General features: G+C 38.1%; 2 protein-coding genes and 5 long non-coding RNA genes across 17 annotated transcripts; 1 reads left to right on the forward strand and 6 right to left on the reverse strand.

Moving 5' to 3' along the window:
- Positions 1–442525: 442525 nt before the first annotated feature.
- On the reverse strand, positions 442526–446843 carry LOC142052148 (uncharacterized). Its single transcript, XR_012658739.1, has 2 exons — positions 446668–446843; positions 442526–445282 (listed from the first exon to the last, which is right to left on the reverse strand). It is a non-coding gene; the product is annotated as an uncharacterized LOC142052148 (long non-coding RNA).
- Positions 446844–452853: 6010 nt separating this feature from the next.
- On the reverse strand, positions 452854–465563 carry LOC142061232 (uncharacterized). The gene is made up of 6 exons (XR_012662078.1): positions 465309–465563; positions 463813–464316; positions 461313–461394; positions 460307–460463; positions 453659–455617; positions 452854–453038 (listed from the first exon to the last, which is right to left on the reverse strand). It is a non-coding gene; the product is annotated as an uncharacterized LOC142061232 (long non-coding RNA).
- Positions 465564–466734: 1171 nt separating this feature from the next.
- LOC142061289 (uncharacterized) lies at positions 466735–476405 on the reverse strand. Its single transcript, XR_012662100.1, has 3 exons — positions 476326–476405; positions 474208–474250; positions 466735–468091 (listed from the first exon to the last, which is right to left on the reverse strand). It is a non-coding gene; the product is annotated as an uncharacterized LOC142061289 (long non-coding RNA).
- An 18300-nt stretch (positions 476406–494705) lies between these two features.
- On the reverse strand, positions 494706–496375 carry LOC142061284 (uncharacterized). Its single transcript, XR_012662099.1, has 2 exons — positions 496139–496375; positions 494706–496017 (listed from the first exon to the last, which is right to left on the reverse strand). It is a non-coding gene; the product is annotated as an uncharacterized LOC142061284 (long non-coding RNA).
- Positions 496376–497194: 819 nt separating this feature from the next.
- ROBO2 (roundabout guidance receptor 2) lies at positions 497195–969843 on the forward strand. 11 transcript variants are annotated; one of them, XM_075102036.1, is made up of 29 exons: positions 497195–497286; positions 543921–544247; positions 817138–817295; positions 818953–819073; positions 829131–829269; positions 844282–844409; positions 862516–862640; positions 867235–867406; positions 873718–873923; positions 877991–878072; positions 878784–878949; positions 880676–880842; positions 885892–886013; positions 892672–892903; positions 898779–898903; positions 901652–901823; positions 908193–908375; positions 918435–918477; positions 920045–920172; positions 924426–924707; positions 925085–925210; positions 929577–929733; positions 935844–936104; positions 939380–939597; positions 949078–949260; positions 953829–953999; positions 961114–961374; positions 965768–965968; positions 966996–969843. In XM_075102036.1, coding segments are annotated over exons 1-29 (4713 nt in total). In that variant the 5' UTR covers positions 497195–497231; the 3' UTR covers positions 966998–969843. The 11 variants fall into 11 exon arrangements, with proteins under 11 accessions (XP_074958137.1, XP_074958145.1, XP_074958179.1 ...); XM_075102044.1 differs by having other exon boundaries at positions 965768–965869; XM_075102078.1 differs by lacking the exon at positions 961114–961374 and having other exon boundaries at positions 965768–965869.
- LOC142061236 (uncharacterized) lies at positions 589532–604881 on the reverse strand. The gene is made up of 3 exons (XR_012662079.1): positions 604762–604881; positions 601910–602082; positions 589532–591458 (listed from the first exon to the last, which is right to left on the reverse strand). It is a non-coding gene; the product is annotated as an uncharacterized LOC142061236 (long non-coding RNA).
- LOC142051990 (uncharacterized) lies at positions 734329–749112 on the reverse strand. The gene is made up of 3 exons (XM_075081852.1): positions 749052–749112; positions 735502–736498; positions 734329–735074 (listed from the first exon to the last, which is right to left on the reverse strand). Exons 1-3 carry the CDS (start codon positions 749110–749112, stop codon positions 735038–735040), a joined length of 1095 nt encoding a protein of 364 aa, XP_074937953.1. The 3' UTR covers positions 734329–735037.
- Positions 969844–1070106: the final 100263 nt, after the last annotated feature.

Below are 1070106 nucleotides of genomic sequence, written 5' to 3' on the forward strand. Positions count from 1 at the left end.
TAGTATTCCCAGGGTCTTTTGTCATTCTTCACACTGTAGTTGTTCAGTCCATAAGGATTGGCTTTAGTCATCCGCATTGCCTTTTCTATGTATTTTCTGTACCTGCACCCTGTTAAGGAGGGAAAAGAAACGTGCTCTGCATCCGAGACGTGCCTACATTCTGACTCACATAGGCTGGCACAGTGGCAGCTCCCCTTTTGTCCTCTGTGCTTTCCTAACAAATCTCAACATCAGAAATGCTTTCTTTCATCAAAGACTGATTAAAGAAATGAACAAACTCAGGCTCATCCGCTGCTGAGTATTTTTCCTAAATGCCTAACTAAAGTTGGGCATTAATCTACAGTGATTATCATCTGCTGTGTTAGTGCTGAGTCATCTGGAAACCTGGGAACCTTCTGTTGTGATTTGTAGATAGACCTTGACTGTACTGACACTAAATATAATTAAGTAGCCATAGGTAACTTTGTAAGTTCACTTTTCCCCCCTCTTCCAGGTAATTTTTGAATGTTTTCAAGAACATGTCAGGAGGCTTGTATGTACAATTCAAGGAATGTTATTAAACAGTGTTTTCATACAAAAGGAGATGTTTTTTGTCTTTTTATGCTGTATTTTAACAGATGAAGCATCTCATGTTCTGGAAGTGATAGGCACTTAGTGTTATCTCATGTCTGTTTCTCAATAATAAATCCATCATGGTGCTTTTCATCAGTAGCATTTTGACACACTTCTGAATGTATTTCTTCTGGGAATGTCTTTATGAACACTTGAACGTTGGACAAAAAAACCCCAAACCGTTGCTGTCTGAAATAGTATTGCCGAGACCATTAGACTAGGATATTTTTCGCACCACCCCCAAGCTCTTTATGTCAGACCAAGATTCAAGAGTGATTGAAAATGGTGTTTGTTCACTCATATTCTTGACGAGCTGGGGCTCTCGCTGTGCAAAGGAGCAGGCTACTAGAGGTACTAGTCTAGTAGACAGCTAGAGCTTCTCCGGTTTTAGTGATTCCTCCACTGATTTCAAGATTTAGGACAAAGGCTTTTCTGTTTCACATTAACAGAGCAGTAGCTGTGCAGCTCAAGTGTAACTGGAAGATATCAGGATTTTTCACAGTAGTTAGGTGGAAAAAATTATTACATTTATAGGCTTGGAAAGGCTTATAGTTTAAAGCCTTAAGCTTCTGTTATAATTAAACTGCTTACGTTTACACGACAACTTCAGCAGAACCAATGCTACATCCTACTCTGACATGTCAATAAATTGGCAAATGGTGGCCTAATGGTAGGTGATATAAGGCTAAGCTCAGGTTTTTAATATGCCTACATAACATGAATCCTCATTTGCCTTTTTTTTTAGTCTGTTTGTCAGGGGTTAGAAGAAAATGAAGGTATCTGGGAAAGGGAAGAGGCAAATCAAGGAGCCTGAAATCTGAGTTACTAACAAAAATTAAATGATGAGAAGTATACTGTGTTCATGAACAATTTTAAAGTGTTCATTAAAAGTGAACATGCTTAACATGCTTAATTTTTACTTGGCATATGTATGCAAGTGAGACTTGATTCCCCCCGCCCCGCTTTCCAGTATATGTAAAAGAACCTTTGGAAAAAAAATAAACAGAATCTGCCCAAACTCTTGACTGGTAAATAGTGCGTGCTTTTAATTAATGGTATTAATCTTGGATGCATTGAGTCCAGATGTCTCTTGGGAAATACAAGAGGAGAGCTAAAATACTGTATTCATCACATAAAAGAAATCCTGAAATTACTTTTCTGTCGTTTTAAACTAAATACCGTGTCATTTTTCTTAAACTTTATTAAGATAGCATTTACAAAATAACATTATAACACCTTAAACTTCAAACAGTTTCAAAGATAACGGTGGATTTTAATGAATTTTCTTAATTAAAGGAATAGTTACTTGTACCTGTTTTCAGTAAATGAATTAAACTTTTAGTCATTAAGCAAAAAGTTAATTTGTTATTGAAGAATATAGGAAGTGTAAAAAAAAAGTCTGGCGTTTGAGGTGGATTCCGTACCCTAATCTATCACTGATATTATAGAATTCTATGCTTAAAAATGTTCTCAATGGTACAAAATATCATAGAAAGTGCCTGGTGACTAAATAGGGGTATTTAAATCATTTTAGTTTGATTCATCATCTCTGATATGAGAATCTTGTAACTGGTGTTAGAAAAGTGAATTTTCCATATGAAATATTAGTGGACAACTTATTCAAAAAGCTAGTGAAAATCACGTTCTCATTTAACATTCACTGATTGAGGATGACCAGATTATTTTCCTATGAAGACAACAGCAGAGTATTAGCACTATACATATGCCAGTTTTTTGAACTGTACAAATGAGTAATTTGTTTCCCCCCGCCCCCACATTTTCTCTGCCTCAGATCCTGTTTTGTCATAAAGTTGCTCTGTTTCTCAGTGTAATTTGGTATAAAATACCTTTGTCCAGACTTACTAAAGTGTAGCGCAAGGTGACTTTGCAGAGGAATTCTCTGCCCATGTCCTACTCCAATCTATTATCAGAGACAGAGGCAAGGGAATGTCCCACACACTGCATATTCATCTTAATAATCAGTAGAGCAGATTTTAATATATGTTCTCATTGCCCCAAAATTCTTACCGTGTGGTATAAAAAAAAAAATGATTAGAGATACCTCAGTGTGCTCGTTTGCATGCTCTGCCTTATTTTCCTGCATTAGAGAGAAATGTATATAGAGGGCAGCAGTTAAGTTTTATGACACACAGGGTAAAACTTTATTATGTGGAGTATCGCCATGCCTTGGCTGGTTGCTACTGCGTGCAGCTGGCACCCTTGCGGTTGCTCCTGGTCCTTGTTGCTGCAGGTGTTTGCTAGAGGGGAGCATGAGGAAGGAGGGCTTCACTCCTCTCTACTGATTGCTGTCTGTGCGGGTGGAGTGACACAGCTTGGCTGTTACAGTTTGAGAGTATGTGTCAGGAGAGGAAATTCAGTTAACCGCTTTGTGAGATTTATTTTAAATATACCATTATTTGTGTTTGTTTTTCTGATGGACAATTTGTCTTAGAAAACTGAGGCAAATCAGCTTCTACTTACTACATGGAATTAAAGTCCCTTTTTTCCTCTACCCTTTCTTATATTTGCCTAACATAAGAAGAAAAGGTGTTTTCTCCTTAGCAGCAGCAAAGCGGAATGTGACAATGTGACAGCACAAACCCTGCCCCTGCTATCAGTGTGGTAACATCAGCAAATACTAGTGCGAAAGAATGCCTGTGCAGGTATGGATGTAGACATGCACAGTTATCTTTGTTAATGTAATCTTTCTCCTATTTCCAATCAGTCACGTCTATGTAACGCTTCTCATCGGCTTTGATGAGGATATGAAAGGATATCAAAACCTTGTAATCTAATTTATTGGTGTATTTTGCCTAAAGTGGCTATGTTGGTCAAAATATCACTTTTAAGGAGAGGAGGTTAGGTCTGAAATAAAAAGAGACTTCCGTAGCCATTGCTTTCTGTATGTTTTACAATTAAGATAAATACTGTGGGATGCTTATCAAAGAGGAACTTAACAAAGTGGATTCTGTCATAATAATGCAGCTCCCCAAACAGACCAGATTCTAAATTACCCGCTAACATGCTTTCTGTGACATTTCTGTTAGTAATAACCCAGGTATATTGGAATAATCTGCAGCTAGCATAATGGGCAGATAGGCCCTTTCCAAAGAGCAATAGTGAGATTTGGCTTTCTTGTGTTTGAGGTCAGAGGTATACCTTCTAACAGCTGTGAAGCAGCAAATGAAATATTGACCATGTTATTTTGTCATTTAATTTGTAATGATCTTGAATACTTTTGAAACGCTGGACAAGACATGTGGCAAAATCCAATTGTGTCATTCCTTGTAATCTTAGGAAATGAGACAAATCACACTATAATGAGAATATAAAAGGTTAATGTAGTTTTCCAAAACTAATGAACAAGCACCTATTGTGCCATAGGACTCTTGTGTCTCACAGCCTAGTGTTTTGGGGTTTGGTTTTTCTTTTTTTTTTTAGTTTTGTTTGTTTGTAGCTGGAACTGATATACATGTCCAGCATGAACTGATTTATGAGATTTTTATTACTTTTTGCCTTTGTAGGATGGGTTAAACTTCATTTCAGAAACACATATCAAGTTATAAAGTTATTTAAAAAAAATTCCCAAACAACTTGCCAGTTGGTTTGAACCCAGGTGTTTCTCCAACATGTAAAAACTATGGGTTCAAGGTCATGCTTTGGAATTTCATTTCCTTGGTCGCAAATTGAAGTAGAAAGAGTAATCTTGTTGCACCATTTGGCTCCCACGAAAACCAGCAGGAATTTTGCTATGAGACTTTAAGGGAATGGAAGCAGGACTTTTAAAAGTATCTGAATCAGAGAAGCATAAATAAGAGAGAGGATCACTCATCCATGTACCCAGCCCAGCTCGAGGGAAGGTTTTGCATTTTGCATGAAACAAAGTATTTGCCTATGTTTCACTTCTTGAAATGCAGAGCAGAAACAAAAAAAAAAACAAAAAACAAAACAAGAGAGGGTGAGAGAAATACCATTTACTGTCTTCTCTCCTCAAAAAACAGAGACATCCTGCTAGAATAGGCAGTTGGGTTTTTTTCTCTTTCCTTCTATTTTGCATTTATGCTAGGAGAACAGCAAAGGGCAATTCTGACTCAGGAACTGTAGTACCAGGCATAGAACCAAAATATGGAAGAGTAAGAAACGTGGAAGTTAAAGTTGCAGGTTTGGGATTTAAGAGACTTTTTGAAGTTCCTTTCTTGCCTGTGTCCTGGAAATCAAATAAAAGCTTGTTATGATTTCACATATTGCCTAGAAATGACCCTGAAGTAATTCCTGAAAAGGGAAAAGCAGTAGAGCTTTACAATGTTAGTAATAACTTACAGGCCCATTTAAGTATATTGTTTTGAAATATTTTTACCAATAGATACAAACCTTTGAGGAAAGTCTCATTCACATAGAGTTAGATGATCATTTAGAATAGATGGGTACAAACGTTTTAAATTACATTAAAATGCTAATAAAGAGTCATAATATTTGAGTTTGATTTCTACCTCAACTATAGACTGCCTGTTGCATAGGGAAGACAACTGAACAGCTCATGCTTACCTTTTGCCCTGCATTTTCATGTGCATCTTCTGAGAAGATGCCAACTATTGGTTTGTTGTGTAGCGATGCCCAGAAGCACAGTCTAGTCCAGTCTAATGTTGGGCCTTATCTTTTTGTGTGCTCTATCAGTAGATAAGGTGGTGTAAGCATTAATGAATTAAATCAGTTATGAAGCTTGCGACCCTGAGGTGGATTTTGTCATGGAGTATTTGCTCTGTACAGTTCCCCTTTTTTCACAAGGTTACAGAGACCCTGGCAGTAGTATTCATCTCACTCAACTGTGGATGCCCGCAGTGAGGATATCTGCGTTTGAATTAGTCTGTGGGAAGAAATAAGTGCATGTGCACCAGTTGGGAGGGCGTTTTCCCAACTGGATGTTGATGTTCCTGTAGGTCTGGGCTCAGTTACATTATCCCAGACTCCTCTTCCCCTCCCTTTACCCTGAATGATGGAGGGGTTCATTGTTTTACATGACTACTGTTCTGATTACTATACATGACTACTTATATGAGGTCACCTCCATGAACACACACACACACACACACACAGTCATTCTCATCAGCACAAGAATCTTACCTGATCTTCTCCAAGCATCTTCAGTCCATCTAGTTTATCATGCTCACTTTGTGAAATCTAGAGCAATGGAAAGTTACTATTTCTCTTTTATCAGTTTGTAATCTGGCAGTTTAGGTTACAAGGTCATAGTTTATATAATTTAAGTTCTCTTTGCTATTGAAAAGTATAGCCTGTGCATTTGTGTATCAATAGTTAGGACAAAAGGTGTTCCTGTCCATACTTTCAGACATGCTTGTAATAAGTTACAAAAGCAAGTAAAGCTTGGCAGAAAACCAGAAGCTGAACCAAAGCTAGCTCCAGATTTCCTTTTCTTAACCACCACCCCCCAAATAAAAAGTGTGTTTTACCAGTTTAAAAGGCTGCAAAAGGAGTGCTCACCTCCATTCTTCTCGTTCATCTGTTTTCCCTGAAATAAATGGCTTCATTTCCTGCTCTTCTTTCCCCTGAAAGGAAAAGATTTTAACAGATCTTTTCATGGGACGGATGCCTTTTTGCTGCACCCTGTAGTGGTTTAGGCCCAGCAGGCAGCCAAACACCACCGAGCCGCTTGCTCACTTCGCCCCAGTGGGATGGGGGAGTGATTGAGAAGGGTAAAACTGAGAAGGCTCGTGGGTTAAGATAAAGATAGTTTAATATGGAAAGCAAAACAGTAATAGTAATAATTATAACAACAATAATAATATAACGAGAAGCAAAAGCAGCACACAAGCAAAGCAAAACAAGGAATTCACTTGCTCCTTCCCATCAGCAGGTAGGTGTTCAGCCATTACACAGAATCACAGAACGGCAGGGGTTGGAAGGGACCTCTGGAGATTATCTCGCCCAACCCCCCTGCTTGAGCAGCCACACCAAGAGCAGGGGGCACAAGAACGCATCCGGGTGGGTTTTGAATGTCTCCAGGGAAGGCGACTCCACACCCTCCCTGGGCAGCCTGTGCCCCTGCTCTGGCACCCTCAAACAGGAAAGCAGGGCTCCATCATGTGTAACGGTTACTTGGGAAGACAAATGCCACCACGCAGAATGTCCCCCACTTCCTCCTCCTTCCCCCAGCTTTATCTGCTGAGCATGACACCATATGGTGTGGGATATCCCTTTGGTCAGTTGGGGTCAGCTGTCCTGGCTGTGCCCCCTCCCCTCCCGCCTCCCTGTTCCCCTGGCAGAGCTTGGGAAGCTGGAAAAGTCCTTGACTAGTACAGACACTACTTAGGGACACTTAGCCGGTACTTAACAACAACTGAAACACCAATGTGCCATCAGCACGATTCTCATACCAAATCCAAATCAAACTGTACCAGCTACACTGAAGAAAATTAACCCTATCCCAACCAAAACCAGGACACACCCTAATGTCCCACTCTGGTTATCAAGTGGGGGACGATATGTGGAGTGAGATCTTACCTGCTCCCTTGCTTACTACAAAGAATGTGTTTTATTGGGTTTTTTTGGACCTGCAACCAGTTAGCTTTCTGCCGCTTGAACGGTGGCTTGTAGGGCAATTGTGGCTTTCCTTCCCACTCTTTCCAATATCGTTTAATAAACGTCTTTTAGTCAAGGAGACAGGTATTTGAGCGTTTGTCATAAATATAGTCCTTTTCTTCACTTTGAACTATCCTGTTCATTAACAGTGTTGGAAAGATGTTCCTTTTCTCTTACGGCTACTATGAACTTTCAGTAGTAACAGCAAAAGCGAACAACTCTACTGAAAATGGCTGCTGCTGAGTGTATTTTACTCTCCTGCTACCTCTTCAAATACTTTCCATTCCATGTACTAACTGGTGGTGCATCTAGCCCGGCTGATGGTTCTGATGACTTTTGGGTAATGATGCCCCCTTACTCCAATCTTATATTGGGCCTAAGGTTAACTTTAATATTTCTTGTTTTGTTGTTGTTGGGGTTTGGTTTTGGGTGGGGTTTTTTTGTGGTTTGTTTTTGGGGTTTTTTTTGTTTGTTTGTTTGTTTTGTTTGTTTGTTTGTTTGTTTGTTTTTAGTGAGACAGTTTCTTAATTTACTGCAGTTTGAACCTCTAATACAAGAATAAAATCAGGCTGATGTAGCAGGAGATTCCCTTGCTCCTTGGCAGTATGTCCCCAGAGCATTGCCTTTCCACTGGGAAAAGCTGTGAGGCATTTTTATTGCTTTAGGCAATGGCTGGGTACTATGGCAACTTGTCTACCAACTCAAATATCCTCCAATATCTGTTACATTGTGGGTGTGTTTCTGGGTCAGTCTGGGGTACTTACGTGATATGACAAGAAATCTTTAACCTCATTCATTCACATTAATCAATAAATTCACATTTAGCTCAGTTCTGTTGTTTGGAGCATAAAGGGTATGCCATGTTGAACAGCTCTGTTGCATTGCTATAAATCCAAAATAAGTCTGAGATTCATGTTCTTTTCCCTTTCTAGAGCACTTTGGGTCACTTCTTACATGGATTCATTCAGTGTGTTGTTGTTGTTATTGTTACTGCTGTTTTTTGTATCCCTGAAGGCAGGCAGCCCTCTATATCTGTGGGGCCAGATCTGTAATCTGTGTGAGGGAAGGAGCATCTAACGAGTGAGGAGAGTGTCTGGCCAGCAGCAGCCAGCCAGTAGGGAGGTCCGTAGCTCCTGAGTGGAGAAAAATAGGGGTAATTTTCTGAAACTACAGCTAGCATGCTCGGTGGAGGAAAAAAGCCATGAGATAACAAGGCGGTAGGCCAAAAGCAGCAGGTTGAAAGCAGGCTACAGAAGGATGATTGATTAAGAGCAAGCCACCAAAAGGTGGTCACGTGCACCTCATCACTGCTGCTGCTACAACAGTAGCTGTAACATGAAGCACATGTAAAGCAATGAGGTGTGGTTGACACCAGTACCTGTCGGGGGCAGAGCTGGGGCTCCGCTGGGTGAATGGGCACTCTGCCTTGACTAACACTGAGTGGTAGCAAAATGATACGGCTTGCTTAGGAGAAGTGCATGTACGTGGGGGTGTGTAGAGTTACAAGGACATAGCAAGGGCAGGAACCACAGAGTGCCTCTAGCATCAGCTGTGAACCCTCCTAAACTTGCATGGCGGGGTGTGTTACCAGACAGCTAAGAAGTAGCAGCAGTCACGCCATAACAGACATTACTTCTAATCTCCTCTAACCTGGTCCAGCTTCTCTAACTCAAACAGCTGAAGTTTTGGCTTTCAGAAATTGAATGCTGATCTTTTTCCAAAAAATTAATTTTGAAATTGAGGATGCAATATGTATGCTGCTGACCTGAACATATGTTACAACCTGATAATAACAGAATCATCACTCAGCATCACTTCACAAATGAGTGTACTGCTTAATCTTTCTGTGCCAAATCATGGCTTCTTTAGGACTGCCTTATCACTCTGAGGCATTGCCTCTTCCTCTGTTACCATTAACTGTCCTGGACGATTACATTCCCAGAAAAACAGCTATAGATTCACCTAGGTGAGAGGCTGAAGCTGGATGTACAGGAGATTTGAATGGCCACATGAATTGTCACTTTTCCAGAGAAAATTTTAAGTAAATTTGACATAGTCCTCTCTGAGAGTCCTTCATGCAATGGCATACCAGTAAGAAAGTAAAAGAATAAAATAAAATCAATCATAATTGTTTCTCCTGTGGATGGGAATGAGAGAGACGGGGAAATTAGTAGTATTGTTTCAACTGCAAATGCTCATCAGGCACCTGGATATCAGTCACTAACATAAGAGTACAAGTAAATTGTAATTAGGGTAATTTGAACTGCAGTAACAGAGAGCTTATCTCATTCTGGTTTTGTGACTTTTTTATGATATGTTAACGACATTTATAAAAGCTATATGATAGCTGAAATTTTTAATTGGTTTCTGATGCAAAGTCTTTAAATTTTAAGGTGAAGTAATTGCTCCAGTACAAATCACAGCTAGCAAAATCTGCACAGCCATGTACACAGGCACAACACTTCATTAGCAGGACAGGAAAGTTCCCTGTTTGTTGTGGGGATAGGCCACCAGCCCAACACACAAGCTCTTCCTAGCTGCTGCCTGAACATGTCTATTGGGATGATGACTAAAGCCTAATCTGAAGATCATCTCATCTAGTTGGACCCTCTCCCTTGTGAAGAAGCACCAAGTGCCTTGTACAGAAATAGCTGGCAGCTGGGTTTAATTCATGTAGGTCTAATGGAATCTATCGTGTGTTTTGTTGTTGTTTGTTTTGTTTGGTTGGGATTTTTTTGTTTTGGTTGGTTTTTTGTTGTTTTTTTTTTTTGGTTGGTTGGTTTTTTGGGTGGTTTTTTTTTTATTTCCCCAGCAAAGCTCCACTGCCAGTATATCAGGGAACTAACATAGCTCGTTACAGAGTCTGAATTGCAGTCATGGAAGTGATGGCAATGTATTTTAGAGATATCCAAAGCTAGTTTTAAATTAGCTAGCTCAGGTGTAAATAGTAGTCTGTGGCAACAGAGCTCAGGGCAGAACAATCTCCCTACTTCTTGGGCAGAGTATTTTTCTAAACTGGTGATTATTATCATACTGAATATGGTTTTTACCCCTAACAAAGATGGGAGTTACTTGTTCGTTCCCTATGAACTTGTACACAGCTTTGCACTCTGGCTAATTATCAACGATTTTCCTGAATGATTAGTAATGTGGGATACTGTTCCAAGTTAAATTTAGATGGATTTTTGAGGCTTTGATTTAAAAATATGTTAATTTACAAGTGTGGATTTTTATGAGGGAAAAATCCTGGATGTCGACTGATCTGTTGGTGGCTTAAGTCTCTCAAACCACTAAGCCCCACATAATCTTAAGAGCAATAGCTCTGCATTCAATTTGCTACTTCACAAGTCAGCATCTCTGAGTATTTCAGGAGGAATTATTTTAACGTCAGCTAACATGGGATTGCTGAATGTGTAATCCCCAATCAGTAAAACCCATATACCTACACATACATGCACAGCATACATTCAGTAGTGATAGATCACAATGGATATAAAGTTCACAAGATTTTTCAGCAGTATTCTAACAGGTTGTTGTGGTCTTTGGATCATCCCATTCTCACAATATCTATTAGATTGCCTAGTGCTCACCTTGTGATGCTCTATTAGTCAAAACATCTCTTTGCTCATATATTCAAATGAACTGTAGAGGTTATTAACTTGCCCTTGGCAAAAAGATTTAGTTTTCTAGGGCAAATGCTTTTATAAATTCTGTGTGTGACAGTTTTATTACATATTGTAAATAGAATACCCTGCCAGATTTTTATGACAGCCATCACTAAGTCATTCAGACCTTATTACTTTTCAACCCTTCACATACCTTGAATTTTTTTTTTTTTAATCTTTAACAGGCCTTGCTTTGGTCAATGTACTTTTCTTACTTCCATAACCAATTTTATTTACTAACCATGACTATTTAAAACATTTTGTATTAAGCCAAACATTTTATCTTGCAGAAAATCAAAGCTGTATTTTAATTTGGCTCACACACACATTAATTTGCACATTCTGCATTTATAGTGATAGACTAATTTAAGCTTGTACAGTCTCTGCTAGCAGTTAATATAATAGTTTCTGTGCTCAGCTGCATACTTATCCTGGGTCCCACTATCTCTAACTAAATGAGTATTCTGCTAAAGGAATTCTATTATTGACTGAATTTTATGTTTTGTATTTAAAAACAACCTACGTGTTGTGGAAAGAAAAGAAAAAGCACACGAGCCACGCTCATGTTATGACCTACTCGGACATATCTAGTTAATTCCATGTTTTATCAACTCATTTCTCAGATTCTAAGGATACTTTCAAAGAATGAAAAAGAGTTGTTGAAGAGATTTTATTTAGATATGTAGTTTATTAAGAATGGAAATCTCACATGTGCTAGGCTTTGTGAACACGGGTGATAAAAACAGCAGTTCCTATTTTAGTTTTGTTTCCTGTTGAGAAGACAAATATAACAGGAGGAGGCATGACACTGGCTTTGGTGAAGGTGTGGTAAATGTGAAAAGTAATGATTTTCAAAAGTATGTAAGTGACACAAAAGATTAAGTTCCTGAAATTTACAATCCTTTTGATACTGTGACACTTTTTAAATGTTATCTTCAATAGTAATTCAAAAATACAGCAAAGCTCCATCACTGAGGCATTTCATGGGCAAGGGGGCCAAGCCGCCTGGGAAGGGACGCTTCGCTGCCCGGGAATTCAACTGACCTGTCAGTGCCAAGGCTGGGGAGTGCAGGAGCCCTTCGGCTCCCTCCCTGCTACCCTCTGGCTGTAGACCTTCTCTTGTGCTTTGATCAACCAAGTCTTAACCCTCCCTAGGGATGCCATATGAGGACAGACTGGAGGTGCAGCTCATACAGTCATTAATTAGGCAAAAATGTGAACATGTTGATTGAGCTTCCACTTCCTGAAGGTGATAGGAAGGTGGTCTGATGGGCTGTGAAAGCGGGAAGGATTCAAGTCCCTTCTAGTTTGCTGCTGCTGCCAGATAGGACACATCTTCTTACAACCTGCAGTTCTGATGAATCAGAAAAAATTTCCTTTCAACAGAGAATTTTGAATTGGCTATAATGAGGCCTCATTTGGAAATCCACTATATGTGACTCCTTTCTCTTTATATTTCTGCAAGTATCTGAACTCAGATTCTTATAAAGGAATGAATCAGGTGATCTGCAGTTTTAAAGTTGTATGTTTTGCTGTCTAGGCAACTTATAGTAGTTAGGTCACAATATGAAAATTAGCCTATTTATAAGTTAGCTAACGGAGTTCTTTGTTTTAAGCACTATAAAGTCTAAAATTAGTGAATAAAGCTAGAAGCCCATTTTCAGATTCCATTTAGATGAAAGGTGCTATATAATTTTAAAGCTATTATAAATGATTGAAAGATGTTTTCACAACTGCTGCTAGATTGCATGGGAATGTGGAATAGCATTTCAAAAGATTTCAAAATTAATGTGGCTGTGGGTGCACTCTGGAGAACTGCTGAACCTTCACTACAGCTTCCTTTCTGCCTGCTGCTGACTATTGCAGTGTTTCAGTAATCAGGTACTCATTTTCATGCTAACTTCCTTTACTCTCAGCCCTGAATCTCCCAGCCCCTCTAAAAAAGCATTGCATTCTTTTTATTTCTTTTTTAAAATATATATATTCACACGCACACTTTTTTCTCCATTTGATAACAATAGATTCTAGGTCATCTTTATGGCTTGGGGTGGGGATCTAGGTGTATCTTTATTAAGCGCAAGGTCCCATGAAAAATAGGATTATAAAACTGCTCTTGAAAACAAATCCAGACTTGACTTCTATATTATTACATGTTAGGATACACTAGTTATATTGCCATGGTAAAGATTACATTGTCCATTGCATTGAAAGCAGTAATTCAGGCTCCTTATTTATGTAGAAACTATACAACACGTTCTTCCGATAATGGTAGTATTTGATTTTTTAAAAATTGATAAGGGTGCATTTGCTGCTGACTCTTTTAATTATATTGACCTAACATTTACTTTTAAATAACCACTTTAAGAGATTTTTGCCATCTGTCAGACTGTGTTTACTTGTTTTTGAAATGTTGTTACTAGCGGAGAGAGAGATGCAGGTTCTTTAATGACTCCTCACAGTTAAAGCTAATGGAAACCTTGCATTTGTGCTTAATGCAAAGAACTGGCTTTAAATAATTAACCCTCTTTGGACATTGTGTAGGTGATAGATATCAGTCTCTTCTGCCTAAAAAGTTGCTTCAAAGCTGCCGCAGAAGGGAAAGAAAAAGAAGCTTTTGAAAGATATTCTAAGACTAGGGAGCAGATTTCAGCAAGATTTCTTCCTGTAATAACTCAGGAGTCTCATTTGTGAAAGAAATCTTATTTTTTAAAAAGGGCTCTTAAAACCAGTAATTAGTAGAGAACTCAAAAGGTATCTTGCACTTAGTCCTCCCATTCTCATTGGCTTTTCTATGTGCTGTGTCTCTCCTTCTCTTGGGCCTCTCCGCATCATTCTTATACCAAAGAAAACATAAGAGAATGAGATCAAAGAATAAGCACCAAGAAAATAAATTATGTAACCTACACTTTGAAAGCTAAAGTTTTATTTCATTAATTGTTCTGAGTATATTTTTCTTTCCTTTACATTTCTAGTATTGTGATACCTCAGCGTGAACTCAATAGAATTGTTACATCATTTAATATAATAGGATGTGACATGGTGCAACATGATACAGTGCCTGAAAATAATAAGGTGCCATGTGTTGCAGAAGGCATTTGAAAATTCTGAGCACTGCAGGTAGAAAATAGCCAATTTGAAATCTGGCACGCACGCATCTTCATTTTTACTCCCTAATTACGCTATAAACAAACTTAATTCACTATAACACTTTGAAGTAGTTGGCAATTATTCTTTCAAACGAAAGCGTTACCTTAGGCAGCAAGAACTTCGCTTCTTCATACATCAACATGTTATTCTGTTAATGTGCCTATTATTATACCATTTTGATTGACAACGCTAATTACGATTGTTCTTGAACTTAATGTGATTTTCTGTCTGACAGTGACCATTTAAGAAATGGGAACAACTTTACTACAAGAGCTATAAGCGTTTAAATGTGAGCTGCTCTTCTTTTTCAGAAAATCTAAATGTTATTTCTCTGGAACAAAGTCATACCTCATTGTACCTTTAATGCCATTCTGGAGGGTGTGGTTATCCTCAAATAATCACACTGGTGGGGAATTAAAGGCAATCTGTTCAAAAAAATACGCAAGAAAATTGAAAAGTTCATAAATAACAAGTCATGGGACACAGTTAAAACTCTTTCTTTGGCATCTGTTAATTTGAATGTAAAAAAAACCCCAGTTGTAGTTTAATTGCAGTAAGCAATGTGACTGAAAGTTGGAATAATTCATGCATAACTGAACCTTTTTATTCTGCTGAATATAAAAGTATTCACCAGTTCAAAGCAAAGAAAGAGCAGTTGATAATCCAACTTACCTGGAAGCAAAACTAATGAGCGTCTGTGTAAAACCAGTGTAGGCAAGTAATACTTTTGTAAGAGAAGGATTCAGCTGTGTGAACCGATTTGCTGTTGCTATTTATAAAGTTGAATTTGTGTTTAGCCGATTGTTGAGAAAGTCGTCATTAATGGTTGCATTAATTCTTTTACTATGGCAGATTAAATTATGGCATTTGGCCTTTGTGAGGGTAGGAAGGGTCCTCTGGAGTTACATTGTGCTGTTTGAAATCGGAGAGGTACTGCCCTAATTAAAGTCGCAGGAAGTCTCTTTCCAATCTCATTTAGCATTATTATTTCAGTGCCCCCCTTAACCCATAGGATAATTAATTAGCATTAGGAGCCATATGCTCACATTGTTCGTTCAGCCCTCTGAACAATGCTTGTGCTTGTTTGTAGGGTTTAGCAGCGTTGTATCATATCCAGCTGTCCAGAGAAACCGAACTGGTCTCCTGCGGAGGGCCATGCCTCTCCTCCAAAAGCCTGCGGCTCCGCGGGGGGATGCGGTAGGGTCACCTGCCGGAGGGGTGCGTCCTTCTGCCAGGGGGTAAATTAGTCCAGGGTAAATAATTGCAATGAGAAATGTAGTTAACCCTTTGTAGGTAAGAAAAGAGGAGGTAGGAAGGAGAAACAGGGGAAATAACAACAGTAACATTAAGGGTGGCCAAGACAGACTGGTATGGGTCTGGCACTGGAAAGACAGTGCTAAGCAAGGAGTTTGTCAGAAAACAGGGCCAAAAGGGTAGCGGGAGTTTGAGGACAGAAGAAAATGGTATGAGTGTAGAGAAGGCAAAAAGCGCGCTGTCCTGCTAAAAAACAGCTTGGGAGCTGCTGCCTTGTGATCACAGACACTTGCACAGAGCAGTTCAGCCTGCCGGAGATCTGAGTAGTGCCCCAGCGGGGTCTTCCTCTCACCGTTGATTACAAAAGGAAATTTGGGCTACCAGGGTCCTAATTTAGACCTCTCATGCAAATGTTGAAAACTGCCAGGGTTTTGGAGTGGAGTCTCATTCTTTCTGGTTTTGCTGCTGCTTTGTACGATATAGCACCAGTCTGGGTTGCTAAACTGTGATTACTGTTTTAAGTATAAATAATAATAAGGCTTATTCCTGCTGTTATTTGAAATATATTGCAAACAAACTAAGGGTTCCAGATTTTTCTTAATAGGAAAACGTGCACATTAAAGTAATCCCCTGCATAGGAAGAAAAACCCAAATATTTTTAAAAAGTAAATTAATCTATGTTTAAAATAAACTATGCTGTACCCCATCGAGCTTTTGCTAACTGCAGAAGCAAGATATCTGGACACTTGTGGGATATTTTTATTTTTCTTTTACTATAAATTATCAGTTTAGTAATAGGTATCAGTGCCAAATAAATGCAGTGCCATTAGGTCTTGGTTATATTCATTATTAGCTGCATTTATTGCTACTGTTCTTTCCAGATCTGACTGTGAGTGCATACCTCCTGGCACAGATGGCTAGCGCTGACTCCAGAGGAATTAAGGATTTCCAAATCTGACCTGGTGAAAGCCTTTGCTTTGCTTTGGCTTGCTTAAATTCCGTGCTCATATTTTTGCCTCGGATTCTTGTCATGAGCGAGTGCTTAGATCAGCAGCCAGATCTCACTCAGCACCTTCTCCCGTGGCACCCATGCTGTCACATTTGGTTGTTCTCTGCTGCTGCCGCCCATGAGCACAGCCCTGGTAGGGTCAACCGGGAGCACATCCAAGCCTGTTACGGCTCATTGCCCTCAGTACTGCTCGGTGGGGAAGGAAGGGATGGAGTAGGACAGCTGTTAGCTTCCTCGCTTCGCAGTGTTCCCCTGGACTATCAAAGCTCATAAAAACCACTTTCCTTTCTTGCCTTTTAACACAGAAGATTAACATTAAATTAGGCAGTTAAGGCCCAGCGTTCTTGTGGGCTTTTAAGGAATATTCACTTAAATATGAATTCATTTTAAGACATATGTGAAGTCAAATATTAGTGTGTTTCGCTATATGTAAGTATGTTATGTTTATCGGTCTTCAAAATACTTGTATTATAGGATATTTGAACTTCTACTCTAAAAGAAATTAATTCCTCTCTTTCCCTCAGAAAAGGAAAAAAGGGAAAGAAAATAAAGATGAACAGTCTAGATAAGGATATGTAAGATTACTCTCTGTGTGGGATATTTATAAAAAAGTAAATTTAAGTTTTGATAAGTGAGAATATTTTTGATACCTAAAATACTCTCTAACTGACCAACAAGAAAAACTGATTTTATATATAATAAATATATAAAGCAATATTTGATCAGTTGTAATTAAAATATAGATTATTTTTTTTTTTAATTCCTCTACTTTAAATATGAATAAAAAACTCTTGACTGGATAGAACAGTTGACATATGACAACAGTTTATCTGGTCTATCATATCTGTCTACTCCAAACCACACCTTATGATATTTTAGTCTTGGACTACTGTTTAAATATCTCCAGGGAGATGATGGTGTCCGTGTACTCTATTGTGACTTCTTTCTGCGTTTTTCTAGAGACCCATCAACAATCATATTCTCCTCTACCCTGCTGTTTTGGAGAAGGTGATGGAAAACATGGATTTATTTGGGAGGAGAGATGTAGGGAAATACATGGGTGTGCACAGTAATCCATCCCACAGCTGACTTAGTGATGGGATTGCTCTGCCATCCTCATAATTTCCTTCTGACTGTAAATTGCTGTCATATCCGTTTTTAGACAATAAAATGGTACTGTACGCATGATCAGCTAGTGCCAAAGTTAAGCCGTACCTACAGTACAGCTTTCTACACTCGCCCTCTGCTACTCACCAGTGTATGTGGACACTGTTTTAGTCACAGTATGCGCTCTCTTGTGTGCATATCCACATTGACTGCACATGTCATGTCATACCCAAAGCCAAAAAACAACCCCACCAAACTGGTCTTAAACTTTCATATTGCAATTTTCCCTTTCTAGGTGCTTTACTCCAAGACCCCAGCTTTGCCAGCCCAGTTGAATGCGTTTTAATCTAAGGAAGATTTTTACAGTGTTCTTTCATGAGGCAGATGCATCTAGACCAGGGATAACTCAGATCTTTGTCCAACAGCAGCTGTAAAAGTAGAACAGTTGTGAAACTGATAAATGCGATAAAGCATTTGAGAGTGGAGATAGGTATTAGTCAAGAATGCCTGTGACAATTTAAACATTTACTTTTTAATTTACAATGGATTATTTCCTTGCTTAGATATTGTCCTATGCTCTTTGCTAATATAACTCTTCTGAAACATAATAGGAAGTAAGATAGCACTATCTTACAAACGGAGATCTGAGATATTGGATTACTTTGTTTTCCACAAGAAAAGTTGAGTTCGCAGTTGGAGGAACAGGAGGTTTGGTCCAGTGTGAAAGGAACAATGTGCTGCCATGCACCACCTAGTGCTCCCCAGCTAAATCTTAACCTGCTGGTTATGTAGAGGATGGTTTGTTGAAGTTTCTAAAAAGCAGGACCTTTCTGCTTTCTGGGTTGTGGTTAACCGTAAGGTATTAAACTCAAAGGTGACCATTTGAGCAGGGCAGGGCAAGCACAGCTCCGCTGCCCCTAGGAAGAGGAGAGGCCCCCTCGGCACGGCGGCCTGGCTGCAGTGGAAGGGGATGCAGTGCTCGCCCCCCCTTGCTGCCTCCTGCTGCCCCTTCTTGCAGGTGTTGAGGGTTTCTGGAGAGAAGCTCGATGCTGCACAGCTAACTGCAATAGCTTCCTGTGAGTATTCACGTGAGAGGGTACAGAGACAGAAAATAAGGCTTTACTTGCCATGTGCTCCTGGTATATCTGTAACAATGGGAGATTTTTTCTGGTAACCTAACTCCTCCTAGACAATTTTTTTTAATTTACCCAAAGTCAAACCCTAAAATGGAAAAGTCTGTAAACTACCACTGAAAACCAGTATTTGTATAGTATTTTCTTGGAAACAACAGATCCAAACACCAGTTACGTCCATTTTCATGTGGCTGGTATTTCAGACAAGAGCATCTCCTCACAAATAACCACAACTGCTATGAGGGATGATTCTTGAAAGTCCTTTCTTGCCTCAGAATATATTAATTGGAATAATCAGGATATGGGCCCTTTTAAGCTGTGGGATTGCTGCAGCAACATACGTATTTTAAAAATTTTGATAATACTTACTGTGGTATGATGATACCAAACACTTGGATTATCCATTTTAAAAGGTTTTGTATTGTTTGAACACTGCAAGCTTCTCTAAATATTCATGAAATTAGGGCACTCTGCTGTGTGTAGGATAAGTTGGGAACATCATTATATCTTAGGTTCTGGGCTGAACTAAAGTGTGTAGAGAGAGATTGATTTCTAAAAATCCACCTCTAAATCACAGGTTTGGCTACAAACTTCCCAAGTCTCCAAGCTCGGTTTGTGTCTCTGCTGCTTGTTTGTAAACTGCCCAGTCTTCTTTCATATGTTGTGAGAATGAAGCCTTAAGGGATTAGAAATTGTGCAGGTACTTTGGTGATAAAAGCTATATAAGTATGTAGATAGATTAACATATGGACATAAACGACATCTGCTATGACAGTGATATAAGTTAAGAGCAAAAATCTGACAAGGTTTTTGTACTTATTAAAGTATTTCTGCCATTATCTTAATGCAAACCTACAGGAAACATCTGCTTACAGTTTGCATTTTATTCAGTCTACATAATTCTCTGTTTTCTGAAGCAGCCACGTGGTAGTGTTATTCTATTTACATATAGGTTATCCAGATTTTGCGTCGGGAAGTCTTATAGGTACAGCATAAGAGTTTGTTCATTATTATCTGAGACTGGTATGCATTCTGGTCTACAGACATGGGTTTGTTGGTTTTTTTTTTTTTTTTTCCTGTGGAAAGTGGAATCATCATTTTAAAAACTCAGTCATGTCATTTTACAGTGCTGTCCATACTTTGATGTATAGTAATAATCTCTTTTAAAGGATTATTGCTAATGCTGACAAGTTAGCAGAATGCCACGTTGTAACTATAAATTCTGGTTGGCAGGGATATTGATCAAGGTTTCTGCTAATTTCACTTGTGCTTACTTTGAAAAGGAGAAGCCTAGGGACTTATCTAGAATTGCCGACTTGTTGCCTCATACTTGATCAGCGAAATCCTGTTCCTCACAGAAAATAGAAGTTTTAAGGTGGTTTTTTTTTTTTAAAAAATTACATCATGAGGGGCACTGGAACAGAGATGAAAATCTCATCTACAGTGTGTAGGTCTCAGAGTTCAGGTAGATACTTCACAGGTCCCACCCATAGACACATCTGAAACTGTTCCAAGCCATGGGTCTGACTGCTGGTGCAAGGGGCCATGTTTGTTTCTTCTCCTCAGTCCAAGACTAACACCTGAATTGACTCCCATATATGCTCCTGAGTTAGAAGTCCTCCTCTGCTCAGCACGCAGGTACTGTGGCAGGGGGAGGTCTCTCACCACATCTGGACTTCAGAATCTGTGAGGACTCATCGATGAAGAAGCTTAAGATGATGTTCAAAACATTGTATTGAGAAATCCCATGGATCTGTGATCTGCTCCTGAATAGTCCATGGACCAGACAAAGCCCAGTTATACATTGCAATTCATTTTCTGAACTCTATTAATCATTAACTTACTTTCAGTTTATAATTTAACAATCTGATTTGCTCTAGATTATTAGGGTTTTTGAAGGTCAAGCCAGATGTCATTCGAAAGTAGTTCTCCCTTGATTTGCAATCGAATTTCTAAATTGACCTGCAACCTTGCTGACATATAATGTTAATGAACTACATACGGCTTGCATACAGAGAGATGCAAATAAAGAGGTTTTTACAATTTTGCTAGAATCAGTATTTTATCTTTAATTCTTTTTGACATTTAACTTTGATGAGACTTACATGTGTGTACCTGTGGGGGAAATTAGATCTCTTCATTTATAAATATCTCTAATCATGGAACATCCCTCATGTGAGAAACTGATAAAATAACAGAGGAATAAACAAACAACTGTAGTGGTGCAGGGCTGAGGAATGTTTTACCTGTATTTTCTTAGTCCTGTGCCAACTTCTTGAGGTAGATAGTATTGGGTCTCTGCTATCTGATATTGTTATAGCGAAGAAAGGTATTTATTTTAGTGAAGAAACCAGTGCAAGATTACAAACATTTAAATACTCTGCCTAATTACAGACATGCATGTAATAGTTATTTTTTTAAAAAAAACAGTATTGTCCAGGGATGTCACAGGATCACTTAAGAAATCATACAGTCGTTCAATGAGCTGTAAAAGGAACAGAGGTTATTGAGGAACACTTATAATTCAAACTTACTGCATATAGTCACAATGTAGATGCGAATTCTCCAAGTCTATATGTATATAAGGAATTATCAGCAAAGCTAATAATTGTTTCCTATAGTTCTTAAACTCTATTTTTCTACTTCTTTGGAACCACTTAAAGTTGCAGAAGGTGTATTAAAAAAACCCCACCCTCTGCCAGCTGCACAAAGAGGTCAGAAATAGTATATAATTATTGCTGAGTTAATTGCTGGGTGCTAACATACATACAGACATACAGTATTCAACTCAGTCATTATCACAATAGTGGACAATTAGGGCAAATTCAGTGACAGATAAAATGCAAATAGAATTTTTAAGCACAGTACTCTACTGGCTTTTAATTTTTGTAATAATCTTAGAAAAATTGTCACTTCTATCTTTAGCCTTACAGGTGTACTTTAAAAGGGTGGCTAAGTCTGAGTAACAGTTACAAATTCCTTTTGAAAGATTGTGCTCAAACTCAATACTATTTTTTGTAAAATTAAAGATTGTCTTTTCCTTCCAGTATTTCTGAAGGTATGAAATGAAAACTAGATCCACAAGAAATACACATTATATAACTAAAATAACCTATACTGTAGGTGTAACATAGTTCTCAATATCAGCCTGAGTTAGTCCCCATTTAATTTTATTAAATTAATCCACTTTCATTTTTTCACAAGTGTATTTAGGCAAAGACAAATCCTTTTTTTATTTACTAATGTTTGGATTATTTTGTGAAACACAAAGATGAGCTTAGAAAGCAGAAGTTTACTTTGGATAGCATGTTTTGCTGTTTAGTTCCTGGCTTCAAACTCTCTTCCTGGAATACTAATTTTGGTAAAATACATGATCCTTTAATAAAAGTGATATCTTTTTATGTTTGGGGGAGATACAATTAATTTCAGAATTACAATTTTTTCAAAATTTTATAATTTCCTATGTTCAAATGTCCTAAAAGATGTAGGAGGATATATGAGAAGATAACATAATTAGAAGAAATCTATAGCAACAGTCTGTGCACTTCATGAAGCTTAAGGGTATGATGTGTCCTCTCAAACTTTAAAAATTTACTGTAGCAATGGTATGAAATGTCGATAAGTCTGACTCTACTTTTTATTTATGAGAGTTGTTAAAGAAATGTCAGGATGATGGAAAATCATTCTCTCTGCATATTTGGATATGGGTTTCTGATGGTCTCGTGTTCTAAAGGAATAAGAATGTGGAGCTTCAGGGTTTTGATGCAGGAAGAGCACTGGCCAGTTACGTTTAAGTTCAAAAGACAGTATTGCTCTACAGGTATATTCCATTCTGGGGATTAATTAGGCATATTGAGATTTTCTTAGAGCTGTAAAAAGTCAAAGAACTCACAGGCAGCTAAAATCACCCAAAAGCTATTTACACGGTGTGTTTATATGTGTGTGTATATTAGGGAGTAAGAAATCCTTTTAATTTTCATTTGTAGAGGAGAAACAGAAAAGTTGGAAAAATAAAAGTTGAGGTTATATTTAAAAGTTGGACGTAGGTAAGGACAGACTTTGCTTCCTCAGGACACATCTGTATATGCATTTAAGCACAAGAACTTTACTGGGACCTATTTAAAGGAGTCCTTTTATAGCGTACACAGACACAAATGCCTTCCCAACACCTGATTTTCCCTTACTTTACAAATCAGAGGCAACACCTCTTAAAAGTCTTTTACAAACTTCTGGTTGTTTATCAAAGTTTATGATTTATTTTTCACTCGATACTGTGGATGTGATTTATTGCCTGTTTCACAGAGGGAATGAGACTTAAATTGCTAAAGGCAGTTGTGGGGAAAGCTGGGAGCAAGCATATGACGATTGATTTCAGGGATATAGGGAAGCTTTATGGGGGCCATATCTGATAAGGCTAACTCTGCTTGGACAAGAAAAAAAGCTTTTTTTTTCAGTATGAGCTCAGATGGATGAACTTTGAATTGTTCAATTAGTAGTGAAAATGACACTGAGTTTTAAGCTGAAGGTTGTGGGATTGATCTAAATTTCATGGAAGTCAGCAAGCGTATGCCACTTGTTTTCATAGATTTCATGTGGTTTTCAAGGCTGCCAGCCAGGACAATGATTTGGAGCTCCCAGCAGAAGCTGAAGGAAAGGCTGATAGGTGCAATTTGCCCAGCCTCTCAGAGGAAGAGCAGGGCCTGCCTCTGCCTAAATCTGACATCAGGTCACCTGTACAGCTGTTCCCATTAAATGAACACACAGGTGCCACCTGATAATTTTGACTGACCAGAATCTTTAGAAGAGTTTCAGCTCAGCATTTCTGACTTTGTACCACTGTTCATAATACAGCGTAAAAGGAAGAGGCATGCTGGAACGCTGCTGTAGGGTCCAGTATCAAGTTAGAGGATCCTTTGTATCCTGTTGCAGGCCTGCACAAGGGAGAGCTTCTACAAACGTCAGGATTCAGCTCACAGCATAAAATCACTCCAATTCACCTCGATGCATGTGTGATGAAAGGTCTGATCGTGTCAGCATTCATGTGTTTTTGTGGTTTTTGGTTGGTGGCTGTCAGGACTGGCATATGTACTGCAGAAGACTTTGGACCTGTTAGAGGCTTCTGGTACTCGGAGATAATTAAGATAGCTTACTTTTCTGATACAAGAATACTGTTAGTCATTTGCACTGTATGTGTTAGGGCACTGCATCTCTCACTTTTAAGGTAGTTTCTTCCCTTTAGCTATATCCGTCGTGTGTTGTTTGAAGCCAGAGCAACCGCGGCTGCATAGGGCAGAATTTTCCGTGATGAGGGAAAGAGCAGAATTATTAGCTGTTAAACATATAGGCAATGACCTTATTAAAATCAGTGTACCAGGAAAAGGTACTGAAGTGATTGCATTTATTCATGTAATTTAGGTGCCTTAAGAAAATATTTGCACGTATGCAAATTCCCAGTTGTTTCATTCAACCTTTGAGCAAGGCATGTTCAGCATAGATTTGACACTCTCTTGTAGGTGTGCAAGTGTGTGCACATTTGTTTGAACACCTGAGCCTTGGAGACCAGCTCGTTCTGCTTCCTTGAGTGGTGATCTGCTGCTGTGCTGGCTTGTCTTATGAAGCTGCTATGCATTACAGTGCTATGATAAATTATAGCCCTTGCTGATTATCCATTGTCATCTGGCCCCCGGTCACCGGAGTGAAACCAACGAAAGATCACATTTCTTCCTACTGTGTTGCTATAACACAGCCTTACAGTGTTGTAGGTAAAAGCCTTATTATAAATTGTTTAATTCACCAATGCTTATAATGCCACCTCTACTGAGCCTGCAGCACAGGACAGTCAGGTAGAGAAGAATAACCCAACTTTAATTTTGCTCCATGTATTTGACCCTCTAACAGCAACAACATTTTGCCTCCTTGTTTAATTTCTTTGTCTAACACGCGCTGGTTTTGTACAATTTCTTTGAAAGCCACTTTCAGTCAAACATTTATATAGTTGTTTAGTAATGCTAATTCTTTAAAGGGAAAATTGTTCCTATGTGCTGAATGAGAGTGGAAGGCCATTAACTATAATGACAAAAGCCATCATAAAAAGAGATTACGCTTTTGTTGCAAAACCATGCTTGAAGTGTGGCCTCGGTCCAAAGTGGGATACTCAAAGTGGGACAATAGTGTGGACGGGTGGGGTTGGGGATAAGCTTATCTTGGAAGGACTTGCGTATAAATTTTTCTCAAATCATGAATAATAAGTTATATTTTCTAACATCAAACAGAACAGACTGAGGCTAGGATTATAGCCTTGCTAAGTTCTTTTGCCTTGCGAATTGGCACCATTAATAAAGATTTCTGCAGGTCAAATGATGCTCTCATTTATACCTGAGCAACATCATTGTGTGTACCCTCTGGCCTTGGTTATAGTCCGGTGGGGTTGCTCAGGATAAAAATTACTTTGGCCCTGACATTGGAATGTAGTTATCAAACAGCGCCTGATGTGTGAGCTACATTTGAATGTGGTCTGGTTTGTTTTGCTAGTATGGGCTCTGCCGTGCTAATAGAAGTAAAAAGAGGAAGGAAAAAAAAAAGTAATTGAATGAATGAATGAATTCAGGATTGCCAGTGATGGCTGTAGCACATGAGGTGTCTTGGGGTAGCTAAGTCTATTTCATCTATGAACATTTGATCCAGTCCTGCTGCCCAGCACAGAAGCTTCCTGCCTGACGGGCTGTCTCCTAACAAAAGCAAGACTGGACCCAACATATGTGGGTACCTTGGATTGTCAGACAGTTTGGGTTTGTCTCCTACTGTAACACAGCTGGGCAGGTGTAGCCTATGATTACTGAAGTGTAAATATTTTACAGCATCAGAACATTGTAAAAAAAGAATTTTTGGCCTTATTTTATAGAACAGACATAGATTTATTTCTCAATATCTGTATCGGTAATAAAAATGGGAAAAAAAGAAAGAATGAATGCAGAACTTGAACAATATCCTTAATCAGCAACAGGTTTTGCACTGTTGTAAACAAAAACAGTTTGAAAACATAAGTTGCAATTAAACCCAAATGCATTATAAGTGCAACAGCAGATATTTGCTTAGCAGGAGTTTATGTAGTGTTTGTCTCAGTATTTCAGACAAATGCTGATTATACAGCACTTGCTGTCTCTGAAAGACACTCATAGATCCTTAGAGTTAGAGAAAACCTCTGTTCTGGCTTTACGTTCAGAAAATTTAACAAAGGATGGAAGCAGGTGCATCACAGTTGCTATTTTCTGCTATGTAGATGTGTGTTCTGAACTTGAATGTGGTGAATGAACAACCTAACCAAGCCAGCCAAACCTCCTTGCTTCTTTTGCAAATGTTTTTCAAATCTGGGGCTCTGCAGAAAAATCACACCAGTATTTAAAGCTGCGGGTATATGAGCAGTGTGGCATTTTGGCACGGCTTTTATACTGACACATTACACCCTTGCCTGGTAATTGTTGGTAGTTTTGATTTGTATCTGGAATCCCAGCTGACAAATGAGATTCTTCACTTGAGCACTTCAGAAGTCAAAAGCAGAAGCGTAGAGTCACCGTTACATCTTTTGTCTTGAATGTGTCCTTAGGGAAACGTCAATACTGCAAAAAAAGGAAAAACAAACTAATATCTTTAATAACTGCAATTAGTCAGGATTTCATTGTTGCAAGTCACCTGAAACGTGACACCTTCAGCAAAACTGGAGGCATCCCAAACATAAAACCTACTGGATCAATATGTGTTCAGAGAAAGCAGATGTATCTCTTGCCACTAGCAGTATTTCCTGAATCACCTCTGCTACATCTTGGTCCTCCTTTCTTTCTGATCAGAAATTTCAGAGACTATCTTGTTCTGTTTTCCAATAAAACTTGTCTTCTCCCGCCATATTTATTATATGGAGATGCCAAATAGTCTATGATTTAGCTTGTCTTTTCCACGTTTAATTTCTGTAGATTACATCTGGAGATACTTGATTGACTGATGCTGGTCGATTCTTCCTAATGGGGCTACTGGGCATTGCAGTACCAAAGCGCTTCAGAAATTAATTGGAAGCAGGAGGAGAGGAACAGCTCAGTACTTTGTGGCTTCAAAATTATGTAGAGTAAAATTTAAAGTGAAGAGGTCTGAAATAATCCCCCAAAAGGCAAAAATCTGGGAAAAACACAAAATACTTTGAGGATCTCGGATTTAAGATCTATTTTAAAATTAAATATAAGCCTGGCTTATTTTTTCCTGTGAGTTATAACCAAAATTTGTTTATTGACAAATCAAAGCTTTTAAGTCATGGTAGGCAGGTTATGATTTCTATACGAATGAACTGGTACTTTTCAGCTTTGTTAACTTATCTTCATAGCCATTAGAAATAGGCCCACAAGAAAAAAACCAACTAACCAACCAACCAACCAACCAAAAATACGCCAAAACAACATGTTGTTTTGGTATGATAGTTCAAGTATTTTCAAAGTATAACTAGTGTTCTACTTACATTTAGTGAAACTGTATCCTGGTATCTTGTCTACCTGCAAGTTGCTTTGCTCTCAATTATTCTGCTTTCTTTTTTCCCCCGTTCTGTTGGTGAGGTAGCGTGTGCAAATTTCTCCAGATAATTTCATAGTTGTGTTTTGGATAAATGTTCTATTTCTGGGTAGGAGATAGAACAAAATAGGATGCAGTGTGGAAAAATAGGAGGAATTTTCCACACTAGAAAACAGGTAAATAAGGCCAGAGTTGTTTGCTTTTTTACTTTCTCATCAAAAACACAGAAATGTATTTTCTCTGTGAAATGTCTCAGTGTATTTACCTCCTCTTGTGATTTATGACTTCATATAGTATTTTTCTAACCAAAGATGCTGCTTGGGAAACAACACGTGTATGTTGTGTAACAACAAGCATTATTGTTAAAAAATAATATTTATTACCTATTGTTACATATTGCTATACATACATTTTAATATATAATTGTTTAGCTGTATGTACAGTTTGTTACCTATAGACAGCAATAAAATTATTAGATGCTGTTTAGAAAGTACATTTCAAAATGACAGAATAGCATTAACAGTGCTGAAATAATTTAGAATCCCTGTGTAATGTAGTGGATAAGATTATTCAAGTTAATTATTTTACTAAAAATATTGAAAAAATTAAAAACTCATTTTCTCACATTGTTTACCAAATATTTAAGCAGTTCATGGTTGCCTACAAACTCCATCAAGGAAACGTATATTTTTTGAACTGAAACAATGTGTGATTAAAGACTGGAACAATTCATAAATTCAAAGTGAATTATCATTCTTATACTTAAAGGTAATGCTCAGATAAAACCTGATTGAGTACAAAATAATATGGAATAACTTCCGTACACTTGCTCATTCTGTAGAAAGTTGAGTCTTGGACTTACTGTCCTTGCTTTATTGATGCATTTCTTCTACTGCACTAAAACTGGTATATTGCTACACATCAAGCTTTCATGTTGTCTTATACAAAAACCAACAACTAATTAGTTATGATGAAAAGAGAGACCCTTTTATGGGTCTCTATTACCAGTGGAAGCCAAAATGAACATAGTATTTGGAACTGGCATGCAATGTTTGTCAGAACTTCATCTTATTTGGTTATATTCACGCAGAGGAAATATAAATGGTTTTTCAGAATACCTGTAGTGGAAGTGCAGATTGCACGCTGGGCAAGCACTGGTTTCTTAATCCTTGGAAATCACATGAACTGGGAGGAATTTAAACTAGATTTTTGATTTAAGAAGGCTCTGTATTTATTTGGCAATGTATTGTATTACAAGCATCCAAAACTGTTGTTCCCACTGGTGTCTGTGGCTAACAGAAATCCCCAGGAGGTTTCCACAGATACTTAGAATGCCCTAAGCTGAAAGTATTTAAAATCAAAATAATTTTCATGCCTAAAAAGAACTGAATTAGTTATGGCTTAGGGCAACTTCTGCCTCTGTATATGGTGAGGTAGACAGTGGAAAAATATATTCTTCATGCTTACAATGCAGGATGTGGTGTTTCCATCTTGTGGTGTTTATTGTTGATTATATTCCTTTTGCAAAGTGCATTTAGTTAGTTATGGGCATTTTCATCCTGCCAAATGCTGGCTGGCTGTATGGCATCTTTGAGACAATAGGAAAGGAGTGAGGTAGGACAAAATAAAATATTTGTAACTTCTTGGGGGAAGTGGTGGGCATTTCAGCTTCTGCTTCCATTCTTTCTCATCTTAATCATGACTCTCTAAACAGTGATTTCTATCTTTTTCTGCAATCTCTTTAATTTTTTATTTTGCTTGTCTAGTGTTCTGAAATGGGAGGAGTGAGGCTGCGATTCTTCCTGAGCTTCTTCAAATATTAAGACAATGCTACAATTAAAAAGTGCCAGGAAATACAAGCATGAAAAATGCCTTTACTACAGAATGCTGGGTTTGGTCCAACTGTTACTTCTTGCAGTTACTGAAGGCTCTTGTCAGGGTCTGTAACCTTCCCTATAGCAAGATTGGATCTGGATGGCAAATACAAATGGCCAGAGAGCATGTCAGCAAGTAAGCAGTCAAGGCTTCCATCTGTCCAGGTCTCCTATAGTCTGTGAGCAGCAGACCTCTCCAAGATATCGCCCTTAAAAGAGTGTGTTGTTCAGGAGCTCTGATATTTAAGCTTCTGTGAAGTTATTGTTGCTATTTATTCAAGCTTGAGGGTTTGAACCAAGTACTTGTACCAGTAGTAGTCCTTTGTGACAGATAGCAATTAGTAAAAAGGAGGAAAATATGGAAACGAAGGGTGACCAAATAACCGGATACAACAATGGTAGATTAATTAACTTGGACATATTTTTTTCTGAGTATCTCACTGGTGGTTTGTTATTTAGAGTAAACATCTTAAAATTCTCTTAACTAAAATCAGCCTCTGTATCCATTAACGTTGTAGGCATTTATGAACATAACTCCAGTTTAGTGGTAGCTGCTGCCCTTTGGCTTCATGGGCAGAATGAGGGAGAGAATATGCAACCGATAATTCATCTTGAATATTACTGGCTTTTTGTTTGACTTCACCTCATAAACACTAAATTAGAAGTGAATGTACGTAAGATGAAGACAGCAAGGACATTTGTGAGTATGGAACATCTTTGGTCTGAGAAAAGATTAGGGTAGGATTTTTCTTACTGGAGTAAGTTGTATGAAGGGAGGGTATGTTGGAAAATCACGATATGAGGAAAGGTGAACAAGAATACTTCTTTTTCATGATGGAAAACCAAAATTATCTCAATAAAATTATCAAGTGTACTTTTCAAAGAAACAAGTTAAAGTATGTTTATTTAGGCTGCAAGTAATGAAATCTGTGGAATTCATTGCCAGGAACTATGGGCGTGGAGATAAAGCATAAATGAATTAAAAAGGAGCTAGACAAAGTCAAGAAGTATAGGTCCATCACACTCTAATCAAACTTGATAGCTGTGATAGAGTCTTTCATTAAGAAGTCTCAAAGCCTTTCACAAGCAGAGGCTGGCAGGCTGGCCAAATGGTAAGCTCTAATGCTTTCTTATCATTCTTATCCTTTTCCTATAAGCGTCCAAGGTTGACCACTTCTGAAGAGGTGATGCTAGACAAGATAGGCATTTGTTCTGCATTAATATATGAGTTGTTCTGTGCTTAAAAAGTATTAAATAGTCTCATACTCATGACTAGTGTAGGCTGTCATGAAGGACACTTGGAGAGTGTAAGAGATCCTGGCAAGGACTGGTTGGATGTCAGGGACATTTATCTGTAATGGGGTTGGTTTGCCTCTTGTAGCTCTCATAGGAGTTTTTCTTGTAATAATAACAGACATAAAGGTAAAGAGACAGCTTACTTTTCTCTCTGTTTCCAGTATTACACTTTCAGAGCATGAAATAGAATTACAAATGAGTTCTTTTACATCTCTAAAACATGATGTTGACTTAAAAATCATGATACTTGAAGGAAAAATAAATGTTGGGTTTCTTTTATTTGTCTTTCTGATGTTTCAAACTATAAAGTTTGTATAATCTTTCTTGAAACTATATCTTTCCTCTAGAGGCATTTCAACTCTGTAAAATTGAAATTCTTATGAACCTAGAAATAAGGACATTAAAAACCTACTAAATTTCATAAGAAGTGACAACACTTCTTCTGTGTTTCCCTGAAGATCTGCCTGCTCACTCTTAATAGGTACAAAGTAGATTTAATAACTTACCTTTTGCAAAATAACCCAAAGAACTATCAGCAGAGTGGAAGTCTGGGTTCTTTAGGCATTAGGCTGAACCATGACCAGCAGCCGTGATAGCTTCCCTTTTGCTCTTGTTACGGGGTGGTCCTTCTCTTCTCCTGCCACTTCGCCTCGGCTGCTACTCAAGTGATACCTGATCCTGCTGAGGCTGCTGGAGGCACATGTCAGAGCTGGCAGAAAGCTGACAGAAACTCATTATACCTTCCGATAGCCACTGCTTTCATTAATGCTGAAAATACAAGGTGTCCAGGCTGAAGAAGTTGAATTCTTCTGCACTATAGGAACTAAGGAGGTATTTTTAAGGATGCCTGCCACCATTGGAAATGGATTTCCCCACAGCAACTGTCTTCCACATGGGTAGGGTTATAGAAACAGGGTGGCAAACTTTCAGGGGATTATAAAATTTGAAAGCAAGTCAGAGGCTGAAGAACGGATGCAGGAGGCAGAAGTGACAAAAGGCTTCAAAGATGGCAAGAGAATGATCCTGTCAGGATTTCTGAAGCATAAGTGATATTGTCACACATGTTTTGGACATTGGAGGTGTGTGCTTTCTGATTCCGAACTCTTAAGTTAGTGAATTTGCATAGTGCCACCTGAGGGTGGTGGCAGTGGTTGTTGTTTTAGTGTAAGGACATTTTATTATCTGGATATAAAAGGTTTGAAACCTATCAATGAGAACTCATAATTTTTTTGATACTTCAAAGTGGCAGTACGGCGCTAGTTTCAGAGGAGTGTTACAGAGGCAATCAAAACGAATGCAAGTGTCTGCCTCGTTTCAGTAACAGTTGGGAGAGAAATAGAAGAAATGGTGTTTTAATTATTAGCAATGAGACTGGTGATTAAGAATGGCTTGATGGAGAAATTTAACATAAGAAGCTGCAGCTTAGTGACTTTACATGATAGATACTGACCTAATTTTTGGCAACTAAGAGCCATAAACATCAGCCTTGATATATCAGACTCAGCATCTGGTAAGATGTCTTAGAACTTTTAAAAATTAATGCACAGAGGGATGAAAAACTACCGTACATCAGCATGCATTTGTTTTCTGTCTAAATGCAAATGTTACATCCTCTAACCAGCCCATAAATATATTTTAGAACTTAAAAAGAAAATAAAAGATCTTTCATAGTTGATGTGGTGGTGACGGAGTCCCAATATTTCCTTGTTTGTGATGTTACATGCTGTTTGTTTAGAAAATCCCTGTACATAGATTAGATGTTCATGATTGTCTCCACCAGACAAAATATCATTCTTTATTCAGATGAATAAGCAAAGCTTCAGATTTATTAAGATCATCTTTTTAATGTTGCACTGAAAAGGGCATCATGTCCCTGGTTGAAAACGTGATAACTTCAGGGAATTTGTGGCCATCATTGCTTTGTCATTCTAAGCACATTGATTATTTATTTATTTATTTATTTATTTATATAACTCTACAGCACAAGGTTTGTGGCTCGTTGATTTGAGTACTGAATGCTTATATGGAAACAACTAAATGCCAAACGGTAGATGAATTTAAGCTACTGGGCGTACTTAAGTAAGCACTGGGCATCTCAAGACTGAGCAGCCTGAATGTCGTGAATCTTTCTCTGAGCACCCTTTTTGAAAATCCAAAATTTTGGCAAGAATTCTTGCATTTACTGATCCAGCTTCAGCATTCTTAAATACCAACATCTGGAGATGTAGGTAGCAGTATTATTTCTGTGGCAGTAGCAGCAACTATTAAATGAAAAACTGTGACTGCAGTCTATTATTTTAAAAATATCTGTACTTCAGAAAATCCCCTTTCTCTTTCCCTCTTTCTCCACCCCCTACCCCCCCCACCCCGGATTTAGGAGAACCTGAGAATAGACAGTGTGAAAACATAAAATGTATAGCTGCTCTGTGCAGTGAAAAGATTACTGCTAAGGATTTGTTCTTCCTGTTTGCTACTTTAAAAAAAAAAAAAAAAGAAAAGCAAGCAGGTTTTTTTCCCCTACAATAATTACTTCAGAAATGCTATAAGAAATTAGTGTGTCAAAGCTTGCATTTTAGTTTAAAGTATGAAGTAAAGCCTTAATAAAATGCAGTCAAAAGTCCTGAGCAGTTGCACACTGTAAAGCAGGAAATCTCCTCCACACAATAGAGATTAAATGCTCCCTGTGCATACTGTATTCTGCTCAGCCCTCTGCGTTCGGAGCTGGGACCGTGGCAGTCGTTATCTCTAGCAGGTTCCTTGGTGATTTTCAAGCCCTGCACTACCTACCCAAGTGGCAGTGACACCAGCTTTCACTGAAGCCTTATTACTCTTAAAAGAGCAATTTGGTTGGTTGCACGGCTATTAGGATCAGACAGTCAGGCTTAAAGCTGTCAGTACAACTGCTTCTCATCTTTTTTCACAATCCTGACATCTTTTCTCTTTTCTGCTGGACACAAGCATTACTGTTTTTATCATTTTCAATCAAGCTCACGCTGCAAGCTGAGGAATATATTCCCACAGAAACCAAAGTGAGGAGCAAAAATTATTTTATAGCTACTGTAGTAGCAGCGGTGCTGGCTGCATGTTGTGTGGGAGAAACCGGATCAGTGAGAAATGTGGCTTTCCTCAGGGCTACATCATTGAGATATTACTTCTACATCTAAGGAGAGCAAAGCTACTCCTTGCTCTGATTTTTCAATGATTAATCACTCCTCCTTAAGCAAACAGAAAGTGGGGGAGAAGATGTAAGATAATTTTTTTTTTTTAAATAACTTGTGGAAATGTTATCGTCAGTGAAACGGGGGAAAATCACTATGCTTGAACTTCTTTTCATTTTGATGTTGCTCTTCTCTGGACCAACACTGAGCAAGCTTAGCAGGACCAAAGGCAAACACTGGAAGGGGGGTAAGTGGAAAGAAAAAGTTTTGTAATGGATGTTCGGGTAAGATTCTAAAAAGCTGTATTGGAGGTGACCTAAGGAGAATACCTATGCTGTTTTGAGCGACTCAGATTTCAGGTTGCCATGTGGGCTTGCAATAGGATGCTGAAAAGAGAGCACGGAGTTTAATTTGTTTTCTTGTCAGTTTGCTTGACTGACTCTGTAAGGCATATATTCCTTGCAGGAATTTTACTTTGCATTGTATCATTAGTAGAATAACATTTAGGGCCTTTATACAAATAAATGTATGCCATTTAGAAACTGGCGTATTTTTTTTGGACTGTGAGAATTCAGATTGTTCTTTTCATTATGAAGACTCTGGGACAGAGGCTTGTGGCTTTACTGCAAGAGCTGTTACCCCCATCATAGAGGGTTATGGTGTTGGAAAAGAAGAGGAAGGAAAAAGGGAGAAGGAAAGCAAGCAGCCTGTTTTGAGTGCAGAATTGTTAGTGTATGTGGTAAAACAACTAGACAGACATTTTTTAGAGTACATGAATGTTGTGAAATGCACTGCCAGCAGCACTAATTGGCTGACTGGCTATGTCAGTGTTGATGTGTTAATAAAGATAAATTGCATTAACTTTATCGAAAAAAATGCTGTGCTGAGAAAACACTTATGATTTCTGAAGGCAGCAATCCATTTTCCTCTTCTGTTAAAAACTGCTGAGAAGATTTACCCTATATGTGCTGTGAACAGTTCACTAAATATGCCTTTTCCTAAAGTTCACTTTGTTTTGCTTCCTTGCATGACATTTGTTTATGGAAAACACGGGTTATCGAGGTCTCATAATCAAATAGCTCAGTGAGTGTAAACGGTATCTCATAAATATTTGGACTGAGGGACTGTGGATTGTAGATAGCTTGATATTTTCTCCCTTGTTGTTTCTTGATGTTGCTGATATGAGGCACCCCAGGATTTTTTTTCCTTTTTCCTCTCCCTTACCCCCTCCCCCCCCCCCCCCCCAACATTGCTACAACATGGTGTGTTTCTAACAGCTTTAATAGCACTTTCAGTTTTCCTCTGCTGTTGGGATTGTGATCTGAGGTTAAGGAGTAGCATCAACATTAAAAAGAAGTTTTAATAATTTATCACAACATCTCAGCAGGAGACTCCTCCCTCCCCCCTCTATATTTCCTTTTATTGCATTTAAAGGTATCACAAATCTTCCACCTACTGTACCTTCAAAGGAAAAGTTGGAACACACACTTAACCTGGACTGTTAATGCAGTGCAGTATATCTGAAAATTATTTCCTGGTCCTGTAAATCACGTTATCGCATGGATCTCACAGTGCTGCTGCTGGGGATTCTCGTTGCAAATTACAAGCTGTTATTTACTCTGGGCAGCACAACCTCTTCTCAGAGGCGTGTGAGTTAGGAATATATGTCACTGCCAAGTTTCTGGGATTTAAAAAATGCTGTTAACTTTTTTCCCCTTTCTCTCATTTTCAGTTAAATCTGGTAAATGAAGGGTGCACTGCTTTAGTCTCTTACCTACTCACTGACAGAGGCAAAGAGCTCTACTGAAGAATTTTTATCATGTGTAGAAAATAATCCCTGAATCTGACTGCAGAAAGTATATACCTTAATAAGGGGTTTTGCTTTTCTAAGCAGCGTTCCCTACAGCTGAAACAAAATGTAACGAAGGTACCTGTTTCAAGGAGACTAAGAAGCAATTTGTCTTGTTTACTCACAGCTCTTGAATCAGCCAAAAACTAGGCATACCTGCTGTACAGTAGCTTTTCCGTACGTAGACATTATTGTGAGAATTGTGTGACTTGAAGATGATACATGCTTTCCAGTGAAAGTTTCAAGTTCAGGATCTGTCAGAATCTGTGTGATGTAGTGTCATGTAGTCTGAGCATTTCTGACCGCCATAACATATTATATACACTTCCCTTTCTGTTAAACATTAAGGATCAACTTTTGCTTATATATCAATGATGTGAGCTCTTTTTGTTGGTGTGCATATGGAACTCGTGGTGTCGCTTGGTGAAATTTTGGCATGCAAACTTTTTCACTGGAGCACACTGTGGAAAACCCATCCAAAAATGGAAAAAAGAGTCAGGATTTTTGCCAGACACCTGCACACCAACTTCCAGCTGTATTGTTCAGAGGGGAAAGGTGATGCTGGATGCATCTGGAAATACATTGTATGACTCATGGTATAGGTGTACTGAAGTCGGTTTCCATGGTGGACAGCAATAGCTGATTTAGACCATCTTCTAAAGTTTTTCTGTACCACTCTTGTTTCAAGAGTCCTGTGAAGTATAGGCATCTTTGGAAAGTGCTGGTCTTCTGTGTCTGCATAGGCCCTGATCATGATCAGTCCAAATGCAGGCTAATGAATCTTGCAATTCTTTTGGTATAATTAAAAAATAAAACTTAGTTGCTGAAGATACAAGATCTGAGAATACATTTCCTGTGGTCTTTCTGTGTAGTTCTCTCTATTATTTTTGAGAAAAACAACTCTTTTCACTTCTGTTTTTCTCCTTGGATTTTACTATAAAAATGGCCACCAACAAGCAACAAAATAAATGGAATTATGGGTAAAAATCACCTCCTCTAGTTTTAATGTCAGGTGTCAGGGAGAGAAATGAGTCCCATACATGGGCCTGGAGAAATGTAAAGATACCATTTTCTTTTCTAGCTGTTTTTAAGTCTGCACTCCAGAAAACCTTTCAGAATAATTCATTGGAATGCAGTCTCTAAATGTGCCTTAAACTGGGATTTATAAACTAATGATCAAGATAAACTGGAGTCTAAAAGCAGAAACTGAACGTACAAATCAACTGGTTTTTCTTTTTCCCTTTGAGCCAAAATAACACACCATGGTTCAAGTTTTTAAGAAGGATTTATAATATGGAGAACAAAAAACTGGGAAAAGAAGATTAAGTACTCTTTTGAGTTTACCTTAAATCGGAAAGCAGATTTCAAGCGTTGCTAATGCCTATCCCCTCCTGAATTTGTTTCCTCAGTGTTTTCACTCTGTCATATATCATAGCACAGAAAAAAAACCCTAAGTGTTGAGTGTATCCATCCATATGCACGTGGAGGTGCTTTGTGTCTGCCCAGTGGCACCTGGGAGAATTTGGAGACTGGGAAGTAAGCTGTCCATTTGTGTCACGCTCGGGAACCTTCCCAACGCTTCACTCACACTAATAGCATAGCAATAGTAATTCCTAGCCAATGAAAACTGGGGCAGTGATTCCCATTCACAGATCTCCTGGCAACATCAGATGTCCCCTGTATCTATGCATAGTGTGTCACACTGGATAAGCACCACAGGCCAATGTGACTGGGACTGGGTTGTCTGGGCTGTTGCCGAAGGGCCCGTTGCTGCTGGGACCTCGTCCTTGTTGTGGATCTGGCAAGGACAAGCCAGCGCCCGTACACAGAAACTGCCATGTGTAGTGGCTGGGGGTTACCTCAGCTGACAAACAGCAAAATAAGTGAGGAGAAGAAAATCACACATGATGCTTGTCTTCTTCTAGACATCAGTGGATTTTACAACTCCACATGAAGGCTGTGTGACAGAAAGGGTTCAGAGGAGAAGAGTGAGACCATTAGGGCAATCACCACTCTTAGTGGACATTGATGTTTTACTCACTTGGAAACAGCTCATGCATTCAGTCTGGGGGATGGCTGTGCCCTCCTGGACCATCAGGCACCTTTGAGGAGCCTGACCCTTTTCATGGTGGCCACTATAATGGGACCTGGTCCATCTGATGGACCAGCACCCACCCCAGCCGAGAGTCTGCAGGATGGTCCTCAAGTGTGAGGCAAACCTCGGTGAGGGAGCACAGAGGAGGGACTGTGCTCATGCCCCAGGGTGCCCCGGTGTAAAATAAATGCAGTGAGAGTGCCAGCAGCCACCTCCTGGGGGAAGAAAAGACCTCCAGGGTTAAGGAGAGGAGTCGGAAATGAAAATGCTTCAGAGGGAAGGGACCAGACCTGGGGTTGGGAAATGCAAATTAAGTATGCCTTTGGCCCAGGTGGTCATTTGCTCACATCTTCTCTGTTGTTCACCAGAAGAATTTCCATTTTCGGAACTAAAAGAGTGATTTGATTTACTTATGATCAAATTGGAGAAATAAAAATAAAATGCAACCACAGTGCAGGGTAACAGTCTGCAGAACTAATGAGGGTGGTGCCTGTGCTTTCTGTCTACATGGAAGTGAAGCAATAATCTCTTTAATGACTAAATCAAAGTTTATTATGAAAGTGATCCAGCCTTATATTTCAGTTCCAATTTCAGCTCTATGACAGTTTAATAATTTTTACGGCAAAAGGTACCAGTGTGAGAAATCTTAGGTGTCACTGGCTAGGTATTACTGGTAAGGGTGATACAAAGCTGTGTGCATGAGATTCCTTTTCCCTACAGATTGATCAGCACATGTCTTACTTAGGGTGCGTGTAATCCATCAACACTAGTTTAAATTAAGATTAGCTCAAAAGAGAAAATTTCTACAAACTTCCTTCCATATAGAAAGCAGCCACCCCTCAGACCTTCAAAATTTGGAGGTGAAGTATTAGATTATTAGAGTAATGGCTAGAGTATTAGAGTTGGAGGTATGTTACTGGACTGCTGCTAGGTGCCTGGTAGCTCTGGACACCCAGATATCTTGGGCACATGGACATTTGTATGCAGAACAACTTTGTGGGGCATACACGCTGAGTTTGGTGAAAATAAGGCCTTGAGTTTTTCTACGTTTGTAATGAAGAGTCTCTGCATGGTCACAAAGTCACACACATTAACAGCACCATGAATTGTTATAGAAGTTTAGATTTCTTCTTGGCAGCCACTCAACAATACTATTCGCTTCCCCTGTGGGGAAACTCACAATGCTTTTTTTTTGATTTTCCCAGGGGGAACTTCTTTTCACTTGCCTCACAGCTGTGGGGTGGTGAGGCTAAAGAGATGGGGGCTGGGACCTTTGAAGATGTGAAAGTAGAGAGAGGAGGCATTTATGTAGAGCCAGATAGCCTGGGCTTCAGTGAAAGTTATCAGGAGTTGGATGTGATGAAGTGGAGCTTTTGATGTGGTGGTTGAGTTGCAACACTTGGAAAGCACAGCCAGTTGTGCTGGTACAATTTACTGTGTAGTTGAGGTGGGTTTTGGGGTAACACTTTATATAGTTTGCCATTTATCTAATTTAAGTCATTTATTTTATGGAATTTCTAGGATAAACTGCATGAATTATTTTTGACTATGTTGCATGTTGTATGATTAACAGTATTTCTTAAATAGTGAGACATTAAATATGCTGCTATGCACTTGTACATTGGAAAAGCTTATGAAATGCTGACCAAAAGTTTCAAACTCAGGGTTCTACAATTATTTCCCTACATTTCATAGAAGCAACCTGATTTTGAGCAGTAAAAAATGCAAAATTTTTGTAACTACAGAGGAAGCTCAATAGATTTGAGAAGGTGGCTTGTGCATAGATAAGGATCTAAAAATCTAATTTTAGAATTTGAGGACTGTAAGTGTGGATCTGCAGTTTTAGTTTGACTGCAAGAATATAAAGTGTGTGACTACACACAATATGTGACTTGATGTACTGAAGATGTTCTAATAGTTTTGCTTTGAATATACTAAAAGGGAAAAGAGTATTTCTTTGGATACTGAGTGACTGTGAAATTAATTGGGTTTTAGTCAGTCTTCTGTTTTCTTTAAAGTCTAGATTTAGCCCCTACCCCATCCTAACAAGCAAATTTTTGCACCTTGTTTTACACCACCTTCTTCAGAGTGAAATCTGAATTCAAAAGGACTGAAGCTTCCTGTACATATTTTGTAGGATCATACAGCCTTTGCTTCTCTATTTTTTGTCTCTTTGAAAACATTTGAAATACTGTACAGAAGTCTGGTAACCTGTATTCAAACTCATACAGGCAGAGATGACAAAGATGAGGGCAATGGAAAACTGAGTTTGCGAGGGTTTTCTTCCCAGGTGGAAGGGAGGGAAAATGATAGGGTTATTCCAGTCATGAGGGACCAAACGTGGGGAAGATGTAACACCTACTTAAGAGCAGACCAGTGTTGGTGCAAAACCAAACAGTAGTGAATAAACATAGGCTGGAAGCTAGAAGAGTTTCCAACCGTCATTGAAAAGGGGTTGCCATCTTGTGGCTCAGTCAGCCTGAGCCCTGAGCCAGGTTTCCATCCTCCTTCAACCTCCGCCAGTCCTGGCTCCCTCCACCTCCTCCACTGGCTCTAGTGCTTGTACACATCTGCTGGCACCCCTGCTCACGGAGCTGATCCAGCTAGTAATTAGCCATATAAAAGAGGATAGTATTTTTCTAGCTGATGGGATCCCTTCATTTGCACACTCTTCAGGTCATGGGGGAACCTAGTATGCAACAGGGCTATGGCCACAAGAGAAGAGAAGAGATTGCGATCATGGCTCAAGTTAGGCTAGTTCAAGCTGATAACTTCAGCCTGCAGCTCTGGATTATCCAGAAGAAAAGAAAAAAAAAAAAAGATTTAATAAGGTGGCGCCTTCCTTTGAATCCTATGTCCACATCATGTACTTGGAGCCTTACTTGAAATGTTTGCTATCATATTAAAAAGTATGTTGATCAAATAGTTATAAAAGAGAAGGAATATTTAAATACACCTTACCACCCCACCCCCGCATACACATCCCTATCCTTTGGTTGTTTGCTTTTTTTTTTCTTCATAAAACAGATTTTGGAACCACCATTAAGCATCATTGACATTAGAAAACTAGCAAGGCCAAGCAAGTCCTCTTACTTTGGTCCACAAATAAAAGAATTAATGTAAACTGCCTGTTACGTGTTGAAAGAGCACGGATCAGATGTGCCTTTTCGAAATTATGAACTGGCTTAAACACCAAGAGTACCTGAAAAAAAGTTGATTTGGTTTTCCCTTTCCAGCAATTTTGAAAGACGCCGATATTCATCAGTTAAATACTATTGATTTTTTTTACTTCAAAGCATGATCTAGACAGTACTTAAAGTACATTACTTCTTTCAAGAGCCATTACTAAATACCTCCATGAAAACTTCCTTGTTTTGTACATTCAAAATTGGGGGGTGGGGTGAGGGATATATGATGTTTTTACAGATTATTTAGTTTTGGTGAATGATACTTGAATTGCCAACAATGGAAAGCTTTTGAAGTTTTAGAGCTGCTGTTCAACAATGACGGCACCTCCGATAGAAATTACTTTTTCAGGCATTTATAGCTGAATCATAAAATCTTGTTCTCGCCTAAATTGTGTCATGTTAGCTCTCGTCCTAGAACTGATTTCATCCTACTAGTCTTGAAACTTCATCCTGTTATGCTAGCTGAATAGTAAAACAAATGTATGGTTGCATGTGTATTGCACAGAGAAGTGAACCACAGTAATTCAGAAACATCAAAAAGTTCTTCTTTTCTCTAAGTTTTTCCCTCAAAATCAGTGTTTTTTATTACTGTGTTTCCTTGCATAAGGAAACTTAAATGAAGCAATGGAAAAAGCAAGAGAGAGGCAAAATCCAGTTTTGTTTCCAGAGATGCCGATCACTCAGCAGAAGCTCGTAGGGATAAGGATGCTCAGCCTTCACAAAAAATCAAGGTTTTGATATGACAAAGCGTATAGCTCCTCTTTCCTCCAGGCTCCTATGTCCTCTGAATACCAACTGTCTTCGCAGCCTCCCCCTTTCCTTTCAGGCTTGGGCACACATGCAGTTTCCATGCTCATGTAATTTGTGATGAGACTTCACTGGTACAATTCCTGCTGCGGTTCCAAGCATGGGCATGGCTATGGTGGTGCAAAGGAGCATCAAACTCTTATTCTTCACTGTCTTTCCCATGGAGCATGCTGCATAAGCACAGGCGACAGTGCTCACGTTAAGGCCATATGTTGCTTTAGTTAACAATTAGCTTTCCACCAGCTGTATTTTGTGTGTTCTTTAAAAGTGTATTTGGTTGGTTTTGAAAGTTCAGAGAGAGAAAATCGCAGGCTTACCACACAGCCTGAGATTGCTGCCTCTGGCTTGGTAATTTAGCCTAGCTGGAGGTACATTGTCCTGACAGTGGAAAAAAGGACAAAAGGGATCCTTAGCTCTGTAAATCATAGTAAAGGAGCAAATGGTTTGCTCCCTGCATACTGCCTTATTGAGAGAAGAAATGGAAGTGTGTGAAATATTTGATATAGAAAAATTGGAGGAAATGAGAAAAAGCCACCAAATTATTCTGAAAACTAGAGAAAATGCTTCTGAGAGAGGTTGAAGGAATTTAGTCTGTTCAGTTACAGAAAATTTGAGAGACAGCTTTCATGCAATTTAAGCATGTCACTAAATTTCTTCTCCCGTGTAGGTCGTTAAAATTATTAGAGAAAGGTATTGCAGGAACGGGTAAGTGAGAGCCCATGTCAGACACATCCAAATAAAGATGATAAGTTTTAGGTTGAGTATTTCAAAAAGCATTCTTCAATTATATATTTAGATCTTACGGACATGTTGGAAATTTGCATTCCATTGTCATACTTAGTGTAATCAGTGCTTACTTAGAGAAATTACAGGTACTGTTCTTAATTTCTTTTATATCCTGAAAAGATGCAGGAATCTTCCCGTTTTTCACTCATTACATTCAGCATTCCTCTAGAAACCAGTTGGGATACCAAATCTGCTGCTTCTGGTTTAAAAATTAGCATGCTGTACAGAATATAGCCCTTGGGGAATGCCCTTGGTTAAGTGTCTTCTGCAAATGTAAGATTGTGTCTTATTTCTTGTACTTGCTTGAGAACTACTGCTGTGTTGTACTAGATATTGGGGTGTGCCTGATGATAGTAGTAGTAACTGGAACATACTCAGCATCTTTCTTTTCCTTGCTATAGGCAGGAGTAATTCCACTGAAATTTATGGAATTATGCCACTTTAAATAACAGGAGAATCTACTTTTGAGTCTTGGCTGTAATATCATCTATTTGATAATCAATCATGGCAGCTTTCACCAGGTGATGCTTGTCTAATAACACATCTAGGCAGCCGGGGAAAGACTGATCCTGAAGATGAGAGCACGGAAAAGTCCTGAGGCTGAAGAAGGCAGAGGGAAAACTGTGACTTTGATGCAGTTCCCACTGATGTAGACTATTTCCCACTAGTTAAGGTGGTTTCATACTGCTAATATTTCTGGTAAAGCTTGAGAATTTGTCTACAGCCCTTATTTGCTATCCATTGTTCTGTGATGGGTCTAAACGAGCTATTGTTATCCATCCATTTGATTATCCATGGACTTGCTGTGGGTTCATACACAAGGAGAGAATGTGTTTTAATGAATTACTGTCTGCTCCGGTGTGAAGAATCACTTAAGCTTTCAATTTATGTGTAAAGTCATCTCAAAGAAATCATAAAACATAGATTGGTAATACATGTTTAATAAAAAAAGAATGAATGCATACTTAAAATAATTTAGGGTTACAGAGCATGGTGAAGGATAAAGAGTTCATTAAAAATCTGGACAACAGTCAGTTTTCATCTTTTCAATTTTTATTTTCTCCACTGCTAGGCTCTCTGCCTTCTGCTTTAAAAAAATGACAGTCTTGAAATTTGAGTAATGTTCTTTCTGTTGGTAGTGACTGTGGAAAAAAATGAAGAATGACTCTGTGCTTTGCATAAATTTTATTTCCTTTTTTTTTTTTTTAAGTTGGAAACTTGTTTAACTTTTGAATGAAGGGAAATAGGATGGAGAAATAAAGAAATCAAACTCATTTAATTCCTCCATGCTGTTGAATGGTGTGTTTTGATGGAATAATGAATGTCTTTCAAAGAACAGGGTTGCGGGAGTTGAAGAATGGAGTTGCAGTATAGTTACCTTCGTAACTTCTCTAATGTTGCTGGTGGAACCTCTGGGCGCAGTGTGTGAAGTCAGAGACACTCCACAGTATATCAGGGGAAAAACAGTGTTTTGTGTCCTCTGGGAAAAAGCTGCTTGGATAATATTTACATAGAATTATTAATTTCAACCTTTTTATGTTTTAGGAGGAACATCCATTGTCTCTACTTCCATTCTTTTTTAAAATTAATTTGTTAACGCATAGGTTTTATTATTGTGAGGAGGAGAAATTCTCTGTTTAACATGGTCTTGCTTTACTCTTTCTACAGCAGCCCAGAATAAGACATATTTCAAAATTCAGGTTAATGGAATTTCACTCCTTGAGCTGTCATAAGAGCCTGTTCTGCATTACAGCTCCTGGGCACCATTGCCTGGCATTGTTATATCTGCATGTTGGTTATTCTGTCTCTCATCATCATCTTTGGTCTTCATGTTCAGTGCAGAGTTTCTTCTGTTTGTCAATTGTCTTCTCATTTTAAAATTACCTTTTACAAATGGTTATCTACAGAGTTTATTTATCAGAGAGCTCTTAATTTATTTCAAACAACTTTAATAGCTTTTTCACCGTATCTAAGTAGAAAAATAGTAGTATTAAGAAATGTTACCTTTAATTATTCCTATAGAGATAGATACGATCTTGCAGACCATGAAGAACCTGTAGACACGTTTTTGTTCCTGGCAAAATGCTTTGTTTAATTTATGTTCTTTGGAAAATATGGCTCAGCATCTTGACTGATTTCCTTTCTGGTGCCCTTTGATGGTATATTACTGCTGTTTAATCTGAATGCAACAGAGTAATTGGTAAGAGTTTTTGTACCCTTCAAATTACAAAAAATGCATTGTCTTTTATGTATTCTCTGGTGTTTATAGCTGCTTCATGAACTTGCTTAAAGCCTAGTTTAAAAAGAAAAGCTTGCATGTGCTCTAAAAAAGTACAGTTCATGTAGAGAAAGTGAGATGTGTTGAGAACACAGGGCAATATAATGTATTATGCATGCAAATTTACTTGATCTGTATTGGTCTTTTCAATTCCCTTTCCAAACAATGAACACGGTAATTTCATTTTACAGATAATGCAGTCTGAGGCTTTAAATCAGTTTAGCAGCACACACTTTTGATGCATGGCAAAAGCAGTTGCTAGCTTTAAATGTATCTGTTAATAATCTCTTCAGCAGAAATACAGTGGTGACTGATATGTTTCACGGCACTTACGTTGTCTTTGCATATTGGGAAAGATCACAAGAGGATCTAAATGATTCACTGATGACCAGAAAAGCTGTAGACAGTCACCACAGGGCGAAATTTTGCTACGTGTTTAGAAAGAAAAATAATTTGAAGAATCCTTTCCTGACATCCTGTGACCACCGTCTTCCACAGATGATGTGATTTGGGTTTATGTTATTTTATTATCTTAATATTATTTTTTATGTGGGCAAGTGCACGTGTATAATGTTATGTTGGGTTCCAGTTACGCGTTACGGTATAAACAATGGCTGGAAGCAAAAACCTTCCTATGAACATTCCTGATTAATTCCTCTATTCCCCTGCACATGTGAGTTGTGCATAGGCTGAAGACCAGCTTGAAGATTGGTCCTTTTTGCTGCTTGGTCTGCGGCATGAATTTGCGCCAGTCCACACAACTGCTAATAAGCAGCTTGTCATCCTTTAGTAAATTATCCTGTTACTTTTCAAAAACCCTGTAGATAAAGACTTTTATAACAGTGTTAAAGGTGCAGCAAGAACTGTCAGTTAACTTGCTCAAAATGCAAAGGAGGTGCCATTTGTATTGATTGCTATAGATTTTTGTCTTGCCTAATGGGATTTACATTTTTAATATGAACTTATATTGAAAAAAGTGAAAACAAATAATGGCCAGACAGAGCTAAGACATTCTAAGTTCAAAAATAACCCAGACTTTAAATTTCTCATGCATACCATTGCATCCCTGGTTTCTAAGGCATCCAATCACATCTGTCTTTTTGCCAAGACAGTGACGCTAAAATGGGCTGAAAACGGCATCCTTTCACTTTGCATTAAAGCACACAGACCAGCACTCAGCTTTGTGCATTTTGAACTCACTGCAATAAAAGTTTTAAGAGATAAGAAGCTTTTTCTATTTCAGGGTTGCCATTAGTCTGAATAATACATAAACATGGGAAAAGGTCTGAAGTCCTTTTGAGGATCACAGTATAGCTTCAATTAAATTATACATCATTATCACAGCTGCCAAGCCTGGTGTGGGATTTTAGCCCCCTATCTCACTAAATGTTCTATGTAGCTGTCTTGTCCAATTCTTTCTTCTTTTTTTCCCTAAGCAGCAATAACACTCTTTGTAAAACCTAGTTTAAAGAATAAAGTGGAGGATGAGGTTTGGTTAGTCAAGAAAGAACATTGAGATGTCAACAGTCAAGCACCAAGGGAGGAAGGAGGTCAGTTCTGTAGCCTTAAAAAACACTAGGGAGAAATCAAACACTATTAAGTCATGACATATTATGTTCCTTTTGAACCAGGCTGTGTGCACTCCCTCTGTCTTCTGAGTGGTTTTCAGTGCAGCTCCGAGTTGATCATGAAACCCGTTGTTACAGCAGAATTGCTAGGGCTACCCACTGGGTTGCTTTCAGTAAATGTCCACATAGCTGGCAATGACTTTGAAACACAATCTGGACAGACAGACTCTTTGTCTGTTTGTCCATCTATGGTTCTTTCAGGCTTTACAACCCACAGTTTTCACAATGGCTTGTCATATTGCAGATGAGTGTTTTCTTGGATCTCAATATGATACAGAATTATTCAGTCATCATAATAGATGTCAGCTAGTTATTACTTCTGTGGTGGCTTTGGCATAAATCTAGGATATACAGAACTATTACTGCATACTTAGGAAAATCATAATGGCTTGTCTTTATTATTTATTCCTATAATATCCTCTAAAAGTGTTAGAAGTGTTTTGATTAATTAATTACACTGTTCACACTCTGAATGCCACCACACTTGCCATTAATGTTATCAGTTTGCTTGTCTTCTTTGTACTAGTATTATATTAATAAATATTCTGTCTTGAGTAGCCACATGGAAGACTGAAATCAAGGTGGCATTGCAGAGTTTTGTGTGTAGAATACTTATTTAGGATTATACCCTGCCATTGATTTTTACGCTGAACTGGCCATTGATTTCAATGGATGCTTAACGTGCAGATCAATGTTACATTATAGCGCTTATATGGTAACATTTTATATTTAAAACTGCCTGGGCCAGAGGGTATCACTGAGTTTCAAGCAGGACTGAAAAAACCTGATAAAAATGCAAACTTCCTTAAAATTTCGGACAGTTACAAGTCTTAGTTCAGGAGAAACAGCTGGTAAGGTATGTGTGAAGAATTGCGTTTGAAATACAAAATGAGAATTCGGAGGAAAACATCTGATTTGAAAGTTGTTTGTAATATATATTTGTTGCACAGTAGCGTCGGTACTGACTTAGTAAACCTCTGCATGTTGACTCATAGCCTACCACAGCCTGTGCTGGTGCCTTACCTCCAGCACAGCTACCTGCCAACACGCACCTCTTACAGTTGCGTCGGCTTTGATGTGTCCTGTGACAGTGTGCTTTCCTGGTATGGTAGTAGTTTGCAAAGTGGCAAAAGAGTATTTAGTGTATACTGGGGAGAAATCAGACCATTATCCCAGTGCCCTGAATTTATGGAATGCAGTTGGAAATCTCTTAAGGCCGTTTAATGTAAACTTTGCATGAACTGTACACTTTCTGATCCAGTTTGAGGGACAAGGAGAGATGTTTCACTAGGGAATGCATTATGGATTTTTGCAAGTCTATTAAACAATGAGACTCTAATTTCTTAATCCCTCACTTGGCCCGGTTTCGGTCTGGTGTAGGTTTCTTAACAACTAGTTGAAATCCATGTATGTTCTTGACTGTATTTGCAGCTTTCAGTCATTTTTCTTAAGCCCATTTTGTAATTTCTGCATCATCTGTACTGCTAGAAGGGCATCGAGTTGGAGGATGAAGCATTCATTTTTGGTGTTTTGCACTTTTTTTATTAACCCTCAGACTGGAAAAGAAACTTTTTTTTGGATATCAGCTATGCTTTAATCCAGATGTTAAAGAGAAATGCAGAATCTTTAAGCCTATACAGGCTGTCAGTCCAAATATATAAAGAGTTAATTTTTTGCTGTTCTGTTGCAGAACTATTTTATAAGCATTTCTGCTGATATTGAAAGAGAAGTAGAAGCACCTTCCTCAATCACTTCTTCAAAATGACTTGAAAAATCTGTTCTCCGGCATGTAACATATGCCCTTTAAAACTGCTACTGTGCTGCTGCCTTCTCTTATCAGTATGGGCCATAAATTTTGCATGGGTATAGAGGGAACTGCAGCTTGAGTACTTGAAATAGTTAGCAAGATGCTGCTAAAGTATACAGACAAAGTATATCGGCTAATGGGTCTCAGCAGACAGGCGTCATTACCAAGATCCATGTGTGCCGAGTTGTGTAAGCCTGAGGAGCACTAAAGGCTAGCCCTTGCAGGCACCTAATTTTGGGCAAATAGAGTCCTTAGATTCATTGTGATATCCCACATAAATGAAAATACCAAATGTCATTGATTTGTCAGTGAAAAAGTAGCCTAGGCTTTGTAACAAATGGATCAGCAATGTACATTTGGAAGCTCCATGACATATTAAAGTAGTTTATGAGGCACAATTTGTTTTGGTGGTCTGCTCTGATTGATGGTGTGCTATCTGCCACCGCTTCAGCTGTTATGGTATGTTTGTAATAAATGTTCATTGTGAGACAGTGCTAAATGTGTTCCATCTAAATCATTCGTTACTTATAACAAGTTTCAGTGTATATGAATCAAAGGTTGTTTATACTTGCCTTCGAAAGAATTTATCATGTTGGAGCAGCTCTATCACCTGAGATGGGGCAACTGCATGCCCGAGTGGTCAGACCCTTTCAGCGGTGCCTACTGGAAAATGTGCAGGAAGTTAAGCAAGAAGCAGTGTTACATTAAATACTACTTTTAAAAGTATGTTGTCTTTCCCAGTCTAGCACTCCTGTTTGTTTTTCTTTTTTCCTTTTTTTTTTTTCAAACACATTTACGCAGATTACAGAATATCAGAAAATATCAGAAATAAGAACTGAGGGACAAGGAGGCAAACTTCATGTGGCAGCTGTGACGTGTCAGAGGAAGCACATCAGTGGATGGGATTTTTGCTGAAGTTTTATATTGGTGTATCACTAGTTCATCAGAAAACTATTAAAAATTTATGCACTATCCACAGGGGATTTTCTCTTTCTTGAAAGTGCAGAATGCACCGTCCTTAAGCAAACGGGCATACTTTGTTTCCTCTTGATTGGTAGAGATGGGATGCTTTTTCCCCAGGGACGTTGTCCGTGTCCTTTCGCCAAAATTCAAGTGAAAGAGGGGGAAACCTAAGTACTAGCATTTCAGCGTGATCAGTGCAGAAATTCTACCTCACTTTTTATTGTATAAACAGTTTATTTCATTTCTATGCGGCATCTGAAAGGAAGAGAGCTTTTTTTTTTCCTCTTTCATTAGCCAGTGGGAAATAAGAAGTATAGAAAGATGTAGCCAAAGTAACACAGAGGATTTTAAAGTAATCTTAAATTCCTAATAGAACAAAAATTTGAGTACTTTGAGTACCTATTAATTTAAAATTTGCGTGCTGTTGGATTTTGACTATTCTTTAAAGGCATTTTTTTGCATGTAAAATACCAATGTACACTAGAATGTAGATTGAGAAAATAAGATATAACTTTTTAAATTACTTTGGCTATTAGCAATTTCATTTGAATCATAACAGATACGTGAACCTCTAGATGAGATCTTTTCTCCAGTGTCCTTGGTTCCTTATAACATTAAAAGAAGCAGACTTTGGTACCAAACAGTTTGTAAAATAGAGAAACAAGTTCGACAAAGAATGGAAAGGGGAAACAGAATAAAATGACTGGCCCAAGCAGTCCAGTTTTCATACAAGGAAAATATTCCTAACTCCTGATTGTAAATTCTTTTTTTTTTTTTTTTTTTAATTTTGTATGCAGTACAACAGTAAACACACAAATGATGTGCTGGCATTTGGAAAGAAGCAAGTGGGTGCTTTTCTCCATAATTTTCAGAAAGAATGAAAAAAGCACAGTATTACATAGTTAAAGCTGCTCTAATTATGGGTTGAGGCTGTACAGCTGCAACAACATCAAACAGTGGAAGGCAACTTCATGGCATAAGGCAGTCTATTCATTCCCCCAGTGGCGCATATCTGTGTCTGTGTTAAGTTAATAATATTTTTTTTTAAACATATAACCTTTTTAGCTGTGGATTGATCCTATTTCTTTGTTAATGCTCTTTCTAGAAATTCTTGGTGTGTTAATAACATCTTGTAAGCAGCACGTTTGGGAATGTTTATCAAAACCTGAAAAGTTTTATAACTAGTTCCTGAGGAAAAAAAGTACAGAAATTTGTATCATCAGCAACTCATAAGACAAATCAGTTCAATATTCACTGCTTCCTAAAGTTAATGAACAAATATTATGTGGCAATAGATGGAAATTAAATCTTCACTTTGTTTAAGATCTGTCTTATCTACCTCTAACCACTCTTCTGCCTTTTTAATTGTAAATCTTCGCCTCTGCACATTCACGTTTCTTTCTCCTCTGTGGATATCTTTTACTTTATCGCCTCATAAACAACCAGTTGTTGAATTTTATAAAGTCTCATATATAGGCTTGGTGGAAGATGTGGCCTTCTTGGTTATGTTTCTTTATAAAACTTATTATCCCATAAGTTCTTAGAAACTATACCCACCCGTGGGTAAAACATGGCTTATACAGATTCCCTATTTGTTTCTCGCTTTGGTATGTGGAAAGATAATGTATGCTCATGTATGACATATGTGGCATATATATGTCATATATATACACACACAAGATCTGAGGTTCTAAATGTTGTTATATGTATGTCTTGTAACTCAAGAAATGACACATGCTCACCTCAGCAAAAAGAAATGGGGGGAGGCATTTGTATGATTTGATCAAATCACTGCTCAGACTTTAGCAATTTTAGCTACTGTTCCTGGCTCCAGATGCCAGCAGCTGCAAAAAATGGTTGTGAGAGGCTTCCACTTCTGTTTTCCTGCTTTCAGAAAGTAGCAAAGGTCTAAGGGGAAGGCCAGATGCAGAACTCCAGTTGTCTTGATGATTTTTAGCTTTGGTCTTTATCTTGTGCTTAGAATGAGAAGAGAGAAAGAAAAAGAAGGAAAAAGGAGGCATTGGGAGTCGCCATGATTTGGCTGTGAGCACGCAGCCACTTGGTGCCAGGAGCAAGCATGGCGTTCTCAAGACTCCTGCCTTGCACTCGTGGCTGCATGAGTAAGCAGTGCCTTTGTTATTGCACCTTGCCATCTTGCTTCTTCCTGACCTACTATTTCCACTATTTCTCAGTTACAGAAAGTGTTGTGAAGTACAGCTGCTACCCGCATTGGCAAGCCTGGTTGATTTTCAAGATTGCTGGCAATAGCTGGTGGTGTTGCATAACCAGCCATCTTTCTTCTATACAGTCACTTTCCACACAAGTCTTGCACTCAAGAATTTCGTGAGAGCGGTACAGGCACAGGGGATTTATACTACCGAGACAAGGTCTGTTATTCAGGCTTTTTGACAATGATGCATAATACTCACCATGTCTGGGAGGAAGCAACACATTTGTCTTTTTATCCAGTTCAATAACCTCTACTACCTGTGCTTACTACTACAGAGGAAAGACTAGGCTGGGGATCAGGACTTTAGTTTTTTAACTCCCACTTGCTGGTGGAATCTGTTCAACCATGCGTTTTATAAATTTAGCTTTATTGAAAGGCAGCAAAAACCACCAATCTGCAAACTTTTCTACCAGCTTTGATGGAAACTACTGTCCAGACTCATCTGTGATATTTTTTACTTGTCCTACTTACAGAAGGGTCTGCCCTTCCCAGCAGCTATCAATATAATCTCTTTTTTTTTTCCCCATCCTCTGCAAAAGTAAATTTAACCTCACAGACCTCTTGCCAGGGGAGAGTTTTATCTACTAACCACACAGAGATCTGAGAAATACAGATATTAGATGATCTGCCAAATTGTACTGCCTTCATCTCTTACAGCACAATAATAGAAAGATCTCTCCTATTATGGCTCTTCATTGCTAATTCCCTAGATGTTCTTCACCAAAGTACAATTAATTACTAAAGGGGCTTCCCATACAGAAAATTGTTGATGGAGCATCTGAAAAAAAGCTGTAGAGCATAAACCCCTGGAAACACATTAACGGGGGGATATTTCCCACCCCAGACTATGCCCTTTTTCCCCTCTCATTTGCATTCTGAAGGTTTTGGTATTTGGGTTGTTGGGTTTTCCCACCACTACTTTTTAATTTGTCTCTGTCTTCTTTGATACTTTGACTCCTGTGATCATTTGTTCTTCATTTACGAGCAGGTTAAAAATGATGAAGGAGTTGTCTGCACATTCTGCTATGTGGGTCTGCAGGGTTAGCTCCAGGCACTCACTGCCCTCTTTTAAAATGACAGGTCTCCCTCCTCAGTTTACTCCAAAGGGCTGATTTTGTGTGCTAATACAGATTTTTGTTATTATTGTGTTTAATTCAGAGATTAAGGATAAAGAGCTGAGCTTCTGAATACTTAGGGACTGCTGAAAATAGGACTGAAATGCTACTTTCCCTAATGGTTTATTAGGGAGAAGACACAGTTTGCCAATATTTTCTTTAAATATATGTGAACTTAATCTTGCAGAAGTTGTAAAACTGAATTTCACTAGTAATTAGAATTATAGGATTTTCTGCCAGTAAATGTGCTAAATATAAGGAGGCATTGGACTCCACAGGGTCAATATGTTTGCCTTCAAAATATATCCTAATATCTGTTAATGTAATCCACCAATTAAAAAGTCTATAAATAAGTATTTACTCAATAGATTTTAATGTCTCTGAAGGGAGCAATTAGGCTTTTAAGGAGAACTCTTAAACATTCCAATGAAGGTTTTAGTATTTTCTTTAACGCTTTGTCTTACACAAATGCACGTTTCAGAAATCATGTTTGAAAAACTAGTAATTTATTATAAGCTTGTACTTTGCACCCTGATGATAAATGGTTCTAAAATGAGTGTTGATGATGTACATATAATAAGATTTATTTCAGTATGTAAATTATAATAAGGCGGCAGGTTTTCTTTCCTGCTATAGCGTTGTATACCTTGCCACATACTGCAACCTTTGGTGTAATTAGTGACCACGTAAGAACAGTTTTTCTTCCACAAACCCCTTTTTATGTATTTTATATATGAGAGAGAAAGGGATTTAAAATACTGAGGCAAACTCTCAACTTGATGTAAATATCAGTGAGCTGGGCTGGTTTAAATTAGCTGAGCATCTGGCCCATTCTCTTTGAAAACAGATAATCAGCTTCAGTAATTGACTGAGATTTGTGGGTTTCATTTCTTTCATTTTATATTTAATTGTGTAAAATAGTGGCATGCAAATGTAGCCAAGATTATTAAAATTATTGATCACCTATGCTATCCAATCAGCCGCAAACTATGCACAGTTATAAACCATTAGTTTTAGGTTATATTAGAAATTCATCCAATTAGAAAAAATAATAATAATTAAAAGGATCAGGGATGTGTGTCAAAATATAATTGCACATTCCAGAGCTAGAAAATTGTAATAGTAGGACTGGCAGTCATTCTTATAAGAGAGGGCAAGGGCAAACGGTAAAAAATTCAAATATGAGTGAAATGCCAGTAAATGTCATACTAATAACAGTATACATTACAACCTGCTGTGATTTTTCTCTCCCATGGGTCATATCTTTTTCCTCTTTTCTTCCAAGGTACCATGACCATGAAAGAAAGCTCTTTCTCAAATCTCCGCACCTTTTCTCAACACTGTTTTTTTTTCTTTTTGCTTGATTTATCACATTAATAGCCTCTATAATTAATCTGCAACCTTCTGTAATATGAGAGCTATGAATGAGAGACATGCAAAAATGAAATAAATCCACTTACTTTGAAATCATGTTGTTTGTTTTACATAATTCCCTTTAGAAAATATGGTTTACCCATAGCAGAATGAGATACACCATGCTTTCTCTGCAAATTTTAGAAAGAAAACTACACATGTTGTAGTTAACAGTATAGTAGACTGTAAATCATATTTGGTTAGTGTAAGCAATGGCAAAAGTGACAAAAAGTGGCTCGCATTAGTGAATATTATGAAATAAACCCAAGCTGACTAACAAAGTGATTTCCTCTCAAACCGTATCTGAAAAAAAGGCAATATCATCCCTAAGACGCCGCTGAGAATGGCACCTTCTAGCAGTCACAGCTTTTTTTTTTCTATAAGGAATCTTCTCATTCTGACAACAGGTTTTTTTCTGATCCTTGGAAATGTCAGCATTTTGGGTGTGTTAGGGAATGCCACAGATTCTCAGCAGGATACGGAGTCCTCTCCATGAGTCTCTGCAGTGCTTCACACTCATCCCCCACAAAGGCAATCTCTGCCTAAAAAGAAGTTTGTGTTGTGTGGCTGTTACACTGAGAAGTGTCTAAATAATTTAGGGCTGGTAGAAAATAAGCCGCTACATTAAAGCTATTAAATAAAAGAGCCATCAAAAAAACAATTATTTTTAAACATACAAGTAAAAATGGGTTGGAAAATTACCTTCCTAAGGTAACTGAGCTGCAGCCTCTCTAGTTCTCTGGGCAAGGACTGCATTCACAACCAAAACCATTAGCAGAACATTTGAAAGAATTATAACACCCAAAGAACGCCTTTTAATGCTGAGTACTCTCAATGACTGAAATTACTGGAAAGTGTCCATTTCCCTTAAGTTATTTAAGTGCCCAAAGTGGCAAATGGGTGCAATTTTCAAAAGTATATGGATGACTAATTCTCATTGATCTGAATCCCAGAGAAATGATCAGGTTCACCTACGCAATCTCACTTTGCACTCATCTGCATCTTTAGGTGTCTGCACATTGCAAATATTTCCTCTGGGCACCAAATCAAGAAACTTTCTGTTTGTTTAAACTCCTGCTTAACTGTGAGTATGTGCTTGAAATTAAGCATATGCTTCTGTGCTTTTTTCAATAAACATAACTCAAGCATGTGAGGGTCCTCCTGATCCAAAGCATGTGGCAGGGTAGGTATGATTGCTAGCTAGCAGTTACATTGTTTCCTCCTAACTTCCACAGTGTTAAAACCTTGACAATGTGAATTGAGGTGTTACTACACCTTTCTGTCTTGAACCCAAAAAAAACCCAAAAGAAATTTGTAATCTAATCTGTTAATGTGGAATAGAAAATAGGTGGGGTAGATGTTGAGGCTGCTCACTGAAAAAAAAAAACCAAAATGAAGACTTAGAAAAATAATCCTCATTTAAATCCCTTAGGCAGCATTTTGAAAATCTCTGTCTCAAGTATCAACTGTGGCAGGGATTTATACCAAACAATGGGGGGAAAAAAAGTACTTTAGATAGAAAGTATTTGGTTCTCAAATAAATAAAAAGGGCCACAGACTGTTGCTTTAGAAGCTGTGCAGAATTCTTTATTTTTGAAAAGATATATTAATTGAATAACAAAGATAAAAGATGCCAGACCTTCAAAAGGTTTTCAGTGGCAATGTATGTTACTGAAGTCTTAATTCATGTAATTAAAGAAGAATTAAAAAAAAATGCATAGCCTTTCAAAAGAATTCAAGAATGAGTGGACTGGGGATTTTCCCAGTCTACCATTTATAACAAGGCTCTTCAGTCTTAGTTAAAAAAAGAAAAATAGAAACTTGTGATCTATAAAATATATAAGCACATAAGAGGGCAGAATTAGTTACTAAACAAAATGCTTATTTGAGAGACATGTTTTTCTTCTGTGGGAGAGGGGGAAAAAATGCTATTTTCGCACCATCCCATTTGGTTTGGAATGATAAATTTCCTATTGTGTTTTGGCTGCAAGAGAAAACAGCAAATTGAGTTACAGACTGTGGAGGTTGGAGAAAGCAGAGGTGGCCTCCAGGCACTGTCTTCCTTCATTTCTGCTCCTCCCTCCCCAGCTGGAAAACATCAAGCAGGATCTCAAAGGTGCTGCCTGCTGGGCTGGTGGATTTGCCTTTAGGTCATCTTAGATGGCCCAGATCAGGAGTAGGATGAGGGCAGGAAGGTGACACAGACTGGGATTTCAGCCTGACTGGATTTTGTAGGAAGGAAGGAGCAGGGGGCTGAGGGAGAGAGGGAGACAGGTAAGAGCGCAGAGCTGCTCTTGGACAGGTTTTGTTGGAGAAATCAGAAAGCAGCTGTGATTTCTAATCACCAGTTCTACTGATCTGGTCTAATCTGCCTTTAATGTAGCCCTGGATCCAAAGGGTTTTCTCTCTTTCTTGAAGTCTTCCCCATAGGAGAGAGAACAAAGAGTAGAAATAAACTATGGAGAGCAGGCTGTCCTCTGGTGAGGAGGTCAAGGAGGATGGAGACACAAGGTCCATGCAGGCTGAGATGCCCTGTGGCCTTCTTTCCCACAGCAGGGAGCATCAGTCATATTCAGAAATGAGCCCTGCAGTCAGGCCAAATACTATTTAATTTGAAATATTCATTGTGAGCTGGGAGGCCACTAGTCTGTAAGTGGGTCCAATTGGGTATCTGCTAACTGGACAAACTAGACCCACTGTGGGTTTTAAATCCCTCTGCACATCCTCCCTTGGCCTATGCATCCCAAACCATGGCGTTTTACTTTTTTACTGGTAATTATTGTATGACATTTTAAACTATCTTTGGCATAGCATCAAAACAGCAAGAGTCCAGAGACTCATATTTTGGCACAGTTCCTGAAGAAATAATAGATCTTAATATACTTTTACACTATAAAGGAATGTTTATACACAGCAGTTATCCCTTACAGCAAGTAAGGAAACATAATTATTGGAAATTCAATCTGTAGGATAAGCTGAATGTATTTCTAATGAAAGAAGAAATAGGATTGTACTTTTGTTATAGAGTGGATGACCTTATACTGAAGTACAATGCTTCTGCGTTCACTTAAGCAGATTTCCTGCCCAAAAGCCATCTATAATATCAGCTCTATATTTCATTGTTTCTTTAGGCAAAAATTAAATGGTACAAAACCACACCACCATTGCAGCATATTTTTTTGTAAATATTTACTACTGCTTATAAATTACATATAATTATTTTGTGAAACGCCAGGTACTTCAGTCTATGTTTACAGATATGATATAACTTAGTAATCAAATTGTTAAATATCTTTGTAAACTTAGGCTACTAGATTCACCGGTAATTATGTTTATTTTAACCGGAAATTTGAATAATGTAAGAAAGCTCAATATAAATAAAATGACATCATGGACATGTGTTATACTTTAAACAATAATACAGATCTTCCTTGCCCTCTATTTAGTCCTCTAAAATGAGGTGGCAGCCTGACTTTTTTTTACCGTGCTACCTAAACATCACTGAATCAGCGAAGTTATGTCAACTTAAGCATGAGGTTTCAGAGCAAGAAACTAACCTTTAGTTAATCAATCTGAAAAACTGGAGTACAATTTGTTTTCTCTAAGTAGTATAGCTTTTACATTGCTTTTTTTAAAATAGATTTCTTCATGAAATGTCTTATGTATATATTATATACCTTACTTGGTTTCACCACACACACTACAGTCAAGGACATTATCCGGATCTGGAACAAGCCCCAGAGGATTTTCATCCCTTAAATAACAAGATTTTGTCAGTCTGCTCTATATATAGTCTCGCTTCCTTAAATTAAGAAGTATTCAACGAGAAACTTTCAAGATTTCTGCATCATTCTGAGCTTTAAACGAGCACATCTCAGTCCATGTAAGTACAGAAATTTGAGATACCTTTTCACATTAATAGTCTTGTGTACTATTTTCAATCTGCCTGGTTATTTTCAATCTGTATATTATTATAGTTAATATAGGGTGTATTTTTTTTCACAGTTGATGGTTATGTTTCAGTAATGGAAAAGCAATCCATCTGCACAATTTTTTTAAATGTCCTCTCGCTAAATAAATGGCAAGTCCAATATAAATTCCATCATTTTAAACTAGGTTGTAAATTTATGATATCTCTGGGTCTCTCTGTGTAAGTTTTTCCTGCAGAGGGGATTGACTTAGTCCATAGTAGCAGAGGTTTTTAGTAGTAAATCGATGCAGTTATTCTTCAGCTCTGCAAATGGATGTTGCTTACTGTGTTCTGCCTTGCTGCTGCAAGATTAGAAGGATGGCATCAAAGAGGATGAAGTGAAAGCTTTATTTATTGGTTTTAGCTTCAGTTTTGAAAAGCACAGTAGTAATGGGAGATATAAGATGTTCATGAAAAACGGTGGCGCTAAAAATAATACGAAACTCAATGGGAATAAAAGGAAAATATTAATCTGAGAAAAAAATAGAGTGAGAAAAGGTTACAGTTCTCTGTTACTCAGTCTTTTTCAAGTATATATTTCTGAAGTTAGGAGCATTAGATGACAAAATTGTAAAATCTCAGTGGTATCGTGGATAAACATTGTCTCCTCTGAAGCTCCAGGAAGAGTCTGGAATTAGAGCCGCTGACTCTGTGCACATGGGATGCAGCCTTCCTTCGATCATAAGAGAGGGTAAATAGTGTAGGTGCTGGTACTTGCAATTCTGTCTGCTTTTCAGTATGCATGTGTATGGGGCAGAGGCAACACTTCTTGTCCTCCTGGAAGAGTGCAGCAGCTGTGCAGGTCGGAAAGAGATTTTTTTTTTCCCTTTCTGCACATTGAAATGAGTTTTAAATAACGTATATCAGAAATATGTTTGGTTTGAGATGGAAGCTCCTCAGGTGAAAGGTGAAAATATCAACATTCTTACAACCTTTGCCATCTGTGCCTGCTACTTGTAGCCTAATAGTAAAGAAGTCTGTAGCAGTCCTACCTCCAAAATTCTGAGTGACAGCAAAAGCAAGTATATATTCCAAAGAGCTTACTGGGGACTGCTTTTGGCTATTTCATTCCCGACTTTGGTGTGGCATTGCCCCAGGACCTTTGCTTGAGCACCTTCTCTTATCCTATGTTTCCCACTCATCAGAGTCCTTCCATTCCTCCCCCCCCAATGGATTGATTGTTGTATTTTCACACTGAAAAGGTAGATGTGTATTGTTGATAGTAAGGGCCTCTGTCCTGTGGGTTAAACTCTCTGTCACTTAAACAGAGCAGAAAAAAGGAAGCATTGGTACACTCACCACAGAATGGTCAGGTCATGTTTTGCATTCTTTTGGTTCTGTGAAGAGGTCCATATAATATGGAAACCAATTTCTTCTGAATAGCATGAAATAATAATAATAATAATTATAAACATCTCACTCATGTATACAGAAAATATTTAGTAGATCTAGTGCTGCATGGTTAATGATGATGATGTGTTTTAAATTCCTGGTTCCATTATTAAGTTTGTGGCTTGTATAAAATAAGAGAAACTCCTTCAACATACGATATCAATATAAGTTAAAGAACAAGGTGAAATTTTTCTGTCCACAGCATCTTGAAAAATTCAGCCTACATGCAGTTTCACTCTTTAAAAAGTACACTTTTTTTTAGAGGATCAACACTTTATTAGTTCTTATAAATCAAAGTTTAAATGGAAATGAAGTCCAGAGGCAGCCAGCACGGCTTCACCAAGGGCAAGTCCTGCCTGACCAACCTATTGGCCTTCTATGATGGAGTGACTGCATCGGTGAATAAGGGAAGAGCTATGGACGCCATCTATCTGGACTACTGTAAGGTCTTTGACATGTTCCCCCACAGCATCCTTCTGTCTAAACTGGGGAGATCTGGATTTGATGGGTGGACTGTTCGGTGGATACAGAATTGTCTGGTTGCATCCAGAGGGTAGTGGTCAATGGCTCAATGTCCAGATGGAGACTGGTGATCAGTGGTGTCCGTACTGGGACCAGTGCTGTTTATTATCTTCATCAATGACATTGTGGTATTGAGTGCACCCTCAGCAAGTTTGCAGATGACACCAAGCTGAGCGGTGCAGTTGACATGCCAGAAGGACAGGATGTCATCCAAGGAGACCTGGACAAGCTGGAGAGGTGGGCCTGTGAGAGCCTCATGAGGTTCAACAAGGCCAAGCGCAAGGTCCTGCACCTGGGTCAGGGCAACCCCCGATATCAATACAGGCTGGGGATGAAGGGATTGAGAGCCGCCCTGCAGAGAAGGATCTGGGGGTACTGGTGAACAAAAAGCTGGACGTGAGCCAACAATGTGAACTTGCAGCCCAGAAGGCCAACCGTGTCCTGGGTTGCATCAAAAGCAGTGTGTCCAGCAGGTCGAGGGAGGTGATTCTGCCCCTCTGCTCTGCTCTGGTGAGACCCCACCTGCAGTGCTGCGTCCAGCTCTGGAGCCCTCAGCACAGGAAGGACATGGAGCTGTTGGAGCTGGTCCAGAGGAGGGACACAAAAGTGATCTGAGGGCTGGAGCACCTCTCCTGTGAGGACAGGCTGAGAGAGTTGGGGCTGTTCAGCCCGGAGAAGGCCAGGATGTGGCGACACCTTATTGCGGCCTTCTAGTACTTAAAGGGGGACTAGAAAGGCCTGTTGTGACAGGACAAGGGGTGATGGTTTTACACTAAAGGAGGGTAGACTTAGACTGGATTTAAGGAAAAAAATTTTTACAATGAGGGTGGTGAAACACTGGCACAGGTTGTCCAGAGAGGTTGTGGAGGCCCCATCCCTAGAGACATTCAAGGTCTGGTTGGACGGGTCTCTGAGCAACCTGATGTAGTTGAAGATGTGCCTGCTCAGTGCAGGTGGGTTGGACTAGATGACCTCTAAAGGTCCCTTCCAACCCAAACCATCCTATGATTCTGTGATGCTTCTACAGACATAGATAGCAATTATTTACTACATAAAGGGAGTTTATATTTTGGTTTATATTCATGTTTTTTAAAGAATTATTTTATGTACAAGACTGAATAGATTTATATACATGCATACGATAAATTTCCCTTAGAATGATTTGCATTTTAGGTAGGTTGATAATGAGATAATAACTAACACTGGTGGAAAATACGTATGCATTTTTTATAAAATAATTGTAACTTGTTACTTGGACAGTAGTGTTTCAGGTTTCTTGTGCTGGTGTTTGTATAGGTAAAAACAAGTTTAAAAAGCTGAATAAGTTAGTATTTCTGCAGATTTCACAAAATTTTGCATGTCATCTCAGTTTGGCAGGCTGTGACTGATATATCCGAGGTGTAGAGCTAACCTGTTTTTTTCAGGTGGATGAGCAATGCATTCCTGACACATTTTTTACCTCAGCTAGAGCCCAGTTGCATGCTGCTCCAGAGCAAAGTGCAAAAATAGCACATGGATGAAGTTATGACAGTGCAGAAAATTGAAAGGAGGGATTATTCAGTGTAAATATCTGTGTAAAGCTCCAAGGCTTTCTACTGGCAGATGGAGAGCGGTTCTGTAACAGTGTGCAAAAACCCACTGAAGTGAGAGCAGGGATTTGAGTGTTGGCTCAAGTGGGGCAGGTGTGGGCCTCTGGCCATTTGCAACCACAGTGTGGTCAGCCCTTCATGTCGTGCTGCTGAGCTGTGTCCCATTGAGCATAGTCAGTTTTGAAAGTAGCAGCTCACTTCTACCTACCTTAAAAGGTGGTAATAGCAGAGTTTGATCTAGATTCAAGGAGGTGTTTAGGTCTCAGTACTTGCCACCTTGCATTGATTTATCTTTCAATGAAAAATACTTTAGTTGAACAAAAATCAGTGATATCTTGCTATTAAGCTCTGTAGGAAATGGGAAGGTAAGATATAGTATAAAATTACAGTTATTAGTTGAATTAGGTGCAAATTTTTTTTTCTTTTTTATGAAGAACGTACTTTTGTTATATCTTAGATGGACACACACAATCTGAATGCTTAGATATTTCTATGCTGTCTTCAGGGTCCAGATCTCTTAATACTGTATCGGTCACTGGATCAAATTCTGATTCCCTTCTTCACGTTAAACACAGGTGTGAATCCCACTGGGGTCAATAGGAGTATTTCCTTCATTAAGGTGCTGCTCAACATAAAAGGAGGTACTGGAATCTTGCCTTTCATGAATTAAGATGTTCCAACTTGATATTGCAACAACGTTTTCTTTTAGCATTGCGCTGAGGTGTGCTTTGCAGTCTTTACAGTCTAATTTACAAAGCTCTGTAGCACAGTTTTTGTAATCAGTACTATTTACTTTTCATCAAGACCGGCTAGAAAGAAGGGTTTACATATTGGAAAAAGCATGAAACAACTTGACAAGTGTGTTTCACTGTAAATAAAACCCCGTATGTTTATGCAATTTAGAATCTGTAGAAGGCTTTTCTGTGAATAACAATCCACATATTCTCATGTGAAAAGTAGAACACAAAGTTCAATGCATTTTTTTTAATTTGTCATCACCAACTTGTATTTATCTTCTGTCCTGCTTTTTTTAACTTTTTCTGTCTTCTAAGGTTCTTTAGAGTTCATTCTTTGCTAACAGCTATACTTTTTTCATCTGTATCCCTTTCAGCTATTTTTTTGCTTTCCTTTTTTTCTGTGGTATCTTTTTACATTTTCTCTCACCATGTTTTTTGTTCCCCTTTATTAATTTTAGGAAAGTTCTTATAACCATCGTTTATGGTGATCTTTCCTTTTCAGTTTAATCCTCCGCATTAATGTTTAATATTGTTTTTATTTCTAGTACAGATTGTTAAAATGTCTTGCAGTAGAGATGGTACATCAGAGACTGAGAAAACAAGTTGAAGATAATCAGTGTTATTTAGAAAGAAATTACAAACTGAGACTTGGAGGATCTATTCACTTACATAGCTGTTTGTGAATTTTTGTACTTGCTCCTACATTTCATGACAGTGGTTTAAAACATGGAATTCTGATTCTTTTCAACCACCCTGCATCACTCTAGCCATTCCCAAAAGAAACACTCAATTATAAAGAAAAAAATTGTCTGGGAGAAACTGAAGTCAGTATGTATCTTATAAACTACATACTTTCAAATTTTGAAGTATTTTCATGTTAATAGGGTGTGCTTTTACAGGGAATTTTAAATAGCATCTAGGCCGATTGCACTCTAATTCTTTTCCAACTTCCCATACTTTGCAGCACAAGAACCTTTAGGTTTAGGTTGTGCCTGGCAGATCAGTTTTTTCTGAGCAGCAGGCTTCATTTTTCGGGAATAAAAGCACGTAGTTCACAGGCAGTTTTGTAACTTGCTGTAAGTTGCAAGGAGTTTGCTTTTATGAGTGTTGTCTGTAAGAGCAGTTCCAGAGGTAGGAACTTTCAAGTTTGTGGGTCATATTAATTCACTAATTCCAATGAAGAGACAGGTTGTTTATAAAGGATAATCCTAAAACAATAGCTTTATGAGTCATATTTCTACAATGTGCTTCTTCAAGAAACACATAGGGGTCCGAACAAGGCCAATTCAAAAGGCATTGCAAGATGAAGCTCTATATAAGGGGGTTTTGCTCACTTCAAAATTTGGCAAACAGTATGCTTTCTAGTATGGCCTATGATTATCTCCTAAATTTCTGCTATTACTTTCTAATTTAAGAACTGTTACTATTCTTACTCTAAACCATGTGTAGACAATGACTGTAAAATTCCTTAAAATTTTAATATTTGTCTAAGCTATTTTCACAATGCTATAAGTGTATCTAATACTTGACTGGGCCAGCCATTTGAAGATGCTGCATAGCCTGAAAGATTTCTAAAAGCTTTGAGAATTGTTTCCTGCCATGTTTAATAATTTTATAATGTGCCATATTATTTCATTGAACAAAATCTTATTCTGTGGCCAAATATATTAGTTATTTCCATCTGCATGGATTTTTAATCTGCATTGTTTTCTGTAGTGTCAGATATCTTAGCTGCAAATATTGGCGAAATAACAGAGTAGTTTTGAGTTCATATTTATTCAGAAGATTACAATTGCTGAATGCAGTCTAGAAATGTTAATAAAAGGCATCATCTCTTCATTCTTTCTTCTCTAATAGAGAAAAATCTTATAGCTGTTACTAAAAGACCCATCACTTAACCTGTTTCATACTGCAATCCGTCCCCTTTATTCTATTTGTAAATACCAATTTAAACACCTAACTTCAGACATGTGGGACAGGATTTATCTTTTCTGCCTTTAGTATCTACAGCAGAGATGCCTACATCTGAACTCATAACCCTGGGTTCCCTTTTGAGTCAGTGGGAAGCACTAGGCATTTCTTACATGTTTGACAAAAGAAGTGAATGAGTGGTACCATAGAAGTGACTGTTCCCATCTGATGACTGTTGTCTAAAGCTGGGTGAGATAAATCTCTACTGCAATTTTTAAAATCCTTAATATACTCATTAGTATGGGCAGATACTTCCATTATTTGAAATCTAACCAAATATTCAGGTTGAGGATGACACTCGGGATGACAATTTGCAGGTTTAGATGCTGGACTTTAGGAAAGTCAGGAGCAACATGATGGCATTCCCATAAGGTGAAAGGCAGAGAACAAATCCCTTTTCAAGTTTTGTTTCCCCAGTATCTTGTGGCTGTGGGTTTGTTCCTTCATGTCATGGGACTAGGGCCGCTTTGGAATGCTCAAAAACTATGTAATAGGGACTGGTAACATTTCTGTTACCTTTCAAATACTCTTCAGGTAAAAACATTCCTCTTTATTTTCCTTCTGGTACCGCTTACATAAAAGTTTGGGATACAGAAAATAATGAATGGAAAGATAAATTGGCGCAGTACCTTGTAATTCTTTATTGCACCTGCTCATGCTCCTAATCCACTGTCAACTCGACCTTTTGTGTGAAGGCAAGTCCAACATTCATATAGAAGGCTTTCTCTTAAAGCTGATAAAATCTTGTATGTAAGCAGATGGCCATACCACAGGCCTCTCTTTGTCTGAGTGACATTTCATCTGATCCCAGAATGGGTGAACTTTACTGAGCCTGGTTGCGTTTTGCACTAACCAGACTGATGGCCGCCTGTGGACGCTGGCTAACCCTGCTTGCCTCTTTCCACAAGGTGCAAGGACAGGAAAAAAAGCAAAACAAGCCAATGTGAGGGGCTGTGTTTTTAGGTCCTCCTGCTGCTCTGGTGAGTGGGCAGGGATCCCCCGTAAGGGAAACACCCAGTCAATGACCACCCATCCATCTCACTCTCTCTCAAGCACAGGCTTTAATATATGCATTGACGAAGCTACGCACATGTCTGAAAAACAATATCCGTGCAGTGCCCCACTTGGCCTATGCAGCAGAATTTCTCTTATCCTTGAAATGCGTGTACTGTACAAAGTACCACTAAGGAGTATGAAATTTTTTTTTTTTTCCCTCCCTCCCTTTATCTTTCAGTACGCAATCTTCTTGTTACAGGGGTTTGAAAAGGAAATCCCGAATCTGTTCTTTAACATATAATTTTGGTATCTAAAAACAGCACTTGGGATTAGCAGGCTTGTCAGAAAAACAAGACTTTAGATGTTCAAAAAAACACAACAATCCTCCTCCAGTTTTTCAACTCTGTCAGACATTATTTGGCTGTACACAGCTGCTGTAAGGTGAAGAGAGAGGAAATGCAATGAAAGGAAATGGTGTTATTTTAAGGACATGATCTGAAAATTATGAAATCACCCAAATTGCTTCATGTAATGTGATTTACATACTTTGCAAAGAGATGGAAATGCACGCTGATCTCACATTTGGGCAAGTCTTAATTATTGACTCACTGACAGTAAGATCAAGTCTCTTAGAACTTGTTTCTTTCTTTTGTTTTTCTCTAAAAAAAAAAAAAAAAAAAGAAACTATGCCTTGTGTTCATCCTCCTCTTCCTCTCTGTACACAGATACTAGTCTGCTTTGTAAATCAGGAATGAAATGACATACAGCCAGTTGACACTAATAAATTATTTTATGGAGGCATGGAGACTGCTATCATTATTCCTGACAATAGATAAAAAGTTGTCTTCCACCTGATTCCATTCTTCCAAAAGTGTTTCTGCCTGCTCATATTTACTAGTCATGTCAGGTGCAGCTCTTGGGTCAGATTTTTTTGCTGTTCAACTGAAAACATTTTGCACGTATGAAGCTACAAAAAAAGGACTAAGTCTTTACAATTTAAAATGTTATCTCATCATAGCATATAGATTTACTTCAAGTGCTTTGGTTGTGAGTGCCTAATAATGCCCTTTAATAATGCTGGCAGTTTTTTAAATACCTGCTGGTCATGAAGCCTTCATTTAAAAAAATCATAAGAAAAATAATATACATAATAAATTGCAAAATTGACATCTGGATTTTGACAAAGTTTGAGCTATTACTTTAGTTTTCCAAAGAAAATTTGCTTTTTTTTCCTGCCTCTCCTCCTAGTTATCTACTCACTCTTTTAGTGTTACTAGTAGATTATTTTTCTCATCTTCCATAGAGCTTTCATTGCAGGTTCCACAGGAAACCATCATTGGCCTTCTTCAGCCACAGTCACCTTGGACACCCTCATCCTTTAGCTCAGGTTCAACCACCAACCATAGGGTATCTCCCTACTCCAGGGCATCTCCTGGAACCTCCTCAATTACAAACTCTCTCCATGTACATGACTCCTAAAATCTCCTGAAACAGTAGTTCCTCTGTGGGAACTACTTTTATAACCTCCTACCCTACCTGTTATTCTGATGTACAATACTATAATACTGTTGTTCCCTTTTTTCCTTCATTTCTAGATATACAGCTAAAATGGATATGAATGCACATAAATACACAGAAACGTTAATTGGAGTGTTGGGGAGAATTATGGGAATAGAAAGAAAAAGAACACTAGCCTCTGAAGTATATTTAAGTTTCAAAACCAAACATTCTGGAGCTGAGTTGAAATTCAGTGCTTGTATATATATCGTCATTAAAAACTGTATTTTCCTACACTGTGCATGGATTCAGTTGCATTTTCAACGAGGCCTCCTGCAGCCAAGGTGCAGGCATCATCCCTTCTTCTTCCCTCCTCTCCTCCACAGAGAAATAGTATTATAAATATGGTCAGAAAACATATTAAGCCTTCTGTGATCACTCAAGTCAAATCTTTTAGACACTTCATATATAAAAGCCAAATATTTTATTAGAAGAGCGTCAGGGTTTCAGGTATGTGTGCTTGCTGAGCACCTAAAGGAGTTTGCCAGAGAATCTGGCACTCCCTCTTGTAAACGTGCTAGGATACAGCCTCCAGCTGACCCATCACTGTATTCTTAATCAGAGGCCACCATATTTAGTGAATGTTTGGATAACAAATGATAGATTGAGGGGAGGGTAAAGCACTGGAATAGCCAAGAAGGTGGAGGCTCCTACTGCAGGCATATGCTGGGTGAGGCAGTCCTAATGTAAGCAAATTAGATCTCTACAGGCCATGCTAATTCTATAATCTCCTTGGTTTCTCTGGAACCCCCACTGTTTCTGTTGTTATGTGTATCACGTGTATCAAGTCAGAATTCACAAGGACAAATCATGCCTTTGTGAGGTAGCACGCCATGCAGTAGGGAAGCAGCGGTAGCTCTTTGCTAGTGTACTCCACAAGACAGTAGAAGAAAAATGTGGAAAATGTGGCTTACTGAGAAGAGGAGGATGTTTGTATTCCTCCAAGGAAAAAATGTCCTTCTGAAACACGCTCCTTGTGCCGTGGTGGTGACTGGGGAGAGGCTGAGAAGGAGGCAGGAGCCTCCCAAACCAAGTACCACACACTTTAGCCTTCTAGGTAGTCCTCAACAATGCTGATGTGGAATATGTTTTTAATCTTCATTTTGTCATGTTGAATAATACAATCCAATCTTTAAATGGCTGAAGTGAAACATAGTAATACCTTCACATCTTTCTCTGAATGGAAGCCACAGTTTTAGGTGTAATATCTAAAGTAAATATTTATCCAGAATCTCCACATGTGATATAAAAAACATCGTTTATATGACTACAATAATTATAGTGTATATACAGTAGCAAAATCTAATATTTGAATCTCAACCTCCAAAATTTTAAATTTGTCACTGAAACAGTTGCTTAAAATCTGAAAGGCCGACATTTATATTCTAGTATTTTACATATAAATATCCCTTTCATTACAACAATCTTTTCCTCAGATACTTTGATACTTCCATTTCTGAGAGTTTCATGTGCTGTAACAGCTCTATGACAGTGAAAATGTTCACATACTGTTCAGCAGTAACAGACCAGACTTACTTTCTTCTACAAGAAAAGAATTGGTGTATCAGTATTTAAAAAACAAAATATTTCACTTCAAAATAGAAAATTCTTTCCACTCCCTTTCCAAATAACACAAACAAATGGATGTTTGCAATGTTTTGTTTATGAAAATGAGAAATATGCAAAATACATAAGCAACAAAATGAAATCATGTGGTTTGATATATTTGCATTTTAGTTTGCTGTATGAAAATGCAAAATGCCTGCCACATCTGCCTTAACAGCTTATAGATGATTTTTTTCATCTGCTGCAAAAGCTGTCAAATACAACAGAGAAGTACCCAAGTTTCTGATGGTGTTCACGTTTTGATTAGTTCTTGACCTTTTGGAACTCATGTGTGCCTAATTTTCCTAGAGTATTATAGCGGTGCAAAATAGTACCTTACAACCTTACATGTTTCAGAACTGTAGTTATGTAGGAAGTAATAGCTTGTAATTTGCAGGCCTTTCTACTGCTTGGAAACATCATGTGTTTTGCTCCCCTGAATTTTAAAGCCTTTCCTTGTATCTGCAATGTTGTTGAGCTAAGCATGTGCCATAAGAACACCATGTTAGGTTGCTGAGGTGTACTTATATAAACTGCATCAACACAGATGCACATACACTTCTACAGAATATGGAGAGGGAGAGACATAAATCTCATAAAATTTATAGCTTAAAAAATTGTGAGTTGATATTGTATCTTTGGGGACTATCAACTGCTGCGTTGTGTAACTTGTGGAAGGGGAAAAATCGAAACATCCAACTACTAACTTCAAAGTTTGGAATTAGATTTGTGAGGGGAACTAAGCAAAGGCATTCAGTAACATTAAAAAGTGCAATTTGGACTTACAAAACACGTCATGATAAAGGAGGTTTTTAAAAAACAGAAGGACTTAGAAATAAGTCATGATAAAGGAAGTCTTTAAAAGAAGTAAGGAAGCTTATGGGCTTGGCTATTGGAAGATTCTGTGTAGTCTTATTTCTCCTTCTTACCAGAGAAACTGTGCGCTTTATTATGCTATAACATGTTGGGTATGATGGGTGTGTTGTAGCTGTGGTCTTACAGGTTTGTTCATCATAGTTAATTTCATAGTTTGTGAGTGCCACTTGTTTTTCTTCCTATCCTCAGATGAAGTTGCTGACATACAGTGCAGGTATTATTTCAAGACCATGGCAGATGAAACCATCCCAAGCATTATCTATTGCTAGAAACTAATGCTAAAGCAGGCTTGTGACCTGCTTACTTTTACATGGGTTTAGTTGTGCTGACTGTGCTGTTAGTGCACCAGTACTAGTGCTGGTGCAGGCTGGCTCACAGAAAGCCTAAGTATCCAAGACAACTTAAAGAAATGCTATGGGATGGTGTTACTGATAGCGCAGGCAAGGCAGCAGCAGAGGGACCATGAGCTGCCCCAGCTGGAGCTATGTTGCCCCAGTTCGCCCTTACTTAGTTACGGACTGAGCCTCAGCTGGGGAGCGTGTAGTAGGAGGATCTCATTTCCAGTCGTGAATTTTATTAATTAATTTGTATGGTAAAACTTACAGGAACTCAGCAGTAGGCAAAAGACTGTGTGACTCTAGGCAAAGGCTTGTTCTAACTCTAGAAATGTTTGTTACAGCTTGGAAATATATCGCCTTATGATTGTTCTGAAAATTTTTGTAATGTAAGCTATTCCAAATCCTATCAGATTTGAAGTAATAGGTATATTTGTTCCCCTCATTTTCATTGTTTTCTTTGTTTTTCTTTGAAATATTTCAGTCTGCCATCTACAATGTGTGCAACAATAGGAGAGGTGATTGGTTATCTCTATGAATATATAAATCCCAAATGCAGGCAAGGCTGCAAACGAAGAAGGGAAATGCAGGTGATAAAATTTAAATAATCTCAAGAAGAATGTGTTCATATTTGGGTGATTAGAGATAATGTACTGCCTGGTAAAAAAGAAGGGATTATGTATAGTTGCTTGTGAAGTTATTTAAATTTAATTTAAATTCAACTGTACTACTTCTGCCCTCAGAACAGTCGTATTTCCTAAAATGCGGTATCTCTTATGAATGTTAGTGGGTGTAGCACTGCAGATAAAAGAATCCACTCTTGAATAAAAAGTGTTTTAGGGATATTTGGAGTCTGTACATGTTTTCATATTGGGAATTACTGTGGAAAGTCTTGGTGAGCTCTCTGGAGCTTTTTCCAGAGACATGTTTGCTTTGGAAGCGTAGTATGGCATGGCATAAAATGGGTAACTCAAGGAAGGGGCACAGTGATTTCTAGGGAGGTTTTGGACATTGGGTAAACCTTGCAGTTGTGAGTACCAAGTTGCTGTCTTTCCATTTCTTGCAAGGCAGCAGGCAGTGCTTATCGCTGTTCAAAAGCTTCTCTGTAGAAGGGAAACATCTTTAAGGCGTGTTGCTATGTATTTCTTTATTTCAGCAAATGCTCCTTGAAATGGTTAAGAAGCACACACAAGAGAATCTGTTCACAGCGATCTTCGGTAACTTCCTGTTGTTAATCAAACAGCCGCACGAGTGGTTTCAAGTGCATAAGTTTCCTTGCTTGAAGCATTTTTTCCCTTTACTCTTAATATCGGTGCTGTGACAATTGGGTGTTTTTTTTTCAGACGAGTATTGCTTTCAGAGCTGGAGTGCTGCAGACATAAGGAGAGCGTAAAGCATCAAATGTATCAAAAGACTCTTGAATGCTATCTTGGGAAATTTAGTCCAATCTAAGAGGGATAATGAACTGAAAGGATGTTAACACTAGTTATTTTTGTTTGTAATCCTCTCTCTTCTCATCTTGTTGTTTCCCTAGCATTTTTTTGAAGTCCTTTTTTTAAGAAACAAACTTTCAAGTTTGTTCTCCTGGACCATATCAGGGAACAGATGAGCTAAGTCAAATGTTTCTATTGATTTTAGTGGGATTTGGGTCAGGTTCTATGTTTATTGTTATTTAAGAATGCCGCCTGGATGCACAAATATATATCAAAGCTTAAATGATGAAGCTCAATGTGTCTGTAATTTACTAATATATCAGCTTTAAGGGTGGTTGTACATGTGCACACATACCTGAAGGTATTGAAATGTACTGATACACCACTGATAATTGTTAGCTGCACACAGTTTAGGATCTGCCAGCTGATGGGTTTCTGCAAGCCTCCATGTCCAAATTGAAGAGATGTTAATTCAAAGCTGCTTTGGATTTTATTTATGTTACATCTAGAGAAAAGGCAGAGTTGGAACAATAAGCCTGGCACAAATGACACCTGAGATATGAGAGAGAAACCAAAATCATTCATGGAAGATGAAAGGGAGTTGTACATATAAACTAAATTCCCCATATGGATAGCTTACTGTGTCTACTTTATTTCTTATTTAAATGATTTCAGAGTCCCAACTATAAAAAAAATAAATGTATTAACATGTTGAGAAATTTTCCTTAATTTTTCACACAAATTTGCATATAAGCTTAATTCAAAGACAGTTGAGTCCCTATGCTTAGGAATAGTATTATAGCTGGTTATGGGAACCACACAACCACCACTGTATGGCACTTTGTGAGCTCTGGGTTGTAGCGAGTATAGTCCATAGTGTAGCTGAGGATGTGTATCCTTGTCTTTGTCTTTCCATGTTGCGTTTTCCAAATGAGTCGGATATTAAAAATTGATGGACTGTCAAATGGCTTTTTGATGCAATCTTGTGAAAATTCCAAACACAAAGTATTTATTTGATTGTAAAAGCAAATGGGTGAAATGTTAGATGTAAATATACATTAGGCACGTGTAATTGAAAACAGTGTTCCAAATAAATGAAAAAATATTGGACTGGTATTTACCTCTGCAGCAGAAAACTGAGCATGTAAATGAAACTATCCCGTAATTACTATCTTTTAATTTTTAGAGATTTTTTAATGCTTCAGGATTTGAAAAATTGGAATATTTTTGTTTAATATTTCACTTCTAATTTAAAGGGTTTATTTCAGTTATGCCAATAACTCAGAAACATAGATCCTTCTAAAAGTCAAGATAATACATCATGCTAAGTGAGTTATGCCCTATAAAACCTGCACTAAAAATCACTCAAAAAAATAACAACACAAAATATTTTTAGAAAAAAGGTCTTTATGAAAAAAATCATTATATGAAGTTTTTGTTTCTCCAGTGTTGTTAACTACTTTATCTATAACAAGTGAGAAAGTTCCAGTTTTACTGAAGATACTTAAAACTTTTCATAGCAAATGTAGCAGATATGAATGCATTCCCCAAAATTTATGATTTGGGTGAAATCCTGATTTTTCACTGAAGAGATCTTATCATTACTTTTGAAAAACAGTGCTGCATGTCAGTGACAGAAATGTCTTTTCTTTCTTCACCGTGACTGTAGAAGGTTTTAGGAGACACAAATATGACTCTCTATAACTCTGTAGTGTATGGTGTACCACACTAAATGTTCCTAAGCTAAATTATTCTACCTTAGTCTGCCTTCGTGGTTTTTACAGTAGTACAAATTATTGGTTATTGCTTCTTAAAAGACTAATTGCTTCAACCTGGGAACAGTTCTTGAAGAGGCTTGGTCATTAGTGACTCTCTGAAGAATCATGTGCAAAAGCTTTTTATATAAGAAGTTTACTCACATTTATTTTGGTATTTTCCATTAAAGGTGAATAAGAAGTATTCTCGTATATCTCTAGTAATCATACATTAATAGCCCATGAAGAGTTGAATAACATTTCTGCCCGTATTTGATTTGTGCTAATTCTTGAAGGCTTATCAGTGTAGTACAGCACCATATAACTTCAAATCTCAATATATTTTCTTTTTAGCTTTTAAACTTTAAGATATTATCTTTTGCCTCATTTCAACATAGTGTTCCCAGTAGAAAAGTCTGCAACTGATTTTAATTTTATAAACTTATCAGCTTGCTGAGTGCCTTCTATCAATTATTCAGTTGTTCCATACCCAGTAAAGCTAAAGCAAAGCATTGGCACAGAACAGTTCGTAGGGTGAGACCTCAAAATACTTGTGCTCAACCAAAATTTCTGTTTGGAGCTCCAATTTGATCAGTAAATGGGTCGTCTTGGTGAGATGTGGTTGCTTTCTATATACATGTGTCTTTATCTTATGTTATTTTTGTTTTATTTGCTTTCAAGTTTCAGGTGAACATTTTAAATTTTGGGGTGTTTGAAGTTAGGCACTTAAATCCTTCCTTATTCAGGCATGTATGAGCCGACTGTGTTTCTGAGCACCTGAGTAATTGCACCTGCTGCTGACCACAGTTGAAAGAGATTTTTCAGTCTGAAAATCAGATCACTTGTATTTTGATGGCTAAAAATATATAAAACTACCTAACTTTAGGTAGTTGAGTTTACACATACCGATTTTTGACTGAGAGCAGTCTCCTTACGATGTATGTAAAGCCTCATAACTTCTGTATTTTTTATATACCTTATGCACATAAATGACAATGATCGTTTATCCTTGTGATGAAAGTTGTTCATCTTGTTCCTCCCTGAACCAGCCTGAGTTCCCAGGATCTGGTCCTGCACATTCAAAATGCATTAACAAATCTTCCCTCCTGACTGCCGGAGCAGATCATGGCATCAACCTCTCAAGACAGCATTTTGGTCATTTGTTCTGAGAAACTTGTACAGTACCAGATACAAGTCTAGCAGTGATAAATAGCAATAACATGAAGTGTTTAGCATCAGGATTCCCTGTGTTGAAGTATCTTGGTTCAACAGCTTTTCATATTGAGGCCTATAATAGGGGTGGATGTGCGTGTGTGTATATACATATATGTGTGTATATATATTTTCTTTTTTTAAGTGAATGTGTACTTCCTCATCAGGAAAAAAGATCTTAGGATGGCTCTGTGCTAGTATTTTACTTGAAACTGGGAATATGTTCTTGCACCCTCAGGTGCAAGGTCCTTCAGCATCTGGTGCTCGACACATGCATGCTGCTCACCTCAGCTCAGCCATCGGTGCACACTTTACCACTGGCTGAGGCACGATGTGGACATACTGTCCCAGCACCAGAGCACCATGCAGTAAAATTGGACCCTGGGACAATTGTGTAAATTCACCTGGACTGGATTTTTTTGGACGAAACTAAACAAGGATACGTAGTCCAGAAGTACAGGTGATGTTCTTCTCTAGTGTTCTAGTAGACTAGAGCTACTCTCGGTAAAAACCCCCAAACAGGCATAATGTGGACATAGGAGCCTTAACAGGAATGATGATGATCTTCAGGTGAACTCCTACTAATGTCCACAATTTAATGATACAGATGTAGCCAGAGTACTGTTTTACAGATGAGGATTTGAGGGATGGGGGCTGAAGGTCCAATTTTGACAGGTCTCTGTTCCCCTAGCGAACAAAACCACTAATTTTGATAATTTGCCCCTAAGTGATTTGGTCAAAGCTACATGGGAATTGGCTGTGCAGTCTCCCAAAACCATGCTGGACCCATTTTCTTTCTCTCAATATTCTAATAAATAAATCAGAACTGCCCCCTCCTGTCCACCCACCAACCCCTGAAAGCATGGATTCAACTCTGATTAACCACCATAAATAATTCCTTTGGGTCTACCACTCCTTCTCTGCATACATCCACAGAATAAAATGACCTGCGACTTTAAAGTCTGGTACTTTAAGTAACTGAGTTATTCTTATTGACCTGAGCAGAGATGATTTATGTAGCCTAAGCCACCCTCCTGCACTGTGGAAGCGGCTGGTGCATGTACTGAAGGGCTGTTCCCAGCATCTTTACTGAACCCAAGAAAGCAAGAGGTGGCTGGTGGGCAAAGCGTGCTTCAGTAACCTCATGGCTACGGGCAAGTTCACAGGCTCTCGTGGACCTGTTGTTGGAGCCATGCAATGGGACCTGTTGCTGTCACATCTTTCCTTCTGGGAGAGAAATACAGTCCACGTCAAATGCAGCAGATTGTTAAATCCTGCAGCAAATCTGTGCGGTTTTCTGCCTATGATGGTGTTATTCCAACTTCATAACCTATCCTCATTAAAAAGAAAAATTACTTTTCCTTGAACACTGAAAATGTAAACATTTTGCTTTTGAAGTGAAGTAGACCCCAATGCCTAATGTAAGAGATATTAAAAAGATAATTTTGAGGACCAGTTTCTCCAAGGCCTTTTTATTCTCATCTAATATTAAACACACCGAGTAATTACCTATTACTGATGTTTTGTTAATTGACGACATTTTGTGACTCATTGCTTAACTTTCTGATATTCAGTTTAGTAGCCAGGCACCATTCCTTTCTTCAGTTTTGACAAAGAAACTTTTTTTTAGGAATGGAAAAGTTGCTCTGTAAACCCTTCTTCCTCTGTGCTGTGGTTCACACCCCCTCATGCTCTGCCAACTCATCATGGTTCAGACATCACTTCTATGGAGATGATATATGAAAACACTGGTAGTATATTGCCTTTGTGATTTTGTACGTCTCACACTACATAAAGTATATAATATAATTTTTAAAAAGTCACTATGTGTAAATTGTTTTTTCATACCCACTAATTGGGATTTAAATTGAATTATGATGTCAGATAATTAGTTGTATAGTTTTGTTTTTAACTTTAGGTTTGTCTGTGAGTCCAGCCATTTGCTGAGTGAATGATGTTTAGGTCATTTGTTAGTATGTTCACTCTAGGAAAGCAGTGTTATTCAAATCTGGGTGGTTGTTGTAGGAAATGAAGGGTGTGACTCAACTGCGTAGACTTGTTATTACCTGGATTAGCTGTGTTTATTGAAAGCATGATTCAGGACAGATAACACAAAGAAAGCAAGCTACCCAGTTTATATAAATATTATTAAAATAAAAGACTGTATGCTGTAAATGAGAATAATTTACCCCCAAACTATGCTTCATGTACTCTCTGTATACATTTATACTGGAGAATACAAGTTTTCAGAGCAGGAAGGAATTTTTTTTTGGGGGGGGGGGGGGCATATTCCCAGAAGAGACAGGGATTTAAAATTAGGCTTCATGTTGGTATTGACCATATTAGACCTAGCAGATCCAAACACTTGGTAGAATCATAGAAGCATTACGGTTGGAATGGACGTCTAGAATCATCAAGTCCAACCATCAACCTGATGCTACCATGTCTCCTAAACATGGTAGCACTCCCCTGGAGTGCCCTGTCTACACAGTTTTTGAACACACAGGCCAGGCTGAACGGCAGGTGAGCATCAATTTTAAGACACAGAACAATACTGATTTGTGTGTAAACTGGTTAGAAACAGATCTTTCATGAATATAATCCACGTAAATGCTTTCTCTGTTTAGTGCATGCTGCCTTACCTGCAATCAAGAGGAATGCATACAAAGTAAAAAATGCTTTCAGTTTTCCTGATCTAGACTGTTAAGGTCTAGTGAAATACAGTACAGAGTTTAAAAAAATAAAGAGAGAGAGGGCAAAATAAACACTCCCACACACTTCAGCAAATACCTTTTCATTTTGCTTTCTGGAAAGCTCCCTGATCTCTGCACGGTGCTTTGTTTGCTACCTAGGAAAATTGTATCTGCTCACTGCTTTACAGGGAGCATGTTAGACCCTGCTCAGCCCAGGGAAACTGTATGCGCAAATCCTCAGGGAGCATCATGATGGCAGAACATACCTCTAGACTGAAAGGACTGAAAAGACAAGCAAATATGAAGTGTATGATATATAATTGATGAAGAAGAAATCTCTAAATGTAACAGTTTCGTTCAATCATAATGAAGTACTTGAGGGTGTGCAGGCATTGGAATTAAAGGTACATGCACTCCATTTGGCAGACCAATACTTATTTTTCAGTCTAAGGCAGTAAGCATAAATTTGTATTTTTGCCTAAAATCAACAAATTGTTTTAAATATCACAAATGTTTAAAGAAAAGAGTAGACAAGTTTTCTGGCTCGGGTATCTTTCTTCACCTTTGTAACAGAAGCAAGCTTCTAAAAGATTAGAAACAATCGTTCCAATTTTAAATAGGTTACATCAGTCACTTGGAAAAAATCTTAAAAGAAAGGAAGGTTACAAGATGCAGAACAAAGAAGGATGTTAGCTGCAGAATACGTGCAAAGCTTGTAAACCTTCATGACGCAAAGAAGGATAATTGTTTTTCCCTGAGGTATTCTGGAATTTGTTGGGAGTGGGTTGTGACGAAAATTGCTATGTACCTTCATCCCTCTTGAATCCATAAATCTTAGTGTCCAGAAGAGTTATGGATTTGCAAACTTTCCTGTGGGACCAGAGCTGAAAGGTCAGAGAGAGAGTGCTTTTGTGGATAATGTTCTGCTGTAAATGGGTGTGGGATTGAGCCAAGGCTGCAACGTGCAAGATGTCCAAATGGCTCTAGATGCTTATGTTTAGCCAATTAAATCCCACCTTGGATTTTTAACTCATTCTAGTATAGAGAGGTGTGTGGGCTTCTTAATTTCACCGGTGTGTAACAGCCTTTGAAGTGTTTGACGGTGCTCTTGCAGCCCAGCAGCGCACCTCTGCAGGATCCCTGGGTTTCTGTGGCTCAGCTTGATGGGAAGGGGAGGAAGAGGAAGTCAGCAGGAGAGTTGGAAAGAAAAAAAACCCAGTCAGGTCCTGTATTGCTTACTCTGGTACGGTCTGCTGCAGTCTGGGAGGTTTTCTGAAGGCTGGACCATTTCTTGTAAAGTGTGATCTTTTCAGAGAGATTGAATTTATTTACTGACTTTCTGCATAGGTTTCATTACATGCGTGATGTGACCATCAGTGGTGTACGGCTAGGGAAAGCCTCCTTTTTATATTGTGCTGTGTTTGTTCATGACATTGAGGTCATTCTGCCTAAGATGAAACTATTTCTTCAGTGGGTAGAGGAAAGTCTTCAGACTTTGTTTTCTGGTGAAGAAAGTGCTTAATGCTCCTTCTAAAAGTACAAGCATAGTAATCTGAAGCTGTTTCATAATACACTCTCCTCACCCGTTTGGAGTTGGTTGCTGGATGTAGATGTGTTGCACGTGGTTCTCAGTAACGTGTAACTGTTGCAATGAATGTGGGGATTGAGCTAACTGTTATTAATGCAGTGCTTTTCCAAAGACGATTTAGTGATGGACAGCGGTTATTAAATTTTTAGGGAAAACAGTGAAGTATTCCAAGTTTTGAACCTGGAAAGGAAGCATGCAATGTCTGTATATCTCAGCACTGCTGTGGGTCTGAGGTGGAGTTTCTTACTATTTCTTCTCTCTTTTACCTCCTGATATTGCTGGCATATTGCAGGGCTAACTTGGTACGTACACCTGTGCCCGTGATATGGCAAAAGCAGTGGTTAACTGAAGTGCTAAGCATGCTTCTTTGTCAAACTGATTGCCAAAACAATTATCCCCAAGCAGTATTTAGCTTCAAGTTTGCTACATTTATTTATGGTCAGAGCAAGGTCTATGTAAACACAAAAAGCATCTCTGTTTTTTCCCATTGTAACATGAAACATACGATTCTGTTGCATATAATATGATATTTTATGTCTAAAGCATGCTATTTATTTCTGTAAACTTCTTAACTTCTATTTTTAAGCATCAAACCAAAAAGGCCTTTGCTTCTGCAGAAACACCTAAGTAGGCAGGGTGAAGTCAGTTAATGCAGCTTAAGTATCACTGTGGATCATAAGTACACATGTGGCCTCAATGACCTTGACCATTACTGTTGCAGGGCAATACCATGGGCAATAGCTGAGGCTGGAATTTCCAAGTTAGGGATCGTGATCCTTTGGGACTTTGATTAGTCATGTTGGTGAGAAGGAAGTTTTGCTGTCTTCTGTAGAAAGTAGCGGCAGTGAGACCTGATACAGGCTCTATAATAAATCATGTAAATGCTTATTAGCTTTGAGATAAACATCTTTGTTCTGGTGGGGAGCAAAAGTTTGTTTTTTCAAGCATGGTATTTCTGGTGGCTTTTTCCAAGTTTTGTTCAGCTAGCAAACACAATTATTAACTGGGCACGTATCAAACGGTGTAGCTTTCCAATGACATTTTCTTCCAACAGTGATAAAATGGGATATTCTTCTGTGCTTAGAAGTGGATATTAATATAACTGGAGAAAGATTGTATCACAGGCAATACTTAGTCATTTATTAAGATTTTTTTTTTTACTGTGATGTTTCTTACTATCTGTGCCATGCATCCAATGTAGCTGCTTTTGCTTCTTCATTTTATGTTACTGTAGATAAAGTATAAGCCAGTATCACTTTGCTTTTCTTTGTATTCATCTTATTTAGCAAAGTAATAAATTATTTTTTAAGTCAGGGGTACTTTCTGTTTTGAAGGCTCTGAAGACATGTACAAATATAAATGTTAGAGCATTCTTTCAGAGAGAAGCCTGGTCATTAATCTCCTTTTCCTTTCATCTCTGACACTATATATTTGTATTAAAATAGAGGTACTTAGACTGTATCAGGAGAATAAGAAACTGCATGCAAGATTTACTTTCATTATGCATGGGTTTAAAGGTTAAAGAAAAATGTTCCCTATGCTTCAAAGTGTTCTTTGTCTAAAGAATGTCTGGTAAGGCTTGAGTTTTTGTGGTACTTCTCTTAGTTTATAGAAAATACTTCATTGCACAAGTGACTGCTGCCTGGAAATGCCACCTGTTACTTTGGATCCTTCCACCACACGGGAGAGCTCTCCTCCCTAGAGGAAGGACTGGTCAGCAGCCCTGGCCGTAGTGTGCCAGACCATTCTGCAAAATAGTCATACTCTGTCCCTCCTTGTGTCCCAAGGTATCTTGGGTATTATTCTGTATTGTGGCACGATTTTAGGAAGGGTGGACAGTGACTTTTCAGTGCTGCCCAGAGTCTGGGAGGTAGAGCAGCATCTTGCCAGGCTGGAGATGTGGCTTTGAGCCTGCTCAGTTTTGGGGGATGGGGCATATGAGATGCTTTGTTAAAGTTCTGCTCATTTAGGCTGCTTTCATTCAACCTTCCAGTGGACAGCAAACTGACGGCTTCCTGCGTGCGTGCCTGCCTGTGAACATCCTTTGAAAAAGTTCATGAGAGGCATCATAAAGTGGGGGGGAGGAATCTACAGTTTCCAAGTATGCAAAAACTTTCCTTTTACTAAAAACAAGGTTAAATTTTCTTCGTTTCAGTCCCTTTCAGTGCAACTGAAACGGTGGTGCATGGTGGTTTTTAACTCAGCAATTTGGTGTTTAGCTTAAGTAGGTCAAAGCGGGTAAATGCTAGACTGTCTGAGTCAAAGGTGGGTAAACTCGATTTGCTTGCATTCAGGGCCAACTGAGAGTGACATGAACCATTCCTAATTTGCTTAGACCAATAACATGGTGAAGCAGATTATGTTCCAGAAGAGATTTCAACACACTCTCTTTTTTAATGGACTAGATTTTACTTCATTTGAAAGATACATTGTATTGAGCATAGGATGGAAATTAAGCTCCCCAGTTCTATATAACACTCGACAGCTGCATTCAGAAATCCGGTAAGTGTATAAGTGCTCATGATTAAAATTTACTGAGATGGTCAGCTCAGCATTGCTTTTATCAATCGTTTTATTAGGAAGACTTAAAAATGACAGCATTGTCATTAAACGTTGTTAGGGTCTTTTTTAAATCTCCATATATTTAGACATAATTTGCAAGAATATCTATTGCATTAATAATGCAAATCTTAATTACTTGTTAGAAAATTGAAGTTACCCCTCCAAGCTACATTATTGCACAGGCTTTCTCCAGAGTAAGATTATTTGGATAAGAGTCTCCTGAGGATCTCAGGTTTTGTGTTATGTCAATTTTTTTGCAGCTATGTGGCTGACAAACTCATTTTTTTTGCACAGCGAGGGTGAATAATAATCTTGACTGGCTTATTAGTAATCCTGTTTAGACACCTGTACAAATCTTATTGTTTGGAAGAGTAATTTGGCTTATGTGTATTAATAAGGCTGGAAATACATTTCTTAACTATTATACATTGATGAACATTTTAGTCTCCCTCTCCTTTTCTCATTAAAAGTATAAGAAAAATGTCTGTGTATAAATTACCTGAGGATAAGAACCACGAAAACCTAACTGGTATTTTTAGAATTTTTTACTCTGAATTTTCTCATTACATTCTCAACTCAAAGGTATAAAAATCTGTGAGAAATATTAGAAATAAACTACATTCTGACATTAATGGCTATTTTTAAGGTGTCTCTAACACACTAGTATCTTGGAGCTTCTGTTATTAGTCTACAAATACTTCATAGTGAAAGTGCGAGGATAAAACTTCTTGAAAATAAAGCTTATACATGTTTTTGTGTCACCGGGCCTGCAAACCTTCAATTTTTTTGTTTTTAAAAGCTGGTGTGTTCTTCAACTTTCATTATTCCTAAGTAGTTATAACACTGTAAGGTGATATTAGACGTTTGAAACCAACAGCAATATTATTTCTGTTTGGATTTCTGTTTGGAGTATCATTACAGTCAATGCCCATTAGCAGAATTTTGCCTAGCTCTTGGTTGGCAAAGTGGCATTTGTGATGGCGTGAGTGCACAGTTGGGAATATTATGCTGCAGACTGGAAATGGACTTCCTTGGGTTGTGAACGTAAGTCAGCTCGTTGAAAAATTTCTGATTAACTTTGAAAAATGCTTTCTGTCGGGAAATACCCCATGGTATCCCCAAAGACTGGAATGAAAGCAAACCTAAATTGACTGAATTTCCTGCAGAATGCACAGATCACATTTCTACCAGCCCCATGGACTTACTCTTGAGCAGTTGATTATATAGTTCACATCATGTTTAGTCCAGTCTTTTCTGTTTACAAAAACAAAAAAACAGCTTAGCATTTATCTCATTCGTGATTCAAAATTTCATGTCAGAAATAATGGTAAATAAAAACCATTGTAATATATTTCTGCAGCCCAATTATTCATAATTTTGAGATTTACATTTCAGAGTATTATTGATTTCTGGTGGAATGTAGGGTGTTCATTATGTCCTGGTTATATGTAAATAATTCGAAGAATGTTGTTTTTTCTATGGAAACTCATTTTTTTTTTTAAGTTTACAGTATATTCTCTTTTAATATCTACAAATTTTTGTAACATTAATTTTCATGTGAACATTCTCACCAAATATATTTTCTGATAATCATTGGTCAGTCTTTATTTCACAGCTACCTCCAAAGGAAAACGCAGATGTTACCTGCTCATTACAAAAATCCAGAAGGGTACAGTAATTTGCTGTACTTTTAGAAGGGGCACACAGTGTGGTTTTTGAGAATCTCTTTCTTATTTTCTCTATACATGCGCGGAGAAACCGCGGCTAGCTTTATATTTATTGTGCCTCATACATTCTCACTTTATTTATCCTCACAACAACTCTTCCAAGCTGTCAGGGATTGTAATGTTTTAATGCGCTGTGACAGGGAGGCAGAATGATTGGCCTGGGGCCATACTGGAAGGATACAAACTTCAGTCTTCCACCTCCCCAGCTGCCATCCCCACCACTGCAACTGCTCTTGGGATTAACACGGCAGGAACTTGCTCAGAGGAAAGCAAGAGTCTTGGTAGCAACGCTTTCCTGTGCGTGGAAATTTTGGAGCTCAAAGACAAAATGGTTTCCAGTACACTGCCCTGTGTCTCTAATAGCAAAGCCAAGGGATAGGCGATGAGCTTTAGGTGACAGAATAGGCTTTTGCTAATAATTTTAATGAAGCTTTTGGAAAAAAGGTCTCTATGCTGGCCTTCAAAGTTCACTTCACTGGCAACACAATTAATACAATACTGAGCTGGGTCAAAACGTCAATGAAAATGCAAAAAATAGGAGAATGATGAACTAATAAAGGAAAAGAAAGTAGAAACAAATAATCTGTGTTTGAGAAAGTCCATTTTAAAGAAGCCATAAATATCTGTAGGTTTTTTTTGGTGTGGTGGAAACTTTCCTCCCGTTTGTCTGTCTCATCTTTAAAAGCACCAGACACATTATATCATTGCACTGAGGTAATATGAGATAATCATGATTTTCCTACTAGTGATTTAGTGAAACTTTCGCTGGCAAAATGTCAAATCTCCATTTAACATGAACTACTGAAATACGTAAACTTAGAAATTTAAAACTACAAAGACTTCTTATTAGGAGAATATTGATTTAACCTAATTCAGTTTAATTTCTTTGTAATATTTAAAACATAAAAGTGATTAGTTTAGAAGAGTGCAAACTATTGCTCAGCAGTAAAAATACCAATTTTTTTTAAGGTAGACCTACTAATGTCACTCACTATTCATGACCTTAAGCTTCTGCTTTACTGTGCTGTTTATAGGGCTTTTATTTTTTCTTTTAATGCTATAGATTTTCAGAGCACAAGAGTATATTATGACAGATTTTATTTTTATCAATGCAATAAAATAAAATTATGTGGTAAAAAGCTGTTTAACGCTGTTATAGTCAGGGAACTAATAGCGAGAAAAATTATGCGACCGGATGACTAAACTGTTCTAAATAAAATGATGCCCAAACTTCTCTGCACACAATGTGGAAAGATACAGCTTTTGAAGGCCTGAATTTGGACTTATACAGTGTGGTTTGTTTCAGTGTCCTCAGCTGAGTTTTTTCTGAGTTTTAGTGAAATCACGGTTAGGCCTCAGAACTTTCCTTTGGCTTGTGTATGGGAAGGGTGTTAACTTACAAAGGACAGCAATGAATACATTAATAAATAAAGACTAACAAATGTACATAATTCCATCAATAGCTGAATAGAAATGGAGGGGGGGAAAGTCAGATGTATGTTTTTTTGGACATCTTAAACTTTGTTGCATTTTTTTATTAATCATAGAAATGCACATTTAGATGAGCAGGCAGGGTACCACTGTGTAGACAAAAGTATCCTTACAGAGCAATGGGCAACACAGCTTCTTGGAGTGTCTGCTGTCTTTACTGATCAAACCTGTATCAGTCAGGCTTAAAGATTTTTAAATTTTTGAATTTGTTGCTTTAGAAAATGAACAAATTGGATTAGTTTAAAAGATTTGATGGTAAACTGGAAATCACTACACAACCGGGGAGGCCAAATAGTCTTAGAGCTTGGAAATACCTTAAACCTTCAATTTTTGGTATATTAAGATATTTTGCTATATTAGGTATATTGTGCATAGATAGATGAGATTTTGTCATTCAATGCCCAGTTATGGAGATCTGCATCCAGCTCTATTAGACGGCTTCGGGAAATTTTGACTATCAAGTGAGAAAATATGATGTGCAATGTAGCTTTACAGAAGCGTTAAGTACTTTGGTAAAATTCCATCCGTTCCTGTTTGAGCAGAGCCCCAAATCTGGCTCTACCGAGGATGCCGGCTGTGTAGCAAACCTGTTTACCGCAGCCCCCGCTTTGGTTCCCCTCTGCAAATGAGCAGGCTCTCCTTTTCATTCCCTGCAGGAACTGCAGATCAAACAGCCAGCCTCTGTACCCGAATAAGCTCCGCAACCTGCGGTGCTGAGCTAGATTTGAAAATGTGCTTAAGCAAATTCTGTGGAGATTTTTGGCTTTGTGGAGAGATCTCTGTAACAGATGTGTCAGGGCCTCAGCAGCTCAGAACTGCCATTTGCAGTTTGACACACTGCATTTTCAGCCGAGATTCTCTTGAGGGAGGACTTTGGTTTTAAATCGGTGCCTTCAGATCATCTGGAAGAAAATGGCAGTTTTCTACTTCTTTTTCTTCTTCTTCTTGTAGGAAAATACATTTCATCCAAACACTATAATTCAATTTTTACATAGATGAATCTTCCTCTCTGGAGAAGACCTGAAGGCAGAGAATTACCTACAGAAATCACTTTGAGGTCAAAGCCCTGGAACTATGGTTACCTTTTCCATAAGTGAAAATATATAACATCCCACTGGGCATCCTGACAGCCTGAGGAGGTATAGATAAATTAATTGCTCAATAGCAATATGCACAGAGCTTCACTCCTTGCATTATGCCTCTGGTAGTCGTGTGCACCTACATTTGCAAATTGGTAGAACTAGGAAGAGCCAGAGTTTGAAATTTTTTAGTGCCTGCCAGATGGCCATGCTAGTGAAAGCTTTTTCGTGTTACACAGGCCAGTGTCTACCTGCCTCAATAGCTACCCTTGCAACACACAGCTCCGCATCAGGCCTTGTTCTTTTACTTATGTACAGGTAGATGAAATAGCGTGTGATAATTCCTCTAGAGCTACTTCTCCTTTGTAGGCTAATCTCTGCTAAATCAGAAGAATATCTTGACCAGCAGTTTGGGGTTAGAGACAAGAAGGAATATGAAACAACACCTGTACACCAAATCTTCCAAAATCTCTTCCCAGCTAACACTGCGGCAGTCCATTCACTCTGCCAGTAGTGTTGAAGGATCGCATCATTTATACATAAAGTTTGTCAGTGTGTGTGCAAGTCAGTAGATAAAAATGCATTAAAAATGGACTCACCCTGAAAAGTATGTCTTTTACTTACAGTTGCATCCATAAAATATATTTCAACTGAAAACTGTGAAGACTCTTTCAAAAAAAAATCCCCAAAGCTGAGCTTATTACATCAGGCTAAACCTTAAACATCAAAACAATTAAAAAGTTGTCTGTAAGTAAAATGTACTATTGCTAATAAAAATTTCTCTATATAGCCCTCACTTGAAAGTGGTGAGCTCTCTCTTAATAAATTAAGAATCTTTTTCTTCTCCATGGACTTAAAATATGGATAGCCCAGTGATTTCAATTAGGCTTGTACCTGCTTCTTGCAAATCGATATTTGGCCAGAGTCTGGCTTACCATTTATTTTTCTTTCATCTTACAGTAAAAAAACTGTGTTCAAATATTGAAAAAGTAATTGCACTTCATTTTATCTTTGCTACAGGGAAGGAGAGAGGAAGTTGACAGAAATCATAGAGCTATTGTGATACAGGGCTTCCAGCTCTGAGGTTTCTGAACTCAGTTCTGAACACTGTAAAGTAGGGGAGACCAGAAAGCAAGTGGTGCAGTGCCTTGGAGAAAACCAAGCCAAACCAAACCAAACCCCTCTCTTACTTGGCTTAGCACGTGTCCGGTGATTGTCTTGAGCTGCCAAGTCACTCATCGATGCTGTGCTCCACAGGGTTCTGCCTCGTATGCCCAATGTAAACATTCTGCTCTGCGTTTAGCTGCAGAGTCTTTATTTGGGAAATGCTTGAAGGGATCCCCTTCCTTATCCCCAATGATTTCCTTCCAAAATGCACGAGGTTTTTTTCTTCATTGCCACAGATATTTTTAAGCCAGTTCCATTGCAGAGGGTATCTCTATCTCCTTGAATCCTTTATGCAAAAGCTTTTGTATGCTCAAGAAAGAAGTTTGGTTTCATATAAAAAATGTTCAGCCTTCCTGAACAATAATTTTAGCGGTTCACAGCCTACCAAGGGATGGCCGCCACATAGAAGATACTCTGTTTTCCTTCTTCTCCATTTTGGGGAGACCTGCATCACACTCCTTTTGTGTTGTAAGGAGATAGAGGTTGTTCTCCTCCGTACAGGAAAACAAAACAAAACACAGTGTTGGGAAGATGGGAGGAAACGTCATATTACAAATTTGCATATGAAATAATAGCATCTCCTCTCCCAGTCTGAGTTCAAATACAACAACCTGCTGATAGCTCAGATTGTGTCCTAAATCACTTTGCTTTTGACACATAAAAATGTCAAGAATGAATAGATTCATTCTTTAAAAGTTTTATTAGTGAGACTAGTGAGTTTCTCAGATTTTGAAAAATATTTTCTTAAATCTATGATAAGGCCTAAGGATGGCTAAGTCATCTGGCTTTCAAGACTAGAGGATGGTTGATACCAGACTAGAATTAACACTGCGTTATTCCTCTTTTAAAAAAAACCAAGCATTTTGAAACATGCTATTGAGATTATTTTTTGAGATGTTTTATCACTTTCTGAGAATTCTGTACAGCTGAAAGCCTGGGATTCAGAGTGCTTTTTTTTTTTTTTTAAGTTGAAGAATAAAAAATACAGCTCTATGTGCTATACACAGTTGACAGTGATAGATGGTAGTGTGGCACATAGAAAGAATATCTTATTGGGAGCTTTTATGAATTTACTCTGACAGCATGTGGGGAGTTGCTGGCACCAGGTAGGTTCCCCAGGAGTGGAGAGGGCTTGGGGTATTTTCAGTGTTCACCTTTCGTTGGACAGTTTGCAGCTAGTAATATAGCCAGTACTAATGTAAACTTAATGGGCTATATTAGATCTGGGGATTACCATTTTTTTGTTTCGTGTTATATTAAGCACTGCATAAAATGCAACAGCACTGTTCAGTGAGGTGTATGACATGTATCATACTCACATATGTTATGTGATATGTGTAAATTTCCCTTCTGGGTGGTGGAGAGGAAGAGTGATCTTTTGAAAAAATAAATTCCCCACTTTCACATTTCCTTGCTAAAAGTGGAAACGTAGAAAACTATACTGGAAGGGATACTGGTGCTCAGAATTTAGGAGGAAAAGTAACTTTTTCTATACCTGGCACAAAGCTTCTTTGTAGAGAAACAAAACAACTCTTATTTGAGAAACCTGATGCAAACACTGGAGCACTGAGATTGCAGTAGGTGAATCATGCGTGGCACATGCTGTCAAATATAATTAACACCAGGCCCGCATCAGCTAATATACTTCTCTTCATTCTCTCCACCCCTCCTAGCTATTAAGATTAGTTTCTCTATGGTTCACATCTCCTTTTCTTCCCCCCCCCCCCCCCCCCCGCCCTTGGCTGAAGATGGCAATATGTATTATTCTTTAGGGGCCCTAAGAGACAGTGTACGGTGGCTGTGAAGGTGAAGCAGTGCAAATGTCCCTTCCTGAGAGTATTAGCTGCTGCTTTGTCAGCCATACAGGTGTTGCCTTGGCAGAGCCACAGAGGACTGCAGCTAAAAGAGCTTGTTCTAGAGGTATCATAATGGCCATGGTCTTTTCTTGTGGGCATTTATTACAGGCTCCTTTCACAAAAGAAGATGCTAGACTACACAGGTCTTTGTCTTGAGCCACTACTATTTCATTCTATTCTATTTTTATGGTAGAGTTTAGAAGCAATTATTGATGGGGAGGAGGTAAAAAGGGCTGAAACCTTTACTGAGATGACATAACTTTGGAAATGTAGACATCTCTCTGGTTTTAAGTAAAGGTTTAATACATCACAACTCTTACTGTCTGTGGTTCTTGGGTAAGGAGCAAGAATGACAAGCTCTGGCTCAAATCTGGCTTGTGTATTAGCTAAATAATCTAAGGATTTACAAAGCTGTCCAGCCCCTGGAAGAATCTGTCCTGTCTCTCAAGTGTCTGGGTTATGGCCAGGGTATACTACAAAGAGGACTGCAGGCCTTGGAGATTGGACACTACCTTAGACATTCCTATACCAAAGGAAGAGGAGGTGAGACAGCAGATGGGGTTGAGGCCTCTATGAGAATTACTTCTCAGAGCGATGCTCCATTGGTTTCCTGCTCTGAGAATTGCTGTACTGCAGTGTTTTAGACAGTGACAGGTAAAGTAGAGCATCCTTGCTAAGTGGCGTAACTTCAACAGAGGATTTTTTCAGCCTGGAGGATCCCACTAGGGGCTGGACAGCTATGTCTTCAAAAGTGAAATATTTAACAGAATTGTAAAAATTTCTGTTTCAGGTAGCACCTTCAACTCTGGCAGTGATTTTTTGTCTCATAATCCCAGAATCCCCACTAAATTGTGGCTATGTTATGGTATTGCTATAAATAAATCCCATCCTGTTGTGTTAGCACAATTTTTCAGACATAGGAGCTTGCAAGGTCATGAATAGCAAGCACTGCCCAGCATGCATGTTTGCTAGCAAATGAAATACAGGAATAAATTAGAAATTATGCTTATTTCACAACATAAAATAGACACAATGATATAATCTAACTGTTTCTTGGCAATTATCAGGAATAATTTGTCTTCTCCGCTTTCAATTAAATTCAGGGAATTTTTTTTTGAGAAAGGGAAGCTTTATGTCCCTGAAAAAGCATATATCTGTGTTCGTGCTGTTAGTGTGTATTGTGGTAGGAATTACAACAGTATAATTGAAATGCTCCAGTGGTTTTTTGCATAATTTGGCAATGTATAAGTTATGGGAACCCTGGGCAGCAGAGGCTTAATATGCATCATTATACATCATTATTTTTCTTGGTAGAAAGTGAAGAAGTTTTAGCAGGGATTTTGTAGTATTTTAATAACAGGTAACTTTTGCTTACTGTTCCAAGAAGAAACTTTTTAATCACATTATATATATCGTGTTGTATGGTTGCATTGTTACCAAACAACAACATAAGAGACAAGAAGGAGATTCTTCCAATAGGTATGAATCTTGTAACGTGGAGCAGCACAAGTGTCAATTATATCTAATCTAGGGAAGTGGTGTATCTTTGCAAAGAACTCCAGTGTATGTCATGTAATACTTTTTCAGAGATGGGCTTGGATACCTAAGGTGCTTTTTTTGACACTGAGCTCACTGTATTTTTACACAATGCATGATTTTATTTTAAATTTATGTTTAAGTAGGTTATTGCTACCAAAGGCAACAAACATGTACACAAAGATTCAAAACAGGCCGTGAGACTAACTTAAGTCTGCCTTACATAGAGCTGCCCTTCAACCAATTTCCTTTCATGAGGGAATACAGTGCTATGAATGTACACATCATGGAAAGCATATTTGCCGCACATTTTATTTTATAACCACAGGCTTTTGACACCTTACTGTAAGGCTAATGCCTGCTATTTTCATTAAAGCACTAGGCTGGTGTGTTTTGTCTCTGTGTGAGCACATGAGAATAATGACTGTCCCTCGCAGAGTCTGAGATCCCACCGTTCCTGGAAATGGGGACAAACCTTCTGAGTATCCCCTAGGAATAACCAGGGTGTGCTGATAGTTCGCTTTGACAAGTTACTTAGCCTACCCCCATTTTCCCGTCTATAACACACATTTTATATCCATATGTTCTTCTTCTTTTTAATATAAACAGTTAGTGAAAGCTTTGGGTCTGCAAAGTTATTTCTGCTGGGAGGGAAGAAGTGACAAGTTGGGTGTGTTTGATGCCAGCATGTTTATTTTTAAGAAGGTACAAAATCCTGAGGAATCTGTCTTTGAATGGAGGAAGGACTGCCTTGAGAGGCAGCTTTCTGGCTCATAGCCCTCCTGGTTTTGAAACAAAACTTCCTCAGGGTACTTTTCCCCTCCCTGATCACTTACCAGTGCTTTTAGCTCTGACTGAAGCCTCCCCAGCCACCTGGCTGCAGTGCGAGCTCTGGTGGCAGGGCTTCTCACTGGCACAAGCGCACCCTCTCCCCCCAGCTTGTCGGTGTTTCGTAGTAGCCTTGCAGACGCTTCTGTTTGAGATTCTTTACTAATTTCATTCATGCAGTTATTCTGGTTAACTGTCAGGTTTTGATGAAATCTGTCCCATTTAATGCTGTGCATTTTTTAATCTTGCCTGAGTTACTTGCCACTTACTGAGCGGCAGGATATGTTATACCGTTTGTCTACAAATTACATAGGTTAGTTTAGGGTTTTGTTGCCTTGAATATCCAACATTAAAATTTCCTATAAAAAGAAAAAAAATATTTTCTAAGTGCTGCAAATTCAAGCGACGAGCAATTTATGTTCTTCTTCACCAATTATTATTTAATGCCTTTTTATTGTGCCTCTGCACTTTAAATGTAACTCTCTTCTAAGCAAAACTATCTCAGCTTTGTAATTTATTCCTTGCAGGAAGGTTCATGCATACCCTAGACTGTTCTTGCTGCCCCCTCTCAGCCATTCTCCATCTGAGTCAGGCGTGGTAGGGGTCATGCTTTGCTCCAGTGACACCTCACCAGCTGATAGGATCTTGCAGTATTGTATCCGGTATTGACCACATGGACTTTTATGCAAGTTTTTTCAACTTCATATTTTGCAGACCTCATCCTTGTGTTCACCGATGCGGAGATACTTCACTTCCCAGCTAAGTTAAACTCTTCTAAGGTGAACAAGGGTTTCAGGCACCTACTTCCAAATACAGACTACTTTCCCTGTATGTCCTTTTTTACATTTGAGGTTTACCTCTTATTTGCAGTAATCTTATATCTTGATAAAGCTGCACAGCTTTGTAGTCTCTATAAATATTTCCACTGTTCATCAGCAGTTCTTGATCATTAGCTTATATTTTAATGATTTGTATTTGTGGCCAGATGACATAATTACCTTGTCTGACATAGTAAGCAGAGACTTCAGTAACCAGCAACTTTTCAAAAAAATATCCAGGAAGAAGTCTGAGTCACGAGTTTCCCTATCACTCAAATCTCCCTTTTCAACCTGCATTGAAGTGACCATAGTGAATGAAGACATTCTTTTAATCCTAGATAAATAACTCCTAAATTAGAATAGTAGTTGCTATTTTCCAAACTGATTTTTTGGTGATTATTTTATAATAAAATATTAGTAAACATTAGCTAAAAGACTAGCTGAAACTTTGTGAATTATACTAATACATTTGTCTTTATACAGTAAACACGTATATATTTACATAGGAAAAATAACATCTTTTTTAAATGCAGTGTTTTCTGTCTGCTAAGCAGCTTTTGATAATTTCAAATAATCTGTTCTATTCTCCAACTAGTTAAATTTTCATTGATTTTCTGGGTGATGCTATGTCAAAGGATTTAGAAGTCCAAATAAATTATGTCAACTGGTTCTATTTTATCCATTTTATCCATTATCATGTGTATGCAATATGACCCACTTTGAGAAGTGTATCAGATGAGAAAGAGTTACATAAAGTGCTATAATACAGACCAAACCACTGTCTAAATATATCTTCAAGCACCATAACTGAAAGTGGGACTTTTCAGATCACTGTAAATTAAATTGATTAATAATACATCATGTTAAAATGAATTTTTCATGGTTTGGGAGCTAATGTTCTCAATTATTCAGCAATGCAAAATGTAGGAAACTTGCATATAAACAGCATGCAAGAGTTGATCCATGAAATCTTTATTTAGAAAAGAAAATAATTTTTTTTTAATATGCTAGAACACCTTTTCCTAAAAATATCATTTACTTTTGGTGGCAAAAATGAAGTCTGAAATTAAATTGGCCATATATATGCAGCATAAGTGTCCTGTCTATTACAGCAACCGTACACACATTAAATTAATCATTGTATATTTGCAATTTGCCCATATTTTACTTCTTCAATGCTAATATGAAACTCTTGTTCCATAGCTGATGTCATAGTTTCTGGAAGGCATTTGCAATGCTGAAATGGGAAGTTCTATTGTCTTTTGAAAAGTTTTTTCACAGATGTTCTAAGTGTGATCAATTATATGCCAAAACAAATTGCTACTAGTCCAGGTACCAATCTCAGTAATAACTGCATAATTTTGGACTCTCCCACCATGAAGTAGTAGCAGTGTAGTCCTCTTCATTGTGCTTTTGGATATAATTTATTTTCACTCTTCATAGATGAACACAGGTAAGGGCACTAATGATGCCGAGCAGCGTGTAGTTAGCTATCACTCAATACCCCTAATCCATGTTAACATCTTTGCACTAGTAGAAAGTTCAGTTAAAGTCTGTCAAGCTACCCGTGGACAGAGAGGTACACAGACAGAACATGCAATATGTTATAAAAGGTGAAACAACAGAAGAATTGAAGCAAAAGTGCTCTCTACATGAGTGCTTCTCAACATAAACAAAATCCCGATAATTCTCCATTTTTCCTTCTCCTTTAAAATTGCTGCTCTTGACCTCATTAAAATATTTGCTGTGCACCAGTGAGATGTTTTTTCAGACAGGAACTATGACATTCCCAGACACACATCACTATAATTTTATAGAGCTTTTTGTTTGGTTTGGTTGGTTTTTTCCCCTCTGAGAATCTTAAAATTGTTTAGAGCAACCAGAGAAAAACTACTTGAATTCTAGGAATCATGCTTATATTTTTCAGCATACAAATGTAGAGGTAGACGATATGGGTTTGAGAAAAAAGTGTCTTTCTCTGAGAATAAGATGACAGGTAGGGAACTTATCCTGCATGACACCTATTCAACATCAACGGCTGATGGAGAAATTATTCCTAATGGCATCATCTATACTTCAGTAAATTAATTAATTTGCATCAAATGAGCTCTTGATCTTTTGAACCATCACCGTGTACCTAAGCACAGGATCATTACTGGGTTTGCCATATGCTTCCTGCGTGGTTGGAAGGAACCACAATAACTTTCCACGCTTCTGTTTTCCTCTTTATGAGAATGATCACCAAGGTCTGGTGTGTGTGTGTGTGTGTGTGTGTGTGTGTGTGTTGTATTACTCATGAGAATGAGTGAGTTTCCTGGAGAAACAAAGATGCATCCATTTCTGTAATGGTAGTTTCCTGTGAACCAGGGTCTGAGGGGAAACTAGTACCTCCCCTGACTCAGCCTGTTGGGATCTCTCTTAGTGGACGTTCTGAATTGCAAAATGTTTTTAGTGTATGAAGAGGTATAAGACACTAGAATTATGAAATGTGGGATTTTTGTGCTTATCTATCCCTCAAATTTATCTATGAAGAAAGAAAATTATTTCCCTTTTTTGATGTACCTATTTCACAAATTGTGGATGCATAGGTAGATGGAGACCCAGGTGTCTGGGCTGTAGTAGCCTGCCCCATTCCACACAGAAGAATCTGTTCAGAAACAGTATTTAAGCCACAACACCTAGGACTCAAATCCAGACACCAGGTTGTTCCCAAGCTTGCTGTCATCAATCCTTCTATCATGCTTCACCATCAAATCCCTCTTCCCTCAATATATTCCATGGCTACTGTTACTAGAGCTCATTCTTGAGTGCAGATTTAAAATTGAGATTGCGTGAGTGAGAACTAGCCACAGTATCCACTGATACCTATTTATCTTGAGCAAGATTTGTTAGGTCTGTAACATTTGTCAAAGCTCTGTTGGCAATGTAATCTAGAGCAATAATTTCTTTTCTGTCACTGCAAATTCTGCCTGGGAATCTGTAAACTTAAAGTAGACTTCTTGGAGAGTGGTGCAGAGTGAAAACGGAAAGACTGGGAACTGCTGAACGTCAGCAAAGGTTATGCAGTCATTTCTCACGTCACTTTGACAGGCTTGCCACTTGCACGAGAGCTGGGAGCAAGGGAGAAGTGCAGAATGGGGATCCAAGGTTGCATGGGGAGAGCAGGGAAATGCACCATTAATCAAGGGCGTGCAGGCAGCACGTGGGAAAGCTCCACGTTTCAAAGTGGGGTGACCTTTGGGAAATATCTAGTTAAGCAACATGATTAATGTTCTATGTACATTGCTTAATCAGTTGCATTATTTATTGCAAAAGCATGTACAACTAAATAAAAACAAAGTTAAAAGGAAAAGCTTTTTAAAGGCAACAGTGGGGCGGTTCTGTTCAGTTGCTAGTTCTGTTTGTTAGATTTGGGACAATTAACATCTACCTTGCAGATCTTCAGAGCACACTTTTTGATGGTGCTGACAGGCACTGTGTGCACAGCAAGATTATATTAAATTGCTCAAAGAGACAGTGATACATATTATTGCCCTATTGATTCCCAAGATGTTTTATAGTATAAACTGTAAAATCACTGAACCTAGGGTTAAATGTTCAGTGTGATTTGGGGTGTTTTAGTCATAGAAATCCTATTAAGAGAGAAAGGGATCATACAGCTAAACCCCTGTAAATGGCACTGAACAGTTACCTCTAGTAATGATCTTAATAACAGAGAAGTCATTTGATATTCATCGTCGAGCCATTGATCATAATGGATTCATTCATTATTAATGTGGCTATGGCACAGTGTTGAAAGACTTGTTGCAAAATGAGCAGGAAGATTACTTTTGCAGGGAAAATCTTCAGGTGGCTTGAGATCAACAGTCCTACCTGCTGTGCTGGCAGTATTGCTAGAGAGGAAGTTAAAGGTTGTCTGCGGTTGACCCTTCCATAAGCTCAACGAGAAAAAAAAATTGAAATTGCTAGGACAAGATATTGAATCTGTATCAGGAGCCTAAATCCTCCAGGCTCAAATATTGCCATCATAAATTGACACAGATTGCTACCCATCATCATTACTTGGTTAAAGATCAAACGCCAGCTTTGGTTGCATGAAAGCCTGCCAGCTGGAGCCAGCTAGACTAGAAGATAGAGGAGTGCCTTTGAGGAGAGAAAGTGATCCTTGGGCTAGTTCTGCACATGCAGTTGTCACCCACTGTGATGCAAAATAACCTTCCTTTTAACCCAAAGGGCTATTGCTAATTGAAAGCTCAACCTATGTATTCCAGATAAGTTTCCTGTATGACGATTACTAACTCACTCTACTTAGCTTTATAATTACTCTTACCTTTCTGTATCACCTTCAATATGAATGCAGAAATTCTCAACCATGCTGCCTCCTTGAGTAACTATTGAACTTAAAGTATTTCCAAAAGAGTTGTGGGATGCAGTAAGTCAACACCCCCTTTCTAGGCATCTTGCCTTGTGCTTCCCAGTTGTATGATTGCTCCTTGCTTTTCCAGGGGGCAGAAAGGCAGATTTGGTTATTCAGACGAGTGGCTAACAGTCACAGTTTTACCCCTCATGTTTTTCTCTGGTGTACCAAGAGCTCTGAAACAGATTTAAACAACAATTTCCATGGTGTCAGTTAACTAACTAAAAACGTCATGTTCTTATCACGAACAACTCACCTCCACTTTTTTGGTCTCTTCAGATTATTATTTATTTATTTATTTAGTAATGCTAATGGGAGCAAAGAGACCTTGCTAAAAGTAGCAATGGAAGATTATTTTCCAGCACTTTAAAAGTCAAGCGGAAAGTTATTCTGATGTACTTTTCTTAGTGGCCCTTTTAGGCATAGAATTGTTTTTGCCTTTGTTAGTCATTGTGGTGTGTTGTTGGGAAGTTGCTTAAAGATTTCTAATTACATCTTTGATGTGAGCTGGCTAGAAGTTGAGCATCTTACTCTTATTTTTCTGTTTCATTGAAAACATATGCACCAGGGATTGCCCTGACATTTTGTTTGTTTCTTCCATAAATATCTTTTTGTTTAATATATCTGTATTTACTCCTCAAGCAGGTGGACTATGACGAAATTAGAACTGGGTTTGAAACTGGCATGTGGGTGGCATTTTACCACATAATCCTTAGAAGGAAATGTTACTTTATTTTATCTTTTGATCAGAAGAAAGCAGTGTTCCATTCTGCACTATTTTTTCCTCTTGTATTCTCCCTAAAATAGAAATCAGTCAAGACTTATTTGTCACCTCCAATTTTCAAGATAACTGAACTCTGTTCTCTCAGCACTGAGCTCCAACGTTCGTATTTCTGCCTCTGTTGTTGCAGGATCACATTGCCTCCACATACGTACTGTTCATCCTAATGGTAAGGCCCCATCTTCAGCTTTTGTAATCTGTGTATCTTAAGAATTTAGAATATTGTTTAAGCTAAAGCAGTGATGTCAGTCTTCATGTGCAGTGGATATAGGTCTTCAGTAAGTTAAGCAAAGTTCATAAGAAATGGAGCCTGTTCAGCTGCACTGACACACACCCCACAGTTGGGATGCTGTAAGAGTTCTTCAGAGGAATGTGCACAGATATCTTTATAACTCCTCCTTCTCTGAATATACTTCTGATTTTTCAGCAGTCAGATCTTACTTTTGCTGCAGCCAGTATTATTCCTTTTAGCAACTTCTCCTTTTCTGACCAAAGATAGTGAGTAATTAAACCAGTCTTGATATGATCAAAAAACACATTCCCAGTTCATTTCAGAGAAACTTAGGTGATTTTCTTTTCTCCCTCTCTGAGAAGAGATACTTTTATATCAAAGCAATAAAGCAACTGTCTAGCAGGATTTTAAGGCTGCAGAACAGCAAAGCAGCAGGCTGAAGAAGATTGCCAAAGGCAATTCACACCTTAAATATCAAAGTAAATGATAATTTTCTTCATACTGTGGAAAAGAGTGAACTGATAGAGTGGCTATCTTAATGCAGGTGTGCTGGGGAGAGTAAAATCATCTCTTAATCTGTTGCCTTATGTGTGTCAGGAGTATACAGCAATGTTTTATATCCTAGCACAAATAGACAAAATATGATGCTTTATAAATAATGCTCAGCTCTGAAATGCCATAGAAATCGGTGCAAATTCATCGTTTCACATCTAAAACAGCCCTGTATACAGGTGGAAACCTGATGAATGGTGTTTAAACATAAATACCTTAAAATAATAAATAACAAACATAATATAACAAAGTGAAACTTCTTTTTCATTCAAATAAATAATAGTATGTGAAATCTTTAAGTGGCTATCAAACTAACTAAAAATAAAGATATCTTTCAAGAAATAAAATCTATACCCATTTTAAGCAAGCTTGAAGCTAGGCTGGTAACAACATAGTTCTGTAAATGTAGGAGTTGAAATAACTCTCCAAAAGCTGCTGTTTCAACATTCCTGGACAGAAAACATGCCCATGCATCAATTCATAAACTTGTTCTCTTGCATGCCTGCACTTCTGCCATCTGTTAGAATGGCATTTTGCCCACTCTAGGAAATATTGTTTCATTTTCTGCCGTGTACAAATATCGACTTACTTTCTAGAGAAATCCTGAAAAAAACCCCGGCTATTCTTTCTGGTTTTTTCTTCCCACACATTTCCTTTTTTCAAGCACTATCACCATATGCTCTCATTGGAAGCATAATGCGTAGTTCAGCCTTAGCCTTCTTCCCATTTGCCAAAATCTTTTCTGAGCATCCAATTTTCAGCTGCCTCTGGGTGACCAAGAATTCCACAGGTTCGATGGTACTGGCCGTTCAGCTGGTGTTTTCAAAGTTTAAACGTACAGCTTGGCTTATCTTTTACCTGGCCACAGAAGGATGAGACACAACCACTGTCCCTGTGCTCCCTGGAAGTCTCTTGACAACCTGTCATGCTAATGTGCCCATCAATGTATCTGAAACAAAACAGTGTGTGAAGTTTCTCTTGTAGAAGCTCCCAGACATATTTCTTAATCTTGGGGATGACAATGGTGAATATTCGTGCTATTTTACTGAGCCCCCAAACATTCCTCTTAACCTCCTAATCAGAATTACTGATGTTGCAATGCCTGTGAAAGTTGAATGACCTGTTGTCAACTCAAAACGCGTTCCTGCATTCTCCAAGTCACTGGCTCCACATTTGGTAGTAACTTGTATGATTTCATGTGAAATAATTTCCAAATAATAGTTTTTTCAGATCAAATTAGAAAGGAAACAGTCTAAACAGGTAACTTGCATATGGCTCACATGAGACCTCTTCATCACAGTGCTGAACTTATACCTGAATAAAGAAATGCTGAGAGGGACAGTAATGCCCCCTCTAGAAAAGTAATGTATACAGGAATCATTGCAGGATGTCTGCAGTGCGTGCCAAACGTGGGCAGTACAATGGAGGTTTCACAAGCGCCTGAGTGATCTGTGAGTGTGAGGGGAGCTGAGAGGGCCATGCAGGAATGGGCTCACAGGGAAATGTCAGTCAGCCAAAGAGCAGCTTTTGTGGTGAATTTAAGTATCAGTGGCATAATTTGCTTATTTATCCCAGAGGAGCAAATCTGACTGATGACTTATGGAGGTTTCCTTGAGATCACTGGCAGGTATTTTTAACTGGAGGCAAAGGTATTGTGGAAGCTGAGTGAGGAGCCGAGACCCCCTTTGTGTCAGTGGAATTCCTCTCTTTATACCAGCTGCATTGCACAAAGGGAGTGTGAGAAGAATCGCATTAGGGCAATCTCCTGGCTGCAGTGGAAGTTGCAGCCTCTTAGTTTTCATGTCTGTTTCCAAGAATAATGTCAAACAACAGGGACTGAAAAGGTGGACTTAATTTTAAAATGTTTCATGGGAGTGACTGCAGATGAAGGAGTTGTTGATGGACATACCAGACTAGTAAGAAGATGGGTCTATTTTTGGGACTGGCTAGAGTAAAAGTTTATGTGGGAGAAAAGAAAGCTGCTAACCAGAGAAGCTAAGAGAAGTGTCCTGGGACCATGACCTCCTTGCAGGGTCTTCTGTCCTCTGCAAATTCGAGTGCTTTTTTCTGTATTAAAGCTGCATGTCCACTCTACCTGCCATCAGTCATCCTGCTACTCGTGCTTGCCCTTGCTTTTTCCAGCTCCAGACTCATTCTTTCTGTCTGTCACTCCCATGCCAGTTTGCCAGAGGTATAGCATTTGCACAGAGGGGGATTCTTATTTGCAGTTATTAATACAGAATGCAAAACAAGAAGGTGGTTCAATAATATATAATGGAAAAGCCGTTTAAAATTGCCTGGTTGCTGTAGCTATTTACAGAAGACTTTGTGCTAACTGTGGTAAAGCTCAATATTTAATTTATACACTGTAAGAAGATTGTCAGACAAGTGTAGATACTATATATTTATTATAGGTGGAACTGATAAATATTTAGCAGCATCACAGTATTGTCTATATTTACATTATAAGTTGCATTATATATATTTATAAACGCATGTATACTCTGTATGTAAACACGCACATAAAAATGGCTTTGTGTTTCCTAAAGATACGTAAACAATCTACAGAGCATATGAATTACTTCATGCTGTACTGTGGTCTTTTAAAATAACTTTAGCTGCACTTGGACCAGCTTTTGGAAATGCATAGAATACAATCTAAATAGTTTCCTTAAATAGCAATATTTGGTATGTACTTGTGTGTTTATGCATATATATACACACACACATGCACATGTGTATATTTACAAGTGCATCATTAATTACGTCTATCCTCCAAAAGAGGTTTTGCAGAACCAGGCTCTAAAATCCCTGTTAGCTCCCTTTTGCCATTTGGCAGGAGCACGCATTCATCCACGACTATTGTATATACAAAGGCAGTAAATAATGTTTATCACAATGGCAAGAAATAATTCTCCTTTAGAGTACAAGGACAGACTCTTTCTTTTGGGAAATAGGTACTGTAGGTGTATTTTCAAAGGTCATTTTTGTGGAGGTGACTCAAAGTAGCCATTCCAAACTGCCAGCCCCCCGATTTCATGTAGTGCACAGCTGGAATGGGAACTTGGCTGAGCAAAGAGCAGGTCCTTTCAAATACATCAGGTGGCCCAAACACATCTTAGTGTTTTTCATATACTTGCACAGCATGCAGTTGCAGACATGAAGTAATATCAGCAATTTGTTCCTCCACTTCCAAATACACGTAAATTTTATGGGGGGAAAAAAAAAAAATCCTGCACAAGTATACTGAGAGTAGAGAAAATAGCTTCTTGAGATTCATTCTCTTTTCTCATTTTGGTTTATATTCTGTCCACTGGGATTGTCAGTATTTTAAAGGAAATCCTTACTTACTCGTCAATAAAATGTCACACTAGTGACTGTTATGCAAGTAACAATAATGGTAATAAAGTGATAGAGTTCATGGACTGAGAAGACCATGAATTGAAAAATGACAACTTGAGATGGAGCAACTAGACAAAAGAGAAACGCGAGATGTACTGTGATCGGACTATCAGTCTACCATTAGTGTAGCTAATGAAGAAGGAGGACCAGATTTAGGAAGCAGGTAGAAATGTATAGATGTAGGCAAATGAGTACTGCGGATAGTTGCTATGTGAAAAAAAGGAATTTCTGACATGGACTGGAGTAGAGCTAGAAAATAATTTTCAGTTTGGATGACAGTTACTCTCAGTACAGTTTGTTTTAATGGTTCAGGGATGGTCACAATATAGACTTAATTTTTTTTTCAGATAAGTTTTTATTATTTTGAGGTACAGAGCAAACAGAAATTTGTCTTCCTCGACGTGAGTGTGAATATATATATAGCTCAATTTTGCTGTCTTGGCAACAGTGAAAATTACTAACCTATGTACTAGTTAAAAGTTATGTTTTTGTTTCTGCTGCAAGAAGTTTTCATGCAGCTATGCAAGATAGAAAATAATAACAGCAATAACAAATTATTTTTATAAATGTGTCCTAGGAACATTGGCTCTTTCTGATGTATGTAAAACAATAATTTAGCAATTGCTATAGGAAATTATACCAAGTAGGCTACTAAAGAACGATTTAGTATTAAATTTTCCTATGCTTTAAACCACATGGCCCTCCACATTCGGCTTTCAGTTGCAGTGGTGCTATTATATTACTATAACTCTGATAACAAAGGGAAAACTGTACCTAGCAATGTTTAGCAAGGTATTACTGTGTAACTTCTTTGAGTAGGTTTTCTGACAGAATTTAAAAAAAAAAATTCAAATCATGTTAAAGCACATGGCTTCCTCTAAGAAACAGCTTGTCTGATTGTAATGATGTATTTTGAATCTATGGATAGGATATGGAGATATGAAAATCAGTGGGTTGAGATATATTTACATGGGATTTCTTTTGGAAGGGAACTTTATCGCTGTTACTTGCTAAATGTGATTTTGCAAAATCAAGACAGATCATTACTGAATATCTTTCAGCATGGTCCTTTTGAAGTCAATACATATAGAGTGATTTTACATCATTTCACTGTGTGGTCTTTATAATGTCCAAAGGAATAATAAACAAGGTGTGATACTGGTGTGCATTGTACACTGATACCTGTTGGTCTTCAGAGAGTAAGCACAAAAAAATTTCATATTGCAATACTCAAGCACATTGCCCAATGTACTCCTTAAAATATCTACATTAGGTCATTCTTTTAAAATACAGTGTATACTCCAGCACAGAGTCATTCCCTCTTTCACTAACCTAACTGTAATGATTTCATGCAGTCTACAATGTTGAAAGTTGTCACAGAAGATAATTGACAGAAAAAATACATTTGCTACAGAATTATTTGGAAAGAAAAGCCCAAGGTATGTCCAAAGAAGGGTTGTTATCTAGAAAAATAATTGGTAATATGGTATGGAATCTTATTATAGCTAAAAATATTGCAGTCACTATCAAAACCTTATCAATTTCATTTCATAGAGCCTAAATTTCTTAGGAATAATGTGTCCTGTAAGAATTTGCCCTATTTTTACCTAGAGAGGGATGTCTCTTAAGCTGGTGTAAAGAGTCTTCAGCTTGATTCCAAGAAAACCCAGGGCCAGTGAGAAGCTCTTTTTTGGCTGTGGCCAGCAGATGTGGTTAGGTATCCTTTTCATCAGCCTTGCCTGTTGAGGGGGGAGCTGCCTTCTCTTCCAGGACTGGGTGGAAAGATGCAATGGGAAGGGTGAACCTTCTCCTCAGTTTCTTCTAAGTAGCTTGTGGTCCTCCTTAAATCAAGATTTTGTTTAGGCAATGTAAACTGATTATGTTTCTAAATATATTAGTTTATGCATTGATCAATATGTTTTTAAACACACATATTTTCACGATCGTTATTGACAGTGTCCTTGCCGGAGTCCCGGGTGCTTAAGTAGTACTTTTTTAAAAAAATCTGAGTCTATATGTGCTAAGATAATATACATGTAGAATAACTATTTTGGAGTTATACCACCCCATTTTGGTAAACCAGATTTAACCTCAGAGGACTGATCTATGAAACACTGCTAAATCTTTTTAGTTGGGGGAGTAGGACTGTAAGAATAAAACAAAACAAAAGATTGGCTGACTTTCAGCAGCAGCAATTGATTTCTCTTGTATAAACAGGAAATATTTTCCAAGTTCCACCAGTCCAGGTTTCAGAGTCACTAAGTAACATGAAGAGGTTTAACTTTGACCTCGAATGTTGCAAATCTTTTGCCATTAGGATTTCATGGGATCAAACCTAGATGTCAGCAGGTATTAAAGAGTCTGTCAAGGCTTGGATAAGTATCTGAACATTTTAAAGGTTACTGTATCTATACAGAATTCCAAGGCAATTTTTTCCTGGACAATATTAGCAGCACATTATTACATAACAGGCTTCATACAGTATATTTTTTCAAACCATATATGGCATATCTAACATCGCAAACATTTTTGCAGTTTTCACTCCAGCCTTACTCAACATAATTGTGTGGGAGTTAATCTATGAGTAAAAGCATAGATGAAGTCTGCAAGCGTTTTGACTTTAATGTACTCCTTTATCACCAATGTAATGGAATAAAACTAAGTCTCACACTGTTGTATGGTAATTGCTAGAAAATGACTGAGCCCTTGTAACATTGTAAAATAGCTTTTGTTTACATTTTTACTGCAGGGTTTTCTTTATCATTTTGTTAGGCAATGTATATGTTAAATTGTCAGTATCTACACAGAAATAGTTTACGTGCCTTGATATGCTTTAAGACATGAGCGTGCGTGTTCCCTGGGGCTTATGGGGGGGACAGGATTATCCTTTCACTTGATATTAGTTTGCTTTATTTTTAGAAGTATTGTACAAACTTTATTGCTGATTTTCCTTTTTTTTTAAAATCTTATCTGAAAGGTAGTATTTCAAGATGCCAGATGTCAGTATACCTAGTGGCAATTAACTAGAAAAACAAGCTCCTCTGTTCAGGCTTTCATGTACCTGAACTGGATGACCCAGAAAAAAGTTGGATATAAACTGAATTGTATTGATATTTATTTAAGTCAGAATTCTGAAATTACTATTTCTGCAGTAAATCAGTATTGATTAAACTGATATGAGTGTAAATTTAATTTTATTAAGTATTTATATAATTAAAAATCATAGTCAAAGTAATAACCGGTAAGTAATCTCTCAATAATAGCATGCTCAGAATTTACATAAGATCATTCTGACACTGAATAAATGTGATCCTATGAAGTTTATGTGTTAGACTTTAAGCACTCATTGCGTACCATAACTTGAATATTTTAATTATTTGTATGTACCGAGAGAGTCACTGTAGGTTTTTTCCCTTGTCTTCTTTACTCCCCTAATGACATGTTACTTCTGTCCTGTTCCAGTGGAAATTTTGAGGTTTAATGACATTGTATATGACTATAAATCAGTTAGTACCCCTGTAAAGGAAAGGAGGAGTACTTTGATGAGGAGCAATGTTCTTTGTAGAATAAAAAGGCAGACTGAAAGCGGTATAAAGGGAATGGCTGGTAGAAGTTAGCACAGTGCAAGCAAAGGCTGGGGCTCTGTAGAACATGGCTCATGACAGCCAGGTTGGAGCCAAACACTGCAAAACTCGTAACCTGGATCTGACTCTTAAAGCTCTCAGACATGACAATGTTTTAAGTAATTTTAACATTCACTATAAAGTACAGATGTAGGCACTGTCCTACAAATATCCGCAAAAGATAAACTTGAAATAAACTAGCCTCTAAATATACTTTGGTTGTAGATCTATTTGTAATGCTTAGTGATGCTACTGAGACTTAATAGTCCAGGTGCTGTAATGACACATCACTTTTCCTCCTCTCCCCCCCGCAAAACACTCACCATGAGTTAGTTAAGAGACTGCCCTGCTGTGAAAGATAATGACCCTTTCATTACAGAGATCAGCTGAACTATAGCAGTGTCCAGTTGCATAGAAAACTTACCATTAAAACTTGGGAAAATCATACACTTCAAATAAGTACAGAATATTGTAGCATATTATTTCAGCACCATGAGAACTTCAAACCCTGATTCTCCTACATAGAGTTCTCACTGAATATCAACTCACAGCAATCTTAATGCACTGGGTCCTTGTTAAATATCTTCTGAAGCTCCAGGGTAAACACAAACCCACATTCCTGTGGTACCAGACACTATCCATGACAAGAATAAAATAATGTGGGCACAGAGTCTGTATTCTTTCGTGTGGCAGATATACTGAAAACATGCAAGCTGCCCCGATCTGACAGAAATGTACACTCTTATGAAAATAAAATAAAATATTTTCTTCTATGCGGAGAAGGTAAAAACATTACAACTATTAAAAACGGGTGTTTACAAGTGTTGCTTTAATTGCCCTCTAAGGCTTTTGGGTACTCTATTCACATCTGCCCAAAAGAGCTAGTAATTCCTTGTAATTTCTGAGACACTTCAGGCAAATGAGTCATTAAGTACTGGTTTCTGTAGCACATACAAATGGAAATATAGCTAAGAACACTGATTTTCCTTTAGTTATCTTAGTTACACTGTATTTTTGATGACCTGGCCAATGTCTATTGGTATTTATGGTATTGCATTCACAATTAGAATAAAACTGTTCTATTTGTATAGTGCTTGAACTGCTGAAAAATGGTTTATTAGAACCATTTTTCAATTGTATTCCAAAATCCCATCATCAAACTATAGAATGTTGCTGTGGTTTAACCCCAGCCAGCAACTAAGCACCACGCATCCGCTTACTCACTACCCCCCTGTGGGATGGGGGAGAGAATCAGAAGGGGAAAGTGAGAAAACTCGTGGGTTGAGATAAAGACAGTTTAATAGGAAAAGCAAAATCCACATGCACAAGCAAAGTGAAACAAGGAACTCATTCACTGCTTCCCATGGGCAGGCAGGTGTTCAGCCGTCTCCAGGAAAGCAGGGCTCCATCACACCGAATGGTTACTTGGGAAGACAAATGCCATCACTCCAAACATCCCTCCTTTCCTCCTTCTTCCGCCGGATTTATATGCTGAGCATGACGCCATATGGTGTGGGACATCCCTTTGGTCAGTTGGGGTCAGCTGTCCCAGCTGTGCCCCCTCCCAGCTTCTTGTGCACCCCCAGCCCACTCACTGGTTCGCTGGTGGGGTGGGGTGAGGGGCAGAAAAGGCCTTGGCTCTGTGCAAGCGCTGCTCAGCAGTAATGAAAACACCCCTGTATTATCAACACTGTTTCCAGCACAAATCCAAAATGTAGTCCCATACCAGCTACTGTGAAGAAAAGTATCTCTATCCCAGCCAAAAGCAGCACAACGTTCATGGGTTATAACTAAACATAAAGCTTCGGTAACCTCTTCTGTCTCTAATGAAGCTGCCAAAAGACTCTTGAGCTTAAGTAAACTCTGAAATGAACTGATGATTAATCTTAAGGAGAAACAGATACAAATTTACTAACACTTTTAAATTACAGATTCCACTCTAACATTACTTCGGAAATGTAATTAAATATGACAGTCCTAGAGGAGGCAGAGCTATCTGAATGATCGCTTCCTCAGGTACTTTTTTTAGCAATTTCTTTCTATCACTGACTTATGGAAGAAATTACTTATTCAGAGCATAAACAGTAATACATGATAAGCTTAGTAAAACTTTTTATTTGAAATAAATATAAATATAAAGCAAGCTTTCAGACTTAGGCACTGCTAAGATATCAACTTATATTACAACAGACTGTGAGCAAACTGAAAATTTTAAAATCTTATTTAAAAAGGCCTTCATAACAAGACAAGTTCTTTGATGTATTTTATGAACAAACAAATAATTCGTACAGGCAGTTGCAGAAAACCTTAGGAGCACTGATAAAGCTGTTTCTGCCCTTTGAATCCACTGATCAGGCATGTTTTCCCAGTAGATAGAGTAAAATCCTGGTAAACATATATGAATTATACTTTTACCTTTCATGGACTAAATAAACCCCCTAGTCCATTATATAACAAGTTGGTGTCTCTGGCTTTTTGCATGTGGTGTCCCACATTTCTGTAATTTTGAAATTCCCTTTTCTGCTTTATTTCAGGCTCTTTTTTTCTGTTGTTTCCTTGTCTAATTTTCCCTTCCATCATGCCACCCTAACCTTTGCCTGCTGCCTCCTCTTCTATTCTCATCTCCTGTTTGGAGATTAAATTACTTTCTTTTTATGTACTCCTCTTTTCATTTTTCAAATAATTCTCTCCAGAAGTGGCTCCTCCTTCACTATCTCCTCATTTACAAATCATCAGAGTGCTGACAAAGTCAAACTTTCTTCCAAGAATGATAATCAATAATTGCATATGCTTAAAGAGACCATGCAATCTCCATATAAATACAGGTTAGTACAGGTAAAGTTAACCATGGCTAACTGACATTAAGGTAAATTTCTACGTATCTTGAGCTGATCTGATCTTTATTGCAAGAGCTGCTCTTGATGCAGCTACTCTGTGCTGACTGCTTGTTAACTCTATTAGGCTCCCCACGGTCAGGGGGAATAGCTGGTTGCAGAAGCACCATCATTCTGACCTTCTTTCTGCATTCCCCAGTTAACCTTAAAAGTCCAGCTGGGTTGAAGGGTAAAAATCAAACAAAAAAAACCCAAAGCAACAACAACAAAACCCCAAAAAACCCCCCCAAAACTGGTTAGCAAACACCTAAATTGGACCCTTTTTCATATTAAAAAAAAAACAAACCCAACCACAAACCCAGAAAACCAAACAAAACTGCCCCAAACCAATTTTTTTTTAATGAAGCAACAGTTTGAAGCAACATTGCATATATCTAGGAATGAACTTTCTGTAGATAGTATTCCATGCTTCAAAGGCCCAACGCTGTCCCATTGATGTGAATCTTGGGCATGTAAAAACTTTACTATCTTAAAGCAAAAGCAACTAAATGTAATATAAATATATATAGTTTTCAGATTTAGAGTTTGTATCTTTGATTTTTGCATAGACTTTCTGTGCTATGGTCATTCTCTCTAATCCTACTAGGATGAATTTGAGAGACCACAGATACTTACCAAGTCACTGTGGCAGCTTCCTTCTGGCCCTTGTGGGGCCCTTGCTGGAAGACACAGGGAACTTTTCCCTTCTGCAAATCGTCAGTGGACAAATACCACTGGTAGCCATAGGTCTTGAGAAGCAATTCTAAGGAGTGAGCATTTCAGCACATTGTTAATTTTGTCACTGATATTTTAATGACATAACATATAAACCTAAGCAGTGCTTAATTTCTACTGTGATTAAGATTGGGTTTCCAGATAGTGTAGAACATGCACAAAATAAAAAGATGCTTTCTGAATATTAACATTGGTTCATGCTGTACCATAAATAAAAATTTACGGTTATGAGTCAGAGAAATTAAACCATCAGATGGATTGAAAACAGGAGCAGAAATCCAATAAAGTACCATGTCTTTCCTGCTGTTTGATAAATTAGAAGTTAACATTTCCACACATGAATGTAATTTGCCAAGTAAAATTACTTTAACCGCTTCAGATATTTCTGTTATCTGTAAATACTGAGTTTTTCCATATATAACCTGTTAAATCTGAATTTTCTCAAGCTATTGAATATGTTTATCGTAGGCCAGTACTTGCTGTAGAAACACATAAGCTGGCTCAACTCAAAGCTTGTCAACTACTTTCTGAACAAACTCTAAATTAGACCATGATATAGTAGCTCATATTGATTGTAAACAACTCTAAAATGTATTTAAACATTTTTTCTTAAGAAAGTAATTTTATCCAGAGCGAAGTTTTCCAATATTTCTTCAGTTTGTGGATGGTAGCTCATTTGCTTTCATGGCAATAGGCATGTTTTTTTAATTATTTCTGCAGATCCCTAAACCCAAAGGCACCAAGGAATGGAAAACACAGAGGGAAGTCCCATTAAGCCACCTGCCTATTAGTACTTTGTGGTTTTTTTTAATCACCTTCCTTCAGAGGTCAGGGCGTTAGATGACACGACTACGGAAGGTTTGGATACGCACATTAACCTTTTTTCAAACTGGCAGATTTCCTTCCTCTTGCCTGAGGACTGAGAGACCAAGCGCATTGTGAGTGAACTCCTTCTTTATGGATTTGATCAACACCAAAAATATCTTATTCAGGGAATAGCATTTTTTTTTTGTAAAATATGCAATATCTAAATTATGTGTACATGAGGCTTTGTCTCTTCTGTGGATCTTGTTTCTTCTTTTGTTTTCCAAAGGGACACTACTTAGCTTTCCTGGTCTCTGTTTTCTGGCTTACTGTTTTATATAGCCTGAGGATACATCCCAAGCTTGTGGTGCACCAGAGTTCTGTCCCATGTTTGAATAAGCCAAAAGAAGGATGCCTACTTGAGCTTTACTTGGAAATGGCTTTTTCAGGGCACATTTTAAAAATATTCTGTAGTGAACATATTTCTTATGCAGTGTGTACGTGGCTTTTAGTGTGCATGTAAAGTCTACTTGCATTTTCACATCAGTATCAGTGATACTGTAGGATCATAACATCTAGGAAATTGCTAAACATATACTTTTGCAAAGGTACTTTTACTAACAGCTGCTCTCATCCACATGGATATTACTCCTTCAGCTTCAAAAAAATATCGCTTCTGTTTAGTTAGCAGCTTAGGTGGTAGCTCCAAATTACACATGCAACATTTCAGTCTCTGTATTCCAATTAAAACATGTACATTTAGGATCTGTTTGCTCTAGCTCAACTTTAAAAAACCATCAGATCAAATACTTTACAGTTGTTTGTTTTTTTTTAATAAAAATTGAAATATGTCTCAGTCAGAAACCTCTGGACAGTTACAGAGTTTGACTAATCCTGAGTGGTAAGACACATATGCTCTTTTATTATGTACTTTTAAATTTTAATGTCGACGTGCAAATGACTGTATGCAATCTCCTATGATACCTGCAGTTATTATTGAATATTACTGAGTTCAGTTGGCACTCATATGAAATAACTTAACTGGCAAGGCCACAGGTCACAGCTGTGCCATTTCCCTTTTGGGCAGGTCCAGATTCCTTTCTTTTCTTTTCATATCTTCCTCCAGCAAAACATACTTTTTTAGCCTGTAAAAACCTTTGGGGCACAGCGTGAAACCACTTACTTATGGGGTGAAAGGTTTTTTTAATGGGCAGCAAAAGCTCACAATATGAGCGTGGTGCTGGTCTGCCTCTTGAGTCATAAAAAGCAAGAAACTGTAAAGGATGCATAACTTTTAAATTAGTAAATCCTAAGAAAAAACTTCTAATATTTGACAAGGAAGGACAAATTTAGCTTTAAATCATTTATGCTCTTTCTTTTATAGCAGTTGTTTTCAGTATAGCAAATAAAGATCTTTCAAAATGCAGTTGTTTTATTAATTTAATTGTGTATGTAGACCACTCTAATGTTGTGCAAAATAAAACATCGAACAGCATCTCTCCTCAGAAAGTTTTGTGTGTGTAAAGGATGCTTATTGTAACAGTACGTCCAATGAGATGTAACGGGACAAGCTAGCAAGTCTGAAATGAGACCACAGGCTTCATTCAAGTGATTTTCCCTATTTAGTCCTATGTGCAATGTATTCTTTTAAGGCACCAACTTAAATGCAGCCAATTCCACCAAAGAAAATTGGAGAGCTTTAAGTCAGATGCTACACCTAAGAAGGATAATTTGGAGTTTATAAAAAATATTTCTTTCATCTAAAAGGTTAGTCTTCCAGACCATTTTTAATACAGACAAGAAATACTAAAATCACAAATTTGTTAAATCATATTTCTGATATCTATACTATTGTTCTGTAATAATTATTGAAAATTTTATTTTTTAATTTATTTTTTTTTAAGCAGCCTGTGTGTGAACACTTTCTAGGAGTATGCGTTACCCAAGATGATATGTTCACATACATTTAGGTAAAGGCCATGTTACTAGGATATATAAAGTAGCTTTTGTGTTTCAAAAAAAGTTGAGGAAAAAGTAAAAATATTTAATGAACATAAAACCATTTGTATACCTGCTACACTAACTATCTTAAAAGGATATTATTCCATGTAACATTTGATACGTTGCAACAAAGATGACAAAATTAATGTTTTTTAATGAATGAGATACGTTTAACTCAATGTGTTTACTAATATGATCTCAGAAAGCCAACAAGTAATGTTTTTTTCTCTGGCTTAGTGATGGGTTCATCAGGAATATTGCTAGAAATGACGGACACAACTTGAAACACAAGGTGGTGAGAGCACCTCTTGGACTTGAGAATGTGGGTTAATGGATGACTGCTATAGAAAAGAAGGGGTGGGTATTGTATCTGTAATAATAGACGTTCCATTTAGAAATAAAGCTACAGTATTAATCACTATTTTGCAGCTTCTTTTCTTAATTTCGTCATCATCAGGTATTCAAGAGGCTGAAGTCCAAAGTTTCTTTTCTAGCAATGTGCTGGGAAATATTACTTGCGGTGTACTGTGCTTTGGCCTGGATGACTTTTGCCGCTCATGCGTCATCCTTTGTAAAGGAAACATGAATATACGTGTGTCAATTAACCAAGTGGACTCCTCAGTGCATTACTAATTCCTCGTATTTGGGGGAGAACAAGGAATTGTGAAAGGGCTCTCATCAAATTTCTGAAGTAATGCATATGCTTTCTATTTTAGTGCATGTATAGGGTAAAGCTACCTCTCTGGCATGTTATTTAAGTTGTATCCTCTTCTAAGTAAAAAAATTGTTCTGATGAATGAAAAACTATCAATTCTCATTTATGGAGAGAAGAGATGTTGCTAATAATAAAAAAAATAATTTCTTCAGATGAAACATCTTTTATGTAATTTTAAAAAAAGGCAGAAAGTTAACTGGCTGGAATAAAACCATTTGAATGTATTCACACATTCAAAAATTTTATGGCTACTTTAAGTGGGAATTTGTTAACGTGATATTTAAATCATTGATTTTTAAATAATTGTCCTGACTGGTTTTTAATTAATTATCTTAAGTGATGCTAGCAATCCAAGGAAGATTTACGATGTGTGTAGCAGATGGGATCTGTTTTCTTTGATTGCGTACAGGGTATGGTGGTTGTATTTCGTTAAGGGTGGCTGGCTGCAGAGCCAGGAGGAAAGCAGGTTGCTTCCCTTGTCCTGGCTGGTCTGTGCTAAGTCAGGTGAATCATATGCAGGGGAAGAGAGTTTTCCCTTGCCCTGGGAGCCCCAAGGCAGGGGAGAGAGTGCTCCAGAGCACGAGGCAGCAAAGGCTGAGGGTGTGGGAACTCACCGAGCAGTGCCTTCTCAGAGGCAATAGGGCAAAGAAGTCCAGATGAGCAGTTGCAGGGTAGGCGTTTGTTGACTTGCTGGACTAAGATAAAGCCCTGCTGAAATAATCTGTCCTGCATGACTGTGATGGGTAGGGAACATATGTATTTACAAAACCTATTAATTCTGTTCTTATTCTGAATTTTTTCCATTTTTGAAAGTTCCTTGTTGCAGTTTATGTTCAAGTAAATCCTTGCCTATGCTCTTAAATCCTTTGATTGTGTTCAGCTGAAAACCAGACACCTCTCAAAGCTCACTCCGGTCAACTTGTGTCCCATCCTAGGTGGCCTCTCAGAGAACCTGTTCTGCTCACTGCTCAAACAGGAGATGAGATTCTTGGAGGGCAGAAGGAGAAAGAGGAGACAAATTTCAAAACACATGTCAGAAAAATCTGTCATAATTACTACTTAAGTAACATGTGTTTCTGCTATCATGTTAAGTCTTTTCTAAACAGCTGTGCTTAAGATGCGTGTTGTAGAAACACATTCCAAATAAAACTACAAATAGGTAGTTCCAAATAGGCAACTACAGACCAACAGAAATTCAGAACCATTTGCTGTGGGAGTGAGAAGCTGATGTATCGCAGAAACCAGTCGCTCCAATGCACTGAGACAGGCCGTTTGGGCCACACAGGCAGGCCTGCCACTGTCTGCTTTCCGATTAGCACCAGTTTAGGCAACTCCTCTGTACGCTGACATTCGGAGCCACTGGTTTCCGAACCAACCCTTACACCTGATTGGAAAAAAGGTTACTGGCCCTTAGAATTCCCTAGCCTGGTTGTGGCTTTCCGGCCTCCAAAGTTCTGGTCTTCATTCTTTTTCTTAATGATTTATTATCTCTGTGGAAGAAATAAGTCAAAGTGAAAAAGTTTTTTCTGTTGCAAAACTGAAATCATAATTACAAATAAAAGAAAAAAGTACAAAACCAAATAGTAACTGACAAAAAATGGTGTTTTGTACATTACTGGTATATACCAGTAAGGTCGAGGGATTTCAGGTGATATTACATTGCCTCATTATGTAGCTCAGTTGTTAAGTTTGCTTTATTAAAATATTAATAAAAGAAAAAGAGTGGGAACTTTCCAGCAACGCTTTTAATGAAGGTAAAGTACAAGAATATGCAATGTTACATTAACATATGCTGTTATGTGCAGCAGTTTGACTTGAAAATAAACTTTAGACTAGGCCCCCTTTTTGGAAAAAACTTCCAAGTGGCTCTGAAATATTGGCTCGCTCTTATACAAAAACTTCCTAATCCCTGAAGTGTCTCTCTTTTTCTTATTAATCCATTGCTTAAATAAGTACCACAGCAACCTTCCCCTCTAATGAACGATGCCAGCTGTTTGGACTGTAGGAAGCAATCCTGCTGCATCCTGCAGGCTTCTTCCTGTATTGAAAGGTTTTGTGCAGCATCCAAGTTCAAACGTCTTACCACTAAACCTTGTTATCAAAAAGATATTGACAAACTGAAAGACCACAGCACTGTGACTGACAACAGAGATAATGGGATTCCTTTCAAAGACAAAGGTTCAAAGAACCTAAAGACACCTTTTGGCCAAGACGTGACAGGACTTGATAACGGCATGCACCCACCTGGAGAGTGCAAGCACAAGAAAAGAGAGGAAATTTCGTGTGATAACAACTACTTAATAGTAATAATGATATAAGATTAAGAAATTACAACCGCCGCCTGAATCTTAAAAAGTACCTTTTGATAATTTGATTTAGTGACTTGCGGAGCACTCTCTGAAGGCAAGTGTGGATGGTGCTGCAAGGCTGACGTCTGAAATCAGGTGGTGCCAGAGGCTGGTAGTGGTAGGAAGCCCTTTGCTGGCTGGGAGGTGGATGGAATGACCCACTTTCTGCTCTCCAATTCCAGTGCTGGGGAGTCCATGCTTCTGTGGCGTTCGCTGTGGATACACAGGGAACAACTTCAGCCCATGTAATTTATTAAATAAATGCATTAAAAAAGCTGATGGTGTTGTGTTATTAGAGGAGGAGGAAAAAGGACACAAAGTTCAGCTGTGTGCTTCTTTACATAAATTCATTGAGGTGTATTTGGGTTTCTGTTCATTTAATATAGCAGATATGTGAAGTACATTGTGTGCTATGCCGACGGTTATGTGGGCTGATGGATGACTGACATTATTATTCGTTATGCACATTATGGATGAGGTTGCTAGGCAGACTTTATTAATACAAGAAATTTTACAAAGCCTTTCTTGGAATGATCACTGTACAAGTTTTGTAATTCTGTTTATGGTACAAGGCACTTGACTTGTAGCCATAGTTAGCTACAGCTACAAAAGACAAATTACTGGTTTCTGATATTTCTCCATTAGATTTCACAGGTTTTTGTGAAGGTGTGATTCAGTATTATCTTACTGAATTGCACAGTTGCAGAGTGCTTGCCCTCATGTCTATTATGTTTTTCTGGGTTGGTGGTGAAGGTGGGGCTCGCTACATCTGTTGAAAAGCCCTGTCTATAGAGCGTATATAGGTTTTACTGGCAGATGTCGTACCCCAGTGGATTTCTGAATGAAAGTGGATGATGGGAGGAGTTATATCAGGCTCTGGTCAGCTATTTAGTGCTATAGTGTATTATTACTTGCTTAGCTTCAAGCAAAATCAGACCCTCACATAAGTAACTCACACAAGCCCAGAACAGCAGTTAGCTCCTCCATGCACCAGGGTGTTGTGCCTGGGGAAAGCACAGATGATGAAAAGGGGAGCAAAGAGGGGATGGAGGTTCATGGGCTTGAAGTCCTGCAGCAGTTGGGATTAGGGTACATGTGGACCCACAGCACTTGTTTCATTCAGAGGCTCAAAAATCTTATCTTTCCTGGTTTTACCAGCAGCTACTGTTGACAATGCCCAGTTGTGGATTTTGGGGGGTTTGGGTCTTTCTTGGGGAAGCTTTTGACTGGATTTAATCTTTTACATCAGCAGTGAAGTGTATATCCATTGGACTTAAATGAGAAAATAACAACAGAAAACAAAATTTCATTTGACTCTCAAATGTTAAAGGCAGCAGTTGAATTTTGCAGTTACAGGTTGGATTGTGAATCATCTTTCTCACTAAGAGAACTTGAGTACCCACATATTAAAGGGCATTTTTGTAGACTAGAAACCTTCACTGAGCAGATTGATTTTCCCTGAACAAAACCATGTTCTTGAGTGTTTTTTGCTCACATACTGGAGAGGAAAAATGCCGCTCGCTATGTACCTCATGCCAGTTGTAAATGACTTGGGAAAAGATGCATAAAGTTTCTGAGGTAAACTTTTCTCAAAAATGAGTGTAAGGTAGCTATTTGTTTCTGTCAGCTGAATGTTTCTTGTCAGAAGTGCAGTTTATTCTAATAAGTTAATCAGTTTTTAAAAAAGACTTACTGTAGCAGAAGGTGTATAATTAACCACATATTTTGGTCTACAAAGATCAGGTCAAAGATAAGTAATTGAAATAAAAAGAAGCAATATAGAAAATTTCCATAAAACTATGAACAGTGACATACAGCTTAATATTTTGTTAGAAGTTTATGGTCTTAGGTAATCTAGAGATTTGAAATAGGGTATGTGCTTCAGAGCTCCGAGACATCTTGTTTCTGCAGGATATCAAGTACAATGTTACTACCACTACAGTGTCAGCATAAGAGTAAAATTAGATCTGAATGAGTTACTTGACCTTGAGTGTGACAGTACCAGTGGGGAGCTACAGATCCCTTAGTGGGCTTAAAAAAGACACACTAAACCACAAATGCGACGTCTTGTCAATTCAAATGTATTCTCGGTGACTGCCAGAGTTTTCTTTTGATTATTTTTTTTTTTTATTCTGCCATGGTGAAGATGTGTAGGAGTGCATTCTGGGCAGCAATAGCCAGAAATAAACTAAGCATGCATGATAGCTGCTGCTTCTTTGTAATCGTTGTATAGTTGATGAACAGCAATCTGCTGCTCCATGAGGCAGCAGTTCACAGCTCTTGGCCCCTCACTGTATCTTATTGCAAAAGAGCCCCACTGAGTGGAGTACGTGGTGCTGAGGAGGTGTGCTAAATGGCGTAAGAGCTGAGAGATAGCTTGGTGTTGGGTTGTGTTACACAGAAGTAGGTTTTGTGGAAGGATCACGAGGTTTAAGAAGAAGAAATGAGGATTGTGGTTGTCAAGCAAATGAAGAGTAAGGTGTATAGCCATACAGAGAGTGTCTTTAGTCACTGGCGCATAGTCTGTACAGACCCCATGTTTTTCCTGTTCAAACTGCTCTTTTGCCTGTTCTTTTAAGCTTCAGCAGCACAAAATGAAGTTAAATGATAATTTTTGGCAAGTCAAAATATTTCGTGCATAAACTCAAAATAGGTTGACTTGTCTCTGATATAGATATGCAACCTATTGCATAGATTGTATTAAACACAATTATATAAATCTAAGTTTCAATATAGAAGCAATTGCTTCTATTGATGCAACTCAACCACAACCTTTCTGGTGAAAATATTTACATTTTAATGTCTTCAAGTGGTGGCAAAGTTCTATATAAGGAAAGACAGGTTAGTCAATAATATCTGTCTTCCTACAAGTCTCGAATACTTGGCTTGCTCTAATATTATCCCCTCTTACAAACTGACTTTACTTTCTTTGATCTGTGTTAGGACTGCTGCTAGTTGTGGTCTGTAAGTGTGTGGTTTGCTAGATGTTGGAAGGCATAATGATGTTACTTTGTCTCTCCGATCTGTTTCCTGAGATCAGAGGAAAGCTAATGTGCTTGAAAGTTTGTCTATTTACACCAGATAAGGAATACTCAGAGGTCAGTCATTTATCTATTTTATCAATCCAACTTTATCTAGCATTGGTAATCTCAGCTGCTGGATCCCATAAATTAGCTTGCCTCTTCACAAGCATTGCATAGTAAGTAAAACATGTTTAACTCTCCTAAGATTTTCATTTACTCTGTAACCCGTTTGCATTCAATGTGAGACAATATGGGAATACTATGAATTTTTTTTCTTAGAAGTGCTTTTTCTGTGGCAGGCTTGTGGGCTAACAGAGCTGTTGAAACTTTGTGATGCACTAAGAGAATAGCAAGAAATTGGTCTAGTTTGTTACTTCACCTCATTTTGAGAGCTGAAAATGAATTATTTAAGCAATGAGATAGGACAGACTTTGCAGCAGTGCCGATTAACACCTATTCTGGATGTTTGCCTTGTGTTTCCATCACACCTGAATGGTGCATTAATCAGCACTAATGCACAAGCTAATGTTTCTTAATAAGATTTCACATTGTTCTTTCACTTGATAAAACCAGAATTTAAGGGTTTCTTCTAAATAGTTATTGATGAGGGAAATGTTACATTCTTATTTCCAAGATAAGCATTGATAAAAATGCATTCCAAACCAAATGTTATTTGGTGTGTTTTTTTTCTTTAAGAATTTCCTTTCTTATCTTACCAATTACAGACCTAAAGCACTTTCATGGAATTTATATGTTTGCAGTTTGAGTTGTCTTTTTCTTTTTGCATTGGCAAAGTCATACAGCCTTGCACTGAGGCATTGCTAATGTGAATTTGTTTCTGGGACATCAGATCCTGCTGCAGCACAGCAGAAATTCCTGCTAGAAGAGTTTTAGATTGCATTGATGGGTGCAGCTACATTAGCATCTCAGTTAGGATCAGGATTTTGCTTTTGGCTTTTTTTTTTTTTGGTATCTGACTTGGCAGTTTTTGATTTGCATTGTGCAGGTGTCTTTAGGGCAGGTAAACTAGATTCCTTTTGGATGAAAGTGGACAATGCACTCCTGGAGCACACCTGATTGTGCTCCAGTGACCAGGGGGCACTCAGTTTGTGTGACCAGGTCAGGCTAGGCTTACCATGCCCAACTCTCAGCACCACTCTGCAAAACTGCTCCCATTGCATTGCATCACTTGCTGACATTGCCATAGCCTCTGCTGCTCTGACAGGGTGCATCCACCTGTACGTTTTTCTGAACAGAAGCATTCAAAAAAATATTAAAAGAGCTTTTAAACTCTATGTTAAAATTTTACTTAAGCACAAAATAAACCTGTGAATTTTTCGGACAGACAAATCCAGATCTGAGTGAAACAGAATAAATTAAAAACAAAGCATTTGCAAAAAAACTCTTACTGGTCGCTGTTTCTTTTCAGGGAAAATCCTTTCTTTTAGCTTTGCTTTCAGTCCTGTAACTTTTATTAGCTTTTTGGGTTGCAAAAAGCCTATGTGGTCCCTCTGAATCCCTCAAAAAAGTCTTCATTGTCTCTGCAACATGTTTTTGTGCTTGCTTTTCCATTCCCCTGGGTACATACGGTCAGTAACTCCTAGGAAGGAGGAATTCTAGGCAACATGTAAAGGGAATTGCATGGTCCAATATGCTCGAGCAGGAAAAGAAAAAGATGGTCAGTTTTTTGTCTCTCAGTAAGGCAATACGTGTGTAATAAGATGTGGATGTACAGATTGGTAAATTATGCAAAGTATCATGGGGGAAAAGAAATAATTTTAAAAATGTATTTCATTTCATACATTAAAAAAAGAAATGTTAAAGAAAATACTTGCTTCAGCCTGTTCTGTCAACTCCCTTTCACTTTCTCTTCCTTCTGGTCTCTGAAAATTAGCTATGGATACCTCATGGCTCTTTTTTACACCAAAAGATACACTATTTTTGTTTAAGTAAAAATTGGTCCTTTCCGAGTGTGAAATCACCAGTGAACTAAAGCTAATCTGTCTTATGACTTTTCTTCACTAGTAGCTTCAGCTAAAAACTTAGGGTTTTCTGGTTGCTTTATCACAAATTCCTGTGATTTTTTTCTCTCTCTTGTCCACAGGTACTCCTGTTATTTTATATCTTTGCTGCTGAAATCTCACCATTTTTATACAGTAGATTTTCATTTCATCTTCACTACTTCAAACATTCTCCCTTCCTACACATCTAAAATGTTGACATCGCTATCAACTGCATTTCTCTGATCACAGTTCCCTCCTTCCTGAATTATTGAGCAGGTTTTCCTCTTTCACATACAGTTCAAGTTTCTTCTTATGCTTCATATATTTATTCTAAACGTCTCTCTGGCTAATCCTCTCTGCACTGCTCCCTTCTTTCCCCTTCTCCTTTCGTCCCTAGTGCTTGGAATATGTTGGTCTCTGTTAACCTTGCTAAGCACATCCATCCTCCTCTTTGGAAGCACTTTTAATAATCTGTGTTTGGCAAAGCCTGTAACTATAGGCACCCCTTGGAGAACCCATTTACAACGTAAGATGGAGGCTTTACTCTGGTTCCCTTCAGCACCTGATGACAAAAGCACTTCTGTCATCTCTCCATGGTAGGTGCCTTCAGGGGAACAGAGTTGATGGGACTGTGAGCTCTGGGCACTGTGTTTGTATTCCTTTGAACTTTTAATGTCACAGTCTGCCTCAATTTCAGCTGGTGCCCAGGGAAGGGAAAAAAAAAAAAAGGAACGGGGGCGGGGGGAAGCTGCTTCTACCTAGCTCTTAATACTGCTTTTACAACATATGGGTTACCTGCTTTTGGTAAACAGTGTGTAAAGTTCCTAGGTTTGTGTTACAGTTTTGAAGGGGGGTGGGGTGGGGTGTGTGTGTTGATATAATTTCATTTTAAAATCTAAAATTCATCTGAATATTTCCTCCATTGATTTCTTAGTCAACATTAGCACTGAACTCCCCTTTGGGGTACTTCCAGATGATTAACGATGTAAATGTCCTAGGCAGTGTTCAGTTAGAATTGTAGCACCCCACTCGTCCTTTTTGTGTCCAGCAGCAGCAATGTTTCTCTTTTCAGCTGCCCACAAATATCCGTGCTTAAAAGTGTTTACTTTTACTTCTGCAGTGGAATATTTTAGAGAGCTATTTTGAATAACATGAGTTTCTTTTCTCCTATGACCACCAGTTAATGCACTTCCTTGTAAATAACAATGATAGTTTGTTTTGGCATTTAGTTGATAGTGAAAATCTTGATATTTTTACTAAAAGATTTGTAACTCCTATTTGGTTTATACATTCAAGGTTGGATCTTCACCTCAATTTCCATAATATGAGGAGCAGAGTCTTTAGAGATTTAATATAGGAATTTATCAGCCAACTGGTGGAATGGTGTTTTAATGTAGAAATTAGATAAAATGTTACCCTGAGTGAGCCTCTGCATTTAGGGAGCATAATTTAATTTTAATGCATTTAGGAAGATGCAATTACATATTCAGGAGTGGGACAAAGTAGCTTCTATGACATTTCTCAGTTACATATATGGAGAGCTTTAATGAAAGTGAACATTCATTGGAACAAACAAAATCACAAGTAAAGTTTTCTCTCAACAGTGCAACACTAAGGCTTCTTGAAGATCCTCAGAAGTACTGGGGCTTTTTTAACAGTAGAAAAAGTTATCCTTAGGGGAGCAAAACATACTTCTACAATTGCTAATTGATCTTAAAATATTTCTGATTCCATTAAGTACAGAAAAACTGTGCAGAGGTTGGGATCTCAATTAAGACTATCTTGCAGCAATGTTTTGTCATTTAAGTATTAGAAGTTTCATTTTCTCATAGTATTTTTATTAAGAATGACAATCTTACATGGCAACTTACTCGACATAGGCTTTTATGTTTACAAACTGCACTTGAGCTGCAGCATTCCTGAAGCAGAGTCAAATTTTTCTTATTATGGATCTTATCTAAGCAGTTCCTATAAGTAAGCTATAGCCAAGTTCGCAAACAGAATGATATACACGAGTGTGTGTACAGAGGTGTAGAGCAGTTATCAAGACAATGTATAGATAGATGTTTCTAATTTTAACAGTGCCTTTGAGCAAGTAACGTTTCCACTGTTCATCAGATTGAAGGGCCATCATTTTAATATAGTCTTCTGTATGCTATCACATTCTTTCCAATCCATTTCACAGGGAAATTGTCCATTGTTAGAAAGATACTGTTTGCATGGTTTGGTACATCACTGTCACACGATTAACCTTCAAATATTATGCACACAATTGACATACACTAAAAGGAGCAAATCAAGAGGTTTTCACTTATTTTTGCTGTGTAGAGGGCACATGTTAAATAACGTGCTTTTAATTTGACTGACAACAGACCATGAGCATGATACTTGTACATTACAGAAATAAACTGAAAGAAGAATTTTGAAGATGTCATTGTTAGAAGTGTGGGGTTTTGCCCTTTAAGTACCGCAACAAATGAAGGCCCAGACTTGTGCACTGACCTGTGTGCCAGCCAGCCTTCCATGGGGAGGTAAAGTATGTTCAGGTCTGCTGGCTGTCGTACTGATCCACATCCAAGAAGATCATTGTTTGCCTTAAGCAACTCTACAGGCTAGACTTTGTTATTTTCCTCTCATAGTTTTATAATCTAAAATAAAAATTGAAACACTAAATACATATTCAGCATTGGAAATACATTCAGTATATTGAAAATTGTAGCTATTGTTATCAAGCTCATCAAACCTTTGAAGTGTACAAAGGTATCCTTTGTCTTAAGATAGAAGCCATGTAAACCCCAGTCTACTGAAAGAATTGAGTCAATTGCTTTGCATGAATTAAGGTCTCTGAAGTTGTTATAGAAGAGAGTCTGCATAGTTGAAACTAAAACTCGTAAGTACCAAATACGTTCCTCCTGGGTGATTTACAAGAATTTAATCTTATCTTAAAGTGAGGGATGACTTTTTTCTCTTAGTTTTCCAGTTATTTCACAGGTTACCTGCATCTTAGAGAGCAAAGCCTGCCACACAGACTTCATGATCCCATAGGAGACTTATTCCTTACTCTCCTACACTGATATGGTGGCCAGAGATCTACTCTTTTAAACTACTTTTCTGTCTTTACACCGCCAACAAAATGGCCTTCCTACAAATACCCATCTCCCATAGACTTCTGCAAGTGCTCTGAGGTCTGCTTTCACAACAGGAGGCGTTCTTCTACTCCTCCAAATTTGTGTGGGGAAAAAAACTGCTCTTTCTCTGCCCCTTTCTTATTGCCAGTGAGCAGCGTTGGCTCCCTGCTTTAATCCAGGTGGTTGTTTTGTGCTGTGCCCCACATTGGGTGTAGTTTAGGGGCAGGGAAATAGAAGAAGGGATGAACTAGATCTGAAATGAAGCAGTCTCACCAGGAGCAGGTCCAGAGTGTTTATTCTACCTGTTGACCCCCACCTTCTCGAGCCATTCTCAATAGAGTGCTTTTTCAAGGACTACCAAACACTAGTATTTGTTTTCCAAATGGTTGAAGAAAACTGCTGGTTTTCTTTTCACAAAGTGAGTATAATTTCTAACTGGAAAGTCCCATCACATATTAGATAAAGCAGTTTCCTAGGCACATCTAAGTGATACTGAATGTCAAGGTATTTTTTTGGCCAGAAAAATACATGAATGTGTTTTGTGCTCATATAAAGTTTCACAGCAAGTCCTAGAGCAATTGGTTTCCTTTAAAATGTTTACAGTTTTATGTGCACTGCTGGTCAGTGGGTGGAGGGCTAAGGAGACTGAAAATGTTCTTACAACAAAGCATTTTTAATGATTTTCATTATTTAAATAAAATGTAAGGATATACTCTAAATTAGGTTTCTGTTGTGCTAAAGGACCAAACTTTTCCCATAATCTGAGATCACTGCTTATGAGCTAAAGGCACTGCTTTATTCCAAATCATCTCATTTTTGGTACCTAGTAGAGAAAATGACTGGTTTTGCTTTCTAGATTTTGTTTTAAAGACTAGCACCAAAGGAAGTCTTCCTTTTATTTCAGAAATTCATAACAGCTGTTTGTCAATATTTTGAAACAGGAACAGAGAAAGACATGAAATATTAAAAGTGTGCCAAATCCCATCCTATCTGCAAGCATGCCTTTGATTTCAGTAGTTCTGTTTAGTCTGGGTTATTTATACTTTTCCAACGAGAACTAATTTAAACATTCATATTGCTAGATCTCAGTTAAATATTTATCTAACTTTATAAAGCTGCTTCTGCTGATTAGTGAGCTACCTGTTATGGGAGAACAAAGAACCTCAAAAGGCAGCAAATTAAGGTCACAGGTCAGTGTTCAGGCAAAATAGAGCTGGGCTACCAAATGATTTCCCGTTATTAAGCCAATAAATCAGGCAGATGTTGATAGATGCAAGCGCTGGGGCAGTGTGTCAGCCTCATGAAAAAATTGTTTAACAGATTCAGGTGATCAATGCTGTCAGAATCTTGCATGTGAAAAATAAGATGACAAATTAAGCTGTAAGGCTGTGACAACAGAGATTATTATGTGCCCCTTCACCCCACCCCCTACCACTGCCACCATTGTTTTACATCTAGCCTAAAAGCAAAAGCACAACAAATAAATAAATAAAATTATGTGTTTATCCATTTGTGTCCTTTGCAAAGCCCACAAGTGAGGTGGAAGGCTAATGGATTTTCAAAGCGAATGCAACCTGCTGCATAAGCCCTGATTGAAGAGCTCTGAAGGGGAAGAAAATAGATAAAGGGGTTATTGAATTATTAATGGGCTCTATAATAGTGGTCTAATTAGAGCTAAAGAGGTATCACTTTTTACTAATGCTATGATGAAAACAAAAATAACCCATCAAAACTCATCATGATAGAAATTATGTTAAAATTTAATACCTTTTCATAGGAAAAAAACCACTATACTGTATTTACTTTTAGGAATTTCTGGGGTTTGCATATTACAAAAAGTGTAGGAGAAAAATCTGCCATTCATTTTTTTCTGAGTGACACCAGCAAAGTAATCCAGTAATTGCTGTTGAAGTCTTGGGCCTTCTTATTTCCTCAATTTAGAGACACTTAAAACTGACGAAAAAATTAGTCTTTATTAAAAAGAACATCTCTCCAGTCAATGTGTCTTCTATCATAAGCCGCTGAAAGCCGAGTGCTGCATTTTTTTCAGGGTTTGTTTTTTTTAAAAAAGGTAAGGTGTTTAATTAGATGTGCTTTTTGGAAACTTGAAAACTAGGGTCCAAGCGACACTTAGTGTGATTTTCCTGGGAAGCTCGCTGTTGGGAGGCAGTGCCCCCCACCTGGCCACAACAAGCTCAGGGCTTGCCAGCTCCCTCCACTCCACTGCCTGCCCTCCCACTGTTGGCCTTGGTGAGGTGTAAGAAACTTGGCAAAGGACCATATGGGTGAGGAACTTGGCCATTTTCCTCTTGGGCCAAGCACAAGCTCTTTCCTGGTTTCCCTAATGTGATGTGTGAGATAGGCTACTGCTTTTACAAGTGCCAAAAAAACACGTGTGACATGAAATACAAATTCTCAAGCATTAAGCTAACTTGCAAGCCGTTAAATGTCATAAGGCTGCAAGAGTGATGACTTTATGGGGAAAGTTAGCAGAGGAAGACAACAAAACCTATTCATGCCTACCTTAGGAGATACCTGAAAGCCATCATGAACTGTCATCAGATGATTTAAGATTTTTCAGTAGTTACTCTGTCAGAGATATCAGATTACTGCTGTTACCTGTCTCATAGATGGACAGGAAAGTGCTGTGCATGTAAGGTTTTTGCCGACAAGCTCACCCAGAGAAAAAGAAATTATGCTTTGAATGACACCAATTCCCTGTTTGTTTATCTGTCTCTGATTTTTTTTTTTTTTAATAGTGTGTCTGGTGCCCTGGCCCCAACACACTCACATGGCAGTTGGAGTGTCTCTAGAAGCCTGGAGACAACCATCTTTCTCAAAGTGAAATGAGGTTTTAGATGGCAAATATATATGCCAAAAGATATTTTTTCATAAATTCTCCCTCAGGTCTTTGTTTCAGTTCATAATGACAAGGCAATGATAAATGATAATTGGTAATGATTTGAGGGAAGCAAGTGAGTAAGAAGCTCCAAGTTCAACTCAGGTTTTTTAACAGGGAAAATAAACAAGCAAAGTAAACTGATAGGATTGATGAGGTTTGCTGAATTTGATTGATTCTGCCAATTTGAGAGAAATGCAATTGAAGCTATACTTTTGTAAGCCTGATAGTGATTTTCAGCGTCAGGCTTTAACAATGCAGATTCAGAAGCTGCTTTGGGAGGTGTTGCCAACTGGCTACATTCATCAGGAAGAGGCTGTGGGTGCGTGTTGCTTTGGGTGGTACCTGTGACACTGGCTGAGATGGTCCCTCTCCCCACTACCAAACTCATCCTGCTCTCCTGATACAGGGGTTTAGGTGCTGACTCTTTAGTTCAGTTTATTCAAAGTGAACAGAATTATTTGTATTCAGAAGTTTTAACTATTTTTAATAGGCGAGCCAGCATGGATCACTTTTACTGGCTCGGGTTACGGGGAAACTACGCAAGTAGGTGTCCTGCTGCTGTCAAGGGTCACTACCTCTGTTTCGGGGCTAGTGGGAAGGGGGTTTTGTTGTGTTCAGTTGCAGTTAGTTCAGCAAGGCAAATGCAGCCCCGTTGTGTCAAATATACATGAAACTGTTCAACCTTACCGAAGGGTGCTTTCCTTTCTCTTCCGTATTTAGTATAGGCCAAACTAGCCACACTTTTTAGAAGTCTAAGCAATCGTGGCTGAATTTGGATTGGCAGTGCGTACCTTACCAACGGTGTCAGGGATGAGAAAAAAGAGAGTATTGACAAACAGAAACACAAATGCCTACCTCTGCTTGTCACCCACGTGCACAACCACATAGAACATTTTGCTGTCACTAAAATGGCACGGCCACACGTGAGTGTCTGGATGATACAGCTCGCTTGAGGGGCAGTATTTGCCACAGTTTATTACAAAGGGGCTGTCCCCAAACACCACCTTTTTATTCCTTGCTTAGGCCACAAATGGGAGATCTGCAAGCACTATTCACCTGAGTACCATTGCGGAGGTGCTGGCACTGTCAACAGCACACTTCTGGCCCCGTGATGTACAAGCCGCTCCATCACACAGCTGTCACACAACTGTCTCTTGTATCTCCTGGATGATGCTTTTGGGCTATTTCAGGCAGTTCTATATCTTCTTGTTTTGCAGAGAAAAAAAGCAATAAGAAGGGAAAGAATGTATCAATTTATTAGTATCATACAGACTTACAAAATATTGCTTCCTTTGCGATCCTGCAATAATGTATGAGCAACATAGATCAGTTTGTGAAGTTAATTTCTCTCAAGAAATTCTGTGTGTTGCAGGAAACTGCATAAATACTCCATAAGAGTGCCATTTGCTACACTGAAGCAATAACCATTTATTTTTGTGAGTTCCAGAGTTACAGTGTGAAGGTCTTTTATTATTAACCCCAGTGGTCTCTGCATAGGTTGCTTTCATCTTTGTGGAAATGTGCAAATCTTCTTTTATCAACTTTTAATTTTCATACATTGAGGAATTGAAATGAGCCCGCTGGGTACCCTAGGGACCAAGACATTGCATGTGATGTATATTGTCATTTTAACAGAGACACGTTAACAGTTTCTGAAAACGCAGTGTACTTACAGTGGGCCGTTAACAATTGCCTTGAAATTTGGGTTAAAAGAAGAAAAATGTAAGTCCTTGGTTTATCATGTGCGTAACAAACTGTCAGAAGACTACATGTGGTTATATAATTAAAGGCCACTGTTCTTCACTTCATGACAGTGCTGTTAATGAGTCGACTCTATTGAGAGTCTATTCTCAGATATAACTTAGGGTGCTATACAGTATCATTTTAAAACAGCATGAGTACAATGGCAATTTATTAAAATACTGTTAACTCTCTCAATACGACCATGAGGCTAATTAAATATAACAAGTTTGCTTCTGGGATTGGCTGCACAGTCTGCAGGCTGTTCTTTCCCCAGATCCTTTGGGGTTTCCCATCTGTGTGGGAGACCAAAAGCAGCCCCATGCGACGCAGTTTTCTGCACTTGGAGAGATTTGTAATTCCCTGTCAGAGAGGCAAAAATTACATTTAGGTCTTGATAGTCTCCAAGATTTAGGGGCAAAAATTTTTGGTCTACAAGTCTGTCTTAATGCTGTGGAAGTTTTTCTCTCTTAATAGTGGGGCTATATTTATACTGGTAAGTTAAACAGGGCTGCAAACATGGTGGCCTAGTTCCTGAGGCCAACTCATGAGAAACAGACCGTATCCCTCCCTGGTTTAACTGTCTTTTGCTTCCACAAGAATCTGGCTGCACGCAAACTGTCTATTGAGCTGTACCTATCCCCTGTTAACTCCTGACTTGTACGCAAAAGCAGTTGGGAAAGTACTAGCTGGCCTGGGCCAAAATCACACCAGGGATGCTCTAATAATGAGGGGGTATAAACCATCATGTCCCAGATCCTGATTGTCTCCCAAGGTACTGTTTAATTTCCTGGTAAGCTGTGAGTGCTATCACAGGGGAAAAATGCTCAGTTAACATACTTTTAATCAGATCATTACCAAAGTGGTTTATTGACATATTAATGACACATAATTAACAAGCAGTCAGGAAACTTTAAGTATCAATATCACCAATGCAACCAATGAACCATGATATTAGACATTCACACAATGTGCATGAACACCTACAATTTTCTAGGTGCTAGATAATCCCCAAAAGCTCTCATCACACCTACAACAAGTTAGGGGCTCCCATTGCTGTGAAACTTGTAGGAACTGTGAGTGCTCCGGCTTTGTGTGCACTTGTGCTGCTTCCTGCAACCCAGTGATGCACAGGACTGTAAGAAAGCACCCCCCGGGTTTGCATATGCACACCTGAGGTGTGGGTCCTGCCTGTGTCCCCCAGATGGTCAGCCCTCCAGCTGGAGGGCAGAGGCTGCTCATTGCATTCAGAGCCCGATGGGGAGCCTGTGCAGCAGGCTTGACAAGGCAGAGGTCCCCAAGGTCAGGGAGGAGGTCATGTGGTGACTTGTGGCATATCAAACCCAGGCTTGACTCTGCTGTCTTCACTCCCAGGTCTCTCCCCAATAAATTTCATGCCTCCTTTGTTCTCGTTTTCAAGCTGATTCCTCTGTTTCAAGAGTCTCTCTGTAATTCCCCAGTTACTGCTTATTCCAGCTGGTTGTTGGTTTTCTCTTTAGCATTATCTGCACATGCCCATCTAGGCGGTTCTGGGTATTCAGTTCACTTACGCTGCTTCCATTGTCATGCCTTTCTTAGCAGCTGTTGTCCAAGCCATTTTGCCAAGGGTGAGTGGTGGCAGCCAGCCCCACATAGTAACTTCCATCCTTTGTAGGCAGATGAATGTGTGTTCAACTGGACACTGATGTAACTTGCATGAAATGTACACTGATCTAACCTTTCTTAAAAAAAATAGTAGTAGTAATAATTCTAATATGATGGACTGCATTTTAAATGCTTTTAGTGCTAAGTAACAATAAAACTCCTTACTTTAAAATACTTTATAATAAACACCTCTTCAGCAAGGAGCTTGATAGCCTCCTGTTCAAATCTGTTGTATAAGAATTGAAGTACATCATCAAAAGGAGTGAATATAGGCCATTCTCACTTACGGGATTTGATTTGCACAAATAAGATTGTGGTCAGAAGAAAACAGATATTTTTATTTGCCTGTATATTTTCTCTATACTCCACTGGCTGCTTAGAATTAGCACATTGTTTCCAGTAAAGCCGTTGGAGTTCCTGCATTTATTTTTCCCCAGCTCCTTATCTCATATTTTCAAAGGCTAGAAATAATCACTATTCCTACAACCTGTTTTGTAAACATAAGAGACATTTCTAAATAATATAGCCTAAACCTTTCAGATGGGCTTGACGGATGCTCCTTTTTTTATGACTCATATTCGGGTGTCCACATAGATATTTTTCTGTAGGCTAAATCTGTGTGCAGCCTTCTAATAATTCTTCTTTTGTGATCTTTCTGCTCCAAACTATAGTTAGGAATATCTATCATGTTAGATAGACGTGATAGATGTCTACAACGTCTATCTATCTGCAAGCTCTGGAAGCCCTGGTGAACCTTCCAGGTACAGGCCAACTACCAACCCACAGCTTGATTTCTGCAGTACGTTCTGCCTTGTTTGCTTGTGTGAGCCAAGATGGTGGGCCATATTACAAAGCACACGCATCCACGCTCTAGAGATAGTGGTAGGGTTCGAGCTGGGTTGAAGGGTGTTGAAGTTCCTTTCAACTTCCTGAACTTGAAAGCTTTAAAAGGTCAGCTGCGAGTCAGTAATTTTTTTTATCTGTGTTGTCAGGAGTGTTTTTACAATTGAGGTGACATACTTAATCTAACACTATTATAGATATAAAGATTGGGATCTGAGAATTGTAGAAGAACTATTATCTCTTGGACTATTTTTCTCTAGCTCTGTTTCTAAATAGTAATAAAGGTGTGCCATATTTTTATATTTTAAGCTTTGATCAAGGCATATGTATAACAAATAGCCAGTAAGTAGAGTGCACTGGAATAAATTGTGTGACTTCCTTTCAGATTACCCCATAATCTCCAGGCAGGGTTTCTTACTTTGAGGGCTAATTATCCTGCAACTTAATTGAGCCATGAATTACCCATAATTATCTATTTTCCATGGTAAAACAAAACCACACAATTATGTTCTCTTCATCGCCTTGAATTTATATAGGGTATGAACAGAATTTAGGCCAATATGTACGGGGCTAACAGTGAGAGTGGGCTTATTCTTTTAGTCCTGAACTTCTTCACAGCAATATGATTTGATTTTGAGAGAGGCAGAGGTGTCCCTCAGAGAAGGGGCAATATACTTTGGTAGAATGGTGAATGGTGAAGGTGTAGTCTAAAGCATGTCTTTAGTCGTCCTGATCACTGCCCCTTAAACCAGGATTGGGTTAAGGTGTGTGGAGGCGCATGGTCATGGTGCACTACAATACTGCCATTCCCCATGTACTGCGTCTTTTCAAGATGTTAAATGCTTTTGAACTGCATTTGTTTACAGCAGGCAGAGAGGACCTTGAACAGCACCAAGATGAAGTGACCTTTGAAGGTGCTTAAAGTTATCCATCTCTGTCTGAAGCATAGTTATTAAGACTCAAGCCTAGCTTTGCCTGAATTAAATCATTAGGTACCTAAAAACAAACCTAAAACATTGGTCCCTGGAGTGGAATAGATACAAATCTTTAGGATAATACAGTCCTAAACCTTATATCCTGAGATTTGGCATCTCATTTTACAAAGGCCAATAGATGACATGCTCTAAAACAAATACAATGCAAGAAAGTAAAAAAAAAGATAAAAGGTTTTGAATCATGTCATTCTCTGGTGTGTATCTCTGTTATGTGTCCCATGATGGAGCACCTGCACCAAGGCTTTCTAGAAATGACATATCACAAAAAGGTCAGATACCATGCAATTCCTCTGCTGAGGCATCTGTCAAGTCATGTTTGCTGTCAAAACAGGGTAATGTCCTGAAAGAAAGCGGTATGTTTTGCAACAGTCTGTAGCATATGGCACTGGAAATGCATGTCAGTAAAGTAAAAGTCATACCACATACCTGCTTTTCAACTGTAACATGTTATTTGTCAGAAAAAGTTGTGGTTGTTTAATTTTTCATAAACAATTTCCATGTTTTCATGTATTTTTTCACGTACTGGATTAAAAGCAAAGAGCAGGAGGCCTCTTTGTTCAGTATAGAAATCTAAAATGCCAGAATATATTGTGTAATAAATACATCATTAGACAAAATACAATGCTGATTCTTCTTTACACAAAGACCCTCTTTACACTGCTTGAGCAGTGCAAAGCAGTGTTCATTTAAATCATCCACTAAAAATGAAATTGAGAATCAGGCCCAAATACTTGCATTTAATTCTTACTAACTAGGAGTTTTCTTTTGAAAATCCTTCGTGAAAATCTCAAATATATGGTTACAGTTGCTTCTAAGGAGAAGGAATTATTGAGAGCAAGGTTATATCTAGAACTAAATCATTCAGGTGTGGTTTCGAAACCTTGCAATGTTGTTGAATGCTGATATTTGCAGTTAGGAATGGACACGATGAAATGTGTTTTAAAACGTGCATGTTACCACAGTGATAGTAGCACCAGGAATACATATATTGGATAAACGATAAAAGACTCCACTTCCTGCATAGCAGCTCCACACAAAAATAGCTGCTGCATTCCAGTTAAATAATGGCTGAAGCACCTTCTTCCTTTACCAGTTTTTAATACTTGCCAGCCAGAAGGAATTTAACTTAATTTCTTATTTTATATCCCCGCAGCAGAGAAGTTACATGAATTGTTTTATAGGTCAGTGCCACCAAAACTTAGCTTTAGGTATAACTGTGTTCACTGAGGGTGCCTCTCGTATGTTCCCCAGCCATAGCTCCTGAAAGCCAGACAGAAAGAGGCTTAAGTCAAGGTAAAAGCTTATGTATGAGAAAGGCAAAGCCCTAGGTACTCCTCGCTGGGCTAAGAAAACCCACTCTTGCTTAAGGCCTTGGGGTGGCTCTTAAAGGTAATAGATAGGTGCAATTTCTAGTGAGCGTGTCCTTTAAATGCTAACTGCTGTGATTTGGGAAGATATCAGCTTGTAATTGCCCCATATCATGTACACTTTAATGCCTCAAGTGGCTACTGCTTTAGAAAAGAAGCCACACTAGATGGACCATTGGTTCCTGTCATTTCATGCCTTTTTTCCTGTTTGGGAAAAGAACCATTTGATTGCTGCCTAAAAATAAAGTCATCAAGCCCCAGTGTCTGCAAACTTCTCTTTTTGCTTTTTACAAGTTCATTGCTATTCAGGATTATATTCTTATTACTGCAGTGTATTATAGCCTGTGAAGGAAAAGATCTGTGTCTGTTAGAAATCAGAACAGCCTGGCTTCTGTATTGCAGTCATGTTTTTAATCAAAGTACATTTACATGCACTATTGTGAATATGTACATCAGAAGATATACAGTGAGTTAAAAATTACTCAGCACTTTTTCACAGCAGAAACTGGAGGTACTGTGTCCACCCCTCTAGGACACAGGTCTAGGTCTAAGGCTAGTGTGGCCTCTGGAAATACTTAGGGATAAATGTTAAACCTACAAAGTCTGTGAAATGTGCAGTCTTGTTATGCCTACATGTCAAGAATATGATAATTTATCTTCTTTTTTTTTTTTTTTTGTCAGCTTGGAAAGTCTTTCCTATACTTAAGATCTACTTTAAAAATTAGCAAAATTCCCAACCCCAAATCCCTAGGAGTAAATTGAAGAAAGTTGGTATAGGATGTTATAGCTAATACAGGAAAAAAGATAGTTTCACTCAGCAATTTTAGAAACTATATTAAACAGCAGCTGTCACCTTATTTAAGAGGATTTTGTTTGGCTGGTCCTTCAAAGATGGCAATAGCATTTAAAATGAACTGCTGAAAATGTTAAAATCCCAATGAATTATGAATGTAGTGAGACTCCATAAAGCTATTTACTTGGATAAATCTAGACAGAACATTTATTTTTGAGTCCTGACTTCTTTAGCATTTATGCTGAAAATTGACACACTCTAAACTTTACTTTGGTCCACGTTTTCTCTGGAGCACAGGAACGGGCTTGCAGTTCACACGGCCACCTGGCCTTCTGCCTTGGACATATAAGAAGCTGGTTTCTTTAAAGTTTAAGTTCTCAAGCCATGAATTTTCCATCATTTGGATTGATTTTTCTATCAGTTCCCAGGCTTTATAGTTTTTTAAGCTTTTAAGACTTTTCTGCCTGTAAAAACCTTGGTTTGGGAGTATTTTAGACATACCTTATCATAGGATATGCAAGACAATGGAAAATCAGCTGTTTTTCAAAAGACATAATGTATTACATGCAAGAAATATTTCCCAGACTGTCCATGTAGCAGTGTGGAAAAAATGGATCAATACACAGAATGAGCACATCTGATACATTTCACTCGTATGTGCTATCAGTTCAGGTCCAGCACAGCAAAATTTTGGTAGCAGAGATATGTCTGTCGCCGAAGAACTTGACTCAGGATTTGTTAAGGATTTGGACAGTTTTTGCTCAAACTGATATCTGTGTGAGACACCCTCGCCCGACCCTGCTTCTCTTTCCCCTGTCTGCCCGCTGCTGGCACCTGACCCACTCTCAGCGCCAGGTCTCTCTCCCCATGTGCGATCGATTCCCCAGTGGCAGATGCCAACACTGCCTAACACCGATCCACCATCAGTCATTGTCTGGCATGAAGAATGGTAGACTGAGGCACCTTCAGGCTATGCAATGCTTCAGCCAGGATGTGTTTTGTCCAGGGTTTGTCGTTCAGTGGAATGGTCTTGGAAAACGCAGCTCCAGGTGCAGAAACACAGCCATCCTTTGCACGTGCAGGGTACAGGTACCATGACCCACTGTGGCAGACACCTACTCCCATCAGACGACCTGATGCCTGAAATCTTGTGTATGGGGCACCAGGCAGTTAAGAGGTTTGTATGAGAGTTTGATGTTAGCCATTAGCAGAACTACATCACAGAAAAGATTCAGTTGCATATTTCTTATCAGTCTTAATGGCGGAATTGGAGAAAGGCTTCTAGGTTTAGTCCTCTACTCATCAGTCTTTAAAAGCATTAAACAATCAGAAAGACTAGGTTTCTCCTAAAAGTGTCTGCACTTCCACTTTGGAGGAAAGGGAGGGAAATGGTCCTCCTCTGACCTTGGTGTGCCCTATGTGGTTCCTCTTTCTGTCCAGCCCTTTGCCCTTTCCTACCCAGGCTTTCCCTGAGGCGCCGCCATCCACCGTGGCTGCGGGGCTCATCTGTGCCCGGGGGTGGGTGGGCTGGAGCCGGCTGGAACCGGCTGTGCCTGGCCTGGGGCAGCCCCGGCCAGCTGCTGCACCCCCTGCCAGCACCGGGGCACCTGCACGCAATACAGAACTATAATTATATGGATAGGAAATGGAGATATCTCTCACTCCCGATCCAGTTCCCTACCAGGTAATCTCTAACCATCTGTCCCACTGAAATCCCTTGATTCTTCTACTGATGGAAATGCAACCACTTTTAACAAGGTCTCCTTATACTACATTTTTATCAAAGTTGACTAAGTTTCATTTTTTTCCTTAATAATTTCTCTGTGATGGGGAGGAAAAACATATCTTCTCAAGATTGTAGAGAAATGCAGTGATACAAAATAAACTTACTTTGTCTTTCACTGCTAACTCATACTTTGAAATATGTAATATGAGAGAGAAGATACGTCCATTACATTCACAAATATTTTTTTTTCTTTGGCACTGCCTCATGACTCTAAGGGGATGAAAACTAAATTTCCTAATCAGCAAAGAATTGCTAATGAGATTTTAGAACTCCCTGAATTGTTTATAAATCTTTTCATAATTTAATACTAAAAACTTTCAGAATTACCTGGTCCACAGGGGTATTGAAAAAAACAGGCAAAATATTGAGCAGCTGTTTTTCTTCAGTTTGTTATCTTGAGAATGTTTGCAGATGCAAACAGTAGTCCCGTTATATTGTCTCACATTTTGAAAATGTGGTCTACATCAGAACAAATGCAATACAAGTACATTTTTCAATTGCATTCTTTTTCTATAGATATTAACCTTATCCAAATGGCCATTCACCTGAAGCTCCAAGGTACATGCTAAAATCTTTGTTTGACCATGAGCCTCCAGATACAGCGAGGACGTTATGGGCAGCCCAAGAGGAATGGGCTTGATGTTGGCTCCTAGGGCTTCCTGCCCTGCCCTGCCCTGCCCAAACGGGCAGCAGTCATCAGGCTGGCTTTTTCAGCAGCTGGATTGTCTCACTTCTCCAGACTTACCCAGACTCACTGCCAGTCTCCTAACATGGCTGGAGCTGCTCATCAGCGCCAGACTGTTAAAGGGCTGAAGATCTGACTTCGAAAGGGTGGACGTATTTCAGGGAAAGTGATTGCTTTCTTTCCTTTTCTATGGTGTTCCTCCCCAAAATGTTTTATTTTGTACTTAGAAAACAAAAATTATTTTGGAAGTTAAAAGTTCTATTTTAAATTTCTGACCAAAATTTAGCATGTTCTGCTGAATAATCCCCGTGGAAGTACTTTCACCCTCATCCTTATTGAGATATTCTGTTTGTATGAGGGGCAAGCCAATCTACAAGAGAACGCACTTCTTATTTTCTTCAGTTTTTCATTATAGGCAGGATAATCTTACCTCCCCCAGCTTGCGTTTTTTTTCTTTTTTTTTTTTCCTTACCTATTTGCTTGTGTCACACTGGTACTGTTTCTTTCACCTTTTCCAAACAGTCTGTGTGTGACCATGTACACAGAGCAGTATGATACCAGAGTTTGTGGACTTTGCTAGGGAGGAAGTAGTCTTGGAAAATAGGATGGACTGATTGTATCACCAAGAACATGCAGAACTGGTTAATACTGAGGAGTTGATCACAATGACACGGAATTTAGGGCAATCCTGGAAATGGAAGGAGTGGACATAGTGTCTGTTGATGGGGAATCAGAAAAAGACTTCCTGAAGCTAAATATGTCAAGATACATCCCAGCTTGAATTCTAACTTTGATAACCGAATATTAAGGCTGTTGCTCAGTGCAATGCAAATTTAATGGAAGCTGTAGGGATCTGGGGTCCATTTGAAATATGCACAGAAAGATAAATTTAAATATACACAATTTCAAAACACAAGTTTTGAAATTACAAGGTACTTTTACACGGCATCTTTTAAGTCAATATTTTAATTAGTTTTATTCCATGTGTCTGTTTCATTCTAGAATTCCTTTTAACACCTTTTAGTTTTGAAAAAAAGAACAGTATCTGCATCAGGTTATCCAGTGAAAGTAAGATCTGGCTACATGTGGGAAGCCACTATTAGGTGGGTTAAACTTTGTTGACTTCTATTTTGTTACCTTCTCTTATTTCTTTTCTGTATGACTATAGTAAGTTATAAGTCAAAACATTCAGTTTAGCATGTTTTAGAGTGATTAGCTTTTTTTTCCCATCAGTGCTTCTCTAGAACATCTTGATTTGTCACATGGAACATAAGTCTCTCTGATAGTCAGTGAAGATGTGTAATCCTAACTTATAGCCTCCTTGGGGCACAGAGCTTGTTTTACGCCAACCCATAAAGTTTACTGATTATAATGAATAGTCAGTGATTCAATACTGCTAACAATGAGCTTTCAAAATTAAAAAAAAATATTTACAAAATGTTTCAAAAGGAATGAAAGGGATTTTTAAAACAGAAAGAGTAAGTTAAAAAGCTATCTTAAATGTGTACAGACATACCATTATATTGCATTTTATTCATTGAAGGGGAAGCTGAAGGTAGGATGTAAGTTGTATGTGCAGGCAGCAATGAGCTTCTTTCCTGTAGCCAATCTAAATGTGATTAAACATCTTTATATTTTGGTACCTGTGAAAACATTGAAATGTAAAGATTTTCCCTGTAAATAGCACTTGTCCTATTACTAACTCACTGAACGTGTACTGGACAGATATGATTTCCTACCCTTCTCCCTAGTGTTTCAGAGATTTCTCATTATTCTGCAGTGCACATGGTAGGCTAAATTCAGCCCTTAAATCTTTCCAGTGGTCACTGAACTTTCTTCTTTCTTGCTTTTTGCCAGAACAAGGGTGATCCATGTGATCTCTGGAGACTTCTCTGGTGGTCTGTGAATCTGCCTGGTGATATAATTCTGCTTCTTTAATTCCCAGCTGTAAATTTGATTAAAAAGAAGCTTAAAGTAGTTTAAATACCTTCCGTTATCTGTTTTCCAGATAATGAATTGCTGTGGTTGGTCCTGTAATCGGTCACTAATGAGAAGAGAGGTGATCTGTATGGAAAAGTACTTTGTTTCACACAGCAGTGTTTGAAAATTGTGGGTCACACTCTCAAGAGTCTAATTATTTTGGCTGGGCCAGGCAGTTGCTTTCCTGAGACCTGGGATAATAATCTTATTCTTCATTTGGCATTACTGTCTCTTATTGCAGTGGCACTAAAGTGTGAACCTAGATCTGTTTGGGATTGTCTCCACAGAATATCCTGGGGCAAAGTGAAAAAGCTCAGGAAGGGGGTGTTGATAATAGAATAATCTCAATCTCCTGGGCAATATCTAGTGGGCAAGTTGCTCTCTGTGTAGCTGTTCAGTGGTGTTTTGCATTTCTGGTTTGCTCAGGAGCCAGTAAAACATCAGAATTTGTAGTAAAGCACACTTCATTTCATGTGCTTTCTAAATATTTTTCATTTCGTTGTGTAGACCATAGCATAGTCTATGATTCTTCTGTTAAACTGGAAACCAATATTGTGTAGTACTATTGCAGCTATTAAGTCACCGGACCTCATGCTCTGGATATAATATGCAGGCATTCGTCTCTAAAATGCTCACTTCGCTTCTTAATGCATTTAGAAGATTTGAGGAAGAATTTTGTCATTATCTCTTTTTTTTTAACACTTTCCTCTCATTTGCTTTTGCAGTCCAGCCTGCTCTGAAATACTGTTCCATTTGGGAATGACCTTCAATGAATTTCTGTCTTACATTGTTTATTATACTCAAGAGCAATCAGTCTGAGAGGTATGAGGGTGCTTTTCTAAGGTAGACCAAAGAACTGTGCAAAATATGTTGATTAGGTATTCCGTACAAATGCATTTTAGGGCATTGTGTGTTGTACATTCTACTCCTAAGGGGGCAAGGAAATGATATAATCATCATACAGGCTTTTGATAGTTTAGTCATGGGAAGAAAAATATCTGTAAACATGCTATCAAATTTACAGTTCATTGAAAGTGACAGAGAGATAAGAGAGTGGCTAAAATGATACAATAGAATATGGAACATTGCAAGAATGCACAGCATTTAATCTTTTATACACAAATGCATGTAACATTTCTGCACGGTTAATGATCCAGTGCTTAAGCTTGAGTGCTAATGTGTCATTGTTAGGCGTATCTATGAATGTAGAAAATAGCATTGTCTAATTAGTTTTGCAGTGGCTTGATTTTTTTTTTTAATCTTGACATTGGTGATGCAAATCTTTTCTACTTTCTCTTTTTTAAAAATGTATTTTTCGTGAAATTACATTCATCTAAAATTTTATGGCTATCCCATAAAGCATTCTGCTTATTGCTTCTTTTATCTAGTTTCATAAATGTAGTGGGTATTTCTCTTCCTTATTCCTTTTATCCCCTTCCCCCTAAGAAAAAGAAGAAAAAGTGGAGCTGAAAGTACTGAAAGTATTGTGAAATTGACTTGAAAGTTAAAATCTTTCAAATAACTGGTCGTGTCATTGACAAATCTTTTTCTTCCAGTCTGATGCATTTCATGGTAATTTAGAACAAGTTTCAGAAATTTTACAACAATAAATAGAGTTCTGCTAAAAGCATATATTATATAAGCAATAATTCAAAATGTTCATGACATCAATTATATTTTGTCATGGTGAAATATATAACACATTAGATTTTAGCAGCACAATGAAGAGAGACATTCCAGAATCATAAAGGTGGAAATCAAAATGGTTTTTCCTTTGCCTAATGGCTTTAATTGCAGGATACAATAGAACAAGGTTGCTCCTTTATTTAAAATTTCATTTTATCAACTGTCTATAACCTGTCACAGTATGCCCAGTGCATGACGGTTATACCATTCCATTCAGTTCCACCTCAACAGACTTGTGACAATATGCCAACTGATTGTTTTCTTCTCTTTCTTCAGAAATGTGCAGGTTCTGCATACTGTGGATTTATTAAAATGTTGTCTAGGCTCCATTAAGGACGAGCATTATCCATTTATAAATGTCCATCTATAGACTTGTCATCCATCCATCCATCCATCCATCCATCCATCCATCCATCCATCCACCCACCCATCCTCTACCAAAACCATTTGTAATTATTTAGCAGAGTTCATAGAGTAAACAAAACTGTTGAAATGTAAGAATTATGATAGTGCTTTTTGCATGGTCTGGCAGATACAGTGTGTGTTTCTGTCTTGGGTATGTGCCCGTATAGGTAAGATTTACAATGCTTATTTTGAAAAAAAAATGCTGTTGGTAAAGCTTCATTCCCTGCATAGACTAAATATGGTTTTACTCTATGAACATGGGCGATTACTTTTGTAGTTGTGTCTGATGCATATAAATAAAGTATATGTAGAGATCTAGCTTAATTCAGTAGTGGGCCAAATTATCTGATAACCGTACTGCCCCGATGTGACCTGGAATAGGAAGGGGAAAGAAGTTTTTTCCTCCAGCAGGTGCATGCAATTAAAAATGAAGGGAAGAGTGAATCCACTGTACGAAGTGCAAGATACCAGTGTGCAAATTATAAAAAAGCTGCAGGGTTTCCATTCCTTTTTCATACATTTCTTAATCAGGAGCAAAAATCACATTAAATTTTTAAAGTGAGAAAGCACTCCAGACTTTAAATACACCAACAACACTTTGTAGTATGTGGCCTACCTTTGGAGGTTTGGAAGGGTTATCCCAGAATGCAGGCTGCTGGGGGAGCTGCACCCTCCTTGTGCCTTCAGAGCTCAACCACACTGCCCGGTGGCAATACAACCTCCTCATTTTAACTTGCTCTGCTTTGGTGAGCAGGAGCCTGCTAAAACTATAAAACAAACAAAAGCCTTACTGTGTTAAGTATCATTCCTATCACAGAAATGCCTTGAATCTATTTAGTTTACCAGTGCAGCTGCTTTAATGTAGCCTTAGAAAAAAATGCTTTAAATCAGTGTTTTTCATGGCAATATATATTCAGATATGTTTGGAATGTGTTAGAGATGGGATTTGTAGTTAAAATAGACCAAAAAAAGGAGGAAAAAGGATGTTAAAATGTAAAACAGAAAGATACAGATGTGTTTCGATAACGGAAAAAACATCAAAAATCTATGTTTATTTTAGTTTTCTGGAAAGGCTATCTGTATTTAATAGTATTTATGAACATTTAGTTAGGACCAATATCGTGTCTCCCAAGTGTTCTTCAAAAGGAAGGTTCAGGGTAGGCTGTTCTTGTGGCATATCTGTTTAACAACTTTAGCCTCAGAGTTCTCAATGGCTCCATCGTTTTCAGCATAGAGTATCATCAGATATTTTTTTTTTCAAGAAATGAACAAGGTATTATCCAGGACGAGAGCACTGTATGCATATTTTTTGTTACAACACTACTACGGCAATTGCAATAGAGCAATACCACAAGATGCAATGATGTAGTATGTAATAGAACAGAAAAAAAACCACAACAGACACAGAGCAAGCAGTAAATAATTACCCTCTGTGGAAGAAACAGTCAGTTCCCTTGTGGGCCACTTGATGGGACTAGACAAAGGAAGAAATTCATTGGCTATGTAACTATGAATGAATAAACAAGATAACAGTACAGGCTTATCATCTATGACCTTTGTTGTAAGATACAGATACCAGACATTTAAGAGACTTGAAAGGGTAACTGAAGAAATCTTTGGGAGCTGGTGTTGGTCTTTGGACACATAGGTGTATCCTAATATGATAGGGAAAATGAAATGTAAACTAATGCCAACAGAGAAAAAATGCAGTTAGCTTAGCTGGAACACAGATAATATATTATACAAGATGAGAGCTCTGGCAAGTATATGCCTCTGATTTCTCTCAGACACAAAGTTGTCTGCGTTCCACTTACAAAACTGTAAAAAGAGGAAACGATTCCTAGCAATTTCCATTTGTATGAATAGAAATAAAAATTAATTACCAGGCCTTGTAATTACATTTTTGAGTGAGAAGGAGCAGGTCCAACTCGTCTGTAAAGAATGACTTTATTATAGCTTCATCCTAGAAAACAAATTTGGTCAAATAGCCAGTTCCATGTAATCCAGATTGAAATTTCAGTAGGCAAGAACATCGTGTTTTACCTGTGCACCTGGACAGGGAATAGTCTATGATCAACCTCAGTGGCACATTTGCTAGCAGAAATATATTGACTGAGCAGCGGATATTGCCTACCTGAACTTCAGGAAGGTTTTTATGCTGCCTCCCATAAGATCCCCATAGACAAGCTGGTGACGTGTGGGCTGGATGAGCAATGAAAACGGGCTGAAAACGGGCTGAAAGACCAGGCCCAGAGGATGGTGATCAGTGGCACAAAGTCTAGTTGGAGGCCAGTAACTAGCAGTGTACCCCAGGGGCCAATACTGGATCCAATCCTATTTATCATCTTCATTAATGATCGGGGTGAAGGGGCAGAGCGTACCCTCAGCAAGTTTGCTGATGACACAAAACTGGGAGGAGTGTCTGATAGGCCAGAGAGTCGTGCTGCCACCCAGGGGGACCTCAACAGGCTGGAGAAATGGGCTGATAGGAACTTCATGAAGTTCAACAAAGGGAAGTGCCAACTCCGGCACCTGGGGAGGAGCAACCCTGTGCACCGGTACATGCTGGGGGCCACCGGCTGGAAAGCAGTTTTGCAGAAAAGGCCCTGGGGGCCTTGGCGGACATCAGGTTGAACAGGAACCAGCAATGTGCCCTTGCCACAAAGGCGGCTACTGCTATGCTGGGCTGCATTAGGCAAAGTATTGCCAGCAGATCAAAAGATGTGACCCTTCCCCTCTCTTCAGCATAGACGAGGCCACATCTGGAGTGTTGTGTCCGGTTCTCAGCTCCCCAGTACAAGAGAGACAGGGACATACTGGAGTGAGCCCAGGGAAAGGTATCTAAGGGAATTTATGGGGGGAATATTTCTCCTGTGAGGACAGGCTGAGAGAGCTGGGACTGTTCAGCCTGGAGTAGAGAAGGCTCATGGGGGCTTTTATTAAAATATATAAATACATTATATTTTCTATATTATATGGAGGAAGTGTGTAAAGAGAACAGACCCAGGCTCGTGTCAGTGGTGCCCAGTGACAGGAGCAGAGGCAACGAGCACAAACTGAGACACAGGAGGTTCCCTCTGAGCATCAGGAAACACTTTTTCATTGTGAGTTTGACAGAGCACTGGCACAGGTTGCCCAGAGAAGTTGTGGAGTCTCCATCCCTGGCAATACGCAAAAGCCATTTTGATACAGTCCTGGGCAACTGGCTGTAGGTGGCCCTGCTTGAGCAGGAGGGTCGGTCTAGACGACCTCCAGAGGTCCTTTCCAACATCATCCATTCTGTGATCCTGATTTATGGTTAGGAAAGTTGCAGCGATAAATCAATCCTCCTTTCCACTCTCCCCGCCCCATCCCCCTTACAACATTGAAAAGGTGGACATTTTGATTGATTTTTAGATCCACGAGAACATTCCTCATTGATTTTTTTTTTTTTTTGGTGAATTTAATTTGTGGTCCCAAATCTACCCCTAACAGTTTTGAAATTTTGAAGAGTGTATTTCAAAAATATATTAATAAATCTTTTTATAGGTATAGTAAAAATCTTAATGTATTATTTAATAAACTAATATTCAAATATTTATTTTTTAAAGAGTTCAAGCTAATCATGCATTAGCAATAATACATTGTACCATTCTGTAACACACGCTACTTATGTCTGTTACGTGTTGCATGTATGAGTGATCTTTTTACGATTTATAAATAATTTTTAAATGTGAGCATTAAGTGTTATAAATTTTTGTGTCCTGGCTCCAGAATAAAGAAATTCTGTCTTCATTTGCCATTCTTAAAGAGCCAGATTTGATGTTAACAAAGCAGTATCTTGATATATAGTACCTCAAAGTTGTTCAAGCTTAGGCCACAAAAGTAAGAAAATAGTGCTATTATTAGTCAGAAGTGCCAAAAGTGCTGCACCAATTACTTGTAAACACAAAAGACCAATCTTGTAGGGAAGCCTAGTGGCTGAAAGAGTATAAAAAGAAGAAAATCTGGACTTGACGCTCTTGTACTGACACCATGTTCCAGAACAAGAGACTCTCTAAGACTTTTCTGTAATGGCTGCTAGATAAGCTCTATAGCCATCACCAGTATTCTAGAAGAAAAAGTAGATTTTTTTTTTTTAATGTGCTTTAAAGTGAGTCCTTCAGAGCAGGATTGTTTATTATTAATATAGTGATATTTTTGCATAAATTATTTAATTTTTATTTGCTGTTGTTTTTGTCAATAGCCAAGTGATAGTTTGAGGAGATACCCTACCTTTTTCTTTTGTTATGGCTGGTGAAAAAATGGTGACATCACTTGCTCTGAGGTAACCTATACAGAAATATATATGTGGTGGGTTGACCTTGGCTGGACACCAGGTGTCACCAAGCTGCTCTATCACTCTCCTCCTCAGCAGGATGGGGAGGGGAGAAAATGAGATAGAAAAAACCCCTCATGGGTCGCGATAAAGGCGGTTTAATAAAGCAAATGCAAAGGCCTCACAGACAAGCAAAGGAAAACAAAAGATTTATTCTGTACTTCCCATCAGCAGGCGATGCCCAGCCACTTCCCAGGAAGCAAGGCCACAGTACGTGTAGCCATTGCTCTGGACAAATGTCCCCCCGCCTTCCCCCTTTCTCTTAGCTCTTATTGCTGAGCAGATGTCGTACGGTATGGAACATCCCTTTGGTCAGTTTGGGTCAGCTGTCCTGGCTGTGACCCCTCCCAAGATCTTGCCCACCCCCTGCCTCCCAGTGAGAGGAAGGAATGCTGGAGAGACGGCCCTGATGCTGTGGGAGCACTGCTCAGCAGTAGCCAAAACACTGATGTGTTATCAACACCTTTCCAGCTACCAGTACAAAGCACAGCACTATGAGGGCTGCCACGGGGAAGGTGAACTCCATCCCAGCCAGACCCAATACACTGTATTAACATTTTCACTGATTACATTCCACCAGAATTCCACCTGTCCTGGACAGAAAAATGGGTGCAATTCAAGATAAAATCCAGGTCTGAAATGGAAAGAGAAAGAGAGAGTTGGTCAGTCCAGCGGCTATTTGCCACATTATAATTCCTTCTCGAATTCTCATTCAAATATCATTTGCGAGCACTCAAACTGACTTCTATGATATTTGAAAAGGCACATACTTCGCACAAGAGTGTCACTGGTCAGGAGAAGGTGAGGGGTATAAGTGATGCTTTGTCTGCTTGGGGAAGAATTTAGCCTGAGATTTGCTTGTGCAAAATGAATATGCCTTAAGATACTGTGAAATTCTTGTGTAGTGCTGGACGCCAGAAACTTCAATTGGCTTGGGCAGATGAAGACACTGAGAGCACTTAATACCTCATTGACTTATTATGCCTTTATCACAGATGTTTTAACAGAGAAAAGCCATCTCAGTCCATTATTTTTATTTTCATGAATTTGTAAAGTAAATACAGTCCGTGTGAGATTGATAGCACTAAAAACTGAAGCCCTCTATTTACGTGCAGTATAGGTGCATCATATCAACACTTCTATCCGAAGCTATAAACGCACCAGCATTTTGACACAGAGGAATTATTGTAAAAAAGAGAGATGAATCTCTGTGCTCTGCCTGAAATTGGCCAGAGTAATTGAACTGTTTGTACACAATTTGAGACCAAATTTTATATATTCCAAAGGAAAAGGTTTCTCCAGGAAGGGCGTGTTTAAAAAATGTTAGCAGTAGGACTACTTCTTGTGCTACTGTGCGTGGGACTAAGGGTTGGCAAGCCTGCAATGTTATGGTGTAATAATAAGTATGTGACCTAGGACAAAGAAGAGAGAGGAATTTATTTTTTTTTGCCTGAGGATAGTGACACCAAAAATATTGCAGTGGTGTAGATCCGGTGGAGATGGTTATTCTATTCTTACCTGTTTCAGTGAGTTATAGTTAAACAACATTATGTGTTACTGGTTCCTAGCTGTGCTATCAAAGCAAATTAAAAGCAGAAGTTAAGAATATTTGGGCCACCTCTTTATTTGCAACAAATGTGCACAAATTAGACCTGTTTCTGTGAACTTAGCCTAAGCAAGCAGTAGACAAAAGTCTACTTTTTCCAAATCTTCAAGTCTACCTTCTCCAGCAATTCTGGTATAGCAAGAGCTGTATCTCTTCTTCCTGTAAACCACTCCTTGCTGCTGCCTCTCTCACTCTCTTGGCATCTGGCATCCTTCTGTGAAGGTACTGGTTGCATAGACATTTTCTCTAGGTGGAAAACCAGCATACACCAGCATCCTGTCTCTCTCTGGATGCACCTTCAGACTAGGCAGTTCACCACTCCTTTAGTTGTGCCAATTCACAATCTGAAATGATCTGTACAGAAGTAATCCTCCAGAATACATATATGTGTGTGTGTGTGTGTATATATATGCAAGTTAAAGGATAGATATTGATTGTTCAGTTTACTGTTCAGCACTGCATATGGTCAGATGCAACTGGAAGGATGATGAATTAAAACCCTAGACTGAGAATGAAACAAGAAGGCTGGAAGGACCATGGAAAGCAGCAGCCTCTTAAATTGGGAGTACCCCGGAAGGAGATGGCGTACCTGTACCCTCACACATCCACAGTGTGCCAAATAACCTGCTGACTCTCCAATTCAGTGGGTGTAACTTAGTGCTATAGAACCATAGAATGGTTTGGTTTGGAAGAGACCTTTAAAGCTCATCTAGTCCAACCCCCCTGCCACAGGCAGGGACATCTTCCATTAGATTGGACGGCTCAGAACCCTGTACAACCTGACCTTGAACACTTCCAGGGATGGGGCATCCACAGCTGCTCTTGACAGCCTGTTCCAGTGCCTCACCACCTTCATCATAAAGAATTTCTTCCTTATATCTAAAATTTCTGATGAAGCTCCACAGTCTGGTCTATTACCTTGATTCACCAGCATTATTTGCATCTATCAGCACCTGTACAGAAGGGGATAAATCCCAGGGTGCTGTGGGCAGGGTCCAGCAAGCCCGGCCCCCATCTTCCCCCACAGCCCCATTTTGCTGGGCCAGGGCAGCAGTTGGAGGCTAGGACTTCCCCTGCTCCCTTGGTGCCTTTGACTTTATCAGGATGACTTCTGTCTCTTATGAATGAAGCAATTTGCAATACAGATCAGTTGGCGCTCCAACTTGCGGGCAGCACTCTTGAGTGACATAAAAATGCAGTTACTTGGAGTGATGCCCAGGTGGGCAGATATTATAGAAAGGTCTGTGAGTCCCTGCAGATAATTTGCTGGCTGGCTTATTCCTGAATCGTTGTCAAATCCAAATTCCGCATCAGTACTTCTGAAATATGATGGCACAGTAATGAGTTCTAATATAAATAGAGAAGCAAAGTGGCAAGAGTAGCTTTATATGCTAATTATTCTGAATCCTGTGCATTCTGCAGCAGGCCCACTGAATATGCTTTACACTGAAAATTGGTGATGGTAATTCTATTTAAATATTATGGATTGTCAGTGTAGATTCAGGGAATGGGCATATATTCTCCATATTTATAAGTTACCTAACCATGGAGAAATAAATATTGACAATCTTGTAGAAACGGTACCAAAGAAAGTACTAGACCAGTAACAAACTATGTGTCAAAAAGGTTTTACAGAAATAGTCCTAGATAGAATACAAATTATGAGGATGATTTCTGACATCGTATCAAGGCAGTGTGGAATATCAAATTGCAATGGTCAAATCATTTGCACCTTTTCCTGTGCTGCAGCTAAAGTACAGAAAGAAAACTTGTTACTATCTGAAGATGAAGAAAGTGTATTTGAAAAATAGATCCTTAAAGGTGGTAAAGGAAGAATAGCTTTTACAGTTTTACACTTTATAAAAGACTCATTTTCAGTTGATAAGGATTCATCAAAGAACATTTCTTTTGAATACTCAGTGTGAATAAATCTGTAAGATGCTAAACAGATACATTGTTTTTCTGGGTTACGTCAAGGCTGATGCAATACAATCTCTGTAGCATATTGGAACTTTTTATTATTATTTAGAATAATAATATGTTTTAGCACTTTCTGTCTTCAGAAGGCTTTGTATTCAAAAGGTTCTAAAAGCTTTAGTTAATAATTGTAGCACATCCTCTGTAAGGCTTTCTGTGCTTTACCCAAAAGGTCACTATCGTGATTGCCAAGACTGAGAACAAAGATATACATCCATCTTTACTGCCTCTTTGTCCTCCTCAGAACTGCTACTTTTCTGTTTCTTCCCCTGCTGCACATTGTTATACTGTTAGGTGGTGACGCATTGGATGTGGGGGCTGCATTTGCATCTCTCAGCCTTGAACCTGTCAGGTGTTACCCCAGCATGCGACCATGGTTCTCTTAGGCTCTGCCCATATTTCCCCTTAAAACGCATAATGTTGCAGACATTCACGTAACTCTGTCTGAAGTGGCGGAGTGGGAACAGTAGGATAAATAAAGAACTACAAAACAGGAAGCCACAATCTATTTCCACAGTAATTAGATATCATCAGTTGCAGACACATTTTCTTTGCCTTTTTTTTTTTTAATGGATGCATATCTGAAGTTTATTGCACTAGTTTTAATTTAAGCAGTGCTTAAATTTAAGAATTCTTCAATAATTTATCTTCAAGCAAATGCTGGGAAACTTGTAGATCAAACATTTATCTGTAGCCATAAAAACTTGACCTCAAGCAACGTGATCGCTTTCAGAAGGTTATGTTTTTCTCTCTCTTAATTTTGGAACCAAAGTCCACTTCATCCTCGTGACTTAGCAGGAGATGAACAGGGACTGTTATCCTGAAAATAACTTTTTAAGCGCTGAGTGTGAAGATAATAAGATAGAGTTGTTACCAAAAGTCTGAACAGAAATGGAGCTTACAGAAGATATATTTGAATGATAAAGAGAGGAGACAGGTTGGGTTTTGCTAGTGATCAGTCAGTATTTTAGTAGTATGCTGAGGTCTCTTGTCACTTGCCCTCCTGGTTAGTTTGCAAACTAAGGAAGCAGCTGAAGGCTCAGAGGTGTGTGTTCCTTCTGATGTCAACTCAGTCCTCAACTGGCTGAAAATAAGTGCATGGAGATGGTAAGCCATCAGCCTGTATCATGTGGAATCAAACCCCAATAAATTTTAAACTGTGTTTTCATCAAACATGTTCCTTTTCTGTGCTTTTCAATTATTTCTACTAGATGGTCACAAACTTCTGATAGAGGTTTGCTTTATAATTTTCTCTGTACGGCTATATAATTTGTTTATATATCCCTGGATGGCCATTGGCTCAGTGAAGATGGGTTTTTTACCTAGTTCCACCAGTAGTTGTATTTATTTCTTGCAGAGGATGTAAATCATCTTATATGTATCTAGAACTGTTAGCACAGTATGTAGGGATAATTAAGTTGGCCTTATTTATTGTTTTTTATTTGCTGTGATTACTTACTGCAGGAGTTGAACTGGTTTGTGATCTGTTGTCATAAGTTCTGGGCCAGGGAGAAACACCTTATGCAAACTTAGGTAAGGTGTCAGGCTTCAAGAAATGTTACTGACTGTAATGATTCCAGGCAACTGTTATACAGTCACACTCCTCTTCCTCTGTGATTCTGATAGCAAGCAAAGATTACGCACCTGAGAACTTTGCCTTCTCCTAGTTACCCTATGTAGTTAAAGGTGACTGTTGTTCCTGGTGGAGACAGACTTCTAGGACTGGTTGTATACCAGCCTGGAACAAAGCTGTTGACTGCACTATGACGTGAACTGCTGGGGAGAAGGTCTGCAGAGAAGGACGAAGCAGGTATCTCAGCACAGGGGCCTTCATACAATCGATCTTTCCTTTCAGATATCTTTGAGAATCAAGCAGGGGCAATCCATAAACAGAGAAAAGCAAAAGCCAGTGCTATCATACAGATGTTTTAACTTGAACATCATTAGGACTAGAGCCCAAGTCTGAAAAATTTGCATTTCTGGACTTTACCTGAATTACTTTTACTTGCATTTTGCAGGAGTTTTTCTTATTTCTTCTCCCTCTCTGCCCCTGCTGAAATGCTTCAGAACAGTCAAAGTATGCAGTCCCTGACTTGTATAAGCCGGTGGAGAAGTTCTTTGTGCTTAAACACACAGCTAAAATGTAAGCACTATTTACTGCAGGCAGTTAGGCCAAATTAATCCCTTACCTAGTTTTAGGCATTTTATTGACTTGCCTAAAGCAGAGCATAGTCACCTTAGATTTCTTCTGTGGAGATAAACAGGCGGGAATAGCTGCTACAGGAAAATCTCCATCACCCCTGGAAATTTAATGTGTATAAAAATGGCCCAGCAATTTCCCTCTTAACTCAGGCACCAGAGTTAAATGCATAGAGTTTGTCAAGGTGAATCTAGACTTTCCTGCTCAGTCTGCCCTTCAGCCTGTATTCTTAAACATTCTAGCCACTCTTTCAGATTAATGTCTGTGTGTTGATCCATGTTTATACAGACCCAGCTGGCTTTGACAGGGCACAGATTAGCCCAGTACAGGGCTGATTACAGGACCAGGAGATATATATATACACACAAACACACACACGTGTGTGTGTGTATATATGTTTCTGCACAGCAGAACTCACGCAAGTAGCTGCTTTTATAAATGGTGTAAATAAGGATCAAGAAGGTGCTTCCACTGTTTTTCTAGCCAATTTGTCCTTCCTGTCTCTGCTATTTTAAGAACTTGCTGTAGAAGGAGCACTTGATTTCTCTTATCTCTTCTATACAGGCTATAATTAGGATTAGCAGAAGTGTTTTACTTAATGTTGCAGTAGTTCTTGTGTACAGCACTCATATCTTAAGTATAATTAACACTGTATAGCTCCCATTAGTGTTTTTAAGCACTTAAAATGTACCATAATGGCCGAAGCTAAAGTTGTCATTAAAGGGCCATTGCTATTTATTATGCTCATAAAGTAGACATTTTGCTACAGAAAAATATATCGTTGGATTCCATTTAGAAAGCAGTAACAGACAGCAGCATTAGTGATGGCACCCTTGGGATTAAAGGACTGCTTTAAATTGATCCCATTCTTATTCCACACAGGAGTCAATAGGGAAATCTAAAAGCAGGTGACAAATCATTGCATTGCACAGCATAACTCTGATTAGCTGAGTTATGCTGGGGGGCAGATTTGTAGGTTTTTATGAACATTACTTTCTGTAAATGCTTGACTTTTTTTTTTTTTTCCAGTCTATATTTTCCTTATAATTGCAAATATATATCATACTTCAGTTTTATTACATTTCAGCTTACACACTACATTGTTTTAAGCAATTCTAAAAAGGAAAACATATTATAACCTCTTCATTATACTTTGGGACGGGGCCAGGTACATTATTAACATGAGGATCTTGCAAAATTCTTTCCCTAGCACTCTTGATCAGATGCACATAGCTGTGAGCAGGTTACGTTTCTTATTGCCACTGCTTCATTTGGTCCACTTGGTGATTGAATTGCACAGTTTTTATAAGTCATATTTTCTCATACACAGTAATAAGACACTCCTGTACTTTCATGACTCCTTCTCTCTGAAGAAGTTAATCTTCTTTGCCAACACTGCTCTGAGGATACATTTTAGTCACAGTCCAACTGCTGGAACAAAACATGAACCATTTATAGCAGTAAACAATTATCACTGAAATGAGATAACAATTTAACGGTCTTGCATGATTGATGTCCTACATAAATTCTTTATGACATAGAATTGAAAGATGATGTTATGAATGTATAATAGAAAGTCAACAGAACATGTCACCCTTCAGTTAGTTTCTAAGGAAACAGGCCATGCAATCAGTGTTTTCATAATAATCAGAGGTTCATAACAAAACCATCATATAGTGTCCTTACTAAATTAAATTTCCAAAGGTACAGTTGTTGGCTTTTCTTGGCCTTAGTGCCAATTATGCACACAAGAGGTCAATTCAGTTAATGGCATCCCTAGTGTCTTTTTCATGTTTGTGATCCAGGGCCAACATTTCCAAACTTTGGTACCTACATTTAATTTAAATTGCCGTCTATTTCTAGGCACATAAATAAGTGGAGTGTTCTTCATAAATGCTGCTATTGACAGCTGATTCTGACTTTGCCCTCTGGCTCCAAGGTGAATAAATATGTGTTTAGTATCTTTGAAAATCAGGACAATAAACTTTAGAAGTCCAAATACGATTTTGATGCAAAAGTTTGTCAAAATGGGAAGTCTAGTATTACACCTCTAAGTTATATTCGGGTAACTTAAAGAATGTCTAAAATACGGAAAAAATAATTTCATTAAAAATCAGTAAAAGCTGTGAGGCATCTAGCATGTTTTAAGTTAAAAACTTTTTTCCCCCATTCAATGTGTTTCTCAGATTAAATGTAAACTCATATTAAAGGAAAATAAAGTCAGATAGCAGCAGCATCCAAAAACATTGGCTTTACATCATAATTTTGAATCTATCTCTTCTTCCTCCCCTGACTCTTTCTCTCTATATATACATATATACAGACACACATATAAAATAAACTGTTACTACAGTAACAAATCTTTAAAAAAGAAATGTTTGTGAGACTGTCTTGCATCCGTCATCTACTGAGGCAATGGAGAGCCCTCTGCTGACTTTACTGGAAGTTTCTCTCTGTCATGCATGGGGGGAGCAAGGACAGTTTGTCTTTCATTTCACTGAAAAGTCTTGCTTGGTCCAAAGGATGCTCAGAGTTGAGAAAAATCATGTGCTTGTCGTTCTGTCATGCTGCCATTGGAAAGAGGGAGGGAAAAGTATGGGTTTATTTCCTCTATCAGTTTTGTTTGTATTTATAAAACATTTTCCCCAAGTCTTGTCCCTACTTTTTCATCAGACTTGTGGTGTCTTAAGAAAGCTAAAGATTGGTTTAATTCACTTGTTGATGATTCCTTAATTCTTAGGTCCTTGGGTGGAAGGACAAAAGGAGGCAGAGCCAGAGGATTATTGCATTGTAGATATTTCTAGGATCTGAAATTGACATTTAGGGCCATGGCCAGAGGGCAAATGTGGAGTTGGTACTCTGAAGTTATGGAAGATGAAAAACACAGTATAATATGAATGAGGAAATGGTATAAACCTATTTAAAGGGTAAGTAATAGACACACAGAGCTACAGAAAAGAAAAAAATAAACAGAAAAATAAGGAAACACCTAATTTGTTCCCAGACCTTGAGTTAAGTCTGTCTGCTAAAATATATTCCGTAATTTTCAGCTGGCGTTAGTCCAGCAAGGTATGTTCCCAGAGCTAATGTCTTTTGATAGAATGATCAAGGGTCATTTTACTTTGGTATCTACAGAGTTCAGGTCCTAAATTAACTAAACAAATCACTATGATTGGTTTGATACTTTAATACTGTTGCAGTCTCAAAGAGATTTATAATTAATATATTACAAATCTGAAAGTAGCCACAGTACTAGTGTAAGTAGTAATTTCTTTTTGATGGTTCTGCTTGGGTTTTTTACTAGTGATTTCCCAAACTTAAGTTAGCAACCAGTAAACAAATGGGCTTATTGATAATTTATAATCATATATATATAATGTGAAGCTGTCCTTTCTCAAAAAGAGGAGAAACAGGAATACCTATTACTGTAGTTATAGTCCATCACTAGGGAATAAAACTCATCAATAAACTTTGTTCCATAGTCCCAGTAGAAACTGGGACTGTATAAAAAGGTCAGTAGCATATGTAGCTGGTAGGATGCAGATTCATATGTGTGTTGAAGCAAAAGTGAGACATAATATTTTACAGTTTTATTTATTATGTCATTACTAAAGGTAATCAGAACTTGTGTTTTTCTAACGTGGATATGTGGTTTCCTTTTTAAGTTGATACTTTCTGTCAATTTCAACATGATTGTTTTGTTTTCTTTTGTGTGAATGGAAGTTAAAAGTTCTGTCTGAGTCAGTTTCACTTGCAATTTCTACTTGGTTGAGCTGCCAGAGTGTCTCCAGTGAGCTGCGATTTAGAAGCCTCATGTCCATATGATTCTGCATAAGGTTTCTGGCTATGCTACATCTGTCCTCTGAGTATGGAAAATTAATCTGCCACAAGATGATGCAGCATAGGAGATGCCATTTGACCAAAAAGCCTATGCATATGAAGAAACGCATGAGCACTGAACTCTTGATACTCAATACGTGGTACTAAACTGATTCAGAGCAAATGATTGTGACATAAAAACTTTCTGAACTTTTATGTTTTTAAAAAAGTCTTTCAGCTGGGACTCTTTGTCCTAAATTGGGAGTGTAAGACAGAAACTCTTAGTCGTAGCCAGTTCTTCTTTAAGAGAAATCTAGAATAGCCCAGTTATCTCTGAGATAGAGGATGAAAGAGGTTACATGACATAGTGTTCGGTTAGCAATATTTTCTTATTATTATTTTTGAACAATAGGAAGATGGTACCTCAGTACTGCATAAGAAGTTTACAGAGTGTTGCTGTAAGGATCTGTGCAAGCAAGGTCTTTGTGCATTCAGAGTTTTCTTAAATTTATGATGGGTCATATTGTAGATATATAACACGTAAAGATTACTTCATCCAACTTAACCCATTTTGATTGGGGAAGAGTATTGGGCTCTACCTGTTCTAAAATGAGGTTCAGATACCAGAAGCTGCTTGTGTCTATTGATTACTTTGTACTTTTTAAAAGCTGTGTTCACATTTCTTATTGGTTAATTTGTAGTCAATTTGTTTACTGCTTACTATGAAGCATTAGAGGATTTCATATACAGGCTTTCTGTCGTTCAGTCTCTACTACTGTCTCCTAGTCCCTACATCTCTGTTGGAGATGCCAAGTAGTAAGGAACCTACCTGATCACTACTCAGCCCTGTCAGAAAAGGAGCAAGTGGTGAGCAGGCATGCCTTTCCTGCAGTATGAGTGCTTTCTTCCTTTGGGAACTGGCAATTTCTAGAAGCTGTCATAGTTTTTAGATGTCCCTTAAGCCTTTATAAAACTGATTTTTGCCCATCTCATGGTATGCTAGTAGAAAACCTACTTTATGCAAACAATCCTCTTTTCAGTCAGTAACCGATTATCACAGTGTCAATGAGCTCTGATAAAAGTGGCAATGCCACCTCACACCCCCTTGCCCCTGCCTAATGACCTCCACAGGGCTGCACTTCTGGGCTTCCTAGACATTGCTGGCCTCTGTTAGCGGGGTGGGGACTGTGAGTCCTGGCCTGTGGGAGTCCCTCCTTTCCTAGCCATCCCTGAATTCCTGCTCCTGGGCAGGTGGCTCTGTCACACTTGAGCCTGGGGGCCAGGGAAAATCAGAGCCTGACGCTCAGTGGGGCAGACCAATTTCTTTCTCCCCCTTAAGGAGCATCTTTGAATTTTAAATGTGAGACAGGATGGTATTTCCCTAGGCTTTGATGTCTTTTTCCCAAATATGTGGTTTCCCGATAGTTCTGGGTATAATCCTCCTTTTCAGCAGTGCTTTCTCCTCTGCTACTTAGCAGTTTTATCAGTTCTTTTCTGGCAGAGTGTGGTAAGGGTTTTTTTGCAAACAGCCAATACTGAAACATTCCTGAAGTGGTCTTCATTATTCTTCTCATCAATCACATCCCTCCCAGTGGCAATTTTATTTAGACTGCCTGAGCCTGCCTGCAGACCCTGTATGTTGAGAGGCCAGAAGTAAACTGGACCCAAATTCAACCATTCAAATATTTCTCCTCCTCCTTCTAGATTGTTTTTCCCTTAATGGAAAAAAAAGGCAAACAAATACAAGTATGAACAAAGGTAACATGTCTCATTTCTTAAATAATTTGATTTAGTAAAATCTCTAGTCTCCAATACTTTTTGCCCTGATTTTCTTAGACTCTCCTGAAGAAAGCAGTGAATAAGTAGGTTAACTGGAGTTTCCTTATATGTGTCTCATTATTTCCCTCAACAAAAATGGACTACAGTAGAACCCATTTTGTTTCTGCTGAAGTCAGTGGCAAAGTTTCTGTCACACATTATGTAGGGCCAGGATTTCATTCCTTCTGTGTTGCTATGAGAAGGTAAAAAAGGGTGGCATAAGCAGTGTATTTTTCAAAGGTTTGACCTAACTATCTTCTTCTGAAGTCATACAGTCAGTTAGGCGACTGCTGAATACTTTAGAAAATGCTGTCCAAAGAATATATTTGTTATTTTTCATTTTTCCATTACCATATGAAATAGAATTCTAATGAGAACTGTGTTTTCCATTATCTCAACTACTCTTACAATGGCTGAATGTTAATATTGCTACAAAATTAAGAATCTGGTTGCTCCAGTTCTAAGGCTGATTTTTTTTCTTTATTTAGAAGATCCAAAAGATGTTGGAAAAAACGTTGACTCTTTCTTGTTCACCTTCAAATCTGTATGTATATGTGTATACTTTTAGTAGGTTTTATTTATGTTTGAGTGAAATCATGAGGTTCTTATGCTGTACAGTGTCTTTTCTGACAGTAATATCAAAGAAATGTACAAAAAAGCTCACAAAGAATTCTTCAACTGGCCAATTCTTTTTAAAAAATCCAGAGAGAATGAGTGTTTATACAAATACATAAATGCTAAATACTAAGGGTATGCACATTGCCATTAAGTACTAAAAAGCAAGTAAGGGATATATGGCAGGGGTTCATATGTCTTGTTTGATTATGTTTGAAAATTTATTTTCCTCTTGAGATAATTCTTAATTTTTAATGAAAAACATGGAAAAAGCTTTGGGGGTGTGGTTATCAGGAATGATAGTAAAAAAGGATTTGCCACATAAAATAAACATTTTTTTTTTCAGTGAATAAAAGTTTAAAAGTAAAATTTCATTCTTGTTCTACAAATGGCCTATAAATTGCTGAGCCACCCCATATGGCCTTTATTTTGTCCACACTGGCATATCAAAGGAGAATAATTCAGGCATTTTGGACACCCAGTTATTGGTTCCTTTGATAATCTCATCATCTGTCTTCCTGGTTGACTTTCTTTAATAAAGGATGTTAGTCTTAGAAACTGAGATTCTCTCTTCATCACTGCATCTGTAGAAAAGTGAAGCTAAAGAAACACATGTGCTGGGGCTCCCATTAGGGATAAAATTAATATTCTGGCATGTACTTAGTAACTGCTGTCATTTGTTGATGGTGAGAGATGCTGGAGAGCATAAGGATCTTGTGACATGCTCTTCTTCTGACAGCAGTTCCAGCATCCGCAGAAAGGAGTTTAGCAAGAATTAGAAAAGTGGAATAAATAATAATAGAATTATACATATGGTGTGAAGGTGACACAGACAAATGTATTTTCAGCTCCAGTTGTAATATTTCTGACCCATCCTTTTGCTAACTCAAGTGACAAGGTACTGAGCAACAGCATATGTGATTATGATGCACCATGTAGGGTTCAGAACAAAGCATAAGTAATTGCCATGCAATATCAATTTGTTTGATTTAGGAATAAAATCTTCACCAGATTTTCTAGTGCCTGAGAGTGACTTTGAACAGTTTTATTAGTACATATTAACTAAAAAAACCTCATCTGCCTGAAATATTAGCTTTGGGTGGTACAAAGCTGATGCAGTAAACCGTATTGCAGCAAGCAGCAAGCAGCAGCATTAGGAAGAGAGGAAATGGCCTCAAGCTCCATCAGGGGAGCTTTAACTTGGATATTAGGAAAAATTTCCTTACTGAAGGAGTGGTCAGGCATTGAACAGGCTGCCCAGAGAGGGTGGAGTCACCATCCCTGGAGGTGTTCAAAAAACCTGCAAACGAGGCACTCCAGGGCATGGTTTAGGAGACATAGTAGTATTGGGTTGACGGTTGGACTTGGTGATCCTAGAGGTCTTTTCCAACCTTAGTGATTCTATGTAGAAGTGATTTGGCTAGTATTTGTAAATGCAGACTTAAAGTGAGGCTGGGGGTATTCCTTTATATTTCAGCTCTCATACTGTAATGATCTGAAACTTCTGCTCTCTCAGTATGATTTAGTCCCATTTCAGGAAAGGGTTTGTAAGATGCACTTAAATTGAAATTATTCCCTGTGTATAGAAGCTTCTGAGATTTTATCTTCTGTTGTATGTATTCATTGAAAATTGTACTAGCCATCTTTACAAATTATCTACGTTGGTCACTGGATACTCTTGATAGATTTTTTAACACCCCTTTCATCTGTATTGGGATCAACAATTTACCAGCCCATGTTACTTTCATGGCAGTAAGAAAAACAGAAAAAAAAAAACATGAAAAGAAACCAGACTGGTTAATTTTCATTGTCAGTTATATCAGTGCGAAATTGCTGTCTATGGTTTCCTGTCCTATTTTTTCACCTACATTTACTCCTGTCCTACTTTTCCACCTACATTTACTTTTGCCTCACTCTACTGCCAACAATGCGTACAGTGATGTTTTCTCCTACGGATCATCTTTTGCAAGCACTAACGCTTCTGAAGGGTTGTCCTGTCAGCAACTCACTGACCCCCCCAGCAAAAAACAGTTCCAGTATCAGACTCATTCAGGATATACACACAAATTAGAGATGGCTTTTCCAAAAATTCTTTTTGTTTAATAATCCAAGCCTTGTCACTAACATTTTTTGGGGGCACATGCATATTTTCTAGCACACAATAGTCTCAGGAACGACTTGACAGTGAAAACTCCACTGAAAATACTGAGCATTGCTTCATATAACATTCACTTGAAATACAAGAGTCTGCCTGAAGCCAAAGTAAACATACGTTCACGTTCTTCTCACAAAATTTATTTACTGTGTCAGTCATGGCAAATCTCTCATTCCTGTCAAATTAGACAGTCCCCCTGGCAGGTCACAATAGCCATGGTGGCATTATCAATAATTTTAAAAGGTCATCTATCAGAGAATGTGTGTTGTAGGTAAAGAACATGGAGGGAAAGGGAAAGAAGACTGCTTTGTGTGCTCAGAGAAGTAAAAAAGCTACAAAAACCTGATATACCGTAAAAACAAGAATTGGGTTTATTTGCATTTTACAGGCAGTATCAACACCTGCACAATTCTAATCTTGCCAGATAAGACAGCTATTCTTTATCTTATTTAGATCCAGGCCCCATTCAGCGCTACAAGACATTTTGCCACAGTCTTCTGGGGGACCGGAATTGGTCCCCACATACAGGAAGAAGGACTTCAAATCATTGTAAGTGTTTTATTAAAAAAAAACAACCTACCAACCAACCAACCAACCAACTAAACAAACCCAACCTTTTTGCTTTTAAAAAGACTTTTATTCAGATATGTGTTTTGTTGTGAATACGTGCACTTTGTTATCTGGAAGAAATTCAGTTACTCTAGCTTTCATTTGTCTTAAGCTGATAGGGAAAATATTAACAAAACAAAACCATTCTTGTAAGTCCTCCAAAAGATCCCATTGCTACCTTGGAGTTTATAGAACATGGGGAGCATGTCTGGTGCTTTACAGATAAATGTGATCAGTTCTTGAATCCAAGGAGCTTGCAGTTTAAATCTCAGAGCTTGGCTTTATATATCAGATATATGATCTTTTATTTGTATGTATTAAGAATCAAAACTGAACTTTTGAAATTTTCCTTTTAGGATGAAAAATTATTCTAGTAGATATAAAGAAGTGTTTGGGCTTTTTTTCCCCCTAAGAAATGGAAGATAAGCCAGATAAAGCCAAAAAGATTTTTTCACTTTTCATATCTAGGGAATAGAATCAAGTTAAAACCTGTGGTTTTTTTTTTTCAGTACATGAAAACACTGAAACCTTACCTGAATTTCAGTCTGGAAATTTTAGACATTTTCATGAAATATAAAGGTACTGTTGTTTTAATTGAAAAATCCATATCCTTAGTCAGCTGTTGTTATCAGCTTCATATGTGATCACTGCGAAGGCGCATGGGACATTCCATGTGGTTGTGAAGAAAATGTGGAAGAGTATGATTAATTTATTTATGATGGTGCAAAATCTTCACCGTACAACCACTTTGATGCACAAAAGACTCCTAGCTGAGATACATATGAATTATAAACCCCTTACGCTCCGGTGTTGCTCCTTTAATCTTGGAGAACTTAGTTTGTTGAGGATGCTTGCATGACCCAGAAAGACTGGACACAGAGAAAACGTGAAGTTTCAAATGTGGCATGGTTCTGCAGTGAGGCAACATGGGCTTCAGCCATTTTAATAGTCTGTTGGCACAGCAGGAGGAAAGCACGACAGGGGCTTTGGTTGGCAGTTCAGGTTTACTCAGGCGGCAGCTCCAGGGCATTGCTGCTGATTGTGTAATTTTACTACTGAAGTTTGTGCTTTAAGCTACAGAGATGGTTTGTTAACAACACATAACTCCAGCTCACAGTGTGCCTCTTGCATTCTCAATAGCTAGAATATAAAAAGACTTTGGCACTGCTTTCTTATACTGAGATTCCCTACTGACAGTCAAAATGCTACTGTCCCCGTTTTCTGTCATTGTCACTGGTGCATATTTAGGTGTTGACTTAATGTCCACTAAAGTTTATGGAGAGGCTCCACAGTGTTCGCTTGGCTCTTCATCAGAGAAAAGAAAGCCAACACTGGATCTTCATGAGCTAACAGAAAATCAATTTTAATTCTACAGGATGGAATTATTGGGGTAGAAATAGAAGTCATTAAATAGCCTTGCTTGCTCCAAGGCTAGTGATATGGAAGAAGAACCAAAAAGAAAAATTTTAACTTTGGACTGCAGCAATTGTCATACTTGCCTACCTTATATTGGATTCCTTTTTTAACCTAATAGCCAGCTGGTATTTGTAAGTATCTATATTTTCTCATGGAAAGGAATGTAACCTATTACTCTGGTAGACAAATGATGCTGCTACTTTCTTTCTCTAATTAAAACTAGTTGCCAGAAAAGGAGGCAGTAGGGTAACACAGCACCATCTTTTAAAAGCTACTGTGAGATACAGGCCTGTAAACACTACGTAGTAACAACAAATGTGTGTAAAATAAACACTAAAATATAACTATAAGGCAGGAAAGGAAAAACAGGGAAGGTAGCCCAGAGGCTGGGCTGAGATCAGGGACAGGGCCTGGCTTGGCCATGGCCCAGCCTTGCTCCAGGCCCCAACAGCCTCCCCTGGCGGGGGTTACCCCAACCGTGGTTTCATAGCAGGGGAGCCTCAACACGGGCTCCTCCTAGCTCTTTCTGCAGGAGCTCAAGGGCTGGCTGAGGTGTGCCCAATGGTCCTTGCCACCATCCCTACCAAAGAGCAGCCAGCGTACCAAATTTGGGTTTAATTTCAGATTATCTTTTATTACCTTGCACCTATCTGTGGACCTTGGATTTCAGTATTTGAAACCATTCTGAATTTGGGCTCCAGGAGTCTTTCTTGTATTCCTATTAGTGATGCTGTATATGCGAGCCTGCATCTTCCAGCAGCCTCTACAGATACTTACTTCTCATGTAAAGATACATTCATTTATGCAAAGGCTTCTCATTATAAAATTTTCAGTAGCGATCAAGTGTCTTTAACTCAAGGAGTAACAAGCACCTTATGGAACAAACAGTTCATACTCAGCTCTTCTAAATTGACTACTTCTCACCGTAGAAATTCAGCTCAAAATCTGAAGACTTCTTGTGCAAAACTGAAGTCCCACAGGACTGCACCTTAGCACTTGTAATGCATGGATCTTATCAAATGAAACTAGTAGACACTTTTGGTCTTATTTTACTGTCATTTAAGAAGAGGTGAACTATTAAGATATTAAGTATGTTTTTAGATACCATGTCAGCTTCCTACCTTTTAAATTGTTCAATTTGTGTACGCACTCTAAATTAACCACAGTGGGTTATGAAAGGGCAGTAATCAATAAGACAGCTCATTATCTATGATACTTATAATTATCCTGATGCTAGTACTAATGTCTTGGTTTAACCAAAGCATATTAAAAAAAATGTCCTAACAGGACATCTCATTATCACCCTTATTTTTGCTGTGGAGTTTTATTAGAAAATCATGCTACTCATCTGAACTGCCACAACAGCAGCATTATCCCTAGGGCGCTTTTTCATATCAAGGTTAATTTAAAGTGATTAGCATAAGCGCTACAGATGTTGCTATGGGGATAGGAACCTCACATCCACTATGATGGACATCACATGATTGCTGTTACAGCTCCAGTATGATTGGATTATTTGTTTTAATGTCATGCGAAATAAGTCACATGATGAAGATCAGAATCTCTTTAATAGCATTTCATATTCTGGAAATCAATCACTTTTTCTCCATTTCTTGATGTTAAAAGTGCCTGAAGAGCACATAAAACAGATGTCTTTGGTTTACTGCTACTTGTGTCTGCAGTTTGTCTGGTAAAGTCTACCACTAGTGACTAAAATATATGCCTTTTTAAAAATGGAAAAAAAAATATTCTCTTTTACCATAATTACAAGTATATTTTAATAACCTGGAATAAAATCCTAGAATTAATGCTATTAGATCACATTTTATAATAAATCCCTATACTGAATGTGTGCAACATCATGTGTTTATGGATGATCCCAATGCCATTAAAGTCAGTGGGAAGCACCTCACTTTCCTCAGTAGGTGCCTTTGAGTTCTTCCTTCTCAATTCAGTGACAGGAGTATTTTAGTTTATAGTATTGCAGTAGGGAGAAAGAGAAAAACATTTCCTACAGACTCAATAAGGACAATAATTAACATATCGAAATGTAGCTTATTTTAAATATTAATTTTAATGCATTTCTTAATAACACCTTACTTTCATAACTGTGAACAAAAAGACTATGATTAATGGTCTCTTTAGTAATATCACTTTGGTGAAATGGGATGTCTTTGTCATCTACAGAAGGATACTTTAGAGTCTACTGGGTGCTGTGTAATGCCTCTTGGAGATGCTTTTCTCTCGCCAGTGACTGCAAAGGCAACAAAAGCTCCTAAACTTGGTCTGCTAAATTGCAGCTAGAAAATACTCTGAAGTAACTTCAAATGCAGCTTATTAACCTTTCATCCACTTTCCTCTCTCTTGATTAGTGCTATGACTAATGTTTTGATTTTATATCTACAATTTTCTTATTTCCAATAAAGTAGAACCAGTTAATTGGGAAACTGAACCCTGGCTTTACTTTCTAGATAACTTATGTCTTTGTTATGTGATTTGGTTTTAAGCATGCTAATGTTATTCTATACAGTATGATGTTATTCTGAAAATTAATATGAAGAAAAAACAAGTAAACAGGATTTTTGAATATACTGGGAATAACAAAGAATATCTTAAGCTCATATGTTGCTTGCTTGAACACTGACTTACAGAACTCTCACGTCTACTTTTAAGGTGGAATAAGTTTGTGGTTTAGAAAGCACCTTTCATCCCTCAGTGAGTGTCAAAAAGTAATTAGAGATTGATATTATACTCTAATGATGGGTGATAAGTAATCATGACATTAGCTGTTCTTGGAGCCCAAGCTAACAATAGTGCTGGTTCATGGAACTGGATTTGTTTGTCATGTTAGCTGAAATTCTGTGTTATTACTGCCCTCTGTTCACAAGAGATATTCAGATCTTTAATTGTCAAAGAATATTCACCTGGGAGGGGCAAGGATTCAGTTTTGTGATCACTGGAAGGGTGGAAACATCAGCAGCTCAGTACTCAGAACCACCCTCAGCAGTCAAATAGAATAGACTAGAACAGGATATTTCAGTTAGAAGCAATGGATTTGAAAGCTCATATTACTGCAGAAGTGTTGTGACTGCTGAACAATTCAGGTCCCTGCTGAACAAGCTGCACAGCTGAACTATTTGGCTACACAGAGAGTTAAATACATTATAAATAGATGGGTTTCTTCGCAGTTCTGGCCCTTTCTATTCACTCACACCTGTGCAAAGAGACTTAATACTCAGTTCTTCACTCATATTGATATTACTATTAGTTTCTTAAGTGTAAAAGAATACCCTATACAGTGATCACCTTAAGAGATAAGGAAGCTGTGGCTATAACTATAGTAAAGTGAAACAGTTATTCCTGGCTGGAATGACGCTGTGGCTCTTTATACACATACCTGAGTACAATCCCACTCCTCTGCGAACAAGTGGTAAGGATGCGGATCCAAGCTCTTATCCGTTACTAAACATTGCTGTAGTATCTGAAGTAGCTGGAAACAATCAAGAAATACTGACACATGCAAGACATTTTATTTTACTGAACGCTTCAGCAGAGATGCAAATCAACTCCTCCTTCTTATTTCTCCTCAAAATTTGATAAATCCTTGATATGTAGGACTCTTCAGTGTTGTATTCTTTATGTGGTGGTAGTATTAGTGCATTAGTACCACTACACTAAAACTGAGTAATGCAGAAGTAATGCAGACGCTTCTGTTCAGCTCCCTTATTTCCAAGTTGTTCATTCTGACAATATTCTTGTAACAACATAAAATATAGGGCAGGATTTTTAAGCATTTTTAACAATAATAATGAATTTTTTTTTAATGGAAAATACTTTCAGAATGGTTTGCCATGAGGTTACTCTGATAATTTTCAACAGCTATGATGATATAGTGCTGTAAAGCTGTGGTTACTAAAATGATAGATCACACCCAAAGAATTTCTGATTAAAAATTAGTAATTATTTTAAAAACATAATCTTATTCCTTTAGGCAAGGATAGACACTTAAGATACTAATTTTCATTTATACTAAAGGCGTTTCAGAAAATTTCTAAAGAAGAAATTTGAAGGTATTCAAAGACATTATTCAGTATTCAAAGGCATTGACAGTTTTATCATTGAAATGTTTAGTGAATAAAAACATGAGCCCAGCTCTTTGAATTTAAAAGATATTATTTTTCTCTATTTTGAATGTTTCTAAATTTCCAGCTACATACAAAGAATATATGTCATAAAAAATTAATGGTTAAAAACACTGCTCCCAAATCATCTCACGCTCTCCAGATTAAGCAGAAGAGGAAATTGTATAAGAATTTCAACCCTTTGTGCAGACAAAGGACTTCGGGATATGTGTTACAATCTTTGACTAAGCTTTTAGATTTACTGTATATTTGAACGAAGTTTCCAGAAATTCATCTGTCTGTACTTAGAGCTGCAGTGTATGTTGACAACAGTAGCTCTTAAAATCACGCTCTCTCCCCTGCAGTTCAGTTTCCAATGCTGCAATTTGCTGCCCTACATACTTTTTGTATCTATGAACAAGTGCTTGTTTTTTTTTTCTTCAGAATAGATATGTAAGTATGGGATTTTTCTCCTGGACTTTATGTGCAAAGGCTTTGACTTTTTTTTGTTAAAATTATGTAACCACCTACTAAACTTAAGACTACTTATCCCCCTATGTTAACAAAAGCAACGTTTTTAAAAACTAATGGTTGGTTTATAACAAAAAGGAACATTTTGCACTGAACATGACAGTCCACTAAAATTGGGCAGTTTATTCCTAGTAGTTTCTGTTGTTCTTTTAAATCCTTTAATTGTATCCTAGCTCCGTTAGGAAGGATCTTTGGAAAATATTGTAATACAGAAATGTCATATTCTGGCATACTTTAAAGCGTTTTTATAGGATTGTGAACTTGTAAATGTAAGGTCAACACTTTCCCAGAGCTCGCATGTGGTCCCACTTTAATTTGAGCACTACCAGTGAGATGCAGTTGTCGTTACCAGAGATGTCCCTGTGTAACTCTTACATCCAGAAAATGCCAGTCCCCCAGCTGTTGTGAATCAGCATAGATCTGATGAGGCCACAATTTTAAATATATGCTAGGAAGGACTAGGAACTGGTATTTGGCACTTATTTAGTATCACCTTTCTCAAATGAGAGGGCTTACAGCTTCAGCTGATTTCAGTGTAGCTAAGTTTGTGTGAGTGCGCGATTGTACGCTGATAGAGTACAGCTTCACAGAATTACTATGTTTAAGCATCCAGAATTAATTTGTGAATGGGTTTTGTAAAAACCCTTGGTGTTGGACTGTGTTCATATTAAAGAAAAGGGAACCAGAGTGTTAATGTCAGTGGGAGGAGACTTAGGGCTCTAGTCAGACCCACTCTAAACATATAATTGCCAGTCAATAAGCTTACGATTCATAAAGTCCAACACAGGAGGGAAGGAAAGCTTTATAGGTTCGCAGCTCCAAGGATGTGTGGTCAGACAGAATTCTTCTGTTATACTTTGTAGTGGGATCCTGCCTTTCTTGCTCATAGGCTTGATTTTCAAAGGCTAACTACCCAGTTTTCCTCATTAAGTGTTGTCCAAGCTTGTGAGAAAATAATTAATTCCTCACACTCCCTACAGTTAGAATGAGAAGAAAGGGCAAGGTTAGGACAGGAGTTCAGGCTCTGTTCTTTTCATTCCTTACCTGTAACAGTTTTTCAGCCATAATGGGATCTTCTACATGAAAAGGGAAGTAATTTACTCCTACAAAGAGAGGGAGAAGACGGTGGTGCGGTGAAATGTCGGAAGAGGACAGTTGAGCACATACGCTCCTCTACCCCAGATTTCTGTGATTGGTCAAACTTGTTCAGTATTCATAAGAGTAAAGGCACTAGGATTTAAGGTCACGGTTCTGGTTGTTAATATTAACCTCCCAAATGAAGCTTTTAGTGGCCTATTTCATCCCACTTGTGAAAGAGATGAGAATTTATTAAGAGCTCTCTCTCTCTAAATTTCCCATTACTAAATTAAGCATGGAAATGTGGTTTTCTTTTTCCTCAGATACCATTTGTTTCCCAAAAGTAATTACAATATCAGCTTGATAAAGGCTGCTAGTAATTTTGTTAAGAAATTTTCTGAAAAAGAGCAGGGAAACTTAACAACCTAAGAGAATTGCCTGTGGAATGGGCTGTGCTCAGGAGACCCCCCTCCTACCCATTAGGAATTCTAACCACTGTAATTAGCAGCAAATTTCCCCATCTCTGTATGTTAAACAGGGAATTCATCTGCGGTTTGTTTCTGCCTGGGGCAGGGAGAGACTGAAGGAAGGGAAATGTAGGTATGTGCCTGCCTGGCTTAAACAACGTTAGCTGCGCTGGAAGGAAGCAAATCCACAAATTACACTGGCCTCTGATTTATAACATGTGCAACCCTGTCAAAGTCAGGAGTCTTACTTCGGTTATAATCCAGAGAAAAATGCAAGTGCACAGGTAGATAGGAAACACCCAGGTAGAGAAATTATGGAGTTATAGATGAGGTTGTTTAAAAACTAATGAATAAAAGATGAACATTTCCATTCTAGAGTTACTGTGCTGAGAAAATGAGTAACTTTTTGTGAGCTCTTTTACGACCTATGCAGTATTGAATCTTATATGAGTAAATATTTTCTGTACCAGGACAGTGAGAAATAGGGAAGATGATTACTAGGTGACAACACTGATAACATCTTATATTGGCTGTCCGCCATCCTATGTGACTCTTGACCATTGACCAGCTTCTTGTTGCTGAACAGTAATCTTACAAGGAAAAGAGGGCTAAAAAGGAAAAAAAAGACAAATTAGATGCTAATAAATAAATAAATAAAACAAAAAAACCCCACCCACCACGTTGCATTTCCTTATGCATTATATTTCATTATTTATCTATCAACTTTACGAATATTCATACAGTTGCTGGTTTAGATGCTACCTTTGCGCATCCCCCACAAACGGCACTTAGGTAAATGGTCGCTAATCTTAATCTGTGCTCATAACACTCCTAAAGTGTGCACAAGAGCCAGTAGAAAGACTTCCTAATGTTCTCCTAGATTGCTCAAAGTATTTTATGTAATTATTTCCAGTGGATTAAGAAGGCGGATAACAAAGTTAATTGTTTTGTTGCATAAACAATTTTTTTTTGGTAAATATCTGCATACACTGATGACACAATATGGCATATGTTGTAAACAGCACCTGGCTCTGAATTTTATAATTTTCTTCTGTTTCTCTGCTTGTCATAAACTAATTGTGAGCTCTAAGTCATTCTTTAAGCAAAAAGATCCAGTGATAAACTGGAAGTTTAGCTTCTTTTCTACTTGTCTAGTTCAGTCACAACTAAAGATATAAATTGAGCTAAATGGCATTTTGCATTTTCTGAAAGTATTATTAATTTCAAACTTACACTCTTTCCTCCCTGATGCTAGCAGGGATGACAGAATATGGAATAAGGCAGTGACCACTGCCTTACAGAACAAACTGTCATATGTACCATTTAGAGTACCATATTTTTAAAATCTGGGGCAAATAAAAAAAGACTAGGTTTAGCTTTGCACTTGCACATTTAAAAAAAGAAAAAAGCATTTAATTACTTAAAGCTTTGCTAATACCAAACTAATCTGCATAGTTTTTGTTGTTCACCTAAGGTGATTTTGTTCTATGTTAAAACACTTATCTAAAAAGACCTTGACTGTCTTTAGAGAAAAGAACAGATTAGAAAAACGTAGTCAGCCCTATTTCTTGTATTCACAAAAGGAAAACCGAACTATCTGATCTTCAGTAAAGTGTTCCTTGTGTTCCTTGGATGTCAGTTTCCCAGATGACCTTTTTTTTTTCCCCTGTTATTTATGCTGCTTATAGGTTTTAAAACTAAACTTCAGTCCAGACATCAAGCCATAGCTAAATTTTAGGGATAAGCAACTGTTAATTCAGAGTAACAGAATAATTGTTATGAAAAAAACAGCTGAAGCATAGTGTTTTGAAAAATAACATTATGAGAAATAAATTATATTATACACTGAGATTTAATTTTTTTTTCTTATCATCTTGACATCATCATATCCATTCTTCCAATGCAGGTATTATCACAAACACTAAATTTCTGACTGAGGTGTATTTGATTCATCAGTGGAAAAGGCTCAGTACATTGTGAGGCTGGATGGAGTTTGCTGCTTGGGATTTTTATCTTTGCATTGTCTTGTAAGGAAGTAGTGGCAATCTGACTGCTTTGGGGGAAGCTAGACCTCATTGTCAGTGCACTTTTTGTGCCATTAATAGATTGTGTTAATTACATGCCTCAGAGCTTCTTTTGGTCACCTCTAGAAGCCAGAAAGCAATCTCTTTTCCCTTATTGTATGACAAATGGCAGAGGGAAGAATGAAACAGGGAAGAGGTGAAGAACTGAAACATCAGAGATGCACCTGAAGCTGGAGACAGCAGGCATTGCTGCTAAAAATCCTCTTGTTTTGTTGGACAGTTAGGGTTAAACTTCATGATGGCAAATGATTTTTATCTGCTTTTAACTGAGTATAATGGTATTTATACTCTGCTTATGTTAGCCATTTTTCTTCCCTGTACACAAATATTGGAGAATTTTAAAGCCACAACAGTCCATGCCAGATCCTCCCACAAGAGACCCGACCTCCTCCTGCTGGGAAAGACAGGGCCTGCCTGTCATAGGAGGATCCTTTTGTGAGAGATTTCAGGGATGTCCTGAGTGAAGGTGATAACAATGATGGGCCAAATACTTGCCCCTGAAAAGCTAAAGCAGCTAAAAACATTGACAGTATAGCATGGATGTTCAGTTTCTTATAAAACATCAATGCAATATATTTGTCATGACACAGAGGGAAGGTCAAGAAAAGGGCCTGTGTAACAGATGGTGTAGAAAAATCTGGAGTGTACTTTTCAACTTTATGACTTTTTGGTATTGGTAGCAGAGAAACATCTCAGGAGATTTTTAGTAGGGAAGGAAAATCATGTTCAGGGAGGAAATATCTTCTATTTCCCTGAAAGAAACTGACACAACTGCTAAGTCATTATGCCCTGCTAAATCCTTTGGCAAGGGATATATTTTTCCTACAGAATTTTTAAAAAGTACATAAGAATATGACGTTTGTATGTTCACACACACATCTAGAATTATTTATTTGATATAAGTAAACATGGCTGTCAAAATCATTAAATACAGAGAGTCTAGGCTACACTTAGAATCATTCCATAATGTTTGCATGCCTGTATATGAATACTGTTTAGCACTATCTGGTCTTGAGTATTTCGTCATGATTTTGCATTTTTAATAAATGCTTCCATTATCTACCAAAAAAGTGAAATTGACAAAAGCATGACAACTGAACTCTGGTGACGCAGTTAATTGCTGCCAGACCTTGTACCCCAAACTGCATCCCAATTAATTTATGTCTTGGATTTCTAGGTAGCCATCATCTTTCAACTGTAAAAACATACAAGTGTCTTTGATTTGATTGTTGGAAGAAGATCCAAATAAACAATAACTCGATGATTTTGAATGCTAAGCCATGTATGATTAAACTTCTATTTTTGCTCAGGAAAAAATGCATTCTAGGATTGGTTTATAGTCTCCTCTGATATTTTAAGTGATCTTAGAATATAGAAAGAAAATAGTGACAGTACTGAAATAGATTTTTTTTTTTCTCTGCTTGGATATAGTTCTTCATGGACTTTTGTGTTACAAATTTCAATTTTTAAATGCTGGTGGAGCATGGATGCAGACTGCCAGCATCAGTTAGCTCATCACTAGAGTACGTTGTCTGTAGATCAGCTTGAGCATAAATATTATATACCTAAGCTCCCATACTGTCTGTTTTTCCACATGAATAGCTTTATTTTCACCACAGAAAGAACTGTAATGAGGCCATTAGGTGACACAGAACATGCTCCTGTTTAGTCAAAAGGAAGCATACAACTGTCTGTTACCTTTGTGTATTTTATTCTGAAGGTGCACAAATCTGAGAACTTGTGATAAAAATATTCAAGGAGACCATACCGTTTTGTTTTTCTCTGATTTTCTTATAATATTTAAAAAACATTTCCCCTGTACCACCTTACAGAAGTCATTATTTTCCATGTAGAATACTTATGGCACCCTTGCTTCTCTCTCCACGACAAACACTCGTGGAAGCTAATTGTTCATAGACACATTAAAGTCAAGAATATACAACTCTTTATCCCAGATGGGTATCTGACTTCTTGTATCTGTTTTGTTCATAGCACTGTTGTCTTTGAAAACATTGTTTGCTGAGGATATTTCTGAGTGGTGACTGAGCATCTGTTACACGGAGCTGGTTGACAAAGAGATTTTGCCTGGACAACTGAAAGCTTTCAGATCTGGATTGCTTGCTTTTCTACACTAAGCATGTAAATCCCCATCAAAATAGAACTTACTTTTGTATATACTTCTTTGAGTCAGGCTTGTATTGATCTAGATGCACATAACACTCCTATAGTAAAACCAGCAAAAACCCTTACAAAAATCATAACTAGACATAGATATAGATATTCTGATGTGAAAAGCTTTATTTCTGAGAGAATGACTGTATTTCCCAGTTGGAATTTATTTCTAAGCTCTGAACAGCTTAGAATCAAAGCAATCAAACCAACCAGGCTACACTGCTTCCTCATATGTTCAAGAAATAAATCCTTAGTGTGCCAAATGTGTATCTTCAGGGCAGCAATATGAGGGAAACAAATTTATTCCAGCATGTTTAAAAATATTTGACTAAAGTACTTGGCGTCTTCCACAGCAGGTAGAAAATCATGAAACATTTAAACCCAACTATCTTAATACCAATTTATTAAAACAGTTGTATCTTCAGACATACCAAAGGGAAAATTAAATCAACTACCTTTATAAAAGGTATTAAACTAATTTATTTTACTGCACCTCAGCAGGAGGAAAAAAATAAAATGAGGACAAGCCTGCCACCAGTAATGAATAAAAAACACTCCACAGCAGGAAAGAAAAGCAAGAGAAGGAGAAAAAAATAAAACCTAAGACTGAAGGCAGTTCATCATAAAGAGTACCATGTGCAACATGACAGCTGTGGTCAAACTAGTTGCACCTTTGTAACTACATTCTGGTGTTCATTCAGATATGACAATCTCATCTCATCTCATTATTGACATTGTTTACAAAACTTCTCTTTGTGTACATTAAAAGAAGCTAAAAAGGTGGCCCACCAAGACAGCTTACAGAGGTTAAAAATAATTTTAAAATACCCTACCAAACCTCACCCTAACTTCTGTTCAGTGTAACACTGTTGACTTGCATGAAGCTGTAAGACAGGGAAAATAGAGCCATATTGGAAACACCATCCTCCAGGACTCTGAGGGTGATATTGTTTCTCTTTGGGTCATATCCCAGCTGTTTTCAGAAAGGGATTTGCTTTCCTGTACTGCCAGTTAGAGCCTCTGAAGTATCTGCTAGAGCACTCCCAAAGGGTCTGGTGAGTCAGTGTCCATTCATCAGAGAGTATGGGTGTACACACGCAGCAGACCATCAACTTTTGTTTCTGGAAAAACTTCCTCTGAGAGATAGGAAAGAAAGGGAAAGGCACATCCACACAACTATTAACAGGATATTCTCTAATATGTTAAAAATGTGTGTGAACATACGTCTGTGAGCAGAGGTCTTCTTTAACTGCACTAAACAAAATATAAAACGATTAAACATGTATTTCACAATTTTTTTTCTGTAAGCCTACTAATTTAATCCATTTCCAGTTAATTCAGATTTCTTTGTTGTGCCTAGAAGTATGCATTTACCGATTGACTAACAACTTTAAAACAACTCTTGTTAAAATATCAGCTGTCGCAGGTTAATGTAACATTAAGGTCATAACATGGATAATATGCGTGCACACGTACCACGCATCCATGGAGGTACCTATTCCCATTCCACAGGAAGACAACTGGCAGAGGATGCTAGCAATTATATGGTAGTATCACTGGTGAAGAGCGACCATCTGAGTGGGAGTGGTGACATTGATGCAGACTGCTGGTAGCTCATTTAGCCTTGTTTGGGGAAGAAGAAAACTAACATGAAAACCCTGGGGAATTAGGAAGAGTAAGCCTGAATGGAAGCTTCACTGAGAAGGCCTTTTTTAACATTATTTGGGCCTTATGGGCTGACATGATAGAGTCAAGCCACAAGAGCAAGGTATGATTGTGTGAATATCCCTTGGTGTCCAGGGAAGAGCATTTGGGGTTTTGTGTTGTGGTGGTTTTAAATGTGGAATGACAGTTTCATGTTATCCAGTGTCAAGATTACCTGTGGATAGTTACAAATACTCTACCTTTTCTATCTCTTATAACTTCCCTTTTGTCCTAGAGCCCAGCATGGGACCTGGTCCAGCTTTCCGACCTCCTCTTGTCTTCCAGACTGTTCAAACACCACTTTCGTTGCTATCAGTCAAGTACAGTGAAAAGGCTAAATTTGAGGGAGTTTTGTAGCCAGCAAAGAAAAGTTCACCAACTGTCAATATAGAATTTAAGTGAGAGCTCTATGTCATCTTAATTCTAAAACACTAACCTTAGAAATGTCCATTGGCCATAAGTGCAGAAAGAGGGAGCTGATTATAAAGCCTCAAGACTGCCTAAGGGAGGTGCAATGATAAAACTTTATGAAATCCATTCTGTTCCAGAATAAATTCTGCCAAAATTAAGATATTTTCTAAAGATGGCTGAATTTTTTTTATCCAATAAGTAATTTCGTATTGGCTGGGGGCTTTGAATCAAGCAGCCATAATATTTTTCATGCACCGCTGGAAGCTATCTCATGGCAAAATGGTGAAAGAGCAACATTAAACTCTCCTATTGGAAGGTCAACACCCATGAGGAATGGGCAAAGTTGCAGATTGCTATTAATTAATTTCCAAAGAATTCTTCTCTCACACAGCTGTTGTTCTTTGAAAAGAAGCCAATATAAATTGCCTCCGTATGACACAATACTTGTAGCCACATGCAGTCCTACTGTCTTCAGAAGATTTCCATGCAGACATAAAGATTTTGGAATTACAGCTAAATGTTACCAGGAAAATAGATAGATAGAAAGATAGATAGATAGATAGATAGATAGATAGATAGATAGATAGATAGATAGATAGATAGATAAATAGATAGATAGATAGATAGACAGACGGACAGACAGACAGACAGATAGATAATTCCTTTTTTTCTTATTGCTACAAATACTCTCTAACTTTTTTCAAGAAAAGAGGTCCCTGCTAAGAGATTGAGGATGCATGTAACAAACAATTAACTGAGGATCATTTCTGGTCTTTTGGAGAAGAGGTGTGACTAAAAAGGTATCTGTTGGCTGTTTTACTCAGGTCCAGTATTAAAAAAAAGAATTTGTAATGGAAAAGATGTAGAAGGAGAGACTATTGGCCTTACAACCCAGAAAAGGTATTTTTAACTTCCATTATATTTCAGAGTTTGCGAATTACAATATTTGTGTGTTCCCAAGGAATCCTCAGTGGTACTTAAGGAAGTGAAAATGCTGGGAATACATTTTAGGTTTAAAGCAAAAGAAAAGGAAACCAAAACAGGTCCTTGGCAAAAAGGAGGCAGAGTGTTGCAATGAATGAAACATTCTCAAATAAGAAAAAATATTAATGACTGAACCACACGTATTAGTTTTAGGGCCACTATCATTTTTTATAAGTGACTCATAAGATGGGATGAAGAACAGAATATAAATTTGCTTGTGTCATAAAATGAATTTAAGATCAAACAATCCAAATGACATTGATATCCTGCAATAGGATTTGTACAGATTAGAGAGTGAGGTTATAAGGAGGAGAGAGACAAAAAAAAAAATTGCTACACAATGGAAATGCAATACATGACATTGGTGTATTTTATTGCTTTAGGTCCAAATAGCATAGCTTATAAAGTGGTGTCATAGTCCCACATATATTCTATTCTTCTAATAAAATTTATATATCCTTATAGCCCTGTAAGCTTGAAAAACTCAACTATATAATGAACAGTTTGTGTCTCTAATATAGTTACTCCATAATTCAATGGTTTTAGATAGTTAGAAGGTGGAATTTATGAAATGCATTGTGCTGGGAGAGTTACAGCATCCTACCCCATGTCATTCTTAATGTGTGCAAACAGGAGTCTGCTCCCCAAAGGTTGTCACCCATTAATGTTCCGCTGCAGAGAGGGATACAAAATTAAACAATCTCACAGGTCAAGTTGGATGTGAGCCCAGTCAGCCATGATGAGAGACATGAAAGTAATGCTGGGGAGAACCAGTGATTTGGGGCTTTGAGGAGCTGGAAAGCAGGCCTGTTCCTTCTTTCCCTTTATGTAGATGTTATTAAAGTCTTCAGAAGGCATCTGCTGGCATTTGCTGATCAGGAGAAGAGGAAGAACCTACTTTAAACATGGTGAAAATCTTTCTTGTTCCCTTTTTAAGGAAGCCCTCTCTGTTAGGCATGTCTTTGGCAGAAGGACTGCTGTTTGGTCCCCTTGCTCTGTTTTCATGGTAGATAACTTTGCGGTCATGGTGGAAAAGCTAGTCATGCTATTGCACAGAATACTTGCCAACTTTGTGGTCTTTGTCTTGTGTTTTTTCAAATTAGAGCAATTCTGGGTTGTAATAATTGCTTGTTACATGCCAGAAAGTGCTTCAAAGTCATTTAAAAGCAGGACACAGTAAGGACCTGGTTCTACAAATACTTCCAAAATCATCATTCACTGTGTGAAGCTAAGTGCATGCATACATTTTACTAGGATAAAAACACTGAGGAGAAATTAGAAGTTAAATCTGACTTGGAAACATCCATCTTGTCTCTTCTCGTTATTGTTTAACAAATTTGGTTAGGGATATTTTTTTTTCCATGTTGACCTTCTTTCTTGGACTTCCAAAGGCAAGAGGGGGCACACACTTTCAAGAAATCCCTTTTACTAAAGATTGTACACTTTATTTCTTTTCCCCACCTCACGTCATTTTGTTTCTCCTGTGATTTTCTCACTTGGTCTTCCTTAGGTCACTGGTGTGACTGCAAAGGTGTAAGAGTTGATGATGCATTTGCAAAACTAATATGGAGCCTGTTGTATACTCAAAATGTTTGATTTACAGGCTTTCTTGAATCCACAAAAAGCCTGTAAATAGGCATTATTAGATGATAACAAACTAGTTATGGTCTTGATGATAGGGAATTAACATATGTGCTGTTTTTCCTAATGTTAGAAAATATATTATTAAAACATGGATTAAATCTGAGTCAGTCACTGTAAAAAAACACGATTCAGTGGATAAAAGCTCAATTCTCTTTGGTTTTAAGTGCAGGATTAGTAAGACTTCAAAGAAAGAAGTTATGTGACGTATTTCATGTGAATGCTTAGACTGTTCTGAAATTCTGTCTTTCTCTCTAATACAGAGCAAGAAGCAAGCAGGCAATGTGGTACCTGCAATTATCTTAAAGAGCTCTCTGTAGAAGGAGCTGTGAGTATATTTTGAGACTATGTGAAAGTTTGTAGATTTTATAGCATTCCCATGCCCTTTGTGCTTTCTGGGTATTTCTAGGTTGCCAGATTGCCTGCATGATCTGGTACAAAGTTGTCTGAGCCCTACTTTCTCCTTTGACATTTTGATAGTGGGTTATGATATTCCACTTTTGTTTCCTTGCTAGTCATTCACTTTCTGTTCTCTGAGTGAGTATTTGATGCTTGTAGCCCCTCCTGCTCCCACTTCTCTACTGATGCTCTTCAGGTCAGTCTTTCTTGAGCAAGGGAAAATCCATAGTATTCCTTTAGAGCTGCTGCAGGAGAAAGGGTGAAGCCTCTAAATCTGTTGAAAATCTGCTTCTTGCTTAATGCCTGCAGGCTATGTATGTGGCAGCCGAACAGCTCAATCGCTGCAAGAGGGTGAGAAAGAAGCATGGGGTCATGCTGAATGTTTTGGGCTTTCGCTGGGGGCTATGGTAAATGTCTACACTCACAGTTTATTTAGTTCTGTATGAATGATTCACTATTTCTAGTCTTTTTTTTTTTTTTTTTTTTTTTTGGACGGGAGCAGAGAAGCAGGGCATATTGTATAAAGGAGCTGGAGCCTTGAGGCCAAGATAAGGACCATGGATACACCAGGCAACAGAATTGCTGCCTGTCATTGTGCCTTGAGAATGAACCCAAAACAAGAACCAAATAAAACCTCTGATATCAGGAGGAATACAGATCTATCAGAGTTGTATATGAAGGGTAGGGAGACACAGGTTCATGAGTTACTTTGCACTGATACTGACATCACACAATATTGCTCTTCTCCTACAAGCCTATACAAAAAGTACAGCGATCATGTTTCACATTTAATGTACACAAATGCTATTTGAGTTAAAGAATAATTTATCAGTGCTATAGAGCTGTTAATGCAAGATAAAAGTGAAAAGATTCAAGAATGTGATCACATATACTCTTGAAATGTAATTGAAATATCAATTTTAATCTCATTTTAGCAGCTATCTGAAGCATCTCTGCATATTGCTTCAGAAAGCATGCAGTGTAAGTATGGGTATGTGCTGGAGTTTTATTAGAACGTATTTTCATATGTAGTCGTGAAAGGAGAGGTCAAGATGAATCAGATTTACTCTGGTGCCATGTGATGCTCTGCCATGAGTCTCATAAAATCCTGAAGCAGTTTTTATGTTGTTCAGGTTTTTGCTGAAGATTAGAAGGAGACAGGAGGATTCATCATTAACAACAGAGATGAGAAATTTCTCGTTCATGTTTTTCTTACTGAGAGGGATGTTGCACAGGCTTCTCCCCTTATGTAACTCAGTTGATGTAGCTGATCTACAAAATGAATTAGGTCCATTCCATCTAAGTGGAAAAAATACATGGATTAATTTAAATCTCATAACAATATGCTTTACAAATAACCAGGAGCAAGAAAAGCAATTAATATTTTTTTAAGTTAGAGGTAAGCCACAAGATTTATAACAAAGTTCCTACTCTGTTTTAAATTTACTGTGAGATTACATCTGTACTCAGCCATGAAAAGTAGCATTACAAACATTTCTTTGCATGAGAAATATCCAACTTCTATGCATTTAAGAGGAAAACCCTCTTTGTCTAGTTTGGGGAGGGCAGAGAGTCCTCTCTGGACACATAATCTCAAAACACAGTAAGTATCACTACACCGCAGGCTCTTTCTGGGGAGCAGTGTTGGTCAGGCAGCAGCAGATGAATGCTCAGCTGACAGAAGGGCCCATGGAGACAGGCTGGTAAACATCTACTTGCGATGATCCCAACTGTGCCTTACCTGCAGCAAACTAAAGGCTATTTTCTAGGGGCTGGAGCCATGCTTGCTTCATTGGCTGAAAATTCTTCAGCATTGTCCTAAAATATTTGAGGACTAGATTCTCAGTAAGAACAGGGTCACTCAAAACATATTAAATGTCAGGTTTTGCTTACAGGACTTCTGGAATGAAAATTAGTGAGCTTCCCAGCTCCACTTTTTTTGTTTGTTTCTGTGTAATAGCACTACTACATAACAGGGTAAATTTGCTTTAAAACTTAGCTGACAAGTGTAATGAAAAATTATTTATTTGGGAAAACTGCTTTAAATGGAGTAGGCTTAAGTAGCCAGCTTAAGCTGGAGGCTTGATAGCACCCTATGAAATTGTTGGGAATGTGAAATCAGGTCTTGATGAGGACAAAGTTCTAATCTGAGAAAAGCTATGCTTTACACAGTGTATACAACTGAAAGTCTCTTCTGATGAAAAGACTTTTAAAAGGGATAAAAATCCATAATGCTTATAGTTTTGAAATGTGTCTGAGTTTGTTCATCATGCTGGGGAAAACTGGAAAACTAGTAGTGTTTTGGGGGAATATTATATATTATTGGAGGGTAATATTGTATTAATGTACATTTTAGATACTGTAGTCAGTAATCAGAACAGGAGTCTGCACAAACACAGAATCAAAAGGTGTCCTTTATCCTTAGCAGTGTTCAAAGAAAAAGTAAGACAATAAATAAAGGAAGTAGCCAAAGAGGGAACCAAGGAAAACAATGGAAAAATATTAGTCAAGACAATAGGCAGTTATATCAGTGGCCATGCTGTTTTCATGCAAGAGAGGTTTATAAGGGAGAATTTTAATGAAGCAATCAAGAGGTTTATGGGAAGCTCCTCCCACGGACAATGAAAGAGACCCTGAAAGTGAACAGTAAAAATCATTTCCTTAATTTTTTTTTTTGTTGTTGTTCCTTTTTCCTTCCTTCTTATTTCACAGTTTCAGTTAATCTGCAGAATATGCAACTTGACCCACCAGCTACAGCAGGCTATATGTTAACCCATACATCTTGTATCTGCATTTGGCACAGCCTGTGGAGTTTTCTTGCATCATGTTAAAAATACAATTCAAAAAGCAAAAAAAATCTTCCTTGTTTTCTAGCTGGTATAATACCACAATGGTTTGACCCTCATCTGTGTCATCTCTGGAAAGCAATTGATAAAGATGACTGAGGGAACAATTTTTCCTGCCAGTGCTAACACTCCCTGAAACGATAAGCTCTGGCTAGTGGGCTAAGTGGGTAACTTCAGTGGTACTGCTGCTACGTTACCATAGAGAGAAATCCTGCACTGGAAAATGAGTGAGTTAATGATCTAATAAGTATTTTCCATCCATAATTTCTTGCATATTAAGTACTCTTTCCAAGCTTTTCCTTCCTTTTCCAGCTAAGTTGAAAGTCTTGGTGTTCCTAAAAGAAACTGCAGCAAACCCTTTTTTCCTGAAGGTAAAAGGCTTTTTCTTGCATGGAGTAAATCTCGACTGCAGTTTTTGTTGGGAGGGATTTTTCTGAGGAGAGAAAGCTGCTACACGCTCCTTGCTATGGCAGCTGGATGTATAGAAGAAAGGGAAATGGCAACACTGATTCAAGCCCTGCAGGAAAAAATTTTCCCCTTTCCAGGATATAAACATTTATAGCAGGTTTTGTGCCATCTGGGATTCGGTTTCTTTTCTAAATCAAGTGAACTGTTTTGCAACAGTTCAGTCAGTTTAAAAGTATTCTCTCAGGTCAATTTTGGACCCGACTGCAGAATTCTAACAAGTGTTTCTATTAATCTTTCCTGTTTCTGAGGATATTTTCTCTTCTCAGTCTTTCCTTTTGTGAGTGCTTTTTTTTCCTTCCCTTTGCTGATCTTGAAGTGCAAACACTGTTTGAGTAGTGACTTTCAGCTAAAATCATAGGGAGAAAATTGAACTATTTGAATTCAGTTCTAAAAAAGGGGTACCTTTTCTCACCTCACCTTTACTAGTTCCATTCAAATTATAACAGAGGGCCCAGTAAAAAATAGCTCCAAGATATAAATCTGCAGAGGGCACCTAAGGAATCTGTTGCAGGACCCTTCCCTGGCCTTGTCACTTTCTTAAATATATTTTGCAGCTGCAAAGGGAGTTCATTTTATTGCTTTTCCCAAGGCTGGAAGATAGCTGAGGTCATTGGTGCTGTTATATTGCTTCTAATGTATTTTGTTTAGCCGTTTTCTCATGAGTGTGTACCAGAAAACATATTGTGCTTGTATAAAGTAAATCAGATATGCAAATATCCCAGCCTGAGGTGTTTAAAAATGCTTTTGGGAACAATATTCAGTAAAATAAATAAACAAAAAAAAAGTTAAATCTAGTCTAGTCCATTTATTGACAAGTCTAGTTAGTCTTTCACATTTCTGTGCAGAGAGTAAATAACTGTCAACATAACAGTCTTTTGAGATATGCTGGCTGGCAAATATTATCCTGGTTGTAAAAATGAAAGAATCACATGCAAAAACACAAGTCCGATACAGGTCCATTAAGAGGGTAAAACTGTCTTTCTGTTTCATGCTCAAGGCTACCTCCTGCATATGGGTGTGTATGTATGTATATGTGTGTGTACATATATATAAGCGCAAGAAGACGTGTATGTTTTTTCCCCAGAGGAAAAAGGTGCATTCTCCCTATTCTTGATAAATCAAGATGTGAGAGAAGATCCTGGCAATTAGATACTCTCAGCAGCTGTGGAGCCTCTGGCTACTGGAGACAGGTTTAACCCCTGACTTAACCTGCAGCTGCAAAGGGTTCATCTGCTTTGTTTAAAACTTAAATTGGGTTCTTGTTTTTCCTACTAGCACTTTCCTTGGTGCGTGAAGCATGAGCCCATGTAAAGACCCATTGAATTTTCTTCAAAGATGCGGGCCAGGATTTATTCCATAAGGAATTGCACATGAAGTTGGTTTTGGTATGTAGTTAGACAGTTTTTGCTTCTTTGTACACTACTAGGGTTGCAGCCCTGTTCAGCTTCCTCTTCCACTTCAGTCACTGCATTTATTTCAAAACAACTGTGCAATCAGATTTAATTTTGGGGTTTTTTTGTTTGTTTTTTTTGTTTGGTTGTTGTTGTTGTTTTTTGCTTTGGGGTTTTTGGGGTATTTTTTTTTAATATCTGGGAACAAAAAGGTCAAAACGGGCATAATTGTTAATGTACAGCTAAACAGAAGCCTACAGACCGTAGGGGTTATGAAAAGGGGACAAAGTAAAGATGAATGTAGATGTGTAGTCATGCAAAAATTTATGTCAATCTGTTTATAATCTGTTTTGTCAAAATGGTAAGGAAAGTAGAACAGGAAGAAGAGCACCTTGACATCATGGTGGCTGTTGTGATGATACACTCACCTGTTTATGGCACGCTCATGCAGTGCTAGGTACTTCCAGATGTTTGGGAAGATAGAGGTACCACTTGTTTCTCCAAGAGCAAAGGAAGACTAAGTTTAGGACTACAAGAAATTGAACATTTTTAGAATGTCTTCTAGATGAATGGCAAATGAACTCAGGCAGATGGTACTAGGTTTGAAGGTGGTATCATAAAAGAAGGTATAGCAACATTGTGCAAAGAGCTAACAGGTTGATAGACCCTGGAGGGGGTAACACTGGTAACAGAAAAAAAAATGTAATGGAATAGACTAAACATAAGTTGTGAGGCAACCTCATGTGGAAGGAGTAGCATGGCTGTTAGACAGGCTCTCTGTTGCAGAAAATTACCAATTAGCTGTGCTCTGTGTTAACCCAGGGTTAATCCTGCACTTGCTCAGGATTTGGTATTGGGTAGAAGTTTAATAGGTCCGTGAGGCAAATAAAAGGAGCAAAGGAGTGGCTGTGTGTTATCAAAGAGTGGAAGATGAGAGGATTATAGAGTTGGTGTCCTACAGCAATGACTATACATGAGCATTGGATAACTTCCTGTTTAATAAGATAGGCATAAATCAGGTCTTGCTCTTAGTTTTTTAACCAGGTCAGCTCATTCAATCATTCACATGTCACTTATGATGCACTGTATATGCTGCTTATTTGTGGCTCTCTGTGGATTTAGTTTGTGAGAAGCTTTCCCATGTGTTTGCTACTTCAGTTTTGATCACTCCTCTGATTTTAGATGAGACATAATTCAAATGGATCCTAAAAAAATTTCTTGGATTAGGGTGCTTCTTATGCTAGAAGAAATCGAGTTCACATCCAGCCCTCAAAGTCAGTGCTTAGTCTGAAAAACTTTCCAGTTTATTGAGGTTCAGGTCCAAGTTCAAACAGATGTCTCAGGACTACCTCTGGTATAGACCTAGACCCAGAGTCAACCTCAAAACATTCAGGGATTCTTTCATCACCCAGATATTTTGAATTAGTTCATGTTTTGCTAGAAAAGCATCTTGGATTTTCACTAAGAGAAACTCCTTTTATCCCCTTCTGGGGCAATTATAATTTCATTAGACAGATTACTTAAGCAATACATTGTATTTCTGTTTCTCTTAGGCCTGGTTTCTCTCTCCTTCCACTGTCCTGTGGATCTACATAAAGATTGTTGATTAATTGCTAGTAAGAAAGGAAACAAATCAGAATTTTCTTCTCCTGCTCAATTGCTTATTAGAAGACAACATTCAAGAAACAGGGCCAAATCTAGAAATGATTTAGTCGAGTGGTTCTTGTGCCAGTGGGACTCAGCTGACTCAGTTCAGAGTAGGCTGTGACCCATGATTTGCAGGGAACAGTGAAAAATTGCCACAGGAAGGAAAATACCATTTTTATTCTGCTGGGTTTTATTTTAGGACATAAATGAGGAAGTGAGTCTCATCAATAATGTAAATTCCAATTTGCTTTCACAAATGAAATGGAGCTCCAATACTAAGTTTTCTTTAGGACTTCATGTTCTTGAGAGCTACTAGACAAGGGATACCCCTTCAAGTCAAGTGAAGTATGCATGTTTTTTAATAAAGGGACCTAATCTCTATTCATTGCTTACCCAGGGTAACTGCTGACTGGCTTTTTTATATTAGAATCTGATTGTGTCTCTTCACTTCCTATGAAAATTAAGTCTACTCAGTACCTGCCTGAAATGACCTCCTGCAATATTCAGGGATGTTTGTTAACATCACAATACCAAGCAATTTTTTGTATCTTTAATTTTGTTTTTTACTCTTTTAAAAATCTGCAGGTACTTCTTTCACTGTCAGTTTTTTCCTTTCTGTTTACCAAGTCATTGACTTTTTACAGTTTCCCCTATCCTTCTAAACAGGATTTTTGCTGTCTTTTATTTTTTGTCCACATACCTCCACAACTGATAACTGGGAATAATAGTCAGGTTTGTGCTCTTTCCATACTACATTCTACCAGTTACATACATTATAAAGTAATCAGAAGTTAAAACTAATTCATTTAAATATTAATTTTGTCTGCTGGGTAGAGTCTGAGTTTAGCTGCTATGTCTGCACATACTGATTTTCCTTTATCTAAAGAAATTTCATTTGCTTAGCTAAAGCGATTTGCCTTCCTTATATACACATATATGTGTATAGATGCACCTAATATGCATATATCAATGTATACATAGTTATTTAGTCAAAGTGTTCTGTAAGCATAGGAAGCGCTTGACAGACATGTGACATACACAGGTTGCAGGCTCTGGTTTGAACCTCTGTGGCTGGTGGTGTGGGAGAGGGCTCCATCCCCTACTGCAGCACCAGCCTGGGAACATGGAGTGGCTTTCTGCTGCCCTCCTTTGCATCCTAATACTACTGCTTGGAGCCCAGAATGTACTGGGGCTGCGTATCCCAACTTCTGGAAATGCTAAAAGCCCATAGAAACCACTGAGTTATGGACTGGAGTAGGACTCCAACTCCCTGAAAAACTAGGAAATCAGAGCTAGTGTTATTCCCTGCCCTCCCAAACTGTTCTTCTAGGGTTGTCTCGCTTGGGGCTTTTATCTCAAAGAGCTGAAATAGTCCAGTCAACTTTAATAGTCAATAAGGGTTCATTCCAAAGCACCTGTTGCACAAGAGGAAACACAAGCAACAGTGGGAGTCACTGAAGACGGAGCATTTCAGAAAAGCAGTCCAAGAATTTTTCACCTTGACTGGCTTCAAAAGATCACAAAGACTTTGTTGGGTTATATTTGTGGGATTATTCCTACAGTAACCTGAAAATTTGGCCCTCCAAATAACCTGTGTATGCACACTTAAATATTTTCTTCTAAGTGTTCCGTTTCAAAAAGGACTTTTCTAAAGAACAATAGTTAGAAAAAATGTAAAATAATAATCCAAAATTGAAAACTAGTGAAGAACAAACATGGAAAAAAATACTACACTGCCCTCTCTGCTTGATCTCCGGCTCACTCCCCAGGCTGATTGTATAATACAGTAAATATTTTGCAACTCTATGATGAATCTTCCCCATTTTATTGACCCCAGCCTTGGCTGGCTCTGGTTTAATATAAAAGTGAGTATGCTTATGAGCAGGAGAGGCTGTAGGCAGACAATTACATGTGGAATTACTGTATTATCTTTTCAATAGAAAATAGCGTTTAGAAATCTTCCTGCTGAAGGGACAGAGTGGGCAGCGACCCACTACCATGCTAGTAATTGTATACTAGGGAGGTGGGGAGCAGCCTGCCAGCTGTATGTATTTGGCTTTCACTTTGGACTCTGTTCCTGGTGGTGAGGTTCCTACAAAGTAAATTAGGCATACAGGTAAATAGTATGGTTATTGCTCCTATCCAGAAGAGAACTCTTAAGGAAAGCTATAAAAACCAACTGAAAGGTTATTCCTGTCATACAATCAGTGAGAAGTAAGACTGTTATTGTCATCTGAATGTACAACCAGTGACTATAGAAGTACTCAAATAAAACTTAATTTTATACAGCTAGAAAAGAGTAGGCAAATAATAACAGTCACTGTTCCTTGGCTTTCAGTAGTGGTTCAACAAGCTAAAGTCTGACTAGTTGCTTGAATCTGTTGTGCGATTTACAGAAAGCCTGGGAATGATTCTTCACTTCCTTGCATGTTACACAGCAGTTTGTGTCTCTGTGGTTGAGGAGCATGAGCAGTCCATCAAGAATCAACAAACCCTTTTAGGTGGTGTTTCCAGAAGGTCTGTTTTCAAGTTTGGAAATTCTAAATAATAACCTCTGTACAATAGAACTAGAGACAGAAGTGTTTCTTCGTTATAGCACTACTTTTTAAAGCATGTTATTGGTTAATGCAGTGTTTGAAGGTGTCCTCAGGCAGGGAGGGGGGGTCACAGCTTCATGAGACTGGCTTTGATGGACTGCTTCTAACCTGGCCCTTTGGCACGTTTCAGTGAGATCCTTTAGATGCAGGAACTTTACCTTAAATTACTTCTGTCCTTCTAAAGAAGATCTTGTAGATGGCTCTGCAAGTATAAGCTATCTTTGTCAGAACACGTGACGTGACACACAGGCCAAAATCCGAAAAGCAGGGCTAGGTCTGGGACTGGGGTAATTCATCATAGTTCTTGTGGCTGTAGGGCTTAGCTGATTTACTTCAGCTGTGTACGGTATATGCGTGGTGCAAGTGCATGAAGGCGTTTGATGTAGTAATTATGAGTGATTGCTATCAGATTACAATATGTGGTAACATTTGATTTGTTTTGATTCATTAACATATCCTTTCTGACAGTGTAACCTAGCCAAGGAATTAGTAAGATAATGACAAAAAAAAGGAGGAGAAAACAGTGTGGGTGAGATATTCTCTTGTCTGCTTAAGCAGCAGTAAAGAGGGATCACAGGCAGGTAATTTGAGAAGCTCTGTGCTTTCCAGAGTTTCCCAATGCATGGGTTAACTAAAGAACCGTTTAGGCAGCTATGCAGAGACTCTTCAGGGGGCTGCTGTCAAGAAGGAAAAGGAAGTGAACCCGTTTCCTCGACTACCATGCTTTCCCCTCAGGGTCACACAAAGTAAGCAATCCTCTCTGTTTTCCTAAAAGGGTCTTTTATAAACTGAAGGGACCAAAAAGAAAGCTTCCTGTGCTTCCCCGGTACTTTCCTACTAGAGCAAGAGTCACTGACAGCCTGTAAGTTCTGAAGAATTTCTTCCCATTTGGTTGCTGTTTTGTAACACAGCATATGTGGCCATTATATTTTAAAACTTTACCTTCCGTTTACAGGCTATGTTTTATGTTGCTTTCCATACTATATATTTTCCTTCTTTTTCCATGCTTAGTAAATTATACTCTGAATTTTTCTTGTTACCTGCAAGTTGTCTTAAAATAAATGAAGGCGAGACTAAAACATTAATATCAACAGCAAAAATAAGGCCAAAAGCGTGTTCATTTTGTAGTCAATAATGTAAAAAAATTGTTTTAATGGAATTCTAAAGGTTATTGTAAGGCAAAATCAGAATACAGTCTGGGTACAAGCATTTTATGTAAGTAAGCAATTTAGGATATGTAGAACACTGCCCAAGCATTCTGACTGCAGAGGATATATATTTTTTAACTCTGAGGTTAATAAGCACAATATTGCTTACATTAAATCTGTTTTATACCGTTATTTCCAGTGGTCAGGCTGATTCACTCAGAGTGAAAAGTTAATCACTTCATCACTCTGTGCCCGAGTTGTTAAGTTTTGAAATTAGAACAATAATTTGGCATACCTGCTGCTTGTACCACTTTTGTTGCAGCCTACTGCTTCTGAAAGTAGATGTTCAGTCATTTAGCAGCAGTATCTGTCAGACATTCATTTGGAAATTCCTGACAAATGCTGAATTCCACGTGCAAAGGCTGACTCTGCTTTGCCTGTGCAGTGCATCTAAAGCATACCAGACACTGAAGTAATTGATGAAAACAAAAATGTTGGCAGATGTTTGTCCAATCCTTTGTCTGCCTTGCCTATATAAACTAGTTTTCCATGGTTGTCGCTTATTATGTGTTTGTACAACATCTACCATGCTGGGGCCTTCAGACAGCACTGAAGTAAAGCTGGTAAACAGTAATACAGTGGAGGTTTTCCTCCCTAGGTGGAAAGCATCCATTTCCAGGCATACCTTTTGAGAGGAACTTTGCAAGATAAGAAGTACCTGAAAGAAAGTTGCAGTAAAACAAAGAAAATGGTTCTTCAGTTCTTTGGTGATTGTAATATAAATGCCACTGGTGCGGTATTTACTAAAGTAATTATTTTTTCAATTGCTACCTTCTTCCCTCTGAAAATATAGTACAGATCTGGACAGATCAGCCAACACCAAAGCTTTTCTGACTCTTAAGCATGATGTCTGGTTGCAGATTATAGATACCAGCTATGTAGAAATGGTAGCTGGAACGTCTCCAGCCACCAACCTCATGCAAAATCCTGAACCTTTTGAGTCTCTAGCGGATATTGTATACTGACATGTTATCCAGGTACTGAGTTTGACAGAGCTAATAATACTATTTATATGTATAATTATTGAAATTACCCATACTCTTTTAGTTTAATGGTGTTCAGTAAATTGGCATGCATAATTTATACATCATTGCTGTCAACCATCAATCCAAATGTGAGACAGCAACATATAAACTCAGTGACAGAATAAAGTGTTTATGAGTTTATTCAGGACAAGATCACCATAAACTATGGCACTGGAAATTTTTGTATAATTTTTTCAGTATTTGTATGAAATAGGGTGCTGTCTATGGGATTTCATTTGTTGCATTACTATAAAACCTCTTCAATAAACAAATCGGGAGACAACAACTACAGTATTCTTCAAAAAGACCCTGGGGACAGGATTTATTCTGGAATTCAGTGTTACTGTTTTTGTTTCAATTTTTGCTGTGGCTTAATTTCAGCCTCTTATTGAAATGTCAGTCATTTAATAATGAAATGGAATACTAAAAATTTACAACTGGATACACCTTTGAGGCTCAATCAAGAGAGACACTAAGCAAACCAAATTCAATTATTATCATGCTAATTTAGAATAATAATTAAGACTTTCCAACTATACATTTAAAAAAGAAAAGCTTAAAATAACCCTTGTCTTCCCACATCTGAATATGCATTTATGTGCATGTGTTGCCATAGCTTGAAATTACTTTAACATTCGTGATATTAATCAAAATGGCAGGGTACATTACAGATGATTCAAATGCCCTGATCTCATTACACAGGACTTGCTATGCAGTGATATTGGTATTATGTTTTCATTTTTATTTTAAGAATGCAGTAAACAACTAATAATTTGAGATGTTCTAAATTTCTTTTGCAAGGTGCCAAGTGCTGAAAGAAGTGATTAACATGAAATGAGGAAATCTATGAATAGAAGCAAAAGAGAAACTGCTAAGTTATTTTTGGCATTCTCTAATGAATAAATGGATTGTTTTCAATGTTATGTCAATGAGTACAATGAGTTAAAACGCACTGTGAGTTGAAATATGCTGCCTCACTTTCACTTGTTTTGAACCAAGTCTATTAGAACAACCACAAATCTTTTAAAGAATTAAAAGAAAATAATTCGTATATTCCCATAGATGTTAAAACTCATGCTTCTTATAGAAACCAAAGATCTAATTGTACTTACTCAGTTAAATAGATTTTCATTAAAAATATGTTTTGATCTTATATGCGAATTTCCATGACTGAACACTAGGTCATAGCTAGTGGCTACTTATCAAGTTAAACATTAGTAGAACTTTTTCATGACTTTAAAATAGCTCTTTGGCCACAAGTTATGCCAGCAAAATAGCTTTCCATTGATGACTGTTGATTTAAATCATTGAGAGATCACCCAGAATGGCTATTAACCTGAGGAAGGACATTCAAAGGATGTCTAAAAAGTAAAGACATCAGTCCAAATGTGAAAGCAATCATGGTACAAATGCATTCAGGATCAAGGTTGTGATGGCACATCCAGTAAGTATTGTGAGGATAATGCTTACCTACTAAGTAATCCAGATAAAGCATTGCATTTCATGTCATTGCCAGCATCCTGCTTTGAACAGGAGTTTGGACTACAAGACTTCCTGAAGACCCTTCCACTCTAGGTTATCCTGTGATCCTAACCTTGAAAAGTATGAATGCAGTTCATGGGTTATAAGTGACAACAGCTAATGACTAGCACTTTCTGATTGTTTTTCAGAAGCTTACTAGGTCTAGTTTCTTAAGGCTTGCCATTCTTACTGATAAAATTAAATTTATTTGTCCATATCCAATGTCAAAAAAAAGAGGACTGTACTTAAATAATCTTAACCTTCTAGAGACGTTATCATGCTCAGTCAGTACTGAAAAAAACCTCCAGATATAAAATGTGAAAGAAATAAAAGAGAATAGTGTAACTTGTATCTTGTTACGTAATTCTGAGTAAATTTTGTCATGGCCCCAAATATAAATTCCCAGTACAGTACCGTAGATGTTTTCTCTTGAGTTTCATCCCATCTAACTTAAGAACCCAAGAATGTAGTTGTCTATACCTGAACTAACCATCCTCTGCTGGTTTTATAGTCAGCAGAGCGGAACAGCCGCTTTCGTTGCATGAAGTATCTGGCCACCTGCTGATGTTCTCCTGGAACAGACACTCCAGACATGCCCATTTCTCTCCACTGAATATGAAGTAGTTTTAGATGACCATCTCAGATATTGACACCCACAATATTGACCCTGTGGCCCTCCGCTCAGCCTGGAACACCAGGCACAAAATGTCATGCACGCAACCATGACAACTCTGGGAGAAGACACCATTGATGTCAAAAGCACGTTTTAGCAGCAAAGTTTGTGGCCTCTTGTCTCTAAGGTATTTCATATAGTTTGTGTGAGTGACAGGAAAAGGGACATGTTTGCGTGCTAATTAGCTACTAGAAAGAGAAAAGCCATAGTTTTATCTGAATCCTATTGAAAAATATATTTAAAGTTACTACAGTGTCCAGCTATGTAATTTATAAGTAAAACTCTGCAACATAGGCTCTGTGACATAGTTGCTGTCAAATCTAAAGATGTCAACAAGATTCTACGTGTGATGACCCTTCAGATGAACCCATTACAAAAATAGGATTTAGTGCGTGCCTGGTGTCAGCAGGAAAAAGCATAAGGACAAAGCATTAACTTTGTGACATTTATCCGTTGTATCTAAAGATATATTAAAAGACTTTTAAGAGTAACTTGAACAGGGCGTAAAACCTTGTTCGAACATGCTAACATGAGGAAGACTGTTGGTCAGATAGTACTTTAAGAAAGATGGTGCCAGGGTGCAGTGCAGTGCCTCCCTCCCCAACCAGCCCTGGCCCGTGGCGAGGTGAACTGGGATGGGACATGAACCATGACCGGGGTGTACCACAACCTGGCCATCCCCAGGCATCTCTGGTGAGGGATGGGGATGGGATGGCATGGGATGAAATGAAGTTAGGGTCAGGGTGGGGTTGTGTCTGGCTTATCAGGACCCAGTGCTGGGCAGGGTGCCAGCCATGCACTTTCCTGTATTCCAGTTTTTGCCTATCACCTCTCATCCAGTCACTGGGCACCACTGAGAAGAGCCTGTCTCCGTCTTCTTTAATCTTCCTGTCAGGTATTTTTACAAATGTATCAGGTCTCCTGAGCCTTCTCTGCTCCAGCCTGGACAGTCCCAGCTCCCTCAGCCTTTCCTCACAGGACAGATGCTCCAGTCCTTTCCGACCCTTCCCTGGACTCTCTCCAGTATGTCCCTCTCTCTCTTGTGCTGGGGATCCCAGCACTGGACCAGCACTCCAGTTTAGTCTCAGCATTTAGTATAAGCCACATGTAGTGAAGTCTCCATTCAATGATTTCACCTGAGAAAGGAAGCTACACAGAGGGATAAACAGAAATTTTCTCCAAACAAGCCTGTTTTAGAGAGAGTAGCTCTACTATTGGAAATTCTCTGGCATATGTAAGACTGCCTGACTACATCAGCCCTTTTAAGCAAGAAAATACGCAACAAGAAACTTGCAAAACATGCAGGTGCATTTCTTCACCAGCCAAGAGGAAGAGAGATCAGATTTTTAGGTTGTATTTCTAATATTTTTCAGAGCTTAATTGCTTCTCAGGACCTTAGAACATCGAAATGGCTCAGTGCAGTTTTCTGTTCAGCTTTTTGGCACTTGCTTGTGTTTGTTGTGGTTTTGGCTGGTATTTTTTTTGTTGTTGTTATTGCTTTTGTTTTAAATAATAAATCTGATTATGACTGAAAAGTTATTTATGTTAATGTTAGCATTGCAAGGTAAAATACATAAAAAAGAGAATATAGGTCTTCCACTAGATGAATTCTTGGCCTTTCTTCTTCTTCTTATCCCACACTGTTGCTCTCTATAGCACTCTGAGGCAGGCCTTGGGAAATCTGTATATCCCTGTGGATAAACAGCTGTAAGTCTGTAGACAGTATTGATTCTCCAAGGTACACAGATACCTTCCATAGAAGCTATGCTGGCCTTGATAGAGTTTTAATGATGGCATAAAAATGAGACTGAACTGGAGTAGAAGTATAATACATTTCAGTTTTATGTCTACTTTCAGTTTTATGTCTACTTTCCTCTGCCCTTTCAGTTGTGAGTATCCTCCTCCCAGCAGCCACTAGAGCGTCAATATCAAAGCCACGCTGACAAGACCTCCAGTCCCTGTTGCCCTTCTAAATGTAAAGGGTTCACCCAGTGTGTGGCACACGATGCATGGGTTCCCTTCCCCATATCAGCAAAGCGAGAAATTTTCCTGTGCTTTGAAATTTCTTTTGTTACTTCTAACTTTTACGTCTTTTATAATGGAAGCATCACCCCCTTCTAGAATATCTCTAAGTAACCAAAGGGAGCACTGCCCTCTAAAGGTTGAAGGTGAGATAGAAGGCAGCTTTCTATATACCTTAGTAGATCAGAGTTACCGTTGTAAAGGTGTTTTATGTCATAGCCAGCACTTAAGCATGAAGGCTGAAGACCTTGTATCAGCGTAGTAGAGAGTACTGGTGTAGTCTTGCCAGGTTTACAATCAGAATGAGTAACAGTAATAATAATACAAAAATAGTACACACATTTACTAGCATTAGAAACCTGATGTAGTTTTAAGCTTGTAATCTTTAGGCACATTAAGGTGTTTAAAAAAAAAAAAAGTAAAAAGAAAAGAAAAGACTTTAATATTTTCCATAGCTGCTACCCATGTTTTTTCTTAATTCATGCCTATCTGCAATTCTATATCTTCAGAAGTCCAACACTAGGTTACACCAAGCAAATGCGGGGTGGGGTGAGTCAAAATGGGTTAGTAAGACACTTAGAGGTTAGCATATGACATTGAAGTAAAAAAATTCTATGAGGCCCTGAAATTTGAACTGCTACATTTTTAATGTATCAGTAACAATTCATGGTAAGACAGGTAGGCCTGCAAGGCTTCCCTACATTTCTGTAATGTATTATGCACTCGAAAGTCTTATTTCAAATAATCCAATGAAAGATAGGCTTTTGGTATTTCAGCTTTAAAGTCAGAAAAATAATTGCTCTGAGTTCAAATCACCTGCCCAAAAGATAAACCCACATTTTCTAGGAAAACATTTTCATTCTTAAACTATATAGTCTTGAATTGAACCAAGTCATCTGAACAAATGAAATTGAATAGAATCTCAAATTGCTTTGGAATGATGGGCTCAGTAAAATACAAAGATAATAAAAATGTTATAGCAAGACTAGAAGAGAACTGTTAATACTTCCAAGTCCTGCTTACATACCTAGAATAAAATACAAAGCAGATTTCTCATGTGATAAAAACAAGAGCTATTTGGCTTATCTGATGGCTGAAATTCAAATTCTGTAAGAGAGAACTGGAGAATTTAAAAAACAAAGGTAGAAAACGTCTTGCTTGCACCATTCTGGGGGCACTGAAATGATCTTTAGCAGTAAAGCTGCACTAATTTTCACACTTCTCCAACACGCCTTTCTCTCAGCATATTCTCCTGCTAGTCTTAATCCAGACTAGAAAAATCTTCCCGGAACTACCAGCCCTCAAGAGATTCATATGTATGCTGGCATCTGCTCCTGACACCATGCTAGGAATGGGAAGGGGCAGGGAAAGGAGCAGAACATGCCTTCTGCCATGGAGGTAACACTGCCCAAAATATGGGGAGGGCATATTTTCTGGGGGAAGGGTAGTAGCAGAGAAAGATGGTTTGGTTTGCAGCTAGGCCAGGCAGAGCAGTAAAGAGACCGGCATCACCAACGTGGGTCACAAAGGTAGCATCAGCCTCTGCTAGTGTTTTATCAGTTGGTATTGGTATGGTTTAGAAATTTAGAAATTAGTATGATTTAGAAATCATGGTATGACCATGGTGTTGGTATGCTGGATGTGACTAGGAGAGTAGCTCAAATTCACCTGAGGGTTTCTCTGAAGAGGAAGTTCCCATGGCGAGTCAAAATAGATTTAGAGCAAACATGTGCTGCCAGAATATAAAACCACCTCAGTGCCAAGAAGGATCAGGTCCAAAAAATCAGATTCTTCTCAGGTACTGCCTTGTGCAAGACTGAATAAATTCCACTTAGATCAATGGAATGGTAAATGAAGGAGGAATTAGTTTTTTCTATGAGGAAAGTAAGCTCATAGCAGCCAAGGTCTTGTCAGAGTTAGACTCATCTGCACTTAACTTCTCATATAGCCCTCAAGCTGACCACCAGAGTAGTAGAGCCAAGATTTTTCTCCCACACTGAACACAGTTTTTGAGGATGCCATAGGTTTTCACAGCTATCCATGTTACTTCAGTATATGAAAATATCAGGCCCTAATTTTATGTCTGTAAAGGAAGTATTTAAAATCGTATTTGAAATGAAGCCATGTGTAGTTTATTAATGTTCTCTCAGACAGCCCTGCATCATGCTCACTCTAAATGGCCAAGTGTCATTTTGGGCCAGTAGTTTAAAGGGCGATCTTTAGTTGCAGCTGCTATGTACATGGAGAGGGAAAATACTATATTTTTATTTTAATTTGCTTTGAAAAAGTCTGTGATTACTGTCTGAAAAGGACTCTGGAATGAGACAAGGAGCAATTTGTAGGGAAATGACAGTAGGTAAAAGATAGGTTATGTATGTCTGCTACCAGGATATAAGGGTATTTTTTGTTTTTCACCAACTTGTTATTAGCAAATAATTGCTATTATTAATTATTTGCTATAACTTGTAAACTATTTGCTATTAGTAACTATTGCTGACCCTTGTTTTGCCTTTTTTTCAGTGATAGGATATTTATTTCTATTATTTTTTTAAACTATAAGAACAAAATACATATTCCATCGGTTTGTGCATAGGAAATCTGTCTTCAGTAAAATTAACTCGGGTTGAGAAAACCATCAACCATCAGTAATAGAGTCAAACAAAACTTCTGAATTATTGACTATATTCCTGGTATATTGTGGTATTAGAACCTCCCTTACGTTTTTCAACCTCTGTGAAATGTAACTATCTTCCTTCTTAATCTTCTCAAAACTTTTACAGAAAGGAATAAAAAAAGACCTATAAAAGCATTGTATAATTGGTGGAATTTTTGGAATATTTTCTCTATAGATTTTTTTTTTTTAAGTAATAAACCCGTGAGGTAGGAGGAAAGTAATTTCTGCCCTTTTCTGTCTGCTCTGTATGGTATTTGCATTCTCATAGAGTGTACACTGCTGAACTGCCCATAGCTTTCTAAAATATGAAGTCTGACTCTATAGTATTGTTCTGCATTGCATTAGATTTAATAAATAAGGGTAGAATAGTGGAGCGCAGATTTCCTGGCAGCTCTATGCAAGAAAACAGGGATTTGAGATAATCCCTGGGAAATATTTAACACAGAAATCCGGTTCTCAGTTGAGGAACAGAGATAGTAAGGCAGGGCTTTCTGTCATTTTGGTTTGCATAAAGAATATTCCTTTCAGTAACCTTCATGAAATTTCATTTGACTTGCATATTAATAATATATTCATAATCTCACACACTTGCTCACATGTCTTCCTGGAAAGAAGGCTCATCATTGTGGCAAAGATGTTCAAATGGTGTAAGTTCACATAGCTTCACTAAAATCAATAGTATTGCACTGCCAATGGAGCTACCCTTTTTCAAATTTTCAAAACAGTATTTAGTTTTCTTCAGTGATCTTGGGAATACTTACTTGACTGCAGGACCTTGCTTGGCCTGAGTGATTTACAGTGATTTTCCTATAGTATGCAATGATTTTTAGGAGCCTGCCTGCGGCTAATTTTAACAAGAACTGTGGCTAAATCAATGCGCTCTGTTTCAAATATGCATATCCACTGAGTCTTTCAGTGTGTTCTGGATTTTTTTGATATGGCTTTCTATCAATATAAAATGTGTATCTTTATTAACTACTCTCCGATTATGTTTAAAGCAGGATAAATGCCAGGAAATCAAAGGTTATTTCTATTTCCAGTCTAAGAACCAATTACTTAATCTAAAGACAAGCACAATAAACAGTCTACCAGGTAATCTTATGTAGACCAGATGTTGTTCTGGAATTTGAGATACTGGATCAGAAATACTTCTTATACCTCTTCCTTAGCTCATATCCAAGAATTTTTACTGTATGCTACTACGTCCTTTAAGTCATTTCAAAGCCTCACAGAAATCTTCATATCAAGAAAGGCTAGCTTATTTGCTTTTTCAGTTAATGTGGTTGCTCATGAAACAACTAAAAGCAGAAATTTAAAATACAGTTGTGCAAATACTTCTAAAAATTTAAGCCAACACATTTTCAGCCCTGATGCAATATTGGATCACATTCTGCTAGTCAGCAGTTTGACAACTGTCTTAGAAACAGTCACAAAATTGCAGTTCCTACTGTCGAAGCTCTGCATTTTTAGCTGACTATACTGGTGCACTACCCCAAATATGGTTGATCTATTACTTGGTTGTTTTAAAGGAGCATATTTATAATCCTTCTGGCAATGTAATATTCTTTTTTCTTCTGTTGTAAAATTAATTGCTTGTTCATTCACACTTATTATTCTTTTCAAATTAAAAAAAATGAACTTAGTGAACAAAAATCTCCCTACTGCCATATAATTTGATATTTTTTTAATTGAGAAAAGTAACTGTGTACTATTTCTATAACTGATATGTCTTCAAAGAAAACCAATTTTTTCCTGGCTCAGAGACTGTACAATTTCCCAACATAAGTACTTTTGTTTGTTTTAATAGAGCTAAATATATTTAATAATCACAGAAGCAAATGGTTCATATGCAATAAACTCACTGTGTACATTCCTCAGTTTATGCCTGCAGTTCCCTGTTTCATTTTTGTTCATTTGTTATACTTCAATTTAATATCCTCTGTAAGCTTAATGTGATATGAGAAATTCCTTCTGTTCCAGCGTGACGAGAAAATGCACTCAAAATTTTGAGAACAAGATATTAATTTCAGAGGGCTTTTTTTTTTTTTTTTTTTTTTTTGAATGCCCATGGTACCACCAAATCAGGCTTGACTTCCCTATCTGGCCCTGGCTGAACTGGAAGTTTCATATCTTTTTTTCCATACAGTTGTCCAGCTTTGACATTAAACATGATGGGCATCCAGACCTAGAACATCAGGTAGGCTTGTGGATTAGAGTCAAAGGCAGTAGGTGTGGAATTTAATTCCTTCAGGATGATACAAACAAAATAACTGAAAACTAACGTTTCCTGAGCATCTGTGGCAAGCCCAGGGCTGTCAGACACTACTGGGTAGCACCACAACATCATGGAAGCAGGAGGGCTTCCATTACCTTCAGTGCTCTGTGTTTCAGCCTCTTTTTTCCCCCCACTGAATGTGGGCAGCTTTTGATCACCCTGTCCAAGGTAATTAAGTCAACCTTTAGTGTTTAAAGAATTGGCATACCTAACTTTGCATTTGTAGAATTTTCTCTGGCTGCAAAAGCCAAATAACACATGTACCACGGTGTCTAGCTTGTAGGAACATAAATTTGTTGCTATGAATGTACAGTAATTTGCTTCTCCTTTAACCCCTGTTTCAAAGGCTTGATCCTGATCTCTCCCTGAAAAGTCATGAGGTCACTGACTGTCTTCATTTTTGGCTGAATCCTGTGGGGATGAATCGTTCTCAGCTTTTTGCAGGTCTTGGTTCTTAATGACTGGGCATTTATAGAGACCGAGCCTGCTCCTGATGAAAACAGTGGCAAAATTCAAGTCAAATAATGGTGTGGAATGAAACCAAAGAGATACTCCATTCTCTGTTCATGACTCCCTGTGCTCTAATTGCTGCAGAGGTCATTTTGCTTGTTACTACATTCTTTTTCCTATTGTAAGACAGATGCTGTAATAGCTAATGTGGTCTTTGGTTTATTAGCTCCCATGAGACTTTTTCCTTTACCCTTTAATTCTCTATCTCGTTGTTTACTTGAAGAAAGGACTAGCAAGGAGGCAAGACCCCACTAATTTTTCTTACTTGCTTTCCCACTTTCTCTTTGTAAAAGATTTGCTAGAGATATTTATTAGCTACCCTAAATAATATTTTAAGCAAGCATTTGGATCATTTGAGCAACTAATGTTTATTTTTATAAGCAAAAATTTAATGTGACACTTTGCATAATGCATGCAATAAGGGTGCCATGTTTGATGGATAAATGCCTAGAAAAAATCATATTGCCTATTAAATACTGTTGGATTTAGATATCCCACTCATTTAAAGCAAAATTGTCATGGTTTATTAACTGTACAAACTAGTGGCTTGTTTATATCTGTGCATAAATAATATGAAGCATTTTTTTGAAACGTGTCCCTTTGAAACTACACAATATTACCCCTTAACTGTTGTAGATTATTAATGTCCCCTCTGTGGTGGGCAAGTTGCCAGTGCAGCTTAAACACGTATTAGAACGTATCTTCATATGCTGAACCTTTGCCTTCTCTCTTGGGATGAAAATTACTGAGGCTGAGGTGGTTCTGTGTAGCAAGGTAATTAGTAGAGCAGCACATTTGTAAAGATGTGAATCTGAATTTATGTAGATGGTATGCCTGCTCTCAGGGTTATCCAGGTAGCAATGACTTTGAACTTGCTTGTGTCTCTGGACTGCCTCCCTCACGGCTGCAGAGTACCGAGCATGGGATTACACGACTTCCACACAGTTTCCAGGGCTTGGCGATAATCAGGACTGCATCAGCAGGCTTAATTTGCAGTGACACCTGCCTTACTGTTCCCTCTGTGACCAGCAGTTAATACCTTGCTTTACCAAAGGTTACTTGGGCACTACACTATTTATTTAGACAAAGCATGCCTTTAATAATATGTGTTTAAGAAAGACTGTACACCTGGGATACTGGTAGTGGTGAGCCACCTGTAGATTCATTTTCTTCCCACCCTCAAAAACTGTCAATATTTGGGTGACAGTCTGTCATTATAAAGTCTACTTATCCCTATTTCAGGTAGCATATCTTTTAAAGTATTTTCCCTCCTCACTCCTCCCCACCTCTTGTATTTCATAGCTGGCTTCAGGCTGAACTTAGCTCTAGGGTCTGCAATTACCCTTTGGTGTTTAGTGGGAAATTGCTTACCTAGGTTCAATGTGACACTTTACTGTTTCATTTTCCAGTGTTGTCTTTCAAATCTAGGTTTACTAGACAATCCTTAGAACAACAGATGAGCATAACTAGGCTGTGACTTATCCTCACTAATGAAAATGTGCACTTCTTAACAGAGCTGTGTTCTTAATTATGTCTTAGTTACCCCACATCTAACGGTTTCTCTTTGCATATATACAGAACCCAGCAAAAGGTTTTTAACGTCTTCATCATTTGGGTTTACCACCCTTACTATGTTAAATTCAGCACTTCCCTATTTCAGAATCTTTCATTTGCTCTTTTTCTTTCATTTCCCCCACATACCATTCCTCATCTGCTTCAGACAGTTTGTCTCATATTTCTGTCCTACTTTCTTCTAATCTTCCTTTTAACTTCAAGGCAGCTCTCTTTTGTGTTCACTCTGTAGCGTATTAACATTGCTACCTGGTTAAGGTATTCTATCCAAATAAGACTATCATTCTACCTCCTACTCTGCTTCCTTCCCCATATCCGCTTTCAACATCCACTCCTATGCAAAGGGCTCAGGATAATCATAGCATAATCATGATTATAGCAACACAGCTAGAATGGCACATTATATAGCTCTGCTCAATGATCCACTTTAATTGATAGCTTTTTGTTGCAATGATTTAGTTGGAATCTGTAGAAGACGGGAAAGGGAAGGGAATGTGTATTTTAAAGAGCTCTGATTAATAGAAGACAGGAGCGTCCACCTTCTCTCTGAAACCTTCTCAGTGGGGAAAATGTTAGTCCCTTAAGCCAAAAATGAATTGCTGAGTTTTGTGACTCTGCCAGGCAGAGTGTGAGACACTGCTAGTGTGAAAGACGTTGTGGTCTACAGCATAGAGGACAGCTGGGAAAAAGTTTGTTTCTCAGCCTCAGTTCACAATTTGAACTATGGGTGCAAAAGTTTAGTCATCATTCACTCACTGCCTGTAGTGGCTAGATTGCCCACTTCCCTGCAAGCTACCCCAAAAGTACTCTCCTCCTGCATTCACAGGGACTACAGGATCTACAACCTATGGTAGGTCTTGCTTGTTTTGTATTGCTGCTGTTACTCCAGGTTAATTATTTCCTACTCTGGGCAACTCCCTCAGATTATATCTTTATGCAGCATTGTGTATTTACACCCTCGTTATGTTTTTAATAGTGCATTTCATTAGAGCTGGCAATTGATGGTTTTTATTATTGAACAAACTGTTAACTTACTGCTAACGCTGTTTTAATTGTTGGCTTAGTTTGATTTCCTACATTTAATTCTTTCCATCTGTGAAGGAAAGTCTTCATCTGTATTTGTGGAACTGCAAATTTTAGATTAAAATTTTAAATTTTTCTCGGGGGCTTTTAAGAAAATTATTGCTAATTTTCATAGTAATAAGTTTCTGACCTGCTGTTTTTTAGCATGTGTTTGTCTGTCCAAAATAGCTCATGTCTCACTGAAGACCTCAGGATAGGGCAGCAGTGCTGGTAACAGTATGTGACCATAGACATGGGTTTTCAAACATTACTCCTACCCTGTGTACAAGTCTGACTTGAAGATGCTGAATATGATGCCTGTGTAGTATCTACTGTAGAGTTCACCCTTCTGAAAAGGTAAAAGTTCATAGAGACTACATAGTATTTGCCATAAAATATAATGTCCCCAGTAATTTTTTTTTTTTAATTCTAGGGAACATGCGTAAATGCAATATCTCTTTTGTAGTCCTGTTTTCCATGGTTTTTGTTGAGGGAAAACTGGAAGAGAGAAAGTTAATTTAGATCAGAACTGTTTCAGAACCATTCTGGTGGTCAAAGTTTTAAGATGTGTGTTACTCTTTTGTAAAGGATGCAATCAGTTGCTCTACATATGACGTAAAAGGGCTGAAACAACATGAATTCTAACTTTACCCTTTCTTAGCCCTGAAAGGCTGCAATATTTGGACATAGTTGAAGCTGTTGATTTAGTTTGGAAGTTGCTTCTAGTCTATTGTATGGTAACTCATGCCAGTTCATGGGATTTGATTTTCTAGTGCTCTATGCCAATTCTATTTGAGTGTCTTTGTGTTGATTTCTGGCAAGTTGCATGTGTTGTATTCCTCTCTGTCAGTCACATGGTGTGAAACAGAAATATCGAGTAAAATTATGGCTCATATAGCATAAAAAAGAGGAAAAGCAGGTTTTAGTCACTGTGAAGCAAGGGTCAGTTCTTGTATTTAGGAGTAAGTAACTTTTCTCCACATTTTTGTAGTGACATTTAATCCCAATGGAGAGTCGTGCTTATTGTTTCCGCTCAAGTTTTAATGTCATCTAATCAAACTCGAGGATAAACCAACAAAGTGCAAGCCTGTCTAGAAATGAATAATACTTCTTAGTCACTCTAAGGAGGGTAGACACCCTAAGGTGGGGGCTAATAGTGGAAGGAGGCCTAAAGAACCACTTCTGCAATACGTAACCCAGGAAGGGATATGTGGACATAAAAAAGGGGGGTGCTGTCTGAGACCTGAGAAGAAACTATCTAGGTTGGGAACATCTGTGGACCAAAGCCTTGATCTGTATCATGCAGATGCTTTTTGGCTTCAGGATCTAGACAGTGATGATGTAATGACTCTACTGTGTGGAGGTATTTTTGCATGAGTTGTGTTTATTACACCAAAATATAAACCAATACATAAAAATAAGGGGAAAAAAACCCCAGTAATGACATTCCTTACTAAAAAAAAAAAGATAAAATATCATACCTGCTTGAATGGATAGAAATTAATATACATGACAGTGTACTTTTAACATGAATAGGTTATGTGTAACCATTGTGTGCTAACAAAGTCAGACGTGTTTCTAGCAGCCCTGGTGGCCTGCAAAAATACAAGCATATCAGAACCATCACCCAGGCTTATGTGCTGCCAAACAAATAATTTTGCCCTACCTTTCCAGTCCCACTGTGTCTAACCTGCCTTACTTTCACAGCTTGGTGCTATTCCTCTGCCTCCCTTGTCTTGCTGCAGAAGGTCATTTGTCCCAAAGTACCAGGAGCACGAAGCAATGTTTTACCGGATAATCCTCTTGGAGTCCTTCTGACTAACAGGAGGAAATGTGAGAACTAAGTTATTCACAGGGTAGGAAGAGGAAGTAGATCCATCCTGAAACAAAAAGGCTCGTTCTGCCCTGCCTTCCCTTTCTGTGACTATGTTCCTTCCAGAGAAGTTACGGAAGTGCTGTCTGCTACCTTACCTGGTTGACTGCCCATCTCCAGGGGTGGGGATCACCAGCTAGTGACATTCAGGTGCCTGCAGACTCCTACAGGAGAGGCAGTTCTGTGAAAGCAGGAGGGAAAAGAGCTTCTTGGACTTCCTGCAGCAGCCCTGGCCAGCTGCTCTTTCTGTAGAAGTGGTCAAGCAAGGAGAGCAGGTGGCCACAGGCTCCCCTTGCCCTCCCATGACCATTAAAAATATGCATCTCTCAGTGACTCAGCTTGCTCACTGGAAAAGCTAATTGCCACCACCCTGGAAAAGGCATCCTTTAAAAGTGGTATTTTTTTCACTGGTGTTAATAACTATTATCACTGCTGTATGGATGTCTATCTAATCTTAATAGTGTGTGGAAAGCCATTGTACCCTTCCTATCCTAGAGCATGTATTGACTCTGACCTGATGGAGAAAAAGACTGAACCTCTGTTCTGCTCAAGAAATACTGATTATGTTTCAGAGAGCATCAAAGCAACATCGGAATTTTGCAAAATGTAGCTCCCTCTGGTGACGTGCATTAAGATAGGTACAAGGAGGCAACAGGCTAAGACATAAAATTCTTTCTTTACCAGCCTCTGATTCAGAAGCTATGTGCTTCAGCAACAAAGGCGTATTTTGAAGTGCAAGAAGTGTGATATATATTGTGCAGAACTGCTTATAATGTCTCTTAAAATCCCCCAAATCTATCAAAATTAGTTGGCATACAACCACAGCAGTGATAGTTCTTCAACATTAACATGCAGTTTAGAAACCTGATATCTCATCCACTGATTATGGCATTTTTTAAAAACTTTAGAAAATAAGCCATCTAGATAATGAAATCACCTTTAGAGTACTTTTCCTGGGTAGTTTACAGTTAATATTGGAGAATATGTCTGACAGTGTGATGTGATTATACAAAAGACAAATCAGAAGTAAAAGAAAAAAAATTGTTAACACATTTTATTTGCTTTCGTGGATGTCTAAGTTAAAGTTTCTACATTACAGCAACACTGAACTTTTGGAATAAATAATGCTGGATTTGTTACATTCTGCTGATATTTCATTGCCATCAGCTGTGCAAAGTGGTATAGTTTAATTCTTGGCATCATAGTTGAAATAATTTTATTAAATTCTGAAAAGTGAATATGTAAAAAATAAATTATATGCAGCTGTCATTTATCAGAATTTCCTGATTGAATTTGCTCAGTTTACAAGTATTGCTACTGGGTTTTTTAAACTGTCAAATCTAGTCTTGAGACAATCTTAAGGTTATATCTAGCTGGGGCTTCATTCTCAAGTCTATTTGAAACTTTTAGAGAAAGTTGCATGAAGAGGACTGCAGTGCACTGGACTTTTCAGCCTCTCACTTGATTTTATGTAATAACAGGAAAGAAAGTGAAGTTTCAACTGAATTTCTTGTGAATAAAACAGATTAATTTTAAAAAGAGTGAAAATTTCAATTTTTTTTTTTCCTGGGTGAGTATTGTGGGGTTTTTTTATTCTGTCATATTTGCTGTATCTAAGTTGTTTGTATATGCTGTGGACTGTCTTTTAAATACAGAAAGATTAAACAGATTAAAAATGAAGAATAAATAAAAGGGTGGAAATGACATTGATGAAGCATGAAGGAGTTTGTTGTGATATCCAATGAAAGGCAAGTTTCAAGTGAAAAAAAAAAAAACGAGACAACATAGGATAAAAATAAGTATAGGAGTTTTCAGGAGAATAAAGCTGAAGGACCTGGATGATATTTGAGAGGGCAAAAAAGTCAGTCTGGAACCCCTTCTTCATAGTTTTTAACACCAACTTCTATCTTGTTATGGGTATGATGCCAGCTCTAGGGAGAACAGGTAAGGCGCTATGATCTCTCCAGAAACTGGGTTTTGCACAAAAACTTTGTCTGTTCCAAGGCAAACTCCTGATTTTTATCTCCTATTATGTGAAATAGGTATTTGTAAAACACTTAGAAAATGAAAATTACCAAGTACTTGTGATATGATTCTCCTTTCTTTGTGCTCAGCTATGTGATCAAGCATGCGATCGCATTGTATTTCTCTTTTGAGCCCTTGTGTAGTCCCAACACAGATGTATTGGATATATCAGACTATGCCTGTTTGTCTCCATCAGGGAACCAAGGATGACTAGTTCAGGTTTAGATGTCTATGGTGCATATGTCTAAATTTAAGAAAAAATAATTCTGTAAGCTATGTCCAAACTTACAGAGAAGAACTTACACTGAATATGGAACAGATGTTCACTGATGTCCAATTTATTTTGGTTTTGCCTGAAAAATTCTTAAAGTAGCTCTTTAGTGATTGTGTCGTTGCTCATTTCGTTGTTTTCCAGTGCACTTCTTTTTAGTTCCTAATTAAAGCATGGAACAATAGCTATTTTAAGGGAGACAGGTGTTTTCTTTTCTTATAGGAAAATAATTTGTGGTACATTGTCTACACAGTAAAAGGTAAAAGTATACATATTCTAATAAGGAGATGTGGTGTTTATTTGAATAAGCAGATAAGTTATTTCGAATATGCAAAACATGTCCACGTACTACTGTATTGCTTGAACCGTGGGATTGATTAGATTACCTATATAATTTACATTGACATTTATGCATATTGAAGAAGTCATCTGTATATCCTTATAAGAGAAATATTATTGTAGAACTGAAATAATGCATGATTAGATGATTACACTATTTCTGAATTGTGACAAAGCCAAGAATTAAGGTCACTTCTTATTTTCTTCAGGTCATTTATTCTAATTACAACATTGTCCATTCTTTTCCTGTATGTTGTGGGAACAGAAATGCCAGGAAACAATCTTTTAGGCACTATAATAATTACTCAGTTTGTTATCAGAGAGAAGACATCTCTACAAATATGACAATATAAAAATTTGGGTGTAGGGGTAACTACGGTACATTGCAGTCTCAAAGTTTGAATTTAGGAAAAGCTCTACTGCAAGACTTTTTCTTTTGCTAATTAAGAGTTCTGGTTTGGATGGGGGTTTTATGTTGATTTTAGGTTGTGGGGTTTTTTGTCTTTGAGCAGAATTTTTTTTATTTATTTGTAAGATAATGCTAGGACATCTATCATGTCAAATTAAACACACTTGGGAGTCTTTATGAAGTACACGAGCTATCGCATTGACATAGTGGCTAAGAGTTCAAATAATTAAAATTATTTGATACATTTTCATAGAATCACAGAATGGTTTGTGTTGGAAGGGGCATTTAGAGGCCATCTAGTCCAATCCACCTGCACCGAACAGGCACATCTTCAGCTAGATCAGGTTGCTCAGAGACCCGTCCAACCTGACCTTGAATGTCTCTAGGGATGGAGCCTCCACAACCTCTCTGGACAACCTGTGCCAGTGTTTCACCACCCTCATTGTAAAAAGTTTTTTCCTTATATCCAGGCTAAATCTACCCTCCTTTACTTTAAAACCATCACCCCTTGTCCTGTCACAACAGGCCTTGCTAAAGAGGTTGCCGCCATCCTTCCTACAGCTCCCCTTTTAAGTACTGAAAGGCCGCAATAAGGTGTCCCCGCAGCCTTCTCTTCTCCAGGCTGAACGGCCCCAACTCTCTCAGCCTGTCCTCACAGGAGAGGTGCTCCAGCCCTCAAATAATTTTTGTGTCCCTCCTCTGGACCAGCTCCAACAGCTCCATGTCCTTCCTGTGCTGAGGGCTCCAGAGCTGGACGCAGCACTGCAGGTGGGGTCTCACCAGAGCAGAGTAGAGGGGTAGAATCACCTCCCTCGACCTGCTGGACACACTGCTTTTGATGCAACCCAGGATACGGTTGGCCTTCTGGGCTGCAAGTTCACATTGTTGGCTCACGTCCAGCTTTTCGTCCACCAGTACCCCCAGATCCTTCTCCGCGGGCGGCTCTCAATCCCTTCATCCCCAGCCTGTATTGATATCGGGGGTTGCCCTGACCCAGGTGCAGGACCTTGCGCTTGGCCTTGTTGAACCTCATGAGGCTCTCACAGGCCCACCTCTCCAGCTTGTCCAGGTCTCCTTGGATGACATCCTGTCCTTCAGGCGTGTCAACTGCACTGCTCAGCTTGGTGTCACCTGCAAATTTGTTGAGGGTGCGCTCAATACCACTAAGTCATTGCTGAAGATATTAAATAGCCCTGGCCCTGGTACGGACCCCTAAGGGACACCACTCATCACCAGTCTCTATCTGGACATCGAGCCATTGATCACTACCCTCTGGATGCAACCATCCAACCAATTCTGTATCCACCTAACAGTCCATGTGTATCTCCCCAATTTAGAAGGATGTTGTGGGGGACCATGTCAAAGGCCCTACAGAAGTCCAGAAGGATGACATCCATTGCTTTTCCTTCGTCTACTGATGCAGTCACTCCATCATAGAAGGCCACTCCATTGGTCAGGCAGGACTTGCCCTTGGTGAAGCCATGCTGGCTGACTCAAATCTACTCCCTGTCCTCCCTGTGCCTTAGCATAGCTCGTAGGAGGATCTGTTCCATGATCTTCCGTGGCACAGAGTGAGGCTGACAGGATGGTAGTTCCCTGGGTCCTCCTTTTTACCCTCTTTAAAGATGTGCACAATGTTTCCCTTCTTCCAGTCCCTAGGGACTTCACCTGACTGCCATGACTTTTCAAATATTCAAATATTTTGAATTTTGAGGCTAGGAATCTACAAAAAGTACTAGGAACTATTGAGCTTTGCTCCACATATGGCCAAAATATTCACTAAGTGAAGGAGGGGAGATATCAGCACAAAGGATCTCTTATGTCACTTTTTGATTTTCCAACAAAGAAAAGGTCAAGTTTCATGTGAGAATCATATCAATTTGTTCACATGTCCCAGCTGCAAACTCTAATGTGTTGCTGTTGCAAAAAAAGAAAAAATTAATAATCCTTAAATACATTTTGAGGAAGAAAAAGAAAGCATATTGGAGGAAAACCAGGTTAAGCTATATATATACACACACATATGTGTGCATCTTCCTTCTCTAGAATATTTTCCTCATCATCTTGGAAGGCTTTTGTCCTCTCACTTTAATTTTATTTTTCCATTTGAAGGCTTTTTCTGCCTTCTGATGACTACCCGCTGACTAATGGGCTGCTAACAGAGGTCATGGACAAGAGTTGTAATGTTTTGGGTATAACCTCCTCCGTGGGGTTGTGATATTAAAGTTATAGTCTATCTCCAAGAAGACCATTATCATTATAAAGTAACACACATCATTAAAGAGAAGCTCTATGAAGACCATTATCGTTATGTGGTAACACATCATTAGACAGTATCTTTAGTTGCACAGCCCATTGAGGAGGGTACAGTCATAACATGACAGCTCTCTAGAGTGACATAAGTCAGTCTGGCCACTTATTTCAGCAGGGGTTACTTATGTCTCACTGATTCCTCTTGGCATCCCTTCTTAGCTACCAGTTGTTAAATAGAAGGAGTTGATCTAGGATAAGCCCCAAGGCTCTTTGAAAAAGAAAATTCCCACTGGAGTCAGAGTACTCCTTTCAGCAGAATCCTTGTTCAGTTGCAAAGGGCTCAGACCTGTCGTCTCTGTGCCAAAGTGACCAGGCTGTAAGGGCAATACCTCAAGTGCCTGCACATTGCATATGGATTTCACACGGGACATGCACTATGATGGAAACCAGGTAGGCACTGAACATATGAACCTACCGCTACAAAGCAAATCTGTTAATCGCTTGTCCTGGTTTTTGCTAGGAAAGAGTTCACTTTCTTCCCTGTGGCTGGTATAGTGCTGTGTTTTGGATTTAGGATGAGAATAATGTTGGTAACACACTGATGTTTTAGTTGTTGCTAAGTAGTGCTTACACTAGGTCAAGGACTTTTCAGCTTCTTATACTCTAAGGACTGAGAAGGCTGGAGATGCCCAGGACACTGGGAGGGGGAACAGCTGGGACAGCTGAACCAAACTGGCCAAAGTGATATTCCATACCATATGATGTCATGCTCAGAATATAAACCAGGGGAAAGCTGGCCAGGGGACCACTGCTCAGGAACTGGCTAGGCATCAGTCAGTGGGTGGTAAGCTATTGCATTGTGTGCTACTTATTTGTAATTTTTTTTTTTCCCTTCCTTTTCTGTCCTATTAAACTGTCTTTATCTCAACCCATTAATACACTTGGCTGTCTTATTTATGCCATTGGGTAATGAAAGTAGCTCAGTTATCCAAACTTAAAATAGGCTGGGGGAAAAAGTGAACTCAAACTACCTGTACAAATTGTGCAGTCGTGCCAAAATAGGAAAGTTTAGAAAGTTTACACCTGTACTTCAGGAATAAAATTTAAATGCTCCAACACACTTTTGCCTTTTGACTATATAATCCTGTCCTCCTCTGTTTAGCTATACTGACTCAAAGCTAAGTTTGTTGCCTGTCATAGATACAGGAAGCATTTCTCTTATCAATCTATATTCATGACCATTGTCATTATGTCATATTCATAATAAGTTGTGTGTTGGATATAATTTTGCACCAATATGCTGTTCTTCATTAAAACAATGTACTTCATACTCTTCAAATATGTTCTTTTTTGTGTCCTTTCAGAAATTCTAATATGTAAAACCTCTTTAACTACTCTTTTACAAGAAAACATTTTTATAAGTGAAGTCATTAATTTTCTACCTTCTTTCTGCGTAAGGAATTAGAAGACTTCAAGAATGAAATGTGCATACTTTCAGAGAACAAAATTTAGAAAAGTTCCAAATATCTCTTCCATAACATGTTTTTGAGAGCCAGTAGAGGGTGCATTTTCCACAGTGTTTTCCACAGCACAGTTTAATTGGAATTCTGATTAAGTATGTGAATAGAACTAGTTTGTAATAAATATATTATGAATTATGAATTAACTTTCAGGAAAGCAGAGCAAAATCTATTTATAAGATGATGAGGCCATCCCTTTTTAATCATTCCATCTTAATTTTGCAATAATAAAACACCAGTTGAGCTTTTTCTGTTCTTTTATTCTTTTTGTACCCAATGGCTTAAAATGGCTTCCACTTATAACATAGCCTGAATACTCAAGCATAACATTCGTAACATCGTTACTTTAACAACTTTGCAGTACATCTGAATATTGAATGGGACAGAGTAAATGTCCTCCTTATTTAATGAGAATCACTTGGTAACAATTAGACTGCAGATTAAAACACAAATGTCTCGGTCAGCTTTAAATATAATGTAACACCTTTCTCCCCTTTAGACTGTCAAAACTGATAAACCATTCACCATTCAGAATGGTGAATTGGCCTTGTTGAACCTCATGAGGCTCTCACAGGCCTACCTCTCCAGTTTGTCCAGGTCTCTTTCAATGACATCCTGTCCTTCAGGCGTGTCAACTGCACCGCTCAGCTTGGTGTCACCTGCAAAATTGTTGAGGGTGCACTCGATACCACTGTCTAAGTCATTGCTGAAGATATTAAATAGCCCTGGCCCCGGTATGGACCCCTGAGGGACACCACTCATCACCAGTCTCCATCTGGACATCGAGCCATTGATCACTAACCTCTAGATGCGGTGACGATATTTACTTACATTTACTCATATTGTATCTTTTACTTATATCATATTTACTTTCTCACTACATATTTACTTCTGTTATGAGTAGCTAACGTGCTCCATAGATCATTAAAAAGTAAGTTTCAGGGACAGTCACTCCTAATATGTTTTCTTCTGAAGGTATGCTTCTAACATATTCTGAGCTTGGTGTTTTTTCTTATTCACTTGAGAGTTTTTAAGAATGTAATCTTTTGGTGTTACTATTTTTTTCAACATAGAAATATGAAGTTTAGGACTCCCAATGTCATTTAACACAATTTCTAATATAATTAATTCTCGCTGGTAAATCCCAATGGCACTATATTCTCTTACAAGATAGTTTTAGTAATCTCTGATTAAACTGATAATTTCTGATGGATGTCTAAAGATTTTGCATTACTGCCAAACTCTGTGATGTTGATAAGAAGAGCTTTAATTTAAAGAATGAGAGCAGAAATTCAGCAGTGGCTGCCTAATCTCTGTATCCGTAAGGTAGATAAAAAGAAAGTGCTAAATTTACTAGATTGGTAGGTAGATAAATAAAACAGAGAGGTTTAAATGGTACTCTGCCTATTTACTCTAGAAAACTGGGTCAGAAAAATTTACCAGGAATATGTTCTGGTCAGAGCCTGAAAAACAAAAGGCCAAAACTTGAATTCAGCATGCTGGATTTCAGACGGGAACAGAAGGGTGAGGTTGACTTTGTGTTGAAGGACTGTTATGTCCATACTCTGAGTGAACTAGTGAATGGGATGTGCTGTGTATGGGAGGTTGTCTTGCTAGTTTATCCGTGCCGTTCTGGGTCCAGTACCTTTTTAGTTGGTTTCTGGTCCTCAGGAGATAGGCAGTAAGAGAAGGGGGGCAAAGTACAAGACAAAAATCCTTAACAAATGGGACTTCATTAATTCTGCTACTCGGGGGCGGGGATTTCTTTTAGTAAAAAACAACCAAGTGTTGTTGTCTAGCTGAGTTGTGATCATAAGTGACCCAAGAAAGATTTAAACTCTGGAGAACATAAGTTATGTTTGCCCAGTTGTGCTGTGTGGTAGGGATATCTTTAGAGAAAATAAAGATATGGTACATGATGTGCTGTTAAGGAACACAAAAATAATGTGTTAGAGTAAAAATTTATTACTGATCGTGGAGTAGTGGGAAGGATGAATAAAACAATCTCTTTAACATCAAGATTGCTTTGGGGAAGTATAGTGGGAGGAAAGTTTTTGGTGTTTCTCACAGGACATTTCTGAATGCAGACATGAATCATCTGTAGTGTTATTAGTAAGATAAATATTGGGAACTGTTTCATTCCAAAATGTTAGTGAAATATCTTGACTTTCCTGAAATATATTGTCTACTGCTACTATTAAAAGTAATGGTAACCCAGTTATGCTTCTAAGTGGTAGCCAACAGATTTCTTCACTAAATTATCAATCAGTTCTATAGGGTTTTTTAAAATATTTTATTTTCTATGACTGTTGCCATAGTAATCTCTAATTGAGCAGTCGTTAATTCATTCAGCCAAAATTAAATGGAAGGATAAATACTTTCAAACAGATAAAATTTGAAAAATGAAGGAAATTAACTTCTACTAGCAGACGAACCGTGAAGAACCAAGACCTTGATAGGAGAGAAATGAAAGTAAACAGGCCTGCTGGTTACATCTCTATATAGTTAAGGTTCTGGAACAAACATAGATTAAAAAATATGAAATACAAAACATTAAGGGGAAAAGATGATAAAAGTTCTGTGGATGTATTGTACACAGTGATTTTATAAGTGGAGTTCTATTGCATGCTTGCTTCCTTTATCTGGATTCACTAAAGCATTTGATATAACGTAATTAGGAAAGCATGAGAAGACGGATTTAGTGGAGCAATCGTAAAGCAGTTATAAACTGAAGGAAAAGCAAATATTAATGCATAAATTAGGAGAATCATATGTTCATTAGTGGGGTTCTTCAGGAATTAGGATCAGCATTATTTAATATTTTAATAAGTTCAGTATTAAAAATATGAATGTACTGGCAAAATTTGCTATTTACAAAGTTATTACATGGAAAGACCTGCGTGATGTGTGATAAGAAGGAAATATCTGAGGAAGACAAGTCTCTGGTTCTTCTGAGCAACACCAGGATATTTGAGCTACCAATGTAAAGTAGCCCTGAGAATGGGAAATATGACCCTAGGATGTGGCTATGTATCATACTAGTAGAGACAGGTATTTCTGCTGTTGCACAGGGCACTGGTAGGCTCTCACTGGAACACAATGTACAGTCCAAAAAAGGAAACAGACTAGAAGAGATGCAGAGTAAAGCTACTAGAGTGACTAGGGATAGCGAATATTAGAAGGGAGGAAAATGAAGAATATTGTCTTAGACAAAATGTAAAAGAAACGAGGCTTTAGTATTGCTGTCTATAAACTGTCACAGCAGGAAAAACAAAATGGGAAAAGAGCTAAGGGGAATATCACTAGAGAAGTAGTTAGGTATAAAATGGCTGCAGATAAACATGTGTTGAAAATGAAGAAGAGTGTAACTGGCAGAGTCACGAGATGCTGGAAGATAGTGTCTCCCACTGGGATTCATGGGGGCAAAAAGTTAATTAGTTCTAAGGAGATTAATACTATTTTTTAACAGATTCTATCATATGGCCACCCGAAATAACAGGGGATTGGACCTTGTTCTGCAAGCTTCCTTCACAAGCTAGTTCCAGTGGTTCTGTCACGAGTTTTGCAGAACCTGGTATTTTCCTGAAATCTCTAAGGGTTTGTAGCAATGTGAAAAGCTATTCTTTCAGTAACTACCTAATTCTAACGATTACAGTGAGCTTGAAAATGTGAACTTAAAGGGTGCAACACCTGCGAAGAAAAATAGGGCCACATTTACATATATTGTAACACTTGCAAGATTTATTGCACTAATATGTAGGAGCTGGAGACAGTGAATTGCAGAATATGAATGCTAATCCTTTATTGACTATTAAATACTGTCTATGACCTCTTCTTGTTTCAATTCCTATATATACTTCAGGCTGGGTATTTCGGAGCTTGACCTTCATTAGCCCTCTCCTATTTTTTATGTGGACTCAGCTTATCCTTAATCTTAAATCCCTGTCAAAAAGGCAATGTATCTCTCTGCAAACTACTTACACTTTGATCTTGTTCCTGCAAAAACTTACATGGGTCATGTCTAGCATATGCCAATGAAAAATCTGTCTATGAATAATCAATTATTTCAGTAGGGTTGCTGACAGGAAAATTAGCACTCATGCATCTGTATACAGAATTATGGTCCTGATTTGGGAGCTCGTGTGAGCTCCAGGTGATGTGCAGGCTTGGGGAAGAACCTTTCATGAAGGATGGAATCATTCCAGGGAGATGGCTGTGAAACAGATCAATGATCCCCTTTCTCCCAGCTGAAAACTGTAGTTGCATATGCAGTGAAATACTTTTCTACAGTCTATAAGATATATTCTTGGCTTGCTAAATGGGAAACGCTGTGCTCTGGTGCGTTTCAAGCCTCATAAGTGATGTGCAATGGTACCATATTGAAATGCCTTTTAAAAATCCAATCAAAATAATTGATTTTTCATAGACGGAGCTCAGTTTGTCATTGAGTTGCATTCCTCACAAACCCCTCAGAAACGTAGCCTGCCAATAAAATACGCAGAATGATTACAAAACCACTATCAGTTTGGTTATGATGTTTGTTTTGGCAGCCTTATGTTGAAATGTTTTATTTTCTTCCAAGACTGAAGTGCCAAGGAAGAATATTTTTTTTTTCTGTAGCTGCGGACTAAACCCCCAAAACACATGGGTAAAATTCTAGACTTTGGTGAATACCTTTTTCTAACTATGACTCATCTAGAAATATTAAAAACAGATTAAAACATCTTCCTAGGCAGATGTATTATAACAGAAAATGTATTAGAACATATATTGTAATACAAATCTAACCTTATTGTAAAATTTAATAAGGGCATGCATATTTTTAAAGATAAACAGATTTAAGGAAAAGTAGTAATTGCGCTTTCAGTGGCTTCAGCAGGATGTCTTTGGTTTGGATTTTGTTGTGTTTTTTTTTTTTTTTAAACTGTTTCAGTTTAAAAGACAGGAATGCAGACAAGTAACAGGAGTTTTGTATATGCTAAGGAATGAATACATAGCAGATGAAAATCAGTGCAGCTCCACTGAAACCAAGGGGGCTTTTCAAGCTCCAAAAATCAGACAGCACCAAAAATTCGCCTATTATTTTTATGGCCTTTTTAAATGGGCTTTCATAGACAGCTCATTTTCCCCTCTGTTTTTCAATAGCCACCATCAATTCACAGATGGTTGGCAGACATGCTAGATAATAAAAGAAGTGTATTTTTTATTAAATCAGTGTGGCTAAAATAATGGTATTCACTGTGACTTTACCACTGAATGCTTAAGTCTTACACCCTGAACCAGCCAGCAGTGAACACCCCTGCGTGTCACTTTGCTCAGAGCTGTCCTGATTTTGGTGGTTCTCAGACACACAAGAATCTGCTGTGTGGGCCTCGTTGCAAGATTAATGCCAAATATTAAAGCACTTTATTAAAACCCTTAACTACTGTTTTCCGAATCGTGAGCACCCACACTTGATTGTTTATTTAATATCAAAATCTGTTTTTTTCATTCACATGAAATATGTATAGAGGGTACTGGAAGTGTGATCAAGATGGCTGTATGTTTTGTGGTCTGAATGGACTGGCACTAATTCAACATGATAAGTATTTATATTACATGTGGATTTTTATAAATTTAAATCAGGAAAATGAGAGTTCATTCCCATTACAGTACATTACTCTTAGATTTAGCCTTTACTTGCCTGCTCTTTGGTACAGGAGAAGTATTTTAGGAGTTTTTTTAATAATTGCTAGGTTTGAATACTTGTTCTTTGTTCTCTTAATAAAAAACAAGGGATGAGTAATACTGAATTATTTAACACAATGAAACAGATTTAATTTTAGCTGCCCAGTAGTTTGAAAATATATGGTGACATATATAAACTCAATCCAGTGGTAATTTGCTATCTGTTTTAAAATCAGCTGAAGTTAAATAGATTGCAGGCTCAGGTTTAACTCAGGATGTGGTGGGACCAGCAAAGTTGCAGATATGAGAATATGGCTGGAAACAGCAAAATCTCTGAGTAGAGACAGAAAAATAATGTAAGGGATAGAGGTTTGAATTGTTTTTTCATCTTAAATGCTGGATCTGATTTTTATAATCAGAGATTGGTTTGGCACAGAGCAGAAGTTACTGTTAGATTTCTAAAAAGCGATTAAAAAAAACCTGTGATGCTAGAGCCAAATCCTGAGTCCAGTGACACGGTTACTCCCCGAGAGTTCAGGTGTGTCCCACGTTGAGCTGTGGCCCATGTGGTTCCTTCGTATCCTCTCTTTAAGAGAGGCTGGCACTCAGTACACAGTTCAGCTTTCATTTCTTTCTGCCACAACTGTTTTGGTTTTGTTCTGAAATGCTATGAAAAACTGAAGAACAGAAGCAGAGTTTGAGTCTAGGGAGATCACTAGGGTTTGTAAGGTTTTAATCATCCATCTCACTAGCATGTGTTCCAGTGAAAGAACGTACAAATGGAGCTTGCTGAATAGTGTCTAGGATCAGCTGCCCTCTTCCAGCAGGAATTGACTTAAAGCACAGAGGGATGAATTTTCAACATAAACTTTATAGTATCACTGACAATGTCGTTGTCCTTCTGCTTCATTCTTTTGTCTCTTATCCTTTTTTTAGTTGATAAAACACAAGGAAGAGAAGGTGGAGACTTTGTTGAAGAATTATAGCTAGAAAAAAAATTTAATCAAGTTACAAAAGGACTGTGTATCCCATGAGACAGTCCTCCTCCTGCCTGGTTGTATTAATTACTTCCTCCATAAGGAATGCCAAACAATGACTATAAAACAAAATCAGTCCCTCTATTTTGATTGGGATATAGCAATCCTAGCAGGATGTTGTCATACCTATCTTTTATTTGTAATAGCTGGCATTTCTTCCAGATATTGCCAATATAATACACAAACACATGCAGGAATTACTGTTAGATATTAACTGTGTGTATTGAATGCTTCATTGCATATGTTTAAGAGTCTCATGAGAAAAATCTCAGCGTATGCACAGAAATGACATGTGTTGCCACCACAGCTGCTACAGTATTTTCACACTTTAGCGTGCTGTCTCAAGGCAATCAGGAAACTATTATTTTGTATAAGAAATAAAGAAAACTTGAAATGGTGGGTTTTGTTAGCCCTCTGCGCTTTGTAAAAAAACAGACCCCACACCCTAATCCCTGCAATTTACCTCCAAAAAAATCAGCGAGCTATGCATTCTCCGCCGTCTGTCTCCCAGCATATCATTCCTTCTCACTTGACAAAAACACTGCCTTTGGCTTTTCATAAGAGTGGAACGTAAGATGTTGTGAAATCTGTGATCCAAATGATACGGAACCAGATTTGCCAATGCAATGCCAAGTTATCACATTTAACATACATGCTTAGAATATGTTTTCACAAATAAACTTAAAGAAATACCCAAGCAAAAGGTGCTTTAACTGTTTCTCGGTGGCAACTAGATGGCTCGATACCACAAAGGACTGACATGATGATGTTGCTAAAGTTCTTTTACCTCCCTCTAAATGCATTACAGTGTATTTGTGTATTTAAGTTTCAGAAGAATAAGTGTCATAAATGCATGTACCCAACATTATTTTTATAGTATACTTACAAAAAAAAGAAATCTGTGTTGCTTTAGAACCTGGTATTAGGGTCATTTCAAAGCCTAGAACTCAGGTCCAGTAGCAAGAATAGTAACTGAGCTGATAATCTGAGGAACAGGATCCTCTCCATAAAGCAGCAACAAAATTTCCCCGCAATTACTTCTTTTCAGTACAGTGGGATCATAACTGTTAATCTGTACATGGCAGCTTCCCAGGTAGGAAGCTAAATGCATCTGTGCTCCCACCCCTATTCCCAAAGCATTGCTAGGGACTTGGCACAGACATCCGGGAATGTGTGTGCAGCAGCAGCTGCCTTCCTGTCGCTTCTTTCCCCAGTTAGAGCTGCTCCTCGTTGGAAGCTGATTTTCCTTTGGCCTCCAAGAGCACCGGGAAAGGGTTAGGAATTTCCCTTGTTGTAACAAGCTATGGATTTTCTGTGTGAATCTTGAAAAAAAATCTGGCTAGTATTCTGCTGTGTGAAGCATCAATAAACCAGACTTAGATCAGTGGAGGTCTGCTCACGTGACTAATGAGTGCACTGTGGTGCAGCTACTGGTGTGGACCAGAAAAGGCCACGAAACTTGCCATGTAAGAGTTAAAAAGGAATGGAAAACCATCACTGCCTCTGGGTAGACAGAAGACAAGTTACAAACAACATATTTTTACCCAGAAGAAAGTAGCAGATGTTCCTGGGACAGCACAGGGAGCGTCTGGAGCGCCTGCAGTAATGGTAGTATAGGTTCTGCGGTTCTGACTTTATCTTTGGTGGTTTACTGTAAGGAGTTAAAAATCTCAGCATGACTTTCATCAGTGAGAAAGACATAAAGCTGCATTTTTAACAAGCTTGCTTTGAACAAAAGATTGCAAAGTTTTAGGGTTTTGTCTTGGGAAATGTTCGGAATATGCTGCTTTTCCCCTCCAAACCCTCCTATCTGTACCAACAAATGCCTCCATTACTAAAATGGAAATACTGATGACCGGAGGGTTTATGGTTTTCAGATTCTGTGTGAAGATATGTGCCCACAGTCAACTGATAGAGTACTGGGACCATTTCTTATTTCTTTTCCTTTATTATTTAAAGACTCAGAGCTTGATCCACCACTGCATTGTTTCAATCCTGAGTATTGTCACTCCGCTGAAATCGAAAGGGTGATACCATGGTTTTGGGAGCACGAGGCAGCCCTGTGCACCTGAAGTGGATGTTGCTTTGCCCTCCAGTGTGAGAACAGCTCTGAGCTGTGGCTGTATTTCAGCTCCCCATGACAAACACCAAGAGGCACAGTGTGACTAAGAACAAGTGAAACCAGCAAGGCAAGGAGGGAGCTGGTGCCTGCTTCCCACCGTACCAGCCTCTTAAGAAAGAAAAGAGCCACTGCTGGGCTCCACTACACCAGCGGGCAGGAGCAGAAGGGCATGCTGAGCCCAGCAGGCTGCCGCCAGCTCCAGGGTACAGCTCTTCAGGGAGAGGTTTCCTTCCAGTAATGCTGTGAAACCACTTTGTCTTGGGAAGGGGCTCAGGCTGCCTCCTGCTCCTGCGGGGATGAGGTGCCCCGTCAGCTTCAGCCAGGTGGTCAGGAGTCACGGAAGGGCAGGCAGCTATGCTGGCATGCTTAATTATGCTGCAGAACCAGTAACAAAGTACATGATTAAGAAATATATACTGGTCCCTGTATCTATGGGAAACTCCTAACATTGGTTGAGTGTGAACAAAGAGCAGTTTACCAAGGAACGGGGAAGAACAACAGCACAGGATATTCCACATATCCTACCAATATTGCCCAGCCCTACTACCAACTTACAGGCTGGAATGATGTAGTAAGCTGTTCCAAGGCCTAGTGTTTCAGTATTTTGACAAAATGAGGTGACAACCTAACACTTCTCAGAGAGATGGTTCTTACTGTAATGTAAAGCGTTAAAATTATCCAGCTATACCTGCTGCATAGACGCAGAACCATAAATTATAACATGATATTAATCTATGAATATGGGTGAGAAAAAAACACTGGAGAAGGCAAAGGCTGAATGATAGGGTGTTGTACATCTTTGTTTTGAGAGGTCTGGATCTTCAACAGATGTTTATTCCAGGAATTCTGAGGAAACATAGATATGAGACCTCTGCAAAGTAAATGTATACAGCTTTTGTTAGCACACACAAAACAACCAAACCCTATTGAGGATTTCTTAGCTGATTTTCCAGCAGGTTTCTGTCTTCCATTGATCTGCTCTATCCCTGTGAAGGTCTCTGTTTTTTATAATAACATTTGAAATTAATGTATTTAATATTACAGAGAAATCACCTTCCCTCATTCGCCTGGCAGGTGTTACACTAAGACAGGAAAGAAATCCTAAATCTTTTTCAATACCAGTGTTCACGCGCCTGGAAAGAGATCCAACAATGTTTTGTTGTTTTTCAGCTGCTCCTGCTCATTCCAGGTGCTGATAAGAAGATGGGTTTTTTACACAGAGTCTCAGTCCCCCCGTGTCTGTCAAAACTTTTCCTACAGGTGCAAACTTCTTTTCATGGCACATTCTGCAAAAGATTTGAAGGAACTTTAAGACACTGCCATCAGAAGTAGAGGTGGGGGATGCAGAAGGCTCAGATAGGGCGATGTAGATGAGGTCTGGCCAGGCTGTGTTGCAGCATCTGACTTCCTGTAAGCTTATGCTAATGTCCTTTGTCTTCATTTATCCAGTACAGTATTATTACTATGATGCTGTATGACTAAACCAACAGAAACTTTAATTAAAGAATAAGAAACCTACAGATCATTTCACCCATTACAGTGGTACTAGATTTAGTAGGTATAAGCATCTTATTACTGCTGCTGCTGCTTCTTCTTAGTATTCTTCCCAAAAATATTATCAGAGAAAAAATTATTTTCCATGTGCATTGCACTGTGACAGTTTTTGCTTGGTAAATTCATATCCACAGCAGCTACCTACTGACTTAGTAACCAATTATGTGAAATCATGTAAAATCATTCAACTATTGGCATAACTCAGCTAACTGCTTTTAAGTTTTGATATTTTTATTCTGCTAGCTTGTAAACATACAGTAGAATTGCTTTTGTGATTAGAGCAGAGGAATCACTGATGATTTATCAGGGAGAAGCTTATTAGTCTTGTCAACATGACAACTTCATTAATTATCCAGTGGTTTTGTTGATCATTTCATTTCTTCATATGAATAATTTAGAACTTTGAAGCATACAGTAATTTTTATTAAAGGCCTTCGTATTGGTCAGCTTCTCAGCTGCACACAGAGGACTTAAATCCCAAATTAAATATCTAGTGTCCTTGCAGTCTCGGTGAAGTTAATTGAAACACTGTTGCTTTCACTATTTCTAATCCTCCTTTAACAATTTAAAAGAAATTACCAAAATAAAATGTCTTATCATCATAAGTAAAATTTTAACTAGTTTTATATTTTATTACATTACTACTACATTTTGGTGACATGAATAATATTTCCATATGCTATTTCCCACCTATTCCTATGGCAAAGCAAGGTGAAGAATTCAGACCAAGGCACAAAGGGACAAATAATAGATGAGATGATAAAGCGTTAACTGTTGGAAAGTATATCTGTATTCCCAGTCCTTAGAAACTGAACCAAGTCCAACATAATTTTATTACTATGTCTATGACATGGAATTGCTGAGGACCAATCCTAAACAAAGAATCAAACACGAGCTGCAGTTTTGAGTTACTGCCTTTGAACAGCATAAAAATAAAAATGTATCTGTTGCTTTTGGTTTTCTGTTGGGTACTGGTATGTTCCTCACTCCCACAGCATCTGAAGATGGAGACAGCAGTACATTTAAATAGATCTCTATCTCCAACACTGGTTTTTGGAGCTTGTTAACTCTTTTTTTCTTGTGAGGGATAGCGCACCTTGGTCCCATCTCACCGACACAGAACTGAATAAAAACAACAATTTTTGTCTTGCTAAATTTGGAGTGTATTTTTGACCACAGGTTGTTTTCAAAAGCTGATAAATAGAAACAGAATTTTCCAAATATGCCTCAGCTAAATTAAGTACAGAAAATATTTAGCCTCAGAAATAATGAAATCCACCCAGATTATCCATTTAGAATATAAATTAATATTCACATGCTAGGCATACAAACTGAACGTTTTGAACAGTTTCCACAAAACTGTTTCCTTAACCAGTTATAGATCTGATAGAGTACCTGGAATAGTTGGTCTCTGATTGATGAGCTGCCTCCTGTTAAAGTCCTGTATTGTCCCTCTGTGTAGGAACAGGAAGCCAAAGGTTATGACGAGTATCTTTCAAAGAGCAAGGGAAAGATTTTCAAAAGTTATAAATAAGAAACAAAAAATGTCAATGCAAAAATCAGACAGTTTTAAGTATAAAAATTTATGTTTCTATTTGGGAAATGAGTAAAAAAGTGGTAATGGAATTAAACCACCTAGAAATGCAACATTGAGAAACAGTGGTTAAAATATTTGTCATATGTTACAGTTGACTATGGTATCACAGGTGGAGAAAGGCATGCTCAACCCGTTATTGGAATAAGCTTTGAGAGCCTGGACTTTGTTGCCTTCGAATGCAAGGACACATTGATTTCTCTTATGCTGTATACCCAGATTCTCTGTCTCGGAGAATTAAGTGCCTTTTGAAAGGGATCGGTATTTTAACGGACACCCCACAAACACACACATACCTAGGATGTATGAAGTCAGTAGATAATTTCTGAAGTTTTTTAGGTGATTAGTGGAGCATCATTCAAATACACCAGAGGGGCTTTGATATTATATTTCTAGTTGCCATTCTGGCCAACGTGCTTTTAATACCAATCTTCATCAGACACTAAAGACCTCTGGATCTGTCTGTATTTAGTATAATGCAAAATTATCTCAGATCATTCACATGTGAGATAAAGGTAGGACCCCAATCATATCCCCTCTAGAGAGAGGGAAGACAAACCTTGCTTACCTATCCCCAGCTAGACTGATCAACATGTACTCAGGGACGATCAGCAATTCCAATAGCTAAACCAGCAAAGTGTAGATTCCTGATTAGTAACTACAGATAATCTTCATCTAACATCACTTAAAGTAGTACTTTTCTTCATAGACCATCCATACTATTAGGATGGGTTACATACTACTCAGGGGAGAGTTAGCCTTCACTTAATGGAGCGGTGGACACACCCTGTTGGTTAACATCACCTGTAGTTTTCATAGGAATCATATTTAGGCCTTTGAGCCTTGGGTCTTTATGTATGTTGGTGGATTGGAACTTGTGGCACACTCGATTCCAGAAGTAAGTACAAAGCTCTACTAGCTCAGTGTGCTCCATTCAGTAAATACTTTTGGTATTGGGAATATTGATTGACTGGTGAAGCTGATGTGGTCAGATCAATTTCTTCCCTGGGAAAGAGACTTCAGAGTCTGAATTTGCCGTTTCAGTTCCTGAAAGATCTGACAGCGTGTTTAATGTTTTGCCCTTTTTGTTCTTTTTCTTACAAAATCTACGTTGCGAGGGTCACTTACTAATTTATTCTCAGATATGTAACTTATGTGACTAGTACTGGAGGTGCATGGCAAAGCATGCCTCTTGGTCTTGTCTTTTCCTTTCAGGTGATCTATGGTTGAAAATGCTTTCTCTCCTAGCCTAACAAAAAAGCCTGGTGACTTTAGTAATGCTATTCACTATTCAGTCAAGTAGCCTGATGACATTATCCTTCCTCTTGCTTTATCAACCACTAACACTTGGATCACAGGAAAACCACTGCTGTACCTCTTAAAGAATTAGGTGCAGCTGTGCCACTGTTCTAGGCTGGCAATTCACCATTAGCTATCCAGGTGTTAATTAATTTAATTTTTATGTCATAATACATATGCAGAAGAGTGTTGGGGTGTTTGTTGATAATTACTTTGAGCAAGATAAGGTGCAAAAGGAAATGCCTTCTACCAGTGTGAAATATGTTATTGAAGCGTATCCAGTTACATACATGATATAATACACCTGTAAGGATGTTACAAATGTGGTGTGTGACTTCATACAATATGCTCCTCAATATGAGATTCAAATTAATCCTTTTCAAAGCTACAGAAATACAACAAACCCATACTTCAGTGTTTTTAAATTTGAGACTGCAATGAACTTTAACTTTTTGCTAATGTGCACACCGCCTTATACTGTTCATGAGATTGGAGAAGAAGCAGAACTATACTCATCTTGGCATACCATGGACATAGGAAAATTTGTTTACAGGTAAAAGCAGCTTTCCTACATCTTTTATTTTAATGGAAAAGAGACTAAACCGTTTCAATTATGGACATCAGATACAGTTTCCATGGTAAACTCTCATACTGCCTTTGTCTCCAGATAATTTTTGTTTTTCTAATTAAACTATAGAGATGCAGCCAGATACTAGGAACCATGCAATTTGGTCAATCGAGATTAAGTAACAAATAAACAAAGAAATAATAAAAGTAAACTGTTTACAAACAGAAAAAAACCACAGTGATTATGAAAAGTAAAAAGTATACTTAATAAAGTAAATGTTTTGCTGCATAAATTTCCAATGATTTCTTTATTCTGTTATTTAAAATATTCTAAGCTGTAAAAGAGAATTCAGGAGAAAATTGAAAAAATTTACTACCCAATTAAAAATAGGCAAAATGTCTAAAACAAAATCCTTAGGCCTAAAGGTTCTGAAAATATATTTTTTTAAAATATTCAGGAAATAAAATTATATAAACCTGAAGTGTTTTGGTATTTCCAAATATAATTGTTTTAATTAAAACCACAAAACCCCAGCAACCTAAGTATATGTTAAAAAGTGTTTTGCTCTTGCATTTGTAATCAACTTAAAAAGGAAAAATATATTTTATCAAATTCTTTCATTTGACCTTTTATACACTGCGTAACTTGCTTTCAAAGTGACCACCACAAGCTAGAGGAAAGTTATTACATTTCGTGGTATAGCGCACCTCCTTTGTAGTCCCCAGCACAGGAGTTATGGATACAATGGGATAAAGCAGGGATCCTGACGGGAAGCAGGCATTGCTGTAGCATTTCTGCGTGCAGTTCAACCAAATAGGCCTGCAGCAAACTGCAGCCATTCAGCAAATTAATATCCTTATCAAGGCAGCAGTAACCCCTCCTGCAATTGTTCAAAATCCTCACAGAACTAAGGTAGCGCTCCAGCTGGACTACTTTTAGGCTAATGTGATATGCTGTCCTACAAAAGGAACTTGATAATTCAAAACGCAGATGTCTCTTTCCATAATTCAGGACAGCAGGAAAAAGACTTAATCAGGCTATACATTGGTGAGTGAGAAGAATTTTGCTTTCAACAAAAATTCTCTTTCCAGAATTTCCAATTTTCAGAAGAGTATTGCTAGTAAACATCAAATTTGGAATTCGTGCAGCAACAAAGAGTGAATGCTATATTTTTCTCTTCTGGTATTTAGAACTTGTTTACATATATGCATGTATATATACATAGATATGTATATTTGTAGCATGAATAGCTTCTTCAGAAAACCCCAGGAGAGGAGAGATTTGTTCACCAGTTTTTTTTTTACATGGACCCACAGAAATTACTTGAACTCCCATTAAAAAAACCCTTAACACCAGGCAACCTAAGCAAAGATGCAATGTGATGAAAACATAATTGGGTAAGTTCATGAGGGGAGAATGAACTCCCTAGACCAAGTGCTAGAAAACAAGTACTTTTGAGAAAAGACAAACAGCTGTTAAAGCGATAATGGTGTCAGAATGAAACAAAAATTTCAATGCGTTAACATCAAACCAGGCAGGCCTAAAGTGTACGATAAATAATTTTGATCTAAATGTAAACTGGACAGCTGTTAGAAAGTGGTCATTTTTTTTTAAACGTGTGTTTAAGGAATTAATTTCCTGAAAACACAAGAGTGTAAATTGTCAGTATCCATGTTCAAAGACAGCCTGGAAGTAGAGCTACCTAGCAGAACTGGGGCTAAATATCATTTTGCCAAATTGAATTAGAACTATTTTGCACAACTTGAAAACATTGTGGCCTTGAGTCATGCTGCGTGGGCTGGAGTTGCAAAATGTGAATGGTATGGTATGACAAACCAATAGGTACCAACACAAGTCATAAGGAAGTGTGGGGAGAGTCTGAGCGGTTGGGGAAGAGGCATTTGTTCCTTAATAAATTAATTATGTGACCTGCAGAAAGTGATCTTGGAAAGCTGTTAACTGCCAATCCTTTTTCATGTGCCTCATCCCCGATTTCTGTTCACATGTTCTCTTCGCTCATTTTCACCTACTCTTCATTACTGAATGCAGGACTTTGGACTTCACTGCACTCTGTGGTACTTCTCCCTTGCCACGAGCCTGGTGTCCCACTTCTGCTCTGCCTGGTTGACTTCTTCGTTCTCTTTGTTTTCTCAAGTCAAAATTTTGATATGCCACAGGGGTGAGTCACCTGACACTGCTTTTATCTGAATGGTTTGCAGAGGAAAAAAGCAGTCCTTTACTACAAATCATTACTATGGTTCTTCCTTCAGGAGGACTTCCTTTGTTGCCTGTTATTGATTGTAATGTTGTGTCTAAACTTGAACACTAATCCTGAAAACACCTATTTGCCTGCCTGGCTACTCGCCTCAGTGATCCCATTGACTAAAACAGCAATTTTTGTGTCATTAAGAATAGTGGAGTTTGGTATTCTATCTTTATCTGTTAAATACAAAAGACAGTCTTTCTAGTTGTACAGCACTTTCAGGAATCTATCAAAGGAAAAATATCTAGCAGCAATCATTTCTGATCCAGCAATTTTAAAAAAGTAAATAAAAATTATTCCCATCTAGGCCTGACTAAACTTCAATTTGAGCTTGTCCTGACGAGAAAAGAAATGACCTATGGAGCTAGGGGTTTTTTGCCTGCTTTAAAAAGCTTGTGTGTGTGTGAATGTGCATGTGTGTGTAGAAATATAATTTATGAAAGTATTGATTTTTTTGTTAAATAATGAATTGGATGTCCTACCACAATATTATTTATCAAACTTTTTTGTCATATAATTAAATTGTCACATAATGGATTGCAGCCATATAGATTCATTAAATATTAAAACTTACATATGACACAGTTCGCTTTTCCTTTGGCTAACAACATACTTCCTCTGTTCTTTTCCATTAAGGTCAACTGTAGCTGTTCTTCAACCTTATCATAGAATTTGCAGTATCTGTTTTCTAAGGTTAGAAAATAGATGGCAACAAATCCGTGAGCCTTTAAGTTTACTTACTTTCAGTTTGGAAGCTAATACTTCTTGGTGATCCTAATTCTACTCAGTAAACTTTAATTGTAATATCTGATGGACCTTTTCACCATGGAGACAGTTATTCCATCAGTTGTCTCCAGGTGTGAAATGAGCAAGTCTGCTGAACTGTAATAGAGGAGTTAGAGTCAGATCTGAGTTCTTACTCTGGAGAGAAATATTTACTGAAGTCTGGGTGTGACAAAATTCTCACCCTGTAAGCAGGGAGCAAGAACTCAAGAGAAAGATTTTCTTTCACAGTACAGTATTTGAATAGTACCAAAGTGAAGAGGGAAAAATGTTCAATGTTCACTACCATCTCAAATGGACCTCTTGATGGAATTTAGAATGTATTAAAACTGAAATGTTTTAACCTACACCAGAAGAGAAGTATGTAGAAAAACTGTCAGGTAACAGTAACTAGACAAATGTCTTTAAGAAAGAAGAGGAAGTTGATCAGATAGTAAATATAATTGCATCCAATGAAAGGCACTAAGACCCCTTTCAAGAATGAGTTCTTGTTAAAAAAAAGGACTAAAGAAGCTTTAACTGAAGAGAATGTTTTGAGAATACGTTCTTTGCAGAAATAAAGTATTATACATTACTGCATTTGAGTGCAGAATTGTATTCAACTAAAAGTAACCCCAGTGATCTCCCATCTGACAATTTTGCTGAATTTCCGATTGTGCTTCTGAGTAATCATTAAAAAAAACCCAAAAAACCACCAAACAAAGCAACACCCAAACCAGAAAAAAAGAAGCCCTACTCTAGACATTTTTAATTAGAACTCCTGCCCTAGATATTTTGTAATAATAAAGAAATTTTCTGGTGTGGGGGAGTATTGCACTGCACTCTCCAAGTGTAGTAATTATGGTGAGGTTGTATTTCTGTGTGCTGCTTGTTTGGTATTGCATGACATGAGAATTAAAAACACATCTTTCTTCTCTCCTCCTCCCCAAAACATAGTTCGGGGTGTCTCAATTTTTTAACCCCTGATGCCACACTATGGCCTGTTTTTTCTTTTCCATGTCATAAATTTTACAAGCACTCTGATTATTGCATTCCCAATATTGCTTAATTTTCTTCTGCCTTTAAAGTTCATTATCATTTATGAGATTGTAACGTGAACTTTAATTACTTGTAACTGGAGTCTCACTAGGGACTTAAAACAAACTAATTTTGCACTCTACCTTTAGGGAAAGGAGTATGGCCAAACTAATATGCACTGTGGAGTAGAAAATGTATATAGTAAAGCTGACTACATCTAAGGGTCTTGGGTGGGATTCCTACTGCCTAATTTTACAGGTCTACAACCTGGATGTTACCTAAAGTTCACTTCTAATCAACAGGGATAAATGGGCACTTCCAGGGAAACAAGATCAATTTACTTGTCCTGTTTTAAATGCCTCCATCAAGTTTAAAAGAAATCTAGACTACTATCTACACAAAAGCATTTTGTAATCATGGATAACTGCTTCCTCTATGTCATCTGTAGCATCTGTTGTGGGAGACAATACACTGCACTGACCCAGTGAGGCAATTCTTACATTGATATTATAGGTGGGTCTGCACATTGCTTGTTAAATGCTGGACCACTAGTGCAACATACACAAATACTTCCTTTACACACATAACAAACTAGTTCTATAGAGAAGGTCCTTTACCTGGCATGCATGCAAGTATGAGCATATAAGCATGCACATACAGATGCATGTGTGCTGATACACCCAATGAAAAATGAGGTCATACCCTCATTGTCCTAGATCAAAACCAAATGCTGTATAGTTTCAAGGTAGATCTGCCATCTTGGCCAGAAAAAAACCCCAGTTTTACAATAGGAGACTGAAGTAGACATGACAATCAGGCGCGGATATAGTCTGTCTCACACCATGTCAGTGAAAAATCTAACAGTTTGGTAAATGATAATTTTAGGTCCCCAAACTTAAAATCTAGGGGATTACTAGACTATGTATATGTTGGGGTTTTTTTCCACTGAAAATTTGGGACAGATTTTTCATGACCTGCATTTTTCTCCCAAAAGGGTTGTAAAAATAACTGTTGTCCTCAGAATAGAAATCATGTACTTTTGTACATGTATATTTTGAATGTCTGTGGCTTAGGTTATGGAAAGGCCAGTATTTTGTGGCCAAAGTTAGAGTTCACAAGGTTTTTCTTAGCTGTAAGGATGAGATTTGTATCATCTTTCTTGATATATTTTGCTCTCAGTGCTTTTTATTGTTTTCTATAAGAAAGCTACTATTATAATATATAGGCCAGTTTCAGAGTATAAGGATGACACTCATTAGATTCTGTTTCTGTGCATCACAAGATTACAAAAGACATAAATATTCTGATATTTCAAATCCGTACTTCACTCACATATTCCTCAGCAAAACACTTCAAGTGGTGTTATTGAGAAGCAAGACATCTGTTTTCCAGTTTCCTTTGTGTGTGTTTTTGGTGGGTTTTTTTGGGGTGTTTTGGGTTTTTGTTTGTTGGTTGGTTTTGGTTTTATTTTTTAGGTTGTATTACGCATTAATTATTCTTAGTAAGTTTCTGGAAAATCTTGAATCAAGGCTGACAGTTTTCCAGTAAATGACTATTCAGATGAGATATAGTTAGTCTTAAATATAAAGAGCTAATATTTTTTCAGAAAGATGTCATAGTTCCCTTTCTGTTCAGTCAGCAATTTGGAGGATATTGCTGCTGCCCATCCTAGTGTGACTATAGAAGTCTTATGTGTATTTTATTCTCTTTAATTTTTTTTTTAAATCAGTTAACGGTCACAACTGCACACCAGAGCAGATTCCCATATGTGAGAACCACTGTAGCTTTGGTGGTAGCTGGTTCTTTCCTTGGGAAGTAACTGCACAGGAATGGACAAACTGCTGGAAGAAATAAAAAATTCTCCTGAATCATCATTCTTGCTTTAAACAATCTTTTCAGATAAAGATTTTTTTCCAAGCTATTTCCATTTCTAATCTTCAAACACTGTGATTTGTTCTCACCTCAAGACCCTCTAACTTCTGACCTGGTCCATACTACCCTCAAAACACTGCCAAGTATTTTTTTTAATTTTGCAGTGACCCTTACTTTTGCAGAAGGATTACTAGCTCCTGCAGCAACTGTTCTCCTACGCAATGTACAGTTACGCAGAATATGAAACACATGCTGTTTTATGAGATTTATATGCCAGCACAGGTGAAATTTGACTTTTTCTGGGATCAGTTCCCTAGACAATGAACTTACCAGAAGAGATACAGCACAACCAGAAGTTTAGTTAAGGCAGTATGGGAAGGGTTGTAGGGGGAGTTTAAAAATGTACTAAAGGGTCACCTCCCCCTCGTCTCGGTGCCGCAGCCCTAATGAGAGCGGTGCCGGGCCTGCTGCAGGCACTGGAAGGGAAAAGGGACAGGGCGAGGGCAGAGGGTTGGGGCAGCCATGCTGCCTTCAAACCCATGTGTGGCTGGAGCACGGGTTTCCTCCAACCTGCCTTGAGTGGCATCATGTACCTCAAGCTGCTCACTGACGGGTTTCCTTGCAGTGCCTGTGAAAGCCAGCGCTTGTGGCATCACGGCAAATCAGCCAAGCTGTTGAACTGTGAACTGTAATTAACAAACGCTCTTCCAGAAAACCAGGATGAGAAATGGGGTTAAAGAAGCATTATAATCTGTTGTGGGGCCTCTTAAGAGTAAACAAATTTTCCCAATTAATAGGCAGGACACTGATGCATAGACCATGTTCTCAACTTTTAATTTACTATTTAATTTTAATCTTGGTTTGTTTCTGTGCTCTTGAAATAGTGTGCTTAAAAATAAAATGTGTTTTGAGTGTACTTTTCATTATATTGTACCGCCAGCTGCTCCTTTGGTAAATGAATGTTAGAATTGACTTTTTGATATGTTTACTACTAAATCATTAATTATCACACCTCGCCTATTAGATACCTGGCAAGCATGGTATTTGGTAAATACAAATAGACAAGATTATTTTCCATTCCCATTAGAGTCTAAAGACAGTCTGTACCTATTGCTTCACTGAAGTCGCTCTAGTAGTTAGTGGGGTAGATATTTCTAACATTTTTTTTCTGTTGGACTACTTTATCCCATCTATTTCAACTGATGTTAAGTAGCATAAAGTACATAACCACCAATTCTTAATACATCAGAAAGAATCCAAAGTCTAAATTGCACAGGGAGCAAAATTATTAACTTTCTTGCATCTTTTGCTACACTTCATAGGTTTTTTGAAACTGTTACAGTATGCTGCTATATATGGGTTTGGAGATATTCTTTGTATGCTGCTTATTATCTAGGGATATTAAATGATGTGGAACAAACATTTGTTGGAATATACACATGTAAGAATTACTCTAGAAGGCTTCCTAGACTACAATTTTTTTTGCCCTTGGCTTATTGTTTGTGAAATGATGGAAAAACATATGGACATGTATCAGTATGTGCATGGGTAATTTCAAGTGTTGGTTCACACTTGAAGTGTGAGTCAATCTATTATGCAAAAAAATTGACACTTTTGATGAGGCCAGAAATGCCAGTGGGAGAACAGTGATATTTTATTAATCATTCTTTTTTTTTAATTATTCCTGTAATAAAATATTGTAAGAGAACATGAAAAAATAATTTATGAAAGACAATCGTATCCAGAAAATCTTTGGTACGTAAGATTAGGATTCATTTATGATATGTAATTTTAAAATGGTTTCAAAAGTAATGTGAGAAACCCAAAAGCTTGAGTATTTAAATACCATTTAAACAGCATGAGTGCCATCCATCCATAATTTCCACAACAGCCCCCCACCCCATATCCCCATATTAGTTCTTTCATTTAACTGAAACTGGCAAAACAACCTACACTGCATGCAAATAAAGATAACAACCAGACTTTGTTTTTGGTGAGAAGAGAAAGTTTTGTGTGTGGTAACTATTAGCTAAAGGTACTAAAGCCACACTGCTTCCAGGATTTCTCTTTATTTTGGTGCTTCAATTATTAGATGCTAAGCTTCAGATACCACGAGCATGATTTCCAGATGTCTCAAGCATTAGAAAGTTAAAATACAGGAGTGTAGGACTACATTCTCTATATTGCACATTTTTGTACCATTTCTCTGGTTTCCCTCCCTTTTTTTAGGTTAATTTTGGAACGTTTTTTTTTATAAACAATTTATTAGATCCCATAATGATTTCTGACTTGATAATTAGCAGGATAATGAACCTACCAAAATAGTTATGTTGAGGTGGCGTTAGGTAGAAGGTACTCAGTGCATCACTTTCTCAGTGAGAAGATTCTATTTTCACTATGGACATATCAGAATGGGATCTGGACCCTTGCCTTCGGAGTGGGATTTTAGTTTCTGACTTTAAAATCTAGTGAAATAAATCATTGAGATAATTATAATCTGTATTTTACTTTGGGTTCTGTGGAAAAATCAGTAGGTTCCTGTACCACCCTCTGAGATGCACAGTGTAAAAAAGCATGCCTTGGAGTTGGGTTTCTTTTGTTGTTGGGTTTTTTTTTGTTTTGTTTCATCTGCCACATTTGTCCCATCTGCTGGGACATATCCTGGCTGGCTCTTTGAGGTGGTAGAGGATGTGTTTTATCTGGTCGTATTCAAAGTGGGTTTTGTGGTTTTTGGGACAGATACCACATCTTTACTTTTTTTAATACAGAATTAAGAACACTTAGGTCTCTAGATATACATTATAAATGAGACTCATATAATCTACTTGCAGCAGCAGCATTTAGACTTTGTGTTGAATTGCACAACTAATTGGGGAGATAAAAGAATTTAGCTCGAAAAAAGGTGCAGATAATGTGAAGGCTACTCACAGGCATACGTTTCTTCCGTCATGGATCTTTTCATGACTGCACAGTCCATCATTATATGAGCACAACTAGATATGTACCGGATTCTTTACATCACATTAGCCAGCTCCTAGCTCTTTTGGCAATTATTTTTTATTGCTATTTTTACAGTTACTCTTACAGTTTTTGTTCCTTTTTATTAGTTCTATTGATATAATATTATTTTGTTTCACCCAATTTTAATCTAATTTTTCTTCCTGAACTTTGTATCCATTCACATAAACTTCAACTGATTTTAAAGTTTATGGTTTGGCTGTGTTACCAAGGGCTATGTGGGGAGAAAAAATACACTGTCTGGATTTAATTAAAGCAATAGGTTACTAATATATTGTGTATTGGGTTTGTGGGGCAAGGTTTTGGTAGTGGGGGGCTACAGGGAAGGCTTCTGTGAGAAAATGCTAGCGGCTTCCCCTTTGTCTGATAAAGCCAGTGCCAGCTGGCTCCAAGAGGGACCCAACGCTGGCCAAGACCGAGCCCATCAGCAACGGCGGTGGTAGTGCCTCTGGGATAAAATATTTAAGAAGGTGGGGGGGCGGGGACGGGACCTGTGCAACTGCAGCTGCAAAAGAGGAGTGAGAATATGTGAGAGAAAGAACGCTGCAGACACCGAGGTCAGTGAGGAAGGAGGGGGAGGAGGTGTTCCAGGCACCAGAGCAGAGATTCAACTGCAGCCCATGGCGAAGACCATGGTGAGGCAGGCTGTCCCCTTGCAGCCCATAGAGGCTAACGGTGGAGCAGATATCCACCTGCAGCCCATGGAGGACCCCACGCCAGAGCAGGTGGATGTGGCTGAAGCAGGTTGTGACCCTGTGGAAAACCAGCACTGGAGCAGGCTCCTGCCAGGACCTGTGGACCCATAGAGAAAGCAGCCCATGCTGGAGCAGGTTTGCTGGCAGGGTTTGTGACTCCGTGGGGGACCCACGCTGGAGCAGTCTGTTCCTGAAGGGCTGCGCCCCACGGAAGGGACCCACGCTGGAGCAGCTTGTGAAGAACTGCAGCCCATGGGAAGCACTCATTTTGGAGAAGTTTGTGGAGGACTGTTTCCTGTGGGAAGCACTCACGCTGGAGCAGGGGATGAGTATGAGGAGCCCTCCCCCTCAGGAGGACGGAGCAGCAGAGGCGATGTGTGACGAACTGACCGCAACCCCCATTCCCTGTCCCCTTGCAGCACTGGTGGGGAGGAGGTAGAGAAAATGGGGAGTAAAGTTAAGCCCAGGAAGAAGGGAGGGGTGGGGCAAGTTGTTTTAAGATTTAGTCTTTATTTTCTCGTTATTCTACTCTGATTTTGATGGGGAATAAATTAAACTAATTTTCCCAAGTTGAGTTTATTTTGCCCATGATGGTACTTGATGAGTGATTTCTCCTGTCCTTATCTCAAACCATCAGCCTTTCATTATATTTTCTCTCCCCTGCCTCGCTGAGGAGGGGGAGTGATCAAATACCTTGGGCACCTGGCGTCCAGCCACATCAACTCACCACATATTGAAATCAAGGAAAACTCCAGAAGTCATGACTAAGTTCTACATCACTGGGATAGTTTCAAGTAGGCATTTCAGAAAACTTAAAATTGTTCCATTATTCTGTAGGGTCCAAAAGTTATTAAGTTATTCCTTCTGAAAAATCTAGGGGAAAAATGCTATTTACTATATCCTGGAACTTTTGTCAAAGAAATATGTGAAAGAGAGAAGACTTGTCTAGTCAGGAGGGTGAAATGGGGCTGTTTTGCAGATGTGGGGAACAAAGTGATTATATATCCCTCACAAAGACATTGTACCAAGACAGGAGTATTTCATAACTTAATAATACAAGCTGAGGCCACCTCAAACTTTTCAGAAGTGATTCTAAATTTACCTCAGTATAAATGACTAGTTCTTGCATTACAATGAGTTGGTATTAAAAGGCGTTTATGCAAAGTCATATGGGTGGAAAATATTTTTAAAGCCCTAATTTTTAAATTGGGTAGAAGTATTGATCTTAGCCCAATAGTTTTAGCATCAATAAGTGTGGAAAAAATCTTTCCAATGTATATGGTAACTCCCATTACAAATCTATTACAGACTATAAATTTTGCATACCAGCACAAGTTCTCCAGATATAGTTTAAATAGATCTGAGTTCATACTACCCAGAAATTGAAGCTGCTGCAGAACTGAGCCCTGAATTTTACACTTTTTAAATTGAGTATCGAACAAAAAAACATTATTTAGGAAGCTAAATTGGAATGACTTAATTATCTAAGCTATTTCTAATAATGGAAATTGGATTCCTAAATCATGTGGTTTCTGTTGAAAATTTTGCCCAGAGTCCTTCAATAGCTGAAGGATGTGAGGAAAGTTGGATGGTGAGATACATAATTGCCACTGCCTTTGAGATGTTTTTGGTAGCAATCTGTACCTTTTGCATGACCACTCTGTTACATTCTGAGTAAAGGAGAACCAGTTTCGTGCTGCTTTTGCAGGGGAACAGAATCTGTAACTTTCATGACGATGGAGCTCCTGGCCTTTTTGCTATACTGAAGGACAAGCAGAGTGCAGGCCTATACTGTCTTCAGTCTATCAAGATATAAATACAGTAACTCCATAGTTGGTATTTCTAACTGTGTACACATTATTTTTCTTTTTTATAAATAATTTTATTATTCTCATGCAACTACTGTAGGATTCCTAAGTGATGTTAGAATCCCACCTGTATATGTTGGTGACTTTTTCAGGGAATAATCTGTTTTTGATTAGTAAGAAGCAAATTATTTTTTAAAAAATATGTTTATGTATACACACAGTGGAGGGCTGGTTGCTTGCTGTTTGTTGTTGTCTGTTTTTGGAATAATGAGGTCAAAATAGCTAACCAGAATTTTAAGAATTCGCTAACGTGACTTTTTCTAACCTAACCAAATGAAACAATAGTACAAGTAAAAAAATGACATTTTTGGTTTGGTGAAGTGACTAGAGATATTTCTCTATTATTCCAAGGCAGCTGTAGAATGACACTTCTTCTAATTACCAGTGGCACAGAGGAAGGAAAATACACATCTGCAATTTTCTTCCTGAATTGTGTGGATTTCCAGCATGGCACATAGATGATCACTGAAAATGCTGGTGTCCAGTAATTATGTTCAGCACTTCAAGGGTTTGCACAGATATGTTAATAATCCCATTAATCATCTTCCTTTATATGTAAATATGTAGCCCAGATGTTGCATCATTTGCAAATCTTGCAATTAAAACATTTTATAACTTGCCGTCATGCAAAGGGGCAGTAGACTGGAAAATGGGTAAAATTGCTTGGCTAGGACATTACCATGGCAACACACTGACCTCCGTTCAGTTAGTTACAACTGAAGATCCAGCTATTAATTATAATGGTCAGAAAAGGATATAATCTGAATCTCCTTTTACCTTTTTAATATGGACATTTCTCACTCGCCATAAATCTCTGACTTTTAAGAGACAAAGCTCCAGACCTGAAGCATTAAAAGTGATAGTGCTTAAATACTGATGGAAAGTGGAGGACAGTAAAGGAATCTCATTTATCAGCTATATTCAAGGTACTTCTTTAACTTTTTGTAGTCTAAGCACTCTGTCAGGCAAGCTTCAAAGTGAATATTCGTTATTGCTCATTTTAGCTATTGAAATCTACATTATGTGTGCTAGCAATTATCTCTCATTTTAGAAAGCTACTGTTAATTAGGGCCAAACTAATCACCATGGGACTTGTGGGAACAGATAGATGCCTCCCTTTGTCAGAGTTTTACATTTTGCTGTAGCAAAGTTATTATTTTCTTGGCATGTTATCAAAGAAGAATTATCTATTAATTATAGAAGACACTCCACTTTCTGTCACTGGAGCAGTCCCACTGTAGTCACACAGCAACGCTCTGGCTGGGCAGTAAATATCCTGGCGCAGCGTCATTTTTTGAGAGGTTGTGCAAGATACACTGCCTTCACATTCACTCCAGAAAAATGCAAAACTTGAGCCTGTGATGTATTGAAATTTTCAGGATTTAAGTGTCTTTTTTTTTAATTTTCTGGTTAGCTTCACATGATGCTGATCAGTAAACAGGAGAAGACCAGGTACTCAGCACAGTGACTTCTCCCTTCCCCCTTGAGATGCAATATGTTCAATATTCATGTAATCAATGCTGATATGTATTTATACTCTGTACTCTGTAGCTTATTCTTAGGATATGGGGGGTTGTGGGTTTTTTGGTGGGGGTGGGTGGTGTCATTTGTGGGTTTTGTATTTGTAGGGATCTTTTTGTTTTGTTTTGTTTTCTTATTTTTTTAAAACACTTTACCCTCATAATTACCGATGAAAGGCTGGGAGTGAGCAGAATGGCCTGGCTGGGAATAGAGTCTCAAAATCACTGAACTGGGCAAATGTTTAGCTGAACACAAGGGCCTGGCAAAACACATGAATACTCTGTAGCTGACTTCCAGCAGTTCTGGATTAGACCCACATAGATTAAAGTGTGCATTTAAATATGGATCTCTTATGTAATAACGACCAAAAAATCTCACCCCAGAAGGTGTTTGTGCATTTTTTATGATAGTCATACCCTGCACAGATGGCAAGTGTATAAATTGTATCCTGATTTTTGCAGCCCTGTGCAGGACTCTGATATGAAACAAGAAGAACAGAGCAGTGTGATACCAAATATCCATTGAAATTATTTTGGGGTGATTCCTATGCAAGATGCAAATTTGCACCCCTTAGACCAGAAAAAAAGAAATCTTCTTAGCAATCACAGTTACACTGCACCAAGTGATGGACAATTATAGCAAGTTCAGAACTCCTTTTAGCATATAGATTACATAGCTGCAACTGTTTATTTTTGTGGTTCTTTCCTTCTCTGCCTCCAAGGCCCTTTCCTGCAAGCTTGCAAGGAATTTACCTGTGCAAATAACCTTAATGCCTAGGTCTACTTTGCAGTTATTGAAGGAAGCATATCAAACCTGTAGCTTGAAGGCAGAGCATGATAAATTACTTCGTTTACCATAAAGGTTCCTCCTATGTATGTAACAGCCTACCGTTGTTGTATAGTAGATGGTTCAAAGATGCAAATCCAGCATAATTAATTTCTAAATGGTCTTCAGATTATTTGTGGTCCAGAACTGAATACAGAAATGGTAACTTTCCATCTTTTTTTCCCGTCCCCTTCCCTTTCCTCTGCCGCCGGAAGATTTTGCAATACGTTTTGCTGGGTTGGTTGGTTGGTTTGTTTTGTTGTTTTTTTCTCTGTTTATAAACCACATTTAACTCCCTCTTCTTCATCAAAGGGTGATGTGTACCCTATATCACTCAGGGTAGCTGATCAAAGCTTTCTCTTTGAACTTGTTAGAATTATTTTGATAATGTGTTCTTTCTTAATTTTTTTTTAAATGGAAGTAGATAGCAAACAAAGAAATAAGTTTGAGGAAGAATTTGCTGTTACTCTGTAGGAAAGACACATACCTATTCCAAAATATTAGTTAGCCAGATATATGAGGCATTCACATAGAAGAAGAGATTTAGTCTAATGAAGTAGGTGGGGGAAAAAGGTTGAGAACAGAAAGATCATAATTGCAAAAAAACCCTTTTGAACCACAGAAAATGCCACTTCTCTGCTTTCCATTATAATCCTCAGCTTTTCTTTGCAAAAGTACATCTGTACAATTTTCTTCACACTATCTAGGCTTCTTACCGTTGCCATTTGACTGTACATGCAGAAGAATTTATGTTCTGGATCAGAGCACTAGATTTCAGAGGGTGGTGTCTGGCAGTAGGCAAATTTACTATTATTAAATTCCATTGAGCCAGCAAATTTCCCGTATCATGTAAATTATTTCTGCCTACCTCTACTTGAATTGAGTTTAATGTTTCCCACTCTTTCCATGGGATATATATTCTGATTGAGTTTATTTTCTCTATGTTCCCTAGAAATGGGTCTGGACTATCTAAACACTTCAAAAGTATCTGGTTTACATTTAATCAATATCCTTCTGAGCATTTAAATGTTTTCATGATGTCACTTTTAACCATCTGTTCAAATTCAATAAACCAACTCTATTGTTTCTTTTTCAATGGGTCATTTTGTGAGCCTCGCCTTATGAAGGATAGTACCCGAGACATGTGAGGTTCAGAACCAGAGCATCAAAATAAGGTACATTTGGTACATCCAGGAGCAAAATAATGCCTGGACTCTATAACTTTCCAACATATCTGCTTCATATTTTGTTCCTTTGGTGTAGTTATACGCGTACTTGCTTGAGTAACTGCTTCAAATATTGTATTTAAAGGAAGCAGGTTGTCATACTGCTGAATCTTCATATTCTTCATACTTTCACTGGAAGTGCTTTGTCAGAGTCTGGAAAGCGGACCTCAGAGGCTATGTCTATTATGGCAAATAGATGGAGAAAATCCTGTCATCTGGCCCTGGAGATAAAAGGCATCGCACATTTTTTTCCATATGGTTAATTTCCCTCCTTACCTCTCTTGCCTCTGTCCTCCCAAAACAGAGTAGCTTGCGCTCTTCTGCCTACTGAGAGTGATTCTTGATCCATGATAGTCCTCCAAATTATCCCTGAGTATGTTCTGGATCGTACAGGCCAATTGTGTGTCAAAAGGCTGCCAGCAGTGTGTATCATAACATTCTAGTGCTGGCCTGTTTGGTTTGTGGCCATGGGTGTAGCTAAACAGTTTTTTGATCTATATCCATATGGGAGATTGCAGGTAGATGCAACCTCAGCTCTAGCCACAGATGAAGTGGCTATAAAAGCTGTGTGGTGACCCTGGTGCAGTCAAAATGGATATACGCTGAATATCCAGAAGGCTTATTATTTCAAGCTCAGGATTGCACTTACATTTTCACAGGACTTCTGATTTCAAGTTGGCTTATGTTCTATTAGCTGAGGAGGCATAGCTCTCTTGCATCTGCCTGGAGAATACCATCTGCTGCTATCTTTTCATTAGCAGATCTGATAACAATAGCCATGCGCGGTTTTACACAGAGAGAAATCCTTACCCCAAAAACCTCTTTTTGGAGTGCCTGATCGATTTGGTGCCAGCACAGGTGAATGAGCCTGGGAGGCTCATTCGTTGATGTGATTGTGATGAAGCACTGGTTTGCTTATCAGTGGAAATATGTCATGAAGTAATAAAGTGATTTTTTTTCTTTAATCTCAGGTATATAATTTTGTCTCAAGTATACAGTAAAAAATGCTTGCATACAGTTTGCCTACCTGTATATGCATATGCACGCACATATGCCTACAAACATATGTGTATAAATGTAAGATTTATTTAATGTAGATAGTATATATTCTAGAAGTCAAGACTGTACCATCTGCAGAAAAATTAGGAGGGTGGTGAAATCACTTTGCCCTGAAGAGAGGGTTTTGGAAGAAACAGAATTCCCTGTGGCATATGGTGGGTGGGCTTTGTAATATCTACAAGTATAATATAAATTGTCCCATGACTACCCATATTGCATTATTCATGTGTGTGCAGGAGATATTCAATGTTGACCCGTTTCTCAGAAATACGTCAGAATGATTTTTGCTTTCTCTATCAAAGCAACATGAGCAAGAATATGAACTTCCCTTTTAACTAGCCCTTGGTCTATCCACAAGGAGATGAGGGGACCTCCTTGTAAGCCTGACTTATGTTGCAGTGGTGGGGTGGACTCTCTAAGTCTGCAGTTTCAAGTAGTTTCTATCCATAGTTGAGCAGTACACTGAACATGTGCAAACACAGTTAGACATATGTAGAGAGAGAAAAAACTATTATTAAATTATACAGTATATAATGCTATACTATATAGATGCTGTCAATGGTTTTTGATTTTTTTTCCCCCTCCCTCCCCCATACAAATTGAACTTATGATCTAAAACTTATGCTATGACAAAGCTGAAATCAGATGAAAGAAGTCCAACTTTGTTAGGAAAGGTTGACGCACTGTGACCCAAATGTCCGACCTGATATTGCTCTCATTGCTAGTAGTCACCCTACAGGCATTATCAAAGCAATTTAAAGTACTGTATGTTTAATTCACAATGACATAATTAGAACATTAGTAAACTTGGCTATCTAGTCATTGCAAGTCACCATTTGCATACATGATGAAGTTATAGCAATAGGAAGGCTCTGCCACTTTAAGGAACGACAAACTGCAAGTTAATTTTTTAGAACACTGCAACATACAAAAAACCCTTCTCTTTTTTTTTTTTAACGCGTGCTGCAGACATCCCTACAGCATGAACCCATGTTTGCCGAAGCTTTGACACTGAAGCATTGTAAAGTGAACCAAAAAGACAACACAGAGAAGAGGGTTGTGTTTGGCATACAAAATAGCCCCCTTGCTAGATCAAACTGCACACATCTTTCCCCAAACATCAGTAGGCTTAGCTTAGTCCCATCAATAGTTTACTGACCTGTGCTGTGATAACATTTCCATCTCTGGAGTGTGCAGTATGTGACATTTTGCAAGTACATTTAATGGGGAATGGGGGGAAGGGGAGATGACGCTTATCCTGCTTGTCAGTGCGTGCTGGACGGGGCCAGGGGTATCGATTGGGCAGAAAACTCTGCTCTGCTGACTGATTGCCACCCCTTGCATGTGTACAGTCTTTGAAATTTGTTGTATCTGGATAAATGGAAGAGTTTCCAGTGAGATCAGTCAGGTCTCAGCAAAACAAACATCAGCCAAATTGAACAAAAAATATAAATAATAAAAGAAGCCCTTGACATTGCCTCAGTGCACTAGATAGCCACAGACAGCCTTAATTCTGTTGCGGGTTATTTGACTAAGGATGTAGATAGCTGAGACAATAAAAATTTTAAGATCTTTTTTGCACACTTACTTCCAGAATGACTGTCCTTTCTGTTAACCTCAGGTCAACGCTAAAAGTGAAAGGTCAGAATACCAATTAACTTATCTTCCCGACAAAAAACTGCTCAGTTCAAGGGTATTATGTAGCTCAATATTTTATTAATGTAGGATGGCTTTGATTTGTATTTACTTTATGAACTGATACAGATTTTTAAAATTATTTTATTAATTATTCATATAATTGGAAATCAACCATAAGTTTGAATTAAAGATTTTTTACCTTTGTGGGGTTTTTTGCCACATCTTCATTTTTGTGTAAAATGTGAACCAAAACAGTATCAGCTGTTAGCCATTAAAATCAGTCTGCTTCTTTTTTTTGATTTGGTGGCTGAAAAATAATTGTAATATTGAACAGTAATATATTCTGGAAAAAGTTATTGTCTTATGGTACAGTAATATATTTGGAGAATAACTTTCCTAATAGTGGTTTACAAGTTCCCTAAAAAGTTAGCAGGGAGACTAAAGCATTAGGGATGTGCAAAAACACAGCTCAGTTATGTGAAAGTAGAGTTTGAATTTTCTCTGACCCTAAGCTTGAAGTTTTCCAGATGGTCTTAAAGAAACCTTGTATATAATATCAAAACTTATTCTTCTGAGTTTTTCCCTACTCTCTACCTTCTCCTGTATGCTCTTCTCTCCCATATGGACATCCAAGGCCTGCTGAACGTCCCTGCCTTAGACTATAAAATCAGTAACTTAGTTGCACTCTTAAGCCATTTACATTCTTGGACATATTCCTGATTTTGGGGGAATTTCTTTTTTGTGCTTGTTGGTTAACTTTTTCAGGAATAAGAAATGCATTAACCACAATCACTTCATGTTTTACACTGAAATAGTGCCGACAGAAAATTTTTTCCTGGTTCTTTTCCATGTAGCATGGGACACCCACACCCATCCTGCTACATACCCATAGCTTTGCCAGTATTGAAGTGCTATGTAGCTCCTTTCTGCCTTCTCTGGCAGAAAGAAGTACCTGGACATGCTCTATATAGATGACCACCACTTCCTAATAAGTGTTATCCAGTACTCCATTCAGCATGGCAGCCTTAGTCTTAACTTCTTTCCTCAAATAGTTGTTTTTTTTTTTTCTATATGGATTTTGCTGTTGTAGTGGATAAACCAACAGCCAGGATGCAGCTGAAGCTGATGGCCCATGGCTGCTCTACTTTATCTCCTCAGGTATAGTCATTCATCTAGGTGTAAGGCCTCGAGTACAAACCAGATCTTAACCACAGAGGAAGAAAGGAAAAGGCCAAAACTTTTAGGAGGATATTGTCCTTTATTCATTTCACCTGTTTTTAGCCTGTCTCCTGCCCCACCCTAGAAGGCACAAGGCACTCCCTGCCTTGCACATAAGCTATTTTGTAATATCTCATGGGGAGAGATGTGTAGGCAAACTCTCTACTTGGTTTCTTACAGCCACATACTTGGTGAAGCTCATCCATGTTTTGCAGTGGCAGACCTCTTTTTAGGCACCTTCTCAGCTACAAGCTGTTTCTTGGCCCTCCAAAAAGATGACTTAACTGTGTAACCTCTTTTGGACATTAAACTGTTTTGATGAGAATGGTAAGGCTTTTGGGGAAGGGCTTTAAACAGTGTCTCAGAAATGACTTATACAAACAAGGTTGTCCAGATAAATATTTGAACTTAAGATACCAAGGCTGAAAAGGCTGAGCTGGAACTGGGAATCCAAGAATCTCCCCCAAAAGAGGCAGCTCTGTATCATGTGAAGTAAGATTTCATTGCTCTAGTCTGCCTCATTTGAACGAGCTGTCCTTGCTACTAAAATATTGCTACAAACAAATGAAAAGTTATTGTCCTCTGTTTAGAGAACCCTTGAACTACTTGAGACTTTTAACCTGATGTTTAAGACTTTAAGATTGTGTTGGAATATCAAATGAAGTTCCACTCCATTTAACAGAAACATTCGTGTTTAATTAAAATTCACAGATAGCTAGAAACATGCAAATATTAACTATCCACAATGCTCAAAGTGTTAGGGAATTAAGTCTGGGTTTAATCCTATTTGAAACTCCTGCGGTCTTCTTTCCCTGCAAAATAAGTAACGCTGTCTTTTTGTTTGTTCATTCTCTAAAAAGTATCTTTGCACGTCTAGTGTTAGATCATATTTTATCAAAACTTACTTTGAAACATCATACACTTATGTAGATAAAGTTGGTTTGTGAGAGCTTATATAATACAAACAGGCAAGAACAAATGCATAGTATTTTGTCTCATCAGTGAAACGTAATGCGTTCTTTGCCCTTCTAGTGGAATTGGTTACTGTTGCATAGCTTGCAATTTTCCTCCCTTTATTTTATTCTTTTGATCAAACTGTGACATTTATTAACAAAGAATTTGCTTCATCTCTCTACAGCTTGTTTTCTAAGGAATTCACACTATTCTTTAAACCCTGTTTTCAAGAAGATATAAAATATGCGTGCATTCCCTGGCAAAGCAGTGTTCAATTGCAAAGGCTATCTTAGTAACCAAGTGATGGATTAGTTCCGTGAAAGAACCAAATCAGATAAAATGACAACAACTCATGCAAATTTGTTAAAAATAAAGGGGCTTTTTTGGAATAATAATAAAAAATCTTTATCTGAAAATATAATGTGCCCTTAGGACATGATATTGGATATTGCTACGTGAATTAAATTTCAGAATGACAGGATAATTAATATAACAACACCTTCCTCATAAACAGCTCCAAAGGTATGAGGAGGTGTTTATAGGAGAAATGTATTTCCATCAGCTTTAGTCTTGCATGGCAGAAACAGTGTTAACATACTTAGGAAGACATTATTTTCTTTGCTGATACCAAAAATATAGTACACTATTTACTAGTATTTCCTTATTATTTGAAACAAGAACTATACCTGTTGGCACAGTTGGACAGCATTATTAAAAAAAAAAAAAAAAAAAAGTTGAAACTTGGTTTAGTTCTGGCTCAGTTGCTTCTAATTGTAATATGTCCTAGACCTAGAGTCATCAGTAAGGGCACCCTACTGCTGTACTTAGTGCTCTAAAATAACTACAGCAATATCAAAACCTGTTTTATGGTTGCTTGGCTTAAGCAGGCACCCTCCACCTCTGGGGCAGGGGAAGGCAATTCATTTACTAAACAGGGAATAGTTTCTGGTTTGGAAAGGTGAGGGAGGCAAACACGGCTTCCAACTCTGGCTGAATTCATTGAGTACTTTATGTAGTCAATAGATGGAATAGGATATTAAAAACCATGCAATGTGCATAATTTCACTCTTCCTTAGATAAAACTTCTCAGGGTTTTTTGTTTATTTGCTTGTTCCAGATTATGGTCTTGAAAATAACCAAAATACAATTTCCCAGCCTTCAAAAAGTGAGGTCAACAGAAAAGGTGCAAATTCAGATATGTTTGTCTCATTTGCCTTTGAAATAAAACCTTAAGTGCTGTCTGATAGGAGTAGTGTATATCCCCAAGTTCAAGCAGAAGTAAGAAGGCTTGAGTGGTAGGTGTGCATTCTGGTGGGTGAGAAAAGGAGGCTCAGAGGGGATCTCATCACCATGTACCAGTACTTAAGGGGTAGCTAAAAAGATGGAGGCTCCCTTTTTACACGGAGTCACATGGAGAGGACAAGGGGGAATGGACACAAGTTGCTCTTGGGGAGATTCCGATTGGACACGAGAGGGAAATTTTTCACACTGAGGACAGTCACCCATTGGAATAATCTCCCCAGGGAAGTGGTTGACTCGGCCACGTTGGGCACTGTTAAGAATTGACTGGACAGGGTGCTGGGCCATCATGTCTAGACTGTGCTCTTCCTAGAAAGGTTGGACTATATAATCCCCGAGGTCCCTTCCAGCCCGGGATTCTGTGATTCTGTGATTTTTTGAAATTATTTTTATTTTTAAAATTACTGTCAGGATTTTTAAATATTTTTAAAAAAATATATAACTTCTTAGCAAGTCCAAAAACAGCAAGGTGGAAACTCATATTCCCACATGGGTGCCTGCAACTGCCACTGCTCTGCTGCCATTCCACCTGCCTGAGAGCAAACTCTGGTTTTAAGGTTTTTATGGGCTCCACCACCTTCGATTGCACAGGTGCAGTACAAGCAATGCACACCATAGGTTTGACTGATTCCTCCTAGCAGGGAAGGCAGAGCCTGCTGGATAGGACATTGCAGTACACTATTATCAGCTGCCAACACGCTGGAGCCCAGCAGAAGCTGGCAATCCAGATATGAGCAAAAAGTAGATTTCTCTATGCCTTGATGAGAGGAAAGAGGTATTTCAAACTCCAGCTAGAGCTTCTGGGGTGGCTGACTGCCTAGAAAATGAACTAAATCAGTGCATATGTCGTGTGCTTTGGCCCAGCCTTCTCTCTGGATGCCCCTCTAAGCTCTCGTGGGTCCAGAATGGATGTGACAGATGGTTTAGACTGTGATACCCAACTCTCTCCAGGCAAACCTTCCTTGCCAAAGGCCAGTAGGCTCAGTTCTCCAGGTAGCTACTGCCTGTCTTTGGAAACATGTAAGGAATTTGTAAATTAGGAAATTGAATATAATACCTGCAGCAGGCTTGCAAAATTTTTTGGTTGTTTTATTTTAATTTACAGAGTCTGCCAATAAGCATCAAATAAAACATTGCAGTTCATACAAGACATTAACTCTGCTCTCTTAAGATGTTGTTTGTTCAAGAAAGCTCAGATTGGATGCAGCAGCATCTGTTTTTCAGTTCTGCTTTCATCTAATTTTACAGCTGGATTGTCTGAGCCACAAGAAGGTCAAATGATTTGCCCTGACTCTGCCTATGAATTTATGGCATATGTTTGACAATCAGAGCCCATATGCTTGCCAGAAGTGTGTTACACATTTTAAATGTATGGTTTAAAATAATGCCTTTTTTTACTAGGAAAAAGTATTGCTACTAAAGTGATTTTCATTTTTCTTGGGGTAAATTAACAAGAATAAACTGATAACACTAATTTGTCACTAGACTTTTACTGACGGTAAATATTTTACTGATTTTTTTTCTTTCTACTGTAAACTTAGGGAAAAGCTCTATTATAATTTATGGCAAATGGCAAATTGTATTAAAAAATCGATTTACTTCAGATTTAACTGTTTTTATTTTTTTAAATGGAGAAAACAACAGTGAAATATTTCATATTTCATAGCCTTTCTTTTGAGAACCTTCTTACACACAAAAAATGGACAAGGTGGCAGAATGTTGTTACATTTTCTTTTTCTCCCTTTTTTTTTTTTTCCCCAACTGGGGAAGAAGAAACTGTAGAAAAGTGTTTCAAGCTATCAAATTCAGTTTGAGAATTAATTCATCCACAGCAGTATTGCATTCCAGGATTACATAAACCTTATTAGCTGAGCACAGGGAGAGCCCTGCTGCTTACCCGGGGTCACTATGATGGTCAGGCAACACAGGGTCTATGGGGCTGCCGGTCATATCCTTAGATGGTGAGCTGAGGAGCAGTGATGTGCGGACTGTCTTCAGCAGCCGGTCACAAGGTTACCTTGTCCACAGTGGATGATCAGGTGCCAACCGGTAATAACTTTAACCTAAAATCCTGTCATCCTGACCATATGGGGCTTGGATTAGGCTAGCTGACTTGTTCAGACCAGCAATTCATAAATCTCAAGAATTGCTGTGACAGGTAGTACTGGTGCTAAGCTTTAACTTTCCATAGATATCATTGGCTCATATTTTAATACTTTATACTCACATATATCTATATGTACGTATTTTTCAAATTAATGGAGAATTATGTCACTGATTTGCCTTTTTAAATTTTTTTTTGCCCCATCTTTTAAAAAAATGTTTCTCAAACCAGCTGAACATGGTTTCATCTTTGGAACAACTTGTTTTACAGCAAGTACAATGTGACAAATTCACAGGGGTTTAGTAGGTGTCAGTTCTAGCCTTGCTCCCCATTTCCCTTTGACCTGTAGAGCAGTGGCTTTGAAAGGGTATTTTGAAGTGCTCTCTGTGTTTTGTACCAGTGAGAAGTGGCTCACTGTATCCAAACTCACGAAGACCAGCTGGGTCAGTGGTGTGTACTGAACCAACTTTCACTCACAACCCTCTACACCCCAAGACTCCTTGTATATATTGTTACATAGAGGAATATCTCCTGTCCCCCAAAAGATTACTGCTGTTACAATTCGGAAGGTCCTACCGCCATCAACCCCACACCTTAAGTCATATTTTTGCTGTGTTGGGATTGAAGGTCTGAGATGTCATCAGACTGGTAACACCTATGCCAATACTACAGGTATAGTGTATCACAGTAAATATGCCTCTGCTCTGTGCTTTTTATCTGGCTGCAAATGGATGTGCAAGGTGGTTTGACTCAAAGATCATCTGTTTAGCTTGTCGTCTTATATTTGTCTTTGTGGAGGTGATTGGCATTGCTGGTACACTTTGCAATTTTAAATTTATCTCAACACGTGTAAAAGCATGCTAAGCAGCTCCAAAATACTCAGTAAACTGTGACCCTAAAGCTGCAAAGTGCAGTGAAGCAGTAGTTACACAGAGGTGTGCAGGGACTTGAGCTCCTCTTGACGGAGCTGTTTAGGAGGGCCTTTGCTGTAAACAGGTTTAGCATGCCTCACTGAAAAACACAAAAGCGTTAAACTCCTAATTAGAAGTATGAAACCAAGACTTTATTTGTGCTGTGACCCTCACGTGATTTTTCTTTAATAGGTATTGAGACCTTTAACTTCAGCCCTTTTCTAGAAAAAGCAACAATTGTTGCTCAAAAATGGGCATATTCTTTTTCAATAGATGAACATTATTCTAAAACAATTATAATGTAAGGTTACATATATTTTCTTTTTTCTTCAGGCAAGATGTCACCTGGTGTATACTTCAGAGACCCACAAATTTCCTTTAAGTACTGGATACTCAGTTTGATACTTTGGCATTTTTTGGAGGTGTCATGCAATAAGAACATTGTCACTCAGAATATTCAGTATTTCACCTTGTTCCATTATCATACTCTTAGTTCCCATTTAAGTGGTGATTTAAAAAATCTGACTATAGAGAACTTTCTTGTTTTGCTTTCAAAGATATTAGCATGCTTGGAAATCTTAAAACCTCTATCATTTTTTTTTTTAAATGGAGGTTTTTCAGAGAAAACAATGAAGTAAAATCCTGTTATATGTTGGACAAGGCATATTCTGTTGAACTCTTCTAAAATTAAATGTAACTGCAAATCCTTTGAAGTCAAGTGCTGTACATAGGCTGGCCTTTGAAAGGCAGCTGTTGAAGTTGCTGAGAGCATATTTTTAAAAGCTCTCCTGGCAGAGCATCTTTTGGTAATATTACAAAAAATTTCTGTTTGAAGTTGGTTTTGGGTCACTTGTGAGACTGGAGCTATTTTCAGATATTTGCTTTTTAACCTGCTTGACATGAAGATGTGGAGCATGGCATTGCTTTGGTACCAGGACAGAAGAATTTCTCCATAATACCTGCTGATCTCTCACTGTTCCCCTCAGCTATCTCTATGTATTTAAAATACAGTGTTAATTCAGAAAGCAGGCTTTATTTCTTAGTAAAATCTACCCTATGATTTAAAAAATAATTATACCACACAACAGATCTAGTAATTTTTTATATACATCCTTATGGACTCTTGAAATTATATATGACTGAAAGTTTCAAGCAGTTTAGAAAAAAATTCACTAATGTGTTTTATGCTTACTTTCAGATCACATTATAAAAGAAAGGCAGTGTTACTATTTCTAAGTTACAATTTTAAGTATTATAAATTTAAGTATATTAAGCAAATTAAATGGTTTGGATTTTGAGATGAGGGAAGAGCTTATCATATGAGCTGCAGTCCTTTAATTCCAAAAAGCCAGAGCAATTGTGATACAGGCTCCATTTAATTAGAAATTATGAGATCGATAAAATGAGAATAATGGAAGGATTTCTTTTCCACTTATATGTTTCTAATAAATACATGTTTTGACAGCAATAATACTGTCTTAAATAGTTAATGTTACATGAAACTTCCATCTTATTTATGTGGGCTGTTCTCACTATATTGAGAAGCCACTGAAATGTCAGATAGAACAAGGAACTGCGCTGGATTCAACAAAGACAGAAATGGAAAATTCGTTTTAATATTCTTGTAAGAAAATCCATAACAGTGTTCTTCCCCACCAACCCCTATGAGCTTTTCTTCAAACCTTTCTCCTGCCACTTCATAAATATTTTCTTTGAAAGACCTAAAGTGCTAGTCTCAAACCAGAGATCTCCTACCTTGCTAATCTTTGCAAACCTTGCCTTTCATTTTGCTGTTTTGTAACGGGCTGCACACCTAAGCAATGCAAGAGAGTTCTGTGGGAAATCTATGCAAGATTTCTCACGTTGGAAATTATATTTTTTCTGGAAATTTAATTTCTACTTTGCTTTCTAAAATATACCCAGTGGATATAGACTGTACCTGAGCACTGTCTAAACCACCCATCATCTCTCCAGTAGCACTGCAGCAAATATCCCCTATAACAGAGCGATCAGCATGTGTGGGTGTGCTATAAGAGCCTATAAGACACTTAATCCAGCAGATCATATGCCTGCATAACTACATACATGACACAAAGAAAACTTGTCTGCCAGAAGCAGCTCTACAATAATCTAAGATGCACTAAAGTGCTTAGCTGCCAGTAGTGAACGACTCTGCGAAAACATTTCTTATCTCTCATTTGTGATCCTAAAGGAAAAACCCAAAAAACGTCTTCCTTGGGAATTTACAATGCAAATCATGGATTCAATGATACTGGTTTGGTTGGGTGCTTGGGACTTTTTTTTAACAGCCTGTTAGAAGCTTTTACTTCATTCCTCCCCAAACTTTGTGTTTGGCTTTTGTTTCCTTTTCTTCTTTTTTTTTTTTTTTAATCAACCTCCTCCTTGCCTATTCCTTCCCAAATCCCTCTTGTAACACATCTTCTTTCTTCCATCGGACCACCCACCTTTTTCTTTCAAGGATGGGATAACAATCACACATTTAACTAAATGCTAAGCAGTTGCTGTCAAAGGACAACCCTTTCTCTTAAGGATACAGCAGCAATGAAGGCCAGAAAAATCTGCTGTTGGATGCTAACCCAGCTGTGAAGAGTTTCTAGCACATGCAGGATTGCAGAGGTGGCAGAATTTTTCTATTAAAAATCCACAAATTTGCATGGACCATCTGATTTGAGAAGATGCTGTGATGAACAAGTGTATCCACTATGATTTTACTCTGGAAGGGATGAATGGTTTTATTTTTATTCACGCTTATGAGGCACTAAGAAATAGGCCCGTAGGTAAACTCTTTAACTCTTAACAAGTAGTGTGGGAAAGTATACCCTGAATACACGCATTGGAGGGACATCTGTCCTGCCACAGAAATCCACTGCAGAACTGCTCATTTCAAGCTAAGAGAAACTAGTTACAAATACACAAGGCAAAGTGTATTCATGATTATACGATGTCCCCTTTCAGCCAAATAGTTGGACTCACTGCCTTTACATCACAGCTACTTGAATTTCAGTTGTGCTACCACCCAACTTCTTAATATAAAACACAATGATGTGCCTGTTTTTCCAAGGAAAAGGCAAAATAACATTTTCCAGGGGTTTTAATGAGTCTCTGTGACTTATATTCAGGACACTTTAATAGTTTTGCCTTGACAGTCTCTGAAAATGAGCGGTAATTAGCCTTCTGGGTTGGCAGGAAATTGCCATATTGATCATCTCTGGAAACATTGTATATCGAAAGGAAGAGAAATCCATAGAAATAAATGTTTATGTGAGTCATTGGGGTTTTGTGGTGTTTATGTTCTGTTTTTAGCTTGAATAATTATTAATATTGGGGCAAACACAGAAGAACAAAATTTATTGCTACTGATTTAGACATTTAGAAACAGCTTTTACTACCACAAGTGCCAATCCAATAAAACCTCTTGAAAGAAGCTAAAACTTCTTTTGAGTAAGACCACTTAAGGCTTGGTTGAAAAGGAAATATCGCTCTTTAAAAATGTAAAACAAATCCTCCTAACAGGACTTTTCAAGTTAAGCTATCTCTAAATAAAAGATGATGTGATATTTAAACAGTTTCTGAGTTCACATTAAATGCATAATTCAGGACTGAATGTTGAAAAGGGAGTAAAAATATAAAAAGCTTCAACAATATAACTCTGTGATTCTATATGGTTTGTCTGGAAGGTTTAATCAGCACAGAGGAGCTGAAATGTAACCAGGGAAATAGTTTGGACTATACTGATTTTAAGATCTTAAAAAATTGCCAACTCTTCAGAAATGCTTCTAGTATATAACAACCCCTATTTCAGGATTTGCTACCTTGTGATATGTACGAAAGATTATAGTAACGTGAGCTAAAGCAGCTGATGCTTTGCAATGGCCATTCCTTGTGTTATTGCATAATTCCGTGAGCCTGACTTAGTGATGACTTTTAAAAAATCAAATAACCCTGGAAGACATCCTGGATATTTTCCAGGCTTATGATGCATATATACCCATATTGGTCTCTGAAATGCAAGCATATATTGAGGAATACATGTAAAAACCTTTGCTATGTGATTAGCGGTGGGATTTATCTAGATGCTTGAGACCAGAACTGGGCCCATCATTCCTAATGTTTCAGACTGTAAGGACATGAATGGTGTACATTTTTAGCAGCTGTCACGTGAATGCAGTACTGTTAAAATGAGGAAGATGAAAACTCTCGTATATTGAGGAAAAGCAGGAAAGAATTAAAAAAATTAAATTTGTATTTTTGTAAAGTAAAGTTGTTTTCCTAAACATCTCAGTAATTATTTTGAATAGTGTGAGCCTTCAATCAGTATGCTCTTTTTAGGGTATGAGATATGTAATATACAAACATCTTAAAGAGATATTTTTTGCTTTTACAGAACCACAATAAACACAATTTGTGTTATACTCTTTTCCTGTGACTGTGGAAAGTCTGAGAACCTCGTAAAGGACTGTAGCCATTTGGACTGCAGTTCAGTAAATTTGCTTAGGTATTATGGTATGCTGGAGAAATACTATCTCCGTAGACAGAATGCATCGCAATGAAAACCCTGCTCTGAATTTTATGCTGACTAGTCTGTGCTCCTACTCTTCCTCTTAAGAAAGAAGAAAAAAAAATTGAGAATTACTTGAAGCAGCCTGCTGTTAGTGTTTTTCTCCTGTGGACTGTGCTATTTTGTCTTTTCCTGGTTGCATGAAGCTACATCTGTCACCGTATCTACTGCTGTTCTGCAGGTTTTGTGTTGATACTGGATCTGTGGCTTCCTGACTTGAGCCAAACTAAGCAAAACCAGAGTAAAGTCTCGATAAAAGTAAAATAAAGCACTTTCCAAGTTACTGGACATTATGTGTTAATTTCCAGTTACTTTGAGACATAATTACACTGACAACAGAATATTTAGCAGATGCTTTCATCTTCTATTTGAGTACATATTTGAATGTATAATTTCAAAAATATTTTGATGCTTTGTAGTGTCAATAATATTTCAAATATCAATGGACAGAGGTCATTAGATGGAACTGTAGTGATTTTGGGTGTCCCTGGAAAGGATGGGCATTACAATCTATGCAGTATATAGGAGATGCTTTTCCTGAGAAATCATGAAACCTTAATATAAGTGCTGTGTTATACTGATGTATTATAAAACTCACTCTAATACAAGAGAGAGATGGGAAGACTTACTCTGTTATGAATGTAGTGAAACTTGTTTCGTTATGGAAAATTAACGAGAACCCCTGTAGCCAAAAATTTGGGGCATAGTATGGTTTAACACGCCTTTCAGCTTCTACAAAGATAAATTGTTCCCTGACTTGTGTAGGTCTAAATTAAGGTTACATTTGAGCATATGCTTTAGCTTTTTTCTAAGCTATTTTAAAAACTTATAATAGAAGAGTATAAATGCAGCCAAGCATTCAGTAATTTTTAGATAACTTAGTCTTCGAAAACTTGGGGCAAAAATGTGGGTGGAAAAGGACAAACCATGAGATGGCCTTCCTATGAGAAGAGTGAAGGGATACCTTCACCTACAAGGGAAAGAAATCTGACTCACTTTGGGGATATAAGGAAAAAACTTTTTACCATGAGGGTGGTGAAACACTGGCACAGGTTGCCCACAGAGGTGGTGGATGACCCATCCCTGGAAACATTCAAGGTTAGGTTGGACGGGGCTCTGAGCAACCTGATCTAGTTGAAGATGTGCCTGCTCAGTGCAGGTGGGTTGGACTAGATGGCCTCTAAAGGTCCCTTCCAATCCAAACCATTCTGTGATTGTATGTGGACTGTACCTTTTTGAAAAGGGGATATGAATTAATCCCCTTTAAGGATTAATTAAGGATTTTGATGAACTGAATTGATGACAGCTTTTCTATCCCTGGAACTCTCCCCGTCCTAGACATACTATAGTAAGTTTTTCCTTAAGGTTTTGGAGTGTGAATTGGCATTTGTTTTAGCCCTCTTGCTTTTGTCCTTGGAGGTCTTTTCTAGTCCTGTTAATGTCATGTGATGAAACAGTATTTAATTGCTCATCTAAATTAAATATTCCCAATATCTGATCTTGTTTTTTGAAGGCTGGAATTCACTGTATGTCACATTCAGCAAGACTCTGTGTTAGAAAACTGTAAACTGTCTAACAATGTTATGTTCTAGAACAAAAATTTTGCAAAAGGCAGCAGCAACAGACATGTTAAACAGATATTTCAGAGGATGTAAAGGATTAAAGAATTGAAAGTTGTGGTACATTTATGGATGTGCATATTATGTCATGAGTAGATTACTGATTTTGCCCCCCCTCCCCCCCATCTGTGAGCATTACAGATTAAAACTGCCTGTATAATAGCACATTTCAAAGATTCATATGAAAACAAGCTTCCATGGAATTCAGTGCTAAAGGCTCAGACCTAAATTTGGAAAGAATTAGCTTTTGTTGCTATGGGAACATATACTTCATTTAGTCCTGAAAGAAAAAGAACATAGAAATTTATGATAAAAAAATAGCACTATTAGTCCACTTGGTGGGGCAGGAGACACTAGAAATAACTATGTAATCTGGGCATATAATATCTCCCTGTTTTGTACAGCATGATTAAACTGAAAAAAATCTCCTTGTCAGTTTATTGCTCCAGCATAATCTTTTTTTTCTATAAGTTCACATTTGTTTGCATTGTAAAATCACAAACTGCACATAAATAAGTGGTTTAGTCATTATTTGCCTTTGTAAGGCGTCACTGGGGATGTCTATTAATTCTCAGATGATTATCTTTATTTCTTCGCCTTTCATAAAGTTTTGTATGAAGCCTAGATCTCAGCATGTTTTTATTCAGCTACCAAAGAGTAAAGGAGAGAAATTTGATGTTGCAATTGAATTTATTCCAAGACACTATTAGTATGAATATGAAAGTGAATTCTGCTGCTGACTCCTGGGTTTGCTTCTTTGCTTGAGAGACAAGTTTTGCTGACTGTGAAGGAAGTGGTGGCAAAAGTCTCGCAATTAAACTTTCTTTCTTTGGAGAGTGATAGAACTGTGGAGAGATTTTTCCACACTCTCTGCCTACTGTCTTCCCAAATTTTTTTGTAAATGTCTATTGTTTCATGGATAGCCTCAGGTTGAAAATTTAGCTGTGGAGCATTATCCAGAAAAATACTCTGATTTTAAGACCAAAAAAGTTCTAAAATTAAATTAAATACACTTTTTGTAGGTATGAAACTTATGACACCATTTTTTACTTATGATTTTGGGTGTTAGGACCACCATCCTGTCCTCTGTGTGGCACAGAACTCACACGAATTTAATTGCAAATGCAAGTGATACAAATATGTGCTGTCTTTCATGTGCAACATTTGTGCAGTTTCATGCAGATATTTATCCTCTTCTTTCTCCAAAACTTGATTTGATTTTCAGGTTCAAATGAACATAGAAATGTAAAGTGAAGTACAATAGAAACAGCAACTACTGTGTGATCTCCCAGTGAATCCTCCAGAGGTGCACTTTTTATAATATTTTGATGTAAAAATACTCTCTAACAATAACTTGGCTGCTTTGGGCATGCTAATATTAATGCTGGGAACATCTACCTTTTACCAAACCCAAATAACATCTGCCCTTTCCAGGAGATGAGTATAAAAAGAGAGAGCAAGAAACAGCAAAATCAATAAGATGCAGAGAAAATGTAGCATGAAAGTGGGAAGACACAGACACTAAGTGATCTCTCACTTTGTGATGGATGGGAGGTATGAGCAAAATGCTTTTCATCTTTTGGGAATCCCTAGCATGATCCAGCATCATCTCCACTTCTCCTACATGACTTCTGCTTTTGCTATAAACAATTAACATTGCTTTTGTTAAAATGCCGCCATTATCATTTAATCATCAGCTATGTAGAGTGCTGTGCCCACTCAGCACAGAGATCATTCCTTGGCCTAGAGACAAACTGTTTCAGCTGTGGTTACATTTCATTCTTTCACATAAAATCCTTTTCCAAGAAATGAACTTGTGAAATATTTCAGTTAAGAAAAACTCCCACGGCATTTTATTTTGCTGTGGATTGTATGAAGATGGTCCTAAAATGTCTAATGTTTTTACAAGGGATACTAATGCATTCAACTTCTGTTGCCTCACCAAAAGCTCACCTCCTGAACTACTATGCCCAGGTTGCACTCAACTCTTCACCAAAAGAAAAAACAATAGTTTAGTATTCTACAATGAGGTACATCTAAATTGCATTTTGTAAGCATTATTTCAACTAAATATATGTGACTGAAATTGAAAGAATGTGGCAATGGCTGTTTGAGAAACCTGTAAACTAACTCCATCATCATTGTGGGAGGGAGATGAGCATCTGCTATTTCTCTTCTGTGTACAATCCAGAATACAGTGCTGCATGCCTGCAATAGCATTTTTGTTTACAGCAGAGGCTTCCTCTTGGGAAAAAAAATCTCCCCGGTGCCTGATTACTCTCTTTCAGCTTGCTTTGCAAAACAGTCTTGGTGGATGTGAACTGGGCTCCTTTCAGAAGTCCCAGAAGGTCCACAGGACCAGACTAGAGCTCATCTTAGTAAAATGCCCTGAAATGCTTATGGTGTGTGCTTTGAGGCCTCAGCAATGACCACTTTGTTGCACAAATCTTTTCCTGCTGACTACCTTGCTTGCTACTGTAGGCATACCTTATGTCATCTCCCCAGTTGTTCTGTATACCTTTTATAGCTAATTTTCACAAGTTTTAGGTCTACCTTCTTTTTGTTATTCCATAGCTACTTTGTAGTGTGTCTGTGTGTGAATGCATAGATGCATAAGCCCATAGACATGTGGGCAGTCTTGCTAGTGGACATTCATACACAGACATTGTCTTTCTTAGTTCATGGGTGCAATATACTCTTTCTGTTAGCATTTTGCAGAATCTCAATTCATATCTACGCTTCCCAAGAGGAGAGGAGGGGAAGGGCCTGCAGATACCTCTCTGCTTACTCATTTCTAGTGAAATGATTGCTCCCTGACAGTTCTTACTTATCTGTATCAAAGACTAAATCTCTCACCATTTTACTGCTTGTAAATGCAGTATTTTAGCGCTTGGATAGAAAAACTCTACCAAAAGGTAGAGTGCAGAATAACAGAAATGGCACAGCTGGCAATGGGAGAGATTAAAGGGGTAAACGTATTTAGTTTCTGGTGCTTCTCTATGAAAGAAACTGTTATTTTAGCAAAATCTCCAGAACTATTAACATTGCCCTGGCAATATATAGGCATACTTAAAGGAAACCTTTGCTCTTTTAATAAGTAAGGTGGGATTTTTGCATAAAATTGGGTAGATTTTTCACTTTGAAAGGTCATTTTTGTCTGACATTCAGTTGATTGCTTTAGTAAATCTTACTTTATTCACCTCAACAGGAAAAAAATCATGTTCATGTCACAGGAGTTATGAAACTATAGGCATTTGCAAAGAGAATTAAGCCTATTGTTTTGGAAAAGTATTGTATACTTGTTTTTGTTTTTAATATATCAGGGATGGATAACTTTACAATTAAGCAAGTGAAGTGACTTTTAAGATCTGGGCTGATTCAAATGGTCAAATGACTGCTTCTTACAAAGTCAGCTTTAATAGTGTATTTTTAAATCAATCTCTCATGTCCATGTATGCATATAAAAAAAGAATCCATTTATGCAGTAATCTTTTCTTTATGGTGTTCTCCCCAACTTTGAAACCTGAATGCCCATGTTCATTTACATCATTCATGGTCCACTGAGTGAATAGTGTTCCTGGTCTAGCTTTTGGGGTGCTCATAAAACATGAAGGAAGCTTTAATTTAAATCAGTATAATGGTTTAATGAAGCCTGTGCTTCACAACTTCATTCAGTCATCTGCATGAGCCAGGAAGAAATCCTTTTATCCCTAGTAAGTAATTGGCTGTTTATAGACTATTTTCATGTCTTCATAAATATCAGAAATGTCTTCAGGTAGAAGTGGTGTTTCATCAGCATGAACAAGTAACACCAAAAATTGTCTCTCTGAGGTACCTGCGTACCTTCTGCACTCATACGCTTCCTGATGTCTTCAGAAGCACTGCAAGTTGTGGAAAACATCCCTCCCCTCAGAAGCTGTGACTTGCCTATGTTGCAATTCATTGTATAAAAGTTTTGGCCTCTCTAAAGCATTTAGATACAGAGTGGTATTTAGTATTTGTTTTTGTCTTGGCAACATAAGGGATGGTGTAGGGAAGAAGACAAAGGAGAAGGAAAGAGTCATCAGGTACCTGTGTTGGGTTAAGTCACGTTCAGGACCCTGTGTGTACCTAAGTTAAAGTATGAATGTGACCTCATCTTCTGTATTTCAAACTGGAAGAATCTATCCCCAGCAGACTATAAGCTGTGTTCTGCCTTTTCTGGTGAATGGAAAAGTGGAATAAACTTACTGACTCTAGCTCTGTGATGGAGAGACATAAACAAAAAGGGAGTGGGGACAATTAAACTTTGATTTCCTACATCTGTGACTTATCAAGCAAATATTTTAAATAGTTTGTCCACATTATAGATCTCAGGCCTTATTGGACAGTTCTGGAACTGTGGAATGGAAGGGGAGGAGGAACAGCAGTGGCAATATTTTTATTCTTTTTTGTTCTAAAGCATAGAATCATAGAATGACAGAATGGTTTGGGTTGGAAGGGACCTTTAGAGGCCATCTAGTCCAACCCCCCTGCAGTGAGCAGGGACATCTTCAGCTACATCAGGTTGCTCAGAGCCCCGTCCAACCTGACCTTGAATGTTTCCAGGGATGGGTCATCCACCACCTCTGTGGGCAACCTGTGCCAGTGTTTCACCACCCTCATGGTAAAAAGTTTTTTCCTTATATCCAGGCTAAATCTACCCTCCTTTGGTTTAAAACCATCACCCCTTGTCCCATCACAACAGGCCTTGCTGAAGAGGTTGCCCCAAGTTTTCCTATAGTCCCCCTTTAAGTACTAAAGGCTGCAATAAGGTGTCCCCGCAGCCTTCTCTTCTCCAGGCTGAACAGCCCCAACTCTCTCAGCCTGTCCTTGGAGGAGAGGTGCTCCAGCCCTTGGATTGTTTCATAGACCTGTCTACTTAGTAAACTGGAATTTTCTGAAAAAAATAATTTTATATCAATTTAGGTGAAAAAATTCTAAGTCTTTTGCTTAGGAATCTCTCAAAGTAACTTCAGATGAAGCGTGTACCTTTATATACATACATTTATTTACACGCATATATATATAATTAACTATATACAAATATAAAACATACAACTAACATATGCATGTATAAAAATGTTAATTATACATGTATCTGTCTGGAAATATTGTTTCCAGCCCATCTTCCTGGTAATTGAGTGTCAACAAGCAAGTTCTAAGAAAACACTGTGTCCGATAAAACTATAGTGCTTACCCTTCACTAGCCGAGGGATGGGAGTACATGAATGGGAATGGGTCCCCTTTTCAATGCAAACTGTGACCAAAGAATCTCTACAGAATTTGCTTTGTGGCACGTGGTTCCTCAGACTCCACAAGTTATTATGGGCATAAAGTTATGCTAGTGCTGCCGTCAGGTAGCAATGTCTTTGTTGATATAGTCAGAACAGGCGTTTTGCCAACAGTAGCTTTTGCATTATTAATTTAAATCAAAAGTCACTTTGATTATCTTTATTATTATAAAAATAGTAATGTGGGGAAAAATATTTGTGTCTCTTTTCTTATATATATGCTACATAACAATAAAGAAGGAAACTCAATTTTCGTCTTTGTAAAATCTGTTCTTATATCAAACGGGTGGAAGGTACCAGGATGGAACTGCATTGCTAAATGCTCGTTTGCAGTAGTCATTCCATTTATTTTCCTGGAAATGTTTTGATATTTTTATTTTAACTTGATCTTTATCTTGCAAAAATTATTGAACATGTGCATGGCTAGTCAAAGCATTCAGGATTGCAGTAGTGAGAATAAAGAACTGAAGATTACTGTGGTGTCCTTTGGAATTGGATACTTCCTTTTTGCTGAGCAGATCTAAAATTTGTTTTTATTAACAATTAGAATTCCTGTTGGTTTGATTTGTTTTTAATTTTTTTTCTTGGTTTTTCCTGTGAGTCTCCTGTTACTGGCTACTATTTGGAGGCCAGACAGCTGGGTAGGTTCAGAGTTTCTGGTCTACCCAAGACATTTCTAGGACTCAATTAAGATAATGATCAAGGGAATTAAAGAAATCTTAATTATGATGGCATCAGCTAATACATTATAGAAATTAATTGAGCAAGGATTTGGCTTAGGTTGTCATGGAAGACAGCATGTTTGATAAGGAACAACACAAATAAAACCATGGGTTATATAAATCAATCAGATTTTTTTCTTCAGCGGTCATAAAATCTGAAGAAATTTTTTCATGTTGAAAATGTTTTCTTCATGCACCCAAGATCAACATTTCCAGCTTAGCCTCTAAAGATAAAATATCCTAGATTTTACGTATGCCTTGCTTGCAATAACAAATAATCTCTTCTCAATATTGAGCCAGAACTTCAGATGGTTTAAATCAACACAGACTTCAATAAAACTGTGTTGATTTACTTTTTTTACTGTTGGATGTTTATGTAGAGGAAGCCAAGAAAAATTACTGGCCTACAGAAATTTAACACGTTACCAAGTTACCAATATGTCAGCGTGTTTCTTTGGAGCAGATCCCTCTGATTAGCAATAGGATCTAATTAATTTTGTGGTTTCATTTGGTGGTAAATAAAGTGAAAATGACCATTTAGTAACACTTCTCAAAACCATTTTTTGTGATTAACACTGAAGCAATGACAAGATTTTTGTTCAAATTCTGGTGTGTGTATATATATATAAGGGATATGCCAATACAATCTAATATTTCGTTTATTTATGGTTTGTATTGATAGTCTCACTCTCCTAAGATTAGTCAGTTTTTATTGTGCTCCGCTTCTTCACATTGTGCATGGTCTTTTGCAGTCAACAATTGTGGAACTACTTTATGAAAGGGTGGGTTGGTTTCTCTGAGAGAAGGACATAATCACCATCTTAGAATTATATTAAACAGCACCAAGATGAATGGGACCTTAATATTCTCAATAAGTTTAACAGGAAGAGAAATATAAGCATTTGGATTCTCTCACTGAGTTATTCAGGTGCGTGAGATCACATGTATACACTCCAAGTGTAGCTACGAAGCACAGTGGAGCAGGTTCATGTTGTAGTAAATGTTTAACTTAATTCACATTTTATTTGTGCTTACCGCTCTGCCATTTTTTAGCCATTTCAATTTTATTTATGCCTTTATTTTTAAGATTAAAGTTCTCTCTTGCTTAGAAATTGGAGCATTAGCAGGGCTGTTACTGCTGATACTGCTGTTTTAATCATTCTGCATGGACATTCAGAAGGCCTGTGCTAATTTCTGCCTTTGTCACAAGCACCCTGTGTAACTCTAAGGAGTTCTATTTTAGTTGATTTGTTTTGGTGATAAAAATGTCTGTCTTTATACCTCTGCTTCTTAGACCTTACAGTCCTTCATTATATGCATATATAACATGCTGTGAAATTAGTTGGTTCCTAAATGCTACTTAAATTTAATAAATAAACAGATATATAGATAAATTACAACACCCACTGGACATCTACTAGTAGTGACAGTGGGAAGCTGAGAAGACTGAAGAAGGTTTGTCAAAAAGGTTAAAGTGGCTAGGAGAAATAAAACAATGCATGATGGCAACCTTATAAACCCAAAGAGCTGACTGAATTATTTCCTATTTCATCCATTTCTTTAATAAATCAATTTTTTTCTAGTTCTGGACAGAGTAGTCGTCTCTTGCAAGAAAGACGGATAAAATACTATTTGGATCTGGATTATTTATTCATTGATATGAATGTAGGGTAAATCTTGCTTTTCAAAATTTCTCCACTGTATGTTACTTTCCTAAGTAGTTTCATAACTAGTGTTCCAACTTCCGCATGTAAAATTATTTCCTTGTCTTTTCACCACAGAAATGCTGTTCCGCTTCATGTAGGAGTGCTCAGGTACTTAGTAAAGGAGGCTATTTTCTCCCCCGCCCTACTGCTGCCCTGAAATAATTAGGTTTAGGGAAAATTAGGTACACTGAGAGACCTGCAATTACAGAAGCTGGAATCTGGCCAAGTGACTCAGATTAACATGCCTAAACAACCTCAGAGATCATAAGTGGCCATTAGTTTAGTTTTTCTTCTTATCTGAAAGACAGAGACTCCTAGAGCACAGTGCCCTCTGCTATCAAACTCCATGTTTAGTCTAAATTTTGTCCTATCTCTTTGTGGTCTAAATAGAAGTTTGTTTTATGAACCAATTTTGAATTATTTATCTTAAAATGGCACTAATTACATAACTATTACTAATGTTTTCTCATATGGAAGATGATGTTTAGTGAAGTCTACAGAAAAGAATGTTGGCAAACTTCAGATATTTCCTGTTTAAAAAGCTCTCTGTGCAAAAGAGCTTGTTCAGTTTTTCATTCTGTCTTCCCAGGTTTATATTAAACAGGCAATGAAATGTTATTTTTTAGAATTGACTTCAAGACTAATTCAAAATAGTAATAATTGTAGGTTTCAGTTATCTGGGTAGTGTCATCTAGGCAAGATCAAATGTTTCTGCTAGGAACTGCAAGCTGACAAATGCAGTATTTCTCTGAAATTGAGTTGGAGGGTTTTTTCTGCTTCCTTTCATTTTCCTAATGTCTGGGATTTGGACTGAATTCATGTCAGTTCCTTTTTCCTGTTGCTGTAACTTTGCTGTCCCAAACGGGGGTCTCTACATCTTCAACTTGCATGTGGTTTGTGAAGGGATTGTAAATACGCGGTCTACATTGACCTTGACCTTTTCAATACACCATCTGTTGATTGGTTAGCCAGTCCACCTCTCCCCTACAGGTTAATGAAGCTGTAAATAGGAAGAACTGAAATGGCAAGCCAATCAAAAAGGTCAAAGTCGTATAGCACACCACTACAGCTGACAAAATATATGAGGCATTAAAATTTGGATACCTCATTCTTAGTGACAAAGATTGTAATGAGAGCAGAAAAGAAAGCTCTGTGAATCCCTTCACATCATACAGAATGTAATGTGGATGGAAAACGATGCAAGCCTGCCACAGTTGTATTCCAAGATGAACGTTTTAAATCTCTTGATATACTTCAGGGGCCAATAATAGTGAAGTTATGTTAAAAACCATGTTCCCTGATGTAGGATTACACTCTTCAATGTTCTTGCTATTATATGCACAAAATCTGCCAATTCACCCTTTCATATGAATATAATTTCAAAGGAAGGTATAGAGTGTGAGCGGTGTGAAAAAGGGAATAGAAAGCTGCTCAGTGTTTATTAGAAAGGATATATCAACCTGAGAATGCCAAAGTAGACTTTGTCATCTGAAGTAACTAAATAAGCACCTTCCTACTCTGTTGATACAGTGATCATATTGCTCCAATAACATTCATATCTATTTTAAGCAAACAAAAATCTTATAAAACACACAAGGATACTGCATGTAACCACTGCTTTGTTGAAGGGCTTGCTTAGTTAAATTTAAACCATTGTTTAAAAAAATCCTCTCTCATATTTTGTCCTTGCAAGGCAACAGACAACAATGAAGTCAGCAAAGAGATGATGGTTGAAACTTTTATTTCTTTTAATCACCAAATCTTTTACTGAACACTGTTGCTACTTACCCTTATCTGGAGTAGAGATATCTCATGCTGGTGTGTTACCTGACTACTGTATTCCTCTTGTTTTGAAACATTTCCCTGTAACGCTGGCTACCCATATCACTTCAGGAGTGTACACTGTTTAGCTTATTTCCCAGGTAGTTTAAAGGACATCCATATGAAATTCATGCTCTGTGGTGTAAAGTGTGGCTGGTGAGGGTCCTAGTTAAAAGGGTATGAGTGGCAAATAAGTGCATGGACTGTAATGCAGCTTTTGGTTTCTGAAACTTTCTCTTTTCTACAGAGAGTGACAGGTATTTGTCCATGGGGGAGTAACTTGCAGTAGCTTTGCAGGATCCTGTGACTTACTTATGTTAGATATATTGCTCTGTGCTTGCGCTATAAGCACATATAGTTAAATGCGGCTTTGACAAATGGCATGGTTTCTCTGGATTCAGAAGGATCATCCAGCCCCAGCCTGGCAGACCCCTCTCCTCCACTGGATTTCCAGGCTGGCGGGATGAGTTACAGGGACCTGTGCCAAGAGGTGCCTTCTGCTGCACTTTATCACTGAGTCTAATCCAGCTGTCTGAAATGGTGCCAAGCTAATTAGCTAGTTCAGTGCCTGTTATTTCAAGAGCCCAAATAAGCCCAGAGAGGTCACGTTTCCAAAGGAAAGAAGCCTTTTCATTTGTCTCTCTGCTTATGCAGGCCCGAGACAACTCCCATATGGGACAAATCCCATTTAATGCCTCCTATTTAAACTTGTCCTGACATATTTTAGAATGTTCACCAATTAACAGTAACATTAAGTTATCAACTACTTTAGGTGAGGGTGCTAGTGGAGACAAAGAGCCCTTGCTTCTGTGAGGAACATCTAATCTTAGCTTGACTTGGCTGATACAGGAAAACCAAAGAGAAGATCTACTGAAACTGCATCACAGCCTTACTAAGCTGTAGGACTTATTATTGCCCAAACTTACCAGATATAAACATAATCTCTGTCCTAAGGCATTCTCTACTTTCTAATCCCAAGTGCAACCAGTGAGGCAAAGAGCAGGCAGGAAAGAAAAATGATATTATGATGATAAGTACTAGGAAAAAGAACAGTGAAAATAAATATTATTATACGCGAATAGCTGCTTTCTCAATTATGTAAGCTTAACCTAAATAGCAAGGCAGCTGCCTCATACACAAGACTGTAGATAATGAAATTACAACGTCTGTCAATATTTCCATAATATCTGCCTTAAATAACTGCAAGAATGAAAACCATGGCATGATATTTTTTATGCTTTCTTTTCATGAAGTTAGATCTTTACTTGAATATGAAAGCCAAGTCCATTTCTTCTGTTGCTTCAAATTAGTTTTGTTCTGCCAGTGTACTTTGTCTAATTCATATCTTTCATAAAATTACAGCAGTCAGGCCAACCCTGGACCTTTGTCCTGCTGATGAAGGAAAGAAAACTCAGAGAATAATGATATTCACAGATGTATGCAATACCAATGGTCTCATTTAAAGAATTATATTCTTTCAGGAGCATGCTACTGAAGAATTGAGTACAGAAGAAAATCAGGATAGCTTCTGTTTATTTGGGGTACGGGCCTTTTAACCACAGGCAGGCTTTTTTTTATCAGAACACTGTATTATTAGTTGTCTCTTAGGATGACAACACAAGTGGTCAATTTTAACTTTGGGTATTGTCACTGTAATGCCTACGTAAGATCTATGTAACAATAAACCGCAGTAATGAAGCAAAGCTTCATGGGGCATCAGACAGGTGTGATAATTAAAGCAATTCAGAATATTGACAGAAAGAATGCAAAATGTATACACATTTGAGATGTTTTTCTCTTCTTGTTGATAGTTCCATGGGTCGGTTGGATTAACAATTTTACCAGGGTAAATCAGTTTTTATTAATACACGCTTACTTCAGTGCACAGACGGGTGGACAGGTTTGGTGAGAATAGACAACTGGCACTTCCTAAAGCTTTTTCGGGGGAGTGGGGGGAGAATTGATTTCAGGCATAGCTAAATCACAGGAATAGAAATAGCAAAAAGCTCTGACCCACAAATCTTTCAAAATTCTGCATTTCTGAAATTTTTGCACACTTAAATTTGTGTTTTTGATTATCAGCTCTTTCTTTTGAAATGTTAAAACCTTAAATGCAGCCACTGTGACTTGTTTCATACCAATATTCTGGCTTATGGTTTTTGCAACTGCTTTCAACATGCTCATATTTTAGCAAAAGTGTTCGTTTGGATACCTTGCATGAATTTCTGAATACTCAATAGGTTTAGCAGTAACGCAGGTGGGACAAAGCAGCCTGTTCTTAGCCTCTCAGAGCAAAAGTCATGATAGGAGGCATTAAGAAGGCAGTGTTTTCAGTTAACGTAACTGTGTTTTTAGTGAGCAAAGTACTGAGTTGAAAACTAAGACAATGAAGACACGAATAAACAACGGTCTCAGTTCTGCCACTAGTTGTTTCTGAACGGCTTGCATGATAAGTCATGCATTACTTTCCTTATATGCCAAGCAGGGTAATGATGTTTTAATAAGCTGTGTTTATTAGCTGTACATAAGAACGAAGGCAAAGTAATAGTATAATAGTTTATGCAAAACCTGTCCAAGTCAGTGAAGATGTTTAAAAGGCCTGATGTGGGGGTTTTGTTTGGTTTTTTTTTTCATAACACAGCATGCACTATGGTCTACTATTGACACCAGGTATCTGAAAGTGCTTCCAAGGCTGGACTCATCTGAGTAGTTTTCCAAACCTTGAGTGAGCCTAAGGTCTCTTATTTAATTTTGGGGATAAATATTTTTCAAAAGTATATGCCCATAATTAATGGGCTTTATGAGAGGAGGAAAGACTCTCTGCAACTGAACACTAACATCAGTTTGATTTATTCCCTATGCTGATACACAATACAGTGCTTTGTTTCCAGCTTATAAGAACTTTTGGGGGCCTATGATAAGTGTTGTAATTGAACGTCACCAGTTCCACCTGTACAGCAAAACTGGTGAACTCATTACAAAATCTGTGAATTAACAAAATAGTGGGTAGCTGCTTTAAAAGAATCATTTGTCACATGTAAGTTTGAAAATACAGCAGAAGAAATTATTAATTCTCAGAACTCAGATGAAACAATTTTTTCCATCCCTGCAGAGGGTTTACTGCTTCAGTCAGGCATAGTATTACATAAGGTTATCACCACAGCTAGTCAAATTGGAATGACTCAGCAATGAAGAAGAAAAAACCCAAAACGATAAAATCAGGGTACTGTGGGCATTGCTAAAGCCATGTGAGCGCAAACATCATTTGGACCACAACCACAGGAAAACTATAATATCACAAACACAAGGCCTTGAGGTCAGACTGAAACTCTGCCATCAGAGAACACGGAATTGTGCAAATTACTGCAGACTTCACTGAGATTATTTTGAAAGCTAGCTGAGGAAAATTAACCTATTCCCCAGGGCTCTAACAATGCTCCATGTAAACAATTGGAACCCAAAATTACTTCCCCAGAGCAGCTCATTCTCTCTGTGGATGAGAACAGAGTGAGCTTACAAAAATTTATACTATTTCTATTTCTGATACACCAGCAGAACAGCCAAATACTATTAAACTGGACAGGGGTTCTACAAACTCTGTGTTACCTGTACCTGTTGATTTTCAGCCTTTTAGAAATTATCCTTTTACTGAGCCCAAGTTACATCTAGTGAGCTAGCAAGAGGAAACATTTGTATTTGTTATTGCCTATATGCAAATACGAATACAATTGTATTGCATGTGTGTTGAGAACTGTGTTGTGACTATCACTGCTTCTGCAGGCATCAGTATCAGTCTACTTCAATATGCATGCGTATGTTTAAAGGGTGCGGTATTTCAGTATGATCAGTGGTTACTAAAAGGCAACCCTTCCTTTCAGCTCTTGCAAGAGATGCAATCAAGGAACTATGATTCAGTAGAAAGGTTTGACCACAAGATTAAAATTTGACTTTGTACAACAGAAATTACTTTGCCCATCACTTTCATTGTAAAATGCTTTAAAACTGGACTTTAGAGGAGTACTTTATAATTAAATTAGTGAAGACACTGAATGACTTCATGGGTCTGATGCAAGTAATGACAATACCGACAAAATTAATTTTTAACTGGACTTGAAGCAAAAGAACATCACAGCAGTTAAAAGCTATCTGCTCATATGTCTAAATATTTTTAGAACTTTATGGTAAAAAAGCTTTTTCTACTGATGATAGATATTTTAAATTAAAAGTGATATTGATAAAGAGACACAGAAGCCTAACAGATGCCAGTTAATGACCATGATAAGTTCTTACACTTGAAGTTATGCTACAGGGAGTCACACCCACTTGTTGTTTTGGAAGAGCAGTGTCCATAGTTCTTCAGTAACCACTGGTTATCGAAATAGTGGTGCTGTGCTTTAGATAGCTCATCAGGTATGTTTGATATGGCCAGCAGAAAGCAGGAAAGATGTTATTTTCTTATCATGTGAGCTTTCTGGCAGGTTTAAGATCTGATCCACTGGTTCAATTCAGTTACCAAAAATCCTTACCAAAGGTATTGTTAGAATTATGCAGGGTTTTGTTCTCATCATGGTGCAGAAAATGTTTTTCTAGCTAAGCATGATCTGTGTAACTTCGGGACTTATGGACTGAATTACTTCATCCATGAGGAGACTGTGAAACCCCAGATGCTGGTAGTTCGGAAGCTGGTTAGAGCTTTCCCATATACTTGTGGACCCTGTGTTACCAACAGTGGTTATTAATAGCTCAGGCTTGGAGTCTTATCACCCCGAGTGTTTGGAGAAGTAATTTGCACTCTGTTGGCATCAAGAACACCTGAAACTAAGAGAAAAAGAAATATTTGCTTTTGTACAAACTGCAAGTGGAGTGGAGAACTTCTTGGTGCAGGTTTATGTATGTATCACCACCATTTGGCAGCACTATTATGGAAGGCCTTGGATGAGTGGGAATGGAAATGCCTAATGCTGTACAGGATAATTTTCTTTTAGTTATGAAAATGAGTACAAAGTGCACCCTGAAAGCATGATAGTTGACAAGTTGGTATTCTCACTATACGCCCACATGGAGGCAGCTGAACAGGTCACAAGTGCACTGCTACACTTCAAATGCAACAAATGTGAGGCTGCTTGCTTCTATATCTCATATAAAAATAAATAAATAGCTTTGCTTCTTGACAACCTAAAAATCCAAACACTGTGTTTAGTCACCTAACAGACTTTTAGGCTAATGCCATATATTATTAACCATACCCAGCAATCCATTATTACAGAAGAACCACAAATTAAAAACAAGTGTCTGGCCCACAGTAAACATCAAGGACGTCATGCTGGTGGCCAAGACTGAATATTAAAGCTGAAGGTGCCCCATATGTTTTTTATAATTTTCCAGGTTTGCAGTACAACAACACAATCTCAGAAATTGCAATACAGTCTGTCCATTTACTGAATTCAGCGTGAGAAAAGCTTAACATTGACAGCCTTGTCCACCTGTGCTGGACTGTTATTATGCTTAGTGCTCTGATACCTTACTTCCTTCACCATATGGGTAGAAACTGTATTTAGGAAAATTTTTTAAATTCTACAAAACTCAATTTCCTGGTTAAGAGAAATTTTGTGTGTGAGAGTTCATCAGTATACTACTCACAAGCTTAGATAACAAGCAGCAAAAGAAATAGAAAAAATATAAAATACACAATTAATGAAGATCTTAGGTGTGAGTGTGACTCACCTGTAAGGAGAAAGCAAAACCTGTAATTTTTCAAAAAGCAGAGTCAAGAGTCCGTGTTGTCTTCTGCAAGTGTACGTAAAAGGTCCTTTTGCTCTCTTGTGGACTATTACAAAACGTCTTCTGTTTTGAACTTATTTACCAAGGGCAATATGAGTTTTCTTCTAGATTAGTTAGCTGTGATAAGGGTAACAACTACTTTTGGCTTCACGTTCTTCAACATGAGCTTGAGAGTAGAGCATGACATTGCTGGTTCTATCATACTTCTGGATCCAGATGTTGCAAAAGTGCTGGATTAGGCTTTAGTATTTTTTAAATGTCCTGAACCATTAGTTTACTTGCTCCCTTTTTACTAATTATATAAATAGAGTACCTATGAAGTACCCTTTACTGCTGTGCCCTTGTAAGAGTGTGATTTATTTATTTGTTTGTTTGTTTGTTTAAGGGTGGGGGATAACACAGTATCAGTGCTAGGTGGTGGTTCTGGTGCTCATGTTCTGAGGCAAATAGAGAAGCATAGATGCTTTTGCTGAGATGCTCTTTCTTTGGTTTGGCCCTGAATCTGAGTTTTTATACTTAAAGAATACATTTCTCAAACCTTGTACTTGTGAAAATATAGAACTGGTCAAAGCTGGAAAGGAAATATATTTCAAATATGCCTTTAAAAATTTCAGAGGGAAGTTTGAACTTCATTAACCTATAGCTGCTGGGGCACTTTGTTCATCTGAGCTTACCAGTGCTGATCTCTTCAGGAAGACCCTGCATTTGCACTGAATGAAGCTGAACATCTGCTAGGGGAGGCACTGAAAAGCTACTAAAAGTGATACAAACACAATCAAAGCAGAACTCAGATTGCTGGTGAAGAATCTGTAGGTTTATCACTCTGTCCTGATGTCTTGATTTTTTCTCTAGGTGCGGTGGGTGACATATGGCCACATAACCTTTAGCCCCTTGTCGCCTTGTCTCCACAGTTTTTGGTGACATTGACAGCTGACTTGCTGTGCATGAGACCGCTGGGAGGAAATGTGATGGGGAGGTGGGGAGGCAGGACTTAAGGGCAATTGAGTTTTAGGCTGGCTTAAGCTAACCCTGTACTGTGGTTTAGCCCCATCCAGCAACTAAGAACCACAAAGCCGCTCGCTCACTCCCCCATGGTGGGATGGGGGAGAGAATAAGAAGGGTAAAAGTGAGAAAACTCATAGGCTGAGATAAAAACAGTTTAGTAGGTAAAGCAAAAGCTGTGCACGCAAGCAAGCAAAGCAAAACAAGGAACTAATTCACTGCTTCCCAAAGGCAGGCAGGTGTTCAGCCATCTCCAGGAAAGCAGGGCTCCATCACACGTAAAGGTTACTTGGGAAGACAAATGCCATCACTCCAAACATCCCCCTTTCCTCCTTCTTCCCCCAGCTTTATATACTGAGCATGACATCGTATGGACCTGAGGGAATGGCAGGAAGATGTGCCAGGGGAGGTTTAGGTTGGATATTAGGAAAAGGTTCTTCACCTGGAGGGTGGTGGAGCCCTGGAACAGGCCCCACAGGGAGGCAGTCATGGTGCCAAGCCTGATGTTATTCAAGAAACACTTGGACAATGCTCTCAGAGATGTGGTGTAAATTTGGGCTTGTCCTTTGCAGGGACAGGAGTTGGACTTGATGATCCTTGTGGGTCCTTTCCAACTCAGGACATTCTATGGTATGAAATATCCCTTTGGTCAGTTGGGGTCAGCTGTCCCGGCTGTGCCCCCTCCCAGCTTCTTGTGCACCCCCAGCCCACTCGCTGGTGGGGTGGGGTGAGAGGCAGAAAAGGCCTTGGCTCTGTGCAAGCGCTGCTCAGGGACAGCTAAAACATCCATGTGTTATCAACACTGCTTTTAGCAAAAATTGAAAATATAGCCACACACTAGCTACTGTGAAGAAAATTAACTCTACCCCAGCCAAAACCAGCACACCTTGAAACCACCCTCAACCCTTTCTGAGGAAATTTAGTGAGAAATATGTCAAAGGAAATCTTTACTATTCACTTCCGAGTGATGGATTTCAGAGAGACTCATAGGTCCATTCTTGCTATGTGTGTTGTGCATATACGTGTATGTGTGCATGTTGCATAGATTATCTTTCCAGTCATGGGAGAACAAAGATTGGTAGTCAACATACCTGCTAAGAGATGTGAAGCTGTAGATTACATAGCCGAATGTCTACAAAATTAAGAGAAATGCAGCTCTGTTAATTAAGAATTCAAAGTGAAACATATATGTTTTGTGGTAAATCTGCTTCATGCAGGTTGGGTTTTTTCCTTCTTTCTAGCAATATTACTTAAGTTTTATAGAAGCTTGACTCTGTACTGAGTCAAAAGCACACTAATTTGGTTATTAGTATGTGCATGAAACGATCCCACTCCACTCATTCAGAAAATAGGAATTAAGATGATTTGACAGCCCTCCAATTTTGCTTTCAATGCTATCGATTCCTTTCATCAAGGCTGTGCTGTTCTGTGCTTGATCTTGCAAAAGGAACTGATGGCACACTTGCTCTAATCACATTTCATTGTACATTCACCGCATGTAATAATAAATTTGGCTATCCAGGTCAATTTTAGCCCAATTTCCTCTCACAGGATGCAATTCAGTTATTGCTTTTTTATTTTTCGTTTAAGGACCATCATTTGATCCATATAGGGTTCTTTTATTTTATCCCAAAAATATTGACTAAAATAAGCTTCAGTAGTATTCTATCCCCTTGTTTACAATAGTTTTGGGAAAAAGCCTGTGCTTGATTTTGATAGGTATGAGGTTACTACATGGTATATAATGACAGTGATTTTCAAAATGGTTTCAAAGCACTTAGTATGTTCATAGAGCCTTCTTGAATGAACGGCTTAAATACAAATACTTCCATACAGTGTACTGTTCAATACAACTTGCAGATGCAGAGAGCTTACTGTACAATTTTGTAAGCAGTATTGCAAAGTATCTCAATATTTTCTGTAATGACCTCATAACAGGATCATTATTTGACAGAGAACATTGTAGATGAGGTTAATGTACTTTTTGTATTTTTTTCCATAGAAATTAGAGATTAAAAGGATCTCTTAGGTCAACTAGTTCATCATCTGCTAGTGATTTTATTATGCCTATTCATCAGTTTGAAAGGCCACATGATTGTTGTAAACCTGTATTAGGGAAAAGGCAATACTGGACTTGCCTATTAATACATTTTGCTGGTGAACGTGCAGTGAGTGATAAAACTTTAGCTGACTTGTGGTGAACAAGAAAAGCATTTAAAATCCCTTGGAACTGAGGAGGCGAATAATTAAAGGCAAAGGATAGTTAGGTCTGTAGTCTTATCTCAGGTTGGTCCTAACAGAAAATAGTGCAAATAACACCTCTGTGGAGCTGGAAGAGTTGATCTTGGATTAAAGATCTGAGGTTTACAACTAAGCTTGATTTATCATTGTCCTGGTTTCAGCTGGGATAGAGTTAAATATAATGAAATAACGGTTACATGATCCACAAATGTTTAGTAACTAAGTCCATTAATACAGACATTAAGTGAAATCCAATTAATCACATAAATTGTAAATACAGGAGTATGGGAGGGGAATCTTTTAAGGCAGCTCTTCTCAGTGTGTTATATTACATCTAAAGCCCAGTTAACTATGATTGGAAAAATATGATTACAAATGTGCTCAGTGGCATATACAAAGGTTCATATGAGTAGAACTTGTAGTTTTATTTTCCCTTCAGTATAAATTATTGTGATATGATCAGAGAAAAATAACGGTGGAAGCAGGAAACATGCTTCCTTAGTTCCAGTTAGGCCTGAATAATGTTCAGCCAAAATAAATCTATTCAGCATGATACAAAATCTTGCATGCAGACATTTTGAAGCTTTAGAGGTGTTACGTTGCCTTCTGTAGAATTAGAAGTGAAGGTCTTTAAGTGAGTTCTCATCACAAGTGTAATAGGCAGAGATGGAAGGTTTCCTTTTTCAATGTCAAACTTTAATAATTTGTTTGTTAAAAAAAGAAAAAGAAAAATATACAATTTAAAACTGTCATGGTTCCTGGTTCCTTTTTCTCCTTTCTATGTAAGAAAATAAACTTTCTTTTAAATTTTAACCTTTAAACCTTTTAACCTTCTTTACTTCAACCAATGACTTCTAATTATGCTATAAATTTGATTTGGTCTTCTGGCTTGAATGAGAGTTAGTTAACCAACAGAACATACTTTAAGTAAATAGATAAGAAACTAAAAGAATATATTTTAACTAAGTAGATACAAATAATTTGACATTATATTTTTAAGACAGTCTTCTGATTTTGATTTTCAGTTTTTCTTCTCAAACAGACTTAGTTGCTATAACTGTTTGTTCTAGAAATTAAAAACATTGCTTTAGTGGCACAAAGAGATTCCAGGATGTATGTCCCAGTGATGAGTATGAATTATGATTCTATAGAGTAACATTATGAGAACCATATAAACTTGACAGAGCCATACTTTTTTGCCCCCAAAATACATGGAAAAAAGATGCTGCTGTATTAACGACACACCTTAAGGAATAATCTGTCTTTTCATTATGGCTGGACAGAAGAGCACAAATTTAAAAAGCTCCTAGATGTTTTGGATTAGAAAATTTGGATTAGAAACTTGGACTTTGTATTACAGTACCTGTATTTTTTATGCAAATAACCAGTAAACAAGTTCAAGTATTAGCAGTAGCACCATAGGGTTTTGCAATGCTACTTGTCTGGAAAAGTAAGTTTATTTTGACAGAATACTTAACAGCATTCACTAAGCTATGATGAAAGCTATAAGCTGTAATGAAACAGGCTTGGCAAGTCTGTCTGAGGATGAGCTTCCTTCTCTGGGCTTAACTCTATTTCAGTGTTCCCATTTATCTCTCCAGTGATTGCAGGCACCCTTCATGGTCTGACAGATATTCTGTCCTTGCCAGGTAGCTGCTGCTTTTAGGCATTAGCTGCCAAAACAATTCAGAGATTAATAGGAAAACATCCATAAATTATAGTACAACCTCCCCGCTTTCATGGAAAATGTAAGATCTTTGGGATGTTTAAATGCTGTAAAATGTCTTAATTTTTTCAGACACTTGCACAATTATTAATACAGACAGATGTGGAATACACAGACAAGCAGCATCTAAATTAGCTTCGAGGGGAATTAATACAAGAAGCTAGCAAAATATTCCCAGTGAATAAATTAATGTGACATTTTATTATGGTTTCAACACAAAATTATCACATGTATATCTTAAATGTTGGTCCCAAAAACCTGCAAAGAAAGCTAATATCAAATGACGTGGCAAGGGAAAGCCAAACATAAAGCTACACCTATTAGGTTCATAGACATTCCCAAGGTAAGACATCACTTGTCACCCTGAATAAGCCATTAAATGCATTGTTTCTCTGAAGTCTTTAATTACAGTTGGCATTCCCAAATCAGTGCTGGAGGCAAGCCGTCCTGTTGAAGAACAATAACCTTTGTGACACCGAAGTGGGAGAAAACAGCAGCAGAAACTGTTGCCTGGTTTCCTAAGTGCTTCTAAAATACATTAGGAGGAGAAAAAAAAACCTCTTTAACTTAGCATGGTTTATGCATCTAGGTCCAACCCCAGCTGAACATGATGCTCTGTGGGCTTGTAACACTTCCCAGATCCACAGTCTCTGTGGGGTTCAGCTTGGCTCCTCTCACCATCACCTACTAGCACAACAGACCTTTGTAAAACTGAGTCTGTAGGGCTCAAATGGAAATTTTCTAATAATGTCATAACCTGTAGCCCCTTAGCCAAATGGGTGATAATAACAGTTGCCCAAACAGTAACATCTGATAACTCCAGTACAAACAGTCATAAAAGCTAGTAATATCCTGTCAGCCCCTAAGATGGGATTGTTGTCACCTGGGCTTGATTTCATCACTTGCTGGTACTACAAGGAAAAGTGCTGTTTTCCCCATTACTTCTACTTCCCCATTTCTTCCTTCAGCATGTGCTTGAATCTACCTGTGCTTCTTCTGCCCTTGCACCCACAATTCTTGTTACCTTTGTTGCTGCCTTTTGGCAGGCACCTGAGCTACTTTATCTCACCAAACAGAAGAAAGCCAGGGTGCTGTAACACACTTTTGATGGCATTGTATGAGGAAATACACTAGATCTTATTTTAATTGTTGTAGTTAAGCCTTTTCTCTGGTTGAAACTTGTCACAGTTCTCTTCAAAGACTGAATTAGTTTGTGCTCAAGCTCATTAATACCCAAAGCCACTCGCTTACCACCTCGTCTGCACTTGGACAACAGCTGCCATCTTTAATACCAGCCATGCGACCATATAGCAACTGTAATTTGTACGTGCTTATATAGAAGCTCAGGACTGTGATGTGAAAATGCCTGGTTAGGAAGTGTCGGTGCTGTGACGTCTCTTCAGCCAGTCCCTCAGCCTCAGAATGGGCAAGCTGGTCACAGGGTGGACAAACCTGGCTTAGCGTCCAGTTCCTCCTCCTCTCTGGGCAGGTAGTCACCCATGCTTTTTCAAAAAAGCCAGCCACTGGTGAGGTGAGATAAAGCTCAGACCTTTTCCTGAATGTTAGAAAGAGATCGGGAAATCGGGGAATAGTGGAGAGGAGGGATGCAAGGAGATTTGGACCTGAGAGGAAACCATGGGGGATCCCAAGAAGGAAGGGCATATAAAAGCTGTCATAGCAGCGTTGGTAGAAAATGTTGTCCTCTGTAAGTTCAGCTTGTGGAAGAAGTATGCTATGAGTTTGAGTCCCATGCTAAGAGGGTTCTATAAGTGATACAGGTTAATGGCTGGAATATAAAGATGAAGAAGATGACCTTCTGTGTTTTAGGCTGGAATTAAAGATGGTTTTCTTTCCTTTTTCATCTTTGTCTTAACAGACACCAAATGACATCATAATTTTATTGGTTCTATGTATGTTTCTAACTATTTTGTTCAAAAGGAAATGATAATACCTTCTTTTTGGTTTTGTCTTCAAACTAGTTTATATTAAGCGTGCTTTTGATTAAGCAAGTTATACAGGCATGGTGACCCTTACAAAGGAATTTAGGGAAGGATTTGAGCAACGCCCAACATCCCAATATCTTTCATCAGAATCTCCTAAAACAAATGTCATACTTCTATTGAGTTGTATAGTCCAGTTTTGAAAGTTACAGGAAAGGCATATAGATGTTCCATGTGCCCAGTATCAGTAGGTTTTTTTAATTAGTTCCTGCCAAGATGCTTCTGGGAGCATTGCATTCCTCCTGACAGACCACTGACCCAGGCTAAGGTTACTGCGTAAAGTGACAGTGTGATTTGGCTTGCACTTATAGCAGCCAAGCTAAAATCTGGTACAGCTAGCTGGTCCTTAGGGTGAAGCTCTCCTTCATGCAACCTGGAACGCAACGTACAGTCCCTTCCCTTGCACTGACAACAGCATCTCTTTTCACGGTGATGGATCTGAAGCGCCATTTAGCCACACAGTTCTCAACTTCTCATTTAGCAAAATATTGAGAAAAATGAGTTGTCCAAAAATTAGAATGTTTCAAGACCAAAAGCAAAAAAAAAAAAAAAAGTGTTTCTTATTACCTTGCTGAGTAGTCCAGCATAATCTGTAGGAGAAATAGATTGTGATGGCAGATTCATACACAGCAGGACAAAAACCAGTCAGAGTTGTGGAGCTTTTAATATTCAGACTTCCACCTTCAGTTCATTTTAAATGAAAAGTGTTTCACCGAAGATTGTAGCTTTATTTTATCAAATAAGATATTAGCAAAATTAATTGATACAATGCATTTTAGTGTGATTCTTAATCTATAAGAATGTCTGTCCTTATTCCTTACTGTTTTTTTTTTTTTATGACATACTTAATTTTAGATCCATGACCTATGATCCTTAATAGACTTTCTGACAATAATGATTAGGATAGTGGATGTGCAGTATCAAATTATCAATAACCTCCTTCTCTGAGATAACACTAATGAATCACCATCCAATAGGGATATTCTGCTTAAAACATTGATCGTTAACTGATTCACATTTTACACAATAAAACCTGCATTTACCTTTCTGCCATTTTTCTAGAAAATACTTTAAAATATATACACTTGATTCTTTTTCAGCTTGTGGAGTTTTTGATGGGTTCTGTTTGTTTCTCTGAAAGTTACAAATGAAAATTCTTTAGCTGGCACAGTCCCTTATTTCTTCTATATACTTTTGTGGAACCAAAATCCTCATATGAAGCATTTAAAATGTAGCTTAAATAGGCATAAATGAAACCCCTATAATGAATTCTGCCTGGAAATGCATGAGATTTGTACAATTCTCATTATATTCTAGGAACAAATGGACCTTAAGATCACATTGAAGACCTTGATTTAAAAAGTGTGACTAAGATAGGCTCCTTAAGGATTATTGACGTTTAATTTAGCATTTGATATTAACTATCTAAACCCACATCAGTAATATTGCTTTACTCTAAGTAGTTTTCAGAGAAAGAGGAGATTTCACAACTGAAACTTTTGTCATTCTGAACACCTCAATTAGCATATTTTAAGTCTTTTAAACCTTGAAACATAATCGAAATTGTAATAAAATATTCTGCTTTGAGTGCTGAATGAAATACTTGCAAACTCGTTTTAATTTCATTGTCTTTGCCACTATCACAGATTTGAGACTCATTTTAAACAAATGTATTCTTAGCTTCAAACCTGCACAGGATGCATATTAGGGATACTAACTTTCTGAAAAAAAAAAAGACCAAGATAAGCACATTCCCTGCTGGCATTTTCTTAAACCTTTAATTTGTTGATGCAAGATAGTGTCTTTAGAAACTCTGTTCTGGCAGATTTAGGGAGCAAAAGCTTTGCCTGCAAAGCATATATGAGTTTACTAGACCAAACTCACTCTTTTTTGGCCAAACATTTCTTTCCGCATGTTTTGCAAGGCTGTGTGTCCACATGCTTTCTTTGAAAACATCTCAATATATCACCACTTCCTTTATGGCTAAGAATTTAATGAGTACCACAAAATAATTACTGTCAGTTGCCACCCATTTGCGTTTCCCATTGAAGTACTGTTTCTAAAATATATCATGTGGAGAGCCTGGAGTCAAGCTGAACAAAGGAAGAGAGCAGATGCACTTGTGGCCACTTCTGCTGCCAGTGAATCCCTGTCATAAAAAGTCCTTTATAAACCCCACCAAAACAGTTGGATGGTGGTTCATTGACATTATCACAAGGAAGGAGATTACCCGTAATCTTGCTGATGCACTTGCTCTGTCTCCCAGGAACAGAGCTGCATGGAGGGGAATCAAGCAACATGTATTCTGCCATGAGACTGGGAGCAGATGCTCTGTAGGGTGGTTCACCCACTAAATCTTCCCCTAAAGATATGGATTATACAAGACAGTGTTCTTTGACAAAAACTTCTATAGAAACTACAACTTTAAAACAAGACATTCACAAGTGGCATATTGGGAAGTACAAAGACAACAGTTTATTCTCCAAGCCATATGAAATGGTTTTCAATCCATGTACGCAGCTGAGGATGGGAAATCATGTAGAAGACTCCAACAGGCTAAGCAAAGCAAGCCAGATCCCTTGCACTTAACCATTATTAGAGAACACTTGATGTTAGATAACCAGTTTGAAACGTGAAGGTAGGCTGCATGCTGACATAAGTAGTAAACAGAATAAAGCATTTTATGAGTGATGAGATTAATAATGTAATAGCTGACTTCAGAAGGCTCACCAGCTTTACCTGAGGGGATACTTGTCCCAGATATTGAACCAAGTCAACACTAGCAACTCCATTATTTTTGTCATTATTTATGTTAATGAAAGAAGCCTTTGTTAAAACAAATCTATATTTACAGAGGAGATTGGTTTTAACTAGAAAGTACTTACATTTTCTCTTAACCTTACCCCAGCGTGTGAAAGGGTAAGATCTCTGGGCTTGGTTATACACTCTGAAAGGATGGAAACCATCTTTAGCATATTGGTTCGGTTTAAATAGCATTTTGCTCCATTACCCCCCAAAAAAAGAAAAATAATAAAAATCAAAGTAGTTTGCTGAATTCCGTTTATATTGCCTACAATTAAATCATATATGCAGTAAGAACACTCTTTTCCTTTGCAGTTTCCAGTCTGAAAATTCAATCCTGTATAAACTGAACAAAGAGACAGGAACAGTTTTGATCCTCCTTTTTGCACCTTCCTTCCCAACAAGGGACTGCCAAGCAACATTTACCCTCCAGAACACAAGCCTCATCTATGAACCAAAATAGACATCAACCTCTGCTCTAGTTTTGGCCAGATATGGGATCCCTTATAAGCTAGTGGTTTCTAGCAACTCTCTGTGCTTGTGAAGAAAATGTACAGGATGTGTACAAGATGAACTTCAATTATAAAATAAGATCTCTTTTTTTCAGATCTAGGCAAATATTTAATTTTAGGTTAAACAAAATTGCAAGTTAATCAAATAGGACAAGGAAAAATGAAAGCACAAAGAAGAATTCCCAAACGATCACTTAATAATAACACTTCACTTTTTATAGCAGACCTACATCCCAAGTATAATTTTAAATAAATAAGAAATAGATTTCAAAGTAACTAAGAAACTGAAAAGCCAAACTGCACAGCCATTGTTAGACACATACAGCATTCCTGAGAGATGTGTATATGTGTGCACAGCTGCACAGACACAGAGACCATATGCCTGTGTATAAACAGTAGATATCTGTACATGTGTATATGCACATGTGAATATTTTATAACCGCATTGGCAGGTATGCAGGAAAACATGAATGTAAATTGGACTTCTTCCTAGCTCTCTTTATACTGGCTGAACAGCTCTGTGGTTTGGATTAGAAATTAAATAAGGCAGTTTGGGTCTTGTCTTAGAAGCAAATGGATTAAAGTTGAGTCTGAAACTACAGTAGGTTCAGAGTAGCTTTTTTCAGCTGCAGCCTCTGCCTACGAGACAGATTGCTACTGGACATGCCAGGCTGACCTCATTCTCTACTATGCTGTTCAAACTTAAACATTCTGATTTTATAGCAGAAGTCCTCATCTAGATGAAGGATTACATCTTTCTAGGACATCAACTTTGTATGATTCAAGCCGTTTTGATATTTCATCTATCAACCCCCAAAATAGTTGAAAAAGCCATTAAAAATTGTTGTCCTGCCCTCCTCCTTTCCTTTGCACTTTCTTCACTTTCTTATTGCAATTAATATCTGCTCCTTTCTTGCAGTTTTAGAAACTTGTTACTTCTTGAAGGGACACTGTTTGCCCAGCCATATTCTTTGCTTTACCCATTTCTACACCCTCAATTTGTGTTGCATGGATAACCTATGTCATCCAACTAGATCTTTAGTAAAGCTTTTTCATTCAGTCCCCAGGGACCTCCTTCAGAAGTTAGGGAAGCTCTTATGTAGGGCAGTAACTCTGTGCTTATTTAAGCAGCATGCTACTATAGGAGATGGGGACCACGGGACATGGACAGGGAACAGCATGTAGAGAATCTCTGGGAAAAATACTGGCTGCCTGAATCCAGGAGTAAGGGCAACCATCTGAGCCACCTGAGAAGTTCAAGAAGTTGAATTATTGATTTTCATTGTTTTGAAAGTGTCCATGCTGTTATTTTATCTGTATTGCAGAAGTGTAGAGAGGTGCCACAGAGAGTCCCACTCCTACTTATAAAGGCCCTTTCAAGCAAACACATAAAAAAGGGATGATGCTTACCATTCAAAACCCTTAAATTCACATGCTGCCCTCAGTTGCCTGTTTTTTAACGGCAATGTCCTTCTGCAAGAACGTATGGAAAACTTTTGGACTAGGCACAAAATATTTTCCCTCCCCATGTCACCTGTGGTTCCTACTCAAGATTGTCCAGAAAGTGCCTGAGCATCTCAATACCCTCCTGGGGTAGGCAGCTGCTGCTCATGACAGGAGCATGGCTGGGAAGGAGCAGAGCAGCCCCAGCCTCTGCCCATGCTGAGAAACTCCCAGAGCGGGCTGGAAGCACGACGAGGAGTATGGGAGGCAGTGGCACATTAACAACCAGTTCAGCAGGCCATGGTTTGAACAGCCATTTCTGCCAACACTAATTACATTTGGTCCAGCAGAGTGCTCTGCTGAATTCTGAAAAGGTAGACCTATGTATCAGAGTATCGTCTGTTAGAACTTTTGTTTACTGTGAACTTGAAAATGTAAGAGACTTTCTTCTAAACTGATGTTCATCTGAATTAAATTAGAAACTCCTGTCAAATGTGTGAATGACTATCACATTATGAACCTTTAATTTTATGCTTTAGAAATCTATGAATTTAACTGAATATAATCCTTCAAGGAGTATTTGATCATTGATTTTTAATAAGAACATTTTATTTTATGATAATTATTTTTGAAAATTAATTCATTTTTTGTTCTTCAAGTACTTATAATTTTATTGGTCTGAAAACAAAGATAACCATGTATTTCAAAACATAACTAGGACCAATAAAGGAGGGTAAATGTCATTAAACTAGCTCTAAGGTGTGCTAAACAAGAACATCTTCATAGGAACTCTGGCAAAACCTGTTACTCACTTGTAACAAGACAGAATGAAAGTTTGTTTTCCAGCTGTAACACAAGAGGTGACCTATTTAAGTAACTAATCTTGAGGTAAGTATCCTGGTTTCTAGGTGAGATTATGTAAATCTAGGATTATTATTTCAAATTAATCAACCTTTTGTTTTCTTCACTAATGGATATGTGAGATTTGCATACACCATCCCTGCAGTGCAACTGCCATCCTTGAACCTAAACATTTGCTGAGGTTTTTCTGTGGGTTGGACTATTGCCCTGTTGTGGTCAAATGAGATTCTAAGTAATTCAATCTTTCATCTCATGAAAATTTAGCTCTGTTTCCAGGTGGGATTTGTTCCTGTAGCATTTATGGTAAATAGTTACTGCTCTTCTGCTTAGCTAGGAATTATCCTTGTTATCGTACCCCTGGTTTTTCTGTGGTTACTAATTTACTGATCATCCGTATTAATGTGCATGTCTCAGTCCGTCTATACATTTTGGTGATGCTTGGAAAGGGCTGTTACCCACTCCTCCAAACACATCCATAGAACCTGATTTTCACTTTCACTGTACCTCAAAATGCAACATCCCCGCCAGTGTAGTACCAGCTACACAACTGGGTCAGATGCTTTCAGGAACTTGTCACTATGGACACTTCATTATTCACAAAGCATATGGTGAATAGTTTAAAACAACCTCTATTCCTTTGACCTGAAGCCGCAGTCATTCTTGACAACAGACAGAACATGTTCTTTCTGTGCAATGAGGATTTTTTATATTCCTCCAGTGCGCACCCTCTGACATCAGAGTGAACCACTGGATAACTAAAATATGCAAACAGGGACACCTGTACACCAGATAAGCAGAGCTCTGGGTGTGCAGCTGCTGGTTTGTTACTTAAGCAAGTTGGCAGGTTGATTAAGCTAGGGTGAATTAGGAGGACAGTCTGTTACAGAAAGTGGACACCACGTAATTAAGAAACATTTTTTTGTCCGCACTATCTCTTGTCTTACATTTATTTCTGCTTTTCAGTTTCATGCTGTATGTCTGGTTTGAATGAGAAATGTTCAGTCCACCTGGTGCTGTCAGTTGCGAGTAATGTCTGTTTACTATGTGCGTTAAATTAGGCAATTAACTGTTTGAATATATTTGTACAGATATTCAAGTAAAATTTTATTATAATACCTGGCTGGCTCTAAATGGGCTTGATTTACTCGGAATTAAGGTTGCTCTGACTCTATATAACTATCATCCTGCATCTGCTGATATGCAAGTCTCTTGGAAAAAAAAAAAAAAAAAAAGGTGTTGTGGATTGGAGAGCTATTAGTGGAATGTTTATGGGAAATCATAAAGCAAAGCTCATAGAAACCCCCTTAAATGCTTGCCTCTAATGCTTCTGGCTTCAGTCATTACAGATTTGAGAATCACTCAAATTAAACTACAGGCAGCTATAACAAACTGAAACCTCATGTTTTTAAAAACAGGTAATAAGGCTAAAGTCATGTTAGTCTGGCTGTGTTAATAATTTCTAACTTAAAAGTTGCTTGTTACACTCAGCTGGTGCCAGAGCTAGAAGCACACCCAATGTGGAGGAGGAGGATGAAACCAAACGCAAGCTTCTTCTCAAGAAACACTCTGGGCCAGACTTGCTGCTGTCACCAGTGGCAGTTTTCCCTTAGTCTCAGCTCCCTTAGAAAATGGGGGGAAAAAGAGTCTGTTTCAAGACGCTTCACAAGATTGGGTAAAATCTGCCATGACACAAGGTTCATTGACTTTATAGTGTAATAATCAAAGCTATTACATTTATATCTCCCAAATAATGTAAAATATATGCCTCTTAAAACTTTAAAGTGCTTGGCAGAGGAAGATTTAAACACAGAAGTGCAATATTTCTGATTCTTCCCTGGAAGCTGGAACGATAACTCTCTAATAATTAAACATTTTCAGAAATTAACTAGTAATATAACTTTAATGATATGGTTAATTTTTAAATAGAGCAGATGTGTTCTGACATTTACTGGAACCATTGTACTTTTGCAGAGCATTTTGTTATTAACAGCAATTTACCTATGATTTGTGCGTGCACTTGCCAACAATATTTTTATGTTTCTAAAGAAAGAAAATCACACCTGAATCCTAGCACATGCTTCATATTTTGTTGGGGTTTTTCCTTTATTTTTTTTATTTTGTGTTTTATGATTTTTAGTTAAACATTTCCAGGAGGCCTTTAAATATTTCAGTGTTTATAATGAATTTCCTCCAGAAAAAAAAGAAAATAATAATCTGGAGAAGCAGGAAGGTGGTTTTGACAGAATCAGACCCTTGTGAACAAGCCACTTCCTCATTTCAGTTCACAGCCAACTACTTAGCATTATGAGGGCAGAATTTTGGTCTTGCTTGCAGCTGTAAGCAGTAGAGTGGAATAGCTTTGCTCCTGTGTTGTGTAACAAAGCTCAGGGGTGGACGCTGAAGCAGCAGCTCCATCTTCTCCAAACAATGCAGACTTGGAAGGCAGCATTCAGGTATACCTATTCCTGGCAATCAGGTCATCCTTTCCACCCCGTCAGCAAAGGTGAGACCAGTGCAAAAAAATACAGCTAGCCATTAAAGAATAAAAGGAATTCTGCTAGATATTCAGTGTTCAATGATTCAATGATCAGTGAGGCCAGTCAGTGGCAGCGCTGATATCTCCTATTTTGATATTGACACTGACTTTTGTTCCTAAACTCTTCAGAGATTCTTGACACCCTTGCTTGACACTCCTTTCCTGGACATAGTTGTCTTTTACAGCTAAGCAGTTTTCTTACTTGGGTTGTATATCAAGCCAATTGCTTCCTGACTTCCTCCTTGCGAATATGGAAACTAATTCTAGTTGTTTCGGGACTGTTATGTTTTCCCTCTAAATATACTGTTTCCTAGACTAAACAAACTCAATCTTTCAGCCTTTTTGTGTGTCAAGTTTTCTAAACATTTTATCATTTTTATTGCTGTTCTCTGGACTATCTCCAGTTTTCCTAGGGTAATGCTTGAAACTAAACAGTTCTCTTGCTGAGGTCTCACCAATGGAATCACTACCTATGTGTCTTTCCGATACCACTCCTATCGATATGTCCTAACATAAGATCTGCCTTTTTTTCTTCCAAAACATTACATTGTGGGTTCCTGATGTACCTGCCATTTGCCCAGACCTGTTTCTGCAACAATACTCCACTCCTGTTCTACTGCTTTTGTATTTGTGCATTTAACTTTGTTTTCCCTAAGAGTAATGCTTGATGCATTTGCTATTATTGAATTCTACCTTATTGATTTCAGTTATCCAGAGTGCTTGTGACCTAGGGATATTCACAAATCTCTCAATTGTAAAGGAAAATATAGAATGGAGCTCATCTAGGACAGATATTTGTAGAATCCCTGTTGAATTTCCTTTTGCTTTTCCAATAAAACAATGAGAAATCTTCTCAAAATATTATTTTGGTTCTAAGTTAATATATTTTTTTAATTTGTTACCCCTGAAAGTGAAAAATATGGAACTTACAAGATTTTTGTATATGAAATGAAGGACTGATATCTCAGCTATGTTCAGTTAGAGTAAAATTATTGTTACATTCTTTAAGTTAAAGTTCCTGGCTTCCCCAGATGACAGTCAGAATCTTTGAGCAGATTTTAAAACTTCATATACCACTGCCTCCAGTGCCTACAGGATTTCAGGATTAATGAAAGTAGATGTGATTAGTAATGCAGGACAAATGTAGTTTCTTGGTTTAGAAAGCTTGATAGAATGTAATCTGAGTTGGTTTAATTATTATTTTCGCTGCTGTGTGAAACAGATTGAGCTCTTAATCTGCAAGGCCTGTGAGAGTAGTGTTGGGATATAGATCTTTTCGCCTTTAAGTTGGACAATTCAGACCTCGCCCAAATATGTAATGACAAACACTTAACTGCTAAAGCTGCAGAAGAAATTCGTTTACTTCTTGTGAACTTGGACATTCTTGAACTGGTTTTAAAAACAGGTTCCCACACAGTCCTCTGAAAGTTTAGGAATTCTCCTCCAGCTGTGTGATGTAACTGCTCTGAGCCAGCCCTTTACTTTTCCTCTTTCTCTCATTCTTGAAAATTTCATTTCATTCTGTGATATGGAGCACAGCAAGCTGAGTGTAGAGGTATTTGTATTTCTACTTTCTCAAACAAGAAATGGCAAACAAAAGGATTGGTTTGAAGGATGTAGTTCTGCTGGGACATTAGACCACAAAATGTCGATTTAAGAAAGAGTATTTCATCATACTACAGGCCCTTAATCACTTTACCCTCTTTTTTTGCAGTTTCCTCGGTTGCGGCCATTTTTATAGTACATTAAGCCTAATTTGGTCAAAGGTACCTGAGTTCTTATTCTCTGACATAAATTACAACCCCTGAACAGCCCTCACCTCCAGCAGTGAGGCTACCCACAATCAGCTACATGCAGACGTGCCCAGAAACCCGGAGCACAACCCAGGACAGGGAGCCTCTGTGCTTCTGCCCTCTACCTGGCATTCTTGTATTTCCCCCACATACAGACAAACGGTCTGCTAATCTCTCCTATTTGTGGATGACGAATTTGAAATGGATAGTCATTAGCTGTTTGGATCATTGTTACTTACCTTCTTTGTTCTAAGCACTCTGGGGTTGGCTTTGTAACTGAAGAACATCAGGTATTTTCACTGAATTACTGCTGTCTGAAACCACTGAAACTGACTCCATTTTATGTCAATGAATTGTGCATAATAAGATTATTTGGTGTCCTAATAACTTGTGATAGGACTTGATAGAACACCAAATAAGAAGAATGTAAAAAAATATTGCTAGAGCCTGGGCAGTTTGAATATATACTAAAATGAAAAGACTGTAAATTCAAAACAGAAAACTTTCAGTGTGATTGGTGAATTAGTTTGTTGCCTCTAATTAGGTCAGAAATTCCAGAAAACATTTAGGTAGATCATAATATCTTTCTGCATAGCTTGATCTGTCAGAATGTGGCAGATAGTCCTAAAATGTCTGCTGTCGTTTCTCTTGTTTTCATTGAAAAAGTACAGCTTTTTAAAAATGAATGAGTGTGTTTACCCAGAGTTACCACTCAACAATACAAGAGGAAGATTTGAAGATGCTTTTTGTGAGGAGATTGCTTGCCTGCCTGCCTTGGGAGTTTGTAGACTCTGGCAAAGAATCTGAAAGACCCATCAGCAGTACCCACCCCCAAGACTAAAATCAGTTGTTATTACTTTGATTGCTTCGTTCAGCTCACACTTTACCCATGGCTCTTTCCTTCTTACATACTGCTTTCTAAAACTTACAGACTTTCAAGCTGAGTCTGAAGTTACTGACAAGTCTTTTTCCCCCTTACAAGCTTTTGAAGGTGGCTGTGGTTTGAACAGTGCTTACTTCTCGTCTTGCTGTTTATCTCTGCTTGAATTCCACTTTGCAGTCTTGAAGCACTGAATCCATGGCAGCCATTTTAATAGCCAGATAGATGTCAGAAACACAGGAGTTTAGCTTTTCAGCAGGATGAAATCAAATGAAATGTTTGACTGTAATGAAAAAGCCATATTATTCAAACACAATCTCTCGCAATGACAGCAAAAAGATAAAGCAAGCGAGCTGAGATTTCCATGTGGAGTAGCATAAGAGGATTGTTGAAATTAATGGCACCAAATTAATAGGTTACAACAAAGACTGACTGCAACTTTGTGAAAAGCTCCCTTACTAAATATGTTGCTACTCTCTCCGCCTGTAAGGGCAAGTTGCTAGAGCAGTCAAGGTGCCTTACTACAAGAGCAGTGAAGTCAGTTTAACTCAACGGAAGGATGAGTCAGCCAGCTGATGTTCTGGGCAGTGGAATGGATTCATTGCTGGTTCCTGTGGTGGGTTTGCCCCACCTAGCAGCTAAGCACCCACACAATCAGTTACTCACTCCCAGTGGGACATGGGAGAAAATAGGAGGAATGAGAGCACAGGCACTTGTAGGTCAAAATAAAGACTGGGAAATCTCCTACAAAGTTCTTCAGCAGACAAAACAGACTTGACTTGGGGAATTTAACTTAATGTTTTGCTGACTAGCATAAATATTTAGTTACTAATTTGGGTGTCAGGAAACAAAGAAGGCAAAGACTGAAACACCTTTCCTCCCACTTTCACAGGCTCAGCTTCACTCAAGACTTCTTTTCTTCTTCCTTTCTAGTCTCCAATTCACAACTTCACAGCAAGCACCTCTCTTCTCACCTTGTTAATGCCTCAGATTATTCTCAGTCCCTCCAGCAAGACTACAAGCAGTCCAGGAGGTCTGGGTCAGTGTGTAGTGATTTCTCTCTGCTGCTCCTCACTCCTCACTCTTTTCCTGTGGTCTGGTATGGGTCCTCCAAAGGCTGCAGTCCCTGTGGGGAATGCCTGCTCCAGCATGGCTTCTTGATGGGCCACAGTCCCTTCAGGGGAGTGCCTGCTCTGATATGGTGCACCTTCTACCCTTCTACCTTGCTATTCCCTCTGTCATCCTCTCTGTTCCCTCCTTTATTTTGTCTCTGGTGGTTTTTGCCCTTTCTTAAATACATTTTCCTGGAGGTGCCCCCATCATCGCTGATGGTCTCAGACATGTCCTGCAGTGGGTCAGTTGCAGAGCTGGCTAAAACCAGCTGTGTCTGGCATGGGGCAGCCCCTCACCTCTTCTCACACAGGCCGCCCCTGCAGCCTCCCTGCTGCCAAAACTTTGACAGGTACACCCAATATATTTCCCTTGTGAGAAGCTGGTACAGAATTTTGTATTCCTCATCCATCCCAGTCTGATGTTCCCGTCAGGCTCTGGACCCCTCTCTGATTTTATTCTCAACCTTCCACTAGTAACACGCTGAAGTCAGTTCATACCTTTTCAGGCCAATGTTGAGAAAGCAAATTATATGATGGAATATTAACTGGTGAAAAGTCATCAATAAAAATGTATGCCTTTTGTTTTCCTTCACAGGGAACATTTCAAACATAATACTTGTACTAACAATTTTATATTTTGAGACCAAAGCCGGGATGTCTGTAGTGCTGTAGTTGACACTTGAAATGCCAGATTCCGGAGACATTCTCTTGTACTACAAAGCAATCATTAGTGCCTGTCTCGTGTGACATTCCTACTGCAGTGAGCAGAAGGGACTCAAGCTGTTTGTCTCTTCTTAGTATGTAAGAACTGGGATTCTTTCTATTTCCAGGGCAGTTTTCTACATCTTCCCATTCCAGGTTTCTTGTTCAACATCTTCTTTGTTTAACTGCCAGTTTGCCAGATTCAACAATTTATAGGTGGGGGCATATGGAAGAATTCTATTTCTCCATTTGAGTTAGAAACCTTTTAAATTTGTGCCCAATTTTTGTGAAGGAAGGAGAAGGGAAAAACAACATCTAAATCTTTGTGGGTTTGTAGAAATCTCCTGATAAGGAATTGCAGCCTCCAGTTTGTAGCCAGAACAAGCTTCTCCTTCCTACATTAATTTTGTCATCAGAAGCCATGGTGTGTTTTGGGGGAGAAGCTCTTTCTTCTTATATATTTATGCTCATTTATTATTTCTGCATAAGAGATTTCTCTCATGTGAGAGAAATCACACTAGTTCATTACCTTTTCTCTGAAGGTCTTGCTGCACCCTGGGTGAATGTGCAGCAGCTCATGCCTCTGTCCTTGGCCCTCAGCAAAAGGCAACTTGTCCTCTGTCAAGTAATCCTGTGTCTCCTGCTTTCCTCTTACAGACATGGTTACATTTCAGGGTTGATAATGTATGATTTGTGCATTATTTAGGGAGCCGTTGAGATGTAAGTTTGATTCAGCCTGCAGCTAAATACTAACTTTAAGGCTAGTGTGACATAGTAAGAAATCCCTAAAAAAAGACATTGAGCTATAAAAACAGTTAGAAATATTACCTCTTCTCTTAGAAAGGATTTTGGTTTTCTTCAGTTTTTTCTATAACTTCTGAGCCTTATATTTGCTTGAATTTCCAGTGAAGTTGAGGACTTTTCTCTGTAGTAAAGAAAAACATTTGGAGCTAAATTTTCTCGCAACTAACTCCACTGACTTGCAGACCAAAGCCAGCAAGGATTTGACCCTTCCTTTTAAGAACCTCTTTGGTCACTGGCAAAGACCTAGATACTTGCCATGGCTTCATTGGCAACATCAAGAGCATTTCCTTATCTTACACATCTAGTCATCTTTGAGCCTAAAGTGTCTAAAAGGTAACTGGAGATCCAAGATTAGTTTATTAAAGCATCACACCAGGTCTTTATTGAATCTTTGGCCAACTCCTCTTCATTCCTAAGTAACCTGCCAGCCAGCTGTTACCCAGGCTTTGTTACAGTTAGAGAAAAAAAAAAAAAAGAGGGGGGGGGGGAGAGGAAGGGAGGAAAGTAAAGGAAGGGGGGAAAAAAAGTCTATCCTATTATTATCATAAAATTCAAAGGGTTGTTCACATCCAAACAGTAGGAGGTGGACAGATTAAAGTATTAGAACTGTAACAACATCTCTCTTTGTGCTGTCTAGTTCAGCAAAGTGAACCTTGTAACACTTGACATCCATCACAACATTTCCTGCAGTTACCACTCTCTTACTTAGACCAAATCCGCAATTCTGGCTTGCAGACTATAATTTGGAGACATTAAATGACTATAATGTGGAAAGTATCTGATGATGTATTGTGCTTTAGAATAATAAAACTACTAAAATTGCAGCTTGGAGAACTAAATCAAATATATAATTATCTGTGTTTGTAGGATTTCCTCTAAGACCGTTATGTTGTTCAAGCCATGCCTTCCTTTCTTTTTTGTTAATAACCCATGTTCTTAGAAAGAGGATCATGCATTTAAAGATGTTCTTGGCACTTAGCCCTGTTCCCACCTCCTTTCCTTCCTTCTTGTTGACCCATAACAAATCTTCTGGCTTTGATTTCATTTCACATTCAAAAACAATGACAGAGGCCTTAATGAAAAAACTTAATCCAAGTGCTCCATTTTATTAGCTGCTATTCTCACACTTGGAGAGTGTCTTAGTGCCAAAATTCTTTCCTTTTGTTTTTCCTTGCTCTTTAATTTTAGATGAGTGCTATCTGGTATTAGGAATAAGCATAGCGATCGAATGTTCAGAAGCTAGTGACTTTAGGGAGCTTGTCAACATACAGTATGCAGCCTCGTTTATTATTTTTTCCTTACCACCAAAAGAAGTATTTTGCATGTTTGGAATCACTGTAGTTATTTTCTACTCTAAAGACATTTTATCCCTCCTTTTCACCACCTTCAACTCACTGTCATAATCTATTTGTTGCTTCCGTAGCACATCCCAAAGAGTATCTCTTTGGTATTGCAAATAATTCTCCCTTGCTTTCCCTTAGTGTTTAAGATTGACTGCTCTGCCTGTGCTCTCTCTGGGCAACGATCCTTTGAGACCAGTGATGAATGAACCTTGAAAGCCTGAAAGCTTGTATATACCTGAGGTCGTCAGTCAGCACTATTTTCTGAATTTACTGATTCTGTAAAATTGTCCTGGAAATCTCAGGTTCTGACATTTAAGTATGAGCATTCTGGAGGTGCTTCTCCTAGCCCCTCTTGGGAAGATAGATGAGGAGATCCTGCATTGTATATTCCAGACCCTAATGGCTACCCTAAAATTCAGGGGAACAATGTAGGGCTAGGAGAATTCAGACTGAATCTCAACAAAAGCTATAATGTTTTTCATATATCAAGTGAGAAGTGATGTGAATGAGGAGAATGATCTTGTTTTATCCACCCAAGCTTACATGTAGACAGAGCAAAAATTGAAGCCATGTGGGTAAGTTAACACAGACAATTAATGTCTGCAGTCTGCCAGACTGGTCGAGCATTAATTCATCTTTTGCCTGTAGCTACTTGGTGCTAAATTCTTTAAAATGTGCGGGGTTGGGGGGGAGGGCAGAGAGGAGGTGTCCTTTCAGAAAAAAAAAAACCAGCAACATTTAGGTTTGTGGGTTTCTTTTTGCCATGTTATATTCAGTGATCTACAGAAAGTATTAATACCTCAGTAAGAATGTATTTGTATCTTTATCAGTGTTGTGCTAAAAAAAGAAAAAACACAGAAACTAGGTAAAGTCTATATTGCTGAACGTCAGAAATGGATATATGAATATTTCTGCTTACATTGGATTGGATCATGGTCTTACTAGCTTTTCTGTAAGTTAGTATGAGTATTCTGTACCTCTCAGGTAGAGGAGAGGAAGCTAGATTCATGTGCTGTAAGACATACTATCTTGGGAAACATCCAGACAGAAACAGAATTTAGGTTGGCAGGTACACCAGCAAAGCAACAGAAATCACACTGTACAGTCCAGCTTTATCTTAGAGCTAAAAGAGACCGCCTTGCACATTTTATTCCCTTTTTTATCAAACATATATATCCTATCATCAAATTGCTTGGACATATATATATATTTATACGATATTAAATAGAAAATTTGACTTAATTCCGGAGGACTCAGCCAAGCATGATCAGATTCCTGCAACATGATGAAATAACTCTGCAACCGTTTGTTGAAATGTGAAAAGACAATTTACATTTGTATATATATTTTTGCTATCACAATAAGGATCAAAACAACCAGTAATTGAAAAGGCTGACATTTTTTCTTGTCTTTCCTATTGTTTAACATTTTTTACACGAACTATCATAACAAGTGTGTATGAGATGGTGATAATATTGAATTTGCCCCTTGACCATAGCCAGAATGAATTTACGATAAAAAACAAGGCAAAGCTTCCTATAGCCTGAGCAAGAAAAACTGAAAAGCTTAACATCATAGAAAACTGTGGATATCATTATGCAAATTTCATTTTTGCTGTGACAGGCAAATATTACAGTGATAAACAGTTGTCTGTGTTCATTTTTTTTTATAGTTTGTAATTTTTTCCAAATACCTGGTACAAATTTTAACACAGAATCCATGACAACTCTGAACAAATGTACGTTGAAGTGTATTTAGCCATTTCCACTGCTATAAAATGATACTTTAGCATTACACAGGAGTGTTGGTGTACTACAGATTAAATTACAGGTGTGAGGGGAACGCGTTGCATAAAACTCAAAAATATTCCTATTGTTGCCCTTTGGCTGGTCTATCCTTTTTCCACGGGGAAGGAAGACTAGTAATCATCATTTCTCTTTTGTAACTGGCAAATGTTCCTGCAGCTAGAGGGAATGGTTAAGCAGTTGCGTCTCAGATTCTGGGAAATGTATACCAATACCCTGTTTCAGAGCCTTACAGGCTTACTTGTTTTTTTCTACATGGAAACCTATTGATTATTCTAAGTTTGTGTCTCAAAAGACATGGAGGAGGCAAAATGGCTGCTGTAGTGCAATAGAATTTTTCTAACCTTGTTACTTAACTTTAACCTTAATAATTTTTTAAAAATAATTGTCTTTACAGAGTGTATCCAAGTTCAGTATACTATATTTTCCTCCTCCTATTCCCCATACTGAGAGATTTATTCTAACAAGTAGATCCTACGTGTTGAAGCTGCATTTCAAAAGGAGGAAAGTAACTCAGGTTCCCCAAGACTGAGCACCTGGTAGGACAGAGACCTCTCTGTGAGCAAATGCCTTAAAAATATGATAGACTTTTTCTTCTTTATGTGCCTGTACAGTGCCTGATACAAAGTCATAAACCAAATCCTTCCTAGAGTTTGGTTCAAACTGTTTTCAATTATATATTAATGCCAACTTGCAATAAAGAAATAATAATTATCAATATGGCAATACTATAATTTCTCTGTTATCAACTTCAAAAACAATTGTCAGAATATTGCAGTGGATGATAGTTATTCACAAGGAGTTAAGCAGGCTATCGCCTACAGCACTATAGAAGAAAATAGTTAATTTATCCCCTTCTCTTCTAGCCAGTTATCATTACTCTGTGTAGAGGCATTAGACCTCTCTCTTCTGTAGACCTGTGACACAGGCACTTAGAGATCTTGCTGATCTATGTCATTTTAGACTATTAGTTAGGTTCCAGGCCAAAGTCATATATCATCTTGTATCCAAACCCATGTGCTATTTTGCTGATGAGATGTAGCCTATTCAACTAAACATGTTAAGAATAGGTATTTTCAGGATTAGATACAAAGAAATGTGAAAGATCAGTGCAGTTCATGGTGTTTGAGTTTGCAGCTCATTAATGAGCTCTCTCTGTAACGCACTGGTAGCTGAGGACGCAGTTCTTTACTGGTAAATGAGGGGTCAGGTCCTTAGCTGCTCAGGGGCATGTTATACCCCCTTGCTGGTAGTAAAATTCTTGGAAATACTTATGTACTAAGAGAACTCAGGGTGAGTATAAAGGATTCCAGCCCTAAATTTTCATCACGCATAATTGCATTCTTTCTCATTAAAATCCCACTCTGATTCTAATTAAATTCATAATTGTTCTGCATTTGATGCTATAAACTGTTGTATAGTGTTGCTGGGTGCTATTTAACAGATGTCATCCTCCCCCCTAGAGGCAGTGGTATTTCATTGCTGTGTGAATTGATCCTTCAATATGAAGTCTGAACAGGTCCCCAGATAGCCAAGCAGGAAAGGGGACATTGTGAACTAGCAAGATGAATAAATGAGGTAACCGAAGAGTGTCTCTCAGAATGTATGAGATGTAATTCCTTGTACTTCAATATATTTTGAAAGGGTAATCCAATTTTCTCCTTCTATTTTCTATTCATAATAAAGTTACAAATTCATACTGATACTTCAACACGCAGTTCTCAAGCTCAGGTTTATAGATACAGACCAGTTTCTAGATATTTACATTAATTTTCTTTTTTTCCAGTACAGGTCTTCAGAAGTAGCTGCAATCAGTTTCACTCTTACACACACATACACCGAGCTGAGAAAATTAGTCGTCTTGGCTTTTTTCAGAACATTACATTTTTCATGTGTGCTGATTTCATTCACCATTGCTTCCGCTCCACCTCTGGCACATACACGTGGTCATAATGCTTTTCATCCTGTTTGTTTCAAAATAGTTGTTTGACTGTTTCTAAATTTATTATACCAGGTTTTCAGCCCAGCGTGCTCAGTGCCTGGCTGGGGGCTCACCCGCATCCATTTCTGATCAGTATCTTCTGGTACAAATTCCCAGTTTAGCAAATGCCACAGAAGCCTGTTGATCTTCAATCAGGTCAGAATGACTTATTTCCTAATTTATATAGCTCGGACTCAGTATTACTAAGCTGAGCAGGGCATATATACAGTTAAGGAATAAAACACTGAAGTACACTGGATAATATAGTATGATGTTACTATGAGGAAAAACAGGATTAAGAAACTAAGAGAGAGCAGCAGGATGTCTGTAAATCAACATAATGTCTAGTTCTCTTTGCATAGCAATAGGCTGACTCTGAAGATACTTTCAAATTGCTTTAGGATCCTTAGAGATAGTTGTATTATAAAGTACATGTTATTATTTACCATACAAACTATCACCAAAATAATACCTTCTCTCCAATTCATACGGAAATTCTGGGGAATTTGAATAGGAGAATAAGGTTGAGAATGTTCTGTTCTAAACATGGACCACTTAGATATGAAAAATGTTCTGTACCCCTTGTTCACATTAGTCAAAATCAGATATATCAGATAAAATCTTCCAAAATGGTATATAGAACTGACCAAAAAGATTCCAATAATATTCTTAGCCATAGGCTGCTCATCATGAGCGGTGAGTATTAGAGGTTATTAATATTATTCAGCATTCTCGCCTCATTATGAATACTGCCCTACTGTCTATGGGTTATTTTTTCAATAACGTGAAATGTCTTTTTTAAAAACAAAGGGAATACATGAGGGCTGAAGTAACCAGCTGCTAATTTTAACAGCTGTCTCCTGAAATTCCTATCCCTCTCTCAAATTTGGCCAACAGAGCCAGATGGACAGGTGATTTTGAGATGCAGTGGAGATATATATAACTTGTTTGCTTATAGGAAACCAGAAAAAAAATACTTAGTAAAGAATAAAAAGTTAGTGCTGGTTTGGTTTACTTAGCCTGGCAAATACAAAGGTGTGCAGTGGACCACCAACTCCCTCTTTACTGTCATTTTTTCGAGTAACTAGCCATGCTAGATGCCCCATGGTCTGTTTCTGTTGGCAGCTTGGAGACCTAGAAGTAATCACAGGGATGGTTCTCTCCCTCCCATTTCTCCATCGCATGCAGAGGCAGGCTAGTGGGCTCATCTAAAGAGAAGGCTGGTACAATATAGGAACATTTGCAGACCTGTGAGACAGGAATGAGGATTCCTTACACAGCCGCCATTTCTGCTCTGTTCTTCATGGAATTGCATGAGCTTGCTGCATTTCCTCCTAACCAGGACTCGATAGATTAGATGCCACTAGTGGGTAAAATGATCATGAGAATTCAGATACAGTAATGGTCTGTGTTGAATCATGTCTGTACGTAGCACAGAGTTCCGCTTTTCAGGATTATTTTTACTATTTTTCCCTTAGGGACATAGAAGGTAATATTTTATATTCAGATTTGATGACTAGGGTTCTTTGCTGCCACATTTTAGTCAATAAGCCATTTTAGGAAATTTTCCTTAAGCTCCAGGAGAAAGTATTGTACCATTGTGAAGTTGTATGAAATAGGATAATGAGTTGGAATAAAACCAGAATGTTATGTACACAAAAAGTTTCCATATTTTGCCTACCCCCAGATATTTTGAAGTCCATATAAGTCAGTAGCAGAAACGTATATGCCACAATAAATTATAGAAATTGAGTGGCACGCAAGAGTGGAATAATCAATAAATAAATATCCCTGCTTTGAAAAGATCTTGTAATTATACAAGACTAGTATGACAGTAACATTAAAATAGCTTGTCAAAACATCAAAATACAGACAGTTCTGATTCACTGGAACAATTATCTACTTTGTGCCTGATAAACAACTTGAGAAGAGAAGCCCAGTCACACACAATAAGTAACATAGGATGAAAGATTATGTTACCTTGTGATAAATTAGTCTAGTTAAAATTCTTTGCATGGCTGACATGACCACCTGGGGAATCAATGTACCTTCAAGAATGTATCATCAAAAGCATTGCTGTCATTAGTGTAAAAAAAGAGAGAGAGAAAGAAAGAAAGAAAAAAAAAGAGAAAAACTAAGAGGATACTGGCTAAACCAGTTGTTCATGTGGCTTTAGGGTAGTCCCCAAATCCAGAAGGAAAGAAGTCTGGACAGCTAGAACACTTTGACAAAACAGTGCAATACAAGTCTTAACATGATAATCCAGAGACAGCAGAATATGCTAATTTAGGTGCTGAAATGAAAGGTTAGAAAGTAACTGTCATTTTGTTCTTGTCCGCTTGGCATATTTTGGGCATATGTTCTAAACTTATACTTTCTATGCTTAAAATAGATTGAGACTCACAGAATAAATGGGAATGGACAGGACCTCTGGAGGTCATTTGGTCCAAACCCTGCTCAAAGCAGACCAAAGCCAGGTTGCTCAAGGCCTTATCCACTGATTTCATGAGTGAACAGAGACTCTGCAGCTGCTCTGGATACTCGTCCCAGTGTTGTCTACACTCATTATGAATATTTCTTTTCTGTAATATCTAATTGAAACTCCCCTTGTTTCAACTTGAGTCTACTACCTCTTATCTTGTAGCTGTGCACAGTGATTCCATGTGTATAGCTACCTGATGGCAGAGTGTAAAGAAGTCAGAGCCAGACTCTTCTTGGTGGTGCCCAGTGACAGGACAAGAGGCAATGGGTGCAAACTGAAATACAGGAAATTCCATCAAAATTTAAGGAAATACTTCTTTACTGTGAGTGTGATTTAATACTGGAATATGTGGCCCACAGAAGCTGTGGAGTCTCCATCCTTGGGGACATTCGAAACCCAACCAGACATGGCCCTGAGCAACTTGCTGTAGCTGATCTCCAGAAGTGCCGTCTGCCTCAGCCATTCTGTGGGCATCTGTGATTTTAAAATCAGTCTGTTACAGTACAAAGAAATTCGACAGTTACTGGAATCTGACAGTGATTATCAGCTGGGGAAGGGGGATCAAATTTTCTCACTTGTATTCATCCTGTGGAACGCCACTAATGGAGACATTCTCTCTTCATGTTTTAATTGCATTTACATATCTAAGGCTTAAATGCCCAGATTAAGCTTTCCTAAAGTATCTGCCTCAGGCAATGTGTTTGGTGGAATTCAAGCAAGCATACTTAAATAATTAGAAAACTAAAATTTCAAAAATGTTATGCAGTGATGCAACTGTGATACATGCTGTGAAGCAAGTGGCTGAAGTCTGGTTAAGGGTCGGCTCTGATTGCAAATATATCACTGTTGTGTTATCCTGGTTTGTGCCATGGGGAAAATAACAACTGCCTTTGACAAGCTAAAGCTTGAACAATTTTGTTTTGGATATGATCAGCAGAAGCTTATTGAGAACTAAAGTTTAGCAGATATGTCATATAAAGATACACATATTTAATACAGGTGTCTTTTCTGCTGAGCATGCTCTGGACCAAAGGCTTGGGCAGGTTATCCAGAGCATGCTTTCACACTGGTGCTGCAGACTGAGGTGGCACATGCACAAATAAACTGACCAAAAAGTGTATTTCTACTGTTGTTTCCGTACATTCATTCAGAAAATCTAGAGGAGGAGGAGGAGGTAGCAGCCTGAGAGAGGTGACCTTGGTCCTTCTGTCTAGCTAAGATAATATTTCTTGTAGTTTTCATTTTTACTGTGTAATTTGTCGTTATGTCACAATAAGGAGTGTCCTCCTTGCGGTAAACATACTTCCATGTCAAGTCTTTGGCCCTAGCTCCTATAATTATCATCTCAGTTTTGTCAATCCAGTTTTTATTTGAAATGTGATGACACGAAAAACTTTGTTATTCTCTTTCTTTCTTTAGTACAGGTTTTTCTAGGTCATTTTGAAAAACGTAATTTTTCTTTTCTTTTCACCCTGAGGGGGTGAAACCACAGCAGGAGCCCCTGTCTGATCATTTTCTTTTATCAAAACTGATGCTCAATCTTGCTCTAGCAAAATTTAGAGCTTTTTCCCCACATACTACAAATATTCTGTGTCTCTCTATTTTTCATCAGAAACCCTGTGCTAGAACCCACAGTTCGCAGAGTAAATACTTGGGTGTACTTCTGTGGCCCTTGGCCACTCTTCTACGTGTCTACTGAGGAGTGCAATATTCAGAGGACTCAGGAAATGGATCTCTTTTCTGGACAAAATTTCTGATGTAAAAAATGCTCAGGCTGGCTGCTAAAACTTCATTTATTCACTCATTCTCTTCCTTCGTCATCCATGCACTTGGGCAGAGATAGAGTACTGGGGCAAATCTGCCAAGAGTTGCTTTCTTCTCCTTAAAACTGTGATGTTACATCCAGGTCCTCCCTGCTGGGTTGGTCTGGGCATTGTGCAAAAAAAAAAAAAAAAAGGAAAAAAAGGCATCACTGTGATCCCAGTTTCTTTCTTTCTGAAATTTCAGGTCTGTCTAATTTTCTGCAATTCTATTGTTTTTTCAAAATACAGGGTTGCCTAAATCTTACACATTTTCTGTGTTTTTGAGGAAAAAACCAACCAACCAACCGACCAACCAAAAAAACCCCAAATTACCTATGCCACTCAGATTGAGCCATCTTATTATGACAACTCCAGACGGGGAATAGTACAGGTGTTTTCCTATTCTGTACAGAAAATTCATGTTTGTGTTTCCACACAGATTTCATCTTCATGTGTTAAGTCATCTCTCAACTTTTCCAAGAGTTACTGGGTAAGACCAGCTGAGGAATGCTACAGCTAGATATTCCTAAGTTATGCCCAGGGCATCCATCCTATCCAGTGACAAGAAAATATAGTACTTGATTGTAAAATAAAAGCTATGTGTATATCGAAAAGGTGGATTAAAATTGAAACATTTCCTAACTTCACAGGAATTGTCTTTGCTTCAATATGTATATGAATGCAGACGTGAAGACGTGGTATATGAAGACAAATATAAAACTCTGAGGTTGAGACCCCTGCTCTGGAGTGTGTGACTGGCTTCTTCCACCTGCATTAAGTTTTTTGATTGCATTAGGATGTTTTATGACCACAGAACTCTGTAGACTTTGTGGTTTGTAAAACTGGGAGCTTATGTTCTATTTTCAAGGTGTGGCTTACTTTCCACTTTTCAGTTTTGTTTTTGAGACCCAGAATAAGGACCAGTCACCGTTGAACCACAGCATTAAAGTTTAATTTTCAGAATTCATTGTATGTTTTCTCACTATAGGATCCTGGTTCATTTCTTCATTTCTTTGTCCCGGCAGTCCCATAATGATTAAGGTGTTTTCCTAAAAGTAAGTATTCCCTAGATTCCATAAGATACTTCCTCATGATTTTCTCTTTTGAAGCTTTGACAGCACTTCCTTGTTCCTAATATTCCATAAAGTACATAGACACAGAAGAAAAAACTCATCAAATGTATTTCAATGTGTCTTTCATCTTAGTGCTCATCATTAATCGTAAGTAGTGCATGCAGGTAAATCTTTATTTCCTTGGTCTTTTATATATCTTATCCTTTATGATACACAGAGCTGTGTGATACCAGCTCAAAGGAGTCATAATAATAATACATTCATATGCATTGAACTGTCTTTTCTCTCTATTAATCTTTTAAATGCTCAACCTTCCTGCATCTGATTAAATCCCTTTTCCATTATTTCCTGTTAGATATCCCTGTCATTTGATTAGCGTAGTACTTGCTGTTTTGCTGTCTTCCGTCTTTTATTTTCTGAAGCAAATCTCTGAGGGTATTTTAACTATCATAGTGTAAGTTATCAGCATTAATTTCAAATAGAAAATCTTGTTTTCAAAAACTTTAACTAAAGTTTATCATGCGCAGCTCTGGGGTTTTTAGATTGGGTTGGGTTTTCCTTTATTCTCTGCCTGCATTTAAGAACATGATTAATGATAAGAAGAGTAAAAAATGGGCGCTGATATTAATTTCTATCTTGCAGCAACCCAGCAAGATCTGCCTTTTATCTTTCTAAGGGGCTTTATTTGGAACAAGCGTTTTTTGAGTGTAACTTTTAAAGTACTTGATGCAAAAAAACCCGTGCAGTACTGTTTTGCCTTTTTGAAAAAGGCAAGTGGAAGAGTTATTTCTTCAACAGGCAGACCCTAGAAACAGCAATTTTTTGTCTGTGCAGAAATTTAATTCAAATACCAAAGCTGTCTCCTTTGAAATCCGTTTTTATGCATCCCATAAAAAGAAGACAGATTTCTTTCTGGGACTTCTATCTGTTGAAGTAAAATGCTGCAAATTACCATTCAAGGAAGCCACGGCTTTTTGCACTGAAAGTAAATCGAGGATATTAAGGTTAATACTACCTACCAACAATTAAGACTTAATCAGAAATAAAATCAAGGGATTATGAAGTAAGCTAAGCAAAGCCTCTCTCTGGTGAGCAAAAGGTCCATTTCAAGAGAGGTTGCAAGGGCTCTGGTTTAGGAGCCCACCCCTGGTACAGCAGCCCGTGAAGCAGCAGCAAACCAGGCAGCAGTGGCTGCACTGTTCCCCGCCACTGCTGCCCAGTGACCAGCCGCGCTGGAGGAGATACGCCCCGTCCTCACACTCCAAACAGCAACACCCCCACAAAGGAGCCTGCCTTGGATTGAGAAAAGACAATATGAGCTCCTAACAAAGGTGAATGAAAGCCAGGGCAATGATCACTTCAGTAGCTGCCTTGGGAGTATAAAAGCCACCGTAGCCACCGCCTTAGCCAGAGAAGTGATCACGCTGCCCTTTTTGCCAGAAATTTTCTTCTTCCTTCACTCAAATTTGTATCCTAAAAGTCAGTTCCCTTAAAAACAAAAGCCATTATTATTTCCCCGTGTTGTAATACCAAGTTAAGATTTAATGTTTCATATTTGAATCGGTGAGCTGTCTTACATTTGCCCCAGTATTTCAATGATAGTAAAGTATTTCAGTAAAACAATTTAGCTGGACAGGGTACCCATTGCTGCTTATCACTGTAGGATTTAACTTACAAAGCATGGGGACTCTGCAGAAGGATCTCTGAAGATGCGTATTCATTAGTGCAGATTCCCAATGACTTCTGGGTATCTCTAGCAGGGCTGGCACTTCATATGGAGATACACTGAACTGTATTAGAATTAAATAGTCATTGAATCAGGATGATGGATATGAAGCAAGATCTGGTATTCCATAATCTTTCAGGAGCTCTGAGCAGCTCTGCTGACTCCATACTACATATATATTAATATATATGTATACAGTTCAATTTAGAAGGGTACAAATATTGAACAGATGTTGTCAGAGAATTCCTCATGCCAGAAAAACCCTTAGATGCAAATTTTTATCTTATGGAACATAAGATAATGATTCACATTCAGCTGATGTGAATAGGTTATTTGGTTCCACAGAGTATTGACCCAAATAATGTAAAACCCAGAAAGAGCAGAAATATTCAGTTTTCCAGCTTTCTCGAATAATCTAGAATTATCACTGCTTTTTCAAAATGAATAAATGTGCAGATGGAAGAAACCATATAATCAGACTATCCAGCTGGATAATTTTAATTCTGTTTATATTCTTAAATAAATTGTTTTAAGTATTTTCCCTTATTTTCTGCTATACTCACAGCTTTATTTTAGTAGTTTATTTTTAAAAAATATATTGATAATTTGATGAGTTTCATAAATTATTTTGTACACAAGACTAGACAAATATTTTTCTTAGTCACCCTGCTCTAATTAGCACATTAGGAAGTGATGTTGTCAGGGTTGTGAACATTGTAACATAGGAAAAATGGCTACTGACACAATGCCTAGATACATATATTGCAAATGTTCTTGTATCACTGTCCTCTGATTAAATACAGTCCTCGGGTCAGAATATGATTAGTTGTCAAGTGACAATTTAAGAGGCTAGAAGTGCATGGTTGTGCTGAAACTAGACCAGGAGTTCTTTAGCATTATTCGTAGTGCATAAGCAGTGCTTTTAATGACTTCTTGACAAGACTTCTACTGCAATTCAGTGACAGCATTGCTGTATATAATGTCAGAAATTTCATAATGCAGACTTAGTGTGTTATAGATTTGTTTTCAGTTTATTGACGCAGAAAATCTCACATGAATGCATTGCCAAAGTACCCACAGAGAAAACAAGGATAGTAAAAGAATAAGTAAAACTACCAGGAACCACTGGAGCTGTGTGGTTTTGCCTTGCTTCTGTTACACAGAGCTTGATGAAAACAGGAAAAAACCAACGCAGTGTGCTATTTGCATTGTTGTTTTTTTTTTTTTAAACATCACAAAGTTGTGTCTTGTCTTTTCTAAAAAAGTCATACATCCTCCTTTTGGTTTCTTTTGCTTTGGTTTTTTTTTTCCTTTAAAATGTCCTTTAGAAAAAAAGACTATGACACCAGTTTTAAGGAAAACAAACACACCTATGTAGTCTATGACTAGACTCTGTAATCTAGTGACTAGAGGAATCCATTGTGTTATTTTGCATTATCCAAGTTTAATCAGGCTGAAATTTAGAGTGTAATATTAAACCAGGTTATATACTATAAATGTGTGGCAGAAAAGGAGAAAGCCCAGTCCCTCAGCACAGATTTCTGTTGATTATGTAGTATCCAGGCACTGACAGGACTACATAAGCAAAGTTTCACACAGGAAAATTTGTTGCTGGATTTAATTTTTTTAGTCTTGATATGGATTATGTTACATTAAGTATGCACATAGTATTTTTTCTTGTGGAGTGAATATAAATGTCTCATGAGGAGTATGAATGATATTTCTTTTTCACATGGTTTCCTGAGATGCTTTATGATTATTACAGAGTTAATCAATATCAATGACTAGATAAAGAATGTTTTCCTCTGACCTGCAAGAATATGTGCTTTATTGGTTTGTTTTCTGCACAACATGAGAGACCATCCTTGCACTGTTTTTACTATCCCAGTCCACAGATTTTTTTAAATCCTAAGGGTTTTTTCAATTATTGGCAAGAAAAAAGAAATTGACATCTGAGGCTTTTGTGTAACTTCATCCTGAAAGTAAAAAGGTGAGGTCCCAAATGCAGAGGAATCTGTTCCAATTTATAGATTACAATAATTATTAGGTAAATCTTCAATTTGCGTAGACGCAGTATGCAAAAACAGAAGCTCCATCAGGGGCATTTTATGTGTATGTATACGAGTTAATTTACATGGTGTGGACCATGAATGCAATAGGCAAAAATATTTTAAGGCTTCCTAACATAATATGAAAAAGTGTTTTCATTCTAAACTTTGTACACAAGTTTGTCAAGGGTCAGTGGGGAGGGTGTGGATGACAGCGTCTCCAAGACCTCCCATGTCTGGCGTGCTCGAGTCCTCTCACCTGGGGTGTGAAACTTTGCGCTCAGGGCAGGACCTGCTGTGCAAAGTAGACAAGAGTTGGGATACCTCCTTCTGTCTCCGCTACCCCCTTAGGACTCCTAAGCCCCCATAGTCATTCTCACCAGGCACAGACAGAGAGCAGCTCTGCTTCATTGAGACACACTAGAGAGGACAGGGAGGAATGGCAGGATATGGGTCTACTTTCAAATTCTCCCCCTGCTCCCTTTGTTCAAACAGAGAAGCCTTACTCTTACCTGGAGAGAAGGCAAGGCATTGGGGTGGAGGGACACGAAAGGACTCAGCCATGCCATACAATAGGTTATGAAATACAGAAATACAGAAAAGGCATGAGCACCCATTTTTTTGTTATATGGTTATGATTACATCCATTTGTAGTTATGATTCTCTCATGGTACTGGAATTCTGCTTGATAATAGGCTACAGTAAATTTAAAATTAAACCCTGAAATCTAGAATAATTTCTTCTACATTTTTCCCTTAGTGCTTTATACACAACAGCAACAAAAAAAAGAAGAGTGCAGGATTCACCAGCTTTATACTTGGAATGACTACTCATGACAGGAGGTTTTGTCAGTTCCGATAAAGAGTTGAAGCTAGCCATAAAAATATTTTTATACTGTTATCTTAAATTTATGCATTTTTTTTAAATTACAAAGTCCCTGGTCTGTGAGGGAGAAAAACCAGTATGTTTGTACCCAGTGATTGCTATTTAGACATGTTAATTTCTCAGTTTCAAATATGGTTAGAGTTTCCCCTTTTTAAAATTGAGTTGATCTCACCATTATCTGTGAAATCTTTCAGACTGAATGAACTTAATGTGCTTCCATACGCCAAGAGCTGTTTAGCAGATTCAGGACTACAACAACAGCTGAATAACCTTCTCACTTTACTGGAAACAAGACGATACATGTTTGTTTTCCCCAAGGATATCTCTCATCTCTGGCCTCACTCCCTATCTAAAAGGTGTTTACAGCAGAGAAAGGGCACTCGGGCTTCGGGCAGAGGTTGTACCAGAGATGATGCTAATGCCTAACTCTGACTATATTGTCACCACCACAGGGTTAGCTGGGAAGAACAGGAGGGAGTCCTCCTCAAATTGGGGTCGAGAAGCATGGTGAGAAGGGTGTTTAAGAAGCCAGTGTTGTTTTACGGGAACTAGATGTGTGTCTTATATTCGTAGAAGGTTAACTTGCAAAACGCAGCTGAGGTTCCAGCTTTGAATTTGAGCTTATTAGGGGGCACTTGGAATGAGAACTTACATAATACAATTCAGGTGATAGCGAATGTTACAGGAGCTAAGGATTGTTGGGTTTATACTTTATACTTCACTGAGAAGTAACATGAGACTTCCTTTGTACAGTATAGGGTCCACTCATTGGAATTGTGACAACTATACTTGGCCTGAATTTTGGAGAAGGCAGGGTGGAGGACACTGTAATTATGACAATTCAAGTTATGAGGACGGACCAAGATTTGACCTACAGATACTAAACATAACACCAAAGTTCTGGTTAGCAACAATAACTGCTTATAGAAGGCAAGATCCACTACTTGTTTGTGCCAATCTCCCCCCTCCCATACTCATAACATGGGCTTGGGCTGTGTCTAGGAATGTTTCTGGCCATTTGTTCATAGAAACAGAGTTTTCTATTTTATTTTTTTTTCTTTCATCCATAGCTGTAGAAATTAGTTGTGCCAGAGGAACTATTGTGTTCATAGATCCTGAAAGTCATAGAGAAATTTTTATTCATTCCATGTTATAGTGATTGCATCTTCAATTAATTTTTTAATCTGGATATATTTTTATATACATACAAGCAGAGATAAAGTAATATCAGAAAGATTAAAGAGAGAAGGAGAGTAGAGAGATGAGATGATATATTATTTACCATATAGGACAAATTTGTAGAATAAGAATTCAATCCTTAGTGCTTCATAGTGTCATATTATTCAACAATACTTCTAGACAGTAAAGGCTAATCTAAAATCTGTGAGGCAGAAACAAGCAGTAATATTTCACAGTTACACCCACTACATTCTTACTTTATGTACCTTTCTAGACCTGTATGTACCAACTTGCTGGATATGAGTGGGATTCTGAATGTTGCTAAGGAATAATAGTTCAACAATTTTTTCTGATAAATAGCCATGTATCAAGATTTAATGCAGTCCTAATTAAAACTACTATTCCCATTTTACATATGGAATATGTGTAACCAGATTTTGTAAACTGAGTTGGGATTATACATTCAAGAAAATATTTTCCATGTCTAAGGAGCAGCATTTGAGACGTTGCACAATTATTTTCTTATTTCATAATAATAGATATGTAGGACTGTCGCATCAGCTGAAATATGGTGCTCTCGCTTTGCAGCAGGCAACTGCAGCAGTGCCATTTTTAAATCAGGGACAACATGGCCGAGCACACATTCTTTCTTTTCCTGTAACTTATAAAGAGAATTAAGTTCTTAATCCATCAGTCAGCATGGAAAAGAGAAAAATGGGATATAGTATTACCTTGACCTTTATAGAACTCTGGTTGATATAATTTCCTGAGCACTCCTTTTCTCTCAGAAGCTCAGCAACCTGCTTCACAGCAGAGAATGGGGCCAGACCCTCAAACCAGAGCATGCTCAAAGACTGCAGTATACATAACATCATCCAACATATGGCACTGGTCCTTCTGAAATTGACACTTGTGAGTTTTCATTACCCTCATAGCCATAACAAATACAGGGTATGGCACAGTATTAATACATTCTCATGGACCTAACAAGAATCAGAAATGGTAGAACTTAAACCCTATTATTGGTTTTCACTGGGGCTTGACCCAAAACACAGAAATGCTGCCCTGTTGTTTTGCAGCAAAGAAAGAAATGCCTGCTTGCACACTCAGTTGAAAGAGTCATGCTCATAAGATGTACAAATCTGAAAATGCATGCCTTCAGAGGAGCTCTATATATTGTAATTTAGTTGGTGCTGTCTGTCACATCAGGGGGGTTAGATATGTTTTTCAAAAGGTCAAAAAGTGTGAATTATTTTCAAAATGTTACTCACATGGCAAACTTCCGTACTTAGTGTTCTGGCTGTATTGGAATGGCTAAGAGGCCAGTCAGGAGTTATGATGAGCTGTGTTTGGTGCTGTACAAACACTCAAGGAGGAATGGCTGGATAAGAAAGACTTAGGACCTTCAATTGCAGATATTACAGGTATGGTTACAGAACACATCTGACCTCTAAACACTTTTCCTCTTGTTTACTCATGAACTTGGAAAGGTTCCGCCATAGCATAACTGATCTGGTGACTCAAAAGTCAGAAAGACTAGGGCTTAGGTGGAACTAAGGAATAATTTTTGGGTACAGATATTCTCATGTGGAAAAATAGCTGACCTGATAAGCTGGCAAATAAGGGAAAATGTTTTCTATGGGCATCAGTGGAGGGTGCTTTCCATCATCCATTCCTCACCCTGTGCATGCTGAATATGTAGAGCCAGTCACAGATTTTTAATGGGTCCTTACCTGTTTTACACCAGTAAAATTAAAAGAAAACATTCCGTTTTAGTACAATACCACTTCTATGTGTTGTTTTTGTAACAATAAGATACAGAATTTCTCAGTCCATTTTAGATGCTTTACCACTTGAGATTGAAAAAGTCTAGATAGTCTTAACTAAAGGTCATGAATATTTCAAAGTAAAGATGCTCGTGAAATCACTAGTTGCCATCCTTCCTGGGAGGCTGGTATAAACTGCCGCAGCTCTGCTGAAGTCAGTCGGTGCCCTGAATTTTCTGCCTAATAATGCACAGGATATGCCTTGAAGCACCTGAATGGAAGAGTGGCAAGTGACTCACACTCAAAGTTTATTTCTTTATCTCAAACATAATTTTAAAGGCTTATTTCCCCTTGGAGTTTACTGAGGAAGTATTTAATCATAGAACAACAGGGAGAACAAAAGCCAGTCAAGATGCCTGACATCTATTTCATAAAATATTTAGACAAAGTACATTAAGGAACAGATGACTTTGAAATGAATGGGGCCAGTGCACTAATGCAGTTGACTGCCTTTAACACAGTATGTTCGCTGAGGATATTCTAAGAAACTGCAGTGCAATGGAGTTCAGTTGCATCTAGAGTATATCACATGTGTTTCTGCAGATAAAGGAACAGGATCTGATGTTAATGTTAGGGCACTTACATGCTGCCAAATGGAATATACACTATTCCTTATTATATATACTGAGTTTAAACTTTCAAGTAAATAAGCAGAAAAATGTTGAAAAGCTTTTATAAAAAGCGAATGTTCTTTAGCTTGAAAAAACCTGTATATTAAATGGCCTGTATGTCAATGCATATTGTACTTTGACAAATTAATGCACCTCAATATTTCACTTTAATTCCCAAGGCTACTAATTGAGCTTGACTTTTGTGGTAAGATTAACTAAACGAAAAGAAAACCCGGAAGCTTAGAAAAATCACAAATAGGTAATGCTGCATATGTTAACCAGAATTAAAAGATTTGAAAACAAAACCAGAATTGAATGATTTAAAAACGAAACCAAAAGGCATAGTCAGGTCCTAAATATATCTTAGGAGTGCTAAACTAATTATATGACTTTATTCTTAGCTGCCACTTGACCTCAGCTGAGGTTCTACATTGTTGTTTGCTTGTTAAGATTTTAGACATAGGCTTGCTTTACCTTTTGGAACTCTGGATTTATTCACTTATGTTTTAAATTTGATTTGAATCCATGACAAAAAAGATTGCAATAATCAGAACTGTCTAGTACTGTTCCTGATGCTAACTGCAAAACAGATAGGAACGGGAAATGTTAAAAAAAAACAAACAACAACAAAAAAAAACCCACCATGGATATGGGGAATGACAGTAAACATGTTTAGCAAGGTGAAAAGATAAAACCACAAAATATTTAATAAACTAAACTAGTCTGAGCAAAAACACCAGCTTTTTGAAAATTCAGCCAGACCTTGTTTGGAAGAGAAATGTAAGGAAAAACAGTAGCACAACCCAAAGAAAGATGTGAGATTAGGGTCAAATACAGCATGGATTTTAAAACTCAAAAAATCTAATGCTGAATAAAACATGAAACAAAGCCATTCTGTCCTTTTTTTGGGAAACTACCTAATCTAAATATTGGTTTTTACTCTCAGTAATACTCTGTGATTAAAAAGCAGAATTTAGTTCTGTTGACTGGTTCAGGTGCAAGACTGAAGTCCTGTCCATGGCAACCTTTGTTATTTTAATTTGTGATGCAGACTTGGAACATGTCACCCACACTCTAGTTTACTACATTTCATCATGTGGGGTTTTTTAGTTTGTTTCCTTTTTTTGTTTGAATTTGCTTGGGTTTTTTTACTTCAGGGATTCTTATTGGGGTTTTTTTTTAGCAGTTTAGGTACTCAGAGGAGATCAGTATTTCTAGCTCAAATCAGATTTCATTTAATTTCTTCTAAACATAGGTTTTTTATTTGATTTATCGTTATTAATTCTGGTATTTTGTTACTCTAAATGAACAGTGAGTCTTAAATAATTCAGTAAAGGGATGTCTAATACTCAGATAAAAATAATATGTATACAACAAAGAATTATCAGTTGTTCCTGAGCTGTCCATCAGAGAAAGCGCAAAATTCTAGGAATATATTTTAAGTCCAAATAACTCATCTTGAAATATTTTCAAACCTTAGGTTATACTCATTTATAGTTCCAACTACCATGGAGAATTCAAAGGCTCTCATTCACCTCTGTTTTCAGTAGTGTTATGTCAGTGTGTTTCCTTGGGATAGGAAAGAAGCTTTAACAAAAATACATAAGTATATTCTTCATTGACTCAAGACTTAAACTAAGATTTTTCACAAGCCCTTCATGAACAAAACCCCTTGTTTTTTCATTTATGTATTTTGCTTTACGTTAAAATGTCATGCTTGTCCAACTTGATAAACTTGTGATTAAATGACTGGCCTGGTAGATAAGAGGAGAGCAGTGGATATTGTCTACCTGGACTTCAGGAAGGTTTTTGATGCTGCCTCCCATAAGATCCCCATAGACAAGCTGGTGACGTGTGGGCTGGATGAGCAATGAGGTGGACTGAAAACGGGCTGAAAGACCAGGCCCAGAGGATGGTGATCAGTGGCACAAAGTCTAGTTGGAGGCCAGTAACTAGCAGTGTACCCCAGGGGCCAATACTGGATCCAATCCTATTTATCATCTTCATTAATGATCGGGGTGAAGGGGCAGAGCGTACCCTCAGCAAGTTTGCTGATGACACAAAACTGGGAGGAGTGTCTGATAGGCCAGAGAGTCGTGCTGCCACCCAGGGGGACCTCAACAGGCTGGAGAAATGGGCTGACAGGAACTTCATGAAGTTCAACCAAGGGAAGTGCCAACTCCGGCACCTGGGGAGGAGCAACCCTGTGCACCGGTACGTGCTGGGGGCCACCGGCTGGAAAGCAGTTTTGCAGAAAAGGCCCTGGGGGCCTTGGCGGACATCAGGTTGAACAGGAACCAGCAATGTGCCCTTGCCACAAAGGCGGCTACTGCTATGCTGGGCTGCATTAGGCAAAGTATTGCCAGCAGATCAAAAGATGTGACCCTTCCCCTCTCTTCAGCATAGACGAGGCCACATCTGGAGTGTTGTGTTCGGTTCTCAGCTCCCCAGTACAAGAGAGACAGGGACATACTGGAGTGAGCCCAGGGAAGGGCCACAGAAATTATTAAGAGACTGAAGCATTTGTCATATGGCAAAAGGCTGAGAGAGCTGGGACTGTTCAGCCTGGAGTGAGAAGGCTCATGGCTGACCTTATTAATGCATGTAAGTACCTAAAGGGAGGGTGCAAACTGGACAGACCCAGGCTCTTTTCAGTGGTGCCCAGGATCACTGAAGCAATGATCATAAGCTGAAACACAGAAGATCCCCTCTGAACACCAGAAAACATTGCTTTACTGTGAGGGTGACAGAGCACTGGTACACATTGCCCAGAGAGGTTGTGGAGTCTCCATCCTTGGAGATATTCAAAAGCCAACTCAACATGGTCTTGGGCAACTGTCACTGGGTGACCTTGCTTGAGCAGGGAGGGTGGACTAGATGACCTCCAGAAGTCCCACCATTCTGTGATTGTATGATTCTGTGAAGATTTTGTTTCAGATTATTTTTGTAATTGAAGAGATAAGAATGAGACAGTGGTAATTCCTTTTTTTAATTCAGGAAATACAGTATGGTGACTTGTGTGAAAAACACACTGGTCATCCTAAACCAGAAATTTTCTCACAGAGGTATCTCACAGGAATATCATAAAATGCATTGACATGAGCTAGGACTCTTGCTTGTTTTTCTTCAGTTTACATCTCTTCTTTCCTCCTCCCCATCTTACAAGATACTTGTAATGGAACCAGAATACAGCTCCCCTCTTTCTAGGCAGAGAAAGAGTTTGCTGAAACCAAAACATTCTTCTCCTTCAGCCTTTCTCCTGTCTGAAGGTGGGGAGGACAGGGCCCAGTTATTTCAGAGCTAAGTGCCTCCATGTAGATATGTGTCTGGTAAGGGATAATTGCCTCTTCCTATTAGCACCCGATCTGCCACCTTCCATGTGGAGAGTAGCTGCTCATCCAAAGGCTGTGCTACTATAGCTGCTGATTAATTTTCCTTTTCTACAGGCAAGGATGGTGTTCATTACTTTTCCAGACAGTAACTGATGCCCGAACAGTTTTTAGATTCCAAACTGTCAACAACGCATTTGGTTTGAGTTGTAGGTATAATGGCATTTTACAGGATACAAACCTGTCTGAAGAGGGAGTCAAACTCATACATAGCTTTAATTCATAGGTAAGGTGCTTTAGGGCAGTGTTCTCTGGCTTTATGTGCTGAAAATAATTCAGAAATGCTGAGCACCCACAACACTAATTACAGTCCCCATCAGACAGGAGCTTTCAGCTTCTTTGAAATTCCCTGGAAACCTAAAAGCTAATTTGCACGTGTTGTCTCCAAATGCTTGCCATAATAGACAACAGGGTTAAAAAGGTTGTTTGTTCTTAATGTTCACCATATATTTCAATTAATTTTTTCCCTTATGTGTGAAGTTTAAAAAAAAATAATTTAAAGCTTGATTCATCCCCAACTTTCCCTCCCTTCATTCTCTTCCCCACTGTGCTCTCTCACCATCTTTTTTTTCCTTCCCTTTCAGCCCTAATTGACATTTATGAATTTGATGGTCATCTGACAAGGTTTTTGAAAAAAATTAGCTACTCAGCTATCAGGAGGATCATGTTTCTGCACAAATCACTGCTTTGGCATACTCCCGTCATTTTAATAAGGCACATTCTTTTGAGCTGGCAAGTTGCAATTCCACCACCCAGAGCCTCACTCTGAGGTATTTTTATAATGTCACAGTTTTTTGTTATAATCCTTGCTAGTTGGCTCCATTTGGCACATGCTTCCCTGCAGGCTATTTCTAATCCCATTACTGTGGAAGTGGCTCAGTTTGTAGCTTTTTTAGCACATTTGAGGGAACATCTGAGAAACACTTTGGTCTCCATCAGAAATGTCTGCGTTTATCTAGAGTTTCCAGCTGCGTTTAGCTGAAATCCAGTGAGAAAATGCTGGTTTAAAGGTAAAGAGTAGATAAAGCAAATTTAACATGTTCACCTTGATAATTAGGAATGCAACAATGGATGGAATGCTGCCAGAAGAGTTTCATAGTTTTCAAATAGAAGTATAGATCAGAATGAATCAATTCTTTGGCTTTTTAAATTCCCACTTGTTCTTCAGAAAAAAAAAAAAGACTGCAATTTAAATCTAACATCCCCTGCTGCTACTAATTGAAGGTTTTGTTTTCTTCTTTAGAAATACATAATGTACGCTTATTACCACAGAATTGTTATAATTCTTTATTCTCTGCAGTCTTCCAGCTAATTCATAATGAACTATCTTAATGAGAACTTTGGGGTGTTATAGGATTTCAAATTTTAGGAAAAAGGTTCATTTCTATTTTTAAAGAATATATGAACAGCTGTACTGGCTCCAGCTGAAGGTCCAGTTAGACTGGCCTTCTGTTTTGCATGTGGCCATTAGCAGATGGTTAGCGAAAGAGTATAAAAACAGAATGGTATTTCCTGTGCTATAACCTTTGGTGGACTTTGGTAGTTACAGTCTTGCCTGAAGCAGACCTTCATATTTGAAGTGGAGGTATCCATATTTGTGTTTTATACTATTCATTTAATTCCTTTGCTTTGCATTCATTAACTGCTTTTGAACACATTAAGTTTCTGACATCCCATACATCCTAGGGTAAAACGTTCCACAGCTTAATTATCTATCCTGTGGGAGAAGCACTTTCTTTTTTTCATAGCTCTGTGATGACACAATTTGATGCCCCTTGTTGTTGTATTCTGAGGAGGAGATAACCTTTCATATTTACTCACCATATAAATTTCATCAGTTTCTTTGAAATTATGCCAGTACAGCCATAAATCTCTTGCTCTGTTCCCAAAAGTTACCCCTTTCCCAAAAAGTTAGAGAGACTTAAACTTTGTAACTTCTTTATCCTTTTATTTAGCCCTTCTTTCTATTTCTTGTATTACTTTTATATCCTTTTTTTTTTTAATTGGGCTACCAGAGCAATATGCAGCATTCAAAATTCATATATTAAAGCTATTTATTCATTGGTATGAACTTTTTATTTGTTCTTTATTTGTTCTCAATTCCTTTCCTAATATTATATTCTCCTTCAGACTACAGATGAACATTAAACTGCTAAGTATGGACAAAGATCCACAAGATCTTCAAAACCTCTTTTCTGGGAGGTAGAAACTGAGGTCATTTTCCTGCACATTTCTTATACCTTTACCATTTTATTACCTAGGCATCCAGTATCATGAGAACATTTATTGAATTTTGATAGTCCATTTTAGTTTTGATGCACTGTTAATAAGTACCAGTTTGTTCATCTCACTATCCACTCTCCTTTCCAGATTATTTATTGACATCCTGAACATTAAGATGTCTTTACATAAGAGCTCTGCAGGGCTCTTCCAGTAGTAAACTTTCCCTCACAGTAAATACTGTCTATTTTGTTTCTTGTGTTTAAACCTCTATTAATTCATGACTTGGCCATACCTCATCTCTCTTTTGTAGCTTATTTTCTACAGGAATTTTTAGTGAGGAACTTTGTCAAAAGTGATGTGGAAATCCATGCACTCTATACTGCTCTCATCACACTCGTCTACCCACAGTTACTTTCCCCAAAGAACTGGAGTAGATTTTAAAAGATTTATTTCCTTCCATAAAAGCTGGTGGTTATTGCTTCCCTAATATATTAGATTTATCTTTTCATCCAGTAAGTCTAATCTTTTATAATGCTTTTTATTGATTTCCCTGGTATTGAAGTAGGACATGTACTTCCACACACATTGCTGAAGTCCTCCTCAAGATCTGCTGTCACTTCCTGATTCTTCTTGACTCTGGTACAGAGGCTAAGTAGAGGGGCTGTAGAAGGGCACAGAACCACAGGAGACAAGGAGATAGACTTCTCTGAGACCCCAGATAGAAGGGGAGCCTCAGTCCCAAGGTGTACCTAAGGGAAAACAGGCAAGTTTTATCCTTATGGGGTTGTGATGTAGGGATCCCATGGCAATGAAGGCTGGAGAATTCTGGCTACAGGAGGAGGGCTCTGGTCAGCACCTGAGTTGCAGAGAAAGCACCAGGATCTGAGTCCAGCCAGGGTCCTGAGCCTGCTGGGCCTGAGCCACACAGCAGCACTGGGAGAAGTGGTGAAGTCTCATCGTGGGAGATCCCCTGAGGCAGAGGACAGAGGCTCCCACCTGCTAACCTGACCTGGTGCCCAGGGAGGCTTGCTGCTTGCTGGGAGCTCAGAGCCTGGACATCGTGGAACGAAGGCTGAGGCTCGTCCAGTCCTTGGATGGTTACCCTGCTGCTCTTCCATGTGAGAACCAGCAATATGGCCAGGGAAGACCCAAGGCATATCAACCATGACTGCATGGCTCTGGGGGAGAGTGTCTAGGGCAAGGGAGCCAGGTACTGCCAGTGAGGGGGAAGGCTTGAGGAGGATTGGATGGACCCTGCAAGTCAACATCTAATGGGGAGCTGATCTGGACAGCAGGGATTTGGCTTTTGTGACCACAGGACCCTCTTTAAGGCTCAAGGACTGGCAGCCACCAGTGTGAATTTATGAAGGGAAAATCATCCCTCATCAACGTAATAACTTTCTACAGTGAGCTAACTGCCTTAGTGGACAAGGGCAGAGAAGTGTATGTTGTTTATCTTGACCTTACTAAGGCTTTTGACACAGTCTTCTGTAACATTCTCATACAAAAACTGATGAAATATGGACTAGATAAGTGGCCAGTGAGGTGGATTGAAAACTGGCTGAACTGTCATGCTCAAAGTCCTTGTGGTCACTGGTACCTAGTGGTGTACACCAGGAAGTTGATCTAGGACAAATACTGTTTAACTTCTTCATTAATGACCCGGGTGATAGGACAAGAGTGTACCCTAGGCAAGTTCGCTGTTGGTACAACTGGGAGGAGTTGTTGATAGACCAGAGGGTTGTGCTATGCTTCAGAGGAACCTCAACAGGCTGAAGAAATGGGCTGACAGGGACTTAATGAAGTTTAACAAGGGGAAGTGCAAAGTCCTGCACCTGGGGAAAAATAACCCTACACCCATACTGGCTGGAAATTAGCTTTGCAGAGAAGGGCCTGAAGGGGGGAGAGGTGTCCTCCTGGACACCAAGTTGAACATGAGCTAGCAATACTCCCTGGTAGCAAAGGCGGCCAACAGTGTCCTGGGCTGAATAGTTTAAAATCAAATTTTTAAGTTCCCTTAGAAATAGTTAATGAGTATCATTGAATCCGCACAACTAGTTACAAGTTTTTTTCATTTTATCTAAAACCACTTCTATTAACACTTCCGTTTGAGACCGTTTCTTCAACTTTTCCTGTATAAAGAAAGTTGCAATTGGGAAAATTTATCTGTTTTACTGTGGTGATGAGCACAAAGAGGTTATTTAACTTTTATTCTATCATCTCTGAAACTTACAGGCCCTTGCCTGGTTCCAACTACTAATGTATTAGAACCGGCTTTTGTAGGCATTTATTTATGGGCTTAGCAAATTGTTTCTCAAAATCTTTTTGGTCTGCCCATGGTTTGAAACCTAACTTGCCACATACTGAGCATTCTCTGTTTTCCTTGCTTTTGATTTCCATACTCTTAATTTGGAAGGATGTCTTTTTATTTTTACTAGGCACTGTGTTTAGTTATTCTAGGGTTTTCTTTGGTTGGCTTATAGGTTTTGATTTTTTGTGATGGGTTTTTGAAGACTGATTGTTGTGATTAATACATGGTATACCCTGAACCTATAATGTGATGTTTTCAGATAGGCTCCATGCCCTTTACAAGCTTCTCATCTAATCAGCTTTTTTCGTTTTACTTTTAACAAGATTCCTTACTCTTATGTTCTTCCCCTTTGAATTTTAATATACTATCATAAATTTTTTACTTGCTTGCTTCTTTGGAGACAACAGTAGCTAGAGTATTTCAGAGTATTTCTTCAATAACTTAATCTTGAACCAGAGGCACTGTGCTTTGCTCAGAACTACATGAAGATTTGCTTTTCCCCTTGTGGTTTCTTTGACCAGTTACTCCTAGAGTCAATCACCTTGGATAAAACTTTAGGTTCTATATCATCACCTCTCATGACAATTGTCTGTTTCTGTGAGGAAATTTTCTCAATGTTGCCATGAGATTGAGGCATGGTCATACACATGGTCCCACATGTGTTAGTAGAAGCAGGGTCAGAGAAAGTTATCATGCATGTCCAAACAGTTACCATCTTACTTAACAGCTCAGATGCTGCCTTCTCATAAAACTAATGCAAATTTCAAAGCCTGATAAAAGATATCTTTTCACCTTAAATTTATGGAGAATGTTCTTATTTTTAATGAGCTCTAGTTTACACCAGATTGTGGATCATCCCTTTAATTCTGCCATCACATTACTTGAGCAGAGACAAGTGCTGCTTTGAAGTGTCATTGTGCTGTGGAAAATCTGACATTCAGATCTGAATGCAAGATGTAACACTAAGAAAGTAGAAGATGCAGACTCCTAGACAAGGATGTTTCTCTGAATTTTAATACACACCTGTATTCTTCCAGTCCCTCTGATTCAAACATCACAGCATCTGTTTTGCATGCAAGAAATTAAGCCTTCTTTCATTTACAAGTTCCACAGGAAAAGTCAAAAGTAGGTTAGAAGAGAACATAACATTGTGTTGTTTCTTACCCTAGTAAAATGGAGTGAGAGAACCACCTTTTTGAGCAATATGGTGCCATTCCCTTTTGTGCTAAAAGCTGTCTGTTGCACTCTGTGTCAACTCTGCACAGCATGTTCAGTTACTTTAAAACACAAAACTTTAATTACTGGGTGGAGAACTTGAGAGGTTACCAAGACATGCATTATCTGGGACTTGTTTAAGCATGGAAGACAAAGAAGTGAAAGCTGTTGTTTTAAAGAAAGAGTAAGAATAAACAGACATTTAGGTCATGCTTGGGCCACGATACACTAATTCTCTATTGTATACTAATAAATAATTCAGCGGTATCAAACAAATCAAGGAGAAGTGACTTTCTACTTGCACTGACTATTAAATGACCTTAAAAGAATAATTAGAAAAACAACGCCATTGCAATGGAAAAGTTCCTGCTGCATAAGAAAATTTGTTTGTACCTAATACATACTAAAGGGGACATTGCTGAAAAACAATTAAACCTAATTGTTAAAACTCAGCAGTCTGGCAAAGTGAGGTTTATAGAGTTAATATGGTTTATAGAGCCTTTTAATTAAAGTAACTGAGGGAATTACACACCTTTGCAAAAATTTTCAAGTGGAGAGAAACAGTACAGTTTTGCAGTAGCATTTTCCTGGTGTGGTCATTTGCAGCATTTTGGCCTGAATCAGAATGAGAGGGGCAGAATTTGCAAACTGAGATTATTGATCAGTGCATACCTTTATCTCGTGGGGCCCTTAACAAACACTTCCAAAGTTTTAGTTTAAGCTCAAGCAACCTGAATGATATTAAAGGGAAGAGGGTTTTGCAAAGTGTGTGAGATTTATCTCTTCCCTTAGAGATTATCTAGTTCTGCACTAGCTGCAGTTGTGGCATCCCTTAACTGTTCTCTTAATAAATATATAATAGTTTTTAAAATATATCATAATACAGCTATCAATTTAATTTAGAAAGATAGTAAGTACTACAGGACTAAGTACTGCTACATGATCACCTTATCCTCAATTGCCCTGCAGTTTTTTAAAGACAAAATAAAAGCTATTATCATACCATACTGCGTCAGAAAATGGAGAACATAGTATTAATTTTCACTTATTCTGAGAATTTATGTAAGCAGCATGGAAAGGTCTGTTCTCTGACTACAGACCTGGTCTTTCACTGGAATTAATTATTTGTTATATGTCATTCTCGTTTATGAATCTAAACTTGATATCTAATGGCACATATCACCAGCACTTAGGAATCTAAATTTTATATTTAATGGCAGCAAGGTCCAAATTTGGGGGACTTAATTCCAGCTCCTAATTCATAAACCAGGCAGTTGTCACTATGATTTGTGGCAGTTGGTGATGCCAATTACAGAGACCAAAAGCTCCCTTCTCCCTCTGGAAATCCATGTGTGAATACCCTAGCCCATCTCTCTTGTGTTTGTAAGTAACAACTGGAACTGCCTTCAGAGAACTCCTTTATTGACTCAGAGAGCATTAGATTAATTCCTCCTTCTATTTTCTTAAATCCTTATCTGTGTTTGTGTAAATTATTTTGGGGAATATTAAATTATTGACATAAGGAGTAATGTGGATTAATATAGTTTACCTAATGACTGGAGTTAACTGCCATTAAGTAAAAACCCATTTACTTAATGGTGTTTTGTTTTTATTTTTATTTCAGTATTGTTGTCTAGAAAATAGCTTTTTTAATTATTATCCTGAAGTGCTTAACGTGCATAGAGACTGAAGTGCATAAGCATTCTGGGGAGAAACCTATTGGTAATTAATACACTTCATAGCTTAGAATTTTCCTTACTGAGACACTTAGCCTAATGACTATAAGGATCAGGCAAAAAATGTACTGTAACTTTCCACTGCCTTTCTTTTGTGGTTTAGGCTGTTTACCTGTGCATAGTGAGCTACAGACTGAGGTGACATGATCTCCAATGCAAATATATATGTGTGCTAATGTATATCTTGTAATGTTAGCACTGTCTTTATCAACCTCATCTGCAGGAAATAAAACAAGAGTTTTTTACAGCAAACAAGTGTCTGGTTCCCAAATGGAAGTTTCTGTAAAAGTGATGTGGCCAGGTCTCTTACGTGTAAAATAAAATAAAATTAAAAAACCTACCTTCTACTCTGAAAATCATGGCTACAGATACACTGCTGTCCTTCAGATACATTTGTAGTCAGCAGTCATGCTATTCATATTTACAATAGAACATGTAAATTTCCCCCTTTACATTTTAAAATAAAAAATAACCTATTTTAATAGGAATAGTTTTATCACCCATTGATAGTTACATTTGATGCATTTGACTAGTTTAGATTATTTTGAGAATGACAGGCATGAAAAGCTATCATACCTTGTTCATCATCAGGTAGAGCTTAAGAAACAGAAGTATAACTGAAAGAATGTTCTCAGCACGTAAGCAGAAGAAGCTTCAGGAGGCTTTTCTGTCAGTATTGCACAGGCTTCAGTTCAGGGGTCTGTCTGTGTTCTGAACAATGATGGAAGCAGAAATATTCAGGCTGCCTCAGTTGCTAAAGATGGTTAGTGCTAGAAATTTATCTGGTTCAGTGTTATTTTTCCTGACATTCATTTCAGATTTATAAAGAGTAAATCCTGTTTGCTTTAAAAATGTATTTTGTGATATTTTCAGAAAGTGAGGTGACTATGCCTGACATTAAAATTTGGGAAATATGACTGACATTTCTACATTATCAGGAAATTATCTCTACAAGACCCTTGAAACAGAGGGTTAGTGGAAAAGGTGTAAAATGAATTTCAGCTGTGAATGTGCTGATGAATGCTGTTTACAGGTTTACAAGCTTATCACAAGTACATGCAGAGATAACTGGGATTTAATATGAATTGTTGAAAGCATGCATGACCTAGTATGCATTAACGTAAGCAGGAAGATGTATTCAGACTTTCTGCTTGTAGGAAAATATTGCAAGAGGTGAGAACTTTACTTTTCCATTTTGGAAATAAGTATGTGAAAACTTGCTAATCAATATTACACCCAACTCAGACACTGATAAAACTCCTCCGGAGATTATAAATCTGCTTTGTAGTTTTCTACCAAATGATATTCATTTTATTTACTTTACCCATTTAAGGTTTTTAAACAAGTCTGTTTTCCTTTGCCCTCCAACTTGGTTCCTGTTATGACTGTTCCAGCAGGAAGGAAGGGATATTATAAAAAAACCAAACCAAAACATTATTAAGGGGCGTAATTCTGGTTGTTCATGCCTAAAAGATTTCTAAGAGTCACGCTGTAGAAAACCAGTTAAGAACCCTGAATGTGTCTAATTTTTATTAAAAACATACATTCCCGGTGCATAAACATGGGTTGATATGTAGTTTAGCGAAAATATAAATAAAGCTGCGTGCAAAATGCAGTTCACATATGTTATTCTCAAGAAAAATAATAGATGCAAAAATGTGTATTTTATACCATATGTAGGGTATTAATTATTAATTTGACCTGAATATATAATACGTTAGTTTGATATAATGACAGATGATATTAGTCTTTTTGCCTAAGGTCTCATGCTATGAAAATGCAAGAAAGGTTTTAAAGATGTTTGTTGCCTAAGTTTTACTTGGAGAAGCCCGAGGCTGTCATTACCACATGGTTTGTCACTGCAACAGAAAGGAAAACTCCCTGAATTAAGAATCATAGCAAGTTTTTGTAACCCAGGTTTTCAGGAATCAGTAAAGAATAATTTCACTATTGACTTAAACAGGTGTGAGGAAATATTCTGAAATGTTACCTTGTGTACATTACAGGAACAGAGTTTGTACTACTCTGCTCATTGTCAGGGAGGAGCAAGGAAATGTGAACAGTTAGGTTGGAAACATGAGCTGGGGTTCCAACATCTGAAGTAAAAATTATGGTCCAAAAACTCTGTTCAGATGTTGAGATGAAATGTTTAGAGAGGTCTAATCTTACTAAGAAGCTCTCTTTTAGGTTTCTTTTAAGTCCTTTTCAGTTAATAAGTTAAATATTATGTGGCAAGCTTTGGGGAAGAGTGGGATTGCCAGTCCTAGACAGTAGGACTGTGGTTCTGCTTGTAGCTCTTTGACTCTTCTTCCTGAGGTGTCACTTCCCCACAGTGTCCATGATGGGGTGCATGAAGCCAGACACAATGAAGGAGAGAAGCAAGAGCACTCAGCAGTTTAGCCAAACTGTAGGACAAGGGAATGTATGCCCTTGCAATGAGTCAAACTTACAGGGATGTCACGGCCTCCTGAGTTCTTTTGGTAAATCTGTGCCTCGTATACGGTGTCTGGATACCTAATCCTAGGATTTGACTTTACATTGAGTTGCAGACACTGAAAATTTTGCTTGTTGCAGCTACCTAAATCGTGATTTACAGAAGAGCAGCTATCAACACTATAGAGCTATGATTACAACTAGTCTTCTGAGAGCGAGGGAGGTGTTCTAGCAAGAAGGTTACCCCATTTACTGTTACTGTATTATGCTTTAGAATCTGTATTTTCATTTCTGTGTGACCACATCTTGACTTTGTACAGAAATTATGTGTCTTAAATTTTTCATGCAGTAGTTGGAATTGTTTCCCTTTCATGCGTATTTAAAGAACACAGCTGTCCTAGATATGTCTTACCTAGGAGTCTGGTTCAGAGGAAATACAATGCAACCACTGCCAACCTGAGAGACCCTAATGTCAGGCAAGAAGGAGTTAACGTGGACTTAAATATATCTGAAAGCAAACACACTTAATGATAATGACAAGTACTTATGCAAATGAACTGCTAATACTCATCCAGCCAGAGGTGATTAAGTCTTTTAGGCCAACTGGAGATTTCACCCAGCAGGGACTATTTGGAAGCTGGTAAAAGACAAAGGCTTAAATAACTTCAGGGGTTATAACTCTAGTACTGCTCTTAAGCCACATTTCTCTGAATTATCCTTCCTTTCATGCCCCTTTCCTTCCCCCAAGAAGAAGGTCACAACTCCAGTTTCCTTGTAAGTCTTTTAACCTATACATTTTAAGGCCTATAAGAGCACTGTAACCTATCCCAGAGTGATATGCTGATATTAAATAGACTGGAATAATGAGCGGACCTAAGGGATTGTCTAGTCTGATATTTAATTATGTAGACGAGGATCAAGGGGGAAAATGGAGGAATTAAATCTGTCTCTACCTCCTATAGCTTATGTCCACAGAAAACAGTTATTGATAAATTTTTATTAAAAGTCTTGCTTTGATGAAAGAAGGCAATAGAGGCATAAATTAAATTTAGGTCTATATAAAATGGTGAAAATAGAACTTTAAGCAAAATGAGCTAACCTATGTGAAAGAGAGAAAAGGAAAATTATTAACTACTGGAATGGCATTGTAGTAGTTCATTTTTTATTCCCAGTACTTCACTTAGTGTATAGGTTTTATGTACTGTTATCATATAGTTGGATGTTATTGGAAGCCAATGAGGTTTCAAATTGCTAATTTTCCCTTTGTCCTGTATTTCACTGGCAAAAAAGCTGTCCTTCCCTGAAGGGGAAGGCACAAAGTCATCTGTAATGCAAACCAGCACTTAAGTAAATACGTAGATGAGATTGGTCTAAGAAGAGAGTTTGGATATTTTTGCAGATATGGAAGATACAGTAGGTTTGTAACAAGCATGCGTCCTTTCAGATGTATATGTATATATACACATGTGTATATGTATATATAGAGTATTGCATTAAAACAAATCATCCAAGTTCTGCCCTTCATATTTAAAGCTATTTCCCTATATCTATTTTTTCCAGTAAAGCAGAAATTGGACGTTTGATGCATCCAGCTAATTAAAAAGAAACTTTTTACTCAGAATTATTATTATCTGTTTTGTGCCGTTGTGACTAGTATTTCAGAAAAAATAGTTGTACAGGCTTATGACTCAACAGCTTCAGGAAAAAGCCAGTAGTTAACAGGTGTTATCAATCACTCCTCAATCTGTTCTTCATAGCTGGGAGAAGAGGATCCAGCTGTCTGAGGTTTTCTGATTAAAAATTCCTTCTTAATAATCTTCTAGTCTTTTGCTTGTGCCCACACATGTTTTATACTTTTCTGTGGGCTTGGGGAAATGAATGGATTAGTAGTATCATGCCTCTGAGTCAGTAAGTTAATTAAAGACTGCATGTATAAAATGGAACAATGAATTATTTAGTGGATAACAAACATGATCTAAAATTCCATTTACTCACATTTCAAGTCAATTTTTAGTTTCAGAATTCATATACTGAAACCTAATATTTTTGCATATTGCTAAAAGTAAATGTTCACAAACAATATGTATGCTAAAGTTTCAGCTGGAAGTCTCTTGAGTGCTTTGTGACTTTATGTTTGGGATGTTTGCTTTCCTTCCTATTCCCTGTCCCCAGTGAAATTTCAGGCAGTGGTGGGAAGATAGAGAATTGTTTGTCTGAAGATCAGCACTAAATATAATGGGAGGTGGAGATTTGGACCCAAATTGCATACCCTGTCTTGTTCGGAGACTCCTTTCAGATTTTGCCATGACTTGATAATGAGCCATCTGAAACTTCAAAGACCAAAACCTTCCAAATCAAGATCTGAGTTTTACAACACAGAATACATATACACTCACTCACCACATCCATGTGCTTGTTCTTCATACATGTTACTAAGGCAACCTGGGTTTTTTTTGTGTGCGGAGTCCTGCAGCACAAATATTTCTGTGGATTTCACTGGGACTTTAGCAAACCCATGGTAAGCCTAGACAGAGTATTTTCCTACAAAAGTGTTTTATTTCTTGCCATTTAAAAGGTGCTATTGAATGTCTTCAACACATATTTTTCTGCACCTTCATCGTCACTCTTAGTATGAAAGGCCCTGTAAATCTGCAAGGCTGACTGTCAGCAGTGAATTTAACTGATGGTGTCCTAATTAGAAACAACTCCAGAATGTTTCTTTTATTTAGAGCCAAAAGAGGCCATTGATCTATTGTTCGTAATGACTGACATCCTTTTGGCATAGGAGAATGAAATATCTACTTTCTGAATCTGGTTTATGCAATGTAGTATTTATTTTAATAACTGAAATCAATGGTAAATATTTATAAAGTATCTGACTAATGTAAGCACTAAACTCCCGCAGATTTTCAATGAGAGCTGGGACTGATCCTCCTTTGACTGAAGCGCTGACCATGTATTCCTGCTGCACCGCAGATGTGTTTCACCCTATGAGCTTATAGGATCCAAACCAAAGACTTAGATACTGTGTAGTCCTCTCATGAGAATCAAGACTGACCAGTGCTGCTCTTGTTTTTTTTATTATTAAAAATTAAAATTTAAAAAAATACAAAAGAAACTCATCATCACCACGTTGTAAGAACATACTGACTTTTGCTAAGCAGTTGGAAAGAAGATATTGGAGGGGCTCTGTTCTCAGATGGGAGCTGTAGCTGCCAAGCACCAGTTCAGGCACCCCTAAGCTCGGTGTTTTATACAACCGGTGTGACAGAGCGGTATTCTGAATTTAAGCATTTCTTTGCTCATCATGTTCACATTCTTGTTCTATTCTCAGTGTGAGACAGCAAACGATCCTTTATGGAATGTGCTCTGTAACAACCAGAAATATTCTATGTGTAATCTGGGAGTCTGCCTTTACATTCATCAGCTATTTTCCAAAAATCTTGAATTGCCGAAGACTGAGAAGACAACAATATTTTTTCTTGTTGCCCACAAATTTTCCTAAGGTTTGAGACTAAAAGTTTTGCCAGGCTTTAAGAGGCCTGGCTTTCTGAATGACTTGAGTTTCCATGTCTAAAAGCATTTCTCCTTAAAGATATTTTAAGCTCTGCACTCACTTCTTTCTTCTGAAACTTTCCTACCCAAGTATGGCAAAAGACTGCAGAGATCCCTGGGGCCACCCCTAGTGTACTTGATTTTGAAAAGAGACTGGAAGGCAAGGTTACACCTGGAAAGCAGCTTTTGTTTTTGTAAGGAGTCATTGAAAGGTTTTGCACAACAGCTTGTATCATCATTTTCTGTTGTGATGTGAGAGGTTGCCCATTAGAAGTCTGGGGCACCAACAGATAATAAGTACTCCTACACTTAATAGCTCTTCCATTTAATGAAGACATCCAATCCTCTTATGATTCTTAAACATTTACATGTAGGATATCCTTTTCAGTATGTGCCTTCAGATATTGCCTTCCAATCCTGATTTTCCTCCGTTCTTGGAAAAAACAGGGACTTAACCTCATTCCTGTGCTTGACTTTAAGAAGTTTCAATAGAGAGCATAGAAATATATGTATAAAGTGCACATTCCATAGATATACAATCCTTTTCCTAAAGAAAGCAAAGACAAAAACATTCATTTTGGAAGAGAGGGGTAAGTATTCTGTTAACCAGCAAACAAAAGCATGACTATGACATTGGTACTTCCAATGTTATAAAAATGCTTTATTTAATGATAGAACTTTTCAGCAGAATATAGTTGTCCCCAAGTTGAGTAAAGTTCAGAATTCTTAATTAACTACTATTTTTTTGCAGAAGCAGCATTCCACTTAAAAGGTACATATTTACAGGTTACTAAGGGCTTCCCCCCTTTACCCCATCCCTTTAGTGCTGTGAGAGTCTACACTGTATTGGACTGGCAGTATTAGCTGTGTAATTTTATATGAGTACATCTAGAGTACGCATGTATTGTATTCTGTGCTCAGGCATGCAGATAAACCATACATAAGGGTCCAAAGCCAAAGACAAAATTTGGTGATGCTTACGTCGTTATTATAGCCTTTCTATATGGGAGCCAGTAAAATGTGATTCAGAATTCAGTTTTTAATCCCAAAAGCGAATGTCATGCAAATTAATGTGCATCTTCCTTATTTTTCTGTCCTAATAATGATATATCAACCTTGGACAGAAAAAGATGGAATCCTGCATCTCTGTCATTTAACACTGAAGCAAAAGTGAGATATAAAATATCTTCGCAGGTGCAGTGGTATCTTCCTTCCATTCAATATTTCCTCTACTAAACCATTCTAGAAAGGAATTTTTTTTTACTAAACAGATAATGATCTAGATTTTGGGTTTGTTGCTTATGATCAACCCCTTTTGACTCTTTTAACTATCATATTATGAAAACAATTCAAAACCCTCTTAATAGTGGTAGTAAGCATGAAAAGCCCTTATTCTTATAAATTCAAAATGTTTATGTAAATTTATTCAAGCTCCTGAAATAACAGAGACTGGTTCATAGGTAATGAACATACGAATCTCAAACCTTTTTTCTTTTTTTTTTTTTTAACAATTTATATGCCTCATCATTCAGGAAAAATAAGTGTAGGCTGAGTTGAACTTTCATAAGAAGGTGGAGTTTTTGTCAGCCTTTATTCCTCTAGAGGAAGTATCTGGGGAAAATGGATAATTACAATGCCAATTTTTATTATCAAAATAATGTGCAAAATTTATGACCTGATAAATCTGTCCTCGGATGGAGATTCTCATTTTGATAATCCCCCTAAAATGAGTAATAAAGCACCTCTGATAGTAATAAACCATTTTTCTTTGACATTTCATGATAAGTGTAACAACAAATAAAGAAGGAACTTCAAAGACTGCTTACTTCAAAAGCTCTATAAAGTCCATTTGAATAAAATCCACGACTTTCATAAAAGTGGTGTTGAAAATGTCATGAATTAAATTAATGGTCTACATCTCTTTGCTTCATATTGTCTATATTTTAATCGTAATTTATTCTTCAGCACATCCTGCATGTTGTTGATTGAAGGAAATATTAAATCCAGCTGAGCTTTAAGCAATTTTAAAAGGAATGAATGAATATAATTATACATGTTAATAGTCCTGAATCTGCTTTTTTATTTGCTCCTGCCTGTCATATAACATATCAGTAAGCTTTGCTTTTTATAACTGTCATTAATCTTTCACAAAGATTCAAAAAATATCCATTCTATAGTTACATTATTTTACTTTTCTTACTATAGCCTTGTTTTAATGTTACTACTGTGCCAGGAAGTGAACTACTGATGATTTAATCAACTCCTGGGGAAAAAAATCAACTTTTCCTAATAGAAAAAATAAAGTTTTAAATGTTCCAGTTACAAAGAAAGTGTCAGTTGAGAGTAGGTAGAATTAACACTAAAAACTGATCTTTTGAGAAAATAGAATTTTTATTTGATAGTTATGAAGAGTAATGACAATACAGACTACAGTATTCAGCTTGTTAATGTTCTTTTATACAAAATTATTCATGCGTGATGGGGCTTTTTTGGTAGAATTTGTTATGGTTAGAGGAAGAATAAGGTAGCTTGAGTTCTATCCTCTGTCTGACCCTGGTCAACTAACTCTGAAAAGACATACTTTAGGATAGTTTGTATTACTTTAATTACATTACCCTTTGACATAAAGGAACAAATAATTCTATCATTGAAGCTAAGTAAGAACTAGGATAACTGTAGCAGTTAATACTTAAGAATTGCATAACAGAAGAATACTTGAGTACCTCTTAAATGTTGTACAAGAAGTATAGATGTTCTCTAGAGTAATTTATACAGTTATAATAACGTATATGGTTATAATATGGTTGTATTTTTTCTGTAAAAACTATGTTCTCCAATAGAATATACTCCAAAATTTTGCTGCTTACATTCAGAAACAAGTTCATGAGCACAACTGGTCAGATTTGCTTATTTTTTCCACTGAATTATGTTTCACATCTAAGACTCGGGACAAAATAGGAAGTGTCCTTCTCCCCAGTATTCTCCATCGCAGATACAAACTGCAGACAACAGCTTGAACAAGATAAGACTCTCAGATCTTCAAGTCATATTTCTCCACCCTTGATTGTTTCAAGACTGAGTGGAGCTAGTCTTCTGTGAATGATAACTATATTTAGAAGTAAACCCTTACCTTGAGGAGCAAGAGGTTATGTGGTATATAGAGGAGGTGTGTAAGTTCCCCAACTCGTATGGCCAAGCTTTTTTGTTGTTTGGGTTTTTTTGTTGTTATTGTTTGGTTTGGTTTTTCGTGTTTTCTTTCTTTGCCTGTTGTTTTTGTTTGTTTGTTTGGGGTGTTTTTTTTGGTGGATTTTTACTTTCTGTGCTCCCCCACTGTGGAGAATAATTTTCTGTGACTGAGCCTAAGGTGACTTTAAAGCAGTGGGTTGGTATGAATCAGAGCCACACACTCCACATAGATATCCTCATCACCAAGGGTTTTTCTTTCCTTCCAATCTATGAATGTCTTGCTTTCTATTCTGGGTCACTCTTACACTACATTGTAGGGGATGCAGTACCGACAATCATGGAAGCCAATTTAAAATTAATCCCTTTGTATTGTAGAATTATGCACAGCACAGCTTGCAAAATTTGCCCTAATAAGAAGCCTGCCTTAGAGACATATTACTAAACCAGTCTGCTTGCAGGTGCCTGAGCTAACTGTCTAATAGCTGATATATTAATGTCTAGATAGATATGAATCAATGGGACTGTTTCTCTCTGTTGTGATTTCAACAAAGACAAGGCTTTGTCTGTTTCCTCTACACATTTCTGGATGGCATTAGCTTTCCACCAAGAAACCATTGCCCCTTCTGCATGCTTATCTGTCACAAACTCTGTGTGTCATCTCCCCTGTCCTTTCTCTTAATACTCTTAAGCCTGTTTCCCAAGGAAAGAATCTTATTCAACCTGTCTATCAGAATGCATTCCCTCCTCTCTATCCTTGTCCATGCCCTATAAATTTGGAGTTTCAGTCAAATTTGTCAGAGGGAGAAATAACTTTAAGAAACGTGTGTTTTGAAATTTGGTGTGTTCATACATATGGTCAAAACCATATGTAAATAAAGAAATGCATTTCTGAAAGAAAACATTTGAGGACAGACCCCGGTGCAGAGGGGTGATAGTGGGAGCACGTGCTCATTGGTCACCTGGGGATAAAAGGAATCAAGGGTGCCCTACCTGGGGAGGGACACCCTTTCCTTGGAGTACTTGCTCAGTCACACACTGCTAAATCTCATCACGAACTGTGACTGCCGGGGAACCAGTCTTTTCCAGTTGTCCAACTTGAGGTTCCTCCAGCATTTTCCCTGACCATGAAATTGTCTCTACCTTTCTACGGGAGTAGCAGCTAGAGACATGAAGTAGCCGAGAGGTCCCAGTGAGCTCCACCAGGACACAGAGGCAAACAACAGCACGACAAACAGGGAGGTGAAGTGACCACCTCAGGTGCTTGGCCAAAGTGGGTGAACTATGAGGACTGACCCACTGAATCATCAGAATCACTGTTTCACTGCTGCTAATGAAAAGCAGATTTGCTGATGGTTTCATGAAGGGTGCTACAGGGCTTTCTGGAGCTGGGGTACTGCTGGCTGTGTGAGCTACTAGGCAATATATGAGATGTGCATCATACCCCATTATATACCTACCATAACAAAAAAGCAAATTTTTTTTTTGCTTATTTGTGTAGGATACACAAACCTGAGCAACATTCATATTCTGTTGTTGTATATGTCACTAATATTCATAATCTTCCTCCCTCCCAGTCTGTCCTGTTGTTTTCCATGTATTTTATTCTTATTTGTCTGGTAGTGAAGGGGTTTTTCTTTGTCATGTCTTAATTTTACCTAAAGTGATAAAAATGGAAGGAAAACCTCGATTGCATAAGAATACTAGGTTACAGTGCATCAAAACTAATGCTGTGTTATTTTTCAATAGCAGATAAATTTTCTAAGACTGACCTTGTAATTTATTCACTGGGGAGCTAGATAATATAACTGCACCCTTTGAGATGGTAATTATTGCTGAAGTAATGTTGGACAGATATTTATCTGTGAACATTTATGTTAAGTAGCTTGAAATTATTGGCCTTTCCAAGAAGGAACTGATATTTCAATATAGTATTCCCAGGCTATATTTCAGTTAACAATATTAACTTTACACAAATTTCTACAGAAGTTATATTCAGCAACAAAAGTTCACTTAAGAAACCCCAAGTATGTAAATGTGGTAACTGAATCCTTGTGTAGTTGAGTTACAGAGTAACGATATACCAATGCCTGAATGTTTCTTTGAGATCACATTGTTTTTCTCTTGGGACAGCTGAAAAAGGTCAAGAAGCATAAAGTCAAAGAGGGAATAACGATTAAGAAAGTTAATCCTATATGTCACCAAATAACCTTTCCTATTCTTATTTGACTCCTTTAAATTAGCATGGGCAGATGGAAATACAAACATGCCCACGATTTTCTGGTAAGACTGACAATTTATAATAAGGTTTGCAACACTACAGGTACCCTTTTAGTCTGTGATCTCGGTACTAAATATTGCTTTGTCTGCCATTGGAAAAGCCTGTCAGCCTTTTTGTTTAGTCTAAACTCTACTCCAAATATATACTGGATGAGATGCAGGGGGAAGAATGGAGTGAAGGGTGGTGGTTTGCATGGATATACACACAATAAGGAAGTTCAAGGTTTCTGAGGCAGTTCTTGACAAATGTCTCAACCAATATCTCTCGCAAAACCTTAGAAACATGATAAGCTAAAGAAAACCCTTCAGTTTAGATAATATCAGTGCCATATAACTTTACGCATTGTAATTTTTTGTTTTTTTTTTTTTTTTTGAAGGTGATGTCTCAGTTATTATTTCTCCTTTAATTTTCTAATATAGTTTGTCTCCACAAAATTAACTTGTTTATATTTTGCACATATTTTGGGTGTAAATGTGAAGCATAGATTCTTAAACGAAAAAGGGTTTGTAAAGATAATTCCCAATATATTGTTATGGTTTTCATTTTACATTTCTATGAACATTCATGTTAAAAGTAAGATATTTTGCACACTCAGGTGTTTCAAGTTAAAGATGTCACCATTGAAGTAATGTAAGCATTTCATCTTACTTCATATTATTCTGCCACCATAATTTTGTATTTGATGGTCCTTTAAAAAAAATCACTTGAGGAACAACTGAAATCAGATAATGAACAGTGTCAAGGGTGTCTTTTTAATAGGTATCTGTGTTATGTAATGCAGAGTTTTGTACTGTACATTGTCTCTGACTTTTATAAGGCAGAAAAGAATTATGAAATAGTGGATTTATTGTCATACTTTACTACTTAAAATTAGGTGTATTTCAGATGACTGACATTGATTTTTCAAGTTTGAAACTGGTTCTGCATGTTTACTTTTTATGGGCTCGGAATGGAGATAAAATGAGAAGAAATATGTATTCCTTCATTTACAAGTTATAAAGAGATGTATGCCAAGAAAACAAAGAATGGGAAAGTATGATATATATATCAAAAACAAAGAATCCAGAAAAGAAGGAGTGGCATTTGAGTAAAAGTTGCAAAAGAAGTGCATTCACGGATCTCAGATTATTACAGATAGGCAAATCTTGATTTTTGAAACTTCTGCTATTGTAAGGCTGAGTGTTGAACTCTTAAATTACATAGAATGACTTGTCATGTTCAGATTAAATAGAAAATTTTACTCCTGTTTTCTCATGTAACTGAAATGTTGTAAGGAGAAATCTCAGCCTGATGTAAATTGTGCACAAGTAAGCAAAACTAAGAAGTCTCAGATTCAGGTTTTTACAAGCTGAATAGCCTAACCATGAGCCAGATTAATACTGTGTGTTGAGCTGCCTCTGCAAAATGTACAGCAAAGCTGAAATATATTATTGTCAGGCAGAGCTAGCTCAATCCCCAACATGCATCTTAAAATAATAATAACAACCGTAGTTAAATAACGTATACCATATCTGTATGAACCTTCTGCTTATGAGTAAAAGTCTATCTAAATATAATAATTAAAACTTCCTTAGCTTAGAGCTATGTTGTCACATTTATCTTTACTTAGCTGTGAGAATTGGTATTAAAATATTGCCTTTTTAAGGGATGGTAAATAAAATTTTGAATGCTTCTCCCAGTTTCTATACCATGACCTACCAAAGTCACCAAGGATTGTGAGAAAATGTTCTTTCAAATGATGAAGGCTGAGTTATTTTAGACAGAAATAATATTCCTGTTATAATGTGTTTTGCACTATTAGCTATTCTAGATTATTCATAGTAAAACTTAAAAATAGAAAAATATTATAATAAGTGAATAAAATATTAAATCTTAGGTGAAACTGTGTTTCATAGTGGACAGAAATTAAATAGGTGGAAGGACAGCACGGAGAATGGGTGCCAAAGTGGCCTGCAGGAGTAGGAGATGTGCTCTGATGGTCCCCGGGAACACCTTCCATCCCTGCACTGCTGTGTCATCTCCCATGCATGCTTTAGAGCTATGTAGTTACACAGCTGTCTGGATCACAATTCATATACGGAGATACACTTCTTAGAGATTTCATAGGAAGTCACAGTAAACAGCTATGGAAGAGCTGGTTAACACACCTGTAAGGACCAAGAATTTATAGTTCTACATAAAGGAAAAATGTTGGCTTGTCATATTCAAAGAATGGAAGAGCAGAGGCCGGTAAGGAAGCCTGCTATGTCATATTGTATACAAAGCGAGTGTGATGGATGCATATGTAGTATACTCATTTAATTACTAATACATAAATATATCATCTGTTGGAATGTTACACTTTTAAATGGAAATCAGAGTGAGAAACTGAAACTGATAAAGGAAAGATCTTTGTTAGAGCTTTAAAGTTTAATCTGATTTGCTCAGTAGGGATAAAATTCACATTTATCCTATTGCTTAAGTTGATTTTTCCACTTTCCCTCTTTCCTTTTAACTGAGCTAAAATACTGTTTTTTGCTAAATCCAAAGTACCTTGGGGGTTTTTGTTGTAGGATTTTTTATTAATTCTCAATTAACTATTTGTAGAAGTGAAAGCCTGGCCCCAGCAATGTTGAGAATTTTTTCCATGTAATTTCACTGGGCCTGTGGTTTCTGCTGATGTTTTTGTCTGTAAACTTGGTGCAACGTATCATGGTTAGTCGTATAAGGCTAAATAAGAAGACAAGGAACAATTCTCTGGTCCTGGTGCTGAGCATACTGGCTGGTTCGTATTCACACTGCTGAAGACTAAGCCCCTGGTAAAATGTCTTCTAAAAAAACCAAGATTTGATTTGGACAGAAAAACCTTAAGTTACCCAAGCAGAGCTAATGAGCAACTTAACAAATGTGGATAATCAAGGGCTCAGACCTTGACCTCCCCTACAGCCCTCTTTTATTTAGCGGTATAGACATCACACAATATTTCACCTGCTGTGCTCTGTGCTTTGGATGTTGTGCCAACATCTACTGGAAGGTTTACAGTCACTTAAATGTGACTATTTCTGCACAATCATTCTTTTGGCTATGCGATGACTGCATTTTCCAGAGGAATTAGATGCCTGTTTAGGTGATTTAGATCAGGAAAAAATGTTATAGAGAATAGTCTTGAACTAACCTTGCATGTAGGCAAAATGTGCCGTGTGCATGTAGGCAAAGTGTGTCATAGCTCTATGACACACTTTTCCTTAAAGAAAAATTATACAATTTTTTTTTTTGTCATATGGTAACCATATCTAAAGACAAAAGCCATTGTTTGTTACCCAGTAAGAAGGCAGGCCTGAAGATGAGTGCAAAACACAAAGTTGAAGACTATTTTAGGTTTCTTTTCCTTTGTGATAGTCACTGTGTGTTTTTAGGTTAGATTATTTTAATCTATTGTTTAACATTGGCCAGGCTTTAAAGTTTCTTTTGATTTTTTCACCATTTTAAATCCTGCATGAACATTAAATCTTGAGTGCATTTACTCAGCTTTGCAACTTAATTCTCCACAACCCCAGGCAAACCCTAAGCACGTTAGATGTGTGACAGAGAGAGGCCTTTGTTGCCATTTAAGTAGATTTTTACCATGTAGAGTTGGGCAGAAAGCTTAGGTCCTTGGGGTAATGCTGTGATGGTAGTTTTGTTTTCCCACTCCCTACATCAAGATATTATATTCCTAACCACACACTTGGTATTGCACTTCTAGCAAATGCAAAGCAATTTAAAATCTTTGACAATCTACATTCACTTAGGTCTAATTGCAAGATCAGTGAGTCCAGTATTCCCTCAGATATGCCTTTTTTTCCCCCTTTACAAGTGAGTGCAGGTTTACTGGTGCTTACACCTACTGAGATGTGATCCATAGGTTCCCATGGGTGAAAGGAAGGACAAGGGTTTCAGATCTCGGAAGGGGCTGCATGGCCACATGTGCTGGTTTTGGCTGGGGTAGAGTTAATTTGCTTCACAGTAGCTAGCATGGGGCTATGCTTTGGATTTGTGTGGAAAACAGTGTGGATAATACAGGGGTGTTTTCATTATTGCTGAGCAGTGCTTGCACAGAGTCAAGGCCTTCTCTGCCTCTCACCCCACCCCACCAGTGAGCAGGCTGGGGGTGCACAGGGGGTTGGGAGGGGACACAGCTGGGACAGCTGACCCCAACTGACCAAAGGGATATCCCACACCATATGGTGCAATGCTCAGTATTAAAAACCTGGGGGAAGAAGAAGGAAGGGGGAGACATTCGGAGTGATGGTGTTTGTCTTCCCAAATAACTGTTATGCATGATGGAGCCCTGCTTTCCTGGAGATGGCTGAACACCTGCCTGCCCATGGGAAGGAGCGAATTAATTCAGTTATTTTGCTCTGCTTACATGTGCAGTTTTTGCTTTACTCATTAAACAGTTTTATCTGAACCCACAAGTTTTCTAACTTTTACCTTTCTGATTCTCTCCCCCATCCCTTTGTGGGGAAGTGAGCAAGCAGCTGGGTGGTGCTTACTGGCCGACGGGGGTTAAACCATGACACCATGATAGCAGGACTCAGTGAGGTGACCTGGTACCCAGGCAAGCAGATTTTGTGCAAATGCATCCCTTTGAACAGACTCTTCCTCATTATAAGCTTATTTAAAAAATTTATTTTCAAATCCACTGTCCTGTGGCATCCCCTTTCTGCTAACAGAACAGCTATCCTTCTGACTAGTCCCTTTTTTCCATGTCTTATTTGATACAACCTCCTCCCCCAAAACCACTGTACTCTGTTTCCCTGCTAGAAATACAATAGATCTGCTTTCTTTTACAAATGACATAACTAATCAGATTCTGAGGGGAAAAAATCGAGACAGCTAACACATATTCATTACCTTGAGTGTTGTGCAGGCTGCGTTTTTTTCCTCACAAGATTGATTAATTAAATATTTATGAAAGAGAAACACCTGGCACACTTCCATAAACAAATAGGTCTCCTGTGGGTTTGCAACAGCTGAGGAGAGTTTTGAGGGACCACAGGGATCTAAGGGTAAAGACTTCCTCACAGCTTGAGTTCTTACACATTGCTGTTTCTCATAAATATGCACCAACACACAAATAATTTCTATTTTGAAGACAGAAAGTGCAATATCAACAGATGAAATCCAAAAGACAGCTAAAGAGAAAGGTAAAGATTAAGCAGAACAAAGCTACTGTGTGTGGGGAAAATGGCTCGGTTTTATTTATATAAGAAAGGTCTAATGCTAAGGAGGCTGAAACAACTGAGACCCCTTCTTTAAGATATTTGTCTAGGGCTGCTAGTTAAATAGTGGAAGCCATAGGCTGAAGAGATCTGTTGAAATCTAAGGGCAAGGGTTAAGAAATTATGCAAGACACCTAAAAGTGGGAAATGCATTCTGTTCGCTATTTCAGCTGCTCTTCCAGATGGACCTGCTTTATAGACACTTCCCTGACTCTTCATCTTCAGTGGAATGCTTTCACTGGTATGTCACCGCTTTAGAAATATAAATAATTGTGCCACTGACTTCAGCTACAATTTAGCTGGCATGATTGCTTTTATCGACCACTGCCTTACTGTGGCCAGTTTTCTACAACTGATTGTTTTACTTCTTGGGAGTGGAAGTACTGTAGCTGTTAGTGTCAAATTCTTGTGCAATATCTTTTACATGTGCTCATGCCATGTGCTTTCTGTATGTTGCATTATACCTCATCATACTCCAGCTATGATTTTTTGGGGGGATATCTTAGAAACCAGCCAGCTGCACTGAAGGTTCAGGCTATATGGGAAAAGATCAAAACATATTAACTGTCTTGTGTTTCTGAGGCCAAACTCTAAAATTAGTTGTTCTGATAAGAGTTTCTGGTATTGGTCCAATGCTAAGTTATTTCTCAAGTTCAGACACAGCAAAATACACAGGCTTGCAAATTTTTAAAACGCAATTTTCTTAAAAAACACCTGAATTTTATTTTATTCTTTACCAAAGCTGGACAAACATTAGAAAAAATCCTTTGTCACTTGGCATCTTTAAATTCTGAAACAGAAAATAATGTTTATTAAAGGAAAAGGTGTTTCTGAAAGTTCAAATTGTTAATTATTGAACTAATACAGATCAAACTTGTGGTGTTTTTTAATTTGTTTTATTTTGATCAAGAGATTTTCTTCCAGCCCATATACTGTGTTTGAAGGGAATATTTCTGAGCTGTGAATTGCTTTAAGTATTAAAACTGAGAGGATCCTAAACACGTCAGTCTACTTAGGAAAAAGAAAAAGTGAAAGGTCTTTGATGGAGTTCTGCAAACACAACTGGTTTGCAATGATGAAGTTCAGTGATGTGTATAATCATGTGGAGATAAAGCAGCATTGTATTAGTGTTGAGTAGGTAGTACTTTGTCTTCTAGGTACCCTCTGAAAGGTGAAATGGTCTTGTTGCTAATCCTATGAAATTTGATCAAAAAGCTAATGAAATTAATAGAAGCTTTTTCATGAGCTGCAATGTATCAGAGATGAGGTTTTACATGCTTTTACTTATATTTTGCATACTTCCACTGCATGAGGTTTTGGGGGAGGTTTACTCATGCAGAATGCAGAATCGCTTTTTCATGCCACCAATTTTTGCCACGTTAATTTCTTTTTTTAATTAGTTTCACATGTTTTTCCAGAAAGAATAAGCATTAATATGCAGTATATCTCAGTGTAATACATTTTCAAAGGGTGGTTACAAAGACCTATTTAATCTAGAGCAGACTTCTTACATACCTGCAGTTTCCTTTGGCATTCCCCAGGCATCTATAATAACAGTATAATGCATTCCAGGTTTAACCTGTTTCTTTAATGAAGGTGTTGAGCCTACATTCTGTAAAAATCTAAAATCACTCTTTGAAATTAATGTGAATACTAGATGTCTGAGGATTGGAGAATTCAATCCCTAACCATCAAAAATGTATTGTAATTGTATATGGTGAAGGTCTTAAATGTCCTGACGAGAAAGAATATTAATACTGAATGGCAGCAGATAGATCTTGATTTAATAAAATGTCTTTATTTCCTGCTAACCAAAAATGATCACAGGATTGTTTAAAAAGGATGAACCATTGAAATCACCTTGTTAGATATAAATACTTAATAACATCCATTATAATGAGATAAAAAGTGATGGTTTTAAGGTCAAGCGCTAGAAGGAAAGAGTTCAAAGGCAGTGTAGACCCTTCAACATAATATAACCTTGCTCTAAAAGGGAGAGAGGAAATGCATTGCTTGATGAGAAGAAAAGCCTCATGTAAGGTTGATAAATATTCAGGGTTTGTGTGTAATGAGAAATGGAATCTGATGAATGAAATGTCATGGTAAAATCATTTTGATCAATAACAGAATGTGACATTATTCAGACCATAGTAATATGTCTTCTCCTTTTTATTCTTTCCCTGTGGTATGCTTTCCTACCATTTTCTTTTTTTTAAATAGTTTTGGGATTGGGTTTTTCTGGTCTTGGGGTTTGGTTTGTGGTTTTTTTTCTGTTAACGTGAGATTGCTTATGCTAATGTAATGTTGTTGCAACCTTTCTTCTGCAGCTAAAATATTGAACATAGAATGTCACAATTCTAGACACAAACCTAGGAAAACAGATGTAGTACATGAAAGCACAGCATTTTCTGGGAATATTTATGTATTCAGAAAATAATATGTCTTTTCCCCTCTTCCCCTGTCATCATGGTGTTGTGTGTTCCACACACCCCGCCCCCTCCCCAATTTTCCCCCAATTTTTACTTTTATATTTAAAATTGGGACTTGATTACAGCAGATGTCGTGTGTGTAGGGAGTGCTTGGCCAGACTCTTGGGTAATGTAATAATGACCCCAGCATAAATAACTGTGGATAAGCTATGTACTCTTGCATGCTAGTTGTCACTTACTTTCTTGCAATGTTTACTTTAGCATAATAAAACGAGATCTTTGTTTTTCATTATTGAGGTCTTATGTGAGTAAAAGTGGTGATTTTATAATGCTTTCTGATAAGAATTCTTTATCATCTTTATGGACACTCGTATATGAAAAAGCTCAAGTTCATTTTGATCATTAAGCAGGTAGTTTGTCAGTTTACCTTCATAAATTCATGGAGAAAGTAATTGAGAGACATCACTGTAACTCAAGGTTTGTTTTTCGCAGAACCAACACTAAGTCTCCTTAACTCTTACTTTTTGTCCCAAGACCACCTTACTGCAGACCTTTGTGGACTTCCCAGCTCAGATTTTGGAGTGGGAGATGCAAATCTGCCTATCACATTCCTTTTCAACTATTTGTAAGCTTTCTGAAAGTCCTAGTGAAGCGCAAAAGCAGCCAACCAGGTAACACTGCAGAGTGAATAAGCCTAATGGAAAAAATTGATCCTTAATATTGAAAACTTACCATGCCTCTAGAACATCTTAGATGTTGATTTTAGAAAAATAGATTAAGACAAAATCTTTCAAGGACCTTTAACTATTGTCAGATGACAACAGTCACATTTGTGCTGAAGTGGGCGACGTAATACACAAAACCTCTAAAACAGGACAGGGAAAAATTTCCCCCTCTGTTACTATTGGTTTTGGTTCAGTTTTGGTTTGTTTGTTTTCTTTTCTTTTCTTTTAATTTATCTTCCTATACATATTCTGTGAATGTCACATTTTTCTTAAATATAGTATTTTACCAAAGCAAAACAGCTGATAAAGGACATCTTTCACCTATTTATCTATCTCTGTTTGTTTGATTCTTAGTAGCGTATTATTTGGCAATGCTTCAATTGATCTTTTTCCTTTACTATAGCAACAGCATGGACTGAATATAGTCCACATATTAATATCAAGTGTTTATTTTTGTTTGGATCAATTGGGCTTAATGTCATTCATATCATTAACATTTTGCAGAAATAATATTGATGGAAGTTATTGATCCCTCTTGCAGAAGCCATTGTATCAGCTGTGCTGAAGGCTTACAAATATTTGATCCTACATTAGCCACAACAATTGTTTGATACAGTCTAGAGGCTTAACACAGCCAAACCCAAGTAATCATTGATTGAGACATTGGGGAACAAAACCAGATCCAGGAATAAATTTTGAAACACTGGGCTTCAGTAAGCACGCTGCCAGCCTCCTCAGGCGCTTTACCTCTCTTCTACACCAATTTTGCTGTAGAGGGCACAAAACTATAATCTTAGCCTGTCTGCACATCAGCAGCTATTTTGACAGCTAAGGTTTTTACTGATGTACAAACCCTTGTCTTCTTCTGGGGTTTTGGGAATGGTGGCACGGGAAACATGTTTCTCCTCCCCCTTCTTTTTCTGTCCTTTCCAGCCTAAATTCATTTCCAACGCCACAATGTCAGGAAAGAGGAGTGGCAATGGCAGAGTGTTTCAGTGGGAGGAAGGGAGGGGGAGGTGAACAAGATGGCCCTGCCTCCCCTCTTTGGCACTGCCCAGCCTGAGGCATCTGGAGAGAAGCAGCACCCTTCTCCTAGCTGCCTCCCCACATGTCACCTGGGCTCTGGGTGCCACGGCCGAAGGAAGGATGTCCCAGAGCTGAGCTCTTTCCCAGCCTTCAGTAGTTCCTTTTGGATTAAGAACGCTGGTCCTCCCTATTCCTACCTGGTAAATCAGTTCTTTTGCTGTCCGTGAGCTGGCACTGGGACAGTTGCATTTGCACGTGTAGATATTTTTTTGTGTTTTATGAATATATAATTTTATATAAACACAAGAAAAGTAAAATCCCACTTTTAGAGGTATGTAACACTGCACAGTGACCCAAAGGCATACCATAGTATTGTTAGATGGCTAACACAGAAATTGCAATGCCCATGCTGTGTTCCCCAGGGGTCTGTGCTGGGTCCAGTCCTGTTTAATATATTCATCAATGACCTGGATGATGGGACAGAGTGTAGCCTCAGCAAGTTCGCTGATGACACCAAGCTGGGAGGAGTGGCTTATACACCAGAAGGCTGTGCTGCCATTCAGCGAGACCCGGACAGGCTGGAGAGCTGGGCCGAGGGGAACCTGATGAAATTCAACAAGAGCCAGTGCAAGGTCCTGCACCTGGGGAGGAACAAAGCTATGCACCAGTACAGGCTGGGGGCTGAACTACTGGAAAGTGCCTCTGTTGAGAAGGACCTGGGAGTGCTGGTGGGCAGCAAGCTGACCATGAGCCAGCACTGTGCCCTTGTGGCCAAGAATGCCAACGGTATCCTGGGGTGCATTAAAAGAAGTGTGGCCAGCAGATCAAGAAAGGTTATCCTCCCCCTCTACTCTGCCCTAGTGAGACCACGTTGGGGGTACTGTGTCCAGTTTTGGGCCCCCCAGTTTAAGAAGGATGTGAAACTGCTCAAGCAAGCCCACCGGAGAGCTACCAAGAGGACCAGGGGACTGGAGCATCTCCCTTATGAGGAACGGCTGAGAGACTTGGGTTTGTCAGCCTGGAGAAGAGAAGACTGAGGGGGAATTTCATCAATATCTATAAATATCTAAAGGGAGGGTGTCAGGATGATGGGACTAGGCTCTTTTCATTAGTGCCCAATGACAGGGCAAGGGGCGATGGGCACAAACTGGAACACAGGAAGTTCCAGCTGAACGTGAGAAAAACTTCTTTCCTGTGCAGGTGCCAGAGCAGGGGCACAGGCTGCCCAGGGAGGGTGTGGAGTCTCCTTCCCTGGAGATATTCAAAACCCACCTGGACATGTTCCTGTGCCCCCTGCTCTGGGTGTCCCTGCTCAAGCAGGGGGGTTGGACAAGATGATCTCCAGAGGTCCCTTCCAACCCCTACCATTGTGTGATTCTGTGAAATTATCATAGGTATCAATTATACCTATTGCTCAATACTGGTATTAATTTTTTACTTTCTTATAGTGGGGGTAGGCCAGAAAGAAATGAAATGAACTTTCATTTTTAGGAGGCGACTATGATTTCTTCAAGTTCTTTTGTTTTCGTTACATTAAAGGTCATTTGTGATATACTAAAAGGATGAAAGTCTATCTTTAAAATGTAATTTGTTAAACTTAAAGAAGCTTTTCATACTATGCATGGCTTTCCTGTTTCAGATATGGCAGATTTGGGGAGCACTGCAAATACAGGAGTAATTAAAGTTTAAGACTTTAAAGAAAAGTCAGTCTGTATGAAAGCGAGAAAGTATTTGCAGAGGGGCTGTACAGTATAAATACAGCTTCTAAATACTTGCTTGTGTAGGCATTAAGGAGTGCTATTTTTTCCATACTTTTTTTGTTTTAAGTTTGAAGTCAAAACTCTTATAAAGGTGCCTGCATAAACATAAATAAGTAAAGAGTAAGAGAAGGCAAAAATGTATTAAGTATGTGTCTATGTATTTCAATGTCAGAATGTTAGACTTGTGATCTGGTAAAGTTAGAATTTTCTCCCCGTTACCTAACAAAAAAAAAAAATCATCTATCAGCTGCTAAAGTTTACAGAACTGGTTAATTCGAAAAGTTGCTTGCCTCGTTCAAGGTGTATCAGCCTTTCAGCTTTTCTGTGTAATTAAGCATCCAGCCTTACAAAAATGCTTTCACTGGAAAGATGCATTGTAATTGTATTCTTTTTTTGAAGTAAATGCAAGATAAGTTAGTGTGGCATTGGGACTTCTAATGGAAGTTTATGGCAGTTTTAGCGTAAAATAACAAACCTACATTGACTGAGCAACGTGAACAGAATTCTAATATGTGTTTAACTGCTGACTGTTAGTTTCAATGAGTATGAAATGGCACTTACTTTATAATGGACATAGTAGTTATTATATACAGGAACTGAAAACTCTCTTCAAATTCATTATGCAACTTACCATCTGCTATCAAAAGGCTACTGACTTCTTAGGGGATCGTTCAGAGTGGAATAATTGCTAACCAGGGTATTAGAAATATTTTTGAGATAAGTAATAACTCGAACCTTTAATCCCTGTGTGAACCGGATTAGTTTTACAATGCTGGTCTGCATATAGACACTTTTTTGATGAAGTTATCAGAAATGGCATTTCAGGTTTTGAAGCTGAAAATGAACCTGAGCATGTCTTCACAAATTTTTTAGTATGTTTTCGACAAAGCTATTATCTAAATTTCAAATACATTTGGGTGTGTTAACATCCGTTGGAGGAAGCTAGTTTGAATTAGTCCTAGTAAGAGCCTCTCATTTTCCCTTTTGATGACAGTTATTTCTTACAAATACCTCTCTGTACTTGCCTCAGGCTTTAAAGAACAGCGTGGAGGCAGAAATGTTTGGCTCAATTTCCCTTTCTTGAAGCAGATGTTGAGGTAGAGAATGGCTTACTTCAGAAATATGAGCACGCTTAGGGCTTTGAGGATTAACTGGGGTTGTATGATATGTTCGAAAAAAGAAACTGTGTTTTTATCAATAGCGACTTCTGTATTAAAATTGGGGGCTTCTTTATCTTCGTTCTTCAGAACGCAAAAACTATATAGAAGGTGGTGTGATAACACCAGCTGGTTGTACTCCTGGAAGAGAAACCTACAGCTGGCTTCACAGGACTGTGTCAGAGCAGCCCCTCACCTAAAGATGACCAGCTGTTAATCAAATGTTCTTAGTGACAATATAATAATAAAAAAAAACATTTTGGTTTCTTTCATTTTCCAGTATGTTCTCGTTGAGATTAAAATATTGAAGATGGGCCAACACGTGTCAGTGTCTAAGGTACTAAAAGCAGAGCTAAAGCATGATGGATATCTAGTAACACGTTATTGCACTCTATTATCTGCTCTTGGCTAGATGAGTGATTTGTTCTTGGTTTCAAAATAAATAATGCAGAGGATCCAAAGAGGCTATCTCACAGTTCTTGAATATATCTTGAAACTGTGATGAACACAATATTACTAGTTGTTCTTTTTTAAGTAACAAAAAAAATAGGGCAGTAGTAGAATTTGGTGCCTCTTTTTGTTGAAAGTGGAGCAGTTTGTTTGGGGAATAAAGATTAGCTCCATCAAGTTCCTCACCATGAGCACTAAAAAAGAAGAGCCTAATCAAGGTATTTGTCAGATTGAATATTATGACATATGTCAAAATTCAAAATAACTCCTCTTTCAAAATTTTCTATTCTATTTAAAAATGAACAATAAAAAAATTACTTTGAACAGAATATAGTTTTTTCTATTTCTTCTATGACTTCTTTTTTCTCTCATATTCTTGAATGTTACAAGATCTCTTCTGATTTATATACCTAGTTAACACTGGTGATATGACAAAAGTTTTCAGACAAGGTTTACTCTTTTGTTCCCCAACCTACATATGATTGTAGGTTGTACATATGATATGTAGGATGTACATATGATTGATGGCATATGATATGCTGGTGTATTAATAACTACCTTCGAGACAGATTTTTGATTAAGGAGTGGAATTAGCAGATAAAATAGGCTACTAATTCAAAGGCTAACCAGACTAATTAAAATCAAGTTGCTCAGATTCTTTGTCTCACCTGTCCTTCAATATTTGTTTACAAATAGACAAGTAAATTACTAGATCATACATTACGGAAAGAACATCAAAACAAAAAAGTTACTATGGTACTTCTCCCTGCCCCTCCTCCCATATTTTCCTGAGGTTATTGGCCAATTATGTTTCTGGTCAAAATATTTGCCTGCCTTTGTGTTGAGGGTTTTAACACGCAGGAGGGCAATTTGTCTTAAAGAATAATAAAATACTTTATCCAGTAATTTCCAGAGACAACTTCTAATGTCAAGCATATTTAAATATGTGTATGTCATTTTGGTTATGAATGTTGTTTCTTTTAGAAGGGCCAAATATTTAGTATCAACACTTAGTATCTTAATTACACTCCAGATTACTCTTCAGAGGTTAGAAAGGAGGTCCAGCTTAGCTAAAATTATATATTTAACATAAATAAAAAATTTTCACCAAGATTAATAAGTCAGTGCCTGTTAGGAGTTAAATCCAAGTGATTGTTAATGTACCAAAAAGAAAAAATCCATTACATCTAGCACAAACAATACGGGCAATTCCAGCCTGGGGAGCTCTTCTTGGATATTAGTTAGCAGTAATATGCTTTCTATAGAACTGAACAGCCTAATACCGAAGACCTCTTTATATACAGGATGTAGCATAGACAAAAGCACATTATCAGCTTTTTTTTCTTGTAATGTCAGATTTATTTCTGTTTCTTTTATGCTTCTAATACAGATATTGTAATTAGTACACTAAGGATCTGATAAAACTAGACTGATGTGAGAGCTCATTTGCTGTTTTTCTGGACAAACCCCTAAATTCATGAGATTTTAGGGAGAATTTATGATTTAAAGAAGAGGAGAACATGGTCCAGGAGCAACCTGTATTTCAGAATAACTCTGTAAAAATAGTATTGGATGTTAGTCATGATTAATAGGAGGCATAAGGGGATATCATGTCATGCAACTCTGAGAATTTTGCAACAGTCTTTAGAAAATGTTACTTCTCTTAGCAAATTTTTGAGAAGTTAATGCCCTAAAACCTTTCAGACGCTTTCCATATGAACCATACGTGCTCCTTTTGTGTTCACTTTGAAAAATGAATTTGAAGCTGGATCAACTAAGCTTATGTGAACTTGCACACATGTGGAGTTGTTGAAATGAAACATTGCTTTCTGAATGAGATTGCCACATTCTGAAATAATTTGGAGTTGGAGTTTGCGAAAGAGTCAGAAGCTGGCAATACATTTACAGGATCTAAATAAAGATTGTAGAAATAATTAAGAAATCCCCCCACATACAATTTCAGTTTGGGTAGTGCTTGAATTGAAGCGCACAGGACATAGTATAATAGGTAAAGATGCTTTCTTAAGCTCTCCCACCCCCAAACTGTAAAAGTGGTACTAGTGTGTGACTGCCACCTCCCTTCTGCCTTACTTGTGTTATTTATTGTAACACCTATGGGTGAAGATTCTTGGTTTGGTGTCAATATGGATTCAAGACCTGATTACTGTTTTCAGGAGAAACTTGAAGGCTACTTATCTTCCTTTAATCTCAGAAAACCTTTTTACTGGTGTAATGGTTTGTCAGTCCTGTATTTTCAGAAGGTATATGTACAGAATACCAGGCCCTGAAGAGGTATTGTTTTAAATAAGATTGCAAGTAGATATACAAAGTAAATCATTCCCACTGCCTAATTTCTTCTCACTATTTTGCTCAACTGGTGGACCTTTCAAATGCAGACTAAGTCTTAGCATAATTATTTTACAAGTTCATATGGTTAACTTCACATTTTCAGAAAAGAAAGTAGTAAGACCATAGAATCAGTTCTCTCTCTCTGCCCTGCAGGAAATTTGGTAGATTTAATTTCATGTTTGCAATCTGTTTCCTTTCTTGACAAACTTCACAAAAGTGTTTCTTATGTGGATAATGGACTAAAATAAAATCATCCTGTTCAGTACAGCTCCCAAGACTTGGTATGAATTTTGCTTTAAAATGGATTCCTTTGTCAAGGGGAAGATTGAAACCCCATTAACGGAAGTGTTGCGGGTGGCCCCACCCCCGACACACCATGCTGCTTATGTAGAGTCCTTATCCCAAAATGATGGCAATAACAGGGATAATGTTGCCTGTGTTCAGAGGAAATAGATTATGCAATCTGTCTGTTGGCTGATTTCCTTGCTTACAATACAACGTTCAACATGGTAATGAAAACTCTTGCTTTCATTGTAGCAGAACTTTTAAATGGAGTATTTTACACCACAGAGCAAAGTAAGAGAAAATCTGTTCCTCATAAAACTCAGAAAAATATAAGTGACTTAGCTGAACTGTTTTTGTGGAATCATAGATTTATTATTCATGTCAGAGTGAGCAATTTGATAATGTTGACAACTTCCTGCAATGCAGAGGCTATATAGTTTCACAGAGGAATTTTTTTCATCAGGCCAATAACTTCCTGTGTAGTCCAACTATATCCACAAGAAGATAACGACTCTGGGGATTTCAGTTGCTGTAGTGCCCCTAGGAAATTGTTTACTGTGATTTTAACTGTTTAGAAACTAAGCTTATCTCATTTTTCAGCTTGCAGCTGTTGGATCCCTGCAAGCTTTGTATTTCAGATTGAAAACCTTTGCACTATCAGAAAGACTGTATTCTCTCTATGCAACAGTGATAAAATGGAAAGAATGAATCAGGGTTTAGGGATTGAATCTCTTCCACTAGTGTGCATCATAGGAGATCAGGAAGGAATGCTTAATAAGGATGAGTGGTTTGTTAAACTTGCATACCTTTGGTATACATTTGATTCTTTGCCAGGGAATGGATGATATGCATCTTTTTGCTGGTATTGTTATAAAAGATTTGCAAACGTTCATTGAATGGATGCTCTTTGTAAAAAGTAGCATATGGAAAGGATAGGTAGATAGTGTAAGAAGGTTTGTTAGTCTCTGTTAATGACTCAAAATTAATTTCCATTTTCTAACACACAGGCAATATAGAAATATGTTGCCTGAAATTTAGAACAAAATTTGGCCGATTCTCTGCTATAATCACTTGATGCCACAGCCACCAGGGAACAGTAATGGTGCAAGAGTTACTGATGTTTCTATCTTCTTTGAGGGTAAAACAAGTATTTCCCCAAAATTAGGTCACATTCCTAATGAAAACAGAGAACTGGTGCTGCCACCATTATTGTAATAACATCCATCTGTAAAGTTGTTTCCCTGTTGTTATAACCATGACTTGGCTCACAAGTTTGCAGAAATCACACACTCAAAATAAGTAATAAGGTTATCAGAAGATGGGAGGAGATGCTACTTGGAAGGAAACAGAGGGTCTAATCCAATGCCAATGCATCTGTTAAAATGCTGTTAATTTTAGGACAACGCTTATGGGAAAGCAAAGAAAATATTTTCAACGGGTGGTATACAAGGGGGTTTTTGAGCACTTTTGTCAGAATTTTGTTATATTTTATTAGGGAAGGGCTTCCTTAAAATTAGTGCTCTGGGGCTTTACCTCCTATACAAATATTCCCGAATAAGAAAAAGTAGACTGAATGTAATTTGCAAGCAATAATCATTTCAGCAGAAGACAAAAATGCATGCATCCCTCTGTTATTTGGGAGACTGTCCCGCTTTATTCCTGTGTTCTTGGTGATATCTGTGAAGGCCAATCAACAATTTTTCAGCTGCGGACAAAGTGGATCTGCAAGGATGGTTGCAGGCAGCCGTTCCTCTGCTTCTTTCATGAGCTGCTTTTCAGTACTGAACTGTGCAGATTTACACCAGATCTGGCTGTCTTCCCAGACTGGTGCAGTAAGCTCTTTATAGGAAAACTTTGCTGCAGTATTCATAGGAGTACATATACTCAAGAGCCTGAATGTATGCATGAGCATATGTTTTAGGAAGCTTTCATGGGTTACATGGAAGCAAGTGTTTTTTCTTATTTTTACAAGTGAGGAACTAGTGTACATCTGCCTTAGAAGGTAAGACAGTCAGACATTTGCCTTGCCCATGCTACAGGCTTTCATAGAGGTCTGTATCCTTCCATGTAGGTCTGCCCCAAATACACAGAAGTTTAGACCTGATCCCAAGAGAATACAAATAATTTATATCACAGCCAGGAACAGATCCAGGATCTCTTAATTTCTATTCTGTATTATTAATGTCTTGCAGATATCTGTCATGTCAAACTTTCCAGGAAGCCCAGGAGTTGAGTTTGGTTTTTAATAGCAGCTATTACTCTGATTTCTTAGAATTAGCTTTAATCATTTTAGAAGAGCTGTACAGCAATCTGAAATGTCATCCTAATGCAATATTTTGATATAGCTCTCTCATGGCATATAAGTTAACTCTTAGTTGCAGGCGCAAGCAAGAACAGCCCAAAAAAAAAAAAACCAAACCCAAACCAAAAAAAAAAACACCCAACAGTGAAAACAGAGAGAGAACAATAGAGAACATTTATGTCCTTTCTCATAGTACTAATTTCAGCTTTGTTTCTCGGGTGTTTTTAGATAATTTATCTCCTGTTCTGATTTCCAGGAATAAATTATGAGACTCTCTGTGCACCATTTAGTAGTGTTTTTGAATCCTGAGAACAAAGTAAAGAATCTTTCCTAGTTTCATACCAGTATTTAACATGTCTTCAAATCAAGTGTTAGCAATAGAGAATATTAATGTATTATAAAAGGTCTGTAGGGTAAAAGCGCATGCATACTTATTTTACTATGTTTTCATCTACCCTAACTCCAAACACTTGATTTGTGGCTTTAGGCTTATTTCTAATTTGAAATTAAAAAAAAAACCAAAACAAACAAGCAAACAAAAAAATCATAATCTTGAACGTACTTTCTATGTAAGGTGGAAATCACACTTGTAAAATTGTACATACAATTATTTGCCATGAGAAAATAGTGAGACAGCAATATACAAATAAAAAATAAGATGCGCTCGCTCTTGCATAGAGCAATACATGTAACTTAATGAGCATCTTGTATTTATTCTGAAATGCACTTGGTCACTGAATACACCGTGAATTAAAACTGACTTATCTACAAGCTTGATATGTACATTCATATCATATTGCAAGAACTTTTACCAGAGTGACAAATGTGTAAGCCTATACAAGTAAGTGAAAGTAAAATGCATTGCAAAACGAATTTCCTTTGTGTGGGAGGTATGCAGTTGGACCAATAAAAACAATTTTTTCAAGACATCTTGCTCATTTCTCCACTGAAGACTGGGAAGACACCTTTTATCTGCTATGAAAACTGATTGATTTCTACTTTTGGTTCTCTTTGCACCACAGGCTTCTGCTGGAAATTAGTTCCCACTTGTAATGTTTTCAGCCCCAACTGCGTTCGCCTTTGAAATCAGCCTACTGTATACAAGTATTTTGGATTGAAATACATACCTTTCTTCTTCCAATTTAATGAAAAATTTCAGCCCTCTTGGTTTATTGATAGCCCATCATGCAGGCTTCACAGCTCTGCTCATTGATAAGAACACCTACTGATAAACTTTATTAACCTCCCACTTTGAATTTTTATTAAATAATTTAAATAGTTAAATTACAAAAGATTATTAAAATGTGTATTTTCAGCTGTTCTCTTAGTTCCTGCTGATGCTGATTTCTCTGCTGCTTTTAGTGATTATTGTATGTGTAGTACTTTGTCCAAGACTGCTTGGACAGACAACTGCCCGAGTCCTGAACACTTAGCCTTCTGCAAAGAGTGTCATACTAGCTGTTAGTTTTGTTTATAGCCTTTGAGGATATAACTAATTCAGGATTCAGTAATTCAGGAAAACCTGGAAAGTGTTCACTGCTCTATCAGCTTACTTTTTATGAATTATTTCTCAATTCAGACCAAAGATTTTCTCTCCACTACATAAGCACAAAGACAATAGGGTAAGGCATCTGGGCTTAGATTCTAGTTAATGGTATTGGCTTATCTGGAATGTTTTTCAGTTCCTATATTTTTCAAAATTGTATCAGTGGTTAGGCTACATTGCCAAGAATATTTGCCATTTCATTGATCTCTGCTGCTGTGGAAGACAAGAACTGAACTCACTCTTGGGCAGCTTTTGGATCCAAAGGGGCTGGGATTGAAAGGCTGCTCCCTTTACTTGGAAATATGTTGAATCTGGGCTTCAGTCTGTTCAGACCTTTTGCTATCAGTTAAAGAAATAAGAAAATTTACTCTTATCTCTTTAGATTGCAGGTGGCTAGGAATTTAAAATGTTGGAAGTAATATTAAACTTTGTCACTATGGTTTGGAACAACTGCTCGACAACAGGAGAAACATCACACCAAGAAAAGTGAATGTCACTTGTTTATTACCTGATCTTTACTGACTAGATATATAAAAACTTGTACCTATTACAAACACAGACCTATTATTTGGCTTCTTTTATGTAAAATTCTAATCTCTACTGCATTATGCATGAGAGATGTTTGGCCTAATCACAACATATTTTTCTTAAAATGGGTTCCTTGAAACACATCCTCTGACATAGTATTTCTTTGAAAGGTGAGGGAAGCAAGCTTCAAATTACTGCTAAAATATAATGGAGTATGTAAGATTAAGCTAATGAAGGCACAAGAAGGTGCCTTGTGTTATTTAGAAAACAATGACATGAATATTAAGTGCTGCATAATAGTTATGTACAGAGAAGTTGACAATGTTTTCTATTCTCAAACTTTTCTTTGAAAAAATCTTTTTTCCTCTTTGAACAGGACTTTAAAAGACTTGGATATAAAAACCTTTAATCACTACACTTTTATATGGACTCTGAAGGCCACAAATTCAGATAAATGGATATGTTGGATAGAATATGTTGAAAATACTTTTGTTAAAACATCCTTGATATCTCCCCTGTCTGCCTTAGTTTATTTTTTTCTTTTGAAACTAGATATCATAGTTTAAACTAATCTCACTTGTAGTCTGTTTTCAAAAAGCAAAACAGTCTTCCAAAGATACTATGACAAAAAGGGTCTGGGGAAAAAAGGTCTGTCTCATCTACATATCTGTGTAGGTATACACAAAATGGCTGGAGATGAAAAGGGGTAAATGATATTTTACCAACTCTGCTTAAAATAAAATATTGCTCTTAGGCTCACGATTGGTTTGCTAACTTCTAACCTAGAGCTCCTTTTAAATTTTAGCTTATAAACCCATAAAATCAGGGACTAGGAGTGAAAATTATACGACACTTTACTGTGGCAGCACAACCAGACACCACTGTAATATTTTATTATGATAACCCATGAAGGGAATTCACTATTAACTAGGGACCATACATAATAAAATACAAACACAGATAATGACTTCAACTCCTTTGCTTTATAGGGTGGAGATTATAGTAGCAAAGAAAGAGCAGGCTGGACTGATTGTCAGAAAAGCGTTCTTTCCAAATGACCCGGTGACCCATCAATTTAATTTTATTTTGTTTAAATTATATGTATTGAGATTCCAGCCATGAAATTGATTGCATAATGGCCCTCCCCATGAGCCTGGGGGAGTCCTACTGAAGCAGGGATGCTGGAATATGCCCAGGGTTTTGTGGGTTTGGAACCATAAATACCAGCGGAGCTCGCAGCAGTCCCAGCTGCTAAGGAATTTCTGCATCTTGTTCCTACATCTCGGGTTATTTATTGATATTTTATTTCTGGGGATTGCATCTTATGAAGCATGGATCTCAGTCCGAAATGATCTTTTAGGCAGAATAGGCCAGCTCCAGTGAGCCTTTATTGATTTAGTGTTTATTGGGGAAGCAATATAGCGTCCGGTGTCATCAGGTGATGAGATATAAAGGCTGCGTGCTTCTAAGTAATGAGCTGTAACAAACTCAAGCTCTTTCTAAGTCCCCTTTCATCTTCTCATGTGTTATAATGCAGTACCCAAGCACAGAGAGGATAAGTAGGTGGATTAGATTGACTGGGTCCACAGTCATTAGAGAGGTATATATTCCCTTGGCCATTAGCAGGTGGAAGAACAATAGATAATGCAGTATTTAGTGTTACCCATTGTAAAAATCCTCTAAGCCTGATCTACATTTGATCACCTTTTAGGATTGAAAGGGTTCTCCTCATGTAGGTACTGCATTTCCCCGTTTGCTAAGAAAGCTGAAAGATTTAAAGTAAGACATACTGCTGATATCTGAGCTGGAATAGACAAAAGAATTTCATATATGAAATCGCTGATCTATCTCCATCGGAAAGGTGTGCTGAAGGAGGAATTTTATTTCCTTGCATGAGAATTTGTGGTTAATTTGACTTTTCTTCCCTGCACACTTTTGCTTCCTGTGTTTTGGTTATGAAAACCTATCAAATCTGTATTACTTCTGTGTCACTCTAGAGGTGAATTAGCAAAGTCTACCTGAATAGATCGAAATAGGCACTTATTCCCCATGCATTGCATTATATCTTTTCCCACCTTATCTTAAAGTAAACATTTCTGCTATGACAGGAGACTGGGAGCAGTTTCAGGGATTTCTTCACAGAGCAAGGCTACAAAGTCTGATTAGCAGCAACACTGATGTCCTTTAAATACAAATATGCAGCGCACTTTTTGAAGCTTGGAGATAAAGCCTGATGCTTTCCAGCTGTCCAGGAAGATTCTCAGACAAGAGGGCAAGCAGCTTCTTAATCAGACTGCTGAAACTAGGTGGCTCCAGTGATTAGTAAGATTTATCTAGGTCATTATTTCAAATCGGATTCATGTTGTCCTCTTAAAGCTTTTTTTGTTTCTGTTAGATTAAATGAAGTAGTTGCCTATGTAGTTACTACTGGAAAAAAACTGCTCATATCATCAAAAAAAACCCTCAACAGTTAAGGTTGTTTGCTGAGGAAGATTCAAAGAGCCTTTAAACTCAGACCTCAATTTTCCTTCTCTTTTCTTTCTTCTCTTTTTCTCTTTTCTTTCTCTGTCAGCCTCCTCATTGCTGTTGGAATAATTTTTCTGGTATTCTCTCTGTTTTCCAGAACAGTCCCAAATAAAGTTGTGGTGTTGAAATGCTCTGTCATAATATACTGCTTTACCTTCCAGTAAAGCCTAGGCAAGACCATCAGATAAAACCTAATAAAAAAAAAGAAAAAACAATTGAAAGGCCTCAAGACTATCAGAAATCATCATACTCATTTTAAAGATGAAATTACTGAGAAGCAGGGAGTGAAAAACAGGCAGTTTATGTTTTTTGTTTAGGTGTGAGTTTGGGGGTTTTATTGTTCCGGTTTTTATGGTATATTTGTGCTATGTAACATAAGAAATAGGTGTTATTTGCATCATCTGAACCAGTGATGAAGATGCTCAGTATCAGCATGGGAATCAGTGTCACACCAGTTGCCTGTATCCATCAGTTCAAGGGTGAGCAAAATGCTGTAATACAAGAATGAATTTACCTGAGAAGAATACTGAGGAAGCTAAGCTCTGTTGCTTTGTACCACTTTCTGGGGTGTTCAGTGGTGTCTTCAAGGCAGTCTGACAGGGCCGTTTTCTTTCAGTGTCAGAGGTCTAACTGATGAGGATTTTCTGTTACAACCATTTCCCCTTCCTTTTAACTTCTGTATCAGTTCCTTTGTTTTCAGTTAATTTAGTCTGGTGAATCAGAACTTCTGTGAAGGATTTTAGCAACACAGTCATTGAACTACTTGGTCTAGATTTTTGGCATCCATTGAAATAAACAAAAAAAAACCTCTTCCAACTCGACACAGTACAAATGCACAGACCATATGGCATCTTGTTGAAGTAACTAGATTTGTTTTAGTTTGCAAATACTAACTTGAGTATTAAATGCCAGCATTTTTTCTGATGCAACAGTACTGTGGAGATGAGGAAAAAAGTTAAAATTCCCCCATCTGTATTATAGGCTTCCTCTTGATCCCCAATGGGGCTGGTAAATGAGTAAAATCTTAGCTTTTCTCAGTTGTCCCATGCTGGGGAACAGATTCATCTGGCTTCCCCTTCCCTCTTCCCCTTCAAAAGAACTTCCAGTTTCCTGGAAATTTATATACATAGCGAGATCTTTCTATTTGATATGGACTGGCATCAATTTTAATTGATATTTTAAATTTAAATAACAAAAAAGTGAAATGAAGAAATCCTGATTTTAGGCCGGTCTGTAAGTGATAGTTGATTATGAAACAGTCACAGTGGATCTTTTCATACATATGATTGATCACCTGACTTTTATGCTACCGTTTTTTCCTGTTTGTGGATAGCCTAACGTATCAGCGCAGTAGACAACTGTGTTTGCTAGCCAACTACACAGTTATTACCACGGTTATTAAAGTGTTCCTTGTGAAAAATAGAAAACCTAGTACACAGAGTAATTCTGCACAGACTTATTTCAGTACAAGTAATTGTACTAAATTTTCTTTGCAGTAGTACTGTTAAGGATGTGTTGTCTCATGCTCAAAAGAGTACAGTTGTAGTTTGTTGGACATCAGGATACAAATTGGTGCTTAAGTAGTTCTAGATATTTCATCTGGCAATCCGTAAAGCGAACTGGTACATTTTCTTATTATTAGCCTAGTTTTTCTTTTGATTTTACTAATTGCTAATATTTTTGAGGAATCACCTATGTAAGAAAGCTGAGGAGCCAGCTGAATGAAAGACGCCCAGCTCTGAAAAGCATACTGTGAATGCATTGTTGGCATTTGCAGAGATTCAGTTGGGGCTGAAACTTTAAAAATACCAGATTACACATAAATGCCAATGCAATATTGGTGACTGACCTCCTAATACTAGATTAGTTTGACTCCTAAAGCTCACTTTTAGGTGGCCAGACATTACTGCAAAAGGCATCCCAATTTTCTCTCTCACATACCCATTTCAAAAATTATTGTAATGGGCTGCTGGTGAGAAGGAATAACTTCCCTTATTCTTGATTTTTCTGTGTATCAAAATGATTATTATCTTTTAGGGCCTTTTTCAATTATAAACCTTCAAAGAGGATATCCACAGCTTCCTATTATGCATGCAAGCCTGTGAGTCCTGACCATCTTATCCCAAGTTGCCTATTTACAGTCTTGATGAAACACTGATTAGCTCTGATTAGCTAATGGATCTCTGATTAAAATGTCTAATTAAGAAAGTAAGTTATTTTATTCATGCAGTCAAATTAACTTCCTCCCACAAAACCAACATGAAATAGTTGTACATGCTGTGTAAGTACTTGATTCTGGAAGGTGCACAGTGTTTCCCAAGCAGTGAGAATTTAGAGTATCTAAGTTCATTTCATTATGTATTGCAAGTTATGCAAGCGTATAGTACTTTAATGAAAAGTATTTGTGCAAATAATGTTTTCTTCAAAACACTGGTTTATGTTATAAAGCAAAGAATATCTTGTTACTGCTGTTTTAATCAGGAATTTATATTGTGTACAGATTTAACCAAGTTGGAAAGATATATCGTTGTGTATTAACTGACAGAGTAGCTTTTCTTCAGAATGTTTATTGCTGAAGCAGGAATTTAGTAATATTTCTCAAGTGATTATTCAGTAACTTCTAGAAATCATGATTTTTGAATGGTCTGCTTACCTTTGGTGATGATACAGTGTAATGAATTGAAATGCACAGATTTCCACAGTTTTTAATAGTTTTTATAAATTTTAATTTGACTGTCTAGCAGTGATAGTGAATAAAGTGGATGGATTATGCTGTCATCGTTGAAACATATTAATTTAGTGCAAGATTTAAAAAATCTGTGGGACAAGTCTGCCCACAAACTGATGTGTCCAACAACTATGTCAGTATTCCATAAAGCTTGCTATGCATCAGCTAGGCCAAACTAGGATCTGTATCCAGCTATAGAAATTTTCTTTATTTGATGTTCAGTAGTGATACAGATGGAGCGCAAAACTTATAAACAATTTCCAATTCCCAACAACTGGATATGCTTTTAAACAAGTGTCAGGCAATGTATCCTCATTTCCACAAGGATGATGGGAAATAATGGAGTCTATGGGAGATGGAAACAAGTCAACGACTTTTCTTAAGAAATGCACAGTTAATTGCACTTAAGAAATGGACTGTGCAAATTTAATGAAGGCTTTAAGGATGTGGATTTACTGTGCCAGTGTGGCAGCCAAATTATCTATCCATGGATTTAGGAGTCCCTTAATGCTCATAGAGGTGATAGACCATAATGGCTCTGAGGAACTATTAAATCCATCAGGTCAAAAGCAACCTCACATGACAAATTTTACACCTACATTAAAAACTTGTCAGATGTTCCTCTAACATCCTAGTTGCTAAAACAGTTGCTTTTGCTGCTAGTGTAACTGCAACATTCTCTATGCTTTTGCTCAATTTTTCATTCTTTGACATATTCTTCATTGTTTGACTTTTATTTCAATAAAAATATTGTCTGCTATGATGACAAGAGAATTCTTCTTGAGTTCTCTAGTCCACTGAAAAATTTCATTTGACATTGTGAAAGAGGAAATAAAATGGAGGAGGAAAAAGTATAGAGCCTTTAGGAGTCAAATTCTTTGAAAGGAAGTTGGAGTCTAAGGAAAAATAAACTTGATAACCATGGCACAATAAATTTCCAGTGTCTAAAATTTCTTCTAGAAATGAGGAGGAAGAAATGAAAATTCTTGGTACAATACCATCTTCACTTTTTTCTATTATGTTCCAACTCTATATCACTCCTTAGAGACCCATCTACTCTTACTTCATCTGTCTTTCTAGTAACCCTTGTGCAGAGTAATGTCACAGAAAGAAATAAAGGGGCAAAGTGGAACACCACTGATAGCGCTGCCCAGGGGTAATTTACAGGGCCATGACAATATTCTTAAAAGAAATATATGGATGCCTATTGTGGCAAGGGTATAGAGAGAAACAAATCACTTCTGCATGAGCTGTTGGTGTGGGAAGCTTCCAATTCTCCCTCATTACGTATGTTATTAGAAAGCCGAAGCAGGCTCATAATGATGCTGAGCCTTGTTTTGGATGTTAGTCAAATCATTTAACCTTGTCGCCTCCCTTTAACCTCCTATCTCAACCCAAGAGCATTGACAAGATCAAGGAACATAAAACACTTCATATCCTCTTGATGGCAGAATGTGATACAGCAGCAAGAGGACAGCTTTTGTTTTAACTCGGTTCTTTTGTTTTAACCGGGTACAATATTAGCAACTCGTAGAGGGTTTTAAAAAAGCCCATAATAAATTAAAACTATTCCAAGATTTTGTAACAAGGAAATATGTGTATTCATGTATAGGAATAGCTGCTATTGAAAGAATGGGAAATATCTACAAAGAAGTAGGGGGGGGATGGACACCCAAATATGATAAATTGCTAACATATTTCTGTGAAGGAGAAGATGCCAGAGAAACAGAAGAAAAATCTAAGAAAATAAAATTTTCTTTTTTTAACGAATAGAGAGAGAGAGAATACTTAGATTATATGATTTAAGAAGAAACCAGGTTGACAGACCGGACTTTCACTGGACTGGGTGTACGAAGTATGAGGAGTCTTTATTGGCACTGTTAAGTATCCCTAAGGCTCTTCCAAATCACACTTGGAAAAGAGGATGGTCATAGAGAGGGAATAGATAGGACTTGTTTCTAGGAGACTCTCATTTTAGTGCTAGAAATCTAGCAAGCACTCTTGTGTCAGAAAAAAACACTGAATTAGCATTGACTTCATCCAGCAGCTGGAAGTGCCTGCTCAAACAAATCACTGTGGATGATACTAATCACAAACTAACTTTGATGTTCTTGTATAATTTCTTATGGAAGATAAGGTTTCATCTTTGTTCCACAAATTATTCCTCGCTGCTTCCAAAAAAAAACAAACCAAAAACATAGAGCAGGGGGCAGGAATTATGGTTCTTTGTAAGCAGTAATTCTGGCTGTTCTGAGGCGTTCACGCAAATTGCACAGTATAGTTTATTGTTAGCACACTCTTACAGTTCTTGCTGGAGTGTTAGAAGTAGGTCAAAAATTTTATGTTAGGGACTGACTTTTAGAAGACAAGTTGGGATTTTGGGAGTTTTTTTTGTTTTTTCATTACATTAATATTCTTCTAGAATTCATGCCCTAGACAGTGTTTTGAGGAGTTGAACATGCAGAACTAAAAACAAAAACATTTGTAAAAAAACTAAACTGCAGTTAGCTCTTTGGCAAATGATAGGAGTTACAGTTTAGCTGATTTCTGCCTTCTTTCTCCCACAGAAGTTTCGTTGCCACTGATTCACAGCATTTAGAAACTCTTAGGAATACCCTACAACAGCTTTGGAAAAAAAAAAAAAAAAAGACAGATCATATTTAAGCAGGGTTTCTTAATTTTTCAGTGTTACCACTTCAAGGTTCTGGTTTAACACTAGAAAACCACATTTCTCTGTACAGTGGCATTGTTTTGTTTATTAAAAAAATGTATTTTCCCGAGTGGTACGTTTTTGTCATGAGCCTTTATTGCAGTATGACCAGGACTGCATTCCCTCAGTTGTAGCTGCTGCTGCAATGTACGTGGAACACCCTCATAATGCTTCTTAGCAGCATTGTGTCTCAGAGGACAGATATTCTCAGTGTCTCCACTAAAATGGATGCTGTGAATGACAAGTCACCCCTAGCAGCTGCTGTAGATGCAACCATTGAGGATATTTTTCTATTAAAGAAAGCATGAGGATAAAACAACTTTCTCACCCAAAGTCACGTGTGATATTTTTTCAGGAAGGCTCATTCACCTCTGCTATCAGTTTGCTTGTTAAATAAGAAATGGAAGGAAATAATAGGTAGATTTTATTATTGTTATTCTTATACTAGTTTGAATTTCTATGCTTTATCTTTTATACAGCCATGTCTATTTTAGAAATGTGTATCCTTAAAAGATGAATAAAGACTGTTTGAGTATTGCTGTAGTTTGATTTTGATAAACCTTCAATTAAATCATTGACTGTAGAGAGCGAGTGATCTACCCATATCAGCAATATCTCCTTTTTTATCCTGTCTCCCTTCATATCCAGCATTATATTTTGTCCTTTGCTGTCAAAATAACCTACCACTCCTCTTGCAGAAGAATTTTACAATCTATTGAGCAACACCAAAAGAGAAAAAATGATGTTCAATGGGTAATAAATCCTCCAGCAAAACATATTTATTAGATACTCATGTTATAGAACTGTGTCTGGGAGAGACCTGCAAGTGGTACTTTAACTGTGTTGTATTGGAAGCCAAAAAACCAATCTGCATCAGCTTTTTCCACTTTGCGTTAGAGGTGCGAAGAAAGTCAATATTTAAGAGCTAAATACCACCGCAGGCTTCATATCTCTTTTTTGTAACCACTTAACCACACAGGTAATGACCCATAAGAAAAAAATCTATCATGATATTCCCCACTTCAGCTGGGTACAATTAAATTATGTAAGTTAATGAGTTTGTTAGTGACTGAGACTATAAAAAATAATTCCCTTTTTCTTTTGTTTTCTTGAGCAAGGACTGTGATTACTTCCCCACCCCCACCCTCATTTGATGGTTCTTTGTACAACCATTGCCCTGAAAATGTCAGGTTTGATTTAAAAGGAATACAGATGTTAAGTCTCCTTTCCTCAATGGAAGTACAAATATTTATTTTTTTATCCCTTTGGAGTCAAGGTACAGATCTCTGTTCCCTTCTAGTGATGCTTTATGATGCTAGTAATTCTTCCCTGAGATCTTCCAGAATGGTTAGATGATGTCCTACCCACCTTAGATGGGAAAAATATGGAATGTTTACTTAAAATAGATTAAACTATTTTCAATTCACTATATTTCTTGTAACTGGAGAGCAATAAAGAGGCATTTAGGAGCTATTAGACATCAGCTGAGTGTTTTAAATAACCCCTGGTCCTTTGCTGCCTTCTGGTGTAAACCGGTCCCTTTTCTTCCTCCCTCTCTGCCTGACCCAAGCCCTCCCCTTTGCCCTCACAGCGTTTCCCAGGAAGCAAGATTATCCGAACCCACACTCCATGGCTGGGTCTACCTGCCGACTTTACAAATCTAGACATATGCAATCCTTTACAAAATGGAGTCGTGCTGCAGACAAACAATTGTCTTTTCTTTTCATGATGGTGAAATATGGACAAGGGCTGATGTTTAATAATAAAGATATATGGTATATGAAAATAGTATCTTAGCTTTGATATCTTTGAATCAAAATCTTCCTCAAACTGAAAGAAAAGCAGGATCCTGGTATTCATTAGCTGTTTAGTTAAATGAACAAACCCAAGAAGCTTGTGGGGGGAAAAAAGTCCCAGGGAGCTTGGAGGGATGGGTGGGAAGTATTTAGTAAAATCTCATGAACCTACTGTTGCCTCTGTTATCACACAAACAGGGATGAAACACTTCTGCTTTGTAAGAACTTTGCTGTGCGTGTTGTATGGGACATCATCCGACTGCAGGAACTCAGGGTTTGGGCTTTGTATTTTTAACTGTCAAATTCTAAGTTCTGTCTACACGCTCCCTCTCTCCCCCCTTTTAGGAAATGTGGAAGATAGGCCCCAATGATAGGCAGTATATTTTGCAAATATGTACTGAGAGAGCTACTGTTTCTCTGTGTTGATTTTTGTGTCTATGTGTAATTATGGAAGCTCAAAATCCTTCTGGGCCGGTACAGGACCTCCAAAGCAGGGGGTGGGGTTAATCACTTTTTTACCCAGTAGCTCCTTCTGAAAAAGTGATATGGATGAGACCGGAGCACCATAAAACCTTAAAGGACAAAGGACACTAAATATCAGTGCATTTTCTCAGAAAACAGCAGTAATGCATCTGGACTGTATTATATTTTTCCAAGTTTGTTCAACTACATTTAAATGATGACTGAAAAAAAAAGAGTGTACTGTGCCTTGAAAATGTATTCAGGAGAAGGCAACCTGAAGTTCTTGGAGACTGGCATATATCAAACTCCGACTATGCCCTGAACAGGTGGGTTTTCCATAACTTTTCTCTCATGGGACATTTGTTGTATTAGAAGCTTCTTGAGGAGAACTCCACATGAGAAATGTGTCTTGTGATCTGCTTGTTAATAGAAATACTTTGGTAAAATACTGTAAATTATTAGCTTCAGATTTGTTGTTGGAGATTATCAAGCAGTCTATAGAGGTTAATCCTGGATTCACTGTAAAGTAAAGAAGGGAGTAATGACAATGCTGTGGTATTAATGGTTAGCTTTCAAAACTGGAAGACAGTAAGATCTGAGGCTTTAAACTTGGCTCCGCAATTGACACAGCAAACTAAGTCCATCTATCTTACAGTTTCAGATGTTAAATGGTGGATAAAATACTTTCTGTGGAAATCCACAGATTACTGACTCATAGCAGAAATAATTGGGTGTGTTTATAAGTTTGTAGAGGCATTTGACTTTCCTATTCCAGTGGCCTTCCAGCATGAAAACACATTGCAACGCTTACTCAGGAGTTGTGCTTAGCTTCAGTATTAGTATCAAGTGTCAGCTGAATTTTACCTTTTTACTTTATTTGAGGCCAAATTTTTACCTGGTTTATTTAATTCAGTTATTTCTTCCCCAAGAACCTCACCGTTACTTTTTCTTCTCACCATGGACCTTCTCCAAAACTTATTAAAATCAATGGATTTTTTTAATGCCTGCTATCAAATGAATTTATCATAAAGAGAACGGAAAAAGTATAAAACTGTCACAACATTACATTAGCTTTACATATTTATGAAGGGACATAAACTTATTATGCATGATGGCTTGTATTCAGTGGAGATCTGTATCATAAATGAGTTCAACTACTGTTTATTAGCACTGAACAGTTACTACTGGACTTTCTTTGTCTTTGGGGATAGAAAACCATGCTCAGTATTTTTATTCTTGCTCTCCAGCTTGAATTCTTTGCATGTAATATTACCTCTGCTGGATTATTTAATCAGATTTTATATGATTGTGAAGCTTGAGTAGTATTGTAGAGGTTAAACAAAAGTAGAAGTTAGATTTCAGGACAGTAACAGTTGTGTGATATCTGTTTTAACCTGGTGGGGTTTTTTTATTAATGAAATCTTTCTTGGCAAATCATGTTACACTTTGTAATCTTTAAAACTTTAGACTTTAAAACATCTTTCACAACAATCGGTAATAGAAACATATAATAACAACAGTGTGAAATATTAAGCCTATTCTGGAGACTAAACACTACGAAGTAAATAGATGAAATTTATATTTGTCCATGTGTACAAAGATAAGTTTTCCAATTTGTACAGGGCAGGAGCAGACTGGTAGGTGTTCATCAGGAGCTAGGAAAACTCTCTTGGGCACTCAGTGTTGTCTCTGGGGGGAACCAAAGAGCTTCTGCTTCGGCCTCCCTCTCTGTGCTTCTCCACCAACTCTCTCACATCTGTAAACCATCTTATTCAAATTACACCAGCATCCAAAATATTGCACTTGACCCTGTTTGACTTGACCTGAAGTCAAGTGGGGTTACATATCTATGGTTTTGCCTAGCAGGGGTTCATGCTAATTCTTTGAGTACTTTGGGAACAAGCACATTTGTAAGACCTAAATTTCACCTGAGACTTGAGTCAACTGTGCACATTGAGTTGAGAACCTTCCTCTGAGCTGGAGTCATTTCTGCAGCTCAGAACCTCTCAGCAAACACTTGTCCAAAATGAGAGGAGGCTCCCTTTGTCGATGGACCTTCTCAGCAAGGACCATTGGTTAGACTTCCTATTCAAAGCTGAAATATCCTGAGTTTGTCATGGATTTTAATTTTAATGTGACTATGTACGTGTATTCATTTTTATATGCCCAGACTGACTATCTACAGCACAAGATTTCAAGATAATTTAAGTAACAAAACATCAGTGTTACTTCTTACTTCAAGACAGCTTTTAGCTGAAAATTTTCAGGTTTCATAACAATTGGACAGGAGCAACAAGAGAAACAGCAGATATTTTTTCCTCCATTTCTAAGCTTCCACCCTATTAATTAAATTATTATATAACTAATTTTGCTACGGAATAGTTACATTTGTGACCAAAAAGAATCTCCATAATATGATGTGGTTCTAGATTTCTTGCCATGTAGTAAATTTATATTTATGTGTTAAAAATCCCATCATTTAATCTTTTCATAATTATGGCCACAGATGTGTCTTTGCTAATCTATATTTAAATGTTTTGCATAGATACAGGTGAATCTATATGTCATTCTCCCCTATCTGTTTAAGACCTTATTAGTTTTAAAATAGTCTTAAATATGGCCTTCTACAATTACTTTTATAGGTCACTTTTACAGTTAATAGAGAGTCTCTGAAGTATGTATTTTGCTCGTCCATATATTTAATTGTTTGGCAGTGATAATTAACTACTACTCAACAAGATTTGCCTGCATATTTAGAATTTAAAACAGTTAAAAGTCTTTTGAGGGATTTAAATCATTGTTCAGGAGTTTACTAACCTCAGCCTGAGGTCAGCAGGAAAATGCAGTTATATTCTTCCACACTGTTCACTGTGAGACTTGCAAAGATCTGGTCCTGGCTGACACCATCTCACTGCATCTAAAATTAATTTAAACTCCATCAATCCTCTAGTTCAGAATACTTATCTATATCTTATCCATTCTCTTCTTTTCATACATGTACAGTTTCTGTGAGCATGAGGGAGTGAAACAGATGGCTTTAACAGCAAGATTTTCCACTGACTTCTGTTTAATATAATATTTTCACAGGAAAATAATCCCTCACATGATTTATTAGGTATTTCTTGAACAGGAGACCTAGTTAAGTATCCAAGTCATCTTCATTTCTTTCCCAAATATGTATTATGTCATCCAAATATGACACTTAGTAATTTTCTGAGGAAATAACCCTTTTTGTAGTTGCCACCTTAATAAACATATTGCTTTTACTTTTTAACAGCCTCCTTGGGAGTTTACCATAGGCATGTAAAACAGAAATCATTGTCATCTAATTTGCGCAGAACAGTGAGTTAGTCTAACCAGAAGGACTTTGCCTACAGCAGGCAATTTCGAAGGGGCAGTGTTCATTGCGGATGAACCCAGAATAATGCCAGTTTTTCTTCTTCCACATATAGTTGTGCGGAAGTGGAGGAATGACTGAGCACGCATGGCTTATAATACTGGTTATATTAAGAAGCAGAGTATGCACTGCTAACTCCTCCTAATGGCTTTATAAAGCTGCAATTCTGGTATGTGCTTTCATTGATTTAAGACAAACTAATCCCAGTACTCTCATCTTTGCTTTTACGGGTGGTGGAAGAAGCCAACACCATTAAGACCCAGTCTTACGTGTTAAAAGAGAAGCATCAGCCCTGTGGAAACTCCTCTCCCAGAGGACTGAAGACGCTTGGCACATGCAGTTGATGGAGACAGGTCTAGAGATTAGCGCAATGTTACTCTGAAGAATCACTCTTTCTGGCATGTTTCCACAGTCTCCCAAAGGAAATGCAGTCAAATGTTTAACCAAAGTTAATCCCTTCCCCAATTACCGTTGTGCAGCTGAAGTTGTAGCAGACAGCCAATAACAGCAGAGCAGTTCCCTTACTCCAGTCCATAGAGAAGGAGGTTTGACATACAGTACATAGAAACCCCAGCAGTTCTGAGACTTCTATTTACTTTCAGAGTGTTATTATCCATGATAAGAAAATGTCATTCTCCTTTCCAACAGCAGCAGGAAGAATCACAACTTACTTTGTGTGTGTGTGATAAAGCATTTTAATGGTGAAGGCTAATATAAAACACTATTTAACAGACAAAGTTCTGCCAGGGTAACTCATTTGGAATAGTTCAAGTCATACTGGTAATATCACTGTTGAGAAAAATATGCATGTAAGAGTTGAACACCAAAGTTTTGGGCTGATTTTGTTAGACTGAAAGGGCATTGCTGTGGGAATTTTTGTAGGGACCTGTGATCTCTAGCATTTGTTTTGGGTTTTTTTCCCCCTCTTATCTCATGTGAATTGAAATAAGAACCTAGAATAAGCACTGTTTAATTTTAATGACTTAGTTAAACAAATGCATTTTATCATTTCATCAGGCTTATGGATTTTTTTTTTCTTCTGTCATTGAGCTGTACAATACAAATATTGGTTTTGCAGATATGGAATTCAATTACCATTTCAAAGGGGTCAAATTCACTCCCTCTCATAGCAAGTTCTTATTAGCTGATTTGGGATGATTGGGAGCCTAGAAGAAATTAGGTAGCCTAACAAAATTAAGGGACATACATAAGGAAAGAGACAATAATGTTTCATTTTGATATAATACAAAAAGCCTTCCTAAAAATCATTCCAGAACCTTTTGAAAGTTTGGGGAACAGAGTAGTCATAATTATCAGCAATAGTAGCTTACCTAATGGAGGTAAGCAAATGCATTGACATTTAGAATTTTCAGGTTTTAGGACAAATTTAAACCTGGAAATGTAGCTGTATATGCTCTAACTTTTAAGCTTCTAATTAAAAGTTGAATTCCAGTCACAGTGCATTTATTTCTTGCAGGAGAGTTAAGTTTGCAAAAATGGAGTAAATTAAAAAATTCTCTTTCAAATATGGCATTTTTAGAGACATCTGGGAGACAATCTTTTGAGTCATGTTTAACTGTGATTATTCCTGACCGTATTTTTAAAGTAGTAAAAAGACATGTGGGAAATGGCATTGCAAGCATTTACCTGAAGAGCTGCGATGCTTTGCAGAGGATTGGCATGCCCTGCACAATGGAGCAGTGTGGTTCTGCTGTATAGTCCAGCCCAAAGACCCTGCCGATGTGGGAGCATCGAGAGTGTAGGCTGGTCTAGAGGCCAGTAAAACAGGGCACTGCTGTAGTGATCTATCCTGGGAGAGAGATGCAGTTGAATCTCACCTAACAAATGCTGACAGTCGTTGCACAACTTCCATGGCACTCATCTGCCCTCTAACTCACAGCTGGGAATACAAGTAGCCCTAGAGCTCAGAGAGGTTGGCCCTCCTCCTATAACAAAACATAGGCTTGAAACTGCCAGCATTGGGACTTCTACATCTTGCAGTAGAACAAGCTTCCTTTTTTATCTACTCTGTCAGAAAAATAAAGGGGATCCAAAAATGCCATCTTAAAGTGGGCAAAGCTGCATTCTAAAGACTGAACCTATTTGAGCAGAAAAGGCAAACTCAGGCTTTTTTTGATTAAGATGTTCTGTTTGTTTGATTTAAAGCGGCTTTATATAACAAGGAGGATAAGGAGGGTAGGAGAGGGGTACTGTTCCTGCAGGAGCTTCTGAAAAGCTGAATATAAATAAAAACAAGCAATAGTACTACTCAGAGTAGCATACAGTAACACAGGAGGCAGTAGATGCAGTAGCCAAACAGCAAACTCAAGCACTTGTGACAACTTATGCCTGTCCAGGTGGAGATTAGAAATCATGGAAGCACAGGCAATTTTCCCAATGCTCTATCCCAGTTTGTCTTCTCATTTTCAAATGCATATTTTGCATGCAAACAGCCTCAGTGGTTAGTAGATGTCTAACTTCCTCCCTGCCCTCAGTAATATAAAATTATATTTTGTGAAACATCTCTCACAGTTCCGATGTCTGTATCTAAGACACTTTTCAATCACCTCGCAGTATTACCTGATAAATGAGAACCTTCTCCTAGGGAAAAAAAAAAAAAAGGATAATGTGAATCTTTGCAATTTTTGATGATTTTCAGGGATTGTGACTTTGCTGAAAATCAGTGCAAACTAGTGCAAAATGTGCAGAACTGCTAGCTGGCACAAAGACTTATGTAACCACTACTTACCTTAGCACGTGTGAGGTTTGGTTTTGTGTGGCTTTTGTCTTAGTGGTGACCTGCCTTCCTAGCCTTGCATTTGGTTAGTAACAGCATAATAACCCTGTTAAAACACAAAATATTGCGGCCTGTCTTTGATGCTGACTGCAGATTAAATTCAGCTTCTGTGTAGGAAGATACAACTCTTACAGACTACAAAGCAAATGTAGTCCTACTGGTTCTTGACTGCTCTATAATGGGAGTTAATGTCCCAAGTTTGCTTCAGAAGTTCTGCCTTGAAGACAGCAGATGTGTTGCTAAAGCCATCTGGCTCTTTTTTGAATATAATTTGTATGCCTATAAATAATCACCATGCATATGGGCTGCATTTCAACCGTGTGTTCCTCAAACTATGTAAGTTAAGATAATTTATTTCTTCCAGTCTTACAAAGAGCTTCTGCCATACATTTCTGTCCTCTTGTTAATATTCTTGCAAACTATCAGAGTAAAAAAAACAACTTATGTGTACTAAGAAGCCAGAAAAGTTGATTAGACAAGGAAAACTTAAATACCCCTTTAGGCTTAAGCAATCACTGACTTTTTTCAGTATTTTCCAGCATTTGAAGTAGCAATTTAGAGTCCCAGAGCTGATTCCAATCTCAAGTCTGCACATGTGTGGCATTAAGAAGAAAAGTGTTAGAGAAGGGATGCAAACAACCTCAGACAGAGATATTATTCTTCTGAAATTATTTCTGCATAGTGTGCAAAAACCTGATGTGTGAACTCTTGCTCACCTTTCCATTTGGGATTCTCTTGCAGATCAGCTGCATAGTTATGACTCATATGCATAGATGATTTCCTAAGCCAGCACTAAATTTGGCTTCTTTCTAAACTGAAAAAATCTCAAAAACTTATAAAATAAATATTTAAATCAATCCCCATTACTTGTGCTCTCCTTTATGAGCTAGTGTAATTTTGCTGTAGATCTTTCCAGTCTATATTCTTTAGCAAAAAAAAAAGTAAACTGAATATCAATTGTTCATATAGAGGATTGCCTTTCCGAGTATCACAAAGAATATATAAAAATGAATGTCATTCCATCTCAGGTGAAAGGAAGCACAGGTTTTGCACTTGGTAGCATCAGCAGAATAAAGAATGCACACAACTTCTTTACGAGACAGTTTGAAAATGCCTATTATTTATTGGAAAATAGCAAAGGGTACTTCTGCATGACTACTGAATGCACAAATTACTTATATACTACTTAGCTTCCCGTAATCAACAACTAATTGTGTGAACAAAATTAATATATTTTTCCCACTTTTAGGGTGGTGAAAGATACATCTAGCATTGCAGACCTGCTTAGGATCTCTGTGATGAAGGGACAGGAGATTCTTGTTATTGTAGACCGCAAGTGTCTTCAATTTTGTTGTGGGGCTCCAAATCAGCATCTATTTATGCGCATTCTTAGATGAAGTATGTGAGCAGCCTGTTGATTAAAAAAAAAAAACATGTACAAACTCAATGCATTACTTATCTAAGAATTTTGTGGAAATGGAAGTGCAATACTCAGTATTTTAATGATGGTTTAGACATTTAGCTCAAGAACTTCAACTACATTGTTATTTCCATTTGCTTAGATATGGTAACTAAGGATGTCTTTAAGTCAACTCATATTTAGAAAGACAAATTAAAACTATTTTGTTTAACAGGAGTGCTCTGTAAGTATACACTTAAAGCTTATACATGTAATGCAAAAGAATGTAATATTCCACTTACTGTTTCACTTCCATTATAACATACTGGTTTTGGTCAAACAAGGCTGGTTAGCAGTCTTCTGAACAAATGCTTAGAAACTGACAAATGTTGATTCAATGGAAGTGAAACACTTATCTATGTGTGTTGTTTCTCTGTGTAAGGCTCTTGAAAAGAAAAAATTCTGAAGTGTATGATGGCACTCCTCTTGGTAACATTTTAAAGACTGTCCTGGTCATGAGCTTTGGTTTCCTACAGTGGTGCTGGGACTGTCACACTTCTGGTCACCATAGGGTGCTTCTGCTAGGAAAATGAACACTTTATTTAATGTCTTTACCTACATTGACACTCATCACCTAAGGACTCACACATGTTGCTTTTTTTTAGGCCTCCAATCTTTCAAATAATTGGGCAGGATAATAGCCCTCGTGACATGGCATTAGGCCATGAGACAGTCTTATACCTTCTTAAGCTTGCATGTCATCTTATTCCCTGTAGACTGAAAATTAGGAAATGCTAAATTAAGTTTTTCATCCCTTTTGAATGGTGAATTGTATTTCACAGTTCTTGTCAGTAACTGGCATGAATATGTATCGATTGCCATGAAAGATATTTAAAAGGAGGCTGTGTGGATTGGAGATGGGGAAAATAAGCCAAAACCTCCAGAATTTTATGAGCAAAGATTAGTTTTACTGTATTGGAAAAATACTATTATTTAGAGATTTACTTAGTCTCAAAAGTCTGACATGCAGTGTGTTTTTAACTTTGATCCAAAACAATGTGTTTTCTATAGCTATGTTGTATTTAAAGCATAAAGTTCAGAAGCCGCTCTGAAAAGTCAAGTGTAATATCAGTTGTAAATCTGGAATTCTATTGTTAGCTTTAACTTATGCTGAAGAGGCATTTTAAATAATTTTTAAAAAACTTTCTGAAATTCTGCTTGTGCAGAATTTACTTCTGGTAAAATGATGGAGACTGTCATTTACAAGCTTGCAGTGTTACCCCATTTGCCAGTTTCCCATGATATATAGGTGGACAGGGAAGCCATAGAAAACAGTCCCATCATCCTCAACAGTTTGAACATGGCTCCTGGGTTGTTTTGGGAGGTTGATCTGCTGCTCTGCAGAGGGAGCACCACTCAAAGAGCAGCAGCAGAGATCAGTCTGCTGGGACAGTGCATGACAGAAGTGCAGATTATTGCCACAGCCAAGGCTTGGAGTATCTCAGTAAAGGGGTCTTTCCTTTTGGCCTCTGTGAAGCTTTCCTCAGCCTACCTTATGTACTGATACCAAAAAGAAGCAGGTCTGGGGCGATGTGTATACAGGCACGGAGAGATTTTTTTTAAAAAAATACAATCTTCAAGAATTTTTAGCTGTGATGAAATACCGGAAAGGATTGTGCTGTGCTGTGTGATACAGTTAAAGGCCTGAAAGGGTTCTGCAGTTGCTTGTTTAAGGTTTTCACCTCTAGCTTGGATGTTGAGTCCTGACAGAGGGACAGTATTGGAGTGTTGTGCATTCATTCACAATATCTATCTGGTTTCCTCCATGGCTTGCTTTCTCTCTGTCTTATAAATATGATGCCTGCATCCTGGGAGCCTTATGAAGGATGAGGCCTCCAATTAAACTGGAATGGGTACGCTGCTCAAAAAGTTAAAGGTAAAAGACAGATAGGGTGTGAACCTGCCTGTCCAATGAGCTGTAGCACATGTTGATTAGTAAGTAAAAAAAAAAAACCAGTTAAAAAACATAAATGCATAGTAGAACCTGGTGCTAATACGTTTTTATCTTTAACATGAAATACATGTGAACAAATCTTCACAAAAGTAGAATCGTTCTGATTAAAGTTATGTATAGGAGTTTTTAAATTTTTTTTCCTGCAATCTTTGTCACTTATGTCCAATAAAAATTCTGGGTTGTCAGGAAAAAGAAAATCAGACATAAATGATGAAAATTGAATCAAGAAATTAAGCATAAATACTCCGTGATGCTAAAAGCAAAATTTGTAAAGAGAAGTGATTGGATGATGCTGTCAGTGCTGCAGCTGATCATTTTGTGTGTACATTTTAACTAAGGTAAAAGAGGATAAAGTGAAACAGGGTGGGGTGGGGTTTTTGTCCTGTTCGAGTTTTTTGTTTGTCTGTGAGGTGGTGGGGGCAGGGAGGGTTGGTATGATATCCTGTGTGGTTTTTTTGGAAGGTTTTTCAGACCTTCAGACCTACTTTTAGGATACTCTTTAAACAAAAGTCAACTAAGCACTTAATCCTGAGACCCAAAGTCTTGTGAAGCCTGATCTTCTCTGTCTGAGTGCACCACAGCCTGCCTTTGCATGAAGGGTGGAGGCAGTGAAGGGTGGTGGTACATCTATTAAACAGCACTTTCCAAATATCCAGTGAAATTGAAAATAGCTGTGTCCTTGATACTAGCTGCATGATCAAAGCTAGAATTCCCATCTCCTTCCACTTTCTTCCCATGACTATAAACTGTTTGAAAATGTTTGTTTGATTAGACTTTGTGGTTTCATTTACTAAACATCTGTACAACACTTGTGTCTAAAATCCTTTGAAACCTCCTCTCTTCCCTCCCAAATTCTTTCTGTCCTACTTGCATTGCCTTGATTTTGTTGTGTTGTTGATTTGTTTGGAGCAAATAGAAATAAGGGGTTTGAAAACCATAAAATGGTGGATAGGAGTGTGACCGTATTTTTAACTACGTCTCCACCTTACACTCGGGACGTATGCATGCTGCAACTGGACTGTCAATATAGTACAATATTGTACTATAAAACATCACTAAGACAATAGCTAGTGATGCTAATGGGGAGAACTGAACATATATCCCAGAAAACAAGGAATGGCTCTAATGAGAGCATATGTCATGTAGTTGCAGCATTACTTTCCTCTAGCTAGGAGTGCTTCCTCCTAGTTTTCAAAGGCCCACTGTGGATTGTGGCCACTGAGCTATGGCACCAGTGAAAAGACAAAGCTGGCTGGGTGGATGGTGGAAACATTCTTCAGGGTGCTTATGTCTGTTGTTGATACTGTTTTGTTGCCTCTTCCTTCCGCTTCTGTCCTCCCTATTGCTGCCCATTTGCACACATCCTCTTAGGAAACTGAATTCCATTGTGTGGACCCGTGCTTGTTTGTGGTTTGCTCAAACTGATTGACATCATAAATGTGAGGATCCATTGTGTAGTGCAAAAAAATTATTTTACAGAACATACATAATACTTGCATTCTATATGAATTAGTTTATATTAGGCATGGTTCAAGAACTTAATAGGACCTTGTGACCCTTGTAAGGACTAAACAACACATAAAGTCTATATATTGGTGTTTGTTGCAACTTGCAGTGGCTACTGCAACATAAGTGGTAGAGACGTATCACATCTTGAACCTTGCAGGTTGCTGCATTAATCCCTAGGGCTGTGCTTCTGCACACATTTCACCTCTCATCCATGAGATAGGACTCCAGTGATGGGAGGAGTGGAGCTGTTGTTTTGGAGAGTATAAATTCACAGACCCCATTAGGACTGTGGCCAGTTTGTGGTTTACCTCCTGATGTTTTCAATCACTGGAATGGCCATGCCATAACCTCCATTTCATTCCCTAGTTGAAACTGCTCTGTTACTTTCCCATTTTTAACACTTTCTCTGTTGGTTTTTATTCAGCCCCGTTTATTCCTGTAACTTCCCAGTTCAGTGAACGCTGAAAAGGCTGCTTCCCTTATTGAAGGAGGCCGCACAAAGCTCTTCCCTTGTGGTACAAGCTTATTTTTCCGAACTGTAAGGTAACGTCTTTTGCTTGCTTAAGTTACATGACAAAGTTAAAAATCAGAAAGTTACAGTAAAGGAATTAAAATGATGTGGCTTCATAGTGTACCAAGTTCAGTAACTGATCTTTTTGTCTTCGCAATTTCAGGAGCTTAGTAACACATTTTAATAATCATAAGAGATCTATAAGCCAGCTTGTGAAGTGACATTAGCACAAAGACCATATGGATGATTGTGAAATATCTTGTTGAATTTTTAGGAGTGTGAATTTGTCTAGAGTCATGTCTCCCTGAATACAAAAATAATTCCTCTTCTGTTCACTGTCAAGTCTTAGTTTCTAGCAACACAAAGCATTGCAAACTCTGTTTTGTAAATTTTTTATTCTCTCAAGATCAACCTTTATTATCACATATAGATCTTGCTGTAAAAGGACCTGAATATCCATAGTAATCTACATGCTGAATATTTTACCTGTGGGTGGGAAAAAAATAATAAATTAATTGGAATATAAGGTCTTTGCTACAGAGCAGATATCGAAGAGCAACTGTTTCAATTGCTGTTTCTAAAGTAATTTTACCTGCAGTCCAACTGTCTACCTTTCAGACTTCCTTTATAAGCACAAAAATTTCCACTATTATGTACACATGCCCTTTTCACTATGTGCCACTTTTAGCTGTTGATGAATTATTGATTTCTCCTGTCACAATTCTCTTGAGTTACAGTACTCATGATGCTGAAAAAGGAACAGGATTCATTGTTGTTTTGTTGTTTGTTTTTTTTTTTTTTGAAATGTGTTCCACTCTCTTTAAATTTTCTTATTTTCCTGTAAGGTATTGAAATGACCACAAGGATAGGACATCAACCTGCACCTAAATGGGGTGGTTCTTTGGAAACACCAAATGAATTGATGAAGATAGAGACAGAGTTCAGGAGGAAATGTTTCTGTCAGAAGTCAGTTTTTCTTTTCACTGGAGGAGGAATAAGAAACTAAATGTTTACTAAGAAGATAATATCTCTCATTTTACTACAGTTTTTCAGTCTACCTTCTGAAGCATGATCATGTTTCATAAGCCTTCTGTGAGCTAATTGGGTGTGTTTGCTTTTCTTTTACAGATAGCATACCTGTAACTGAAGCAGAGAGGAGAAGTTAAGAAAAGAAACCAAAAATTAATATTGGTGATTTGACTTAGAATTCCAAGACCAAGGGTTTTGGCTTAAGTGGCTTACTTTTTGCTGGTGTGGGTTTATTCACCATATACAGTCATTGCCTACTCTAGAACCAGTGCTTCTGCTCAGGACCTCCAGCCAAGGGCAGAGCCAGTGGTGGCTGCGTCACTGAGAGCCGCGTGCCAGCGCCTGAGGCACCGCACTAGGCCAGCTCTGCCACCTGCTCTTTCTAGTGTCCTGGGTTTGACAGAGGCCAGTAATAGGCAGTTCAGAGAAATATGTGAGATCTTCCCAGCATGCAGGTGTGTTTTGTCTTTTTCTGTATGTTAGAAGCTGGCATAAGACCTAGAGTATGTAACTTAATTTAAACTCTGCCTTTGTACTATCAGTGCTATAGATTGGACACCTGGTATCCAAGCACTAAGTTACTTAAACATTTACATCTTACCTCAGATATTCTGCATCACAGAGTTCCATGGTCTATTTGCAGGCTAGTGAGAAACAAACATTTTTTATCAGTTTTGTCATGTTAAATGGAGTTGAATGTTCAGTAGTTCTTCTGCCTGTGAAGTTTTGCTGAAAGGGATTTTTTTTTAAAAAAATTCCATGAATTCCATTAATTTAAGTCTATGCTGATTCATATCAATACTAGACAAAGTAAATACACATTTCCTAAAAGGGGTAATATAATGCAAACAACGGTATTGTGGGCTGATAACTGGGTTCAATGGTGGATACATTAAAAAAAAATGAATGCATTGATTATTGTAGGTGGATCAAATACTGAACTTTCATCCCAGAAACCTTTTTTGACAAAATTCTAAAGATCTTGTTTCCAGGTAATAGTAGATGCCATGTAATATCTGCAAGTAGAATATAATTGTTCTCTGCACTGAAGTCCATAAACATCTTGTCAGAGGAGTAAATTGTTTGACAATCAAATGCAGCATGTGCAGGAGACTTTAGTCCAAGTTTATTTTTGTTTATGCAATCTGCAAATCAAATGATTCTTGGCATAATAGGGGAATATACTTCAGTAAAATCACTGCTATGAGCAGATGACATATGTTTATGTTAGTAACCATGTAGCCTTACAGATTATCTTCAAAAGAATTTGGTTTTCTGATCAGAAACAATGGAATAAGAGATAGTGGCATACTTCTTTCCCTCTTATCTGAATCAAACTGAAATTTATCATGATATAGGAAGACGTTCTTAGGCCATTTCTATCACTATAATACAAAGGCTATTTTGAAAGAGTGTTTAGCTTTTTATATTTTAGGATACATATTAAATAAGAACTCAGAAGAAAGGAGGTTGCTAGTCCTTCCCCTGTCCCAAAAGAGTCATGACTCTTTGTCAAATCCATTCTTAAAAATTGGTCTGGGAAATTTTATTCCAGTGCTTACCTATTCTTCTTACCAGAAAGTTTTCCTACCTTAAATGTTTTTCCTACCTTAAATTTACCACATTTCAGTTTAACTCTATTGCTTCTTATATTGCCTGCTATAAATCTTAAAAGCAGCATAAACATCCTCTTGAATTTTAAGCTTGTTTTTCAAAGACCTTATTAACCCCTTGCAGCCTGATGCAAATCTAAAGTCAGTTTTCCTTTCTATCATTCTGGTTTCTGTGAAATATCAAACAGTGTGAGACTGGGGTGGACTCTGATGAAGCCCAGCTTGATATTGTTTGGGTTTTTTTCTAATCTGAAGTGAAATCTTGAGAATTACTCACTTGAGCAGATCTTTACCAGAAAGCTAGTCTACTTCCCATTTTCTGTAGACTTGTTATGTTGTGCAACTGTTTCATAGTGGTTTCATTCAGACCAAGTTCTGTAGCTTGTTTATGAGATGGGCATGTAAGATACTTCTTTACTAAACTCAAGGCATGTGGCGTTTACTGCTTCTTCCCCAAGGAAAGCTTATTATTTTGTCATAAAAGGAAAAGGGATTGCCTTTGACAAAACTTATTCTTGACAAATACCCTGTTGGCTGTTGCTTACTTAATTTCTTTTTGTATTTTGCAGATCATCTTTTGTGCAGGTAATTTCTTTCTCAAGTTATGTGAATAGATATAAATAATATTTTATGTTATTGTTTCAAAGATAGTTTCACGTCCAGCCACGGGAATGACTTATACAAAATAACTACATTCCCAGAGTTTTAGGCAAACTGAGTATGCGGTTTGAAAAGGATGGTTAACACTGAAGTTGAGCCCTTTTCACTCAATGAAACAGATGTTGTGTGTTTGGACTTACAAGTTCCATCCTAGGTATGCTGGGTTCAGGCAGGGAGTGTTTATATTGGCTGTCTCCTGGAATTGTTTTAAACACAGGCTTTGTTTAATTTAAGTCCACCAGGAATCTGTCCCTCTTTAGTTATTTATTTTCTCCTCTATGCAAGTCTTTCTAGAGTACTTGATTCTGGGCTGAGTTGGGCAGATTCTCTGGCCTGCTTTTCATAGCAGCTCATTCATTTTTCTTTGCTGGTGGTTTCTGGAAATATCACCTAAATTTGATAGGTTACAAGCCATGGAAGGGGATGAATGAAAAACACAATACCATGGCTTCTGTGGGAGATAGTCTTCCTTTTTTGTGATTTTGGGGGAATATTTTTGGTACTTAAATAATTTTTAAATAGAAGGATGTGGCCTATTTTGAGTAAGGTTCTTTGATCCAAAAATCTTTTTGCTAAGGATGTAACTTATTTTCACAAATATTTCTTATCCAGTTCTAAAGGGAAGGGCAGCGAGTGCCTCAGGTCTCCATCTTTGCTTGGACAACAGCTCCTTTATCTCTCCTTCCTTCTCACAGATTGGAAAATTATTATGATACCAGCTAAGGGGATGACAGCATCATAATGTAGAGGAGAAAAGTATTTTTTTTTAATCAGGAGTGTTTGGAACATTTTATTTGAATAGCATGTTTATTGCAATAGCACCTTTTGTGAAGAATTTCTCTGTAAAGGCTTAGATAAATTTCATACACAGGTAGGCCTCAGCCATAAGATGTGGATCCGTATCTAAATCAAGAAACTGAGTGAAGACAACTGAGATCTGAATCTATTCTGTTATTAACGCATTGGAGCAATAGGAATGATACCCCAAGTCTTTCATTAATATCTGCAACTTTTGCAGTCATTTCATTCTTTCACTCACCTCTGGGAGGTGATCTATCCTTCAGTGTTGTTCTACTGATGTTGTATTTGATATGATACAAAAACACCTTTTCAGCTTTGAGTGATCGTTTGTGCTCTGGCCAAAGAAATAATTGATTTGTGTTATTTGCAAAACTAGGCAACAGAGAAATCCAACAGCAATCTTCTCTCTCTTACAAGCAAATGGCATTACAGCTGTATACCTATTCAATCTAGTATCACCAAACCTAAACTACCGCCTCCCCAACTTTGCCTGCAAATGTTAGTCACTTTGTCATATAAGGTGAAAATCTAGAATGCAAAAGATAGCAGTCATAAGAGCCAACAAGGACTTAAGGCTTAAGCAGAGCATGGAACTGGACATGAAAACGTGCTTGAACTTTTACTAGGTGCTAGTTACAGATTAGGAAAGCATAATTGCTGGAATCAAGTGGAGGATCTTATGCATTCAAGCTGGAAGTAAAGCTGTGTGTGAAACTGCATGTTTTCAGACAAGATACAAGCAAGCCCAAGAGTTTTATCACTGAACTGTGTAAATATATCTTAAGCCACTTGCACAAGGGAAGGAACGAAAGCTGTTAGAACTGACAGATGAACATTTTCCTTTTCATTCTTCCTACTTTTCTCTTACAATTCCCAATCCCAGCGCCTTGAATGTCCTACAGTGGGAAACAGAGTGGGATATCCTCTTGCACAATCATCATAAATGTTGACCTGAGTATTATTTGCCAAATCAGAATAGCTTTTATGCCATTTAGTTGCTGCTATTTTCACTTGGACTCCTCTCACACTACCACACATCTATGAATAATAGATGTACATGCAGTAATTTCAGGGGTGTTTCTCAACTGAATTGTTCTAAGGCAATACCATCTTGTCTGAACTCTCTCCCTAACCCCTCCAACTTTAACCCTAAGTAGTCATCCTTCATGTGATCTATTGTACCCCGAAATGTCTGTCAAACCTGGTGTTCTGGTTTGGGGAAACAGCTCCAAACCCCGCAGGAAGGACACAGCAGGCAGGCAGCCAGCACAAAGGAAACTATTGCAGCTCCTCTTCCTCTACATCCCACTTCTCAGAGCTTCTCTGCACATGTGTATCTGATGTCCTTGCCGTCACAGCAAGTACGAAGAGATTTGACACTCGTGGGGGAGTTACAGTAACAATTTTGCAAATGTCATTGTAGCATGTGTTTTATTATAAATGGTGCTGTAGTCCATATTTGGTTTACTATATGAATATTTTACCTGAAACACGGAATATAATCTGAAGCAGATATGATTGGGTTTTTTTTTTCACTCACTTTAGGCTAAACTGCTATACATTCAGATGATTTTACTTATTATTCCTATTAAGAGTTTCCTTACCACAAATTCAGCTGCTATTACTGACAACATCGTTTTTGGCCTTTCTTTAAAGGAGAAACTGCTGGGTACTGTAGAAGAGTAGCTTTGATATGTATATCAAAAATATGTATATTTTTGTTGTTGCTGCAGGAGGAAAAAAATACACAAGGATTCACATTCTCCCCCCATTTGCCCATGTAGTCATTTATGCTCAAGAATATACACAAAGACCAGTAGCGAGTCTTAAAATTAGGCCTTTTCAAGCTTTTTCAAGTTTTTATCAGTCTTCCAACACTTAAAAGATGTTTTTTAGCCCACTGTTTATGAAACAGCATTTTGCACTGGCATATAATATTGGCATTTTATCAGTCTGTAAGTATTTTTTGTAATCAAATAGGCCAAAAAGAGAGGCATTTTTTTTCTTATTTCTAATTAAATTTCTGCCCAGAAGAATGTTAAGCCTGCAGTTAAAATTACAGCTTTTACTTATAGTACAGTTTTTAGTTTTCTATGGCAAGAATTATTTATGGAAGTAACATGGGGGAGGTTTCTTTCCCTCCTTAGGTTTCTTGCCAGTCTATGCTCATGTTCACTTGTCCCTTCTGTCTCCAAACCATTTTCTTTGTATTTATCTGATGTGTGTCATACAAATTTTACTTTGACAACTAAAATGTGTTGTTATACAATAACTGAGTTGCTTTGTCTAAAAATGTCAAAGAGCCAGGTTCGCTGCTGCTAAATATTATCATAACATCAATCCCCTTCCTTCTTTCTCAGCTATACAACTTAAATTTTCAGGCTTTGTCCACTTAATCACAAGGGAACCTTTTCCGTCCCTTTCTCCCCTTATAATTATTATTTTTGTCTGTGTTCAGGTTCCACCCTCATTGCAGCTGCACACAGGAGCAGTGGCAGCTGTGACAGGTGCCTCTTTGAAACCTGGGAAGCAAATACACCTAATGAAAGGTCTTGGATAACTTCTCTAACGCTGTTTGTAGATCAATTCTGACAATTTCATCTTTCCCATCCTTGCGCTACCCAGCATTTCTCTTAAGCTTAGTTTGACTTAATTGCAGAACTTCCCTTCCTCAGGAGATCTGGCTTATGCAGAGGTCAAAGGCATCCTCTATGAGAAGAATGTTTCAGACCTACCATGCATGTTGTTTGGATTTTTAACAGACTTCAAATGCAGCGTCTCTGGAACAATGCTCACTTTCTGGCAAGTGCCGTAACATCAGAGCTTTCCCAGATAATGGGAACAACAGAAATCACAAGTTTGTTTGCCAAGCTAAATTACAATTGGTGATTTTTTTTTCCTTCCATTGTGATTTATGGAATTTAAGTTTCTTTTAACGAGTGAGGTACATATGTTAACAGTCTAGAAAAAGTCAGAGGCTTGAATCAACCATTGCTGGTGACTTGTTTGAGAACAGGATTTCTTAGATAGTTCTGTATAGTTCTTACCATTGCATAATCAATGTTTGTCAAAGTAAGGACCACCTTAGCCCCACCATTGCCTCAGCGCATTTCACTCTGTTCATTGCTTTCTGTTGCTGGTTCAGTCTGATGGCAGCTGAAGCTGCAAGAAGCCTTGGACCCACTTCCAGCCAGTTTTTGGTCCCTTCAAGGCCTTCCTAAGTTCAATTATCTCTCCCAGCTTATGGCGGCAACTCAAGCTCATAATTATTTATGCATCCCATCTCTTCTTGAGGGGTGCGAATTACTATCCCCATTTGATAAATGGGAAATCAAGGCTGTATTAAGTGTTTTGTGTAAGGTAGCAAGAAAAATGGGCAAGTCAAGAGAACAGCCAAAGAGAAAGTACTCTTCCTAAATTAGTATTTTTATTTTGGACAGTGTCCTGTCTGCCATGCCTGAAGTGTGAGCTTCACATGTGTTGATGGGTTTCTTTTTTTTCTATTTGGATATTTCTGAGCGTAAGGAAAACAACACTTAAAATTGCATCTACTCTTCCTTCTCTTGCTGTCTGTCTTGTATAATGAGGCATAAAAATCATCAATCATCTTTCTTGTTTAATAGTTAATTATCTTTATCATTACTTATTGCAAGTATGCTACGTCTTTCCCCTTCTTGTCTCAGACTATTTATTTCGTGTGTGTTTTTGCATTCTAGAGATTTCTGAAATGTTTTCAACTCAGTATCCCTATTGCATCCCTGAGATTACTGCAATTATCCTCAAAATTAGTGTAATGCATTTTCTTCATGTGTAGTGTATATATGTGGTTATGTGTATAAATATTAACTGAAAATATTTTCATGTTAATCTTTGGGGAATTAACTGTTACCCTGAAAAAGAGGTTATTTTAAGATAAGCACCTTTTGACCTTCATTCCTGGTTTCCTAAAAAATTTTTTTAAAAAATTATATATCCAGCTGTGATAGCTGTATTACTATATACTCTACAGCAGAGTCAATCATTTCCTAGCAGAGTCAAATAGGCACAGGACCTGTGAACAAAAGAACATTTTTTTTCCCTGACCTAGATTGCTTTGCTTAACAAGGTCTTATTCAAGCTGTAAAACCACGTGAAAATGACTTCTGGTGAACTTGGCAAATTCTTTAATATTATGAGCATTGCTTCAGCCTTTTCAAGAGCTCAGGAAAAAAATTTAACTCATCAAAGTTGATTTACCACTAAGGAACCCAGAAAGATCGGTGCCCTGAGCCTCAAAAGCTAATGCAAACAGCAAAATAGTTACTGTTCAGTTAAAATACAATTAAAGCAATATAGATGTAGAGTCTGAAGTAAATCTGGCTTTCAGTATTTCACTTGATTTGTATCAAAACCTTTTTGTAGGCTTCAATGAATGAAACTAAATCTAGACGTTCAGAAAAGGTTATAAATGTAATGAATACTATTCATTCTAGTATGTGAAGACTTTAATAAATATGTCTAAACAAAAATGCTGAATATATTCGTTTGCTGGAGCTAAGCGGAACCTGTAGGTAGCAATTAGATTACTTCTGCATAAAGTGGACAAAAACTTTTTTCTTCTTTTGAGATGGATTTATGTTTCATGCGTAGGGATGTACGAAGAGGAAATCACGTTCCCCAGAATACACAAATCTTTTATATATAATTCTTTCTGTGTTATTTGGCTTTAGCCTGGGAGGCCAGGCCACATATTCTGAGGAGAAAATATGCTATTTTAAAAGCTTTAAAGAATTTAAAATCTATATTTCAGGCCTTTTAAAATATTTTTACGTTCTTTTATAGTTAGGGGCCTGCTTGAAGCAATCAAAATACATCAGCATTAAAGTGTACATCATGCAATAGTGGCTATTATGATAGTGATATACAGAGTTTATATCATGATAGCATAGCCTTGGATAATGCACATTGTAAAATATATTCTGCATTTTTACAGACTTAAATTCTGAAACCACACAGAAAGAGGTGTTCAGATCTAACCCGTCTTTTAACAGACAATTGCAAATGATATCTGTATCTCTGTAAAATGGTTGTGAAATGGGGTTAGGGTTAATAGCAGAAAGTGAGTCCTATCACTGCAGAAGTAAGGGTTCCTCATTGGTTACACAATGTTCCTATTGGTAATCTGGTGTTCATTTAATCTGCCTTTTATAAATTTTCTGTTCCTGTATATTAAAGACTGCGTTATGAGCCTTAGGAATTACCTCGCTTTGGTTTTTTTAGAGAGATTATCATATACTTTGGTAGCTGTTTTTCTTCTCTGACCCTCTAATATGAAATCTACATACCTGGTAAAAAGTAGTAGTTTAAGAGAGTTTTCACTCACAAAAATGCTTAATGAAAAATCTTTTGTTAAATTTTTTTTTTTACTTCTTCATTGAAGGAAAATAGTACTTAAACCAGAAAAACAACTGAAGTATATGATTAACATCTGGCAAAACCAGTTTGATCTACTCTCTTCAGAAGGATTGCATTTGAAATAGTGTTGGCTGATTAAAGAAGTGTATAAACCTACTAGTCATGCTCCAAAATACTGTCCAGCAGGAACAAACCAGATAGTGTTATCAGATCAATTCTTTTGAGCCTGAAATACACTTTTCAGTTTCCTTTGTGTTATACAAAATGTAAGTCATCTGGATGTCATCCTAGAGAGGAATATGGTAACACCATGTAAATTGCAATAATTTGTTACTTTGGGGTTTTTTTAATGGAATTATTTTAAGGGTCTTATATGCTTATATGCCATCAAATTTTGGCCACTTAATAAGGTAGCATATTTCTCCTCTAGACTGAGAGACTTGTTTCAAGGCTACAAAGGAGAAAAAGGAAGTGCTGTATTATAATGGTCAGAATGAAAATGCTAGCATAATTTAAATATAAGTGGCATCTTTCAAGTGTGTAAAGTCGTGAAGTCCCAAGAATGTTTCTTAAATTCTTATCTATTAGTGCAAGTATTTCAGTGCTCCAAAATTCCCTCAAAAATCCATTTTTTCCTCAACTTTTCCTCTGTCAGAAGGTTTAACAGGCACTTGGAAGACTTTTGTCCAACAGCCAATAATTGAGTCCGCTATTAAGATGATGATGCTTTTCCCATACATGGTACAGCTACCATGATTTGAGATGCTCTAATATTGCTTTTTTAATTTTTAAAATTATTCTTATTTATTTTTATGATTCTATTTTAGATTCTCTATTTTTCTTTGTAATAAGATTTAAAAGTACATATGAGAAGTATGAACTTTACACATGTAGGACACATAACCTTTGGTCTGTATTGTTCCTATTTGGAAAATCACATCTTATCCTTTATCCATGGAACCTGGATCTCCAGGATACCGTGCTGTGTTTAGATTGGATTTCATAGTAACTGTCACTAAATTCTTCAACTGACTAATCAAATTGATTATTTGCCTGAAATTAAAATGGCTGCATTTGAGAATGAGATAGATGGTTCCTATGTCTTAGCGTAAAACTAGAAGCATAATACAAAAATGTAAATAAAAGTGTAAGTTATTATTTGAAAGTTCTATCCATGGCATAGAGACAGAATTTATGCACGTGGTAGCCTATTTATACATTTGAGCCACAACAAAGTAAATTTGAGAAAAGATGAATGACTGTGTTTTCTATCTAAAATAGCAGATAACTATTTTGTTTCACCGCACTCAGACTTAACTTCTAGTGCCAAAGAGTACCTTTTCTGTTTTTGGGCAAAGCTTTTCCTTTTGTCCAAATGTTAGATATTTTTATAATGCCTTAAGCTCAGAAAAAGATGTTGCCATTGTACCAACAGAAATAAAATTTTTAAATATAACTACTGTATAAGGTATGGCTGACAAATCTGTGCCCTTGCCCCTTAACATTAGTGTCACTATTGTCAAGCAATTCCAGTCATTGAAAGGCAAAATGTAACACTTAGCAACTCTGATCACATGACGGTACATGAAAGTTGAGACAAAATTTTGAAGTCCCGCTACGTGGCATTTTCATTCAAAAATGCACACGCTTAGAAACAGCAGATAACAATGAGTTGTAACAAATGAAAATTCCTAATAATCCCCTTTTTTGGTACAAATTTAGTGCTTTTAACCAGGTGTGAAAAAGCTTTAACAATGTAACAGTACAAAATTTATATTCATATTCCAAGCTAATCAACATATTTGTTGTGCCTGTATGTTCTCACAAATAAAAAGGATGTTGGCAACGCTGGTCATGGAGACATCACAGAGGAGGGGAAAAAAAAAAAAGATACTAAGCATTTTTGGCCCAGTGGTATCCTGCACAGCTCAAAGGGATACAGCTGTAACATCTAATATAAAAGACCGAGGATGGGTAAGAAGATCAAAACAGGCACGATGTGAAAGCGCAGCCAAAGCGGGAGCAGCTAATTGCTGCACGTTCCTTACACAATGCAATTAGCTGCAGTAGCAGCAGCAGTGTCTCTCCCTGCCAGCCTCCAGCCTCACCTCACTTAAGTGATGCAACCCATCACACAACCAAGGTATTGCTGGGGGGAGGAGGGCATGGGACAAGGCTTTCACAGGAAACTGTAGTTCTTAGGTGATTATTTGTGCTTCCTAAACAATTCTAGTTTGTTATTTTGGCACATCCACGGTAGGGTGTAAATGCTAAATGCAAATCTGTGTCTGCAGCTGCTGCTTTTGTTTTGCAAGCTTCAGAGTGATATTTCTATATGATACTTGCTGTTGAAAATGGCATTTATTCAGACATTTCTTGCCACAGCCTTTACCTTTTGCAATGCTAAATATTGCTATTTACCATCCAGGGGAAAGTGTGTTTTTAGAGATTAGTGTGGATATTTATTCATGTAGCTTAGATTGACCCTAGTGGGAGCCTTCTGGAAATGGCTGGTGTTTCCAAGGCTGATTTTTCACTTTACCAGTTACCAGGAGTAGGCAATGATAGCAACACTTGATAGCACAATTTTTGAAAATGGGTGTCCAGAAGTATCACTTGCAGGCCATTTGCAATGTACCCAAAGGCAGCATCCCAGGAGGCCTCCTCAACCATCTTTTCCAGCAGCAGCATTCACCGATCCTCTAACAGTCAGGCCCTGTGTGTGCATTGGGGTGGGCCAGGGCTGGTGCTGGTGGGCAGCTTGAGGGCAGCCCCCCCCCGACTCCCCACAGTACACCCCAGCAGCTCCCCCACGCAGGGTGTCCCTGCAGGGATGGGAGCAAAAAGCTGAAAAGGTTCATTTCTACTTCTAAGTGAGGCCAGGGCATCACCACCCCGCCCAACACCTCCTATTGCCCTGCACTATTGAGGGGTTTGAACAACTTGCAAGAAAAGTACCGGCAGCAGTACTTAATCTGGAGGTGGCGATGCAGAAGTGCGGGGGCCCTGCCATGCCCAACTCAGCTCACCCCCTGGGAGTGAGGGTTAGCCAAGAGCTACATGTAATTCAAGGAGCCATTTGTAGTACAGGGAAGGTCTCGCTGGGCCCAAAGAGCCCTGGTACAGCTATGTGGAGCACTGAGCACCATCTGCTGGCCCCCTCAAGAGGGACTACAGGTATAGAAATGTATTTCTTTTATAGAACCCTTAAAAATGTATGGGCAGGGTATGCCTCTGAAATAAACTATTCATTAGAAAAAGGCAGCCTTATGTTTTCGAGTGGACTGTGGGCACACGCTCCCCCTAGTCTGTAAAAAAATAGTAATAATTTAGAAACCCAACAGTGTTACTAGCTCCTACCTGCTGCAGCTTCGGGCATCTTCAGCCAATTCTTTGAACAAATAAGAACAGTCCTTCTTGCCCCTCTCACCTATATCTTAGATTTTTCTCCCTGCTGCCTCTGTTGCATTTCTGCACTTATTAGTAGCAGTAGTGAGGATCCAGCTTGTACGAGGGATACAGTCTTGCAACTTTTGCTCATGTAAATTGGCCACTAACTCAAGGATTACTGCAGTAAATGCTGAAGATAGGATCAGACTCAAGCAAACGTGATGTGTGTATGTAGGAATTTGAAGGCCTTTTCCTGATCGATACCTGCAGCCAGTTGGTCAGGCAAAATCACCTAAATGCTGTGGTGTTACCTGTACTACCTTGAGCATAGCTGATATGTGCCATAAATTTAAATAACTGATATAGGCAGAACACTATTTGACAAACCAAAATGACTTTATATTGAGAAATGGTAAGCTGTTTCTTTGGTGTGTTAAGATAACAAATCCATCACCCTTATAGCAACATGCTCCCTTTGGCAGAAAGCTCAGTTACACTGCAAGTATTTATGTATATATTAATGTTATTCTTGGACTACAGATATAAATTCTGCTCCTGTAGGTGGATACTCTCTTGAATCCTCCAAATTAATCCCATGCAAACAGCTGGGAGAACCATAGTGCATCAAGATTGCTGTCACTCCCAACAGCTTGTTTGTGTGACCCTTGACTTTTCCAAATATGTCATCCCTATGGCTAGCCACATCCCTCTCAAACATTACAGAATCTGTGCAGAATCTGTACCTTTTAGGACTAGCTAGTCAAATCAATCCCACAGCTCTTTATAGCAGCTCTCCTCTATATCTTTCTATTAGTGAAATGGCCATTCTCTAACCTTCTGTTATTGCTACGAGAATTTAAATTATTTTATTACTTCACAATTGGAGGCAAGATATGCATACATTTTAAGACATATAATGATTTGACATTAAAGAAAGGGTGTTATTTTGAATATATGCTACTGCAACAACTTTACATGTTTTGTAAACACTAGTACACTAGAATATTTCGCTGACTCAGAAGTAGGCTAGTATCCTCCTTAGAAGAATTTGTTAAAATATATTTTAGTTTATTACTTAGGAGCTGGAGGGGAATGGAACAAAGATGTGCCTAAACTGTATTGTTGTGTTAAGCCATTATGACTCCATGTTTGTCTTTTTCTTTTTTTGTCATTTTTGACCTATATGTTTAACAGTAAGAGAGGTTTTTGAAGTGTGTCTTGGTGAAATGTACTAAAATTTCAAAAGTAATGGGACTAATACTCCAGACGGATGTAAACAGTGCTCTGCTAGACCTCTCCTAGATATGGGATTTCTGCAGCATTCTCCATTTCACAGAATAAAAGCCATAAGGCGCCAGAAGATCGTATCAAAGGCAAGAGTAGACCTTTAGAGCATCAACAATATACTTTATTTACAAGACTATTCTGCTTCAGTAGCAGTATGTTTGTTATTGTTGTCTCTGCAAGTATTCACACCTACTTGGTTGCTCATCATACATTGTTCTTGGCTGAATGTACGTTTTAACTTTCTCTCTCATGTGCTCAGTAGCAAGCAGTGAAACATTGCTGTGTGGTATTTCAGACTTAATGAAGTCATGTGGTCATTTGCTTAACAGAATATTTGGACTGACTATAATCTAGAAAGAAGTTATACCGATACAGTGTAAGTACTGGATTTGGCTACGTGATTGCAGTTCTTTTACCTTTGACATGGAAGTTATCTGCAGTGAAGTATCTTATAAGAAAACAGAAGAAGAATTAATTTTAAAAACTAATAACAAATACTTATTTTATTCCTCTCCCATTATATAAATGAATATATAACTGTTGTGGTTTATCCAGCAACTCAGCCCCACACAGCTGCTCGCTCACTCCGCCACCAGCAGGGTGGGGGAGAGAATCAGAAGGCTAACGCTCGTGGGTTGAGATAAGAATAGTTTAATAATTAAAATAAGACAATAATAACAACATCAATAATAATACTATGAAAAGAAGAATAACGGGAGAGGCAAAACCCAGGCCGGGGGGGAAGGGGGAATGAACAACCAAACCAAACCGTACGTGACACAGCTACCCACCAACCCGACACCGCCAGTCCCCGAGCCACAGCTGCTCCCCCACCACATGCCAACTGCCCCCGTTAATGTACTGGTCATGGGGTCACATGGTATGGAAGGAACATCCCGTTGGCCAGTCGGGGTCAGCTGTCCTGGCCGTGGCCCCGCCTCTCCCGGCCTCTTGCCCATGTGGCAGAGCGCGGGAAGCTGGAAAGGTCCCCGGCTACTTAGCACCGCTTAGCAACACTGAGCCGCTAAACAGCAACTAAAACATCAATGTGCCATCAGCACTTTACCAGCTACTGTGAAGAGAATTAACTCTATCCCAGCCAAAACCAGCACATTCACCCAAAATAGACTAGAACTAACTGTATGTTTATAATGAAAAATATAAAACATTAATATCAGACTTATTTAGCTGAATTGTGGAGGAGACACAAGAGGACAGTTTCCTTTTGTCTGTAGCTACCTTGGGAATTTCTAGGCATATATAGCATCATACTCAGACATTTTCACTACCCTTGGGAAGAGAATAATCCTCTCCACTGCTTATATTTGTTGTTCACTGACTAGCTGCTATAGAAATAACAGTGACACTGAACATGTTCATTTAGAACAATTTCCCTGGAGCCTTCTGCTCTATGCTTTGTATTCCCCAACTTTACCTCCATCTGCAAATACTTTCCTTGATGACCAACATATCTCTGCATGCATTCTTTCCTTCACTGTAATCTTTCTTCTATTCCGTAATGAAGTAAGTAATCATTCGGCACAACAACTGTTCCTTTTCCCTGTCTTGATTCTTTCCAAGTTGCTCTGAACATGCAAGGAAACTTCTGCTTTTCTAAATAAATTCTGTTTAAAATGTAGATTTCCTGGGGGGGGAATGACTAGTGTTTTCATATAGTAAGGAAAAGCCTTTAATAACAGGATGTTAAGGCGCTCTTTTTGGGAAGAAATGAAAATTGGGGGCAGGTAAGGATAAGTTTGGTTTTGCTTTCAGAAAATACGAAGACAAATTTCCATCTATGTTCCTCATGGAAACAAAGCAAATTGGGATCAACTGCTAGAGCTGGATAGAAAGAATGTAGTCAGTCTGTTCTCATTATTCAATGGCTGTTCTACTTTTCTATTTTGCTTTAACCATAAGGTACTCTGTGTAGGTTCTTTAATGCACTTATTTTATCAAGCTAAGATATTAACTTGTTTATTTTTCATCTACTGGTGTGACATTTCATAATGTTAAAATCCTAAAGTAGGCTTGATATAAATTTGATTGTGTGTGTACAGGTTGATCTTTTATTACTAATAAAATACATTGCAAACTTTCTAAAAGCTATACAACCATAGGAACCTGTAAGAATGTGATGCACTTTGACCTTTTAAAGTAAACTTGTAGAAAGTGTGGGTGGTGTTAGAGCTTTCTAGCAAGGCTTCTTCCATGGGGGCATGCCAGATACATACTGACACATTATGTAAATTTGTCATTGTGATTTACACTCTTTAATGACCTCAAGATGCTCCAGACTTACTTTTAGCTGCACATAGACAATAAATGAAGAACCGTAAGATGGATGAAATTAGGCCAAAAAGTCAAATATGTCAAAGCAATATGAGTTGCAAATCTGAAACAGTCAGGCAACATCATTCTTCCTAGATGTCCAGCTATGCTGAATGAATATAAATATTTGATGTGATAGAAGAAAAAAATGCCCAGCAGCAGCAATATTTTCCTTAAGGAGGTAAAGCCCAGCTGTTATTTCCTCCTGTCTCCCAAGCATAGTGTACAATGGATTGGTGCAGTCTGGATGAAAGAAAGCACAGACATGTCTAGGAGAGGAAAGAAGGGAGAAGTTTCAGCCCACTCAAATAAGACCTTTGTTATCTCATTTTTATATTATGATTGGAATAACTTGCTGTTTCAGATTTAAATAGCATATTTTTCTATCTGTAATGACCATCACTGAGATGGTTTTAGAGTAGGAGACAACTTCTGAATTTCAGACTTATCATGCTTTTACTAATGCTATGTTTTTAAATTATTATGAATGGAGATTTTGGGATAAAACCTCTATAAAAAGTATTCAGAAAGGTTCATAAAATGCTGGAGAAAGGTGTGTATACTTACACCTAATACAAACAAAAAATCAGCTGATCTGAAGTAAATATTCTTGGAGTCAAGGGCTACCTTTAAGGGCAAGTCTTTTGAAGTAGAAGATAGTTGCCCATTAAATTATAGCAGAAGTTACAGCTATAGTCTTACCCCCACCAGCAATAAGAATGCCCTGCAATCTGGACCATTCTCAAGTTCTGTTGAGGTGAACTGGAGTTGGGTCATAAACTGGAGAAGGGACAGTGAGAGAAAGTTCCTTCAGTTGAGGAGGCTTTCATGTTCACCCGAGCAGAATTTTTCAGTTTCCAGGTAGCCTTTGTACAAATAAAAGTTCAAACTAGAAGGTCAGGACTGTAAATGAGTATAATAATCGATCTTTACTTTCTCTGTAATTGTTCCTCCAGATCAGAGTTGAATACATTAGCAGAGCAACATGAGGAAGCTGCTATCTATAGAGCAACTGTTTTCTGGCTAGAAGACATCAGTTCTCACACTTAACCATCGAGTACCTTTTGGCAACTCCAGATTCACTTGGCATTCCTCATTAAGCGTCACTTTAAATACAAAGCTTCCCTCATATTCTGCAAGCTGGGACTGTCCTTACATAAATGAGTTGACTGAGTTTCAAGACATGAAGGAGGAACTGATACAGTACAGTACAGCAGAGCTCTGTTATAATTTCTGTTCTATACATGTGAGCATTAACTGAAATGTAGCAACAAAAGGCTATTGCTACTTGCTCCTCTAAAGGAGCTGTGAAAATACAATTACCTCATTTGATTTCTACTACAGTCCTCAAAATAGGACCTCTGCCACTTTCTCTGAATAGCCTCAAGCTTGACCTCCCAGGTCAGGTCAAGAAAAAGATTTTTACTCTTTCTTTTGATCTCTCTATCCACATGGACATGCATGATAGAGGAACTCATGAGGTAAAGTTATTACTCTCAATGAATGGATGAGGGCAAATTTCACTAGGTTTTTTATGATGGAATCAGTAGATTATTTGCTTCAGAATTAATTTTTTCTTTTGAACCCCTGGTGGTCATTTATGGGTTTGAGAAATGGCATGAACTAAAAGAATGGTAAAATATTTTTCCAAAGACATGAATAGAAATGTAGAAAATAAATTTTAGGTTTAAAAACTTCATCCGAGTGACAATTATTTCACAGTGTATATATAAATAAGCAGGTTACATGCCTACTGAGTAACAGAGGTTTATGATGGCCACAGAATCTGATTCAGCAGCAGCTCAGTTGCATCCTCTGGGTCTTGATTCAGCAGCATGTTAAACTCAAATCCAACACTCTTTCTGTTATCTGTGCTGAAGTTGCTACAGATTCTGTGCTCTGTCTTGTTTACTGTTTTTCCTCAGACTTAATTCAATGAAAATCATCTTGCTCATTTTCAACAGCACTTTAAACAGCTTGTGTCAATATTAATTTTCCTTTATAAAGGCCAATTCACAACTTGAATTTTTTTGCTGAAATATTTATCAAGCTTTCATCCTAACCCATTGCCTTATCCCTTTTTAGCAATCACTTCTCCAATGCAAAGTATTGAAAGCTGGGTGATTTCCTTTCATCCATTTTCCACCCATTTTTTGTGGAAAGTGGCTGTACACATATGAAAAAAAAGCAGCATGCTCACCCGTTCACCCTCAGCTGCCTCGACACAGGAATAGGGTTTCATATTTGAGTTAAGTATGCTGGACTTCAGTGCAGACCACGCACAGTTTATGGGCTCTGTACTCCAGTCTCTGCGTGTGTGTGTGTGTGTGTGTGTGTGTGTGTGAGGTCAAAGCAGTCAGACTGACTGTTACTGGGGATTATTTTTATCACATATCATCACGAAAAGGAAGGGGAACCTGGTGAAAAACTATGAGAGAGATCATGGCTCACTGAAATATCAAAACAATTCCTTTTGGGAACTGCTGTAGAAAATGGTGAGAGTATTATCTTTTAAATTCCTGACTTGTTATAGCTGTCATAATAGAACAGTTCTAAGTGATAGAAATAAATATTTGTTTGTTTGTTTGTAACACTATTCATCACTAGACAACTAACTTATTTGGGAGAGGCAAGTGATTTATCATATCTTGAATTAACACTGTTTCAAGCATATTTTTTTAATTTACATATCTATCTGTAACATAATACATCTGAAAATCATCAAGACTCTGAATGGTATGGAAAATAGACCTTTAATGAGATGTGTCAGGGCTGTTATCATGCAGCTTGTTTAGAAAATGAGCACATTCAACATACATACAATTACACACCATATTGTTCTGTAGTAATACTTTCTCCACGTGTCTCTGCATGGTCGTGTTTTGGCTGTGAAAAAACAGTCCAGGAATCGTATCCTGTTTCTTTTATAAGTCTGTCAAGTGGATGTTTGGTATATTTTGGGAGAAAGTAGGAGAGCTTAAAGAAAAGAACTCTTAATAGATTTTTTTTGAAGTAAGTTCATTTAGCTATATAAAACAAAAAGGCCTAAACATGTACAAACTTCTACACTATGACTTAACCAGAACACATTTCATGCTAAAAGCTATTGGCTATTTTAATAAACTCTACTCTCTTAATAAATGTAATACAGTGAGAAATTATTATGCAGATCATTATATGAGGTTTTTATTTAATTATTTTTATTAGAGAGCATCAGAGATAGGCTGGGATGTGTGAGAATTGAGTTTAATTTCTGGCTTTTTGACAGTCTTGAATAATAATGGGAAAGATAATTAGAACAAGAACCGAAAGTCAATGAAAATATTGCCAGTTATTATAACGGGATCAGAATTCGGTCTGTTTCCTTTTCACAGAATGAAGATATAATAGTGCTTACCAGGCTCACATGGGAGTCCTAAGAATGAAAACATTACAGTAAAAATAATGTGGGTCAAGTTATTACTAAGGAAATATGTAAGAGGTACTGAGTTATGGCTGAGAGATTCAATGATAGGTCAAGTTACCAAAATCTTTTTTCTGTGAATGAAATGGTGGAAATCTCTGGGTTTTCCTCAAAATAGAATTAAAATTTGTAGAAAATAAGTGCTCATTCAGCATCAAAACATAGTAACAGAAGAAACCCACTGACTACTGCAGAATCACAGTGTGAGTGCAGTACAGGCCCTTGCATTTAAATTTTGGTCATGAGAGGCAAGGAAAATGTTTTTTTTCTTCCTTCTTCAGAACTGATATTCCTTTAGCATTCTCACGTAATATAAAATATTTCTCTCTGTTTTTCATACATGCTACTTAAAATTCCTGTACATAAGAAACGAAGAAAACGTTAGCCCTCTGCAATGGTTTCTCGATTAAAACTCCAAAGACAAAAACTGAGATCGTGACCTGGATTAAATAGTATCCCTCTGCCCTTCTTTAAATTAACACGAAAGGAGAAAGAAACCATTAACATTGTTGATTTGGGGAAACAGAATATGAACATGAACGCTTTTACCATAACTGCCTTTTGTTGAGGGGGGAAAAAATGACATCTGGGACTAAATGTTTGTCGTGGTTTAGCCCCAGCCAGCAACTAAACACCACGCAGCCACTCGCTCGCTCCCCCCTGGTCGGACGGGGGAGAGAATCGGAAGAGTAAAAGTGAGGCAACTCATGGTTTGAGATAAAGACAGTTTAACAGGTAAAGCAAAAGCTGCGTGTGGAAGCAAAGCAAAACAAGGAGTTCATTCACTCCTTCCCGTGGGCAGGCAGGCGTTCAGCCATCCCCAGGAAAGCAGGGCTGCATCACGCGTAGCGGTTACTTGGGAAGACAAACGCCATCACTCCAAGTGTCCCCCCCTTTCCTTCTTCTTCCCCCAGCTTTATATGCTGAGCATGATGTCATCTGGTATGGAATATCCCGTTGGTCAGTTGGGGTCAGCTGTCCCGGCTGTGCCCCCTCCCAGCTTCTCGTGCACCCAGCAGAGCACGGGGAGCTGAAAAAGTCCTTGACCAGTGTAAGCGCGACTTAGCAACAACTAGAACATCTCCACATTATCACCACTGTTTCCAGCAAAAATCCAAAACATAGTCCCATACTAGCTACTACGAAGAAATTTAACTCTATCCCAGCTGAAACCGGAACAATGTTTTAAATTATAATGGATTGGAATATACAGACAAACTGAATTCAATAAAATGGAAAACAGGTTTCACGATAGTATAGATGAGTGAAAGAGAGCAATCTCAATCTGAAAAGCATAGAATACAGCAAGGCAATAATTCATAAACCAATTTAATAAAAAAAGTTACATTCATGCAGTCTGTGAAGAAATTTTAATAATGGTATACTATTAAGAATGTTTAGATGCATTTTACACACCCTGAATAAGTTTTCTTTTTAAGTCACCGTGGTGTTCCCTTAGCTTTTCAGTATGAAGTAATACCTACGTTAATTCCTAATCAGAGACGGTTTTTATTTCTGTAACTCTTTTATAAAGCCTATGTATAAATTCCCTGCAGCAAACAAGTATGGAGAATACGGATAAAATAGAATTCCACCACAGCAATTTGTTAATATGCCTACAGAAATAAAATTGGAAAAAAAAAAAAAAAAACAACCAAATTTTTCTCTCCCAATTCATATCTGCTTAAGGGGATAGATTTTATGACTTGTTTGGTTTCATCTTGTTTTTCCTTTTAAATGCAAATTTAGGGAATTTCTCATAAGATTGCAGTAAGATTTATTTAAATATTTAAGTAAAATTAAGGAATGGTAAGTGAAATAAGAATTGTCATCTGACTTCAAGGTTTTTTTGCCAATATTTGACAAAGTTCAGGTACGTGCTATCCAGGTTCTTCAGTATTTTCTAATTCTGTAGCTGAAAGATATAATTACAAACTTTATTTCTGGCTTCCTCAGAATGAAAAATGTAGCTTTACAAAGATGTCTGTATTTTCTGTAGTTTACAAATCTTATAAACTACTCTATGTTACTGGACTGATGAGACCATACTAAGCCTCTCTGATTTCAGCGGGAAGAAACCTGGGAGTAAGGGTCTGTCCTAGAAAGCAGCTTGAAACATCAATAGTGAAAAGGTACAGAACAATAAGTTGATCTTCCTCATAACATCTTAGAGATACACGGTTTAATTACCACGTAGCATGTTTAAAATAGAAGGAAGTTCTCCTCTTCTATTACTTAAAATCTGTAAGTTATTGCTGGAGGATGTTGTTGACATTGAATGAATAAATGGGCTCAGAACAGGATTGGGAAAAAAACCTTCATGGAAGGTAGAGCTTTAGGATACAGCTGAAATTCCTGGTTGCCAAAAAAAAAAAGCAGAGAGTACTTTAGGATCACACCACATTTGGCTTGTATGATCACTATGCAAGATCACACATAGTTTCCACAGTCTAAAAGCTGGGCAGCACATTTTGGTCCCCTTTTAGTCCCTCTGAGTACATCTTTCCAGCAAATGTCTCATTTTTCTTCCAATGAGTAAATAGATCATTCAAGGGAAGAGGAATTGTACTTCACCATCCTTTCTCTGCTAGCCAAGGAGGTTAACTTGTCTGGCCTGACAGTCTTTGACAGCTTTTTTTTCTTTTTTTCCCCCCTCTCCCAGAGAACAAAAGACCAGCAAGCTAATAAAACATCATAATAAAATGAGCTTCTTCAAGACAGTGCAATCTTTCCTTTCACCCACAGATATGGATAAATATTTAAAGCAAGAAAAACCTTTTCTGAAAACTTATTCTCAGGAAAGATTGAGCCTTTCTTTGTGAATATTGCATTCTTTACATCTCTGCTCCACTATTTGGTCCCCACTTGTATGGCTCTTTTTGGGTTTTGTTTTTTGGTTTTTTTTTTCCAGTCTCAAACACAATTCTTGTTAAGATGCCCACTCAAACTTCCTTCTTGCTTAAACTAATTCAGTTTTTACTACTACATTTATTTCTATTTCAGGGACAGATAAACCTTGCCACTGCAGCAAGGTTGGATTATTTCCAATTTAGTAGCTTCCCCTTTGTTTTCTCAATAAGACCTGTTGATATGATCCCTTATCTCCTCTTCTACTTTGTTTCTTTCTGATTTTATCTTTATGAAGCTATGTCAGATAATACCACACAAATCCACTAAGGTGAGCATGGTATTTATAAATATTGATAGAAATACTTCTTCAACTGCCTGAATCAGCTTATTAAAATAATGTAAATTTTGGCATATTTCACTTATGTTTGCAATAAACAATTGAAATTAGGGCTGTGGAGTCAAATCTGCAAATTTAAGAGAGCAGTGCAAAGAAAGAACAAAGTCTCCTATGATACAAATGTCAAAGTAAGCATGTACCTTTTCACATACCTTTTAACAAGCTTCAGATCATGATGCTTCTCCAGCATAAATCATTAAAATAGTGCTTTAACTCACAGAAATTGTTTAATCCATCAATAAAATACTGAATTAGTTTATTTGCCTCTAACCTGTGTGTTATGTTTTGGTTTTAAATTGAACTAATCAGTTATCCTCTGTATTCATCAGTTTCCCCATCTATAAAGTGGGGCTAATGCTTTCCTCTTAAAAATCCTGAGACTTAATATATTAAAAGCAATTTCAGATCCTCAGGCTGAAAGCACTCTAGCAGTGCTATGCATTTTTATTATTAGAATATTTATAATCAAATCCTTTATCCTGGGTGACAAAATGCTCTTCTCTTAATGGAGATTTCCTCTTTTGTTAAAACAGTTCAGGAAAACAGCAGTCAGCATAGCAGTCAAAATCCTCAAAGAATTACCCTTGCGTGTGTTTCTGCCACAAGGCGGTGATTAGATAGCTGTATCATTTCACATAGACTGGGAATACTGTTTGGTGAACGTTGTGTGATGATAGTGAGTTAAATGCTAAGACCTTGACAATCTGCATATATAAAACAAATGTTTTCATAATATGAAAAATAAAACCATTCTTTTCTTGCAAGACTGCATAATTCCAAGAACAGCATCCATCTGTATATATCTTTTTTTTTTCCTTTTCGCTTACTTTAATAGCTTTATTTTGCAACTTAATGTTTTTCCACCAGCAGGTGAAAGTATTCATAAATCTGTCACGAACAGTTGCCAATGAATATTCATATCTGAACTGTCTGATTGCAGTACTTTGACATTTTTATTTGATTCTAGCAGGAGAGCAAACTTAGACATGCTTCTTATTTCCTAATGCATTCTAATTGATACCTCAGCATTGTACTGCTGAGTAAGTTAATGTAATTGGTGACATCAAACTAATAATTTGGAATAGAAGCATACATGAAACAGTTTAAAAGTAAAATAAAATGCCTGACTACATGATAAACAGCAGCTATAAACTTTTACTCTCATATTATTGCTACATTTGGCAAATAACTAGGACCTTTTAAAGCCAAACTCTCCTACTCTTCAGTCACAATACTTACCCAATTATTTTCTGTTTATCTGTAACATAGAAGGGGGGAGAAGAGAGACAGTCAAGTATTTCTATTTGGTTTGTCTCAGTTGTCATTCCAGTATTTTTTTATTCTCTACTGCCTTTGTTATTTAGTCATCAGAAGAAAGGTGAGGGTTTGTAGTAGGTCCTTATAAACCAGTGTTTTGGCTGCTGTGTTTAGGAAGTAGCACTTTTGTCCTTAAAATTTATTGTGCCACTGACCTAGTATGTTGGGTTTGCTTTCTACTGCTACTATTCTTTCTATGAGGTCAGTCATGTATGACAAGAAAAGAGTGCACAATACTTACTTTCCTTCCCAATCACCCTCCCGCCAGCAACAATTTTTAATCTATGCTTACTTAGAAGGAAGCAAGAATCTTAATTTTTCAGCCTTTCCTCTCTGGTTAGTTTACACATTAATGCCATTTCCACTTTTTTTCCTGATCAATCTTTAGGCTAGGAGTCAAGGGAGAATCTTAGGGAAGTTACATACACAAATCCCATAGAAATCTGATATTTGAACACCTTCCTTATAGTAGGTGTCTTTGGAAATCTAAGCTTCCATACTTTCTCTTAATTAGGAAGAAAAACAGAGTTACTGTAAAAGTAGGCAAGAAAAATATTCTAGTGCTGTTTTTCTTCAAGCAGTCATGTAAAACAGCCATAAAAATTTGTGCTGCCGTTAATCTATGGAGAGAGAAGATCAAAATGAACACTTCGCAGCACATGAGTGAAAGACAAAGCTTTTAAGTAATTAAGTGTTTTTGAGTATAGTTTGAGTTCCTCAAAGAGAAAGCATCGTGTAGCCCAGGCCATAGGATTTACATCAGTGACGAAAATGAGGGGTACAAATTAGTCTTTTCATAGTAACTGTACCTTCCAGCGTAGAAATGGTCGGTGGTCTAGTGAGATCTTCAGCTATGAGTTGTTATTGCGAAACCAGGAAATACGTTTGCCTCTGAAGTTGATGTAATCCAAGTAACAACTGTGTCTTTCAAGGAAGTCTTCCAACTGTGTCACAGGATGTGCTAGCCCTAGTTAAAGAGGCGTGACATGACTTACACCTTGAATATTCAAGTATCACTGGCCAAATCTCAGAATTTATCAGTCACAGGCGATTTAGAGTTACAAATAAATTTTTCATGATACATGGCTTTAACACTATATGAGTAAGATAAAACAACACTTAGTTTTAAATAAGGTTGAAACTTTTTTTAAAAGTTTTCTTTCTGGATCACTGGCAGTTTCTCATCAACTTGAAGAACCTGCCAGCTGGGGAATGAAACTAATGTTATTCATTAGCTGTTTGGAAAGCTAAGTCAGGTTTAAAAACAGGGTTACAGCTACTGGGTCACTAAGGCATCACTGAAAATTAGATCTAAAATTAGATCTGTAAAATCAGAACTACATTCATGAAACAAGAAAATGGAATTCGAAAGCTTCCAGCACCACAAAGAGGCAAATCGATCCAGCTGATGTTGCATTAATGCTTAATAGCAGTTTTGCATAGCTTGACTGTGAACACACATATGTGTATGCACTATATTTTAGGTTTCAGTCATGAAGACTAACAATGTATTTTCTACAAACAGGTTTATGATTGAATGGAAAATATGCACTTCTGCTTATGCATAACATGGGGAATATTTAGCTTACACAGAACTGGAAACACAGGGTTAGTGGAAATTAATTGACGCCAGCATTTCATTTGATGAATCTTTTTTGATCAGTCAAGTATCCAGTGCTGCTACTTGCATAGTAGTGCCCAGAATCATAGGCAAAGTGAAGTAGTTTAGGAATAGTTTATCTGAATAACATAGCTTGCAAGGTTCTAAGGTAGATTTACAAATAAATGTAATTTGATCCCAATGGAGCACTGTATGCTGGTGACAAAGTTATCCTCTGCAGAAGAATTTTTCTGAGGTGTGTGAACAGCTTGTGGTGGAAGGTGATATTTTAGAAGAGATATAATCTTTGTTTATTTCCATACAACTTTGGAAGGAGATTGGATGTGTGTATTATCTTAGTAATATATGACTGCTTTTTATTTTTTTTTACAAATCAAGTTTTTACCTTCTGCAAGATGGAATTTTATTTTTAAATAGCCATGAACAAAAGGAGTGCCAATTTTGCTCAGAAAAAAGGTTTGCGTCAAGGTTTGTTGGCAATTAATTCTGTTTTTCCAAGTAACCTGCGAGAATCTCAGATCTGGTTCTTCATGACCTTATTCTCTCTAGTAGCTCCAGTTAGAAGTTATATCTCCTGAGACTCACAGAATACCTCCTCTTTTATTAGTGTTTTCTGTAGAATTAAAACATATTTCCTTGACTCTCACATTAACCTTGTGAAAGCAGAATGATACTGATTATCTGATGAGTCATTAATTTTTCAGGAGCAATGGACCAAACTAATGATTCCTATATCACAATGTAAAAGTTGATTTGAGGCCATTATGTCCTTTATAAAATACAGTTCGTAGCATGAAAGTAACACTTTTGATGTTATTAAATTTCCCTGCACCATACTCATGGGTTGTTTATTTGTACTCATGTCTAAAGGTAGGCTATAGCCAGAGAGCAGGAGTTGAGTGTATCACTGCAAATCTGGGAGAAGTGTACTGACTCGTAACAACCACACAAGTTGTCAGACTGTGGAGTAGGGGTGGGCTATGCATAGAAAGAGGCATAGACCAAGACAGACAGTGCTAACTACATTTAGTTAAGTGTGATTTCTTAGAACTATTCAAATTATCATGCACAGAGCAAAAAAAAGGTCTACAAGAGAGCAGGGAAAAATACTGTAATTTCCAATTCAAACTTGTACAGAGTGCCAAATTCCAGTGAATTCCAAAAGCAGCTTTTTGGTCCTGTATCAGATTCTTACATAAAACTTTGGGGTGCCACTCTTGATTGGAAAATTACTAGTCTTACATTAACTCAATTTTTCTGTAACAAAATAATCAGACCATGGCAAACACAAAGTATGATGAGGGAATATTTGTATAAGTGAGTTTCTAGGGTTTTTCTCTTGTGTAGCTATTTGGAACTCTGCCATTTCATTCAAGGAAATGTTTGTGAATCCTAAAAGCTTATTGAATGATTATACATCTAGAGCAGCAAAACTCTATGAAATTAGAGATGAGACAAAAATGAAATTGGAGGAGAGATATCAAAGTAATGAAAAGGCTTAATTCATAGGGAATACATGCACAGAAGCCAGAATTTGTTTATTAACGAAAACAAGGTATAGATTGAATTTACAATTTTATTCTGATGAACAATTTAAACAGATCTACTCCTTTAAAAACAACAACAACAAAAAAAAGAGCCCAACCAGTTAAACCCAAGGTAGTGTTTTGCACAATGCAAGGCTAGATCTAATCTAATTCCAGAGTAATTTCTTAGCCAAATGTATTGATCTTGAACCTTATCAATGCTAGTAAAGAATGTGTTTTTTCAGTAACATTTGAATGAACACTACAAATGCACTATAATTTGAGTTTTGTTACTTTTTTCTCTTCTATGTGGTCTGCAAAATACACAGTAACTTTTGAGCAGATCCATTCTGTTAGGCTTCACCAAGCAAATTGCACTGTAATAACATCTATTTGATCTTTCAGTACCTAAAAACTGCCTAGAGGCTACATGTTCCACTTCATTTCATTGGATCAAAGAGAGGGAAGTCTAGGGTTTTCAAAGCACATCCAGACTCCAAGTGGTGAAAAGTGTTCTTTTGATTTCAACCATCCAGAACAAGCAGCGGAGATTTAGTATGAACTCCATTAGTCACCACACTCTCTTCCATTTAATAGTGAATGATTTTTTCCAAAGTAGCACAGTTATAAATTTGTCCCAGACAGTTCACTATTACACTCTGTAGATGTTTAACAAGGTTCATATAAATATAGGGTCAAACAGATTTTATTTTAATTGCATCCTAGTTTTATGCACAAATTTTTCCTGGTGAACAAATGGACTTCGGCGACTGGGAGACGTATTCATGATGTGCTCTCTTCCTGATGCTGTTAATCGGAGACATTCATTTGCAATTTTCAATCCAGTAAAAAAGTCCAACTCAAAGCATTATAATGGAACACTGTTTTGCAATAGCAGTGAAACTAGTGATAATTACCTTTTTTCCTCTAGTGTCTATGCATATCTTTAGAAGCCATGCTTGGGAGAGCTCTACCAACTGTGGTGGCTTTAGGAACAGTCATATTTGAATTTGAATCTGAAAGAAAAGATGCCTTTTTAACTCAATATCACTTTTTTGAATGAGAAGCCTTAAGATGCCTTAAAAAATAATGTAAGAAAACAGAATGTAGGAAATGGGCTTTCCTCTGTTGCACTCCAACTTTCTAAGAAATTTTAGACTTCAATAGGTGAATTTTCAGTGGTAAACAGCTATAGTGATTTTCAAACTATAATAATAGTTCTAACTGTAACTATCTACCGAAAAGTTCAGCCAAAGTGGTTTTGGTTCAAGGATAAAATTAATGTTCAGATACCTTCCTTTGTGAGTCCTTTAAAAAACTGAACAAATCATCAGAAATAAAATTGGATTAAATTAAACATGAAACAACTCTGCTTTGTCGGAAAGATGGCTGGCTGTATCTACATTCTGTTTTCTTACATTCGTCTCTTCAACTTTGAGTACATTCGGTTGACCTTTTAGAGTTACTGTATCACGCATAACTTTTTACCTGCTTAAACTGCCCTACAGCATTCGGGAAAATAAAAATCCGGTAGATTTTTATTAGGGCGGTCAAGGAAATATTACTACAATGTTGTAAACATCAATAGGTATGCATGCAAATCAATTTGAAATAACTGCTGAATTATTTTTTTTCTTTGAGTGTTTGCAAAAGTGCATCTTTGAGATGGCAATTTTTAGCTCTATGCTACATTTTCTTTATAGGTTTAACCTATTGTTGTTCAACAGGTATTTGGGGCACACATGCAGTATAACTGTTATAACAGTATACTTTGTAAAATATGTCATGTATAAGAAAAGTGACAGAATTCTGCATATGTAATTAGATTGAATTAAATAGCTGCCAGAAGAGGAGAATTTCCAGAAACTGAGTAGAAACACCTGCACATCTGAACAACTACTCTTTATCCCATGAATTTCTCAAGAGTCTGATCTAGTTCAGTCATTTAGCAAATGAGTTAATCACTCAGCCATTCCTACTGGTTTTACAAGAGAGGATGACTTAAATGACTTCAACTGTGTAGCTAGAGCAACATCTCATTAGCAACCTGTTTCCTTGTGAACTGTGTTCCATTTGCTTCCTTTTAATCCATCACTCCAACACTCTGAGTTCTCTAGGTATTAAATGCTGCTGCTGAACAATCATAAAAAAATACATTTGAATAAAATTATTTATTTTTTAAAAATATCTGTGCTTCACTACCTCACACTTCAATTTAGGTGAATCTCCCTGAAGTGCAGCTATGGTACCGTGTAACGTGTAGACACAAGGTAGTCTCTAATCCAGGCATGGAATTTAGATAAAATCTACTCCTGTGTTTTTCTAGTCTCATGTATGCCCTACTCTATTCCTCTTGAGCCAGTACATATCCATTTACATATTTGAACACTCTGTTATGTATTTGCTGGACATTTATATATAATAAAATACCCCCATAAGGTATGTGAGCAGATGTTAAAGCTCTAAGCCCAGTGTTCAGGTTTAAATAGCTCATCTGAGCTTCAGACCATTTCCTTTTTTTCTAGATGCTTATAGTGACTTACTTCGAGGTATTAAAAGTCTGGGAGATAATGAGTTGAGTCTCAGTAGTCATTCTTTGCAGACTACCTGGCTTAACCTGAAATGCTACGGGAATTTTTTATTGGCATAATAGACTAAGTCATTTTCTTCCCCCCCCACCCCACCCAAAATATGAACACTAAAATAAAAATAATGTTGTGGGGTTTTTTTCTGATGGTATCCAGGACACCTTTCTTGACCTCTGTTTTCCAATAGTTTCATCAGCTGGATATGTATTATGGCAGCCTGCCTTTACTAAAGTAATCATATACAAAAATCTTTAAAGGCCAAAAGAACCACCAAAAACAAACAAACAAAAGCTAATATTAGATTTCAAGAAAACACATGTGAAAGGTAAGATCTCTCTTTTTATCACATTTGTCTTATGTTAAATGAAAGCAGATGTACTCTCACAGTCCAATCTAAAGATTAGTTAGGTCAGCAGGGTCTTTGGTAGTCTCTGTGAGCTTTTTTTCATAGTCTTTCTATGAGACTATCTCTAGTGGGTAAGTCTAGGGACCAAGAAAACATTTTGGACCAGAGAATTAGCAAATATACTTTATACCACAAATTATAAACAAATTGTGAAATCATTTAACTATCCAACCCTGCAGCTACGCAGCAATTTAAGCAAGTACTTTCTCCATCACTATGGGACTCAGCCAGCAACCACTAAGGCTGTGCAGGTCTGCTGCTCCTCCCCGTCTTATATCCCAACATCTCATTCAAACGTTCTAATGTTTGAATTCTAACATACACTAATAAAAAATTACCTCATTGTAATTAGGGTCAGGGTCTGTGACAGGTGGGGTTTCCACGACGTAATGTGATACGTTACTTTATCAAACGACACAATTTTAAAAATTATTATGCATTTGATCGCCTGAAAGGATTACATTTTCTGTGTCAGCAGTTTTCCATAAATGATTAGTCAAGCCAGTGACAAAACAGCAACTTTTAAGTCTTTATGATACTTCCTTTGTCTCCTTTATTTTGGTCTCCTGGGCAAAGAGTTTTTGTGTTCTGGAGAAGCAGTGCGTGTCTATATGGGCTTCTTTATGTATTCAACTTTAAGCTTGCTACCTATCCTCTCCTTCTCTTTTCAAGGCTACCACCCCTTTAGTCTCATAGAAGTTTCCATTAGCTACATTTAAGAGATTAGAATTCTGGATTGTTAGGTCAATGCAGATAAGAATAGCAAACAAATCTTAGAAAACAGCAATAGAGGGATGCAGGTCCAGAGGACTGGATATGCCACATGGCCCTGGGAAATAGTGGTAAATGGAGACAGGATTAGAAAAGAGAAATAGAGTAGTCAAAGTTTCATCTAACAGCAAATATTTCCACCACTGGGAATCTGAAAAAGGAGACTATGCAGTATGAGATCGTGACAGAGATTTTTTAAAGGCATTGCAATTCATAATTTATAGAACAAATATCGATAAACAATTCACATTTACTAAAATCAATTTGATCTTAGTATTACCTCACAGAACACGTTTAGTTTTGATTTTATTGAATTCCATTCAGTATACGAGGATTATATTGTTGTTATAATTATCTATACAGATTGATCATACACACTTTTCAATAAACATTTGGTTCTTAACTTGGTTTACTTAATTGCATTTAGTCAGGTATATTACTTGGAATTGCTTTTGTTATCCCAGTGGTAATAATCTCTTCCAGTGAAAACGTTTGTGAGTAGCGACATAAGATATCTGACAGTCATTTTCCATCATACAATGTGAAAGTACAGCTCAGCTGCATGTTTCCCACAAAACTGATTAGCAATAAAGTCTAAGAGATATATGTGTATTTTGACAGGACTGCTAAATACTCCTCTGAAACACAAAGCAACTCCCAGGACTGATGCATATAACATTAAAAAATAAATCTCTCAACAATATTTTCTTTTCATTTGACAAATATTCTGCACAAAAAGAAAATAGAATTTGACTTTACAAATGTTCTATATATAAAGATTATAATTTGACAATAGCTTGGACTTTGGAAACAGAGAGAAAAGAGTTTTGAAATATTTAATCTTAAAATATTAGTGTGACAAAAGCAAAACCAGGTATAATAGTTGTCGGAACCTCAGCCTGGGCATATTTATTACAGAAAAATGGATACAAAGAAGAGATTTTTTCTTATTACAAAGCCGGACATGAAATTCAACTTCTTGGTGAGGCGTGATGGGTGCATGAAAGGTTAAATTCCAATATTAAAATATGCAGTCTTATTGCCTTTAAGATAATTGTGCTGGCTTTCAAAATTATCACGAGTTAAAAAAATCTGTTTAAAAATGATCTTAATTTCAAATCTAAGAAGAGCTACCTGAATATTATCACAAGCTAGAACTGTATATAAATGAGGATAAGCATGATGAAAAGATAAATCCATAACCCAGCCATATATTACATGTTTTGAAGTTAATTGTTTAATAACTGAGTTTCAAACTTTCATTTGAGATAGCAAGATTGCATTAATAGTTTTATATCTTTATCATAGGCATTGCATCCCTATCAGCATCCCACAAAGCAAAAGAAGCTTTATAATTTTTTTCAGCAGATTAGAGGTGCAGATTAACAGGTTACTTACAAACTTAGCATGCAGGTTATTTCATGAGTGTATAAATGACCAACTTCTCTGCTCCAAGAACCGCATGTAAAGAATACATAGAGTAACCTCACGTCATAAATCTACCTGTTTCTTTTATGGCCCCAATCTGGTTTTGCTTCCGGTATTCAGCATACATACTATTGTTGGCTACAAAAATGTAATGACATTAAAAATTCTGAGTCATGAAATGTTACAGAAATTATTAGATTTATTTAAAAAAAAAATATTTGTATTTCCTCATCTCCTCTATTTTCTTTCCTTTCTTGACCATTTACTAAATGGTACCGTCTCTATACCTTACTGTAATTACAATAGATAAGTGGGTTTGGGATCTTTGCAGCTTCAGGAGTGTGTACCCTTTAATGTTAAAGTGAGAAGCACCGATGTGCACTGTACTTTGCCATGCCATATTATATTAATATTACCATGCCATTGCCATTCCTCAGAAGTATAGGCCTGATAAGCCGTAGAAGCATCCCAAGCACCCAGAAAATGCTTACAAGAGTGCAGTATTAGACAAAGTTATCTTGTGGTCCACATTATGGATTATAAAGGGTAATTAATATCCATTGGTGATGGGTCATTTAATAAATCTTAAGCCTTTTCTAAGACTAAGTTTGTGTCTCCCAGGACAATGAAAAACACTTTATAAATATTTCCATTTTCTTAAAAACTTGCTCCAAGCTACAAGTTATTTAGGTTTGAAGCAAAAGGTTGCAGTTGGGCTCCAAGAAATGGTTAAGTATTTTTAATTTACTAAACCTGCTTGTAGTTTTCAAAGGTAGAAGAGAAAATGTGTGATGAAGTTTGCTTTATAATTTGGATGTGTTTTCTGGAGACCTATGATATTGGCTTATTGAGAAATATATAGGTTATCCAAACAGATATTTGTACTCTGAAGTTATTTTGCTTGCCAGTATCTAGGGCTCTGTAAACTTTAATTTTTAAAGCTCTAACCCCAGATACTGTTATTAGGAATAAGTAGCCTATTCTTTCAAGCTGAACGTGTCTGGTTTATAACCTCTTTACAGATTGCACATTCTTGGCAAAAATATGTTACTGTGATTGATATTACATTGTTAAATGTTCAATAATGTTAAGATCACTTTCCAAATCTGTTACTTTTGTTGTTCACTGAAGTTGGACTTGATGTAGGACAGCAAAAGAAAGCCACGTTAAAACACTAAGGCAGATAGATGTCTGTATATTGTTTGTAGAGTAAGAGATCTGTTTTATTGTTTCCTCTGATAATGTGTATAGTACGTTAGTGAAAAACACTTAGGGTAGAGGCAGAGTGAAATGGCACATGAACTACTGTTAGGCAGAGATAGCCTTATCCGAATACCTGCTGTTTAATCAAGTTTTGGCTAGACGTGTAGCTCTCAGAATATAGCTTCTCCCTGTTTGTGGACTGCTATGTTGCCTCTTGTCTAAAAGTTCACCTAGTGTGCTTATGTCCTATTTAACTGATTGTGCTGGCAGGAGGCTTGTAATGGAGAGGTAGATTCCTCCTCAGTTTCTATTGCCTTTCACAGGGCACAGGGCTCTGCATTTTTTCCATTCTTTTCATTGAGATCTTTATGGTTCAGAGTGAGCGAGAAGTCCTGGGGAAAGTGATATCAGGCATGTATGTATAATGCAATTAATACTGGTGGCAATGATAGTGAGAATTCTTGTAAAAGCAGTCATTTTAAAATTTCTCAAGTCCCATAAATTACCCCACCAGCATTCATGTAATTCTTAAACTATATACTGTATGAAACAATATTCTGTTGGTAATATGAAAACAAATATATCAGGGAGAGATATATTGAGGAGCGTGAGCAATTGCCAATCAAATCACTTAGATGAGAACTTCTTAGAGATTTTCTTCGAGAAAGCATTCAGATACCTCTCACAATTTTAATGTTTCTGTGTTACATTTATCCCAAAATTAAAGGAAAATCCTAGCATTACAGTGCTATCTTGGGCTGAGGACTAACACCCCATTCATAACTTGCTCTGGGTGTGTGGTCCTGGACAAACCAATTAGTCTCCACTTGTCACCTGTAACTCAACTTCTCATCAGGTTAGGATCGTAAGAGGCTTGGAAATAAAGAACTTAGGTTGGGGGGAAATAAACATATAAAAACATTTGCTGGAAAACATCACAGTTCCACCACTGCACAGAGTGACTTGTACCATGTAGGCCCTTTGTGTTTTTAAACAAAGCCAAATGGCAGAGCTAAGCTGAGACTGGAAAAATCTCTCCTATGGATTGTAGTCATCCATCATCCCTAAGAGAAGTAGGAGAACAAACCCCATCCCCATGAATGTCACCACATCATTTCTTATCCTTCAATCCCTTCAGCAGGTTTGGGAGCATGTGAAAGCACTTACACAGGCCACTGGCCTTGGTCAATTTGCCCCAGCCCCATGACCCTAATACAAGTCAGATCTTTGGGTTCAGAAGATCATTATTCCTATATTCTGAGTCATATTATTAATATATTTTTATTACATAGGTATATATCTGTAGTGTTTTACTTTCTCAGTAATTTCTACATTTCAGCAAGCATTACATCTACCTGTATAAACCCTAAAAGCTTATAGACTAGGTAACAAAAAAATTGCATTTTTTTTATATGCAAAGCTATTGCTTCTCTCTCTGCTGAACAGCTATTAGGAGGTCTTGAAGCTTTTCTGATTCTACCTTGATTTAGACTGTACATCACTGTAAATAAGAATTATGTTGATTACGAATAAGCACTGTGAAGAAATTTGTGGAGAAAAATTGTTTTGTCAAGAGGAGGTTTAGGGAAGAATACGACAAGCCTTAACCACTGTTTCGGTTACACATCTCGCATGTCTCTGGGTGAATTAATCTGTCCTTGTTCTTTTTATTTATAACTTAGTTTTACAGGGGAAATACTTATAATAGGGGACATTTATATATAAATTATGCTGCTTATATTTTGGCTTTTACTCCTAGAATTAGTAATTTTACTCCAGACTACACAATGCAGATACATGGCATGCAAGAATGTTGCTTATTAAATTAACATTAAAGGGAATTATCTCTGGTATTTCTCTGAATATTTTGGAACACAATGTAATAATAGCTTATCTTCTCCATTAAATTCAGTGTGGCTCACTTAATCTGACAATGTAAAGGACAGAAATAAGTAAGTTATATGAAAAAAATGACTTGCCTTTCTTAGAGAGACCTTTCTGCCATGTCCTGCTTGCATTTGAACATGTCATCATGATAAAGTGTTAGCTAAAATATTCTGGAAATTTATTGCAAGAAAGCTGGGATAGGTTTACTGTCAGCTAAGAGGATTAAATTGAAAGCTGTAAGCAAGTCTCCCTTCTTTCCAGTATTTTAGACTATGTTTCTAATTAGATTCATCTTAATCTTAATCAAGAAAATATACATTGAGTTGGAAGAATGCAGATTGGTGTGGCGTATTTTGTAAGAAGCAAGAAAGACTTATATGGCCTAGCAATTCAGGGTGACATACCTGGCAGGGCTTCTTACTGCTCTGGAAAAGTGTATTCTTTGCATAAGCATCTGCTCCATGCCCTTATTCTGACTTATTTTGGAGCTGAAGTACTGGCTAGCATATGGGGAGGGTAGCAGGTACTCCTGAGGCTGTGGCCTTGCTACCCAAGGCTGCATATGGAAAGGGAGAGATGAGAAGGAGGTTTCCCACCCTTTTCCACTAGGAAGAGAGGTGGGGAAAGTGCCCCAGGTTGGTAGAAGGAATCAATGGTTATGTTGCGTTTTGTTTTGTTTAGGATTAGTTGTGAGCATTATTCTTTTTTTTTTTTTTAATAATCTTATTATTATTCACTCATTAATTCAGACCCTCTTCAGCATCAAATATGTATGCACTCTACAAAGTCTTCCTATGACCAGAAAATTGGAGAAGTATTAGATAACTCGGATGCCTGTTTTCAGGTCAAAATCAGCTGAAGGATGAGAATACATAGGAAGATTGAAGCAAGTTATTTATTCATTAGAAGTCAAGGAAAAGCAACAGGAATAGTTCTTACACTGAATCATTTAAGGGTAAATTTTGTATGTTTCCCAGGGACCCTTATGCCTACAAATAATTCATGCCCTTCTATTTCTATAATGTTTTTGATTTCTTTCCCTGAAAATGTTTTTTATGACCAGGTCACATGTCAGAGTTATCCTTTAATGTCCTTTAATGTATTTTTTTCACTTTATCATTTTTCCATTTTGCTGAGGAATACATTAGCCTTTGCTACTTACCCTTGAAACATGGACTTTAACAGCAGGCTTTGAAGACAAAATGAATAGTGAAACATTAGTTGCATCATACATAGTTGGGGGAGAAATTTTACCTGAAAGATTGAAAATGTCCAGGAAAAACATTGTCTCTTCTGGATTACTTGTAATTTCTTAAAATGCCATCTATGTTAACTTTATATATTAAAACCAACGTTTAGGCTTTTTCTAAAGATTCAGGTATCAACTCTTTTTTTTTTTTTTAATGAGTGTTTGTGTTCAAGCTGCTAGGAAAGGAATTACGAATTTGAGAATATAGCAGGACAGCATAGTGTTACAGTGGCCACCAAGAAGGACTCCTCAAGCTCCTTTCTGTTTGTCTATAGAACTTAACCAGCACTGAAGCCTTCCAGTAAGTGATACATCTCAGATCATTCATATTTCTCTGCATTCAGGCTTGTAAAACTGTGCTTCAATAGTCTCTCCTATGTCTGAAATTTGGACATATTTGTTATGCTATGTAACCAAGAATAAAAAATCCTTTGAAATTAATGTGAAGTTTCCACAGGGAAGCTTCAAAGTCAGGGGTCCATAATAGTACATTGCAAAACCAAATTTCAAACCATCCCAAAATATGTATCCAGATCAAACACTTTAACTTTTCAAGCTACTAAAGTTTTGAACATAGATCAAAATCTTTATTCCAGCCATTTTTCTAGGACAAGACTCCTATCGACATTGAAGTATGCCTTAGTGATGACTTTGTTGGTCCCTCTAGAAAGCTGGACTATTCAGAGAAATTGGAAGTATTCCCTTTTATGTATGCATACATATGCATTTATTTATTTATTTAAACAGTGCTGCCTTTCCAGCCTCAGGAGAGTTTTCCTATATTAATTGCCTCTGTGCTTAGATGTCTCCAATTATTAACCTGCAGGTGTCTCTAATCACTGCATATTCCCATTGGGTTTAGGCTGAGGGCTATTAGCTATGGTGGTTAAATACAACACGCATTATGTGGCTTTTGTTTACTGTTTTATCCCTGATTTTGGCCTCAAAGACTCCAGAAAACAGTCATCAGCAATCACTTCTTTTCATTAACTGCAGTGCCTTGGATCACATTTTCGTCCTTCCCCTCTTTCTCTGGGAAATATTTGAAGACAGCATGTAGGATAAAGCAAGAAGAGTTTTCCAAACACTATTTCATAGAATTGAACTTGAAACCCAGTTCAACTATCTAACACTTCTGCTGCCCAAAGCCATAGAAACACACTTGGGAAACACGTATTTTTGCTACAACTGAAGAGCTGGGGTATTTGAAAATATAAGGAAGCAGTGGACTCTGCCTTCATTTGTATGGGGTTACTCATGGCTTACTCAGCAGTAAAATGGTATCTAATTATGTTGGTACTAGACTGAATCGCTTTTAATTGATTAATTATAATTCACGTGTAGATTAACAGCTTTTAAAGGTCAAAACCTTTCAAATTGCACTGAGTACTTGTTTATCTCTCCCTGTGCTGTGTAAACCTGGTATTCTGTTGCAGTCTGAAAGCGACACCATAATTACAGATTTGGAGAAAGACAAAAATTGATTAGCAACCAAGGCTGGTTAGGAACAAAGGAACTGGGTCTGGTTATTCTTCTGTCTTCCCTCCTGAAAAGCATGAGCTTTGATTGTATTTTAGAGCATCAGATTTTGCTCAGGAGTGTGTTTCAGGGCTTGATAAGTACTGTTTAAATAAACGGTATCGCTTATGAAGCTGGCACACTGCAATCAAATATATATAATCTGTCTTTAAATTCTGAATAGCATGAGAATCTGGTGTTATTACTTTTTAAAGAAGAGGCATACCGATGCAAAATTAGTTAAACAATGTTTAATCTAAAACTCCATTACACTTTGTTCTCCATCTCACTCAGGTGCTAACACAGAACACTACTTTTTGCGCATGCTGCCCTAAGGGCCTCAAAGTACTTGAATAAAACATGTTATTTTTGCCTACTGGAAATATCCCCAATGTCTTCTGTACTCTACAAGCAGCATGTGATTGTTACCACATTTTTTAAAGTGCTCTAAGTGACAGACAAAAATGAAAAATATCAAAGTTTTCATTTGTGGTGGAAATGAAAACACATTTTTCACAATGTGAAATTTGCCCTTACTTCTAAGAAAAGGACTACTTATTCTTTCCACCTTTGAGGTATGATATAGGAAAACAGTGGCTTGTTGTTGCTAGCTATTTGACATGTCTTGTGATAAAATTATAATTCTGCATTTCTGAGTAATTGTTTTTGTGATCCTTGATGTTCTGTTGAAATAGAGAAAATTTAAAGCTGAAGAATGTTATTCTCTTTAAACAACATAAAAAGCCTCTTTGGAGAACTAAATCTTCTCTGATAATTTGCCAGCAGAAACTGAATAATATCCATTCCTGAAATATTCTATTTTACATAGGAGAAGACATTAAGGAGATGGTGGAAGTCATTTGATTTTGGGTGTGCAATTAGGAGCACAATGCAGTTTCTCAGAGAAAACAGACACCAAACTGGCAGTGCAGTTGATTGGAGAGGGCAGACCTGGAGGGAAGAGCTGTCTTACTTCTAGGTCTGAAGCACCATTTTCTGAGTAATGTTTGAATCTGAGGCGTCTGGATCCTTGCAAAGGGGATGATGGAGTGCAAATCCCCTGAGAAACCAGCTCTGCCAGTCCCTGTCTTTCTCCAAAGAGTGTGCTCCTATCCTACCCTAAAATAGAAACATAGTCAAACACAACAGTGTAAAAAATACTATCAGTGTTGTTTATTATTATATACATGTCTTGTCTGTCTGTATTCAATCAAGTTCTTCCCATGCTACTTTTCTTTTATAGGCTGAACACTACTGAACACAGTTTATAAGGTTGTCCTGTTCTGTTTTGGAAGTGATTATGAGTATGGCACACCTTAAATATAGTTATACATATATATGGTTTTATGTATTTTAGATATATATACGCACACATACTAGTTCTGTGAGTCAGTAAATACTTAAGGAAAGACTTGAAAGGTATCAAGATTCATCCCTGTTGATTTGGGTTTATTACAGACAGGTGTCCTTACCACAACTCAGATTCTAATGCTAAAAAAAAGCTTTTGATGAAATCTTTGCCTCACTGAACCTGATGTCATTTTTTGTGAGAACTGGATTTCATCCTTTTAAAAAATGAATTGCAGAAGGAGCAATATTAGTTTGTGGGAAGGTGGAAGAGGAAGTATAAATACATCTTGCAGGACCAAGGAGTAGGAGAGGTTGGGCAAGAACACAACAGCTGTGAAGTCTACTTAAAGTATTTGAATAGTTTTTCAGGGCAGAATGTGTTGTGGAGACTCCTATCACTCAGAAATTGAGAGAAGTATTAAAACCAGAGGAAGTTATAAATATCAAAATGAATTTTGGCATGGTTAGTAAATGTAAGAGAGGCAGAAGGATGTTACTCAGAAGATATCTGTAAACAGTAGAAAAATATTTATAAAAATAAACTTACATGTTTGCATTCACTCCATAGAGCAAAAGCCACATAAGAACCATGAATCAGTCACAAGTTTGTACTGAATTTGTTTCTGAGTGTTATTAGGGTAGTCAGCAGTGCATTGTCAGCCCACATTTTGGAGGGAGAAAAGACAGCCAACTCACCAAAAAAAAAAAAAAAAAAAAACCACCAAACAAAAAAAAAACCCACACCCAAAAAAACCCACAACAAAAAAAGTGGCTTGGTTGTCCAGTGAAGGGAAGGCTCCTGCCTTGTCCATGGCCCTGTCTTAGGCAGTGATGCCAGGGTAGCCACCACAGGGGCAGCTCTCCCTGCAAGGGCTGCTCCCCCACACTTTTAAGGTGCTTCCCCTCATGCTTCTCCTCCATGAGCAAGGCATTGAACCCAGTGCTCCATAAAGACTGAATTTTTACAAATTTTTCAGCCCTCTTCCTGTCAGCCAGTGCTAAACACTGCGTTGCTTTCTGAATGTACTGAATTAAATACCCATCCTGCATGCAAATATAATAAATTGAGGTGTGGTACAAAGTATATGCTGAGGGAAAGGAGACACTATAATTTCTGATAGTGGTGCTGATTATATGGTAACTAAATTTAATTTTCATTCATCTGACTGTTATAACAATGAAATCAATTTAGAAGTCACAATTGTCAGCAACTTGGCAGAACAACAGTAAACATCTAAGCAAGATTGGCAAGGAACTTTGAGATATTAAGGAAATGTGCATTTAAACAACATTAATCCTCACTTTCTTTATAAGCTCTTCCCCTTCTAGGCTCCTTGGAATTTAATTTGGCTCTGGTTCAAAGGAGTTATGAAGGGAAGTAATTTAAAGATGGATGGATGTTAATTTAAAGATGCCATCATTTTCTGACAAAGCAGGGTACTGAAGTGTAAGAAAATATATAAAGAAGATAGTGTGTAATCAGGAAACGCCAGTCAGGCAACAATTTGATAAGTTGATGAGAAAGAGACATGATGCTTCTAATAGCATTTAGTCTCTACCAAATACAACACATTTGATGAGCTAATCTCTGTTATGCTACACAAAGCAGATTCCCTAAATTGTGTTACACAATTGTGTATGTTTATAACATAAATGGAGATATTTTTTTAAAGAGTAATATCAGTATTACTTCCACTAAGTAGTAATGTAAATTGTTTAATATATAAACATTAGTGTGAATTGGAAAATTAATTAAAAGAACAAGTCACTATAATTATGATAAATAAAGCTTATCTTTATTGCTAGCATGCTTCTCCAAGCAATCTGTCTAAATGAGAGGAAATTATATACCATCAACTTTCCCAAGAGCTAAAGTCTCATTTCAAGAATCAGGTATGCTACACTGAAATAAGAAAAATATCTGCTTACTCAGTATCGTATTTTAAGGAGGATTATAGAGAGAGGCTGAACCTGTTTTGCCACCTGTTCTGCACATGCAGAATGCAATTCTTGTCCCATTTAAGTCAGTGACTTTTGTCAGTGAATTTCACTCACTATGGCTAATTTAGTCAGATTTCTATGCAAGGGAAGCTAGTCATTATACTCTTATGCTATTGTGCATGTAACCAATAAATATGCAACACTTTACAAATTGGGCTTTTTGAATTTGTCTGCTGCTGTGGTATTTTTTAACCATAGCATTTTCAAGTAATATCTAGTATATTTTCATGTTCACCAGACTCTAGTCACCACTTCAGGAGAAAAAAACAAGTCAACAAAATGTTCTTATAACTTTGCTGAGCTGGTAGAAAATATATCATCTATCTGTCCTCCCTTTTCTGGCTGGTCTTGTACACCTCCTGTAAATAATTTGTTTATTCAATATACTGAGAGGCAGTGAAATATTTAATTATTCATATTATTATTGAACAAAGAAACACTGTGTTGAAATACACATTCTGTATGTTGTTGAGGAGTTCATTGTTGCTTTAACCCAATAACTCTAGTGACTACCTTTCACAACTTCCAAAAACCATCTTCTGAGTTCAGGTGTAGATAAAAATGAAGTAGATGATGTCTGGGGATATGTGGGATAAGAAAAGAGGAAATAGAAGTAAGCAAAGCAAATCTCTGGCCTCTTTTTGGTACTGCGCAAGTCTGGTGCAGTCATGGGCAACTTCTCCTCATCCTCCACCAGAATCTGGCATTGGGCCAGTCTCGATGTGCTTGGTCAGGGTCAGTTATGCTGGTCTGACATCATGGTACACAACTACTGTTGCTGGGGGAATTATGAATATGTGCAAATGAAAGTCAGGTCACTACTTCCTGTGTCATCTCAGTTGCATAATAATACAGTAAAATTATGTGTTAGGTTGAACTAGAACTTGTGCTTGCAGTTATCGTTCCATACCAGAACAGTTGCATTAGCAGGGACGCAGCTGAGTTTTCCAAATGACATCATGCTCTTTATAGTTTATAAATCACCATCTGGATGCGCCCCCTAGAAAAATGGCTTTATCTCATGTTGCTGGGAAAAACTTGGCTCCAAGTTTTAATCAGTGACATAAATAGAGGAGGATGTTGATTTATTAGTTAATTGTCTAGGGTAGATGTTCACACATGCACATGTGGCATGTTGAAAATCTTGATTCACTCACATTCAGTTGTGATTGTTGAAACCCTTCAAGCTCATTTTTTCCAATGTTCAACTTCTCACAATACTAAAAAAAAATAAATTACATTAATTGGAAGATATATTCCCAACCAGCATTAATGAGAAAAGTGTGAACTTCCTCCTAAAACCACTTGCAGATCATACACTATAAAATTATTTGTGTACACTTCTTGCCTCATTTTGCCGTACAACTGAGATACTGAATGTAGATAAAATTCTTGTATTAGTGCCTGCAAAGATTTCCTTGACAGACGTTGCACTACTAGTTTCAAAACAATGTCACTCTCAGACTTTGCAACAGCACTGAAGTTGGTTAGCCAAGATCTGTCTAAAACCCACTGTGTCTAAATTGATAAGGTGCCACAGCGTTAAGCATCTCCATAGCTGAGAGAATTTTTATCACTTACTGGATTTATTCTGACTACTGCTAATTGCAGTATTCCCACTAAAAAGATAGAAGAGACAGCATCTCTCGTTACAAAAACATTTACTATAAATAAATTCTAATTACTTAGCAAAGTTTTTATACAGGATGCTTACTGTATTCAAACTATCCATCCACTCTCTTCCCTTTGAAGACTTTTGTGATTTTTTTATTTTTTTAAGTTCTGGAGGAGAGTTTAAAAAAGCAGAAGATTATTTTTATTTTTCCTACAAAAATCAATAAACCTTTGTGAGATTGGTATCATTTCTTTCGGGATGCACTTCATACGTAAAACGGGTTTGGTTTAATTGGTTCTTGCAATGAATTCCCAGCAAAACCTTCAGGAACAAATTTTGTTTACGACCAACTTCTATGCATGAGTGTTGTGATTCTGTTAAGTTAATGAAATAAAAACCAAAGGCCAAAATTCCCACCTGAACTAATAAAGAATCAACCTCTCACCGTATTTTTCCACTGGGGAACAAATCCTTTAAAAGGGAGGTGAAATCTGAGGGCCTCATAAAATTTGTGGTCGTTTAAAAATCTTGCATGTGCCAAGTTAAAGGTGTCAGTCCTAGTATCCTGGTGAAATTCCAAATTAAATATTTATGTTCTGTGTACCTGAGATCTCTGTCTAATTTCATTTAAATATTATTTCTTTCCCTAACGGCACCCATCCAGTACAGTTGCTGTATTTCACTGGTGCTTTCATGCTTCGTGGTGGTAGTCAACTTTTGTGAACATACAGAATGTGTGAGTACAGTGCATTTAGGAAGGCATTAAGGAATTTCTGTCTCCTTTGGCAAGTTCCCTGCATTCAGTTAAACTGTTACATAATGGAAGAAAGAGGAATCAGGAAGGAGATAACTGTAATGATACTTTAAGGAGGAGCAGCTACCTGTATGACCTCCCTGGAAGTACTGCCACCACTGTGGACAGTGGCAGCAGGACAGAGCCATTCATTACAATTTCTTAGGAAAAAATCCTAAGATTCGGCCTACGTCATCCCAGCTAGCTGGCAGGAATTAACATCATTGTGAAATGTGGGATTTTTGCCACATCCTGCCAGACGAGTGGGGAGGGTGCCCAGTGGCAGGTTTTGCCAGGCACAGGGACCATACAGGTTGGGAAGTACGGGAGAAAATGTAGCATGCTACGTTTCCACTGACATGTAGGTTTTGTCATATTCCCCCAGAGACCAATGGTCAGTTTAAGCTCCAGTGGATAAATATTTCCACATTCCGTATGTTTTTAGACTCCTGGATCAAATGCTGGAAGCCTGCACCTGCACTGCAGGCAATGAACTATAGAGCTGGGAGAGAGTGGTTTCACATCCCTATCCCAGCTCCCATGGCAGCTCTTGGCAATGTCACCAGATGGATTATTTAGGTACTTACCCTTGGGTTCACCACCTTTAAAACAAATATAATAATACTTGCCTTCCTTCATGAAGAACACTGTAAAGCCTAGTAGTAACTGCCCTTGGCATTGCAGTTTTATCTGTGTTAATTCAGTGATGCTGATATACTGAACTAAAACTGTTTAAAAAACTGTGTTTTCATCTCATTTCAAGCTTGGAAATGACTCAGATACAGAACTCGGGAATGAAAATCAGTATGTGCAAGTCTTCTTATTGGAATAATGATTTTCAGTTGTGGTTGTAGTTGGGACTTTCTGAGCAGCAATGGTAAAATATATACATATATATCATTTAAGAATCATTCCTCCAGGCTAACCAGGGCAAATACCAAGATGTTTTATCTTTTCAAAGCACATACCTAAACAGCCTGGATCATTCCCTCCTGGCCTTATGTGGAGAACTGCTTCCCTTGCTCCCAAATGACCGAGATGGTGAACATAAATGGACTTCCAAAGTGGGGTGGAGAGATATGGGAAGATGATCAGAGCGAAGAAGGATGAAGGCAATTAATATATTTTTGCTCCAAAGCTCAAGACGATTCTCAGCTTCCCTGATTTTTATACAGGTCGTGTTGAAACAGTCAGTAAAAAGCTGTTAAATCTGGTTACTTCCTTGTTTTCTTTTTTTAATGCTGAAGAAAATCTGCTAAAATGCTGACAACGAAGTCAGTATCTTACCTTTAGATTTACACCAGTTTATCTATGAGGAAGGTTTTTATGCTGCTTACATGATTCAGCCATCCGAGCAGGAAAGTTAATAGTAAATATAGACATACACTTTAAAAAAAAAATCTAGGTGTTTTCATAACGAGTAACTCATTGGGGGAAATGTTTCCTTTCTGTATAGCAACATCGTGCTGGCTTATCATGACTCAATTCAAAACAGAGGGCAATGACACAGATAAAAATAATACTTGTTAAACTGAAAAGCCAGTTGCTAATTATAGTAACTGTCTAGAATATGGAGTTTTATTATTTTGAATTATATTTAGTAATATAAATATATATGTCTGGCAATATATCTAGAAATAAATCTCAATAAATTAATCACTTTGAATGGGAGGAGACTTCAAAAATCATTGAGATGAAAATGTGCAGAAGTACAATTCATTCGGGAATATGATTTAATCAAAATATTACAATTTTGTATTTCTCTGTATTTTAGATGTCATTTTTTTCAAATTATCTAGCACAGAAGCAGATTCTCTTGTCTGTACTCTCAGACAATAGCAATCAGGCTATTGTCTGTACTGTCCTACAAATATGGACACAAGAGTAGGAAAGACAAAGACCTCAGTGCTTCCTATTCCCTGCTCTGGATTTCTGAGCATGCTGATGTGGCTCGTCTGTAACAGAGAGCAACGTGGTCTCAGTGGTCTGGAAACAGCCCAAGATTGGGGATTGGAGGGAAGGATTGATCCAGGATCTAATAAGGAAGAACAGCTAAAATGAGAAAAAAATCAGAAAGATCCTTTTTTAGGAAACTGGGAGTAGTGGGAGGGCGGGGTGTTCAGTTGATTAAAAGTTTTATTTTAAATAGCCATAATTACCTTCTTTACATGTTAGTGTTTTTTCTCCACACTGACCATTATGTGCAATGTTTGTAAGGTATACAGCTGAAATGTGTTGCAGGCCCTACCACACTTTAAGTAGCAAAAGATTCTCTGGGAGAGTGTTATTGCATGTAATTTGTGGATTTGTGCCAAGAACTGTGGAAACTTTAGAACAGCGCCTTTTGCCTTCATGTGTTATTTCCGTTGCCTAGAAGAACACAACTCATAGTAATTCTAAAAAGGGCAACAGGGATAATTGGGTTCCTGCTGCTACACATGTTTATCAGTGCGCTACTGCCAGATGTAGGACATATGCTACAAATGGTCTTTCTATCCCCAAAAGGAAAAAAAAAACCCCACCCAAACCAAAACCCCTTAGCTTTCCCCACCTCCCTGCAGACATATTAGTAATAGCACTGGGACTAAAGCCAGGAAGGTTTTTTTAGCTTTGATACCCAGACCTCTAGATTAATGCTTTTATTCAACTGATGGCTGCAGATGAGGGATTGTTTTAATTTTGAACATGGAATAAAAAGTCATAGCTCTGCATGAGAAATTTAGAGACTGTGTGTGGTGTTTAGATGTATACATAAAAGTTTATGCAGCTCATACTTTGTATGTGGCTCGTGAAGATTGGATTATGGTTCAAATTTCAGTATTAGATATTTCTTACATTGGGAGGTATTTGACTGGATGCTTTTGCTCAACATGCAAAGCTTAAAAAACAAAGCTTAATTTCCACTTTACTCAAAATGGTAACAGTTGAAAAAAGAAAAAATCATGTTTAACTCAGAATTTTACGAGTAAAGGATTTCATTGGACTCAAATTAAAAAGAAAAAGGCTCGGTTTTTTTAACAGCATTTCAGAAAACTTTCAAATAAGATTTAAAAGTTTTAAAATATTAAAAATGAGTGAAATGCTTCAATTTCTTTTAAAAAATTTATATTCAGGAGCAACTGTCTTTAAGTAAGTCACTGAGCTGGAACCCAGAATCTCTCTGCCAATACAGCTACACTTCAATTTTATTGTGTGACTCCACCAAAGTAATTTAATCTTCCCATGTGCCTTTCTTCTTCATCTGCTGAAGCAAAAATCCTGTTGTGCTGTGAAGTTAGTGAAGTAGTCCAATATTATAAGATTTTCACAACAGCTACAAAACACAATGTGGAACAGGGAATTGACAGCTTCATGTATGTGGAATAGCATGAGCCTTGCCAGGTTTTCTCCCTCTTAACAGACTGTAGACAGTACTCAATCATCTGAAAAAAAAACAGTGGATAATAATAATTTGTTTAGTATAGGTCTGTGAACAGCCTCAGGGATGAAACTAAACTTGTGTGGCAAACAAAAATTGCGTTCAAGTCACAGAAAAACTTGCAGGCTGTGGAATAAATTGGATTGAGGAGTGACGTGTAAGTAAAAGCTAAGGCAAAAGTACTCAGTGTGATTCGCAAGTAAAAGTATGAGTGTTTTGAAGAAACATGAACAACTAAAAAGTAATATAAGTGGGAAAGCTAATGCTGTAATAAAATGGAGCAGTCGGAGGTCAGGAGCTAGAGGGAGATAGACCCTGCATTGCTCCGGGGCAGTGGCACAATGAAACAAGAAATGTTGCTTCATTCTTGTTTCATTATTATTTCCCTCTAGATGACATTCTGGATAGACAGTTTGTGATTCGAGTGCACTGAGATATTACTTTTATTAGCACAAATATTAGACAAAATAATGTTTTGAAAATGCCAATCCAGTTTAAAATGGCATATAGTTTATGGACACAATTTCTCTCTCAAAATGCATGCAGTTTGCAAATATGGATCTGATTCATATATATCTCTCAAGAGGCCGATAAGGTTTTTTTTAAAGACCAAATTAAGCTTATTTATCTTTTTATACAGTGCAGTATCTGTACAATGAGGGATTTATGTTCACTTTACACTTAGTATTTTAGAGTACTGTCTTTAAAACAATGTAAAGAATTTGTTTTTTAAGTAAAGAATAACATGTACCTTCACCATTCTGAGGTGAATGTCACCTCAAGGAACAGAGATGTTTATCAAATGAAACTGAACAAAGAAGATGTTGAAAACCAAAAAAGCAGCATTTTCCCACAAAAGCCTGTTTTGCTGATGATTGCGTGTGCATTCTTATAATGTAAGAAAGAGTCTTGGGGAAGCGCTTTTTAAAGCTCTGAAGTCATATCGTTAATTTGATTACAAAGGGGAAATAATTTTAGCATCAGGAATGTTCCCTTTTAATTTTCCCTCTGCCAAGACTTATGACCAGAGCTATACGGAGACCTTGTCAACAGCTTGAACTGTGTCCACAAGCAACTAGGAAGTGAGTGCTGTTGCTGGAAGAATGATATATCCTGCAGGCAACATCACTTGCCAAGCAGAAAAAGTGCACCTGGCACAAAGTAACAGCTTCTTTTCTTTTGGGCAAACAAAGTACCTGAACGAATATCCTGGATTGTGGTAGGCATTTCAGCACGTGAGCAGCTGGTTGGAAATCAAGAGGAGTGAGGCATGCAGATGCTTCAGAAAACCCATCCCAGAGCCTTCTGGGTCTTCAGAAACATGACATGAATTCACATCACTTCAGCATTAAGCTAAAATGTCAGAGGCATGTTACAAATTTATAATTAGTTCAGAAAAAGTTATTGGCTGGAATTTGTCATTGTACAGGAGGAGCGGACCTTGTGTTATGCTCAAGATTTTTCTCCTCATCCTTGGTATCTTGTCTCTATGTTGTCAGAATTACTCACATTCTGATTATTGTATTTTATCTGTTGGTTTGTTTCCGTGGTGCTCCTCTTTGGAAATTGTATTACTTTATAGACAAGTCTCATTATTTCCATAAGAAAAAAAAAAGAAAGGAAAAAAAAAGAAGCTGAGGCACAGCATATGTGTCCTGTAAGTAATCTGCGTCTAAACTGGAAACCAAACTTAAACCTTGGATTTCTAGTCTGTTATTTTGAGGCCAATGAGGCCATTCTCATTGCTTCTCCAGGAAGATTAGATAAGACTCCCTCAAAAGAAAAGCAAGGCACTGTAAGGGTCTGGTGAAGATAAGACATGGCAAAATGCTCCATGTATAGGTAGCTGTTCCCTTTTGTCCTATCCAAAATCATGAGTAGTAAGAGAGTATATACGTTATTGGCAGTGACAAAAATTCTTTGAAGAAGGAGCATGTCACATTGCAGAAACACCCTGAAGTTTCAATGCATAGCAAATTATTTGAGCCTCTTCTATTCTGGGAAACTTTACATCAAGAAGCTTAGAAAAGGAGCTGATTAGGTCAGCAAAACAAATCCAAATATAAAGTTTAGGGTTTTTTTCACCAAGTGGGAAATTGTGGATTTCACTGTACGCTGGTAGTTACAAGGTCTTTCTACTTGCTGGCACTAGAACTTGCAATTACTTTTTCTCATCAGCATATTTAGTATGACATAAATATTTTGCTATTTATTATCTAAACAAAATCTGTGACCGTCTTGACACAAAGCACCAAATGGCATTTTTGGAAGAAAAAAATTATCTTTCCTGTGAGTTTGAATAATATTTTTTAGAAGCGCATAAGCAGAAAATTCTATTTGAAGTTAATTGTATTTTGGGAACACGATATACAATTTAAGACGAAGAAATACCATGCAGATTTCTCCTTGGAACATGTCAGAATTTCCATATCCATGCTTTGAGTCTTAAAAGAAATGGCTAGGAAGTACATTTACTATTCTGCGTTTGAGTTCATTCTAGAGCAGTGCTTTGATTTTTGATCCCTAATGCTCTATTGATTGACTCCCTTTCAACTGCCCAGAAAGGACCACCCTGCCTAAAATGCAAGACTGTTGCTGGAATCCATATTAGTTACCTCCTTTTGCTCCCTCTGAGCAGAACTGTAATGAATTCTTATGTGTTTTGTAGTGTGAACTGCCATCAGTTAGGAACTAAGCTGAGACCATCAAACTCATTTTAATTAGAACCTCTGATTGGATTTATGCCAAGATCCCAAAGGTGAAGAAACTAATAGAAATTTACCATCCTTTCCAAGTGAAAATTTTAATTTTGGTTAACTCTCCTTCAGCAGTATTGCATGTCCTTTCTTGGTGTGAGTGTGTGTGCATGAGGTTAAACTTTATTTTCCTTGGCGGGTAGTGGAGATGTTCATACCTAGACTACTGGTCTGAGAGGATCCCATTATTCCATCCCTGTCATACACCATTCCATTTATACTGGCAGGCAGAAAAGCAATTTTATATCTCACATTCTCATTCTATACATTTAATTTCTAATGAGATTCAGGGATGCTCCATTCCCAAGGCACATTATCTTCCATTATTACCACAATACAATATTATGTTTAAAATAAAAATAGCGAATAATAATAATAACTAATGTGTAATCATCAAGCTCATTCTGTCTTGAATCTGTTGTTACGAAGTCTGACAATTGTATCCTAGTAATAGGAAGACCTAACTTCTGGATGTTTCAGCTTGGAAAAATAATTTATTAAGTTTTATCATTATTATTATTGTTTTAACCTTCACAATCTGTAATTTGAAATTCATGCTTAGGGTTCAGTTAGCCATAGCCAGTTCTCTGAAATGCAAAATGGTTTCCTGTATAGCTGGAAAAATACGCAAATATGCTTTTCCCGATGCTGAATAGGTCTGTGCGTTGTATGCATATGTATGTACAGAAAATTCCACACATAATTTCTCCAGAATAGCCTTCATATTGAATAGCTTGGAGATCAGTGAACCTTACAAATAGAATGAAAGCTGAGGGATAGCTTTAGAGTTCACACACAAAAAAATCTATAGGATCCTATGTAAATAGCTGGAGGCTAGAGGAATTAGACAGAGAAAAATTGTGTCTGCTCAGGGAACAGACAATGCAGACCATGTTGTTGACCCATTAAGTCACCTATGATAGTACTGAGACAGAAGCCAGGGGACTTCAGTTCAATCCTCAATTAGGTCATCCAATCAAAACCTATTTAGGAATATATCTAACCAGACGAGTTGCAGGACGTCTCAACTCCTGCCCTTTCTGTATCCCATGACTGAATCTCAGTCGTCAGCTACATCAGGAACAAAATAAAGACAAGACCACTGCTGCACCAGCAGCTGGTGGTCTCACTGAAAGAATATTAAGGTCATGTTTCAGGATCCTTTGTTGAGATTTAGATGTATTTACAACTCAATGAGTATAAAGAGTTATTGAAATAGTATTATACACATAATTCCTTCCTCCATGTCTTAACTTTTTGTTGATTTTTAGGCCACGCCCAGTTCTAAAAATATTTAAGGGAAGAGCTTCCAAAGTTAGACATCATGACCTGGGCAAGCCAAATCCTGAAAAACAAGAATTAATAGTTCTCAATGACATTTCAAGGAGATTCAGGGCATTTTGTGACATTGAAAACATCTCAAGATAACTAACCGTCTTTATACAGTTTAGAAACACTTTTCAAATCTTAATTGAAATCTGACTTGTGAAAAATCCAGTATTTGAACAAGTAATTTGTTATCCATTACATGCGCAATCTGATAACCTGGTAGGTCCAGGTTCTTTGAAATGCAAAACACTTTCAGGCACAAAATGCCCAGTGCACAAATGAAGAAGGCAGAGCTTGGATTTCAGAATCCTCTCTTGGGCTTATGTTTAGAAATATATAAGCTAAAACATGAGACATCTTGTTTTCTAAAGTGTTTCCCATTATTGCCATCATTATCATTCCCTTTTCTAGGAAAGGGTGCCTTGTAACCTTTAGGTAGGACCACTTACCTTGAAGTACATTGTGATAGCTGCTTAGTTCGCCTGCAGTTTCTATGATTCAAAATCATGCTTACAAAGGGTTTCATTTCCTTGTATTTCCCTTCATATTGTGATCATAAGTTTTGGTATCAGGTGAAGGCCAATAACAACACTGAGTAGTCATAGATACAAAAGTTAATAACTTGCTTTACTAAAATAACACTATATTGTTCCTGAATATTCTGTGTTGTTTTTTAATTAGATGTGTATTTATAGCAAAGTTTTCATTTATAGTAAAAAAAGACAAAACCCTCATATGTCTGGGCATAAGCACCTGGTAGGAGCTGTAAATAAAACAGTAGAGTAGGTGGACTGTGGTTTTCACCCAGGATTAGCTATCCCTTATGTGCCAAATTTGCAGAGGGAAAGAACCGCTAACTGGATTCCTCATCATCCAACTTCTATCTATACTGATTCTTTTAGACAAAATTTTAGAATGATTCGGAGCAAAAGGCTTTTGGGCAAAGAAACAGTTCTCTGAAGAGCAAATCCTCTTACCGTTGCGGCCTATATTCAGCAGCAGTATTTTTCCCCACTCCAGCTTGTGAATCTTCAACTGAGTCAAGGAAATAATTTGATGTTCAGCAGACTCCAGTCAACTAAGATTACATTCTTTGTACCCTGAGAGTAAGGCAAAAAAACACATTTGTTGAGACCAAAGGGGGCACAGAGGCAGCGCCTGAGTAATTCAAATATAAACAGGAAAGAAACTTGATAGAAAAGCCTGGCGCTGGTCCATGTCAAGGCTAATTACTGCCACTTTTTTCATGCAAAGTTTTGAATGAATAAGGGAGAAGAAATAGGGAATAGAGAGTGCGCATTTCTCTTCAAGGACACACCTTCACCTTTAAAATCCTTTGCTTGCTCTTGAATTTAGAAGAATCTCTAAGAACTGTTTCACAAAAAATGTGTTGGTTGAAGCACAATGTCAAAAAAAGCAATTCTGATTTCATTGACATGAGAATAAAACTGTTGCTAGATAGGGTTTCACAGTTGTTGTGGCCTTATATTTCTTTAGTCAGAAACAGTGGCAGATTTGTTTTACAGTAGGTCAATCTTATCTGTCTAGCATTATGCAACTAAGCAGTCAATTTGTTTTCTCCTATAAATATCAGTACGTTTGAAGTGCACTTTATTCATTTAGCATTAAGAATGTAATAATTTTTTTTTATTTAAGTAAAATGACAGCTGTACGATTTAAATGAATAAGGTAAAAGATGTTCCATTGTTTAAGATAATCGTGGATAGAAATCAGTCTTCCTCTTCAGAAGTTTTGGCAAGACCTTGAAAACCATGCTGCAAAGTATAAGTCCCTAACCTGGTAAACAGTCCATCATGAAGCAATGGACTAGCTGCTTGGGTGATAGATTCTAAGACAGAAGAGAGGAAAATAGAAAAATATTTTTTTTTTAATAATTTTTTTTAAAAATCCAAAACATACAAATATTGTTTTAGTAAATTAAAATTCCCAAAAAGGAATCAGTGGCAAAATGACACTGATTTAACAGAAGATGAGAGGAATAAAGACTTCCAACTTTTGCAAATTTTTTCTGGTTTGGTTCTTTTTTTTAAAAAAATGTAAGTCTTCCATTTCCATTTGATGTGTTAGAAGACATTGTCACTGGAGTGAAAAACAATGAAGCTCACTGAGCAAATGGCCAAGCTCTTTTCCCCCCTGAGATTTTTCACAAAATGGAGACAAAATTCTTGTTCCATACCAAACAGCTTTCTCATGAGTGGAGTCAAAAATAAGCTGTTTCTAATAAGTCTATTCCTGTAGTACTCTAAAATGGATATGTGTATGTGTGTGTGCATGCACACACACGTTAACTCTGAGAAAAAAAAAAAAAAAAAGGCCTGGGAACTAATAGACCATTGATAACTATTATCTGTTTAATTTTTCCTTGAACTTAATGCCAAACAAGTAAGGGTTCATGTTTTCCAAATACCACTTTGATGTTTTATTGATTGCTTTTGTCAAAGTGAAATGTTTGAAAACCAGAAACCAGAAAGTTGCAATAACTTTGTATAACATGTGTGATAGCACTTTCTGATGTTTCTAGTCAAAGGCATGCATTGTTTACTAATGGCTTGAGATAGCTATAAGCTGATTTTATGTGCGCAGCCTTGCACACCCTACATATCTGTGGTCAGTGCCAAGCCTTAAGTGTTCTCAGAGTTCAAAAATATCTGTAGCTTGGATGTGTTGCTCAAGTGACATCACTCAAGCAATTTTAGCACATTTTATGGAGGCAATATGAATACCACATTTTAAATTTGCCCATGCCTTCTTGCCATTTTTATGTCAAGAGCTGGAAAATACTTGAAAGTAGATCCTTTAGTTTCAGTACTGTTTACTCTTCTGCATGCATGGAAAAATGTGGTTACTCTACAAACTGTCCTTTTTGTGTGTGCACAAGTTTGTGTTCTCAAGGCCAAGAGTATTTGATACTTCCAGGCAGATTAAGAGCAATTCTGACAGCATAAATGCAGGACACAGTATGAAGGCAAAGACAAATCTACTGTTTCGCTGAAGGCTATTAAAAACTGTGATTTTTGGCAAACCTATCTATTGCTGTGTTAAACTATAACAGATACGTTCAGAGGGGAAACAGTATCCCCTTTGTCAAGCCAGAAAAAAAAAAAAAAAACCTGTTTCCAAGCTGCCCTTATAAATTCTTACTGAACCTTTTCAAGTAGCTTGCCAAAACATTAGGCAGTTTTAGGAGAACACTGGGGTGCAGATTAATTCTTAATAAATTGATTGATATCCCTACAAGTAAGCAAGAGAGCTGTGAGCTCAAATGCCATTTAGGTCCTGTGTATCTGACAGTTTCTTCTATAAATTATGGTTTAATTCTTTAAAAGACCAGTGTGTCATCTGTATTAAAAGTCTTCAAGTGCTTACAGTTGTTTCACATTATAGCTTATTGTATTACAGTTCTGGTATATTCTTTCTATAAGTAATCTTGTGGGAGCCAAAGAAATAGGAGCCCTTCAGAGTACAGCGGCAATGGCTTTTCCATGTTTCCGTTCTGCACTGTGGTAATGGGGGAGCAATTTGAAGAAACTAATAGAAGCTTCCTAGGCATCTCGGTTTCTTAAAATTTGATGCAATTTTCAATAATTTTTGATTTTCATTTAAAAAGATATCTGGGGGAGGCTGGTAACTCCTCACAGGCAGTAAATAAATATAGTAATATTCACTGCATGTTGAGTTGAAAGAGGCTGAAAAAAGTCTTCGATAAAGTAAGTTGTCAGGGAAGAACAGAGGTGTATAACATATAAGTTTCCTTGCACAACTTGGACCAACTATAATCATTAATAATGGATATATTTTGGACAGGGACTGACAGCTGCTTTTATTTCACTCCTCTCCATGTTTGTGTGAACCCTAAGCCGGCATGAGTGCTCTTCCTGGTCCCCTCCTCAATACTCACGGACAGGCAGCACAAACAGCCTACCTGGTTTGTTCAGCTCATTGGTCATGTTGCCCACGTATTGCTAATTACTGCCAACCCCCCGATCAGGGCTTCAGTCCTGTGTTATCTCCTATGGGTGGTGATACTTTGGGAGGCACAGGCAGGCTGCCATCCCCATCCCGACGCGGAGTTTGCCAGAGGGCCACCACTGTTCTGCGCTTGACAATGACCCTCCAGCACCCTGTGCGCCACTGCTGCTGCCAATCCTACCCACTTCCGCCCTGCACCAGTCTGGTCAGAGAGCTGCCCATGGCAAAATGAACAGGCGGGGACTCCCAGCAATTCTGGCATATGATTTCTAGACAATGAGTTGTCTACCTATCAGCAAACATTAAGTCCCAGAACCATAAAAAATCAGTTTCTGTTGTTCTGGTTGGGTCTAGATGGTGATGGTGACTGACTGGCACCCCCAAAGAGGGTCAAAATTATCAGTCGGAGTAAAAAAGGTATTAAAAACTACTTCAGGGCTAAAACTACCCTATAGGTAAAAGCATGTTATCATACGCATTTCCAATGGAAAAGTATGAAGGCACTATATGTAAATGTGAATTCCTTTGAAAGTTGTCCATGTATTTGTCACAAATGTTTGATTAGGAACTCTAAGGAAAATAGTATTCTATTTGTTTCAGCCATTATTGTTTTAGGAATAAGTGTACTTTTCTATAGTCAATATAGTATGAGGAGTCACCAAATTTTGACTGGGCAGGTGGTTGTTTTTTATAATCAGTGTGATCTTTTCCCAATTTTTAACCTATCATTTTTCACAGACATGGAACCGATGAATCATCAGATGAAAGCTTTGTATTTCTTGTTTTCTAAACTGAGTCTATGCATACACACATTTAAAGGTACAATCACTTTAAAGATAAATATCCTGTAGGCAGCATTAGAAAGCATATCAGAAACAGTATTTTTTTAGAAAATGAAACTACAATATATTAAAAAGGAGACCGAGGATTACACTAAACATTTTGTAGTGGGTTGACCCTGGCTGGACACCAGGTACCCACCAAAACCGCTCTATCACTCCTCCTCCTCAGCTGGACAGGGGAGAGATAATATAACAAAAGGTTTATGAGTCGAGATAAGGACAGGGAGAGATCACTCAGCAATTACCATTGTGGGCAAAACAGACTCCACTTAGGGAAAAATTAATTTAATTTATTACTAGACAAAATCAGAGCAGGATAATGAGAAAATAAAAACTAAGTCTTAAAACATGTTCCTCCCACCCCTCCCTTCTTCCCAGGCTTAACTTTACTCCCCATTTTCTCTACCCCCTCCCCACCAGCAGCACAGGGGGACAGGGAATGGGGGTTGTGGTCAGTTCGTCACACATCGCCTCTGCTGCTCCTTCCTCCTCATGGGGAGGACTCCTCGCACTCATCCCCCGCTCCAGCATGGGGTCCCTCCCAGAGGAGACACAGTCCTCCACAAACTTCTCCAACATGAGCGCTCCCCATGGGCTGCAGTTCTTCATAAGCTCCTCCAGTGTGTGTCCCTTCCACAGGGTGCAGTCCTTCAGGAACAGACTGCTCCAGCGTGGGTCCCCCATGGGGTCACAAGCCCTGCCAGTGAACCTGCCTCAGTGTGGGTCCCTCCTTCCACAGGTGCACAGGTCCTGCTCCAACTCAGGCTTCCACAGGGTCACAACCTGCTTCAGGCACATCCAACTGCTCTGGCGTGGGGTTCTCCATGGGCTGCAGGTGGATATCTGCTCCACCGTTAGCCTCTATGGGCCACAGGGGATAAACCTGCCTCACCATGGTCTTCACGATGGGCTGAAGGGGAATCTCTGCTGCGGCGCCTGGAGCACCTCCTCCCCCTCCTTCTTCACTGACCCTGGTGACTGCAGGGCTGTTCCTCTCACATACTTTCACTCCTCTCTCTAGCTGCAGTAGCTGTTGTGAAGCAATTTTTTCCCTTCTTAAATACATTATTCCTGAGGCGCTACCACCATCGCTGATGGGCTCGGCCTTGGCCAGTGGCGGGTCTGTCTTGGAGCCGGTGGGCACTGGCTCTGTTGGGCATGGAGGTCTAGCAGCTTCTCACAGAAGCCTTCCTTGTAGCCCCTCTGCTACCAAAACCTTACCACACAAACCCAGTACAAATTTCTTAATTTTTTTTTACCATAATTTTATATCTTCCAGTTTCTGTCCTTTAATTTTCTGTGCATAACTATTTTCATGGTTATTTTTCATCCTTTCATGTTCATGTTTTTTGAGACATTGGATGCACTTGTGATTTCCATTTTCCAAGGAAATGTTAATTGCTTAGGTTAACAGGTACTTCTCATGTGAAAACGAGGTTCCTGGAAAACATTTCCCCACTATTTTGGATGTGAGAGTGTAAATTGTTCTACATTGGCTAAGTGTATACATTTGAGACTGTTAGACACACCCACAATTGCTTCATTTAACCTTTCCACTAAGTTTGCTTCTAAACCAAATCTCACTCTGTATGTAACAAAGAAATAGTAGGCTGTGCAGGGATGCCAGTAATTAGCACTCACATATCTGTGACTGAATTCACGCCCGAGTTATATTTTATAGCTTACCTGGTTAATAAGAGGCTGGAATAATGGTAACTACAAAGCAGAAGCATTACATCCCAGCTTCGTCTGAGTGTGTAGCAACAAGTTTCTGGAAACCTGAGACTATATCTGATATCTTAAGGTACTCTAGCGTCTGAAATAAGCTCCATATTTCCTTGGCGAGGGGAAGCAAGCTTCTGAAAAGCATGATACTCAAGTCTTGAACATAACTGACATGAGTGGGTAGAAAAGGACTGTTACTAAACAGAAACACGTTAAGCATTTCCTTTATTAAAACAAATCTTTGAAAATGTCTTACAAATAGGACTCTAGAAAAGGCATTAATGCTGTTATACTAACACGTCACTGGATGTGTGCTGTTAGAACTACTAATTTTGCTCTCAAATATTCTGAAATTATCCCTTTTGTTCAGTAGATAACACTTATTCTTGCATGTGAACACTTTTTCTGTTTCCTTTAGTTTTTTAAGCTTTCTGCAGACAAAAATCTAAAAATCTGTTGTGGCACCCAGATAACCATACCTCATATATTCACGTACAGTATTCATGTACACTGTTAAGAACACTCTGCTAGCGTCTAGCCAACTCAAAACCACGAGGGTTGTGGAACCATATTGATCTTTTCTAGCCTGTTAAAATGTACTGGCCTGTTGAGATATATCTTTCTTATATATAGAATCCAAATAGTTTATATATGAACAAGTTTTTTTTTCCATTTTCTTAATAGAGCCCTATAATAAGGATGAGATACCATAGGGGCTATTTTATTGTCTTGTTAGAATGCAGTACATCGATCCCAACTGCTAAATCATTTTTATGGCACATTAACAGTATCATGACATCAGGAAACATATCTTTCAGCTGGAGGGACCTTTTTCCAAAACAAATACATCCCACATGAACACTGAAAGCAAATCATAGCAGTCTATTCTATAGTGGACTAATATAGTCCATTTTCAACCTTAAACTGTTTGCTCAAATCAGTCTTTGCTCAGACCTAGGATGATGTTTAAAGGTTTGGAAATGCCTGAGGTTTTATTTAAGCTTTGTGTTACTCCCTTAGCTTAAAAATGTGTTTGTTTGGATTTTTTCTTTTGGTGGAATGCATTGGGTTGTTTAATCAAATATTGTTGAAAAGAACATCCATTATGAAGTAAATTTGCTACCGCTTGTTTCTATTTGTTATCACTGTGAAGAATAAAAAAAAAATGGATGGTTTGGCCTTCCTGTATTTCAAAACATGTGTTAGCATTCTCTTAATCAGAATGTCAGTATGGGGGAAAAAAGTATTGCACTAACTACGCTTTGACTGTATCACAAATACTCAGCAGCAAACGCCATTTCTCAAACAGGAAAGTCAAGCATCTGATTCTGATGTCAGATTTGCAGCATGTTTCACCTCATATTGGGAAAGGTTTTCTACTTAGCATGTGCACATGTATCTACTTTTCAAAGAAAAAACCTTGCTCTGTTTATCTTTCTTTTTCCTTTATTCATATAATTCCCTCCACTGTTTGTTAATAGTGACAGTTTTCCTCTATTTCAGAAACCAAAACAGTAACTACTGAAACAGCAAACATCTACAGCATTCATTATTGCCTCCAGCCTTCCTTTGATATGTAGTCTCTGTTTCCAAATTAGCAAATGAATGTGAAATTGGCTGGGATGGGGAAGGCTGAAGGAAATAAGCTGAATGTAGTTTTAATATGTTCTCTTATGCTGTATTAAATCAGAGGTGATACCACCTTTGTAAAAGCAAATGAATCCTAAGAAATCTGAGCCAGGGAACCTAATCCTTTTTTTTTTTTTCCCCTAAAAATAATATCAGGCATCTGCTCAGAAAGAACATAGTGCCTGCAAATACCCAAATTTATCTTTCGTTTCCAACACAGCTTGTCATCAAAACCTTGCCCCTCCTTTTATCTAACAGAAATACTTGGGCAAGTACTCTGTAGTTATTGCTAACTATGAAAGTTTATGTGAACCATTGTCATTAAGTAAAGCTTGAGCATCTTCCACTTCTAACTTACATTCTTTTCTAGGGAGAGAAAGGTCTCCGTCACTCTTTAAATAGCTTCATTATTAGAAGAATTAATACTAATTTCTTAGCTGTTTCTTTTTCTCTAGGGATAACCTGGCGCCTGTGCAAAAGAAAGGAAGTGAAATGATTGTGTTTCCAACTTGTTTTCCCAGGCCACGGGTTCTCCATATCTCTTCTCATGTGTTTAATGGGGAAGTGTGGTGATCATCCCATTGAATTAGAGACTCAAAGTTTAAATTTTCAGTGATTATATGATGTGATAAATTAGGTGAAAACAGTCTGATCCGTGGTTAATAATTTATTAGATAAAATTATTTTCTGTTCTCTGAGGTAAAAAACCAATGGCAGTATTAAGGTAGCACTAGAAGAAATAAAGACTTTATACATACCGATATATGAAGGCATATATATAAGATATCTGTATGACTCATTGCCTACCCAGAGGTATATAAAACGGCAATACATATCTTGCTGAGAAAAATACAAAATATATATATTTTGACAACCGACTTTTGACACAATTTTCAAAAGGGATTTCGTAGTAATGTCTGGAGGTTTTTTAAATCTTAGTCACAGTGATAGAGCATTATTAATGGCTTTCCTCAAGCGTTTGTCTAGTGTAATTGTAAAACACTGAAAAAAATAAAATACATACTACCTGCCTAAAAGAGTAAGGGGTGTGCTTGTCTCATCCCATGCACAACCTCCCATCTCCCATGTAAATGCATGCACATATGCACACATCTTCTTCTATTTCTTTCTTTTAACAGCTTCTACATGCAAAATGAATTCTGTGTTGTCAACCTTTTTAATTTACTGAGGGCTAGGTTTTGCTCTTTGTGGGAATGAAGTGATTGGCACTTAATCACTCCTGGAGATGTTGTCCCCAAAGAGACACTCCTTTTGTACTGGCAGGAAATGGTTTACTTTATCTTCTTCTATGTGAATCCTCCTCTTCAGTAACTTTGAGCATGCACAGCTCAGAAACCTGTGAGGAAAGCAAAGTCTCATTTCTCTGTTTCATGGGATAAGCATTGCATAGATATTTCTGGTTGCTCATCTACATATTCAGTCTGGAAGAAGGAGGGTCTCTTACAAGTGAACACAAATCTGATCCAGAACAAAGGAAGTTTGGGCAAAACTGCATGTAAATTTTTCAAGGACCCCTGAGGAAAGACTCTGAAAATAAAGGGGTTCATTTTATGTTCCTGTTAGACTCTCAGGCTCCCCAGGGAACTGACATTTCTGTGTTGTTTGTGTGTTTCTTTGGTGTTGACCATCCATCTGCTGGGAACATAACTGAAGCAGGTATTTGATTTCCTGTCAGCTACAAGATATCAATCAGATAGCTATCAAATGTTGCTATCTATCTGAGCCACGCTTTTGGTACAGATTAACACTATGAGCCCTCTGCACACTGATATTTGGTCTTCTCCACAGTCCTCAGTCTCTTCATGGAAAGTTTTTGCAGCTCAGCCTTGAGACTTCAGGTAGGACTCATGTCCTGCAAGAAATCAATACCTTAGAGTTTCTTTATTCCTTTATCAGACCTATGACCAGACATATATACTGTACAGTGGAATCTTGTTGTAATAGATGCTCTCTACACACATAGCTGCATTGCTGAGTGGATTTTCTCTTCCAGGAAAAGAATAATTTTAAGAGCCCAGCACTGCACTAGTTGCAATGAAAACTTTACAGGCAACAATGAGTGGGAAAACCTATAATCCCCTCATTTTCAAGGTTTTTGGTTTTTTAAAGTGTGCATTTCAGATATTTTTAGAATTATTTTTAGAATTCAGCACAAAGCCACAGTATAACTCCCATCATCCAAGCCATTACATATGGAGAGAAGTAATTGATTGCTAGTTAGTTGTAGCTGTGACTTGGGTTTCAATTAGAATAATAACTTAAAAACTCTAACAGAAAGCAGCTATTTTGCACACTGCTAAAAAGCATTTGTGTAAGTTTGTTGTGTTTGACTCATACATAATGTATACTCCTTAATGACCTGCATAGCCAAAGGATGGCACTTTAAATTGATGAGTGTGATATATTCATACGTAGAACAAATTAGTTTAAGGACAGATGAAGAATAGATGTGCAGTCTAGCTAGCATGAACTGTTACAATTATAGAGATTATTACAACCACAGTCTAATACCTTCCAGACATCAGAAATCATTAAGCATCAGAGTTACATAGATCTGCAAGCTAGTTTTATCACAAAAATATTATTGTATTACAGCAGTTTCAGTTGTGCCACTACATTTGAGATTAGAATAACATTTCTACTGCAAATACTTGTTTTTACAGGTTTCTAACCTAGCCTTAGAAACATACTCAAGAAGCAGCATGATAAAACATATCCCCAAGTGAAAAGGAGAGGAATACAGGGTAATAAATTTTGTCTTGGAGCATTTTCTTTCCAATACACAAGAAGAACCTGTTGTTCTAAGTCAGTGGAAGTCAGGGTGAAGCTGTTGACCTGAGCAAAGCCTGGTCCTCAGACAAGTGTGGGACTGAAAGGAGCCCATTTGCTTGAGGCCTACTTTGAAAATAAGTAATTTGGTCATAACTATTATAAGAATCTGTAAAATATTGTGGTATCTAAACTCACTTCACGTAGGTTTAAAAGTGAGCTTGAACCAGACCAGTAAATCCTAATACCTGCAGGTTTGAAGGTATATTTTGAGCTGAACATGGCTAACTTCCATGACTTGGACTAGTGCCAAAATTTACACTGGGAAAAAAATAACTAGAAAGTAAAATTGATTAGATGTGACATTTTTCCTGTTGCCAACACTGTGACAGAATGACATGCATACTTATCGGATTCTTCACTGCTCTTAATCCTTCATTTGCAGTTTCATTGGTGATAAGTTCTTCACTCAGAAGGACTTTGCTTTCTACCTCCATGAGGTAAAAAAGGCATGTGCACAGGGTGGTAAGCCAGACTGTCCTGGCAGAGGTCAGGAAATAATTTTTTACCCAAAAAAGGTCAATGAAAATAAGGGCCATTCTCATTATTTTTTGAGTAGTATTTTATTGATAATTTCATAAATTTCAGTGGGATGATGTTTGAAAAAAAATATTTCTTCTTTATTAAAAGGAGTTCTGTTGAAATGTACTTTCCTACATAACCCCAGACATTCAAAAAATATATAGGTCCTTTGCCCAAATTATATTTACTCTTTTACTGACAAGCTGAGCAAATGCTATGCACAGCTTCATACACAGAAGCAGCCATGGTGTGGGTACTGATGGTTAAATTTCCATGTTGTTAAGGTCTGGTATTTATATTATGAGGCCTATGGAAAATTTTAGAAATGCCATTAGCTGGATGAGGAAGTGGTAAGCCAGTCCAGCTGTTAGGGCACTGACCTACCTTGTGAAGCTGTTGTGACGATAAATACATCAAAGATATTCAGAGTCAGATGCAACAATTGCTTAGCCACCTAATATTTAAGCCCTTTGCTACTCAAATTTTGGTACCTGCCCTCAGAATGCAACAAAGGTGCTTACAGAAATGTGGCCTGGCTTGTCTCGGATCTACAGAGGCTTGCCTGATATTTAGGTACCTTAGCACTTTAAAAATGAAACTTGGAATAAACAACCAGAGGTAGCCTTATTATCCCCAAATCAGCATACTCAGAGAGAGCTGCCTTAGGGCTACTTGGTGAAAGACACTGAACCTAAAAGGGAGAATGTTAATGCCAGTCCACCCACTGCCTTCGCCAGAGCTGGAAGGCTGCACAAGTGATGCATCGTCTCAAACTTTCTCCCTACTACTGCATCTCTTTATTCTTAACATTAAATAGTGTCAGGCACAGAAATACTTATGCACACAAGCAAGGAAGAGAAAGCAGCCTCAGAAAGTTAAACATTTCCTAGCTTTCATCTTGCCCTGGTAAAATGTGATTCATCATCAGACTCCCATAGAATAGGGGAAATCACCCTCCTCCACCCCTCACCAGTCACTCCCACATGCTCTTTTATTAAGACATGAGAACTGAAATTCTTTTCAAGAGAAATGTGGGTTTTTTTCAGCAAGCCAAGCCTTGATATGTTTACACATGTCACCAAAATGCCATGAATTTTCACTCTAAAAGTTTCTTGGTTATAATGAGGTTTATATCTGAAATTTTTTTGTGAGCTGCTGCATCTGCTGTATATTAGATCAGGTATGGAATGCAAAAAGTGTAACTAGAAGCCAGGAAGACAGCATTCTGAGGTGAAATTAACCAGGAGCAGGTATTTCTGGATATATGCATCTGAATTCTAAGTTTTCAAGAAACAGTTGATCTAGGTCAGCTAACTGCTGTTTGTCTGCAATGGACATTAGGCCTTGAAATTCTTCTGAAGATCTGGCTGCTAAAATTGTTTTTATACTAGCCATCAAATACTCTACAGGAAAGAATCACACAAGTATTCCAAACAGAGGAATAACAACAAAAATGTGCTCATTCTGAAACAGATGCAGTTCAAGTTCAGATTGTGAGGCAAACAAAAGAACAAGGGAATAGAAATCATGTCTTTTCTGGTCCTACAAACTTTTGGGCAAAATCTTGTATAAATCCTGCTTATAACAGGGTACTTTATTATTCAAACCCCACAAAAAAGGCCATACTATTCATGAAGTAAGAGACCCAAGTCCAGAAGCTCTGTAATTTAGATAAGCTGATGCCTAAAACCAATGTGAATTCAGAGGAAGGTAGGTGTTTTGGGTTTTTTTTTTCAAACAAGGATTCCCACTGTAAAGAAACTATTTAGAGTGAAAGCATGAGTGATCCTTAATGAAGACTGATGTTAAACTTTTCTGTATAGCTCCTCAGTACGTTTGTGTAATAGTATGTCTATCGTACAGTCTGTATCTTTACTTTACATGTAAATTGCTTAAATAATCCTAAAAAATATGAAAATTTTGGCTAAAAGAGCAAATGACGGTTTACACGATGAAGAACCATGATTAGATTTCAATTGTAACAATATACAATATTAAATTTTGAGGAAGTTTCTGCAGCCTATGCCACTTACTAAGGTCTTCACCCATGCTACACTTGAAATGTATCTGTTTATTTTTGCAGGAAGTTATTATTTGCCTCCAGTCATATAATATTGTCAATCCAGGGAGCGACGTGTTGATCCCAAGTTTGTTACATAAGGGGAAATATCTGAAGGTGTGATCTGTGTTGTGCACTGGTTAAACCCTCAAGAAAAGTGTCTCTTCCAGGTGTGAATTAGATTCAACAGTGGTGGCCACGGCCACTCGTCTTAATTTCCTTGGTCCTTGGTACACAAGACTTAATTTTCTGTAGGTACTGTTCATCCATGCAGGCTCTTGTGATCGGTTCATTGGAGCATAAGAAGGAGGGAGGCCCCAGTTGTGAGTTGATGCTAGCAAGGGTCTTTTCTAAGGGGCCCTTTTAGTGTAGGGCCCTAGCAGCCCTAGCAGAGGTCGTGCCTTTCTCACCTGTATTACTGTGCCTCACAATAACAAGAAGTGGTGATTTGGTTTCGACATATCAGGTTATGGAATAGGAAGAAAATGCAGCAGTGCACCACCAAAGTAAGAGCCACAAACATTCTGAGAGCATAAATTAGTTTGAAAACTGATGTGTGAGATGAGTCTATACAGTGTTTGTTAAACAAAGTTCAACACATCAGTACACGTGCCAGCTGAGTTACTACAGAAGTGCATGTTGTTGTTCCTTGGGGGGATTCTGCAGCCTGTGCTCAGTTCCATGCTGCCACAGTTTCATTGCTGAGAATAGCTTCAAAATACCTACAGGTATACTAATGCTTAGAAGTGACTGAAGTAGACATATCCTGATTATGTATTGACTGGTGTACAAAAGGGATGGAAAATAGCAGTTTCCCCCATAGATGAACCTTACTGTACAAAGACCAGAAGACCAGAGTAATAAGTAACTTTTTTCCACTGCTACTCTACACAAAAGAGCAAATCCGGTATCCAAACTATCTCCAGCAGAGGTAGAAATTAAAATGTAAACAGTAAGCCTGGCTTTAGGCTTCTGGGTTTGTTTTTTTTGTTGTTGTTGGTTTGGGGTTTTTTTTAACATTTTGGTAGTAATTTACTAATGCTATTCCCAGCTATTTATCCAGAAATTCCCCAGGAATTTAGGAATGTCTGTACTGTTAAGTGCTGCTTCAGTGCCATGGGATCCATGTTCAGCGGATTCCTTTGCACAATGTTGTAACCTCCTTATCTCAGGTTGACATTGTACAACACTCAACACTATCTGTGAAGCTTTATCAGCATTTCCAGCAAGAAGCACCACTCTCTAATTGGAAAAAAAATCTTTGTTTACTGTTAGAACTGTCAATCATTTTGTCCTGTATTCTCATTATTACTTATGGCCCTGCCTGTCTGCGAATAACAAGCTTCCTGGCTTTACCAAAACTCTGATATACTCTGAAAAAAAAAGAGCAAGGAACATCCTATAACAGTGCAGAATGTAGGGGGGTTTATTTAAAAAATCTAGTTCATAAAAGGAATCTACCGAGCTGTTGATAATTTTTGGTAAGTCCCTCATCACTTCAGAAAATCTTAGGTAGGATATGGTAATAAACTATGCTGGTAGTTTTGACATATTTAGGCTCAGCTTTTGACCAGGGATTGGGACACACTTACGCAGTTATAATGTACACCTTTACAAAAGTCATATTTATTCATATCTTTGCAATGGCCAACAACAGCGCCATGTGCATTCCTTCTGCATGCCAAAATATCATGTAAGCCTAGTCCACTGGCTAAATCCCTGGGTCATCCACATTTTCAGTGGTATGTGCATTTCCTAGTTTATGTTTAAGTTGCACACAAATCATGGTCAAGTAATTCACTCAGGGTCAAACAGTGCAGGATCTGGTTTCACTGGCAGGAAAAGCCATTACAGAAAACTTAAGGAAACCACAGAATCCTTTTGCACAGAGTGTGCTGCTCACTGACATTAGCGCAAAGCAGCCTTAACAAGCTAGAGAATCTGCTCATGCAGCTTCAGAAAACTACTTATTTTCTCCTTCAGTCATCTGTAAGGTTTCAAAGAAAGCAGAAAGTCTGTGCTCATGTGCCTAGCTAATCCAATATCTCTTATTCCTCTGGGTCAAGGTCACCCAGTTCTGTCAGATGGGATATAAGTTTTCTGTAAGGCATTGACATTTGGGGGCTAGAAGGTCAAATGTGGGATTGCTGCTTTGTTGTGGTCATTTTGCTCTGTGTGAAGTATGCAATGTGACATCTTAAAGAACTCGCTTGTACTGACATTTAGCCCATTTCCAAGTCGTAGTTGCAAAGTCCACCCTCTCTTTCAGGGTAGTAAGGACATATGCACCATATATCATATGCCATATACCATATACCTCCTATGTACCTGTGCCTTCTCTGCCAATGATCACAGGTTTTGTTTCTCTGCTGAGTTTTTCAGCAAACGCAATGCAGTATTCCATTGGGTTGTCACTTTTTTTTTTTTTAATTTGTGTGGTGGCAGATTGTTTTCCTCCTACAGTTTTTACCAATTTTACAGGTCATTACTAGTTGACTAAAACTGGTGCAATTTGCCTCTGCCAGCTGATGTTTAATAACTGTCATTCTTGCCAAGACCGTGCATCAGTAATTTCTGACAGTACGTAACACATAGCACATAAGTGGATTGACTACGTTACATTCTTCTGACAAGCCATTTAACTAACAGATGAAAATCAAAGAATGAGTGGATGAACCTTGAGAGGAAGCTAATTTGTGTGTTTATTGGAAATTTGATACTACGTTGGTCTCTTGTAATTATCAGAGTTTTGTGATGCACATAGCTTGTTTCAAAAGTAACGCTAGGAAATTTGTTAGCTTTACCCCTTGCACTAGTTACATAATGCCAAAGACCTGAAACAGCATGCACTGAATGTCAAACCATAGAAAAAGTGAGACGTGGTGTGACTTTCCTGACCATGAAACTGAGGGCAGTTGCTTTAATTGCAAACTGTTTATATCTACTTGCATACAAACTTTAAATGAGGAACTGCCAAGATTTATGGTTCATTACGTGCCCTAAGTGCTGCCTATAGCAAAAAAGTTGGAGTGAAGACATGTTTTTTACTTCCCCTGGAGAAGAAGTATTGCATGGAGGTTGGTCAGAGATCCATGTCTGGCTCACTGCTGACTTAATATGTGACCTGGACAAGTTATATAAGCCCATTGTTTCTGCTTTCTCAAGTGTAAAATAGGTAAAATATTTCAGAGGCTACTTGTGTACTTTAATTGGTTGACTGTTTCCTATATACTGGATAAAAGGAGATTACTGCATGTTTAAGCATCGCATTTCCCTTTTATATTTTGTTTTAACCAGCATGACAAGATTTTCTCATTCTTCCTCTTAATGCTTAGCTAGTTTGTGTGCCTGACAGTTTTTTCTCCCATTCCTCTTCTGTTCTTCTCTGTCTGTGCCTTTGTTCTCCCTTTCTTCCCTATTTTATTCTGCTTCTCTGTCTTTCTTCCTGCTCTGTTTTACCATATTTGTGGCATAAGTAATTTTTATCCTGGAGTCTCACTGAGTATTCAATACACTCAGACACATTTTTGCTACTTGCTGTATACACACTCTCTGGAGCATCCGTCCCTGTAGGATGCATGGGTACACACTTCTTATTCTCAAGTACTTCTGCCTTCTGCATGCAAATGCTTCAGGATCTGCCGCAGTCAAACCCACCCTGAGAAAGTCAGGTTACAAAAAGAACAGCTGCCAACTCAGTTTTGCCTACGATTCTGGTCTGTATTCTCCCAAGGAACTTTTCTTTACCAAAAAAAAAGCTCTTGCTGAGTCATAGCCGCTGACTTGAAGAGGTCTGAGAAGCAAATCTGTGACCCAATTAGTGATTGAACTGTCATTTTGTTGTATATAGTAAATACCTAGAGTTGCTGGAAGGGAAAGAGGAAGAAAGGGAGTTGCCAGACCAGAAAAGGTGGGCGGTAGGCTGGGGGGCTGAGTTACCTTAGAAGGGCCCCATGCCAAAGGGACAAAATTTACAGTAACAGTGTCATCCAATCTGAATGCTTATATCGTTACTATAGAAATTATCTTAAGGTAGTAAAGCTTTGTTTTATGACAGTGGAGCTACTTCCTCAGTGCAGACAATGCACATCTGGCTGCAGCACCACAGTGGTAGATTTGCATCTTCTATGATATAGCAAGTAACGAAAATTTCTACGAGGAGATGAAGGCAATGTTTCTGAAACAGTTCATTATTGTCTTTTTTTATCTGTCTTATCTATCTCTTTCATTTTATTCTTTGCTCTTTTAACTGTCAAAACACTACTTTCTACTCAGAGAGAGCTAGAACTGACTGGTGTCCTTGGACATCACAAAACCAGATAAAGTTAGGATATTGGCTCACAGCTGGTCCTCACCACCACTGCCCTCCACAAAGCCCAGGGTTTTACTGTACTGTCCCGGTTATGTATGGGTATACTTTTTTTTTCCCTGTGTGGGTCTAATGAAGCTATAACTGATATGTCTATAAAAGGTATACCTGATGGCCTGAATGGGAATTTGAGGATGTCAAAAGGAATATTACGGACAGTTTGTCATAGAATGAAATTTGAAAATGGTGGTATGTTTATTTTCTGTTGCATTTTCACCCAAAGAACAATACCTAAAGGAAGCACCCATTACATGCTGGCCTATTCTAGCCACCACAAATCATGTGTCCACTGGAACGTTACCGGCAGGTTGTAATTCATTTTAATTTCTTGTAATTTATCTGTTGAATTGTGTAATCTGTGAGTTTTAGATTCTTACATGCATGAAGGTTATCTCACCCCTACCCTCAGAAGACCCAGGTGCAGAAAGAAAGGGCTGATCATTGGGTGTAGGTGTAAAGACTACAAAGTACTTTCACTAACAGCTGTGGCAGGTGAAGAGAAGGATCAGAATGAGAGATCTACAGGAGCAAGACAACCGGTTTTGAATATATATTGAGTGGGCTTGTCTTTATTCTAGCAGGGACTGCTCAAATATAAGTGTTCTGGGGTGTAGGTTTTTTGTTTTGTTTCATTTTTTAAAACACTAGAGTGTTTTGGCCTATTTCAGCCAAAACAGAATATTCTCATTATATTCTCATTATAATGAAAAAAAATCAAACAAATATTCTTGGCTTATATTTCCGGCAGGTTCTTTACATTTCTCTAACTTTTCCATTGAGAAAATGAAAAACACATTTATTAAATGACCTTTAGTTTTTGCCATGTAGTCAAACGTTCTTTGCACTAGCACAGTAATACCATTATCTTGACCTTTGTCTCCCTCATACAGTTTCTCTTCATGCCTGTCACTAGCACTTGCTCAGCTAGTAAGGAGAGGAAAAAATGTTACAAAGGAAAACCCACAGTCTAATTCAAATTGTTGGCAATGTAAGCCTCTGGAGATGCTTGTTCCAGCTAGGCTTGCTTTCTTTCTGTTTATTTTTACCTTTTCAGCTGATGTTTTCTATTTCTTTCCTAGATTTTTTTATTCTTCAGTCCATCTATTTAACCAGGTATATACATGTGGAGAAACAAAGTTTAGGACAAGTTTAATGTGAGATTGTTTTGGTCTGAGTCATAGTTGTGGTTTGCCTTGATGTAAAACCTTCCACAATAGCACGCTGTTGCACTTCCACGTGCAAACCAGTTGTATTTCTTTGAAGTTAAAATAAAAGGGTTTCACTGTTTTCTCTGACTTCAACATAATCAAGCAGCAAGCATCTATGCCTAAATCCCACATTTAACTTTCAGTCTGACCTTGGATTAATCCCTTTACCTCACCATGCCTCTGTTTCCTTTGCTGCCCTGGATCAGCATGCAGGCAGTGCAGTGAGAGTTGGGAGCTCAGTCTTAATTCTTTAATACAGCTGGAAAAAATCCCTCAAGACATAAGCTAACAGATTTCAAGCCATGCTCGTTGGCTACTTTCCAGTCTGAGTGAGTGCAGAGCTACAGGACAACTAATACGGTTTGAAAATATCTCTTGAAAGCCTTTATCTCAATAGTGTTTTGACTAATGCATAACTTTCTATCTGAAAGCATCAAGAGATTTACAGTGTGCCAGTTCTTTCCGTAATTTTGTCCTTTGTTGTGTGATTTATTTCCAAGCACGTTGAATGCTGTTGTAACATATAAATTTAATAAGAAACGTAATCTACTCTGTTTCCTTCCTTTCCTTATATGTACGAAAGAACTATGGAGAATATGCATTTAAGGACAAGTCACAAGGCTTCACTCTTTTCCAGTGACAAGGACTCCTGGAACAGGGCTGATGCGCATACAGATAGATGATTTCCTGTTGTTTGTTTCTAGTCTAATCAAGCTGATTGGGATGAATGATAATGGTGATGTCTTTAGCACATACCAGAAATTTTCTTTGCTTGCGAGCTGGAAACCATTTGCAATCTGCAGCAGCAATAGTAGTTGACTTAAGATGGGATATTTGATCATTACCCTCATAATGGGAGTCGCTGTTTTTTCACATATATGGCTGCGTATGAGCTTAGAAAATAACAGCATGCTTCATCCATCGATCTGAAAAAAGCTCTTTGTAAAAAGGGTCAGTGCTGTTATTCCCATCGAACAAATGATGAAATGGATGAGCAGACAGAGAGAAAAACTAGCTCAAGGTGATGAGCAGACTGCCAGCAGAGGTAGCAGAGGACTCAGGTCCTTCCATGGTTCGAGCCCCAAAGGCCCTGTGATTCCCCACGTGAAAAGCCTGAGACGGTTTACCACTGCTAGACGTGTCAGAAATGCAGAATTGTAGTCATCCCAAGAATAGACTGTTCATCAAATAATCCATGGCCAGACTTGCATGAAGTCTCTCTCTATTCTAATCCTTTAAGTTTGTTAGGAATTGATTGTTCAAAACCTATAGTTATTTGTATCTGCTCTCAAGGTCAATTTCAGTCTTCAGTACCAAAACAGAAAATATAAAACATTAGTCCTACAAACCCATGGGTTCTTTGAAAGGGGAAGATAAATATGTAAGCAAGACTTGGGAAGGGATGCTTTTTATGTATGGGCTTTGTGGAAAAGGAAAAGCATTGTAATTTTGGACAGTACTGACATTTAGCTGCTTGTAGACGGGGTGCTGTCTGTCCACAAAGCTAACTGAGGACGCATTCCGCATGAAAATAAAAGGAAGTGCTAATTACCATATATCATATGGTATCCGAGAGTCATGCATAATTTTTAAATTTCCTATTACCTTTTTGTTATCTTCCCATTCATTGACTTAATTGATACACTACCTACCCTCTTTTGTACCAAATACATTTGTTTTCTTCCTTCTAGGTCACATTTTTACAATTATCACCACAGCAACATTGCAGCTATAATAAGAAGATACATCTTCTGAATGGCTGGTGATACAACATTAGCTGTTAGAACATAACATTTTTCATGTTGGAAACATCTGGAGTTCACAACCAGCAAAGATCTGTAAAAATGTCTGTAGCTCTTTAATAATCACCCAAGGCTGCACTTGCAAGCTTTATTAGGTTGCATTTACAAACACTCCTTAGTCACCAAGCACAGAATGTGATAAAAATAAGCTTTATTCCAACACAAAAAATTAAAATATAAAGTTCAGTTTACAAGTCATGAGGCTTAAAAGAAAAAAAAAGAGAGAATTTGAATTGGCCTTTGTGTCAAGGCCTTTATTTCAGAAAGCTGGGGCATACTCCATTCCTCTGCTGTTCCCAGCCTATTAGCTACAGCACTAATATTGCTATTTACTGGCTGATTATATCCTCTGGCAAGATTTGGACTGTGTCTACTTCCCTGCTGCAAACTAATCAGTTTTCAAAATTAGTTATTGATCTCAGGCTCATTGTGGACTACAAATTTAGTGGCTGGTTCATTGAGTATCAACAGTACCACTCTTTGTGTGAGCCTCATAGGAGTGAAAACAAACAAGATATTCAGGCCCACGTACATATATAATCATCTAATATAAGGAGATACAAGACAAGTATAAATGCACTGGCAAACAAAATAGCTTTTTTATGAGAAAGATGACCTAAAGAAATCCAAGACTATTCCTCCGTTAAGGTACACATGTAATTCTTACTACCTACTGCAGAGTGTTTATCTGAGAGAGGACACGTATATCAGCACTATTACTGGAAAACAGTAGTTACTTATTTTGAATTGTTTGGGGGCTTGTGGTTTGTTTGGTTTTGCTGTGGTTTTTTTTTAAAGTAGGAGATGGGTTTGGGTTTTTTAAGATAGAGGTTTTCGGTTGCAAATGCATTAGATGAAGTCAGAAAGATTTTCAAATAATAAGTGTTTGAAGATGGTATTTACGTTTCAGTGGCTAACAATGTGCTGCCATTATCCATTGTCTATTTCTATCAATCTACATTAAATCTTTTCAGTGATTATATTGTCATTCCTTTGGTTGTAATGGGAACTTACCAGATGCAAGAAGTTTTAATTGGGAAAATTTCCCTGTAAAACATTGACAGAGAAATATATAGTCAATACCTCAACATTTTCCTGGAGGTGAAAGGCCCATGACCAACTTATTTCTCTATCTAAATGGAAGTACATGAACACTAGGTTGCATGTTTCTAAATTTTATACCCAGGTAGACCTATAAAAATTTTGAAACCTAATTATTTTTCTGAGAAAAGAGATTCCCATATAGGCTCAGCTGCTTGAATGCATTTCCTAGTGCCTTTAGGAAAAGTCTTAGTCCATAGAAGCATATTTAAAATATTGAAAATGTCCAAAATATTTTTTAATAACAGTCTGCTCCCACCCCACTGCAATAATTTAATTATTTATGAAAAAAAAACCCACAATGCTGGAAATGTTTCTTCTCTTTCTTAAACATTATTATCAGTCTTCGTACTGGAAAAAAGCCCCAATCTTCTAAACATTTCACTGTTGAAATGGCATACAGAGTGTCTGCCAAGCGTGCATGTATAAATATATATTTGAAAATTAACTTAAGATGTTCAGTTCGTCTTTTATTTTATTATGAGCTCCTTGAATTTTATTTCAAGGTTAGTATTTAAAAAGTGTCCAAAAAATGAGAACGTCAAAACCATTATTTGCATAGAGTTTTCTTTAAAAACTATACTTTTCCAAAATTCCCTCAAAACTTAGCCCAAATTACCCAACAGGCTTATGAACCTGGACTTTATTTCTGATTTATGAGAAAACCACAAACCAGGCCCTTGGCTTTGCTTGAGTTCTGAGACTTTCATGGTGTGGTTTATTTTTGATGTACAGAAAAGCTGGATCCTTAATGAAGAGTTGGTGGTCTGTGATTATGTGCATTTCAACAATACACACACACAAATTTCCAGAATGAAAGTTTCTGATTTGTAGTGATGCAAATGAGAAATTACTGAGTTTTTACTAGGTTCATTTAAAGTTGAAAGTTTGACCCTATATTCCTGTATGCTTAACATTTCCATAAAACACAGTAAGACCTAGAGTATGCGAACAGTACAATTCCTAAGTATCATGGGAACTGAATTTTAGAAAAGAAACAATGAGGCAGTTGAGTTACCTGTTTTGCTGTGTGTTTCACAGTTTCTGTTATGCTGTGACGCATTTGAAACATGCTACTCGTTTTCCACAGTTCTTGAATGAAGCCAGTGTGTTAAAACACCCTTCTAACTTTTACCTTTTCAGATTATGATGATGTAGCATATGAATCCATATATTTCACTACAAAATCTGAGTTAAAGCCTTCCATGGTTAACATATACTTTGAACCAAATACTCCTTAGTTGCCTACATTCCTGTATTAATGTATCTGATATGTTTCACATTTAAATCTGGAATTTGCTTTGGTCTTCTTTAGCAATAGTTAATATATCCTCCTTTTTCACTTGGTATGCTGCTACAGAGTAGAAATTATGTATGCCAGAATGTCACTTCTTGTTTCTGTAAATATAGTCCTCTTCTTTCCTCAGACTATTAGAGGTATAGAATTGTTTTCTCCCAAAAAATGATCTCTGGAGTAAGGTAGCATATCTATTAATTCTGATAGAATTGTGTTCTGATATAATACTAAGGAGTTGGACCCGTTCTTTTGGTTTTTTTGTTGGTTGTTGGGGTTTTTTTCAGAAATTCTATTAAAAGAAAGCCAGTACAGAACTATTTCTTTCATTTGGATTATATGAGCTGAGTAGATCTCCTTAGTGACTGCTGATGCCATACGCAACTTCTGTAAAGTTTTTCTTTAGGTCTGCTCCATTTCTTAAATCCAATTCCATCTACAAAGCAAAAAAAAAGTATTTTAAGAGATATGAATGAATCAAATATGCAATCATTTTAATTTGAAGATGGGTACCAAAGTCTAAAAAAACCAACTTTTTTTGTTTCAGTGAAGCAGTCAGTGGACAAAGAACTTTGCATATGATTGATCCTTAAATATAGGTAAATCAATAAAATATTTTAGACCTCCATTTCTTAGCCCATCTAGGTCATTGAAATGCTCTACTGTCAAGGGAATTAATGAAATTAAAAACTATATTACTTTTTTATTTGGGCATCCTCTGTCTGCCTGCAATTTCTCTGCTTTCAGATCTAGAGTGAATGTTTCCATTAGTATCTACATTGACAGAGGTAACACAACCATCTCTTGTCCTAGTTTTTTATTAGCCTAAAACTGCACTGAAGAGCAATATGCTTAAAAAGGGTTTTCCGCACTCAAAGATAGGACTGAGCAACTAAAAATACTAAAATGAAAATGTAAAGGTTTGTACACAAGATACATTTTTCAAATAAACAATCTCTAATACAGAATTTAAGCTATATTTTAATACACTTTAATTACAAAAAAGATGGGAAAATTCAAGTTCTGAAAAACACAGAAGAGGTACTACTAGCATGCTAGATGCCAGTACTGAGGTATAATTAATAAAATTTTTGAACTGAAGATCAAAAGAGGATTACTTGTGTCACTGAGATGATGTTACACCAAAAGACAGCACACTCAAATGGAGTAAGCTTTAGATTTGTATTTAGTTCTGATTCTTTTTGGAATTGGTTTTCTTCCAAGATATTTTTAGCATTTTGTGGGGTCACATGCCAACTGAAAATGTTTTAATATATTTTAATTCTTTTTCTTCCTATGAAAATTATAGTAATTTAATAAGGTTTTATGTTTTCATAGTAGAAAGTTGGTTTGCTATTTTGGTTATTTCATATGCCAACCCTCTTGATAAACAAATAATATTTGTTAATAGAACAATAGAGTCCTGGCTCAGGTATTTAAGACTTTTGAACCTTGAGTACTGCTTTGAAAAATTTTGACAGTTTATTTTTCATACTATTTATATACACTATCTTTGCAAAAGGCTGGAATTTCATTCTCTGGGAATTATTTCTTTATATTCAGTAATATAATGAAAAAGGAACAAGGCAGATTTTTTCTCCATAGACGATTCATCAAACCAATTTTATGATGGCGTGGCTCAACGGGAATCCTATTGTCGTTTTCAAAACTGTTTTCTTTAATAATTTCACCTAACCAGATACTTTGAAATAGAGCTATACTTCAGCTCCCTAGATATTACAAGTGTTTGAAATAAATGGACCTTCTGTCTGTACACAAGACAAGGACCTGAGTCATAGTTTTGAAGTATGAGGTTCTTACCTTCTTGAGCCTGTCGCTTATGGGGAGATTCCCAAAGCAAAAAGGGATCACCACGTACCAAAGACTCCCTGGACGCCAGCCCAGCTGTGTTCCTACATGGTGTGACCAGCAGAGAGTGAGAGCAAGGGGGTGGCCACGTCTTCGTACCTTGGCTGCAATATATGAGGCCAAGTGTAAGCCAGCAATGTCAGTATTTTATGTGGCTGCCTATGCCCCTGCATCAGAGGAGACAGTCGGTCAGCCTTCTACATGTAACAATTGTGAACGCTGCCACAGGTAAGACCATCTCAGTAACAACTCCCAAACATGCCAAAAGCTGCGGAAGCCACCATCTGAGGGTCACCTTTCACATGAGAGCTAGGCCAGTTTTATATGGCTTTATATAGCTGTAAGTGAGAAGAGCAGGCAGTTGATCTGGGGACTTCTCTTCTGTGCCTGGTATATGTGAGCATGCAGCTGGGGAGCAGTGGAGGGGAGTCAGGAGGTATCCCTTTTGGACACCACTAACACTTACACTTTGCTCACCTTACACTAATTTGCACCAAGAACAGCATAGCTAAGTGTAGCCAAACATGGATCCTTTACAAATTAAATATCTGATCTCTTATTAGTTTACCCAGACAGAAAAATATTTTCCAAATTAACTATCTATGCAGAATAGTCTAAGAAAATCCACTCTGTAGCTGGATCGATTGAGAAAGAAGTCCTTCATATTGTGCGTTACAGGAGTTGTCGTACTACTGACAGCTGATGAAAACACATTTCTGGAAAGCAGAGTTCATATTATATGAGTACATAATAACAGCATTCCAGTAAAGTTTGTCCTACTAAGCTCATACCTATCTCCTAACCAAGAGTAAAACAACTAAAAGCGATGAGCTGCTAAGAGGCACTGAGCATTCCCAGATTAACATGATCTTAAAAGAAGTGAGCAAAGTTACTGCATCTGCATCCTCCCTTTGAGTCTGATTACTAAATAGGTCACCAGCTGTGACTACAGCTACATCTCTAGTGTTACTGAGTTGTAAAAGAAAAAATAATAGCAACAATAAATGGTTTAATACAATATCCATCTATCTTTGGTGCCACAAATCAGGAATAATTAAATATAATATTTTACACGAAAGTAATTGAAAACATGACATCTCCATTCCCACACCCAGAGTACGTTCATCATTCAACAGCAAGCTAAGTTACAGACATAAAATCTAAGTTAGGAGAAGAACAAGTCCCTGTGATTTTGAGTGGTTTGAATTGTTGGTGGGTTTTTTCATTCCAAATCAGTAGCTGCTAATAAAGCTAACCACATTATTACTGATTTAGCATCTAATAGAAATGAATTTATCATCTGTGAAATGCAAGGCAACTGCATTTGGAGTCTGTTTGAAGATGCTTAGAAATCCACAAGCTATCCCCATGCAGGACTGGTAATGGCATTCACTACAAATAGCAGTTCTGTATTTTAAATCTGTGATGTGGCTTCTTAGTCCAGAAGGAATTCATCCTTTCTTAGACTTGGTCCAAGCATGATTGCACCAAAGCTTTTATGGCTGATCAGGGCAGAAACACTGTTACATATTTGGCATAGCACTATTTTCTTCCATGTTGATTCTCTTCCAGTAGAAAGGGAAGGTCTTAAAGTGTGCAACCCAGCTTAAGTCAATCCCAAGCACTACTGAAATATGGAAATCCAAAAAGCGTTAAGCAGTTTGATATCATGCGGCACTTCACTAGATTCCTCCTATTTAAAATATTCAGGTTTGCTTATACACTGCCATTGAAGTTCAAAGCACAGTATTTGGTTCATTTAACAACTACAGACACTCCATTAGCCTTTCTCACTACCAACTTCACATCCCATATGCCTGCCTGATCCATCTGTCACGTTTTGTCAAATATAAGCGCTCTCAGGGAGCAGCCATGATTTTACAGTGCATTGTAAAATGGGTCTCCAACCTGAATACCCACTGAACCACAGACTAAAATTGTAATAATAGAAGAGCAAATGGGAACCTCCGTAATCATGAAGACTGTGAGCAAGGAGGAATGGTTACATTAATGTAGGTAGTGGTGGGCAATAAGATATGTAAATCTTCACTGAATGGATAACGTATGGACAGTAATATCAGGTTTGATTAGACAGTCAGTATTCTGCCTTTGAAAGTACCCAATAAAAGATGTTGAGAAGCAAGCTTAATAGGCCAAGTACCCAGAATCCTTTCCTGGTGCTTACCTCCTTGGCTCAGAACAAAAACAGCACAGAAAAAGATATGGATTTGGCTTTTTAGAGTAGAAATGGATAATGCAGAATTAATTGCAAACCAAACACATATACCTCAGTAATCTGGCCAGTGACATTTCCATACTTCCATTAATATGCAGTATGATTCTGTGATGATAGGATGCTAAAAACATTACCATTCCAAACAGTGGGAGGAGGAAGAGCTGTTTTAGTATGTTATTGTCAAGACTTATGTAATTATATACATATAAAACCCTCTTTCTGTCTCTGCACGTGCACTCATACATACACACACACATATAAATGGTATACAACTATAGCAGAAACTTATTACGCTGACTTCTTACTGTCATTCTGACATAAATTATAAGTTATATTGAGTGTAAATTATCTAATTTTATAGCAACAGCTGTATCATGGTCCAAATAACTTCTTCCCTGTCTCTAAGAACTATCTTTTTTAATATTCTTACATGCAAATTGCAAGGTAATCTTGACAATAAGTCACAAGTTTCTCCCAGTGAAATAATAAGAAAATTAATATCATTATGGTACTAAAATTTTAGCATATAAGGAACAACTTTTTTTCCGCCACTTGAGTTATTTAGACTGTATACAAATCAAGCTAGTGCATAGCTATATAAGAACAGCTGTACTAGTCAAGTTATATAGTCAATATCCTTGGAGAGTAGTCAGTAAAAGTGCTTAGGAAAAGAGTTTCATAAAAGGCTCACTATAGAGCATTTTCTTAGTATATTCTCTCATTTTCAGACAATCTGTGGCATCAAGATTTCCTGAGCCAGAGGCTGCATGCACATCTTTGTGCTTAATGGCCCTTAATGGATCTTTTTTTTCTAATCATTTGCCTAATTATTTTTTTAACTCATTTATCCTTTTGGCCTTCACAACATCCTGTGGCCATGAGTTCCACAATTTAATTATGTGTTATGTGAATAAGTACTTCCTTTTGACCCTGGATGCATTAAGAATACTTTATCTGCATTTCTTTTTTTTTTTTTTTCTTTTTTGCTGATGCCTATGCAGCAGGAGCTAACTTCTTGGAAACATTGTTCTTTAGATTTTACCTCAGTATTCTCTGAATCTGCAATGGCCTTTTTGATGTCGGCATAAGCAAGCATATGGACTATAAAGTCCACATAAATGCTGGCTATATCCTGACACATACAAGAAATATGTTTCTAGCCCAGCCCTTTTTTCATTTACCAGAATGATCTCTTTCATTTAGATTTAGAGACCATGGGTCCCTGATAAGATTTTGTAGGCTTATCTTTTATGAATCCAAATCTCTAGGGGCTGTGAAGAATGAAGGAATTAAAAATAAAAACCAAACTAAAACAAACAGCCCCCTCCAAAAGAAAACACAACCAAACCAAAACAAAAGATACGAAAAACCTACAAAAAGACTATAATTGGCCTGAACAGTATGTGAGGAAAAGAAGGTTAGTCTTCATGTTTCCTAAGTTAGATAAATTCACAATGGCCACTGGCAGATCCAGCTTTATTCTGTAAATGAAGGGAGTTGCTCTTGCATCTATCATTGGTGAATATGGCCCAAAGAAATGAGGCATAATTGAATATCAGAATTTGATCATTAAAAATAAGGAAGTCAACTTCTTTAACAGGCGTGGAAGCAAACAGGAGTTTTGAATGGGTATTCACAAACAATTTATTGTCCACTAAATAACTAATTGAGGCTTTATGGCCATACCTGAGGTGCTGCAGTCTAAAAATGTCAGCTGTACAACTTTTGATTTAGTCTGACACAGGTAGAAGAAATAAAACAAAGAATAAATCTGATTACATCTCTGAAGCTAAGGTTTTATTTCAGGCTAACTTCATTTTTGTGGAGAATGTATTTTAATCTGACTGCTAGCTTTTTTATTCCAGTTTTATTTTAAATTTTTTCTTCATAGTTCTTAGACAAATGTTCTTCCAATGGCCTTGAGTGAGCCACTGCTGACCAGAAGACAATAAATAATAATACACAATGTGGATAATATCCTTCCTAAACAGATTATCACAAATTATTTTGCACCCTGTTGAGCATATCATGACTCCTGGTGTGATGCTTGGCAGTTCGCCCCCCTCCAAACGCACTGCTTGGTCATTTCCTATATCCTGCAGTTTCTGACTTTGTAGTGTAGATTATCTCTCCTCTTGTTTTGCCATCAGCGTGGATATAAAACTGGATTTCTAGTACTGAAGCTACTAAGTGATATTTCAGAACCTTAAGTGTAAATATACAAACAGTCTTCATGCAAGCTGTTTAATACATTTTCCTGTAAACTGGATATGCCACATCTTGGCTGTTCAACTACACTTAAGTTCAATATTTTCACATCATACCAACTGAAAATGTAGAATGTGCTTTAATAGGAAAGGTAATACAGCTTGATTATCTGATACAGATATCGGATTGTTATGAGGTTGTTTTTCAGCTAGCTAGGCCAGGTCATAAAACATGTCTTCTTTTTTAACTAAAGAAATACGCAATAAAGCTAGGAGAATATGTATTATATCAGATGCCTCTCATGGCAAATAGTGACAATCAGTGTGATTTGAATCTTGCTGTCTGATCTCAGCACGTTTTGAAAGAACAGCTGAATCAACTGGTGAGTCTGATGACTCTTCAAAACAACAAAAAAAAGAGCGTATCAATATGAAAATAAATATCATACCTGATTTGATATGACTAATAGGCCAGCAACAATAAAGGTCTGTTTCCTGGAATAAAAGGGTCCCTGGACTCATGCCACATAAGAAGGCAAAGGGTAGGTGGAGGCATCTGCCTTCTTGCTTTCTCTTGCACGACCAGAGTTTCACAGCTCAGTCTTCCATTTCCTCCTTATTTTTAGCAATTTTGGACCATTGGCATGTACTAGGAATTCAGAATTAAAAGCAAAGCAGCCTCAAGACACAGCTGACTAAAATGTTTATATGCCTCACAATGTATCCTGTAGTCATAGCCAAACTTCAAGGAACAGATGATTTCTGCTTGAGAAAACTACATTATGAAAATGCGGAAAGAGCTCAGTGCTACGAGTTGTTCAGACTTAAGTTGCACTGATTAGCCTAAGACATGAGGATACTGTTCCTTTTCTAGGAAATAACTAACAGCTTGCTATTTCAAACTAAAGGATGGTTCACACATGACAATATTAAAAACAGTAACATATTTTCCATTTAAAATTCCTACTATAATGGACCTTTCAGGTTTCCATGGGGGAAAAAAAACAGTTGAACAATAGTGTCTTGCTTAGCTTTTAACTTTTTAGGTTGTGACTGATGTTAAATGCCTGTTAGATACAAAATAGTTCTCACCTAAATGTTTTATTCAGCTAAGAAATAATTTATTTCAGATTTGTCTTTAAGAGTTTAAAAGTTCTGTAGAGTTTGCAGAGCTGGTCTCTATCTTTCATTTGCAACCACAATACTATGCTGAACAATTTCTACACCCGTGCGTTGAGGGAGACCAGACTTTCACCAAAGGAGTCTTTTGTCTAGGGCTTGTTAAAAAAATTGAAATATTAATATGTATTCATTTGTATTGTTTGTACAAGTAGCGGTGGTTGTCACCACATACGTTAGAAAAAGAGAAAAAATGCCTATGGAGAGTACCAGAAAGATAGGGTGCTCTCACAGGAGCTCTCAGGTTCCAGTGAGCTCTGCCAACACTCTTAGTTTGGTTAGTTTTAGGAAAGGTGAACTGTCAGTACCTGCTCTTGCCTGCAGTGTTTGAGTCCTAGCTTTCCCTTGGGGTAAAAAAACCTATGTGTAAACATACAGAGATATATACACACATACATGTACATAGGTATATATTAGATATGTGTGTATACATATATATATGGGTCTCTGTGTGTGTGTGTGTATATATATATACACATACACATAAATATGGATGGGCAAATGCTACCTTGTAAGCTAAATGGAAAATAAGTCTTTCTCTTACCATCTGGGAAGAACTTCCTTTCTGGTGTCTTCTTGTTCTTTCTCACAATTTCTGTTCTTTTCCCTTTTAATCTTGATGTCATAGTTCAATCCTACTATCTCAAATCTTCATATTTTTGCCTCTGCTCATAGTTTGATGTGTCTTACACTATACAGAGCTGACACAGAACATATGGTAGATTACTATCCATGCTACCACTAATGGTATCACTAAAACTTAAATACATGATGAATATTTCATTAAATACAATAATAAAATCAATTGTTCTCAAAAAAAGCCCTACTAAAGCCTAAGTCAAATATTGTTGCCAGAGTTTGAGTGCTTTATTGCTTCTTTTTCTTAGAAGAGCTGAAAAGCAACAAGCTTTACTTAATCAGTACTTTCTCTTCAGGGATTTTACTGATGCTGGATGTTTGCTGTTTGAAAATAAACACTTCAGTTTGGTCTGACAAGCATTGCTTGATGGATAAGTAAAAGCATTCTATGCATATTTTGACATATTCTAACAATACTTAAGTATCAGGAACAGTGTGGCCAGCAGGACTAGTGAAGTGATCATCCCCCTGTACTCAGTGCTGGTGAGGCCACAACTCAAATACTGTGTTCAGGTTTGGGCCCCTCACTACAAGAAAAACATTGGGGTGCTGGAGCATGCCCAAATAGCAACGAAGCTGGTGAAGGGTCTGGAGCACAAGTCTTACAAGGAGCAGCTGAGGGAGCTGCGGTTATTTAGTCTGGAGGAGGCTGAGGGGAGACCGTATTGCCCTCTACAATTACCTGAAAGGAGGTTGTAGTGAGGCAGGGGTCGGTTTCTTCTCCCAAGTTACTAGTGATAGGATGAGAGGCAATGTCCTCAAGTTGCGCCAGGGGAGGTTTAGATTGGACATTAGGAAAAATTTCTTCCCAGGAGGTATTTAAAAGACATGTAGATGTGGTGCTTAGGGACACAATCAAGTGTCCGACTTGACAGTATTAGGTAAGTAGTTGGACTCAATGATCTTGAGGGTCTTTTCCAACCGAAACAATTCTATGATCTGAAAGTAAGAAAGAACTGAAAATTTCTATGGAAATGTATATTCAATCAAATCTGGGCAAATGAAGTGAATATTTTTCTTTAGTATTTTGCATATTCCATGCAGTACTTTGATAGCTGCATCCTTACCTTAGAGTTAGTGTTATAATTGCAGTTCATATGGGGAGTGTATAATCACAAGCTAGGATTGGGCTCTGCCAGGTCCTGGTGCCCTGATCACACTATTGCTCTCATCCAGTCCATGTATCCTGACCTTCTGGGTGTGGAAATGAGGGTCAACAGATGGGACCTTGGCTGGTGCTTGCTACTTGAATGGTATAGAACTGGGATGCAGAGCGTACCTTCAGACTTGGTAGCGCAGCAGCTTTCCAACTCCTTCTGAGTCTCACCATATTTCAGACCCCCTTGTTCAAACATGCTTCGGGCACCTGGGCACAATGTGCTTCTCTGGGCTGTCATCAGGTGTCTTCATCACCACAAACCCAACAACTCCTCCTCCTCAGAAGGGGCAGAAAAGCAAGCCAGTGAGTTCTGGGTATATTTGTCTATAGCTGGTGATCTTCCCACAGATTACACTTGAGTAAGCTCGCAAACAGCTGATGAAAACTGTGAACATACACTCAGCCATCAGTCTTCAGGAAAAAGTAGAATCTAGGTCTAAACTCAATCCTGTTTCACTCTGGTATACTCTTAAATAAAAATCGAGTCCACCCCACGCTTTTTGAACAATTCGTAGTACAAACACATACGTGTGTGTTTTATTTTTGAAGTAAGCTCTTACTGCATTTATGCAAAACTTTGACCCCACTTCCCCCTTAGAACATCACTGTCATGGGATGCAAGATCAGCTAGAATTTCAGGCACAGGAAAGGGTCAAATAGCATAACTAATTACACTTTTATGAAAGACAAGAGAACACAAGTTCACCAATTTAACCCTGCAATACAACCACATTTAAATGTTGAAGACCCACTTGAAGCACAACCCATACACCTTAAAAATCCAAGCACAAAGTTCCCCAGAGAGATGCACAGCATGATCAGCACTGTCTGTTGTGTTTCCCCCACATTTTAAAATTAGCACAAGTAAAATGATTGCTTGGGTGCTAGCATTGTTCATGTTTCACAGTGGATTTTCTGATCTTTTTAGCTCTTTATCTATAGGTCTTCTATGACAGCATTTCTTCATTCTTCCCTCATGTTCTCAGTCAGTTCGGTCTTTATGTAACTCCTCTTCTGTATTCCTCCACTTCTCCATTACCAGTGTTTATTGCTAGCTGGGTCTCATAATATGTAACCAGGAGATCTGATGCTTCAGAATTGTTTAGAATAAGTATTCTACATTAAAATTTTGTTTGCCCCCTCCTTATGCTGGAGAAGACTACACAAGGCTTCTCCTAGTCTATATGTCTGTTTAAAGTGATTGAAGATGCTCTTAAAAGTTCACCTTTTAAATGCTAAATTTGCTTTGTTTATGACAGTCCATGGCAGCTAAGGAGATTTAGTTTTTCTTTGATCTTTTTAATCCCTATGTTGCTCTGTGAAAATACAGATTCTTAGAAAAACATCCTAGATTTGACCATATCTACCCTTTGGATTGGTAGGTAGCATTTATATAATATATTTTTCAGGAGGTTATAGAGGTACAAGTTTGGTTTTGACAGTCTTGGAAATTTGCCATGTTCTCTGTTATCAGTAGGTGCACTAGAGTAAACAAAAAAAAGCCCATGTTATTTGCACTGGTGGTAGATGATGATGGGAGAAATCATAGTACTCACAGCCTTGCCTGGGTTTGCTGATCTGACATCAGTCTTAAGAATTGGAGGAAATTCACATTAAAAGATATGGAGCTATTGATGCACTACAAAGAACTGAAAGCTAGGTTATAACATTTACCGGATGCAAATATGATCAGGAAAACTGCAGCCACAATCAGCTCTTTCCCATTCTTTCTCAAAATATTACAATGGTTAGGCTGTGTGGGACAGCTAAATGTCCAGTTGTCATTTCAGCTCACTTAAATCCACTTGATCAAACTAGGAGACCTAAATACAAACTGGCAGCCACTCTTCCTTCTCGGAAGCAAGTCGATATTTGGTCCATGTGTGGCAGACGCATAGCTAATGCAATAAATATGGTTCTTAAATTTTCTATATATAAAAATGAAAACGGCACATATTTTTTAGCTTTTTTTTTTGCATTTTGCAAAGAAGGATTTATCCTGTATTTCACATTTGAAAGGCAGACAATTGCTGTAAGTGATTCTGAATATTTTTGGACTCTTGTTTATCTGCATAAAGGATTAAAGCTTTGTGAATAAATATAAAAAATCTGCAATTCAGAAAAGCATAGCTTTCTAACTTCAGAAATCCTCTTCTTCCAGCTTCTTGAACTAATATATTTATAATCTATACATTGAAGATATTCAGCAGACTTACGATATTTTATAAATACCATTAAGCATATTAATCAGCAAACTTTTGTGATTGTATTCAAATTGAGTCCACTAGGATTCCTCTCACTTCGTAAAGTCAATATTTTTTTTTTTTCCCTATGGTGTTTTAGGGGCTGTCGACTCAGTTAATTCCTCCAGGGCTTTATATCACCCTCCCCCACTGCTTACAAGCAACAAAGAAAAGACAACAGAGATTGAGGAAAAACAGAATGCAGGATCAGTGCTCAAAAATACCTTAGGAGTTCCAGTCAGATCTTTTGGAGCAGAATGGAATATCTTGTTCCACATAAACTAGATTACTTAGCACTTGTGTAAACTAACCTTATGCCCCTTCCTTCAAGTTTATCCAGACATTGGTCATACCTCAGTTTAATTAGGGTGAGGGTTTCTATGTAATGTGATGCTATATAATATTAAGTGCACACAAATATTTGGCTAGACAAACATCTGCATTTTCACTTCTGAAATCAATCACAGTCTGAAAAATGCTGGAAATGAATGAACCAATGTATATGAGCAAAGTTTCTACAGTCGTTTAAGGAATAGTACACGCTTTCTTAGGTACAGACTGAATCTGAATATTCACTCAGATAAATAGGAGCTTAGGCTAAAGGATATCTAAACCTCTCACATCTTTGTTATTTACTACTTGGTACAGAAACACCTTTCCCAGCAGACATTCCTTGTAAATGGAAACAACTTTGTCAGTGCTAGAAAATGATTAATCAGTTGAGGTCACTAGGGAAAATCTGAAGTATCAGTGAAAAGTTGCTCTGTAAGTTCTAAAAGCACATGGAAAAGCACCAGTGAGGGGCAAGCATACTCACAACAGTTACTGAACAGCTGGGATACTTATGGCTACAGGATTTAATTTTCTCTTCCTTTCATATGAAAAGTTGCATTTTGTAACAGGTGTGATATGACTGCACCTATCTCAGAAGCCAGTCAGCAGCACTAACGTTCACAAGTTGCTTCCCATAGCAATGATCTCATCGGCCTGAACTGGTATCCTTACTGGAGATGCGTAGTTTAGCCAAGCACTGGCAGCTGTAATGTACTCAGGGCCTTTTGCCTGCAGCTTTTTTATTTGGGTTAGCTCACTACTGCATGTTCTTTATTATCTCGGCAAATTGATATTCAGAGATCTTTTTTTCTTCTCTTGTAAGGCATCTTAGGCTTTTCTCTCTCAAAAGGCTGCCCCTGATTGGCTCAATGGATGTGCAATAAGACCGTTTTGGTGTTTTCTCTAAATGTTGTCATTGCAAACCCAGCTGAAGTAAAAGCGCTTCTCAGCTTGGCGTATTGTATGTATTTTGTAACTAACAGGAACATCCTAGCTTTTTTGTCCTCTTTTGAAAATCCAAGAGACCTTGATTCTACACATAAAAGCTCTGGCAACAAGCCCACAGATCTCTCCTCTAAATGTATGCCAAGTGTTTGAGTTAAAAATTTAAAGAAAAAGATTTGGGGCAATATGGATAAAAATTCTGTCATCTCTTTTCACCAACTTTAAAACTCTCTCCCTTTATAATGTCATAATCTCTAAAATATATGCAATATTCTTCAAAGCTTGCCTTCTCTTTAGCATCTGCTCTTGGTAACAAAACAAAGAAAGATAAAAGAGCTCTTTGGAAAAAGCCTTCTCTCCTAGCAAAAAATGTATGTTTCCCTGCTCCCCTTTAAAGACCATGTGTTTGGTATCTAATTCTATTTAAATGGGTCACTAATCATTATGGCTTTGTATTGTACTGTCCAGTTCCTGCGGTAGGTCTCAAAGCAGTTAGCCATTGCAGGGAGGTGGTGTGCCATTCGCCTGGCAGTGTTTCCCTTTGTTTCGGGAACCGCAGTGCTTACAGTGCTGCATCAGCAACCATCGCTCCCGAAACCATCCTTCCATTCTTATGTTTGCTAACAGTTGCAACTTCCATGCTGAGGGTCTAATTAAGGAGGTGATGTGATTGAAAATCAGCTTCAAATGTGGTCAGTGGGTAATTTGAAGGATTACAAAGAGATGTTGCCTGTTTAAAGACAGAAGGGAAAAGGAGTTGATATCTGGGCACCTTGTAGATAAGCTTTACAGGGTGAAAGTTCAGCAAATTTTCTTCAGAAACTTAATTATTGGAAAGAAAGTAGGGTTTTCTCTGTATAATTTTCCCATTTAAATGTCAGTTTCTTCACTCTTGCTTTCCATTTTTACAAATGCCTTAATTATACAGGTGGAGTTATTTCTTCTCCTTGCTGTATTTGAATACCTAGGCATGTTCGTAGCTGAGAATTTTCCTCTTAGTTGTAATTAGCATGTAATGCTATTTCCCAGGTGGATGGTAGAGAGCTGTTCGTCTACACTCTGGAAGAATAACATGTGTAGAATCACATAGAAACCCACACACTTTTTGCTGTCTTATGTAGAGGTGTAGTACTCAATCTTAATGAGGTATTTTGGTTTAATAGACAATGCTGCTATGTTTTGACACTTCAATATGTTCAAAAGTAGATCCTGGAAAAAAAATCATTTACTTAAATAGCTTACAAGGCAGGCAACTATATAAGAGTCAATGGAAATCAATACAAAAAGAGACATTCCTACTACCAGGCTTTTGGAAGAGATGTATAGACAAGGTTGTTAAGTCATTTTCAATGGAATAATTTTCAGTGGAGTTCATCATTATTCAGTTGTATGTATTCCCTGTTCACTGTAATTTCCTTCTAACTTCCAAACTGTCCACTTTCTATGGAACATTTATAAAATAATAACATTAATTTGCAACTTCCTGGCAGTTCATGTTCTATAAGCTTGATTTCTCTAGTATCACATGGCTTTGTGTTTTTAGTGTCGCTTGAATTGCCCTAAATTTTTCCAAGAAATATGTTGCAAACAAATGTTAAGAAATAATTGATAATTTATATTCTCCAGCTCCAAATATTTCAATGGTCTTAATTTTTCAGGCTACTTTTCAATACGCTGCCCCTGAAGTTGTTGCCTGCTTTCTTTTCAAAGATCCTGTGGGAATAAGCCCCAATATGTGTCTCCTTGTGCCTGTTCCTCCCCAATCAAAGTTAATTATAACTAAACACTGACTATAAAAAGGAAAAGACATCTGTCCAAGGACATAATCAAAATTTTCTGAAGTTTGGTCAACATTTGTTGTACATACAACTCACTAGCTGGATTCAGTAATGCTCTGCTTAGGGAATAAATTACCACGGAATATAACACACTTTGATTGTGCTACAGGGGTTATGCCTGCTTTGAAGACAGTTTAAATTAAGTGGCAGAACAGTGTAGGGATGCCTAAAATATATCTGCCAACTCAAGGCATGTCAGTTCAACCTCCATTACCCTGACAACCTTGTGCATGCTATATATAACTACAGTGTGGGATAGCAAGTCCTGCGGCAGGGGAGAGATTTTCGCTGGAAACTATTCTGTGAAAGCTTTTAGGAAGACAAGCTGGGAACAGCCCTGGATAAAAGCAAGGCTGAATAAAAGCTGAGGTAGAAGCCAGAAAAGATACCCAAACTTAGAAGAATGCTTCATCCCTCAAATAACGTGGTGTAAAGACCCTATAAATGTCAGACAACAGAATAATTTTAACCTATGAACAGCCCACCCCATGCCAACTCTGGGTACATGGAAGAGGTTTTTGGGTGCTATCTTGAATTATATACAGTTCACTTACAAATAGGTGAAATTAATCTTTTTTATAACGATACATGAAGACAATAAAGAATAATTAAAATGTTATGATAATATTAACTTAAAACTGTGTTTGTTCAAATGTCGAATATTAATAAAATAGGAGTGGGCATTAGATCCAACTGCCTTTCTGAATCAGCGGACTCATGTAGCCCAGTGTTATGTCTCTGACAGTAACTGATCAAGGTACTTCCAGAAACAGCTTAAAAGCAAGTTATACTTTGATCTTTTGCCAGCATACCCTTCCAACAGTCAGCAGCATCAGAACTTCCTACTTGGGGTCGTAATCTGGATGGTCATGTTTAACTGTCATCAGTATATCTGTTCTTCATGTATTCATCTAACTGTGCTGTGGTCTGGGGCATTTTGAACATCGTATGGCCAGCAGTTTCACATTGCTGTGCAAAAAAAAAAAAAAAAGTTTCCTTTTATTTGCTTTTAAAACTATTATCTCATTTTTTAAGTTGGCCTCTTAATGATTGTATTGTGAATAATGATTCTCAATTGATCTGCTTCACATCATTTATTATTTCCTTTTTCTTAATTTCAGGTACCCTTCCAGTTGCCTCTCTATTAATCGGAGACTATCTAGTCTCTTTTCTTTGCAGAACTTATTCTGTACCCCCTGCTCACACTGTAAGCCTTCTATGTTTTCATTAGTTGTACCATATAATTTTTTCAGACAGCATAGCCAGAACTGCATACAGTAATTACAGTGTGGGCACACCAAAGATCTACAAACAGTTTAATATAACTTTGTTTATATCCAGCCTCCTTTTCCAATAACTCCCAACAATCTGTTTGCCATCCTGACTGCTATTTGTAACAACTAAATCAAATCTAGCATTGTATATGTTTGGGGTTTTTTTTATTAGCCTTAATTCGTATTTATTTATGGTGACTTGTAATTGCTATGTTAGCTATCAATGGCTAAATCCATTTGATCTTTTTGGACTCTTCTTCAGTTTTTCATACATAATTTCAACTTTGACCATGATGAGTAATTTTGTATCATCTGCATACTTTGGCATCTTTCTGCTAGTTATTTTCTCATGGCACGTGAATGCAATGGAATAAAGCGTATAGAATGAAATGAATGAGACAGAAAACCACAACAAGAAGGCGATGGCTATTAGACATGAACACTTATTTCTGAAGCAGTCATCTTAAATTACCACTTGCAAAGCCCGTTAGCACACTGCATTTTCTTGTCTGTGTTTAAGAGGAGTGTAGTTCTGAGGACTTACTTATCATGGGAATAGGGGCTTTACAGTATTAGATTCTAAGCTTCTTTCAGCTTGAAAACGTGGCAAAAAAAGAAACTGCTACCTAGAAAAACAGAGGATCAAGCCTGTAATGGATGATCTTAAAATAGCAGTATATCCTACAGCTCACTCAGGATTGCTGTTTATGTTATGCCACTCCCAGGGATTATTTTACTTTATGATCATCCCTTTGTCACCCCACAAAGGTATGCAATCATACCTAATCTGAACCAAACATGCTCAAACCTATGTGAGGCTATGCTAAAAAACATGATGTACGCTGAAGTACAATGACAGTAATATTTAAACATTATTTTTCCCCCGTATCAGAAATTTTAACAACCCAATCGCTTGTTAATATCTCAAGTTTAGGCTTCACCCATTACCTCTTTCTCGCTTGTATTTGCTTACTTAAATTATTTTAAGCCTATGAGAAGCAACAATCCTTGCTGTCCAAGTCAGGTGTACTTACAGAGACATCAGCAAGATTCAACTTGTTTAATTCTTGGCAAGTTTCTGTGAAAAGTTCAATATGGTATTTCTAGGCCTTTGGGGAGCATAAATTTCTGTGCTGTGCTAAGGTATAAGAAAAGAGAACCTGGAATGGATTAATTTTTATTTTCAGGTGTGGTAGATCATATTTCTTCTATTCATCAGTTCTCTTTAAAACTTCTTTAAAAGAAGTTTGCAGTGTTCAAATAATGACCTTTCCTAATGTGATCCTTATAGATCCATCCTTATAGGTGGTTTTATTTACTTTTGTAAATCAGGCTTCTACATACTGTTATTATTTTAGGAACACAATATCTTTCCAGGAATCACGTCTCCCCCAAAAATGTGTGGTTGTGTTCTCTCAGGGTGCGTGGTAAGAAACAATGACTTCGCTTCTTCAGATAGCTCTGTACAAGAGTATAGGAATAGTAATACTGGTTCAGACCCAAGTTCCTTCTCTTCTTGCAATACCCTATGTAAAATACTTTTCAAGAAAGATTGTAATAACCTAACAGATGGCTTGTGTAGGATAATCTGACACCGCCTGCTTATACTTAAAGGTTGTTTTAAACCAGAAGTGTAATTCTTTTCCATGTTTTTATTATTATTTATCATAACCAAATATAATTTTCTGTATAGATGTCTCAATCTTGTATTCCTGATGTCGGCAACAGCCATTTCTTGTCAGATAATATGTCTTTATGAAAAAACTTTGTTTTGTTAATTTTATTTTATTCTCATGCTATCATGTGAGAAACTTTGTCATCATTATTTCGTACGTGATTACTGTGACAGCCGTTATTCCTCTTTTCTCAGCAGTAAACCATCTCACACCTTTTCAGTCTTGACATGTCTTCCAGGTTCATGACCATTCTTATCATTTTTCTCTAAGTTTATGATCTATCCTGAAATACCTGATTTCAAAAGAATTCCAGATTAATTTTAACTACTGTTGGTAAATATAAATTGCTTTTCTGTCCTCCACATTCACATCTTCTTTCTAGCCTTGGCACTTCCCTAAGCAACTTGAAATAAAGCTGAATGAGTGTGGAAAAGGAGAGCTGTTGGGAATTAGGAGGCCTGAATTTGATTACTTTCTGTTGATCAAATTATAAACTCTCCGAAATACCTACCTGCAAAATGGGGAAAATAGTAGTTCCTTCTTCACAGAGCCTTGAATATAGGCACAAGAATTCAAATGATCTAAATACCTCAGAAAATGTTCTCAAATACATAATGCTGCAGAAGTGCAGGCTATCTGTATCCAGGCAGCCCAGTGGCTTGAAACTAATTGTTTCCTGGGACAGTACAAAATATATTAGATTTTGATATGTAAAATTTCAAAGTATGTGACTATGTTCCCTTCATTACAGTCATATACAAAAAAGACCTCTCTGAAGTTAAAATAGGATAATTAACAATTCTACCTAACAAGAATAGTTGAAGCATTAAGATTATGACAGGAAGATTAGCTAGACAATAAAATACAATACTGGCCTCTTTCTCACCTTCTTCAAAAGGAAAGCAGAGATAATGAAGTTACAAACAGGACCTTTTTTGGGGAAGAGCTTTTGGTTTAAAAAGCCAAAATAACCTTTATTCATTGTTCACATAATCCCCAGAGGATGTTAAATATTCTCCACAGGGATTTCAAGGGTGCTCCACACTTCCTCTTAAGCCTGTCCCTGGGCCACACAGCACTGCTGGCGCTGGAATTGTCACTGAGTACTTGTTACTTGGCCATTTTTTGACCAGCTCATAGTCTGTGATCTTGGAATCCTTTGTGAAACACAGGTTTAAGGAAAAAATGCATGAAGATGAGTAGGCTACGCCTTAGACAAAATAAAAATATCATGGTTTTTCTTGCAGATGTACAGCATAGCTGGAAAGACAGAAGGTGGTTCTTCTGCTTCAATCATAGCTGATATGTCTCACATAATAAGTTTTATATTAATCAGCCAGTATTTGTTTAATTGCAACATCTACTTACCATACAGAAGAGAGTCGTGTGTGGTTTGTTTGTGGTGGTGGGTTTGTTTTTCTTCATGGACAGCCAGAATATATTTTATAACTTTTCCTTTCTTTCATATAGGACTTTAATTGTCATCCTCTGTCTTAGTCACTTTGCATAGCCTTCTTTGGTTCTTTGTGACTAAAAATGTCACTACAACTCTTCTAGTAGTTATTGTCTGAAGCTCTAAAACAGATTCATTATCTCATACCTGTGAGCAGGTTTTTATTTCATCTTCAGATGTAGTTCAAAATCTAAGCAACAGCCTTCAGACTTGTGTTACCCAAATCTGAAAAGCTGCTTCTCTTGGCTTGTAAGACACTGTGACCATTAATGTTAAGCAGATGTACCCGATGCTACTTTTTTCAGAAACATCAGCAAAGTTTTCACAGTGCCAGTGCCTTTATCTCTCCAGTGCTTTCTCGTTGCCTCTTCCTTTTAGAGTAGCTGAGTCTAAGTTACACTTGGTTGCAGTTGGCCAGCCTGCAGTGAGAAAATGTACTTTTGACTACATCTCAATAGTAGGGTGACTTAGTCTGTAGATAGAGGGAACGGAAGTTTGGATATGTCCCTGTGATGCCCATGAACCCTCCTTAGTTTTGGGATCTGGTGGGTTAGATTAACCATTTTGCCTTTTGTTTCCTTATTCAGCTTTCACAAACATTCCTGCACTGAAAAGCATCTTAATTAATTTTGATCTTTGTTTTCAAATTAATGGGTGTGGTTATCAATAAAAATTAGTTCTATAAGGTAGTTTTTAACACTTCTACAATGTAGAGCTTTGACCAGTCATAGGTAAACCTAAAAGACAGATGTTTTAAAGTTACAAGCAGCTGAAAAAAAAGGGCCTTAATATTAGCATTACTTATCCGGGCTTAACTATAGCTTGTATTGTGTGACTCAGCTATAATTCTATTAGCAATAAGACACTGCAGGGAGTATATTTCCAAGCAATTATTATTCTTGGGTGATTAAGGTAATTCTAGATATGACCTTGTCCCATATAACACCACAAGAGGCATGTTATAATTTTCCAGAAGTGTATTGCTTGTCTCATCTCATTGCTTAATTATAAAATGTACACAGTAAATATTCTGTAGATAGGAAATGGAGGCTCATGGAACTGATACTAAAAAACCCTCAAGTATTATATTATAAGATAAAGTGTAAAGTATGACTCCTTATTTTGCCACAGTATCAGCTGCAGTTTTATAACAAAATAAGCAAATAAGTAATTTCAATCATAGATCTACTTATTTTGGAGCCACACAAGATGGAACAATCTTTATGTCACATGGTTGTAACACATTATAACACACCTTTTCTCTCTTTTTACAGCTTTCTTCCTGTGTTACTGGAAGTTTTTCATATTAATTTAAAGCAGTTCAATCAATAACCTGTGGTCTTCATCAAAGTTTTTTTTTCTCTTTACAGCAAAACTTAAATCTGATTAAGAACAGGTACAGTAAACTCACCTCTATTTCCTTCTAGGCTTTTTCCGGCATGCACAAAACTGAGATTCAAGCTAATTCTCTTAAAGAAAAAAAAGGGTTTATGCAGCTATAGATAGGATAGTCTTGATGCAGGGTTTGGGTTTTTTTTCATCCTGAGGATAAGAATATTATCAAAATTCAGTGCTAGGGAATAAAGAAAAAGAACCGAATCCTGAAGGAAACACATGATCTAATAATCTCTTCTGCCTTTGTAGGAAATCTGTATGCAAGAAATTTCAATTATGACATAATATACTCTATAATCATAGAAGTATTTATTGGGGCTGATCAAAAGCTGACTGGAATAAATAAAGCTACAATGAGTTAGTTCAGTTCAAACATAAAATATTGTGAGTTTATTTAGTGATATAAGACTATAAATTGCCACTAGTTTTTTTAACGTGGTATGTTACAAGATCTTGAATCTATACTCATAATTCCTCAAAAATTGTGAATAAGGCAAGAATTTGCCTACGCAGAATTTAGACATTAATAATTGACATACAGGGCATTTTCTAGGGATTAATAACCAGCTGGGAGAGCTGATGACCTGAGGCAAAGCCAAGGGCCATTAGCCCCTGGCTGGTTATTAAATCCCCAGGAAATTCCCAATGCCAAGGTCATGATTGCTATTACAATCCTTTTTTATCAAGTAAAAAAAAAAAACTTGCTTCATTTTGTTTCATCCTTCTCAATAATTTATTTTAAAATGCTGTATGTAAAATGAATTCTATGACATTGTTATTTGGACATTTCTAGGGATCTAACAAAAACCCCTTCAGTATCAACAGAAAGCCTCATATTTTTTCTGATAGACTGTGGATCACACCCTACCAGCCTCTTTACTGGTAGCAATCAAAATACTTTTTTAATATCTAGTACATTGTGAAAGCTAATTCACAGTAAAGAAACAAAAAATTTTCCTTTTAAGTTAGGAACAAAAATGGCAAACGCCAACAGTAGTTGGGAAAATGGTAGCTAAGTAAGAAGAGTTAATTTGCATCATTTATATCATACAATGATAGGCATTACGTTATAGTCAAATGTCTGTTCAGGTCATTACTGTACCTTGTGTGCAAAATGATACATTTAATTGTCTGGATGTGATCTACAGTACAGTACACAGCAATAAAGTATAAGATAGTCAGAAAGAGGATGCAATCAGTACCCTATATGTAAATGCTAGCATGCTATTAAGAAAATCAGCTACTTGGTAAAACAAGTCTGGCATCAGAGAAGAGGGAAACAGTCATATTTTATTGTCAATAGAAGTCGTGAAAGCATGCATATTAGATTAGAACTAACCTAATTGGAGATATGGGTGATTTGCAGTACAGTAGAGAGAACAGGCGTTAATTTGTGTCATGCTACGCCATGTCACTACCACTTGAAATTCCATTGGGCAATATTAATTCAAACAGAGGTCTAGGCTGCTAATAAATGAGGTAAATTGAGTCAATTACTAATTTCATGGCTTTCTGATTTTTGGTTTGGATAGATAATATCCACAATTTAATGCACTGTCCTCTAGAGATCTTTGCCACTTATGAAGAACATGTGTTCATAGAATTATTTATACTCTTCGTTTTGATAAACATTGTTCCTGTACCCAGAGCAACAGGACAAAGGATAGGAAAGGAGCCAGGTTTTGTCTGCTTTTTCCTCTTGATTGAAATCTTTCACTATTTGTGATATGGCTTTCTTGCCTTCAGGCAGATCTTCACTTTCTCCTTGTCATTTGTCTCCTTGTCATTCAGTGGCACGAAAAAGTCTTCATTCATGTGACTGCATTGACACTTCCCTATCAATACCTTATCACTGCTTTAAGCAGATGGAAACAATATTTTGTACCAGTGAAGGAAGAGAGGAGCAGCTTTTACACCCCTGTCTTGCAGGAGGGACCCCAAAGCTGGTCCTGATTCCCATAATCAAATGTACATTTTTTTGATTGCTCCCTTCTTTTGAGTGCTGGCTCTACCTCTACGCTCTTGCTCCGTTCCAACCTGTGGCTGATAAGGCAGGAACCATACTGTCAACTCCAGCAGCTCACCTACGGCACAGCCCAGGGAGCACTCTCTGATCCACTAGCTCACTTGCAAGTATTGGACGCGCTCCCAGAAATCCCACTTCTAATAGAATCTCTCCTACTGTAGCAGCACAATGTAAAACCCGATACCTCTGTTCAGGAAAGACAAAGCAAAATAAGCATGATGAAGGGGTTTAGATCTCTCTGGCAGAATTCTTTGTGTGCTCTGCTGTATCTTCTTACTGAAATGGCATGTTATTTATTCTTGCTAACTGACCTCGCCACCTTTTAGTTAAAGATGTATATCACCTACTCTAATTTCTTTCCCTTTCTGATAAATGCATGTCAATCACTTATAAAATTTAAAATAAATGACAAGGACATAAAGAAACACTCCCCTCAGCACCACCACCACCCCCCCGCAAAAAAAAAGAAAGAAGCAACCCTAACATAAACTACTTAACATGGAGTGGTATTGGGGAGAAATAACAGTATAGAAAATACATGTATCAAGACAATCTTCCTTCTTGCTTCTATGGAGCAAGCTCAGCATTTCTCCTTCTCTTTTACCTTTCTATTTTTTAAATTTAAATTTAGATCTAAACTTATTTAAGGACCTCAGAAAGATTATTTTACAGTTTATTCTTCGCGCCTATTGTTGCATCTTCTTCAGTAGGATATGTTTTAATCTGGTTTTAGTGGATACAGAAGTTCGCTGTCTTTCAAAACTTTTGATGTCCTAAGCAGAGAATGAATTGTGAGAGACAATGAGGGTAAATTAGACTGAAGAAACCTTCTATAAATACACAAATATTGTGGTAATCACGCTGATGGAAAAGGAAATACAGAAAAATGCAGAGGCAGCTAAATTACAGTTAAATGATCTGAAGCCACAGTCCCATCTTTCATGGTTCACTACAGGTCATTGGGTGAATTTTATTTTTCACACCACCACGTGTCTGCATTTCTAAAATGAGTATCCATGACTACATCTTGAGGTGAGCTTTAAGTTCCTACATCTTATGGCCATAAATACAGCTAACAAATCTATGTATCTATTCCTTTCAACCAGAGCTTATATCTATTTAATGTTGCCATTTCATGACTGCAGGCTTATTCTGATGGAGCTTTTAATGTTTATTTTTCAGTATAAAAGTAATAAAGAATTTCTTCCTAGAATACTGGCTTTATTCTGAATATAATGGAGAAATGCATAGGTTATTTAATTCCTATCAATATTTGGTATTGGGTCTCACTTTCAGTAGCGAGTCTTTTCAGTAGCAGTCTTTTCCCTCAAACTGCTCCCACAGAATTCAAACCCACCATTTCAAACCAATGTCTGTTAATTTCTTTAGAACTATCATTTGCTTTATGACTTACTAAAGCACACTGTATAAAAACATATTTTTGTGTAAAAGCATATCATGGCACAAGACTCTGTTTACACTATTGTTTGTCAATGCAGTTTTCAATGCAGTAGTTGAAAGTAAGGGAGAAAAAATCACTTGACTGTTGGGTGAAATGTTAGTCTTCAAATCCAGATAAAAATGAACATGGCAACTTATTAATATTAATACTAACCTATTAGTATGTATAACATGAATATCTCAACAACTACTCATTCTCTAAGTTGATAAACCAACAATGAATGTATCATTCTGCAAAACACCGTAAGCCTTTAAGTGCAGGGGAGAGACACTGGAACTGAAATGAAACAGATTGGTTCTCTGTTAGATTTGCACTTTGCATGTTTGTGAGTATATTAACCTCAGGATGGGAGTTGTGTGCCCCCTAATTACACACTCAGGTTATTCTGAAAAGCTTTTAATCGGACTTTCACATAACAGTGAACATGAAAAACATACAGATAAAAAGGGGCCATGCCTTTGAATTTACATGGACAAATAGTACCTTCAAGCCTTCAGCAGTAATTTTTTCTGTTGACATTGTAGATGTGAGTTTTATGCTATCTGGGTCAATAACCTCCTTGTTTCAAGAAAAATGGCTTCTTTTTCTGGAATGTTTAACAGACAGTGGTGGAGATTAAACAGAAGCTCTTACATAATCTTTTCATTTGTATGTTAAGAAGAGATGGACAGGATGCATATAGAATGGTATTTGTGGAATTTTTACCAAAGCTATCATTGCAATAGGAATCTGAAAATAAATTACTTTTCAACTACCATCATTCACAATTTTTTTTTTCGGCTTAGCAGGGCAAAGTGTTGACTTAAGCCTTTTCAGTGAATTAAAAGCATTAAGGAGGAAATAAATACAATGGGTGCAAATCCATTTTACTGCTGAAATTATGATTTTACTAGCTCAGTAGGAAATACTCTCCTGCTATGGCTGCAGAACCCCTCAGAAGAAATTCTGGTTCCACTGAAATTAGGAGAAAGGCTTCCTTTGATGTCAGTGGAGACAGGATTGCATCCTGGTGTTTGCCACCATGGATGCTAAATTTAACCCTCAGGAGAAATGTATTCGCCAGTGTCCTCAAAGCACAGCTTCACAGTATTTATTATACACTGTCTACTCTCCAAGACAGCACTACTTTTTTTCTGCCAATTCTGACTGCAAATAAATAAAATCTAGGTGAGGAATCATGAAGTCTCTCATATTTCTGTGTTCTCCTGTACCTGTAGTAGAAGACTAATTTTGTTAGTTGGCCAGTTTTTGTTAGACACCGAGAATTTTTATAAAATAATTTCACAATAAGATATCACAATTACTGGAATTCTGAGAAAGGGAATTTATCACCTATTCAAGAAAAAAAACACAAATAGGCATGACCTCCAAATAGATGTAACTTTTATTTGAGAAGTGTTAGACTTATAACTAACAATTTGCTGGTTTGAAGTGCAAATGTAGCTTTAATATCACATCTTAAGAGGTAGGAGTTTAGAAGTTTAACTCTTGGTAGACTTGAACAGTGGCTGGTGCATGGTCATTTGCTGCAGTCTAAAATAAGGCTTATCTCTCTAGTGTGAGAGATATTGAAACTCTAGCAATGGTACATCAACAACTGTTGCCATCAGTGGAGTTTTCACAATGGAGTACAACCACAACATTTAGTGAATAGTGACTTGAAAAGCTACCTATTTAAATGCTTTAAGTTGCAAGCCACTGTGTAAGCAAAAGATAAGAGATCCTCTTAAATTTAACATAAATGTGTGTAATACATTCTGTCCATCTGCAGTTTTTCTTGTTTCGGAAAGTACATCTCTTTGCCCCGGCCTGACCAAATGTATTAAGGACTAAACTTCTAAAATAACACAGTATCATAAAATGGTTTGAGTGGAAGACACCTTCAAAGATTATCTAGTCCAATCCCTCTGCCGTGGTCAGGGATATCTTTAGCTAGATCAGGTTGCTCCTTTTGGCTCGTACTTGCTGTGGAGTTGTTGATGAATGTAACACATAAAGTATGTGTACAGATGTCCTTCTCTGGCCAGCATAAGAATAAAAAAAGCTGTATAAATTGGTAGGTAAATAAAATATTATTAGCAGTATTGTCTACTCCTCTTGCTTTAGAAGGTACTTTGGACATAAGCCTCTAAATTTTACCAAAGCCTCTAGGGGCAAAGGCAGAACTTTCCTATCTTCTACTGATTAAAAGACAACCAGTTGTCCAGTAGATTTAGTGGTATGAGTCATAACTTTAACTCAGGCAGTTTTGTGGACAGCCTGGATATGCAGATGGCCCTGGCATATGATTATGAAAGTCATGCAAATCATTTGTCATCGAATCATTGCATCCCAAGCTGTTGCCATTTAATTGTTCAATTTATACAAAAGCAAATGCCAGTAGAAAAATTTGAACTACTGGCATGATTATTCTGTGAAGTGCTTCTGGTTTATCAGCTGCAGATTTTTTCAACAGTTAACTTCTGTCCCAGAAGGTCACATACTGTGTCACCACCTCATTTGACATGTTTCTGTCAGTTTTGGTGTCTTCAAAGTTTTTTTTTGTTTGTGTTATTCTCTTTTATCTCTCTGACCCAAAGCCAATAAAATGTTTAAATTTCCTACTTAATACTGAAATAATGTTTATTTTACTTAATCTGGGCCTCTGTGCTTTCCGAGAATGTAGGTCAAAATAATTTCCTAACGCTCTCTACCTAATACATTTAGGCAGGTTTGAAAATTTCTATTTGTCTACAAGCTGGGAGTCATACTATAAAGTAGGAGAAAAAAATATTAGTACTATCTTATTACCATAGCAAAGGTGAGGAAAATAGGTTTGTTGGCGCAGACAGGCAAGCCTTCATGTTTTGTACTATGAATTAAAAAGCCTACTTTTTTCAGAAAACCGACGGTTGTATGCTTATCTCCCATGTTTCTGGTTGCGCTTTCTCCCTTAGAGTAGAATATGACTTTTAGATTGGGAAGAAGGCCATATTTTCCTGTGTGTTTGTGCCATGCATGTTATACATATTACAGATGTGATCATAATCCAGCTACACTATAATCTATGTCTTTGTGTTCAGTGACACAAAAGAATGCATGTGCTTAACTGTAAGTCACACAACTGGATCATAAGGAATATGCTGGCTAACATGCTTTTAGTGTGCAGCAAATATAAAAGTATATGATGCAATTAATTAGGAACATATTGGAAATATCTTTGTGACTGGTGGATTTAAATGGCAATGAAAAGATTAGCTCCTTGGTCAAGCATCTTAACTTAATGAGAAGTGTTGAAATGGGACGGTATTAAATATGCTGACAAGCATGCTTATTCCAGTTGGTAGTGCTAGAATAATGTTTTAGGTGCATTTAAAGAATACAGTGGTTGGGCTGCAGGAATGTGAGGCCTAAGAGAAACAGAGCACCAGGAAATATAAGTAAAAATGAAGTGATGTATTAGCTTTTCCGTTTGACTTGTGTTGCAAGAGGAATAGGCAGCACTACTGATACTATAGTTCTGATAGCATAGTTCAGATAGCCTTTACCTGGTTGAATTTTAGAAATGGAATTGAAGTCCTTATTATTCTGTTTATAGCATTTATAGGAAAGCATTACAAAACAGAACACTACATCAGCACTTTTAAGATTTTAAGGTTTTAAGATTTCATATTTCCTCTCACAGTTCTGTCATCCCATTTGGTCTATTTGTAGATATCTTTATTTCCAGGTTTTTATGGGCCACTAGCTGTCCTCATTCCATGGATACCTAAAACAATCATAGCTTTAGCTGAGGAGATAGGAATTTGGTTATGATGGGATTCATGAATTTCAGATTAAAGATGCTTAAAATGGTCAGGAATCTGTGTATCAAATGAGGAGGAGGGCAACATACCTTTCTGGATATATACTCACACCAAAAATGCTAATAGAGTAGAAAGGAATGGGGAAAAGGACAGGTCAGCAAAGAATTCAGGGTTCAGGGATGGAGACAATTTGCAAGCCAAGCTGAATAAGGTCTTGCAAAGGATGTAAAAGCAAACAGAAAAATTACTTCAATCATAAAAGTAAAAGAAGAAAGTGAAAAGTCAGTGTGCACTGGTGATTCAGTACACTTCAGAACTAACTAACTACTTCTCCTCAGTTAGGTGACTTTGATCATCGGAGTAATGGTAGAGTGCACTGTAAGTCCATGAGAAATTTCCATAGTTGAAATGGAAAGCAATTTAGAAGTACTGATTGCTTTTTACCAGGAGAGTCTTCACCTCAGATTCATAACAAACCTAAGTGGTAGGTCACATGGCAGGAGTTATCAAGAAATACATCAACTAAGATTTCAACGTGCCACATGAGAATAGCCTGGGTACTTTCTATATTTAAGGAAAGGAATGGAAGTAATATATAACTATAGGCCTAGCAATCTGACAGCAGCAGTATGAAAAATTCTGAATAATTAGACATGGTAGTACAGGTTATCTAGATAAAATACAAAGGTACACCATACCAGACTATACTGATAGTTTTATTTCCAGAAAAATGTTTCAGACCTTAGGTAGAACATGGTAAAACATTCTAATACAACCATATGGACAAATATTACTTAAAATGGAGAAGGTCAGAGTTATTAGAAAAAAACATGTGGATGTATGAGGAACTGGATAAACAGCAAAGAGCAGTGAGAAGTACCAAGTAGTAGTATCAAACAAATGGGAGCTTGACAATTCATTTCCGACATGATTAGTCTTGGGACTGTGAAAAAAAGGATGATTTCAACAAGAGTTGCCTATGAGAAATTGTAACACAGAAGAGCACTGAAATAAAGGAACATCTGGATGTAACAGAAGTGATGCAAAATTCAGTAAATGCAAAAGGCAAGAGTTTCTGTCAGCAACATGACACTTGTTATCCAGAAATACCTGAGGATCAAAAGAAAAGGAGTCCAGTAACTGATCTCGGGATATAGCAGAACACCATCTGTCAATGGCCTCAGTCATTAATAAAATGAAAGTGATCGAAGAATACATCTGGGAAAATATTTTTAGCCAAATACAAAATCGTTAGTACTATCATCAGACCTCAGCAGAATAGGATGTACAGTGCTGGTTGCCCATGTCCAGGAAGGGTAAACTGGCACATGTGCAGCCATGTAGGACTGAGAGGAGTTATGATCCCTATCTCAAGGGGTAAAAGACAAAAAGAGTAAAGAGTTGTTTAAGCTCTTTAAACATTGGCAGAACACATGGATAAAAATATATGTCTGAGAATAAATGTGGAACATCGCTAAACATTAGAGCAATGAAATTTTGGGGACTGTCTTTCAGTCCAACTACTTCTAAAATGGACCTTGAAAAGTTTATGAAAGGGATTATGTGTTGTGATTGTGATATTAAATCACTGATGCTGAAGAGTTCTTATAACCTCCTATCTTGACAATAGTGAGAAACGTACCTTGTGATTCTCATTCGTGTATTTCTTCTTAAGACTCAAGACCCTAGTGTGAAGAAAAATAAGAAAAGAAATAGAGTTAAATTTGGAATAGTACTTCTCTCTCCATAAGAAATCCAGATTGGAATGTTAGACAATGCCAGTAGTAACAGAGTTCTGGCTGCAAAACAGTCAATTTATTGACTCATTAACAGTTCATAAAATTTAGCGCATTCCTCTGTTTCTTGTCACTGGTAAACATATGCTCTGAATTTACAGTGGGATCTGCAGTACCATTCCATAAATATTAAAAATAGTTTTGTGATCATTACAATGAATGTGTTTCAAACCACAGTAGAATTCTGATCTTAAAAGAATGGCAGATTGTGTCAGACAAGTTCACGTGATTCATGACCTATTGAACTCACTGAAACAATTCAGCATGCAACTCACAGAAAGCCTTCATGAACAATTTTTCTTCTGGAATCTAAAAGCAATTTCTGATCATAAACATAATTCTAGCGGTGTGGATTAAACATACTGTTGCTTACTGCAGTGTGTCACAAATGGAACCAGTGAAAGGGCATTCCCAGGATACTGCTAAACCAATATGATGATTATAGATCTTTTCAGTACAAAACTGAGTTAGGACATAAACACCATTTTATCTAGTATTAAAAAGGGTCTGGTATATCTGTTCCTGCCAGATTCTTAGAATTTTACTGATGCTGAAAAGTGGTATTTAATTTGAGTAAGGGAATTAGAATTTGACACAGAAGTTTTAAAAGTCTGTCATAAGTACATATTGACAAAGGAGTTAATTAACGGACTGAACTCATTACTGTGATATTTCTGTTCCTTTTATATATATACACACACAAAATGCTAGTGAAATATATGAAAATGGCTCAACAACTAACACAAGAAGCAGATATATTCCTTAATGTGAGCTTTTACTTTTTCTTTTCAGCAGAAATGTGGTATGAAAATTGTTGACAACAGAAAAAGAGAATCTCCTTTTTTCTCCACTTCTCATGAACTTGTCTTGTTCAAATGTGTGATTCCCTTTTGCAACACTCTTTGGATGGTAGGGTCTTCAACAATTTTTAGAATAGCATCAAATGTAGCTAACAGTAGACTCCTACATATGAAAACCTGTGTCATTTCCCTAGTGGGAAGTATTTGTTTTGGTTGTCCAGTTTAAATTTTATTTGACATGATGAGGTTAAAAAGTCAGAAAAAGTCATACCTTTTATATGCAGACATGATACTAAATTATCAGACCAATTGTCCTGCAGTAGTAATGAACATACACTTTCACAGAAATTAAGCAGATCTTTTCCCTGGCAAGGCATAAAATTAATTATTATTTTTATGTGTAAAATTGGATTTTTTGGTGGACAATTAGCTACAAATACCTGCATTTGTAGAGTACAGTGCATGTGACAGGGAGAAAGAGATCCTACTTCATTGACTGCATATGATATGAAGGGCTACAATTTTTGTTGCTGTTCTGTAAGTAACTTTATACAAAATAACATATTTATTTCTAATTTTAAAAGTCCACCTAAGACATAAAAGTAACAAAACTCTCACCAAAAGGCTACAAAAAGGATAATAATTTGTTCAGCCTGGAGTAAAGTGGGAGTTGGCTGTGTAAACATGCATCTTCCATCTTGTCCTTATGGATCTCCATTCAGCTAGATATTCTATAGGCTTTGAATAATTGAAAACATATGCAAGCAATGAAAAAGGCAAGATCACCATGACTGAGATTTGTTCCATAGCACACTTGCCGCTTTCGCTCAGAGTTTTTATGGGATACAGCATACTAAATATGAGATTGCACACATTTGCAATCAAGATAAATATATTCTAAGCAGCTGATGCATCTAATTAACACTTCCCATGTGAAATTGAATAACACAGTCCAAATTTCCTTTTAACTAACGGGAAACTTCCATAAACTCAAAGAACTGAAGGCCAGATAACATTGCCTGTTCTGACCTTCTGTAATGAACCAGATATTATGCGTCTTCCAATAATCCCTGCAGCCAATTGCTATGATTTTTTTTCTGATCTGTTGAGATGTCCCATAGAACAACATTCAGTCTCAGTTCTAAATAATGGGGAATAACCTACATTGTTGGGTAACAGCCGAGTGCTTGATACTGACTTTTTAACAGCTGTAGAAGTGTACTGCAACAGCTTTTCTTCAGCTCCTGTGTGCAAAAATTTATAAATGAATACCAATCTTTACATTTTTGTTAAAATCTTTATATTGAAGTCTTCTAAATTATTCCTTAAAGACCTGTTTCTTAACTTCAAAATATCTGGCAAGTCTCCTCCGAATTCTTCCTAGTTAGGAGTGTAGAAATTAAAACTTGATGCAGTCCTCTATTATCTGACACCAGATGAAATGGTGCTGTCATCCTTGATTCTGTATCTTTACAGGCATCCGTGATCTTTACGAGTCATCATGCAACTAATATGTGATTCTTAGACCATATATATTAAAAAAAAAAAACAAAACCCAAACCAAACCACCTCTGTAATTTCCTGCCTCTGCAGTGTTTTGATTTGCCACTTTAACTGGTTGTTTAAGTGTAAGAATGATGACATAGACCACTAAGGCATTATATATGTGAGGTATTATGTTATTAGGTGGTATATAATTAAGTATTATATAACTAGATAGTTCAAGTGAGAATGCTCTAACACATAACTGGACATGTAAAAACATTTTTAGTTGTTTAGTTTATAGTGTTTAGTTTTAGTTTAGCATTTGATTACAGTGTAGTAGTACTGAGTATATGGCATTGACTAAGCCCTAAAATGATCAAAGCTATTAGCATATCTAACAGCATCTTGATGATGATGAAATAAATCTTATTAAAATCTAATAATTGGCATTGATCCTAGCAAGTTCAATAAAAGGCAGGGTGTTCAAAAACACTGTGCAGAGTAGATTTTGGCAATGCTATTGGTACTGGTTAGCAATAGGCAGTCTTACACACCAGGTACGTAATAGTGCCTGACAAACTAAATCAAGGGCATTTACAAGATCTTTCAAATATACTGCCACATATTAGCAAAAGCTTCTCTTCTGAAAGTGTTTTACACAGGGCAGATTGTAACAATAAACAATTGCATGAATCCTTGCCTTGGTATCATATAACAAATAATAACTCAGGATATGGTAATACTGTTATGTTCATTCAAACATACTGCCTGAAAAGCTACTGGGCATGTAGCTGACATCTCATTCGTTTTCCTCCCACTTTACTTTCACATCTCAGCTTGCAGCTTCCAGCCGTACATAGGCACTGTCTGGTGTTAACCATATGTAGTGTTATTACTCAAAAACGACAGCTTTTTTATTTCGAAAAGCTGTACTGAGTTTTGAGATAAAACAAAAACTCTTTTAGAAACCAGAAATCAACTTAATTAAAGCAATCTTATGTCTTTGCTTTGATTTTTCTTTTTTCATACTGTGAAAAAAAATTGAAAGATTGCCTTTCTGTGTTTTAGATTATTTTGATACCAACTTAATACCATCCATGGTACAACTAAGAGTATCTGAACAGTCTGTACCTAGTACTGGTTTCTAAATAAATAAGTAAATATCTTGTTATGCATCAGATGTAAACAGTTTAACTTTTTATACTATATTTATCAGCTTTATGTTATACACTAGTGTCATTCATAGCAGACATACTAAAGAGTCAGCCTTAATTGAAATGTATCTGTTTATAGCTGAAAAAATAACAATAGAACAAGATTATAAGATTGTATATTTAAAATTAGAGTGTAATTTTAGTTTCTGTTCTCTCAGCAGACATCTAGGACTGACTTCTTTAAGGTTCTCTTTTTCACTTTTAGATCAATCGTTAGTCATATGTCAGGCCAGTTCTGGGAATTCATTAACGAAGCATGACTGAGCCACAGATAGGAATAGATCCAAATAACATAAAAACAAACGCCAAACTTTACTGCAACCGAGGGACAGTCAATTCAAAGCTTAGGAAACTTGAAGAAGCAATAGATGACTGCACAAATGCAGTAAAACTGGATGACACGTATATTAAAGCATACTTGAGGAGAGCGCAGTGTTACATGGACACAGAACAGTATGAAGATGCTGTAAGAGACTATGAAAAGGTTTATCAAACAGGTTTATCAAAAAGGTTTATCTCTGGGGGGGGTCACGAGACTGTTCTGCAGCCAGGAATTGCCAGTGTTCGGGGGCACACTCTCTGTTCCCATTACAGTGGGTTAACCTGGAATAGGAGGTTCTATGGCACTTCTGAAAATATGCCTGTAAAATAATCCAAACAAATACAAGAACAGAGACCATTACTATTTGCTGTTTGTATCCCACATCATTTTTCAAATGGTCAACAAATCTCTTATCTCACATAATAGGGTACACGCATAGCCAACAAAAAATTACCTGTTACCTATATCATAACAGGCTTATTTTTAGTTCATGGGCAGTAAAGGATTGATACACTTTTTCAAGCAGTATAAACCCAGCCTTTATACAGAAATATGATCTCAGATTTCCTTAGTTTCTTTTTTTTGTGTGCGTGTGTGATTTGTGCAGTGAAAAGGACTGCCTGTTCATTCAGCTTGCAAGACTTGTAAGGAAGTATGTTGTATCAGTCAAGAGCTGGAAAAATGCCTTGTGGGAGAGGGTCATTTTGTTCAAAAGAAAGAGGGTGAGAAAGGGGAGAAAACTTAGCTGGACATACTTTATAAGCAAGTATACCTTTTGATTGGTGTTTTGTATCTTACAGTTCCTGCCCTTAAAATAAAGACTGACTAGTATTTGGAAATTGTCCTAATTAATCCATTGGTATATTTAAAGTAGTTTCTCAAGTAAATACTACCTGTCAGAAATTAGTTCTTTAGGGAAGTTTAACATAAAAATACTTTCAGACAGATAAAGCAACAAACTCACCAAAAGCCTAGAAAAAATGTGGCACAATGGAATCTGAAAAGGAGAGGAGCTGGGAAGGCAAGGCAAGGCAAGACAAGGGAAGAGGTGTTCATTAGCTGTTGAGTATTTCTCTTAGAGACTCAGCAGAAGAGTTTCGGGTCGTTGTGATAAACAAGAACACTGGCAAAGCTGCTACCCGTTTCCTCATACCTCAAGCACCCTACTTTGGAGCTCAATATTATGTATCTAAACACCACTTTCCTGCTAACTTATGTTTCACTCTTAGTGAAATACCTGTTCAATGTTTTTTTTAACTCCTCCAAGGAACCACTGTTATCTGAAATTGTTTGGTCATTTGAGCTTGAGGGAACCTACAAAGTGCTAAAAGTTCCCTCAAGCATAGCACAGATTTCTAAGGACAGTTCTTACCCACTCACTTAATGCTGATATTGAGAGAAAAAAAAAAGAATTAATCAAAAGACTAACTGCACTAGCAAGTAGAGCTGAGACTAGAGCAGTGGGAGGTAACAATAGTACACACAAGTTGAGTAACAAACAGGTACAACACAATCAGTGATATTTCAAGTTGTCCATCTTGCTTTCTCATGTTTACATCAACTGTACACTGAACAGATCACAAATATAGATGAAATTAATTTTCTTCAATATATGTTTTGCCAAAACTAATCTATTCTTGAAATCATCTACAGGCAATAAAAGCTGTCTGATTTTCTACCATGCACGTATGTTTTTTGTGAATTATATTTTTAATATAAAATCTAAGTATAAGATTATCATATGAACATATACACTTGGCATTTTATCTTTAAAATTAATTTTTTCCCCATCCTATCATTGACTTTTATACTGAACCCAGCAGAACAGATGATCCTAGAATTCCTCCAACAGGAAAGGGAGAAATGATGAGTAGTTAAGTACTGGGATGGGGAAAGGAAAGTTGCTAGACTTCTCTCTGTAGCAACAAGATATTATATCAGCTCTGCGTCCTGTGGATGGTAGGCTCAAGGTGGATAGGGTGATGTGACTTAAGCTGATGTAAGAGCTTCCCATCACTGAGAGGAGATAAGCTTTCCCTGCTCACATGATCCCCTTCTCTCCCTTCTCCTGTTTTGCTGTTGGCACTCACTGGACTTGTACAGAATTGATTCATATTGCTAAGCTGGCAAAAAATTAATCCAGACTAAAAATACGTGCCTTGGAGCTAGGTAAGGAAAGCTGGGGACTGCATGGTCAGAATCGGATTCAGGGAAGACAAAGGACTGGGAAAGAGGCGGGGGATCCTTCACTTGCAATGGTGGTAAAGTGGCAGACCAGCTCAATCATAACATGGAACACCACCCTCAAAGTTACAAATGAATTCTAAATAAATAGAGACAACAACAGATTCTTAGTTGAATAGCTCTGGGCATGGGACCACTGCATTGTGCTTTAATATATATATTCTCTTATATTTTTTTTTGTAAAATCAGTTATTCATATACATGAACAGTTAACTGTTCTTCAGTTTCAAAATGCAAACCAGGACACTTTCATGAAAAACCTTTTTAGACATATAACAGATATACACAAGGATTTTTAAAATAATTTAAATGTGTATTGATGCTACTCCCAGCAGTTTGTAACTGAGCAAGTAAAGGACAATTTATGCATATTTCCTAAAATGCAAGATTTTTTCCCACAGCATTTTAGGCTTTTAAATGAGTTTATCATGAAGCACAGGATAAATGTCGTTAGCATTCACTTTCAACAAAAAAGTGACTTAGTTGTTGTCTACATTCATTTAATTTATCACTCCAAGCAGGGACTGCACCACACTGATTCCTAGTAGACGCAGAGCAATTTCTACATATTAAGGAAGTGTTTTGCCCTGAAGAAATTATGTGTGGCTTTTTAAAAAAAAAAAAAAAGTTGAAAGTTGATGTTGATCTTTAGAGCAGCAATATTCATACAGAAAAGGAAAACTTCTGGGGTGACAGAGTAACTACTTGCTGTGAAGATCATTCCTTTACAGTCTCCTAACTCCAGTTAGAGAATTGGGAAGGGTGAGTGTCCATAGGCTCTGAGAACCATCCTGAAACAGGAACTAATTATCCCACAGATCTAAAATAGAATAAAATAATTTAAAAACAGTATCTGGGATAAAGACAGGATCCTACTACATTATGTTACAGCAACAATCCTTTGAAACAACATCTGTGAGTTTGAGTTCTTATATATTTGTTATAATTACAGCTTTTTTTTTAGGTCATGTGGAATCCTTTTTTGCAGGGTTCTCAGAAAATACAGAGTCAAGAATGACGAGTAGAAATAAAAGTAATAGGTGTATCTGTAATGAAATCTATTGATATCACCATAGTTTTCTTAAAAATATCATTTCACTAATTTCATACATCTGTATAAGCTAGATGTAAGACAGTCTGGGGCAGCTAAAGATGGAGAGGAACTTTGGCATAGTTCAAACTATGCAAGTAAAACATTACTTTTGCTTCCAGTGGGAATTATGTATTTTAATTCTACCGCATTTTTCGTAGGTTAGATTTTTTTAAAAATTGGTCATAAGAGTATACAAGGAAAACGAATTTCTTAAGTACAGCACAGAAAAGATTAGCCAAGGCGTGCCCATTTTTTTTCTTCCGGTTCAGCTGACCATGAACATTCTGAGGAAATAACTTTGAAAATAAATGAATCAAGAAATCCAGAATCAATTTACAAGGTGTGGCTATTATTTTAACACAGCCATGTGCTTTTTAGTTTAGCCATGGTTATTTCTGTTTAGGTGAGGTTTTTAAATATGTATGTACAAACATGCATACATCTATGTATGTATAGAGAGTGAGGGATAACGCCACCAGCAACAGAGTGTAGCTGATTTCTAATGAAGGGACCTTTGTATGTTTATCTCAAATTTATGAGATGCACACGCAGAAGATTACAATGTATTAGCGATTACATCTCTCCATTGTCTGTGAGTGATATATTAACAGTACAGTCCGTTTTCATTCACAGTCTCCTTGGAACATCTCAAAGGTTACTGTAGGACCATGCAATATTAAAGTTTTACTTCTATCCATGGATCAAAGCCAGACTATACAAATTTTGTTTTTCAGGTCCATTCCATGGTCAGATGATAATACATTTATGAAATGTAAGACCTATTTTTAGCTGGATATTTCATGTTTAGATATTACAGAGATCAAAGCACACTTAAGTTAGAGGGCAGTATTCAAACCTGTGAATCCCAAGTCACAATTTTCCCATAACTTTTTCTTCTTGCTAAGTAGACTAATTCACAGACTTGTCTCACATGCTAGACTACATTAGAAATTTTCAACTAGATTTTTATTTTTTCTTCAAAAGTGTGACTGGTATCATTTGGTATGAATGGTATAATTTAAATTCAGTTACACTTTTAGTGGAAACAGTAAAATGATTTGTGTTAAAAACTTACTCACTGCAATGATGACTATGTTTTATTTCATATTACAGCAATGTTTGGACTATACCACTGCTCTCAGTGAGATATAACACTAGCTTAACAACAATATATCTTCCTTTTCTATGAAATGGGAGTTGCCGCAGTTCTGAGATACACTTCAGGGCAAGTTTTCAAGTAAAGCCGTGTGGCTGTAATGCTGTCTGCAGACTCTTAAAGGTTTTATATTTTAAAGTCTTTTTTAACACGCAGTGAGTGCTTTGCTTTATACAGGCTATCCTAGCCAAGAGTTATTTTGCTTAATTCTCTCGAGGTAGTTGCTTCTTGTTGAGAACAAGATGAGTCATACCTGGTGGTGCAAGAGTTTATATCTGTTAAAACTAAATGGTTTATTTCTTTTAGTCACCTTATCAAATTCCATAGATCTTTTCTTAAGTCAGCAATGTTCACCTTGAGCAGATCAGGGAGGAAAATTAGAAACTGATCTACCAGGTAGCTGCCCCTCTTCAAGAGCAAAATTGGAAATTTATCTCCTAGTATGTAGATGCTCCCCTTGGATTCTTGTTTTCTTTTGATTATTCTTTCAAGAGATGTATCCTTTCTGGAAACTAAAAACGAAGGAGTTAAATGGAAGCTGAAACGAGCTTATATGAAAACAAAAGATGACTCTATTGTAGTGGAATTAATCAAACATTGTGATAAGATAGACATATCTAATTTCAGATGCTACAGAAAGAATATCTTATCACACTTGTTTCAGTGACCTCACTTTCTAACTTTCAGAGGAAATGCCTTCAGTATGCAACCATACACTGAGGAAAAAGAGCCAAAATAAGTAGACATAACAATATTATTGAGATTGCCAATGGATTTTTTTAACCAAACTTTTTTTTTTTAAAGCCTCTGCCTCTTATAGAAAAAAATCCAAATCACCAGCTAGAGGAAATGCAGACTATCTTTACTGCAAAAAAAAAAAAAACAAACCCACCAAAAACCAGCTGTATGGACCTACATAAATCATGTATGGCTATGAGTCTCAGTTCAGACACCTGTTCACAAGAGAAATGGCAGCGTCATGTCCAAACTCCTGTATAGTACACAGGAATACAAACATACAGCTGTGCATGTTTGTATAAACAAAAATGGCATCATAACCCTTTTTATGTGCAAAATTCAAGGAAACAAGTTTTGACAAGAACAGAATAACAGTAGGATGTTTTATCTTGAAGTCCTTTAGTAGTCTCAGCTAACGATATGGTCAGCCTCCAAAGCAGTATAGTGATTCAACTGAACTCTACTCTTCAGCTGGATCTCAACAAAGAAAAGGAGAAACAGAAAGAAGAAACAGCTCAGTTGTAGGAACAACAACATGTTGTTGTAGCAGTGGGATTTAATGTGACAGTGAGATTTAATTACTATTTATATTACAATTTTGAATTCTGTATAAATAGGAAAAAAAAAGGTGAAGGTAGTGATCTACATACAGATTGTTTGAACAGACTTTAGAATCATACTTCCTGAGGAAACAACAGGAAAAACAGAATGGTTTTATCAGCTGCTGCTGTAACCTAGGAATAGGTTTTCATGTAGAGATATTCTGATACATATTTGCTAAAATCCCTATTCTTCTCTTGTGTTACTGCAAATACAAAAGAACAACATGTGGCCAATAGTTGCATTTTGTGACTTATATTTGTGACTTTTTTCTTTAAGGGGTGACACTGAAGCACATTCAATCCTTCCTGACTTCTTCGAAGATTATATGTGATTGCTTTTCTACAAAAATAACAAAAATAACATTAGGAGTAGTTTAATTTCTCAGATATCTGCCAACCTAACTTTGTGTTCCTACTTTTCCCCTGGAAATGCCTTTCTGCTCCTGTTTATGGCAGTTCTTATTCATTACAATTTCGTTCACTACCTTCTAGCCTTTGTCTTTGCTTTCTCCATCAGTAATTACTTCAGTGCACGTGGCATAGCTTCTGACCAAGCCTAGCCATGCTGCTTGATGAATGCTGTGGTAATTCCTATTAATACAAGGTATCTTACTACTGAAAGAGTTGTAATTGCACTTTTTATTTGGTCTGAAAGAAGAGTACTTAGCACTTCAGACTCCCTTTAAACAGTCTTTAATTTATTTTCTAGATCTCCAGATCAAAGGCTGCATGATGGAAGTTTTCATAAACCACCAGAACAAAAATATTTAGATAGGTACCTGTCAAGAACCTTCAAAAGAAACTAATTGCTAGAAACTTAACTCGCACTAACTTGCAACACTAGTGAGGCTTCCACACAGATCCTATCAGCACTGTGAAGCACCTCTAAATAATTTTGATAAACCTGGCCTTGGAGAAACATTTTTCTGCAAAGTTGTTTTGCTCTTAACATTTAATAAAATTTGGTAGGTATTTTTTAATGCATTAAAATAATATAGATTAAATGGGGGTTAGTATACAATGTCACCAGTCTGGACACCTACAGCTACAGTAGACGATTCTTTAATATCGACAGACATAAATTATGAGATTATGAGTTGAATAAAAAATGGGTAACTGTCATGGTTTAATCCCAGCCAGCAACTAAGCACCTCACAGCTGCTTGCTCACTCCCCCACAGTGGGATGGGGGAGAGAATCGGAAGGGTAAAAGTGAGAAAACTCATGGGTTGAGATAAAGACAGTTTAATAGGCAAAAGTCATGCATGCGCAAGCAAAGCAAAAGAAGGAATTCACTCACTCCTTCCCGTGGGCAGGCAGGTGTTCAGCCATCTCCAGGAAAGCAGGGCTCCATCATGCATAACAGTTACTTGGGAAGACAAACGCCATCACTCCAAGTGTCCCCCCCTTTCCTTCTTCTTCCCCCAGCTTTATATACTGAGCATGACGCCATATGGTGTGGGATATGCCTTTGGTCAGTTGGGGTCAGCTGTCCTGGCTGTGCCCCCTCCCAGCTTCTTGTGCACCCGTCAGGGCACGGGGAGCTGAAAAAAATCCTTGACTCTGTGCAAGCACTGCTCAGCAATAATGAAAACATCATCACTGTTTCCAGCACAAATCCAAAACATGGCCCCATACCAGCTACTATGAAGAAAAATTAACTCTACCCCAGCTGAAACCAAGGCAGTAACTATGATACCAAAGCTTTTGCACACAGCACTCTACTCTTTTGCTTAAGCAGTTTAGAATGTAAGAGACAACTAAAATATCTTCAAAGCTGAGATGTCAAACTTATAGTAATGCCTCTCAAAGAAAAGAAATATAGTTAGTTTTAACAATAAAGATATCTCTTTAAACGTTTGGAATTAAAAATAGAAAATTTCCTACTGTAAGTGCCTGAAGTGCATATGACAGCAATCCGACTGTTCAGCGTAATGAGCCTGTCAGTCCAGAATATTAAGCAGTTTGATTTAAGCATCTTAAATATGATGTAGATCTAAAATGTTAATGGTAACAAGAGTTTGGAAAATGTAATAAGGGACACTTTTCCTATATAAAAAATCTTCTATCATCTGCTATTTGCCTAGATTATGAAATGTGGTTATTAATTATTATAGCTTTGATTTCTAGGGACTAAAAGAATTCAAATCCACAATTTCCACTGTATTTTAAGATGATTCAAGATACTCTTGTAAGAACCCAGAGGTTCTTCACATTTACTAGCTGTCACTTAGCACGCATTTCTTTTTTTTCTCATCTTGACACTCTTTTAAGGAATACTTTCCTCAATTGTTTGCTCCACCATTGCCATTTGACTTAGCAGTCTTCCGATTAAGTCGCTACTTACAAATCCAGGATTTAACAGTTCAGATGCCCTAAGTTTCCTATGCCACTCTTGCATCTGGAACCTTATTTCTGGCAGGAGACATATCTCTGCATGTATCAGACATTCAGCTCCAGGGTCATTGCTCCCTTCTTTCTGTCATGTTGGTGTTAGAAAAGGCTGTATCAGTTTTTCTAGATACTGCTCAACAAAGACATGATTTATGCAACTGTAAGCTTGTATGCAGGGACCAAAAAAGCACTTTTGTGTAAATATGCTGATCACTGATACGCTCAGGCATCTACAAGATTTTGGAAATATAATCCTTTGATTTTTATATTAAGTAGTTTACGGGTAGACACTGTGAATTGTTGATGCCTAAAAAGCAAGCTCCTTGACTCAGATGATGTTGTACATTTCATCTGAGCAATGTAGATTTATGGCCATTTGAAAATTAACAGATTCAAACTTGTTCTAACTAAGCATATGTTGAATCACTAACCAACTTCCAGGTCATGGGACAGGAAAATTAAATGGATTTACAGGGGAAAGAAAGAAGGAAAAATTGTCCTCAGAATTCTATGTCAGGACTACTGTGGTTAAAAGATCAGCATTATAATATCCCCAGGGTAGTAATAATATTATACTATTATAATAATATTATAATATTGTAATATATTATAATATATTATAATATAATATTATTATTATAATCTCCCCAGGGAAGTGGTTGGCTCGGCCACATTGGACACCTTCAAGAGGCATCTGGGCAGGGTGCTGGGCCATCTTGTCTAGACTCTGCTCTTCCTAGAAAGGTTGGACTAGATGATCCCTGAGGTCCCTTCCAGCCTGGGATTCTGTGATTCTGTGATAATATGTCCCTGCAAAACCACTAAAGAACAGTGGTAAATGACAATAAAGTACCTCAGAATTTAAGTCAATTTTCTTTGAAATGTGGATCACTCAAAAGGATCTCTACGAATCCCAGAGGAAAAATTTCCCAGGTGGTCTACTGCATTATTTCAATTATTCGAATCAGTTTTGCTATTTTTTCCAAAGGATACTGGAAAAGACTTCTAGTGTCTTTTTGTTATGTGAGGATTCAAGTCCTGTAAGCACTCATGGGAATTTCTCAAGTAAATTCCATGCAAATTTAGATGAGGATTCCTCTTTCCTTATATTTCCTTATATATTCCTCATATTCCTTATATCCTTATATAGAATGGACTGATGTTTCTTTTTAAATATCAACAAAATGCTAAATCCAGCACACATCTTCACTATTTGATGCCACCTACACATCCATAGGCATTACTACAGTATTTTGAATTTCCTACATAGGGGTATTTATGCTTTTATATTTAAAAATTATCTCATGGCTTTATTCTATATATTGGTTCATTTACTTTAAATCTGGCATTTAATAGACATGCCACTTACAGATTAAAGAGACAGTATATATTCTTTTTTTCTTGGGAAATTATAAAGAGGGGTTTTTTTACGTAAATTTTTGCCAAAATCACGAAAGACACATTTCCTTTAGAAAACCTTTCAGCAGGTAATGTGGCAGTGGGATTTAATTGCTATTTATATTACAGAAGTCCATAGATACACAGTCCTGGTTACAGAATCTCATTGCAGAAGATGCTGTTGAAACCCAATTCTTTCTTCATTCTCAAGATAAGTACCTTCTGGGCCATGGCAGTGCAAAATACCTTATTCTTCTCAAGGTTGTCCTGGAAGGCTGAACTATTGCTGATTGTCTGGGTAAGATAAGCTTACAATGTGTTCCTCTTGTCTACAGAAAGCTGACTCTATAATAATTTAACCTGGGAATCAAGTAATACTTTTGGTTAGCATCAGCATGGGCAAGACTTGAACTGATGGCTTAGATTGAAGCATGCTAAATTCCACCATCAGCCACAAGATTGCAAGCTGTGCAATGAAAAAAAAAAAGAGAGAGATTTTCTGTTGTGTGGGTAGTGTGCTTTAAATGTGAGAGTCTTCCTAACTGTGGCAGTAAGCAGCTTTGAGGTAATTGCTATTTTGTGCTTCAGTTCAGAGACAGACGTTAAAATGAGTCATTGGCTTCTGTTTGTGCATTCGGAGCTGGCCCCTTTGCTTGTACAGTTTTGTTGATTTTAAAGGGACCATGTACAGACACAGCTGCTCCCAGTATAATAGGATACGCAGCACAGAGGAGAAACATTCCCACATATTTTCCTGGTAAAAGTTTGGTGATTTTTGTATACAATTTAAGCAGTTAAATCATACAATAGCTCTAACTGCAAAGTATTCAAAATACAACAGTTCCTCTAATGATTATACAGAATACCTGGTGTTTACAATTGTACTTATTTATTTGGCATTTTGAGTAAATGCATAGTTTTTAAGAGTAGTCTTCCTCTGAGGTATCAGTTTTTTCCTTTCTTATGTTTCTTTTCAATTTACTTTTGAAATTTATGTTAGTCTTGACCACTCAGTCTGCCACGCATGGGAGAGGTATGAGCCCAAATTCTGCTGTGGGAACTCTCTGCTCTTCAGCTGCCTTTAATAGGATCACATTTTTAAAAAATAAGTCATATACTCATATAAAAATTTAGATAGAAAACTAAATTACATCAGCAGTGAAAAATCATATGACTGAAACATCAATTCTCATTTAAAAGCATTTCTTGAGACAATGCAAAATGTAATTCTATTGCTGAAGTGAGGCAAGGCTGTTCTGGGACAAAACTAATATAGGAGTCTGACAAATATTGTTAATAATCCACTGATATGTATAACTGATGAGAACAGTGTTGACAGCACCATATTGCAAAAAAGAATCATAGCCTGATGGGAACATTACAACCCATTGGTAGAAACATGCAAGAGCCTCTAATGCTGTTAGGGTTGCCACCATAGTGATGGACCAGATTCTCAGGAGCTGACATCTTCATAAATCAGCAGCTCTGTGGTACCACAACAGGTCTTCGGTTTGACTAATATATGATTACAATTGAGGACTGTAGTACAGCAGAAATCATGCTAAGCAATAATCTATCCGTGCCGTTGACACTTTGGAGGCCAGAGGTAACAAAGGGAACTCAGTAAGTCTGGCTGCTTCTTCTATAAGCAGTAACTATAAAATCCAGCTAAATTGAAAAGCCATTTAATATCGAAAAACAATACTGCATGTGTCTATTAGAATTTTCAAGTGAATTGACTTGTTAATGACATAATATATCTTGTTTCCCACATTATTAAATCAAACACTACCTATTGTAAAGAATATTTGCCCACCTACAAATGGGTATCTACATAACGGACATTTACACATGGATCTCCTTGTATGAATTTCTGCCCCATTAACAATTATGCACTTATGTAGTTACATATTTCCATTTTGAAAGCTGTTATTAAAGAGTAAATATTGTTGGCTAATGTTGTTGGCTGTCAACATGCACTTGTTATGGAAAGTGTGACATATGTCGTTTAATAAGAGAGCATAACATGTTATTTATAATATAACATAATATAATTATGTAGGAATCTGGTGTTCAGCTTAAGACTTATTTGTGTACCGTTGTGTACAGTTACAAATGTTGGGTCGCTGTATAGCTTGATTTTCTGATCCCTGGAAGTCAGGGTGCAGTAGCTACATATTTTCATATGAATCAGTCTGATTGCAGTATGACGAAATATAATTTTCTAGTGAGAATTTCACCTTTGCGTCTCTTGTGTAGGCAGGGTGAGATTTTATCCTCTTCCAGTTCCTCATTTTAAATGCTTGTTCTTTTTTTTGAATAATACAATGACTACCTATGTCCCCTGGCAACCTAAACTGCCTTTTGAAATTAAGCTTCATTTGTCACTTAAGGAACCGGTTTGAGGTTTGTATGTAAATTAGGGCAGGGTGCATTTTTGTTAAGTTTTAATAAAAATGAAGGTCTGGATAGAGATATTTGTAGTCAACAGAATATGGTTATGATGTCCTTATTTACGTAATTTAGTATTTTAGTCCATAATTGGTGCCTTCATCTTATTAAGTAATTGACTTTTCCTTCATTAGACAAAGAAATGTGTAACTTACACAGAGTCCTGGATATAAGAAAGTGAGTTGAAGTTCCTGATGTAGCAGTCAGGAACAATCACAACCTTTACAAATGAGAGATGTACAGACATACCGATATGATGAAAATATCAGTGTGCAAGAGGAAATTCCTGACATGGAGCAGGCTAGCTAGATGGAGCCTGTGGGGAAACTAGAAGGGATGCAGTGTGTCCTGTTGCAAATAGTTAACTCATGCTACAGTCTACAATGTGGAGACAGCCATAAGCTTGATGTGCAACTTACCACACTTGGTAGAAAAGCTATTAATTTTAGATACTGCAGTTGAAAAGGGAAGTGTTTCCAATCACAGAAGAGCAAGGAATGCTCTTCTTTTCCTGTAATGTTCACTGTTCAGTCTACATAGGGGTCACTCAGCCAAGGCTTCTAGTATTGCAGCAGGAATGGCTTAAATTTGAGGCAAACCAAGCAATTCTTTTATTTATAGCTTGCGTGTGAAGTTTTATGTAATTTTATAACAGAAGTGAGTACTATCGAACACTTTAGTACATAATTCTCTACTAAGAAACCTTGGTGTTCAGTGTCAAACAAAGTACGCTTGCATGCTCAGAACTTTGCCGGTATTGCTAGTCATAGAATCATGGAACCTTAGAAAAATATAGGTCAGAAGAGACCTCTGGAAATCCTCTAGTCCACTCAAAGTATGTTCACCTCTAATGTCTGGGACATTGTCCAATTAAATTTTGAGTATCTCTAGCAACAGCAATTCCACAGCTGTCTTGAGTACCTGTTTGACTGCCCTCGTGGTAAAACCCTTTGTTCCTGGCATCTAACTGTAACCATCCCACATCGCAACTGGTGTCCGTTGCCTCTTGTCCCATCCCTGTGTGCCTCCAAAAAACGTCCAGTTCCACCTGCTCTGTGCAAGTCTATACAAGTCTATATGAAGCCCAGCAGTTTTGAAACAACCTCAGTACTTACGATTGTGACAGGCACCGTACTCTTCACACTACGTTTTGAGTTTCAGCCACTACTACAGTAAGTCACAGACATATTTCTAATATGAGCTTTTATTATCCCTCTAGTATAAAGATGCTGTTGCTTTTTACAATGCCAGCTCCAGGCACGTCAAAGGATGGTGTGCTGCCATCTTTTACTCAGCAAGAAAACACAGACCTGTGTTTCACACAGCTGTAAACTTACCAGTTCTTCTGTGAATGCCACAACTAGAAGCTTCCTTTCACCTCCCCTTTCTGCACCTAGAAAGGAGAAATCTGACCCTGGTTTTATGTATAATGCATTTTCAAATTCTTTTTTTAACTAAGAATTATTTCTCTGCTTTCCTGAATTTTTGGACAAGATGTGAAGTGTGAAAGACACTCTATCTTTTTTTATGGGTGGTAAAAGTGCGTGCATAGAACAAATGGAAAGTAGGATCTAAAAAATCTTGACATGGTAACATTATATCTATCATATAAATATTTGTGCTTATTGCCTACTCTGAAACTCAGTTAAAAAGACAAGAATCAAGTAGAATTTATTTTAGGTGAGGCTGTTTTAAAAATTGTCAAGAAACTACCATCTTTCTGTTACCAGTTTTTGCACATTTAATGAGCTGTGGAAGCAAAACCTAAATTGAGCATATGATACATATAAAAAAATTTGCAATAATTTAGTTTACCGAATATTTATCTTACCAACAGTATAGATCATTCTTTTAACTGTGGTAAGCACTGTAGCCGTACCAGTAATTAAAAATAGTGCAGACATACTAACACAGTCTAGCAATGTGAGGACATTTCAAAATAGGGTTTTTTTAGTGTTGCTTGATTGCTATTTCCATAGGAACACTCTGAAGTCAGGTGCCACAAATCAGGATTTCTTAATGTTGAAGGAGAAAGTGACCCTCTGCGCTGCAAGGAAGAGACACCCGTGAGACAAAGACAGGCATGCTTCTGGCACCCTTTTATTTTCTCTCTCTTTTTTTTTTTTAATCCACAAGAGTGGTTCTAGAAAAGTAGATTAGTCAAAATTGTGGTAGCCGGGGACAGCAGAAAAACTAATTTTCAGGGGCCTTTGTGGGAGAGATCTAGTCACAGTGCTTATACTGTTTCTAGCAACATGTCGTCTTTTCCTGGACTGAGCTCCTAATTTACCTGTGGAAGGCCCTATTGATTGCAGCAGAAATAATAATCATGCTTCAGCATTTATAACGATTAAAACCTATAAATTCTGTTCTCTCATCATGTATTCAATAGTTAGATGACATCAGAACCTGGAACAGAATAGCACTGAGGAAGACAAGAGTGTGGTCTCTGGGAAAGTCCGTGCCCACTGTGGCATTTTTTCCTTTATGTTTTTGTGTTTCTGAGGCTGCCTAACATTCCAAACTCTGAATTATCCTCTGGATCTGGCTTTTGCTCTACTTTGGTGTCTAGAAAAATTAATTATATGGCCATCACATCACATGTATATTTTTGGATATTGAAGATCTCTGCTCACTGTCAGCAGTCCCCTGGATGAGTAGCTCTAGTGTGTAGAATAAATTCTATATGGTCACCTCATCTCAGTCTCTCCTCTTTGAGACAATAAAAAGAGGTTTTTATGGCAACCAGGAACTAGAATATATTACACACATTTGGAACACTGGCTATGGTAATGTTGGTTTAGAAGAAAAATCCTGTGAATGGCAGAGCTCACCTGAAAAGTCTTAGAACACTCATTCTTTAAATACTGGACCTGATATTTCATACACTAAATATATCTTTTAATGCAGATATATAAGTTTAGGAATCAAAGATATGAAATATCAGACTGGGGAAGCAATGAAAGCAGTACTCGTACTGCTGACATACACCTAATTTTACTGCTGTTTTACCAAATTAGTCGTGCCTCATTTCATGACTGACCTTAGTATGAATCCGGCCAATCTTACCGTGCCATTTCCCTGTTGTAAAGTCCCACCCTCAACAACACACTTTGAACTGAAGCTTTATGTGCACCGATACTGACTTGTCTTTTCCTCATCCTGCTCACACCAGCATTTCATCATGAGGCATATAGCTCATAGCCAAACAAATAGTTGGCACATTCGGTTCCCCTGTATAGACTTTGCTATTCAAGCAAAGAACATCTGTCTTGTTGGCCGTGTTCATAGGAGGGTACTGAAAGACCGGAGAGACAAGCATATGTTTTGTTATTTGAGTATCTGGGCTGCAGCTTGTAATGGAAGCAAACACTGCTCCAAGCAAACTCTGCTCATAGGCCAGCGACTCTGATCTGTGACATGTCCTCTGCTTGTAAGCCATAACATAGCACATGTGAGCCCCTGCTGTAGTGCTCCAGCAGCTCTCTAGCTGACCTTTTATTTTTGGGGTGGTTTTGAGCTTTCTTTTTTTGTTGTTGTTGTTCACATACTAGCCAAACTTATCTGAGTTTTCTGAGTTTGGGCAAATGGCACCAATACAAAACCCAGTTTTTCGGTGCTCAGAGAATCGGCAAACCATTTTGGAGGACAGTTAGCTTTTCTCAAAGGAAAAAATCCCTGAAATACATATGGGCAAAATTTATATGCTTGATTAAATTTGGCTGAAACTTTTCAAAGTTTTGCAAAATGTTTAACCGTTGAAAAGCAGTATTCTGTGGAAGTGAACAAATAAAACAGTAGCAGCTATAATGAATAACCCATTGATTTCACTGAGACTGTTTATATGACCCATTATACCCATTTACAGGTACCTCTGTACGTAAGGGTTTTGAAGACTGTATATATCCACAAAGTGTTCTGCCCTACATCAGCTATTATTAAATTTATCTGAAATTTGAGAAGCAGAAAAAAACCTGTGCAGTGTATAACTATTTCCAATTTAAACCTTTGTAATAAACAAGTCAGCATTTTCACTAAAACTGTGTCCTTGAAATGTCCACTGCAAAGGGAAATATTCTTTAATATTTCACGTCTTGTTACACAAACTGCCAACAGGTAGGTGATTTATGGTTTTCTTGTTTTGCCAATTCACAAGTACACTGACAAAGGATACCATTTTGATCACCTTACCCTAATTAGCCTTAATTATAGCTTTCTTCACAAGGTATTCTTTAGATGTATTAATATATATTTATCTGCAGGGCATACTGTGAGTATACGAGGACCTTGTTCCCTGATTTGCATAAAGAGGCTTTGGAGTTGTCATTTGGCTCTGTATGGAATAGCGATAATCTTCCTAGATACTTAAAAAAACTACAAACACCTCACACTGTCACGTTTGGTGATGGTAATATATTTGTCATTAATTAGACCCAAGAATCAAGGAATATCTTGCAGACCATTTATTGGACTACGTGTGGACAGCGTACATTTTGCAGAAATACAGTTCAGATCCTTGATGTGAAGAACTTATTAAAAGAATAAACGTCTACTATATGCAAAATAAAAAAGCAACAAAGAGACTCGATGAGAGAAGAATAGTTGGGACTAGTTGGTTAACGTGTAAGTAGGTGAGTCCCTTCTCTTTAGACAGCCTTGCCCGTCGTAGTGCACCAAAGCACGGCTCCCGCACTCTTATTCACCAGCTCGTTTTTCTCTAACACTGTTGTGTTAAAACGATCCTTGACTTCAATGTCCCTCTACAAACTGAAAATACAAGCCAGCTAAATATGCTACCAGCGTATTTGAACAGGTTTATTTGAAAAAGTTACGTATAGCACTACTTGTTTCGGGTTCTCTGGTGGAGAAAAGACGTATCCTCTACTACAACAGCTTCTTGGTCTTCGGCAGCGCCTTAATTTCAGTCATTCCTGTCACAACACCCGCGCTTTCCACGAGGCCCGCCCGACAGGAGGCTCCCCGGGGCCGCCGGAGTACCCGGTCACTCGCCGCCGCGGCCGGTGGGAGCTCCCCCTCCGGCCCCCTCGCCGCGCTCCGCCGCAACAAAAGGCGGCGCCGGGCGGGAGGTGGTGGCCGCTGCTCGCTCTTTGCCAGTAGGGGGCGCTCGAGCTTCACCGTGCGGCGCTCCCGCTGGCCCGCGGACGGCGCGCGGCGGCGACGGCCCGCCTGACCGTTACCTCGGGGCCGCCGCTGGCCTCTCACCGCCCGCCCGGTGCCCGGGGTGCCTCTGCCTGGTGTGTCCGTCCCCAAGGCCGTGTCCTGGCACCGGCCACTTCTAAATTCCGTTTTTGCTCACGTTGCTCCTTCCTTCGTGTTCCCAGCTCTTTTCCTGTGGTGGCTTTGAGTGGGGTTTCCTCTGCCGTTTGACAGCCTCTGTTGTGCGTGTAGGGGAGAGGGGCTGTTCTCCCGTGTTCCTTGGGGGTGTCGCGGCCCCTCCTCTCGCCTCCCTCCCTCCACCAGCCGCCGCGGGTGGCGGCCGGCTCCGCCAAACTTTCCCGCTGAAGGGAGCTGCGCGGCGGCCGAGGTCCTGGGGGACGGCGGGAGCGGGGGCAGGGGAGGGGCGCGGGAAGGTTGCTTCTTCCCCGTTTTCGGCTGAGTAAGCCCGCCAGTCCTACAGACTTCGTAGGTCACGAGTGATCCATTTTGTTTTATTTTATTTGCCACCTTTCCTTTTCCACAGAGCGATTCAGCAGAGAAATCTCTAGGGAAGATCCTTTCAAGGGTTTCACTCCCAAGTGTCTGTGTATGTGCGAAAGAGGGAATGAATAATTAGAGAAGAGTTGCATGAAATCACTTACCGAAAAATTAGCTGCCCATTAAAAGGGAAGCGGTGAGGAACAATCATGTAAATTCTACCTACACCCAACTGTAGAGGGGGGGAGGGGGGGGGCCACTGCCTGCAGCAAGCCTGATTTCCAGCCCTCTGGCTGCCTTCTCATATCGCCGTCCCCATCTCCCTACCCCGGGAGGAGAGGGACGTGTGGGTGTGGAGCGCAGTGGTTTAGTCCACACCCCGCAGCCTCCCTTCCCCAGGCAGCCTCGGGAGCCGCGCTTATTCTCCTCCCTCTCCTCGCCAGCCGGTGTGTCCGCGGCGGCAGGAGGCGGCGGGAGGGGGAGAGGAGGAGAGCGGAGCGGAGCGGCGGACGCCGGGCTGCCACGGCCGCCCGGGAGAGCTGCGGCGGCGGGAGGCCCCGCACCCAGCTCCGCACGCACCCGCCGCCGCCGCCACAGCTGCAGGGCAGCAGCTCCCCGCCGCTCCCGCCCGCAGCGGCACCGCGCAGGAGTTACTGCCCGCGAGCAGTTTCCGCTCTGGTTTTCAGTGAGGAGGGAGGTGTAGGGGACTGGGCTTTATTTTGAGGGGATGCTGAGAAAGCCGTTCCCCTCCCGTAGCACGTTGCCTAGGCGTTCCTATTATGGAAGTTAAGTGAGAAACTCCGCGGCTTGAACTGATTTGGTAGAGAAAGAGGGAGAAAGGGGTAGGGGGAGGGCGAGAGGAAAGCAATATAGCCAAACCAAGCCAATGATTTCCCTGCAAAGTGCCGGGAAGTTTGTGGAGCACTTTCTAGGAATCAGGTCCTTTCTCAGAGTTTCTCCTTGCCTTCCGAAGAAAGAGCTTGCTTTTGGATTGCCGTGGATCCTAAACAGAGTCTTAGACACACTTGAATAATTCCTCTGCTGGGGCTGGATTGGTGGGAATTTAGGAAGGAGCGTGTGTGCAAAGGAGAAGCCTACGGCGCTCGCTCGCTGCTCTAATCTGTATGGATCTAAAAGTGTCACATTCAAGACCTTTCCATCTGCAGCTTTTGATTTCAAGATTTCCCTTTCCTCTTTAAGTAGCTGCTAGGACACTGAAAACTTTTGGACCTACCTCTTACTGGCTTTGGATTTTTTTTTTTTTTAATCTCTGTGGAATTGGTCTCGCAAGCGATCGGGATTGCTGTTAATATGTCAAAATGGGTCTGCTGACGCCACTCCTGCTCTTTGGATTTGCATTTTTTCAAGTCTATGGTAAGTTCGCTTATATGCCGTTTCTGTGCAGTATCCCCCTTCATCTGAATCTGATTTGGGACAGCACATGGACGGCATTATAAGCTTTAACATTACACAGCCTTAAGTTTGTTTCTGGTATAAAAATGGTATTTCGGGGGGGGGGGGGGGGGGGGGAGGTGTAGGAGGGCGAATATATGTTTCCAATAAGCAGTCCTTCCCGTCTGCTAGCTTAATGGAAAAGCAGCTTGTGAATGGAAGAATGTCAGCTTGAGGTAGCGAGGAAAGAGTAAAAACTACCGTGCTAAATCTTTTATTTCGGGGCGGGGGAGGAAGCGGGAAGGAGAAAGGAAAGGCAGAAAGGAAAGGCAGACAGCTGTTGTAGCTGGTATTACTTTGCCTCCTTCTATTGTTAAACTTTCCACCGGGAGAGCCAGCTGATGAAGTAACTAGGTTAGCTCTGCCTCGGCTCCAGGTGAGGCGGATTGGCGAATTTCCAGAGTCCCTGAACGCCTCCCCTGGCGCTGGCGGAGGCTGGAGCAGGGGCTGGCGAGCGACAGACAAGGCAGGCGGGCAGCCCGGCGCCAACCACCGCCCCCAGCACCCCGCACCCCTCTTGCCCTCCAGCCGCCCCCGCGGAGCCGGGCAGGTGCGGCGGGCCGGCCCCCCACCGTAGGGCTTCGCTCGAGGGTGGGGCGGGAGGGTCTTCCCATCATCTTCCCCCTCGCCCCCTCATGACGGGCTTTCCGGAGGGAGTGTTCTCATGAAGCTTAGCAACGTTTGGGGAAAGGAGTGGATTTTTTTTCCCCCTCCACCCCGCATTGCCCCCTTTGGGTCTGCTCTACAACACTTCTTGCGGTTTTGAAGTTTAAGTAATCGATGGGGAACCATAAATTAGCATCTTAGGGAAGTACGCTTTAGTAGGGCGGAAACTTCAGTGCAAGGGTAAATTGTCTTTCAAAGTCGGGGTTGGCGCTGTGCTGCCGTATAGAGGTTAGATGCATTACAGTAGTTCAAGCACACAACTAGGAAGCGAACATCTGTAACAGCGTAGAGTTCTCTGTGAGCGTGTGCTGGGGCCAGATGCTCGGCAGTCGTCCTAATATTGAGTATTTGCATCTCTAAACGGTCTTTCACACTTTAGGTGAATTTGATGTCTGGGACCCTGGCTGGTTTTGCCCGTCTGTTAGAGCAAACTTGGTTCCAGAAAGCAACGGCTTACAGCATTTACTGTATCAGTCCTGAAGCAAGGACTCTAGCTTTATTGTTTGGAGTTAACAGGCTGCTTTGGGTATTTCTCCCCCTTCCTCTCATCTTCCCCCACCCCTAGCAAGAAAGGGAGCAATATAGGAGAAGCGGGAGATATTCAAGTACAGTTTTACATTGGTTGCATGATGTGATATGCAGTTTAGTGTTCAGTTTAGTCAAACGATAAGAAAATTTCTGTGTAATGTATGTATGTGCTAAACAGTAGGAAGTTTTAATTGTGAACAGATTTAATGGAACATTTGTGTCTATCAGCATGGCCATAGTTTTGCAGGATTTTGTTTTCTGTTTGCTTTATTTTTCCTACTGTAATGTATTTTGATCCTGTACTTTTAAGATCACTGGTATTGGAGATATCGTTGTATACAAACTGGAAAACACCAGGCTGTAGAAATGTAATTATTAGTAAGTGTTTAAAATTGTATGTAGCTAGAAGGAATACAATTGAAGTGCTCAGTGGAAGCGACAGAGTGAATCAGAGAAGCTTGGTGTTACAGAATGTAATTAATGTAGCAGGCTGTTTGGAGATATATGAAACAAATGCAATTAACCAGCTTGCTGGAACGACAGGAGCAAGACATAATTTATTCTGGTTTTGTCATGGGTAACACAAGTAGAACCTTTGTTCTGCTTTAGCCCTATAGGACCAGGGTGGGGGGTGCAGGTGAAGCACATAGCTAATTTAGAGCTGGGCCATTAGAAAAAAATGCCAAGAAACTGCCCAGAATAGATGTGATCCTCCCTTTTTGTGGGAAGATATTGCAGAGTCTGTCAAGTTTGCCTACATTAACAACTCTCTTAAATAAATAAATAAAAAGCCTTGTGGCTAGCACATCATGACCAAGTAGAGATAAGCTGTTATTGTTGAAATGACTAACAAGTAGCTTTGAAGCTACTCTGCAAGCCTGGCACATGGTACTTCTGTCTCTTTAGGAACATAATAATTATGATTACACATTAGGGTGACATATACCACCAGTTGCTTTGGAAAGATATATATCAACATTAGTGCTACTTGTAGTGCTTTATTTTAAGAAAAAAAGCAAAACCCAACAGACCACTTGTTTAATAGGTCCTTGGTTTGTTTTCTATGTTTGAAAGTCCATTTCTGGGTTTGAGGCGGTTTTTGTTGTTGGGTTTGGGGTTTGGTTTTTTTTTTTGTTCTCCTGGCATCAGGTCCAGACAGAGGGAGACACAGTAGCATATAAGGCGTGTTAGCCATCCTTTTTCCTGTGACATTAGCTTTGTTTAGTGATTCAAAAGTGGCATTACACAGGACATAGTGGTGTAGATCAAAATGAGAATTCTTTTCTTTAAAGTTATTTTTTCTGTCCGTGGTTTTATGACATCTGAAAATTGCAAAGCTCAGAAAGCATACCTATATGTATGTATGCATTTTTAATTATTATTACTGTGCTTATGATTTTCCTGTAGCCCTGCCCATATTCTTGCAGTCTGTTCAGGGAGTAACTGTAATGTTCTTTATCTTTAGCTGTCAATCTTGGTGACTGTTATTGGAAACAAACAAACAAAAATCAAACACACACACAGACGTGCACACACACACACCCCCCCCCCCTCACACACACACCCACCCCCAAACCCAAACAAAAAAACCTCACCCCACTAGGAAGTGTCTGTACCATAAAATGAAACACTGGCTAGTGGAATTAAAACAGCTGATTACATGGTTTTTTGAATAGTGTTAAATTGTTTTTTCTTTCATTGTTATGTGGGGGTTTCTTTGTTATCTTTCTTCCAATCATGAGTAAAGCTTGAAAGAATTAATATTAACTGAAAAGTTCGCAACTGCTGTGAACGCAGGTGTGTGGATGTTGGCACAGACACTAGTGTTAGTGGGGCAAACTCTGCCCTGGTAGGACTCACAGTGCCTTCAATGAAAATGACAACCTTTTTTTGTCAGGGCTGGCTTTTAGCCATTGTCCCTTGAAAACTGCAAGTGTTATGCTCTTGAATGTGTGATGGTGTTAAAGATACGTGAGACTAATGCTGTAAAAGCAGAGTTTTATCTCTGTATTTGTATATTTTAAAAACACTTATTGTCTTAATGAAAAGTATGCATTTGAAATGGTGGGGTAGCTTAAACAGTCTATCCTTTTCCTTTTTCTTTTTTTTTTATAATTCATTTTTTTTCTTCACACCAGTGAGCTACACTTCTGTGGCCTTGTGCAGGTCTCGGTTGCCTATCAGGGAACATGGCTTACATATAAAGCTAGAGTATATTCTGACAGGGTCTTGATCTCTCATGTGAGTTTTGCTGTTGATGGATAGCCTTTGCTTCTGTGGAATGTGTGCATTTTAATGCATTAAGAGTAAAATTCTGAAGTGGAGAGTTTGCGTTACTGTTTCCTTTAGCTTGTTCTTCCATGGGACTCAATTCTGCAGAGCATTTAAGAGTGTGCTTCCATCGCTTATCCAGAACCTCACTGAAGATAATAAGAATTTAAACATGTGTTCGAAGTTAATCAGATGCTTTAAATCTTTGCTGAGTAGGGATGAATTTATGCCCATGGTGAAACATTTTGCTGAATTAGTCTTAATATTTTGCATTCTTTACTTCCTGTCTGGTAAGTCATAATTGCAACAGCATATATTTATGTGCAAAAGGTAGGCAATGAGAAAATCCTGCCATTGCACTTCCAGAGATGGATATGTTTGAAAAGTAATTTGATAATCCAAATAATTTGTTTTGTTCCTTTGCTAATTTGGTACACTGCAAAAGGTCTGATACCTCACAATTCTTTCAGAAAAGGTGGAACAGGGGTTTTTGAACTTCTCTGTGAGTTGCACTTACTAAAATAATCCTTCCATTAGGAGCTTTTTGGAATTATGAGATTGATGTTGCTTAAGTAAAAATAAGTTTTAGCACTGCACGCTAAAGATAGGTAACCTTAAAAGTAGTCAAAAGAATTTAAGTAGATTTTTGTAAGGATGCATAAAAAACATCAAAGATGCTTCCCCCCCAAAAAAAAAAAAAATCCAGTGAGAGGAAATGGAGGCTTTGGCTAGCCTGCCCAGTCAGCTCTGTTTCCAGGAGTTGCTTTTCTATAGCAATGCTATGTGGGCTCATAGCACTAAATTCAAGACATGCTCTGTCCGCTGCTGAACCATTTAGTGGAAATTACTAAAGTGTATGCAATGGCTTTTTAGCCATTTGCTACCCTTGAATTGCTATTCAAATATTGATCTCAGCTAAATAGATTGCTAACAGGTTCTGTACATTCTGTTTCAGCCACCTAAGAGGAACACTGCTGTCAGGTTTTATATGTTATCTCAGCTGGCATGGCAGAGGTTGCTCTTCCTGTGGCTGCCATCTGGCTCACCACCTCTCATACCAACCTTGTGGAGGATACTTAGTAATCATATTGATGCTGTTTCTTGCCAAGAGGCTGGGTTACTGGTGTTCTTTTCTATATTTCTATAGAAATCTCTTTATTTTCTGTGCAGAAGAAAGTAAGTATTCGCTCTTGCCAAATAAATAAATGCGTTGGTTTTTTGGTTCTGACTGAACAGACATTTCTTACATGTGACTGCTGAATTTTACAGAACATTTGTTGTTATCCAAGCTTTCTTGCACTTTTATAGTAAATGTGCCTTGTACGTTCCAAAAAATTCCTTTAAATTTTGGTACATAGAAAGATACAGAATCTGATCCTAAATCACTACTGCAGAGAGGGTGTTGAGTCCTGCATATCTTTTATGCAGGACTAGTCGTGTGGACTGTTAGCTATGAAATCTTTGAATGCAAAATAATTGCACAGAAATAAAGATTTGTGGATGTAGGTTTTAGTCTTACCATCTTTACTCTCCTGTGTGGCTTCTACTATACAACGCAAACTGTGGACTCTCTGCCCTTGAAATTATGTGTCCAGAAATAAGATTGAGTTGTCAGTGTTGTCCTCACCTCAAACCCTTTCCTTAACAAAACAACTGTTAATCACCTGTGGTTAGCACTTTTTACTGTAATAGTGGATAATTAAGCAAGTCCCCGTTAATTTAGGACCTGATTCTGCGCCACTGAAATCTGTAACGATTTTGCTACTGAGTCCTTTGCATGAAAGACCTTGAAAACTGGTGGTGATTTCTTGACTGTAAGTAAAGGCTTGCATCATAATTCATGTAATCTAATCTTTATAGAAGGTGAAGTTGGCTTTTTGCTACATCATTCCATGGGGATAGCTTCAAAACACTAGAAGGTACAAGTGTATGTTGCTGCTTTAGTCCTGCTTACTCCTTATTTGTTCCTATAGTGCTGTCTTTACTAGTACAGAGTATCCCTTTGTAAGCAGAAAGCCGCTTCTTGTGCTGTGTTGTGGATGTAATGATATGCATTCTTAATATTTTTTCAAGTCAAAAGTTCATGAAGTACGAAATAGCTTTTTAATTCCACTTCTGCAGCTTATCTTGGCTTTGCTGCCATGGAAGAGATCCAAGATGTGCTCTTAATTTTATTAAAATAATAACCTTAATCAATAAATACCTGAACAACAATAGACAAACTAACCAGTAGTACCCATGTAATAACCTGCTGATACCTATATTGAGCTGCTGTGCTCTAGTGGCCACGCTGAGATTCATCTTTGTGTTATGGACAAACGTGATGTAAAGATATTAATTTAAACAGTGTTCTGGCAGAGGTAGCTTGTGCATATGCGTTGAACTGGCAGTCTTTACCATTCTACTCCAGCTATTTTTTTGTAAACTCACTTAATAATGGTTATTATGTGCAGATCTCTTTGAGTTAACACATCTGTTTAACTGGGTTTTGAGATAATTTTCTGGTTATGTTCTAGACAGATTTGCAAACATCCTTCCCTGTGCTTAATTCCTCTTTGAGCTTAGTTGCACTACAAAACCACGTCAGTAAAAAACACACAGCTTTGTTTTGCTTAATGATAAAGTTGTTTGTAGAAATATATTCTACCAGGAAACAGTGCATAGGCTTGCTGATAACTGAAGGTCACCAATCTTCTAGTGATTCCAGTGTATACTTTGGAACCAATTGAAATTGTGTGCTTTCAGATTGTATTGCGAACTTTTTATGCTATTTATCTGGCCTGGTTGTGGAGACACTTGTTCAGCTTTACCTACCTATGTGAATGATGGCTGGAAGAACACAAAATGTTTTCAAATTCATCCCGCATTGATTCCAGGTGCTCATTGCATAAGACACCGTTCCAGGCTTGTTTTGGGGCAATCTTAATGATATGCTTAATGCTTGCAGAATTACCCTTCTTGTCACTGAGTCGTCATTGTAATCCTTCAGTTCCAGCAGAATTCTTCAGTCTGACTAGAGTGAAAGACAGTGGCCTGCTGCTGTACTATTTCATGCTTTGTTATAATTTCTTTATTTTCTCTCATCACTTTTTCTCAGATTAATTGGGAGAACAGTTCATCTGGTCTGATATATGGAAATGAACTGGTAGGATGAGTGGGGATGCCAAGAGTTGAAGTATGATCTAACTCATTAGAGTTTACGTAGATGATTATGCCACAATGCCTGTTGCAGCATATGGTCTTTTAGTTTGTATTTATGCATTGCCCATATAGCGTCAGTGTAGTGTGCCAAGGGGAGAAGTCTCCTTGTAATATGTTTTGTCGTAAATGAAGATTGAACAAGTAAGTAAAGAATAAATGTCCAGCAGCAAGTTGTAAAACACAGTAAACTTTGTAGTTCGCTTCTGTTAATCGCTTGCTATTGATTACAAGAGAAACTGAGTGGAAAAAATTTAACCTTTTAAAACCAAAATGTCACATAACTAACATCAGGTAACTTGTTTCTCATTCATAGTGGATGGAGGAACTGTTCGTGCCAGGGTACCAGAGGTGCTTTTTTTTACTGCTGTGAAAATGTCAAGAGTTAAGAAGCAGTTATGAGAAGTATTTTAATGCTGCGTGAGCCCTCTAATTATGGTTTCTCAAGCTGTCATTCTGTGCAGTTTTCAAAGTCTGCATGTCCTGTAGCCCAGATGACTTCATCCTGGCAAAAGGAGTGGTCCATTTTAACAGCTTATATTGTATCCTAAAGAGAACTCTGTAACTAAGGGATGGGTGATCGTTTCTGTCGTATCAGTATTATGAAAAATTCAAATGGCATAGCAATGCTGTTGGACTAGGAGATAGTGAAAATGTGTGCTTTCTTCACCTGGATTTCTTTTCCCTAGTCAACTTGATCTTCTCTTTGGGATTGTCGCTTCATAGTGGAGGCTGCAGAAGAAGAATCTGTGGGTGCTTCCTCCTTCTCTCTTTCCAGAGATGAAATACTGTGCTCAACGCATTGTGTCACCTTCACCTGGAGATGCCTGTTGGTCTGCATGTACGTGTGCACTAGCACTGCCCTGCTCTGACACTTCTCTGTGGAGAGAAGTAACACTGTAAGCTAGGAGAAGGAGTGGAATAGTAGCCTGAGTCCAGGTCCATGCCTTGATGGATTAAAGGAAATAAGGAATGAGGGGAGAGAGAGAATAGCAGAGGAACTGGGCTACAGAGCATGTGGCTGGGTCAGGCAGCGTAGGGAGTGAAAAGGGGAGCAAAACACTACTGTCATGCTTAACATGATAGTGTTGATGCCTAATAACTTCAAGGTTTTTTATACACAGTATGTTTAGGCTTTTATCTTTGCTATGTCATTTGTACATCACTCATCCATGAAGTGACTAAACCTCACTGTTAAATTCTTTGAGTCCAGATTTTTTTTTGAGTGGCTGTAAGAAAATGCTAAAATGTGATTTGATGCGGTGAACTAAGGTCTTTGGTTTTAACTTGATGCACTGCAGAAGCGCTGTGATAGAGTGGCTGGATTTTTTGTGTGGATGTGTTTTTATGATATGTAAGAGAAATTCAGTGGGCTGACTAAAATAGTTGGTTTACATCAAGGCAACAGCCATTAAACAAAGGACTTTCAGTGGGAAAAATTAACTATCAGAAATACGCTGGCTGCATTTTACCCTTGTTCTGTTACCAAACTGGGCTTTAAAATAAAATGCTCTTATTTTAAGCTAGTCAGTGTGATATATCTATTCAGATGTATGCCTGAGTTATAAATGTCTGGGTTTTTTTCTTCTGCATGAATTTGATTCATCGTCTTAGACTGTGCAATGTGATGTTTACCTAATGAGACCAGACAGCTTGCTCTGGAAGATCAAGTCTCATGGGGTAAAATCCCAGCATTTGGACTAGGGGGTTCCTATGATACAATTGTCTTTTAGTACTGTTGTCTTTAAACCTCTAAGAATAGCTCTCTGTGTACATCTAGATTTAAAAAGAAAAAAAAAGTTTTTATCTTTGTAGAAATATATCTCAAAACACTTATAATGAAAGAAAATAACTGTAAAAGCTGTAAGGAGTAGAATTTGCCTCTGCAGGCAAAACTGTAAACAGTAGTAAGAACTGTTAGAACACTGAATTAAAAGAAAATGAAATGTGTGACAAGTAGACAAACAGATATTTAATTAAATATGATAAATATGAATCAATGTAAAACAGAACTGTTTATTATTATTTACTGAATCCTTTTTGACAACTGCTCAGTTTAGGATAAAATGCAAAAGAACATATGTCTGCCTTTGTATGACCCCAAATTTCTCTGTTCTCCCTTTCAGCAGACAACATGCCTTTTTTCCCTAAGTGATTTTTGGTTGCTAGGAGAAGTGCAGTAGTCTGCCCTGCTCTTACCCAGTGGTAAAACCGAAGAGTGTATTGAGGTAAAGAGAGGGGCAAAGCACAGTATAGGCCATGAATCACAAGTTGTCTCCAATATGTCCACTTTGTTCCTACTTTTTCTTTGAAAACTTTTGTTTTTACCAGTAGTGTTTCTTTTCAGCTGATCTCTCAAAGCCATTCAGAGAGTGAAAAATATTGTGCTGTTAAGAGTCCACTTAGAGGAACAAAAAGAGGAGGGGGAGACTTTGAGGCTTATTCATGGGGCCACAGTGGTAGCAACGGCAACTCAATGAATAGCTTCAGTCAGCAGTTGCTAAAACTGGATGATTGATACCTTCTGTTTTTTGCTAGGACTAGAAGTATACAGAGCCTTCATAGTGGTCCTGCCAGTTTTAATGCAAGATATTGAAGTTGTTTACAAACTATCTTCAAACTTCAGTATATGCAGTATTCCTGAAGCATGCCCAAATAATTCAAATAGTAATGCTGCGTGCATTTGTTAACAATTCTCTCTTTCTAATTTTAATAATCATGCTGCTCCTGTTCTAGTCTGTGAAACCGTTTATTCACTCTCTGAATTGTGCTCTTTGAATTAACTGTGTACTGTGGCAAGAATCACTTGACTGTCACCTCCTATAATGATCTGAAAGTCTGAAAGCTTAACCAAATGTCATTGGCTACTTTTAAACCTTTCCAGTTAAAAATGGTTTTATACAGCTAGATATTATAACAGGTGTCAGTGACTAGACAATATTGTCTATATTAATAGACTGCTGAAATCAGAAGAGCTGAGGCAGATTTCACTTGAAATTCATTGCAGGATGACTGTATAGACAATATGTCCTTTCCTTCAGTGCTTAATGAAACCTAACCTTAAGAGCAGTCTTAAAACAATGATTATATCTCTCAAGAAAGATTGCTCAAGAGGTCATGTGTGTGAGTCCTATCGATGAGGAAACAGAACATGTGACTGCAGAGAACTGTGATTTGTGCTGGAGAAACAGATGACTGCCTGTGAACAGAGCAGGCCCCTGTGTCATTCCTTAACAGGAGTAAGTGGTGAACGGCTAAGGGTCTTATTACCAATTTAGAATATCTTGTTGACTCAATCTAGTGACATGCAGATAATAGAGAAATTCAGTGATGATCTAATTGGAAAAATAGCGCAGCAACCTGTACCCGTTTGCTATTTCCGTTTGAACAAAATAGGCTTCACCTATATTTCTAAGGGTATTGGGTGACCTGGCAGTACTGGATTCAGTCCCAGTGTAATTTAATGGAATTTGTGTCTGTTTAGGTCAGGGCTGAATTTGCCCCAGGGGAAAGATGAAGATGGAAGAGTTGTAAGTTAAATTGCAGGGAGCTGGCTCTATCTTTCAGTCTGCTGATGGGGGTGGGGAGTGTGCACGCGGTTCTTTTGTGTATGGTGTTTTTTTTTTCCTTTTTCTTCCTGATCCACACAGACTTTAGGAGTAATTTAAATACCATCTACAGTATGACCAAGTTTTCAGTTACTTCCATGAAAACTGCAAGTGCTGAGACCAAGGATTTTCCCTCATCAGTTAGAGCAGATGTTGCCTCAGTGTTGTTAGTTCAAAAGTTTGGTTGTGCTGCTTCCTGCTGAGAACTGTGTGGGAAAACAGACAAGTTTTTGTTACTGCATGTGGATATTGGTTAGCAAAACTGGATTAACTATTAATATGTTAATATAAAGGACGTGCCCAGTACCACTCAGGAGCTCCGTGCCAGAAGGGAGAATGAGATCTGGTCTCTAAGAATGCAGTTGGTGGTGGGAGAGGTACGCTAGTGTTAACTGTGAAGGCAGAAGGGGTAGCTTGAACTGATGTTGCTGCTTTATCTGGCATTTAAAGGAAAGCAACTTTTGAGGTCTGGGAGGATGAGGATGGTAGAATCACAGACCATGAATCTGCCCTCTAGTAACAATTTTCCTTCCTGTAATTTGATAGTCCTGCTGCTCTGCATTATGAAAGAGAAAAGAGGTAGAGGGTGATTCAGCACTGCTGGATTTGGGACAGGGGCTAGGAGGGAGCAGACACTGGTGCAGTGAAATACTGCGCTACGCCTGTCCTTCCTGATCTTTTCCCTCTGTCCTCAGCTATGTGTTTCTGGGAGTCGAAATATGCTAAGAAAGGAGTCAGGAAAGAAGTGGTAGCTCTGGATGTGGACCTGTCTGAAACTGGAGGAAACCTATTGTTGCATGGTGACATTCAGCTGTCTGACCTCCCTGTTCTTGCATTTCCTTCTTCATTCACCTTAACGTGCCAAATGAAGCATCATTTCTTCAGAGAACTCATCTGTCCCTCAGGCTGATTCATTTGTAGATTCAACTTCTTTCAGATTAAGCAGTATACATCTATTTAAGTAAGGACCAACTATAGCTGCAGTATTGAAGTGGAGAAGTAAGGAATGAAGGCAGGTTTATGTACACTTTTCCTGTCATATGAAATGGAACAAATATATGGCCATTTCTTATTCTTTCTGTCTTTCTCCCTCCTGTTAAATCTATTTCCTAAATTTTTTGCTATAATGAAAGATGTGTGTAGCTTGCTTGACAAGTTTCAAATATGAAATCTCCTCACTATTGATGTTTTGCATTTGTAATTCTAGAACATTTTTCTCTGCATAGGCCAGAAATTTAGAGATGCCTCAGCTTACTACTCAGAAATCACCGGAGCTGAAATTTCTAGATTTATTCTATGCCATGGAGAAAAGGATACTCTTGTGTTTACAGATTTTCATTCCTTGTGCTGCTTGTCTGCTACTTCTGTTCATGTTCCATGTTTCATTCATGTAGCTTGCCTCCTTATATTTCATAGTTGAAGACTTTCTTCTATCCTGTTTTCTTGTCAATTGTTCTCGTTTCTTTCCCAACTTTTTTCTGTTAATCTCATTCTTTGGTTGGTTTAGGTTGCTGTTTTCTAACCATGTTGCTTGAATATGAAGAATGAAAGGACTGAAGTAACAAGAAGAGTTGGGGGGAAGGTGGTGTTGGTGGTGAAAGAACATGGTGAATTCTGTGTGCATAGATAATGTTCTGTGGAGGGACAATCTTCTGCTAGCCCTAGCAAGTACTTTGAGTAAATTTGAGAAAAAAAAAAAAGTTTACAGGTCTAAGCCAAATTTTGTGTGAGGTTGGAGAGAGGTACCTTCCTGAACGTTTAACCATGTCTCAAGGCTACCTTTTAGTTTTGAAGCACATAAGTCTTGACTCTGTCTTGGAGAATCCCTCCTTAAGTCTAGAAAGGATTACAGATAACTATGTTTATAAGTGATTTCTTAGGTTTCCTATTCTTACAAATAGTTGAACTTTATCCATTTATAAAATATCCATACATAAAAGAGCAATCAACTTTAAATACCTGAGCTGATTTTTTTTTTTAATGTTCTACAAAGTTACAAAAACAGACAACATAAAAAGGCAAAAGGTACTAGGTCGGCATGAACTATAGTTTAGTAGTAACATAAACATAGTAACAGTATTCAAGGAAATTATTGTGCTGATACTACTGTTGAAATAATTGATATTATTTGAAGACTTAATTTCTGTTATGTGTATATAATCTATACATGATAAATGGGTAAATATTATACATAATACAATATATACTATACAGTACATCTTGTAAGAGAAATCTCTTAACTTACTACATAAGCTGGGCGAAAGTTTACATTGTGGGGTTATTTTTTTTTCTCTCCCCTAATTCACAGTTGATCTTAGTTGTACTGAAGACCAAATGTTATTTTTCCTGTAGTGGGTGTGACTTGTAATGTATACGAAATCATGACTCGGCAGAAGATGCTAGGAATTTTGTCATCAGCATCACTGGGGCCACAGTTTTGTTTTTGGAGTATTTGGTAATGTGGGAGGCTAATGCAGAGAAGGAAGTTTTGTTGTGGTTTTTTTTGTTTGTTTTGCATTGGTTTTTTTTGTGGTGTGTTTTTTGTTTGTTTGTGTTGCTTTTTTTTTTGTAATTACACAAAGCTTAAGAGATTGACTTAAAACAGAACGTAGAGCTGTAATCAGGAGGTTAACAGATGCAAGAAGCTTCACCTGTGCCCTGTTACACAACTAGTGGGAAACATCCAGTAGTAAGGAGTGTAGTCAGCAGCTTTAGAAAGAAGTCTGTAACATCATGAAATCTAATTATTTCATCTTCAAATGAAGGCTGGGTGTTGACTTACGGAGAGCACCTTTAGGCTGCATCTGCCTTGAGGACTACAACTTTCACTATTAGGGAAGCCACAAATCTATTTTAAAAACAATTTGTAATAGATTTGCAAAGTAGAAAGGCAGATACATTATTTGGTTAACGAATTTCTTCCATACCTCTTAGTATTTGTGACCAGATGTCTTACTAGGCCACTTGGTGTTTCCAGAGCAGTGACAAAGATGAAATAAATTCTAGCTCTCTTTGGATGAAGAATGATACAGAAGTTATCAGTCATTTGAAGGGGATGGAGAATAACTGTATGCAAGGCTTGGTCACTTCTGCGATTTGCAGTGGTACTTTTGGCATCTTTTGAGATGGTCTCAGCATGTACTTTAAGGGCCCAGTTCTGTATTTTACCACATATACTATCATCAAACTCTAGGCCAGACTTTGTTAAAGACTACATCATGTTAATCCCATGGTATTACTGTTAATGTAGGGTGCAGGTATTTTTGCCGTCTGGGAAATCACCAAGAAAGCTTCACTGGAGTGGGGCAGCACCTCCTGGGCTTGTCTTCTAATTGGAGTAAAGGAAAAATTTCTGATGACCTGATGTGTTTTGCTATCATGCCCAGGTAAGCATATAGAGGGAAAAGGGTGGAGCATGGAGGGGCAGAGTTGGAGCCATGGCTTAGCATGCTTCTTGCTTATTACTTGCACTGTGAAACCTTTGCTGCTGCAGAAACTGCAGATGGGGAATATTTTAGCCACCACTAGAATAAAGCACAGTGTTTTTCATAGATGCCCAGAATACCCTTATGCCAATTCAGGATTCGGGGCATTGGGGGAAAGAATTCTAAGGTCATTTTTAGAGGAAGATAGATTCCTGAGAGTTTGAAACTTCTGAAGACAGAGATCCATGCATATGCAGTCAGAGAATATATCTACCTTTTTTCCCCCCCCAGTGCCTCTGGAAATTAATTTCCTAGTGACTTTTGTTTGACACTTTGAACAGACAGGCAGCATTCTCACATTTAACGAGTGTGATATGTTAAGCCGGGGATAGAAAAATGCAGAGAAGGTTAGTTTTAATATGGACTTGGCTGAAGGCATGCTACCTAATGAATCACTAATACCACATCCTGCAGTGTTACGCATGCTAGCGCTCTCCTGTCCAAATACAATTCTTGTCCAGCTTCCTTCACTTACAAACCTCACAGGGTCATAATTCTTAAATTTACTTTAGAAAGAAGATAGATTACAAGTTGGACTAGCTGAGATGGAGCATTTTGAACAAGTTTCTTTGGAAGTGAGACTTCAGTGGAGAAATGGAAACATAGAAAAAAATAGTGCTATGCAGGAGCAAATATGTTCAGCCTGTACACTGAGTACCTGGAGAGGAAATAGATTCTTTAATATTCTATGCTGAATGTTCAGCTCAGAATGTTTGGATTGTAGTGCGCTTGCACATATTAAAGCTTTTTTATAACTTGGTATGAATTGGTTGCATATGCATGTGATATAAATAAAACCTAACTGGCTGTTGTAAGCCAAAGAAATAAATCATCCAATGATACTATTGCATATATTCTTGGTACAACTGTCGTGGAGAGCTATAAATAGATCTTGCTTATTACTTTTGCTTGCATTTATTTTTGCTTTAAATGGCAAATAAAACTATTGTTAACAGACCTTAAAATCACTTGGAGGATATTTACTTAGATCATTTTGAGGAAAAGAATTAATGTCCTTGTTTAAAATATTTGTTAATGGTATCAGAGTGTTTGGACAAGTAGATAAATTGTCAGTACAAATGACTAACGATTTTTCTTTCATGTCTTCAAGAATGAAATTATGTAGAGGCTTTATAAGCACTTTTCCAAGCGCTTATACTAATGAGTTACCTTTTTGTGGAAAAAGCCAGATCCAAGGTGGGGGTGTAGGGAAGAATAAAAGTCAGAGTAGCAGTTTCGGTAAGCATCAATTGGCCTAAAACAACTTAAAGAAGGGAGAGAAAAATAAATACCCATCTCACAAAGGTATCATTACCTTCTCTTGCTCCATTCCAAATACGTCAAAATGAGAAAAAATATTGCTATAGTTTCAGTAACATCTTCTTTAAAAGTAGTTCTTGCTGGCTTTGTTTTTCTTTCCAGTAATGGAAGAGCTTTTGCTCTGTAAGGATTTTTTTGGAAGCTTTGCTCACTGCCAGTAAATATGGCAGAAATAGGAGAGGAGATCAGTCTGCTAAAGTGTTTAAGTGTTCATGGAATATATGCCTAACATAATGTAAATGCCACTGACTCTTGTTCCGCCTCCCTGTCATGGGGGAAAAATCAATACATACGCTTCAGAATACTTCCCCTGACAACATGAGATAGACAGTGATGATGGGCCTGGCTAACTGTCTGGCAGCATGCCTGTTGCTTTGATGAACCATATAGTTGGAACTTCTAGAGAAATATTGTTAAAATGTAATTCTGCTGCTATCTGGCACTTCTTGCTGACTTCACTGACATGCTTTGAAGGTAAGTGAGAAGTGCTTTTTAAGAGGTTCAGTATGACAGAATTCAGAATATTCAGACCTGGTAAGATTCCTTTATTATATAAACAGTTAATAGAAGTAGTAAGGGGGGGTGGAACAGTTGCTGATTTCTTGTGCTATAGAGTTTTAACTTTTGGTTGCATAACGAAGAGATTCACATTGTAACTTAAAATCTATATTTATGTTTATTTTTGATCTTTCAAGTGGGCTGAGCAGTTGGACAAGGCTTACAATAGAAGCTGCAGAATACCAGCAAACTAGATAGTAGGAAGGATTAATGAAAAAAATCACTCTGCTGAGTTAAGTTTCATCTCAGCATAGGTATAACTAGGTATATAAAGCTTATGCTTTCAAGCAAATAAGTTAGTTATTTCCAACCCAGGTTTTACAGTTTAAGATACAATTTCATACTTACAGATCCAAAGAACAACACAGGCAAAACAAGTAAACCTCCTCAAACAGAGAACAGATTTCAAAATCGCTTAAAAAATATTGTGAGTATTCCGTGTTTGTAAATAATGGATCTTTGATTTTGTTAAACTCCATTCCATTGACTCTACACTTTTATGTGCAATAAGTCTTAACTGCAATTCTGAGTACTGTTAGATAGTCAAGACAAAGAATCTTTTGGGCCACAGATAAACTAGGGACTTGAACAATACAACAATGAAAATTTCCTAATTTTTTTTTTTTAATGTTGAGAATTAGAGGGTGCAAGTCTTGATATATTGTAGTAAAACTAGCCTCATGTGCATTCTGCATGAGTGTGCATTCTGCACATGAATGTAGCCTGTTCACTTGCTGGACAGCAGCTTAGAGTAATGTTATTTACAAACACAAAGTGCTAAAAAAGAATCGGTGCTGTATCTCAAAACCAGTACTGAAACCAAATAAAAGAAGATAAATCTTGACTCTGCTTGCAGTCCGTTCATTGAAAGGCACCTGAGGATAAAGGTATAGGTGACTATTAGATGATGTTAATCTATATTCTCCATGGACTGTTGAGTCCCCAGTTATGATACAATCCTGATAAGTATACTTAAGTTGGTTTATTATGGCCATTATATTGATGACATACCTTAGGATTTAATAGTCTAATGCTGCTCTAGGCATATCTTGTCACATTAATTTGCTTTGTGCAAAGATTGATAGATAGTAAATTATGGTAGCTCTCATATTGTGACAGGATGCCATGCATGAGGGTGGCAGTTGTCCACTTCTGCATGTCACGCAGCCTGCATGACACAAGATGTATCAGACTTTGAACCCTTTTGCATTCTTCTTAATTAGTAGCTCTTGATCAAGACCATGAGGAATACTGTGGACTCTAAACTGAAGGAACTGCATGATGTTCTTGCATGTGTTTTCCTGAAGGCTGAATGGCGCATTGGTTGGGTCGAGACAGCACAGATGCTGGTTTTATAAATTTGGGGAGATTTTTGAACATTTCAATTATGGAGAACTCTTGTTTATTGGAATATTCTTTTAAGGAATTATTTGAATTCTTTCATTCACTGCTCTGTTCCTTCATTTATTACTCTATTCTAATGTATGTGTTTCAAAATGCCTTTCAATTAAAGCAGTACTTGAGAGAGTGGAAATTTGATATTGCTTATTAGTGTTATTTGTAAGCTAGAAGAGATCTTCTAATTTGAGGAATTTCAGTCAATTATCAGCATGCCTCATTGATTAGGTTTTGTTATTTTAGGGCAGCTAATCATCTTTTCAAACCATAAATAAGACTGTTGAATTTAGTCACTGATAAAATGGCACTAACCTTTTTTTTATATGACATGGAAGGCACACAGTTTTGGGGGTAAAAATGTAGTCTGAAAGATATAATTTCAAACATGGAAGAGGGAGGTTTATATTTATTGTAAATAAGAGGTAGGGGCAGATTATTGGATGAAGTGGTGGCCTTTCACCCCCAAGGCAACAGTTTAAATTAATCCCTAGATCCTAAGTTAATTGAGATAAATGGTTTTAGCTTTGTCCCTGGTGTAAAGTAGTCCATATTACAAAATCGCCATACATCTCATTTTGCAAACTTGGCATAACTGACATTATCTTAGGGCTGAATTGGCGTTGAAAGTGAACTATTCCTTATTGCTTAGGAAGGTGTTCCCTCTAGGTCAGGGTAAATCTCATTGTTGGGTCTGTGAAGGAAATCTGCTCCTGCCTCTGTTAATAATCCATACCTGAAAGATTTGTCAAAAATGTTTTTAGTGCTATAGCTGTTCTTTTTATCAGAAAACCAACTTCAGAATAAAGTAAATCAGTATGAGGCAGGGACTTTATTTTCTTACAACTGATGGGCATTCAAATGCTCAGAGACATTAAAATTACCTAACTTATCATGTGCTCATGTTAGTGTAGATGTGGCACTTAGAGACATGTTTTAGTGGTAGATTTGGCAGTGTTAGGTTTACGGTTGGACTCAATGATCTTAAGGGACTTTTCCAACCTAAATGATACTATGATTCTATCCTTCATCCAAGGGAAAAGCAATATGTACGGTGCTGCTGTTGGCTGGAGAGTTTTTGTTTGTTTTCCTGCTCTTGCTCTGCATTTTGACGAGCATATTCTGTTATCCAAGGCAGTGTTCCAGATGAGGACTTAGTGTGCTAAGTGCTGTCTTAGCACAGGTGGAGAATATGCTTTCCTAAAATCTTTAGATTTAGACAAGAAAAGGGTCACAAAAAGTATTTATGTAGGACAGGAATGGGGGAGAAATGTCCAGGAAGACAATGGGTCATATTCATTGAGTTCTGTTCTCTAATGATAAGAAGAGAAGCAACTTCAAAATGGAACACTGTCAAATTGCATATATTTATATACATCTCTTAGCTAATTGGGGAAAATTTTTCTTAAATTCAGGGAAGATTACAGTATTTTTTTTCGTGCTGCTTTGCTTATGTTCCTGTTTGAAAGCAGAACACATTTGTTTTGTGTATAAAATAATAGGTTTTGAAAAATTATTTGTAAAAAATCTTTATCAGATGTCTTTTTATATTAAGAACTTGAAAGACGCTTTACATAGTAGTGTTTGGTTCATTTTATAAAGTGTACAGACATGCATTTATAAAGGAATCAGAGAAACTGCCTCATAGGTATCCACAGCAGGATTTTATATAACAGGTTAACATAGAGGTCTTAAGTATGAGCAAAGTTTGGGCAACATATTAGGGCAATATATTCGGTAAAATTTAATTATATGTTTGAAAATGTGCTCCTTTTGTTTCAGTAACAGGTGTCTGGGAGCAGCGGAGGGGAGGAGAGAGGGCAGGGAAGAAGAAAACCCTCTTCTCCAATTGTCATACTATCAAAAAAAAAATGGAATGAACTGTCTTATCGCATGATTCATGCTAGCTATCACTTTGATTCCTAGTGATAATAGATCGATAGAATTTTGTGGTAAATTTTCTTAGATGAGCAGTTTTAATCAAACACGCATCTCATTTTGCTGTATCATGAGTAGAACTTATTGGCAGGAATGGCAGATGTGATCTGTTCTAAGCCTTAAGTAGCTAAAAGGGATTAACTTTACACAGAGGATTTACTAATGAAGACATCGCACTTAGACACACAGAAGGAAAGGAAAGTGAATTGTTGATCAAAAAATCATTTTATCTAGTTGTCCTAAATGCTTTCCTTTTTTTAATGCTATTTATAAACGTAGCTTATTGTATAAACGTAACTGGATACTATTCTCATATTTTGTTTTTTGTGCTTTGTATCATACTCTGCCAGATACTGTGATACTACTATAAATCTATGGACAGATAGACATGACAGACTGCAGGCTGTGATGGCAATGTGTAGTATTTGTTCTTCTGATACTTTGTTTGCATATGCTTTGGGGTAGCTCCTACTGTTTGAGCTGGTCTATAACTGGTTTTTGAAGGGATGATGCAGGTATTTCTACTCTTCTCCAGGATTTAAAAAAAAAAAAAAAGCCCCCCCAAAAAATTTGAATGCTGCTGCTTTGCCTGTATTCTGTAAATGACCAGTTAGCTTCATAGCTGGAGGCCAGGTGAGCATCAACAAGGTTTAAAAAGCGAACAAAAAAATCAAAGCCCAAGTAAGAAAAAGAAGTTTCTCCACTGAAACATAGGAGGACTTGGTGACAACTGGCTTCATGGTCAGTCTGTTTCTGAGTGGTAACTTGTTGGGAAGGGCAGGAGGAGGTGCGTATGGCTGGGTAACCTCCTTTCTTAAATTTATTATTTTTTCCTGAAAGGTTTGTGATCTCGTCAGAACACATTAACTTTGTAGGCAAAGATCAAGCAGGTATCAAAAAGTTAAGAAACACTCCTGTTGCCTCTGATTCCTTCCCTTGCTTTCTTGTCACATCAGCCGCAGGTTCTGTAGTGAGGCAAACCACCTTAATCTGTATTTCAAATGCACCTTTGCTGCAAAAGATTGAAGCAGATTTTAAGGTATTTAAAATTTACTATCCCAAGCGGAGCAGTGTGGGTTTTGGCTAATAAACCATAAGGCAACTTTTTGTGCTCTTTAAAATATACTGTTGTTGATACTTTGTTTATACATATGGATATGCACATCTACATATATAATTGTAATTATTAAATGAGGTGTTGTAATATGGGTATTCTATTTTACTTGTAGGGAAATATAAAGGGAAATAAAAAAGGAAACTTGTAGGGAAATATGTTATTTGTAATGAAGATTACTGTTTTAATTGGATCCAGTATAAAAGTGAACAATCATTTAAGAAGTAGTTTTTAAATAAGGAACAGTAAAGCTATTGCTCTGACAACCAGACTATTATCTTTTAAACATGTAAGCTACTAGAACTAGTCAGAGTATATGTCATTCAAAAGGAAGCTTATTCTAGCTTTCCAGTATATACTGGGTATATACTATGACTTTGGTCTCAAATTATTAATGCTGTTCTTATACAACGTATATAGAAAAGTATGTGATACACATTTCTTTCATAGATTATATTATTTATCTTAGTTTACGGCTATTTTTTAAAATTAATGAAAGTTTTCAGCCATTACTATAAGTGATTAAATTTTTTTTAAAATCATTAAGGTGTGGCAGGGTCACACCAAGCTATCCCCTTGTCTTTTGTTTCACGGTAGATAAACAATGAATTTGGGAAGAAAAAGACAGGGCAAGCACTTTGAGTCATTCCCAGCTTCTAAGTGTTTGTGACTTATTCACTTCCTCAGCTGCTGTCTTTTTGGTTAACTTCTTTTTGTGAATTTAGCCAGGTATGGGTTTTTTTTTGGCTTTTTTTTTTTTTTTTTTTTACCCCAGCACTTATTTGCTCTTTGCGCTTTGAGGTCTTTCTGAACAGAAGTAACAAAATCATTCCAGCAAACCATTTCCTGTAGTATTAGCTGATATCTGTCCATAGATCAGTTATCTTGCCCGGTCTTATTAAAGAGTACCGATGGAACTGAAGGGACCGCTATAGACATGTCTTTTTCTTGCTACAGTCATATGAAAGGCTGTTAAATAACATAGGCTTGGCACCTGTTGAGCAGGGCATCAAAGTTTTAAAATGCAGGCAATTCTGAAATTTTTGCACCAGTGTAGTGACTTTTGCCTGCAAGGTTAGTGATATAATCATCTGAGGTTGTTGCATTTGATATTGATGTTAACCTTTAGGATAGCTGATAAACTGACTTTCTTCTGGCAGGCATCATTAATAGGAGGCTCTGTGCTGTCCTGAATAATTTTCCTCACAATTAGCAGCATTGATCTTGTAGGTGCAGCAGCAGCTGAAGTTCCTCGAGGCAATCAGTGAATGAAACTGGTTGAAACTCACACTGAACTGCAAGGCAATTGTTCCTATTTGACCATTACAGCAATCGCTTTTTCTAGTCCTTGTTTGTTGATTCTTGAAAGTAGTTTATTCCTCATGCTTACATATATTCCTTGCTGACACTTCCAAGGCAAGAAGTGAAATCCTGGATTCACCAAGCTGTTCTCTGTAGGGTCAGTTCTACTTGGTAACTCATTCTGGATGTGAAAATAATCTGTAAATTACTTCTGTACAGAGATGCAGTGTCCTGACATCTCAAATATAATGAAAGCTGTGGAATTTTTGTTGGGGGGGGGAGGAGGTTGAAATAATTTCTAGCTGAAAAGTCACCTTTATTGAATTATAAATTAATATTGATTAATACTAATAGAGTGGGCTGCAGGAGATGCTTTACATAACTCTTCTGCCTACTAATAAGTTCTGACCTCAGATGCACAAAAGCTCTTAAGGAAGTGAGTGGGTCATTTGTATGTAAGTTAGAAAAATCACTCTATGCTTTTGTACTAAGGACGTCTTGCCTGTTGAGCAGGCTTCAAGGAAAAGCTTGGTACTGATGTGGGGGAATAGACTGGGAGCTGTAGAGCTGCTGAGGAGCATAGAAGGGCTGGAGGGCAGGGGGAGATGGAGGGAGAAGGGTGCTGTGTGAGAGACTATCTTGTAATGTATTAAATGTAGATCTTGAGCTGACTGTGGGTGTGAACCTTCCTTCACTAACGTTATTATCTAGTGTAAGAGTTGGTGATGGTTCATCTTGACAAAAATCCAATCTTGACTCTTGGTGAAAAACAGCATCTTTTAAAAAATGCATTTGAACTAGTATCCTAGCTTTTTTGTTGGCTATGGCATTCTGTCAAATGGTTATCTTTGCTGTACTATTAAGAAGGGATTCATCAAGTGAGCAGTGCTTTTCTGAAAATTCTATGGCATGTGGTAGAACAACATGTAAGTTTTAAGAGAAGGGCTAAAATCAGACAAAAAGTACACAGATGGGGAAAATAGTTCCTTAAGGTCTTGAGGGATACTGAGTACCTGGGAGACTTTGTGGTAGGACTTGCACTCTGTCATGAGGAGGAGTGCTGGAAGAAGCACTGATTAGGCAAGCAGTCTTCCAGTGTGTAGCATTTGCTGGGCTTTATTTGTCTTTGAGGGGTCATCTGATCACAGCAGACTATTTGTCTTTTTTTACTCAACTTATTTAATGTCAAAGATGCTTGAAATTTAATTAGATGACTATGTTTTTGTTTGAGAAGTAGAATGCAGGCAGTAAAGCAACATCTGACTTTTCAGAAAAAGATGACAGGAACACAATGCATAGTCCTATAAGTAAACGTAAATTACAGGGTTTCTGTAAATACTTCATTATCGATAGCACTGTTGATCTTTCTAATACTTCCTACAGCCTGAGATGTTGTGGTATGAGACACTGCAGCTGGGTTTACAACACACAGAAAAGGCCTTGTCTGAAGTTAACCTTCTCTGACAAAGTGTGGAAAGCATCTTAGATTGCTAGTTTTTTACCAAGCTCAATGCGAAGTGAAGTGACATTGTTTGATAATCGTGCCCTATTGAAATCAGTTGTAAAACCTGTAAATTGAGGCAAGTACAAGAAAAGGGCAAGTCTTTCCAGAGTGCCTGTATCAGTAAATAAAATAACTGGTGATGCTGTCAGTGTCTTGGTTATTCTGTGACAATAATTGTTGCGTTACCCCTACAGAATATGGGGGATATGGATATATAACACACAAATCCTGATGAAATGCTAAGTTCATTTGGCATATCAACCCTCTTCTGAAACATCAGGGATCTTAATTTCTGATATCACCCTACATGTCCTTGTCTGCTGTGTCAATATTATCAATATTCTTCCAGGCTTATAATGCAATAATTAGATTTTTTAAAGCAAATAAAATGTTTTTCTTTTGGCATTTTAGGAAACAGAAAATCTTGCTAATCCAGTGAGGAAATTTGTGTTCATATTTGTATATGTGCACATATCTATTATAAAACTAAAGATAATTTATAGATATAGCTCTTGCATGAGCTTTTTACATCTCCAAAGGTGTAAATTGGTTAAGGTATTGTAGTAGTAAAAACTAGTACTCTGTGAATTTCCATGTGATGTGTGCAAAACTGGTTTGAAATTATGAAACAGTTTAATTTTGTGACTAAAGTAACATTAGAAACAGAAAGCCTGGCAAAGTGAAATTGCCTCTCAATGGCTCTAGAAACCTGGAGCTTCCAGGTGTTCCAAGAAGACGGAGGGTAAAGCTCAAACACAGCAGATCAAGAACTTGCAGGTAAATCTTGCCTATGTCTGTGCAGGGGCATAGCAGGAGGAGAGTGGTATTGGCCACGTATTACTGTAAGCCATCTGTGCATGCAGGGTATAGGTCAAGAAGACACCTTAGTAAGCTGACAGTACTCTCTGTTACATGGGGTTTACATCAGTGGATCTCAATGTTTCACAAAGGAGTCATGCCAACACCTGCATTTTAAAAATAGAAAAATTAAGGTAAAGGGTGAGTGAAATACCTGCCATGTAGCAGAATGATGATAGAGTCTGAAGTTGAACTCATATGTTGTGTGTTTAGGAGCACTGGTGACTGTATGTGGGTGCTGGACTGGCATACGTACCCTGATGAAATGAATTTGGCTTGGAAAGGATTTGATCAGCGTAGAATTCAAGCAAATGTGTTGCCACCCACAGGGACAACAAAGGGGTGACCACTAGAAATAGGGACTACTATTTTGTAGATCCCACTGCATTTACCTGCCCTTATAGATGATATCCTGTCTCAAGGTGACCAAATTTCTTGTTACTTTGATCCATAGGATAAAAGATCTGCATGTATTGTGGTTATGGTGGTTTGTAACAAACATAAAAATTTGGTGCTATTCTATTTCAGCACTCTTTCTGTGAGTGAATGTCCAGCTTACTTGAACAAAAATAAGATTAGTGAAAACAGTATCTAATGCCAGTTTAACTTTGACAATACTTCCAGGAGAGAACTTGAAAGCAAAATAATATATATGATGTTCAAGGAAGTTATAATTTCTATAACAGCAGAAAAAAGAAGATCCAGTTTCTGTTCCTCAGTAACTGCCTTTTTTTTTGGTTAGGGAAAGAATCACATGTTCAATTTCAGGGAACAATTTTGCCTGTTCTGTTACATTTTAATGTAGCCTTTGAAAATCATCAGAGTTATCAGTTTCTCTTTGAAAGAGCACATTCTGCAGGCTGTGATAATATCACTTCCTTTAGGTAGCAGCAGCAGGAAGAAGCAAAGACTAATGTTAGATATGTGTGAATTTAGTCCAGATGAAAATGTTCTTGTTAAAGATAATCTTAAATGGAGAATTTTACACTAAAATAGGCAAGAAAATGATGATTTAGGCTTTCAGATCTGAAGTGAGTGAAGTTGCACAGTTACTAATGCAAAGGGACCTCAGGAAGTTTGTAACATGGTTAAGAAAGAAAATGGGTTGTAATCCAGAAGAATTCAATATTCAAATCATATGCATCAAGGAATAAGATGATCGCCAGAGACCTCTGAAAGGCATTTTTATACTCATCTTTAGTACAGTGTACCCTACATAAGTTTAGGATAAGTGTGTTAAGTCAGATGCTGCAAGACAGAGGATAGTCAGCCTGAGAGATCAGTGGAGTGGCTTAGTAGAGCATAGCATTTTTCAGAATGACAAGCTATTACATCAGCTTTGCAAGGGAACAGAGTGAAGCTTGAACTTCAGTTGAATGTAAAGCTTGTGCCAGCTTTCTGCAGACGGGGAAATTTAGCTTTCTAACATGTGCGGTTCTAGGTCTCTTGATTTAAAACCACAATAGCAAACTAAAGAAAACTCAAAAGGTGATGACAAGAGATTAGTGAGAACTTGGAAGAAGTTTTATGAGCAACTGAAAGGGAGTATGCCAGATGAGATAAAAAAAGAATCAGGTGGACTCTTACTGTTGTGAATTGTACGTGGTTTTTTCCTCGTCTTTTACGTGTTTCTTCGTCTAAATAGACAAAATAGTTAAGATGGGGTTTAAAATTTTAAAGTATGTCTGTATCTTAAAAAAACATGTAGTGTTGCGACTAATTTAGCTGAACCTTGAAATTTAAAATTGGAGGTTTGAATGAAATTGAAACATAGTAAGGCATGGAAATGCATAGTTAAATGTTAAAATGACAAGCTGTAATGATTACAAGCCTTTCAGAAGTGTAACAGAATGTGGCTCAACTAGATATAATGCACTGGCATTATGCACATGCCATTTTATTCCTGTGTTCAGTGTGGAACCCTCTTTCTGGTAAGATAGTGGAAAGTACCTGCTGTTTAAGTAATTTTAAAGTGGACTGAGCAAAGCTAGAGATCACTCTGTAGCTGATGGATGAAAATGCTTAATAGATAGTAAAAGAAAACATGCTGACTTCTGTAATCATCCTCAATTGGTTATATGCAGACAAATACACAATATCCTAAAACATTATTTTAGGCACGATGTTTTAGTCATTTAATATGGAGAAAAATGTTGTGTCATAGAGTAATGATTGTTAGGCTGATAGGCTCTGAGGAAGATGCAGATCGTGAAAAGGGCTGCTCAAGGCATGAGAAACGGAAAGGTTTGCAAAGCATTGGTTTGATTTGTTCTGATTCTTCTGAGAGAGAAGGCATGAGGGAATGGGATTATATTGTTTGGTTTTTCCTCCACTCTCTGCCCCTCAATAAGACTCGATTTTCTAACCATGAAGGCCATCTTGTAGATACACAAATAAAATATGGAATGCATAATCAAAGCATGAACTTCAAGGTGTAACCTGATCACCTGCAGCTGTTTTTGCCTATGTGCAGCTTTGTACAACTGCAGCGGGTTTGTTGTTTTCCACTCTCTTAAGCATGATCATAAAGTAGATGATGTATTTAGGGTCTGATGTGGTGGGGCAAGTTGTACAGGGCTAAAATTTTGAAATTATCTGACTACATTAAGTAGCTCTATAAGCTGTACTAAATAATGTGCCACTCCCTGTGGGGAAAAACAGCATTTTTGTATAATTTATTTTATATCTGTAATTGAAAAGTCTAATCTAGTATTTCATAACATATGGGGGAAGAAGTCTGGAGGAGGGCACAGAAAGGGAAGAGTCGGGGAAAATACTTTAAGAAGTTTTATTAAAAAAATTTCAAGTGATTCTAAAACAACTTCATTAAGACATTAATATGTTACTGGTACACAATGATTTGTATTTTTACTTTATAATGATTATAAAAACTGCATATTATAATTGTTTCAATTAATTTTTACACCATATTTCTCTATGCTAGGTAACCGGAGTGATTATTTTTTAACCACTAATTTGTGTAACAAGAGATGGCTTGAAATTACCATAAATGTAACACAATTTAAGAGAGATAATAGTGCACAGTGGCACTGTAACTATGAGCTGAAAATACTAGGTGATGCCCTTTCAATAGAGACCATTTTTCCCCAATAGAATTGAAATCTAATTAAATGGATTTCTTTATCCCACATGAATTTAAAAAAAAAAAAAGATTCAGAACACACATTCAGTCATGGAAAGACCAAGGGAGCTGCATGATTAATCTGAAGTAAAAAGTAAAGAAGTCTTTCATTGTTCATCGTTTAATGACAGTTAAGAGCAAGCTGCAATGTTTCGATAAATGAGAGATGTAAAATGCTAGTGTGAAGCAGCCGTCTTCCTCTCAAAGTAGAACACAAGACTCAACCAAGCTCCTCAATGAAAATGCTAATTCCACATGATTAATCCATTCTTCTGTTCTGTCAACATGAATATTAAGTAACTTCCTTTCCAGGGTCACCAGTAACTTGTAACTGTTTTACTTCAGGCTCCCCTACCCCAAAACATACAGCCTGACCTTAGCACTTAAAATGACCCTCATTGTTTCTTTCTACGCTTTGAACTATAGTTCTTATTCTGGAGGAGGGAGGCAAATGGTGGGACAAGAAGCCAGTGGCAATTGCTGATACACCAGGAATAGGTTTTCATCAACCGCTTTGCAAGTGGCAAAGAGGCTAGACTTGGGAATGGTTCCTTATGGGCAGTGTGGTCCTGATCTTGCCTTTCTTTAAGGCAGGCATTAGCTTCAGTGAAGTTAATGGTGTTAAGTCAGCATTGGCTGTTTTTTCGCTAGGTGTTGGTGAGAGTGGCTATGAGTATTTAATTTCACAGAATCACAGAAGGGTAGGGGTTGGAAGGGACCTCTGGAGATCATCTCGTCCAACCCCCCTGCTTGAGCAGGCACACCCAGAGCAGGGGGCACAGGAATGCGTCCAGGCGGGTTTTGAATGTCTCCGGGGAAGGAGACTCCACACCCTCCCTGGGCAGCTGGTTCCACTACTCTGTCCCCTCACAGGAAAGAAGTTTTTTCTCATATTGAGGTGGAACTTCCTGTGTTCCACCCTGTGCCCATCACCCCTTGTCCTGTTGTTGGGCACTAATGAAAAGAGCCTAGTCCCATCATCCTGACACCCTCCCTTTAGATATTTATAGGTATTGATGAAATTCCCCCTCAGTCTTCTCTTCTCTAGGCTAAGCAAACCCAAGTCTCTCAGCCATTCTTCATAAGGGAGATGCTCCAGTCCCCTGGTCCTCTTGGTAGCTCTCCGGTGGACTTGCTCAAGCAGTTCCGTGTCCTTAAACTGGGGGGCCCAAAACTGGACACGGTACCCCAAATGTGGTCTCACTAGGGCAGAGTAGAGGGGGAGGATAACCTTTCTTGATCTGCTGGCCACACTCCTTTTAATGCAGCCCAGTTTCAATGCATTCCTTTTAATTTGTCATGTTTGTGTGATTTACAGTAAATACTTATTTTTGAAAACTCGTCTTCAGAGGCATTATACTTTAAGGTATTGTACTGCCCAGTGTGATGCAACAATACTTCCACGTGGACGTTCTCTCCATTCCATTTCAGTGTTATGTATATGCTAATACAGGCTTAAAGATAACTCTTAGTATGTTGTCGTGTACACAGAGGCATATTAGTCACTTTGATTTAAAAAACGTATTTCAGTTTTATGGCATTCATGTTATTTACCCAAGGACTTGATGATGTTTGGGTGACAGATGTTTCCCTTTCCATATGAAACAAGGCTAATAAAGAGCTTTAAGTAGAATATCTCCTATGTTGAAAACCTTCAATCTCCCTTTACCTTGTGTAAGGAAAAAGAAACAAGACCTGGTTTCGCAACTCAATCTTTGGTGTAGTTCTTCATGGTGTGCTGAATAAATCTGTAGCATAAAGATATTATTAAATCAATACAGGCATGGCTATTATAAAAAGTGATTTAAAATATGGCTGTTCCTATGGATGCATTTCAGACAATAACTTGACCCTCTTTCCTTTATACTATTCCTCAGTGACCTCTGCCACCTGCATACACTTTTGTTGCATTCCTCTCAGCCCTTAATCATGCCTTAACACCAACTGGGTTTTTTGGTGTGGAGGAGCTAGTGGATGTGGCATTGATGCTTCATAGGCTCTTTGACTCCTGTTAATGGTTAGATACACTGCCTCTCTTCTTTTTGTAAACATCTGCAATATCTCTAGATTGAGCCTGGCTAGCTAGTGTGTAGCCATGTCTGTTCTGAAAAGTGGCAGTCTCTTATGGCATGGCATAGGTCACCAGTCTCAGGGTTTTTTCCATGTTTATTGTAAAACACAAACTGTTTAAAACAAATTATAATCTTTACTCCGTGGAAGTTAGGTGTGCTTGTTTCCAAACAGATAGTACACATCTGAGTTGTGAAAATGAGTGGCAGTTTGCATTGTTTGAATAATGTGAAAGAGAAAAAATTTCCGCTCATACCTCACTGACTGTAGATTCAGTCCCCATGAGACAAGCAATGTAAAATTAGGTGTCTAATCTAAGCCTGTCAGTTAGGTCCCTTCCGTAGTCATTGGAGATCATTGGAGTAATAAAAAGTCATTTTATTACTTATGTGGTATGTGTGGCCACCTATTTTAGAGAGGATTTGCATTCGGCTTCAGGCCTTCAAATGTTCACTTTTTTCTTATATTACAGTACTTTTGCAAAGGGAAGACGACTCAGCTTAAAATTTTGAGCTAGTTGGATTTGTTTGATGAATAAAGGTGTGTGTATCTATTTGTGTCTATATATATGTCTGTGTGTAAATATAGTGATAAGTTCTGTAAAGTTTTCTCAAATTGTCTTCTCTGTGTGGAGGGTTCTCTTAGGGTATTGGGGTTCTTGTTTGTCTTTTCCCCAAATGTGATATGCTTTACTGATCAAACTCCATTAAATTTACTTTAATTTCAAAACCTAAATATCAATATACAGGCACTGCATTGTAGTATTGCTTACCTGATGAATAAAATCTGTGATGCCCTTATTGAAGCTACTGACCCAGAGTAGTGCTCTCGTATTACCTTTCCTGAATAAAAGTTAAATGTTTTTCCCCTACATATTCCTTGCATAGTTCCCACTGCTGCTAATCCCTCATTTCAAACCCAATTTATAAAACTGTTAAATATATTAAATCTATCCCAGTCTAGCTTTTTTCTAATGATTTTCTCTCCCTCTGTCAGATTTCTATGGGCTGCTTTTAGGTTGTGACAGTAGAAATAAGCACAAATGGTATGGATTTTTCCTGACCAGCATTTAGCAATGATGCTGTGTATATTCCTGAGGAGATACAGATGAAACAGCAGATGCAAGAGGCTAGATATTATAGTCTGATGAAACAACACGTGCAGTAGATGAGAACTAGGACTTTGGAGATGGGGACAGTTTAGTGCGATTCTACTGTTTACAGTATATCACAGCCTTGTAGCTGGGGAAAAAAAAAAGCAATTTTGCTTGGATATCCATGCTATCATGTAGATTAACCATTGGTTGATGTCTGTAAATAAAGGGTTACAATAGATGGCAAGAAACTGATTTAAAGGAAGGCATCAATTGGTTGCCACAGGGATCTTTTTATTTGGGTTGTGTCGTGTTTAACATCTTCGTTAATAATCTGAATGAGTGGGTAAACTACATGCTAATTAAATTCACAGATGATACTAAGCAGGGAGGTGTTGCAAACATAGGGTGGCCAGATTTTCTAAGTGAAAATCTGGACCACCTGTCATGGCAGGCACAGAGAGGAAGGTTTTTAGCAGGAATGAGGGAGGGGATGTGCACAGAAGGACTTGACAGCTTGTGGGAGGAGAAGAAAGACTGCCCACTCCACCCCCTCCTTTACCAAGCACACCCTCCCTTCCCTTCTGCAGCATCCTGTGGCTTGGATCCATTTTATTTATACTGCTTGCTATCCTCTGGTCATGAAAAATTTACTAGCTACCTATTAGCTGAAAAGCAAAACCTCTTAATCAGGGTTAGATGTGAAAGATTGAGAGGAGGGAAGGGGAAGCAGTAGCAAACTCCCAGGCAAATCATCCCAGTAAGCTCATCTTCCGCCTACTGAAAATTCGGATGACACAAGTTTTGTGTGTGGTTTGTTTTTTTTTTTTTTTTTTAAAGATGAAAATTGGAAGCTGACCCTTCCATGTTAGTCTGATTTATATTGCTCTGACAAATGTGGAGCTACATATTTTATATAGAAGCTGTAATGGCAGAAGGGAACTCTGCCTTCCTCTGAATCTGTATACTGTTAATAGCTGATCTTATGTAAGTGGTTGTGTGTCAACAAGAATGTAGCTCATGATGCAAGGTACTGAGTGCCAAGTGGAAACTTTCTTTCCACTGATTTTTCCTGCTTATGTGTGATAGGGTACTCTTGTGCCTCCTCCGCTGGCCCAGCCTGTTCTTTCTTGTGCTTTCCTCATCATTTGCTAAGTACCTGTTGTGGTTTTTTTTTTATTTCATTTCTTTTCACTTAACATTGCTTGGGAAACATAAGTGGCACGTTTAATACTTTCATTTTTGTCCTCCAAGGATTCTGAATAACAAGTTTGGAAAACGTTTGTCCACAGCTTTGCGAGTCCATGATCATGTGAACACTTGAATAACTGTATACATTTTGTGCTGAACCTATCTTCAGCTTCCTAGAGATGACGTAGCATTGATCAAGGGGAAGGATCAACATTGTATTCTTAATGTGGCAAGGAGTTTTAAAGGAGTGGCACTACTCTTTCTGCCTTTACCTTAGGTTCAGTATTTTTAACTGTCCTTGGCTGAGGTTAGCTTCATTCTATTTTTTTTTTCCCCTCATCCTACTAGTGATGTATTGGATAGCCTGTGGCCCTCACTGTCTTGGGGACAGTTTTAGGGAAACCTGAAGGACTCTAGCTTTTGGTAGTCACAAAGTCTGGCTCTATTTGCATATGCAGTTGTAGTTGTGTAAAAGTTAATTTACGAGAGAGAGAGGGTTTGAAGTTTTGGGGTCTGGCAAAACAATGTGCTTTCTAATTTTCCCAGTATCGTGCATGTTTCCCAGAATTTTGTTTGGACAGCCCTCTTGCTTGCTGCAGGTTCAATGGCAGCAATGCCAAAAATCATGCAATACAATATTATATGTAGATTTTTGTGATGTATTTAGCTGTAATCCAGTTCCGTATTTGTTACATCAAACAATAGATGGTTCAAAGTGTAATGGCCATGTGACAAATGATGAGCATGTCAGGCTGCCTTCTTGAAGCTTTTTACTCTTGGCTTTTGTTTCCTAGGCATCTTTCCCTGGCAGTGTTATGCAAATTAACCAATTAATGACAGACAAAATGGCCTTCCTGCATCGCCATGTTTGTAATAAGAAGGGCAATGCTGTAAGTCACGTACCTATTCAGCGTGCTCTGTAGGCCACTGCGAGGGCATGATTAGCCTGACTGTGGAAGACAATTGCAGAGGCATCTGCTCGGTTAATTTTGAGAGAAAATTTACCAGATGGAGGCTGAAGATTTAAGTGATTAGAAGGTAGTAGATTGGAATACAAATTGGATTAAAAGAAATTAGATTGATATAAATCGAATTGAGTCACAACAGTTTGTGTTGTTTGTACCAAGGGGCAATGGATTATGGGAGAAGCAGATGCTCCAATGAGATAGGAATTAATGTGGCTTTGACGGTCCATCTGGGAAGGCCTGAATATCGAGTACATCCCTAATCTCTCTCTCCATTTATCAATGCCATAATGTTAATTAGTACTTCATTCATTAAGTTACTTACAGAGGAAAAAATCTCACCCCTAGCCCCTTGCTGCTTGAGGATTTGTTGCTGTGCCAAGAAATGGAAATCTCTCTTTAGCTGAGCTAGTTACAGTTGACTCTTGTGCTAGACCTGTGTCATTTTCTTCAAGCTTGCCACTGCTTTTGGCGTAAATGAAATGTATTGGGCTTTGTTTTGCAATAAACTTGTCTTCATAAATCCAGCAGCGCAGATTTCAAAGTCCTGTCTTGATCCCTGCAGCACACCAATCTCTAGCTACCAGTAATAAGCCTCCTTCTCACAGTTTTATTAAGGTACTATATATTCTATTTTATGTAGTTGCATATCATTTTGTTTTATAACCAAGATATAGCTATAACATTAACAGTGAGAGGCAGATCTTCTTTGGGAGGAAAAAAAAAAGTTTGTAAGTGTGTGTGCATGGGTAAGACCTCTGTTAGAAAAAGTTGTGTGGAAGAAAAGCGCTGTACCTGAAACACCTGATGTGGAGCTTGTCCTCAGGTCTGCAAAACTTGTTGATGATGGAACTGTTGGCTTTTAAGTATATTTCTCATACCTAAGCTGTATTCTAGAAGATAAATGTTTGGGTTTTTAAACTCTGAAAAGTGACTTGAGATCATAATTTGATTAGATAGGGAAAGCTACAAAAGGGAAAAAAACCCTGTAAAATAGTTAAATACACTGGGACAGTGAAGGGACTGAGTTTAGTTCTTTTCTAGCCACAGTCTTCTGGAATAATTAATTAGAAGTATGCTTCTAATTAAGAGAGGACTTACTTTTCTCTTTATTCCCCCAGGTACACACATAGGTATGATGCAGTAAGATTGTATCAAGACACTCACATAGAGTGCAAACACTGGCAAATGTCAGTCTTCCTGTGAGCAACTTTGAGTATCAACCTAAAACTTCTCTTTAGTTTTTTCCATAAACATCTGTTTTCTTAGATGGCAAGGAAGCTTTGATTCCACTGCATGTAGAAAGCAAACTTCAGTTTCAGTCTTTTAGTTATTAATCAGAAAAGTATTACGTATAAAAGTATGTTGCTTTACTGATGGAATGTAAAATGTCAAAGATACCTATAAGAACGACTTGCGTTATATCTATCTGTTCTGGAGGAAGTAGGTTTCCCGCAAAATAGTTTTGCAGAAGAAAAGATTCTTTTATCATGTTTGAAGGTTTTTTATCTGTTGGAAAAAAGCAGCCATAAAACCCCCATCTCCTGAAAAATTTAGATTTTTAGCTCTGAACAAAGAATGTAGCAGGCATGAGTGGGCACTAGGTTGGAAGGGAACATAGCTGGGACAGCTGACTCAAACTGATCAAAGGGATATTCCATGCCATATGACATCATGCTCGGCAGTAAAAACTCATGGAAAGGAAGATAAAGGAGTTATGGCATTTGTGTTCTCAAGCAACAGCTATGCATGCTGAGGCCCTGCTTGCCGGGAAGTGGCTGGACGTCTGCTTGCTGATACGAAGTAGTGAATTAATTCTTTTTTTTTTTTTTTTGGTTTCCTTGTATGCACAGCTTTTTCCATTCTAGCTGCCATTATCTCAGTCCTCAAGTCTCTTGCCTTCCTTTTACTTCCTCCTCATCCTATGGGAGAGAGTGGTGAGTGAGCAGCTGGGTGGGTGTTTGACTGTCAACTACAGTCAACCCACCACTGTTTAATGATGGACTTTTATTTCATGAGTTTGTCTAGGCAACATTCATTATATTTACTGAAAATACTGATTTAAAAGCCAAAGGTTACAACCTGAGATGGTAGAATCTACTTCCTCTATATTTTCTGTTTACTTCCTCTACTGCTATTTTCACAAATTTACTTGCAAAGAAGCTTTCAGAAGGTTTTGTCAGATCAGCACCCTTGCCGTTCTGCAGCTCTGAGAGGGTTCCATTAGCAGAATCAATAGAAAACCCTATAAAGTTAGGGTAGACAAAATAGATTTCTGAGTTGCTGTCTTCAACTTTACAGTTTCAGAAAATATCTCTTTTTAATATATAAAGGGTAAATTAATGCTGTAGAAAGATACTGTGAAATGTAGTATCCCTCGAAAGGTAAGATTCTTCCTAGCTGGGACTGCCACTAGCAACAGCAGGGTTATATGTGTTTGGCTGGGTCCCAAGTTGGTCCAAGAAAGCCACTCACTGGACTGATGCCCTTCAGTCTACAGTATTAAGAGAGACTTTTTGCTGTGTGCCAGCTTTGGGTGTAAATACATGAAACAGAAGAGGCAACAGAAAAATCAGGGAGGGTTGCTTAAAAAAAGATTCAAGAGTTGGCACAGTTACTGGGAGTATTTGTGCTATGTCCCAAGAACATTAAGTCCAGTTTTGGCTGTGGGAGTTGCAGAATTCTATTTTATAATCTAATGGGACAGATAACTGGATGGCTTCTGAATGAAAGAAGGAAAAGAGGTTCATCTTGTAAATAGAGTTGTTGAACTGTTTTAGATAAATGTGCCATTTTATTAGCTACAGGTATAATGGTAGCAAGGTAGAAAGGTGACAAACACAACGAGGTATGTAAGGCTTTTGTGAAACATGCCTGCAGAGCAAGAAGGGGCACAAGGAAAGAAGTGTGGGTAGTGTTTTTTTGGGGGGGACAGGACATACTTCAAATATTCTCTTAATAAAAGACATTCAGGTGATATAGCACAATTATATGTATTGTGTATAATATAATAAATACATAAGTGCATCAAGAGAAACTAGAGTTAAGACAATAAGATATGTGTGCACAAATTTAAATGTGTTGAGTTTCTAATTAATAAGTTGATAATACGACCTCTGATATCAGTGTGATAACTGTTAAAAAACTTGTGACATTTTGGTAATCAAACCATACAGTACACAAAAAAGTTGCAGTATTTGCATTAAAATATTTATTTAAAAAAACTTTGAACTCCAAACTTCTAAATACATAAAGGGACAAATGCATGCCAGAAAGCACCAGTATAAAAACTGTGGTGATTTTTTGTGTTTGGGATATAAGGTGTTTTATGAACATGACTTTTATAGGTAGAAATAGTATGTGACTGAATTTTATTTAAAAGCTGTTTGTTTCAAACTTTGGGTGTCTAAAGGAGTCTTTTAACATGCAAGCTAGCTGTCTGGTTTAGCCCGAGCTGGCAATGAAGCACCACACAGCCACTCACTCACTCCCCCCGGTGAGATGGGGGAGAGAATCCAAAGAGTAAAAATGAGAAAACTCATGGGTTGAGTTGACAGTTTAATGGGGAAAGCAAAAGCTGCACACACAAGCAAAGCAAAATAGGAATTCATCCACTCCTTCCCGTGGGCAGGCAGGTGTTCAGCCATCTCCAGGAAAGCAGGGCTCCATCATGCGTAACGGTTACTTGGGAAGACAAGCGCCATCACTCCGAATGTTCCCTCCCCCCGCCCTTCTTTCTTCCCCCAGCTTTATATGCGAAGCATGATGCCATGTGGTATGGAATATCCCTTTGGTCAGTTTGGGTCAGCTGTCTCAGCTGTGCCCCCTCCCAGCTCCTTGCGCACCCCCAGCCTGCTTGCTGGTGGGGTGGGGTGAAAGGCAGAGAAGGCCTTGGCTCTGTAAACCCTTCTCACCAATAATGAAAAATATCCCTGTGTTATCAACACAAATCTAAAACCTAGCCCCATACTAGCTACTGTGAAGAAAATGAACTCTATCCCAGCCAAAACCAGCATACTAGCAAAAGGTGAAATCAAGGGGCATTTTCAAACATCCCCTTAAGTCTTGTATTGCCTGTGCTTATTCACCTGATTTTTGTACAATGACATATGTAGCAGAGACACAGTTATGAGGAAGTTTATACTGATTCCAAAAAACTTCCATTTTTTAGCATATGAAAGTGTATTTGCTCAATATGGGGTTAGGAAAAATAGGATTATAAGTTTTCTTTGTATAGCTTGATTTATGTTTTCATCTTGTATTTTTGGAAAAAGTTCTCTATAACTAGTTGAAGCTTCCAAAGACAAACTATTTGACAAATGGCTAAGGTGTAATCTGTAGATTTCTAAACCAAGAGATTACAATGAACTTTGACATCCATCATGTTACTTTCAATTTTATTTTGAGCTTTGCTGCTGAATTAGTATTGATTGGCTGATAGTTACTTAAAACTTTACAAAAGCTTATTTTAGGATGTTTGGGTTGAGGTTTAAATGAAGTATTGATGTTGTCTACTTGGAATTCCCTAGACATCCACAACTGGTATGGCTCAGCGGAACAGGGTGTGGCAGTCTTTGTTGCCAATGTCAGCAGTGAACACAGTGGCTGCAGGGAGTAATTTAGAACACGGAAGTTAAATGCCTGCTGTGCTTACAGTAGGAATTTCCCACCTTCCTCAAAGTATTATTTCAAGACTGCTTCAGATGGGTGAAATTATATTGATTTGTCACCGTTGCATGCAAGTATGTGGCATGCAAAATGTGCAATTGTTTATATCTGCTAACTTGAGCAGGATTTTTCTAGGTTGCACTATGTGAGGATAGCTTTGTTGAAATCCGAATGGACCAAACTGTATTGCTTCTGACTTAGAAAACTCGTATTACCTTAACTACCTTGAGGTATGTTTGTCTATTTGCCACTTCAGGGTTTTTGTCTGGCTGTGAGATATCAGACTTTTTATTTTCAGGTTTTAGGATGTTGGATTTTTAGAGAGGTTTTCATGAGTGTGAAGATGAAGGAATAGATGAGAAAGTAAGTTTCCTTGGCTGAAGTAGCTCTATGTATAGTCATCTGTAAAAGTTAGAGTGTCAGAACTGTCAAACTTACCTAAAAATATTATCAAAATTTATGTTACAGTTGTGTTGTGAAGACGAGTATTAATCAGAACCAAAATACAGATGATTCGTAATTGTTTCTAATGGCACAACATTGTGAAAATTTTGACTTGTATATCAAAATATTTATATACAGGTTAAATGTCAGATAATTTTAAGATTATTTGAAGAGCCTTTTTGAAGACAGGTTGAAGGTTCTTAATTGGAGAGCCATCTTTTTTTAATTTTGTGGAGTTTATGTAACACTTTATTTACAAAGCTAGTCTGATTTCACAGATTGTGGCAGTTGTATCCTAATCTGATAGCCAGTTGACTCATGATTCTTGAAGGGATCTGAGCCAGATTGTAATTTGAAAGCTGCTTTTATAGCTGTTGTTTCCATTTAATATTGTTAAAACGGATGTATTTTCATGTTTACTCATTTTTAAAAGCTTTTAAATAATTTATTTTTCAATAATGTCTTAAATGGTCATTATCATCTATCAGTGGAAAGTTTTAGACTTCGGAGAGCCTATGGTTATCAACCCTTCTATGTAAAAGTATAAAATTTACTTGTTCCTAATTAGCCATTGGTTTTTACGGTGGTATGTGGGAAGATGAATGCTTCCCTTTGACTGGCTGATAAGAAGCTGCTGTCAGTTCCCCAGTGCTATGATGATAATATGCTAGTTAATAATAAGTTATTGTGCTGTCTATAAACAATGTCTGTTGCTTTTCCTTCCATCCTTGACCTGAAAAAGAGCTAAAAGATGTTTGGCAGAGTCAAGCATATGCTTATGCTTTGCTTTGCTGAATTCCAGAGTGGTTCTGAAAGGCTCCCAAGGGAAGAGCTGTTGTGCATGAGCTCTACTGGATGAAGAGAGAGAAAACCGCCTCTTGCTCTCTGATGCTTTTGTTACATGCTGTGTATATATCATAGAATAATTTGGATTAGAAGGGACCTCTGGAGGTCATCTGGCACATATATGTGTCTGGGTACATTGTACATGTGTACATTTTATATATATAAATATACACGTGGGGGATATCTACACACAACATACAAATACAAAGACATATAGATACATACACAAACCTTTTCATTTGTTCTGCTTTTCATAGCTGGAAGTGTTCCTCTTCTCTCCCTATTATTTTCACTTTTTAAGTGATTTTTATTATGTCATTGTTTAGAGTCAGTGAACATGAATGGAAGGAACACTTGAATTGGAAGAGCTATTCTAATTTCAAAAGCAAGAGCTTTTTTGAGAAAGCAAGCCTGTAAGTAAGGGTGGTTTGGGTTTACTGGTTTTGGGTGGGTTTGTTTTGTGTGTGTAGGGTGGTTGGTGTGTTATTAAGTAAATAGTTGTCTGTTAGCTGCTTCTAGGGAGCATAGCTATGGTAGATATTTTACTTCTTGACTGAACTCTAAACCATACTGCTGTGCAACAAACAAATCAATGTAACTTTCTCATTGAAGCAGTGACTTGTATTTATAACTTTTCACCTGGGAAAAAATGATTCATTTGTCTGTGAATCTATATACCAGTTTTCAGGGATATGCTATTACTCGCTCCTCCCCTCAGAAATGTACCCTTACCGTGCTGTGTTCCACCACAAGCAGTGTCCTGGAATGCAGCAATTTTTGAGGAGTGGTAAGACTCTGCAAAAAATGCTACAAAGCAAAGAAGGCACAAGCATTAAGGTGTTAGGTGAAAGACTGTGTAGCTAACCTATTTGCAGTATGAGTGGTACTAATATCCTTCTCAGAAGTGCTGTATGAAAAGGAAGGGAGGTAGATTTCATGAGAAATGATCCATTAGTGAATGTCTTAATCAACATGCAGTTTACAGTATTAAAACCAGCACGGAACTACTGTTCTCTGTACTGGCTATTCTGATTTTTGGCCTGTAATGCAGATCCTGTTTTTTTTATTATTCTCCCCCCACCCCAAAAGTGAAGTGTGACACTTGTGTATCGGTGTGTGAGAAGAAAAAAATTGAAGAAAAGCTAATTACAAATATATTTCCATTAAGTCTTTATAGCAATTTTTGAATGCTTCCCCTTAAATAATTTCATATAAGGAATAGTATGCTTACATTGTGGCACTGAATTATTGTCCACATTAAAATAGAAAAATAAAAATCAGAATTTTGTTTGCAGCGTTTCTTTACAATTAGAGTTGATTACACCTTGCTTAACAAAGTCAGTTTTATACTAGAGAAACTTAATAGAATCAGCCTCCCAATAAGATACGGTCAAATGTTTTTAATGACAGTTATTGATCTCTCTTGTCATCATTGTCTGCTATCCCTTCTTGACAGACATGCACTATAGGAAAGGCAGCTTATCTGCAGAGGCATGTCCTGAGGAAGTTGGGATGTGTTGCTTAATGGAGGAATTTTGCTCAAGGAAAAGCTTTCAGAAGACCTTGTCATAGCTGACGCAGCTTTGAACAAAAACCTTACCTTGGAAACAGTCATATTATTGGAGTCTGTTCCCATCTGCCAAGTCTCAGGGGAGGGGGAGAGGTTGTAAAGTATAAATTTTCAAAATGTAATCTTTACCATGTCACTTTGCCTAGAGGAATGCATCTAGGATAATCAGCCTGGTGCCAGTGCATCAGCCTGTACTCCAGTTGGGTTTTCTCATTATCTTGAATTTTTTGTACATTATCTTTCGTTCAAACTAGGATGTGACTGACTGGATCTCTATTTGAGATCTCTGCTTGCTTTCAGTCAATTCTGTGGTTAAAAGGGTAGTGAAAGCAACATGCTTATTCATTATATCTAACAGATATGTGTAATAAGTGTTTCTGATAAGTACTTCCTAAGTGGAACAAGGCATATGAAGAAGCAGCAAAATGAAGAGTAACTGTGACTGTCTTTCACTAGATTTAAATAAGTAGCTGCAGGAGTGTCTTTTTTTCAAGCTTAATGTTATCTCATTCAGAAGCATTAGAGCCTGCATAAGGAAAAAGCCTGGCCATGTGACAGATCCTACATAGCCAGAAAAGGTTCTGCAGAGACTGTTGTAGCTATCCATCTTGTCCTTAAAGCACGTTAAAATCTTTTAATTGTAATTTTAATGCCTTAATTTCAGATTTTTTTTCTTATTTTGTCCGGTGAAAATACCAAAGACTCTAGCATCAAAGAAGGTTCTTTGACATTAAAATATATCTCTGGAGCTGTCCTCTAAGTAAAGCCAAATATATTCAGGCCTCTTTCTTCCTGCACCTGTTATTTTCTGTTGCAGGAGTGTTTTGGTTTTTTTTTTCTTTTACAGTTTTGCTGTTTCTTTTTCTGATAAACAGGCCTTTTGCACTGTCTGAGGGAGAACGTGTGTTGTTACCAAGACACTCATAAGGAGTGCATTCAAAATGCTATCAAAAGCATAGAACAAGCTAATAATCTCGTAGACACAATATTGATTGCTTTCACTTGTAGCAGGCGTAAGGTTTGAAATGTCAGTATGACTTTGTTTTTGATGATGTTTCTTTTTTCGACTACTGTTTTATAGTAAAGCACATACTATGAACTTGTCTGTCGAGTTTGGTTGTCTTTCAGGCATTACTTTTTTTTCTGAACTAAACATATAATGTACCTGTTAAGCATGACCTGAACTGAAAATGTTTCAATGGAATACATCACATCACCCTTTAAACTTCCCTTTGCATAGCCGTAAAATGAGAACAGTAGGGGGGGTAGAATAGTAGATGGCAGCTCTAGTAGGGATGACATCTGGTATGCATTGTGTTAAATGGCTGTTAGTCCTGTTATTGAAAATCTAGTCCCGGCTTTCTTTTTTTTATCCAAGTATAGTAAAGCTGTGTCTTTGGAATGTTAAATGAAAATGTGAGCCTTCTGAAAGGATATAAAAGGAGTAGTAGCCTTAGAGATCAACTTATATATGTAGAAGTCAGGTAGGAAAAAACTGGAAAAGAGGTGAAGAGATACAAATAAATGGTATGTCAGACATCTGAATCACTGGTGGAAAGCAGTAACAGGTGGTGTTAAAGTTAGAAAGGAGGAGAGTGTTGAGAAGGTTCTTGAAGGAAACTCTGACATCTGTGTTATGAAATACCATGTAACAGTATTGACATTTAAACTGATACAATATTGCTTTTTTTCTTTAAAATTGCGCAGTAGTTATAATATCACTAGCCTTTCTATTAACTACCACTAGCCCAGTCGCCATGAGCATTTTGGTGACTTGAGAAATGAATGAAATGGGTGTGAATTTAGTCTGTACTGTTGCTTTTCTTGTATGACAGACCATTGGCTTTGTAGCTACTTATATAAAGAGTAGCTTAATAGATGAAATCAACTTTGGTCTTGATGTGAAGCTAATAGATTAAAATTGGAGGAGCATGAAGTGCAATAAATGAAAAGTCTTCTCCTTGAAATGTGAAAGGTGGTGGCCTAGAAGGACGAGAAAGTGAATTTCCAAATGCCTTTTTCTGTCAAGATATGTGTATGTATACATGCATAGAGCACATTACCCTTAGGGTAAGGATCGCATAGTGGCTTTGTGGAAATGTAGTGAAAAAGAATGGAATGTTGACTCTTTGTTTTAGTTTGCCTTTCTTCTTGCTGCTGTGTCTCTATAGCAAATCTATTTCTTTGATTAATAAAAATTCTTGCATCTGATTATTTTTTCAGGGTCATTTGGCTATAGGATCAACCAGGCTAAATTGAAAATAATAATAAGTATTTTGTTTATAAGCTATCAGTGTAGCTGTAACTATGTGGTACATCGGATCTCTGAGGAAACTTAGGAGGAAGTCAGCATGTTACAGCACATACATGAAACTTGTTGGCGGTGTGAGAAACAGTCTGACTTAGAACACTGTTGGTGCTGAACTTGTCAAATTGAATGAGGGACTGTCATCTTTTACACTTTGCAAAAGAGTAGTCTTGAAGGTGATTCTCAGGTAAAGTTTCGTCCAACATATCTGAATTGAATTCCAAAAAGGAAAGTGGAAGAGCAGAGTGTCTTCAGACACCTAAAGTCCAGATTCCTTTTTTTTTTTTCCCTCTATTTTTGCTAACTTTACTCACTTTCTTTCACTACTTTGATTAGGAACTAAGTACACAAATTCTTAAGACAGGAAGGGGAGTATAAAAGCAAGCAGCGAATATCTTTCAATGCATGCGCTGCATCTGGACATCTACGTAACTGGAGCTTCTGCTCGCCTTTTTGTGGCAAAGTGTTTCCTCTAGCAGCTTCCTTTTGCGCAGCTCCGTTATGAGGCTGGGCTTCATGTGTTCAGTGTCCTGACCTCTATAGTCGTTAGAAATGACTAATGCAGCAATGGTTCACATAAAGGTAGTTATGAACGCAAGGGTGTTCTTCATAGATTTGTGATAAACTTCACAGGTAAAGTCACCAATTATTATGACTAGGAAACACCATTTGGGGCTGTCACTTTCTGGCACAGAGACAGTGTCTGCATCTGCCAGAAGAGAGGCAGTGGAGTCAAGTTTTTGGTTTTGCTTATTCTTTCTAAATGGGAGTATCCTTTTAGAAGAGTTGGAGGTGCTTAGCTGGGTTATGAAGGAGGGAGTCTGCTGTGGTCTGTGATTGATTTCTTTTGTATTTCTTCCTCCTCTTAAGCACACATTGAAGGAAATAACTTGCAGCATGACAGCTGAAGGTACACCCAGCCATCGCAGGAATGCCCCCTCTAGAACACAGCCTCAGCTGTTCTCTTTGACGATTGGCATAGTCTGTGCTGCCCACATCTCAAACCCTTTCTTGTGCACAGATTGCTTAATTAAGATAGAATGAGGTAAACATCAGTTTTGTGATAAAAATCAGTACTGAAGAGGAAGAACTAGTCCTATTATGACCTGAGGAGGGGTTTTGAATTGGGCTGTATAAGATGGAAGGTTGAATTCTTTATGGGAGAAAGCCATTTTCAAAGGATTTAACATTGCCTGTAATTCTCTGTAGAATGTACTGATTTGAGTTTTGAACGTTGTCAACAAACCTTTGTGTACAAGAAAATGAATATTTTGGATTTTCATTTTTTGCTACTAATTTTGTTATACTTTGCTAACCATTAATCAAAAGTTAGTCATATCTGTTCTCTTCTCTGACTTAAGTCCCCCTAAAGATTCAGAAGCACCTGAGCTTTGGTGTTCTTTTTGATACTGTTATTATAAATTTTTTAACACTAGTGGGGTTTTGTGTGCTTCTTCTGAGAATAAACAATGAAGTAAGTTGGTAGACTCGTATGGAAAGTATCACATGTCTCTAGTCAATGTATGAAGTTTGCTTTTTAGTCCCATATACTGTGAAATTTTTCATCTTTAATAGTGATTTCATCCTTCTTTAATGTTGTGCATGGGGTCATGGTCTAGAGATACTTTTTTACTGTAAATTCTGTTAGATTTTAAATGTCTTTATTCTCCCTTCTATTGACAAAAAATACATCTTTCTCTTCTGAATGTGCTCTGAGTTCACTTGTGCTTAGGTGTACATTGTCTGGCTTTCTGTGTATTGGCAGTACAGATTATGGATACCTTAGCCATACTGGTAATAGAATCTGGTACCCACTGAAAGAGTCCATTTGTGCAGCAGTGGCATAACACCTTATTGTTACGGCAAGCCTTAGTTTAATGACCTGAGTGTTAGTAAAACAGAAGTCCAAATGTGGATTCACTCCATAGAATCAATCCTTATTCCTTTTCCTGTAACTTTTGGAATAAATGAGACATTGACAATAATTTAAAATATGTATTGCGTAGGACATAATTAAGATACTGATGTTAAATTGCTTTTCTGTGACTTAGCAGAACTGCTGATCACAAAATTTCACTAACCTGCAGAAGCTGACATACCTCCTATTTAAGGAGCGCGGTCCAACTGTACTAATGTGGCAGCTCCACTCAAAGGATTTTCAGGATCCATGCTAGAAAAGATGATTTGTGCTAGCATTTAAAGGGGACTTACAAGAAAGATGGGGACAAACTTTTTAGTAGGGCCTCTTGCAATAGGACGAGGGGTAATGGTTTTAAACTAAAAGAAGGTAGGTGTAGACTAGATACAAGCAAGATATTTGTTACAGTAAGGGCCGTGAAACACTGGCACAGGTTGCCCAGAGAGGTGGTAGATGCCCCATCCCTGGAAACATTCAAGGTGAGGTTGGATGTGGCTCTGAGGAACCTGATCTAGTTGAAGATGTGCCTGCTCACTGCAGGTGGGTTGGACTAGAGGACCTTTAAGGGTTCCTTCCAACCCAAGCTATTCTATGATTCTAATGAATTGGGAGAGCTGACTTCATTTTTATGAGAAGCAATGTAGAGGCACGAACTACTGTGGTGTGTTTGTTGCAGAAAAAGCTGTTTGTCAGGCTAATATAATCTGATTAAATATGCAGTAATGAACTATATCTGAATGATTGATGTTGAAATTAGGAGTGCTGGACTTTGGTTTTCTGTTGGGTGACACTGTTCTTGCTTTTACTCATGTCTACAATTTGTTAATAGCTGTATTGAGGAGGGTAAGAAATAAATTTGGCTAGTGTTGTGATACCATTGAATTTTTTGGCACGTGTTCAGTGGAGGTTTTGGATGCTGTGACTTGTCTTACTGAAACTGCACTACACGGTAAAGGCTGTAATGGAAGGTTGGCACTGGGACTTTCTCCAGGGTGGTGGACCCAGCACAAATCTCTTCCACATACTTTACTTCTATAGGGTCTCCCCTCCACCAGCACCTCTCTTTTTCTTATTCCAGGACTTGAGTGACAGGCCAAGGCTTTGTTGGAGAAGGTGGTGGACAGTGTTCAGGCTCTGCTGCTTCCCTGCCCCAGGCAGTGGGAAGGGAAAGTATAAAGGGAAGTATAAAGGGAAAACGGAAGGACAGTGTGTTGAAATAGCTGCACGGGAAAGTACAGGGCAAGGCTCAAAAGTTGCTATTGGAGAGAGAACAAAATTAGTGTTGTAGAAACTTCAGTATTACGAATCCTTAGTATCGATACTTAGTCCTGATAGTTGTGGAGGCTTAACAATGGCATATTCGTCATCAGCATTGTAAAGTGAAAAATAGTATTCTGGGGGGCAATTTAAAGAAGGTGCTTTCGGTTGTGTTACTTTTCAGTGATAGAGGGATTAATTTATTTACTTAATCCTTAGCACTGTAAAAAAATATAAGTGGAAAAACTTATTTCAACTTACACAGTTAAGTGGAAAAACTTAACCACATTCTTTCCAAGGTATGCTGCACTCAGGCTGAGCCCCTGGAGCGCACTCAGAGATAATCCAGGGTTTCAGACCCCTGGTTAGATACACTATGTAGAAATGCTGGAGCTGTTCAACTCTCGGTAACCATGTAGCCAGGGTTGTGATGCAGTGTTGGTAGGAATTTAGCGATGCTACAAATAGGTTAGAAAGTACATCTGCAGATAAAAGATGATGGACCCCAAAATGCAAGGTGAAGAAAAGGATGAATGCAGGGAGAAGAAAAAGGGAAATGGACCTGTAATGATTTCTCAGTCACTGGTGTTTGCAATGCACTTTCAGGTGTGTGTCTGCCTAAATTGTATTTGTGTGTGTGTGTATATGCATGCAATCCACTGCAGATTTCTAAAGTGCATTTGACTTGGTATTTCCACGTAAAAATAGAGCTCATGAATGAATTCAGACACTTCGAACAGTTAAAGTTGCCAACTGTTGTACTGGAAATTTGTGAACGAAGGAATACTTCTCATGTTTCAGTTGTGGGTTTTGTTTGTTTGTTTTGGGTTTGGTTTTTTTTTTCTTCTGTTTCTATACCTGGGCTGTTTCTGGAAAAGGGATACAAAGCATACTTATAAAACGACAAAGAACTGTTAACCAATGGATGGTAAGACACAATGCTTTTTGGATGTTGAGTCTGGCAGATGAAAGGATGGGAGACAGTAGCCATGAGTGGAATCTGGAAGCACACTGGGATCTAGAAGCAAATGTAAATAGAAAGATTATTGGAACAAGGAAAAGATTGTCATGCATGTATGTATGAGATCCTCCTTTAAGCCTATTCTGCACGTGGAATGGATTTGATAATGCCTTAGAGGTGTATATCTGTAGTCCAACTCTGTTTTTAGCTTTGAAAATCTGTTATCAGACAAAACAGTATCAGATGTGTATAGATGTTCATATTTTCTCTTCTTTGACAATTTTTGTGGCATTAAGAGTAACTTATGAGAATTCTTTGTGAAACCTAAAGATGAAATCAATTATTCTTTCTTCCCTCTCTCCTTTTCTTTTTCTCTAGGATCCCGTCTCCGCCAGGAGGACTTTCCACCACGGATTGTCGAGCATCCTTCAGATGTGATAGTCTCTAAAGGAGAGCCAACAACTCTGAACTGTAAAGCTGAAGGACGGCCAACTCCTACTATTGAGTGGTATAAGGATGGAGAACGAGTGGAAACGGACAAGGATGATCCGCGCTCACACCGCATGCTGCTGCCCAGCGGATCTTTATTTTTCTTACGTATTGTGCATGGACGCAGGAGTAAACCTGATGAAGGAAGTTATGTTTGCGTTGCAAGGAACTATCTTGGAGAAGCTGTGAGTCGCAATGCATCTCTGGAAGTGGCATGTGAGTGGTTTTATATGATTAGCACTGTGTAAAACTTTATAGTCGCTTTTATGCTGTCATATGGCACTTGCACGCAGTCAGCAGTCTGGGATATAACAAATGTAGATAAGTATGGCATTTTGTCATCAGCTATAGCTCTTAGTCAAGGCATTTCTACATGCGTTTATACAGTAGCAGTGACCATACAGAATACATGATTTATACTGTAGCAAGGTTCTAGCCGGTGTATAATCATGATTGGCACAAACATGGACAAAGGCTAATCTTCCTCTAAAGAATAATCTCATTTTAAATTCTGACTAAAGTTGGTTATACTGAAACTAATGTGGAAAAATACCTATCATTTAATATAAGGTACGCTGTCTGTTTCTCTTTATCTAGTCATCTGTTACCTCAACAGAAACAGTCGGCTTCTAGTTGACTCATGTTCTGTACTGCTGGAAACCTCAATATATACTCCTCTATCATAAAGTCGATACAGGTCTCATTAATTATGTGAATGGCAAGTGAAATTGTTGGCCATTTCTCATATCATCCAGCACAGTCTTATTCTTTATCAATTCTCTTTGTCTTAACAGAGAAGTCATCATGGTGCTTTCAGAGACCACCTGGCATGTATGATCTGCTTCCAGTAGAGTTAGTAGAGGCATTGATTATATTCTCATAACAAACAAGCTCATCATACATGAAATACAATGCATTTTATATTATTTTTGCTGCTTAGTTATTCAGAATATCAACTAAGGGTATCGGTGTATTTTCACATAAAGTGTATAGATTTATAAATGCTCTTTTCTTGCTGAACTTAGTTTTTCCTCCACAGTTCTTTATATGGCAGTAGTTTCACTAAAACGCGTTTGACTGAAGTAGGGCTTTAGCACAAACTTGCGTTGCTTAGTTGATAAAGAATCGATTTTAAGTAAACATTAGAAGGTATGTTGGTTTAAAGGTGGTGGGGAGCACAGAAGAGAAATCTTTATTCATCATGCAGTCTACAGACTTTTATAGCTAATGTTATGTGATTTTGAGGCTTCAGTCTTCTCAAACGTTGCAGAAAATGCCATTTTTGAAATACTTAGGTGGTGGTATAGGCCAAGTAGAACAGATTTGTTCACTACCTTTCACTTGTCAAAACCTAGACTCAGAACTAGAACTGTTTCAAAGAAAAAATGAAAACAGTTTTCACACACAGTCAAGGCATGAGTAAATGTGTATCTGCAAATAAAGAATTGGAAGGTATTTAAGAATCAAGAAGATCAGCTTAAGGAAGGCTGAAATCTGGGTGAGTGACTCTAGACATACTTACTGGATTATTTCTGTCTTTGTACATGCGGTTTTTAAACTGTTGAGAAATACTTTGAGAGAGGCATAAACACTTTGAAATCTTTACTGCAATCGTTTTGAGATTCAGACATCTGGTGAAGTTTAGAAGATCATTCAAGTTATACCTGGAGTCATTAAAGTGACTGATAATTTTGAAATTTAAAGGCGCTATGTTTCATCGGTTTTCACTGATCCCTACTTCAGTGACTGCTGAGACACTCTTGTTACAATATCCCCAGTCTCTGGAGTAACTGTTTTAACCACTGTAGCTGGTGGCAGGTCATGCATGAACTGTATGTAAAGATAGTAGAAGACTTGAAAAATAATAAAAGCATGTTTCATTGTCAGAGCTATTTTAGAGCAGGATCCTAGAAGGTGAAACCTGACATCTGAAACCACAGCCAAAATTTTTGCAATAACAACGTGCACCTGACACCAGATTATTTTACTTTTTTCATAGCTTTGAAATTTAACTGGCTGAGTCCCCCAATTAAATGGTTTAGCATTCTAATACAGGCACTCCTGTTCTACTTCAACAGTTCTTTGTCTTTCCTTGAGACATACAGTGGCGGTGATTACAGGAAGGTCTTCATCGAAGAAAAAAATGTAAATAATATGTACATTGCTTGCTTACTTAATTTTGCAGATTCTGCTGGTTTTACATTCACTGGTTTTAAAAGCACATGGCAATGCTCAACATGTATATCAAAGGCATCTTCTGAAGAATGATAGCAAAACTACTTGGTTGCCCTTAGTTTTGAGACAGTTTTTAATATGATTTTTGGTTCTAAAATCAAGTTTTCAAGTGACTTCAGAGAACAGTTATTTTAAGGCTTTTAACTGTTTTTCTGATGTCAGCATTTCTGGACCGAAGATGGTCAGGTCTGTAGTGTCCATTTGCCCACTAGGGAAATGAGTTGTTGCTGACAGCCTGTTGTCATCAGTGACTCATCATTCACCTGTTCTCAACTGCTGCTGAAAACTGCTGAGTTGCTAGGATAGTGCAGCCCTGTCTGCAGGAGCCCGGACAGCCACATGTGATCGGGTCCTACTTGTGCTATCTGTAATGGTGTTGAAAACTCCTCTTTCCACACTAAGCCAAGCTGTTTTCATCACCAGAAAAAGGATTGGTTGTCCTTTGCTGACAACAGAGTTTTGGATTATTATCTGACTGTAGGTGGCCTCAAATTGTGCCGTTAGAGACAAACTGCTGCTTTTTACAGGTTTAAAATTCTTGAGACTGGTGTTTTAGGGAAAGAAGTAGTTACTGGCATCTGACAATTTAATAAGCAATGTTCACTGCCAACTTTTGGTTTATGAAGAAATATTTATTGGTTTTATGTACCTGTTAAGTGTGTTCATGCTTATGCATTCAGATGATAAACAGCATTAATTGTGGTTCATTCTCTTCTATTTCCCTTTTTCCCCCCCTCCCATCCATGGGTACCTGCTACAAAAGCACTGGGACTGAAAATCTGATGTATCTATGTGTAAAGACAGAAGGAAAATTCTTAAGTGAAATTCAGTTGGGGCATACAGTGATTCAGAGCATAGAGTGGCCCATTTTGAATGAAATAATTTTGCCCCTTGTGGTTTTTTTTTTGTTTTGTTGTGTTTTGGTTTGGTTTTTTGGGTGATTTTATGCAAGTTGCTGAAGTCCCTAAGCACTTTTGGCTCAAGTAGCGGTTAAAACCTGTCCCAAATATGGTGAATTTAGGTACCAGCCTATACAAAGCATTTAAGTATGCTTTTAAAGCCATGCCTATTCAGAACATGTGCATACTGTCAAGGGCAGATATTTTTGTGCTGATCTATGTCCTCAGAAAAATTTCTCTGTGTCCATGAAACTGTGAAGAACTGTGATTTAGGAAGTTACTTAGAAAACATTATTAACATATGGAATGTGCTTCTAGAATGTTTTTTGGTTTAATTTAGAAAGTCTTTATTCCAGAAGACATTTAGGAAGAAATAGGAGTTTGTATTTGAAGGCACATTTCAAGATTAATGTGTCTTATTCTATTTAATTCTTTTAATGCATTAATCCATGGTGTGCTTTGTGTGGGTTATGTTTTTCAGTAGGAGCTTCCTCAGAAGGAAAAAATAATGCTAATGCTAGCAGCAAAACCATTCTTCCACTGTATATGTGGCAAATTCTGATGTAGTATTTGTATGTTTTATGGTTAAATAATTACAAATAAATGTTCTAGTCCTAAAACAACTACAAAGAATCGTATTCAAAAGAGTAAAGCGTCTTTCTCTTGGTTTTGTGTATTTTTAATTGAAATTGAGCAAGAGCTGGCATTATTAGAACTATGCTCAGATTTTCTTGGGAGGATTTTAGAAAGGGAAATAGGCTTGAAAGAGTTTGATCTTTTATGAAACTGCTTTCTTATTTGAAAGCCAGAAGTTTTAAAATAAAAGCACAGTTTTTCACAATGTATGAATTGACATGATTGAACTTACATAGTGGAGTTTTCCAATGGGAATATCGGGAGACACATTTGCAATAGCAACTGTAGCTAGGATTTCAGTTGCAAGCACTGGGGCACCACATGTAAGCAAGAGAAAGAGCATGAGGGTCCTCGCACTGACTCAGGCTGCCTCTGATGTAGCCTGAGTCAGTGGCAGCCCCCAGAGAGAGCAGCTGTAGCCCCAGGTGTTAAATATGTGACAGCAGCTTGATCTATCGACCACTGTAAGAGGGGGCTTTGGCTTAAATGAAAATTCATGAAAAATTGATGAAGTCCCCAGATTATTTTTTTTCCGTTTTCCTTTTCCAGTGCTGTGCCAATGCAGCAAGAGAGATTAAATGAGGTGTTGAACGCTTTAGTGGCAAGGAGGTTGTGGTTCAAAGGTCAGGGGTCAAGGGAGGGAAAAAAGACCAATTTTCTACCTTACTTTCCTTTAAAAGAAAACATGAGGCTTTTCAGATTAGCTGGGATTTGATGCCATTTTAATATAAGACTAAAGCAGGGGAATATTCACAAATAGGATTCTTTTCTGCATGGGTTGGCAAAGGGTAGGAGTGTGTGGGTTGGTGCTAATAGAAAACAGTGGAAGACTCTGAGTCATAATTCAATTGGAGAACCAGAAATAGATTGAATTTTGTAATGGCAGTATAAATTTGGGCTTCCATCTTTCTGAGTCTGTGCTTGAACTGAAGTCATTTGGAGAAAGAAGAGGTCTTGCATTATTTATATGTCACAGATTGCTTGAATAGCAGGCTTTGGAACACTCTCCAAACATAATGATCCTATTTATGTTAGATCCAAAACCGAATTATGTTTTTATCTGTAACAAAAGAGGTTATAGTAGTACACTGAGTTTAGTGTGAAGAGTCACAGGTGTATTCCAAAGCAAGCATAAACCACATCTTAAACACAGATGACAGTAATTTTACAAATAAAACAGACATGTTTTAATGTTCAGTGAATAAAAGCTGAGTGGTATAAACTATATGCTATGCAATCATCTCTGTACCATAATGTTAATGACTATTTGCTGGAGTATGTGCACAAGGCTGCAATATGTTCATAATAATGGAGTGAATAATTTAATTTGAGAGATTCAAGGTAAAGACCACCTGTAAAATAAGATAAAAAAGAACAATGCGTATATGACTGTAAAATGGGTGGATGATTTTTCTCATCTAGTTTCTGTTCAGCATATGACTTAAATATAAGAATTGTTATTAATTCTGTTACTGATATTTTCAAAGTCTGATTTGCTTTGGGGTTACTTTCACAAGTGGAGGGTACATCTTGTTCATTTACTTACAGCCCTCTCTCCCTCAACCTTCTCAATAGAGTGTAAAAAGCTTCCTGTCTGAGCTGGCAGTCTTTTGCTCTCATCAAGACAGAAGTAATTATTGTAGAAACTGAAATGCTGGAGACTGTGGTCCTGTGGACGAGCCGTATCAGGACATTGAAAAGCATCATGGTTGGTTTTTTTTTTTTTTAACTTTACATTCCTCTAAGAAGGAATATGACAAACCACGGCTATTATCACAGCACACTTAATGAAAATAAAATTTGCCTTGTAGAAGAAAATACATAAAATCGTATTTGATTATCTAATCACGGAAAAGGCAGATTTCATAAGATGGGGGGAACACTTCAAACCTCTGTACTTCTGAAGCTTGCAAAAAGCAATTTCTTTTGATTAGGAGAAAGCCATTGGGAATACCATCATTAGAAATCATTACATAATACAACATTTCTGTATAGGGCATAATTTAATTCTTACTATTAGAAATTAAAGAGGCTAATAAATACCAGTGAGTAAAGCCATATCAGATAAATCAAGACCTGGTTGATGTCTCATTGGAAAGTTTCTTTTTGAGCAGTTCAGCTTTTAGCTGAGTGTGTGTTTCTACTGCTTCTGAATTAATTTCAGATAAGAAATGTAGGTATTTGAGAGGGCATGATTTTTGTACCGGTAGCCAGAGTCAACTAGAATTTTTATGATAGAGGTGCTCTTCACCGGGATGAACTAAACTATATCTCCTGTTGTTAACACATTTCTCACAAACTGTTTAAGAGTGTGCTTCAGCATAGGTGCCTTCAACGTGGACAAAACTAGTACTTCCTGTCATTGTCTACTAGGATTTAGACAGGTGACTGCATTGTTACGTCTCCATTTCTTATCCTTTGAGCTGCACTTGGATGTGCAGATTTAAATGTTTAGTTCAAGGCTAAAAATTCTGATGAGTCCTCACATTTAAGAGCTATCACACTGATGGTAGATCCAAAGATATTTAACATTATTTCAGTCATAATATCAAGCTGTACAGTGCCTGTAGGTTTCTCCAGAGCTTGTTATTTTTCTCCATTTTCTTTTTCTTGCTCTTTTCATACCGTGGTCATCTTATAATAGATTTTTATTTTTGGTAGGTGTTCACAGCACAATGAGCTCTAGAGATACGCAGGTTCACACAAAACAAGCAGGCTTGGGTTCCAGAAGATTGATTGTTGTGAGCACATAAGTTCAGCTGGTTATGTGTGCTGAGAAGGGTACACTGGCCCAGTGAAAAGTTTCCTTAACAGCTGGAAGTTGGTTCCACTCTGTGAATTAATTCCTTCAGAATTGGTTAGTATGTCTTTGCAATGCACTCTCTTTCACGGTGTTGTCATACAGTCTAGTATCATCCCCAGTGTTTCTGTAGTAGAAATAGTTTCTCACATCCAGAAATGGTTAGAGTAGCTTTCTGTAGGATCTCTAATTTATTCCTTGAATTCTTCTCCTCAGGATCTACCCTTTTCCCCACCTAAAAGAGACCTTCCAGTGTTACATTTTTAGAAGTCGTTTGCAGTGTGCTTGATCTCATTCTGCTTCTAATAATTTCTTGCATATTTCCTCATTTGATTTTTATTGGCTTCCTTCTTCCCCTTGCCTTATGTTTTTAAAAATAAAATTCTGCTGTTTGTATATCTTTGAATGCTCTACCTGATAAAACATTGAAAGCTAAGGAACTACTGATGACTTTACAGAACAGAAACCTTGAAAGAGATCAGCTATTGGGTGATCTGTTAGCGTACGTGTGGTCATGTACTGATTTTTTGTTGTTGTTGTTGACATTTCTCTGATTTTTAGTTCAGCTGGGAAATAAAGGAGAACAAGATAACACTGCATTTTTTACAACTCTGTTCCCTTTGATCAGGAGCCTATAAGCGTTATCTGAAAGTTAATTGAAATACCAGGTATTGTTGGCATATGCTTCAGAAGTGCTATTCTGTGATGTCAGGCTAAAAAAAAAAAATGCTCATTTGAAGCAGTACTTCAGACCATTCCTTTGCAAATGTTGCATAATCTCAACTCTAACAAAGTTCATTACTATGGTAATTAACAGTGATTATTAGGGGGAGATTGGTGGGTGTTATATATATATGTGTGTATGTCTTATATACCCACACATATGTGTGTATATATATACACTCATATGTATGTATACACGTTTTCTTCTGATTATCATTATATTTGAGGACACCAGAACCTTATCCTCCTTCCTTTTTTTTTCCCCCCTGTCTTTGTTCAGATATCTTCTTCTCCCTGTTCCTGTTCTTAGAGGACTAAAATTTAGTCATGGCTTTGGTGATACTTCCACTTCAAATGCTACCACAGATGTTATACCTCAAATAAGTTTCTAATATTTGAAATTTATGTGGGAAATGAAGTGGTGGTTTTGTTCCACTCCTCTAGCTTGGATTTTTAAAGTGGCCATGTTAATATATACTGATACTTTGGAAATGGTTTCATCACATTAGAGGAGGGATGCGTACACAGTCACTTTCTGCTGTCTCATAGATCTGTCTGCCACCGTACAAAAGGATGTAGAGATGTAAAGAACTGGATCACTGAGTCCCCTGTATTCTACGCAGCTGCATTATGTAATTCCATTCAGAAACATTTCAAGTTGCAGTTTTCAAAGCAATTTGTTTGCTTTCCCTTCATCCCTGAGCTCACTCTGTTCCCCGTTTCTGTTGGAAGCGTGTCTTGGAACATAAGTGTTCCAATGGTGAGAAAAATAGTTCTAATGTTTCCTGTGTAAACATAATTATGCTTTATTTATGCTTGTTCTTGTGATCTGGTTTTCCTTTAGTGTAGTTGTTTTCTCTCCTTTGTACTTACAGACCACAGTGATGTCACTTCTCATCTCTGCTATTGTTAAGTTAAACAAGAGAAGCTCATGTCTTCTCTTCGAAAATATTTGCTTGAGCCTAGTAGTCATTCTTCACCTGTTCTAGTCTGCCTCCATTTTTGAATACATAGGTTGGTAGATTGCATATAATATTTCAAGACTTCCATGCTGTGCATTATGAACTAATGTTAATAACTACCTTCACTGTTCCCTTATCTATCACTCCTGTGATTATGTTTAACTTTGGTAGATCATAGTCATTCTATGGTAATCTGATGCAGGTCTTTCTCTTCCTCTATAATTTGTAACAGATGAGTGTCTACTTTACAGTAGAATTCCCTGTGATCAGTTTGAAAGCATATGACTTCGCACTTCTTATTATTCCACTTCATCCAGTGTCTCCTAAACTAGTCTTCAATGTCTTCCAGTTCTTCCTGTTTAATATGATCCTTGTGTTGAGTCCTGCTGGGCTTGTTGCCTAATCTTGTATGCCAAAGTAGAAGGTGGCCTTGGCGTTCAATTTGGCAATTTCTTAATCCACCTGCATCTTGCTGGAGGACTTTGCTTCTACTAATTGGACTTGAACCTGCCTCTTGCCTGCCCCATATGCAAAATCATTTGATGAAATAAATGGGAAAGAAACAAGTTTCTGTCAGCCTATGAACAGAATACGAACCTAGCAAGGCTGAGCCACGTGAACATTGCTTGTAGGAAGGAAATAGTTTCACTGACTCTCATTCTGCTTCTGTTGCAGTCACAAAACACCAATCCATACGTGAGTATCTGAGGAAAGCATTCCCAATTTAAGCGGATAAGGTGAGCAGCAAGCTTGCAAAAGAACTTACATGGGTTGATCTAAAAAATAATTCAGAAGATCACAACATATGCAAAAAGTTCCCCATCTGCTGTATACATGCACACACACAAGTATAATTTAGAAGAACGTAGGCATGGAAAAAGAACAAAAGAATTCATCGCAACCCCCTGACTTCAACTTTTGCAATTAATTATTCAGTGCTATATGTAGTGTACTTGGTGACTGACAGTATTATAAAACCATAAAGCTGACAGATAATAGGATGTTCTCTTTGTATTTTAGCAGCGACAGATATTAAATGGAGCTTTATCTGTGGTTAGAATGTTAGAATTCCTTTGTTTTGTCCAGAAGAGCACTCTTGAGGCAGTTATAGAAAATATCTTAGTTTTTATTTTATATGGAAGAAAGAAGTTAGTGTCCTCAGGACAGCTTTCAATTTATTTCCATGATAGATGCAAGTTCTTCATAGGTTTTACATGCACATATAGCCTTTGGAATATGCAGTTTATGAGCTGTTAGTGTGAAGAGACATTTTGGTTGCAACATGGTCACACAGTGGTTTTGAGAATAGTACGTTTTTATTCTTTCTTAGTTTGAAAACTGAGACTGCGATCTCAGTTTTCAGGAGACCTTTACTCTTTTACACTGAAGGCAGTGGCATAATCTCCTACTGGATCACACCAGTTGGTCTGTCTAGTCCAGTGGTCTATCTTGGACAGTGACGAAGAAAGGCACTGTTTAGGAGAACACATGAGCCTAAATACTTTAAGTGGTTCATTCCCCTCATGGATTCTGGGGAGGTACGATTGTTTTTCTTGGTTGCAATCAGAAAAAGGCACAAGTAGTGGAAAACCTGTAGTAGTTGACAGCATCTGGTATGAGTGAAACAGTCGCCTTAGTTGCTGAGATATTTGTTACCTTTACTGCAAGGTTGTCATAATAAAAGAGGTGTGTACATAGAGTTAAGAGTTCCCATTCTTTCTCTACACCTCACTTTTCTCTTGAAGTATTGAATATTTAGCATGTTTTAAATCAAGTTGATAACAAAGGCCATATAAGAGCATAGTTTGGGTATAAATGAGAAGTTACTGAAGCAAATGGGAAAGTTAAGTGAACCTTTCAAGGTATGTCAGGATAGCTTTTTCTTCTAGCAAAAAACATCTTGGTTGCTGAAAAGTAAATGGCCAAAAAATGTAATTTGAAATTATTTTTGGAAAGTATTTGCCTTTGTGTTCCATCTACATTGTTTCTAACTCTGTCTTGTCATTTTTAGGTATTTTATATTTCAAATTTAGGATCATGTCTTCCTCAAGTAGTCTAATTCTTGGGTTGATTAAATTATATTCAGTCTTTGGATTGTTGGGGAGGAGATAAGTAGCCTGCAGTTTGGACACTCAGCTGGGAAATGTCATTTAGGTCACTCTAGGTGCCACAGACACATACATTAGAGCCCCTATTCATTCAGTTAGCATATATACAATTCTTTTTCTGCTGTAGAAGAAACTTCATTACCTGATTCAAACCTGTAAATTCCACTCCTAGAAATGCATGCCTAAAAGTCAGCCGTGGCAATACTGAACATCAGTCATGTTTTCTTTGAGATTCAGAGCCATCTGTTCAAGGTCATGTGTCATGTTGATTGCAGAACCATGAGCAGAAGCCAAATCTTTTGACTGGTAGTATATCGTAAGAATGCGAGTGATATTCTTCATATTATTTGCCTCCCTCTGCCTACTATAAAAAACAGGTGACTTTCTTCATGCCTTTGTTCAGATTGTGTTCCCATATGAGCAACATCTGATTCTGAATGTATTAGTTCCTGTAACTTTTGGACTTTTTAATAGATCTTATATGTATTATGTAAACTTTGAATCTATCAACCTTATTGAAGGATGAGGAAACACCCCACCCTTCAGGAGCACTTAATATAAATAAACTTTTCAGAAAGTGGGCCATAGGGACAGAAATTGCAGAAATCCAAACAAAAAAGATTTCTTTTGTCTCCAAGAGATTGACATCTTACAAAAACAAACCAAAAAGAAAACCAGCCAACCAAAAAAAAAGCCCAAAGCACCAACACCACCACCTTAGCCCCCACTCAAAACAAAAAAAAAGGCAAATAGAAAGAACCAGCAAAAAAAAATTAGTGGGGGTGGTACAGTTCAATCTGCAAATTGTAGAATTACTTTTTTTCACACCAGTGTCATTAGTCTAAATGATATCTCCACTGAAGCCCATGCTATTACATTTGTTGTGAAACTGGAAATGGGGAGATGGGACAGAGCCTTGGATTTTTTAATCTGGATTTTTTTATCAAATAACTTGGCCAGATTGTAAGGACTTGTTTTTAGCTGCTAGGAAAAAAGCTTGTCTCTGACTATTCTTTGTATACTTCGCTTGCTAGTTTTGCCATTCATCAAAATATTTTGACTGGTTATCATAAATACACTGTGCATATGTGCAGATCTGGATTTATATGTCACTTTTCTCATTATACACCCGCATACTGAACAAATGAGAACTTGGTTTCTGTTGAATTAAACCCCTTTCACAGTTGTTTTATTCCAGTGTTGCAGATGTGCTTAAAGATTGTTTAAAAAGGCTAATTTTCATCTTGGAAATAATTTCACTTTGCAGAATGGTTCTTTACAAGGAATTGATGGAAAAAGTAGAAGTTAAGAGCTATGAGAACGGAACAGTTTTCTATCAGCATGTCATCAAGTTCCTAACAGTGACATACAGAACTGGTGAACAAACAGGATATAGTATGCAATATATATATTAATAACGTATATTTGCCAAAGTCATGGGAATATGAACTTTCAAATTATATTGAAGTATTGGCAATATTGTTTAGGACCTGTACAATATACAGCTATTTAACTATCAGATATATATTTTTATATTATAATTATATATATGTAAATATATGTGTATATATTTCCATATATAACATACTACCTATAAACATACATCCTCTAAAAAGTAAGCTATAACATCGATGTACATTAAAATCCTAAGTAATGGACAGTGTAGTGGTTTTAGCGTCATCTGTCACTGTCTGTGCTTCAAAGAAGCTTCTTTGTCAGGCACAGTGTGCACAATACAACTGTGGTATAAAATGTATGTATTTCCATCCAGTCTCACTGTATACTAGAGCCAGTCTATGGCACTATGTATTCTTTTTGCTCCTCTTCCATTAGTCCAGTATATATGCAAATAGTTACAGAAGAAATATTAAATTGATAATTTTTTCAGATTTTAGTGGTCTCTTCAGCCTTCATGCTTCTGCTGTGATATCTAGCAGATATTTAGGAAAAAAAAATATTTTTTCTTCTTTTTCTAAGAAGTAGACTAAAAACAGACCTAAGAACCCAAGGAGCAGTGTAAGTAAGGAGCAGTACTTGTTTCCATACATAGCATCAACTGTAGGGAAAATGTGCATGCTTGTGCCAGTAGTTTTTCCTTCGCCTATCCCAAACTCCTCAGTTGAGGTGACCTCTGAAGTGCCTGCTGCAGTGAGTGATGGAGTTAATGAGATCCAGCGACACCATGACCCTGACCCCCTCGTGGCCTTGGTTTCACTCATCCATCTTCCTAGCCCCACAGGCTGTGATGTGCTGTGTGGAGACAGGATTAAACAAGTGTGAATAAACAAGTTCAAAGCTTTCTGTCATGGCTGCCAACACAGAACATCAGGAAAAAGAGACATTAGTAACCCAATGCTGGGGAGACATGTTGCTTTGCCATAAGAACACCTGGGGAAAGCACCACTTTCTATGTGATCAGACTTTTTGCATGCCAGGAAAAGTTTGCGAAGACTTCTTTGAAGGGTGCAAGATTTGGCCTGCCATTCTTAGTCATGAAGCTGGCAGCAGTCAGACCAGAGGTAGAACACATCATCCAGAAAGGTGCTGAAAAAACTCCCATGAAAACAGCACCCTTGTATTGTGTGTTATCTGGGCTTTGATTCATCAGAAGTGATTGGACGGGTTTTTTGTGGTTTTAACCTAACCTATTTACATGAAAAAACAGTCTGAGACATACTGCCAAGGTTTTTCTCTTAAGGAAAATCTTACAGGAGGAGTTTTGTACCTTGTCTAAGCAAAACATTTTTGCTTGGTGGGTAAGGTGCTGAGATAAGATATGCTTTTCTGCTTGTGACAGTGGTTTAGGTAGCGTCTGTCTTCTCTTTGTCAAGACACTCTCTTTACCCTGTGGTACTTTCTGATCAGTTGACTAGTCGGTGATTAAATACATTCATTTAGTTCAATGGGTCAGAGCTGTTGTGGTGGGTAGAAAATTACTGATGTTTTATCAGTTTCATCACCTCTGACATCTGGCCTTAGCATAGTTCATCATCTGAGAATTCATAACACTTTTGCCTGAGCAATAACATGCTCAGCTACCTGTGCGGTCATGGATCTAGATACCGAGAATGTTGTGTTCAGGATTGATAGGACAGATGTCACAGAAATTAGGAGGACATCATCTTTTTTGGTGATAAAAACACCCATTAGTACCAACTGCTGAAGGGTGTGCTAGGGTCAGTAGCAAGCTTAGTAAGTTACAAAGCTGTAGTTCACCAATATTTGTCTTTTCCTGGAGTGTTTCAAGAAATAAAAGTACTTTTCAGAATTGGAGGAGCTTTGGCTTTAGAATACCTGGACACAATGAGGCAGAAAATATTTAATGAGTTTTGAAGTCTGAAACTAGCAAATTCATACTGAAATGGGTATCTTTTTCGTTCCTTTTACACAGTAAAACTTATTATTACTGACTGACAGCCTAGTTAAAATTAGGGGTTTTTTTCTAGAGTCCAATCTTTAAATTACTGTGAGTAAGCCCAGTTGAAGATGGTGCATTACTGTACTTTTAGGTCATAAAAATCAAAGACTACTTATATTGAAATTTGTGACAAAAAAGAAGGATGTAACGAGAAATCTAGTGAATGAAGAGGAAGGACCACTTTATACACCTGAGCATTGTCAAGGTTAGCAAAGTGACAGTGACTGTCATGGTGGGAAAATTACTCCTCCAAAAACTCCTCTAATATTTGGGATCCATTTTCTCAGTGGTTTCTGTTGTTCTTGCAATTTTTGTTTGTATCTTATTAAACTAAAGAGATTTCCACTCTTCCTCTTGTGGGAGTATTACTCTGCTAGTTTGTCTACTTGATCACTAAACAGAAGATCCCTCAAATATCTCTGACTTCATAGAGATTCGGGGAACACTCATGCCTTCTGTATTCTGATCTTTGGAGTGTGAATTGGTGTTTTATCCATGTTTATTTCTCCATGCTTTCTTGTAGCATTATCTATCCCCATAGCACCTTCCCACCGTATTTCTACAAATGCTTTTCAAGTGTGGGGCACAGGGTGTTAAACAGTTCGAGATTGCATATGTGTTCAATATAAATTCAGCAGTTCTTGTATCGGTTAATTATTTTCTTCCACAGAAAAAAAAATTGCTGCAATGTGGGAATGGCTAGTCAAACAAACTCCTGAGCTTTAGCCTGTGAATTTACTGAATAATTCTTGTGTTTCTCATTTGAGTTATGCACTTCACCAAGGGAGTTGATTTTTCTACTAGGTGTGCTACCTGTTGTGTACAAATAATAAGAGAGGAGGAAGATGAGAGAAAGAATGGTAAATGACTGGAATGAAAAAGAAAGGGCAAAGATTTTTTTAAAAACACTTTTTGTTCTTCAGCAGTTAAGGCCCTATGGTAAGATTTTTCTTTTTCTGGCTTTACTGGAGCATCTTCTGATTAATTTTTTTTCTTTAGCATTTCAGAGAGGAAAAACAACTAAAGCTGTTGTTTCTTCCTGATGGCATATTCTTATTTTCAGTAAACACTCAAAATATAAAACAAGTTTAGAGCCCCTGGATAAAAGGGAGATACCCTCCCCTGTTATTGAAATAACTTAATGAATGGAGCTATGTTGGAAGACAGCCATTATAGAACACCTGCTATGTTCTTCTTGTTTGTTAGGTATCTTAGTTCACTGGAGAGATGCTTGCAATGTAGTTGCATTTATTTACTTTAATTTAAGGATGGTGCTACCCTGTAACTTTGAGTTTACTAGCTTTCCCTGATAATGGATACATCTTGAACATTAAGTGATACTTAAATGTCACTTTACGGGGTTTGAATAGTCATCTCTATGATGACTGCATGTTATGACATGCAGTGGTCTTCCACAGTGGAACTGGACATTAAGTTTGGCTCAAGTTACTGCTGCTGAAGTGGAACCCAGTGACAGAGTGGGTATTTAAAAGCAGCACAAAGGGGTGTAATATGAGTGTGCTATCCTACTGTTGCCATCTCAAGTATAGCATTTTCTTTGGGGATATACTTGAAAATGGTATATTCAACACGCTGTAGGTGACTTGCAGAGAATCATCATTAAAACTGCTGAAAAGTTTATATTGCACCTTAAGTCCACTTATTTATAAATTGATGAGTTGATGGTGCTCTTATCCTAAGGACTTTATGTTCACAATATTTTGTGTACGTACAAAGACTAATCTTGGTGTCAGAAAGTGACATACGAAGCTCAGTCCTTCCAGCAGATGCTTGATTTAAAGCAGGTGAAAATGTGCAAGTGATTTCGATCTAATTTCAGTAAGAACTTAAAGGAAATAAAGGAAGAAATTAAAGGAAATTAGAGGAAATGAAAAGTTATTTATGAATGTTAGAAATAGCAACAGCTTCTTAGCACAAATATCAGCTATATATCATGTACTGTAAAAGAGTATAAAAGGATAAATGGACATGATTGCTTCAGAAATGAGTCAAACAAATGTCACTTCCAAATTGCTGTATATTCAGGAAAATTGCGAAATTTAACAGGGGAAAAAATAAATTCCCAAAGAACCAGTATCAAACATGTGCTTCCTGTCCCCCGCCCCTTCCTATCTTAAGTTTCCTATGTTGCGAGTGACTTGTGAAGCAAATTTATCTAATATTCTTTTGGGATGTGGACCTCAGAGATCCAACTGTGCATAATAATGTATGTGAACGAAGCGAAATCTAACATTAGTAAAGAAATTTCAAGTTTCTTTATTATCATCATTCTTTGTCTTGCAAAGTAGTCCAGACAATGCAGCCAGAATGGGGTTTTGCTGTATGTGGCTTTGAGTAAATACGGCTTTTAATCTATAGCCCACCGGACTTCATAAAAGATGATGAGAGGGAGTTTTTTAAAGTGTTGTTGTCATCATTTAAAGTGTAATAAAGCTTCTATGTTGGCATTATACTATGTATTAACAAATGGCTTTATAGAAGCAAAATTGTTTTGTTTACTTCTGTAGTGGGCTAATAGTCATGTTTAATGTTAAAAGAGTCATAACACTTAATCCTTACAGTTCTTAATATAGTGAGTTTTATTTCTGGGAGGCTTAAGAGCCTATTTCTTTTCCTTTCTACTTTTTTAGGTCTTTCAATTACCTAATTCCTATGCGTCTTTGATATCATAAACAATACTAGGGTCCATTTAATGTAGCAGTTCCATAAAGACATCTTTTTAATTCCAAATAGTTTACAGAGATGACATTTGAAACCTTTAATGTCATGTGCAGCCAAAGGCAAAAGGTGCTTTGAGAGGATTTAAAATGATTGATTTTTTCTTTTTTTTTCCAAGAGGATTAGACTACAGTTTTATTACTAGCACCAAAATAAAAGTCAGACCCAAAACTTACAGTCAGTGCTTGTATCAGTTAACCAATGAATGGATCTTGTTCAAGCTCTTAAGTTCTTTCACGGGTCCAAAATGCTGTCACTATGTAACTAAAGCTGAGTTAAAGCTTTCTAGAAACAGACTGCAGAAACAAAATTTCTTCTTTGTATTCAGTTTGTAAAGTCCATTGTATAAAGTATTTGCTAGTATAGATTTTGCTTTCTTCCTTTTAGTTAATATTTCTTCCAGGTTTTGGTGAGAATGGATGAAAAAGTGTTATGGTTTCAGTTCTTTCTTCTGCTACAGACTTCTACATATTACTGCTCCTGTTTTACAAATTGTTAGCCAGTACTACTATATCTCAGAAGAGTTTGTGAGGCTAAGTATACTGCTGATGTGAAATGCTAAAATAATGCTAGTACGGTAGCTGGCTGTTGGACATTATGTTCCTGTTAACATATGAGCGCTGTTTACCCATTGGATACGATCAGTGTTTAACCGTGTGTGCAGCTTTGTACACAAGTTGCTCTTTAGCCCAGAGAGACTTCATGTGCATATGGCTGCTGATTTTCTTACTTGTCTGCAAAGGTACCTTAGTTTCAACTGCCTGCTTGATTTTTCTTTTGATAAGTGTTTTGAATATATTGAGAGGGGAAAAATGATGAGGCGGCGTTAATCTAGAGGGGATTATCCCAAAGTGTGGAAGAATATATGCAGTATTTGAAATGACTTTTAACCCAAGTTTGACATTTGACTTGCTTTAGAGTTGATAATATCCTTTTGAGGTCTCTGCCTAATAATCAACCTCATTAATTCTTGTGAGTTCTCTTGTTTCTTTTTATTGACACATAAGATGTATTATTTTAGAAAATGAATTCCAGTTCTTTGTCACAATTCCCCGTTACAAAAATGAAGTAAGGTTAAACTACACACACACTTATAATATGACAATAGTTCTGCTCTTTCACTGGGGGAAGCATGCAGGAATTATCAAGTTAGACCCTAGAATTTGCATCAATTGTTGTGATGTCAAAGCTGCCATATTAATATTCTTAGTTTTCCATTTCAGTGGTTAAGTATAATACAGATCAATCTAACGAGGTTTTAGGTACAGTAAGTACTTCTTGCTTTTACAGCTCTGTGGTCCTGAGTCAAAAATAAGCTTCTTAAAAACATATAGTCATAACTGATAAAAACTTGTAGCTTTAAATAAAAAGGGAGTTTAATCAGGAAGGAAATTAAAGTACATAAGAATTGTCCAGTTTCTTTAAAACTGAACACGCTATCTTTGTATTGAGAAATAGTTTTTAAATCTTTATAAATGTATAGAGTTTGTTTTTACCCAGTTTTTAGGTGGCCTTCGGTGGGCCTAAGAATGAAAACTGTTGTTTCAAAAGAGAACTACTTTTAACAGTTATTGGGGTAGATGATGCTCATTGCTCTAATACCAAGGTGTATCAACATATTATCCCACCTAAAGACTGAGAGGAAAACATAAGAGAGCTTCCTAGAAATAAATGCAGTGCTTAGATTGTTAGATTCAGAGCTGCAAAAACAAAACCCTCTCAAATTTATGGCAGGAGTGTGACATTTTTTTATATTAGTCTAACCCAAGGCTTTTTTAGGGTACTAATATTACCAGCATTGAAGTATAATTAAAAAAAAATCTTGCGATCTCTCAACATGATAGTGCAATGGTCTGGTGAAAGAATGTCACAACCACGTCTGATGGATTTAAATTGAATATTGGTGGCCTGTATTTTGTATTTTCTAACTCTTTGCCACCTTACTGGTCCTCAGGCTGGTATAAGCCTGCATTGCTTGCATTCTATATATGCAACACAGGCAATCGTGGACTCTTGTGGTGGTCACCAGCCAGGAGACACAGGAAATTGTGTATGCAGAAATGGTGGAGTTTTTAAAATTAAATCTGAAAAGGAATCAGCAACAGAGAATCAAGCCCCGTCTCCTAAATGTAAACTATGAGCAGTTTTGATTAATAAACTGGCCTATCTTTCTAATTTACTAACTTTTAAGATATTTAACGGCTTTATTTCATTATGAGTCCCTGTGGAGATGCTTTTGAACAGAAGAAATTGTAGTTTTTAGACAGCACATGCGTATTGATTATATTTTTTAAAAAATATTTTTCCCTGTTTTCTTTAGAGCTTTATCAGGGTTCTAGTGTGGAAGAGAATTACTTTGCTGCTACACATTTTTATTAGGGAATAACATACTATTAGTTTATTTTAAGCTGTTTACCATTTTTAAAGACTCTTTCCTAAACTTTATTTCAGTAAGAGGCAGGTGTGTAAAGGTAAACCAGAAGTTATCTTGGCTCCTTAGGCCATGTTTGTTTGAAAACTAATACAGTCTGATTTCTAACAACTGACACTTTTTTCCATAGCATCTTTGAAATGAACTAGCCTAGCAAATTTACTTTTGGATTAAGGTTCAGTTAAAGAAAACTTAGAAGTGCATAAAAGCAGGAAGGAGGGTGATTTGTGCTTCTGGTTTTCTGTTTCTGCTGTTTCTGAGTTCTGGTTGGCATGCATGTTTGAGCGGCGCTCACAGCTCCTGTCATGCCAGATCTAGGTTGCTTATAGAAATATCAAGTCCTGTTTTGCACCCTGTTTGCTGGGGTGCTTAAGTATGTGTGGGTGTCAAATCTTAGGTTTCAAGCCACTGTTTCAATAGCCAGGGTTAGCAGAAGCAAAAGCAAAAAGCAGGGCACCTTCAGTTGTTACGTAATAATGTAGATATTTTCTTAATTTGGATATGGCAGAGGCACATTTGCCAGTGTAATGCACTTGGTTTTGGACAATTTAAGTGAAGTATTCAGTTATGTCTGTGGGGAGTGTGTATTTTACAGATATAAATATAATTTACATATAAATACATAGATAAAAAGTGGCCTGTCAAGTGGCTTTATTGTAGTGGTGTGTAATTACATGACCATGTACATAATTTTCTGATGGACCACAGCCTGAGTCAGTGCCCAAAATGGATAGTGCTTAGTTATTTTTTCATACCTTGCTTGTTCAACGTTTTGCCCGCACTTCACTTGCTGTGTATTGCTGAGGTCTTAATTAAACGGGGTGATATTTTTTTCCTCTTTATAGTTTTTAGTGCTTTCCTTGAGTACAAGAAGTAGCACTAGAAATATTTTGCAGACATAGAACAAAGACAGGGCTAGCTTGTGACTTACACAGTACTGGCCAAATAGGCCATGGCAAATGTAGCACTTGGGTCTTTCAGACCAACAGGAGTATTCTTCATCCTTCTATGACTCTCATGTGACATTCTTTGTCCAGGGAATGGCAAATTGTGGCTTGATGTTATGATCACTTAGTATATCAAGCAAAGACTGAAGGGGAACAGTGACATCTGAACAGCTTATTAATTCTGTCACAGCTCTGACTTATTCTGTCAAATTTTCAGACTAGTGGTCTGGGTCAGAGGACAGGTCAGTGAATTTTCATTCATTTGAAAGGGGCTTTGCAACAGATTCTAGAAGACTAAAGGTCTTGTAGGAAATTAGTAGATGGTCACTACTTGGTCAGACCGTATCATAGTACAATTATACAAAGAAATAATACAAGTGGTAATAAACTAGTTCCTTTCTATAATAATTTACTTAGCATAGGTTTCATTTGAGCAAAATTTTCTGTGTTTGTAAGTAAGAAGTAATCTAAACTGATGGATCCATAGCTTTCTAACAAGGAGGTTAATGAATTTATTTTTTTTCTGTAGCATGTAAGTATGAACTGAAGTTCTTTGTTAGACCATGGTCTCCCTGTACATGGACTTTTCACCTGTTATGCACCTTTCACCTACCTCTCTAGGTACAAACAGTAGTGAACTGTTATTTGTCTCTGCGCTTACATCTAAACACACAGAGCCATTGAACACTGGTAAGTTATCCATAGATCACAACAGAGAATCCAATGCATACTAACAGCCTTGCAGAACTTTGGGAACTTCCATTTAATAATAAGCAAAACACAAAGGAATGCATGGATATTTGTGAGACTTCGTTTTATGAATGTTCCCATTTTCACTTGAACTCCTGATCTTTTTCAGTCTTCAGGAGGGAAAGTGGCTTTGGCTTTCAGCTTCCCTAAAATAGCTGCTGAGATTTGATCCTTGGTATGGGTTTCAGCAGCTATAACGCAAAAAAAAAAAAAAGACATAAAACCCTTTGAAAACTTACCCAATGGCAAATGACTCTTTTATGAAGCCTTATCAGGGCCATAAAAGAGGCAGTGTGACTCTTGTGTGTCATGAAGAAGCCTGGTCACATTTAGCCAAGTGGCATACCATCATTCAACCTCAGCACAGCAAGCAAGGTATCCCTTGAAAAACTTGGATATAGTCTCTGAAAAAGAGACATTCGGGAGACCACTGTGAAGTTGAAGTAAGGCTTCCTATTGTGTATGCAGCTTCCAGCCATTGTACACATTTGACCCCCAAATGACAAAATAAATGAAAGCTGCTCTTCAAAGTAATGCAATCAGTTCAAAAATATTGTGCTAATAAAGTTATAAATTCTAATTGAAAGATTTATGGCAATCCATTTAGTTGTTACTAGGTTATTTGTGACAGACAGATGCAGAGTAACCTGATTAGAGTCAGCATTGTGATGACTTGTAACTGCAGAGGGGAATAAAGCTTTAAACCATTGTCAAGCCCATTCTTTGAGATGCATTTGAAAGCTGATTTAAAAGAAAATATATGACTGTTAAATGTGGGCTTGCAGCTGCCTCAGATAGGTTGACCCAAAGAAAGTGCTAAAATGACTGGCAGGTCTTTCTTTGCCTAAGTTTTAATTCATAACTCAATTTTGCAGATGGATTTAGAAGACATTCTTTTAAAATACTCTTTTCAATGTAAGATGAATTTTCCCATTCATTTTATATTTAATATCTCGTGTTAGGAAAAACAGTCTTAAGTTAATAACAGAAATGCTATTAAGGAGTATATTCTTTTGGATTTGATGAACAAACTATAAAAATTTGCTTGCTAGATGGACATACCCTTGAAAAATGTGAAAGCAGTGCTTTTATTCACATGTATCTGTATAATCTTAGTTGGAGGAGCTTAGCTTTTTTGGAACCAAATAATAGTTTCACGGATGCTACAAAGACAAGGAAGCTAGCTGTCGTCTGGAACATGTTCCTAGATTTAATACCTAAAAAATGGGCATTGTTTTCATATTTTCTTTAAGGTATAATTTGTGTGGTGACACCCTTCAAATCGTTCTACAAGTGAGAACTAATTCAGTTTTGTATTTGATTTCTTTGACCTATTTATCATAAGCAGGATTAATTGGTGAAAAGATACAGTTTTGTATAATCAGGAATAAAATATATCAAGTTTTTGAATAATGCTGTAGAAAGTGTGTTTCAAAGCAGTTCCTAGTCCTAACATCAGTGCACTTGAATGCTTAGTTACAATAAATCAGTAAAATGATCCAAACTCAGGCTTATTGGCAAGTGCTGGTCTTAGCCTTTCTGATTAATACAGGTCTCGTCCTATAATATGTCAATTTATATTATATTCAAAGTTATAATCAAAATAGATGTAGTAGTTACAGCTGTCAAAGGGGCCTATTTTGACAGAACTGGTTTTGTATTGAGTTAAAGGATTCTTACGGCTCTAACCCTATAGAATAGTATGCTTTACTTGCTGTCATGCATTCATTTAATAAACTCTTTCTCTAATACCATAGGAGGAAATACTATTTTACTAGAACATCTGAAAACAGAGGGTGAACTGTAAATCTGATCAATTAATTGATTATTAAACTCTGTGTTTATATAGAGTAGGGAGCTTCCTTTGGCAAGTTGCAATACAGATTAATTTCTTGTTAGTATTGACTAGCAAGTGTATTAAAATAGTAGGAAATACCAAACAGGAAGAATTGTAAAGTGTGTGTCTGTATTGATATATTTTTGTAAATATGTGTATGTTTGTGGTACATATGTATTATTATATTCCAGATTATCAGTGTCATTTTAAGACTGTGTACTCCTTTTTCCAAGACTACTTTCTCTTGTCTCTACCTTATCAAGTTGTGATGACTTCATTTGAAGAGGCCATGTTTGACTCTGCCTTCAGGATGACTTTTTGTGAGTGCTAAACTGGGGAAGGCAAAGGGAAGAAACAGGGTAGAAACCTTGCCAGTTTGTAAACATCAGGTTTTTGTGAACCAAAATCCTCTGAATACCTCCTGCCAATGTCCTTCCTAAACTCTGGAAGAATTTTGGAACAGGCTATGGTGTCTAGATACTTAGGATCCGAAACCTATATATGAGAAACTTCCCTTTCACCTTGCCATCAAAATCCACTCAAGAAGTCCCTGTTTACAGGTGTGAAATACCAGACTCTGAGATCTTAAGCAGTTAGGTACCCTGAAGATTTCATCAGTGTTGTGGGTGTTCAAGCCCAGGTGAACAGGATATTCCCAGCAATTTTAACTTCTGTAACTGTTTTCTAATGGTGTTCATTTGAAGCTCAGGGGCCTGGAATGGTTGAATAATTCCCGAAGTGATGGATTAGCATGCAGAGAGCAGTTGAGGTGGTCAAAGGTGCATGATAAATGTAATTCATCACAGGGATATTACTGCTGTGTCTCTGGGGTTTCTAGGGGACTAGCGTAAGCACATTTTGGGAACTGGCAGAACTTCTATTTTTAATTTTCGAGTTCCTACTTTTAAATATTAATCATAAGTACCAAATTCATTGTGATTAAAGCTATCAGTACAGCTTTGTGTCAAATATTACAGCTGATTTTCTACTACCTAGGAATGCTAATGTTAGCCACAAACTATTGTGGTATGGGAGAAAAAGAAGTCTCAGAGCTTGTAATCTCTTTTCAGTTAACCTTTATTCAGCTGGAATATGACCCTTGCACAAAACTGGGAGCTCTGAATAAACTCTATTAAGAACTGTAAGAATGAAATTCAATGTTTTCCAAGGCTTCACTTTGGAATTTGTAGTGAATCACAGAATTATGAGAATATTGAAGAAATATCTAGACTCTCTAAAATTTTTTGGTCTTAGTACATTAGGAAGGCTGTTGGAATAGTTTTAAGATTAGTGAACGAGATAATTAGCTGATGTGAATGGACTCTGTATCATTTGCTTCACTTAAATTTTGCCTGTATGCATGCATCTCTGATGGCCTGGTCTACTGTTGCTAATAAAAGATATGGTGCAACTTCACTGCATCTGTAGCAGTCAAGGTGATCTTGGAAGACACTGGTACACAACTTCCATTAATTCTAGTGATTCTCACTTTGAAAGGTCAAACCAATCATCTTTTCTACACATATTTTTTTCCCCAGTTTATACACACAACCCCCCAAGTCCTATGTTCCCTATTAGGGTTGGTTAAATAAAATTCTGAATCTAATACTTAAAAGCCAGTGTTATACTCAAAATGCAGGATAACTGTGTGCTTCGTTAACTGGAAAGAGAAACTCTGTTTTGCCAGTTCTCATCTTAAATAGGTATTTTCCATCTCTATCTTTACTCTACTTCCTTGCTTCCTAATCTCTTAAGTAGTGTTTGTGAAGACTCACATTTAATTCACTGTTACTGACAATTCTAAAATCTGGAAAACATTTCTTAAATTGAGAGAGATTTGTTGAAAACTAGATTTTTGGGTCATTTTTGATTTGTAGTTACCATATGTCACAATCTAAGTCATTTCTTGTCAGTCCGCAATGTGGATGAGGTACTGCTGAGCTGAAGATAGTTGTTCTGGAAAGTATCAAGTGTTTGTCTCAGGTATATGCCATTGCTGTGCTATTTCAATCAAGAATCAGAAATGCTGTGATGGGCATATTGTGTTTGTTCACATCCCTGTCTGTCAACACTTCAGGAACCTTTTCAGTACCCTTTTCTCTACTGCTTTCCGTGATCGAAGCATGACTTGCTTACTAAGATTCTCATAAGATAATCATTTAATAGCAACTCTGAGCCAGAAGACAAAAGGAAAGATAGTTCAAGAACTCATTGCTAATTTCTCTCCCAGTGTAATCAAATCAGTGCAGCTCTCCAGCCAGGACTTATAACCCTTAATAAGTCACTCTATTCGATTAAGAGGAATTGATTTTCTTCCACTGTGGATCATAGTGATTATGACAAATATGGTATCTGCTGCTCACTTTCCTATCTTCCTTGCTAGTGTCCATTTGTTTGCAGGGTCGGCAGGTAAACGAGCCAGAGAGATGACGTGGTGTCATTAACTGCAGTTGGTGTCAGCACTCTGACAGCTGTGGAATTGAGTGGTTCCATAGATCAGAGTAGAAGCCAGTTGTGAGGGTCTTGCACAGCAATTACGTACTTCTGACAACTCTACTGACAGCCTTAAATGCAGGAAATGATGGGACAGTAATTTGTAATTGCAGCTAGGACAGCAACTTGCAATTGGTGGTGGTGTGGTGGCAGCATATGGGCCATAGTTTAGAGGTTAGCCAACATTAAAACAGGTGGGAGAAGGGGAGAGGAGAGCTGTCAAACTGCCATGTTTCAAAAGTAAAGCAACGTTGACCTTCTCTTCAACCAGAGGTTACCAGTGGAAATGTTTCTTGACAAGGTTACCTATTTGTTTGCTTTCCCTAAGCTTGTTGGCAGGAGAAAATTTAGTTGAACTGAATTAATTTAGTTTTCTGGTAGGCGGAGGGGTAGAGAGGGGAATTAGGTAAATGTCAGTGCTGTTCAAGATAATTTTGAGAATGGTCACATAAGGGTACATAAAAGTTTGTTTATACATGTCTAATTCTTTGGGCTATCATGAGTGCACTCAAACGGCAAAACAAAACATTGTATCTGTCTAGGAATTTTTCTTTCGCTATCATGGTAATAGCAGTCTATACCTGGACAGCTTTTCTTCTGGATGCCCTCAAGCTGTAGACCACATGCAGGTGCAGGTGAACTTTGGGAAGAAGTGAGTTGCTCACATGGCTCAGCTCTTTCCTGTTTAAACAGCAGTAAAAATTAAGTAAAAACACACCAGATTTTTTTTTCCCCCGGAAGTATTGCCTAACCCATATCTGGGCAACTACTTAAGAAGCTTTACTTTCAGAACTATTTAATTACTTTCTTGCTGAGCAAGGGAAACTAAACTACCATTTCAGTGTTGAATTACATACCCTGAGTAAATTAAGACAAAGTTTTCAAAATTAGTATGATAATGTAGTTTGACATTCTGCATATCCTGAAAGATATATGCTCTTGTGTTAGGGCCTGAATTTGGTCCATGTTATCCTGAATAAATATTGAAACCCTGTGTAGAGTTAAAAAGATTTCAAGTGAGGAAAATCATATCCCCTATAAACTGTTTTAATATTGAGGTGACTCAAAGATAAAACTACTGCTTCATGAATTTTAGTTGTTCTGTTCTAGTTAGGCTTCAGTTCACATTTCTTTTTAAATTTATAAAGACTGAATATTCTGCAGAGGAAAAAGTTTTGATGCCTATACCATGTGGTATTTTTGAGATGTTATATGTCTTTTAAATATTGCAGCTGTTTCATGCAGTTGACATTTACTTTCCTGCATAGCTATGTGGAATGGTGGTAAAATTGGATTGAAATCGCCAGGTGCTATGTCATATTGTATAAGTACAGCTTTCGAGCACTGATTATATGGCAGTCTGATGGTTTTGGAGTGCCTGAAATCTACAGCCTTTGGATCCGGAGAGAGTTTTGACGGAAGCGAGATAGAGACATTAAATTTTTCAGGTTTCAGAATATTTTGAGAAACGTGCTTCATTAACACACACAGAGACACACACAAAATCCAGTTACTTCCATTTCAGTAACTTATTCCCTTCGTTAGCTTTATTTGCAATTTGAATTTTCCTAGACCCAACTTCCATCCATGAAATACTACAATCCTGTAGTGGGAATGTCACCCTAAGGAAAAAGCCTTGAAAAATTGCAACTTCCATAAGTATTTACTACCTACATCTTCTCTTAGATAGGTCTAGCACCCTGAATTTTTTAAGTATCACATTCTAAATTGTGATTTTTCAAATTTCAGATCATTCTTATGTCCCTTTTGTGAAAACTGTCAGGTTTTATAGTGTACTTTAAAAGCTTGAACAGTAATACTGGACAAAATATCACAGGAATAACCTAATCTTTGGCAGTTATATGCTGGGTAAACATCTTTGCTGCTCTTTTCTTACATCCAGAGATCATTTTAGTAATTTTTAGCTGCATTGTTAAATCAGGAGTTTGTGTTCCCCTGGTTATTTCCCTTTTCCTCTAGGATATAATCTTCCTTTCTGTCATTGTGAGGTTTTTTGTTTGTTTTGAAATATGATCTTACTATAAATCTTGAACTGTGTCCAGTTTACGAAGCAATGCTTGTTTGTATAGATTGCTTACCACTTCATTATCCAGTAATGTGTGTTGTCTGAAAATTGGATTAGTAGTGACCTTATATTTTCTTCTTGATTACTGACAGGTATTGAATTGTTTTGAGGGTGTGAACCAGTGCCAGCGTAGCTCCACTAGGAACTTGCTTTCTCGTTGGTGATTCCCTAGTGGTATTTCTTTTTCTGGATTTATCAATTACCAGTTTCAAATCCACTTAGTACGTGCCAGGTTTAATTTGTATGGTGCTAATTTTCTAATGCAAATATCATGTGGTCAGATGCTTCACTGCCTATATAAATTTTTTTTTCTATGAAAATGTGTCGATCATAATATAGTGAGATGTGATATAATCATCAGCCTCCTTCTGAACAGCAGGTTCAAAGCTCTTATTCTGGATTATTGGACCATTTGGTTTCTTGTTTTTTAAAAGCATCTTTGGCTGTATAGTGCAACTTTGGCTTGAAGGGTGTTCCCTGTTGGTGTTGCTTTTGACCATGCAGTGCTGCTTATGCTGTGAGAGAAGCAAGACAGTCTGCTGAAGTATACCAGTGCTGTTTACGTTATGAGACTGTCTTAAATGCATATAAAACCTGGTTATTGTGTAGTAGAAAGTGGAATACTCAGCTAAGGGAATAAGATATTTCTCGGCTTTAAAAAGGAAGGAAATTCTTCAGCAGCTTTCTTTCTTATGGCTTTATCTGATTGCATTTATTTTGTTATTTAAGTAGCAACGGTTGCTGGAAATTAGGACTGGATATTTAAGTTACTATTTGACCCTAAAATGATCTACTTAAATAAAACCTTCTTATGGACAGCTCCTTTCTCTTTAAGGCCTATAAAATGTGGGTCCTCTACATTGTTTTGGCTTATGCAATTTGGATATATTGTAATGTAGTTAGTGCCCTGGGGAGCGCAAGGTTAGAGCAATGTAGAGGAGGCTCTTGTTCTGTCTGGGGATGACTCTATCTCTTCAAACAGTATTTAGAGGATACAGAATGTTCTTGGGACAAACTATTTTCCATCTAGGAAATCTGCCAGTGACAGTGTGTGACCTCAGTTGTCACCTACTTTTTATATATTACAATCTTGCATGCTTAGTATATTCTTCCTCTTCTCATCATCACTTGAACCTTAAAGTTTCCTGATATAAAGAGAGTAAGCATATGGCTTAGTTGCTAGAATTTCTGTAATAATGAATAGTTATAAGCACTTGACAGTACAGAGATGATTGCATCACCAGTACCTTACTTAAATAAACACTTTTTTTCTGAAAATATAATAGTTAAAATGTAAGCCTCATCTCAGATTGAAAATTCCAATGGTTTGGTAGAATTGGTCTAACTCTCTTAATACTTAGTGTTGGGTTTATACTGTAGGTCTTGTAGAGTCTAATAGTTCACTGATAACTTTGTCCCCCTTTGTTCAGAAATCAAGTGGCTAACTAGAATGAATATCAACAGTTAACATTCCTTCCCCTCTCCTTGGAATTTCCACTAGAAGGACAACAGTGTCTGTAAGCATCATAGAAGACATAGCTAGGAGGCACTGATTTTGCTTTTAGAGAGAGAATGCCCTAATCCCCTAGAGCCTTGGAGTATGCTGAAGTATAGTGAATGCCTCCGATTTTATACATGTGTATACATGTATAATGTATATGTATACATGTATAACTTTATGTATACAACATAAAGTTGTATTTATGCTGGAAAACAATTTCACACACGAGTGCTAAAAATTATAATCAGTATAAGATTACAAAGAGCGGTAGCTCTAGCATATGCTTGACTTTTAGCTTTTTTGGTTTATTTTTTTCTTGAGTCTAATGTGAATTAAGGTGTAGAATTTCTTTGCTACTTGAGGGTCCTAAGCAAAACGCTATGGCTGAGTTACAAGCCCTTGAACAATGAGTGGTAATGCACTCTTCACTCTAATGTAGAAAACGCTGCTGTTAAAATAAGTCATGTGCTTAACAAAATAGCAAAGGAGTTGAAGGACATGCCTAGGTGGTGGAAACCAACAAAGATCCTTTTGGACTTCGCTTGGTTTGCTGGCTGCTTTCTGTGAGCTCATCTGATACTGTAAGTCAAGCATAGAACTCTCAGTGGACATTTGGTGATTCTTCATGATACTACAACATTAGAATTTTGAAAAGAAACAGTTGAGGATATAATTAATCAGTTTATGTTAGCAAAGTGCTCTGTAAATACTAGCTATTATAAAATAAACTGACAGTATAGTCTGGAAAACTGTTTGTACAAGCATCCTCATTACTGTAAATCATTATGTTTGCTAACAGAGTTCTGCTTATTATTAAGGAGAATTTATAACTGATGAAGGGTTCAAAAGTGACCTGGAGCCTTGAGTCCTTAATTTATCACAGGAGCAGGACATTGCTGACAAGGGAAAAAAAAAAAATGCTGTGGTGCTTCCAGTGCACCCTAACCTTGACCTGGAGGAGACATCTCCGGGTACAATCGGGTAATTCTTGCTCCATGCCCTGTAATTCATGACCTATCTGTTACGACTACAAATAAGAATATCCATTACTCTCTGCTGAAAGTTGGACTTTATTAGTATTACCTTTAATTTATATTATACTAAGACCTAGAGGAATGGCTTCCCAACATTGTAAACAATGTAAAGGCACAACAAAAAGACCATCTCTGCCCCAGAGAACTTATATTTTAACTGTTGTGCTGTGGACACTGGCATGTTTACAGATGACTCTCAATCAGACTTCCTTGTGAGGCACTCGGGTTATTGTGGATTGAATTGTTTGTTCACAATGCTTGGGTGCTATGGTTAGTGTGGTTTTTATGTATTTTTTTCCTCTTTTTAAATCAGCTTTTATTCATATTTCAGTTTAATTTATTACCGCACAGCAAGTCACTAAGGTAATGTAAATTCAAAAATCTGTAGCTGATAGTGTCCATGTGCAACCACAGGGCAAAGCTTTCTTAGGTGTTCCTCTTGCTCTGGAGGGTTTAAAAATCTTTTCCGTTTCCTTACTTCATCATAAAGTTTGATAGCAGTAGCAGCCTTTCTCAAACGACTTTTCTTTCCCCGTTTTCTTATAATTATGAACAAAGGTCAATTACTTTCCTATCAAGACAGATTCTGACAGCCTCTTGAGTGAATAAAGCTACAGCTGATGCGCTTGTCAGCATTTGAAAATAAAAATCCAGAGTACACTTTTACTTCCTCATTACTAGATGGAAGTCCAAACCAAACAGAAAACAATTGGGAAGGGATGAGTTGTTCAAATACATTACCTTTGTCAGCGACATATATATTATGTTGTGAAATATTTCTCAGTTTAAGTTCCAGAATGAACAGTAATATCCAGGCTATTAAATGTGTACGTTCAGTATGTTCTGCATTCTAAAAGAGTGTGAATGCCCTAGGTAAAACAAGTCCTTGTAGATGTCTTTGCTTGAACGCTTTTAGATAAAATGGATACCTAATTCAGAAGCTACTTCTGATTAAAAAAAGAAATAATTAAAAATAGTTTGCTGCTGCTTAGTTTTCATTGTAAGTGAAGAGTAAGCTCCAGTGTGGTGTTTCTACATAAATACACTATCAGACCCCAAAACATGTAGTATATATTAGAGAAGATAAGATTTTATGTAAAAGTGTGCTGTTTTGCTGTTAAATACCATGTCTACTTTTCATTACGAGCTACTAAGATCCAGCTTGAGCTAGCAATAAATCCATATGCTAGAATACATTCAGGTCTCTGTTATGTGATGCACCATTGTGTAAAAATATCCATGTTGTCTACTGAATGGGCTTGCTCAATGAACAGGATTAATTAGGGCAGGTGTGAAATGTTAATTATGGCTGTTACTAATTTTGGAATAAAATGGGTGTTGTCATATTGGAAAAGAGTTTGTTTGGACTGAGTCTCTTAGTGTATCTCCAACTTTGCTTTGGAGGCTTGTCTCCAGAGTCACTAGGTTACATACCTACTTTGCTTTCATTGATTTATTGATTCTGAGCATTTGGAATCGTGAACAGTTGCGTAGTAATTTAGAAAAAAAAAACAAACCCTCAATCAAACGAAAGAGAGAAGGAATAAACTGATGGGTGGGAAAGAGGAGAAAGAGCTGAAGTGATTATAAATTTAAGTTTTCACTTATGGTTAGATGTTGAAACTCTAGTATAGATATTCTGGAAGGGGGTAAAGCAGTAAAATTTTGCTTTGGTTTGTGGAGACTTGAGACTTCGCTCCATATCCTCTCCCACTACTTAGACCCTACCCAGATGTTGACCAATGAAGTGGGCAGTGGGGTGGGGAGAAAGAGTGAAGGGTTCTTACAGGAATTCTTAAACCTACTCAGTTATTTCATCTGCTTATCTTCTTGAGAGCATTGCTTTGTGATCCCATATCTCAGTCAGTATAGGCGCTGTACACAACTGTTGAGGGACTTAAAATGCTTGGTGTTTCCAGGCAAATATTTAATAAGTAGAGGCTTTAGATACAAAGAGTGCTGCTTTCTGATTGGACAACACTGAAAATACACTTTGTCAAAATCAGGAACTGAATGCAATCTTGGAAGCACAAGCAATGTAAAAATGTGGTCTTTATTTAATGCCTTTCAATCTTAATGTTCCTAGGCTGTATTTCCTAAATCATTACCCTTTCAACTGGACAATACACTACAGCATTTCTCAAATTATCGGTGACATGTGGAGAAACTTCTTTTACAAACCTCAGTCTTAGAAATGTATGGATGTCTCTATGGGTTGTATTTATGGATTGATGTACCTGAATCAGAAGATTCCTCTTTCAAGTTCTGAGCTTGATTAAATTAATTGATAAAAGACAACATGTGTCGTTCTTAATAAGTTTCACTGAAATAGAAGAAAAAGCTGTAGATGTTGGAATATTAATGATAGCAATCCTCACAAATAATCTTGAAAGTGCACATTTGGAGACTGAAGAAAAAAGAGCAAGGGAGCCTCTGTTTGTAGAAATGTGTACATTATCAGGTTTTATATAAGATACAAAGTGTTATTGGATTTTATGGTCTTCGATTTCCATCATTCCTGTAATTATAAATAACCCTTTCAGTCATTCACCTGCTGTAGTATATGGATAAATACAGTTGAACACTTGCCTGGCAATACACAGGTATTTTTGACATTTTTTTTCCACGTGAGTTATTCATTATGGTAATGGTACTTTGTGATGTGCAGTTTCTGGATTTATGACCCATTCTCGATAAGCATGAATCCAGGCTGCATGTGCATCTTTGATAAGGTTCTAATTGGATAGCACTGACCTTTCTGAATGTAATTCTAGGAGGAAGATTAAAAAGCAGTCCAGAAAGTGACAGGTTTGGGGCAATAACATATGAATTCAGCTCCGCTGGCAGGCATGAGATGTAAGCCATGATAAATTAGAGGCAGGCCAAACAGGCTTGCTGAATGATTGCTCATTTCTGCTCCATCCTTGGGTAAAATCCCATGAGCAGCGCCAGTGGTGCCATATTTTCCTTGTACTCCAAATTCAGTGTTTACTGATTATGCATGCTACAAAAATCATACAGGTAGTAAAGTTTCAGAAGACACTGAGGAGAGCCTGCTGAGCATTACCCATCTGAATGATACTGTCCCTTCATGCGCTAGGGGAGTTGTGTGTTTGTTGTCCTCGTTCAGCTACTTGGTAATAGCCTGCTTCTGCTTGCTGCTTCTGATGGTTTTCTGCTCTAGTTAAATTACTTTTCAAAAAGTGATCAGCTTCATCCAGTGTCCGATTAAATAGCTTACAAATCGAAACTAAAATTAGCCAACTTGACTCTTCATGCATATTTTTTTTTTGTTTGTTTTTTTTTCCTTTAAAAATAAGATTATGAATACAAATGAAGCTGAGTTACAGATCTTGTCCTACAGGCGTGATTAGAGGCCTAAGGAAATATAAGAATGCACTAGAAATAAAAACATTAAAAAAATATGCAACTTTATATAAAAAGTTTACTTCAATAAAAAATTTGATAGTATGGTTAACTTGGCAATTATCCAGAAGACTCACCAGGTGCTTCCTGTATTGAAAGGTGCCTTTTATTTCTGGATGAAATTTGGGGTATATTTTAGATGTTTTTTTATTGTCTGCATTATTATTTCTACATAATATTTGTGGAGAAAACTTGACAATGTAAAGCAGTGGAAGAAAACAACGGAAACCTGTATATCAAATTCTATGTTGATTTTTCAGGTTTTATACATACACAGCTTAAGGGCTGTTTTTACTGTTGTTCTTAGTACCAGTTTTGCATTGTGACAAAAACATTAAGAGTCTGAAGTCACTTTCTGAGAAATGCTTGCTCTGCTGTATGAAATCTGAGATCACCAAACTGAAGGGAAAAATAGGTGTCACTTCAGTAAAGCTAACCGTGAATAACCTGTTTTTGAAGCTTTGTAAGCCATTGCAATACAGCCTCCAAACTGCATAGTGGAGAATTCAGTTGGACATTAGCTTTAGCCTTGGAAGTAAAGTGGACATGAAGGGAGAAAAAAGTTACGAAGGTAAATAGGGTTCCAGGTAACTGTGAGAGCATCATAGAGGCTACTGAAGTTGTAAATAGGGACTTGTAGTTTTATTTAAGTTTATTTCCTGTGCGGTTAAATTAAATTTATAAAAACTGATTTTGTAGTTTGATGCTTAATCTTATGACAAACATATATAACTTAGATCCCCCAGTAGCAGTGATATTTGTGAGAGGGGGATGTAATTATTAATGCCTTGGTTTATTGGAGCATGCTGATAAAAATGAGCTGTTGTTACCTCTCTGATAGTTTGTTTATCTGTCTTGAAACATTTAGAAAATGGGTCATGGTAAGAAACTGTCAGAGGTTACAGCACATAGTTGTTATTGAAGTCTTAATAGTCTGTATAATGAAGATACTTAAAAGCAGATAGAAGATGAAATATTCTTTGCTTTTAATAATTTGACAACTGAAATGTGGCAGAAGAGTTTTTAAAGTGAAAGGCCACATTTTGGTTAATCCAGTAGAAGTGTTTTAGAGAAAGGTCCAAAGGGGCAGGAGTTTCCACTGTTGGTGTACCTTGACAACACAGATGTCCATGAATCGGAATGTGATGGCTTGCACTTAGAAATTCAACTGAGGGGGAGAGGCAAACTGTGCAAGTGAGAGACACGGCTAAAAATATTCCTAGAATCAGCAGCACCTCCACTGGTCATGCGTTTTTAAAAGTGTTTCCATGCTGTTTCAGGCCATGTGGCAGGTAATTTAGGGCTCATATTACAGGTGAGCTGAGAATTGTTCAACATGTGAAGAAGTGTTATGCCTTCTAAAGGCAGAATTGTCAAATACGGTTGCTTAAAGTTAAGTAAGCTTCAGCACTTAAATATCAATATCTTATCAACTTGATTTTCAGAAATTCTTTGTGGCTCAATTCACTGTCCAATTCTGAGCATGGAGCAATATGGGTGCTTTTGCACCATCATATATACCAAACGTTTGGGTTTTTTGTGTCATGTAAGGTACGTACGTTTGTTTTGTATTTTAAAGTTTTGAATATTTTAATGAAGTGATCTTGGTTTGTACAGTTTCTGAGAATGGACATTTTGAACTAATTGGGTGCAGTGGTCAAGAAATTTCCTTCTCTACTTAGGTAGTTCAACTATATCTCTACTGTTCTTAAACTGCTATGTTCAAATATAACTGGAATAGGTGGTATGTTATCATGTGAAGTTTGGTAACTGTTTCATAGTAATTCAGAGCAATGAGTTAAAAGTGGCTGTTACTTCATGAATATGTGGCTAAAGCAAAGATTAGATCAAAAACAAGCAGGTGTGCAAAAAAAAAAAAAGGTAGTACTTCTTGCTGTCATAAATTGATGCTGTTGAACTGAAGCTGGTGAGCTTGATGCCGTTTCTGTAGTGACTTTAATTTGGGCATTTCAACTAATTTTCCTTGTTATCTTATCATACCAATCATTTTGTTGGTTAGTTTTTTGTTGTTTGGTTTTTTTTATCTGAATGAAATTGCCATTTTACTACATAACTCTGAAAGTGGGCATGTACTTTGAGATGGAGATAATGCTCACTGATGGAGGCACTGGCTCACTGACCAGCATCTAAACATAATCAAGATTTCTGAGACAGCAGAACCTTGAGTGTTAGCTGAAGTGTTTTGCAATATCTTAACTCCAAGCCTTACAGGATGAGAAAAAGAAAAAAAAAAAAAAAAGGTTTTAAAAAGGAGTAACAGCATGTAGTGGTAAGGTGAGACTGTAGGTGAAATCTTTCTGACAGAGTCCATTTGTATTGTTACTGGAACAGACACAGAGCTATTTGTTTTATTACAAAGTTTCCATGGTTAATCATCTCTTCACAAGCAGGCAACAAGTCTTTTGTGGATGATTTGCATTAGCAGTTTTCCTGATAAGAAAAAGAGTCCGTGTTCCAGATGCTTGTTAGTTTTCTAGCTCCAGCGCTTTAATGTTCCAAAGACAGCATTTGTCCCCCATAGGCAAACTCCCATGCTGCTGTTCTGCAGAGAGCCAGGAAAATCAAAGAGCCACCTACTGACCCTACCTATTGTCTGGCCTTGTCGCCTTCTATCAGTAGCATGCCACAATCAGCAAGCTACATGTGTACCTCGTGCTTGCTTGGGGTTTGGCAGACCCTGTCCCTTGCACCTGTTTGCTTATGCATGAGCTGTGCATGTTTGAATCCAAATAACTAACGGAGAAGAAAGGCGAAGGGGGAGGGAGTGAGGGAGGGAAGTCACCGTCAGGCGCTTTTCATTAGGCTGCTTGGAGAAGCCAAAGAACAATGATGCTGTGGAGCTAAAAGAAGCATTGGCAGAGTCCACCAGTGTACTATAAAATTGGTAATTTTAATAGATGTGGACGGTTGATCATGCCACATCGATAAATAAAGTCTCTGAGGAAAGACATTTGATTTTTCTACTTACTTTAATTCTCAGCTTTGATCTCTGATGAAAAAAGAGTGTAATTTGTGGGTGATGGGAGAATCTGTACTTCTTTTGAACAGAATCTTACTTTATTGTAAGAGCTGATAAAAGTGCTATTCGGTGTGAGTATGGATGACAGAATCTAGCCTGTTAACCTGCTAACAAATCTAATCTATCCAGTCTGCTGGCATGTGTTTCCAATTGTTACAGAGGAAGGTCCTCTTGAATTTTCACTGCTATGAGCAGGAGTCACATTTAACCTTGTTCACCAAATGTGGGTTTTGGTTTTTTGGGTTTTTTTTGTTAGATATTTCTCATACAGAATCTCCTGTATATGTGTGAGCACAAGCACAAGAAAACAGATTCCACATGCTACTGTATATCTCTGGTCTTTTCAGTGTTTTGAGAAAAATACAGGAAAAGGTTGCTCCAGTTCAACTCGCTAAAAGAGTGCAGAGCCGTGTTCTTGTTTTCACATTCATACCTGCCCAGAGAGAATAAAACTGCTCTGCTAAGCACAGAAATCAAATACCTTCTCCAACCTCTTTGGTGCTTCTTCCATGCATTTCTTTCCTTCTTGCTTTGGGTTGTGCTTTAAAAATCATGCTTTGCCTCAAATACTATATAGATCAGGTTTAATTTGGCTAATGTTACTCATGGTATAGCTTTATCAAGGTGGCAGTGATTCTCTGCAAGTGATAGGAACATAATCTCCATTCTAGAGTTAAATAAGTGCGGTGGAATAAGGCTCTTCAACAGCTACATATTAGCTATATTAGCTAATGTATAGCCTTGTACAGTGGATATGTCAAGTAATCTTTGCCCTAATTTAGAAAATTCCTGAATAATTTTTTTTCACAGATCATGCATTTCCTATGCATGCCAGCTGGACTTAAGTTTGTAAAGCTTAAGTCTTTTATTTGTAGTTCCTCAGAGGGAGATAGACATCCAAATACCTTTGAGAACATAGGCCCTATGTAATTGTTGCCTTTGAAAGTGGGTTTTGGGATCTAAGGATACTTTGCAATATTGCTGTTACTCAAAGGACCCATGGATACATAAAACTACAGAAGAATAGGTGAAATTGAAAGTTGTCAAATTCCTTAAACTTAGAGCAACTATAAATCTTGTTTGCCTTGCCAATGGAATTTTCTACCAAATATATATCTAATTGCAGGCATTATACTGATCACTCCTTTCTCTTCCCTTCTTTTTTTTTTTTTAAGTACTTCCTTTATATCTTGGTGAGAACCATTCACAAATTTAAGATGACAAAGTTTTATGTTTCTATGAAATAGGAATGTTCGCTTCTTTTATATGGAGAAGGGCCTTAAATGTGTTTTCTAAAATGAACTCCTGTTAATAAATTCATATTGTTACTTCAAGTATTCCTGTAAAACCTTTTCATAAGGTAAATTTTTCATGCAATGTAATGTAATTTCAGTAAGTACTTCAGCATATTATGGTGGATTTACTTCATATAATTCAGTATTGCATCAGAGAAGTTCCTGTGCTTTTTTTTTTTCTGGTGAGAATTGAGCCAGTGCTTCTAATAAGCTTCTTCCAGTGTGTTTCACCTCTAGTCTTTTGTCCCATACAGGGGTTATCTGACAAAAGGGGAAGTAAAAAGAAAGAACAGGATGCATTCCTGTGGTCTCTTTTGCACATTCAGCTATGGTAGAAAAAATGTCGTCAATCCTGTAGTAAGCAGAGTGGCATTTGCAAGTGAATATGTGTAATGAATTCCGGGAAGACTTCACCTTTTACTTGTGTTGCCCAACAGAGTCGTAGAGCAGTTGTCTTTCTGTACCCCACACATTCTGAACAAATGAACACTTTCGACCTTTGCAAACAGTTTCAGTGCTCATACAGTTTCAGTGACTGGGCAGAAGGTAGTATATCTGCAGGCCCTTGCATGACTAATTTCATGTCGGCAACAGATTTTACTGCCATTTAAATAAGAATTTATAATAATAGCTGTAAAGTTGCCAGATGGTTAGACTAGTAAGTTTTAAGGTCTCTTATTTAGGTTTTTTTTATTTGCCTCTCTTCCTTGAGCAGAAACACATTTAGGTTTTTTTCAATCAGTATTTAGCACAAAATTTTTTCTTCCTTATGCTAACCCATTTACTGTAATACAGTTGTCTTTCAGTAGATTTTTTTTTTCCTTAATAGCTATTTTGATTAGATTGGCTGTATACGTAAGGAGTAGCAGTACAATAACTTACCTCAAAGGCATGGGTATAGAACTCTTTTTGAATACAATAGTAATAATGGTAATTCATCTGTATAGTGACCCCGTTCCCAGTGGAACCACTACATACTAAACAGGATGATTCCCTTTGGGAGTTTGTGCAGCATTTAAACCCCGGCAGGTTTAAATTTCCAGAGCTAACTTTTTGCCATCTTTACAACCTTTATACACTTATGCAATATGCCTCAGAGGGGCATGTGTTTGTCCTCTGTGGCACCCTTACTGGTGCTGCACAGGCTGTGGGATATGTTGCATATAGTTTATCTATGAAGATATCCATGAGTCTCCACAAGTCTGAACAGAGTTTAAGTTCAATAAGCTTCAGAATTGGAGAAGAATCACTATATCCTTGTCCTATCTGTTCCTCTGCTTCAGGGGTACAATTCCAAAGCATATTACAGTGTTAGATTCAAAAGGCAAAATCAGACTTCAGGTCATGAAGGTATAGTGTAATACTGATTGGGTTTGTTTTAAAAAAACCCCATTCTTCCACCTGTTTTTGTTTTTCTGTTTTAAAACCAAATAATCTCATTTAGATAAAGATTTTTTTTTAAACCAGGATACTTTGAGCCCACCTAATTTACATAAATTTAAATCGTTTTCTCTGTTTTATATATAATAAACTGTAAATAAACTTAACTTGTCAAGTTTTACAGATAGTTAACATTCAGCTGTGTCTCACCATCAAGAAGTATTGCTTAGACACACAGGAGGTACAAAGACGGATATATCTTGTTACTCTTGCTGGGGACCAAATGCAACTCTTCAGTGGTATATACAACTCATTAGGACTTCAGCTTCTTTTTTTTTTTTTAAATGGTTGCTTTAATATATATATAAAAGAAGATTAAATATTCAATTTAATTGAAATAGGTTGTGCGTCTTTTGTAATTATCTATTTTTGTGTTCTAGTAGTGGTGGTATTATTCAAATGTTTTTATAGACATTAACCAGTAAAGACATTCCCTTTGGAGTCTTCTATAGGGTCTGACTATTTTTTTATTTTTCTGTATGTTTTGGGGTTTTCCTTCAAGTTTTGTAAATGATATTAAACGCATTTTCTCTTTGACACTGAAACTTTGTGTTTCAACTTGATTTTGAAAGCTTCTTTAAACAGTCACATCTTCATTTTTAGATGGATTTTGCCTGTTCAGCTACAGTGCATCTGTGGGCTTGTTGTCTCGAGAACATTAAGATCCTAAATTAGCCAAGATACAAATGAAGTGTTTGGAAACCTTGTGAATTTTACAGACCTTACAAACATTTTTGTATAGGTAGTAGTATTTATTATAGATTAGCTACAGTGTCTTTGTGGATTACTTATCCTGTGATCTTTTATAGTATTTATTAACATGTTCGGAATATATAGAGATGCACTGATGACCTCCAACATAAGACAATGTATTTATCAAAAGCCTCGTATTGGTCATGGGGTATATATTCCCACAGGTCTCTGTTTTGTATATCTTTCAATAGATTTAGGTCCTTTACTACCATCACTCAGCCTCTAACATCCCTCCCATCCACTTCACAGCTTGAACTTCCTCACCTACCAATATATGTGCTTGCTGCCTAAAAAGCAAACTGTTGAGGGAGTTCTTTAAAAAGGATAGATTATTGGCTTGGTTACATTCAGCTTTGTCACAGACATGATCTGTATAAAACATTTTGGTGACAGAATCTTTCATTTCTCATTTATCTCTTCCCTTCTCTTGTTGTTCTGACTGTCAATTAGTGTTCTCTTTTCTCATTTTGTTCTTTACATTCTGCATATTTTCTTTTTAGCTTAATCACATCTAACTGTGGTTATAGATAATTTGTGAAATAACAGGGAGCCACATAAAAAGCAGGAAAGCCAGGGAAAAATGCTTTCCCAGGAAAATGTCAAAATTGGATAATTCCTTTTTTCTCTCATCTGTCTGCCTTTTTTTTTTTCCTCCCCCCTTCACTGGATGTATAATTACCTCATTGTTTCAGTAATGTGAAACAAAAATTAGATGCAAGATAAAAATCTAAATAGAAGGCCTCTAAATGCTTTTTTTCAAAATGAAGAATTTAACTAAACCACTCTAAAGTCCCCTGCTGGGCTCAGGCAAGCTGAAATTAATTCAAGAAGGCAGATAAAAATTTTAACCAGCCCGAGTGGAGATGACGGATGTGACAGCTCTCAGTTAAAATGTCTTTTAGTGGCAAATGCATGCATATTAGTCAAGTGATGTGACATAACTGTCCTGGGTGAGAGAAGATGAACCAATGACCATTTGCATTGAGAACAAAAGAAAATTTAGAAGATTGCAATATAGAAAAGAAGAAAAAAATAAGTTAACATCCTCTTTCTATATGTAAATCTTCACATATGTGTTTATATATACACACTTGTGTAGTAGCTTAAAAGATCTTGTGGGTGATGGGAAGTAATTTACGATGAAGATTTTTTGAGTTTTCTTTTTACAGAAGAATTAAAAAACAACTGTAGACTTGTTTGAATGGAATCCGTGAATACTAGTGCTTTTTTCTTTTTCCCGTGCATAATTGCAAAAAAAAAAAACCCTGAGGTGTGTGTTATTAATGTATACACACTGCATTTTGGAAGTTTTTCTCTTTTGAAACATGTTTTTGGCTACTTCAGTGTATTCATAGACTGAGCAGATGTACAGATCTAATGTGAGCAGAATTTATTCAAGGATCATCAAGGATACAGTCCATTGTGAAACACTACAACAGGAATAAACAATGGCAATGGACCTTTAAGAAAATAAATTACCTGCAAAGAAAATAGTTCAAAAAATTTTGTTCCGTTTATTACATGGGGTTTTTTTTAATGATTTAGGAGCATATGCTACCAAGTCACAGTAGCTCCCAGTTAGAGCTGCCTAGGTAATTGAATTTCAGTATTATTCTTATTTTTCCCCACTATAATCAAATTGTATTGTCATAATTTTGTTATTCAGATGCACCTCTTACTGTGTACCTCAAGAGCATTCAAGGCTGCATCTGGAACTTACTATTCTTAAATGATGTAGGAGGGTAGGAGCAGGGGCACCGGAATATCTTTCTAATAACACCTGGTTGCAAAATAAAATGTACTCCAAACCACTGTTATGGAGGGAATTCTACCAGAAGGTTAATGGTTGAAATCTCAAAACTAATTGGGCATTTGGGATGGTTATCTTTGGTATCTTTCTATGTGAGCATGTGCATGAAGTAATCTTCATCACCTTAATTTTAATACCTAGTCTAAAATAAGGTTTGTTTCCAGTTGTGATATTTCTAAATATGTCCTTGTGCAACGTGCTCCATTATCGTGTTTCACCTAAAAGAAGCAGTATTCATTAAAAGAGTTTCAACTATGGAACAAAGTACTCTAAAACAGGGTCAGAGGCGTAGGGACTGTAAAACGCTGACCTGCTCAGAAATAAAGTGCAATTCAGCAAGCCTATGGCAAGCTACTCATTAACATTTTAACAAGGGTGGCTAATAGCACAACAAGCTTATTACAGTAATGTGTCTGTCTACATTTGCTCTGCAGGTTTTTTTTTATACCTCTTCTTTGTGGTTTATTTGAAAAAAAATGTTTATAATGCTTAAAAAGTTGATTTGAGTTGTTACAAGCTATTTTCTAGAGAGACTTAGTCAAAAGAGGAATATTTGTTTCAGTTATTTTAATGAAAAACGAGCAAACAAACATGTTATGGGTTATTGGTTTTTCTTTATTCTGAAATCCAGTGCAGGCACGTTCTTTGAGAAGATCAGAGTGTAAATCAACTCCTTCTCTAAAGCTACAGATTTTCAGGTTTTCTCAGTGTCTTCATGAAGGTCTGTCTTGTCACAGTGTGACTAGATATTAGTTTGCAAACAGACATAATTTCAGTTCCCTGCTCTGTCAGCTATCACCCTGACCTTGAGCAAGGCTTCTGTAGCCTTTTTGTGCTTCAGTAACCAATCTGTAAGATGAAGACACTAACTTTTCCCAGCGTCACATGGACACTAAATATTAACTGCTTTTTTAGTTATAATGTGAATACAGTTAATGTACACCTTTATGGACGGTATACAGCCTTTCTGGGAAAGAAACCAAGGTGATTTCTATAAACTTGTGCCTGAGAACTCAGAGTTTTCTGTTGTGTGTCTGGAGATGACTTAGGACTGGAACCCAGGAAAGATGTCTGCAAGAATCTTGCTGCTTCATGCTCCTATCTTATTCAGTAAACTAAATAGTGAAGAAAGAGTATAAAATAAAATACTTAGACGAAATTACACCAGAATAAACCCTGTGTGTATAAAATAGCTCTTCTTAAGAGTTTGATTGCTTCATTAAGTAAAGTCACTTACTGTACTTATCATGTTACCTACAGGATATTGTCTGCCTGTCTTGCTAGAGTATATATTCCTATTTCAGGAGAAGAGATGTTGCCCACAGAGGAGATATGTTTGCCTAGCTTTCCGAATTTTATCTAGTTGAGGAATACCTAGTTTATTTCTCTGTCCCCAGCATAGGGTTATTTCAAACACTAAAAATTATTTTATATTATTATTTGGTATATTTAAAATCCAAACAGCACTTTCAAGTGAGTTAGCCTTGATAAAGATTAAAATTATAATTTTAAGACCTTTAAGGCATATGCTGCTTCAACTGTTACATGCACTTGTATTTGGTGGATTCTGCCTCCAAAAAATGCAACAGATACTGCCAGGGTACCTTCCATAAATAAATAAAAAAAAAAACAGGCAGACTGAAAAAAAGAGAGAGAACACAACTATTCTGAAAAGGAGTACAGGATGCTTGTTGTGGCTCTGGTGGCTTCAGGAAGGCTGAGGACTTTACTGGAATATAGTTAACTTGCTGGTTAGCAACAGGTAACTTTCTTTTGGATGCTGAATCTCTTCCACTTGTTCTTGTGGGACTCCTAGTTCAGGCTAACCAGCCTGTAATGTGCTTGTCAGATACAATGGACTTGTGTACTGAGAAACAGTAAAAATCAGAAACATTGACAGTCATACCATGAACAAGAATTTCACTGCAAGCAATAGTTTGAAGCCTACTGTATATATGTCTTTTCATGGTTTTTACTATTATTTCTGGTTTCTCTCAGTGTCAGTTGCTTGTTGGGGAATTAGGATGAGGTTCTCTTTATACTGCTGATATCATGCTGTAGGGTTTGAACGCATCACGTTTGTCTGAATGAGAGGTGTGGTGTCACAGTAGTTTGAGGCTTGGAAGGTATGCAATACAGAGATATAATTTCTATATAGAAGTATATAGAAATTTCTTGGCCTTGGTTCTAACAAAGTGATCATTTAAAAGCCTCTAAGGTAGGATGACTTGGGGTGGGAGGGGGGAAGAGAAGTTGGTTTTAACCATTGATATAGTTTTATTCCCTGTAGGCAAACCTTTTTAAGTTGGTACTCAACCACTGAGGATGTGACTCTGAAATACAAAATCCAAGTAAATGGTTTAAACTTTCATTTGGTCTAAGTAAAACCTCACCCACCCACAGTCTCAATTTAGGGTTTTGTAGCAAGCTCTACTCTACTATATATCTTCTATTACTTCATTATATTTAGGATTAACAAATTTGTAATAAACTAAGGTATTGAAAAGAAAGAAAACTGCCAGTGCGTTTAGGATCCCTGTTGGCACATTTGAACCCATATAGGTCAACAGGCCTGCCTAAAGATGACTGTTTTCAGACACAACTGCCTAACTGAAAAAGAGAACTCATGGCTGGTAGAAGATAAAGTATGTAAAAATAAAACAGCTTCTGAAGAAATGAGTATGAAAACTGTTTCAATGCTGTATCAGGCTGAATTAGGATTTTTCACTATTTTGTTGTCAGTTTGAGATTGATTGGAGCCTAAACCAGCTGGAACAAGATAGGCATTTAATCTATTTTTTTTTCTCTACTTGTAGCTTAATTACCTAAATGACTTACCTTTAGGGATTGGATTTGGGGTGTTGTGGGTATCTATTTGCTTTCACACATGGCTTCAAATGTACTTGTAAAGTACAAGTTAAATAATGTAGGAAAAATAGTATAGTTAAACACAGTGCAAGATCTTATGGAAGGGGAAGGTGATATTTGTTTACCAAATGTTTAAGCAAGTTGTTGGTATGCATTCACACTTCAAAGCTACGTACTCAAATGAACCAAGACGTTTATGTCTACATAGTCTGATCATAATTGCTTGTGTGTGACACGCAAGACAAGGGATGCCAGTTTGTCTTGACTGACAACAACAAACTGGTCTTCGGACAGATCTTTGGTCTTAACATAAACATCACATTCCTGTACCTTATTCCTGGGAGCAGTATCCTGGGAATAATGTCCTTCACTATCAATATAGGTTATTCTTTTAAATCTTTGTTCTGCTTTTATGCCAGTGCTAACACACAAAGGTTTCCATTTATATTTTATTCATACCAATCTTGTGTTTTGGTTTGTTTTTTTTTTCCTTGTACAAATCTGTACAATAACCTCTTAGGAAGGGTATATACTATTCTCTCCATGGTAACTCTACTTTTAACTTATTTGAGACCATGAGAAACATTATCTTATATAATGTTGGGCTATGTACACATCTCAGCTAGAAGTGTGTTGATGTTATGATGATAAGTAGAAGGCATTCAAGTGAAACGATGAGGCGGCTGTAATTCAGTGTTCCTTTATCAGAAAGAGTCATTTCAGGTATGAAGAATTTCTCAGACTTTTTAACAGTTAACCTCAGAGGGAATTTGCTATTTGGCTTGTTAATAGTAACAGGCAAAATATTACAGAGCTTTCTGCTCCTGATGCTTTTGGTTCTAATTTTTGTTTGTTTCTCAGGTGATATAGATTATTTTGTTACAAGTGTTGTGCTGCTATTATCTCCCTTTTCTCTGGATTAATCATGTAAAGAATCAAAAAGTTAAGGAAGAGATGGATGTTCTAGATCACCCTTCTAATGTATTTACTCTGTCTTGGACCTGACTGAAACTCTTAGTTAAATTAATGAGTTTTGCTTTTTATTTCAGTGACAGCAGGCACTTTAATTATTTAGCAACTTTGTTTTGCTACTGTATTTCTAAGTTGCATTTTCTATTACTGTGGATGTACAAGCTTTTTTAACCTAGATATAGATACTTATCCCTTCCATGTGAAAGTGTGAGATACGAATTGAGGCTGGTGTCAAAAGACCTCATGGAAAGAAGCTGAGTCAGGGATGGCTGCCCTGCAACAGAGACTTGTGCTTATCAGAAGAATGTTTATTTAAGCAAACAAAACTACCAAGCAAACAACAGTTCAAAAGATCTCTTTTCAAGCTCTACTTTTCTTTTTTTTTCTGTTGCCGTTTCTTTGATTTATTTTTTTTTTTTAAAAGCTGGACTAAACGTTATGGTTAAAAGACACCCATTAATTTGACTCTGTGGGGTACGGCTCCTCTGATCTGAGTTGTGGTAACTGAAATGATTTTCATGTCAAAGTGACAAACTGTGGAAGTCTGTATGCCATTTTGGCAAAAATCTAGAGTGACATTTCCGTTTATCATCTTTGGCAAAATGCTTTGCCAAAAGCATTACTTGTAAAGGTATTTGTGACAGACTGCAAACAAAATTCTGTGTATTACTGAACATTGATCAAGTGAGAAATTTCATTAATGGAGTGCTTGCAAAGTTATTCAGGGTTTTAGTTTTGGGAAATAAAATATTTTAATTGTAGTACAGAGCCACAGATGGCTTTACAGTCATTGAATGAGTTGTCAGATATTCAGTCTTCATTATAGAAGGTTTAAAATTTTGATTACATTTTTGTCATATCCCATTATTTCACTAGTCCCATATGGTGGAAAGAAATTTGACAAAGTAAACCTTGTTTTTATGTTTCTTGGTTTTGGGGGCAGATCAAAATGATACATTTCAGTTGCGAAGTATAGCAAACCTTCAACTGTTATCCTTATACCTCTTTACTAAAAATGGAAGCGAAATAAAATACAAGGACAAAAAGCAAGTTCTGAAGTTACATGTGACATAACCTGTAAAGCTATAGTTTTGTCAAACATTGTTCATTCACAGAATAATATTATTATAGTCATGGGTGTGAATACATTATATTCGCTCTCATGATTTTGCCTTTACATCAGCTGTTGAGTGGGACATTTGCATAAGCTTATTTTATAATGTTTCTTAATTTTTCAGTCATCTGAGGGGACCTTGCAGTTATGCTTTCTAGTTGTGCTCAGTTTTATTAATAGGGAACTGAAGTACAGGGACTTAATCATCATCCAGCTGCTTACAAAATAAGAATAGAGGCAATATTAATGTGTGTCACAGCAGGAACAGTAGAACAGATGGTTTTAAAAATCATATCTGTTATGCCTTTTGGGTTCTGACACTCAGCTCTTCGTGTAACTTAGAGCACTTGCTGGCTTGTTCATACTGTAAACTTGTTCATGCCATAAGCCTCATTGACCATCTTGAATTGAATCTCAACTTACCAGTTTGGGAGATAAGCAGGTTCTTCAGACTCTGGCATTATTTCACCATTATCCTCTTAACTGAGGTGCAGCCCACTAGTAAACCATTTAAGCAGATGCCATTAATCTTTAGTCGATTTAGTTATTTAGGTGGTTACAAACTTAAAGAAATAAAATATTATTTTCAAAAGATATTTGAGGAAAAATAACACATGTAGTCCAAATTGTTGGTAGTATTGGTGTATGCTGGAAGAGCATTAATGAAGGTCAGTTAGATGACATAGGAGTACCAGTGTTAAACAAATATTTGACTGACCTGTCTGGCTGTGAGGGAGGATGTACACAATAGCGTGCTATACTTATTAATATACTGCTAGGAGAAGTGAAATTAGCAGAAGTTTGAGGTGTGACAGCATTACTTTCATAGTCTTAAATCAGTTTCTTGTATCTGTTCAGTTGTTCCAGAACAGATTCTGAGCCCTTATTATCAGTATTCCAACAATCTAAATAGATTTATTCCTAATTCGGTTAGTTTTAATAAAAACATTATTGATAGCCATATGTATTTTTGCCTTTAATTTTTTATGACTTAAAATGAAGTTATTGAGTGGTATTCAGCGAGATGAGCCCACAGTGGCTTCATGAAATGGTAAATTCTCTCCCACGCTCCTCTTCATTTTCTCCTTATGATGATGGCCTATTACCACTCTGAAAGAAAAACAATATGCTCTTATTTAAACACTCTTAAATAAAAGCTAAATCTTATTCCTATAGATGTTTGCAGCAAAACTCTTCTATTTTTCCACAAGAATGCAGCTGAATATTTTGTAAATCTTGAAGAAAACTGGGAACAAAAAAATCCCCTTGGACAGCAGATTATATCACAGTGACTTTAAGAACATGTAAAAATATGGATTATTAACTAAAAATGTTATTCAATTATTTTGAATTGTGGATTATTGATCCAAGAGATTGTGTTCCCTTTATAGTCATTCTTTCAGGTTCAGAAAATCTCTCCTACCGTAGGTTGCATATTATTGATCCAGTATCACAAGCTAGTGGCCTGTGATCTTTCCTTTGTTTCAATAAATTCCTTCTTTGTAATAGATAACTGTAGAGGTGTAGTGACTTAATGAATTTGTCCTATAGAAGTTCATAATCTGTGTTTTATTTCCACAGAATGTGGACAGCAATTATGTTATAATTTGTCATTAGTTATTTAGATATCTTTAAAAACCCCTGTGGTGGGTTAACCTTGGCTAAAGGGCCAGATGCCCACCCAGCCCCTCTCTCAATCCCCCTTCTCAGTCATCTCCAGGACAGGGGGAGAGAGATAGGATGGAAAAGCTCACAGGTCAAGATAAAGGCAGGGAGATCACTTACCAATTACCATCATGGGCAAACCAGACTCAACCTGGGAAAAATTAATTTAACTTATGCTAATTAAAACACACTTAGGTGGTGAGAAAAAGAGGCAAAACATTAAAATAAAACCTTGCCTCTACCTCCCTTTTCAGGTTCAACCCTGTTCCATTCCCAACTCCTCTACCTTCCCTCCTCTGCAGTGTAGGAGATATGGTGTATGGGGGGTTGTGGTCAGTCCATAAGGGCTCCTTTCTGCTGCTTCTTCCTCCTCATGTTTTTTTTCTGTTCCAGTGTAGGTCCTTTCCACGGGCTGCAGTCCTTCAGGATAAACGTGCTCCTGCGTGGGCTCTCCACCAGTTGCAGTTCATGAAGGGCATGTCCTGCTTTATCATGGTCCCCTCCATGGGCTGCAAGGGAATCTCTGCTCTGGTAGCAGAAGCACCCCCTCCCTCTCCTCCTCCTCTCATCTCCGTGCTTGCAAGGCTGTTTCACACACTTCACTCCTTAATGCTAGGCAGGATTTTCTGACCATTTTTACACACGCATCCCCCTCATGCTTTGTAACCATGCTCTGTCAGGCCTATATGCAATTTACCTATATACAGCTGGTAGAACGACATGATTTTTCAACTGGTGAAGGTGTACTCTGTTACGAGTATAATTATTTATAGTAATTTGCTCTTATTGTTATTAATTTTCTTAGCAGTTACTGCTTTATCAAGAAATAAATGCTGTTGCCTTTATTCTGAGATCTATGTTTTAAAAGGCTCGGAGGAGCCGAGCATGGAGTGTGTATCCCATGGGTCTCAGTAGAGTCTTTAATAAGGTAACACGTAATCTGTGGAACTTGTAGCTGCTTTCACTGTACCCATCCAGGCACTTGGAATAACTCTCTGCTGTGCGTTTTTTTCTTCCACAATTTGTTCTCCTTTCTCATGCTGTAATTTTGCCACGTCTCTACACTAGGAGGTTCCATGCTGCAGAATGTGTTAAGGGAGGACGTTTTCTACCTCACAGGGAAGTTTTTCCCAGGCCCTTGAAGTATTTTCCAGAAGGATGATTCACTAAGTGTCTTACTCCCGAGTGTTTGTAGATGAGATGCCTCAAGGCTTTGGTTTTGCGTTTATTATTACTGGATCTGTATTCAGAGCATAAGATGAGAGCTCTATACTGTTTGGGGGGAGGCAGATGGTATCAATTTGATAAGTTGTTACTGGTTCAGCACTAATGTTGTGTAACTGTTATCTATGTCTTGCTTCAAGATTCTGTGCCCATATACCAAATGTGTTCCTATTATGGAGCCACTACTGGACCTCAAGAATCTTAACATATTGATTAAGGTTATAACAACAAGCAAGATTGGTTCCCACAAGGAGCATTTGTGGAAGTTAGGAGGAAGGTGGAAATTAAAAATTTGTAGTCATTGGGATGGATTGCAGTGTTGTAACTGCACTAATTTTGAAACTCTTGTAGTTATGTAACACTTTGTGTCTTCCAAACTATTTTGGTGTACGGAGATTTAAGCCTTTTTTTTTTCCCAAAGTCTATAAACGAGCATGAACAGCCAAAGGTGTCTCATCTTGTCTCCTCCTCATTCCCTGTCATATCTCCCCAGACCTACGCTGATCCCCTCTAATGTCAGAAAAACTGTATAGCCAGAGAGTTCCCCCAGACTGAGGAACTAATCTAGGTTAAAAATCCTCTTTGGTGGATGAGCATATGTGTGTGTTTAGCCAAATTTAACAGTTTGGCCAGATCAGTTTTAAACTGGATTACTTCCTAGGCTGGTTCTGAACAGGTCGCAGAAGTGCATCTATTGGTCCAAGAGAGGGGAGGATGTGGGGCTGAGAAACTGCGGGATGCAGGGCAGAGAAACTCCACCAGTATTGAGGTGAGTGAGACCTGCACTTGGTGGTAAGTTTAACTCCGGTGTTGATAAAACCCTGCCTTTAGGCAGGAATGTGCAAAGAGGAGCTCAGAAAAGAGTTTCTTAGCATAAAGAGGTGCCCAGTTTGGCCTGAGGGATGGACACAAAAAGGATGCTAAATATGCTAAATATGACTTTGTATTCAATAGGTTAATAAAAGAAGATAAAGTAATAATTAGTATGTTATGGATGAACTGTATGTCAGGGAGGTGGAGGAATGACTTCTGAAATGTGTTACTAATTATTTATATATTTAATCAAAGGTTTAGTGCTGGTTCATCACTGTTTTCCACCTGCTGCTTATTCACAGCTTACCTTTTGTCAGGCCCTATAAATGTCAAGAATTCATCACCTTCCCTTTTAAGCCTTTTAAATGCCAGAGAATGCCAGTAGGTATTACTGGGGCGCTTTGGTTAGGAAAGCCCTTTCTTCTGTCCTTCCCACTCATCTTTACATTTTCATTCATCTCTCTGAATTTCCTTCTACTTCCCAACACTTTTGCTATTAATCATTACTTAGTAGTCACTATTGCTATAATGACTGTGTTGTTGAAGTGCTGGTCAGCCCCGTCATTATCGAGCCTATTGGCAAATGTAATATCTTAGGTACCAAAATAAGATGTCCCAATGTCAAATGAAATCCTACAGAATAATTATGCCACAGTTTTTCATGAGACTACTTTTGCTAGCAGTTACAGGAATGTACTCTGCAATAAAGTTGTTTGTGTTGATATGTAATAAATCTACCTTTTCATGCTATCCTTTAAGCGTCTTGGTTTATGTTGTGGTAATACTTACATGTACACAACAGCTACAAGAATCATAACGCCATGTGTAGTATTCCAACACAGAGCACTACACAAAATGTGCTCTCTAGTCCCTAATATTACTGTATTCCTAATTTCTTTTAAGTCTTATAATAATTATTCCCTTCAAAACCTCCACACTTACTGGTTGTATTACAGGTACTGTTAAACATTTAGATAGCATAGTAAATATAAATAATGCTTCACAAAACATAAAAAAGCTTGAACAACATTTTGCATAAAAATATTGTGTTATATAATACACTATAATATATGGTATTGTTTTACAGTATTTATATAGTTTAAAAAGCACATTACAGAAAAGAGGGACTATTTAAATACCAGTGGAGAGGGCCTAGTGTGGAACTAACGAAAGCCGTTGATTTTAAGGGAGGATTTTAATAAGAAAAAATATGTGGTTGGCAGAAATGAAGTGGGGGTTATATCAAGCTCTTTTTCTTCTGGGCTCTCAGGAGCAGCATTCTAAAGGTTATATTGCAGGTAGTCCACTCTGAAAATGGGAGTTCCACTTCTGTGAAAAATCATTTAGAACCCATCTGTTTATATTTCACAGAAGTGGCGAGCGCAAGACGTATAAATGATTGAAGATTGTGTGGCTTGCAAAGGGCAAAAGTGTGAATGAGGCTGTCTGTTTTACTTCCCTTGGAAAGAGAGTTGCATTTTATAACCCTGTGCCTAAAACTGCTTCATCTGCTGCCAAAAAATTAATTAGAATTAACACACACAGTCACACACACACACTCGCTCCAGAGGTAGGATTTTTCACACAGCTTAGGGGAGATAGGAAGAATCTTCATTTCAAAATGGAAGTTGGGTGTTAAGGCCTCTGAGCTCTTAAAAGTATGTAGTTTTAAATGCAGAGGTCTGAGGAATATTGTCTTCCTAGTGTGCCTCATATGGAAAGAAGGGGAATGCAGAAGGAAAAAGTGCTCTGTAATCCACTGTATAGGGACTGCATAAGGCCCACCAAAGGACCTAGGCAAGAAACAAAAATATATCTGTAAAACTGTAAGTCTGTAAATCAGAATTGTTCATTGGTAGAAAAGACCCATTTCTTAGCCACACTGGGTTGCATTTAGAATACTCTTGTAGGCACCAAATGCTTTGCGTCATTATAGGAAGTGGCTATAGAAACTCAGCTGCTTAAAGGAGCAAATAAATGACAGGCTGTATTGGGTTTGCATGGCAAGGTTTTCATAGCAGGGGGGCTACAGGGGTGGCTTCTGTGAGAAGCTGCTAGAAGCTTCCTCTATGCCCAATAAAGCCAGTGACAGCCGGCTCCAATACGGACCTGCGCCAAGGCCAAGCCCATCAGCGATGGTGGCAATGCCTCTGGGATAACATATTTAAGAAGGGGAAAATTTTGCTGTGTGACAGCAATTGCGACAAGAGGAGGGGGGATACTTGTTATTACGGCGTTTATCTTCTGGAGGAACCGCTGCGCATACTGAAGCCCTACTTTTAGGGAAGGACATCACCTGTTGATGGGAAGTAGAGAAATAAATCTTTTGGTTTCCTTTGCTTCTGCATCTGGTCTTTGCTTCTGCTTTTATTAAGCCGCCTTTATCTTGGCCCACGAGTTTTTTCCATCTTATTTTATTCCACCCCCGGTCCTGCTGAGGAGGGAAGTGATAGAGCAGCTTGATGGACACCTATTTTCCACCCAAGGTTAACCCAGCACACAGGGTCAGACTGACTGCTTTTATAAATCTAGGCAGGTACATTGACTCTATTCTGATCTATGCTTGGTCTATAATGTTCTACGAGGCTAGGTACCTTGTAGTTAAATACAGCACAACATGGTACTCTCAAAAAAAGCAAAGGATTTGCTCTGACAAATCATGTGATAAGTCCATCAGGTCTGAGAGGGTATCACTGTGTAAACAAATATCCCCAAACCTATGGAAGGTTTTGCATGTAGTTTAGCAGTACTCTTACTTCGTATGTCTAAAGGGGCTTCCTCACATAACAAAAATCTACCTGAAAACCAAGACAAAAACTCATGCAGCGTTTTCTTCCTTCAAGGCCTTTGTGTTTCAATGTTGTTTTCTAAAAAGTCTTGCACTGAGCTGATTTTTACTTAGTGCCATCCAATAAGGAATGGATACCAACTCATCTTTCCTGCTGCACAGGAGCCAAGGTGTGAGTGGTAGAGGTGGGTGGGGAGAGGAGACTGGAGAATCTGGAGACCTGGCAGACCTCCTAGGATTGATTACTTGAGAAGTTTATGTGTTTTTATTCTGATTCTGTTGAGTGACAAGCAGCAACCCCTTGAAGGAAAGAGCCCTACCTGACCTATTCTTTCTTCTTTTGAGTCACATACTTACATGTGTGCGTTTCTGACAAAACAAAATGAAATTACTTTTTTATGTAGCTGAAGAATTGTTTGAAAAAAACACAAACAAACACAAACCAAGACACTTAATACTAATGCTAAAGTTTATCCAACTCTACTGCATTATCTTATATTCTGTTTATAGTTTTATAGACTCATTTTTATCTGTTTTAGCGGGGAGAATAAATTTTTATCATTCTCTTAAAAAACCCTCACAAAACAAACCTGACAAAATCATCTTAGAATTGCGTATACTTAGATAAAAATTTCTGTGAATTCCCATAAAGCTGTCTGCTCTGTTATTTCTCTTTATTAATTGTTGCTTTTTAAATGCCTCAGCAGAAATATGCTTTAAAAGTGACCTTTCTAATAAGGACTGCTAAAGTAGGATAACATTGCTATAACCTATCTACACTTACTATATTCCAATTCATTGCCTGCAGTAAAAGGGATACTGGCCATAGTTTCAGTGTTGCCTATCTTGGCTAAGAACTAATTAAGGAACAGGAATGTTTCCTGCGTGAAAATGTAACTTTTTCAAAAGTTGTTCGTAGTTTAAAGGTCATGTGAACTTTACTGTCAAGGTTTTAGAAGAGTTTATGGACAAGCCAAGAGTATTGTTAAGAGAACAGGTGTTAGAAACAGATGCCATATATTTGTGTGTTTAGCAACACCTCTTTCTGAGCTGCGGTTCTCTACAGCACTGTATCATAAATAATGTGTTGACTCACTTTTAACCCTTTTGCTGTTTCACTGCAAGCCAGGCTGTATTAGAGTCCAGTAAAATGCATCATCATTTCCAAGGGCTGGGCTGGTTAAAGTGGAGGCACTCACATGTCCACTGAGAGTTTCTAAAATTCTGTCATTTTTATGGCATGGCTGCATGGGGAAGGAGGTGGGTTTCTGAGTTTTGTTTCTGGGCTCAGTCTTACCTCAACCTATTCAGAGGGAGTATTACAGTGGTTTAATACACAACGTAGCTTTCTTGATGGGTTGTTGGTGCTGCTGACTGGGTGGAAAGCTGGGTGAAATTCCAGGGAAATCTTCAGGAGTTCCAATAGGGATGATAATTTTCAGCTTTTTATTTGTTTAATAAAAAATTTTAAAGTAAGGCAGATTTGTTTATAAACAATCTCAGTTAATTCAACTACAGAATGAACATAAACCTTTTTAAGGATTAACTAACACTTGTAGAATATTAAACTCAAAGTACCAAAGAAGTTGGCTCTCTTAATGTTGATACTTTTCTGTTATGTCTTTTCCCGTGCTTCTTTTTCCTACTGAAGGTGTTGGTTACATACAGGCCTTAAGTGTATAGCAAAGTTTTATTGAATTAAAGCAGTTTTAAAAGTAATTTAAGCTAAACAGATATTCCTATTTAGATTTAAGAACATTTTATTTGATTTACCTTGATGCCTGGTAGACTACAACCATCCACAATAAGTCCCTTTAACTGAAGTATTCTTTCATGTATTCAGGTAATACAAAGAGGGCACCATATTATTCCAGGAAGAAGAGGAGCGTCACTTCAAATACATAAATCTTAACATTTATGCTATTCTTGATTTTTGCCAAAGACATTTAGGTATAGTACAGAAAACCAGCTATAAATTAGGGGATTTTTGCTCACAAGCACACACATGCAAACACATAAATACGTAAGCCAAAATAAAAATCCAGTTTGCAAGTGATGATGTGCAGGTTGACTTGATAAGATGGAATTTAGTATTTATTTTTGAACTATTCTGTGCATGCATTTGTATACGAATTCAAAGTGGAAGACTGAAATCTATAATTATAACAGCATACTATGGACTTAGAGCTGCAAGGGCTTTAGTTATGGAGTCTCTAGGTTGGAAGCACCTGCATTTCTAGATGTTTTTATTTGCACTCCTCCTATATCTTACTGAGGAAAAGGTATTTGATACAGCATGTCATAGTTTTGAGATCCCTTTACATTGTATGTGATACATGTCATAAAAGCAAGGTTGCTCTGAAGTGGAAGGGTACTTAATGTCTTAGCTTAGTGGTACTTTTTACATGAAATTGTAATGATTCTGCCAAATTATGAGCAAGCTTACTGCTTTATATTTACTTGCTGTGTAACAGTGGTTCTCAGAGTGGAAAATAATGATCTTTGATAACATTTTTGGTTCCTATTGCTAAGTATTACCTCTTGTCAAGCTGCAATCAAGTAAAGTTCTCTCTAAGCAATTCTTGTACGAACACTGCAGACCTGGGGCTTTGTTATGATAAAATATTTATTTTCATTCCCCTGGAACAGGAAATTCAGGCTGTTTTATACTCCATCCATCTTCTACTTAAGTAGCAGGTATGGTAGCTACCCTGTAAGGCCAGCCATGGTTTGACCTCAGTATTTGGATGCATGTAATGTCAGTAAACCTGTTAACAGTGTGCTGCATTTATTTACTATTACGAATGGGCCTTCAACACAGATTCTGACTGCCATAGATGTATATAAACAACAGTCCCTGTTTTGATATTATGAATTCATAATGCTAAATACTCAAAAACTCCATAGGAAAAATAATGGTTCTCTGTATATCTAAATATTCTTACTCTGGAATTATGTTTTTCAGCCAGGACGTTTTGCAGACTACCTATCATAAGGGGCTCATCTGCAGCAGAAAATAATAAACATTTGTCCTTTAGAAGAAAGTTGGAAATGCTGCATAATGGAAGAGGGAAGCCAACGAGTACAGTAAAAGTCTGTAGCTGTGAGACTGTCAGTAAAGCATATCAGTAAACTCCAGGAATAATCAACAGATAGTGTATGTGTTACCTCCCAAAATGAAGGTGGAAAAGCCAATCAGGAGAAAGATAAAGATAGTTTCCAGAGCGCTCATCTTCGAGTTGCTCTATTTGCATGGAAATACTGTTAACAGCAGACATCACGTGGCCCTAATGAGAGCAGGTGTGTTCCCTCATGGATCTGAGCCAGTTGTGGGTGGTAATGAAACCAATCTGTAAATGAGATTTTAAAGGGTGCAATACTTCATCACTGGCACTGTTGTCAACATGCAGACAGCCCGTCCCTCTATTTAGAGTGGAATGCGATTAGTTGCAGATTAAGAGTGATGACAGAATAGAGTTCAAAGCACACCCTCCATAGTGTCAACAGGCCTTAATGATAACATAGTGCCGCTTCTCTTAAAGAGTTTCATGTCTTATTCAATGTAAATGGTAAAAATGTGGCATTTTAGAACCAATGATGTGTTTTTCTATTGATGCTGTCATAGTACACAGCTGCTGAAAGAGGAGCTGTTTGTCAGATCCCATTTTCCTCAGTGATTCATCAAATGGTGGCAGTTCATCCATGCAGTATCAGAATGGGAATAAATAACTTGCAGCAATGCACTGAACAGTGTAGTGGTTTATTAATCTCCCACCTACTCTGATGCCACTCAAGATGTCAGAGATTTTGGGTAGGTTCACCCAAGTATGTGTTCAGTATTTTGCAAGTTGCATGGCTATTTTGCTGGAACAGGACTTATGAAATAGGAATATCAATGGATTAATGGATGAGAAAAGCAGAACTATGCATTCCCATCCTTCCTGCTTTGGGAGTTTTACACTTCCCAGAAGTCCCACTGATGCAGCCTTTTCTCTTACTTTTAAATACTGAATTTTTAACAAATTGTAGTTATTCTAAGGGGAAAAATCAGTTTAGTAACTATTTGATAACTCAAAATTCAAAAGTAATTGAAATGTAATTTACTTGCATAGCACCTACTATCACCGATAGCAAGCAAATGCATGATTTGACATAGTGATAATAAAATAAGTATTTCTGGTTCAGAAGGGTATTTGTACTAACAAAACCTGAGTATACAAGAAGTTCTGTGCATTTCCAGCTGTCATAATATGACCCAGATGGAAATCCAGGTGTTGGATTTGTTCTCATTGCAATCTTGGGAGAGTGGTGTGTGGCTTTAAGTTTTAAAATATCTGAGAATGTTTAGTTGTAAGTATTGTGTGTCTTTGATGGTTTAGGACTTGATGTGAAATAATTAGCAAAAGGGAGAGAGAGGGAAGACAAGTGTAAGGAAAGCCAGGTAAAAAGCCTGGCACGTCATAGATGTCTCTTTTGAAATGTAGATGTTGACCAGTGCTATGGGAGTTGGGCAGACTTTTATAATGGGAAATATTGTGAAGGTTTCATACAGTCTGACTCTGGGTGCCTGAATTAATAGGCTAACACACCCAGAGACTATATAATCAGTCTCAGGTTTCCCTGGAATCTGCCTGCTTAGAGAGGGGAGAGTAATAATGTAGTTTACATGCAAATTGTACACCCCAGTTTTATGTATGAGTTTTTGAATAAAGGAAAATACTAATCTGTAGCTCACTACTTGGGGTGAAATGTAATTTTCTGTTAAAATCATGCTTCATACTCCAATTTCAAGAGACTCTGGCAAGTTCTTCAGCATGAAATGTATTCTCTAGGGTCTGCTGGAACGATAGGCAAGAAAAGAATTTCTTTTCTTTTGAATCCCATTTTGTCCACACTAGCTAGCACTCACAGAAGTTCTTTTAGGGAGCAGTCTTTACATGGTCTTAGAGGATAAACACCTTCTAAAGTGTACAGCTTAAGAGGAATTTAATGGACATAATGATCATAGTTTGAGGTACATATTTTTGTGATTATTTGTTTTTTTGCTTCATATTCCAATCTTTCAGCCCACCTGACTGAAAGATCAGTTGGATGACGTGGTTTTCCGCAATGTCCTGCTAGTTTCTTCAGCCAAAACATAGAAGAAACACCAAAAAAATCTGCTCGGGATAGTCTGGAGGGCACAGGTGATTGAACTCTCCTGTGACAAAGACGGTAGTATCCAGCAGGACTCTTTCTCTAGAGCTGTATAAATTAGCATAATATGAGTATAACCAACATAAGACCATTATTAATTAGTTTTAAAAACAATTATACAAACATGTGTGCAATCATAACTTAAATGCATTTGTTACGTTTGTATGTATTGACACAGGTAGACACACACCCCCCCCACACACCCCCGAGTATACATTACTCTTATATTGTCATAGCAGGGTAATTTTTAATGTGTTTGATTAAATGTGGTCAGGATTTTTTCCATTCTTTTTCACCTAAGAACTCATTTACGCTTCAGTTGGAGAAACACAGGGAACTGTGATATTCTTTTCAGTGTGGCATTAGTAACTGTACTCATGAAAAACTTGCTGGTAGTTTTCTGTTATATTTTGTCATGTCTTGATCACAATCCTCAGCAGTGTTCTGCTGTGGAGTATTCTTCTAGTATGAGTAGTGGGACAGAAAATGTCACTACATTTAAGATAATGATTTATCAGTTCATGAACAGAATTAATAGATGTGTCTGCGAGCATGAGAAACCAAACTCCAGGTACTTAAAGAGAGTTTACTCTCACATTGCTGATCTCGTTAGGCATCTTAACTATTGCCTTTAGTAGAAAAAGGGTCAAAGTAGATGCATTAGCAATTTGTCCAATACTGAGAGAAATAGGTAGTACAGAGGAAGTTTAGGGCTACTGGGTAGGTGATAACAGAATGCAGAAGTAGCAGCGTTCTGGTTAGAGAGTAGCAGATGTATACTGAAAATGAAACATAGGATCTTTTGTCTTCCTAACTACAGCCCTGGGTTGTAGATAGTTGTATGTGGTGAGTACTCTATCAACATAAATTCACAAGAATTTCCATGTTAGACACCTTCTCCCAGAGTAAACCTTCCAGTATTCCCATTCAAGGGACATCAGGGTGGAAGTTCTAAGAAATTAATGTATAGAGAAGACTACATTTTCAGAAATGTGAAATTACTACTTTTTGTGGATATTTATCATGTAGTTGGACAGCAGTAACATGTTTGCAATGTCTGACTAAAATTGTAATTTAGATATAACTCTTCTCTTGGTTGAAATCACTACAGTATATACTTTCTTTTCTCAGCAGATGATGAAATGTATGAGTTTCTCTGTTTCTTAAAAATTATGGCCATGTAAAATATTATTAAAGCATCTTATGCGATCGAATGGTTGACTGATTACACAAGTAAGAGAAAGAGTACTCTGAACTGGGGAACCTCATAACTACAAGTCTACTTCACAGAGCATTGTAGCACGTGGTCTTTGAAAGAGGTTGGCTTCAGAAAGCCACTGAAGCGTGACTGTCTAGGGCATGCAGGACCCAGAGGCTTTGAGCTGTTTATTTAGGTTTTCAGAAGAAAACCCACCACAACACATGATGGTCATAATAATAATTATGTATTTTGAATTGGAGTTTTTCTATCTATATCACAGAGTTGTTCCCTGCATGAAAGTGCTAACCCAGCATAATTTTATAATGCATTTGCTAATGGAGCAATGTAAAACAAGTTAAATACAGACACACAATTGACAGGGAATACTATTACAGTTAATTTACCAAGTATGTTAAGCTTATGAATGCAGTCTTACATAGAAATTTTGTAGTTTACCTCCCCCTGATCTCAGTTAACACATCAAAAGTATCTGATGATTTGGGGATGTCTTAAGAGTCAGTATTTTCCTCTTTTCTCCAGAGTAAGCTCAGTGCAAGAAGATAGCTGTGTTCCTGTCTGGTTCTGGCCCTGAACTCTGTTCTGAAGGCTCAAGCAGGCCAGAAAAAATGCCTGTGTGTTTTGCCATGTAACTCAAATAAATCACTACTGCACACCTTAGTGTACTGAATAGTGAAATGAGGATCATGTACTTTGCTTTGTTAGAACCACTTGCTGGGTAGGTTACATGCTACCATGAATTTTTCCTTCATAATGTTTCTAATTTAACTGATAATTACTGAAGGGGAGCTGGGAGCAACAGTGTAAAAAGTCTATGCAGATTTAAAAAAAAAGCCACAAGCAATTCAAAAGGGGTATTGCTTCTGATGTGTGGTACTTTTCTTTGTGAAAAGAACAAAAAAAGTACAATACCTTGAGAATAATTAAATATTCCCTTATTTCTGAAAATAATCTTGTATGCATCTTCATACAATATTTTGCTCACGTTGATTTTGTTGTAGGTTTTTTTTTTTTTTTAATGGATTCTAGATAGAAAACCCAACAAACACTCTTGGCCAGTTCCTACAATTTTTCTCTTGAGGCTTATATATTTTCTAAATCGGTTGAAAAAAATGTTTGACATAGTTTCTTTATCATGAAGGATTTTCAAGTCTTTTTTTTTCTTTTGTGGAGTGGGGTGTGTGTCAAACACATACTTCACATGGAGGTGTACCTGTAAATATTTACATTAGTAATTTTATTACAATTTAGACTGTTTAGTGAGGGTGATAATTTTTTGTGTATCTTCAATGGAATGAAAGAGGACAATTTGCAAAGGCAGAGTGGAAATATTACTCCTACATCCTTCTAGTTATACCTTTGATGTAAGTGTATGTCATTATTTTATGTTCTTCCATTTGAAAAGAGAGCAGGTCACCTAAGCAGTCCTCCTTAAATGCATATACATAGCTATACATCGGTCAGAGAACATTGGGTAATGTTATAGGTAGCTAACCACTCAAACTTACAGTGAATGTCCTTTTAATTCTCGTCTCCCCATTCCTTTTTATTTGTGTTATATGTTAGCTTCATCTTCATTGTTTTAAAGGCATCCAGCCATTCTCTCTGTCTTCAAACTGACTCTGGGAATGAAGAAACTGTACAAAAGCCTGCAAATGTAACTCCCCATTAAAGATCAAACACCCATGAATATTATATGAGTAAGAATTGACCATTCCCACTAGTCAGAAAATATAATAAAACCAGCTGAGGTCTCATGCAGGGGATTTTTATCGCTTATTAATCCACCAACTTAAAACAGACACAAAGTGTAACAGCACAGTGACTTCTATTGCAGTATAATGCCCTATGCTCTGCATTTTATAATTCCATATATTTTAAAAAAATCTATAATCAATTAACAAAGGTCATTTATTCACACTGAAATTCTGGTTTTGAACAGTATGCAGTCCCATGCACATTAATTTCCACTGACATTTGTCTCTCCCTCTGTGTCCCCCCCCACGCCTCCATGCATCTGTGTTAAGGGAGCCAAAGTTTATTAGACACAATAGGAGATGATCTTGAATACTTCTTGCTTTGAGTTTAAATGGAGCTAGTCTACTTTAAAAGTAGAATTAAATTCAGAATAGTACCCCTGATTATGAAAGAGAGTGTGAGAGAGCAGTCAAGTGTAATTTTTCTGAACAAATTAACCTTCCTTGATACTGCTATATACAGTATTTGGTAGTTACTCACCGTGGACTAGGTTGTGACAGATCTCTTATACATGTGGTCATATGTGAAAAGGACCCATTTCCTATCAGCCCTCAACACGGGCTGCCTGAAAGGCACAGTGCTTAACAACAGGAGAAGACAGTAGCAGATTCTCCATCCCTGTTTAGGAAAGAGGTTTTACATGTGCTCTTTGGATGTAAGAAGAGCGAGCTATGAGTTTGATTGTAAGAGAGTCCCTCTTATTGTTTCGAAAGCTCTGGTGCCACACAACAGAAAAGTGCAGATTAGGTATAAATTTATGCTGCTAATTCAGATTTATCCAAGCGTTTTCGATAGGTGAACATGACAGCAGCAGGCATTATGCCATATTGTCAGTCTTCCCACAGTTGGCGTGAAAGCCCATGGCCAGCACAATCTTCATATTTTGTGCTGTAGTGGAGTAGCAGTAATCTGCCTCTGTGTGTCCATGCTGGTCTGGAGCAAATGTGTACTGTGAGCAGGAACATGGATCCGCTCTTAGCAATTATAGAATTGTAGCCTCAGTGGCTGTATTGAATGAGTTAGAGAATTACTGAGGTATTTGAGCAGATATTGTTGCAGCTGCCACTAGTTTAACATAACTGAACATCATGTTGTTATGGCATGGCCTTGAAGAGGAATGTGTATGCTTACTGAAATAAGAACTGAATGTGGGAATTTACCAGCGTTTTGTATTTGCTTCTGAAGGAAAATGAAAAATGTAAGCGTTACCTCCAAGTTAAGTGCCTGGATATCACTTCTGTCATTATTTCTATTTCACTGACAAGCTCTGAGTAAGATTTTAATATCTATTATTCTTTTACTAACTGCTGAATTCATAGATGGTTCTGTGCATGGAGTTTGCCCAGGCTTGTTTCTTGAATAAGTGAATTCAAGGTGAAAAACACCCTGGTTTGGATATTTTGGTTCTTAAGTGAAATATGTTAAATGAATTCTCGAAAGACAGTTTTAAACTTTCTTGGAAGAGGTGTGCTGTGCATTATTGCATAACCCTGTATTTTGTCTGCACTGATGAAGTTAGAAGGAAGTTTTGATAAGACACCATTCTCTTCCAAAGCTTTATTAACTCTCCTAAGTACAATATAATAAAATTAGAGAAGTGTTTCATTTAAACTTTAAACCTTTCTAAAAGGTTTTAATTAGGAATTTAATGATCAATGCGAAGGAGAATGGGGCTGTGTTTGCTCATTAAATTAAATAACACATTTTGGTTTCGTAGAGTGTGCTCTTGTTGTGACAAGCGTGAATATGTTTCTAAGAGGGTTGATTAGCCTTTTGGCCTCTCCGCTTAATATTTTTGTCATTCTTCTATGGAAGTTCCTGTGTGTCTACCATCAGGATTATTGGAATTTGGAACCTTATCTATAATTGTCTACCAATAGGGGTGACATGATGTCTCTCTGCTGCGTTAACTTCATCGTTCCCTGTAAAACATTAACACAGCAAAAATCTGAGCTTGTAAATGAGAGCCATGTCTTCATCTTGATCAGAGAAATGAAATTTGTAATTCAAATGAGAAAAGTTAATGAACTTAATGCATGGGCTGGAAAAAAATGTTGTAATGTGCCAATTTGGTCTGCCTATGGATGCTTCCAAACATTCCCATTAAGGTATTGATTGTGTCCATTTAGCAAAGTGAAAGGGACAGTGAACTCCCTAATGGTTTACACATTACACCAGTAGTGTCTAGATCCTCAAAGAAGGAAACCTATTGAGATAAGCCTTAAGTTTCCTTAAAAAACTGAATTTAAGAATGTAGCTATCAATGCTAATATGCTTCTTTAGAAGGCCCAAAGCTGTAATGAACAGACTGAGCAGCCTTTTGTGTTTTTCGATACCTGTACAGAATTTAATGTTCCCAAGTTCAAATAATGGTGGAGGGTGTTGGCACTACAAATGATAATGAAGTTCTCCCATCACATAAATGATTGCTATAGTTTTATAGTAAAATTTTATCTGGAGACATAATGCTGTGATCATGATGGTAGTTTGGAAATTCAAATTCTGCCTCTTGTACTTTCACAAAATTTTATTTCTGCACTGGTTACCAACAGTTGTCACCTTATCTGCTGTCGGTAGTTGTTGGTGACGGTGCATAAAAGATGTTTGGCATGCTTACGTGCACAAAGCTTTATTGGTGGGGTGTGTAGCTGATGGTATACATCAACTTCAAAGTTATCTTGGGGGGGGGGGGGAAAAAAAGCCCAAAAAACAACAAACCAAAGAGGATAAAAATAGGCGTAGAGAGGGAGAAGGAAAAACCTAGTGGCTGCGTGGGAAGAGAAGTAAAGTGTGTCCTAGTAGAAGTGTCTTCTGTGATACACCAGGTGGTTTTCCCAAGCACTTTTCACGCAGTAAGTACATGGGCACCTGCTCAAACTCCCTAGAGGGTGTTCCTGCTTGTGAAACTGGTAGCAGCAGTGAGAGCATGTGTGATCAGGGGCAGGTCTTGCACATTGATTGGTGGCTAAGCTTTGTGTGTGTGAACATGATAGGAACCTGCCCTCTGGATTTGTGACTCATCTCTGCTGCACTGTCTGCCACATGCTTAAGCTCTGAGCTAGAAGACATGAGGGGAATGGTGAAGACACCTTTGCCTGAACTTGCAGGCTAAAAGCCGAGAGGTGGAGAATGATTCAGGTGTCTGTGCCAGTTAGAAGAAACCACCATGACAGTGGTCCGAATCTGCCAGTGCAAGGCTGCAAGAAGAGCACTTGGGATGGTAGGAAAGCCACTGCCACAGTATCTTCAGGGTGTGTGCTGATGAAAAGTCACAAGGTTACAAGTGAGAGTCAAGCTACAGGATTAGAAATGGAGGGCCTCTGGCTTTAGGAATGCTAAGGCAGTGGGCAGCATAGTCATGCCTCCCGCAGTTAATGTAGGCGATTTGGTACTGTAATAGCCCCAGTTGATTTCTAGATGACTTGTGTATAGAGACATCTATAAATGAGACAGTAACAGCCACTGACTTAGTGCCTCATATCAAGTAATAGAGTGAAGTACTAATCTACAACTGCAGCTGCAGATTTGTAATTTTTTTTTGCAAGTTGTGAAGCGAGCCTCCCGACCACTGTTTTCTTCCTCCCGTGTTAAGGAATTTTTTCTCAGCAGATTCATGTCCCATAGTTGTAAATAACTGGTTTTCTTATCTTGAAAGATGGTATATGCCAGCTTGCAATCACTTTACTATTCTACCAAGCTAATTGTCTACAGTTTTAGGTTACTGGGTGATGTATAAATGGTTGTGGACTTCGTGTTTAACAAACTGTTCTGATTGCCAGACAGCATTTTCAGTATGTAAACACATTGTAGTTCATTTTAAACAAGGCCAGTTTTAACCAACATGCATAAATTTCCTCTAAACCATGGCTATATGTAATTGCAGGTCTACAAGGGATTAGTCGTAAAAAAACATAGTGATTTTTACATACCATGACTTAATTTCACTGTTAAAGAAAATAACATTTAATCAAGAAAATAAATCTGCTAAACCTCCTGTGAACTGAATTAAATATGCTAAATTGATGGGACTAAGATATTTTACATGAAAATAGAGGACTTTACTCAGGCCTCAAAAGCTGCTTCCTGCATTTAAGTTTGAAAGACCTGGAAAGTGTTTGAAAGGTAGCCTGTGCTAAACGCAGACCTTGAGCAGTGGCATGCTTGCACGTAGAACAAGTCAGCGTACTATTGATTGGAGTACGGCGGGATAAATGTGTGGCTTCTGCCCTTAATGGAAGCTGATTGTTCAGGGACGTGCTGGGAAGGCTGGTCGATTCTTTAGCTGTTGTTTACTGGGGAGGACGATATCAATTTTCCAGAGGGATGATTGGTGGGATGTCAAGGCTGTCACCCTTTTCTTCTCATCACTGACAGACAGCTGAGTGACAATTACAGTGATGGGACATTGTCTGCATTGGCATATACACCAGAGGATAACTGGCAAACAAAAAAAGGCAGCAGTGCTTTAAAAAAGATATAATCAGCAGTTGTCAGGACTAGTTACATATATGATGTCTGAATAACAAGGCCAGAGTGTCCCGCCTCAGACACTGACATATACTGTACTGAGTATTCCTTAGACCATAAGAAATTAGCCCTGGGAAAGTTATTGACTCTTGCCAGAAGTTACTGGTAATCTAATTGGGACTTAAGCTTCAAGGGACTGTATTTTCATCTGGTTCTCCCTGAAAAACAGAGAGATCTTCTGCAGAATTTCAGAACAGTGGAGCTACGTACCAAATTTGTAAGCTAAAAAGTCTGTCGAAGTGATTGCCTAGCTCTTTCTAGGAGCCCTGTGTTGGGATTTCTTCTGAATACCACCCCAACAGTTAATCAGACAGCAAACTGTGGGTGTGCACTTTGTGATTGTGTTAGGTATTTAAGCTGCCAGTCCAGAACACACAGACTAAGCTAAATTTAGATCTTGAAAGACTTATTTTACGCTACATAGATGTATACTAGGTGTACATATGTACCCTCATGAATTAATATCCTGTAATAGCTACAGGTTGTTATGCAAAAGGCTTTGTCCTTTTCCTACGAAATCACAAGTAAAACTTCTTTAATTTCAGTGGTGCATACTGAGGACCAGTGAACCTACTTGTACATTATAGTAACAGCTGTCACTTCCTCTTGCTTCTGGAAGCTGAGATGAGAAGGAGGCTATAGGAAAAAAAGAGACCCAAGGAATGACTTAGACATAGACCTAAGTGTTAGATTTATGGTGCAAAGCACACCTGGCTTATCTCCAATCAACTGTATTCTCCTCTTCACTGCTTTCATTGCCAATCCTCCCAGAAGCTCTAGATTGAGTAGACCTTTTCAAAGGCTGCTTTAGATGTACTGTCTTCAAACCTCAATTACTGTTTTGACAGTACACTTATATTTAAAATAAACTTTTACCTGAAATATGTGCCCTGATGAGACTTTTCTCTGGTCTGTTTCTCAAGATCTCCTGCAGCAAGCACAGGAGAGGGCAGAGCACTCAGCTCCTTGCATGCCACTTGCTCTGAAACATGGAGCAATAATGGAGGCAGCAGTTTTAGGACTGATCATGTTCTTTTACCATAGGCCTGTATCTCTGGTGCTGCTTATAATGGATTAAGAAAAAAACGTAGCAGTGGTCAGTAGTTCAACAAAATTGTGCCCCCCCGAAGACAAATGTATGAATACACTAACAGAAAGTGAAAGCTGCCTCTCAGACCTACATATTATCAATAGAAAAATGGTACAGGGAGTCTTTGCAATGAAGAATTGATAGTCTGAATGCTTTTCAGGCTGAGCGGTACAGTGGCAAGAAACCCATTGCAGTAGTGTTCGGATAGCTTCCATGCCTACCGAGATTCTAAGTGCTGGTTATTGTCAGTACCTTGTACAATATACATTTATACAGTCATAGGTAATATATGTTATGAAGGCCACATATGCCCATTTTCCTCAGTTTAGGTCCCTTTTCTCTTTTTTTCACTTTTAAATCTCTTTTCATGTGGTAACTAACTTGCTTTAATGTGTTAGTTCCTTTCTCTTTTCTATTCTTTCACATCTGTCATTTTCAATTTTTTTCTAGGCATTTTATATACATGCATGTCCTTTCTAGTTTTCACTGTATAGTGAATATTAGAGAATTTATGTACGCTTCTGATTCCTTTATGTAATTAGATCTCTCAAACAACAGAGACCGAACTTTAGCAAAATGATTATGCTCATCCTTTCAGGCATGCTTCATCCCTTGAATTCTAGGCCCCTGATGGCAGCAGGCCAAGTACAAGTTAGGAGATGCTGGTACAAAGCATGACTCTTGCACGTTCTGGGTCTCAGTGGAGCAATTCCTAACAGGGGAGTTCATTTCTGCTGCTGACAGCTCGTGATAGAGACCGCTGAGCCACTGGGGCTGTTATAGTAGATTTTAAAGCTGCCCTCCACAGATAGCACACAAGTATGGTGGCAACATTGTCTGTGAGGGCAAAAAATCAATCCTGCATAACTTCTCTCATGCATATTAAAAGATATGTAGTTTTTGCCTTTCTGATACAATGAGTCTACATTAAACTTAAACTAATTTGCTTGCTACCTGAATTTGTTTCGCCTGCTGTTGATACGCTAGCATTATCTAATGACACTGCTGTTTGTGGAAGTTCAAGTTTCTTTTGTTTTCTTGATTCTTGAATATCTAGCATTCCTTCTCACCAGGATAAGGTTGTATCAGTGAGCTTAGAGGAATCTTCGCAAGTAGAGGTCATGGTTTGAGACCTATTAGTTTCCAGGTACAAGGAAAATTTCATAACAAATTGCGCTTTGGGAAGAATTGCCTACTGCAGTAGAGATATAATAATGTGATATATGAAGCTGGCTGTCTCCCAGCTGAATGGCATTAGAGAATTACATCAGACACGTGTCTTCTTTTTTTCTGTTCTTTCTGAAATTGTATTTTCTTTGAGTGCTTTTTTTTTGACTGTGCTATAGCATTTTTCAGGTTGGTGATGGGAAAGACAATGATATAGTGATACGAGGATTTTTTTTGTATTTTTATTTTAAAGAAATGGTCTTCAGCCTGAAGAAAAATACCAATGCCTGTGATTAATATGGAAGGTTATTTTTGGTGGGTCTTATGAAATCTCCAAATAAATTTGATTATTAATTTCTTTTTCTAAGCCACTAGTTAATTGATTTTGCACTGTGCTCATTAAAAATAGATACTTCGCCTTTCAGAGGACTGTCTGGGAAACCTAAGGCAGGGCACAACTCCTCTGGGACACCATCAACTGACCATTCCATCAGGCAGGGAGAGAGTGGTCATGGTGCTTGTCAGAGCTGAAGTATATTTACCTCATCTCCCTGCAGATAAACATTTGCAAGGCAAATAATAAATTAGCCATTAATCAGAAGAGAGGCTGTGTTTGATGAACCCTGAATGGAGTGGAGATGTCAGGTAACGAGAGTAAACTGGCATTGTAGACTGAGCCATGTGCAAATGGCTGCTAGCAGTTTTGAAAGCTTTTTTTTTTTTTTTGCTGCATTTTCAAGAGACTTTCGAGGTTAAAGTAAAAAAAAGGCCAAAGATATGAGGCAACCAGTGGTTACTAGTTTTCAAAATGATAGTATTATGTAGTCTTTCTAGTCAATTATATCTGCGGCACTACTCCAGTTCATGGCTATATGTGATACCGAAAAAAGATGATTTTACAGAAACGGTACCAAGTGCCCTATTATTACCAAATTATTCAAGGCATACGTTTGTTCAGACTTAATGATCTCAATACATCTTCAGGTCAAAGTTCAGAGTTCTGATTGACAGTGTTTCTTAAATATTAATTTCTATTACATTAAGTAGACTTATTTTTACAGCATTTACAGTGGAAATAAGTGTTTTTCTCAACACATAATGGGAAAACAGTGGGGAAATACTACTCTGTTATTATCCAGGCAATTTTATTAAAGATTGGGTGTGCTTTTACGGCCATGCTCATAAACAGAACTGAAAATAATGGCAGAGTTTGGTAACTGCTGTTTGTAGGTGCTTAATTTGAGCATCATTCTAGAATTGCTAAATAGTCTGGGGAGACCTTAGATGGTCAAACTAGTGAAAATTGGGCAATTGGTGTCTCAAAAGGATTAGTCCGAATGAGTTTGTCTTCATATGGTGTAAATGGAGCTCATAAATAATTTGAAAAGTAACATATGTCTGGATTCTGTAAGATTTCCCAAACTGAAATAAGGCTTGTAATATTTTTCTTCTTAACTGATAGGCAAAATTGCTGTCCTTACAAATTGTACATCAATTGTTTAGTCACACAGTATGACCTCTACATTGGACATGCTCTTAGCCTTCAGGTGTCACAAAACACAGAACTGCACCCTTTTTCTTGAATGCATTTTTTCTAAAATAGATTACAAATACAGCTGCAAGTTTATAAAGTAATCGGAATGTCCAAGACCTTTCATTTTCATCTTCACTCATTCAGTGCACTATAGCGCCTAGAAATTATTTTCCAGGCTCTCAAAGGAACATCTTTCGTTTCTAAGATCAGCTGTGTGCCTTGGCTCTTGAAATCCTTTAAATCATTAATCTTGAATTAACACTTTTTCTGCTCATTAGCAGGACTTCAGACAAAGACTTTAAGAAAAAAGGTAAGCTATTGTATATGACTGGCTGCTTTCTCACAAAAGTAATAGATTTGAAAGTAAAAGATTACTGATTACTTGTTTGTTGCTTGTTCACTGCACATGCAGATTACCTGATGAGACATTGGTTAAGAAGTATACCTTGTTGTCATTATTCCTGTTTGAGACAGGACTTTTTTTTCTTGACAGTCATGCTGACTTCAGCAAGATCTGCATGATTTTCTTTGTCTTGGAAAGTAACAAGATACTTTTTTACAGGGTTGGGTTTTTGTTGTTGGCTTTTTGCTTATTTTTTTAAGTATCTTCCTCAATTGTATTAACAGCCCAAGATCATCTCTGTCTCTAAAAGGCTTTATATTGTAACCTGTCCTATCTATTAGGAAGCATGAATTTTCTGTTGCTAGAAATTCTGCTGCAGGTGAATGTCTCAGCAGGAGAAAGATTTTCTTCCTACAATTCCAATTCCCTTGAAAATTTGAAGCAGAGACTTATGAGAAATAAATCTCAGAGCAACAAAGGTTGCTAACCCGCAAATATACAGTAAAAGTAAATTTTGGGGTTTTAGTTATCAGAAAAACAAGGGAACAAAAATTCAATAAAAATGTTTTTCCATCCACATTGTCTGGGATAGATACTGAAAGGCCTTGTTTTGGTTTTGTTTTGTTTGTGGGTTTTTTAGGGTTTTTTGTGTTTGTGTGTGGTGGTTTTTTTGTGTGTGTGTTAACTGTTGATTAATAATATACTTGCCTTGAGTTCTCTTGTCAGTTTTTGTATGTCACAGAAGATCTTTCTCTTCTTTTAATCTGCCTGTATATAGGAAAAACAAAAACACACAGAGAGAGAAAGTGAGAGGAATTATTCTCAAATGTAGATGTTTTCTATTATCTCTCGTGATCACAGCAAGTATCAATAGTCATTTATAACATAATAACATACTATTCATTTTTAGTCAGCAGTATGATTCCAAAATTAATGGTGAACCTTCAGATTTCAGTTTTCTGTGAGTTAGCCAGGTTCTTAACCAAGCTAGCCTTTAATACCTGTTCTCAAGTACAGGATACTAGTGAATAAGAGAAACGTGTGCATGTAATAATGGAAGCATGGCTTTGGAGTGAAATGGTCCCTCCACTATTTTTCATGACTCTGATTTAAAGTATGTTTTTTCACAGTGTGGTGTAGCTAATAAATCTGAAATTTGTGCAGAAATAGCTGAGGCCCCAGAATATGTTCAAGAATGTTCTCATCGGATAACTGTCAAAAACCTGACCTTGCAAAGATAAGCGTGTAGGTGAGTGGCCAGAAGACTCATGACCAGGGTGTTTTGGACTCTCTTGTCTTTGGGAAGGATTTGAGTTCTGCCATATCCGGACAGGGAGATTAAATGCTATTTGTTGTAACACCTCATTATTATATATTAATGTTGAAACAAGTGATACGGATTGCATAAGGGTTTCTCAGAGGGTTCCCAGGGTTGAACGTCCCTGAGTGGACAAAGACAGAGGGTGCAGGATCTAAGGCATAAGCTTTTTGTTGCCCCTTGGCTGACTTTAGGCACCTGCAGAATGATTTTGCTTGTCTGCAGCTAGTTGCCTTGGTCCCTGTTTGCATCCTGTAAAAAAAGAACAGGATGCTGGCCTGCACGGCATGAACAGGAATGGCTTTGACAGCAATAGAGGGAAGTTAAGTTCCAGCATATCTTGTTCAATTAGTTTATCTCCAGCTTGTAAGAATACCAAAACCTTTCCATTATTTACCTTATTTTCAGAGACTCCAGTTATTGGACAAATTTCTTAATTTTTAGCTGATTATTCTAATGTAGCTTGTAGTGTGTTTTTTTTTAAATGGATGTTGTTGCTTTTCTTCTGAGCTCTTCAACTTATTCAGCACTTACATATTTCAGGCTTTTGCGGAAGACTGTTCACTGTTTATTGTGCAATATTTTAAATAAAGGTACTTCATAAATAGTAGATTTTGTTATTATTTTACTTGAGAGCTTTTGTGAAGAATAATCTGGTGCTTAAGAAAAAGTAAATGTGATTCTCTTATTTTGGTCCAGTTTATTTTTGATGCTTTATATTTTGGTGGTAGCAGCCCTCAGGAGACTAATTTTAGAAAGGACTTGTCTTGCATGTGCAGTTTTAAAAGGATTTGGAAATAACCTCTTCCTATGGCTTTTTTTTTTTGTTGTTGTTGTTGTTTATTTAATCCATTACTTGGTAATGGTTTAGACACTAAATGGTGTGGAAATTTCATACTTTTTTAGTTGAATTTTTAAACCCTTAAATTAACTGCAGCAGCCTTCTGCTTAGCTTTCTGCAAACCCATATGCTCAACAGAACAGTGAAGTGTATTTATATGTAGATAACATGTATTTTTGACTGGCTTGGTTAGGCTTCTGAAAATTGCCTGTAGCTTTTCCATTGTTCAGTTGATTAGCAAAGTTTAATAGAGGTTTATGTCAGAGAAGTCTGAATGCTCATAGTCTTGTCCTTTTTAGAAAGATCTTTTAATGCTTTGCAGATCAGAAATTTGTCACTAAATGGAAAAGCAAGATTTTAAATATTATAATAGCATGACAAAAATAGTATGTACATTATGCAGCAAAATAGGTGTAGCCTTTGTGTGTTTGCAGTAAAAGTCTGTTGGAGGAAATGTTTTGCTAAGGTACTCAAGGATACATGGGTCTTTCTTGCTCTCAGGATCCTTTGCACTGATAATAGTGTCTCAGGATTGCTAGCAAGGGAGTCTGAATTTCAGTTCCCTAGTTTTTTTCAGGCTTTTTGGTAATTCTCAGGCTTTGACTTTGTCATTCGTGTATTCTGATTCCATAATGGTAAAACAGAGACTGTAATTTTTCCTACCTAACAAGTAGAGGAAAGGGACTATATTAGTCTGCACGGTGCTCTGAAATAAGGTCAGAAAGAGGAAATCATATCTTTATCTTCATCTTCTGTCAGCAATTTTACTGGTAAATAGGAGAGAATTATGATAATGAAGAATATTCTTTTGTTAAGTCTTGGTTATCCAAGTAGCAGGAGAACTGGGCTGATGCTAATCTCATGTGGTGTCCTAGCCATTAAAGTAGAAAACAATAGTATAAATGTAGAGAGGTAAATTATACAGTTACTTTGCTATCAGTATCAAAAGTTTTTAATATCATAGTATAAAGTGGTACTACCTTCTTTCCCATATAGAACTCAATGCAAGACTGACTGAGCACATCATAAAGTCTGTTCAACATAACTGTGGATGTACGGCAGTTTGGGAAGCTTGGGCTCTGTACCTATTCTCGCCAGCTGTGATTTACCTTTGCTCTTTTTTTTAGCTCTCATCCTTTGTTTGTACATAAATGTCCTGGTAAGTTGAACGTCTGCTAAGTTTATCATCTTGCTTTTTTCTCATTCATGTTGCAAGAATAGTGGCACAGAATGCACCTTAGGGGGATGTTACATTACCTAAAATGCTAACCTGACAGCACACAAATGGAGAAAGGCAAAAGTGCTTTCTGAATTAATAAATCAAGGTATCTGTTGTTCTGCCTTTTTTTTATTTCTGGTCAGCTTTAGGAGAAGAGAGGCCACCACATCTTTGGGCTGAGTTTGTTGAAATCGTAATTCAGCAAAGGAATTTCTCTTCCAGGTTCATTGGTTTTATTGGAAAATCTCCACAGCTGATATTGCTTTCTTAGTTTGTTAAAATACTAGTTCATAATATTTAGGCAGTCATTTTTATTTTGCCTTTTCATCAACTAATCTGTAAGTCTTAGTAATGTTTTAAAAGGCAGACAGAGATACTGTGGAGCTTTCCACACTAATTCAGCTGGCTTTTTAAAATCTATTTTTGTTTTGTTTTGTTTTTCTCCTGATTAGCCAATAATGTGGTATAATTGCACATATTGCTAACAAGGGCTCTGTAGGACAAACTCAGTAGCATTTAAAAGTTTCTCTGATGATGCACCAGAATTTCACTTTCCTAGCAGTGAGTTTTCATAAGCCCCAGTAAGATTAGTGGAAAACATACATATCAATTGGTAGAGAGGCATCATACTTTTTCTTCTCTTGTTTTATCCCTATTGTGTCTGCTTTTTCACTTGTGTGCCCTAATGCGAGCACTTTACTTTGTACCTGTCACCATTACATGTAGAAAAAGGTCAGTAAAGCCTGTTAGTTGCTGAATTACATTTGCGTTCTCAAAGGCATCTGATTACACATTTCAGTCAAAACTGGGGGGGGAGTGAAAACTGTTAGCTTTAACAGTTCAAAAATTTTAGCCTTTTAATGACCTTTGGCTTTCCTACAGAAAAGTTCTTAGCTTCATCACTAGTTTTTGGTCTTTTCCCTTTACACTAAGGACTCTTGGATCATCCAAAGATGGTGGCATGTGTTGAGGGGAAAAATAAGGAACTAGAACCAAGATCTTCCCTGTTTTAGATAATGGTCTGACGCAGCTGTGAGCAGAGAGGCAAGTTCTTACATCCCTACTGCAGCTCAGCTGCAGGTTTGAAATGTCCCCTCGGGGCACTGCAAACAGAGGAGTCTTGTCTCCCATGTGAAAACTCAAAACACTGAGCTCTCTCTGCTTAAGTTGGGTTGAGCTACTCATCTCACTTTTGTAAACACCTCTGTTTCTCTTGCTGGTTGTGTTTTGAAAGGAATTTGCAAGTCCTGTTTATTTGTTGAAAGACAAGACTGAAGTGCCAGTCTCCACGAGGGAGTTCTGTACGGTGTCTTCTGAGTGGAGGCAAATGGATGCCCATAGTGGTAGAACAAAAAGAAAAGAAAACGTGATGTGGAGAGCAGATGAAAGGTTGTTTTAAATAGCTCTGTGCTTCTAGAGGCTTTCTTCCATCCACTCTGACTCCTGTTTTTCTTCACTTAGTCTGAGGGCAGACTTTCCCCTAAAGCAGGGTGGTAGCTTCTAACTGGAGGGGGGATCAGTTTTTCAAAGATCAGTCAAAGAAATGCTCAGCGCTGTAATACATTTTTCTACCTTTTAATCTCAGCCTTACTTGAAATTCGGTTTAGGCTATAGAATTTGAGACATGCTTCCCTGGCTGGTTGGCATCTTACATAAGCCAATTCTCCCTGCTGGCTTTACCCATACCATTGAGCAGTTATAAAGTAGACGAAAATGTATACCTCACTACTTCACCCTATTTCAACTTCTGTAAACTGGATGGGTATCTCCTTTGCTTATAGTTTGTACAAATTGTCCATATGTGGGATGTTTCCAGAGGTTCTGAAACTGTTATTTTCCCTTGCTGTTACTGATGTGGTGGTTTTGAATTACTGTATATTTTGCACAAAAATATGGATTGCCAAAAGAGTAGTAGAAGGGCATTTTTAGAAGAAGCAGGCCCTGACAGCTGCAGAACAGCAGTATGTGTGGGTCAATCTGTGCTAAAAGTTGCAGCTGAGGTGGACTGGGCTAAGGAGATAGAGTTGCTCTAACTGCAGTCCATTTGTAATTAGATAAGGAATACTGACAGGAACAGTGAGTTAGTGGCTCCCCTCCAACGAGAGCTATTGACTGAACATTAGGTTTTGCATGAGATGGTGATGCAGTCGATAAAAGCATCAGGCCTTGTTTGGAGTAACACTGCCGATTACTCTCTAATTTGCCGCCTGGAAGTGAGCCACAGACATTTCAGCCTTGTGTTTAGTGTTGATGAGATCTAGGGCGAACATTTAATCTTATGTTTACTAGCAAACCACTTGTAACGATGATGCAGCACCACAAAAGGGTAACTCTCTTATGGCTTTCCAGCTGTAAAGCTTTGGTTTAGCTGTAACCCAGTTCAAAACTACAACTTGATAAGGACTGTTCATTTTGTAAGTGGTAGGTCAAGGCAATCTGTTAAACCTTTGATGGGTGATTTTATTTTTTTTTTAAAGGTACATATGATGTTTACCTGGTGACTAAAATACAGTATGCATTTTCCAAATTACAGCAAAGTCTCAGTTCTTCAAAATGCTCCAGATGGAAAGGGACACTTGTATAGTCTCACTGCTGGAGGTCCACATGGCTATGGTTGTCTGGTGGTGGCAAGCAGTTTGCAGGACTTGCAGGACCAGAGCTCTTCTGCCAGCCTCCTCCACTTTGCTTTGACAGATTTCTTCTCCATAGTGCTTTACCAGTCCTGTTAGCTTTTCAAATTAGTTCATGTAGTGATTTAATTTGAAGAAATACTTTATGGGTTTTGTTGGTCTAGAAAGTTATTAAGCTTATGTGTGGTGATACGTGATTTGCCTTATATCAGGACTACAGGCTAACAACGATTAGCTGAAATATAGCTTCAGGTGTAAGCCAACAAATGTGAAAGAAAAAAATACAGGAAAGGAGGGAGAACTGTAACTCTGCAGTGATTTTAAAAAGATCTTTCAGGAGTGCATTTGTGTGACTTCAGTGTGGTTCTATTTCCAGGAAATTGGTTAGTGCAAGTGCCTAAAAGAGAAATCTCATCCTATTCTATGTCCCATGGGACTAAATACACAGTAGATATTTGGTACAAAAATAGGCTAGTTTAGGAGATAGGGAGTGTAAGGTTTTTAACTTCTTGGCTTTTCATGCATTCATTCACACCAATACTTTTTTTTGCTACTCAGTGGTAATTTGTATCCTCCTTGCAATGAAATATACAAACTGTAAGTAGTGATAGTAGAAAAGAATGATACCACAGACAAAGCATAGTTCCCGAAACCGTCACTAACCCTAAACGTGGTTTAAATGCTTTGGAAGAGATCAAGTGGCATCCCTTCAGGAACTGTACCAGTTTCATTACAGTTGACCAGTCTCCCTAAAAATGTCTTCCCTTAGGATTAGGCATGTGAGGAGGTGCTTTTTCCTATATTGTAATTCCCATTGCATGACAATGAATTGAGTTTCTACTCTTGTTCCATGAGAAAATTGAGGAATCCCTGTACAACCTATGAATTCTGATTAGCCACACAGAATCATTAGTGCTATGGTATTTGGTCAGGCTTCCTCGTGGGTGCATATCTAGCACTGCTGACAATGGTGGCAGAGCTAGCACGCTTATCAGGTGTTTCACTTCAGAACTAGTGTATTAAGAGTGAAGCCACCTTGGGGTAATCAGTTAGATGAAGTTCAGGAAAAAAATATGTAGGAAGAGGATTTGGTGCAATAAAACGTTTTGAAAGACAGACTAAGCTGTTAGAAAAGAGATTGTTGGAGTTTTGTCAGGAGTCCCTGAAGTTCAGGCATCTCCATAGGCTTGCTGTGTGTCAAAGAGCTGACAGAAATGATAATAAAACCAGCGTTTGCTTGCATCTTGTATGACTTGCATCCAAACTGGTCCATAAAAATTACTGGAAATCTTGGGTACACCTGAACTTAGGATTCAAATTCTGGGCAGAGAGTCTCGGAGTCTTATGAACTCCTTTCTCATGTGTTATTGCTGCCCTCTCCAAAAAAAGGAAGAGAAATTATTTTGTATAATCCAAATATTAATGACACATGACTGGGTTTAGAGATGAGAATAATTAATATCTAGTTGAGATGACTTTTGTGGCAGAAATTCCTGTCACCGTGGCAGCAAGGTGGTGGAAGGTTGGCCCAGTTTTGCAGCTGGCCTTCAGGCTTAAGGAAAAACTTTGTCTTTGATACTGGTTTAGCTAAAGGCAATTTGGATTTGAAAATATTTGTAACATCATATAGGCACTCTAGGGGTTCTGTTCAGGCTTAAACTACCCTATCTACTCATCGAGGCCGTTCATGAGGAGATCAGTTTTCTCAGCCCTCTTGTAGGTCCGCTGATAGCCTCTGTCTGCCTTTAAAAAGACTCAAGCCCTTTCAGCATGGGAAAACAGTCATCCTCTGTCCAGTTCATCAGCATAACTTCTTAACGACTGTTCCTGTATTTATCTAAAGCTTGAAAAAAGAAAAAAGAATTTGTGTAACATGTGAACCTTTGGTTTGTAAATTTTGTATACAGTGAAACACAGGTTGAAACATTCAAACGCAGTGACAGTCATGTTTCATGAAGCATGATATTTATTTTCATGTTTTGGGTGAATTATGACTAACATGGGCTTTTCAGAGCTACTTTGGAAGAGTTGTGTAAACTGGGAGAGCCTCTCAGAAGATCTGGGTAGGGCAGAATACAAAGACCAAAATGGCATGATTTCAAAGTATAAGGGTTGTTTAGGTTTTAAGTCTATGAACACTCATCAGAGGTAGAGAAGTAGAAAGGACAGATTTTAAATTCCAGAAACTTGAGAACAAAAATCCTGGACTATTCTGGAGACACTGAGGTAGGAAAATGAATGTTTCATGGGAATAAGAAAGGAAAATAATATATGGAGTTATATGCAAGTCTTGTCTTTGTCTGTTTCTGGGAATATTTCCTTATGTAAAGGCAAGTTTTTTAAAACTGTATTTCTGCATGTCTGTTTGTATAAGCTAGTATAAACTACAGCCTGGCCCTTATGAAGCCCATCCAGAGATGGGTTTTCTGGTAGAAAGTGGCAAATTTAATTTTGCCATTTACTGTAGAGGCTTGTCTAAGTGTGGATATCAACACTAATATTCTGGTAGCTTGGTGGGTGGGTTGTATGAGCTTATTTCTGTTGATGGCTAGCACCAAGAGAGGGCCTATGCACAGCGATACACCAGAGAAGCAATGGACTAAAATAGAACTGCTATGATAGAGGGAAACTTGAAGTATTCTGGGCCTGCTTGGCTAGATACCAACAGAGTTTTGTGAATGCAGGGAGGAGGAGCTTGAACAGGCTGATTGTGTCTAAAACCTGAAATCTTCTCTGAAAACCCTCAAATTAGTGTTAGAGCCAAAGCCCACTAGAGTCAGCTAGGAGAAGAAAAAGCACTGATTTTATCAGACTTTGAACTGACTTACTAAAAATGCATACACTTACGAAATTGTAGCAGATTGCTTTCCTTAAAAAGTAAATTGTCCTGATGATTTTTGAGTACTCTTTTTTTTCCTTTTAGTTTAGTCCTTACCAGGTTTCCTGGAGTGTTAAAAAAACCCAAACCAACCAAACAAACAAAAAACCCAAAACAAAACAAACAAAAAACCCCAACAAACAGACAAACAAGCAAAAAACCAAAACCCAACAAACAAAAGAAAGCCCCAAACCCCAAACAAACAAAACCACCCCTCTTCCCATACAAAATGCTTTCAGCTAAGGTAATGAAAGGTTGTGGCTATTGCTACTAGTAAAATAATTTTACTAAAACTATTAATGAACAGATCAATTGTATTTATTGTACTGTGTGTAAAGGTCATGAGAAGGTACAGTGGAGTAAAGGGAAATATTAGAAATAAACAGTGTCCCACTTGAGAAAGAGCCTTTTGCAGGCAAAATTAAGTTGTGACAGAGGCACAAGAGTAGGTTGACAGTTGGAGCTATGAAAGGCCTAAATTAGAATTGGACTAATTTGGAGATTTAAAGGCTGGAGGAGCCGTGCTGCTGGTGACATTAACAGTGATACGGTTCTCTGTTTTGCTGGAGGGTGATGTTTTCCTCAAAACAGAATATCCCTAAGCTAGTGTGGGAGATATTAAACTCATGCAGATATATTCAGGCTCTTATAGCTGCTCAGTGTAATGATTTAATTAAATTAATTAAGCCAGAACAGTACTTGAGCACTGAATAATTTATCAAAATAGATTTAAGGGAAGAATCAAAACAGTATGTCTCCCCAGATTTTGTCTTGCATGTGGGAAACTTCTTCCTCCTGCTGTGATCATCCTCCATAAAATATCTGGGCACTGTACGAAATTCCTGAAAGCAGTCGAGGTGGACTTCACTGAAACCTCTGCTGGGTGCATGTAACATGGTACTGAACTGAGAGACAGGATTCTAGGCCCAGACTGCAGTAATGAATGATAACGTGAGAGTGTACATGAAGAGATGTGACGCCATGTAGGGGGATGGATAACCTGCCCAGGCTTAGTTTTCCCATGTGTAAATGATATACAGTTGTATTCAGAAGCCTGTGTCTGTGGTCTGGGAGAAAGTAAGGGAACGTTGCCTGTAGTACGCTCCCAGAAGATTGGCAACATTGCCTGATCGAGTGCCACTGAGGGTGGGCAGGGATGACTGGTCTTTGTTAACCTTTTCAGGCCACTGCCAACATGAGTGATGTGTGACGGACCATTGATTTTCTTGATGCTCAAAAGTCACAGACTAAAACATAGGTTTAGATGAAGATATTTCTTGTAGCTTGCTGTACTTCACTGGTATAAGATCTTTCATTTTATCAGCTGGGTCATTTTTGTGTACTTTACATCACTTGATGTTTGTAATAAGATTTAATTGAATGGCTAATTATTAATTACATGCACAGTTGACCAACTGTGTCTTGGTAGGGCCTATAGGAAAAAGGAGAAGAGTTGAAGCCCTGCAGAAAACCTTCATATTTTTCTCCTAATAGATTGCAGCTCAGGTTTTGTCACAAACATTATAAACTTTTTGTCCTTATGCTGCTTCTGATGTTTTCTGCTTTTGCTGTCCTGTGTTTCTTTAGGTTTTTTATTATTTTCCTGGGAGACTGGAAGATATTGTCTGTGCTTTGGGTTAACAGTTGGTACCTTCACAACATTGCCATAGTGTGTTCTGGTTAGTATCCTGCTTTTTTTCTGGAAGAAACTTCAGGTCTCTCTCACATTGAAGTTGTACACCTGCTTGTGTTTCAACAAATGTGTACTTATCAGGGGATATGCACACTGAATATAACTTGCCAGTTCATCTGAAGGTCTGGTCAGTAAACAACGATGTGTACAAAGGAAGAAATATGTAACTAGACAGTTTTATTATTAGAGCATATGCTTTTTTTTTTACATTTTCAGAAAATTTACTGTAAGAAATACTATTACTAGTCACTAAAATTCACTTGCCACTGACATACAGCTGCCTTCAAAGTGAAAGATAACTCTGTAATAGCACCTGTACAGAAAGTAAATATGTGTACTTAACAAATTGAATGTATAAGAGGTTATTTAGGCAGGCAGAATGTAATTCGCTAAATTGGAATTTGGTCTGGATCCTGATAATAAATGCTATGAGGTATTAAATAACAAGAAGACTTCACAAAAAAGTAAAAAACAAACCAGGGCTCCTAGAAATGTAGTGTTGCCTCACTTCCAGCCCTTAGGTGTAGATTGAATACCACATTGTCTCTGATTCTGTCTCTTTTGAAGTTCATGGGGGTAAAAAATTTCCTGCTTTTAACGGGCTTTCGATCTGTCCCTGGGAAGGAATTGTGTCAGCTTTGAATCATCAAACCGCTTCCTGGTGCACCTGTGTTTTCCTTGGAGGACTCCCAGCCGAACAGGGGAGGCATGGTCTTGCTCAAACCTGTGAGATCTGAGAAGATCAAAGCCCAGGGCAGGACTGCTCTAGCAGCATTAGCTGAACAGAACCAGTCATGATGTGTGGCTGTGCAGAAGGATTTCCTTTGGGAAAACTTGTCAGTCGTCCAGAGGTGATGGCCATGGGGAAAACTACAGCCGAGGAAAGAACTCAAGCGATACTGGGCTGGATGCAGCTGCGTTGTGGTTAGGAGAAAGGATGCAGAGCTGTGTTCATGCCCCTTGGGTTGCAAAACCAGAAGCTTGCAGACTGGACTGTGTTGACAGGGCTAGAACAAAGTGCAGCCTTTGCACTTTCCTTTCCCATCTCCCCTGCAAATCGGTACCTCTGAAGCACTGAGGAAGTTTTTTTGTGGTGGATTGTGTACAGAAAGATTAATAGGATTAGTTAGATTCTACAAGTAATTGTAGAGTAAGAAATCTTGCTAAAACCTGAGATTCATATAAAACACTCTTTTAAATCTAATTGCTGTGAAGATGACTACCCAATATCAATTTCTAGGAAAAGTACTGTCAATTTTCTTTTAATCCTGTATGACTGTGGCTTAACTCATGCTATAAAGATAACTGTGGTGTTCTTACAGGGCTACTTGCTGCAACCGTGTGATAATAAACTGTATTAAATCTTTCTAAGCAACCCTGTGCAAAGAATGACTATAGGTAATTAGGATCCTGTCTGTTAATATTGGTGTAAAGAATAATTACTCTAGAGGCATCCATATTACTGGTCACCACACCTGCATCTCAAGAGACAATGGCATTAATTTGTGAAGTGTGTAATTTTTTTCTCCCTGCACAGCTTACATCAGCTTACTTTGCAAAATCTAAAATCAGCAAGCAATTTAGCATTCTTTCAATGCTTTGTAGACTGGAAACTGTGAGGATTTTAATTTTAATTTCCTTAAAGGGCTAAAATAACCCCCAAAGACCAGCTGTCAGTGTGCTCTCTAAAGCTAGTTAAGTGTAGAAGTGTGTTCACTGAAGATACTAGTTTATTCTTGTCCCATATCCATCCTGTATTAGTTTTTTTTTTTAGTGATGAGCTTGCATAATTCTTACCAGCTGGCATATTTGTTTCAATATCCATTGGTTTTTTAGTACATTAATTTGAAATATTTTGTCAATAAATACTTCTTGTTCACCAGTGAAACCTTTTGATACAGAGGGGAGAAAAATTACCTGTGTTGTCATCAACTCCAGTATGAATATATTGTGGGAATTTTAATGTGGAAGAGTATAAAAATGCTATCAGAGATGCTTATAATGTTGGTGACAGTACTAAATCATGAAACTGGAAATGTATGGCCATACAATATTTCTAAGAGTGCTTTTTTCCTAATTCCTCCAGGGTCCTGCTTTAATAAAGAGGTTTGTATAATGATTTATTTTGTTTGCAATCCACAAAGGTAGTATCACGTATTATTCTGACGAGTACAAAGTTGGGAGCACATTAACTGTTTAAAAGCCATTTAAGAATATGATCTACAAATGAAGACTACTACCTTTTTGTGCGATATGCTTTTTGTACTGAGAGTGTCAGCTAGATAGTTCACCTGGAAAAGGTCCCTATACTGCAGACAGTTATTGTTATAAAGTGAGCCTGCAGATGGAGTGAATTTGTATTTACAATTTTAATAGTGTTTTCTTTAATTAACAATTAAGTACGTAGTTCAAATAGCAAAGCGTCTAGCGTGGCATTGTTTCTAGCTGTAATGAGTGCCCAAAGGACTGCAACTGAAACTGTATTATAACTATTTTATTCTCTAGTTTACTGGGAAGACCAAAAGCCAACTGAAGATTAATTGTCAAAACTGTCACAATTTTTATTCCCTCTTCAAGGTCGACTATAGGATTAATGATACGCAGGTAGAGCCACTGGTACTGGCAACATACTTCTGACTTCTCCTGATCATTAATGAGTGATATAATTTTCTTTTATACACAAATAACATGTCAGAATTACAGAATGTGTTCTGAATCGTGCCTTTCTGTGAACACGTCCCCCTCAAAATGTGAGACAATATAGTGCTGAAGATGAAATTACATCACTAACTCGGTTTGCCTGAAAAGAGAAAAGCTGTTCTGTGCCATTGTACTACTTTGTTGCAGAATGAATTCTTACAGGAGTCTGTAAGATTTCATTAAATAAGAGGTTTGTAGAATTTACAGTAATAACAAAGAAACCTTCAATGAAAAACAACGAATAACGATATTGTAGATTGTCAGTGACCTTACTGACGCCAGAATGAAGATAGCAGTATGTTTAGAATACAAGGGTTCTGGGTAGTAAAACTGTGCACTAGATTTCTTGTCATAAGCTAAAATAAGACATTGTAGATATTTTAAAGGCTTTTCAGTAGAAGAAGATATCAGACTACCTGAAGTTAAATTAATGTTAATTACTTCACTGCTGTGAAAGTTTAAAATCATGATTAATGGCTTAAGAACACCTGCTAAAGTAGTATAACATATACCTTTGCCATAAATTCTTGTGTGCCCATGCCATATAGCCTTGTCTACCCGCAACATTTTTCAGTGATTTTAATTTAAACTGGTGCATCTCAATGTGGATCCTCTGAAGGCAGAGTTCTCATGTGTAGATTTAGGTTAATTTATGGGTAATCGCTTCTGTCAAGTCCAAATAAACTTTGTTCAAAGTGATTCAAGTGCATACACAGGAACTTTTTACCTCTTAATTAAGCCTAATTATCATACCTTTGGATACTTAAGTTGAAAAGGGCAAGAAAAAGAAGAAGAAGAAAAAGAAAGCCACAGTGCCCTTACCTTTATTCCAGGCTGAAGTTTTGCACATGGAGGCAACTGACTGAAAGTCATGCAGCTGGCAGCATCTTAATCTCCAACACTGAGCTGCCAGGACACCTCTCTTGCCAACGCTGCCACCCACATGCACATGGTCTGGAGCTGCTGCCTTCACAGAGTGTGACCTTGTGCTCAAAGTCCACGCACACTCCCTCCGTGGGGCCTCCTGGCCAGGGTGATCAATCCAATAGCACTGTGGCCAATGTCCACATTAAAATCTAAAGCCTTTTGAACAAATCTGTGACAGTTATGACAAGTTTTAACAGTTGGTGAATGAGCGGCATGGAGAAAGGTTCCTTGTTTGCTTTGTCCTGGTTGCTCTGCCCTTGCCTGTGTGGCAGCTTTCTAAGATAAGGGGTTCTTGTTCCTTCCCCAAAACATGCTGCAGGAGGTCTGAGGAAAGGCAGGGAGAAGGTTGTTTAGTGCCTGATGGGCAGCAGAAAGGCAGCGAGTGAAAGGGCAGGACCTCGGGCTGGGAGCTGGCGTAAGGTCAGATCTCGGGAGTCATGGACAGCAAAAGGCTGTCTAAAAAGAGTATGCCCTACTGGTAGGTGTAGAGTTTACTGCAAATAAGGCAGTCATTGAGCTGTGGATGCTGGGCAAAACTAAGGGAAATAACCTGCTCTTAAAATCATAGTTGATAAAGGATACTCTCTGAAACACCCCTTTATGTCTAGCCGGCTTACTTAGTCATCAAGTTTTTGTTGGTTTTTAAAAAAATTACGTGGTCTGGTATCAAATCCAATGAATCTTGGGCTTTGGTTTTATTGAGCCCTTTTGGTATTTTCATCGAGTTTTCTGTAAGGAAAAAAAATAAATGCAGACAGTGCTTCTTCAAACCCCTGGCAGACACAGGCCACCATTGCAAGAGGGCTTTTCACATAATTGATCTTATCAAAAGGATATTAAAAAAATAATAAAATAATCCTGCCCACACAATTCGTGTTACTAGTTCTTTGAGGAGAGGAGCCGTGAAAAAGAAGTTGTGGCTCTATTGCAAGCCTTGGGCTTTGCATTTTGTATTTTTCACGTTTTTAGAAGTCCATCTTAGCTATAGGCACTTTCTTCATTTTGTTGCTCTCTTTCTTGTAATAAAATATTATTTCTTTTAGATCACATAGACCAGCAGCAAAAAGAGGTACCCATATTACCGTTGCTGCAAATAATTCCATGATCTTTTCTATTAGATCAGAAAGTGACCTTATACACAGAAAAAGGTTGCTCAAAGGCTGTTTCCTTCTCTTACTACAAGACTTCAGGGCTGCTCGTCACTATTATTTCTTCCTGGATGTGCAAATTGTTTTAGAAGGCTAATAACTGTCATAAGAAAATGCGAAGTTCTTCTGTGCAGTGTAAATTTTTCAGGATTTTGCTTCTCCATTTCTTGAGTTTTACTTACTTGTTTGTAATAAAATAGTTAAAATTAATAGTTAAAATATGTTTTCCAAGTATGCACAACATGTTTTCAGGGACTTGTGACTCCCAGTATTTTGAATGTAAGAATACGTATTGGAAGTTGTAATTGACTTGTCCTTTTTTGCCAACAGTTCCTTTCATTTTCCAAAACAGATTTGTAACAAAATCAAACCGTGTAATACAAAACTTGCATAAAGCAACTCTAAGCTGTCATCTTTCATTTATATTACAGAGAACACTTTACATGTTTCTAGAGAAGTAGTATAAATACAAAAGTTTAGTAATTTAACACGGATGCACTTTTATGATAAACTTAAAATGAAGTATCCTAGAAACTGGAGAAGTATGTCATTGTACAGCTCTGAAAGCTACTTTATGTTTCATTTGCAGCAGGTGAAGTTACATGTTAAGGAGCGTGACTACCCAGCCATACAATGGTTCCCTCAAAGGGCTGTGATTTGTAGCTTATTCAACCAGAAACTTCTTAAGACAAGGATAATCATTCTGAAAGCAAAGTACACATAAGCTGACCTACCACCCTCTTTTTTTTCTTTCAGCTTTTATCTTACGAATCATCTGGGGTGGGGGGTGGGGAGCTGAATTCTATCTACTTCTCAGACAGACTGTCATAATTTCTACTCAGAGGGCAGCAGCTATACCCTGCTACGTTTGCTATAGCGCACAAGGCCATCCGCAAAAGGCAGAATCTGAATAGACAGAAGGAGCATTATTGCCAGATGTGCTTTGGTCTTTGACTTGCCTGAAGTCTATTGGAAGGAATCATGGTAAAGGGAGAGAGAGAAGGCAATTTCTGCTCTTCCCCAGTTGTAGCTGTACGCTTCTACGGGAGAACTTATCTTGGGCCGCATATCTCCAGGACACAGGGCTCTACCCACCCTGGGGACAGTGATGCACAGACATCAATATGATGGATACAAAATGTCCGTTTATTTAGCTGCGTCACACGCTTATATAGCTCTTGCGCTTCCTGTTCCTGCCACTCCTATGGGGAGGAGTCTGTCTTTCCGTCACATCCCGTGATCTTCCGGTCGCCGATCCCTGTCTATTCCCCTACACCCAGGAATGGGGACGTCCATTTCCAGCGGTTATGTAGGCACTGTGCTGCAGGGGTAAGTTGAGGAGGGGTAAGAGAGAATTGACAACAAGAAGACAATTTTATTTTGCCACCATTTCTGGCATACCCATTCTCCTGCAAAATATCCAAAAGCTGTAAGGTGGTACTGCCCAGACATGTATGGTATTTATTGTCAAAAAAGTAGTGCTTCATTCCTCAGATATATTGATCTGTGAACGAGGAGAGCTCTTCTTTGACTGCTCCATAGGAGAGTTAATTATAGAAATGTTTCAGTCCCTTTATGAAGGGCAGGAAAAAAATAAAGCGGAACTCTGAATAAGGGTCCCATTTTAAGTTGGAAGCTAAGGATGTGTTCTTTGTTGAACCGCGTAACTGCAGTGCTTATCCTTTACCTCATTGGTAGGTGTGGGTGAAATGAGGAATAAATCTCATTTTTATGCTTGGAACAAGTATAGGTTAGATGCAGAGTCACAAGCATTAGTTAACCTTCAGCACTCCTTTCTAGGAAACGCAGAGTTCTCTTTTGTGCATGTCAGCTTGACACTGTTCATAACATTGTAACCTTAATAATTAGAATATGTATGAAGACAAAAACTGGGGAAAAGAAGGAATTAGAACAAAAGCAATAGTGTGGGACATATCTGGCTTGACAGTACCATGTGCTAAACCAGGTAAGCTTTTTTTTTTCTTTTTAATATCGGAAAAAACAATATCTTTCATTCTTGAGAAAGCATAGGCTTTCCCTTATTGCTCCTCTGCTCTCTCAACATCTGTCTACTTCTGTGGCCACTACTCATTTTTAGGTCCCTTGACAGACTGACTTTTATCCTCAGATTCTGCCCCCCCTGCCCGTTGCACATCTTTTAGTTGGCCGAGTATGGTCATGTGGCGGGCTGAGGCTCTGCTGGGGTATTAGGAGGTCTATTTGTGAAGAGAAACTATGTAACTGGGTTTGTGCTTTCACAGGAATCTTCCGCAGTGTTCTTTCACCAGAGCTGATAAATGCAAAGCCTTGATGCATTTAATTTGAGATTCAAAACTTCACTTAGCACTTTTTCTGGTGTAGTAATGTTTATTAAGGGAGCCTTTTACATAGTGTTACTATCCCCTAATACACTTGGAGTTTTACTGGAGAGAAAAAAAAACCACACACACACATCCAAACTTCTTAACATTTGACCAGGGAAAGAGAATGCTGACAAAAACATTCTTTTGCCGGAAAGAAATAATCAAGTTTACAGTGGAATAAGCTTAATGAGTGTAAACTGTAATAGCCAAAATTGAAAAGCAGTTTTTGATCAGAACCATTGTACTTTGGCATACAGCTAAATTGTGCTTTTCAGCTGAAAATACCCCATCTTCAACATTGTATATGACACTTCATATTTTGCTTTTTAAAAAAATCCATTATTTATTTTTCTTTTACTGTGAACTATGAAGGTGCTACCTTTATTAATTTCAGTAGTGCCAGAATTTTAACCAACAGTACTTGGAAAAAAAGAAAAGAAAGAGTTCCATAAAATGAGAGCCTTACAATGCAATTTTACCATGTCAGTTTCTGGATAAGCAATAGAGTTGTAATATAATTCACACCTTTAGAAGAGGTTTTTGTTGAGGAAGCGTATTATTTGCTTCTTTCCTTACACACCTATGTAACAAGCACAAAAAGTTTCTATAACGGAAAAGCATATAAACTACTGCAAAATGGCTCAGCTCATGCACCTTAACCCTGACTTGTAAACTATGATGTTTCAGTCTGGGGTCTCAACTTTGGCGGAAATTGCTAATTGTATAGTTGGTTCATGATGTGGCTAAATGTCCACTAGGGATTAAGGCGAGATCACAAATCTCTTAACTCATGACCTCAGACAGGCATGAACGTTGGCCTCCAGGGATGAGAGGCTAATACATGGCCCCACTACTGCCACCTCCCCGCCATGATCTTGTCCTCAGTTAAATCAAGGATTATCAGTGCTTTGTGTTTTTAAAAACTAGATATGTGTGAACATAGAGTAACTATGGCAAAGAAAAATAAGAAAAAGTGGACCAAGAAAGCTGAAACAGGGAATAAAGAAAATTTGTAATGCTTGATGATGAAAACACATGACTTCTGCATGTTTTGGACAATTCCATTTATTCAGATGAATCGCAGGAGATCCAGGCAGTGATCAGTTTCTTTTATAGTTAAGAAACAAAAAAAGCATGTGAACAAAACCCAAGATTCTGTCTGTGAGACTTTTATACTGAGCTTCTGAAACAAACAGAAAATGTGGTTTGGTTTTTTTTTTTTTTAAGAATCCTTATTCCTGACAATAGGGATTACAGTGGATCTTTAAATTTCTTGCATTGTGATCTCAATAAGAGTGACTGGTAAAATCTCCTAAGCAGAGACAATAGAAGTTATAAATGATATTTCCCTTTTTGAAAGGTGATGATGTGATGATTCAAGGCACAGCCTTGGAAAAGATCAAGGTCTTCACTGAAATGGAGATGATGCTAATGACTATAGCAATGAGTTGAACAAAAAAATCGGGAATTTTCACAGATTACATAAGTTTAGCGAAGTGTATTGTGTAAGAATTATTTGTGAAGAAATATTATAGTATGAAATGAACACTAAATTCAGTCAGAAATGGGGAAGAGAGAAAATGGTAGATGATCCAGTCCATTTTCCAGAAATTTATTGTTTCCCTTTTATGAAAAAACAATTGAAAAATATTTTAGCTTGTGTGTTCCATGCAGAATTGATGGCTATGCTAATTTTGAAGATGGTGTATTCCTAATTTTAAAATGTGCAGTGAGCTAAACAAAAAGGACAATTTACTAGGACCATTGGATTGGAGATGATGTAACAGTTTGTAAGGAATTACACTCCTACATATAGAACCTACCAGAGTGTTTTCACACAGCTTGTGTTTCCCGAGGTGTGGAGGTACCACACAAGACTCTTCTTGTACTTGCATGTCAATGTGCGGCTGTCCTGGAAGGGGAGGCCTGCAGAGAGCGATTGTTGAAAAGAGCCTGATCTGATCCCATTGCAGAGGGGGGGAATATGTTGCTCCTTGTTTGGCATGAGGTAGGGCTGTAATTTAAACCAAAACAATGGGCATGCCTCTCTTGTTTTTGCATTTAGAATGGCTGTCATGAGAAAGACTGCTGTGAATAGTAGAGGAGGTTTAAGGTAGCTATGAAAGATTTTATGTTGTTAGGTTGAACGAGCGATTTTGTAATTTAATGATGTTACTAATCTTGCAAGTCACTTTTTAAAATAAGCATGATTGGCAATTTGAACCTTAATTTATGATTTAGGAACTTACTGTATCTCTTGCAGTAGCAGAAAAGATAACTTCATTAAATATGAAGAGATCTTCTTGAAATGTTCAAAACATAATGATTGTGTTTCTAGGGTCTTCAGGACATTTGCCAAACCAAAGCATTTCATCAGATCTGATTGCCATGGAAAGCAAGATTACAGACATTTCATATTTAATGTGCAGGCTTTTGTATCATTTTAAAATATACCTTTTTATTAAAAAGTCAATAGAGATAATAATTTGTTTTCCTGTCAAGCACTGAAAACTGTCTGAATGGATGGTAAATTCCTTTACAAGGAAACCTTGCTTTATTTTCCCAAGGTTGTGTGTTCCCTTAAAGTTATGAATTTTCAAAGAAATCCCATATGATTGCACTTACATTTTCTTAATGGAGGACAGAACCATTATTTCCTTGTAAAAAAGAGATGAGCCTTGAGCAAGTTTGTTAGTTGTTCTAACAAGTCCATTTTGTTAATTCTTCTTTTTTTGACCGACCATTCTCTGAAGATTGTGAAAAAAAATCGATGCAGAATGGATAGAGGTATCAGGCCTCCACAGGAAAGCATTTAACCCTATGATTAAGTCTGTTTTTACATACCAGAACGTTTCCCATCCACCCCCTGCTTAATTTCAGGTCTATGATTTAATCTTTTAAAGTTCAGCATAGGGTTATTCTTCCTAATTAGGTCTGTAGCCGAAGCTTTTGATGTATATATTTTGGCAGTGTTTCATTTCCCTGTGATGCTATGTTTCTGAAAATGTGCATGTTTTGCCAGCACCTCTACTGTTTGTGCCTACCATGTTCATAAATCTCACCGCCCTTTGTGTGCTCTTTACTTTGTATGACAACAGAAAGGATAACTTTTGAGGCAGCATTCACATGGTGACTGGAGCTTCAGCACACATCTTTATTTTAATGTGAGTTATGCTGTTGCGTACTGTTGACAGCCCTTCATAACATCAGAAGTTTAGAGAAATACGTTTATAAGGTATGATGCAGATTCCGTTATTTTAATGAGATACTGCTCCTCTGGTATGTAAAATTGATATGAATATTTATGAACCAGACACAAAATCTACTTGCCCACCTTTCATTATGTTGATGAAATTGTAATGAGACTTCACTTGCCTGTCAAAAAGTTACTTCCCTTGGATGAATTAGCAAAGAGGAATTTTGCAGCACAGTTTTGCAATGCAGCTTATTGCCTGGGTTTTCGATCTGAATAAGGAACTCTCTGCTTTTTAACTGAGACTTTACGTAGGAATGTTTTGTAGTTGGAAAGATTCTGTACCCTGTCTGCAAAATAGGTGACAAGAAGGAAAGACATTTCAGACCGTGCTTAACTGCGCCATACGAACACCGTCAGCGCGCATCGTGCTCTCGGCTCCTCTCTCACCAGAGGCTCCTTAAGCCAGGATCACAGTGTTAGCACCCGCTCTTTAAGACAGGGTGAGTGTTGTCCTGATGAGTCAGGGGGCAGCCCACCGCTTGGCAGACCTAGCGGGTGATAAATGTCCAAAGCCCTCCAGGCTGACTACACATTTTTCATCATTAATCCGGCCTATTGTGAGTCGGTCACTCACATTGATTCCAACTAGAGGGCATCATCTGCCGTTAAGAGGGTGATGACTCGCTAAAAATGAAGGCCTGAAACTAATCAAATATAGTTAGAGCCTTTGCTGGCAGCTTGCTTGGATAGCTCTGGGGCACTAATAGGAAAGCGGCAGTTGTGGGCAGATCCCTTCAGGCACTCTGTGGCTTTGTATAGGAATGCGATGGCTCCCTTTGACAGCGTGTAGTGTTATTATAGCTATTATTGAGTCAAATGCTGTTATGAGAAATTCTTCTGTCTCTTTTTGCAATTTTTTTCTTGATGGTTTGTAATAAAAAAAAAAAAGGGGTGAATTTGGAACCATAATGTAACACCCACCCTGTCAACTCAAGATCATGCTAAATGATGGCGTTACAAAGAGAACAGAATTCCCTCTGCAGAGATCTTTGTCTGCCTATCGAAATCATCTGCCTGTCTTTCTTTCTGTTTAGCTACTTATTTATCTGTTTATCTAAAGGCTTCATTTCTTTTGTTTAAAAGCAACACTTATGCCCGGCTTGATGCCTTATTCAGTGTTTCTCTTTGCATAGTTATAATTCGTTGGTATGGAGTAAGTCCAGCTGAGAAGTAAAGGCTGAAGATCTGTGTAAAGCATAGCCTTAAATGAAATTACAGATTTTACAGAAATTATAGAAATTACAGAGTTAGTGTGTTTGTAAGCCGCTTGTCCGTATTGCAAAGCAGTGAGGATTTCCCCCACGGTTTTTCCCCTTCACCTCACTGCGCATGTCCGTGTCCTAAAAGTTCCCATCACCAGAGGTTCCCCTTGGAGGAGTGTAACACTGCTGGAAGAGAGCCCTGTTCAAGAATGTATCCATTGTCGGCAGGATGCTTTCCAAGAGTCTGCACGGCTGGTGAGGGGGCCTACCCATCCTGGGATTGTTTTCTGGGGTTCTCCTAGTGAGAGTTCGTGTTGGAGAAAGTCGGCGTGTTTAATTGGTAGCTCATAAAGCTCTCCCGTTGTTACATGCTTTGCCCACAGTAAAAGGTTCGTAAATACGTCAGGCAGTGTTCTACTTTGCTTTTATTACAAGATGTGCAAATGATGCCTAGTGGCAGCTTTTCAGAATGTGAAGCTGTTGCTCATTTTGAGCATTGATTTAGTCCTCTTGTAAGCAAGTTCAGCTTCCAGGTCGTGTTTTCTTAGAAAGCTGTTTATACTACGGGAGTAACCACTTTACGTTGGGAATAATTGCTGAGGGTGCCAGTCTTGGCCATTCATTTAGGCATAATGCATTGATGAAGTGGTCTACTAAAAAACCCCAAACAACAAAAAGCTCCCCCCCCCAAAAAAAAAACAAAACCAAACCACCAACAGAAACCAAAACAAAACCCAAGGCTGGTTTCCTCAAAAACGGGGACAGCTGTTGATTGGAACTGAGGAGTGAGAGGAAATTCCCTGCTGCAGCCTTTCTAAGCCTCAAACAATCTCATTGAAAGCAAGCTAATTGAGGAGCCCCAAACCTGCTTTGTGACTGGAATCAATGCGTGCTGGGGAGGAGCGGTCAGGGAATTTGCTTCACAAATGCATTACTGCTCTAAACATGAATATAGATGCAGCCTAAGGGTCAGATTTCTGAAAGGATAAGGTGGACTTAGATAATCATCTGCCACTGAACTCATCTAGGCTGCAAACTTTTTCTGCTCACCCAGAAGTTTCAGTGCCTTTACCTGTGCTGCTGCTGCTGTGGCAACTGTCTTCACAAATCTGAAGCAGTATAGGATGAAAATGCCCTCTGTGAGGGCTTTACTGCAGTTACGGCTTTTACCCAAGAAAACAGAACATAATTCAGTTACTTACGGGACTGTTCCGGCTTTTAAAAGAGAAAGCACATTCTTCCGTACTTCTTTGGATTGTTTAGTTTTTTGTCATGGCCATTCAGGGAACCCCACATTTGAATAAAAAGTTAAGGATACTTGGCTGTTAGATACCGATTTCAGCGATACATTTCTTTTCAGAATCCCAGACATACTTTTTATGGAAATATTTGTTGTTTGCATAGCAGGTATCCCGATAAAAATATATAGAGTCCCAGATTTTCCAGGATTTTGCTTCATTTTCCTCTGTCAAATTCAGATATTGTTAGTCCAGAACATAGAATATTCACGTTCTACAGTGTTGGGTTTCTTAAACCACTCTCTTAGGTTTTGCTTCTTGTTTCTATTGTTCTAGCATTGTAGATGGTTGAGTATTTTTTAACATAGTTTATGACATCTTGGTAATTTAATTCAGAAAATGTTATATGTATTTCTTGTCTATTCAGCATCTTCAATGAACTGAGCTATTTTAATTTCTCCTACCCCCAAGTAAATGAATGAAATATTACTTTGCTCATGCATTCAGAGGCCAAGGGAAGATTTTACAAATAATATCAAAGAGGAGAGAAGTCAGCCAACTGTGAAATTACTGATCATCTGGATTCTCCTTATAGTTTTGACTGCATATAGTGAACTGGAATAAACGCATTTTCTGCAGTATGCAGCACTTCTACCATATAGTAGTTTATACCAATTTGCTTCTGTTGATTACATGTCCATCTTACTAGAGCAGAAGTAGTGTACTGGGTGGTTTGTAGCATATTTTCTGGTGAACCTTCAGGAGAGGTTTTATGGGGCAGGAGAGGGAAAAAGCCTTCTTAATGTGTATTTGCCCTTAACATCCTTAAGAAAAATACTCTGAGGAAAGACTTACCTTCTACAAATGGAAATAGCCTTTCTTCATAGTGTTTTAATACAAATAGACGCTACAAAAAACCCAATGCATTAATAACCCTTTCGCACTTACAGTAGTGTATTATGAAATGAAATGATCTTTTGTTGTGTTCAGGAGTATACTGCATGTATTAAACCTTAACTTCAGTTGCTGGTTGGGAAGGAATGAGCTCAGTAATCTAACAAGGTCTGCAGGCCTGCTAGTCGATCAGATAAGCAGAGCTAAGCCTTTCTTAAAGGAGTCAGGCTTTAGGAAGTTATAAATAAGGGAGCCTCAAGACTGACCTGTCATCATGCTTGTGTCAGTTTTCGACTGCCCTGCATTACAAATGCAAAGGGTGATTGACTATGATGATATGATGAAAGGGAAGTTTATCAAAATATCTGTGACCCTGTGACAACAAATAGCTCAAGACTAATTTTAGAGTGAGAGTGGTATGTTTATAATAAAATGAGTGAGATACTGTGCTGTAGTCTCAGTCTAGCATGGCACTTAAGAAAAAAACCAAAACACTTCCCTTAAGAGAAGGTTGACATTCTGTAGGCTGGAAGCTGCATTCATTCTATATAGAGGCTGTACTGTTTCCTTAGTGGTAAAGCTGCTTTAAAAACGCCCTGTTGCTGATGGCTTAAAAAGTGTAGTGCAGGGCTTGGTTCGTTGATGACTTTTCTGCTGGATTATTTCAGCAGTTCAGAGCACAGCTTCATCATGTGCCCGAACAGTTCCACTGGCAAGACTGGGGGAGCCAGGAAACTGCAGCACGGCTGACAGCAGGACATCGCTGGCAGGAGGTGTAATGAGAACTTTGTAAACTGGCATTGTGGGTGAAGGGAACACAAGGTCAAATTGCACTCTGATGTACTTGAAGTTAAGTATGTGCTCAAATATTTTTCTATTCTGGAGTCTGTATTGAGTCACTTTGTACGTGTTGCTGCTTCAAACAGTGAAGAACTGATGACTGTGGTGCCACAGCTCTTTAGGGTTTAATGCTGTGTTTGTTTTGGAGCACATTTATATTAAAGTTAAGTTGGGTTACATGTTTACTTGCTTTGATGTATTATAACCTCTTTAAGCAAGCCTCAGCTTTTTGTGACTCACAGGGTGTTCTCCCTAGGCTCTCTGCAATATTCTGCACTCATTATTTGTTTTGCATGGATAAAGGGAGGTTGTACAAACTCTGACGATACTACTGTGTGCTTGTATGAAGCAATTGTGTCTGGTTCTGTGATGCCAGTGGACCGTTCTTTTGTTGAGGAGTGAGGTGTGATTTCTCAGCACCTCAGTGACACTTGGCGGATGTGGCAGGCTCTGGGGGCTTCGCCCACGTATTCTTTCCGCTGCAGTGCCCTCAGCAGATTGCCCCAACTGCTCCATGTTATTTCCTCATGAGGAGGTCTCCGTTAGCTTAGATCTCCTGGTGGAACTGATTCTGTGACCACGTGCTAACCTGTCTGAGGCAAAATGAGCTGCCTTAGTTTAAGGTCTTTGCTAGGCTGACTTAATATGACTGAAATGATTACAGAACCGTGACACCATCTGTACCGCTATAATCAGAAAATTGGAGCTGTATAGTGGGGTGCAAGTTGGTCGCAACTGTGTCTTTTTGCCCACACAGCCATTAGCAGGAAAGGATGTGAGATCAGCCCCTGAAGTCATCCTTAAGTGCAGTTCAGCACATTGGAAGTGTCAGACATTAGAGAGAACTTATTTTGCATTTTTCTCCTAAAATTTCATAACTTTTTTCCCCATGGTAGAGCAAGGGTATAGCTTTTGTCATGTGTTTTTGGCTGCTGGAACCACAGCTTTCATTCCTTTGCATAAGCAGGACTTTAGCCCAATTGCAAATGTTGTGAAGTATTGAGAACACATCAGCCACAGTGTCCAGCTGAAACTGTCTTTCCAGAAGAGAAAGTGTAGCATCTAGGTAGCCTAATTAGTCAGATCAGAGGGCATGAAGGTGGGGATGTGCCAGTGCCTCATGCCAGCAGATTTTGCCTCCTGTGGTCTTAAACCAGCTTCATAAGCTGTATGATCAGAGGGAGCATTTTTCCTATCTGTGGGGTGTAGACAGAGAGATGTTCTGTGGCTGTATTCGAGATAGTGACTCTAGAGGAAATGGCAGATTTCCTCCTAGCTGTAGACATACATCATATTATATGGTATTTGGAACAGATAGATTTCCTCAGAAAGTTGCTTTTCAGGGACCTAGGCAATTTGTCACCAAAGAAACAGAAAAAAAAATATTACCTTTTGTCCCCTGTATCGTCCACATGCTAGCGCTTGAATTTTGAGAAGTCCCGTTTGTGCATAACACGTTAGTATGTCATGCAAATTTGTTGTGTTTTAATCTATTCTGGTGTGTTTGCAGTAGAGCAACAAAAGCTGGTAATGGAATGCAGCGATTCCTAGCGCAGTGAGTGATAGGATATAATAATTTTCCATTGTGTCAGCAAACGTTGTGTCATAACAGATGTTTTAATTATGTTTATAGACATTCAGTAGGTAGATATTGGCTGTGTCTCTATATGACCATAACACTCGGTATATGGAGGTAGGCCTAAGGCCACACATCTAGTAAGGTTTATGTGTGTCTTGACGTGCCTGTGAAGAATGAAAGGTCAATACACACTTACAACTTTGCAACTTTTCAGTATGCATATAGTGTGGCTGTTGGAGCCAAATGTCGGTGTTGTAGAGCAAATTTTTTTAAGATAGTCACACTGAGAAAGACAATATCGGTGGCAGTGATCCGTTCAGGCTGTGTGACGAACAGTACATTTTGCAGGTGTGGAATTGAGGAGTCCTGCCATCTTTGATACACAAACCCCTGAGGTGGAAGGGTTGATACACCTTCCCACCAACTTGTTAGAAAGCTTGTCCATGCTGTTTGTTCAGTTTTCATATGGAGCAGGAACCCACCAGCATTGCGTGAAGTTGTGTGCCTTACAAACTGCCTTTTTTGAGTGGCTGTTCTTACATCATGGTTTTGATTAATGACCATGCTTACTTGGAAGCTGTAAGGAAATGGAGAGCCTCAGCATCTTGCAAAAATCTGCATGTTTAGTCTCTGTGTTGCATTTTTTTTTTCCTCCCCTGCTAGAGATTAAATTTTTAAAACTTTTATGCCTCTTTGCATTATTCATGTGGCTCAAATGTATCACACTCCAGGGAGGAACTCTGTGCACATGAGCCTGAGGACCAACACCTGCACCTTCATATCCTTCCTTGTCTTGAGCCGTGCCAGCAGTGATAGGTAACTTGAAGGCAGGCAAGTAGTGGTGCAGGGTAAAAGGTAGAATTTAGTCAGTTGTGTATAGACAATAATAAAAGAAAACATTTCCTTCACAAGCTATATATATATTTTAAATAAAAGTTTAATTTTTTTTTCTTTTCTGTGTTACTAGCCTTATGACTATTCTGTCTCAGACCAGGGTTTTGTTTTGGTTTTTTTTTTTTTTAAAAGGAAGTATTCTTCTTTTGCAGCCACTTTTACATTAAGTCTCCAGGCTGAATTAATCCATTATGAAAAAAAGAATCAGCTTGAAGTTAAACCATGCAGGCAAAGTTTTCAGAATTGTCTGATCTTTTGAAGGAACCTTGATTTTGTGCATGTGAATTGGGGCATCTCTGAAGTCATTGGTTTGCAAAAGGAAGATGATCACTACTTCTGGAAAACTATGCCCCTTGAGAAAAAGGGGAGAAGAGCAGGTGGGGGATACTAAAGTAAAAACAGTTAAAATCATTGGTAAATTAAAAATAAAAAAGATTCCCTATATGAGCCATACCCTTATGGACGAAATCCTGTTATTCTTGCTGATGATTGAAATTGATTCCTCTGTAAAAAGCCTACCCTTGGTCTCTGCCATACTTTCCTTCCACTTGAATGCTATTTCGAGATTTCAAGTGGAACTTAAGTGGTAGGGATGTGTTGGGCAGTCCTGCACACTTTTGAGTTTAATAATAGCAACAGGAAGAGTTTCATAATGTAGCACAGGAATAGAAATTTAGTCCTTGGAAGGGCCTGTGTTGTCTTTTGTGAGGAATGCAAATAAGAAAAGGTATACGAATGCAGAGTGCTTTTCCAAATACTGTATGTCCAGACATGTGCAAATGCCCTGTGATGAAAACGATTAAATGAGAGGTTTAAATTCTCTCTGCTTATGAGAATAAAGCAGTAATAAAATGATTTTTAATGCACACCAACATTATTGCATACTGGGTCAAGATATTTGTTTACAGATGAAGTCCACATACTCTTTCTATGACTGCTCTTTAAATTTGCAGCAAGAGAAACGTGTTTTCTATTGATCAGAACATGTTACCGTCCAATTAGAAAAAATTTGAACTTGATCTTTGTGCAATAAGTGTTCTCCTTAATTGGATACAGGTCCACTTTCCAAGCTGTACTGCTCAGGGGACATCTAGTGTGGTAACAGATGACAGGCCAAGCAACAAATGAATCCATGTGAAGAGTGAGCTATGAGTGTCCTTTCTTTCTCTGAGGGGGCACTTAACAGGACAGGCTGGAGTGTTCTGCCTGAACAGCCATCAGCGATGTGAAAGGCCACACCTCTGCTCCTGGGTTCCTCCTGCCACAATGCCCCCATCGTGATGTTCTCAGATGCACTGCAACTGCACTCTGGCTGGAATTTGAAGCATTTTTAATAAACTATTTTGTTTAGATTAGTATTTGAAACACCAAAGTCCTATCTGAGTGGTCAAATAGTCTGACGAGCTTTTCACAATCTGACTTTGAGTGAGAAGCATAGTTACAGTGCTAGAGACATGTGCTGTGTGCCTGCAAACTTCAATATTCAAACTTGAAACGTCATTGCCGCTGACCTGCTAAAGGGTCCACTCATGAGAGCCTATTAGTCTTGACCTAATTAATATTAATGGACTGAAGCAACTTATAATTCGGGTTTAAATGGGCAATCAATCTTACATTTGCTTGTGAATGGTACAGGCCTCACTGCTTTGTGCCCTGCCCTATGTCAGTATCTTCAGTCATCTGGAATTATTGTTATACTTAAAAATAAACACCTGCCATGTTTGCCAGGACATAATTTTAGCACTATATAGAAGTCGTAAGAGGCGCTATGTAGAAGTTTGTAACAGCACTGAAACGAAATAACAGATATACTTGTAAAGGAGGATCAAAAGGCAAATCAAGTTTTCCAAATCTGACGCTTCTAAAATTTGACTGCAAAGCCAGTAAGATGTAATACTTAGAGCCAGTGATGTCACCATGCAGCCTTTGTCTTCATCTTTTGGTTTGGGGCAGTCGCTGGAGTCTTCCTCTTCAGACTTGAAGGTTTGTGGTTAGTGCCTGTTACAGTAGATAGATAATAAAATACTTAGTTTTGAATGAGAACTGAAGAGCCATGCAGTTGCAAGTCAGGAAAAGAAATAAATCGTGCTATTTTGTGACGCTGGTCAATGTTGTGCAACCAATTCCTAACTGGTAACAACTGTGTAAGCAATATTTGGTGCACACAGCGTTGACCTCTAATAATTATCTTTGAATTTCACATGAAGAACAGAAGTTATAATTTCTTCAGGTCAAAAATGCCAATGGAAGCTGACTCTCCACTGCCTGAAATTCCCATCATGAGAGTCTCTTTGCAATCCAGGCACTAGAGGACATAAATGGTCGTTCTATCTCATGCAGTCTAAGAGAAGGAAGAAGGAAGATTATTTAGTGGCCATAAGCTCCTGAATTTTGGTTAATGTAGAAGAATTATTTTATTCTGTATTCTTTTATTACATACAAAAATAGAATTTATTTAATTGCTTTTGCTTAGGGTGTTTGATAATAGGGTACGTCTTCAAACTTTTCAGAATTCTGCACTGATTTTCTTCAGGAGATGTTTATAAATTTGGTAAGGGTCTAAAGTTTTCATTTCTGTTCCCTCCAGATATCACAATAAAAGCTGAATCAGTGGAAAAAAACATTTGAATTAGAAAACAGTAATAAAATGATAGTTTAGAGATATATTCAACATAATCATTCCTTAAATGGGGTTTTATTTTAACTTACTATAGAGAATACCCTAACCATGTGGGGCTTTTGTTTTTCTTTGAATATATTATGTTTTAAAACCTTCTCACTCCATCATCATGTTCTTTTAAATATAATTTAGTTCTTGTATAATGCATTGTATCATCAGATATTCTGCATGTATACTATTTATATACTGCAACCATTTATTCATATAAGAGATGCATTAGAATAAATTTCCTGAGTACAATGCATGATTAAAGGACAATGTCAAAGTAACTTTTCAAATTATTTTCCCCTTTCCCTGTTGTTCGGAATGGCTTTTAGGAAGAGTAATACTTCAGGCATATTCATTTGAAATCAAATGTCTCAGAACATTTTCTAACTTGCCTTGGCTGGTTTTGGTGAGCTAATGAAGAAAGATTAATAACTGTTTCACTATTAAGACATTAATGAATTTTAAGTCCTAGGCACCCAACTTAGCCATTCATCTTTACTAAGAGACAAATTATTGCATAACTTTCAATAATGCTGCAGAGTTTTATTACATCTATAATGAGAATACTTGTTTAAACAGCAGCATTTTTATTTTAAATGGTTAAGGGGCATAATCCGGTTGAAGTATAAATAACTGCAATTTGAGTGATGAGGAAGTTCTTAACATGTTTTGATTAATAAATGTCTCAAATCACATTCTGAGCAACAGCCTACCTATGCTTCTGGCTTGTCAGGAAGGGAGCAAGAACAAATACTTTTAAGTTATGCTTTGAGGAGTTTCATTCATTTCACGTGGTTTTTATCTGTTTTTACATCTATTGCTGCCCCATTATAAAATGCTGAACTGCTATACCCAAAAAGAAAGAGGTGTTTGTCAAAGGTTTCTTCACTCTGGACTGCTGGACTCCTTGCTATCTCTGGCCTCTAAATAGCACTCCTTCTATTGTCATTTTGCTACCAGGGATACTGTTAAGGGGTTACCCTCTTCAGAAATTTTCATGTATCTTCAAGATGTCATAGCTGGGTAAATGTAAAGAGATTGGAGCCAGAGTGAACTTCATGTTTTATGCATGTGTGTAGTTTCTTGCACGAGGGATCTTGATCCTTGATGGATGCCTCTAAGCTGTTGCTACAGTAGCAGTAAGTAGTTCCTGAAGATTCTGTAGAAACATTCATTCAATTTCTCTGCAAGCCAGGGAAGGCTCTCGGGGCCTGCCTGGATCTGCTTCTCTCTACCTTGGTGACAAGGGGGGTTAGGGGGCTACACAGGAAATTGGATTAGGTGTGGAGGGATTCATGTGATTTGGATTATGTAATTGGTGTCTGTATTTTGCCCCTTTCGCTGAGATCCTTGGTCTCAGGCTTTTCTCTTTCTGCACACCAACTGTGTGTGGCTCAGTGTTTGTTGCATGGTTTGGAGAAGTCTTATTTAGGAAAAAGTTAATATGGATTGTTCATCTATTTCTGTAATGTCATCAGCATTATTTTGCTGTTGTCACTGATCTACATCTTGGTTTTTTTTTTATCCTTTTCATTCTTTATCTAGCTGGGTGTTGCAGAATTCAAGTGTACCGTGGTCAAAATCTGTTGTAGAATTGACACTGGTCTCATCCATAAGTCAGTTGAGTCCCATTTTATTTTCTTTTTCTGAATACCAGGGTCCATTGCACTGCAGACATCTGGTGTTTTGGGCACTTAAAGCTGCAAATCCCAGACAACTTTGTTATTTCTGTTTAAATATGCATGAACTTTTGTTTAGGTAATCCACTTTGTCAAAATAGCATCAAGTATAATATATAGCTGACCTTTTCCGCATATTGGAGAGGACTGGAGAAGTCTACTTGCAATTACATTGGCGATGTTACACTTTTTATATATTCAGATTTTGGAAGTGCGAAGATTATAGAGGATGTAATATTTGTAATAGGTAGCTTCGTTTATGCATACGTTTTATTTGTTTGGCCTTGAAGAGGATATGATACTAATCTTTTACAACGCAGTCTTGGTCTTTGGGATAAGAGAATATGATGAGGTAACTTGGCACGCTACAGACCTTTCTGTTCAGCTTGTGTAAAACACACCATGATGGAAGTACCTGGACCCCTTCTTGACCTTCAGTTTGAAGGACCTGAAGTCTCTGTAGAGGTAGGTTGGCTTCTGGTGTTGGAGGAAGCAGGCTTAGCATCATTGTGCCTTCAGAGGCCCCTGGAGATCATTTTGACGATAGTCAGAGCAGCACTTCACTCACTCTCTCCTCAGCCAAGGAGGTCTGCGAGCACGTGGCAAGTGGCTAGCGTTGCAAGCTGTGCCGTGCTCCGAGATAATCCTTGGTCAGCCAGCTAAAGTAGTGTAGTGATTGAATTGCTGCTGGACTCCCATGGAACAGAAGCCTCTTGGGATGGCATTGCATGCAATTTGTATTTCATGCAAACAAGGCTCTGGGTTTACAGTCAAGATGTGGCAGTTTACCTGCCATGTTAACATACCCTTTTCAGTGGAAATTACAGCCTGTGTCAAATAAAATGAATAATGTCTTTTGATTAGATCAATTTTTTTTTTTTGTGGACAAGCTAAAGTGGAAAATGGTTTCTAAAGGGTCTTCTGAAATCACTCATTTGCTATCTCTATGAGTATTTTGAGTTAGCGGAATTGCTCTTGCCTAGTTTTGATATGTTTATGGATTTCTCTGCCGTAATGTGGGAGGGAGACCTCTTGCAGAACTGCAAAATTAGAATTTTGTATAAGCTTTGCAATGTGGTTTTCTAAGGCTGAAATAAAATTGACTATACTCATTCTGTTGGTTTTTGTTTGTTCTTAAATTTACAATAGGAAGTATTGTTACTATGACAAGTGTGATTTAAAAGGTATAGGCCTGTCTTCCTGCTGATAAATGTATTTTTTTTAATAGGCACTTAATCCTTGTGAAAGGTGCTGGATTGTGACAGCACTTGAAGATGAATTCCTGTGTTTTTCTGCAGAAGCTGTACAGCACGACACAGTGGCAAGGCATGCTTCTTTTACAAATATGTCTGAATTCTGACCTAGAGAGATCACCTTTAGACTTGAGTCTCCGTGCCCATTCAGTCATTGACCTCCCTGCCGAGGCTCTATCAGTGTTGCCAATTTATGATGTGGACCTTGGGCTGAGACTACCCGCTCATTTCAAGTTGACTACCAAACTAGTTGTGAGTGATGGCAACTCGATAATGACCTGGAGGTGGTTTCAAGCCAGTGCTCACTGGAGAAAGACTCCTATCCTATTACAGTTCTTTTGAACTATCTAGCTTGCAGAACAGGTGCTCTTCACAGTCAGAAGGTACTTTCTGTTGTCCATATTCTGTGTTCATCTTCATAATGTCTTCAATGCAATGTTTAAATCTCTGGGGAAAAAAAAAAGAATAAAAAATTGTAGGGATTGCTTTTACATCAGGAGGTTGCAAATTTACCATGCATGTACAAAAATTGCAGGAAGAGAACTGCATTTAGCTATGGCAGATGCACCAGCTTGTTTTTTTTCTTGCTGAACCCTGCATGTAAACAGTGAGCTTCCATGCGCACACTTTACCCTGCCCTTGTGGATGTGGCAATGATGGCAGTGGCAGCTCTCCCCATTCAGTAGCAGCTCATGCACACACGTAATGATGCCCAAGCAGATGTTCCCCATCTCCTCCAAGGAAAAGGCTGCAGATCTTTCATTTTTTTAAAACTAGGGAAAATAGTATTTGTATGTTAATTTGCATCCATATGTATGTATGTGCAAGTGTATTGTTAATATGTATGCATATTTAGACATCTGTGTTACAGTGTTCTGCAAAGTATAAGAATATTTGAAATGCTCACTATAGATTGGTAGTGTCTATTCTGAATCTTTGCTAGGCTTTTTCCTACACTTGCTTTGTAACAGGAAAACTCTCTTTGTAGCATTGATTCAGTCCCCTGTCCCAGTTAATATTTTCAGTAAGTTTCTTAGGCTCACAGAAAAAGAGAACTTTGGAGTCATTATTCAGCCTTTCTTGTTTTATTATTATTCTCCTTCACATTAGGAGGAACAAGAGCCAACTAATGCATTTTGTAAGATTTTTCTCTTCCTTATCTTTCCTTTAATAATTGATTCAGCCCTGGACATTTTTTTTTTTTTTACAAACCGTAATGGTGTCAGAGCCCTTTTCCTCTTTCCCATTCCGAAGCATTTGAATAACATTGCTCATTTGGAACCTGTCTTAACCTCAGCAATATGCTTAGGCTATTTGAATCCTTGTTCTCTTTTTCCTCTTTGTTATTCACTGTACAATTTGTTTTATGCTGCTGTAGCCATGCATTACCAGTCAACCTTACATATAAATTCCATAATAAATTAAATAAAGCTCTCTATGGGTCAGCTTAGACTAGCCCGATTAAAAAATGATTTACTAAAGAGATAGAAGTAGCAGGATGGTAGAATGTGCTTCTAAATCAATTATAAGTCCATTCACTGTCGGCCTATTGTGTGTAATAGTGTATTAAAATGCATTCTATATTGTTAAAAAAAAATTGACTCTTTCATTGAAACTGAATTAACATTTGCAAGTGCATAATAATGTTTGGAAAGCCATAAACATTTAAATTCAATCCCTCATTGCAGGCGAAGTGTATACAGCTAGAATTGTAATATCCAGATAAGTCTTTATGTTGTGCTATTTCATTATAGCAAGATATTCACCATACTAAAGGTAAGATTGGGTCAACACTTGTATTTATAAGCCCATAATTACAAGGGGAAAGCAGTACCACTGGACTGTAAAAGTGAAGTTTATTTTGAACTGAAAATTAGTGTCTGTACGTACATATATTTGTGTGTGTATACATGCATACGTAAAAAGGTATAATACTCGTTGCTAAATTTTTGAAAAATCTGCTTAGAGAACGTCTTTCAGTCTGAGTGCATTGGCTGGTTCTGTAAACAACATCTGCTAGCCCTTGTGGCAGAAGATCCACAGTCCTTATCCTGGGGTTCAAAATCTTCCTGCTGCCCAGCTATATGCTGAGATCGTACTGGGGTTACATCCTAAATTTCCCCCTGCCCAAGCCTCTTCCCCCTCTTTTCCTTGTGAAGGAGGAGACAACAGGGTGCAATCAAACAGAAGCTCCGATCTTGATAGGTTGGAAATGAAGGCTGCACCCGTGTTTGCAGCTTGGTACAGACGCTGTCACGTGAGAGCTGCTTTCTTCCTTTTCCCTAGGAAGACGTTGCAGAAGGTCTCAGTTCTCACCAGGGACTGCCTGCAAAGAACTGCCATGGCATTAGGTGACCTGCAAGTGACTGTGCGCTGAATTCACGTGCAGCAGACTTGCATCTTGATACCCCTTTGGTAGCACTGAGACTGGCAAGGGATGCAGTAGAGTTCTGTTCCTCTAGAGCATTCCTCTGCTGGGACTAAACATATCTTTGGTAGGATTTACTTACTTCAACTAATTAATTTTAATGGGATAAATTCAAGAGGAGCTGAAACTGCAGCTTTCATTTCAGTTTTACTTACATTCATACTTGCTTCTGTGTTTCCAGTATACCAGGACAAAATGAGAAGTTCCACAGGAAACAGACCAGGCAATGCCAACTGCACAGTTTGAGAGTTTTAAAGAAGTTATATTCTGTTTTCTTTCATAGATTATAAATACTAGGGCTGGCGTTTAGTCCTTTTTCATCTTCATAAGCTGTCTTTGTTTCCTGTGTGTAGTTACTTAGTTCTTTAAATGAACACTTCCCTGCGTGTGCACAAGTACTGAAGTGTATAAACCCATAACAAACAGCTGTTTGTATCTGAGGCAGATCAGTTTAAAGTGCTGCTTTTTCTGTCAACACTGATCTGTGGTAGCTCCCAGTGCAAAAACTGAGCCTGTATGTTTATAAAACATTAGGCAAAGATGCACAAGCAATAGATGATAAACTTTTGTGACTTGGGCAGCAGGTAGTGAGCATCTTGCGTAAGGTTTTATGGTGTCTAGTGTTCATACGAGAGTTTCCAGAAGTGTATGAACAATTCTTTCAGCCTTTAGAGTTTGCTTAAATGTGTTGTTTTGAAAGCATGTGTGTAATTCAGGTTGACGTGTAGGATGTTTGCAGAAACCTATGAGAATTACCTAAGCATTTTTGTTACAGCCATGAGGGACATAGGCCTGAGCTAGCATGAAGACTGATTTATTTCTCATTCCTGAAGAAATTTAGCCCTTCAGTTCTCTGAAATGATCAGCTGAAGCATAAATTTACTAGTGTTTACTTCTAAACCAGAGAGGAACATATATGGCTTTAGATGTTGTGCTTTTCAAGAAAAATCAGTTCTACAAGTACTACTATGGCTGACCCTTCATTTGAAATATAGATAATCACTGGCTGCGCATCTAGAGATAAATGGGCTTTGCTATATTTTCTTAGGACTGGGAAAGATTTATGTAAAGAGGAATATAACAGTTGACTAAAGGCTTTGTACTGTGGAAAAGTATGTTAAGGTTTCAGATTAATTTTCTGTCATTCTATGGTAAGCATGTTGTGGTTTAATCTTTTTATAAATTTACAGGCCAGGTTTTAAAAGTAATTTTAATTTTGTGTGATATATATTTTACATTGTTTTTCCCATATAAGAAAACATAAAGTTATGACAGATTTTGGTAGGTTAGTTACTATCCGATACTCAAGAAAAAGTGTGAATTTTTAACCTCACTTAAGCCTCTAGGTTCACAGTACGGTGCAGGGACTATCCAAATGAAATAATTGCTTTGTCTGGCAAATAGATTGTCTCGTAAGAGGACTGAACTGTATTAAGTGATTTTCCCCTGGCAATTGGAAGTATCTCTCTTCACTGGTTCAGGTAATTCTAAGGTTGTGCCTTGACTCTTTCATGCTAGACTGCTTTTCCAATAAAATAAAAAATGTAGAACCTGCTACACAAATGTAATGTTAACCTAGATTTCTCTGAGGACAAAGGTGAACGCTATAGGGCTTGCTGAAGGCAAAGAAGGAAATGATATTAAAAGGATATCAGAGATAGAATTGGATGCATGGGACTGTACAAAGCTGCAAGGTGCAGATTGGGGTGTATGAATTTTATATTAGTTTACATTTCTATGACAGTCCTTGAGGCAAATCCTAACAGACTTTTTAAATACTTGAATACTACTTTCTTTTCCCTAGCAGATATAAATTCAGGCTAATGGGTTTCTGGGATAGAAAAATAGGATCGTAGGCAGAAGAGGAAGAAATAATCATGGATAAAGAAAAACATAAAGATTGTCATAGAGCAGGCTTATACATTCCTATGCATTGTTCTAGGTCAGTACTTGAGCAGGGCTGTGGCTATCCAAACTATGCATGTCCAGTGAACAAAATGAAAAGAAGCAGGAGTTTTGGTGCAATGAGAAACTCACTTTCTAGTTTAAATCCTGAAGTGGCCTGTCAGGCCCTGCAGTTTTTGACATGGAACAACCAGGAACGCCCAAAGGCACAGCTGGATTTTTCTGTATTACTGTATGTATGTTGAAATTGTGTATGTAAATGTCAAAATGCACTTCATGCCTAGCAAACCATTGTATTCAGCAAAGAAGATGCTTTCATTGCAGCTAAGTGGGGTGCAGACTGGATGTATATTTGCCGCTGTAGTGGAATAAATGTACACATCTGGAGAGATGTTAGGACAGAGTACTGGTGGGAGGAGGGAGTGCATCAGTATCTATTTTCTGAACATCTCATTAATGTGCAATTACGCAACTTGTACTCTCTTGCACGTGATCTGTTACTGATGAATATTTGGTGCTTCATTTTACTACAGGGGCTTTGACTGCATAGAACTGTGGGGTCCTGTTACATAAAGGTGCCTGTACGCCTTGTGCATGAGTACTTTAAAAAAAATAAAGTTTAATTAAAATAATTCTGAACAGAAAATATTAAAAGCATGTACTTTGAAACCATCGCGGAAAACTTTTTGAAAGAGGGAGAGAGGAACAATTATTGCTGCAGTATACCATATAAAAGAGATTCTTTCTGTAAATTTGGTGTTATATTTGAGCTCAAAGGTAACAGCTAGGCAAGAATTTAATAATGAAAAAGATTTAGTACTTCTGGGATCCCTGTTCATTCTCAGTCCTTGGAAGAGAAAACTCATTTTTTATTGCTCAAATAAGAAAAAAAATCATACACTGATGTGACTGCATGGGAGCCAGTGCAGCTTCTTTAGGCCTAATGATTGAAAGCTAGAGGTAAGCAAAGCCAAAAGGGCGGTTCAGATGCTGCTACTCCTTTACAGATGATAAAGCCAGATCTGGCAGTTGGGATTAGGCATTTGGGAAATAATTAGGCTTTGGTGAAATAATTTTTGCCTTGATGGTTTCTCTGTGTCAGAAGAGCTGACCTGGCTCCTCTGGTGATCAGCTGGTGACCTGTAAGACAGGTCCGATTTGGAGAAAAAGCTGTATCTCCTCTTCTCTCCCGGTCCTATACATGCATCCACCCAGTAATCGAAAGGGAGCCTGACTACTCAGAGCTCCCCTTCTCGGGTGCATTGACCCAGGCACACGGAAGAAGACGCTTGCCACTCATGTGACACCAAATGGGTAAGTCCTGTTTGCCTGAGTTACTTGCACTGTAAAAGAAAATCTTGAAGTCTGTTGCAGAGGGTAGGTGAACATCCTGAAATAATAATTTCCCCAATCCCAGTATGGTGAATACTTTAAACGTTTTGGCAAGGTAAACATCAAGAAAATTCCAGAGCAATTTCCAGAATATAACACAGTCAGAGTTTTAAGTCAGTTTTTAGCTAGTGCCATCGCCCATGTTGCACACAGAGTAACTCAGAACAGTGTTTGATGGGAGCAGCCTGCAGCACAAGGAATAAATGGTGAAAATTATTTTCCTTTATTGCCACACTCCTTTGTATTTGGCTGAAGACCTTAATGACAGCTACTGTATCTGGCAGAGTGGGCATCAGTGTAAGAGCATGCTATTTGCATTGTGTTTTGCCGGTTTTCTGGCAAAGCAGTTACTTTCAGAAACTGGATCATCCTGTTAGCACACTGCGAATCAATTTCCACTCTACCAGGCAGCTGTTACCCAAGGATGATTTAAAACAAATGCCGGTAAATTCCAGTGGTTCCCATCATGCAGCCCTTCCCCTCAGTTCCAGTGGCTGAGCGAGCACATGGGTCATCGGTGCATGGGGTTCCTGGAGGAGGTGGGTGTCTTGCCTCACACAGCATTGTGTACTCAGGCCTGCTAAGGAGGAGAATTAGTGGACTTTGAAGAAATACCTGCCTGGGCTATGACAGTAAGGAGTGTGATTGTAGGACAGAGCCTGCAAGGAAGCAATGAAGAGGGAGGTAGAAGAGGCCTGAAAAAGTCCTCTTGTTAAGGCTTATACAGAAATGCACACAAAGTTCCTCTCTCTCAGCAGCTGCATGTACCAAAGGGTCTGCAGTCATCTTACTATTTATTCTTAAGTATCTCTTCTTCTGATGCAAACGATGATCAGGCATTGATGTTACGGGCCAGCTGTGACATTGTCTGCATTGGTGTAAGAATACATGGAAGTGCTGTTCTGGCTGTGATGGTATAGGGTAGAAGAAAGTTCTGTAAAGTGGCAAGAGATTTTGGTAGACTACCTAATATGACTGGGGCAAACATATAAGCTTTATAGGCATAAAATAAGCAAATAATACCAGCTCTGTGAAGCAGGAACAGAGCATTCTCATTTTCTCTAAACAAGTTTCAGTATTTTAGTGGACAGAAACTTGTTTATTGAAAGCTTCTATTTATCTACCTGCTGTGGAAGGGAAAACTTCATGGCTTGTAGGCTGCTGTTCAGTATCACAGATGATGCTGTTGCTCAGCAGCCATTAGTATAGCTTTATCTACAATTAGCAAAGGTCCAACACCTTTCTGGCCATATGGAAAATGATAAGTTAGCTCCTGTCATAACAGGAAAATAATTATTGGATAAAGCATAAGTATCAAAACATGATAAATAATGGTTACCTCAGCAATCCTCAGCTGGATAAAACTAGTATCTGCCTTCACTTTCTGAATATCACACATGATGAGATTCTGTGTGTGATTAATCTGGAGCCAACGAGGCACTTAGCTGTGCTGTCTCCACTGGGCGAGCCTGGCCAGGCAGTCAGTCCCATGAAGGCAGCAGAGGCAAGAAGGTTCTGAAGCCTTCTTTTACACTTAAGCTCTGCGGTGGTGTCTCTGAATCAAAAGTCTTCATCCAGATGTTTTTTAAGGAAAAGTGGGAAGTAAGGGTAGGGCTGAGGTGAAAATGTAGCATTGGCTGGAAGTATTTGGTTTGCTCTTACAATTTTGTTTGTGGAAATTGCATCTTAACAAAGTTTTGTTTTACTCTTCTCAGAATTTCTGTTGTACTTCTTACTTCTGAGTTGACATTCCAAAGCTGATGGTGGGTGTAAGGCACTGTGCAAAGCACATCACAAGTTTCTGTTGAATCAAACTCCTGACAGATGATGGTGTTGTCTCTATGCCAGCAATACGCCAAAACACTAACCTTTATGGCTGTTTATTTGATCACAAAAAGGAGAAAATAAAGATCTTTGTGTGTGTGCACGCATTAAACAGGAGAAAAACAGGGGAACCACCTCCAGTCCTGAGGGAAATTCCCTGATAAAGGAGAACTGAAGTTCTCCTTCCACTATTCCTCTAGAGGCTTTTGAATAGAACTAACTGGCTGTCTCTGGTTTTATTAAAATTGTGAAGTATATGTAAAAGCTTTACTCCTGTTTGAAATGAAAGGCAATAGCATAATGCTCCAGAGTGTGCTGAGGTTACTCCTATAAGATCAGTGCTGACTGTTAATCCACCCTGACTTGAGAGACTAAAGGCAGATTGTACCAGTGGAGAATTAGGACCGATTTTCATATTTGTTAATTTCATATAATCTCAAATATCTGTACATGGATAGAATTTCTTAGTAAAGTATCTTCCCCCCCCCTAATAAAACCTTTGAGTTTGCTGTAGATTCTGCATGGGTATTTACTACTTAAAATCAGCTTATCTAGCTTGAGGTCCATTAGCTTCCCTAGAGCTCTGGGACTTTGCCCTTTGCCTCTGGAAATTAAATATTTAATATTGCTTTGTCTGCGCTTACTTTGAAAAGCATTCATCCTTCATTTGGGTACCATGTCAGAATTCATTGGGAAGCAACAGCTAATGTTGCCAGCTGAAATCAACCTGACCCACTCATTCCCTTTCTACCCTCAGGGACTCTGTTAGTGTTACCATCTCAGGAACCCCTGGGGTTGCTGAAGATAAAATGAAGTGAAATTAGGACCCTGGTAGAAAGCAGTCTGATATCCTAAGTAGTAATGTAGAAAAGGACCCCTTATTAGTTTGCTGGCAGCGAGACCCTTCTTGCTTGAACAATTACTGTAGGATAACAAAATGTGTATATGACTGGATGACATAATGTATATGTGACTGCATAACTTAATGCGTATATGACTAAAAGGTGTATAGTAATTGAGTCAGTTGGACTAAAGCATTTTTCTTAAGAGCTTTGCTTGAAATGAACAATGCACATACATAGAGTATATCTTGCCAGTTAAAAACTTGTGTCTTCCAAGAAGAATATGAGATGATGTGGCATGGAAACAGACAGGATGTGTATGGTTTTAATGTTATATTTTAAATTACATTTTTTGCTATCTCTTTATCTTTATATCTCTCTCTAGTTTTTATGGTGACCTATCTGAGTGCTTTGCCCATGAAACATCCTTCCTGGGATTAAATGTAGTGAATTTATTTCAAAAGCTGCATAGTCAGTGGACATCTTGCATGTGATATGGTAAAGCACCAATTCATGTGAACATTGAGCATACCTTGTAAACTGTAGGGCTTTAAATTGAGAATTGTTTGAACAAGCTATTCAAATGCTTAGTTGTGTGATATCAGCATTGGTATAAACAACAGTCATCCCAGTTTTCAGATGTTTCATTTTGTTAAAGTCTTGTTCAGAGATTTTAACAGTACAGGTTACATATCACTTGAGACAGATGCTTACATTTCATGAGACCTTGTAAGTTATTAAATGAAACGCTGATTTTTCTTTTTCTTGGTTTAGTATCTGAGAAATGCTGTTTTACCCATTCAATAAGTATGTGCACGATTCTTTCAGAATTAAAGAAAAAAATCTGCAACAAAGCAAAACATTTCTTATAGTTTTGTTCTAGAAGAATTATGTTGATTGATTAAATTTAATTGGTGAAACTAATGTTGGTGAAGGCATCAGCTTCTGTATTTCATAAAACAAATATGAAAGAACATTTTTTCTGTAGCAATAAAGGAGCACATACTGATATAATACTAGCATTTTCTCAAAGCTCATAACAAGGTTTTAACAAGTACTTTATATGACATAAAGCACTCCTGGGAAAGAAGGAGATAATGTATGATTACAGGTGGACACTCTGTACTTCTGTGGTTTCAGTTTAGTTCAGGTGCCCCTGAGTTACCGTGTGATGAGTGCTAATGTTATTTAAGAGCGTGGGAATATTTTAAAGCTGTTACGTTTTGTTTGGTTTTATTTTTAAATTTGTTTATTATACATATCTACATTAGAAACTTTTTTATGTGTTTGTTTTACTAGTTCATGGGGCACATGTTTCATGTAAAATTATGTCAATATTTAATAGTGGAAGGATAAAATTTCTTTCAAAATATTTGCCATATTCTTTATTGGAAATAAAAGAGGAAGAGCTATAGCATGTCCTTATCCAGGGCTGGAAACAGTAGCTGAAAGGTGCAAGGAGACTTTCTTACCCTTAGTATTTTCAGTACAGTGGAAGACTTTGCCTGATGATACAGATGCCACAAGGACTGAGAGCTTCTTGTGCCCTCTGGGGATAACCAGAGTGCAGCCGAGAGCCCTGTTGACTTTTGTGCTCACCAGCAAAAACTGGAGAGTGGAAGCATAGGCTACATCATTTATTAGTCTCACAGGTTCTTCAGCTTGTGTCCCTGCAGTATTTGGACCACTTCAGGAAAAAGGTTCTGTGGGCGTTCGCTTGTGCATCGTCTGTCTATTCATGTTGTCCTTTCTGTCTCAGGCAAGGTGTAATGGCCTATTTGAAGATTAAACTACATAGACATTACATATTTTTGGCAAGGTTGAAAACGTCTGATTTGCGTGATGCATCTTTAACAACAACAAGAAAGTGTTCATTTATTCAGAAACGCCCGCAGCAGTTGCTCTTGAAGGTGAAATCTTTGTTTTCTCCTCCAGTGAGAATTGAAGTATTTTATGGTATGTTGAAACTTAGCATTGCTAGCGCAAGCTGCTTAGGTACTTAAAACCTGCTCTTGAAAGATAGTCTTTGTAATAAGTTTAGTATGGCTGCTGTTTTCATATAAGCTATTATAATTAAAATGTCTACAGTAACGGGTGATGAGCGCTATTGAGTTGGAACAGATTGATACGTTCAGTGGAAACATGCCCAAGGTCGAAGATCACTTGGCTGAAGAGTCTTCTGGTGGCTCCCCATTATGCCCTTCTGCTTCATTTGTCATTATTTGCTCATATTTGGTTTTGATGTGCAATTGAAGTATTGGCCCCGTCCTCTTACACAAGCTTGTAGTGGATTACACGGAATCCTTGTCAGTTATGAAACTGAACTGCAATATTAACCCGTGGTGACATTTGAGATTACATATTGGAATAAGAAATAGGAATGGTAACTTGTATATTTGGGAAAAGGTTGTCTTACTGACAGTGGTTTTGGTCTGGTGAATCACTGTAGTAAATTCCACTCCAGTAAGAAAAAAATCAAGTAGCAAAATTAGCAAGTGAACAACAATACCTTATTTCCTTCTCAAAAAGTACTTCAAGATAAATTTGGGGAAAATGAGACCATGACTTCAAGCAGCAGAATGTTTCTAGTTTATTAATATGCCAAGTAACATGTCAAAACAAGAAATCAAATGCAATTTGCCAATTTCTTCCTACAAAAAACAAAATACAGTGCTCCACACAATGTAGTAGGAATTTTAATTTGATCTTGTCCCTCTAGATTGAAGTCAGCCATCAAGTTTCCAAGTAAATTTAATACCCTATAAATGTGATTGATTGCTGATGTGGTAATCCAGTTAGCTTCTGGAATGTTTAATAGCTGGAGAATCAATTTAGAAAAGAATAAGGATCTTGAGGTTAAGACACTGGAGTATTTTCAAGAGGTCTAATTTTAATTCTTAGCTTTGACATGAATTTGGGAAAAATCCCCTTCTCTGTGCCTCTCTTTATGAAATGGGGATTTCTGTCTTCTTTTCTACCTGGTGGGCATGAACCTGGGTATGAACAGAATGGTCCCATCAACGTAGATATAAGACATCAGCTTCTACAACAGGATTTTTCCTTTTGTTTTAGAAAGATCAAGGAGGCAAATGTTACTTGCAGCTAGTATGTTATTGTAAAATACTTCAGGCAATTGAGGAGAAAAAGGAAATGAGAAACTCTTCACAGCTTGATCTCTCAGCTCACATATCTGTCTGTTGAGGGTGATGATAATTGTAGTTTTGAGTCCAGTCAGAGGTTTAACAGCTTTTAGTACTGCTAGTTTCACACTTAAGTTACAGCATCTCATTAGTATTTCACTCCCTCAGTAAGAACGTATCTTTACATTTAAAATGTCTTCTGCTTGTACTCACACATACAGGAGACTAATGATTTTAGCTTTTGTCCTTTTCATCTGAAAAGGGTGAATGTCAAATTATTTCTGTGACAATTTATGTCAGACTTGTGCCTTTCTTTTTCCCCATTAGACAAATCCATCCCACTTATCATTATCTATGTTAAAGAAAAAAAAAAAGCTCACAGGTGGTGTGATGTGAGCGCATAAAAGCATGCAAAGACAATGCTGGTGTGACAGCTAATTAAAACCAGGTACTTTAATGCTGAGAAATAAACAAAAATCTTTAAAGTTACTGGAAACCAAAATGTTGTGAAGGCAAAACAGAATTGCAGAACTCTTGTTCAAGGGACAGCTCAAAAGACTTATGGAGTACAAAGGGATATGAATGATTTCCTGGAGGAAAGCTGTACTATTATGGCTCCCAAATGACAAGTGATTGTTGCCTCGGTTCTGGGAGACTTGCTATAGTTGCAAAGCAACCATAGGTGACTTTTCAGCTTACAGTACTAGGCACCAATAAAACAGAGTATTTTAGATCAGTCAGATCCCCCAAGTTCCTTTGCTGATGATCATTCAACCTGATCAGTTGGGTTAGTCCTTGAAGCTCCTGTTTGACCCCATCAGACAACTGTGGTGTCATTCACGTTTGCATGTGGAAAAATGAACCATAATGGCTAATTTTTATCTAAGGGTCCTTTTGGCCCTAAAACAAATTTTAATAGCCAAGCAAAAGTAGTGTTGGGAAGAGACTGTATATTTAGATTACTTATTTGCTCTGATCTGAATGCACGTTTTAACTACATGTTTTTAAGTAAGGTGGTATTAATTTAAAGCCTTCACATACCACTAAGCTACCTTCCTTTATTTCCAGGAGATCTTATGAGAAACAGAAATTTTACAAAGCCCCGTCATATACTGTGGAGTAATTTGTAGAGTTGTTTTACTTAATATTTTAAACATAAGCCTTTTCATTTAAGTTCTTTTTTGATCTTCTCAGCACCTTTGCTTTATGAGTGTGTTTGTATATACACATGCTGGGCTCCTGTTTCAATGAAGCCTAAGCATATATGAGGCTACAGAGCAAGAGTATAGTGCGCTGGCTGAGGGAGACAATTATTACTCACTGCTGCTCATCCTTGAGAGGATGGGAATCTAATTGTTGTCTTTGACTGCCTGGTGGATGACTGCAGAGAAAGCAGTCCCACTCTCCTTTGAGGGGTGCAGCAAAAGGGCTGGAGGCAATGGCCACAGGTTGCAGCAAGGAATATTTGAGATAGATAAGGGAAAAAATCCTTCACGGTAAGAGTGGTGATTTGTGGCATGGGCACGGATGCCCAGAGGGGTGGTGGAATGTCTGTTCCTGGGGTAGTCAAAGCCCATCTGGAAAAGATCATCAGCAAAATGACTTCTGCTTTGAAGTTATCTCTGCTTTGAGAAGCGGGTCTCACCAGGTCACCTCCAGAAGGCCTTGCAGCAGAAACTTTTCTGGGATTCTATGAGACATGTGAGTGTGTGAGATGGATAGATAGATATAGATATATGTTTGTAAGTGATGGACTATGGCTTGCCTTATGGTTTGCTTTTGGCACAGCCTCTCAGGGTGTTAAACATACACAGGTTAAGTAGATTTTGGAAGAAGTTGGCATTTGCTTCAGGAAAAAATGAAAGTAACATCATACAAGGAACTAAAGAAATGCTTTGAAGTGGCAGCAAGATGTCATGTGTTTGGCAGTTACAGATAACAGCATTTAGGCCTTGTGGGAATAGATTCCCTTTCCCCCTCCTCCTGCTCTGTTTTGCTTCCAGAGCATGCTTTTGGCAATAGAAAATGTCATTCTATGCATCATGTAACACTTTGGTTACAGTTCCTGAAATAGGATTCAGATGAGGGTACAGTCAGCATTTGAAACCAACTACTGTACATGGAGAGCAGACATAAAAGACTTGCGCTGAAAAAGATGAACCCATTGCTGTTTTATTTTCAGAGCCTGTTGGCAAGAGTTGCGATTGCTGACATTTTGGGGGCAGTTCCTGCGAAGCACAGAACTCAGTTGTCTTGCTCTGTTATTGCCACATCAACATTGACACAGTTTGTTTGTGCAAATGTGTTGTCAAAATGAAAGCATTTGTTTTAAATCAGTCCCGTTTTATTTCAAAAGTGAAAGAAGATTTTGGCATGCATTTTGCAAAGCCAAAGGAGTTAATGTCTAGGAGGCAAAGCAACAGAAAAAGGGGGGTATAGTGGGTTGCAGGCGTGAAGAAGCTGTTTGTACAATACATCCAAAAGCCTGGGAATGAATAGAGAGACTCTTGTCAGTAAGCTGATGACCATCTAAACCTCACTTGAGTTTAAAAATCAAGCAGGGCACAAACTAGAAGAGAGACTGTGTTCACTATACGGGCATCTATTTGTTCACACTTTTGAAGAAGGAAGCAAGATGTGACTTTGGCATGAATGTCATGCCTTTTTTTGAGTTTGAAGGACATGGAATGTTGAGATACAGAAAATGATAGTGCAGGAGGTTTAGTTAGGCATGTGTGATCTTTCTCTGGATATTTGCAGAGGAATGTAGTAACCTTTAATAAGCCCTGAGAAGGAAACAAAATCTCAAAATCAGGTGAGGATGGCCTAGCTATATATAGCTTCAGCCTGATCCTACAAACGTTTCAACAATTTCATGACTTGAGCTACTTGAAAACATGTTAAATTTCTGGTGGAATTGTCCCACTGTTCATATGTTTACCAGGAGCGTTCAGGCAGTATGCCTTCTACCTGAGATGGTAGGAGCAATCCTTATAGTCCCATGTGTTATTTAAGAAATATATACAAGGCTATAAGGAAAATGCTGGTTTTGTTGACCTTGGAGGCAAAATCTGATTGATTTTACGGCACCCAGGTTTTCACCTTATCTTAGGGAAATTCAAAGCAACTTCCATGTTTTACATATCTGAATTGTAGTGTGATTCAGTGGAAGCTGCCCTGATATGCCTTGGTAATCCTAGCCCATATCCTAATCTGTATATAATACAGGGTGCAGTTAAATTTGAAAGTAAAATATTAACTGGTGTCTTTACCTATAAGTGCTTTAATGGTTCTTTCTCAACAGTCTTTCCAGTCAGCTTGGAAGATTTTAAAATGAGATTAGCTTTGTTTTCCTGTTTTATGTAGTTGGAGAACATGGTATGTATAGACCAGTCCCCATGCTTATAAAAAAATCTGCCTGACTTAGTGATGCTCCTGCATAACCGGATAGTTAGCTTCCATGGCTTCTGTGCAGATTGGGATCAATAATAATGCAAAACAAACGTTGAACATAGAACAGTGAATAGACATCCCAGCTTTTATTTTCATAAAAAGAACCAAAATATCTGTGCAATGCCTATAAAGACTTTTAATGACTTTGAAATATAAGGCATGACATGTTGTTTTAATTTGTATACAACAAACACCACATTCCTAAAGTTGCTGTTTGGGTTTTTTAAAAGATGAAACTTATGATAGCTAAAATGAAATGAAGTAAGTTTTATGCATGTTGCATTTTAACAAGTCTGCTGTCTCATTGGAATGCACTGCCTTCTTGTGCTACATTTTATTTTTGGAATTTAATAAGGCGCCTGTCATATCTGCCTCAAGGCTAAAGAATATCATGAGGGAGAAATCCAAAGTACTGTCATGTTTGACTGACAGGGGGCCAATTTTAATTTTTTTATGGGAGGTGGCTGATATTAACAGGCTGTAGTGCTGAAGATGCATTGCTCTACCATCTGCTTTAAACACCCTGTGTTGACGGGCCAGTAATGACGTTGCTCAGTGACATTTATCAGGTGAATTTGGCTCTGACACACAGTAGAGGATTTTCATTAAAAAATTAATTCTGTGCGTTTTACAGTGAAGCCCATTGTGATGATAGATTCTGGTACAGTGCCATGTATCTCCAGAAGCTGCTCTAATTACCTGAGAAACTTGGGAAAGCGATAAACTACTACTTTCCATTTCTTGTGTGTACTCCCTTAGCATGTAATTAACACACTGACTCACTTGACTTCCATCTCTGAAGGTCTGTGTCTATGTGATGATTACTAGCTCTTCAAAGTAATAAGCAAATGCACCTCGGTGGCTCAGTCAGTGGCTCAGTGGTTGGATGGCAGTGGGATTGGCAGCCTTTGTGCGGTCTGACGGTGGCATTCCCTAAAAGAGATTAAGATACAGTAATAGTGGAAATGCTACAATTTAGGCAAACATTTAAAAAATAAACAAACCCAAACTTCCCAAAGGGAGATCTAACCAAATATTCCATCAACCTCTCTGATCCGATTGGAAAAAAAAAAAAGGTTTCTAATCACCAAGTCAGGATTTTGAGGCCTGGACATTGTCTGAACTGAAGACTCTGTGGGCACCTTATATTGATATAAATTAGAAGTCTTCTCTTTCACTATGTGTTGTAACAATCATTCGTCTTGGTTAATTTTATTTCTCATTAGCTTACCATTAGGAAAAAAAAATCTTGTCTAAGAAATTAACAGAAATTCCTTAAGAAGCAGAATCCTTTAATTAAGTTTGGCATTTAATCTAGCATATTTTCCTTAGATGTGTCCTTCACCACTTCAGAATGTCTTTCAGGTGACCTGGAAGGAACAAGTAGTCTTACCATAGCTTTTCAAGCCCGTGTAAGTGCACCCTGGCAGGTTGCAACACTTCCACTGACAGTCTTGGTAGAAAGAGTAGTAAATGCTTAATCAAACATAGTAAGTGGAGTTATGGTTCAGTGCTCATTAATACTCATCTCTGTTAAACTAGATTATTTTGCAGTGCCTATTGGATTTGAATCAAGGCTGAGCATAAATTCTACTGAATTTATTATAGCACATGAGAAGGGGGTTGCGCCAAGTTTATGGAGCTAACTAAAAGAGATGATGCTTCCTCCAGCCTATAGTTAAAGCTACATATACAGAGCATTGCAGATGCAGCATGAAGCCTACTAAGGCAAGATTTACTATATCATGGAATATGATGATAGCATCTCAGATGATTGGGGATATGATATCTAAGCAGAGCAGCTGAAGAAACAACTGCACTTTTTTGTGGATTGAGAAAACACATCAGGCAGATTGCATAGCATTATGCTGCTGATCATCAAAATACTTAAGAACAGCTTAATGTAAACTAGGTGAGTTACCCATTAATGTCTCTAGAGATGGTTTGATTGGCCATTTCATCTATTCAGATAATTTTGGGTGACAAACATTCTGTTTAAAGTATTATGACTATTTTTTTAAACTCATCTCATGGGTTTTGTGTAGGCAGAGAGGTTTATTATTTAAAAACAAACTGAAAATATTCTTATCAGCATTTTGACGGAAAATTTAAAGGTAGTTTTCAGACAGCTGTGTTGGCCTTTTTGGGGGGGAGTGGATTAATTGTTTGACATTCTGCAGTGTTTCTCCTTCCTTCTGTGACACAGGAATACTCCTTCATTGTCTCGTTTAGTAATATGAATACTTACAAGTGTATTTGGTCCAGCAAATAATTTGTTGTAAATATAGCAGAACTAGATATAGTTCTTATAGCATATGAGATAATAGCCTACACCTGGCTTGGGAGTCATATGCTAGTAAAAGATTGTGCGCTGGTTTTGTCTGGGATAGAGTTAAATTTCTTTGCAGTAGCTAGCATGGAGCTATGCTTTGGATTTGTGTGGAAAAAAGTGTTGATAACACAGGGACGTTTCAGCTATGACTGAGCAGCGCTTGCACAGAGCCAAGGCCTTTTCTGCCTCTCACCCCACCAGCGAGCAGGCTGGGGGTGCTCAGGGGGTTAGGAGGGGGCACAGCCGGGGCAGCTGACCCCAACTGACCAAAGGGATGTCCCACACCATATGGCGTCACGCTCAGCATTTAGGGCTGGGGGAAGAAGAAGGAAGGGGAAAATGTTTGGAGTGATGGCATTTTTGTCTTCCCAAGTAACCCTTAGGCGTGATGGAGCCCTGCTTTCCTGGAGATGGCTGAACACCTGCGGGCCCATGGGAAGGAGTGAATGAATGCCTTCTTTTGCTTTGCTGGCATGTGTGGCTTTTGCTTTCCCTATTGCACTGTCTTAATCTCATCCCACGAGTCTTCTCACTTTTACTTTTCTGATTCTCTCCCTGATCCCACTGCGGGGTGGTGGGGAGTGTGTGAGCAGCTGCGTGGTGCTTATTTGCAGGCTGGGGTTAAACTGTGACAGTCCTGTTTGGCTCCCATCATAGGGCTCGAAGGGTTTGAGATAATAAAAGGTTTGATTGGAATGTGCTAGATCAAATTTATAGCTGTTATTGCTGTTTAGCTATTAAATGGCAGGCTTCTGTGCTTGCCACGGGGCTTGCTTGCCTTATTGTGTATTAGAGTTTTGTGCTCGTTAGTGGCTGCTTTTTGCTTTCGCTGCTTGCTGTACTGCTTATCACCTTACTCTGCTGTGCCTGGGAACATTTTGATAACTCACTTAATGGGAGTCATGGAAGAATTAAGTTTGTGACCTTTTGAGAAAGGACTGTTTTGGGAGCATTTTCATAGCAGTCCAGTACCGTGTGCATTCATCACCTTAACGTGTACCTGCCTGCTGACCTATCCTACAGAGGTCATCTGGGTCAGGTCTTCAAGCAGCTTTTCTAGTCAGGGACCCCTGGTAAACATCCTCTTGATCTGTCCCTGCCTGGTATACGATCTCCCTTTTCCCTCTGTGGCATGGTTCCCTTCCTCTCTGAAGTGATTGCCAGCCAAAGCAAAAACGCTGTTTATCTGGGAGATGGGGTACAGCAGAAGGGGCTTGCTCAAATGCTGTTTCCTCCTTCAGAGATATTTAGTTTCTAAACCTGCCTTTCTCTGCCCTTCTCAAGTGGAAATGTTTCCAGCTGACTGCCTTGTCCAGGTGTTAGTCCTCCTGTTACCTTTGAACCTTTGTAGTGTGCTGGACCTCCTGCTGGTGGTCAAGGCAGAGTTAAATAACCACATGGCTGCCTGCTGCTGAGCTCACTTAGCTCGTCCCTCACAACCTGAGCAGATGGTTGTGCTGCTCAGCCTTGAGAGGGAGTTTCTTTCTATTCTAGGAGCAAATTAGCCCATGGTTGGAGACTCATGGAAGTGGTTTTGTTGCTTGCTTTTTGTTTCTTGCTTGTTTTCCCACATAAGGAAAGATCTGTGGGGCCTAAACATGAGTCTGTCAGAATTAGGATGAAAAACAGCAAAATAATAGATCACTGTTACAACAGGAATTTTAATTTAAATATTAGCGTAAAGCCTAAAAAAACCTCAGTTTTTTTTTTGTTTTTTTTTTGAAAAATGTTCATTTTCAGCTATTACATGTTCATTTACTCGCCCACCTCTCAAGGCTCTGTCTGATTGTTTCAAGTTTGCAGCACATTGGGGTGAATGTCGTCATTCTTTACAAGGAAGCACATTTAAAGCCATCAGGTTTTTTAATCACCAGCTGCTGGTCATGAGTGACAAACCGTGAGACAGAATGTGTCTTGTTTGTCTGGGTCTTTCATTTAAAGGGAAGGAAAAAAAACCACCTCTGCTGATGGAACGATTTGTGTCCTTTTCTTTTTGTCAAAGAAGTAGTTGGTTCTGGACATCCTAAGGATTTTTGACAAAATGGTAATTCATCACTGTTCATTTCAGCCACACTTCTGTAATCATTTCATACTTTTAGCAACAGAAAGGTAGATTAGGTGCATCCCTAGTGTTCTGCAGTTGGAATTAGGGATGAGAGGAAAATTACTTTCCTGAAGGGAAAAAGTGTAAAGAGGATGCCTTCCTCTTCTGCTCCCCTCACTCCCTCTTTTTTCCTCTCCCTGGTTATTTTTGCTGTGAGTACACAGCACCAGCAGCTGGCTGAGGCCATATCTTCAAAGGAACAGGGATTCTGAGAAGAAGGGGCCAGAGAAATAGAAGAGGAAATACATTTTCCTTTGATCAGAAGAGAGCATAACTGAGGTAGCAGAAAGCCTTCTTGGACATCAGCAGGTTAATGAAAGAACTAAGGATTTTATTATATTAATAGTTGAAGCAGTGGTGTTGCAAGCTTCATAGTATCAGCATATAAAATAAATTAAGGTTTTTTCAAATTATTTTCATCAAGTCAGGACTATGTATTTGTGTCTATTTTTCCAGCATTTACAGCTGCTGAAGGATGCTTCCTTCTTCCAACCATGTTTCTCTTATGATCTTGAACTTCTAAAGAAATCTTGAGAGAAGCTTAGAACCTAGTGTTTGTGCAACACAAAATCAACAAACTATTAGCTCTGCTGCTCAAGTTTTGCATCCCTTACTTGGGATACTTGGTAGGCCATTATAATGGTACCATACAGTACAACTAGATATGAAGAGAAGCAGAAAAAAGTCCTGCTTTACTCCAAAGCTAAGCATGCCATTGTAAAAGGATTACAGGAGAAGGGGAAGAATGCCCTTAAATGTTCGTGGAGCAGCAGGCGCCAGAAGGATTCCCCATGTAGCTGTCTGCTTCGTAGTGGAAACAACTTGCAAGAAGTAGAGGAATTGCACAATAAAAAAAGTTTCATTAGCATGGCAAGGAAGTGACGTAAGTTTTAAAGCTTGGCATGGTTGCTCCTGCAATTCGTCAGATGAAGCATCCAGAGCGTTTGGAGTTGGAAACATCTAGATAAATATCGTTTGTGTTTGGACACTGCGGAAAGAACTGTCCTGTGTGTACTGAGTTACTCAAAAAGCAGCAGTGTTTGGCTTCAATGAGTAAGTGCCTTCTGATTCCCTCCTTTTTTTTCCCCCCGTAGGATGCAAAAGGATAGATATTTATTAGCAGAGATGACTAAGCTACATAGTGAATATTCAGTATTACTAGAAAGAGCATACTGAATAAATAGACTGGTTGAGATATTAAGAAAGTGTAATAAAATGTAATGCTCCCATTGAAATGAGGTTTCTCTCCAGGTGAAGCAGGCAGGCTAACCAGATGCACTTATCAGACACTGCTGCCCAACAATTTGCTTGTTTTCTTTTCTCCAATTGCTGAAAGTTTTGATTCTTTAGGGATAACAATTCTAGTAACATGTATCCTTTTCCCCTTTTCCCCCTTATTTTTTTCCCCACAGTTCCATTTACTGCTGTTTTTTCTTAATTCCAGTTGCATAACTTCATTGATCTACAAATCAAACCACAACCTTTCTCTTTCCATAAAGGGATGGGAAATAAAGGGAAAAGGTCTGAACAAGCAACTATTCGACAAGATAAACCAATCGGTATTAGCATAAAAGAAGTTGTAAGGTTACAGCCCCTTCCTAACAGCATGAACACAGACGTGTTGATGTAAAGTAGCATCTTCTTGGCATTTGCAGCACAGAAGCTAAAGTTACACTGGTGACTCAACATTGACTTCTCTACACAGGAAATCTTTCCAAGTTAGACTCTATGAACTAAGAGATCTGACTGATATAAGGGAAAGTGCCTTTAATGTGTTCATGGCCTTTTTTTTTTTGCCATGAGCAGGTGTTGATCTAACAGCTTCTGGGAGTGTTTTCTACATTAGAACTAAAGTTAGGGGATAAAAAAAATCACAGAGGGGTTTTTAGAACACCTCAAATGTTAATGTCTTTTGCTGCCTTTCCCGTTAGATTTCTAATCCTGTCAGAAAGAAGAGTAATGCTACTACCTTAGTTATGCTAGCTTGGCATTATACCCTTATAAATCCATCAGGATGAACAACTCATAGATATGGGGCATATGTATACAATTTAGTAAAAGTCTTATTGTCTCTTTTATATTATATGCCATATGAAATCACTGTCCTGTGAAGAAGTTCTGCCGCATGGTTATTGATTCTTATGTTCCTGAGTAGAATTCAAAAACTGCTCTGCTGTTTTTAAAGTACCATCTTCTGCTAATGAAGAACTCTTTCTAGCTTAAGCCCATTTCAGCTGTTTTTCTGGCATGACAATGATTTACATAGGTCAATAAAAAAAAAACTCAAAAAGTTTAATATATTTAATGTGAGAGCACTTGTGTAGTAGTATCCTGATGTTGTTAAAATTCATAAGCAACTAATAAATATACCAATCAACTAGGCAGTCTTGAGTCCCATAGAAAACAAGCTATACTAAGTTTTTATAAACCTGAGAATTTCAGAGACTAAAAGGGGTAATAAATTACCTGAAATAAAAAGTAAGAGGTCTTATCTTCTTCTGTGTAAGAAGGCTTGCTTGCCTCTCTCATTTGCCCAGTTTCAGAACCCAAACGTGCCTTGAGCTTCTGATTCTTCTCCTCCTTAAGCGTCATACTGGATTTTCAACAGATTAAATTAATGCCATAATTGCCCAGAGCTGGAGAGTAATAATTTGTATGTTGGAAGAAGGAATAAATGTGATCAGCTGAGAAGATAGGATCCACTAAAGTATTAATCCAATTTCCTGAACATTGTATAAGTGATTGTACTGGAATGAGAGGATCTGCTGGAAGTTGCAGATATTTCAGTCTGCACAACAGGACACCAGCCTTTAGAAGTCTGTCAGGTGACTCCAGTTGACAAGGTTTTCAGTTTCATTTTTAAATGGGATGTAGTTTCAGTAGACGTAGCTTCAATCACACACACAAAACAGTAGTATTGTAGTGAGAGTAGACTGAAATCTTCAGGAGCCTGAACTTTTCCAGTAACAGCTGTGGCCCCTGCTGAATTTTTAATTTCTACTGTATGATTTTTTTTTTGAGGCAAAATTCCTCTGAATCAACACTGTAATAATGCAAAGTGTCAATCTGAAGTTAAATTTACAGTCATTCACTCTTGCAGTGCTAGTGTAATTTCAAATATGACACATGATCTAATGATTGAATTATCATTTTTTTATTTTTCTACAAAGAGTTTTGAAATAGTTATTTGTAATATCTATCAGATTGTAAATATCTGTGTATTTTCCTGCTGTTTACTGTTAACTCATTTGGTCCATTTTTCACACATAAGGAAAGATACCAGTAAATTTTGGAATATAACTGAGAGGAAAAACGAAGGTGGTGAGGTAAGACTGAAAGTATTCTGAACTTGGTCAATGGTGAGCGTGTGTCTCAGTATTTCCCTTCTTTAAAAAGAATGAGCCTGATTTGCAACTTTTAAGGTCTGCCAATATTTTGTCTGACAAATTTGCTGCTACCTTTTATGCATAGCCGGTAGAAATGTACACCTAGATATATTGATTGTGCATGTGTTTTTACATATAAAAACCCCCATGTTATCTGATCATGCCAAAAAGACTAAATCTTTAGTTATTCCTCTTTCGCGTTGTCTACCAGAGTTCTGCTGCTAAGCAGCACTCTGGTGTGGCCTGTCACCTGGTCAGTCATATCATATGTGATCTTTCTACTCTTCCACACATTTTCCTTTGTGACTTAGATAAAATTCACAAGACTTGGAATAAGGTGTATTTTTCAGATCGCGAAGGGATCACTAACCTAGCTGCTTGCAGATGTCTGGGTATTGGCAGGCAAATCCAGTAAAATATTGTCATTTATTTGAAGCTAGAGGATGTGACTTCCTGCTTTAGAAGCACGTACAAAACTTTGTGTAATTTGTTTTCTTTTTTTTTTTTTTTTTTTTTTTTAATGGTAGTTGCTTTTGGAAATGAAGAGTCTTACTCTGCAGAAATAGGGTCTTGGGTTTGGAAGTGAGTAGGTGAATTTATATATCCAATGCTAATAAATTGGACAGCACACTCTTCATGGAAGTCTCTTACTCCACGCTTAACTTTGGCGTGACTCTCTAGAGTGGCAAAGGGACTTCTGTTTGACCTCAACCTCTGACCATTCCAGAGTCAGCACTTACAGCCACACATGGAGTGGCAGCTGATGGCTGCAAAATCCTGGTGCTGGTGTTGGGAATGTATTTTTACAGCTGTGCCATCTGGGTCTTTGGACGTTTTCTTTTATTGTGTCTTAGCCGTCTTCACTTCTGGCTTTGCTGGATGGCGGAACAGCCTGTGACATGTTTCCTGGGTCAAACCGTTTATGATAGTCCCTTGTCATCCTTGATGCCATTTGCGTTGAATCACTCTTAAGTGAGAGCGATTTAACTCCATTTATGCATCATTTGAAAGAAACAGAACAGTTGGTCTTGAAATTCGGGAAGGCCACTGGGTGTGTTAAATATTACTTAAACATGATCTGCTGTAGATTTTTTTCCTCTGAAGATCATTTATAGGTCAGAAATAAAATCACCATCCTCTTGTCTCAAAGCACTTCACATAATTGCGTTATTTTATCTCTTTATGATTCGATAGTATCTCTGCAGCTTTTCCCAGAGCAGGTCACAATGTTTCCTTAGCACCAAGTGTTTGATCAAAAGAATAAAGGTGTACTGGGTTCTTAATGAAAAGTAGTGCTTAAAAACATTCTTCTAATATAACAAAAAGAAATACTCATCAGTTTGTTCATCGATAAGGTTCTACTAAAAAAAAAAAAAAAAAAGCCCAACAAAGAGAACTTAGGATTTTCTGTGGTTTTAATTGCTTTTTGTTTCCCCCCACTATCTTGGGGAATGTAGTTGTAAATACATTGCTTCAAAATTAAATAGCCTTTTGTGACATGGAATTGTAAACTGTCCAAAAATTCAGTGTTATAGGTCAAGTGTTCTGTCAAGAAAATACGTAATTGGGAGAGTTGGACCAATTTGACAATTAAAACTGATTGAGAACTTTTCTCAGAGGAGAGCTCTCCTTTAAAGCACTGGAAAACTGCCTGTATAATGTAAGGTAATACAAAGTTACGTGTTGGTGAGCTACCCAGGTCAAGGCCCTCTTGTAAACTTCATGCTGCACTACAGAAAATTGCCAAAGCTGGCAGTGTGTAGCAGCACGGGTCATACTTGGACCCTGCACTGAGTCCCAGTGATAGGAAGGCAAAAGGCACCGTTTGCAGAGATAGGGACGAAGGCAACTGTGTTTTGCAGTGACAGAGAGAGCAGCTGAGCAAGCCTCTCCACACCCTGCTTCCACCCTGACCTGCAGGACACTTCCTCAGGGTGAAAAAGAGGTCAGTTCATTTTGCAAATTCAACAAGCCATTCAATCCACAACTTGTGTGCTCTGACTGCCGAGGGTACCAATTAGTGGCAGCTGTATCGGTGGGGTTTGGGATGTGGACAGCTGGCTGCTAGGAGCTCAACCCAGACAGCCCTCTCCTTCCACATGGAAACAAAAAATTAAAAAGGAGGAGGGCAACATACTTTTTTCTTTCTGGGTGATTAGTTTTATGTATTTTCATTTTCTCTATCACCTTTTTGTATTTTTTTTTTATACTTTTCTGCTTATTGGCATTATATTTATGTGATATACCTTCCAGTGGAGCAAAGTTGGTTGTGATATGTATTTCAACACAGTATTCAAGAGCTTCCTGTCTAACCAGGGCGTGCTCATTATATAAAGTGATGTGAAAATGGGCTAGACTAAGGAAGAAACTGGGAATCCTGTAGAAGCCCCAGTAAACCATAAGGAAAAACTTAAGTTAAAAACTTGAAAGTATTTTTTGAAGTGTAAACCGAGCCAAGAATTCAGTTCAGATACTACTGACAGACCAAAAGTACAATTAAAGTATCTGAAACTATCATCTCACTCAGAAGAGAGGGCAAAGGCTGTAAGATGAACTAACCTTCTTAGACAAAGTCTGTCTGGGTCATGTTTAGGAGGCTACTGTGGAGAGACTTCTTTTACTGTCTCCCTTCTCTATGTTGGAATTTCTTTATCATTTCCTGTGCGAAGAAATGGAAAGTCTGATGTATAAAAAGGCGCCGGAGTCCTAACGACAAAGAATTTCCTGAAATCTTTGCATTTCAGATTTCAAAAGATCTTTTTAAAAATCTTTGAAACACACTGAAGGTGTTCTTTTTTCAAAAGGATCCTTGACAGAAGAAAGAAGTGCACCACCACAAAGCTGTCTGTTTTCTCAAATGATAAGTAAAGGGAACTAGATCATCAGACTTGTTTTAGTCTCTACAGCAGCACAGCTTAAGGAGAAACCGTGAAAATACTTCGTTTTGGAACTTGGCAGCGACACAGAAAAAAAAAGTAATAAGTAAAAGTACATATTACCTCATCTATAGGAAACCCTATAAATTGTAGCAGCCCCTTTAGGTTGTTCTGATGCCAAAGCACACATTTCAGACTTCAGCTCATATGAGTAAGATTTGCAGAGTTTACTGTTATTCAGTAAAATACCATTTCTCTGACTGGCTTCATCTCAGCCCTACTGAAATATAATGCCTTGAGGCTGCTTATGTGGTAAATCTCACTGCTTTAATTTTGTACAGTCTGTCTTTAGCTGGAAAAATATATATCTTGAAAAACTGTTATGGTTACACTCACTAACTTTTGTAATGCATACAGCAGCTCTGTCATGGAAACAAATCTCGCATCAGTAGGAGTGACAGCAAACAGATGAGCGTTTCATGACTGCTTCAGCCTTCCATAGTACCTGTGTTCAGGACTCAAAGGGAAGATCCTGTGGAAGACGTAATATCATCCAGAAAGCATTCTCTGTGAATGTGTGTTTATATAAATAAGTTTCCATCTATAGATAGGGGCATTAAGAAATTAGAATCTACATCCATAATCGTAACAAAAAAAAGAGTTACAAATCCAGATGCTTCAACTGGCCAGAATGTGACTGGCTGCCACATAATTTTGCTCCCCCTTGTACTTACTGGGATACACAATGGTACCCTGCACTCTTCTTCAGCAAAACTCTCTTGTTTGTACCCAGGCCTGTATCATATAGCATCCTGCTTCTCACTCATCACCTCACTTTGGTTATAGTGTCTTCTCCATACTGGTGATAATTTGAAATCGTTGGCCCAGGTTCTGTATGGGTTTATGACTGGACCTTGCAAGATGTTGGCAGCTTTCTCAACGTGATAAACCTCCCACTAAGAAAAATAAGCCTGTCATCTGGGGATGTGAAGGTAGTAACAGCTCCAAGGTCTACTTCGTGGCTCTTCGTCACCTCACTGGTGGAGCTGAAGTTCATGTTTGTTTAAGAAACACTGCCTGTCCCAGAAAACTTGAATATTTTGCAGGGAAAAAAAGTGTACTTGAATTTATGATAGCACTTGATTCTCTCTTTTTTTTTTTTTCCGTATCTGTCAATTTTTACTCACATCTGCCAATTCACAGACACATATTGTCTAACTAGGAAGGGTCAAATAAATACCTTCCCATTTTTTTTATTATGTGGGACATGGTCACACTTTTGTCATTTAATTTAACATAGAAATTATATTGCTTGCTCTTTGGAGACTGTATATAGCACGGCAGCTGTGTTTAACCAGTGTTCATGTAACGGTTTTAAGGAAACCAAGAATGATAAATCTGTTGTCAATAGTTGTATATTTGCTAAGGACGGGTCTGCAGATCTGTTTCAGAGGGAAAAAGTAGATGTCAGTAAATCAAAGAATGCTGAAAACCACTGTGTTAGGATAGTGTACCCACTTTTCCATCATATTCTGCAATCAGGGAAGGAACTGGAGCAAAGGAAGGACAGAAAAAATGCTTGCACCAAGAGGTCTTTTGGAAGTGCAGCCTTTGCATAGGCATATTATAAAGTATTTGCTTTTCTGTTTTATGTGTTTAATGGTTGAAGTAATTTCATTTTCTTTTAGATTAACTGTTTTCAGTTCAGTTCCAATCTTTCTGATTACTGCAGGAAAGTTAAGTATTTTGCTTGATCTTGTTGTTGGTGTAGTAGTCTCAAACTGCCCATGGACGTTGTTTTCTGGGTTCATTCAGTCTACTGATGTAGGTCTTATCATCTAACATATACAAAGTAGGGCTGTGATGTAAGTGGAAATGTGAAAATTAGAATTGTCAAGGTTTGCTCTTCAGCAAAACGCACCTTCTGCAGGAAGTAATTGCAACATCGTTAGCTGACAGTATAGAACTGCGGACTGGGCCTCTGTAAAAATGCACAAATGAAAAATAAGACTGTTAAATCCCACTTCTGAAATTCACATATTTTCAACTTCCGACTTCATACCTCCCATCCGTGGTACCTGGTAAGAGATTGTATTTGCTTTGAAAGGAAAAGGCAAGCAGAACAAGCTGAGGTGTGTTTGTTAGTGCATCTGTCTGCAACCAAATCCCGTTGTGGAAAGGACTGGGTCAGTGTGCGTGGGAGGAGGAGGAGTAGTAGTAGTAATAATAATAATAATAATAATAATGATAATAATAATAAAGCAGTTTCTTTGTAAGTGGGGTGGTCCCTTCAGCTCATGCATTAGTGCTTGTGCTACAGAAGACTGGTAATTTACTGATGCAGATGGCTATGTAAAGTGCATGCAATTTGTGAGGGGGCTTGACCCTTGACTGATGGGCCATATGTTGCAAAGCCCCAGAGGCATCATTTGACTGAGTTCTCTTCCTCTGTCTGTCTCTGCACCTATGGTCCTTGTTCAGTCACCACATATTGAACTATAGACTTGCTAACTCCCCCAATAAATCTCCAACTAATGGCTCACGAAGGCTATAACTTAACCCTTTACATACAAAAGAACACAGAATTTTGCATTGACTTTTTCACTTTTTGAAGTAAATATTACATGGCCTAGCTAGTTATCAGGGACCCAGTTGTCATAAAATACATCACCTGCAGGCTTATTATTGTCTGCATAAACCAAATTCACTTGGAACATTCTCAAACTTTAAAGTGTACGTGATGTTATTGAGAGCTGTGCCCTAAATGCACACTTCAGTTACACATTGCTCTTGTGTTGCATTTCTAAAATACGACTAGTGAAACACAGTGGAGTACCTAGTGTTTCAAACATACTGTCTTATTTTGTCTGCTACTCTTTTTGTATTCTAATAGGCTTAATAGTAAGTTTTTAATGACCTAGACATATGTCTTCAGTTGCATAGAGATTTGACAGTTATCCCAGTAGAAAATCTCTCCATAATACATTAAAAAGTATCAACATTTTTCTCTCATACAAACCCCTTTCTTAAGAACAGATAATGTATTCCTGTGTGGTAAAATTACTTCTGCAATTTATTTCCTACACTGTCCTTAAACTGTATGGTGCTGCAAATCGCTCCTCAGCTAGGCTGTCAGGTGGGGTTCTGTGTTGTTGTCTGCGGTAGAAGCTGTCGGCTGCTATAGAGCAACGCAGCCCTGTAAGAAAGTTGCTTGTCGCATTGAGCTATTTCTATGTAAGAAGCCGACCAAGCTACACAAAGCAAGACACAGTGGTAAAGTCTGTATAAGATTAGTACTGATATAGCTCTTTTAAATATTAAGAAGTAACCGCATACACCCAGCTAATATAGTGACAGGGGTTCAACTTTAAAATGGTGACTTGAAACTAGACAGGATGAAATTTTTCAGTACGTTCAAAAAGCAGAGGAAGAAAATTGTTCCAGGTAGATAATGACTATTATCCTTTCACCGCAAAGTAGTGCGAGGTGACAGCTAGCTGTGTGGAAGCCAGTGGGAGTTTTAGCATTGACTGCAAGGTCATGACTTCACCTAGAGAGGGCTGAGGTGTTTGTGGGTAAAGGGACACTGTTTTTTTTACACTGGCAAAGCCTTATATATAATTTCATGTGAGAAGCTTTTTCTACTTCTCCGAAGTTTATTCTGGCAAAACTCCAATTAGTAATGGCGTTTTGTGTGAATAAGCACTGTGACAATGCTCAGTTAAGTTTTTACATAGTTTTATGCTTAGAAAGGTATGAAAACTTTAATTCACTTAGGTAGTCATCATTCTGTAGTTTAAAGTGTGTGTACAGATGATGCTTTTCTTTTGTGCATGACTCTTTGGAGGTAGAAAATGGAAAAAAATCAGAGCAATTTGGAGTTCTTCAGTGAATCTGAACCAGTCGTTATGATGTGAAAAAGGGAGCTCATGGCGAGCTGTTGTAAATGAATAAATTCGTAACTTCCTCTCTTACAACTGCTTCCTTAGCAGTTTGTGAGGTAGTCAGAAAGCAAGGTTATTTCAGCACAAATCACGTGCATTAATCATGCACCTTTTTGTTTTTAGTCATCTCTATTAAGACCCATAGGTTTGGCTTTTTTATTCATATGGATCCTTCTTCTGTACTGTAGGCTCTGCAGCATTATTTTATTACAGATCTTCTGGCTTGAAGTAGTCCGTGTAACCAGAAGCCACTGATAAGCATTCCCTCCTGACGTTATTTTTCCACAATTAAAGCGATGATATTGAAAACATCGATGGCAGTGGGATTTACAAGGGCAGAGGTCTTTACCATTGTCTAGAATACCAGAAGCAGTCGAAAACAGCAGTTTTCAAATTTCTTACATACGTTAGCCCCCTGGAAGATCTGTATATGCATTTCAGTATATGTTCTGAATGAGTTGGGCTAGCCTATAATTTTATATAGCTCCAGTCAGAATTTGATCTGCATTTCAACCCAGGTATCCCAGGTGCGATTGTATACTGCACCTAATTATGTTTCTGTAGTGACCACCTTTGTTCAGATTGAGTAGGCTTTGTTTCCTTAGCACAGCCGCTCAAACCATTCAGAGTCCTATGCAAAATACACAAGCAGGGTAGAACAATATAAGGAACTTATGTAGTATTTTGCAGCTAAAACAAACTGGACAAAACTGTAGAAAAGCGTTGCAGTATTATGCAGACAAATCTATCTGTGTCAGTGTCAACAAAAAATCTGGAACTGGCTGATGTGAAATATTAGAAGGCAGAGAAAGACATTTGCTCCTGCTGATGATAAAAGAAGTGATAGAAGGCTTCTCGGAAGAAATTGTGTTAGTGAGCGGGCACACTGCTGAATGTCATTACCCTCTTGAGTTCCAGGTGGCAGTTTGTGTATTATTACTGCCATACTACATGTAGTGAAATGCACTGTCCTTCATGAGTTTGGGGTTTTTGAGAGACATTAACAGATTATCTTTTCTATCAATCAATCAATTTCTATCAACTGGTATTTGGTGTTCTGAGCCTCAGGTTGGGCATTAGAAATATTGGTTGAAAATTAGTGTGTGTTTACTAATTTTTAAAAATGTTGGTAGTTTTATTGAGAATAGGTGTCTTTATTGCGTGCTCTTCCCAGGTGAATGGAAATGAAGAGAACAAAAAAGAGGAAATTAATTCCAGTTCAAGGCGGTGCAATTTTCTATAGCTACTGCATAGCTTTTCCAGCTTAAGTGTCGCATGCAGCATCTGAATTGATACACACCGATGGTTTGGACCACAGTTGGAAATTGTGCCACTTGTACTGACCTGATGGAGATTAAAAAAAAAGTTTTGAAGTTTGCACCAAAGTGGGCACCAGGAGCTCTGAATCTGCTTCCTACTTATGCCATGGTGTGCTATATGATCCTGAGCAATTTGCTGCTCTTGGGCATGCCTCGGTTTTGAGTCTGAAATAGTTTGACTATATTGGTTTGTTGAAGTCTATTGCCTACCTCCCATCTACTAACCAGAAGTATAAGACAACCAAGAAATCCCTGCGTAATTCCAACACAGTAAAGTGTAGGTCTAGAAATTAAGCTTATTGCTAGGAATATCTTGAAACATCTGATACAAGTCTAAATACAAGTCTGATACAAGTATATATTTATTGTTACCTGGTAGAATAAACTTTCGCTTAGAAGTTTTGTGTTTTCTGGCTTGGTGGTTTTTTTTTGTCTTTGGAAAAGGTAAGGAGAATAGGTCAAACTGTTCTGTCCTGCAGGTGGAACCACGTCTCCAATCAGGTCAGCTGAACAATGAGGGGGGAAAAAAAACCTCCAGCCAAATAAGAGAATTGTCATTTATGCCATGTTACATTAGAGTAGTTTAATTGATGCAGTTGGAATTGTGCTACCTAAAACCTGATGTACCTATCATCGAATTTTGGGAGTTTTAAGGGAAAAGGACCTTGTGAACAGATTTCTGAGCTATAGAAAACAGATCGTAAAATGAAAGGCTGCACAAGGCCCTTTTGTTTAAGGGACTTTTCCAGTCAGAGTAGAAATCTTTTGTATGAAAATATTTTTTTAGTAAGAGTGGTACACCCTTTAGTAAGAGTGTTACATCAAGAATAACAGAAAGATCCCAGTCTTACAGAACTATGATTTATTTTTGTTCTTCTTCATCTCCTATTATAGTTTATTCACAGCAAGCTTTTATCCTGGAGAAACAGTAACTGAATTGATGTTGAAGAGAAAGTTGACACACGTAAATAAAAAAAAGGACAGCTTATATCTCTGTGTATTTCAGATGCATTTTCATTGTGACCAAAGGCTCTAAAGACACAAATAGTAAATTTCAGCTACTTCCTTCAAGATTAATTTATTATACCTTAATCTTTCTTTATGATACAGGCAGAATAGCTATGTAATATCAAATAAATGAGAGTCTCTTACCATTATAACCTGAAGCACTTTATCATATTGTATTTTCTCTCCCTCCATGAAATTTTAGGTACACAATTTAGTACACTTGAGATACACGTAATGAAAATAAGACTTCTGTATTGCTAATGAAAGCTAAGAAAACCAAGTATTTACTTCATTTACTGAAGAGATGATAAGGACTGTTTGAGGTTATTCTAACTCCAGTAATGATACCACATAATTTCTTTCTGAAAAAGTAATTTTCTCATATATAGACAGATTACCACTGCCATCACCTGTGGTTTGTATTTGCTGACTCATGAGCTATTAAGTGCACTTAAGGGGGTGGATGTCAGGAAGACAGCAATATAACCACTGCTAGGGCATTAACTATGGGGTTTTTTTTTCTGTTAATTCTTTTGTGATAGGTTTATTTTAACGCAGTACACACAGCCTGATTCTGCTTGCCATTTATTTCAAGAGGAGTATGACTGAGGCCCATCATAATTTCATTCTCTAATTTCAGAGTTCCTTTTTTGCTGATTAGTGCAGAGATTTAAATCTGCAAATTTATTTACGACAGTCAGAGCAGTCTCAGTGGGATAAGGGAGGCTCAGGGGGACTGAGCAAGTTCTGCAAACTTGTTATCTGGTGCTGCATATACTTCAACCTTCAAAGCTACAGCTAGCTTTTTGGTTAGAAAACACCTAAACCACCTACTGCTATACTCACCGACACTGTGATGCTTGTCACAGTATTAATAAGGAGAAATTTGTTTTCCTTCATGATTAAGTCAGCTCCTGGTGTATTTTTCTTGGGCGAAATATAAAAGAAAGGTCCTATGTGTATTTGTTTGTGTGCCGGTTTCAAAACAGAGCCTTATCCCTAGATAGAAATTAATGTGTCAGGCATTACCCAGAAGAGTATTTATAAGAAGCAGCTGAAGAATTAAGGGAACAGCAGAGTTGTGTAAAGCAAACAAAGGTACACTGTACAATTAAATCACTGCCTGATGTGCTATTCTTAGTTTGTTTGCCACAGAAATCCACTCATTATCTTCCTATTTTTTTGTGTTGGTCTGATTTTAGTGTTCCTGTGAAAAGCTGATGATTTTAGTAAATAGTGGAAACCAACACAATAGGAAGGCAGAATAGAGAATTCATTATCTGTATGTCAAAAGCTGTTCCATGGATGTGGGTGGTTTCTATATCAAGTAGTGGAAGCTCAGGAATATAGGATAATGGCATAGCAAAAATGTGGTTTTCCCCATTACTTTCTCAGCACAGTTTCTCATTGTTTCTTCATAGAAAGTATATATTCATGCAATCTTCTACCCAGGTTTGAGGGGACCTTTTTTGCCTTGTGAACACCTTTATTAGGTAACGTAATGCAATGCCTCAGTATTATATTCTATGGCCATTCTTAGGCTGTAGTTCTGGGCTTTAGTTCTTTATTTTTTTTTCTCATTTAGTGAACTCATACATTTCCCTGCAGATAGCTCAAGGAAACATTTTAATTTTAAGCATTTATTTGGTTAATGATAACACTTACACAGGAGAAGGAGTAGGTGACTATGATTTTACTCTGAGTGGAAATGTTCCATTTCCACAAACTGTTCTGCATTATCAAATTATGCTGTCATCTAAATAATTTCAAATAACTTTTTAGGCTAGGTGCAGGCAAGGATGGCCAACTGTTGAGAAAAGATGTTTTTTTTCCTCCTCCAGAATATTGCCCATTTTTCTTCAGAGGAATAAAGTGTTGTGATAACAAAGAACAGGATGCATTGTCTTTTGCAATGTGTAGAAATGATGGAAGAAAAAGTAGGAAAACTGTTTAATGTTTCTGTTGGGTTGGTATGCGGATGATCTGTGCTTTGGGAAAAGACGTGAAGGCTTCAGTTGTGTTTCTGCAATTATTTTTTTTTTGCTGTGTTTTCAAGACCTCAAAAAAGTGACCTGTAAAACCATTTGAAAGTCATAGCTAGAGGCAACATACAACCTCACGATAAAATGAAACAAAACGTTCCCTTGCCAGTGTTGTTGTTTGCCTGATGGCTTGGCTGATAGAAGATGGGGCCATTCTGGATATCATGCTTTAAGTGACCTTGGGGAAGATATGAAAGCTTGGCTCTAAGGTGCTGAAATGGTGTTGAGTTTTGTGCATTCTCTCTCTTGAAATTAACAAAGGAGTGCATTTCCAGATTTCTTATAAATTCCCTTTCTGCATATGGGCAAACTTATGCATGAAGAAATTCACCTGCTTGTTTTTCAACGAGGGGAAAAAAAGCCCCCAAAAAGAATTAGGAATAGAGAATCTTGATCCTCTGCTTTCTCTATGTAAGCAGTAGACAGGCCACTTTTAATGAAAGATTAAAGCTCTCTTAATCCATGCAGTTTGTGCATAGTAAAGTGATTCAGAGAAGTTGTTGGTGACAATTTACTTGCTGCACTTAAAGCAATCCTTTTTAGTTTATCAAAAAAAAAAAAAAGAGTTCCAAGAAACTCATTGACCAGTTTCCAAGTCTGTTTGCTTACCTAAGCACATAACCAAAACCATTTAGTTTTGAGATTAAGTTGGAAATCTCAGAAGAATAAACTTCTCCGTGAGTATTTCTGATTTCATTTACATGCAAAATGAGGAGACTGTCGCGCTGCGGAGAATCACTCTTTTCTCTGTGTCTCAGCTGGATTTTATGTGGGAGTTGTTGAGAAGTTAGAACAGAATCTTACAATTACAATGTTAGTATAGCCCTAAAAATAAAACTTTTAGTTTAGCTGAAGATGTTTATTTCTAAAAAGGAAAAGGGATTTCTGTCTTATTTTTGTGGTGCTGCAGAGGATGATTATTTGCATTTAGGATGATCCATAGGGAACAGTACTTTTTTTTTAATTATTGATATTAATGCACTACAAATGGTCTGGCTAACCAACAGAATTACTAGTGAACACAAAAAATTGGCCTTCCTCACAATAAAAAAAACCCAATGCTGCCGCCCCCCCCAAGGTACATTGCAAAGAGTACTCAGCCAGAAAACAAGCCCTGCCCAATTGTCCTTCAAAATTGAGGAGCTTGGTCTCATGTCTCATTTGTAGCTTAGGAAGTGTTGTGCTCAAGTGTGTTTGTGCCATTGATGTTGTAAGCACCTGACTGCCACTTGATGGTTAAGACTGTATACTTCATAATTAATCAAAAGTGTAAATTACGTAAAGGGTTCATTCCTGGAAGTGTGTTATTCTTGTAACTCAGCCATCTAATTAATCTTTGGTGAAAGTAGAAAACAATGGGACCGTGTCTGGAATTGTACTGAGCTAGTGGAAATGAGAGACACTTTAGCATCTCAGAAGGAAGCTAAAACAGCTTGACAGAGGGAAAATATGGTGAAAAGCAGCCACTTTAGATGGTGGTTCAGTTGAGAAAGCAGAATCAGAAAATGGCAATTAATTCACTAACCATCACAGCATCAGTCCATTCAAGAGGCTCATGAAGACCCCATTGCAGGTCTGCATCAAAGGAACTAAATTAAAACTGGCTTCCCGGAAAGGAGTGAAAGAGAAAAGAAGCATTAGGGAGAGGAGGAGGGCATCTGAGTCTAAAGAGCATTGATTCTGAGTTTTTCATCACTCATGAATTTAAAATCAAATTACATACCTATTGTGGCATTGGAATTCTACATATTCCTCTATGACTCTCTTTCCAAGTAACACCATCCTCTTGCTGAATCTGCTGTTTAATAACAGGTTCCCAATGGCATGCACCCAATTTGTCATTTCTTCCCTGAAAATTGCAAGTAGTTCCTTATTCTAAGTAAACTAGTTTACAGTGGTTGTTCTTCAGTAATGATACTAGCCAGTTACATCAAATATATCATCTGCTGTCCTAAGAAAAGAGAAGTATCATGGTATCATGAATATGAATTATGTCATAACACTTGGTAAATGGCAAATTTTTAATGGAGCCACATTATACCTTAATGTGAGCCAATTTTACAATGCATATAACCATAAAATCTTTTTTGCTTTTTCCAAATAAATTGTCTCTTCTGTTTCATGAGTACCAGTGTGATAACAGCTCCTACAGTGAAGATGGAAAAAGCGTAATCTCATACAGAATAAATGTAAGTCTTAGGATTCTTTGAGAAGCTACATTTTTTTTCTCTGAAAATATTTTATTTTTTGCCAGTAGAATATTTTAATTTGGAGACAGTAATTACTTGCAAAGCATCTGCCTGTATTTTCCCAGACTTCAGCATATACATAGTAGAAAGTGTTTATAATGAAGAGAGAAAAACATTTTTATGCTAAGCTAAGCAAACTATGCAAACTGTTGAACTTGAGCTATACAGCCACTTTATGAATAATGTAAACTTACTAAGCCTACATAATTGCTTTGCTCACCTTATTGGTATAACTGATTGAATTTTGTATTTGAACAGACCTCGTCAAGTCCATAGAATAAGAATATATTTTAAACTTAAAATGTAGTAAGGAATAACAGCAGGTATTCTTAGTTAAGTTACATGATTTCCATGGAGAGCAAACCAGTGAAGCCTTCATTTTTGCGAATAATCACCAGTAGTCAAAAGCAGTTTATTAACAGTACATTTACTCCCTTTTCAGGCACACAGCAATATGCAACAGTCTGAAAAAAAAATGCTATGTGTTTTACTGTTGTCAAGTGATCTTCACCAAGTTTTTTGAGTTTGGCGAATCTAGCAGCAGGTGTGAGAGTTGCTCACAGGAAGTCAGGGCAATAGAGGGATCATGGGTATGTTGAGGCTGAGTCAGGCAGTGTGTTTCACAGCCTCTAAGAAGAGTTGTTTGGCTGAAGGACCTAGTGAATGAAGTCCAGTTCTGGAAGTAAATAGATGTATTTGGGAAAGAAAAATAAAATAGAGTGCAATACCTACTTGCTGTTGCTCCTGAAAATGTTTCTGTACATTTCTGATAGAGCATGCTCTTTCTGGACTCCGGGAAGAAATGCACCTTTTTGGGGTCTATTTGGATTACTTTTTGGGGGTGTATGCAGACTGCCTAATGCAAAGCTGTCACAACTGTGGCGCTCTTTATGGTTGCAGAGCTGTGTTGACCTGTAGCCTGTAAGGGTCTGAGAATTCCTGCTGCAGACATATATTCAGTTCCTAATCTTTGAACATACCAGCATGCAAGGGAAACAGTCAATGTGCATGACAAATAGCTAAAATATAAAACTGCATTTTGCTGCATATTAAAAAAAAAAAAAAGGTCATAAACATCCCATAAAACCTCATTGCAGCAGCTAGCTGCAGAGTAGTTCTTCTGAATTCCAGTGCAGACTTTCATTACTGAAGGTGAAGAAATATGGATGGACCAGCCAAAGAAAGAAACATCACAAGTCTTTCTATAACTATTAGAAACACACGTAGTGATTAATGATTGAGATTCTTGCTTTCTTTCATTTAAGAAGTTTATCAGTGTTAGTGGTTGGTAGAGAAACTAAGGCAATAGGATTGAATGTTCAGTTTGAAAGGGATTGTGACTGCCTTAGGAAGTCTATAGTTCAATGCATAAAAACTCAAGATGTTTCTCCATTTCTAATATAATTGATCAGGTACAGCCTGCTATTGAATTAATTTGCAAAACATTTCTTCAGAGTTAAGGCCTTGGATACTGCAGAGTTTAGAGTATACCAAAATTCTTTTTTGTTTGATATAGCCATTTTTATGCATACTTGCTTCTCATAGTGTGTCATAGAATATCTTTCGCAATTACTCAGTAGAGGAAAACATGGATAATTGAATAAGCTGAAACATACAATAAAGCCCTGCAATAGAAAAAAAAGGAGATAAAATTGGATGGAAAAAAAGAAACCCATCCATACAGCTATATAGGCTGATAAAAATGAAGTTAGATCCTTTGGGACTATTTGGATTGCTACCAAGAGGCTTCAGAGAAACACTGATTTTGTTTTGGGCTCTGAATAGAAATGTCCAGAAGTGGTGTCTGTTGAGTTGGATGATGGGTTAACAGAAGTAGTTTCTGTGTTTAGATGTGTTATGGCATAATTTTTTGCAGTAGTACCAACAGCAATGTCACTCTATATATGATATACTGTTCCTGATTTGAAAACTTGCTCTATAATTCTGACCCTGCCTGAAATCAGAGGCATCAGATTTTACCATGAGGGTCATGTCAATGACAGGTGAAGAAAAAAGGAAACTGAAGGTTTGGGAGAAGTAGGGTGTAAAAATCTCGAACCCCTGAAATGAAAAGGAAAAAGCCTGTTTTGGTAGAGTGGGATTTTATTCCTGAACTGTAACACAAACCAAAGACTGAAATAGGAATGTTAATATACAATAACATTGGGTTGGGAAAGGAGACGGTGCTAAATCAGGAAGCAGCACATCCACCAATTGGTACATACTTAAACATACTTAAGCTTTTCATTTTCTGGGCACAGAATACACAGTATCTTACTTTGTTAAAAAAAACAAACAACCTTTTAAAAGTTAATATGCAAGTCCCCTGCAAGACGAAAACAGGAAATATTTTTGGAAAAAAACTGGAAAATATAGTTGGATAAGTCAAAGAGCATGCAAATGATTCATTGCCTGTGAAAAGAAAATGGTTGATTATTGTTAGCAGTGTTATGAGTAATCTGAAATGGTTACACCTGTGGAGCGCTTATTTTCTTTTTTTTTTTCTGTCGTGGTCCCGTGTGTCCCCCCCAGCCCTTTTTGCTCTCCCTGTGAGAGATTATCACACTGGTGGCTTATTGGGTCTTGTTTTCTTTGCTTTACTTCCAAATTTTTCTTCATTATGATCTAGCCTTCTTAAAAAAATCGGAGTCCAGACAGTATGTGCATGATTAAATGTGAGTTTATAAAGTAGATAATTAATATGCACAATCACTCTGTGTAACTAGATTTAATATTCAATACACCATACCCTTACATGTGATATACATATAGCAAATGTTAGCACTTTGCTCTGTTCTCTGGTTGAACCATACCAGATACGCCAACAGTTCTTGTAACTCAAGATGCACTATGATTAAATTACTTGACTCATTCTTAATCCAATAACTCAAACACTGACAAAACTGGTACTCAATTCTTGCCTAAGTTGTAAATCAGATTCCACAAGTATGAGAAAGAGATTACTATGACTATGCGAGAGATTCATACAGGGATTCTGTTCCATAAATTAAATTTTCTATGTGGATATAAATACAGTTTTCCAAACTGCAAAATTCCACTGTCATTGTCTGCCACTTTCTCACTGTTTGGTTGCAGGCTTTGAATCTAGTAAAAGGTGAATACTGTGTTACAAGATAGTACTGTAGATTATAAAATGTATTCAACCCAGCTGCCAAAAACTTCCTTAAACGCCTATAAATTTAACAAAGTTCCATTTGTGGTTCAGTGTCAGTACATTGCATGGCAGTATTGCCTTGTAGACCCTAGTTTAAAGTTGTCTTCATTGTCTTCCTCAATCTCATTTTCTCTAGCATTAATGTCCTTCTTTGAACCTTTGATGATGTGGGCAGGTGTTACTTAACTTCTACCCTTGAGCAAAGAGGTTGGTTTTATGAAGATATGTCCGCGATTGCCTTTGGCAAATGGCTTTAACTTCATGTGATATGCTGGGATCTAATGAGACTTTCCTGAATTCCCTTAGCTAGGAAATAGTCATGTATTTTCTGGCCATATAATTCTTACTGCAAGAGTGTTAGGGAATCCTTGAGGACTTTGTGTGTTATCTTATTTCCTGTGGCCTCCTAGCTGCATTTGAACGCATTTCAGAGGAGTTGTATGAATAGAGGAAAGGTTCATTTTTTTCAGTTTCTTCCACAAAAGAAGCCTAAATTTGGTGAGGGCAGTAAGAGCCCTTGCTAGTGTTTTCATTGTACTTGCACATAGCACAAGAAGAGATTGCATGAACCAATGAGCCTTGAGAGTCTAGGAAAAGTCAAGGGCATGGAATGTGATTGATTGCATGGTCTCCATGAGGGCAGGAGTCCTGAAGCTTGCTGCAGCTAGTGGGAATGCCATAGCCCCGGTCTCCATCTAGGCAGGAAAGTTTCCTGGCAAAGGCATAAAGGCAATGAGGAGCCTGGATTTTGTGAGTAAACTGCAGATGTTAGTTGGTCTGGGTTCTGTTTTAATCTGGTGTATGGAACCACTGAAGCAACAGACATTTCTGGAGAACTGATAGCCTTTCAGTGTCTTGCCACAGATTTACCTGAAGGTATAGCAGTTTTATTCCCACAGTTTGGAGGTGGGGGAATCCAGGCACAAAAAGAACCACAAAATAAGCTTCTAATATACCTAGGCAAGTGTAAGCAGAGTAGCAGGTTCTGCTGAGGGATTCCTGTATGCAAGGTAGGTTGATGTGAGTGTTGAGACATGACTGCCAGTCATCCTCTCTTGATGTAGTGAAGTTAAATCTGGGATAGGAAGAGCATAGCCACTTTCAAGTTAGCTTGCAGAGTCATTTCATAGCACTTTCTTAGCTAAGTGAGTGGCTGTTTCAGTTCTTCATCTGTGAATGCATAACAGAGGATGACAGAATATTCAAAGCCCTAGCACCGAACAGATAATACCATATCTGAGAGCACCTTTGCTTATTTCAGCGCCTGTTTTGGTCATTCCTGTTTTACTGATCTTGACTGAGGATATGTTTAGGCAGTGTACTTTTGTGCATGGAATTCCTTTTCTGTATCCACACGTAGTTGAAAAAACAGAAGAGATTAAGGAAAACACAAGAACCAAAAGCAGTGAAGGAAAATTTTAAAACTTAAAATGTACTGGCATTATAAGGCAACCATGTACAGCAGGTTTATTCTTTGTAATTTTGAGATTTAATGTCCCTCTGTCTAGAATTTGATTTGTACAACTGTCATACTGAAGAGCACGTTCCCATTTGCTTGCTTTCCACCAGACCACCCAGGGTTTTTCAGTTATTTTTAAAGAGGAGTTTCTGTGGAATTGACAGTGGGAAGAATGCAGGGATACTATCCTTTTCACCCCCTTCGCCCTTCCCCTCCCCATCACCAAACCAAAGACAATAGTTTCACTGTGGCCTACTCATGGAATTATCTTAAATCTGCACAGAGCATAAATGCAGGCATTCAGAAGCTTCTAAAACCTTTCAGTTATTCTTGGCCTCTCTTTTTCGTTACAACATTTACTTTCAATTGTCATAAGATGCTGCAGCATATATTTTGAAAGAATGAAGCTGCTGATCAAACACGATGAGGATGAATGTATAGAATTATGCAACGTATGCACAGCTGCTAATGTTTCACAGTTTTTGGGAGGACGTCTTCTACTGCCATCACTATATCAGACAAAGCTCTGAACCTGCTCTTCAAGAAATATCTGTCATTTGAGCTGTTGGAGAATCCTTGTTAGCTGCATAAAGCCTGCAAGAAAGAGTTAGGTGGGTCTAATTCCAGCTGGGAGAGAAGAGTCAAACACGTATCCGATAGATAGCTTATTATAGAACAGCGTGAAACAGAAGGCTTATTTCAGGAACTTACTGAGTTTTGCAGTTTATCTGTTATACAGTTAGGGCCATGGTTTTTTTCTTAGTCGTTTATTCAATTTTTATTTCTGGAGCACAGCAGTATCTACAATTTAATCTTATTTTTTTGAATTGTCGTCCTGATCATTCTAAGATGTAGTTGGATTGCATTCAGTAGCTCTGTATTAAAGCATGTAATGCATGTATTTCTTGAAAGAAATATGAAAATGTATGAAAATATCTAATTGTGTATACTGTTTGGATGGAAAATTGAAGATGATAACTCTTTCACGATTCAACAGAGCGTGAAAGAGCAAGAGAGATTCAAAAACTTCATTAATTGCTGTAACATGATGTTACAAGCCACCTGCACTTCAAGGAATTCACAGTGAAGCAGATGGATTGATGAATACGCCGTCAAAGATTTTGAGAATGTTTGTTTTAAAAATAAACTCCTTTCTAAGTCATTGACAATCAAAGCATACAAATTACAAAAATGTCACTGCTCTTTTTTTCTTGTATCAGCACACTTTTAAAAACATATCCTTGTCTTTGGCAGTGCAATTCAGAGACAATGTTTTCATAAGCAGTGACTGCAGTAGATTTGAAACAATATTTGTGTCATCAGAAGTTTTGTAGCCCCCCATGTTTCATGCTGAGGGCAGGAGTGGAGTGTTAGTGGTTTTTTAATTTGGCTGTGTGGGCCTAGGGCTCATGGAGTGCAGAATTAGTCCTCTTGACTAGACTGAGAGTCTTCTGGCAGGATGCTGTATGAGCATTAGCTAACATAATAATAATCTACACTGACAATTTAACAAAAAGTCTTAGTCTTTATTCACTTTTTAACAGAAAGGATGGAAATTTGTGCCACAATAAGTGGCTTTATGATTAGTACAGTCTTACTCATCAGACCGCCCAGGAAACAGGAGTCATGAACTGAAGTAACCTTATTGCAGAGTTGTCGTAAGTCCAGTCATTCCAATAACAAAACCATTATGATTTGTATGAGGTGGGGAGGTGCTATTTTTCAGAACTAAATATCAGATATCAGAGACATAGCAGAGGAAAAATAGTAACGTTTCTCGTCTTTTGAGTGTTGACGTTGCTACGTGTTCTTTTTTGTCTAGAATAGGTTGACTCATGAAAAGTTTTTTCTATGATTAAACACGGATTATATCAGAAACTTGCTGTTAAGTTACGTCTGCACTGACTTTCAGTGTAAACTTTACTTTCATCATCTTCCTTTCCTAAAACCATTATAAACAGAAAAACTCTGCTAATTTTTAAATCGATTTTAGTACTGTGCTCTGGTGCCTGCTAGGTTAGATCTTCTAAAAGAAGAACTGAGGTGCACATTCTTACTTTCAAAAAATAATTTCTAATTCTGCAACTTGATTAGATGTTGATTGAATCATAAAGTCCTTTCCTTGTAGAGGGAGAGTGAATTAATAGCTCAACTTCAGTAAAAAGAAAGAAGTAGCAAGCTTATTTCTTCATTTTGAAAAATATCTGAATGTGAAAAATAGTGAAAATTATCTAAGTGTACTAGAAAGAAAAGGGAATTAGGGAAACCCCTAATTATGGTCATTTTTATTAAAAACATTTTCTGTGCAGATGCTTGTAACATTTCAAAATGGAAATCGAAGAGAAAACAGTGGAGAAGGGGCATGAAAAAAACAGCACTTAAATTTAAATCTTTATTAATATTTAGTGTAAGATGCATTAAGAACATCAGTCAGTCTTTCTTTTTTGCAATCAGGTAGTGGTATGCTCATCTGGATCTCCACTTTGTTAAAGAACATTCAGATGTAAAAGGATTGATGTATCTGCGGATAGATAGCAGGGCAATTTAGTCTGCAAGACTGAGTCACTTTCTTCTCGCTTTAGGAAGAAAGAGAAAAATGAAAGACAAAGATTCAAAGAAGATGAGGAAAATGGAAATAGAGCCATGTTGTGTCAGATTTGAGTTCTTCAAAGTTTAAAATATATGATTTCACTGTGTCCTTCCAAGTGGTTTCATTTGACCTTCATACATGGAACTCTAAGCATAATAGACTAAATATTTACTGAAGGCTTCAGTGATGAGTATTTGAACAATGCTTTTTTTTCTTGCAATAGCAAAGAACAGGAATACCAAAGAAGAAGAGATAGAGTGCTAAATACTGACAGCGTACATCAAATACTTAACAGTATAGAAACTGTCAGAGAAAATGTTCTTTTGTTTGTTTGGGGTTTTTTCATTGCTGTAGATTTTATCACTCTGGTTGGAAGGGGAGAGGGGAAAATGAAATAAGGAAGGAAACCTGAAGCTTAAAGAGATCTTTAAATGCAGAAAAAAAGCAAGTTAGTTTCATTAGGTTAGCATTTGCTAAGCAGGGCTTTGCACCGTCAGTGGAAAAGAAAATGAAGGCATTTACAAACCAAAAAGAAAGATTGGAAACCATTCCTTTCATTAAACACATAATTGTTTGTAAGTCATCACTGTTGAGGGGCATCCTGTCCTCGAGAGACTGGTGGGACTGTTAGACTCTGGATCTACAACGAAATGTTTGTACCTGGTGTTAAGCTATACCCTGGCTATGTCAGCCTGTGACATAACTGTACCCTGAGAAGTGATTCCTCTTTCTTGCGTGAGCTACTCATACCTTCTAAGATGCTAGGTGGAGTGTTAACTATAGTAAAAGGTTGTGTTTCTACTTTAAAGGGAAATATTTGCCATTTTACAGTTTACAACTCTCTATAAGCTACAATCTCCCGTACCATTTTTCCTCCTCCTCCTAAGGACAAGAAGATAAAATAAGATGTAGTGAACTATTACTGCCTTTCCAACTTCCTTTATATGAAAAATGATTGAGAGGTAGTAACTGGATAGTTGATTGTTTTTATAATGGATGAAATTTGTCATTTATATTTGGGTAGGTTTCATTAGTATTCTTCAGGGTATGTCAAAGTAGGGGTTAGGATGACATGTCTTTTAAATACCTGACATACACAGAATTTGGTGAAATAACCATCTCTAAATAGGATAGCACTTCTGTTTTCCTGTGATTCTTAGTATCTGAAGTAATAATCCAAATTAAAGCGTGCCTGTATGCAGTTGGAGGAAATCTGGGATTCTAAACAATAACAAAATCCCTTTGTGATGCAGATATGATTGGAGAGGATGGAAGGCACAAAACAGGGGTGGGGGGGGAGCATGTTAATCTCCTCTTGAGAAACAGGGATTTGCAATCTTTCAGATAGCAAGTTGCTTGGATTTCACTATCCTGACAGTTCTTTGGAGCATCATTCTAAAAGATGACTGCAGTTGAGATGTGGTAACTAAGTGCTTTGATGTCTCTGTTCATCCTTTGCAGATCATAATCCATTTTCTTCCTCAGATCACCTCAGACGTAAATCAGCATAATTTATATTCACTGTTTAGAAGAGAGTCTGGCTGATATCATAAACGTAATGGAATCTGCTTAAGTAAGGTGTGATCTTTGTTTTGCATTCATTTCAAAGGCTTGCTTGCAAGCCTGATAAGTTTCTGGGGGAGGTATAGCCATTTCAACAGTTTGTCAGAATGAGATTAAAAGTACTGTTGATATTTTGGGGTCTGGTGGCTATATTTGTTGACAAACCATTAGCTTCTGTTGAATTTAGTTGTGTTTTAGTGCATAAAACCCCTTTCAGTTTATTTTTCCTGCTGATTTTTTTTTCTTATAATACTGAGATCAAATATGTGACTAAAAAACTGGTCAAGCATGAAATTGTTTCTCAGTATTGTGGAAGATAGTTCAAATGGCAGCAAAATGAGGAGAATTGTGACAATTTTTTTCAAGTGGTGCTCAGAAACATAATAGCACTAAATCGTAAAGATAACGCATACAAATGTATGTGGTGCTTGCTTGATAAACTGGTAATATTAATAAACACTGTCTAATGGGGGCCCATGTTTAGCTTTGGCAATACCTGTAGCCATAGCCACAGGTGCAAGAACTGGTGTAGATCTTACGCCTTATGGCAACTGCCACTGACAAGCAATTAGAGTTCATTATGGCTGTGCTTATGCTATACTAATTAACATTCCTGTTGTGCTGTTTTCTTCGTTTGACCACGTGACAGCCACAGGCTGGATGGCCTCTGAATAATCAGCTGAGGAATTGCTAGCTGTGGTAGAATTTGTGCAAAACATGTTCAAACATAGATGTGTTCCTGTGAAAGAACAGTAGTAAACGCATGGGAGGGCAAAAAGAGAATAATCTGGAACTTGTTCATGCCCATAATAATTTGCTGCATTTCTGTCTACAAAGCCAAGTTGTAGTGATCAGACTGTAAGCCAGTATATGATTGGGTATATGATAAGCGTTTTTTATAGCTTGGTAGCTAAGCAAGCTTTCCAAGTCACAGACTCTCCCGTCTCCTCTTCAGGCTGTTAAACTAAATGCTTTGTCTCAAATAAGCCAAAAAGAAACTGACTTTCCTGTTTTGGGACTTGTTGCTTCCAGTTTGGAATGGGGACCTTGCAAGTCATAAAACTGTCCCCATGAGCACTGTGGCTATGGTCTGACTGTGCCCCAGCTCTTCTCTAACAGATCCCTGGCAACATAACACTTTTTCATCTTGTAAAGGTCTGGAAGAAGGCAGTGTACGAGGCTTGGGAGATGAAAATGAGATGAATGAACAGAGCAGGTAGATGGACGAAGTTTGAATAATTGATTCTCAAGTGTTATGTTTTTATACATTTCATGAAATAGAACTGGGTTTTGGTAAGCATTGTACAGGTGGGGTTTCTCCCTCCGAGAGTTTGGTGGGATGCAGTGTTTGCAGTGGCCAGAGACCAACGAAGGGCAGGTGGCGCACAACTCAAACATGATACAGTCAGATGGTGGACAATTACCTCATTGCACTGACGTCCAAGGGCAGAAGCTCTCGGATGTGTGAGGCATTTCCTGAGCCAGGTAATGCACTGCCTGTTGGTCATGACAGATAGTTTGGTGGTTTTATGGCCGGTATCACATTGAAGACATTAGGTCTTGAAAACACATTTTCATTTGAGTTCCTGCAAAGGCAAAAGGTATTGAATGGTTCTGACAGAGAACAAAAGGCCCATTATATTAGGATCTTATTTGCCTCATATATTGGCTTTCTTCATTATTCATGTTCGCATTAGAGACAAATATGTCAAGGTGGAAGCTGCCTATCTTTATTTTACTTTTTGTTCAGTTGCTAAGTGCCAGGTCTCTGGCAAAGGACAGTATTATGAATAATGTACGAGAAACAACCTGAGTATGAGGATGTTATACTTTGAAACAACTGTAGGGGGAAGGGTCGTGGATCATTCAGAGTGCAATATCTTTGGCATATGAAACCCCAAGTAGTTTATTGCGTGTGTAATTAGGGAAGGGAAGGAATTCTTTAATGCATCTGCTATCCTGGCAAAGTATTGGAGAAAGCAGGGACTATGTAAAATGCAAGTGATGACACTTCCTTTCCTCTGCCACATTCTTTATGACTTCTGCCCTTAAAGTGTGAGTAGAGTTAGTTGGGAATATTCTGGCAGAACAGTTTTTCTTCAGAAAATGCATAACCATTTTGATTTCAAGAAACTTTCACTGCAACACAAGTGAGATTCTGGCCTAGTTTCCTGATGTTTTGCCTGGGGGCTGATGAGGAGCCCGAATTACTCTATCTGTGGCCCTGAGGTGTCTCTGCTGCACTGCTAGCTTGCATATCAACAAGCCAGTGGCTTCTATGGCTGAAAACCAGTAGGAGGCTGGAAGCCTTGAGGGCCTTCTAACAGGCACTATCAAGGCTCACAATTTGCAGCAGAGAGCTCAAACACATTTCAAAATCCAGGCTCAAACTTGGGGCAGTCCGTGTTTCTGGAGTCCTGACTTGCTGGGCTGATGTTTGGAGGCAGGGGTGACGTCAGCACATTCCCAGAGTCTCTGAGAGCTAGAACATCAGCACTGGTCTTCTGGAAAAATTAAATCTTTTTATTTAATACCAATAGTAGCTTAAAATATTAAAACTTCCAGAGAAAGAAAGTGGACTTTACCTTGCATTATATGTTTGTACTGTGCTAGCTGTGTTACCAGATTTTGTGGTCTTCTCATGAGCCTTGAGGCGCTTTGAGAAATATCCTTTACACTTTTGGATGACCTTTCCAGATTCTCCATAATTTCTGGGGAAATGAATCTGAGTAATGGCTGTTATCTATTAGTTGTTACCCTATCCTGGAAGCAGCATTGGCATCACCATCCAACTCTTTTTTTTCTGGGAAATTGGTATTAGGTGCTTTGTATTAAAAATTATCAACATCAGATAATTTGGGAGTTACATAGAATAATCTGCAGAGGAAATGAAGTATAAGAAACTCACAAAACCTGAGTGTTTGAGGGAAAACAACATAAGTGACAACGGAGAAGATTTAAAATAATGAAATGGATGACAAGCTACAATTGCAGAGAATTCAAGCATAGGCTATGCACAAGAGAGAGCAGAGAAAGGAGAGAGTAAGCCCAGAGATAAAGGAGACTTCAAGGTAGACGATAGAGGTTAAGGAAAGGATAAGCAGAGGAAAATAAGAGAGCAAGAAAAAAAGAAAAAGCAGTAGAGAGCTAAATGTAGGGTAGGAGGGAATATATAGAAAGAGAAAATTAAACAAAAAAGCAAGCATAGTAGTAAGAAGCCTATTCCTTCTGTCTTTAATGAGTAGTTAAAGCCTCTTTTTTCTTTCAGTCTGTGACTGCAAAGAGGGGAGGTTTCCACAGCCTTTGATGAAGCAGGATACAAAGGCAGGAAGGCTGAGAGCTCTGGGAGAAGAGGGCTCACCAGAGGCCTTGGGAGGCTACTGAGGACTTTGCTGCCACAAGAACTGTAGGAGCTGATTTACAGTATGAATTTTTCATTTTCAGAGAGCAATCTAGTGCAATCCCTCCAGTGATTGCTCAGTGATCCTACTGGAGTTCCCCCAACTGTATGTGCAGAGGATGTTGGTGCTTAGTAGTGGAGAAAATACTTAAACAATACTGCCTTTGCAATTGGGAAGATTGATTTTATGATATTCATTGGCTAAAAGTGACGATGAATGTAACATACATCATAGGAAGGATATAGGGGAGGTTTCACGGAAGGACGGAAGTCATGCAATTAGTGTTACTGTAGTGAGAAATATACTTGAAGTTAAAACTTCATTGGCTTATTAGGACTGAAAGGAAGTCTCCTCTCTAGGTTTGTTGGAGACCTGATGTGGCCACTGCCTCATTGCCACATCCAACTCACATAGCAGACTGGAGCAAGATCTCAGCATTGGGCAGCTGCAAACCCTTTTTAAAAATTGAAACTCCTTTCTGTCTTATGGGGTAAACAATAATTTACACTTGCCGGAGATTAGGGCATGTGGTTTTTTGAAAGCATGTGTTTTGATACTGTGTTTTATACCAGTTAAAAAGGAGGAGCTTCAGAAATCTCATATTAGCTCTTAAAATATATTCAGTTTTTTAGGAAAAAGTGTCGATGATCAAAATCATTCAGGTATGCTTTTAACGCAGGCATCTGTAAAGTGTAAGACTATAGCGTACAGGGTGCATTCAGCCAGTTGTGATAACAATTTTGTACAGAAAATTGACTTTACCATTTCAGTTGGATACGTACTGGTAGATACAAAAAAGGAATATTGATGGTCTGAAAGAACTTTCTTTTAGATGTCAAAAGACCAAAACTGAAAGATCTCACACAGTATCTGCAGAATACATGAGTCCACCAGGAGCGTATGTATTTAACTCCTACCTGAAATACACTTGCCCCAAATGAAGGAAACCTTCTTTGAAAAGAATTGAAATACTATCTTGGTAGGTAGCAATACAACCACCTAACCTTGAGTACATCACAAATTTTACAGCAGTGTATCTTACAACCTCCTTGTGATGCCATTCATATGGGAAATGGTTTGTATCTTTAGACCTCAAGCTTAAAGTTTTTTTTTTAAAGAAAAAAGGCAAGCCTCTGTCGTTCACAGCACAGAACAATAAATAAATGCATGAAGTGGTCAGTTACATAAGGTAGATAGTTGGGTCACTGCCAAGAAAATATTTAGATAAATCTGCTTCAATCTCCTTAGATAATTCAGGTATAGATGTATGAATGAAATGAGGATTTATAATACAGTTTGGTCTTGCTTGTGATATAGTATTTGTCCAAGTGAATGGTTGCTGAAAGAGGAGAAAAAAAAAGCAGTGCCTACTTTATGGTCTCACACTCCTTCCTTATCCAAGTTTAAATAATGTTTCTCCAGTTAGACCTATAAATTGTGTACCTCATTAAGCATAGGAACCAACAATGCACATATGCCACTAGTGTCCACTTTCCTTCGGAGATTTAGGGTGATGAGAAGATAAAAGGTCTGCCTACCAGATGGAGCTTGTCAGATTAGCAATTGGAGCAGCATTAAGAGCACTGTCATGTTGTTTTTTTTCTTTTCCTTTCCATTTTTTTACTTGAGACACAAAGCAATCCTTTTATAACACATGTGCATATTTTATGGGTTTTTTTAGGAAGAAGGGGAGGAAAAAAGGCCTCAGCAGAAGGTTGGTGGTGGTTGTACCACTAGCAGAGTAGCCATTGCCTTCAGGCACTTTCCTGCTTTCTTTGTAATAAGGAACATTAGCAACCAGTGGCTCAGGAAAGGCAGAGTCAAATAAGTCTCTTGGGGACAAGTAGGCCACGTGAAGTGAGAGCCATTAGACAAAGCAATGAGATTACTGCTCCAGAAAGGGTTTACCACATATATTACCACATAGATTTTACAGGGCTGCCAGCTCACTCAACTTACAAATGTCAAACATGATTTAAAAGGTCATTATACTATCAAGAGAGAAAGAGGATTATTTTCTATCACTGAAATTTCTATTTCATTCTGTTGCACATACTGCATCTTGCAGAGTCCAATATAGCCAAATAACCTGCTTTTATCTTTAATAAGTGTTTTATGGCCCTCAAATTGGAAAAAAAAACATTTTCACTTTATTTGTATTAGAAAATTTGTCTTCTCTCATCACATAACGGTGTGATAAATGTTGCATGTAAGTCAGGTGTTGATAATTTGAAGACTTGTCTTTTGGACTGACTGTATTTCTATGCTGTATGTTGAAAAGGGCACATATCGTTAATTACTGTGAGATTGGAGTGGTATGTTTTAAAAGCAATATGTGCTTTCCCGATGCACTATAAAGCAGTAGGGCTCTTTAAATACATTCAGAAACTTAGATATACTTCTCTCTAGTTTAGTAAATTATATGAAGGTCTTATTGTAACTGATCTTTGAAGCAAAACTGGGAAGAAAATGTTTTTCAGTTTATACCCCTGGGCATTCTTTTCCTAGCTTAACAGGGACCTCTGTTGGGGTGTGCGTTTAATTGGATTTTAAAGCCAGACATTAATTTTAAGTGGTTACTTCAGTACTAGCTACACTGGTATCATATTTTGCTTCCCAGTCAGAATTAAAATTGAAACTATTAAGTAGTGGCTGTTTTGTACCCAGTTACTTTATGGCTTCCAGCAGAGCTGCTAAATCGCACAATACAATGCATCCTTATTTCAGTTTTTTACCCACCTAGAATCCATTGCAATATGGAGCAAAAGCTGATTTGTGTGATCTGGATATTTAAGAGGAAACCTTCTTTTCTTTTTCTCCTTTCTCCTTCTTATTTAAGCTTCTCTAAAATAGTAATGTTTTCTCCAGATTTGCTTTCCACATGTGCAAATCAACCCCATTCCCAGAGCAAAGGGGAATTTGTATTTATTTGTATAAATCTTTAAAATCTAATAATATTGCTAACTTCTAATCATTGGCTGACTCCCAGTACAACAGTATATTGGAGCGTGTGAAGAATGATGGCATTCTCTGGAGTTTGGGGTAGTAGGTTTTAGTCGTTGCTATTCAGATAATACATTTTTTTTTTGTCTTATTCCTAAAGCATTAAATTTAGTACTCTGAATTCATACAGGTACATATGTATGAAGATTAAATTTAAACATTTGCAAAGAGCTTACTGCTGAATCTCTGCATGAAAAGCAGCACTGAATTGTTCCAAAATCAGTACATCTGTTATCTTCATCTGTCCCTGGAAGTTTGAGAATCTTCATGTTGCAGTGGGCGAAGTGCCTAAGTTAGAAAAGAAGCAATCTTGAAAGAAATAAGAAAAATCGCCAAATTGCCCATAGAAGTAGCTTAAGAAAGAGTAACAATTGATCTTTCCCATCACTGTTTTTCTACAGCAGTTATAAAAAATATGTTTCAGATTTTAAAAATATTATTTCAGACCTCCGGAGAGTAGTATGTTTTCTTTATGATCAAAATATTTTACATTGTATGGAGTGTCAGTCAGCTGGAAAAATCCATGTACTTCATTCTTGTTAGAACTTGATATGAAAACAAAAAACAGCAAGATGAAAATAAATTAGGACCGCAGGAATGAGCTAAGTGCTCTATTTTATCTGCCTCCATTGATGTTGGATTCAAGTGGCATAAACATGGAAACCTATTTAAAAGATTGCTTGCAAGATAAAAATTGCCTCCTTCATTTTGCTTGGGTGCAGGGGACATAACTAGTTGAATAATAATGATATTTCTGCACTTGTATAAGACTTTTTGTGTGAGTCTTTCAAAGCACATTGTAAACATCGTCACATGAACTTTGTCAGCTTGTAAATAAGATCTCGTCTTTACAAACTGCCGTAGCAAGACAAAGGAAGAAAGTGCCAATGGAGTTTTGTGGAGAGCTTGAGAAGGAACCCAGGAGTCCTGATCCTCAGAGTCCTGCTGAGCCATTAGAAATTATGCAGGTTATAGATACCTTTAAGAACCTAAGGCCCCCATGTGACTTCAAGGCAGGCATTATGTCTGAAACGCAAAGGGAAATACTTTTCGGAAATATGGACTTCTAGTATGTTTGTATTTACCAACTTATAAGTGGATGTATTTCTCAAACTGCATTGTTAAGCAGCTCATCGTTTCAAGGGAAAGCACTGAATAAACAATTTAAACATTCTCAGAAGGCCAAAAGATCTCTTACGATATTTTCTCTGGGAAAAGAACACTGCAAAATCCACCTGGCTTGAAAAACTAGTTCATACTTGTTTTACATGAGGAAAATTCAGAATTTTTTTACAGGGCAACCATTTTTAATGAGAACTTGCTTATTGAAAAAATCTGCCATTTATGCAAACTTAGTACAAAAAATAAAAAAAAGACTTCAAAATTTCTGTTTCCTTCGTATTCCCAAATAAACTTGGGAGAAATACCAAATCGTTTTCCCAGAGTCAGGGAGAGAGCAGCAGGTTGCCTCAGTGGTGGTGATGCAGACTCTGTGCAGACTCCCTGAGCCCTCTCAGGGTAACCCTTGTGTGCAACTTCACAGGAAGGGGTAATAAAAATAGGAGCAAGCATATGGTGTGATGGACTTTGTTGCATTTTAGATAGTTTCACTGAATTAGAACCTATCTGATAGTTTTCGGCTACATGTTTGGTTTTGGCAGGGGGAGAGGGAACCTTCTGAATTTCTCTACGAGGTGGTGACGAGGCAAAGAAAGGAAAGATGAGGAGTAGTGAGACAGCAGTCTGGTTCAAAGGCTTGGCTATGGGCAAAGACGTGACAGAGAGAATCAGTTTATTACATTTTTTGAAAAATGTTTGCTTTCTGCTTTCTGTAGTTTGTCATTTTATAGGAACACTTAATCTGACTGCATTGTAGGAGTTTGTTGCATGATGCTGGAGTCTGATCCCAGTTTAAACCCTTGGGTACTGCTGCAACAGGAACAATAATGAGATATTTGTCAGGTTTCCCTGTTTTTAATTGGATCTGTCAACCCCTTTTAGCTGGAATAGACTTCAGAAATGGCGTGGTTAGGGGATGCTCTATGGTCAGTAGCTTCAAGGGACAAATTCTTCTGTGAAGACTGGTAACATCCATTACTTAGCATTTTTGCTTGTACAAAAAACCCCGAACTTTACTGTTTGTGTGTTCTGGTTGTAGCAATCAATTCGTATAAAGTCAAAGAACGACATTATTATGGTATCTCTATATTGTGTGTACTACTTTCCAGACATTTACAACTTTGTTTCTCCAAATTTGTTTGCCATCAAGAATTGCCTTATGGTAGGGGGAAGGGGACTAGGATGTCAGTGGAAGAAACTGGGGAGACGATAAGTTACAGCTGGGGAATGTCCTTCCTTGCAGGGCTGCTTTGAACTGTTACTTAGAAGATGGCAATTACTGCAATCAGTTTGTATTCTTTTTGAAATCCACTTTCTTGCTTACTTACATTTATTGATCTGTGCTGACTCACTGGGGGGGTGGGGGTGGTATTTATTTATTTATTTATTTATTTTTACATCAGTAACATGCATCCTTCTATGGACATTTTTAAAAAACCTGTCATCAGGACCTGATTCCACTGAAATAAATCAAAGAGATCCCACCAGTTCCAGCTGAGCTTGGCGTTTTAGTCCCTGTCATGAATCACCACCGTGTCAGCTTCTGTGGTGAGGATGGTTACTGAGAGTTCTTGTCCCATCAGCTCAGATCCTTGGTTTCTCTAGTACCATGATATTTGTTTAATGGTCAGTGCACTAAACCAGTTCATCAAAATGCTTTCATTTATAAGATGCCTTTAAAAAAAAGCAACTGTTATGTCTCAAGAATCCCTTATAAGCAGCGAGACAGATGAGGATAGGAGGTATTTTTTGAGAGTTTTAGATGCCTAACATCTCTGTGATTTAAAGAGGACTAGGCATGTAGGTAGGAGGTGGATGAGTAATGAGTTTTGTGGGTATGGCCATAGCTTCCTACTATAGGGCTACATTATACCTTAGTGCATTTTTCCATCTCTAAAAAGATACACAGAGGGGGATTCAGTTACCTAAATGTAGGCATCTAGTGACATTTGAGATATCCCAGGGAGTTGTCCTCCAGTTGCTGCTCTAGCAGCACAAGAATCTGTTGCAGATCCTCTCTTTTCACCCAGCCCTGTCCTCTAGAAATGCCTCAGGTAACCAAGGAACTGAGTCCCATTATCGGTTTAGGATGAAACTCTAGATTTTAGACCCATAGGTATCTAACTGTAGGTGACAATGGGTGAGCTGGGTGTCTAGGTGCCCATTACAAACAATGGAGACCTGGTCAACGCAGTTAATGGACCCATGAAGCTACTAGGTCTGTCCAGTCGCTCTCCTGATGACATAGATTTTATTGACCTTCACTGCCTTGTAATTAGAGCTTAGGCACCTACCTCATGTGCTGCCACCTTCATCTGGACACCTATATTTAGGTGTCCATGCATGGAAGCTGAACCCCATTAATTACTTCATTGCAGTCTCTTTGGGCAGAAGGGAAATCACACAGATGTACCAGGGAATCTCAACTGTTTCAGGAAACCTCTTGTCACGAACGGTGATATAAGAAAAGGAAAGATACAAGGATGACTTTCAGATCTCAAATGGAATTTGAAGAAACATTAATTAGGAGCCAATGGATTGTCTTCTGAACTAAGACTATGAGGTAGAGATGTAAATATCAATATGGAACTTCTGTTGGTATTTTTATACGCAGCTTTTAGTTCGGCTTAGCTTTTGGAGTTTGCCTGGAATTGTAAACATGAGAAAGGACTACAGAGTATGCATATTAATGTTAGTATGGAAACCCAATGGTTTGTTTGGTTGGAGATATACAGAAAACATTTCACAATGGTCCAGAGAAAAAAATTTTGGCTTCAGAGAGACTATCGCTGGAAAACTTTGTTTAAATCCAGAAAGATACTGACATATTGGAGAGAGTTCAGCAAAGAGTGGCACAAATTAAAGGGCTAAAAGTTCTAATCTATTAAGAATGATTGTGTTAAATACGAAAAGCTTGATGAAGTGATAACTGAGAGGCATCTGATAACTGTCTTTAACTATTAACAGTGTACGATGCCAAAAAGGAGAGACTGATTAGCCTGGAGGAACTGGAATCAATATACACCTACTAGGATAAAGAGAATAAATGGGCAAGTTAAGTCATACTTTTCACACGTCCTAATTGCTCTAATATTCTCCTCTCCTACTTAAAGCTCGTATTTTAACTTCCAGACTGTTGGAAAAGGTGACTGCCATTTTACCATGTTAGCCTTCTTTTCAAGTGCTTTCACTGATTTTTCTGTCATGCCTAATATGAAACACTTCAATCTTCCCATTTTTGCTTTCAGTACCTGTGTCTTGTGATCTCTAGCCTAGATCCTGACCTTGAACATCTGACCACTGGGACATAGGTTCGTAAAGCCCTTTTAACAGGGAGAAACAGGTGCCAAAGTAACTTAGAAAATGATGCCTTTAGTTTTTATACCCCTTCTTACTTACCTTTTCTTCTACTTCTGTAAACTTTGATGCCTCATTTGTTGATTTTTTTTCTTTTTCCTGCATCTGTACCTCTTTCCATGCTGCTTTTTATATATCAGTGTCAAATTAGAGCTCACAAAAAAAGCTTGGAAGGGTTGGAAGGGATGAGAGGGTAGTGTATTTTCTGTTGCATACGTGGCAGGATGACAGGGGGGCAGTTAGAAGCTGTCAGCAGACCAACAGTAATTTGTTAAGTTGCTGTGATTCAGCTGTTACCTGCACTCAGTATTTCTGCCTAAACGCTTAACTCCAGCATGCAAGGCTTTACAAAGACAATGTATTCAGAGGAATGCAGGAGCGGTAGTGCTGCATTAGGAGGCAGAGAGTGTGAAACACACCTAAATATGAAAAATCATCAAAATCAGAATAAACGTGGTCTGTTTGGTTTATTTAGTAATTCTTTTTGCTACTCAAAGTATAAGATCCGAAGAGCAGTTAACTTTTTCTGCATAGCAGTAAGCTCATCTCTGGAACCATCAAATAATAGCAGTAGAATTGGCGTTTCACAGCTGCTAAGCCCATCAGATTTCAGTTGCCTTACATAGCTCCCCATGTGGTCTCTTTTCTGCCCTAGTTTTGCTGAGCACATGCAGGGGGCTTCAAATCTTTTGGCAATCTTGGCTGAGTTACTTTTGGAAAGTACCTCATTTGCTGTTTGTAGTCAATGCATTGATGTTATCATTTCATGTTTTCTAGCTAAAGAAATGAGGTCCCATGATGCAACAGAACAGCATTCATACATATCTTATACATACTTTAATACATCAGTACCTAAACCAGTAAATATAAAAACATGCTCTAATTATAAATTATTCATGTGCACATTTGAAAAATGTCAAACTGTTGTGAAATAGTTCCTTTGAACTCTTATGTCAAGAGTAGGGCAAGATAGCAAAATATCAAATTTGTCTGTAATGGGCGCAAGGAAACACTTTTATAAAGTACAGTATGTGCTTGAACTGATAAAGAAAATGGCAGAAAAAAACCCCCAGCTTTTGGCAAAGCCAAGTGATGGATTCTGTTACAGAGTTCTGTTCCTTCTGTTACATGCAACAAGGGGGTTTTAAATAGGTCTTACTGGCAAAGAGAAACAGCAGGGTGAAGGAAAGCTATAAAAAACCCTCTGGCCTCCTTTAGCTGAAAGAAGATAAAACTCATAGAAAGCTGAGCTATAATACCTGACCACCTAAACTGTACCTGGAAAATGGGCCTGGTTTCTCACTGTAAGCACAGATGGTGTATATCATAAGGGCAGAATTAGGCAGTCTTACTGCATAAACTCTTTTAGATGAAAATTCAGCTTTGGTCAAAAATAAAACAGGTGCTTTTTTAGATTTTACAAGCTTCTTTTGGATGCTGAACTTTCAAAATATGCCTTTAAACTATATGCAGCAAGAGATATAGTCAACCGAGCTTTAGCTCGTGAAACTTCATTAACCAATTCTAAATCGTGTCAGCTGAAGGGTAAAGAGAACAGTTAGACAGCAAGACTGTAGGTCTGCACAGCACTGCAGGCTGCTCTCTGTGTCCTCCTCCTAGCTTTTCTGCCTGCTGGATAGGAAATCAGTAGCGAAATACTTCACTGTTTATAATGATGAAGTGCTTGCCCGTGTCTCAGCAGGTTGCCAGAAAAAAAGCAGCAGCACAGGCCAGTTTGATAGGAGAGCTCATCCAAGCACTCTCAGCCAGAAATTTGGAAGTTATGATGTATGTGACACCTCTGAGGTGGTGTTGACATATGAGTTCTAAAGGATGAAGTACAATTGGTCATTAAGGTGCTAGGTGGAGGAGCTAATGCAGCTTGAGCAGGAATAAAAAGTGGAGCTTCTGTTGTAAACAAATCACTGTGTTTTGTTTAGACCCCATATCTACTGCCATGGTTCCTCCTTGAGTAAGCAATTACTGCTAGGCGGCCATAGTAGAAAAGCCTCCAGATTTCAATTCCGTACTAGGAATCAAAGAATAATACCCAGATCTCAGTTGTATATAAAATAGTGATTTCCCTTGATAGAAAGCGTTGCACTGGTTTCCTTTTTGAACATCAACTATTCTAGGTTATCAAGAGTTATTACAGGTACAGAATAAGTCATTTTTGTGTAGTTTTCCCAGATTTTGATGAAGGAGAGCAGAGAGGCAGGATTAATTGTCTCCTTGATCTGTGTGTCACAGTTTGTTGTGGACAGGGTTGAGAGCTAAAGCGACTATTGATGTAAAGAAGAATTGTAAAGATCAACACCCATGCTTAAATTATGCATAAACATAAGTCTATGTTGAAGCAGAGTTCTTGCAAGTAAGTCAGCCAGTATGGAAACTCTTTTTTCTTGATCAGAAGGTATATAAAATACTTCCCCTGAAGAAGGCGTTTGTTTGTGACTGATGGCTTGACACTACATCAAAATCACTAATATTTCTTCACAAGCAGCACATCCCACCCTTTGCCCATCAAACCAAAAGGAAAGAAAGAATATTTCTTTTGGGATGATAATCCTCTTTACTGAAGCAGAAGAGTGAGGTAGAAAACTTTTTCAACTTAAATATAGGATTATAATACCTGAAGTCCGCAACTACTTATTACTGGACAAGAGTAGGTCTTTGTTTCAGTCCGGGAAGGACGTTTCTGTTTAAATAACCATCTGCATTTTCTATATATAGAGCTTAAGTGGAAGAATATGAGGTTTCCTTAAACAGTACTGTGAATTTTATACGTGTTAGCTGGCCAAAATGCTTGCTGAAGTTCAAAAGAGAAGAATGCAATCTTAAGGAAGCAACCATTATATATGTTAAACCACTTCCAAAGATAACAAAGTGATCTTTTCTAAGTCAGGGAAGGACAGCACAGTTGCCACGTGTATCATGTCTTTTGTGGACAAAGAATTTGACTTTTAAGCAATAGCAGTGTTCAGATTATTGTTATCATCAATATAATTAAGTAGATCTTTATTACTGAAAAAATAGTATCATTTTATTATTATTCATTGAATTATAAGAAGGAGCATGGTTAACAAATAAGTAATTTTAAACTTTCCATCAAATGCAAGTATTGGGTAGGTGTTGCTTCTGCTGAGATAATTCTGGAACATGACACCATGATAGAGGTCTGAGATGGCCAACTTTATTTGGGCAACGTCTCAAGTCTGGTACCAAAACGTACCAACATACCAGCTGGTCTCTTGCTAAGTAAATTGCAGAGGCTAGGCATCGTGAGCTGAATCATTAGAGAATTGCAGAAACAAGTGTTCATGTAAAGAAACTGCACGTTTTTACAGTAAAAATGGCCGCATGATAGGTTAGACTGTTTATTGAGTTTATTCCCTGGGGTGCATTCATTTAGTTGCCAAGGAATTTTTGGAGTTGATTTAACTAGCTTTTATTGGACAACATACAGGTCTGAATCTACTTGCCTGCTTATTTTATAGATTGTATTTTGGAAGCCAACATTTTTTGAAAAGATATTAGAGGGGATATAGGCATTTATATTTACGTCTTTTATCAGGAGTTAAGGCATGAGTTGTCTCCTACTGCCTGCATGTATTTGTAACTATCTCAGAACTAAATTCTGATTTTAAGTCTACATGTTTATCTGAGGCCTCTCCAGAAATGTGAATCTGACACAGGATATAGAGCATTTCATCTCACAATAGTCGTTAGGGTTGTGACATTTAAGCAGTAAGCTTGTTGGGATAGAATACTGGGACAGATAGCAGAGAGAAGCTGTTCTGTGCCTGTCTACACTGTACCCTATGTTTGTTAGGATAAAATCTCAGTTTCTTCTCCAGGCATTAATATTCACTTGAAAAATGTAAAGAATAGAAATCAAGTGGTGCTTGAAATGGATGTGTTTTACAAAACACACCTCTTCATCTAATAAGCAAAGGAGATATTACAGATTGCTTAGACTAAAAGGTGATATAAAAAAAATCAGTAAGAAACTCTTAAATGTCACTATATTATAGTGTGGGATCTTTTTCTAGATGGCAAAACTTTCCAGGTCCTTAAAATTGCTTCAGGATCAATAATAATAAAAACAACAATATTTTTTTCTGTGGTTAAAGATTTTTTTGAGTGTACATATATGCATATATGTAAACATATACATATGCATACACATATGTATGTGGTATTTATAAATCTAGTTGTTTTGTTTGTTGTAGATATTTAATGTTCTGCTGGTTTCCAACTCAAATTGTAATGGGAAGCACTACATTACCAAAGTTACAACTTCAGTTTGCCAAGGCAGCCTTTCATAGATGGATTCTCTCAGGGTTTTACAGACCCTGGGAAGCACAGGAGGGGAGAGAGGTGGTGGCTGTTCCCATACAGCCAGCATTCTGTCTCCTCCTGTCCCTATTTCTGTGGCTCATATGCACTGTTCCTGTTGAGTTTCTCACTTTTTCAGCTGTCATAAGTTTGCTGAGTTCTGGAATTTCTGCAGGGTTTCCCCGTGCCCTATGAAGCACGCTTCTTTTCTGACCCTGAGTTAATGCCAGTCAGAATGTCACTGCTGAGTGTGAGTTGCTGACTGGAATAAGACAGGAGCCACTAGAGAAGGAGGAGGATTCAGGGGATGAATCCTTTATAAGAGACCAACTACCATGTCATTAGACATTATACAATCCTATGGAATTATAAGCAGTGAAAGATACAGCTTTGAAATTAAATTGGCTTGCGCCTTCTGTCAGTATTTAAAATGCAGGCTTTCCTTTCTCCTTTCCACTTCTTTTAAATCTTTAATTTTCTGCTGACCATGGTCCACCACGATAGTATCTTAGTGACTTTTCACGTGCAGTGGATACCAGTGGAGGAGTCCCAAGGTATCTGCTTTTGCCCACTCTTAGTGGAATGCAGAGCTTTTCTTGGAAGAGTATGTTTTGTTTTCAGGCAGCTTCAGCTTCCTTCCTGGGGCTTTGTTGGCTCTAAGTTTGGCAGTATTTTTAAAAACTCTTCAGTAGGAAGGTCTGCATGAGACGAGTTTTTTCAGGAGTCTGCTGGAATAATTTGATCTCGATGTTGTGGACAAGTGCACTAGGAGAACCGGCCTGAGTTGCAGTGCTTACGGTCAAAAATATCACATTCACTTGAAGTTCCTTCTAGCCTGGGAATCCAGGATAGCAATACCAGCATCCCTGGATGAGACACAGTCAGTTCAGGTCTTTCTGTCATGTTTAGTGGACATCAGGACAGGTTTTCGTAGATGCAGATGTTCATGATTGCAGAAAGTCATCCAGTTCCTGAAAGAGAAGAGAGAGGTCTCAGGCAAGATGCCTCTTCAAGGTATACAGCTGTACCAAGTCTCACTATATTAAGATTCAAGCACCAAGTTCTGTTTTTATTATGATGCTAATTTTCATAACCTTTTGATTATCGTCCTAAAATAGCATTTCATGTTTTTTTTAGTAGAATCTCAAACAGGGCAAGACAGCTGACATTTGTTTTCCCTCTCGCAAGCAGGAAAACAAGAAATCCATGAATTTATGTTCTGAAGTCAGAAATAGTGAAATTTCCATTAAAAAGCAGTCATCTTAAAATACTGACTGGATAAATTATTAGTGCAGGCATAAAAGTGTCTGATTTCTGTTGCTTTGCTGTGGTTTATTTTTTTCAGTGGTATGGGGTATAGCATACTCGGCAAAATCCAAAATAAAGTGAAAAAGAAAAAAAAATAGTAAAACCTATCAAACCGTAGTATGATGGCCTTTCTCCTTAACTACATGTACATCTCTTAAGGGTTTAGTATTAGCTCCAACAAAGCTACCGCTGGGACCAATAGTGTTGGACCTTTGTCCTGCTGTATTGAGGGTTTATTAAGAGCTTTGCCCATTTTATTTGGCTTTTTGATGCTTATATGTAGCATGATTCAGGATTCCACCTTTCTGCAGTGCTCATTAGTTGTAGTGGCCTTTCTAAACCAGGTCTCTTGGGAATGGCAGTGATTGTGACAGATGGTAGAGGAACAGAATTGCTCTGGGATGCTGCTTCTCGCTCTGTCTCTGTCTTTCGCTTGCCTTCTTTCCTCTTATTTCAGTGCTGATGTTGGATTCCCATGCATTCGCCCCTGGAGAGACACAAATTGCAGTAGTTACTTATGCAGCACTTCACAGAGTACTTGTAAGAATAAACTCTCATGCTTCTCTTTGTCAAATAGAAATCAATTATGTTTTTATTTTTTTACAATTGGATTTCTCATTTTTGCTTCTTGTAAAAGGTAATGCATTGAGAGCACTGGAGCCTAAAGACACATCTTTGTAGAAAAGCACATTACAGTTGAGCCAAAGCCTTCTTCAGCTGCTTTTCTGGAGTTATTTGTAATTAGACACATTCTCATGGAGAAAAGTGGTATTTTAATTTTGGCCTCTAAAGAGCCAAGATTACTTACAGTAATATTCTCCCAATTTGCATGATCAATATATCCTCCATATTTGACCAGTACAAATGGGAAAGGCATGTCACTGTCATCGAAGCTGCAGAAGAATAGTGTTTTGCCTCGAAAAAGCAAAGCAAAACTCAAAGAAATTTTCAGCTGGGGAAAAAGGAAGAAAATGAGGGCAAAAAAACTTGTTAAGATTGTGTGAGGCAAGGGAGAAACAGAAGAGACATTAAGCTTTACTATTTATGTGTTTTTCTGTCTCCTGATTGGTAAGGTAAAACTTCAGCTTTTTCAGTCAGTCATGATGTGTGAGATTTTCTTAAGACATTGTAAAGATCACGAAATCCCAAGACTTAGCATAAGAATGGCCCTCCCTAATATTTTTGTAAATTCAAATACATGTTGGAAAAACCACTTGGACCTATAAGGAATGTAATGTAGAAACACTTACAATACAATGTCACAAATGTTTGTGCTATTTTTAAATTATAAACCTAAACGCAATTCTTCCTCTCTAGCTTGCCTAGTACTAAAGGCCAGAATTCCTTTTCTTTATTTAAAATAAAAATGTAATACAGAAAGTACTGTATTGTCTCCAGTCTTGCCAAGGTGACAGGCATCTTCCTCCTCTTCTCTGTGTCTTTGCAAAGATTAATTGCCTCGTCAAACCCATATGCTTTTTGCCTTGAAATCATTCTCCCTTTGATCCCTGTCCTCCTCAGCTGCGCATCAGTGCTGGGCTGGTACAAGGGGAAGCCTAAACTGGATTTGCTTGTATATTTGTGAAATTCACTGTGTGAAAAGGTTCAGGTTGCACATTCTGCATTGCTCATGGAGTATTATTGGATTAACTCTAATTGTGAGCTGCGGTGTATCCTGGAGCGGACCTTGGGAAAATTGGAATAATTCTGTAGTTCCAGGGTCAACGCTTCACCTGTCTTGGTGTTCCCTTTTCTTAGTTGGGAAATAAAGCCTGCTCTTGTGGTCTCTTTCATTTTTAGGCAGCAATCTCCTAAATCAAATCTGTTTGAATCAATATACAGATAGTAAGAAATTGATTATAGCAAGTATTGCATGTAAATAAACTATGTGAAAGAAGGTAAATTAACTACAAATACTTAATTGTAGGTACCTACTGGAAAATACAGTGCTCTCTATTTGTCATCTTCTTGCTTTTTATAACCTTGGGAATTAATCTTAAAGTGTTATTGACTGTATTTAAAATAAGATGGTGATATGTATTTTCATATACTTAACTGTAGGTAAAATCCTGCCTTCTGCTGCAGATACAACCCTTTTTTCAAGCTAAATAAAACTAAACATCCATTATAATTCTTACCACGTTACAGTCTTGCTTCGTGTACTAAAAGGACCAAAACCCAAAATTTTATTGTGGTGTGACTGAACTCAAATCTGCCTCCTTTTTTCTGTGGTAGATTTTCTGATTTGTTTTGTGTTGCAAGATGTTTCAAAAGTTATTCAAGTGGAAGCAGGCACGTGCTCTGTATGCCACAGCATACAATTTTAATTTCATGTGGGGCAATGGTTTTTTTGTTCTTTGCCAGGCGTTTTATGAACATGCTGCTAGATCCCCTGTCTAATAGCACCTGCTGTGCTAGTGATGGGGATACGTATAATGGTATGTCTACCTTGGGAGATTATGGGTATGGTGAGGGCAGGGGACCAACAGGGAGGCCAACGTGTGTGTATACTTTCCAAATTGCTAGCTACGCCCCTGGCTAGATTGCACCGTTAAAAGTAGCATGCTGTTAACACTGGAACATGGAAAGTGAGGATTAAAAAATAACGTCTCTGCATGTTAATGACCGTGTGTTCTGTGCTTCCTCACAAAAGCAGCAGCAGAATAATAACCTCTCTAAAGCAGAGCTATAGAGCCCAGTCTTTCAGACTGGCAACCATTCCTTGAACTTGGAAAGCAACATTATCTCTTCTAGCCTCTGTCGCCTTGGGTTTCAGGCAACAAGATTGTAGCTTTATGAATTTCACCTTATAGGGGACTAGTTATTAGGGCAGATGCAACCAGGGAGTTGACAACCTCCTACACACATCGACTGGGCTGACATTTGCTTAGCGGTAACAAGCTGCCATAGTACGGTGCCATGGGGGCCCTTTGGGCTTGATTTAAGAGTGCTGACACCAACAGCTTGTTATTTCATATTTTAGGGCTGTCAGGAAGGCAACTGATGTCAGCATAAAATTATTTGATAGCTCTAAATCATGAGTTAAAGTATGAATCTATTGACAGCAATAAGCTAGAAATCGAATTGTTGAACCCATCAATAGGGAGAAAATTGACAACTGAATGGTGTGCATGCACATACGTATCATAGGTAGAATATATAACTGTAGCCCATCCTGTGCCTTAGCTGTGAAATCCACGTGTATGATTCTATCTTTTTATATCCTAGTATAACTGCTGCTGTTATTACCCAGCAGGTTTTCTAGGAAAATACTGCATTGCAGTTTCCATTGTGTTCCACTGAACATTTTTTTTTTTTTTGCAAATTTGGTAACGGTAACCTTGTCATCTTATATTGCACTTATAATTGCAATTACAGCTTTCTTCACTAATGGCCTTCTTGAAAATTTTGTGTTGAGAGGACACTTTTGAAGCAGGAAGATAATAGTCAGCTGTTAGGCTCACTGTGAATATTTAGGGAGAATACTGTATTCTGATCCCAAAAGCTGAGGCAGTTGCTTTACCTATGCCCCACTTCATTTTCTTAGATTTAGTCTGGTGTAACTCCATTACCATATAGTGAATCAAACTCGTAAGTGTCAATTGTGGACTATCCAAAAAGATCTTTTTTTAACCTCTACACAATTTCTTTTTGTTTTCTATCCTGCCACTCTAAGCCCATCACATGGATTTTGGGAGCTTCTGATTCTCTAATTCTGTCCCAGTATATACCAATTGAAAGCATTTAGTTGTGATTAAAGCAGATTGAATGAGATAATCCCTCTGAGTGAGCAGCTTCAAAAAGCTCAAACACAGCTCTTTGGGGACATGAACTAACTCAACACAAGCTAATTCCTGCAGCATCTCCCATGTGATGTGTTAGGCACACCGCTTCCTTGTTTTGTTTACCAGATGCCATTAGAAATTTTTTTTTTGTTTAAGAACTGAATTTTTAAGTAAGCTTTTACAGCCATACAGCATGGAATCGTACAGTTTAGAATTCTTTAAACTGTGCAATAAAATGAATCTTTCTATGTTAGAAATCAGAGCAAAGATGTTTCTAATGGAAGCAGTGATGCATTGAGCGATGACCTGCGGATGAAGGGTGATAATATGCAAAGCAGTGGAAATAGGATTGCTTCACTTTCAGCAATGTAATGCTTTGGTTTAGACAGTATCATTCTCCCCAGGCTCTGCTGCCTGGCCTCATGTTTAATATTTTGCACTTTTTCAAAGTAATATTAGAATGGTAGCCAAGATTTTGAATCTGAGGCCTTGTAAGTGCAGCTGGAGTTAAGAATGTTGTAATGTTGACAGCTTTTTCCAGTAAGGTATTTTCAGTTGAGATTATAGCAGTTGTTATTTGTTTATATTTCAATGCCTTTCCTCAAATGTGCTATAACCATTATTTAAGGGCACTTAAACTTTAAGCTCTACAACCTCTGCAGATATTGAACTGTCTGAAATTTTTCATTTCCATTACTAGAAGAGGCTTTTTTTTTGCCACATCTCTTCAGGATCCACAGCTGATCTGATTATGCTGGTCATGTGCCAGCCATGAGGCTACAGTAGAAGGTGATGTGATTGCTGTCCTCTACTGTTCATTGTGGAGGACAGGCTCAGAATTAAAATGTTTGGGAATATGAGACACTTTACTACATGTACGTGAACCAAATTCAGTCTTTGCTGAATGCTGTGGTCAGTGGAGTTCGGTCCTAAAAAGCAATTAATTGGTGCTTCCTTCTGGTCTTCTCAAAATTTCTTATAAGATCATTATTACTCTTTTTTTTAATGAGTTGATTTCACATGTTTTTCTAAAGACCCATGTGTACCGATTTCTCTGCTTTTTCTTACACCTGAATGCAGTCTTGTCATGTAAATACTGGTAGAAACAAGGAAGCTCATGTTCATAAATCTTACCTGGTTCGTTTTATTCTGAGTCAGGTGCAGAAAGTCAGTCTGTCATGTGAGGCAAAAGCTTAGGAGGAATGAAAGGGTGCCTCTACTTCAGCATTTTCGTGTAGATGAGGAGCGTGCTGTTCTTCAGAAGTGAATCTTGTGATTATCCTGTTATTGTCCTTTGGCTCCTGTTACAGAGGAATGTTGGGGCATGGGAACTATGCTCCTTTCAGAAGGAATTAAATCATAACGTGTTTCAGGATAAACTCTAATGTATTCCAGCAGCCTGTGGACATTCAAAGTATGGGAGCAGGCTAGGTCTAGTTTAAAATGGCTCTACCAGAATTATATACTGTGTGGATACCCGGTTCTTGGTGCCAAGCCTTTTATTCTACAGATCCATTCCTGCTATACTACAGTTCTTACTAATGGGGACATGACATGGCATGTAACTGTGAAAGGGAAAACAAGGCGACAGTATGAGCTTTTTTCAACACATCCAGCTTTTTGAATTCTGAATAAAAATACAATCATTGTGATTATCACATATATATATTTTAAAGTGATTCTGGTATGGCAAAAATATATGTGATTGAAATCTGAAACTTGATCTCTACATAATCTTTAACAAGAACTACTTTGCCATGCTAAATTTGGATTGGGGAGAAGTTCCAAGCTAAAATTTGAGGCAGTTGGAGAGATCTTTGGCATGTGCCCAGTTGGCAAGCGTTGATACATTGTGTTAGCTCAGCTCAGTCCCCAGCCTTACAGCAGAGAAGCGGTTGCTGAGTCTGGGACAACTTGACTATGTGGGAGATTTTAAATATCTTGGCCAAGCACGACCTACCCCAGTCTTTTTACAGAAGAAAAACGAACTCATTAGTGTGAGGCAAATTCTGCTATGTTTTGCTGTTGCTCACCAACAAAGGAAAACCAAGGGGTTAGCTTTAGAAGTTGCATAACTGAAAGTGAACAGATTTTGATGTGCCTGAGTAAAAGCAATCGTATATTAATTGAAGGGGTTCCCATCATGTGTTAAGTGCACTGTTCATCCACAGTATAACTTGCCAATTCATACCGCCTACAGTTGTAACTACTTATGTTAGTGACACTTGATTTTGAATCTGGGGCTGATGTACTGGACCTGTCTTCCTGGAGATTGTACCCTAGAACAGAGATGGCTCAAATCTTCTGTCGCCTATGGGAAACAAAATTTTGCCAAGCAGGGGAGGAGATCTTGAGACTTAACTGATACCATGCTTCCTTTTGCAACAGGAAAGGGAAGAATGAGAACTGGGCCAGACTTTTTTCTTCCAGTGTCACAGGAAGATAGAAGAAGCAGAGCAGTTGTAGCCACTTTAGCAAACCTGGCTTTTCAAGATTCAGGCATAGGAAATGTTATTCCTGACCAATTTTGTCTGACCATGAAGTCAGCTCTGACACAGTACAGATCTCTGTACTTCACAGTTGTGAAGAAATGTGTGAGGCAGGAATAATGAATAAGAGAGGGAAAAGGGCTATTTGAAAGGGAAAATTACCTTTGCTTTAGTGCTTATCATCTAACCTTGGTAAAAATTCCCATTACATGGCTGAACTAGTTGCGAGGACAGAGTGAAGGAATGGCTGGTTTAAACCATTTTCCTCTTTTTTCACTTAAAAAGCAATACCGATGCCCTGTCTTTATCTTCAGTGTACTGTAGGGCCATTACAGAACAGAATTACTGGTGATGCCATGAAAACTCTATCACTGGTCAGTTGGAATTATGCAAGACTTTCCAAGTTTGACTGATGATGATCACCATTTCAGAGAGACATTAAGTTAACACTTACACGTTGGAATTTGTAAGCAAGATTATCTCAGGTCAGGTGAAGAGATGCATGGAGCAGGAGAGGAAAAACCGGTGGGACTGAAGGGAATGGGCAGACAAAAGAGAACAGCAGCATTTGTCTGGACAAGAAACAGTTATCCTTGTAACTACATGTATGACAGTTTCACTTTTACCGGTGGGCTTTGAAAAGAGTCATATTTGTTTCAATACCAAAATAGTAATGTACTTACTTTTTTTTGGTAATCAGTTACCCGACTGCCTAAAAAACTGTCTATCCTTGGCCTAGCTGTGCTGATTTCAGTGCCTATTTGAAAGCACAAGGAATTAATCCCTTACACATGGACCATTCATCTTCAACAAGAAAGAGCACTTACAAAGTCTGAGGGAAAATAAGGTTACCTTACAAAAGTTTCTTTTTCTTGCAAATATTTTATCTCTTCAGCTAGTCCAGATATTCTAGAAAGGTAGAAAACCAGGAGTACTGATTGTGCAATTTTCTTGAGACATGGAATCATTCTCATGTGTCTCAGCTTAAGGACTGAAGTCATAAATCTCCTATCAGGTTGTTTTTCTCATTTTAAGACTACAGAATGACTAGATGGAGATCAGAAGTCACTAGTTTTCACATAATGCATCTAGGGAAATTACCCTGCTGTCTCCAAGCTGAGAGCCCTTCATTTTGTAGGAGGGATCTAGTAGTGCTCTTAATCCAATGGAATATGCGAACAAAGCCAATTTAGTTGGGGTGGGGGGGATAGAGTTAGTTGGGTTTCTTTTGTTTTTGAGAGTTTTATGTTGCCCTGTGATGAAGTTATCATACGTTGAAATAAGCCAACTTTAGGCCTTTAGCATATTTTTCCAGAATATTGTAGAACACAAAAGATGGGCTGCTGTTCTGAACCAGCCTCTCCCACCACCTCTCTTTTTCCACTGGTTATAACTGGGCTTCTGGAACACAAGCATTTCATTTAGGTGTCTGTACTGAGGTGTGGTTATATCACCTCCTTAGTTTTCCTAGTTAGCATTTTGTTTTGACAGACATATTTATGAAATCAAAAGGAAGGGACCTCTGTCTTCCATCACCACAATTTATTTAATGTGGTGTATGAAAAGAGAATTACAGTTCTGGGATTTTAATCAGTTTAATCTATTGAATACCATTAGGTAACTGCTCATTGAATTTTTACCAATAAGTGGACTGTAATATTACATGTATTCACCTGTAATAGCTATCCTTGTAAAACTGAACTTTTTAATTATAATTTTTATTGTGTCAAGTTTCTTGTCTGACAGATCTTGATAAAGGCTCTACATGTATTGTTTAGGGAAAGGTTCTTTTTTGGGTTCCATTAATAATGGATATCATCCATCTGTCTCTGAAAAATGAATTTTCATGATCTCATTGTTTTGGATGTTATGGCCAAAGCTCACAGTTGTCATATGTAGGAAGTAGAATTTGCCTCAGTAGATTAGACCATTGGTCCATGAAATCAGGGATCCTGCCTGCACCAGCAGCCACTTCGTTGCTCTACATATTAAGGACACTATTCTGATCACTGGGTATGCAGAATTTTCTCTAATTTAAATGAAAAAGCAGCATGATAGGGCTCTTTCATTTCCCTCCAGGATATTAGGGCACGTTCATGGAAAGAGTCAGGGACAATACCACATGCTGTGCATATCCTAAAGGGGGAAGGAGAAACCTGTAAAAGAGTAGTGAACAGTACAGAACGTCATGTTGTACTGATGTTTTTCTTCATATTTCTTTGAAATCTTTTAATAACTGCGTCAGTAGCGGAAGCCTTTGGGCAGCTTTAACTTTTGTGGCAGCAGTTCACCAGTAGTTCAGCCTGTGCGTTAGTGACCTTGGCAGGGTTACATAAACCATATTTTCACCTGCATAAAATGTTCTTCAGCAATTTTTCTTTTGCTTCAGGCATAAACAGTGTTTTCTCCAGTGTTGCATTGGCATGCTATATTTTGATTTCTGTGATGCTGATCATGAGGAAACTTCTGTGTTCTCTATCCATGCTAGGCGTGCTTTGCTCTGGTTTTTCGTATTATTGAAGGGCTGACATAGGATGCCTTGTACTGTGATCTCCCTTCTCTCATTTTGGATTACATCACTTGGAAGGTTTTGCAGAGGTCACTTCATATTCTCAAACCTTGGCTCCACTGAAGTCAACAAAATATTTAACATCTATTTTTGCAGGGCCAAGTTAGGAAACCGGGAATTTTGTCCCCTTTTTTACCTTCGGTTTTACTTAAGAATCATCCTCCAACAAAAAGGGACCTGACAGATGCCTCCAGAATTTCTAAACCTAAATTTTCTCTGGAAGCTGCAGATATCTTGCTGTTTCTGGCTGGTAGTTGGGATGATATGTAGCTCTGTGGGTGCTTTGTGAGGTGAAAGTTTGACAAATGCTTTGCCCTTCTTCTCTTAACTTACATGTAATGCTGAAAAAAGAATAGTCACAAAATATCAATGGAAAGAAAAAAAATGTTGAAAACACTCATGCATGTGTGTATTTGCATAGCTGTTCCTAAAGGAAACATTCATATAGGAAACCTTTTAGATCTGGAAACCCTTCAAGCAGAGACCCTAAAAGGTATTGGTGTGACTTGTATGAATAAATACATACCACAAGAAGTGAATTCCAAAGGTCAAAAACACCTGCCAGAGAAAGTCATATTGAAAAGTCTGTGTAACTTACTCATGTTCATATATGTGTGATCTAAACATTAATTTCAAATAAAGGAATGTTGAGGGAGGAAGGATAATCCATGGTTAAACTGTGAGCATGGGTAGTTTCTTTTTATATCTTGCTATCCTAGTAAAACAGCAATAATAATATTTTTTAGATCAGAGAAATATTCTGTAAATAAGGATTATGAAGTTGTCCAGCACTAGGGTCACAGTGTGTACGTACGTACTTTGATTAGTAGATAATTCGCACAAATGAAATGGGACTGAATTAATTGGAAATGCTGTTCTTTCTGAATATTTTGGTTTGTGCTATTGTTGGCTATCCCATTCCATTTATCAGTTTCATTTCAACAATACTTTAAACAGAACCAGAACTCTGTAATAATTTCTCCTTTTTGATGGATTTAGAATGTCGGTAAAGTTATCCCAAACCTGCACTTGGGAACTTAGAAAAAGATGTTAGACAGAAAGAAAAGAGAAAGATACTACTTTTGTAAGGAATCATTTAAAGACAGTCTTTCTTTTCCTCCCCTCATTGGACTCAAAAAGTAGGTTTCCTGGATTAGGACATGAACTGATGTGTATCATCAGGTTTACTTGCCTTGACTGCAGGAGAGAGAATTTACAGTGGTTGATGATCATGCTAATGAAATCTGTGCAAAGATCACCTTCCAAATGTCATCCCTGTGTCTTGTGATCTATACTTAATCTGCCATTTTGGACTTTTGGCCAAGTTGTAGTGGACTAGTTAAACATATTCATTAAGTGGACTAGTTAAGCGTACACGTTACAAAACAACAGCAATGAAAGGCAGGCATTATATACTAAGATGTGCTGTCTTCGGAAGCATAGAAATATTTTTCAACATTGCAGTTCACAACATGTGGTAACTTGGTGATTAGTGTCCAAAGCCTTCAGAAAAATGAACATAGCAATGAAATATAAATACAGTTACAAAACAACCAGTGCTTCATCATGTAACATCAGATCACAGATTGATGGAGCTTCCAGTAGCAAGTACATTCTCCTGTGGAACACTTGTGTCTGTGGTTGAAGGATCAAAATGTGAGAGATTACTTGCTTCGGGTCAGAGGCTGTGTTGAGCCCTGCGACTGCACTCACTTTTATATATGGGGTTGTTTTAGGAAATAACAGCACAATACAATATTCCCATACCTAGAACTCGTTTGTTGTCTTGGTGCAGCAAATTGGCTTAACATTGAAACCTACATCTATTCCTTAATCACTTGTCAATTCACTAGGTAACCTGAAGTTCCTATTTACAGTTGGTTTGGGGTTTCTTTGCGATATAAACATACTCTTAAAAACAAAAAACTAAAAACAGTGGAACTACAAGACACTTTTAAATGAGAAATTTAATAAAAAAGACTTGTAATGCTATCGTTTCAAGAGTTGTATTTTTTTCCTTCTCAACATCGTTTCTGCAGCCCTCTGTAGCTCTGTTGTTTCTGATGTGTCTTATTCTAGTTTACTCCAGAGAAGGCATGAACAGATTTTATGTTGTTCTTTAGAAGCTGTCCTTGGTTTGCCTAGTGTTTTTTAGTAAGGTAATGATTTTGTTTTCTTAACTGCTTTGCACAGCGTAGAGGTTACTGGTTTTAACCAGTAGCTAGCACGCAATCTCTGTGAAAGAAAGGAGGAATGACCAAGTCAGGTACACTCTGAGACTGGGTCACTGTCTTTTATTGTCAAAAGCAAGCGGTGTGGGCCATCACGCCAGTCCTTGATGGCAGAAGTGACAGGTGAATGGCCCCGGGGGCTTCAGTGGGAGCAGCCTGCCAATCATGTTCCAAGGGTGCTCACTCAGCGCTGAAAAAACTAACCAAATGATTAAATAAACCTAATCTTCCCCCATTGTTCTCAACTGGCCAGTAATTAAATACACTTATAATGTATGGAAATATATATTTAATAAAGAGGCTGTGAGCTTACCGTACCTAGGTGGGCCTAATGTGTAAATAAGGTAGTAGGCAATTTCAGTTTGTGGTCTCTTGCCTTAGGGAGTGTCTTTTAATGACTTGATGTGATGCCTTTTACAGGTTATCACTGATGACATTTTGAGGACACACACAGTTTGTAGAACAAAGAACAGTAAAACTAGGGTATTTTCCTGAGTGTGGTTTATATGCCCTCCAAGTTACAAGCCTGTTCCACCAAACAGGAATAAAGGGCTACTGCATAGTATTCCCCCTGAAGGTAAGAAAAAAACTGCCTTTCTTAAGGAGAATAATGTTAGCTATGTGACAATAAACTGGTAGTCATCTAATACAAGAAGTTCATTTTAATAAATAAACTATTATTCTAGTATTGATTTTATTGATTTTGAGTTTTTATTTTTATGATTTAATTTTATCCCTTTTTATAGCCTTTATTTTAGCCTTTTCTGATCTGTAGATATCTGAATCTTTCCAGAATACCTGGATATCATTTATATATGTATGTGTATGTCTACTTACGTATTAGAAAATTGCACTGTCACGTGTGAAGTGGGCCTAACTTGGAGCTCCAAGTAATCCTAGATGCACCCAACCCTCAAGTTAATAAATGCCTGGAGAGGACAGACAAAGATCTTGAACTTGATTTGTTTGCTTGTGTAAGGAACGAGAATCCCAGCTGCTTTGGAGGCATGCTCTGGTATTCTCAGCTAGTCTAGATTTCCTCAGGATTTTGTTCTGAGTCGTGTTATTTGTGTGTCTCAGTCTTTGAAAAGGAAAGCTTTTTTTGTCATCTCTGTAAAGAAGAAATGGGAATACAGCTGAAAGATATGTGCAAGTGTGTATGTTTACAAATAGACAATTTTCTATGCATGGATCTTCACAGGATAATATATTTATATTAAATTATCTGTAGATACAGTTTTAATAGAAGTACAGCAAACATTCTCACAGATATTATGTACATGAACTCTTGTGCTGGTTTTGGCTGAGAAGGGGTTAATTCTCCTCACCGTGGGGGGTCGGCTACCTTTCCAGCTTCCCGCGCTCTGCCGCGTGGGGGGGGGTGGTGGGGGGCTGGGAGGGGCGGGGCCGTGGTGGGGGCGGCTGACCCCGACTGGCCACTGGCACGTTCATTCCATACCATGTGACACCATGACCAGTATATTGAGGGGGGGCAGTTGCGCCCGTGCAGTTCGTTTCGGCGGTTCGTTCCTCTCCCCCCTCCTTCCCCCCTCCCCCGGGGCTTTGCGCCTCTCGTTGTTCTCCTTTACATTGCATTTCTGTTGTTGTTTCTTTTAATTTTAATTATTAAACTGTTCTTATCCCAACCCACGAGCGTTACCCTTCTGATTCTCTCCCCCATCTACTGGTGGGGGAGTGAGCGAGCGGCTGTGTGGGGCTGAGCTGCCAGCTAAACCATGACAACTCTTTAATCACATTTGAGTCATATCATACCTGCTACATTGTGTGATATGTTCAAAGACTATTTGGACAGTCCTAATCTCTTAAAACCCTTTTGTATTGTGTTACTTTACATACAACTTTAGAGTTGCCTCCCACTTATAACAGATTTACCAGTATCTATTCAAATGAAATTTCTCTTTCTTTGTGATGGGTAGAAAAGAAGGAGAATGAAACATAATTTTCTTTTTGATCTTGGTGTGATTAGGAACTAATAGTGGCAATAAGCAACTAACTTGAGGAGTACTTTCCAGCTTTGTCTGACACAGTCACAGCGCTGACAGTTAATCACCAGAAGTGAGATTAATGTAGAATCCATTCAATACAGTCATTGAATACTTGGCCAAAATTTATTTGTGTTAATAAGGGTTACAAATAGATATCAAAAAGTACCTCTGGTAACCTTCATAATTACTAGGTATTTGTTGTTGTTATCAGACAGGTGTAAATATTCTGCTGTCCAAAACACCTTCACATTAAATCATAAAGTGATTTAAAGAAAAAAGTGTACTCATACTAGTAATCATGTCTTCTTTCAGGAATTTTCTACTCTACCTTAGCCAAAGCCAATGGCTCACTGAATCAGCCCCAGTAAACAGGAAGCTTACTGCTGGAATTAATTTTTCTCCATAACAATTTCACAAATCCTGGTACTCTTCCGCCCTTGCTTTTCCAGCTTAGTAGGTGATGAATTAGTTAGAATTGACAGGACAAACTGAGTATTGCATCGCAAATCTTGTTTAATTAGCCTTACAGTAATTGTTAATAGTTAATATTTTGTCTTGTGTATTCTGCACATGTGGCTGCAACCCCCTGGTAATGTTCAGTGTCATGACAGGGTTTGAGTAGCTGGCAGCTGCCACTGGGTGTATGCTCTTCTTGAAGAGATGTTTTTTGCTGGATAGTGCTCTGGTACCACTCGAAGAGAAAGGGCAGCAGCCAGTGCAGAGGAGGCTTTACTTTCATCTTTAGCTATAGTGCAGTTGTTAAACCAGATAAACTTACAAAGGCTATAGAGGCTGTCGGTGCATATGCTGGCCACATTTCCGTTCTAAGAGTTTGCCTCTTTCTTCAAATCTGGTATTTTGGGAACAGCTCTGTTGCAGACCAGTGCCTTATGGCAGTGAGACTGGGGTTTCAGTTAGATACAGAATGTACATACACAAAATAAGTGTTTAATATTAGAAATCTGTTAATGAGGATCTAGTTGTGAAGAGTGTTAGCATAGCTTCCATATCATAACTGAATGTAGAGTAATAGGATTAAAAGAAATATTTTTGAAAAGAAGAAATAAATGGAATTTATTATTTTAACTTGAAATTCAATTGAAGAAATTGAAATTAAGAAATAAAGGCACGTATTTTAATTTGCCTATGAAAGTCACAAATGTATTTGAAAGGAAGGAAGGAAGGAAAGAATCAAAACATTTATATTCCTCTTTATGTTGCACTGAGATGCAACATCATATATCTGATACTGCTATATTTTAAAGGGAATCTGTCGATGAATTTTGTCAGCATCTTTGGACAAACTAAGCAGCCAATAAAAGTAGCAGCAGTCATAAACTCCATGTGTTGTACCAGCTGCATTTCCAAATCTCCAAGCTCTGTAAGAGTGCAATGAATTTTCTCACTGGAAGATGCAGTACTGCATCAGTTCCTTTTCAGTAAGTGTTAATCAAAACTGGTAATTTGGTGTGCTTTGTTATAATTTATTGCTCCACCTTTGTTTAAAATGGCAGGACAACATGACCTCAAAATAATAATTGCAACAGGTTTTGCTGGTTCCCTCCACAAGCAGGTTTGCTTATCCTTCTGGTCTCATACCTTGTCATTCTAGAGGATCCTGCAATTTTTGCATTTCCACTCTTCTACCTTTCGTCTCTGCATGGTAATTTTTACTTTAGTTTTAGTTTATTTTCATTTTCTCTTCTTTCACCCAGGTCCCTGTTTGTTCTTTTTGTGTAATTCCTCATGTTCCTGATAATCCTTTTCTTCCCAAACCTTACTGAATCTGATTAGGTGAGACAGAGGCAGGGAACCTTTGCTGGTAGAAATCAGCAAAGTGCTGATGCTGCATTGTCAATGAAATAATTTGAATCAGAATGGCACTGCATGGAAAATACATAGGTAGACATGTTACCATTGACCTGATCTACCTGGGAATTTCAGTTAAGTGGAATAGAAAACCTAGCCGGTGATGGGCTAATGAAAGGATTGTTCCAAAAGTCAAGGGCTAAAGTATGTAAGGCACAGAAAGTGTTGCAGTGACTTTGAGAAGAATCTAGTGAATTAGGAACCTGGTTTTCTCATTTCTTCCATGTATCCCTGTACCTGGCATAGCTGAGTACCACAGCTGTCAATTCTCGGTCCAGCTGTATCACTGGCACACCCAATAGTTTTGTCCCCCACCAAAAGCCCTGTTCCTGTGTGTAATATAACATCAGTGATGAAGTGTGATGCACTGTTTGATAAGCCGTCATTGTCTGTAAAGATTTTTAATTTGCTTAACAAAAAATATTTCTTCCACTGCAAAGTTGAGGGGGAGGGTGGAAATGAGTAAGAGGAGTAATTTATAGCTGCACATGATCAAACCAAGGATTTTTACCCCTCCTGTAGTGCAAAGCAAGTTAAATTAGTCAAGTGTCTGTTTTCATGCCAGCAAAGGCTAGCTGAATCCTAGCCTTGGAGCGTACATCCCAACAAATCAAATGATTTGCATTATGCAATAAATCTGTAGGTATTTGCTGAAGTCTAATTCTACTGTCCTTGAAATGCTCCACTGGACTTTTAAGATTTTAATAACTTCTCATTATTAGGAATATTAATGTCTCAGTTTAGATGGTGGACTGTGGAGGGTTAACTTCTGTCCAGGTCAAAGATCAAGGGTTCAGTCAACTGTCATGAGAATATGAAAGAGAACAGTAGAGACCTCTGAATGACCCCCTTTAAAGCAGATAAACTTGCAAAAATGTTTACGACAGTAATTTTCTGTCCAAAAATGAAAAAGATAATGTAATTTCTCTCTGCGAAAAATGACAGCACCGTTGGTTTCTCTGTGCATCTCTCCCTGCTACTTAACCCTCACTGAGTTGTGAGACAGGTTATCAGAGAAATGGATGTACAAATACAGCGTTCTTTGGAAACGAATGCCCTTGATTGTACTTTAAATGTGCACACAATAGCCAGTAAACTGGCAGTTACATATATCTTCCAGTCCTTAGGAAAGCACCCACAGTTTTCTGAATAACTGGGCTGCAATAGAATAATTTCCATAACAAACAGTTCCAGTCTCATGTACATGACTTGGGGGCTGCAGCCTCACGACTGACTTCAGCTGAGCTGTCTCTTTTTACACAGATCAGGGAACTGGCCTGTGAGTGCGAAGAAAATCAAAAGTCCACAAAGTATGGTGCTTTTTAAGCTATTTGTGAACATTGTAGGAAATGAGAGGAAAAAACACAGTCAAAAGATTCTAGGCAACAGGTTAATTTCTTTTATTCTTTTTAGAGTGGCACAGAACTTCATAGAAAGAATAATCAGTAAGGTCATTTAAACCATGGGAGATAGGGAACAGTAAGTGTTAAGACTTTATGTGGGAGATAAGTGCTTTCTTATTAAATTGGTTGATTTGTTTTTTGTTATATGACAGTGTTTTCCTATTTATGTCATTGTAAATAAAAGTGCTATAGGTAAAGTTGTCTTTTTCTCTCTCTGTTTTTCAAAGAAGTGGGAGGTTATGAAAGCAAGTTTTGTTGGCTTGTTTGTTTCCTTTATTAAAAAAAAAGAAGTGTATTAAAACTATTTTGTTAGCATCAGCATATTATCATAACAATTCTTCATCTCTGTAAAGCAGCTGAGCTTATGTATTGATGAATCATGGCATGCATAGATTAGAATAGGAAGGAAAAATCCACAACCCATAAAACAAATAGAATATAACATTTTCCCATCTCTACTTCAGTGCTGTCCCTGAATTGTGAGATTAGTGAAGGAAATTCTATTTTCCTGACCCTTCCGGATAAGGTTGACCCCTCAGCTTCAAGGTTGTATGTTCATATTTGGCACATTAATACGCATGGAAGAGCAAAGCGCATTTCACTTAATAATGCCTTCTGTTTGTATTGCCCATGTTAGTAAAGACTGAACTGAACACAAAAAATCCAACTGTATGAATAAAGGGCTTTCCCTTGATTTTCCAATTAAATGAATTGAAGTGGCCTGTATCTGTGTGACACATCTAAAGAGATCACCATGCATCTAGGCTTAGAGGCCTCTGGGTAGGCTGAGTGCTTGAAACACATAAGCTGCAAAGGAGCCAACACACTGTCATGTAAAAGGAATCTTTAAGAACTGAAGTAACTTCTTACACAGATGCTGTTTTTAGGTCCATATTTACATGCAGAAGAAACTCAGATAGTCTGTTCATCTCGCTTTCCAGTATTTGAGAATTTATATGTTCCTCCAGTCTTGTGAATGAATTTTGACTTGTGTGAATGAATAATAAAGATTTATTTAATGGTAATGTTGCTATCTTTTTAAAATCACTTGCTATGAGCAGAATGACTTAACAAAGCAGGTGCTTTCATAGGCTTGGCATGACTGTGGCAAAGTCAGCTATTTGATAAATGCGAAAGCTCATTCAAAATGTGGGTTTTCTAATGACATCTCTACTGTATAAAACAACTTTTTAGCATGTCTATCTAATTTGAAAAATCTGCAGAGTAGCCCACGTCTTGGAAGAGATCAGAATTGAAGTATGGGAACTGGGGTAGTCATTATAGCTTCCTAGCAGCCCATCAAATGATCTTAGAAAATCTTCCAAAGAGATGTTCTTTCCAAATCTGTGTCCTTTCCATGTTCAGTGTGGAACTAAAACATTTATGTATGCATAGAAAAGGATGACTTAGAGAAGTAGTTTGTTGCTTGGGATCATTACACCATATTAAAGAGACGGTGTTAAAGGAAAAGGTGCGCCGGTGTAGTTTCTTCTTGTTTTGATTTCAACTGAGTATACATGACCCAGTGTGACCATCTTTTTATGGCAATGTCGCCCTTTATTTCTTCTGCTGAGAAACCATTACTTTTAGCTCATACTGCTGTGGCTATACTTTATACCAGAGAACAACTTTCCTTTTTGTAGCTGCACATCATGAATAACAGCTATATTTGGTGCCAAATGAGATTCCCTGATTTGTGAGCTTTCCATAAACATATCTGAATTGTTCAATTTCCTTCTCATTGCATAATTTCCATCTTGGCCTTCTGCCTGCTGATATTCAGATAAAGAGTGCATTCAAGTCATTTACAAAAATGCTGTGAAACTGTTTGAATGTAGCCTGCTATCAAACGTAACAGGATTGTTTGATTTTTATTTATGTGTAATGTAAGTACTATTCACCATTTTCTTTTAACAGCTACTTTAACAACCGTCTTGCTGTAATGAATGGCAACGGGAAAAAAAAAAGAGCATTAGAAGTTACCTGCTTGAACGAATATATTCCATGTTCATGGCAGAATGTAACATTGATTGTTATTTATAGGTTTGTTTTAATGTTTCTGTTTTTGTTTGAGGAAGCAAACAAGATAGTTTACTGTTTTCTTTTTTCTTATTTTTCTTTCATGTCCTTTCAACATTGTGATGGATTTCTAATATGTATATCTGAACTGCTCTGCAAATGGCGTGGCTTTGATATGACTTCAATAGGTAAGTGAATAATACCAAATTACTACAGTACTTTTTCTGCAATGTAGTTTTTTAAAAATTTAGGATATAAAAGAATTAAAATTAATTTCCAAAACAGCAGTAAAAACTTGTTTTGTATTGAGTCCAGCACACAGCAGACTGGGTTGATAAAGGCGGAATCAGCCTAATTCTTCTTTTTCCCAGCGAAAATGTATCTCACCGTATTTTGGCCTCAGTGTCAGGATAAATTTAACACCTGCTCAACTAATTGCATTGTAGCATTTATTTAATCTTCATGGTTAAACCTGAAGAAAGAGTTACAATGGAAAAGGAATTCTTTGTCTTTGAGAGTATATGCCATACTCAAGGAATGGGAAGAAAAATGGTAAGAAAAGAAACTCTCTCTTCAGCCACTAAATTACTGGAGTTTTGCATTATCAATGGTGTTTATATAGACTGAGCTGGGAAGCTCTTGATGATGAACACGATTGAGAAAAGGCAGCAAAGCAAGGTACATGAATTTGAAAAACTGTTTTCTGAAATCATCCTGTCCAGAGGGTAAGCATCCATTGAATACCATAGTTACAGTGTCTGTTGACTGTTACTTTATAGTAGTAAATATGACAATGTAGATAACAGCAAAATGGTCATCCTGAGGATGTAGACGCTTGCTAAGACTACTCCATGTCCAGACACTTCTTGAGGTAGTCTTTCCCACATGTATAGCAGAATGATGAGAATATAGATTTTTTTTTTTTTTTTAAAAAAAAAGGCTATACTTCATACCACAACCAATCAATGGAAGATTTAAAACTATGGTATTTAGTGTTATATTGCCTATCAATCTGGCAAGGCTTTTTTTTGTAAATATGGACTTTCTCTGTGTAGGTTTATTTTGGCTCTTGCAGAGGCAGGGAAAGAGTGCTGGGGCTATCTGTACATTTAAGTTGGTCTTTGAACATGAGTTTGCACTGACATCGTTACCCTCAAGCCCAGGCTATGTCCTAGCCTTGCCATGTAGGAGCTGACTGTGCCCTTGCAAGAAAGATCAGGAGAGGACCCTGGTAGTGGCTGGAAGGGTGACCTGCAGGAAGAGCATGTGCACGCTTAGTTATAACTAAGAAATAGTTAAAACTTCTTCAACATTTCTTTGATGTTACTGCCATTTCACAGCTGAGATGAAAGATTACAATACAAAACAAGAGCAATAGCTCTGGAGTTTCCCTAAAATTTATGTTCTCCAAACATGGAGTATAGATGGGTCCGCATGATGGCAGTTAGAGCAACATGTCTCTGGGCAACATACCTGCAGCTGCACACAACCAGCTGCATTATAATGCCGTGTGGTACAGATATTGTAACAACCTCTTGAATTTTTTAAACTACAGCAAGGAGAAAGGTGGGAAAACCAAGCAATCCTCTTGTTAAGATCATGTTCTCAAAAATATCAGTGTTTGTTGTAGCCAAGAGCAAAATTTGCCCTGTGGTGTTGCTAGGCTCTCTCTCAATTAGCACACTTTTTGCATAATATTTGCTTTGCCTGTCTTCAATAGGTAGCCAACATTTGGCAGATCAGATACGTCAGTCTGTATTAATGCAATAGACATTTGTGAAAGGTGTTAGGAAGGAAAAGATATACTTTAGAATACTGTGACAGGGAAAAGCAAGAAGCTGTAAAACCTGCTAGCCGTTAAGCAGGTAGATTTTGCTGGTTTATACCAGTCAGATGTACAACTTCTTTCTGTGTTTTTGATATATGTAGACAGGAAGAAAGAAGAGTCAAGTGTATTGTACTTGTCCAGGTACAGTACAATTAGTCAACATTTTTTTTAGCAAAAAACCTGACACTACTGTACTTCAGACTGGAGTTGCAGGGCTCACCAGGGAAAAAACAGCTGGCTTCTGTATTAGATTTTATCTTGTACATAAGAAGGCCGTGTTTCCCATTGTCAGAGCGTAAAAGAAAATGAAAGCTCTGGGCATCATTAAAATCTTGGAAGTGTAGTATGTGTCAGTTCCATTCCCACAACACCTGGATCAAAAGCTTAGTGTGAGGCCACTTAGCAAACAAAACCAGACTGTTTTCCACACTTCAGATTTTTTGCATTAAGTTTCCACTAACTTTCTATTTAAACTATGTTCAGCAATGTTGTCTTGAATATTGTACTTCTGGAGGGTATTGAAAAAGGAAGGTAAGCAACTGTGGGAAACAACTTTTGTATGTACTTCTGAATACCTTTTCTTCTACACACTGTGAATTAATACTAGCAAAACTTTGAATTAGAAAAATATGTGCTTTGATCCAAAGAGTTAATAGATGTCTCTGGGTTTGTTGCATTTTTTTCCTTTTCACTTCTTCTACAATGCAATGCACGTTACAGGTCTTGAGTTGCACAGTACTGCCCTCACCGTGAGGTTTGCTGAACTAGGTGGCTTAATAAGGAGAGAGAGAATTGATGTGGTGTTCTGTTGAGTCTAGTAGTTCTGAAGACTACACCTGATGCAGTAGAAAGGAGTCAGGCTAACTTTTAGAGGGTTTTGTGCAAGAAGATGACGCAGGTTATTTTGCCAAGATTGAAAATAGATACAAGGTAATGTGAATATTTCAGGAGAAATCAATGACTTCTATCAGTGTTCAAAATGTTCAGTGAGCATATATTAAATAAAGTAGTTTCCAAAATTGTCTGCAGTTCCTATGAACACAGGAAATTAGCCATGTAACTGAAGAAACTGTCAGCCAGAATAGGAAAGTATTGTTAACTTTCTACACCTTAGAATCATATTTAAGATTTGGGGTGCTTTTTGTGGAAAATGTAAGATTGCAAAGAATGTTTAGGCAAAGAAAAATGAGGCTTATACTTTAGAATTATGCATAAGACAATGTTGAAATAAGTAATTAGTTCAAAAGGAAGGTTGCAGTGGAACAGATACTTGCAAAAAGAACCATTACTGGTTCATTATGGAGATCAGAGGCACATTCTGAGAAAATAATAAACAGGAGAGAACAGGAAAACGAGGAAAAAAATTGTAGAATTCATAAATTAGGCAGGGTCTGAATAGATTATTTATTCTTCCAATGTCACAAGAAGACTGTCTTGGAAAATTCATTGAACAGAAAGAGAAAGCAAGTCAGAAGTCACGTGAGGACTGATCACGTTTGGACAGAATTTGTGGAGCCAGTTGAAGCTTATTGAAGTAAGCTGGGGAAGTGTTCAAAATGTTTGATGTTTATTGACATCAGTCTTTTTATGCAAGCATTTTTAGCTTCTATAACTTCTATATTCATCCTGTGTCCTTCCATTCAGCACACAACATAAATTAAAGGAATTATTATTATTACTACTGCTACCACCACCACCACCTCCTCTATTATTACTACTGCTATTACTACTACTACTACTACTACTTCTTCTTCTTCAAGTAAGAGCAGTCTGGGAATTTCCATCTTTCTCCTCATAGTGCATTCTAGCTTGTGTCATGGCCCAGCAGTTCAATCCCATAACAACTTTGCAGCTGGAGCAGAATTTATGAGCTAATAGTAATCATGTGCTGCTTTTTGATTCCTGGGTCATTAAACATCAGATGAGATGAGATTTCTTTCTGGCTATTCCTTTTCTTTCCCATGGATTAGAGTTCTACCGGATGTGATCTTACACACTGGAATTTCTGTAGTTCACTACTTTTATTTATATATGTGTATGTACATATAGATGCGTGTGTGTGCGCGCACATATATATATATATGTTTACTTTAGTTGCAAAGTGTACTATACTTTCCATCAGGACCGTGTTGCAGAGAGACACTGAAATGTTAAGAACCATGTAGCATTGAATACCAAGAGATCACCTGTTGTTTTGACCTTAGAGCTGAGTCCCCTCTCACTTTTCATTTCCACACACATTATTTTATTGTGTCTTCGAAACATCATTTTAGAAAGATTGCTCCCTAGCAGACTGGCTGCATGCTGCTTGGTAATTGTGGTCTTAATAAATAATTTATGAGATGCCAAAATAGTTATGAGTGAGAGCATTGAAACCCATTGGCTTCCTGCAGCAGTCTTAAATGCTGGTTTTTTCCAGAGCCGCACATGATTAACACCATGAAAATTTAGTGAGGAATATGTAATAATCCCCTTGCACGATAAACGCCAGAATTCCAAAAGTTTGGGCAATGTTGTACCTTGTGAAGACAGTAAAGAACATTTCCTGTCGTCAGTGAGGCGAGAAGTCACGATACTGAGACTGTTTTTAATAGGATTTCTTCTGGATCAGCACTGATATACATCAGTTTTACATGGAAAGCCCGAGAAATAGTAGAAGCAGTAAATAATGCATTAGTCTTCAGGTTTTGATATACGTGTATCTACACACGTATCTACTCATGTAGATGTTGATACATCTACATAAAGATACTTTCCAACCCTTTCCCTCCAATGACGCCTGTGTGCACATTTGTGTTCATCATAGAAAAAAGCTACCAAAAGAGCTGTGAAGACTTCAATTTCTAATTAAGGACATATTGGTTTGCAATAAGCCATACTGGCATTTATAGCATTCCAGCTAATCCACAGTAATATCTACCACTGATCCTCAGGCTATTTTGAACACATGACACGTGGCATGAGGAAGCTTACTTGATTTCACCAGCCTGGGTGTAGCATGTGCAGTCACTAGTGTGCTGCAAATTCACAGCCAGGTCTTCTGGGCTATAATGTCTTCATTTAGAAAAGCCCTTTATCAGAAATGGGGAGGCTTTATGAATTATTTTGATCAATCTCTCCTATCAGGGTTTTCTCTGCTCCCTTTCTCATTAATGGTCTATTACATCTTATATCAGCATAGTAGATCTCTGCAGACTCCCACTATCTGCCATTAATTGTCGTGTATTTTATTGACATCTATATTTAAACACTTAATGCTCTCAGGGTCTGTAACAGCAGGCCATCAATGTAAAGCAGCTCAGTGCCATTAAAACTAAGCTACTAACTTATGTTGATCTAAAATAGACTTGAAGATGCAGATGTTGCTGCTGTTTTACCCTCTCTGTATTGCTTTACATACTGTTTCTTTTGAACAGTGCATGTTTTAAAGCTGAGACACTATTAAACATAAGCTCTTATAGTGGGCTTAAATGTCTGCTTAAAATTATCGTATGGAAAGCTGACTTTTCTGAAATATTTTCTTTAAAAAGACTTGAAATTATTTTCTTGATATTAGGTGAGATGAAATTTAGGAAAATATTGAAGCACCTGCACAGTAAAACAATACTGGATGACAACCATCAGTAGGGTGTCTCAAAATGTATTAACAGAATCTGAATTCTAGTCTGTCCTATGTTTGAAACTTCCATTCTGTGTAAAGAAAACAAACAGAGAACAAAAAAAATCTGGAAAATTTTTACTAACTCAGAAGGTTAATTTAAAAGAGAAATGCGTTTGCATGTCACTTTTGAAAACTATTATATTGTGGTCAAAGTGGGGCATAGAGAGACTTAAAGGACAAAGGTTGTTTCAGAAAACCAGAAAACGGAAATGGCAGGAAATGAGTTTGTGCCTGCCTCCTAATAAAAGACATATATTTTTCAAACAAACCATTGAAACTGCTCTTGAAATGTACAGTGTTGCCATTGCAGCATGCACTGCATATGTACCATACTGGTGGTAACTTCTTTAGATGACGACCTTTTCCCTGGAATAATTTTTTCTCTGTATAAAGTAGGCATTTAAGTAGCCAATGACTACAGGCATTTGCCTTAAAAAAACAGCAACGAGCTGTCCATACTGTTTCTATAGACACTTTGTAGACACCTGAGGAGTAAGCCATTTGATTTCTTTGGTGAAAGTCAGGTTGGAATGAAGGGGAACCACTGGTTATGTAAGGCATGCATAAGCATACCAAGATAATAGAATGAGACTTGGAAACCTTAAAAATCCTGATCACTATCGTTTCAACTTTGGGAAGTTCCTCTGTGTTAAAATAGTAGGGAGAGAGGTGATAATATGTTATGTTCTTTGTTACATTTCTAGGAATTATAGTGCTCAGCAATAGTTCTGCCTTGCTTGTCTTCACTATGTGTCATCTTGCAGCTAAATTAGTTATTTTTCTTTCCCTGACCTGCCTTGTTTAAAATGTGGGGAAATCTGTGCTTCTAAGCTTTCTAGTGTGGATCCAGGGGCCTGGTAGCCCTAGCACTACAGGCACTTCTATGGATTTTATTATTCCATAAAATAATATATTTTTATAGTTATTGTTTTTCTGTAAATAAAATCAATAGCTTTTAGATTTTTTCCATTCTTTGAGAATTGAACACATAACATCCTTGCATTTTACCTCCCTTTCCCATTAAAAATTTCTTATCTTTTGCCAGCTGTAGAAGTTACCGAGAATGTAATTGGTCATTAAAATGTGTGTTTTCATCTCACTGATTTTTAGAACGGGGACTTGACATTTGCATTCAGTTAGATCACACCAAACTGGGTGCACATATAGGCTCTTGGACTGATGGGATCCTGTGGCACGAGCCTCTTTCAGTTCCTTCTCCCAACCTTTTTTGAAAGGCCAGAGTGACAGGCTGATATATATGGCAGTGTGTAAAGTAAAGAGTTGGAGAATGGAAGCACTGTATTTTAAGAGAAGTAATAAACTGGTATGGACTAATAAGTAATAACTGAGACTTTGGCACCTTTCTTAAATGAGTAATAAAAAGGACATTCCACATGAAAAATTAAAGGTGTTATGGAGACGTTGAAAGTGATTTTCTGTTTCTTACTGAGGGATTATGAGAGAGATGAAGGATTCCAGTCTTTGTGAACCGCAGATAGTAATTTCTCTAGCTCTATGGGACATACCATGCTTAGGAACGAAACTGTGTCTAATAAAATCTGAGGCTGAAATATTACTTCTGGCTTCCAGAACTTTATTCCTTTTATCCTCTCAAAGGAATGCTACATTCGAGTTAACCATCAGAGTACCAGGATTCACCAGTGCTTGACAGTTATTTGTGATGTATCATCTGTGTATTTTTGTGTATGTATGTATCTCTGCAGGATTTTTTCTGAGAGCAGGGACGGAGAGGGAGAAATCTTTCTTATCTGTAAAGCTGAATGATAATCTAATGAACATCTTGCAACACAGAAGAGGCTTGCTGTATGTGTAAACCGTAATTTTTCCTCCCCAACTTTTTGTTAATGAGACTATTACATCGCTGATGAGTAGTAGTATTGTACTTGCATGTACCTATGTTGAAGGGTGTCGTGGTTTAGCGGCAGCTCAGCCCCACACAGTCGCTCGCTCACTCCCCCACCGGTAGATGGGGGAGAGAATCAGAAGGGTAACGCTCGTGGGTTGGGATAAGAACAGTTTAATAATGAAAATTAAAAGAAACAACAGTAGAAATGCAATGTGAAGGAGAACAACGAGAGGCGCAAAGCCCCGGGGGAGGGGGGAAGGGAGGGGAGGGGAGAGGGGGAACGAACCGCCGGAACAAACCGCACGCGCCGCAGCCGCTCGCCGCCCGCCGACCCGACGCCGCGCCGCCCGCGCGCTGCCACTGCCCCCCCTCAATATACTGGTCATGGTGTCACATGGTATGGAATGAACCTGCCATTGGCCAGTCGGGGTCAGCCGCCCCCACCATGGCCCTGCCCCTCCCAGCCCCCCCTGCCACGCCACGCGGCAGAGCGCGGGAAGCTGGAAAGGTAGCTGACCCCCACAGTGAGGAGAATTAACCCCTTCTCAGCCAAAACCAGCACATTCTCCACCCCTTATTCCATACCACTTACACCATGCCCAGGTCCCATATGATGCAATACAACCGTACCAACCACCACCCCTCCCCTTCCCATCCTTTAACATAATACACAGACATCATTCCCTTAGTTCATGGATCTTCCCTGTAAAATGTCCATTAAAATGTCCATTGAGTTCACGCAGTCCATGACTCTGGGCTCCATCTGTTGTATCAGTCTTTCCGGGTGGGAGAGATGGTGTGTGGCGTTGGGTTGCTGCATACCGAGTCAGTCATCGTTCCATCACTGCTGCACGGCTTGTTTCATAGTTGATCTTCCATGGGTTGGGAGGCTCGTACTCTGATATCATTGATACAACACAGAGGTGACACACAATATTATATAGCAGTTCACATTGTGCCATTCAGTTCATTGACTGTTTTCACCCAAAATCAAATCCCCTTGAGGCACACATCGGATTTCTCCATCCTCCCGCATCACCCACCAAGTGCACCCAGGTCCTCGAGCAAAAACAATCCCACGAATGGGTTTGCCTTTGCCAGAGGCAGGAAGAACCCAGACTGTTTTGCCCAGCATACTTTTTGTGTGCACTACAGGGACTCTATCCCCTTCCACAGTATGTAGGATTTCTGACTGGGCAGGGCCAGCTCGGTTGGCAGATCCCCTCGTGTTGACTAACCACGTGGCTTTTGCTAAATGTGTATCCCAGTGCTTGAATGTCCCACCCCCCATTGCTCTCAGTGTGGTTTTTAACAGTCCATTGTACCTTTCAATTTTCCCAGAGGCTGGTGCGTGATAGGGGATGTGATACACCCACTCAATGCCGTGCTCTTTGGCCCAGGTGTCTATGAGGCTATTTCGGAAATGAGTCCCATTGTCTGACTCAATCCTCTCTGGGGTGCCATGTCGCCACAGGACTTGTTTCTCAAGACCCAGGATAGTGTTCCGGGCAGTGGCGTGGGGGACAGGATATGTTTCCAGCCAGCCAGTCGTTGTTTCTACCATTGTAAGCACATGGCGCTTGCCTTGGCGGGTCTGTGGGAGTGTGATATAGTCAATTTGCCAGGCCTCCCCATATTTATATTTCAGCCATCGTCCCCCATACCACAGAGGCTTTACCCGCTTCGCTTGCTTGATTGCAGCGCATGTGTCACATTCGTGGATAACCTGTGCAATAATACCCATGGTCAAGTCCACCCCTCGATCACGAGCCCACCTGTATGTTGCATCTCTCCCTTGATGGCCTGAGGTGTCATGGGCCCACCGAGCTAGAAATAGTTCACCCTTATGCTGCCAGTCCAGATCCACCTCAGCCACTTCAATCTTGGCAGCCCGATCTACCTGCTGGTTGTTTCGATGTTCTTCAGTGGCCCGACTCTTGGGGACGTGAGCATCCACATGCCGTACCTTTACAACCAGTTTCTCTACCCGGGCAGCAATATCTTGCCACAATGTGGCAGCCCAGATGGGTTTGCCTCTGCGCTGCCAGTTGCTTTGCTTCCATTGCTGCAGCCAGCCCCACAGGGCATTTGCCACCATCCAGGAGTCAGTATAGAGATAGAGCACTGGCCACTTTTCCCGTTCAGCGATGTCTAAGGCCAGCTGGATGGCCTTTACCTCTGCAAACTGGCTCGATTCACCTTCTCCTTCAGCAGTTTCTGCTACTTGTCGTGTAGGACTCCATACAGCAGCCTTCCATCTCCGGTGCTTTCCCACAAGGCGACAGGACCCATCAGTGAACAGGGCATATTGCTTCTCATCTTCTGGCAGTTTGTTATACAGTGGGGCTTCTTCAGCACGTGTCACCTCCTCCTCTGGTGATAATCCAAAATCTTTGCCTTCTGGCCAGTCCATAATCACTTCCAAGATTCCTGGGCGACTGGGGTTTCCTACTCGAGCCCGCTGGGTGATCAGTGCAACCCATTTACTCCACGTAGCATCAGTTGCATGGTGTGTAGAGGGGATGTATCCTTTGAACATCCAGCCCAGCACTGGCAGTCGGGGTGCCAGGAGCAACTGTGCTTCAGTACCAACCACTTCTGAAGCAGCTCGAACCCCTTCATATGCTGCCAATATCTCTTTTTCAGTTGGAGTATAGCGGGCTTCAGACCCTCTGTATCCCCGACTCCAAAACCCTAGGGGTCGACCCCGGGTCTCCCCAGGTGCTTTCTGCCAGAGACTCCAGGTAGGGCCATTCTCCCCGGCTGCAGTGTAGAGCACATTTTTTACATCTTGTCCTGCCCGGACTGGCCCAAGAGCTACTGCATGGACTATTTCTCGTTTAATCTGTTCAAAGGCTTGTCGTTGCTCAGGGCCCCATTTGAAATCATTCTTTTTCCGGGTCACTTGATAGAGAGGGCTCACGATCAGACTGTAATTTGGAATATGCATTCTCCAAAAACCCACAACGCCCAAGAAAGCTTGTGTTTCCTTTTTGCTAGTTGGTGGAGACATGGCTGCTATTTTGTTGATCACATCCATTGGAATCTGACGACGACCGTCTTGCCATTTAATTCCTAAGAACTGGATTTCTCGTGCAGGTCCCTTCACCTTACTTTGTTTTATGGCAAAACCAGCTTTCAGAAGGATTTGGACTATTTTCTCACCTTTCTCAAAAACTTCTTCTGCTGTGCTGCCCCACACAATGATGTCATCAATGTATTGAAGGTGTTCTGGAGCTTCTCCCTGTTCCAGTACAGTCTGAATCAGTCCATGGCAAATGGTAGGACTGTGTTTCCACCCCTGGGGCAGTCGATTCCAGGTGTACTGGACGCCCCTCCATGTGAAAGCAAACTGTGGCCTGCACTCTGCTGCCAGAGGGATTGAGAAGAATGCATTAGCAATATCAATTGTGGCATACCACTTGGCCGCCTTTGACTCCAGTTCGTATTGAAGTTCTAGCATGTCTGGCACAGCAGCACTCAACGGTGGAGTGACTTCATTCAGGCCACGATAGTCTACTGTTAGTCTCCACTCTCCATTAGACTTCCGGACTGGCCATATGGGACTGTTAAAGGGTGAGTGGGTCTTACTGATGACTCCTTGGCTCCTCAGTTGGTGAATGAGTTTATGGATGGGGATCAGAGAGTCTCTGTTGGTGCGATATTGCCGCCGGTGCACTGTTGTGGTGGCGATTGGCACCTGTTGTTCTTTGACCTTCAGCAACCCCACCACAGAAGGGTCCTTTGAGAGACCGGGCAAGGTAGACAGCTGTTCAGTTTCCTCCGTCTCCAAGGCAGCTACACCAAAAGCCCACTTATAACCTTTTGGGTCCTTGAAATACCCTCTCCTGAGGTAGTCTATACCAAGGATGCACGGAGCCTCTGGGCCAGTCACAATGGGGTGCTTCTGCCACTCATTGCCAGTTAGGCTCACTTCGGCCTCCAATACAGTTAGCTCTTGGGATCCCCCTGTCACTCCAGCAATGCTGATGGGTTCTGCCCCTATATAGTTTGATGGCATTAAGGTGCACTGTGCGCCGGTGTCCACTAAAGCTTTATACTCCTGTGGGTCGGACGTGCCAGGCCATCGGATCCACACAGTCCAGTAAGCCCGGTTATCCCTTTCCTCCACCCGGCTGGAGGCAGGGCCCCTCTAGTCCTGATCATGGCAGTCACAACTCACTTCCTGTAAATGTGAATCAGGAGTCCCTCTATTACACTTAGAAATAAAATCTGCGCTTCTACTCCTCTGTCTGGGGACTTGCTCGCTGGAAACTGGAGCAGCAGCTTTCCTGGAAGAGCCTCCCTGAGTGACTGTTCTTCCTTGCAGTTCATGTACTCGTGCCTGTAGGGTCGAAGTAGGCTTGCCATCCCACCTCATCATGTCCTCTCCGTGGTCACGCAGGTAGAACCATAGGGTGGCCCGTGGTGTGTATCCCCTTCTTTGAGCCAAAGGACGCTTATTCCTAACAGCTGAGACACTGCTCTGTCGAGGTGGGGAGTAGGACAGATCTTCTTTGAGTTGCTGGACCTCTTGGGATAGTTTCTCCACAGCAGAGACAAGCGAGGAAGAGATATTTGTGTCATAATCCCGGAGCCTATCTATCACCTCTGCCACCGTTGGTGTCTCGTCATCTTTCCAGGACATCACTGCCAATGAGTTTGCATGCGAAGATGGTGCGCTCCGTACAAACTTCCGCCACATGGGTCGTGTGCACTCGGCTTCATCTGGATCTTTGGATGACCGTTGATCATCCAGGTCACCATAAATCACCTCAAACACAGCTAATTCCCTGAGATACTGGATGCCTTTCTCCATAGTTGTCCATTTTCCTGGGCGATATGTAACATCTTCTTTAAAGGGATACCTTTCCTTCACTCCAGACAGGAGTCGCCTCCAGAGGCTGAGGGCTTGTGGTTTTTTTCCAATTGCTTTGTCAACGCCCCCTTCCCCAGAAAGGGATCCCAATTGTTTGGCTTCTTTTCCCTCTAGTTCCAGGCTACTGGCCCCATTATCCCAGCATCGGAGCAGCCAGGTGACAATGTGCTCACCTGAACGACGGCTATAATCTTTTCGCATATCTCGCAACTCGCTTAAGGACAGAGATCGGGTGGTCTCTATTTCATTTATTACTTCTCCCTCCTCTCCCCGCGATGGCCCTGGTTCTTCATCATCCCGTTCTAAACGGGTTGATGTCCGCTTCCAATATTTCGTCTTATGTATGGGGGCAACTGATACTGGTACGGGTTTATTTTCTGAGCTAGCTCCGGTACTTGTTGTGGGGGTTTGAGTGGCTGCAATGCCTGTTGTCAGGGCTGGATTGTCTACAGTGCCAGTCACTTTGCATTTCAATCCAGAGACATTCTCTTCCCCCTGGGGGCACTGAATACTGTTGAGCAGGGCTCGGTATGCATGGGCCAGACCCCAGCACGTTGCAGTTATCTGTGTCTCTCTGGAGTTCCCAGCGTAACAACATACTTTCTCCAAATATTCTACTAGTTTTTTAGGATTCTGCACTTGCTCGGGGGTGAAACTCCAAAACACTGGGGGTGCCCACTGCCCTAGGTATTTGCCCATGCTATCCCACATGCCCTGCCACTCGTAACTATCAAGCCTCGGGGCAGATTTCTGGGTGATATTCTTAAGTTGCTTAGTCAAAACCAAAACAACATGCCCAAAAACTAACAATGACTGCACCTTAACCACCCAAGGATGTTCAAGATACAAAAACGTTGTTGTAACAAAGGCACAGACATCATAGAACAAAGTTGCAAAGGTATTATTCTGTATTTCCTCCATATAAAATCTCTCAGAGGAGGAGGTATAATTGCTAATTGCCTCAACAAGGTGGTATCCGAAGTACAGTAACGGTTTCAGCAAAAACCCCAAATACCAGGTAAAGCTGAAAACGAGTGTTTGTATAACAAATCTCGTAGGCAAAACATTACTAATCACAGCAGAACACAGCAGACTCAAACAACCAACACCGATTTTTAACACCCACTGCAAAAAGGACAACATGGTGCTGTGACCAGCAGCTGTTGTTATCTCCAACCCTCGTGCCCCACGTTGGGCGCCAAAAAGACTGTCGTGGTTTAGCGGCAGCTCAGCCCCACACAGTCGCTCGCTCACTCCCCCACCGGTAGATGGGGGAGAGAATCAGAAGGGTAACGCTCGTGGGTTGGGATAAGAACAGTTTAATAATGAAAATTAAAAGAAACAACAGTAGAAATGCAATGTGAAGGAGAACAACGAGAGGCGCAAAGCCCCGGGGGAGGGGGGAAGGGAGGGGAGGGGAGAGGGGGAACGAACCGCCGGAACAAACCGCACGCGCCGCAGCCGCTCGCCGCCCGCCGACCCGACGCCGCGCCGCCCGCGCGCTGCCACTGCCCCCCCTCAATATACTGGTCATGGTGTCACATGGTATGGAATGAACCTGCCATTGGCCAGTCGGGGTCAGCCGCCCCCACCATGGCCCTGCCCCTCCCAGCCCCCCCTGCCACGCCACGCGGCAGAGCGCGGGAAGCTGGAAAGGTAGCTGACCCCCACAGTGAGGAGAATTAACCCCTTCTCAGCCAAAACCAGCACAAAGGGTAATGTGAATGTCAGACAATAATACTCCAGTTTGTGTACCCAACCTATTTCTAATAGATACATGCAAATTTTAACCTTCCACGTTGGCAGAAAAGCAGGAATCCTTCAGGGGTGCCATCAAGAACATAGAAAGGATGTTAAGGCTGCAGCCTATTTACTAGGTATATCTCTTCCTGGCTTTGCATGCTTTCTGTAAAATGTCTTGCAAAGGACATATTCCAGTGCTGAGCTGTCTAAAATGTGAAAATAATTGTTTAATTTTGAGACAAATGTAATACATTTATTCTCAAGTCATGCTATTTTGTGTCTTGCAGTCTTTACCCTTTACTTCTAGACATTTCCTTTCTAATTTTCTTTCTTTTCTGAAATATGGTTAGAAATAACTTGCATGAGTTTTTAGTGTCATGCATTTTTAAGTTAATCTTACTAGGACAATATTTTACAATTGGAGCACCTTCCTCTCTAAACATCTTAGAAGGTGTATTGGCTGTGGAATTACTGAAATGTATTACTGCCATCTCTCAAGGATCTGAATCCCACTCCTCCTTTTTGGAGCCTCATCCAGATCTCATTAAACTAAACTAAAATATATGCTTGTAGGTCAGTTTCCCTGAGGCCAGTTGCTTAAGGCAATCTTAGCTAAGGACATACTTGTGAGAACTGCAAAATCATGGCCTTGTCAGTTAAGTGCTTCTGATTCTGTCATTGTGCTTCAGTGAAGGCTTTTTGCTTAAACAGGTTAAATAGTTAAGAATATAAACTGAAGCAGATATATGGAGATAGAAAGAAAAGTAGGGTTGGAGTCTTTAAAGCAAAATACATAGACTTTAACCAGTTCCTGGTCTTGTTTAATCATTGTTGTAAGGACAGTAGCCATAATTTGCTTTCCTTTGGGGTACTCTACGTAAAATACACTTAAAATAAGTTCCATTGCTGGAGGTGCTGCACTAAAATAGGTATATTCTTTGCTTGTGTTTCAATTTTCTTCTGCTTCAGATTAATTTGTCTCCATGAAATGCATTTTTAAAAAAAAAAAAGACAATGGCACCATATAACCATTTTGCAGTCACTTTTCACAGTTGAAAATGCTTGTTAACATCACAATGGTAGTAAAGAATCAAGCCCTCCTTAACTACTTAATTTTCAACCCTGGATAGTGTATATGGCCAGCCTTTGTTTTTGAGCCTGCCCACCTTAGGGTTTAGAGATGAGGAAGACAGCGTACACATATGGAGTAGAGAAGACTGAGGGGGGATCTCATCAATACCTATCAATATCTAAAGGGCAGGTGTCCAGAGGATGGGGCCAGACAACTTTCAGTAGTGCCAGATGACAGGGCAATGGGCACAAGGTGGAACACAGGAAGTTCCACCTGAATATGAGGAAAAACTTCTTTCCTGTGCGGGTGCCAGAGCAGGGGCACAGGCTGCCCGGGGAGGCTGTGGAGTCTCCTTCCCTGGAGACATTCAAAACCCACCTGGGCACATTCCTGTGCCCCCTGCCCTGGGTGTGCCTGCTCAAGCAGGGGGGTTGGGCAAGATGATCTCCAGAGGTCCCTTCCAACCCCTGCCGTTCTGTGATTCTGTGATTTAGGCAATAATCCTAAATGCAGAAGAGTGCTTTTTGTAAATGAATTTAAGATTTCTGAATGGAGAAGAGCACCTTATTATGTTACTATTTCCCTCTCTCCTGGAGTTGTAGACTTTCTATTAAGGACTCTTCAGCTACATTTTTCCTTTAGCCAGTTAAGTGGATATTTTTTATCCCATGAAGGAAAGATCCCTTCTAAAAAACCAAAGTCTTGTAGGAGTTCCTACTTTGTGGTAGTATTCTGAGAGAGGAAGGGGAAAGAATAGTAGGGAAGATGATCTGCGCTTATTTTTCTTCAAACACTAGAAGTAAGGCAAGGTGTCTGACTCAATTTTCCATAGTTCAACTGACAAAGAAATTTCTTTTAAAAGAGGTGAAAGCTCTCTAAGTTTTCATTAGTGTCTTGAATAAATACCATGTACATTTAGAAATTGACCGAATTAAGAAAGACACCGTTACACCTCCTTGATGTTTAAATGCAATGGAGAGGTTTCTGCAGTAATTCTGTATATTTGTTGTACATGAGTCAGATGTGGTATTTCGTTGCAGTAAGTGCATAATTAATGTGCAATGTGTAATAACTCCAGAAATTTTGTCAGTGGGAAAAAAAATCCACAGATTTGTCTTAATAATAAGAAGAAAGAACTGAGCACAGCAAACTCTCTTAATTAGGACTTTCCAATGCTCTTTTACCATTTTTTAAATATATATAAGCATGCACAAACTACTGACTTAGTTCTTTAACCCTTCATTTTACACTTTTGTATTGTAGCAACTGCTTCTCTTGCAACATAAATAATGCTCATGTGGGACATCACCGTAATGGAACTTTATAATTCAGTTATAGATTTCTTGATTAGAGTTATAGTTTAATAGGTATTAAACAGTGACAGTTATTTTATTTATTGACAGCTTTAAGAGCAAAATTGCAGGGAAGTGTAAAGAGTATTCTGCAAATGAATTATATCCTTACTGTTCAGCTACACCTGGAGAAAGGGAGTATCTGAGAGATGTGTGTTTTGATGGAGTGAGCTGCAGAAATTATAGCTTCGAGCAGTGTCACTGCAGGGAAAAATTGGCAGCCAGGGAGGAAGCAAAGGTGACCTGATTCACCTCTGGCCAGCCGAACTCCTTCAGGGCATTAGCGAGGCCCTGTCTCCAGAAGGGGTCAGTGCATACCAGACAGAGCCTCTGCAGTCAGGGTTGGAAGCAGAAACACAGAGCTCCAGAACAGCCAAGCGTATTGCCATTTGCAATACCTTCTGGCTGTATAATGATAATATCCTTATCAGTTTCACAACGAGGAGGGAAAGTGTGTATCTCATCAAGTCAAAGGCTTAGTTATGGCTTTCTGATGCACATGCATGGTCTCTATGCAGGCAGACAGTTGGGGGAGACTCAGATTAAGATGAGATATGTATCTAAATTCCCTTTATAGGCAATAAAGCCAATGGAGCCAAGAAAACATCTTAAAGCAGACATCTCCTGGCAGGCTTACAGAATCTTTCTAGACCCTTTTGACTATATTGACTAGATCTCAGTTGACTATCATGGGAGCTTGGACACTAACCTCACATATGAATTTGAAGGAAGACTAATGTATCATTATTAAAGTAGTCCATATTAATAAAGAAAAGATATCATAGAAAATATTAGTTCTTTTAACTAGGGGTGCTCCAAGACGCAACTACTCTTAATCTACCTAGTTGGGGAAGAAGTAGCTGAGAAACCAGAGCAGCACTGGCTACCTAGATTGTCCTCCAGCGTCCTTAATCAGCAATGAAAGGGTTATAACCATAATTTCGCCTAAACAAAGACTAATGGCATCCTAGGTTAAATCATAAAATGTTATAATCAGGACATTAGGAAAAATTATAGTAGGTTTTCCTCTCCAACTGCTGGCTGTCCCAAATGGTATGTTAATCCCGCTTTTGTCTTCATGTGGATAGTTCTATAATTCAAAGTAAAGGCAATGCTGGTTCTGCCTCAAAATGGGCAGTAGGCAGTACAGCACTACTACATGGTCAGTGCATACATGCAGTTCTGAACAACCTGAAGCTATGAAGTACGAATCAGGCAAACGTTTGCAGGACAGGTATAGAAATAGTGAATTGCTCTATATATGCAGAGACAGCTTTGCAGGAAGGATGAAGCTTCAGGCTCATAGTATGTTTGAATGAGATGAGGCTACAGATGTATTTATTCACAGTGAATAGATATGTAAAAAGGGATCTTGAAGTCATTTCTATCAGCTCTGTTGAAGCTAAACAGGAACAAGGAAGTATATGAGCACGGAATCGGTTACATGGAGGCCTGTTTTCCCCCCTCCTCAAAGGATAATACAAATTTGGCAGTCAGATTCTGGTAGCACTCAGGAAGAAACTACTGCCAACTGTTTGGACCCCTGTAACAACTTGATAGAAATAAGGTTAGATGTCTGTACATTCTTCATATATTGCAATTGCATTGAGCTAAGTTGATTAAAAAATGCAAGATAACTGTTTTGTTTGAGACATACTTGTAGCACGTCTGACTTTTCACCTTTTGCTGGAGCACCAGGCAGGGATTTATTCTGTGTTGATGCCAATATTAGACAAATTTTCTGAACTTGCACGGGTTCTGTCATTTCTGTATACCTTTACAGCGGTTTTTAATGCAGTACAATGCATAAAGAACCTGTTCTCCTGAAGATCTTTTCAAAAGCCTTCTTTTTTGCTTTAGTATGACTGTTTCAGAGATGGAGAGAGATTTAAATAGTCATTCTGATGCTGAATACTCATTTAACATGTTGCAGCTGATCCTGGTGGAGTGCTGTGTACAACTTAAGTATCAACAGTGGGGTTTCAACAGAGCTCAGAGTTGCTGCAAATTTCAGTTCTTGGCAAGAATGTCAATTTTGTATGTGCCAAGTGTCTGTTATTTAACCAAGCGGAGGATATTGAGTTACTGTAGCAGAAGCAAGATGTATGATTCATGTTTGCATATCCTTCTTCAAAACAGAAACAAAAAGATTTTACTTCTAACACATCATGCTTCTCTCACTAGCCTCTTCCCGTTCATATTGCCATAATCTGGCAACAAAAATACAAGCATTAAGTATTTATTAACTTATTTAGCGAGATGGGTAGCAGAGCATGCTGTCAGGTACTAAACCAAACTAGGTGCCACCTGAACCGCAGCAGCATAGTATACTTGTTAAAGTTTGAGAGTGATACACTGTGTTGTTAAAATTCTGCCACTATCAAATGCACTTGACTTTGAATACAAGTTTAAAAAAATCTTATTTGCAAAGCAATAATGATTGTAAAGCACAAGTTTTATTTTAGGTACTTGTGCTCTTTTTGGCAGTGATGAGTTTTGATATGCATAGGGTTGGGGTTTTTTCGATAATTCCTCCTCCTATTGCTTTTGAAAAGATTGCCTTTTCAAAAGATATATTTGGAGGCAGTTTGGATTTGATACTTTTCCTTTAACGCTTTATCTTCAGACTGTAGTCACTGTCAGAACAGATCAGATCAGTGCCCTGTTTAACCCAGTTTTGTCAGTGTGCCACTGCCTACCACTGACTGCAGCCACAAACAGGGCAGCGTGTTCTCCCACCTGCGTCAGCTCCCTGCGAGATACTCAGCAATTCACCTGGCTGCTGCTGCTGCCCGCCAGCTCTGCTTGCTGGTGACTGTTGGTTGAATGGTGTTAACGAGCTTCTTAGGGCCTGATGAAGTTTCCTACAGAAATGCTGACTAGGTTTTCCTGATTCAGCTCTCCTAGCTGAGGTTGGTTGTTAAGGCCGTTCAGTATATAATGAAGTGGGCATACAGATAATTAACTTTAGGATGGAGGTTATTTTTTCTGTAAGAAAACTCAGCTGAAAAGAACCTTTAGAGTATGCTTCATTTTTGGTTCCGGATTAATTTTCAGGGATGGCAACTGACATGAATTCAACATAAGTATCTCTGGATAAAAGGATGGACTGTAATAGCATGACCTGTCCTGTCTGCTCTACAGCCTTTCCCCCTCGCAGGGTATGTATGCAGAAATAACTGTGACCCTTGCCTTGAATCCCTGGTAGCTTTGTGTGATCAGAGACTCATGCAGTTGTCTGCACTGCCTTGGTAGGTGCTAGTACGTGTCATACGCAAATAGGCCGTGGACAGATCACCTGTGGATAAGCGACACTGCCGTGGACCACAGAAGCGTATTAAAAAGTAACGTGTACTGTCTCCTCGTTTCATTTGTAACTATACTACATTCATTTTTACTACCTTGAATTAATATCCCCAAGATGTTTGAAGGATTATTGGTGGTTCAACAAGGTGAAAAGTGTGGTCATCTTAGGTCTGTGTGATAACATTTCCAGTATTTTCTCTAGCAGTTATTTTTTCTTTAAGAATTCTGAATAATTTGAAACTCTGGGATAATTTTAAAGGTGACTTGACTTAATATAACAGCTGTGACCGAATAGCAACACTTATTTTGAATTTCATCAAAACTTTGCAGTATTTAAAGTAGGATTTTATAGCTCATCTTAGTTTCCTGATTAGCAGGAGGCTTTGGTTCCAATAATGTTTGTTGCTGACCTTTGGGTCTAGAAAATAGGACAGTTTGACACAGTTTTCACATTCTGTTTCAGGTGGGATCACATGGTGACAAACTAGGGGAGGGAATTTGATGTGTAGGGGTTAGATTATATCAGCCATACTGTGCTGCTCATGGAAGTCAGGTGTCCAGTTTGAGTGAAATGGGCAGCATTTTACTTTCTGTATATACTTTCCAAAGAAGGATGTCATGAGTTTGCACAAACGGTTCTTACTAATTCTTCCATACCCAAGGATTTAGGCTAAAATAATCTATTCACTGATGTTACTCCTATAGAGTGAAAAAAACAAAATGGTTAAATGTTTTCTGAAGCAATTGAGAGGCAGTATTCTGTATTTCAAAACTGGAAAAGGCATAGCCATAGGTAGAATAACTGTGGGCATTCGTTTTTCAGGAAGCTTCCCAATGAGTTTTTTTGGCCAATTTACTTTAAAATTTTGTTGACCTTTTTTTGTTACTAATATGCAAAAATCAATTTTTATTTTAAACTTCTCGATATTGTTCAAAATAAAAATTGTATCTGTGTTTATCTCCTGGGATTGTGGACAGCAATTACAAATGGATGAAGCAAAAAAAAGAGCTCTGTCTGTTTTATTATGTATACAGATGTAAATAGAGTGCGTTATGGTAGGGCAGAAGTGAATGGGAAAGTTTGCATTCTGGTAACGCCAAAGAAAATGATAGTAGGCTTTGTTGTCTAACTAAGATGAAATACAAATGTTCTCATTTTTGCATTCCCCTTGTGAGAAGTTTTCTTAACAAACTTGGCCTTTTTTTTTTTTTTTATTTAGGGGTCTTTTCCAGGTTCTGTATCATTTTATCATAATATTTAGGCTCCTAAAATAATTTCTGAGGTTAGATTTTCAGTGGGCATGAAATACCAAAGTCCTGATCTGAATCTGTGTCCTTGAATCTGTCATGAAATTGAAGCTATACGACATAATTGTATTTTTCTTGAATATTTAATTGTAGGGGGCAAAAAGCTAACTGTCTATGTCATAATACTGAGATGTTTGGATTTGCATTCTTTTAGAAGAGGAAGGGGTATCGTTTTGGTGATCAGAGCTGCACAAGTAAAGAGAAATGTGAGAGAAAATGGTTCCAGTAATGCATAAAATTGAGGAACTGAAAAATAAAGGAACACAAAGGAGACAAGAGTTGAAAGAAAAAAATGATAAAGAAAACCAGCAGATGGGGATTTTGGGGAAACCAAAGAAGTAACAGAAATAACCGTGCTTTGTTTTCATGTACTGCTTGGCCTTAAAGCTGTGTTAGGCTAAAGTGTCCTTTTTATCAGAGCAGTGGGTGTTGCACAGATTATTTCAGTGGCGAGTCTGTGCAAAGATGAATGTGCTTCTGTTTCCCTCTGCTGATTAGCACAGTCCCAAATGGCAAGTGTGATAAACCCCAGTCTTTTGATGCCCTTTTTTTCCCTTCAACTCAAAGACTTTGAGATCACAGGGTAATTTTTTTTTCCCTAACAAGACACCGGTGTTTTCTCCTGAATTCTTCATAAATCAGACATTTAAAATACTTAAGACGGGGTCTTTACATTTCCTGTTTCCATGGAATCTATAGGAGGTTTAAAGTATTCCAGGATGCTCTGCCAGCCCTTAAAGCCATTATCAGATTTTCAGTCTCTTGTGCCTCACTTAGATCTTCTGAGGTATATTGCATAGCTGTTTTCAGTTGAGCAACTCTGTGTGAGGAGCTCTTAAATGATGCCTTCTAAACTTCCTGTATTCCTTTGATTTCACACTGGGTCTATTTTTTGCATCTTACTGACATTTGTCATTCCCTTGAGGCAAGTACTACAGCATATATAACACCCACTGCTAGATAATCACAAGCTTGGACCTGTGACTACTTAAAGCGAAGTCTTTCTGAAGAAAAAACTGAAGAAAGTGTTCTTGTAGTTAGTTCACTGAGATAGCATCAGAGGGAAGGCAGCTGTACAGCCACTTTATATAAGGACCGTCTTTCTGAAACTCTCGTTTCCCCATTTTCATTTTTAGATCGCTTCTTTTAAACCCACCTGTCCTAACCTTTTCCTCAGTTTGTCCAGAGTCGCTGCAGTGTAGCATGCAGACTAACGGGACCACTGAGTAGTGCGCTTGACAGCTCTGCTCTCTTGCCGTGCGTGAAGGCAAGGCATGGTCACGTTTAAGGCAGGACTTGTGCCATTTTCTTTGGCAGAACCAGGGTTTGGACCTGAGGGCAGACAAGCCAGAAATCATGGCTGACTGGTTTGGTGTAACAAAGCAGCACAGCCCAATCGAATAAACCTCCTGGCCAAGGAGAGTATAGTGAACTTCAAATCTTTACTGTTGTGCTAATGCTTTATTTTTTTACATGCCACTTGAATGTAATTACTGAAAGGTTTTAGTTTTTAAGAATCCTTTTCTGCAGCATGTGTTTCAAGTGTTCCCTTGTGAGCTGTAAGTTGGGCAACCAGTAAGTTGCTTGATTGTTATACAGTACTAAAGCATGACATAGCTTTTGCGCACTAACATAATTGTTCTGTTTATTTCATTTTCAATCTTCATTTAAAATTTAAAAGGAGAGTAAAACAGCAAATAAAAGATTGCAGGAGACCGGAGCATAAGAAAGAGATGATTAGAGTCTGTAACTGTAGGATTAGAGAATGGAGATTTGACTTCTGGAAGAACAGGCAAATTACAGTTCAGGGCAGTAGTACTAGAGAAAGAACTATGACAAAGGCGGTTTGTCATGAAATATGGAAAGGCTATGCTAGGCAGTCTGTAATTATGAGGAAGTTTCCATGTTTGGCAGCAGTACCCTCTGAAAATATTGCTGTATCCACCGTTTCTTGCCAGGCTATGGAACACGGGCTCCCTCAGGTGTGCTGACAGACGTGTTCGTGGCCCCACGCTCTGAACCACGGTTGAGTTCCACCGAGCAGTCACTCAGCATGTTTTTTAGGAAGGACACAAGAGGAGATTTGGTAGATCAGGTTGCCTGAGCTGCATCACGGTGTGGTCCTGCAAACCACTGTGCTGGCACAACTCCGGTAGCAAAAAAACAGGAATGGGAGGGAAGTAGCCGTTGTTGTACAAGCTCTGTAGCTGACGAACTCAAGTGTAGGTATTTGGTACTTTAGTGTCAGGATGGTGTTAAGTGGTCAGATTTGCATATTATGGAGTATTTCCAAAATCCTTTTAAGCTTCAGGTGCGGCAGACTGACTGTTCACTGCCTTCTGGCATGAGGTCTGGTTGTATGAGCAAGCACAAAATTGCAGAGAAAAATTAAGGTTCCCACCTCTTCCATCTTCCACTCCCAGCCACTCGCCCCTTTCCTTCTGCGACACCAGGGCCCATTTCAGGGCTGGGCCACGTGGGCAGCAGGGTCAGGGCTGCTGCGGCATCACAGGGACTGGCACCTGCAGCCCTGGCCTGGCCAGGGTAGGGCCAGTGGGGGGGGCCTGGCCTTGCCACCAGGCTCTGGCAGCTTCTTCTTGATGTGTTCTGGATGCTTCTCTTGCTGCCTTTGTAGCATGCTGCGTCCATACGGTATATTAGTGATCTGAAATCTGGTTGTATCTATATATGAAGTTTTTTTTTAGTTTTTCCCTGCTCAGCAACATTTCTGAAAGAATTTTTGGGACAATGTGGTTAAGTTGTCCCAATATTCCCTGAATTGCTTCCCATCTTGTCTAAGAAAGATTAGTTTCTTGTTCATGTGAGCCTTGCTGCTGATGCTTCGCTGGAACAACACTGAACTTGTGGTTAAAAACAAGGCATAAAGGCATTGAATATGACCCGCATTCAGCAGGAAGCCTCTGAAGAGCATGCAACAGTTTGCTGATGTGCTTTTGGAAATTGCTAAGTAGCAGTCACAGATATTGTCAGATGAGGGCTTTTGCTGCAAAGTAACACTCTCTGGAAAAAGGACAAATAATCTTATGCTAAGGTCCTTTTGCACCAAATATTGTTCAAGCAGTAGCTGTTATTCACATGCCTACGGAGTATGAAAAAAGTTCTCCTATTCTTCTCTAGAATCAATCCTGATTTGCACTGAAGCAAATGAGAGCAAAGCAGAATCAAAATCAGGGCCAGGGTTGTTCAGGTAAATCCATAAACTTAAAGAACGTTAAGACAGACACAGAACAGAAGAAGGATAACTGTAATTTAATAGTGGTAAAACATTGTTAAATATTTATGCTCTCTTTGTCTTAGTTTCTGATAAGCTTCACAGGTAGATAGAGCCCCTTTAACCATGGAAAGTTAAAGAAATAAGAAATACTTTTCACTCACTGTGGATGAAATCCAACCCTGCTAGAGTCAGTGGAAAATCAGTTATTTAATTCAGTAAGGTCAGGTTTCTACTGTTTATAATGACCTACTGTATGTTTGGACACCCTTTCAATACAGGAATTAGCTTCCACTACTAAATATTTTTAACGCTTGTGAAGATCAAGTGTAATCATTCTGCAGCTCTTTGTATGTGCTGAATGTTCATTTTATTTCCTAAATTATGTTATTTTCTGGTATCCTGCTAGTGAAGACAGCCATAGGATAAACTAATTCAAACCAAGAATGTAACTGTCTACAGCACAGGTTTTGCCTATGTTTTATATTTTATATGGGAGAAATAGGGCTATTTTGCAAAGCTGCAGGAGGAAAGCAGTTTTGTGGAAGACACTTGTCTATGGCTAATCTTTCTTACTGTGTTGAGCATGAATGCCAAATTCCAGTTTGAGCTGGGACATTATCATAGCTCTTGAGTTTACGTCCTTTTACAGCCAGCCTTTTATGGCAAGTTGACAGTAAATCAGAAAAAAACTCTCTCAGTATACCAAATGGAAACTGTAAAAATCTTCCTGAAGGAGTAAAATTCCCGAAAAGTAACCCCTAAATGGAAGGGGGATTTAGCAGTTTTAGGTCAGCATTAAAACAATGAAATTGCATGTCCATTGTTACTGCCGTGTTTAGAAAGTTACCGAAGAGTTAGCTATTGGCAGAATTATACCTCGCAGGGTTTAAAGTCTACCACCCGATGATCTTGTCTGCATTTGTCATTAACTTCAGCTTTCTCACTGTCAAATCCCTCAGTGATGTGTTTCATTTCCTTCATACTAATTTTCCCATTTTCCTTTTTTTTTTTTTTTTAAGTGAGCAGTTTTACAGCATCTCAGATGCAATTTCTACATGTATTCTGTGAATTGTCAACCTTAATTTCATTTACCTGTCTCTTTGATAGAATTTTCCCTACACCACAGTTGGGTTTATAATTCCAGATGGGTAATTATGGTCTAGAGGGTTATCCTTTGGGGGAGGCAGGAGAAGTAGGTAGTATGCATAGTGAGAAGTGATTTGAAAAGTGCTATTGGGATTGGTAGGGAATTGGAGAAAGGCAGAAGCTTGTGAGAAGAAGTTGTTATGCCTTCAATTTAGCTTTAATTCGAATACGTGAATCTTTATATGTTGTTTTTTTTTAAATGTGAGATAGTACAGCTAAAAATACACCGGTGATGTGTACAAGAGGAAGGAAAAAAAGCCTAGCTTTCCTGAGGGATAGAAAGACTCCTAAGTCGTCCCATTTACCTAGATCCTTCTCATCTCTGCATTCCAAATTAAATTGGAATAATAAATAAAAAATCCACTGTATAGCAGGGCAAAGGTTTCTTCTGTAGATCTGTCTTGTTAGCAAGTGTTATACTTCTCTGTGGAGATGCTTACTGATTCCTGCTGATTCATTATGGCAGGAGTGGCTCATTAACTCTTGCCAGAAAGACGAGTGACAAGTGTGGCTTTCTGGTGAAAAAGAGCAGAAGGGCTAAGCCTGACCTCAATGCAGCGAGTATAGATTTTGTTCAGAGCAATGTGGGATGCTGACATGGGAAGTAGATTTGGATTTTATCAAGCCAAAATTGTGTTTCTAAGAACTTTTCAAGCAGCTGCTCAAACATCCTAATCTAATGAGATACAGGCAGACAAACTGCCAGTTCAGCTAGCACAAGGAGAGGGCTTGAGTGCAAACTTGGAATGATGCTTCCTGCTCCGTGAAACGTTTGTCCTCCTTTTGGCAGCTTGCTCGGTGGGATCATTTGACATCATATATCATGGTGATTTATATGGGCTAGATCTATGGCACAAAGCTTGACCATATGGAAACTTTGTGAGAGAGCATAATTTGATCCTGCAGAGCAGGCGTATAGTTTGTAGGGTAAATTGCGGTAACAGTTCCAGCTTTTATAGTTCATTGATTTACTTACATAAACGTGTGTATTTGTGGTTATATACATATATGTACTGTATACATATATATATGATACTGTGTATATATATATATGAATGAAGCTCATACTTCTCACTTTTAGCCTGCTGTTTCTTCCGCATGTTTTATCACAGTTGCGTGCATGATGCACAATGAACATATATTCTGAAAGGGTACAAAGAAAACTCTCAGTGCCAGGTTTGTGTCTTGTTCACATGCTTTGAGTTGGAAAGGAATTTTTCCTACAAAAGAAGGGAAGTTTCTGGTTCTCTCGACAGTGTGAACGTTGGCTTGCTTTCATGGGCCCATCAAGGTACATTTCATAGATAGCCACATAAAGATGATACTGGCAAAGTGTAAATTAAATAAAAATTAAGTCAAACCAGGATATTTGAACTTTCAAGGTTGTAGTTCCATAGCTTTCTTATTGAGACAGCAAGTAGGGCAGCCATGTATTTCGGTGATAAAACTGAATGGCTTTCTTAAAGTTTCAACGTAGCTTTTAGACGTCATGGCATATCCTGCTGTGTACTAATAGTGTCTGAATAGGCTAGTTGCTAACAGTGCAAAAGCATTGGCTATTGTTACTCCTGTACAAAGGGGGAGATGAAGGAATACAGTAGTTGCTTCAACACTTATCTGATGGCTACTACTATTAAAAGATTCCTGTTAGTCTAGGAAATGGTAATTTTCCTCTTTTATGTTTTCCTTGGTCTATTTAATGATAGAATAGGCTATCAATAGATAGGCTGTTGAGAGAATGTGATTCAGCTTTCAATTACCCTGCGTGTTGTAACATCACCTAGGAATCAATTCAGGTTTCCATTAAAGTCCATGTAAAGTATTTGTTTAGCTGCATGCAAATACCTAATTAGCACTATGGTAAATGGTTTGTTTCTCTTCTAACTACTACAGTATACCCTGAAAATTACTCTTTTCCTTTAGTATGTTGCTTGTTTCAGAGCACATGTGCATTTCTAGTTACAATAATTCATACATTTTGTACACAGTTTTAATCACTTGAAAGTCTGAATTAGTCTTTTAATTATTAATAAGGTGCAATCCATTGATTTTCTCCAGTTGTTCAAACATGAGTCTGGCCTAATCCTGCCTCAGGCTTGAGGGGCACTGAGATGAACAGCAAATCCTTGAGCTAAACATTCATTTCATGGGACTTAAAGGCGGGGGGGGGGGGAGGGGAGGGGCAGGGGCGGGGGAAGAGTCATCTCTCTTTTTTCTTGTATGACCTTTTCTTTTACATTTTTCCATTTTCTCATATGCAAACATATATTTGAAACCTGTAATTTTGTGATGACAAAAATAAGTGAAAACAGAGTATTTTGAAAAAAATTGTTCAATAGCAAGGTTATTGCTTGCTTAAGTCTACCCAATTTGTGTGACTGTGAAACTGATGAAAGTAGACCTGTGGTGTAGAGAGCTTTACTACTGAGACTAAGAAGTTGTATCGCTAATAAGTGAACCTGCGAGTGTTGTAGCACATGAAAGTGCATAAGATAACGCAGGACTTGTGTGCTGTGTCAATGCATATGTGTATGTGAGGTTTATCCTATGATTAGTGTCAGATTTTCCCTTTTGTATGAAGGACTCTTGTCACTAAAGCCTCTGGCTCAGCTGCAGATTGGTGGTTTGATGCAATTTTGTCACAGTTTATTTCTTTAATTGAACTGATCCTCCTTTTTCTTTACATATGAACCTAATTACTAAAACCTGGCGTCCATCCATCCTACAGGAGTCAAATAATTTGTTTTACTGCTTTCTCTTTTATCAGTTTAGGTTTGCTTCACCTCAGACTCCCTCATGTTGTATTACCATAAGAAGTCTCTTCTATGAGATATGAATATGAATCCAAGCTAAAGCAGCTTTAAAGGGGGGCGGGGGGGGGGGAAGGATAAAGTTCAGCAAGCACAGGATGTGGTTAAAAAAACCCCAGATTTATTAATTTAAAAATATGTAATTCGAAGCTGTCCTTGATGCTTTTAGCCTCTGAACAGATCATTTTCAACTGCTTAGAGTCCCTGATCTCGGGGACTTAATTCCCAAAATGATATAAGCATTTCAGAAAGCATCCATGAATATAACAAGTTCAAAGTGGCAAGTATCAGTACCTCAGTTGTGCACAGGAAGACGGTATCCATCGTCTCTGAAGAGAAATAGTATTTTTCAATGCTGCCACTAAAGGGAAGCCTCCTTTGGGACCTTGTTAGATGCTTTCATGTGAGGACCATTTGACCCACTTCTGACTAGTGAGCAGGCTTAGATGGCAGTAGTTGTTGGGGGTATGCCTTTGGCTGATCTCCTCCCCCTCTTTGCAGTGAGAGAAAACCCTCAGTGGAATATATTAGGGATAATAACGGGGTAAAAATGTCAGTTAAAGAAGGGTGACGGATGGAGGCCCTAGCCAAAAATAATAATAATAATAATAAAACCCAAAAATCTTCAAAAGGTGTCTCTACCACAAAGACAGCATCAAGATAACATCAGAAATCCTTTTTAAAACAAATTAAAAAAGAATACTTGTAGAGCTAGCATTTGTTTTTAATAACAAATAGTGTAGTTACTGAATATTTAACGTGGACTTTTAAATTAAGCCCAGATTTTCCTTTAACACAATGAAATCAATTTAATGAAATTGAAACATACATTGTTTTGAGAAAACTGATAGGTTTTTGACTGCCTGTTACCAACAAAGAAAGGAGAAGAATTGTTTATGAAGAGTGTATGTTAAGCTATCTGAGAACAAGGTGGTATAAAAAGCATTTCTGTGGTAGGGAAGCAATCAGGAAAATAATTCAGTACCTGTAACAGATCTTTTTTGTCTGACAGGTAGGATGGACAAAAGAAAAAAAACAACTTTCAGCCATAATGTCGTTCCTTAGCCAAAACAAAATACCTGCTATTTTTCCATCTTGATGAATGGATTCCTTTGCCAAATTCAGTAATTTTGGTGTTTTTCAGTAGGATAACTCCACTGTAAGGCAGACAGTTTGAAATAGGTAATATCTCTTTTCTTTTAAGTTATTGAAGATCTACAAAGCCTTTTTAGTTTTTTGCAAGCTACAACAGGCCTTCCTTCAGGTACCAACATTTTCTGGATTACGAGATTATTGTATTCGTGTCCCTGGGAAAGCTGGTTTTGATGTATGATTTCCTCCCCAATCACCTCTAAATACACAAGACTGGATCTACAGCAGTGCACGTGGAAGAGATCAGAACCAAGTAACTTCTGAAAAAATGATTATGTTAAGCCATGTATAACTACATGAAATAGGAAATATTCTCCTTTCCTGCCACTGGGGTTCCTCATAAATAATCTGTCTGACTCTGTACAGAACAAAGTAATAACTATATCAAGAGAGAAGCCAGAGAAACCAATTAAATTGTTGTGGCAAGTAGAAAACAAGCAAGAGAGAACACTTTTTAGAAAACAGAAAATGTCTGCTGTTGCTTTGTACTTGAAAGTCCACTTAAACATTGGATTTTAGATTGTTTTTCAAGGTTTTATGTCTATTAAAAAGAAACTGGAAACCAGCAAATGAATGTCCATAAGAAAAATTCTTTCCCAGCATCTTTTGAATGTTTGTCAGTACTTTTCAAATAAGGGTACAACGGAAAACCCAACCCAAAGGGATAAAACAAGAATGTAGAGGCAATGTTAGGCCTGAGGAATCCAACAGGATGTAAGATGAAGACATCTGTAGCTGAATAAAGATGCCGCCTTTAGGAGATTATCCTGAAAATGATTGCAGCTGCCACCAGAGAGCAGAAGTGCCAGATGCTGCTGTAGCCCCCAGGGAACTTGGCTGTGTGTGATGAGTTGTCGGAGACAGGAGGGTTGGAGGAAGAGGCATCCTTCTCCAGGTCTTACAATAAGCAATCAAGCTGTGACAGCCCAACCCTTAGCCTTTGTCACCAGTAAGGGAGAATTCACTATAGGTCTCTTGCCATCAATTATCTTTTTTCAGCATTTGAGACGTGACTTGTGGAAAATAGCTACGATGATACTTTGTATGGACGGTAAAAGCTCTCTGCGTAGACTTTGAACTGAAAATGTGTGTTGGTCCATAAAGTGTTAGGATTGTTAATTTTGTTAATTATATATTTCTTACCTTTAAAGGCAAAGTAGCAGCATTTTTATAATAGAGGTGGTGTACCATGGCAGGAAAATGAAATATACTCATTAGTTAAGTATAGCGCTGTTCACCTTATATACAGGAAGCAAGTACGAAGCTGTGTCTGCTCTGTGAAACATTAGAAGTAAGATCAGGAAAAGCTGAAGAAGCTCTTCAGCAGTTGGAGAAACTGAGAAGCTAAAGATAGCTTCTACATGCAGGAACAATATGCTGAGAGCAAAGTTATTGCAATTCCAGGTCTAATTTCACAGTTTTCAAGCCAATTCTGTGATTTTGGCATGAGTTTCATGATTTTGCAATGATCATATTGACAGTGAAGTGCTGGTTAGTAAAGAGGGCTTTCTTGCCTAACTCAGATAACCAGAATGTTCAAAATTAATTTGGTAATAATTCTTAAATCTGCATTTCCACTGCAGGAAATGTAAATCGTTCTTGGCCGTAAGAATGTTACTGGTAAAAGCCTAAGCATCTTATTTTTAACTCAATTATTTGATTATTGTAAGGAATCTTTCACACAAAGTGACAAAACGTATTCTGTTCCTATACACATATTTGGTTTTCCTCTCTGTGTGTTTGTAGATTGTTACGTGTTTTTCCTCATTGCTGTGTAGTTATGTTCCCATATGAATGGCTCCTAAAATGATTCAACCTTCTTTAAACATTTTTGACACCACAGTATCTTTTCTCAGCTGTACGGATCTGGGGAGCTTAGAACCAACAAGCGTGATTTAGTGCTTTCAGATTTACACCAGCGATGCTTTAATTGTAGTGCAACTGAAAGGATTTTTCTGATAATATCATTTAGAAATTCCAAAGGATGCCAAAATGATTCAGGTCTGTGTGTCAGTAGTCTCATTTTAATGTACTTTTTATTAAAGGGGAAGTTTACATATACATGAAAGGTTCTGTTAATTCTTAATTTTATTTCTTTTTTGTCTGTTGTCTGCCTTCTGTGTTTATATTGGAATCAAACCTTGATTCTGGTGTTACTAAGTCCATCTCTGTTACTCAGTTCACATCAATTATTTTACCACACAGGCACTTAATTATGCTATAAGTAACTCTGCTCGCTTGTTCAACCCACTTAGCATGTTGAGCTCCTGATTTTGATATCTATCACAGAGTTCACCACATGTCATATGTCTTATAGACAGAGTTTATAGAAGATAACCCATGTGTCAGATAATAACATCACCATCCTATCCTGTTGACCTCACCCTTTGACCCCACGATGGATAGATTGCTGTCTTGCACAGTCACAATTGCTAAAGTGTTCTGTCCACTGCCAATTAGGATGGATGTCCTGAATTTTCCAACATATACAAAATACTTTAGCCAATCAGCAGTAAGCTATTGTGCCATTTGTCTTCATCTTGCCAACTTCATTTTATGTTGTGAGGAAACCAAGGAAAATGGACACACTTTTCGGGTCAAAGCCACATTATAATGCTATGGGAGCTAAAGAATGAAGACTGTCTTCTCTGTTCTATGAGTGGTAATTAGTTCAACACAATGATGGCAGATCTCAACCATCAAGCTTTAATGTGATGAAACAAGAAACAAGTTTGTGTGTCAACCATTTTCACCTAAATTCAGTCTAGAAATTGTAAACGGGAAAAATCGTAACTCATAGTTATTCGCACAGAGTCTGAGAAAGACTCCATGTTTTTCAGGTGTTATCCTTTTTTCATAACAACAACGTTAATCACACAGATTGTATTCTGTTCTATGATACATGGATCATATTCTGTTCAGCGATACACAGATTTGAACTCAGTCATTTCTGTGTTGATACACACAGCTAAGAAGAAAGTATTTGTGTATACTTTCTGCAGGCTGCTTTTATTAGACATTTTGGAAGAAGAAATATCATGCTTAACTCCTCAGACAAAAGAGTTGTCTCGTTTCCAAGTGAAAATATCTATGGAAACGTTCTATAAATGATGCTGGCCTTAAATTATTTTATAATTATCCTGGCATCCATCCCAGAAGCAAATGAGATGATAATGCAGTTCACCTGTAGATGCAATAGGTACGAGTTTTTAGCAGTTTTTGTCCACAGCCTTGTTCATACTCTGAAGTTTCTGAATGAACTTTAAGAGCAATTTTGAAAAGACTCTGCTGCAGCAGAGAGTGTTTGAGCTGACAGAAGTATGAATTTGCTTTGATTGGACTCTGTCACTGAAGAAAAGCTAAAGTTTCTTTGCAAAGAGCAGAGGAAGACAGCATTTTAAACTACAGCAAGTGCAAGTTTCCTGCTGCTGTTATCGAACAACATGTGTTGTCTGTTTTCCAGGCTTCAGAGTTGTTCCATTCATGTGTGTTTCTTAGCTAATTACTGGCAAAGTCTGCCAATACCCTCTTGAGGCAATTCTGGACCCTGGAGTTACATTTCTGTGTAGCATTAGGTCTTTGACTTGCCGCCTACTACAGCTTTATAGGACTGTCTATGTCAGAGCAGCCAAAATGGAGTGTAGGCTTGTTATCTGTAGGTTTAATGTGTTGTTGATCTAAACTCTTCTCAGCCTTAGCAGCCTCCTTTAAGCCTTGGTAGTTCTGTTGGGATGCTGTATCAGGAGGCCCTGTGAGAGGCTGAGTGGCTATTTCACAGCTGAATCTGCCCGTTCTCTCTCACGTGAGTCAGCAATAGTTTCTGAGTGTTTGCCTCAGAAACAGATAGCGCTCATAAACTCACGGGCATCTGACCTTTATTGATCTTTAGAAAGAGATCATTGAGCAAAAATAAAAATGTTGTCTCTGTGGAGAGATGTGCAAGTAAAATCTTGCCACAGATGCAAACCCTTGCTAATCCCTGTGCAGATAAGCACTTCTACATAACTGTAATCTTTTTGATATCTCCCCCCACCCCTTCTCTAGCATTCCTAACTAAGCAATGATTTAGATCAATTTCTGGGGACAACACTAAGTGGTGTGGAATCAATGGTAGGAAGCAAGGGCAGAAGAAAAAAACCTCTGTTGGTTTGCTCCCCTTCTCATTACCTGTGAAGGATTGTTCCCTATTGTATATTTTCTAGTGATTTGTCCGTTCTGCTCTTAAAAGTTGCGGGGCCTGGGTTTCTACTATATCCCCTGAGAGACTGGTCTAATGTATCTTCCTGTCAGGCATTTTGATTGGTCTTCTTTCTGCTTCTTAAGACTTTTTTTTTTCTTACTTTTTGTTTCCCTGTTACACTTAGTTATGTTATAATAAATGTAATTACTATTTGAACATGTTTTATAATGAACAGATGAGCTTTTCATTGATGGCAGATATTTAGAGAGTTATTTGTATTTGCAGCTTCTAAATCAGGATTTTAAACATCTTCTTAAAACTCTTTTACAGGTCCCATATAATCTTTGTCTTATTTATCAAGTTTAACAGTATGGTTTTTTTTCTAAAAATTTTTCAGAAATTAAGGTAGGTTTGTTACTGGTGCCCCAGCGCAGCAGGATGGAGAGGATTTATAACCATCTGGCTTTGTCATTTGGCACATCTTACTGTATCAAAGACTATGTTAGACTTTCTGTAGACATTTCTTCAAATGTATATCTAACTTTTTTTGTGTATTAATGTGGTTTAGATGGTTTTTCATTCCCTTATGCCTACTTATTTTAAATTATTTCCCCTGCAGTATGTTGTTCGCTATTAAAACTGAATATTTTTGACTTGCATTTCTAGGAATCAGTTGTTGTTTATATTATTTCTTCTATCCTAAGTGACCAAGACAAATTTTCAGAGAGTTTGTGATTTCTGTGGCTTCCCTTTGAATTTACTACTAAAGACATTAGAAAAAATAGAAGAATCTTATTGTTGACTAAGTAAAGTTTTTAATGGAGAGGCATTTAAAATTACTTATGTAATAACACAGGCACTAGAAAGAGTATATTTTACAAAGTATTTCTAGCAGTTGAAGTAACAGCAAAGTGGCTGTATTAATTCTCAACCCAGCCACCAAATTGAAGTGATCAGTAAACAAGCCTTTTGTTTACCAATGTAAAAGAAATCCTATTTACTCTTTTTTTTTGTCTATAGATAGTCATGGTGTGGGTTTAGCTGCTCTTTAATTTTTTCGTTCTGTGGCTTAAAATTAATCAACAGAAATTGATTTCCGTGATCTCTCTCCCTCTTGCTTCATCCATTTGAATATGTATAGTGGTAGTAATATTACCCTGTCGGTAATATGAGGGGATTTCTACTCCAGAAACCAATTTGGAGTCATACATCTCCATTTTATTTATCCGATATACATACCAGAGAAATTTGAATATTGGGTGGATAATGCCTGCTGCAAATCCTGTCCAGTTTCCAAAAACCATTACATATTCATAAACATTCAAATTGTTGATAATCTCAGCACTGCAGGTTTTGCATCAGTTAACAGCCAGGAAAACATAATTTCAATAAACATGAAGTTGTTTGTGGAGATGAGACATACTTAAATATTACATCTGCTATCCACAGAAGTGGAAATCCAAGATCTAACTGTCCTAAACCTAATTTCAAGTAAAGAAGGAAGAACTGGCCAAAATATTTGAGTCTGTTTATATTACTCTATAGTTAGTATTTTCCCACCATCTAAATATTTCCTTGGACCTCCTTACACTTCTGCTCTAGCTGTTGCTGTAGGAGAGGAGAGCCCTGTGGGCATGCCCATGGCCAGTGAGGTGATGAAAAGTCTGTGCTTGGATGCCTTGGACCACTCACTAGCACAGTGAAAACGTATTTTCAGCAGTGCATTACGTAAACTTAATCTGGTGGAGGAACAAACCTAATTGTGCATGGAGGAGTAATTCGTGTTTTCAACTGAGATACAAATTCTGGTTTCCTTAAAAGCCAAGATAAGTAAGAACATTTGCAAAGATTGATGCAAAGTAGCAAAATGCACAGTATCTGTCCCATCTTGCCAATGTCATTTTCATGCAGGTCCTCCAGAAAGTGTTATTTGTACAAACCCAGCACATTTTAGGAAAAAGCTCCAATACAGCATCTGGAGAGAAACCTTTGTGTTACTGCTATTTCAGCTCTTTTTTTGTTTATGTTCTCCTAATTTTCTGTCTCTAAGTGAGACTAGAATACTGAAAGCTGAAAGGCACAATAAAGGTTCCTGGTAGAGTTCTGCCATTGACTTCAATAGGAGTAAAAGAGACCATAAAACCTTAATTGGAATTCACTGGAGGCTTATAAAGCTTCTCAGATTTTAAATGGCTTGATTCAATTTGGTAGTGCAATTTGGTATTTTGGTTCTGACCATTTCTTTACACGTATCCTGGTAGAAGTCAGGTGTTATTTTCTTGGGCTGTCTTAATGTACCCGTACATCTGTGTCACTAACCTTACAGTGTCGAGAATCTAATTCATTGTGCCAAAGGCATTCCTAGTTTCATACTTAAAGGTGAATTTCTATCCTTTGGTTAATGAAAATCATTTTTTCCCTTTGTGAATTTCCTTATTTTGTTTTTTAACTCTGAGCTGATCCTCTCCAAATGTCATTGTGCTATATGAAGATCCTGGATTCATTAAAAATGTTCCGTTGAGAACTGGTAGATATTTTACAAATGTTCCACTTGTTTCCAGGTGACCGAGAAACCTAGGCAGGCAGCTTATCATTCAGGTTTTTGTAAAATGCAGACAGGCAGTTTTTAGTAAAACAGCCTTTTAAATAGTTGGGGGGTTTTTCTTCTTCCCCTTTGTTAAAGTATTTTCAGTTAAATAGCAAAGCAGTGCGTTGGGGAAAAGAAGGAAAAATAATGATAAACAAACCCCCTGGTCTATCAGAAAATACAATTGCATTTCTAAGATGCGCTCTTTGACTTGGTATATGCATACACTGAATTATCAAGTGGTTTGTTTTCTTACAAATATCACCCTTTGCAAATAGTAGTTGACCCACAAAATATACAGCTCTGCTTGTCTTAGAAAAAATTAGAACTGCAAAGAGATTCTGCCAAAGCAGTTACCTCAAATCCCTGCAAGAACCCCAAAAAATGAAAGGACGTTCAATTTAGGAAATGCTTAATTTCTCCAAATCCACACAGTGAGATTATTAGTTTGTCTTTCATTTGTACAAACGACCCTCCAGTGGCATATGGGCATCATTGTGGGGCACTGGATCAGTATTACTGCCAAAGGAAAATATTCAGCAACTAAAATGCCGCCTTCCATAGCTGTGGTGCCCTGAGGGTGCTTTGAGAGATTTCACATTGAAGTATTTTCTTAGCCCCTCCCTGCTGAGTGTGCGAGAGCTGATGAGATCACAGCTTGATATCAGATAACTGCAGGCCAAATATTCTCTAAGAAGATAAATAACCCAGCTATATAGGTCGCTGGAAGGAAGCCCGACTTCTCTAAATTCAATGAAGGCAAGGTTTCACCTTATAGGTATGTACGTAATCAATTCACTGTCAAAATCTATTTACAAAAAAGGGTTGTTTTACTTGAAAACATGCTTACTTTTCCCTGCTTGCTGATGCAACTTTCCTTTAACATTTTCAAACAAGTTTTTAATGTGTGAAAAGCATGTGGGATTATAACTAAGCTCAATAATTAGTCTAGTAATAAATATTCAAAGAGCAGACCATCATAAAGGCCTGATTAGGCTCTGCATAAATATATATGATAAAACTACAGCCCTTTTGCCCTTTTATACAAAATAGAATACCTGGATTGAGATAAACAGAATGCTTTGCATTTTTTAACACATGAACAAACAAACCAAATCGCACAGGAAAAATGCAGTATTTGATAGAGATATGTACGGAACTTTTAACATATAGATTGAAAACATCTTGAGGTTGTCATTTGGGGAAAGCAAAATCTTCCACTGTTTTCATTTACAATTAAAAAGTAGGACTTTTTTTTCCATTCACCGCATGTCTTACAATATTAATTTTTTTAAGACTCAGACTTCTTTATGGTTTGATTATAAAATCAATAGCAGTAGCACATCCTATGTCAATAGATTCAGCTTTTTTTGTTGTTTTTTTTTTCCTTGCATTGTTCTCTCTGACCAGCAAACACAAATGTGTCCAGAGTCCTGAAATTCCCTCAGAGCAATTACAGCTCAAGTACATTTTTAAAACATATAAAAGCAACTGTTAGCAGCCTTTATCTCAATATTAGCCTTTTGCAAAGTGAAGGGGTTTGTCAAATAGCTTTTGACAAACTTCCATTATGCATTCAATTCTTCTATTTAAATGTTTTCCAAAACCTTATTAGTCAAGTAAGCAGTTACAAATTTTTTGCTCAGAGCATAAGATGACGCCACAAGTGAAATGAAGCAGTGATCTGGAATAGGCACCACTCACCAGTGAAATTACACTGTCCTGCCCTCAATGGCAGTTTTTCATCCGTGCAAAGAAAGTGAGATCCCAGGGAAAGTTCTTCAGCCATCTCCAATGAGTAGCAAGTGGTCTGTAAGCCTTTTCAAACAGGCAGCGTGCATTTCCTTGCCAGCGTAAGCCTTAAATGAAGCAGCAAATAAAAAAAGTACATTAAGGAACTAGGAAAACTCTCTGGGATGTCTCTTAAGAAGGTAGGGCAACTTCGGTTGTTAGTTAAGGATGAAAATATTGTAAAACGCTGTGTAGAAAAAAAGGCAATGACACAAGTAGTTCCACAGAAACTTGAATTTTTATTATATGCCCTTCCATCCTTAAGGTTACAGTAAAACTCTTACACAAACAACTTTATTTCATAAATTTAATTAACACTTGCAGTACAGTTAAAATCTCAGGTCTTGAACTTTAAAGCTGAGTTAAGACCTCAGTGGATGCATTTGATTAAAGATTCCAGGGTTTTGACATAAATATTTCCTAATCCTTTATGCTGCACTATAATTTGTTGCCAAGTTTGGTTTTGATCAGTTTATGTGTTACATTAAATCAAGGTTACCTTCCTAAGGAAATATATTCCTAATTTTTCAAATGTGTTTCGGGTCAGAGGAGCTTTGAGAGCTCATATTTTGTTTTGCTTTTAGTAATAAAGCACAGAACGACTGAAAAAGCATATTTTTAATTGGTTTCTCTGCCAGCAGACAGCATAGTAACACATGGCAGAGAACTTTTTCTCTTGTTTTTTGACTATTGTATTTTATACAGATCCTGTAATCAGCTTGTGTTTAGATTTGTACAAAATCTGACGATCCAGTAATCTTCAAGGCCTGCCAAGAGCAGATGAGAATTGAGAAAACAGAAAAAGAGAGCAGAGTCTGAATAATAAAGAGCGTATTGCACAAGCAACAAGACAACCTTGTGATCTATTTTTAAAATATATATTATATTCTGTCTGCTTTATTGCAGCTCCCCCTCTGCTCCCAATTCGCTTGTGCTTTGAGCAGGGACGCATGCGGGAGGGGATTACCTCTCACAATGGAGGAGCACAATGGTGTCTACTAGAACAGAGCGAAGATCCTTTCTTGTATTTTTCTCCCTCCATTCATGTTACCAAAGGCTGGGGTTCTTTTTCTTCTTCTGCATGATTGATGTTGTCATAACCAAAATTAAATGTTGATCCTTTGACGATCAGCTAATAAAGAGTGTGCCTCTAAAACTGTTACACTGCATGTGAGGAGCACACATGAAAATTACATAGTATCTAGTTAGCATTGCTAATCAATATGTAACGCATATCCTTCAGCTAATCTTTCTGAGCAATTAAAGCAAATTCAAAAGAGAGATTATCCTGTGTAAACAATGACGGCTTAGATATCTTGCCTGCTGGCCTAAGGTCTCGCCACAGATCCTGCAGAGTTTACCTTCTGTATCAGTAGTTAATTAAGGTGAAACATGAGGTAATTAGGGCTAATCCCAGTGCTATCCTGCTGGCCTATTGCCTCTCAGGCCATGCCCTAAACCAAAGCATTTTCACAGCTTGTGAAATGTTGCCATTTTCAGAGCAGATTTTAAAAATTGATGCCCATGTTTATTACAGACAGTGTTCCTAATCCTTTAAGGGAGCTACAGTGAATACAGTCCAGGTGGAAAGAGGGAAAGGATGGCTTCATTTATTTTTCTATGGTTTTGAAAACTGCACTGTTGATACAACTTTATGCGAGGACATTCCTTGTAATTGACAAGGGATTAGGGGGATTAAATTTGTACTCCACACTTGTTTCCAACTGCTTGTGTGAAGCTCCTTTTTTTTTTTTTTTTTAATGCTTTGCATTTGTCGACACAGGAGAGGGATGCAGTCTCTTAGAGGATGAGTTCATGCACTGACACGCCAATGTGATATAAATTAAAAGATGTATCATGGTACCTGGAGGAGCTGCCTCAGAACAACATCGGGGTGTTTTTCTTCAGGAACAGTTTGGCCTTCATGAAGCAGTAGAGAGGCCCTGATGAGTTATGTCTGATCTCCGTCCTTTAAGGATACATATTCCATTTGCATGAAGAATATTTCAGATGCTAGAGACAATTTTGTTATTGAAAGACTGGTTTAACTGCTCATTAGATATGTCTAACTACACAGAAAGGCTCACCCTTTTGATAGAAAATACAACAGATTTATTTCAAACCAATAATAAAGTGAGTATTCACCCCAGAAGGCATTTTATTAGGCCTTTAAATTTGTAGCGTAGGTGTATGATCTTAAGCACATGTCAGATAAAATGACTTAGTTTGCTAATTAGCTGCAAGCTGGTATGAATACACTGTCAACCAATGACCCTTGTCTCTTTTGTACTTCCTGAGTGTAGTTACCTGATCCAGTGTTTCTGAATTGTATCTTATACTGGGGAAGAATTCAGGTCTCTACTCCTGTACTGGAGTCAGCTTGGTTCCATGCAACCCCCAAAGGAAAAAAAAAAAGACACAAAGAATGGGAAGAGGTATCCAAATGTAACATATGGATAGGTATTTTTGCTCTCAATTGACACATATTTGTCTATTCTAATTCCAAAACTGACACGGATGTTGATGATTACACTTTGGTCATTCATCTGTGTTTTTCCAAGAGTAGTGTTTTGCTCAACTCTGCCATACAGTTTCAAGTGTCTGATAGTGCCTTTAACGAGTTGAGGAGCTGCCCCTCTTTAGCTCTGTATTAACAACTTGTTTGGATGGTTCTTTAATACTGTCTTCCGCAGTTTTCAGAAGCCAGGGGAACTGAGACTGTCAGTCTTGAATTCAATGTCACTTCCCTGACTACTGGTTTTTTTAAGTGCTGGGGAGTGGATGGATAAATTTCTTCAACTCCCTGTCAGCCATTTTGTTTTTCTAGTTGGGATCTTTATCTTTCTGAGTGTTATAACGCTTACAGTTTAGAAGAATAGGTATTAAAGTCACAGGCCTAAGAATAAAACGTCCTTTCTTAGATTTATTGTTTTTTAGACATTTAGTACGCTTTTTACTTTATTTCAGCTTCTAAAACTGGAGGAGGGTCTTTTCTTTCTGCATAAATGCAAAGAGGATTTGCAGCATGACATTTAGAAGTATATTGTATGAGGTTTGCTATTGATCCCTCTGGTGGGGATGAGTGCTCAGAGGGAATAAATGGGCTGGTTTTATGAGGCTCCCTGTCATCATGGATTTAGCTGTTTCATTTGCAGATTCCTGTAAATGTTTGCCTGATTTATGGCCAGTAATTTTAGTTGGAGAAGGAATCGACGTATCGTCAGCAAATGACTGCGTGTCGTTAATACTTTCAAGTGGCATCTGAAAATGTTCATGCACTTGCATTGATCCAGACTGCTTCCCACTTTACAGCTCCAAATGTTTTAGTGTTTTGTTAATATTACATACATGAGACTTGGGGCACATTTCATTAGTGGTCTGTGGGAAAGTGTTAGAAGAATAAATCATAATTCAGATTCATTGTGTCGAGTGAAGTTTAAGCAAAAATAGGAACAGACTCAACATCAGTATTTAGCAGTTCCACCTGGCAGCCTGAAATTAATTTTGTAGTATTTCACTGACACAGGCAGTTGCTGAAGGCACTTTCCTGGTTAAATATAAGAGTGGCCCAAGTCATAAAGACTCAGTAAAACTTTTCTAGATTTAAGCATCTTCAACTTGTGTTCTTGGTTATCTTCAAAGCTGATTGATTGTATTCTAACTCTTTAAATTGTTCTTGCAACATTTTATTCTTTGCATCCTGTTATTATTGGCAGTTAATCAGCTGAAGAATCCCATAACTAAGCTTAGTGCTTTTGTGCAGGAATTCACGCGACTGGTAGTTGTTTTTTTTAATAATAATCCATGAAAAAAACTGCTGAGTTTTAAAGACAATATTAAGAGAATGTGAAGCCTAAAATTGTCTCTGTTTTTACTTTGAGTCCTCTGTGTATGTGATATCTAAGTGTGAAAATACTGACTTTGAGTCTTTACACTTACAGTGAGATTTTTCTTCAGGGAGGTATTCATATTAGCATGATGGCATGAATTTATTTTTTTAAATCTACTCGTGATACCCATTATTTTTATTTGCTGCTAATGCCGCAGCAGTTGTTGGGCAGTTGTGTATTCTGTATTTTCAATGTTAGTAACCTAGTGGTTGTGCTAGTAATATGATCACTAGCTTCACAAAGAACGGTGTACGTTATTTTTGTTAGTACAGCCTAGACTATGACTGCCTAGTGTAGCTGTTCATTCCTGAAAGATCTGAACTCCAGGGCAAATGTACTTTACACTGTGCGTTTAAAGGTGCCAGCTACTTACCTTGCTGACATAGAGCTGTAATACTGGTTCTTACTTTGTATAATCTCTGGGGTCTCTGATACCAGTGCAGAACTGTGGAGTACTTAATATTAACATTGAGATATCAAGTACAAAAGGCTTTATAGAAGCCTCTGTAAAAGAGTGAATAGATACTACCGTAAGATAGCAAATAACGAAAAAGGACATCTTATTTCTGTGGCAAATCCTATATCAGCCTTACCGTGCACATACATATTTAAATAAGAAGTTCTTGCAGTGCTTCCAGAATAAAAGATGACATCTAAATTCACATTCCTTTTTGTCATTATCATTGAGTGTGTATGGAGTAAGACAGAAATTAATAGACATGAGAACAAATGTTAGAGAAGGATACATCAGGTGAATCACAACTTCTTCTTAAGTAGAGCTGTTCCCAAGCTTGGCTGTACTATTTGTGATAAAAATTATTTGTAATATCAAAAGCCAGATGAGGAGAAAGCAGGTTACTCAAGTACTCTTTCAATTCCAGGTTATCTGCTGAAATCCAGTTCAGCATCAGGGTTGTTACAAAGTGACGCCTTCAACAAGTAGGAGCTGTCTTGTTACTGGAACACAAGTACACACAGACTTTTTCTGAAGGCACTCATGTAGTCACCACTTTTGGATGATCCCAGGAGATGCCATTGCATGAATAAGAAGAGACAGGGAGGTAGGCTCTCTTTTCTAGATTTGGTCATCCAAATCAGAGCCTACTTGGGATTCTTGGAGGGGTCACATTATCTGAGTGACTGTGGATGGTTTTTCGTGAAGAGATAGCATGCTTCCTTATTGCAGCCAAACCAGCTTTTCTTTCCGCCTTTTATGGCCACTTTAGGTTGCCCTTTATTTAGTCTCAGAAATAACATTTCCACATAGCACAAGGACAAATTAAAATATGTCTCGCAACTAAAATGTAGTAAAGAGGTATTTTTATTGTTGTAAATTTGAAGAAAAATATATCTTGTTCGGTCTTTTGTTCAAGCATTCCTCTTGTATAACCATTGCTCCTGTGGAGATATCACTTAATTAGTCAGAAATTTGCTGCGTGTCGCCTTTATTATTCCACGCCGTGACTGCTCCACCTCTTTCTCACCACCAGCCTTCAGCAAAACAAACCCCCTAGAAAGATGAGCTGCGGGAAGCAAAGGAGAGGATTATTCATTATTAGCAATTGTTATACAGAGAAAATGTGATCTGTTTCAAGCCATCCGGCTGCCTCATATATTAGGAACTCTGTCTAAGAGTATTTTAACCTGTCTTTAAAAAAATAAGCAAGAATGTTAAATTTTCAAAATAAAAGTAACAGCTGGTTTCTATGCAGATGAAATTGCGACCAAAGTCTGTGTATTTCTTTAACAAGGTATTCCTTCCGTCCATATTATGAAAGTGCTGTATGTGAATGTATTAATTGCCAAACAGTGACTCTCCAAACACTTTTCAAGAAGTTAGTGTCTTTTGTCTATTTTAATAATAGGAACCCTGAAGTGTACCAGTAAATAAATCTTTCCAGTGCCCATTGAGCAGGTGAGCTGGCAGAAACAAGCTAACATCCACAGCTTGTCATTCATAGTCTACCCATTTCCTCTTGTAACGTTAAAAAAAAAAAAAATTAGTAATATTTTATACTTTACCAGGTACTGGAAGATCTCTAAGTTTTTTTGGTATTGTTAATGAAAAAATGGCTCACGCTGTTCCTGAAAAAATGCCCATGCCAGTATGTGAATCTGGGTGGACTGTGAAATTGTCTTTCCAGACAAAGACAGTTATGGTATTTCCTTCATGTCTATTAGTAAATGAAATGAAACAACAGTAATATCTGAAGCAACTTATCTTGTTTCTTTTTCAATATCTTTTACAATCTTGATTATCAAAAGATACATCTTTAATTTTTAGGGCCATATATGTATCTGGACTATGACAGAGTTTTTATTAATGCCTGATGAAAATATTAAAGAGCATAATTAAGCTATTCTGAGTTATTACTGATATCAGAACCTTATGTTTATATTCTCTCTAGTTAAGATTTTGACTTTGCTGTCACTCATAATTTCTGTTAATGTATGAAACAAATCATATGCTACTTAGCCTTAAAAATGGAAGACCAAAAAAAAGGATGTTTATTATATTTATTTCTGCTTTTTAATCCTTCAGTGGAGATGGGAATGTTACCTTAATGAAGTGGATGTATCAGTGCTGCTTTAAAAAATAATTGGCGTGAATGACTTTGAATACACCATAATCACAAATTTGAGAGGAAAAGTGAATTAATGCAAGAATATAGGGGTTTTTTTTAATGTTATGTTTCTGAGAAAACTTTATGTTTGAACAAGCCTGTTCTATTTTATTAAAATAAAAACCTGATGTCTTGAAGAATCAGAAGTCTAAGTTGAGCTAGTGTAAATAGTAGACAGCAGAAGTTTGTGAACCATCCAAAAAATGTAGCAGTATAGACTGGGGGTTTCCAGTGCTCAGGAATATTCCTTGGGCCTGGTTAATAGAGTAGCACAGGCAGAAGTTGTCAGTGTCACAGTGCTGGAGAAGGATTGCTTTGGGGTTTATGTTAGAGAAGGATTGCTTTGGGGATTATGCAGCTGAAACAAGCGCGGAGTGTCTTGAATGCTGGAGCAAAGTTCAACTCTGACTTCAGCACATAAACCCAAGTAAAATGCAGTAGAGGAGAAATGATTAAGCTGTGCTGCTGCATACTTACATACATACATACATACAGAAAGGTAATGCAGCCTATTCAAATTCTGCCTGTCCTGGGCAGTAACAGTCATCACGGACAAGCACTAAAACAGGTTAACATTTTAACCAATATGTCTCAGCCATACTACAGAAAGCTTAAGTTTTTACAATACCTGTAGTTACATCCTTTTTAGTAAGTAGCTAATCTTTTTGGCAGCAATTCATGATGATTCATTTTTTAGTAATAATTTTTTAGTATCTCTTTGGGGTCACCTCTGGTCCCAAATAGCCTCTTCCAAACATCAGGAATTCCTTTTAGGGGAGAAGGCATTTTTGGAAGCATGGCATAGGTCTGAGAAAAGTTGTTAGAAACTTAATTTGAAACCTAAGCCTGGAAATAATGCCAAGGTGTTTGGGCTTTAACTGATGCGTTAACCAAAAACTACTCAGATTACTTTCCGGAGAGAGGACCTTGGATTACTCTAAACCTTCAGTTGAGGCTTCTGGTGTTGTTCTTCCTTTCTGTCTGCTGGTGCCTATTTCAGCTCCTCCTACAGGCTGATTAATGAAACCCCATTGCTGGCAGTCATGAAATATGTTGCATGTACCATCCTCCCAGCAGGAGGAAATGTTGCTTGTTGACGGTTGGCTGCACGTGAGGGAAAGCAGCTACCCAAGACTGAAACCATGGACATTTCCTGCAGATAAAAGCTGGATGGTGAGTACTGGCAAAAGGAACAATAGACAAAAAAGCACAGCAGGTTTTTGGATCCATAAAACATTTGCTCCCCAACTGTCACACTTGCAGTCTCTGCATCTGGCGTTCTGTTGACTCATTTCACCTGAATCAACCAGCCAGCTTATATCTGTTTAAGTTTTCAGTTTTAACACAGAACATGAAATCCTTTTCCCAAATATATCTGTACTGCACCAAATTAGTAATTTTAATAGGCAAAGAAATGATTTTGCTTTCTCTATTTAACAAACCTAAACATATGAATACCAGATTTTATCTATTTGTTGGAAATCGGTGTTTACATTTGGGCAGACAGCAGAACTTTTTAACACCTTTAACTCCTTTAGGTAGTTTTTTTAAAAAAGTAAAAGAATATCAGTTGCTTAAACGCTTTGCTGTTTGTGCCTTATATTTCTCAAGAATGATTATTATGCATGGTTGCAGTGACTGGTCTAATAACATTGGAAGATCCATACAGTCTTCTTTTGTAACAGAGACTAAAACATAAAGGAGGAAAATCTAATCTGAAATGTTGAAGAAGGAAGCATATATTGGCTTTCTCTTTTGATTTTTTAAATGTTCCTTTTTACATTTGCTTTTAACAGGCAGAGGCTTGAATCTTTTCAGAATTTTGTAATGTTAGAGGTCACTCCAGTGGAAATAAATGTAATAAAAGGAGGACTGGTGACGGCAAAATTGCATGCATACGTGTGCTCAGTTATCCATGTCCTTTACTGAAGCAAGGACAACGACTATGTGCTCATCCCTGTTTAGGACAGGCAAGATGCAAAATGAACCCTCAAATACTACGTAAAGCAAATTGGATTATTCCGCTGTGCCATTTTATTGCCTGTGGTTGGCCAGAACCACCTTAGAATATTTAGGCAACTCTGTACCAGAACTGCACCCAACTATTATGGAGTAAATTACATTAAATACAGGGGAGGAAACACATAGGAAATTCAAAGAGGGGAGGGAGCATGTTAGTTGCTCAGACAGGTACTGCTGTGCATGCTAGCCACCAAACACTGACGTGAGGTAGAGGGTTGGGTAGAGCTGCCCTTGTCTCAGACCGTGTTCCTCCTGGAGCCACCCCATGGGCATGGTGTGGTCCCTACCAAGTGAACAGGGTGACAGGTAAAGGTAGAGAAAGATGCAATCAGTATCAGAGAACAGCAGGCACTGACAGGATCTTGGCTTTGTATTTTCCTAAAAATTCATTATGCATTTCACTGGATTAGAGTTAATAATGCTTCACAGGAGACCTGTGCTGTAGAAGTGCATACAGGTAATGCATAAAGTAGCATATGCAGTTCAGATTTTCTTTCTCTGTGGCTGTAAGCTTTGGAGCTTATGTTATAGTCCTGGATGTTGACAAGTGAAACTGAATGTTGATTAGACGTAGAGAGAGGATGAGAAAAGATGGGATTATACAGGAAATAAACATTCTTACATTGACAGAGTCATACTTTTTGGATTTAGAATGAAATGGAAGAATAGCTGTACTGTGCTGCCTGCCTTTCTTCAAATCTAGGACACCACACGTACGTGTGGGTACACGCTCCTACATACATTGTCATTTTCACAGGAGAGAATTAAAAATGAACCACTTCCAAAGGTGTCTAGTTTGGTGTCTTTCAAGTTCTCTGGCAGTAGTGCCCAGGTAGGATTAAATGAAACGAAGAGTATTTCATACGTGGCATGTTTAAGGATCTTATTTCATGTCTGTTATTTAAAAATCTAAACTGAAGTACAAATCAAAACATAAAATCATCTTTTCCAATTTGCAACAGAAAGTCATTAGACGAAAAGGAAAATGTTTTTCAGAATATTGTGCAGAGGCGTAAGAGTGCTTTTGGACAGAGACACAAAAAAGAGAACTTCAATTTATCTCTCAAGGTCCAGAAAGAGATGCACAGATGCATACAGTTTGAGAGTCTCATATATTTGGTTTTTTTTTCCCCCTCACCAATCAAAAGGTTAGAGATAAAATCTATGGGCACATTTCCACTGATACATGGAACTTTCAAAGCATAACACTGATAAAAAGCAGGTTGTCTATATTTAATCTGTTGTAGCTGTGCATGGACTGTCTGTAACGACAAGGGAAGAGTAACTCTGAGAAATGTGTCATTTTTTGCTAATGCTGTAAAAAATAAGAATTGGTAAAATACATTCATTTTAATCACACTGCAGAGGAGACTCTTTAATTAATAATTTTTAAGATGTAGAAATACATTGAAAAGTATAAAGGTAACCTCAGATTACCTTAAGGTAAAGGTTCCAGAGTGGAAAAGACTTGACAGGATACTTAGAGTTCTCAGATTGTTTGTTAGAACAATGTTCTCAACTAAAATGTGTTTTCCTTGGTTCTGCTGTGTCATCTTGCTTCCACAGTCGCCCCCTGGAGCTTGCATAGACAAGATTATTTGAAATTACAGTGGGTCTGCATGTTCTTGTCCCCCACAAAAATCTCAGAAAAGAACAACCTCAAATCAAAATCCTGCAGCTTCTCACAGAGTAATGGAGCTGAGGCATTCTTCCACTCCAGGGGGTGAGGTCTCCAAGGGCCTTGACAAAAGAGCAGCGGGAGATCTGAGCAAGAACTGTTCTTGATAAAGAAGCATAGGTGGATTTTGACCAGTTGCTTTAAATTTCAAAATTGGCATAGCTGTGGTGGTAAGAATGATGTCCTGACTCCTTGGGCTGATCCTGCCTCTCAGGGCCAAGGCAGTCGGGCTGTTTCTGGTATGGGAGCTAACTTCTGCAAATGTCCAGGTGCAGCCCCGTCGCAGGCCCCAAGGTCCCGTGGAGGGACAGTGATTTGCAGCTCTGCTGCTCCCAGGGCTGCTGGCCCTCGCCACCTGCGTGAGAGCAGCATATGCTATTCAGAGCAGCATGCAGCACAGCGGGACCTGCAGCCGCGCTGCTGCTGACTGCTCACCTTCAGACATCTGTTACTTCCTACCCGGGAATTGGATATCCTTGTTCCGCCGCATACAGCCGTGCCACACGGCTAGTTTCTCTCAAAGCTAGTAGGAATACTCATGAAGTAAGATGTCGTTCACTCTGAGTTTATGTAATTGAATCTAGATTAAAATATTAGTGCACAGCGCTCTCTCTTATGTATACCCTCTAACTGATGGAAAGAGGCAACCTTTTTTTTTATATGTCTCTTCCCTTCAATATGTAATGTTTTATCAAAAGGCAAAAAAAAAAGTGGAGTCGCTCTTCTACCTATGATTTCTTTCTTTTTTTTTCCTCCAGTACTTTTATTCCCCTTTATTCAGGTTGTCTTCAGACTCAAGCAGGCACTTGTTTTTAATAACATGAAGCTTATGTTTTTCTTCCTTCCTCAACAGTTATTAAAGAGTTATGCTTTTCAATGTGAGTGGAGAGCCTGATGTAATTACGTGACTCACGGATTAGCATTTTACTATATTCCCTATGCCTCTTATACAGCCTTTGCTAGGCTTGAGTAAACATTGTGGGCTTGGGACCTGAATTAATGTGACACTTAAAGATGAGTTCATAATGATGGGTGGTAGGAAAGGACAAAGATAATCGTTTAAGACATGTCTTGGGTCGGCACTGCACTCACACTAAACTAGAATATATATAAATTTGCTTGTGAATTTCAATAGTGAGCACATTTCTTCTTCTGGGGACCAAATGTATTGTGTTTGAGTGGGTTTGTTCCTATGGAGCTGCTGAGCCTGGACCCTCTCATGAAGTATCTCAAACCAGGCTTATCAAACCAATAGTTGCTGGAGAGCAAAGCCACAGGCTTATGAAAAAGAACCTGGGAACGAACAGTGTGGAGGAGTAACATAGTCATGGGTAAGGAAATTAGAGGTTTCAGGTGATGTTTAAAGCACTCCCAGGTAAGCAAAGGAGCAGGACACCAGGGAAGCAATCAGCAGAATAGCTTTGACCAAGTAAGAGTGGGAAAAACAAAAAAGGAGACAAGCTAGAGTAGGAGGGAGGAAGAAGCAGAGAATAGTGCCAGTCCCAAACAGAAGTCTGCCTCATTGAACTCGGAGCAGGTTTTGCTTGAATAGAAGTTCTGTAACGATAACCTCCGTTAATCCACAACAGACCTAAAGGTTTTGGACACAATGCTTGTAACTGAGAGCCGTTGTGCATGAGGGAATGGCAAAGGGTTTGTGGTTGTGCTGAGTCTCTGCTTTCTCAATGAGGATCTTGATATGAAAAAGTAATAGGCCAGAAAAAAACGTAGGTTTTGTTGCTTTTCTATTGTTCTTTTCTAAAATCACACAAATACTACTTCTCAGCAGCTTCTTTGTATCCATGATGCAGTGATGCTGATAGGTTTTAGCAAATCTGTTTTGCTGTAAATGACTCTACTGGTGGATCATCTTAATTTAATTTTGGCCAGGTTAGAATTAGTGTATTGCAATTAAAAATCTGCACTGGATGGTATCAAACACAGCTGATTGATAATTGCCAAGTGGTGATGTTTTCAAAAACTTAAGAGCTATAATATGATCTTAACCATATATGAAATCTTAGTAAAAAATTGTTAGTCAAAATTATCATCTTAACCTAAGTTAAAGGAGAGCAGGGGTTTAGCCGTATTCATTTGTGACATTCAGGTTTGATAGTTTAATTTTATTCTGTGCTTCATTTTAATCATGGTGTCTTTTCATTATCAATACAAAGTAAAAACTTTCTATATAACCCTCGGGGGCATGATTTTTATGGATTCTGTTGTCCCCTGAATATCTTTAAAATAGCCACCTACTCACAATTGAGGAGACTTTGAAATCTTCTGTTTAACTAAAAAATTCTGCATAATATTTTAGCAGCTTGTTAACAGGCCTGCAGACAGGTACTAATTACACCCCAATTTACAATACATCAGTTTAATACTATTGATCTGTTAAAAAAATGAAAGTAAACTGAGCAAAAGCCAGTCTTGTTGCTGAAGGAATGATGTATTGATTCCATCTGACAGTGCTTTGTCTACAGATCAATGTAGATGTGCAGTATAGACCAGAAGAATGAGACAGGGTCACCAAAGGTTAGTAAAAGAACAGGGTGTCCCAGACTATTGGAGACAATGAAATGAACATATCATAAAGTAGACCTCATTGGTATTTGTAAAGGCATCCACCAGTAACAGGTTTAAGCATGTAAGATAGGAGTACAATTAGTATTAGCTGCTATCCGTTTAGGAGAGTTAAGGATTCGGTGTCTACTCAGTAACTTGCTGACTGCGAGGAGTCTTGCAAGACTGAAATAATAAACTGCTCACAGCTCTACGTGTTTGTAAAAAGTGAAAGCTACACTTCTGAGAGATGTTAGTCTTTGTCCAAAATAATAGAACATTTTGAAATTCAAATATTCAGAAATTCTTAATCCCTTAAAATCTTCAGCCCCTTATTTTGATGGTTATAATTGCTGGTTTTACAGTGCACAGAGATTCTAGTTCTATCACATTTCAGCTTTCCACATTGAAAAAGTAAGTAGGTATGTGCTGGTTTAATTTGACGTCAGCACTGGAGTGTACTTGTACCACAGCCTGTTATTCATTCATGTATTTCTTTTGTCCTTGGTGTCCTCTGAGACGAAGGGCTTTAGATTTTAAATAAGGAGGAACACTACTATAATATGATTAATCCCTTACAGCTTTCATGCCTTCTAAGTCATTCCTCATTCTGCTTTGGAAATTTAACTTTTATGATGAGGGGGATGTCTGCTCCACACAAGTATTATAACTCAGGGCTTAATCCTCAAAATTAATGTTTAATCTGCACTGCTGCCTTGTTTTAAGAGCTGCTGAATTGGTGTCATTCAAAAAAACAAAGTTTCCAGAGCTTTCTAATCCACATTTTTACATCAATGCTTTGATTTCCTTAGGTTTTACCATATTTTGTACTTAAGTGTCTAACACTGGGTGATGGAAGGTTGAGGGTACATGTTCTACTAACATAATCACAGAGGAACAATTCACCGCACTGCCACTTTACCCTCCCCTCATTAGGAATCAGATTTAGCACAGTTTAGAGCTATAGATGCGTAGTCACTGTGTCTCTTCAAAGTGTATAAGCTGGTTTGGTTCAGAGTGTCTTTGCAGCATGGGAAATGGTATCCGCACTTTTTATCTCAATCCCTCTTTCTTGTTTTCTGGGACAAGATACTTTTATGGAAGATGTGCTACACCAGCATTTAGTGCAACTGCTTTCAAGAATAAAATTGGTTATAATATGAATTATTCACAATAGAATACATTGGGGACTTCAGATCTTTAGGGTGGTCATATTTGATCTGTTAAGAAAATGTAAAGGGAATGTTTAAGTTTTAAAAGAAAATGTTTTCCGGGACAGTGCTAGATACCAACAGTGACAATCTATCAAAATTTAAAAATGCTTAATATAATGCACATATTTATGGCAAAAATTCCTGCTCCTAGACTGTATCCTACCTCTACCTTAAAGAAATGGGTATGGAAACAATAGGCGAGTTCTTCAGAGAGCTGTTAGTTTGGGTTTTTTGTTTTCAGCCTAGTCATAATTGGAAAATCCGTTCTCATTCTTTCAAAATCCTGCAGAAGTTTTCAAAAAAGGAGATAAAGAGGCTGAAATCACTTCTTTGACTATTGGTCAGTTTTGAAGTTCACTGACTATGCAAAGTCGGGTGTAGTGCCTATTCTTTATTTTACTGATGTAGTCTATTTGTTTCTGGAATAAACAGTGAATCTCAGGGGGGTTTTGTATGATTAATCTTTTTTTTCATTTATATGCACAGTGTTCATCACAATTTGTCCAAGCATATAAGGTAGGCCAGAAATATCCATTCATTTGTCTCTTTTATGAACATTACCTTTCTAACCATGTTGGAAATATCCCAAATAATGCATTCATTAGAGGTACACGCTGTCTGAAACAATCGTTTCAAAATCTGTCTCCCCAGGGGTTTGTTTTTACACATACTGAGTTAAATGATTAATGAAACTGTGGCACATTAAGTGTTCAGTATTTCAAGTTACTTGGAAGTTTTCATCAACCTTAAGAAGATTTTGATTTAAAACATCACAGTCAAAATTTCTGCATTTTCATTTGTAATTTCCTCTTTCATTTTGTTCCAGTCATGAATTACAATATTAACTAAGTTCCATTTTGCAAGGTGCTGACCCTCCTAAAAATTACTGCCTTTCTTAGGAGTTGGTGGTTTTACTCATTTCACAGGAAGACTTGCTATCTTTCAGGTTTTAATCCACTGGTATCAAGATCAAGTTGGCTAAACAGCACAAAAATAGAGGTGCATTTTTTAATATCGTTTCTGATGGAGTACTCAAGAAATCTGATCTCTCCTATATAAAATAACATAAATATATAAAAATATATATATAAAGTAACCTTTATATAAATATATAAACCTATATATATAAAAATATATAAAATAACCTTTATTTAAAACAATACTTTTGTCTCTTCCTCTGAGGTGAAAACAATTATTCTGGACTTTTTGCCTTTAAAATTCACAGCAAATTTCCAAGACTGTAAGAGGAAGAAAGAACAGGGGCTTGACTTCACTGTCAACTTGCATTGGAGGTGCTAAGAGATATATATTGGATGAACGTGGTCTAGTGGCGTACATGCTCCAACACAGCTTTGAGCCTCATGCTGTGCTGATGTTTCTGTAGGTCTTGGACTTCTGTGCCACACTGAAGATTTCTGAGAGTTTTTGAGAACCCAAATTCAAAATACCCAATTTCCTTAAGCAATTACCTACATATGTAAAGTGTGAGTGGGTTAAAGCCAGCTCTTGCTGGCTGCAGGAAACAGAACATATTTCCAAATAATTTCATAGTCTTTCCTGGGAGGGTTTTCTTATTGATAAATATTAACATTACAGATACATTCAGCTTCATACTCTTTAGAATTACTAAACATGTCCCTTTGTACCTAAAATTAAGTAATGTTCTTACTGAAGTCAGTGTCTTGTGCATTCGGTATCTTTTCATTGCAGGCCACTGCATTAACAAAACAAAACAGAAGTGTTAGGTGAGCGTTTTGATCCTGGTTTCTTATGGAAATGGGGCTTGTGTGATCAGTGTTAGTCACCGTGTGTGCCTGCCTACTGACCTTTTTGCTCTCTGATCCTCATAATTACAGTTAAATTTGACAAAAAGGTAGAAAAAATTTCATAGTATTAGGTTTACTTTTTGAGAGTAGATGCCTAGGTTGAGGAGATATACTCTAAAGAGGGAGAGAAGGAGCCCAGTTTCTGCAAAGAAATCTGCATAATTAATCGTTCTTTTTAAAGGATAGAAATTAGACAGTGTGGCTACACTTAATCCCAATATCCTGCTGAAACTGTGGGGAAGATGCTGGTGAGCAAATTCCCAAGCCCTCATATTATCCTGATGAAATTTATCAGCTATTAAGATACACGTTACCAAAAAAAGACCAATATTCTCATTGCAGTACTCTGGCTGGTGGCATTACTACCTCAGAGAATGTTCTCAAGTGGTTTGGGTAGAAAAAGACATTTAGGAATGTGGTCCCATACATCCATTACGTATAAATGAAGAATAATACCTTACACTATTTACAGCTGGCTGAGAACCGTTTACTTTAATAATGACAAATTAGTCAAATCTTGTAAATCATTAACGAGCAATTAACGTTCTTTCTAGAGTTTCAGCAGACAGGACTGTAACTGCCTAGGAACTTTATCTACCTCCGAAGGCAGCTGACTCTGTTAGATGGCAATATGTGATAAAGGGCTTTGATATGTCACAGGTGTCTTGGGAAAGGAGACTGATACACAGATTGGCCTCTTCACCTGCTACTGAGATATTCTAGAACTGTTGTTGCCTCCTCTCTCAAATGGAAGTCTGTCAGTACAAATAAATTTGTGCAGCTTCAGTGGGAGCAGTACAATCGATGCAATGTGTTTGTCCAGTACAGTGTATCCCAGGCAGGGAGGACAGCTAGACTTTATACGTTATTTTGTACCAATATAAAAAGCATCTGTAGCAGACAGGCTACTAATATTTTTGCATACATATCCGGAGTGTATTGTATCTTGCATAAGAGAAAATAGCATTTCTGATAAAACGTTTTCATAGTTTGTTACCTAAAAGTAAGCTCCTACATCTCCTTTAGTTACAGTGAGTTTAAAAACTGCTAGTCAACAGCACAAAGGATTCAAAGGATTAATAAAGGATTTATTTAGATATTTTGTGAGTATGATTAACTTGATTACTTCTAGACTCCTCTAAACTCCTGGCTTACATAATTTTATGGATAAAAAATCTAAGCCTCCATTTGCAGAAGGTTATCTTTCAAAAAAAGCTACTATTACAAGTTAATTACTGAGTCGTGAGTAAAATGAATGTGAGATATAACATTAGTTTGTTTAAAGAGTTGTATATGTCTCTTTTTTAGTTATTTAAAGAAAAAATCTTTAAAACAGCAGTAGGTATAGGCGAATCTTTTCCAAATTATGCTTACCAAGATAAAGTTGAAATAGACCTCTTTTCTGGAAACCAAGTGGCAGCTAAGCTTATTTCTGCATGGAGAATTACTATATGCTGTGACTTGTATTAAAATGTTTGTTTTGTTATAACTTTTTAATTAGGTTGCCCTTCCTATGAGAGACTTCCACTATAGTATTAAGAAAATGTTATCAATCTTGGCATAATTTCTAACTTCTGCCACAGTCTTGGGATTCAAAATCCCTACAATGCAAATTAAATTAGGAATGCCTCTCCCCAAGAAGATACATAACCTTTCCAAAGTGCGAGTGAGACGAACACACAACACTCTTCTATGCTTTATCTTATCGGGGTGGTCTAATCCAGCCCAGGTCTAAGGAGTCAAGCCTCTACTGTGCCTAACAACCACCTCACTACACGTCCTCTGAAGAAAATAAATGGGTTTCTTGTCAAGGCCATTGTAACGGAAGAGCTGGGGGCATTGATACTGAAGGGGTCATTTTTTTCCTGTTGTACACTAATTTGAGGGTGACATGTTGTAAATGTTGCAGTTTCATAAGTTGCATGAGACATCACTTTGTCTTTTCCCTTCCAGATATTTTCTAAACGTGTCATCATCAGTCATGTATAAAGCATATAATCTTTTATCATCACTATGCACATTCTGACAGTGTGGTGATTTAGTCTTAATACCATCCGTATTACTCTGTAAATGAAAATCCCATATTGTATTAGACACACAGTATCTTGTTTTCCTGCCTAATCATTTTCACTTTTTCTTTTCCCGTCATCTAGTGTTGCTTGCTTCTGTGTATTAAGGCTTGTTGGTAAGCTATTTCAAGGAGTAATTCAGGATATTAATTGAACTGAAACCAATGTTACATAAATGAAATTATAACAGGCAAAAAAGAAGAGGTAGGCCAGTGGTTTTCCCACAGAACAGAGTTGTGGCTGGTAACTATTCTCTGGAGAAGTCATTGAGAACCAGTGAAAGAATTGGACAGCCTTTACAGAGCCAGATCCTTAGGGTATTACTCAAGCAAAGTAACTATTGAATATATCAGGCCCCGAGGCTGAAGACTTATGTGTGTATATAGCTTTATGCACTGCGAGTATTCCTATCGACTTCAGTGGGATTACTGACAATGAGTATAGTTAAACATGTGCATAAATCTTTGGGGTATACAAGTCTTTAGAGTTTTCCCTGTTTATGACTGAGCACTTCAAGGTTCAATTTGTAGAAGCTCAGAAGTTCATTTATCCTCATTGTTTGAGGCTTCCAGATAAAGCAGGAGCACAGTGATTTGTGTTTCCAACTTCAACAGTTTTTTTAAATAGTGAAGAGAATATTTATTTTGCAAATGTAGCTGTAACAATTAGCGTGTGATTTTAGCCATTGTATGAAATATAGGCAGTTCCTGATTGCTGAACTGGCATTTTGAGAGAGAAAAAAATAATGCCATGTAGTTACTGAACTGGGTTTTAAAAGCACACAGATACACCCAGGTATATATAAACACACAGGCATGTGTGCACACACGTACAATATTTATATAATTTCCTTGAGGAGATGGGAGGTTCTTTTTAATGTAATCATTTTTACCTTTTACCACATTTACTAAATGGACTAAGTAAATACAAGTAAAATGTCACCAGTTCTTCTGTGTTCTTTTAAAACTTTGGATGAAACAAGGTCACTGTACAGCCATTGTTAGGCGGAAGTTTTTTGAGAATGCAAGTGTGAATTACCAAAAAGTGGTTTTGCCTAAATACTAAAGGTGACTTTTAACTGAAAAACTATAAAGTACTTTGCTTCAATACTAAAGATAGCTTTTAATTGAAAAGTATAAGTGAACCTACAAAGCAAGGTTAACGCTTAGTGGTATAATTTTATACATGCACTTTGGCAGTCACAATGGCTTTGATTCAACCTTGACTTCCTACAAGATCATAAAAAGGCACAGAATAATTTGTTATAAAAGAAATGAGGACTACAAATATGAGTTGCATAACAAATTCTGAAGATGAAATGGTAGTGTTCAAAGGAAATGTAGCATTTTATGCCAGTGCCATAATTCTCAGACAATGTTACAAAGAAAGAAGTATGGCCCTCAGTTCCTTCCTCCTCCTCCCCACCACAGCTTCACAATGATGTTTAGAACATTTTAGCTAGGTTAAAAGAGGTTTTAAGGAAACACAGTGTCCTCTACCCTTCTACAGGGTACTGAATTCATAATCACCTTAAATGCTCTGAATAATCATGCCTGCTTCTTGCCAAGGGACGCTGGTAAGCAATTGGTACTTTCATCTTCACTTTCAGAGGAGCCTCACACAACTTGCTTTTTGGGTAATCTTATAGGCCAAGCAGCTTAAGATGATTGATCACACCCAGTCCTGCCCTTTTTCATTTCTGCATGGAGCCGCTGAACTATTGGAAAGCCTTTAGTGAGTGCAACTAAGACCCAGTGATCCAGTGAACATGGCAGAGGATGCTGCTGCCTTTAATGGCTTGCTGGAGGCCACGGGCTGGGCTTCTCCCTTTCATTCATGAGCTGAAATAACTGGACACTACTGTTTTATTCTCTCTTGATATTGCACTGTCAAGAAATAGGTAAAATCTGCACAATCAGGACATTTTTTGAATAACAAAAAAGAAAGGATGTCATCCAAAGACTGTAACGTGTATGTAGGTTATAGAATTACTGAGCATAACTTAAGAGTAGTCAGGTCTCTAACTGAGTTACTCCAAGGTATTGTCTTCTTCGGAGGTGTGTCTTGATTCGTCAAGTTGGAGAGATAAGCTTTTTATTAAAGTAGATCTAAGGGGGGTCTTTGCTTGAACTGAAAGATATCATAGCTTTTCTTTCTGAAGACCATATAGACATCACTGAATTATTTGCTAATTGTGAGAAAAATTTATATTGATTCTGTGTGTGTGTGTGTGTGTCTGGCAGTAGGCCACTAGCTATTTCTCAGTAATGTTTAGTGCTGAGAATCCCTTGGGAAGACCAAAAAAAAAAAGTGGGAATTAAAGCCAAAAAAAGAAAAAAACATTATGTGGTGACATATAGCTGGCAGACTGCATGTCCTGATCACTTATGCTTTCTCTAGTAAAGGGTTGTCAGGGAGGAAGTCATATATACTAGCTCACAGTAATAGCCTAAACTGAAGCCAAATTCATCCGTTACATGCACTCCATGTCCTTATATAATTTAATGTGATTTTTATCCTTATATCTAAGAAAAATTTTAGCTTATGGCCTAGAAATTTAACGAATTCTCACATTTCTTTGGTAACAAATGCAAGGAACTGCCTTGTAAGAATATGTGATGTACCCAAAGTATCACGTGTTTCTGTAACAGTGGGATATGTTATTTAGTAATGCGTTTAAGAATTTGTCCCTAAAATGCCATATTAGTTTCAGCTTTTTATAAGCTTTAACTTTTTGGTTAATTATAGTAATGACTTCCATTTGTAGCTGAGCTTTTCTTAATGGTGTTTCACATGGAAAGTCATATATACAAGTGTATGTGCGTATGAATTTTAGGTTTGGGTTTTTGTCTGTTTTACTTCAGAAACAGAAGCAGTTGCTGGTGACAAATGGCCCTCTCTGCCCAGAGTTGTGGTGGTTGTAAAGTTGGGGCAGATTTGCTCATGTAATCTGACTGGTATTGCAACAATGTAGCGCATTCAGAAAATACTACAGGAGCAGCAGTGCATTAGTGAAAAACAGTGACTTGATAATTTTGAGGAAATTTAGGAGGATATAAATATGGAAAAGAATGGAGACAGATCCTGCTAGATGACTGCTGTGGACTTTTTGTACAGGGAAAAAACTATTCCCATATGTCCCCAAATAGACATTAAAACCAATGTACCTCTTCTTTGACATCTGTTAGAACAGAATGAGTCCATTTGAAATCCCCCAAACACTCACATAGTGACAAAGTGTAGTAAATGAAGCAAAATGGTTTGGGGAAATGAGGATGTGTAAACAAGCCAGTCAGATGTCATTTACTTCCTTGGATCACTTTGGTCTTTTTTTCAGGTCTGGCTGTAGCCTTTGTGCACAAAGCTGTTATTAGGTGCTGTTTTTACTGCACCTAAAGTAGATTTTCCGCCTTGAAGGACAAGGCTGTTTAAATCATGTCTGTTTTGGAGCTGGTTCTCTCAATTGTGTTTGATTTGCAATAGGCAGTGCACCCATTTAACAAAAACAAGTATGTGAGGTTCTTTACTGTTGTCACTAGTGACCAGGCTGTTAGAGGGGGCCTCCTTTACATATCCTCTAAAAATATTTGTTGTTCTCTGTTAGCTCAGACCAATTCACCGCATGTACATCAGGAGCTTATCACGTGTTTTTTTGCTTTGGATGCTTGGTAATGATGCTTGTGTCACTTTTTGTTCATACGCCATTTGGCTGCAGCATAGCTGAAGGTGCCAGAAAAACTCCAAATACGAACACACACAATTTTGTTTGGTAAACTCTAGGTCTTTGCAATAATTGAGGACCTTCCTTTATATTTCAAGTATTGATTTCTTATGCAGTAGCACTCCTCTTTGTTTTGAGGAAGATGTGGGGGAAACTGCTTTGGTTGGTGGTAGATCTTTTTTTATGTCATTACAGTACGTTCTTGCCCATCTTGTAGTTTATATTTTGGAGGGCATTGACTGGGAAATGAGTCAGATATTGTGACATTTACAGACTAGTTTGTCCCTAAAATGAATTAAATTGTCACTCAGCAGAACCTGTGACTAGCCTGGTGTTGGGTGTCCTTAGCTCACAGCAGAGTTTGAGGGTCAATCAGTATAATGTGATTTACCCGTGACTTAAGTGAAGAAGAGAGTTGCACTGAATTTTGTGAATATTTTTCTTTTCTAATCCCTCCCTCTCATAGATTAACACAACATAAATTAGAGTGCATTAGGGGAGGAAACAGCCAGTATTTATACACATAACTCTTCCCCAAAATTATATCTTTATAGTTTTAAGGAAAGTGTCTTCATATCAGTGATTTCACATATATTTACAGTTGTCATCAATGTTTTCAGCGTGCCTTGAACTTTTCCAAGAGCACACCATTTTTTAAATGTATAGACATTTCTGGGAAGCTCTAGATGTGCTTTTTCATTTCTTCTGGAGGGCTGACGCTTTTTTAACAGAGGGTGCAGGAAGTGGAATCCAAATCCAGTTCTGTCTGATACCATTTTCCTCTGCATTTTTGTTTTCAAGCAACTGCTGCTTTTGGCTCCTGCAGTGCCATTACGAATGAACTGTATGTGTGCATCCAAACTTAAAATCTTAAAAAAGCACCCAAACCAAAACACAAAACCCCAAACACAGAAACAATGTCTTAATCTTCAAATTTATGTTGTATTTCTGCTCAGTCGAATTTTCTCCCATCATTCACATTTTATTTTTTTTTAATCTCACCTGTGACCCAGAAGAATTATAATCACAGAAGCAAATGGTATAACTGTAAAAGGATAAAGTTATCATCCAGCTGCCTCTGTAAGGAATGTTTCAAGTATATATTTTCTTTAGCATTCTGAACTTTGATTTTAACTTAGAGTTCGATAGAACCAGGATCATGTTAAGTTGTATTTTACTCATTATTTCTATTGAAATCATGGTACTGCTTGCAAGGAAAGTATTTCTGAACGTGACTAAAACCCGAGGATTGTGACTGGTGCATTTAAAGCATACTAGAGAAAAACAGTGGAGTTGGTAGAATGAGAAGGTGAGCTCAGGCTCTGAGGATGGATCTGCCACTCACATGTTGTGCAACCATCGACAAGTGATTTAATCTTTCAGTAGGTCTACTTTTCTTTTACAGAAAAGCAATGAGAGTGAACTCAGAGATGTGAAATGGTTTAAATACTTGGGCTTCACTGTGAAAAGGATACTGCTAAAGATGTCAACATTGATGTAACTTGCTAATAACAGCAATAGTAACCGTGTTTACCAATCCCCATCTAAAAATGGACTGCATTTTGATTTAATTTGTTTATTTAGGAATATCAGTAAATCTAACAATCCAGTATGAGAAGTCTCATCATAGGAGTGATTTCCTTTGCACAAACCTATACAAATTTCCATAGGAGCTGTGTGAACAGGCTGCTGCTAAGATTGTCTTTCATGGTTTCAGGATGAAATACAATGGTTTAATGTCCTGTTCATATCAAATTTCCTAAGAGTTGGCAACTGTGGACTTTAATATATTTCAAAATACAATTCTTGTTTTTTAATGATAATTTAAAAGCACAATAACTTTGCCAAAAGGGCATTTGATTCTAAAGCATGGGACACTGGGAAGCTGAATGATCCTTATAAAATCCAGCCCTTAGGAGTGTTGTAATCAATGAGAACTGAAGACAGATGATATCTGTAGGCTCTTACTAATAAACGTTTCAGAGCAACAAGTGTGGTAAGGAATATGCATATATTATAATTACTAAAGAAAAATAAATAATACATAAAAAATATTAAAAATTAAATAATTATCATAAGAAAAATAATGAATTGACTAGGAAGTTTGTTTGCTCAGGGTATGGTCTGCAAATGGGTTTATAAAAGGTATTTTTACCCCCTGGTTGGGAACTTGACCTTTCTACAGTTCAGGTTTGGAGTCGGACAATGGGCTTTTCAGCCATCTGGCAATGATACGTGGCAAATCGTAAAATATGTATTTTTTTAAAAAATCACTCTTTAATGGTAGGTCTTTATCTTTTATTAAAATTGTTGTTTAATCACATGTCTATCATGGCTCAGTGAGAAGCCTCATAAAACCTCTTTGCTGGTATCTTTTAACACTAACAGCAATGCAGGTTTTGTGTTGTACTAAATTCCAAACGCTTACACCCTGTGATAGCAAGTGTTCAATACAGCATCCATGTGCTTAGCTTGTAACATTTGAATTTATTTATATAAAGTAATTGCTGTGAAAAAAATGGTGAATATTTGTAGTCCACTGACTAGCTAGACTCTCAGATAAGAAAAGTAAGACTGCTGGTAATCTAGCCATCTCTTTTAGTATTAAAAGGATGCAGTCAGGTTCCTTGAGACAGTGACAAGAGTAAGTTGAATTAAAGATGTTTTATTTTGCTTTCTCTGATGGCTTTACTCTTGTATTGAAAATGGTTTTAGGAAAATAGGATTGAGACCCACATTCTGGATCAATAAATCTATTCTCCAGCTATTCTGGACATGACATTATATCATCTCTTTCACAAAGTTATTGAGCGAGCCCCATCTGAAAATCTGTTTTATTCCTCCACTATGCTTGTAAGAAAGTCATTTCAGGATCTGATAGATAGGAGCTTTCTACTCTCCAAGATAAACCTATTTATGGCCAACCTATGACTTCCCCCCCCCAGCCAATATAGGTCCTAGTTTAAGTAGTTTTTTCCTCCCTATTTGTTTTACAGGCACAGTTACAGATATTGTATTATAACAAACGCAACATTCCAAATTATGTCTTGAAGACCACCTCATATAATAAAGCAAGAGCTATAGTTAATTTAAATCCCAGAGAGAAGTGTCCACAAACTTCACATCCTCATTACATTTACGAAGAATTTTTAAAAGAAATGTAGAATATTCCTGTTCCGTTTCATTGAAAGGAAGTCCTACTGCAGAGCATGACATTGCTGCAAGGGCTTGAGCAAAACTCAGTTTGAATCTGACATTGCTTCTGGAAAACTTTCATTAGCTTCAGTGTGGCAGTATCAAGCCTCATGTTATTTGATAAGCCTATAATGATAAGAGAAGCCAATATTTTGGTTAGGTACTGTGGCTCATGAAGTGATAGGATCAGAGGAGGCAACAAATATACGCTTCGAATGGTGACCCTGCATTTAGTGCAGGAGGGACAAACCCATAGAAACAGGTGTTTATGTATACATTTTCTACATTTATAGCTGTTACAGAGGGTCAGAAAGCTGTTAGAGGAGAAAATGGAGAGAAGTACCATGAGATTGAGACATACAAAAGACTTAAGTGCCACTCAATTGCCTTAAGGCATCCCCATTAAACATAATTACCCTACTTACTAAGCACCAATCATGGCTATTAAGTATCATCGGGTTTAAATTATTTCCCTGGGAGACATCCCGTTTAAGCGGATTTCCCAGTTAAGCGCAGGAAACTTCTTTTTTAATCAGTCCTTCCTCTCCTCCTCCTCCTCATTTTACCTGCTGTAGAGTTGGCTGTTTCATACCTATTCAAACAAAAGAATTCCTGGTGTGTTTAGTAGGTGTTCTAAGGCAAGAGATATGTAGTGCTTGGCTTACACTTCCAAAATAAAGAGCAGGAGGATCAGTTCCTTCTGTGTTCGGTGAGGACACAGCTTTGTTAATGACTGGAAGTTTAGGCTGGCCTTGCATCCATTTTTCCTACGTTCATTCTCTTCTGCTTTTAAACACTGTGGATGTCAGTGTCTGCCCAGAGGGGTTATTCCTTTGAAGTATCCATGGATTATTATCATATATAGTGTCCTAGAAGTTCATCAACGTGGTTATCCTGATTTGTTTGTCCTCCTATATGTCAGTTCTTCAATCAGAGAATCACAGCGTAACTGAGGCTGGAGGAGACCTTCAGAGCTCTCCTGTCCAGCCCCCTGCTCAGAGCAGCTCTAAATAGGTCAAGTTGCTCAGGGACATGTCTAACTGAATTTTGAAGTCCTCTAGGGATGGAGATCACACAGCCTCTCTGGGCAACTTTTGTTTGACCGTCCTCATTGGAAGAATTTTTTTCTTGGAGCTTCCTCATGTTCCTCATAATTCCTCATGTTCCAACTTGTGTCTGTTACCTCTTGCCCTATTGCCATATACCTCTAAGAAGAGTCTGGCTCCGTCTTCTTGGTATCCTTTGGTCAGACAGTTATAGGCAGCAATGAGGTCTCCCCTGAGCCTTCTCTTCTCCAGGCTGAAGAGGTCCAGCTCCCTCAGCCTCTCTTCCTATCTCCTGTATCCTGGGCTCTGTCCTCTCGCCAGGTTGGTGGCCTTTGCTGGACTCATTCCAGTACATCCCTGTCTGTGCAAGTACTGGGGAGCCCAGAATTGGACACGGTGCCCTAGCTGCAGCCTCACCAGTGCCATACAGAGGGGAAGGATCACTTCCTTTGACCTGCTGGCTGCCCTCTTGCTGACACAGCATGGGATGTGGTGGGGCAAGGGAGCACTCCCGCCTCCTGTTGCCTGTATGAGGCTGCACTCAGGTTGTTCTTTCAGCTGCCACCCCTGAATATGTGTATGTCTATTAAGTTCGTAGTATAAAGATGAAAGGAAAAAAGTTATATTGAATATGATGCTGATTAAATGTTTAATCTATGCCTATATTTTATGGATTTCTTCATATTTTAGAATAAAGGAGGCATATCATCACCCACTAACAATTGGTGTTAACTGCTACTGTGACTCTTTGCCTTCAGTGGTCAAGATGAGGATGACATATACCATAAACTTCTAATTTTAAAAGAGGAAGGCATTTAGTACCTGTTGAAGTTAGGGGCAGCATTTCTAATAACCTAAGCTTAAACAGCCATATATGAAATAAATTATTTTAGTTGGAAGACCAGGAAGAGTTTTCCTTCTTCTATTTAAACTGCGTATACTTTAACAAAGAAAACTTTTCAGTTTACCTGAAAATTGAAAATAACAGGAAAAAAAACCTCGATGCTTCCCATCCCTTATTGTCTTATATATGCAGTGATGTTCATAAAATCAGTCTTTTTCCCTCCTTTCTTGCATAAAGACCGCTATAACTGCTCTATCTTCTTGTTTCTCTTCTGATCAGTGTTTTTTTGAAACGATTAAATTTCATTTTCTTGGATGTTTTTGCAAGTAGAGTTGGGGTTTTTTATTTTCCAGCTGAAGAAGATCACTCATTTTTCAATATTTTTGTTAAGCTTTCTTATGCTCTTTTGGGTTTTTTCTTCTTTAGCATCACACTATAAAAGACTGCTTTGCAATGATAGCTGCTACAGTGTCTGCTAAATCTGTTCATGTCTTCGAGCAACACAAAATCTGGAGGGGCTTCTCTGCCAAAGTGCTATTGTCTAGCTAGCAGTTTGCTGCAATTCTAGATTTCCCTTTTCAACTCTTCCTTGTGGGTGCGCAATAGATAGTTTAAACAGCAAATCTCAAAGGTGTACTTTAATTTAAAGAGCTTATTTTCAGTGGAAACTATTTTGCATGCCAATTTCCCCCCCCTATAGCAATGAAAACGAAGAAAAAACAGTTATTTTTTAATGCTTGCCACGTTGGATACGTTACTGATCCAGATATGGATTAAACTCTTATCTGTTGAGTACCCATATTACTTAAATATTAGGTGTAAGTTGACTAGTATGACTCTCGTTAAAGTTAGTGGAAGATAACTGCTTTCTAATTATGATGTGATTATAGTTTCTGAATGATTCACCATATATATGTGCCAGCACTTCTGGTTTACTTCCAGGAATGGTTTTCAGGTGCAAGCTACAAGAGGGGTATTACAGTGAGAGTTGAGGAAAAATAGTTCTGAGTTTCAGAACTTGGAAAGCAAACAACCTCTCTGAAATGCTGCCATACCCTGGGATATCTGGGGTATGTTCTGTCAGGCCCCTGCAGCATTTTAGGGCAACTGGTATTGTGTTTAGAACAAAATGAGAGATACTGTAACTGTCAGTAATATTGTTAATGGAACAATCCTGGGGAAAAGAAGTCCTTAACTCAGTACTAACAAAGTAAATTGTAACTGAAAGATAATACAATGCCCAAACAAGCATGTGCAAATGACAAATAATCATGACTTCTCTTGAGCAGAGCTCTGCCTCTCTAATCTACTGTGGAGTGGCAGGGCAAAACTGAACAACCGTTTTGTGGTAGGCTTCTAAAATACACATACAGTCTTGGGGTGAAAGACAAAATACTGTCCTGGAGTACAAACTAGGAAAAAGAACTAAAAGTAGGATAAGAAAGAAGGAATTGTTTTTCATCACAATGACAATGTTAAGAATTAATTGCCTTGAGTTGTATACTAGTTCCAGTGACGTTTAACATATATATTAAAGAACTAAGGAGGAGGAAGAGGAGTGGGGGACAAATAATAATCTTGCAAAACATTTACGTGTTTGAAAGGTGAAAAAGGCTGATGAACTTTAGGAAAATGTAACTGGATGAAAGGCAGTTCTTCACTATTGAAAGGATCTTATAATAAGTGTTTCCAAACTTTTGTTTTTAGTTTCAAGTCTTTATGGATTCTCCAGAGTAGATAAAAACTTATACATGGTAAATTTAGGTCCACTGATGTATGCTGGTGAGTACACTCAAAAAGCACAAACTGAAGATCCTGTAAATAAACTGAAATTGCTGTAATAGTAGGAAATGTACTACTTTAGAGGAAAAAAGGAATGATGATATAGCTCTCTTGTTAGCAAGTTAATGACTTTAGTTATAGGTATTGTAATTTTTGTGGATAAGACTAGTGTCTGGCCTAGGAGTTGTAGAGCTTCTGATGTACATTTGGTATGCCTTTTATCCCACATCAAATAACTCAGAAGTAGTTTGCTCCTTCTACAAACACAGCCTTGCTATTTAAAAGGAATCAGTCTAACACATGGGCCGTGCACTTGCTTAGTTACTTGACTTACCTGCTCTTCTTTCAGCTCTCACCTTCCTCACTCCCACTTTGATCATTTTCTGTTCCTGCATTGTCTTGCTCTTCTGTTGTCTAAACCATAGAATCATAGAATGGTTTGGGTTGGAAGGGACCTTTAGAGGTCATTTAGTCCAACCCCCCTGAAATCACAAGGCAGTATAATAGCTGTCAAAGTGGGTAGTTGAACACTCCGTAGCAGACTCTTTCTTGCCCCGATTACGTGTCTCCAGATCCAGCCAGCTATTTTCAAGTTAGAAGGTGAAGTGATGAAACAGAGGGAGCACAGTAGCAGCTTGCACAGTGCTTCCATCCTACCTAGGATCTGTAGGGGGAACTGAATGCTGAGAAAAAGGGAAAAATCATAGAAGGAAAATCCATATTTATTTAATAGGTAACTTTCTTGAGTTTCTTTCAAGAGGCTGGCGGGTCTGAATGTAAGATGCACATACATCTACAGGCTCAGTTTATCAGGAGTTGCAGTATGGGGTCAGGAGAGCATCTTTTATACAGCTGGAGAAAACTCAAGAAGCTCAAATCCCTCAGTGGGGTGGCAGTTGGCAAAGAATAACATTTTAATTTTTCTTTCGACATGTTCAGTCAACCAGTAATTTTTTGTCTTCACATTTGTCTTGTGTCTTTAATGTTCTCTTTTTGGGTGCACCGATGACTAGAGAACACAGGTTTTCAAGTTCTCATATGCAATGGAGATTACACATTTTTTCCATGAACAACAGAACTTCACATCACATGTGGCCTAATATGCAGAACATTCCTCTCCGAGTAGTAGCGTAGTACTACATAACAGAACAAAGCACACATGCAAAGCTCCTGTACCCCGTTCTCCTTTGCACTTTTATCCATTTTACAAAGGGTTGCTCCTCTGATTTCAGTACAATACTATTGTATTTCACTTTCATGAGAGGAAAATTTTGTCCATTTTCCAGTAAATAAAGTGTGTTTTTAGTGTACTGTACGTTATCGTCATTAGCTGGACAGGACCTTCCAATGTTAAGCATCAACACACACATCAGTGTATGTTTGGTTGGTTGAACACAACTAGGTTTTAGCTCAGCACTGCTGTTAATTTCTGCAAAACGAGCACAAAAGTGAGTAAATCCAATATGCTTCCTCATATCTGTACGTGCTAAAAAGCTTTTCTATACTTACAGCATCTGTTTAACAATTTTATAATTATTAGGAACAAAATAATAATTACACCAATGTTTCCTTGGCCATGGGGAAACACCCCTAGTTAAAAAGAGTGCTTTGGAGGATAACAGATGTTTTATCTCTTGGCCTCTGACTTCAAAGGAAAACAGTTATCTGGGAGGCGGAAAAAAGAGGCAGTAATCAATTGTACTGTCATATTTTGTGAGCATGGCAACTGCTGACTCAGCTGCTTAATACAAAGCATCTGAGACTACCTGTTTGGGCAGCCTTAAAATCTTTCAAGTAATGGCAAGATGCTTGGAATAAATGCTAAAATTAATCAGTTTGTAATTTTTAATTTTTTTTTTTTAACAAACCCCTTTCTACTGTTTATGACTTCTCAGAACTAGAGACTGAATGCCTCTCACAGTGAATTTCACAATACTGGCTTATCATACAAAAAACTATTTCCTTCCAGCAGAGTGTTTAATTAAATGGGTCATAACAGGTAGATAAAAAAATCTAATGTTGATGTAAAGCAGAGTTGAGGTGCTTTTTCCTCCATATTTCGAGTTTTGGTAAGTGTCAAAACACCTCTTTCCTACCCCAAAAAATCTGTAACAGCTTTTTATAATTTCATTTAGTTATTTCTCTTTTACCTGGAGAATCCTTCAAGGGCAAAGCGGATATTACGGTATTTGAATGCTTATACTAAATATGGAGAAAGAATATAGTTCTCACTTAGTACATGAGACAGTCTGTAGTCTGTGGTCAAATACCCTTGTGAAGTAAGAATAAGACGCAAAATGGCCAGGGCTTATTCTTGAACACTCGCCATTTTTCCATGGCAGATACAAGTTACTGGTTTCTAAATACTGAGTTAAAATAAAGCGTATTACCCCTTTATATTTTTCTGCTAAAATAAAACAAACAAGTCAGTTCTGTGTTTCTTTAAAGTGACCAGGAGGAATATACAATTAACAAATTATATCCACAGAGCCATTAATTTGATTGAAACATTTAAATAGTAGAAGGAAAAAATATGAATTGAAAGTTCTGTTGGTAATCAGGAAAGAAGCATTTCCTAAATCATACATAAAAAAAAGGTATTAAAATATTTGATTACAATACTTTTAAAAACATTAAGAAAAATATACCAAGAAGGTGACGTGTTAAGCTGATTAAACGTATTCTGTAAAAGCACACATGCTGATAATTCATTCCTGTGTAACTGGATCACCTCAGTGCTGCAAATACTGTTCACACTATGTTTAGACATGAACCTCAACAAAAACAGGATTGGTTTTCTCTACTTTCATGTAGCCTCTTGCTCATTAAATCAGCCTTTTCAAAAAAGGTCGCAGAACATGCCCTGTTGAGGAGTCTATCTTTGTCTCCTTTGTTTCTCTTCTCACCCCATTGCCTCTGTTTTCCTTCCCCTTTTCTTACCTACTTTGTGGTATCTGCATGAACAATACAGCATCCACTCGGAGCCCTTGGGGATGCAGTACAAGAATCAGGTAAGCCCAAACCTGGTTCTCCACCCCGTGGGTGCCTCTTCGTCAGCACCTCCACCCTCCTCCATAGCGAACAGCAAGTGGAGATGACATAGCACTGCAAGAGAGCAGCCACAGTTTGAGCTCTTGGGAAAACCCGATGAGTTTGCTACAGGCAAGCAGGTACTGGGCCTAGGATGCAAGTTGATGGTAGGGTGAGGCTGCGGCCCACTTTTCTGGAGTTTGGGGTATGCATTTTATAGAAGGGAGAAGAGTTGTAGGGTTAGACTGCAATTCAGGTTGGAGCATGGAGTTACGTCATCAGGCATACATGCTAATGGGGTGGTGGGAAGGCAGAGCATATGCGAGCACTGTGCTACCAGAGGAATTTAGGGTAACCTAAATGGATGGAGAATTATAGATTATTTTTTTTCCTTGAAACATATACAACTGGGCATTTAATTTCTGGAGGGAAATTTGGGAAAGATGTAAACCGAAAAAATTTTTTGCATATGGTTTTAACAGAGCCTTACTTCAGCACTCCATGTGAAGGTAGCAGCTGGAAGGCATTGGCAGTCCTGCTTTAGGAAGAGCTCTGCTTTTTTTAGATAACTTCCTCGAGCCTTTTAGGCAAGGAGTTTTCTTTCCATTTTGCGTTGCCATATCTGATCAGTGATCTCAACCTAACTCCACCCCCTTCTCAGTCTTTCCAAACCCTTAAGATTACTGGGTGGGTAGGCGTACTGTCAAGATTACTTGTATGACTATAAAGAGGTACAGTGAAGAAATTAATCATATGAATTAATCATAGTAGTAGTACTATATTTTTATTACTTACTGTTTAATGTGGAGGCAGTAAATGTATTTTGGGAGAAGGATAGGTAAAAATCTGATCAGTTTAATCATTGGTCATCACTCCAAGTAGCCATAAAATTGAACTGTTAATCAAACAAGTTAACATTGCTAGGTGGATGTGTTCTGTGCATTTGGTACTGTAACTTCATTAACTGTCTACACTAATATTTAAACAATCAGCCTCAGTCCAGCTGTCCTCTTTGCGTGTGTCTGCATGACAAAGGCTTTAGTTTATAGTAGCAACATGATGTAAACTCTCCCAGGACTCCTGGCAAATACTCCAGAGTTGCTACTGAGCACTAAAACTCATGACGTTCATTTTAAGTGTGTAGTTGGCTGGGCCAGCTAGATTAGGCTAATGTAAATACATTGGGCTGTATTATGCTTAGTTCTTAATGTATCTCTGTAGCTGTGCCCTGTAATTGCAGCTGGTATATGATAGATTCTTTGTTTGTGCTTTATTTTTATATTTGAATTCAAGGCAGGAGGCAGAAGTATGTGTTTTTGGACTCAAATTTGAAAATCACTTCTAACAGATGTTGATAATTGTATGGTACTTTCGGCGCTGCTAGAGGAAAGGATGAACACAGCTGGTTGAACTGTATTTACTGAAAATAAAATGCTGTGAAAAGTTCTGCTTATTTTAGTATAGTGATTAGGCTGAGACAATGCACAAGTATTTGAACAAAAAAACCAATTGATAGTTTGGGTGTCAACTGTAAAATACTATTTTGGAGTTCAGAAATAATCTAAATTGACTGCAAGTCATATTGCTGTAGTGCTGGAGCCTCACTGCTTTTATCTTTCCTGACTTTTTCACCCCTTTATCTCCAATTAGATTGTTATTGCCGAACTATTTGGAGCACAGAGATGACCTTCAATAATCCTCTTAAATGTATATACCTTCATCCTTATATAAAATTAAATATCTGCTGTTTCAGTTTCAGTATCCCAGTTTGAATGCATCCTTGTGGCATATCTCAGACGTATTTATCCTTTGGAAATAGTTTTGTGTTGTTCACTGGTTTTCCTTTACTTTCAGTGTATTTCAGCTTTGAACCCATTAATATATGTATTGAACACCTGTCCGGTTTCAGATCCCTGAGGTACCCGACTCTTAACTTCTCTCTACTTGGAGAAGCAGCCATTAATTACCACTCTTTGTTTGCTATCACTTAGCTAATTTTTAATCTACAACAAGAATTTACCTCTTACCCTATGGTTATTTATTTTCCTTAATAGTTTGTTGTCAAGGATCTTATCACAGGCTTTTGTCAAACCCAGTAAGTTTTACCTACCAAATCTCCCCCCATTCTTCCTGTTTCCTTAACAATGTCCAACAATTCAAATAAGGCAGAGGCAGTATTTTCCGTTCAGGGAGGTCCAGCTTTATCAATGTGTGTTGTATAAATGCGTCATTGTTCTGACTTTAATCATATCGTATCAGCTACTCTGCAGCTAAATGGAGACATCATGCCCACCATGTCTTTAGTTTCTTTTTCTTAAAGGTTAACATTATGTTGGGAGGTTTTGTCCCTTTTGTTTTCCTAAATGTATAGAAAGATATCTGTGACAGCACCTCTCTTGCCGTTTTATTTAGACACTCTCTTTAACGCTCATGAATCTCTACCTTCACAGAGAGGCAATCAAGTTGAAATCATTGCTGATTTTCTGTTTTTCCTAACCTTTCTTGAAAATACTTTTAAAACGTTTTTTAAAATATTTTCATTATTAACCAGATTTTAGGAATATCTATGGGATAAAAATATGCCTGTCACTTTCCTTCATGAAAATTAATGTAAAGACATTTCTCTTCTTTGCAGTCAAGATACTCCCTCTGATCACCACTGTTGCATTGTGCAGAGACCGGAAGGACTCATCCTGCACCCCCTAATTCTGTTACCACTTATGCATTGTTGGTATAGGTACAGGATATTAAGAAGGGTGGATTTACCAGAGCAGGAAAGGGTAGGAGACACATAGCCCAGCTGTTTTGTAGCACTCCTCAGGACTACTTGCAGGCTTTGTGTTGCATGATGCTGTAGCGTCTTCATGGCTGCATCACTCTCTTCCACATGGTAACTTCATGGGCCTCTGCCAGCTTGGTCTTTATTTCCCTATGAGGCTTCAAGTTATGCAGTCGTTTTTTTTACACTAACCATCAAATTTCACATTGCAACATGTATTAGCATCATTGAATTTTTATTCTAGACTCTCAAGTTGTATTTCTCCATGCCTTTAAACAGGATTTGAACCATTTAATTTTAGGGAGGAGTGATGCAACACTTACATATTTCTTCTTTCTTCCTAGGAGTCAGTGAGGCTTGTTCAGAGTTTGTGAAGGGTTTCAGTGTTAGGTACGAGAACATCTTAGATTTCTAAAGTTCAGTTTACCATTGCTAAGAAGTTAGTCACAAATATGATAATGTTCAGGTGTCTTACTGAAGTTATTGGAGAAATGCTGGTAGAAAAAAATCTTGAAAGTTACCTCTCTCTATAACCCCCATTGTATCTCTCTGTATGAAGCGTTCAGTCACAGATGAAAATTAGAAGACCGCATTTCTAGGTGACGGACTGATTCCTTTAATTATTGAGTGTCACACTCTCTGAAATATCACTTTGTTGTGCTAGAAGTTCCATAATAGCGAAGTTAGGAGACTCCATGGTTGGGTACCAGCTTCATCTTCATTTTCCACCTCCCTTCCATCTGGGGAAAAATACTTTCTAATTACTTGCTGTTTTCCAGATCACTCGTGGTCTTTGCTCCCATGCTGAGTAGAGATTACACTCTCCTATTAGCCCTTTTAAGGTCCAAGGAATGCCAACCATGCCATGTGTGAGCAATCTGCAGGCACCATTAGCACTGCTTGAGTAGCTCTTGATAACACTCCCTATGAAGTCAATTAAAGACGTCAGGGGGTGGGCTGGACTGCTTCTTTTTACTAACAACTCTCATTAGGTGGTGGAGGATGGGGAGCTTGAACAGGTAATTTTTAGTATTTTGCATAAGAAATGGCAAAAATACCCAGACTGGCTTTCTGCTTTGTTTGGTATTCATTCCTTTCTCTTTCCTTCCCTTCTCTATTTCCAAAACAAATCTCTGACAGGTAGGCCAGTTTACAAAGTGTGAAAGAAGCAATAACTATAAATCTCAATGAAAGAAACCTAGACAGACGGTAAAAGCAACAGAAATCAGATTAGCGTTTCATAAGTGAAAGGAAGGCTTGGCTAGTCATTCTTCAGAGTGTACTTTGATCACGGTCAGCCCCTGTTGTCATCATTTGGCCTGAATTGAGGACAGTCTCCCTTTTATAAAAATTTTTAGTACTGTGGAACTTGGGAACTTTGAGAGTTTATAAATATTCAGGAATATAAAGTTATTTAAAGAATTAAGTAGGATGTGATGTAATTGTCCCTGTGTTTGTATATAAGCTCTCGCAGCTGTGAAACAGTATTTTGCTAGGGAGTACACCAGTGAAGCTGGTGCGTGGCCTTGAGCATATGTGTTTTCAGTGGTGATGCTAGGTACCACTGGCAGTTAACTCCTAAAGTGTAAGAATAGGTGTTTCATAAAATAAATGTAAAATATGGAATAAGGAACATATAAACTGTAACAATTAAAAACTTCAAAATACAGTTCATATTTTTGCATATGTTATGAAGTATTGTTGCTCACCAATAAACCTAATTTTATAACTATCGTACAGAAATATTAGGAAAAGAGAAACATAAAAACAGTTTTGTCTTTTATAGCAAGAGATCCAGTTTGTGATTCTTTCTGCTGTTTTGGTTTTTGTTTGGTTGGCTGGTTTGGTTTGGTTTTGTGGGTTTTTTGGTTGGTTTGGTTTTTTTTTTTTCTTTCTACTGTGTGTAAAATTATTATTTTACAGATTTTCCAGTGAGATATAGGAGCATACAGTTTGGCTTTCCTCTTCCAAGGTTTTGCTTTGAGTAAAGCCAGTGAAAGCCTAAGTTTTAAACTGAGTTAGGGTATGTAGTTCTGCTCTAGCAAGCATCATTTTGATTGAGATTAATTCCAAGCAGCCAATGGAAGGACTTCTAACGTTTTTGAACAAATGCTCTTCCCTGGCCTGGAGGTTGTATCTCTCAAGTGTCTTTAGCCTTGACATGGTGTAAAAATGAAAACAAAACCCAAAAATCCCTCTTCAGGCCTTCTGTTTTCCTTATATGACCCACAAGGTATTCAGGTGTCCTTTTGAGAAATAAATTCATTAAGCTGAAAGCCATTATCCATTTGGAAACAGCAACATGTAGTATAACCTCAGCAGGGAGGCATTGCGTAAGAATGCATTATACAGTGATTTAAGAGGGAAAGATTTGATGCATTTTGAAATGACCGTCGTATCATACTACAGGAGAGTACAAAACACCACTTGTATTTGGCAGTTATTTTGCTACAAGTTAAAAAAATAGTCTGAAATGGTTAGTTTAAGTTCTTCAAGCATTTTCAGTTCACAGCAGCACATCACTTGCCTTAAAGCTCCCATCCTGTCCTGCTGGTGAGCATATCTCATCTCACTACGGCTCCTCTCTCCCCACAGCAGCAGGCGGATGCGGTGAACAAAATGACTCAGGCAGCAAGAAAGCACTGTTTCTGTATGTTTCTCTTTTTAAAACTATTATATCGGCTCTGAATTAAAATGGTGTCCATTTTGTTTGATTATGTGTTTGTAAGATCAACAGAAGAGTTTCTGCTTTTGAGGTTTGGATGTGCACAGCCATGATTTCACAAATCTTGCACTAGTATCAGTTGTGCTTACAAATTTCTGCTAAACATCGGATTTAATAGTCACCCCTCCCCTATATAGCAATTGAAAACTGATACTTCAGTACATCTTTTTGCTTTCTTTACGGCCTTTGTTGCTGGTTGTTCAATTTACACAGTGCTTATGTAGGGAAAAACTAGTACATACAATAGGTAATTATATCTTTTCTTTTTTTCCTCAGTGTACCATCTACCTTCAATTTTATATTTATGATATCTCATTTAATTTTCCTTAGTTAATACAAGGAAATAAAATGGAGAGGGTTTTTAACATTAATACTTACTATGCCACTTACTTATTTTTTAAATTATTTATTTCTAACCATCTTGCTGAGTGTTTGAGAGAAATAACTTATCTGCTAGTGTGTGTAATAAAGATAAAATGAGAGATTGTTTACTTGGATAAAAAGACACATTATTTGTTTTCTTGTAAAATAGCTGAGAACATGACATGTAAATTCGTGTAGAAACAGCATTATACATCTCCATCAGAAGGGTTTGATTTGCTATGGAAGTATCAAAAGCAAATTCAGAAATATGAGCTGACTTATTGTATTAAACAACAATTTGCAGCCTACACACTGGTATCTCACTGAGTAACTGTCCTGGATTTATTTTTATAAATTTTGTTAAGATACATGTTATAAAATTGTCAATTGGACCACGGTGCAAGGAACTATACGAAGTACCTAGAGGAGATCGTAAAAATACATGAGACTGATTTATTTAAATAATCAGAAAAAAAATGAACAAAAGAAGTCTCATCATCTATTTACATCTGGGAACTGAGATCAGTTAATTGTCCAGACTCACCCAGGAGAACTATGGTAAACCAGATAACTTGCCTGGTACCACAAGAACGCTGTCCTATTACGGATAAGTGGATTTTTTTTTTTTGCTTGTTTGGGGAGACAACAATTGTTGATGCACTCAACAGCCACTGAAAATGTTAAATCCGGTTAGTACTTCACTTTTTTCTTTAGATTATTTTTGTTCTAGTCTGTTATTCCCTACTAATGGTAGAGAGGTTGAAAGAGCACCGACCACTTTTCTCTGTTGTTCCCCTTATGCTGACTTGTCTAACCTGTTGCATCCATTTTTAAGTTTAATTGCCTCTTTGGCATGCTAGTCAACTTTCGCAACAAGTTACAAAAATCGATGTTGGGTGCATTGAGGTGCGTGTATGTTAAAAAAATAAAAAAGACTATCTATTTTATAGAAGTGGAAATAATCTTTGAAAGCCATAGAAAAGAGCAGTGATTGGTATTAAATTGATACTAAAAGGAATCTTAAATGGTATTACATTAGACAGTTCGTTGAATGACTCAAGGCTTCAAAGCTGTAATTTTTCCCATGTAAGAGTAGGCTGCATACCCTGGCAAGGGATGTCAGTTTTTCTAGTAAACCTTCTTTGGCAGTTAAAATGAAAGTTAAAGAAATATCTTCCACACTAATGTCATATGGGGAATAATGGACACTAGACGCTTTTAGTGCTGAGGTTACTGAGAAGAGGTAACTTCTAGCTCTAGCTTTTCACTGTTTTGTTAATACATTACATGCTACTGTGAGGAGATATATTGAAAACACGCCTGGACCTTTAACTTTCACATAGAGTTTCTCTAAACCAGCACAGCAATTTATCCCAATAGAAATTGTTAAAATAAATGTGATCAGGCTTATGTGTTAAGTATAAATCTGTTCATCCTATACCTAACCATAATAATATCCACCATTATAGCGCAGACAAATCCTACTCCTGATGCACGTGCTTGGCCAGAATTTTCTTATTGGTACTCTCGACTGTATGCTGTCAGTGAAACGCAAGATGGGATGCAGTCAGCAGGACCGGGCAAGGGAATTAATTTACCTTAGAGCTAGGACAGTCCCTGTCAAGGGGAAAAGCAGAAAAGCAGGGGTGAAGCTGCAACACCGCTGTATAACCAGTACCCTGCATTGGATTGACGGCTTCTGCCTCGGAACATGAGTTAGGGCAGATTCATAGTTACTCTGATGTCCTCTAAAGCCATGTCTTGGTCCCAGCTGAACTCTGCTCAGCTAGTCTATCATGTGCAAGCATATAACAATAAATGGCGAAAATTGTAGTAAGGCTTTGCACTTGAAATCCCCCGCATAATTTCTGGTTGTCCCTGGTGTTGAAAAATGATGGGAGGGATAATATATGACTTTGTTAGAAAGACTGACCTGTAAAATATAGTGGTGGCAATTTTAATGTACTGTTCTGAAACCAGAAATTTGCCAAGGGCTTAGACCGTTATATCTTTTATTGTCAATGCAGGTATCGTTGTTGCTCAATTCTGTAAACTGTATCAACATGAACACTTCTCCCAATTGAAAAAAGACAACAGGGAGTAAGCAAGAACATAAAATTATTTTTAGAAAATGCATTTTTAATTACTGAACTGCTTAATTATTGAGTACTACTGAAAATATCCTGTGAACCTCATCACTATGCAAATGTATTCAGTTTTGGAAACAATTAAATGATAATAAAGCATTCTTTTTTCTTTTACGACATATTACTGTAATGAAGCTGTTACCTCTCAGTGTGCATTTTAATGAGTTTTAAGTAACATTTTAATGAGCTCAACATTACCATAAACCCAAGGATTAGACAAAATTGAATTTACTGGGAAAAGGAAAAGGTTCATTAAGAGTTAATTATATAGTTTAAGAAAAAATATAATTCATTTTATGATATCCCATCAACCAAGAATCCAGCAGCAAATCTATACTTATTAATAGGTGTAGAAATGCCATTATTATATTGACATAAAGACATGGGTTTGCACACTACTGCTCAGGTCTCCAATGAAAGTTTCTGTATTGAAATCCCTGGGTCAACTTTGTTCTTATCCAGCTCATTATTACATCTGAGGAGAAAAAATACCAAGCTTTGTATTACTAGTTTGTAATTCCACCCACAATTTTTATAAACATCATGAAGAGCGAAAGCAAAGTTTAATGGATTTACCATTGCCAGTAGGATCTGAAGGCAGGTTATGAATAAATGTCTTGGATTTATTATTTTAAAAAGGACTGGTAGAGATTTGAATCCAAACTGCCAGGTCTACCGGTATGCCCACTCTAACAGTGATCGGTTCAACGCCTGCAGTCCAGGCTCCTGGGTTCCCAGAAACTGCAGCTAAATTCCCACACAGCAGCTCTGTGCTGCCTGCACTGTACATTCAGATGTCCATTCAGATGTTCAGGCCCTTCACAATGCGGAGTTAAACTGCTCGTGCTCAGTAAATTCAGTTACGCATTGGATTTACTGCTTTTTATCTGCCAATGTTGGCATTTCTGTTTAATCGTTTGAAAAAGCGTGGAGGGTTGTAGCTCAGTGCTCTGAGATGTCTGGTTAGAAAAGAACAAGAAAGAAACTTTAAAATCTTAAGTGAAGTATTAGTTGCACTGAGTTAGTATAGTGCTCTCTTGTTCATAGGACAGCCCTTTGAGGTTGGTTTTAAAAAAACCAATATGTATTTTGTTGATGTCACAGCCTTTTAGTCAGGTGAGGGAAGCCTTGGGAGGGGGGTGGGGGTTGAAAGCTTTCATGAGTTTCAGTAAAATGGAGTTATCTCCTGTACCCTGCTGTTGTGGGGGAAAGAGCATTCTAGCAAATGACTGTTTGAGAGGGAAATCATGAGCCGTGGTCAGCAAATAGACCTGCTGGAATTCCATCACTCCTGCGTATGCCAGACTCAAAGATGTACCCTGAGAGCAGCAATTCTGATTGCTGAGCTTCAGAACGCTAAGGTGAACCTGCAGACCTACACTGGAAGGTTGGTTCCTTACAACAGAAGTCAGGGTACTGGTGGCATTCGAAAAAGAAGTCTAATTAGTACCTTGGATTGAATAGGTGCTCAAAAGGAAGTGCAAAGAAGAACTATGAAGCAGGTAATACATTCTGGATATGACAGGAAGAAAGCAAAGTGCCACTGAATGTGTACTTATGAGCAACGTTGTACTAAGCTTCCGTTTGTTCAGTAGCAGCAGTGTTTCTGTCTCTTCTGAGTTGTTTCCAGCTGATCCATCTGTTTCTAAGTAAGGAAGGCCCTGATGAACAGAATTAAATTGTAAAAATCAAACACGTACCAACTGTCAGCTGAGCACTGTTTAGAGGCCCATGTTTTCTCCCCCAGAAGCTCACCTCTTTGAATGAATGTGGCAGCACAGCCAGGCATGTGGAAGTCTTCAGAGAGAAACGGAAAATGTTCCACACCTACATCTGGAATTGTTCAGAAAAGGAGGAGCAGAGCTACAGAGGTCCTCCTCGAGGGAGAGGTTAATTCAATTTGCCTTAATTGAAGCTGCACAAGCAAACTAGAGAGTGTTTCCAGTTCTCCTGGTCTCAGAAGTCCCACAGCATGCACTGGCTATATGAGCTATTGTATTTTATATATTCCGTATTCTAAATATAGGGAAGTATAATACATAGTTTAACAATACATTTTCCTTGATGGAAAATCTGGTTTAAGTAGTACTGTTCTCTCCTGGCCACTTATTTCCTCTGCTTGTAACAGCTTGTCGTTCTCTCAGTTGCTTATGGATCCGGGCTGTGAACTGGGTCAGTAGAGTGATCTGGGTTAAAAATCCCCCCAAAAGAGGATTTTTTTTCTTTTTCTTTTTTATAATTGGCATGGAAGTAAATGTTTGTACTACTTGGCCTAAAATCTGTCCCAGGTGAATACTGTGGCAGGCTAAAAATTCCTTCCATCCAATCCTGTCTAGTCCAATAATCTAATCTGCCTGTTTCAATATTATATTTTGTCTATCATATGGTGTTTGAATACTTTGTCTTGTCAGTATAACCTCTTGTTTTCTAATGCAATTGAAGAATGACAGTAACTCTATAAATGTACACAAATTTAATCTTTTGTGGGAGTTACAGACACAGGTACTATGTGTCTAGTTAAACTCCATGCTAAGAAGGAATGAAATGAATGGCTTAAAAGTGTCAGGAGGTTCCCATTTAAAATAATACTTACTTCAGTATTTAGTTATTAAATACGCCTGCGCTGGAATAGATTCTTTGTTATGCTAGTAGTTTATGTACAAAAAGACAAAGGAGGAGGGAAAATTGTGAAAATTATTTTGTATTCTAACTGTGGGATTAACAGACGTCTTCACACTTAAGAGGGGTGTGAGCCCTTCATCCAAAGGGCTGCTGCAGCTCTTAACACACCCGTTAAAGGCTGCTTTAGAGGCACATCTCAGATTATTTCTTCTCTATAGGCAAACAATTATTTGAGTTTTGCCATTTGCCAGTTTTCTCTTATTTTAAAGCCATCAGCCGATGCATAGTTACCCTGATTCTGTCTTGTACAGAACTGCACCAAGGGTTTATATAGTCTGTGTGGCATGTGGGAGATTTACTTTGTTCTTCTAGTTTTATTGTATTGTTTGTTTTTCTATCATGCAAAATTTGTTGTACATGAAATAGCACTTTGGGGGAGTGGTATTAGTTAGAAAAAAGGGATTGTTTCACTGTTACTGCAATTCAAAACACTGTGCTACTATATTTTCAACAGTGTGTCTGGGAGCTGGTGTAACCACTCAGCTGAAGGTCATTTTGAGTCTCAGGCACAGCATAGTGTGACTGGAGGGTGGAGCTGGACACCCAGGTTCTGGTCTCCCTCTGGGTGCTGAAGCTCCCCTTTCAAAATTGTTCCTTCAGGCTATTACCGTTGGTCTTTGCTCCTGCTTCTTTAACTTTTTTTCTTTCCTCTTGCATGATGTAGTGAATAATAATGAGGGCAATCTGAACTCTTTTATTTTTTTTCTCTTTTGAAAATAGGTGGGAGAGTTATATTTCGTATTGTATAGAAGTAATTCCTTATGCTATTTGAGCAGATCAAAACGGCAAAAGATTTCCTGAAAATTACACTAGTTTCTTCTTTGTTTTGCATAAAATCACAAATCTGGGGCTTCCTTTCCATGTTTAGACCATAGAAAACTACTGGTTTATCCAGTTGTTTGTGGATTATTTCTTAGTTGGACAAAACTCAAATGACTCTGTCCTAAGAGCATTTAATACAGGGTCTACATATCACATTGCTCCTTCAGTTCTTTAGAGCTCTGGAATCTTAAATTCATTTTGCAGAATGATATAATGATAAGTGACAGATAAATTATTTTGCGGTGTTCAAGATAATCCAGAAAAAATGTCATCTAACATTTTTGGTCAGTTGTTAGATTTGAAAGGAGCCTTTCATGAAGGAAGAATCCAATGATGAAAAAACCCCCAACACTTTAACACTGGAAGAAAAAATATTCTTACTGTCCTCAGAGAGAGTAGAGTTAGAGTGATAGTGAACGATGTCTCTGGACCGTGCATCCTTGCTTTTTTAATTTAGGGTAAGCATTAAAGTGATATGCAATCATAAGCGGTAGAGGAGTTTTAGGGGTGGGGTTTCCTGTAAATTCTTGGAGAGAGAGTGCCAAATATGGCTGGAGCAGTGAGAACACATACTGGTAATTTGAAGCCTTCTGCTGTCTCGCTTCCTGTATAGTCAGTTCTTCCTTCACACAGTTCTTGTTTTCCACTAGCTTCCAATGACCAGGCACGTCTCAGTGACAGCCGTGCAGACACGTTTTATGCATTTCCAGTTTTCAGTCATGATTTGCTGGAACAAATTCTAAAAAAAGTGAAAACATTTGAGTCCTTCAGAAGTTGTTCAGAATTGTTCAGAAGAACAATTAAAGAAGGCATACTCGGGTCAGGCTGAGCCTGTGTGCAATGATGTGCCTGTTTAATGGGACAGAGGGCATGAGTCCAGCCAGGCCTAGAGAGCAGTCCTATTTAAATGGCATCTGGCAAGCACCCCAAAATGGCCTATTGACATGAGGACAGTTGCAGGATGGGAAGTGAGATATTCAAGAAGCAGACGGCTCCCACTGGTTCTGTGCACCAGCTGTGGATGCATCTCATGCTCCATATCTGATGAAGTGTTGTTGCACAGTCCCCTTGCAATGGATTTATGAACGCTTATTAAGAAATATGTATCTTGCTATGTCTGCTCAAATACCTTGTTTTCAATCTTGTCTTCTGAAGGGAACACTACAAAAGCCCTGACAAAAAAAAAAACAAACAACTGCTATTCACAAAAACTGAATAGATGAGTTTTAGCTTATAATTAACAAATAAAGCTTGATAGAGACCAGGGTTAGGGGAGGAGGTCAGGGGACGGAAGGAAGAGAATTCATATGTTGGGCAACAGCCTATTTTGTTTGATGCTTTCCCTAATGTGGCTAAAGTATAGGAGTAATGTGGCAGTGACCCCCTGCCAAGATGGGAAAGCATCCCAGCTGTTGTATGTGCGTTGTGCATGTGTACACAAGAAGTTTATTAGAGGCTATTCACACTTCAGTGGAGCTTGGAGATTGCGGTCTGTATTATATTGGTTAAATGAAGCATATAACATTCTATATTTCTCATACAAGAAATATTTATTCATTTGTATTCGTTTTCATGATTCTCATCTGTTCTTATTCCTTTGTTTTACTGAGGGCACATGTACGTTTTAGGTGTTTTGGCTGGGCTTGAACGGTAAGCCCAGGGGACTGAAGCAGCTAAAGTGATTGCAGGAGAACCAACCTGAGCCTGGAAACAGGAAAAATACAATTGCTCAATGCTGTGTGAAACTCTAGGTAGCGTTCATTAGGTTGAGCATGGTGGTGCTGCAGGTGCCTGGCAGCACTCCTTTTGTACTCACAACAGTAAACCTGCATGCTGTTATACTGTGGTTTCTGAACTGACTAATTAAACCTGTACTTTCTGGGAACCTCTGTGCTGTACTCTGTGTGTACATTGCAGTTTCCGTGTGCTCTTCTGAAGCACTCAATGAAAAGCTCCCACCTGAATTTAATTCGTATGTCTCTGACAGTAACATTTGGGCTTTTTTGGATACCATTGCTTTTGAAAATTGGTTATATGTTTCCAATTTCTTTAAGTTTGGAGTGTTTTAGTTTTTTTTTTTTTTTTTAATTTTTCTTACTGGAACCTAAGAATGGCTGTACCGCGGTAGAGCAAACATCTATCTAGTCCTGTCTATTTTTTTTCTGACAGTAGCCTATGAGGGATTCTGGACGAGTGCCTCTTTAACCATACATGATTCTGCTTGCTGCATTACTGGGAAAGAAGCACAGCTAATGTGATTTGAAGAGTCCTCTAGTGCTTTTGGTGAAACTAGTCCCATGTTCTTGCTGCAAAGAAGACATGCTGGCATACAAGTGACAGTGAAAGTACACTAATTCCAGTGTGATGTGGTGTTTTTTGAAGCTGTGCTTGGCTCCACATCTGATATTCACATTAGTTGGGAAAAAATAAATTACTTGCCCATGACTTTCTGAATAAGTAGTCCATTAAGTGTGAAGAGCATGTAAAACCTAATGTCAGACTTGAGTTTAAAGGATCATTAAATAACTATTCTAGTAAACTGCTAAATGTCTGATCCTTGTTAAATCTTCAGACTTATAACAGACCATGCACATTTTTCAAGGTTCCATGTCTGCAATTGTGGTACCAGTTCGTCTAGAAAGTCTCTGAACTTTTAAGCAAGTAATAGGGTTTTTAGTTTCTATGAAACAAAACTCTTGGTGACGTGTCTCTTGTTAGCATTAGCAATCTGTGCAGTGCATTCATCAAGAGTGATTGTGCTTTAAGAATAAGAAAAAAGAAATCTGTTCTGTATCCTAGAGAAAATTTTTCAACACGTTACGTTGTATAGCTTTAGATTTCTGAAATTACTTAAATGTGGTCTTCAGGATATTTGCATTCATAAAGAATACTTGGTTATGCTTATTGCTTCCCTTTGCCTTTCTTGACTGTCAAAACACAGTGATGCTTTTGAAGATTTATGGCAGATGGGTAATGAGATTGCTGACTGTTAAATGCAGCATTCAGAATTTGTTGGTGGAAGGAGGCGGGAGTTTAAAAAAGAGAGAAGGTTATTGGGGCTTCATTGCTTTGAAGACAGGTGATGGAACTTTGTTTTCAATCAGGAGGCTTAAACATAAATATCTTATGTTCCTAATTAGAAAAATCTCCACTCTTCATGCTATCTAGTAGTCAAATAAAATCTTTCAGAAAAAAATTATGTCAGATTGCATTCAAGTGAACACAATGAATCACAGGAAAGGCAAGGACATTATACAGTTTTTCAGTAAGTGTATTCAGGCTGTATTGCATATGCCTAATTCAGCACAAATAGCAGCCTTTAAAAAATCAGAAACAAATCATAAGCTAATGTCTGCAATAACTATCACTTATATACCTGTGTAATTGTGTAAAAGGGAAAATAGGTCGGCAGTGCCCTTAATTGGGTTAACTGTTGAAGAAAGTTTTCAAAGTCTGTCTCTTGCAGTGTATACTGTAAATAAGAAAGGAAAAAGCCTATCTTCTTTCCTGACCTTTGTGCAATCAGCTAGTTGGGGTACACCTCAGACTGAAATTTAGAGGAAAGGAAAAAAAAAAACCAACAATCTCCCACTGACTCTATTTGGAGTCTGTCTACTCACTTGTCAGTGTTGGTTCATGCACCTGATTTCTCACACGGTAATTCTCTGTTCACTTGGTTTAATAGATTCTCTGTTTAGAAGCAAGGATCTTCACTTCACTTTCACATTTAGACATTAATGTTCATCGCAAAGTCCAAATTCTATAAATGTCTATATTTGTATGTATGAGCTGAGAAGTTTTAGAGGATGTGTCAGAAAGGAGTGGTTTTTCCACATTTTGGTCTTTGTGGAGGCCTGAGAATAAAGAGTAAGCTACCTTTAACTGTAAGTACTGAGTAGATTACTGAGTTCAGAAGCACATGAAACACGGGGTGAGAAAAAGGGATGAAGCCAAAGCAAGTTGCTGAATCTGCAAGGAAGAAGATTCTCCTTTTTTTGTTTCTTGATATAGGTATCTCCCTGCTGCTCTCTTCCTCACTTTGATTTCTAGGGGCCCTCCTAATCAAACATTGTTGAAGCTACTGGACTCTTTGAAAATACCATAACACCTCTGAAAATAAAACTCCTGGGTTTGGGGCTTTCTTTTAAAGTAGAGTCTGAACATTTTGAGTCATGGTAAATTAACTAGCATTCGTGTCTCCTAGGCAATATCTGTATCGGGAGATAGGCAAAGAATGAGAAAAAGAACTGGAGGAAAAAAATTTATAGTTCCTTATCATCTTTTTTTTAAAAAAAGATGGCAGCTTTTCCTAGGCTGTGCACATGCAGAGAAAGCTCCGAAACTCCCTGAGAGTCTTGCTTAGGACTATTGCCTAGGCTGTGATTTTTTGTTTGTTTGTTTGTTTAAATTTTCCTTATAAAATGTGACAGGCAGTTGCTGAGACAAAGCAGTAGGGCAGCAGAATCCTCAGACAAAGTGTATTATTATTCTTCATGAGGAAGGTTGTCTGTGACCCCTTTGTTTTTTTCTGTCATCCTGTTTCAGCAGGTAGTGCCAGCTTGCTTAAGGACATTTCCGTAGATCATACACAGTAGCCAAGGTCTAGAATACCCCCCCCGCACCGTATGCTACCTAAAGCATAATAATCCTTTAATCTGTCCACTGCATGACATCTGAGCAGTTATTTGACATAATAATTCATGTTGGCTGTGCGTATCAGTTTGCATCGGAGGAGAGAAGCGCCAAGGCAGTGGTGGAGAGATGAGGATTTAGGAAAATGCCTGTGGGGCAGTGCCTTGGATCAGGGGAGGCCTACCTACATGTGGCAGGTGACCAACCTGCCACTGATGTGGCTGCGGAAAATCTTTATATGAGAATAATATTACCCTGAGATAAGCACAAAACAGAATAGGAAGGGGAAGATAAACTAGCAGGACCCAGGTTACAGAAGCACATTAATATTTACTCGATGTACCTTTATGCCCTCTAGTCAGCACGACAGATGTAGCTGTGTTTTAAAACATTATCATTCATTGAAAGAGGCAAAAAAGATAGTCTTTGCCACCCTCCCATCCCTGGTAATCTCAGATGTTCACCAGGCGCGCTGGGGGGAGGAGGTGGAGAGCTGAGTGCTGGTGGGAGAAGAATGCAATTATCCCAAAGCCTCCTGACGGGCATCCACTTCTTCCTTCCAGCTTAGCTGCTCTGACCACAGGCTGGGGGCTCGTGGGACATGGACCAGATTGAAAAAGTGGAAGCAGACAGATGGTTATTTGTAATCATCATGTAAATGTAAATCCTATAAAAATGTTTTCTTTCTAAGGACCTGAAAGCTGTTGTAGTGGAAAGCAGGATTAAGGCACGGATATCTAGCCTAGAATAATTTTGACCCTGCCACCTTCCCTCCTACCCCATAAATGTTGTGGCTTTATCTCCGCTTCCTTTAAACAAATTGCTGGAGCCTGGGCTGAGCAAATTAATTCAGTTTCCATGTAATTCCCTGAGTTTATGAGCATCAGTTTAACCGAGGCCTGGATTTGGGCCTAAGCTGGCAGGTGCTGGTAGGCAGTTGTCTTGGTAGCGGGGACTTCTTTTTCCTTCTTTCTCCCTCACTCTGGCAGGTGCGTGGCCTGTGAGCGTGTATCCCAGCGCTGCTGTTGCTGGATGTGCTTGCTTTCCGTGATTGCGCTCACGGGTACCTATAAAAGGCCATTCAGGACTTCGCATGCCTTAAAGACCGACGTGACAGCTCGCAGACATCTATCTTGTTTGAGCAGCATCAGCTTGTTTGAGCTACAAAGAGACCAATCAAACTTTAATTAACTTTTGTCTACAGCACCATCGTAGGCTGTGCGCACGGTTCAGTTGTCCTTTCCAGCTCTCTGGTCCCCCGGCACCTTTCCAGACAGCAAGGTATAGCCATCCGGAAGCTTTTGCCCTTCCGAGGCTTTGTCTCTCAAAACATGAGGATGTTTGTGCTGTCATCGAGCTGGCAGAGGGGCACAGCTCCCCCCTGCATCACCGTCGCTGCCGCTGGGGCTGCACTGCCTCCAGAGTCCTGCTCTCCGAGGAAACCAGCTGCACAGCGGTCCCAGCGTGGGCACGCGAGGCGGGGTGTCAGCGATCTTCCTCTTTGGCATCCCTTGTTAAATGTAGGGTAGCACCCCTGGCAAGCACAAAGGGAGCTGCACACCTTATGTACAATCAGAATAAAGCAAAATAAGAACACAGGATGAAGAAGAGGAGCCTAATCGCAACATTTGACCACTTGTGTTCGATCTTTAAAACGCTAGTGTTTGGGCCCTGTCAGGAAGGCCCTGAGAAGGGCTGGCTTCTTGAGTGCAGAAAAGCATCTGGCCAGTGTGTGGAGAGGGTGATCTGCTCAGGCTCACTAATAGTTATTTGGAAGTACCCAGCAATTGTGGATAGTTGGCTGAGGAATATTCTTGCAGCTCTCAACCATTTTTCTGTTTTCACAGATGATTGTGCTATTAGATATGGTGAATGCACTAAGCTGCGCTGCAGCTTTTCCATTTACCGAGCTAATAAGTGTGAACTCAACTTCCAGTTGATGCTCCTTTCTTCTGTGGCTTTCTGTGCCGCTGGACCGGGACAGCCGAGCTCACCAGCTCGCACTCTGGTCTCCTCTGCATGTACCCTTCCTCTTCCCTGCTCCTTCTCTCTTGGGGTGATGTTTGGATGTGCTGGGATGGCTGTGCTGATTAGATTAACATCTGCGCTTTGTATTGTCATTGTTATATTGCATTAAAAGCACTGAATCACAGGAATGACAGCCTGTGCAGCCTGCTCTTTACCTTGTTTTTCTCTATGCTTTTATTCTTATTCTTTCCTTCTTTTACCTGTTTTTTTGTTTTCGTTGTTTCTAAACTTACAGTGTCCCCTCTCTTCTTCTCTGAGTTGTTTTCTCTAATTTATATTCCACACATTTTTCTCTTATCTTTGTCTTTCTGTCCCTGCTTTATTTTTCCCTTATTTCATTTTTCTCCAACCGTTTTTTTTCTCCAAACCAGAATTCTTTAGATGCAAATAGTGGGATATGTCTACTCAAGATTTGCATATGTGATGAGGTACCGAGGAAGATTAAGTAAACACCACAACATCATTTTTGTCTTGTATTTAAGCCAGATTTTCAGTAAGGCTTGGGTAAAGGAATGTGATAAAATCACATCACCTCTTAGCCTCATATTCTGAGGCTGATTGGAACCTTACACAGTTGCTGGGATAATTCAGAGGAAGTTAATGTAATTTGCTGTGTATCACCCCAAGAAACTGTATTTGTCAGCTTCATATGACAGTGTGAAATGTTCAAGGAAAAAGCCTTCCTTAATATTGCTGCCAGGATTTAGGAGTCAGGAGTATAAAGTCATTATGTTGTGGGATCTGCTGGTTTTCTGGGGATTTTCCACTAATGGAGTTGCCCAGAAGTTCTGTAATTGCACAAAGAATCAAGCAATGAAAACTAATATTTTCTCTTGTGTGTAGTAATAATGGAAGAAGTTGATGTTTATCCATTTGCCAGTTATATGAAAGAGGACATAGCATTGCCCAGAAGTATTTTTTTTCTTCCTGTGTGTCATAATGATCACAGATACATGAAGATGCTTCTTAAAATAGGTCATTTTGTAAGACTTTTTTTTCTGGTTCTTTCCCTGAAATGGCTGTGGTGTTAGCTTTCTTGGCACTGCAAAATGTTGTAATGCCAAATATTCAGCAACCCATAATATTCAGTGTCCTGTTTCTGTGTTGTGCATTACATAAGTTATTTCATCCATTTGACCTTGAAGCTCTGTAAATTCCATTTCTGTCAATTTGATTGTTGTGAATCAAAAGTGTTTGAGTGACTTGTATAATCAGAAATATTTTGGGGTTGAGTCTTTTGTTATCTGTTGGAAAAAAATGTATCAATTGGGTGTGTCACCTAAGAATAATATAACTTCGTGCCAGAGTTGCATTTGTTGCCAACTGCATCCTGTCACTTTTATTTTATGCTTCAAGAGCAAGACCTTTTTTCTCTTAGAAAATGAATTAAATTCCAATTAATTCCCTCCTTCCTCTGGGATCTACCTGTATATCCCAAAATGGGGAACAATAAAAGTTACCTCATCTGTCATTTTGAGTGCCACATATATCCAGCCTGCTCACCTCAGCCTATTTGGAGACCAAATTTTGTATGTATTAATCATATTTTCTTCAGACTTATTACAGAACAGAAAAATATTCAGTTCCAAATGTTAAAATGGGGCACATTTTATTAACGTTGAAAGCAGTAAATTATCTCTGCTTATGAAATTTCTGCTGAACTTTTCCTGACTTGCCCCTTCACTAGGATACAGTGTTTTCTAATTTCTCAGAGGGCCCTGGTTCCATTAATGGTGAGAACTGTTTTAAAGCTGTAATGAAAGCAATACATAGCAGAAATTCAAGGAGGGGAAATGCCCTAAATTCTATTTCAGCAGTTCATCTAGAGCTATTTTCAGTTTTATGTTTATAAGAATGTCAATTAACCTAGAGACTGGAACACACATGGAAGAGTAATGATGAAGTGGGTATCGTTTTAACACACTGAAGCCAGCTAGTTGGACCTAATCCTTCTTTATAGAAGCTTGATTTACATAAAAAGCTGGCCTCTGTTGCCTAATTTAGTTCTCAAACAGCTTGGTGATTTAAATGCTCTTTCCTTTCAATGTCGTGGGACAGCACTGGACAAGGTTGCAGAAATATAAAAACTGAAAAAAAGCAGAAATAAATTTGCTGGAAGTACACTACCATCAGCTTGATTTCTCTGACACCTTTCAGAACTGGCGACCACTTTGGCATGTATTTGATGATAAAAACAGTAATAGTAATAATAACAATACCCTTAATCAAAGTGTAACTCTGCAATTTGGTATCAGTTGCATCACTTCTTTACCTAGCTTATGCTGAAGCTTATGCTGAAGTTGGAGATCCAGGCAAACCAGATATTCAGCGTGTTGTTTTCTGATATGAAAAGAACTCATCATCAAACCTGCAATGCTACTTTTGCAAGGATGGGAAGTGACCCTGTCAAGGTTAAAAAGAGTAATGAGTGCTACAGGTCTTTCTAATTTAAATACAGAGCGGTGTTCTTATCTGGAGAAAAACCAGGGGAAGAAACCTATGTATGTGAAATCTGCCTCCATTGGACAAAATGTCACACCTCACCAACTTCTTTTATGAGATCTTTTATAGTAAATATAAGATGCAAAGTCATCACCTAATAATGATTGAGACTTTTTGTTTGTTTAATATTATATGTATCTGCCTGTATTTTTTCCCGTTCTTACAATGTCATCACTTCTAGTAATGTTTTCCTTCTTTCCCTCATTTATTGCATTAGTGCTACGGGATGACTTCCGCCAAAACCCTACAGATGTGGTGGTGGCGGCTGGAGAGCCTGCCATATTGGAGTGCCAGCCACCTCGTGGACACCCTGAGCCTACCATCTACTGGAAGAAAGACAAAGTCCGTATTGATGACAAGGAAGAACGGATCAGTGTGAGTACAGCTCGGGAGGTTGTCTACGGGGCCTGCACTGAAGCCCCGCAGCTGAGTGCAGCAGAACGTTAGAGCTTTATAGCCTTTCCTGTAGAGACTTGTCATTACTCTTAGCAGTTTGCTTCTCTGAGCTTTCCGAAATGAGGGGGGGAAGGTTGTTTATTCCTCCTGGTTTGGGTCTCCAACTTCAACTTCTTGAGGCTTGATTTCTATTACCAGTGTAACAGAGGTCCATTAGAGCTGTATGTTTGGTCACGTAAGGAGCTCTTTTAGATGGGGGACTCAGTGGATGTCTTTGATTTGGTCTTACCTTTTCTAGATCTCAGTTCACTGAAATGAGACCTCAGTTCAGCGAAATGAGAATCTCAAGCCTTATATCAGAGAAATGTTTTAAAGATAAAATCAGTCATGTCTATGAGGTACACAAATACTCTGTGGGGAAAAAAACCAACAGCTTAGGATGATCTTGGTAATGTTGTATTTAGTGTGGTAATGGGGATGTGTATTCTAAATGAAGGCTGTTGTTATACTCTAAAGAATGATTGTTCCTGAATAGGAATACATATTGAGTAAATGAGGAACAGTGATTGAATTCTGTGACAGTTCATTCCATGTACTGAATGAAAAGGACCCAGCAGAAATACCTAATTTATCAAATGATTAGAAATTATACCACAGTATGTGCAAGCAAATGGGACAAACTAAGGGTGCGGGGACATAACTTATTCCCAATTTTTAGATGATTAGCTTGTCAGGTTTAATATTCCTCCAGTAAAGTTTTATGTTTTACGTAATGATATGTAACTCATTCAGTGCAGACCTTATTCAATATGGAAGTACTATCAGGAAGCTTGTTTAATGCTTTAGATGCCTAAAAAGTATTTCAAGCTAAAGAATCTAAGTCGTTGCTATTTGTGGGTCAGGCTGTCTCTGCTAGCGTCTGCTCAAGAGTAGAGGAAGAGTGGCAGAGAACTGGTTATCATTCCCTGACTCTCAAGTTTCTTTGGCTGTATTTCTAGCTTACTCTGAAGCACACCATTGCCTAACTTTTGACACTGTCTGTGGCTTCACAAGCTGCAAGTTTTTTACTTTATTTGTTTCAACTACCCTGCTCTTTCACTCTATAAACACCCTTTGTAGCCAGGAAAATGTTAAGTCTTCTGGGAGTCAGGTGAATTCTCAGTTTGGGATAGATTCAATCTGTTTGCATCAAGAAAAAGAGAAAATCTGTCTTAATCAGTGAACAAGGAAACTGTTCAGACACCAATAAAATAAAATGAACCAAATAAAACTAAGTAAAATTGCCTTTTTCTTGAAAGAGATGTCAAGAGTGCTTTACATATCATTGGGCAGGAAATACAAGCACTCTACGTTGCCAAAAAGGCAGCAAGGAATGTAATCTTTGAAATGTAAAGCATCTAATGAAAACTGAAGAAAAAACTGAAATGCAGTCAAAATCAGTCAGTAGGATAAAATGTGTTCGAGAACAGCTTAAAGGTATTTCAGTATATAGGGTTATAATTTTAAAGCTATATGTATATTTACAAACAAAACTTTTAAATGCCTTAGTTGTGGAACTTGCTGCCTGAGAGGTAGCTTTTTTTCTGACATCTTTTCTTTATCTGAAGTTAAAAATATATTCCTTGTTTTGAAACAGATACGTGGTGGGAAGTTGATGATCTCCAATACAAGAAAAAGTGATGCCGGCATGTACACTTGTGTTGGAACCAACATGGTGGGGGAGCGAGACAGCGATCCGGCAGAGCTGACTGTCTTTGGTAAAGCGACTCAAGCTTTTGTTTCCTTTTCATTAAAAAAGTCATAGACTGAATTGACCCGGGTGGCTTACCAAAATACAAGACAAAATGAGGTTAACAAAACACAATGGTGCTGCTTAAGCTGCATTTCACAGTTTCTGAAGGCGACCAGGTTTCAAAGGCTGCAATTTATAATTACGGAGCTATGATGGCTCAACATTTTCTGTCTAAGCACATAGTTTCAATCTAATTGGAGGTCCTTAGTGATATGTATGCACTCAGAGACGGTAATGCAGGACATAATGCTCTTCCTTACAAAATTGCCAAATGTAATTAAGCTACTTCTAATACAGTTGACAATGCCTGCTTAACAGAGATTTGGACCAGCATTGCCTATTTAAATAATTCCTTATTCCTGTGGGGTTGAGAAATCAAACCTCTGTAGGAGAGCACAGAAGAGCTCAACTGATGAGTAAAAAGTTGTTGGAGAAAATCCTGAGGTCAAGTTTTTTAATATATACAGATACTTTTGTCACTTGTTTTTTAAAGGGCATGAAACAGCTTTTCATCCTGTAAGCTAGGGCATCATTTAGATTTTTGGTGTTGCTGAATGAATCAAAAATTAATAGGTTTCCTGTGCAAAGAGCTTCCAGTCCTGGTGGGCAAGGCAAGAAGTTGTTAGGAACATTTGCACTATGGCTAGGGTCTAGAGCAAGAATTGAGTAATACTGAACCTAGAGCTGGACCCATCCTGCTAACAAGTAGATAAGAAGCAAAGCTGCAAAATCCTGCTCTGGTACATCCTGCAGTCATGACATTGCTATTTACAGCTAGCTGTGGTTCTGTAGGAATTAGTGAAGAGGTCTTGAGTGAACAAAAGTAAATCAATAAGGAAAAAAACCCTCACTGCTAAATAAAACACATACTTGCATACCAAAAAGAAAGAGGAATAGTGTTAGCGCTGCCCCCCTGCTACGCCTCTTTCGTATCCTTGATACAATACTGAAACTCCAAACAAGACTGCTTGTAATTCCACTAAGACTTTTCACAGAAATCCTAAAGTCCTGTCTGAAGCGGGTGATCCTAATTTTTTCACCTTCTGCCAGCTATGGTGCACTGGAAAACCCAGTCACACATATTGCCATCTGTGTTTGCATGTATGTGCAATTTAATATTTCTTTTTCCACTTTAAAAAAACATGGGGTTCACAAAAGGCATAGAAAAGTTTCTGCTGGACAAGATTGGTGAGTGACTGAGGATTTGCTGCTTTCCAGCATTACAAGACTGTAAAGGCTTCAACTCCACAGAGTCTGTTCTGGATTCATGGAAGCATATGACTTTTAAAGACAGTATTAGTATACCTTGCAAAAAAACACAGAAGGGGTCTCTATCAAATTATTATGTCCTTTCCAGTCAATGTGTTGAAGCTGTAAAAGACGCATGACATATCTTCCTTATCAGTTTAAGTACTGATAATCTCTGGTAATACTCCCTGTGGATAGCAAGCAGATTGCAGTCCTAAACTACAAAGCCTTAAGAAATCCTTAAGAAAATAATTTGTTAAAAAGCATTGAACTGTAGGACTAAAACTTGAAATATGCATGTAATTTCATATCCTGCAGAGCTACGAAAGGTATTAGGTTTGCCTTGATATGTGAAATATTACACAGCCAATTACAATATTCTGAATTTTTTTACAGGATTTAATCATAGCAATCAACCTGTAAAATACAATCTAAGCCTGTTTTGTGAATACTGAACAAAATCAGCCATAAATGAAATTAGATATTTTAATTCATCAACATTGTGTTTCCCTACCTAAAGAAAATTGTATTTAAAACTCCTTTCCTATGTGGGTATCTTGCTATCTAAATTTCCCCTTCTGTCTAGGTATTTTCTTCCTATCTTCCTTTTTGCTGCACATGCAGGAAGCAGGTGCTCAGCTCATGATCTGCTGTTTGACAAGACAATTTGACGATCCTGTGCCCATTTCCTGGCTGCCACCTGGCCCTGAAGCCCTGTGTTGGTGTATTGGGCTCACTGTACAGATATGTCCGAGTTAGTCCTGGTCCACTCCGTACAAAAGAAGGTGGCTTGGCTTTGTCTTCCTCCAGCAGAACAGTTGTATTCCGTTCCTGGAGTCCAGGCAGCAGCTCGTGGGTGGGTGGGCGCGTGCACAGTGCACTGGAGAGCATTATCCATGATGTTTCTAGGAAGTAATGTATCTACTGGACAGTCCAATCAGTCTGAGCATACACAATCAATTCAATAAATCCAGCAACTCTGGGAAACGTCAGATTGGTTGTGCATGTTCAGATTGACTTTACTGAACACAGGCAAAACCACGGGTCATCTGTTAAGTCCGCAGCCTTTCGCTAATAAGACTCACAGGTTTGAGGAACATGGGAATTGTGCAAATGTTGAGAAAAATACGCTAAAAATGTCACAATACTTATATATTAGTCATGTGCCCAACTTTAACTGTTTTGAACATATTTGAAAATGGGCTTTAAAATTAAAATGAAGATACCTTAGCTAAGAGACTTAGAGAATTTAATAAGGTGGCTGGCAAGCCTACAGCTGGTGCTGATTCTGGAGAGGGAGGTGTATTAATTAGCTGATTATTAATGTCTCTATTCCTTTTCTAAATAACAAACCCCCAAACCCTTTCCATAGTGCGAAGGAGGCCTTAGTAAACACACTGGTCTGTCGGAAAAGGAACGGTTTCATACTAGTTTTCAAACCTTTCCAGGAATCAGCCACTTGTTACTTTTGGCTTTGCAAGTTTTTCTGTAATACCTGAAGTTAATTTCTGCATGTGACTCATGACAGATCTCTGGCTCCCTATACAGTAAATTTAGCTTGAGGCATTGCCTCTGGAAAAACTGCATCAGTGTGGTGGTAACTGGTGGCCCGATGGGAACAGCATGGAAGTCTAGCCTAAAAGATTACAACTTTCCTGAGTTTGAAACAAATAAAATAAAATGGGCAATAAGAACCTTGGAAAGAAGTAGGAGGAGAAAATGAAAGTTTCCCATATGCAGAATGTATCCACTTGGCTGGGTACCCGTTCAATAACCTTTGCAGAGAGACAGTTGTGGGTAATACATGTAGAACTTTCACAAAACAAGTAATTTTTTTTTCAGCCCCCACCTGCATAGGAAACCTAGTTTTCAACGATTAGGCGCTGCCAACAGCATACCGTCAGTGTCGGTACAGATTGCATTTCTTTTGTTCCCAAGTCATGGTTCTTCTACTAGCAGAGAATTGACAACCTTGCACAGTAAAATATCCTAAAGCAAACTGATGATATAAGCAGCGCTTCCCAAAATTATTCCTGTGTTTTGAATAGTGACAATGATGTGTTACATTTTGTTAGTCTTCTCTTTCAAGCACCACTGCTAGTTTTTGCCTTTATAAGGCTCCAAGGTGTAATCTTGGAGTAAAGCAAGAAGTCAGGGTCTGTCACAGAGTCTGAGTTGGCCTTTAAAGAAATTTAATAACTAATCCATCAATCCTAACGTTCACAAAACGAGGCAGCATGGTGCTTTATTATTATGGACACACTACTCTAAAGGCCAAATTCAGAAGCGCAAGTGATACAAATTAGGCTGTTTTGCTTGTGCTGGGGCTCATAGACTTTGGCTCCTTAGACTTAAAGCAAGATGCAAAATAGAAGCAGTTTCATTCCAATCTGTGAGAAAGCTTGGTTTGTAAATATATAATACGGAGCCAGAAATTAAATAAAGTGAGAATTACTGTTTCCATTAACCTTTTACCATTTTATCATATTACTGCACTGTTCTCAGATAAGTTTTCAAGTTGTTTTAACTATTTCAGACTCCTTTTTGTTCCTTTGGACTTAAAATGGTACTTTTGAAGAGAATGTACAAAGGTATATCTTGTATATTGATTCTGAAGCTCAGTGAAATCAATGAAAACCTTAATATATCAACTTCAAGAGGCTGGCATCAAGCAGTGGAAAAAGATATATTTAGAAAAGCCTCGGAGGAATATAAAACATAACTAAGAAGAGTACAAAAATGTCTTAAAAGATATGTCAATGCAGACATATTAAAGATTGTTTTGGATTAATCTTTGATTTTAGCTTTGGTACCTGAGCCTTTTTTCAGCTAATAAGGTCCTGTGGGATATAGAAGTATTTTTGTCTGATGCTTGAAGAAGTATTTGTGTTTGATGTTCTCTAGACATTGTCAGGCTGAAAGAGATACCACAGTTCCAGAAAGAGTGTACTGTGATGACATGATGTTAGAGGAAAAAAGTCCAAAAACCCCCATTGTGCCCCAGTTTACTTTCTTGAGCTCTGACTATGAGATCTGACTATGTGGAAAGACTTAGCAGAGAGTCTTGTCTCATCATATCCTGGAAATTAGTCCCAGAATTTTTCCCAGCCATGTGGAAAACCTACCAAAATTGGGTATGTATTCACAATGCACGGCAGAGAAATTGGCAGTGCCTATTTTATCCTTCAAAGCGTCTCCTGTTTTTCGTCAAGTCCTTGTATTTTCCCACTTGCAGTGTACTTGTGGCAGTTTGCAAAGAGCCAGTTTGGCTTTGCAATGTTTGTTATCCACAGGTACTGACAAGTTGTAACAGGATAATGATACTGCTGTGAAAAAGGATCTGATTTGGTCTCCGGAGTCTGTGCCTAATGCTCAGTAAAAACTGAAATTAATATGGTTGTATATGTGTATAAAAGGAGAAAAACATTAACAATTGATTAAAATCACTCTACTTCATGTGCACGTGTCTCTTAACAGTGCTCCCGTGCCTTTACTGTGCGAGCTCATTGCATCTTGGGTACTGCTAAGAATGTAGAAGTTTGCAATGTCTACACAAGTGATCATTTCTCAAATTAAGAACAGAAAAGTGCCCCAAAAGAGGCAGTAGAAGAATGTCTTTAAATATAAAACCGTCTGCCTTTGCAATTGTGTTTTCCTTTATTTGGCCAACATAGGTAACTCTAGTGTGATCCTAATACCCTGTCTTCTTCCACATCCTAATTTTTGGCAGAGAGCTTTACTTTATCCAGATCATGTTGCAGTTAATGAAATAACTACAAATTATAGGTATACACACATATGGTATACAATACATATACATATAATAATATGGAAATATACAATTAAGAAGTAAATGAAATAACGCTAGTGACAGCATTCTGAAGTGAAACTTACTTCCAACCATCTAATGATTCTTTTTTCCTTTACATCAGAACGATAAAGTGAAAAACGCTTTTATTTCTAAACTATTTGCTATTAAATCCCTCCCCAAAGCCTTTTAATTTGTTTTTTAATACTTCTTTCTAGAACACAAAAACATTTTTAAAAAATGATGCCTTCTCTCCAGCAAAGACGGAGAAAACAGTTCTAAATCAGATTGAGCCTCAACATTATGGGGACCATCAAATCCTTCACTCTAGCAGTTGCCTCAGCAGAGCAAACGTATTAAGGTAGTCAGGATCATTTTAATTAGATTGAGGTCCCATATATGGCTGTCTAACTTTTTGAGGAACAGAGGAAGGGCAATAACACATCTGAAGGTCATCAGAGTCTCTCTAATAGACTGTGATACTCAGACCAATTGTTAAAGAGAGGAAAAATTGAGTTCTGGGGTTAGCTTGTGTCAGCATCCAAAGCAAGGAAAGGGTTTTCCTGTGTTTCTGGTTAGGATCAGTTCTGTAGGTTTTCTTGTAGCGCATATCTCAAGCACTGCAACAGATTCTAGGTGTGTGTCCAGATTGCATTAACAATCCCTTTTATAACTGCAAGCAAATTTTATTCTGAAGTTATAAAGGTCACCCTAGTAATAGCATGACTGGTTGACGTGACATATAACCATGAGCTATTTTATAGTTCTCTTCAAAGATTTTTAATATTCATCAGAGAAAGTATGGGAAGTGGGTACTTTATTTACTCAGTGAAAGCTTATAAAATAGCTATATTAAAATTTTTATATATGTCTATGATTTTAATTCATTACCCTTTCTTGTTTCTCAAATATATTGTGTTTTGAATGCTGTTGACAGAGTAACGATGTTTAATTATACCAAAAGGCTTTGTTTATGGGCAAATCATTTCAAAAGAAAAAAAAGAAACAAAAAAATTTTTTCCCAAGTTTATCTCTGAAACTAAATTTGGCCTGGCTTTGCAAAGAAGCCTTCTTTATTTAGCATGCTTGGGCAAGCAGCTCTCTGTCTCCTGAGAGATTAACATTGTAAGCAAGTTATGCAGGTGACTCAAATCCAGTTAATCTCACATAAAGAATGTTAATTGCATTGGCAATGGCATTCACTCTGATCACTTTATAGCTGTATAATTAGCTATTGGACATATTCAAGGGGTTGTCTGAGTGATGCAAATACAGGAAACAACATGAGCGTTAACTTGTTCTTTCCTGATTCACACTGTGCAAAATGCAGAGATGATGGAAAAATAGAAGCAGCAGCTATTGGTATTTGCATGTCCTTTGCTAACTGGGATCTGTACTTACACGGCTATTTATTTTCTAGCAAATTCTAAACTCTGTTGGAAAATACACAATCTTGAGAAGCTGATCTGAAACAAACATGTATGCATACTCCTAAGATGCCTTGATATAGAATCGAGTGATTTAACTAACGGCCTTTGGGCCATTTACTGTATTGTCAGCTGGGTTCTTCTCAAAATGTGACAGGAATTTATTTTCTCATCTCCTGTATAAGAAGCATTTACAGCCACAGGTAGCAATTTCATAAATACGGATACGTTACTTTCTTAGCTGTTTACAGGCAGCTTTTATAAACATGGTCTAAAAGAATTTTTGTATGCAGACCAAGCCAGCATACAGGCACATGCAGAGTTACTTAAATTGAAAGGTCTCTAAATCACCTACGAGGATGCCGATCTGGACCTAAATTTCTTGGTTTAGGATCATCTTTTGAAAAACAAACACCAAGATGTGAGTGTATTGTTTATGAGCGCTTCTTAGGAGAGAAGTTGTAAGATGCTGTTACAGACGCTTACAGAAAAATTCGTTATAATATTCCCTTCTAGATCAACATAGTTACAGAGAGGCCAAGTGCATTGCTTAGCATTAGGGTTAACAACTAATGCTTCTGTTACTTTGTCCAGTTTTAATACAGATGTCAAACCAAAAGGCTTTATCCAGGATTTTGCATGCCTGGTCTCTGTTTCAACTGATTTGTATTTTTTTAAAAAAGTTCCAGTATAATTCATTCTTCTCTAAGAATGTTGAAGTTTCTGCAGTTTGGAGGTGGAAGGTGTAATTGGAGGGAAATGGGGAAGGATTTGAAGGAGAGGAATGAAGGAAGCTTTTTGTCCTGGGAAATGCAGATCCCTCACATTGAATAACAGGGTCGTAGAATTTGATGGTAAATAGCTACCCTATGCCAGGGATGTACTTTAATCATCAATTCATACACCAGGGACACCAGGTAGAATGCGGGTCCGAACAACATTTTCCTGCAACTGCAGTTCAGTGCTGCTGTCAGTCTCCTGGGATCATACTTGGTTACTTTAACCGATTTCTCTTGTGTTAATATTGTGGATGGGCTGTATCTGGGTGACACAGAGAAGAGGAGCTCCAGTTCAAGTGTAGAACCATAGATTCATGGAATCATTTAGGTTGGAAAAGACCTTTAAGATCATCAAGTCCAACCGTAGTTCAAACACATCATGGAGAAGAGTCGGTGTGAGGTACGAAGAAGTGCGAGGCACGGGTAGTTGGAAGGGAGACTGGACTTGGACACTTGCTGGGTTCCAGCTGTGAACAGCATTATTTGGGGCTAGGAGGAGATAAATCAACTGCGGAAGCAGTCTGCAGCTGGAGAGGGCTGGCACAGCCGGTGGCTGGAATGGAGAGGGACTTGAGGCGCTGTCACAGGCTGGCCAGGACACACAGATGAGGGTAGGAGCAAGCCTAGCTGGAGATGGGGAAGGGTCAGGAGACCACAGGCACAGGGAAGGAAAAATCTAGTGAAGCACACTCAGGACAAGAATCTCTAGTGAAGGTTCTGTATGGCTGGTATACAGACACAGACTTGAAACAGGGAATAAAGACTGAGGTTTCAATGTGCAGGGAGAGGCTAGAACTGAATTTACTTGCCCAAATGCTGCTGGAACCTGCAGGTCCCAGTCCATACTAGGAATGGGAGAAAAGCAATGTCTTGGGAGAAATAGAAGAATCTCTGCCCGTTAGACATGTTTTTATCTCTAGCATCTGGAAAAGTGCTATAGATTCTTGAGCATGTCTATTCTTCTGCTGACAAAATATGGTTTTCCCTGCCTATAGGTCTCCCTACTAGTATCATGGAATTCCTATGTGATGCTGTCACTCATTTACATAATTATTAACAGGTGGTTTTGTGTTCCTTATTTTCTGATGTAATATTCTGATTTTTAAAAGTGGTGAACATTTTATCAGCTGCAACTGAATTCAATGGAAGCTGAGCTTTGAACACAGAAAATTAATGCTAAGTTTAAAAAAAACCAAAACAAACAAACAAACAAAACCCAAAAAACCCCACCCCAAAATGGAAGCTTAATGTCTCAGGTTGAGCATCAAAATTTAGCAGATATTTTTACATTGCTTTCTTAGATCTCCATTGTACTTTAGAGAGGAGCTATGAAAATAAGTGAATTGTTTATGAAGCATTAACATAGGTGTAATGGAGGTCATGAGGAAATTAATAGTTCTGTCTTTGAAGTTTGAGTAGTATGACAGGAGGCCACCCACCAAATAGAACAACTGAAGCAAAATATTAAACTCATTAAATGAATACCAACAAATGTTTGGGGAAAAAAAATAGTATGTGATCATATAATTGCAACCAGTCCCATAAGGCATAAACAGAAAGGGAGTGATTAAAGGGCGTGCAGACGGCCTTAGTTGTAGCGCTTCTGGCACTGAGGTGCTGCATGCTTAGTTTTGCAGCCTTATTAATGTTTTGGTTTGGGTTTTTTTTGCTTGTTTTTCTTTTATTTTATTATTTGGATATAATAAACACAGATAACCAACCCATGAACTCAGCTCTGTCGTTATCAAGACAAACTGCCTTAGTCAGAATCTGGTATTGCTTATGTCTGTGTGAATTTTGAATAATTTTTTTAGTGACATCATAGCTGAGAATGAAATGTGAAATGTAATGCGTAACCAGTTTTTAAATGTCTTTATAATAAATCCCTGTCTTGAGTGGAAATATTGCTTCATATAAACCCAGTCTTATAATGGTTTAACTCTAGCATAAATAATTTATGACAATAAAAGTGTGGTAAGGCTGGGAGAGGACAGAACAAAATTTATGCAATCCAAAGGCAACTTGGAAACTAACCCCAGTGACATCCTTTCAAATGAAATTACCGGTACTTTGAGTTTGTACCAGTATAACTGAGATCAGATTGTGGTTCTGCATCTGGATTTTAAGCAGGCCTGTACAACATTACGATAATTAATCATATTTGTAGCTGTGCAGGCTAACATAACAAGGGTAAACAGAACTTATTATTCAGACCTTAATTTAGTTTTCCGTGGTGAAGTTAGCAATGGGGATCAAGGAAGCTCTGACCTCTGTACGATAGTCCACAATTGCCTGAGATGCGTACCACAGAGTTTACGTTTTCCTCCGAAGCATCAAGATATTGATTATCGCCAAAGGCAGGCAATCTCCATTGGCAGCTCCTGTATCGCTAGAGCAGGCAAGGGCTTTTCGACCACGCCCTGAGTATGCAGTAGTGCAGAGCCAAAATGTTCACATGGAAAGGCATGGTCTTGGAGCCTTCTCTGCTGGCGTGGCAGGTGGGCAGTCAGTGCTAGCACAGTCTTTCTTCTGTTGGCACTCAGCTCTTGCGTGAGGGCCGGATGTGACAGTCACTGCCTCTCCAGCCTGGCAGTCGTCTTCCAGGCTCTTTATGCACATCATCAGTTCCACTTGTCTGAATTTGTGGAGCTCAGCCTCCTTTCTTCATTCTGTGAGTCGGTAAACAAAAAGATGCTGAAAAGTCAAAAGTGTTCGTTTCAACCCTCTGACTCACTAAGGAATTTTAATGTCTCTTTCAAGAACGGCCCACGTTTCTCAGGCGACCGATTAACCAAGTGGTGCTGGAGGAGGAGGCCGTGGATTTCCGGTGCCAGGTGCAGGGGGATCCCACACCCACAGTCCGGTGGAAGAAAGATGATGCAGACTTACCAAGAGGAAGGTGAGAGCAACATTCACGTTCCCCACACTTTCAAATTTCAATTGTTGCGTGATGCTGGGATCACTACCTACTACTTATCGTTTGTTATTTGATATTATGGGCAAGATTTTTTTCCCATATTGCTGGGCTTTGGCACTGCAAAACCTGGTCCAGAGCCAGCTGAGCAGGGAAGCCCATTCTGGGTTGAATTGTCCAAGGTAATGGATTCCTGTGGAAGAAAAAAACATGATGCATCGGTATTTGAGCACATGGGTATTCACTGAGTTTTCTGGAGAGAAGTAAAGATGTTTTAGGAATGTACTGGGGATAGCAGCCTTCATAATAATGTGCTCATACCAAAATGGAGAAAACTTGGCTGGAGAGTTGCAGAGCCGCTCCATTGCACCAGTGGGATGAATTAGAAGCAGAGTGCTGTCGTGGGTTTTGCTGGCTCCTCAGCTAACGTCTGTTAGTCTCAGAGAGAATCCTTCCTCTTGAGGAAACAAAAGAGCAAACTAGCAGAAGTGGAAAACAAAGTTGGGATTTGGAACAGGCCCCTTATGTTCAAGAAAGATTCTCTGAATCTGGAACGAACATGGAGAAGATTCCAGAGTGATCAGGGGATAAGAGTCTGTCTTATAAAAGGACGTTAAATTAGCTTGGCTTCTTTCAGCTAAGAGAATAGAGTTTGGTCCTCACTTTCTGGAACTCTTTCTAGTTTTCATGGTTAATCATTATGAGGTTAAAAAATATTAACACAGAAATAGGTCTGGGAACTGGAATGAGAACCCAGGTCTCCATAATCCAACCAATCATTCTGGCCCTGTAAATCCTGGTTTATTTTTGCACAGTCCTCTTAAATTCAACAGGAGATACGAATTGTGCCTTGTTTTCCCCACCACAGTTGATTGTTCTTTTCCATCAGTGTTGGTTATTCCCAGGGTGTTACTGATGGAATTTGAAGAAAGGGAAAAAAGAAATCTAGATCTTCTGTTCTTTAGGCAAGTGCTTTAAACACTGGACTTAAGTAGGCTGGCTGCCAGTGTTATTTCTGCTCCTCCAATCATGATCTTTAAAAATGTAGCAGCTACAATGGTGTTTATGGCTAGTTTGTGTCACTGTGCTGTGAGCTGACTACTAGACTGGGCCTTAACTAAAACAGGTTAGACATTGCTGTCTGCTTTCCTTGTCACAGCATGTCTTACGTCTTCACCCTGAGAAGGTGAAAAATGTGGTAAGACTGTTATCTGGCACTCTTCATCCAGTTGCTAAATATGGCGCTTAGTGTCACACACACTTTCATGAAAACCGGTGGCAAAATTCCTGTCACGCAGCACTTAGTCATGTTTGAATTTTGGGTTAATATGTTTTGTTTCTCAATTTCTAAATCTCACAAAATCCTAAAACTCATTTGGAGAATACCTGTTTTAGTTTCCACACCCTCAGCTCTGCAAGATGTCTTAGGTGAGCATGCAATTTTTCAGTTAAATATGTTAATGTAATGATACATAATCTAGAAAAAACATTTCTATATAAGTAGAGATATGTATTTTTTAATATATAGAAATACTTACATTTAAAAATTAATTTCCTTGCAATTTAAAACAGATTAAAAAATCACATAGCTTTTTGCTAATTATACTGATAGCTATGTATGCATGTAATACATAAAATATTATTATGAAGAGCAGACTTTTGGATGGCAGGACGAATTTTTCTCTTTGCTTGCTATTTAACTATGCATTTTAGTCCATAGTAAATACATTGTGCTTCTGTGATTTATTCTTACTATTGTGTTGCTTCTGTTGTTTTAAATCATGTCTACTTCTAGGTTTCATAAGCAGAAGTAATAGATGATGAACCAACCGTGCCTTTGATTAGTTTGCACTTTTATTAGGGTTTTTTTAATGACTATGTTCCTTCTTTTTCTTTTATACCTTACTGTGAAAAACATAGTAATATATGCTTTGAGGTAATTTTTTCTGTTCATTCATGATGTATTTCTAAGGAGGAAGAGATGAAACAGGAAGCACAGGAATAGTTTTCACTGGGCTTTTAACTAAAAGAAGAGAAGGTTTGTCAAGGACATTCTGATCATAACCAACTTCAGGCTCAGAAACTACTCGCAATGTTTTGCAGTGTTTTCACAGTGCTGTTTAACATTTCAACTGTGTTTTGGCATCTTAAAATAGAAAGTGGCGGTATATCTTCTTTTATGTCTGCTTCCCAGAATATCACAGGGATGGGTGAGAATGGGGCAAGGTTGCAGAACCCCACGCTGGAGACCACCTTGGGTGGTAGAGGACTACCAGTGCTCCTTCCCATGTAGTGAGTTATCACTGCCTGAACCACGTGGCTTGTGGTCATCTAGTAGAGTCCAACATGTACACTGCATAAGCAAATACCTCTGATGATCAGAACTGCATGTCTTCTTTTCTAAAATGTATCACTTGTATAGCAAGATACGTGAGCAAAAAGCGGAAATTTCCAAACCACACTGCATGATGCTTAATCAAAGATGATGATCTCAGAACACCTAAAAGAAAAGCTATTGTTTTCCTGGATTTTTTAATGCAAGCAAAGAAGTTTTCCCAGGTATAGTCTGAATGAACGGATGGATGGATAAGAAAATGGTAATATAGCAGTTTTATAAATGAAGAAGAGAATGTCTAAGTTTTTCCTCCTGAATGAAATGGGAGTTTTTTTTCTCTTTTTTGAGGTAAAAACCTAACTTATCTTCCAGCTTCTGAACTCCTTTATTTTAAGCATTTTAACATCCACAGTGAAACATGAAACCTTCAAGGAATTCCCTTTGTTATTCTTCCTACATACATAAATCCTTCTTCTGAGCAGATCTGTGCAGCTATTTCTCTTATAGCTTTCAATACCAATTTCCGGTTTTTACAGTTAACAGCCTTCTTTGCACATCTGTCTGGTTTCGTTTTTTCAATAATTTCCTTCTGGCTTCAACCCTAGATTACAAAATAATTATAGTGGGTACCTGTTCCAACAATTATTTCACATTTTTATATTTGTCTATTGTAGGTTCAGCTTTCAAAAGTGTCTAGCTGAGTGATAGCAAAGTGGGATAAACTGATTTTTTATATGCATTTTGTTTCTGTAATTTGCTCCTGGTGAATGCCAGAATCAGTGACATTGGACCCATAGTCTTTCAGAAATCCTTCTCTGTTCTTCCATCTTACTTCCTTTTAGCTTTATTAGTGACACACGTGAAAGCAGAGAGAAAAGTAATCACAGTAATTTCTACTGACAAATATAAACAGTATTCCTCCACCAATTGGTGCGTTGAGTTATAATTGGCAAATAATTTCAGGCTGTTACAGTTTTAATGATAAAGGTCCCTGGTGAACTGTAAGAATCTCCAGTTGCAATTGACTTGAGTGAGAAAAAGCAACTTCTGAAGAAATTGGTATGTTTGAAAATATAACTATTTAAAAAAAAATTAATTTGGCCATTTTGTTGAATTGTCTATGTAGTTACCCAGAAATCTCTGAATATCCATGATATAAAACTGAGGACAGATGGACATGTTTATTCTGAGGGTGCAAGGCTTCATTACAAATCTTAACTATTTTGAATTGATGTTCTGAAACGATCATGATAGTCTACATTTTGAATTTAAAACCTTAAAGTGTTTCTTACAGTGGAAGTTTCCAAAATGCCTATGAAAAATAGGTCTCACTAACAGTCAAAAGGACATTACTTTCCCAAAATCCTCTAAACCCAACTTCAGATATCAAAGACTTTGATACCAATAATGGAGGTCGTCTGTGTATGCTTGGGCAGGAATTATGAAACCTATAAGAAGGACCAGGTAGAAACAGTGTTGTGGTTTATGTATGCTAACTGTTTTCATAGTTCTTTTCCATTGTTGTGGTAATGAATTAATTAAATGCTTCCGACTTGAAAATTCTATTAGGAGCCTAAACCAATTCCAGCAAATTAATGATTTGCTATTAAAACGTCGGTACTGCACTAACAGGGAGAAACAAAGTACAGTGTGAACTCTGGGGTACGTAAAGCTTTTTTCCAGAAGCTATCCATTTCAAATCAGTGACCCAAGACCGAAATGCATTGTGAATCAAGGGTAGAGGTGCATGGTGTATATTTTATTTTAATTGCTCTAAAAGTTCAGCATCACACCACAGCTTCCACAGTACACAAAGGCGAGGGAATAGTTAATCAAGTCTGACTCATGTCAGACTACTGAAGGTGAACAGGATATTGTGGGGTCACCAGTCTTATGCCTTTGGCTGAAACGTTAGGTTCACTATTTCATGAATAGAGGGGTTTTTATTATACGTGCCATAAGGAAATAGCACAAAAATTGTACTAAAGCAACACAGGCAATTGTGGCCATGCAGAATGAACAGGATCTCTTGAAAATTAAATAAAAATTGTCTTTATATATTGAAGTCTTTTTTTCAGCCACATGTTCAGGTAGCTTTCCCTTTGCCTGCTTGGCAGAAATAGAGATTATACTTTCCTGCTATGGAGCTGATGGTCTCCTGTGTGGTGAGGAACTCAATATGACCTGAATCAACTTTTGATTCATCTGCTTTTTAGTCCTGCTAACAGGAAGAAAGTGATATTATTCAAGATCCTCCAGTATGAAAGTGGCATATCTATGACTAGCAATTTAATAAAATTTGAATAAGGTTTGTACAGTGTTTCATGTCTTCAAATTTTCTAGCGAAGCCGAAGAGAGCAGCTGCATAGTCTGTAATTACATAGCAAGTAATACGGATATTTTTTTTTTTGAGGAAGTGAAGAGATTTTCAATTACAAGTTAAAATTTATGACACGCTATAATAACTGTTTAAACCTTTTACACAGAAGAAGCTAGCAGTGCCAGCTCTTTGGGAGAGCGAGGTTAGCTCAGCAAATGTATTTTTCAGTTGCCTTAAAAATGACTGAGTAGCAATCACATGGGCCTTTTTTTTTGCATTCCAGCCCAGAACAGCTGGTTTAGCTCAGTAAATACATCTTTAATGAAATTACAACCTGCTCTTGTAAGTTGCATTTAGAGGCAATGTCTGATTAGATGAATATTGTCCTAGAGATGAAAAGTGGCAACTGCACCAGGAGGACAAGGTATTTGTTTTACACGCCACCCATGCAATGGGAGTATTGGCAGAAAAAACAAGAGTGATGCCTCAGAAAGAAAATGGTGTGTAGTTTACACAAAGTATATTGCTAAGTGTTAAGAGATCGTAGGTTATTAAACAAAACAGAGGAGTGACACTCAGCAATGAAAATGAAAAACAGCACAGCAAGCATTCTTATTTACTAAAGATTAGGAATATTCATTAAAATTATTTGGGAGAATGCATTCTTTTCTGTTGCTGAAAATTACCCCTATATTTAAACACATTAAAGGATTGTCATTATTTGCTGAGAACTACAGGTTTTATATTTATTTTGATTAACTGCTATAAGTGACAGACACAGAGGTTTAACCATAACTGCAGTTGAGAGCTCAAACTTGACTTATTCTAAGATGTGTGTTACATCCAACAACAAAAGTCTGTGTAGATGTTAGTCTTGCTATCTTTTTAAGGGTGGCCTTTTTGTGCCTGAAAAGTAGTTGTGTACGCATAGCCTGAGCAGAAGCTCCATCTGTCACACTTCTTATACGTGTGCGTTTTCACCATCTTCCAGGTGTAAATCTTTGAAAAGGATTTAAATACAACGACAGCCAACCTTATCCCAATAAACTCAGAAATGTTAGATTTTTAAGAGGAGATCCAGAAAGGGCCTGATAGCCAGAGATGTTCTGCATTTGTATTTCTCTGTGATTGCAAGATAAGACCCTGTAAGCCACAGAGACAGTAATTTTTAAGAATAAACACGGTGCTACATAATTCTATTTATATTCCGTGGTTGGGATAGTGAGGTATTTAACTACAGCCTCCTCTAGATACAACCAAGGGGAGAATGACCTTTCAATGAAATATGAGTTAATAACACTACAGCGCTGTGTGCTTTGCTTGAGTTAATCTCTGTGCAGATTGTAACAAAATGCAGTCTAATGTGTATTGAAAATTAATTAGAGTAAAGAGTGTGTTTTAGTAGTGTAATGGGTATAATCTTTGGTTACATCAGCAAATTTCTGATGCAATTAATAACAATTAACAGTTTTAAATAAAGGGTCAGGGAAAAAGGATGTTTTTCATATTAGCTGTATCACATGTACTATTCATCACCTCTGGTTAGATCCAGTATGATTTGCATGCCCATCTTTTGTTTCCTAAGCTAAAGCATCAAGGAGAGATTAAGTCCCTTTATGAGGAGCATAGGGGAGAAGATTGGATGTTCTTAATAGCTTGTCAAAAGGAGACAGTGAAAGAAAGAGGTTTAATATGCTATTTGTATTCTTATGTACATCTGGAGGGAGTAGAGGTGGTTTGCAGAGGGTGTTGTTATCTTGGGTTTAATGCAGCACATGGCTAACACAGGGCAAGCTGCAGTGCAACTTGTGGAGGGTCCGTGTAGCCTAACCGAACACAGGCAGATTTCAGCGGAGTGCAATGTAAGCATCTTCTTAACAGTTATGTTGCATCTTCTGAGGAAATTTCTCCTGTAAAGCCAGAGATACCATTTAGAGATAGAGAGCTGACGAGGGGTAAAAGGGAGGCGGGCTTTGGTTTACTTTTGTGCCTATAGCATCAAGATGATGTACCCCAGTGCTGATGGGGTATCCCCCCCTGTTTGTTCTTTTCGTTGAGGATCTCTCTCCTCTGATTATGTTTTGCCTGTCAGTGATCCCTTCTTGCTCTGTAAGTGGAAAAATTTTCCTTAGTTTTCTGAGGAATGCATGGCCAAGTGAAAGTGTAAATTAGAGTGTTTTTTGACATTTAAAATCCCTCAAGGCATGACATTGAATAATGTCCTGAAAACACATCGTCCCGCAGTTATCCCAGAGGTCTATAGCCTAACCCAGCAGTTATCTGCCATTCAATTTGTATGAAACATTAAATGCTGTGAGCAAAAGTGTTAGACACATGGCTCTGCTAGAGTGATCAGCAGAGAAACAGTTAATAACATTGACATTTAAATTGGCTTCATGTTAAGTGTCAGTTCTCACCACAGAGCTGAAGAAGAGCTATTGTTTCAGGCAGTCTGTTTGCGGATGCATGGAAACCGTCTCCAGTTGCTTACAACTGGAAGGTCAAGGTTGGGAAAATAGCTTTACAAGTCCAGGGACAGCAACCAGAAAGGAATTGTGTCAACTGGCAGTCCTGCCTACATGTTTTCTCTTTATGCTATGTGAACTATTGGTGATCTATGAAGTGATCACTGGCAGTGCACTTGAAATGGGATTGTCTCAAGAGAATGCTTTATTTTTTTGTTCTGTCTTGTTTAACATCCTAAAGTTGTTAAATTTCAGAGAATTAATGATGTCTCTAGCAGAATTCTGAAACAAAATTTAATGCCAGTAGTTGTAGGCTCAGACATGGATTTCTCTGAATTTTCCACTCACAGAAGACTGCAGTAAATAAATGGTCTTGCAGGAAGGAGGCCTAAGGAAACTTTATGTAGACTTTCACTCAAAATACCCGTTCTAGTGCTTGAATCTTTCTTTAGCATCAGAAAAGCAGAGTATACTAAGTAAAAGCTTACTAATCACATAGTTTACACATTGTATTTAGAAGTTTCAGAATATTGAGGTAGCCTGTTTTCGTGAAAAATAGACAGCTTAATCTCACTGTTATCAGTTTATTGACTATTAAAATTATAGAATGAAAAAGTAAAGGTGTTAACCATGCAGTTTTCCTGTAAAACCCTCAGGAGAGCAGGGAGAGGTAAGCTGGTAGTTACCTTCAAGTGTGAGTAAGATTCAAGAGCTCTGACCACAGCATCATTGATGATACTGGAATGGCTGGCCTGCAGGGATTTCTTCTGCTTTAACACATTCCATCCCTGCATGGGATATAAAAGTTGTCATTGCAGTTAAAAACAACCAGACAAAAACCATCAGTGAAAATAGTGCAAGGCTAAAGTTTTATCCCTAAGAACTACTTTCCAGTTCCTGTTGGTAAGTCCTATGTTGAGAATTACTTAACAGTAGCCAAACGTACTTTTTAATAATATGACTTCTGGCTCAACTGTATTATTGAAGACACTTTCATTAAAACATTAGCATGACTTCATCTTTAATTAGCACTTCAAGGTTGGTTCCTGATTCGAAATACAGATTAGAAAATATTTCAGTTAGTTCTCTGACAAGTTTATCATAATCGTTCATCATGCTGAAGGCAAATAAGAATTGGCAGGCCAACACAAGTTCTGTTTTTTTCAAACTACTCATAACCTGTGTGCTCATGTTAAAAGAAAAGGCATCAAGCCATATTTAGTGAGTGCAAGGTGCCAGTGTGGGCTCAGGTCTTCCTACTGTGTTCCAGTCCTTGCTGTATCGTGAATTTTTTAAAAACAGAAATGGACAAAACCAGTATTTTGCTTTTCCTTAAAATTCATTTCAGTGGCATGTGCTGAGCAGATAACCCTAGAGAATCAAGGATGCTTTTCTGATGGATGAATTTATGACATAGACATTAATAATACAGAACTCTCCAAGTGCCTGACAAATGTGCCTCATCTGTGAGGGAAAGGACTACTTCTGGTGACAGGAGGATAGGTCTCCATGCCAAGTCATTACGTGGTCTCTTAGCTCATACTTCCACCGACATTCCAGTTTTTGAAATGTGGAGCCCTGTCTGGAAGTAAAATCAAATCAGAAGCCCATTTGGGGTAATTATCATGTGGTAATTCCCTATGAGTATTTCTTTGTGCAGAGATGGAGTGTGCATCAGTTTAGATAAGAGTTTACCAAGTCACTGATTCCCAAACATAAGTTTTGTTCTTAACTTCTATGTGTTTCCAAATTATTTCAATGGGAATAAAAAAGCAGTCTCATTTTTCTTTTTCTGGGTCTTAGTGCATGGCTACGGATTTTGTGAGGAACTAGTTATGTGCATTCATGTATGGATGTTTGTATGTAAGAGTGGTACTGCATAGTATAATGCTTCCAGAGAAGTTGGAAAACACCATTTCCTTGGACATAGGTATGGTTTCACAATGTTGGTTCAATGACTGTAACTGTTAGAGACCTCTTTTATGAGATTTAGGCCACTTTATTGAATGCCTTAGTTTAAGACACAGTGCAGTGTGGGTTTCTGTTTTATATTATTGCAATTGAGAGTGTCCACCATAAGAAGTTACAAATAATCTGCTGATAACAACCTGTAAAAGATTTTGGACTAAAGCAGAACCTGCTGTCAGTATATTTAAAAAAAAAACACGATAGTGAATAGTAACCTGTATTACTTAGCTCTTTTTCTGGTTTGTTGGAATAAGGCCAATGAATCATTTTACATGACTGCTTGCATATATGCCTTGCACTAAGAAATTCAAGGTAATATCACATTACCTTATACCTTTCTCTGGCATGAATGGCGTAGCCAAAGAATAAATGGGAATCTGGATGTGTAGATGTGAGTGACATCCGTCCTGTCAGCACCTTGGGGATAGCTCCCTGGTAGCTCAATTTATCATAGCTGTAAGCAGTGTCTTAGAGCCACCCAGCAGAAACAGCCTTGATTTCAGTGGTGCAACAGAGTAATCTGAGACCAGCGCACAGAAATGTATAACTTCGTGCTCTCTGTGGCACTGATTCAGGTTTTGCTAGGGAAAGAAAATCAGAGACTGCTTTATCTTCCCCTCCAAAAGCTGTCACTCATATAGGTGCTTTCATATAGGTTCTTTCTTCTTCTACTTATCAGTGCATGGGATGGAAGTGAAAAAAAGACATTTTCTGTAAGGGAGCTGGTAGTAGGGGTGGATGCTTCACTGCTGGGAATGGAGGCTCTCCATTCTGCTTCTGGATCACGCAAGGCTGAAGCAGGTAACGAGCTCATGCTTCCGATCTCACTGCAGCTTCTCCCTGGCTCCCTCCATCTGGCAGATAGCCTAGGAGCCAGTGAAAAGCTATGGCACTATGATGGGAGCTGAAGTGCCAGCACCACAAAAGAGAAGTGGAGACAGAAGCTTAAGCCTCCTTAACTACCTCCTGTTTACTCTGGTTTTGGCCAGTAGCATCTCTCTATTTCGGCTCCCTAATCATTGATGTTGTGAGTAATCTTGAAGCTTTGTGCGTGATTTGCAAAATAGCCTGGCAAACAGGCAAAGGAAAATAGAGCAAAGTCATTTTTGTGCCATCTCTAAAAAAACCGAAATCCTACAAAGCCTACATACAAAGATTCTATTTTATAGATATTATTATTATGATTATTTATTTACAGTAATGTTTTAGGAGAAAATAGGTGCCTGGTATAAACTGATACAAATTTTTGAGGCCAGCAACATCAGTTCACAACAGTTAAGATGTGACTTTTTCTCTTGCAAGCTCCCCTTAGCAAGTAATATATCTTTTTAAGTTGGATTTTTTTAAATTCAGTAATACATTCTCATAACTTTAAAATCCACAGCTGAAGCAGTTAGTTAGACCCACTTGGATCTCTAGAAATGTAATGACTCCAGCTGCAAACACAGTTTTGCTATGTGAACAACAAAAAGGTGCATATATTTTTACGCATAGCTGCATGCACTTTTTTGAAAATCTGGAATTCTAGGGGTTCTGTGAAGCACCCAGTGAAATGTATATCAAATGGAAAAAAAGCATATTGCTAAATCTCTCTAAGTTGAGTAAATTCTCTCTCTTTTTTTTTTTTTTTTTTTTAATTTGATAACCATGAGAGATTGGTTGCTGAGTATGGACAGATACACATTTGAATGAGGGGGAAAAAATGATAACTGTGACAAAACCAGTTTAATTCAAGATTATTCTTAGATGCTTAAGCCAATGCATTACTCCAACCTCAGTACATTAATTTGTGGTACTTAAAAACAGTTAATGTGTTTTGCTTTATTTGTTATTTGGTTGAGCAGATGGTAATGGTTTTGACACAATTCAGTTTTTTATTTTTCTTCTTTTCTTTTCTTGAAAAAGACAAGGCTCTTTTTCCCACTTTGTCACAGCTGGTTACCAATCAATCTCAATTCACGGTACAGTGATGATAGCACATGTTGTTCAGGGGCCAAATCTGATTGGGTTGCATTTTCAGCAGTGTTTCATATCAAAAAAAAAAAAGTGTCTGTATGGCAGTGACTGTCAGCACACTATTGTACAACTGTCATTAATCAAAACTAGCAACAATGAATGCATTCATATGTGCCAGAGACTGCCAGATTTCACTCAAAATCACCCAATTTCTATTAGAATTTCCTCACCAGCAGTGTTTTCTCATCTGCTTGTTGTTTCTCTGTTTCTTTCTTCCTTTCCAGTCCCCTGCCCCCATTCCTTCTCGGTTAATTAAAGGCAGACCTGCTCTACCTATTACTTGTAGAACAGAAATTATGTAATGTGGTGCCCAAAAGTGGCTGATTTATATCTAGGCATAGGCTGAGTAGCTGTTTAAAAGACCTCTCTCAGCTCAGTCTGATGGCTGAAGTGTAAACTGAACTGAAAGGTTAAGCGCCTCCAAATGTTTAACAAAGAGAAGTACTTAAAATCAATTAGATGGCCATAAACATGTGAAACTGATGTCTGACGCCCTACAGTTTTAGCTGAATGTTGGCATTAGTTGGTTAGGAGTCAGCAATGTTTTGGCAATATGTCAGAAGGTGTTTCTTGACACAACACATATTTTGAAGACGTTGCCTTCTTAGCGCACCGGCAACTTCAAGGACCAACTTAACCAATAAGCTGTGGTTTTCCACCACTCCCTCATCAACCCAGGAGTCTTGTACCCTCTGCCTGTGACTGGTATTAGCAGTCAGAGAGGCCCTGATCCTGGTTCCCAAGTGTTCAGTAGCACTAATCTAGATGAGAGTGACCTCCAGAAACTCAGGTGGAAACATCTTGCTGTGGGAATATGAGGCTCTGGGACTGAGAGAAGACACTGTTCAAGACTGTTCAAGTGGATGCTTGAAAAACTGAAAACGTATTCACTCCTTGTTACTTCACAGTCCCTTTCTCACACAAGCTCATTGTGCTGCATGGATCAGGCTAAAAGCCAGTTTTCTTCCTTTCTCCTTCCTGCCTGCTTCATCTGTCAAAGCTTTTCACTGAACTGTGGTGACTTCTGGGGACAGTGTGGGTGGAACAGATGACGTATCAATACTTCAGGACAGCAGATGGTTATAATGTCCCATGGGTCCATCTATGTATGAACCTAATTGCTAGATGGCACATTCTGTCAGGGTAGTCCAAAAACCCAGTGTGGCCTTGTTGGAGAGGCAGCCTTGGAGAGCTGGACCTCTCCTTGAAGTAATTGGTAACTGGGCGTGATAGTGACACGTTTACGCCACCCTCCATTTCACGAACCAAGTGGGAGATGATGGCTGTACCCTCACTCTGCGTCCTGGCATGCCGTGCAGCTGGCTCATTCCCCCAGCAGCCTTTGCACAATTTGCATGATTGGCAGATGCAAGCATAAAGACTGCCAAAGCCTCCAAGGCAGCTGGCTGGCATGCCGGTACCAGCACATCGGTGAGATGAAGAAGAGCGAGTCAGCTGCAGCCCACAGCAGATTGGAGAGCCCTGTCCCAGGCTACCTGCATCCCTGTTCAAACAGCCACTCAGTCAGATACAGTCCTGCTGCCTGTCTGTTTTTATGTGGGCAGCGGTAAGTGAACCACAGGGATGTTATTTGTCGGGGGGGAAAAAAAAAGGAAATTAAATAAATGGTTAATTGTTGCCCAGCTTTATAACTATGATTCTAATATCCAAATCATATTTATATTATGGCTTATCTTAGTTTTCTCACCTTACAGGAGCTGAATACAGCTTTATATTTTTAGTCCCCTAGGACTGGCCTCACGTCAAGAAAATAAGCATTTTCTCATCTGCAACTCTGTGGTCGTCCAAGACAAATAACTGCTCCATATTTGCGGGATACTGTTGTCATGTTCTTGAGATTTTTAAGGGATACAATTTGCCTTTTCTCTCTTATGAAAACAGCGATTTCTATTTGCAATTGACTAGTGCTGCACAGCATGCAAAATGACATAATTTGTGAGCAGTCGAGAAGAAATGTGCCTCAACTGCATATGGCTGTTGAATGTATTTGCAATAGCTCTGTACTGCTCCAGAAACTGCATATTAAGTTCTCTAGCATCCCAGCTCCCCCCTGCCCCCACAATGGTGTGACACTAGCAAAAAAAATTGTCCCTAAAAGTTTCTGAAGTTTGCCATGGCATCTACTTATTCTTCCCCTTGTCATATTTCTGATTTGTTAGTTAAACCGGAGATACTGCATATACTTATAGTTACGTGTGACTCCTAACGAAAGGGGTATTATATGTGTTTGTGTTTATCTCTGACAGAATGGTTAGCCTCAATTTGGTCTTTTTTAATTTATTTTTTGCTACTGATGAAAATGGACTTACTGAATATAGAATGAAGCTGTATTGTATTGTGGTGAGTGTGAAAAGATGTCTTGACTTCTCTTTATTCCTAGAATTGCTAGTAATGCTCTAATTGATGTTGTGAGCTTTAATTAGACGTAACAGAACTTTACAGGTTTCAACATAAAGGATCCTTTGTGTTAAGATGCTTTAAAGTCTGTTAGCACACAGTGCTCTCTCTACAAATCTGTACTAAAGGATCCAATAGCAATATATGTTATATACACATAAATTAATGTTCCAGATTCCCAAAGTATTATAAAATACTCATAGGGCCTCCCAACATTCCTGTAACTAATTGCATTACATTCTATTCATCAAAACATTTAAGGGTGCTCTTCCAAACGATTTCAGTATGCTTTCTGAACAAGTCTACAAGGTCTTTACTGTATAACAAAAAGAAGGTAAATTAATCAGAAGTTATGTCATGAGTGTATATACCGTGAGAAAGAGTATTGATGTCTCCTGAAGTCTCAATCTTTCTTTAGTTTCAAGTTCCTATTTCACATGAGAATCTGAGTCTTAATTCTAGATTCAAGGTAACTTAATTGAGGTATCATGGTCTTATTACGTCTAGAAGAAGTGTTCTTGAAAATAATTTTACAAAAGAGTAAAATATCCATGCTGAAAACCAGGGTTTTCCTGATTTGGGAGCCAAAGAAATTTCATGCATTAGAAAGTCTCCCATTGACTTTAATGAGCTTTGGATTAGAGCCTAAAATAGTTTGTTAAACATGACTTCTGCAGGATAATAACAATTTAACTGAAAATTTTTTTCTAGGTGTAAGCACTCTAAATGCCTTGAGAATGAATGTACGCTGCATGCTGAAGTACTTTGTATTATTTCAAGTTTTACACATCCTCATAGTTTTAGAATTATTGCAACAGTAGAAATAAGGAAATGGACAAAGCATAACTGAATTGTTCCTAATTTCTTTTAAGAAAGAGAAAATGTTATTGTTCAACCTTACTGAATCATTTTGTTGTATTTCTGTGAAATTGATAAATCTCCTTTAATGTACCTCTTTAATAAATGTCACCTTCCAAAGCTTAAATATATTTTTTATTTTTTCTAAGAGTGTAGTGTCAGATCCTACCAACATGCTCACAGTTTCCCTAAGGGGTTGCTGCTGTAGAGAAAAAGTATATATAAAGGGAAATTTCCAAATCAGCAAAAGGTAAAATGTGTAGCTCACATAGTTAAAGGCATGATAAACCTGAGCTGTCATGTATTGATAACTGATGTCTGATAGCTTAATTTTATCTTATTGCTCTATATCAAGGACAAAGTGAATGATATTATTAATAAAGCCCTAATACTGAGTGAACATAGCAATACTAATTTTATGTAAAGTTCCTAACTAATGCAGAGTGCAATAAAAATGTCATGAAGATTAATGCTTGGTGGAATTATCTAATGCTAGATACTAATTTATCTTCCAAAGTTGGCTCCAAAATAGATTCAGGCTGGCATATTCCAGGTGAGAGTTTTCATTCATTTCTGTTGTCCACAGAAGGAGTTTTCATTCTTCTTCTGTAACGCAGGTATGACATCAAAGATGACTACACTTTGCGCATTAAGAAGGCCATGGGCACAGATGAAGGAACCTTCACATGCATTGCTGAGAATCGAGTTGGAAAAGTGGAAGCCTCTGCTACCCTCACTGTGCGAGGTGAGCGATCCCATGGAGGGAGGGCCTGCGTCCTATAGGGAGAAATTGCTTTCTGACAAAAGGGGCCACATCCTTACCTGTCCTCGTTTGGGTTTCACATACCCTTTGCAATTGAGGGTACTGCACTGATTTAGAGGTGAAATCCTGGTGCTGTTGATATCTCAGGCAAAATTTTAATTTACTCCAATAGGATAGGATCTCCCTGAAGTTAAAGAGCTGTTCCAGTGTTCTTGATTGAGGAACAGATGCATATATATATATATATATGTATGTGTATATATGTGCATAATCAAGCACTACATAACTGTGAGCATAGACTTTAATACGTGAGCCATCAGTTTAGGCTATTACTCAACTTCCTTTCTCTAATAGGTATAAGAAGTATAGTAAGTAGCTATGTTTATTAATGCCAAACATAATTCAGATAGTATTCTTATGCAATTAGCTCTGCCATAATTAAACTCTCTACCATTACTCTTTATCTGAAAGATAAACCCCAGCCAAAGGAAAATGAAAATCCTAAAAAAATTTTGTAAGTATTACAAGGTAAAGACTAACATATTGTCTCCTAAAATATTCTTGGTCTCTAGTATCCACTCAGTGTTTATGTGCTGCTGTTTGATGTGGTAAGGAGGTTTTGAGACCAGTAGAATAATGAGTTGCCAAAATGTCTTTTGTGACAGTAGATATAGACATGCTAAAGATTGTGGGGAGAGAAAAAGTTTTTAGGCTAATATTTCCATATGAGTAAATAGCATATAATCGTTATTACTTCATTCCAAAAGATAAGCAGCAATTTGGCACAATGGATATCATGCAGACGCTATTTCACAGTTTAGTGGTGCATGCTGACGGTTTTCAGTAGAGCTGTGAAAGGTTAATAAAAACATTTTTAGCTTTATCTGTTCTTTTCTTTTCATACACATTAAATCAAATGTTCAAAGTCTCAGTGGATTGCTTTATTAGAACTGGGGTCAACTGACCCAAGAGGCCAGCTTCCATTTCCATCCATTTAATGCATGGACACAGTTCAGTTTAATTTGCTGAATTCAAAGAGAAAAAAAAAGCACCAAGTGGCTTGGGAGGGGGGGCGGTGTGGGGGGGAGAAGATGTTAGTATATAACAAAGAAAAGAGAGTATTGTGGTAATCCATCTGCTGAAATATTACTTCAGTGTTCACTTTAGACAATAAGGGACAGCTCTTCCCGTTTTAAGCGGAAGAAATAGGTTTACCTGCTACATGCTTGTGTAAGAGATTTTTCTTCCATTTTGTAATGTGAGAAAAATAGTCACTACAATGAACTCCCAGAAATACTCTCAGTCTGTTCCTTTGTCACAGGCAGAATCATGGTACCCAATAAATCTGGCAACCAATTTGATAGCCCTTAAATACTCCTAGAACTGTGTATACATTACTGGAGCAAGCCTTTTAGATTTGCTACCCACACTTGTGATATAAACAATAGATAGATTGAAGCAAAAAATCCTTTGAAATCACTGAACCCTGAACCTGATGAAATTAAGGTGAAAAAAACCTGAGGAAATATATAATTTAATTGATTTTCCTACAGTAAAAGCAGGTTTTCATTATCTTAGGTATTTTCCCCCCCTGGGTTTGTCATTTATAGTCAAATTCATAGTGTTTATCCAACTCAAAGGAAGCCACAATATTATAAGCATATTAAATGTTCAGGATATGACAGAAAATGAGAAAAGCCAAGAAATTTAATGGAGAAGGTTATTACTCTGAATTTTCCAAAAACAAAGGGCTGGGCAAACACCCGTTGACTTTAAAGGGGCCGTGAACAATGGTCCTTTTAATTAAAGGAAGCCTTAATTCTGAATTCTTAATCTTCTGCCTGTTTTGTCTGAAACTGCTTTTACCATAACCACTCATCATGTAGAGGAACAAAAACACACAGCACTTCAAAATTTACTTTGAGAGTGCCTTGGTCCTTGCAGGTGTCATGTAGCTACAGCTACAAACCTGGCAACAGCAGCATTATCCTTAGCTCCCCCATTCGTGGCTCCATCTTCTCAAAGCAGGGGATGACAATGCAGTCAGGGAGTTTGTGTTACACTGTCACAAACAATAACAGCATTTGAATTCTGTGGCTCAGCCTTCATGCCCTCTCTTGGAAAGGTGCACATCGCTCATTCCTTGTCTCTCTGCAGAAGAAGGAATATGTCCATAATACTAGAAGACAGAAAGTGGTCAAATAGATGATGGGTGAGGAAGGGCAGCAGGCTTGAAATAGTTAAATGAAGTGGGTACACCAAAGTAAGTATAAAGCCACAGAAAGGTTGAGAACTAAGAAGGTCCTTGCATGCTGTGTTACCTCTGGATCTGCATATCTTACATTTGACCCTAACCTGCACATAAGCATACAGAGCTGGTTGATTTAAAAAAAAAATAAAATAATAAAACAAGAGAGAGAGAAAAGAAAAAAAGAAAAAAATGTGTGCTGTTGCTCTGAAACGTGTAACTACTTCTACTGCTAAAATAAGGGAAGTTTGGCCTACCCAGATGCAACCTGGAGTCAATTTTATGTCCAACTTTTCAGCTCTTCTGGAAGGGGATGTCTATATTTTGTTAATAGAGAGACTGACAGCCCTCTTCCCCAGCACAACTATAATGAAGGGCTGTTGCTATAACCAAGAAATCACTTGTTGCAGCAGCAGCTTTCTGTCTTGGTATCAACCTGAGACAGTATTAACCTGTCGATCATTCAGCAGCAATTTTTTTAGGAAGTAGAAGTTATCTAAGCAGTAATTTGGGAGGTTCTGGGCTGAAATCCCTACGGCCATTTCAGCCCATTTGTTATATTTTCATCAGCACTGTCAGTGAGGAAAAAGCAGTGAGCTGTAAGCTTTCATGCCTGTTACTGAATGAGAAAAACTGTCCTGGGCTTTCTGTAGCCCTTACTGCTGTACTGACTGGCCATGCTTAAAATTCAATTGGTATTTGACTCAGAAAGCAAACACTTTGCATCTACTGGCATGACATTTGGCAGTCTTGAGGCTTAAATTGATGTGTTCATTGGGATCTAAAAGTTTGTGCTAATGCAATGCAATCTTTCTTTTATCAGGCATTAACAATGATACTTGATGATGGCATGTGAAGATAATAAAAATGTTTCTCAGAGAATGGTTCCAGTCAGCTTGTTCAGATGCTATGCTCAAGTAAATGTGATGATAGTGGCACGTGACTAAACAGTAACAACAGTAAACATTAAACTTAGGCCGTCATTTGAGGGGTTAGAAATCATGGTAGTATCCAGAGTGGAAGGTAACATTACACGTCATGCATTCTGACAGATATTCTTTTCTTTTTTTAATTTCTTTTTTATGTTCTCACTACACCATTGTAATGTCAACAGCTCGCCCCGTTGGTAAGTAACCATCCTTCTATCCATTTTAGCATGGCTTCATGCAATGCTTCATCTTTCATTTGCAACAACATTTAACTGGCTGAAATTAGCAGCCAGTGCTTAATAGTTTTGACTGTCTAACACCAGGCAAGTGATTTTGACTGACAAAGTGCTATTTCTGAACTTTGTATTTTCTGCTGTGTTATGTGTAAATGCATTTGCCAAATCACCAACAAACACCAATCAGCAAAACGGGGTGGGTGTGGTGATACTGAGCCAAAATCACTCATTCAGAGGTTTTTAACAGTCTGTTTAAGGGCCTGGTATAAAAGCCACTGAAATCAACAGAAAGGATCGTATTGACTTCGGTGAGCTTCTATCAGGCCCTAAACGATCAGCTCGTTATGCTTTTATTGCTTAGCAGTAAAAGCACAGGCTTTGCATGTCCTGTCTTTCTTGTATCTTTCAAAGAGTTCTGAAATTAAGTAGTCCTGAAATTGAAGAGGGGATGGAGTAGATTTCCGTGCTTGCTGAGAAAGTTCATAGTTTATTTTTGCCCTTGGGTCACCTTGGAGTGCATTTTGGAATGCGCTGTATAGGATGCAGTCTGTTTTGAGTAACAAGCCCAGAGGAAGACAACCTCTGGATTCTGAATTCCCACGCTGAAAATTCGATTCCTTCCTATACCTTTGAAATTACTTCTGAAAAATTATAAAAATCTAACTGAGCATAATGGAAAAATTGCAACTGTCAGGAGCTGAAATTAACTTTTGGTGTTCAGAAATATCCTGAACATATTCTCTAATTTTCATTCACGGATGTTTACTCTGTACCTGTATGGATTTTCTAAATAATTTGACCAGTTGCACTGCCCCTCTGATTTTTGTAGTTTGTGTTTAGATGTGTCTGTTAGAATAATAATATGGTTACTCTGATTTTTTGGATTAGTGTGAAAAGTATGTACTGGAGTTTATGGAGATTGCTGAGGGGTTTGGTCTGTCTTCGTGTAGTCAAAACTTATGTTACATATGCATTTGACTAAAGTTTGTGAGTTTGAACTTGTCTCAGCTCTTCACTGTTATGAATTGGAGGAAGAGTGGTTGGAATAACGTAAAGGTAAAATCCAGGTTAGGCCTCTGTTTCCAGAACTAAGGTGATCCCATGCTTATTAGCTTGCTTGAACTAGCATATGTGGAGTCAAGTCAAGTACCTCCACAGTCATGGCATGGCTATCCATACCTGCAGAATTATCCGTGCAGAATGGAAATTCACTGTTCTTCATTTGGGGTTTTGATAGCAAGCTTTAAACCCTAGTCACTACTCTATTACTTTGGCTTTATGCTAGTTATCAAGAAATTAATTCCCAGGAATTGTAACAGTGTAAAACTGGAGTAAACTCGTATGAAAATTTTCCTTTGCTTAGAAGATAGGGTATGAATGTGGTGTGCTTCTAATGTAAATCTCTCATGTTGTGGGGAGGGGATTATGGCTAATAATGAACCCTTCGTTCACTAAGAAGATGCTACAAGATTAAAAGTATTTTACTTCTAGATATTTTTCTCAGTTTGCTTACTCTTAAAAGAAAGGCAAGGAAAAAAATCACAAAGTAGAGACTGTTTCAGGCTCTGTGAAAGCCACATAAAATAAATGACGGAGATTTACAAGAAAATTATAGGTTTCGGCAGTGTTGGTAGTTTCTCATTTCAGAACACTGATTCTTTTTTAAGACTTTTCAGGCTGTTGAGTCACCCATGAATCCATCTCCAAAGCTTGTACAGAAGCTCTTGGTCTCAAGTTACTTTATGTACAGGTATATGATTCCCTTGTGTGACCATGCTGTGATCAATTTGCCATAATCCCTGCCTACGCTATTTTATTTCGTTGCAAGTGAACATCTGCTACAAAGAAAATTCTTCTTTTACATGATTTATTCAGGAAACATAAATTAGAATGGTTGACCTCATAATAATTATTATATGGTCATATGGTCTTTATCAAATTATTTAATTTAGTTATTATCTTTGTGAATTGTGAAAAGATTGTCAAGCAAATAAGTCCAACCCCAAAGATATTTAACATATAGAATCCCATACAAGTGTGTTCCTGAAAGGAAACTGATTTCTGTAAATATCTCTGTTCAGTCAAGAGTAGGCAAAGCAGGTGGCTACCTATCCTGTTTTTTGAAAATTTAAAACTCAGTAAAGCAAACCAAAGTAACTTCCCTCTCCACCACCAGTTCTCCACCAAGAAGCCCAAATGATCTTCTGTTAAAACTGTCATTTGACAAGAATGGTGAGTCAAACCTGGTAGCATTTTTTGGTTCAGGAAGTTAACTGGAATGCAGAGCAAAAATACCTCTCCTTACAGAAAGGAAGCTAAAGCAAACACTACTTAATGTTATTAAGCTCTCTAGGAGGATGACATTTTAACAGAAGTATATTTTTATAGTTATGTATATGTTAAACTGCAGGGGAGCAGTTTAAAAGTTTCTATTCTTTTGTGACACCTGAGAATTATCTATGTACCACTACCTTTCATCACTACCTCCAATTCAAAGCAGACATGTTTTGTCTTTATTGTGTTTTAAACAAGACTGAACCATTTTGTTTCAATGCCTTGTCACTGAAGAATAGAGGAATGTTTTTTTAATGTTCCAGGATTACAGTTCTTGTTGCAAACTGAATAATATTTATTTTCAGTTCAGGTTTTGCCTGTTTCAAATATTTATATTCTGTTAGTTGTGATTATTTTTATTTAAGTTTCAGCTTGCGTGGAAAATTCAGGAGTGGGATTACCAATGACCATGTTAGGTTCAAGCAGTTATTAACATATGGTATATACTACATAGACAAAATGAGGTGTAGTTTTGCTGAAGGTGTATGGCAGCTGGTGAATTTAACAGCTCTATGCCATATTACTCACCATGTTTCGACTTGCTGCTAGGAATAAATGGGTTGCCTCTTTCTAATGTAGATGTTCTCTTATGTATAAGCTTTTGAAAATATTTCCAACAGGATTACAACAGATGGGTTTAGGAAACAAGGTATTTATCCCTATTTAGACCATTTGTGCTGTTACTTCACTCCTTAGATGAATTTTCCAGATGAGCAAGTTAGTATTGTCTCACTTTCGCATTCTGCTGTATTTCTTATGGCAGCTGGGCAGGAGAATAGTTGTTAAAAGAAGCACAAAAGTTGGGAGCATCCCAAAATTTTCATATAGTCCCACTGAAAGTAGCATTGACCCTCTTTTCAAAAGCATTTGCTACAATGCTTTGAGACAGAGGACCTTCTATTTGAACTGAAATAGAAGATATACGAAGATCTGTCTGACATTCCAGTTACCTTTTTACTAATCATCCAAAAAGTCATTCAGACAACAGAATACTCAGTTTTCAAGTTAATTTCAGTGACAACCAAGTGAAAATACAGTTCTTTGCATTTCTGTTGCCTTGCAGTAAGTCTAGTTTACTTAGTTTATTGTTGTATGTTATGACGCCTCTTCCCAGAAAGAAGTGACATGCAGCAAATAGCTAGATACTTTTGCCACCTGGATAGAAATTAAGTATTTGGTGTTAACTAAGAAACTAAGGGCAGACCAACCAAGTTACAAAAACTTCACTAGACTACCATATCAGAGAAGAGAGAAACAGAAGAGACACATGCCATGAATTCCAAATTTCAGATTAATTAAGTACAGTCTATTCACATTTAAGTGCAATGTGATTGTATGATGCATTTCACTCTGCTCTGGGAAGTTTTCATGTCATAAATCAGCCTGACTTAATGGTCTATTAAGAGTGGTGCAGCATGAAATATAAAATAGAAAGGGCTGTATTTTAAACAAAATTGTATTAGGCATTGTGGCTTGAAATTATATTGTTCAGACAGTTCAGATTGGTGAGAAAGATCTCTCTTTATTCTTCTCCATTCCAGCTCTTGCAGGGAAAGTCTATATAGGATGAATGCTTTTATTTTTAGTATATTCATGAAAATATCACCTCCACTTGAGACACTGAGGATTTATACAATACCTGTAATGGCAATTGGTATGTGACAGAAGAGATGAGATCATGCTTGGCACTACAGTGCCATCTTGCAGTGACAGAAGTCTCAAATCTGTATCAAAGTGTGGTATGTTGCCTGTCTGCCTGCTGCTATCACCTATAGATATTTTCAGAAGAGAGTAAGGACACCAGTGGACATGAGGCTTTTGGGATTTGTTTCTTCCTTAAGTGAAAGAATAATGCATGATTCTTTTTTAAAAATAGGCACATTCTATAGATCAAAGAGGAAAGGTTGCCACAGAATGAAATTCAAATTTATTTGTATACCAGGAAGAAATTAAAATATGGAGCTGATTTGTTCTGACATTTATTGGCCTTTTAAAGACCAGTCTAAAAATCCTCAAGTCCTTAGCATTTCTACTTTGGCAAAACTCTGCTAGCTGAATTTATGCTTCAATCTTATATTGACTTCAGTTTTCATAGAAACATGTTTGCAATATATGGGCCAGAATGGGTCTGCAAGTGGACACTGAGCACATTAACCACCAAGCATTTCAGTCAGTGCTGGTCCACAAAACTTGGCTTCTTTTCCAGCTGCTCCAAGTTTTCTTGGGTATGCCAGGTAGTGATCAGAACAGAAACACAGAAGATCTGGTTGAGGATTTTTCTTCAATGATAAGTGAGAAAGATGTCAGTGTATGTTCTTGAAGTTTTAGCAAGTCATACTGTGACATCCTGGCTCATTCCACTAATGTACCAAGTATGTGCCAGTACTCATACTGTTTCTCTTAGAGAACACTCAGTTACACAAGTGCAGGAAGTGATCAAAGGTCAGGGGCCTCTTTTTTTTTTTTTTTTTTTTAATTGCTGAACTCTAGCTTGGGAAAGTTTTCAGAATTTTAATGTGTAAATCTTTTTTACCTTTTCTGAAGCATGCCCAAATCAGTGGGAATCGCTTTCTTACTTCAGTGGATTCTGAGTTTCTCCATAAGTCTTTGAAGATTAGCGTATGAAAAAGTCTTTTGATGTGTTGCTTCCCCCAAACTTTTTCCTTCCTTCTTCTAAAAGGAGAAATCACTTACTTTTCCTTCAAGAGGAGCATGGAAATCAATACATTTATCCATTCACTTTTCCCTTTACCTTCTTTGCTCAGTTGTTGCTAGCCATACTACAGTTTGGATACGATTTCAGTATTACGATTAAAGGGCAGGCAAATATGGGTGACACTGTTGTGGGCATTTGCTACAGGCCACCTGATCAGGACGAGGAAGTCAACGAGGCCTTCTACAGACAGCTGGCAGTAGCCTCACAATCACAGGCCCTGATTCTCATGGGAGACTTCAACCACTCTGATATTTGCTGGAAAAGCAACGCGACGAGGCATGCACAATCCATGAGGGTCCTGCAAAGCATTGAAGATGCTTTTTGACCCAGGTGGTGGAGGAGCCAATGAGGGGAGATGTGCTGCTGGACCTTATACTAATGAACAAAGAAGGTCTGGTTTGAGGACGTGAGGGTTGAGGGTAGCCTTGGCTGCAGTGACCACGAGATCATGGAGTTCAGAATCCTGCGTGGTAGAAGCAGGGTGACAAGTAGGATGAGAACCCTGGACTTCAAGAGAGCCAACTTTGGCCTCTTCAAAGACCTGCTTGGAGGAATCCCATGGGGTAGGGCTCTAGAAAGTAGGGGGGTCCAGGAAGGGGGTGTACCTGCTCAAGCAGGGGGCTTGGATGAGGTGATATACAGAGGTCCCCTCCAACTCCTAACGTTCTGTGATTCTGTGATTATTCAACAGCAAAATGACTGTATGCCCCATTCCTTGAATGCTAGCATTATCAATCATCATAAATAGTCTTTTTTCTTCCTCACTTCTTTCCTCTTCACGTTACAGTGGCCCCAATTGAGCAGAATATCTCCTCTCAACCTTTTTTATTCTCGGGTAAACAAACCAGGAACTTACCATCTTTCTCACTATAGATGTAGCCTATGAACCTATCTAGGCCTTTTACTCTTCTCATTGTCTCCTTAGATCTTTTCTTCAGCATGTGAATTCATGTTTTGTTGAAGGACATAACCAGATTACCCTCATTCATTGGATGAAAACTTACTATATCAGCAAGGGGTATGCTTTTCTTTTTTAAACACATTACCAGCAAACCCTCCTGCTATCTCTCATGACAAAAGGAAATGTGGCAGATGACATGTCTTTTTGTTGGCATAATTTGTTTTGTTTGCTAAACTCACAGAAGGTATAGTAGCACCAGCCATTCTCTAATGGTACAGTTTATATTACCAAGCGGGCTCAAGTGTTAAGATTTTAGGAAAGCACAGGTTTTCTATCTGATCTGAGCAAAAAGCGTATGCTGAATCTCAGACACTTGAGGGGGAAAAAAAGTCCTGAGTAATGTATATTATTGGGCAGACAGAATCAGTGCTACTTCTCTTTATATATATCAAAACTAAGTGAAGGACTTTCCAGAAAGGATTTTCCAGGAGTGTCTGTAAGGTGCAGGGGGCACTTAAAAGAGATGATTGGAGAAGATATAATAAAATAGAGATGTATGATTAAAGGGCAGCAGGCTACAGTCTAATGTTGAGATGAAATTCAGACCAGATATTTAAACTTAATGTTTAAATGTACTGTAAAACAAAGAGGAGGAAGGGGTCAGGAAAGGTGGGTGCTGAACTCAGAGCACTGGAAATGGGGGTGGGGGCTTGGGGCAGGAAGTAGATACCTTTCTTTTCTGCTATGTAGGAAACAGAGTTGGAATTTTTTATAATTATTCTCATAGTTTTGTTTCATTGTCATAAGTCCTAGGTAGGAAGGAAGAGCAAATCCTTGGTAGTAATTTTTTTTTGTACTTCAACTTTTGTTATAAAAATGATAAATGCAGATTTTGCAGTTATGTTAATTGAGTTTGAATGTAAACTAAACCTTTTCCATTATTGTTTGCCTTGCATCTTTTCCACCATGAAGATTTATCCCCTTCTTTCTTTTAGGTCATCCAGGAGTAAAAGAGAGATTTTATGTGTCAAGATATATAGGACAGTTAGCAGTTCTTTATTTATTGATTCTCTAGACTTCTTTCACCTCTTGCAAAGAAAGAAAAACATGCTTATGCTTCCACGCTTTCAGAGATTACCTGCTTCGGTGTTTCAGAACAACTGAAGGATAAAAATGTAGTTATATGTGAAATTCAGAGCCTGAATTTAAATTGAAGATTTGAACAATTAGTCCAGGTATGAAGGAAGGTTTAGCATTCTCAAATGATTGAAATGTGATCTTTTCACACTGTTATCTTTTCACGTGGCTCATCTGAAAAGAGCAAACAGAACAAAACAAAACAAAACAAAAAGAATTTCTCACTTTCCACAAGATAGGAGCAGCATGAAGGACACTTATACGAAAACTGGTCCTGGTAATAATCTTGCTGAGACCTCGCTTCCCCCTGCCTTCTACCTCTGCCCCACTGTAGACTGGTTCCTCTCCCCCAGTGCTTCCTTTCATTCAATCTGCTAAAAGTTCTCCCTGCTTTCCCCATGTGCTTCTAATTTTGTATATTTGATCTATCGGTGCAGGACATAGCAGAATTAATTTTGAAGCAGTATCAATGGTAAAGATGGTATCTGAGCTATGGGTTACAAATACTCCCCTAGGTCATGGGAAGGTGCTTTTCAGAAGAATCCAAACCAAGTACCTGCTTTGCCACCTCCACCTGTGCCATTTTAAAATAATATCATGGGTCTAGTGAGTGGCTTCACAAATCGGTTGTTATCCCCACGACATATCCATTCCTTGTTTTTATTGGCAGAACCATACACCTGAGGAAGAAATCATGGAGGAAAGAGAACACACTAAATGAACAAGGAAGGGAACGTAGCTAAAGGAAAAACAAAATATACACAAATGACATCTTTATACTTGATTCGAAGTCCAACTGCACTCATACAGACTAGGGAATAGTTATAGATTCCTATGCTAACATGATACTCATGAGAGAGAAAAAAAGGAAACTGATTTCCCAGGCAACTCAAACATAACTAGCATGCTAAAAAGTTACTTCCTTCCCAGTCTGTGAACATACCTAACCACTTGAGCACACCATAAGATTGAGGAGTCTTTTCACTTTAAAGAAAATGACCATCCTGAACTTGCATTAGTTTATCTCTGATAAGAAATATCTGAATTAGTAATAGGCCTAAATTGTTGTCCTTTCAGGCTTCTGTAATGTGTACTGTGTCAGAGGCTACACCCTTGATTTAACATTAGTCATAGCTAATGGCACACTAATAACTACATGTCCTAAGAACCAAACGTCACTTTCGGTATCCATTAAGAACTTCTGAGGAAAAAATTGACAACGAAGCCCGGGTTTCTGGTGTTTGAGACTCGAAATATTTTTTGGTTTCCTCTATTTACTCCATCAACAATAGTAGCCCTGTAAACCATCTTTCAAAACTCCTAGACTTTCATAGCCACACTTTTTGGCAGCTCACGCCGTGCAAAGGACAGATGTTATAGGAAGGTATATAAGTAGGGTCTTACAGTTTTCTTTTATATTTGTATCACAAAAACATCCAAAAGTCCAATATCTACCAGACCTTCTAGACAAATTTAACCAACAACAACACACAAATGTTGGGGATCGTTATTTTCTTTCAATAATTCCTCTAGTGCCTTCAACTGTTGTCTAAGCCAGTATCCGGAAGAGGCAAAGTAATCCTACAAATAAGTAATCCTACTCCATAGATGATGTCAAGGGTTACCTCCCTTTTCAAAATATGTAATACTTCAGCTAGAGCTCTGGGGACTTCTGCTGTCCTCCGTGTAAATGTAGAGGCAGGTCTTGATCTGTATTTGGTAAGACTGGAACTGAGTTTGATTTCTTAAAGCATCAGTGCGTATTGAAGATCAGCTGAAGTGGCCACAAGAATATTGTCACTGTGGTAAGGGTTTGAGATGAGCATCGAAATACTCACTTTCAAGTCTTCGAGGTCTTTGCAAAAGAAGATTGTGGTGTTGAAATGGTTCCAGAAGTCAGAAGACAATTTGGGGAAGGCACCATTATCTTATCACCCTGACTCTTTGACTTCCAGGCAGAGCTACTGAGTATTGTACCAGGCGTAACTCTGATTGTTCAAAGGATTGGATTATTATGGAATTAATTTATTGTTGCTAATGTACAATGCTGAAAAAGACTGTAGATGGGAGAATTAGGTTGGTCTGCTGTCTCTTCCCATGCGGAAGCAGAGCTCAGTCTTAAAGAATCTTGGTGCTTTAGCAGCCACTGTGTTTCTGCTTGTTCATTAAAGCTTTTTCCCCTATCAGTGAGCATTGTCTGAGTTTTGCTGAGAATGTTTACAAGTCAGAATCTTTCCCCTTGACCCCTTTGAACCAGCCGCAGAAGTATGTTTATGGATAGTAAACAATTCCAGTTTAAAATGAAGTACTCATCTTTATCACTTTAGCTTATCTAAGTAATCTTCGTAATGAATTTCATTTGCAGTTCACTGTCAACTGATATTAGTTGCAATTAAAGGTTGTCAAATCTGTAATTTAAGCCCTTTAATATTTGTTGCTGTCACTCTTTTCCTGTAATATATTATTTTTTTCAATGGGTCTGATCCAGAGACCACATAAGCCAATAGGAGATTTTCTACCAACTTCAATGAGCTTTGAATGAAGTCTCATATGCCATGGTGTGTGAGGACATTTTATCTAAGTACATGTAATTAAAAGATTACTAAAGTTTCTGTTATCTGAAAATTGTTTGGATTATGAAAAATGAGTTTTGTCTCATAGTGGTGGCCTTAGGTAATTGAGGATGTTTAGAAAGGACCCAAACAACAAGAACAACAACAACAAAAATTCATTTCTGCTCGTGGTAGCAATGCAAGACTAAAACTTCCTACAATATCTACTTCTAATTAAAATCACAGCAATATAGTGTGTGCACCCCAGGGCACTTGGGCTGAGGCAAGCACTGTGAGCAAGTCATGATAATAAAATTCCCTTAGGATCATTGAATTCAATGTGAACCACAAATCACAAAATCAGCTTAGAAAACTGTCACTGGGAGAAAATGTTGCTAGTACTTGATATGGAATCAGCATACTTTTTGCTATAAATTCATATTTTCCTCCTGTGGTAATTTTCCCCTTCCCTTCTGAGTCTTCTGCCACATTTCTTATCAGGTGACCAGAGTTCACCTAGGAGGGATGAACTCACTGTCTCTGTCAGGCTTCTTTACATCAGCAGCTTTATCAGCTCCTGACGAATTAGTGCAACCTTTAGTATTCAGTAACACTACTGGGAAAGAAATTAATGCAATCCATCCCATCAGATGAGAGATTCTGCAAACTGTTAAGATTGGAGAAGAGTTGAGAAATCCATTTGAAATAATTTGCAGTGTTTGTTTCTTCTTTTTTTTTCTAAAGCTCTCTAACACTTGAAGCAGAGGCTACCCTCATATACATTTATTAATAGAATAAAAGATCCATTCAGTCATGCATAAAATGACATCTAGAAAGAGTGCAACAGAATGCACTCTTCCCATTTTGAACAATGTAACTAATGCTCACTACTGCTCATGCTTTTCTATCTCCATTTTAATTCTTGCAGTAGAATACTGTTCTGTGCTGTAAAAATAGTTCTGAACATGATGTGATTAACCTTGGGGTCCCCCCATCCCCTCATCTCAAAGCCCCCTTGTACATGGCCTATGCTTTCTATTCATGTTCAACCATCTGATTTCCATATCATCCTGCTCAGTCTCACAAGCGGCTATTAGCATAACAGAGCTTTAGTGTGACATTGATTGAAGCCAGCGCTTGCTGAATGCAGTATCAAAGCATAATTTGCCAGAAATCAAATCTAATTTACTGTGTATTATTTAAATTTCTGAAAAAAAAAAAGTTTCAATAAAAATATACTAGGTCTGTAGTTTTAATTGTTCTTTTTTTCATATTTTTGTCTAGTCCCCTGGAATCCAAGCAATATATTTCCTTTTAGAGACACTGTCTTTGACTTTCAAACGTCAATTAAGCAAGATTTTTTTCCACTCTGTTTATTCCAATCCAGTTAGTGTTACATCTGAAACAGTAAAGGGTAATAGTTTGATAGACACAACACTCAGTTTGCTTCTTCATAACAGTTTTTCCAACAGATTCTTCTAATGACCTTAATGTTTAGCTTGAATTAAGCATTAAAGTACCACAGAACTTTAACAGCTGAAGCATATCAAGCCTGCTGTTATTTCTCTAACTGTACCTTTTCAGAGTGTTTTACACATTCACCTACTTCAAGAGAAACAATAATGGCTCGAATTAGGTTTTGTCCAACATTCCACTGAAGCTGGGCTTTGAGGAAGTCATGATCTCAGTTAACCTTTCTACAAAATGGGAGTAATAATATTTATCTGTCTTTATAAACAGCATGTATATATGAAGATAATGAACTCTCTTTTTAGGAAAATTGAAGAGCCCAAATTCTTTTCTGTCAAAGAAGCCTTGCTGCCTCCGAGCAGGGTTGCTTTGCATTCTCTGGGGATAATGGCAGCCTTACTGCTTTGGTACTTATACTTGACCAAGAATTACTCCTGCAATTATTAACTGTTCCTTTCAGTCAATTTGCATTATTCAACTGGAAATTGATGGATAAAAGTGATATGGTAAAAACATTGTTTAAATGCTGTAAGCAAGATCATTTTTATCAGAAGCTGTCTATAAGCAGAGCTATAGCTGAATATGACAACAAACTGGAACAAAATAGGGGTTTCCTTCATTATAGAACACTGTCTTTGAATAGATGAAAAAAACATATACAAGGTTTTATTTTTGCCAAATGTTTTCATGTTCTTTAAAATTATGATATTGAATAGCTTGGCTGAAAGAACTGGTTTTGTGCTCTAATTAACATAGTGACCAATAAAAGTCAGCTCCTTGTGAGATCAAGAGATTATACTTAAATAAAAGCTCTGATTAATTTACTTATTGTTATAGTGAATTTCTAGTAATTATGGCTGCAGAGAAAAGCTAGAAAAAATATCCTTGTGTAAACACACATCATTGTTTACTGGAGTCTTTAGAAAGCCTAAACTAGTAGCTATGAGGCCATGGATCTCTGTTCACCTCGTATGGGAAATGCTGGAGAGGACTTGGTGTGTGGCAGGGAGAGAACAGAACAACACGGTCAGTCCATGCCCTTTGGATTATTCGGACTGAGCTACAGCCTTAACTCCTGCTTCTTTTCATTGTCTCTTTTTGCAAAAGAAAGGATCAGTTTTCTGCTCTTAAGAAAGTGAGAGATGTTCAGAGTTAGGGTTAGGTCAAAAAATAGAAACTAGGTGGAAACTAGAATGTTTATCTCAACATCCTAGATGTTTATCTCTACCTTGTAGTCAAGGTAGTTCCTTGACTACCAAATTACCTTAATTTGGTCCTTGGAAAGTCTGCTACAGCAACAAGTTCAGTGCTATTACATCTGCTCAAAGCTTTGAATTACTGACTTGGAGTACAGCCTCTGCGTGTAAGAATGTTTCAGATGAACCCTTAAACTTACCTACCTTGCATTTATTCACTTATGTGATTTGAAAGATAGGCTCATGGAAATGCCATGCCCTTCTTCCTTCTACTGAGCTGTCTCAGACCACCCTCTGCATAACATAGGCCCAGTGCACCAAGCATGCCTACGAAGTAATCCTAGGTATCGATCGTGCTTAGGTGTGATCTATGGGATGGTCTCCTGACACCAGGTTTTTTAGCGTCACAATAGAAAGATTATGGTCTTGAGGCCACCCATAACACAGCATAGACATAGGACTCATGCATAGCCCCTGTCAAATGCAGATCTAACACATGAAGAGGTTAGAGTTTTTCTGCTCTCCCTTCTGCATGAAGTTGCCGTTGATTCCATAGCAATACCCTGGATAATTAACTTCTAAGACTAACACCTGCTGAGGCCTGGGGAAGAGGTGGACACTTCTCTGTCCAGAGAGGCCAAAGCCTATGCTTAGGAGTGTGAGGCAGAGGGAAGATTCCTCATGTTGTCCTCACCTTCTGCCTTCTAAATTGATGGTGATTCTATTAAGTGCTTTGCAGTTCTTGTTTTAATAGTGCATTAAACCAGTGATATTCAACTGGTGCTCTTTAGACTCCTGCTGATCTGTAAAGCCTTGGGAAGTACCTCATGAGATAACTGTAAAGTGTATTTAAAAAAATCAGATCTGCATACATTTCTATGCAGCTAACAGATCTGTGTCTGTGCTGTCAGCAGGTGTAATCGGAAGCTGGGTCTTGATTGCTCTTCGTGCCTAATTAAATAGTTTGTAATTATAATGGTGAAAATACGGTTTTCTAAAACACTTAAATTCTGTTTACCTGAAAGCTCAGTGTTCCTAAACCATCTCTCTCCACAATCACCAAACCTACAGTAGAATAGAAGAAAATTAATGTGGGGTTTTTAATTATTATTTTGTCCCCTTCTTCAGCCTGCCCCAAAAGTTAGCTAATCTTTTGATGACAATATTTGGAAACACTGCTTACATTTTTAAGGTATGCCAAAGAGTATAAATCCAGTTCCAGTAAATTCCAAAGTTGAATTAAGTCTGGGAGTCTGCATGTCATGCATAGAAAAGTCATTTGCTTTATCACATTATGCTCAACATAGTCACTGACGTCAAGCTTTTTCTCTCAAATCCTCCAATGCTGCTTCCCCATTTTCCTTCTGCACATTAAGACCTTTTCTCTCCCTTCTTATTCCCACCAAACATTGACTCTCTGTTCTCCATCAATACCCCCAAACAAGTAAAACTACACCTCTCTTTTAGAAATTCTTCACTTCTGACTGTGCCATCTTCTTGAAAATACAGCCAGTCCTGGTTCTGCTTTCTTGTTTTAACTCCAGTTTGTCTGTTTTTCTTTTCCTTATCTCTTCCTGATTTCCTGGAATATCTATTCGTTCTTACTCACCACTCAGTGCTGCCCACCAACTCCTCAACTCTTGCTTCTGTCTTGGCTTTACACAAGCTGAAATCCGGATATCTCAAGTTAGTGTTTCAGCAACTGTTCTTTTACAGCAAGTCCTCCTTCCCACTCCATTTGTGACCACACTACCCCTAACAGAAGTGAGGGAGCTCTTGAGCTTATGTCCTGCTGTCATCCGGACTTCCTTTCCTTTCTCAGTTGTTTTTAAAAGTCTAGAAGGGCAGACTGAAAAAAGCAGTCTGTATATCCTACTTCATACCTTGCAATTCAGGACAGGTCCAGCACAACAACAAGCTCTGTGAAGAGTAGAGGGTATAGGGTATGAGAGTGCCAATATCTGCCCAGGCGAAAGGTAGAATACGTCCACAGCTGGTATCATAAACACCTGACCGCTGCTCCTTAGCATTTATTGTAATCAGAATTTACTCTAGCATGTATGGGTGTAATGTTCCTTTCCTTTGGGTTTTTTGATGTTTGGGTTTTTTTGGGGGGGTTTTGTTTTTTTGTTTTGTTTTGTTTTGTTTTTTTAATGACCGGGGATATCACATACTGATATTGCTGCTCTTCTTGTTGCTGCTGTTGTTTTTGTTTATATATTAGTTCTGTTTATACTAGTTAATGTTTCTGGTGTTATGTCCTCTGGCATAAAACAAATATCCATAATGTCGTCTGTTTCCTTCAATATTCCTCATCTCCCCCTTGCAAAATGTCCTAAATTTATGCCATGGTTTTTCTTACATTGTAGCTCCCCCACAGTTTGTGGTGAGACCACGAGACCAGATTGTAGCCCAGGGTCGAACAGTGACTTTTCCTTGTGAAACTAAAGGAAATCCCCAGCCAGCTGTTTTCTGGCAAAAAGAAGGAAGCCAGGTAAGTTATAAGCACCCTATAAGTCTTTCAAGCCTTTCTAAATAGTTATATTGTGGGGTTTTTTTAGGATTATTATTTATACTACCTTTCACAGATTCTTTTAATCTTCCACAGGAATTTGTCTTTTAAACTATCACTATTCCTTACCAGCATTTTTGTTGCTGGTTTTTAAAATATTAATATTCTGAAGAACTCAAAGGCCATTTAAGTCGGTGAAGCTTGTGCTAGGTGCTGTATAAGTGTATAGAAAACAACAGTATATGTCTTAAAGACTTCTCATTCTGAAGCCCCCAACAAGCAGGTGGGTGAGACAAGCATCATAGACAAAGAAGGTATGACTCAATTTTTAACTAATCAGAGTCAGTAATTGCAGTTCACAACCTGCCTAGACATGATCAAGCAGATATATATCTTGCAAGTTGATTTGCATTGCCATATTCTCATAGTGCATACAGATACAGGTTTGAACACACAGGTGCTTTCTTCAGTAAAACTGTCTCAGGAGATTTCAGAATCCGGTTTTGGAAATATTTCCCTGATCCTTACTGTCATTTTTTGAAAGCAAAATTTCTGACGTAGCAGTCAATGTTGCCATCAGCCAATGCTAACTTCTATAGCTTAATATTTGAATGTCATGCCGTAACATTTTTTTACTGCTTTTGCTGTATTGGCAATATGTTACAGCAGAATTCAGTCCTTCTCACTTTCAACGTGCGGTTCACATTAGTACGTTAAATTTGAACACTGTAAACTATGTGCCATATTCTCTTTTACATCCGTGGAAAGATTAAAAGTGGCAAGTGGATGCTCAAGGACAGTGCCTTCTGCAGCTACTTGATGAAGCCTGTCATGACTACGTCTGTCTATGTATCTATGCTATGTACCTTTCTCCATTGGCTGAACTAGTCTTTTCAGAGCCCTGTGCCACTTTTTCCCATAGGGCAATGTGTGAGTTAACTCAAGTATCCACACTGTGCTGTGCAGTGCAGATGAGCCTTTTGTCTAATCTGGCAGCATTGTGTGTACCACCTCAGTTGAAAAGTGAAATAAGAACTGAACTGCAGATCGCCCGCTCAGCCCCACCTGCTTCTGCATCACCTTCTCACGAGGTCAGATAACTGGTCCAGAATGACAGGACCAAGGCTGACAGCACTTCGTGCTCTGTTGCCTTTATGGCTTACAATGATACAACACTGTTACTTTATGAGAGTAAACTTAGTCTTCAGTGTGTTTCTTGCAGTGTATTATTTGGAGAACTTTAGATCTAGCCTCCATGGATCACATCCTTGAAAAGCACAGTATTGTGAGTCTCACGAAGGTGAAAATTGTTCCGAGGGGAAAGTAGAATAGCATGTTGAAATTAAAGTAGGAAGTACTGATGTGCTAGCAAACATTTGAAAACCCTTCCTTGTAGAGCATTTTAATAACATGGTAATGTTTATGTAAAGTGAGCCTATAGTGTCACACTTGAATCTAATAAAGTGGACATCCATCATGCTGTAATAAAGAGAAGAGCTTCTAATTAAAGTAGGACATCATTTGCAGGATTAAAGTCATTTAGCGTAATTGAAAAGTGTTAATACTCTATTTTATCCTCTTCCATTGGTATCACTTCAAGGGTAAAAACATTTTAAGGTGAAAATGCATCTTGTGTCTTTAATTGAATGTTATTACCTACTGATTGTACCATGTTGAAGCTGTTTAATTACAAACCTGGAAAATTAATTACCATATTGAGAACTAGATCCCTGAGGGTTAGAATGGTCTTTTTTGGCAAATAAATGCAACATAAAAATTGATACCAACATGGTTTATAATCAAACCTTGAAACACAGCTCAATGTGATTCACTACACCCTTATGTTAATCTTATTTGAGCATCAGTGAAGTAACGCAGGCTAATGTCACTGTCTCAGTATACAACTTGCCAGATTTTGCAATGAGACGCCATAGAATAGGTGAGTTTCCACATACTGTATACCATCATACAAATCTGAAGGATGGTACTTTGGCCAAATTAGCCATTGTCCACTGAACACACATGACTTTTGACCTTTGTATGCCCAACTATAAGTTGATGCTTGGCTTTGCTATGCTTGCTTCTGCATTTACTGAAGGAACTGTTTGCAGCACCACTGTTAGTGTTCAGAGTAATGTCATGTAGTCATGTTAGCCCACTCCAGTAATTGTAGGGCATTTTTCATTGTGAATTCATTTCTCAGTCCTGTGTTTCTGAGCACAACCAGCTGGAAGGGAGGAGAGCTCTTCCCTCCTGAGTCATTTTTTGTGCCAACTCGTACATAAGCAACTGGTCCTTTGTACTTGGTAGCCTTTTCCCCAGAGCCTAACAGCCACCCGTCAATGAAATGCACCAGGGCAGGGTGTGTGTAACCTTTAGACTCTCTAGATTAAATTATTCCTTGAGATAAATTCAGTGGTATTACATGAGGGAGGACTCTGGTCCCCCTGTTTGCAACCCAGCATGCCACCATTGTGCCCAGATGAGCAACCGGACAGCTAATTAAGACAAGTGAAAGTGTAAAAACATTTAAAAAGGGGTTGTACTGTAATTTATGACAAGTTGTCATTCATAGCTGTCTGGTGTTTGAAGGGAAGAGTCATGAGACTGTTGAGCTTCTCCTGAAATGTGGAATATTCACTGGAATGTGGTACCTCTCAAAAACAGATAAGTCCATGCTGAAGATAAAAAGAAGGGTAGCTTCCCTTTTCTAACGCAGGGATGAAGAGTACTCTGCATCTTTTTCTTCTTAAGAATTAGGAGCTTGATCCTTGCACTGTCTTTTACATTGTGTTTCTTTTTACACATTGTGTAACGAGTGATAAATGGAGTCAAGCTCAGCCATATCAAAATTCTCTGCTTTCTCATAAAATTTAGTGGAAGTTTCATAATACCCTCATTTGGTAGGTGTCTGTGCCAGGCAGAAGTTATTCTAAAAGTTTCAAAGCAATTCAGAAAGCACGGCAATATTTCAAGACCCACTTAGCCCTGTAACCTGAAATGGTTTCAGAATTTTCACACCTTTTTTTCTTATTGGATCTGACATGTTTACTGGATGCATATTGATTTTTGAGGAAAAATTTGCTGTGAAAAGTTTCTTGAACATTGACATTGAAAGGGGGTAAGGGGAAGACTCATCCTAGGGTGACAAGTCGCCTAGTAGGTTAATACAATTAGAAGGATACCTGGAGTGTCGGATATTATTTAAAGCATATCACACTCCTTTTATTGCCAAAACTAAAAAGACAAAGGTGTGAGTTTCTCTTCAAAGCAGATTTTTTTAAAATCCAAGTTTGTTGCCTGGCAGTTCCAAATCATTTCTTGTAAACCATTAAGGTCAACAGAAAATCCATTTAATGCCCTACTCCATACTTTTGGATTTTCTTTTTAGCCCATATAGACAAACTTAGAAGTTAGTAGGGAGTTGTCTTGAGAAAGTGCAGCAGGGCTATACAGAGCTGCAGTAATGAGTGAAAGTTTATCACAACATGGTAGCAGTGCATTGGGATATTCCTGATACAAACAATTGTATTTTTTCAGAGAGGCTTGTTGAGTTGGCATAAGAAAGAGACTGGAATTACTGTTTTTTAATTATTGTTTGATCTGTTCTCCTTTCTGTCTCAATGAGCAATGCTGCTGACCTTTTCGTTCACATTGCCTCCCATTTCCTGTTCTTTTTTATTCACATCAAGAGCTGTGCCAGATGGTATAACTTTTTCCTTGAAAACACAGCCCTCACCACTAAAAGCTTTTCTGTCCTTTTCTGTGTTATTGATTCATTCAGTCCTTCATCATATGCAATGGCTGCTACGTCCATTCCAGTTATTCTTATTGACATCCCTCTTTTCTCCAATCCAGCCCAAAGGCAAAAAGCTAATCTCCCTGTTTTGTGCTAACTGATATCTTATCCTACATGAAATTATTTTTTCTCTCTGATGATTTCCACATCAGATTTATACCCTTTCTCTTCACCCTCAAGGCTCCGTGTTGCTTTTCTCCTCTGGTATATCTCAGTTTTAATTTCATTTTACTTGCTTAAGTTCTTCTACTCTGCCAGCTTCTCCTACTTTATGACCTGTTTGTATCTTCCTCCCAGCTTTCCTTCTGCGCCATGCTCTTCGCCCAGAGCATATTCACAGCCAAACAATAGTGCTGTGCTCCCTCAGGTCTCCAGGATTCAATACTTTCTGCTAGTTTCCTAAAGTTTACTGTAGTATTGTGTCCTCCTGGTTTGACAGCCAACTAAGTATATTATTACAATTAAATTCAGAATGAAGATGAATGTGTCACAAATACAAATCACTCAAGTGCAATTGTTGGAAAATGTCTCCTTGCCTAGACCCCCAGACAGAACACACCACTGTGCGCTGTCAAAGGGCTGTTTCTAATTTAAACTGCAAGTTGCCCAAGGCGCAGGGAAAGCTAGCTCTATGTGTTCATAGAGTTATAACCGCACTTACTTTTTCCTCTAGTATATATATAGAGAGTACTTTTAAGGAAAAATCATTTTCTCTCTTGCTGAGGCAAGAGTGGTGCTTTCTGTTTTGAATTGATGTGAGATGAATTATCTTTGCAGAATCTACTCTTCCCAAACCAACCTCTCCAACCCAACAGCAGATATTCAGTGTCACCAACCGGAGACCTCACTATTACCAACATTCAGCGGTCTGATGCAGGCTACTACATTTGTCAAGCACTGACAGTTGCTGGAAGCATTTTAGCAAAGGCTCAGCTGGAGGTTACTGATGGTGAGCTATAGAAATTCTTACTGTTTTTTCCTGTCAAAAGTACTTTAAAAGTAGTGTGATAAAGACATATGAGATCACATAATTCATACAAGTAAACAGACAAATTTCTGCAGAAAATACAATGAAAAAAGGGTCTCAGTGCAATTCTCTATGGTTTCAAAAAGGCATTGAAGTCTTGCCTTTTGCTTGCTTTCTGGAGGTTCCTTGATAATACAAACAAGGTACAAACCAGCCTAGAATAGGCTTGGTGAGAAAGGAAGCTTCTTGATTCACTAGAGCTGAAATAGGACTGCAAAAAATACTGCGAAGAATGAATAGGTTTGTCATTTGAGCAGAGAACTGGGGTGCAGAAAAATCAGGCTCAATTCCCACCTAGTCTTCAGTATTTTCTTAGGCAGCTAGTTTGGGGATGTGTCCTTAGCTCAATCAAATCAATGCTGTTGCCTTGAAATTACTGTATTACTCTTGGCTAAGAACAGCTACAACATGTAGCCCATTAGTCCCTGTGGCAATAAGGCACCAAGATATTTCCTTACTTCAGAGCTGTGTTCTAAAACTTCCTCGTATGGTTAGATGATGTGAAAAGAGACACATAAATACACAGGTAGGGTTCTCAGGAAAGGAAAAGTGCTACATGATCTGTCTTGATGCTTTCTGTTTCAAAATTTTGGGTTTAAAAGTTATTCTGCCTTGAAGTTTACCTTACTACATCCACAAACATGATTCCTTTTCATGTGCCAGGAATCCTGTTGATATCCCTCTGCATCCCATTGTGGGTAGAAGGCAGTTTGCATCCTTTAATGTTAGTGAAGAAAACAACAGAATTCCTCATATACTAAGAGGCTGTTGCACTCCCTGGCATCATTATTCCTTAACTGACTCATTAAATATCTCCTGACAGACTTTGATGAATTTTTTGCCTTAAAACTGTTGTTATATGCAGAGGTCTACTTTTACTGTTCCCTTAGAGACCTGCCTGCACCATGAAAGTTTGAAAAGATGTCTAATTCTGAATAATCTGGCTTTTCACAAGAGCATATTCATCACAAGTGACAAGTAGAGAGGTTCAGGCTCATGTTACAGAGGTTTGAGCATTAATTTGATGCCTTTTCTTTGTTTCCCAAAAACTGTCTATATTTTTATGACAAGGGGAGATAATTTCTGCCTTATCCTTGCATCTTTATAAGCACATTGCTTTTCTGTAAAGTAGTTTCTGGAGACTAAAGGCTAACCTTTGCTCTGCAGTCTCTTTAAGTCCTTTCTCTCACGGTCTATGACAAAATGATGCATTTTCATTCAATCCAAATTTAAATGTAGATTAAAAGGTCATTTAAAATTAATGGAAAGGCAGTATTTTTTAATATCTGTCCATAGCGCTGCATGATGCGATGCCATGACTGTGATTGGAATAAATAGAACACACAAACATTGGCTACGAGGACATTGAGCTGTTAATGGTTGCACCTGCGGATGCTGTACAGATTTACTGCAACAGGGGCTGAGAGGATCAAATAAGGTTCAAGGATGTTAGTGATGAAAAATTTTTCCTTTTGACAGACAAGGCCTGTGGCCTATCTTTATCTATTTTTTTTTTTGTGTGTGTGTAAATAATAAATCCTAATGACCTCTTTGGCATCTTTGTTAGTTTTATTTAAGAAGTCAACAGAAAGCTCACAAAGGTGTCCCTGCTAAAATGCAAACTCAACTACAATTAATTCTGATTAAAGGTGGTGTGCATTCCACATTGCTACAGAAAGCATTAGTTGGTGGATCTGCTGCTCAGGGGATGCAAGGCCTGCATTCTTCAAATGCTTTCCAGAACCCACTGTCAGCATGATCATTATGAAATAATACAAGATTTCTTTATAGAAATACCATTTTATTCTTGAGTCAAAGGGCAGGTGAGGTCAGAAGAAAAGTGCCAGAACAATATTGCGGAACTGAGATTATATAAATAAATGTACCATTAGATCACAGATATTTTTTAATTGTTTTCAATTAGGTAGTAAACCATAAATGTCTAAATCATGTTTTTTGGTTGATGCTGAGCAGAAGTTATGGAAGCTAATGATTTTTATCAGTAGGGAAATCTAATTTAATGGTTTTAAAAATATAATAAAAGAAACACTGTGCATGTTAGCTATATACTTAAGCATTAGTGTTCTAGTTTTTGGTGGGTGATTTCAGTTTTACTTCATAGCCCAGAATTTTTCTGTTTGGTTAATGATTTAATAATAGTGGCGAGCCATCTTTTTCATTTTGAACACATTCTTGTTTGATCCAGAGTAATTTAGATCCAATTGAAGTTCCAATACAGAATGAAAACATGTGTCATGTGCAGAAAAACAAGTGCTTAATTATACCATATATAGCAGTGTTTCAGTTGTTACATTTTTGCACTTACAAGTCTTTACTGGAAATATTTTTAACTCAAGTGTTCACATGAGAAGAGATTACTAGCTGTGATGAAATGTGCTGAGCTGAGTGATAATTTTGCTGATTATGGACTCTGCTAAGAGCCTTCAGTGTATTTGAAATTCAAATCTTGTATTTTCTTGAAAGGCTATCATATAATCCACCATCTAACCACATCTGGAAAAGCAAAATAATTTTAAAAATTGAGACATTCTCAGCAATCCTTTCAAACTCAAGAAGTGAATAGGCAGCTCCCAGTCTTGAAGTGACAGATCATGCAAATAAACCAAATGCTTCCATCTAAGTATGTTCTAAAGATAAAAAGAGTAGTTTACAGTTAGTAATGTATTCCATAAATTTATCCATCATGCACAGAGTGTTTTGGAGAAGATCTCCATTTCTCCTAATCTAGTCATTTTTTTATATTTATTTACAAAATTTTGACCACAGCATGCTCAACTGTAGGATCAGCCTACCAATGCTGGTTGTGGTTTAGGATGATTATTGGAATGGAGGAGCAAGCTTAACCTCCTACAGTGGATGGTAACATAAGAACGAAATGTTTTAGGATATTCAATTAATTAAAACAATCACATTTCAGGGCTTTTGAATGAATGCAAAAGGCTGGACCTATAAGGAGAGTTCAGAGCATATGTCAAAAAAAAAGAGAAGGAGTTGGCAGCATACCTTAACAGCTCCCTCTCCACTGCTTTGGAATAGACACTGAAGATGTTTTTCCCAAACTCCTCAGCGATTTTTTGACTGTAGGTCTATTGAGTGTTCTGGGATATGTATCTCTCAAATCCTCCTGGAAGAATTTAATGTCACTCACAGTTTACTTATCTGCAAATCTGGCAACCATGAGTCCTGTCCCTGATCAAATATATATTAAATGTTTTATAGTGAGTGTGACAGTTTCAAACAGGAGAGATTCAGAACAACTTCATGGCCTCCTGTGAAGCTCTTCTGCAAAAAAGACAGAGGAAGGCTTCGTCTCTGCTTTTCCACCTCTCAGGAGAGTACCCTACCCTATCATGCTAGCGTTCATCATGAGAATTTCATGCCTTGTGTCTGATTTTCCCCATTAATTCACCAGGAAAACTTTTGAAATGTTGATTTTGGAAGTGCCAAAGTAAAGACTTCATTTCACCATTCTTATTTTAATTTCCTGTTGGAATTTGACCAAATTCCATCCAAATTTAAACATGGTTTCAGTTGATCCCAAATTGTAGTGAATAGACTGTTCATTAAGAAATATAATTCGTTCTTTTTTGATACTCTCCTCAAAATTCAAGCTGCATTTTATCAGAAAAAGGAATCTGACAATTTTTCAGTTACCAGAATATGTGAATATATGGTTGCTGACAAATAGTTTCAAAACAATTTTTTAAAATTAAATTAATTCTGAAAACAACTTCTCTTTTACTATGCAAATATATTTTAGCCACACAAAATCTTTCTGTAGAATGGATATAAAAGTTTCCTCCTAGGAGAAAACAATGTAAAGTTTAAATAAAACATTAAAATGTTGTAAAAGAAACTAAGAAAAACCCCAACCCTTTTGTAGATATTTTTCATTATCCCTCTGTTCTTCATAATGCTTATGATATATCTTTTTAAACCTCAAACCGAGTTTTGAATCTTTGTACAGGAGACCTATGTAGTAGGAATACAAGCAGGTATACACGTGTTAGAGAAGATTTACAAGTCATAGCTGTGAAGACAATACACTCTTTCACAGATCAGTGGAAACCCTAAGTGTTCATTTAACCTTTAGCCTTAGTGTCATGGAAACCTGTAGTGGTCTTTCACCCATAACACCCTTGAAAATGAAGATTCCTTCTGGCCAGGAGACTTTCAATTACACTATTGATCAGAGCTGTTTAAAGGATTATGAGCTCCTCATTTGGGCTGTAAAAAAACTAATTACGTGCCAAAGAACAATATCTGTAATGCAGCAGTTTCTGAAAATACCTACATTGCTACACACATGAAAGGCAATTAGATGCAGCAAATAACTGCAGTGGAACAGTTAGCAACTTAAGTAATTCTTTTTCCTTAACTTTTAGCTACCTAGAAAACTGGGATTTACTATTTTATGTTAAATCTAAATGAAAAATTACACAGCTAACTTTTCATTTGAATATACTGCAGGTATGCTGATAGTACACATGAGCTGAGATCAATTTTTATTTCACCAAATGGCTGAACAGTATAGTCATAAGGAACCTTAATGAGATAAAAAATTTTATATCAAAGTGAAAATGCATTACATTTTCCCTTTTCTTGTAGTGTTTCCTGTCCTATCTCTGCATTCCGTGGGTGATATTTCAGAATTTCAAAAATAGCTTTCGCATTCTGGTGTTAATAAATAATCTGCATTGGCTTTCTGTTTTCAGTTTCAATTTCAATAAATGTGATGAACTCACACTCCAAGTTGCTACTAATACTAATGATTCTATCCTTTGTGTGTCTTGTTAGCAAAAGAAGGTAGTTAGTATTTTTGCAACATTACAATTACAGAAATAATTATTTTAGGTATAAACATACCACTAACATTTCCCTAATATTTTTTATTTATGAAATAACTTAATGAAAGTGCTTCAGATCTGTTGAAGGTTCCAGAGATTTGCATCTCAAACAGCTCAAATACAACAGAAACCATATTATTTCACAATAATTTATTTCTACTTAATAATTAGAGTCAGGTGTTGTGTATGGATTATAATGAACCAGGTTCTCAGCTAGAATAAACGTTTCAAACTCAATTGACATCAGTGGAGGAAGGCTAACTTACACTTGTTTAGGAGCTAATCCTGCCTGTTATAATATTTAATGCCAATCATATAATTGTTCAGTTGTTCAAAGATTTAAAACAGCGGCAGTGTGGCAGGTAAATATATAAAAATGAATTCTTGGTTCTGTTATATAGATTTTATGCAGCGGTCATAGCCTTGTTTGTATTCAAGTATTATTTCACATTCATTTTGTATAAACACATTCTTTAGAAACAAAGAGTTATATTTTGCTGCTTAACAGATGACTGAGAGAATAGGTTCAACAGCAGAATTATTTATGAAAAATTGGTCTTTCAATAAAAGTGAACACGAACATTTTATCTCAACTTCAGGAGATCTCACTGGTCATGGAATGAGGTTCACTGGTTACGGAGTCCTTTAAGCAGTCTTTCAAGCATGCAAATGTAAATTACAAGGGGAAAAAATTAAGAGAGTTCATGGCTTTAAAAGGTGATGAAATTATTTGATAAGTAAGCTATTAAATGGCTTGATTGAGTTTGAATTTTTCTCCACTGGAAAGAGTGGTACAGTCATTTAGATCCCTCAGATTATGAAAATGTTTTGTATTATTATTAGATATTTTTGCTGATGAAACCTTGCAAGTTGAGTGTGAATGGGGGATGTGATTGTTACACCTGATGGAGTGGCTGTGGTGTTTCACTTTGAACTTTAACAGATTTTCTCTTTTAGGCCCTAAGTCAGGTAAGCAATTAAGCACATTTTGATGTGACATTAAACGTGTGCTTTATGTGCTTTCTTAAATTGAAAGAAATAAGAGATGTAGCTCAGTTCTTTTCTGGATCAAGGTCTTAATTTTCATCCTGTCTTAATCAAATGAGTCTAATGATCTTCAGTAACAGAAGTTTTTATATCTTGGTGTTATCTCGTAGTGGTGAAATCAAATTCTTACAAAAATGCTTTTCAAATACACCAGTTAATTATTAACATGTATCAGTGGGTCTTCCAAAAGTAATGTTTTTAGCCTTTTAGAGGCTCTCTTAAACCAGTCTTTTAAAACTGGTAGTGTGTCAAGGAAAGGGCTAACTGCAGCAGAGGATTGTTAAAGGTGTGGATGCCAATGCATGTGTCACTGTTTAGTCTTGACAGATAGGCCCCCACCCATCATCCTCCAGGGGCCAGTCAATCAGACACTGGCAGTGGATGGGACAGCTTTGCTGAAGTGCAAGGCAACTGGCGACCCCCTTCCTGTCATCAGCTGGTTAAAAGAAGGATTCACCTTCCTGGGCAGAGACCCTCGAACATCCATACAGGATCAGGGGACACTTCAGATTAAAACTCTGAGGGTGAGTAGCGATAACAAAAGAAGTTCTATAAGTGCTCAAGTGGTACATGGCTAGTCTTGAGCTGTCAGTATGAGTCTCAAGCAGCTCTGCTATCTTGCTGTCTGTTGTCTTCAGAATTTGTCTCTTTTACTATAAAATTCTCACCAAGTCCACATCCTATTTCATGCCTTGACACTGTGTAGAGAAGGGGGGGGGGGGGGGAAGAGAAGAGCCAAACGAGCATTGGATATTTCTGTTATAATTCCTTAAAAATAGAATTGATATTTAAAATCTTACATATGTGCAATAAAACACATAAGTTGGGGATGGATAGGCATCTAAAAGGGCAGGCCTTCCTTATCTTTTCAGTCAGTCTTACCATGAAGCCATTGGCCTATTGTCTTTGTTAAAACTTAGAGCATTTCATTGGCAACTCGTGATCACAATTTTCCAAGGCACTATTATGCTAGCAAGTGATTCTGGAGTTCATCAAGGTTTGGCTATGCACTTTCTCCATCAATAAGTCTTGGCAGTCTTGAGCTGGCTGATTTATTTCAATGTTATGCTTGCTGGAGATGTTCCATAAGGCTGCAGATGGGAGAAGGCGACTAATACTCTAACATACATGCAGTCATATGCAGAGGGATTTCTATTCAAAATTAAATGCCTATCATAGCATATACATTTTTACACATGAGAGAATATGATATCTTAAAAGTACAAAGAAATCTTATAATATTCCAAATAGTATAGTGTCAGATTTTGTTGATAAACATTGCATCACTAATCTTTGTTTGGGCTTTTAATTTTTTCCCTGTTCAAAGATAAAAATCCGTTTGTGTGTATGAAGACAAATATGTATATGGAAAAATAGTAAAGTAAATGTAATTATTTGTCAATAACTTAAAGGCAATTTCAGAAACCATTTAATTTCATCCACAGTAATTTCTGTACTAAGCTTTGCCATCCAAAAAAATGTCAATAAACATAGCTACTGAGACAAAAAGTGCAGTTTTGTTTTCTGATACCATCTCATCAGTGATCGTAGATGAATTGTTAACTCCCTTGGAACAAAATGGAATTTATTAAAAAATTTATGCTAGCTTTCTTTGAGTAAACATTTTATCCTTCCTCCCTGGGCTGAAGGCAGTTTTAGGCCATGAAGGTTAATGCATTTTTCCTGTAGAGCTGGATTAAAGAGTGCGCTTGAATAGTCAGGATTCCCCAGTAGTGTTAGAAAGCAGCAATTAAAGGTGGAAGCTTAGTGATTTCAAACAAACTTTCAGGCATTGATGATGGGCTTCTGCGGAGTGTCCATGAGGCAGAAGCTCCTGGGATACCTGTCTGCATGCAGCTATGCAAACAATGAAATGGGTTCTGAGTCATGCCAGCGCATTAATCTCGCTGTTAGAGGCACAAGGTCTGTAAACGAAAGGAAGAAAAACTGCTTGCAAGGGGAGAAGAAAACAGTATTAGTAGTGAGTGTGGTTTTGAAAGACATGAAGCTTTTATTGATCCTTAAGTGGCTCATTCACTAGTAACCAATTTTCCTTAAAGGCTCCGAAAGATATTTTTTATAAACCACTCGATTGCAGTAATGTGCAGTGTTTGACTCAGACTTAAGAACAAAAAACACACACAGCCATAAAAACCAGATTCCTCCAGTGCCTTGCAGTTTTTATGAATTAAACATGGATTTGCATCTGGAATGTTTAACTTTTCTCTCAGGTCTACCTGATCAAGGACTAGGAGCACTTCCTAAGCAAAAAATAGCCACAGAATATGTCCGAGTACACTCACATACCCAAGTTAAAAAAAAAACACCACCATTAATATTTATCACCCACATGTCCTCAACCTTCTCCTTCTCTCACAAACAATAATCACTGTTGCAATCATAGAAGGTTTTAACATATGTGTAAAGGTTAGCCACTACTATTTAAACCTTTGAGATATCCTCTTCTGCTTTGGAACTCTTCCTGTGTGTAAATCAAATTATTCAGGAGTCTGCAGCAGTCACGATGAACCATGGGCCACAGTCGTAAACATGAACCTAGAGATTTTTCTGATGAGCCAATCTTCCCAGTTGCTCTGAGGAAGACAACTGAAAACTCACGTACATTACTCTCTCGGTACCCTTTCAGACAGGTCAACACTGACAGGAAACTCCCCTCTGCTCCGTGGAAGTGTACCACGCCAGATCTAGACACTTGCATTAACTAAGGAAGAAAGCTGTTTGTTTTACTGAATAGCAAAGATTTTCCATTCATCTCCCCTGTTGTTTTTTCCATAGCGCAAAAAAAAGTATAAATAATTGAATTATCAGTACACTCTGTCTGTATCTAATCCATCCACAGTCTGGAAGTTTGATAATTCACCATATCTTGGAAGAGGCAGCATACCTCCTTCTTGCTTTGTATGTTGGATTTGCCTTCTGCAAGTTACTCTGTTCTGTATACCACTTATTTCATTCAGTATGCCATACCCCATCTGTCACAGCAGTACACAAATGAAGTTGAGACCCATAGCCTTGAGAAATATTCTCCATTATCACATAATAAAGAATTATATATTTGATAAAAGGTTGGAAGAAGCAAAATAAAACACTACTTCAAAATGCAATAAGGCTGTGTCCTCTGGAAAATCCGTCTCCTTTCAAGAGTCCGTTTCATTTCATTAGCAGTACCTCTATATTTTGAGTCTCTGAGGCATTGTTAGAGGGGTGTAATTGTTGCTTGTATTTCACAGCAAAAGCACCTCCTAAAATGCAAGTCATGCTCATTCAGACTACTGAACTGGCATTAATCAGTTGCTACCTGCCCCTAAGAACGGTACAGTGGAGTCCCAGTGTATCTGAAGAAAATACCAACAAAATTAAAACATGACAAAGTTAAACATCAATTAAATTATATATCAACAAGTAATCTACAGAGCATCTTACTTATTTGCCTTGACATTCTTCTTGAAGAGTGAGGTATAAGCACTTTTGCTATAGTGCCAATCTGCATTTAGCAGAAGCCATTTCAATTCCTTAACATCCAATAAAGCTTCTTGGATGCAGTCCTATGTCTGCCAAGTCATCTGATGGTGAATGTAATTCTTCTCTTCTGTCACTAGAGTCGGCATTCTCCCTCTTCTGCTTCCATCTCCAGACTACCATGCTTTATACGTAGTGGTAGGAGGGCATCTCTGTATATTTTGTGCTTTGTAAAGTTACTGTTTCCACCCATCTCTGTAGCCTTCACTAGTTCCAGTCTCAGACATTTTTACTTTGAATTTAAGTAAGGAATGGCAGACCACTTGGCAAATTTTTATAGTAGAACAATTTATATAGCAATGAGATTAATATTGACAATATAATCCAAAACAGTTTCCCCAAATAAATTTGAAATATATGAACTGACAAGGGAATCACAACAGTTTTATAAAAATTCTCTTTTTTTTGCTGCCAAAGTGCCTTGCAAGCTTGAAATAAAAACCCATGTGAAACAGAATAAAGGTAAGCATGGCATAGGATCTGATTTAACTTTGCCATTTGAAAATGGCTTGGAGGACTGTCTGTGCAGAGAGCCACTGTTAAGTCTCAGCAGCAGTATTTGTATGTGTGATGACCTGTATAGAAATTACTTCATCTGCCATAAGAGTCTAAGATGATGTAACAGTCTGCCTGGCACTGGAAACTGTATCTCTGGGTCATCAAGGGATAAGAAGGGTGAGATTTTATCCTTTAAGAAGTTAATTGTTGTTATTTTGTTACCTGAGTTCACCTGCATCTGTTGTAACCAATGCAAAGATTGACACTGTCTAAAACATCCATTTTGTAGCACTTACATGCTGTACTGGTACCATTAGCAATATGAAAGTTACTATTAGAAAAGTATTAGAAGCAAGTAATCTTATTATAATTCTCTAAAAGTAAGCCACCATTAAATGATTGTTTGAAAATGTCTGGTGCCCTCTAGTCTGGTGTAAAATATAGGCTAAGTCCTTCTTACCAAGAAACATTTAGAAAAAGAAAATCAGACTAAATTCTGTTGGCTGATTCTAAAACGTTGTTAAAATTGCCCTTAATTGTTTTTTATGTCTAGCTGTCCGATACTGGGACTTACACTTGTGTTGCTACAAGTTCCAGTGGGGAGACATCATGGAGTGCTGTGCTGGAGGTGACAGGTAAGTGATGTCCAGAGGCTGTTTTTCAGTTGGCACAAAATGAAAGCGTACATGACTACATTAAAGCTGTCTGAGTCAAATAGTCCATTCTAAAAATTCTGGGATTGAGATGGAGAAGTTTTAAGTGGGAAGGCAGGGTTCCTTCATACACCTTGCTTTTCATTGCTATTACCTTTAAATGCCCATTGACATTGCAACAATTTGTATTCGTCTCCAGTGACAGTGGTATGCTGTAACTCTTCTAAACAAGAGTATTAATAAAATGTGGATTTGTACAGTGTTGGCTTGGGCAAGAAAATTATTAAGCCTCCACAGAGTCCCGTCAAAGTCTGCTGTGCTCTCTGGGAGTACTGGAGTTGATCTGGGTATAGGAACTTTCTCAGCCTTCTAGTAACTGAGGTTTTGATATTTCATGTAAATTTCAGCAACGCTGGGCTTTTTTGTTATTCTTTCTTTTCTTTTTTTATATATTTATATACAACCTTTGGAGTTGTGTGGGTTTTTTCTTTCAGTATGTACCTAAAGAATGATAGCTCTTCATCCAAAAATATATGTGGTAATGCAATTGTTGACTTAGTTCTTTACAGATTAAGAACATTGGTTATGCTGATTTTGCAGATGTTTGGCATGTTTTTCCTTTTAGTCTTCTACTTTGATCAAATTGACACTATCAAGAGTAAAAAGTAATTGTTTTGGTTTTGCCTCTTACAGAATCTGGTGGAGCAACAGTCAGTAAAAATTACGATATAAGTGACCTCCCTGGGCCACCCTCCAAACCTCAGGTCACTGATGTTTCTAAGAACAGTGTCACCCTGTCCTGGCAACCAGGGACCCCTGGAAGCCTACCAGCTAGTGCATATATCATTGAGGCTTTTAGGTATGTGAATTATTCCACTTTTAATCTTCCTGTCTAATTTTGCTCTAAACCACAGTACCAGCTGTTCTTCTGGTACTGTGGTGTTCCTTTGGACTCTACACATGCCATTAGAAATTTAAAGACTCGTCTCCTATGGCAGGCATTGATTCTTATTTTTTAATTTTTTTTTTTTCAATTTATCACTTTTTTTTTCTAAGTGATTAATTAGAGGAGCATCTAACTATTTCTTCAGGTCAACAGGAACATAACAGGACAATGCAGTCATTATTTGTTGCTCTTCCCTTAGCATTGATGATCAGTGAGAGTCTCCTGTGGGAATGCTGCAGGCCAATCATTTGGGCCAGTGTTATCTTGACTATCAGAGTACAAATAATCTGAAAATAAATTGGTAATCCTGAAGCCTCTCTACATACTTTAATTCCTGTTCCTGTTAAAGCAGCACCTATTAAAAAGTCAAAGTACTTTAAATTTCTATTTTTTACCATTTTAGATGGATTCAAACTTTTAACTGAAAAGGCTAATATTGATAATTTAGGATTTCATCCTGCAGCCTGAGGTTGAAGAGAACCCAGCTGCTCCCTTCCACACAGCAGCACTTAATACGTGGTAGGAAAGAACTCCCGGACCCCAGTTCGGCAAGCTTGTTTAAGCATGGGCCATACCTTTCACATGTCTCAGTAATACATGCTTCTGCTCAAAAATGCGCACATTCTTAAATGTTTCCCTTAATCAAGATGTGCAACAAATGACAAATAGTTTAGTTCATCTTTTAATTAACATTAATGTAAGAATTCATCAAAATAATATGTGTGCAAATTTATGAAGTTATAGTGATAATACTTCACCCTGCTATGTTAATAAGCAAAGAACATTACTCTGTGCAGACTGTTGGTATTGTTCTGGAACTAACACTAAGCTTTAAGCGTTACATAAATGAAACAATTGAAAAAATATGAAACTCGTAGCTTTCCATTTTCTTTTTGTACATTTAAATAATTTTTTTAATCAATGCTATACAACAAAGCACAATAAAATCAAATTTTCTCTTTAAGCTTTTGTGGTACTTTACCCTAGATAAGCTTGAATGGCATCCCATCAATAACTTTAACAGAAGGCAGGCATTTTCATTAAAAGCTGTTTTAACAATCACACTTGAAATCTCTTCATGCAGTGGATTGTAATCAAATTATAATAATGTCCAATGGAAAAAGTAGTGACAGGAAAAAATATTCATATACTTTCCTTCATTCGTAAGCATGTTTTCAGACCTTTTTTTTTTTTTTTTTTTTGGTAACTTTGAGTATGAATGTGGTTCAAGGAGAATACTTTTCTTCCAATGACAATTTATTGACGTAATTTACTTAGCAGTATAGAAAATTATTCTTTTAATGGGATTTTCTTTTCTAAGGTTTATGTTCAGGAGCAGCCTATTTATCATTCAAATTTACTTTACAGCTTTTCACACTTGCCTTTTGCAGGTATTTATTTTAGAGAGGAAGCAAAAGCTTCTGCTTCTGTTGAAAGGAGAAATACTTTTGACAGCTGTGGCTTTTTTCTTTTTTATCCCATCTTGATGAGTTAAATGAAACAAATATTTTTATTTTTACCCTGCTTTACTACTTTTTCCTGTACTTATATGTGATACAGGGTTACAAAAGTAGGTCCTTTCACTTATTTATTTTTCTCTTGCATTAGCCTATAATCTTCAATTCTCTTCTCATTGCAGTCAGTCTGTGAGCAATAGTTGGCAGACGGTGGCTAACCACGTGAAGACCACTCTCTACACTGTGAGGGGACTGCGCCCCAATACAATCTACCTGTTTATGGTGAGAGCTATCAATTCACAAGGTCTGAGTGATCCCAGCCCTATGTCAGATCCTGTCCGAACACAAGGTAATAGCAACTAAGGATTACATGCTTGAGCTAAAATAGAACGAAGGAACTGAGAGCTGACCAATAGGTCAGTCTGGTCATTTGGCTTTAGCACTCTTGACTGAAGATATCATGAATCGAGCTTAACCGATAAAGATAAAAATAGTCCAATGTATGCTGTATCAACCTGGAGCTTAGGAGAGATAGGTTAGCTCTGTAATCCCTGGTACATTGTAGACCTTTTGGTTTGCAGTTCGCTTAGACTTGGTGTGCTCCTTGATGCCTGGTTTCTACTGAAAGTTCTGTGAGTTACCCAAGCTTTTCTGGAAAATGGTCTGAATACCATGCTCCCCTCAGCATCTTTTCTTCTGTGTCCTTACTTCTTTTTTATTATAATAGGGATATACTATAATAACAAGTGTTTATGACAGACAGACAACGTGTTTAGCGTTAGTTTTAATCAAAAGAATTGCACAAAATATCTGTAGTGTATTGATTAATCTGGTCCAACACATAGGTAGAGAAGTAATGTAAATTAAGTCATCTACATGCTAAGAATATTTTGAAGTTATTCTGAGAAAAGTATGAGTCTTCTATTTATATACTTAGATTTCTGAATTCTTTGTATTAATCCACTGCATAAACCAAGAGGGAAGGCTGAAGTGAAATCCTTCATTTATAGGGTGGTAATATAATTGATAGCTGTGATCCTGCATTGCTGTTGAATTGACTATTGAATTCCATTCACATTACTTCAAGCTCTAACCACATATAACGGCCACAAATAAATTTCTCTCACAGCATGGATTTTTTTGACTTCGACAGCGCATTGCTTGAATACTTCATTAAAGGGCATAGTTCTGTGTTAAACAGGTTGGAATATAGGAATTAATAATTTTTTTGAATCATAATTTTTTTGAGTCCAAAGTAATAGCTCCTTTCACAGATAATTTAGAATGAGATCCTCTGTCTCTGTTTATAAAAGTTATAAGAGTGCGTGTGGAGAGCGCATCCTGTGTCAGCCTCCAGCATGTGTAAGTGGTTTCGGTCCTTTGCTAGTCCTAGATGGAAAGAGAGAAACAAGAGTAGGGTGGTATTCCTTTATCACGTAACCATCACATCCAGCCTCTCTCGTCACACTCTATTCCTGAATAAATCTGTCCATAATAATTATCCCCTCAAAAGAGTAATCATTGCTGTAAAAGGAGAAACAGAGCTGCTTTCTGAAAAAACGAAGGAGTGAGTTGGGCAGTGATTTCACGGCTTGACTATCCACAGAGTGTCACAAGTTTTCTTCTCTTCCTTACTCTCCCATTATTATAGTGACTCATGCTTTTCATTGCACCAGCTTTTTAGTCTGCATAACTTATCACCCAGTTAAAAAAAACAACTTTGTTTGGCATTTGAGTGTCAAGTATAGACTTTTTATCTGACATACTGACAAGCAATTTGATTTCAGTAAAAACATGTCTTTTAATTAGCTACAGCATGTGTTGCAGCTTCCATTTCCAGAAGCTGTTTAGCAGTCAAGCACACTGAGACATGTACAGGATTTATAGCTTCTTTGCAAGCCTGCAGCTTAATAGAATTAAATCATAAAATCAATTGAAAATTAACATAATGTTTTGATGTGATTTCTAATTATGCTTGAATTCAATTCAGGCTCACAGAAGAAGCTGACACACAGTAGAAAGCCTATTCATACTGGCCATGGAGGAACTAAAAAAGCAGCTATAACAGTCCTCTATAATATTAGTTTGCAACAGGTGTCTGTGGTAGCTTTAATAGCTGAGCATTTCGTTTCCTGGTATTAAGTATAGCAAATACAAGTAATAGAATCTTAAGCTTATTTTCACCAGTGGAGTACAAGTAGACAATCAGGCACTTTCAAAAGCTTTACCTTATATGACTTACATCAAATAAAGACAGAGAAATCAGTGATTACTCTAAAAAAAGAGTTGATTTCTTGCTTGGATTATTAGCAGACCAAACCATATATCAAAAACCACTCTAAAGAAATTATATATAATCCTATCCCTGGAATTTAAATTACTAGCAACTAATAGTAAGTTCGCTGGAAGCTGTTGAAAGAGAGGTTAGAGAAAATATATAACCAATTTAATTTCAGAGACCTCTTAACTGTGATCAGAATGTAGCTTCTTGAGCCAGTTTTGCTTGAGTAATGATTTTATTATTCTAGTGCTTGACAATATCCTTATAGGTAGATCACCAGCTTTGCCACCAGCAGTCTCCTAGTAGTGTGGAAATGACATTACACTGTGAGCACCACATATGCATATGTTTCCAAGAGTACATACCAAAAAGCAGACTTCCACATGTATATCTTGATAGTCATTTCTCACTGTTACTTGCCTATTGTTATTCCCTTACTTCTGGGCATATGTCCTATTAAAATGATGAAACACAGTTCATACGAACACACTCTGTAGAAATGTCTTTTCTGCTGAGGGAACATAGGTACTTTGTTGGTTGTATACCACAGGATAACTTAACCAAAAATGTAGCCATGGGTAGCTGTCAGTATTTTGTACCAAGGAACATAGCGTTTTGTGGATAGCAGCATAAATTATCATCCTGTAAACCAATCTGAGTTGCTGCCTTACAGATTTATTATATCTCTCTGTTTCATGGTCCCTTTGAATAGGCACAATTTGCTAGAAACACTCCTTCACTGACATCCGTATTTGGGTTATATTCCCTTTGGAGATCCATGGAGCCATTTACATTTGAATATGAGTAGAAGCCTGTGGCAATATTGTTTATTGGTGGCTCAGAACCCATAACAATCCAGAATTATGAAGCTGAAATATTGATTATCACAAGCTACTTTCTTTCAAAATCTGGAGGCATGTGATTCAAACTCAGTTGTTATATTTAAATGTTTAATTTTTAAGAGCACTATTATTTGTTTTTAATTATATCGAGGAGATAAAAAGAAATCACGTGCTTCATACTCCCAAGTCTAAGACCATCAGAGCGGGGAAAAGACCTTTTATGTATATCTTCTCTTCACGAGGATGTGATGTTGATCCAGAAAGAGGGAAAATGTCTTTGGCTAGTGAATCCCATGGGAAGACCGTGCAGAATTCACAGATGCCTAGACAGGCACGACCATAATATATCAGGTCTTTTTGAATATAATCTGTGCTTGTGTTCTAAATCTCCTCTTATGGAAAAATTACAAGCAGCAGAAATAATCAGTATGTTTAGGACATAGGGTTATGAACTAACATGGGGGTAAGGTAGGGTTGTCCGTAGGGGAGTGTCAAGAGAGAACTTAGATTCATTTCACAGGCAACCAGCTATCACCCAGCTCGATTGGCTTTTCACCTCTACTAGCAGGTCGTCCCACTCTTTTGTCACAGAGACGGGTTCGCTCAGGCAGCTGCCTGTAAGTAGCTCGCTTGGGTTTCGGGAGGGCAAGCTTAAGTTCGCTTTGCTTGGTTGTTCTTGCTAAATCATGATGCGAGAGATACAAGGGTTTATCTCTGCTGCTTGTTGCTTTATTTTTCATTGTTATTTCAACTTTCCCTTACGGTACATGATCTCTATCACGCCTGGTGGGTCTTTTCTGTCGCCCATACTAAGACAGGAGAATGCTTTAGTCTGGTGGGGGAGTTAGTTTTGGCTTGTTTGGTTGTGGTGTGATTGGGCTAGAGCTGGCTTCAAGACGACCTGGTGGGTGGCAGATATCTTTCAGGTGTAAGCTGAATGCTTTTGTTGTAGCTACATCTTGGTGGGCTAAGTGCACCTTCCGGTACACTTACCTTGTTACGACTTACCTCATCTTTGGCCGGCGGGGGTATTAGTTATAGGGTGTTTGTGGCTTGTGAGGAGTTGGCTACGGACAACCCTACCTAACCCCCGGTTCTAACAGGCATTATGCAATCCACGTAGACAGTTTACCTAGTAAGAGCATCTGTAACTGCTGACCATGAACGATGGTGTAAGATCTGTGAAGGATCCATTGAAGGCACCCAGGCTTCACTGGCTCCAAGAAAGTACCTTAATTTCTGTTTGAGTTGGAGGGAAGGGACATACTATGATGATACATTAGCTAAGTGATAGCTGTAGCCCAACATTTTCCTTTTTGTGCAGTGCAACAGAAAATGATGATTTCCAGGAGCTATCGCTAAAAAGACATATTGCACATCATCTCAATTTTCTGACACATTTTTTGTATTTGCAGTTCCCATTTAGCAAAGCTAATACAGCTTCATTCAGTTTAACACAATGGCATAACCCAACTGTGGTCCCTAAGGTCTAAGTACTGGGGCCACATGTGGTACTTGAGATGGAGTCACAGTTTTCCATAGATGTATAGTAACTCATCAAACTCCTTCAGATTTTGACTAGAAGAAATAATTTGCCCACACACTTTGATGGAATCTTTGACATAATCTTGGAGAGAAAATTTTTGTGGTAGAGTGTTCGTTTATTAGATCAGAATCAGTTTGGCTTCATAAATTGATTCTTTTTTTATATTTGCACTAGATTTCATTATCTATATTTGTAAAGGGACAATTTGCTTTGCAGAAGAAAATGCTATTTTTAGTGTTTGGTTTCTTGTGTGCACGGTATATGGGGAGGGGAAGCTTAGTGAAAGTTTGGAAACGTATAATGACTTAATGCCATGTATGCTCTAAGAAAATAAAATAAAAAAACTGTTCATTCTCTTCAATTATACTAACCAATTTGGTTCCAGACATCTGGGCAACGTTATTATTATCTGAGTATTTTGGAACTAGTGAATATTGCATCTCTCTCATCACTTAGCAGATCTGAGAAAACTTTCCCATTGAATCTGAATACTCATTTAAACATCTTTATATTTTGTTATTTCCTAAGCAGCTAAAGATGAATGGTCTGTTTGCATTATCTGATATGCTCTGGAGTTCGTATTTAAACCTTAATGCTGTATTGTTTTAAAAACAGTACTATAAAGGGTGTTTAAATCAGGTCGTTAAAGCTATTCAATAATTCTTACTGATGCCATATATAACTCTTCTCATTAAAATAATCCTTTCATGCGTGTGCCTGGCCTGGCAGATATCAGCCCACCAGCACAAGGTGTGGATCACAGGCAAGTCCAGAAAGAACTGGGCGACGTCATTGTACGACTGCATAATCCTGTTGTGCTGACACCCACGACAGTTCAAGTCACCTGGACGGTAAGACTTCTGTTATTATTACTTTAATAGTACTTTAATTTTGCCTATTTATGCCTGCAGATTTTTGCTACCCTGAAAAGCTCCAGTCTTGACTTCAAACATTATACAAGCTTATATATGTGGTAATGAAATGGTCTTTTTATTTTCTCTTTCAAGTCAGGCAGGTTCAAAGTCTTCTGTGTTCAGCTCAAAGCAAGCTAGCTGTCTGACTAGAAAAATATTATAAAAATGAATATGCTTAACACCATTATCTAAAGGATAATTGATCTGTGGACTCATTACTGTGCATGTCAAAAAATAATCAAAGTTAAATACCAACATGAAATTGCTGTTTGAAAAATCACTTTCCACTTCAAGGAATAGGGACTTCTGACAATACCCTATTATTTGGTGTCCCTAAAATGCAAAAATAGCTTTCCTATAGGACACTTGTAGTGAAGTCAGAAGCATGTGGTGCTGTTGCCTGATCCACTATGCAGCATCTGGTTTTCTAGAATAGTCCTTACCCGCAGTCAGTGGATATCCTTTCATTATAGAAGACCAGAATCTTTTTGGCAGTACTTAACAACATTTCTATTTGAGGGGTCAAACTACTGGGTAGAATTTCTGATCTAGTATTTGGCTTTTCAAATGCTATGTTTCCCTTCCTGAGGCTAGAAGGAAGGGATTTGTAACTGGAGAAAGAGAGAGTTCCTAGGGCACTGCACACCAGAAAAGAGTGCTTTGCTCTTGGGCATCTGCCCCAGGGGAAGAAGAGCCATGGGTGGAAGAGTGGGAGAAATAGTACTGCACTGCACGACACTTGAAACAGTTGTATTATGTAGGATTAATTCTGCTGAAGGGGTATTCTCAGTGCTCAGGGTTTTTCTTCTACATGTAATATTGCTAAGAGGTTAATGTGTAGAGAGGATTCTACAACAGGAGGTAAGAAGCGTCGTGATAGATTGTGTATTTTAAGGATTACTGTTGGCTTTGCACAACTCATCCATATTCTGACAGATTTCAATGGTCAGGAGCAGATTAGAATTAACAGAGAAACCCACAAATTTTTCTTTCTTAGAAGATTATTTAGAAAACATGTCATTGCATTTTGTCATTGATGATGTCAACATGCAGCTTACCTTTCTAAAAATGCTGTCTGTTTCAGCTACATAACTGCTGGACAGGCTGATTAACCCTTGTAGCAAACCCTTTTGCCCAAGCAGATATTTGCCCAAGCAGATGGGTCAGCAGTTTAGAAACTTTGGATCTTAGCAGCCAGAGATTATAAACCTGGATCACATCTGTGTGGTGCTCCTTCAAGTCCTTTCTTGGGTGTGGCAGCTATCAGAAATGCAGTTTCATAGCCTTACCCTTGCTTTAGCACATACTACAAAAGGAAGCCCTAATATAAAGAGAATTCAGTTTAATGTAATGTAACCAATGTCATTATATTATAATGAAATATATATATTTATCCATGCGCACGTATGTGTGTGTGTATTTACACACATATGTATCTATCCAAAAGAGTCTCTTGGTGCTCTTGCTGAACAAGTAATGAGTGAAGAAGACATGGTAAGGTAAAGGTAAATTGTTAGAGATGCTATGGATACCAGTTTATTGGGAAGATCCCTCAAAGCAGTGACCCGATGGCACCTGACAAGCATACAGGCCTCTGCAGAGATATTTGAGAACTGCCCAAGGGAAGGAAGACAGAAAAAAAGATCTCTGGAACAGCTAATTAGAAGCTTTCCAGCAACCAGAACAAAACCAATTAATTAACCATAGTCTCTAGGAAAAAAAGCCACTCTATCCAGAGAATAAAGTCCACATTATTAATATAAAATGGTTAGATAGTATAGCTGTTGTACAAAAGGACAGAAATGCCATGAGGTCGTAAGACGCTCTGTGTTGACTTTCTGCAATTCAGAGAGTGAATGCCAAGGAACGTCCTTAATTACTGAGTTTCTGGCATCCCGACTCCCAGCAAATTAACACAAATTTCTCCCTTCTTTCTGAGATAGTTTTGGGTTTACTTTCTCTTATTTCCAAATTTGAATCAAAAATTTCAGAAATAGGTCTCTGCTACTGTGTTGCAATTCTAAAATATACACATACATTTACGCACAAATTTTGTCTGTTTTAAAAGAAGGTCAGGCTTACAAAGTCAGTGTTAAAAAAAGAAGCAAATGTCAGAAGTTAGTTTTTCACTTCACTTAAATTTATTCCTCTTGTGCGTAAGTATTAAAGTGTAGCTGTAATTATCTGGTCACATACAGGATCTCTTCTTCATGGAGCTATTCAACATTTCTTTTTATCTTCTTTATTCACTGTGTAGTGCCAGGTCTTATTAAATTTATACCATTGAAACCTTGCATTGAATAAAAAATTATTAGTTTGTCTCACATGCTTGCTTATCTGTCATGCTCTCAACCGTAACATTTGGGTGCTTCACAAATAATACTGAATTTAACATCACAATGATGAAAATATGCCATTATCCTAACTTTACGCACAGAGAGGTGAGGTGCAGAGATATTTATGAGATATAACTTACGGAATCAGATATGTCCACTGTTATCAAATGACTAATTTTAAACCTTGGGCCTGATTTATTTTACTTTTATTAAAACATTTCACATTGCAACAGCATATGATGTGCTCCAAGCACTTCTTTTAGCTGACCTCTAGCTAGTACTTCTAGCCTCACTGGGCATTAAACTGAGGGTTTCATTAGTGGCCGAACGTTTCCTAGCATTATAAAGGAGCCCTGTGGCACAAGCAGGAATAAAAATCAGTTCTTCAATATGGTAAAAGAATTGTTGCTTTGAAATCCTGACTGCCTTCTAGGAGGCTTCCAGGCAGAAGGAGAATTTATTTACCTCTGTCTTTTGATTTGACGTTGATTTAAATTAATGTACTTCACTGGAAGCTTCAAGAGTCAAGTCCTTTAGACAGTCTTCCAGTGTATCATCACCTTTTGTCTTGTTCCTGTAGGACAGATAAGTGTTAGTGCTGTTTGAATTTCTGGAGATTACTCTGAGGCTGTGCTAGTGAGTTCAGCACAGTGTGCAAGGTATTCTGCCCAGATGGAGAATTGCTGTGGGTATTGATGGTGGGAGCAGGGTATATCTTAGGATATTTTGGGGTAGAAATTTAAATACTACACACCATATTGCAAAATGTCTTTAGGGTGCAGATTAGCAGATTTGCCTGAAAGGAGCTTATATTTGCTGCATGAGCTGCATTATGAGTTTCTTGCCATCTTTTTAAAAACATAATGGCCTAACCGAATGATCTAATAGCCATTGAACCCGTCTCATGTTCAGCCGCAGTATGTGCAGATTTGAACATGCAGGAAAAATGAGTTTCCTGTTCTGCAGAAATGGAGAGCTGTCATCAGTTTTGTAGATACCTCCTGCACTACGTATTCATTGTACAAGAGGGTGAGAAGGAGCGTGCAGGACCAGTTATGCTTATAAGTCGCCTTAAAGCATTAGGTCAGTGCTGAGCAGAACCTACCCAGTAACTGCTCTCTTCTGTCTTTTAAAGGAGCATCTGCATTTTCTGCCATCTGTCTTTTGAGGGAGAAAGTATCTTCAGATCAGCAACTGTTGCAGCTCTTTGAAGTGGAAGTCACTGCTGCTTGTACAAATTCAAGAGTAGTTAGGAGGGTCACGGGAAGACTAGCAATATTCTCTGATCCTCGTATTCAGTGCAGAGAGTTCCTGCAGTCTCTGTAATAATGCTAAGTACTTTCTGTGAGGAGGGGCAACCATTTACAAAAAAAGAGAAAGAAGAATACCTAGAAATTATTACATTCTTTCATCAAAACATGGTGTGTGGTTCTGCAACTCTGCCTATGTGTGAACATACACCAGACCTATAGAGTTTGATCCTTAGCACAGCTGAATGCAGTTCTTTAGTGCTAAGCATATTTTTAGTGGCCTGCTTTGGCGTGACATATAATTACCGCATAACAAATGGAGGAAACGATGAAGTCACAGGCTTTGTATTATATATAAGACTATGCGTGCATGTATATATATACATACACGTGTATGTGTATGTGTATACATACATACATGTACACACATATATATATGTGTGTGTATGTATATGTGAAACATACCTGGTCTATACCTCACAAATATCTCTGGTTAATCTGTGTAATTATCCAAGAGTAACTTTTTACTAATCAGAAAAAAAAAAAGAAAAAAAAAAAAACCACCAAAAAATCCACCTTTCTCAATAAGTGAAGTGCCCTCTGAGTAGTTTCCCACGTTTTGACCATATGAAAGTTCCTCTTCACTCAGACTAGCCTGAAGTGGGTGTGAGAGATAGCTTCGTATCCTCTCCCTGATACCGAATGCAATTGGATGTTTACAGAAAACAGTAAAAATGCATAGTATTTTCTTTTGTAAGTACCCTCCCAAACCCTGAACAATGGAATCACTTTCAATAATCTGCAATTTGGGTAGATCATCCAGCTCTGTTGTAATCAAACTTATAATTGAAAACTCTGTGAAACTCGTGTGAGCCTCAAATCAAGCTAGTTTATAGCACCCATATACATGACAACCTTATTGTACCACCGTGTTCTGTTTTCATATTCCTTTCATTGTTTAGTCTTTTGTTAGGAACTTAGAAGTCTAGGAGGAAAAGAGGTGTATGAATGATTTGTATATTACCTATACAAATAGATGTGAAGGTGTGATGGTCTCAAAATTAGTATACTGTAGGTGTACTCTAGGGGTCCAGTTCTTCTCAGTGAGTTGGTGGGTGTACTTGTGTTTCTACCGTGCCGTACAAAACAGTTTCCATACTGTTCTGTGGCCACACAGTTACTGTTCAGCCTACTCAGTTCTGATTTTTCAGATGTTCTCCACTAGGCAGCACTCAGTAGAGCTTAAAAGCACAGCAAAGTTAAAATGGAAAGTTCTAACGAAGTTATGCTGTCTTTCAACGTAGCTTCTAACTTAGAAGTTAGGTGGGAATCAAACTCAGTATTTGATTATTAAACATCATAGCCTTATATTGTAATTTAAGTTGAGAATCTGTATTACAAAGTGCATGAAAGCGTTTTTCTTGCTGAATTTTGTGGTAAACATGAGGTTCGTAAAGTCTTTATGTCCGTAAAACATTTAGTTAATGAAAGTCAAACATGGATGAAAACAATTTACTCTGATTTACAGACTCCCTTCATCTGGAAACAGCTGCTTAATGTTCTTCTTAAAAACACAGCTTGATTCTTTCGGTATTAACAAGCTATTATTGTGAGTTATATCCCTCTTTCAGTGCATAAATTCACTTAAAGTGAATGTAGCGAAGTTTATAAAATGCAAGCTTAATGTTGTTGTAACATATGTTGCGAGGTTTTTAACAGTGACAGTTTTGATGAAAGACGTTTCTGCTTTGCTCTCATAAATAAAGCTTTCTTCTTGCTTGCCCTGATTTTTAATGTCTAAGAATCTATGTCCCCTCTGAATGACTCAATAAACTGTAACAAAATTATAGAAGCGTAATAGAACCTCATTTGCGTTTTCAGCCTTAAATTCACATATTCTTAAGAGAAGTCAAACAAATATATCTCAAATTCTGAAAAATCTTTGAGGTAGCAAATTGTCAAGAACAGAAAAGAAATCCTACTTGTTGAATCTTACTTATAACCTAGAGATTTACCAAACAGATAGTCGTATAATCTTGTTATTTGTGCTGCACTTCCTTTGGCTCTTTGACGGCTACAGAAGCAGCTGGGTTTGGTCTGGTTTTATCCATCAAATTGTTTTGACTGGTTTTTTAGGCAAAATTCATGCAAACATGATAATAGCTTAAATCATTATTTTGTGCCTTTTTTTCCCCCAAGAGAAAAAATGCATGCAACCTCTCAAAGATAAAACACATTTAAAGTTTTTCCTTCAAATAAAAATACTATTTATAGCTATGACAGGTTAGAATTGTTAAACTTCTAGGTATAGTCCAATCTTGGATTGTGCTTGCCTTGCAACATATAAAATATAAACCAAAACCACCATTCCGTCTCCATCTGATGGCCTGGGAGCATCACAACCCCAGGATGCAAAGAGACTGCTTAGACTGTGACTGCAAGAAACAACAGATGTCCTTGGAAGTTGTTTTCTCTGCATCTGTCTTATGTTTATTTTACTTTCCTGAGCATCTCATGAAAAGATGAGCTGTGAGCCAAATAATGGACTAGCTGAAAGCATGTAGGGTATCTTCAAAGACTTGTCCTTTTCTGAAAAGAATTTGTTTTTCTTTTCTTCTTGTATTTCAGCACATCAGTAGCCAAGATGTGCTTAATAAGTTTGCATGCAGTAGGCATTATGCCAAAGTTCTCTTTTCATGATTTGTTGCAGGGGTGGGGCCTTGTTTTATGATTTAAGGTGGTATTTGTCATGATATATAGAGCTGGAGAAAATAAAATAGAAAGAAATGTTCTATAACTAGTAATGTGAGAAGAATATTCTTTAGAGACAATTAACCAACAGTGACTTACAAGAAGGCAGTTTCACTTTTAAATTCAGCATCTTTAAAAACTGTTAATTTTCTCTTTTTCATGAGGACAAAAATATGCTAGGCAAATGTTTTGTTTTCTTTTTATACAGTTTCATTGCTTTCATATGTTTGCTTATGTATTATTTAATGCCATTTCTAGGTTGACCGCCAATCCCAGTTTATTCAGGGCTACCGAGTAATGTATCGCCAAACGTCTGGCCTACCTTCTCCAGCTGTATGGCAGAATTTGGAGGTCAAAGTCCCAACTGAGCGCAGTGCTGTCCTCGTCGGCTTGAAAAAGGGGGTCGCTTATGAAATTAAAGTTCGCCCTTATTTCAATGAATTCCAAGGAATGGACAGTGAATCTAAGTCTGCTCGTACCACAGAGGAAGGTTAGTAAAATGGTCAGAAAAGCAACAGGCTTCCATGCCTAGCACTGGAGGGGAAATCAAGAGTGACCATTTTGGTTATTGTGTGTATGCGTATGTTCAGCTTTATTTCTTCCACATGATTTCTGTTTGTTAGATGTAGGGTTGGCATTAGAATTTGATGTAATATTCAGTTTTGTACTGAAGCATTCCATGACAAAGCACTGGGCCAGTCCTGTATTCTTCTGGCTGATACATCCTTCTAATATAGAGGTGGCTTTGGGTCTTCCAAATATGTGCACTGCAGCTGTTCTTTTACAGCCAGTGTTGCTGCAATAAAAGACTTTGGTCTGCACTTTGAAAATAAAACTAAGAAATTAAACCTTTTAGAGATGAGTGTTTATATTAAGCACATCCTTCCGAATGGGTACTAATGTAGATGAACAGTTTGGTTGGGAAATGGGGACTAGTGAAGGACAGACATTTAACTAGTCTGAAAGAACTCTAGGCTCAAGGGCGTGCCACTTTATTGTTTCTGCTAGCACACCATTCATGAAACTGCCCTATTTAGTCCTTCAGAGGATTTTCTTAAGTACATTTCAAGCCTCTGTGAAACATGCAGGATGCAGACATAGTAAACAGTTTACACCACTGAAATGCACAAGCATTTATATCACAGAATCCCAGGCTGGAAGGGACCTCAGGGATCACCTAGTCCAACCTTTCTAGGAAGAGCGCAGTCTAGACAAGATGGCCCAGCACCCTGCCCAGATGACTCCTCAAAGCGTCCAATAGCATGTAGCATGGTATAGCATGTCCAGTAGCATATCGATAGCATGTAGCATGGTATATAGTTTTGCTAAAATATATGGACTCCACAACTGCTTTTTTATTGAAAAGTAAAGGGATGAGGTGAGATATAAGTAATTTTTATCTTTTTCTCTTAGAAATGTCCAAGAAACTTATCTTTCTACCTATCTAATGCAAAATTTGCCTGGAGAACCTCTCCTTTAAAAGTCGAAGGATGATCTAAACAATGAGGGTTCCTCTTCTCTCTGTTTCCTTGATTTCTTTCAAAGCAAGGGAAAAAAATACTGGTGAAGTTTCAAAATGCTCATATGGTTTCAGTGGGTTTTGTTTCCTATTGAAGATGCATCTTAATAACTTACAGTAGTGTCCTGAGGTTTAATTTAGTGCTGATTGCCAAGTACTTTTTAATTCTAGAACAGACTCGCTTATTACTTGCTTTTCTCTTCAATTTCTTACGATTATTGCCCAACAAGTGAGTAATTCTGAAGATAACTTGGTTGCCATTCTTACTTCATAAATGAGGAAATTCAGTGTCCTGCAACATGTAGAGAAAGCATGTAGGAAGGCATCGTTCAAGTCTTATTTAGAATTTGGGACTTTATGGTTCCCATTTCTTTGTTCAGACTATAAAGCCTATATCAGCTGGTAAAGAATATCTTTGCAGCTGTCTGAACAAAGCTTTAAAAAAAAAAGAAACTTGAACAAAGCTTTCTACAGGTGAAATTGCTTTTCTAGAGTTAAAATGGAGGATTTTGTCCCCTCACTAGCAGATGTTCTTCTTGTCCAGTTTCAGTTCATTTTTGTTGCTTATTTAGTTCATCTAACTGTCTCTTGCTAAAGGTAAATTAAGAACTGCTGAAAAAGAGAGAAGATTTTGTACCTCCTGTCTATTTCTATAAAATACTTGAGGAATGACATTTTCTTTTATAAACCCCAGCTCCCAGCGAGCCTGTCAGGTAATTTCCTACTTTAAAGGCCACTTTGTTCATGTGGAATAACTTTCCACATAGTGAAGATTTTTGAAAACTTTTCTTGCCTACAGATATATATAACCCTCAGCCTAGGATCTGCTTTGTAGATTAATATAACCTTCAAGGAGTCTGTTTACAAGTTTCTTTCTCAAAAAAAAACCCACATCGGGCTATAACACGTAGTATTATCACCAGATAAATGTCAGCCCCTGTAAATAATTCTTCTTCTTGCTTGGGTGATAAAGTTAAGTACTTCCATGAGAAAATTAAGACCTTCAGTAGATGCAATTCTACAGATATTTCCTTTAATTCCTCACATTATCTTTGTAATTATATTGGTGTTCATATTTTTCAAAAATAACATCAACTAAATGTTTAATGACAGTGGTTTGCTTCTCATCCAATGAAGAAAGATGGCAGTCTATTTAAAGGTATCCCACTTGCTGTGTCGCCTGTGATTCCATTTCGAAAGTGAGCTTTTTTAGATTTGACTTTTTAAAAATGTCAACTCTACTATTTTTAGAAAATAATTTGGAGGAGTGATACGTGCATTGGAATTTTTTTGTGACATCAAAACAAATAGCCCTGGTAAAGGCAAAGTATGACCAAAAGGTACCGGCAGCTTTCTGCTGGATTGAATTTTACATGCAACGTTACTTCGGAGGCCTTCCTCCAAAAATCAATTTTGCTGCAGTTAGACTTTTCCTCTAGATCAGACATTTGTCACAGTTCAGTATCCATCCATCTCCTGCCTCTTTGGCCTTGTGAAGGTAACAAATGGAATTCTGTTTGGCTGCATCTGGAAAAGATGAGCAGCGATTTGGGTTCTTTCATATCTGTAAGAAGAAGCTGAGCACTGGAATAATTGACCTGTCAAGAAGCAGACAAGGTGTTCTCCACAAGCCAGCAGCAAGGGAAATGAGAAAACGGTTTTAAAAATGTTATTTTTCAATGTGGACTATTTAATAACTGCAGCGGTGTCAGACAAGTGGCTTAATTTATATCATGGTGCCAGCTTACAGAGTGATATTATCAGAGAGAGGAAGCAGAACTGTTATATACATATGTGTGTATAGATACATGAAAAGGAACTAAATAAAATATTTTATTTTGTAATTTTCACTATTTCTTTCACACTTGCTCTGAAGATAGATGATTTTTTTTTTCCAATTATATCCACTGTTTTAAATCTCTTTTGGAATAACTTTGTGAAGTAGTATTTGTCCTGCATATTGTTTGTCACCAGAGAAATATGACAGTCAGTAATGGAAGTCTCCTTAGTTTTTATGAACTGCTGTCTGTCAATTCCTTCTTACATTAGTGCAGCTCTTAAGATGATATTTTCAGGTGCATTCATCAGCTGCAATTTTAATTTTTCTTCAAACGTACCAAAAAACTTTAAAAAAAAAAACCACACACACACTGGTAAAATATTAACTGGACTATTCATGCAGTTTAAATGCAAAGACAAATCAATACAGTATGTTTTTCTTTCAATAGTAGAATATGGTATTAATTTTACATTTCTTTAGCATTTACTCTATCTCTCTGTGTTTCCAGGTATGTGTATATCAGAAATTATATTTCTGAATGCCCTGTGTGTTTGAGACTGAAAGTAGATACACTTCAGCAAGTTGCTCCATTGTACTTAAAAACAAAAATGGGTTATACGGTGTTAAGCTTTGCCATTTTTAATATTTTTTGTAAAATGTTGTTCTAATTAATATAGCTCACGCATATTTATTCATGGTTTTGCTGTTATTGAATAACTTGAAGACTTTAAAAATGCTAATTTCTTTCCTGTGTGGCAAATTATTTCACTTGTAATAACATACACAATGCAACTATAGCTTTCACTAATTTTATGCTTTGCACGATTGCAAGGAGTAGCCCAAGGCCACCCTTCCATGCTTCACTTGAGCTGGCTAAGAGTCAGATTGTCCACAATACAGCTCCACTTCTCCCCTCTAGTACACTGTTCCTCTGCATCATTCAAGGTCACAGGACTCTACCAAGCACTATTTGATTTGCAGCTGAACCAGCATCTGAAAATGTAGTTGTCAAAATGTGCAGCTTCACAGGACAATAATACATGTGTAATTTTTCCTCTAAAAACTCTTTTTTTCTGATGTGATCTTGTATGGTCCCTTGTCCCCACCTCTGATAGCCTAGTTTTAAGTTGTGTGATTCCTGCAACAGGCTACTCCAACTCTTCAGGGTTATCAGGGTAAGGATTTGGGCTCAGCTCCTTGAGCCTGTGCCAGGTCAAGTGCTGAGGAGTATCTGAAGTGGGAACACAGCCAGTCTCAAAGAGGCCATGGGGAACAATAAGGAAATCTGAATTGACTCAGGAAACTTGAATACTCCTGGTATGTGTGGCTGTGTTTAGTTCTGTTAAACCTGCCAGACTTTAATACAAAGATGCCAGTGTCTCTTTGCTTTTCCGAGAAGCGTGGTCCAAGGGTGTTCATGCAGTGAAGAATATCTGTTAAAGATAAGGCTAGAGTCCTGTCGCCATAGAGCTTAGCAGTGAAGGAGTCCTCCCTGGATAGGAATACTCTAGACCGGGGACTGGAGTCAGGGAGCTGTGACACACAACATGAGATGCCAAAAACCAGAGGGCTGTCTAGATTTGAAATTGGAGCAGGGGGGAGTGATAAATATTTTAGGTTCTTGTACAAGGTCTACTGTAAGTCTTCAAAATAAGCTTCCATATTTCATATTAAACATTTTAAGTTCATATTAAAGGCATTGACAAATACGTGGAAGAAAAATTCCGTAAGGAGTTACTAAACACAAAGGCATCACCCTGGAACAAAAAGTGTCTAAGCAACAGGCTTCTGTGAATTGGAAAATTGTCCTGGAGAGGTATCACTATAAGCTTGTTTTATTAGTTCACACTTTCTTAGCCTCTTACTATTAGTTTTGTTGAAAACTGGATAGATGTACTGGGATAAATGGACCAGATGGATCCTAGAACCAGTTCAGCACAGCTGTTATCAACAATTTTTTTCCCCAGGCACTATACCTTCATATAATGCACTCAACTTTGATGCCTTTGCTTGCCACTGCAGTGGAGTATCAACACTTGCCTAGAAGTAAGGGAGGGGAGAGGGGGGACCGCAAGAAGATTTAAGTGGCTGAGGCAGGACAATGCCACAGCCCTCTGCCGTGGCAGCTATGTCTATGGTGGGAGAGCCCCCGCGTGGAGATGCAGCAGATGCTCACAGGGGGGACTTTTCTGTAGCCGAGCTGCTGCACCACTTCCCAAACAACATGTCCTGAGCCAACAAAAGCACCCTGCTGCTGGTTGTAGCTGCAAGAGGGGCTTTGCCAGCATAGCTCTGATCACTAACAGCTATGATTTTTTTTTCACACTTCTCGCCAACGTAGCAGGGCTGGCAAGCAGTTGTCTTGTAGATATGGCCTTGATATGCAGTGACCAGCCAAACAGCTGTGAGTGGTTGAACTGAACAGGACTCTGAAGAGAACGCAATTTGCCTAGGGAAAAGAGGACATAAATGTATATCTGACCTAACTTACCACCTCTCCCTGTTCTCTGGCATTTGATGTAAAGCCTTGAACACTTTAACTCTTTTCCACCTAGGAGTTGCAACGTTTTATGTTGAAGCCTGTTAAGTTAATGTCTTCCTGGAGAACAAATAGGAAACAAACAAAATCCTTAAATGTCTGCTGCTCACATTATTATTAGACCATGTGGGGAAAGAAGAATCAAACACTTCTCAGGCCAGGTGAAGCTGCCTCACATTATGACTTAGTTGGTATACCCATAGCTATTCATGCATATTATGGAAAACAAATGCAAGTGTGAGAGTAATTCAGATTCTAACTTTAAAACTTCTAAATAAAATTAAATTTGGAGTGATTTGTATCGATTCTCTATAGCCACAAATTCCACATTGTCATTCAGTTCTATGCTTCTCTTCAGAAAGGCGTTTTTCAAAATTGTCACTGCCTAACAAAATGTGCGTACCTAGGCCTGCAGGGAGTGTGAGCTTTGTATGCTGTCTGCTTGCTCTTACACTGTTTCAGCAAAATTTGTGCTCTAGCAAATGGATTAATGTCTTGCTTCTGTTTGTTCCCTCTCCTTGGTGTAGCTCCAAGTGCCCCTCCTCAGGCTGTTACTGTCCTGACAGTTGGAAACCACAACAGCACAAGCATCAGCATCTCCTGGGATCCTCCCCCTCCAGATCACCAAAATGGAGTCATCCAGGAGTATAAGGTAGAAACAATGTGTAACGGAAGGGTTGTGTGTTTAAGGAAACAGCCTACTTGAATTACAGTGCTGTTTATGGATTTAGATTCTGACAGAATTTACAGCTGCCCATGTAATTATATGGGCAAAGAGGACTGGCTGCTTACGGATTTTAAAAAAAAAAATTTAAGCAGTACTACTGTATAGTAAAAGCAAAAATGCCATGAGCTAGATCTGGAAGAGAGTGCTTCTCTTTCTTGCTTTTCCCTGTTGTGCAACAAGAAGAAGAGGTTGGTTTTTTTTTTATTAAGGGCTTTTGCACTCTTAAGACAGGCAGTAACATCCTTGTCTTAGAGTGCCTTCAGTGTGGCAGAAAAGCTGACAGGAAAGATACCTCTTCATTCCCGTGGAAAAATGCTAATCCTAACACTAAAGGGTCAAAGTCAAGGACCGTGGCTCTGGGGGAACACAATTCCGAGTACTATATCTGTCAAGACTCACAACTTGAAGTGCTAGGTGGTTTGCTCTGAGGAACAGGTGGAACACCACTACTATATCCAGAGTTTGTTATGTGAGAGTGGCCTGCATTGGTTGTATTTTCTCCTTCTGTGTTGCTATGATGGCTCAAAGTATCCACTCCTTATATATAATTTTAAATTTTGTTGTAGTCTGTAATGCCCCACTAAGCTCACTTTTGCACAAGAGTATTTTCACAACATGGAAATAGTGCATTGTGTTATTGGAGTGGAGGACTATGGAGAAAATGATCAAGCAAGGTCCAGTACTGTCACAGGCTTGTGACCATGGAACACACTGTTTGCTGTGGCTGATACATTATGTATACCCAGTGTGAAATTTTTAATTGAAATAACACAGGGCAGCTTTCTTGACAGTCCCACAAGGGGTGGAAGTGGGAGATGCAGTTTATTTCACATAAAAAAATGTGATTTTCTTTCCTCTGCTGCATCTTGAGAGAACACAGCATCAAGAAGGGAGAAAGTGCTTGACTTTTAAATCAACTGATGGTTCAACCTCTCCCAGTTTATTGCTTAGTCAGAGGGATGCAGTAAATGCTTACAATATTTATGTTTAGCATAGCACTTCTTTTGTTTTGATTTTAGTCAATATCAAGATTTATTAATCCCAGTATTTTATTGATCTCATTTTCATATCAATTAATAATTATCTTTTGGCTTAATTAATCTTGATACTGACTCCAGTATAAGTCAATATTAACCATCAAGGGCTTACAGGCAAATAAGTAAAGCACACTCCTAAACCACAAAATATGTAGATATGAAACAAAGTGAGCTGATGGTTAATAAAAGCCATGTTCCAGGTGAGTGCTCAGACCTCTAGGCTGTTTATAAAAACAGCTAGAGTCACTACCTATTACATCCCTTCTGTGTTAGATTAGGTGGCTGCCTGATTAGTGAGCTCACTACAGTGAATGTATTGCAGAGAGTCTAATACTTCCTTGAGTATAAAATGACCGCCGAGGTTTCACAGTACATTTTCTAACAAATTGAATGTAGATTTGGTGATTCCACTTCAAGCATCATAGTGCCTGTAAATTAATTTAGAAATTTAATGCCTTAAATTAAGGGCATCTCATAGCTGCTATAACCTAAGAAAAAGGACAAACATGGAGTGAAAGAATGAATGCAGTAGTTTCTCACACTAATGCATTCTGGCCTGCAAATAAGGTCTACTTGAGCTTAGGAGAACACAGGTTTCTTCTGCCCTCCAAATCTTCCTCAATGTCTCACAGAAAAAAAAGATAACGTGTGCTAAAACACTGAGCAGGTTAAAAATAAGGGTAAAGAAAGCATTGCTGTTGCTTAGACACATCAGCTGGTTGCTGATAGTGGTTCCACTAATAGTGCTTTCTTCTGCTATTATAGTATATTGTAGTGTACATGTGATATCTTTATGCATTGATTTTCCTGAGTGGTAGTAAATGCTTTCTTTAATAATACAGAAACAGTGTATGCAGATAACATTAACTGAAGAAGAATCCCTAAAATGTCTGTGTTTTGAAACTTCTTGCGAAAAGCCTATGGAAAAATGGAAGAGGGAGACATAACACTCTAAAATCATAGACCATTCTCATGACAAAATGCCAGTTGAGATTATAGACTGTTTTTTCTGTTTAATTAGAGAGTAATTGAGTAAGGAACTGATATCTGGATTCCTGAACAATGTAAGTAACCACAAAAGCAGCAGTAAAAAGTGAGTTTGTACTTATTCCATTTCAGAGACTTCACACATCCTTGTTGTGCAGTTGAAAAGAATTTCGAAGATTGTTTCTTCTTTAGTACTTTAAGAAGTGTTTCAACCTGTGCTTGTATTATCTGGTGTTCTTTTGCTATTCAGTGGGAAATTAAGAATGAAATAGGTGGGCTTTTTTCCAGAAAGGTTTGGTGGTAATCACATTACTGAACAAGATTTGAATTGATGGTTAATGCCTCGTTTTCACTTGAATGATTCTGGTCTGTGCTCCTAAGAAGTGTAACCACAGAATTTGCACTCCATGGAGACCAGAGTCCATAGAGGTACTTGCAAGCAGTCTTTGCAGCTGGCTTGGTCCTATGCTAATCTGGGACAGCTCGCTGAGCTAAATCATCCCAATTCCAGCTACTCCTGGACAGTAACATTGTTAAGGAGTCCAAAATAAGTGTTTGTCATGCAATACCTTGATATGTCATATCTATGCGCGATTGTCTATGAGTACGAAGAATTTCATATTTTTTAACACATCAACTTTTGTCCCAGATCTGGTGCCTAGGTAATGAGACTCGATTTCATATCAACAAAACAGTAGATGCAGCCATTCGATCTGTAGTAATAGGTGGCCTATATCCAGGTATTCAGTACCGTGTGGAAGTTGCTGCAAGCACCAGTGCAGGTGTGGGAGTAAAAAGTGAGCCACAACCCATAATAATTGGTAAGTGATTGTCTGTTTTGTTGTTTTGTTTTGCTTGTTTCGACTTTCAGAAATGCTTTCATATATCACTCCTGGAAGCATAAAAATCCATGGAGCAAAAGGCAAGATTTTAATAGAGCTAGTTAGTTCGCTTTTAATGTCCCACTGCCTGCTGACACGTCTTGTCTTTGTGCAGAGTTTTCACAGCCAATGGAGGGAAACGTGATCCTGAGACTTATGAGAAAAATGCAGATTACCTAGTGAAACTGATTTGTTTAAAAATGAATTTACCACTTCTGCAGGTTGACAGATTTACGGAACTAACAGCTCAAGCTCCCTTCTCCTCCTGTTCAGATGACTGTAATATTGCCTTACTCATACCATTGGTGCCTAAGGCACTATTTATAGTTGGTTTTCTGAATATTTGAAGTCAGTGTTTCTCAGGTATCCCAAGCAGACAAGCTTCCTCTGTCAAAGAATAAGTGGCCTCTAGTCCAAATAGAGAGCAAAGGTAGTATTATCATACCTGGCTTTGAAATGACTGTTTCTTAGTAGTGGTTTCCATGCTGAATTAATTTCCTGACCTGAGGGAAACACAGATTCTGTTTTTTCTGAAGTTCTTCTCAAGTATAAAATATAAAGGCAGGAACAATATGGGAAGAGTAAGAATAGGAGAAGTAGCCATATTTAGCAAAACTGAATTGAGCTGTGCAAAGCAGCATCTCTTCTGAGTGCATAATACCAGAATTTTGTTGCTTTTATCTGTATAATTTAATGTAGTTATTACTTAAATGGGCCTTCGGCTTTTTGTGGGTCTTTTGTTGTTATTAAATATTTGCAGGGATGAATGGCACAGACTCCTGACAGATGTTCTGCAGAAGACCTTTATTGTCAGCTTTTCACTGCTTATATATCTTTTCGACACATTTCTCATGCGATCACGCGCACAAACAATTTCTGTTATTCGTCAGCTAGCTCTAAGCACGCGCCTTATGCTACATTCTCATAAGCTGTTCTATTTACGCTACCTCATTTGTTTGTGATTACTTAAATTCTTCTTGGCATTCCCACGCTCTTGTCTCTGTTTTTTACTGCTGCCTTGCTTCAGTTCAAGGATGTGTCAAACAGTGCTAAGTTCCTTGCAAAATCATCCCCCACAAATATTTTTTTTCTAGAAAATATTGTCAATGCAATGTCCCAAACATGTACTAATATTTTTTTCTAGAAAAATTGTCAGTGTAATGTCCCAAACATGTACTGTTCTGTTATGTGTAGACCTTTAGAAAAGGCCGTCCCCTAAGCATTGCTTAAATGTCCAATGATATTCAGGTTCCCTATGCATCAAAACAGAAATTGGCTATGTCAGCTTTGAATATATTGTCACTAGAGAAGGTGATATAAAAGTGGAGGTGAAGGTAGCACTGGTTTTAGAAAAAGGCAGTCACAGAAATGCCAAAGAAAAGAGTTTTCTAGAACTGAAAGCAAGAAATTGATTTTTAAAAATGCAAGAAACGTGTCATCTAATATGCCTGAATTTTGGACCTCTGTGTAAATAACTGATGTTGTGAGACTAGTCTGTCATTGCATTCGCTTCCAGTAGGACTTCTTTCTCTTATTGCACGAGGGAGTCCATCTAGCTAGGCACTAAACACTGGGCCTGTTCCAGCAAATCACTAAAGTGTTTTGTATTTTAAGCACGTGAGTGGCCTTGTGTCACTTAACGTGTTGTGAGTTAAATTTTCACCAAAGTGCTTTGCTGGATGACTCCCAGAATGCTCAGCCTGGCATCTGGGTATAGCTCTTCCTCCAGACTCTTTCCTTACAAAAAATGACTAATCAAGAGTTAAATGTGGAGAGATCTGTGTTGTTGCAGGAAGGAGGAAAGGGATGTTAGGCCGCAAATAAAGTATGAAAGAAAGAAAGAAGTCGTTTGGCCTTTAGAGACTTAATTTTGCACCGTTGAACTTCCAGTGATATTTATTTGTTCCTTAAATGATCCCACAATATCTGTTTCAACAAGTCTGTCTGGTGACATCTTTGCACGTTTAAGAGTCCTTTGCATGAAAAGTAAAGGAGAGTCTTTTCTGTTTGGGTTGTATTTCTGTTCTCATTTCTGTTTTCCCTTATGGGAGCCCAAAGCCGGATGTGGTTATTACTTGTATGCTCTGTGTCTGCCTTTGCTTTAGGCCCCATTCTTCCATTTCTTATGCATTGCTGGCAGTTACTTCTCAGACTATAAATTTCCTTGATAAAGGTAACAGTGTTTAAGTGATACCATTTCTGGAAAATTTGAGTCGGTACCACTTGATGTTTGACTGAGAATCAAGAACATAAAATAGGAAAATTAATTTTTTAGGCAAATTCCAAAAATAATTACACGGATTAAACACAAGCTAATCAATAAACCTCAAAACATCATAATGAATGGGAAAACATTACTAAGTGATTGTATTATAATGGAGTACTATATGGCCTGGTGCTTAGCTGTACTAGTTAACAGCTTGCAAACAGAATGAATAACAGCAGAAATGCTGAATTACGGAGAGAGGCCAGTGATGCGGAAAAGTCAAGCTGTGTTCTAAACTATGACTTTCATTGTCATTAAATACAGAGTCCAGTGTACAAAAAGAAAGATGTTATTCATAAATATAGGATATGTTCTTTAAGGAAGGAGTATTTTTCTGAAATTAACTTATTTTTGTGGTGGATAATCAACTGCTGACTTCCCAGACCAATTCTAGATAACAGACCTGTGGCAATCCAGAAAGTAAAACCGGGACAATATGGAGCAGTAGAAAGTATATTATTTCTTCAGTTAGAAACTGTGTTACTGTTAGAGGAATCCTGGGCCCATACTTCAAGCAGGATGCTAAGAAATTTTATGGAAGACTCAAAAGAGAATCAAGAATAACATTTTTATGATCACTATTGATATGCTAAAAAATTACACTTTGAAACCCAGAAATAAAATTAGAGATAACAGCAATGTTGGTTAATGGTATAGCTATTATTGCTCTTCATCAGTTGGCCTGTTCACTCTTACATTCCATCATTGGCATAATAATATGAGGAACAGCTGCAAACTTTCACAGTAATAGGTACAATCAAATCTGATGTGTCTAATTAATTTTTGGTCCGACAAATTAGTTTTGTTCTTCATTACTCTCCAATGGGAGGAAGACATTATATTTCATTATGTTTTTGTCTTCAGGAACAACGGAGCGTTACAGGTCGCACACTTCCCTTGTCTGTGCTCTAATTAGTTGAACTGACAGCATTGTTACAGAAACACCTGCAGTATATGAAATAGTACACTGCTACCTTGGATGACATATTTATTACTTCTGCTTAAATATTATATAAAGAAATGCAAAATTAATGTAATCTGTTTTCCCAAACCCCAATGATTATATTAATTTTATCAAACGTCACTGGGTAACATTCATCTGTATCCATTTCTTTTTCAGTCATCGAATTCACAAAGCATATGTTATTTTGACATTTAAATGAATTATTACTTTTGCAGTTGTAATTGCTAGGCACTGAAGGGTAAGAGCAAACAGCCAGACTGCAAACTTTAGGAGGTTATTCGGAGACAGATTACACCTTCCCCTAGAAAAGAGGCAGAGTGTAAAGTCTGCTGAAAGCTCCCCTCAGGCTCTCTGCAGTTTGCTCTCACATCCTTTATTCTCAAAAGACTGGTTTCTGACCTTAGAGAAGAAAACGGGATCTTCAGACTTTTTGGAGGCTTTAGCAGGAAGCACTTGTTCTTTTCCTAAGTCCAGCAGCATCTGCTCCCGAAGCCAGTGTCTCTGAAGTGCTTCCCTGCCCACTCTTCTCCATGGCAGCATGGTTGCCTCCACAGCAGCACTGACATTACCTGTTTCCTCACCATCCTGCTGCTTTTACCTCACCTCCAAAGGGCACAGAAATTAACTGAAAGTTAATGGCAATTAGAGCAACAACAACTCCCATGCTGATTTCTACTAAAAAATCAATTGTGTGCCTGGGAGAGCATGCCACAGAGTGCCTCTTTCTATTAGTTTTACGCTCAGCACTTCCTCTTTCAGCACTGGGGTGCACCTATGGATTGGTTCAGTGGGCAGAAAAAAAGGGGAAAATCCGATAAAAAAGCCACTGCTGCCGCCTTTCTTTTCCTTGTCACAGGTGCTCACTGAGTTTTATTTTCTCTTACTGCATCAGGGCTGGAAACCATCAGGCCTTTGGCAGCAGCCAGACAAAATAGGAGAGTATGGGAAAGGACAGCTGCAGCTGCCAGGCCCTGATGCTAGTAAAGCTTACCAGCATGGCCAGTATAGACTGGTGCATGATACCAGTACTGGTGTACAGCCTTTTTCTACATTAGCAGGCATGGTCTGTCAGCGTCCTTCTGTGCGACCTATTTTTTTTGCAGGGAGCCTGTTTTGTTTCTTGCACAGAACTACTGAAAGCAAGCCAAGCTCTAGCACACTTTCAACAGTCTGTTTGCAAAAGCAGACGGTCATCATTACTAAATATTGACATGGTGCTGAAAGAGAGAAAGCTTAATAAAATCACCGAGATCATTAACAGTATGATAGCAATGTAATGCAGTGCATTGCATTTCTTCCTGAGTAACTCAGTCCAGCTCTGAACACAAGGTAGGGCCTGAGGCTGCATCCTGACAGGGGCAGCGCTGGGGGCAGAGCTGGTCCCTGCGGTAGGGGGGCAGGCTGAGGCACAGAAGGTACGCTCAGCACGACAGACCCTCTGGGAGGGACCGTCATTCGCAACTTGACTGGTGTAAACTCTGGGTCTGCTGCAAAGAGGTGTCCGTGGAAATAAAACTGGAAGTGTCAGACTTCTCGCATCCGCTTTAGCCAACGACCTTGTTTGCTTTAGGCTGAAGCCAGTGTGCTGACACTGGGGCTGTTCTGTTGAAAGAAGTGAGCGGTAAATTTAACCGTTGCTGAATTATTGAAGAGGAATATGTATGTTTTCACAGCAAGGCATAATGCTACAATACTTTTAATAATTTCCTCAGAATGACCATTTCAGTGTTTTATTGCCGTATTCTACTACATTTATGTGTGCGAGATAGACTCTCATAATTAAGAATCATAGTACTTGCATCTTTTTTGTCTCAGTAGAGTAACTACCCTTGCAGCTCTTCAGCATGCATACAGACATCTGATAATACTGCATAAACATTTCAAGGATTGAGCTATATAAATGCTTTTACGGGAAATGATGGATAATTCTTTTACCAATTTCAAAACTGCAGATGTGGACAGTTTCTATCAAATGTACTTATAATCAATATTCATACTTTTTGCAGAAAAATATGTTCTGCATTTCCTGATTTTAAAGCTAACCATTGTTGACAAGGGAGGGATTGAAACAGGAAAGTGTTGGCCCTAGAACGATATACTTTAGCATTTCCTGAATTTCCTTTCACATTTTTATGAGCATTTGTTTTCAAACCAGATGCCAAGTTTCTCCTTTTAGAAAAGTTCCCTTTTAGAGAAAAAAGAGGAAAAAAAACAATGGGAGCATCTACTGAAATTTACAGTTTTCTAATGTAATATGCACAATTTAAGATCCTAAAGAGTATTTTTTGATGCATGTCGCTTTAATTGGTATTCCACATCATAATTATTTCTTATAGGTTGATGTTAAGGGTTGTTCATGCCTATTCTAGGTGAAAAAAATAGCATCTGTTGCTGTGATTGTTTAGAGCTTACAGCTAGCTACACGATTTTCTGCTTTTTTGTCAAAGCTGGTGCGCTTAGGATTTGTATCGATTGTTTCCCCCACAAAATAATTGTTGGAAAATGCATCTTTGCCCCAGCTGAAAGTAGATATTTTTTATTTTAAATCTGGAAACTCTAGCATGCAGCAAAACCAAATGAGTTAAGTAAGGATTTTTGGCATGATGATAACAATGAGAGAAGGAACTGTCTTTAGATGTTGTAGTATATTTTGTATTTGGATTTCTCATTTGGAAAAAGCCATTTATTGATTGCTTGATTTATTTTCTTTGATTGGTTTCCTATGATCCATTTTCTCATCATTGTAGCCTGTCTATATTTATGTAAAACACAAACCAAGAAACATGCATATTGCTAAAAAAAAAAAGCCTCCGGACTGTCATCTCTTAGGTTACTTGGGAGAGTGCCATAGAGCTATCTTTTCAAACATATGTTTGCAAAATCGCAATGGTTTATGGATTTACTTTCTAGAAACATTGGTTTTCAGGTGTGCATTGGTACTCATTAAAGCTCTCCTACTGTGGATAACTCTTTTGAAGTACATTACTGGGTTTTTTTTTAAATTTTCATTTGCAGTACTTGGTTCCTGTCTGTATTACAGAACCCATAATAACAATGGTCTACCTTTTATTTTGTGCAGGAGGTCGTAATGAAGTTGTCATCACTGAAAATAACAACAGCATAACTGAGCAAATCACCGATGTTGTCAAACAGCCTGCCTTTATAGCTGGCATCGGTGGTGCATGTTGGGTAATTCTGATGGGTTTCAGCATCTGGCTGTACTGGCGCAGAAAGAAGAGGAAGGGGCTCAGCAATTATGCAGGTAAGAACAGTAACTGTCAATTGCTTTCTCGTCAGGTTCTATCACAAAGATAATAAGTGCTGTTAAACCTACTTAAAAAACATGTTGAACTTACAGCAAAGGTGGCCTGGGTGAATTTTGTATGCTTGTTTTAAATGTATGCTGTGAAAATGCTAGTGTATGAGAAGCTTTAAATGCATTGCTCAGTACCACTTTTCATCATTATCATAAGACAGTCTTTATTTTTACATCTCCAGCACATCTAGCATAAAAAAGTACAAAGAGGATTAACTGTACCTCTTGCTCCTTGCTCAGAAGGCACTCTGTTAGCAGTCTGGCTCCATTTATGTGCTCAGATATGAATTAGACTAGACCCTTACAAGGAAGGTTAGAAAGAGTATTTGGTCTTCTCCTTCCTGATTCCCATGCATTTCCATGTCTTTGAAGCTATGTCTGTGGGAAATGAACGGAGGTACGTAATCTGTGACTCCATACCTGTAGTTGGAGGAGAAGAGAGTGATGTATTAGAGAAGCGTGGTCAAAATTTACCCATGACAGAGGCCATAAAAAGTTTTGTCTTGGGGGTAGAACACCTTAGAATGTCCTCTTGCACCAAATGTGTTGCTCAGTCACAAATTAGTTTTTGAAAACTACGTTTGGAAAAATAAATACATTTGCGAAATTAAAATATTTTCTGCCTCCCCCAACCTGCTTATTTCGTGTAGTATTCTGTGCTTTGGGATTCTTACGGATTTTTAGGAAGTCAGGTGAATTTCCATAAAATGCGTCACTCTGAAGCCTAATTTAACCCAAAAAAAGCTGTTCTTCAAATATTGGGGTAGGTTCTCTTGTAGTGTTTATTAACATTTTAAAAGAGAAGACATTTCGTTTTTGAGCAAGATTTACACAGTTGCAGATGCAGCATATTTAATGTTGATATTATGTCACACCGAAGTTACACTAGTACTCTTCTATTTACAAGTTACCACATGTGAACCTGAGGGCGCAGGTTCCCTGAGTGGCTGACCATCTCTAACAACTTACCAAAAACCAATGTTCATTCCCTGCTTGCAGCCAAATGAGCTATGCCTCCTCACCTTGGCATTAGCCCTCATCAGACTCCTCAATGTCCTGACTGGGCTTATTAGTAAAACCAGAAGGAAACTATTCTATGTCATCTTTCAATCCTTCCTGCTGGATTAGTTTTACACTGCCTTAGTGAAACAAGGCAGCCCAAGAAGAAATTAGACAAGCAGTAGAAGCAGAGGGAGGAGAAACCCTTTCAGTAGCTCTTGGACTGACTCGGCTTCTGTGGAGCCTCACCTTGCATCACCACGTGGCCTGTATCATTCATAGGTTATGCTTTTTGCCAAGGTGGTTTTTTATTCCCTGTAGCAGCAGTGACTTTTACTCTCTGAGAGGTGGGGTGGTGTTAGTTGAGAAACTAATATATATCACACACACCTATGAAATATCAGTCTAGAACTCAAGATTTTTCGTATCAAGAGACAGCTGTACTGTTATTCTTCTTAGGAAAGAGTCCTATACGTAAACTTTGGACACAGGCTAAGACTACTCTTTTTTTAAAAAGCCAAATTATTAGCCCTGTATGGGAGTTGACATGTTGGGCGGGGGTGGGGGGGAGAAGGAATTGCAAGCAATGTCTTTTATACCTTAAAATGCATAGCTGTAAATAATTATAATAGTCACTATAAACAGTGTGTCTCCTGCAACTCATTCCTTCTCATGACGTTTGCTGCATCTAAGTATGATGTGAACATTGCATCATGACACAGAATTCCCATCATCAGAATTATAAAGTATATGCTTTCAGCAAGGAAAGTTCATAACAGATCATGCTTCAAAACTCATCCTTATGTTTACAATTTGGAGAACAGCATGTTCACAGAGGAAGTCTTCGAATGTGACTGTCAAAATTCACTGCTCGCCTTTCCAACCACCATTTCTCATTGGCTGCTGGCTGGTTAGTGCTTTAAGCTCAACTGTTATGTCCTGCTTATGATATTCAGCCATAACTAGTAAATTCCAGAGGAAACTCGTGCCCTGTAATTAGCGCTTATTATCAGGGTGTGTAACTCACAATGTGTTTGCTTTCTTGTTTTGCAGTTCAGTCCTTCACCTTCACCCCTGCAGGTACTGTCCATTAGTCTGTCTCTTACCTCACCAACATGTCATTGCAAACATTAGCTATCTAAGTGTTTATGAACATGTGAGACATGCGGAATTAAAACCAAATACAAGGAGAAATATTTATGCTGCCTATCTGTGATAAAAAGGTAGCATTCATTCTCCTAGTGATTCCACAGGCACATAAAATCTACCACCATTAATGTCTCTGTCATTATAATTCTGCATACTTGTTACTCATCTAACTCCTTGAAATAAGGCAGTTTTGAAAGTAATTTGCAGGACGAGATGCTTGAGCTAACTTAACAAAAACAAGCATTAGTTGTGTATAACTGAATATTGATTTTAAAGCTCAAAAAAAGGTATCTCCAACATTTTAGAAGTTCTAACTGGAGAAACGGAACTTTCTTACACTTCAGCTGTTAGTTGCGTATGCATTGGCCTTACCAAGTGAGGTGTTCAGATCTTCAAGCAATCTAGTGATTAACCGATGCGCGTATTGCCTTTACAACGTTTTTGGAATTGAAGCATTTGCTTTTTTTCTGCCTACCCCATTCAAAGCTGATATCCTAGTTTTCATATCTTTAATAAACATAGCATACGGTAGACCATTATCGTAAGCATGATTAAAGATATGTGGAGAGTAAACGAAGTGTGGCTGAAACAGCAGGTTGCAAACAGCTTAGTCAACATATGGATAGCCAGGAAAAATAGAGTATACAATTAAGAGTAATAATTAATACAAATAATTAGCTTCTGCTCTGTTACCTAAGCTCGAGATTCAAAAACTCAAAAATAATTATACTTCAGCGTTAGAGTGGAAAAGGCTGATAAATGTCAGCATTTTCCAGCAGAAGTCTGTAAAGTTTTTTGCATGTAGCTTGGCCCCTCAGTTGCACTTACCAAAGCTGTCTCTTCTGTCCCCTCTGCCATCCATGGGATAGAGGCCAGTCTTCCTACTGCACTGCTGAGCAGGTCCTCATGCTCAGCTAGCTGCTTTCTCGCTCTTGCTTATCTTTAGCCACAGTTTGAGTGTTTAGCTGAGCAGGAAAAAGCAGATGAGTGAAGGTGGTGGTGGGGTCTGCTCCAGGGGCCTATGACATTGTGAGGGAGAAGTGTCCTCGTGGAGAAGCTCTGGGGGCTCAGGAATTGCTCCTCTGGCTTCCAGGCAGGTTTGTTCAAGTTAGTGTAAGTTGTGGCACAACACATCCTACCCTAAATGTTTTACTTGCTTTTCTTTGAGGCATAATATAGGATTTTTTCCAAAATGAAATAGTGCATCTTTGCATTTGGTTCCTATGATTATGCCACTGTCAGCTGTCTGTAACTGTGAGTTTTTTCCGTTGTCTTTGTAGCATACCTTGGCAGGACACAGGACTGTGCTGGAGACACAGTGACTGTGCGTGGTTCAGTACAGGTGATCCACATGGGCTGGACAGCCAGGATATGTCAGAGGCACTGGCAGATTTGCTTTTTAAAAACAGTTTTGACACCTCGGGGACTTTATAGAACTATAACAGCACATAGTTCTATTTCCTGGCCTATACTCCTTTCTGGAGGCACTGAGAACCTAAGTCATCCATTACTCAAGTCCAAAAAAATTATTAATTTTTAATAAAAATTGTTGTTCTTATGAAATAACATAGCCCATGTTTTTTATCTTTATAACCAGAGTTCCCTGAGAAATATTGTTAGTTCTCTAATATTTGAATTTGCCATTGGTAATATCATTTAGACAAACATATTTATGCTTGTGGAGGTTTGAAGACACTGACAACTGTGTGCTGTTCCCTTCAAAGTTATGATTCATAAACAGTTTGGTTTCAAATCTAAATATCTAGACAGTGGTATGTAGCTTTCAGAATCTCACCAGAGACAGCTACCAATAAAGTTTTACTAATGATGAATTTATCCTAATATACCTAGATCTTAGAAGGTGTACACTTCTTGTTCAGACATCTGCTTTAAATTCTTTCTTCAGAAAGCTGCAGAGCATGCAGATTCAACTGTGTAATAAAGAGAACTTAATGTATTAGTGCAACATTTATATACTTTATTTCAGACACAAAACAAAAAAATATTTTTTCAGCCATTTCTGATGCAAATGGTTTTTGTTTTGTTTTTCTTCAGTTGTATTTGTATAAGTATAGAACTTAAAACACTAAAACCAGTTGTTTAAAAGTCTGGATTCTGCAGTTACATAGTTACTTGCTAAAAAGTAGTCATTTTCAGATTATGAGTCATTCACTGGGACTATTTGTTATTTGTGTTCTGTTATTAGGCTCCTAAGAGGTAAAATTTCTGCTGTGTGACTAAACTACTGTAACACTCTGTGTAGAGGAAGTGCAAACAACAAATATCATGCAATTGGTAAAGATTTGTGCCAGAGAAGAAAACCTGATGGAGTCAAATTTATCAAGCTTTCTCTCTTTGTGAACATTTTCATAAGCACTGATTGATTGCTCAGATGGTCACAAATAAAGTGACATTGAAAATCATAGATAAATCTTTTTTTTTTTTTTTTTTTTTTTACAGTTGAACTGACTCTAGTAGTTCATGAGCCACAATTCTGCACATCACTATTCCTCCACTTCCCTTTCCCCCATCCTGACTCACCAGGCACTGATTCTCAGTAATATCAGTACTACAAAACATATGATTTTCAACTATGTTATATTACTACTAGTAAGTAGTAGTGTCATCATCTGCAGCTGTACGAGAAGTATACATTTTCGGGACCATGACATACTATCAGCAAAATCAAATCTGGCACAAAGACACTAAGTACAAATGTGATCCCTTTTTGAGTCATCTGCTCTGTGATGTAGAGGGTGGGTTGGTCTCACTTTTTTGAGTTTCTGTAAAAGCTAAAGTCCTGCTGCACTGGTTTTTTGTATTTTTATTGTTGCCCTTTATTCAGATGGCATAGGTATAAACACACACTGTGAGTTCCTACATGACACAAGAAAAGACAGATGGCACAGAGGAGATATTAGACCACTTCTTGTATAATAGATAATTGTTTCATTGCCATATTACAATGACAGAACAGAATTTGTTTATTTTGTACTGGAAGTTGCAATTCTCTTTTCACATTTTGTTATAAGGACTTGTACAATGAAGACATGGAATCCATTTGTAGAAATAAGAGATTTCATTTATCTGCTTACCTTTCTTGTGCCCTCAAACTCATTGTTGTGCCAGTACGCACTTGATCGAGTACTCAGGTGTTTTCAAGTGTCTAGGCCATCAGTCATGCAAAGAAAGTGAATATGTATTTTCAGTTATGAGTAGGTAAGCTTATTTAGTGACTAGTGCTCCTTGGGATTAAAGATTTCATGAAACTGAGTGAACAAAACCAAATTAAAAATAGATGAAGAATTATGGAATGCTGCACATTTTATGTGCAACTCCTGAAACTGTTAAATGAGGATAAATTATTTGACAGAATCATCCAAAGGTAGACAGAAGATTTGATGGAATTTTTATATGCTGATTATCTGTTCTGAGTTAATGCTTATTAAAAGAGGATTAATCTACATTCATATTTGAGGAACAGCTTATCAGAAAAAGGAATGAGACTTGGCTGGCAACATTAAAGTTTTCATTTGCAGTAGGAAAATGTGGCCTACTAGAGATAGGCATACAGAAAGCGTTCTAAAGCTTTCCTGCCTCAGAATGTCAACTTACTATACGTTCGTATTTTTCCAGTTCTAGCAGGCATGAAGATTAAGTTCAGCCTTGTCAGATAATATTAGTAAATGGTTTGGGTACCTCCTCATATATTTAATAAAAAGCATGCGAAAAGCTCCTTAACGTATGCTATTCTTCATACAAATATATACGATATAATATCCTTAAATATTTATGCATTTAACATGCACTTTGGATTATATTTCTGCATTTTTACAGTCCTTGAAGTATAAGGTGGTGGGGATTCCTTCAAAATCTTTCTGTGCAGAGGTTATTTTTTCATCTTTTGAAAACCAATCTTATCCCTGCAGGACTTCAGCCTTTCTAAGAACATATATCAGATGCAAAGAGTGCTGAAAGCGCTTTTTTGCTTCCTCGATGATAAAAAGGAAGGGAGATGGGTGGGTCAGTGATAGGGACATCCTTCCCTTCCTCCTCTTACATTGCCCCTTGAAATTGCTCTGCTTCTTTTTGAAGTGGAGACAGGATGAATAAAGCCAGCTGTCTGTGTGTTTTATTTTTTACAGTGACATCTACAAGCCTGCATTGCATTAAGTCTGCTCCTATTCAGGCATTTAGACTTGTTTTGTAATTGCAGAAATCAAACTGCAGGCAAAAATGCTGACAAAGCATACAGCAGGAATGATAAACATAGTGCTTGTGTTGGCAGCCTGACCATATCTTCTGTTGTTAGCTGTCTTTCCTTTCACAATATTGATGCTAAAAGAAAGGCACCTTCTCTATGCAGCCTCAGGTAGCCCATTTATGGATGGCATCAGGAATATGGTTTTTCTTCCCGTAACATCCTGATGACATGTCCACACTTCAAGAGGAATTTTGGCTAGTTCAGTTGATGTTCCAGAGCCTTTTCCACCAAGAATAGTAACTAATATACATTCTTGTTTATTTTCTCATTAAGATTATAACCATCTGTGCATTGGTTTACAGGGTGGAGTGTAAACAAAAGAGCCTGTATTCCTTCCCAGTTCCATCCACATCACATAAGCCAGGCACACTCTTCCCCACGAAAAACAGTGTCACTGCAAGACAAGTGCTTTTTTTAATAAACTGAGCTGAACCTTTCTTCTAAAAACAGTGTTTATATTGGGAGGGTGTAACAGTATTTAATGTAGGAAATAAACAGGAAACAGTTACTCCCATCAGGATACTCAGACGAAAAGAGAGTTAATGCTGTGATACCTGTCTCTTCTCAACAAACTCATATGCCACAGCCAATCTGCAGCAATTACGGCGCTAGTGAAGAGGTTTCAATGTCATGTCTTCTTGGTATGTTTCTCACAGCATGCCTTGGAGTTTTTTCCATACCTCTCTACACCATAGAATCATACAGTCTTAGAATGGTTTGGGTTGGAAGGGACCTTTAGAGGTCATCTAGTCCAACCCATCTGTTCCGAGCAGGCACAACTTCAACTAGATCAGGTTGCTCAGAGACCCGTCCAACCTGACCTTGAATGTTTCCAGGGATGGGGCCTCCACAACCTCTCTGGACAACCTGTGCCAGTGTTTTACCACCCTCATTGTAAAAAATTTTTTCTTTCTATCCAGTCTAAATCTACCCTCCTTTAGTTTAAAACCATCACCCCTTGTCCTGTCACACAGGCCTTGCTAAAGAGGTTGCCCCTATCCTTCCTATAGTCCCCTGTTAAGTACTGAAAGGCCGCAATAAGGTCTCCCCGCAGCCTTCTCTTCTCCAGGCTGAACAACCCCGACTCTCTCAGCCTGTCCTCACAGGAGAGGTGCTCCAGCCCCCAGATCATTTTTGTGTCCCTCCTCTGGACTCGCTTCAACATCTCCATGTCCTTCCCATGCTGAGGACCCCAGAGCTGGACGCAGCACTGCAGGTGGGGTCTCACCAGAGAGGAGTAGAGGGGCAGAATCACCTCCCTCGACCTGCTGGCCACACTGCTTTTGATGCAGCCCAGGATACGGTTGGCCTTCTGGGCTGCAAGTTCACATTGTTGCCTCACGTCCAGCTTTTCGTCCACCAGTACCCCCAGATCCTTCTCCACGGGCGGCTCTCAATCCCTTCATCCCCCAGCCTGTATTGATATCGGGTGTTGCCCTGACCCAGGTGCAGCACCTAAAGTAAAATGCGTCTGGCAAACATTGCCGCAATCTCCTAATAGCTCCCCCAATTTAGCTTTGCTTTATAAAGCTACACAAGGGATGTAAATATTTTGAAGACCACAAGTGTTGATTTTTTTTTCCATATGAGATGCATAGTTAAAATCTCACACACCTGTACATGCTGTACAACTGGGACAATATTACTTTAAAATTATTTCTGGCTGATGATAGTCTAAACAAGAGCATTAGTCCCAAGAAGTTTTTAGAAAATATGTTTTACTGGAATTCCCTTAAATCTGTAAACCTTATTTATAAGAGTTGTGAACCAAATGTGCCTTCGTTTCTCATTTTCCTTATTTCTTGTCGCTTTGACAAATGCAGAAAGTTGGAGAAATGGAGTATTAAATTTGAAGGGGAGGAGAAGAAAGAAAACAGCATCTAAAGTACTTTTGACCAACATACTTTGAAACTTAGCCAGCCAGTACCTACCTCTTTGCATATTCACATGTGATACCCAGAGCACTTCAGATTATTCACTTCATTTGACAGCCTGATAGAAACAACGTGAATGAAAGTAGCATTGGCTCTAAAATTAATTAGCTGCAATGTTTTACCTTGTCTTGTTTTTCAAAGTAGACTTTTATTTAATACTTCACATACTTGCATTTTGATTTTCTTTTCATTAATTGGTTTGATTACATCCTTTCAAAGTTCAGCCAGTAACCATTTGATGTGACATATGACTGCAGTGATTTTCTGATATTGATATTAGTCTGTTCTGCAGTGAAGGGTAATTAATCACCCTGCCCAAGCACTTTTCCAGTAGAGCTTCCAGAATGGACAGTTTTGTCCCCTTTGCTGAATGTAGACTGTGAAATTATCCTGGGAGTTAATAAAGAGACAAGGATTCTGTAAGGTATCAGAAGTATTTTCCCAGCGGATTTATGTCATTCCTAATTTTTTTAATGATCACAGCTTTTCTATTGGGTGTAGAAATTTTGTCTGGTTAGAATGGGGTATAATAGAAAGCCTAATCTTGAGTTAGTGTAGTTTTGACTAATATTTGGAAAATCTTGCAAATGCTCTGGGAGCTATAATATAATGATGGGAATGTCTGTCTTACAAAGGTAAATTGTATTTCCAAACTAAGGCCTATTTTAAATTAAACTGGCCACAGACTCTCTGAAATTTGAACCCTCATCTTGTCAGAGGCCTGTAAGGATGCAGGTGTCCAGGACACTGATGTAATTTAATAGTCTGCCTTATCCATGCCTGACAATAAATAAAGGGATATTGCCACCGAGAACCAGAGTAGTCTGCTGGCCTTGATTCAAAATATTTGCCAGTGCTTCAAAAAGGAGCACCAAATGTTGTCAATTAGCATTTCACCAGTATTGTGGGTTTACCTTTATTGCCCTGAAATGTAATCCTGTTAATAAGATAGATAAGGGGTAGGCTGGTTTTTGTCAAACACCCATGAATGGAGCCATAAAAAACAATTGTCTGCCCCTGAACATATCCTTGACATCCCCTATGGCACGATGGGAAACACTTTCTTCCCAGTGATACTGGTGTGTATGCATTTATGTGTGGGTGCTGGTTCTTATACTGTACTTTTAATGGAAACGGTGCAGCTGTATGCTTTCTTTCACCCCCTCAGCTCTAATAGAGCTGCCCCTTCTTTGTGTTTGTCCTGGGAAATGGCATATTTCTGTGGTGACATTATATTACTGCATTATGACATGATGTTATTAACTCACTGGTGCAATGTCATTATGTACTGAAGCAAAAGCATGCCAAGAAAACAATTTCATCACGTGCCACAGTCTTGCAGCACAAAGTCATATGAAGGGGCCTGTGGTGAGTTCAGGCCTTTTACCCAGGCAGCTGGTTTGCCTTGCAAGCTACAGAGCGAACTATTTGTCAATAAAGTGCAGTGAAACCCTACAAATAGTAACCCTAATGTGTTTGATCCTTTTCTCATATTTTCTGTACTTTATTATGCGATGATGCTAAGAGGCCTCCGATCTCAGACACTGAGCAATTTGAATTGTTACTTTTAATTATTACTAATTGATTTTTCCCTGTCTTATATGTGTGTGTGCATGTGTGTGTATGTTTGTTTGTTTCATCTTTTCAACCAAAACACAGTCACTTTCCAAAGAGGAGATGGAGGACTAATGAGCAATGGAAGGTATGTTTCTTTCTATAAAGGTCTTCCCATCCTATTTATTTTTAAAATTAGGGATCTGAATAATGCTATAGGTGATGCACTTGGGTAATAACTGATCATTTGGACGACTGACAATGCTAGGAGAAGTTAAGTAGCTTACCACATGGTTTAATGACCTATCTGTTGTGCACTTTGGAGGAATCAAGCCCAGATGTTTCATATCTCCCAGATGCCCTGGAAGAAATGAGTAGTAAATATCACAAGGAATGTGTTCATTTGTTACTGGGATGTTTATTGCATTAATTAGACATTAGCAAATGAAGTTGCTGTTGTTTAAGACTCCTTATTGGCTCCCCCTAAATTGCTGTGAGTGAACAATTACACTTAATCGATCACGAAATAAATGATTCATGGATGATGAATAGGCTGTAGATTGATAGGACTGGATTCCACAACTTTGGCTACTCAATTGAAATTGATAAAAGCTGATAACGGGCCCATATATCCTCATCTATTTTCCCTTTGCCAATATGGAGATTGTAATTAGGCCCTGGTAATAACTTCCAATCTCCCGTTTAATCAATATTTTAGCAAAAAGAGATTAGGCCTAATGAGAGCGAGTAGATGTGGCAAGAAAGCGGCTGGGTCTTCTTATTGCCGTTTCCATAGAAACCAATGTTTCTCTTAGGGATTGTGCCAGGCAGGGGTCTATAACGCACAATGATCGGAGATGCTGCCTCAACTTCACGAGTGCATTAATAACCTAGAAAAGCTGCAGAACTGTGGGTGGGTTTTGTTTTCGTTTGGGGAAAGGGGGTGTCTGCAGGAAATTATTTGTTTTCCCTGTTAAATACAAATACAAACAATCCACCTGCCTTGCTAAATTTCTGGCTGCTTATCCTGGGGTGAAAGAGATATGGTGCCTTATGGCCCGAGTGTACTTTCTCTTTCAATGTACTCACTATTTAATACTGCTCTCAAAGCTGGGAATTACAGGGATATAAAAGGCATGCAGTAGTGGCAGATAAAGATAGCTGTGGACTTTCCATTAAACCTACTCAAACCTGTTTGCCTCTAAACCACCCAAGAGTGTTCAAAGGAAGAGTTACCAGCCTGTAGATGACAGGCGTGCATTTGGGATGCACAGGAAGGAAGAAATAGTAGCCCAAAGTCCTGGAAATGGCTGATACGGAGCAATCAGTTTGAGTGATGGCTCCCTTGAGGTGGTAATTTGTCATGCAGCCCTGGTGTAGGATCCCGTGATGGTGCTGCCTAACCCCTGTTTCACACAGACAACGGAGTTCATTTGGATTCTGGCAGAGTCACGATGGATGCCTAGTCCTACTTCTACTGACAAAGTTGATTTGTATATATCCTTAATTAACTGCTCAAGGTCTTTAAATCATCAAAGACTACACAATTTTAATTTGAAATAAGTAAAGTCTCCTAAACTGTTTGTTACCTATGGTGTTAGGAGAACAGTGATACAGTCTCTTCAATCACTAGTTGTCTCACAGCTATTTTAATTTTGTAAATATATATTTTATATGTATTTGTATGTATATCTTTTTTTCTTATTCTGCTTCAGTCGACCAGGTCTGTTGAATGCAAGTGACCCCAGTTATCCTTGGCTTGCAGACTCTTGGCCTGCCACAAGTCTGCCAGTAAACAACAGCAGTAGTGGACCAAATGATCTCGGCAATTTCGGTCGTGGAGGTAGGTTTCATTTCGTTAAGTCACCATATGGTATACAATAGGCTTCTGTCAGTTAATATCTATGATAAACACAGTTATATTTTTATCATTGTAATTCTTTCTATGTTTGACTCAGGATTTTATTTAAAATTTACTTTAAGATGTTCATTTTGCTTTGTCTCTTTCTACTTCTTTAAAATGTAGGTCTAGTTTGTAATTTACCCCACAGTGGTGAGACAGGGTATGCTTACCATCTCAAAAGAAATGTCTTTGTTGCTCAAACTCATTCCCCTTTGTGTGGAGATGAGCAATCTGCTATGCAGGGCAATGTAGCCAGGAACAGAGGATGTCCGTAAAAGCAGAGAAGAACTTGGGGGATGCAGGAAGGATGTTCCTTCAGCAGAAAAAGGACAGAACATTTTTGCTGTCACCTTCTCCGTCGCCTTCCTGCTGAGGGACTGCCCTCAGTCTCAACCATAATCCATGAATAAGGCCTCAAAAGTCTTCAGAAACTTTCCTTCTTATAGGGGGAAAGAAACTTAAAAGGGAACTATTTAGCTTTTTTTTTTCTTTTTTTTTTTTTTCTCCCATGTTAAATTGAGGGATGCCCTTTGAGGAGATGAGGTAATGATTTAGAATTATGGTGATTAAACTATAGAGACGTTATTTTCTTTCAAACATATTTCTCAAATGGGAATTTCAAGATGTATGATTGAGATTTTTAAAAGTCATAGTAATATTCTCATCTCTGTTACTTCCTTGGTTTCGGTGATGTTATAACACAGCTAGTTCTGCATAGTGGTATTCAGAGCAAGACTTCCTAACTTAAATGTGCATGTGAATATTTTTAAGACATAGATAAGTAAACCAAAATCAAGACAACTTTATATATCAAAACTATATTAAAATGCAAAAAATCTATAAAGCCATCAAACTGATAAATGTGACAAGAATTCAGTTTTGAACAGTACCAGAATCTTCTGAAAACCATCCCTCACATCAGTTGTATGTTCCCATGCAAAACTTCTTGCCTGCGTTTGACTAGTGTAACTTCATATGACAACAGAACGCTCTAGATTTATTTCTCATATTAAAATGTTGTAAAGCTCTTGTCTTACAAAAATATTATAAAGTAAGCAAAACTTCTGATAATATTTAGAAGGCAACTGAGTATCTGCCAGCTTTGTTGTGAATATCTTGAAAATGAAACGGTTCAGTACTTTTCCATCTTTCCATAAACTCACATAATACAGAAAAATTACCATTTTCTTTTAGCATTTGGCTCTATATGACTGAAATTGGAAGCATGTTTTAAAGCTTTTGGCTTCAGTGTGGATAAGGCATAGGTCCAAATTTGTCCAAGAGATGCAACAGTTATATTTGGAATTTCAGCAGCTAAATTCCACCCATGATCTGTACAGTTGAGCTCACACTTCTATTCTAGCTGTTTTGGGACCACTTATCCCTGTCTGTTTCAACAGTTGAGTTTGGGTGCTTCTGCATTAAAGGTGGTTTAGAAGTCAGATGCCTCTGAACATGAATTAACTGCATAGAGAGAACTTTGGCCTCTTTTACTGGTTGGAAGGTCTGTGATAATATCAAAGGTTTGTCAGAATTTTGAAAACAGTAAGGTGGCAATCAGTCACTCTGGAAACTCAGAAGCTGAGGCAGGCAGTTCTAACATTGCCTTTAAGAGGGAAATCCGCATTATGTCCCAGATAAGCATTTGAGATCAAGGCTGCGAGTGGGAAGCACAGGTTAGGTTGGGAGTCATGTAAGGCCACAAAATGGTACTGCATCTCCCAAGGCAGCAAGAAAGCGCTTCCCTCAGGAAGTACTTCAGCAGTATTTCATTTATCTCAAGACTTCCAAAACAAGTTGGATTTTGGAGAGTTTTGGGGAAAGCGTCCAGAGGGAAATGTGTGTTCATCTTTGGTCTGAAATGTACAGTGTGGTTTTCTTGCTGTGACAACTTGGTGGGAAAGTCACACTTGACTTTTACTAGGTGATTATGGCACTTTGTAAAATGGCACTTTAATAGCTCTTTGAGTGCTTACTGTCTACATCTCACCGAGGTCAATAAAGTAATCTCTGGTTGTACGGAAAATTCCCAGAATGTCTGGAGAGCCTCATCTTCCTAGTGAGAATGACTGAAAATTCTTGGCTGGTGGGAAGCTATGCAACTTTCCTTTCAAGTGTGTGCAAATGTATAGTTCTCCATTTTAAAATTACTGAATAGATATGATACCTCTTCAGTTGCCAGAAACGTGCTCTAAAAGACAGATGTATGTCTGAGTACTTGAGATGAGCATTCTACTAGTTTTTAATTCCGTGAGTCTGCAGATCCAACACAGAGAGGTTGAGCTGGATTTGCTTCATTTTATACATGAACAACAGAATTTATTTACTGAACTTAAATCCATTATACTTTCATGAAACCAATTGTGGAAAGGTAAAATCTTCATATTGTGGATGAAATGCGAGAAAGATAGGACACTGCTTGTCTCACATCTCACGCTGTATTTGCACATAGATTTTTTTTTGATTGTGTACTGCCCCTAGAAAACAAATTGGATATGTCCAGATAGATAGGAATAACCTGATTTTGAAATATGACCTGTAGTTTCCATTAATTGTAATTTTTTTGCACTTACAATTTATCTGCGGATATCAGTTAATACAATTCAGGCATTTTAAGTAGTTGATTGTGCCCATTTCCCTGTTGGTGTCTGCAAAAACAGATCATGCTGACAGACCCAAATTTAATCTCTGTTTCTGCAGTCTGCTACTGAGCACTTGTTGTTGCCATATTTATTGTTAATATTATGTTGTTGCCCTGAGACTGCAGATGTTATTAAGGTCCATATTAAAATGTTCGCTGTTGCACACATGAATCCAGTGGAAAGTAGTTCTGTGGTCTAAATGTTCATCACGGGGGGGGGAACCAAAAAACAAAACAGTGGGAGGAGGCCATGGTAGCATATCTCATTGCTGGAAAAGTCTTGAGACAGTGAGAGAACAACTGTATTCCCTAAGGTTGCAAAAAAACGTATGTCTGAGTCAGGAGCTGAGCCTAAACCCTTATCTAGGTGCAAGAATCATCTTTTCTCTTTGGTGCTTAAGGTGTCTAAAAATGTCTGTGGCACCTAGAATGGGATATGAACATCCTCACTATAGGAGTGTGCATTATCTCAAGTACGATCTACAGTTGGAATCCTTATCTGCCATCTGGCTTTATAAAGAAAATGGCACATAAATGATGTATTTTTCTAACAAGTAAATTCCAGAATGTAGTCAACTTTCCAGAGTCTCAATAAGTTATAAAATTTGTACTATTCTGAGAGATCAGGAGGAGGGTTATCTGCTGAGCTGTGGTTCTCCTTGGGACATCATGCCAGTCATCATTAGATTCTTCACACTTCAGTAGTCTCAGCTTCTGTATCTAGTATTCCACCAGCAAAGGTCACTCCAATGTTTAGTAAGGAGAGAGATTGCCAATCTAAATGATAAAAGGTGCAAATTGCAGTGTGTGATAGCATTCAAAGGATGTAGAGAAGTCAACAGATATTTAGTTAAATATGCTGTACTGTTTTTCAGGTGAATGTACTGGAGTATTTGAACAAGTAGTTCTCCATTATGAACACTGCTTTGCCATTTTAAGAGACTGATCACTTAAATGCCTTCAGAATAACAGATTTTCATTCACATATGAGGAACAACTTGGTTTTGTCAGGTTTTTCTTTTGCTGAAAAGGAGAAATGTACTAGCTAATGTCAAAAAAAAAATTAGATAAACTGATGCATAAAACTTCAAGGAAGTCAAGGTGATGCCCTTAAAAAATTGCTTTGAGAGCTTTGGCATCCATTTAAGAATTTTGCTACATATTTGCTGGGAAAGTTTCTTCTGCGATTTGTAGATTCACTCCTTTCATCATTTCCCTGAAGCCCAGACAGTTTCATTGGTTCTGACATAGAGTGAACAATTGAAAACATTCTTCAGCAGAGAAATATTCCAAACTTCACTTTCACAGTTGAAGGTATGGAAAAAAAAAGATGGTTTTAGGCAGTGAGACGTGAAGGACAAGTGGTAGGCCTGTCACAGAAGCTGATAGCTTGGCGATGGTTGTACATCATCTTCCCTTCGTTGGCTCATGGACCTGTCTCAGCTGAAATGCAAACGTGCAAAATGACACATTTATTTTTCATCTTAAACCTTGATACTTTCAGGCTCCCTGTGCATCAGTGATTTGTTTCATTCCCCTATGTTCACCACAGATGTGCTGCCACCAGTGCCAGGGCAAGGAGATAAAACTGCTACTATGCTTTCTGATGGAGCCATTTACAGCAGCATTGACTTCACCACGAAAACTAGTTACAATAGTTCCAGCCAAATAACGCAAGCCACGCCATATGCCACCACCCAGATACTGCATTCCAACAGCATCCATGAGTTGGCTGTCGACTTACCTGATCCTCAGTGGAAAAGCTCAATTCAGCAAAAAAATGACCTGATGGGATTCGGTTACTCTCTCCCAGACCAAGGCAAAGGCAACAATGGTAATTACAGCTCTTATTTTTCAAAGCCCCTGGCTTTATACTGTCTCATCAATGCATGAATTAGAAAAACCTTTTTATTACATGAGACACTGTTCATATTTACCATAACTAATGCTTGCATACCTTGCATGCGTGCTGAACCTCACACAATCATAAAATACATTGTTCTGTGCTTTTAATCCTCTTTGTCCTGCGCTAATCACCAAGCCATCTGCCTTCCATTAGGCTAGGATAGGTATACATTTTAAAAAAAATAAAAATTAAAACTTGCTGCCCCTCCACATCTGCCGTTGACTTGCTAACTGCCTGTGTTGCATGTGCTTGTGCTGTCAACTAATCACACGATGCCACTGTGACCTTTGCCCTTTAACCCTTAGCCTTGCTTTACATCCCTGACTACCGCGTGGCTGAGGGATTGGCTAATAGATTGCCACACAACCAGTCACAGGATTTCAGCACCACCAGCTCCCACAACAGCTCCGAAAGGAGTGGCAGCCTCTCAGGTTGGTTCCACCGCCGTGGGTGGGTGAGGGACGGAGGGGTGTTGGTGAGCAGCTCACCAGGGAGGCGGAAAAACTCCCAGGTGCCCTTTGCAGATAGGTATGAGGGTGCCTGCCCACTGGAACGCCAGCGAACAGCATCACGTTGGCCTCTGCTAAAAACAATATGCCTTTTGCAGGACCTATTCGGAGATACTTGGAGAATCCTCCCAGCCAGTGCTTGCTGGCACAATTGCAAACCTTGCCTTGTCACATCCTTTCCCTGACAGTGCAGTCCATGGAACAAATGCATCAATCCTCAGTTTATAGGTCTCCCCACACTGAACTTCATGAGGAGATTAATATTTTTGTTGTTAACGAATTCTCCACTCCCACAGGCTGTTTCTAAATGCTGTTTTTCAGTAAAGCAGCTCAGAAATAAATGTAGGGACCTGAAAGATGAGTAGGGTTTCAGAAACTCTGCCAAGTCAGCATAGAAACAGAATGTAAATTTTATGTGTGTGCTGCATGTTATATTGGAAACATGACGCATTTTCATTGGATGAAAATGATTGTAGTACATGTGGTTGTGTATTATATTTAAACACACCTTTTTCTTGATTTCTTTAATTTTGCTTACTTGTTGCTTATGTTATGTGTAGCTATGTCATTTTTTTCAAGACAAAAACTGAGGAGCCAGCAGTTAAAATGAAAGTCTGCTATTTACTCTAGCCAAAATATGAGAAAGCTGAAGGGACTTAAATTTCAAATTCACACTATATCTGTAGCCTTTTGAATTTCCACTCTAAGTTGGGGCAATCATTAAGAGTAACAGATCAACTCTAGAAATGGCTTCTTTATGTCAATTTAAATGACTATTCAAATTGAATGTTGAGATTAGAAGCCTATAATCATTAGCCCATAACTCAAATAGCCAAATGTCATTTGCAAGTCTTGTGTTCCCATGGGCAGTATTAGCTGATTTGAGTAAGATCAAAAAATAGGCTTATGGCGTTGACAGAGAGGTATCTGGGAGCTAAGTTCATATGATACTTCAAGAAATGTTCTTGTTCCTGTATGTGAGATGTATTGGCAAGTAATTTAGGAAATCAGCTTGCTCCTCTGGCTGCATGAAAAAGCAGAAATTGATATGCTGAGGTACATATGTGCTAGTTATCAGAGGGCAGTATCACACTTTAGATGTGTTGACAGCTACAGCTGCCTAATAATTTTCTCAGAAAAGACAAAGTTGCATTGGAAAATGCCAGTTGATGAAAAGCTGGACTTTGAACAAATATTTCAAGTGAAGCATATTCGGTGGAGTGTTTCTCAGTCTGAAGTAAATTTCTAATGACACACAGAAGCTTCAGGTTAGCCAGTCTTTCTATGGCCAGGGAACTCCTGTTGTGATTAAAGCAGCTCACACCTCGATGCCCCAATGCTCAGATGAGCATCAGATTATTGGACTGTAGAGTCAGTATTTTGCTCTCCCTTGCCCACTAAGTATTTCTTTAATACAGGCTAATTATGTCTGTAATACATGAGAAACTGGGGGAGACCTTCAAATAGTCCAATAATTAGGGCACCTCTGGAGTAAGAGACCAGCTTTGACTACATAGTCCCCATCAGGGTGAGCAGGGACTTGTTCTCTCATTTTCTTGGTTAGTATTTCAAGTACTACTTACTATTCTGACTAAGTTTCTGTCTCTCTCAAATGAATATCATGTGAAATCCTACCCCACTGTGGGATGGAAAGTAGCTAAAAACTCAACTGCGTTGTGAGGCAGGGGAATTTTGTGGCTGTACTTTGCACAGCTCCCAGCTTATGTCAGTGCTATGATCATCAGCGCGACTGGCAAATTCTTTTTCCAAGACGTGATTAATCTAGAGATTTAAACAATATAATTGAATTTCAATGTGAGGAAACATTGAAACATCAAGCATCATTGCTATGGGGAAACAAGGCTTCGGCACAACAGTTTTCAAACACACATCAGGTGTTATGTATTAGGTGTCTCTCCCACTAGTCTGACAGTGGAGTAACTCTGCCCATGGGGACAGAAATGTCCTGTCCAACTGTACAGTGTAAGCTGCTTTCTCTACCAGAAATAACCTTGGAGTTCCTTTCTTTTATTTCTTCATCTGAACAGTTCCTCAGCTCTCCGCTTCCATTCTTTCTAACAGCTCCATTTTTTTTGACCTTTTGCTCCAAAATCCCTAAATCCAAGTGACTCCATACTAGTACCCCACACATCCAACCTCTGTTTTACCAGTTTCCTAAGATTACAAAGATGCTACGCTTCCAAAATCTTCCTGTCCACGTCAACTAATATCTAAGCTGAAGCTGTTCTCTGTATTTCTCTTTTCTGAGTATTCCTAGTTTAAATGCCCTGCAAGGTGCAACACACACACTCTTATGCATGTGCTTTCCTCCCAAGGCAGTCCCTCCTGCCTTAGCTCTTGTTGGCTCCTACTCCGGCTGACTTTTAAAAAATTACCCCATATCCCACAAATTAAAATTAACGTACTTCCTTTGTACTATTCTGCGACCCTATTTCTAAATCTGCTTTCTGCCATACCTGCGCTTTGAAAGCTTCATTTTCCCTCCAGAAGGTTCGTGTGTTTGTTCCTGCATGGCCACCATCACTGGGGTTTCTTTTCTGTTGATCAAAATGTTCTTTCCCTTTGCAAGAACACTTCCCTCTCTGCCAGGCTATGAAAGGAGGGAAGAGTCTGTCTTGCATCATAATAGGTGGAATATCAGCTCAGTTCGCGCATAGTGAATGACAGGATCTTTGCTGGACTTACTATAAATACTCCAAGACAGGGAGGGAAGAGCTCTGGTCTGGAATTGAGTAGTGAAAAGCAAAGTCTTGTTTGCAATGTGCTGCCAGCCAGGCTGATTAGAAACCTTGCTGGACTTGTTGCCTGTCTCTAGCAGCCACAAGAGGAGGTGAAAAGAGAAGTCTTGGCTACTTCTGAATCACAGAATCACCCTGTTTCTTCCCTCTCTATTAATTCCTATTTTGGTCCAGCTGACACGTGGAGATAACAGAAGAAAGCCAGTGTCTTTCAGACAAAAAGTCCCATGACAGGTGCTTGTCTCTACTGCTAGAATTGCACCTCCTTCCAGACGTCTCTATGCCTAAAGGTGGAGCCATGGCAAAGAGGGTGGGGCCTGCCAGTAGACACTGTGCCACCCTGCCTTACAAGTCAGTTGTGACCTTTTTGATTTGTTATTGGTGAGAACTTCTTACATGGAGTTTGTTTTGGCTGATCCTTATAAATCAGCAAGAGATGTCAGTGGTAAGATGGATTAGACTTCTTTCTGCAATAGGCAAGGGATGAGTGACTGCCATCTGGGTACCCCACTGAAAAAGCATATAACAAACCATTGTTCCACCCAACAATCCAGAAAGTTTGAAAGCCACAACAAAATGGCAATAAATAGATGGATCTCCAAGCAGTCTAAGGGATCTGAAATCTCCTGCCATTCTTCCTCTTAATGAATTCCTGACAAGAAAAAGGAGTCAGGGCAAAATAAAAGAAGCGAAACATGTGGGAAGAGAGCTTTTTCCATATGATCACTTTCCCAGAAATGGAAATGTCTCAGCTGGAGAAGCAGGTACAAGGATGATAAGAAAAGGGAAGAGGGCTTAAGCAAAATGCATTGCTCACCTCATTTCTACTAGCCTCCTCTATTAGAGGTGCACGTCAGAAATAGAACCTCTTCTCCATAGTGGCACAAGATATTTGAATCCTGTGAAACAGACAGCCCTAAAACATTGCAGATGACTTCCTCATGTTTTAAGAAATGGAACTTAGTAAATCCCTATCAGCAAAACCCTCTTTCTTTTTGTTTTGACACCTTACACTTGTCATTCTGGCTGAAAGATATTGAGTCTAATGACAATTTTTTTAGTTCGTGTCCTTAACCTCTGTGTTTTCCGCAGAAAGAGATTATGCAAAACAGTGTTATAAGCACATTGGATTCTGACATTTGAAATAATTTGCTATGGTCTATTATATTTTTATCTAACAGTGAATTCAAGAAGTCATAAGGCAGACATGAATAAATCAGTAAATGTATTTCTGGTATAGCAAAACATATCTTTCCTTGGTAGTGCACCGCTTTGGTGCAAATGTATGGAGTTTTTAAAAGAAGTGATTTTCAGCAATTATTCATAATATTTTTCCATTCCATTCTATTATTATTTATAACCTTGTAACAGCATTAGCACGTTGACGCTGATTCTGCTGAGATATAAATACATCTTCTTTTTTGGGGCATGCCATCTGGAATCAGAATCCTTTCAAAGAAATGTAAATAGCTAGCTTTTTTTCTACGCATTATATCTCTAACATTTTATTTTTCTTTTTGGATCTGCAGGTGGCAAAGGAGGGAAAAAGAAGAAAAACAAAAATACTGCCAAGCCCCAGAAAAATAATGGTTCAAACTGGGCCAGTGTTCCCCTCCCACCCCCTCCTGTGCAGCCGCTTCCAGGCACAGAGCTGGAACACTATGGGGTGGATCAGCAAGAAGCAGGGTAATTTTTTTCTTTTTCTTTTGGAGAAAAATCTGTGGTTTGCAGAGATGGGGCTTTTTTTAAAAAAAAAAAAAATTTGCTCAGTGACAATACTAATCTGTTTTGTTTCAAAAAAAAAAAAAAAGAGAGAGCGCCTTTTCCTATAGACTTATTCAAGGCTGTGGAGGGAGAATGTTTGAGTAGCTTCTCTTGATAGTAGCTGAAGATGGAAAAAAAAGCGAACTTGCTTCATCATCATGTCAGGCTTCTCTGCTTACTCATGCTGAGAAGTATCTTGCTTCATAGATAATTGAATTCTGGTGGGACTACTTGCAAATGATGGGACTCAGAGTGAGTAAGGATGACATAATCTGACTCCTTGTATTTTTCACTGCTTTGATGTTTAAAAATGTTAGAGTCAACAGAACAAAAAACGTCACACTAAATTGGATTAATTTTAGAAGATCAACCAGTGGATAAGAATCTTCTCATCAGCTTTTAGAACAAATTTCACAGTTGAGGAATGCATGCTATTTCTGGGCCTTTTTAAAATTATTTAAACAACTCTTTAGTTTCTGGAACCCTGCACTTATTTTTGGATAGCTTAAACTTGTTCTCATGGACACAAAATCACACAAAAAGCACTAAATGAGAGGAACTGCACAAAGAACAATTATAGAATGCTTTTTAAAATGTGAATTTATATGAAATACCAGGTTATCAAACTCTGAAGAAAAGTCAGAACATGCAGAAAAACAGTTTACTGTGGCCATCTCTATTGGAGTCTTTGAGAATCATTGTTCTGTCAGGGGCAAATTTCTGCCTGTTTAAATACACGGATTAATCAATATTTCCTAAGGATGAAGCATATGTTTTAAAAATCATTGTAATAGCTTTATTGACTAAAAATATTTCAAGTGTTATCTCTTTTGTAAGCTTGAGTCGCTCATCACTACTTTTATAATCAAAATTAGAAGAATTAAATATTAATATTTGAGTTTATACCAAGTCCTTCAACTCTTAAAATGAATAATAACTAACTGTGTAAGTCAGTGGAGATGAAGGCCTGTTCAGGATGTATTAGAGTTAGAACTTCAAAGCAAATACAAGGGAAGATGAATAACCTTACTGATTATAAGTGTTGTTTAAAAGTCAAGACAAAAAGTGCGTATAATTGTTATGTTCTGTATTCTGTTATAAAAAGATAAAATAAATTTAAGATGGTTTCACCACATAATATTTGTCTTTATCAGTTTATATCCTTAAAACACCTGTGCAGCCATTTCACTAAAATAATTATGCTATAGAGGGCAAACAGTGTGGATTTTCTTTCAGAACAATGAAATAGCACAGAAGGTAAATGGGAATACCTTCCAGAGAAATCCCTTGTGACACAAGGTTTTCCTCCTCAGTTGCATGAAGTATCTGTTACTGAGCTGGAAGGAACAATATTAGTCACCAAGACAACGCTGGTTATTTAAGGATAAGGTAATCACCAGCCTTTCAGGTTCACAACAGCCGAGATTTAGTTTTTCCTGTAATCATCTTTTGAATTAATCTTCTCTGGTTTTTGTAATATCTCACTAATAGTGATTGTTACAAGACCTTCTAATGTGCATTTAACCAGACACAATTAAAATTGAAGTTAGACTTACAGTATTAGTCTTGAGTTACAGTAAGTTGCAACCAACTTTGCTGAGCCCAATGAATGTGCAATGCCCATACTTCCTGAGGATGTGCCCAATACTAACGGTCATTATATATTCAGGGGTTGGTCTTGTTTCTGTGGTTTTCAACATGCTAAAATGGAAGAAACATAGACTGAATTCCTTCTTTTCCCTTTAAGATTGACGTTTTGGACAAAAAAAACCAAGCAATTTTTTTAAACTCTTCTGTTTGTCTTGATTTTCTTTGATGTATCCTATGTATGACAAGTTCAATGTGTTTTAATTTTAGAATTAATTACATGCAGATATATTATATTGTGAATTACAAATGAAAAGATGTACTGGCAGTCAGAAAAACTGAAGAACTTTATTCAAGTTCTCACAATGTGATATGAAAGGTGAATGGTCAGAGCAACAAAATAAGGAAGCTGGTATCTAAACAGAGACTTATTTTTCTGTGCGTGTCTTCCTATAACTCTTGAATTCAAGTACGAGTTTCATTGGCATGATTATCCCAAATAAACTAAACAATTTTGACACATTTTTGCTTACTAGAAATTAACACTGGTGGCCTATTCGCTTATATAAATTGTAAAAGAAAAACCACAATAGCAGCAAGTGAAAAAAAAGGTCACCTGACAATCGTAGGTAAGGATGAAAAAAAAAACCAACTCTGAGTTCTCTCTACTGTCTTCTCACCAGAACAACTGAGGTTTGCATTCACGTCCATTTTTCCATAAGCTACAAAGAACAGAAGGAAAGGTGAACATGTTAATCCAAGCAGCCATTTTATATAATGTGGTAGCTTTTGGAATGTCTTAAATTCCTATGGAACCTGTGCAAAAAGTCTGTTTTTACTGTTGTTTCCCTAGCAAGCTCTTTCCTGTGAAACTTTCACCTTCTGTGTGGTCTTCTACAAACTGTGTGCTTGCTCTTTGTTGTCTTCCTTAATTTTCTTTTGTATACGCCACAGAGTCTTTGAAGTTTCTCTTTTCCTGTAGTAGCTCCCAATCAAGCACGTTGCCCTTCCCATCCTTTTCAGAGAAAATGCTTTTGCTTGGTTTTATCTAATAAACTTGACAGTAAGGAGATGCTTATTCCTTATGCATTATCACCTACTTATATTTTTTCAACAATAATATGCATGATCTTGAGCCAACCCCTGTAAAGGCAGTCTTCATACTGTTCTTATTCATATTTTTATTTCTTACTATTGATTCCACCTTAAAATGGAATATTAGATGCTGGACGTCAATATATTTGATAGCCATTTTCTGGTTTTAGAAAAAGTAAAGAAGGTAATACCTTATATGTCCAAAAATCCTTTCTGACAAGGCCTAGGGAATCTTTCTTTGTTGCAACAGTGTGTAATGAAACAGAATTTTTAAAGAATGTGCCCCTTATCTATCACATCTATTTTTTATTTTGAGGAAAAAAGTCTATCAGTGTAATGAACCAAGCTTTTTCGTAGCAAAACATGACTATAGAAGTGCTGAGAATAGAATAAGAATTATTAGAAAAATAGAGTCATGTTTGTTAGCCAGAACTTATTTAGGGACTTAATTATCATGAAATTACAATCAGAGGTTCCTAGTGAAATTAAGGAGCTTAGATTTTAATAAGAAGAACTTGAAAAAGGTTGAATGCATTTTCAGCAAGTTGTCTTTATTCAGAAAACAAAAAAGAACATGGATGTGATCAATATTCACTGTGCTGGTTCCAGAAGTTTCAGTAACTGTATCACTTCAAGCTGTGTCGGGGGAGGTTTAGATTGGATAGTAGGAAAAATGTCTTCACTGAAAGAGTGGTCAAGCACTGGATCAGGCTGCCCTGGAGGTGTTTAAAAACCATGTAGACGTGGCACTTTGGGACATGGTTTAGGAGGCGTGGTGGTGTTGGGTCGGAAGGTGGACTGTATGATCCTAGAGGTCTTTTCCAACCTTAATGATTCTATTTATATGAGGTGTAGTTACTATGTAGTCCATTAGGTTTGCTAGCTTTTTCTTGCAGATTTTTCTTTGGTTAGTTGGTTGGTTGGTTGGTTTTATAAAATGCAGGCTAGAACTGGTGGTTTTTTGGATATGTTACAATATGAAGACAAACTTTCTTGTACCTGAAATCTTGAATCTCAATGTCCTGAATTTCAGGCTTAGGCTCCTTTCCATTTCAAACAAAATCTAGGTAAAGCTACAGTACTTGTGCAGAATCTTTTTACTAAGAAATCTTTTTACTATCAAGCTGAACATTTGGGGATTTGAAGCAAGTAGGGTCAAAAGTCAGGCACATCCAAAGCTCATGTATGCATTACTGAAAAATCACTAAGGAGTTTCTTTCTGCCCTGTCCCTTTTAAAGAAGAAGCCATTATACTAAAGCATGAGGTAGAGAGAGTAAAACTAAGTGACAGAGCTGCTGCACTGTACATTTTTAGCAGCATGAGTTAGGATGGTCCCTTCACCCTTGGGTGGCAATGTCATGAGTGAATACCGCAAAGAAAGACAAATTAGAGATAGTCATATCTTAATTGCCTCCTAAGGAATTCAGTTTGTATCATGTAATATTTTCCTAAATCTCTGTGTTAGGAAAATGGTAATGGTCATTCACTCAAAAGCTTCTAAATGCCAAGTGTTAAGGTGCGGTATTTATTTGCACCTCTGTACACAAATGTATGTTGTGTATGTATATATAGTTACATCTAGATATAGCTTTAAAGTGATACCAGCCTTAATTACAAGGTGTGTCTTCCACAGACTTTTGGATTATTAAATCCTGAATCTGTACTTTTAAATACAGAGTACAGACTTTTCAGTAAGGAAAAAGTAATTTAGTTAATTTTAGAAATCTCTGGGGTTTGCTTAAAGTAAATGTTCTGTTCATAACACAGGTTTTGAAACTTCTCTGTCTCAATGTTCCCAGCCTTTTTGTAACCCAGCTTCACACTTGAGCAAACTGGCAGTGATTCATTTTAATCTGGGAAAGTGGTAATTCCTTCCATCCAAACCAGGAGCCCTAAAGGATTATTTTTAAACAGGTTTGAGAAATTAATTGTATAACGCAATGCGTTGCCTGCTTGCATTGCAGACACAAGGGGTGTACTTTGTCAGCAGTCCTTGAAGTTGGAAAGAAGATAAAGTGACTTAGATGATGCTTGCGGAATGGCCTTTAGAGTGTGAGATAGTTTGACAGTGAAGGAGCTGTGAGAGCTTTTGCTTGTCTGGTTGTCTTTTGAAAAGAGCTGTCTAACCTCAGGTATTTTGGAAAATGCTGGGAGTTAAGAAGAAATGTGCAGATGCTCAAGAGACTGCAGACTGACTGGGTGGGAAGAGTAGACAGTGTTGAGATTTGAATGGTGTGATTGTCAGCAGAGCTGTGCACAACTGAAGTTGTGTTCAGATTAGGGAATTACTCTGGGGAAGTAATGCACAGGGAATGACCACAGTCACCAGGGCCTATGTGTCTTGGGTGATGATGGTGTCTCTAAGGGGCAGGGTCCTGAGATGATACTGTAATACAACACTGAATTGAAAAGTCTGTGATGAGGACAGAGAAAGAAAAGGAATAAATTGCTGGTAAAGCTTACACAGGAAGTGGTAGTAGAATATAAAGCTTCTGTTTCTAGCCCCAATCAGATGTAACATCACCTCTTACACCTTTGGTATAAGACTAAAAATTGAACCAAAAAACCTATCAGAACATCTCTTATATGTGAAGAGAAAATCATTTGGTATTGAGGAATACTGGTAGTTAATCTTTTCATTTACTTTGGGTAGGTGCGTTGAAAGTGATCAGAAGTTTAGCACTGTCTAGGTAAGTCCCAGTAAAGATGGGTTAGGAGGTGGGGTGCTGGCAGAGCTGTCAACATGTGTGCTAATGTATCTTCTCAGTTGGTGCTGTGACATAGCATATGCTTAGGGTCAGTGCTGCTGTGACATTAATGTACTACACCTCACAGTATATGCAGTGCGGTAAGACCAGAATTTATGTGGAAAGTGTAGCTTTTTATTTAAGCTACAAAATAAAAACAAATAGTAAATTTATAGACAAATAAAGGGGAGGACGGGAGTAAGGAAGTGCATAAGTGCAACTACGTAAATCTCGCTCTGCCTTTTAAGAATGCTGCTATTTTCATGTCTAGGTCAATCTTCCTGCATTCTCCTAGGTTAATGGTCCAGGAAGTGAGTTAGTTCATATTTGTTGTTGATTATGGCGTAACATTATTTAATCGCCATTAACAAATGAGATAATGGGTCGGTAATTTTTTTGTTGCACATCTTGTTCAAGTTGCTTAGCAGTTGTGGGAAAAACGAAACAGACTCAGGAAAGAGAATTAAGCAATTTTGACCCACATTTCAATAAATGTTAAAGCTCACACTGAGTTCAAACCAAAGCAGAAATCCTGTATACACCCTACTGCACATCAGAGATGAGATTTGATGTATGCTAAGCTTACTTGGTTTTTATTTTAGATATGACAGTGATGGTTGGTGTCCGCCTTTGCCGGTTCAGACCTACCTACATCAGGGCATGGAGGATGAGCTTGAAGAAGACGATGATCGTGTTCCCACACCTCCTGTCCGAGGAGTAGCTTCATCACCTGCAATCTCCTTTGGGCAACAGTCAACTGCAACCCTCACACCTTCTCCACGAGAGGAGATGCAGCCAATGCTTCAAGCCCACCTTGACGAATTAACTAGGGCTTACCAGTTTGATATAGCAAAGCAGACATGGTAAATGTTTGAAGGGGGCACCTGCGGTCTGGGAAGTAAAAGCATAAGAATAATTTATTCCTTGATGACATAAATATCAACTGTGTTCAACAGCAGTTCAGTAATGTTTCCAAAGCAGTAAAACAGAAGAAGAAATAGCAAAACTGTGCCTACAGAGTCAAGGCCTTAAACATTAGTAGATGCTTTGTAAACCATAATGCTTGGTAATATGTTAAATCCTGGCTAAAAACACATGAAAATAATATTCCTCTGCGGGTTTACATATATTCAACTAAGTAGTTAACACCTACCTACTGGCAACTTTTATACAGTTCAGAGTACTCTCTTTTCAGGCTAGCAAAATAAATGAATATTTTAGGATTTTCCGAAATACTGAGGTTCTAAATTCCTGATTAAAAATAATGCTAGTCGCCTGAAATAGCAATGCAGCAGCTTTTACCCTGTGTCACAGGAGAATGAAGCATTTGCATCTCTGACTGTACTTTGAAATACCATGAAAATTTCTGATTCATAGGGAAAAACCCAGAAATAGCAGGAAGGAAGTTGTTAGAATTTACAAAATGGATCTAGCGTTTTAGTCTGCTTTATGCCTATTTAAAGGAAGAGCAAGCAAATACCACAGTAACATTTCCCCTGCAAAACAAACAGAAGTGATCTCTTCAGGGACTGAAAAAGAACTTGTCAACTGCACCAGGCTGGGGATGCGGTGAAGGTCAGTTGCTCTCTGGATGTTCCCTAAGCGGCAGTTGTCCTTTTACAACTTTTCTATCCAGACAAAGCCCGTGAATCTCAGAGGAGTGGAGCAGAGCTCGTTACTGAATGGCGTGCTGCCAGCAGAGGAGCAGCCTTTCTTCACTGGTAAATAAACCCACAAAGTTATTCAGCTTGAGCTACCATAAATAGATCAGGCAGGTAGGCAGGCGGCGCCAAATCAAAGCCAGCTGTTTTCCCTGGACAGCGTTGAAGCCTCAAGGCTTGTCTGCAATCTGCACTCAATCAACAGGATGCTTTGGTCCCGCTGCAGTGCCACGCTGCCAAGAACGGACCCCGGCCTGCCTGTGGGACAGACCCAAATCCCAGGCAGCAGCTAGACCTGGCCTATTGAAGGTAGCTGTCTTCTGAGCCAGCACACAGATGCATACATTGCCTGTACAGTCAATCACTGCTGCATTTTGCAGCTGTTACCCTTTCTACACCCTACAAACCGTGGGTGCCAGTCTGGTGGCAGACAGCATAGTAGGACTCTAGCAAAGCTTCTCGCAGCTGACAGGAAAGGTCTTGCTCCCTTTTTGAGGAAATTAAAATTGATTGGGAACTTTCGTGATGTGCTTAGGAATATACAGGTTTTAACATCGCTCCTGTGTAAGGTCACAATAACTGAGCATGAAAGTCTGAAAAAAATAGAGAGGCGATAAACTGTGTTTTCATGCTACAACCTTATAGCAGGTATTGGGGTATATATTGAGGGTTACAAAAACAAATTATTTTTCAGGTGTTGTGTCATGGAATAGTTTAATGCTTTGAAAATGTTTGGCTGGATACGTATCATGCTGTTCAGCAAATGCTGTTCAGAGTCAGTGGAAAGTTCTCCATTGTCCTAAGTGGGAAGGAAGAGTTCTTGGTTTTCTTTTCACAAAGTTAACCTGTCCAGTGTAGGGGAGGTGGGGATGGGGGTGGAACAAAACAATAAGATGAGACCTGTCAGATAGGTTACTGTAGGAGTAATAGAAGAGAAATATAGGGACCAGACAACTAGATATCTAAGAAAGGGCACGTTAGAGATTACTGGAAAAGAACATCATCATTATGGCCTTGATCCAGCAAATCACTTAAGTGTATGCTTAACTACAAGTACATGAGAAATTGACTTCAATTGTTCTATCACATCCTTAACATTAAGCATATACTTAAGTATTTTGCTTGATTGGGAGCTAATCACACTGTTTATTGAGGGTTAGTAGATGGTAGTGCCCTTCAGTGCGATGTTTTGAACATTGCATAGCAAGGAGCCTGGTGTCCAGATAGAAAAATATTCAGGAACTGCCAATCAGAAGGGCGTTGTGTATCAGAACGGAAGCATTTGCACTGCAAATAAGCTTCAGAATAAGCAATAATTTAAAACCTACACCAAGGTAGAGAGAGATTCCAGTGGTGCATAACATTTACCGTGACATTCTCAGATATGACACATTTACATTATGAAAAAGAAAAAGCTGTTTGAATAAAGAGAATTACTGCACTTACCAAGTGTAGGCAATAACACAGCACAAAGTTTTCACTGAAAATGTATTGCAGCTAGGAAACCAAACAGGTGACGGTGGTAATTTTTTTCTGTTGTGCTGATGTCCAAGCAAGAGACCAGCAGAATCCTGGATCCCGTCCAGAGCGCTGCCGATTCGAATCAGGTCATGGCACCTCATGAACAGCCACCCAAGGATTCCCACATGCCTAAGTTAGCAATTTCAAGCATGGTACATGCGCTTATGCCAAGGCCAGTCATGCCTGGGTCCCCTGGCACAGCTTGCTGTGTACCTGTAGTGCTGTGGAGAATGCTGCATTGAAAGCTGATGGTGGCTCTTTTCCTCTCTAGCCTCTCAGACACCATGCAAATGAAACTCCAAGTCCTGTGCTTGCCTTTGGCCATTTAGCTATCCTGTGGGTGTTTTTTATCTTTGTTTTTCTTTTTTTAATTGTGATTGCTGCATGCAGTAATTTCACACATGCATGCCCTAATACTGCTGCAATTAATCAATTAAACTACTTGGAATAAAGCAAATGTAAAAGGCCTTGCTGACAGTGGATTCACTGGACTTGAAAATTTCTTCTGTCATACTGGTCAATTCCTCCTCTTTAGAGTGAGTTCTGCTTAAGGGCACTGAGTCTAAGCAGAAGGAGTGAAATTTATTTTTGGCTCAACGTGTGATTTGCAAGGTGGAATATTGGGTGAGATGTTTATATACTGGGTTAGGATTCAGAATTGTGCTTTTCCGTGGACTTCCTACCTGCTTTATGTAGTCTCTGTGTACATCGTTTCTCAACAGTAAAAGGACGATCTTCCCCATCTTACAGGAGGGGGAAGTATATTTAAGACTGGAAACTGTGCAGGTATTCTGGTATTAGAAGCTCTGGTTAATAACTGAACTGACTTTTGAGTTTAACCTAACAAGCACATTGTGTAAATCTACTTCAGGACTTATTGAAAGGCTTATCTCATGTCGAGCGTGCGGTACAAAGTCTCATCCATTCTGATGACGTTTTCCTGTTTGTTTTTGTAGGCACATCCAAAGCAATACACAGCCTCCTCAGGCTCCTGTTCCGCCCCTAGGATATGTATCTGGAAACCTTATTTCAGATTTGGAAACAGATGTTCCAGATGATGATGATGATGAGGAGGATGATATTGAAGAAGAAACTGTAGAAATCAGTAGGCCGCTAAGAGGTCTAGAGCATACTCCAGGCTCCAGTATGGACAATCTAGACAGCTCTGTGACAGGTAACCAAACACAGTTAACAGTGACACCAACTTGTTCCTAACAGTAAAATACATCATCAATCAAACACTTTCTAAGTGAAAATTTATTCCACTCTATTTCTGTAACATTTAAAATGTGTTAATATTAAACACTAAAGTTAAAGAAGGATTTGAAAATACTTTGCTGCAAAATGATAAGAAAATTCATGAATTTTAAAGACTTGGAAGAAAACTCAATTATATCCTAGCTTTCATGAAAAGTTCACTCTACTGGAGAAGCAAGCCAGTTACATCAAAAGGAGGGGGAAGACCTTGGCTTAGGAATATATATTTCATAAATCAGAAGCAGCATAAAAATGTTACCTTAAAGCACTTTTAGATATTTTGCTGTGTAAATGCTTTCACAGTTCAACATGGGGAAGTTAAAAGACTTCACAAGAAGTGTAGTTATTTGTACTTTTTATTTGTAAAAGCGTTTATTTGTAGGGCAAATTCAATATTTATGTAGGAAAATGTGTATTTTGAACCTACTTTGTATTGTTGAATTTAGTAGTTGTTCCTTTTCAGTGAAGACATTTAATTATTCTGACACTCCTTCCTTCACTGCTTGTGGCCCTTTGCATGCCTTGGAAAGTTACAACAGGGATCATCAAAGGGGACCTAGAAAGTCATGCTAAACTTCCCTTTAGGTAAAACTTGGGCCTCTATATCCTATACTATGTCCATACAGTACAGCTTTATTGGAGACCCAAATGTACCTAGTGTCCATAGTTCGTAACAACTAGTGGGTGCTTCTTTGTGAAAGAACACTGATTGTTAGCTGTACTTTAAGGGAGACTTGCTCAGTACAACTTACCACCATAGCGCTGCTGAATTTCATCTCATTGTTCTGGATCTTTGAAATTCCAAGGATTTTGCACCCTTACTTAAACATTTCTGTTCTAAAAACACTGCAGGAATATGACAATGACTGAGCATCAATACCTATATTTTTCTTTCTTTCCCTTGTTGAATTAAATAGCGAGTAGCTTAATCCCACTTTCTAGGTTTTCCTTCACCCTAGGTCCAGACTGCTTGCCAATCTAATTAAGATTTGAGAGTTGTATCTCTGCTGCTGCGATTTGAAATCCAGATCCAGCTGAAGGCTCTAGAGTTAAAGTTTAAACCCCTGAATTGAGAAGGTTAACTTATTAGTGCATGAGTATATTAAGTCACTTCGCTTGAATTTCTAGTGTAATCTCCTTCAGGCTATAATTCTGCATATTTTTGCATATCTCACTAATGGCTCAACGCCTTTCCATTAGGAATGCAATAAGGGTTTTGCACTGGTAATACAGAAATAAATAAAAAATACCAGGTGGCTATATATTTTCTGTTTGGTATGTATTAATATGTCAACATTGATACATCTGTAAATCAGAAAATTAATGTATTTCACATTTGCATTTTCACCTAATATTTTGGAGCACCCCGCCTAGTGCAAAGTACGGAATAGCTGCATTCTGCTCTAATTCGTAGACTTCTGTGCTTATTACAATTTGTCCTTTTATGAATAAGATTCAAGTTTGTTCTAATAGTTATAAATCTTGCTTAATCATTGGAGTGTTAAAAACTTCCTGGTGTAGTTTTTTGGAAGAAATTGGTCAGAACCTGGTAACGTAGACTGGGAGTGTACTTAATGTGATTTAAATGCACTCCCACTCATTTCCACCGCTAACTTGATGTGGCCTCATCCAGCTGAAAATTAAGGTTCTTCTTTTGCTTCTTGTTTAATTACCAGCTGGATCTGTTCCTTGATGTGGTTCACTGCGTGGCAAGGTGTTTGCCAGCACTGCAGGAAGGGAACGTGCAGCTGGAAGGGAAGCGCAATGACAGACTGCCCTTATAGTGTAGAGCCAGCACTTAGACTCACTTAAAACAGTTATGGAACTATAGCCTTACAAAAATACAGCCAGAGTGTTGGTCTAAATTATCTGTAAAATGGCAAACTCTCCAAATGACGAAACTACTGCTCTTTCCCTCGGTGGAAAAACCTCGGTTTTCTTGGGGTTTGTTTTGGCCTTGTGTTTTTTCTAGGGGTGGAAGGAAGTTGCTTATTATACTTGGGTAAATTGTTTCAAAAGAGAATTTTAATTTTTGCATATCTGTTTCTGTTAACTCTTCCAGGCTGCATTTACTGGTGTTAAGGAGGGTTTATAACAAATTGCATTCATTGTTTCTAAGCTGTTTCTCATTCTTTAATTTGTTTGCTTTTAGAATACTGTAGAACAACTAAATTGTTCTTTCTTGCACTGAGAATATATAAGCTACTTCTTTTCACAGGGCTTTTGATGACTTAGACCAGCTTTTCCCTAGAAATTCATATACCGTATTTTCACTTCTTTAAACATTATATTAAAAAATGGAGGCAAACGAGAACAGCTGACCCAGATGAAGCAATATTTCTGTTCATTTTGAAGTGCACCCTGTGAGTCCAGTGTTTGTGAGAAATCCAAGTGGACATTCTTTGGTCAAGACTTCCTCCAAATAAAGTTGCTGTACAGTGAGCAGGGGGAATTTCCTCACACGGTACTGTTAGCATGCCTCAGGGATGACTTGTAGATACCCACTCTCCGAGTGAAATGGTACTTTGTTCTTTATGGCTGACCTGTGACTGAGGTTTTCATCCAACACCAAATGTGGGATCTTCTGAGGGGGAACACTGGGGCTGTGTGAGCCAAGCTCAAACTGCTAAATTCCTCTGAAACCACAGTGTTACTCCTTTAAACTGTTTGAAAGCCGGCTTGTCTTCCAAGCGCTTGAGTTGTAGTTACAGCTAACTGAAGATTCAGACAAGGATTTAATCTGTGCTATTAAGCTTTTCTCTTTGCAGGTGGCAGAGACATAATGTTGACATATATAATAAAGTGAAAAGAAAGGAGGAGTGCACAGTAACTATATCTTAACATTTTCACATATTGCAAAGAAAACTCAAGGAGGGAGGTTCAGATTTGAATGTTTGTGGAACAGAATATGAAATTAAAGCCAAAGTTTTGCTTCATTCCCAGCATGGTTTGTTAAGATACTGAGTTACTGATTCTGATTAGAAAGGAAAAAAAAAAAACAACTAGAAGGCAGCTCTAAAACTTCTGCTCACTTGACTTTTAATTCACAATTATTTAGGGTTATTTTTGCTTTCAGAGACACATTGAAAAATGTCTTTTCTTGTGCTTATGTTTAATGTTTGCCTTTATAATGAATTGCTGTGCAGACTTGTGGCATAAATGGTCACAAAGAATCTGTTACATTATTCTACTTCAATAGACTTAATTAATTGCATATGATGACTGTGTAAGAAATTAATTTGCTTCTCACAGAAATCACTAAGAGCAACACTAAGTTTTGTCAGATCAAAGTATTACGGTTTCGGGGTTTTCTTTGCCCTCTCCTTATCTTCTCCTCACCCAGGACCACCAGTGAAGCTGGTAGTGAGAGCTTTTGTATCTTCAGTCCTGGTGCATTTTGACTGGTGGGAGAGATACACCCATTAACTAGCATGGAAATTAGAACAAGCCCTTTTCTACCTAACTGATACAAACTAATATAAGCAGAGAGATACTTTTGTAAGCAGTATCACCGCAAATGGATTACCTTTTTTTTTTTTAATAGAATTATATAGATCTGAGATTATAAAGATCTCCATAGGTTGTATAGCTCAGCAAGGAAGAAAATCCCTTATTTGGCATGTTTTGGTCTTGATTAAAAGACTCACTGATCACTGTCTGTGTGGTAAAATTGTTCGTTCATTGTGTCTGAGCGCAAATAGAATAATTCTTGAAAATTACAGAAAATCATTTTCATGAGCCGTATTTTACCGTGGCAGAGTTCAATATTTATATTGATTTGCTTAGGGATACCTACTGCAAAAGATTCTATTTTATAAGCAGTTAGACAGATTGCATTTAATAGGAAGAATGTGTTTCATGGATTAAATATGTGCTCAGAAAATAGGAAACTGCTACTTTTTGTATCTCATAAAAATGGTAATGCAACAATTAGCAGGGTCATATTATAAAGCACAGACTTTACTCTAGCTTAATGGATCTAGGGATATGCATTCATCAGCAGCGATGGATTTAGCATAAAATGACATGTAAATGAATTGATGACTGATCATAAATTAATTTTAGTGCTGAAGAAGTAATAGAGACACAGCAAGATGCCACTTTATCATAGTATTTTACTGCTCAGCAACATTTGAGCAACTACTTAATGGTCTGTGTGCATTTCTTTTCTAACAGCTTGAATAAATTTGAGAAATTTTTGTGCCTTTCAGCAATATGGAAACCAAAAAATCTAGAAAGATTGAAAATGCAAAACAAATAAATTTGGCTAAGTGACATAAATTTATTTTTCATTAAATGTTTATGAAAGGCATTAATTATGGTTGGACCAGTGAGGTGGCAAATATGTATGTATGATTTTTGCCTCCTTTCAGTTAGTGTTTCCTGCCCCAAAATAAAAATTTTAAAACGTAAGGGTTTATTTCAGGTGTATACATTTAAATATTCGGGCATTTGTGGCAAAGTATAAAGTAAAGTATAAGACCAGGTGTAATTTTTGAAGTGTGATCGTATTTATATTTTGTGTTCAGCCCCTTCTCTTTCTTATTTTAATGGTACAATAACTATTGTCCCTTTTTTTCCACCACTTCCACCAAAATCAGTGGACATTCTTTCTTTGTAATCATGACAGTAGTCAGATGTATCCAAAAGAGGATAATGCCTTTCTCTTCTAAAAGCTAAAGGAATTCTGTAACTGATTTCAGCTGAAGTAGCATCAGTCCCTGAGGACTTCATCTGTACTTCACAAACCTAAGCAGTCTAGCCCTGTTCCACCAAAAAAACTGAAGGGGAGCAGGGCCTTAATATTAGCATATGCTTAACGGTCTTGTGAAGGAAAGCACATAAGCATATGCATGCAAGTCCCAGTGACATAATTTGTTAACTTCAAGCATGCACACAGAGTTTGGTATGGACAGAAAGGTATCTAATGGAATTTTCAGAAGTGTTAGGTTTGTTGTGAGCAGCTTTTACTTCACAAGGGCATACGATATTTTTTTAAAGTAAAACCAGAGTACAGTTTACAAAGAAAAATAGTGTTTTTATTGCCTGCAAAATGTCACTAAAAGCAGTAGCATGCAGTCTACAAGAAGCTAGCACCTCTATTCCCCTCACCTTTCCCTGAGAGCAAAGAAGCCTTCTGTTTGCATTAGCACCAAGAGATATTTTATGGAGCAAGAAAAGAGAGTTCAACTTTTCACAGAGTTGATTTTGTTCTGCATAAAGCATTTACTGCTGCTGTCAGCAAGAGTAAAATTTACAGTTGCCAGAAAGCGTAAAAACTCAAATGTGCTCTTGGAAAACACATAGTGAGCTGCATGTAAAGGAGACACTAAAAGCCCATTTCATTCCATTTCAAAATGCACAGTTGATCTGAAAGGGACGTCAGCATCTCTTATTCTGCCTTTATTCAGAGAGAAACAAATGTGCATCTGATTTGGAAAACAAGAGGCCAGTGGATGCCTTTAAAAAATCAGTAACCACATGTGCTATGTTAACACAGCTGCGTGGTGGCCTGAGGTGCCCTGGCTGGGCTCCAGCACTCCCATGCCTTCTGGGCAATGTCCACACCTCTGGAGGGCAAAGGAAGCCAGGGTTTTACTGCTGCAAGTTTAGGTGGGGAAAAACTGTTTATGCAGGGAAACTGAATAGCTCAGGAGCCAGTAGAAATAATGTAGAGATTTCACCTTTAGCTACCTGGTCATATACAGCTGTGGGTGCTGTATGTGTCTCCTGGTAGCTTGCTGACTTCAGCAGTTATGAAGAGTTTTGCCTCTGCTTCCAGCAACCAGAAGTACCACAGAATCATTGACTCATAGAATGGTTTGAATTAGAAGGGACCTTTAAAGGTCATCTAATCCAACCCTGCTGCCATGGGCAGGGACATCCTTCACTGGACCAGGTTTCTCAAAACCTATCCAACCTCACTTTGAACACTTCCAATGATGGAGCATGCATAACTTCTCTGGACAACCTGCTCCAGTGCCTCACCACCCTCACTGTTAAAAATTTCCTCCTTATATCCCATCTAAACCTACCCTCCTTCAGTTTAAAACCATTGCCCCCTGATCTGCCATTCTGTCATTACAGGCCTCGGTAAAAAGGTCTTTCTCCATCTTTCTTATAAGCCCCCTTGATATACCAAAAGGGCACATTAAGGTCTCCCCAGAGCCTTCTCTTCTCCAGGCTGAAGGGCCCCAACTCTCTCAGCCTGTCTTCACAGGAGAAGTGCTTCAGCCCTCTGATCATTTTTGTGGCCCTCCTCTGGACCCGCTTTACAGGTCCACGTCTGTCTTTTGCTGGGGACCCCAGAACCGGATGCAGTGCTCTGGGAGGGGTCATTGTTTGCTTTAGTTGTCAACTGTGTTAACATCCCAGTGAAGCTCATGTCCCTGCAAGAACTGAGCTATGCTTCCAGCCTGACAGGCAGTTCCTCCTAACACAGCTGCTGGAGTAGAGGGGAAGAGGAAGAGATCCATGGGCAGAGTGCACTACTCCTAGCCTTGCTAATGCTTGCTGTCCATGGGAACAGAGTTCAGGAACAGGGCTTTCCTATAAGGTTATATAGGAAAACTTGCCAGTCTGATAACAGCAGCCTGCTCATAATTAAAATTTACCTATTTTTGAGAAAGCCTGGCACGTCTATGAGCGTGTAGAACAGGAGGTGTATGCACACACATTGGAGAGATTATTATGGGCTTTTGTAGATTTTTAGGATATTTCCTACTTTAAACATAGATTACTCTTTTGCACTGGATGAACGTCAGTCCAGCCCTTCAAAGAGTAGACGAAAAATAGCAACTGTTCCTACATATACCCTGAAAGCATCCCATCCAAATTATCATGTGTAGTATATGTTGTGTAACAGTTGTGTGACTGGTTACCAAATGGACAGTGCAATGTGAGAAAATGGGAATTCAAGCCTGTTCCTTTAAAGCATCCATAGTCTTGTGCCTATGATACTGAAAACCATACCTATTCTGTACAGTATATGTTTTTATATGTTTCTGTGTAGAGAGTAGAATGCATCACAGAAAACCCTCAGGCGCTGAAAGTAATGAGATACATGTTAAATTTTTAGCACCCGAGTATCGTCCTTTGATATCTGTAGGTCTAGTTGTATTTTTATGTTTCAGCTTGTGCTTACATATTTTGCAGAATATGTCGATAAGCTATTGTTTGAAAATGTCCTCAGCTGTAACATTTCATTTTCTTACATCTTCATGAAGTGTTTTTTCTGTAGTATCTCTTTTCATACATCATCAATAACTGTTGCTAAGCCTTTTTACTCTCCTTTCTCTATGATGTCCTATCGCACTTTGATTGTTAGTTCAGAAACTGTCTTCTCAGAGGAAATTCAGTTTTAGCCTTCCCTTGCTGTTATCTAGGCGTCCTTACATCTGTCTGCATCAGGTCAAGTCTCTTTGGAAAATAACAATTTAATGTGTGCTTTTGGCAAGCAGAATCAAACTCTGTCACTCTCTGTTGCACTTAACACACTTTCTGCCTGTCAGACCTCCATAGACCTCTTCAGTTTCTTTTCTTGTATCTTAGGAGTGCATGGACTTTTGTTATTATAGCCTGCCACTTTGCTGACATTAAAAGGTTTGGTCACTGCAGCATCACAAAATAATCCATTGTTCTTGGGCTTTATGGTGAAGCGTGCTACTGACTAAATTCCAGTATTCATTTATTGTACCCTTGACTTATTGTAGCAGGATATTTTTAATATTTGACACCACCATTAGTTAATTAGCCTACCAATTTGGTACTAATAAGCAAGTCGTTCTCGATTTACTAGTTAACAATTTTGAACACAGTAATACTTTCTTGGACGTAGATTTAAAAAGGCTTTGAAGAACATGACTTACACTGCTACACATCTTACGTACATTTACATAAATCCATTACATTACATAAATTCAGCTGTGCTAACTGAAGTCAGGGCCATGATGTATCTCTCCAAATGTGTCTTCATATCATTGAAAACCAGTTCTTTGCAGATTCTGGTGGGTTCATTTGGCTTTTTTTCAACATATGCATGCCACTGTTTCTAAAAAGCAGATTTCAGGTATTTCAAGGTAGGTGCCTGTGCTGTCTCAGAACAATATGCTATGTTTACACAGCACCATGCAATGCCATGCAGCAGCTCAGGTCCCAAAAGGAGCCTGGTAGCTCTGCACCTCAACTGGACTTGGTAACTAATTAGCATGGCTGCCCTGTTCCTGGAGCAAAGCTAGGTACTTGGTGCTAGCTGTTTGCTTTGCCTCCTGCTCCACTGCACAGTGTAGAATTACCCTGTGACATCTATCCATGATTTTTAGAAGTACAGAACACCATTGACTCCATCTGAAGCCACAAAAGAAACAGAATTTCAATACTTTGAAAAAGATTTGAACTGAGTGATAGCTCTGGAAAATATATTGTACTGCCACATTGGGTAGCTGAACGATGCTTCACACATTGGAAAAATTAAAAGAAAATATAAATGAAGAGCAAAGAAGATGAACCCTTCGTTCACTGCTTTGCTTTTTACATATTAGTATGTCAGGATTTCTATATTTCTTTCATGTGCTTTTTCTGGTATCTGGTTTTCTGACTGCATTTTTATGGTGTTATTATTACTCTCCTCTCCTGCAGTGGTGGTAATCCATAGATAGAAGGTACTATGAGTCCAGCACTGGCTTAGTGACTGACTTAGTACTAAATTTGAGTATATATTTTCTCTGCTCTTGAATGTTAATTCTTTCTATCCTTTTAAAAAAGTAACTTTAATCCACTGGAATGAACTACTTTAGGTCAACTTTCTGCAGGCCATTACAATTGCTTATCTATTTTAAGGTTTTGATTGAGAAAATGACATAATGCCAGTCTTGTTCAGGGTAGCTCTTGAAGCCCATGTCTGACTTCAGCCATATCTACCAAGACTTATACTTGTGCTGTCCTGAATTAAGACTTTGTTTTGCACACACCAAACTAGATACTGATTTATAGTAAGTCAAATTAAAAAAAAAAAAACCACATTCATTTCAATTCCAGGGGAAATCTATTCACTTTCAAAAGAATTCATTATGGAGCCCTCACGTTTGTAGAGAATATGTATAATTTTGTTTACAGGGTCAAAGCAACAAGGAGCAAGCTATGAATGAGGTACCACTTAGCTTTGATAGTGCTTTTTTATACCAAGCTCTGTTAGATAAACTTTGGGATTCCTGTTGTGAAAGGACATATTAAGTGGGTCTTTAAGGTTTAGATAAATACTGCTCTTTTGTACCAAGCTCTGTCAAATGAATTTTGGGTTTCCTGCTGAGAAAGGACATATTAAGTGGGTCTTTAAGCTTTAGATGATCAAAAAATATAAAATGTGCACAACTCACTAGAGCCCTACATTTGTTTTTAGGTTCAATGGTAAATGGATGGGGTTCTGCGTCTGATGAGGATCGTAACTTTTCTAGTCATAGATCTAGTGTAGGTAGCTCCTCAGATGACTCGATCTTTACCAGCGGCAGTTTTGCACAAGCACTGGTTGCAGCAGCAGATAAAGCTGGTTTTAGGCTGGATGGAACCAGCCTGACAAGAACAGGTTTGTAGACTCAAAGTTGATGCTTTCTGCATGAAGGGTGTCTCTGCCTATTCTTCTTTTCGGTGAACCTGAGTCTCACACTTGTCTAACATGCATGGAATAAGGTGGATGGAGATATTTTTATCAGTATATTTTAAAAGAAACCTCACATTATGTTTCATATTGTTGTGATATGAAGTAGTGAATAGCACAAGCTTTTAATCTGCACCTTCAGCCTGCTGCAGTTTCTCTTTCTGCTATCTCTGCTATAGATTTACTGACATCATATGCTCTGTTTAATATATCAGTGAAGAAATCACTAACTCTGCCATGGTCTTGATGATTTTGGTTTTTGCAAAACCTCCTCACAATCATTCACATTTCCAGTGACAAACATAATGTTTAAACTATTATCTCCATCCCTGCTCTTCTGTTGCATTTCTCTTGAAAAAGTGTATTTTTCTGGGAAGTTTTTCTAAGCATGGGGTGAATTGTGTGCTTTTATTGTTAACAATACAAACTGTTTAAAAGCATTATTAATAGTTATGCCAACTGAATCTGCCAAGTTAAATGTAACAAAGGTAAAGTGACTATTGCTTTTGAAAACAGCCAATCTTCTAAAATGAATTAATGAAAAGTAAATATAATTTAGTTCATATTTTCAAAGCTCCATATTTTTTATTTCTAGAAAAAAAAAAAGATATGTAAAAATGATGTTTAAATATTCTGGAGAAAAGAATGTATTTGCATTTGATTAGTCTTATCGAAATAGCAGAAATAACTAATTATTTAAATCCACAAATCTAATAGCAAAGTATGAACTTGGGTCATATTTTTGTTATGCTTTCTCAGCCGATTCCTGCCCACAGGTCCCATAATGTTCCTATCATTTAAAATTTTTTCCTATTAGTCTGGTATGAAGTGTATCCTTCAGTAAAATGTGTACAATTATGAGAAATGTCTCCACGTATTAGGGCTAAAAACTGCAGGCTTTCTGCATGCAATGACTTCGTGGCAAACACTGCCTTTTAGAAATGGTCAGAACGAAGAAAAGAATTGATGGCAAAGTCCTGTGTCACCAACAAACTACAGGGTGAACAGACACAGCTTTTCTCAAATCACTGGGACTTGTGCCATTGACTGTGGTCAGACATAATCATCCCTAAAAGATAGTTATTTCACTGTTAAAAGTGGTTAAAACCCTCACTTTCTTCCTACGCTAGTGGAAAATTGAGTAAATCTGTCTCATCATTTGAAAAAAACAAGCAAAGCAAAACAAAACCTGATGTAGACCTTCACTCATCTACCATGGGCACGTTTGGCCAAACTATAATTTAAACATACTGCCTTGCTTGAAGAGTCTTCTAAATAGTCTTAAATGAAAGGAGCAAATCCTTTCTAACCTTTTTGTTTTTGGTGTTGTTCTTGGACTCAGTAAAAGCTAATGCAAAGATTCACCCAAAGTTAATGTCACTTGTATCAGGCCATTGAGAAGTACAGTTCCCACCACAAACACACGCATAACAAAAGTAGATGGACGCACAAACATAGACACTTCTAAATAAATATAATTTCTTATTATAGATATGTAAATGGAAAGTACAAGGAAAGGATGAGAGCCCTCTTGTCAGCTATATTTTCCTAGCTTAATCCCTTCCTTAAGGTCAGAAATGCACTAAAGCTGAGTACTTGCATGTAATTCCTTGGACAGACTGTTAGAGTTTAGGGTACGACAAAGTATCCCATGGTTGTGGTAAAGACTTTATGATTATTACCTTCTTACTCTCTTAATGATCCAGCAGGCAAAACGGAAACAAAATAAAACCCACATGTAAATGAACAGCCCTCCCCTCTTTTCTTCACAAAACCCAGAAATCACTCCCCAATGCTTACTGCAGTTTCATCATGATACGATACCTCCCAGGGCAGGGTCGATCCATCAGACATGCCTATTATTGACCTGCTGCACCACAACAAACCCCATATCGTGCAAAATGGCGTCTTGTAGTGAGGAAGCAGCAGTATTATTTCTGTTCATGGCTCTGGAGGGAGTCTGAAGGTCCTGACTGTTTACTCCTTTGAAGTCAGGACAGTTCTTTTCACTCATATAGAACAGCTGTGAAATATTCTTACTGATATGAAAGGGGAAGACCAACTTGATAGCCTGACGTGGGTGTGTTTGATTGCCAATCGTAAGACGCACTGGTAAATCCAAGCTCAAGGTGTCTCTCCCACCAGACACTTCGATTTCAGTTTCCAGAAGCCGTCGTGTGATTTGCCATCAATTTCAGACCGTTTTCCTTTTTAACACCCTTGGGAAATTAAATCAAGAATTAGCGGATTCATCCTTGTCTACACTTACACACACTAAATCTACTACAGAGAGTCTGACGCTGCTTAGCAGTCTTACTGGAAGGGCTGCATACAAATGCAAGATGCTGTAATCAGTTATTAGGTGCACTGCAAAATGTGTTTTGGGAACCTGCACATCATTTGTGTTTGCCCCATGTCTGATTTAGGCCAGTGCTATTTATTTTCCCTCATTTTCATGGAGGGATAAAAGAGAGAATGTTTGGTATGTGTTTCTTTTTCAAACCAGCATTCTGAATGAACAATCATATTTCTTTAATCAAGAGAATAAGTGTGAAGAACCTTCATCCTGCACTCACTAGTTGCACTTGCATGTTGCAAGTTTATTTTTGCAAAACATCTGTGCAATGTGCTGTGAGCTAGGATGGAATTCTAGGCTCATATATGAATTTCTTTGCATTAGTGGTCTCCTTTATTTTTAAACAAAATTTTAATATTTTGTCTGCGTTCATCTGCTGTTTTATCCTTATCTCTGAAACAAGGGCTTGATCACTTGTCTTTGTCTGGCTGCAGCTGTGCCAGCTAGAGAGGTTAATGTTTCCAGCCGCCCCCCAAATGCTTATTACTGCTTTCTCCCAGCTCCAGAATTAGCTGCTTGTGTGGGCGTTCTGTAACCCATTTCAGTTAAATTGAGCCAGGTTAACAAAGGCATACTTTTCATACCATTTAAGTTCAATTAGCCTTATTTTGATAGAGGAGAGTTAGGGAATGTCCACATGAGGTGCTCAGACGTGGTAACCTCCAAAAGCTGGCAATGACATACAGCTAGGAGACAAGCCTGCCTAAGAGCGGTGTCCTCCTCAGACTGCACATAAGTCAGAAGGTAGAAGATCAAACCTGAGACAGGCAGGAAATCTCTGAAGTCAAATACTGAGATGTTATTCTAACATGTGTGTATTAATGTGAACCACCATGTTAAAGAGATTATGGCTACTTTTTTGACTTTGCCCGCTTGGCACTGAGAATATTTCAAATAGTGTAGTGAGTAGAATATTACTCCTGATTAGGCTGATCTAGATCAGGCTGTATGTGATGGCATGTTAGAAGTAAGTGCATCTGTTGAAAGGTTTTACTAGAAAACATAACTCACAGCAGGGTAGACCCTGGTCTAATTCAACCAGAAGATGAAAGAGCTCCTTACTAGCTTGGGGTCAGTTGACCCGAAAAATAACAAACAGCCATTTTGCCACTTTCCATCAACTCTTACACCATTTGAGCCTACGAAAGCACTGAAAGAGCAGTTCTGACTGGCTTATATATCTTCCACTGCAGATAGATAGGATTGAAACAAGAAAGAATTTTAAGTACCAGTTCTAAACGAATTAAAATATTAACATCCAGAAGATAGTTGGCAAGAATAACATAAAGATGAAAAAAAGAAAGATGGTGTTCTTTAGTTTTCTTCAGTTATTATTAAAAAATAAACCTAGTTAACTGAATAAAAATATCAAAATAAGAGGAAGTAAATGTAGTGAAAGAACTGTGCTCCTACGGATCCTGCTGTGATGCTTCTAATGATCTGCTCCATAGAACAGCATCAAAGATTTTATTTTTTTTTTAAGAGAAATCATGTAGCTTGATTAGTCTATATGTATATAAAAAAATCTGAGGAATAAATCCAGTCAGAATACACTATTTTTTTAACATATAAAAATACTGGAAATGAACAGGAAAATTTTAGCATTTAAATATACCCCAATTTTATTTCTTGAGAAAAGAGAGCCCTTAAGTATACAAACCTACACTGCTACATAGCTTGCAAAATCAGTTATGTTTATCTCACTGGATTTACTCCAGATATACAGTGCGTATGGGAGCCCCTAAAATCAGAATCTGGCTCTGCAAACGTGGAGGTGGAAGGCAGGAGTAGATAAATTTTATATGATTGCAGAACTGTTTTCCTTCCCTTCTCAAGGCTAAGGAGTTGTTATGGCACATCTGTTCAGCACACAGAGCAGGTAGGAGTTACATGGCATACAGTAGTTTTATCACAACAGATGGAATTATTTTAATTATAAAATTTAAAGACAAAAGAATGCCAAGTTTCTCACTTTGCTTGTTGTGGTGTGTCTTAAAGCAGTTGTTATCAGTGGATACCTCAAGGGGACATTTGCTTGCCTCTGAGAATTAGACCAGATTTAATGTTTTGGAACAGACATTAATAGAACAGCCCATTTCAAGGCAATAACACTTTGTCATCTTGTTTCTCCTTTTTTTAGGCAAAGCATACCCTTCCTCTCAGAGACCTCGGCCAAGCAGTCCTTTTTCTACTGACAGCAACACCAGTGCAGCTGTCAATCAGAGTCAGAGGCCGAGGCCCACTAAAAAACACAAGGGAGGACGGTTGGACCAACCCCCCTTGCCTCATCGTAGGGAGGGAATAACAGACGGTAAGTGTTGTAGTGTGAAGTCCCTGATGATGACCTGCAACAAGCAGGTGTGCAGAACGGGAGAACATAAAGCAGTCTTTTAAGGAATATACATTATGGTGAACTATTTGTTTGGTGAAGTGGTGTCCCCAGGTTGCCACGTGAGCAATATTGCAATGCTAGCAGCGTGGAGCTTGGCTAAGTGAATCTTCAAGGAGCTTTTCTTTGTTTCAGCTCTGAGCATGTTAGCATCTCTTAGGTTTTCTCAGATCTCAGTATAAATCTTACCCAGAAATGACTGCGTTGGATGTGGGTTGACATTTAAAAAATGGCCTGTGGGTAATTGTACATAAAATGAATGTAGCCATCACCAGCAGTAGTGGTATGCCATGAATTCCTAAGGAGAAGTGTAAAGCTAGTCCTGCAATGCCCTGGTTGGTTTGTGCTGTTTTGACAGCCACCCCACAGCTATAGCAATACGTGCCACACTTTTCTTATGATTCTGCCTCATGTCTTGTCCGTGTTGCTTCATTCCTGACATCTACTGACCCCAGTGACTTTGTTTTCCTCTTTGACATCTCCACTTCCCTCTGACCATCACTTCCCATCTGGAAATTTCAGGCATGTCCGTTCCACTCTTCTAATGACTAAGCTCAGTCTTCCATTATCTTTGTCCACCCTCTTTTGAGTGTGGCAAAAGGCACAATTGCTGCCTGTTACTCCTTGAGGAGGACTGGATAGGAAGGTGGCTGGCTGACCACCTCCTCTTCATTTCTTTTGATCTCTGGCCTGGCCCCTATAGGTGTTGAAATTGTCAGAGGGGAGAAGCAGGCAAATGGAAAAAACCAGCATTAAAGGAACAACTAAGGATACCTCTAATATCAAGCAGATCACTTTCCTCATGCTGACCTGTCTTTCAGTGTTCAAAGTTGGGAAATTCTAAGAGCTAGACTGTCCTGCTTCAGTGGCCTTCATAACACTGTATGGACCACAGGAGTGGGTGTCATGCCAGTGAGTTTATCTCCTAATCTTCAGTACATCTTGACAAATTTTCCAGTGTGTGTGGAAGGTGTAAAAAAAAAAAAACAAAAACCCAACCAACTTTAGATTTTAGTATAAATTGCTCCTCGTTCTAGTAAAAATTACTTGAATATTATAGAATCATAGAATATCTAGAGTTGGAAGAGACCCATAAAGATCATCAAATCCAACTCGCTTCATTATCCTCTTTGGAGAGGTAACATAATAAACAGATTTGATAAAGAGTATATTTAGTTTGGTTTATTTATAATGTGCTATTTATTACTCTTGGTACATGTATAAAATATATTAACAGCTTGCAAGGTGGACTGTGGCCACTAAAACCACCAAAGCTCTCCTCTCAGTGATGTTATCAGGTGTACAGATACAGTTTTGCAGTATGCTTTGACAGCTTCCTGTTTGCCAGACCACAAAGGTGGAGAACAGATTCCAGAAGTGAGTCTCTTCACCAAACGGGTTATCATTACAAGTCATGCTCTGTGGCTCATCCTTACTACCATATTATTTGGGAAAACAGCTTAAAGTAGCTTAGACTCCACTCATATGGGACTGAATTGGTTTAAACATTAATGCCCTCCCCTTCTGGGTATATTCCAGAGGCCTCCCTGCTACACAGATCCATTAAGTAGATGTGTCTATGAGAATAGTAACTGGAAATTTTGGGTTGCTTGCGGTGCTGTCAGCACTCTTTTTTGTGCATACATCAAGTCAACCCTTTTGCATAGCGTATCCTGTCACCCTGAGCTATGGGCTTTTGGACCACAAATTCTGTGTACATGTGAGTTCGTACTACACTCAGTATGGTGGGACCTTAATCCTTCTGCTTTTGAGTACTATTGCTATAGAAATGTTTAACAATAATGTGGGCACCAGAAAATAAATGGAAATCCAGTTCAGGTCATGAGACAGATGGAAGTGTGACTCCATTATAAAATCTGGCATTGTTTTAAATTAGTTAAGAGATCAGATTTTAAGATTTAGTTTAAAGAAAGAGGAATCTTCTATAGGCTTTTATTTATTCTGTATAAAATACTAATCTTATTAGAGTTTCTTTCATATATTTGAATCAGAATACCAATGATATACTGTTTCCTTCAACAATCCACCTCTCAGACACGGTCAGTAACTCTAACAGCTTTTGGACACTGATAGCTTAACATTTGTCTGTTATAAACCTAGTTAAAGTGCTTTCTATATGGTCCAAAAGTTTATAATGTCCTGGAGTAATAGAGGATACTTTCCCATCCTATCTTACCACAGGAACCAACAAACACAGGTTGTACAGTTTTTCAACTTCAACTCTTACTGATTATGAGTCATTAAAGTGTAACGGCAAGTCTGAGTCATAGCTAAACTTGCAAAAGAGCATTTGTCAATTAAGGATTGCTGCTGCCACCTGTGTGTATGTAAACAAACTGAATTTAGAAACCTCTGGTATACAGAAGTTAAAAATGGTAACTCGATCCTTTGTGTGGAATATTGCAATGAGCTTTACAAAGAGAGACAATACTGCTATTCTTAAGCTACAGTTAGGAAAAGCAAGTAGGACAACCTGGGATAGATCCAGCAATTCTGAGCCCTAATCCATGCCAGTCTCTTCAGCCCTGGGCCATCCTGATTTCAGTTGGAAGCATCACTATACATTTTCCTCCTGGTTTTGAGATGTCTCCGATCCATTCCCTTACAACTGCTTCCTCTTGGAGTTGTCATATTTGAACACGCTTTGTCACTCGTTTCAAATTCCCAGGCTGGATGAGGCCTAGCATGCTGTGTTTAAGTCCCATCACATACTGGATACTTGTCATTTTAAATTTTTGTTGACCAAGTAAGCTCCAGCCATGTCTGCGCCCTGCCCTTTCCAGTACACTTCCTGAGCACTTCCCCCTTGATAACTGCAGCCATGTGGAATGGTGCAAGAGACAGAAGGAACTGTAATATATAACAGGTAGCACACTGGTCCCTGCCTATGTAAGCATACAGGAGTACAGCTTCATGCTCGCTTTTGACAGCAGTCCACACAAATCCCCTAAAACCCTGCTCTTCATGTTCTTTGGTCACAGGTCAGAATTTCTAGACTGACTGTAGATTGAGTCTTCATATTTGTCTTCCTGCACAACTTGGTTTTTAACTTCCCCATCCTACAAGACCACAGAGACAAGAGCAAATCCACAGAGGAAGAATACTTTATGAACCCCTCAAATTATTAAAAACCTTCATTCTGAGTTCACAGTCCACCATAAAAAACAAATAGGAGGTTTTTACTTCTAGTTCTCAAAGAACAATTTGTTTTCTTGGAAACAATATATTAATGAGTCGCAAAACAGTGGAATCTGTCATATAGGTAGTGGTATGGCAACTGCATGACTGAAGTTAAAAGCTGTTCCTCAGTTGAGCATGATGTTTAAAAAACCCAAGAAGGAGGCAGAAGGGAAATATAGTAAGGGGTTAAAAAGGAGAACTGGGTCTTAGGATTTCTATTAGCTTTGCTACTGACTTGCTATCATGTATTATAAATCAATTTTTGCTGAGGTAGGTCACCGTAGAGAAGATGCTACCTTCTGATGCTAGAAAGTGGATCAGAAGCTTATTAAATAGCATAGTAATTATCACCCCTAGGAAAACAAATAACTGGCACAGGTAGAAAGGGATGTCCTTATACTTATTGGTTCTGTAACTTTTAGCTTTTTAGCTTTTTCCAGCTAATAATGAAACGCTGTGCCAAAGCTTGACTGGTGCCTGAATCATTTGGCCAATGCTCTGCCTTCTAAAGGAGGGCTGGAGTAATCCCAGGCCAAACATCCGTCTGCCTCTTATCAGGCACTCTGATGTCCTACAGCTTCTCAATCACAATCCCTCCATTACTAAATCAATAAGACCATCACCTCCCCACCAATGCACTTATATATTGCCTTGCAAGTTTGATCATTCTGCCATTAGAGGCTGCAAGTGGTAGTCTGGATGACATCCCACTGGCCTAGTAAGTTACTAGCTCAGTGTGGGTGTTTTACGGGGCACCTGGAAGATAAACGTCATTTAGGTGGAAGTATAGTGATAATCAGCGATACCACTCTGGGTATCCCCACTGAAAATCCTGCTGAAGTCCCTATATTTCTAGATTCAAAACTTCTCTGAAGTGATTGACAAGATGGAATGAGTTGACTTGCCTCTATGTGCTAATAAGTCTGCCTATTAGGGACTGAGACTACTAACTTCTCTGGTCTCTGTTACCCCTTTACTAGCAGCCAAAATGCCAGCCATAACTAGCAAGTGTGCGTGGAGACACAGGCACAGTCTCATATAGATGCATTTGGCTAGGAAGTGAGAGGATAGATGAGACAAGACTGTTCTTTGTGGCATTGGAGGAAAAAACCTGTGACTCCAGATACATGGGGTCTTTATATATGCCCAGGCAATATAACAGAGCATATTTAGTAATTTATCTAAGGCAGAAGGGTAATTTATCTAAGGCTGTACTCTATCGGCTGTAGAGCAAATAAAAAGCCACATTTCTGAATGAAGCTCTCTTCCACCTTCTTTTATTAAAAAGGAAAGGTAGGTGTTACTGTGATAATCAACCTGAGTAAGAAGGTGAAAAAGCAAATGGTTTAGTCAGGTGATGGTTGGCTAGAATTAGTACCTGTTCTTACAGATCGTCTCAGACATGTCTAACAGTTCAGTAAGTCTGTACTCAGGCTGGAGCCAGCTTGCATTAATTCCTTAGTACCTGTAATTCTTCTAGAATTGTGTGAAGCTTCATCAGAAGCTAAATTTTATTTTTCAACTCATCCACAGGTCTAAAACACCCAAAGAACTTTACAAATGTGGTTTTTCATTTCACTTCTGTGCATCAGGCAATCATTGTGCACATTTTGCAGATGGATAAAAGCAAGAATCAAGTTAACAGCTGATCAGCAGCAAAGTCTACAGTAATTCCAGGAGTTGCAGCTAGCTCTAGAACATGCAGTACAGTTTAAGTACAAGCCTTTGTTCCTTCTCAGTATCTAATTAATAACAACTATTAGATGGCAATTTCTGAAGAAGGGTACTGTATGTTAAGTTTAAAACTGCAGTAATTTTACCTTTTTTTTTTTTTTTGCTATGATACTACCTTAAAATTTTGTTTATATTGAATGGTAAATATTTTATCTTGGAAAACTGCATTGTCAGATGTCATGTTATGACTGTGTTTATTGGATTCTATGCATCTCTGTAAAGTGCTTATAAATCACAACTTCAGTAATCTCTATTTCGGATTGCATAAGCAGATGCCAGTGTTGTGGTTCTCTACATTAACTGGTTATGATCGCAATAAAATCAATTATAAGAAATGCTGTTTTGGAAGCCAACACTATAAAGCAATTTTAATATTGGCAAGCTCCCATACCCTCCTGCTTCCACCTACAGTAATTCAAGTGTAGTCATTGTCATGAAAGGTCACATCTATATTCATAACTAAAAATTTCTCAAATAAATTAGTGCTGAGCATAAAGCATACACCAAGCTCACTGACAGATTATTATAAGGCTGTTCTAGCCAAGAAGATAGATATCTTAATCTGGGCTATAGCACTTCAGCTGTGAACAAAGGTACAGGAGCAACATCAGATACAACTCCTTTCCCTTGTAGACACAAATAACCCATATGTCCTCATTTATCTGTAAGAGACAGTGTTGGCTGGAATGACATCACAGCAACTTTGCAAGCATTTCTGCCCCATATATGAGATAAAAGTATCTCCTCTAACAGCAAGGACATGAAAAAAAGTCTGTGTAGTATTATATAAAGCTGGATCACAGCCTTCAAAATAAATTCACTCCAAAGGCCTCCTCACCAATTTAGAGAATTAATTTCAGTTTCACTAGAGTTATAAACATCAGACTTCCCTGCAGGCAAAGCAAAGGTTTATTGTTCCATGTCTTTTATTGAGCCAAGTTCAGTTCCTTGACAAACCTTGACACTGTTGTACGGTACAAAAGACTAGAAAGCAGGACAGACCCATATCTAGTGTAAACTCACATAGGTTTAGTGAAGTTGGTGGAGCTGCACAGATTTATTTGGACTATGCATTGCTCAAACCCAGAATTATCAACAAGTGTTCTTCACATAAAACAGGACCCTATATGGGAGAGTTTTCTTTACAATACTAAAGGCACTTCCCTTTTCTGATTTTATTTTAATGGACTATTCTGTCATATAGTTTACGGGAAAATCTTACATTTAGAATTATACTTACCCAGGTTCTATAATGACCTTGGGTCAAGGACTAATTTTTGCCTCCACAAATGTGATGAGAAGCTTGATCTTCAATTCTACAACCATCTTAGTAGTCCAAGTCATAGACTTGAAAAGAGCAACTTATTAGAGACCAAACAAGCATCTTTCAATGTTCAGCCGAAATTGTGGTTTGATTGCTTATATTTGCAAGACTGCTAAACTTAAGAGTGGCCATCCTCTTGTCAGTGAAGACTCTAGCTCTTGGCTGAATTTTTAAACAGTGCTTGAATAAAACACTCACCCATTGTTTGGTGGTTCCATTTAAACATGCATTTTTTCACAGATGTGTTGCGTTTTCAATGGCAGTAGGTTTTGTGAATAATTTTTCCACAAAATTTTGTGGCATTTTATGCATTTTGATAAAGTTGTACATTTAGATTTTGAGTTTAATCCTCAAGCTGAAAGCGAAGCCCAGAAATGGGAGTGATGAAGCAAGGCCCAATATGATGGGGAGGAATTACTCTGTCAACTGGCACAGATCAGTTTTTCATAGCCTTTCTTAATTGCTTGCTGTTACTGAAAGAGCCAGATGGAGTATGTATACCCCACAGAAAATAAATCCTATGCTTAGAAATGTAAGTCAGGGCTCACAGTCTATTGATTTTTATGGAATTTAGAAAGAGCTAGCAGCACAGTAACTTGAGTAAAAAACTAGTGGAAGGTAAAAACACATTTCTGATTAACATGAAATGTCCTCCTTTTAAAGTCAGCAAATTAAGTGATTCATGACATTTGCAAGGGAGTTTTCTTTTCAGCATCAACTAGACCTTCTGTTTCAATTAAAATAGTAGTTCATCTAAATCTTATTCACGTTTTTTAGATCTTCCACCACCACCCGACCCGCCCCCTGGTCAGGGTTTAAGGCAGCAAATAGTCCCCGGCCAGCGCGGAGGCTCGGCAGAGAGGAAAGGAAGCTCTCTTGAGAGGCAGCATGCACCGAACATAGATGAAACAAAGAGCTCCCTGGACCGGCAAGCTAGGACGTCACTAGAGTGGCAGCGGCAAACCCAGGAGTGGATAAGCTCTACAGACCGCCAAGAGGATTTCAGGAAAGCCCAACACAAACAAGCCTTCGGATCAGGTGTGTGTGTGCTGCACCAGCCGAGGCAATGCAGACGGCTTCTTGACACTTCTTAGCTGAGGGTTTCTGTATCTGGCAGGAGTCTAGGATCACCTCACACCCCTCTGTGCCAGCACTGGTGAGGCTCAGGCTGGAAAAAAAGAAAAGGCAAAGTGAACCGAGACCTTGTGATCCAAGTATTTTCCCTCCTGCAACAGTGAAATCTCATTAGCACCTAACTCTGTGCATTCTTTGCAGTGTTTTGGCAATTACTAATGTTGTTAAGCATGGAGGTGGAAAAATCAGGAACAGTTTCAGGGAGGCAGGGAAGGAGAAACTGATTTTTAGAGTATTTTCTGTTAGATGTATTTATTTATACATATAGGGCCATATTTTCTAGTTCTTTCAACCTGCTTCTAAATTGGCAGCAGTTGTTTTTGCATGTCTGCAAGAAGGCTGATCCTTCTGAGCTACTGGCATTCCTTCCAGCTGTATTTAAAACACTGTCTTCTCCTTATTCAAGGATATGACAAAGTAACATTCATCTCTTAGGCCCGGCAAGACGACAGTGCAGGTTTTCACCTTCATTATCTCCTAAATGGATTTCAAGTCTGTAAAAATGTGTGCAGGAGGCAATGCTGAGCTGGAGTTGTAGTTCTACAATATTACTACAGTATTTTCTTTAACGCACTAATCACGTCATCCCGGTGCTGATTAGAGTGATACAAGAGGACAATTAAGACAACTTATTTTAAAAAATTTTATCCTGTATGTGGAGCTTTCTGTGGGTCTACGCTGTTTCTTCAAGTATGTATGTAGCTCCCACAGTAACACTAGAGATACCCATATTATCCATCTTTTTCTTGATTTTATTTTACTATTAATGCTCCTTGTTAATCTAGCACACTAATATCGACACGTTCCAAAGAAAAAAATAGTAGCATGCAGGCAAACCTCTCATGGGGGCAGGATTTACTGAACAAAGTGCTCCTAGGAAATATTGCTACCTACATTTAAAATGTAAATATTTTAAATACAAGCCATATTTTAAAATATAACAATAATGTTACTATTAAAATCCCCTAATAATTCAGCTGCATAAACAAGTCAGTGGTTGTTCATGTTGTGATATGATGTGAAGTCACAGTTTAAAAATAGTGGGTGAAATTCATGCCACTTGGTGAAATGGCAATTTTAATTACAATGTACAAGAGGTAGTAACACAGAAAATATCCCGAATATACTTTATACATCTCATTTCTTTGTAAGTTATTAGTCAGGATGCTTCTCTGACCTGGTTAGCAAGAACTCCCCTCCTTTTCTCCTGCTTCATAGGTGTACAAATAGAAGTTGTCAGTTATTCTGTGATACAAAGAGTATACAGTACTAAATTTCCCATCCTGCAGGACTTGCATTTATCTGTCTCTAAATAAAACAAACTGGATCTTGACACTTCCAGTGCCCTACATAAGCACTCAATTTAGGGCTGGAGTGATTACAGGTATCTTGTTCTTGTCAAATTCAGGATGACCCGAGCAATTGCATATTCTTTATGCATGACAAAGGATTCCTCTAGGAGATAGTACAGTTTTACTCTGTTGGGAGAGCTTCACAGAGGTGGGCCTGCGCTTCATATCTGTCTGTCTGTATTCTCATCCCAGCTTCTTGCACTACTGCTTTCTTGCTCTGTATTGTTTTCTCTGGTTGATTTAAAAAAGGCTACTCTTGTGTATGATGCTTGTGTATATTACTAAATTTTGGGGGTTTAATAATATTGATAGTGCTTCTTCCTTTTCCTTTATTAATGCCAAAGATCTCTGGAAATCTATTCTGCCCCAGTTTTCAATATATTTCCAAAAGGACTTATTAGCTGTCAGCTACCAGGAAATAGATGTTTTGCTGCTTAGCGGGCTTCATTCAGATATTACCAAGCTGTGAGTGAAATCTTGAAAGCAAGACCTTTGGTTTGAAGTTGAGTAGAATAAAAATACCTGATTCTTGGAACCATGTTTCCACTTGTTCCTTTCAGTATAAACAAGATCACTGAGTTCTGGCCAATGGCTTTGTTGTAGAGCCACAGTTACACCACATCAAATACTAGATTCTCAGCTACCCCTCTAAAGGAAGTAGTGCTAGATCAAATTACGATAGTTTTGATAATAAAATCCTTTTGGTTATCATATGGTGTATAGAAACTTTGTTACACGCCTATATCCTGATTTCACGGGGGCTAGAATTATATCTTCAAATTAAAAGCTCAGTATTTGAAAGAGAAAGGCATCAGCAAAGCAGCCCCGTATTCTTTGCAGGCCTGGGGCCTGGGGCACTGTTTTGAGTATTTAATAAATGTGAGCCCATTCTAAGGACTTTAGACAACTACCTTTCTTGTGCTAGAATGTTGTGGAAAACTTAGCCTTTATAATATGTCAAAGTTGCTTATTTTATTGGTTACGTTTATTTCTGAGGGCACAACAGATAATTTAGCACACCATATGCTCTATAATGATAATGCACTTTGTATTTATTCATGGTCGTTTTTTCTCAATATTTCATTGAACCCGAAGGAGGCCTTATCCTGAGCCCACAAACTAGAAAAACAAATCAATTGACTATATATGTCATCTTCAAACTCTTTTGCAATGCTAGTGACTTTTCTTTCCATCCTTTAAAAATGTATCCAGCTTTCTGCTAAACTGATTTATGCTGCTTGCTTTATTGCTGCTTTAATGCAAGCTGTTCCATATTTTAGCCAGCCTTTGGGAACCAGGTTTGCATCTGATTCTGTTGTTAGGGCTTGATATATAAAGAACAGGTAACATAATTTAGGAGGCTGTGGCTGATAAATGACATTTTACTATGTCTTTTAAGCATTTCTTTATCTTTCAGCAAGGATAGCACATGGTCATAGCACAAAACACTGATACTGCCCGGATGTCCTGCAGTACAAATATTCGGGTCCCTTGGGTAGGGCCAGAGGGACATATTTGGTGGGGAAAGAAGTCAACTGCCTGCTCTTTTCTGCAACAGATTTACCTTACAAACCAGTTCTGTTCAATAGCAGATCAAATGGGGAATCCCTGTGTCCTACTCTCTTGTGGTAGTAGACACAAAAAATGAAATCCTGGGTTTCTTCCACAAATTTGTTCTCGTTTCACATTTCCCTACATTAATTGTCCCTCTGCTGCAGCCTTTGCAAAGGCTTCAAGATTGTGAATAAAAGCATTTTTATCTCCTCTTTCTCCCCAACCAGCCCCACCTACTTTTCCTTCTGTGGTCCTGCCGTCTGTCAAGAAAGTCTGTTTCTGCTCATCAGGTTGTTTAAGAGTGAAGACCATGGGAAAAGCAAAATAATAAAAAAAAAACCTTTTCAGCCCAGATTCACTTTAAAAAGTGTAAGATTCAAGCGGGAGATATCCCACTGATTTCAGAAGGGGCAATTCCTGTGTTTGGGGTTAAGCATATGTACTCCTTCTTTCTTGTATCAAACTATATTTAGCAAGGTGTCTTTTTTGGGTTCAGAGACAGCAAAAGCAGATCATACACAGCAAAGCAATGAAATAGTGCTTCTATTTCGGTGTTAAATCAGTGCTGCTGTTTTGCTTCTTAGGTTAGGATTCTTACAAGAAAATCTCCTGGAAACTCTAATCAGACGTGATGTCTTGTTTTACTTCACACTGTATGAAGATATATAGTCCCTGCGCTTTACTGGTATTAATCCTGTTCTCACAAGCAGCTCATTATTACAGGTCTTCACAAAGGAAGAGGCCAAGTGAGCAAAAGTTAGCCTTTTGCTCATAATGGAATATAAAACAAGCTGCAGGAAGATTTACTCACCCCAAATATTACAACTACTAATATTATGTATAATATAATATTTTCCAATGTAATTCACAACCAGTTAAAAAATTCTTCAGTGTACTTTGCATCATCAGAAATTACTGAGCTGCTGGAAGCTAATTAAATTAGCTGATATTGTAGTTCTTTATCTAAATTGATTGAGGTAATGCTACCACAATTTAAACTAAAGGAAAGGAAAAAGCACATTCATGTAGGCTTGAAGCAAAAAATCTAATCATAGCTGCATTGTTTGGAAATTGTATGCGCATCTATTTTTATTAAAGTATCTATGATTCATGGTCTATCACTTCATAATGAATCGAGACTTTTTATAATTAATACAGACTAACTTATGAGTTTACATGAAAGCAAGATTAAATTCATGCTGGTTTCTTTGTCTGTGGGATACAACGCTGAGTTGCGTATTTCCTTAGGTAAAATTGCCATGTTATAAAGCAAGACAAAAAACACATATCTGAAGGCAGGAATGAATACGGTGTCCATGTAAGAATAGCTTAATTGTTTCTACTTATAGGTATTTATTTGGTATTTGTTTTGTTTTGTTTTGTTTTTCTAGAAGAGGCACTCGTACCATATAGTAAACCCAATTTCCCATCCCCTGGTGGCCACAGCTCTTCAGGAACAGCTTCTTCTAAAGGATCGACCGGACCTAGAAAAGGTGAAGTCTTGCGAGGAGGTCACCAACGCAATGCCAGTGACCTTCTCGATGTAGGCTATGTGGGATCAAACAGTCAAGGACAGTTTACTGGTGAATTATGTAAGTTTAGCTACAGTTCAAACTCTCAAAAAGGTCAAAAATTATAAATCTGTTGTGAAGAGAGGAGGAAGTCGAGTGTGATAACCAGATTAAATTTTGCCCAGACCTTTTTGCCTTCTGAGGTGTTTTGCCTGCGATGACAAACAAATTAATTTCTGTTCTTTGGTTTGGACCAGTTCAAATCTGCATAAGCCATGCCAACGTTACCTACATAGTACATCTTCCAGTGTGTAATGCTAGTGAAACACTGGGAAAATTGGAAAGACATTCTAGTAATTTAGAACTTTCTTGGCAAAGTATAGTGTACTTGTCTTGGAAATGCCATTGGCAGTTTTTCTCAGAGGAGTGAATGAAAAGGATGCTGAATTTGTTGGGCAGGGTGGCAAGTTTGTGATGCCTTCTTCATTTTCTGTTGCTTGGTGAGCTGTACTCTACTCTTTTTGACCTTAGATAGAGTTCCTCTTTTTTCAACTGTGTAGCCCACTTTTTCAGTTGTATAGCCCAACTCCTTCCTCAACTTCCCAGGCCAGGGGAATTATTTTCAAACTTTTTTCTATTGTCACACAATATCTGTCAAACCTTGTATAAAATCACAGTAATGCTGTGTACCTGATGGTAGTACTAGATTCCCCAAAGTTTTACTCTGTTGTCTGAAGTAGTACATCAACATCCCAGCTAGCTCAGGCATACTGGTATGTTCACGAGTAAAAGCAATGTAGCTGTTGGCATGTCTGCCTCCTGTTTGCTGCAGTTGAACCCTCAGTACGTCCCAAGAGTTACTGCCCCGTAGCTTGTAAGAGAGCTAACGGTGATCCAGAACCCCTGAAATGTGCTATCTCAGATCTGGTATTGGTAAGTGCTGAATTTCAGCATCCATTACTTTTCAACTTAGAAGTAATTAACTCTTTTCTCCCAACGTATTGAACATTCATCCTGTGCTGCAGTAGTATTGCCATAGGCTTTGTTTTGTGTTTTTTTTTTTTCTCCTTATTACAACCTCTTTCTCTCTCTTTGTTTCTCTCTATAGAGTAGTTGAGAAGACACATTGCAAGCTGCTCTGATGGACCATCAGGTCTGAACTCATGGAAGTGATGACAATAAACAGTGCAATGAACATTTTCTTTATTTATGTACTATTAAAAGAACTGTAAATGCAATGTAAAGACACACAGCCACACATATCCCACAGATATTTTACTTGTGTTCTTCTCTTTAATACACCATCCACCTTAAACTATTCCTTGTCAGGAGTATATAAAAAAGAAAGAAAAAAAAATCACCCTCCAGGAAGAAAAGGATTTCCTTCTGTATATAATTTCTTTGGTTGCATTGCTATGCAAGCTCACCTTCTTTTTAGCTATGTTCATATTCATGTCTGTTTTTATTGGTCTGTTGTACTATATGTGAATTAATAGGCTGTGGTGCCATATATTAACTTTTAATTGTGTAACTTTTATGTTGAAAGTTTGCACTGCAATTTTATTTGGTGATAAGCACAAAACTCTACTCCTCATGACATGAAGAAAAAAAAAAGACTGAATGTGTGAAGGTTTACGTACTGTAAGCTACTTTGGATAATGCTGGATGTAAAGGAGTATGTTAGGTGGTTTTCCACTGGGGTGTAGAAATGAGAAAGTGACAGGCAAAACTGATGTCACTGAAGACATCAGAGACAGATATAAATCTTTTAAAAGCAAGCAACATAGTTGCTCTTCCTATCTAAGAAGGGGTCAGAAGTTGGAAGTGTGAGATTAAAAAGTGAATATGAAAATTAAAGGTAGCATGAGATGGCCTAGACCCTTTCACTAGAGTGATGCCCTTAGTATCTGTTTTTAGCCATCCCATGCCACTAAGTAAAGGGGAAGAAAAACAAACCTTGCTACAAACAAAAGAACTTAAGGTGTTTCACTAAAGCTGTTTTTATATTGCAGTTTTAAAAGAATTATTACCATTAATTTCTCCAACCCAAAATATATGACAGAGATTTCCCAGGAGAAACGAATGATATAAACTCAAGGAATACCTAGTAAGTAGTTAAGGATGCAATTTATTATTGCGACATATTCAGGCTGCTTCCAAAAAATTGCAACATCAGAGTATGGTATTTCATCTTTCCAATACATGTACAGTACAATAGAGGATAGAGCTGCACCACTGAAATTCATGACATTAATTGTTTTGATGCAGTCTAAACAAACCTTTGTGTTCTGTTACCTGAAGTCTGTGAGAGCTGAAGCTGGATCCACTAAATTTGTAGTAATATGTTTAGTGTTTGGAAGGAAAGCAACGGTCAAATTATTTTCAGCTTGCATTAAGTACATTTCTGGCAATACAGTACATCCAAAAAGTCGGATACAAGCAAAGAAAATCTTTGACCTGTGTTTTAGTGAGTGGCTTCAAACCCTGCTATGATGAGGAAATAATGCATGTTTATACACTTTTTGAATAAACCAGACTCTGTAAGTGGACATTAATGACAGCATCCTGTCTTCATTAGTTTTCATGACTTTGTCCAAATCTGCTGTACCTCTCAAATCTCAGTGAGTAAATTGTCAGAGTTTTCTTAGACTAATGTATGTGGATAGCCCACTCATTTGATGCTTAATTGCATCCTACAGCTTATTTCTGTTAGTTATCTGTCCATGAACACAAGCTTCCATTTGAATACCCTTTTCATATAACCAGTCTATGTTGTTTTATATATTGCCTTGGAGCTCACCAGTATTAAGAACACTTTTAGTAATGGCAGAATTTTAGAAAAGTAAATTACAATGCTAAATATGTGTTGCTTTTCATTTCATTAACTTGTTCCATGATAAGATAAAACACTACAGCCATCAACTATAACTCAGCACTACGGAATATTTAAAAAATGCTAGTTAACTTTCTTGAGGTCAAGACTGTTATTTAGCAGGTTACAAACCAAAAAGTTGAGAAAAAAGATGTGTGCATTTATTTATATATGTGACCAATGGATAGATGTAATTTTCCTGCTTGTTAAACCATTATAGTTAAAACCATTACCTAAAAGTGTGCAAAAATGTTCAGCAAGATAAAGAAGGCATCATATTTACATATGTATGTTTTTTATTTTGGTATTAACATATGACGAGAAGACTATTCAGGGTACAATTGAAATTTAATTCTCTGGAAAATGTTTAACTCAGTCACCGGTAAATTTTTTTTTTTCCTTTTAATTCGAAAGCTTGTGCTGAGCTTTGGTGGAACACCTTACTCGCTATCTTCTATTCAAAATTCAGTATCATTAGATGTTGATAAAGCCATCCCAATTACTTTCAAATACGTGTTTTATCTCTTCCACTGGAAAGTAAATGTGTGTCAGTATTAAAGCTGTGCAGTACCATGATATTCACTAACTTGTCCATCTGCTTCTGTACATTTTTGTTCATTAATAATTTGCTTACAATATTACATAAGGTGTTGTGTATCGCAAAGTGTCTCCATTATCTTACAGGTGATGTCTCTTTTTTTTTTTCTCTCTCTCTCTCTTTTCTATACAGTGTACTTCCAATGAACCACAGTACATATTTTTTAAAATACCATTTAATTTACTATTTTGAAAGAAGTATCCTTTTTTTTAAAAAAAAATTGAAAACATTTATTGTGAATAATGTGTTTAAAGAAAAGGGATGTTGTGGCAGCACTTAGAATTGTTTTTTTTTAATTTGCTTTTTTAAAAAATTGTTTATTGGCTACAGTTTGTTCACGAAAAAGTATGATCTCTTAATGTGTTTCATTGGTATTGTTAGTGCAGCAAAGTTTAATTGGCATAAAGAGTTGGTTGATAGTACTGTTGAAGTGTGTATTGTATATTTACTGGGGAAAAAATAAAACATATTCACCTTTCAAATCTATGTTAAAAGACCTTGAGTAAGGAGTCAATATGTGAAAACCCAAACTGGGAAAATCAGGCAATAATAACATAGACTGAGCTATAATCATCACTGTCCACTTACAGTAACAAGGAACATTTTATATGCTGATTTCTGAGCTAAGGTAACAGCTGTCTTATAAACAGGCCAGTGCCAAACACTGCCTGTCATAGGATTTCTGGTTAAGGTCCTGTCTACATTGGGAATAGTTGTACCAGTGTAATTGCACTGATACAGCTATTCCAGTGATACGTCCTCCATTTGTAGACGTGATATCTCAATGCACAGTAAAGACTGCAAGTGCACAGCTTATTTTGCGTAAAGCCCATGAAGTAGCGGACATGTAAAACCTGTGTTTAGTGGGTCTGAACCCCAGGACCTGGGGTTTTGTACTGGTGGAGCTACTGCCAACCCAGTACAGAATAGCCCCAGAACGTATTGAGAGAGGGTAGGTCAATTTTTCTCAATCTTTGCGTTGACTATGTGCTCAATTTTAAATACAGGAGGACTGAAGGACCAAATAATAAACTGTTACATGTGCTTCAGTGGTGTATTGCTGTATGGGCAGCCATTTCAGTGATGCATACAACATACATTTCTTTTTTGTTATTTATTATTTCTCAAGTCCCTACCCAACTCAGTAAACCTCTTGACTAACTTTTGGTTGTCACCTGAAATACAACAGAAACACGATTCCTTGGAAAAAATACAAAAAATCACAAAGTAGCACGGAGTTTTTAAAGTATGTTGATTTAACTATACATGAACGCAAAAGGAAGACATAACTGAAATAACAGTATGGTGGCTGATGCTTGCCTCAGCCCGTGCATTGCCAGACAGAAGAAAAGGTGTGTACTGAGGCTGAGAAACAGTCCTCACAACTGACAGAGGAAAGGTAATCAGGTTGGGGGAGATTCTAGCAGGAATTTTTTCTTTTTTTAAAAAATATAGGCAGCTCCTTTGGCTTTTATACAATTTATGCAGTTTGGGTTTTTTATGATTAATGACCTTGTGGAAATTTAGCAGGGGAACAAGAAGGAAAAAAGTTGTCCTTCTTTTATAAAGATTGGGGGGAACTTGTCTGCTATGGGGAGGATTTTTTAATTTAATTTTTATTTTTTTTAACACATTCCGTCTATTGGGAACACGTTAGCTAAAAATAAATCATATTTGAAAACCATGTGGGCAATGGACAATTCATTTAGGAAGTACATTCAAATAGCAGGAAAGATGACAAAGAGTAATATTAAAAAAGGGAACACATACATTGCCACAGAATCAGCCAAGTCCCCAACGGTTTCACATGTAATTCTGAACTGTTGATAACATGTATAAGCTTCATTGCTTTTGGTTTCCATACCAAAATACATCATCCAAAGTCCACAGGAGGCCTAGATCCTCTGGACACTGAATCTAGTACTTTAAATGTGTGGTTAATCCAAGCCCATGGGACTGGAGTATGCCCAGGGTGTACGAGCCCCCAGTCCTGGCTGCTCATACCCCAGCAGTCTCCAGCTGGGAAGCACAAGTGGCTTCAGGCTCAGCAGGTTTCAGTGGATGCCTTTTTTAGGCATCTTGACAGGCATCACGTATGTAGAGGCAGGGTACTTCACTGAGGTGGTTCGCATTGGGACCACTGGTTAGGCAAGTCTCACGTATTGGGACCACCCTCCCCAGCCCTTGTCTCAGTGCTGTCCTGCTATGGTCTGTGTACTCAGTGCTGCTGCTGCCCCCTGGATCTGGGGTTCCTGGCGTGGGGGGTGGCAAGAAAAGAAGAGGCATGGTGCTGCTTAGGGCCACGTAATGCTCTGCATGCATTGAGTGGCTGGATATATGCCATATTAGTTAGGAGGGGACCAGGGAACACAGTAGACCAGGGGTTCCAGACTTCTGCTCTGCCATTTCTAGCTTGTTCCTTGCTTCTGTTTCAGACTGACCTCTTGCCCTGCCAACCGCTCCTCCACCCAAAATAACAAGAACGACTTAGAGACATCTTATGGGACCCAGAGGAGACGTGGGGCCATGGCTACATGCTGTGAATGTGGACTGGGGATTTGAGGAGAGCTAGCTCTGAGCTTTAGTTTTGGCATGAGAAAAAAAAAACCCACAAAACCAAGTTCCTAGAGCACACTTGCAGCATCTCTTCTGGCATGTCACTCCTCATTCACTCTCTCTTACACCATCCTGAGTTCAATGCTGGCTTCTCACCACATCCTGAGGACTGAAATGGCTTATGCCGACATTTGAGCAAGTGATGTTGTTCCTCTCTCTGCAGCATAATGAAAAAAAAACCCAAAATCCGCACCAATAAACCAAACCTGCCACTTAAACACAAACCTTTTAAAACAATCCTCAAAAATTCTAGAAAACAAACCATTTCAGATGTTCATGTTTGGGGATTTTTTTTTTCCTTTTCTTGGTATTTTGTCTTAGCTATCACTAAAGTGATCTATTTATTTTTTCAGAGCTGCTACACTCTCCCTCCACCCTTCCCATTCTCCAGTACTTATCTTTCAGCTGTAAAGAAGTTCTGGGAGAGAATAATTACATTTGTGTACTTTCCGTGTTACAACTTTCAACAAGGTGCACAGTTGCATTCAGTTCAATTGATCAAAGCCAGATGGGGATGAAATGTTTGTGGTTTTTTTCTGAAAAGGCCTGCTACTATTTGTGCTGATATTTGTTCCCCATTTATGCTGATCAGTGCATCTTTTGCCTTCAAGGATGCCATTAGTAATTCTCGTTTGTGTTCAAAAGCAGGAATCCATTGTGCAGCACTAGGAGAGCCACTCGGATGCAGGTAAAGAATATAACAGCTTGAACAAGTGCTAATTAGAACCAATTAAACTTAATTGACCTCCTTTGGCAGTAAAATGCATAATAGAACTTGCTCTGTCCTTGCAAAATGGAGGTCTCGCCTCTAAGCAGAAGAGTGAAGCATGGTTTCATGTATCAGCCTGTAGTAATTATGTGGGTATAACAAGCAGGAAGCGGCTTGCTCCAATTTGTTCTAATAACTGAGCTCTACTGTATCAGGGAAGTGCAATAAAAGTGAGATTTCTGGTTCAGTCTATTTAAAAACCTAATTTTTACAGAGCAAATGAGCATCCCAAGATACCAATGCTAATCTCTAGGAATGAGTTGGCAGAAAAATACAGAGTTCCTTTTATAGGTAAGTAATGGTGTGAGCATAAAAAAAGACAGTTATATGCCTCCAAGCTGGAAATGGCTCTGATGCCCAGAGGCTGTGTCTATCCTGAGTAGTAGATGTAAGCTCTGGTGTGCCTAGATAGGTGCCTAGCCCGGGTGAATGATCTGCCTAAAGTTTAGCATGGCTCCCTGCTGCACCTTGCAATGAGGTTGCCTCCTGCAGACTTCTGCTCAAAAAGGGGCACTGGCATCCACCCATCTGAGGTTTGTGGTGCCCTGGGACTGGGGCACAGAGAGGCTGTGTTCACCACTACCATGGGCACCAATATAAGCATAGTCGGAAGCATCCAAATAAAAGTAGAGAGAAAGAGCACGGGAGAAAATGAGGGGTAAGAAATGTAAAACTGTATGAATTCAAAAGGATCAGTGGTGAATGCTAAACTACACGTCCCTGTGAAAAGCTGAAAAGCCATTCTTATTACCAAAATGGAATTGATCCATTTTCAATAACCATGCTTTGCTGACTTTTTCCATAGCAAGAACTGAATGTGACTGATTTTGCTGCTAACTTGGCCTTACTATGAACAGCAATAAAGGTGTTAGTCAGGTGGGGACTTTGATGTGACCAATAACATCACTCTCCCTTCAGGGAATGTTCCTGTGCTGGCTTGTTAATGAATTTCTTTCCTAATGAGTATCATTAAAACCCCTTTGATTAGCTATTTGTGTAAATGCCCTTCCTTTTTCCTCTAGGCTGCTACTTGCACTAGTGGCAGCAGAATTTTACCTGAGGCAGAAGATGTGGAGCTGTATTCCTTACCTCACAAATACAAGTCTGAGGCAAAGCACAATAGGAAAGAGAGAGAAAAAAAAAAAAGCCCTCACAGATGAGTTGAAGTTGTTTTCTACACATGTACAACCTGAGCAGGCCACTAGCATTCAGATTAGAATATCATTAGGGGAAATGAAGAGCAATAGGTAGTGATGGTGAAGCATGTAACAATAATTTACATACACCTCGAGTGCCAACAGGCGAAGAAATAAATAAAGCTATAACCTGGGGAAAGGGAATGCCAGAGAGTAAATGGACCGCAACAAGCAAACAAAAAATGCCATGTCATAAAATGTAGCAAAAAGCCTGGAAAACAAAATTAAAAACAAAACAAGGCATTTCACATCCCAGGCCCCTTAATGAGATATTGATGGCAAAGAAATTGCCTACTCCTATGCAAGACAAAAGGAAGACTGAGAAACACAAAAACAATTAGGAAACAGATTTGGCTATCTAAGGTTTAATAGAAAGAGATGTGGCATAGCAGAACACAATTAATCACCAGTTGCCTGAAACGCTTTCTTCTCCTAAGCTACTGCAGACCTGTCTCCTCTGCTCCCAATCTTAAAATGACAGGCACCTGATCCTGTTTGTATTCAAAACAAATCTCTCTCTGCTGTTCCTTCCCCAGTCCCCCAAATCTCCCAGTGAATTGCAGATTCTGATGAGCAAACCTTTTGCATTTACTCTGGTGTCATCAGCTTCAAACTACCTTCAGCCTACCCACCCCCTTCTTCCTTCTCGTCCTTTTTCCCATCAGGCATAAGCTACATCTACATCTACTCTACCTTGTTGTCAGGCGTATAATGAGACTTTTCTATTTTTGTCCTTCTTTGCCCACAAAGCTGTCTTAGACACGTCACACTTAGAGATTTATACGAGTTCACTTTTATGTTTGATCTATGTGGAATATGGTTTTAAGTTTAAACTAGGTCATTGGGTGCCTTTAGAGCATTTCTAAGTAAGGGAGAACCACTGATGAGTCTCAATTTGAGTGTTTCATCCCTGCACACAAGAGCCTGAGAAACTTGGGGTGAATGATCACAGCTGCAGAAGGATTACAGACATGTGTCGCAACCTGTGTCTACTGTGCCAGACGTGATTCTCTGCATCAATGCGCACATATTAAAAGCAGCACAGGAACGTACCTTAAAACATCTGCAATAGTAAGTAACTCTGAAGAGTGACAACCTGCGAGTAAATCTTGGGTCTGATGAAACCTGTGGTAAAATTTTAGCCTTTACTTTAACCAAGATTAGGTATTAGTTTCCAGGGTAATCTTTGTAGTGTAGTAGCAGATATTTGCCTGTCAAAGGACTGCCTTTCTACTCTGTGTACCTTACAGCCCTGGAACATTCAAACACATTCTGATTTTCTGTACATGAATATTTGGGTATGCAAAAACCCGTTTCCAAACATGGGGCTTTGAATTCCCTTGTATCATACTCCATATGTGCTTTTGGATCTTTTGGGAGTTACCCAAATCCCAAGTATTTTCACAAGCACTTATTGCTAACTAAGAATATTCAAAGAACAACCCTTTCCATATTTTCATATTCTTTACTGATTCATGTAGGCCCATGAGAGAGAACAGGTACCAATTTCAGCTTTTTGTTGCTGATATGTTGCAATTCAGATTTCATTGAGGGATTTAGAAGGCATAATTTTCAAAGAAACTAATGTCAATTAGTTAATTAATTGGAAACTAATGGTAAAAGTACTAGACCTCTGAGACACAATAAGTACCCTTGTACTTTAGCTGAGGGTAAAACCTTTCAGTAGTTGTGCAGCTACTTTTTCTTTAATTAATTGGATCATAGAACTACAGCATTTTGTAATATTGCTGGTAAAGCTATCTGGGTGAAAAAAAATCACTTTGAAACTGAGTTGCTTTGATTAGAAACTCCTGCTTGGACCAATATATGGACTCTTGTGGGACAAGTAAATCTTCAATGCCTTTTAGTAGCAGCAGCACTATTGGTGGGGGGGGGGAGTAAAAGCCAGGTAAACTCAGCATCCTTTAGTGAATACTTGAGCTTTCCTCTACTCTGGTCTCTGATTGGCATAAGCCAGGAAGTGCTTGGTGCAGGGAGACCTTTGTGCCTGCTGACATCCATGGCATCTCTTGCCTCACTGGTCATACTCAGAGCTGGAGCAGCCACAGGAGTAGAGGGCAAGGTGAAGAAAAGGAAAGAGAGGGGATAATAAAAAAAGAATTATTCTATATTTTTTCCAGCCAGTTCTGTAGCACATTGTGGATTCAGTAAACAGAAATACTTCTTTTGCCCACTGTCCATGTTTTTTCTTTAGATTTGGATAAATGTAAATACCTGTCTCAGAACAGAAAATTTCAGGGAAAAACATGTTAAATGCCAGAACAATGTGGGTCTGTCCTCAGTGCGAGCCTCTGACCATCAATATTAGGATGTGTTGGTACATTGATTATCATTCGTATGCTGTTCCTAGTGCTGACAATAATAATGACAGAATGCTCTTAATTGGTCCCAGGGAACAAAAATGAGGCACAAAATTCTCCCCTTTTTTAAACTGTGAACAGTTGTTTTTTTCTCTCAAGCACTCAATATTATTGTAGTAGTCTTAAGGGTGTTCTGAAGCCTCTTATGCTGTTCACTTTCTTAAATCCATTTATTAAATTGAATTGTTGAGTTGTTGAGCATGAGGCTGACATTTGGTGATTCTTATGCAGTTTCTAATAGCTGCAGGGTGCTCATTTCTGGAAGCAGTTTTATGACGCTACAAAATGTCTTCTTTGCTTTTGTTGGCACATATCATACCATATAGCTGAAGCAGAGCTGTCAGGACAACATGTCTCTATTTAGCAGACCATTGTTTGTCATCAAACTGATATTCTTGGAGTTTTCTCAAATATAGCATTGTTGCCAATGGTTCAAATTTCAAAGCTTCATAAATGACTGTGCACAGGAAGATTAATCCAGCTGGCAAAATTTCTACTTTTAAGATTTTTGTAGAAGTCATCAACAGGGGAGCCAATAATTTTCACTCTCTGATGAAGTCTTCATTAAGGAGCATCTGAAACCTTGTTATAATGTGGATGACTTTGACATTATATCTGAAGTTATGTGCTTGCACTTCTAATAACACTCATACAATGGGAACTGAGCACCACAAAGAGCCTCTGAAAGTAGAGTAGCTTAATCTTCCTCTGCGTTCATACAGTGTGCAGGTTTAGTAAGGGTCTCTCATGTTATTTACAACATCTTTGTCAGATTCTTCTTATTTTAATCCCTGGTATATAAAATGTGGCAAACGTCAGCACTTGTAACTATCAGTTTTCAAGAAACACAATCTACATGGATGTGAGTCGTGTAGGACACGAAAAGAGTAGGTCACTCCATAATGAGCAACTGCGAAGGGAGGACAAGTTAGCTCAAAACACTCTCTGTGTTTGTCAGATTTAATTTGAGGTTTTGACTGTGTGCAGAGTCAGAAACACTTGTCACAGGTGGTCAAGACATGCTACGAAGAACTACAGTGAATAATAAGGCTATTGTGCTATAACGGTTTCATAACACCTGAAGCAACCATGGTACCTGTTCTTTCATCATTCTTCAGCATTGATTTAATTATTCTGAAATGAAATTATTACAACTTTGACCTGCTAGTGGGTTCTGTGATATTGAGGAAATGCGAACAACATGGTTTTTTGTCTCTGTTCCTCTTCTTTTTTTTGCTTTCTACCCACGCCTCCTTCCCCCCCAACCTTCCCCCGCAATAGACCCAGGTTCATCTTACCTGAGGGGTAGCCAATTATCAGCATAACCCTGCTGATAACGCACTGCTGGATGGCTGCTTGGGGGGGGGGGGGGGCACACGACAAAACCCAAACCCAACAAAACCAATGAAAACAAGTGGCCAATGCTGCTAAAAGAAGTTATATTTCCCTTTTCTTCTTTTGTCAATCTTCACAGCTCCCCAGAAAGAAATTTCTTATTCAGAAAAACAAATTAAGGTTTCCTTCAGAGAAACAGTTTTATAGAGGCATTAATTCACTGCCAGACAGGACCTAATCCTTATCCTTTCATACACATTAAGCACCATCTTATCTACAGCAGTCCCAAACAAGAAGTGGTGTTACTCAGAGTACAATGTCTTGTCTATCCTATGCTGCTCATACAAGCCACTTGGGCCTTCCTTACTCATGTCAATATTTTTTCACACTGCTACTCTTAAATTTCATATGTCCCACAGTCTGGACTCTAAGATTTGTAATATATCCTTATTTTAGTAGTAGCTTCATTATTCTTAATTTTCTTAGCCTTAGTTTTCCTTAATTTTTTTTCTTAAAGATATTATTTTGTTCTTTGAACCCCTTCTACAGATTGTACATGACTTCTTTGCTGCTTGGAAAAGGGAAATCAGAGCCTGAGCATGCACCCTGCGTGAGCAGAATCATCCACAGGTTGCCACACTTTATGTGCATGTTAAGATAGCTGTTGCTGCTTTTACAGGTGTATCTTGTGTATGTGTTCACATGTTCCTTCCTTTGGTACCTTGTGTGACATGAAAAAAACCTGACCAAACAAAATTTTAACTTTGAGAAGTTTTTTCACATCTCCTAGGCAAGCCTAGCTCCCTCTGTGACGTATTCACTAAAGCGTGATGCGGCTTTGAACAGTTTCATATTTTCTCTTTCACAGTTCTCCTTCAGCTACAAAAGTTATTGATGCTGATTATACCTGGAAATTCAATAAACAACTTCAGCCTCTCTAAGCATGAATCCTTGTAGCCAGCTAGTGATTTGGAATGGCTTCAGTTCAACACAGCTAGTTAGGGAGAGACAGAACATAGCTGGCATCCTCACTCGGCTATAGTCATAAATCATCATACAACCTGGCACTGACAAATTGGTCTTGGCCTAGAGCATCCGGGAGCTTTGTAAGAAACCTGGCCAGGGTAGGGCTAAACATTAACAGCAGGCATCCTGGGATATGCTTTCAAACTTCTGGATGGAGGTGGATATGTAAACAATATGCTTTGTGGGCAAATTTCCAGGAAAATCTATTGAAATTTTTAATTTGTCTTCAATTACTTTTCCTGGAATTTTCTTTCAGTTCAGTTGCTATCTTTGTTGTCCAAATGAGCCTGGGCAAGGTGGATCTAGGATGATAATCGGGCTTGTCTGTCAGCAGTGATATGAGAAAAATAGCAGGCCAGTTGCAATTTAGTGCACCAAACATGGCTGTTAAAGGGTAACCAGTTCATCAAACTTTGCTGAAAATTATGAGGCTTTCCGGTGATAATTTAGACTAGTAGTTGGAAAACAGTTCTAATCGGACTCCAAGGCTGAGTAGCTGTCACATATGGTAAATCTCCACAGAGACTGAAAATAAGCTGAGAATTAATGAGCTTCTAATTTCAAGACGGATGCCTCTTGAATATATCTCCTTTTTTCTCAGAGATTTTTCCCTTACCCATCCTCTCCCCCTCCCCAGTCTTACCCTTTCTTTTATACAAATTCTTTATCTCATAAGCAGTCATTGAAGCAATTTTCTGTGCATGTGCCTATGTGTGTGTGTAATAGAGCTTAAACTGAGTGGTATAAACAGGCGTCTCAGTATCTTTATCTACCAGCAAGTGATTGGCACAACTGGAAGACAGGGGGAACAACAGCGCCAGTAAGTTATTCTGTGAAAAAATGGCATCAACTTTGTACACAATAACACATTTCTTTGTAATTAGTGTCAGTGAAATGCTGCTATCTGAACATTTTAATATTTCTGTTAGCTGCTGACCTTTGTCTTTTCCCTTCAGCTTTTCCTCAGATTCTTTACTCCATCTTCTAGTCTTTTCTTCTACTGCAGTTTTTCCTTCTTTTTCTGTTTTTCTAACTTCTGTCGTTCTGCTTTTCCCTTCTGCCTTTAATAATAATACTAATACTCTAACAGTCTTTTGCTCCTCTTTGTCTAGAATTTCCAACTCTCATGCCACTCTCCAACACCAGTCTTCCCACTGTCTAATTTTCCAAGATCATTCGTTCCTCCATCTGCATTGCTAATGTGAAATTCACTACTTTAAATATGTCATTCTAATATGTGAATAGCTAAATCTCTGAGCATGCACATGGCAAACCAGAAAAACAGAAAAATGAGGAGAATCAAATTCACTTGACTGCTGAAGTGACTGATAACCCTGTTTTATCATCTACCTGATTTCTGCTTGTTACAAAACATTAAAGGATATTCTACACCTGTATGTAGGTGTGTGAGCAACAGAGAGGAATTAACAATTCGCTACAAATATACTAGCTTTTTAGAAGGTCTTGCAGGAAAACATCAATCCTTTGAGGGGTGGGGGGCAGATGAATCTGGAAATGCCTATTTCTTTTTTTGTAATCTCCATGGTGCTGTTACAGAAAGATTTAGAACTGCTTGCAGGTCTATTGGCTGGGTGGTGTAAGATGTGAGTACAGCAAAATATTATACTTTTTCCTCATTAAAGTATTATGAGTCCACTTTGACATGAAATCCATAAAACATATGGATTTGGGGAACTCTGTATCATTAATAACACAATGGCTTGTTTGTGGAATAAATATAAGGGAAAGATGAAGTGGAAATTAAATGTAATTGAAAAGGAAGTGATTTTTTGCAAAGATAATATACCTTACCAGTATGGTTTAGTCTACTGGTTTAACTGTAAAGGAGAGCAGATTAGGATCGTATTTTAATCCAGGTGATATCAAGTATGGCCAAAAGTGTTGTTCTCATCTCCTGATATCATTTTGAGAATCAGCAGGCAAATCATTCTCATTTCAGGGCACAGCTTTTATTTTGGCTGGTGACCATGTGACAGTCAGCTCTCTGAATGTACTGTGGCCGTGAGCAAGGACACACAGGGAGCGGAGGTGTTATGGGGACAACCTACAGGGCTTTGGGCATGCTCCTGTACACAGATTGCTCATTTGCCTCTCTTGGGGAGGGGGTTAGCCAGTCTGTGTCCTGCCTGACACTGCAACAGCAAATGCCAGTTTTTGGTTTCATTTTGTTTCTGTCCTACACCCTGCTGAGGATTTAGAGAGTTGCTGTGGTTTGCCTGGAAAAAAGCAGCGTCTGCAGGTCCCGGGCAACTTCTCTGGTGTCTTTTGCCTCTACCTGTAAGGCTGGATATGGTGGGAATATCTCAGACCCTTCCCTCTCATTGCTTGCAGAGGGGCAGCTAGGGTAAGCCTGTAGAACAAGGAGGGGAAGAAGGTACTGGCTTTTGGGGGGTCTGGGAGGTAGTCAGGGGTTTGGAAACAAGGAAACTGTTTGGATCTCCTTCTCTTTGTCCCACATGCCAGATCTTCCTTCCCCCACCCCTCCATTGCCTCCCCTTCCTGTGTTTTTTGTGTTGATTTCTGTAAATTCTAGAGATGGTCCATCTTTGGATTTTCATTGGTTGGATGCTGAAAGGTAAGCCTTCTTCCTGGTGCAAAGATTAACAAAATACATCTCGGTACAGAGTTTCATAGTCTCATTTTCCCTTTTCCCGCATGAGATTATGGTTTCTGTGTAGACTGGAACCACAAAATTGCACTGACAGTCTCTGGGGTGCTCTTTTCCTCCAGCACTGCTAGCTAGGAATGTAGTGATTTCACAAGGAAATCTCCATTCCCATGAAGTATTTAAATTATCTGCTAAAACGTTATATATAAAGGTAGAGATAATTTTTTTGTCTGTTTATTTTCTAGAGAGCTGCACTAGCTGAAGTTGAAGACTAGATGGATTTGTTGCTGACATTACTTATGACAGCAATTCTCTCTTTAGAACCCTACTGAAAAGCCCAAACAGCTCTTCATATGTATGTATTGCAAACTACTTGGCAAGTGTTTTCTATTGACACTAAACTAGTTAAATGGCAAGTAAATTATTTCATACTGTTAATACAGACTGACAGCCTCGTATGCAAGGCTAGCAAAGTTACAGAAGTAGCCAGCTGATGTTTACAGCATCGCTTACCAATAATAGAACATTAATCATCAAAATGGAGGGACAAATGACATCCAGCATCCATGCTTGTTTGGTTTTGAGCATCTCGTGACCAAGCACAGGCAATTACACCAGAGTACACTGTTTGGTTTTAAGAACAAGGATTACACTCAGTCTCTCAAAGTTATTTCAGTCAAGGTTATAGCATGAATTTATATCAAATAATGGAGATAAATGAAGATGTGATATTACATTACTAAAAAATCTGTATTACTTATTAAAAATATTAATTCTGTTTCATACATATCAAGTCTGAATAATATAATATGTGAATACACCAGCATTTTACAAAGATTCACAGGCAGATGGATAAAGTAAGCAATAAACACTGTCTCTGTTACCGTGTTGTCGAGATTATAAGTAATGAAAGCATGTTGAAAAGAGCCCTCACAACCTGAGTAAGATTTATATTTTGTGAAAGGAATGCTTATAGAAGTAGGTTTCATGAACCAATAAAGCAATTCCATGGATGTGTGAATCACAGAATTACCTATTAAATGAAAAAATAAATGCCAGAGCTTTGGGGGACATTGTGTTTGGTGTCGTTGTCTGATAAATTTGTTTTAAAATGTAAAGGGATTAAAAATGATCATTACTTAGGCTAGGATTAGTAATAAATAAGCAAAAGCTTTTTGCTAAAGCCGTAGGTGAACAATGGCACTTGAAAATGAAACACTGGCAAAATGCCCATCTCCTCTGGGAAAAGCCCGAAGAGCCAGCAGTTTCTCTTTGTAAGCAAACAGCCTACTGAACGCAAGCATCTTCCCGGTGCGTTAAGAGCATCTCAACAGGGCACACTTTTTGTGTGTTTTTGTGATTACTTGTTTAATCATAAGTAACGGTTAAACTCACAGAGCAAATACAGGGATGGTACATTTGTTCTGTCTGCTCTTTGAGGGTCATATGTTTACATCTAAACTCACTTTTCCCTCATGTGGTTTTGGTTTTTTAATTTCCTCTCCAAATGTGTGGTTCAAGAATGAAAAGACCAACATGTGACCACAGACTTTAAGAACTGATTTTTTCTTACAGGTTTTTAGTTTTTTTTAATATGTGCCTTACTGGAAGCAGACACATTCCAGCATGCACACACACGCAGCAGAATTTTCTTACTGCAGTAGTTCTGCCATGAGATACTTGCTCAGTTCCTCATAATGATCTACCTGTGTAAATGGGATGGGAATGGTTCACACTTCAAAATAAATACAATGCCAAATTCGGCATTGCACGTATGACATGTACAAAAGTTGACCATCCCATGTTGTTTGGCAAAACGTAGCTTGGATTGTGACTTGCATCTATAGTTCCAGGTTAGGTTTTTATTTAGAGGTGAGTTTTATAAAATCATGTATTTAATTCTTTATGAAAATGGATAAAAGACCATTTCATCCCCCTTTTTAAAAGATTGGTGCCACCGTAGCATGTACAAACATGGCAACAAGTTTCTGGAGTGCTCTCATAAGGCAGTACAGACAACGCCATTTCATCAGTATATATCACTGGCGATAAAAAAAACTTAATTAAAGGCACTAGTTACACCCATCCTCTGTTATTTATAGCTGGTACTGTTCAGAAAAGAAACACATCTGAGAGTTTAAAGACCAGGTCAAGTGTCCCTGAAGTATCTGAAGAACACAGAAAGGAGCCAGGAGCCACCTTACCCTGTAGCTCCCATTGCTTGCCCCACACTGCAGGCCCCCGAGGGCCCAGGATTGCTGATTGCACACACTTTGTTGGAAGCCACAGGTGGCACACCGTGCTAGTCCCTTGGGTCAGACTCAGCTAGAAGCAGCAGCTGGGGGAGCTTGCTTCGCCATCTCTGAGGGCTGTAAGGTAGAAGGAGCGGGCTTAGCATTGCACAGCGAAGCCAGCGTCCTGTGGCAAGAACCATTGGGTCACTGTGCTCAGGCCAGGACCAAGTCTGGAGGGGAAGGACCCCCATGACCAAGGCAGCACACGGCAGGGCTGCCACACAGGGCATGTTAGAGGAAACCTGTGGTTCTTCACAGAGCAGGCACTGGGATATAGAGGTGAGCTGCCTGGTTTCTTGTGTGGAAATGTGAGCCAGAGTTTTAAAACTTGTTTGGCTTTGCCAAAAAAAAGTGGTTTTGATTCCACCTCCTGCAGGATGCTGAGCACCTGCTAGTGCTGAAGAATCACCTATGAGAGTAACCAAAGAAGTCTTGCTTTAATGCTTAGGATCTGGTTTGGGGAAAGGCTGCATTTATTTAAAAAAAAAAAAAAAAAAAAAGGCTCTTGGGAGGCACGTGCTTGTGGCTTGCATACAAAAGAGGAGATATACTACTTTGGTGTACAAAGTGTGCCAGAGGCTTGTACTAGGAATCTGGATTGGTGTCATGAGTCCTGATTTAGGATCCTGCTGACTACACCAATTTGTCACGAATGAGTGATTTAGAATGCTTAAGGAATAACTGACAAAAGTATTAGCAGAAGTGGCTTATATATGGTGCTGTAAAAGTGTGACTTAACAAAGTTCGATGGCAAGGTTCACTATATCAATTACTGCATGGAAGAAACGTACAACAGAAGACTGAGTTACACTTACATTAAAATGGTTCACAGGGAGACCGTGGATGCAAAAGGGTAAGCGTGACCTACCTGTTGCGTCGCAAGGGTCCGAGTAGACCCCCTTGCATTCTAAACTGCTGATGGAGCTTAGGTGCAGCTAGATCCAATCTTAGTCTTAGACTTGGAAAATAGTTTATGTCTAATGGACTGTACATGCAAAATTTAGGTAATATTTCATTAGCATCAAGTCAGCATGCAATCAAATTTACCAAGACGAAATCAAAGTTATCATACTACAACGTTATGCATGACATCTGTTGCTTATCAAAGATCTGTTGTTGGTAAAAGGTCTCTCTGCCTCGAGGAGCAACCTTGAGGGGTGTCACATCTCAAGGGAAGATCACCACCATGCAGCCACACTGCCTAACAGGGAGAGCTCAAAGGACGCTCACTTAGGCTGCCATATTTATAGGATAAAGTAGTTGGCTTGTAGTCAAATTGCATGTGATGGAAAAGGTATGCAGGAGACTCCTTGTACCCACAGCTTCCTTTGTTCCTTGATAAATGAGTCGGAAAAGTCACCCGCTATTCATGTGTTAATCGCATGATTGGTGTTCCAAGCTCATCTGCATCGATGCTCACTGTGTCACTCTGCTCCTTTGTGGGTTTTCAGAGAACAGATTAAAACTAGAGGAGTTCATGGCCTGGCCACAGCTCAGACCGCTACCTCTTCTGGAACCTCCACCAAACCACCACCAGTCTGGTCAAGGCATCGAGCACATCCATCACAATTGGGCACATTGGCACTGGTAACTGCATGAAGGACCAGTGAGTCCCTGTCCTGGGGGCCAAGCGATACAGGGTGGTTGAGTCTGCACTGCTGCACACCAGCCTGCTGTAGAGCCTGCTGACTGCTCCGCTTGGCTTTCCATGGTATCCCCACAGGACTGAAACCTAATTATTTTCTGCAGGTTTCTTTTTAAGTTTAACATGTCTGAAATAAAGTGACAACCATGTTGTACCATGTATGACTTTATAGCATGGAACTGAGGTATGTCATGGGAACCGTACATGTACGAGGGAGCAGATGCACTTGGGACAGTGATGAGGATTTGTGTTTGTTTCAGAGGGAATTTTCTTTTTGTTGCTTAACCTTGAAATGGAACATAGCAGCAATATATTTAGATTATCCCTACAGCAAAAATAACAATTTAAAACCACCCTGAAGTCAAAGCATGTCTTTTTCTAAACTTGTATTGGCAGATGGGAGGCTATGTTAACCTTCTGGCTGTGAGCAGGCCTCAAAGGGGTGTCGAGAAGCTCTGCATTAATAGTCTGAATGCAACAGTGCTTCAGTTGCAGATGCTCCCACTTCCAGAAATTGCTCCTATTTTAAGCCATCAGTTTAGGCTTAAAACATGATAACTTTGTAATGGATACTGATATTCCCCCAAAAGATAATGTTTTCAGATAGGAGTTCTCATTAAGTTTCTGGGCCCTATACAGCTGGGTAACATTGACAGGCCAACACATAACGACAGATTTTGGATTAGCTCTGAATCCGAGTTTTACCCAAGAATAGCATCTTTGTAACTGGGTGCTTAAGCTACCCCAAACCAAGGAACATGCAAAATTCTATTTGCATTGCAGGAAAATGGGTTGATCTTTTTTTTTATTTGTGGCGCATTTGTAGTTTCTAAGTAACAAGTCCATGGGATACTGCCATTATGCTCAAGGAAACAAATTTAGATTTTCCACATACATCTAGTCCTATGGATCAAGAGGAGATTTTAACATATTGCTTATTGTTTCTGTTCAGTTCAATCAGTTTGTTGGGTTTTGGTGTTTGGTTTTTTTTCTTTTTTAATGGAACAGAGTAATTTCCATGTTTATATTCTATACTTTATATCTAACACTTTAGGTGTTAAGTATGCACTCTGTGTGTGTTTTACAATGCCTGCCCCCAACACACACACTCCACATATGTTTCCTTTCCCGATTTGAATAGAAATCTAACACCACAAGTAAAGAATGCTGAACTACTGTTTCACAAGCTGTCATTTAAGTGATAGATGGTAAATTGGAATTTTGCCATGCAAATTAGTTAATGCTTAGATGAGGACAGTGTTTAACTATTCAAATAAGATCTCGTTCTTGATCAGCTGTTTCAGCTTATATCTCCAGTGAAGCAGACAACTAGCTTTCAACTGGAGCAGACAACTAGAACTCCACAAAACCACCAACTGTGTTCACTTAGTACCATCTCAGTAGATCAAATGATGTTCAAACAGCACTGATCTGTAGCTATCAGCTGGAAACAGCCATGGATGCTGATCCTTCAGGCAAAAAAAATGTGATAGTTGGTAGTATTTTGAAAGAAGAATTTACATCTCTGGAATCCACTACATTCAGAAATGTAAAAATCCAACAAACTCACGGTGTGACCTTTCTTTTAACAAAAACATATGTAAAATTCACACACAAAGAATAGTATATTTAGAATCCTAGTGGGAGCCAGAAGTGACTCCTATAGCAAAGTTCCCTAAGCCTACATTTTAAATGAGTATAACCTTTCTTTAAGCAGCTTGCTACTGCTTTTGTTCACAGGAGACCTTTGAAATCTGGGAGGAATAAAACCCCTTGGCTATACAAAATGCTCTGTCTTTACCTGATAAAACTCTCTGCCGTTATACATTTATAACACTTCATTTCAACTTATTTTGCTTGGATTCCTTAGGAAAATTTTGGCAACCTGTCAAATAACTGAGAAGGAGCCCTCCTGCTCCTCACAAGGAGACCTGCAGCAGCCTTCCTTACCCCTGGGAGGTATCAAAGTCACCGTAAGGGCAGTGGGGAAGGAAAGCATCTTTCCCGCTGCAGAGCTTCCCCATGACCCTTTACTGGAGTCTCCTTGAAAGAAGAAGTGTCACAGTCTTCTGGAGGTACGGAATAACTATAGCTGAACTTAACTGAACTGCATCTGGGTCCTCACAGTTATTCTCAGCAGTTCATGTATGCTTTCTTAAGGGCCAGAGCTGCTTTTCTGTTAAGGTGCTTGATCCTGTAGTACAGGTGATAGTAATCTGCGTTGTGTGTTGATAGTACAATGGAAATGACGATGGATGATGGGGAGTATAGCAAAACTGTTATGCTATGTCAAGAAATGAGGAAAGAGAAAAAGGGGCTTCTCCGCTACAAAAAATGAAATCTGGCCACCTATGCCTTCAACAGTGTGATTGCCCTTGTCCATCTCATAGTAAGGGTGACATTTTGTCATCAATGCTTCTTTTTCCAGCCTGCTCAAAAAACAGCCAAATTTTCTTTTGAAAGCTTTGTCTGCATATGTCTTCTAAAAAGTTTGAAAATACTGTGCACTGTAGACACACCTGATCTTCTCTTAGGTCTTTAAAGTGAACATCATAAAGGCTGTACCTAGTCAGATGCTGCCTGCCACAGCTAAACAAGTTTCTGAAGAAGTACAGAGTGCTTGATTTTTCCAAGAGAAGGAGCCAGTGAGGGAACCAGGGCAGAAGGAAGTAACCTGGGGCTGAGATGTCCGTGAGTGGGCAGAGAGTGGGAGGAAGAAGGCAGAGGGTGGGGTGAGCACCAGAAGAAAGGACTTATAGAAGCTGTGGTTGGGTAATGAATGCAGGAACCAGCTCCAGATTTTGGAAGCCACGAAGAAGGGGAGGAGACAAAGCAGATGATGCACTGGAGATGTTTGGAAGGTGACACAGAACCCAATTCAAAGAGGAGGACTGTCAGTTTAATGATATGGATGGAAATCCTTTGAAAAATTCCTTTTATGTAGTTTTATGTGTATATGTACGGAGGCATCATTTTCCTGTTCACTGATGCGTATTCTAATCACCCTCTGTTCTTTATATCCGTCTTAGCAGCATCTACACTGTTAAGACATCTGCTGGAAGTAATGTAGGTAACCAAATCTGTTTGGGCTAGCCTGGTGGTTCTCTCACCGTTCTGACTCAAAGCAGAAATGTGTTGCTATCTTTTGGAAGATGTCCACAAAGCAACTCTTTACAAAAGGAGACTGTACAGTGTGGCACCATTTGAAATCCCTTTACAGTGTTTTTCCATTAAAATGAAAAACTTTGGCAGCTATCATCTACTGTTTTCTGATTTGCAGTCAAGCAATTCCGGGTTTACTGGACTGTGTGGATCCAATGGCCTGGCACATCCAACCCACAGGAGTATAAAGCTTTAGTGGACACCAGTGCACAATGCACCCTCGTACCATCAAACTATACAGGGGCAGAACCCATCAGTATTGCTGGAGTGACGGGGGATCCCAAGAGCTAACTGTATTGGAGGCTGAAGTGAGCCTCACTGGGAATGAGTGGCAAAAGCACCCCATCGTGACTGGCCCAGAGGCTCCGTGCATCCTTGGCATAGACTACCTCAGGAGAGGGTATTTCAAGGACCCAAAAGGGTACAGGTGGGCTTTTGGTGTAGCTGCCTTGGAGACGGAGGAAATTAAACAGCTGTCTACCCTGTCCGGTGTCTCAAAGGACCCTTCTGTTGTGGTGTTGGTGATGGTCAAAGAACAACTGGTGCCAATCGCCACCACAACAGTGCACTGGCGGCAATATCGCACCAACAGAGACTCCCTGATTCCCATCCATGAGCTCATTCGTCGACTGGAGAGCCAAGAAGTGATCAGTAAGACCCACTCACCCTTTAACAGTCCCATATGGCCAGTGCAGAAGTCTAATGGAGAGCAGAGGCTAACAGTAGACTACTGTGGCCTGAATGAAGTCACTCCACCGTTGAGTGCTGCTGTGCCAGACATGCTAGAACTTCAATACGAACTGGAGTCAGAGGTAGCCAAGTGGTATGCCACAATTGGTATTGCTAATGCATTCTTCTCAATCCCTCTGGCAGCAGAGTGCAGGCCACAGTTTGCTTTCACTTGGAGGGGCGTCCAGTACACCTGGAATCGACTGCCCCAGGGGTGGAAACACAGTCCTACCATTTGCCATGGACTGATTCAGACTGCACTGGAACAGGGAGAAGCTCCAGAACACCTTCAATACATTGATGACATCATTGTGTGGGGCAACACAGCGGAAGAAGTTTTTGAGAAAGGAAAGGAAATAGTCCAAATCCTTCTGAAAGCTGGTTTTGCCATAAAACAAAGTAAGGTGAAGGGACCCGCACGAGAAATCCAGTTCTTAGGAATCAAATGGCAAGATGGTTGTCATCAGATCCCAATGGATGTGATCAAGAAAATAGCAGCCATGTCTCCACCAACTAGCAAAAAGGAAACACAAGCTTTCTTGGGCGTTGTGGGTTTTTGGAGAATGCATATTCCAAATTACAGTATGATCGTAAGCCCTCTCTATCAAGTGACCCGGAAGAAGAATGATTTCAAATGGGGCCCTGAGCAAGGACAAGCCTTTGAACAGATTAAACAGGAGATAGTTCATGCAGTAGGCCTTGGGCCAGTCCAGGCAGGACAAGATGTAAAAAATGTGCTCTACACTGCAGCTTCTGGCAGAAAGCGCCAGGGGAGACCCGAGGTCGACCTGTAGGGTTTTGGAGTCGGGGAAACAGAGGGTCCAAAGCCTGCTACACTCCAACAGAAAAAGAGATATTGGCAGCATATGAAGGGGTTCAAGCTGCTTCAGAAGTGGTTGGTACTGAAGCACAGGTGCTCCTGGCACCCCGACTGCCAGTGCTGGGCTGGATGTTCAGAGGGAACGTCCCCTCCACACACCATGCAACTGATGCTACATGGAGTAAATGGGTTGCAGTGATCACCCAGCGGGTGATCATGGACTGGCCAGAAGGCAAAGATTTTGGATTATCACCAGAGGAGGAGGTGACACATGCTGAAGAAGCCCCACTGTATAACAAACTGCCAGAAGACAAAAAGCGGTATGCCCTGTTTACTGATGGGTCCTGTTGCCTTGTGGGAAAGCACCGGGGATGGAAGGCTGCTGTATGGAGTCCTACACGACAAGCAGCAGAAACTGCTGCAGGAGAAGGTGAATTGAGACAGTTTGCAGAGGTAAAGGCCATCCAGCTGGCCTTAGACATCGCTGAACGGGAAAAGTGGCCAGTGCTCTATCTCTATACTGACTCCTGGATGGTGGCAAATGCCCTGTGGGGCTGGCTGCAGCAATGGAAGCAAAGCAACTGGCAGCACAGAGGCAAACCCATCTGGGCTGCCACATTGTGGCAAGATATTGCTGCCCGGGTAGAGAAACTGGTTGTGAAAGTACGTCATGTGGATGCTCACGTCCCCGAGTCGGGCCACTGAAGAACATTGAAACAACCAGCAGGTGGATCAAGCTGCCAAGATTGAAGTGGCTGAGGTGGATCTGGACTGGCAACATAAGGGTGAACTATTTCTAGCTCAGTGGGCCCGTGACACCTCAGGCCATCAAGGGAGAGATGCAACGTACAAGTGGGCTTGTGATCGAGGGGTGGACTTGACCGTGGATGCTATTGCACAGGCTATCCATGAATGTGAAACATGCGCTGCAATCAAGCAAGCGAAGCGGGTAAAGCCTCTGTGGTATGGGGGACGATGGCTGAAATATAAATATGGGGAGGCCTGGCAAATTGACCATATGCTTACAATGGTGGAAACAACCACCGGCTGGCTGGAAACATATCCTGTCCCCCACACCACTGCCCGGAACATTATCCTGGGTCTTGAAAAACAAGTCCTGTGGCGACATGGCACCCCAGAGAGAATTGAGTCAGGCAACAGGACTCACTTCTGAAATAACATCATAGACACCTGGGCCAAAGAACACGGCATTGAGTGGGTGTATCACATCCTCTGTCACGCACCAGCCTCTGGGAAAATTGAACGGTACAATGGACTGTTAAAAACTACACTGAGAGCAATGGTGGGGTGGAATATTTAAACACTGGGATACACATTTAGCAAAAGCCACGTGGTTAGTCAACACGAGGGGATCTGCCAGTCAAGCTGTCCCTGCCCAGTCAGAAATCTTACATACTGTGGAAGGGGGTAGAGTCCCTGTAGTGCACATAAAAATTATGTTGGGGAAAACAGTCTGTGTTGTTCCTGCCTCGGGCAAAGGCAAACCCATTTGTGGGACTGCTTTTGCCCACGGACCTGGGTGCACTTGGTGGGTGATGTGAGAGGACGGAGAAGTCCAATGTGTGCCTCAAGGGGATTTGATCTTGGGTGAAAAGAGCCAATGAACTGAATGGCATAATGCAAACTGCTATATAATATTGCATGTCATCTCTGCTGTGATTGCTATATGCCATATCAATGATATCATAGTACAAATCTCCCAATCCATGGAAGATGAACTTCGATGAAACAAGCAAAGTGCAGCAGTGATGGAACAATGACTGACTTTGTATGCAGCAACCCAACGCCACACACACCATCTCTCCTGCCCTGAAAGACTTATATGACAGATGGAGCCTAGACTCATGGACTGGGTGAAGTCAATGGACATTTTTATGGACATTTTACAGGGAAGGCCCATATACTAAGGGAATGGTGTCTGTGTATTATGTCAAAGGATGGGAAGGGGAGGGGTGGTGGTTAGAAAGGTTGTGTTGGATGGTATGGGACCTGGGCTTGGTGTAAATGGTATGGAATAAGGGGTGGAGAATGAGCTGGTTTTGGCTGAGAAATGATTAATTCTCTTCACTGTAGCACCTGTAGTAGTCAGGGACCTTTCCAGCTTCCCATGCTCTGCCACATGGGCAAGAGGCTGGGAGGGGCAGGGCCATGGCCAAGACAGCTGACCCCGACTGGCCAATGGGATGTTCATTCCATACCATGTGACACCATGACCAGTACATTAACAGGGGCAGTTGGCATGTGGTGGGGGAGCAGCTGTGGCTTGGGGACTGGTGGTGTTGTGTTGGAGAGCAGCTGTGTCATGTGCTGTTTGTTTTGGTGGTTCTGGGTTTTGTGCCTCTCTCATTGCTTTCCTTTCCATTGCATTATTATTGCTGTTTTGTTGTTATTGTTTTATTTTAATTATTAAACTGTTCTTATCTTACCCCATGAGCGTTACCCTTCTGATTCTCTCCCCCATCCTGCCTGTGGGGGAGTGAGCGAGCGGCTGTGTGGGGCTGAGCTGCCGGCTAAACCACAACAATCACTTAGAATGCACTTGATTAGTAAGGACACAAGTTCAAGGCACTGTCATCTGCCTTTGTGTAGTTCTAATTATGCCTTAGGAGACACTTGCTTTTGTCTTCCCTTCTGTATGTTTATCTCCTTCACTGGTTTTGTTACTCCCAGCTACATACAGTAGTTCCCTTGAAACCATTACTTTAGCAGTGATCTCACAATGTTCTGAGTGCCTTCTAAAATGTCAGATATTAAAAGAATCTAGTTGCCTCAATCTTTTTAGTGTGACCTTCCATCATGAGAAGAGATCTGATGGTTTCAGTGGGAAGATCTGCAAGAGTGAAAATTGCTCCAGTGAATCAGGACTTGGAAAACCAGATTCTATTTTTCTGGTTTACCAGATGGAAGAGTTACTGTAAGGTCTGTAATCAGAAGGGCAGGCATGCTAGCTATAATGGAAACAAAAACAATAGAATGGCCTTCAGCATGGGCTAACCATCCAAGCACGACTGTATGACCCTGCTGAAAGTTTGCAATGTATGCTGAGGCCCATAGGAGCAGACTGGCTGCTTCTGCTCCAAAAGTGTAATTGCCTTATCTCGTGCGGTGTGTCACCCTGTGTAGTGATGCTCAGTAAAGAGAGGGCTCACTGTGATTCAGGTGGCTCCGCCCCAACAACATACACACAAAATATATACTACACACATATACACAAAATGATCCATGGTTGCCACTACTGCATCTCATGAATGACTTCCAAATCATAATGTGTTATAAATGATGCCTGACCTAGTTAGTCATAATCTTTACGGAAATTAGGCTTCAGTTCAAAACTGTGATACAAATTTTGCAGTTTCAGGGTAGCTCTAGATGAAAGACTTACCCATTATAATGTTTTCTCTCTTGGTGAAATCAAAATAATGATAAATTTCTTATGGCACAGACATTTTTATACTTAACAGAGTGTCACAAAGCACAAGATCGGAACTTCATTTGCCAGTAACCTCAGTAAAAGAAAGATTATAGATTGTGAAGAACAAAGCACATATGTATGTGAATGTAAACAAAATTCAGGAAAACACTGAAAGGGTTTCAATTCATATATATGATTTACTGAATCAAGGGGTCTAAGATTCTGTATATCAGGACTCCTACAGAGAAATTATTACAGGTCTTCAGGTTGCTCTTTATATAATCTGAAAATACTTTTCACAAAATAATTTTAAATGTTTGGGTTTTTTCTGCTCTGCTGTCTTGTGGTGTGACGTTCATGTCCCACGAGGAGATTTCAGTTTTGCAGTGGGAACTCCTGTTTTTATCTTTGCTTGAGCATGTGCAGGACTTTCTGGTTTAAACCTAATTCTCCTGCCTCTAAATAAGATTTAAGTATTAAATAATCTTAAGCAAAACTGTATTTTCAACAGAAGGTCCCTGGCCAACTTTTACTTTAGGTCTATTCAGATTATAGGACAGTGGACCCAGGCCCTGACAAGTGACTGCCATAGGGAAATATGATAACAATAACAAATGTCAGTTATGCATTTAATCCCCCATGAAGCCTTTTGTTAGTCTCTGTCCCTGCTGTGACACTGCAATGGGAATGCAAGAGCTAGAAGTGCTAGGAGGAGTAGAAACTACAGTCTTTGCAATCGAAGTGCAGTGGCATGAAGAGTCATAGCTGGGTGAATGATCAAGGTGGCCGGCAGCAGTGCTGCATCTGTGCAGTTTGGTTGCCACTGAGGTGTGTTTTCTAGTTACTCCTAACTGGAGACCTAGTTCTGACACACTGTCAGACCCACATGTTTTTGTCTTCTTCCCCTCTGCCCTGCAACAGTGGGTACAATGTTCACTGATTTCCACAAAATGGCCAGGTTGGGATTTAGCTATAGTTGAGAGGCTTTTTTAAGTACCTCTGTCTACCCTTTCTTCTGTCTACTTTGGTATCCTATCCTATCCTATCCTATCCTATCCTATCCTATCCTATCCTATCCTATCCTATCCTATCCTACCCTATCCTATCCTTAAAGTGATGTAAATATTAAATAATGTTATCCATATGTGGTGCAGGTTACATGACGTGGACTTCAAGCATGTACCTGGACAATCTGTGCACCTTCACCACATGTGCGCTTAACCCATTTTCAAGATCAAATCTATTCCTGCCTATCTTGGTGCTCTGACACCCTACCAGTACAGTAGGGTTAGATACCAGTTGACCCAGTCACAAGTGGAAAGAGGAAAGTAGTTTTGTTTGGCATTGAACAGGCATTATATCTCTATACTATTTTTTCTTCAGTGGTAGGAAGTAGTGGAAGCCCAAAGCAGTTAATTTCTGCTTCCTTTTGTGATGCTTATCCTTCTTAGTTGCTGCACTTTAGGAAAGAGCAGTGTGAGTCTGAAAATCTTATTTAAGAGAACCATGTTAACAACACTAGTAAAGACACCATACAGCTTTCAGATGAAAAGTATATGTGTCATGGAAAGTATACGCAGAAAACAATTCAACTGCTGATGCCTTTCTTTAGTCATGACAACTTTCTTTTGTCTTCAGCAGCGATAACACTGTGGAATGTGAAGTATATCTTTGTTTGTGACTGTCTTCTACACCATTTTTCTTTCATGTTGACATATCCATGCAGAACAAATCTGCAAGCAAAGGAGGGGAATAGATTGGATGGTTCGGGTTTTAAGCTAAAATGTTTTCAGAAGCCCCAAGTATCATAACCAATCTAATTTTAGGATCAAATCTGACTTGGATTTATCCCATTAAGAGGCTCAGTCAATTTATTCAGGGTATCTTCTGCTATACTTGCTTTCAGAGGTATTTTCTCTGCTAATGGACATGACACTCTTTTCAATTTTATCTAGTGTTTCTCATGAAGACTGTAGTAGCATGATCAATTGTCACTAGGAACAACTTTGAATTTTCTCATTACTGCAAGACATTAAGTTGCCAGGGTATGATTTACTATAGCAAGTGGCTTTTTATGTCATCTATATTTCAGAAATTCTGTGACTTGTTTAAATTTCCATTTCCTTGGCAGTGTATCTGTGTGTACGGTGAAACAAAGAAAGAATTCACTAACACACTAAAAGCATTAGGCATTTGAAGCTGCCCTGTTAAACAAATACAACAGCAGCACGCTGCACCACATGAAAACAAAGCAACCACCTGGAAGTGAAGGAGAGAAGAGCTTAGGCTATTAGCACAGACTTTGAAACCATTTTGTCAACAAAATACTCTTCTTTAGTTTGACTGCAGAGATAAGGAATGACATGAAAGTGAAAAAATTAGAATATGCAACTATCCTAAAAGTCTGAAAATAAGCAATGTATTTCTTTACATCTTTTGCATCTGATCTAACTTTTGTTGACCTACTAGCAACTGGAATTTCCCCATATGCAGCTTGATTAATATAAGTGCCGTGAATGGCTTTGTAAGAGTCCAACCATATCCATGGTGGTGCATATACCATATGGTCCCTTGTAGTGGTTGCACTGTAGAGTCCTCGTGCTGCTATCTGCTGGAGGAGGGCACTGGTACATAAAGCTGGTGGCAACTGGTGTGCCTACCACATCAGGTACATGATATTTGACTGAGTTGACACAAGGGTAAAATGCAGTGGTGTAGCAGGAGGCAAATGGGATTAGTGTTATTCATATCAACAAACATCTCTGAGAAAAGAAAGTTTGAGTGAGTGAGTTATTTCTTGTATTAAACTCAGACCTGCATATCTGCTGAAAGGATATTTCCCCTGCAAAACCTGTTGCTGATTGTCAAACCAAGTACACTCTGTTGCTAGACAGTCAGGTACATTTCCTAGGGCATCCTCTTGAGCATCACAGCAGTGAAGTAGGCCCACTTCGCTGTCTGGAGGAGGCATCCCTCCAAGCTGGGCATATGTGAAGCACTGCTCCGTGGGTGGCAGTATTTGTTGTCCCTTCTGGAAGGGGACATGGTGATTTCTGTCACTGGGCAAGAGAAAGGCAGCAGCAGAAGTAGAATCATAGAATTATTAAGGTTGGAAAAGACCTCTAGGATGATCAAGTCCAACCACCAACCCAACAGTACCATGTCTCCTAAACCATGCCCTGAAGTGCCACGTCCACCCTTTTTTTTGAATACCTCCAGGGATGGAGACTCCACCACCTCTCTGGGCAGCCTGTTCAATGCCTGACCATCGTTTCAGTGAAGAAATTTTTCCTAATATTCAATCTAAACCTCCCCTGATGCACCTTGAAGCCATTTCCTCTCGTTCTATTGCTAGTAACCTGGGAGAAGCTACCTCTCTACAGCCTCCTAGAGAGCCATTGCTCTCAAGTAGCTTGAGAGCATTGTCCTTCCTGGTACCCAAAGGTATTTTCATAGGAGGTTCACATTTAAGAAATAGGCAGGGACCACCTCATGGCAGCTGGGGCACAATGCCAGTGAGTACCTCACTTCTGGCACGAACCCCTGCGGGGCCTGCTGCAAGGTCCTGGCCAGGAACATGTCAGAGAGGTGGGCAGAGCCAGCCTTTCTGCTGGTGCGTGGTGGGACATGGCGCCTGACTGAACCACTGGTAAATGGAGTAAATGACTTTCTGGTCAGAGTCACTTTCAGAAAGAGGAGCTCAAATGCTGTCAGGTTTCTGTGACTAATTACCTAATAACTTGGTAATGAATTTTCCTATCTACCTGTGTGATACTTGCATATCTTCTTTATTTTACCAGCCAAAGAATTCTGAGTCCAAAACCAAAGGCAGCATCCTTTACCACCTGAGCAAGGTACAATTTCAAAACACCTAACTGTTCCTTTGTGAGTATTTTTTAAATAGTCTTACAGCATTCGGGATTAATAGGCAAGCAACCTTTGTCACGAACGTGTAGAGCAATTGTAATACTGCAGAAACCTCCTGGAACACTTTCTTAACAACCTATTCCCATTGTACCCTTAATTGGGTTTCAAAGACTAATGGACTACTCTGGATTCTACTTGCATAGCAACAGTTTCCCCAATATCTACAGGAGAAAATGGCTTTCTGTAACTGGTCTCCATTTTGGTGAGACTGCACAGCCACATGTGCAAATAGACATATTGCACTTGTATGAAATGCATGTTGCTTATGCACATAGATGAAATTATAAACTCAGTGATGAAAGGATACTCAATGGTGCTGTATGTCCAGAAGAAAAAGCAGGTCTGATCTGTGCCTTTATCCTGGTTCTCTGATAAATGGGCAATGTTAACTATTGGAATGAACAAATGTTTCCTTCTGAAATAGATCTGGATGTGAAGCGGGGAAGCTATAATTTCGGGTTTCTTCCTGACATGCAGCCAAGATCTGGCCACCAGATCCTCAGCTGGGAATGACGACTTCAGAGTTTACCATGAGCAACACCTACTGCACAGTGTGGACAGAGAATATTTGTGCCTTTCTTGGAGCTGCACAAACTGACCTACCAAAAGAGTGCCTCAGATAGTGAGTCTTAACATGTTTCACTTGTTGAATCTACTTGATTTTTATTTTCTCTTTGACACAACATGTTCACATAAAAACCACTTAGAAAAGCTCTCTCTATACTAATAATTTTGGTGTTAATATGGCCCTGAACAATTATTTTGTAATGTACGTTTAAAAATATTTAAACAGGATGAAACACTGTGATATTTTGATGACTCTCTGGACATATATAGTTTGCCTGAAATATGGCCAAAGGAACAGTTTAGAAATATTTTGGGAAAAATTCAGCTATACAAAGAAGATTAGAGTGTTATCATAGTGGAATATGGAAGAGTCTTGCAGAATATCAAAGCAGTGCATAGGCTCTGTATATTGTTTACGAGGAGCTTTGAGTGCTGTAAAAATACAGTAACTACAGATGTTAATAGGAAATACTGTTCTTGGATAGGACATCATTAATGCACAGCCTTTTCTTCCCCTTCATACCCTTGAAACATTCCCTAGAGATTGGGTGAAAGTCTCTTCTTTTTAAAACGAATGGGGGATTAGGACTATATTGTGAAACACTGGCGTGGGTGCTCTTTTTGTACATTCACTGGATGATAAGGACACTCAGGATGCTGTTCAGCATCGTTTATCTGAGAGGATTTGAACCCAAACCTCCCAGGAGAGCACCCTAATTAGCACGCTGTGGGGTAGCAAGCCTAGGCTGAGGCTTTGCACACTCATTACCTTCTGTTGGAGCTGCTTTGATGTCTGTCAGATTTTATGTTTACGAAATTTATGTTTAAGCATGTGCACATGTCCTGACCATCAGGCCAAACAGTTAAGGTGGCAGACTGCTGTCTCATTAAGGAACTTAGGAGGTTCTTCTGTTGGAAAGCTTTGGTTGCATGGTTTGCAGCGTTGTTAGGGCTAGGTGTAGTTTCTGAGGATCTAAATTAGGCATATAATTGATACTTTAGATGCCTAAATCTCTTTTAATTCCCCATGGGTCCTGGTCTTTAGTACATATTCTTGAGGTTTTCCCAAGAAAGACCTTCTTTTTCAGCTGAGAAAGAAAATTATGCAGAGAAGCATTACCTTCAGGCTTATTATAAAATCCTGACTATGCAGTAAAGATACAGCTGCTTGCAATTCATCACCTAACTTTCCTTAACTTCTATTGGTGGGTGGCTTTAATAACCATGTTTCTGCAAGCAGATGTAACATTGCTTGCATTTATATGCAATATTTAAATATATATATAACTGTATAAAGCATACAGTTTTATGTCTGCTGTGCACTCTTTTTTTTTCCTTTGTTATCTAAAAGCTGCATAAAACTGCATATTTTTGTCCACCTACTAAACGGAGCTCTAATTTTGCAGTCTACTCATAGAAAACCTCATTGGTATCAGTGAGATTTCATGCTTACTGAGGCCTGCCTGTGCAGATCAAACTGTCAACGCCCAGATTCAGTAAGGCCATTTAAGTGCATGCTTAAGTCCATCTCCCCTCATGCATGAGGTATGTTCTCTTGATTCTAGCTGGGCCGAGCAAAGCCTTCAAATCAGCCATATGCTGAAGGGCTTTGTTGATTAGAATGGACTAAATCAGATATTAAAAATTGAATCTACTGACACACCCTTGTGAATCAGTGCCTCTGTTTCCAACATAGGTTTTGAAACCTGGAAAAAGAATTCATTAATTATTCCATCATTTTAGTAATAATTTGCTAAAATCTTTTCTGCTGAAAAGCAGCACTTAAAAAATGAAACAGAATAATTCTTCCTACCTTTGCCTCTGTGACTTACATTATTTGTGAAAACTCTCACGCTATATTTCAAGATGATTTCTTTATATATGTGCTGAACCAAAAGACTCTGCTGCTCAGTCACTTGAAAGTGATGTGGAAAAAAACTCCTTCTTTTGCTTGCAGTAAGTCTGAATCTCTGACTAAAGCAGTACATTCTACAGATGATGAACTACATCCTTATTTTGGTTAGTTAGGAAAAAGGAGGTGCTTGTGGACGAAAAATTAGACATTTTTTTGCTTTCAGCAGTAAGTTATGTTCCCTTTGCAGCCCTTGCTCCTTTAGCACAGCTACAAAATAAAGCTAAAATGCACTTGGGAGGGTAATGAGAATACACTTATATGTGCAAGCTTCCTCTTTCTTTTTAGTGTTATGCACAGTGTGCAGACAGATGCAAACTGGAGCTTCAGAGAGATTGACTGATAAAGGCCTTCATCTTGACCAGGAGAGAATCATTTGATGATGAAATTAGAGAATATTCTTATTGTTCATGGTGATTCAGTTTCTCACTTCATTAAAAAAAAAATTGCCAATTATCTTTGGATGAAGCATTTTCAGTATAGATTACAATTTACTCAGAAATTAACCCCAAACTTAATTTCTCTGATTAATCCTTTAAGGATTTTCTTCTGTTATTCAATACAACAGATTAATGATTATTAATACCACCTGGGAGAAGGAGATTATGCAATACTAGAGCTGCATGATGTCCTTACACTAGATGTGTGTTAATTCACCATGCAGCTGTCCAACAACAACAAAAAAAAACAACCAAACCCAGAAACAGGGCATATGTGTATGTATATGGAAGGGAGGAGGGGAGTAATGATAGTTGTTTGAACAGGAAATAATATAAATCTCTTGACATCTATGTCTGCTTCTTCTGGGTACGTGACTACAAAACAACCAGATGTGATCTGTGGTGGTTTCTTGGTATGGAGCATTTGCACTCTTCAACTATCTGCAACGTTTATTTCTACACTGACACAAGAAGTCTCTCGCCCCATACTTTTTTGTACAGAATAAAAATGCAACTCAGCCACATCATCTACAGTAGTGATATACAATAAGCAATAAGCATTGTATAGCATTGCTATTGTGAGAAAAAAACAATTATTGTCATGCAGCCTTAGTTTTAAAATCTCAGAACAGATGGCCATACTTCGAAATCATGAGTATTCTCCACAGACAAAAGGCTTTTGTCCAAATGGATCTGATTGCAGAATCAGGGCCTATATATATGGAAATACAAACTTGTAAAATATTACACAACAGGGTCTGTTGATACACAGGGAGTGTAGGAACAGAATGCAGTTGCCACAGTCTAGCTGACAGTATGAATGCCTTGAAGACTGCGCAAAGCTTGTTTTTGTTCCAATAAAAAGTCTCTTCAACCAGGGAAAAGTCTTACTGTAAGCTAAAAATTAGGGAAGAAATCTTGCTGAGGAATTTTCTCCTCTTAAAACCAGCTCAATTATGTCAGAATTTGACTTACATAATTAAGGTTATAAAATCAAGCTGGTCATATTGGGACTAACTGGCTGAGGCAACTGCATAGTTAACATTGCTGTTACAATTGTACTCCCTGCTTTTTCTTAAACACATCATAAATCCATGAAATTTTTGGAGAACAGTTCCTATAGCTGTCCATCTTTTCAGAAGTGGCTATCTTAAGAGGACACTGATCCTGATTTAAAACCTCTGAGTAAAAGCACATAAGAAATTATTTGATTTATGGTTCCTGTTAAGTTAGTAACTAGCATCAAAATGAAAGGGAGAAAGTGTGAATAAAAAATGTTACAAGGTATTACAGGGCAAACTTCTTCAGATAGATGAAGAAAATAAATGAGTTGTTTTGTCAGGGTATTAAGTTGTAGAACTGTAAGAAACAGAACGACATGCCAGTTTAAAGATTCAGGCAACAAGTTCACAAAGTGTTTCCAAAAAGTAGGTTACATGCTGGTGTCCACTCTCACTCAGGAAAACACATAAATACCCAGCAAAAATTTTGCCATGTTCACAATGCTGTGAACCCCGTATACTTCAAATAGTGGCCTTTAGTGATACGTGGATTTGGGATGAACTTCTGATCTGGGAATCAGCTGAAGAAAAAAGATGAGCCATGAACCACAACATATTTATCTTTACTTCTGTCATTCTTCAGCATCGACAGTCTAGTGCCTTCCATGTAATTTCTCGTGTCTCACTTTGTCTCTTATATCCCATGCAGTCAAGCTTGACCAAACTTGTGACCATTTTCAAATGATGCAGTGGAGCTTAGAAACATTTTGCAGAAAAGTTGATAGGAACAGAAAGACAGTGAATATTTACAGTTATTTGTATAGCACAAAAAACAATTTCCATACTTTTGGGAAATGACTGGCAAAATCTGTTATACTCTTCCAATAGGACAGCATTTTGTAGACTTTTAATACTTCGTCAAAATAACTGAAGTCCTTTCTCGCCCCATGAAACACATCTGAGAATGTACTGCTTTTTAGAAATGACAATCTAAATAGGATTTGTTAGTCTTATTTCAGGAACACAGTCCTTAAAGTGTCAATGCACCAGATGTCCTACTGAAAAAAAAGGAATAAAAATTGAGCATGGGATCCGAGTTAGTGGATATTCAGCGTCAGACAGTTAATTTGATTGAAAGCTATTAATATTATCTCATTAGAAGCATAAGAAGAAACAACTTCCATTATTAGATCTCTAGTTTTTCAAAAGGGCTATGGCTAGGTAAAAGACACTCTTTTCCACTCCTGCATTTATTAAAGTCTTCACTGAATACTTATTTCTATATTTAGGTGACAGTATCACAGCTCATTACCAGTGAACAAATTAGTTTGAATCAGAATCCAATCTATCTGGCGTTCAAGGGAATAAGGGTGCATGGGAAGTGTTCTGTAAGGGGGCCACCTGCCCCCTTACTCACTAGAACAAGTCAGTGAGGGACAGCAGAGTACCAATGATGTACTGCTTTGTCTGCTGACCTGCGATGCAAACATTTTGAAGAGAGATGCTGTTGTTTTTTTCTCATCGATGTGGACTTTTTCTCTTCCTTAACATTTTCTAGATGAATCATGATTATGATTTTTACCTCACACCATGTAGGACAGATGTAGCAGGGGGTATTGTGAAAGACCATGAAGCCTAGTGGCTTGGGCCTGCCAGGATCAGCAGATATGGGTCCAAGCATAAGAGCAAAATGAACTTTGGTCCCTCACATTTCCTCCATGATTGTCCCAACCACAGTACTAACAGAAGGTGAGTCCCAGATCTTCTGGCTTTCACAGGCAATTCGTGTGTATGTGTGTGTGTGAGAAATCCAGTAGAAAGCCTTTGATGGATTTGACCCTGTTTTGCGACTATTTTTCAGGTCAGCTGAACCTGTTCTTTTTTGATGAATAAATCATTTGTCTATATTCTTCTGCTCTGCTCTAATGGGGTGAACAATTGATGGTGGTGAGGTGATGTATAACATTCATCCATCTTACTAGATGGTCAGAATAACTGAGCTAAGGAGTTAATTAAGGTAGGTGTAGCCCAGCAGTGCATCTGCTGCAACCACTACAGCTTCACCTCTGAGCAAAGGGATGTGGAAGAATAGTTGAGGGCTGCTGAATGTTTTGGAGCCTTTGGAGGTTACTTCAAGACTAAGCTTATTCACCAGGATTTTCTCAATCTAAGCCAGCTGTCAGATATTATACCATAGAAAATAATCAGAGGCCAAACTTTTACTGAATTATTAATTATTTGGCTAAGGAATCAAAAGAAATAGGTTCTGTATTTGGAGTAGTGCTTGTCTCTTATTTGAGGAAAGAAAAAAAGTAACTTAGTCTTGCAATGAATAAGGCATTTGCTAAAAGTTGACCAATTTTTAACCATTCTGTTCTTTACATAAGTCACTGTGCAGTGGCAGATCATCTCAACTGAGCAACTGATTTCCTCTACTGAGTTTTTGCATTTCTTTGACTCTGAAATTTTGTGATGCCAAAAAACCTGGTAGAAAAAGATGCAGAAAGATGCTGATTTTTTTCACATAGTTCCAATTAACTGTAGCTGGAATAGGGACTTACCCAAAAACTGAGGCAAAAACAAAAGAAAAATTTGAAAACAGGCACGATCAATGTTTATTCTTTTCCTAACATGGGCTATTATTTAAACTGAATGTGTGATATAATTGACAATTGCATCTTACGTATCCACAAACTTGAAATTGTTATGAAGATGTTTAGGCCTTATCACATCTTAATTTTCCTTTTTACAGTTACAGTGTAATGATGCATATAATGCAGTGATGCACAATGCAGATGGATTAGTCTTAAAATGGATGGAGCAGCATTATGATAACACTGTGGTTTTTATGCCAAGCAAGGTGTAAAACTATCATGTTAAAGATGATTTATAAATTTATTATTTTTTGCAAGTGCTGCCTGTCAGGTAATGTCTTGTCAAAATAGGCTTGTAAAAGAAAAATAACAGCAGCAGCAATGTTGGTAATAAGAATTCTCTTAGAAGGCTAAAGGTATTTTGTTAACTAACCCAGGTAAACTATTGGTATCATATTTGATTGCCTGCTGGTTCATGCCTCTTCTTTGCTCAGGAGGGATTAGAGTATCTGTTGAAAATAAAAGAAAGATTTATTTGAATCTTTATTTCCATAGCTCTTTGGGTTTGATTAATCTATTCCTGTAGTAAAAAGAGTAGATTTTTTTGTGCTGTCCTCTCACAAAGGTGTGGAGGAGTTTTATGCCCAAATCTTAATGTAGGATATTTTCAGGCCATGCAGAAAGAGAAAACGATGATAAACTATGATAACATTACCACTGATGTTGTGTTTCATCATCTTTTTTACATGTATTTCAGTAAAATCCAGAGATCTGATTTAAGGACAGCACAGTGGAAAGCACTGTATGAACACATGGCACAAGATAGACCTTGTCCAAAAAGAGCTTATGATCTTAATAAAAACATCTATAAAGAAGTGAATTGACTAGCCACAGGCCAAGCACCAGGTTTTTTGTTTTCCACTTCTGTCCTCTGACCCACATCACCTTTTGCAGCACACCCCTCATAACTGCTCTGATTAATTTCATCTGGGGAGGAGGGGGTAGCGTGAAATCATCTGTGCATTACACAAGTGATTCAACCGTGGCATATTTCTCTGATTTCCTTTAAAATAATTTTGATGTGATTACCCAAGCATGTAGAATAGTCAATAAGTAGAACATAGAAAATGTAGTTTCTGATACAAAATTCAGTTGTTCCAGTGATTACGAATGGACTTTGGTAGTGAGATAAAATTATTTAGGTTTCTCTTGAGAATGGAGCCAAAGTAAAACAATTAGCAGCATTCCAAAGAATGCAGAATTTGGAACATGTGAAGAATGGGAATTAGTTGTTGATGTTCCAGGAGCAATTGCTCCCCGGGACCTCATATCTCTTAAATCAGCTAGAAGACCATCTGCTCCAAAGGATTTATCAATTACTATATTCCTGCTTAACAGAGTTTTAGGTAGTCAGTTATACTTCCCTCTGCCTCCTTTTTTGCTGAAAAGGTTTCTAATGTGTCTATTAGTCCATGAAAAACTTTCATAATGAAGCTCCAACTGAAAAGAAATGTGGCTTGCTATATGAGTCATTATGCACCCAAACGCAGGCTCCATTTATAGATTACAAAATCTGTTGTGTCTGAAACATAAAAAATATAAAAACCAAAAACTGTTGTGAACTAAAAAACTACCACATTCCTTTTGCTTTTTATCTTGTGCTAGTCAGCGGTACAAGGAAAACAGGGCCAGCTCCTTGACTGGGCGCTGGGCTTATAGCTCTTAAAAACACAGGAAAGTCTACATTTTCAAGCATCTGCTATTATAATAAACTTGGAAAATTTTATTCAAAATTCCTCCTGCTCCAAAATTATTTCAGCCCACAATTATCAGATTCTACATTCTTAGACACATCCTTAAGCTGGACTCCTGGCCTCTTGTCAGTTTGAATATTATCAGTCATATAAATGGGTTATAAAGATCATCTTTACACCTTACCATGAGATCTCAGGGAACGAGCGGTATTGGTCAATGATCAAAGCACAGTCTTAAAAATATTTATTATATTAAACATGTATAATTGATATATGTTGTTTCTGTGTCAAATTGTTACATCATTGCTATAAACACTTAATCTTCAGGATATTTCTCTTTCGTCAGAGTTTTTGTACTTGATCGTGCTCCTGTGCCTTTTTTAGCAGAACAGCAGGGGTGTGTATCCCGCCATACTCCTTGGGACAAGGCTTACTGCGGCAGATCACTGAAGCTCTGGACTCTCGCAGGAAGTCCAGAGCCATCTGGGTCTGTCCTTGCAGGTTGAATGATTTCATCCGAACCCACATTGCTGGTTGCTTGTTTTCTGCTAAAACCCATTTCTATTTATTAGGAAATGCGTGTTAGACAGTTTGACACTAGAATTTGGCACGTGTCTTTGGGTTAACTTGGCCAAAGTGATTTATAGCTGTTTGTTCATCACCAGCATCCATTAGTGGAGAATGCTGTCCAAGTGAAATCCCATGAGAGAGGAGCGCAAAGGGGGATTGTTAGGAGCTATCTGCACAGCCAGTACCCCAGCCACCACTGAGTGCCGGGAAAATTACTTGATGGCTTTCCTCTGGCCATGCAACCATACAGTTAGGGACCTTTTAAATTCTGTTCCTATTCTTGTTTTTATTTCCTGATTTTTCAGAGGTGGATAGAACTCAGTTCTCAGCACTGAATAGCTGCTCTGCAGAAGGAGTGAGCCAGATTACGGGCTGCAATCTGACGCTGTTCCAACGATTAACACCTGATCCTCACATAGTCCTATTAAAACTTCCTAATGTAGTAAGCATGAGTAAGCATATCATTATCTGTTCCTGATTGAGCATGAAGCCTTCACATCTGATGGCATCTCTCATTTAGTGGAAATGAATGCTTTGTCCTGTACATTAAATATTAGGGGAGTGAGGGAGTGAGAGAGGAAAGGGGGCAGTAAATAGTCTCCCTGATATAGGCTGAAGAGAATGGTTGGATCATAGACTTTGTAAATAATATAGGAGATAAACTATATTACAGGATCATAGGGAGTTAAGAATGGAAACAGGCCATCTGAATAGAAGTACATTACAGTAAGTATTGACTGCTCGCTTTGAGACAAGCTAGGTCATGACTGCCTTTATATTCCCCATGTCATGACTACTGTCAAAATTCCAGAAATACTAGAATTCATTCACTGTATTATAATGGAGTTTTCTTCTGCAAAATTGTGAAGCCACGTAGACTGATGCCTTGTCTGCCTCACTGGGAAAGCTCCTGACGTTACAGGACACTTTGCATCACACAGAATCACAGAATGGTAGGAGTAGGAAGGGACCTCTGGAGATAATCTCATCCAACCCCTCTGCTTGAACAGGTACACCCAGAGCAGGGGGCACAGGAACGTGTCCAGGTGGGTTTCAAATGTTTCCAGAGAAGGAGTCTCTGCATCAAGGCTTATAAGCTTGTTGGGATAGCTACCAGGCCTTAGAAATAAACAAGCACAAGGTAAGCATTAGCACCACTGTTGTCAATTTTATGCTAAGTTATTACTCTGAAAACATGTCTAGTAAGGAGCATCTCTGTAAAATTTGGTAAAAATTTATTTTGATCCCAATCACTTTGACCCTCTTTCCTGTACAACTGCTCTGCTAATCAATACCAAGCTGGTTTCCAATTAATTTTCTGAGGCTACAAAGGTATTTTGCAACCATGGTAGCTGTAGTTTTACCCAAAGGATACAGAATTTAAAACCAGACTTTAAAAATTCAACAAAAAATGGTGTATCAAGCAAGAAACAAAAACACTAACCTTCTATTCCCCTTCTTTCCTGGGCAAACCTTTTATGCTGTAACGCTGGCCAGTTTTCCTTCTATTTGGACATTCCTATTAGTACCAAAACATTCTTGGCAATGCCAAGAGAACTTGGCGTACTGACTCTTAAGAGGAGTTGTCCAGAGGGTGGAGTGGTGTGAAGGCATCACGGCCGGGCTCTGTGATAAATGGGAACTCGAGGTACCATGGAGCTGGTACGCTGCATATTTGCTACCCTGGGCCAACAGTCCGTCATACTTTTGACAAGATGCTGTCCTTTTGGTGAACTTTGCTCATTACAATATCATTATAATACCAAAACACACCTCCATCCCAAAAGTTACCTGCCTCTAAGGTGCGACCACCCCTCACGGGTCATGCGCTTTGAATTTCTTCTAGTCTACACTTTTAAAAGTAAAGCGAGGAAATTTTACACCAATCATAATAAAGGTATGCATGACTAGAGTCACTGTAGCTCAACCTGAAAGATAAGAAATAGTATAAAATGTGTGAAGAGAAAGAGGGTGTTAGGGAAGATACCATCACGTACCACTCTGACTTCTGGGACCAGCTGATGGGCTGAGCCTCTCTTCCCCCCCCCACTCGGACGCCTTTGGGTAAGATTGGAAACCTCTATAGAGTCACTTTAAATCCCTAATGTATTACAGTTGCTTTGCTTCATATTAGAGTCTCTTCATATTTGTTCAGCATACTTGTAGCCTAACAGTGTACTCATCTCTTTGGCATGTACGTGGGTCTTGTAACCAGCAATCTTATCACTGGTAATCCCAAGAGCCCATGTATCTGTTGCTTTAATAAATTGCACTATTCGTTAATCTAGCCGTGATCGTTCTCACTGAACGCGACTGGCCTGGGCATCTGCCAAATTAGTTACTAACAACAAATACTCTGATGGGTGGTTAATTCTACAACCCTTAGAAAATAAACTGTTTGACCAAGTCTGAGACTAAGACTGGGCTTAGCTGCACCTAGACTCCTCTCGGAGAAGGAGTTTAGAAAGCAAGGGGGTCCTGTCTGAACCTCGTGATTCAACAGTAGGGTCTCTCCCTAGCCACTCCTGGCTCCTACCATTAACACAACATGCTCTTAACTGTCGGTACTTTCCTAACTGATGGACTCTCTGTAAGCTGTGTTCGAATACAATAAGACAAGCCTACATACAAATAGTAAAAAATAGCTTTTCTTTTTCCTATGCTATGGTCAATAAAGTGCTATGTATATCATAATATATATTCCAGGCATCTGGTTTTGATGCCTGACAATGTGTTAGTCTTTCTCCAATATCTCTCGCTTCCCCTGCTCTCTCCCCAGGTATGATAATAATCATTGACAATAATTCGTCTTGGTGTGCCTCTTAAAATCCAAAACTGTTGCTTTTTTGCTTCTTAGAACAAAGTTTAATTAAAAGGAGAAAAAAAATTGTTTTGAAACTATACAGTCAGTACTTGGTGCACACAGTAAATACTTTTCATGTCTGCACAAAAAAGGGAGAGAACAACTGGAATGGTTTCAAAAGGCCAACACATGAATAAAGGTGTCACCAAGAAACAGCAAATCACTTTGAGTACATTACGGGAATACTTCACCTTTCTCAGAAACACTAAACATAGGCTATTTTCAGGAACCTCACCAGAACTTCTTGTTAATCTTAATTATTTGCCTTATCCTACATGCTAGGAAGATGAGTTCTTTAGAAATATTTGCAACTGATGGCAATCACAAAACATGAGTACTTTGTACATGAATGATTTGTAGCCTTTCAGTGTGACAGGCTTTTACACTTTTAATGGAAGATTAGTCTTTATTTTCAAATAATCTCAAGAAAGCTGTTATTGCTATTACATACTGATACTTGGTGACTATGTGACAGCATAAAAATTGCATGGGAGTTTTATGGTATGTTGTGGCAGAAAATATAATTCTAAGTACAATGGATGAACAGTGTGTGTAGCCTATTACTTTGGTATGCAATTAATAGAAAACCTTGTGCTGTGTGTTTGATTTAGTGAGTTGTAATGCTCTGTAGTAGCTAACTGGCTAGCAAAGCCTTCCCCATGAAGTCCTGCTAGGAGTAGGTGCAGTGGTAAATCTCACTTTCATCAATGAAACCTATTTAGGAAGAAAGATTTATGTTAAACTGCTTTGTGTTTGTAGCCCTGCTGGAAACTATAACCAGGTTTCTCTCGTTACCTACTTTTCACATTAGTGTAGCTGTTGCTACCATAACCCCCCATCCCTGCCTCCTTCCCCTTCCCTGTCTATTGTCTGTTTTCACACTCCTCCTTGCTTTATAATCGCTCACTCACACTCATTTATCACTGGCTTACTCTGTCCTGCCTACACTATCTCCCATTTTTGTCATGGTGCACTGGTACATTACAAATACAATTAAACCTTTTACGATACCGCAGCTTTTGGCTAATGCATCCCAGCTTCAAGGTTGAAAGATTTCTGATATTACCACTGATATCAGTTCTTTTCCATTTATCGGCAGTGTCCGGACTAATGCAGAAGTGTTGCATTAATTAAAGGAAGCATCCAGTAATGCTGCTGTTTTTGCCAGTCTGACACTGAATTGGAGCTTGATGCCTGCTCATGTTTTAAGAGCCATTCATCACACATGTCATCCCAAAGCAGCCAGCTGTCTGAGAAAAGCCTCATTTGCATTTCATCAGCTACACTCTCCCTCTTCTCTCTACCTTTTGTAAGGAGCTTTGGCTTTTTTTAAAGAGCATAGCCTTCAAAAGCAGCTTAGCTAAAATTAGTATTCCATTTAGAAAGATGATTTTCTTTAGTTCAGAGGTCTTAGAATTGATCTGAGTGGGAAAAAAGTGTCATACAAACATAACCATGCAATCTGTCTGTATAAAGAAATTAATGAATTATGGGAGAAGACAAAGATTTTTATGATGGATGGACTACACCTCTATTAGTTCTGTACATTAAGCTGTTAGAATTAATAAAACATTTCATTTATTTTGAAAGTTCCTTTAAGAGCATGGGATTTTAAAATCCCAGCAGCTCTGAATGATTCTGCATTATGGGTTTTGATTTCCTTTATTGTTAGACTGAAATTGTCTGTGTCAGGTTATATTGAAGCCATTTTAGGAGGCCAAAGAACATGTGAAACCATCTCAGTGCGCTGAAACCACCTGGAGAAAAGAGAAAAAATTAAATTATAAGCTCATGCTTTCATTCAGTGACTGAACTGATGAACTAATTTTTGCTTTTGTAGCTTTACTGAATAGTGCAGAATCTGTAAGTAAACATATCTATCACATAGCAAAATAACTGAAATGCAAATCTGTCTGGATATACCTTTATATATTAAATACAAAATATTGTAGATGTAGGCATATATGCACGGTTATCTGTCTTAACTTCAGTTTTTACATAGTGTCAGGACTTTTTTAGGGAAAAAAAAGAACAACAAAAAAACCCAGACCACAAAAAACCAGTCCAAATTTGGATCCTATATCCCTTCATCTAAACAGCAATAACACAGACATTGTAGCTCAACATGATGTAGTTTCTAATTTTAAAATACAAGTATACTTATTCTAAACTGTGTAAGAAGATTTCCAGATCTTTTATTCCATAAACCAGCACTAAAAATCTATCCTCCCACACAGTGGATGAGATGCATCATACACAACCATCTTGATTGAAGTTGTTATCTGTCACCAATGGAGAGAGGCAGGGGCATATATATACAATAGGTGTCTACAGCTGAATCTAATCTGAGAGGCAGATTCTCTAGGGTGTGCTAGCCTATGAGGTGTGCCTTGCAGTTTTGCTGTCCTGACCACAGACTGTGCCTCCTGCTCTCTCCGGGGCGTGTGACTAACCTCCAGTCAAAACTAGTATGCAGACAGGTATTGATGTGCAGCTGGACCTTATTCTGACTGCCTCTGGAAATGGCTGCTGTATGCATCTGGAAAGATCCCACAGTTTTAACATAAATGAAATAACTCAGACTAGGTGTTTAGTTATTAAAGAACTCAAGATTCATTTCGTGTCATGTGTATGCTATATGAGGAGCTATTGGGCAAAACCCAATAGTTACCTGAACCTAGGTAAATATTAGCCAACAAATACCTAACTTTAGGCATATATACTTAAGTCCTGTTCATTTCAACGAGGTCTAGGAAGTGAGGGTTTTGCTGAATAGGCTGTATGGTTGAACTGTTAAAAAGAAAAATGTGTGTTTGCATTGCAAGTACAAATGTTAACTTTTATTTACTCTGATTTTTCTTATTTTAGCTGCCCCATTTGACACTGAATATGAAATAGATGCATTTAATTTAAATCCTAGCAGAAGTTACTTTAAGCCAATTTCTAATCCCAGCAGAAGTAAAGGAGAAGCAGAAGTCTCAAAAGTCTGACTTGGTATAACAGTAAGTGCGGAAGGAGTCCACGGTTTAGAGCAGCTTTGTGGTGGTATACTCTGTGCTTGCTTGGTCAGCTCACAGTGCATACACAGGATACAGCATCTTGCCTCTCTCTTCTCCACAGATGTGGCTTATTTAATTCTGTCCCCATGTTAGCCAGTGAAGCACTGGAATTGCATTAGGCTACTCTGACTACCTTCAGAGAGCCAGAGAAGAGACTGGCAATGCAGTGATTTGTAGAGGATAGGTGGTGTGGAAACGGCCAAGGAGCATGTGCCATTTCTTCTTACTGTTGCTGGAGTCAGAAGGCCATGACCATAGCTGTTGTCTCTTCTCCTTTTTTTTTTAGCTATATTTATGCTGCATTTGAGAAGAGTATTGCAACAGGGGCATGGTTTTGTACATAGATGATTTACCTGTGTGCTTTGTCAGCCACGGAAAAGGATGTCCGCCTTAGCATCAGGTGAGCACTGGGCATTGTCTCTGTTCCAAGCTATAAGAGGAACCTTTTTCCTGTAATTCCAGGGGTAATTTCAACAAATTAGTTCATCAAAAGCAAGAAATGTGCACAAGTCACCTTCCTTTCTCTCCAGGTGTTTATACACATCTACAAGATTTTATCTGTTTAGATTTCATTGGGAACAAAACTGAAAGAAACCTAAGTCTTATTATTCCATTAAAGAATCACTTTTTTAGTCAGTAGGAAAAGAGATCCTCGGAGACAGCATTTTTCTATGATACATATGGTTGTAGCCACTCCCTGTCCCATTCTTTCTTTTGCTACATGCAGCACAGCTGTTCTTTGTGTGACACCGTAGCTGCTTCCACTATTTCCACTGTAGACCTGGAAAAAGCAGCAATAGTTGGCTTAGCTTTTGTAGGTGGTTAAAATTTAATACATTTGTATCTGTTATTCCTTATATAGGTCCTCCACAGAGTTATTTAATATCACATTTGGGAGTGTGCAGGGTAAAAGAACTTGAACATGCACTATAATATTTAATGTTTCTTATAATTTTTCAAATGACTGGCCTTTAAATAGTATAGGCATAAAGATTTTAAAATAAAATTGACTTCAGTTTCCTGGTTTTAGCATATAATAGACTATCTCAGCAATACCTTTAAACTGAACATGTGTATATATTTATTGTAAAATAGTAGAAAGGATCACCTTTGGTTTTTTAAACCTGCTGTGAATTTAGAGCTTTTTCTGATTTTATTTTTTTTTTAATCTCACTGGGTTAATCACTTATCTATCCCCCAAATTATAAAACTTCTCCCTTGTTCTGACATTCACTTGATTCACTTTACTCTTTATAGACAATTTTTTAATGTGATTAGTGCTTTTATATAGGGATTATTACTAGAATCAGATCTGCTTTTATATTCTTTAAAAGTTGTCATCTCTCTTTTGTCCAATTTATCAGATACACAATTATTAAACCCTTTTTTTTTTTTTTTAAATCTCAGAGCAAAATAGATATAAACACAACCTTATCTCTATTTCCAGCTGGAAAATAGGAATTATTTGTAAAAGTAATTAGGAAGGATTGATTCCTAATCAAATTAAAATACTTGGGAGCCATATTCTGTGAACCCAATTGTCATTTAAATAGTGTCTGAATTTGTACCTGAATAGACTAATAGATCTGAAGGCAAAGCAATGATTTTGGTCCTTTATAAAGCAATGACATAAAGAACCGAGCAAATACATGACAGCAACATCATCATGTATAAAGAGTTTACAGTTTATGCCCAAAGAGTAGGGGATTAGGCTTTGTCTGAGAGACAGGGTGGAGCCAGCTTGGTAGGGGGAAGAATGAGAGTGGCACCTTAGGGTGCAGCATGTGGGAAGCTGCTTCAAGTATAAAAGACCGTGCAGAGGGGAGTCAAGGGGGACGGTGCCTGGCACAGAGACCTGCAACTGTGGGGACAGGGAGTTATCTGGCCTGGGAGGAGCATCTGACACAGGATCACGAGGAGAAGGCGCGGGGAATGCCAGGGCAGTGGCATAGATGTGCCTTGCTCGGCACATTTCAGCACAAGGTGGTGTTAATAGGGAATGCATTCCCACTGCCTGAAAGGTGACGGTGACTACCAAAGAACCTGCTGGAGAGGCAGCAGGGGAATGTCGTAGGCACTCAGGGTCCTGCATATGGTAGAGGAGGAAGAGGAAACTGCAGGTTGTCCCTGAAATGAGGAGAAACCTGATCTTGGTCAGAACAGCTCATGTGTTTGCAGTCCTACAGAAATATGTGTTCCCATCTGAGCTATTTTGTAGTGAGATTTGTGACGATCAGAACTTGTGTGAGCATTGGGGGGGGGGGGAATTCCCCTCTTAAAGATGACAGTAAAAGAGTCAAAAGATGTTGAAATGGCAGTGGAGAGTATGACACCTAAGAGCACGCATGAGCCACAGGCACTGTGGTGTAGCGGAGAGGCATGTAGCAAGTGTAGGGGAAGAAATGTGTTAGGGTCTGTGCCTGGCACCCAAAGAAGGGCATCAGGCACTTGAGGAAGGAACATGGGTTGCTATGAGAGCAGAGCAGTCCTGGACACGAAGGCTGATATAGACCTCGCCATACATTGCAGTAGCACGTTCTTCCTGCAGAATTTTTTTTTTCCCCCACAGCTTTGCCTGCCCTCCATCTAATTCACTGCCAAGGGATGAAAGTAGCCTGGGCACTCAGGTGTCACACAGAGAAAGCATGAACGAGGAGTATGAACTATAGTAAGAAGGGTACCTCCACTGTGATGAGGTGAACTAGAAAAATACAGCTGCCAGGAAAGCTACAAAAGGCTATATGCAAGTGTTTCTTTTGCACAGCCCCTGAGGATCCTGTTTGGCCAAAATCTGCAAGTTGCCTCTATACTTCTGTGCTTACCAGCCTTCCTCTGATAGCCATACCCTTCCACCCTCCTTCTGTCATCTTTCTCTCCTTGGATCTCCATGATCATATTTTTCTGTTTCTCCTTAACCTTTATTCTTTTCTAGTTCTTCAAGAAGGTCATATGATGCAGAAATAAAAAAAAAAAAAACAAAAAACAACAAAAACAAAACTATAAATACACAGAAAAGGCTTGCTGATTTTGGCCCAAGGTCAATTGCTCTTGGGTATACTCTCTTGTAAGTTTTCTTTCTAAAGAAAACCTTTTAGTTTTCAGTTTCCTGATTGCAATGTGTAAATGTGAAAGAGACTGTTGACAAAGCGGATTGAAAAGAATTATTTTTTGTGAACAGACCATTTGTGAATTAAATTGTCTTAAAAGCTTCTATTTCTGTTTACATTTAAATTTCACTCAGAATAAATTTTAGAAATTGAAACTTATATTAAACCATTAGGAATTTAACTACAACTCTGAATGATTGTCATGGAAATTTATTTTCTTCATAATTGCATTTGTTTCAGTAAGAGAAACAGAAATAGAAATTGAAAAAAGCTCATTCATATGACAAAACAAAACGTTGATGTGACTGTTATAGGATCGTGGTCCAGACTGGTAAAGCTCTGGAATAGTGAGATAATTTGCAAAGCAAAATGCATATGCAGATTAGTTGATCAAATCACTACACTATTTTTTCTGGTGCTTTGAGTAAAAGAAGGAAAAGGCAAGATGAACAGTAGGAGGACGTCAGAATCTACATTATTATTATTGTTAATGTAATGTACGAGGTAAATGAAATTTTCAGCACTCATGCAGTTATGGACAGCAGTAATCTCAGCGACAATGCAGTATAACTGAGATTGCATCTGATGCACAAGAGAATAGGGATTTATTCCACCTGATTTACGTTATCTACAGTGTTGTCATTTGGACTTCTCTTACAGGCAGCACAGAGAAAATAGCTCTTACAGGACATCAATGCAGGTTGGATCTTGCAGCCCTTGCTGGTTCTCAGCAGAATACTAGTAACTAGATGATTTCCAGCAACCTGACAAATGTTAGTTGTTAATTATTATTTGTTAGACTTTCACACCTTCATATGTTATGTCCTGGAGGTTTTTCACGTTCATACTATGAGGAAGATTTTAACAAGTGGAAAGCCTATGCTTATGCAACATTTCTTATCTGCAACGAGCAAGCAAGTCACTACTGAGATTAAGTCTTGTTACCTGTCACTTTGAAACAAATGTTCATATTACGTATAAGAAAAAGCATGTCTAGATTCCTAAAATTTGCTAAAATCAATTAATGTTTGGCAATATACTAACAAAAGAAGATTTTTGTGTATATCTGTGCTAGGTCAAAGACGTGGCAGGTATTTATTGAGATAGCTTTGGCCTGACTCACACATATACTGAGGTACCTTATCAAAATTGAAACTGGTACTGGAAAGTGAACAATGTAAAAAAACGAAAATGCCCATTTTGAGTAACAGACATGTTGATTTTTTGTCCAGTGCCTGTTTTCCTCTTCAGAAATGGAGTATGTCCAGGGAAATCCTGTCCTTTGTTTGAAGACCTAAACAGATAGCAGGAAATAAATAAATAAGTAGCATTGTGTTAATTAAAAAACCAGTAGATTTCCAGACCTCCACAAATGAAAAATATATGTAGCTGTTTCTGTTCGTAGCCTCTTCTAACAACAATCCTGCTCCACTCTTTATTCAATACATTAGCTCCTTAGAAAAAGCTCTTTGGTGTTGGACTTAAAAACTCTGTAAAGCATTGTGTCTTTATGGGATTTTATAAACAGGATAAGATCGTTTCTCATGCTATAAACATGACAAATGAATTAGCATTTCTGACCGAAAAATTCAAAGAGCACAAAAGGATGAGGTTCAGTTCTCCAGAGAAAACCTGGGGAAGGAAGTGGCCATCAAGCCAGACTTCATCAGAGAACGACTCTCATTAATTTTAAAAATCTGCTGACTTTTTGGAATGGTTACAGCAAATGACTTATGAAATGAAAAATTCTTTCCCAACCCAGTGAGCTTTTCAATCAATGCTCTCCATGATTGCTGTTTGCTAGCTGTCTCAATTCAGCAACCCTAAAAATATTTAGCAATATAAATGTACATTTTAATAGCTTGCTGTGGTCTCTCTTTTGATATCTGGCTTTCATGATCTGTCTTCATCCATCCACAATCTCTGGTGCCATCAGCCGAAAAGTCAGTTTCTCTCAAGGGTTCACCTGAAGGCGTCTGCAGCACTGAGCTTCCCCCCAGCCCCGCCTCTGCACTGCTCCACAACCCCATCAGTCTCACCAAAAATTTTTCTTTTTTTTCCCTCTCATGAAAACTATAATAACAATTTATTCCTGTGCATACTCCATGCCCTGAGGAGAAGATTAAATTAAATTAAAACTTAAAAGAGGATTTGCCGATGGCTTAGATTCCTAGTTAAACTGCCTGAGCTACAGATAAGTTTTATGAAGGTTATTGTTCTTTGGCAAATAAGTCGTTACTGGAATTCTTTGCTAACAGACAGGCTAGTCACTGCTGAGGGAGAGAGGGCTTGTTTATACACTGGCTGCTGCATCACTTGCTGACTAACTTTTCCACCTTTTTTCTACTGTCTAACTTTTTCTTCTTTCAGTAGCAGAACCACTGAGATGCTCTGGGAAGCCAGCAGACACTATCACTCTGGGGAAGGGTGCATTTTGCACCAGGAATATTGAGCTATTTGAGGCATATGCTTTACACAATTCACAGGAATCATCAGTGTTAGAAAACTAGGTTTCCTATGTATTTCCTTTGTGTTTTCTTCACAGTCGATATAGAGAGGTGCTGTTTCTTAGCGTAAAATTGCCTGGTGTAACCCCCAGCATCATAACTGCTGGTGTGGCGGAGCAGCAGAGAAGAGCAAAAGACCCTGCAGATGCTTTGAATAGGCCTGTGCTGTTCCATGCACAAGCTCTGTAACAATGCTGACTGCTTCAGCATGAGTCTCTCTGCCTCCAGCTGGAACAGCTCTGCATCCTGGCAGGGAGGGAGAGAGAACTAAATCACCTTCCTTTCTCTCCAGGTGTCAACAGCCCAGGTGCTGCTTGCTGAGAGGACACCCAGAGCAGAGGTAGGCGCTTCAGATACAAACCGGTATTGGTTGGTTATAGCGTTAATTTTCTGTGGGTTTCTTTATTTCTTTTTCAGCCGGTTTTATGTCCAGTTGGAGAAAGTTGCTGTGGAGGATTATGTACCTTCAACATGCAAAAGCTGTTGGAACAAGTTTTTGTTGTGTAACGTGCAGAGCCGTTTCTGATGCTGGATGTGTCTGAGCAGTTTGCACTTGGTGTATACAAAGTTCTGTCAGTCTCCTTGCCTCTGAATGATATTTGAAGACCACAACCTTCCTTGTTTCACAAGCTTCAAAGGCATTTCTGCATTGATAAAAAGTGAAAGAACATAGAGCTAGGCCATGGAGTAACTGATAGCTAATGAAGAATACAAATGTTTAGCACTTGTGTATGTAATAAATATTACTGTTCCGTACTATGTAAATAAAATCGACCTGAAATGATTTTTTTCAGTTACTTACATCCTAGGCCATAATAAAAGATTTCACTCTCTGTGACAAATATGAACTAGAAAAATCTGCAGCAATAGGGATTTTCAGAGAACTTTCCCCAAAGTGAGCAAGCAAGATGATTTTTAAAACTTGCCCTACAGTTTCAGTTATTTAGGGTATGAATGATAAAATTTTGAACAATAGCTACTTGATTGCATCTACCTGGAAGACACATACGAAGGACTAAAGAAGCATGGAAAATTCAGGAATAAAAGTGCAGAGGAGTTTGTGCCTTTACAATCTGCTGCCATAAAACTGCCATGAAGCAGAATCCTCAAAGTCTGCACTTGTTTGTCAGTAAGAAGAGTCTGTTTGGAAGTACGGCTTGTAATAATATAATCCTTGCTATAGGTATAGCATGAATGATGTTCGGCTCTGGATTAAAGAGAAATGAGGAGAAACAGTAGGTTTTCAGAGTTCCTAGCCATGGTACCATCAACTACCTGTCTTGCTTATATCCTGGGACATCTGGCAGTTTCCCAGCTGTAACTCATTTTATGCATCACCTCTGTGCTGGAGCTGAGTAGAATCACTGTGCTACCTAAGGAACTTGCTGTGTGGGGAGGTCCCAGTGCAACAAGTTAAGCCCAGTCTAAAATTACGTTGAAGAGAGCATGAGAGGCAGCACAAAACGATCCTAATGAATCTGAAACTTCATTTTTTTCATGACAGCACTGGCTAGAGATTTTATCAGCTAATCCAAAAATGGCATCCAATAGACTGAGTCAGTAAGTGGGTATAAGCCTTACAGAATGTTTTGAGATTAATTGATTCAAACCACTGGTCTTTTTTTTCCCTTTATCTTATATATGAGCACACACAAAGACTAAATCCCCAAACCTTGAACTGCAGGTATAACCTCGCTGGAAAACACTAAACTTAATCCTGCTTGCCTTTCCCTTGTTTCACAAGGGTGTTCTCTTAAAAAGGATACAACTGTAAAGTAAGAAAAAAAGGACACCAGGTGTGGTTTGAAATGGTATCTTCACATTTTAAAAGAGTTTTGAAGGATAACATGTGCCAGGAAAAGACATGTAAATCTGTCCCCTGGATTTAGATAACAGATCCCTGTCTGAGTAAAATGTCAGTTTATGCCAGTGATACACAGCCAGACGTTGGATGCCTTCTACCAAGGATTTCTAGGCTTCCCTTTCTTTTAGACACAAGTGAATCATGGCAGCACAAAGGTTAAATAAAGCTTTTTTGAGTCTTCTTCCAGAAACCCCATGCAGTGCTAGTGCCCTTTTGAAATTGTATCTATTTATATTACTTCTTGCCAGAAATCCCCACTTGCTGGCATTTTTTTAGGTCTGGTGCTAACATTCTTTTGCACCTTTCCATTCTCTTTCACGATCCCCAAACTCCATGTTTCAGTCCTACCAGTCTTGCATTATGTTTGCATATGTGTTACAGCAAACACGTGCACTGTTTTGTCCACTGTCTTCCAAATTCTTACTGTCTCAGGAGAGGAACACGAAGATGGCCTCAGGAAAGAAATCATAAATAGGTGCATGCTTTGCACTTGTGACTCTATACTTTAATTGAGCATTCATGGAAAAAAAATATCTGCTTTATTACTTACCATAAATCCAAGATAATTCTATTTAATGTTCCTTTAACTGACAGAAAAGGATAAACATAGCTAACTATAAACATGACATAAATAAACCCTAGCATTCCTCCCATTCCCCACCCACTGTCCCAGCTGGCTATTTTATCATATCACTCGATATAAAATTTAACAGTATAGTATATAAATGATCCCTTTTTATTCTGTTGCATAATAATTGGCTGGTTTCCAGTAATAAATAGTAAACTTACAATTTATTCCAAATCATAAACATCTTTGGTTTATATGCGCTTCTTTGCTTTTGTTGTGGAGAAAACAATACAGAGGCCAACAGAGAGCTGCAGCAGCAGATTGCAATAGTTGTTTGAAAAGAACTAGAGTCACTTGAATTCAGCCTGAATTTAGCTGACTTGGTGTCTTACATCTTGGCTCAGGGAAGTAGAGGAGCCACTAAAAAGGTGACACAAATTGATGCTAATAAATTAGTACACTCATAAAAGGAGACTCCCAATTTTAGTGCTAACAGCACACAATTATATGCAGCATAATGTAGTTTAAAAGGCACACTGATAAGTGGCTGTATTCAAATCCATTTCTGTGCCCTTTTGTGTTCTTATCTACCCTGGTCCAGCAGACAATCCAGCTTTTCACTAACCTTTGGCACTCCACCATCAGTAATAACCCGTGCTCTCCTTTATATCTCTATAGCTTCCGTAATGAGCATCACCTGTGGTATGTTCCATTTGGAGCTGCAGCATCAGCAAAACACACCTGCTCTGGTGCCTGCTGGTGGAAAAAGCTTCATGGCTCAGGGCTCGTGGGAACCTGTCTGCGTGCCCTAAAGCAATGCCAGAGAAATGGCTAAATACCTATCATCTCCAACAAGCTGAGCCTTAGGCTCTAATCCTTGTAATTGTTTCCTTAGTAAAAGGTAATAACTAAACAGGGTCCTGAACTGACACAGAGTGCCTGGGCAGCTTCTAGGAAAGCTATGAATCTGCTTGCATTTGTGATAAATCCTTTATTTGAATCAAGTAGATTACTGTGGCAGTATCTCAGTTTTAAAATAATTTATTTCCTTGAAATGTTAATTTCTAAGGATTTTTTTGTTATCATATGTATTTTTAAACTCCTTTTGTACATTTTGAAGTGTATTTATGCTGAAATTGGAGGCATTTTCCTTTTAGGAATTTATATATATATGAATACTTACATTCTTGTGTATGTAAGTAATTTGAATTGTAGCAGCTTTGTATGGGAATAAGTAGGTTTGTAATAATTTAAAAATAATAGCTGTACAGTTAATAATGAATAGCACTTTTAAAAGGATAGGTTTTTCAGAACTATAGGCAGAATACTAAAAGTAGAAATACTGACAGAAATGTCATTCCAGTTGTCTGAACTGAGAGCTTCTCAGTCCTCCTTTCCTTTTTTTTTTTTTTTTTTGTTGGTTGGTTGGTTGATTTTGTTTGTTTCCAGAAGACAAATCTAGCTGAGAAGCTTAAAGCTTAATAATTATATTTTCTTAAAGCAAAGGTCAGTTTAGCATCAAGACTTATACTCAGTTGTAAACTTAGAGAGATGGTGTCAAGGTTTCTAACATGGAGGCACACATTCTTCTGAAAACATAGAAGCCTCCCAAAAGAAAAGCTTTTTGCTACTGGTTTGATATGTTGAAAGAAGTAGAATTGAAGCCAAGAAACATCCCAGACTAATGATGATGTTTCTAGTACTGGAAATACAAAAGATTACCAGGGCTATAGAACAAAACTCTTCTGTCTCACAATACAATTTACAATAAAGCAGGTAATATTATTTTCTCTTTCAGAAGTTCACTAAGGCAGACAGCAAAGAAATAATGTATTTTGAACTGTCACATATACTTACCATATTTTAGCATCTCATTTATGTATGTCTGACATCTGATTTTGCTCTGGACTTTCCCAAAGAAATATATGTATAGTTTCAAAATATTGCCGTTTAAAAAGAGAAAGACATTCAGTTATGTGATGTATCAGCAGATAACATAGGCAAAATATTCTGACTCTTGAAATTGAGTGACTGATAATACTCCATAAATTCTAACCCTGCTCTGCATGTCCTTTATTTTTTTAATTTGAGGAAGGGAACAAGCTGGCACGTTACAAGTATCACATTAACTACTTTCTATTGATGGTATTTTTTTTTTAATTCATAGCAAGATATATATATTGAAGAAAAAACATACCAGAAGGAACTCTGTGAACATGATAATCTAAAATCTTCTGCTAAGAAAAGGAACTTGCTGCCTTATAACTCGGAGTCCTGGATGTTACTCAGCTGAGAATATAAACAATACCAGGATTAATATGCCACCCACCAGTGTTTCGGATTAATATGGCAATGGTTTGGTTCCTCCATACTGGCACAAACTAATTCTGCCTAGCAGGAAAACAGACCTCTTTTAGCTAATGTGCTCATCAGCAAAGCAATTTATATTGCTTCAGACTTTGTCCCTGTTTTGTGAGTACTGGAGTTGGAGGTCCTAATTATTTTTTTTTTGGGGGGGGGGGGGACACCAACCCAAAACAAAACAAAAAAAAGCCTTGAGTTAGATTACTTTATTTTCTTATCTTTTAAGATCACCTAACAGGCTTTGAAAACATGCAGGAGGGATATAAAATAACACCCATAAAATGCAGCTGTGTTGCATTGCAAGGCCAGAGGCATTGCTGTAGTGCAGGGAGATATCCACATACCACATGCATCTCAGAAAAATCTCCTGAAACATGGGGAAAATACAGGTTGTCTAGAAAACAAAGGTAATGATAAAGGAAATATGCAGACACAATTCAAGTATTTAGTCCTGTTGTAAATCACTCTGGTTGTCCTATGGTCAGTGATGTTATGTGGCTTAGCCCGACCAAGAATTTTGCCCAAAATAAGTAGAATGTTTTGGATTTAGCTGGTCACAGGAATCAGTCTGGATCACAATCAGTTGCTACAATTTAATTGCTATGGTTTAGCTCCTTCTCTTTCAGGTGGGATCTGGAGGACATCAGAGACAACCACGTGTGCACACATGCAGCCACAGAGAAGCCATGACAGGATGAGAGTTGAAGTGAGTTTCAGAACCCATTGATTTCAATTTATTTCCTTGGTTAAAATTCAAGATTACTGTTTTTTGATTGGATCCTCTGTTCTTCAGAAATAGCAGAATTAGAGCTGTTTACCCATGCCACATAGGCAGTCACAGCCGGTTGCCAAAGGCTGCCTGCAGCCCAAGAGCAGCAGAGCTGGGTGAAGCTGGGCACCCCTGGGCTCCCTGGAGAAGGAGGCAGTGTTGAGGTGGGCATGAGCACTTTTGATTCATAAGCTGCTATGGGAGTTTTCTTCTCTGGTTAGTGAACAGAACAGAAGTTTGTTGCTTTCACGAAGATGTACTTCAGGCTTTAGTGATTCATTACAAGCCTCCTTCTTATGCATGGGATTTCTTCTGTTGGAGGAGAGTAGAGAAGTAGAAGGGACAAGAAGGTGTGTAAGCTGGGGGTGGGCAAAAATTGCAGGGTTCCAATGTTGTTGTTGTTTCAATTATTCAAATAAACAGGAGACATAAATTATCTTGACAGTGCCTGCTGGCCACCTGCCTAGCCAAATGTTGGAGAAAATATGTATGATATACAAGGAAGAAATACGGTTGAAAATGGCGTTATACTCTTCTAGTAAGCCTTAACTGCTATTTGAGTTCAATTAATAGTTGTAAAGAGATTTCTTCCTGAACTATTGAGTGGGATTTTGAACTAGTGACCGTACTATCCAAGGATATTCAAGTGAGTATTCTGAATATAATTTTGGCTTTATTAAAGGTAGTGGAAATATTTCTCATCATCTTGTTATTTTTTTGAAAGAAGCAAAATAAAAGAAACTATTCTTATGCTTAGTTAGCTCAATGAGGCTTTACTAGAAGTGCTTCTATCCTTAATATATAAAATAACTTCATTTGTGAAAGAAAGCTGTTCAGTCAAAAATTAGCAATAGACTTAAAGCTAATAATTTTGTGGTTGTTACATATTTATTTCTTTTCCCCACTTCACTATATGTTGGCTCAAGATTATGAACAGCTTTGTTAATTCTAACAAGCCTCCATCCCCTGGTATCTTGAACTCTTCTTTCTTGCCTGCATCAGCCTTTTAGTCTCACTGGTATCACTCATCCAGCATGCTTTCACTGACCAGGGATAGGGTCCCTTCTCGAAGTGCTGCTTCCTACTATCTTATCCTCTTTCATCTCACAAAACTGCCTGCTCATGCTGGGAAAAAAAAAAAAAAAAAAAAGAGGGTTTCTGTGGTATGGCTTAAACAACAGTGGCAAACAGTAAAACAACAACATGACCTTCAGCCACAATAGGTTTCTGTTGGGTTGAATAGCCTGACACGCGGTGATGTTTTACAGCCAAATAAGTAGTGGCATGTCTTCTGAAAGGGGGAAATCCTATATTTTTATGATTAATATCAGTAAAGGACTTTGGCTGTCTATCTTAGCAATTCTGGAATGAGAAGGAATATGAGGCCAGGGTGGAGGATAGGAGAGAAGCTTTAAGGGGAGATGATTTAAAGACTTAAATTAATTCCATATTCATTAAATAACAAGGATTAACTATGAGCAGATATTTATTTATTAGGGATGCATGGGAGCAAATATAAGCTGAGGTGGTGTTAGAATAAGCTGCCCAGAAGTAAATAGCTTTGGAACCTCTCTTTTTAAATATTAAAATTCCTCTCAGTTGTATTTGAAATATTTAATGAGAGGCAAAAAAATGTAGTCTATTCCAATCTTTTCCCCAGCTGAGCCGCAAATTTGCTTACAACATTGTTGTTATCCTGAAGTTAATAATCAGAGTGACAGCAGAGAACAGTTGGAGTGTGTGCGACTTTCATTTCTGCTAGATTCAGAATCCCGCTAATGACTTCGATCAGCTCTTTTTTTCCCCCCTCTTCTTCTGGAGTTATGTCAGATGCATGCCACCTCTCAGAGTGCATTAAGCCTAATGTGGGATTCAAGAGCATGTAGAGTGCAGCCCAATGTCAAAGCTCTTTAGAAGAGAAGTTGTTTGAATTAAACTCTTATGTTAACTGTTTGATGGAATAAAAATAAAACCTATAAAAAGAGAACAAGAGTCTGACCAGTTTCTTCCCGAGGGCTTTACTGGCTAGGTGCATGCAGCCGCTGGATACGGCAGGTGCCTGACAGCAACACCAGCAGGAGTTGGGGCTTCTAACTGTGAAGACGCTTCAGAGGACTCGCTGATCCCACTTGGCTCCACAACACATTTCATCAAAACTATTTCATGAAAACCAGTTAAGTTAGTTTGAAAATAAAAGAAAGGCAGGCTGGAGCCAAGCTGACTTCCTCCAATCACCTAATCAAGTATTCATGACTTGTGTTCAAAAGGTTTATTCCTTAACCCTGTAGCTGCTAACCATTTCATATCACAAGGAAAGTGAGATTTTTGGCAATGCAGAAAAATCCATAGGCTTTCATGTATGAAATGGAAATACTGCGTATTGCAAAAAAACCCAACCAAGCAACCAACAAAAACAACCTGTTCATGAATGTAGCAATTATTTTGTTCTCAGTTAGGGGAAATGTTGTTATAACATTCAAGTGAATGTATTCTTTGTCTCATTCAAAGGCCAGCTCAGCCAATAACACACCAAAAGTAAAGCTTTTTTTCCAGAATTATGACATACTAAATACAGCAGTTGGAGCAAACCAATGGTACCTCCAACCCAGTATCTGGCCTCTGGCAGGAGCAAATTATGACTGCTTTGGGAAAGAGCTTAAGAAACAGGGAAAATGTAGGGTAATCTTTCTCAACTATAGTCTCCAAATTCTGTAATCTGTCATTAGTCTTCAAGTGAACTGTAGTCTGTGATTTCGTGAACGAGAAGTTTCAATTACATCACTGTGTTTCATAGATATTCATGGATCTTTCCTTCGTGATTTTATCTTGTCTCTTCTTTACTCATTTATATAGTGAGCAGATTTAAAAAATGCTACTACAATGAGTTCCATCATTTAATTACAGCATGGCTAGTACTTCCTTTCACTGAGTGTCCTCTCAATCTCCTGTTATGAACAATGAATGTTTTCTTCTTTACTTTCTCTACACAATTCATGATTTTGTAGCCATTATTTGATTACATTCTATTATTGTATTCTATTTATTTTAGATCATATTATATTTCATTATATTATGCATGCTCTTTCATTTCTCTCATTTCTGAACTGTAGAGTTAGAGTTGATTTAAATTCCCCCATAGAAAAGAAAGCATGGTGATCATCCTTTCTGCCACTTCCCTGTACCTTGTCTCATACTAAAATGTGAATTTTGAAATGGTATGACCAGGTTTGCACATGGCAGTTAAATATGGGTGCACAACCTTTGTTGGAAAACATGTAGTTTTACAGGGAGTCCAATCCTTTGCAGAGAAGGACTTCTCAGACCACTATCCTGATTCAAATATGGCAAATAGATGGTAGGGGGAAGGGATGAGGCATGAATTGAAGGCAAATACTTCACATTTTTGTTTTGAATGCTTGATTTTACAACCTTAGTAATATTTTTCTAACACATCTTTTCATACTTACCAGAGGTGATTGTGACTTTTTTACAAGACACGTGCCAATTTACTGGAAAAGAAGTGTAATAAAAGGTTTCATAATCAGATTTTATAACCATATTGTCATAGAATGTCCTGATTTGGAAGGGTCCCACAAGGGTCATCGAGTCCAGCTCCTGTCCCTGCGGAGGACAATCTGAAATTCACACCATGTGCCTGAGGGCATTGTCCAAGTGCTTCCTGAATACTATCAGCACTATTTCAGGAAACGTGAGATGAGTAGGTTCCAACTGGAAGACAGATTTCAATGTTGCATAAAATTAATTTCTCTATAATTCTGAATATTCATGTTGAATATGAACTGTTATCTTGGACATATATGAAATCGTAAGGAAAAAGATCATTAATGAACTTGTAAAATCCAGTATTCAGGAAACATAAAAACCAAGATTGTGTCTTGTTCACTCTTCTATGTATTTAGTAATATACTAATCTTTAATTACATGAACATGTAATTTGTGTCCATAGGAACCTTTCTTTAGTGTACAGAATTAATTGCACACCCTTACCGATTCAATATTTTGTTTCATCTTCTATGGTCAATACAAGGTCATAGGCTTTACTTAACTGCAGTCTGTTAAAACTCTGCTCCAAAGCCAAGATTATTAGTTCCTGATGGGCTTTTCTCTCATATCACCATTCTGGTATTTTAGTGCTTTAGAGACATTAATGAATGTGTCTTCCCTGTGCAGTGACTGAGGGATGTTGGGAGCTGGCTCACAGAGATAAAAGTTTAAATTGTACACTCACTTTAGGGCTCAACTTCACGTATACGGCTGGCCCTTCAGAGTACTTATTGCTATTTTTGATGTTAAAGCAAGAAGAACATTGACTCAGTTGCAACTGTAGGGCTCAACCATTTTGTCAGTCAACCGCCCCTCCAAGAAGATACTTCCAGCTAATCCTGATCAACTGTTTGCTCTAGTGTACACAGGAAGTGGGAGGCATGTGCAGGCAGGGCATTCACATCCCCGACATGCTATTCACCTCCACTTTGAATGCAAGAGTCCCTTTGTTTCCTCTGCAAAGGGTTTGCAGAAATGCTTTTGATGCTTTCCCAGAACAGGTGTGGTCCTCTAATCTGAGAGCTTCGTCCCTGCTCTGCAAGGCTCAAATTTCCAGATGTTTTAGTTAACTGGAATCACGTTTGCATTTACAAAAGTTTTTGATTTGTGTAAATTGTTGTTGAATTGTAGAAGAAAAGCAAAAGAGAAATCCAATAATCAGTGACTCCATTTCCAGATTTCATAAAACTGCTCTAAAAAATGCAGATGTCATTGCTGTTCAAAGAATGGCCTCTGAGTTTTTCAGGTGGATGGAATATTATCTATTTATTTCCTTGGCCTTGTAGAAATGGTAGAGATGTTTTCTAAAATAATTCATCTAGAAATGGAAAGAACTATCTCAACTTCATTGCTTAAAGTTCAGCAAAATTACATGCTAGCCAATTAGGTTTTACAAAGAAATGTGAGAAAAAGTTTGAGTAGTAAGCAGTATTAACATGCTTAACAATGACAAATCATTACCTCTCCATATGACTTTTTCTGGATGATGAACCCATTTCCCTGTAAAATGTGGAAAACCTTCCTATTGCAGCATTTAATTCAAAACAAAGAGCTTCAAAATCTTCTACTTTCTAGAAACCCCTGGGGAGTAGAAAGTGCAGTTGAACTTTTGTGGTATGAATTATGTAAATTTATCTGTTTGTGGCTATATTTCTCTCTTTATGTTCACTTTAAATCATCTAAATTACAACCTGTAATTAATACACTATTACTACATTATGTGCTGAAAGCATACATAAATGATTAATATATTTTGGATGTGTCTTGATTTTTTTAAAAGTTTCACCTAAGCCTTCAGAAGTTCCTCAAGCCATCACTTCTCTTTGCCAAAGAAATGTGCTTTTGCTTCTTGTGGAAAAGAGTACAATATTTAATAGTAGTATTCCTTTTTTTTTTTTTTTTTTTTTAACTCAATTTGTTGCTGAGTTTTATGGTAGGAACTGCGATACTTTTACCAGAGCAGTTGTTGATTTATTGGATTTGAATTTGAACGGTGTCTTATATTAAAACATAAACATTTTAACTGATTGCTGTAGAACGATTTAGGCAATAGTAATTTTCCCAGGTAAACTGCAGAGACTCTTAGCTTTCACAGAGATTAACCATGAACGGACCCAACTCTCAAACATTTACGATTAAGTACATCAGCAGAAATAAGGCTATGGCACATATACTATAGCCTCTACTCCTGTAAAAACACCAGTACTCAAGCGGAAAAGATCTTTCCACTCCTGCAGTTGCCAGGCACCCCCTCTTTATCAGGTTTCACATAAGCATAGCCACAATGCAAAACCAACATGCTGCGTTTTACACAACTCAGGGGTAGGGCTGTCCATTTTGCCACCAGCAGAGAATTCCCTGGCTCTTCTGCCCACCACATTGTCCCGCTGCTTCATTTGCTCTATTGTTTTTTCCTGCAGAGTGATACATTGCTGTATCTTCTCTTGCTGCAGCTGAAGTAGAGCCATCCATCATCCCAATCACTGGAACTAAGGACCTTATGGACTGGGAGTAAATTATTAGCTTTGGGGGGGTGAGAGAGGAGAAAAGTGAGAGTTTTTTTGTGTTTGCGTTGTGGGGTTTTTTTCTCTCCCTGAACCTACTGTTTTACATTACTGTTTTCTTTTACATAATATTTCTGCTGCCTTGCTTGGGATCATGACAAGGTAAGTGCAGTAGAAGTAGTTTTGTTATTTCCAGAATGTAAATTTAATCAATACAAATGCAGTTAGCAACTCCATAGCTGACTCAACTCTTGCCTGGATCTGAATTTGAGTTTCATCTGTGGCTTTCCTTTCCAATTTAATGTAATGTAGATGCAGACTTCACTAAAATAAATGTCCACTAAACCATAAAATAATGTTGTATAGGTGTTGAGTCCAATTTATTGTTACATGCAAGCTCCTCTTCCTATTCAGAAAAAATAAGATCCAAGTGAAGTTCCTGGTTTTAATTTTACAGATATTTTACAGATAATTTTACAGATAATTAAAACCTGAAACTTTGCCCTCAAACTGAGTCATGTCTTGGCACCTAAAATTAAGTCTTAAATCTAACTCATAAACTAGACCAGAGGCCAAAATCTCAGCAGTGTATCCTGTCCAACTAGGACAACTGAAAGCAGAGATGATTAGGCCTAATTTTCACTCCTCAGTATTGCTGCACGTCCCTTCCTTCTGGATATGATATCTCTGGTCTTTCACTTTAAACTTTTGGCCACCTGCAGTACGGGTACAGGAGGGCTACAAGTGGCCATTTCCCTGAGGTTGGCCCCAGGTACCTTTATAAGCAAATCAAGTACTTAAGTATATTCCTGGCTTTTGCTGAACCAATAACCTGACTTAATTCTGCAGGCTGAGGTGAGGGCTTAAGTTAATAACAGCACCTTGTGCTGCCTTCGCAGGCTTCACACCTCCCTCCTCACCTTGTCATCTCTGTGATGGTAGACCTGAACAACACTTTTCATCCTTCAAAAATTTCCAAGGCGTTAAAGGCATTTTTCCAATTTAAATTAAGCTTCAAGCTTATATCCATTAAATTGCTTATAAGGATCCAAAAGCTAAACTACAAAGAGACTGAAAGCTTTGGGTATTAAGGTATGGAGTTTTTTACTTCTAGCAAGGCTGTTCTAGGCTTGATATCAAAGTTATGCTTCAGATTGCCTCTCGATGTTCAGGGCATATCTGAAATGAGTGAACAAAGGAATAATGAAACTGCAGTTTAATGATAGAAGCACCTTGTTTTTCATAGTCTTGTCATGGAGATTGTGTGTAAAAATAAATCTGAGCAAGCTTTGTCATTACAGTTAGTGAAACAATCAAAGACGCTCATATAACCTCTTTGATAACTAACTGACAAGTTTTAATGCCACCATTGAATCAGAAAACAAATATCCTTTCTAGAGTTTCAAAGTAAAATGAATTTGCTCTGCATTCGGTAAGCTTACTCAGAATATCAATTTCAAGCTATAATCACAGCACTGTTTTGTAAAACCATCGACTTTCACCTGCCCCTTTCAGGAGACTCACTACAAGGAGCTGCCCTGCCATCAGAAGTGATTTAAGCGTAGATCCATCTGGCAAAGGCTTGACCAAAAATCACCTTCTTTGTCCCTTCAGGTCTGTTTTCCTGTGGAATGAAGCTGAGGAACTGGGCCCTGGTGGGCTTTGAGGCAATCACGCCTCTGTACTGAAGCTTTGGCATAACATGCAAGGAATCACTTGGGCATCTTGTTAACAATAAGTACTAAGTGCCGGCATTTTACCCAAAAATTTACTTTCTTCTTTGTCAAAGGAAGTGCTATTCTCTGGGGCTCCATACAGCTTATCAAATCAACAGTACCATGAAATTGGCATTAATTTCTTTTTTGCTAGTGTATGAATAAAAATTAAATCTACAAAGTAGTTTTTTTAAACTCCACTGTGCGACTAGGGTATTTAGGCAGGTAAATCCCTTTTTATCTTTATTATATACCATATTCATCCTTTATTATCATCAGCTGTGATATGTTACATCTTTTCTCAAATTCACCCTGGTTGACAGACCATAACGAGATGTATTTGCTCCAGCCAAGGAACGTTAAATATATACTCAGACCCACAGAATGACACCTAGTGCATCTGTAATGCTTATATGTCCGAGGCCACGTATAAGCATGGAGTATTGCCCTATTTAATAAAACTAAGAACTAAGTACATCTAATTTTGTGATGAATGTTACATCTGCTGCTGATTAATAAAAGAGAAGCTGGTAAAATGAGATAGGAGAGGCATCCTGTGTGTCAGTGCTAGGCTAGATGCAGTGGGGTGTCTACCATCAGAGAGACGGCAAGTATGTGTGGGTTTATAATGTAAAATGACCAAGAATTTCACACAGGGGCCATCAGTGTGTGTTTATTAAACTTATGCATATGGGAGACCAAACTATATGTCACCAATTCATTTATATCAGATGACTGAGCCAAAAATATTTACTCTAAACCAAATTCTTTAGAAATTATTCTTGGTAACATGAATTCATGGGTATAAGTTCCAGACAGAAATCCCTAAAGCCATTTTGCACACCCACTGAACAGTCATCAGACTGGTTTAGTGTTATTCTGGACTGGATTTGGGTAGTGAAAGGTGCCATGAAACATAATTTATGTCATTCTTTGGATTCACTAGTCATCACATTTCCTCTCCAGTTGTCAAAGGTAGATATTTCCATTTCCTTTACCTGTTCCTTGATGTCAGAAATTAAATTTGTTGTTTCACAGAGATTACTGGCTCTTTATTTCCTTTCTTTACCTAATAACAGTGGGTTTTTTTCCTGGCAATGTGTTTGATTTGAATTTTCATGTCTTTGCAATATCTTGCAAATATACTTTGTACTGAAAATGAAATAGTTACATTTATTTCTGTTCCAGCTCTGCTGTTCTTGGACTCATTCTGTTGCTGAGTTGACCTGACATATTCTTAGCGAAGTAGGCATGTTATTAGCAATTCTGATGTGCTTCATTTGAAACCCATATGCAGAAGGAAAAACTTTTAAAAATATAAGGAAGAGTAAAATACTGATCCCTATAGGATAATCACTTTCAAACTAGAGGGAACATCATCATAGTCAGTCTTTTTATTGTGGAAATCACTGCTTGGGAGAACAAAAGGACTGGAAGAACCAAGAGATATTTAGCTTTACTTCTTTGTTTCCACACTTATTTTTCATCATTGTTACCTCAGTGTTCCAATTCAATATCCAGTACTCAATTATTGCTCTTTCTGGACTGGATTTATGTTCTTATGTTCTTTATCATAAGTTTCTCTGTGATGCTTTTTCCCCTTAAAACCTCAGCTTCTGGAGTCAGGTTATTGCATGAAACATTCAGAAACCCTGTTTTTTTTTTTTAATGCAAGTTTACAACACTCCCAGGTTGTTCTAAAATGGTTTAAAATTGTGATGTTTTATGCTCCCAGCACTAGAACTCAACAGTCTCAGTTTGTAAAATATGACTTTAAACCCAAACCATAATTTGGGGGGCTAATTTCTGACTTGATAACCCTTAAAACCTGTCTGATATTTGTTATCTTTCTATGTGATGCTATGAATATCTTAAAAAGTTAAAAACCTGGCACCTATGCTGCATGTCTCCTTCCACCATGAATGTCTGAACCATAGAAGTTGTCACCGTCATCATCATCATCAGTACCAAAAGCACTTCTGATTACAGTTGTGGCCATAAGCACAGAGGAGGACTGGGCAACTTGAGGGACCCTTTTGCATTAATTTCTGTAGTCTCAGCTGCAAGTTCCTGCAAGTATTTGGGAAAATATAGTTTTTGTTCACATCTAAACCCAAGATTTTTATGGGATGACTAACACTATGGTGTCCATATCTCCTGTCTAAAATCTGAGCCAACAGGATGCTGGGTAAAGTGAGAATCTTGCCAGTGTGTGGAAAAAGAAAAAAGAGGAACACTTTATATCTCCAAATCTTTTAAAGTATGTGAAGTATTCTATTTTTCTCTTTTAGATCTGCCACTATTTCAAAAATGCATGTTTTACATGAATTTCTGACAAGACTCCTTTGTGACAGAATTCTTTAGGCATTGATGGAAATATTTTGTTTGCATCCCTTTTCTGAGGAATCCAGGCTATAAAAATCAACATTTTAAGCCAAACAAAGTAGGAAAGTACCCTCAGATAATGTTCAGCTAGAAGGAGTGAGTGGGACTGGTTTTGTGAGGGAGTATTTAGGTAAACGAATACATTGTGCTTCTCTGTTGTATTTAATGTCTAGACAGGGAGAATATAAGAGTACAATTTTTTATGTAATTTTTTCTCCAAAAACATATAGGCATGTTTAAAGCATGCAAATCTTTCTTTTGATCTCTTCTACTTACAGGAACCCCACTGATATAGCTCCTGGTGTCTCACAAACTCTGATGCTTCCATCTTCAAATGGCTCCATTTCACATTTCCTTCCCCCAGCAAGGCAAGCACTAGTTTTCCCATTTTAAATATGGGGAGCTGAGGTTAGATTTTAACACCCTTGATTCCCAGGAACAAAAAAGAACACCCTGGAGGGAAGAATCCCAGGTTAGATTATTTTAGCTTAACTACAAACAGACCAAATGAACAATATGGTACTGGGGACACGTATTTGCTTTGCCTCTTTCTGTCCAGAAAGTGTCTTCAATATGTGCAGTACCATTTCAGCACTAGTTTAAAAATCCCCAAAACTCTCAAGAGTGAACAGAAACTGTTTTTTCTTATAGGTCAAAGATAAGCATTAGGCTGCTGGAGAAGAGTACAGAATAATCTGATCTGGGATGAAGGGAGGAACATATAGGAAAGAGAGGGGCTCAGAGATTGAGTCTTGATGCTGCCATAGCTGCTGTGGGACTAGAGAGGAACCCTGGAGGCAGTGATGCAGCTGCTTCAATGGGTGATCTTCCTGCAAGCATGGATCCTCTGTCCTTCATCTGCCACTACCCACCTGGCTCTAGGTGATAGGACAGTACCCATTATGCTTCTCAAGAGTAGTTTTACTGGCCTAAGCATCTGCTTATTTTGCCTTTCCCACAGCTGGCTTGAACAGTTTAGAAGGGAAATTGTTTTGTTGATGCATTGGGATCACATGGACCTATTCCCATACTCATATAGCGTCTCTGGGACAACTCCAGCCATTGTTTCAAGGCAGCTTCGTATTAGGAGACATTTAATAAGTTTTAGCTCTTTTTAATGTGATTTGGCAGCTGGGTATAAGAACAACAAATATGACAATGTAGCATCAGCCAATACACGGCATGCCAGGTTTTGGAAGTCTTGGCTGTGTGCCACCTTTTGTTTCACACACCCACCTCACAGCTTTGGTGAGCTCTGCCTGGCTTGGCCCTTCTCATCATCTGGACAGTACCACAACCTTTACTACCTGGGCTGAAGAGGTCACAGGACTTGGGTGTATTGGCTGGTGTCCCTGGGACCTTACACTGGTACAGCTGAGCTCAGACCATGTGTTTCTAGGTTTACAAACCCATGCCTTGATGTCCTCACAGGGAAAGGGTAAATATTCATATTGGCTCATGTAGTTAAAGCGTGTTGTTCAATTTAGACAATAATTTCTATTTGGTTTTGACTGGTATGGTGTCCATCACTGTCTGGTTGTTATTTTCCCTACAATGGCAGATCTGAAGAGCGTTTGAGATCCAGGTACTCATCTGGGACAGGTCAGCCTTGACGTGTTTATGCCAGTGAAGTGTTAGTGTTTTACCATAGCTACAACAGATCCCTTTCTGAAATGTTTGTTATTGTTAGTACCCACATTCATGATAACAGGATAACTGTGCATTGTTACTCACAAAGTTTCTTGCTTGTATATGTTATAGCCTTTCCACTTCCCACACCCTGGTCCTGCTGTTTGGCTGTTGTTATTTATAAAGCTCAGTAATGTTTTTCAACAAATCTGTCTTTCCGAAACATTCATTTAGGTTTGCCTGAATTTTATGAAACTGACTTGGAAATGTTGAATAAATTCTGACTTGCAACACTGTCTAGACCTCTGCTAAACCTCCAGGGCATTTTGGATGACAAGTGACAGCTTTTAAGATGAACTTTTTCTAAAGAAGAAGGTGTTTAATCCTCTTAAGGAAACCCTTATGAATCCAAAATGATAATGTATTTCCTTAAACTGTTTGAGCTTTTCTGGGTTCCTGTTCTCTGCAGGAAATGTTTCGCCTCACATACAGTTATGCTTTCATTTTTTGCTCGTTTTCTTGTATTTTTGACAGTAATAGCTTTGAAATGCATGAAGATAACTAACTGCACAGAAGTCTAAGTACATACTCAGGGGCTAAAGTACATGTTATTTAAAAGTTTGTTTGTTTGCTGGAGAAAGTTGTGGGTTTTTTTTTTTTCTCTCTGACTTAATTAATTCTTCCAAAAAGCAGTGCAGGCAGGTCTGGAAGGCCTTTTCGCAGGCTAAACTGCAGTTTAGGTTGTTTAATAATTTCAGCATGAGGCTGCATGAGGTGTCAATGCCTCTTTGGTTTGACTGTTCTGTCTGCTGTTTTATCCCCAAAAGATGTTATCCAAAGTAATTTTTCTGTAAACAATGAATAGGCTATTCTGTAACAGCCTGTGCTGTAAAAAGAAGGTACAGTGGGGATTAATTCAGGCTCAGCAGAAACTTCCAATTTCAGCATGATAGCACAGATCAGCTCAAGTTGGCCTGCTTTGTAGTGCCTGGAATATTTCTGGGGGAGTCCCTGCTTGCCTTGGTGCTACCTAAGTGTGAGGCAGAGGCTCCCCAGAAGCAGCAGCAAGGTGCTGATGTTCAAAAGAGAGCAGTGGTGGTGCGGCATGCTGCTGCACAAAGGGCACCCACCTGAGCAGTGAAGAGAGCTATGCTGATTTCTACTTGCTGGTCGATGATACAGACCCCAGTTGTTCTATAATAATTAGCACTGCTCAGCTCTCCTTCTGAGCAAGGCTAGGAAAAAAAACCCAGAGCTTTATTCCCCCCTGTCCCTTTCTCCCCATAAAATGTTTCTTTTGAAAAGTGCAGGGGTCCCTATGTTTTGCAGCAATAAATACCCTATTATGCCCAAGTTGCCTACCCTGTGTACAAGTAGCAGAGACTTGCTGGACTTCAGCTGGTAAAAATCTGTTGGAATTGCTTTTCCATTGTACACCCTTGAAACTCCGACAGCTTATATATTTTCCAGGCAGAAGTAAATGTACACAAAAAGTGCGCATACACTATGAATCTGATGTGTTCAGGATGTGTCAGAACTTCTGCACAAGCTACACAGGTGACAAAAGCGTGTGTAGCAAGTCAGATACATTCTGGATGTACTGGACTTACTGTGCATATACAAATTGTCTTCACAGTGCATGCAAAAAACTGGATGATCTGTCACAGATGAGTCATAGTCACTACACATGCACTGCGGTGTTGAGATCTGGCTAGCTGTCAGCTCCCTCTGAGCTCGTGCTTCTGGGAACCACTGGTCTAAATAGATGGATGGAAAGTGCCGCCAGGGGAGCAGAAGCTCAGAGCATAGGCTCAGAGTCTGAGAGGATTACCAGAGCCGTAGCAGGGACCAACAAAAATTCTCAGCTTCCTGAATTTTGCTCAGATATCCTACCCACTGCATTATCTTGTCAGGATACATATTTTCAGTCTTTTGTTGTGTATTATAGAATATTCAGTTCAAAAGCGAATTAATGTGTATTGGAGAAAATGTCACATACTAAAGTTGTCATAAGAGAAATCAAGAGTCAGCAGCTCCTGTGATCTGTGTAATAGGGGGTGATTAACTGGAACAGATGCCTTTATGAAGCCTGCAAGGGATTCTTGCCACGCTGAGCATGAAGGGGAAAACCTGAAAATCAGGTATGCTTTTTAAAGCAAGTATTGCTGCACCTTCTTCTTATACTACTGCTGGGAGAAGTTAATAATGAATTACCAGAAATTGCTATTTATGGTATTCATATTCTGCAATCATGATGCTGCCTACAGAAGATGCCTGACACGCAGACACTGTAAGGACTCACCATGCCACTGTAGCACCTAGTTAGCTAGGCTCTTCTCTGCAACTTGTGTACATTCAGCCACCCTATGGTGACACTGTGATGACTCTGTGAGCCTGTATGTCTGTTTTTATGGCCTCTGCTCCTTCTTGTTCAGACACTTAGAGCCGGGGCTACTGATTTGGGTAGACTGTTGTTTCATTAGTGTACTTCATAGTGCTGTTTCAAATCTGCATTTGGAATTGCTTGGAAACAAAAGCAAAACAGTCCCATCAGTTTAACATATTCTAATATTAAAATTAATACTGTAATTAAAACTTCATTCCCACACAGAAGCTGCATGGAGGCACCTACAGTGAAGAGCAAGCTGTCCAGAGTTCACCGATTTTCCAGAAAGGAGATTATAAACTCTGCATGCCAATACAAACAAAAGAAATTGATATATCAACCTCTGTTTAAATTACTTTTAAAACATAAGTGTTGAGGGGATAAGGCATAGATGGAAATAGGACCCTGCCTCAGAAACGGCCAACCCATCAGAATGCAGAATACTGAAAAGGTCATCCTGAAATGGCATAGGACTGTATCTCATGAAATATAGGCATTATATTTCTGGAACCTCATTTGTGTGACAAAAACGGTGACAAGAACAGAGGTTGGCACAAAATCAATATACTTGGGCAGGGACCGTAATAAATAATAAAAATGAAGAACAGCATAAATTTTAACCGGTTTTCATTACAAGTTAAAGCCAGCCTGATTTCCTATGTGATCTCTTGAAGCTGCATAATTTCCAGAGAAACATCAGCAAAGGTATATTTTTCATTTTGGATGAAAGGTGCTAAGAAAAATATCAGAGAGAGGCAGAGCGGGGAGAGAGAGAGAAAGAGGGGGAGAGAGAGAGAGATGTGTTCATCACCTTCGCTTGCGCTTGGGTGTTACCAAGAGGAACAGAGGTGTGGAGGAAGGGGCAGGAGGCAGGTGGGTGCCTGCCAAGGCCCATAACAGCCTTAGTCCTCTGGGGGCCAAGAAGCCTCAGCTGTTTAGATGTTCTTCAGTCTCAAGTAGTCCGTTTTATACAGTGTTAAGCAACTTCTCACCCATAAGCTGCTGTGCCATTGCACAAGCCCTAGTTTCAATCACCTCTTTACAGAGCCAGCACAACATCCAAATCCTGACACCTTCATTTTCATATCAAATGTACCAGTAATATCAATTAAAAAGTATAATCCTCTTGTGTTAATCTGTCTCTATCCTCTAAAATTACAGTGACGTTGCTGCTGCGAAACGATAAATCCATTAGTTGCAATTTTATCAACCCAAATGGACACAAGCTCTGCAACTTAGCTCAGCCCATGGTAGCAATTGTCTCGCTGAGACCCCCTTGGGCAAGACAAGTGACTCAGCTCCCCTGGTTTCCCTCCCCCAGGGAGGCAGGGAAAGTCAAGCCTGGTCCTCCACAATACGTCTCCATTTAGATTGACAACTTCCTGTGACTGCGGGGTTAACCTTGTTATGACAGCACAGCTGCAGTTGCCATCTCACCCACCACACATGATAGCACAGCCTTCCCAAAGTAATAGCAGCTCTCAGAATCACAAATTACAGCGAGTGTTTCATCTCTTGTGTTGCTATTTAGCCCCAAATGACTCTGACATCAGTTTCTAATGGCGCAGACATGCTTTTTTTTTCAGTTTTCTCCCAAATGAAAGGTTAGCAGGGGACAGCACCTGTTATACTGGTTCTATTTTGTTATTTTATAGGGAGAAATATGAGTCGGTGTCCACTTTCATGTTCCTATTTGGCAAGTGCTTTGTTACTTGAGCACTATTTCCACCCTTCCATCTAGAGTAATAGTGCTCAGAAGCATCTGTAAATCGCTAGATATTGCATATATTTCTGCCTGGAAAAAATGTGTCTTTAATGCAAATGCTGTTTCGAAACTGTGTTTTTATCTGGTGTGTACAATGTTCATTGTTTTTTTTATTAGCAGAGGATTTGGTTATATTTTTTTGTAGAAAGATAACAGTGTGGTAAAAAGACTGATGGTACCCATGGACAGTGTAGTTTTTATTACTGTCAGACTGTTTCAGGTAGAAGGCATGTTTAATTAGATCCTTATTTCTCAAATTCCCCTTTAATATTTTCCTGCTATCATATTACAACACTTGTCAAACACAACTCAGCATTGCAAGATTGGATCTCTGACCATGGATTGTTTTTTCCAGGTGTTAGCAGACCACAGTATTCTCTCTTTACCTTCTGGATAACTCCCTAGATAAATATACTTTCTGGACAAACATCACTCTACCTTCTGGCTAACTATTATGTGACGTTCATCACTGCCCAAATGTCTATGCTACAATTTTATGCACAGAAATCTTATAGTATCTGGGTGCCTTAGAACTGGCTATTTTCAGACAGAAATAAATGTTGTGAGTGGATATGTCTACTGTTGACAAATGTAGAGTGCAGCATTATTAAATTTCTTCAGTTGCCCTCTGTGTCTCAGGAATGTGCCAAACCCAGTACAGCTTTTAATTGCTTCATTCTCTACTCAGTAATTTTCCTGCTGTTATTAGCGCAGGCTGCTCAGCAATCAGTTGGAGCCAAGGCGTTTGTCGGAGATTTCCTTTGTGTAGTGTTTGTTTTCTGCCTCTCAGTGCTCTATAATGCAGTTCTGCACATGAATTTCTGCTCTACACCATAACTGGTTCCAGCTGGCACTTTCAAGAACTCAGGATAAATATATTTCTTCATGAAGCAGGTCCTACAGCTATAACATATCTTAGATGGCTACGCAAAAAGAGCTGAAGAGATTTGGAAGATCTGTTAGCACATTGCAGACATATGATTTTCAATCATGTAGTGAGGGAGTAAAGCAGGAAGGGTACTACCACCATCAGGATCCCACAGATACTGCCCTGGGTTGCAGAATCCTGGCCTGTACAGTCTTATCCTGTACATTCTACAGGTATCTATCTTTCTCTCCCTCTCTCTCTCTCTCTCTCTCTCTCTCGTGTAAGGTTGTAATTGTTATAGCTATGTAAAATGCAGAGGGACATAAAACCCACCCAAAGAAGGGCAAATAGTAAACTAGAATATTTTTATACAATATATCTTGGTTTCATCAAATTTCAAATAACATTATATTTACTGGAAGTTGCAAAACTATACACTCTGCTGACATGAAACCATGTAGGAACATATTGATTAAGACGGATTTACAGCAATATCTAAGCAATGGATGCACAGTGGTTGGATCAAATTAAAATTTTATTGCAAAGTTCAAAGTTAGAAAAATGGTACCAGTACTACATACCAAAGGGTACTGACTCAGCTGACAGCTTGTTGTCACTGTTCTGGAGATTGTATTGAACCCAGAGTGTAATAGTCTTTGGGTCATGATGCAAGATGATTTCAGCACAGGGTGGACAACCAGCTGTGGAAGAGCATGGTTGTGTATCTCTGAAGGCAGCTGCAAAGAAAGTGGCTTGCAAGTTAACAGATTCGTATTGAAGGGAGGAAAGTTTGTTTTCTTTCCTTGAGGCAACCAATGCAAGCCAAAATGGAAATAAGAGAGGTTAGACATTTTGGAGAGGTCCTTAAGAAATGCATATCATAATAGCAATGTCTTCTTTAATTGATTATGCAGTCTGAATCTTTGCCATTAAGCGCTTGGCAAAAGTGTTACGCTCTAGCTCTCCCTACTGGATTATTATTACACAATTTCTGTATTTAATGGGTGCAATGTATCTCTGTGTTAAACAATTAAAGAGATAATCCAAGCATCTCACTATATTGTATAAAGGTTTCATACTTTATGCATGTTGCAACAGATATGGCTATGGCTTGTTCCTTTATTTTACTAATTCGTCTTATTTTGTAATATATCAGAAAAGTAGTATGCTGTTTGTCCTGCTGCAGTTTACCAAGAGTCATTCTGGAACACGAGAATATTTCTCTTGGTTGTAATTTCCAAGAGCACCTAGGTGATTTTTTAGGAACTTAAGGAAATTTTTCAAAAGTGAGTTAGGCTTTTAGAGCGTGAACCGCAATGGCTTTCACTGAAACTTAGTGGTCTGTCTAAAAAATCTTTTTGTTATGTTTACATACTGTTCTAATTTAACTGATTTTTGAAAGCTAATGGAGAGACTAGTCTATACAGATTTCATGTTTCTGCCAGACCCTGTTGTGTTTATCTACTTTTTCCAAGGGAAAAAACAAGCAGAGATATTTTAGGTGAGTTGAAATATGCATAGGTTATATTTTGCCTGTCTATCCCTGTCTGACATGTGACATATCAGGACTTATCTAAGAAAAGGCAGGATCTTCACTCATAAAAATTTGATTAAACTATGTTTATCCACATATTGCAATAAACTTCTCTTTGCTGGCAGCAAGATGACCTTTTTTACTTATTATGCCAAAGAAAAGGTATACTTATACTTTTATCCATGTGACAAGCTAATGATGGGCTTATAACATAAAGTTTTACATTTCTTCTGCGACACGACATCCACTGAGAAAGTTAACAAAGAATATAGACATATACTGTGACTGTAAATGAAATAATTTTCTTTATCAAATAATTTAAAAAGAAAATGTATTGGTTTTTCATTAATTGCTGCTTCTCTGCAAAAATATGTACAACAGAGACCAGAATATTTTTCATGTGTCTATGGTCTGCACTAAATATCACCATAAGAACTGAAGTAATTTTATTATCACTATAAAATCCATAGGCGTGAATTCACCCAGACTAAATGAGATATATCTATCCTGCTAAATGTAAAAGAAAACCAGAGACCAAGCCCTATGTCTGAAAGCAAGAGGCACTGAAAGTCTGAAGTCCTCAAGAGTATGGCAGGCTTGATCTGGGCAGTTTGTTGGTGAAGGCCAAAGTAAACTAAGGGAATGAGGCAATATCTAAGCTTGTAGAGATCGGGGGACCAGTATTCAGATTTGCTCTTTAATCCTTTTTCTTTCTTTTTTTTTTTTTTCTTTAAAACACAGTATATATTCCCTAGGATGCCTAGAAGATTAATCCTTTAAATCTACACCATCAGATATCTTACACCCTGATTCAGTCCTGGCTCCTCGTCTCCTTACAATGCACAGTGTAAGGCAGTTCATTCCTGAGCTGTCATTCACAGCAAATCAACTGATTCCTTTTGAGATGAAAATATGATGCAGCTCTGGGAAATGGTCCTAGAACCACCCCTATACCATATGGATGTAACTGCAGCAGGTTGGACTCCCTCAGTTCTCTGCATACCTCCAACGCGAAACCTGCAGTCTTTGCATCCTTACCTACTCCTTTGTATCCTCATGCTGCACCCAAAGCATGTTAATTAAACCCTGCAAGAAATAATAGTCCTATTCAGTGTGGGCATGGACCTTTTACCCAAGATAGACATAGTCCATTGTGGGGCAGGCATGGGTGTGTCTCTACCACTGCACATGGGGACCAAGAATTTTCAGTGATGTAAGTTTAACCATAGGAGATGCCAGACACAAACTGAGATTTTAAGTGGGCTGAATTTCTGAGCAGTCTGTTTCTCCATGAGCAGAACAAGGGCACTCCTAGTTTAGGCACTTCTGTTTGGTACTGGAAGGTACATTTCCTGAATCTGAGCTAGTGTAAAATCCAACTCTCATACTAAATTTTCATTAAATTAATGCTTTATTTAATATATTTCCATTTTATCCTAAAAACAGTTTAGCAGTGACATTACTGAAGAATATCTGGGCCTATAAATCACACAGTCTGTACAGAGCCTCTAGCCCATTCTCTCTTTTCTTAATTTGTCTTGCCACTTTAAATGTCCATTAATTGTATTAACATGTTTTACTGACATAGGATGTTTACATAAGATAAATCACTGAATTAGGTCAAACAAAAAGATATTTTTATTTCACCTGCAAGTTTTTTGAGAGGTGTTTGACAGTGCTAAAATATTGACTTAAAGTATACACTCTTCATTTCAGAACTGCTTCTTACTGGCCAGCAATTTAGAAGGGGCAGGATTTGCAATGGAGCTCAGCATGATCCCCCAAAACTATGCAGCAGCAAGAAGTGGCTAAGGTGATATCAGCTGCACAAGGAACTGCAAGCATAGGAAAGGACTGAATTTTACCTCCATAGCTGAAGAATATTAGCTTCACTCTATCTACCACAGGTTTGGTCCAACAAGAACATGATATTAAAAAGCAAGAGAAGATACAGAGAAAGGAGAGAAAATAAATCTAAGCACTGAGTAAAAAAATGCCATATATTTTAAGAGAGATATATAGAACACAACTTGTTTAATACGTGGAAAAACAGCTTGAGAGATTACTTTTTTTATATTGATGATCTCTCCCGCTGGAAAAATGTCTAGGTACTAACTGCTTTGTAATATAATAGAGAAAAAACAGCCAGTATAGCAAACTATAGCTACGTGAATTCACATGAGAAATAACACGGTTTTGATGCAAAAGCAACTAACAAGTATAATAAACCACTTGCATAAGTGATAGATTTTCCGTTTCTGATGTCTTTATGTTAGTGCCTAATAAAATAACTACTTGGCTTAAAGACATTCACCTCACCAGGGCTTTGCATTAACATAGCTATACAGCTTCTGTGACAGCTTGTTTCACAAGTGTATTGGGCAGTATAGAAATGGATCCAACCCATTAATGCAATTAGTTGTGAGCCAGAGCCATATGTTTGAGAGAGAATCCAGCCTGAAGAGAGGAGGTGAGCAAATGTGTAAAGACACCTGTCAAGATAGGGAGCTGAAGTTTAAATGGGTGGGTAAATTTTTGCTGTTCCTAAATAATAACCTGTAGAACCTTTCAGCTAATCAATTCCTTATCACTTCCTTATAATACCAGATGCATAGAAGAATATAATATAGGACTATTACAAAAAAGATCTTAACTAGTACTTGATGCTGAGCTTGCACTTTCTTTTAGAAGAATTTCAAGGTCGTTTCTATTCTCAAATTGGACAAGTCCCCTAGGATCCAGGAAAACTCCATCTAGTCTCTACTTTTTCTTCATTCCCCCTTTCTGTCCCTTTTTTCTTTCCTCAGAAATTCTTTCCTCTCCAACAGTCACAGGGGAATATAACATTTACTCTGACCCAATTAGGATAAAGAGACGGAAAGGAAGTGAGGCACAAAGGCTGCAACCTTAAGTAGGGGTTGCACACTGTGCATGTGTACAATTGGGGAGAAGAATACAAATTTTATTGCAGAATTAAAAGAGCCTGCCCTTCTTCTTCTGGGCTGTTTTTTTTTTTTCTAATTATGACCATGACCTCCTAGATGAATGTGAAAAAAACAAAGCAGTATATTGAGCTGAAAAGAGCGAAGGCACCCAACTTCATAGTAATATCAAGAGCCACCTACAGAATTTATGGCTTATTGAGTAGACCCCCTAAGCCTATATACATCCCATCTGACATAGAATTATAGTGTTTAAAAACAAAACTGTACACCTGCAAGAAATTGATGAATGGAAGGACAGATCCATGGAGCACTTTATCAACTGCCTGTCACTTTCAGTATAGCAACCAGTAAAATCTCACTCATTCTGACAAGGAAAGAATCATTAAAAATATATGCATCTGGCGGAGACACTGGGCTAAAGATGGCCTACTAATGGCATCATATATCAGTATGTGACCTGGTGTGGAAAAAGGAAAACCTGAAGAAAACAGCCCTTTAAGAATATTTATAGGAACTAAAAGAACTTTATTATATCATCAGATATGCCATAAACATGTCTTAAAAGCATTTTAGGTAGCATATTTAAGGGAAATGGTATTTTTAATAGTATAATCTAAAAGCAAAGAGTTAATGTGGACTTGAACTGAAACAATATTCTACAAAATAAGACTTATAACAGCTGGACAACCACATTGCTATCAAAATTTGTTGTCCCACTTATATGATTGATATATCCTGCTGTTTGATTGAACCCATTTTATGATCCGAATATGTACTTCATGTAAAATCTGCTTGCATGATGCGTACATGTATTTCATGTAAAGCCTGCTAAGTGACACATTTTTTGTCTTCTTCCACAAACAAGATTTGGAAATAAAATATTTGTTGCCTGCTGGCTGATCTTTGATCCATGATCCTCACTTGTAGAGCAGATTTGGCCTGCAGTAAATAGAAATAACATTCTGTGTGGGCTGTGACTAAGCTCATTTCAGCACATTTGGAGGGTGTTAAACAAGTCAGTCCTCATTTGCTGAGTTTCTGCCTGGAGTCAGGAAAAGTGAGACAATGAGGAGCAAGAACAAAATGTCCCTAAAACATATGCATGAAACATTTTTTTTTCCTGCTCTTCCCCCATGGCTTACTGACAGAAGCGATGTATCAAATGTATTTCATGATATGATTTATTAATATTGGTAATCCGAGTAATTTCAAACAATATGTTTTTCACACAATGAAACAATGATAGTACACACAAATACATGGGTGTACCTTTGTTCTGAACACAGACACAAAATATATGATGAATATAGTAACCCAAATCAGTTGTCTTCCGGAAGGAGAATGTGCTGTTAGCCAAGAACCATGTACATGCTAGACAATTGTTTCACAGGAGGGATGCTTCTAACACACCTGTACAAAAGAATGGGACTTATTTGACCCATTTCTTCAAGCTGTGGTTTTCTGGTGTAGTTATTTCCCTTTTTTTTGTGTGTGTCTCTTTTAGCACATTAAAGATGGATAGGAGGAAGAGTTGTGCTGCTTACTCTATTTTACCACGAATTTTGCAACAGTTTTGTTTCTCTTAAAGTTCTAGTGAGTGGAAGGCCTATGACTGTGATAAAATTTCAGCATTTATTTTAGGGAGGAAAAAAGGTTTCTTAACCTTCTGGCTGCAGAAAGCACTTCAAAATAAGATCCTTCTGCCTTTAAAATGGATCACAGTAAAGAAAATGTAGTTCAGAAATTATTATGAGTGTACATCAGTTGAGATGAATTTTAGAGGGGAAAAGAGAATAAGGGCAGGGGGTGGGGAGGGTGGGTGTTGATTTATCATTTTAAAACACTGGTGCATTTTAAGTCGTCAGAAAGAGGAGAAGAAGGACCAGAAGAAAAAGATCAGAAAATATGCTAAAGAAGGGTGAGGAGAAGGAAAAAATGCATGGCAGCCAGGGATTGATAATGAATACAGGGTACCAAAAGTGTTTTTGTATTCTTGTCTCAGTGCATTACTCTGGTCATATTTCTAAATCTTACTATCCTTAAAATAAATTTAAAAAAAATAAAAAAATATTTATTAGCTTCCTAAATAAAGCCTTGGTGAAATAGTGAAGTAGTATGAGAGAAAGGAAGAAATCATAGTTGAGAGGCTTTTTGTCAAGTATGTAGTCTGCCACAGGGAAAAAAAAAAAAAATAACGTTTTAAATTGTCCTGGAAGAAATGCAAAGTATCTAGGTATCTTTACTCTGCATCTTTCCATTTAATAGTTTAATAGAGGATAGGCTGAGAGGAATAATCACATTCTTATGCCAGTCAGGGCAATGTTAGACTAAGGCAAATGTCTCTTTTTTTTTACAGGCTTTCAAAAGCCTTTCTTACTCATATGAAATGTGAACCTGTATATATATTCACCTAGAGCAAGAGGCACAGCTTTTCTGCCTCCCACTGATAAATCAAGGCAAACAAGCTGTGCTATGAGATCACTTGCTCTGCAAACCGTTCATGTGGCTCAGTGGAGAGCAGGGAAGGGCAGCTGCTGAGGTGAGTTTGAGAAACCTGTGTGAAGAGGGACAGCTGACTTTCAGATAAACACTGGTTTATAGCTGTACAAACATCTGACCTGCTGAATACTACAGGAATCATGAAATAAATGAGAAAAAATATTTTCTCACGTTATTTTATCTAGTGTTCTTGATTCATTGCCTGCTGCTGTGTTACATAGCTGAGCAATACAGCAGCAGATAGATAAATGTCAGCTAAGTATAGATTTAAAATAGCATATTATAGTACATTATATTACAGCTTGGGGGGAGGGAGCAACTTTTATAACTATTCTATACATGCTCTTATTCTGTAAATATTTTTAGGATACCCATCTATATTTCTAGTATAGTCCTGTAGTGCAGCTGACCAGGTTGTGTTACTTCAAACTAGATCATGTGCAGGCATAAGCCTGAAAAGTGCCCTTCTCCAGAGAGTCATTTTTCATTTCCACTTCACCCTGAAGTTTCAAGTCATCCTCAGACAGGCAGAAATCTAGCTTCTTTTTAAAGTTCACAGTCCAGAATACTGCTCTCCTATTTGGCAGAAAAAGGAAATAAATTTTCTATGAAGGAGGAGAAGAAATGACTGATTTTGATAATTATTTTTCATTATCCATAGTTTAAGGTACATTAGTCACTGGTCAGGTGCATGAGGATTGGTCATACATTTAAGTCTTTAGTACTAGGAAATAGAGATTTCTGGCCCATCACATATGAGGGAAGCAGTAAGGAAGTACTCTCACTGGCAGGCAAGTAACAAGAACATACCAGTGATTTTCTTTGACACTACTAAATTTGGAGGAGGAACACGAAAAAATGAGTTCATGGGCATGGCGTTCCCTCTGAGGCACACAGTGAAGTGTAGATTGGACAGGGATAGTTCACTTTCCTACTTTTCAGCCTGGCCTCCTAAAAAAAGTAAGTTTGTGTTTGCATGCTGCTTCCTGTGTCTGCCCTCTTTCTGTCAACATTTGAACCCATGGATCAGTTTTAACTAAATGGGATGGACACACAATGGTTTTCCAAGATTGTTTCAATTTTGTTTCAAGGCTGGTATCCTGTTCTCTATTAAAACAACAAGAAGTTTAAAATGCTGGTCTAAAACCAGTTTATAGAAGGATATTGGGGGGTGCAGGGGTGGGGTGGGCAGGTTACGTTTTTCTTTATATAAATTTAAAAAAAACCCTGTTTTTTCATGAAAGTTCTGATTTAAACATTTACCCAGGCTTGCAACTGAATGGCGTGCGGCAGATATATGGCTTTTTACTGAAAACAAAAAGTAGATGTTGAAACACAGTATTGATAATGCTGTCGCAATGGCATTGCAGAGTTGTTGGGTGAGCAAGTTGAACAACATTTTCTGAAACGCTTAGCACTACTGGTTACAGGTTGATTACTGAGGTTCTTAGGCTCTACAGATAACAACATGCTGGTACATAAAGTCTATACACAGTCTCAATAGTCTCTCTATTGGCAATGGTTATAAAACTTTCTTTTTTTTTTTTTGTTAATATTTACAAAAGTTTGGGTAAACCCAGGTCGATTCTTATTTGTGTACTGTGTGGTGTCTGTGATTAGATTAGGAATCTGGAGGGCACTCTCTGCATCAGAATATTTGGTAAGGGAAATTAGGGGAAGGTGGCACTGTGAGTTAATAACTCTTTTCAGCTTGTGATGAGGATTATTAAAAATGAAGGAAAACGTGGAAATATGGAGTCAGTTCAAATTGAAATACTGAGGGGGAAGGAAGAAGTGTTTACCACCTGTGGTTCAGAGTAGGGAAGCACACTCAGAGATAGCTGAGAGCATTAGATTAGTGACTGTAGTGACACCTAGGGAATTTTAATTTGTATAATTTATGCAGTCATTAATAAGGAGGACTACAGTTTTATGTAGAACTCATTTTTATATCAGTATGTGTTACAGGCAACTCAGCAAGGAAAAACTTCAGAGTGAATTTTATTGAGTAAAATGGATATGGTAAGTACCATGATCATTAGGGATGGATTTTAGATACAAATACAGGTGTATTAACATGTAAATTGTCCAATTTAATACAATCAGAAATGTATTAAGTAAAATAGATTGGCAGTGTTTATGAGCAAAGAACTCTGAGGACAAGAAAAAAAGAATAATTTGCAAAAAGATTGGGAGGATATACTGCAAAGTAAAACCTGAGATATAAATTATTTAAAGCCTCTGTGGAGTGATAACTTATTAATTGCAAGTAACAACAGAGCAGTTGTAAATCACATGGAGTCAAAAACTTTGGCACAGATATATTGTCATTGGAAGAAACAGAGGAAATGTAGGAAAGAGTATTTGAAGAATAAAATAGAATAAATGAGTCACTGATGCCTGCCCTAGAGGGACAGCTGTGGGGGGAAACGTCCCTGTGACAGAGCTGTCCCCTGTGGGTGGAGGGTGAGGCAAGAAAAATAAATGAAACAAGTAGGAAAATAACAAATGCAAGAGAAATTTAACCTTTTCCTTTTCAAGAACCTAGAGTCCTGTTCCTGATAAACCCTTAGTTATGACATTGCTTTTGACTGTCTTCCTCATAATACTACAAACTGCCATAGGGTGGACTGATTTTTTAAAGTATCATAGTACTCATGGAGCAGGACTCTACTGTGTCTGTCCCAGTGAGGGGATACACACCTCTCTGCACCTCTTTGCATAGAGGTGCTTAGACAGCTGGAGATGAAAACCAAAAACCATGATTTATGTGGGAAAGATAGCTTTCTCCCAAAAAAAGGAGAGAAGTTGATCCAATTATTCATGGTAGCAAACACAAGAGGTAAAATGTTAGAGGTATAAGCCAACGGAAGAGATTACATGTATTTTCCAATATATTCTTAAAAAAATTACCCAACTCAGCAGTTGCAATGCACTTAGGGAAATATTCAGCCTCAAACTACTGGAAGGATGTCAGACATAATCTGCTTAGTAGTACAAAACTGTATTTCTGTGTCTAAAGAAGGACATCTTCGCAGTCAGTGGGTGGCAGTTTTACATGAGTGACTATTTTTGCCCTATGATGAAAATAAAAAAATTTGTTTAAACACTTTCCAGGGTTCTGAGGTGATAAATAGTGTTGTCAAGTTATTGTGGAGAACACAGGTACTTCTCATTTCTTTGCTACATCTAAGTTGCTTTATTAGCACTGGACATAAAGTGGCACACACATAAAAATTTTAAAATTCGGACTCCTTTTTGGTCTGTTTTGTGGTTGTTTTTTTTTCCCCTTGATTGAAACAGCACACAATATAATAAGATGCAGTGTCCAGAGACAAAACTTTGGACGTGGATGAATTGGTATAATTTCTAATTACTTCCAAAATAAGATAGTCATTATGTTGAGGAATATTCCTGACAGGAGCAGAAGCTCTTCTTCCCTCTTCTCTAGCTGCCACGGGCAGGGGTGTATTGCTTGAGAAAAGGGTGGATCTTGAAGTTGCCTGTGCTTTTTTCTTTGCCAGCTTCTTGGACAGCACCCTGTGGTTGATGGAAATGAAGTATTAGTTACTACAACAGTCTGTGCTGAAAAGAAATAGTACACAAGAGAGTGTTTCAGTTGGTTGACTGTGAGCTGCAAGGTTCATTAAAGGCAATAAGTAAGGGACGTGCCTTGAAAATTTTATTACATAGCTATAAGAAAAAATTTTAAAAAGCCAAAACAAAAAAAACCCAACCAAAAACCCAACAACAACATCAAAAAACAACCCCAATACAACCCACCCGTTTCAGGGTAATGAAACCCTTCAGCATTTGTGAGATTAGATAGAATAGTATCATAAGCCTACTAATCAGCTTATTAACAATAGCTTTAGAAGGAACCTTTTAGTGAACATAAAGAGGTTGTGAAAGGTCTTCACACTGGAAAAGGAACAATTGGAAAGGTCAAGAAAATGTTATTGCGAAGTAGTATCTGCCTCAGCTATAATCAGTAACAAATTAGAAGAGTGCTAAGCATCCTGGTAGATATGCCTTGGTAATGCTCAAATCAAAGCATACCTACCACGGATTTTTCTTTAATCTTAGGAGAAACACACGAGCTGAAGCCTTGTAAGAGAAGAGTGAGCTGTTTCTGTTCTGGGGGTAAGCGTGGTCATATTCTGTACACAAGTATTAGGAAAATATGATATTTTTAGGAGGAAATAGCTAGGAATTATAGCCAGTGAGTAAAGTCTGTATGTTTTGAAGTGAATGTGGGAGAGCAAGAGAAAGATCTCATCTGAATGAGAGCAAGGGATATGATTTATCATGCAGTTTAGTTCTGATAATCCAGATGAAAATTGTGGAAACTCAATTTGCCTTTTGTAACCAAGGTTTAGCTGTGCAAGAGATCTTGGTATTGCTGTGTTATCACCAAGAAATGAGGGGAAAAACATTCCCTGAATGTGATTTTTTAAAGGTTTTAGTACCCTGTTGACAAACCAGTGCAGAATTTTCAAGACACACTTACAACATTTCTTACCACGTTTGTTTGCTCCACTTGCGCTTTTGCTTACTATATCATTCAACTTATATCTGCACTGCACCTGATCAACAGGCAGCGATCTGAGGCTGTGCCTTGGATCTGTCTCCCTCCCACAGAGTAAGGTGAGCTGGGGACCCCTCACTAGCACAGCTGTTCCCTGCAGTGCAGCCTGTGGCCAGCAAGGCCGTGGCCATAAGGGAGAGACGGTGACCTCTGTCAGAAACATGGAAGCTTGCTGCTGTGTGTCCTCAGAGAACAGGTCCCCATAACAGGCATGCTGAGTGTTGGGTTTGCAGTCTTTAGGAGGTGGTTTCCTGTGGGGAAAAGTAATAGTTATGTGGCTTGGAGTGTCCAAAATAAATGATTGTGACAGCCTTCAGTGCTTCAGCAGAAAATAACTTGTTCCTGCTCTGAAATCATGAGGCTGGCTAGGTACACTGTCCCTTTGACTCCCTTCATGCTTCACAAAGGTGACAGGTGTCCTGGATGGGTGAACAAGGAGCTTCTGACTAAACTCAAACATAAAAAGTGTACAAGGCATGGAAGCAGGGGCAGGTGGCCTGGGATGAATATAGAATCACTGTCCAGGTGTGCAGAGATGGGGTTATGAAAGCCAAAGCCTGCAAGGAGTTGGACATGGCGAGGCATGTGAAAGGCAACAAAAATGGTGTCTGCAAATATTTCAACAGCAAAACAAAGACCAGGGAAAACATGGTCCTGCCGGTAAAATGGAGCAGGGGACCTGCTGACAGGAGACATGGAGTATGCCAAGGTGCTCAGTGCCTTCTTCACCTCAGTCTTCACTGGTAAGATTTGCCCTCAGGAATACCAGGCCTTTGAGACCCAAGGGGAAGTCTGGATCAAGGTAGGCTTACCCTCAGTGGAGACAGACCTGATGAGGGAACATTTAAACAACCTGGGACCTGATGGGCTACAGCCACGAGGTGCTAAGGCAGCTGGCCCATGTTACTGCAAGTCTTCTCTCCATTATTTGTGAAAGGTTGTGATGATTGAAGGAGGCTTCTGAGGACTGCAAAAAAGCAAATGTTGTCACCTCTATCTTCAGGAAGGAAGATCCACGGAACTACCTGACACTCAGCCTCACTTTGGTCTCTGGGAAACCATTTCCAAACATGAAGTAGAGGAAAGTCATTGGGAAGAGTCGGCATGGATTTATGAAGGTGAAATCATGCCTGATCGACCTGAGAGTCTTTTATGATGAAATGATGGGCTTAGTGAACAAGAGGGAGAGGTGGATGTTGTTTATCTTGACTTCAGCAAGGCTTTTGACACTTATCAGTGTGGATAAATACTTGATTGGGGAAGTAATGAAGATAGAGTCAGACTCTTCTCAGTGGTGCTTATTGACAGGTCAGGAGGCAATGGGCACAAACTGAAATACAGAAAATCCCATTTAACCATAAGAAAACACTTTATTATTGTGAGGGTGGTTGACTTCTGTCACAGGTTGTCCATAGAGGCTCTGGCGTGTCCATCCTTGGACATATTTAGAAGCCAACTGACATGGTGCTGAGCAACCTCTTGTAGGTGACTCTGTTCTGAGTAGAGGGTTGGAGGTGCCTTCCAGTCCCTGTGAATCTGTATTTCTGTAACATTGTAAAGACATACACTGGTCCAAATAACTTTTATTTTTACCTTTAGGAGGTTTATAAGCTCTTAGAGGAAATGTATGCAAAATAGCTGAATGAAAATTTTTCATATAAAATTTTTCATATTTTTCATAATTAATTTTAATTATGGAAATATTTTTTGTATAAATGAAATAAGCTGGCTGCAATCAAAGATGGCATCTATGTTTTTAAGAGCTCGAAGTAGAGCTAAAAATTCCTGTGTTTAAAAGTTTCCATGCTGTCATTGCGATAAATTAAGTTTCTAATTAAACACATGCTCACATACACACTCTTGGATGGGAATGCTATGCTTGATCAATAGCCCTAGGCTACACGGTAGCAGGCAGAATTATAGCAAATGGAACTGGATGAATGGGTTTACTTAATGACCATGATATGATTTATTTCATTGGTGGGAAAGGGGGGAGAAAGACATCAAATTGCTAACAATACTACCGGAGCAAATGAAGATACGATCTTACAGGAGACACAGTCCCAAGAGATCTTGTGTGAGTATAGCAGATCAGAGCTCAGATCGCTCTTAAAGAAGCATACTTGATGAAAGTGTGTCAGCTAAGTTGCATTCAGCTTGTTATCCTTTTATAATGAAGAAGGCTTTTTTATTATTTTTTAATGTAGATGCCTTAACCATGGACAATTACTGACTTAATCAGCACATTTACACAGTGTCATGATTTTAGCCGTTGGAGGAGTCTTAGTACAAGGAATAATATTAATGCAGATAATTCCACGTAGAGATAAACAAATGAAAAATATATCTTTGAATAAAGTTTCACAAAATTTAATTTTTTGATCCTTGACCACAACCACTTATTATTTGGCATTTACCCTCAGAGTTGAAGCAACAGCCCTGCAAGACCTGCCAGTGTGGCAATGTGGTGATATCTGCTGGTGGTGAATCTGAAATTGGTAGCTAGATGCTTGGCCCTGTCACTGACACATCTGTCCAGTTTCTTAACTTTCCAGTGAAGAGAATAATGCCAGCCGGAGCTGGGACACAGAGAGAGAGAGAGAGAGATGAGACAGCTTTCAGAGTTTTGACTTCACTTTAAAGAAAGTCTTGCGTTTTATGGCTTATGAGCTAAAGTGAGCCAAAACTGAAAGAGCTGGCAAAATATAAACGAGTAGCAAGAGAAGACATCTTCTCCAGGCCCCCAAAATACTTGCGCACACATATACTATTTTTGGTCCTGGCTATTGGAAATGTTCCTCCAGTTTCTCTTTCTCCCTACTTATTTATCTGTGAAAAATGCAGAAACAGATTATAAATCAGGTTTTGTCTTTTTCTGTAATGGTGCTTTTCAAAAGAGATTGTTAAATTTCTGCCTCTTTGGGCAAAGGTCAGCATGTTGGGGTAAGAAATATTCATATCTCTAGGGTATTTGCCCTTATTAGCCATGAATCACTGTTTCATAAACCTGGAGTCTTGGCCAGAGTCCATCTAGCCTAAAATATTTTGAAAACCTATGAATTAACTGAGATCCACTTTAATAGTTCAACTTATTAATAATTAACCTGCATATGCCCCTGTATTTTATGCTATAATTCAGAAACTAACACTATTGCTATTGTCTAAACAGATATTAAATGTATGGTGCTACTTCTCCATTACTTTAGGAATTTGTTGCTATGCTGATCGCTTGTTTTGTACAAAAGTAAAAGCTGTAGACAGGCTAAGGTGATTAGTGAAGGAGCCTTTGAAAGGCTGATGTTTGACTTAATCTTTATCTCCTTATCAACTGACTCAAATCAAGGAAACAGCCTGCATTTCACTGATGTTGGAGAGCTTAGTTGCAAGTTGACTGGCATAGTACAAGGCACTTTGTAGAGAAGCAAACAGACCAACTGGGAAAGAACACAAATAATTTTTTTTTCATTTTATGCAATTATTTCTTCTGATCTAAACCCATAATTAAGGTTTCTATTCAGATTTTCAAGTGCTTTTACCTTTGAGGATGGCAGAGGTGATCAGAGCTGCTTTTTATCCCACCTGTGGTTTCAGAATGAAATATCATGACCAGTATTTATGTTCTTGTCACTCGGGCTACATCCATAAAAGCTCTCCAGGCCTTTTGGTGTCCTCTGTGATGGAGCTTGAGCTCACACCAAGCTGGGAGCCATGTAACTGTGCCACTACAACACAGCTGATGTTAACACATCCTTGGGAAGCGGAGCCAGGACCCTGTGGCAGTGCTGCATCTGGGGGTCCAGAGCATCGTGCTGGCCCAGCTTGAAACATGGTGACAAAGGTATGGCATTGTATGTCTTTGTCAGCATGCCCTTGCTCATCTTAAATGCTCAGACGTGACACTAGCTATCCCTAATGTAAAGTTTAGGTAGTCAAATGACCCCAACTCAGCTGCATCCTTATCCTCAAAAGGCCAAAAAGTGTCTTGGTTTTCTACTAATAGGGACCCTGAGACATGTAACTATCCGACTGCTATGGGACTGTGCTTAGCTTAGTTTAAAGCCTGCTGAAATTGAGGCACTGAGCAGTCCTCACTTTTCTCACCTGCCAAGACTCATCCTTAGAAGACACTTCTGGATTATGTTTGTGCAAAGCAAGAAAAAAGAAATATCCTCCTATTCTTACCATCACTTCCTCTGTGGATTAGCCATTAGCATATACTTCCACTCTTAAGAAGCTCAGAAGTTTGAACCTCTCCCTTCTTCTTGGTGGTCTTGTGGACATTTTTAATTAATTCCTCCACTTAATACTTTAACCCCTGGTCTTTATGATGCTCTTCATCTCTTTATCCTCCTTGTTGAAACAGTTCCATATGGTGTGGACCAGAGAGGAAGGCCTGTAAGCATACTCCCCATGCCTTGTTATGAGTGTTTGCCTAAGAAGTCTAGATTCTTCTTGAAACAGCAGTAAAATTTTAAGCATCTTAAATTTAAGTATGCATTATAGCAGGGAAAGTAACAGAAAGTCCTTTTTGTTTTCAGGTAAGTATCTTGACAGCTAACCTATATGGTCATATTTCTGTTTGTTCACCCTCTTTTTCTGGTCTACTGAATATGGAATAATAATATTATATTTAATATTAAAGTGGAACAATCACAATAGGAGGGCATGAGAGCATCTGCTCTCACATAAGCCTGTCGTATACTGATTCAAACCTTCACCTGGAAGGTGAGAGAAGTGGGTTCATAGCCCTTTAGAGAAAGGAATTGAAGCTGGGAGCATTAAACTTATATGTGTGAAAGCTGTTTTATGCAGGATTTCTTTATTAAATGTGACAGTAACACATAGTTTGTATAAGAACAAACAAAAGTGTGAGTGTGCCTAGTCATACAAAGAAAGCAGACGTTAGCAATACATTAAATTGCAACTACAACACAGGCATATTCTATGTCTTTTTTTTATTTGCCATCAATCTTCAGACCACATAAAGCAAAAGCTTTCTCATTGTAATCTGATATTTTTTCAAATTCTGCCAAAGAGCTGACAAAATGTATTGGGACTCTGATAATAGCTAAGTGTGACTTTATCCAAACACTTTAAATGATCTTAATGTATTACATTAACTGTGCCATAGGAGTTGCCTAAAAGAATGTAGGTCTACTCAGGGGCAGCACAGGAAATAGTAAGGTATATTTAGGAGAAAAGTTTGCATGTGTAATTTCATAGAAACAAACCTTGCATTAACTGGTTTAGAGTAGACCAACAGAAAAGCAAAAGTTGATGCAAACCAACAGTTTTCTGGAACCTGATGTCTTGTATGGAAAAGTATCCAGAACCAATTGCTTCAGAGAATGGGGCAAGAAAACCTGCAATAAGAAGCTGTATAGCAAAAGGTCTAGTCATCTCGTCTAACCATACTGATAATTTCACTATTCCAATTCAATTTCATTTTCACTAGCTGCCCCTTCTCTATGTCTAAGCAGAAAAGGTGAAAAGAAGCGCTCGGTGTATACTCTATACCATTTACTATTTTGTTTGTTTTTATTACTTCCATAATTTGTCTCTGCTCAAAGATTAATGCTTTCCAGACATCTTTCCCAGGAGAAAAATAGAAATGGATTTTTCAATTTAAAGAAGCAAACAAAACCAAATCTTCCTCTGTGAAGACAGCATTGAAAATATACATAACTGATACCAGGTAAATAGAGTTAAAAAAAAAAAAAAATCATCTTGACTACAGTTCTATGACTAGAAAGCCTTCGGTATACACAAACATCTATATGTACATATATATTTACGTAATTTAAAGACAGGTTTGGTGGTTTTTTTTTTTAATATATCCTGCAAATTCTTGATAACCCCGTCAAAACTTTTTATATTTGAATATTGCACAGTAAAGTTTGGTAGAATGATAGAATTTTTTCCTAATGGAAGACATTTTTGCTATACAGGTGAATAAGGAAGGATCAAAAAAGAGTTTTTCTCTTTAAAAACACCCCTAGCTATGCATAATTTTCTTTCAGTGGTGTTAATTTAATACTTAGTGTGCTCTGATATCCAGCTGTGTGATGCTTTCATTTGAAGGCATAGCAACTCACTGAGCTTAGTGTCACTAGCTATTTCCTTCATGTTCACTTGTGATTGGACTTTGGAGTGGATTACACTGCTAGAAAAGAGAGGAAGTAATGGCATTTGCCACAGTTTTTTAGTGGATTCAAGGAAATGAAGAAAGAAAAGACAATTGCCTGCCGCAGTTTGAAAGAGCTCTTTTAATATATCTCCATGGGCTTCATACCTGTGTAGATCAAGGCAAACTCAGAAATATGTTGTATTATAAGTTAATGATCTGTTAAAATAAAAAAAATAAACATCAACAGTCATAAATCCAAAGATTTTCTTAATATTTGAATGTTACTTCCTTATTTAAAGAAGGTTACATTATTTTGACATTTAGGTGCTGGAAAAAAAAAATCTATAACAGTAATATTTGTACACCCACATTTTTACATAATCATTTCTTTTCAAGATTTACATATCTATTTTAGGCTTGGCTTTTATATTTTTCTCTATCCACCTAACCCTATTCCCATCAACACTAGAGGTGTTAAATCACTTAATAAGGTAAAAGCCATAATTTTCCATTTTGACTCTTCATGTAACCCTCTGACTGGTACCTTGAAGAAATTATGGAATCTAGGATATTTTTCCAAACCCATGTCTGCTTTTTGGATTACTCTTCAGGGCTCCATTGTGCTAAAGTAACCAATGTTCTTTAATGACTTTTTGCAATACCTCCAGGGAAATGAAATGGCTTTTTCATGTCTGAGCATTCAAAGTGCCAGTTACTTGTCCTATTGCCCTTACTGTGGGACAGGGCTTTGACAATGCCTGTCAAAGCAGCATTGTCTACGGTATCAGAAATGGCAATGTAAAAGATGTCAGATTTTTGATCCCGTTGGCTATGGGCGTTTGTATTATCTTGTGGGGGTGTATATTTTTTCAATGTAGCTTTCATCTTAATGGAGTGTGATAGCTCTCCATTCATTACTGCACAGGTTTTTTTTCCCTTTGTCCACCAATAATACTCTTGTGACAGCAGCAGAAACTGTTTACATAAGAAAAGAATTGGAATATATTCATGATTTTGTAGGTACTTAGAGCAGTAAGTCCTCTTATTCATAGGATGCAATAGTATTAGGCATGCACCTGTAAGTGTTCATACTCCTGCCACCTTATAACAGGCTAGCAATCTAATGATTTTTGGATCCTGCATAATTCCGTCATTTGCCTTATATGGGGCACAGGGCTGAAGCTGCACAAAAGCTTAGGCACTAAAACGTTCAGCAATATGGCCTCAGTGTTGAGTAGTTTTGTTAATATAGGGGAATTCACAGTTTGACTTCTGTTCCTAGGCTGCCTGTGCCTCTGGGGTTTTGGAGCTTCATTACAGGATCGGGACTCTGCTTTGTGATCCATCTGCCTGAAGTAGGTGTCTAAATTAGCCGTTCCTGATAAAACACAGAGGGAAGAGACAGTTTTCCCTGACAGTCTAGCAGTAAAAACATTCATTCTGAATAAAGGAAATACAGGAAGACATGTTTTATCATGGAATATCAGTCTTGGCTACTTCTTCACCATTACACTGAACTTTTCTGATGATCTCTTATTGTGTCTTGTGAACATTCGGTTATTTCATACACACTAAAACAATTTCAGCAGAGGAACTGCCTCACATACAATCTCCTGAACCAGTAAACATCAGAAAACAGGGCTTGTAAAATCTGACAGCCATGTTGCTTGAGGTTGCCCAGCATGTTCAGAAAGAGGTCCTGTGACTAGCTGCTGAGTGTGTATTATCCATTTTTCTGTTTTTTCCCCTTAGTTTTCAAATAAAAGGTACAGGGTCTGGGTTTTATGTAGGCTAAAATGGTGGGATAATATACTATGCTTATAGCAAGCCAGGGAAGCTCTGCTATCATTTAGTCACGTTGCGTCAGCTTCATCCCTCCAAGGATGAAAGACCATCTGTTATTATGGATGTAGTCAAAGTAACCATGGTAAAGAATATTACTTTGAAACTCCAAGTAGAAAGGAGTAAGTACTTGAGTGGGGTGGTAATATGTATGTTACCAAGAACATAACTGAAAAGAAGCAGTGATTGCTTGGATCCTCACCTCCTCTTGCAACCCTGGCAAGAGAGGTGCTAGTCCCAGCAGGTCCATGGCAAAGATAGTTTGCTGTGCTGTGCCTGGAATAACTATAGTAAGGCATGCTCACATTTTTGTACCACAGAGCCCCCCAACCTTAAGTAGGATCTGTGGCAAATAGGAGCAGAAGCCAAACTGGTATTTTTCAGTCCAACTGGAAGACCCATCAATTCCTATTTTCCTCTACTCCCCTCTATTTTCTAGACTGGAAGAGTAGAAAACGTATTCAAATGGAGAAAGGTATTCAAGTAGCTGGATGGAGAAAACATAATCCAAATGTCATAGATCATGGATAAATGCTCTGTTGCTATTCTGTTGGGCAAAAGCATGTGGATAAAGACACTAGATTTTTTTAATGGCATCTGATCCTGAAGGTATGAATTGTTTTACTGAACTGGTCCTTGCAGGCCATACAGACAGAGAAATTCCATATTTATGGATCCTGGAAGGTCTTTGCTGGCCAATGCTTTAAAATTTGGGTGATCACTTAAGCTAAAGTTTATGAGTATGCAGAATACCTTAAGAGGAGAGGACAGTATGTTGCAGCCTGTTTGAAATAGAGAGTGAGTTTGAAAGGCAGTTCCAGCATTCACTGCTACATATCAGCAAATCATATTATGCTGGGATGCAAGCAGTTTATGCAGGTTTGCTCTTAGTCACTTTTGCAGTACTTCAGGAACAGGCATTAGGAATTTCTTGAATTCCGGCTTTGAGTTTTGTCAGTTTACATGGGGTTTTGCCCCCAAAATACTATTGTGGATTTAGAAGCTGGTGAACAATAGTCCCACTGAATCAAGAGAGATGGGTCTGTATTTAGGGGAATAATTTCTTGGCTTTGTTTTCACATTCTGTGTATTAGGGAAACCAGATCAGTGCCTTTAAATTGATTTTTCACAGACCAAGGAACAGAATAAGAGCCAGAGTCTGCTACTTCAAACCTATTCCCCTTTTGTACCTTCCTTAGACATCTTAAATAATATTCCTAAATGCTTAAAGATACATGAAAGAAATAATGTATTTTTAAGTAAATAAATATATGCCATATGAGAATTTCCAATTGTATATGTTAAGAGCAAGCAGATGGCTCATTGTAGTGTGTTATTTTGTTATTTACAGAATAGCTAGCTTGTACTACAGTATCTCTTCATCTCCAGAATTTCTCTTCCAAGATTATGTATAGGCTCTGTCTTAGTCGTAATATTTTAATTCATCACCACATATTTAGCAAACTCCTTCTTTTATCACTTGATGACAGAAGGGATTTTTTTCTCTGACATTTATTGCTTTTTAAACTGTATTTCTGGTCAGGTGCCAGATTTCTTCCAAAATATTGTAAATAAATGTGGGTAATACAGATTCGGATTTATGAAGCATAATGGTTGGATGCTCTAGCTGTGAAGAGATGCTTTATCATATTGTCCACCATTATGTGGGGAAACTTTAAGACTTGCTTTCCTGCTTTATTCTACTACAGTCCTTAAAGATTTTAAACCAAGTTGCTTTGAGACTTGAACACAATTATAGTAACTAATCTGGCATATACACAATGTGAATAAAATGCTCTATTATATTCAGGCATTTTAACACTGATACATTCTACACACATAAAATAAAGACACCTTGAAATAAAACTCTTATCTCCTTCACCTCACTTATCTACTAATTACATACAAACTCACACAATACAAAAAAGTTTCCTGTATGTATATCATTAGGGAACATAAAGAAAGGCTTGTTATCTTTTTGCATGCTTATCTGTAAGACTCAATAATGTTCCTATCTGCAAGAATGTATACTCTCTATATATGTGTACGTTCATATATAATTTGTATATATAAATATATATCCCTTCAGACTCTGAAGGACTAAAAGGCAGGCTGGGGAACCATTCCTATATTCATGTGTTCTGAAATCAGACTCTTTAAGTGGAAGGCCTACATTTCTTCTTTCATGAGCGCTGCTTCATGAGACCATGAAATCAATCCTGCCACCCTTTTGGCTAAATTTGGATTCAAAATAAAACATTGCCTCTCCTCTAATATCCTTATTCTCTTTCAATCATTATTGCACAACCTGGATCATTTTTTTGTATGGTAGATTAAATGTGCTGGTAACAAAGTTTAAAAACATGGTGGCTAAGCAAAACCATCACTCCTTTGCATCACATTCCTCACATTTTTCACATAGTGATATGTTGTGTAGTTTACCTTGAAGAGCATGAATGAACTTTAGGCCTGAAAAGAAAGCATGTGCCTGGGAAAAAGAAAGGGATATTTATAATCAGTAAGAAATAAATTTCCTCCCCAACATGAGTAGCATTCACCTCCCACTTGTGATGTGGGGCTAGTTAACCTCTGAGCTTGACGTGCTGCAATTGAAGATGAATAGTACTGACTTGGGCTGTGGTGGGTTCTGATGTAACTAGTGCAGGAATCTGGACTTCTCCAACTCCTGCCCAGGGAAGAATAAAGGACTGCTTGTGCTCCCTGCTGTAGCAAGAGAGGCTGGCACCACTTTTCATAGAGCTAGGGGCCATATGCCACGTTTCAGACATGATGTAGAAACGCAGGCCTCCCAAATTTCTTATCTGCTTTCCATTCTGATTTTTTAATGATTTCCCAATAGATCCAAATGTTGCATAAGAATTCCAAGGAGAGGAATGACCCAGTTCAGAGAGATACCATCAGGGGACATTTCCCAAGTGCCTGTTTCATGGGGATGGGAAAGGAAGCAGATGTTTTCCATCAGCAACTAATGCTGAAGAACTACTATTACTCCCTCCCTAACCACAAGCTCTAGGCCATAATCATGTACTCCCTTCTTCTGTTTCTATAGATGTAAGAGCAGCATGTAATAATTCAAATTCTGTCTTGTTGACACAGCTTGCTTCAGCTGTACAGAAAGCAAGTTGTTTGTTCGCTGAATCTGTGGACACATCAGCACTTTGCAGAGAGTCTAAAAGGAGTTGCTGCTTTCTTGACGGCAATTGCAAATGCCTGCTGTCATCTGAGCCTCCTGGAAATTTGTGGCAACACACTGAAATAACCACACATAGTAAATTTCTGTCAGTGTGGCACAATTATTTTTGTTAGAAAGAATCACAATTTTCCCCTGAAAAAATCCCTTGAATAACTGATATAAAATAAAACTTTCTTTTCTGTTAATTCAGGAAGCTGATTTCAAAAACTGCTGCTTTGTTTGTGTTAAGTAATTAAGCCATTTTGAATATGTAGGGCAATTCTAACAATTGCTTCAGTTAGGCTTGTGTCGCTGGTGGGGAACGATGTGTGATAGGCACCTGGCTTTGTAGAGAGTGAGAATTACAGGTATTCTGATGTAGCATGTTGTAGAATAATTGAGTAAATATGAGGTACAATGGATAAAACTGGACTTAAAATACAGTGTGTGCAAGAATTTCCCCGAGAGAATATTAAAGACCAAAAGGAGGAAAAAACCAAAAATGAAATAGTTAAATGGCATTCGTATACTAAAACGGAAATAACTGCTAACCTGTTGAACCAAAAAAAGGTTAGCTGAGGGACTAAACAATTTTTTTTAAATATAAACATTATTAAGTTCTCTATTGTGTGAGATTGAGCACTTTAATATTCTGTTTGGCCAATGTGTGTAATATAATAGCTATTATATATTTCATCTTCTAGTGCAAATCTATAGATGTACCAAACTGGAAAGCAAAACCATTAACTCCTCTCCCTTTGTATCCCCACAGAGACCTGCTATTCATAGACTCATAGAATCGTAGAACAGCCCAGGTTGGAAGGCACTGCAAAAGATCCTCTTGTCCAACCTTTCACAGGAAAGGGAGCCCAACTGTCCAACTGCATCTTGAAAACCTCCAGTGATGGGGACTCCACCACATCCCTGGGGAGGTTGTTCCAGTGACTGATCATTCTCACTGTAAAAAATTTCTTTCTTATATCAAGATGAATACTTATTTAAGACTTCTGAAATGTTACACAGTAGAGAACTTTTTTTTTTTTTTTTTGGTAGCAAAAGCCTGCACGAATACGCTGTGGTCTAAGCTCTGCTTAAGGTCAATAAGCCGGAGTTGACCCTAATTCATAGGAATCCTTGTCCACAGAGTAGGCAAGTCAGGACAATCCTGAGGCCACTTATGTAGGGGACTACCCTATTTATTCCATAGTAAGGGTTCTGAAAACACTGAATGGAGTAGGAAGGTCATTTAAACTATGGAGAATATGAAACTGAGCTAATGCCATGAGCCTGTAAACCCCAAAACAAAGATGATGGATCCTGTTCGTTGCAACTGTGTTATCTGTCTTGGATACCAATCCCAAAGAACAAGGAAGGATGATTAGTAACTGACATATTTAGTCTAAATCTAAAACCCACATCTCATGAAAAGGTGAAGAAAAGGATGACATGAAAGGAAAAATGAGAGGGGAATATTTCCATAGGCAAGGAAGAAGAATATGTAGATGATCCTTGAGGCAATGAAGATGGGGTGAAGAGAGCTATGCTGCCAGATTCCCACATTAGTCTTAGAGGTCAGTTTTAAAAGATAGAAGTCAGGTATGGTGGATTTTTTTCTCTCCCAAGACATACTGTCAAGAAATCTTAGGAGACAGCAAGGAAAGGTGATTGATATCTAGGTTGGGTTTGGTTTGGTGGGGTTTTTTGCACTATTTTTATTTTTTGTAACATTTTCCTCTGAAATTTAACCATTGCCTTTGCCAGGATAAAGCTTCTTTTTAATTTCTAAGTTTTAACTTTATTCATGGGTGAAATCTACAATGTCCTTTTTTCTTGGAGGTAACATTCAACTGAAGTGACGTTTTGCAGGAAACCCTTGCAAAAGCAGTGCTCATGGAGGCAGCTTCCCTAGAAAACAACAAAGTTTGGGGACCTACAGGATCAAATGCCAGGAGTCAGAACAAATTCTCCCCATGCAGGAACAACCCAGTACCTTCCTTGCAAAAGACAGGAGTGAGGAGGCAGCCTCTATGCTGAATATTCCCGAATTGCTACAGTTGATCAGTGCAAATTTCCTTTGGTGGAAAAGATATAAGTGACAAGCAGGAGTGGAATTTGCTTTGTTATTCTGATTTTTCACTGACAAATGCAGATCAGCAGTATGTGTGAAAGGAACCTCAGACTCTATGAAACGGGAGAGAACTCAGGATATGATGTACAGACTTTTTTTCTTGTTTCATGGGGCTGCTGGGATATGAACATGCCATTTTGGGGCAAGCTAATTGCCTGTTCAGCAACTAAAAGCAAGATACCTTTGTTCTGTGAGTTACAATTCCCTGAAGTACGCTGCAGTAGCAAAGCAGTAATTACAATGCAGCATCTCTTAAAAGAGCACCATTATACATTTTCTGAAGAAAGGGATAACTTAGGCATTGCTGTTCACTGGTTAAAGCAAAAGATTTAAAACATCTTGAGCACAATCATGTATGTTTTATGAATACAAATTTGTGTTCATGCAGATTTCTTATGCTAAAACTATGCTTGAAGCCTACTGTTTTCAGACTGCTACCAGACCAGGTTATAAGCTATTTTGTGCTGCTGGCAACAGTCCAATAATCTAAACCACATTTTTAATTTTCTTCCTTTAATTTTCTTCTTTTTTTTTTCCCAGTCTCCAGCAAAGAGATGTTGTCTCACCAGAATGGAATGACTTCCGGATGAGGTGGCCAGTATAAATGAAAGCAGGGCAGCACAATGAATGTTCAGAAAAGGATGGTGACAAACAGAAGTGTGAGCAGACAGAGGAAGCCAGGCAGCAAATACAAAAGAGTACAGGTTTAATATATTTCTGATATCTAAAATAGAGTGAGCATAGCTGCAGCATCCTGGAAATCATAAACACCTTAGAGAGTTAAGACTGCCTCACAAATGGGAATAGGTTCTTTCTTGGGGATTATTTATAAATCAGATATTAATTAAAAGGTCAAGGAAAGATGAATATATGTTTTAATAAACAGTTCATTATTACAGAATCCAAACATCAATGAGCTGTTAAAAATCACTTATTGATAACTACAGGCATGCTATAGTTGTTTATCAACCAATGACAAACAGAAATTTTTCTATGCAGTATAAAATTGCAGAAGGAAGCTGGAAAGAAACAAGATATGAATTAGGATTTTGACAGAAATCAGTAAGGGAAGGTAACTTGCACAGCAATTATGCTGTGTTGCATTATAGGTTCCATACTCTCTCCTAATAACTCTGTGATTTTCTCATGTCTCCATGGCACATATTTTGTGATTTTTTTCATTAAAAAAGCTAACACAAACCCAATAATCTTTTACCACATAATACATTATTAGAGGAATCATAAGGAGGGAGGATAAAGGAGCAAGTTTAATAAATGCTGCAAAACATACCACTGCTCCTGAATGTTTGTGTTGGATTTCATATGATGTATGAGAAGCTGACATGTCCTGTGGGGACTAGTTTACATTTTTTTATGAAAGGTTACAGTACTGTGGACCTAGAGTTTATTTAGTTTTGCACTAGTGATGTAAATATTTATTAAGGATTTGACTCATTATATTCTGTGCAACCCTTGCACTCCAAATCTGTGTGATTCACAGTATACTGAAAACAGAAATAATACCCCTAAATCACACCTGTCTACGAAGAGAAAATCTGTCAGCTCTTTCACTCCCAACTTTTCACCTTGCATCAGGCAACAACAACAACAAAAAAAAGCCAGAAAGAAAGCTGGCTGCTACTTAGAAGTCAATTCACTGGGAAGATGTTCCTTTGTTAAGAAGTGCTTGGCTGGGATAGCTAGGCAAATACAGAACTTGAAAGAGTCAGCATGTTCTTGGTTTTTAGGTCACCCAGCCACTGATTTGGAAAAAATCTGTATCACTTCTCTTTGTTTTGTTTTGTTTGTTTATTTGTTGGGGGGGGTTGGTTTTTTTTGGGGGGGTTGTGTGTTTGTTTGTTTGCTTTTGTAAATCATCCACTGAAGATCAGTTTTATGGAAGAAGAAAAAAATGGTCCATCAGATCAATAGTGTAATATATTCTGATTATATATCTAGTATCAAGATATTGTGTACACAGTTTGGATATTTTACATTGACTAAGACTTTATTCCAAGAGATGTCAGTGACAACAGAACATGCCCCAGGCAATAGGTTATTTCTGAATCAGACCCACTTGCTGCTGGAATTAAGAAGTGCTTGATTCAGTAAAGGCCGCCGGCATCTCAGTATTCCACAAACAATCAGAAGTCCCTGAGACTAGCAAAAGGCTTCTTGATCCCATCAAAATTACAGGATTTTTGCTCCCATTGCTCCTAATGGCCTTTGCAGTAGACCTTGCTAAGCTTATGAGAGGCACTCAAAGGCTGCATGGCTTGTGCACAGAGCCCAGCACGTATTTCCAATGTGACATTTCTGTGAGGTAAAGTGGCAGATACAGACTGGTTTGCTTGTTTGCTTTCTGGATGGTTCTGCCTTGAATTCTTTCCTGCACAGAGGCATGATTGCAAAATACATGAATGAAAGTATAAATAGCTGATAACCTGGTGGTGAGTACAGTATCCTGAGAGAGATGAGTTTGAATTCCTGTGTGCTAGGCAGATGTAAATCATGGTCTTCCATCTCCTACTGCATCCATCTTTTAAAGAAGTGTGTCTGCCACCTCATTTTGTAATGAGCTTGACCCTGTCATACTCTAAAAATACTTTCATGAGTCTCTCTCTAAATAAAAAAACTACAGCCATCGCGGAGTTCAAGTGATCTCAAGGTTATGCAGTGTTAATCAGTTTTGTGGTTCTTAATTCTGTTTTCAAATTTGGCCATAGCAGTCTTTCCATTCAGTTTTGCGGCACTTGATTGATTTTGTTATTAACGTTACAAGTCATGGGATCAGATAACAGTATGTTGAACAAACATATATCAACACAAGTCTACTGAAATGTATACTGATTTGCATCAGCATTTTTAGTCTAGAAAGGTGTTTAAATTTGGATGTAAAAATGCCTCTCTGGATATAACAGATAAATATATTACAAATAATTTTATAAATGCAATATATAAAAATACATATTTATTTACCTTTCTGATAAATGACATCTACTTATAGATCTTCACTGTTACCTCATGCCTCCAGACAAGAACTGTAAAGCCAGCTTTTCCTGAGTACAAGGAAAGCCATCTTGAAACTTTAATTAAAGAATAATCTATCAATGACAAATTACCAGAGGGTGGATATGTCACTCGTACCGTTGGCATGTTATTTCAAAGAACACAGCTGAAATCAGGGGATACTAACAGATCTGGGTATGTGTTTGCACTTAACAGACAAGGGGAACATAGCTGATATGAATCAATTTCTACTTTCTGTATTAAGAAATTATTTGTAAATTTCTTCACTCTGGAAGAAAAAGCAGGCACTAGAACAAGCCTGCTTGTTTTGGAAAGTCTGTGAAAATTCTGCTGAAACAAATAATCACTTGACATGTTAAAACTACTAGTGTTTTTTTAATTGTGTTTGGGTTCATGAAGTCTCCACACTGGATAAGCTGCTGAGCAGCTTTTTATTTGGATTCATGGAGACAGTTCTCATAACCCTCTATCAACTTCTCTTTTAAAAGAGTGAGACAGGAGGCAACTGTGAAGATATGAGAAGTCAGATTTTTTTTCCCTCGGTTCTGTTGCTCAAATAAATTAATTAGTACATGTGATAACTGATCAGCTGCATGTGCACTTCTGTGCATAGAGCCATTTACAAAATAGTGGCTCTATGTAGAGTTCCTATGTAACTGATAGTTAAACTAAAAATTTGTTGTCTATTCTGTAACAGAGAATGCACTGGTAAATATTGTGCAAATATTTGTTGCAATGTTTTTCACTCAGCTGATTAATAAAAGCTCTTTAAAAAAATCTAAGTGATTACGATTGTTCAATTTTCCATGAAAATGGGATTCGTTGTCCATAAGTTGTTATTATAAGGCCCATATGAAGACAGACTTCAAATGGGAGGCATATGACCTCAGTATGAATAACCTTACTGTTAGCTCCTCCTGCCTAAGAAAAAGCACCGGCATAGTAAAAGTCATAGTGAGCAATGATTATCAGTTCATTATTCCTTCTCCATAGATCATAGTTTTACCTTTGTCTCACCCAGGAGAACCTCGTAAATCAGGCAGAACAAAAATTACAACAGAATCATATGGAAATTTCATATAATCTGAAAGTATCTTGATGGCAGGACAGAAACCTATTATCCTGGGCTATATACAGTACCCTGATCACCACATGCAGGAAGGATACATATAGTTTAGCTATAATCCTGTATGTTTTCTGGTCACTGTTATTTAACATTCTGTTGGGTTTATTGGCTTCTTTTTTTGATCACCAGCTACCAACTTGTTGCTTATTTTTGACCCTTGAAATATTTCCAGCTTGTTCTACCCTTAAAAGAATGTTAAGCCTACAATGAAAGCTTGAAAAAATCACATCTAAAGGCCACAGCTACAAGTCTATATATAGACTCAAATGGACTACATTTCTTTCAGGAACCACTTTGAAGTCTTAACCCAAAAGAGTCCATTTGGTGTTTATCATGTCCTTTGGCATGAGTGCATTTGTATTATGTTTCCCTCAATCTATTCATGTTTTCTATAAGAAGAGAGTATTGGAATAAAAATCCGAAAGGCAAGAAATCTAATAAATTTAACTTTCATAATCAACAGCAGTGTCAAGCAGGTTGTTGATTAGGCTGTCATTGACCAGAACATCCCAGTCAAGGAGCTGGCTGTTAGCCTAGACACCAGTGCTGGTTGCACAACTTGTCCACCAGTTTGGCCTAAAGCCTATGGTAAACTGCAAGTCACACCCTTTCTGTTAGGATCAATGCGTGTGTAAAATTTGTGGGACCAAAACCAATATAAAAGTGCAACACTGGCGGTTGGCAGAATCGATTGAATTCTGATGATCACCTCCCTTCTTAAGTATTCTATAATTTTGATACTTTCTATACTGCTTTAACTGAATGACAGATAAATTTAAGATTTTCCTCTAGTAGAAATTCCTTATTTCAGCAGAGGAAACCATGGACATTATTCTGGAATTACCAGTCCTTCAAATTTATACTCTTTTTGTAATGGTGGTCTGAGTACCCTTCCTTGCAGTTTTGAACATCCATTATAATCCTTTGCTTTCAATACAGAGGACATTTAACACCTTGCAAAAAATACTCACCGTGTTGCAGACAGCTGAGAGGACAACAACTCAGCTTTCTGAATCTTGC

Source organism: Phalacrocorax aristotelis, chromosome 1 (genome assembly GCF_949628215.1).
Source record: "Phalacrocorax aristotelis chromosome 1, bGulAri2.1, whole genome shotgun sequence".
Lineage (NCBI taxonomy): Eukaryota > Metazoa > Chordata > Aves > Suliformes > Phalacrocoracidae > Phalacrocorax > Phalacrocorax aristotelis.

What these genes read in the sequence shown, in the direction of transcription:
- LOC142051990 (XM_075081852.1), bottom strand. Translation starts at nt 749,112, where the DNA reads ATGCCTTGCCTTCACGCACGGCAAGAGAGCAGAGCTGTCAAGCGCACT. An exon ending in GCGCACTACTCAGTGGTCCC is followed by an intron (nt 736,499 to 749,051) that starts GTTAGTCTGCAT and finishes ACAAACTGCCAG; the next exon opens with AAGATGAGAAGCAATATGCC. An exon ending in GCCTCTGGGAAAATTGAAAG is followed by an intron (nt 735,075 to 735,501) that starts GTACAATGGACT and finishes CAATGATATCAG; the next exon opens with AGTACGAGCCTCCCAACCCA.
- ROBO2 (XM_075102036.1), top strand. Translation starts at nt 497,232, where the DNA reads ATGGGTCTGCTGACGCCACTCCTGCTCTTTGGATTTGCATTTTTTCAA. An exon ending in TGCATCTCTGGAAGTGGCAT is followed by an intron (nt 544,248 to 817,137) that starts GTGAGTGGTTTT and finishes TTATTGCATTAG; the next exon opens with TGCTACGGGATGACTTCCGC. An exon ending in ACAAGGAAGAACGGATCAGT is followed by an intron (nt 817,296 to 818,952) that starts GTGAGTACAGCT and finishes GTTTTGAAACAG; the next exon opens with ATACGTGGTGGGAAGTTGAT.